A 1,114,292-nucleotide genomic window follows, 5' to 3' on the forward strand; every position below is an offset into this window, starting at 1 on the left:
GCTAGCAATCTGTGCCCCCCCCCCATTAGACACACAGCATTCATAGCTACAAACTCTTATTTGTTCAGGGTCTGACTGCTCCCCACTTAGAGTCCATCATTCTTATTAGGGGGGGGGGGGGGGGGGGGGTGTTTAAAGTACAGCTGGCCAATTAGCACTTTCTGGTAGGGCAGTTCATTTTACATTTCAGTCCAATAGCTGTAAAGGAGAACTGTTAATGTCCGACTGGCCCTTTTGAAATGTGACTGGTATGATTTGATCACTCCTTTGTGGCATATATAACATACAAACACGGATTATCACAGTACTATGTACAAATCAAGTAAGAAAAACAGCAAATTGCTTAACATATCACTAAAAATCAAGTTTATTTGTGTAGCACATTTCAACAATGTGGCAATAATAAAGGAAAATCATCTAAGAGAGGATCCAACCCATAGATCCATTATTGCCACTACATTGATCCAACTAGGAAGTACCAATAGATCTTCTGTACAAGGTTGTGCAATATGGCATTACTGCTCCATTCTGGTGGAACCTGGTATTTCCACACACTGAGACTGACAAGTGCTCACTCTCTTGAGACCATCTCTGTACACCGAGGAAATTAGAAAATGAAAACAGATTAGACACATGCCACAGGACTGCTTCCATCCACGGCAGATAAAATGGCCTCAAAGTGTGTCAGTCCAGTCACATGTTAACCATCCCGACTTCACGCACGTTTCCAAAGCTGGACTGCAGTCTCAAAAACGTTGCTTTCCTGTTGCGCCCCCAGACGTGATGGTTGAACTTGCTCCGTCTAGCCTGAGGCTTAAACTGCTGCGTTATTGGTCTTCCCCTGGAAACGTTCGCATACAAGTTAAGTTATTTGCTGTCAAGAAGGCACGAGGCTTGTCATAAACTGAAGATTTGTGGAGCACCTTCAGTGGCTGCACAGTTCTCGATGCAGAGGAGCCTTTCCCCACTGACAGTTCACTGCAGTCCGACTCAAATTCCGATACTTTCACCAACACGGGGGCTAACCTGTGCGCAGAGATGATCCGTGTACAATTTGACTCTGATTCCCATTGGAGAACATAACATGTTGGATTGGTCACATGTTAAACTTTCTGTGCTGTATTAAACCTTTTTGAAATTCAACCTTCATCTTCTTCGTTGTGTGGGCATCTGCGCATCATAGGGAAGCTGTTTGGGTCCCTTGCACACCAAGGTACTTACATGCTAAGGAAAAAAGGAAATGTTAAGCTTGTGTTGTGTATATAGATTTAATTGGGTCACAGTTTCATTGTGCAACAAGCACTTCCTCAATTGTTTTGTCAAAGTCACAATAAAGCTGTGTCTATTTTGATATCTGCATTTTATAGGGCATCAGTCACAGCGTGGTATTGTAGGTGATTGGATACATATTTGAATACAGCCCGTCCCTAATAAATAGAAAAGTATCCAAAGGTGCCCCTTAGAACAATAATATCTCCAATTGATTTAATGTTTAACTTTTTTTACAGTGACAATGAGTTCCTTTCTCCAAAACTTGCCTTAACTGTTGTTTGTGGGAGCAATTTATGTTCTGACGAAATGTCTTCTTCACGGATACAGTCAACCATCTCCTCTTTTTCTGCCCTAAAAGCCGGCAATATTCTAACATTGTGCTGCTCTAAACCCACTGTTTACCAGCATATTTATTGTGGCAAGCCCTTAATTGCATTCATTATCTAAAGCTCCAGGTCTGGGCCAAGGTTGTGGAAAGAGATGGGGGATTTCTGTTATCTCGTGTTTATTCAAAAATATATATAATAATAACTGGCAGCATTGTAGATAATAGGTAATGAGCACATATTGTGAAAATAAATAATGAAAAACGAAAGGATTTCCTCTGCACTTTTATCAGCTCTCATTTTCCACACACGTATTAAGGATGTGTAGGCCATCATGGCTTAAGAAATACTGGAAGTCTGGACAAAAGTTTCTTTTGTGAGGGGACACATAATGGAGTCCGCCCCATCGCCTGAGGTGAACTTAAAAACGGTGATATAATTAAAAAGCAGGGCAGGAAATGGTCTTCCATTTACCTATAAAATGGAATTCTGACATTCAATAGAGTTGAGGTTGAGAGTTTTGTAAACTGAACTCAGTGTCTGCCTCAAGTTTCCAACTTCACGAAACCTAGGGCACGATTTTAAGCTCTGGGAAACACTGCTGAACCGAATGATCAGAAACAGTAAACAGTCAGAAACAGTAACAGGAGTATTTCACACACAAGGTGCCAACGAGAAGTGTGCTCCAAAATCAAATCTTTGTGTGGAATATTCGTAACTTAACTCTGAACTTCAAACTTCAAAGTGACAGGTACAAGATAACGTGTGAAATGTTACTGAATTTTAGCTTTAAATATACTGCAAGTCCAATATACTACAGTTACATGATTAAGCGATGATGGATGACAACGATGAATACATCTGAAGACAGGCTGAAGACAGCCATGAGCTTTGTGCAGCCATAAACATGTGGGTTGGAATATTGTATTAGCTGCTTTATGCGGAGGCGTAATTCTTAGTCATACTATTCTTTATGTGAGTTTCTACATATTTCACAGTATAGAAGGCACAAAGTTGAGTCTTTGTTGAAAGCATTTCCCAGGCTGCTGATTATTGATCCATTACGGCTGAAAAGTAGAATACATCGCTTAAAGATCCCATGACACTGAAATACAACATAAATATCAAACTACAATTTAAGCTTTGTTATTTATTTTTATGCACACAGAAATGAATGACCGGCAACAGAGTTCCTCATATTTCAGACATCGGCCCAAGGCTTTTGTCTCGGATCCACGACTAAATGCTGACGATAAAGTTTTCTTAACCTATCAAGATATTTCCGTCGTCATTGGCTGATTTGGTCTGTTATAAAATCATTTTACACAGCTCATTGTTTTTATTCGGTTGTATTTTTCCCGTTTATCATTTTGCCCATTCCCCCAAACCCTACTGCCCTCAAGTCAACCACAAGTTATAAGTAACGCATTGACTTTGATATGATAAAATTATAACAATACAATAACAATTCCAATAAGAAGGATAATCACAACGAGATCTGTGTACAGGTTCAGATTTCTGAAAGGTCGAAATGGAACTTCTTGCAAATAATCGCAGGGAAAGGATTAGATACAGGAATAGATTTACTTCAACGGGTTGAATGTTTAACAAAGTCTTTTTTTGAAACTTTGAGTCCTTCATCAGGAACTCAATTCACATAAACATTGAAAAAGCGGGTGGCAGATTTTCTGTACATACATTTACACAACATGAAAAGCAAAAGCAATAATGTTGATGACATTAAGTATCTTCTGAGCACACAAAGTGAATTTTAATTATATTTATCAAGCAGGTCCACGCAGTTCCTCTATTAAACGGCACATTTGGAGCTCTCTAATTACCTGCCATGCTCTTTTAATGAAAGGATTCATACATTAGCCTTTGAGTGAACGTATTACAACCACCTGGCAGACGAGCATGTGCTGATTCGGACTCAGTAAGGTGGAAGCTCCCATCCCGGTGAGTTTACATCAGATGACATATGTACCGGCAGATGGGACGGATAGTTCTTCCAGGTTTATTTATAAGGAACGGCGGCAGCATGTCGTACCAACCAAGCCAGGTGCCAAATCGGATAGCGAGCTGATTGATGAAAACTGAAAACAAAACACACACCTGAATACGGAGCTACGGCAATCACAACGCAGTTGGTTACTCGACCAAAACCATTTAAGCATATTGTTGGAAACTGCATGTGGGGGGGATGAAAATCAAATTTTGTGGTAAGAAACAAAGTGTCACATGCTTGAATCCTGTTAATTAATAATATTTTAGTGTAAGACTAAAGAAGCCACAAAATGATGAGGCGGAGACCAGATTGGATCAGTGTCGGCATACTGCCTCAATACTTGAATAAATAATGAATAAAGTACACACGTTCAGTCCACTGCTGCTGGCTTCATGAGGACTCCGTGACCATAAGCTCTACTGTAGTCGATGCAATATTCATTCACTCTCCTCCCCCCTTCTTTCCTGCCATCTCCCTCAATCAGCTGTTTACTTGGCAGCCATCCCAGAAAAAAAGCAACCGCCTGAAAAAGAATGCTGGAGACTTCTCTTCATAACATGTCCTCCGTTTCACTTTCTCCTTTTCTTCTCACTTTTCAATTTCCATTCCATCTCTCTGACATGTTCACACACTCAGCACGGCCTTCAGAATCCAGATTCTCTCTAAAGAGAGTAACTGGAGAGGTCGGTCCCGAGGCAAAGTTGCTACTTTACTTCTGAGAGGCAAAATGGGAACTTAAATATGACAAAAGAGAAATTGGTTGAACTGAACCATCACCCACCACCAATCTCAGCATGATTTATCCATTTTATTTCTACTCATTTTTGCAAATTCTAAAATGCTTTAAAGGAGTCATCTGCAGGATATATAAAGTGGGGTGGGGGGCAGCGGAGGACAGGTGGCTGTCGTCCTCCCTTACACAACCAATATACAGTAGTAACATTGTGTTGAAAACAGCTTCCGGACATCAAATTCCCTGTTTATGTGTGAGTTTCATCAACGGCCAGTAAAGCAATGCAAGAAGAAAATTGCATTTTAGAAAAAAAAACTTTTAAAAAAAGATTTTTTTCTGACACATTTTCAGTTCAAATTAAGGATAAATTTCCTTTTTTTTGTCTTTACTATTTTCAAGTTAACTGTTGTCGTAATGTGCTAGGTCAGGTTTGATAACCGGGCGCCTGGTTACACACAGACACACACACACTAACCATTCCTATTATAAGCCTGCAGTTAAGAAATCTTGAAAGCCTGCGTTTAACTTATTCATCTATTGTTGAACATAAAGCAGAAATAACCCAAACGTCTCCCCAGCAGAAATAATGCATTTTTCAAAATCCCCAAGAAAAACAGAGAGTCATCTTTAAGAATTGCAAAAGGTTGGAAAATATCAAAGGGAGGTTCCAATTGAAAAAGCAGACTTTTTAAAGGGGAAATACTGTCAACACTCCTGCACTGTCTGAAGGCAATGGACGGCATCATTTCATGTTTTGATTATACGACTGGGGGAAAGATATTTTATACATTTTCTTTATATATTTTTATGTATCACAAGATACTTGCCAAACGCAAAGTAAACAGTTTATAACGTGTAATTTGTTTGGCTGGCTTTCACCTTGAATCTTTTTTAAATCCTTATCATGCGAGATGTCATGCCGACCCCCCCCCCCCCCCCCCCCCCTTAAACAGCCGGAGGGAATCAGGGCAGTTAGTCACCTGTACCTCCACCTCTTTAAAACCAATCAGAACTACAATGATTGCAATGATAGAAAGACTCTCCCCACTCCATAATTACTTTCAGCGAGGCGAGAAGCGAGCATGTTCTTCACAAGAAAAGGTGTCAGCCTCCACAATTACACTAAATTGTGCACATACAAAACTATTGAATTACATGTTCACCGTAGCTTTTTGGAGCTAATTTTACAAACCAAAAAATGAGTGAAGAATCACGAGTGCCAAATAAAATTGCTCCACTATATGTTGAACATACATGCTGTCAATGCTAAGGGCGCATTATGTCCACAACGGAATATAGATGCCAGCACTGGTGACTTTTATGTGGGGATCAGGACAAGATGCTATAAAGCATATAAAACAAACACTAGTTGATTCTGTCTGTTTTAGTCTGCAGGTGCAATTAAGAAGAAACAACCAGTCGAGTTATTTCAGTAATGGTGTTGCCCCCTTGCTAAATATATAACCCTTTCAATATGGCAGAAGGTGGCAGGAAGGAAAGAGGAAAAGAGGGGAAGACGTTTTTTATCTATAAGAGGAAGAATGACAGCTCCATTACCTGAGAGTCGCAGATGCTGCCTGCAATCCACCAAGTAGATTTTTTTTCTCCCCATTGAGTGCTTATCAATACTGAGGGTGTGCCATTCCGAGCCATCAGCAGTGAAGGCTCTCATCGATCACACCCTGAAAAGTCAATCATGGTTTTCACTAATCAAAACCATTTGCGAGTCATCTTTGGACTGCACACATATGGAGCGCTGTGGGCACCATCATACGGTGTCTCTCAGAGGGCTTTGGCAATATGGATAAGTACTTACTGTCCAGTGGTTTGTCAAACAAGCCCACAAACACTGGCGTATCGAACAGAGCAAATGTTTGTACTGTGATTTTCATACCTAGTGCACGATGCATATTGTGTATTTTCCTTTGACTGGCCAGTGTGCTGACCCTTCCATAATGTGTTTACAGATAAACATTATGGAAGGGCAATCTAATCGTCTAATCAACAACGACCAAATAACACTGGCAGGACATCCACTGTAGCTACCGCGCTGTTGTGTCAAAGAGCCTAATGGTTCTCGAATGCTAATTAAACTTCAAATATAGATCAGTTGAGCACATGTAAGTAATCATCTCAGGGTCCATCGGGAGCCCTCATCTAAATTTGCAGCGCAGCATGAATAGTCAATAGACAAATATTCCACAGGGACACACACACAAAGGTAGATGTCACTGGCACAATTATTTTAGATGTCATTTCCTCAGCAGTTACCTTCTTTTATTTAGGTACCAAAAGTTTTTACATTTCAAAAAGAATGTAATAAATACAATGAAAAAATGCATTGATTGCTTATGTGTTATGTGTGTGACACGTAAAGCTCTGTGAGAAACCATTTAGCCAATAGAGATGAAGCAAACTGCAAACATGTTAAACGTTCAAATGTTCGGCCCAGAATCGCCCTCAATTGGAAATTACTACACGGATTGCATTATAAAAGGGAAAAAAAAGCCTTGCAAATCCTGCATCAACGACATGCTATTCCCAATTGTAAGCCACCTGGCCAAACTACTAATATTTATTCAACTCTAGAGCTTGTTAGGGGTTTGTCTGAGCTTATGTAGTACCAACAAGATTACACCGCTCCAGAATGACAATGAGCCTGAAAGGCTATGCCTTTGCTGAGCAAGCTAACTCGGCAACTGCAGAAGCCAAGCGTGTCCGAACGTCTGTGTGTGTGTGTGTGTCCCCAAGTGTGTGCGCACTTCAGTACGACAGGAGTAGAAGAATCATTGAGATAAGTAAAGCCTTGGCAGAGTAAAGCCGCACATTTTAAAAGACTAAATAGAGAGATGAATTAAAATCGCCTCATCATCCAGCGTCGGTGCCAAGTGCCATTACTCACAGCAGGGGGGGAGGAATGGTAGGTCTTAAAGAAAACAAGTACCATCCACACTTTTGGCCTAATGCGAGTCCTCCAAGTCATCATCTTTGCATGCGTTAATGACTTCTGCCATCACTACAGGCAAAAAGTTCATTACACAGGCATGTATCCATAAAGACTCAAACTAGGGCCGCTGGGTAAACAAGGCTGGCTATTTTTCCCAACAAAATCCATAATGAGTTTTTCAAAAAGACATCAACTTTTGCTTGATACATTAGAACATAACACAAAAGAGATACGTAATTTCTGAGATGAGTAGTGTGAACTGAGGATCCAGCAAACTGTGACCTCTAGCAGAAATGACATCGCCGGTCTGATTGGCAGAAAAGCTGTAATGGTATTTGTCATCACAAAGGAAGTACAGCCAGCCTAATTGTGTCATGACGAACACGCTCAAGTTTTTTTCCCCTCAGTCACATCCTGCCATCTCCGCCACGCTCCGCCCTTCAGGCTGACAGAGAGGGCAAACGGGCCGAGCCCGGGTCCTCTGCCGACCCGTGATGGATGGGTTTGGGCATATCGAGTGTTGGGCCGTAAAATGCCACGCTTCAGATAAATGCCTGCACTTAAAGTTTTCAAACATTCTCTTCTCCTAATAAAGATGTCTATCATCTGGGAATAAGTAACCTTGTCGACCCGCCAAGTCGGCATTGAGCAAAGGGGTGGAGGGCGAGATCGGCAACCCCGCAAATCAATCACGCATAAACAACACGACAAGATGAACTCGCCCGCGATATCAATTCAAATAGAATACTGCAGCACAAAAATGGATAATAATGAAAGGCAAGGAGCCCTGCCAGTAATAGCATCAAGCTTATAAAAGAGATAAGCGATCACATGGGAAGCTGACTTGCAGTAAAGGGAACAATATCAGTTCTCATTCTTTCAGATGGCGCAGGGAGGAGGGGGGCTTTTCATGGCTGGAGTAGCCCAGATTAAAATTTCAAAAGATCAAACTTTAGACTAGAAGCTAATTAAAACACAATCACAAGCAGACAAAGACGCCTTGGCGAAGAGGCAGACAGGTTTTGGCATTATTTATTAATATAGGAACGCTTTTTCCAATAGTATGGACAACATGCACTTTGGAAAGTAATGATTGCAATGGGGGAGGAGGGGGGGGGGGTTCTAATGCTTTGAGAAATTGCTACCAAAAGTTCCTATTTGTTCCCGCCAAGGCCAGATGTGAGAAGGTAAATATGGCATCTTTACAATACAGTACCAAGGCACAAGGTCCTGTATTAATGCTCCGTCACATATTGCGCTTTCAACAAAATGTAAAATCAGATTTCTCCTCTTTCCATGCAAAACATGGGACTCGGGCTGAAGAACGTTATTGACGTGTTCCATTGGGTCCATTATATTCTTTTTGCATTCATTTTATTCTTCTCTCAGAATGTTGAATTATGTTGTTTAATTCAAATGCAAAAAGGGCAAACTGGACAGATGTACTGCACAACAGGTTATATTCCCTCAGTACCATTTGGAGCCAACAGGCACAGACTACAACACTGTGTTTACTCCATATAGACGGGGAATCGTCCAAACAAGGAGGGGGTGAGAAAAAGGATCAGAAAAAAAAAAAAGGCGGTGAGCTGACAGAAGAGGGAATTCGCAGAAAGGTACAGGACAGGAGCTATGCGTCTGGAATCTGCATCATCCTCCTCACTCCATCAACTCCAATACGCACGCTCAGATGATGCATGAAAATCCATTTATGCTGCAAGCCGGGAGGGAAGACACCGCAGAGAAAAACGGGGAGAGCGATACAAAGGATGGATGGAAAGATAAATGCATCTCTACTGGTATTGTGCAGCCAAAAACCCAATGGCACCACCGAGCAGGGAAAATATCAGTTAGCGTCAACAATTCATTTTCAGTCTCTCAATGGTAGATTAATCGGAGACAGAGCGACATTTAGCTCTTACACTTGTCTTGATGGTAGGGAAAAACCTAACCCATTAATGGATGCATGGCTTAGTCTTCTGCAACAATAGTTTAGATATTTCGTGCCACGTTATTGTTTTCAGTTTAATGCGAACCTCAAGAAGAACAGAATATATAATAAATGTGTAATTAATCGAGTGTCTGGATTCAGGAACGTTTCTCAGTTGTCGACTCCCACACGTCTGATGGGGCTGATGGGCTTCCATTCTAATCAATCAGCTCTCTGCACAGGCTACATAATAGAGTTCAATTTATTCACACTATGAGGAGGTTCAACATATTCATATGGGAGGACATTTTTATGCTGTGCCTCCTGAGAAGATACGGTAATACAAAGATGTAAAATCACATGGATTAGAGACAAAAATGCCATCCTCAAAGAGCTTTTTATGGACTCAAAACCAAATTGTAAATTGCTTCTGCGATGATTACCACAGCAATTCTAAAGTTACCAGTTCCCTTTTTTATTCAGGCGTACTATGGATTAAAATAGCATGTCAAATCCTCTCATTAATTTAGGATTATGCTATGTGGGTTGCATTCAATTTCTAAACTAAGTAATGAAAATGTCCAAGCACAAATTCAAATGTTAAATGTAAACGTATTGTAGAAAAAGGCACACAGAGTTAAAATAAAGACTTGCCTATGTTGATTTGAAAAGAACTTATTGACTATGACTATTAGACACTCCATCATCATTATATTTCCAAATATTTCCAAATAGGGTAAATGCTGTACAACATATACTCTTATATGCAATAAAAAAAAAACTCTGGATTCAGATCTGGAAACAATGTATATATTTGCAATGTTTCTTAGTAAGCCGAAATCGCTCAATGAACAAGAAAATTAAGGCTCATGACCGTGCGCTTCTTTGGGTAGTTTAAACAATCACATGCACACACATATTGGGTAGGTTTCCCTCTATGGTCACATCAACATATCAAGGGTTAAAGTAACATAAAATTATAAACTAGTTTTGACACCATCCTCCAAGCTTTTGACCCCTTCATGTCTCAGTATGCTTACTCCCCCCCCGCCCCCCCATTTAAAAAATGCTTCATATCAACCCGAATTTTTATATATTATTATAACTGGAGCAGAGGGGTCAATCTCCCTTCTTCTCATGTTAGGTCATCGCCCTTTTATGACTGCAGAATTACATTGTGCTAAAGTTATACTTAAGCTTTCCACTTTTTTAACATTGAAAGAAAATGTCTCCCATTTGCATTTGAAGAGACTCCTCTACTTTTGGATGAAATTAATTCTGAATGTTTCAACATTGAAAATATGATTGTTGGTGGTTTAGTTCTAATAAATACCTGAGTGGAGAGTGTACCAGTGCGCTCAAATTGTTAAACAGCGTGTCATTTGGAATGTTCTCCAGCTCCCATCTCACACGTGGACCCAGGTGTTGGACATCCACACTGATTGCCCCCCATGGTTTGCCCGTCTGTAGCACACCTGGACGTCAACAAAGCACACAGACAGTTGGGACGGTCAGGAAAGCAGGTTTTCACGCCTCGTCACGAGGAAGAGATTTGTTTCTGACAACTCGCAGAATTCTGTCGATAAACTTCATAATTGCTTTCGAAAACATTGTTTTTCGTGCCTTATACCTAGTTGTTAGTGACATGCAATGTATAAAACACAAATAGCAGTTCATCGAAAATGCGTTCCGTGCCCATTCGGTTCCAGTTCATTTATGGTTTCCATAAGATATACCACAACCGACATACGAAAGGCAGATATCTTTAATTGTTCGGGCCACATGATGGTGACCAGCGGATGGGAAAGTGCTTGTTTATCAGAGCGGGGCCAGCGTGTGCTCTGACTGGGTCAAAAGTCCATTTATCTCGCTGAACAAGGTGGTAGAAGCCGGCCAGGATTAAAGGACTGGGTCTCTGGCCGACTCTCACCTTCAGCGCTCTCTCAACACGGAATGAGAGTGCTCCATCATCCAACGTGCTCCGTGACACCGGCTGGGAGCACAGGGGGAAAAGAGCAATGGGGTGTCGCGCTCTCCACAAGCACCTTCCTTGTTGCGCAACCAGAATCGCTCTGGTTTCCCCTCACGCAACCACCGCACATAAACAAGAGAGGAAGCACCTTGGTGATCAAGGCCATTACCAGTGTCCATAATACAACAAGGATCCGGGCGACGTTTACTTACTTTGAAATTGAATATGTGTTGCTTCACTTTTTTGAGTCGAGATATTGACGCTGTATCAACATTAATAAGGGAATTGCCCTCAAGTAAAAAGACGCAACTGCAACTGGTTCCTTGTTTAGTCTCAGAAAAGGAGAACCTGCTCATTTGACTTTCTCTCCTTCAACTTTTGAAGGAGAGAAGGAAAATGCGTTCCATAGTTTGCATCACATTCATTTTAATTAGAGATTGTGGGCATCGTAAGACGCACATGCATTTTAATTTAATCTAATTACCTGAAAAGCAGGACTCTATCCATTACTGTCACTTTTTAATCACGAGGTTATTCACAAGAGCAACAAAATAAGTAAAACTGGAGGACTTTCTCCTGACGGTATCACCACCTCTTGGGCAATATCAACGCAGTTTGGTAAACAATAAACAACATTTGCATTTAACAGGTATGAACCATATAATTTCCAGCCAGGCTGCCCTACTACCCTTAAAATTAATTGCCATGCACGGCAAGCACGCACACTTGTTAAGATACAGAAAAATATGTATCTGGAATACATGGGGAGCTCTTTCACATTTGCCCCCAAACAGTCATGCTGAAAATCTAAGGCAAATTTTCATTTTACGGCCCGTCAGCTCCCTGATACAGAGCAAATGAATGCAGCAGCAAACAAATCTATCAAATCCTACATCAAAACAACCTTGCTCGCTCTCCCTGTGACTTAAGGACACAGACATAGCAGGGGAGAGAGGTGAGGAAAGAAGCAGTAGCAGAGAAAGGAACGGGAGCAGTGGTGCACAGCACTGAATCTACAAGCCAATCTGCTGACTTTAGAAAAGCCCTCAGCGAGGAAGCCCTTTGGCTCCAGTCCGGAAGAACTGCAAACTCTACCGGAGGACGTTTCTCCCGCCTCGCTAATGGCTCACAATTAGGACACCAGTTTGGAAGACACTACACGGGACCAGTCTATTGACTGTAGGATGAGTCTCCCTCCCAGATCTTCCAACACGCTCCGGACAAAACGTTTATTTTGCCCACTGGGAAAACAAATAGACCGTCCGTGGGCCGTGATGCGGGAATACAATAAATGAAAGTAGCGGTTGCCACCGGTGCAAGAGCACTGACGTATAGAGCAGCCTCAGTTCAGTTCAATGCATCTCCTGAGGAATTATGGTGGGTTTAAAATGTCAATTTCATGCCATATAGACAATGATTAAAGAGCCTAATGGATACCTGTCAAGAACATGACAGGTTAATCAGTGTCTTTTCATAAAGCTTTTTGTTCACCTCTGCTTGAGCGTTCTTTGCCTTCAACAGGAACGGCAAGAGACAAAATGGAAAAGACGTGCACAAGCTGAGACATTAGAGCTTTAATTAGAGGCACACATTGGAGCCGCGCAGTCTACCTTGGTGGATCCACTAAATTCATGCTGCATGTTGATGTTCTCGACAATGCACTCGGGCACTTGGATTGTTCTTGGTTCTCGGAGCACAATCGCATAGCTGGCCCTTCAATTTGAGATGCCATCGGTTGATTCAGTAATGAGAGAAGCAGTCTGATGTATACGTCTGGATATGGATTGTCGACAGAAACCAAAGCCCTTCCTTTGAAACGTTCATTTTTATTGCAAGCACTGATAAGAACTACTAAACTTAGGACCTCTCATCTAACTTTATCTGGGGGGGGGGTTTCTGCAAGTCACTGCACTTGAAATGATGACTTTGAAGAAATGAATGTGCTGCTGGTTACTTTCAAAGGGCTCAGAGTACTGTGAGGGGGAAATGCAATCAGTCATCAATTGCGATAAATTTCACTGCAGAGTGAAGAGGGACTGACACATTTGTGCTGACACTGTAAAATACTTTGACAGTTCGTTTTTTGCAATGAGCTTTTTCCATTAGGGAAATATCTACTCCGAGTATACACCTCCATTGAGGTGCTAAATCTGTGTGTATTACGTTTACGTGTGTGCATGTATATAGGCTAATGTGTGTCGTCTGCATACATCACAGCAGCAAAAAGGAAGCGGACACAGTAGGTGAGCTAATTTACACTGAGATAAGTGCCACGGAAACCATTAAGTTTAATAAGCTATACCTCATTGTGTCACCAGGGCAAAATACTTGTTAACATGGAGGGATGAATTGCACTTTGTAAAGAAAGGCAAATATACTGGTTCAGAAATCTTGTTAATGAGAATGTGAATCCTATAACCTGCCGCCTGACAGACACCGATGGCGCATTGATGCTCATGCCAAACCGATTGAACACAGTGACACATTGAAATGGAGTTACTGCAGAAACGCTTCAAAACTGCATCATGGATGACAGACAGATAATGAAAATAAAATATAGAAGAGGAAACTATGTGAACCAACTCTCCCCGGGATCAACCATTTTTTAAGTAGGAATATTTCCTTTATTTCTGCTTTACCCAAATATGGGGTGTATTTGTGCCAAAGTCTTTGTGTTTACATGGCTACAGGTGTATGCTCAATGTGACAGCGATCACGGGCAGTGCCAACTACGGAGTTTTACAAAGAAAAGGCATGAAAGGGTTATGGCTTCTGTCACCCACTGGAATTTATATCAATCAATTTATACCTCAGAAATCTGAATCAATCCAGTGTTTTTAGTAGAGTACCAACCTAAAATGACTACAAAACTTTGACATTGTAAAAGTTTAAGGTTTTTTATATTCATTGTCAACGGAATTTGGTTTGCTCATGAAGAAGTTGACCAGGAGCTGAGAGGTGAGTTTTGCTTTCTTGAGTTTCCTCAAGAAGAGCCTCTGTTGGGCTTTCTTCACCAGGTGTGATGTGCTGATGGCCCATTTGAGATCCTTTGTGATGTGGATTTCCAGAGATTTGATTTTACCGACACTCCACCTCCTCTGTGTTTATGTGGAGAGGGGAGCTGTGGTCTTCTTGGTCCTTTATTTCCTTATTTCCTCCCTTCAGGAACTTGGTGTCACAGGCTCTGCTCTCTCCCTTCTCTCGTCCTACCTCGATGGCCGCACCTACCGGGTAACCTGGCGAGGATCTGTGTCGGAACCGTGTCCTCTTACTACTGGAGTTCCTCAGGGTTCCGTGCTGGGTCCCCTCCTGTTTTCGCTTTACACCAACTCTCTTGGCGCTGTCATTCGCTCGCATGGCTTCTCTTACCACAGCTATGCCGATGACACCCAACTAATTCTCTCCTTCCCTCACTCGGACACCCAGGTGGCGGCTCGGATCTCTGCCTGTCTAACTGACATCTCTCAGTGGATGTCCGCCCACCATCTGAAAATCAACCCCGACAAGACTGAACTACTTCTCTTTCCCGGAAAAGACTCGCTTACCCAGGACCTGACAGTCAACTTTGGAAACTCTGTGCTAACGCCCACTTCGACTGCTAAGAACCTCGGCGTCACACTCGACAACCAACTCTCCCTGACTCCCAACATCACTGCGACAACGCGATCCTGTAGATACACGCTCTACAACATCAGGAGAATACGTCCCCTTCTCACTCAGAAGGCAGCGCAGGTACTGATTCAGGCTCTTGTCATCTCCCGCCTGGACTACTGCAACTCCCTCCTGGCAGGTCTCCCTGCCACCGCCATTCGACCTCTGCAGCTCATTCAGAATGCAGCAGCTCGACTGGTCTTCAACCTTCCGAAATTCTCCCACACTACTCCACTCCTCCGCTCTCTTCACTGGCTACCGGTGGCCGCCCGCATCCAGTTCAAAACACTGGTGCTCACGTACCATGCTGTGAATGGATCGGGTCCAGCTTACATCCAGGACATGGTCAAACCCTACATCCCAACCCGCACTCTCCGCTCTGCATCTGCAAAACTACTCGTCCCTCCCTCACTGAGAGCAAAACACTCGACTAGGTCTCGACTCTTCGCTGTCCTTGCGCCGAAATGGTGGAACGCGCTCTCTGAAGACATCAGGACCGCAGAGAGCCTTCACATCTTCCGCCGCAAACTAAAGACACACCTCTTCAGACTCTACCTCGACTAAAGACTAACAAATTGTAGCACTTAAATTGTACTTGTGACGTCACTCATCTATAGCAAATTGTAAATTCGCTTATTTGAGGAAATTGCACTTTCTTGTTTCTTGTTCTCCTGAGTTTGTACCCTATGGTTGAATGCACTTATTGTACGTCGCTTTGGATAAAAGCGTCAGCTAAATGACATGTAATGTAATGTCCTTCTGAAACCCCCAATGATCTCTTTTGGTTTTTGTAGTGTTAATGACCAGGTTATTGTCAGAACACCACTCAACCAGATGTTGTACCTCCTCCTCGACTATTGTGGCGTCATCAGCAAACCAACAGTGTTAGAGGAGTGGATGGGTTTGCAGTCATTGGCTACATTGTGAAAAGGGCTAGAATGAGCACGCAGCCCTGCGGAGCTCTTGTGTTCACGATGAGGGTGGAAGATGTGTGGTTGACCAGTCTGACGGTTTGTGGTCTGTGAGGAAGTCCATAATCCATGAGCAGTGTAGTGGATAATCCAGTTATTGAGTTTGTTCGCCAGTTCCCGGGGACTAAGTGTTTGGATGCTCCGGATGGGACAGGGATGAGTAGAGCGCTATTTAGACGGCATCTTCCGTTCACCGGTAGGCAAACTGGTGGCGGTCCAGATCATTGGAGATGCTGGCTGGGATAGTACAAGTCTCTCAAACCACTTCTCCACAAGCGGGGTCAGAGCTATCCATTAAATAAAACTGTGTGAAGTTGACAGTTTACTGTCAATGCTGAGCAATGTTTAAAGTTTTGTTGCTCGGTTTGTTTGTCGACAGCATAAGAAAAAAAGAATACTTACTTCAGATGTTCATTAAAACTTTAAAAGTGTGTGACATGAGGAAAGACATATTATCCGTTTGTTTTTGTTTCTCCACACTATTAATGAGACAATTTTGTGAATCCAATTTGATTCTCCACATTTCTAAGCTTTGGAAACTACAAATATGCACAGTATATTGCAAGTATTTAAAACTAAAATTGGATACAGGCTGTACAGGGACAGTAGTGTGACTACACACAAGAGCTTTTGCACACTGTCACAGCACCCTAACGCTCTGGCAAGTCCCCCCCAGACCCCACCACAACCCATGAAAACACACCCTTTAATCATTTACATTCCCATTATCACAGCTTCCTCTTCTCATTACTCAACCCAGCTCTCATCACGACTGAGCCATGGACCAAAATTAATTCATTACCTTGTCTTCAACAAAGGACTGCTATCTTAGCAGGATTTAAGTTATCTTCTCCAACATTTGACGTTCGATATATTTTCTCTCAAAACCTAGATTAATTAGAATAACTCAGCTGAAACAGAAGACACCAGGCATAATATAACTGCTCAAGTGAATATGGCAAAGAAGAATAAGACCAGCAACTCATTGAGAGTGGGGGCTTCCCATCTCCAGCGGGTTGTCAGTCACAGAAACCTGGCGGCTTTGAACACTGTGTGCGACCATGCTGGGCTTGTTCTTTTACTCTGGGCTTCGCTCTGCCCCTCCCGCCACCCATTTCCCTCCTGCTTCAGCGCATTTCACATCTAAGGGAAAACAAACAAGCAATGTCATTCCTCTATTATTTGCCGGGAAGCCCACTACTCAAGTCTTGACACTTGCATAATGAGAAGTAGATGTACACAAAGTCCCTTCTCAGATGAGAGCTTCATTAAATGATCTCCTTCACCAGCCCAGAGTTTGAGGAGTTTTTTGGATAAGAAAAAAAATACAACAATAAAATGTGCTGACGCCTGTATCGGCACAATGGCAAATATGTCCACTGCAGCTGCATTTTATGTACTTAAAAAAAAAAAAGTTTCCTCTGCGTTTGTTTTATTTGATCTGTTATAGATCTCTTTGCAGTTACTTGATCACCTCTTTTTAGCACAATTACTAGTGGTGAGGTTGGACGGGTCGAGGTGATCTTACTCAATAATATCATGGGTTAGGGCAGGCTGGTCAAAAAGTAACAAAGCAGAAGTTCAAGGAAGAGATCAATAGATGACAGAAACATTATGTGCAGTAGAACGCATTCTCTTCCCCTCTATCAGTCTCAGAACACAGACTCACCGTGAGCCGCTGCATTTGAGCCGCTCCTCTCCGGCCTTGTCTCATACCTCAGCCATGACAATCGTGCTACTACGACGCATTAAACTGGTGGTTTGCAGGGTGGCTGTGGGTGGTTGAGCTATGCATATTAAATTACCTGTAACCTGACCGATACAATGACAATGACGACGGCCAATGGGCTGTCCTGAACCTTCCTACTGTCACTACATTGACAAAAGCCAAGGCCATAACTTGAACCAATCGTCTCTGCCTTAACCGGCTACGCTTGGCAGGCCTTGCCAAGAAATGCCTTGGGATTCATATTTCAGCGTGGGAGAGTTGTCCCCCTCACCTGAAGCGCAGAGGAGAGCTGTAAAAAGTGTCAGAGCAAACAGACATTTTAGTTTAACATCTGCCCAGAAATTGCCTTCCATATCCAGTGTGGGAAAATTTTGGATGTGACACGCAAAATGATTTATAGTTGCCGATAGCTGTGAACGCGTTGTGAACAAAAAATCCATGTTGCGATCTGCAGGAGGAGAGGCAACTTAAGCAAAGACAAGTTAACAGTTGTTGTTCTAACAAATGGATTTTCCACTGAGTGACATTGGGGTGCTTTCATAGGCCTATAAGAAATATTGAAATGAATAGGAAAACATCATATCTTGACAGCTCTAGTTCGGCGGTGCTGATCGGCTCTTATCCAAAAGATCATTACTGTGCAGCAATTTTGGCTACTTTCTTTTTTTTGCCCTAAAAATTGTGGGAACAACTTTTCACAAACAAATATAAATTCCCTTTAGAGATGTTGGCATGGGAAAATAAATATAGAAACAGTCTCAGGCGGCCCAGCATTGATGCTCTCTGGAAAGAAAAATTAATTGGGAAACTCTGGGCTAGAGTGCGATTGTGACTTTGATCAATGACTGGGGAAACTCATTACCAGCGTGGGCCAGTGCGTGAGGCGGACCCTAATTGTGTGCCAGTCTGTAATTCTGTGCTGTAATTGACAGCTGGATGAAGCAGGTGTGCCCAGAAACACAGTGGCGCAATGAGAGAGACAAAGGAGAAAGGGACAGAGAGATCACAAGATGGGACGAGGAAACGGGAGCGATAATGGATTAAGAAAAGCAAAGGGAGGTTCTTACCTCTCCTTGGCACATATACCTACGGCTCTGGAGACAGACACAGGAAGGTCCTGAATGGATTTATTTGTCCAAAGAAAAGTGAATAAAGCGGGAAGACAAACGAGATGCCAAAAGGATAAGGAGTAGGAGGAAATTATCAAAGCGGGTTTAGTCTTTTGGTGTTGAATATTTGAAGTGCACTTACTGCAGTTACTAAAATCAGTTTCACTTTAAGCGAATTTGTGTGTCAGTGCAGTGTTTCATCATTTGGTGATTTGTAGCCACAGGCTGAATCGTCATTTTACTAGAGATGCACCAGGACCAAAGCGCCCAATGATGTTTTTTATAGGATGGGGTATCAGCCATGTTGTGTTACCGTTTCTTCCTCGAGATCATTATAAAATGCATGCGTTTCTGATTAATTCAATTAATTCCACGTATTGGGTTGTTGGGAAAGGCGAGACCTAGTATCGGATCAGTACTTTGTACGAGGAGATATCCTGAATTTAAGTATCAGTATTGCGAGCCGTGGGCTGCCATGCATTAAAATGACTGAACAGCTCCCTCTCATGGAGAGTGTGATGTGGGCTATATTTGACCGAGTTAGTTTGAGCTAGTTTAATTATCTAATAAAAAAAGTACAAACAAGGCCTTTCTAGTTGCTCAGAGTGATGCACTGATTTATGGAGGTTTTTTTGGCCAACTCCATGAGCCAGGAGCAAAGAATGTTGAATTCAATCAAGCACGCCATAATTCCTTGCAATGTATGAGTGGGGCTGACTCACAGGCTTCTAATGGCTGCTCATAATCAAGCACCATGATTAACGCACTTGGAAAAGTGGGCACACACAGAAAATCCTTTGGAGAAGTCCCTTCCCTTAGAGCTAAGTACACTCATTACCTTGTGACAGCGGGTACGTGGGTGCTTCATTCGCTTTTATGCCGGTTTGTCTGTATTTGCTCATAGTTTTTCTGATTTCCATAAAGTGAAAAGGCAGCAAAAGAGCCCTTGAGTGTAACATTTTGAAGTCTGTATGCTGGATATGAGGTGCCAGGAAAGTCTAACTATACTAATTGCAAGTTTCATGGTATCACTCCCAGCGAAAAATGGAAGAACGGTATCATTTTAAACTAAAAATAGTTTACCATAATACATGTGGTAACTTTGGTAAAGCAGAAACAACCACGGCTGGATTAAAAACATGTATAGGGTTTTTGTTTCAAAACAACTTTTTGCCATTTATTTTATCCAATATCAATTCATGGGATTTCAAGACGGTACCTTTCATAGGTCTCGGTCAGCACAAAGTAAACCAAACCTCTGAGGATCCTTTGATCGGAGACTAATTATAACGATAACCCTGCTGACGGAGACTTGAGTGGCCAGAGGCCAGACGGGGGATGACATTCTCCACGTGGCCATTTACATTAAATATCCAGACAGATGCTTCTGCCTCACAGACTCATTAGCCAGGGCCATCGAGGTTCTGGACCACTAACTTCCCCTTTGACCACAGCCATCTGTGTTCTAAAGTAATTCTGTATCCATTGCAAAGAGAATTATTCAGTCAAAGTGAGTGTTAACTGACACTTTGACATGTTGTCATTTTCATTTCTTCAACAAGAATTGCAAGCAGTGAAGTGGTTCTACTAGTTACATGTATATGATGGATGAGGTCATTTCCAAAAGCATGACAGTATCTGACAGGCATTGCTCAAGAGCATTACAACATCTACAAACACGCATCGCGTCAATAAACAAGATCTAAAAAGAGTTATAAAAGTTTGGCATGGCAGTTTTCAACGTTAACGATGGTCGTTGCGGCGGGTGTGCAAATTCAGACCTTGCAAATGTGTACACACACATGCTCACACCATTGCCTTGAGGCGCAGTGGAAGATGGATGGCCACTAAGTGTCTTGTGAATCATATTACAGTCCGCAGATTAGAACCATTATAGGTAAACCTCCTGGCAAAAAGATTAGTCTAATTAGTTCTCTTCAACTATGCCCGAGTTTGGTTGAACACATTCATTATGCATTGCCTTTTTCAAATATAGAGAAGCGAGTGGAATGCCACTTTAAATAGTGTTTTATATCTTCCAATTTGTTTACCCTTGTCATCATAATGGAACTTGAAATACTTAAATGGCTCTCGAAACGATTCATTGATGACGATATTTGTTTGAGGAAGCTTGGCCGCAAAAAACAAAAACAATACTGATGAAACAGCTGAACTGCTGGGACTCTTTCACATCAGACATCTTCCATCAACTAACACGTTTTTTTTCCCCCGAGTGAAAATATGGATTTGATGGTTCTCATCTCTCACTCCTAAAATAAGCAGACAGATGCCTGACAAATGCCCTGATATCTATCAAAGCACTATCTCGGTGTCTTGTTTTTTCCCCATCCATGCAGCTGCGACGATACATCACAGAGGTTGATCCCTACCGTCTGAATGTCTGCTGAACGTCACACGCATTTTCTCACAGGCTGCCGGTGGGTCTTGTGCACAGGCATGTGAGGCTTGTGATTTGTTAGTGTTTGACTGGGGAAAATGCCCAGATGTGTGCAGAGAGCTCTGCTGTGATTTGTGTGCATGCAGGTCCATGTGTGTCCACGTCGGAGCACAAGCCTTATCCAGAGAGGGATAAATCCAATCCGTTACCTGGCCGGGCCCAGGGCATCTCAATCGATGGCACTCTCAGTGGCTGCTGATGAACTTCCCTCTCTGACAAGCTGTATCATTCAGACCTGTCGCAGCGCAAGACTCCGTCTGGTATTTTAAACCACCAATGAAACTCAAGGCCAAATTTCTTTAGTTACGGCCGACTCATGTAGGGCGACGTGTATCTATCATGTCACAAACTGTAGCATCTTCCCTGGCGCTACGGAATACACAGATTATCAATTCATGCACGGGTCAAACACAACGCTGTAATTATATTCAATCACACCGAATAAGAAGACACGGAATAACATGCTTCAGGCATGTCGAATCTGTACTCATCTACGAGCATATTTTCTGGCTGCAACTTCCCTTCAATCCAAAAAAAAAAAAAAAAAAGAACAAGGATGGAGAGATGAAGGAGCAGTCAGTGTGAAGGAGGAGGAGAAGATCAAATGGCAGGGCGGTTATGAGATGTGTGTCTGATGCCTTTTCAGACTGTGCTGTTTTGGCCGCCGCACCAGTCAATCACGATTACAATGGCGAGGAGAGATGGGAGCAGTGGTGCAGAAAGAGCAGGAGTGATAATTACAATGCAAGGGACAAGATAATGGGAACACGCTGCACTCTCCCAATCATTTCATGTATCAGCAGCTGACTGACCCCCCCCTTACTGACAACCAGCAATCACAGGTCATATTTGTGAAATCCAAAATGGATTAATTTGATGAGAGCAGTGGGGGTTGTGATCCGTCACCGTGTATGCACGTGTTTTTGAGCACAGTTTTGTCAAATGTCAAAGAATATTTACTCATACTTTTCTCTCTAAAATAAGCACATGAGCTTGACATTATCCGTGCGGCGGCAAGAACAGAAGCACCATGAGCGTTGCGGCGATGAGACAAGGAATCCCCATCCCTGATGTCAAAAAGGATTCAAATTTGGGCATTTACCGCTCTCAAAAGAATTGCTAATAATTCACATTTTGCTTTTCAGTCATCGTCTGTAAACATTTAGCTGAACAGATAAATTCTCACATTAACGAAAGTATATAATTATTGTAATTCAATAGGTTATCACAACTTTTATTTATTTTTTAACTGTAGTTTCTTTAATCTGTGTCATATTATGTGTAGTCCTTCACCATGCGGAGAACAGTACATGCTATCCCACTGCTTCTGTTAAGTACAGTCAGCTGAGATAATTAATCACTGGATCATCTAAATTAAATTAACCATAAAGCATAAAGAGGCTTAATGAAAATTAAGTTGTTTATGTGCAGATGCGCATGATTACAACGGAATCTCCTTTCCCCTGGAAGTACAAGAGATGAGCAATGGGACCATTACCATTTGAAAAGGAACAACTCTGAGTACTCAGTTGATACCCAAAGGCATTCAAGCAAACTACATGAGCACAAATCAATCAATCAATCATGGGAGGGAAATAGTTTGCATTGTGATTTACTGGTGCTACATAAAGTGGGTCAAACTAAAATCATTTTGTGTTTTATTAAGCCTTTGAAATATTCCATATATATTAGAAGTTAACTTACAGGTGCAGTGTTCACAACCGTATCCTCAGAGCGAAGGTAAAAATACGTCCTGCTTCGACCATCTAAAAGAAACTGTATTAAGCTCCATAATTTGCAGCATGTTGGTTTGCAACCATACAACAAAATATTACAAGTCTTTGAGAGTATTAATCGTTTGTGCTTGCACAATGTCAATCAGCAAATCCTTACCACCAAAGCTGTTCACACAAATACATGAAAAGTGGAGGATGGAGATTACATACTAGTCTGTTTAAACAAGAGTCAAAGATAAGGTTGCCTCTCCTCCTTGGCAGCAAACAAATGACAAAGTTGCACCGCTGCTACGAATAGTTAGATGTCTATTACATTCAATGCATGCCATATAAATGATTCATATAATGAGTGTGGCTAGTCTCCCATGTGTACATTCTGTATACACAACACCCTTTGCACTTTGTCCATCCTCCTCTGTTGCCGTGTACAGACAACGGGGCGCTTGACGAGGAAGAGACCACACAGTTAAAGCAGCCTCGGGAAGAAGACAGAGCTAATCCGTGGTTATCAACCCTTTTAAGCCTGCAGACCTCAGAGCCATTTGCAGACGCTGTCTCAACATCCATTTTGCCTTCCCCTTTCACTGGCACGCAAAGATGCCCGTGTATCCCCCTGAATCCGTGACAGAAGACTGCAAGCGGCAGCGCAGTAATGGTTTCCAGGGAGACAGCTAAAGCAATGCTCCTATATGCACAGGGATACAGTGCGTTACGCCCCATTTCTGCTCACAAGCACAAGCTCCCGAGGTCCAGGAAGCTCCTACTTGAACCCGCGACCGTCACATTATCACAGAGAACAACTTCTGTTCCCACCTGCCGATCGGTGTCAGAGTAATACGTGTCATTTTTATGATGGGATTATCACACCGTTTTTCTTACTATAAGAAGGGCAATTGTGTAAAAACTGTCCAGTGCAGAAAATGTAGGTAGACAAAAAAAAAAAAACTATCCAGGTTTTCTTTTAATGCCTCGATCTTCAGAACACAAGGGAAGAGAATAAAAGACAAAATAGTATTCTAAAGGGGCATTTGAATTTAAATAATATATTATTTCTGAAACCTTGTGTCAGCAACCATTTGAAATATTTAACAACCTTTTCCAGCCTCACTGTTATTTAAAAGATAACTATAGCCTACGACTAACCTTAAAATGCCAAGCCAAGTATTTATAGAATACATTTGTGATAAATAACTATCAAATGAGAGTTTTTATGATTCAGGCTAATTCAATACAAAATACGAATGTTAACATTTAGTACACAGACCAACATGTTGAAAGGAGACAAGGAGAAGTCAAAATGGGTAAGAGGTAAAAACAATGAAATTGTATTTAGTTTTCTGAATTTGTTTGCAAAAAACAAGGGTGAAAACACCAACAGGCAATCAGTTCGGCCTCTGAAAGGCAGGAAGAAGGCTCGATGAAAATAAATCGTTTAAGAAAGGTTTGAATTTTCAAATTACAATTAAAAACTGCAAATGGCAGAGAGAGAAAACGTTAACATTCAGTGTTCCGAGTTGTCTCTATTGCTCCGTACATTTTTCTATAATTTTAAACTTCGTAATAGCATTACAGAGTCTCAGCTTGCATGATATGGATATGTTGAAGGTGGGAAAGACGACAGCAGCTTGTTGCTGCAGTGTGAAGATATGAAAGTAAAATGTCTATAAGGAAACAAGAAAAGGGGTGCCTTATCGGTTTTCGTTTTACAAAAAAGGGCTCTTTCCTCTCACACTTATGCTACAGTTGCTCTCTGCACCATACAAGCATCGTCATTTTGTTTCATGCAGGCAAGTGGGAGAGGTTCATAAGTGGAAGTGGTGGAAACCAGCTACTGGGTTTGCCACACCGCCTCAGGCTGGACAGGAACAAAAACACAATACTTTAATGCCCCCTAGTGATGAATTAGGATGATAACACAGAAGACATCCCATGAGTCAGATACCAACAAGCATCGAAACTAATTAAGGTTTTTTTGATACAAGAACTGCATTTAGGAAATGATTTGCACGTGATGCATTCAAAGCATCAGGACCGCAACCAACTTTCATTATATTGGGCTTGAGAGTTGTGATATCACAAACAAGTTATTAAAATAAACTAAAACTTGAGAAAGCGATGCTTTGAAAAAGTAAGTACCTATGCACCCTGCAGCTTCTCCTCTCCGTCCATTAAGCCAGCCTCTCAAGTCGGGAAATATGGCAAATCTGTGGAACAGACTACACCCTGCTGCTACACTTCCTCAGCCTGCTCATGTTTGGAATTCCACCGACCTCACAGGGTACTATTTTTTCAAATCTTCCGAAGCAATTAGATTTCACTCCCCCCCAAGTAAGAGGAAAGCTTGACCCATAATCCTGTTCCTACTGCCTGTCAGGATGACAACAAGAACAGAGGCCTGTGGGCTGTGTGTGTGTGATCATGTGTTTGTTGTGTGCACATGTACACAACTGGACCCGAGTGTTCTGCTGAGGGAGAAATTCTGACAAGACAGAAATACACTGTGAGGAAAGGAAAACACATTTAACGAGTGAAAATAGCCCGACAACTGAATTACAGCAAAACATATTTTCATACAACACTTATAAACAGCTGTGTTAGACTAAAAAGAACACATTAAGTTCAACATAAACTTTTATAAAAGAAAAAGCAACACCAAATCTCAAACTAAATTGGCTGACATAAAAATGAACCCGTCTCAACTCCAGCCGCTTTTTCAATCCCCGCCTTGAAATGAAAACGTTTCCTCAAAGCCAGAGAGCTAGTCAGCGATAGAAATCATGAATTTGCAGCTCAAAGCTGAAAATGATTCACTTTACAAATGTCGTCGCCTCTGCTTTAGCTTTGCATACATTTCACATTTTTTTGGAATGTGTTGCCACAGTGTAGTTCTATCCACCAGTAAACCACCATGACCAAAAGCCTGATCGGATGCACACAGCCGGTTTCTCCAATGGCCACTAGATGCAACCACCAATAAAAACTACAGGCCCATGTACGTACAGCACACGAGTAATGTTGAGGCAGCACAATTTCATACAGACACAATGGAATAATACTACGGCTCTAGTCGAGTAAACTCAGGTGAGCAGATACACCGTAAGTCAAAATGCTTAAAGACTCAGCATTTAACAGTCACACAAAAGATTGATTGAGCGGTTTACAGAAACATTTCAGCCACTTGATCAATCGTGTATCCTGACCCTCAAAAAAAATAAAAATAATAAGAAATGTCAGTATTGGCAAATATACACGCAGACTACATTTACGTCGGAGTCAGTGTTGCCCAGAATTTGTGTGTCTCAAATTGTATCATTGGTTATTTGTTGTAGAAATAATGCCTTTTATGCTTATGTTTTTATAGCCCATGTCATTACATGGTAACACCTTGAGACCATTAAAAGGGGGCGAGGTTTTGATGTTGGCCAGTATACATGATGTAATTACAGTATTACAGTGCAGCAGGTGTGTGGCTGTACTCAGTACTCAGTAGGCCTACTCCCCTTTTCAAAAAGCTGAGGTACACAGTAGGCTATTCTATCTCCATGTGTGTATTTTCATAACTTGAGGCAAGTCTTCAAATGTTAGTTACTTGTGATTAATCGCTGCCCTCTTCACCTTCACCAACATGATGATTCTGCATTGTTCCAAACACAGCTAATTTATTTAGCTCCTTTTTCAGAACTGGGAGCCAAGTCCTGCTTATTGTAGGCCTGTTTACCTTTACCGAATACATCATTTTCTTGACATTGAGTGACTTGAAGCACACGGTGACTCACCGATTGAGGAGCCGTTTTTTTCTCTTCTTTTTTGGGGGGGTGGGGGGGTCCGTCTTCATATCTTCCTTAAGATGACTTCAAACGCCAGTTCTCCGGGGATGTCTGGCTGGTGTCGTTTGGTCCTCGACCTCCTCGCGGTGCCAGGTGTTCCTAATTAGCAGGACGGACCACGGTGCTTTTGCAGGTGCTGCGTTCATGTGCTCCTCGTAAAGTCCCAACTCCCTTTTACTGTTGTTACTACTGTACACTTTTTGGTGTTAATAACCTTTGGTTCAGTGCAACATTGAAGGTACAAACCCAAATGTTCGGTGGGAGTTGAATCACCAGCTCGAAAGAACAACGTAGCAAAAACACAACTTACTCCAAAAAGGGCTTTGAGACTTTATTGAGCTTACGTCACCTCAAATTCGCTAAAATCACACATGATTGTTAAGTGTTGCATTTTTCATCGTGGTAATCGGCCAAATATTGCTTTGTCTCTGTCTCTATAAACTCTAGTCTCGGTCAGTTTAGATTGTCTTAACTGCAAAAACAATGTAGGCCTACAAAACAATCATACACATTGTGGAGAATGTAACTTGAGTCTAGGAGACGCCTCAGCTTTTCATACAAGCTCTTCTGTCCTGTCCCATCTGCTAGTTTTTGTCACTTGTCTCCTCTTTTTGTCAGGGCCTGGGCTGCACGGCGTTTTGCTTCAAACAAAAAGGTATTGCAATATCAGGATTATTACAGCAAATCGTCCATACAGGGAAGTGATGCAACAATTGCCGTCGAACACCGATTTACATCCTTGAATGTCTTTTTACAGGCACGTTTTTGCTTGGGCCTTCGGTATATTACCATCAATGACCACGGGTTCAGGGGGGAGCTGGACCCCTGGTTTACTCCGTCTGCTTACTGAAAGTCTGGATGGAGCCTCTCAGATTACTATCATCAGACAATCCTCATCACAAATATCCTGCAAGAGTCAATTTTAGGAGTGAATGTTTAGAACGTATCACATCTATTTGGCTTTCTTGTGTGTTTGTTTATCTGACTAAAAAGTCTGTTGTCTCTGCATAACATGTGCAACGAACTGAATTGAAGCATAAAAAGTAGTTTTTATTTACATTCTAAGCAGCAATTTATAGTTGGTTTGACCTCTGAGAAAGACTTTAATCAGTTCTGAGTTAGATAACAAGGAAATAAACACATTAATCCACTTGCCATGAGGCCACTTGACCTTTGAGGGGTGTTGAAACCTCCAAGCATCTCGTTGAAAATTCATCAGAAAACAAAAGTTTGTCTCTCGCTCTCTCTCGTATATATACAGTGCATCCGGAAAGTATTCACAGCGCTTCACTTTTTCCACATTTTGTTATGTTACAGCCTTATTCCAAAATGGATTAAATTCATTATTTTCCTCAACATTCTACACACAACAACCCATAATGACAAAGTGAAAACTGTTTTTTGCAATTTTTTGCAAATCTGTTAAAAATAAAGAACGAAAACATAACATGTACATAAGTATTCACAGCCTTTGCCATGACACTCAAAATTTTGCTCAGGTACATACTGTTTCCACTGATCATCCTTGAGATCTTTCTTGTTAAAAATTGCAAACTTATCTGATTACTAATATTCAGTTGGAACAAAATCATTAACACAACATGAAATCTACAAACAATCATCAAAGACAAAAAACAGTTGTCTTAATTGAACATACTTGAACACGATTGCACTCTATATGAACTTCAGTTTCCCCTTGAAATGTCTAAAAACACCACATTATGCTTTTATGAGAAGAAAGGGGGTTTGTTATCTATCACTGTGTAATAAGAATGTGTTAAATTAATAACTGAATGAGTAATCTCATTCTAATGGAAATTGCAACACAATTATAAAATTGCATAAACTGACCGACCAGAGTCAGAAACATCTGGATTAGGGCAGCGTGTGGGATTCCCATGGACAAGCCCCCATGTGGCCCCCACTATCCATCTGACGTGTAAATGAGATTTATGCAAGCAGTACTACTGTGTGAAAGCGGCAAACGGCTGGCTGTAAATGTGATCCACATGTTAGCATATTACATTGCTGTAAAAACAGCGTAGTGCCTGTGGGGAGTAGCTCAGTACCGGATTTGAGAGGGAGCGGGAATGATGGTTTATGAGCTCGGAAAACAATATTAGCATCGCTGTCACAGCGGCTAACAATGTTACTTGTCTCTCAACATAAGAAATCTCCTTCTTATCCCACACAGCTGTCAGCTCTCTTAAAGGTTGTCACGGCGGAAGGTCGGCTCTGACAGTTTGTTTTGCGTTAAGTTTCCTGCGAGTCTTAGCTCAGGGGTTGGTAACCTTTTACTATCTAAAGAGCCATTTTGCCCCATTTTGCACCAAATAAAATTACTAACTATGGAACAATAATAAAGACAGTTCTTGACATATGTTGTTTTGTTATTACAATATAAAAGGAAAAATAAAATACACTGGAATATGATTGAAAGTCAATTAAACAGAGCTCTATGAAGGCTTTCAATCCTCCCTATATTTAAAGAAATACAATAACAGAGTTTTTATTTAAGTAGGGCTCAAGTTTTTTTCACTGCGCTGGTTTCCTTTCCTTTTTCCTCAGCCACTTACAGCCATCAACAGAACACAAAAGTCTGAGAATAGATGCTTAGATATTTTAATGACCAGTTATTGTCCGTCGCTATGTCCGATTAGATAAGATTTTTGCGAATTTCCTTCCCATAGGCAACAATCACAGGATTTTAGTTTATCATTGCCAGCTTTTAAAACGTTCAAAAAGCACAAAAACAAGCATTCCATGAAGCAATACAACTATTCTTGTAATCTGAATGTGTAATTAAAGAGTGGAGTTTTTACTGTACAAGTTAATCCAGTATGTGACATACAAGGGGTACTCTGACTTAATGAGGGTATAATAGAGAAAAAACAACCTGAACATTGAATAAGAAGCCAACTAGAAAGGAGTGCGGTGAGAAGTGACGGTGCAGAGAGAGAGGGGGCTGGGGAACATCTAGCAAGACGGGAAGGACCGGGGTAATTTGACAGAGTGAGACGTCATATGAGGGCGAGGGATGGGAGAGGGAGCTTGAGGGACAGTCCGTGAGAGGGAGGCTGCAAAATAAGGAGAAACGAGAGAAACCAAAGTCTGACTGTGACAGTGGAGCACTGAGCTCAGCTGATGGTCCTTAATGAAGTCAGGCAGCCGCGGAGGAGGAGGAGGAGGAGAAGGAGGAGGTGGAGGAGCCTGGAGTGACAGGCCGAGTCTCACTCTGACGGTGGGGACACTCACACTCAAACACACACACACACACAGCAGAAGACAGCTAAGGTTTTAAGCGTACCGACACTATGATGGACATGCCGGGCCGTGTGTAGCAGAGCACGGAAGGACAGAACCTTGTCAGGATTCTCTGAATACATTACACAGTGAGCATTTTCCCTTCTCACCCTCGGAAGATTCACCACCCGGTCCGGGATTGACATTTTTAAATATCATTGTCCCATCGTAATTGTGAGTTGTCTTCCTACAGGTGGCATCACACAGTTTAGTTGATACATATGAAAGGCGGACATTTTGTTACAGGCATGCAAAAGTATTGGGTGTGCACATGTGTCTTGTCTCTGACGTAGTGTCAAAGTTATTTTTGATGTTTCTAGCATTGTTTCAGTAAAATCTTGAAATAGCAGAGAATTTTCCTGAGGGAAGTCATTTTTAGGGGTAGTGCAATGGATAATTAAAATGTACTCAAGTGAAATAACGATTACACATTTTAAATTCTTATTTTTAATGACAAATGTTAAATTAAGTGAAGAAGTTCCACCTGGATAAAGTTTGCCACTTTTGTGCAAGTTGAAGTCCACCGCTTCCTTCTGTAGGAGGAAAACAGTGTGTTTATTTCATGTTCTGAATGATCAAAAATATCTTGAGATATTTCAAGGAGGGCAAGATCACCAAGAAGACATTAAAAACAACCACATTTTGTTAGAACACCCACACAACACGACAATCCTGAACCTCTTTGTTCTAAGCTCAAAGCATCAGTATATTCAATCCACTGGAAAGTTACTCTCTGGAAGGAATTCCTGATGTGTCAGAATGTTCCAAAAGTAAAACGAGCTCCCATCCCTTGGAATTGATTGTACTTCAGCATCGTGATACATTTGATCCACAGTGTTAAATAATTCAGTTTGTAACAGTTTAAAGGGGGGCTGTCATGACAACCAAAAATCTGATAGTATGGAGGCAAAACACAATATGGATCACTGACGCCCTTTGAGCGTAAAGGAAAGTTGTATTTGGGGGAAAAAAAAACAATAGCGAGGTCCTACAAGGATAACAAACAAAAAAATGAAGTGAAAAGTAAACAACCTGAACAAGAATAAGAGAATAAAATATGTTATAAAACCAGTGAGCGTAACACCAGTCAGTGTTCGTTGAGGCGACACGACATATGTTTTTATGCACCATATTTCTGTGCTTTTTATAGGACATATTCAAAACACTAAACATGGGATTCAGATTAGGACATGCTAAGTGATTGAGGGAAATCTACCAAAGAAAATAGGACAGCAGAGCACATCAACGTCTTGGGTTGAGGTCAGAAGTGGTGTTGTAAATGCAAGATTTACAACCTGTGGATGTTTATTTGATACTATTTAAAGGTGCATGAGGATACATGACAGCAGGTGGCAGCAAACCACTTAGCATCCCAGCAATTGAGGAATACAAAAAAGGAAGATGTTTTGGATTTCAGTATAAACTATTTATTTTTTGTAGTTTATTTACAAAAAATTCAAGATCAGTATGTTTGTATTCAAAACATTATCTTAAATATAAAAGCGTGACACATGGATGCTTAAATAAAAGTTTATTTAACAATTATTAATCAATACAAATGCAAAAACTATTCAAAAATCACAGAATTGTACAAACCATGTTTCCAATCTAATGCGACCATGACATAGAAAAATACAAAAGGCACTGTGCATTAGAGTCTGCTGCATATATTAAACAGTTATTAACAAAATGTAGACACTACTCAGATTCACAACCGTATCAATAATCCCTCTCAAAACAATTACAAATGCTCATCCATCCGTAGATGACAATTTATTCATAAGAAACATGAGAGGGAACTGCATAATTGATTAAAAAAATAAACAAATCAAATTAAGCCTACTGATCAGCGTGTTAAAGAAAAACAAATAGAAACACAGTTCAAAGACAAAAACAAACTGTTCAGGGAGTGTGAGGATGTGCATGTAAGTAAAGTGGGATATCCTTCGAGGTTACCATGCCACATACCTACCAACAATCAATCTATTAGCATATGTACCTTCATAGGCCCTGGTCAGAGATATGAGATCTACTCTGAGTTAAAGTTTTGTCAAGAGCGAGGCAGAAGAAATCCCTGTAGGTCTAATTTGCAAAGGTCAATAAAACTCTTGTACCAACAAGAAGAGGGTTTCTCTGCCGTTTCTTTCCTTTGACAAAGTCTCATCAGGCAAAAGAAAGAAACCTGAGGGCCTCCCAGAACTTCGTATGCACACGGATCCTTGGGATCCAAAAGGCCGATCAACAGGTTGCATTACTTTACAAAATCTACCAAAGAATGTTAAAGGAACCTTTTGTTTTTCCTTCAACACCAACTGAGAGCTTAGTCTACCATGTGACAAAGAGAGGCAGACCCCTTGTAACATTAAACCTGCAGGCTCGAAATCAGCAAATAAAAGCGTTTCACGAAATAAAACGTAGAATCTCTCGATTGGAAAAGCGGCTTCTAGTGACACATTCTTTACGAACCCAACCCCCTTTTGCTTTTCAACGCCAGCAGTCCTAACAGCAACATTCTTTCGCCTCTGTACCTCTGCGGTACTGTGCAAGTTCACTATTCATTCAAAGCGTTTAGTTGTTCATACCAAAACTGAACGATAGCTATTAAGGACACCTGCCATTCTTTTAGCAATCTCTTTGGCATCCAGTTTCATGTCCGACTTTCTGTGTGACAAGTATACATGATAATACACATCCCAGTCAGAAGGAGTCAAACTGTAGCAGTCGTAGTGCATAGCAATTATTTTTGGATTACACAAGGTCGATTGACGAGGCCGGCACCTAAAATCATAGGAAACCATGCTCATCGAGTCCTTTTGAAGTAACCATGTTCCACTTTGCAGTAGTCTTTGTGGTAGGATAGCCTGCGAGACAAAAGCCAGGGCAGAGATTAATCAGAACATTCACAAAAGGCGTTGAAAAGAAGTTACTCAAACAATAATAATATCGTTACCTAATTCCGATCTGCTTTTGATAAGCTGCGGGGGTTGAACGTCTGACAAAGGCAGCCTCCCTTCCACATCGCTCTCCCCCGAGGACGTGTGGTCGTCGGCCTTCACGTGGGCGCCGGGTCTCTTATGGTATTTGGCCCTGTAAGTGTCCGTCATACAGCTATCCACCGAAAAGTAAGTGGTGGGAAAAGCCACATCGGTCTGAGCGGGGGAGCCCGTGCCGTCGCGGGGCCCCGGGTCCGGACCGGGCAACCTCTCGTCGCTCTCGCTGGCCGACAGGTCGTTCCGGTCCTGATCCGACGACCCCGACCTGGAGCTGGCATCCGACGAAAGCCTGTGCTCGGCGGGAGCTTCGATCCACCGACGGAGGGCGGTGTGCGACAGCGGGGACGAGTCGCTTTTGGGCCCGTAGCGGGGGCTCAACCGCGCCGGCACTTCCGGCGGTCGGGAGTGGACGGCCGACGCGTCGGCGTGACCGCCGCCGAAGGTCTTTGGGGGCAGGGGCGGGGGGCGGTTGTGCGTGAAAGGGTCTAGGCGGGCCGCGGTGCCGGCCTCGTCTTGTTCGGAGAAGGGCCCGGCGAGGTCGTCCGAGCTGTTCCACTCGGAGCTGCTGGTCTTTGCGAAGTAGCCAGGGACGGGGCTCACGGGGCTCCCGTCCCCGTCGTCCTCCGGTTCGCTGTCCGGACCGTTGTTCCTTTCCAAAATCCCAGGAGTGTATCGGAAGGCGCGTCTTCTGTAGGAGGGGGAAAAAAAAAAAAAACTGTACTTAACTTGCCGCTGTTCCAAATCAACAGACGACTGGCAGTATTCTTCCACAGCCCTTCTCTTACCTTTGTGTTGGCTGACCAGACAGGATGTCTCCGTCTCGTAGATCTGGAGATCGTCTTTCTTGTTCACCTAAACAATGACCAAGCCTCATGAGCACTTGCTATCACAACACACTCATTTGGAAAGCCATGGACATCACTAGCAGATGGTCCAAAAAAAATAGAACATCTGCCATTGGTATTTATATTTGAACAAAGCTAGAGTACTTTTTTTGTGTCCTGCGTCCATGTTATCTAACAGAGGTCATGGTGAGGCCTTTTGCCTGGTGCTGTGAGAGGAAGTATCAAAGCAGCGAGTCTGGCAGAGCGCCCTCGGGCCCCCTGTGTACCACTCCGACTGTCTGAGCCAGCCAAAGAACGTGGCCCCTCAAAGGGAATTTGGGTTCACATCCAGCTGGCTTTGAGCGAACAGCGCTAATAAAACAAAGAGGACCCTGAATGAACTCGCGCAGATTTAGAAGTTGGATCATAGGCGTGCTAATGAAAACAAGAATAATTCCATTGAATCGCTGATGTCAAGAACAGTGATATCAGCGAATTATGCCGCGATCAGTTTGATTTCAGCCATTAGAGCAGCAGGAGCACATGTTTAGAAACAGCCCCCCCCCCGAGGTGCAGGCCGAGGTGTGGAGCTTAGCCAAGTTAGCGGGGTGGGTGTGATCCACAAGGCCTGTGACAGACAACAGCTGACTAGCAGGACAAGGAAGAGAGCGAGTGGCTGAGGACCATCTGTGATGTGTCAGCGTACCCTCTTCCCCCCCCCCCCCCCCACTCCTTCTCTCCAGTGCTTTCTCAAAGCATTAGTGGCTAAACCCTTTGTGCTGGCATGCAATTACACCAGGGTCAGACTCCAGACTCCAGATCCCCTCCACAACACCATTCCATTTTTTAAGCCGCTAAGTCCATGTGGAAATTCACAATTTGATGACGCTGATCTGCAATGTTGGCAAGCAATTGCAACATCATTCTCAAAAAAAAGAGGAGGAAACGCAGTTTACAATGGGGTTTTCATTCCCCCTCTCCCAAAAATCCTCTCACCCTTATGGTGACATCACCGTGGACAAAAGAAAACTTTTAAATAATCGCTTTAATCACAAATCACTTCTTTAGGTCCTCGGGTCCGGCTCGTCACAAGGATACGTTCATCTCGGTGGAATTTGAGGATCTCTGCCAGAGAGTCGGATGTACTCAAGGTGTTCTGATGTTTACGGGGCCGACTGCACTCGCCCGGGAAGCCGTCCACGTGCTGTGGTTGCATGGATTAGGCTACGGCTCAGTAGCATTCAATGAACTATTGGAACTTTGCCAAAATGGTGTGCGACAACTTCTTCCAATCGCATGTTAAATTGAAAGCAAGTAACTTACTGGGATGAATGAAAGTGGAGAATAGCCTCATATTTTTAAAAGCCTCAATAATGTGTGAGCTTTGACATATTAAGAGCCACACCGTGCGAGCGCTACTATATACTCGGATAAATATTTCAACATGAAGCATAACTGGGAAAAGTTCAAGAGAGGATCCGTTTTGGGGGCTGCGGTTACCCACCAAACGTTTTGGGGACTATTAACTGACGGGAACACATTCTGTGATCTGACATCACTTCAATTACCGCCAGAGTGTGAAACTCCTCGAACAAATAGGAAATGGGCCTCTGCACAGACCATGAAAGCAAATCTAAACTAGTTTTTGAAAAAATTGAACATGCATAAATTCCTGACAGCCCTTTGAAGTTTTGTTGATGAGATGATTTCAGTTCTAAGGCTGTCAGGTTGAGATTTGTAGTTCTGCTGTCTGGGGTACTTAAAAATCAGTCAGACTCACAGGCGTTTTTGCAGTGCAGTTTTTCATCGAGTCCCGAGCCATGTGGGGAAGAGAAATTATGCCCGGGGAAAAAGTTTTCAACTATTTTATCGGTCAGAATCACTCTGTGGTGGTATGGCACAGGCTTTAGATCACTATGCCCAATGCAGTGAAGACATGCGCTCATTCGCTGTCTCATCACGCCAACCCAACCTGCAGAAGATGTATGCAAAAATACACCATGCACGGCGTCTCCATGAAGGGTAATACTCACCATTACTCCTTTTGATCTATTTCTGAACTTGTTTTACAAGCATTGTTTCAGCTAGAATATATATATATATATATATATATATATATATATATGGCTGCCATATCTCTTCATGTAATCATCATTATCTAATAGATTATAATAGAAGTCTTAGTTTAAGATAAACCATCCTGCACTGCGACCAACTGTGCCAACTTGAGACACTTAAGATAATCTTCTCAAATCTTCCTGATCAAAGACGAGGCCTAAAGCAGGGGCAAAGGTGAAATGGTAAAACCATTCAGTGGGTCTCAAACTAAAATTTAAAAACCTCAGTAGAAAATGAATGAATCGATTATGAAAAGCTACAGACGAGCCGTTCGGATTCAAATTTCCGTTAACCAAAACTCAATAAGAAAATGGGTGTTTTCTTAGCATTTATGTTGGTTTCCCCAACTCACCGCACTTGTGTGAACGCTATTTCCAACTCCAAATAAAACTGAGGGAAGATGAATTCTAGCAGTTTTTTCTAAGCCGCATTTCATAACTCTTTGGGACCTTGAAATAACCGCAGCGCTACTAAATGGCATTTTCATTGCCTCATGTTTGAATAGCCTCTTCTGACAGGCCCAGCCATGTCATTTTCTGCCCGGCCGGGCACAGCTGGGAGGCCCCTGCAAGCTCTCTCATCTTCCCATCTTATTCTGGATTATCTCAGCATGTTCGTGTTGAGGGAATTAGTAGGGCATTTCTTTAAGATACTCATTTAAAAGTATATTTTCCTCCCTCTTCTCTCTGCATCACAGGGAAGCATGTGCTGGATAAAGAATGTGAGGGGCGTCCAGGCGACCAAGCCCCTAGTGCGTTCATCATTTCATACTAATTTCTTTCCCCAAAATGGAAGGGAGAGGAAGGACAGACGACCTGACACAAACCACATTTTCCATCAATAATGTCCAAAGGGGTGATGTCTCTTTGAAGCCGATGCACACTTCTGTGTGTGTGCTGCATTACATAAACTTTACTCAGGACAAAAAGGTCAAGGCCAGTCAGCGAGGAACCAGAGCACCTATTTCCATACAGTATCCCAGTATCAATCAGGCTGTGACCTTACACTACTGATGGAACAATAAATCAAGGAAATTGCTGAGTACTATCTTAATGATTCAGATCCTTACAACAGTGACTCTGACTGGGCACAGGGAATGTCTTTAATGTCACGGCCAAGCCATTGTGAGGAACTGATTTCACGTGTGGCTTATCTCGACGTCACGCACCTAAAAACTATTTCTCTTCTGGATTCATGTGTGTAAATTGCCAAAGGATGGCTAAACATTCAACATTTCTTTTTTTTAACCTAAATGTAGACATATCTTCTTTACAGCTGTATGTCTCAAATGTTAGCTCTCTGATGATGTCACAGCAATATACAGAATAACCTGCAGCGTTAAACCAACCAAGTGTGGAATAAGGCGTGGAGTAAGTGTGAGAATCACTTACCAGTGGAGTTTGTGGAGTGCAATAAGTCAGCATACAAATCATCACTTCGTCTCTGAGGGATGTGATCCCTAAAATACAAAATAAATTCAGGTATTTATTTATTTATCAGGTGGTGCGATCTGAGGCTGTATTGTTTTTGTCGACGTAAAAGGAAATGTCTTATTTTCTAAATGGATTCCTTGTGTTTTTATCCCTAGTTGGTACCGCTTACTGTGGGGTATGTACAGATCCATGTATAACCATTTTTGTTCTCATAAATGTCTAAAAACCTAATGAAACTGGTTGGAAGAAGAAAACCAAAAAAGTCACGCCATATTACCAAAATAAAATGCAAATCTCATACATTTCTAGCTTCTTCAGGCCTAAACAGAGTCACGGAACTAAAGGAACAATCTAGTGTGAAGCAATGGGCTTGAATAATTGACTTGCGGTTGAGCGAGTCATTTATCTGCTGGCTCTCCCCTTCTGGGTGCGGGAGATGTCAGCTAGTTTGGATCATTATCTCCAAACACCACCTGGACTACAAAGCCATCAAATGACAGCAAAGTAGAACAGGGCGGGCCCATCTGCCTCGCGTTCATGTTAAACGGCTCCTGCTATTCTTAGAACGGTTTGTTTGTAATGTTTAATCATTTAATGACGGCATCACTTTTCAGCCACAAATCAAGCTAAATGAGTAGTGCATGTGTGGGATGAGAGAGAGCACGGACACTTGTATCACGAATACGGATCCGGCTGACGGAAACTCCAAGTCCAAGTTCTCACCTCGTGAGTTGCAGCTCAGGAATGGTCCGCAGGTCTTTGGAAGAAAGGTTGTCCACCACAGGGGAGTCGAGGCTTGCCGAGCCGTTGCTGAGTCTGTCGCTACTCTCGTATCCGGACTCAGCCCGCTGGATCTTCCAGTTGTCGTTCCTCACTTTCGGAACCGCCGAGCCCTTGGGCCGGTCCTTGTCGCTGTGGCGGCCGTCCGAGTCCAGCGAGCTTCGGCTGCCGCCCGTTTCGTGCCGCTGCTCGTCCTCGTAGATGGTCATGAGGCTCTTCGGCTGGCGCTCTTCTCGGCCTGCCCACGAGGACTCGCGCTCCCGGTCTCGGGAGGGCGACTGGCTGCTGGGTCTCCTCCGCGCGGGGCTCTGCTGCCGTCGCTCCTGACCGGCCGGGTGGACGCCGCTTAAAACGCTGTCCACGTTTAACGCCTCGCGCACGGGCTTCCAGGGGCGGTCGGGCCTGCTGCGGTGGTTCCCTCTGCTCATGGGACGTTCCCTGGAGTCTTGGCTGCTGTCAGTGTCGTATCCATTGGGGACTTGGTCTATTCTCCGGCTGTGATGACCACTACTGACGGGCACGGTGTGCAACGCCTGGACCCTCGAGTGGGCGCGAGGGGGGTCGTGGGAGGACCTCCCGCCAAGGTGGGGTGTTCGCTCTGTCCGCGTGGGACCTTTTCCTTGGCTGCTGTACAGACGGGGTTCCACGTGTTGTTTGAAGCCATTCTCTGGAGGGGAGACGGAGCGGGAGTAGGTCCTGTCCTGACCGGGATCTGGTTATGAACAAAAGGAACATTAAAACGCATTCAAAATAGCTTGTTTGAATTTCAACATTAGAAATATAATAAATGTACTGCATACAAGTAAAAGAAAAGTTCTTATCCATCTATAACCTACAGCCAAAAGAGCGTGTCATGAATAATGATGCCAAGACCAAAAATGGACTTTCACTGACACCTTGACACAAAGCTGTTCTAAAGCACAGTGCAAGTTGGCCCGAAAGAAGGAGACGGGCATGACGACAACTGGGCTGCTGACATTTATGTGCGCGGATGACAAGAAGGTGAGAATTACAGCCGACAGGAGTCCGTTTTCTTCTTGTAAACAGAGGGTAACCAGGTCAGCTACAGACGTGTTTTTGGAATGGACCAATGACATGTCTGTGAGTCACACAATACGTCTGCCATGCCAAGGACCCTTCCAGCCATAATAGCCACTTTCAGAATACGGCATGGAAAATGCAGCCATTTATTGAAGACATTTTCATGGCTTCAAGCTGACAGAGGCTGCAAGCACCATGTAAATGACCTGAAGCGCGTCACGTTTAAAAGGAACAAAGAATGAATTTAATACTTCATATAAATGTCACTCAAGAAATATAGTCGCTATTGCTTTGGATTTTGCTGAGCTCAGCTCGAGTTATATCCCTTCAAATATATAGCTCTCTACGCATTGGCTTGCGTTTATGAAAGGTTCACGTTGAAAGAACATTTCACAAATACCTTGGGGTTACCCCACAGTACAAAGCTTTCATCGAGTTATTAGTCTTTTTTTTCTCTGGAAAATACATTTTAGCAAAGTGCCGGGGCACGAACACGGCTGCTGTAAATTCATACTACTTACATTAAATGTACCTTCACCTCCAGCCTCGCCATCCGTCACGGCAGAGACACTAGCCTCCTTAAGCCGACTGCATTCAATCATAACGGGACGTGAGCTTGCTGCCAACACACGCTACTGTTGTTGACATGGAGGATTTGGAGTGTGTGTTTTAATTGTGCTGCATAATCCCTTCACTGATGCTTAATCGAAAGCGGCGATGTACCAAAAGAGTATTAAAGTAGTAAACCAATCAGCCGACTGATTGGAAGCAACACACAATGTGCTGACCTGCAAACTATGAGCGGTGGAAAAGGTGACAATGGGGGGGGGGGGGGTTGAAAGTTGTTATATTTGTCCATAGTTGGGGAGGGGGGGGCTCTTGTGGGGTTTGTGAAGGCGCCTGATTTGGCGAGAAAGCCGCCTACTTGGCAACACTGATTTGGAGTGAAAGGAGGGGAAATGGGATGAGATCTCACCGCTGATTGGCCAAGGCTCGTAACGTCACATCTGGCCGGCCAGTTGGCCCCTTCACATTGACACAATTTACTTGGGTGACCTATTTTGATTTCAAAAGGTGAATTTTGCCAAAAAGTAACACATTTGCGGTTCTGAATGTGTGAGGTAAATGGGTCACGGCCTTATTGTGGCGGAAATGTACCTGTATTTTTTTTAAATTCACCCTCCAAATAAATCATAGTATGAGATCTACCTTTTAAAGTATTCGCAAATGTAAATCTTCCCTCAGACCACACAGATTAAAACCAATGGCTCTGAATATTAGAGAGTGGGATGAAGGCAGGCTCAAACAGACGTCAGTGGTTAATCCCCTTCCCGACACATTGCTCCCGGACCGACGGTTACATAAGGGCCGGGGGAAGTGGATGGCTGGCCCTTTGTATCTTAAAGCCTGGCGGTTGTCATGTGCGCACAGTCCACATCGATAAATCCGCACACCATCTTTGGGAGACCAACCTCTGTGGCGTAACTCCGGCCTCCGATGGCCGCTCTTATCAGGCTCTCTTCTGGACGGAAGCATCCCACGCGCCGCTCCTGATCTCTGGGCGACCTCTCGAAAAATATCCCTCGGGCGACTCTTGGGATCGCCACTGCCGATTTTCACTTCAAAAGAAAGAGAGAGAAGACAGGCAAAACCATGAAGAATTTGCCACAATTTTCTTAATGGACGGACACAGGATTTTTTTTTTTCTTTCTTCAATGTCACTTGAAACTCTTCTTAATCACGAGGTGATTATCCCCACTGCAGACACCATGAAATGATTTGCATTTGCGACTAATCTATTATCAACATATTGTCTGCCGTGTCACTCGTTTCTACTTTTCCGTCCCCAGCACCCCCGAGGCACCGACCAATTGGAGGGTTGTGGACAAATGCAAAAACTTCACAGCACACCATTGTGTCGATGTATACGGTGCATTTCTTGGCACATGAGGGCAAAGGCAGCGAGGTGGAAACATCCCTGCTCTGTCTCTCTCAGACTTTTAATGGCGAGTCATGGCAGTGGAAAACAGGATCACACTGTGGTTCTGCTAGCTGTCTCAGAGTTTCACAGGAATTTCTGTCAAGAGAACATTTAAAAAAAGAAAGAAAACCACTAAAACCTGACTACATTTTTGAGACTCACCACAGTTAAAACTGAAAATTACATTTGTGTAATAGTTCACATGATGAACCGTAGTTGAATAATAACTACAGATTTGACTTGTTATCCTGGAATCTTAGAGCAACTATGGAAAGAACGCCGTTTCATTGTCTTTCCAGTACGGCCATTTACTCTTCTTTTTTTTTTATCCCTACTTAATTTGTGTGTGTGTCTGTGTGACCGGTCTCCTCAATGAGGGTCCCTAATCCCCTCTGTAGATCCAACATGGCCACATTTAGTTCAACAGCAAAGACATTTAATCATCTCTTCAGGTTGCAACGCCAAATCTGTGTGCACCATCAGTGGCCAAAAATGTTTACAAATCAAGCAGTCTTTCAAGGCTAAAAACTATAATGGCTTTTAAAAAAAATGTTTTTATTGTAAATGCATTTAGTTGAAAGACACTCCATTTCAGCAAGTCCACATTCTGTGTTGAATCCCTAGCTATGATAAGGCTTATACTTGCTGGTAATGTTAAGAATTATCTTAAAGGAAAAAGAAACCTGATTAAATTACATGTTAAAATAGAAACTTGTGCAACGTGTTCCCATGCGGCTTAAGTTACGCATGTCCTTTCTTTCTCTCTTCGCAGTCTTAACACTCACATCTCGGTCACATTTCCCCTCCTACCTGGTCCCCGTTCTCCACCGGTCTGACCGCTGCCCTTGCTGAGGGTCGAAGGGGTCTTCTTTTTCAAAGGGATTTGGCCCAACAGAGTGTTCAGATTCTCCCTTGTGAGGTCCAGCTTCTTGACGGCTACAACTGGAGACTCGAAGCCTGTGGAGGAGGGGGGGGGGGGGGGGGGGGGGCATTAGCATTTCATGTCCAGGTTATGCCATACATGCAAAGATTTCCTCGTTATTGAAGTCTTAGGATATTAGGATGCAAATTTAAAAATCAACAAATACACAAGACAGCACCGGACAGTAAAATAAAAAATCCATGCGAAATTCTCTAGTTTATGCAAGATCATCCAGTTTGGTCCGGCGCCCTGTCTGCTCTGATGGGCAGTGAGCGGCTGCCACAGCTTGAACCTGGGTCAGAGCCAGCATGCAGAGTTGGAGGAGGATCTTTAAAAGGGGATAAAAACCTACCCAACCAAACAAATCCAGGGACATATAATCCCAACAGCAGAGATACTCAGCGGCCATCAACACATTTTCATTACTGTCTGCAAAGTATGATCTGGGATTTTAGACTTCCTACAAAGAGTTGTCTTTTTGTCTGCTGATGCTTCTCTCAATCAGATTTCCATTGAAAGGGATTTGTGTGGGCGGCAGTGGATTCTAAGCTCAAAAGGAACCGCTAAAAGAAGCCATATCATGCTCAAATTCTCGTTTGTATTTGCATTTAGGGTTTCTACTTCGATTAAATAAAAATTAAATCAGTTTTTTCTCATACCGTGAACATACACCACATTCTAGCCAAATAAATAATCTAAATTTACCATTTTAATTGAATTCCTGGCATTTTAACAGACTGTCATTGTATGATGATCGTCTACAGGTAGGAGAACAGCATCGGATCTCCCTCTGCATTTACAGCACCAATATCATCACATTGTCTGGTCTTATTTTGCCGTTTCTGGGTTGTGCACTCAAAAAGTCTGCTTTAATTATATGGCCGCTTTAAAAAACACCAGCTTTTTTTAATTTTTTTATTTTTTTTACATAAGTTAACATAAAAACATGTGCCTTTATAAATATCCAACTGTAAAATGGCATTTGTTCTTTGTCAAACTCTTAACACAAACTGTTTTCAGAGGGATATGAGCTTTTTTCTTCCACGCAGAGTTCTATTCGTACGACTATAAATAAAAAGCAAGGGAGGTAGCTGTCGTGCTAAGCTGAATATTAACGGGGCTTTTACAGTATGGCACTATAATCAAATAGGTCATTTGGGACAGGATTATGGTTAAAGCAAAGAATAACACTAAACAGCAATAACAAGGGTAAATGCATCCCAAAGGATCTTGATGTTGTCATTTTCATTAAAAGGAGAATAAAAAAAGGATAATAAATTAAGACCTCATCCTCCTCTTAAATGTTGTCAACACTAACTGACTTATTTATTAGGGCCCTTATTCCAGTAGTCATAATAGTAACTGCAAACCATTGCCGTTCTATTAACGGATGTAGACAGGTCATACCTTGCATTTCTCCATTGACAGAGGCCTTGTAATGAGGCTGGCCACTGTTTTGGCTTGAGGCATCATCTGCGGCGATAGCACTCCCATCTGGGTTGGCGTAAAAGAGGAGCAGAGGCTGGAAGTGACCTCTGATGCATTTGGTGACCACGTCTTTCCACCTGGAGCCAATCTAAAGCAGGAGACGAAGGAAAGGCGGTCAATGCACCAGCAGATGGGAGCACATTGGACGTTGTAGTTCTGCACCATCATTTTGGATAATACACAATGAAACTAATGTTGAAAAAGAGTGATTTCACTGTGAAAATAATCTATGTAATCGTGTCCATAAAGATTCATTGGCCAACGTTAAAACAAAACCTCACTGTTATTGTGCACCGTCTAATTTGTGAGTAAATGCATCACACTGAGGTCAAATAGCCCAATCAGATTAGCTAAGCTGTGTAAGGTGCGTGTCTCACCTCAATGGCAGGCTGCAGGCTAACAGATGCTTGTGCGCTCCTTAATTAAACTCGTGTGTGTGCGTGTGTGTGTGTGTGGGGAGGGGGGTTGATAAAGAGAAGGAATTCTGCAAAGACAGCTATAATTAAAAAAAATAGAGACCCTTGATGTGAACGCTTTCTGTATCGGAAAAGACATAAAATCCACAGCCATGCTGAGAGCACCACGAGGCTCTAACGATCTTTGCACCTACTTGTCGGAATGTTGTATTGGCTACATAAACTTCATCTGCAGCTACAACACAACCTCTAACCCATGCCATTAGCTTCAAAAGAATACTGATGCAGCAATTTTAAATGGCAAACAAACACCTGTGTTTAAGAACGGAGACTTCTCCTGAAGCTTCCTCCATATTTAACACATAAGGGATGTTTTACGTACTGGAAAAGCAACGATTAGGCCACACCACTGGAGCCATTTAGTGGCTGGGATTTGGGGAGTGACAGAAATGCTGGCAAGTGACGACCCAGGTACCGACTTGGCAGGCGCCGAGCACTGTAGCTTCTCCATCCCCAGTCGGTGGGCGGGGGCTGCACACGCAGCACAAGCTGCTGATGGATTGACACGGAGCCAGCCAGCCAGCCAGCCAGCCGCTGCACCACAGTCCCCGAGAAAATTGTGAGGATGTGAAACAAAAGAATTCACAGCCCACATGCCGGGTGTACGAGCACGCGCGCACGACACGGCAACGCACACCTGTTTTTCCACGGACAGGCAGCGTGCACATCGACGCCGAGCAACTGCACGTTCTCAATGACCCCTCAACTTTAACCAGCGAATGGATCCATAAAATAATCTTTACTCGTTATGCTTCACTTCTTTACTGCAGTACTTTGTGATGACAGAGTTGGGGAACTGCAGCAGAACTGTGGAGGGCGGAAGTGTGGAAGGGTGGGTGGGGGGGTGGAGGGGGTAGCTGGCTCTTCAGTGCCATAAAGGCTCAGCAAACCAGAGGCTCATGAAGGGCAATCGATGTGGCCTTTATTGGGAGATAAAGTGACTTGGTGATGGAGATTGTAGACTGAACATCGCTACTCGATGCTACGGCTTTTAAAATAAGAGCTGCGTTAAACTAAAAAGTGGAACGTGTTCATAAAAAAAAAAAAAAGTTTCCCGACATTTCTGTGCTCCACTTGTACAAGGAGGACCTGAGAAAACTAAACTAGGAAGGATTTTGTACCAAGATACAACGTTTCAACATAATAAGCGTGACGTCGACATCTTAAAATTAATCTAAGCTTTTTTGTAAGAGTTTTATGAAAGCTTTTTGTGAGTTTTAGCTCATATTAATCTGCGTAGTGCCAACTTTTTTGTCCGTAAAAGATTAACCAATTTAGAATTATATAAAAGAAAGATCTTTATGGAAGGTTGAAACAGAAAATGTATTGGCATGATCAATTGATCACCGAAATACGTATAATTCAGGCAGCGGGGCGCACACTCTCACCTCTTTCACAGTGGCATCGTCGAAGAAGACCCATTTGGAGGACTTGGTGTGGAAGGCAAAGGCACAGTAGTGACGGCTCGTGTAGCAGATCATCCCCACCAGCATCAGCTCGCCCTTTTTGGCATGCTCATCTGTCACCCTGTAGAAGAGCTGTGTCCTCACACAGACACAAGTAGTGTATGATTAATTATATTCATGTACATTAATTAATCACCGGCATCAACACTATGGTAAATGGACATGCGAGTGAGGAATGTTGTTAGCTAGTTCAATCAGTTAATCCATCGGTTTATAGATTACGACCTGAAATCGATGAACCGGCATGGATTTGAAAATCAGTACAAATACGGGCCGCCCTCGTAGGCCTTGATATCTAGACTAATTCTACAGTGTTCCACGGTGTTCTTATTAAATGGCATGAATATCAACATACCGTTGTAATTCCATTTTTTCATAAATGGTTTAAAAAATATGAGGTACAAGGTTGAAGCATACTAGAAATACATACAGAGAAAGTGTTGCTTGTCTCTCCCGCCCCATGTTCCCAGCACAACCAGTTCTCAGTCTCACTCTCTCAAACAATACATTTCAAAGTCAACAATAGGGGCGGAGGCCTCCCGTTCACACCCAATGAGGTGATAGGAAACATTGCTCAATGAATTAAAGCCTTTGTGGCACACTAGTGGGTGGTGGGGAGGAGTGAGGGGGCGGCCTGACAGATTCTTCTGTTGGTATGCAGCAAGACGACGCTGTCAAATAAACGGGTTGAATCCTCCAAAAGTTTCGCGATGCGTGAAGCGTATGTTCACACAACACATTTTACCCGTGTGCATAGAATTATTGCCCAATAGTGGTGGGCCAATTTTTTTTGCATACATATTTCATTTGAACACTGCAGACAACCCAGTCGTATTCATGCGTGTCAAGATGGGCCTTTGGGGACAGACCAGGTTACGTCGGCCCACACTTGTGCATAGTGATGATTAAAAATGTGTGGGTATAAACAATGCAACAAAGGCAGCGTTGAACACGCGTTTCGTTCCCGTCTCAATGACGTCTGTTCAGCCCATGTGTTGCCCTCAGACAGGCCTGCACAAACACGCTCAGGCAAACATGAGAGGGAGCGGCTCTCTCCGACAAGCTGACCAAGGCCAGCGTGGGCTTTTTGATCAGTGGCGCCGGCCAACTGGGTGTCGACTGCTTACGCAACGGCCCCGACTCAGAGAAATAAATCCCCACTTCATTTCCCACATATGTCCTACTGCACAAAAATAAACTGAGCCTTAAACTTAAAAGAATACAGAAAAATCAAAAATAGCAGCTGTGTAAGGGAAGACATTCCCAAAATGATTCTGACAAACTTTCCCATATCTGTGATTTTACATCCTGTTGTATAATTCATTACTTGATCTGAAAAGATCAGTGAGATGAAATGGTTGAGCTGTGTGTCAAAAAAAAAACACCAAAGCGAAAAATGTAGATGAAATGTTGGTGAAAGAGCACTCACAGCAGAGAGACTGAGATGAGGCCCCAGCGAGCGGATAACTTCTTCTGTGAGGTCCGACTGGTCCGAGTCCCAGACGAAACCTATGGTAACGATCTCTGGGGAGTTCATGAGGACCCGTCTGATCTTAATCCTCTGGCCGCAGTTGCTCTGGAGAAGAAGGACAAACAAACAAGTATATATGAGAAGCCCCCCACATTCCAAGAACGACGGAACGATGTCGCCGTACACAGATGCAACAACAGCGATGTGTTTGATAAAACTGTTTGTACGAGTTACTTACTGGACAGTTTCGTAGGTCCCCTATCGTGTTCGCCGCTTGTAACAGTTCCCCGAATGACTCGTCTTTGCGCTGAAGTGGCTGTTGACTGAAAAAGGGGAGACGTGTCGTCAGCAGAAGGACAGTGGGAAAAAAAAAAAAAAAAAAGCGCAAGAAGAGGGAGAGAAAAATGAAGATGAAGGCACATGGAGAGGAGCCGCGTGTGGAGCGTCAGCGAAAAATAAATAAAAGTTACGGCCCGGTGGAAATGTGCAGAGAGCTCTATGACAGGTGAAAACAGAGTGCAGCCGGACAGAGCACGACGGGGGAGGCAAAGAAAGTTGTGTGCGGCCTGTGTCTTACCAGAGTGCGGTGGTGGAGACATAATGCACCAGCTCTGTAAACGGAAGCGGGTCGGAGGATGCCCCGCAGCTACGACACACAGACTGCAGAGCGGAGAGGGGGAAAGAAAACACCGATGGGACTTCAGCACACGTTTATGCTGTCTATGCTCATCAATTCAGGAGGATGAATTCAGTTAAAATATGTTTTCCTTCCAATAAGCTCTAAACATTGGGCTTCATGTATCCAACGAAGATGACTGATACCATAAGGCCTTTAATACAAAGCTATCAAGCTCCATCTGATTGATCAAAGACTGTGCCCCTCGGCTACCAAAGGCTTATTATCAGTTTGATTTAGAGATACTGGTACTGGTCCGGGACAGGAAGTCAGTGATGGGCATCGCAGCCACGGGGAAGACTGGAGTTGTGCTGGGATTTCTGGAACGCCATCTATGATTTATCTGGAGCTGCTGCTGCAGCACTGTGGAATCCGACCAGAAACACCCCCATATTCCTCTGGGTTAACCCAGTCTCAAACCATGACGGATTGGACTCCTACCGTCTCAGACAGTGATTCATGTACCTGTCTGTGTGTGTGCGCTTATTAATCCTAATGTCGGCTGGTGGGGAATGCTCCAGGCTGTGCAAACAAACTAAAAAAACTAAAAACTACAAATGATGTTTCCTCTTCAGACGGTAAGTGGCAGGTAAAATAGCATAATAGTTCTTCTGCTTTTTTTTAACCCCCTACTGACCTGCTCATAAAGCGTCATAGCAAACTTCTGGTGCGTGATGCAAGACTTTGAAGTGCACGCATCCGTCTCCTCAGGCACAATGTGCCGGTGGATCCTCTCCAGTATGTTCTCCTGTGACACAATAGGAGATCAATAAAACCGGTTATGGGAGAAACCATTACCAACGCTGTTATCGTTAAACATTTAACAAGCCTTTTTGTAGATTATTTATGCCAAAAGTATTTTTACTAAAACGCAGGTACTTCCGAGAGCAGAACTGCAGTGAGACACATTGTTACATATCAATAGTTCTAATTCAGTCCTGTTGTGAACCTGATAGCAGAAGGGACACCTTTAAAGAGCAAGCCATTCTTCAGTTGAGCTCCCCACCGGTTTCTATGGGGTGCCTGTGACTTTATAAAATATTAAGGCTGGAAGGTACACTTGCAAAGGTTACAAGCACAACTTGACAGCCGGTTAATTTGACACTGGCCAAGTCCTCGCAGAAATTGTGCACTCACACGCTGCTGCATAACATGGTGAAAGCTCAAGGGCAAAGATCTGCGTAGGATTAAGAATTAAGATGCTCTATAAAAGATAGGAACTTTGGAAAGTAAGCTTCGGTCTTCAATGAAAGTTAGTGTTGAGGGAACTAGAATTAATGCTCGGGCTCGTGTGACCCTGCCGGCCAGTCAAGGTCGGGTCCACGTCTCAAAAACGTCATCCCATCATAATTATATCCTGCGAGAAAACCAAATTCTTAAGCTTTGGCCCAAAATGGGCTATGTGAAGCTGCCGTGAGCTTTGACCACCAAATTCTATTCTGCTCCTCCTTGAGTCCACGTGGAGGTTAGTGCCAGATGTACTGAAGTTCCCTGGGGCGTCTCTGAGCTACATTCACTAGGATGGAGCGGATGGATAACCCGAAAACATAATGCCTCTGCCCTCAGCCATCACAAGCACTGAGGCATACGCGTTACATTACATTAGTGAGTAACTTCTCATTTGAGAAGCACAGTGACACCCGGACGCGTTCAAACTTGTACAACCGCGAGTTCCCTTATATATTACAGGCCTCGGCTCCTCTATTCAAGAAGCATTAGCTTCTCTCTCTTTGTTTATCCAGCGCAGTTTGAATGGACTTTCTCGGAGAATAAACAACAAATGCAGCACGACATCAAGAAAGTCTGAGCTGTCTGGGTAAATGAGAGGTGATCAGAAATTAAATAATCATATTTAATAATAATAAATAATTAACTCTGATGAACAAGAAGAACAATGAAGGATAAAAAAGCACTGATATGTAATATGATTGCTAAATCAAAATAAGACAAAGAAATTACACTGCAGCTAAGGAACAAAACCGTCCGCTCAGGCGATGCCTAGTTGTGCCAAGAAAATCAGACAAACTCAAACTGATCTGTAAAAAACTACAGAAACGATGCAGCATAATGTCGTAGCACAAAACAGAGTGGTTCCAACACGACTCGGGCGCTTACATAACCTGTCACGATGATATTTAGCGGCAACGTGGCAGGGGTTGATGGGAGGGGAAGGGAGGGACAGAAGCTCTTTCAGTGACCTCGCCAAACAGTTGTGTTGTGCAGTGCATTACCCGAAACTGCGCGGCATGCTCGCACACACTCGTCTCCTTCCACAGGACACACGTGTTGCCACGGGAACTTACAAAGCACTCTGCGGCATCGTCCATGAAGCCCAGCTGGAAGCGCTGCTCGTCCTTAAAGGTCTCTGCCAAGGCGTGACGCAGGTTGTCAGAGGGCAGGGCGCGCTCCCGACTGTGCTGGAACTGGGAGAAAATGCCCTGAAGAGGAGAACAAGTTTTTCACCCTCAATGCGCAATTACACGGCCCGGATAAGTAAGCCAAAGAGTTTTTAATTTTGGACAGGAAACAAGAAAAAAAAAAAAAAAAGTAAAAACTTTTGATTGTATTCTATTGTACCTTTAAAGCACAAAATATGCAGGATTCTCCCAGACAGAAGTGTCCAGGTAGCTGCCTCAAGCTGCGTCTGAAGATATCCAGCTGCCATAGTACCTAAGAAAAGGGGTGAGGAAGGTTACATTCATTCTCTACACTATAAAACTTTACCCTGAATAGGACATAAAAGCGTCTTTTAGGTGTGAAGCATCTTGTGAATGTAGTTGACATGCATTTGTAAGTCCCTTTTTTTTTTTTTTTTTACATATGGCAATCAGACATCAGAACCTTGTCTCCAAGGTCATGAGGCTGAGGGGTGGGCGAGGAGAGCGACTCCCTGACAGAAACAGAGCCGCAGGTAATGCTCGTCTTCAACCGGCTCGTCGGTCGTACCACCCTCTGAGTCACGGTGACCGAGAGTGACCTCGCTGTGAGTCCTTCTGCAGTAATGCTCCAACTCGCCAGTCAAAAACAACACAGTGACTAAGTTTCAAAATGTCTCAATGAATAATGGAACATGGTGTTCATCTCCTGGTGGAAGGCAGCGATAAACAAACTTATTCGGAATTTTTTTGCACATCACAATTTAAAAAGTAAAAAAAAGGTTCTGATGATTCATCTTCAATATTATGGAATGACCGAACCCGATTAAAGGACTACATCAACAGGACACACCTACCTGCACTGCACTGTTGAGGAAGCAGCTGTTCTGGCCCGGTTCGTTCAGTAGTCCCTTGGTGGGGGCCAGAGACAGCATGCTCCCCGGTTGGTACGATTTGCCCAGATTGCCCCCCGGCTTTCTGAAGAACTTGGCCCATGCCATTGGATAGATGGGTCTGCCTTTAGGCAGGAACGTGACGGAGTGACTACCCGACGGTCCGGGTTCAAGTAATTCCACGAGCTGCTGCAGCTGCCCCGTCACACATGGGCTTCTAATCCATTTCTGCAGCTCGCGTAGGCGATCCTTTGACTTTTGTCTGTTGCGTAAAGTCCCCCTTGCGCCCTCACAATCCGAGTCTTTGTTTTGGCAAGCCTTTGATATTCAGCGGTCTAATACTTGTAATAAGATGTGTTTTGATGACGGAGTTACAAGACACAGTCATCCTGTAGGCTTGATGACTCTGCACAAACAGCGTCGGAGGGAGATTGTGGAATGCCGGTCAGCTATTTTTGCCACATGGTCCTGATGTTATTTAAGACGTGCAGCTGGACTTAATGGTCCCTCTCAGAGGTCCATCCATGGCGAAGATTCGTCCAGGCTGCACAGGAAACACGGCCGGGCTGTTTGAGGGGGGAGAGAAAATCGGATTAAATGAGATTTCGTTATGGAATTTATCATCATTGACCCTTTTTTTACTAGTATGTGAGCACTCTTTTATTCTCACATGTTCAGTGGCTTTCTTCAGCCAAACGTCTTATCACAGTTTAAGTAGTCTTCATATTTCTGCTCAATCTGGGTGTGATGTCAGAGCTTAAATATTAACTTAACTAACAAAAAAAACAACTTTGCACTGGAAGCATGACAATCTAAAGCCCCACAGCTGAAAGGTGCACATTAAGATTCACATATTTATTTCATTGTTGTTAAACAATAGCTGACACAACAGCCGAGACACAATTAAATGAAACAGATGATGAAGTTGACCTAGAGCAGGCACATTCATTCTGTATATGCTTTTAATTACCGTGAATAGTTAAGGAGGAAGCAACCTCCAACATTAGAAGGTAAAAGTCTATGAAAAACTACTGAAAACCCCTTTCCAGCAGCTAGCAGAGCCCAAAGACAATCTGTATAACATGAGATATGTTATACACATTCACTTGTTATATTAACATAGCCATTCATTGATCCTCTGGTGAACTGCTCTATAGATGTATTACACAGCTGTGTCCCAATTGTAAAATCACAACAAACCATTTAAAACGTCCAGTTTGCAGTTCCAGATGTAAACCCAAACTGAACATTTATGAATTTGAGATTTTGAAAAGCCCATCCAGAGAAGAATGCCTCAAGTTTCTTTTGTGTCCCATTTTGTCAGTTTCCCCCTGCATTGCCATTCTTTCTGAACTAAAATACAAAAGAGTACTGGCCTGACCTATTTTCATGGGTGACAACTAAAGATGCACTTCAATGTATGAACTTTGCCCCCTGCGTGTATGAAAGCAGCGCCGTGCACAGTTTGCTTCAAGAGCTTTAACGTATGAATAGGTTTGTTGCTGAGTGAGACAGTGGAAGCAGTGTCGAGGTTCGTACAATCGTGAAAGAAGGCTTTAACATGCTCGGGAGATTTGTATTGGGACATTATTTCATGTCTTATGCAAAGCTTGTTATGAGTCTTTTTGGGGAAACTGATGCTGCGGCAAAGCAAAAAAGGTACTTTCAGCCGCGAGAGAGAAGAGAGAAGCAACAATGAGCAATAGTTCCCCCGAGTGACCCGTGGTGATTCAGCCTCGTTTTAGATCACAACACCTAAAACAAATCTCCTGAAAGAATACATCTCAAACATTGTTATTGTGCAAGGACAACAACAACAAAAAAAAGAGAAAACACTGGCCTACTTTGCTCAAGGAATGAAACTTTTCTCTTTGTGACATGAACGACAGAAAGTTTCAGCCAAAACAAGTTGGACGACATTTCCATCCTGGCATTTTGGAAATAATAGACGATGACGATGTTGCAACAGCATTACCCCAGAGCCTGTTGATGCTGCAACCTCCCGTTTGGTATTTACTCAGTGAACTAAGCAGGCTAAGGTCTCTGCGTCTGGACTCCACAGCGATCAGCATTCCAAAGCAATTACTTAAAGCTCACAGGTGCGCGAGATCTGAAGTCTGTGGATTAGTTTCGGGCCCACCTTTACCAACGGCGTCACATGACCAAACATGTTGGTGGTATCTGTACGTTTCATCACAAGACATCTTAAGGCACATACAATCTTTTTTTTATTTTATTTTTTATTTAACTTTAAGAGCGCAAATCACTCCAGGACATCACAATTCAAGAAGTCCCACAAACAGGTACAAGGAGACGACACAAACAGGTTGCAGCATCCGCTCCATGTCAATGTGTTAGCCAGCAAAGGCAATACCACACATTTGATTTGATTTTATTAAGCCAAAAGCATGTATTGTAACACTGCTGACAACAGCAAGAGTGAATGTGGTCCTGGAGAGGTTATCGCATCATGGCGGTCCATTCCAAAACTGCCAACCTCACTTATGGTAAACTAGCCTTTAGTCAGCACGGAATTGGCAGATGCTGCCTGCAATTCCACGACATCCATTTTTATGCTCCGTTATGAGGGAAAATCTACTTTCACCTTTATTTAATTTCCGTTTCTGTCACGATGAGTCCAGGACATTGTCACAAATCTGACAAAAATCTGTTTTTTTCTGCCACAAGAAATAAACATTACATTCCAGGCTAATGAGATTAAGCATGACGCTTTCCATCCGACAACATCATGTGACTGCCACCACGTCGCTGTTTTTGCACTGCTGGACGTGGGGCACACTTTCAGTCACGGAATGGCTAAATTACAATCCAGAGAGCTTAAAAGGCGGCAAACACTGTGAGCAGGGATCCAGGTGAAAAGTTGGGAATCCGGATGCAAGCAGCTACGCCGACATGAGGGCTGTTGTTCTGCATTTCATACGCTCCTGGTTTGTTTTTCACTTTTCAAAAGACCTTTTCTGAGAAATGTTCAAGCAGATCTTTCATAATCGTCTCGCACCGGACGCAGCCATGCGGTATATTGGCCTGCTTGTTCGTGAACCAAAGCGGTGAAAATGACTGAACTGGCTGCTCACAATACTGTCCTGAAGCCAGGTTTACGTCAGAACCCAATGTAAGCAAAGGCGCCTGGTGACACCCTTCCGTGTCAAGTCTTAGAAGTGAATGAAACCATTTTCTTCTGACTTCCCTACTTTGTGTAATCCTCACAAGTCTGTCCAATTATTTTTCTTTTCATGTGATAAACAGCAAAAAAAAATACAATATGGAAGCACAATACGTAAAACATAATAACACACCATTTAAAATAGGAGAAAATAGTACAGACACCAAGTACTAAAATAACCAGTTAAACCCTGCACAGTGGGGATACTTTTACTCTCTATTACTACCTTGCTTGTGAAACTGTAAATTTACACAGATCTTCTGTTGCAACCGGCTGCACAATTCAGCATGAAACACTAAAGCATTCTTTATTGCAATTATCACATATACTGCTACAAACTGTTGCACCAGTTAGCTGGGGAGCAGTTCTACTAAATGTGCTTCATGAATATAGATTGATACATGTTGATAGGAATGTAACAATAGAAATGGATATAATTCTAACAATGCACGGCTTTAAAAAGTAACAAATAAACAAAAAGAACTTTGCTGGCCCTTATTTATGTCGGACTTGTTAAAAATGTTGTCCAGATCCAAGCCAAAAATAAGAGGTAATAACAAGTTGTTCTCTCAGCAGCACCAGAACAGGAAGTCCAGTGTTCTTTTATAAACAAAAGCTTGCTCAGTCCAGGGAGGACTTTTTTTTTTTTCTTGTCCTAGGGACAATGCTATGCTAGCACCTTGGAGCAATCAGCCACAGCGTGCTGTGCATCAGCACCTTTGACAGGCCATGGGAGTCGTGGGCATGTCTGGCATGAAGGCATTGCGAGTGCGTTGCTATAATCTATCTATTAGTGATCTGTTGACGGATAGCCTCATTAAGAATGATTCAATTGATCGCCTTCATATGTTGATTAAAAGAGTTGCTGATGAATCAATCTGGGGTGAATTGAGTCACAGTAATTCAATGTTGTGAGATGTGACAGCGGAAACACATGGTGGTGTTTGATGTTCGAGGAAAGGCCTTTGTTGGAGCAACTCAGCTCAATGTTTACTTCCTAATACACATAATGCCGAAAACTCTCTACATCATCATCATTCACAACCTTTCCTCTTGTTTTCTTGATAAATTGTTCGGCCTCTCTTCAACTCCTGAGACACTATGAGATGAACTGATGTGAGCCCTTCCCTTTTTTCTCAATGCAGATCAATACACCTCTCCGTCAAGTTGGTGAATTATCCTCCTGCATGACAACCGAGAGCGTTCCCCCGTGTTCCTGCTCCACTCTGACTCACCGCCGCTGATGACTGAGGATTACGTTCAACCGTGGCTCCTACGGCGATACGGTATTGGGCATCTTTTTTAGGGAAATTAAAGAGTTTATTTTAATATCTCATCGTAAAACACAATTGTCACTTCAGACAAATCTTTTCAGAGCTGGATTGAGTCATAGTTTGTGACCTGTGATGATTGTAAAATGGGGAGGGGGGGACAAATTCTGTGACAGAAACAGATCATTTGTGGGGCATTAGCCACATTGGAAAATTACCTGGGAAGTGTAGCAAAAGGTATCAAAATGAATGGAATAATAATTTTAGTAAAATATAAAAATGTATTTTGGATGCGGCCCACTTGTTAGATGTCCAACCCCTGTGGTAAACATGGGAATAAAGTCACATTTTTATAAAGGAACTCTCACAGAAGACAGTCTCCCACATCATCTCCATTTTTCCTCTGAAGTGGTGAACTAAATTTCTGACCAACATTCTCTTTTTTCTTCACTAGAGCTGACAAAATGTTCTGATGCCCGATGATTTAACGCATTGGCTTAACCCAGTCAGTCTGTTGATCTTAATTAAAAGCTGGGACTGGCCAAACAGTCTTAAAATAAACAAAGCACGAGTAGCCAGTGCGCGACGGGACGCAGCAATAAAACAAGACCCCGCATGCTACAACCCTGAAAACAGTAAAACTAGCCTGTAACATTCCCTACGGACTGCACGCGCGGTTTAAGCCTTCGGGCAACAATGCAGCGGCCGTTTCCTGTGTGGGCTTCCTGCTCAAAGGCTCGCCGCTCTCCAGCACGCGGTGACCGCATTCAACCCTGTGAAACCCAACAGGTCTCACACACACACACACACCACGCTGAGTCACCCATTATTCCCCACAGAGGAAGGGTAGGCAGGGAGGGCGTTCTGGTTCCTTCAGGATCCCACACGGCAAGGAATCCGATTGAAAAATAACATCCTCCTCGTCACTTTTAGAATTGCTCCCATAATGCACCCCGACACCCTGACCACTTGCCAATAAGTGTAATGATAATAAAACTATGCATCTACTTGTGTCCATCAATCTGTTTACTAGTAAATTACTGCAACCAACGTTACATTAACAGGTGCAAAACCTGGAGTCAAGTGTGTGTTGCTTCTTGGAAAGCAGATCCACACGTTGAGCAACTCAATAGTCTCAATAAGAAGAAAAAGCTCACTCACTCCAAGAACTCTGGCGCCACACCGCTTGCAAGTACGATTGAAAGATGTGCTGCGTGTGTCTAAACTGGTTCTCCAGCATGCCTCCACGGTTACTTCACCGTCCCGCTCCTAAAGCAAATGTTCCATCAACAAAAAAGAGAGGGGGATGAGTGTGCATGAGGTCTCCGGGGCGGATGATCTCACTGCTTCAGCACCACCGCCGCCGCTTTTTGGGGACTGTGGTGTGCTGCGTAGTGTGTGTGTGGAGGAAGGGGGGGGGGGGGGGGGTCCTTCTCCAGATGTGTGCCGGCCAATGAGCTCTCTTCTTAATCATTTAAGAAGAGAGCTCATAATAGTAATAATAAGGGCGAGCAAAACAATTGCGCAATGTGAAACCTCTCCGTTCACCACCAGCGTAAAAATAAAAAAATAAAAACACAACACACGAGTGCTGATATTTTGGTGTGGAAATGCGTATTTGCGTGGGGACACGAAGTGGGCTCGAGATCGCTTGAGAGCCTGGTTTTCCTTCGGCTAGCAAACCGGTTTTGAATATTTAATAATGATAAACCCGACACATTGCTAACTAAGCTGTCAACAACGACTCGGCCACGGACGGCTTGTTTTTAAAGGAAACCACTGCACATGTTCCAGCTGGGAATAGAAACTATAACAACATGACCCAACAAGTCGTCTGGTGTGTTACGTTTACACGATACGTTGTGCTGCTATGCACCTGTGCTAACTGAAAGCTACCTGGCCGACTGGAAGCGGCTAATGCTAGGGCCTACCTGCTTCCCGACTTACCTGAGCTGCAGGTAAAGCTACATTTCCGCCGCACGTCCTCGCTGCCGCCCCAAAAAAAACAACTAAAAACAAACTTGGTGAAGTTTGGAGGAGCGAACCTTTAAACCCAAAACCAAGAGCGACTCACCTCAGAGAGAAAAAATTAACCAGAAGTGCCGTAATATCCTTCAGTGGGAGCGAGAGTTGAAGTATTTTCGTGGAGTTTCGGGGTGGGAGGAGGAAGGGAGGGACCGAGAAGGCGAAGGAGTCGCTGGTCAAAACGTGTCACGTTAACTGAAAGGCGCAGACGCTGGTAAAGTACATATATAAATATATATCTATATATTTTTAAAACACCCGCAGGAGAAAGTACTGCGTTCACGCCACCGAAACTTCTGGCTTCTCTGGGTGTATCTTTTCTCTTAGCCGAAACAAAACAACAAAAAAGCCCCGCTCGGGACTCCTTACGTCCCGCTCGCGGTCCCGCTGCGGCTCGCTGGAGAGGAGCAATGGTCGACTTCGGCGGCACCTGAAATACTGGATTAGAGACGTTTTTTTTTTGTTTTTCCTCTCCCCGGGAGCTGAGATGTCAAACCCCGCCTCCTCCACAGCGTATTTACTGCGGTGTTCCGTGCTACTGTACACCACAGCCACACGCACGCACGCACGCACGCTCTCTCTCCGGACACTTGCGGGAGCGATCATTTCTATTAGATGGTGCAGCGCTATTTAGAGTTTGAAACTGCGAAAGTGCACCTTCAGTATTTATTTTTTTCAAGCACTCTAAAAGACATTCGTATGTTCATTTTTTCTCATTTTTTCTTGAACTGCATCTAGGGGATGCAATCATGTCCCAAATGCCATCCGAACGTGCGCGTCAGTGTGGTGCTCAGTGGCCGCAGGGGTGATGAAAACATGAACCTGCGTGGCTGCACCGCGTGTTCTGAAAACCATAATAACCCTGGTGATTATGAACAAGTGAGAGCGGAGGAAAGTGATGTAAGGCTCTTGTTACCCAAACACCATCTGCCCGATCCTGTTATATAAAGAAAGCAATGAGAGAGATGTGCAATTAAAGCTTTTCTCCCACCCCCCTTTTTTTAGACGCAAGAGAGTGCAGCGGCGCTGTCATGTTACAGGACCCCCAGCAAAGATGACCACATTTTTTATTTTTATTTTATTAATTAAAATAAGTAAGTTTGGATTGCTTCCAATGAAGGGGGCATTTCATACGGATGCATCACTATGAGATCATAAATGTTTGATGTTTTCATTCAATTATTTCTCCAAACATTTCAACCGTACATAATACAATTTTAACTTGTGCAATGACTTGTGAATGTTATCCTGATTATTAATGAGAATATATAGTCATTAGTTACAATATGCACTATGTATTTGAAGTGTATCATCATTTTAATATAGCCTACATGACTGATTACACATGCAAGCTTGCATGTTTTTTAGATAATCAGTTTGCCATGTTTTTTTTGGCGTCACTCTGGCTTTTTTTTTTTCAGATTCCACACCAGCTTCAAAAACATTTGCTGAAACAGTTTGAAATTCTTTACTGAAATTAGACTAAATATCAGAAAAGTGTCATTTGTCCAACAAACTCTGTGTTTGACAAAGGACTCTCAGATTAAAAAATGGCACAGGCACTCATTAAGGCGGAGGAAACGGTATGCAATGATCAAGTGTGCGGCGAAGGGTCACAATGTATCAGAGTGGTTTAGCCTTTCCCCAGGAAGTACTTGAGAGGGCCCATTGAGGAGACAATGCCATTTCCCTCCACACACATTTCCCCGAGGGATATATAATGCTTCCTCTTAAAATACAAAAAAGTTGAGAGTGTGATTGTAATCAGTTTGAGGGATGTGAGCTGCAATGCTCTTTGGTGTAAACACATATAATAAAACAATCCAGACAACCTTTCGGCATTCTGGATGGTTGATGTTAAATTCCTAATTTTTTTTATTACTGGGTTAACAAAAAAAAAGTATTTTGTCATCAGAGTGGTGCTCTGAGCTCAAAAGATTCACATTATAATGTTGGACATTCCCAACCTGGCTGTAGGCCTCCTTTCTTTGAAGTCCTGCCACTGAATATATTATATCTTATACATTATGGATCAGACAGCTAAAACAGATCAGGTCTTTAACAAGTTCCAAAAATGTAAACTTCTTTCTTTTTGACCTCGGTGGACAGCTTGCAATCCAGCCTGCTAATTTTGACGATTTGCACGCTGTCAGCATTTCTGCCTTACTCTGAGCCAAAAGTCTAAAAAACGACTGTTTTATGCAGTTTGAATGACTTCTGCTGAGTAGCAGCTTAATAAAAAGTAATTCACTTTTCCATTTGATTTCGGATATGATTATTTTTTGCAACTCAGTATGTCTAACTTAAGGGTTCTTACAAAGTAAGTTTCAATCAGATTATCGGTTTAACTTGCTGATAGTAACTTCTTGAGCTCAAATCAGCAAACCGTTGATCCTACACCACTTTAATTGAAGATTAATTAGCGAGACTTTGCCAGCTTTGCAAGGAGGCAGCGCACACAGTAAATGTCCCGCTGAGAGCTGGTGCCATTGCCCGGACTTCTCACCTTGAGAGAACCATTGAACAGCACGCGGTCTGCTGAACACTGTGGATAAACACGGCTCACACGGCAAACCCCTGTGTCCTCTTCATGCCTTTGTTGACCTTTTCTTATCATTTCAGCGCCCACAAACAACACAACCAAGTCAGGTTTACTTTTAATGTGATGTGTTTTGTGTTACTTTGGCTCTCACTCTCACAGCCGCTGGGTTGTCTGTGCCTTTTTTCGTCCGTTAGAGAGTCTAGATTCATAGGGGAAGTTGATTGGGTCACTGGGCAGCTAAATTCCGATTCACCCCAAATGTACTGTGCCAGTTAAAGTGGGATATATTTAGCACCGTTGTCTGGCTTTTAAATCTATACTCACTGTACTCAAATGGAAAGTGGGGCAACAATGCTAAAACCGTACAGCCTTTTTTTTCGGCGCTTTCAGGGTTCTAAATTTTGGACCAGGGAGAAAATGTAAACAAAAAAATCTAAAAATATATCAGGAATAAATCTGATTAATCACAATGAAACACATAAAACACTTTCTGGTGGACATATACGATAATTACTATGTACATTTAAAGGTGTCTTTTGCAAATGTGAAATGTAAATATCTAATTAAAATGTAACTCAATCTGCTGCTGCCCTGGTAATAATACATGCCCTAGTTATTGTGCATGACTGTATATGAGCAAGCAAACCCGGATTTGTTTTGCGTCATGGCAAATGCAAATACTTCCTTTGGATAAACTTTTACTAATGAAACCCAATATGAGCACACAACATGTCTTGATGACAAGCACAAACGTGTGCGTTGCTGTCAATACAAACGGTGTGTAGCTCGGAGGTTACTCAACTTTAATGAAAACTTCACAAAGTGGAATGACTGAACAAAGCAGCGCCTAATGTTTCCTGTAAACCCCATTTGTTGGGCTACTATTAAATCACTGTGACAAACCACGTGGTAGTGGATGCCCCGTTGTTACGTAACGAATTAGACGTGCTCGAACGCCACAATGAGGGCCACTGAGAGGCAATGCTTCTCCTGCTATATTTAACTGCCGAAATCTATTGTTGAGTCAAGGTTTTTTGCAACGGACCTAACCATGATTCAGAGAATCACCAATAAGATACACTTGTAAATCTTCTTGACATAGTATGTCATTCAATGGAATGATATTTGTTTACTTTCATGATGACGTAACATGACAACACACACAGCGAGGTGGGTGCCTTTCACAATAAACATTCTACTCTCTGCCTTTAATTTCCATTTTGTTTATTTGTAGTAATTTCCATTTTCTGTCAAACCTTTTGGACGGTGCTTATTGTTTTACTGCAGAAAAGTAGATGACATAAGCAACATTCTTTTGGCCGTTGACCACGTTACATTAATTCTGGAGAGCAGCCAAAGGGGTGACTGTGATATATTTCACTGCTGTGTTTGCCGTATCCGTGGTAGCTGCAGCACACCGCAAAGCATGCTGTTGCCTCAGTGCTAGATGTTAGGGAAAGTAATACCCTTCATTTAGTAAGATAAGGCACATTAATAATCTGGCAACATCCCTGAAAAATGGGCTATTTCCTTTGTTGTCACATTAAGGATAGTTGAATGCATTTGCTCTACTTTTCTAGCTATGAGAAAAGAGCTTTACTTGTAACCCAAAAGTCCTAGTGTTACAGTTTGTTTACCAACCAGTTGTGTTAGTGGTTCAAAGTTAATAATTATTCACTGACTACCAGCAAAAGAGAAGAGGTTAACAAATATTGACCAGTCAGGATTATAGATTGAGGGCCATAGGGACTGAGGTAATAGTCGGCAGTTGGATTACTGTGAGAGAGCAAAGGCCTAATTGGTCTCAAGGGCTTTTTTTGCAAGTAAACAGGAACCCAGTCTTCAATTTGCATTTGTCCAAACAAGTTCATTACTAACCAAGCTGTGTGCATCCTTCCATAAAGTACTCGAGTTTCTGCGTGATGAGAATCAGTGCACATTGCTTTACTGCTTTAAAATAAATCCTTTTTCTGTACATATAGTCAAAGAGATCTGATTCATTCTGGCCTTCAACTTGTGAGCCCATCTCATTAAATTATAGCTATTATAGAATTAACAAATTCACAGACAAACGAACATGCAGACACAGGCAAACATCTTATCTCATTGTTACCAATGGATAAATGTGCACGAATGGACCCCCCCCCCCCCCCCCTCAAACCCTTGCAATGAGCAAAACATAGTTCAACTCACTGTGTCATTTCACCTCATTTCATGAGTGGAATGTGTGCCCGACTTCACATCCCCTCACAGGCAACCCACCACCGACCCACTGAGCCCTCGTATGCTTTATTTCATTCATATTTTTAGATATTCTATTATGCTTTGCACCACTGTGAGAAGGACCAACGGCTGCACACATCCATCAGGCTGTGGACATATCCGTCGCGCCATCAAAATGAGAAAACTCGGACAAACAATTATCTGTCATTTTGTATTATTATCATCCCAGGAGGTCTCCACAACACAGCCTCACAAGGTTATTCACGGATGTCCAACATGTCTTCTGGATAATTTAATATAATACTGCATTAAAGCGTTTTAAAGTGTGTCTGTTTGCTAAAACCTTTGCAATATGTGCCTCATTCTAGGAACTTCTTTATGCACCTTTTGTTTCACAATACTTTCACCCAAGGCGAGCAAACTCAGAGAAAAGCTTCTGGGATATTGGTTGGTCGTGTAGGTCAACCTTTAAGCAGTGGTCTGTGTCAGCAGCAGCATGCTGCACACTCAGTGTTAGGTGCTGTGTGTGCAGATGGAGACCCGAGGGACCTTAGCTTTAAAACATGACAGTGAATGCAACAGCAGCAGAGGACATTGTTAACTGCTGATAAAGATTAAGAAGACCAGCTGCTCAGTCGTAGACTGAGGGGGGTCAGAAAGTACTGTACAACACATTTGACAAATTATGTAATTTAGTGAACATTTTCTTCACTTCTTGCACACACAAACTCAGGCACAACAAAAATCACGTTCCCCTCTTATCAGGTTTCTGGTTAGATAACCAGCGTTCGCCTATATTCCTATCAGGTGTGTGTGTGCCGTTTCTCCGTCTCCAAAAGCAATTTCTAAAAGAACTGCCCTGCATTTGAGCTCAGTGAGGCCCGGCCATGCTTCCACCCCCCCTTTCCCTGACCTTAACCAAAGCGATTTACAAGGACCATAAGCATGTTTACTTTAGTCTCATGCTCAAGTACGTAACAAGATTTCTAATAGTTTCTGGCTTGGACAGTCAGTCCAACCACTTCGCCTACCTGTGGTGTCTGCTGCCATCTCATCCCAAAGTAAACTGGTGTCAATGAGACACATTAATCTAATAGTCTGGCTCCCCAAAGTCCCAGACAATAATATTTCCATTGCTGCTTTTTTGGTCATGCCTACAATGAAAGTTCAATCAGAGTTCGTGGCTGCCCTCGCTAAACACGGCGCGATATTTACCGCGCTTGGCAGAGCTGCTGCCTTGGTCAGATGCCGGTTAGTGTGCTGTACACGCTGTGCTCCTGAAGAGGGTGGCAAGAAGAATTCAACAGGGCTAGAAAAAAAGGGAGTGGCACCGGGAGCTGCACATTCCAAAGGGTCTCCGACGGAGGCGAGGAATGCTGATGCTGGGCCTGATCACATGACTTAGGGAAATCTGAGAGGCATTTGGCCCGCTCGTTCCTTTTTAGAGAAAGAGATGTCAATAACCTTAACACAAATGAAAAAACATCCTTTCCTCAGACTCGTCATTGCCTAAATGATGGGAATGCTAATCTTGCGAGCATTTTAACTAAATGAATTTGAAGGATTGATCGCCTCCCTGCGGCTCTTTCCACGGTGACAGCTCAGCCTGCGGGCTCGTATGCCAACGGTGGCGTCAGGTCTCAGTGTACAAACTCAGGCAGAAGTGCTAACAGAGGAACAGGGTTAACCACAGGGGGGGAAAGAGGGTGGGTGCTCCTCTTCGTGGAGACACCGCCATCAGCTGGAGCCACAGTACGAAAGCAGTGGAGAGTGGCGGCAAACTTGACGTTGAGCTGTATACTTGTGTTACAATTTTATTTTATTATCAAAGAAATGTTAAAAACCTACTCATAATAAGAGGCAATGGTTTAGAGGACCAACACCGACCCCAATGTGTAATAGGAACACAATGTTGTTGCCTATCATCTGATCTGACGTCAAAGCTAGTCATGTATCACTATCTAACGTACAACACACTCCTACAGTGACAGCAACGCCCAAAGGGACATATGACCCCTCCTAATATAGGTCATCCTAACTGACCTCCAGACTTCATAAATTGAGCATCCCTTACATATTGCAATCCATCATGGTTCCCATGATTCGTTATTTTAGACCAAACATACAGCTACTGGAAGCAACCTAATATTTACAAGGGGCAAAGCATCTTAATGATGTGGTCAAATTGAAACGAATGAATAAATTCTTCTCTGGCTTATACTTGAAAATGGAGATTTTGGAAAATTGGAAATGGAAATGCAATAAAGCTGGAAAAGAGGCTGTAATATATTTTACCTACTCTCCTGCCTCAGGTTTTCTTTAACAATTCAAATAGCACTGTTGATTTGGAGGCCGTGGTCCATGCAAACTTGTTGAAGACGGTCGAAAAACATCCAAATGCGTCCACATCATTGCATTAGAAGGAAATTAGTACATGCAAGTAACATAACAATTACTCAGAAACTTGAAAAATGAGTCTGAATATTGAACCCTACTCTTCTTTTAGCTGAATAAAACGACAATACATACACTGCAGCTCTTGGTGACTTTCAGTTGCCTTTTTGTGCTGAAGCCTGTTACGTCTGTGATGAATTTCTAAATGCTGTATTAATAAACAGACAGCCAGATAAGGAGTAGGCACAGTTCATCAGGCGGCCCTCCCATCAATCCCACCCTCCTTGGCGTGGGCATAGCCAAAAGGTGAGAGACACATCCGTCAAGCCGCTCATCTCAGCGGAGCAGATTTGATTTGTCAGGCAGTGTAACCTTGAGGCATGTTACAGTGGCTCACATGTGTCTTTGGTCTCTCACACGATGCGACAACCGATGGGTTTGCATACAAATTTAACACGGGCACAGCATCATTCACTCAAGTGATCCTTCAGTGTAGCTCAGACCAACTCACTGTGAAATTATCTCAGGGGGCATGTTGTGGAATATGTTACAGATTTGCATCCATGTCCAAATACAAATGCATCTTGAAAACGTGCGTGTGTTCTAGCAACAATGTCAGTGTCAGAAATTAAATTGAAGCATAGAAATTAAAAAGAAATGACGTCAGACTTTTTGCTTTCTACACCATTTTTATTGAGCAAAAACTTGCAAGATAAAAATGATCTCGTGCACATTAATTTACAATAAATTCCATTTATCCCAGTAATGTCTCTGCATTATGTACAGGATGATTAATTCATTTTCAGAAGCAGTGCAATAGTTAACATCCCTGGAAAACAGAGGGATGCTGCATTCATGGTAACCTGAAGCTTTCTTTCTCTCTGACTGTCCTCGCCGTGGCGGTACCCCGCCCACCCTCACCTCTGGTGCAGCAACTACGTAGACAGCAACTCTGTGTGACCTCATTAGTGGTTCAAAGGTCGTCTGACTCAGGGACAAGAATGGGATCAAGGGAAACGACGGTGAGCGGGATCGGACCGCCGTTCGACACCCAACCCAGAGCAGATCTGTTGAAGGAGGGTCGATCGACCGCCGTGTCTCCCTGGAGCTCGGGGTAGTTCGGGAGGGGTTCTTGCAGGAGGGACTTGGTGGGAGCCGGTCTAGGTGCTTTGCCGAACCCGCCGAAGGGGGTCGCCACCCTGAAGGTGACGGAGTGACAGTGTGTTAAGAGTAGTTGTCATGTGCTAATGAGAGGGACGGCGGGGACGTTTGGAGTGATGCAGCTAATTACAGCAAAGCAAGACTTGGACGTGAGGTAAGAAATGGCTGCTTTAATTTAAAAGCATACACTTTCAGTACTTATTTGGCTCACTCAGCATTTGTCTCCGTGATAAATGTCAGTTATAAAAAAATATCCCAATTTCTGAATTAAACACTACATAAGGATTTTTCTTCTACAGCCGTACACGGTCTGGTACGATGACTTGCTGTCCTTCCGTTAGTTTGTTACCTGTTGAAACTTTTGTATCCGGGTAGGTCTGCTCTGGGTTCCGGCTCCGCCATATTGGGGATGAGCGTGTCAGCCAGGGCCGGGTCACTGACGATGGCCTGCTCCCAGGGTGAGTGGTAGGACTTTGGTACAGCTGTACTGTTGAACTTCTCCGGAGGGATGTCTTTCAGAGGACCTCCGTACCCTGGGTGGGTTTACAGAACAGATTATAAGGCTTTCCTAATTCCAGGATAAAGAGGGTATTCATATTTTTTCAATTTACTCAATTCTGGAGTTTTGAACTTTCTCCACACATGGTTGATATTGAGGTGAAAGTTAATAGCCAAATTAAATACTATTTCAAAGAAACAGGAAGTCCAAAAAGTGCTGATCCTTCCCACAGACTGGTCAGTTGGTCGTGAGTAAATTTGAGAAGTGGTTCATTCACTCTACTGATTTCTCATCATATGATTTCATGGTATTGAATACGGTTTGAGTATTTTCCTGTTGTTTAGCTTTGTTAAGTGTTATATAAGAAATAAGGGGAAACATAAGAAACCTTTTTTATATCACCAATTGCACACACACACACACACACACACACACACACACACACACACACACACACACACACACACACTGTTGTATCAAAGTGTTTCATTGCAATACCTTCCAATTGGTTTTGCTCTACCCCTTTGAGTCCTTGTTAAAGCAAAAGAAATCAAGGGTCAGCCTCCCTCCTTCTGTGTGTGTGTGTGTGTGTGTGCATGCCTTCATATGTGTCCCTGCTTAGTCTATGTATCTCGATGGGAGGGGAACATCCAAAGCACTATCCTTCAAACCCACTGCTTCACTCAGGGGGGGCTCGCAAGCCCAGGCATTACATAACACACGGCCTCATGTCACGTCCCAACTTCTCACAATGAACAATCCCCCTTCCTGAGTTCATGGTTTGCCCTGAGGAGGAAGCAAGAGAGACCAAACACACCCGTGGGGAGGTTCACCGATTTGGGGGAAGTCTATTACAAAACATTGTGTCCAGTGCTGTAGTGGAGGCTAAACGCACATAAACGGCGTTTACGCACCTCTAGAATTTTGGAAATAGCGTTTACGCACCTATAAATAGCGTTTACCCACCTCTAAGTGGCATTTACGCACCTCAAAGTTCCCTGCGCCTTGTATTCTTCCGTTGGAATAATCCGAAATAAACTTGTTGGTGTAATTTTAAAACAGCTAAGACTACGTTTCCTATTGTTGAACATATAAACGCCGTAGTCTGAATCATTTTTATCTGCGCTGTATTACGGTCTGTGAGCATCCAATCAGTGCCTTGCGGCTGCAGCAGCGACACCAATCAGGATCCAGGTGGTGTGTAAACACATACACGTTGTGGATTAGCCCAGTGGTCCCCAACCTTTCTTACCTCACGGACCGGTTTCATGTCAGACAATATTCCGACGCGTAGATTAGAAAACAAGTCAGTTCTCAATGTGAAAAAAAATGCTGTATAGGCTATTTATGATGACATAGGTAGTACATGAGTGTTCCTTTAACTTATGTTGTCAGTGTAATTGACAGGCTGCTCAACTGGTTAACTCTTAAATTCAACATATTTTTTCAGGCAGTGAGAGGACAGGCAATGATGCAGAGAGCACAGGGAGAGGAGAAACACCAGGTCCAATAGAAAGAGGAGAAGCACACACGTGTTCTGGGGTTCATGGGTCCTCTGTGCAAGGCAGGACCTGACATGGAGGACAAGGAGGCCCTCTGGGCACTACTGTAAAAAGGAGACTCCGTATGTAGATAGTTCTTAATCTGCAATTGTGTTGTTGTGTTGTGTTGACATACTTTTCTTTACTGTTTTCTTAAATTTAATAAACTACAAACTACTAACACATGTATTCATTGTCATTGATTGTATATGACTTTTACTGATAACATAATGCAATATAGCCAGGACAGCCTTACAGAGTCGCGACGCTTTGTGTTTGCGTTGCTTCGCATCGAGGTCTGTATGATCACAAAATTCAGAGTTTACCCACCTCTAATTTTACCACTACAGCACTGATTGTGTCAAAGGTTTTCGGAGGGCATGGAATATTGTTATTTTTGTTTGACATTTAGTTAATATCTCTTTTTGATGGAGAGGATTGTCATACACGCAGCTCTAAGTAGGGTATGTCGAGATAAAAGTGTTATCCCAAAAAGATTTAAAATCAGGAAAACACCCCGTTTTTCTATGTTTTGTTTTTGTGGCAAAAAAACATTTACATGCACACAGGCAGCCATTTATCAACATCCATTGCACTATGCATCTTATTGTAAACTGTAAATCGTCATAATAAATCAGTTTCTTCTTTCTTGTCCATGTTTTACCAACTATTTGAAGGTTTTATTCAAGTCCAATTAAAATGAAGTGTTCACTGTATAACACTGCTGCCTGGTTAAGAAATTTTGCTTGACATGCACCCCTGACTAAATGAGTGCTATTTTAAGAGTTTTTACCATTTGATACCTAATGCACCCTGGCCTGATTTCAGCAAAAGCTGGACTGACTTCGTTGAGACACTGAAGGGTGGTGTCCGGTCCTGAGCTCCAGAAATAACACCCCCACCCCTATGCAGACGCACTTGTAACTAGATCAGCAGCGGTTGTGCGTCCACTGGGCAGAATTTAAAAAAAAAACAAGGGAGGAAGTGAGTGCACCACTGATGTTGTCTGCGGCACGGAGGCAAACGGGAAGCTCTTCCCGCGGGTAAAACTAAACATTTTGGAGAAAGATTTTCAAAGCTGATTGTGATAAGAAGGGGTGGATTTTTTTTAAAGACGTGCAGAGTGAGAGAATTTGTAGAAACTGTAGAGGGGCAGATATGAAACAGTAGTGGGCAGAAGATATAAAAACAAGAGACAAGCGGAGAGAAAGTAATCATATGTGCCGGCGGCGAGCAGATTCCGAGCAAACAGAAAATATTTTCCGACACGATCAAAGCCTGCGTGAGTGCAGACAATGAAAAACAGATGAATCCTTATCAAAACACCACACTCACACGCTCTATCCAGCAGGAGCGGTACAATCTAATGACTGGTACATCCAGTGTGTTAAAATAAACCATCAACTGTAGAGAATGTTCAGTGTGGCCTAATGTTCCAAACCTGTTTAGTGAAGCAAAAAAACTGGCAGGACATGACACCCCTAATTGAAGCCGAAATGAATGAGAGGGTTGAGCTATGTCAGTGATCATGTAATACATGGAAAGCAGGGCGTAAGTGCGGTAAAGGTCACCGAGACAAACAATCAATTGGCCTGTGGAGCTGCAGCATGTCCCTGCTGAAATGATTTTGGGGTCCTTTGGGTCTTACTGGTACCTACCCGGGGCGATGCTGTCTGGATTCGGCTCCATGCTCGTATCTGGTGTGTCAGATGGCACAGCAGGAGGTTGGTCAACATCCATGTTGTTCTGGCCGCTGTGGTTGTCCGTGGCACTCAAGTTCTCGGGTTGAATAACTATCAGACTCTAAAAGGAAGATCCAAGGGACAAATTTAGCTTGTTGAGATTTCAACCCGGAGGATTATTGGACTTCTGAATGTGTCTTCTGCAGGAGTTTCCAAGTTTGGCAGATGTTTGAATTGCCATCTTTATTTAGCAGTTGTTCACAAATTTATTTTTGCTAGATGTGGCATCACCGAGAGCTCCAGGATTGCAGGATATAGCGACATCTAGCGGTGAGGCTGAAGGTTGCAACCAACTGAAACGTTTCCCATGTGCTCAGCAGAACGACCAAGGTCAAAGCAAAAACGCAAATGGCCCTGGAGCCATTATTTGGTTTGTCTGTTCCGTCTCAGTGAACCGGACCCAATTTGTATGTAGTCATAAATTACATATTCTACAGTAGCTGAAACCTACCGATTCTTATTCTCAGGAGATGCAAAAAAATGAAATGTAGCTACAAACATTATATTCAATTTCTGCCAATATAAACCCTTAAATACGACACACTAAACTGATAAGTGTAAGTTACGATGAACAATCTCACAGCTACATATTACAAAAAAATAATAACATGATTGGCATGCACATAAAATCTGTGGCATGGTAACTTTGTTAATTCTTAATGAAACCAAATCATCCACTATTTACTGCTAGTATCTTTCATGTGACCTCAAAGCAGTAGACAAGCCTTCATTTTACACAGAGGCAGACTGTCTCTGTGTCCACTTTTCCTCAGAAAGAAACTTTGCTTTGTGGGCACGGACAAAATGTACTGCTCCATACAGCTTTCATCCCTCTGAAAGATATTTATGATGATTTACTCCAGGACTTCCTCAGGAAATGTTGACAACTTGAAACAGAACCCCTCGGTTGCCCCGAGCAATAAACAAACCAGAGTTAGAAGAGTTCTTCTCACTTCAAAGATGAGGCGAAACGCTTCCTTAGAGCATAACAATTATTTCATCTATGGACTTCACAAGGGCAATAAGTGTATCACCACACAAGCAAATGAAAGAGGCTGTAACTACCGCTGCTAATTAATTGGATACAACAGTGAAACTAAGTGAAACTTAGTTTATCTTGATTCAATTTTACTGCGAGATTTGCTGCATAAAACGCTTTACGTGTGACCAAGCCGCGCTAAGATAAGCACTGCTTGGAAAAGACAATGCTGAGTTGGCTCACTGCCAATCCATACACAAAAGGGCATTTATAAAGTTTTTTATGACTGACGGAAACTATGCTATCCTGCGCTAAGTCCGCCGAGTCAAATAAACATTCAAGTGCTTTATCTTTCCCACGTACACCCGGGAATTTGAGTGTTTTTTGTTTTTTTTCAAGTGATGGAGAACAAAGCTGTGGGACAAATGTGCTTGAAGAGAATACTGTCCAACAGTGTTACAATTACATGCAACACTTGTGTTTTACGAGTGTTCTAAACATCCGTAAACATCAATGTGGACAGAATTTACTCCAATTTACTCAATTTTCCTATGCATGTGTGTTTTTGTGTATTTTATGCATTCATTCATATATGGTTATTGGATCACAGTTTCCACCTACATTGAGCTGTTTGTTGTTCTCATTATGGATGCTCTCAAAAGTGTATTTTTCTGAGCGTCTCTGGCGCATTTTGAAGAGACGGGAGCCCCGGTTTGAGGCGAGAGACAGCTCCTCCAGCATGATGTCCTTTGGCACGTTAATTTTCTTGCCAAGATCCATCTCTACGTCTGGACAGAAGGAGACATGCAAAACAATGAATGGCTTGAGTATACAATATATACCTGGGAATTGATTGATTTCAGACTAGAAATACTTATTTTTCCAATTTCCCATAATCCCGCCTATCAAACCTCATTGAACATATATTATATTCACGCGGGGAAAAAGAAAAATCGAAGACTGCTGCAACAAAAGCCCTCAACATGGACTGCCGAGTTGGCAATCCTGCCAATATGATGAACGAGCAATTATCTTCTCTCGTATTCCACTCATGTGCATGTTTAGCGGTTACCACCACGTGCTCGCTACTGCATGCTGATCATGGAGATGTCACAGGCCCATTTATAAGTGTGAGGTGCATCATTTGCCAGAATATCTTTCAGCTGTCAGTGGCCTTCAGACCCAGCCACACAGTTGTCCTCCCCTGGAAATAGCGTGTTTAAAAGGACAACGACAAAGGGATTAGTTACTTTGGCTCATAAAAGTTTTTCATTTACTTATTTATAGTTAGGGTCATAGAAGGGCTGGCAACTGGCAAACGGTGCGCTCATACCTTCTATAAAGTGAATGTGGCGGTGTGCAGTACGTCTGGCAACTTGAGCCAGGGTTGACAGTAAAGTTCATATGACCGAGAAATGAAATGTGTAGTGATTAAATCCTTGCCTTTGTGGATATGTGATGAACGTGAGGAGAAGGAGGCGCGACGGAAACAGAAGCAAAGAAAGGACGCAACAAGAAAACGAGAGGGAAATGATACGGCTACCTTCCTGGGCCTGAACCTCCCTGCAGATTGCGGCCGCCTGCATTTGCCTCTCCCTAGTCGTCATGGTGGAGAACTGTGACATGGCTGCCCCTGGGGAGTAAGGGGGTGAGGCAAGAAGTCAAAGGAGACAAAGCACATCAGTGCAAACCCCTTCAAACGTCCAACGAGACACAAAAGCAAGACAACACGGCAGCAAATGTTGACCATCGATTGGCCGACATGGAGAACACACACCAAGCACAAAGGCCCGTCGGAGCAGATAGGATTTATTGGTGCAGTGAAAAGGGCAAAGTTAGCACATCCCTTTAAATAACCTTGGGCTGTTAAACGCCAAGCACATGCTCTTCAGACGTGGCAACCAGCTGTGTCAGGCGTCCGGGAATCAATAGGTTTGAAAACACCCAAATGTGCTGAAAGGACACAGATAGGGAACGTGTTGCCGTCACAGCAAAACTTGATGAAATAGGCTGAAATAGCCTTGGGGAAGTTACACCAAGCTGTCAGTGAACACAAATGGTTCATTCCAATCCACTTGATCCATTTTTTTCAACAAAGTTTCTTGGAGGAAATAAGAAGCCTTTCATGGCCAAAGTCTCTTTACCAAGCAAATTATTTCAGAATACTATCAGTTGTATTCATTTTATTATCAGCAAACATATATACATCTATTTGCCTCTGTTAAATCAGATTACTCGCCACATAAAATGGACAAGCAGTAAGAAAAGAGGATTTTCATAAATCAAAAGCACAGATTTAAAAAAAGCAAGCAGTTTGATCGGCAGGAAAAGGAAGAGGGAATGAACGTAAGTGGTTTGTGAAAATCATGCTCGAGTCAAAGTGAAAGTGTCATGTTAGAACTGAGGAGCACACCTCCAGAGGCCCGAGTGATGGCTTACCTGTCCTGAAGGACCCCTTTGGGCGGAGTCCTAACTCGTGCCTGTCTCCTCAGGGTAGGACGTGAGAAAGGTAAGAGGAGAGAAGGTCAGACTGGGTAGTGCAACCCGTAGGAGCTTGTGCTTCCCGACACTGGGGTTTGTCATTGGGAGGGCGAGCGCAGGGGGCTGCAGGCCAGCCCGACTGACTGGGCGACTGAATGAGTGGGTGGGCGGGAGGGTGTCACTTTGACTGTTGTCATTGGTATTTAGTTCACAAGCAGATGGGTGACTAAATTTAGAGCACCGCCGCTACTGCTCGATGGGCCCTCCATCTAGCCATCTATCTTCCTGCCAGCAGCAGGAGGATCAATATTACTGATTTCAAACCAGGAGTATCCCAGCGGGTATGTCCGCACTTTATTAAGTAATAAAAAATGATATTAGATTAAAATTAGCATGGCGGCGGAAGAGTTGACACAGTCCGTGTAGCTGGAAGTTATGGGTAATGCTAAAAACAGATGATAAAGGATTGACATTAAATCGTGTTTTATAGAATTTATTCAAAGAGACAAAAAAATGATGGGTAGAGTGAATAAAGGGGTGACTAGTTAATCTGCTGTGGGGGCTATTTTACAAAAAAGCCTGTGAATCATTGGTCTATATTATTCCTGCTTGCTTCACTGTGGTTTACCTCTTCTCAAGTCACCTTGACTACCTGAGAATGTGTAGCCTGTTTCTGTGGCATACTGAAGGTCAATACAATACAATCTTTGGTCTAAACTGCAAAGCAAAGAGCAATAAGCTGTTGCAACCTAAAGATTTTACACATATACATTAATTAGAAAGCTCCTACAGGTTTAGAATACTCTTGGAAACCACTGACAAAGCTTTTACATAACAAATTAAGTTGTTTCAGCTGCAGTTGCCTTAGTCAGCGCTCCAGGATTGCGGCTAACAATAATTATATTCAGTGACATATTGCGTGGGAACATTACCCCCCGAGGACCTACAGACCATCAGATGCTATTTGTTTTAAATGCCATCATGTGATAAAGGACGAAGACCTAATAAGGTGCACTCACTTTATAATCCAGTCACGATGCTTTTATTTACTTTGCTCAATTTAATTTACCTCTTACCAATATAATTCCTAACTTAATTACTGAGACAAATAAAGGAAGGTAGGTCGAGTTTGCAGCACGGTGCAGGGAAGGGAAAGCATAAAGTTGGATGGTAGCAGTTGCCATGAAAAAAAACATCAAATTAAATATTTCAAAGTGCTGTGCATTGCGTGCCACCATTTTAATAATGTTTGAAATCCTCACAGTATTTTTGACATTTGAACAGGTAGGGAAATGATTTCTGTTTGTCATCTCCCTCGGTGTCTTTGTCTCTCATTCTCCATAGTTCTGCTACAGTAGGTACGCACTGTTATTATGTAACTGGTGGTCACCATAGGAACAAGCCCCCACCAACCCCTCCCTAGACCCCTCCGCTGGATACGGAGCGAGTGACTCTTCAAGACAACACGTCATACAAATAGCTTCATGGGATGGCACAGCAAGCATCTTGTGGCCCAGGGCCAAGCACGACATAATAGAAATAGAGAGCAAAGAGCACAAAAACACTGTACAATTTGTGAACTAATTCTATTTGCTTGTGTTTATTTTTCAAAAGGCTTTGAGAATCCATATCTGAAATAGTTTGGAGCAGAAATTAATTACTGGTGTTACATTATGACCATAAGTGCTGTCTGAATGGAAGCAATGCAGTATAACCATCTCAGACACTATGTGTCAGGATGCCGAGTCAGATGAGGCAAAACACGACGACGTGTGCTGAATGTTATTCATGTTCATAAGATCGCTTGGTGAGAATCACATTGAGATATTATTTACTCTGTGGGAACACAAACCTTGCTCTAATCTTTGGAGTCTATGCAGAAAGCCCAAACCAAACGCTAATCACAAACTCATTACCTACTACAAGCAATTCTCCCAGTCCCAAGACCTACCAGCGAGATTTATATTTCACTCTATTCAGAATTAGGACTAAACAACATTGGTCAATTCTAGCTATGAGTGTAATGGGCCAATTCAGTTTAGGTGCCCCAAAAAAAAACCCCAATCTTTAGTTAGTGGTGTTCTAATGCACTAATTAAAATGCACCTGGAAAATAAGTGTATTGTTGGGCCCTCCACTCTGCTAAAAGTTATTAGAGATGCTGAGTCATAGCATTCATCTTTTAAGCCTCATGTCTAATGCATAAATAATTGAATGAGGGTGGAATTATTTGCTCAACTGGAAACACTGCAAAAGTCCTCATTTGTTTGATTGAAAAAAAAGTGTGCAATCACTGCATGCTAAATACACACCACATCCGCGGCAGAAACTTTAACCAAGAGAAAAATTCACAAACTTAAAACAATTGGGGTCACTGTTTCTTTCTCCCTTTTAGCATCCTCAGAAACATCTTTTCTTAGGATATTGTAATAAACCTGTGTCCTACATTTTGAAGGCTTAACAGTCAACAGTTACAGTTGTCTCCAGATATCCTGTTATTTTATAATCAATCATTTCTCTATTCTTCCCAAACCTGTCTATTCCCTCATTTGAATCAACATCATTTTACTCTGACTTACATCTTACTCATCGTACAGGCCAACTTCCGAGTACTTACCAAACTACAAAGTTGTCATTTGAATGTTTTAGAGATAATTCGTTAATTACTCATATGTTGTGAGAGTAATCATCCCTTTTCACATTTGATTATGGCATTCATTAGATTTCATCTTAATCTTTTACACTTATTTGTATTCAACAGCAAAAAGAAAAAATAGTAAATCAGAGAACCACAATCATTCTAGCAATCTGTCCAGCTCACTCACCATGTTATTGTTTGTTATAATATCAGTTAAAAAATGAAACGTTCCTCAATTTATTATGGGATCAGCAAAACGAGTTTTCTTATCACACTGGTTGAGTTGTGTTCTACCGCCTCCAACTCCAAGTGTTGCTGGTGTACGCAGACTTGTAAGTCTGTTCTCCCGCGGGCCTCTTGGACTCAGAGCAGGACACTGGGGGCCTCGGGTTTGCCTGCGTGACTGACCTCTGAAGCTGCCACTGTCTGGGCAGGGACCGGTAATCAACGTGACGAGCCGGGGCGGACCCAAAGGACGGCAGCGGAGCTCTGCTCTGACTGCCATTTGGCTCGGCCTCCAAGTCTGGCTGCCTGTCTTCGGCCGGGCGTCGTAGGACACCCTGGCTTTCCACTCTGCCGGCGGCTCAGGCAACATTTTGCGCTGGGCTGCCATGCGGACGTTTGTCGCCAGGCTTTGCTGGAGGTTCTGGAAAGCAAAGGCTTCATCCACCAGGCCCAGGGGATGGCGGGAGGCGGCCTCCCAGGGCATAAGGGGTTTGCGGCCTTTGTGTGGCCATGACGCCTGTCGTCCTGCGAGGGCTGTAGCCGGGGGCTTGGGAGAAGAAGACGGTACTGTGACTGGTGGGGAAAGGGAGTAGCTCCTGCCATGTAACTGGAAAGAAAGATTCAGACATATTTATTTTAGTAAGGATTTTCACACAGCTTGCAAAACCTAGAAAAATAGAAAAAACTTTTTTTAGGTGCTATAATACTCATATGTTGTATTTCATTATTAATTTCATTCTCTTTTTTATTATTGAATGAACTTTCACAAGCTCTAATAAACATTATTTCAAACTAATTGTTGACTTTATTGTCCTATAGTAAGCCTCCTCAACCCAGTGATTTAGCATTTGTCCAAACATAGTGGAATGCCCTCGTTTCATAGAACTGGATTATGGGCTTTCCAGAGTAACCCACAGTCATTTTTTTTCCATTGCATCTGCTCTGCAGTACAGCAAAAGGTAAGTATGAAAATGAGATTTGGAATTTCATATTTGTATTTTGAGATGGTGTAATGTAAACTAATACACACATTAGGATGCATAAACAGACAAAGGTTATGTAGAATGACAAAGCTCCTCTGTACCCTACATCGTGTCTGACAATACATTATTTTGGATATGGCAGATGTGGAGAAAAGGCAGTGCTGCCACCATCTGGCAGAAGATGTAAAAGATGAGCAGACGGCAAGGGGTGGCAAAAGAGAAAAGAACAAAGCAGACGATAGTGCCGTCATAGAGAAATAAGACTAGCTGAATGAGTAAAAGGTAATAAATGACCGTTATCAGTTATCTGGTAGGCCTAAAGGGCCTCTGGCAGTAGTATCCTGGATTAGAGTTTACACAAGAAAGGACGAGCAGATTACTAGATGATGTATTAATATCTTTTTAATTCTGGAAATTGACAAAAAAACAGTATGCCTTGAATTGCGTATGCAGATTTTAACATGTCTAGCAAGGACATATTTTTTTATTTTGGGTCTATTTCATTTGAGAGTGGAAGGTGTTCTGCGTTGCTTTGAATAAAAATGTGATACCAAGTCTCAGATTCCAACGTTTAGTGGTGTCAACATACATTTGACATTTGCATTATGGTGTGGTCTCTGAACCTAACGTGACTTGTTTTGTCTCCATTTTATTAAGACTTTATTGCATGAAGTCTGAAACAAACATTTAAAATCTAAATATGTACTTGTGTGTGTTCACAACAGTTACAGCTGGAATAAAGACCAGAAAAGCTGTGGTAGGAATAAGACTCCTCCAGATGAAGCTGCAGAAGATCTGCCAACTAAAGACAGATATTAAAACTGAATTGAACCCATAACTGCGCTTGCTAAAAATGCATGACTCAACTAAGCAGTGGCCCACTCACTTGTCCAATGAGGCTGCCCGTATTCCTTGAAGTCACCAGTCTAATAATATCTCTCATGAAGTCATCATCCGTGTGTCATTCTGCAGGAATGTGCTTTTCAAGCATTCACCTCAAATGCAACATAAGTACACAATTTTGATAACGAGATTTTTCTGGCTCGTGTTAACAAGCTCTTTATAGTTGATATTGAAAACTGATTTTTAACGACTATCTTTGCAGGAAGATACAAATGGGTGTAATGGTACTTAAAACTTAAAGATACTTCAGTTTCAACTTACTGATTCATGAGTCAATATGGAACTGCGGATGGTAAAATTTGCAAAGTGATAAATTAAAGCAAGGTGAAAAGGAAAGGTCAAAGAAATGCCCCAAACCATGCAAACAGGTCAAAAGAAAGGAAAGTCAACCAAGGATAAAATACATTTTAATGGTAGTGCAGTAAATGATATAGAAAGAGCACTATGAAGAGAAACACACAAAGAAAAGGGGAAAAGAAAAGACACAAGAACAAAAGCAGCCTTGTACTAGCTAATTAAACTTTCTTGGCTTGAAACTTCAAATAGTCCTTGTTATGTATATAATACAACGGGATAAGATGTATGGAAGAGTGAACCCATATGAGGGCGTGTCCTTAACTATATATGTCTCTGTTATCAGAAAAAACAAACAGGTTCCGAGTATCTTTTATTGGCCTTAATTGAAATTCAAGCCTACTATCCCTGGACCTTAGCACTCCCTCTCATAAGGCAGTTTAAATATAGTACCTAACATGACGCAACAGCTGGTAGGAGGCTTGAAATAAAACTAACTCACTGAAATAGGTGCTATGGAGAAGACACTGGGAAGAGAAACACAAATCTTCATTTGACGTTGTTGTTTTTGTGGGTATCCTTATTCCCTACAGACAGATTTTTACTTCTTATTTTATGCAAGTTGATTGTATTTAAATTGTTTTGTGAATTGTTTTGGCCAGTTAATAATTTATTTGAAAAGAAAAACTATTCCTATCATCACTGCCCGATACCATTCACTGATCTATTTTTTCTCACACACCCTTCTTTCAATTCTTACTGAGCATCTTCCCCCCCCTCTACATTCTTACATCGCCAAACCTTCAGTTAAAATGTTACATTCATTTTCATTAAATAACCATTTGCATCCCTTTCTATAACCGTGATGAAATGTGCATGCTTTAAAAACATGTCTAGTCAAATTTGGCTCCTTTGTATCTAGTAAGATATGCTTACATCCCACTCGTTCTTCTTTCTTATTTGTTTACAATGGCATTTCTTAAAATTGTAAACACCATCCAGCTCCGCCCTATGACAATAACTGGAGCAGATGGATGTAAATATAGGCCTCTGCCTTTATAGTTCAAATAGTTCACTGCAGTAGACTTCAAGAGCACAAACCCTTTGACTCTAGCATATCACAACTTTACCAGAATCACTCTTTATCAACTGCAGTGGGCTTCCACACCTGAGCTGAGCTCTTTTTAGCAGTGAACCTGGGTTTAGGAGCAGCTGCAGTGTTGCCACCTGCTGCAGATTCAGGCCTTGCAGCTATAGGAAAGCTAGGAGCAACATAGACACTGGGAGCCTGTGGCTGGTAAGATACTGAAGGAGGTGTCAGGTAGGGAGGGCTATTGGCCGGTTGGTAAAGGGCCTGTGGTGCATGTTGGTAGGGAGGGTTTGGAGAGTGAGGAGCTTGGGGATGATAAGCAGGTGGGGCAGGTTGCTGATACGTTTGTTGATTATATGCTTGCTGGTATGGTCCGCCAGGGGGTTGCTGATAAGGATTGGAGGGAGGATAAACATTGGCTGGGTTTTGCTGGTAGTGGCCGTCATGCATCGTTGGCTGCATTGGCATCCCATAGACTTGCTGGGGGTATGGTGCATTAAATGGTGCAGCTGGCTGAGTGAGGGCTATTTGCTCATATCTAACTGGTTGGTTGTCAACAGGTGGATTAGGAGGTGAACAGTCTGTCTTAGCTTCAGGAGGCTTGGCAGCCTCTGCCGCTGGGCCAAAAGTAAAGAGTGAGGAATTGAGCTGATAGGGTTGATGCTTCATAACCTCTAAAACATTGAGGGGTTTAGGCTTCTGCTTCTCTTTGCCTTTTTTATTGGCTTTGGTTGAAGGGCTACTTGTAGGGGGTTGCTTTGTTGCCGCTGGGGGGTAAGAAGGGGACAAAATAGGATTATATCCCCGTGATGGGGGAGCACGTACGTTAGGTGTATATTTCCACTCATTCGGTAATGAAGCTGCTGGCGATTCCGGCCGGCTAGTCTTGTTTGCTTGCACAGTCTCAGAGTCCACAACAAATTTCTCCATACGAGACTGCCTCTTCGCGAACATATCGGCTCCTTTCCCCCTGACAGCTGGCATCTCAAAAGCTGAACCTTGGGATGATGGGTTTAGGACAGTGGCCATTGGGTTGATGGGTGGGGAAACTCTTTGACCGAAGGTTAAAGAGTGCATTCGCTGAGGCGGAGGCGGAGGGGTCTGGTTCTGTGGGATATTTTGTGGTGATTGCCATGGTTTTGGAGACGGACGAGTGTTCACCATTGACGAGGAAACATTCACAGGCTCTTGCTGTGACTGTGGTGCCCAAGTATTTACAGGAGCCTGAGGTTGTGCCTGATGTGGAGGCCATGCATTCATTGGTGGCAGTGGTGGAGGCTTTGAAGTGGATTGTTGCCAGTTTGACTGTGGTGCTTGCTGGGGTGGAAGTGGTTGTACCCAAGGTGGTTGAGGTTGGGTCTGATTTTGCTGTGGAGCCCAAGAATTTACAGGTTGCTGGGCCCATGACGGTGGTGACTGAGCCTGGGCAGGTACTGGCAGCCATGGGTTTAAAATGGCCTGAGGTTGCGCCGGTGGTTGTGGTTGGGCTGCTTGGATCCAAGGGGGCTGCACTTGGTCTTGAGTTTTTGATGGAGGCCATGCATTGATTGATGGTTGCTGTTGATGTTGAGGCTGAGCTGAGACCCACGGTGGTTGAGGCTGACCTGGCGCTGGGGCCTGTGGCCATGTTTGTTGTGGAGTCTGATGCTGTGGTTGAGGAGCCCAGGGTGGTGGTGGCTGGGATTCTGGCTGAACCGGTTGAGCCCATGGAGGTTGTGCTTGGGCTTTTTGCTGAGGTTGTTGTACCCATGGTGGTTGATGCTGAGAGTCCGTTTGTGATGGCTGTGGCCATGGGGCTTGGGGATGCTGCTGCATTGATTCCTGAGATTGACCCCAAGTTGGTGGCAATTGCTGCAGATTTGGCTGCTCATGCAAGTGTACCCAGGGTGGCTGAACTTGTGCTTGAGACTGTGGTTGCTCTTGAGGCTGGTTCCAGCATGGCTGAGCTTGGGTCTGGGCCTGTGCTTGCCCTTGAGGCGGAGCCCAGGATGGCTGAATTTGAGGGGTCCAAGTATCTGTGAGGGGTTGAGGTTGTGCTTGGGATTGACAATGTTGTCGAGTGATCCAAGGGGGCTGTGGTGGGGACTGGCTATGAGGTGGTTCCATGGGCTGCGCTTGAGCTGCTTGCCAAGAACTGGTAGATGGCTGCTGTTGTACTCGGGTTTGTGCTGGAGCCCAGCTAGGAACAGGAGCAGGCTCAGGCTGCAGGGTAGAAATTGCGTGATTATTTTCCTCCTGAGCTGTCACTTGCAGAGGCTGTTGAGATTCAAGCTCCGGGGGAGTCCATGTGTGCTGTCCCTCTGTGGTGGCTCTAGTTGGAGTTGCCTGGGGGATGGCGGGGGTGGAGAGCTCAGGGGCAGGTGTTAAAGTTGGCTCTGGTTCTGGAGCAGGGGTGGTCTCTGTGGTGGGGGCCACAGCAGGTGTGGATACACTATTTTCAGCTTGTTGAGGCATGTCCTCGTTGGTCCCTTCCATCTGTGGTGACCAAGGAGGAGAGTTTGGGTTGATCACAGGCTTTGGGGCTACTGGTGGAGGTGTCTTGTGTTTAATTTGTTGAGACTGCAAAAAATTACAAGCCTCAGCTCCAAGGCTAAGGTAGTCTTCCTCAGGTCCTGACTCAAATCCCTTCTTATCCTTTCTGTTAAGTAGGTTAAGCAGTGCTGGGTTAGGTGATACTTTTGGTGCTTCTTTAAATGTGAACATAGGCTTTCCTGCATTTCGTCTCCTTGAGTCCGACAAAAGACCAGTCCGGCTTGCAGGGGTAGAAATGCGCTCATCCCGGGAAGCTATCTGCTCTCCTTGACTCACAATATCTTGATTGGCCCTACTCATTGCGGGAGAATAAGGGGTAGCCGGGATGTTTTCTACTGAGAATGGCTTTGCAGTACGGTTGTTGAAAGAACCCTGCATTTCACTGGTTTGAGGTTGGACTACGCCATTAGTGTTTGAAGAATAGTTCTGCATTTGCTGTAGCTCTTGGTGACATTCTCGCTGCTGCTGCTGCTGCTGATACATTTGCTGTTGTTGATAATGCTGTTGTTGATAATGCTGTTGTTCATACTGTTGCTGTTGGTACTGTTGTTGATGTTGTTGTTGGTAGTTCTGTTGTTGCTCATAGTACTGCCGTTCCTGATATTGTTGGTAATTTTGTTGCTGTTGGCCTTGTTGGTGTGTATTTACATCCATGTAAGCATGGCCCTCTGTTGTGGATTGCGTGTAGGAGTGGTCTTCTCTCTTCTCTTTAACCACCGACACTGCTTCCACGGGAATCCCCTGACGCCTCAGCTCGTCATGTTCAGCAGAAATCTCATCCATCCTTTGACGCCGTTGGGCAAACATTGAGGCACCCTTGCCCTTGGTTTCAGGCAAACATTCCATCTGTGCCTGGTTGTTCAGCTTCCTTTCAATCTCAAGGAGGCTGTTGTCCCAATTGATAGTTAGCACCCCTTTGGTAGAGTGGGCATTAGTGAGGAAATGCTTGTCTATTTTAGAACCGTTTGGAGCCACTAGGGTAAATTCAACAGCATGGGTTTCTTGGTTCTCTATCTCGTTTTCCTCGTCCTCTTCGTCGCTGTACTCTGGTTCGTCTTCCCCCGTGCCGTAGCTTACAAGTGTGTATTTCTTGGCCCTCTGTCGATGTTTCTTGAACATCAACACCCCCTTATTGTTGGGGTTGGGCGGAGCAGCCGTAAGAAGGAGAGCAATGCGTTTACATTTGGACTTGACTTCTTTCACATGCTTCTCAGACAGACTCTCGCTGCGCCTGAGCCCTGTGTAGAGAAGAGAGTTCAGGGTTTAGAATAAACGGGTGTACCTGTAATGTGAGTATAGCGGTTCATTATTTATCTGCAGAATAAAAAGAGCTTGCCCAAATTGACAAGTTGGAGGATAAATTAAGTTTAAGTTAACAAGTTAAGCAAGTCCCCAGCACTTAACTTCAGCATATATAACATTAAACCTGTAAATTAATACATACATCTGTAATACGTTTAAAAAACGTTTGTTCACATTAAAAGCAGAAATAACTAATAGAGGATGTACTCTAAACACAACAAATATCCTATAAAATTAGCTATGAACTTATTCCTTGACAACACACAACAATTCTCATTTCAAATGTTTGGTTCAGTTGAAAACAATACAACATTTGAAGGATTAGAGAAAGATTTAAAGAGAGCCTTCATGCAATAAAGGCCTACACCGTATTTACCAGTCCCTATCTGTAAATTCACGGGCTCTCACCCAAAGCCGTCTGTCCTTCTGAAATTCTGTCACACTTGCTGAGTCAGGCCAATGCAAAAAACAGACATCACACAACAACAAAGCCTCTCAAACCATCTAACCGCGCAAGACTGAAATATAATAATTCATTTGTCATAATCCTGCAAGACTAACCTGACGGTGAAGGAGCCAGCGGGAGTGAGCAACAGGCTCACTTTTTTAGCTCAGTTAAAGCACCCGGTTTGAGAGGATCAGATAACAATCTAGGGGAGCACATGCTGGTGTCTGTCAAAAGGCCACTTCTGCAGGCATCATCAGCGTGCTGGTGTGATATTTATGTCTTCTACACAGTTCAGAGGAGTGCCTCAGTATAATCATCAAGCCTCTTCAAATGAATGGCTGAAAGGTTTCATAAATTGTAGTAACTTCTTGCAAGCGATTTTTTGTCATCCTTTTGATTCTTTAAAATAGATTTTGCAAACTGTTGCTATTCCGTGCCTCAGCACTATCCCTTGTATTCTGTAATTCAGGTTAGACCCGGAAGTATGTGTGTCCATTTGAAAGAATGAGTACCATCTGCCAACTGCAGTGAGAGGCTTGCACTATTTTGAGGAGCGCACACAGGGCCCAGCAGGCAAGAATGCACACATGTCGCAGAAAAAAGCCATTTACTGTTCACCTATCAGCATGCAGATCCCCCTTAAAGAGTGGGTCATTATTATGCACACTCAAAGAAAGAATGCACACCAGGAGAATACCCCCTGGTGCAAATGGAAATAGCACATAGGTACTTACTGGCGTGTCTTGCCCGATGCTTGTTGGGTTTGTCTTGATCCCCCTCAGAATCAGAGCCGTGCTCTTCAGCTGCTGTTGCCTCTTCTGAGGGAATTTCAAAAGAGACGGTGAAAGACCCGGGAACTCCCTCGCACTGCCCTCCGCCTTCTTCTCCTTCACTATGGGATCCAACACTTCCACCGACCCCGGGGCCACCCACACTCGGGAGGCCCCTCCCTGCTCCTGATGCTGCTGGCTGCTGCAAAATCAACTCCACCTGTCCCAGCTTCGAAGGCGAGCCCAGCACCACCCCATGCTGGCCGAGCGGCTGCCTGAGAGGACACTGCACAGGGTGTGATGCTGTGTCGGGGCGGATCATCTCAACAGCTTCTTTGTTTGAGAGTTCTCCGTCTATCCCATGAGCACTCCCAAGAGAGGTGAAACCGACATCGTTCAGAGTTTGGTTGGACAGGGACACCTGGAACTCCACCACGGCCCCGGGCGAGAAGCGCTGCAGTCCTTCTCCATCATTTTCCTGAAAGTCGTGCCCCCTTCCTCTCCCGTTACCAGATGATGGAACATGTAGCTCGGTGTAAAGCAGCTTGGGTCCCTTGGGAACCTCTGTGTCAATGCCCAACTCCCCATAGTAAGCCTCATCCCTTGGGCTTTGTGACCCGTGCCTAGCGGTAAAGATGTGTAGGGTGGTGCTCTTTAAAGTCTCATCAGTGGAGTCCCTCCCACCACAGTCCGTCTCTTCTGATTCAGCTTCTCCTGGAGGGGTGGTGGAGTATCTTTAAGAGAAAAGGGGAGAACGAGGAATGAGTGAAGGGGGAAACCTTTCTTTGTTCAGTAACCATTGTTGATCACATGTCACTTCTTATGTTACAAGTTATTATGACAAGGCATCTGGCTTTTGAACAAGTGCATTTAAACATACGTGAATTTGAGCACTTATATTCTTTTTCTTTTTTCCCTTCAATAAAACGTTCTAACCTTTACAAAACCACTTGAATAAGAATGCATCATCACTGAGGATGGTTGACGAAGTAAAGCTCGTCTTTCAATGCTGAAGATATCAAAGTAATCAGGCAGATTTAATCTTCATGCCGCAAGTTAAATGGCAGAGGGTCAGGTCACTCAAGAGGAAAGTAATCACGTTTTGACGTAGCTCAGTCTAATTTCCACTTTCAAGGGCAGCAAGCAATAGCATAACAGAAGGTCATTACCTCTGACTGCACTTATTACATCTAAGTTGAATTAATCTCAGTGAGTACTCGTTTTCTGTGACATGTCATCATACATTTTGATAGCTACATGTTGAGGTCGTTCGGGTTGTACTGTCTTGTAGTCTAAGGAATAATCTTGCACTTTCATTACAGTCCTGCTATAATGACAGTGACACTCCTGTGGTCACATTAATCTATATGCAGCCATATTTGTAATAAACACGTTCGCATTACCCACTGGTGGCTGACTCACTAATGCACATAGTACACGGCTGCCGTTGGTTCACTGAGCAATGCAAAAGTTCACAGGTCATAAAACCACATGCCATCTAGATGGTAACACAGTGCCACAATAATACTTTTCGCATTGTTTTTGCAAATGCTCACGGTAGACAGATACTAGACGTACAGAGTACCACTTCACTGTTATTAATCTCACATGAGGCCCGACCTTTTGACGAGAAGCTGCAGACAGTCGATTGATGTGTCGATGAGTGTGAAGGCCTGTGATAAGAGGAGATCGGCGCACGGCTCTCCGTTGAGAGACACCACCTCATCGCCTTCCCGCACTCCGGCTAGGAAGGCACGACTCCCTTCTTCCACCTGCGAATGGCAAAATATCGGTCAGTGTCAATCATCATAGATCAACATCATCTTCGCGCACACAATTCCCACTACACTGTACAACTAATCTCAGTGTCAGATAAAGCAAACAATCATTAGCTAATTCCCACTGCAATGTACAATCACTGATATCAAAGACATGGTAAGGTGAATCATTTAAAGAGAGGCCAGTTTAGCTTTTATTTAACCATACATGACTGATGAATTAATTTCCGTGTAATTGGTTCCAGAAGCACATACAATGGTTCATTAAAAAGAGGATTTAATAAGGAGAAATACCCCATGAATGGCACACAAAAGGCTATTTATACAGCTAGGTGGATAGATTAATTGTTCAGTACGATGCAATTAAGGACAGGCCTCCAAATATCTCAAGATACTTTTGCGGATACTACAAACAGTTTCAACAGTTTTTTTCCATAAATTGTAGAACTGCTACAGGCTCATTTCAAAACGTATCCATCTCCCAGTTTATTTTAACAACATGACTCCCGGAGAGTCTATGCAGCGTTCTAATGCATTGTTGGAATTGTATGTTATAATGATAAAGGAAAACAAACCTCACTTCTCTCTTCATTGACACACGTCCGCTATGAACTACTTGCAGTAAAACCGTCTCGTCACTAGATGGCAATGCAGGCAAATATCCTTCACACGACTATGTGTCAACACAACATAAGCGCTGGAAAGACTGCGATTTCTGCCTTTTATTTCTATTCTTACAGAACCGTAAGACAGTAAGTCTGAGCCTAGTTTTCTAGACATACAAAGTATTTCATAAGTCAATTTAAAGATCTGGCAAACTTTCAGGTAAAACCCCTCTGACTCCACGCCTGGGAAATTGAGAGTCGTTGACGGTGTGCAAGGAGGCCCTATAAGGCCGCCTGTGTGCCTGTGTATTGGGACGCCTCATTACAAGGAGGACAGATTGTCTGGAACGCCACGCACATTTGTCGGGGTCTCTCCTCGCAACACTAAGTAACAAAGGCAGTCACACAAAGACAGTCGCGCGATGTTCACAGGAGGCAGATACCTCCCATTGTGTCATTCGCTTTTTTTTTACCATATGCTGCTTGTAAAAAGAAATACCGTCTATATGCCCTTGTTATCCTGGGTCGTCCGTTTTCAAATAGTCTATTTACGAGGCCTCAATACAACCAAAAATCACAGGAAATACGGGACTGCATAATGTGTCCACATCGCTCCCGGCGGTTCCTGCCCTTCACAGCTTTGAGCAATTATGTTGTATTTGAGGAAAATATTTTCCAGCTGCCGTACAGGTAGCAACAATAACATGCCGTGTCTTTATTCTTTTGTGTATCCTTCTCTTGCCTTGGAGGAGAAACAAAAGAAAAACTTTATTCACATGAGTGATATGAAGAACAAATAAATTGGGACAGGTGTAGTTATCGCTTATTTACACTTTCCCACACTGAATTATATTGTAGTAGAGTACAAGTAGTAGTTTATATATCCTTTACTTGCACTGGTTATGAGTTTTTGAAGCCTACACGAATATTATCTGAGCATGATTTATTAATGAAACTTTGCTAAACAAACGATCAAACTAAAAGTGAATAAGTCTGGTTAGTTATGTCACTGCCCCTAGAGAACTTTATATTAATCTGTGTTTTTTTGGTTTCACGTCCTTCAAGCCTTCTGAAAATAAATAAATCGCCAAACCGCTCTTGGGTGCACTGAAACCTGCTTTGTCATACAGCTGAAAAACAAGGCTGTTGGTGAGTCACATTGAAGTCCAGCTTTGGCTCCAATGCCACAATAATATCATCAGAACATTTAGCAGCAGACCAATGGTCTTAGTTTGTTTACACAATGAGATACAGAAAAAGGGGAAAACTAGCTCAGTCATCAACCGAGGTCAATACTTCATCCCAGGACTGGGATGTAAACGGTTTGCTGAAAAACTCTTTGCCAAAAACACCAGTAATGGAGGGAGCATTTAAGCACTTTGTTTGCTCTGGGCAAAAAAAAGGCACTGCATGAATGAAGCAATGTCATTTTCCTGATTACTTGGCAGCTTAATATGGTTCCTAAAGTGAACAATAGGACTGAAAAGTTGTCAACTTCAGCCTCTTTGCTCTATAAAGTGCAAGTTAACCCGGGTAGAGGAAGATAATTTGTATAACTAGCTAAATATGTGAAATACGTGAAAATGCAACAGGAAAAACATTGGGATTTGTTCATACTAGTATAGACTATAATGACTACGGTTTTCAGACTTTTATTAAGATTACATTTTCTTTGTCATCCAGTGGTCTGAAACTGATCTGATGCATGATGACATTCCACATACCAAGTTGGCATACCTTAGTAATTAGGAGACCAAAATGTCTCCTATTCAAGGTTGCAAATAATCATTTTGGTACAGCTGTTACACATAAGTAGATGAGAAATAAACCTGATTGATCCTCTTATACTCAGGTGTGATCGTGTATTTGTGGGTTACATCTCCTCACACAGTGTTGTGTTGTGCAGTTTCTGTAGCTTTAAAAAAAAAAAAAAAAGGGGGCCTCATCCACTTTTTACTCAGGCCAGGACTCCAAAGAAGCAGCAAAATACGGCCTCCCTTATATGGACACAACCTTTACGGAGTGGATCCCCCGTGCTTACTCTCTACTGTCTGTCAGTACACTGACAACAATCACTTTCTCCCAGGAAACAAAACACAGTTTCCACTACATCCAACAGAAGCTTTAAAAAACACACGTTTTTTCCAACAGAGAGCTTATGGCCGAAGAGTATTTGTCATGATCATGGTATGTTTGCTTTTTTGCCTTTTAACTGACAGACTTGGCTCTCTATCCTTCATCCCTCAAGAGGAGTTTGGAGGTTTATATGCCTTCCAGATGGCGTGGACTAAAAAAAGCCATGTCATAAGCATCCTATAGGCATCTCACTTTAATAGGTCAACACTTAATTGCGGCGTGTTCAACAAGACTGCAGGCTAGAATACTCTCAACACCTCATTTATGTCTCAAATTAGACAGTAAAGTTCGAAAAGAGAATGAATACTTACACATTAGAAGTAGGGGGCATTCCCCCATATGGGGATAATGATAATATGTGCACATATGAAATGAACAAGTTTGGGACCGGCTGAGAATCAACATGAAATGGTTGTTCCAAAATCATGATTGGATGTTAAAGGTGTCTGCATGCTACATGTAGTACTTTGCCTTTTTCCTTTTGTTTAAAATACAATATTGGAAAACTATTTCAAGAAAGACCAGCATATAAGGGTATAAAATAATATTCTGAAACAAGCCACTGACTAATTAGTGACGATATATCCTCTTATGAGCAGATATTTATGAGCTAGTTTGAAGCTTCAGTCAATGTGTATCCACCAGCTCAATAAAGACACAATTTCTTGTGTACTAATGCAAGAATAATGTATATATTATACAAAAGAAAATCCAAATAACAAGTCAAAAAGTCAAAAAACATTAGTTGGAAACGTGTCTGCAAAGTGTCCGATCTATTGATGATTTCAGAGTGCACTTTCTTTTGGTGGCGCTTTGATGTCGCTGGAATGCAGCTTAACAAAAACATTTACATGTTCACCACATGGAGGACAAGTTGATAGGGATCTGCACTGTGCAAACGTGCACTGCTATACCATATATAGAGTCTCAGGGGCTCATCAAAGCGCCTTCACCTCTCTCACTACACATTAACGTCAACTGGAAAATACCTAAAGGTAATCTAGAAACAGCTGTATGCATAGACATTTCTTCTCGACGTCTTAATTAGACACACTTCAGAATGTCATCTAATCTATTTGAGTTTCATCTTATGATGCATATGCTTAAACAAATGTAATACATTATGTGTAAAATGAATATAGCATGCAAGAAACAGTAGTCCAGAGGATAGGCTGTTTGTGAAATGAACGAATACATCACAAAAGCAAATATATCAACGATATGGGTTGAAGAATGAGCAAAAGTCATGGTGTGTGAATCATGTCAGCAAAGCTAAGGTAAGCCAGCAAAGGTTTATTGGTATACACTGTTTCACATACACAACACTTGTGACAGATGGGCAAATGTGTAAACAATTGATATGCAGTTTGAGCATAAATAGCCTAATGCAATGAACACTGTGTATCTTTCAATATTGGCACAAAATGTCACTCTGCCTGCATCACAGGAAAAGTAGCCCCATCACAGGACAGATGAAATGATCATATTTTACCTGTGAGGTTTATTACCACGCTATCAGGCCAAACAAATATTATGGAGCCAAAGCAGTTAGAGCATAACCTACGATTTGCCTACCCTTCGCTCTATTTGAATGTTATTCTGAAGGGACCTCAGCTCGTTCTGGCTGCCTTTTCTTGTTTGTTTGCGTTGGTATTTGGCCATAATGTCCACATTTCAGTGCTCAGGCGGTGTCACTCATCCGGATAATGCTTTGCTTTATGGCTGAAGTCTTTGAGAGCGATAACAGATCACACTGCCCTGAGCTTCACACTCTCTCTTGGCCTTGACCATATAAGGGGCTCGAGGAATCTCGCACCAAAACACAGCCAAAGCACTCGAAAATGCAGCAACACACAGACTTAAATTCCCTCCCACTGAGGTTTTATCGAATGCATTACTCAACAAAACTTGATTAAAAAATTGATTTTGTAAGCTAACTTTGATACTACTAATACTTCATCAGACTAGACTCTTATTTTTGCAGTGAAAGCCTGGAATTATCAGAGCGCAATAACAGAAAAACATGGCATAACCCGGTTTTTATATCAAATTGGAAACTCAGTGTCAAAATGATGGGTCATCAAACAGATTGTATAGCCTACCTGGGAGACTAAGAAAGGTCTGGAGGTGTCCCCCTCTCCCTCCCTCAGGGAGAACCCCCAGGGTGCGCCACCACGCAGCGTAACGCAGATGTAATCCCCGGTGCCCATGGTGCGAACACCTCCTCGGCGCTATCATCGGGCCGTCAGCCGGACCAGCAGCACTTTGCGAACACCACCTCCACCACAGCGCAGTATGATCCCCATCATCTGAGTCCAGCCCGCTGGAGAAACGTCACGGCGCGAGGACCCGCCTGCAAGCGCGCCACACGCAACTGGTGGTTTGTCAGAGAAAAGCTCTGAGTTTAACACCATTGACGAATGGTATCCTTATGAGCATGGAGGAACAGCTTCGTGCTATATTTTGGAAACCATTAAGGGCATCGTCTGCAGATAATAAGGCATGTTCATCCACAGATAAACCAGAAGAATACCAAAATATTCGATTACCTGTTAGACACACAGGATAATGTTATTCCCTATTAATGCATACCCATTTGTGGATATAGCATAAGAATGGAGTGCACACCTTTCTATTTTATCGTTCTTTGCATAACCTGCGTGCCTTTGTTTTATATTCCAGCAAATGTTAGTGTTTTTTGTAATTAGATGACTGCACTTCCTCTGTAGGGTGGTTCAAAGTATGCAAAGGAAATGTATAGAAATGACGTGTTGCCTATCATTTCCTTTAAGAAAACACTAATGTGTCCGAGGGTACATTTTCACAGCTTTTGTCAACTCCAAGGACAATCTGCTTAACTGTATAATGTTCTTCTGTCATCATCCATAAGTTAAATTTAGTCACGATAAAGAATATGTTTTATCTTATCAGAGTGTGAGCTGCCCAGTGCTCAGATAATTATTAAAGTTAGAGCACACGGACTGCACAGTTCCACATCGCATCCATAAACTGTGCTGACGTGTATGGGTTCCCTCTAATTCACGCATGCGCACAGCACCAGACACGGTAGCTCAAGGCCCTCCCAAGTTAGCTAAAAACACATCGACCTTAGCCGGAAATGTAATTCTTGACCCTTCAGCATAAAAGCCCAATGTAATGTTTCATAGCCGATACATGGGTAACCAGCGGGTACATTTTGTTGCAATATACATTTAAAATCTGGATGTCTAGAGACCAGTACTATGTCTGTATCATTCACCGTGTAAGAACGTGTATTTGTCGTTAATTGTTTTATTTTGATATGTTTAAACGGAAACATTGAGTTTTTCCTCTTTTTCTCCCAATCGCGTAACCAACGTAGCGACCGGTACTTTGGGGGAGTTTGACGTGGCACTCTGCTTTAACTGAACGCGATAGACGGGGAACAGGACTCTGCCCTGTATTCAGGTAAATACCTTAGCGACAATGCTTGCACTTGAAGACAATACGAATGTGTCATTCTGTCTCTCGTTATTTTTTTTCATTTATGTCCGAAAAGAATTCCGCGTAAAGGGAAAACTTTGTGATAATTTCCGCGTAGCTAGCGGTCTGTTGCCCATCGATATGTGAGATTGATCAACGCCGCCGGCTGTGTTGCTATTCTGCCAGGCTACTGAGCTCCTTACGCGTTAAGCTAACGTTATAAATCTTACGCTAGTAATGTTAACACGGGTGACACCAATTTGCGTGTTCCGTTTATCCAGATGTTACGGTGAGAGGAGGCAGGGATGCTCGCGTCCATAGCGATCATAACGGTCTCTCGACGTGGCAGTTCTTCTCGGAAGTGGCAAGGCACGGTGCGGCTATGGACCGAACCACCAGCCGCGGTTATTTACGCCTCGTTCGGGTCAAACCTGTTCATTTGGTTCATTACGTCGTCGTTCAAAAGGCTTTCGCGGAGTTGCCCGTACGCAGCTGATATTTTTGTTGACACCAGCTGTGCGGAAGTTGAACTTATTTATTTATTTTTTTAAGGTTTGTGGTCGGTGGAAAAGTCCAGGGTGGCAGGCGCGTTGCTTTTTAACGTTTTAACAGAAGGTCCGTTTGGCTTTTTTTTAATAGCCTCAATTACAGGCCCGCAGTGACGTTCATGTTTCCGGATTCCGAACATAAACGGTGCCTGTCTTATCTCTCAGTATGCAATGTCAAAGGTCCATGTTACATGATTGCGGATGATTCAATGAGGTCAATTATCAGCTGTTAGTCTGTGGCCTTTTAAATGGGCTAAATTCATCCACGTGAACACATGAATGACTTTATTTTATTCACACAATACCACTTTACAAGATTAATCGGGTAAGGTGAATGGGTCCCCCAAAGAAGCTAAAGAAAAGCTTATGTGCCACATCACAGCGTGGTTACCAATACAAAGGCTTACCTGTAAATGCACCTCTTTCAATTTGACAGGTCGTCAAAACTCATTCATCCTGGCATGAACAAGCAGTAGAATCCCACAAGAATGAGTCAACAGGGTTATGTTGCTGCACCCCCGTACTCCCAGGCCCAGCCCGGGATGGGGGGCTACCAAGGTGGATTTGGAGGCGGTCCTGCGCAGCCCCTCTACGGGCACTATGGGGGACCACCCCAGGCCTTCGCTGCTCCACCCGCGGGTAAGGAAATCATTTTAACACGACCTCCCTGACGCGATCGACTCGATCCGCTTTGCCCTGCTCACAGCCACCAGGCTTTCGGAGATGTAGTGTGCCGTTTTGGGCTTACCGCGGAAAAAAAGTAAAGTAAATATGAGCGCTAAAGTACTTTCTTTACAGACTTTTAGAAATGGCTCTTAACACAATTTTTTAAACATTTGTCTGGTCTTTCATTCTATAATTGACACTCAATAAGGTGTATGTTAAGTGCCAGCAAATTAGTCCGATTAAAAGAATGTATTACACTACACTGAAGCATGCCCTGTTGTATGATTGAGGTACAAACACGATCCTCGACTCTCAGTAGTGCTGACACACATCAAGGTCTTTTGAATGGGAGTCAAGGTCTCTTTCTTGGCAATAACGTTGCCACTTCGAGGTCCAATGGCATCACAGTAGACAGTAATGGAAGCAGGTTTCTATTCGGGACAACCAACTACCCACTTTTATTCCTTTAAATGATCACCCATCATTGATGACCAAAATCTGACCATCTACGCACCCTGTTCTCGCTTACATATTCACAGGTAAAAAGTCTGGAAATAAAAGTAGTCAAGTTCTTCCGATGCAGTGAAGACCGTGCAGATCTACTGTAAACATGTTTTTTTGTTCCTCATCACAGGTATGATGAAATCACCAGTTTCCTCTGCTGCCGGCATGCCTCCACCTCCAGCATCCAATCAGTACAACCCTAATGTCCAGCAGAATGGGGCACATCCACAAAGGTAACGCTTATCAGCAAACAGCATCTGTTTGGAAAGCTAATTTTCTCTCTGCTGTGTATGACGGATTGGTATGTTTTTTTTTTTAGATACCCTGCTCCGCAAGCTGCTTCTGTTTATGGACAACCTCTACAGTCCCCATACAACAGCATGGCTTCTATGGCCCCGCCTCCAGCGCAACAGCTAACAAATCAGATGAGTTCCATGAACTTGGGCAACTATGGTAAGTTGGCTGTTTAATGATTTTTACTTGTTATAGATCAAATAGCATTGAGTGGCATACAGAAAATCCAACAAAAATAGAGTAAAAATTCATAATAATAATAATTAGTATGTCTTAATCAAATGTAGTATTTAATTTATTTCAGTAGAGAGTATAAGAAAAGTATTAGAAAAATGACAGTAGGAGTGCCCTCACCAGATTTCTTGTTTCAATGTATGATGGTTCAGCACCAGGTCCCATGCAGAGCCCACCACCTCCAACAAGCTCTGTCCAGCAGCCTTTCCAAACTTCCCCTCCTCAAGCGATGGGCCAGCCACAGATGTCTCCAGGCCCACAGTCGCCTCACATGTCTCCCCAGATGTCACCACAACAGTCACCTATGTCAGGGCCACCAATGGGAGGGCCACCAATGGGAGGGCCACCAATGGGAGGGCCACCAATGGGAGGGCCACCAATGGGAGGGCCACAGATGGGAGGGCCACAGATGGGAGGGCCACCGATGGGAGGGCCACAGATGACTGGACCTCCGATGGCAGGCATGGGGAGACCGTTCCCCGGGCCTCCTGGCCCTGGAGGTTTCCAGCAGCCTGGTCCTGGTGCTGCGGGACCACCAGGATACCCACAGCAAGCAGGTAACCCTGACACTGTGAAGGAAAGAAAACAGTATTCTTGAAGGCATGTTACATCACCAGGATATTACAACATTTATGAGATTGTGTTACTAATTGGAAGCGACACCGATACATGGTCAGTTATTGACGTTGCACATAAGGTTCCGTGGTCAGAGAAACGACATGCTTGACAGAAAGAATGTAACAAAAGCCAAAGAGGAAATTTCATATTTTGAACCACGAAGAAAAAAATATATCCTTTTACAAAAGGTGTCTTTGATACTCAAATCTCCTTAGGTTGCAGTATGTCATAGAACTGTTTTGTGTGTTAAAAACTTTTGTAATACAGAGGAGTCTGGTAAGAGAGTAATCGATCTTTGTCCCTTTGATAGACAACGTGTTTTCATTGCTTGTGTTGGAGCCGTCTGATCAAAACGTATTCTACAGCTTACATTTAGGCAACAAAACAACTAATGAATATCATTTAATTGGCAATATTTCCTTTTTTACTATATAGGTCAGTTTGGGGGAAACATGGCCGGGCACCAGCCAGGCATGCCGGGAGCCTTCCCTGGTGCACCAGGCGGAATGGCTGGACCCCCTCAGAAGAAACTGGACCCCGACTCTATCCCGAGCATTGTGAGTAGTCGACCACGTACAAATCACATAACCAACATACCACATTTCTGTCTTAGCTTTCTGGCAGTGTATTAATTATTCAAAAGTGGTTTGGCAAAGACATGTCTGTGTTCCCTTCTGATCGTGCTGTAATGCGGAACTTGTCTACTCTAGACCCAAGTCATCGAAGATGACCAAGTGAAACGAGGGGGACAGGTCTACAGCACAAACATCAGGGGACAGATTCCACCTCTGGTCACAACCGACTTCACAGTACAGGACCAAGGTGACTCTGACTGACATTTACACCTCTCTCCAGTCACAAAATACACTGAACATTTGTAGTTGATGCTAATCTGCTGGAAGTGTAGGTGATAATCCAATAATACCCGTTAACTGTTTTTTAAAGACACTTTACCATTACAATTTCTACATATTTGTCTATCAGTTGTTGTATGTACCTTACGAAGCCTTGTAGTTGTAGACATTGAATATTTCTGGTAATCACAGACATGGTGCCTAAAAGGTCCAAACATCTGTCCAACAGTGGTAACAGAAATCTGCACTGTCATAAAATGGATGTCAATGACCCATCTGTTTGCTTATCCCAGGCAATGCCAGTCCCAGGTTCATGCGCTGCACCACCTACTCCCTACCCTGCACCGCCGATCTGGCCAAACAATGCCAAGTGCCACTGGCCTCCATCATAAAACCTTTAGCAAATTTGCCAGAGAATGAGGTAAGTCATTTTTCAGCCATATCTTAATGGCAGTTGCTTTATCCAAAGCCAACTCACCTGAACAATACATAATCGTTTGCCAGGATAGACAAAAAAAGAGTAAATGACTGAATACATTTGTTGTGGCTTTGCTGTGAAATAGCATGTTTTCCTGGTGGGCTCTGAGTTGAAGTCTTGAATAATACATGCTAAACAATATCAGGGATTGAGAATTCCTTTTTTTTTTACGAGTCGGCACTCATCGAGCACTGGGTCCACAGTTCTTTTGATACTTATCCAGCTCTACATTATTACACATGTTTAATGTGTAATCCGTACTTTTCACATTTCCATGTAGACTTGCAAAAGTTAGAACAATCCTACCATAGAACAAATCTTTGTGCCCAAATTCTATAAATGGGAAACCCTGCATGCAACGCAATTCATCCCACACCAAAGAAATTATATTCCAACCGTGCAATAGGTTTTCTAAATCCTGTACACACTGTCAGTCACTCAGGAGTGTCTAATGACAGGGTTTTTCTCTAGGAATACATGATTATTGCTTTTCTAGTGTAGGATTTTGTCATATTCTTCTAGTTGAGTCTCATTCAAATGTTAAAGCAAGCAGTTCCTAAAGCCCTAATTAAGGTATATGGTCTGTTTATGATTTACTTTTGTGCCATTTACTTGTAGGATTGATTATTTGCAACATCTACTTTTATTTTTAGACAAGTATTGAAAAATGAAAGCTAATTTGAGACCGTATTCAACCCCGAAACAGTCCTCTTTTGAAAGGATGCAGAAGTTAAGTTGTCCTGTGAATGACCTCTCTTGCATCACACAGGGTCCAACAATCCTCTCTAAAGATATTTCCCCCCTCCTTCGACCTTGTCCCAGCCTCCCGCTGGCCTTTTTAGGCAATGTTAGCTCTCCCTCAATTAACTAATGTTGGATCTACAGGGACGGGATGTAAAACGATCACAGTGTTTTGCTCTCTACATCTAGTACACCATGGAGCAGATTCAAATCCAGAGTAAAACCTCATCAATGCTCTGAGTTCTTTGAGAGCGCTTTCTGACTCGGAAGCTTTATGCATTGTTTTCTCATCCACAGGTTTTGTCCTCAGCACAAAACAGCTGTGAGATAATGTAATAATAAGTTTGACTCTCGACCCTGAAGTATCCAGTCTAATAATACAACCACTCGCTACCTTGTCTGCAAGTGTTTTCTGGTAGTTGATTTCATTTGAAGCAAACCTTTTAGATTCAGCCGGCCAGGGGTCTCAAATAGTCATGAGACAGTTTCCATCTGGAGGCTACAGATGATAATCAGGAGCAGTGGTGTGATACGTATTTCAAACAGCTTCACGCTGAGCCTTTACATTCCACGTCAGACAAATGTTCCGTGTATCAAAGTGCAATGTGTGATTGTTTGGTTGCCATGGAACCACTGATGCTTGAGACAAAGCAGCAACTTACATTGGCTTTTTGACCATAATACCTTTTCTTTTTTGTGTCCCTGTGTAGACTCCACTATATGTTGTGAACCACGGTGAGACAGGACCGATCCGCTGCAATAGATGCAAGGCCTACATGTGTCCCTACATGCAGTTTATTGATGGGGGCCGTCGCTACCAGTGTGGTTTCTGCAACTGTGTCAATGAAGGTAGAGTACAGTGCAGACAAGGTTTTGAGCAGCCAGAAAAAATCTGTCACGTTCACTTCAAAAAGTTCTTACTGTGAATATACTGTGCACAGGTCTCTATTCAATCAGATTTCTTTGTGTTACCGCAGTGCCAGTCTTTTACTTCCAACATCTGGACCACATGGGCCGGAGGGTGGACTTCTACGAGAGGCCTGAGCTGTCCCTTGGATCCTATGAGTTTGTAGCCACCCTGGACTACTGCAAGGTACGGGGAAACTGCTAAAGAGCCACCAACCACTGTTCATTAAGGACTGCACAATTAATCAAACCTAATCGCGATCACAATTTTGGCTGCCACAGTTAAATGAGTATGATCGTCAGCGATATTCAAAATGTGAGCTCCGCTACATATCAAATCAACCTCAACTAACAGATGCACTGTGATGAGGACCCAGGTCGATGTGTACATTACCCAAAATGTAGCACAACAATGGATGTGGAAGAAGTGTTCTGTGCAATAAAATATGTTGTCCCTAAAATAAAGTAATGCATAGATAGATTTGAAAGGTTTGCAAAGTTGCATTATGGACTTCTGAGGGACTTTTCGTCACTCTACATCATTCAGCTCGAGTTGCTTATCATAACTTCTAATATGACGGTGTGCAACTCCGTTTTGAAAGCACTTGAAAGTCGGCAGTGCCAATTAACTTGATATCCACATGGAGGGTGTGGCTGGTGGTTGAGAACAGAGTGAGCTGGCAAAGCAGAGTCACTTCACTGGCCTACTTTTGCTCTGTTTGTTAAAACGTATAAACAGTATCTGCAAGGCAGCTATTAAACAAAAGCCTTTAAGGGGATTGTCTTGTCATGCGTCGTTACTGGGGAAACATAACAATGTCTCGCAGAGAACCCCGCTCACACGCACTCCATTATTTTTAATTGAACTGTCTCCTCACAGCTACTCAAAGTTGTGAGTGATATGTTATAGTTACGGACAGAGAGGACCAATATGTTTTTGATTAATTCATTAGGTTGAGAACCCTTTTTCTTCATTCACTTCTGTAATCGGGTCATTTACGCGGCATGCCTGTCATGCCATCTTAGCTTGAAATGATTTTCAAAATAGCAACTCATTTAGTTCACCTGCTGCCGTCTTCTCACACAGAACAACAAGCCTCCAAATCCTCCTGCCTACATCTTCATGATTGACGTGTCCTACAACAACATTAAAAGTGGACTGGTCAAACTGATATGTGACGAGCTGAAGAACCTACTGGAGCATCTGCCCAGGTACGTGCAATCCATCGGGAAACCCCACATAAACATGGGCACACACTGCAGGGAGGAATGTAATAACTAGCGTCTGCTCCATTAGGTGCTATGTAAAGTTCACATCCAACATATGGCTTGCAGCAAAAATAAAATCCTCAAAACAACATGCAAACTGTCTGTTTGCTGAATATTCCAGTTTTGCAGACACTGGTTATTTCTAAAATAAATAACTTTTTCTCTGTTTTAATTAGCGACAAAAGCAATACATTCTCAGTTGTCTGCTGTCATGATATCCTCCTTAAAATACCAAGTAGAAGTGTTCCCCAGATAAGTCCCCTCTTCAACGGTATTTGAGACTTGAGCTCATGATAAGCTGGAGCACAGTTTGAGTAAATGCAGATGTAGATGTAGACATACTGTGGACTTTAATTTCACTGTCTGATGGTATGAAAAAGAACCAAATAAACTCACCCAATCTGAATGGGTTTTTCTTCCAAAAGAACCAGTAACTTATGTTCATAGAGACGCTTTTGGCCCATAATCAAATGTGGCGTATTTACTTCAAAGGCTTTTGCAGCGACTGTTTCGAGCCACATAATATGTTCCTCAGTGTGTCTCCACGATTTAAACAGAGAGACCTGCAAACCTCGTCTCGACTGTCATGAAAGAATGCTTTTAAACTACTGTGATGGTGAAAGCTTCTGATGTGTGGTTTCAGTTCAAGAAAGCTGCCACAGCCCGATCCACAATGTTCTGTTAAATGTCAGGGTGTCGTGAAGTTAGTAGTTATTCATTTATATGAGCTTTGGTTTCAATCATGCAGTTATTTCAAATAAAAGTATGTTTCCTATACCGTTTGCCAATATGTAACGTAGTTCTTTCCAAAAAAAAAAAAAAACCCTACGGGAATTTATTTGGAAAACACAGGCATGAAAAACAAAGTATGGGTTTTGTAGTGATGTGAATGTAGAAGCAATTGCAACAGGACAGCCGCTCCTTTTACTCACATGCAGCTATTGCTAATGACATTCCACCTGACTCACTGGAAACATCTGGGAATTCACCGAGGTCTGTTCTCTCTCTCTCTCTCTCTCTCTCTCGCTCGCTCTTCCTTACAGCGAGGAAGGTGTAGAGGCATCTGCCATCAAGGTCGGCTTTGTCACTTACAACAAGGTCCTCCACTTCTACAACGTGAAGAGCGCTTTGGCCCAGCCACAGATGATGGTGGTTTCAGACACAGCTGAGATGTTTGTCCCGCTGCTCGATGGCTTCCTGGTCAACTATCAGGACTCGAGGGCGGTTATCTCCAAGTAAGACACAAAGGGTCATTTGCTTGTGGAAGCCCCATACATTAAATGAAGTTTAATCCAACTAAACAAAATAGTTTATTTTACGTCACTGGATGGTTTCATTTAGTTTCAAGTAGTATTCAGCATGTATTTCAAGAACAATCTCTTGCGAAGACATTTGTGTGCGTTTTACTTGGATAAATCTCAACCAGACATTTTCATGTGGGAACAATGTGACATGTAAATTTTGACCAAACCACAATCCCGTCTCCTCTACAGCCTCCTGGACCAAATCCCTGATATGTTTGCAGACACCAACGAGAGCGAAACCGTCTTTGTTCCGGTCATTCAGGCCGGCGTGGAGGCATTCAAGGTTAGCTGCCCATTTTAAAGCCACATTATATTAGCAGCCGTATGTAGCTCAGCTGAAGCACATAACTGTGTTTTTCTAGTAAAGTCAACCAATTATAAGCTAAACTAACAAACACTGCATCCAACTAAAGTAATCTCTTTTTTCACTTTCCCAAAACTATGTCAGAGGTAGTGCTTGCCCAACTCTATAAACTCAGTTACGTTCTTTTATTTACTCCTGATATGTTTGTGTTTACTTTCAAGTCCAAAAGAAATGTGTTTAGTAATATGAGGTCAGTGTTTGGCACACGGTGAAGGAAAAGCTCACTCACAGCTTTCAATTAGAAGCAGTTGTTGCAATAAACAAGAGCAAAGAGTTTGAGTCAGGCGTACATCTTTATCTTTTCCTTATCAGTTTATTTTGCAATCTGTTCTAAAAATGAAGTTTGTTATTAGGAGAATCCAATCCTCTGCAGAAGTGAATTTTGCACCCTGTGACCTCACGGTGTCATTGTAAAGCTATAAACAACACACACCTTCTTTTAATCTTCTTTTTGAGATCTCACCCATTATTCTCCGTCCTGCAGGCAGCAGAATGTAGCGGAAAGCTCTTCATCTTCCAGTCCTCCATGCCCACTGCCGAGGCTCCTGGCAAACTGAAGAACAGGGACGACAAAAAGCTGGTTAACACAGACAAAGAAAAAGTGAGTCTCTTTTTTTCTAAACATGGATTTCAAACACCAAGTACAGACAAACCGTACGGCTTAATCTCGGCTGCATGAGGAGTTGGTTGGATGCGAACTTTGAGAGACAAAAGCAGTCTCATCCAAATTAAATGTGTATCCTTAGACCCTGTTCCAGCCTCAGAAAGGAGTGTATGAGCAGTTGTCGAAGGAGTGCGTGGCACAGGGCTGCTGCGTGGATCTCTTCCTCTTTCCGAACCAGTACATGGACATCGCAACCATGGCCGATGTGCCGTCGCACACCGGAGGCTCAGTCTACAAATACAACAACTTCCAGGCAAGCGCACCTGTTCACAGTATGCTCGGGTCACTGAAAACACACGCACATGCAAAATATGCTGCAAGCCACATGAAGGAAAAGAACTGGTGTAAGTTTATTTATTGTCATTACACTAGCAAGACAGAAATGCTCATAAAAGCTGGTTTTAAGTCAGTGAGCCAAAAGTTTGTGTGGAAAAAAAACCAGGGTTTATTTTCATTGGTGTCGGACCAAGTGGTGACTGTCGCCATCTGCCGGCTCTCAATCTCAAATGTTCTCGATTTCGTCAGGTGGAGACCGACGGGGAGCATTTCCTGAGAGACCTCAGAAAAGACGTGCAGAAGAGCATCGGATTTGACGCAATCATGCGCGTTCGTACCAGCACAGGTGAGGAAAAGCCTCTGAAGGCTTCGCTTTCAGTACGTGCCAGCGTGTCAGGGAGAGAGCTGCCTCTCAATAACGGACACAACTGTGCGTGGCTTGCCCTCAGGTTTCAGAGCCACCGAGTTCTTTGGTGCCATCCATATGAACAACACCACGGACATAGAGATGGCAGCTGTGGACTGTGATAAGGCTTTAACCGTCGAGTTCAAGCACGACGACACGCTGAGTGAGGAGACGGGAGCACACATGCAGGTCTGTCTCTTCTTTTGAACTCCAAACAAATATTTGCCGTTTACTCAGGAGAAAAATTTCCAAGGTTTGGTCATGAGCTAATATTCGGACTCTGTTTCTCAGTGTGCCTTGCTGTACACCACCATCAACGGACAGAGACGTCTCCGCATCCACAACCTCAGTCTGAACTGCAGCTCGCAGTTGTCGGAGCTGTACAAGAGCTGCGAGACCGACTCACTCATCAATTTCTTTTCCAAATCAGGTGAATGCCTTTGAGCACTTGTCATTGACGCTTACAACTTAATTTTATCTTTATCTATCTTCTTTATCACAATAGCTTGATGCAGAAAAGGTGGCTTTTCCCTCCCGTGATTTACGAGCAGTTATTATTTAATGATGGGAGTCATACAATAGTCAGCTTTTCCCTGAGGGTGTCACGTTGCCTGATGATGTACTGCAGTATTAGCCTGACCTGTTGTTTTTACCCCATGTATCACTCGATAATCTAATAATGCTCACTGACTTATGGGTGGAAAAAAGAATGAGTAATGAAAACAAGCCCACGTTTCAGATAAAGCTCTCTTTCTCTACCCTAGCCCTAGATTTTTTAATCTTTCATCTTTTGTGGTTCCTTTGCCACCCTGTTTATCTTTAACTGCCAGTTAGGCCTGCTGGTTCCCACCCCCCTTCTCCTGGCTTTTAACTAACCTCTTCTTATGCACATGCAGCTTGCCGTGCCATATTGAATCAGCCTCTGAAGACTGTGCGGGAGATCCTGGTCAACCAGACAGCTCACATGCTGGCCTGCTACAGGAAGAACTGTGCCAGCCCCTCCGCTGCCAGCCAGGTCAGTGCGGGGCAGCAACTGGATTAAAAAGGGTTCAATTGAGGCTGCGATTTTCGGAATCAAAGAACTCTTTTGCATCCGTTTCATGTGATGCGTCCATCTCTTTTAGAAAGTAACCATGGTGTTTGTTATGCCTGTATCCACATGTAGCTGATCCTGCCTGATGCCATGAAGGTGTTTCCGGTCTACATTAACAGCCTAATGAAAACAGCTCCCCTGGTCGGCAGCACAGAGCTCTCAACAGACGACAGAGCCCACCAGAGGCTGTTGATCATGGGCATGGGGGTGGAGGAGACACAGCTGCTGCTCTACCCACGCCTCACCCCACTGGTACAGGGAGAAAAATACAACAGTGTCTTTTTATATAGACAATTCTCGTAAATGTAGCGTGTATTTATCTTTCAGACATGGTTTTAATTGTTTTTTGTAGCACAACATGGATGTTAGCATAAAGACTCATCCCGCTCCGGTGCGCTGCTCAGAGGAGCGTCTGACAGACGCTGGCATGTTCCTGCTGGAAAACGGCCACTCCATGTTTCTCTGGCTGGGTCAAGCGATCCCTCCAGATCTCGTCCAGAACATCTTCAACCTGCCCTCCCTTGCCCACCTGCAAGGAAACATGGTCAGAACTAAGTTATTACCATTCCCACCGCAACGTATTTTTGAAACCATATTGAAATGATGTAATTCTAGAGATATAATGCATTACAAACTGTGGAAGAATGTCTGGATGTTGGGTTGACATTACACGTTTACTTTTGAGACACCTCCCAACTCAAAAGGTTGAATTCATAACTTCTTGCATCTGACCTTTAATTTTAATGAACCTCTTTAAATATTGTTTTAAGTGCTCTCATTTTATTTAATCAAGGCTGCTTCAAATCAATACCTCCAAGAAAAGTCTTTTTGGTTTTTTTCCAGTGTGCGTTACCAGAGCTGGACAACCCGTTGTCAAACAAGGTACGAACCATCATCAATGACCTGATTGAAAAGAGGCCAAATTCTATGAAGGTAAGCCACCCAGAGCAGCAACATAGTCCGATGTTCCAAAACAAAAATGTAATTAAAAATTACTTTTAACATGTTTCGCCAACTATCGAAAAAAAGGAAAGAAGTACTTTAACTGCCGTGAAGCATTTATTAATTCTCTGCCTCCCTCTAGTGGAGTTAGTTAGTACATGTTACTGTTACAACCGCTCTGTTTTAATTTAAACCACTTAATCTAAGTATAATTCAAGAAAGGAGAAAACAAAAGGTCAATGCTCTCGTGGAGCACAGCTGGTATGGACAGGAAAAGGATCACACTTTGCTTACGTCCTCCCTCCCCCCCTCAGCTCCATATCGTGAGACAGAAGGACAAACCAGAGATGGTGTTCCGTCAGTTCCTGGTGGAGGACAAAGGCCTGCACGGTGGAGCTTCCTACATGGACTTCCTTTGCTACGTTCACCGAGAAATCAGGCAGCTGCTCACCTAACCAACACCACCCGCACCTCCCTCCCCGCTCCCCGACGCTTGGCCTCGGTGTCTCTTATCCACCGGCCAGGAAGGAACACGCCATGGACAAACACCACAGGGTCAGTCTCCGTTGGCTCAATCTTAAGGATGATCCACAGAAAGAGAACCGTTTTTTGTGTTTCGTGTTTCTTGAAGACAGAGGAAGAAGGGAGGAACCAGAGAGAGCCTTTTTGAGATTTAACCTTGAGACTCCACAGCTGCCTTTCCAACATGCTTCGGTGTCCACACAGTATGATCTTCAAATAGCCACTTGTCACTCGAAGACAACGTAAGACATCGACAACACATTGTGTTGAGGCTGCATAGCATTCAGGGCAGTCAATCGGGTCTTACAGGCTCAGACAAGCGGTTATTTGGGGGCCATACTGTAGTTGTAGTCTTCTTACTCTATAAAAAGGCCAGTCTTTGTTATATTCTAAAAATTGTAATCTTTTTTTTTTTTAACTAGAAAGGCTCAAAGATATTTTACCATATTTAAATGACTTATAGAGGCTTCTACATTCATGTGCATCACACCTTTGCTGTCCTAGTCGAAATTGACTCAAATAAGCATAGATACAAGTAGTGTATCAGCTTATTCAATTGAGCAGAAACATTGCAGCAGCTGACAGGACTGAAATGATTATACTGATGCATACGTGATACAAAAGCATTCCATTTGGTCAAACCTCCGATAAACAACTAATAAACAACTCCATTTATAGTAACGAGAATCTCCAGTGTGCAGTGGAAACAGAAAACATTTGTTTCCTTGTTCTGAGATTAGAATGAAGTGACAACAAAAACTGGAGTGCCCTGAACAGTTGAAAAGTGTCAGAATCGGATTTAAAAAAGGAGGCATAATGGGAAGGGACTAGAAATGATGCTGCGTGTGAAAGGGACCAAAAATTTAGTTGGGAGCGATTCACTTTGGGAAATACTTTCTAGCAAGCTCTAACAATGTCATGTTATTATGAAAAAAGGGCCCAGCTGACAAATCTCCCCATCAGATTTGTGTCTGCTCAATGAAATCGTGTTAAACTAATCTATTATCTGCATTATTGTCCGTAACGATACCTAATATTTCAGTTTTGTGTACAGCAATGGCATCGTGTCGCTTGTTTTTATTGAGAAAACTGCTCTGTGTAATTCATGTATGCATTTGATATGTTGTACGATTCTTTGTATGTGACTTAAAAAAAAAAGAAGTCCTTTTTGTACATCAAATACACAATGTGTTTTTCAAAATATTAACATCTGCCTTAATGATATGATAGTCAAACCATACACAAAAGAACATGTCTGCGATGTCTACGGCTGATTTCAATTATTTTGGTTTGTATGCAAACTTATCTCAGGTAATTTGGGTACCTCATTAAAGTCGAAAAAAGTGATTTCAAAATTAACTGAAAAGGTGGTCGGTTGTTTTTTTAGTACGAGTACCTACGGATCCCTATGGGTTTCATCCGTTATCTATATTTTATTCCAAACCCCAAACGTTCTTTTGGCTTGTACAGGAAATTCGACGGATTAGGAATTTATCTTTAAGAACGTATTTGTCTAAATGTTGAATAGAAAACACACCAACCCGTTTGTTGCTTTAAACGAAAATATATTCAGTGCAAAATTGAATGGACATAATTCAATGCAAGCTAGAATTACGGTCTATATTGAAGGTAGCACTGATCAAAACGCACACATTCAGTCTGCCCATTGGTGGTCACAGTCCAATGAGTGAGACATCCGCTGTGCCGCATACAGATTGAAATGAAAGTATGTTCATATAGTTTCTTATTTCAAGGATCTTATTCTAGTCCAAGTGGAAACAAATATTTTTGTACCAGTGTGTGTCATCCAGTTACCACCACGAGGGGGCATCACATGCATGAACATGCTTTTCTGATTCTGAACGCGTGTTAATAAAACTACATCTTACCCTAATGCTGAACAGATACATATATATATATATATATAAATGTCAGTATTTTAAATAGAACTCAGATATCTAAATAGGCAATACAAAGATTTGTTGCTCGCTGAATTTTGCTAGACTGGTTTGGATAGCCATGATTAAACATGAACTATTCTAAATTCGTTAAAATGTATTAAGTCATTTAATACAAATTTGAAAGTTTGAGGTGTATAGTTTTATTTTTGTTTGTATGTACAGAAGAAATGTAGAAATCAGTCAATGTTTTCAGTAACATATCTACATCCACTGGGATGTGTTGTAGATATGCTAAGATGTGGGTGATGCAAATATTTCTTTCCCTCCATTTTATCAGTAACGTTTTCATATTCAAAATGCTGAGAAAAAATAGTTGTTAATCATACAGAAAAGGTACATCTGTACATACAGTAAGGCACACAAACAAACCAAAGAAGAAACGCAACATTCCTAAAGGAGATAAACGAATCATTGACTAAACTAATGAATGCCCAGCATGCCTTGCTGAGGAGATTTTTTTAAATTTGCGACCTTACTCAATGAACACCGCATGAAAAAACATGATAACCTGTAGATTTTCTGCAAAATATTCACCATAAAACCACCCATTCTCAAGTGTATTTCAGTTTTCCAGCTGGTTTGATGAATACTTCCTGTATCCAAAATCCAAGTCATTGGGAAAAAGAAGTCTGATTAAAACACTCAGGAACTTACTTAAACAATGTCCCGACACGTCAGTGATCCAGTAGATTCCAACGAGCAACAGGAATCCCGTGAGCGAGGCTGGTACCCAGCATGCCTTGTGTTTTGATAACATTCAAAAGCTTTAATTACATACAGCAGGAACCAATCGGGGTGAATAGGCAGGACTTAAACACAGGGGATAAACAACGGGGAGAGTGATAGTAGACAACCCCCAAAAATATGAATATAATACAAAGTTACAGTGTTTGCATCATCTTTTTTTTTTTAAACTGACTTATATGAAGAAATCCAAAGACCTGAAATTCACCCCGGAGCAAACTTTCATTTAATACTGTACAACCAGCAATCTTTTGTACAATGACCGTAATACCATATAAATGACCTCAAACACTGCTCTTAGTGCAACCTCCTGAACAGGGTTTCAAAAACAACAATAAAACATTCATAGATGGTGTACTTTACAGAGAATGTACATACACAGGGTGAAAGGAAATGCACTCAAAGCAGCAATTATTTTACAACAAAAGATATCATCTAATGTTATACTCGTGGTAAATACAGCTACCGGTGTGCTTCTGCAGACCAACCTTGTGTTGTCTCAATGTAGTTGGCAAGTAAACAGGAAAAAAAAGTTGTAGAGTTTCTCACAGAGTTCTTCTGTAATACTTTATGATATATACAATTGAAAATAGTACAACGCATGTGTTTTTTTTTCCCCCCTCTAAATGCTTCCTTGACAGAGCAACAGATCGGACCACAACGGTTGAGTGAGTCGCGGCGAGAACCCTCTGGAATCAAAGAGGCCAGACGGGGATGTAAGATCAGAGAGGGGACCGAGTCATTTCAAATGCTATATAAAGTCACAGTGATTTTACTTGGCCGTAAATAAAACAAGTCAGGGTTGCAACAGAGTGAGAGGCATCCTGTTTAAATGCCTTCATCACAAATCTCCCCAGAGTGTTTATAATATTGGAGGCTAATGCACTTTGCAGCACCCGGTGTTCAGCCAATAGAAAAGACACTCCAGAGACGAATGGTGGTAATCAACCTTTAAGTTAAGCAGTTTTTTCATTTTGAAAATGTTACTGAAGAACGCACTTTCTTTGCCTCTCCTTTCTATTCATTTTCACATGATAAAGTTCAACTATTTCTTTAACGAAATGTTCAAAAAGCAACTCGTTCCAGAGGGTTCGCCGCGTATCGCCGACTCCTAATGAACAATGTTACATCCATGATCAAAAGTCTGCGTCGCACACTGCACACGGTACCAGTCCAGGCTGTGCCAAGCTTAAGATGATCTTCTCTTCCAAAGCCTCCACAGTCAGCAGCAAAAGTTAGAGGACGTTTTCAAAGAGGTGCATTGATCGCATGATGTTTTCATCCTGCGCAGGAGAAACAACGTAGTGAGAAAACGCAAACGAGCCAACAGCAGCGACAGAGAGATGCGGCGGGACGTCCGGCTTACGTTTTGGCAGCAGTCGATAAACTCGTCAATGGTTACCACTCCGTCTTTATTCTTGTCCATCTTCTGTTGGAGACGAGGGGAAGGACATGATGAAAAACAGTGTCACGGTTACTGCGACCTACATTTGAGGCGCCGGCGAGTCACTTGCCTGAAAGAACACCTCTACATGCTGACGTGGCGTGTCTTCTTTGAGGATTGGGTACGTGCATTTTCCCATCATGTCGTAGATGGCCTTCATGATGTCCAGCATCTCCTGCAGTGCACCGGAAAAAGGGGTCAATCCACCGGGATGAAGTGCAAATTAATTCTGCATTTACCCCCAACTGGAAGCAATGCAAATATACTTGTGTTTCATATGCCTCACATTTGGAGCCAACGACGTCTGCAGTTACTCTGCTGCCTTTAATGTCAATGGACATTGTGGTCCTCAAAGATTAATAAAACATCAACGCCGGACGCGGCTCTAGGGATGGTGATGGCTGTAAATCAGTCCTCAACCGCGGTCCAGGCTGATGAAATAAATATCTAGAATACTGTTTGATGGATGGCCATGCAGTTTTACCCATTTATAACCCGAGAGGATGAATCTCTGTGACTTTGATTAATTCTTCATATTTATTCTTGCAAATGTATGTTTCTTGAGTGAAATGTCTCCACGGCTATTGGATAGAGTTCAATTGAACATGGCATAAGCATCTTGGGATGAATGTAATGAAATTGATTGATCCCATCTTTCTTTTCTGGGGATTAGTTAAAAACATATAACCACACCACAGGCCTTTTGCATTTAGAGCTTATGACCTCATGCTAGCACTAACAAGTTACACCTAAATGCTCGGATCAACCAGTAGATACCTCTTTAGTAATGTATCCGTCTTTATTGATGTCATACAGGTTGAAAGCCCAGTTGAGTTTTTCCTGGATCGTGCCTCGCAGGAGGATAGACAGGCCCATGACAAAATCCTGCAGCAAGGACAAGATTCACTGAGAACCATATGAAATACACAGATTCAAAAACAAAAAAGATCTTTTTGTGAACAAAAACTTTAGAACGATTTGATTAAAGAAACATCATTCAGGAAAAATATTCACTGTGCACAGGATATGTATGCAGCATTTTAGCCAATGCAAGGACATTATGTCACATGTCCATTAAAATGAATCAAACACACCTCTCTATCCAAGTTATTAAGAGGGTCATAATCTGCGTTGTACCTCGGGGATTCCCCGTACTTTCTAAATGAATAGACTGCACGTTGGCTCTGGTTTGGCATAACAGCTTTTCTGTCCTAATAAGCAAATTTATACCCGCCATGAATATTAATGATCCTCTCAACACGATATTAATCATGGCGTTGAGAACATCAAAAGTTGACAGGCTTGGGATGTTTTTCCAGTTAGTGGGGTTGCAGATTACATAATGCCACGTTTTAAAGCCTTTGAGATTTGCGGTGTCAAAGCCTGAATAACGTATAGTTTGTAGTTTTAGTTAGATGTCGTTTTGTAGAAAACTTTGGTGACGAACAAGAAAAGGAATATAAATACAACAATACTCGGCTTACCTCGAAACTCAAAGAGCCATTGTGATCTGTGTCGAAGGCATTGAACAGGAAATGTGCGTACGTTGAAGATTCTATGGAGAGAAAAAATTATATTTAAAAAAACGCCTCCCGTGATCACAGTTCAATCCACAACAGCAGACACGCGGTTGGTTCAAAGGAATGTTTTTAAGCTCTTTTGGACAACTTCACAATGTATATTCTGTCATGGTGAGAGTGGAGAGCAATAGGCTGAAGGCTCAGAGTTGTGTCATTACGACCCCTGTTCATTATATTTACTGGTATGCCTTTCCTCTAAACAGATATATCAAAGCCTCACAATGTTTTCTGTCCTGTTCCTCGGGAAGTTATCTGTGCATAATGATGAGAACGGTGAGAAACTCCAACCTGCATAAATACAAATTACTTTCTCCCTCCTGCAAATACTTCCTCTGGATGGAGGTTTCATTTGAAAGCACTCAGGAATTGGTGCAATTTTTCCAAACATTAGCAAGAGGCCATTTGCGTCAGTTTAATGCACATGAGGTGATAAGAAGCAGCAAAAACAAAGCAGGAGGCTCACATGACACAAACCTCCTTGCGGGAAGAACTGTGCGTAGATGTCTTTGAAGGTTTCTTCATTGACAATCCCGCTGGGGCATTCCTGAAAGACAGAGGCAAAGGCCGTTCAGCGCCAATAACGGGAAAGACTCAAATGTGAGTTAGGACGGGCCAATCACGGTCCAATATACAACTTAGACACCTGTGAAAATTGGAAATTGTTTATTCTAAATGTTTCTATCAGGGAGAGAAAGTAATGTTTGTACTTTTTCATGAAGAAAAAATTATGCCGTGAATCATTTTAAGAGACTAAACTCAAGCCAGCCGTGCAATGTGGCAATACCTCATTGATTTTTAAGTGACTTTATGTGACCCATAGTGGTTAGAGCAGCTCCATTCCTTTTCCTTCCCTAATGCAGAAGAGTGTAACAGTGTAATGAATTTAGAGGAGCAATATATTACTCTTTCAAGGAGACGTCATTGGATTTTCCCAGCAAACCGTGATCATTTCTCCCGACAGAACGTGATAGTCCCGGGTTCAATGTGCTGGTATTCATGCCGCAAATCCTCCAGGCCTCAAAAGATACCTTGACCCCGGTCATCCGGTGTCACCGACCTGAGGTATCCTGTGCCTGGGAGAAAAGACTAAACACTCCACCAAAGATGCTTTTGTCTGCGTGAAATGAAAAAAGCAAACCAAAGACTCGGTGGAGGACGTTGCTCGGGTCAGTGTGGTGAAAAAAGGCTGCTGGTTTTGCACTTTCTGCTTGACGTGAGGCTTCACACTGCTGCAGGATATTGAATCTTGGGAACAGAGGAAATGCTCCACCAACATAGACACTCCTCCACCAGGGAAGGCAAACATGTGTCTGGGTTTAATACGCCAGACAATAAACCTAGAATATAAGGGTTTGTTGTTGGAAATCTAAGATCAGGAACAGAGTGTTTATCAGAACAAACAGTTTCAGGTCTGGATTTAATGCGCTATTGGTCTCCATTTCACTGGAAAGAACACTGCTTTTGCTAATGTGAGTTCTCCATGAATCAGAAGTGTGTCTTCATCCTGTAGTTTCTGTGATCTAATGAGCTGTTCCTGTTAAATATATAGCAGTTAAATACTGCTTTGTTGCTCAGAATTGGACGTGAACGTTGATGCTCTGAGATAATTGGCTGCAAATTGGGGGTGAAATAATTCCTCCAGAAACAATATTTGTGGTGCCGTTAATCAACAGTACATTGATTGAAGTGTCAGCACAGTCCTTATTGGCTAGTTAAGCAGGGGTTACATTTGATTACATTATCAAGCATTCAGGCTCTATTCAATAAAAACGACTATTGTCCTTTTAAATTTATCATGATGTGTTCAAATGGCATTTGGACAAACTTCCATAGAGTTGTTTGAATGATAATAGAAATGGATTGTGTAGCGCTTTTCACACTAACACAAAGAACATAAACCCACAATTCTGGTCTCCCATTAAAAGCAGTAGATGCTTTCACACCAATATGACATATATATCAGTGAGGGTATTACCACATCTTTAACTTTGTAACATTAGCTTCGAGCTGATTTTGAGCTCATTAGATATAATTAAAATGATCAACACCAAAATCGTTTTTTGATCAGTGCGAAAATGTAATGCAAACAATTATTTCCTAACCAATTGTACAGTGTATAAGGGTTCACCCTGACTTTAGTACAGCTGAATTTGTTTGTTTTCCTGAAGTTCCAGGGCCGTGTTAAATTATTTTGCATGTAGTATGAAAGCAATTAATTGTTCTAACTGGACTGGTCGTGTATTTGCTTTGCTTTAACCTGACAGATATGAGAGGGGTGTCGAAGCGAATACGAGTGTTTTCGTTTTCGGATGCCTCTTTTTTTAAAAGCAAAGTTGCTCCGCAGCATCTCGGTAACAAGAAGCATTTCTTGTTGTTGTTGTTCTGTAGAGCTTCTGGTAATTAGAATGTTGTTTATGATCCACAGCACTGCAGTGAATAGGTTGTCAACAGTCAACCATTTTTTTCAAGTAATTAAGGAATCATAGTGGAGAGGAGGAGACTTTTCAAACATGTAATTTCTTGTCACTGTGTGTGTGTGTGTGTGTGTGTGTGTGTGTGTGTGTGTGCTTGTGCTTAAACACAGATGGGTAATTGCATCTGTCAACACTAATAACATTGTTCAAGTGGGACACTAATGTACCAACGGCTTCTAACCTGGAAAGTCATCCTCACTGACCCGAAGGAGAATCAATGGTCACTAAAATTGTGATTTTTGGATTTATACTTTCACAACTTATCGCCTCTTTTCAGCCTTGTGATGAGATGGGGGGAGGGAGGCAGATTTCCATTAGAAATAAAGCCAGTGTGTTATCTGGTCATCAACACCACTGAGCTCCTGCAGTTCAATTTGAAGTTCAGTAAGATGGTTCCACTTGATCAATGCCTGAAATACATGAAGGGTGGACTTGGCTAAAAGTAAAGAGCTCATTAATACTGTTCCTCTACATGTCAATAATATTGAACTCTTCACAAAACGGTTTCCTTTTAATTCAGTGAGGCAGATGAATACGTTGCATATTAAGGACATTATACTATGTGGAAACCTGGACCATTGGAGGTCAAGCTAGCTTTTGTATTGAAGCAGTGATTCCTCAACTCAAACTCAAACCTGTAAATGTGTTTACCTCTAAATCAAACTGAAATGATAGGGGGTAAAACCCTATTGGAATAATTCCAGTGGTGTGTTGTGTCCAATTATAACCAATTGGCGTACAATTCTTTCTCCTTGCATGTTGCTGCATTAAACATAGCTTTCATTTACAATTTTACTAGACGGAGTGAGAGGTCAGAATATGTAATTTGTCATTTGATATACTTGTAAAATTTGCCCAGCCGTGATGATTAAATAACAAACACAATCTCTGAAATGCAAAAACCGGCCAAGCATTAAATTCCTTCACGAGTTACGTAACGGCTTGTGGCAATAACAATGCTGGGATTGAAATGAAGCGGTGAACACAGGCGTCATCACAGATGGAATGGAAACGGGGAGATCTTTATCTAATTCCCAAGGCAGTGCCTTAGGGGCCGCACGTGAGGACAATATTGTCTTATTTCCTCCGGTCTGAGGTAAAGGGATTTGAGAAAAGATGGATTCTCTCATATCTTTAAGGTGACCTTTGCTGAAATTCCTCCTGAAGACAGACCCAGTGATGGAGCTTATTTTAGGCCCCACTAGACACATTGTTGGAGCAAAGATAAACTTTGTTTTCAGGACAAATAACCTCATCCTGCCACTCACGGGCATCGGACTAGCTTCAAAACCGTGGACAACAAGACAAAGACATTTTCTAATCACTGGAAACCCGGCCAGCTTCTATTCGTCTGGCTGGCCATAAGGTCGGTGCACGACAGGGAGGAGCCTTTTGACCCTGAGCTACACCGCAGACTGATGGACAAAAGCTGCCAAGACTCTCTCTCACTCTCTCTCTCTGTCATATTTGGACTGCTGCCCAAAAACATCTTTCTAAAATTACACAGCAGCCAGTGTTTCCCCTACGAATGAACAAGGGCGGCGCTAGTCCAAGTCCCCCCCCGCAACCGACCCCAAGCAAGTCTGGAATTTTATTTTCACGTCTACGCCCGGCAGTGCCGCCGCAACACATGCGCACGCTGCCCGCCGTTGACAGAGTGCTGCTGAGGATGATGTAATAAGATTGTCAGTCAGTTAGAGTCTGTTTGACTTGCTGGTGGAGCTGAATAGAAAACTAAGGTTTGATCAAAGTCAATAGGAACAACGATCACTGTACCACTGCCCATAATCGTGTGTCTTTCGACTGAGTCCGTCTTTCTCAGAAATCACTCCCCTCCAACTCTTTTGCAGTAATTGCTCAGAAAGTCCCTGTGTCCCTCTCCCTCTTTCTCAGAAATCACATGGGAAATCACACAGAGTGGAAAACCCCTTTCTGTACATGTCTGTATTTCTATGCATGCCTGTATTGATTTATTGTCTTCATGCATATGAAAACCCTCGGCACCATTCCGGGGGCAGTTTGCTTGTTTTGGTCCTTCTACGCAGAAGTCTATTAAATATACAAAGTCTCCGCTTATTCGGTCAAACGTCCTCGATAGGATTCATCCTCTGGGTACCATGAAAGTCTGTATTGGAGTCTATCTGATGAACTGAAGTGGCCCAACCAACCAACCAGCCGCCAGCATGGCTAAACATGTGCAGTATGTCTTTCCCTGAAGGTTACAGGGCTGAGTCGAGCCGGGCTGAGTGTGCGGCACAAATTAAAAGCCTCATTAGTACACTTCTTACCTCTTAGCTGGGTCTCAAGTGGACTAATGGGTAGGCTTTGCAGGGACTTGGCACGCAGCACAGTGCAGGCTGAACAGAAAACTGAAGCCCCACGGGAACTCCTTTATCACAGGACGCTTGTTTTTTTTTCTCTCTCTCTCTCTCTCTCGCTCTCTTTCATTGCCAGACAATTCACATTGAGTCAATTATGGGTCATCTCATTACGCCTCCCACCAGAGGTGACAATAAAGCGATATGGGATGCTCTGGGCGACTTAGACCTGATTGCTCATCAGTAATCTCGGGGAATATGTGAAGTAATTATCCTTAGCACAGTGGACAATGTACAGACACTTCAACTCAGTCTGTGGTGAGCTCGACTGGACATGATAACATTAAGTGCAGGATGTAGAAGACTCAGCTAAAATATAATTCATCAGAGGCCTGATTATAATTTATTGCCATGCAAGCAGAGGGGACGTTGAATACTGATGAGAGCAAGAAGGAACTGGAGCTGTCGAAAACGCCCAACACCCATTAGACTATGAAAAATAATAATCCAAATAAAACCACTGGTTTTTTATGCCAAAGAAAGAAATGTTCAAGGGGGAGCAAAGCGCACTGAGGGTGCACGGTGGCCCCATCACTCACATTTTTGAAGCCGCGGTAAAGGATCTGAAGCTCCTTGCGGGAGAACCGTGTCCGAGCCTCGAGCTGCTCCAGTCCCTCGGGGCGATGGCGAACCGTAGACAGCTCGAGCTCATCTTCAACGCTGTCTGGAGATCAGGAGAAAAGCCAGGTGTGAGTAAATGCTGGTGCTTTTTTTACCCCCGACATTTTGGCATGAATTGGTGACAAATTCGGCAAAACTATGACAACAAAACGAATCCGTGAAATTGATTCCATTTGGAAGGCCATTTCGTCTTTTAATTTGCAAATGTTACCAAACCGGCCTTTTCTTCTCAACGCCAAATTCAATAGCCGAGACAATTAGTGTTATTTCTTCCCCATGAACAACAAAGTCCTTATGGCATCGAGCCTCTTCATGAACCCTGTGAAACTTTTTAATGGGTGTGTAACGATGGCAGATGCTGTCGGGGCCCTGCACTACCCTCGCTGCGTCTGACGCAGGGCCTCTCATATACCTCAAATGTCTAAATACCTAATTAGCTCAAAGGATGCTATTGTGGTCCACGACGAAAAGGCTGTGCCTTCTAACCAACCACAATTAACCCGCTGCTGTGGAGCTACTGCTCTCTATTCATGGGTGATGTTAACAAATATATTAATGGGGGTAAAAAGAGCTCTGATCTTAGTATCATTGTCAAATTAGTCCAGAATTATTAAGCACAAGGTGGCGGAATTATTAGTATTGTATGTTGAAAATATTTTTAAAAAAGACAAAGATGAACATTACCAGAGAAAAGGTTTGGGCGGAGTACACTTTTTAATCTGTTTATAAATGCCACATCAAATCACACGCTCAATATCCTTCTTTTTTACTTTTTCAACTGTAATGCGAAAATATTTTGAGTGAATCAGAAAGCTGAGCATAGTTTGCGTGACTCGAGCATATATTGAGGGTGTGTGTCCCATGACCTGATAAAACAGAGGGAAAATCACACAGAGGGACAGAGAGCCTTTGAGGAGCCACTTGCTTTGATTATTGGATGATGGCTTTTTGGCTGTGCAGAATGGAAGTAGTCTCATGAGTCGAGCCCTCAACCCGCGCTTGAAAATCTGAGGGTCACCTGGGAAATACAGCATTTGGTCGGACGGGTACGTCAGCAACTTACAGCCTCAGCACATTCGAGGAAACTGGACATGGAAGTAGCGAGGCCCAGTTACTTTGTACCTTTGCATCTTCCAAGAGTGGAAAAAATATGAGCAGCTGGTATTTTTCTGACATTTAAATGTTGATGCAGTCAGATGAACACAAGTTAGAGAGGAGTTGGCGCTCTACATGTAAAGCAGCAGCACACGTTCAAGGAAGGCTGCCTAAATGTGGCATCGCTGCAAGTCACGAGCGACTAGTTCACTGGGTTACATCACTTATTAACAAGTCTCTTTGAACAGTGTCGGTCATTAGCGGGAAAGGGCGGCACCGGAATATAATTTGGGAGCCTGTGACCTAAAGCCTGGCTGTAATATGACTTTGGTGCGAGGATTAATGGCAGTGGTTGGTATCATAGTAGTGGGGCGAACAGTTCGGCCAACGCGGGAGGTAGTTTGGGTCCTATACTGGGACATAGGTTGTTAGTGTGTGTAGTTCAGTCCATGTGAAGTACGAGTTGTGCACCTAGAACATGTCAAAAATACTGTAACTACATCGATAAATCTATAGATTTACAGAAATCCTAGGGGCCTAATAAGGAAAAAGTACCTTGAGCTAAATGGTTGTGTAAGCCTACTAACATGCGCACAATGACCACGTGAACGCGCTGATGTTGAGCAGGTACAACGTTTACCATGGTAACCGTTAACGAGTCTTATAATTACATGACATCCTTTCCAGTCTTTACTTATCCTGTTTATATATTATTTATAAAAAGGTATTATAGTGATGTAGGAGCTTGACCAAACTTGACCTAAAGCAGGATTTCAAACACTTTACATGCACTATTTCAGCGAGCTGGCAAGGAACGGAGAGAAAGGTTGCACGACGGAAAATGGAAATACCACATGGTCCGAATCCTTCTCTGTGCCGAGTTGAACACCGCACAGATACTAAGCAGATGGCTAAAAGCTGTTGGCTCAGATTAGGCTCAATGTACACAATAACTAACAATATGGCGCACAACAGAGCCCTCATAAAAGAGAGATGTTGATTTTGGCAAGTCATGCTGTCTGCTTAAAACCTGTTTATATTGCCCTTTAAATGACACAATAACTTTGACATTTAGATGATGATACAAAGTGAAGCCCCCATCTGCTGTTGTTACCTCGCTGTTACCCACCTTCCTTCCCGAGTGAGGAGGATACGTCCCGAGGGAATTTACTGAGGTCGAACTGGATACAGAGATGGGCAGTATGTCTATTACTTGTATTTGAGATACAAATTTCAATTACTTTTGAGAATTTTGTAATTTGGATTTGATTGGACGGATAATGAATCTAATGTGATTTATAACAAATTACTTTAGAATGCAGTAATTTGGGATTTAAAATACTCAAAATACTTTCTCCACGAATCAATCGTTTACGAGTTCAGTCTCTTAACGGACTGTCTGTCAAGGTAAATTTTAATATGAGTGTGACTGATGTCAACTAGCTTGATGTATAATTTATGTTTGGGTCTGGCTACATAGTCTATTGTATACATGGTTATGATATCAACATAGCAATCAATGCTAGCATGCTGTCTAGGCTAGTGTTAAGCTAGTTATAGGAAGAGGGAAAGTGGGTCCTTGTATGTTCATGGTAACCTTATCAAGAGACGTCTGAACACTTTTGTATCGATTTACTGTTGATCTTTAATTTTTATTAATTTGTTTGTGCAGTGATTTAATTTGAGTTACCTGTGTACAACTGGTTTTAATTCTATACTTTTCGTCTAAAGTGTACATAGGCCTAATGTGTGATGAATACTTTCTTGTTGATACAAAGTCCATTAATAAATCATTCATTTTCTGTCACCAGTATTTTGTATTTTATTTTGTCCATCTAAATTTCGATGGACTTTTTGTCCATCTCTGGCTAGATATGTTGGTCTCGACTGTAAGCTTCCTGTATTAGGAAGCCTTTCTGTACAACAATATTTATTGAACTTTGTGCAAACGTTTGGACCAATAGAGCAAACAATCCATAAACAATCTATAATACAATTGAAAGACTGTGTCTGCTGGTGAAACCTGAATGAATGTGAAGGAAATAGAACAACTCTCTCTAAAGTGGAATAAAGCAGATTGTGAGTGACACAGCGCTTAATCGGGCAGGAAAAGAGCATGCAGTGATGGCTGTCTGATTAATGTTTGCCCTTTCAGTATATTGACAAAATGGCTCAGACGCTGACGCGAGTGTGGGGTAATAGAGAGCGGCACATGCTGTGCTCTGGAAACCTTACCACACAAAAGAAAAAACAATAGCCATTTTGCGATAATAAAATGTTGTCCTGAGGAATAAAGTATATCGAGCAATAAAGAATTTTATCCTGGGGAGACTAAACATTTCACTAATTCAGTTATCAATGCCGTACTTTTGCCTTCCTTAAAAGAAAAAGCCTTCAGCAGCTTGTTGGGTTCCTGCTGCTTTAGAAGCAGGTTGCAGCTGTCAGGAATGAAATTCATAGACACCACTGAGTAAACTAGCAGCCATCGCTATTTAGCCTGCAGCAATTAAAGAGGATGAGTTTGTATGACTTCAAGGGTAATAAACAGGGTAATCAGCAAAAAATTGAGTAATTAGTAGTAATTACCTTTTAGTAATTAGTAGTTAAAAACTGCTTCTAATGACTAAAGCTATATATATATATATATATATATATATATATATATATATATATATATATATATATATATATATATATATATATAATCTAATATTTAGAATAGTTATAGTCTTCATCATTGAGCAAAGTTGCAAAAATACTGAAAAATGAAATTGACTAATGTAGGATATTAGAAATAAACTGACGACCCGGTTCATAAAATTAATAAAATGCATATAGTGTACACCAGAATACAGCCATGATTCTGAAACTGTGTAATCAATAAAGTAATGACAATATTGTAAAACCACTGTAATTCTGCAACTGTAATAGAATAAAACCAATGTAGTTATGATTGTATTTGATGTAGTGTCATCAACCCGAATGTATGCATGTAATACCTGAACAACAACTGATATTGACTAAGGGTCATTACATTGAACTCACCAGAAGACCACTCCCAGAGGTGTGGACACTAAAAAGGCTGACGCATGCTTCTGCGTCTGCGTCGTTGGGTCGACGCACTTGTTTCAATCCATGGTTCTGCGTGTGTTGCAGAGCAATTCTCCGCCAGAACAACAGGCAGAGTGACGTGTTTTTGTTGAAGACGACCTAGAGAGTCACGTCTATTTATGTATTTGTTTATTTATTTATCACAGACTTTATTGCCCCGTGCATCGACACATCTGTCCCGTATTTTCCTCCACAACTTTGTGCACCTCTCGACCGGCAAACCGGCGATCTACCTCCGTGAATCCAACCCGCTTCTACAACCCGCCAATGACGGCTTGCATAAGCGCTCATATTTACGCATTTCTTCCATAATATGATGTTCTTTTTACCACAACACCATCTCTTTTATTAAATAAATTTGATTTTAACCTTTTGATCAGCGATGACCTCTGTCCATTCGGCGTTTCTTCATTTTTGAATACAACTCTATACAGTATATAACCCACCGAAATAAGTCTGTACAGATCAGTTGTAGTTCAACCACCACACTCCTTCAATATTTGTAACTCAATATTTATCCCAAAGGTAAAACCTGTCAGGCCCCTTAAAATCAACTGGATACGTGAACCGAAAATGAGTGGCTGAAAAAGCTTTGGCAAATCTGTATCGTGTGGTAACTGCAACGCGTTCAGCTGACCACAAATTGCTGCTCGATATTAATAAAGCTGAGGTCAATTCGTGTGCTGAAGCGCGCAGTTTGATGAACGGTGCTGCTGAGCTGGCATTTTCTTTGTGTTGGTAGGAGGATGTATCGACAGTGCTACGCAAAGGCAAATGTTAGCCCGGAGGTCCACATGGAATGGATTCATGTAATACAGTATTAAGTGCAAAAGCCCCCTTACGCTCTGTGAGATTAAATAAAACTATTAATTGGATACGTGATGGGGGAACTCTAGGTTTAATCTGTGTGAAATTGGACCAGATAATTCTTAATTTCAGGCATTGATAGCATTCATTAGACCTTGAGTTTTATTTGCTCTCTTGCTTAGTTGTTACAAGCTTTTTACCCCTTAATGTTATCAGACTAAAACACTGCAGCTACATCTGTGTGTGTGTGTGTGTGTGTGTGTGTGTGTGTGTGTGTGTGTGTGTGTGTGTGTGTGTGATATTAGCACTGTCATTTCCACCGAGTTCCCGTGGATGTGTCTTAACTTATACAATTTAGCACCAGCTACGCGGCGGCGCCAAGAAGGTGGTCCCACAAAATTAGGCCATGACATCATGTATGCACAATTTATCACATGACAGTTTAAATTATAGCGATGTGCACAGAGCTTCCCCACCAGCTTCAGTCGGGGTCTGGAGATCTTTGACCACGGACACATTTGATGGCAGAACCAGTCTCATTGAATGAGTCTCAGTGACCGTTTTTGCTTACTGCTGACTATAAAGGCCCGTTTCCACAGCAACTTAAGCTCATATTTTCACGAACCTGGCCTAAAATGTTGCTTGTAAAAGTGGCGGGTTTGATTCTGGCTGGTCACACATATTTTTTCAAACCAAGGCAATAAATGTTAAATTCTCATGTTAAACAATTAGTGTCTTGGTTACACAATTCTTCCGTCATGCATGTTATATAAAATATTTATAAAAAAACACGGTTACTGCAGTAAATGTTGGTCTACATCATTGCTGCATGCGTCTAATTTAGAAGCCTCCCACAAAGGCTTCATCCTCTCTTGTTTGATCAGAACTGTTGAATAAAACTCAAATCAAATCTCTTCACTTAAAATGGTGCGACTTTGATGACACCTCCGATCAATAAGCTACAGCTGTCCTGATAAATGTCACACGTGGACCAAACTCAACTGATGTTATCTCAACCTGAGCTCACTCCTAATATAGCCGGCTCCACGTCCTGGCAATACAACACAGGACCATCAACCAGCAATCTCTGGGTGTCGAGTTCATCACAAGGCTGCGCTGCGATCCATTTAAGGGCAAGATATGTAAACAGTTAAGTAAAGGTATAGAATTTTGCAGACCAAAGCGGGATTAGTTGGACTTGTTAAAAGTTAGGCTTGTAGCTGATATTACTGCGATGAAAATGATCAGGAGAAAATTGGAGTTAAGCTGAGGCTTCAATGTGATTTCATCATAGCTTTAAGGCATAGTAGAATCAGTCGTCGACTACTGGGACATTTCCGTCCCTTCTCTGAGTGATTGCATCTGGCAGTGCACACTGGTGCCGTTATCCCATCTTTCCCCATCTGGATGAGGCGCTTTGGTCCTCGTTCTAACTGGTTTCATGTCCGAATGTAGCAAGGAGCTGTATCTCAAGGGACCAAGAAAATGAATTATTCCACTGTTTAAACGGTTAGAATTCTTGCTGAATTGAATTGTTTAATATTGAATGCCACACTAGAGGAAGTGATTTCACATTCTTACTGTGTTCACCACAATTACTGTCAGTGGTATCTTTGTCTCTTTACGCTTCAACCGATTTCGAAAGTCAGGTCACTGCAACTTCACAATCAAATTCATATTTTCCCAGATTCATCATTTGCAGTGTGTTTTGACCTAAATATATAGTATTTTATCAGTAGAAGAACCAAACATGGTCATACAGAGTTAAATATATATATATCTTCGTAGTAACTATCAACTGCTTGTTCAGTTGCTTTATATTTCGGTCAAAGCTTATGATTTGCAGGCTGATCAATATCTTTTGATTATGAATTCAAACCCTCCCATCTGTGCAAAAGGTCCACTTTAACAGCCTGGCCATGGGGCATTTACACACAAATGCAGAGATAAACACCTTTTGACTACATTAAATCCAAATAGATTACAAAGCGCCCGGGGGATAGATTATTTTTAAGCCAAATATTTATTGGGTCAGTGTGCGTCCACCTCGTTTCACAAGGTTGCACTAATGCTGCTGGCCTCCGAAACAGAACACCAAATTAGCAATATTGAGTAGCTATTTTTCCTTTATTGCTCAAGATATCGCCTCAAATATTACAGATGATTCATCTACACACTACATGTTGAGATTTGGAGTAGAGCAACAGATGAAGGACGCAAGGACTCAATTGAAATGGAGTTTACTGTAGATGGGATCCCTTCAATAGCTCAGAAGAACGTTTTTCACGGAAAATAATTGGATATTGTTAAGCTACATACGAGCATGTTAAAAGAAGCTGGTGAGAACATATGCATCGGAGGGAACACTTTGTTTCCTCTTTAACTCCTTTGCCAATCTTTCCTGCTGTGTAATGACTTCCCCTCTAAACCAACAAATATTATCCAATCCTCTAAAACCAATTACGGGCCGACATTCAGAACATCGGAGCGACCAACAGTCAACATCTGCTGTTCACAATACTGCTTTTGCAAATGTTACATCTGCAGACCCAAGTCAATACGAGTAATTCAGACGCAGTCCCACTGCGGATTGAGCAAAGCATAACGGATGAATCACATGGAAGGTGGATACAGATCTGCCATTCATTTCCATTTGGTTGGCCCGAGTACAAATAAGCCCAAAGATTGGATACGGGTAGAGCGATATGTCTTTGCAGTTATTTAATAAAACAACTTTCAGTTCCCTGCGGCAGGCAGGACAAATGGCGGTGAAATTGATTTCTGGAAAAAGACAAAGACATGGTCTGCCTGAAAACAAAAGCCAATTGGGAACGTTGGTGAGAATACAAATGCCACCGGTCCATGAGCCTGAAGAAAAATAAAAAAATAATATTTTTGATTAGATGATGGGTTTACGTTCCCTGGGACGTGACATCAGCTTTTGTGCTTTACTGCCAATGATGAAAGGCAGATGCAAATAAATCTGAGTCCAAGCATCGGTGTTTACAGACAAATGGACTGAAGCCTTAGTTGCTCCCTTCAGGTTAGCTTCTGCAGGACTGTAGCTGTATGTGGGGGGGAAAAAGAGCGCAGTCATCGCTTTCTAACATTGGTGCAATTTGCAACAGTGTGTAAATGGCTCATGCATTTACAAAGTTTGAATTCAGCAAATCTGAGAATACCGACCGTCAGTCATTTGCTTTTCCGAACTGAGTGGGATTGATTGCACTGACTGGAGCACTGGAGGGTAAGCTTCGTTATGAGGGAGAGCGCGTTCTCATGCTGATCCTAATGAATCCCATCAGAGGGCTGGGGCCTTTATTATGCATCCAATTGCAATCATTTGTCACTTGAGGTGTTTAAAAAAATAACAACAACCTTGCTCCGGCATTGGAGGAAGGTCCTCTGGCCCCACTACAATTATTTTAAGACCATAAGGGGGACACAGGAGAGGAGACACTGGAAGAGGAGAGAGTCTCTGTCACTCATGTGGAAGTGACTCATCCATGTCCCTGCAACTGACACTGATAATATCAGGCACTCAGAAAAGTACAGTCATGGATTAATGGATCATATTCTGACAAGATCTGTATCTGTGATATGGATATATGATACACCCTGATAAACTAACAGCTGACGATAGTCTCAAGTCAGATAATAGATGATTCATTTGAAAAAAAAAGCTGTATGCAGATTTCACAAAAAGCAAACTAAAGTCCGGTGTGTTCAGTCCAGCTGAATAAAAAGACAAAACTTGAGCTTGAACGACGCAACAATGTCCTTTAATAAAAACCCTCGCACTTCACTTCACACAGCCAAACAGCGTTATGGTTGAAATCACGATGGCCTTCAATAAGACGGGAGAATATTGGAAGATGGTGCTTTACGGACAATGCACGTCCCTGCACTGCCGTGGCACACTGTCATCATTTCATTAAATTCATCTTTAAAAATACAATCCACCTCCAGCGCAGCAAACAGACATCACGTTGTTGACCACGAAGCATCCGTCGTCTCCCTCTTATCACAAAATAATTGATCATTTTTTCAAATATTTATTGCAGGGTCGTCGATAATCTTGTCCACCGTGCCCTTCTTTACACGATAGGCGCCGAGACCTATAAATTAGGATGCTCAAAGGTTAAGTCGATTATGTCATGGCTCTCAATAAGAAGCCTCGAAAATAGCCAAAGGGTAATTGGGCCGGTTGATTGTTCTTTTAAATTGATCTTATATAGAAACAATTACATTTCGCAGGGGAGCCGCTTGCTAAATATCTCACCCCCTGCAACTGAGTCATCGCGTCCATAGTTTATTGAATTAAATCTTACCTGCTTTCTAAAGTAGCAATGTCATTTATTTCCTCAATAGTTATTGTTGTCTAAAATTAAATTAAAAATGAAAAATGCCTTAAATTTCCACTCACTCAACTGAAGGCGGATGTGTCACTCATCACAGAAAACTATCGTATGAGAATGCGGCTCCTGCCTCGCCCATGCGAGTGTGTACTGGAAGTGTACACACTCCTGCACTTTACAAAATGAACAACACACTTCAATATTTAAATGCATTTTGAATCGCTGGCAGGCAGCCGAAATTAAACACTATTAACATCTGTAGCGGAAATGAAGACCACTATGACCACATTGGGCTCTTAAACAAAACTGTTTCCCCTGTTGTTCACACACACATGACGCAATCATCAATGACAGAAACGTCAGAATTACTGGATCACATACCACAAAACAGCAGCTGAAAGGTAATTCATAATTTTGCATCATACAGTGTTTTGACACTCGTTTCAACCCCAACGGCAATCTTTCCTTTGTTCCCTTCTATTGGTCACGCTGTAACTAATTAGGACGAACACAAAAGAAAAGAAAAAAGGCTACTGCTATGTCCTATTATTGATAATTGTCAAGATAAATGTTACAACCTTGTGGGACATTTTGGTTATAATTTCAAGCCTTTTTATATACAACGTGTTGTTTAAATGCAGTTGATTTAGCATTTGCTTCAAAACACATTTAGTTGTTCAACCCTTGAGCTCCCGCAGCAGCAACCGGCTCTCCATTGATAGTAAAAAACAAAACAAAACGGCAGCAAAACCAGCAGTGGCACCAACTATCTGAGCTGCCAGGCCATAAATCCCCATCAAGGGCAAAGAGAACACAAGACATTTGTGAGATTGACATCAGCAGTGAGACACTCCCGCCCGTTTATAACGGACGGCACGTCCAAATTGACACAACGCTTCATTACTGTTCAGAAAATGGTGTAAATTTGAATGCGTGTGTTATACTGATAGAGGAGAAATGGGGTTTGGATGGTTTTCTGCATGGAGCTGAACCAGAGAATTATTTATCATTGTGTAACCCACTGATTAGTCTGCACCCTATGACGCTTTGCTCAGCACTTTGCATTAACGGCTCTGCGTGTAAAAATAATCACTGTGTGTGTGTGTGTGTGTGTGTGTGTGTGTGTGTGTGTGTGTGTGTGTGTGTGTGTGTGTGTGTGTGTGTGTGTGTGTGTGTGTGTGTGTGTGTGTGTGTGCATGAGAAAGACAGAGGAAGAAAGAAACAAAAAGTAAATTGTGTTCCTTGTTATGTCGCAATGCAGCCAAATAACACCGGAGGGTCCAAATTTCGACAATTGTCCAAATTTCCAACAAAACTCCTCATTAAAAAAAGTTTGCTATAGACAAAATGAGCCAACGCGTGTAAAACTTGCAGATGATTGCAGCCTTTGGATAGTAAGCCTGAATACATGTAGGCTACACATCAATACTGCGAAATTGGTAATCAAACTTCAAGTGGGTCCCCATGCCTTACTGCCCTGCGCATATATTCACAGCACAATGCTCTGATGATTGTGCATTGGCTGATTGCAATGATCTTGTTATTTCTCTCCAACACGGAAGCAGGCCAGTGGCGGGGAGAGGCTTAATTAAGTATTTCTTTCCAAATTGAATCTCCGGTTGAAGTGTTGTACAGGCCAGACGTGACCGTGACCCCCCCCGCCTCCCTCCCCTTCACAATGTGTCCGTCTGCTACGACTTCATCCGAACAACACTTGCAGTTTTTTTATTTTTTATTATTTGCTGCCAACTGACATGTTTGCAGCCCAGCTGAGAAACTCCCTCAGGATTTACCACACATGGGCTTTTTAAAGCGCTCCCTCTCCCCCGGATGCCTCAGCGGAGCGACCTTGGGGGGAGGAAGATGTGACCGCACTGGGCAGCTCCCAGCTGCGAGCGCGTCTGACTGTGTGAATGTTAAGCATGGCGCGCACGCTCAGCGGACCATTTCCCCGGGAGGTTTTTACGAATAAAAAGAAAACAAACGTTTGTAGTTCTTGCAGAAGGTGAAAGCTGCAAAGGGGATTTGTGCTGGAATAAAGTAAACAAAATCCTGAATTTCAAACCCAGCACTAACCCAGATAACCCACAAACCCAGTTAAATGCTGAAATGATTGGTATATCGGTTGATTGGTAGCTGGACATTGAAGGAAGTCTTTATGTCCTATCCTTCAAAAATGTCAATATCAATTAATAATTGTTAGAAAAATCAACTTAAAATGTCCTCTTTGGCTCTGTGCAATGTGATACCAATGGATGGATTTGAAATTAGATGTTTTTATGCTTTATTTTGTATGCTAACTTTGGGTCTGGGAAATCTTAATAGTAGAAATAAGGTATTTGCAGCCGTATTGGATTCGCTCCCACGCCCCAAAATCTCCAGCTCATGTTTAAAAAGATCTCTGAAACCTCATCTCCCACACCAAAACTTTTGATATCCCTGGCCTCGTTCAACATCAGGAAAACATCAATGCCTCCATCGTCTGGTCGTCACGCACAGCAGGCTCAGATAGCAGATACTCACTGTCAGTATTTACAGTCTGAGACACCTGTGTGGAATACGAATAACACAATCAGGCAAAGGCACGCCGGTCTGACTCCATCATCTCCCTACGGAGAATAATCCATATCATTTGTGCTGCATCTGTTAATGCAGAGCGAGGGAGGGGGGGGCAGCCTCCGCTCGCCGCTGCATAGTGAACTGAACTGTTTTGCTGAGCGGGAGCTTCGCGGTTCCTCCAGAATGAAAACAGCACTGCCATGTGCCCTTAAAAATAACACAACCACAGCCAATGCTCAATCCAAACACTTCTCACAGGTCAGGTCACCGTTTTCCAGCTACCCACTATTACAAGTTAGAACAACGCGCCAAGAAAGATTTGAATCCATTTGACAACCAGTTCCCAACTAAATAACGGAAAATACAAAATACAAATCAGAACTTGTCTGTAGCGCTTCTTCAATTTCTGCACCAACATTTTCTTCCTGCTCAATCACTCATCATCACAATCTCTTTCCGTTTTCACAACTTTAGCTCAGAAGATAACACAGTCCATTTGTTTTGCTGTTTTCTGAGTCACTTATTCCTGCTTTGGTGTGGCGAGTTCCATTAACGTGTCATGTTCCCAAATGGAAACATCGTGTTCAAAGGAGTTCTAGCAGCCAAAGACGAGTTACTCTTTTGCTGCATAGATTTTCTTTGAAACACACGTGAAGTACAAGATGCCCTTTGATGTGTCAAGGAAAGTGACATTTTTTGTTTTTCTTTGTGATTCCTCCATTTCTGAGTCCTATTTCCCCGGGTTTCTGCCCTCCTCTCCATCCGCGTCTTACCCTCTGAGAAGCTGATGAGCCCCAGGAGGTGCAGCAGCTTGATGGAGGCGAACACCAGCACCACGATGCCCACCGTCTGCAGCCCCTCCGTCTCCCAGATTGCGCTCAGCATCGCTCCACCCTCGGCCAACTCCGCGCCACCATACCCGGACCCGGAGCCGGCCTCTTCGCCCTCCGGAACCCCGCCAGGACGAGCGCTGCCGCCCGGCCCTGCGCTCCAGTTCCCCTGCACCCACTCCAGGACGACACCGGCCCGGACGCACGGGCCGGAGAGCCTCCTGGCACCCGCCTGCTGCCCGCCTGCTCCCTAAATCCAGTCTGGGTTGAGCTAAAATGTGACGAGGTTAAGAGCGAGAAATTTGCTCTCAGCTCTGTGAGGAGTCGGAAGTCATGAGAGGATCTCGCGGGGTCACTGAGAAGTAAAAGAAAAGCGAAAAAGTCCACGCAAGCTGATTAAAATTCGTCCTTTTTCTTTCCTCTCTTTCACAAATGAGGAGGCTTCTAGGAGGAGTGTAAAATCAGGCAGAGGAAACTCTGCTCTTCTCTCGCATTTTGTGTCTCTCTCTCGCTCTTTCGGGCTCACTGACTGCTCTCACAGCAAAGTACAGGGAGGGAAGATGAGAGGGAGTGGAAATGAGTGAGGGAGGGAGGGTGGGGACATGAGGCTGAGGCTGAGGCGGAGGGGAGGTGTGGTGCTACAATGGAAGATGCTCAACCTCTCATGAGCTACGGCCTATTTGTTCGCAATAGCCTCAAACACACTTGTCCTCGCCTGCCCCTGTGGCAGGTTGTTTGTTTCTACTGGCCATTTTATCGCTTGTAAGTCAGGGTCAATTGTATCATGTCGGCTAATCTTAATTGCTCAAAATAATTGTTCTATATTTAGCTATATATCTATGTATCTATCTATGTATACCACCGTGGCAGTTGATCTAAAACTGTTGCCACATCCAACATTTACCCAGTATTTGGCGGGTCACGATGCTAAACACAAATCACCTCCAAAAATACAAATTAATGTAAAAAATGTAAATTACAAAATAAAAGTTATTAGTCATGATGTTGATGTGATTAGGTACTTTACCGTATGGTCATGTCATTGAATTAGATTGGCTATGTGACAGATTAAAGATAATGGATGATGACAAATGAACAAAGAGGCTGTTTATTTTGGTCCAGGTCGCCATTGTGAGTAGACCTGCCATTGTAAATCATCCCGCATTAGTCTGAAAAGGTTTCTTTGTCAAAGGGGCAACAGCATAGGAAACTTTAACCAGAATATGTTAATGTAGGCTAAACAGGGTGACAAGACGACAAAGCTATTTTGATGAAACTGATAGTTAATGAAGCATGTAGGAATGATTTACCAATCCTAGCCTTTCTGAAGCACTGAGATTATGCTCCTTCCCAATAAAATATTAAAGCTATGAGTTGAGAGTGTGAGACAAGAGAAAAAGAAATAGTGGGGGAGGGTTTTTGTGCAACTGAGCATCCATCCAACTATTATAGCCATGACTCTATCAACACAGCTGACATGTAAATCTTACATCCCACTTCTTGCTCCATTAACGGCACACACATTGTGGACAATGAGCACTCTCGCATAGTTACAGCATGGCAGGTCTGACAGATCGAGAACCAAACAATTTAGCATTCACGGAAACAAAAAGGCTGTTTTGTTTCGGTAGACTGAAATTGCAAAATTAATTTGTGTTTAAGACTGCAGAGCGTTGACATTGCTATGGTGTCGAGCTAATATTTGAGGAAACAAGGGCAGTTGATGACTTAATGGTGTTTTGAACCTGATGATTGTGGTGGAATATTTGTCAGACATAAGCCTGATATTGAACATCACACTGCAAACTAACTCTCCTGTCCCATGTTCTGAAGTACACATGAAAGCTGCCACAAAACTAATCCGTTCCTGAAAACAAAACTCGTTTTCGGAACTTTTCAGAAATGAAGGATATCTCACTAGATAGTATTGCCATTAAATCAATAATCTACAGAAAAGGACTTAAAACCACAAGGTTTTAATATGGGGATAAAGTAACCATTTCTAAATGATGATGTGGTGATTATAGATAAATATAGCCATTAAAAGGAACTCCACCATCACATGTCTCAACGCGTGAAATTATGTCAATGGCTCAAGCTGCCGCCGACTAGATCAGGAGACATTAATAATCAACACAATCATAACTTATTTTATGTTGGTTCATTTTTTGGGGCTTTCCATGGTCCCACAAAACACATAAAAAGGCTCGATAATAGCTTGCGCTACCCAAACCTCTACATGTTTTTGATTAAGGGTTTCACACAGAACTCATCCCTCTTCCATAACTTTTGACAGGCAGCATCTCCAGGGGATCAAAGTCTGAAATGTCGAGCTGCACGGATGTCTGACATGTCACCATCCTTGAAGTCCTTATCGGTGTAATGAACAGGGCAAGTCTGAGACGCAAACCTGGAGCCTTTTTGTCCATCTGCCTCTGTGGACTGATAGGCATTGATCTTGGGAAAGATTAGAGATTTTTCTCACTCGTCGCTGCCACCTGTCACACGTCACTGTTTCCATTCTCAGTATTCGCATGGGGGGGATCTTATCTCTTTTGTCTGGGCAGAGTGGGCACAGAGGACACGACCTGATGGCGTCAATGAACCAGTCTCAACGGTGCTCATGTGAAATTTCCTTCCAAGACTTTTGGGAAACTATTTTGAAAAAGCAAATCCCGATGGAACAAATGGACCACCACACGCGCAGAGGTCATTTATATGCCTCTTTCTCAGGGAACGCCACAAACTTTGTCACAACCCACAAAAACAACATTTCCATTAGGCATCGGAGAAGTGTTCTTTCTTCTTGTATCAGTACAGGACCAGAAGAAGGGAGCCACATTAGAATGTAACCGTCATCAAAGCAGGGCGCCAATCAGTGGACGGGGACAAAGAGGTGAAGATAAGATCGTCCCGCTGTTTACAGATCAGTTTAGGGCATAAGCGGGTGATGTAATCTAGCGACACGTGCAGAGGTTTACTCAGACACGAAAAGCAGCACCCGTGTCTGGCTTGTGTTTATTTATTTTTTTCAAGGCACGTTTAAAATGAGGCTGTCATATTTACTGGAGCGTCACCTATGATGGGGAAGGCAATTATAAGCTGTGAAGAGGGGGGCGCTCTCAGCCAAGTGGTGTGTGTGATCGAGCATGGAGTGCATTGAGGGGGTAACACTGATATGGAGAACTTCCTTTGTGGAAGAGTTGACGCATTTGCTTAAGTTAAGAATGTTTTCTGAGAGAAACATGCATCATGCCGATTCAAGATGTACACTTTTTTAACCTTTTCTCACAAAATGCAAATGTGTAAGTAGAAACAATAAATAATCTGTTGGTTCGGTTGTTGCACGTTAAAATACTTTGCTCTCAATGCTTTGGTTTGCACTGTGCTGTGTAGTTTACAGTGAAAGCTCAGTACGGCCTCTCTTAAGAAATGCAAGCCCGCATTCGCTTTCTAAAGACATGCCCGTCTTATTTTTACAGCAGGACCGCAAGATTTTTATCCACATCCCAATTCATCAGAGATTAGTTCTAGTGTAAAAGTCGATGGCATTGTCTGCAAATGGACAGTGCCACAAGGCTGAGGGCGGTGTGCTGCAGCTGATAACATTGACCTTCTTCCCTCCGCGTCTCACCCATATTAGCTGCGACGTGGCTACCTGACAGCTCAGCGCGCACAACACGCAGCAGGAAACGGCGGGACAATGAATTGCCTTCGCTCGGCCAGCCCGCCACCTGATTTACCATCCGTCGGCGGGCAAAGTGCCAGTCAAACCAAACAGAAAGTGCAAAGGTCGACGGAGAATATGCATTAGCAGAAGCGGTAAAAAGAAATAGACAAGGGAGACATAAAATGGCAGACAGTTCTCTAGGACTGGAGCCACTGCCCGGAGGATGAGTTATAACGTGCATAGTTCATCGGTAAGAAACGAACGCTAGGGGGAAATCAATAGAGTCTTATAAAAAGCATGAATTTGGGTATAAATTATTGAAGCAACATGTCAGACTGATACGTCGAGGCAATATATCAAGGGATCACTGAGTTTCCAGGTTTATTGAATCATACTAAAACTATAAATAAAGCCTTATAAATAAACCTTGTGATAATTGTAAACTGAAGTTCCAATATTAAAAGGGTTGTGATTTGTGAATTGGCCTTTATAGAAATGGAATATTTCGGCACATAATGACCTGGTGGCAATGAGTGGTAAAATACTGGACCCTTTTTAAAACATTTATCATGTGAATACTGAAAGAATAGATGAATAGTCATTTCAAATTAATAACACTGGAGACACTTGCACAGATGATTAGCGGCACACAGTCAGTTGTGTGAGATGTGTGAGAACTTATGGACAAGGAAGCGGCGTTGACGTCTGCAGAAAACCTTTGTGACTGACAATGACCTCGCTTGCAGTGGTCGACCTATTGGGGTTTTTCAATTGTCGATTGTGATATTTAAAGAGGACGGCAGCTGACATCCACTCCGCACTCAAAGATCTTTTACCTCCGGACCGCACGGAAGTCGCTCAGTACATTTATTTACTGTAAACGTGTGTTGACACACTGAACTGCGGGCAAATGCTGAAATATTTTCCCAGCTAGAACAAACGAGGAGAGAGCAGCTGGAGCCGAGGCTCAACAGTGGCCTCAGAAAAGTCATTTAGTATGATTAATGATTAATAGTTGCCACAATCTGGCCTTCTACAAGGTTTCCTGCAGAGAGAGCAACAAGCTAGTTACAGCTGCATACATGTGGATGCTGAAAATCAGTGACTTGTAGCCTTCGTATCATTGAGGTGATTGATGATGGAGCGGGGCTAATGCCTGTGGAAACACCACTAACAGTGTTTAATTCAGTGGAAAGCTATGAGACACAACATTATGCCTGTAATACCTGTCTGCGACTCCAGGCCCTTATTAAAATGTGTAATAAATTGTACCGTTTTTAATACTCCTTCACTGAATAATATCCAACTAATTTGTTTAAGATGTCAAAAGAAGGCAATAAAAAGCACACTAGCTGTGCAAACATGAATAAGAATTACAGATATATATTTATAAAAAAAGTAATGACTGATTTCTAACCCAGGAGATGAATAAATACTCTTTTATAAAAGACTGGTGCCAAGATTGCTCGAACAAACCCGTCGCTTCTCCAATACTTTGGAGTGTTTATATGTTAGACGTGAAAGATTGCCTTTAACCTGTAACAGGGTTTCATCCGCATGATCCAAAGTAAGACAATACAGATTGAAACCATGTCGAGGTAGCAAGGAAGATCCCAAAGGGGAATCAGTTTCAACTTGAACATATTTGTTAAAAAGCAAGCAATTAGAAAGGGACCAAAATCAATCTTTTCCGCTTACAGCTCCTTTAAGATGCCTGCCTCGTTCAGTCAACCTGAAATATATATATATATGTCACTCACTGTCACTCCACTGGCAGAGATGTGTATATATATATATATATATATATATATATATATATATATATATAAATCACTTATAAAGCACTTAGTAAAAGATGAATGGACTGCATTTTCTAAATTTTCTAAATATTGTCTGTCAATCACGTGAGCTCCCATGCAAGATGCTGGCCTACCCTTCAGGACAATGCGGGGAAATCCAACCTTTGACCTTCTGGTTAAACGGTGACCCGCTCCACCTACATTGTTACATCGTTTTAAATAGGTATATTAAGTCAATAAACTCCTCAATTATAAACAACCCAATAAGAAAAAAAAACCTAAGTCTATTGGATGATCAAATGTGTAAATGCTATTTGTAGAATATGGAATATTTAAGTTATCTTCAGCACATCATTTTGTATTTTGTTATTTAATTAAAAAAAACTGGCTTTTCTTACCTCAGCACTCAACTTCAATACAAGCTGGTGTGACTGGCTGAGACCGAAGGCTTTGGTTCCCTCTGCTGGACAGCTGCTCACATTTTCAAAAGTATTTGAACGAAGGGGAAAGTTTCCCAATGTGAAATGGGGAGCACTACAGTTTTTAGTAGTAGTTATACAATTCATTTTACATATACTCCAACACTGGTCATGCTGGTATCGTTTCTGCAAACAACGGAAGATGCATCTACTTTTAGATATATTTTCATACATTTTGCAAGATGCCAGAAAGGGAAACGGAAAAAGATATAACTCATACAATGTATGTAATGTTTAAACATGCTAAGCCACTGCGTGTTTCCATTCATAATTTCAAACACTTGTTGCATCTCGTCCCGGCTTGTTAAAGACACACCTACAATATCAAATGCTGCCTTGTCACATCTCACACGCTGACGGCACACCGCTGTCACTCACTGTCACTCCACTGGCACAGAGATTGAAAAGAGCCACTCACGTCTATTTATATCCAAAAGTGGGATGGTAACAGACTAATGAGCAGCACTGTGTACTCTTTGCTTTTAGATTCATAATTGTAAACATCCATTTCATTAATATACCAAGAGGATGTCGATTGTATCTCTAAAAGGCCACTCTAATCCAACACACAGATCGGATTGAACTGAAAGATGTTTTTCTGTTATATTCATAACACTTGAAATCTTAAAAAGCTCTTATTGCTCTGAATCTCAGAGTGCAGTGATCACGATGAATACAGGGCACTATAGGCACAGTTAAAAACAGGCAAAACCTATAAAGCTATAAACAGAAAAATACAATTCCCTTCACTAAAGTTGGGTACATTTGAAGAGGCTTCCACAACAACACACAGAAATGGCAAGACGTAGAAGAAGCAACCAGTACGTTTTTGTTTGATCTATTTTTTTCAAAGCTGAAATAAAAAACACTTACAAAAAGAAAATTCAGACCACGGCCAGCACAAAGAAAGCGTACATCTCGGTTTGTCTTCAAACAAACAGTATAGGCGCCACAGGAGGAAAGTTGCCCACGTTATTTTTTGCAATCCTAAGAGTGAATGTAATTGCTGTTTGCATGTTTGAAGATTGCATCGATATAAAAACATTTGGGGATTTTACACCAAGAAAACATAATTACTAATAACGACCAATAAGGATGCGTTAGTTCTCACATTGAGAAAATACCAGAAAGGCAAGTAAATAAAATATACAAATATTTAAATTCTATATTATCTAAATAACTGATTTTCTTTTAGCAGTTTGCAAGACATGTATTTGCATAGAACTTGCCAAGCCACGAGGCAAACAGCCTGGCTGCCTGTCCAGTAAATAGAGCGTATAAACAACAGGTGGTCTTCAGTGCCATGAGACCTGGCTCATACAGCCAAATAAACTGCTGACCAGTAAACAGTAAACTCAAATAAACTGAACTTGGGCAACAAGTGGCTGGAGTGAAATTTAAAAATATTTTCCAGTTGTCTTACCGTAGCCGGCTTCCAACAAACCAAACCACCCCAGCGCTTTAACGAAGAGGACCACAAGCATCAGCACTGCAATCATATCCAGCCCTTCCAAGTTCATGGTCAACATGTCGAACGGGTCACAGCGTGACGACGGCCAAAGACACACGGCTCCCCGTGAGAGCCATTGAACTCCACTCAAAAGCCCCGCATCTGACGAGAGACCGGTACAAGTCGGAGAAGGGAGGGTGAGAGGAAGAAGTGTGTGGACGGGAGAGGGGGGGAGGGGGGATCGGGTAGTAACGATGGGCATGATGGCCTGTGAGAAGAACAGGGGGAGGAAGCTAATCATTGTTACCATGAGAAAGACTAACGTCCCAACTTTTAGGTTTTTTTTCTTCATCGTGGCGAGGATGCAAGACAGGAAATCATTTTTCACCAAAGCTCTGCAGTTCTAGAAACACTCACTTAAATGGTCAATTAGCCCAAATAAAATATATATTCATTATAGGTTTTGTTTGTTTCACATTAGTTATTTGCTAAGATGCACTTTGGGTTTATGAAGTGTTAGAATGATAATAAGCCAAACTATGATTAACACTATAGTTTAAACATCAGCTATTGTAGCATATTGACGACAGCATTCAGCTCTCCGCTTACCAAAGCTTCTAAAACGGCTGTAAACTGCAAACCTGTCCTTCAATCAGCATGTTGTCATGGTAAAAGTATTACATTAAATACATGTGCTCATGTATGAATAATCATATTAGGTTGTTATGTTTTCTTTGCAGCCATGATGTTTTTCATTTTATTTCACACAATATATCTCCACAATTCATTACACGGAAATAAAATGGCTCTACAGTTGGACATCTATAGTAGAATCATATCATTTTCATTGTTTACCATAATAATAAAAAGAAAACGATGATGATATAACAACCCCAATATCATCTGAGTGTGAAGTGAATGTCATGGCTGCACATACAGCTTATCCAAATTGCTGCATTGCTTTCAATGAAAAGAAGAAAGAACACCGTGCAATTCCCTCCTCAGTGACGCAAAAATATTTCCAATATTGCCCACTTTTCAATATTTACTCTGTTGAGGAACTGATGAGTCCCCCCGGGGCATTTGAGCCACGGCTTGATTATATCTGTTATATTACTGTCAGCTTGAGAAAAAGCCCACGTGTGATTGACCTCACAAGCTCCTGGACTTCAAATAAAGCAAAAAACCTTAAGAGAGATACCCAGGGAGGTCAGAGCGAGAGAGAGACAACACGGCAGAGAAGAAAGGATTCTGAGGTTGCCAGTTGAAATGTGGCTGCAATCAACAGCAGGTGGTTGCTGAAATAAAAAAATTATTATCTTGGTGTTTCCTGCATCTCTTTCGGTAGGTAGATGATATTACTTGTGTTTGTATTTTTCCACAATCCACTTTTACACGATAGGGTGAGCAAGCATGAATATAAAACCAGATCAGTGTTCAGTTCACCTTTAAATTCCAAGGACACTATTTCCTCCAGTGATCTAAAAACAAAAAACAGACATGTTGCTCATGTTTTACAGTCTGAGCTCAAAGCAGCTGAAAGGAGCTTGGGGCTTTTATCACATTTTCCAAAACAAACATGTTTTTCATGCAGAGCAATATTCAACAAAGCCTTGTGCAAAAAACACAAGGAGATGGTCCTGCGTTCAGCTCAAAGAGAAGTGTTGGTACCATGGAAACAACCACTATTGGACAGATAGCCCACTATCGGTTACTTTCCTTTGTGGCAGCTGAGCAAGATCCAAATAAAGCTCCCAATCCCCAGGAGTGTGCGCGTGTGTCTGTGTGTGTGTGTCTCGTCGCTAGACATGAAAGGGCGGGTAACTGCATAGGTAGCACCTAGAGAGGACAAGTGTAAGGGTGATAAAAAAAGGTGCGATAGAAGTCCCACAGGCAAAAGATGCTACTGGACGGAGGAAAGTAACTTCCAGCTGTGTTTTAAATTGAACTTCCCCTTTCGCTCTTTCTTCTGAGATGCGTTCCAATTCAGCCCGTATAACGGAGCATGACCTAATCTCAAAGACAAAAGCACCTGCGCTCCACCTCACAACTTTGGATGGGGGGTCTAATCAAGGCCCTCTTCTAACGGTGATGACAGTAATCACTGTCTGCGCATATCATCAACACACACTACGCTCTGTAATCAGGGAGGGATTGATGATGAAGGCAATTGCCAGTGTGGAGGATTCTGGTGTGTTGGTTAAAGCGGAGAGTGAACACTGTGCTGAAGGTGGCCAAAAAACACATTAGGTTTTAATCAACAAGTGAGCACTGTATCAGTCCAACATTTCAATACGTTGGTGCATCATTGATACCCGCTGCTAATGCAATGATTATGATACGATGATAGACTAACAATGTTAAGTGGCAAAGAATGTGTTACCATCTGTTTCAAGAGGATTCTTAATTATTTTCCAAAAGAGCGATGATATCATTTGTATTACTTATTAAACAACAAACCAATAAAAGGAAATGATCTTAGTAACATTACCTATGCATCTGAAGCAAAGCCTCATATCCCATTGAGACTACTAAAACGATCCATGATGTTGCACTCGGTCACATGTTCCTTCAATACCATAAAGATAAAAAGAATACTCATTCAAGAAAACAAAATTGTGTCAATCTGCAGGTGAAAAAAGCCCCAAGTGCACCATTTCTGCTTGCTAATAATACATTGCACCGCCTTCTTTATAATTGGATCATACATCGATAATGCAATTTTTAAAGATCTTCATGTCCAGAAGGAAGGCATTGGGGTGGTGGGCCACCGATTACCAAAAGGCTTTGAGAGATGTGCGCACCATTGTTCAGCTTGCTCGATTTGTTTACAACGATAAAAACACTAGTATTGCCAGCATTACCCTCTAATTTATTCAACGTATCGATGTTCTAAAACTCTCTGCAGCTTAAAACAGTCATCCTCTCTTCAACTTTGCCCTCTAATTTTCAATTAGAAGCTGGCTTGACTTTGAAGAGAGTCCTTATAATCGGAGCGTACTGGGGCTATCAGCGTTAAATTAACTTTAATTTCCTAGTTGAGTACAATTTCTCAAACAGTCTCAATAGATTAGAAATGTCAACAGCCCTCCTGTTCCTGCTATATTGAAGCCTATTAACTTTGATAGATGAGCATGCATGTAAAACCTCCTCTTACCTTAAATGAATAATCACAAGGAGAGGAAAAATCGGTTTCTGGATGTTTACTTATTGTGTTAAAATTGAATTTCCAATCTCCAGACAAAACAAAGTAGTGTAACAAGGCCTTCGGATGACTAATAACCTACTTTGCTTTTAGTGTTTTTACACAAGAAGGCCCCAGTGGCCTTTATCCTTCAAATTATATTAATAGTTAATTAACAAATCAATGTGAGTTGAGTGACAGGATTTGTTGAAATCCCAATAATGGATCGTGGTGCAATGGGTTGTTAGTCAAATCTTCTGTGTAAGACATTTTCTTGTAAAGAGAACATATATTACTAAGTACTCACATGCAATTCTGCAGCTTTTTGTTTCGTTGAATAGAAAACAAAATGTGCGCTTTGAGTGAAATTTGCAAAAGGAATTTCAAATAATCTAAAATGAACATTTTGCAAGGTTTGATAAATGACCCAGGAGGACCCACGTTATACTGCTTCATACAGTAAACACTTAAAATGTAAATACGGTCTTGAAATGCAATGCATTTCGCTCATTCAGCAACTGAGATGCACAACAGATTCTTTCAGCTCTTACAACACAGATTTATTTGTTGGATTTTGCTGCCATCAAGTGGGAACTATGAGAGCCAACAACTAAAGCCCCGGAGGATGCAGGTGGAAGAATTAATGAGCCAAAAACGCAAGCGGAGAACAGACTAAATACTGCAAATACAACTTAATCCTTCTTTCCACTGCTTTACATTTGTCATTAGTTATTATTGTGTTACAAGATGGCCCTAGTCATTTGGGTAGTATTGGACACCTTCATGTTCTCCTGTAAAGAGTCATCTTATTTGTCTTGAATGCATTCATACATGTATAATGTATTTAAGATATATATCCCTAGTTTGGAAACAATGCTTTTGCATGTATTATCTAATAATTTACAGGATAACGACCCTCTAGAAAGTATCCGTCTGCCTGGCGGATGTCACTGGGTTGCCATGACCCACTGTGAGAAACTTTTGTGTCTGCAAATGGATAAACCCACTTTTCTCCAAACGCGGCGCCTCTGTAATCCAGTTCTACGGGAGCCCCCTCAATACTGGTCAGCGTGCCCTGTGGAAACCGAGGGATTCATCTCACCGACTGCCGTCCCACGACGGGAAACCTAAAACACACCTGCAGCCTTAAAGCCAACGGACGCGGATTGTATTTTCCATTTAAATGCTAATTCCGAACAACCCCCCCCCCCCCCCCCAAAAAAAAGAGTGTAGTACAAGGACACCATGACTTTGAAAAGGGCAGAGATTATTTGTTCCTGATAGCATAGGCAATAAGAAACCCAGAGAGAAGTGGGAGCTCTGTAACACCCACCTCCCAATTTTCTTTTCACATTAGCATATCAGAAGCCTTTCACACGCTATTTGGCCTCATGAAATCACTGACATTTCCCACCTGGGAGAACAAATCTATTCCATCGAGATGGTTTTCAAACGAGAGACCTCTGATGCAACCTTTTGTCAGAGCAACGTCGGCCTTGTATCAGAACACCGGTCCTCCGCAAAGCGCTGCACTGCAGTGCATAGCAGCTCAGAGTGATCCATAAAGGACAATTAAGTCACGGACATCCTGCACCCCATATTAATGACCACTGGGCCAGAATCGTCAGAGGACTGCTCGCTAGCTTGCAATTTACTGTGATAGAGATTAGTAGACCGGCAGCAGAGGTGAGAGGAGGGTGCTAAAGAACCACGTCCATACCAAATGTTCCAGATTTCTGTCATATTGTGACATCAATCCGGCGTATCTTAACAACATGAGATCTGTGAGAAAATGCTGCATATGACAGATGGGCCGGATGAGAACCATTTGAATTTGATTGTTTTTACAGTAATTATGTGACTAAAGAAACAATCTTTAATTGAAGAGGAAAACTATTATACTTTGTTAACAGTAATGAAGATCAAATCAAATAGTCTTAATATGTTATAAACCTGTTTATAAAATGGTGCTGGAAAATGTCTTTGCTGCCATTATACTAACTGCTGAAGTGTAGACATTCCTTATCCAAAGAATAAGGGTGTCAGCTCTGAACGGGATTTGCACATTTGGAAAGGAGCGAGCAACCGGCAGCGATGACAGCTGCTCCCCTCGGTCGTCGGTTGAAGTCTCCACTCGGCTCGATAAACGCCAGAAGGCCCGGAGGGAGACGGGGGCCCAGCAACAAGAACCGCCGCGGACATCTCCATCACTTTGTGGGTTAGTGTCACAAGGAACAAGCTCAAGAAAACAAACAAGCTTAGTTAGAAAGGGGGGAGAAGAAAAAAAACTGCTCCTATTGTAGGATTCAACTGGTTCAGACTCTGCAGAACGGATTTTATCTGCATTCTGCAGAGTCCATCGTCCAGTTGGCAGCCTGAGTCACGGTTAATGCTTTGCCGTTTCCACTTGAACAGCCTTCCGAGTGTACCTATCCGACTCCTACACAAACTCAAATCACAACAGCTGACTGACAACACAAACGAGGTGAGACATTTAAAAAAACAGGACCGACGGTAACGAGCAGCGACGGCGGCATCGGTTGGTACCAGCGTTACGCCCGGCGCCGCGTCGTGTCTCTCATCCTCAGGACATTGGAAACACCGCGGGAGTACGCGCCGCCAGGCCCGAGGCGAGCGTGAAAGGGGCAGAGTGTACGGGCGCTCGTGGTGTCATCGTCTCTTGTCATGGTGATGAGTGCGACAATGAGAATTAATGGGACGTATTAGAGTGGGCGTAGTGGTGCAGCGACGGGGTCGAGGGAAGAGTGCAGTGTTTTATTATGTTGTCCAAATCCAAAGAGCACTCAGAAGTGTGAATCAGCATGTTACGTGATTGGACAAAACATTAGGCAGAAATGTCAAGTCAAAAAACGGTTTTGAGCTGAATTTCAAAAATAAAGTTATATTTTGACCGTCTCCCAAGATGTAAGAGTTGTTGTTAACAATTCCCTAGTTTCATTACAGTTTTCCTCAATGAATTTAGTAAATAAAATCTGAGAAGTGCGCATCACAATTTTCTGGAGACTAGGTGAAATTTATTCATCTTACAGTGAAAAAAGAGAAAAGCGTCTATTGTTCTGAGAAAGTAGAAGCAGCCGATGTTTGGGTTGATAATTAACTTAATTGTATTTTGATCCACAGCTAACTAATCTATTTTCTATTCATCTAATTGAGCCGTCACTAAATATCTTCCTTGAGCAGCAGTTGTTCAACCAGCGCTCAGAAAAGGTAACTAGGAAGCTTGTCAAGGTTTAGATTTTTTTTTTTCTCCTTTTAAAAACAGAGCGGATACAACGCAGCAGGGTTTCAGATTATTTCAACAACACTATCAACACCACCATCAACAACAACAATAACTAAGCTGGAAATGACCAACAGGTTTAGATGAAGATCCAGAAAGACGGAAAGACGGATTTGCAGAGCAGAAGAGCTTGACGCGAGCAGCGACAGGATGAGAAACCCATCATTCTTAAACACTCAATCGAGCAACTAACGTGTTGCCACTGTTGTTCCATTTCTATATACTATACAAAACAATGCACGGCATATTACCAACTGGAAGGCTGTGTGTGTGCATCTGAATCTCACGCTCTCGGCCCCCTTTGAAAAGGGCTTTCAGCGCACACAACTGCGCGCTCTTTGATCTGTGGCTGGAGAGGGTCTCTCGTTCATTTTGCTTTCAAGCTCTCCCCCCGACGCCACAGTGAAATACAAGTTACTGTACTTTAGGACTCATCCATTGTGTAGGTCTCCCACTACACCACTAAATATAACCTCGGATTATTGTCCGCTGGCCACCCACTGAATATTTCATTGTTCTTTAATAAAGACTGGACTTCCTTTGTCACAGTGACAAGCTGTGACGTTGATGCCGATCAGCGCATGATTGCGGGGAGACGGAGACGTAACATTAGCTGCTGTCACTGCGGTGGCAATGATGCCTTTGTGCTTCCACTGTGAGAATCAATAGTGGGGAAAACAAATGGAAAAAAGTCAATCAGGTTTGCGGCGTTCAGACCGTGATGTTTAGCAAAAGGCTGCCAATTTCAAAACAATTTCATGGACCGCCGGCAACGTGCGTTCAGGTGGAGATTGGAGAAAATACAACTGGGAACTTTCTGAAAAACGGAAATCCAAAACTCACATGAAGGATATTGTCAAACAAAAACAATCTTTGCGAGTGGTACAATTAAAAAAAAAAAGACCTAAAATGCAGTTAGGTAGGCAATCACCTTTAATCTGCAGGTTTTAGCTGCAGGTTTCTGAAAAATAAATAGAATTAAATAAGAAAAAGGGCCGTAACCTCCTCCTTACCATTAAGCCTACCTGTAGTCTTGCGTCTCTCTTTCGGCTGAATAGAGAAGATGACCATTAAAGCCCCCATGATGCCCTGCAGACTTTCTCGCTTGGTGATCTGGAAGTCCGGCACACACACACACACACACACACACACACACACACGCACGCACGCACGCACGCACACTCACACGCACACTTTTCACTCCCACACTAGGATTAGGACTCGGCTTGAGAGTGAAAATGGAGACAAACAAAACAGAGCTGCTGGGAAGGTTTAGGTGAAAAAACAAAGTCTCCGCTCCAAGCTTCCCTTTATATTCACCCCGTCTAGGTGGGCAGCACGTAGAGGAAAAAGAGTGGGAGTAAAAACACGCGTGCCTCTTGAGTTTTAAATTTCGACGCGCACACTCTGCAGCCCCCTCCTCGCCTCTATTTTTCCCGCTCCGAAGTGAGAGTTTGCCATCTGAGCTCGACTCTGCAAGCGCTTCTTTGTAACCAGTTGATTACGCACGGAAAGAGAGCCAGTGACACGCCGGGGAGAAGGGTACCACCGCCTCTTTTCCATCCAATCCCTCCTCACACAGGGAGGGAGAGATTAGAGGAAGGCAGGAGAGCTTGTGATGCAGATAATCATTAGTCCTTAGCAGGCTGCCTTTTAACTACATTTCCTGCTAAGGACAGGGGGAGGAAAAGCATGCTGTGTCCATAAAAACTAAGTGCTGAGATCATTGGTGCACACAGTCAATGAGTATTCCTACTCATGCAGAGGAGTCACTTTATATACAAATGAATGAAAGCAGGATATTCCTCTGGTAATATCAGTATAGTTTGATCCAATCACCACATTTGAAACATGTAATAGTTGAAAATAAGGAATAGATAGACAGAGGAATGTTTCACCTCTTCAGATTAAAAGAAAGATTTGTATTTAAGTAAGAAAGAATATGTACTTCTTCTTCTATGTAATTCTTGCCTGATGTGACACATCAAAAGCGGGCAAAGAATGGAGTGTGTTCCAGTGCTCCCACCAACTGCACCACCCACACACAACTCCTTTCATGAACTGTGACGGCGGGCCCAATTCAGAATTGGAACAGCTAACCACTGCAATCAAGTATCATTTTTCCCCCCACTCCATTAACCTACTTCCCGTCAGCCATGTGCACTTTGTTGCACGGAGGCCCACTAAGTATGTGAGATAGAGGATAGGGAGGTAATCCGCACACATACACCAATATCAATGACGGCAACTCAGGAGGTCTATAACCTTTGAAAAAACAATGTCCAACCTTTTATTTTTTATTTTTTTAAGTATTCTGACCAACATAACGTGCATGGCGTCTGCATTATAATAATGGGCACCGCCTGAAAAAAAGCCCTTGCTTTGCCTGCACACTACTGCTTTTCACTTAGCTCGGTTTTGCATACAAAGCTCAGAAAAGGACACTGTTTTAGAAATGTAATAAATTTTGCCTGGTGTACTGTAGATTTTGATATATTTTGATATTACATGCTACGTTGCAGTTAAATCAATACTTGTTGTCTTTGTAGTATGCACTTCCGAATTCAACCATAGTGTGTTGAAAACCGAATGCTAAAAATACCCGGATATTGTACCGCATCTCGTTGCATTTCGCAGTGTGCCAGCCAGCTTCCGCCTGTCCGTTCTGACCTACAATCCTTCGGGCAGCGGATTCGTCGGCATGAGGTTCGAAGCTTAAGGTGCAACATTCTGACGATGAAGTTTCCCCCCATTTGAATGCAAACTTTATGCAAAGTTACATACTCTGTGAGGGCAACATGTATGTACACAAGGGAAAAGTAGTTTATCTAGAAGCGTCTACAGCAAAGATGTTACGCAACATGCTAACAACGGCATGCTAACAAGTACAATGACATCATCCTGACATTTAACTGGCTGTGCTAGAGCAAACCACTAGCAGGTACCAAAGGTACCAAAGTGAAAAGGTAATAAAAGCATATCCACTTTCATGAACTGTAGCCTCGGTTTGATGTCCCAAATCAGCTGAGCAAGGCTTTTCGAAGGGTAGCCTAATTACGTTGGAGCGGTAATGACTTTTAATTAAATTAGGCACTCAAGAGGATAGAGTGGAATACTCAAATGTCTCTGGGGTAATTACACTGCAATATTTAGGATTACTCCACAGCACTCCGGGGAAAAACAATCTTATCAAGTCTGTGGGAATTGAGAAAAACATTGAGATGGCAGCAAAAGTGTTTTATAATTAAAATGAAGCTGAATCTAAACATATACCAATGACGCGATCAATACAAGTTGGTCCTGGCGATTTCAAGGACTAATACTCAAACATCTGTTTGTTAGTTTTTACATCTCAAGTAGACTATGCAGAAGCTCAGCTGCCCACACACTTGGTGCATCTGTCCATTATTTTGTGTGTAAGTGGTCGGCTTCAAGCGTTTTTTGCCGTCAACGTGTTGCCACGTACATAACATCATTAAAAGGAATACTTCTAGTCCGTAGGTGTTTGTGACTCAGACGCAGGCTGTCGTTTGAACCAACTGTGTGCAAAGGCAAATGTAGTCAAGCCATCGCCACAGGGAGCCCGTGAACAGCAGTCGATGTGAGAAGAGCGGCGGATCAGGCAAGGACTGCTGCGCAGAGGTGGCGATCTCAACACCCAATCAAATACTTTATATAACAAACTGATTGAAAATAAACTTTTCACAAAGCCTCTCTTACAAGCTCCAGTACAAAAGTAAAACATGGAAAATGCACTGACAGTGTTACTTGTGCTTGATATATAGCTCACGTTTAGCAGCAGGGAATAAAGGTAATTAGTCATTTAAAATATGTAAAAATATTTTCTAGAAGTGAACTAAATCTTTATTTACGCTAAAAACAGGTCTAAGCTGTTTGCTTTAAATGTAAATGTAAACCAGGTGTAGAATTTGACACACGACTAATTTGAACATATTCATAAGCAATCGCAAGTATATAATATCGTCATTAAAAATGTTTTTAGACAGCTGAGTGGAAAAATTCAACATGGAAGGTTGTAGACAGATTTTTTGATAGTGTAAACAAATCATTTGTTATAGCCGTGAACTCAATTACATAATGCATTTGACTTCTTTTTAAAAGACATTTTGTGAACAATGGCTTCATCATGTATTCTACTCAGCCTGTTATGTTTAAGTCAGTATATATGTGCACTTTGTATATTGCTGGTTATAGCCAGACAAATGTGGAGCTAATGTGCATAACACTATCCATATAACCATTGCCTGATTAACATTTCCAGACACACCTGATGAGACTGACATTTTTCTGCATATTCATGGGTGCAGGTTCTTCTTTTCCTCCCTTTATATTACTCCTGGTGTAGGAGGGAAATTGTGTCATCTAGACACACATATTTAGTATTTGATTGTTAAGCGGGATTCAAATTCTGAACACTAGTGGGCGCTGTTTGGAGGGACGAGTGGATCCAGGGTTGCTGTGAGCACTGGACTAAGTGATAAAGTTATGAGGAAAACCCAGAACGCGTTGACTGAATCATTTCCCGATCATACACATATATACGCTTACACTAGCAATGGTCATTTGATGTTTTCACCTATAGTATCTATTGGTTTTTGCAACGAATAGTTTGTCCACAGGTGTGATTCGTTTCACTCCCACTGGAACAGTGTCTCTATTGTCCACTAAGTGGCAGCAAAAGTGTATTTCTGCCAGCTTTTGCATTTGGAAAAAATCTTTTTTATGTTCTGTGGTGCGGTCAACAAATAGATGCATGAATCCACCCATAAGTAATGATAAATAATCCTTAGTTGCATGAGAGCTTCAACCTCATTTCTCTGCGCTACACTTTTTTTTACATTTAGCGTGAAACATGCAGGCGAGAGAGCCGACAACTGATCAAGAAAACTAATGTTGGAGCCTGCTCTTATCAGATAGAAGCCATTCCTCTCATGAAATATGTGCCAGAAATAAGCACAGAAGGTTTGTTACATTTGTGTCAAATTATCCTCCTGCAGAGAGCAGACAGTGATGACCAGCTTGTGCTGTCTGCAAGCAACTTCTGACATGCCCATTGAATAAACATTTAATTCAAAATAGAGATTTATGGAACAGACAAATGATAAAGTAAGAGCAGACTGTTGCGTTTGCGTGTTGATGTTATTGTTGAAGTGCTACACATCAGAACAAAAGTTACAACAGACGATACAAGTCAGAAGCTTCTTATTCTGGGTGTGAATGTTTACACGTCTCGCTCTTCAAATAACATATAGACCCAACTAAGCAGTTATGATCTCCGATCATCTGTACCAGTAGTATTATGGCTCCAGTGTGCAGCATATAAGTGACTGTGTAAAACTCCATGGCTACAACCTACTGCTGGACAACACAGTCATCCAAACAAAGTGCATCAGGGAGGTTTTAGTGTATTACACCAAACACACAAGGAAAAATATTTTACCAAGTACAATTTATGGAATTTACTCTAAATGAAAGGATTGTTTTTAAGCCATGTACGCAAGAAAGAAATATTAGGTGTTTTCTTTTTTGCATTTCTGTTACAGAAATCAGTGAGTATGAGGTAGGAAAATGCATGCACGGTTTTGGACAGTAGAGGGCACAATTGATTTATCTTGCCAAACCAAAGTAGCATCAGAACGAATATCTGGGAGAGGTATCAACAACAATTCTGAGCAGCTGAGTAAACCTCGGGAAAAGCTGGCATGCTACGACTCCATTTCCCACATCCAAACAGTATTTGGATCAAAACCACTCTGCCTTTAAACAACTGGACATAATATGCAACATGGATTCTATAACAAATATTAGGCCCCCTTAAGAAAAAGCACAATGTAAATAACAGTGAGCAGGCGTGCTTTTTTTATTTCCATGACGCAATACACGGCCTGCAAAAAGCACACTGCAGGGTGTCCGAACGCTCTGTCAAACAAACTAGTCTTTAACTTACCAATGTTCATTAGCATTATTTTGTCCCCTTTGTTTAAGGAGCCAAATGCCAAAAAACACGTCAGAAAAGGATGCGATGATCCAGTCTGTTTGACGGCTTTGAAAAGTTGAGGAGAACTCAAGCAGTTGATATTTTAATGCTTAAAACTGCAAGCAGAGCTGCAGTGTTTAAAGAGGAAATGAAATAAAAGAGAAAGTAGTTCACATCATTTTCCATGGCGAAGCCGGCAACATGAGACAAAATGTAACGATTGTTAATGAGTTTTTTCCCTGCGTGGGGAGAAAGATGGTGCAGGAAATGGTATTGTCTGCTGTAGCACATTGGAAGAACAGAAAATTGGCTTAGTGATTATCCATCATTATGCCATAAGCACTTTTTTTTCCAATGCCAATAACGGTTGTGCGGAAAAAAACAGTCGCTAGTTATAATGCAACCTCAAAAGACAAAGGCAGTTTTGACCATCCAAACGATACATTATTTCAGAATCTGGATGCTGGGCCTCTGGGAAGGCCATTTTTGAAGGAATATGCGACCTGCTGTCACGTACAGTTGTGCTGGCAGAATTAATGATTTCCTGGCCATTTTTCAGAGAACATGAACGATAACAGAAAAACCTTTCTTTCACTTATGGTTAGTGGTTGGGTGAAGCCGTTTGTTATCATTCAACCGTGTTTACTCTTTTTAAATCATAATGGTGCCAGAAACTACCCAAATGACCCTGATCAAAAGTTTACATACCCTGGTGATTTGGGCCTGATGACATGCACACAAGTTAACACAAACGGGTTTGAATGGCTACTAAAGGTAATCATCCACACCGGTGATCTGTTTGCTTGTAATCAGTGTGTGTGTGTGTGTGTGTGTGTATAGAAGGTCAGTGAGTTTCTGGGCTCCGGACAGACCCTTACAGCTTTCATCCAGTGCTGCACTGACGTTTCTGGATTCTGAGTCGTGGGGAAAGCAAAAGAATTGTCAATGGATCTGTGGGAAAAGGTATAATTCAACTGTATAAAACAGGCAATGAATATAAAAAGATATCCAGGCAATCGAGAATAGCAATCAGCACTGTTCAAACTAATTAAGAAGTGGAAAATTAGGGATTCTGTTGAAACCAAACCACGGTCAGGTAGACCAACCAAAATGTCAGCCATAACTGCCAGGAAATTTTGTTTGGGGTGCAAAGAAAAACCCACAAATAACTTCAGCTGAAATACAGGACTCTCAAAAAATGTGGTGTGGCAGTTTCAAGATGCACGATAAGGAGGCACTTGAAGAAAAATGGGCTGCATAGCTGAGTCGCCAGAAGAAAGCCATTACTACGCAAATGCCACAAAGTGTCCCGCTTACAATACGGCAAACCGCACAAAGACAAGCCTCAAAACTTCTGGAACAAAGTCATTTGAAGTGATGAGACCAAAATTGAACTTTTTGGTCACAACCATAAACGTTACATTCAGAGAGGAGTTAACGAGGCCTATGATGAAAGGTACACCGTTCCTACTGTGAAACATGGAGGTGGATCGCTGATGTTTTGGGGTGTGTGAGCTACAAAGGCGCAGGAATCTTGGTCAAAATAGATGGCAAGATGAATGCAGCATGTTATCAGAAAATACTGGAGGAAAATTTGCCATCAGCCCGGAAGCTGCGCATGGGACTTACTTGGTTGTTCCAACGTGACAACGATCCAAAACACAAAGGCTAAGTCGCCCTGTCAATGGCTCCAGCAGAATAAAGTAAAGGTTCTGGAGTGGCCATCTCAGTCTCCTGACCTCAATATCATTGAGCCACTCCCAAAACGTGCAGTTCATGCAAGACAGCCCAAGAATTTACAGGAACTGGAGGCTTTTTGCCAAAACGAATGGGAAGCTTTACCATCTGAGAAAATAAAGAGCCTCATCCACAACTGCCACAAAAGACTTCAAGCTGTCATTGATGTTAAAAGGGGGCAATACACGATATTAAGAACTAGGGTATGTCAACTTTTGATCAGGGTCATTTGGGTAGCTTCTGTTGTCATTATGATTTAAAAAGAGTAAACACAGTTGTTCGATAATAAATGGTTTCACCCAACTACTAACCATGAGTGAAAGAAAAGTGTTATGTATATTTTCTGAAAAATGGCCAAGAAATCATACATTCTGCCAAGGTATGTAAACTTAGGGGTCAGTTAAGAATGGTCTTAAGAGGACATGAGGGACAAAGTGGGCGCTGAGTTTGTCATGAGGCGTATTTTAAAAGCCACACTGCAGCAGTAGGGGGACAACGTCTTATATGAAGGATGTCTGGGCAGCATACCATATCAGCATATCACAGCAATAACGACCCAGCAATAAAAAAAACGGCAGGATTTTTCACACTCAGCGTTTTATTTTTTAGTGCGTCCTCACACGAGCATCTGCAGTCACAAATACCTGCAATACCTCCGTCTGCAAAGCAACTGTGCTATCATGCTGGGTCCTGATCAACCAGAACACGTTGCTGCAGTGACATCGGGCTGCACTCCCTGCCCAGATGGTCTTAATCAGTGGGCCTCTGAATCCAACTGCCTAAACACGCAAAGATGGCCCAGTGAACAGGGCCATTTGGGCTTCAAATAATGGCACAAAAAATAGGTCATTTCCACTACAGGGCCATGCAGGATGCTTAGAACCTGCAGTGAATCTTCTATTTGTTTGGCATAAAATAATAAAATATCAGACCAACAAGTTGTCTGAGGAGAAGCCTGGGCAAGCTGCATTTTGCAGGCCACTCTTGTCTCCCTGGTTTATGAACGATTGCCGTTTGTAAACCAAAAAAAGTTTCATCGCTACGTTTTAGTGAGACATTAAAGCCAGAACTTTCTTTGAGGTACAAGAAAAGCTGTAGAGCTACGCAGAGTCAATCTAAATCAATTTGTTGTGACACACCATGAAGCACAACCTGCAGGTTAAATATTAAAGTCAAACTTTACCTTATTGTCACTGCAGTCTGTCAGTTAGAGTCACAGACTTAATAATGTTCCATCCTCCGCTAGTGATTTTAAGGGGCTTATCATCACCCTCAACAGAATTTCCTGGAGTCAATCTGTCGTTAGCGCAGCCCCACCTGCAGCCACTGTGCACGCTAAAGGCTCCACCTGTGTTTTATTAAACCATGACATGTAGCTGCTGTGAAAACCCTACTGTTTCAGATCGATGTTCCCAGAGTCCCGCAGGATATCGAACAAAACTGACAAAGGACAACAGCAGCACTGCATGAGCAGTGCTTGTCTGTTATAACCAGTGTACAGCGTCCAGGATCAAGGAAAAACATATTTGAATTTTTAAAAAAAATCACAAATCTGCACAAACAGTCCGAAAAAATCCATCAAAATGCCAGATTATTTTTGCTTAACCCCCTTCATCACGTAGCTACATAGTGGATTTAACAGCGAGTTTAATGAGCGGTGTTCATTCACTGGATCCTAACTCCTTACACTTGATTCATCTCCAAATTAAAAGCTATGAAACTCATCTCGAGGTGTGAGGATGAACCCAATAAAACTCCCCCTGGTACAATGTGTGCTTCAGATAAGTGGGGGGCCCAAATATTGCTGAATAAGAAAACCAGATGCTAGATGAAAAGATCATTTAATGCTCCTTTGACTGCGAGTGCTCCTAAATCCCAACAGCAATAAACACCACTCCTCATTCCGCTTTATTTCAGCATTACTGTGTACGGACATTAGAATTCAGTGCATTGTGCTCCGCTAGCGATCCACAGCTTAATCATTGTGAAAGGTGCATATTCCATCTTTTGTTTAGGGTGGCTATGCATCACGCCATACAGGATTCAATGCACATAGATCTGTGTTACATTGTATTGATTTGTAATCAGGCTTTTATGAACAAATAGAAAAGCAAGTAGTAAACATTCAATATTATGATGCTCTCTATGATCCGATTGATTGGAAGCACACACTGCTGTTTTAGAAGTGCTAAAAGAACAGTAGTAATAGTACTAATCTGCCTGGAAAAGCACTTATATTGGACCGTTTGCTGGAGCTAAGCTGCCAAGATGACATCATCAGGTCAAATAACCCATCAATTCTGCTTTGTCTTGGAGACTACAGATGTAGTCTACCTATCTTAGCTATTGGAAATGTAGGCTTGAATGGTTTGCAAGCTCAACGGGGAGTGTATAAAGCATTTGAGCTAATGATTCGTACCTGTCACTGACTATGACACTACGCATCATCGGATGGACGACGCCTGTGACCCCTGCTCATCACAAACAGGACCATGAATGACACTTTCATCAACCGTCTCGGGCAACGCTCTCATCTAAAACCTATCGAGACTGGCTCTGACGACAGCTCATCACCGACAGTGACAAATGAAACACTCGCGGTGTCAATGCTGCTAACACTGCGCGTCACCCAATTCCGCACGACATCCATCAGCTCCCCATTGCAATAATGAAGCGGCATGTGAGGAGACCCTTTTTTTTTTTTACCCCCCCCTGGGTAAAGACATGCTGCAAGCTTTTTTTCTCACACAGATTTACAGCTCAACACCAAAAGGTATCCATGCCAGCAGCTATGGTAACACTTAAGTATCACCTCCTCTCTTATGTTCCCCACATCAAGGCCAGATTACGTGTCAGTGGAGGAAAGCTGCAGCGTGTGTTCCAGCGAGTCATGCCAGGATTTGGTTTACGATCAGGGGCTGAGAAAAAGTGACGATGGTGCTCGGTGGAAACAGTTGATTATGAGGCTAATCTGATATACTGGAGGAAGGCAAGCGGGTGATTAAAATTTGAATAGCAGCAGTGGAAAATGAGATGAGCACTCCTGGAATAGACCTGTTTGTGTTTGCCATCCTATTTAAAAGCTGAACTCGAGCCAAACTGCATTTGGTCATTAGTCCTTGCAGATCGAGAGTTTGGACACGAGCCGTTTCATGCCTCTCCAAATCACTCAAATCGACTTTCATCCAAATACATGCTGCTTATGTTTCATCTGTGGTTGCATCTTTATCCATTAGCAAACCCACACAAAGTGTCCACAATATAATGTGCATGTTTCTGAGTTTCTAATGCTCTCACGTTCCCTTGTCATGGCACTAATGTGCCACTGCACGCTATGGTTAATTCAGTTGCACGCGCTGCAAGCCGACAGCAGGGGCCCAACGCTGTGATTAATGCTGTCGGTTTATCTTTCTTCACATGCTCAGACATCGGAATGACAATTGTTTCCCTTGAAAGTAAAGTGTAAGGTGATGCAAACAGCCAAATGGAAGATGTAGCTCAGTCCGAAGTAATGTTTACCTGCGTTGCCTTATCACAGGTTGTTTCCAACCAGAGAGCGATGTTAAACGCTGGGGATCGTTTGCAATTCCTTTAATATTACTGTTGGTAAAATACATGTTTGATATTGATACTATGTGGTATTGTACTTTGGGAAATAAACATTTTCCTGTTCAAGAGAATGTTAGATCTCGTCTCAACAGGTGCAGACATACAAGAATGCTGCCTCTATAAAATTGTGACTATGCAGACACACCTGGGTCATGTGAACCGTGTGAAAATGGGTTAAGAAGCAACACTGCAGTATTTCACAAAATAAAGCAGAAAAAAAGGATAAAGTAAAAATGGTGGACATCCCGAAGTTGCTAAATGCAAAAGGGATTTCCAAAACAAAACGGTTCCTGAATGTTTTACCCAGTCAGCTTCAACTCTTGTTTCAGGGGCTGGAAGTAGATGTTAAAAAACACAATAAATCAGGTTAATTTGAGCAAACCCGAAAACAGTTAATGTAATGCGAGAAATGCAACAATTCGAAGCAACCTGCTGTGTACCTGCTACTCTACACACAGTTTCTCTCTTTTTGTTTACATGTGTCGTAGACTGAATAACTATATAACCTTCAGCTCCACCTGAATCTATAGAGACGTATTTTTCACCTCATCTAAACTCGCTCCAGCTCCTTCCTGAGATGTTCAGCCCAATACAATGTCAACATAAAACAATATATATTTCCCTGAGGGACGGCTGTTAATAGTGCAGAAATTATCAGAGAAAAGATGGTACAGAAAGTTCACGTGAACAACATATTGTAGGCAGCTGTGGTTAATGGAGGCACTTTAGAAGTGGCACGCCATATGTGGATTTAGGCAGCATATGGTAAAATGGATTATACAAGTGAAGGATTGCCAAATTAAACAAGTCAAACAAGGATGGATTACTGAACAGGCCTACTGGGCCAGTGCCCAGAATCAGAACCTCTATTTTACTTGACTGTTCACACCTGTTGTTTGGGTATAACAGATCTTGGTTAGAAGCAGGAATGTCCTGGTCATGTTATTTTGTGTTTTAATATTGAGGATCTGCCAACCAGATATTTATTCATTTATTTCTCTTTCCATTAGAGCTGCCCATACTGGGGCAACATTTCAATAAAACTCAGGCACACAGATAGACAGCTATCTCAATCTCCAAGATCTGAAAAGGAATTTCAGCAGCAGATTTTATAACAAACACCATCGCCTGAGAATTCTGGTTCACCTGGCAAGTGACAAGAATCACATAACTACGAAGCAATTCAACACGAGTCCAATGATGCAAAACACTAATATGGAGATACAAAACAATCACGCAGACATGCATACAGAGTAAAAATGCATACAGAGTAAAAAATGATCAAAATAAATGGAGATTCAAAGTGAAGAACATTAAAAAAGAGCCGGAAAGCAACTATGTAGAGATGCAAAACGACTCCAAAGAGAGAGGTCTTGCTCATATGTGCAGTCAGAGGTGTCGGGGGCTTTTCTCAAGCGAGCGCCCGGGGAACAGCCGCCTAATAATCCATCCACGGAGTCAACAATTTCCTTTAAGACGTGCCAATCTTTCCTGCTGCAGAATTCAGTTTTACTGACACTCGACAGGCTCGAGCAGTTTTTCTGAATTGTGATGGCATTCAATTTATGCAACCAACCCACCCACACAAACACACAAACAAGGGTGTCAACAGTGTACTGCCCTTCAGATTCACCGTGCTCCTTCTCTACTTGCACCCACCTACAACTGTGTCTGTCAGACGCAGAAGGTGAATACATTTCAGCGGTTGCAGTTTTAATTAGAAGCCAACAAACGGCGCTCAAGTGCCAACACCTTTAAGGGGAGAGGAGAATTGAGTTAGGCAGAGTTTCCAAGATGCACAGATGTTGAGAAACACACCTTAAAAGACACAAATACACACCAACCATCACACCACCAAGAGTTTTTCACCCAGAGAAATGTGTGAACACGTCATCATCCATCGGCTGAAGGACGCTGTGAGCTCCTGAGCTCATAGACATCATCTGCTCTGCTCTCTAGGAAGGACCAGAGGGAGAAGGACCTGAGTGGCGGGTACGATCTCTCACATCTTTGGATTGGTATGTCTCACACGTGTGCAGACATTCAATTAACGTTAACATGAATCACTTTTAATCCATTAATCCACCTTCCAACTATTGATTTTTCTTTTTTTTGTGGAGCTTGATTATTTGTTCATCCTTTCCAGCAGGAAAAACTGACACTATGAACGAAAGTGCCTTATTTGCTCAAATCGAAAGGGGTGGTTTGTGGCACAAAGATGAATGTGGTGTTTCCATTTAAATCCCTTCGCTTTTCTCCCCATTTCTCATTTCCAGGACGAATTACATCAAGGTACTTTTTGTGCTCTACAGTACATGAGCCCGCAAGCTTAACAACTAAGACAGAGTGTCTCCTCATATTTCATACGTAAACACAACCTGCACCCCCCCCTTTCCCCCCACAAGTCACAGCGGCCCAAGAGACATTTGCAGTTTGACAGCAGTTCAACAGCTATTTCAACTTTCACGTTCTAAATTGTTCTTTTGGTATGTCGTGGACGTAAGCAGCCAGTCCGTCAAATGGAAAAGTCCTTGTTATGGCAGTTGTCTGCACTGTGTAAATATCCTCAAGGAAAGCCTTAAATCCCCTCAAGCTGCAGTGATGTCGTACAGTAGCGCTGACGACATCCATGAAGTGTCAAACTAAGTCCTTTCCCTAACTGTGATTAGCGTTTAATAATTTGGTTAAAGGCTCCATGTTCAAGGTGTGGTGTCACAGTGCTGCTTTATATCTCTGCTATGGTTCATTTTGCATCCTAGCATTGACCACATTTACCCGAGATCATGTATGAATTGATGGTTTATGTCTGTGTAGCAGCTGTTTGCGCTGAGCAACTTCACACAGAACTCTTTTTTTGAAAGAAGGCTGCATGAAATCAACCAACAAAAGTTAATTTACGTGTTTAGAATGAAAAAATCTAAATATATCTAAAAAATAAAATAAAAAAATGAGGAAGTGAAGCCCATTCTGCATTCTGTATCATAAGTTCATGCAGCAGAACACAATAAGGATGGACTGGCATCCAAATTCCTACTTCTGAAAGGATGGGGCCCTTCACCGCCCGTAGGATCGTAAACCTTTAAGCTCGGCCAGTAAAAAGCACTTTTATTCCTGCCCTCAGACACGGCTTCCACATAAATTATTCACATCGCTCTGTTTGCCAGAAGTGGGGAATTGAATTTAAGCCCAATAAAACGCTGGCGCAACACAAATCGTCTGTGATTCGTAGTTGAGGCTGTGAAGAGCATAGGTGCAAAGAGGCCAAATGGCCTGCGTGTTCTCCGTGGTGTGTGAAAAACAACACGGAGGCACATATATTAAACTGGAACAAGAACACAGCTGACTTGATAGTGAACGAGACGCCTGTGGGGTTTTTTGTGAGTAGTTGATGCTCGGAGATAGATCAGCGAACACATGCCGAGGTTATGAATAAGAGATCAGTCGAGGGACTTATATGGATCTTAAAAAAATCGAGTGAATTGTTTAGTATGCCTTCAGTTGGTATTTTTCAACCAGAACCAGAGTTGGTGTTGGAGGAAAAAACAAAACTAGCTCTTTAAAGTCAAGGCTGAATTTGCACGCAAGTTCTTTTAATTTGATGGACGTAATATCTATTCATTTAGCGGCAGGGAGCGAGAGACGCGGCCAGCTGAGGGCAGCCAGCTGCTGCAAAGCCGTGAGGCTCCACACACTGGTGGTGTTCCCCTTGCCTTGACCACCGCAGAGGGGGAAATGCTGTAAAGGGGCAGGAACTGTCATCTTGTGAGAAACTCAACAACCGTAGCCTTTCAGAAGCAAAAAAAAAAAATGGACGCTACGCAACAGACCCCCTAAAACAAGGGGAAATGGAGTCCAGGTGGTAAAACACTACGGTCACCCTAGATGCAGAGTGAGGAAAGGTAACAGCCAGCGTGCCATTATTAGAAGTTATTTGAGAAAAATACCAACTTTCAACAAGTACGACAAAAGCAAGGCATTCACTCTTTAACCACAGCAACAGATTGTATCTGTACATAGAAGCCCAACCTTTTCTGTGCTTATGATGGCCAGCAGATGAATCATGTCAGCCCACACAAGTCCCCTTGAAATGGACAAGTATTTTTGCACTGTTCTGTCAAAGCAGATGCACCGCCGCCACCACGAGTAGCTCCGTCACAGTTTCACAAGCCCACTCACAATCCCAGTGACGGGCACTCTAAAAATTCAGTGACCACCTGCTATGGGAGTACATATTTTAAGTTCTGGGTGAAGGAAAAAAAACAACTGCATATTAACAAAAAATGCATGAGCTACAGATTTACTTCCAGTGCCCTTCTAACCACTTTTAATAGTCCAATACAACAATATGACTTGCAAAGCGAGGGCAATCGGTATTTGCGTAGGATATACCTATAGGCGACTAGGCAGTGGTGGTAAGAGGAGCACGTGAGGACAGGACGGTGAAGTTCTTAACTCTTGTCTGGGTCAGACATTAACACACTGCAAATACATTTATGATGCGCTGGCAAATTCTAATCCGCCTTTTGCAATGAAGGCCATGTGATTGGTGTTTTCTTTGTCATCAAGCACTGCAAGAAGAGCTGCTACAACCTACATCGAGCGGGATTTGGCAAAAAGGGGAGAAATAACATTTTTCATACACCTAAGCTGAGGTCTCCTACTTTCATATCAAAAAGTTGACCTTTTTTATCCCCTATCTTTTTCTTTATCCCAGAGATTCACTCACATGAGCTTGTAAGGGTCAGATTTGCTGAGCACACTGATCGTTTTTGTTAAAAAAGGGCGAGTAATTGTGGGCGAGTTGTGTGCTCTGATTGCCTCCGGGCTTCTTCAAGACCAATTTGTCTGGTTGTCACTTGAGGGCCGGGGCTCAGAACTCTGTGTGTGTGTGTGTGTGTGTGTGTGGGGGGGGGGTGGGGGGGGGGGGGGAGGAGCCATTTTTTGGGCAATGCTCTCTGCTCGCGGGTTTGCAAGTGTGTTTTACTGTGTGTGTGTGTGTGTGTGTGTGTGTGTGTGTGTGTGTGTGTGTGCGCTGTAGTGGGACCCACAACACTGATGATCAATAACAAGGGCCCCCCCCCCCTTTGTTTGAGTCGCTGCCCGTCACTGCGTGGAATTTCAGACGTGACTCACCCAGCCTCAAAGGGAGGACGTTTCTGTGTCTTATACTGTAGCATCAGGTAGATTCATTTTGCAGCTCAATGCTTTTTACAGTGCACCTGCATACATAAAAAAAATAGATTTCCTTGTTTGAAAAAAAAACAAACAAGATCAATGGGGCCTCTGCTGCAAAAGCTTTATTTACTCTGCATGATCCAGAGAGACTAAAGACCTTGACTAGGCCAAGCAATTATCTTAATCAGCACAGCCCCCTGAAAGCATTATTCAATATGCCGATACTATCCCTCCACATAAAGCGCCGTTACGATAAACAAACAGGCTATGACAAGCTTGGCTGTGTCGGGCTTAATGGAATTTCACACATCCCGTAAGCGTCTTTCTCCATGCGACATGTCGTGAATGTATTCGTCAGTGAGATACCATCATTGGGCATCATTTCCACGAACCAGCTCCAGAACAATACTGTTCACATTTAAACCTCTGGTATCAGCTACAAGAGTGAAGACACCACAAAGGAACCTAATTACTTCGACCAAGGTCCTTCCCAAGGGCAGATGTTAGGACACTTTCTGTGCCTCTAATACTCCTCATCCTTGGGTCTGGTGAGTCATGAGGATTAATTCACTTTGATAATGGAAATTGCTGTACCGTACCATTAGCAGGAAACAAGCTTTCGTCGTCATAGTGACGAACCCACAGAGAATAATAACTGAAACGTACAGTTCCCCCAAGCTCTACGGCACTCTCAGCCTCACCAAGTCATCGACACTTGTTCTCAGCAAACACACTTTGATTAAGTTAATCAGGGGTTGGTAGAGACTGTGTGAGAGAATCTCAGGATGACACCCGGGTAAACGCGATTAACCAGATGATTGTTGATTTGCTTGACATGTAAATCTGTTAGCCAACATATTTGACCACATCAACTCGATATGGTGACGTAGCAATAAACCATGTTGCGTCACACTAAAGAATTGCAAAGAAAAATCAAGAACAGTAACAATTTAAATCAGTGCAGAACCCTGAAATAAGATTCAATAAAAACAGTGTTCCAAACCTGGAGATGACATTTAAGAAAAGGATGAGCGCTGCAATAATTAAACATTCAAACTGAGTCTCTTATTCCAGTAGATTATAGTTAATACTTTGTTGAGCTCCAAATCCATGCATGGTGGGAAAATAGGGTGATGTATAAAACCAGGCAATACCAAAGACACAAGAACAACCGCTTGTTAGTGACTAATGCCGTTCGTAATCCCTAATCAAAATCCACGAGTGTCTGATTACACGCACAATACCAAGGCAGAGAAATCTAGCCTCATACCGTAGCGCACTGAAACCCCACACCGCGGCATGACAACAATATGAGCCTCCCAGAGATGCTCTCCTCTTTGACAGCACTTTCCATCAACATATTGTGGAGTTCACTGCTTCAAATTGCAGCCATTGAGAGAACATTGGCACTCTGTATTTGCCCTCTACGTCTGAAGTGATTGCTCACCAGACAGCCAAAGTAAAAGGACGGACTCTAAATCACATAGCTAACTCCAACTCCAATAGAAATTCCTAAAGGGGCAATCTGAGGGAGGAGAAGTTAAAAGTGTGCATGTGCATCAATTTCATTGAATAGTCATTGTACTCTTTTTCAATCAAAGATTTCACAATAAGGAAGTTGGAGTAGTGATATCATTACAATACTCGCAGAGCAGTCACATACATAAATGCATGCAATACTCTGCAATGTAGACATTTGTTGCAAGAATGCCTCCAGCAGTTTATTCTCTATTCACAAAAGGGAACATTTTACTGCATTGCATAGTAAGTGAAATGTAAATGTCAAATGCAGAGGGGTGCAAGTACCTGCTGTGATGTGATGGTAATGAAGAATACAATAAAGGAGCGCACTTGCTGCTTGGTTGATACCCCACTGCTCAAAACTCATTCAAAGGTCTTTTAAATTCCTCATCAATGGCAGCAAACAAATACAGTACACCACATGTCCTCTCCAAGATCAAACCCAAGGGTTTTATTTATTTGATGTGTGGCTAATCAGGAAACCTCTCATGCAGCTATGTGCACATACTTGCAGTGGTGTTCACAAGGATGATGCAATTAATCATAAAGGCTCCCATGATACTTAAAAAATGTATTCATTTTCTATCATATACCATAGAAACATTAAGCTCTTTTATTCTGTGTACCTGTTCGGTCTGCCTGCATTCACCCCTGTGAAGGGTTTCCTTTCGCCGAGCATTTTCCAATGCTATAATAAATTAAAACAGACAACGGTGAGCTGTTTTGGGGGGAGTAACGGAGGTAATGGAGGCAAGTAGCCAATGCCTAAAACGTAATGGGATATCTAGACAACAGGAGTTCAGAGATAAGTACACATTATCATATATTTAGACACAAAGATACATTCCAAGTGGCAACAGAGTGTACAATAAAGTTCACACGGAAGCCAAAGTGAACGCCATTTTTATGTGCCATTTACTACTGCTGATACTGGCCAGCTCACGTGACAATATGTGAATTAGAGGAGAATATATCACTTTCAGCTTCAAGCACCGGTAAAGTTGAATGGAACGGTCCTGTGGTCAGTTGTTGACTTAGTCTCACCTCTCACATTGTCATGAAACCCACAACAGTGTGTGGCGTCAACAAAAAACAGGAGAGCAGGTTTTAGACACAGTCATATAACAGGATTAAAAAGATGAAGTTTCAAAACGACCCTGAAGGCCTGTTTATGCCAATGCTCTGAATTTCTACTGAGGCAGGAGTGTGAACTCAGACTTATCTCCCGCCTCAGCAGATAAACCGTTTGATCTGAAGGAGAGACATAGGAGCTGTTTTCCACCAAATGGTGCATCGCAGCATCCGCCACACAGATCTGGGAATGTAATGTGACCTGGCTTATTTATTGCTTTCTCCGTGTCTGCAGAAGCTGAGCCTATGAATCCGTCGGCGCTTCACAACGTTATATTTAGGATTGTATCTCCGCAAGTGACTGAGGTGTGCGTGACTCAGCACCGACACATAGCAGAGGACAGCGCTTTAAAAAGATACGAATCAATTAGAAGCACTTTTTGGGCTACTTGTTTGTTAATATTGGCATGAAGGAGCCGTTTGCTTCTCTATCAAAAAACTGCCACCTGGGAGAATTGGTTTTCCGGCTCATTCCCTGGCATCAGGCAATAGATTTCACAAAGGACAAGAATGGAAATACAGGAAGCAAATATTGCTTTGTCTGCATCTCTATTTACTCCCACAGCGTTTCCATCTCCACACCACTGACTCAGAAAGGTTTACCCCAGCAAAACTACAGATTACACGTTACCGGAAGCCGCTTATATCGTTTAATAAGAGATTGCAACTGTACACTACAAGAAAGGAATCCCAGATTGAACGAGAGAGGAGAGCAAAAACAGATCGTTATATTATAAGCTGTTGCTCTAAGTTTTGGCATCGGATTTGCCTTTATAAGATGTAAAGATCCATTACCGAAACCGGCTTTCCTGGATCGTTATTGTCTCACCGTTACTTGACGCCTTTTCTTTCGTGTCCTGTATATTCACTCTGAATGCAGTGAGGCAAAACCTGTGGCTTTGCATTAAATGTTTCCCCAAAAAAGAAAGTTACAGAAATCCATGTGATCATCTGTAATCATGCTAACCCAACAATGAGATTTGCACCGTCAAATCAAACCAACACATTATCCAGACGACAGCTTTAATTATTCTCCAATACACTTATTACCATTGCAAAATACCATGCAAGTGTATAACTGTTCACAGAATACGTACAATCCGTTTGACAGAATAAGAGTTCACAGAATTTTGGGGGCAGTTAAATTAGAACCAATGTAATGTGTCGAGCAGCCGAAACGAGACTCTAGAATGGTCAGCGTGATCTGTGGAGCGAGGGCGACAAGAAGAACGCCTTTCGCCGTTTTGGCGAAGCTCAGTGATTGCCGAGGCGGAGATACTGCACAACTAACTTTTTCCTCTGTTGTTTTGCATTTAAATTGAATATAAATCTGCGACAGTTTCGGTGGCGCGTGGAGAAGGAGACGGAGGAGATATAACAGCTTGCTTCCCCGGAGGACGCGCCGTTGCTCGGTGTCTCATACATCACCTCCTCTACTCTTAGCGACACTCACACGTCGAGCTGCGTGCATTTGATCGGGATTTCACAATGTCATTCTCAAGGAAAAAAGCTCAGCAATCCATCTTAGCTACTCCAAAACGTGATCTGTGCTGCACTCCCTCTGGGCTGCGCATGTTTAGCTTGGATGGGAGAAAAATGCGCCAGTAATCATTTCAAAAGACACCATAGGTTCTCCACCAAGTTGTAAATGATGAAAACAAAATGATTCTATCATAAAGTTTATCCTCCTTTCTCACCCTACACGGATCCAAAAAAAGCACTACAGATCAAATCCTCAATGAATCGTGTGCCAAGGAGACACCAAATTTGAGACAGAAATGTGACGCTTAGAGGCTCTCAAACGGGGGAAATGTTAAAAGAACATTGTAGAAGGTCACTTGAACGGTCTTTGGTGAAGCTTTGATTAGTCTGAGAAAAGAACCGGTCATTGATGACGTCATTGTGATATCACCTTGAGCTCGGCTTTGGACAGAAATGTGCATGAAGTGTTAAAAAAGTACCATTGAGAATTATTAGAAAGACGTACATTTAGAGCCTAAAATAGAGACACTACACCCAGTGTATGAGTCCTACAACCATTAGGCCTGCTCCAGGTGATCGAACGATTCATTTGTGCCTTCAGCCGCCCTAACAGTGCTGTCAGACGAGCAGGATCCTTCTTGTTTACGCCTGCCCTGAAGTGACCGATTTAGCCGGCTAAGTAATGGGACGAAAGGTGGATCTGTCCGCAGGACGATGAGACGGAGCTCCATTTTCTGCATGGCCGTCCGTGACGCGCTGCGGCCCGAGAGTGACTGATTACAACGGTGTGGGGAGTTGATGGGGTAAATGTATCTGGGCTTAATCCTGGCCATGACGCCCGCAGACCAGGCGGGACCCAGAGGCTGAGGTGTAGCGTCCTTGACTCGGATGGGCAGCAGCATTCTGCTCACACAACATCACATCACCCCGAGCGCCCTTCACACTGAGCCGGGTCACACGGCCGCCGACACGCAGACTAAAGTAGTTACATCGCACACTATTCATCAGATTGTGGAAATATATAAAAAAACAAGGAAATGTATATAGAATATATATACCTCTGCAGTAGAACGCGATTAAAATTGACCCTTTTGACAATGAACGTGCACTAGTGATGCCACACTGCAGGTATTTCACTCTGCAGTGCCTTTGAAGCCAACAGTGTGGTACGTGAAACAGGAAGGAACGCAAGGTGCTCCTCCTGCATCAGACTGTATATAAAGTGTATGTGTGTGCGTAGCAGTCAGACTGTGTATATGCATGTTCTCTATCACGAGCAAACGTTTTAGCTCGCACTTAATTAACGACGCACATGTGACAGTGTGACAGAAGCCAACAGTAATAAAGAAGTTACACCATGTTTGTACTACCTGCCTCTTTCTAAGATGCGCACACACAAACACACTTTGTTTTCCAGATGGAGCGCTCTTTGTTTACTTGGGTTTGTGCAAGATCATTAATAGTTGTCCAAAACTGCTGAAAAGCAGCAGGCACAGCAAAAGCACTTTTTAACATTTTTAGAAGCAAACATCAGATCGGTTTATCCAAATGTCTAACACTTCGCACAAACTTCTGCTTTCTTTCAGGGGGAACAATCCGTCGAAACACAAATTTCAAACCAAGCAAAGCAAATTGGGAGCCGCCCTTTTCTTCAGCAGATCCACACCACTGCAAAGTAGAATAAAGAAAAGGTAAAAAAGGCTTCCTCTGAGACTCCAGTTTCTCAATAAAACATGATGTATACAATAAAAGGTTTGCATGATTCTTGCTTGAAATGCTTAATTATCGAAGAGCATCCTCTTATTATCCAGCTCGTGCCTGGGCATCGAAAGTGTTGTGCGTTTCCTTTTGTTGGCGGGTAGCAGGAGCAGGGCTGCAGTCACAGTAATTGGCAGTTAGCGGACCATGCAGAAGACGTTGTCTCCCGTTTTGTACAGCAGAGGCAGAGTGTTTTTTGTGAAAACACAGCCAGGGCAACGGACAAAAGGCAGCGTTTGAAGAAAAAAAAAAAAGGAGCCTCAACTGGTTGTGTGATTATAAAGTATGCAAGAGGAAATAGAGTTGAGTAGGGCACAAGCCTGGAAGGGAGGAATGGGTGGGAACTTTTTAATTTGAGTTAAAATGATCATGAGAGCAAAAGTACTAGGGTAATAGAACAAGTCTGCAAGGCGATAACAAGAAAACAAGCAAACAAATTAAACTTATCTTAATGGCCCCCCGTCTTACAGGACCAAGACAGGTTTTGTTTAGTCTTTTGGGCTTTTAGCTGTGGTCCCCTGCGGTTGCCACTTTCTTACTTAATATCTTGCATAATCGTGAAAACAGTGTACCAATTATTCTGCCGTGTTTGTCTTCTCACTAAATTTCCTGCTGGATTGAACGCAGTCACACCTCGTTCATCACAGCAGCTTTGCAACTCATGGTCATCAAACTAAAAATAACCTCGCCATCTTTTCCCCTCAGACGGACGCTCATTTACAAACATTAGCACAAATGGGAAATCTCATTACGTGGGCCAGCAAGGGCGAATTTAAATGGAGTGGCACACAGGATGACCAGAGGCAAATGTACAATACAAATATAGAAGAAAAAATACGGGGAGAATCCAATTTAGGCAACTTGGGGGAGGGCGGAGGGGGGGGTCTTTCTGATTGCAGTAGAGGCGGTCGATAAAAGCACAAAAGCAACAAACTTTGCTAATGTGAGAGTGTACCCCTTGGCACCCCAATCTCAAGGCCTTGATGTACCTTTAATTGGGTTCAAACACATTCATCTCAGTAAAAGTTATGGTGTACAGTACACTCAATTCTGATAGGATTCCCCTGACACGAAGCATGAATCACTTTTCCTAGTGTGCATGCGGCATTTCGAGGAAAAGCTCCTCTAACAAATGACTCATTTTGGATTTCGTAATCAATGTCGAGGTACAGAATTGCTGGAATCATGACTGACACTGGAGGAAAAGAGATTAAATGACTGCATTGACATTGGTGTTTTCTAGGGAATTGATGGAGGGATCCAGGGCTCTTTGGTGCCACAACGGTATTGATGTCAACTTGACAAGTCAACAGAAGTTCAATAAGACAAAGATTTTCAGGCGCCAGAAGTACGCCATGAATTTGGCACGGCCGCTGGAGTAAATCCATCCCAAGAACGTCTCTCGCATAAACTACTACGAGTCGCACATAATTCACGTGAAACCACTTTCCGTTCACGACCACAACAATAGCTGAAGAAAAGCCTACCAGCTCAAGAATCTGTGCTTTTGTAGTGCTGGACGGCCAAACAGTAGCAGAAACCAGAAACCTGGAAAAGGCCGAGGCGCTGTGCAACAGAGAGACAGTGAACTGAGGCTGCCAGGAAGCTGATATGGACACAGATATCACAGTCAAATAACTTCTTTCTCCCCTTGCCAAAGTCAGCGAACCACGGAAAGGGGTCATTGGGGAAGGTTAAAAGAAAACGTGTTACCAGATGACACTGATACTTTTTCCATTATGCAAGAGGTTGTGCAGATAGCCTTGTTCAGTCTTCAATTCAGTAAAATACATTTAACACAGTTAGTTTTTATTCAAACGGGAAAGAAAAAACACGTCAGTTTCCACTCACATGTTTGAGAAACTAATGAGTAATAAAGAATATACATTGCAGAAAAACAATATACAACAGTGGGAGAATGTCTCCATAGAAAGGAGCTGAATGCATCAAACGTTAGAAATAAACTAATAAACTGCGCAACAACTAAAGTGTTGCGCAGCACAGACATGGGCGTATGCGAGTGTCACGCTCTGAAGTTTGATGTTTGTCAGGTGAATTAAGCACGTTAGCTCAACCTTCTGCAAACACGGCTATCCATCTGTTATTGTTGCCTGACCAAACATTGTGGGAGAAACGTTCCGCTGCAGGAAAGTATACTGCCTTGTGCTTTCGGACATTGTGTTCAATTAGGGAAAGAAGCCATCAACGAGCTGCAGAACAAAATGAAGGGGGACTTTGTTATGATCTCTGCAGAGGGTGTTTCATACATTTATGCAAATTATTCAACAAGTGGCTCAATCACTGTCTGTACAACACTTTCTGTGTACAGCCGGTACAGTAAATCAAGCAGCGTTTAATAGCAACTCTTTACTTGCCATTCAGACTGCTTTACGGACGTGATGCCAACCCAAGGGGCCCGTGGGTATCAAATATTCAGTGTTTGGTCAAGGACTGTGGGCTTTGAACATGTGGTCCTCATGGGACAGGTGGAACATGACCTAATGGCCTTCGGGGAACCAAAGACGGGTCCTCGAGTCACTGGGCACGCGCCCTCCAAGTGCATGCCGAAGAGTCACTGAGTGAATTTGTTCACAGCTTTGTCTCGTGTTCACGGAGTGGTTGAGCACCTCCACATCTCAACTCACAAAGAAGAAACTTTGCCCTTGCGGCAGTTCGTTTCTCGCTTGCTTCGGTTTCTTTGGCAGACCTTCTTTCAACTTTTAATCACTGTAGAACTTGGGAGGCTTTTTCAATAATTCAAAAGCGAAGCGGCCTATTTGCAAAGTCACTTCTCCGACGAGTTTATTCGTAGTTTTCCGTCTCAAAGGACATTGAACTCCAGCTACTGCTCCAAAAAAAAAATACATTTGAAAAAAATCCCAGTGAGTGAACCTTTTTTTTTCAGGTAGACCCACGGCCGAGCCGGGACAAACTGGCACAAAGAACATAATAGGAAATGACCTTTGGGTCCTACAAGTCTCTCTGCTTGCCATGTTGCTCCTGCAGTCATGACCCAGACGAGCTGCCTCAGTCAGTCCAACTCACAAATGAATGTAACTGAACTGACATTCGAAAGACATTAGAACATTAGACATTTGAGGGCATTTTGCACCGATGAAAAATAAACCAAAAAATCCATTAGGTAATTAGGTAATTTAGCAATAAAAATGCTACATCTTGAGGGAAAAGAAAGCAATGCTTGTTTGACATTTACTGCATCCCTGCGAAAGCAATATGTAATCATTTGCAAACTCAGAGACATTAGAGTCATTACGCATTGTTCCATTACAAAGAGCGAGAGGACTTCTAACAGTTGTTCCTCATTTTTTATAAAAACAGACAGCAGGTGGTTCTGAGGGTAATTCTTAGAAATAAGCTCAGACTCTGGTACAAGCGTTGTGCTGATGTGAAAAAAATGATGATGCATTACAGAAGCCGAGATGCCCGACAGCCAAACACTGAGAGAAGAAGCAAGCAGTGACGATGCAGTGAAAGACTCTGGAGCATTGCACCAGAGGGAACGGTGCATTCCAAAGTGATCCAGCTGCATAGGTAAAAAAAAGACCCGTTTGAAGCCGTTTCGACTGACCGCACAACCAAGTCGTGCTGACTACATAAAGAATGGACAACGTGTCACTTAGAAGTTAGCGGCATCAATCACGCCGCTTTGAGACGTCCTTGTGATCCTGATGGATACGCCGGTGACTCTCCGGGCTCGTCCATCCGAGAGGCTGTGTTGGAAATGCTGGAATAGATGGAAGATGTTCACTGGTGTGAGCAACGAATACCTTGCCTTGCAATGTGCGGCATATTTGCTGACACTGCTCCTTAGAAATAACCTGAAAGATTGGTTTCCTTTCATTTCCCCGCTGCAGTTGTACAATTCAAGGCCTACTGGGTGGCACTGGTGGTTTGAATACAAATGCTGGGCTATTCTCTCTGCTGTATCTCCGAACCAGTTGCAGGTGAATTATTGTTTGACCATAAGTCTATCAGTGCTGCACACGTTTCTATGAATACAATCGTAGTGGGGTCAAAATTAGACCGTAAACATACTCCTTGTCAATTGGTGATGTTGCAGATATATCTTGTGCTAAATCAACAAACAGCTTGTGTGGACCAAAAGCATTAATGACATTATCTATATATGATATACAATTTGCTCAGCTCAGTCCCATTGCATCACGCACATAGTCATCTGCATTACGTGTATTTGCCAGCTTTGGCGAGCAATCGATGACTGAGGCTGTTCTCGGACATCTCAATTAGAATGGTCTACTAACGGATCCATCACTCTCATCCCAGCGTCACCCAAGTATTGGAAAGCAGCATCGCTGTGGTCAAACTACATTCCTGTTAATCTGCTGCACAGGCAGCGTAAATTAGTACGGTGTTCGTGGACGAATGGGTCCACTCGAGAACAAATTGTCTCATGAATGACTTCTAATGGGTTTAGGAATTGTAGAAGTGTAATGTCTTCCTCTAATCTTTGGTTTTCCTTATGCGGACTGCTGGCATTGAGATCATCCTCTGGTGGCCTCCAAAGATGGAAAATAAGCGTCAGTTCTGCTGGGTCAAGTTTTGTCCCGAGATTTATAAATTACCAGCTTCAGGGCAAAAAAGAAATAAATTAACCAACCCAAACTAATATTGTTCAGATAATATGGTTAATAAAAAAATATGTTTCTCTTACTTTGCACACGTACAGCAATTGTTTTGGTCCACAGGGAAATATGTTCAGCCTTGTATTTAACATGATCAATAATTAATAAGGGCTGACACTAAAAGACATTTTGCACACAAAACAAACCACACATTTGTATCAACCAAACCTACTAGTACACCAAAGAAAATTATGACACAATACACTATATTCATCATGTCAATGCGATGGGAATTGCAATATGACCTAAACGAGCCAATGGTAGCTATGGAAACTAACTGTAGACTCCCACTTGGGCAGACCAAGTAGATGGATTTCTCCACACTCATCGGTACAATCTACACCTTTCATAGGGCTCCTCCTCCAATAGCTGCCCCCCCCCACGTTCTGTCTCTGAGGTCAAGGAGACTGTAGTTGACCATGGACGTACGGAATTGTTCTCCACTGAGTGTCAATAGTCGCCCCTTTTTTTACAATGTGTGTTTTTCTCTCTACATAGAACAAGTAGAGGGAAAATACATTTAGAGTCTCACATGTACAGCAACATGATGGAATTGATTAGCATGCTCATGTAGCACCTCTCCGGGGCTTCGCACCACCTCGCTCGTGAAGCGTGATAATCAACAACTTAATTGCGAAACAAGAGCCACGGAAGACAAGGGTGTCAATGTTTTCTACTAGTGTGGTGGAATCATCTGGAGAGCTCACAGTAATGGATGAACAAAAAAAAGGCACAAAGTGTCTTGTATGATGCAAGGATAAGTAATGGCAACTCAGCCTCAATGCGGCCAGTTTACTAGTAATATGTGCCAGATATCAGAATGCGGTACTGCTGCTAACCTCACCTGTATCCACTGTAATCCCAGACTTAATATTGTTAGTACGATTGAGTCTACGGGAAGGATTTCAGAAGGTTTCTGCATCGGGGTCCTCAGAAAATATGGAACGTATTACGGTCCAAACAATCAGGCGCTAGAAGCATGATGACTAACAGACAGAGCGTCCAGACTCTGTTTGACAAACGCTTGAATAGGTTTACTTTTGAAAACCCCAAACTGCACAAGAAGCAGACTTTTTTTTAAATGATGTCACTTTGCATCTTGTCATAAACTGCACTTTCATACACACACCCTCACGAATCGTCATGCAGAGAAGACAATAAAATCACAACACTTTAGCAGGATTTGCAGCCATAAATATACACACGTCCTAATACACTGCGATGCATTGATGGTATGGAAGTGTCCTGACGAAAGTTCTTTCTGTCCCATGTTAACTTTGCAATGAGCCAAAATGATCAGAGCAGAATTTAAGTGGAGAAGTTTGAGCAAACTGCCAAAAGGATCTCTGCGGATTCAAGCGGATGGGATGAATGGAAACGCAGCAGGGAGCCTCTCGGAGCCCTTGGGGAGCCTTACCGGTGTTAAGCGTGCCCGTGACAAGTCTGAACAGGTACTGTGCGAACTTGAAGATCTCCCGCTTGCACCTTTTCCTGCAACTCATCTTTTCTCCTGGGAGGGAAGGTGCTTGGAAAGGTCAGCACAAAAGCAGTACTCTTGACTTCAGGGTTTAAAAAAATAAAAAAGGAAAGAATCCAAGGAAGACGTCAACTTGGACAAAGTCCCCGCGACAGGACGATTGTCCTCGTCTCTCCTCCGGTTGTCTCAGCGTGGCCCTTGTGACTGCGTGTGGCGGGAGCAGCGATCATGAGTGAGTGGAAAGCAGTGACTCGGGGCTCGTGTGTGTGTGTGTGTGTGTGTGTGGGCTGCCCCAGGGTAGGGCTGCCTGATGTTGTATGCTCCTTCTTGTCAGGTCATTAGTATTTGCTTACCAGCGGTTTACCTCCTGCTCTCTTGTGAAGGTTCGTGGCATCTCTCAGTCTCTTTTTTTCTTTTTTTTTAATCGTCCTCCATTAACTCACTCCCGCTCTTCAGACTTTTCCTTGCAACTCCTCTAAGCAAACTGGCCCGCTGCTCTTACTCTGTGTTCCAAGAGAGTGCCCTGTTGGCTTCACAATACAGTGGTTATCCAAGGAGTCTCTGTATCGGTCTCTCTCAGACACACAAACAAACACACTCCCACACTTTCGCTCGCGTAGTGTGCTTGCTGCTCGCTCTACACGGCACCATCTGTGGATGTTTTACACTCACTGACGGTTGCCATGGAGGTGTGGTCTGATTGGCCCGAGAGGAGGAGGAGGAGGAGGAGGAGGAGGAGGAGGAGGAGGAGATGAGGAGGGATAGAAAGCACACAAGGAGGAGGAGAAGAGAAATACAAGGAGAATTAGGGAGAAAGTGTCGACCAATGAATGCGCATTGAGTACATTATGGGCCAGCCGCATTATCTGTAATTGAGGGATTTCAATGAGTCACTGTAATGGACCATGTTAATAATTAAAATATGGGCTCTCCAGCGGGAACGTGGTTGAGGGAGTGACAGAAAATGTTTGCTATAGACAAAAGGAAGAGTAAAGACTAGAAAAACTGTAGTGCCATAGTTTGTGAGATTTCATAGGATGTCAAGGGCAGTAGAAATAATGACTGGCAGGCTACTCCCAGCGTCTGCGATGACTTCAGGACCAGCCAAGTGCATCTTCTCCTCTACTCATTAGCCCACACTGTACCTCAATTGTACTCATCTATCAATGCCAAGCTCTCCCATCTGAAACGCCTGTCATTAACTCAAACCTTAAACCGGCTCCACTGCAGCAAATTTGCAGAAAGAAACCACTGACTTGTTCTCATCTTCTCATTATTGCACGTCTATCAGGCTGACGGGTATGAAGTAAAAAGAGTATTGGCTTAAATTTGAAACAGGGTTGATATTCCGCAGGTTACCTGACAGAAAGACGCTCTATTTTGGGGAATCCTGCTCCATAGCATTACTTTATTTCATAGACTTTGGCAGGGAACAAGATGGACACATGTTGTTGTTGCTTGCAGAAAAAATGCTTTCTTTATTTAACCATGGATACAAGTAGGCTCCTCAGCTTAAGCATTTGTGTGGCTGAAACGACAGTGTTCACCAACATGTTTTATTATGACAAGCCAGATAGCATATGGTAATTCCAGCGGTACCCCAAGGCAGACAGTGTTCTTAAAAAAAACAACACACACATTGAAATAAATGAGTGCAGATCCCTTTTTCATCCTTCCCACCCAAAGAGCTCACATGTTAACCTTAAGCTCTGTTGCTGCAACACAAGCGATATCCCCAAGTGTGTGCCGTGTCCGTTTCTTTGCATACAGGCTTGCAGAAACAAATGTGGTCCATATTCCATCCACCAAACCAACACTAGTTCAACATGTGTGCAACGACATCACCCGTCATCTAACTGAGGTTTCCATCTCCATCCAGGTTTCTGATTAAAACAGAAAAAACACATCCCTGTGGTGACATCCATACGGTCACCTGGGAGCAGCTACAGTGTTTTCAGGACACGTACCTGTCCTGAACAAACTAAGCCCTTTGAGGTTTGCACACCTCGCCGGTTCCGAGGTGAACAGATGGCGTACTGCTCACTCGAGTGATTGGCAAACAAACACTGACCCAACTAACATCATTTCTTTCTGCGAAACAAAGCATTTGACTAAAAGTCCCACGGTTCCCACACAAGCCAACACTCTCAAGGCCAAAACAAACAGATGCTGAAATCTTAAGGGATGTGCGGGAAGATTTAAAGACTAAACGGCTGAATAGTTACGAATGAGTGAATTGTTGATATTTATGTTTTGATTAAGCATCGATACGCGATGTATTAGAAATGGGAGGCAGCGCACCAAGGTATAGTGACAGTAATTGTAAACTTGATGCAGAATAATTTGGCGAAACACACACTTAAACCTACCAGGGGACCTGCCCCCTCCTGTTCCAGCATGTGATATTAAAAATGTAAATGTGTCCCTTCAACCCTCGCTGAGGCTTTCTAGAAGACAAAGTCCCAAAGAAAGGTTTCAGTCTTTCCAGACTTTGATGGAACATGAGCTTTTTCTTGTTGCACCCTGCCGTAATGACATGAAATAGGTTCCACTCGAGGAGACGTTGACAGGTATATTGATCCATCCAGAAAATAGTAACTGCAGGTGCTGGGGGTGAAAGCCACCATTACCACCAAGAGCTTTTTCCCCCTCCTGTGGGGAAACAACTTGATCGGCTGTAAAACTGCAGAGAGGGACAAACATGGGAGCAAAATATACTGCCAAAGGAATCCTCTGTGAAATGTGCCCATGCTAAACAGCAGTACAATATCTGCTATTAAATATTCAACCGCTAAATGGAAATCAGAACTGTACACAGAAGCCAGCTCCACTGTGACACAAAGCACATCTGCAGAAAGAAATGGAGAAAAAAAAAAACTGTCTTTGAGTCCTCGAAATCAAAGTGCACGATACATCGCAATCACTGCTGACCAGAAATTGGCAGCTTCGGGCAAATGTGTCCAGTAAATTAAACATCAAGAGCTGAGCCGCAATCTATAACCCAGCAGTCTACAGTGGAGAGATCTTCACTGCTCTGGATAAGTGCCCCACCTACTCATCTCACTGTGCCGGACAATAAGAAAGAAAAGCGTTTGGACAGTTGTTGTAGAGCAGGACACTTGAGAACATTTCTACTATATTTACCCAAGAAAACCCTCATTTGGGGGGTTTCTGGGCTGTAACGGGGGACGCTTATTCTACCAAAACAAAACGTCCCCTTTTTGACATAAAAAAGAAATTATATGGAGACAATTAAACTGTTGTTCCTACGAAAGACACGTCACATTAAAAAAGTGATGAAAAGCACAGCTACCAAAGTCTTGTCAAGCCCTGAAGGCACAGTATATGCAGGCTCATTACACAGGCGGTGTGTGTAATGTCCTGCGGTACCTGAACATACCGCTGAACACCAGCACGCACGCGGAGATGAACATTATCTGCAGTGTTCAGCATCAACGGTCGGCCTCGGAAAATGTCAACACGGCACAGGAGCCTAATGCCGTTCAGTAATTCCAGTTGATAAATGACTTGAATGAGGAAAATGAAATATTTTCTGTGGATTAAGTCATTCAGAAGCCCCACGGTCATGACCATAAAAAGCCAACATGTATATGAACACTGGGGCCAACTCCCAAACAAAACCCAAGAAAAACAGGCAATTAAACGAAAGCCCCCTCAACCTGAGTCACCGACGCCTCGGTACAGGACATTCTGCTGAGTACACAGAGAGCTCGACGTCGGCACGATCACTTTTGTTTATGCGGTTCTGTGTAGGAATAAATCCCCAAAGAATGTGCTGCATTAACATTACTGCTGCCGACGATTTCAAGAGTAACGGGGGGGGGAAATAACTGTAAACGATAGATATACTGAAGACCGAGGGTGATGCTTTAAAATTCTGAATTCGGAACAGTGCAGTCTGGGCTCTCGGCCCAGAATTGCTGACAATCTCACAAGCCTCAAAGACGGTACGACGGTAATTTGATGCTTCATTGCCAAACGCGCACAATGACAGCGAAATGGGAAAATCGCACAGCAGAAAGGAAGACCTTTGGGGAATAACGTAACAAATACATAAATAAATACTTTGGAAAGTGACCAGAATGTGCTTTACCAAAGAGAATCTGAATCTACATCACTTCAGCAGAGGCAGTTGAGACCACGATCGTCTTGCAGCAGAAAACCAACGACACCATTTAGTTTTAGTGCTGGCTTTAAATGAACATAAAGTACAGTTTTCTTTGCTCTTGTAAGGAGAAGGAAAGCTGTGGGGTTTTACATTAATGTCTGGGAGAATGGTGCACTGCAGCGCTCTTCTTCCCACATAAAGTTTATAGTGGCGCTCAAAGGCACATTACGACTGCCAAACTTCAGGTTTCGCAATGCCAGACATGTTCGGGTCTGCAGTGTGGAACCAAAAGGGAACCCGGATAAGAGCCCTGCCTCGGGAGACACTCTCGCACTCTCGCTGCTATGGCAACCTTTATGGAGATAAAGCACACAGATGTGGATATTGGGGGGGGAAAAGGTTTATCGATGTTGCAAAGCTGTCATTAGGAAAAAGGTGTGCCCATTTGTTAAGAGCATAATCCGAGAGAAGAAAAAAAACAACAACGCCTTAGGGGATATTTGGCTTTAATGATGATAAAGTGCCCCATGAAACAATTAATGCTGCATCTTCTTTGCAGATCAAGTTAGTCCTCTGGGAATTAAGGTGAAGGTTGGACACGAACAAATGCAAAATAGGATTCTGGCTCCCATAGACTATCAATGAGAAAATAAGATAATCACCATGCTGACTAGACAGCTTTTTACCTTGTCAATGTGTTTCATATTAGTTTTTATTTCATCACACCACCTTAGATTTCTAAAGTAAATTAAACATAAGTGTAACTAAAGATTATTTCATCTCTAATAAATCAGATCTGGTTTCTTGATTGTAAGTAAGAAATGGTAATTAGGTTTTCCTGGAGCCCAGGCTGATAACGCTTTGTGGAATTCTGATTTGGTGTCGTACCTGTACAGAGTACTGAGCACATATTAAAACGCACACAACACACATCCCATTATGCTGCTGATAAGAACCATATCAAGAGCAAGAAAAAGAATCATAACGTTAGCGGCGGCTGTGACAATCTGCAGATAAGAGCCGGGTCGATATCCGAGGACAGTAATGAATTGCGTATGACATCAGTGCCCTAATGTTAACAGAAGCGCTCCCTTAGGGCAAAAAAGCACGTAGGATGCCTCCTACCATCGAAAGCCACTTTCACTTGTGTGCACTTTACAAACCGCTCAGTATCGTCATACTAAACTTACGGCAGATTTGAAATTGCATTTTCCCTAAATACTTATCAGGATGCCCACAGCAGTTACTCTCCATTGGCATTCATTACCATTCTTTAGAATCAGGTATTTTAAAAAGGTCATTACAGGAAAAAAAAGATTAAATGCCCTTCATTTTAAATCTGCTGATGGGATACTTCTAACAGCACAAACCTGAAATGCAATCTCACTTTTCTCCAGGTGAGAAAATAGTACTGTAAATCGCTTTCATTACTCCTCCAATACAAAGGTTGGCATTCAATCGATACTCCGGCTGAGGCTTTTTGAGGAGATAAAGGTTGACTTCAACAAGACGCTGATAAGGCAACTTGCTTTGTATGTCGATATAAGATATATAAGACTTAATTTCTTAATTTTCTTAATTTCTTAATTTCTTTCTTTCTGAGAAACCGTATTAATGCCTTCGGACAAACTCTGCTTGCATACTGAAAGCCTTAATGCGCATTTCTGAACTTGTTTATTTTCGTCACACACAGTATGACTTTAGGGCAGCTACTCTTTAATCACCAATCTGAAAAGGTGACATGCCCAAAGTAAACCACAAAGTCTTATTTTGTTAAACTTATTGGGCGTCTGAACTATTCTCTATGGCTCTCCAAGTTTGAAATGACACTGCAGGAACATTCACCTGTCATCCGCTTCAGCCATTTCTATTGATATGCATTAGAAACACTGACCGTTGACGGACACTTTCGATTTCATTTGAAGCATTTCTCGTGTAAATTCTCGTGAAGATCCAACACACCCATTATGGCTCCTCTTAACATCGTCCTTCATGCTCCCTGCTGCCAATATTGTGTATGTTAGGGCCCCGCTGGGGGATTATGTACGTCCTGAGGGGGACATAAAAGTTGTATAAAGTCTAATCAGACTATTTTAGATTGCTCCTGTGTTACAGTGAACAACATCAGAGGAAAATGTCAGACATAATGTGCTGTCCTAACAGCCAACGTCATTAAACCATGCTATCTGTGTGATACGGCGGTTTCCACCACTTAGACTGAAACACTGTTTTTAACTGGTGCGTCTAAAGCGCTGCCAGTCCTGAACCTCATGCAGCTCTTAGCTCTCAGCCTACATTTGTTCGTCAGTGCAGTTGAGCCTCTGTGTAAGTGTCAGGCTGAAACACAAGAACATGTGTCTGTTTGCTAAAGTGAGGGCAAAGAAGTTAATGCATTGCACCTGTGGCTCAATAATGCATGCAGGTCAACTGATAGATGCTATGCTTAAAAGGGTCAGCCAATAACGTGGAGCTTTAATGACGGGGTACAATTTTAGAACAAATGCAAAAGCACTTCAATGTTCGTGAAAGAACTGGCTGCTAATGAAGTCATTCTACTCAAATTACATACAGTGATGCACATCCAAAGTCGGCAAAGTCCATTTCACCCACCAGGAAGTGGCCATTTATAGCCAGCGTATTTTAAAACATATAGACGGTTCAAAAAAAAAGACAAAGCTCAGCTGATGCATAGGATCTAAATTAAAATACTGGGTTTGTGAGCGAGTCCATTAGAGCTGAAACAAGTAGTCCATTAGATACTATCAGTGATTTATACATTAATATATGTCAAGCTAAAATGCCAAACATCCTGTTTGTTGATTGTTTTCTTCATCATATTTGAACCGCATATTTTTCAATTTTCCATTTTTCACCATCGACAGACTATAGACATAATTCTGTGTCGTGGACGACTTTTGGACATTAATGCAATAATTTGTCCACTATCTTTAGAATGGCACTTTTTCTGTGGGAATGAATGTGAACGTTGAAAGTTGTTGTTACGGTTTGTGGTGGGAGGTTGAGGACCAGGTGAGTCTGAGGTACTCTATATATTGCCACCTATACATTGCTACTTTTATGTAGTCAATTCCGGTCTAGAAATACTGAGTTAATGGTTGATGCCTCCTCTGTATTCTGTTTTACCAAATATGTTTTAGAGAAGTATGCATAGTCATTTTGTCTATTGTGTTTCTAGAGATGGGTGGACAGGCCTAGTTTTATATTACTTTTCTTCTTCTAGACTCAACCACAGGTCTCAGCCTCACCACATAGTAGTACAACCTTGTATTAAAAAGCCTTTGAAAATGATAATAAAGTGTGGCACATTTTTGTCAATCTGACTGTCCTGTGTTCTTCCCCCACACCTCCTCTAGACCAAAACGAACAGGGGACATAACAGGAGGTCATTTCTAAAGCGGCACAACAGTCTTTCTTCTACAGAACCACTGCTGTTGTAAAGTAGAACGTAGATTTAATGAGCGGAGGTATTTTACCGGTGGCAGTGTTATAAGTTAAAGTCAAGTCTTACTTACACAGGGGAAATATATGCGGGACTCTGCCCTGAAGCCCCACTGCCGAACGGAGCACCGTTCACATGTATATTAATATGCTTCATCAACATTAAACGCATTATGTCCAAAATGCACCAAATTCATAAAAGCACTGCTTTAGATCCCCGGAGATACACACATCACATTATGACCGTATGTGCATGCAGTTGTGCTTAGATAAAATAGTTTGTAGTTGGAGTAATCCACTTCTAATGATCCTATAAAAGTATTATTTGTCCTGGTAAATGACAATGGAAATCTCATTAAAATCTAATCCAACCAGGGAAATAAACAAACAAGTTTGACTATAATTTGTTTTTACGAATTGCTGTTTATTAATTAAGTGCACAATACTGATGAAGTTACTTTTATTATTTACATGTCATTTTCCTTTTTCTCGGCAGGAAAGCAAAGGCTGTCAAAACGGCAGCAGGATGTGTTTCAATAAATTGCACATTAGATTGGAAAGAAAAGGGACCTTAAAAAAGCAGCACAGAGAATGAGGATAATAAATAATAATAAAAAGAAATATAAAAAAATTCACAAAATATTGGAGTAGTAAAAACATCTTGCCCTGTAATGGTAATGAACTCCTCCTCACTCAGTTTGATTGAGTGGAGGGTCAGCGAACACTTTCACAAAGTAATAACAATAACGATCTGGAAAGTGACAGCGCCCCCCCCTCATATTTACTGTTGCTGAGGCCAGCCGGGTCTTCAAATATGACGCCACACTAAAGTAATGGACATCATGAACCTCAACAAATCATCTGGGGAAGGTGGCAGAGAATGGCACCATGGAAAATGTAGGTGGCTTTAATATGATGAATGCTTTTATTAAAACAGCGATATTGTTAGGAAATAAGGGAAACACACAACATGTCATAATACATTCAACGTCTGAAAGATTCAGGGCACGTCTGTCTGACTCTTAAATCCGGCTTGAGAGTTACACTTATATTGACTCACAAATAAACTTGCTGACACTGGTATGAACTCTGGAGGAAACCACATTAGCTCAACACTCGAATTTCCAACACTCGGGCGTTGGATAAAGATCTTGGGTTTAAATAAAATCACACATTTTCTAGGGCATAGATCTCAAACCTCTGGCCAGACCGTCTGCTCATTCTAGATTATAAAAAGCTGTACTAGCTGTATATGCTACTTGCACTAATCTCTTCCACGGTAGGAGCCAATCAAGTATTTCTTCAATCTCCCAGGAGCACTGACTGTGAGGCCAAGAAGGGTTTAGTCCTTGCAAACATCCTGATGAGAGACACTCGGGGCAAATGTACATAAACATGATGCAGACCATCCTAAGTAGAGTCCGAGAAACATTTGATTGATTTGTGGGGACTCTTTTTGAAGACTACACTTGTGTCAAAGGCGTTGTAAGGCTGTAGACCCAGCAGGGATTTGAGCTAAAAGCCAACAAGGATAATACTAGATGTTTAGCTTGGTTACATCTAGGTTCAGGGTATTCTATCACATGCCTATAAGTTAATTAAGTTAACTAAGTTAATTAGCCCAACATGCAACGCACAAAACTGGATGGGAATGTCAATACATTGTAAATGTATCAAAATTTGAATCAATGACAGGGAAAAGTCAGGCGATCACATCAATAATTTGTTCTTTGGGGGACGTCATTCTGTACAATTACATCTCAATCCATACAGCAAGTTAAGATATTTCATTTAAGTAGGGTTCATCCTCTCACGGCTGCAGAGAGGACTTGGGAGTTAGCAGGGAGGAACTATGTTCATTCACTTTTAATTCACTTATTCTGCTGCTACACATCAAGTCTTCCCTCGGACCTTTTCACGACGCCGTCCTCTGTTGCAAAAAGCAATTTACTGACAGACTGTCTCTTGAAGATGGGAGAAATAAAACAACTTAGTTGCTGCCTTGGGAATAGGCAAATTACATCCAGCACCATACAGTAGAGGATCATTACCACTGTAATTATTGGAAGGCCATCATGTTAGAAGTTCATCAGAAGAAGGGGATTGCCAGTAAGCACTTCTCAAAGTATTAGAAAATGCATTATGTGGCGAGCTAATGTTCTCCGTTTTCCAGAAATATCCTATTTTCTCAACTGGTGGTTCCCGTTTTTTTAAACAATAAAAAGCCCCGTTTGCCTGAGTCTGGATCCACTTACTAATAAGTAAATAATTTAAAGACGCTGAATAACTTGCAGCAATTCAGTCTTGTACACAACCGCCTGAGTGTTATGAACAACGTTCATAATGTAAAACAAACACAGCAAGAACTCATACAGACAATTTATTCCAGCGAGTGACTGTTAGTGTTAAGACGGGGTTAACTGTCATAACAACGCCTATATTGTGCCATGCTAAAAAGCTCTTCTCTTTTCCATGACCTCATTAGATTTGGTTTCTTGTCGTAGGCCTGGTGTGGTTTGTTGACCTAATTTCTGCAGCGCGCACGTCTGCCGCTGGACCGTCGTGCACAAACTACAACAGTCACTTAAGAAGAAAAGGACTTGTCCACTGGGAACAATAATACTCCTGGTTTCTCTTTCAAGCCGGAACAAGTAGGACAGGCGCCATTACTGAAGCGGCAAATATAGAGATTGCCCTTAATGTGCATGGGTGAGAAAAGCCTTGTTTTCTGTGAAAGTGGGGGGAAAAAAAGTTCTGTATATTACCTGGGAACTAGGACACCAAAGATTTAAAAAAGTGGGCCTTCTGTCCCAGCATAGAAAAGGTCATTGTCTAAGGTCGATAAGCCCCTGGTCGCTGTTTCAAGTGAAACTGATCAGCATTTCACTTGAACTAGCATCTATGATGTGATTCCAATATAGGGCTTAAAATATTATACTACTACTAATATGTAGTATTATTTCCGTACTTGAATCAGAACAATTTTTCTTTAAGCACCCACCTTTAAACCGATATAAACAAGTTTTCAAACCCTCCTCCGCAGAGTGCTGCAGCCCTTGATGGGTAATATCAGTCAGTCCAACCTTTGGTGACCACAGAATAATCCTACAGCTTCTGTGTGGCTTACAATTTTTTTTCACATTGATGCCTCCACGAGAACTAATCGTGCCGACTTCTACCTATATCTGAGCTGCTGGAACATTGTCTAATTCATTTATACACCCTGCCCGTAACTCCTTTGAATTTGTGCTTAGAGCGGTAAAAATGTTAGTTATTTTTAAAATTGAATTGAAATATGTGATGCTTGACGAAAGAAATGTGTATCCTTTGTACCGAATAACAAACAAATCTAAGGTGAACATCATAAACATGACGCTGTAAGCATGTTCACATGCTGGGCAGTATGAACACAAGAAAGCCTTCAATGTCAGCTTTTGGTGGCACATACCCCCTCCTATGCATTGCGAGTGAATTTGTAATGGTAACCTTGTATATAAGTGACGTATGGACTTCATCTGATCTTTTTTTTTTTACTGTTAGTTTCAGTAAATGCTAACGCTATGGAGGTTCAGTTACCATCAAACCTGTCGAGGTTAACAATGCGGCTGCAGCAGACTGCAGGCTTCAGAAAATAAATAATAAATAAATAAATAAAGAGTTCTGCTTGTGTCTCAGAGGAGCAGGTTTTCATTCTATTGCAGCCTGCCAGATTCTTGCAGTAAAATATCACTTTCCGGACAGAACTTCCACATTCAGCCATCTGTCTGTGCCTCTATCCTGTCCTATCTATTTCTTCCACCGCTTCCCCTGCTAATTGCTATTCCCTTTCTCTGACCACTTCTTTATAGTCCCAAATGTCTCTCTCTCTGTATTCTCTCTGAATAACTTTCGATATTCATCTGCTCGCAGAAGTCTCTCCTTGCTGCAGGGGTCTGGACTGCTTTCACTTCAGCAGCATCCTGCACATCTCACAGGCTCAACGTCAGGGTCACGGAACATAACGCTACACTGCGAGAGCTTTCAAAATGGCAACGGTACTAAGAAAACCGCTCCAAGAACTCTCCACGCCGAGGGCATTAAAAATACATCTTTGTTTGGCTACTTTTTCAATTAAAAAAGGGTCTAAGTACCGGATCCTTGGATGGCTTCAGCCCAGCATTCGGCAGGCTCTTGCTGAAATGAACTGTTAAAGTAACTGAGCTACTGTAAGCTATTTTATTATGTTTTTTGGGGGGGGGGTGAAATGCTCAGAGTGAATTTGAGTTCCCAATGGCAAACATTTACAGTGAAAGGCAAGAACAGTATTTGTTGGCAGTGTCTGTTCTGCACATCATCATCGGTTAATAGCTCAGAAAAGTTTTCCATTTCACGTTATACAAACTCATATTTAGCCGTTTCTGGTCAGTTTGTGAACTTTTTAACAAGCAAAGCAAATGCATTTTTAAATAGAAAGAGTTTAAGCACGGCCCATCAACCAAGGGGCAGTCACGGTAAAACAAACTGATATGTACCACTCTAGCTCAAGCTCCTGTTAAATGCCTCTACCCCGATTTGAATGCTAAATCAATATTTCCGCCAGCACAGTGGTGGCTTCTTAATGGATTCCTTTTATGACAGTTTGATAGGTGATTCTTTTGAATTATGACCTCAATTAGAAAAGCGGTTTATATCAAATACCCTCGTGGCATAGAACTGTTTTAAGCAGCTGTCTTAACAAAAGCAAATGTGATAAACAATTCTGATCGCCAGACAGTAAATTGTTTTAACAATAGTTATTTCAATTGTCTCTATGAGCAGAGGTACAGCTAAAGGTCTAGAATAAACACTGCTTTTAAAAGGAAGGAAACTGCAATGAAACTGCGTGTTTTCATTTTCATAGATCTATTGAAAATGCAAAACTACAATCTGCTTTACATTAACAAAAAGCCTGTAAATGTCAAGATGTCCCGGCGGAGATGCAACACCCTGCGATCCAGCACCATTCTGTAAACACATGCGCTGTGAGATTGCAGTTTCAGTGGGGGGCTCCCAGTTGGGCTCCAATCTCATTTCTGTTTCTTGCGGCAGTGACAGGTTGATTCGGCCATCTGGGACAGCTCCCACACCTTGTTCTCCACCTGTCACCAATATGCCATGTGACATGTTTGTCATGGTGGAAATCTCAATTTGAGTCAATGTAATGTTTGATAAAAGACTGTGACGCAGATATCCTAAACCGGTCTGCAGCGTTGCCTGTTGAACTAAGTTGGTATTGATCGGTAATAACAACCTCGGCAAAATCAAATACATTTTTTATTGGAGACTGTGACTCCAGCTTGAAAATCCTGCATTATGACATGACTTTCCTTAGATTTCCAGATGATTTTGACACATTTTCTGTAGGCTGCCACTGCAGCTCGTGGTACAGATGTTTTGTAAGAACTGACATTGTTGCGTTGCGTATCCTTTGCATTGAACATTAAATACATCACACTGAATTTGCCTTGTCCTTCAGGCCGGCCAATGGACCTTTGCCTGCTGCTTGGATGCCGCCTGACAAACAGGCAGGGGACATAAATTAGACTGGGAGCGGGACAGGTGCGTTAAAGCAGAGTGACGCGCACACAGGAAAGTCATTTCTGCCCCGCGGCAGCCAAAGGCCTACGAGGTTTCAGCGCACCGGTATCAATCACGGGAACCCTATTTATAGAGGGGGCCCGGGCCTCTGCCGCAACACAAACACTTGACCGAAGTAGGTTACCGGCAGAGGGCTGCATCACGGGCGAGACGAGAGGACAAAAGGAGGACGTGTGAGGACAACATGACGGCCGGGTGCAGGATAAGTTATGCAGAGGAGGCAGATGATTAATGGCTTTCTGTGCCTCACACAAACTTTTCCTAAACTAATGTCATAGCGAGATTAGGAACCTTCAGAGCCTCGTGCTGTTTCCTTCTGCTCAATTCAACAGAGAGGATAGCACCTGTTAGAAGATACGCCGCTGCATTTAACCACCTGACTTCTACTTCGCGTCATTGATTCATTGCTTTACTTAATTGATGGTTATAGATTAAACCTGTGAGGTAAGACAAAAGTTACCATCGCTGTGGAAAAATCCCCTTCATGTGGCTACGACTGCATTATTTATAAATGCGTAAAATGAGTAAAATGAGTATAGGTTGGACAAAAGGACCCGGCTTGGTTACAGCGATGACCAGCACACCGTCCCGTGCTGAGACACCCGACACCCTCATTTAGCTGTAACCAAATCGACATGATGGTGTGAGAGGGATTGCCTTTCAACGGGCTACTTAAAGGTGTTTAAAAAACAACACCCTAAAACTAATCCCGGGCTGGTAGCTGCTAATCCCTGTCCATCATCAGAGGGGCCACAGGTCACAGCCAAGTGTGAGAAAGAGAATGTCAGACTCACTGTTGTGTGACATAATGGAAAGTGCTTTCGGAATCGCGTGTCCTTCGGCGTGCTGATATTTGAGCCGTTTGTAGTATTAACTGCAATGCACAATGACCAGCAGCACATTGTTCCAGCTGTTCATGATGAATTTTCCACATGATGGAAAACAGATTTAACAAAACCCTTCACAGCAGTAGTGGATTGAAAAAAAATCATTAGAATCAACCTGCATTTCCAACCGAGGCCACGGATAATAACATGTTTCCAATGCCCATTGGCAACTGTATTTCAACAAAGATGCTCTCATCATCTCTGATCCCATTAGCTGCAGATAATAAACAACCTTTTCTTTCTGGGTGTACAAGCTTACGCAACAAATAACGTATCACTGTTGGATCCATTCCCCTCATCCTCCGGCAACCATTTTCACAACATTCAAATCAACGAATGACGACGGAAGGACATGTCGGTATCCAAGCCACCCGCCAGTCCCGGGGCAATCTCCCCCTTCTCCCCCCTTTTCTCCAATCTGAGACGCTGCATGCTGCCTCACCGCCCCCCTTTAATCCATCATTGCCTTTTTCTATTTCCACTTCAGATCTACAGAGGCCTGCACTCTTGACCAAGTGGGGGGGAATAGATTCAAATGAAAAGTGAGCTGCATTATCAAAAGCAGACACGTTATTTTAGAAGAATGATTTAAAAAAAAGCTTGCTATAGTGCTTGGAGAGAACTGCACCCCTCAAGGACAACACACCGCACGACTCTCTTAATGATCTTGAACGGTATCCCAAAAGAAAAGCATCATGGTGATTAGTAGCATTTCCCAAGGTTTAAGGGTCCTTTCAGCAGTACTTCCCATCATGACAAACTGGGGAAGCGGTGGGGTTCTCATGCGTGCACAAGTCAGAAAGACAGAGGGGTGGGTTTTACCAAAGCAACCGACTGAGGAACACATGCAGCTTTGAATTCAACACTCTCGGTGGTGGGAAGGTCTAATGGCTACGGGAGGGATGAGTCCATTGAGCAGCATGTGCTTTTGGAATTAATGTATGCTGAAGCAAGCTAAAAAATGTTTTTTTTTTGAAAGTTGGTAAATCCCACGATTGATTATAGCTGCTGCTGCAGCGCCGATAAGCTCCACCTTCTGCCTTGAATGTCCAATCATTGAGCAGAATTTGAGTCAACCATCCATCAACAAGAGATGCATCTTCGTCTTAGCGAGTGTGTGCGAGGCCACTGAATCACTACTGCAGTGCAGACACTCGCATCATTGATGAGTAGTTGAATATTGTTGTCACGAGGGTTTTTGTATCGGATTATATTGGACTGTATCGGTGTCGATACTGTATGTGAGCCAGCTTAACAACGACAGTATGTTGCATCAAGAATTTGAACTTTAAATAGCGACACCGGCTTAGTTGTGTTCTTTAAGTATTTTTTATTCATCACGGCAGCAAAGTGTCAATGTTAAGTGATTATATTGTCATTAAAATATTGATTTTAAGTGTAACATCTGTAAAAAGGCATTGGTTATCTAGTATCATCAACTGTAGTCTGCTGCCCTCTCCTGGCAGCAGACAACAGTACAGATGAAGGATGTCCAGGATAATCTATATGCAATTGTTAACAATTCCAAGAGGAAAAGTAGACTGTGTTGCTTCACGCCGTTGAGTAAAATTGTAATGCTTGTAACACCTAAGGGTAGATTTTGGACACACCGTACTGAACGGGCTTGTACGAGTAAGGATTTGAAACATGTTCTCTCAGAGCGGACGTCCGTTTCCTGCAGACAGTACTGGACACGCTCTTTTCACCCGGAGGGACAAACTGCCAACCGGCAGGTCTGTGGTGTGACCATGTGCATGCTGAGAGGATATTCTGGGTAACGCAGTGATTTATATTATTAGATTTTTAATGTGATGATGAGAACACCTACGAAGAAACATATGCTCGAAGAGGAGGCCGCAAATACAACGTTGCGGCTACATTATTATTACAGTTCTGTTTAAATCTGTGCTTTGTTATTCGTGGTTTTCTTGACATCTGTGTCACATTCAGACATCAGACAAACAAAAATAACAAAATACTGCGGTTCCATTTCACTCCAAAATGAAAGAATAAGAAACTTTAATGCTATTTAAATGCTATTTCAAGAAGTTAATCCTAAACTTAAAACCAGTGTTGTTTCAATTACCTCCATCAAAACCTCAGGGCTGTATGAATATGCAGCTTGCTTCAAAGGAAAAAGGAGCAGTGAACCAAATGAAAGTCAAAACAAGTGCTCCGTCGAATTCAAATGTGTCAGACAGATACAACCGAGCCTGTATTTTACGAGCAACGGCTTTATGACAAATGTGCAGGTGGACAGAGATGGCTAATGGCTAGATGGGGAAACTACACTGATTATGTGATCAAGAACCTGCACCATTGACACCATTCTACCTAATAGAAAATGAGCAAAGTTTCTTTTAAGAAAGAATCTGCATAATAATACGTCTCTTGATTATGAAGAACACCTGCTTTAGATTCCTATTGCTGTTTTCCCCTGCAGAAAAAGCTTCATTGCAGATGTCATGTAGTCCCCACAGAAGAATTCATGACTTTTTAATAGCATTCTAAATAATACCCCAAAACAAAACCCTGTTATCGAACAAGCAATGCGGAACACCTGCCAACTATTAGTCTAAAAGCTCCAGGTTTATGGTAACACACAATATGTCACTGAGCTATTAACAATCCCAACAGCAACAAAAGAAGGAAGATGATAAAGAAACTCCAAATGATGGCCTGAATCCCCCCAAAAAAGGTTTGCTCAGAAATGCTTTAGTGCACAAAACACAGACAGATAAGTCATATTAAAAAAGAAGTGCTCGGATTCTAAAGTTTAAATACATGTCCACACATACAGTTCATGTGCATTGACACCAAATAAAATATGTCAACTTCTAAATATGCTCTCAAGAATCTGCTTTAATGAGGCAACTTTAAATAATACTCTTATTGGAGAAAAGGGAGCTTAATTCATGTTTTCATGTGACACAACAGCCAATGACAGCCAATCGTTATCCCTGTATTTTACTGTTAGATGTAGCTACAAATCATACTTTAAAAGGCAAGTTATCCATTCTAAAGATGTAACCAAAGGCATTCTGATTATTAGTTACCGTAGAATAATTTGGGTGCTTCTTTGAAAAGGGTAAAAGGTAATGGTAAACACCCATTAGTGTGTTTCATAAGGTGATGATAGCTCGAGTTATTTTTGGGCCAATGCTTTTCATCCATTTGGTCGAATGAGTATAGTGTTACTGTTAAATCTAATTTCAGATACATGTAATCAGATTACTCTATTTGTTTTTTCTTTAAGTGCACAATGTACTTTGGATATTTCCTGGACTTAGTTCTGCAGTTCTCCATGTTCAGGGAAACCTTTTTTTTTGCTTATGCAGCGTGGAGAACAAATATCTTCCATATGTAATACTTAAACTAATTCATACAGTGAGTATGCGATAAATACACATTGACCCTATTTTCTAATTTGCCCTTTGAAAATGTCAAATTCTCCAGGCCCCAGTGGGTTTCTAAATAATACACAGATTTAATGTACGTGCTTAACCATAATATATTGTTTTCAGTAAAAAAGGCTCATGATTCACTAGTTCGTATTCCCTCTGGTATGCATGAAAAATGATAATTGACTACATACAGACCTACAAACGCAGCGATTACCCTTTTGCAGTAAACAGAACAGACTCGTTCCCACTGCAAAGCCCCAACGGTCGATCCCGCTTCCACGACCACTAAACCACCTCTTTAGTTTCATAGAAAAACTATTCAATAGTACTCCAATCTAAATGAAATACCCTGCTATCAATTATACAAAAGATCCTACAAGCCAAAGCAATACATCTTACATCATATTCTTCTCCTTAATGTTTAGCAACTTCATGTAATCTCCATTTGTGTACAAAGACACGGGAAAAGAAATCTAGAGACACTCAGACTAAAAAAAAAAAGGGAATTAAATCACAATATTCCCCGTTGGTCCATCACATCTGTGGATTGTTGTACCTTCTGGTTTTGGGGAGGCCCAGGTGATGACGCGACGCACCAGGCAGCAGTTGAACAGGACTTTCTTTGAGAACCCTCGGCCTCGGCGGAAATCCCGCAGGTCCTCCATCCACTGGGTCCTCTTGTTTGGTGTACACATGGCTGGAACCTCTGTGTTTAAATATGGCGTGGCATTAAATTCTGTCCAGATACGTACTCAATTATTTGGGTATCTCTGAAAGGGGCTGAGTGTTGCCTCAACATCTAAAAACGCAAACAGCTAAAGCCACATGCAGCATACACGGTCAGGTTCATGCAATACACCTGAGAACATACAGTATGTTAGTTGGGTGTGCATTTTATTTGCCTCCAGTCACGTGGGGCCGTCATTCAAAATGCCTTTTTGGAGCCGGGAAATGCTTATCTCAGAGTCCTTGGTTGTTTCAGTGAGGCAAGTCATTCTTCCATTATTCCTGGACTTAATGGTAAAAGTAATCACACTGCAACCTGGCCGGCAATACTTTGCTGACTCACACAAATCGATTTTTGAAATCAAAAAAACATCCCAAGTGTGTCCAGACCAAAGTAAAATACACTTTAGCAATTAAAACAAGACCCTACCTCATTAGAATGATGTGCCCTGTGAAGGTCCCATTCCAAGAGCAACAGTTTCACACTCAATCAACTCCTCTGACTGCAGGACCTTTGGGCTCCGCGCTCACATCTCGCAAATTGCTATGCTTCAATAAATAGAAATTGAGGTCCAGTGCAAGAGCTCACCGCTATCAATTGTTCCTGTAAGCATCATCTTACCTTGAAGGGTAAAACACGACGTGCCTGCTCTCTCCGCTTCCTCAGTCGGCAAGTGATCGTCAGGTTTCACACAAGCACTTCCCTTTTCCTGAGAGTGTGAACAGGGGTGGGGGCGAGGAGGAGGAGGAGGAGAGCAGGAACCGCTCTGTGAGAAGCAAAGAGAGTGAATGAGAGAGAGGGAACTGCTGGAAGACAATGTGGCTTCTGTTTCAAGGTAGAGGCCATTATGTGTGTTTTTTTAATCAATATCAGAGAAAGAGGAGAGCTGCATTCACAGTGGATCTCCTTTGATGAAGTCATCATCCTCATAACGGTGTAAAACAGGACTGCTATTAAACTCTGTGGCTTCTTGGAACAGTCTATTCCACCATAGAATGAGAAACAACTCAAATTGGATGTCTAATAAAGTCCCTGGTATTGTTTTGAAAACTTTTTCAGATCATTCTTGATTGAAATTGTGCCTATTTTGGATTATTTCGGTTGAGCAACATTTCTTAGCATTTGCTTTGGAACAAAAGCATTTTTTTTGTAAAAGAAACAAAGAAAAAGGGGTCCGTACAGAATTCTTGCGTCGCATCTGCACTCTATGACAAAAGACACAACACAAAACGACAGCTAAGGCTCATAGGAATGTTCTTGGTTCCTTTGAAGAATTTGACAAACCGGAGAAAGAAAATAGCCAGCGTTAATTCACGAGCAACATTTCAGAGCCCAAAACAAACCTGATTCTGCCGCTGATCTTAGAATAATTTAATCATTGGAATTCACAAGACAGCCATGAATTTCAGATACTCATGTTATCACAGAGCAAAACAAGCATAAAACTAAAAAAAAGTGGTTTGGTTGAGGATGATGCATATCACAGCACAGCAATTACAAAATCAACCTAATTATCCTCAGTTTTAATGTCTTCCACAATATTGGTATTTTTGTTAGCACTCCCCAAAGCCCTTTATTTCTCTTACGCTACAACATCCAGTAAGAGTCATTCATTTCATTTATTCATTTATGCTGCTTGCATTTAAATGCACATTAATTGCTGCGCAGTCATAGACGGCTCCGCTTCTGGCGAGGCAGCTAAGCTAAATCTAATTGCTTCCCTTGGGATGAGCAAAGCATATACCGTAACCAAGAAGACGGCTTCTTTCAGCTTTTAATATTTTGATACCAACACCAAATTGAATGACTCCAGGGCCGTGAAGAGGTTTTACAATTTTGGCTCTATACTACTTCTAGCAGTGTCCTTTAGGAGTAGGCAACACGCTGGTGAGCATAGTGGAGCAGTTAGGAGACATTTTTGTCGTGAGGCTCAGACCACAGCCAAAACTTAGAGACATCGTGGCTTCACCCGTGTAAAAGCATTGCTAATCGGAAGGCTGTAGGCATGATTCGTCATCTAAATGCATGAAGAATTAGTGAAATACAACCCACCCACAGTTCCTGCGCGTACCTGTAAGTGCTATGCGTTTTGAGAAATGAAACTGAGCTTGTGAACTCTTTGCACACGTCGATCTTCATTAGTCCCCTTATAGACACCAATCGATTAAGTCAGATGCAATTTTCTGTAATGTATTCTGAAGTCCATTCAGACAGCCAGCTCATGTGGAGTTATATCATATTACCAACATAGAATAAGACTCTGACCTCGTCGCTCCCAGAAGACGTACGGTAAGTTTCCTTGTGTCCTCCAATCAGTCTGATTTCCCTCAAAACTGCATTACACACAGACTCGCCCACTGATTTGCGAAAGGCAGCGCCTTCATTTTGAATGCAGCAGTGATGTGAGCTCAACATGCATGGTCCTTCAAGGCCTCGTGTGACTCTTGCCTAATAACTCTGCCGCCTCAGTACAAAATGAAGACTCAACAGGTTATTCGGAGCATGATGACATGAATTCAGCATTCATTCCTTTGCAACGTTCTCCCCCAAATAAGAAGGTACGGAGGTCACTTATTTCCTTTTCTTCTCAAGTGTAATGCTGGAGTGGAGCAGTCAAGTTGAAATATGTAATAAGGCCAACCATCATTGTAAAAGGTTGTAAAGAAAACTACTGTACATGGGAATCTCTCGGTTTGACTTCAGGAGTGTATCATGCGAATCTAAGGTAAGAGGATGAAGGCCAGCATGAAGAAAGCATCTTTCCTCGCTAGAAATGTGTGTTATTAGCTATTTGTGTTGCAGTATAGTCCTAAAATTGTATACTGGTATTAACATGTATATAAATAAACGACATGCCACACTTTCACTGTAATGGAGAGTTTCTTATTAGAAATAAAAGCTTCATGTTCAAATCTCTCTGCCTTGTGAACATCTTATGAATGTGTAAATAGAGGTGGGAAACATTATAATAAATGGTTGCCTCACTCTAGTGGAAGGTTAAATACATACACACACACAACAGAACCCTTGAGAGAAACGTCACAAGTTGGAAGAATAAATCAAACCCATTGCGCTTTGTTGAAATATCTCTAAATGAGTCGCTTCTGCCATCGTTTCCTGGCGGCTCCGATGTGGTCAGAAGCCTTATGGTCCAGCGTTAGCCGACCAGTTGGCCGTCACAGCAGGGCCAGACACTTGACGCACTGGGTTGTGTGCATCGAGGCCGGCTCCTCCCAAACGCACACAGTGACCTTGTCCTACAAAGTGGTTCAAATTAGAAGAATGCACGAGTGGAAAAAGGCCTGTGGATGAACACACAGCAATGCAGTTTCCAAAACACTGGTGAAGTCATGTTACGTATCAGCGGATCTTGGATCTATTTTCCTTCTGGCTCCTTGTTGGCGTCCTTGCGGAAACAGTGCCTGTTCTCCTATTTACATACGCTGAGCTGAAATGGACACATCTCTTGAACAGTGGCACGAATAATGTGACCGGTGGCGGTCAGCGTGTTGATTAGGGATGCGCCAACACGGTTTTTATATTTATCGGTTGTCGTGCAGAATACAGCGAATCTATTCAGTTTATAATATACTTAAATTTGAATCCCAGTCGTACTCGCTGGTGTAGAATCTAATAATTAAATAATAGTTGCATTATATGTTACATTTTGCTTTATACAATTAGGTAAGCAATGTCTGAGTCAAGCCCGATGTTGCCTTGAGTATGAAAGAGTGATCAGAGTGAGACATACTGCTAGCTCATCATTTAAACAAAGGTATGGGATTAGCCCGTTTAGCGCTGCACTAACAGAAACTCTATTCCTAGTCCGGCTACAAGGGAGGAGCCCTGCAGCCTCCGAATGCCACTTGAAATTAAAAAGAAGGAACAGCTTCTATTAGGCCAGATAATTAAAAACGGGCTGCAATGCCCACCTAACAATCCCGCTGATACAGTTGTGTGTCAATCCCAGCATTTGTTCATTATGATGCTTTAGTTATGCACCAGCGTTAATTATGGCACAAATAACGGTTAGGCCTTTTAAATGGGTAACTGACAAAGCTCTTGGGAGAAGGCAACTCAGCATAATGAAAATGAATAGCGCGGACAGTCGATCAGTTCCCATTTCCCTGTTCGCTTTCACACTTGCTCATTCTTGCACTTGTTAAATTGTCTCTGGCATCATGGCCAATCTAAAAAAAAAGTATGAGGAAATTCAACTCACAGAACATACTGCTAAGAGGATGCTGTATGCATATACGCTAGCACATGTCTATGAATGAGCACACATTATGAAATTAAATAAAAATACCAAACAAACCCTGACACACACACACACACACACCTCCAGAGACAAGCGTCAGACCTTTTACCACTTCCCCGGCCTCTGCAATTCTTTTTATTTTGTTTTCTGAGTCAATGTGTTGGAATGCCTCCGTAAATTATTCAGCCGCAGCATCTGCTATCTGAAGATAACAGCGTCTCTTTATCGCTCCGCGTGTACAGAGGCACGGCGCCGGTGACTATACAAGCACCTGGAGGGATTTGGGGCACCTTCTGTGTCAGAATGCGTGTCATTGTGGCAGTGAAGCACACAACGGCATACAGCCTATCAGCGGGTTTATGGTGTAAGGTCACTTTTATTTTCTCAGGGGATGCGCTTATTTTTTTTAGCTCGTCCCACAAAGGGCAATGTGTTTTCGCTGCTGCAGAACTAATGTGGTCTAAAGATCAGGAAAGTTACCTGCAACTATTGAGGACAGTTACTGAGAAAAGGGAAAATCGCTCATCTCTGACAATGAATCCTAAATACGTGTTGTCCAACACCATTACAGGAACTATAACATTTGAAATGGTCTGCATTGCGACAAATGCAAAAATATTTTTGTTTAATTGAGAAATAGAAGCAGAATTTAATAGATTCCATTTGTTAATCAACGACAAATGAATTATCAATTCATTATTTAAGTCATTTTAGGACTATAAATGCTGAAATTCCTGGTCTATATTTTCTGGGTATATGAATCTATAATGAAACAATAAACATATAACATAATTCAGTAACATTGCTTTCCGACATGTCCGGTCATAAATTATGAAGAAATGGATATGCACAGACCGACATCGGACCGGATTGACAAAAGACCCTCTCTTTTAGTGTCAATACAAAGAAAATGGCGGAGTAATGCAAAGACATCTGTCCGTTAAGTGCAAGCTTACAGCTCAACAACTGGATGTAAAGTGTGTGACAAGAGGATTCTTCACTATGAGACCTTTTCCCCGTACAACCACATGGTGTCAGCCTTGCACGTTGAACGATGCTACGGGTGTCGCACAGTAGGCACATTACTTATATAATTTCCAAGGATCAACATTCATTGACATAACATTGAAATTGTCTAAAAATAATAACGTAAGTCTGTGCAGATAAGCCTTTTGACAACCGTTGCTATTCTACACAGCCGCTGTTCACTTCACAATCCATTTTCAAGTATGCCCTCATTAACGAGATGGACTCAGGCTGGCATGTGGCTCACGTCTGCATGCTTTATATATCCAAATCTCCAGTAAGGATATTACATAGTTAGTAGTGTATCGTCTATTTCAAGCGCTGGCAGCACCCTGTAGGACATGGACTTCTGCAGGGACTAAAGCCCAAAATACCCCCACCCCCCCGCGCCCCGTATTGGGATGAGAAGAAAGGCAGACAGACTATCCAATTAGCCACTCATGCCAGGCCTGCCTCCACATATGGCTTGTGGGCTGCTCAGCTCTGACACCATTTCATCAAGAACTCCTTGGAAAGAATCATTCCTCTTTTGATTTGTTAATGTTGGTTCAATAACGGTTTTATCAGGCACAGTGGTGAAAAATGTTCACCGCTTGGAGCTGATCTCAAAAGCGCATCGCAATGCATTGCTTGTGGAGTGATGGTCCAAGTAGGCGATAGATCAAAAGTATCACTAATTTTCAAGAAAACAAGAAAAAGAAAACAAAAAATAAGAGCGAACGGAACAGGTCCAACGTTCTAATTTGAGAGCAAGCTACCACCCCATGGTGCAAAATGCTTAAGGAATGCAATAAAACCGTGATCATTATGAGACAGTACAATTATAATAGACGGAGCATATCAACTGTCCCATGAAACTGTGATAGTCATTGGCTTAGTAGACGCAAAAAACAGTTCATAGTTGCCTAAAAGATCCATCAGGTTTTGGGGCAGGGAAAGATGAAATAATCTGCCTTCAAGTAACAGTTGAAGCAGTGGCGGCCGTCCAATAGAGGGCGAGCATGAGGGCACCCGGAGCACCCTTCTCTCCTTGAGACTCCGAAAAAGAAAACAAAAATTTTAAATTATAAAAAAATGGAAATATTTTTTTACAATATGGAATGCACCCAGTGATATTAGTAAAATATGATATCTGCGCAAAATCCCGCTTTTCCCAGAGTATCGTATTGTATTAGTGGGATCATATTAGTGGTACTGTTTCGAATCCTGGTATCGTACATATCAGGTATCATGATACTCATGGCAGGTATTGCATCAAAGTCACATTTGTTGCATGTTCAGTGTGTCAGGGGGAGTTTTAACGGTGAAAGTCATGGCGAGCGGAGGAACTTGAGGCCACTGGCGAATTATAAATTGCCAGTTTGGGTACAGGGTATAGCTATATATTATACCGATATTAAACAGAATTTCCCATGAGGGTGACACAAAAAAAGTTTTATTTACAACTATTTTTGTGTTGCAATAGATGTTGAACATTAGACTACAAATAGAAATTGCATTTTTGATACCTTTACGGTTTTGCATTAAATCATTGTGGGATGTTCACTGACATTGATTGGCCCTACCTAGAACATTTTCCCCCAGCCGCCAATGAGTTGAAGGATTTATTTTCCTCTTTCTCCGTATGTCTTGTAGACAAAGGAGCTGATGGTATTTATGTATATATATATATATATATATTTTCAAGATCAAACTTTTGTATGGAGAAGATTGAACTTCTGTATGGAGAAATAAACCCAAAACAACTTAAATACAAGCTTGAAAGCTTGCTATAAAACCAGCCAATCCCGAGACCAATCATTTAGCCCACTGCCTAACAATATCATCAGAATAATGGATCAATATCTCAAACTGTCTAAATGATACATTATAAAACAAGGGGAACAGGGAATGCAAGTGGGGCCTTCAAAGGTTGTTCAGGGCCCGACTGTTTTGTTTTAGAGACCAGTTTGTTGACCAATGGGTCAAACTCTAGCACAAACAAAAAAAGACACGTTTACAAGTTGAGGCAAAGCGTTGCGACCTAGTCGACATCAGCGGTTTGTCACTGCGTCCAAGAAAATGTTAAACGATGCAAATCTGTGGCACAAACAGCCCTGCGGGTGGAAAAATAAATGCAAAAGAAGGGGCCACTTATCTTAGGTCCTTCTACGAGTTTCCCTTCTCCCTCCCAATTATTCACCCAGCACCGTATCCCCTCCTAACAAATCGGTTTTCACTTCTCCTTCCCTCAGTCTTGTCTGGCCTTGGTCTCAAGGCAGATGGTCCACACAGGCAGATGCTCCCCCAGACGGTCTCTCACAGGGGGGAAAAAAACGAAGGCTGGATCCACATAAACAAAACCTGCAGGGGGGAGGGGGGTTCCCTAGGTTATAAGTACGGAAGTTCATTGAGCAATTAATACAGGATTTGACATGGAGCTGGCTTTTGAAATCGACAGGTGGGGGGAAAAAGACATGAAGTCACAAAACCAATCTACTGTTTCGACTTGTTCCTGTGTACCAGTTTGAGTCACAACAGTGTGTATGCTATTAAGTCTATATTCACCGAAGGCATCTATGTTGCATAGAAACCAGATGCAATTCATACAAAGAAAAAAGAAAATAGTCACTTTCCCACTGATTAACAAAAATTACATATGTCTATATATAGATCTATCTATATATTGCATAACATGTATGTCCAAATACTTGGCAATAAATAGTTCCGATTCAGATCTCGGGTTGTCTCTTGCCTAACCGTGATGTATAAGGTTGTGCGTTCGTTAATTCGTTTTCTTAAAAAATAGTATGAATCGAGCAGGCGAGACACAAGTAGTAGAATGCAAATCAGGGTAAATGAAGCATCAGTTCAACAGCTATGAGTAAATGCCTCTTGGTAACATTTAACCACTGAAACTTTTACTTAATGTTGTTTAGAATTGTTCGAGGCTGTGAACATACAATATGATGCATAATTAGCTTTGAGTTAGCATTCTGCTACAAAGGAAATGAGGTCATAGATCAATACACACAGCTGGTTTTCAACAGTTTGACAAATTTGATGGAGCTAGCCTTGGTGCTGAAAGTAGCTCACCCTATAAACACTATAAACTCCCGCGGGGCAACGATTCCTTTAATCGCCTTTCTGAATTTCAGGGATAAAGGTGCTAAACCAAGGAAAGTAAACCAGAACTTGCGATGGTGACCTGAAAGAGCTCCAAGGCAACAAATCACAAAACATCTGGTGCAGTGATTTGTATATATATATTATATAGCATTAGTCAGTGTCATAATCTGTTCTTTGTCATTATAGACACACATGCAGTGCATAGCTCACATCCACTGACCTCCTACACAGATCAAGCAAAGTTCAAGCCTTCTGTCATTGGCAAGCCAGGGAGACTGCAAGTTACTTGCTGCTGAAGGCCAATTACACTACAACTCCTGACTTATTCTGGTGAAAAACAGAACATTATGCTCTCTGCTGTGCACAAGTACATGCACTGGACTACTCAGCCTCTTTAAAAGCGTCTGTCGCAGGCTACATTCACGGGCATGAGTTTCACCACGGGAAAGCTTTTATTTTAGCTGCATTGTTTGCTTTTTTGCTGATTTATGTATTCAGTGAGAGAGGAATACCTGTTACCGGGTAGAATTATTACGGTGTGACTCTAATCCTTAACAACGGATAATTAGAAGTCAATTAGGTGTGCAAACAAGCATTCACCTCAGCCGGGAATGATGAGCAGCTAACTGCTCCTCTGGCTCTGAGGGAGGCAGTAAGGAGCGGGAGGGGAAACCTATGGACCACGACTGAGCAGCCAAGGACTGCAAATGAATCCATCACGTCCCGATTGTTTGTTGCAGCCAGTGATTCCCCCCTTGTGCCCACATACTCAAATTAAATGACCACAAGGGGGGATTGAAGGTTTCCTGCATGCCAAGTATGTGGCACATCAACATAAGTGTTACCTTTATTTTAACATAGATGTATTGTTGTGTTAGTGCCAGTATAGTACACAATCATTCAGCAGAACCGCAACAATATTTCAGCCGATCATGTTTCCCTTTCAAGACAGAGCAAAAGTCCAGATGTACAGTTACATTATACAAAAGAGCCAAACACATGCAAACATGTGAGCTAAACTTTGCCCACACCAACGCACGTGCTGTTCCAATAAGGTTCAGCCTACATATAGTAATACATGCATAATCCTAGTTATCCTTCCAAGCAAGGCAAATGTATATGGCCGATAAGCAGGGGAAAGTTAAACCGGTTATTCGTCCACGAGGAGTTTCGTCGCACGTTATAAATCACCGAATCGAACGCGCGGCCACCGTCCTACCGGGGGAGGAAACGCTCTCTGCTCTCTTTGGCTCCATAGTCGCTGTTTTGTTTTTTGTTTTGTTTTTTTAATTCTCCATGTGAGTCGAAAAAAAAGGCGTCGTGTCACTCACCGGCGCTCGTCAGCGTCGACTCGGGAAACAGCTGCTTCGGATAGTTGACGCTCATCATTCAACTCCCAAGTTTCGCGAGAGCGCGCCGCAAACCCTGCGCGTGCCCACGGTGGATGGCGGGGGCGCGCAAAAGTGGGTTAGTTTAAGCGGCGATGTTGTGACTGGGAATAAAAAAAGAGGCATTTGGTTGTTAATGTTTATCTTGCCCGAGAGAAGAGATTATTTCATTAAATCGATAATTAACACGTTGGGTAACTATAGACCACTAAAGATAAATACTCAACCAAAGAACATCAAAAGGCATATTGATTATTAATGACAGTAACTTTCCCTCTTTATGGTGTCTCAAATTAAAACACCTACTTATCCACACGCAAACGTATGAATACATAAACTTTTAGGAGTGATGAACTAGCTATACAGTGTTTCCATGAGACGTCTCTATAACTGTTCACTGTCCCATGTTCATCGGCTACACAATGCTGTGTCGAGTCAAACTTTGGGAAGCTGCCTGGTAAAGTGGGACACACACACACACACACACACACACACACACTACTTGAAGGAATCACACACATTCAGTGCATAGTGTTCTGTTTGTATTCATCTTGCAATAACAAGCTGGAATATAAACAATATCAGCTGTTAAGCTACATGAGCTATAAACAGGCCAGAAATAATTCTAGTGGGGTTGTTTTCCCCTGCAGTCGTTGCCATGCGATGTAACAAGCAGCTGACAGTAAAGTCCCGACTGAACAGATAAAAGCTGGTAAAAGTCGATCTGCTTTTAACAAGCCGAGACAACTGCTGCTATTTTGTCGGAAAGAAAATGTTTAACAGCACATCTGTTTCAAGGCAGATAATACAATGAGAATCTGTCTCCCAAGAATACCACAAAGGATAGAATGTCCTATAATCCCAAGAGACCGCTTGAGACAAACAGGAAGCCTTTCACTAACCTGCTATTTTTAGACCGTCTTATTTCTGGAATAAACAAAATGTAAATGGTACCAGGTTACATCCATATTTGATGACTCATTAATCCATGACAGGTGAAATGTGTATACAAACTGTAATCTGCCCTATTTTTGATCCTGAGTCTGGGAAAAATGAAATGTTATGATTCCAATTCATATTGACTGATGAAATTTTGGTGAATTTGACTTTTGCCAGAGGTCTTAATTGATTTTGAAAGCTGTTGTAGAAAAACATATCCTAACACAATAATCATAGTCTAGATTGTCTGAAAACAAAGCAGCAACTACCACAGCGTAATTCTGATCTTATGAAATCGATACGCGATACGGTTTGTCATTTGGCGATATAATAGCAGACTTAATTAGGGGGCGGTCTTGGGTGATTTGACAAGATGACATATAGAGTCGCAGTCTCCAACCGTTGACAGGCGGATTATTTAAGATGGCACTTACAACCAGCTCTTCTGCCAAGACACCTACATCAGCTGAAGGAGAATAAAGAAGAAGGGTAAACGTCATAAAGGATCTTAGGGAGCGTTAATGTACTGTTGCCAAAGAGTGTAAATCACACAGGTGACAGGTCTTTGTCTTTCCGATTTAGTCTTTGAGAAGACTTGAACTCGAGGAAGACGAACTGCAGTAGGGGATAAAAAAAAGAAACAAGTTCAGCGGCTAAAAAGACAGATGGCATTTGAAAACATGCATTTAAGACGCTGCCCCGAAAGAGTTAATTGACTTTGACTTTGTGTCAGCTGGACAATAACTGACACGCCTTTGACATCCAGGTGGCCAACAGCGATGTCAAGTTCCCCTTAACGCCAAATCTTCGAGTGTCTCTGAAACACACAAGTTTGAAATGCACTCCAGTCTTTTCAGAACTTTCAATTTGAATCAGCTACAAAACAACAAGGATGGAAAAGTTTCCATTTCCGTTTGGCATTAAAACATAACTGCATAAAGGCATAAAAACCATGTTGGCTTTGCAAAATGCTACTTTGGGGAAAATGTGATTAAACCATTTTATTGGAAATCAAAAAAAAAATCTGCAATTTATAAAAAGTTGGAATTAACATGCTGATTATGAGTATTCCCATCAGTTTCTGCTCAGAAATCATGCAGAAGTTTTGTGCAGTGTTCTGTGACTGAATTTGAATCTGAACGGTTGCAAAAAAAACCTGACCTCAACACAACCAACCTACATAAATTCCCCAATTATCTGAGCAGACAGCTGTTTTAACCTGACAGCGATCATCACAAACCCTGGATTCTAATTAATGCTCTAATCTATGCAGCCTCAGAGGCTTTTGGGTGATTAGTGCACTACAGGTATAAAAAAAAAACCACACTGGTTCCCCTGGACGGCCAGAGCTGCCTCATTACAATCAACACCGTCGGATGGCTTCACTTCCTAAAAAGTATCTCCATTCCAGTGGCGAGCCAGCTGCGTCCTCCAAGCGCCACGAGCAGCGATTGGAAAATGTAAACAAACACATCACTTGTGCGGCTCCGCTCGTCCCTGGGAACCGCCGGCGAGGAATCCAGCTCAGATACGCTCCGCAGAGCGCACTAAGTGGAAACTGACTTCACGGAGGGATCATCGCTCCATCTGAAAATAGACTGCTTATCAGAAGTTGATGCTTCGGGTGTTTGAACTAGATTCTCTGATGTGTTATTCCTGGGATGTTTGATCTGACCTTTAGGAAAAGGTGTGAAGAACTCAATTAGTTTTATCTTAATTTGCTATTGATTTCCGCCCAAGGTGTCCCTGTGATCAGAAAGCAGAGCTACTATCAGTTTATTTGCCTTAATGAGCTTTTTTCTCCTCACAGCACAAACATCGTCCGATTGTCATTTACGCCTCGATGAACTGTACAACAGACGGCAACGCTAAAGAACTCTTTGATGCCTCGAGGGAATCAGCGAGGCAGCGGCTAATCGAGGCGTAACCGCTCTCTACATAATTCAGAAGTCTTATTATAATTTGTCACATCCAAGATGGCTCAGCAATAGATCTTTTCCCGAGTGAAATGTGTATTTTATTAATATGCCATTAATGAAAAGGGGGGAGCTGTTGGAGCTGCGCCGTCTCCTTGCTGCTTCAGACACTGAGAAGTTGGTCGGCGGGCGATGACCAATCTTTACTTCTTATTTTCAGTGGCGTTCTGTGAGGACGCTACAATCCTCTCATTACTGTTACTCGTCGCGGCAGCTGCTCCGTGAGTCAGCCGTCAATCAAGAAAACACCTTCAGAGCCCAAAGCCACCATCCACCCACAATTAAAATGCTGCTCTGCAGAGGAGAAGGGAACTCAAGGCCACCCGGAGGGGAGGGAAAAGCCCAATTACCAGCTCCCAATATATTGTCAACCAGAGTAACTCTTGAAAACACAAGAGCTCTGACTTACTCTTGTACCGGTTGGTGTTGTTAAAAACAATAAATACATTCAATCAGGTACACAGAACTTTTGTTTTATTATCGCTGGGACAAACTAGCAAATGGGAGAAAAACAGTCCCCATGGTGATGGCATCCACTGGGCCACAGCTCGGACCATGTATGCCGCACAGAACTCCTAAAAAGTTATAAAAATAGACAATTTACAAAAAAAACATTGACAAAGACAGTTCAGTGGCAGTAATGATTTGGTTGTTGATAAAATAAACGTACAATTGGAAAAAAGCAGAAGAGATTTCACAGTTTAAAAGAGGTGACGGTCCGTCACGAGGCGGCCTTTGGGAAAGAAACGCTGGCTACACAGTAGTTTCGTGTTTCCACAACCCCGTCTTCACGCTGGCCGCACTCTCGGGGGAGATCAAAGGCCCCGCGTGTCCGTTCTCTTTAACCGCGCCGCCAGTTTGGGTGACCAGGTTGAGCCCGTACGACTTGGGTAGGCTCTGTAGTTCTGTGCTGCCGGTCTGCTGCACGGGACCAGAGTCTTTACTCGAGCACGACCCGGCGGCGGTGACCGTGCCCGCCGCCTCGTCCGGCGCCGGCGGCCCGTCCCCCGCGGTGCTGGCGCCTCCTTTCTCCGTGAGGCGGGAGCGTCGCGGCAGGCTCGCGCCGTCGCTGCTGTCCTGCTGCTGCTGCTGGCTCTGATGCCGCTCTCTGTAGGCCATGTATGCCGCCCGCCGGCTATTGCGCGCCGCGATGTCGTAATGGTGGTGCCGCCTGTGGGGGGCGCTCTGCGCGCTGCCCTGCACGCTGCCCTCCACGCTGGTGGGGACGTCGTAGGCGTACTCTCGCAACACGGTCAGCCGGCTCGCCCTGTGCGCCCGTGCCCTGTTTTTGTGATGCCGGCTCGTGTGCCCGTTGGTGGTGGCCGCCGCCGCCGCATTGATGATGTTGCTCACCGGGCGCAGCTGCACCTCCACCGGTGCCACGTGCATTTTGATTTCGTTGTCTAGCGAATGCTCCGTCAGGCTGTTGTCCAAAACGGCCCCGCCGTTGGCCGTCGCCGGAGCCGGCTTGCACTGAGCTGCCTCGGCGTGCAGATTGGTCAGCTTGCTGCCGTGGGCGGAGTTGCGCACGCTCGGTGCGCTCTTGTTCGTGTAGGAGGAGTCTGCACTGCTGTGGCCACACTTGACTGACTCCCCGTCCGCCTTGCTGGCGGATCCCGCGGTGGATGTCATGGCCACGCCTGGCTGAGGCAGCAGGACGTCCTCCTGGGCCGAGTACGCCCGTCTCCCAGAGCAACAGGCCTGGGACCAATAGCGCCTCATGTCCTGCCTGTTGACACAGTGATGCGCCACCATGAACGCGCCCAGCGCCAGCGCGGCCACCCCAAACAGGCAGGTGAAGGCCAAGTCGTACGGGTGGTCCTGGGATACCGCCATGGCCCCGAACACCCAGAGGGCCGCGTACAGCCCCAACGCCCCCGCCGCCCCCATGAGCTGGGCGGCGAAGGTGTGCTCGTTCTCCAGGGCAGACAGCGGCACAGGGTGGGCAGCGGACGCCGAGCAGGGAGAAGCCCCCTGAGGCTGCAGCTGAAGGGTGAGGGGGACGCATTGCCCGCCGGGACCCTCTGACCCGGCCTCCCCGTTGGCCGGAGCCAGATGCTGCTGCTCCTCGCTCGGCTCCTTGAGCTCGTAGCGGCGTTCGGGGTGGCGGCGCAGCTGCAGCAGAATGCTGAGGAAGTACATGCAATCCACAAAGACGATGAATCCCACTGGACCGTAAAAGGCGCCGATACTGGGCTCCCATGACATCCAGCAACTAGAAGGGGAAGAGACAGACGGGACCAATCAAGCATTTCATTTAGAGTCAGACAATACCTGTGGCTTCTTGAAGAGTCCCCCCCCCTGCGCAATTATCTCAAGACACTCGTTAAAACAATACAACATTTTCTCATCTTTATCCGTCAGTGCCAAGATCTACTTCAAACTCAAAACAGCTCTTCAAAACTTCAGCGTCTCGTTTTTACACTAACTGCCCCATTACATTTAATAACCCAGACTGGGTTTGTTGTGCTTGCAAGAAATTAATTAAACTCCAAAGACTTCAGACAGATACGGTGCACCGTTTAAACAGCTGCTCCTGTTGAAGAAGTGGGGGAGGGGGGGCGCGTAGCAGTTGCTTGGATGCACATAGCATAAGTAGGGCACCGTAAACAGAACTTCAGGGAATAAACGTTTCCTTCCCTCATAAAAACATCCATTATTTACGCAAGCAGCCGGCCTGGCCGATCGATGACTAAAGCAAAACTCCTCCTGAGGACGGAATGTAAAATAGCAGCATCCATGCCCGAGAGACCTTTTAAAGGCTGTTATCCGCATTAATGGACAAAACATTACAACTAGCTCATACTCAGGGATGGCAACGTGAATTGCTTTTAATAGAGGGACTGCTTACTATGGTGCATTCGTCCGGCTGCCGTAGTTTTTGATGTTGGCTGCCGCAGTGATCCCACAGACAATGATGGGTATCCCTCCGCCGATTAAGTAGAACCTTTTGGAGAAAGCACAGAGGCGTGTTCTGCTTTAGTCTTTCAGTTCGTAGCATGGCATGCGACTATGAGCGAAATGAAGTGGGCCAGTGGTATTCCAGCTCTCATGCGGCTGTTTCACCAAGACCGAAGAAAAAGCCTGTGGTTTCCTACCACATAGAGAAACAGGGTTACAGAATACAGAACACTTTCCTTCACTTCTGCCCTTCCGGAGAGTGAATAAAACAAGGTAGGACTGGGAGAAAGCGGAAACTTCGACACTACATCCCCATGGCGATGGTGTCGTACCTGAGCATAGGCCGGGGCGGGGGCGGAGGTTCGTCCAGCTCTTCGTAGCGTTTGGCCTTCCGTGTCACCTGTTTGTAAATGTTGCGTGCAGTCACACCCACCCACAGAGCAGTTGCCAGAGTGGAATAGTGCAGCAAGATGCCCACCTAGAAGATTGAATCATTTTATACTCATTTGCTAAAGGGAAAATCAATGCAATCAAATCTCTTCCCGTGAATACATCGGAAGCACTTTTGTGTTGGAGGCGTCCCAGTGGTGCATACTCACTGCTTGGCACACGCTTGCATGTCGCGTTTGATTGATGCCGCCTACAAAGACCCCGCAGGTGAGAGAGATGTGGAAGCAAAGGTTGACCAACATGTGCCAGAACTTGCGGCTCACACGGACAGACCTGAGGTTACAGAAACAAATCAATCGCCAATTACAAAAGGACAAATGGGTCATTCTCTCACTCACTCAGCCAACGTGTCTGGGTAGGATACATATACAGCAACGGGAACATAAGAGTAGAAAAGGCACTTGTCCCACACTAACAAAGTTAAATAATTAACAATCAAAGAGAGACAATTACCTGTGATGATAGATGTAGCTGATGATTATGGTGAGCAGGCTAATAAGTAGTATGATCGTAGTGGCATAGATGACTGGGTGCAGGGGCTGGATGCTTGGAGAGAGGTACTCCACACTGCTGAGGTCCTGCATGACAGACAAGGGGAGATATCCTCAGTTTCAAGCAATATTGTTACTACAAATTCAAATAAGCCAACCTACCATCAGCAGGCCATAGTTCCCCAGAGAGTTGCAGGAAATGGTGGTGAAGTTGTCGTTGTGGCCTACAATGCTGCAGCCGTCGCTTTGCCATCCTCCGTGGCCGCCCACCAGGCTGAAGTTCCAGCGCGCGGACACAGCATCGGAGCCGCGGGCCAACCGCCTCAGGGTGACGTTGACGGGCGACCTCAGGACACGTGGAGACATGCCCTCTGATGGAAGACACAAACAGGGGTGTCACAACGCACACCGGCGTGGTTCTTGACGTGTTGTCAGGTTCCGGCTGCATTATGCGTCAGCGTCACAGTGTTTTCACGATGACTCACCTATCCTGGCCATGATGACCGGGGCGGCAACGCTCCTCCTCTTCCCGCCATCTGCCAGCTGGGTGGAGTTGCTGGTGGAGGGGAAAAACTTGCCATTGCGGAGGCCCAGTAGATGGAGCTTGTAGACCGTGTCCTCCGCCTGCCCGGGGAGTGCCGCTTGGGTGAAGAGGGACTGGGGGAGCTGCAGGGAAGCCTCCACAATGGGGCTCTACACGGACAAAAGATACGGTCAGGTAAACAAAAACAAATTGAACCGTTGTTGTCAAAAACAACCTGCTGCCGAATTGGAATTATCCACCCCGGGAGGTGCTGACCTTGTGAAGGATGCTGGAGAAGGAGCTGGTTGTGTTGCATTTGAAGGCGAGTTGGCGTTCCTGTGTGCGCTCGGGACTGGACCTCTGGAACAACATGCAGGTCATGCCGTTCCAGTCGTTAGCACGGACAACGTGAGACTCGAGTGCTACGTTGGGTGACGTCTGGAAGGAAAGCAGGAATAGAGGAATGTGACTCGATTCATTTTTAGAAGAGTTATATTTATATTGCGTAATTGGGTCTCGGCCGTGCGTAGTATGTGGGTTTCTTCAAGTGCACCGCCCATTGTGGGTGCAGCAGCAAAGTGAATGAGCTGTCAATCAGGGGGAGGTGGGAGGAATGACGACATTAGCTTAACAAATGGTGGGACGCCCCTTCGGGAAATTAATAATATGGATGGTGCAGAACGGCCGGATGTGAACACTTTGTTTTCATTTTGTCTGTACAATGACGATGCGCAGTAGCACCGGTCGGCTCAAGCCTTGCTCTGTCAAGTCTGCATATTTCTGTCAAGGTCGGGAGAACACTAAACCGCCGAAGCACCGCTTTCTCCGCTCGTTGCACGGCCCATCGAACCCGGGCCCACGGTGTGTTGACAGAACTTACCAGGGAGAAGACTTGTACTGTGGCCAGACGGTAGACTGCTATCTTTTGGAGGCAGGCGATGATGCGCGAGCACGCCATAGCTTCACGCTGAGCCATCCAGAGCACCCGCTCATCGGCCAGCATCAGGTTACTGGCCATGCTCAGCATCACCTCTCCGAGCTGCGTGACAAAAGAGAAAGAAAATGTGACTCGGGCTGGGCACCTTTGAGACATGAAAACATCGCTCACTACAGGCTCAGGAGCGGCACAGCGGCTTGTATTTCGAATAAATTGGATGGAAACATCAGACGCCAACATGTTAAGCCACATCTTGTTTGCAGCCACGGGAGGCGCATGGCAAGTGTCGATTGGAAACACATTTCAAGCACGTTGTTGCCAAGCGGAACTTTTAAATTGCTTTAAAACTACAGTGGTACTTGCCTACAGCGGTAACAACATGCTGGGAGCTCCTTTCCTTTGAGAAGGTTCCTGTCTGTTAGCCTACAGCTGTGCTGAATGTCGTGACAAGCCGTCTCTTCGCATTAAACAACATGACAAAAAAACAGCTGCTGAGCATTAATCGATTTACTCTTGACTGGGGTACAACGCATGCATCGCATTGAAAAGCTGCCTGAAAAGCGGCCTGATCTCCTAAAAGGTTCAGGACAAAAAGTTCTTACGTCTTTAAACTTCTCGACAAACTTGCCGAACTTCTCAATCATCTCGGCCACGAAGATAATGTCCATCTTGTCCGAGAAGTTGGCAGCGTCGATGGTGTACACCAGCAGGCGTCGAGCCCTGGCCACCACGTTGCTCTCATTCAGAGGCATCTAGCGGAACGATAGAGAGAGAACAGTCAGCCTGGATCGGACTTCAAATGGTCCAAGCAGGCAGGGGCCCGGCAGAAGAAGATTTCAGAAATGAAACCTTGTTAGTGAGATACAGACCTGGTTGATGACGTAAAGAAACCTGGTGACATCTTTCTGGTACTGGCAGCGGGAGTAGTCCTCCTCCGTCCACAGACCCTTGCGATCGCACAAGCGCCCCGCCCGCTGCTCTTCACCCGCGCCACCCGAGTAGGTTCCCGCGCTCGACGGCAGTCTGTTGCAAGGCAGGTAGGCCCTGATCCCCGCCAGGGTGCGCGGCCACCTGAAGGAAGACCGATAAAACACAGTCTGGCTGTTTGTATTCTTCATTAATGGGCACATAAAACAACCGTATTTTCTTCTCACTTCGGGTCATTTAAGCAGTTATGTGAATAACCGCGACAACAGTCATTTAATGAGTATGTCATTAAAACTTTGAAGTAATTTATATGTTTGACCACAGGAGGGGGCCAGAGTACTTCTAATGAAAGCATGATGCACAAACATACTGGTTCATAAGTGTATGACTGGATTTAAGTATGAAATTTGGCAGAAAAACAAAGAAGCGTATTATTCATGAACAGAGAGAAGCCTTGTTCATAAATTACATTCTTAAATGCCTAATAAGCCACTTACAGCCAAAACAACCAGATATTTGTAGTGAAACTGGGTGCAAACGGAGCGCTTTCAATTACTTAGAATGTGAAATAAAACTCAGGAGTTGCCGTTGTATGGAGTTACAGTTGGTGCTTAAGGACACTAGCATAAGTGTAAGCATAAGCATAAAAATAAGCTCTAAGGTCTGCTTTTGTGCTATTGCGGGAACTCACTTGAACTCTCCCTTGTTGTTGGAGACGCGTTCCGGAGCACAGTACTCAGCGGAGCTCTCCAACACAACTATGTGGACGGTCCTGGTGGTGTTGCCCCTGCTCGTCCTGACCCGGCACTCCCAGTTCCCGGTGAAACCAGGCTGGATGTTTGAGATGGTCAAGGCGCTGACGTGGGAAAAGCAGAGGAGAAATTCCAGATAACTGAACACAACAGCTAGCTTTATGGGAAGCAAAAAAAGCTAAACAGGGATGCTTGATTTGCTGAGATTGCAGAAACATGCACTACCGTACCTAGCAATGAGGGAGCAGTTCTGCACCATGCGCTTCTCGATGAAGATGCCTTGGGCGGCGTCCGACTTGACCATGCGGCCATTCTGGTACCAAAGCACCTGCATGTCCTCAGCCACAAAGGAGGCCTGACACTGGAACGGCAAGCTGTCCCCCTGAAAGACAACCTGGCGCTGGGACGGAGTCAGCTGGAACGAGGGCAGCTCAAGTGGAGCATCTGGAGGAACAAGACAAGTGTTTAGAAGCGAAGAGTCTGGCTGTCACCTCTCACGGAAAAAAGGACGGTCACCTGATTCACATTTGTCATAAACTACCTTTTACTCTGTTGTCTCTAAACATACCGCCTTTTCTTTTCTTCTTTGCCCTTTCTTGACACAACAACACGTGGGCACTTTGTCATTCGCGTCAGGCCTCGGCTCTTGCTAGTTCTGTGCCACGCATTTCATAATCCCTCACCGTGATGAGCGCCCAACTGATAAGACATGAGCAAGTACAAACAAAGGCAACACTGGCCTGCGAAGCCCTTTTGTTATCTCCCGTGTCATTTGCACGAGCCGCTCTTCTCCAGACACCAGCAGCCTCGCTGATACCGAAAAAGAAACATTAAACTAACTGTGCACCACTTTGACACCACAATCTGTGCCACTATTCAACCTGACTTATTTCAGCCTTTCAAAGTGTCTGGGACCGGACAAATGACGCATCAGGAGTTGCCACTCGGATGACAAATAACTATTATTTTAGGGCGACATTGCTTTGTGGTGTCAGATCTATGGACAAATGTACGGCGAATTTCTCCAGATGTGTGTCCCTACCACAGGTGAAGAGCTCTGGCTTGATGGAGGTAATGAGCTGCCCCTGCAGAGACTGGGGGAAGGAGCACTTGGTGTTCTTGACCGTGATGCTCCTCTCTTTGATCCAACGCAGCAGCCACAGGAGGTTGCAGTCACACAGCAGGTAAGGCGTCTGAAACTCCCTGCGGATGCATGGAAACGCATCTTTCATGACTTCAACAGCGGGCGTCACAATCACATATTTCAATACAAAGCAACACGCTTCTCGTCATACTTACAAAGACTTCAGAGACACCAAGCTGTCTAAGATCCCCTGAGACAATGAAGAGAACATGTTCCCTGAAAGGTTTCTGGAGAGAAAAAATAAAGACGAAAAAAACACTGATTGTTTATCCGAGTCTACTATAAAAACATATCAAGCTCGCTTCAGCACACAGTTCATATGTTTGATTAAAAGACTTACAGTCTGATTAAATTGGTGAGGCCCTTGAAGATGTCCACATTGAGACAGCCGATGCTGTTGTTGGACAAGTCCCTGTTGTACAGAGAAAGAATAGATTCAGACATAACATGACAGCTACAATGGTCTAAAACACCACCGCCAATTAGCAAGCTGCACTAAGGCTGCTATGCTTTCCAACAAGATAAACCACGAAAATCAGATTGTGGCATGTCAAAAAAAGTGGAAAATGCTGACGTCTGAGATACCAGCATTTAAATAAAGAAAGAAAAAAAGTGATGTTTAACAGATGGGTTAAGGAAAAAACACCCAAATTCTGCTGACAGATTTACAACGTTGAAGGTGATTTGAGATAACGTGTCCGCGTGGGCCTCCAGGGGGAACCTACACATCAAAGGCAGAGCAACACTCTGCGAGACGATTCATCGCCTGTGATCAATGTCGAATAGAAGTCAAGAGTGTGTGTTCCTCTTTTGCATGTAACATGACATGATGTATCTGGAAGACCTCTGATGCAGGCGTCTGAGACTCCTGAAGCCTTTCAGAAGGAAAGGAAACACACGGAAGGAAAGGAAAACACGAGCTGATACCGCCTCTGTCAATCACACATGCAAACATTGGGCTGCAAAGACCAAATGTTTTACCGGAGGCTCCGGGATAACTTCAGCACGCCATCTTCGGATACGGTTCAGTGGTTTTCTGGGCCCACCATCCCTAATGGAACCTAATTAGCTTTTATTAGCTGTAACGCTACCAAACACTCATGCCTTTTAACTTCAAGAGAAGAAACATCTTCAGCGGCCATCGGTCTATAGCAACTCAAACATTCACAGTCTCAGAGCACCTTCACAATAGCCGGAACACCCATTGTTCTGTAAACGATGCAATCATTGAAAATGTGCCAAGTGACGAAAACAAGAGCCCGGGAGAAAAGACGGATCATTACCTCGACCCACCCGCTCCACTGTATCCTGGGGTGCTGCAGGAATGCCACACTGACACAAAATTATACCTGCAAAACGTCTGTGAGGCACATGCTGACATCCGAGCACTCACGTAATTATGGGTGTTGGTCCTTCAGGTACCAGCTGGGAAATTTACCACGCGGGGTTATTAGTTCCACTTGTAGGAGAGGGGGGGTCTGTAGCAGGGGTGCTGATTTGTACTAGCTGAAAAGCGTACTTCCATCTCCCTTCGATTCCTAAAGAGTCAGCTACCTCGGGGGGACTGAAAACAAGATGGCAAATGCGGTAACTACTTCAACCTCCTTCCACTGCGCTAGGAATCGTGAGAACTAACATAACTCAAGCGCATCAGAGACCTTTTCTCGTCTGGCTGTACTGGCTCGCGTCTCCATCCTCCATCCGCTTTCACCAGTCGACTAGCATTGTTCCGGCGCGGGCCTGGAGCTGTCACGGTACGCTACGAGGAGCGGCGGCGAAAAATAGCCCTGATGTGATCAGGCTTGGCGCGGGGACTGCTCAGCTGTAGGTGGAATGCGCAGTCGAGGCGCCGGGTGAGTCCGTGGGGTTTGGGATTTAGAGAGACGAGGGCATTTGAATGCATTTGTGCGAGTGAGGAAAATGCATTTGAGCTGTATGGAGAGCGAAGCGAAGCAGGGGATACACTTGTGTCCCCCCGAGGGTGTGTGTATATAACACCCGACATCTGAGCAGCCAGCATGAATAAAGAAGCTCAGACAGCGGCAACCAGCTGACTCAGTTTCGAACTTGGCACGGACAGTGTTTTTGTTATTTTAGGAATAGCTTGTTTTTTCAGCATTAAATGAACAATAAACGTGTGCATAGTACATTACAGCGACCTGAACACTGGTCCAACAGCAGCTCTCGGAAGGAAGCCCTCATAACTCCATTGCACTCATATACTGATCGACGTGTTTTAATCCTTCATCCCCAACCTCGAGATTGATTAGTGTAGAACTGATCTTTTTGAAAATGTTTAGTAGATAGACAGAACGGTGCAGTGGGCACGACGGAAACAACAATGTATGACATTTAAAGGTTTCATCTTTGTATGCAAAATAGTTAAAGATTTGCATTTTTTTCATTATTACTTTATCTTTCATTTTGAATTGGATGGTGAACTTTAAAAATAAATCTCAGAAAGCCAAGACTTAAAACTGACAACTGACATTTTTTTTTAAGTTCATCCTTCAGTTATTATGTGCCGTGTTGAACACCAAGTCACGGAGTTGGATTTATATATTCTAGGCGAACAACGCCAGGCTTCGACTAGACACATGTGGGGCTCGTGGCAAGTAGACACTTGGAGTGGAGCAGTTTGGCGGATGTGTGCGATTGAGACGAGAGGAGAAACGTGAGCCCCCCCCCTCGCGTCCTCACTTTTCAGAAATCTCTACTGGCATCAGCAGCAGTCCAATCACAGGCCTTGTGGTCCCAATGCGGCGCTCCTATTGCTACATTTTTGACGAGGTCATCGGCAGCGTGGCCCGCGGAGTGGCGCAGGAGTAAATGCAGCCCGATGCGCCCCCACGTCCAGATCTTCCGAGGCGGGGGACTACTACGGCTTCAGAGTCTCAAAAAGACTAATCCGTCTGATGTGTGGACCCCGCAATTATCCAAACGTACGCAGCCTTCCTTTAACAAAAAAAAAAGAAAAAACCTGCGGCACTGCGTTGTCACAAAACACCCAGGATGAACGGGCCCTTCGAAAAGGCACGACGTGAAAATGAGAAGCGATCTAACTATGTGGTGGGGGGTGGGGGGGGGTCCACACACACTCTCAGACTGAGAGAATTCCAAGACTGCTTGTTAAAGCAGAGGATAAAGAGCAGCGGACAAGCATGTGCCCGAGGCACGTCAAGTAGATCTAAAAACTGTTAAAAAAAAAAAAACTATGTTCATGTACTTCTTGCTGCCAATTAAATCTACTCCCCTTTACAAAAACTGGGGAAAAAGTCGGGTAGATCTGTAGCAGTGGATGCCAACCTTTGATGTAGGGCTTCTGTGTTTACATTCCCAGGGTCCTGTGCTGCCTCATCCTCCCCTCCGCTCATCTTCCCCTTTCTGTGCCCCCTCCCTTTCACAGTCCAGCGACTGACAACTACCCTTTGAAATGAACCGAGGCGGGCAGCGGGGCCAATTAAACTCCGCTGCCCCTCAGGCGAAAACCCAAACTGTACCAGACACGCACGCCAGGTTTGCAGAGTCCAGACCACTCCGTGGTGACAGGGAAAGCCTTCAGAAAGGCTCCTGTTGAAGACTTTGGGATTCAGAGGACGTATCGGGATGCAGGAATGCATCCGACTGCGGCGTGCGAATATACACTACGCACGGGGAGGGGGGAGGGGGGGGCTTCGGAGCCAAGGAGCTGACTGCCTTCCTGTCTCGCTCTCATTGCGCCCCAGCAGCAGGCAAGCTCAAGTTTGTGTTGGCAGCATCTGGTTAGTGTCGGATTCCAAGTCATGCTGTGTTCCTGCGCTCCCCCATGCATGCACGCACGTGCGCACACACACACACAACTTAACGTTTGCGTACACAGTTTCTGACCCACACTATGTAGGCCAGGTGTATTGTTACATATCAAAAATTATTGTCGACATTTAGACACCGCGCACACACACACACACGTTTGTATATCCCCTCCCCCCTCTAGTGTGGGAAAGTCTATGGAGGCATCATGGTGTCTGCAGTGGCCTCTGGCAGGGGGCCAGAGAACACAAGGCAGTAGAAATAGACCGCTGCTTGACCTCGCCCCCCCCCCCCGGCCTCCCCTATGGACACAGGCCACACTCTAGACCCGCCACAACATGCACAACACAGCGTATAGCTTCAGAACGACAGCTGCTTCAAGCCACTCCTGTCACATGCCAAATAATTCAGGCAAGCGCTTCGAACTGCCTTTAACAAAAAAAAAAAAATAATTAAAATTTTTTGGGGTGTAGTAATAATAGAAGACTTGTACTCGCAGAGGGAAGCTCCACCACTACTTACAGTTTTTTGAGTGCTCGCAATCCGAGGAAAGCGCCTGGTTCAATGTGGCTGATCAGGTTACTCCGCAGGTCCCTGTGGGGGCAAAAAAAAGGGGAATTTTCATGAGCAATTTCAACAAAACAGAGCTACGACCGTCCAATCGATCATCAAACAACAGAAAAGGGATCTGCACGTGCAAAGGGACGTGACTTATGCTAATGATATAATAGACAGGAGTTATGAACTTTCAGTATAAGCATATACGCACAGTGAAGCATCTTTTTTTATATCCAACCTCACCCACTGCGCATTAATGCACAGTCGTCATCATTGACAACCATTGTGACTCACACACACTCACTCACTCATCCTCTCTCCCCAGAGGTTCAAAGGCTTTGCGGTCAGAGAATTCCTGCGGCGCTCACCTGCACTGGAGGTTCAGGAGGCTTTCTAGTCGCCACCTGAACCCACACAAAGGGCCTCTGGGAAGCTGCCTGTTTGATGTGGAAGAGCAGTCATCTGAAGGGGGGTATAGGTGGCCATGGGTAAGCCATAGACCGAAACCTTTTGCGTGATAAAGCTTTTGATGTGAACTAGCAGCGGTGGCGTCGCTGCGCATAGGTGTTGAGAGAAAAATGAGAGAGCGGGACAAAAAAATAGAATCTAAAAACCTTCAAAGCAAGTGAGAGCCAATGTAAGGACCATTGGCACGGAGGGACTGGACTTTTCCATTTTCTTTTTTGTAAACTTTTACTTACTTATAGTTGATGGAAAGCAAGATGTTCAGAATGCACCCGACGGGCAAGTGGATAGGAAAGTTCATTTTATTAGACTCACTGGTCTTATGAAAAAAATAAGACACTGTCAATGCAGTTGGTATTCTGATATATTTATAAATTTAGGTTAATAAAACAAGAATTACTCTTGGTTGAAAGATTAAATGCAAATTAGATTGGTATTATTAAAGCTTTAAAACAACAATCGGGTTTAAACAATGATAAAGGACTGAGTAGATGATGGTCTGCAGGTAGTTCAGATATCAGTTACACTGGAAACTAATGGGGAAAAAAAGAAAGTGTTGTACCTCTGATTTCTATTACTAATGGGCAATGTATTGGGAATTAGAGCATGTTTAATAATTATTATTAAATAATTAGTTATATATACACACACTAGCTTGAATTCGATTTGATGGCTGGTTCTGAGCATGACGCTGACACCCCCTCTGAGGAGAGAGTAACTGATGTGTGTTAAACAGGCCACCAAATGATGACGGATGGCACCCAGTTAATAGATCATTTATAAAAACTAGAGAACCCATTAAAAATATGTCCCTCCATAAGGTGAAAACTCACGGCAGAAATCCACCGTGGAGCATAACGATGAGACAAACATTAGCACATTTAAGCTTATGTTACTAATGTTACGTTTTTCTTTTTATTACGCCTCTCTACTAGTGCTACTGTCACATTTGAGCAATTACCATAATCATCGGTCACTTATGGTAACAGTGGCCACGATTTAGAAAAAGTTACATAGAGTTGCTTTAAAGCACGGCTATACTCACTTTTGCAGAGCGTAACGGTGAGACAGTTATAGCAGCACAAGTGGAAAAGAAACACAAAGTCAGTTGAGTTACACAGAAATATCTGTGTGAAGCTTGCAATCTTTATTTAACCGTGGCGATCACAAGCCCATGATGGTCAAACCAAGATTGGATTTAATTTACCACAGGTATATTTTGTGTGCACTTGGTAAAAGCAACTTTACGTTTATGTCTGTCTTGGCATTGTTCCATTCGTGAACAGGGAACAACCAACTCTCACGGAAAACACTGCACACTAGACATGTTATCCGTGCTGCGTATTCCACAATGCGCATTCCTCCACAGCAGCGAATTTAGCAAAGGAATTAGCATTTCAGGGTCGCCTAGCTTGGCTCCAATTTCTATGAGGAGGGTGATAATGGGGGATTCTGTGTGGCTTATATCCAAGCAGGGGCACCTTTGGCCCCCCGACGAAACACAGTTACTTTGCAATTTCACGCAGAGTGCCGGATCGGCGTAATCAATTCTCTGCCCCTCTCTCTCACAGCCAGCTGCTGTCTCAGCCTCCACGGCCGCATACGGGCAGAGAGTCCAAATGAGGGAGAGTTTCTTTGTTAGCTAAAACAGATGGAAAAAAAAGAAGAAGAAAGGGGCAGGAGGAAGGAGCATTGAAACAGACTGGAGAGTTGGAGGAGAAAGGGGGCGTGTGATCAAGTGGCGGGAGGGAGGGGCGTCGAGTGGGAGGCTCCGGCATTCGTAGTGCGTTTGAAAATCTTGGCTTTTGCTTCATTACAATGACAAAAGCAAGCGAGCCATCCCGCAACCTCGCTTGGCCGGTTGACGATGGACGAGAGTGGGGTTGTGTATCTCAGAGGAACAATGGGGAAGGGGGATCCTTTTGGAGGTAAACTGGCCCGTGAATGGGGGCAAAGAAAGGCAGGACAGAGTTTACAACCAAATTGACAGGCCATTCACAGACGGAGCACATAAGTGCCGTGAGGGCTCACTATGTTGGGAGAGATCAAAGTTCTTTATTTTTTTTTACCACATTCAGCACACAGCCTGCCGCTCATCCTCTGGACATGAGCTCTTAAAACTAATATTTGATGGAATTCAAGGGCCAAGAGGAAATCCTGCCGCTTTATACTGATAATGTACAAAAACATTGCTTTAGATTTTCTGTGAATCATAAAAACAACGGTAGGAATTTACCAATTAAATCAGATTATTAGTGGACACAATACATCTTCTCTCTGCACTGATACCACGGGACTAAATAGGTCTGGCCTCATATACATTCTTTATTTCTAGCCCCTTTTAACCAGACCGAGAAGACTGGCGAGGGGGGAGCGGGCGGGGAAATGCCCTTAGAATTCCATGTCAATGCAGTCATGTGTTATTGTAGCCTTGGGTAAAAGCACGGCCATTAAAGGGTCCGGATATTTTATCTCCATGAAGCCATTCCAGAGTGATAAATCATCCGTGGCCCATGTGTGGCGGGCCCGCGGCCATTTGCTTAAAAAATCTCTGCAGGAAGGAAACACGGTGATGACATTCCAATCTCCAAAGTCAGAGTCACATGGTGCAGACGACATCTCTCTCCGTTGATTGAGGAATCTCCGGGAGTAACCATACGACAATACGAATCAAGGCCCTCACTTTACTGCTTTAGGCAACAACAAAAAATGCCCCCCGTCCCAAGAATAACTAAGCAGCTGTATGTTGAGAGTATGTGACCAGGCAGACAACAACCAACCCTTAGGGCTCAAACCTTTTCTCTACTGTCATCGCCGGTCTTCCAACATAGACTGATAATCTTGACTGAGGCTAAGTGCAGTGCAGCCTTCTCATTTTCTATGACCTCGAAGGTCCGCAGGCACCGTGTCAACATGTGTTCTACAAACCTAGACCACATTCCTGAGCTTCAATTCGGTATTTGACAACAGAAGCCCACCATTGTGATATTTCACGGATACATGCAGCCTTAATACCACTCACTTTTTAAATGAAAGATTATACAATGTATTAGGTTGGGAATCTTAATGCAGATATTCAATTTAAATTGCTATGGTATACTTTTCCAAATTGCACTGGAAGTGTTAAACAAATGCCCATTGAAATCACATGCCAAAAAAAGGGAGGAAATAATACTTACAATTTTTCAAGTGTAAATAATCCAATGAAGGAGCCATTTCTGAGTTCTTGAATTTTATTGTTGTTCAGAATTCTGTGGGGAGAAGAATAAAAATAAATATTAAACAAAAAACAATTATAATTAACAGCTATTGAAATGTAATGCACGTCAAATAAATAAAGTCCCCAAAATGTTACATATACTCTTTTTCTGTCTTAACATACAAGTGTTTATGTACCTTCGGCTTTAACAGGTAAACGCACCATATTCCGATCTGTAGCAGCAACAAAGACTCAATACAGTCATAAAGTAAAGTAAAGCCCGTATTTCCCGCTTTGCTTTGCTACACGGAACCGTTAAAAGTTGGCAAAGAGCTGCACCGGTTGGGATTTAATATACTATAATGACATTATGGAAGCAAAAGAGGCGTCCACAGAGAACTTTGTCCTGATTAAATGTAATGCAATATAAGGCGACGCATGCGAAGAACGCAGATAACCCTTGTCTGCGTTGAGCGCATAGACGGAGGTATGTCCCACATATTCCTTCAATACAAGCAACAAGTGCATAACCTGCTATACAAGAAAATTAATCACCACAGAAATAATAGCTGGCTTGAAAAACATTAAGTGTGAATTCTCGGTTGCTTCCTCCACTCGGTAACCAAACAGGTTTTATTATCCAACAACAGGCAAGTTCCAGACTTTCTTCCCAAACTACTCCCCAAAGGACCAGTGGAATCAATAGCACAGTTAACTCAGCAAAAAAAATGCAGAGAACTGTGGTTAGCATATGTTTCTGGCCAGCCGGGAAGGGATGTGGTGGGTGACATACATGAGAGTTGAACCAACAACCCCGGGGCCAGATTGGAGTCATAATGAGTCCCGTGTTTCAAAGGCTTCTGAACGGCAGAAGGGCAGATGTTAAAAACATGGTGATGTGCAAGCCTGCCAATGACATCACCGCTCGTGTGCACGTGATCTGATGGTACAGGCAGAGAGGCCGGGCCTCCCAAGACTGTGGTGACAAAAGTCAAATTTATCTTGTAGAATAGCTATACGTGCCAATGGGATGTATATACCGTGAGGCCTAAGGGAAAACTTTAAGAGCAGAGCCGGAGCTACTATTGGTTTGGGGATGCACACAATCCAATATCACAAATTCGCCTTTACAATCTGAACTAATCCTTTGACGCTGGAAAAGTGAGATGTGCTTTTGTGGAGCAACGTCCAAACAGATCGGATCTGTAATCCGCAATGGCTCCTTTCACACGGCCTTCCAAGCCAATTTAAAGGCGGTACAAAAGGGCAAAAGAACTGATAAATGATGTAATGGGGCGAGAGCAAAGCATGGCCAGTCATGAGGACATTTACCAAACACAAAATCTCTGCAAGAAAAGATGCAGAGTCGTCACAAGCAGACCCTCGCCCACATTAAGATATTTGTAGTCACATGCAGCAAAAAAAAATAAGAGGCCTTTATCACGGAAGGTGTAATTAGGTTTCCAGATAAGATTAGGAATCTTAAACACACATGCACATCTTGGGGACAACTCTAATCTGGCCGCGTGAATGCGCAATTTTAGCCTTTGTGACTCTACGGTCCGTCAAAATAAACAAAGCAAAAGTCCTCCTAAGAGTCAGAAGTCCCCTTCCCATCCCTTCCTTCCTGCACACCTTACGCTCCCTCACTAGCCTCGTCTCTCTGCCTTCCTCATGACAGGAGACGGTGCAAGCGAAGCTGCGGCTGCAGAATTGAGTCTTCTTGACACTTGCCTTGCTGAGACAGACTGACAGGGATATACATATTGCAAATCCTCAAATTTGTATGGAGAGTAATTTAACCACCCACATCTCCCTCAGGACCTCCGCAGGTAGACCGCCTGCTTCCTTACAGTCTGTCTCCGGACGTCAGCCTGAGGTCCCCAGACTGAAGATACTGCGCACGCAGTGCCTTCAGGCCGGGCCTCAAACGACAGAGGGGAACCGCCCTTATCTTGATGCATAGATAAGACCTGCTTGAACTCGAGCCAGGAACGAGCTGCAGGGGATCCTATCACATCCCACATCCCGTCTCCTGATGCTATAAATCTCAATGACGTCCGTGGAAAAACAAAACAAATTTCCCCTCTCAATGAGAGCAACTAAACGCGTGGCCTCAATTTCATCTTGCTAGTAAATATGACACTATCAAAAGGTAATCTTAATGTCACATATAAAAATACTTCAAAAACGCACCCCTCTGGCTGTAGGCCCATTATCCAGAGGACTAAAAATGGCCAGCCACTACACACTCCCCTCACAGGCACATGGCGCCTTTAAGGACAGAGCCAAAATTGCGCTCTTTCAACACTTCCTTTATGATCAGGAGGCTTTTATACAAAAAAAAACTCCCCACAGCGGGGAGCATTAGCTCCTCAATAGGGTTTCAAATAAGTTTCAAGCTGTAGTTGAGCTCATAAAACTCTTCTGGAGGGACTGAATACAGCGGATGGGAAAGTGGGGCCCAGTTCAGGTGGTAAAAGGAAACTGGTCCAACGGCGGACTATAGCCAGGGTCATTCTTCTGGTTAACTTTTCTTTGAGAGTAGCCACAAAATGGAAAAGAATGCTGTTATCTTCTTTTTTTTTAATTGCACAAAACAAACTCCTACACGGTGCAGAGTAAATAAAAAGCTGCTTACTGGGGGGGGAAGATCCACTGTGCAAACATCAGGATGAAAGCAGATGAGTCGGAGAGTTAACCCGACAGAAGGCATTGCGCACACAACACGCCTCACATACACACACTCAACACAGCCATTTGTCTGGGATTAAAGGAGACTTGGAGCAAGCTGGTCCAACCTCAACACGTCTGTGAAATGAAAGCGCGCAGACTGACTAAATGTGCAGCTGTCGGGTGTCTCACCTTCGGGACTATGCGAACAAACCCTGCAGAGCGATGAAAAACACGGGGACATTCCTTTAGACTAATGGCTGTCCGGTCAAAGAAACAAAAACAAAATCCTCTGAGGACACCGATGACAGCAAGCACCTGCGTTTTAGTTACACAAACACTGCCAGCGGGACATGGCAGCTTTTCAACGTCGGGGGGGACAACAAACCCACGAGATGACGGGCGTAGGGACGGATCACACATTCCAAAACTCATTTCCCTTCATTGATCCATTTTTTTAGGATCCGACAGCCAAAAGGGAAAGTTCTGCACGATCTTTCAGTGTGGTGAAAGCCTCGAGGAAACCCGACGACAATGGACCCCCCCCCCCCCCCCCCCCCCCGACTGCTAGTTTGTTCTGCTGCAAAACAAGCGGTGTGTCATCGAACTGTGGGTTCTTTCTCCTGCAGCGAGGGAGGAAATCCCTGCTTCCTTTGTGACACTAATCCTGCGTTCCTCTGCGGAGGCCCAAAAACCAGGTGCGCTTATTTGCTCTGCCCAGCCCAGGTGCTCCTGTGAGAGAAACACAAGCCTGGAGAGTAGGGAAATCTCTGATACGGACAAAGGGGCGTCTCGGCTGAAAATACAACTTAGATAACACGGACACACGGAAATAAACCAGGCCCGCGAACACACCCATGTAGAGTACTCGCGACCTGATTCATCTCTCCGCGCGAGGCGAAGGTTGATTTTGTGGCCTTGTGTTTTGGCCGAGGTTTGCACTAACATGGGAGGGCAGGCCAGCTGTAAACACATTTGCGTCATTTCCTCTCGGGTTACCTCGGCCTGCCGTATGATTTGGGGAGCACAAAGTCTGGGAATGCGTTGCCCGTTTTCCCCCCTTTTGCAGAGGAGAACCAAGAGCAGAGTGACGACATGCACCCGACCTCAGAGTAAACCGGTACCAGTACTCATTAAAGTCTGGAAAAATAAAAGCTTTTTTTTTTTAAGGACGAGGTAAGTCACGTCACGTGAGAGCATCTGGGTTACATTTTCTGGCGGGGCATAAAAAACAATCCTCCAATTGGTACGATTAGTCCAATACAGCAGACAGTGGGCAAGGGATTTCTCAAAGAAATCTGCTTTGTGTTCAAAATTGACTTTTTATTTCTCTTTAAGCCTGATCAAAATTCTTATTCGGTCTGATCCGGACTCCCTAAAAGCAAAACAGGAAATCTTAAGTACAAAGGAGGTGGGATGGGAGGGGTATGATGAATGGAGCAGCTCTCTAATCACACCTAGCTTATACTGTCGTTTCCTGCGAGGCCTTTAATTAACGCACTGCAGGGCATGGCAATGCAGAAAAACATCCACATAACAAGGGAACTATATTGTCACCATCACATTTGCGGAAAAAATGGGGTCCTAAAACAGACTATTCAACTGTAAAACAATTATCTGAAAGGGGCCGGAGGACTAGTGGTAAGAAGTATTAACTACAAACTAAACGTTTCGAGAAGTCTTCTAAAATCCAGGCTACAGCCACTGACACCATGAAAGAGAGGCCAAAGAAAAAATGAGATGCTTCTTGAAAGCAAACAGCATCTGCAGTCTGTCCTTAGATGACTTGAAACAAAACCAAATGCAATCTTACATTTACTGAAAGAAAGAAAAAATAAAGTAACCCTACACGGAGGAATAACGGGCGGCAATAATCCTCGAGCCTTGGAGGGGTCCCTCCTGGCAGCCGAGGTCTCGTCTTCGGTTCACCGCAGACCAGCTGTGCCCTGACCACGGCCAACCCCGCCACAAGACAGTGGGGGGGGTCGTAAAACTGGACCACCAGACTCACGCCGGTTTTATTACAGGTCATAAATTAAAACGCCCGAAAAAAAACAGTGAAATTAAAGTTAAGAGTTAAGTTTATCCTGCCACTTGTGAAGAAGGCAGAGGTGGGGGGTTTCCTTCAATGGATGACGACAAATGTCTGCAAATATAAAAGCGGAGACTGGGAGGGTGTCCTTGAGGTTCCACCGCCTTTGGTCTGCGCTCTCTAATCACGTCTTTCTCGTACTTTGAAGGCCCCCCCACCCCACACACGGCAACCTGCAACTCGCTTGAACATTGGGTTCATTTTTTTCTCCCAGACGGTCCGCCGATGTGGTGCATTTGTGCGTTGTTGGGACGTTCCCGGCTCAACAGGTGTGGAGGACAATGTGGAGATGCGTTGTGATTAAACCAAACTGATTTTGAAAAAATGATATTCTAGTGTTGCAGAGAGCCATGTAGTCTGCTTTACTGGCTTGTACCCTCACTCGAGAAGTTTCCAGGTGTTCAGCTCCACTCAGCCAACTCCCTTCTTCCCCCAGACACAAAACATTACACTATATGTGCTCATCCTTTTGTAAAGAAAGTATATACTAATGGAGAGAAAATGAAAAACCTAAAAATGGACACCTTTGGAAAGGGCTTCAAATGAATGTGCTGGTGGTAAACAGGTTGAAACGTCACAGAATGAACCAGCTAATCCTTCCTTTTTCTTTCCCTTTGCTGGGGTGTATTATCCGTTTTCCACTGCTGCACCCTTATCACATTTCCCCTCCGCAGCAACCGCACTGGACATTAGGAGTTCTCCTTTGCTATTTGTTTTTCTTTTTCGCATGCCAAATTGTTCCGTTCTTTCCAGCACTCTCCAACCAGCCAACAACGCTTTCTGAATTAAATCCAGCAGGATTCAGCCCAGTAAGACAGTGTGACCTCAAATCGATGAGGTCATGAAAATCTTTGTAAGGGAAAGGCGGTTATGCTCAGTCAGTCATCAGAACTGTTTGTGTGTGTGTGATTGTGACTGAAAACCAGCTTAACATTGGTGGTCAATCACTAATCAAGGCCCAACTTTAAAATGCTACACAGTGAATCAATGTCCCAGGCCTCTCCTTGATACCTTTCAAGAGCCGGATGTGAGGTGTCTCTTCCATAACAAAGCACCACACAAACTGCACCCCGGCTGAGTTTGACCATGGTAGGGGGGGGGGGGGGGGGGGGGGGGCAAAACTACTAAATTGTAATTTTCCTCATTCTAAACTATGTATCAGCTGGATGAAGAGCGATATAAAGTGGACACGAGGAGTATAAGGAACATTGAAATCAGGTTGCGGGCCGTTTACTCACAGCGTGACCGTCCTGTTGGGGAAGGAGTCCGCGGGTAACACCTGATGGAGCTCCATGTTGCTGCAGACCACTTTCCTCTCCGTGGACGGGCTTTTCTTGCCGCCCTTCCCGCCCTTCGGGGGCTCGTCGTAGGACTTGCAGTCGGACGACCCCGCCGAACCGCAGGCGAGCAGCAGGGTCGCCAATAACCGCAGGAGCAGATCCGCCTTCATGTTCCCAACCGCGACTAGAAACCCCGCTGCAGCATGGGCGAAGGAGACCGGGGAGGCAGACAGACCGGGGGGGGTGTAAATGTTTCGATAGCGGCGAGCGGCCTTGTTATGAAATGGACCCCGTCGAAGACACAAACGAGACCGTCGCCAGTGTGCTGCTGGGCTCAAGCGAGCCCTCCTCCTCCATTGCTGCTCTCGCAACGGTCGCCCGCGCGGTCGTCAGTGTTCAGTCCGGCCGAGTTGTCCCTCTTTGTTCGCCAAGAAGCCGCCACCGCCGCCGCCCTCCCCTTCCCCGTTCTCCTGCTGCTCCTCGAGTCGGTAAACGCGTCTAAATGCCGGGTGTGAAGGTGGTTGTTGGTCCCCCCCCACCCCCCTTTGTTGTCCGTACCGTGGGTCTAGCTCCGTGTTGTCTTTTCCACGGCAGGAGGCGGCGGTAAACACACACACACACACACGGGCGCTGAAACGAGTCTCCTTTTTTAGCTCAAAGTGGGCTGCGAATGTTCGGGAAAACGTGAAAAGTGAAAGTCCTGCATCGATGGAAAAGTAATCACCAAAGCGGTAGCTGTCTTTGTTTTGTTTTATAGCTCCGCTGACTCTTTGAAAAGTATTCGGCAGCAACTTTCTGGCCACTGGAAGTCCTCCTCCATGGCTGCGCCTCGGGCTCCACCATGGTCAAGTCCGAGAAGATCCCGACCGTATCCGGTTGGCATTTCAGAATAAAACTCTCCGCGGTGGCAGTGTTTCGTGATCCATCCTTTTTGAGCTTGAATGGTGGAAATTTACTTTCATTTTAAAAGTTACACCTGAGTTTGTTTTATGTTTGTGCTTTAACGTCTTCACTTTCTACTGAATGTATTCCAGAGGTTACATTTGAAAAATAAAATCCAAATCCACAAATATTAAAGTTAAACTTTTACAGCTCATCTTTGTACAACCAGAACAGTAAAGTGCAAGTATGTACAGCTAAGTGAAAACAAATCCAGAAATACTCTGCTCATAGGCCTCCTCCAACACTCACTGTTTGCTTTTAATGAATACTTCTTTCACACAATGTATAGTCTTCTCCTTTGGTGCCTCTCAACCAGTTTAGTCTAGTTTGTTATCCTCAATAGCCATAAAAGACAATAATACAAAAATCTTGCAGCTATATGAGGAGTATGTTTAGCTGGAAAAGTGGTGTTTGCCCTTTGGCAAACAATCCACTTTTTTGTTATATTATCAGGTTGAGTGAGTCCCTTCACTCTATAGAAAACTGGAGCAGAGGATGGCATTGAATGTATCACATACGCCTTCAGGGTACTATCCTTTCACCGACACTTGCTCGGGACATTGGTGTTCACCATGACCCGTTTTGTCCAAGTCCAAGACGTCACATTATTCTAATGCAGCAGTCGGTGCTAAATTAGTGGATTTTAGCTTGCCAAGTGTGTTAACATTTCCACTGTCAAGTAACAGTAATATGTCCTTAGAGCCGCATTCCTAGATCTCTTGAAATAAAGTTACAATCTGGAGGCATTTTTAAGTAGCAGTAGTAATTTGATTGCCTGCAGACATTTGCATCCCCTTTCTCAGGTGAGTGTATGGCATTCTGACTGTCCTTCCAAAAGAGCCCAAATAATATTAGCTGGTATAGATGTTTGATCTTAAAAGGCCTGAGAAGGAGGGGATGGAAAAGTCAATATATATATACAATATATAGTAAATCTAATGTCAAATAATGCATCCTCTTCTTTAGTTCATTTTCAAACCATTTAGGACCTTCTGCTGTTTCGGGGTCAAACATCATTATTATCATTGATGAACAAAACAACACAGATTTGAACGTTTTTAAACCGCGCTTCTCTGACTGGTATTTTACACCGTGCGCGCTCCCGCAAACAGCCGGGCAGACTCAACGACTTTGCTGCTTTCAAGTTCTCCTCGGACGCTTGACACATCCCGAGATGTGATCACAACTCGTAAATCCTACTTTACATGATAGCAAGTCACGCCCCCTGAACGTCACACACGGGAGACAGCGAGAACAAGTTCCTGGTCGTGCGGCCGCGTTGTTATTTGCGAGGGAACCGGACGGTCCGTTTTATTCTGATATCTAATATTGTATTCACGTCAGATAAACGCAGCAATTAGTGAGACATAAGTGCTTTCATGCCTACATCCTGGGAAAAAAACATGTTCCCACGGGACTTTGCGTGGGGAGCAGGAACTGCAGCCTATCAAATTGAAGGTAGGTATCATGGGTGATAGAAATATAGTATGTAAGGCTTGTGCTAATATGCAAAAAGACAATGTTTAAAAAAAGAAAAGAAAAACACCATGGGTTAATTAGGTCTTTACAGTGTAGATAGCACACAACAGGACACAAAGGTCACATATGGCGATTTTTTCGGATCAAAGGTTGTATTTATGAAGGTCATGGTTGTTCAATTATAACCCATGCACACCACGCAGTTCACAGTCTGTATGCTGATAATTGAGAAAATTATCTTGCTCGCAGGTGACCTCAATATAAAAATGGACACTTTGACAAAAATCAGCATGGGGATAGTCAGTGAAATCCACTGTCACAAGTCCCAACAGAAACATTACTCTGATTTGTTTTCATGTCCCCGTCCTTCACATGTCTATAAAATGAAGCAACCTCTATGTGCATATTAAGGTGGCTGGCAGGCAGACGGCAAGGGACCGAGTATCTGGGACACATTTTGTCTCGAGAAAGGCAGAGTGTTTGGGGAGCAGAATGGAGATGAGGCCTGCAACAGCTACGAGCTGTGGGAGAAGGACCTGGAGTGTATCCAGCAGCTTGGACTGACACACTATCGTCTCTCGTTCTCCTGGGCCCGCCTCCTGCCTGATGGGACCACACGACACGTCAATCAAAAAGGTCTTTCCATATCACCCCATATTGGTATCCAAAGCGACACTTAATGGAACGAGCGCTTTTGTTTTTAATAGACGTTTTTTTTTGATGTTGTGTCCAACAGGTGTACAGTACTACAACAAGGTAATTGATGATTTGCTGGCCTGCGATGTATCCCCCATGGTGACGCTTTACCACTTTGACCTGCCTCAAGCGCTTCAAGACCAGGGTGGCTGGAAATCCGCGGGCACGGCGACTCTGTTCAACGACTATGCAAAGTTTTGTTTCCAAACGTTCGGCGATCGCGTCAAACTTTGGATCACAGTCAACGAGCCCTACGTGTGCGCTAAACTGGGCCACGAAGACGGCCTCCACGCGCCCGGGATAAAAGAACCTGGTGTTGCTGCCTACCTGGTGGGCCACAACATGCTGCGTGCCCACGCCATGGCCTGGCACAGCTACAACTCCTTCTACAGGACGAAGCAGAAGGGTGCCGTGTCCCTGGCCATCAACAGCGACTGGCTCGAGGCGTCCGTGGCAGGTAGCGCCGAGGATGTCGCCGCCACCGAGCGCCAGCTCGCGTTCACGCTGGGGTGGTTCGCCTGGCCTGTGTTCGTGACTGGAGACTACCCAAAAATTATGAGGTCCGCCATCGACGCCCAAAGCGAGAAGTTTGGACGCAGCGGCGGCTCGAGGCTGCCCAGTTTCTCGAAGGACGAACCGGCCGTGTTGGGGACAGCGGACTTCTTCGCGTTGAACTACTACACCTCTCGTAAAGTTGAGGCGGGGGGAGGTTGTGGAGAGGTGCTGTCCATGAAGAGCGACCGAGATGCAAGGGATGTTTTGGATCCGTCCTGGCCCATTTGTGGCGTGTCCTGGCTCGCTGTAGTGCCCCATGGCTTACGCAAACTTCTCAAGTACATCAAGGTAAAAACTGAAACTACTGGTCCATCTTTTGGGGTCATTCTCAGATGAATTGCTCTCAGTTAACATCACTACAAAGTTTTCCTAAACAAGGCCCAAACACATCCCTTATTTTGAGTGGGAATTCAATCAGCTGAAATGGTATGTCGTCTTTCTTTTTTCTCTTGGTATCCATCTCAATTGACCCACGAGAAGACAAGTCACCTTCAACTGAAACGAGTAGAACACCCTGACATTTGTTTAGTGTCTTGGTATTGATTTTTTTATGCGGTAAATCTTCTTTTAACACCTCCAGAAACGCATTGATGCTTCATTAGGCCTGGCGCGTTGAACAAAACACTTACTTTACTGAAAGTGTTTGCAGTTGCAATTTCCTGCTGTTGTGCTTTGTCACAGGCCATTAGTTTGAGCCTGGCACCGTTGAAATGCAGTTAAACGGCACACCGTAGACCAATCTTTCTCTCCCTGGAATGTTTGACATCTGAGATGCCTAGTTTGACAATAATATTTGCCCCACAATGTCTCTCCAGGACACTTTCAACAACCCAGCAGTGTACATTACGGAGAATGGCTTCTCTCAGGTGGGGCAGCTGCAGATTGAGGATGTCCAACGCTCAGAGTTTTACAAGGACACCATCTTGGAGGTGGCTAAAGGTAACGGCAGGTTTATCGGCTTGGGACGGGAGTAAATGGCCAATAGCAGAGATCAGTGAACGATCAAATGTGGCCCGTTACACCTGCACCACTTGCAATTGGGTATAAAGGTGTCACCTTGCAAATATTGGTCGATATTCTTCTCGTTTTATTTTGCACATCACAGACAAAACCACCACCTGGGTACTGAGGACAATTTCTTATTTTCAGAGTCCTTGTTTTAAGTTTTATTAATTGGGAATAATTTTGTTTATAACAAAAAATAACCAATTTAAAAAAAAGGTACAAATATAACAGTGCATTGATTAATGTAAACAGGAGACATTTTTCTTGTTTTAAAAATATTCAACTTCCAGACCTCAATGTCTTTGTTGGTTTTGGCACTACCATGTGGCCAATCACTGCATGCGTCGTTGACAGCAATATTTAAAGTTATAGTTAACTTTAACTTAACTATAGTTAACTGTAAGTTAAGTTACAGTTATAGTAGGCAAGATTGCAAAAAACATATAATTGATTTAGCCCCATTATTTAGGTTACAAATGTAAACATGCTATACATATTTGTTTGTATTTTCTGCCCGTTGCAAAAAATTCACGAGTTCAAAGTTAAGACAATGTGCTTATGTTGTTGTATGTCATTGATGGCTCTAGCCGTTTAAATTTAGCAGTTTTAAAATAATTTTCTACAAAACTGTTTCATCTCTCTGTGTTCATTTGTATAGCTATACAAGAAGATGGGGTCAACGTCCGTGGATATTTTGCCTGGTCTCTGCTGGACAACTTTGAATGGGGTGATGGATTCAGTGTTCGTTTCGGGTTGTTCCATGTGGACTTCGCGGACGCAAGGCGGGGCCGCACAATATATCGGTCTGGACGGGAGTACGCAAAGATCATCTCAAAATTCCAATGTGGTCAATCCAAATGAAGAGGCTGAATAAAAAAATAAATGTCACTTCTTATACAGTTCTTTTTATCTGACACACACATTTCTACTAATTGGATGAATAAACTAACTAGGTTTTCACTTTATTGTTTACACTTAAAGCACCACTCATGCCTTTTGAAAAATGGTCAGTTTCAACCATAGAAAATCTTGACTTCCGCAGGGGGCATGATGACATGGGCTAAGAGCGCTAAGCTGACTCAGTGGGATGCAAATTAGTATTCTGTCCTGGTCACTCAGCCTGTACTGGGAGCTTTATGGAGGGAGGAGAGTTCCATAGTCAGACGGTTAAAAGCGTCTGTAAGACCAAGCTGCTGCAGAAGGTTGCGCATGATAGCATTGTATTTTGGAGGAATAGGTAGCAACATAGATGAATACTTTAAGGTGATGTTTGGCTCCAAGGTCTTATCCAAAAATCTAGATCTGGGTGGATCTTTTTCTCTGCAGCTATCTTGTATTGTACAAACAATGCGTTGTAGTTTTATAGTATATAAAGTACAAGGTAAAATACATCCTAGAGACAATTTGGCCTTGTTTTCTATATTGGACCCCAAACTACCACGTCCCCCCTTCCATTTGAATAAAACCCTTCTTTAGGACAGACTCCCCGTACTGCCAGGCTGCATGAAGCACACTCCAGTGGACTCCGAAGGGATGCCAGCTGAGAGCAACAGATGTCCTGCCACAGGAACAGAGTGTAATGCCATTTGGGCTTTCGGACAGCTGTGCAAACTCCCTACTTAAAGAACGAACAGAGTGCACGAGGCAAAAAGCCTCCAAAAACGCCTTCTGCTGATCCTCTGTCTACATTGTGTTTGAGGTAGGACTGTCCAAAAATGCACCATGGATACACACAGCTGCGACGGCCATGTTGAGTATTTTACAAGCAGGGTGGGCAGGTCTCAAAGAAACATTATTTGTAATGATCAAATCAACGTTTCAGGAAATGCCAATTGGAAATCAACTGCAAGTGCTCTCATCAGTACACGGAGATGCAGAGACGTGGACGAGCATTGTGATGGTATCAGTTCGTTAGCCTACAGCGTCACCTTGTGGTGTTAAAGTGAACCACGGCCTTTAATACAGCAGCTCAGTGTGTGCCGGTCTGCACATGCCGATATGGTGTCACATGTGTGCTGTTTTGATTAATAAACTGCATCCTGCTGGTGTAACAATAAACAACTTAAGCCTCTCCCTAACCACAATACATCATAGATTTAACACAATTAATATTTATGCTCTGATGTGAAGGAAAATGTCATTTATATTCTGTGTTGGGAGACTTTGTTTGCATTAATAAGCATGGTGTATCGTGACATCCAGTTGGCTGTGCATACTGTTTTCAACAGATGTGAGTAATACCCTCGTGGCCCTCCTCCATCTATGTCAAGCCGAGTGAGATTCTTCTTTGTCTTATGATGAATAACAAGCTATTGTGGAAACATGAATAATGCTACTGCCGCTCGCATTCGAACTCTTTCACAGGCTGCTTTGAACACAAAAGTTGAACCCCAGTTCACACAGTTTCAACGCTAATAAAGTTCATTTCATGCTTTTTAATCCCAGCGGAAGGATGGCGACAGACCACAGAGCACCAAACATTGATAAACGGATGTAAAATCCGGCTCGTCAGGTGGAACCACTGCTGAAAAAGACATTTGATGAAAAAAAATAAATGAAAATAAATCAAGCAGTGGGTGAAAACAAAAACAAAGCATTCCAAATGCCGTTACCCGCGTCGGAGACAGAATTAAAATTCAAGCGGATCTTAATCACATTTCCTATGTCCAACTGAATTCTCAGCTGAGAGTTGATTAGTAATTCCATCAACTGTCTCCCAGTATTGATGGACTCCGTCTTCCTCCATCGCCGGCGAGAGGTAGCTGCATGGGTGAAAGAAGCACCACTGCAGCTCAATTGATTGAATGAAATATGAGCAAGAAGTTTAGTGCTGGGCAAATATTGGAGTCAGTCGTTTGTGGGAGACCGAGGAATGATATGGGTCTGTTGCAGGTTGAAAGGCTTAATACATTCATTAGTATTTAAATAATTCACTGCTTTGGTCTTTTTTAATAGCCCAACAACCAATATTCAACTTCAATTCATCATTTGGGGCGGAATGTATTCGTACTCGGCCGGGATGTAGAAAGTCACAAGAAACCATTTCTAAATGCGCTTTCCAATTAACTGCCAAATATATCATGTGTTACAGATAAGTTGCTTTTGACAATGAATTAGTACGTTTAATTGTAACATTCAATCACATTCACTGGCGGAGAATTACCCCGAGGAAAATGCTGGCAATTTAACAAGAGCGGCCCATTTGTATTTGACCAAACTTAAATGATTACATTTTTGACAGACACCATGAAATATTCAAGAACTGGGAAATTCATTACTCGTTACAAATTAACTAAATTATTTAGCTGCCGATAAACTATCTCCACTGTGAATTAAAAGCACAATCTCATGTATCAGTCTAGTGCTTACAGGTGCAAAGGGTCTGACTTCTGGCGAATAATTACCTTTTTCTATTTACTGAATACCCTCATTTGCATATTCCCCGGAGAAATTGTATAATTAGATTGTTGCTTCAATATCAAGATGAAGACACATCAGCCACTCTCTTCCTTCAGAGCACAGATAGGATCTCCTTCCCCCCTCTTCTCCTCCCTTAGTCAGCTGGTGAGGGACCCAAACCGACGCTCTGCCCGCCTGCTGCCTTTTCCTGCGTCGCTCTCGCTCATTTTCACTCCCTCTGTACAGCTCATCTTCCTCCCCTCTTCTAAACGCGTTGCTCATTTCCCATTGACGAGAGAGGGTGGGAGAAAACCGAAATAACAGCACAAACTTTTCTAAATCCCATTGACCTACTTCGCCAGACATTTCACTGGGAATTCATATTAGTGCAGAAGAGTTAGGAGAAGAAATGTTTGCTCATCTCAACCCCCCCCTCCCCCATTCTCATTCTCTATGAGCTGGAAGCCATTTTCCCGGCATCCCGGCATTTGATCCACTATGACCACCACAGTACATTGTACAAGTGGATTAATGTCGCACTGTGGTGTCACCACCGTTTCGGAGCGCCGTCGCCACTTTTAACAGCGGCATAAGAAGCATGACGGCGGAGCTATGAAAAGCACTTTGGGAGACCTCGCCTATGATTGATGAATTTGGCGCAGCAGACAAGATTGAGGGGGCTGAATATTGCGAGGCCTTGAAGACAGGAAGTAGAATTATGACGGACCCATACAGAGAACTAAAGTGCCGAGACGAAGGGAGAATAAAAAGAAGAGAAAGGCAATTCAAACCTTTTTCTTTCAAGTCCCTCCCTGAAGGGACTGCAGATGACCCTGCTAACGACTGTTGAAATTCTAACTCCCTTGAGTGTGATGGCGCCGCGTGACGGGAGGGGGGTTCGCGGACCTGCCTGAAAAATTGAAAGCTCCTGGAATATTCAGCTAACCCTGTGCGCTCAGTTGGGGGTGGCCATTGGAGGGCACATGCAGAGATTGGTATTCAGGGTTTGTGCGTGTGTGGTGGGTAAGCACGGTGGTAGTTTGCGAAGAGAGAACCCCCTCTTCTGTGTGTGTGTGTGTGTGTGTGGCGGCCAATGAGCCGAGGGCCTTGTCTCATGGAAACAGTGGTAGGAGTGCGAGTGAACATAGTGGGAAGAGAAAGAGACAATTTATGGAACCTTTTAAAGCAAAGGGAATATAACTGACAGCAGTAGTGAAAAGGCCTTGATCCAAGCAGAGAGAATAATGATGTTGATATAATCTCATGCTACCAATATGCAGACACGATTGTCCTTAACAAGAAAACAATCTGCTCTGAAACTTTGCAGGCAGAAAATGGTTACCTGTCTAAAATTAATGAAATGAATAATGGGGGGCACTCGCGGCTTGAGCTCCATCCCGCATTTACCTTTGCCTTCCACGTCCTGCTTTGATCAATCATTTAACGGAGAGGTCCAGTTTTGTACAACCTACTTCTTATTTTTGTAGTGGTCACTATCCTCCACATTGGTAATGACGATACTATTTGGAAGAAAAGAGGGCCTGAAAACAGAAGCAGCCAGACCATCATGACCCATGGGGAGACGGATTTAAAATTCACTTGCTTTTTTAGCTCATGTTCGTGTGATCTTGTGAGCGTGTCCCACCAGCCGGCTCATAGGCGCCGCTCTGCAATGCACTCATACAGCGGTCACAGCTGATAATGGCGTTGGCTCCCCCGAGTAAACACTTTTAGCTCCGTCAGTGCTGTTGCAGTGGTTTGCACCGTCAGCGCTGTTTGAGTTTAACAAATAGCCTAAATCAGATGATGCACAGGCAATTTAGTGATATCCCCGCAGTTGAGAGCTTGACCGATCTTGAAGTAAAAGTCCTGGCTCCCCTCTGTCTAAGGCCGAGAAGGACCTTCAGTACTACAACAAAGCCCCTGGTTTACTGATATTATGGTTAAATAGATATAGAGTTTTTTTAGAGTTTTTGGGCCTCGCGCATTTATTAGGAATAAAAATGGAAACATGGCCATAACTCTAAAATGAACTATTATGAAAGAAACTTTCACCTACTGTTCAGCGACGGTACCATTACATGCTGCATTACGTTTTAGTACATTAACACTTTTGAGGATTCTTAAAAATGCTTTTCAGGTATTTCCTCGGCTCATCTTTGATTAACTGCACACTTTGAGTTGGGGCCGTTTCAAGAGAGCGCGGGCACGCCGGGTGCGGAGCAACAGTGCGAGCGGACTAATTAACTCTAAGTGTTGTAAGACATGCTCCCTTCTCACCCGTGTTGTCACTCAGGGTTTGAGTGGCGCTAATGAGAGAATTATCTAGCCTCGGACCCAGGTAATGCATTCAAATGAACACCAGCTGACCTGACCTATGAGATGGCTTTTTAATCTCACTACTTAATACCAATCAGAGCCGCTTTCTCATGTGCCTACAGTGTGAGGGCCCCCTGCTCTAAATGCCGCCATCCCCTTTTTGTCCCCCCACTGTTGATCTAAGGGAGAGTGTTAATTGTCTTGGATGGCTCAAGGGCTTCTGCCTATATTATGCGGGGAACCTCAGGTGTGCGGGATAAAACAGGTGGATATGGCCTCCAAAGTGTTTGCTGGGCATCAAAGTGAAAGTGTTTTGAGTGTATGCTTGTGTGTGTGCATGTAAGCCCCTTATCATGAGAACCCAGCTGAGGATTAGGAAGGTTAATAAGGTCACGAGTTTGCAACAAAAATATGTGACATACAATAGAGCTTTGGCATTGTTGGATTACCATAATCATCATCCTTTGGTGCTCAACCCTCTGACTCAATTGTTGTGCTCATAGGGTTTCCAGATGCAAAACAAACGTTCTGCAGGGGGCCGCGTTGGGGGAATTCAATAATTACCTGCTGGTATTACCAATTTAAGCATTTATACTTCAGCAAATAAGCTTGCGTTTCAAATTGGATCAAGGTATTTTCGGTGTGTTGTCTAACTGTAGATATTTTGTTTCAGCCAGACAGTGCAGAACTTGTGGGCAACAAGAGCAATACGTCCTTTCAAGTGTTTGGGCTCAAGCCATTTTTGTTATGCCAAGTGCTCGAGGTAACAAATAGCAGATCAGCCAGGGTTCAAGGCTGCCCGCGGAGGGGCTGGTGCAATTCAATGCCTTTTGTTATAAATCTCGCGTCGTACTTTGAGCGTCTGTGTTTGAGCAAAAGCGTTTCGTATGTGCCAGGGAGTCGAACTCAAGCACCGGTAAAACATCTGCTTGTGTAAACTTGCGAATGGAGGTTTAAGAAGTCAAGTGCACCCTCCTGGCCTGCAACCATCCCACACGTGCAGAAGTGTGTCAGGTGGAAAACACTATTGATGAGTCTAATATCCAAGGTCCTTCCACCCCCCTGAAGTCATTAGAAGCTATGTTCTTATATTGTTCACAAGCGGTCAGGACTTGCTTGAATGGGGCCAAATTAGGGATTTAATAGGATTTGCTTATTGCTGATTTAAGGAGGTGGTTGCGATACCTTTGGTAGCAAATATCACTCGTTAATGTGTGTGTTTCCAAGTTGTAGTAGTGAATGAGGAGTAAGCCCTTCGGAGTGTTGTTATCTTGGAGAAAGTGCGCAAAGACATTATGTTCACACTGCGATGATGACTGCGTGACATACATTATTATGCAGCTGCATTTGGTTCCTTATTATACGGATGTATTGTACAGTATTCTCATTTCAAATGCTCTGGATCAATGCTGAAAGCATTTCTGACTGCTCTGCGAGACAGACCAAACCCTATTGTCAGAACATTGCTCTAATTATGTTGTGAGCAAAGTTCTGTTGCGAGGACTTGCACAGACAAGCACACGCAGTATTCAATTACGCGTTACTGGGCTGGCCGCATTGTACAGCACATCTCTACATGCCGCTGGTTGACAGCTAATTGTACAGCGGACAATAAAGATCGGCTGGCGGCTTGTGTCACGCGGAGTTGCAGCTTTTCCCCCCCCTCCCCGCAGCCCATTGTCATGCAGGCACTCAGGTAGCGGGCCCAGTCGTCACTCATCTGCCTGACGGCCGCTGCTATCTGCCCTGGCGTTGACTGATGACGTGCGCGTGTGTGTGTGTGTGTGTGTTAGTACCAGGCAGTGTGTTGTACCGAAAGGGGGGGATCCGTGGCAGGTAGGAGGGCAGGGAAGGAGGCGAGATAGATACCACCCTGCCGGAGGGCTGGGTTACAGGCCAGTATGCAATGCCGATCATCAATGAGCGTGCCAGTGGGCAAAACAGGGGCCAAGCCAGGACAACAGCGTTGTGAGACGGATCAGCTGTCACATGGGCAGAATACCACTGAAAAGAAAGTTAGAGCAGAGCAGGTTGGTGGCACTGTCTTTCTAAATGGCACAGGTGGCTCAAATCCACTGCTTTATTATTACTTCAAAACCTTTTCTGTCAAACTGTGCTATGGAAATCCACGTGGGAGTGACATTGCAGGAGGAGTATGTAAAGTGGGACTAAAATTGAATGAACAAACAAAACCTGAGTCCTTTCACACACACCAGCCGTGACAGCAAGATTTCTGTCAGCAAGATTTCTCATAAAGGTGAAAGCAAATGTTAAGTAGAATCAGCGGTAGACCTAGAGGGGGGCGGGGTGGGGGTGGGGGGGGCGGCTGAGGCGAACATAAAACCTAATAAAGCGCCCTCCATGGTGTCCTTCCACTGAGGAAAATGTAAAGCAGGGCCCTCTCAGGCGACCTTAAAATTGTGATACAATAGGCTGCTCTACATGTTGGTGCCCCACTTCACATGTTTGGTGGCCTTTTGATATATTTTTTTGTCACTGCCTCTATTTCGAAGACAATCTGCCTTGCTGTTATGGTAGCAGAGCCTTCGGTCTTTAAAGTACAACAAAAAAAAAGCTTGAAGCGCCTCCTGACGATTGAAAAATATGTTTTTTATCAGATAATAATTGACTGAAGTCTCAAACCCAGAATTTGAAATGAATTATTATATGGTCACGAGTGAGTTCCATGTGTGCACAATCCGTGCACAAGTGAAATGTGTGAATGCTCATGGACGTACAAGTGAGCGCTCTCATGTTTCTGCTGTCCGGAAAGATCAATGTGCCCGCATCGATGTCGCCTTGCCCTCCGCACGTGAAGTGAATGGAGGGGGGGGGGCGATGGCAAAAGGGTGGGAGGAGAGTGGGATGCGAGGCGCGCGCTAAATGGATGCGATGCAAATGGCACCAGAGGACATAGGAATCAATTTACCTTATTGAAACAAATGAGAGCAGCTCTGCCATGGCGTGTGTTCCTTTTCTTTTTCTGGCCGTCCGCATTGTTATTGTAATTAACCCACCTAAACCAAATCCCTGACCCTTCCTTTCACAGAACACAGCCAAACCCCCTCAACAACCCTGTCCCTGATGCCTGGGGTCCCTTTTACCTTAATGAAAAAGCCTTAGAGGTGCCCAGGTAAAAATGTAGGGACTGTAATCTTGATTCATGGTCCTTGGTGACATGCTAAAAGGTATGAGAGATCTGCCTAGGAAAGCATTTAGGAAAGGCTTTTCCATACATGAGTGCCAACCCCCCGTCCCCCACTTAACCACAAACACACACACACACCACGTAATGACTTAGTGGACAGTCTCCTACTCTCATCTTTATAAAATCCCCACAACATATCCATGGAATCCCAATAACCAACATGAACTCCACCTAACGTAAGAATGACCTCGGAGATAAGCGGCCACGGCAATGACGGTTTCATTTAGCGATGTCCTATTGAAAATTTGCCACTTTTTTTTTGTTTAAAAGGTAGTTCACATTGACACCTAAAGCTCTAATTCCCCAGTGTGGCATGGGCATTGTATAGGGGTCTTGGGGGAGGGATCAATAGTTGGAGAGAGCGATGGGGGTCACGGTGGAATCAATGCGCCGGACAAACGACCTCCAGCTGCCGCCTGTACCTTCCGAGCCGCCTGACACCTGAGGCGATCTTTACTGAAATGTCCTCTGCTGAAATGCCACGGGGCCACGGGCTGCTGAGCAGTCACTCATGCAGCGCTCCTGAATCAAGTGGGGTATGCAAACCGGGTCCGCTGTCATCCTCGGCGAAAGGCCTTGGCTCAGCGAAACTACGTAAACAAAACCCACGCACCTGAGAATGTCAATTACTTGCCGCCAGCCCCTTCGGACGGCACCGTGCTTGATGGCCAAATTGGGGATAATTTGCGGAGGATGGGGGCCCCATTGCAGAGGTGACACCGTGTCGTTCCACCCCAAAGAACAAAACCGTGGCATGAGAACAGGAGCAGCATGCCGACTTGATTGTTCTTCTATTACCCTGCACGGCGTTTTGCATAAACGGTCAAAAGACGCTGATGAAAACAAGTGGCGGTTTCAGGTCGGAAGCAGACACCCAGAAAATGAGCTCCCCCCCCCCCACACACACTTCCCCTTCTTACCCTTCCGCTGGGCCGCATAATTCAGAAGAGCCATCTTGTGGAAATGTCATCGTGTGGTGGTGGCGGCGGTGGAGCAAGCAGTGTGACAGAATGCCGCAACGCCTCCCGGGCTGGGGCCCTCGCCACGCTTGCCACGCCCGAGCTGGCCTGACCTTGCAGGTGCTGATGTATGCAGCCACGTTGGCGTCGGAAATGGACAATGGGTGCCTCTTCCTTGTGGAGGCTTTTAGCCCCCCCGCCAGAACAACTTTTTCATCTGACTTGGGTTCATTGAAAGGTGGTGCATATGTTTATTTGCTTGAGGATATAGATTTCTTCCCTCCCCCCCCCCTTCCTTTTCTTTTCTGAACAGAGGTCAGTTCCCCTCCGTGCATTCCCTTTTATGCACCCACTCCCTATTCTTCATTCGTCTTACCTGCTGACAGATCTGACAACACGCTGCTGTATTATTATCTCCCAACCCCCAGCTTAATACCTTCCACAACAACACAGGGACAGCTCGACTCCTCCACCCCTTCTCTTTCTCCTTTAGAAAACTGATTATAAATGGTCAATTTGAAAATAGACTGGAAAGTCCCCAAGGCCGCTTGCCTTGTCAAATTGAAAAGGGACAAGGACAAGTCAGTCGACTTGCCCCCCCCCCTGTCCGTCGTCCTGATATTTCCGAGGCAGGCGTACGAGCGGGAACATAACAAATTCCCCCCATGCGGCGGGCAAGGCGGCGGCGAGGGATACCGAGGGAGGGCGGGGCAGCAGCAAACTGAGGATCTTCAACATCTAGCCCTCAGCATTTATATCACAAGTTTCCACAAAGAGTCTATGGATCACTCCAGTGGGCTGGTGTTGGCAGTATCAGGAAAAGCCATAGGCTGTCAGGGAGTGTGTGCCTTTCATATTTCACTGTAGACAGCCTTCCCTTCTCCCGGGCCTCACTCACAGCAGCCTTTGAGGATAATATCTTCAAATCTCTCCTTGCCATGCTGAGAGGCTATTTTTAAATAGATATTTATTTCATTCTCTCAATTTTTCTCCCCCCCCTCCCCTCAGCTCTGTCCTACAGGTATAGAGCTTTAGCGCTTGTGACCAGTAGAGAAAACGGCCTAAACAAAACAGAAAATGTTAGTTATTTAAAAGGGAAATCTCTGTATTTTGTTCCTACCCTCATTATGAACCATTCTCACCTTTCCAACTTTAACACCAAATTATTATAAACCAAGCCTGAGGGAGTCGTGGGGGGGGGGGCATCGAAGATGAACTTCATCAGTCACATCCCCCCATTATGCCGAGGTCTCGTCTCATCAACAGACAGAGTGATGAATACTTGATTTTATGAGTCTTTGTGTGATCCGCCGTGACTTTTTGTGTTAACAATAAAGTCCCTTTCTGATTAATCACACTCGTGAGATGGAGAGCACCCTTTGATAAAGCAGAGATGTCCACTGCAGCATGATTCATCAGGGAGGACCATGCAATCAGATGAGGCCTGTGCCTTTTCTCCAACATGTATCCACTCTCTCCTTAGAATACATTAGCAGAGTGTGAGCGACAGAATCATCAGATACCACGAGGTGAATTGAAGTGGTCATGAACCTAGTGTCAAACTCAAATAGCTGAACGGCGATAGATAAAACAAACAAGGAACGTGAACCGCTTGCAAAAGGGAGGCGAGGAGGTTCACGCTGCTCTTTTGAGAACTTTTACAGATGAGGCTCGCTAGCCCTGCATCACAATTAGGCTATTATCAAGCATAACCCCTGCTGGAACTGTAACATATGACCCCAAGTTTATGTATTGCACGAAATTTCTTCTCACGTAGCACGACATGAGACAGGTTTTATGTTGAATTGGGAGCTCTCCTTGCTCTCCCCCAGGGTGCATGGTCATCCTGACCTACTGCAACAAAAAGAAGGAGTAAATATATGAGCTAAGACTTTCCCTTTGGGTTGAATACTGCTATTAGCAATGTGACTGTTCCTTAAGGTTGAATAGTGTGTGGATCGCAAACACAGTAAAGCTGGCTCACTAAGCCTTTTTACTCTCAGTCCTTCAAGGCAGGCCTCACATATAAGTGGTATAACTCTCATGTTTACCATTTCAGACACAAGAACGGTCAATAAAACCACAATGCTGTATTATACCCTCCTCCCGTATTCTCTGACGATTGTCTCTTGCACAGTAAGCACATTTGATGTTGTTGACCGTTATTATTTATCTTGTTTCGTTCCTCTAACCATGGCTAATAACAGTTCCTCCTATCTCCCTCTATTTCTGGGCTAAGCCAGGTCTGAGAGCTTTACAGAAAGGTAGAAAGTGCTTGGGTAAGCAGAGGGAGGATTCCTCCGTTGCTGCTTCAGGTAGTCCCCCTCCCTCCCTTCAGCTGAGATTTCTATCCCAGGCCCTTATTATCACCAAACAAGCACTTTTTGATGATGATAAGTAATAGCCACATCCCTGCGTGCAGGACTCACTTCTCAGGGGAGTAAGGAAAGCACGCTGGCCATTTTTCTTGCCTGTTTGGCATCCAGCAATAGTCGGGGAAATAGTGGCGGCATGGATGGGGTGGGGATTCTGTGTTTGTGCAGCACTTGTCACAAATGGAAAAATGAGCAAAACATTATGTAATGCTTTTGATGTTTTTCCAGTGTAAAATGCAAGCAAAATGAGGCATTTCAAAGTGTTCCCTTTACATTGCGAATGAAATAAACCGTAAATGGCCAAAGCTCCACGTTAAATATTTCAACATGTTCCAACTCTACAAAGCGGTTGTCAAGCAGAGTGATTAATCCTAGTAATAAATCCCTGGCTTGATTGTTTAGAGCAACACTGGTGGGAAAGGAAATACTCAGAAGAGGGGATGATTAAGGGGGTCAGTGCTTAATGACAGAAGTTCTGCAGCCTTTAAAAGCCTAGTTGGGTGACAGCGGTGGTTGAGGAAGGGGATGATAAGCTGTGGACAAAAAAGTGAAAATATCCTGTGAACGAGCACGCATAAACAGCATCTCAGGGTCTTCTAATCCCACAGACGAGCTCGACAGTGGCCTGTCAAATTGCGGGAACCAATTTGAATGCACGGCAGGGGTACGTCCTTCTTTTCAATTTAGAGGGCGTCTTGTTTATTTCCTGCTATAGCTGCATCTCGCTGCCAAACACACAGGCCCACCTCTTAGAGAATCTGTAATTTAGTTGGACTAGTGTGATATTGTGGTGCTGTAGACCTCTCAAGGAGGAAAATAGAGGAGGGGATAGAGAGACACAAAGGACGGAAGTGAAATTTCTGAAAGGATGTCAAGTCCGTGTAGGCTTGAAATATACCCCAAATTAAATGATCAAAACTAAATGCGCCATACAACATTTTGTTTGGGACATATTTGAAGGTTTAGTCTTGTGGACAGGATGTTCCTTTGTCAGTTTGCCCGCTATAAAACCTGTTGACTTGGGTGTCATCTGCCAAGAATGCCACTCAACAGAAGTGGTATTCCAAGCGGGTGTCCGGACCAGTATGTCAAGCGCTCTGACTGCGAGCCAACGCCGCCTTTCTGGGGAAACGAGTATTGCGAGGTGAGGCAATGCTGTTGCTTTCACGCATCCTATCTGTGGCAAATTGGTCATCTTTTCTGAGTGCGTCTTTCAAATTCATGGCGATTGAAAGCCCTTTGGTCACAAATGGATGTGCTGCGTGACAAAAAAAAGAAATTAAAAGGCATGTGATGACTAACAAACATTTCCAAAATCTAGACCTACACAAAACAGTAGCGGTGTGATAAAAAGGTTGTGGTCTAAACGTATCAGTGTGTGGTCACATGAAGGTGGTGACTCCCCCCGTGCTGCTGGCTGTCACAGTCTATCCCTTGGCTGCCGCTGAGCAGCCTGACCTATGGCTCTGCCTTTTAGGGAATTGATCCACCCACCGCATTGAGCCAAGATGGCTTCCCTCGTTTCCCGTGGTCCCACTCAGTTAACCTTAGTGGACTTGCCGACTGCCTTGCCAAAGATCTGTGCACAACCTTGTCAAAGGTACTATCTCTTTCAAATATCCCAAATCATAAGGGAAAAAAACAAAAGCCAGGATTTTCTTCCAGGCCAGTTGCAGAGGGTCATGGGTTCTAATTTTAGGGAGTGTTAATTGCAGCCCTCTCAAGTGTCCTCACTGCCACCTTTGACAAAGGCCCCATTCATAGGCAGAGTGGCCAGGCGTGCTGGCAGGGCGCCTGCTTTGCCAGTTGTTCCTGACACCTCCTTGGCAGCGCCAGGCCGACTCCGGCGTCTGCCAAGGGCCCCTTCCCAATAAGAATGCCTCATGGTGCACGTTCTATAAGCAGAGATTTTTAGATGCTCCCGTCTGGGTATGCGACACATGTCATGGCGGTCGGCCGTGAGATTTTCAGAGACAGGTTGCAGAGACAAGGAATACAGCAGCAAAAGACCAGAAGAGGCATGCTGTAATTGCAAGATCCGAGTGAGAAGTGCATCATGTCGTGGCGCGTGAAATACAAAATTAAAAAGTCTAGTCTAGTCTGTAAAACACTGGCCCTCTCTTCTAAATCACAAGTGTCAAACTCAAAGGGGGGGGAGTTGGATTGAAAAGTTGAGTGAAAAGTAACTTGCGAGCCGAAAAAGTGAGATCAAAGTAGGGCAGTATGTGGACCGAACCTAAAATGAGTTTGACACCCCTGTTTTAAATGAAGGCATTCTGTCACTTTAAGACCTGTGAGTTCACCTTTGTCCGGCCCCGTAACACGGTCGCTGCAAAGGCAATAGAGGCGCAGAACAAAGCAATTCAGCATTCTAACGCCCTGTCACCAGGCTCACATTTCAACCATTCTTTATTCTCTGCCACAGTTCCAGCAGGGTGTAACTTATGCTGGGCTGTAATTAATCCATGTCAGGTCAGAGAAAAAGAAGCAAAAGCGAAGGGAAACGAGCTGAAGTGAGGTGCCTTTGATTATTGCACCCCTACACCACTGTACACATGCACGCACAAGCTATATAGTTTTGCTTTCATGAAGAAAATCTGTAACCCTCAAGGAGCTCGGGTCCTCCTACAGCACCTTTATTTTTCCAAAGCCTGCTAAACCATCATTTGTCCAATTGTGTCACTATAGGATGATATAGTCAGCCTCATAGTGGAGGCTGAAATAAAAAGTGATATATACATATATATCTTCAAACAACAATTCATGCTGGGCTCATACATGTGACCACAGCATAACCCCAATTTCAACTCACACCATCAAATCAGGAGCATAGAAATAGCTTAAATTAAAATGTGCGATCCATATGAAATATCACATGCCACAAAAAGTTTGAGTAAAGTTAGGATGTCTGCGAGGATGAATATACTGTATAACCAATTTTCAGGTTTAATGGAGGTGAAAGGGTTTAATAATCTCCCACCTTGGACGATATAATGATAGTTTGCCCAACTCAATAGCTTTTTGAATTAGCCCCATCAGAAATGTACTGATGTCAATCATGTTGACGAACACTTGCATTTGAGGACGTAAGAATGCAAATTTCAAATGGGAATGGTAGTGTTCGCGGACATGATTGATATTCATTGAAGTGGGAAAGAGAATGGTATGAAATTGATTTTTGATTTTATGGCTGGGAGTCCACAACCTTTTTCCCCCAAAAGAGAAATATCTCAAAATCAATTTTTTACAGGCATTTGTTATCCATAAAGGTTGAATCCTACCTAATTTGGCGATTTGTTGATTTTTCTGATTGGGTCACCACCAGATCTATAAATCCTGTGAAATCAATTTCAACCAAAGGGTTTGGCACAACATTATAGAGACACATTTACAGTTCTGAAACAATAAATGCTGTCATTCTACGACATTCCATTAGTGACAGATCAAATGGACATCTGTGGTTTTAAGTGAAATATTGCAACAATTATCAAATGGATAGTCATAAAATGAGGTGCAGATTACTATGTCCTGCTAAACATCTTTTCAACTCCTGCCATCACTCAAATGTGTACAATACTTTGGCTTATCACTAAATATCTGCCAAACCAGGTGTTGGACTCCTCTCTATTTGAGTGTTGTGTGTACAGCTTGGTTGTTCCGTACATTGTAAGCAATTGTATCTTCAGGTATGAAAGGAATCTATGTCAGGTCATACTACCCTCATCAAAGAAAATCTGATGTGAACTTTTGCTGCCAAAAGGCTGAAGAGTTGGGTCCCCCTAAAGGGGTCCTCACAGAGCTTCACAAGTTTTGTTTCATTATTACTTCTGCGGAACATGTCTTTCTCAGTCTGGTGATCAGAGGGATGAGCAAATGTGAATTTAAGTCTGTCGGGTGGACAGACGAGCAGAGGAACCACAGCGTGGAAACTCCTTTAGGCTCCATTTGAACTTTAAACAGATACTGTGATGCATTTAACTCCAGACTCTCAAAAGGATGAGGGATTTGGGGTTTCAGTTCCGGGCCTGGTGCTCATTTGGGCCTTGTTAATCTAATTACTTGCCCAATTGTATATATTTAACATCGCCCCGGTCCTCTCCCAACTCGACTAGAAGAAGATGCCCAACAAACTCAGCTGGAGCTACCTTTTATAAAGGAAAATTGCTGAAGCTTGCAGCGAGTGAAAAAAAAAAAAGCAAAATGGCTGCAATTCATCACACGATTACACCAATTATGTCGCTGGAATCTGGATGGGCTCAGATCACAGACCTCTCCGTCTGGGACTCCTGGCAGCCAATCCCATGTGCACACGGGTGTGAGATACTAAAGCCAATTTATCTACCTTTGGGGGAAGTCTGAGGCAATATTAATGCCCTGACCATGATTCCCCATCATCTGCTTCACCCGGTTTGTGACACTAGCGGTTTACACATAGATTATTAATGGTCTATAAATATTCACCTGATGTTTACAGGGACTTTGTGGCAGCCATTAGCAAAAGACGTGGGAGGCAGACAAGAGTTTTTTTTATTTCTTGGAGTGACAGCGCAACAGTGTGGCTAACCTTGGGGCTTTTTGGACCTTGGTTTGTGGTACTACTTTTACTTGCTTGCCCTGACTAGCGAAGCCGTGAATGAGGAGCTGCATGTCCCCTCGTTTGTATATTACCAAAATACAGAGTTAGGATGGGATGCGATGCACCCCTCTTTAAAGCAAAACAAATTAATTGGCACTTAAATAAACATCCCTTTCTGGCCAGAAAGATATAAGAAGAGAAAGGAATGACACGATGAAAAACGAATCAGCCGTCTCTTTTTTGTGTCATTTTCCGTCCCTCTACAAGTGAGCAGCAACCGGATCTGCACCGATCCAAATGCAACCAGACAGCTTCATGGAAGATACGCAGCATTCCATACGCCTCGCTCTCCATTGATTCAATTGCCATCGACTAAGTTTTGTTCCTGCCCCCTCTTTTCTGAATCGGATTTGAATTGGATTCAAGTAGACATTTCTGCCACAGTGAAACGGAGGGAGGTAGAGAGGAAGGATGGAGCAGGCGCTGGGGGAGAGGCAAGGTGAGAACAGAGAGACACGCGAGCAATCAAAGACAGGGGGGAGAGGAGGAAGAGAGATAAAAGGAAACAAATCAGAGGAGGAGGGTTAAGCCGGCGAGAGACAGAAGAGAAAAGGGTAAAAGAGAAAGAGAGCATGTCTGACTGTTTCACAGGTTCATTCTGATGCATGGAGACGGACAGGAGAATAGATTGGTAGCCTTGGGTGGATAAGGACAGAACCATTCCCCAGAGAGATGGATTAGACAAGGGAGTGGAAATAAATGATCGCAGATTTTAATGGCCTTTTGGCTTGCTGCACGCCCCCCACCTCCATGCTACTTTCCCATTTTGAGTGGGGGAATTTTACAGTGATGACATTTTCACATGCCAACTGTCTACCTTTCGCAGTTTAACTCTCAAAAACAATCATCACGGTGTTCTGCAGTAGCGCAGCGATCGGGGGCATGTGGGAGAAGCGTGTCCGTCCTCCAGCTACAGATGCACGGCGAGATAAGTGGAAATGAACACCGGAGCTGGAGTCACATGTACAATAGGTGACCTATACAAATCAGGATGTTTGCACAACAACCTCCATGCTTTCCTTCGATCCAGAGGGCATTACACGGCACGAGAAGAGTCTCTTACCCTCTACCAGAATGTGCATACAGGCAAAAACACTAAATGCATAGGAGGTCAAACAAATAAAGAAAACCGTATGTGAACATCTCGAGTAAGTGTGGTAGTCAAAAGGTACACAATCAAAGTTTGGTCGGTCAACTGAGGAAGTGTAATAATGTTCTCCTCATCTTTGTTTGGCTGAACTGATGATGTTTCACTGCATGTTGGTTGATTTCATAAAGGCAATTAAACACCATAATACTACTGAAAATAATGCCTTTTATTAAGAGAGCACTTTTGTTCAAGCAATGTAGCTCAAACTGGTTTTAAAAAAAATACAATCGAGGCACTGTACGGCTTGCATGTGGTAAACTGATTTGGGTGATGTTTGCATCCTGGTATATGCACGACATCCCAAAGTCAACTTCACTATTATTCAACGCACACATATACAGCCCGAAGTGAATACATAGTCAACAATCTGTGATTCGGAATTATGACCGATTTTGTAATGATTAACTTTGAACCAGCCCCTAGGCGAGCAAACTAGTAATCCCTCATTGATTATTAATTCCCTCATTAATTCTCTACCCATTTGTGCCCCCTAAAGTAAAGAAATATGTCATTCTGAGTATTAACTAACCGGCCCAAATAATCATGATCTATCAGTTATTCAGGAACAACAATAATCTATTCATCATTATACCTGACAACCCAAATTGTTGGATATTGCGAAAGCATTTATTGTATACCTTTTTGTCTTAAAAATAAGTTTAGCTCAATCATTATGATCATAATCACAGGTCTTGTTCGAGTGATCGAGCTCCCACGTTCAGCAATTTTAGCAGAATAAAGATATAATATAGAAGATTGAGAGCATTTAGATTGCCTCTGAATGGCCATAAACATATGAAAAGCTTGGGGAACTTGAGGTAGGTGCTTCTCTCCTGCAACAATGTCTTCTGTCAAGACGGCGGTATCAGCTGCAACCGTGCACACTCACATGCACAAGCATGCACAAAAATGCACAAGTGGCTTCATTCAGCTCAGGTACACATTACTCCACTGTATCTTAACACTAAATAATAAAAATTAAGCATTGTCTGCTCTTTACCCGGCATCAAAAAGACAACAGACAAAGTTAGCAAGTTGGTGATACACATAACATTTCAAAGTTAGAGGAATTCATAATTTACCAAAACGAGTTAAGCAGCAAGAGAATACTTATGTATGGCCTCAAGCGATAAAAGAACAAGAATGCATGTTCAACATAAGAAGATTTCCTTGCAATATAGAACCGTAGGTTACACACATAGTATACATCTGCTGAGTCAGACTATCTTTGTTTAATGTCACAAAGTCTATGTTTAACCGCCGGGCCAAGTGAGGTACACTCCATGAAAACAGCACATGGTCGATAGCATGCCCAATATTCATGGGACCTCTATCACCTGATCATAGAAAACAGCCGTTATTAAATCTATGTCTGTTCAAACACACAAATATGGACTCCCATCTCCCGGCGCTCGCTCCTTTCCTGTGCAAAGGGCATTGCACATTAATGGCACACTGTTCGTATTACCCTGCTGCACCTTATCTCAAAATGCAGCACCACATTAATCTTGGCAATTTTAACATTATACATATGTGTGTGTGTGTATTTAAAATACAGGAGAGCCAGCACATAAGCCAGTTTAGTTGAATAATATACTTGGCCATTAGGTTTTATGGAAATATAGCCTTGGGTTGTGGAATAAAAAATGGGGCTCACTCCTAATTTCTGTTATGATAAGTTCCATACCTGATTGCCTCCGTAAGAGGCAGATCTGTCTTCATAAGGCCTTGTGAGGCTCCTGACAACTATTTAGCTCTGCTAATCCATTTGTTTGATTTATTTCTTACAGTATGTGGCTAATGTCTTTTAAAGATCTAGCGGCTACAGATGGGATGAATGAAAACCAATTGCTGACAGATAGCATCAAATTTTAGAGCATCTAATCATCCTTGCATATCTTCCTCTCCTCAGATTTCTTTTTGGTTAATAAATGAGATGCCTTGATGAGCACGAGAGATACGGATGCTATTTTGTGCCAGTCTCGACAAGATAGAGAATTTGACGGTGAGATAAGCATCCTCTAAATAATGCAATGCACAGCTCAAAATAAATTGATGACATGAAACAAATCGCAACACTCCAGCAGCTTAAACTCTGCTAGAGAGGAGGAACACAGAGGAAACAAAGCCAGTTAAGAGCACTGAAGGAGGATTTAGTCAACTTTACTTTCCCACTCCAACACTTCTCTCCTTCTCTGCTACCTTTCCTACTTTGAAAAACAGTTCCCTTCATCGCTCTCTGCCCTCTAACCTATAGAGGCCTTGCTAAGGGACCAGGCCAGCAGGTTGAGGCCCTTGCTGAGATGACTTTGGGGGCCCTCCAGCCCAGTCCAGCCAGAAACATCAGTCACCGTCAAAGTGACCACAACCTGCGCTCGGTCAAGCAGTATGGGAGGCGTTGGTGGTGGTGGCTATGGCGGGGTGGGGGGGATTAGGGGGGGGGGGCAAAAGGGAGAGATAAAGACTGATGGGTGAGGGGCTCCTTCTCGTCCATCATCATTTCACAGGATTGGGACTGTGAGACAGCAGCCTCTCACAATGGGAATCTCTGCTGGTTGGGGAATGGATGGGACATGGTAAAAAAAGAAGAAGAAGAAAGGATGCTCCTGGAAGGAGGGATGTAATCAGGCTATTGGACAAAACTCTGCCACTTTCGACTCTGCCTAAAGCCAGCGAGTGAGTTGACGGACTATTTGTAATTGTACACAGCAGCATTTTGAGAAGCCCTTGAGTGGAAATGTATTTGGAATGCTATGTGACAGAGTTAGACACTGAGCGGCTTTCCTGAATCCCTGTGCAAATACCGCTCTCTGAGCGCATGTATACCCTCTGCACACTTTGTGAGGACTTACCCTTCAAGAAACATAATGTAGGGCAAAATATACACACATGCACATAGCACAAATCAATGCACCCATACCAATGTAAGTAAACTGGAAGCCACACCTAACTAGGTCTTTACTCTGCTGTAAGTAAATACACATTGTGTGGAGAGCACACGCAACAGGAAAACACACACACATCTACAGTAAGATTAGGCTAGCGCTGGGACTCAGGAAAATGGCTTTAGGGGACCCATGGCAGCGGCTGTGGTTCCCTGTCTCTGGCTTAGACACAGCCACGTCGATAACTAATCCTGACCTTTCCCCAGCCACCAAATTGAAAAATAAGAATAAGAAAAAATAAAATAGATGGCGGATGGTATCGAGACGGCCTCTGCTGCTTCCTGCGGGTGTAAGAAGCGCTCCATCTAATGGATCAAGAGGAGGGGTCGGGGGGGGTATGGAGAGGGAATGGGGATAGGTGGTGGGTTGGCCATGTATACTTTTCACAAGGTCCCTTCAGGTAGAGAGGAATTCTATCCTTGGTCTGCCCTACTGTCCCAATCCAAACTTCCAGAGCCAGTCATGAGGTGCATTTTGGCCTTTCATGTCACGACAGTCTCTGAGATCACAGATAGACCGCGAGATAGGAGAAATGGACACCTGTGCTTTTCGATAATGTGCAACAGATGACCTTTGCAGAGCCAGATGTTGGCCAATGGGTCATTATATAGGGGAAATTCTAACCTTTCCCTTGGTAATACATACATGCACACGCATGCACTCCTTGCTCTGTCATACCTGTTAGAGCTCTAAATTAACTTTGCCACAACCATGGCGAGTGTTGCCAAGCATCTCACTGTGACGAATATATTTTGTTACATTACCAAGTGATGTGATTCCACTTGACTATTTGATTTCATAAAATATTTTGTCCCGTGTGAAAATGGGTCCCGCCACGTATGTCCACAATCAGAATGGCCGACATACATAAACTCCATTGCTATTGAAGTGCATTACTATGAATATTGGATCTTGAGAGTCCAAAATGTCACCTTGTCAGACGATAGATTAAATTCCCATTGCATCTGGATGATCAAGAAGCCAAATATTGCAAATGGAAATATTTAAATCCCTTTTCACATGAAAAATGAAGCAAAAGCTCACCTGGTAATAGAAATGACTCCAGTCACAGCTCAAATGTGACCATTTTCCTATTCTGCCCAAACAAAATGAGAAAATATAATTCATGTTTTGAACTGGAATTATTCAAAATGGTATGAACAAGGAATAACGGTGCAAAGGTTAATGTACAGAGACAAGGGTTGGCACAAATACACGCTGAAATGTCTGTCTAAATGTACAGTCAGACATACATGCAGAGTTAGTGATATAGGCTGATATTCCCGAAGGATCCACTGGGTGGAATAGTAGTTTTCAGTCCCAGCTCAAAATAAATGGCCTGTGCAGTGAAGCCACGATGTGGGTTGTTGTTTTAGTGATTTTGCGGTTTGGGACCCCAATCTGGACAACTCAGACATCTGCAGCTACGTTTGGTGTCAATAGTTGCTACAAAATATAAATTGTACAATTTTAGGATCCAGTGGTCATTATCTTAATCCTAACCCTAATGCACTGACAATGACAACATTTGGCATTCATGCAAACATGTGAACATGTGTTTTTTTTCACACAATTGCAGGAAGCATGAGCAGAAAAATACACATTTTGAGTGTGCGAATCCTTATACGGGTAGGCTCTAAACGGGCTACAAGATCGATATTCTCACTTAGGCATTTAGTGTGGAGACGAGGGCGAAAACGTTATACAAATGATGTTGCTGCCCAGGCCACTATTCTTCTTTTCCCCATTTCATCCCTCTCTCTGTTGGCAGATCAACAGGCTCTACATGTAACTGCCTCTCATTGCGGAGGTATCGGTGCGTTTCGCCATTGAAATCTGTCCCCGTCTTTTGATGCAAATAATACACATTTGTAAGACTCATTAGTCACTCAGCGGGTAATGGTGCCAGACGGCGCCGGAAAAAAACACAAGGGCAGGTAAAAGAAAGGAAGAGATTAGACACTTTTTACACAATAAAAACTGTACTCAACTATGCGTGTTTCCGATGCTACGCTACACACTCCCGCACTTATTCATGCACAAAGCATACAAAAAGCGACAAATACAGCAGGCTGGGAATGGTAACAATAGAGAGAAAGACCACTAAAGTATGTTAGATGTTACCCATATACTGGGGGGGGGGGGGAGGAGTAAAGTAGCTCTATAAGATTTTGAACTATTTTTCAAATAACAAAAAAATGGGGTAATGTCTACATTTATGCGTGTTGTTATCCCATATTCTCTGTGCTTTGTTGACATACCTGGGCCGGCCGTGCATGCACCTCGCTGGTTATCTCATGGCCGTTGCTCTGCACCGCGCTCATAGCCAGCTGATAAGGACGTCCCCTACCAACAGCGTCCTTGCGGAATGTAGCGCCCACCCTTCGGCTCTCCCGCAGATAAACACTGCTGGCCCCGTCAGCACCTTCGGCATAGTACGTCAGAGCAGTTGCACGGGAGCCGCCGGTGCCGTCGGCGTTTTGGGAGCCTCTGATGGTAATGTTTGGTTTGTTGCTTGATTGTGTTTGGGTGCCTTGGGTCTGTCAATTGTTGCTTGATAGTTTATCAGATTTTTTTTAGATCCAGTCTGAAAACAACATTGATAAAAAAAAAAAGACTGAATCAAAACAAGTTATGAGCTGAAATACCAAAACATCGAGGTGAAAGAGGTTAAAACACTTTGAAGAGTTGAGGGCGAATTGAAGATGGTAATGGGATGGTAATTCCGTGGGAGTTATACACTGCAGAAAAAAATGTAAGGAACAATATATCAGGGTATGGCATGAATTTAATTGCACTTCTCTGATAATGATCTGGTCAGGTCATTAGCAGAGGGGGTTGTTAATCTGTTGGTGTTGATTGAATTAACAACAGGTGCACTAGAGGGGCAACAATGAGACGACCCGCAAAACAGGACTGTTTTTTAATGTGAAGGCCAATTCATGTTTCTCCCTCTTGATCTCTTCGACTGGTTTGATTGTCCATCTCCTCCAGGATGACACATCCACACGTGCCGTTGCAAGGAGATTTGATGTGCCTCCGAGCACAATCATCAGAGCATGGAGGAGATTCCAGGAGACAGGCAGTTACTCCAGGAGAGCTGGACAGGGCCGTAGAAGGTCCTCAACCCATCAGCAGGAGGGATATCTGCTGCTTTGTGCAAGGAGGAAGAGGTTGAGCACTTCCCGAGCCTCACAGAATGACCTCCAGCAGGCCACTGGTATGAATGTCTCTGCCCATCAGGACGAAATCCTTGCACCGTGCCTCAGACCCTACGCTGCTGCAGTAGGTCTTGGGTTCCTACTGATGCGACAATGCCCCGCTTCATGTGGCAAGAACATTCAGGCAGTACATGGAGGATGAAGGACTTTAAACAATTGAATTGCCCACACAATCAGCTGACCTAAACCCAATGGAACACCTTTGGAACATTATGTTTTGGTCCATCAGACCATCTGCTAGGTTGCTCCTCAGACTTTACAGGAGCTCAGAAAGATCTGGGAGGACACGCCACAAGACACCATCTCATTAGGAACTTTTATTTCCATCAAAATACGTGGCATACTTTCGTTCCTGTCAATATTTATAAGATTCATATAATATTAGTTAAACTGTCAAGCTTAGTATAGCTATCTAACATAATGAGTAGATTCACAAGCATTCACAGGCATAAAGAAAATGTTCCATTAACAAATTAAATAAGACAAAACGCAAAAATAACCCCCCCCAAAAATATATATATTCTATTTGAGTCCAATTGAATTCAAGTTTTAATGTAATTATTAATTAATTCCTACCATGGTAACATAAAATAGCTTATTCTGTATTATATGTGTACAGGGAGAGATGAGATTTATCTCAGGTCCACTGACTCATTCTAATTCTGCACGGATAAAATTGGCTCTGTATCAGAAGTGGAAGTGGCAACAATTGAAATGAAAGAGGATTCAAAGTGCCTCATGCTCAAATGCCGCTCCTCCGATACATCATGCACCTTTCCAGCTTCTGTCAGAGAAGGTCACTGGAGTAGCACCCTCCAGTGGTGAAGTTGCAGCTATTTTCTGCTGTGCCTTAGCTCTTTTTAATGCAATGTTTGCCTCCAGCTATCCGCAGCATGGCTAATTAATCGGAGTAATTATTTGCTTAGGCAGACAAAGTGAGTGTTTTGTCTGTGTTCGTCAGTTTTTGACAGGAGAACATTGTGTCCGGATGAGGGCGCGGGGACTGGAGCGCCAATAGCCAGGGGAGAAAAGTAAGGATGACAACTCATTGATGCAAAAGCTTTTTCATTCTTATTCTGTGTGTGTGTGTGTGTGTGTGCTGGGCGACTCGGCCCCCTTATCTAGGATTCGGGTGTTGGGAGCCAGGCGTGTCTTTTAGAAACAAGACACTAATTAACCATCTTTGTCTAATAATGAAGTCAGCCGCACTGAGGCTACTATTTGATGTCAGCGGGTGTTTTACAGGGATCATATCCTTAATGCCTCCACGGTCTCACAGCTCAACAATGATAAGAACCAGATGCTTGTGATTTGGAGTTTTCAACGATAATCCAAGCTGTCTCTTTCAAGCAGAATGTAGTATATTGAGGACCAATACATAGAGACAAAATGGATTTCAAGGACATAATCAACGTGAAGCATTCATTCGGTCACACCTGCGCACATACCCAAAAATACAGGTAAATAGACATGCGTGTATTCACAGCGTCACTACATGAACACCTCCTGCCGTGACACTGCTGAACATTGGCATCGGATGTGCATCGTGACGTGTGGAATCACCCAATGTGGAGGAAATGTGGATGTATAGATGAAGCCCTGGAGTTATTGGATAATCTTCCAGGGCTTCTGAATTAGTCACAGCAGTGGTAGCCAACGATGCCAGGCCCGCAGTATATGAAGTAGTAATGACTGGTTGTAAGTGTGGGCGTGATGGTTGCAATGGCAGAAGGTTATCCCGCGTGTACGTGCTCAGTCAGCTTGTAGAAAGCCTTTCGGCTCAGCACATCTTCCTTTGGCTTAATTACGACGAGCAAATGTGACACTCACATTTCCCCGGCCATTACACGACTTCATGTATCATTGAAGTGAAAAAAAGGTGGCATGAACTGTACGTTTAGCGAATAGCAGTCACACATAAAGAAGCAGTCGCGCACACAAACACACTCGCACCCTCACGCCTGCCTATATATTGAACAGGCTGGGTCCTTCCAGCAGTCCAAATCTGTTCATCTGTCAAAGTGTCACAATCCATGCATCATCCCAGAGTCTTAGGCGTGCACACACACACACAAGCACACACGAGGCGGAGAGCATCTCTCACAGGCAAAGCAGAACGCTTTACCATATTTTAAATGAAGCAGGCTTGCAGAGATATCAGATTGCTCTCAATCTTATGGGAGTCGCTGGCTGCTCTTGTGTGCGTGGGAGGAACAAAACATAAACTATTTTCAGGGAGCCTGTGGAGCCTTACAACACCGCCTCTTAACACCAAACACAAAATCAAAAGGAATAAGAGGGATTCATGTTTCCAGAGTAGTCAGTCATACTGACGAGGCTGTGCAGAAGAAATGTATTTACCTTGCTCATACGCTCACAACAAACTGAAGGCTTTGCAAAGATATTATTCAGGTTTATTTTCTTGTTGAGGTGAATCCTCATAAGCAAGGAAATATGTCAAGGGAGCATGCACATAAAGGTACGAAAATACACAGAAAGGGTTTTTGTTAGGGAATGAAAAACACTAGGAACGGTGTTCAAGGAAATGTTCTGTTTATTTTATTGACTCCCAGCTTATTGAGAGTGAGAGTTTCAGCCATCATTTCTGTCGATTATAATAACTTTAATCAACAAGTTAATGTGAAATATGGGGAACACAGAATCTCTACAGAGAAGTCAGAAGCTGCAAAGATGGATCTTTGAGAAGCAAACAGTTTATCCCACTGTCCGAACCCCTTTATTTGGAGCTAAACCAAATGTGAGGAGAGAGGATATTTTGTCTAACTCACCTTTCTACACATCTCAAAATTACATCTTCATAAAGTATATTTTTTTTCAGGGCTCCCTTGCTGCTATATCTCAGCAGTAACTTCGGTGGGTGCCGTGTTATGTAAAAAGAGTGATGAAATGGGCTCCATAAATTAGATCCCACTTGTATAAAACTGGCACGGCCATGTGGTTCAGTCTGAACTCTTCTAAAACACTTTCAGCACACTGAACACCACAATGTCCTTAGGTTTTTGTTCTTAATGTGGCTCCACTTGTAAAGTACTTGAACACTGCGAAGAGAAGCTCAGCAACCACCGCTGCATATTCCTCAGCCTGAATATAAATCGGAACAGTATACGGCGTACGAATATTGATCCGGTCCGGAAAAGGGCAGCGAGCCTCCGTACAGGTAAGGGCCGTCGTACTGTAGATGCAACTGCAAACAGTAAGTGATGCACATTCTAGTCATTTGTAATATTACAATGTCAGTGGATCTCGCACACACCTTCTATTCCGCCCACCGTCTTTGTCTTTCTCCCGAACACACACACACACACACACACACACACACACACACACACACACACACACACACACACACACACACACACACACACACACACACACACACACACACACACACACACACAGAGTTTCTGACGGCCATAACTCAAAGGTCACCTGTGCCCTGCAGCGTGTCGTATCTGACCACACCTCAGCGGTCCTACGCAGCTCCCCGGTGAGACAGGATGCTGTGGGCTCAGCATGCTGACGCATGCACGTCTCCCAAAAGAACAAAGCGGAGCGAAGTAATTTGTTTGTGGGACATTGTTTTTCATCGCTGGCAACTGTGTGTTCTTGTGTGTGTGTGTGTGTGCGCGCGCGCGCGCGCCGGTTTGCGCTGAATGTGTAACGGTGGACAAAAAGACAAAGGGCTGCAATCACTGTAATTGATCCAGCCGCCGCAATCACAATCACAGTTTTGTCAGGTGTCGCCTTTCTTCAAAAAAAAGTCAGATACGAGACAAGGACTGGTGGATTTTAGGCGAATTCTACTGAGCATTTAACAAGGATGCTCAGAGATGATCAAATGGATCAGAGCGTCGTCCCGGAAGCCCAAAATTGTGTTTCCTTCGACCTTGGATTCAATCCGACCAAAAGTTTTTGTTCCCATGTCCCATTGTCCTTTTGTTTTTTTCTCCATTTTCCCAATATCCTTTTTGGGAACAAATTACATGGACAATGAATAAAACAGGCGGGAGAGCGCCATTAGGTAATTGACCACAGGCTACGACCTTCCCCTGAACGACAACCATCCAGTCTCTTTTTTTGTAACCATTCCAATAAAACATAGTTTGACATTATGAGCAATAAAGCATAAAAGTCATTACTGTCCTGCCCATGTATCTACAGTAAACAGCTAAATATGGATTGTGTTAAAATGACAAAGCAGCGCGTCTTAGTTTCAGTCTTTTAGCTCAATATCATGTATGTAGCTATCAAGATTGTTTTGTACAGAGCCCTTCTAAGGGTTTCCATTTAAGCTGGAGATGTCTTTTTAAACCAAGTTCATAGAGTTAACAGTTAACTCACTAAATCAACCCTAACAAGCTGGATATGATAAACTGCATTGGTGCTCTGCGATTACGTAGAAAACTGTTGGCCGGAAAAAAAAGGTCTACAAGTCTTTGGCAGTGGTCAATTGGGTTGTGTTTGGCCATTTGGAGGATAACCAAAAGTTTTTTCACAACTTCTATTTCCTTTTTCCTCCTTCTTCTCACCCAGTCCACCTTTCTCCCATTTGAATTGATATTTTTCCTCGGCATCGCGGCCTGGCTCTCTCGCCCCGTCTTTCTTCTCCTAAATCTCTTTGGATGGCTTTCACACATACTCTCACACACACAAAAAAAAAAAAAAAATCACCATCACACATTGTCATCCGCTCTCCTCTACTCTACTCTCCACCTCCTCTCCCCTCGTGAGCAGTAAGATGAGAATGTGTGTTCGAGGAGGGAGGGAGGGGGGTGTGGGGGTCCAATGTCAGCCTGGACCGTGATCCGCTCTGAGGAGTTGATGTACTGCGGCTCGGCGCCCCAAAGGCCGATTGGCATTCCGCCTCCAACTCCCTCGTAGTGTACGGCGGCACAACCGCAAACGTCCGCCATGCCGTCCGCCCCTTTCTTCATTTTTCACTCCGGCAATTATTCCTGCCACCCCATGCCAATAATGAGCTCTGCAAATATCTGCGGGACATTCACATGCAACTATTCCAGAGCAGCCCCAGTTGATCAAGCAAAGCGCCTTATTGCCCCCCCCTCCCTCCACTTCTCCGCCACTTCTGCATGTGAGGTTCTCTTATTGGACTGCAGTGACTGTTGGCACCCTCAGGACAATATGCTCAGACAGGGGCTGAACCTGTGTCTTAAAACACTTGCCAAGCACATTGGCATCGATGCCCCAGACGCGTTGCTCCTCCGCTCAGTCAATGAGACAGCCGTAATGATAGGTGTGCCAAGGCAGCGCGGTGTCATCGATCATGGAGGAACCAGATTAGTCCCTCATTGGGTCTGGGAGTACGGATAAGATACACAACTGGGTTTTCAAGATGAAGTGGATCGGATATTGAAAGATACACAAAAGCTCAGCGTTTTTAAGAGACAAAAAAAACAACCTCAGAATAAATACAACTTTTGAAACAGTCAGTGTACAAAAGTTAATGTCCACAAACATCTGGGAGGAATATTTTGATGTCTGGGACTTGAATGCATTCATCTTCTAAGACCTAATTGCTTCTGCATGTGGCAATTCACCGTCAGTTATGCGAAACAAATATCTCAAGCACAAATTGATACAGAGTGCTTCTTTATTGAACTTAAGCAGGAACAAACATTAGGTTTATTGAACACACCCCAGGAACTCAATAACCGTCAGACCCCATCAGACGACAGGAGCTCTCTATTGAGCAACAGAGATCACCTTTCTTAAGTTAAGCCTATCCAGCTGAGAACAAAGACCTGAATAGTGTTGTGAAGACAGGTTTAATGAAAAATAAGATAAAGATGAATGAAGAAAGAGGATATATTGGCATCTCATTGGTACCTCACAGCGCCTGGCCATTAATGTGCGCTTTGACATGGTGAATAGGATGCACTGGCTCAGAGAAACAATCCTGGTAAAGAATACAAATGTACGAATGTCTGATTCGAGCTAGAATGCTCAATCATCTGCTTTCCCTCCTTGTTGCCAGTGTTCCCAGCATTTTGGGCAGGCATTAATTCACCTGAGCACTGCTGCTTTATTCTTTCATACATCAAAATAAGAGCAGTGTGTGTCTTTTTTGTCTGCAAGTGTATATTTACAAATGAGTACTTTTAATATAAAAGAATGACCCAATTCTTAGGTGGTGTCAAAGACATGATGACTAATGCTTTGCCTGGAAACTCGCTGCAAGTGATTGGTTTTCTATTGCATCAAAATCAGAGATTCATAGATCATGATAAAGTGGTGCGACCGGGACACTGCTTCATTAATGGCCAGAAAGGGACGCAGGCCTGGGAGTGTTTCTGAAGCAACACCCCTTTCTCATCTGCAGCTCAATAAGGCAGTGAAAAAAGGCCGCCTTCAACTTGGCAGGAGTCTGAAGCAAACACAAGGTGAAGGGCAAATTCAAACGAAACTGGCAAAGTTTTAACTAACTTTCTGCTTGGAAAGATACAACCGAGGCGGAGCACTGCAAGACAGTCCCCTGTCTAGTCTTTTTGTGGACGTTTCATCCGTCCTCGCACAGCAGCAGGACTGGAAATCCTGTAAGGAGAACCCTCTTTGGCTTGATCTGTGCCCCTACTGTCTGTATGTGTCTCTAATAAAGACGCTGTCCCGGCTTCCTGCCGACTCCTGATTCACAGCTCTATTTACAGTTTCTGCATGGCCCTGCCAAATCAGGGGCACTCAAATTGGGTAGTTAAAGGAGCTGCGGGTGCAGAAGCGCCTTTTATCACCCGATATGCCCAGAAATCAATGCTCCCGCTCAAATGGCTGTCTCTTTATGGACCGTCAGGGAAATATGAGTGGAAATAGAGAAGCGGGAGGAGGGTGGGGGGTGATGTGATATAAGTGAAGGCCTTCATACAGAGTCATCACTCTAAGCTCAAGACTTTAACATGAAAAGGTCTGTGTGGTTTAAAACTCCCCTCGTCAGTCCAGTAATCAGGTGTACAGTCATGCACGACTGCACACCTGATTACTGGACATAAAATCACAAAAGAAAAAAAAAAGATTAAAAAAAGTTTACCAAGACATGTATAAATGTTATTTAGCACAATTACACGAAAGCCTATGATGGGCCTATAGCCAGAAATAGTATTTCAGATCACGGCCCTGTGTCAACGCCCTATGAAGAGAATGAATGGTGCTGGGTTATGATATAAGAGACCAATGGGAGGGCAATGAGGGGCCGAGGCCACGGGGGACAGCTACTTATGAACAACTCTGATTTAGACGGGCAATAAGGCAGTATGAGTAAATATTGTATTAGAATGTGTGGTTTGCGGACAGATCTTTTCCCGCTTTTTTCAATTTAAAGACCAAAACATTGTGATCGAGGCAGACTATACAAAAACCGTTAAGAATACCTGACAGTCTGCTGAATTAGTCAAATGACCCAAATTAAATGAAACATTTGTTATCATTGCCCAACATATAAAAGAGGCCAAAACTATGTTAAATCACATGTTATGTTACAGCTTCAGTCAATATTTGGTTATGGTTGGATGGTTTTTCGCTTGGCAGTTGTTTTGTTTGGACTGATGGCAGCGTCCTTACCGAGGCACTTTGGGGAGTTTTTAAAGTCAAAGCAATTAACTCATCAATCATGGAGGCCACACCTCCACATGGACACCTGTAAAGTGTTCACTAAATGCTGTTGCTTGTGGCCTGTGGAACTGGCGCTTCCACTCAATGGCAACCTGCTCTTTTTTTAGCGCCCCCGTCTCACTGGTTCAGACCCAAGGTCGTTGCATCACGCTATGAACACTGGCTGCCAACAAAGTATCCGATCAGTCATCGGCCTTAATGAATAGGGCGCAGTGTAAAAATAGACACAAAGACACCCCGTCGGAACACAAGCTTTCACAGGCAACAGTGTCTTTGGCACCTCTTATTATCAGTCCACATGACCGCGTGTCCTCATGTCCCAAACAGGGATTTTGATATGTTGACAGTTAAAAATACTCTAATACTATAATCGGAAACACACACATTACGCATGAGCTTTCCTAACAGCCACTTATTTTCCATTGCACGGTTGAACATTCATGCGTTATGTGCCATTGTGTGAACTCGTTTGTAATTTCTTTGACGTTGCACAATCAAGACTAAATTCAGGTTCCCCATTAATAGAAATTGTCTCAACTGTTCACTGAGTTGCTCTATAAAAAGTTCCCTGTTGAGTGACTGGAGCAGTGCTCTCGTGAGCAGGTCCTCGAATAGCAAGAACGCACGTGCACGCTTGAGAGTGCGGTCAAGTTTACGCTTTTTGCACTGGTTGTGCAAAGTACTTCACTTCTTAATTCCAACATTTGTCGGCAATTAATGAAGTACTTTGACCCGATAGAAAGTAAAACATATATTGTTACTTTTGAAAAGAAATCAGGCCAACACACTTAGTTACTAAATTGAAACTCAATGAACAGAAGCAATTTGAGTACCCCAGCAAACAAACTACTAAATATTAAACGAAATATTTGTAATAGTATATTCTATATACATTGCAGTGTAACCATTTCATTTGCATGTCTGAATGCTGCTCATTCCACGTGGCCTGAAAGAGCAGTGCAGCCTCGGAGGATCAGCCATGTCGTGAAAGTGTCCTCTTACGGTGTTGTTGCCTCCTTTACTCAACCCAAATTGGTCCTTAGGCTTCAGAGGTACAGGGTGGCAGATGGCCGGCCCCCTCTCAGGATGGCTCCATCAGCTTGGACTAGCACACATGTTCCCTCCGTGCAATTAAGTCTAGCTGACCCCTCAGAGCCCCCCGTATCAGCGGGGCGTTTCCGTCGCGTTCCACGCTGCAGATGCTTGCACCGACGCGTCCTATGTGCAAACCCTCGCTAAGCGTGTCACACTGTGCACATATGGCTGCTCCGTGTTCAGCATGTTTAATAATGCTGATATGCTTTACAAGACACCGTTACGGCAGCAGGAAACCTAGACTAAATTGAGCATCCGTACGACTAATAAAGCTTTTGGTGTTTGGGATTTGCGGTGTGCACCGCAATGGAGGCAATAATAAAGTAATCATATATTGCTACAAACATGACTGAGAAATGCCTTTTCATTCTGTTCTCCCTGTTTGTTTGGTTATGCATGGCAAAAAGGTGCTTTGTTCACTTACTGCTCCTAAATCAAATTCTACTTTTGATTGAAAAAACAAATCACTCATCATTTGCAACCTGACTCCTGGAACAGCATCGCACTTTTTCTCTCGCTCTCCTCGTCCATATGTACAATAAATATATCTCTTTATTTGCATGCACAGACTGCACTGAGGCATGACAATAAAAGAGGCAGCTTAATATATCAAAAAATCGGTCTGATTTATTGGCATCTGAAGTGTTTGCTAGCAACAAAAATCATACCCATGCCAAATAGCCTTTGTAAGGCTTGACTGCTATTTACTGTCATGCGTCTCATTTTAGTGTTATGGGTGATTATGATGGGGAGGCCTGTGCAGTCATATATTAGCATGCGCTGAATGAGCTGTGGGACATGATGCCCCGTGACTTCGAGGTAAATGAATGCTGCTTGCTTATGCAGATGCTTTTACTGCCCGACGTGAACTGGAAATAGCCTCAAACATTATGCAGAGTTGTTGTTCGATGAAGATATCCATACATTTGGTATACTTATGATGTATCCATCAATCCTTCCCTCCATCAATCATGTGTTCAAGGTCCTTACCCATCTGTCCCTTCCTAAAGTCCCTTGATTCAGTCAGTAAATCTTTGTGGCTATGGGCTATGCAAGAGATGAGCCGTTGTCCAGATCCCCGCCGAGGAACCTGAACGCATCGCGTGGAAGTCACTCGGTGGGTATATTATCGAGGTTCCCACTGTCCTGCTGCACGGCCCGGGTCATACTGGGCCGTAACTTCCCCTTCTCATCCAATTAAGATACGCGTTAAAACCATTCCCTTGTGCTAGGAGAAGCTGGCGCTGGCGCCCACACACACACACACACACATACACACTCTCTGGACACAGCATCTGCCCCATCACCCAGGCTATTTCTTAATTTAGATCTCAAGTAGGATAACCGGTCAAAACACACATACAAACACACTGAGGGATAAATAGACCGTCTGTCCACCCCCCTCCTGTCTGCCACATGGTGCAGACACACATCAATTGATTGAGCCTCTCTTCCCCCCCTCTTTCTTTCTCTCCCTTTTATACACACCCACACATACCATACCCCCCCGACTCCAAATACACACACATACCCACGTGCATGCAGTCTCTACCATGGGGATGAAATCACTTACACCCACACACACACACACACACGCGGCCATATACACACACAAATTTCGGGTGGCTCGTTGCTGGAGTGGACAGGTCTTTGTGAGATAACGGGCAAACGCAGCCCGACAGGCTCGGCTGGGCCATTATTGAATTGCAGTGAAGACTATATTACTTTGGAGTGAGATAAAAGACTACATACAAGACGGATGGGCGGGGGACATCAAACAAGACTGTGTCCGGATTGTGCCAGGAGTAATCCGGTTGAGGGCAGCGCTGATTTCCCCCAGGCCAGGTGCCATTTCTCCTTGAATAATTCTTATGAGGAATCAAACGCAGCAACGGCTTTGTGCCGTTATTCTTATTGTCTCTCCGATATTCTCCATCATATCCAGTTTTTCTGGTTTTCGTCCCGGTCTCGCCCATTCTTCGATCTTGTTTTATTTGGATTGCCGTTTCACAAAACTGTTATGATTGGAATTGCTCAAAATCGTTTAACTTCACGTGGCGCGCCCTCGGGCCGGGGGATGTTCCTGGACTATGAATGGAGAGGGAGGGTCCTCTGGGGAAATACTTGTGATGGTGTTTGGGAGGTTTGGCCTAGAATGCAATATGGAGGAGCCGTCTGATGTTGAGGAAACATTTGGCACCTCGTGTCATCTGCTGAACTTGTTTTCAGTCAGACGCGTCTTTGATCGCTAGACAAAAAAAATGTTAACAGATGCTTTCTGTTTGCTCATTCTGAACATCTTAGGCTGCAAAAAGGCTGACAGGTATGATGATGATAATGTTTTGAAGTAAGGTGGTCATTACTCACTTCAAAAGGCAAAATTAACAACTGTAGAACAGTGCGGAACTCGCTAAATGAAGCACAGCAAACAGCTTCCCTCTTTTTCGCTCTTTTATCTGTTGCAAGGTGATAGCACTCGTTTGTAGCAGTGCTGAATGGCATTGGACTTGACAGTGATGCTGGCATGTCATTAATCAAATATATATGCATGGAAATCATCTAGGCGCCCTGCCATAGGTTACGCTCAGGTGGCAAGGAATAAAATAACTGGGGTGAACAGAGGCTTTTTCCCACAGAATTAGGAAAAAAAGAAGGCTCCAACATAAATCCAGAGTCTACATTAATAAAATATCAATGCTCAGTGGTATGGGGGAAATTGATCTATTTGAGTTGGTTCACAGAATTGCAATGCAGAGACAATTCCAGAATCGTAAAGTTATGAATATCTTTGTAGGGTCTCTTAGGGATCACGTGGTTGTGACAGTACACTGTCGGAATGGCTGAAAGTCATCCGTTATTCTGTGTCTGATGCAACTCGTTGATGTATTTGAGACACGGCCCCGGACATGGACACGGACATGACGAGATAAGCAACAACCAGCTCAGCGTCATACGGAAACATTTAAGACGATCGGGTTCCAAGTAAACCAAATGCATAGTTCTGATCCAAACCAGTGAGGATTACAACTTAAAACCACTGACAGTTTTCACCCTGAATCTTCAGATTGATCTTTTGATATACCTTGAATGAATGAATGAATGAATGAATAAATGAATACGGTCCGGGAGATGTTTTGAAATAGGTTTCCCACAGTCCATCGTCTGGATAGGAAAAGAATAGTCAAACTAATGGAGGACTTTCCAGAAGCTATTTTGAAAATTAGCTCTTATATTTTGGTGTTCTCAGCAATCTTACAACAGCTTTTTCAGGTTTAAAGAAATTATTTTCAGTCAACACAACCAATTTGAAGACCTCAAAGCGTGCTAACAGAGAAGCTGTCATACTATCCATCACTCGTCTGACTGGCTACATTGATTTCTGGTTTACAAGTTGAATCTAAAGTAGATGTTTTCCCCATGAGTGCATACTGTAAAATTTGTAGGTATTTGCAAGGCCCAAACCCATTATAAAACAATTATTTTGTGCCAAACGTTTTGACATTCAAAGAGAATATACCTTTTCACAGTAGACATTGAGAGACGCTTTCAAAAATCCATGTGGGCATGTCAGCAACAGATGTGGTGCTTTTCCCCGGCGATCTAGACAGGTTGGCAAACCTGTGGGTTTGTTGCACATTGCGTTTTCAGAATTGAAAATAACCCAACAGACCACTCAGGTTCCACAGACTGGTTTTCATCTATGAGGATATTGATAGTAATGTAAATAGTTGGCCTGTATAATAAACAAACTACTTTTTTTCACATGACGACATTAGACCAACTAGACCACTTTGGTAGATTGTCAATGTTTGGAATTTCTAAAAGGGGTTTATAGGAATAAATCTTTCTACATGGTCTGCTGGATGTCTTCTCTATTGATCCTGGAGTTTGTGCCATTGATTAGAGGCTAAATACATGATGACCCCTCTGGAACAACAGTGAAAATAAACATTGCTTGTACTCTATTATATATTATATTGAAAGCTGGTCTGGATTGTGTTTCCCTCCTCCGGCCAAAAGCTCGTTCTGTTGGAGTTTTCTTTTAGAGCGAGACGGCTCCATTGTCTTATTTATTTGCTGACGTGCTTCACAACAGGATAATAATAATTAACGTAGGTTATTAATTTTTAATGAGAGACCTAAATGGTACGCCTCAAGGGCCTATAACCTCTGGTTTTAATTAATATGCGGTGGGTGCACATTAGGCTTTCAATTAGAGTGGGGGGAATGGCCAGGCAATCACTGTGCGCTTTTAATCCATATGCTCATCAACGGTCCAAGTCATGTCTTTTTAATCAAGCACTCCTGACCTGAAAAGAGCGAAAAAACACAAATCTATCAGTCATTCAGTGAGAACAGTTGATGCGACGTGAGTGATTCCAGACTTCAAGAAAAAGTCCTGCCTTCTTAATGAGCTCGACTTAGGACATAGTGTGGCGTTAAACGGCGAGGGAATTCAGAGAAGAGAAAAAAGAAAGTAGAATTCTTCAAGGAGGCGCTGCGAGGGGAGGTGGGATTAATGCGATGCAAATTAGCTTCCATGTGTTCAAATGCTGACAGCTGAAGCGTCACTTTAACAGGGGACACAAAGTCAGTCCAACAAGCCCAAATAAACACTTCTCGCTTTTGCCGCCTAAACAAATTCCTTTCCCGCGCCAAGAAAGATGTGGCACATTCTGCTGGCTTGCCGCAGGTGACGCGATGCCATTCATGAAAATGAGCATCCTGTGCCACGAGGGGACACTTGGTATGCATGCGTGTTGGACAAGTGTGTTTGTACATCTTGTAAAACAATACCCCCACTGCCGGTTCATCGCAACAACACACACACACACAGACACACACACTCACGCCCTGGCTGGATCATTAAACAACACAGGTGTCTTGGTTAGATGCTGCATGTGAGTGAGTTCAATTTCCTCAAAGGCTTCGTGTGGAATCTTTGCTCTCAAGGGGTCCCTGACAGGGAGAGCCTTTCAACTAATCCATTCCATTTCAACGAAAAATACATGGATGAGTGTAGAGGGATTAAATCACCTAGAGAAATGCACAAAATGCATGTCTTTGAAGCAGAAATACACAAAATGCACACAAGCCTCGTATCAACAAACATCCGAGGGTTGCCCAACTAATCACTGTGTTAGTCTGGATTAGTAAAGAAAAAAAAGAAGAGAAATTGACGCAGAGCCCCGAGAAACAGAGGGAAAGCAAGCACCTTCACAGACAGAGGGGAGGTGGATAGATACATAGACAGGTAGACAGAGAAATCGGGGGGCGTTGTGCAGCAGCTAATGCACACCAGCAATTATGGGCCATCATAATCACAGCATCCAGTGACAACATAATCATAGCACAATCAGGTGGCGAATCAGAGGCAATTTGCAGACTATCACTACAACTTGGAGGGGCTGGCGATGTTCCCCATTTGTGTGCAGCAGGCTGAGAAAGCTTAATTATCCTGATGAGGGGGTGGCAGAAAAGGGACCAGCGACCTCGGCGCGCTTCATGGCCACCTACGAGACAAGCGACGAGCGGCGGCTGCCGCAGAGTCCTCGGGACACCTGGAAACCGGGTCCGTGTGCATCTTTGTGAATTCCTTTGTGGTGACGCAGGGCTGCAGCAAGCAGGTGTCCAATTGATCCTGATTGAGAGGACAAGGAAGACGCACTAGCTGTTGTTGATTTTGCAGTTGCGGATTCCGGCGCCTGGGCGTGTTTGCAGCCTGAGTGCCGAGATGAGAAGATATTGATGATCTCAGAATATTAATTTATAATACATTCGTGTCTAGCGGGCGCAACATTTTTAAATTTACAAGGAGACCAAAATGACAGAAAGCGGAGAAGGCTAACAAAAATGTTGTGTTTACTCAAAACAGAAATACCTTTGGGTTATGTTATTAGAATTTGGAATGAAAAACAGGGGAAATGAATTAATCTCCACCAAGAAGGGAGGCAGATAATTCCAGTTGAGCAAATTGAATTGGAATGTAAATGTTAAAAACGACCCACATGGCGTCCCTGAGTTCCTATGAGCACAGGCTCAGAATTCAGCCTGCGCCTCTCTCTTCGTTGCTCAAATATGTGGATAACAACAAAATTAATTATACATATTAATGCTTGCTTGCCAATTTTTCATGCACATCTCCCTGAAAACGGCTTTCTTCAAAAAGCACCCGTCCAGAATTTGAACTAACTAATCTCCGGTTGCCTGGGGAGAGAAAACAAGCGCTTTGAGGGAATAAGTTACATTCTGTTGCGGCGTTTACACGTGTGGCTGAGCACAGAACTTCAGAGCTGGCATTTCAATCAGGAGCCATCAGAGGCATCCTTGGCAGATAAGAGGAGCTGCACAAGCCCCTCTGCTCTAAACCCTAATAGTGTGTTTACGCAGGAGATATACTCTGCATACGGTGGAACAAATTGGCAGATACACTGAGGCCTTACATAAAAAGGCCGTGCCTACTGGCCTATATTTGCTTTAAAGGCAAATGTGTGTATTGTTTATTTGAATGGTAAAGAATGAGCACTTAGTTAAAAGACATCTCTATATGAAAATATATTTTGAATGCCTCATCGTTTCTAAACTATTTTTTAATTTTGCAAGGGAGATAAAAATCAAGGTATAAAATATAAGTGGTTTCCAACCGACATGTTGGGTAACTAACAAGGAGTCGTGATGAATTTGAAAATTGTTTGTTTTTTAGTTTTTAGTTTTTTTCCTTTGTTGTGGAACACTGCATTTCTACCGTATAAAACATAAATAGAAATTGCTGTCTATTAAAATAATTGTTCAATAGAATAGGCTTTCTTGCAAATATCCTATTTGATTACATGAGGCGAACGTCCGTGAAGTGAATATGAAGCAGCCACTTTGCTTATGGGAGCATTCAAACTGAAAACAGGGTAGTACAAATGTCCATGAGCACCTCTAAATCTCTCTTATGACCTCCTTATTTCTTCATGTTTAGTATGTGCAAAGTCAACAGTCAAACTGCTACAGTTCATCAAATAGCTGGCGACTGTTCTGACTGTAAATGAGTATACAGTAGTAACTATGTTAATGATGCGTTTTTGCACACTCAGGTAGTTGCAATGATCGCAGAGAGGTGGAGCAGCTCCCACATGTTCACATGATGATCCAGATTTACTGGATCCTCATAGAAGAGAAAGCTTTATCAAGTTCATAATAAGACATTTCTTATACTGATATAATAATGTACGATTGACATTTTGTGAAACAACACAGCTACAATGACTTGTACGTGTATAACTAAATAACTAAAACCGAAAAATGCACTAAATTAAGTTATGTCAAGGCCGTCTGCTTTTGATCTTCAAAAGTCCTTTGTTATGTCAGATATATTTGCTGGGTGGCTTCCAATATCCTTAAGGCTTATTGGAGCGCTGCATCCATACAACTTGCAGAGGACACTCAAAGATAAGAGGAAATGTTGGGCCTATTCCTAAAGTCAGGTTTTACGGAGGCCAGCCTTGTTGTGCACTGTGGATTCGTACCCACAGCATTACCGGTGTATACCATCCAGCGTAAAGATTCATTGGCGCGATCACTAGGATTGACTTTTAAGTGACCTGCTCGCTATAAAAATGAGACTAATTACGCTGGAATGGGAGTGTGTCACCTTTGTGAAAATATCTCATCTATTGATGCCTTTATTTTAATGACACGCCTGACCTTTGCGAGTCGCACCCTTGAGCTAGATAAATACAGAAGAAAGATGTCTTGGCTCATTTCTGTGAGCTCGGGGATGTATCAATTGCAAAACCTCCCACAGCAACTTTTTGCTTTTAAATCCACCACAGTCATGTGTTTGAACAAAAAAATGACATCAAGAGTTAGAGCGTCCTGAATTCTTAATAGGTTATTATGGAATATTATGACGTGTTCAGAGATCTTGGGAGCAACTCCACTAGTGATGCTTATCCTATCCAGCATCATAGTTACAAGGCTTGTATCCCTTTACCACATAATGCAATGCATCTTTGCATAAGCATGAGAGGCTTTTAATATGATGTGTTGTTGTCACCATAAAAACAAAGAGAAAGGATTTAGGGGATTGAATGTGACACTGAGGGCAACAAATTATATTTCTGCCAAAAAAACTACAAGCCTGAGCACAGCTAAAACATTGAGTGTGTTGATTTAGTGGCATTTCTTGAAATCCCAATCTTCTTGATAGGGAAGAAATCTGCAATTGGTGTTGAAATAACCGAATATATTGTATCCTACGATAATCACAGGAATATTCATGGGAGCTGTCACTCTACCTTGACCACCACTTTCCCCATTACTTAATGGGTTCAAATCCCATGGATCATGGATCAAATATGTCCATATAATTGGAGGAATAATTGTTAATGACATTAAATAGTATAGTAACCCATAGCATTATATTTTATTTTATTCCTCCCGCACTGTTATCTTGTCGTCCATTGTCGTACTGTCAGCTGTTATGCACCAACCGCCAAGTCAAATTCCTTGTATGTCTGACATATTATGGCAATACATGTTTCCTAATCTTGATACAAAGAATGTGCATGTACCCTACCTTCCTTAATGCAGACTGACCTTTATTGCTTCTAGTGTCAGTCAATATCTCTGTGCCAAATCTCGTGATCCTTCATTATCTACGGAAATAATCATCCTTATGCGGGGGACACAGCGCTATTATCTTCAACATTAAGGAAACTTGAACCAATATCACAGTCAGCGCACGCACTCCCATCCACCTGTTATCACTAAATGCATTCGTGTGAATATTGGCTGTTTTACAAAAATGAACGGCGCATGGAAAATTTGCTCTCATGTTTTGAAGGTAGCGCCTGCAGGGTACAGTAGCCAGCCAGCCGGCCAGTCGCCTCATAGCACCACCGTGAGCCCGGTGGAGCCTTTTCCCGAAACCAATTATGGAAGATTATTTAATTTCCCTATTTCTGGATAGTTTGTTTAAACATCACCACACAATTGAAATGGTTGAATGGAGTAATGATCCAACTTTTTGCAGTTAACAAGCTCCGCCACTGCCTTGGGGGCGTCTCCTGCTTGCCAGCCGGTCAGACTGACTATGGAGCAGCAGGCAGTAGTGAGGATAAAGCTTCGGACAGTACACAGAGATTATTGAAGATTTTAGTTTTTAAAATGATGGTAAATCTCATACACTCTCCAATATATAAGCATGTAATTCCACTGTTTGTTTGTTTTTAACTGAAATGTCAGCTAGAGCAAACGTCGTTCAATGTTACAGGCCTTATTTTTAAGATTTGTATTTTATTTTTTTCAATAATATTGAAAAATTTGAATGAGTTCAGTATTTTATTAAGCCTTTAAGAGTTTGTTTAAAGGCTGGGCAGGCATACTGCAAAACAATTAAATATATGCTATATGCACTGTGCAATCTTTAATATGTAGAAGGGGGTTTTGATTAGAGCCAGTAACTGTTTTTTTTTGCTAGAAATAGAGATCATATGCAATCTAACACTAGGTCACAGCAAACGCAGCTGAAATACGAACAATGCATCTAGAAAGGCGTATACTTTGGCTAATAGATTCACAATAAGGGCGACTAACGGCCAGAACCCACAGCAGTTCCTGCAAATTGCTCGGTAGATTTATTACAGTAATAACAGCAGCAGTCAATGCAAGTTTCAACTGTTAAATCTGTGGCGGATCAGTGTTTGGGTGCATGATCATTATGCAAGTCACATTAGGCGCAGTCTGAAAATATAGAGCTTACCTTAATGTGATCTCATATATAATCGCCACATAGACCATTACAACAACTAAGCCTCTTAATAAATCTACATGCCCCGAGTCAGTGGCCACCATCAGTTCAATGACTTCGGTGTGCAGGCAGAAATCACAGCTACCCTAAACTAAATTGACGTGGACCAGTTTTCCGTATCAGAGGTGCTCTTCACTCGTCAACGGTGTGTGTGTGTTTGAAAATGTGCGAGATCTCATTTCTGTATCGTTTCGGTGTTCTGATGCGTGGTTGGGACTCAAGCCCACAGCGGAGAGTCAATCTGAGACATCTATTATGCACTTCATCAATCTTTTTGGACTCTTGACATTTCACTAGCTGAACAAATTGTCAGTTATCAAAACTCAATTTCAGAAATGACATGTCGAAATTCACTCCCCTACCCTCCCTCCCTTCCTCCAATACCTTCTCCTCTTGCTCGCTCTTCTTCGCCCTTCCTTTCAGCATATTCCTCTTTGCATTTACCTACATGCAATCACAGGGAAACACCTGCGCACACACATACACACCCATGGACATGACCACGCACATGCATACACTTGAAAGGACAAATGAAGTTCAGTCGCTGCCCTCTCTCCTCCGTCTCACATTTCGCTATCGCTTAAATAGCTTAGCGATGGTAGTTTTGTATGCAAACGGTTAACGGCTGCTGGAGTTAATCGCTCCTGGGCTAACCGCGTTCCTGTGAGCAGATAAGGCTGTTTATAAATTGATTTGGTTATGCTTCATTGATAATAAAAGGAGCCAGGCTTTGTTTACCTAACAAAACACACACACACACACACACACACACACACAGACAGAGCATGCCTTATTTGGATCCTGCTTAGTGTGTATGCATGGTGTACGCGCGCTTGCATGCATCTCTCGTTGCGTTTGGGAGTATGGGAATGGATGAGAGTGAGAGAGTGTGCGCGCGTGTGTGTGTGTGTGTGTTGGCTATTGGAGTGACAGGGTCAACCTTGAGGAAAGGATGTTGGGAGAAAACCATTAGAGAAAAGTAAAGGTGAAAGCAGGCAACACTGAAGGGGGCCTAATCCTTGTTCACTCCCGTTAATGAAAGTCATCAGTCACATTCCTATGCATACTAATGACGTGTGCAAGTGCAGTGACACATGCACAAAATCTCGCACATATGCACATTTAGCCTACACATGCATGCCTGTAATGGAAAATAGCAGGAGTAGGCTTGTATCTCATTTAAACAAACTCTGGCCTACTTGCAGCATAAATCCTTTTCCCCGCAAGACCAACTGAGAAACTGTTTGTTTTTCCAGAGATTAACATTTCTGAAACGCCTAATCTGACAGACTGATCTAAAACCTGTGTCACCTGCCTCGTTTGCTGATGTCACCTAGTGTGTGATACCCCGTCCTTTTTTCGCTTTGTGAACACAACAAATACAGTATTATCGGCTAGGAAAAGCCTCAGGGAGGAGGTGAAGACCCATGCTTACCTTCCCGTTTAAAAGTAAGGATCAAATAAGTTTTAGCGCTGAACTGATGGCTGTGTAGAGGCCATTTTCCCATCAGACATTTTGACTGGTAGTAGTAGGAGAAGAACAGGTGTTCCAATAACATTAACAATAGCTCTTTTCGGTTCAGGTGTCGCAGCAAGCCATGACAGGTAAATTAAATAAAGGGAATGATTAAAGCCAATCATTGATTTAGTATTAGCAGCTGCTGCTGCTGTGACTTATCAGAATGTCTTCAGGAAAAATGGGACTATTCTTGAGGGTAATTTATTGACTTGTTGTTTGATGATTCATTTGGTATGGGCTCTATATTTACAAACCACACAAGTGACATCCTCTGTCCCAGGTAGTCTCAGTCTCACATCGGTACATTGAAAAATATCCCCTGCAAAATACACACAAATGACGCAGAATGATGCTTTTGTACCTTCCCAATTTGTTTCTGCCAAAAATTGAAATAAAACTTCTCGGGTCAGGTTTAAAAAAAATATCATGGTTTGACTCAGGCATTGAAGACTGTCCATGATAACGGGAATGTCCGGGGGATAAAATACTGCATCAGCAACGCTCCTCTGTTTATTGTGGAGAGAGGGAAATGCTTCCGGGATAGTGTCACATTATTCTGACTACTGGCGGGCTGTGGGTTAATTCGTATGGCATGAAATCAATCTGTTGTTCATAAACCGATCGTTTCAAGCTCTCGTTTCTCTAGTGTGTTTCTATATCTGTCAGTGTCTGCTAACCTGGTCGCCTAGGACATCTTATAATCTTATACTTCAGCCAAAAAAAGATCTACACTAACAAAATGTCAGACTCGTGTTTACAGCGTTTTTACTACTAGAAAATATATGGATTATTTCATTTGTTAAAACACAAAATCTAAGTTGAATCAATAGGCCTGACTTTCCTTAGATTGCAGCACCAAATGATATAGGCCATCATTACAAATAATTTTTTCCAATCCAATCTGGGTTCATCGGTCTCACGTCCGTGCTGCAAAATGAAATAAAGATGGAACTTTTCGATTTTGAATGAATTTGTACAATATAAGAGAAAGGGTGTAAGTGTCATGTGTCGCATTTCTTGCAGGCGTCCACTCAGTCGATTATACCTGCCTGCATGTGAGGTGAACTCTATTTAGTGCTTTTCAATCTTCCCACAAGCAGCTACCGTGTGAAATTTAATTTACCTTTTGCATCCGTCTGTAACCTTGATAAGTATTTGGAATCATTTGATTGGTCTCCACCACTTCAAATTGTTCTGCTGATTCAACGGCATTAGTTTTCCTTTTTTTAAACTGATAAAGCTACAGCATTGCCAGTGCAGTTGAGCATACCCACGCGGAGATGATTGTTTCAGGAAGAACAGTTTTAAAAGTACGTTTATCAAACGCATCCCCTTCAGACAAGGAATTTCAAACCAATACCTTGTACAACTAGCCAATAACATTTCATCACAACCTGACAGCATTGTAAGGTAGATTGTTATTAAGCTCTCGTCAACAATATTGTGCACCAAAATAGATTTAATTTTCCGTTGCCGTTTTTGTGGGAGATTTGTTTCCACTGAAAATATCCTGACCTTTCTCTGACTCTCCACAGAAGCATTCCCCCTTTTACACTAAAAACTGGTTGCACGGGAGGTACAGCAGATTACAAGCTCAGTGGCCCTGCTCGGGGGACACTACTGTCCCAAGATTTATGATCATCAGGAAGCTCATCAGAGGAAGAGAAGAAGAAAACATTGACAGAGAGGAAACGTTCTAACAATCATAAACATCCGACTTCGTATTCCCAGAACACTAAGTCCTCCGTGAAGCTCATTAACATTCAGCGGGCCCACCAGATTACTTGAGGCATTCTGTAATTTGCAATAAAAAATAAAGATGACGCCAAAACAAAAACAAATCTGAGCCGATACAAATTAGGCCGAGCGCGCTTGGTTAGTCTGTCAGAGAAGTACATTTCTGGTCGGTAGGCCCGAGCACGCAGGCGGGAGGAATGAATGAGCTGTCGCCCTGTGACTTTATTTCCATTGTGTCTCCACCGTTTTTCCTGGACAGTGTATCAATCTGCCTTTATGGTAATGATGCGTCGGTATTGGATATTATTCCATCCAAAAGGGATGGGATTCATTTTGGTTGTGAACACGGAGAGATCCGCTGCATCCTCCGGAGGAGGGTATACAACAAGAAATATTCAATCATTTTGTGAATAAGCTGCACACAGCCTGCCTCCTCTGAAAAGTGTTGCATGGTAAAGACTGAATTCACAGTTTCCCGGATGCCATTCCGCACACTGAATTTTTAAAGAGTCCTCCTAGTTACGTGGGACATTTATCACATCTCCACAGTTGGTCTCAGGTGGTTTATCAGCTGAACCAGTGATGTCACCCAATCCAAGGATGTTTTAATGAAGCCAATCCTTTTCCGTGATGCGAGTGAGGGTCCCATCTCAGCATGGAGGCTCCAGCTGCAGGCTGACACCCCGATAAGCAAGACCTCTCACTCCGGACCCTCACACTCATGCCGACTCATCACTCGGCCTTTCAGATTAAGAGAAAGGTCTGGCGGGTGACGCTGCATGGGGGCTAAACGCCACCTGACCCGACTGAAAACCTACCTAACCTCTGTTTACACTGATTGAAACATGCTGATATTGGATATTCCCAGCAGGGGAAGAGAAATTGTTGAAAAACAGACAAAAATAGGTTAGGGAATGAAACGCTTGCTGATGCTGCACTAACGTGGCAGATGGGAAATGAAATTGTCGCCTCTTTCCGCTGTGTCCCTCTATCTGTTCGCCCATCCATCCATCTAGCGCTCCATCCTCCAGTAGCAGAAAAGGCAAGGGTGCATATGTAAGCCTCCTGAAGCTTTTAGGGAGACCCTCATGAGAAATATCCCTCGGTGCACAAAGCGTATGACTCAGTTGCAGAGTCTGACCACTCTTTGCCAGCCTGCTGTGCACACTATGACCCAATGGAGACTGTCCAGCTGGTCAGCTGTATTTGTCTCTGTCCGTGAATACATAAGCAGATATCGGATTCTTGTACATGGGTGCTGGCCTCCCACTTGGTGATTTTTCGGGCCGTTTTGGAGAATAGCTGCACACAGTAAACTCGTTAAGCAATTCCTCTGGCAGCAGCGTCTCCTGTTCCTGAATATGATTCATGTTCAATGAAAATTGAGCTTAAAAAAAAGCCAACAAATATTGAATTTTTAAGATGATTACATAAATGACTGAGCGCAGCTTTGCTTCATGTTTGGGAAAGAGAAGCCTGACTATACTTCAAGGTTGTAAATGGACTTGACAACGTTTTACGTCAGAGCTCCAAATCTACTTGGAAAGTAAACAACTGTTCGGTCGTTTTAGTTCAATGATTCAGACTCAGATTTTGCATTCAAAATGGGCATAAAAGGCAAAAAAATAGCACAACACCTAATGTTTTAATACTGCATGCCACCCCAACAGAAACAATTTAAACTTTGAAAAGATCATGGTTTGTGTTTTCATTTCATATTTGTGAGATCAGGCTGGTCCATACAGTATTTGATTAGCTTTGGATTTTGTTACAAAATAAGCTTTGAATGAATATTTATATACATTTATTCATATCTTGTTTTGTAACAAGATGCTTTCTTTCCAGAATGCGCGTTTTTCATTTGTTTCCACATATCTGTGACGTGGGATTCCCTGAAACAGTCGGACATTTAGTTCTGCCATTGTCACCTTCACATAAATCCCTGACATGGCTGTCTGGAGATATTTACAGATAGAGAAGGCATCAGGGGATGGCAAAGTGCTGAGATAAACCTCTCCTCACCCTCATCCATTTTTATACCTGAACCCATAAATATAAACGTATACATTCATATTTGCCAAATCAGTATGGTGGCTGAGATGCATGGCTGGCGACAGGAGGAGACACAAGAAATAATCCATCATGCCCTGAAACTGAAATAGCAAATCTAAACCTCTGTGGACGTCCTAGGCGGTGTCTTCTGGCCAGGAAACCGGACTGCACGGATGCTTTCTATAGGACTCTTGAGCTGCTCAAAGATTACTGGACGAAAAGAAAAAAAAAAAAGTCCCTCTTGGTCTGTTCTCCAAGCTTGGCTGAGGTTCTTATTGCCGACTATGTATCCATTACTGCTTTCCTCTGGTGCCTCTGCGTCAATACGGCCCAGAGAAAATCTGGTGTGGCGGCACCTTCCATTGACAAAGCATGTCTGGGTGGGTCGATAGTGTATTAATATGGGACAATGGTGTTAGCCACGAGTGGCTCGCACCACTAGGCCATATCGGAGTCTCTCACACGCCCAGTTCAGTAGCTGTGTGAAAGGCCTTCAGCTCCACTGGGGCAGCGCAGGCTTCTTGCGTGCGCACACACACGTCAGTATGTGTGTGTCTCTGCTAGCACTGTTTTCAACCCCAAAAGTCACAATAACTTACTATCAAACCAAAGAGAGGGGAGAAACCGCCAGAGAAACTAAATCAATCCCTAACAACCCTATATATTGTTTAGCTGGAAAATCTACGGTAAATATATGTAACAGCAGACGTGCCCATTTTATTGTTTTTGGAAGTGGAGATATTTTAAACATGCAATTCCTTAAGTTTCGGGCACATGCACAAAAGCAGCCTGTTTTTATTTTTTTTATCAGGCTAACATGATTTGCTCCCGACTTGCAGAGAGAATAACCAACAATCCAAGCAATCCACAAATGTTGGTGTATGTGTGCTTATTTATGGGCCTGTCGTACTCAGCTGAGAAAGACCATGGAGCCATGTTCAGTCATCAGAGAGAGCTTGCTTTGGCCTAAATAGGCTTTGTCAGTTCAATCCATTTTGTGTATCTACATCACTGCGTTGCTATTGGAAGACGACGTGTTTCTTACCATGCTCAATTTGGTTAAAAGGAAAAGAGTAAATCATTTTTATTCGGAGCGGGGACGTGTGAAAATGTGAGCACACATTGCGCAAATATAAAAAGTCATTGATCAGTTTCTCTCAGTGTTGCGTTTCTTTTGCCTTCAAGATATTGATTCAATGGAAAAGTATGATGACCAATTGACAGCAGACCATAGGCATCTAACCCCCAAACTGGCATCCCAAACCATAAACACACATGTTCAGTCACACAGTTAAATGTCCCGTCTTGGGCATACCGGCAGACACACATCCACGTGAGGATTGGTGATTTACTAGAGCAGATGAGGCCCTGGGAGTACCTCTGCCACCACAGCACTCAAATCACCGCTGTCAACAGTGACCCTGTAGGAAGGGAGGAACCAAAAAATATCTCCTCTCTTTTCCTTCTCGCCATGACCTGTGCGTGGAGGCGCGCCGCTGTGAAGCTCATATAACTATTTACGCGTGTGTGGGTGTGCGACAGACAGAAATGTATGAAAAAAAAAGAAAAGGGCAGTATGCAGGCAGTGCCCGAGTCACCTTCCCTTCCTCTGCCTGGTCATTATTCCTTGGGAAATATACGCCTTTAGATGCATGGTGGCCAGAGGCTTGTTTACTCGCTGAAGAACCTTGGTCGCCGAGTGGCATTTTCAGTGATGCAGCGAGGAAGATTGACTGTCTGCCGGTGCCGGGCGGGTGTCCACAGTCCCCATGCGTTCTCTACTATCCCGGCCAGCTTGCTCGCCTGCCATTACATGCCGGCTAACCTCAGTGGCAAAAACACACCTATGCCATTCATGTACTCATCTGTGAGCTTACACACGCAAATACACCCACACACACACTCTGCAGCCCATTTCCATCCAAATGAATTGGCTGCTCTACGTGTGCATTATATCCATCGCACCCCTCTAGCACCTTCCCACGTTGATCAAACTGAATTTACAGTATAAATGCATCTAAACACACTGGTGTGTGAGGTGTCTATCATAATACTGCTGATGAGTGATTGAGTTATCATTGTAATCAACATAATCATTTGACCCTCTTTTGGCCATTTCAGTTAAACGTGCAACCTTCATACCTGGCAGTGTCTCTGTGTGAAGCAATGCAGGAATGACTCGGGGAACAGCACAAATTGATTTAGGGAGGCAGTGGGGGAAACGCCTGCCAGTTCCCTATCAGAGTTCATGCATTGTATTTACCCGAGCCCGATTGCCTTAGCAAGGCACATATATCATATAATTAATCCAGAAGATTACCATCAAAAATCCATAAACCAGTAACATGCTTCCTTGCGCTCTGCCATTAATTATATTCGTCGTGCTGGAAAGAAGATTGAAAACAGAGACAAAAAACAGAAAGAGGGATAAACACAATATACACAGCCACAGAGCAAAAGGCATTTTTAATAATCTTACTGATTACACCCTAATTTGTCACATTATCGATAGATAGCTTTCTGTTATTGACGTTTTTATGACCACTACGTTATGAACATGTACGCACTGGCACGACAATTTAATTCTAGGACTAACACGAAGGTTGAGATTTACAATATGCAAGTTACCTGATCTATATAATCTATGCTTAGATTTAAAAATCAAGGCAGACCGTCTCTAGCAGATTTGTCAGATTACTTTAATTCATTCCCCGCTGATTGAGGTTTTCCAAAGGCAGGGATCGATTTCTAAAGCCCATTACCTTCTGACTGGCAGATAGACATTGTCAGCGAGACATTTAGGCCTCCAGGCATAGCTCGAGGACGGCGCTGGGTTTCATTTCACTTCAACCAACTTTCTCTCTCTTACCAGACGTTCCTCTATATTCTTTTGCCCATCGACCAACTGTGTTGATTTCTGTCTCACGGTAGGAGTACTTTGAAATAATCATACGTCTTTCAGGAAGTGTCTGCCGGCGTGTGCAAGATCTTTATCACTCACGCTGTTGGGCTGATTTTGCCAGCCTCGCCCTTGGGGTGTTCGATGGAAGAGAGAGAGCTCCGTGTTAAAAGGTCAACCGCTCTGAGCACAAACAAGGAGACCCCTATGTCAAAAATCTTCGACAGTGGGTATTGATTTTTTTTAAGACCTTCTCAAAACAAATGCTTAAGATCTTGGAAACCGATGCAACAGCCAAAAATTATGAATCCATTTTCTATTTTGCCAAAAGAAACTCATGTTTGTCTTTACACCTGGTGTCCAAGTTGCACTCAAGTTTCACATCATCTGCTCTCTTTTTCTGCCATGTTCACTCCATTTGGTTCCCCTCTCACAGTATCTTTCTGTCTGATGCCAACATCTACTTTTCTCCTTTGTGGATGTAGTGCGTCTTTATTCCTTTCTTTCGTCTTTGCTGAAATGTCTACTAGCCTCCCTCTCTCCTTCCTGCATGATGGTGATGGATGGGGCCTATGGATGAGTGGACTGTGGGAGGGACTGTGATGAAGGCTGGCCTTGGAGTGTAGAAAGTGAGAGTGAGAGGTGCGTGAGTGAAGGGTGGGTGGGTGGGGGGGCACGACATGAAAGAAAGGGGAAAGTAGGGTATGCAGAAAGGAGGACAGAGAGAGTGAACAGAGTATTGAGATGTGGAGGAGACAAAGAGAGCGAGACGGGGGAGATATAAAGATGAGGGGAGGGATAATGACTACAATGTTTGTGGGCCTGGGGGCTTTGCTGTTACGGTAAGGAGGTCTTCTGACCCTGTCCTGTGCCTGGGTCAGTGCCTTGACCATTGATCAAGTTCAGGGCCAATCCAACAATATGGAAATATGCAGAATACCCGCTTCCTTTCTGTGGGACTCAGCTTCTTTAAGAGCTAAACAGACCCAAAATAATAGATATCATCCGCTTTGAGCAACACACAACGGAGAAGGCTTTAATATTGAATGAGAAAATTTGTTTTGACTCAACCATATCTATCTTTACATCCTATACATAAGAATCTTGGAGGTTGACAGCCCCGTTGTAAAGGCCCTTGATTTTCTACTGGCATCATAAATACGGTAAATCTTATCCCGTCAATGACGTAGCCCATCCATCCAACTTCCTACTTACATTCTATTACCAGGCAAGGGTATGAAAGATCCCTTGAGAGTCCCCAAAGGGGATCCATTTGGAGGGAGGGGGGCTGGCGCACTGGGAGATGTTTGACCCCTTTCAACCGGCTTGATGCCTGCAGGGACTGCAGGGGCTCGCATAGCTTTGTCAGTGACAGAGCCCTGGGGCCCTGACACCTGCACAGCTCTGCAATGTGACAACGAGAGACAGAGGAGGCCAAGAGTAGGTTCCTGATGACAGACCTCTGCAGTACATCTCTATAAATGCCCTTAGTCCCACAGCGCCAAGAGCGGTGAAACGGGTCAAAAGTAGGGTGAAACAGCAAGGAAATGTTGTTGAGAAATGGCTGGAATTATTCAAGAGTTGGTGGCATGGGACCAGGATACGTTGGAAGTGAGGGAGTGATTTACTACAAACTCTACAAGGAGTATAACTTTAGTAGAAGATTTCAGAAATGAAATGAAATTCAAACTGACCTCACAACTTGGATGCGGGAGAAATCATAGTATCCCTGGCAAGTTCAAGGCTATGTAAACCGATACAAAATGAGATGGAAATTTATCTGCCTTTATAAATTTCTGACACCAGTTGACCTTACTAAGTACTTTAACCTGGAGCCATGCCCAGTAATAATCCGAGTGTGTGTTTTTGTGCCTCTGTGTGTGGTAAATTCCATCAACTTTCAGTTCAAGTCCTTGGAGCTCTGAACAAACATCCATTAGTGGCGACAGGCCTCTTCCCCTGGATTTCCACCCTATAGCACCCAGCTGGAGATGACCTGTCCAATCTTATCTGGACCTAGAGAGCCCTGTTTGCCTTCATCCCACCCTTTCCCCCCCACTCTACTCCAAATGTCCCCTCCCCCAAAATGCACTAACTGCCAAACTTAATCTGTAGATAATCCCATAGCCCAAACCGGTAATGGTTGGGAGGCGGTTTTATTGTTTTTACAGTCCAAGATGATACAGACTTACTTACTATATAATGTCACTTAACCACAAAAAGATAAAGCAAGGACAAATCTAATTCTTGAAACGGTCACAGACACAGAATGAATCAAATAATGCCACCAGTTGTGCTGTCGCTAAGCAACATTGTTTTTTTTTGTTGACGCAAAAAGATTAATGCAATTCACATTTTAATAAAATGTCATTCACACGCTAACAATATTTCATCTATACTTTGGGGAATGGGTTATTTCCCTGTACATCTAATACTGTAAATCTAATGCTACCCAGAATATACATTCTCCTTAAGATCCCGTATTGACAGACAGTAATTAATACTGTATCAATTATAATGTGGGTTAAAAACTGCCAACTCGAAGTTTAGGTTTTAAAAGCAAAAAAGAGAAAAAGAAAAAGTTAATTAGAATTATAAAGTGCATCAAGAGGTTGTTTGTGCATAACCTTGTGAGGCATTAGATGTCTTGTTTGCATGCAACACAAGTGAATCAACTAATTGAATATGCAAAGATCAGCTGTAAATCAGTGACAAACAAACACAAAAGAACAAAGTAGAATGCGTGGTAAGCTATTTAATAAATTCAAACAATAAAAAAAAATTCCGTCAAGGCAAGCGGGAAAAGATGAGCCAATACATACCGCTACGAGGTAGAAGGAAGCGCAGTCCGAAAACTGACTGTGGAGGGCAAAAAGGATCAATTTAATTTACATCAGAGCAAATTAACAATACAGAAGAATATCTATTTGTTTTAAACAAATCTGTTAGTAAAAATGTCTCGTTTTGTAAAACACACTAAAACCTTTCCTGACAAATTGTGATTATTTACAATTAATGGAATCAATGTCTTTCCCGGCCAGCTCGCCAGAAATGGATTATACCAGGTCATTATGGTCTGGCAGCTATCTGGCTTCTCATAATATACTGATAAATGAGATATAAAAGGTGAGGCACTTGGTGACTCGGTGTCAGTACCCGTGTTTGTGGGTCTGCGTGTGCGCTTGTCCGTCTGATCGCTTGGCTGTCAGAATAAAACGCAGACGTCTCCTTTAAAAGTGAGCTTAAATGGCAAAGTCGAGCAGTCCCTTCTCATGCTACAACATGATCTAGCACAGGTAAGCCCATTAGCATGGGGAAAAGGTCACTTTGAGGTGTGGAAATCAAATACAGGGATTTGGGCAGGGCCATTAAAGCCACCAGCGCTATTAGTATTCATGCGGTGCAGATTAATAGAAAATATGAGCCCTACAGAGAGGCCATAGTATTAAACTCGATAAGGGGTGATTTGCCCAACCTTCCGACATCCCTGTTTTCCAAATTCCCCATTTCTCCTCTTTCCGTATTAATATTAATGATCATTTATTTTCTCTTCATTTGATGGTAGAATGCTATCAGATTGCAGGGTTTTGTGACTCACCCATCTGCCACTGCCATGATTGGCAAAGATGTGATTAATGGTCAGCCAGGGGACCCAACGTTGCTAGTCAAGCAAAACATTTTCAGTGAAGCAATTGACAATTACATGTCTTTATATTCTTAAATTATGATGATGCATCATGGTGCAAATTTTCAAAAGGGATTATTCTTTCAAATTAGCCCATTAAAGCTGGATTCATGGGTTACAATTAAATGGTTTACATTTTTTCACCGAGGTTTAAAAGTTCAACAAATGGAAGCTCAAAGATTGAAAAAGCTCTTTGAGGCACTGTAAACCCCAAACTCCAGACACAATTACTCAGTTACCATAATTCATGTGTTTTTCAGTCGGTGGGAACATGTTGCCCATCTGTGACAGACAGAAAAAGGTTTTCAGTGGGTGTGACCGAGGTGTGTTCAACCTCCAACCCAGTCTCCTGTAAAAAACTGAACCAAACAATAAATACTTCTCATATCAGGCTCGCGTTAAGCATTTAGAAGTGCCCAGTGGCACGTGAAAACATTTACTTTAGGTTTGGGCAACAAAACTTGGTTTTGGAAAACGTGTCTATGAAATAACATTATAATGTAACTACCGTTAAAAAATACGAGTGGCAGGCCGTCCATTTCCCACACGGGCCTTCAGTGATGTTCTCCACTCTTATACCGGAATTAATGCACCTCTGTGTTGGAGACAGACATGCAAGTGCCAGCCAAACATCTTTTCTCAATGTCAAGCTTTTCTTAAACGCTTTGAAACTCATGTGGCTCAGTTTGAGAGCTCTGCATAGCTGTGCCAGTCACAAGCGCGACCCAAAACAAGAGACATGTGCCGACGTCCTTGTGTCCCTTCTATCTGGTTGACGCCAGTTTTGCTTCCGTTCACTTTAAGCCACTGGCCGTCGGCACTGTTGATCCTGAAGTCCTTAGTGCAGATTTCCATGACGTTGGCAACACATGATTCCTGGAATAAGATTGGATGAAAGCATAAAACAAAGGCCAGTCCTCCAAATTCCAGGGGGTTGTTTGCCTCTCGCCACTCCATCCATCCACAGTCGTGGACATTTTTGCTTTTTACTGTTACCATTTCACTTTCAACAACTGCCACGTCATCTCCTGCTCTGGGACTGCTTAATGCAAAAACATCCACATTATTTTTTAACTTCCACATTTCATGTTTTGTAAAAGGGATAAGCTCAGATTGTGCCAGTTGCCTCTTCTGCCAGATCCCTACCCAACAGTGGCCACGTCCTCCTTCTCCAACCCCCCACACACTCCCTCTCCTCCAACTCGCATCCCACAGTCGACCCTGCCCCACCAGCACACCCCGCCTTCCTCTCCATCTGTCGGCCAATAACCTGCTGGAGCCTGCCATGCCGTTAGTGCACCTGTGCCTGCCACTTTAAATAGAGCTGTTTGACACACACACACACACACACACACACACGCACAGCCTGTATCCAAAGATGTATTATGTGTATATACACTCTTTGGTCAGCATGCATCCTGAAGGGCAGGTCGAAGTCAGACGAGGAGTTTGCCCAGTTACCTATTCCTTCATTTCTTGGAAACTCAGCAGTGAAAAGGTTGCAGATTGAAGCCCCCCCTTCCCCTTTTATGTTTCGCTTAGAAACATTTGCTTCCTGGGCTGTGACCACAAGAGCACAATGGGACTGCCTCAGGCCACAGTCCTCTGTTGCCATTACCTGACACAACCAATGGCTTTATACACATGGGGTACACATGCCACAGGGAGATGGCCACTTCTTTCCTCATTAGCTTTGAAATAATGGCAGTGGTCCACAGAGTCCTCCACTTTATTCCCTTGTATGCAGTCCAAGTTACGTCTTACCAATACCTACCCCCTCACGTTCTCCCAGCCTAGGCATTTTGAGGCGTCTATGGATCTTCTCCAGCCATCTGCTAACCAAACAACACAGCATACATGCAGCCAACTGGCTACAAAATACAAAAACTGTAGTAAAATAAGTCAGAGTTTTTCATCCAATTTCCCCTTGTGCAATCTGTAATTGTTAATCCATAATAAATGTCACTCGTGTTATGGGATTCGGTTGAAATGTTTCCACGACAGGAGATATTTGAGAAAACCAAAGTCAAAAGTCGAATGTGTGCTTTGATTTCCACTTATTGCGACCAATTGCATTTCTGTTCACATACTTCCAAAAGATTCACCTCGGTAAATGCATCCCAACTGGGTCTTGAATGGCACTCCTCCAAAAACAACTGCTTTAATCCTTCCATTCGGGCAGGAGCATGCCGTTCAAACATCTGTCATGCAGTTCAAATGTGACTCAAGCATTTCAAATGACACACACAGTATAAAATGACTCCACTCAACAGCTGGAAGTGTTTGAATCATGGGAACATTTAGACCTAATAGCCACAGACACAATTAAGTGAATCTATTTATATGAAGACATGATGAAGCCTATAATAGTTGTATTTAGAATCAGCAAACTAATCAATAAACAATTGAAATTGAAATGGATAACATTTACATTTTGCTTTTTACATACTACAGGATTGGGTCTTTAATTTCCACAGTTTACAGCACAGTTGGATCTCTTCAAGAAAGGATTCATTAGCGAGCTTTATGGTTGGCATTTAGCCTCAACAGGAAGCAGATGCCATAGAATTTAATTGTTGAAAGACGGGCCAGTTTACCTTTAAAGCAGAATGTCTTATTCAGATGATAAATACTGTGACCAGACTCCTTTTAAAAAAAAATCACAGAAGTTTTTCCCCTTTTCATCCTACCACATTTAGTTATGAAAGAGAAAAACAATTAGCCTGCATTGGCATTAGATTAATGATTCCCACATGGAGTCCTTGTCTCAACAGAAAGCCTGTCAAGGCAAAGATGTATGTTCAAGTAATACGACAAGACTCCTAAACAACCCCAGCGGAGAGTCACTGTACCTCTTGGCAGGCCGCATTAGTTTACCATAATCTGAGAAAACCCCTTTTTAAAGAACTGAGATCCTCCGTTTTGCTTAGGCGTCCCTCTAACGGAGCTCGACGTAGAGCAGACATTTATCTTTGCACTCGCTCATTCAGTCGGGATAAGCCTCGCTAAACCAATGGGAGCAGCCTCTCTACCAAGGTGTTGCACAAATCTTCCCTTGACAACGAAGACAAAAACCCAAGTGTCAAAATACTGTAAATCTCAGTTGACAGCATTTATGTAATTTATAAAGAAGAAAGAAATAGCATACAAATTATCTCTGGTTTATTAAGCATGGAACTTTTCAGAAGCATGCACACACACACACACACACACACACACACACACACACACACACAGTAACATTGTCACACCTTAACCTTGCAAAATATGTCCATGAAAGTACAAATTACACCTCCAATTCACCAACAATTATGGAAACATAAACCTGTATTATGATAACACAAGTATGGCATGACCGGGTTAAAATGAAAACAAGCCCGCAGTGTGGGGTTGTGTTTTAGATTCTGCAGTCATTTAAGTTCAGAATTTCCATACTGTGTGCAGTAACCACAGTTCATTTATAAAAATATCACAGTAACATTTTCTTCTTCATCTGTTATATTGGAATCTCAAGACTCAATTTAATTTAACATCCAGATTACTTGGGGATTATTGTTCCTTAGAATCTCATATGATCATCGTCCCTTTTCTATTCCTGACTCTTTAACTCAATGGATATGTGTATGTAAATTTCTAACTTTTCTCTTCTGAAAAGTCTGACCATTTCATTTATTACTGAAACTTGTCTGTAATTAATTCCTTTGAAAATGAATACTGCTCACTAATCTGTTCATGAATGTGAGGAAAAAAAGAGAAAAGAAAAAAAAGCTTCTGACTGACCAGCATTGGTACGGCAGACTAATATTTTTACTTTTCAAATTGCTGTGCATCCCCTATAGTTGTTGGCAGCAATTCATCCTGCAAAAAATATCTTCTGTTCAAGGACCAAATGTTCCCCTGCTATAAGATGACCTCTCGACAGACGACCAATCGCAGTCGTCAGTGTTGGTAAACCCAGTGCTCGGCTGAGCTGGCAGACGGAACCAACAAGTTTTCAGTCGGCTTGATAAGACGGTAATACTGAGGAAATAACCTTCGCAGGTTACGGCTGTTCACTATCATTGATCCTCCACAAGAGCAAATAAGGAAAATGGAGACAACGGGATAGAAACGGTCCATTATCAATCTCTTCTGTCCTTTGAATGGCGAGATGGTACTTTCCCGCTTTGCTGTCCTCAGCGCAATGCTTTTCTCCAGCTTTTACAATTTAATAACTACCTCTATTCCTTATCGGAAAGAGGTTTTTTTTCCCTCAGGGGTTGCTTGTCAGATAAAGGCCAGGGTTGTCACCGAACTTCCAAACTTCTTTTGCTGCTGTGAGACAAAGTCTGTTTACATCTCTTTGCTCTGTCAGGAAGAGGAAACACAAACAATCTGTAGAGAAACTTTTCTTTGCTCATCTCTGTACTCTGTATTTACTCTCATCTTCACGTTTATCTGCTTCGGGGGGTTAAGAGCTAATTGATATTCCTCCGGTCAGCATGAGGACCAATAGACCCCCCCCCCCTCGCCCTGCCCCATCCCACCAGGACTCGGCAGTGGCCGGGTTGCGGATTGCAAATTTCACGGGTTGATGATAACTTAAAGCATGGCTCTGCTAAAAATGCTTGTCACCTGGGATGGGATGTTTCACCCTCCTCTCTCACGTGTAACCCTAATTGATTTAGATATCTTAGTAGTCGCTTGTGCAAGTGTCATGCTCGCTATGTCATTTAAAACCGCTGCAGCTAACAATTTGCTTGTAGATTAGCAATGATCATGTAGCTTTAGAATCAACATGCTGAAAATGTTGACAAGAACTTGATGAAGACCATTTAGTGATCAGATGACCTGATGATGTCATCACATAGGGATTAAAGACTACTCATTAGCTGAGGGTGATAGTAAAGTTAAAAATATTGGAATGCTTATAAGCTATATTTATTAGCTATATTTATTATTTATAGTGGTCACCGGCGGGTTGCATTGTGGGAAATGTAGGATCCCGTGTTTTAAGGGCTTGGCACACACACTTGAAAATTCTTTCAAATACCTTTTACTTGTAAGTCTGCCAAGTTTACAGGCGATCAATGCTAAATCACTGGTTTGGCCCGTTAAGTTATCGGCAGCTTATTCTCCGTTTATGTACGTATCTGATTAAATCCCCCACTTATTCTGTTGCATTAACAGGTTTTCCAAACTGCTTCCACGTCTGTAGTCTAAGATGCAAAGAGATCCTCGCGCAAGATGGTTCCTGAACCTCAGCTGCAAATCTCTTGAAATAGCAACAACTGTGTAAGTTAGAGAGTACACTTTGTCCCAGTTTGCAGAATCCCATTGAAGAGCTGCAGTATTTAAAAAAAAGGGGGAAAAAATATAGGTGATGTCTGGGCGATCCTCAACCTCCTCTCCTCCTTTGTCAATCAATAGTCCCTTTCATCGGCAGGGGTTGAGCTATCATTAATAATAGCTGACACGCTCCTATAGTGGTAATAAACTGGGAGAATCTGGTATGTAATGGTACAGTAATGGCACCTGGGCAGGGTGTTACGCACTCGACAGCTTCTGATGGATAAACCCTAGGTAAATGGATTTGGGCTCATCCAGGGGAGAGGAGCTGGTGCTTTTGGATTTACTCAGTTTTTGTGAGCGGCAGTGGGTGAAAAGAGCCCATACAACTCTTGAGAATAGAAGAGGGCAAGTGGAAAGGAGCTTTTCAAATGCGACAGCAGGGCGTGCCGGGAATGGACATGTAGATTTTAATTCGGCGCCATAGCGGCAAGGTGCAAGTGTGTCCGAGTGTGAATGCAGTGGGTGAGTGCTAACTGGGGCATGGAAAAGCAATTGTCACCCCCCCCCCCTCTCTGCTGCCACCGTGAAGAATTATTTGCTGGTCGGTGTGCCATTTTTTCTTCGCAAAACATCCACAACAATTGTGGAATCGTTTGAAAGACTGAAACTTATCCCAGAACTTCATAGAATTAAATTGATAGAATTGTAGAGATGATGAGTTGTCACAAAAAGTTTAGCAGAATATGAGAGGTATTTTTACTCCACTAACTGACAAGCTTGAAATATGGTCTATTCTGGTTAACCAAAAGGAACACATACATTTCTACATTAGAAAGAATTCCCATTATTTCTCTGTGAGCCATGAAAATCAATTCTAAAATGATTGCTTTCAGTGACGATGGGGAGAGAGGAGAAAATAGTTGATGTGCCTTTGGCTGGTCCAATAGATAGAAATAGTGGTTGTTTTTTCCCCAATTCTATTTTCTCACGAGAGATGGTTGAAATGGGGAGTGTAGCCGTTTCAGTTCTCCTTTTTTTCATTTTCTTGTCATCTCTCAATACAGAGCTTTGTTTATTTCTCAACACAAGTACCCCAATCTTAGCGCATTACATGATTCCTCTGCAGTCTCAAATCCAGGGGCTTGTTATGTTTGCTTCAACTTTTATCGCATTATGTTGTTTTTGTAGCAAAAAACCCCCGATCCTCTCATTTCAATGGCAATACTCATCAGCATATTTTGCATAGTCCCTATTTAGCAGAATAGAAAAGGGCACATTAACTGTCAATTTAACAGATTAAGTAATTTCCTAATCATGATACGAAATAACCATTGTTTGAACTATCAATTGCAGTATGGACACCCACTTGTTCACCCACTCACGGGTCTATACACCTAAATAAAATACCCTAAATCTAACGTTCTAAGTGGATTGAACAAGTCAATAAAAACACAATATACATGTGTTAGAGCCAAGAACACCAGCTATTTGCTAGATATTGCCCTTCTGTCCAGCTTAGAAAAAATATCAATGCTGCATTGAAGCGTGCCTGATCCAAGAGAGATGTTGTGTTTAACCTTTCCCTTCTTCAGTGCACCATGCCAAGTACTTTCTCCGGGGGCAGAATCAGTGACCCTTTGAAAAGACCACTTTCAGGCAAAAAAGCAAAGAGATCCACCATTCACTTAGAAGCATTCTTATTTAGAGAGTGTCAGATAGAGTTTCATGGCTTGGTCGTTCATGTAAAGTGACCCCGCTTTGTGCTGTGGAGGTGAGCACAGTCTAAAATAAGCAGAGGTGGTGTTGCCTTCAGAAAAGCCCGACTCCCATTGGTGATCTCTTCACTGAGATACTCGTTCTACCATAGAGAAGCTTTTAAATGGTGAGACTGAGCTCCCAAGGAGAGAATTGAAAAATGACCTTTCGGTGAAGAGGACATCACGTGTCCAATGAATAAATATTTACATAGTCATAGATTCAAAATTAACAAGGCAAACTACTGACATTTAGACGACAAAGAAGATTGTTGACATAAAGCAAAATCTATAATTTTGCAAAATTTCTTGTAAATGTTCTTGTATCGTATTGATACATTGAAATTGTACGGAGGTTTATGTGTTTGCTTGTGTCCCTCTGCGAGGTGTAGGTTATGGTGATAAAGATCTGTCAATGCAGCCCCGGCCCTGTGGCCCATTCAGGATATGCTTATTTGTAAGCGCTGTGGCATCTGACGCCCTCAAGGCGCCATTGCTTCCCCACCAAGGGGGCAGCAAAATAAACGAGGCCCTGCCAAAGGATAGAGCGAGAAGGGCACTAAAAAAAGCAGACTTATAGACCCTTCACCCGTTCATTCCTAAAAAAAAATAATAATAAACACACTGTGGTCATATTCTTTAGCAGATGAGAGGGAGACATTTGGGCAGCATGTAGAGACAGGTAAGGACAAGGAGACGCACAAATATACAACTGAAGACGAACACCCAAAGCTCTTACTCAAACATGCATGCAAACAAACAGCGATTATGCAATGCCATCTCTCTGGTGCTTTGCGTGCTCAATGACCTACCTTAACCGACCACACATCTCTAATGTGGCTCCTCATCCATGTGTGCATTAAACATACATGAGATCGACTCATATCTCACTCATGGCTTCTTTGACACCAACAGAGTGTCTTTCTGAGCCTCCATAGCGCCAATCTGCCCCACTCAAGCTTCCCCCTCCCTTTCTTTTAGAAGATTATTCAAGGTTATTACTTTCTTCGAAAGGCCACTTAGGGTGTGCAGTGGAAATATGTTGACTCCCTTCGATTTTTGAAGGGGTTTAAGTGTATTTCTAATTCACGGGTGGCATGGTTCACTACATATGAGGCTGAAGTGTGGCTTTCAATGGACCTGAGGGGAACATATTTATAAACTGGATCCTGAACCAATGGGCCTCGTAGGGAAGTGTTTGGCTTCGAAAGCATCAAAGTGAAGGGATCACCATTTGGAGTACTATATTATACATTAAAAATTGAGATGGGGGGGGCGGACTCTGCTCTTTGACTGACCTCTATCAATATTTGATCGCAGAAAACAGCAACTAGTAAACAATACGGAGAGAAGGTGATTCAGGGGAAAGGTGAAGGGCACACATGAAGCCTAAGGATCTATAAACTGTACCGCATGCCAGTCTAGCTCAAATCCACTTTTTGACAGTTTGTTGCCATGGAAAAAAAAGACTGTTGGCTGGAGAGAAAACCTTCCCCACTTACTCATCTGTCCATTAGCCAGGCAAAGATATCTGCGTCAGTCTTTCTGCTGCGATGTTCAATATGTCTTCTGCTCAGAGGATCGTCGTTCGCTTGTTTCCTGAGAGCTTCAAAGCGCAAATTGAAGGCATCTCTCTAGAGGAGGGTACAGTGCCTGAAGGCCGGTCTGACCCCGTGACCCAAGTATAATTGATGATCTCACTCTTTTTTTTTTTTTTTTTTCCAAGCGCAAATGCAAAAGTCATCCGCATGTCAAACAGATACATCATCACAGGCATGACCGTTAAGGGCAAGACACACCGACGGCATATTACGCGCGCCAATGCACCCAAACGTTGGCAATGTGGGCCCACGCACCGGCAGCAACAAAGCCCGTGTTGTCAAGAGTCGTGTTTCTTGACGCAGGAAGCCATGCTATTTTGACTGACTGACTTTACTGACGCACTTGCACAGAATAACGGAAAATGAGGGTGCAGGTTGTGTGGCAGTAGGATCTTCTTTGTGCTTTGACGCGGATGCCTTCCAGGGCACGTTAGTGTGCACGACATTATGGTCACCACTCTGCACTGCGCTCATATATTACTATCTCCTTGATTTCATTCATACGAGAATAATAAAACAATAGACAAGCTGTGGTGTTATGGGTTGCTAAGTGCTGAACCTACTTTCTTGACAGGTGCAGTGACTTCTTGGAGTCAATGTGAGGTTACCAGGTAGTAGAGGTGTCAAGTAACAAAGTACAAATACTTCGTTACTGTACTTAAGTAGAAATTTTGGGTATCTATACTTTACTGGAGTATTTATTTTTACTTCTACTCCTTACATTTTCACGCAAATATCTGTACTTTTACATTTTAAAAACAGCCTCGTTACTTCCGGCTTGTCGTAGTTCAAAAACACAAAGACAAAAAACTAGATAAATGGCGCTATCCGGACAGTGAATTTGATTGTGGTTGGATGAGAAGCATAAACATTTAGCATCCAGACACCCGATTGGTTTTCTCCGCGATGCGCCAGCAGATCGGAGCGACACCGGGTGGGAAAAGTGGTCGGTGGAAAGTTGGTATTTAGGGACATGGACCCTTCTCCTCTTCCTCACACAGATTCCATGTGACGTTAAATGATTATCTTCATGACTGTGGGTTTGTCCTAAATGTTTTATTGAGAGTCTGGAACAACACAGCGACTTGGAAGTAGTGCAGCGTATTAAATAAAGTGATGTTTGTCTTAATGCGGCTTTGGAAATGAACACAAGGGATTCTGTATTTGCTCATAAAGCCTGAAAATACTGGTTATTTGGTCAATGTTTTGATAACCGACCGCTGCCAGTTCAGTGTTTCCCATCGTTATAAACTGGGGTGCGCCCCCCATGACGTAGTGAACCTGGGGGAGACACTGCCGTCTACCTAATCAATGCGAACAACGTGTGTGTGACTCGTGTCACTGGAAAATGGGTTGTGGTTTTATCTGTTTAAGTCAGATACATTTGTTGTGTTTCTGAATGTCACCATGTTTCCACCATCCCAACGGCAAGTCGCGTGATCTGTAGGCAGCTTCTGATCACATTGTAACGGACTGACGTGTTGTGTGAGCGAGGTTACGCGTTACGAGTTTGTCCTTAATGGAATTTCTTACTTTTACTTTTATACTTTAAGTAGTTTTGAAACCAGTACTTTTATACTTTTACTTAAGTAAAAAGCGTGAGTCGATACCTCAACGGGAGTCTTTTTAAACCCTAGTATCTGTACTTCTACTTGAGTAACGAATGTGAATACTTTTGACACCTCTGCCAGGTAGCATTTAAAGACATAGAAGCAACTTTCGCCTAATGGTTAATTAAGACCTTGTGTATACCTCCTGTATCAGATTAAACAATGCAACTAAAAAGTTCAATGAGTGCAAATCTTAAGTCATTATTGTGCTCATTACAGTATGGAAACAATCCAGACAAAGATTAACTGGTGTTTATAATGTAGACTGCAGAGATCGTCATCCCAACATAAAAAAGGGACCAGGACTGGTAAGCCAGCTTAATAGACAGAGGCCAGGCCAGTGTACATCAGGCTGTCAGACATGAACTAGATGAACTGAAACGTGCATTTGCTTCTTTATGTATGATAAAATTAAAGATAATCTCTGTGGCATGTTGAGAGAAACAGAATGCAGAAAGGGGGACAAGTTAATCATTTCAGAGTAGCGTCTTCCATCAACTGGCAGCGACTTTAATCAAATTATGACCTTGTAAAGCATGCACTTGTCATCTGGGACCCTAATCTCTTTTCTAATGACTAATTAGCCCCATCACCTGTTCCTCTAAGCTTCCATTACACCCCCCAACAAAGCTTTAAGATAATGGAATAAACAAAGGGGGGAAAAATACTTTCCTTGCCGCACACACAAAAGAGACAAAAATGAGACCAGACAGACATCAATCAAAACCTGGAAGATTGATTATAGACTGACAAAACAGCTATTGGATTTTTTTTTTTAATTTCTGACAAGAGACCACTCTTAAATCCTCTAGAGGACAATAAGGATCTACAAATTCATTAAGAGTAATTAACTGAAAATAGCTATGGAACGAAGACAATGGTGAAATAATTCAGCCCAAAGACGCTAACCCCGGCGTGAGGTTACAGCACACTGAGGGGGTGGAAATGATCTAGTGGCTTCGTTTCATCAATAACTTCCTCTTGTGCAGGGACACAGCCCTTTGGACCGGAGTTACAAATGAGTAAACTTGTTTGTATTTGTGCTAGGTCTTGTTATGGATTAACTCATTTGACTCGATCCGAGGCCACACACATGCAACATGTCCGGAAGACGCTGCCGCTGCGCTACAAACAGACGGCTCCCATTTATTCAGCCTTTTTTTTTCCTTTTTTTTTTACATCAGAGACTCACCTTCTGGGGGCTCAAAGCACCTGCCTCCATATCAGTGCCAGAGGGGAGAGGGGGGGAGAAGATGTAGATATATTACACAAAATAACTGAAGGAGATGAGAGGCACAGTACAGAAACATAGCAAACTGTGACAAGAGCGGCAAACTGCACTCTAGGGTGAGTGGGACAGCAATTTGAAAGGGGGAACTCTGATGCAGCGAGCCTCATTATTTGGTCGTCGCTTCCCTCATCCTCCAATAAGAGGAACATCTGGCTCTAAGAATTATAAAAACAGAGTTCTGGTTGGGCATCCATATACCTCATACACATTTGAGAGTGCACACACACACACACACACACACACACACACACACACACACACACACACACACACCTCAATGAGCTATGCAAAAGGGACCCATGGGAGTCTGTGCACACAGCCATGGACAGCTGTAATGGAACACTATTATTTTAACACAAAGCCACAACTATTTTTATTGATTCTGTATCAGGGATTTTACATGAGCTCGTGACATGTTAAAACCCTCTTATTTTGTTCAGTTGAACCACTTCGCAGATTTGAGTTAATTTTATTTTTTTCTCAGAACTCAAGGGTGAGTGAATGAAACAAAAGCAGCTACAATGGCCTTTGGTTCTCCATGTTACAGTGATGAATGAGACATGCCACGTCCCAAATGAAGATATCCCAAAGGCCACTACACAGCTGTAATGAAGCACTTCAAAATGATATGGCCAACCCCAATGGAGGTTGTGCTAAATTTCATCTCATTGAATTTCATTAAAGTATACGCCAGGAGGTGCAAGGACAGTGGCTGTCTTTTGTTTTTGTTCGGTACGTATAAATCATGACACCCAGAGGGTACCTGCAGGTTGTCTCGCAGGGCAAAAATAAATAAAACATCAGCTATATCCTCATACAAATCAAATTTGATGAGAAGTAACAGGGGGATGTGTGGTAGAAATAGTTGAACCTGTCACCTAAGATATTGCTAGGTCCCTTCAGCATTTTAAATGATTTTATAAATAGGGGCACAGTGGTAGATCTATGGGTAATAGATGAAAAAGAAATAAAGATATTCAAAATGCATGATTGCATTTTAAACAGACACTTTTTGTCCATCTTGGGAGTAACTGTTACAATAAAGAGGGAAAAGTCCACTTTTTGGTCAACGGTATGCACTTTGATTAGAGGAATTCATAAGGTTGCCAAAATATCTGCCAACCACCGTCAACGCCGTTTTGACAGATAGTGGGACATTATGGAACTTCGATGTAAAATCTGCTTCATAGTACCCACAATCTGTTGAAATTAACATCCACAATTAACCTTTATTTATTGCAGACAATGCACCTCTGGCCAGGTCAGACAACCCATTTGCATGACATTTAATAAAAAACATCTTTCAATGCAGAGCAGAGACCTGCAATACGTTTACAACACCACCTCATATCTAAATGGAAATTGTGGAGGCCATAGAGCCAAGCGGAGGAAAATAACCTTGCTTTGTTGAACCAGACCCAAAGAATACAGATACATGAAATAGACGGGAGGCTATGGATACAGCAAGCAAAATGATTACACATTTTAGAGCAATTTCTGGGTCCTGCCGTCATAATCATTTTGTCGATAGCCTTCCAGTGTGCAGGTGTGCTCATACAGATGGTTTTATGAAGACCCATTAAAAATAATTTCGCTCATCAGCAGACCCAGGAGGGGCCCCAACCAGCAACTGGGAGACAAGCCCAGATGCCTGCTTAGGCTACAGCTTTAACCCACGGCGTACCCCCGATGCTACCCCTCCTGTCACCATGGGAACGACGTGCAAGAGTAAAAACCCGTGGAGGTGCGAAGCAAGAACAACTTTGTGACCACGTGCACAAATATATGCGTGGAGGCGCATGATCACACAGGATGTGTAAACACATACATCTTGAGGAGGGAAACGAGACCAACTTGAGCAGGAATAATGGCAGCTATAACATTTTCGTGAGAGATGAAAATGCCTTCAGAAAAAAATTGGCGAGTTTGGAACACAAGATTACTGTCACTTTGGGCTATTCCACAAAGAAAAAACACCTTCTATGCACCGTTGCTCATATTTCATCGACATGCGCTGCGGTAAAACATTGCTGCATAACAAGACAACCATTGAGCAAGGAATTTTTTTGACGGGTTTGTCCTTGGTGGCAAACATTTGATGCATTTTGATTAGACTCCGGTGGGGGGGATTATCAAAGGCTAAGAGAAATCAATGTTCTTTTAATAAAGAAGACTTGGGTGGGAGGGAGACAAACGTTTCGGTTCATGACAGGGCCTGTCTCTGCCTTATCTCCAGCTTCTCAGATCCCCTAGACAGGCAAATATTTTAACTGTAAACACCCGTGGCTCGACAGCCTGCGTGGGACTCCTGTCAAGCTTTTCCACTTGCAACTAACTCAACTACTTGCTTACATGCCCCAAAATGGGCTTGCACTAACACAAAACCACGCACACCAAAGGGATAGCAAAATGTACCTGCACACATCGATAATGCACATAACCTGCTACAATTGCGCCACAAAGCTTCCTGATTCCAGATTCCTCAGTTTGGAATGGTGCAGCATACACTTAAGTGATACCCGTGTCCTCCAGCTGCCATCCAAATCCACGGCCATCCAGATTAGCCTGGACACCACCAGATGCCTCAGAGCCGCCAGCAGAAGAGAGGCGTGGTGCTGTGACTTCCACTAATTAATCCCAGATTACATTGTGTGCCTCCACCAAGGGAGGTGCAGTGTAGAGAAAGGCTCACTGCAGAAATACAAGGCCAACGTGGGGACACCCGAGAGGTCTCGTAGCAAGTGATTTCACTTGCAGATCCCACTTCCTGCAATAAAGAGATTTTTAAACCAGACTAATCAGAAATGCTTAAGTGTGAGCAAATTAGTTGTAGTATGTGTAGAAACATGAACCTCACAAACTAAAGTAGAGGCACGACCTCCTTTAAATAAGCGCTAACTTGCTTTCTTTACTAAGTTGATTGAGTGGAGGCTGCATCTGAAGGAAGTAATTAGCTAAGCTTGGCGTAAAGACTAGTCAGCAAAATGTAAGTATTATCATATGCAGATATTTAAAAATAAAGCTACCTGACATTTTAATTCAGGAGCACAAAAATTGGAAAACTAGTAGAAAAACTACTAACTACTCGGCTACATTTATGATTTTATTTTTTAAACTGCAACTGTGGTATTTGGAATGAACGTGCATTACATATTGTGCACCCCCGTTGGACAGGATGGGACGGCAAGTGTTGCGTATTGCCAGTAAAACAACAATCTACATCTGCTGATAGCCTCCATATGGCAAAATATGAAGAAATGTGTGTGTTGGCTGCAAGAGGAGAGATAAAAGCCTCCATTCAACAGTACGCTGTATCCCCAGCATACTGAATAGCAGCCCCTTTATCCATCAACTGACTTTTTTTCTCTATCATCAATAAAACTTTGAGGCAATTTGAAGGCGCCTAAAAAAAAAAAAATGAAAAAAAAACCACGCCGCATTTTCATCGTCTGCGAAGGTAGATTTGTTTGAAAAACTAATAGAGTTGGTGTGCTGAGGAATGCTTAGATTTTTTCTGACCTTTCCAGCTCAATTCCGTTTCCCCCACTATTGAATGAAAATTAAATAAATGAACTACATTATACATTTAAAGTTATTTCAATTAAAAATGGCGATCCCTTTGATGCTGGGGCTTGGGTGGTTGATGTGCTTGAGAGGCTTCCGCCCACTCCGAGACGCATTGAAAGCCTGTTTACTTCAGATTAGGCCCACAGTCATTTCTCACTGGGGAGGGAGAAGCAAGTTGCTTTCTCTGTCAGCCTTGTAATAAACAGGACTGTTTTTGCAAAACTTTCTATGAAAGACTCCAACTCACATGTGGCCTTTTCCTTTTGCTACTGGAGAAAATCTGTGCATGCATTTGTTGCATTGGTCCCTCACTCTCCGTTTGCAGTCACTGACTTTTGACACGGAAGGCATCAGTATGTAATCTGCAGAGCCCCGTGCCCACCGCCCTCCACAAAGACAAGCCAAGAGCCCTTGAATTAAGTCAATCATCTAGTCGTAACAAATTAATTAAAAGAATAATTAAATCATTAACACATTAAATACGGCAATTAGAAATCTTGTCCTACATGAGTGAATTTGAATGAATTTAATGGGGGAAGCAAATGGAGCAATGGGGTGTGCCAAAACATCATTTTTATCTAATGCTTTTTCCCACAATAACATGCACTTTGGGATAACCCTCAACTAATAAAAAGGTTGACTAATAACTCAAAATGATGTAAAAATACAAAGAGGAGGAACCAACATAATTATACCTTTAGGAGTCTCAGTGGGGCGGCACGGTGGCGTGGTGGTTAGCACTGTCGCCTCACAGCAAGAAGGTCCTGGGTTCGATTCCGCCCAGTGGCCTTTCTGTGTGGAGTCTGCATGTTCTCCCCGTGTCTGCGTGGGTTCTCTCCGGGTTCTCCGGCTTCCTCCCACAGTCCAAAGACATGCTCTGGGGATCAGGTCAATTGGGGACTTTAAATTGCCCGTAGTTGTGTGAATGTGAGTGTGAATGGTCGTGTGTCTCTGTGTTGCCCTGCGATTGGCTGGCGACCAATCCAGGGTGTACCCTGTCTATCGCCCGAAGTTGGCTGGGATGGACTCCAGCCCCCCCGCGACCCTGTGTGCAGGATAAGCGGTCTGACAATGGATGGATGGATGGAGTCTCAGTCTAGGAATAACATGGACATGACTTGAGCATATTTCACATCATGTATAAAGCCTCGAATAAAAATAGCATTGATCACTGGTCCCAACCCAACTAGAGTAAAACAGCTCCAGCCCGTACCGGTCTTGTTGCCTAGTAACTGCAGCATCACCTTGAGGAAAGGTAGAAGGGGATACAAATGGGTTAAGGGGTCATAAGGCAATGAAAAGTCTCCTCCGCCCAAACCGCCTGTTGGCTTATGGAGCTCCACAAGAAGGATGTCTCTGGCCACGGCAATACCCCCTGATAGGAAGCAAAGTCATAAGCAACCTCGTGTGGCTGGTTAATTACATGCTGGAACGCCGGTCATATATCCCCTGTCAGCAGACGTGATCTTAAAATTCCCAACCTGCTGTGGGAGCACATTTGAGTAACATTGCAACGCAGTGCTGGTCAAATCCGAATAGAGGGAGATGGGTGATGGGATGAAGCAGGGATGATGAAGATGAAGGAGATCAATGGAGCCCTGTCCTGGGCTCAGGCAGGCATGGAAGTTTTATGGTCACATGTTCCGTCCACTGCTAAATCATATACGACCATGACCCATCTCCAACAATTTTTGCTTCTAGCCTTTCTGCAAACACTGCTTTGCTGCTACATCCCAGAACATGCAACTTGATCCACGTCTTCAGCCTCCTCCTACATCAGTATTTAGATTTATGTGAATTTAGAATGTTTATTTCCAGTATGTGTACACGCCAAGCCAAATTTAGTGGTGCATATCGGCCGAGGGGCAATCGAGGGATAAAGTAAGGCCTGCGTAAAGTTCTCTCACATTTGATACAAAGCATCACATGAGCACCATTGACAAACCATCCGCTGCATTCTTTCAAGTTCCCTCCTTGTTTATGGAAACACTGTCACCTTTACCACTGGTTTCACCAGACCCGTAGGTAGTAGCCTACTTCTATTGGATTAGTTACCGCCTATATACACAATAGTATGTCTGCTATCCTGCATTTCTGATTGCCTTTTTAATGGTTTAAAATATGCAACGTTTTGTTTGGCGCTAAGCTTTTTCACATTCACATGGTTGTGTTTATGCCAAGAGCAATCCCACATGCTAATGGATTCCATAAGTGTCCTGTTACTGGGAGAACATGACATACAAACATTCTATAAAACGCTACAACTTCAGTTTACCGTTAAACATACCAGTGCTCCTGTCATATTTAGTCATACACAATAGTGGTACAGGTATATAATATATCTATATAATTACATGTTCCCATTTTTGCTGAAGGATGCATTGTTGCCAGTTTAGCACATGCATTAAAAAAATTGGATATGTTGAAAAAAAGAATTTTTTACCTCAAGACATTACCTCAAGTCGGACCACACCATTTTTCATGCAATATGAGATCTCGCATGAACACAAGTGATCAGTAACCGAGAGTAAGTGCAAAAAATAAATACATGTTTTTTCTTTTCTACACGTTCACAGTACCCAGCACCCTCACTGCCAACAAGATATAACGATGAAAGCCATTTTTTCTGATCCCTGATTGAGCAGCTGAGCAGCTGATCCACCCAAACATCAAAGAACAGTGGAAACATCTGCTGTTGAAAGTTGCGGCAGAGTTAAAATCTCCCACTATAATCACACTGCAAAGTAAAGTGTCCCTGACGGGGCACGCGCCGCCTTTCACAGGCATTATTCTAAGCCTGAGGTTTTATATTCTGCCAGACAAGCTCAACCTTGCATTATGAGATGTAAAAAGCTGTGCGTGCACGGGTGAGCGTGCACAGATAGTGATTGTAGCCACACGCGCACACTCTGGCAGCGGAATCACCTCCACAGCAGTGCAGTATAACTACAGAGCCCACAGGGCATTCAATACCATAAACGGTCTATTTGTGTAAACCTATCGGAACAGAATGGGAATGATCTCACACATTGATCCTTCCTAGTCTTAATATTTTTAGAAAGCCATTGATTACATATCGGCTGGCATGTTCTGGGAAGCATTAGCAGAGAAATGTGATGGCTGGTTTATGCGTTGGTGAAAATGTACAATAAATGTTGGTTCATGTATGGATGTGAGCGGTATTGTTTGAGTAAATTAGTTCGATTGTCTGAACAATACTAGAGCATAAAGCAGCATCTTAACCATGTAATAATCTTCCTCGTCTTCCTGAATTCAAGTAAAATCTTAAAATACAACGTGTAATTTACACGGTTAAATCGTCACTAGTGGAAGTGGCCCACTTGTCCCACAGGTGGTGTCACAGCAGCAGGTCGAATCAAAAAGCCAGAACACACTGCGTCCTTGCAGAGAATACACAGACTGTGGGTTTAAACAAATCTCTCTCGCACTGTACACATAAGCAAATACGAGTATGCACATAGAGCATCAACAACACCCTTTTCTTTTTCTTGCTGGAAATGGAAAGAAATTGATCTCTCCTCGCAGTTTTTAATGAAACTATTGCAAATTAGCACCAACATTAAAATGCAGAAGTAATGGATTCACTTCTAGAATTTACCAAAGAGGCAAATGCACAGGTCCTAATTGCAAAGATTTATCTGAAAGCACAGCATGTGCTGTGTAAAATCTTTCTGGAGAATTGCATGGTGCCGATTTAGCAGATATCCGGGGAGATACGCACTGCCGTGGCTGAATCGTACTTCAGGCGAGTTTCATACCAAGCGGTGTTTAAAAAAAAAGAAAAATAATCAATGCATTTACTTTTAAGAAGAAAAAACATTATTTTTAACACAAGCCTTCTGCAACTCATATTTTTAGTTGATGTGCCAAATGTTGGCAAAAGAACCCCCCCCCCCACACACACACACACAATTTCATAATACTTATATTTCCAAATTAGGGTCATAACAGCCATAGATATGTACTTGTACATGATAAAAGCAAGGTGTAGCGTATAAGAACAATGGTTCCAACACACAAATTGTGATGTTTTGTGCTGGCGTTAAACCATTTCAGTTGGCAACTGCAATTCATTGTTAGATAATGCCTTGATGACCGGAGGCCATTTGTGTGACAAAATACTATTAATATGCTTATGAAGGGCCAAAAGGGATCAACAAATTTGAATAACACCCCCTAAAACTAATGTATGCAGCATCTTTGAAGTGTGCTAGCTACAAAGCTGGTTAGATAAGGTCCGCAACGCAGTATTTGTGATGCCCCCTTGTTGCTTCTTGCTACCTATTTTTATTCATTTTCCTGGCGCTTTAAATTTAAAATCCATTTTTTTATTGAGACATTATAAAAATGGTATGTTTGGCAGTGCACGCAAAAAGTGAATGAGAATATGGTGACTGTAGAGGATACACATGTTTCATTTAGGTATTTACAACAAAAGGACATTTGAATGCAAAGGCTGAAAAAGATCAAGATCAATTGAGATCACAAACGTATGTATTGAGGTTATAAATATCACTACAGTCGCTCACTGAAACTGCATGGTCACTGACTGTCTCAATTAAAAAGATACATTAGCTGCGTCATAGCATTTATTATGTAACCTTGCTCTGCTTGATGAAGTCACTACTAACACCTCGGCGTGCACGTTGCCATGACAAAACTGGAAGTGGATTTGTGTTCATTTTATTTCTGCAATTGTAATAGTGTGTTTACTGTAAATCTGACTACTCTTAAGTTAAATTTGTAATTGTTTTGCTTTACTTTACTCATGATGATAGACAAGCTTTTGTTTTTGTGTGACATGACCTGAAACCGGAAGGTCGAACGGAATTCAAACACAAGAAATGGCGACTTTTTCTTTCCCTATTCCATAAAGTCTATTCAGTTTACTCATTAAAATACTGTTATTCGAGTATTTGCTTCTTTGTTGTTTGTCCGTGAAGCGGTTTTGTGTTTTCTGGCCTTCACGGTGTTCCATGAGAACACAAAACAAACGAGAACAGCAGTATGGAGCGTGAACTCTGTGCGGACCGGTGCGGATACTCCCTCTGTTCTTCCATTTTGCTACAAACAAATCCAACCATCAGTAACGGCTCCAGGACCCAAAAAAACACAGCATCCCTGAGCTTATAGCAACTGCTCCTGTCCTCCAAGTACGCATGGATGAGTTTGGCGTTGCCGTTTGAAGGACACCTTTGAAAACAAGATGGATACTCTCAAGGACTTCATCCTTATAAATGTCTAAAGTTTTCAGGCGGCAGCTAGCAAACACATATTCCTGGCCGCACAGATCACCATAACACTATTGATGTATTGAAAACATTGATGTAAAGTGGCCTGACGCTTGATTTCATACAGGTTCGGTCCACATGTAAACCCAACATTCCGAGCTGCAAAACCTCGGTAGAGATGTGAAAAATTAACGGCTATAAAATCTGGAATTGGAGCGCCCTCACCATGCCAGGCACGCACGCGGCTACGCAGACCACACATAAACGCAGAGGGACGCTGTGGAAGTGTCACGGTGAACATGCGCATTCACGCCGAATCCATGACACACATGCACGACTTAAATTGGAAGACAATTTTAGTGAGGGGGGTAATGATTGCATCAAGCCATTGTAGAAGCTCATTGAAATGCCAGTCAGACCCCAAACCATTTGCCGCGATGTCCCCCAAAAGCATCCACACAAATACGCTTTAATGTATTTATCAAGCATAACATTTGAGAGAAGGTCTGGCGGCCTGATTCATGGCCAGATGTACATGGGAAATCATTTTACTAGACTTCCTTTACTATGTATGGGTTAACACACACACACACACACACACACACACACACACACACGCAGAATGTACATCTCTGAGCAGACACTGGTTGTAAAACTGTAGAGTCGTAATGTTCCCCAGCCTTGGGGACTTATTAGGAGGCATAAAAGCTGCATGCTACCTTCATTCATATTCTCCATAAACACTCTGCCACATCACAGCTTTTATTTATTCTTTTTATTCTTTTTAGCCGTTTTCAGACTCTGGGCAGCCTCTGCGCCACTACTTTGTGCTGCATGGTTGATTCGCAAAATAGGCCTGTACTGGAAATGTATCTGCATGAGGCTAGGACTTGCCTCTGTGCGTAACTGCAAATTGCAGTGTCAGATGTCTGCGTGAATGTTGTTTGTCAGGCGTAAACTCAGTGTGGCAGCAATTTGTATTTCTCTCTTTACGTCAATGTGTGTATGGTCTGCAAAACTGGGAGCCGCCGTTGATGATAGTGGAGGGGAGAGAGAAAGGACATTTCCGACCTAGAAATTCCTGTGAATAACAGCCAGTGCGCCGGAGATGGTTCATTTATAATGGAATTATGCGCCCCCTCCCCCCCATACAGCTTACAAAAGTTCAGTATAGGTCAATACCACTACTACCAGGGACTAGTGTGCTATTGTTGCAATCTGATTGTAAGCAAGTATGGGGGTTTGGAAACATGGCCCAGCCACAGAGATCCCCCCCCCCCCCCCACCACTCTCTTATCTCCTGTGTGGCGGTATTGAAAACCAATTTAATTCAAAGTGTTGGCTCAACTTAGAACTAGGTCGCTCGCATAACACGACAGGCAGAGGAAGTTAGTTTGAGAATGTGTTGAGAGTTTATAACGCCAGCGAGATCCTGGGAAAGAAATAGGAGGTGGAAACGGAGCATATGAAAAAGAGTTAAAAATAGGAGGAAGAATTGGAGAGAATGTCTGTGCCCCCCTCCTCCTCCTGTCTCCCGCTCACAGCTCAGGAACATCTGGCTCTAAAGAAGCCCAATAAAAAGGCCACTAGGAGGCGAGACCTGAGGAAGAGAAAAGGTGTGAGGGAACGTGTGAAGGCTGGATGGCAGAGAGAGGCAGCGATACACAGCCGGCGCTAAAGACAGTTCGACTGCAAGAGTCCTCGGGTGGGGGGGGGGGGGGGGGGGGGGGGTGGTCGCTGCCGAACCCCCTTCAAATGGCATCCTTTACCAAATCATTTTTCACACGTGGCGACCAAAGGCCACGGCGCATTTAGGGCACTCCGTCCCCTGCAGGGATGCAATGGCCCTTTGCGTTCTCATTCTTCTCCCCCCCCCCAAAAAAATGGCCACTTGCTCACCCAGGTCTACATTTACAGAGTGGAATAATAATAAGACTGCAACCACACGGACATGAGAAAGCACATGAAGCGTGGCACTAATTAAAAAAAGGGACAACATTTGCATGTACATTGATGGCATTTGCTCATCAAAATGATCATTTTATTAAATTAAATTATTCCTTTACTGAAATTATTTAACTATTTGCAAAACCAAAATGCTTTGTAAAAAAACACATGTCAAAGGACAGGAATCTTTGACAGCTACCGGTCAAGCAGGTGGATTGTGGCAATCAAGTCAGTGTGATCAGCGTCATTCGCAATGCCGAGCAGGTCTATGAACGGTTTTCTAGGTAAATCAAGCAGGCTGCTGTCGAGAAATCAATAATTTAAATCACCACCGCAGAGTAAAGAATATAATGATCAGTACACATACCTTTCAAAACAGCAGATAAAAAGCTGCAGAAAATGCATATCAAGTTGTGTTTTTTTTCTCCCATTGCATCATGGGCTTGGAAATCCAACAGGCGGCAAGCAACAGATTTCATTTGCATTGGTGATCTGCGCCTCAGCAATCCCTGCCTCCAAAGTAGGTCAGCACGAACCGGCGCCTCCGAAAATAATAACAAAAGGTGAGCCCCCTCGCTGTCTCAGGGGTGAGCGCCCCACTTTCCTGCGACTTGGGATGCTTCCACGGCCAAATATGCCATATCAGCTCTTTGCAAACCTGTAAGCATCATACCAGGGCCCGATATTGCATTTACTATGCGAAGGCGCTCAGCAGCTATTGTAAAATATTAACGAGATAATAGTGGATACACACGTAGGTTGTAAAGATGCAGAGTTTTGTTAAAGGCCACTGGAGTTGAAATTGCAATGATGTAAGTGTGTGACGAGTGTGCCGCCACAGCCTCATCCTTTTTCATCAGTGTATTTCCCCAACCTGAAAAGTGAGTTGGAAAACAGTCTATTCCTTTGGGGGGGGTGGAGAGGGGGGGTACAAGAGTGCGTCAGGGCACCTCAATTACACACAAACAACTACACTACAAGATGTACTCTCTTACTCGCAGATTCACACTGAAATACAAAATGCCCTTCCGCTTTTTGCCTGTGATTCTCTCTCGTTCTCTCACACTCAAACACACACACATGCACACACTCACTCATGCCCTCTGTCAGTATTTCAAAAGTACATGCAATGTCCAGAGACCGAGCTTCATGCACAGTTAATGTCTCTGCTGTCCAGATGATTAACGTTAGCAGATTCACATTCCCAAATGTTGCCCGAATTTCCACTCCCACCGCCCCTCCCCCTCCCCCTCCCCCGCCCCCGCCTCACCTTCTGTGTTGAGCTTACTCCGGGGCTTCAGGTAAAAATAGCCGCTCCATCCTCCTCCCCTTTCTGCCTTCACACGAGCTGCCTGGAATATCAGACCGCAACAAAATGGATTTTATTGAGAGAAAGTTTACATGCGTCATGAAATACAATGCATCAGAGAATTTTGGATTTTTAGCAATGGTCACTTTAAAAGTAATGGACTGCGTTCTAAACAGTGTTGAAGCAGAGCAGGAGGCGCTTTACTGCAGTTCCCGCCGCTGTTCTCTTTGCCAACGCGAAATGGAGAAAGAAGTCTTAACATTGTTTGTCCTCCGCCTATTCACAATCCAATCATGTTCCAGACACAAATCAAATATCGGTGTGGTGGATTTCCCCTCTGAATGTGCTCTAAATGCTAAATCTTATTTTGATCCATTTTGAGGAAGTGCCGCCATGAAGTACATTTTGAGCTTCTTCATTATTTAAAATCAGTGTAGTTAAAAATATGTTGATTCATTGGCGCCTTACGCTTCCTGGCAGCCGTGCTTGCCAGAAAAGGGTGCGTGGCTATAATGCTGTCCACTTCAAATGTCATCGGCTTATAGATATCCAATCAATTAAGTTATCCAATCAATTAAGTTCGTAAATTTGGTTGGAGTCGGATGACAGTTTACATATCTCAGCAATCCAAGGCAGTGGTTCAATAGTCCAAAAATTACCTCTCAAGGTCCATCCCTAACCACTTTTTGTTTGTTGACCTCTGAGGAAAACATTATGGGGTCAAGGAAAGATGTGAAGGAGAATACACGAGTAGTTCGGAAAAGAGAATTTTACTGCACTGTGACTCAGCTTCGTTGTTTAAACAGGCAGATGTTATTGACGTGTGTCTGCAGCACTAAAAGCCGTCAAATGTTACTATACTGTCAACATGTAAACATAGCCGAGTAATGCTAACTGCTGCTAGCATCCGTGTTTGTCAATCATAATTATGTGTTGTCGTAACTTTAAATGTTGCAGCAGCAAGGAATTGTGGGGGGGAATTATCTACTTTCTTAAAAGAAGGGACCAGTGTTGCAAAAGGAGCAAATAAAAGGAAGCATTGAAGCACATTTCCTTCACATTTAGATAACAGCTCTTATCATGGAGGCCACATACTCGCGTAAAATACACATAAAAACCTTCCCTTTCAAAAAGGGACGATGTTTCATTACATCCATCTCTTCAAACCTACGCATATGCAAATAAGTATATCGGTAGATCTTTACACCGGCGTGTTACAAACACCAACGTGGCTTTCAACGTTCACCAATTCAAAAGCCTGCAAACTTATTTTGATGTTGTTGGCACCAACAACAAACACACACTAATGAGCTGAAAGCTCGCGACGCTGCAGACGAGCGGGTTAACTGTCAGATTCTCAGTGGGTTCCTGCATAATGGATATCAAAGCTTTCACTTCGAATGGAAACTTTCGAAAGCTCCGACGTGTAAACGGAACATTCAAGCCATCGCCTTGTTCACACGCTAGCCCGAAGCACCTGATTAGTCGACGTAATTAAAGCTTGTTCCTTTTCCCCGTTTGTGAGCGTCTTCCTCCCCCAGTTGTCGCCGACCGCTTAATGCAACTTTTAAGGCACGGAGTCAGAACTTACCTCTGACAAGTGATCCAACGCAGCTTTTGGAGCGCTGCCACGGCATCCTCGGTTGCCATGTCAGTGATTGGACTGGATGTGAAGTCGCTGCCCGAGGCCAGAATGCACACATTGCTGGGGAGTTGAGGAGCTCCAGCATGGCATCTCTCTTTATGTGATGCAATAGCATCTGCTGAAGGCTTTGACATAATCCCAAAACTGAGCCACTCAGCCTGCGTGCCAACGAGTGTGCATGAAAAAGGGAACTAAGCAAAACAACCGAGGTCGACTAGGAAAGAAAGACAGAAACGTGTTGTGTAAAAGGCCTGAGTTGTTTTGATCCAGACTGAAAACTGGATCGTCGTGGATTTATATTTTGTAGAAATTTGAAACTTAACGTAGAGGCTGACTGCACCCGCACTCAGCTGACGCATGATGTAAGTCACGTTATACTTCTTGATGTTTGCAAGTTAAATGACGAACGGGAAACATTAGCCACTAACTCCGGGAGACAAGTTTGAATATTAACTTCTCGTTTGCGGCTCCGGCTCGTCTGTTCCATCAGCTGTGCAGGCTGCATGTGGGCCTGCTGCCACTCTCCAATCTGCATTGATTGAGTCCAGGTGCAAGTTTGTCCTTTCCGAGCGTTCGGCAGCCGAATCGATACCCGTCCACGTACCCGAACGCGTCCACGTCCGCAACCAAACCATTGAATTGCACAGTGTTGCGTTTTAAACCCAAACTGTTTGAAATTCACAGTGCAGACAGATTGTGCTGTTCTCACATATCCGTGCAGACACTGTGTGTCCCGCATTGTCCTTTAGTAGCGTGTATCCTGTTGTCCTTGTACCGCGTGTCAGCGCTCTGTACAGCGTGTGCCTGGCTGCAGCAGGACACTCTCTTCACGTGGTTCCTGTGTTTTTTGGAACAAATGATTTTTGATGGACTGCTGTGAAATTGAAAGTATGCAAACCACGGTTGAAATAAAAAGAAACACTTTTTGAGCGAGCGTGTGAGCAGAATTTAACAGGAAAAGCTTTCTTGGAGTATTCACAGGACCGCTGTAAGAATATTGCCTACGTGTGGCTGCTTTTCCTAAACTGACATACTTTATGTCCATCCACCGCTTTTATAGTTCTATCCAGTGGAATTCAATTGCTTCTAATCTAACAAGCCGAACCGGCTTGTCACATTTAAAAAAAGGAGCATTCACGGAATGTGAAGACTTCCCACAAACTTCCTTTTGTCCCACAACTTATTGCACTGCGTCTCTCGAACGAGAAGCCGGCGTGCTTGAATGGAAGAACGGTTCTGTCCTTCACACTGTCTGATTTGCTTAGGAAAGGCGCTCACGTCTAATACTAATCTGGACGACAGCGCCGGGAATCTTGGCTCAGTTTCAGAGTCTAGATTGGGCCCGGCCCAACGACCTTCTTGGGGGAGAACATGGAAAGTTTGCGGGGCTCAATATGACACGGCCGGCGTGAGCTTAGAGAGAGGACAAGAAAGGAGTGATTAAATGGGTTGGAACCGTGCTCGGCTTTGGTTGATGTGAGTGCAGCTCGAGTTGGATTCTCAGATCATAGGAACTTCTATTAGGTTGAAATTGCCACGTTATGGATGCGCCACAATGTACAGTGCAGAGAATCACAGGTATAAAAGAAGCATTTGGAATTTTTGGGGGTGATTTGAGGGAAATGTTTTACATGTTCAGCTCAGGAGAAGCTCAGTTCATTTGGTATGATTGCAACCAGTCGAACACATCGCCGTCGCACAATAAAAACAGCCCGGCATTATAATGCCTTGCGGGCGTCCCGCTGGAAGATCCCATCCACGGAAAATGTGTGTTTTAACGTCACAAACCAACAGATCATTTTGAAATCGGACATTTCTTAATTACAGCAACTGAAGTAAGTTTAAAGCAAATTAGCCTCACAGGAAGTTGAAACAAAGTGTTAAAACAGGGTTAATTGAATTGTAAGCCTTGTCACAGAAGATTACCAAGTCCAAGAAACACCACTTTAATTGCGTTATTACCATGTGGATTAAGGCACGGGGTATTTTTGCCCGGTAATTATAGCTTGACTGTCCCTGCATTTTAATGCACTTTAATCAGGATGATTTGGGCTGAAATGTTTGACAGTGCAAACAAAGGAAAGTTCCACTACAACATGATCCGAAATGTTTTAGGATAACATTGACATTTCAGTTGTAATGCTGCACACAAAATAATGGATAATTGAGTTGATAGGACTTGATTTGATGCTGTTATTGTATCACGGAAGAGAATCAGAGGAGCCCGAATCAAAGAGACCTTTTGGCGTTCATCTATTTCCCCCCATTGCTGGATTCCGAGCAGCCAACATCTTTACAACTATTAAAAATTTCCAGGAAATTGCGTATTAACATCCATGGTGCAGAGATGATCAATTCCAACAACTTTGATGACCCTCTTTGCTTCTCGAACGGCAAAATGATCCTGTAAAATTCTTTGATGATCACCTAGTTTTTGTTTACCTGCCAAACTAATGGCATGCCCATCCGTCTCATGTCTACCTGCTAAACATCAGCCTGCTCAAAGCCCAACCTTTTCTATGTACGGCCTTGCTCTCAGTCAGACAGAAACACATTTGTGCCCCTGTCCCTGTTTTCTGTTGCAATGCAATTGAGCCACGCGTGGCTGCTGTTGTCAGACGGACTGTTTTCGGAGAAGCTGTGGTCTTTGAAGCAGAGTTAATGTCACTGGAGGCGAGTCTGAGCTTTGAAACACAAAAAGAAGCTCGTACAGCATCAAACCTTCTCTTTGTACGTACTTTATTGATCCGCTGTTTATTCTGAATAATTTGGTCGGATCACAAACCGGGTATTTTTTGGACTGTCGCTCAAGGGAACTACAGGCCAGATGCTGCCAGACGCTGGGATTTGATCATGGCCCTCCAATTAGGCAGTGGTCTCCCTGCTTTCTCCTACTTCTCACATTCATGATTTCAACAGCCGGGGAACCCAGGACGGTTACAGAATATCGTTAGCCTAATGGACGGGAGCGCAGGAAGGCAAGAATGAATGATTGCATTACGGTGCCATTTGCCGCAGTCTGTACATTGACATAAATAGTGCAAACAAACAATAACTGTCCATGTGCCCATTCTACTGTATTGTGATGGCTTGCTGTGTGATGCATGGGTTCAAGCAGGGGTCTGAGAGAGAGGGAGAGATGCTCTCTTGCGCCCTTGTGTCGATTGAGTGGGTGGGGTGGGGGCTAAGTAGCTGGGAACTGGATTTAGACACAACTGCGTGATCCTCCAGGACCACTCTGCGGAAAAAAAAATACAAGGAGCAGATAAGAGAGAGAGAGAGAGGGAATACATAGAGAGGGGAGAGAGAGCACTCAGCTTTTCTTTCTCCAAGCCATCTTGTCAAGAATGCTCGAATGGAGCCATTATGAGGCCTGAACCAACTAGTCTGGGACAGTTTAAATAACACAAATATAGATAGCTGGCCAATACGTTCCAAAGAAGCCCCCCCGAGTGCCCTCATCAGCTGAATTTCAGGATTTGTGACACACGTTGAGAAACCAAAAATGTTTTTGGTTTTTCTTTGGGGGTGTTCCGGTGAAGAGAGTTTTGCCTCTTCAGGCCTCTGAAATGATTCAAATGCAATATAAATGTCTTTTAAGAGGATGCAACTCTTTAATTAAACAGCTCGCAAGCCATTACTTCATTCAAAGTCGAGATGAAATTAAAAAAGCCTTTTAAACATTTTCTCATCTCCATCCATCTTGTGCGTCTGTATATGCAAATACATTAAATTAAATAAAAATTTAAAATGCTGTTTACGCAAACCACTACAAACCAATTTCAGCTTATGTTATTGTAACATCATCCATCAATGAAGCTCGCCCACTCTATAGCAGTCCAATGAAATACGAAAAATTTGATTTGGGAATTGTGACTCGGTACGCTCAAATATTTAGTTTCATTCGGGAATACTGACGGTAAGAAGCTAAAGATGCTGCAACTTTCATTTCTTTGAGAGTTTGATGGGGTCACAATAAAAAAAAGATGACTGACGATCAACGTTTTAGAAATTCCTTTCTCGTGCTCGTTTCACGATGTAACAGACTGTAAATTACCTATTTGTGAGAAGGAAATAAGCATATTTGATTTGCCAGTATTTTGAATGGAGTCATTAAGTACTGAAGTCATGGAAATTATGCTAATTGTTATTGATGCTACTCCGTGATTGCCAAATAATAACCAATAATATGCCGCGCACATCATCACATTTACATGTTGCTCTCCACATCGGCTCGTTAGCGACGGCGGCGGCGTCTCGACGCCGGGCCTAATGGGATCCACTCTCGCCACCTGCACACTCGGGAGGCGAGGGGACGGAGTGCCTGCGCGGCGCCATCACGGCTTAGGGCCCCCGTTGTCAGTCTTTCCTCTCTTCTTTCGGTCAGGTGAAAGAAAGACAAAAAAAAAAAAAAAAGCCCAGCAGACTGCATCCGGAGCCCTAACGCTCTTTGTCAGCTGGCTGTCCCCGTGGTCACAGTGGAGATTCATCTTTCTGCTGATGTCCGTCCTGTGTGGCGGGCAGTCGCCAGCCCCCCCCCCCCCCCCTCCCCCCTCCCCTCCCCCGGGTAACGGCCCCACGTGGCCTCGAGGCAAAGCAAGCAGGTAAACGCCGGGACGTCAAGGCAACACTGATTTGCGAGTAGATGATCAAAAGGGCAAATCACCAAATGATTGCCTTCCTGTGCTAATCCATCAAGAAAATCCATATGAACACACACACTCATCATCACAAAGACTAAAACACTGGAATCTTCTTTTTTTTGTTGTTCTAATTAATATGATACGTCTTGGGCACACTTGAGGTAATTAACATTGTTTTTTTGCCAGCAACACACAGCAGATGGTGATTGAAAATAGAGGGATGAGTCGCTCAATCAACCACCATTTGTCTGTAGCCATTAATTATCTAGCGAAGAATACATTCAGTCCCCAAAGTTGATAGTTTGGGGGGGAAGAAGAATACTGTCCTTCTGTTCCTCATTACTCTTTAGCAGCAGAAAAGTGCTGAAACTAGAATGCCAGATAGGGAGATTGCGATTTTAATAGCACTGTCATTATCTCCTCCCATAAGGTGGCATATGATAAAAGGCTTGTGGGAAAAAAGATGGCGCTAACAAAGAAGCGTTCCAATAAACGGAAGCCAAGCAACATCTACTGGTTCACTCTGTTCAGATTCATCAAGGGCCACTTTGGGAGATGAAAGGGGCAGAATGCACTTTTGTTCAAGATGACGGGTCATCTGCAGTAAATGTTTATTATATATATATATATATATATATATATATATAATCTAACGAGAGCCAACGGGTCCCGTGACCGCCACACACCACGGGCCAGCCGACTTGACCAATCAGCCCTCGTTTGTAGGCACAATCTGATTGGAATGGAAGTATTACAGCATCTCGCCTGCAGCCGGCACGGCCGTGACGCGATCATGTTTCACGTGTTCGCCTCTCCCTCCAGTTCTGGCAAAGGTCCTGTTGGTTTTGCTTCACTTGAGCGTCTAATCTCAGTTTATATGAAATCCTTCCAGAAATAAAAAGGCTACAGGACAGAAAGAGAGAAAGAGGCACACAAAGTGAAAGTGAAGTGCAGAGATAGCTTGATGAGAGACACTCGGGGCAGGAACGCAGCAGCACATCTTGGCATTACTTCCTTGATGTTTTTAGTTGGGGTTTTTTACACAAAAAGCTTCCTGATCTAAAATCTTGTATTCATTGTCTCTACCAGCGTTGCAGTCAGAGATAATCAGTGTCACCTAACTTTAACCAGTGGGATTGTGGAGATAAATGTTGTCGCTTCAATGTCAGTCGTTCCCGATTGTTACAGAAAGGAAATTTGTACTCTTGATGTATCTCGGTCTCGGCTGAGAGCAAAAAAAAAAAGAGAGTTCTTGATTGTAAATTACTGGTAGGACTGCTCATGTTCCACCCCACAGGCTTTAATTAACTACTCTCAGGTAGTCTGATCTTATTATCGAAGACTGCTTTTTCCACATCATAAGACCGCTGGCTAAAAGACAGCAGAAGGGTGATATTCCTTATAAAAGAGCTGCCATAGTGCAGCATTTTGCTCTTTTAAGGAGTCCTCTACTTCTTGACCAGTGAAACGCTAACCCTTTACACATTCAAGTCACACAGCAGCAGACAAAAGCCGAATAGTTGGGTGCCATTTTCAGGATTGCAACAGCATCCGGCACCAGCAGGCCCAGCCAGATGCCAAATAGAATACAGAGAAACACATCTCAGCGGCAGCATCTCCGTGTTTGTCCCACGGAGAGCCCAGCCCCATCAAACCCCATTATCTCCAAGGCCACTACTTACTTCCAACTGGAGTAGAGATAGCTGCTTATCTACTGGTTAATAATAAAAAAGACACATAACAGATACAAAAAAAAAAAAAGCCATCGTATCGTGATGGAAAAGAGAGAGGTGGGAGAGACGGAGCCGACAGGGAGCGGAGAGATTTCCAGGGACTGTTTCATTCCGCGGAAAGGGCAAGCAGAAGGAGACCTCCCGCTGTAATGCGGCAGCAGAGCCGAAATGAAAGCCAGCCGCTCTCTTCTCCGGGGCTAAACAGCGGCCTTAATAAAAAACACAATCAGACCCCCAACCTTAAAGTTTAATGCACATTCTTCCCATATTTCTCTTTGCGCCAGTAAAAAAAAAAAAAAAGACACGGTCGAAGCTCCCGGTGTGATCCCGGCTCCCAGTAGAAGATATGTGTATAGCGTGTGTGTGTGTGTGTGTGTGTGTGTGTATTAATAAAAAAGGGGGGTTGTTATAGTCATTTAGAAGCCCCATTGAATATCAAGCACACCATCAGATTACTATAGCTCTCCATCGTCTTAATGAAATTGTTCCCCCCAACTTTTTAATTAACTTGCAGACTCACGGTGTGCAGTCAAGTTGTGGACACAAAGACTACAGCGCTCCCTACCAGGTGATATGAATATCAAAGAGGGAAGTTACTCTGAATTAGGCTGAGTTCCTTTATTAGGGGAGAAACTTCAGAGAGAAACAGATGTGCTGAGGTCGGGCTCGTGTCATTTCTCTTTCGTCGCTCGGGCTTCCTTCAACACTTTGATATATAAGCACAGGAGGGCGGGATGGAGAATTTAATGTGAAGCCATATTTACAACATGCATTGTTTTCATGGCTTTTAAATCTTCCCGCTGAACTTCAAGGATGTCTCGTTGATGGTAATCGGAGAAAGCACAAATCACAATCATTTCACAGCGCTGAGTGAACGCCGCATGACGAAGAGACATTCATCACAGGGAAAAAGGAGATAACCGGGAAGCCACTAAAAGAAAGAATGGTATTTTTTTTTTTTCAAACACATTTCCCTTTATTGGCATGGTGAGGCTGATGAGAATTGCACATAAAAAAATGAAATTCACAAGAAAGTCGTACAATAGGTAGAACCACAAAGGCATTGGTAAGGACTTGGCAGAAGGCAACGTGGATAGGACACAAACAGGTAACGACCCCCCCCCCACCCCACCCACACACACACACACACACACACACACACACACACACACACACGCACACACACACACACCTGCCTAAAATCACAAACTCACACTCGCATACATGCATTTGCTCGTACACATATTGTCCTTCCAAAAAAAACATGATTACCCAACAAACGTTTAAGCAGTGGCAAAGTCGTCAGTAGGTCACATTATTATTAAAAAGACCGCCACATTTGAAATTTGAACCATAAGGTGTTATAATATATTGCTACTCTAGGCAATTTACAAAGCATTTTTTTTTTACAATGATTAAAGCCACATCTATCAAATGGGACACGACACCATTACCCAAACGCTAAACAGACAGCAAAAAAGTAAAACAATGCCTTGAAACACAGGTAGAGGTTGTTGGTTTTTTTTTTTTAAATCTTTCCCCTGATCAATTCTTGCCTCCTTAGATCACAAATTTTATCCGTTTCTTGTCCCTCTACTGACTCTATGAAAGGAAGCTTTCTTTCAAAAGACTTCTCTGTCCCAAGATGGAACCTGCTTCTCTCATTACTCGGCTCAAGCTAAGAACGGGATATTAATTGAACCAGAAACCGCAAGGTTACCTTTTGTGTCATGTCGACAGCGGGGTGATATCTGGACTGTGAGTGGGGGGTGGTGTTTGGAGGGGGGCCGGGTGGTGATGGAAAAGGGTTCTGGCATGCGATACATTGTTGAGTAGTTTTCTCCAGGCTTATAGAATGTCATTTAAAATCTGCCAGTTAAGACAGCTGAGAGGCAGATATCCAAAGTGGTTTACACTGTACCGACTGTCGTCCTGTAATAGCCATGCACTACACAACAAACAGTTTTAACTCGACACATTTTACACACACAGGGTGGAGTTAAGAGTCAGTCACGTTTGCACAGATGTCACAAGGTAATGCGTGCATTACAATTACATAGACTCAATTACATCTTAAAGGGTAGAGCGGGAGGCGGGAGCGAGGACATTCAAGTTTTACCGCACGGTGATGAAATGCCAAGGTACTGGAATGGAGTCATCCTAGCTACCAGCGACTGGGTAATGGGTCGTCCAAAAATCACACAACAATAGGAGCTAAAATACAACTCTGAAAAATAATTTATTGCTTTTTATATAGTTTTTTTTCTTTCATTTATATTATTATCATTGTTATTATTAATCATCTTGTAATTATTGTGAATAATATTAGTAGTGTTATATACATATACATATATATATATATATATATATATATATATATATATATATATACATATACATATATATATATATATATATATATATATATATATATATATATATACATATATATATATATTGTACATCAAATACCAGATCTTTAAAAAATTCAGGAAAAGGAAACTGTAAACTTTTGTTTGGCATTCACATAATCAAGCATGAGTGGAGCGATGACAACAAGTGTTTACAGTGATATAACAAAATTCCTGCAAAATCATTTTATTGCTTCATGTTCTGCTTCTGTGTGTAAAGAAAAAAACAGCGGGCTGTAGACGTGACCAATGGTGGAGACAGAAATCACTAAAATGATGAGGGTCTGACTGCTGGAGTGATTAGCTGAATGTTCTGATTGTTTTGGAAAGGCATAGAAGGTCATTATTATCCCCACCAAACCATTTATTGTACACCCTGTCTAGTGATTGTAAGTTAAATAACACAAATCATAGGACAACAAAAACACTACATACATTTTGTGAGGTACGCCATGTTAAATGGAGCCCATAAATATTATTGATTCAAAGATTCAAATAAATAGATAAATATGTGTATGCACTGATTTAAAAGATTTGAATGCAGAATTCGCTTTCACCGAAGGTAATCAAAAGGAGAACCATACAAAGCAATGCAATTCAACAGAATATACGCGTGTGTGTGTATATATATACACACAAATATATATATATATTGATTGCTTCAGAAATAATTAATAAAAAATGGGGTACCTTTTTTACAATCATGAAAAACATGTAAAAATGCATTTTACACTTGTTTTATAAGCAAAAACACTGATTGAGAAACTTTATAAACAGAGAAAACTATACATGGTTGACTGTTTTTTTCCCCAACAAAATAAATTAAAAAAAAGGACATTTGTTCACATGCTCCCTCAAAATGAGCAGTCGGACATATCTTTTTTTTTCTTTTTTACAATCATATCATGTCTTCTAAACATCATGTAGGTGTACAATATGTTTTACAGTATTGTAATTACCACAGATCGACATTCTGAATTAAGAAATTGTCTCCTCATTTTAAAAAAAGGCTGCGTTTTACAGTGCATAGCTGTAACAAATAAAGAACTTTATCCGATATGTACATAAAATAAAAATATTCCTTTTTATAATATTTGTAAATACATGGCTACATTTCTTCTTTAAATGTAGACAACAATGTTACCTTGAGAATCTTACCTCGACGATGCAATTCCCTACACTCTTGTTTGTAACACTATATCCAAACACCAGATTTAAAAATAAACAAAAATCAACAGCAAAAGGAAAAACAAATCTGGCTGAACAAGCTGCATGTTTTTACCCTCAAAGGATTGTGGGCCTTGTAGTGCTTGGAGAAAAAAAATCATGAAAGTTTTTTTCTTCTTCCTTCACTGATGGTTGTACAGCAGTAGAGTGCACCAAACGTGTGCATCAGGTTCTGAGGGTTCACTGGCTTTCCCAGAATGCAATGTCTCTTCCCAGCTCTTCAGCAGCTATGTTCATGTAAACTTTATTTGTGATATATTCATTTATATTGATATAGGTCTAAAGACTTAATCTTATATACTCTATGACATAGAGCGTAAAACTTCTGGTAGTCTCGTCCTCAGAGGAGCGAGAAAACAACAGTGAGGTATCAGAAGTCCCTCTTGTGACAGACAAGCAGGTGCCGCTGAACTGGTTACCTTCTCAGGCTGCGCTGGGCCTCCCTCAGCAAGCTGTCAAAATCCATGGAGTCGTACTTGCTTTTGGTGGAGGCGGGATCAAAGTCGTCCGAATGGGAGTCTGAAAGCGGGGAGGAGGATTGTGGTCAGTGCGGTGCTTTTACCAACATGGACTTAAAACATTAAAAAAATGTCACTTCGGATTCCTTAATATGACCATTCGATGGACTTGATAAAAGTCCACCCCAGCCGTAGCTGCATGTTTACACTGCAACCTTTTTACCAGAACCAAATCATGGATACAGTGCTGGAACGGAGGCCCGAGATGAGAGAGCTGTCCTTCTGTCTGTCCATTCCGCACATGCCCTATTTTTCCTGATCAACCTGATAATACATTGAGTACCTTATCTCTGCCAACAGACAGCTTCAAAAAACGGGGCCTCCAAAGGGCCCAGCAGCACACTCGAAGAGTTTTGAGAAATGGGAATGACCATGGCAGCAGGAAGGCGCCAGTCGTGATCTAATGCAATGGCCGAGGGCTGGATTATGTCACATTGCGCACCTTGAGGGATGAAAAACACCTCGACGCTCTACTTAAAACTAATGGACAGTGTCTCAGAACACACAGAAAGGATGCGAGGGCCGACAAGATTGAGAGGACGGGGAAAGGTTTGGATACGGCGCTATAATAAGATCCCCCTCTTCCTCTCAATCTCTTTATCCTGCGCTATCAGTATGGGGACAACCAAAATAGCCTGTTCCTGACAAAGAGGCAGTCGAATGAAGGCCTTTCCATTTCAGCAGACTGATTAGTCAATCTCAGCATAATGTCTTCGCTGAAGGCTCTAGGATTAGCAACTGTTTCTCTACGTGTCAACTCCTCATCATGCCCTCTCTTTAAAAGCTGATAGCTTCGAGCACGTGCTTGGAAAATGTATAGCAAGTGCCTCATTTATGGAGGAAAGTGCTCTGTTTCTCCCATTGACCCTCTTGTAGCACTACCTCATACGTTACTGACCTCCTGTTTTGCTAGTAAGGAAACAGCGGGAGCAAAACTGGCCGCAAATGCACGAGTCAATACCTATCTTGGATGTCATGGTGGGGGGGGGGGTGGGGGGGGGGGGGGTGTGGTGGGATCTTTGTGCGTGTGCAACTCTTGACATAATGGGGCATCTCTTGCAAACTTCACTATGGCTGCTCAATTATCACAACCATTATGATTGTGCAACTGACAGAGGAGAGGAAAGTGCTTTCCTTTAATGTGGGTCAACACAAGAAAAGAACATTGATTTCATCCATTTGAGCACAGCCTTCTGACTGAGATTCATCTACCTGATCAATACAGGAGCTAAGTTCATACTTCGGCCACATACGCGCATGTTTACTCATAAGTAATCACTTGAGGCTCGGTGAATTCTGCAATACTGCAGTCTGCCATGACGCCCTGACTCCCTACCAAAGCAGTAAGTGTGCAGAAATTGGTAAACAAAAATTGGTATGCTCCACAGTGCCCCCCCCCCCCCCCCCCCCACCCCCCCCCCCCCCACTAAGTAAAATGGCCGGCCCCTACCTGCCATATTAAGTCTCTGCCTCCTTTCAGCGCTGTAACAGCTGGCAACAGATGGAACGTCCCTATAGAGAAGGGAGGGGTTGCTGGGAGTTAACCTTGCTCCCACCTTCTTCTTCCTCGCCTCATCTCTTTTCCTGTCTTTCGCCTAACACGCCTTTCTCCCTGTAATTTTCATCTCTACTCCTCCCTCCTGTTTGCCATTCTCTTAAAGTGCCCCCCCCCCCCCCCCCCCACACACATATATGTACAGGCTATATCTATAGACATACAATGGCAGAGGAAAACCCATCTGCACACATGCTTTTAAGTGCTACCGCTCTTGCATTTTAGATCACCAAGCTAGAAAGAAGCATCTCAAGTCAACATGAGTAATGGAGTGTGCCTGGTTTTCTTCATGATACTTCATCTACCAACAGGGAGGAAATATAGCTCTATTCTTGGTATGTTTCCAGAGTGACCTCTGAACCCCCCCCCCCCTTAGAGCCACGAATGCCTGGTGGACACATTCAGCGCTGTAGGAAGTGTTACCAGCGCGGATATAAGTCTCTTCGGATCTGGAAGCGTGGCTCCAGCATATTTTTGAGGTCTTATCCCCTCCCGGACCCGACACTTTCTCTGACAGTCCTCCCAGCAACGGGAATATACTGCACGCCTGCAGGGGACAGATGCAGAGAACAACAGCTGCACTTACCCAAGTCGGTGTAATGTGATTTGCAGAACTGCTTCTGTCCGCCAAAGCAGAGCTCGAACTGAGGCTCGTTTGACCTGCGTAAGGTGTGCCCGTTCTCAAGGGCGGCAAAGGCGTCACAAGTGTAGCGGTACGTGATGAAGCCAAAATTGTCCCTGGTGGAGAATAGAAAACGATACGTCAGAGCGGTGCAACAATAAGCAAACAGGGCGACTTGGTCTTAGATGACGATCACGCTATTTATATGCAAAAGAGAATCAATAAAAGTGTATCTTTGGCGCTCCGTAGGCTAAGAACTAGGTGGATCAGGAGATGGTGAGACTGCAAAAGCCCTGTCTTTGTCTTACACTTGCCTTTGCACGAAGTTAAAAAGTAACAGCAGAACATTTGTACGTATTGCATGACATCCAGAGGGGAGGAACACACGTTCACTACCCCCCTACATGAATACCAGGCTACTGTATAGCTGCGCACACATGCAGAGAAAATCCCGGGGCCTTACCCGTCGTCCCTCAGGTTCACTGCACATTCTTCAATTTCGCCAAAGACTTCAAAGCGGCGCTTCAACTCTGTCCGGGTGCAGTCGGACCTCAGTCGGCCCACGTACACCACCCGTCTGTCCTCCTGCTCGTTAAGAGGAAAGACAGAGCGGAGGAAGGAGATTAAAAAGGGGAGTCTGTTTTCTCTTCCCCCTCCATTCTCTTTCTTCACTGAGCCCTAATGAATTGGTCCTGATCACTCCTGTGGATACTGCAGAGCTGACTTTTCGGCCCCTGTTTTTGTCCCCCTTCTCTGTCTGTCTGCTGTGTTTCTCTGTGATTGGTTCCGCCTGCTTCCCGTTATCTGATGGAGTTGCAGTTCGGAAGCGCCCTCGGTCTGCTTTGCCACCACAATTTCTCTTTCTCTCTGCAACTCATCAACCAGAGGCAGAGTGATTTTTATCAAATGATGCCGTGTCTTAAGTTCGCTCAAGTTCGTTGCTTCTTCTTTTGCAAAAAGGGCTAAAAATAAAGCGCTGAGGTGACTCAGCTACATGACCGAAAAGCCTCTTTCACAACGCGCATTGAACTAGGCATGGTCAGTTAATAGTGTAAAGATATTCATATCCAAGAGCGAGGGAGCATTAAAAGCAGCAGCAGCGAGCCACGGGGTAAAAACATGGATTTCCTTCAACCTCAGAGGACGCAAGGGTCATAGCAGAATAATTTACGAACAAATTGCACAAGGCTGCAATTATGGTGTTTGAGTACTTTAATTGCATATGCTAATCATATAATGCAGCTCAAGCTTGGGGCTATAGTGTCTCACTAGTATTATTTATTTATTCATTCATTTACTTGCCATTACTGAGGCAAGTCCACTGAGGCCCGTTGAAATTTGGAATGCTGTCTCGAGGTTAGTAGTGGCTCCAACAAGTAGTAAATCAGTGGCCTGGTGTTAAACTCAAAGTTGACCTTTGCCCCGTCCGACTAGAGTCGCTGAGAACGATACAAATTAACTACAGATTACTGGTTTTAATGCTTTTCTTTCCGCTCCCTACAAGGCTTACGTACAGTATGAGACAGAAAGAGTATTTGCTGAATTAGGGGTTTAGCTGCTGACAACTGATAAATAGGCGGCCTTCTCGCGATGCCGCCCCCCCCCCCCCCCCGAGGGCTTCCTATGTGTGTGGGTGGGTGAGAGAATGAGGCAAAAGCAGAGCGAGGGAGAGACAGACGGTGCGAGACGCTTTCACATCCCCGGCCTCTCAAACCTCGCTCGACAGCCAGAGCTCCGCCGCTCGTAATCGTCTCTGAACATGTCCGCGTGCCGAGCGCCGTTGCATCACTGCGTCTTTTAATGTATGCTTTATCAACAAGTGGCGGCGGCTCTGCCCCGCTGAAAAGGCGGATTCATTTCCCACCGGGACGTGCAGAGCTCGAGCGATATGGGAGGTACACTTCATCAGGCAGAATTTTGAAGTGGATTCAGAAGGAAAAAAGCTCCACAGAACCACTGGCCGTTTCCTTTTCTGTCCTTTTCCTCCGTCTTGCACTCTCCCCGTTCTGTTTTCGCACTATTTTAACATTTTACCCCTGTGGTGTGATTTATAAGAGTGGACAGTGGCTGCAGACAAGGGAGATGTTAAAAATACACAACCCCCGAGATAAAAAGGAAGGGCCTGTCGCCTGAATCATTCAGGGAGTTTCAGCAGGGTGGCACATGGAACCGGGCTGGAGGATCTCTCATTGCGAGCGATGCGCGTGTGTCTGCGGGAGGTCTCCTTGTGTTTGCATGAATCTCTGCACGTGCCGAGCCGGTGACTGCGTGCCCTCTTTTCTCAGCGGCTGCAGCCAAGACTCAAAAAAAAAAAAGGGGGACGCATGCGGCGAGGGTTTGTGTCAGTTGACTCACTATTGCCTTTTGTTTTTGCCTCTCTCTTTGCTCGGCCCGTTCGAACTCCCGCTTCTCGTAGTCCCGGCGGTACTCCTCCCGCTTCAGCCTCTCGTGCTGGTACTCCTCGTAGCTGTCATACCTGCTGAGAAAAGCATACGCATGACATGACTGTCCTCGCTCGTCCTCTAAATGCACCCTTCCCGCCGGTGACCGCGAGGAACAATTGCCAGTATTCACCGAGGAGCAGTCCCCTTATTTTCAAAGGAGCGGAAACGGACATGTTAATAAGACGTCTCCCTGTCGCTGCTGTGATTACGGAGCCCACGGGACAACACCCGCGGGGGCAGCGCGGGGAGCCGGGCAGCTGCGACTGTCAGCACAACTTCACATGTCATTACTTTCTGCTTAGTCAGGGCTTCATCAAGAAGGAAAGTGCAACTTTCTCCCCGCACCCCGGACCGGCACGAGACGTGTCCGTTAGGTTTCCAACTGATGAGCGATTCTCAGGCTTGTCGGGTGTCATTAGGCCCGTGGGTACCAAATCAGCTCGGAGCGCCGAGATGGTGTCAGTCTCCCTCTTTTCTTCCCGCACTGTGACAGGACTCCTCTGCATATGAAATGGTCCCGTCTGCGGTGGCTCACGGAAAACTACACAGCCACTGAGTTCAATCGCTGTCATTATACAGTTGGGACTCCTCAATCGGTGGGATTTTAGGAATATTTTGTCACTTGTCCAACAAAACATGATCAATTAAACATATTTGCCCCCAATGTTTGTCACGTGCCCCCCCCGTGTGGATGTGACGTGCTGTCGAAAGTTGCAGTCTAAATGCGTAAAGGGAATGAAAGAGTGGTGACTTTCAGCGCAGCGGGTTGTGGTGACTGATCCTTCCTTGGCAACCACACTTTCTCTTAAACTTGGCCAGACTGTTTCTAGGAATAAATGTTTGTGGTAACCTAAAGAGTAGTGAGTTAATGTTGATGCATAACGAAGTTCTAAGCCGGAGGGGAAATTATTCATTTAAATAATCACCTTGGCCTGCGGCTGAGAGGAGATCGAGACTGAGGGTGGGGGCTTTTGTGAGTCCTGGAACGGAGGGTGCTGGAATCTGTGTTATGACGAGACCTGTGGGGGAAAACAGAACATGTGATACATGGAATTATTATTTTTAGCAACACATAGGAATTCTGCTCACCCCGCACACAGCAAACTGGTTTACATGAATCACGGAATTTACTGATGACTCCTGAAAACGTGTGACACCTTGCTTAATTTGTTCTAGGCTTTGGGATCCAAATTAACCTTTTAGACGTTAGAAAATAGGTTAATTCCAGATGAAAGCATTCTGTATTCTCCTAATCTAGCTCATGGCCACATTAAGAGTGCGTGATTTCCCCCAGCACTTCTATACACGCCCGCACTGGCACCTACATACGAGCACCTGCTATCTATGTTGTATGAGGAAATGGTCAATACTCGACACCCCAGTGACTCGGAGCTTGTATCTCTGCAGCCCGTGAGCCTCGGGTGCTTAATTATTGAAGTGTTGCTGAAGAAGCAGGAGCTGAATGATGGAGGGGGAGAAGTTTGTGAGGCTTGGAGAAGCAAAGGAGTGCCACTTTTGAAAGATCGAGGATCCTACGCTGTGAAAGTGGAGAGCTGAAATTCTACATTTATCTTTTCCTCCATAAAAACATACCCAAGCCTCTTGTTCTATTTTTTTTTCTCCAATTCCTATGCAGCATTTTCAGAAGGCTTGTCAGTGTCAGATTCTGATCCATTGCATGAGACAATTACTGTAGAATTTGTGATCGAGTCAGTGTAGAGCACAAGAACAAGGGCCCGGGCAGAGTAACGTGATTCTATTGGCTCTCTGTGGTGAACTGACCTTTAAGTAATCAGGCAAACAAACTGAGTCACTGCAGCGGAGTCCTGCACTGGGAGGCACTCAATGGACTAGTACTGACAAACTTAATTTACTCACATCCTTCTCAGTAAGTATGCCCCCCCCACTCCCCACCACACCCCTCCCTCCATAGACAACGCAGACAGAAGCCCCCGCAGCACTGATCAAAGGGAAGCATGGGAAATGTAGTTCTCACACGGAGCTATGATGATAGGAGTCACTTTTTAAAGAAGGGGTGGGGGGGAGACTACATTGCCACAGTCTGGATTTGGCTTTCATCTGTGGGGATTTAAAAAGAGGACGGTTTGCCACTCAGTAAAAACAACAGCTGCCGCTTAAAACAATAGCCCCGGCATCAAACAAAAAAAAGAGCAGGAGCATGTGAGGGAGAGAGTGGGGCGGGGGTCCGGAAGACTTTCAAATAAACACCTTGTTTTGATATTTAAACGCATACTTTTCAGAAGTCCAGTGCCTCTGGCGCGTTTAATGCTCCGTTTTATGTCTTTGTGGCTCATTGAGTGTTTGGGGGGAAAACACACCATTCAACAAATCGCCCCGTGCCCCCCCGCCCCCCCCAACCCAATTCTTTAATAGACACTGCCGTGCTCCCTGTTTTAAAAGGCAGAGCTTGATTAGTATACTATCTGCAGACACGTTGGTAAGAACCCTTCTAACACGGCCTGTCAAATCGGTTTGTGTCATCTGTTCTGCATTCAGTCCAGACAAGGAAAGAAGCAGCGGGTCAAGAACCCGTGCTGAGAGTCTCCAGGAACTACACCGTGTGACACCAGCTCTGATGACTGATCGGGCCTGTTTCACACTCCTAAGCTGGATCCCCTGCCAGCTCCAAGCTCCTGTATGAACCGCATGGGAGGGGAGCAGCGGAGCTCAGCGAAAGGAAGTGGGAGGTTTTGAGAGACTACTTACGAGGACGGGCGTCTGTCAGGTGAGCTGGAGAGGGAACGTCTCCGATGGTGCGAGGAGGAGCTGCGGGAGCCAGAGTGGGACCGAGAGCGGGACCGGGATCCACTGCTGGTCCAGCAGAAAGGCCTGCTGGGAGAGAGGAGGAGGGAGGAAGGTGGGGAGACGGAGCCTCGTGAAGGGGAGCAGCTGGATGGTGGGGAACAGGAGGGAGAACAGGGAGGGCAGTCAAAGAGAAGGTCCAGAGGGGTGCCCTCCCAGGGATAGAGGAAGCGACCCTCGCGGCCCTCACCCAGCTCTAGCTCATCCTGGAAGGGCAGGAACCCCGGGTGCAGGTAGCTGGAGCCGGGCGGCCTCTGGGAGTGGGAGCCATTCTCTCCCTCCTCAGGGGACATAGCGGCTGCAGCCTTACTTGGCCTGCTGCCGGGTTCTCTCTCCTTGGCACCCTGGCTATAGAGGGCATGTAAAGGGGGGCCAAAGTGCTTGTTGAGCTCTTCTCGGATTTTCTGGTCACACAGGAGCTTCCTGCTGAGGGCAGAAGAGTGGAGTAGGTTCCAGTCACTAGTGGCCTCCTTTGAGGGGATCTGGGGGGTTCGTGTCAGGGTCTGCTTCCCTAACTCCTGGATGCGCGGCGCTTCTCCAACCGCAGAGGCGACATTTTGCTGCTGAGCCAAACGACCGGGTGGAGCGGATAATGTAGAACGAGAAGATGAAGAAGATGAGGAGGATGGCGGCATGGCTGAGTCCTTACATTCGACATGCCCGTCCCCCACTATGCCTGCAGTGGGCACTGGAGCAGCGGTGGCACCCGAGGTGACCGTCATTACCGCTGCTGCTGGAGTCACGGTAACAGTGGCTGTGCCGCCGTCCCTCTTAGTGCTGGCCGACCCCTGGCAATAGTCATGGTCACTGTAGCCGCGGGGCACCGCCCGCTTATTGTTGCTAGTGCTGCGATGCTCCTCAAGGTCGCACCTCACAGTGTGTTGGGTGACCGAGTAAGGTAGGGCGGTGGACGCTTTGCTCAGCTGAGCATAAAGCTCAGTCTGTTCGGGGCCCTTCCTGGTGGGGACCCCGCTTGAGGCACCCGGGGCTGGGGCCAGAGCGCCGGGACCCGATTCGCTCAGCCTGGCTCTCTTGCATGCCAAGGCTGATGAGGAACATGAAGACAACTTGGTTTTGAGCGATGCTTTGAAAGGATTCTCTTGACTGGCTTTGTGTGGTGGCGTGGTTGGTGGTGTCAGACCTGCGGAGGGAGGAAGAGAAAGAGGTTGGTGGAAGGGTGGGGGCAGTAAAAGGGAAATGGAATCATAATGCAACCTCCCCATTGATCCCCCTCTCCCTCCTCCCTCCAGTCATCTATAAACCTCCAGGTCTGTTTATGGACAGTGGACACAGACACATGCCTGATTAAAATATTCACTTTCTGTTGGCCTAATGCTGATCTCTATTTTATGGCAATCTTGACAGATTAATGTAATGCTTGATGTAACTTAATATTGTGGTGCTGTAATACAGATGACCTGCCATCCCCTTCCTCTCCGACCTTGGAAAGATCCCTTTTCATGAATGAAAAAAAAAAACACAACACAAAGCCCTGCAGAGGACAAACGTAATGCACCCGGAGAGAAAACTAAAGTACGGGTATCATATCTCCGCCTTGCTCACATAAATGTCCGCACTGGACAGCAGCCAATTCGTCTGAATAAAACCAAAGATGTTTTTTATCGGCCTGAAACAATAATAACTGTCACGGCGCCATGCATGTTTTGATTATGATTATCCAGCACAATGTCCCTTTTCTTCATAGGAGCACAGGAAGCACTGGCAAATGGGTCGTCGTTCTTCTCAGAAGGCATGATACTTGTGTGTCCCCCCCCCCTCTCCCCTCCAAGTATCCCCAGCCCCTTACAGATTTACAACCAGACAGATGGCAGTTATATAGGAAGTCCTGAGATGAGCCCACTTTATAGCACTGTTAATGCACTCACACAAACAGCCGCCACTATTACTCTTTCTCTCTTTCCTTTAGTCGTGTATGCTCCCTTTCCCTCTCTTCCTGGCAGTCATCTTCCCTGGATCAATCTCTATTTCTCCCTTTCCGTCTCCCTGCATCCGATCCTGTTTCTGTCTCACGCAGAACAAATGTGCCCACACACACACACACACACACACGCACACAAACTCGTCACTAACAGGAGTCAAACTCCACTGAGCGGCTTTGAAACACCTACGCTCTCCCGTTTTCTTTGCCTTCCTTACAATGCACATCATTCTTTGCACCAGATAGACGCTATTAGTCTCAAATCCAGTGAGAAGAGTATGCACTAAAAATGCAAGTTTGTGAAACCACTTGCGATGTTTGGGATGCCTAATGCAATGGCTTTTCATCCTTCTGATTATCTGAAGTGTCCATGAGTAGGACTGCAAGCTCCACTTGCCCGTTGTACCCCCTTTTCCCCAGTTCTGAAGGTGACATAGACATGGATTTGCACTGCCGATGGAATGAGCTGAGAAGAGAAGAAAGGAGAAAAGGAGGGGTACGCTACACTTCTATTTCACCAACGAAGCGCCATCTGTCCAAAACAACGTGCGGGTGGGGTCATAAACCGGGAGCCGTTAGCAAAGGGGGGGGGGTGAAATAAATCACCATAGATAAATATGTTCGTCTCAGTCAAACCCACTAGGATGGATGATCTGATCATGCAGCCAGCGGAAAGGAAGCAGAGGAGAATAAAAAGAGGAATCTTTTTGTAATCTTTTTCTCTCGTGCAGCTGTAAGTTGCAAGGGGACCTCGGAGCGAAAAAACAACTGTGCTTAAAGAGTTGATCCGGGCGGTAAACCATGCAAATAGCAACATACGGACCAGCCCGGTGTCATGAGATACAGTAATTAAAGACAACGCAACAGCACAGAGTAAATCTATTAGCTTTGCCAGGGCAGTCAGATCCCAGGTGGCCTCACTGCTAGTTGTAACCTTTTCTCAGTACAGTTTCTCCTGATAATCAGATTGATCTTTCTCTGAAGCAGTAACCAATAATACTACGAAGCAGTAAACAATAATACTACTACAACTCAAGCAATTCACGGAAAGTTCCATTGAGGAGTTGTAGACCTGCCTTGAAGCAGGAGGGTGGAGCGCACTGTTGGCTCACCTCCACCTCGTTATCAGTACCACCGCCATCATTTTTATTGTGGTGGAATGTTACTGTAAATCTGCAAAGGACATGTAACTCCTGACCTCAAAGCTCTCACCTCCGCTTCCCGGAATCCATATCCACCTGTTTCATGCAGCAAGAGACTTCAAAAGCTAATCTCTAAGTAGGGAAGGGACTCACTGACTTTATTAGTAGTATTCAGTATTCTGGACTAATGATTTTCCTGCAAATACTCAACCATACATCAGCGGCGGACTGTAAAGTCAGGCAAAGGGCTTTATTTGACTGCGCTTGTAGGGCAGATGCAGTGGAACAGAACGGTCGCCGAGACTCGGCCACGGGTCAATAAACTCACCCACGTGCAGTAAAATAGGAAGAAATATTAACCGCGTCTGATTGCCCCAGACCTTAGGCAGCCATGCTCTTTCCCAACCGGCATCCCCTTTGACCCCAGGAACTCAGGTACATAAAAGGGTTAAACATCCCTCGGAGGAGGGTCAGAGGGATAGGGGGGGGGGGTTCTCTCAGGGTCTAATGCGCCCCGATTTCCATCCCCCACACGGGATAAGTAAGTAGAAGGTGCACGGGGCAGACATGAGGTATGTATGAGGACAATTTCCCCGGCTAGTAAATGAATACCCAAAGGGGCCAGAGGAACATCACACAGTGTGAGAGGCCAAAGGGCAGCCATCTGTTTTTATTGACCTCAAATGATTATTCCGGAGGAGAAGGTGGTAATTACTGACATTGTTCATGCACAGAGAGATAAGAGAGATATGACATTTAATAGTGCAGCTTTTGCCGAAATTCACTTCATTTATTGTCTTGTGATTACCTTTTCTCTATAGCTGTCTTGAAAACGTAGTTAATTATAACTCACTAACACACAAAGATGATGGCAATAATGATGCTGACTACAGTTACAATACAGCATCCTTTGCATACAGGTCTTAACATTGCAAATTGACTCCCCAGTCAGCTGATCTAATTGCAGAATCGTCTGGGGGGCCTAAGGACAGGACGGCACGGATCATACAGGCAAAACCAAATTACACCGCAAAACCTATTAAAACAATAACACTGCCATTTCAATTTTCCTATGATGTGTAGGCTAAGTAAGCTGTCAGTCAGAGAGCATTAGGATCTGATAGAGGAAGAGGAAAAGCATATTAACTGTTCAGTAAAAGGGCAGGGGGAGTGGTGGTACGGGAGGGGTTTGCTAATAAACCCTGAAGAGATTGGATAGACTAATCAATAGTAAAGCACATAAAAATGTTCTCCTTTACCTTCACCTTGAACTTTGAACTGTAATGGAACTATCAAGATGTTGGAAATGCTGGTCTTAATACTTAAGAAGCTACAACAGAGAGGTGAGAATTGTCACTGACTAGTCTCTCTCTCTCTCTCCTATATATATATATATATATATATATATATATATATATATATATATATATGTAATACTGCGTTTAAATGGTCAGAAAAATATGCTTACCTGGGGTTCCAGCAATCTCCACACTTAATGTGCGTTCAATGGTTTTGTTCTCATACGGTGATCCCTTGTGGTCACTGGAAGACAAAAAAAAGGTGCAATTTTTTACTCCTCGGGTGACAGTTAGAGCGCAAAAAGCTTTTGTGATCAAAGAAATGGAAATGAGTCACACAAATGCCTCATCTTGGATTCTCATTTATATAGATTTCTTTTGATTTGTTCTTTTTACGGAGTTTTTTGTCGCAATTTTTTGGCCTAGAATAACGGGGGAAAAACTTCTCACACTTACTTTGGAGACTCTGGGGTCAAAGGAAGTGGCAAGGTGGTTGGTTTGGCTGCAGAACACAAAGGAGCATGTGTAATTATTGACCTAGGTATAACACTCAGGGCAGAAGAGAAAAGGTCCACATTCTGCAACAATTAATCTCAATTTGGCTCATTAAATGCAATTATTGTTAAAAAAAAAAGACATCCATACTTGGTTAGAAATTATTTTTATGGACACTATTGTGAAAACCACATAGTTTGAGATTGACCCCGTTTTAATTTACTGCCTTAAGTTAGACTGTCCACTCTAAGAGGCAAGATGAAGTGATGGTAGGTTTTTTCACAGGAGTCGAGACACAGACATACCGAACTCAAGACAACAAACGGATCAAAATGGAGTAAAGACATAAAGAGACGATGCCACAAACAAGACACATGACAGTGGGTGAGCCCCTCTCTGTTCAAAAAAAAAAGGTCATAATTGCATGCACCAACAGCAGAGGAGGGGAATAAAAGAAGGAAGAAAGGAGAGTCAAGGAAGCTTGTGCAGTTGCCCGAGGCTCTGGCCGACTTGTGCTCCAGCTAAGGGAACGTGGCTTTAGTAGCACGGCGCTGGAGAGCAGCTCCTGGTGAGGCTCTAAACGAACGTATTCGCCACACTCGGCTCAATCAGCCCAAGAGGGTTCAGGGGTCGACTTTGTGAGTGCAGGACGTACAGAAGCAAGACAAGGGTAGTCCTTTTTCCCACCACCTACTTGTTTTTAATTGAATTCTATTCAAATAAAGAATACCTGCAACGTTTGTCGTCATTGTGTGTTCCCTCAGATTGACTGTTAGTTTTACATTAGAATAGGAGTTAGTTGTAAAGTCAAACTGGGAAGTGGTTAGAGCAGCAGAGGGAGAAGAGAGAGCAGAAATAAGGCCAGTGGGGGGGATGCAGTCATGATTACCTAACAACGGGAGGCCCTGGTCGTCGGGGTGCTCGCTGAGTGCCTGCCTGTGTGGGTGCCCTTGCCCTTGTATGATGCAGGGAGGGGCGGGTTCTGCAATTCTAGTATCTGGGAAGAGTGGGCTTGTTGGGCCCTGTGAGAGCACTGCAGCGGGGCCGCCCATAGCATTGTCTTCATCATCAACACCGCCACCACCACCACCATCTTCATCATGGTCAACATCCTCCCCATAGAACCCCTGGTTTAGCCACCGCAGCTCAAGTCCAAAGCCCATATCTAGCCCCGAGTCTGGCTGGTTAACCCAGCTCTCTAGGTCAAAGGCTAGAGGTGACAACAGGGACCCTGAATCAGGCTCTTCAAGCTGACTTACTCCCTGGTTCCTACTGTCATTGGCCCCTTCCAACTCTTCAACCTCCACCTTTGTGGGAGCTTGTGCTGGGCTCTTAGACCTCTTACCTGCCGATTTGCTCTGAATGGTGGCTGAAGGGGTGATCTGAGGTGGGAGTAGGTGGGCTCGATACCGAGCAGGCCTCTGCTTGGAGGTGAGCAGCTGGCTAAGTAAGGGGTGCCCCGGCTTCTCGTCCCTTTTCCTAATAGTTACCGTGACGTGTCTGTGTGGTGCGCGGCTGGCACCTCTACTCGTTCTACGGCCTTGCCTGCCAAAGCCCTCACTAGCCTGAGTGGCGCCCTCAGCCTCTCGGCAATGCTCACAGCTGTGACTCACCTCTCGGGGAGGGAGGGAATAAGAATGCATATACCTAATAAACCTAGCCGCGGCCAGGCGGCCCACATCGCCTGGCGGCCTTCCTTCTTCACCGGGCGGCCCGTGCTCCAGTTTGGTGCGGGCATGGCCGCAGGTGGAGGCTCTGTGGCCGACAGGGATAGAGGCGCCCTCCGACTTCTCAACCCCGTCATCGTGAGCGCAACGCTGCCACTTCCCAGCCCCAACACCAGCCACACTACACTGGGCTGCAGCCCGGCTCTCACCTCGCTGGTGATGCTGTGGTGCCGGCTGTTGCTGCTGCTGCTGCTGTTGTAGTTGCTGCTGTTGTTGTTGTTGTTGTTGTTGTAATTGATGTTGTTGTTGTTGCTGCTGTTGTTGTTGAGATGGCACAGCTGACTTCTTCTTGGAGGTGGTGGAGGAAGACGAGTTAGACGAGAGGGAGGAGAACGAGGAGGTGGAGGATGAGGACGGCGACGACGAGGAGGAAGAGGCACCCAGACCCAGGCCGCTCTTGTCCCGGCTACTGGCACCCCCCCAGGTGCTCTTTGCTTCGCTGGCTTTGGTGTGGAGCAGGATGTCATCAGTGGCTGTTAAGTATTTCAGCAGCTCAGTGCAAGGCCGCCTCACCGGGCGGTTCTGTTGGCTGGAACCCCCTCTTGCTTTGCCATTCCAGGGGCTCTCCGTCTGTACGAAAAGAAGGATGTAGAGGGTTTTTCATTAAATGAGTTTGTTTATTTGCCACAGAAATACGGCTATCTGAGTCCCTCTTTTAGGCTCTGATACCGGGCGCTGAGGCGGCCTGAGCACAGCGGTTAGCCAACTGGCTGGGAGGCGATGTTGGGGGTGCGGTCCGCCCATCATCTTAATTGTGTGGCCCAGCGAACACCACCGCGCGCACAACGTCCTCCGGGAGGCCTAATTCGCTGTGCTCCAGAAATGGATGACTCAAAGGCACAGCGCGAAAATAGACTATGGGAGGAAGGTGCCAACATTGTATGCTTAACACGCACAGAACGCTGTGAATATGTTGTGTTTACCACAAACTATGATCGTACACAGTTGCTTTTTACATTCAGAGGAAATTTAACATCAAACGTGTCTTCCCGAAAACGACAACGAATTATGACGTGATGTGTGTCGTGCGATGTGAATGCTGAACATACATCGCGCCGCGTTACGAAATGAAACTTAAACCGATTACTGAAATCCCACACTTTATTTAGTCACACAAACCTATGACACTCACAGTGGCTAAAATCAATCTTAAATCAACCCAGTTCCTTTCAACAACAAAGAAACGACTTTGAGAGCGGTCTAACGAGACCATCAAGACTGATATTTTGATCTTGTCCGCTCAAGGCACCAATCTCGCCCGCCAGAGTGCCTGTCGCTGTTTTTTCTTTTTTCTCCAACAGGCATCATACCAAGGCGGTTAAGTGGTGGAGCTAATGAGACAACGGTGCCGATGCCTCGCTGGAAAGCCCAACAGCAATCAGCCTGTTTTCATTACACGGTGGCCCCCTGGGATGGCAGACTGGAGCAGTAGTCTAACATCTTCTAAAGGCGGCCACCAAAACAAGAAAAGTGTGAGAGGGAGAGAGAAACAGCAAGAAAACAGACGGAGCGAGAACATGGCGAGAGAGATAAACAAACACGGGAGAAAAAAAAAATGTGTGTGCTCAGGAGTGGAAAGCAGCGAGGCAGTGTGTGTATTTGTGTGTGTGTGTGTGTGTGTGTCCCTACCTTGACGACGGCAGGTGGTGGTCTGATCCGGTGGTTGCTGCTGGCTGCATGGTTCTGTGCCTTGCCACCTGTGTATTGATTATAGCTGAGCTGGGAGTTTGCGGGTGCCAGAAGGAGCTTCTTCAGCTGCGAATGGACCCAAACAGAACAAGGGAAAGCAGTGAAGGCGGGGAAGTGAGGGTGGGTTATGCAAATGCAAATTTTCTTTCAATTAGACCGCCTGTGGTTTGTAAATGTACAACCAGAGGAGACCAAAGCTGCAGCCATAAAAGATAATATCACTGACATTTTTAAAAGATTAGACAATTTACAGTATGTGACAGGAGAAGTTTTTTTCTTCCTGTACAGGTGTTTTTGTGTAAACAAAGACAGGCTTTTCTAATGTGATTAAATAAACACGCTTAGGCAAGTGGCTGAAGGTCATTTTACAAGGAACCGGCACGGAATACATAATGAAAATAACATTTGAGGTCAGAGCCGTTACACCAGAGAAATGCCCAGATGGTATGGCCATGTGTAAAAAGCACACAAAGGTAGGCTGACTAAATCGAGAGAGCCCTGTCCTTTTGCCAAAAAACACGACTCGGGCCGAGGGAGATTAGTCGGGACTCAGTGAGACTCGACGAGATGGATTACTTTCTCCCCTTACTTTAATTTGGTGCCGGCTTGATTTCAGGGCCCGTGGCACTGTGTCAACCGTAGTTGGCCCAACCACAGCGTTCATATCATTGAATTGGTGCCACAAAAGCACTGTTATGTAATTAGCACAAAGCAGCGAACACGCTGATCCATTCCATTTACTTCAATCCTCACTGCATCTGCATCTCTGCACGCTTCCACTACTCGTACTGTGCGTACAATGGTGGCGACTGTGGCGCAGGGTGGATTTGGCGACGCCTAACAAGCAAACTGGCCACTTTCGGTGCCCAGTCTGTGCTGAGAGTCTCCCATGGACCGGCACGGAAGCAAGCAGGGTCAGACGTCACGTCTTGGGAATGACTTGTGTTTTAAGCCCTGGAATGGTGGTGACGCGGGGGTCTCGAAGAGGTCGGGCCGTTTGGTCTTACCAGGGAGGGCTCCTCGGGCTCTGGGGTGCGCGGCGAGCCGTCAGGGGAGGAGGGACAGCTCCGGTCACTGGCATTGGTCACGTCCCCATCTGCCAGGGCCTCAAACGAAGGCAATCCGTCCTCATCCACCGGGATGCTGTCCAGGGTCTCTGTAAGCACTGCCAGCAAGTTGGCCTCATTTTCTTCATCTATCTTCTTGGGGGGGGAGGGAAAGTGGGGAAGACGGAGACAGAAAAATAGAGAGACGGGGGAAATAGGACATTTTAGTCTGGAGAAGTTGCAACTCTTAAGCAAAGGTGGTGGGTGGTTTCATGGCGGCTTTTATTTTTCACAGAGTGGGAAGCTTTTTTTTCCTAATTTCTTCTTTTTTATGCCGCAGTAGAGCCGACTCTATTTTGGCAGCCTTTAAAAAAAAAAAAAAAATTCTCTCTCTCTGCAAGTGAGTCAAGGCTGTCACTCATGTTTTAAGCATGCAGCTTACTGGACCAAAATAATATCTCCCCCAAGAAACCCATTACCAGGACTGACAAGTAGCAAGTATCTCGGGAAGACAGGAATGGGTCGGGGTGAGTTACAGTACGGACGGGTTTGTGGGGCTAAACCAAACAATGAGCGGAAGTCTCCTCCCTCACAGAAACGGCAGACGATCTGCTTGCCGACGAGATGTTTGCAAGCAATCCTCCGATAAGTCGAATTACCACCCGCTAATGCTAAATAAATGTGATATATTTAAAATGTTGGCATGACAGCCGATGTTCACGATGGGCGGGAAGTTGCCATCAACTTTTCGTGAAAAGTAAAGCTTGTTCTTGCCACTCAGCTCCTCTTTGATGTGCCCGAGGAGTTGTGTGATTGGTGCAGCTGGCTGTTTAATGGTAGAGATTATAGCCGTGTGTGAGAAATAAACAGACACAGAGACGAATACACTGTAAGGAGATGGATCATGAGAGTGAGGGAGAACAGGAGATCGGCAGCTGCCAACTATCTACCATGCGGGTTCAACGGGGATAAAAACTGTGCATGTATGTAGAGAGATGAACAAGAATAAGGAGGATGGATATTAAGGGTGAGAGGAAAGCGCGTGCGAGAGGCTGTTTCTTTCCGCTGTGACAAGTGACAACAAGAACTGTAAGTTCCAGGGCCATAAAAGCCCCCGGGGGACTTAAAGACAGCGGAAAGATAAACAGCGTCGTCACCTCGAGGTGTTTCGCGGCCAGCCCCAAAAAGAACAAATCCCTTTATGCACATGGAGGGATTTTCATTGCTCGGCGGCGGCGGCGTGTGGCCATCATCATGCCGAGGGGGCCAACCACCACTCAGATGCCAGCACTAGACCTCCAAAGACTCAAATGCACAACATTTACTCCCACCCACTTGTTTCCGTCTACCCCACTGATTTTACATAATTACACACCCACCACGGATGGCACATTTGGAGCAGGTTTGGATTTACCAGTGCGATAGCGGCCATTTTAATGTTTTCCCCCCCTTGCGATTTACCATCCATAAGAGACAGAGATAGAGGTAAACGTTCAGTTGGCTAACTAACAGCGAGGGAAACGTTAATCTGGTGTTCATTGAGTAGATTTTCCTCTATCAACATGAGCACTCAGTCATTATTAAAAAATGATAAAGGGGACATATTTCACAGAGATAACGCGACGTAGGACTGTGGCCATGTCGCATTGGCAAGCAAACGCCTTGCAGGAAATTGCTCTGTATGAGGTGGCATGCTGTTTAATTACTTGCAAGGAGCTTCAAATCCACTGTGCTGGAACCCTACGCCACTGAAATGTTCCACATTTCCAGCATCCCAAGTTATTACCTGAGCACTAAGCGGGTAGGTATTAACCGCTGATAAAGACGGAGCCTTTTCTTAGCCCAAATATACATTCTCGTCTGGGAAATTGAAAATAGGATCATTTCAGATTATCACAAATGAGTCTTTAATGAGCCAGACATCTGTTTCGGTCCAAACTCACCAACTATCAAAGCAATGCTGTGTTTAAGTGAGGCTCAATTCCCCTCGATAGTCAGTTCAACCCCATACCTTGTGGAGATATTAGTGTGTGTGCGACACTGTGACACTAGTAATGCTACGAGTTAAGAGGGCTGTGCAAGCTTCATTATGTCATGGTTTGGAGAGGATTGGGGAATTTTCGAGGCTGTGGCAGGATCAAATGTAGCAATTTCAATCCCGTTTCAAAAAACCTATACGAGTTGGCAAGCTCCCACTGGCACACTATCCCCAAAGATAACCCAAAAGGGTCTCATATTCTGAAAGAGTCACTTGTAAAAACCCTAAATCGTGACGATCATGCCGAACCCGCTGCCGCGGCTCCAGTGGAGGCTCTCTAACGCCAAGTGGGGATTTGGCGAACTGGGGTAAAGATCAACCTCAGTGATTGTTTCTACCCTGGAGAGAGCATGATCTAATACCCCTGTCCAGGACGGCGAGCTTTTCCATGCCGGCTTTTGGATCACACATTGCAAAGCTTCTGCACAAAAGTCAATCTTTTACTAATGACTCACTCTCCCCTTGTATATCTATCTACAAAATATCGGTGTGGGCCGACTTCAGGAGCTGCGGCACCTGAAGGGGGTGCGACGTGGAGAAAACCTGGAAACCTCCTGACAGCCATGTCCACTTATATTGATTACCAGAGCAGCTGCTGAGAGGGAAAAAGGGCATGAATAACAAAGAGAGAAGAGAAAAATTGCCTCGGTGGGAACACTTTCTCGCTCACCCCGCTTAATGGACCCCACCGAATTAAAGAGATCTTAACAATCCTAGGCTAATTGCGGGATCACAATATATTAACCCCACTCCAATCCTAAAGGGTGCCATTTTGGGACTATTTTATTCCAAATGCTTCAATTAGCCATAAAACATGATGGCAAGTGCTGGCAGAGCTCCTCTCCCCCTCCTTCACCCCAGCTTCCCCAAGTCAGCGAAGACAAAGCCAAGTCCCGTTGTTCATTATTAGGCGAGGCCCTTTTGTTATCAGTCAGGCTGTCTTTGAGGTTGTCCTTGCCTTTAACTCTTTTATTGAGTTGAGCACAGCATTGTGTTCCAGGAGATACTATTCACACAGCTGATAACGTGAGGTGAAAGTGCTGTTTTAAACAAACACCCACTTCTGCACACTGGGGCAAATGGACAAATTAAATCTGCTAATTGCTTCTTGAGGATTTCAAGCTCCTGAGCAAATTTGCCGGGGATCAAATTTTAACGAGCTTTTCAGGGCAATGCATCATTTACGTGTTAAAAGGAACGGAATGTGTTGTGAAAGTGCCAGAATGATAGACCCGATCACTGAATAACACCAAGATGGGGTTTCAACGGACTAAACAGCCCCGCCGTTATCAACGAATGAGAGGCAGAACATGTGACAGACCCTGTGGACGTGGGAAGATAAAATATCTCCCATTAAATGGGTCATCTGGTATTTAAAGTGCTGTTTATTCTCACTGTCTCTTTTTTGCACACTCTTCTCTGTAGATATTGGAATAGCATCCATTTAGACAGAAAGCATTCTTAATAAATTGGCCCCCAAATTGCGTGGCAGGGTTAAATCTGTGTCTTGACAATTTAATTGCATTGCTTCATCTCAATCGTTTATTTTTTTTTCTACTCCTCTTTGCTCTGTCAGATTTTTAAAAACATTCTCGATGAGGTTAAGCGACCAGCCAGACCTTGTAATCATGGCACAATCAGAAATCGAGGGGTATGTGCTGGCCGCAAGTGTGCTGGTGGGAGAGGCGGGGAGGGACGGGCACGGGGGGGGGCAGCCTTCTTATAAGATTTTATAAACAAATAATGCCATTTTGTGTTATTACCCCAAGCCCCCCCCCGATTTCAGAGGAAATAAATCAACGTCAACCTTGCCATTAAGGCGTTGGTCAGGCCCGACACGTCGGCCGGTCACACAGGCACAACATATGGCAGCAGGGGAGGAGGGAGAGAAGTGAGGCAGGGAGGGTGAGGTACGGCACGATGCACGGCAGAGAGACAAATCATGGCAGCCGCCAGAGACGTCTGGTCATTTAGCATGAGCTTACTGAGATGGAGAGAGGGTGATTATGGCCTATACGGAGCGTTGAAGCCATACATAACACTGTTAAGTCTCCCTGTGTGTCTGTCTGTGTGTGTGTGTGTGTGTGTGTGTGTGTGTGTGTGTGTGGCGGCGGTGAAACAGTTTGGCAATGTTCCAAATCATAAAACCAAATGTTAAACCTCCATCGGGGTCCCGGCTGTGATTGGCTCCGTAATACATAAAAGCAAACTGACGGCTCGTGTCGTTTTCCATATGACTACAGAATCAATATGGCATCTTGGAATTCGGAAACAACATCCAAAGGGAATGATACTATAGACTAGATATTGAGAGTCTCCATGTAAGTGTATCTCTACGGATCCATCAAGTGATGCATCCCTCCTCTGTCTCTCCTCTGTTGTCGCCCCTATGGATTCACCATATATTATGGCTCACCGTGATGGCTTGTGTGGTAAATTGCTAAATCTAGTAACCTCTAAATTCAGACAAGGTTGCCCAGTCTAAGCATAAGACAGTTGACTTTAGGATTCTCCATCCTGCTTAGCAATAATACCACAACTTGTGTCGTGATAATCCCTCCGCTCTGGCACGCTTTTTCTTTTTTGTGTGCCTCAGCTTGAACAAAAATGGCAGCTCTCTGAATGAAGAAGAAGTGCTTCTGCAGAGAAGCTGACTGTTTACATGGCCAATGTCTGTCTCAGTTTAGAAGCCTATGTGAGTTGCACATCAGTGAGGAAACGGTTCGACCTATCAATGAGAACCAGTGTGTGTGTGTGTGTGTGTGGAGAGATGATGCATCTCCTGGGAACCGTTTGAGACTGTTACAGCACTATCTGATGAGCTAATCGGGAAAAGAAGGGAAATAGAAAGTGAGAAGAGGAGCTTTGTGTGTGTGTGTGTGTGTGTGTGTGAGGTGTTGTTACACATCCTGACACAGGCCAGATCCCAGGGATGAGACCCGAGGGATGTTAGCGGCATTCTTCTTTCTAGCTCTCAGTGGAAAAACCCTCTGACCGGTAACCCTGCTTCTGCTTTTTGCTTTTGCCAAAACTAACCACGTGAACCATGTCAGACATCGGCTGAGATCAACTGAGGCTGTTACGAGGCTGCAGGCACACCACCTCCCTTACTTTAAGATATTGGTTATTCATTTGTGTACCTTCTCACAAACATGCACACTAGAAATACCTCCAATGGACAATTGGGGTGCAATGGGGATCGAGGTAACCCACCACTGCATAGAAATGCATGCACGCTTGTATTCATACAAACTCACAGCTATGCTAAGGAACAATAGGATCTCAGGGGGCTGGGTGTATCCCCATCTACAGTCCTGCCCTGAGCTGCTGTTGTTTTCTTTCGACAGCCGTCCAACAGATGGCCCAGGCAACCGTTTGCTAACACCACAGAATCACACACCATCAATATCAGTGAAGTCTAACTCTTTGTTTTGGCAGGGGCTTCCCAATCGGCTTGGCGCGTGGAAACACTGATTGCTGTGATTGCTCTGACTTGTTTTGATGATCGTAGCAAGTGGGGGAGAAAAACAGAGATTTGGAGCCTCGGATAAAGAATATTCAGCTGGATGCAGAGACGGGATGAATAATGGTGCTTCCCTCTGCTTTTTTTTTTCGCCTAATAGAATGCAAATAGCTATTTGCTTAAGTCGGCAGCTCTGAATGTGCACAACTAAGCAAGGGGCCTTTGAACATACTGTGACACTGTTGATAATGTGTTGGAGGAACACAAGGATGGGGGGGGGCAGAGCGGATGCAGAGAGGGGGAGAGGAAAAACAGGAGCACAGACTGATTCCAATGTCCATCTTGCTAAATGGACACTGTCACATTTCCTGGCTGGAATCTAAGTCTGCCGTCAGCAGTCAAGCACAGCTGTCCATAAAATAATTACACATACACACACACACACACACGCGCACGCGCGCACACACAAAGTAGGCTGGTCACTTTGACATTTACATAGATTTGCGAGGGGAACAGAATGGACCAGAACTGTTTTTTCACGGCGAGGACTCAATGTTATCATCCGCTGCTTTACACCACCTTTGCACAGAACCACGTACAAGTATGCACACAAATACATCTCCTGACCTTTCAGGCCCTGCCAAGCCCATCGAGGGTTCGTGGCGTTTCATTTGTCACAGTAATGTCTTCCTCGGAGAGATGCCAAAGCAAGAGGAGCCGTGGAGCGGCTCGAGTGGTCCGTGGCGTTTCAAACAAACGCTGTGTTTCTGTGTCATTGTCCTATTCTACATCTTTGCGTGCATGTGTTTGCGCATATGACGGCGGCTGCAATGTCACAAATTTATGCTAATCGAAATGGCGGAATCTTTTTTGGGGGGGAAACACAGTCAATTTGAATCGACGGCGGCGGCGGCAAAAAAAAAAAGGTCACCCTATTTAATTTGCTCTCAATGCCGTCGCTGGTGCGACAGGGAAACACCTGAAAGCAAACGATCTTATCGTTGCCTCACAGGCTTCACCACTTACCCACTGCATAAAAGCTATTTGCTGATTACTAAATAAACGCATTATCTTTTACCTTGACTTCTGTGTGCGCCAGCGAGTGCCTTTTCGCTCCGGGATCCAGGTAGGAGGCTCGTATGCCTCTCATGTGAGCGCGTTATCCCGGCAGGATTTTATTTCTTTCTTGCGCTCTTTCAAGTGCCATATATGGAAGGGTTGCACGCGTAGTAGCGGTGGTCAAACGCAAAAGACTTTGCCAGCCTCCGCACGATGTGTTGCTGCTAACGACGTGGTGGTGCGTCAAGCTTTGCGAAGTGAAGAAATGAAAACCTTCAAGAAATTGTGCACTGAAGTCGATACAATCCCAACGCGTTGAGTCGAGCCAACGATGAGAAAGGATGAAGAGGGAGGGCATGAAAGCTCTTCGAGTATTTCTTTGTAGCATCAACATTGAATGTTGAGCCGTATTTCATCTTAATCCGGGATCTATACTCGGTGGAATACTGATCGTGTTGCCTTTAGTTCGGGTAGGCTCGCAGGCCCACTGCACCTGCACACTAGACTGTGAGATGTTTGCCAAAAGCACAATAATCAGTGGTCACTGACCACTTGATGACATCCCAATGAGCCCTTCAAGTGATCATACAACACAGCCCACAGCTGTATGAAACACTGAGGCTCTTGCTGGTGTACCCGCAAAAATGTTCTTCCGCAAAGAGCTGATTGACAAGCAGACAAACTTTAGAGCTGCGATGGCGAATTAATACAGCTAAATTACAATTTACCTGATATGCACTTCCTTGAACTACCCTTTGCCGTATAATCATGTCGACCCATTTCTACATCCCTTAGTGACATTGCCATTCCCCTCCCTTTTTATTCCGGAAATGAACATGCTTGTTTTAGAAAAGTTAGAGGGGGAGGAATGCTTTGGATCCGCGATGACCAAACATTCTGTAAAAGCTTCTGCTTTCAGTTTAGAGTCAGAAACTTCTGATTGGGCAGCAAGTGAGTCATCCAAGCATCCAGTCACTCACGCATCAGCAGAGCCTAAGAGAGCCTCTTGAACTATTTGAGGCCTGTGCAGACTTAAATATTTCAGGGGGGAAATAAGCTGGAGCTATAAGCATGCAGTGCACAACATAAGGCTTAGTTAGAACGGGGAGGAGTTGTTTTTCTGCATGGACGACAAAACTCAAATATTAAACTCTCAACCAGGAAAAACTAGTACAGTACAAGATTGAAGAGCACTGTCGTGTGACACCACAGGTGCACGCTTCTGACTAAGCAGAGGCCTTTGACCCAAGAGGGATGGGAAACACATCCCATAATTGGTTATCACCTTTTTTTTTGTAATTAATTCCTTAAATACATTATTTGTTCCCTAAATGATTGATTATGGTTCAGAATCAACAAGGCTCTCTGGTAGCTAAGGAGCAAATACGCCGCGACGGACAAACTAACAGAGAAGAAGGGCTAGCCGAGGCACGGGACGCCCCCACACACACAAGTAGGGGAAGCAAGCGATCGTGCAAGACTGATAGCTCTTCGCCGGGAATTGCGTCACTCACCGATTGGAGGTCTTTGCCTCCACCCCGTCTCTCTTTCTCTGTCAAGGTTTCCTCCTTCGTCTGTTATTCGTACTGTTTTGCCACAATTCGCTGTTTGCGTTCGTTCTCTTTTAAAACTCTTTCCTCAATTCATTTCAACTATGTAAAGACCATCTTATACTTAACCCCAGTTGCGCAGAGAGAAGAGTGTGAAAGCATTCTAGGAATCGCCGCTTTATACATCCCTCGTACTCGTAAGCGTACACTGATAAATAATACAAGGAAGGTGGGTCTTATCGCATGGCATCGCTGCAACGTGTTGCTGTGTGTGTGACTGTATGAGTGTGAGGGGGGCGGGGGGATTATTGGCTTAGTGTTTTGGCCAGGTTTAAGTGAAACAGCTCTGAAAGGCTCTTAGTGGAGATTACCCCAGGTACTAAAAATAGTCATTTCTGCCCAATACACACACACACAAACACACAAAACAGAAAGCAATGATAGTGTTGTGTCTGGCCAGAAAAGACCTCTATCTGATCTTCGTATAGGGTGTCTCAATTACACAAAAGATACACATGCACACAAACACATCGGTGGCTCCAGTGTGATGAGAGAGATGGGTATCCACAGGGGGCAGGGGATCAGCTGGGGCAGGAACACCAAACCATGCTTCAATCAGCAGCAGCGGCCCACTGGGAATGGGGCTTGGTGTGTGTGTGTGTGTGTGTGGGTGTGTGTGTGAGAGAGAGAGAGCGGGGGAAAGAGGCAGACATGCAGTCAAGAAGCCAGCACCAGACCAAAGGATGTTCCCTTGCTCTTTTTCAAAACATTCCCTGAGGGGACCCCTTTTTTTTTTCCTTTTTTTGGGCTATATCCGCCTGCTCGCTTTATTTTTTTCCCTGCTCGCTCCCTTCCAGCGTTTCTCTCCAGAAGCGATTGTCGGAGGCCAGAATATATTTGTTTTGCGAATGCAGCTTCAACTTCCCATCAGCCAGGAACAAATGCTTTGCCTTGGGAGCGGAAAAAAGACAGAGGGATGGAGGGCGGCAGAGCGAGGGGGTGGATGGCCCACAGTGTTGCAGGGCAGCGGGTTGAGAGCTCTTGTTGTGGAGTGGATCTGACAGACGCTCCGAGATGACACAGGCACGGACAGCCCTAGTCTGAATCTCTCTACTATACGTCTGCGCCTACTCGTCTGCGCTGCCTCCCATTTGTTTATCTTGAGACAGCGTAGCCGCGGGTCTGAAAGCGCGGTTTGCCTTCAGTTTGACAGTGACGGAGGATTTCTTCCATCAGACAGTGCAAATAACGCATCAGCACGGTGAAAACGGGAGGGAACTGGAGATGAGGAAACCGCGGCGTATTCTAATAAGACTCACTTGAGAAAATCGTATTATACAGCGGGGTATGATAATTCATACACCCTTTGCTGGAGCGGTGAACTGGTGCGGGTGGTGTGCTCTCAAATGTCAGCATAAATTTGCAAAATAAACGCAACCGGCATTCAGCAGGGAGTAAGAACAGGGACGTCTCTGCCGTCTGCGCTTGTGTGTGTGTGTGTGTGTGTGTGTGTGTGTGTGTGTGTGTGTGGGCATGACAATGACTTGTTACGCACTCCTGTCTCAGCTCGCAGGCCCGCCAACAAGTTTGTGTGCTCCTTTAAGCTTCCATGTGTTTTGCAGGGAAGGAAGAAAAAATACATTTAATCACAACATGTTTTATCAAAGCCTACTAAAGATGCCCCGATCAAACTAATCTGCCTTTACTTAAACATAAGCGCCTGAGCATCTGTCCAAAAACGCTCAAACAAGCCAGACAAATCAAGGTGACGCCTTGCAAAGTCGGACGCCAAAACACACACAGCGCGTCCCGGTGGGAGTCACATGGCCCACATGTGTGCGCTCACATGCGTTGCAATATCTGGGTAAAGCCTTAAGCCCTGGTATCTTATTTTACTACCCGCAAAGCCCACAACCTTTTACTTCCAATCAGCGGGCTTTCATTTGGGCTGGCACCAGTCCAAGCTGTTACTGGTCTCTACATTTGTCTCTTTCACCGCCCATCTGTCCCTGTGTCTGTTATGTCATCTGTTGGCCTTTTCTGTCCATCACTGCGCCTCCCTTTGTTTGGCTTTTATCTATCTGCCCCTGTTCCTTTGTCCCACCTGTCCATCTATCGTCAGTGTATCACAAAACAGGACAGGTACGGCGGCGATAAAATCTCAGAGGGTGAACCCGGCGGCGATGGTCTTGCATAATCACTTGGACGCGTTCATCCGTATACGAGCGATGTGGCCGTGGCGCATCCCGGTGCGGCCGCTTGCCGAGGTCGTCCACGCCGGAATGAGACTAAGTTAAAACCAACGGGATGCCTTTCCGTCACTCAAGCAAAGTTTGACATGAAGGTGCCGCGGTTAAAAGGACTTCGGGTCACACTTCTATGGCATTATCTTTGGCAGTACATTGGGAACCTATCGGGAGTAACCACCCCTTAACAACTGCAGCCCAAAATAGACTGTGGACTTTCACGGTTGGCCCGTTTTGAAGAGGTGTCAAACACACTGCGCCAGGAGCGACAGCTTTTATGTGGATGTGTCAGTTACAAGGGGCGGAGGGGGTCTATCATTCTCCACATTTCTTGTCGGGGACAGTTGGGCCAGTGGCAGGGAATGGAGCTAAAGGCCAGCGATGGGACGGCCTGTGATCTCAGAACAGAACGTGCACATGCAAACACTTGACGGTGTGACCAATGTACCTCGACCCCGACACCTCCTCCATTAACAAATTAGACTCAAGTCTTTATTACGTTACCGGTCCCTGCGTTTCAACCAAGACACAAGCACAAAGCTCTATGTACTTATTTCCTACACGCCTGTCACACGGAACTGAGACCTGAATCAAAGCCCCAGTTAAAAAAAACAATAGGTGTTTGTCTTTCCTTCTGAGCTGCAAATCATTTCAACAGTTGACTTACTTGAACTAATGAAAGCAGGTTCAAACTTCCAAGGAGCATGTTGTTTGATGGGGACTTTTTATAAGAGGGGCCCCAGCGTGACAGCTGCACCCAGCTGTTACACATGTAACTAAGCGCAGCCTTGATCACGGGCAACTGGATTTTTCTCATGTCATGCAGATTTGTGAAGTTGATGGATACGTTTGAGACGAAGGGAAAACGGCAGAGAACGATGAGGCGGTTATTCGGCCTGGTTATTAACATTACTCAAACTTTTTATCGGTTGCTTCTCTGCCCTGTGTGTAGGCCAATCGGAGGGGGGGGGGGGGGGGGGGGGGGGGGGCAGGCCCAGCTTTGTGAGTTTTGCCGAGCGGCAAACTTTCCCCTGTCAGATTAAGCAGGATTAGCTGGGTCCTGCCTGTGATGAACTGAACACTTCACATGGGGACTTGAAACTTTCCAAAGACGGAGAAAAAAAAAAATCCCCAGTCAGTGAAAATTCATTACTTGCTTTGAAATCCCAGTTTTCACTGCATGATTCCAAGCCTGTCCACATCCTCGGCGTTATACCAGCTGCTGGCTCACTTGGTATGTGAAAAACATCACTCGCTCACTGCAATTTGTATGGATGCAAACATCCACACAAATGCGCATGTGCCTGTGTGCAGGCACACAAATACACGCTCTTTCCCAAACCGGGATTCAGACACGGCTTCTTGCTCAGAGCTAGTTCCCTCACCAGGGTCCTCGGTGGGTGCTAAGTTCCATTGTGTCTTTAAATGACACACACACACACACACACAGAGGCACATGCATACACTCATTGGTATTTTTATCTATCCCCAGAGCCACTCAGTGGCTGGAAGCCATATCAGTCTCAGACGACAGAAAAGCCACGGTCACACCAGCTAGTACTTAAGGCGCCCCATCTCGTGTGTGTGTGGTGGTGGGGGTGCGTGTGGGTGTGTGCCTGTGGGTGTGTGCGTGCGTGCGTGCGGTCCGCAGAGGTACGATGTGTGGTGATATAAAGAGACTCTGACAAAGGTGGCAGTACGGAGGAGGGGAAACGTGGAAAGAATTTGGTCCGTTATCAACCAAGACCACTGAGGGGGGACGCACAAAAATACGCTCACACACAAACCCTGAGAACGTGACCACATGACAGGGCCAAAGGCACACGCATTGCCTCCTCAGACAGGGTTTTTCCTCCCACGACGAGGCTAAAACATCCAATCTCAGTCTTTCTTGTCTATCTCTGGTACTGATAAAGGCTTATAATGAACTGGGGACTAGATCTCAGTCCCAAGACCGATGGCTTTATGGCCCCGGCCAGTTCATCTCCCCCTGTGGACTTCGTTTGTCACCGGGCGAGGACAGACAGAGAGAGAGAGTCAGATGGAAAGAAAGTGATGGGAGGAAACCGAGAGAAATATGGACAGAGAGGTGGAAACAAAGATTAAAGTTTTACACTCCAACCTTTGAAAAGCGTTTTGCAATACAGCCACCGTGTCCAGAGTTTACTACCGGAGCTTTATGTCAGGTGTGTGCCGAAATACGGACTCTTGGCTGATATAAATGTTCAAAGTTTTGATAAGAGGGCCCGGATGCAAACAAGGGGACCAAGGTCCTCATAGGGCTTATCACTCTTCAGGTTATCTCACCTTTTGTACTTGGGAGCAATGTAAAAGCATGTTTGTAAACTGGTAGCAGTTGAACATTATGTTTAGCTTGTGTTTTTTCGAGATATGCGCGTTGTCTTAACTCGGCTACGCGGTCATTCCGGCTCACTCTTGAGACAAGCAGGGAGGAAATCACTTACGGATGCAAAGACGTTCCATAGCACCAGGGTGCTGAGAAACAGCACGTTGCCATGTTATACATATTGATGAAGGTGATGAATATGAAAATACATGGACGCTTTACTGACCTCAAAAAGATTGGATGCATCGTTGCCATACTGGGTAGAAATAATCTCCGATTGGTCGCTGTACCATTTGAGGCCACCAAGGAAGCTGTCGGCATCTAAGTCACTGACATCCAGCTCTGAGAGGTCAAGTTCAGGGAGGTCCGGGCAGAGAGGCTGGTCTTCACCAACTAAGGCAGCACACTGGAATGGAGAAAAAAGAAAACATGGATGGTCAGAGAGAGAAAAAAAATCACATCTACTTCATATGCAAATCAGACGATGTGTTTTGGGTGCCAAGCTTGAAAAACGATGGGGGAATCTAAATCTGGACATCAGAGAAAAGTCTTTTCAACACCTGCTGTTGAGGCCTAAACAAAGGAAAGACGAAACATTGTGTGGATGCCAATCAGACAGTGATTCAAATTCTAAGCTTCTCCTCTTAATGACAATTTAAGTTTCTTAATTCCCTCATTTGAAAATTGGGCATACGGCTGCCACTTTCGTTCTGACAGCTTTTTATTATTCTTTTTATTACGTCCTATTGATTATTATCAGAACGCTTCTGCAAGTGCGTGGTTTTACACAACAACACGGACACATGCAACGTTTTTCCACTGCGCTCTGCAGAACGCCGTGCGGCCCCCCCGTCCCCCCACTGTCGCTCCCTGAGCACTGCCGTAGGCGCAGACCCGCTTAACGCTGCCCGTTGACATTTTGCTATTCACCAGCCACTTTTGTGTAATCGAGCCCATGCGTACTGTATGAGGCAGCTGTCCACGCTTCCTCCCCATGCTAATCATCAGCCGCACGTGAGGGGCTCTGGACTGGAAATCGATATTTGAAAAGGTGTTCTGGTGGAGGGCAAAGAGGTGCCAGCAAGTTATGAGGGTTAATTTAAGGTGAAATCTTTGTCATACTTTCAGCATGGTACGTTTCCCTACTTCTTGCACATACAAGAGGGCAAAAACACAGCAGAGTCGATGTTTGTTTACAATCTGAGACTGTGCACATGCAGACCAAACCCAACTGGCTTCTGTCTCACATAACATACACTGTTAATGGCGTGGGCAGCACTTAGTGTATGTACAAACACTGCCATTTGGCCCTAAGACAGACAGAACATATCCTCGGGCGAAGCCGGGAGGTAGTTGGCCTGCGGACTGACGAGAGGATGAGAGTGGGGTTCAGCTTAGGGCGCAGCAGGGACACGGAGCCTGTGCCAAGTCGGAAAAAAAACACACGACCAGACACCGCTGTCACGGATCATCCCGTCGTCGAATTCGCACCGACACGAAAGCACGACGACTTCGACACCGTGTTGAGGCGAATCCGTTATGGCACAACCGCAAGAGCAAACGGGGACAGATGAGCCAGTCTGAAGGGGCACGGAATGACACCATAAAAAAAAAAAAAAAACAGGTAGCAGCCGCTGGACGTACTATGGCCAATTGTCGCACGGACTTCTTGGTGGACTAATGAAACAGCGCCGCCAGACAGGCAAACAGCGGCGCGACACAGCGCGCCGGTGATTTACGCACGCAGCGCGCACGGCACCTGCTATGGAGGATCATCAGAGGAAGTACTCACGCCCCGGAGGAGTTCTGTCATTGTAGCAACAAGGTTTGCATTGTGGAATTCTAAATGCAGACATTTCATAGATGGTGCCGAGAAGGCAAGGCGACCGTCTCTGCGACTGACACGAGCGGAAAACTAAACGGACAAGGAGCCCGTCTCCTGGAACCCTGCGGGGCTTGGGTGACAGCGTGTGCATGCCGCGGCGATTAAAGTGCCCGCGGAGCGCGTATGAATACTACGCCACCCCCTTAAAACGGTTGTTGAAATAGCACAGTCCCACTTTGATCGAATAAAGGCAGCTTTCTTTCGCACATTATCACATCACGCAGGGTGGATAAGTACGGAGGTGCACAGCCACACCGCGTCGTTACAGAGAAAAGACCCCCCCGGAGCATCACTGATGGTGACTCCTGTGTAGACAAGTAGCCAGGTATTGCCAGGTACACTTTAACGTCCAGCAGCTGGGCGGACTCCCTAGATTGAGAGCAAGGGGACATAGAAGTGTCCCTTTGACGTGCTTTAATCAGAAGGGTGGGACAGACGGCGGGTTCCAACCACGACATACACAAATAATAGTATAAATAATACAAATACCCGGAATGTGATATTCGCGCAAACGTGAACGCGATCAAGCACCGGCCGGGGTGTCCGGTTTACAAACGTGCCCGCTACCGTTACCGTTAGTATTATGACGCTCCTGCGCAATGCCAGATAGTCCTCGGCGTGAACAACCTTTGCTCCAGCCTTTGTAAATAACACCCGTTTCTCCCGACAACAGCACATCAAAGAGATTGTCATCGTATTGAGTGGATTTCATGCGTCAGCCAAATACCTGACTCCGAGACATATCAGTCGCTTGGGCACGAAAAAACCCTTCTCGGGGAACCGGAGCGCGAAGAGTCCCGCGGGCTGGAAGGATATCGGCAAGCGTGCAAACACTCGCTCTCCGACTGCGCGCAGAACATAGGAGCAGAGCGCCGATCCCGAGCCCGTGCACGCACTACGACAACTACATCTTTAACCGCGGCGGAAAGGGAGATTCCCCGTCACTCGTCATATATTCCCTGCGTTGTATATTCCCCCGCATCCTCAAACTGCGTGCAGACGCGCGCAACACCGGCATGCCACCGCCGCCAGCAGCGGAGGAGGAGGAGGAGAAGGAGGAGGAGAGAGCGTGAACTTATAGTGCAAATCACTGTCTCGGATAGTCAGTGTTGTCCAACGTTTCCAGGACGGAAAACAAAAAAATCAAAAAAAGAAAGTCCACAGGGCTAGAAAGATGAAAGAAGTGCGCTCACCTCTAATTCTCTCCACACCGAGTCCTGGTTACACCTGTCCCACGCCATCCAGCCACTGAATGACGGCCCGACCCCCCCCAAAAAAGAAAAAAAGAAGAAAAAAAAAGAAAAAAAGAAAGAAATGAAGTAAAAAAGAAATCCACACACGCTTCCCAGTCGCTCTCACACAGGCAACTGCTGCCCCTCGCCGAGAATGAACCGAGGGCACCTGTCTTACAACTGCTTTCCATCACATGACAAAGCTATTAAAAGTAGGCAGGGGAGTGACTCCGAGTCCACGCTACTCGCCGGTGACGCGCGGCGAGCAGGCGGGGTCTGCCTGCGCACATAGTAAAATCATCTCCGTGCACTGCAAAAAATGTCCACCTCAAAACCATATCTGGGGTTTATTAATCTATGCGCGCGGTATTCTGTGCATACATGCAACAACAACAACAAAAACGCACGTGACCGACGCTGCTTGGATACACTCGAAAAAAACATCTGTAAATAAGTAGCGTGACGTTGAAAATGCTTTTGTGAAATTGTTTTCATTTGATGGGATTTTTTTGCAAAATCTCGATTTGAGTTGTTACTCTAACAGCTTTACTTTGAAATGCTTCAGAATCAAATGATTTGGGGCCTTTTCTTCCATTTTTTGTCCTCAGAGTGGGCTCAAAATAAGGCAAATAAGAGTAAATGGATGTACGTCTGGTTTTGTAGTTTGTAACCATTCAACTACACAAATGTCAGCAATATGCCGCCTTGACATTCAGGACCAATTCTATTTTTGGCGAGGCCCATCATCAGTCATGTATTTGGTTTGGAACAAGTGAACAGATGGGACTTGACTGCACCTCCGAGTTCATCGAATTGACGCCCTCGATCTTGTGTCGCTGCCCAATAAGTGGAGGAAACCTTTCCACAAAGCCGGTCCTGCAAATACGTCACAGAATCGGGATTCTTGGAGGAATGAACCAGGTCCTTCGCACGCGCACAAATAGGTCATGTTATGTGGAAAACAAAGTCATCACATATTTCCAGTATGCTTCAGCAAATGAAAACAAAGGGCTGTATTATGGAGGATCTCCACCACATGTTGTGGTGTTTCTATTCTTATTGTCCAATTTGTGCCATTGTTTGATACATGAAAATGCTCACTTAGAACAAAGTGGGTTGTTGTTCTTCTTCTTTGTCCATTCAGAAGCAATAAAAAGGAAAACTTTGGCGTATCAGCCGTGTATACAGTGTCAACAGGGCGTGTATAGGCAACACTACCGCGGCCAAATAAAAACAAATGCTTTGTGGACATTTCAAACAGACTGGGGCGTCTGTCGGGGAGACTGGCACTCGTCCTGCAGCAACAATTCTCTTTTAATCCCAAATGTTATTTTGTGCTCTATTCGTATACGGTTAACTGAATTGGTATGTTAATTATCACCGTTACTGCCTCAGGGGCCGTCTCAGCACGTTCATGAATAACAGAATTCTAACACCGTTCCATGACATTTTTACCAAGGTACCTTTTTCTGTTTAGTCATAAAAAATAATGTGTATGCACTGTGATTGTAAGACATTTAGTGTGTTTTATGTTTTGTATGAGGGCATTCGTACCGCTCAATCTATACATCTGCCTCTCCACCCGTGCCCAGAGATACTACCCAGAAGCAACAGCGACACCCGATCCGAGCAGGTGGTGTGTGCAGTGACCTCATAGAGCCCATATGGACCAGTACCACGGAGACGTAGTATAGTGGGGGAACATGGGAGTGACATGCGGCTCGGTGGGGGCTGGGACCTGTGACAGCGGAAGTTACAAAAAAAAAACCTTGTTCATCATCGGGGAGTTAATATGTACGTGTCCAACGGATGAAGGTAACTGCCGGTAGAGTAGCAACTGGTCAGGTAGCTTCCTTACAACTTGAGTATTATCACCACAATGAACGCAGTCTTGCCAAGAAAAAAAAAAAGGAGAAGAGAGAAACAAATCCTTGGCAGAAGACGCATGCTGGTAAACTATATTCCTCCCTCTCCTGAAGCGCCATGCGCCAAGTCACAGTCAAAAGGCTTATCTGATTGTACTCTTCATGCCAATTAAGGCACGGGAGCCAAAAATAGATATTATGTTCTGATTCCCTTTCTTGAATGGCCTTTGATTCATTTTCTTTCGCAGACACATTCTTGCTTGAGGCTGGATATTTATGTTTGCAGGGTGTAGATATCTGTATCTACACCCCAGGTAAAGGAATCATATCAAAAGGGGAAAAGGAGGAGCGGCGTGTTCTACAACCCCACTGAAGTACAGGTAATCTTTGAAATGCCACAGCCTTCCCTTTCAGTCGCAGAGAGATGCTAATGAATGTGTGAGTATGGAGAGATGGTCACATGCAGGATGAGAAATGGGTGATGTTTAGCAGCCCCACATCAGAGCGGATATTCGGGGCGGTGCACCGCCAGCGGAGGGCCCCGACATCACCGCGTTTTCTTTCATTCGGCAACAAAAAAGGCCCTTGGGTCTTGCTTTCACACTGCTCACGCATTTATTCTTATAGATATTAAGTCTCAAGGGGACTGAATCTATAGGTCGGAGTGCGAAAAGTAGTTCACACCCCTTTGGGTGTTGTTGCCACAAGACGGACCTGACCTCTTAAATTGAAGATCACAAACCTTGCAGACCAACGCACCTGCAACAGGAGACGTTAAAGACGCAAATCAATTGAAACGCGACTGTTGATTAATCGCTAAATGGCTCACAGCTCAAAAATAATTCCATGTGACAATTTCTCTGTTTGCACAGAGAATATGGCCGGCTCCACACGTGCACAAACCCCTTTCACGCTCGCCGGAGTCGGCCGTGTTCTGCTAGCGCTTCTCAGAAAGAAAAGGGTCTTAATGATTAAACAATTTCTCCCAAGAGTCAGCTGACAAGTGGAGCTCTCAAAGCCAAAATGGGGGCTAATTGTCTTTGTTTGAATATTCTGACTCATTGTACAGTCTCACATTTGCATTTACAATATCCAAAGGAATCTGGTATTAACATCGCTGTTGAAGAGTTGAACGAGTACTGAGCATGCAATGTCCTTTTTTTAATTTATTTTTTAAGTGTCGTTTTTGACAGTCCATCTATACTCAAGTGGCAGTGTCTTGTTTTCCTTCTTCCATAAATTGTGTCAGCGGCCCTTTGAGACTGAGCGGCTGCACAGTTTGTGTTTGCGTGGGGGGGATTGATATCACTTTGAGCATGTCATTGCTCCCAACGGAATCTATCCGAGCATCTGGCCATTTTAATACATGGTGGCTGGATTCATAGGAATTAATTGAGGGCAGAGGTATAACAGAGTGTTACCTCTAATCATTTGTTGTCTGAGACTGTTAAAAGACGGTTTATGCTTTATCCTCCCGCTTTCCCATCTGTGGTGTTTGGGTGATTTCTTTTCCCCTTGACAAGTCATATTGTTTTCTCCTTTAGTAGGAGGAAGCCAGAGGAAGTGGTCAAATTTCAGAGGAGTTAAAGGCTCTACAATAACATAGGACGCAATGCCATACAAAACTGGCAACAGGAAATGTAAGTGGATACGAGGTTTGAATGGAAGATCCTGATAGTGTTGAATGATCACAAAGAATTTGACTGTATATTTGAAAACATGTAAAACTACATTTTTTAATTCTTAGTCATTTCTGTGTGTTTTCTTCCACGTGCCACAGAGAGATCTCTCTCACTAGGTCAATGCATTCACTTGGCCTCCGTCGGCTGCTAGCTCACGCGTTACAGGCGACAAGATAAACAGTGTGACGCCACAAATTAGGCAGACGCTTGCCCCTTGACATACAGGAAGCTGCTGCATTTTCTCCTTGCGATGATTCCACACCTCCCCTCTTTGTAGTGCCCTTCAGAGAACCTGCCGACTCGCCACCCTGCGTGCGAGCGTGTAATCCTTTCCATCAATGAACTCCACTGTGTCATTTAGCCACTTTGGGGATGGAGGCTGCTTTCCCCCCGCAGAGAGTCCGGCCCACATTATCAAGGCAAATGGCATGAAGAGGCGACGGCCGGTTAGCCGTCGCTGAGCCTCGGAGCTGAAAATAGCATCGGCCCCATGCAGGGACAGGTAAACACCAAAAGGAGCCCGGGACGCTACACGAGATGGTTCCGCCCTCCCCACATCCCCTCCTTACTCCAGCTCTGTTTTGGAGGAGCCGGGGAAAAGCGGCGACTTTGCCCTCCCTGCCACGGATGAATAATATCACGGGCTGTTATTGGGCTTGTTTAAAATCACCAGCGAGATGCATTTGGGAAACGGTGGCAAAAAAACACAGGGTGAGCTGTGAGCACCGGCCTCTTTGTGCTAAACCAGCGCTCTGGGCGGGGACCTGTTAGGCCCCTTGTGTTTTGCTTGGATACAGCACTCACCTGGAGTATTATCATTTTTGGACCATGAGGGTTTGGGCTACACACACATAAACAAGGGTCACATTGCTACAAACCCAAACTGAGAAATACATGTGAAATTCCAATAGAACGCCCCATCCACAGCAATGTAACAGAGAGGACATGAGAGGTGGAGGAGGTCCAGTTAAATATGTTTTGTACTCAAAGGGCACATTAAAATAGTGCTTGTGGTCATGCTAAATATCCAGTAACACACTTTCCACGTATAATATCCCATTTAAACCACAGTCAAAATGCATGGCCTACTAAAAGCACTGGTATTTGCAGCAGTATAGCCCATACACAGGCATTTAAATAATAGGTTTTCTTTTCTGGCACGCTTATGCTCACTAGATTATGTGTGGATATTGAACTGCTTGTTTAACTATGTATAACAAAATTCACATTTTGACTAAAGCAGCACCAGGAGTCTAAATGAACTCCAGAATGTGAAAAGTACCTTAATGAGATCTTATCACTGGCTAGAGGCAAATTTTGTTGCATCTTTCTGCCAACTGCAAAAAAAAAAACCCTCCTGTGAGTCACTGAAAGGGCCCAAAGCACAACAGATGTTGCTTGATTTCTGAAATAATAGAGAGACAGGGCTGAATACCTTGACAGTGCAGTTCTTATGTACTCTTAGCACTGGAGGAGCGCCAGGGTAGAATTAGGTCAGATGAAGTGCATTGTGCCCGGTGGAACTCTGCGTTGGAACAGCATCGGGGGAGAGAGGAGGGTGGTGACACACAGGTAGAAAATTCTGTAGCAGCGCAACGGTTTTTCTTTTTTTTTACCTTTTACTCTTGTATCATGGAAACGTGAGCAGAAACATTACACCCCTGAGTCCAGACTGCAATCTAATTATTTTAAGCAATGAAAAGGGAAAGGGGAATGAGAGAGAAAAAAAATGCATGCGAATACAGCCTGCATACGGGGTGTGTAACCACAAGCCTGAGAAAAATCCTTACGGCACAATAAAACTGATTGTATCATCACCTTTTTTTCCCCTTACAGGGTGCATTTCTACTACTCTTCACATCACCTCCTAAAAGGAGCATGTACAGTGCTCGAGTACACAATGATGAGGGGGGAGGGGGAGAGGAGAAAGCGGAGCCGGGATGAGAGGAAAGAAAAGGCACAGTCAATACCCATTTTTGCCAAGGCATCCTCGTGAAAAAGAGCAAAGAGACAAAGGGAGCAGATGGATGGAGATGGAGCAAGTGGTGAAAGGGAGTGTGACAGAGAGTAACAAAAGCAAGAGGGGAGCAAGCCGCTGTGAGTGAGTGAAGATTTGGAGAAAGACGCGGCATGAATTAGAGGCAAATATGGAAGAAGGGGAAGGAAGATGGAGGCCAAGTACAAGGCGGCGTGATTGGGGACAGGAAATGTGGACTTTAATAAAGGGTCAGAAACCACGGCCGGCCGGCATCCGCCTCGCCATGCCCAGAAGCTGTTCCATCACTCATGTGAAGATAAACGCCTCCCCGTCCCCACCGCTGGGGCCGGCCTCCCCGTGCCGGTCCTACCACATCCACTATCTCGGCGCTGATCTGATAGCTGCCGCCTCCCCCCAAACCCTCCCCCGCATGTTCCGGTTCCGGTCTGAGATCTTCGTGCTTCGTGCGACGGGCATCTGGCTCACACGTGCTACGTATTCATTTAAATGAAGGCCACTGCCAACATGACCTCATTGCCCCCCTCAAGACTATCACGTTTTGGAATGCCCCCCCCCTCCCTCATGACTATCACGTCTTGGAATACCCCCCCGCTCACTCCTCACGTTAGTAATATTAAGTGGGAAGAAATAACAAGTTCCAGATGTGACGGTGACAGAAAATGATAATTGGTTCTGATGATTGATATTCAAATGGCTCGGCGGCAATCCCTTAATATGAGAGTGTGTGTAAGCGGATTGCCCAATAACATCTGCTTTTCCTCGTGGGGAAATGTCAGTGTCTTTGGTGATTTAGGCTTTTTTGTTTTTCACCAGTCAAATGTTATTGTGCCTCCAGCCATTTCCACTTTCCGGATTTCCATCGCTTACTTTTTTTTTTCCCATGATATTTGATCATCAGTGCTAGAAATCACGAGAAAGATGAATCGGTCCAACCCTGGCAACTCTGTCCTTGCAGCCTTTTCCAAGGCCCCTTCATAATCCCTCGTTGTGTGTTTTGTGATGCTCTGTGTCCACCGGGACTGTCATCACCGCCACAATAAACAGGATTAATCAGTGCTGGCATTGGGCACTTTAGTCCAGATGACGCGTGTAATTAAGGAGTAATTGGCATGTCATCTGTACATGAGAAAATATGACGTGCGGGAGCCAGATGTACTCGTCCCGCCGCCCGGCAACAAGCAGGGCTTTAACAACTGCGTCCTCAAAGGCTTCTTTTTCCTCCTCCCGGAGAGATAACTTTCCTTGCACTGCTGACACTCTCGCTTCCCCGACGTCTTTATTCACCCTACAGACCCTGTTGCATTGTAATTCACTCCCTCATTCGTTTATTTACATGCTAACACACTTAAACACTAATTTGCTAACTTATTCATTTATTTGCATGCTAACCCACTTACAGCCACTAGCATTCAGCAACTTATTCATTTATCCACATCCAGGATGACACAGTTACTTTCTTGCGTATTCATTTATGCATTCTCACTGGCTTAATTAAGAGGCCCCTCTCTTTTCACTTTGCACACAAGGGTGGGTTTATGCAGCTCAATATATACTTTGGCTGCACACAATGGAAGATGGCCAAGATGCCCTTTCTTGTTTTGGGTCATGGCGGCTGCAACAATAGGTCTGAACTGTCCTTATCTCTCCTTGTAAACGTGAAGCTCCGGGATAAGTCAGAGCGCAATTTCATGGCTCATGTGGGAGATGTTAGGATGAACATGACTGAAGGGAGGGTTTTCTTATTTGCCCTTGCATGTTCTATTTCCTCGGCTGTTAGGGAAGTCAGTGGTACAAAATTCCCCCAGCGGGCTTTATGGCGATGCTCTATCTCAAGCTCGCACGAAACGTGGGCGCATACCTATTTATTATTACTTCATGCTTACTTAGAGTATTCGCGGCCATTTGTCAGTGTAAATGCAGTTTTGAATTACATTACCTTCACAAGCAACATTAGGAATGCCAAACTTGCGCCGCCTTCTCTTTATAAATTGACTTTGGAATGTTAGAGGCGTGCCAAAGGAAATTATTACAATGGATCATACCTCTCATTTCTGGGGGAAATGTTAAGCACACCAAACAAACTAACGGAAGCCAAGGATCACTGTAACGGAGTTTGAGCTGCAGCTGGTTCCAGGAGGGGGAGCCTGACAGGGAGCGAGGTCAGCGGTGCACTTGGCTGGTAACCCCCGATAACTGCTGGCTAATTTGCGGTAGGCCGTCAATCGCAAGAGGAAACCTACAGTCACGCCGAGGGGAGAGAGGGTGGCCATAACGGCAAAGCAAATGGCTCATAGAGATATCCCAGTTGTTTTTCATCACATCAATTTCACGCCTGTGCCGCCAGTTTTTTTGTGACAAGATGGGGACGGGGAGGAAAGAGAGAGAGAGGGGGGGGGGGGGGGGGGGGGGGGGGAGAGAAAAGTGAGCTTGTGAAGAGGAAGAAAACAAGAAGCTTTAGAGATACATAAAGCCGGCAATGTTAATCTCAGGGCTCCGTTCCTGGTGCGAGTGGTTCCCGTCATAGCTGTCTCCCGAAACAAACAAATGGGAATATCTTCGAAGCTAATATCTACACTGACAACATTATTCACCCACTTCTCAAAATATGGTTGCAACACAGAACGTCTTCCGGCAATTCAGTTGACTATTGCTGGAATGTTTGCACTGAGTCGAAGTAAGTCATTTGATTTCCCTGCAATAAAGCCTGTTGACCTTACTGATCCTTTTATTGCACCTTCCTACGAGCATGTGCTGCTTTGAATGGGTCAAGTAATACGACCGCGGCTAATTGTGCCTCTGCTCTTACGTCAAGGTGCTGACTTGCCTCACAGGAAAAGTACCTGATTCCACAACAAAAACTTCCACTGAATTCAGCCTTCAGGTTTATCTGTGTCCTGTCTACACAGGCTGAGATAACAGAGCTCCAACCTGCCATTTGCTCTGTGGTGTTTTGACCAAACACATAAATCCAGTCTTACATCTGTTTGAGGAAGTGGTGTGCAATGCAGCATGATTGCATAAAGCAGCAACTGAAATTGAATACAAATATGTTTTGGCAGTAAAAAAAAATCAGCTCAAAACTGTAACACTTTGGGAAACTTTGGAAAAAAGTTTGGTGTATATGAGTGGACTCGTAGTCTGCAGATAAGCAGCAGGAAGCCCAGGTCTAATAAAACTTCCTAAAATGGAGTGCTGGCACAAGAAGGGAATAGTCAACACGACTCCAACTCAGTGGACAATCTTCCATCCAATATAATTAATGACCGTGCATTTTTAATTACCCCTGTGTGGCGGTAGGCACTACAGCTTTTGTTTATTGAGCCCCACTGATACTCATATTAACCAAGTTAGGTTAATGATAGAGGTATTTAACTTAATCGCATTTTTATTACTCCCGCTAAGAATGAAGCAATTAATTAACAATGGGCAAATTAAGTTCCTCTCCTGTAATGGCCTACCAACACAGGACATCATTACCAATAGTCAAAATAATTCATAAAGAGGAGTCAGGTGCCAGTGGGAACAATGAATATTCCCCAGCATACGTTTGATTTTTCATTTTAGAATGGAATAAATTATGAATACGGTCTGTCAGCGGACTTGTTGGTGGTACTGCATGCAGAGTGAGCAGCAGGATTGAGATTGCAGCACCTTGAGTCCCGGATTTGACACAGGTGTCTGGCCGCAAAAAGAAGAAGAAAAAAAGATATTTGAAAAGATAAAGAGGTGAATTAAAGATGCACAGATAAATGAGAGGGCATCCAAAAGAAAAGGAGAGATGTGGTGCTGAGGATGAGGACAGAATGTTTAATAAATGACATCGAATAATGGACCTCAAAGACATAATCTTTTAAGCTTGCATTTGAAGGTAATCTTCCATTAAAGAATATACTAGCTATTTCTTTGTGGAGAAGAAATGCAAACACAGCAGAACTGTTGGGGACTTCTGTTGTGACTTTGCATAGAGGAGTGACTGAAATGGGGCAATTTCTTTGGCTGCGGACATCGGTTGGTAAATTCTTCCATTCCAAAAAGAACTACTAAAACAGTGACCGCGAAGAAATATAATCCCCCACCCCCAACCTCCGAACACACACACACACACACACACACACACACCCTGAGCCAAAGTACACATGCAACAAAGAAGGAGAGATTAAGGCATTAATTCAGTGAGAGGGAATAGGATCCTGGCATAAATTTAGAGTGAATGTCTGGGGTTATCTCCTGTGCTGACTGCTGTTTCTCTCTGTACTCCATTGCATTCCACATGCAAATGTGAATCAGGGTCACGTCCTGTACATCCTGTCACATATGAGGCTGTAAACTCTTGTTTTTCTTTGATAAGCTCTGTGTGTGTGTCATTGTGGTAACAACAGGTGCACTCCTGTGTGAATGTGGAAAAGTACCAAACTGGCCACGTGCATAGTGCTCTGTCTGTATGTGTGTGTGTGTGTATGTGTTTGTCAATGTGAGTGTTTACATCTCAGACGGCGCGCTTCGAGTGCCCCTTGCTGCTTTAGAAAAAACGAAAATAAAAAGTATGAAGGGAGATTTTTATTTGTTTGCTAGTCATTGCTAGGTGGGACAGACAGTACTTGGGCATCCACACCAGCTATCTCCTGGCTTCACACTGGAATCCAGCTGGCTGGCATTGGGGCACCACAAGGTACCGCATATCGCTCTTTCCCGCACATTCACAACATATCGCTCCAGTGTTGTTAATGTGCGGGAAAGTGTACCTCATCATCTAGAAAAAAGAAAAAAAAAGTCTGGCAGCCTCCAGTTCTCATTAAAAATGCACAAACACTGAATGCTCCCATTAATCTAAGCATGCTTTATTTAGCGAGGGTAGCCTTGTGTACAGTCTATTCAACATAGCAATTAAAGCAGGTACATTTGGCTTCATCAAGGCCCAGCCGAGCGCAATGGGCCAGAAATGTGAAAAATTCCTCCAGCAGCCAAAGCCCTGTCTGAGCCAGGATCTATTCCGCAGCACCAAGATAGATATGGAATTGGAAGATGACATGATTTAATCTTGCTCCTGCCTGATAATGGAAAGAAAATCTGTTAATGTTCTATCTACAGTGTTGCAGATAGTCATCTTTGAGGTATCAATTTTTATTTCAAATCATGAGTCATCCTAATTTAGACCAGAAAATGAGCAATAGGAATATCACGATGCATCTTACTAATATATGGCGGTAATTGTGACAATATATATGGAGAAGTAATTTCACATGCATTTAAAAATAAAATGGTGCTTATTTGTAATGCATTTCGTGAGTTGGTGAAGAACAAAGTGGAGTACATTCGATAAAGACATCTGTCATGACATCATTACGGCTGCAGTAAGAACTTCTAACAGCAAGGGGTTACAGGAGAAGTGCTAAGAGGCAAGCCATCGAAGCATGCTTTCAACTGCAACCCGAGTAGGTTACAACGTGGAGAAATCACATGTGCAGACTCTTTAAGACTTTGACGATCGGCCAAAGGGACAGACAGAATAACTTGCATCGTCCCGTCCCATAGCAACAACGTTTTACTTCTCGGGTTCAGAGCTGGCACAGAGACACAAAGGCTTGTGCATTTGGGCAATAGTCAACATGACGCTTCAAAAGAAGACACACAATATTTGGGAATTCCAATGGCTCTTATGCGTATGTGTTGGGCAGACACGACTAAAGCAACGGGCACCAAATTGCGAGAGCGTTGTTGTAGCGTGCAACACTAGTCATATTAGAATCACTTAGGGGCACCTTTTATTTTGTGCCCGCCCACAAGGGATAGGAGCATTAGCCACATAAATTGATAATGAGATTACGCACATAATGAAAAGATGAATCGTCCACAACGGAGCATTATAATCCCAAAGATCACGAGGGAACAGATGCATCATGGAGACAGATCACCCAAACAAAATGGAATCACTCCAGGGACTCCAGTCCATGCTGGAGTGCCTCTCATGTAAACAGGTGGGAGTTACTGTGTCACTGTGTCGTCTTTGCGAGTCGTTTTGCAAGTCAGGGAGGCCAGGCTATATCAAGCTGTGAACATTTTCAATATCCTAATAATAATTACCCTCAATTCACCCTCTGCCCCACAAGCAGCTGGAGTAAACAGGCCAGGGATATGACCCCCCCTGTGCTAAAATGTGAATTCTCATCGCGAGGTGGCCACATGGTATGGATAAAGATAAATAATTTTCTATATGTACAGTATGTGAAAACTACCGGGGCTGCCAGGCGTAAGATAAGAAGTCCGCACAGTCCACTGTTGTTTAAAAGGATCCTTTTTTATGGATTTTATTTATAGTGGATCATGACCTTGAATGAGATTAGCAAATCAATAACATAAATTCAGTAAGTGCATTCACTGATAAGACCACAATGCAGGATTGTTTCATGCTAAATACATCCTGTGAATAATGAAAGTAGGAAAATGATTATGTCTAAGTACTCTATAACATGACAAAAAACAGTGGGATCTGATGGCTGCCTCTGCTGCTGACCCACACGTTTCTAAATACATTATGTTCCATTCCACCTGGGAGGGGTAAGCATCATAGTACCGTGGGATAAGTGGCCACCTATCCCAAATGGGATATGTCAACTAGTCTGATCTGCTTTTAGCATTTATACTACATACAAACTGACCTCTTTATACAGAGCCTAAACTTTCAACTCAACTTTTGTATGGATTCAGCGATTGCACTACAAGTCATCGAAGAGCTTTAAACCTCAACACCTCAACTGCTTTCAGTAGCCCTTTCCAAAGGGAGATTACACAATACTGCCGCAAAGAGGATCCGCCGCTGCAGCGGCTTTGCCTTTTCACGCCGTACCACAAAATAATGCCGGCAGCAAAACAGGCATGACGCTTAACACAACGTTGTTGGCCTCAAGTGCGCCGAATATCATAAGTGTCGGACGGCGACTTTGCCTCGTCAGCTCGGATCTATAGAGTACCTCCTACGCCAACTCTGCCCCCCCCAACCCCATCACAACCCGGTAGCTTTCATAGGGAGGAGAAAGGTGTAACAGAATAGCGTGCCTGTCGCCTCTTGAACAGGCTGCGTGAAAAGGGGCTTATGCTTGGACTTTAACTCCGATCCCAATTGAACTCTGAAAGGAGTAAAACTCTGACATCTCTGGTGTTCTGGACTGAGCTTTTTGATATTTCCAGCAATTTTTATAAGATAAAGCCGGCGAAGTGCTTATCTTGCAATAACCTTGACAACTACTGACGTTTTACTTTCTAGTGATGAACCAAATCACATGATTTCATAGCTTGAGTCTTGTTGAGTCAAATACATCTACACCAGAGCAAAGATGCAGTAGCGTCCGGGTAAATGGACTAACTCTGTTATAAGCCGTACTTGGTTACACAGAGGACAAACCTTAAATGACATGTCGTCCAGGTGTGACATCACCAAGCTTTGGTCCAAAATGTTGCACAAATGAGGAATGATTGTCAATAGTTGTGCTATGTTACGGGTTTCTGGGCTTGGAAATTGAGGCCTGGAAGCATTTGATAAGCAATGTAAAAGAAAATACATTTGTCTCTGTGTGTTTGTTTTTTTCACTGTCATGTTCTCCAACACTACGTCTCCTTAGGGACTGCCAAGCTCAAACCTCAACTGTTCCCGCAACCATTTTCACATTCTAGGCCTAGACTGGGGCAAGGCAATTTGGCACTCGGACCATCCATACAGTGCCTTGTCTGGGAATGGATTTAGTGATTCTGATCTTTTTTTTGTGCCTACGCTCTTTGTCTCCATTGTTAAGACTCAGGGAAAGAGAGAGAAAGAGGGGGGGGAAAAAACAAGTTTGACCGAAGCCCAGTCAATTATCTCCCAGGTGTTTGACTGAAGTGATTGTAAGCGATCGCGGCAGTTCCCACGAGCCCTGGACTGAGACGGGCTGGAATTAGCCAGGAACAAAAACCCGATTCAGCAGAAGTGAAGAAATGGCAGTTTTGAATAAAAACAGGCGGAGAATGCAAAAGAAAAGACTCCCTGCAGAAGATAAAGTCGAATCTTGGCTCCTTTTTCTGTCCTCCATTCCCCTGTTACACACAGCCTATCATATAGCCCGGTCTTTTAAACAAACTGTCGGGGCTGGAATTGTGTCTGTGGTGCTTCCAATACCTTATTGTGTGGAGGTTAATTACTGGCAAGGCATGAGAAAATTACATTCTCAGAAATAAAGTATTATGATTGGCCCTTCCGTCGGCTATTTTAAGTAATGCGTGTATGGTATTCATACAAGATAGTTGGGAAGCCAGATTTTTAGACTTGTTCAATATCAAGTAACCTCGTTTTAAGTCATCTATTAAAGCGGCTATTTTGAATTGCAAATTACCTTTTTTTTCCCACAGCCCCAAACACCATTTCCTCCCGAAGATTAAGTCATAGTCTGTACTTGAGTGCACAGAGTGTTGTAATAACACAGGACACTTTTGTATTGATAGCAGTGAATTTCCTTGTGTCTTTTCACATATCTCCCTGGGAGGATTCAGTCAGGCTGAAGGGAACCATGTCTGTGTGGGGAGGATATAGTGTAGATTGACATTTGGAAATGGAGAGGGAGGAAAAGGATGGATTTCTCAAGCGCGACCTGCGTTGCTGTAAAGTAAGTAAGTTCTGGTTAGCAGCTAGCTGCTGCACGAGCCCGTTCACTTTCCTCAAGTCATTTCTTAACAACTAAGGAATGGTTAACTGAGTAAAGCAGCCGGACTCCGCCTCGATGAAGAGAATACGCAAGAGCCTGCTTAGGTTTGCGCGAATCTCGTGGTGGCAGCCCTCAGTTCCCGGGCAATGATTGTGCATTTTACCCTCTGCTGAAATCTTATTTACTCTCGCCTTCCACATGAGATGGCCACGTCAAGCATGGTTTGCGTCTGCTGCGCTTTCGCTCGGCTGCCCCGTGCCGCACGCCAGCTCACGCACACACACACACACACACACACACACACACATACACACACACATACATCGGGGCTTATGAATATGAAGCCCGAGGAGACTGGACTCGCCTGGCGGGGGCGAGGCTGGAGGTATCTGCCCAACCGGAGAATGGGCAACCCAGAGTCAAAGAGCACAGCACGTGCAAGTTAGCGCCGCTTTGGACTGGGATGAGCGAGTAATCGCAAACCCGGATACGACTCCGGGGGCTATGAAGCATTGCGCTTGTTTAAGATCGGCCCCACCAGCATATACTGGCACACGCATACACCCAAAGCACATGCGTGCATTACCAGAAAATACGTCTCGATGATTCTATCTCAATAATAAGTGAGCAAGCCCTGTGTGGTTAGCACTATGGGCTGGGCCCTATGTGGGCCTTTTTCTGACTTGAAAAGAACACATTTCCTTTTCAAACATAATAATCCATCTCACTTTTCTGGTCTCGGGCATCCACCTCATTTGTAGTCACCTCCTGCCCTCATGTTGTCAGCTTCACACGAGATATCATGACAAGTACACACTAGCGTTTAGAATAAAAAGCTCAGCTTTAGGGCTGAGTGTATATGTGCATCGGGAGATTACACCACTGAAACAAAGTAAATTGGCATCTTCCAAGAATATACAGGGACGTTTAGAGATACTCGGAGAGAATTCATTCATTGTGTGTTAATGGTAGTAGTAATGGCCAGCTAGTGCCACTGTGTTGTGCACAGCGTGTGCCAGTGATTACTTTATTACAGCGTCGCCAGTTCTTTGATCTTTGATCAATGAACTGACACCAACACCTGCATCCCAAACAAACAAGCACGGGAGACGATATGCTGAGAATGGAGCATCTCCCACAGATATCAGAACAACAGACTTTCATTTGATGCCAGTGGATGACCATGTTGAACTACAGAATTTATCAACATTATATAATAGACCAATAGTTGTGCATTGTGCAATAATTTGTGTTTCTGCAAATTCAATGCAACTGCAGCATATATTTAATTGGTAATGTATGACTGCTTCTTGTTAGTACTTATTATAATGCCGACTCAGCTTCTTTAAACAAAGATCAATAAATGTGTTGTTCTGTAGACACCTGTGACACATGAAAAATCGATCCTCTGTTTGCCAGCTTAGTACTATAAGGGCTGTGTTTGGTTTGGTTTTGTATTGCAGGAATAAAAGTCCTCATTCATTTCGATGAGGGTGTCCACACAAAGGGCTCTCACAGAATGAACCTTTTGCTCTCACACAATCCAATTCCATGGCAAACTATGTACAAGGATATAACTTTGCCACATGAACAGTATCGCTCCATTACTTACGTCACAAAAACTGAGGATAAATGATTCTCACTGTCATAACAACGATGATGTCGTCACTTAAAAAGGTTTAAAGTAAAATAAAACGCTGGGATGTGTTTTGCCATCGAATCACAGGTATTAATGTCTTAATCATCCTACTTGCTTCTGGAAAAATTGTTAGAAAAGTTTCCATCAGTGACGCACAATAACCACTGTCAATCAAAAAAAGTTAGTTTATTATTTGAGCGACGACCTATAGCTGAAAAGTAAATCTTCTTAGAGTGATTTTTCTTTCTCGCCACTGTGTCTGCCCACCTCTATCCTGGCCAACACCTTTGCACAGGTGCTACTAAAAACAGACAGTATTGACGTCTAGTCTACTGCAACAAATGGACAGTCTGATGGAACCCAAATGAATTTGGAATTGCTGCAGTCACACTGGGACCTGTCTCTGAAAATGTGGCCCAGGCAGTTACCGGGCCCCAGTGTTTACCAGAGACAAAAAGAACACAAAAACAGAGCCATTAAAGGGGAAAAAACTGTCTGTACTTTAATACACAGTGGAGGAAACAGAAGCTGGGGCGTGTCGTGGCGTTCAAGACAGATTGACAAAGTCATCACTGGCTGAAGCTCAGGGCTTTCACAGCCATACCCAAAACCTGTTTGTAACATCTTATTTCCAGCGTGTGCCCAGGGGCCACTTGCGCGTGTCTCGGAAAGCTGTGCTCTGCAGCCACACTTGCGTGAAGCCCCTGATGGCTGACAGAGCCCTCTGATCTGGCTGCTCACGCTCTGCTCCACACACTGGGGATCAAGGATAAAGGACCCCCTTTCCCTCCACTCAACTCTGCTTCCCCCCCCCCTCCCTTACTTACCCGCCGAGCATCACTCCGACCACGTCCGTTTTAACAACTGCCTGCCGGCGTCACGCTCACCTTTTTTTTCCCTTTTTTCTTTACTGCACCTCCTCTCACGCTTCCTCCCCCTGTCGCCGCTTCTTCCTTCTTGTTTCCTCTCTGCCACTGGCCATTGAGTGCAGCGAAAGCTCGCCGAGTGGCTCTTTATTGAGTGTCACGCCGGCCGATAATCGCAGCTCAGCGGTTATCGGCCCTCCACACCAGGCCCATTAATTAGGCTTAATAGTTGAAGAAGCAACTTTTAAGGACGCACTCGCACAGCACAAGGCCGCGGCCACGAGACGCCACTTGTTTGCGAGTGGCTTCTGAGTGTGTTTTTATGAATGCCTCCGTGCAGGCGCTGTTATTATTTGCCCGTTGAGCTGATCACGGGGAGGCAATTGGAATGGATGGATGTCCGTGGTTCGTCAAGCCGACGACGGGGCGGCTGAAACAATGAGCATTGGGGACCGGTGTCAACCGAGATTACCGACGTCTCGGGGAGCGGCGAGGGACCCCTCGGGGATGTCGGATCGCCGTATTGCCGGGGCTGATGAGACGGCGACACACTGTAACACAAAAGGTGCCGTAACATCCCTTCTCTGGGACGCGTAGGCTCGCTCCCTGTGACAGGGGGGGGGGGGTCACGGTGAGGTGACACACAAAGCCAACGTCTACCGAGTTGGCCTTACAGCCGGAGAAGGGTTCTCTTTGAAGCAGATGCTACAGATGGATTTCCTGAATGTTCCCCTGATAGGGAAACACAATTGTCAAGTTGGGCAACCAAACACACATGCCTCTATTTCTAGGTCAGTATAATCTCGGCGCATGTCAGTTTCGCACATGCACACAAGTAATGTGTTCTTTTAAAGTGTTCAATCCCATTAAAAGCCACAAGCCCGTTTTCTAAGAGCACCCGCGGTGAAATAAAACCCCAAATATTTGTGTATGGCATCAAAAGGGGCTTACATCGCAGACAGCACGTCCTCAAACAAATATTGGCGAAAATGTTGGGGAGGGATTTTGTTAATTGATGCTGTCCTCTTCCCCTTTTAATCACATAAGCCCTGGATGAATCTTAGTTTAATTCGCTGATAGAATGCCTCTTTTTCAAGCCTTCCTCCGCATCGTGCTGAACACTGAAAGGATCAGGTCTAATCCAAACAACCCCCCCCCCCCCCACCTCCCCCACGCTCACACACACTCCCCCCGTCCCATGGCTGGTCAAGTCTGGGCTGCTCAGGAGAACAAGGAGGAGGGGGGAGAACAGGAAAACTGGCAGGCAGAGGTGGGGGACTGTTTGTCGGACCTGGTTATTCCGCTCTGTGGATCCCATCAGGCGAGTCGTGACATGTCTCGTCCCAGGCCACGTCCCACCTGAGCGCCGTGCAGGGGGTTGGACTCTGCCAAGGGGAAGTGTGTGTTTAACTGTCTCATCTGGTCACACTCAGTTTGCGTCCCGGGAGTTTGTTTTATAAAGCCTAAATGTGCCAAACCCTTTTTTTTCCGAGCGGTCAGGCTACCTCTGCAACATTTTATCAAATATTCTTTTTTTTTTTTTGGTTTGTGACGACTGTTGAATTAAAATGGTTCAAACCAAGATAAGCTTATCACCCAAAGGGCCTAGAGCTGCAGCTCAATTTCCCGCATTCCTCCTTCCAAATTTTCCTCCTCCTTCATTACACTTTTTGGTTGTTTTCAACTCTGTTTAATAAACCCTCCATTTTGAAACATTCAACTTCTTTGTAGCTCTTAATCTGTCAACTCTGCCGTTGCTGAAGATCCTCCAAGCTGCAACAGCGCCGTGTCTGTGACAGAAGCGTGGTGGTCGCATGTGTTAGCCGTAGCCATGATTAGCCCGGAGAGCCGAAGCGAGTGGAAGAAGAGGACATATTTCCCACCGAATAGCTCACCGGTCCAGTATATCTCCACTTGAGTGCCAGTAGATTTGTTGTGTTTGTGCGCGGTATTCCCCAGGAGAGGAGGTGACAAAGGGAGGAGAGCATGAAGGCAAGCAGGAGCCCATTAAAGGCAGTAAAGATAAGTCCGTGACGTGACGAGTCATGCATGGGAGTGTGACAGCAATCACGCGGGTTCGCATTGTTTTACGTCAGCTCAGACAAACACGAGCACATGCTTACCAGCGGGCCTGTTTGACGCCTATCTTTGTCAGACATTTGCGTGCATCCATTGTGCTCGCGTGTTAGCGCGTGTGCACATATTTATATGCTTCTTTATATTTATGCTCCCTCGGCCCGCTGGGAACATCCGGACCACAGCTTGAGCGCCGCTGATTTCAGCCGCTGCTAAACCTCATTTCACTTGGTAACCCGCACAAGGCCAGTTGTCCCTCACGTTTTCACATTGTTTCACACCCTCTAGTTTGACCTCCGTGAACTGAGTGCAGCTGTCAGTCTCATAAAGTTTCTTGCACAGCAGCGTTGTTCTTGCTGTGGATTGAAACTTATTAAAGCTTTTTTTGTTGAATTGTAGAATGAAAACCAATGACTAGTCTGAAAAATAACAGTGGCTAATAAAATAGCCAGTTAAATACAAAAACTCATCCTTTTTGTCTCCATTTCAGCCCCAGAAGACAGGATCCTACTCCTTCTAATCTATTAATATCTCGTGTCAGATATTGATTGGATAGGAAACATTGAGTTATGGACTGCAATATTTTTACTGCTTAGGTAACTGATATGGTGCATATTTAAAACGTAGAAAAAACGCTGTTGGCGTGCTGCACCGACCTCAGTTCAGCTGTCAGTTTGTGCTCATTTCTATGTGCACGTGTTGGTCTTGGGATATAAAGGAAATAGAGGTGGGTGCCTGTGCCGATGCAGGTCACCGCTGCCAATTGGCCTCTCGAGCGTGTCTCCCGGTGAGGACACACGCTGTGTTTGACTATATGTGCACACAGTCTGGCGACATGCGCAAGTGTCAGGAGGCAGGTTAGCATTCTGTGACGTTGATACTGCTATCGCAAAGTCCATATTCGTTTGCCCGCATGACTTCACACACAAACCAGAGCAGGGGTGTGTGTTCCGTATTTAAAGGACATGTCTTAGTGTGTGTGTGTGTGTGTGTGTGTGTGTGTGTGTGTGTGTGTGTGTGTGTGTGCGTAAATGTTTTAGAATAGAAAGGGTTCAAGTTGACAAACTGCAGACGCCGACACTACCAGAGCGAGAGAGCTAGATAGAGAGGAAGGGCAGATGGGGGGGTGGGGCGGGTTGTGCTTGGGCAGAAGGGATGCAGGAGAGAAAGGGGTGGTGGTGGAGGGGAGGGGTCTAAATCAGTGAGAAAATGTCTAATCCCTGGATTGCTGAAGCTTCGGAAATCCTGGAAATAGATTAGGAGCTTCGCCGGCCCAGCCGCCTTTAATAAGAAGGCCCGTTTGGTTCCAAAGTCATGGCACAGCACTTGCATAATGTGCAGAGCCGCCACTTCTTGTAATTATCGTTTCCCCTATTTGGAAAATGATTCAATAAACACTGATCCACGGCGTCCCACGCATACTGACAAGCCGCGGAGGGGGCGCGCAGAAGCTCGGGTACATGTGCGACACCCGCTCCGGCCACTAATCCAAATACAGGAGGAGGATGAGGGGTGTGCTAATCGAATGAGGACTGACCGTATCGACTGGAGGATCTTCGTGCAGTTTCTCTCGAGCCAGACTGCCACTAAGCCGAGAAGGCTGCCGATACATTTAGAAAGGTCCGCCGTCAGATAAGAGAAAGTTGAAACGCTACTCCCGACATTATCTGCTTTCACACATCAGCAAACTTTCGTCCCTTTTTTCATTCCCCATTTGGCATTCCCTGCCACCAACGTTGTCTCTGATATCTTCTTGTAATGAGCCAACTCTGAGGGCTAGCGGGGTGAGAAATAAGTCATCTTCATCTATTTGCTCACAATGGGATAGCAGTTCCCCCTCCACTGGCTCTGCTGTACAAAAACCATACACAATATTACTCCCTCTCAGCAGGGAGGCCGACACATGGCAAATGTGATGAAATCATTTTAACTGGGTTTGAAAAACACTTATCACAGGCTCTGAAATGGTACCAGCTACTGCACACGGGTTTGCCAGTGCGAAACTATGACAGCCAATGAACTTGAAATAGAACATGACCTTTGCACTTGTTGAAGTCATACTAATGCCATTCTCAAGCAGTCTTCAAAGTCATGGGTAAGTCAACCTTTCATTGATCTTTGAGTGGGTATTCCTGACTTCTCTGACGAGGAGGTTCGACAGTAAAAAGGCATTCCTGTGGGCAACTGAAATAACAATCATGAAGTTGTTACTTCCAGACAAACCAGACATGCAACTTCAACATCAGCAGTAATTGTAATTTATTGCAGTAGCATTTAAAAATGACCTGGATACCAGACACTGGGCCCGCAGGTGGTTGTCGGCCAAAAGCTCTCGCTTGCAATTAATTCTCATCTATTGACACATCTGAAGCTCCAGTGGACAAGGCTCCAAAGCCATAATGGACGTGTCAAAATGACCAATATTAGCTCTCCTTTCCCTCAATTAATTAAAAAAAACAAGTCGATGAGGGTCTATCGATGACAGGTCCCATGATCCAGGGTCATTTGAAGTAGGAAATTTCACTCCCGCATAAAGAACCGCCTCCCTTCTGTTTTGCTCTCCTGGCTTTGTGCGGGCTCTCTCCTTTTGCCAAAATGAGGGTAATGTGCTACGAAAGGTATCCCAGATTTCACACTTCCTGGGGCCCTGAGAGATGGAGCGACCAGCTGTCCATATCACAGCACCCGTGTTCCTGGCTACCCCCGGCCAGAGAGAGCCACAGGCAGCCAGAGAGGGGGATATAGAGTGAGAGAGAGGGAGAGAGAGGGAGGGAGAGGCGGAGGGAGCCAAGGAGGAGAGAATGAATAAAAAGAGCAACCCAACTGGGTTTTGCCTGGTAGATCAAAACCGCTTTCAAAGTGTGTTGATATTTCTAGACTATATAGTCATTCCAGTTGTCATGTTGGAATGACAGAAGTTATAATGAGGTAAACCAGAGGCTTTACTTGAAGGAGCAAGTAGCCTAAAATAGTCATTTAGTGAAATAAGGGGCATAGCAGATTGTTCCATTAGCCTTTTCTTGCCTGACAAAGTTTATAACAAAAAGGAATAATTAAAAACTCCGCAGTCATAACTAATAATGCAGTACTTGCTCGGTCGACATGACTGGGTTAGCGGTAAGCTAATGTTATCATGATCAACTTTGAAAAACTAAAAAAATTGTGTTTATTTTTGGATGACAAGCTTTTCTGTCCCTTTCTTTGTGTGTTCGTTTGATTTGATTGGTGGAAAGGGGCTGAGGGATAAATTGCGTTGAAGACGACCCCAGTTTGCAGTTATAACCACGTTGCAATAATAAAAATCTAACATGGGTTTGTACTCTTGTATTATTGCTCAGCTAGTAACTATGGAACCGTTTCCTTAACATCTGATTTACAGATGATTTCAGGTGTTATTTCAAGAGGCAGAGCTGCAGTTCTTCTATTTGTAGTAAGCTGTCCTAAGCAACTGATGGTAAACCAAAGGAAATAGAGCTGAAACATTCCATGGGAAATGATTGAATGAATCTTATATCATATTTCCATCAGCGATAAGTATGTTTGTGCATGTGTGGAGATTTACAGTGAAGTCATCTCAAGCAGTCATGAAAAGTCAGCATCCCTTGTTTGCTATGTCCCTGACATACACACACGCACACACTTGAAAGGTCAAGTTGAGCCAGTACTGAAGCATGCCAGAAAAACAGTGACCTAAGCGTACTGGAGATAGCATTAAATATGGCAATATCATGGATCACAACAACTCAGGCCCAGATTGCAGTCTGTGACATTGAGCTCACTCAAAAAGAAGTGTGGAAAGTAAGCTATACTTTGACTTTTTCTGTGAAACTGAACTGTGAAGCTCTCCCCCCGCAGCCTAACACCAAATGCGGGCGCCATAACACTATTGTGGCGTACTGCTCGAGGGTGCAATTTCCCATAGACTTGCTCTATATTACCATCTCAGGAAGTCGGATTAAAATGGCATAGTTTCAGCTGGGAAGTCTGAATATTATTGTAGAAATAATTATAGCAGTCGTTTGATTTCATTCAGTTATTGTATTCGGTGTTCAGGTTCATTTCGCCCTTTAAATCTCGCACATCTGAAGAAAACTTCCGTGTGTACACTTTTGTATACTTAAAATGCCAATGACAAGATAGGAAAGACAATGAGCTGATTAGCATGTAATTACCAAAAAAGGTCGCAAAGCGTTATTTCAATGGAGACACACATTGCTACACACAGGATTCACATTTTAAAAATGCACATCCTTCAAGATTGCTGCGGAATTATTGTGCAACTCTAATCCGTTTTCAATAATATCCCCACCGATGTAAAAATGCATCAGGCCCGGCGCAAATGCCAGGGGACTCGTAATCAAATATTTAACCGGTGAATTTGGAAAACAGAAGAAAGGTTTACTTCCATCATCTACTGAGCATTTAAGGGCTTTATGGATGTTAGACATTTCAGGTAATGGGTTTAGTCAGTTTCTTGCCGAGAGTTTGGCGAAAACAATCCACTGCTAGGGACTGTTTAATGCATGTTTGATATGAACCTACCAATGGCAGCCCATTAGCTTAGCACAATCGCCGGAAACAGCTAGCGTGGCTCTGTTGAAATAGACATTATCCACCAACCAGCACACGTGTGGATCATTCATCTCATTTAACTTGGCAAAAAACATGAATAAGCCTATTTCACCAAAAATCCTTTATGTTTAACGTGCAGTGTGGCAATTGGTGCAATTTGGACGCAAGTCATGTTCACTATTAATGAACTTACAGACGGACCGACCGACCGACGGGGAGAAAGGGGTCACGCAATTAGGAGAGAATCCGGTCAATTTAAAAAACAAAAAACAAAATTAAATTAAAAAAAACATTTTTAAATGACATAAAACAAAAGTTATATATTCTTTCTGTGGTGCGGCCCGGTAGTTGGGGACCTCTGCCCTAAACCACCATAAATATGTGCCCATATTTGGAACAGGCCTATATAGTCATGTCCTGACATGCTGTTATATAAACACTGACAGCCCGTGTCAAGGGTCGCTTGATGAAATATTTGCGGATTTTGGTCTTGTGAATTCTTAATAAGAGTAAGTGCTAAGTCTCTGTGGCAGTTCTGTCAGGGATGCCTGTGCTGAACACGTGGACCTTCTTTTCAGCATTAATAATCCCACATGACTGTTCAAAGTGCTGCTTTCAGAGACGGTCAGTTGGCCCGGCTCGGAGGTCACCGGAGGTAGTAGCCCTAAAAGTTTTTACCTTGAGGGAGCAGGGCCATTTATTGATTGAGGAGTGTTCATTGGACTATATCAGTGAATGATTGACTGCATGCTAATCCCGCCCATGAATGTGGTTCAGTAGCTTCATTTTACCCCTCACTGCTTTCTGGTGGTGATCATTTATGCTTCATTTCTGACAACACTTTTTCTATTTGAGAAAATGAGAAAAAGAGGGAGAAAAACCTATTTGCTGCACTTTAAATCATGAGGATTAAGTGTGTAAGTGAGCGAGAGGGTAAGAGACAGTGAGTGAGTGTGAGAGAGAGAGAGAGAGAGAGAGAGAGAGAGCGCACAATACTATTCCAATCACAAGTGCCAGAAATACATAGCAAATAAGCCACAGCAATTTATTCCAAAACAACACAAATCTTGTTCTTTTTGTTCAAATGAGCGTCGTGGTTTTCAGGCTTGTGAAAAAGCAAACGATAGAACAAACAGTTAGAAACGAGGAAGCAATGCCAACGTCCCTAATTATATGCTATTCATGTTCTCTCTCATCGCTCCGCAGAAAAGCGAGAGCTGATGTAGCCGTTTTGCGGGCAGCTAATTGTGTGAGCAACAGCGCGCGCCGCCGATGCATGAAAAGCTCTCAGACACGATTGCCGCCGTGTTGAGGAATAAAATGAAACAACATTTCACATTAGTGCTGTTATAGCTCTGGATAACAGTTTTCAGCACCAACAGTAGCTTTAAGCGCAGGCTGCCGGTTTGTTTCGGTCACCTGGGGGGGGGGTCTCTGTTTTAAAGGCCAGGAGGCACAGCGGCCTGGCTCTCGTATTTGCACTGATTGTGGGGGCTATTTTGATTCCCTTGTTGCTTGGGCCAGACAACCTGCTGCTCATTCCACAGCCTGAGAGAGGAGGAAGCCCGTACGGAGGAGCGGTCAGCCTCAGCTGAATGAAAAGTTGACTTTGAACTTTTAACAGGGAAGTCGATTTTCTGGAAAATGTCTCCACTTTTTTTTTTGCCCTGGACCATTTGGGTCCGTCCTTCTTGTCAAAGTCCTTTGAGGTGAAGTTGATGATGCGCACAGAGTACAGAGTGCATCCCTGAAGTCAATGTGATCCTCAGGCTCCGTCGCTACTCCTGCAGTGTGTGACGGGGCACCGGGTCCCAGATCCCGACCCAAGACTGCCAGGGTTTTTAAGTGGCTTTGAGATCGGAGGAGTGATAGCGGCTAAGCCCTTAATAGCCATTTCTCTGTAATCTTTCCTATGAAAGGCTAAACTACGGGGGTATTGATTTGTTTGAAGAAGGGGGAGGTGGGGAGGGGCGGGGTGGGTGGTGGAAGAGCGGGTGAGAAAAGTACTCCATCGGGACGGGGCATCTTGAACTGTGACAAAGTTGTTCAGCGGCCGCAAAGATAAGCTCAGATTGAGCCCGTTCCAACCGATAAATGCTGCGCGCTTTGCCCCGCGACAGCAAAACAAAGGCAAACTCATCAGATTCAAGTTGACGAGACTCACAAACAATAGTGCTCTTTCTGTCTCAACCCAGTCTGCACCATAACATGGTGGTTCTGACATCAATGGCTTTTTTCCCCCCTCAACTGCGTTGGCTTCAACCTTTAATCAGGCGCTCCAGTTAACAGCGCATCCATTGTCATGAAGAGTGCACACGAACCCCCTCTGAGGAGGCCGGGGAGGGAATGTGCTCCCGGTGGTGTGTTCTGGGAGTGCCTAAGGAACTTGGGTCTGTTTGTACTGGTGTTATGTAGATGACTGCTTTTCAAATGACGCTCAGCAAGGCTTCATGCTATATCGCAGTACGCACGCCGGCACACGTCTCCCCATGGTAACAGCCCTGAAGGATATGGTAATGGGGCTAATATTAGATATGGCAGTGATAGCATTGTTCTCTTTGTAGTCCCAAAGAATACATATTCTTCTGTTTGATGTATTAAGAGAATGTAGAATGTACCCGCCTGCTCGAATACGGAGAATGATTTAGGGACCTACAGAGTGCAATCCTATTAAATACGGTGTATATGCTTGAACCTTTAAAGGCAGAACCTCCCATCAGCGCCACACTGATAATTCTGCACCGCTACACCGGCTCTTGGACTGTTTTCTGAGCGCGCGCGTCACCGCTCAACGTCGGTTCATCCGTCGCCCGAGGGGGGCGAAGGTGGTCTCTGCCTTAAGTCTGAGCTCTGTGTGGATGTTCAATTCACTTCACCCGGTACCAACGAAAAGTTTGTTTGTGTGTGTCAAAAAAAAATCTATTTCCGCTGGCCTCCCTTGGCGAAGATCCTGATGGAATCGTCTGATTCATTAATTTGTCAAAGACGCAAAGACAAGCAGACAAGCATTTTCTTTTCTTCACCAGCTGTGAACGGAACTATTTTGAAACTCCCACTGAGGCAAAAAAAAAAAAAAAAGGAGCATACTGGTTTTTTTTGGTTGGAGGTGGGTCGGGGGGAGGGGGGCAAACGCTTCTCTTGCTTTCCAACAGTCATTAACCCTCATGTTGAGTCCACTTCCAGACCCACTCAAGGTTCTTGACCCCCTGACCAACGGAGGTTACACATTATCGCGTGTGTGTCTGTTTGTGTGGTTTTGGGTGGTGGGGGGGTGGGGGCTGAGTCAGGAAGGGATTGTCTCTGCAGTGAGAGAGACTAGTCGAGTCAATAGGCTACGCTAAAAGCCATCGAGTGGACTGTGAGGGGAATTAGCAATTAGTAATTTATCATTTACAACGCATTCACTCGACTCGTGAAAACAGGCTAATACAATTTGTACAAATTGTATTAGCCTGTTTTCACGAGTCGAGCAGCTTCACCCATCAAGTATCAGCTTCACTTAGCAAGGTTTTAAAAATATAATTCATAAGTGAAGCTTATTTGGAGGAGTTTGTAGCAGTTTGAGGCACTGCAGGACATAAATGAGCTTGAATATTCATGAACCCAGAATAGGTGTTACTTTTTATTTTGAATAGTCCCATGAGATTTCTCCACCATCCATTCCAAAGGAAAACAGACACACGCTGGGGGGGGGGAGTAAGTGAGTAAGATATGCAGCGGAGGTTCGGGGGTTGTTAGCCTCATTTATGCACAGTCATGTGTGCGAGCTACGGGGGGGGTCGGGGGTCGAGCGCCCCAGTGGTAAAAGTCCACGGTGGCCTGAGTCCGTCTGATTTATTGGCCAACGGGTCGTCGGGCTTGCGAGGAGCCGCCTCCCACAGACGTCACTAGTCTCGGGCTTCTACAAACACGACGGCGGAGCGATGGACACACGTGTGTGCAGTGCACTCGTACGCGGAGGTGGAGTAATACCAGCCAATTACACAATCACGCTCGACGTGAGAGGGAGGAAAATCATTCACACTGGCTCCTCCCCGCCTACTCTCACCTCATCTCTCTTACAACACACACACACACACACACACACACACACACACACACACACAGAACATCTCACCGAGCACAAACCTTGAAAGACACACACACACGCGTGCACACACATATACTGTGACGAGGACAGAAAAATCAATACCGATCATAGGCCCAGCTGTTTTGGGCCTATCACTCCATTGTGATGCCGACTGTGGGGTGATTCATGACAGGCCACGCTTTCCCACTCCCACGCCTCACAGAGCGACTGATGGATTCCTCCCTTTCTTCTTCCCATCCCTCCATTCCTCATGCAGCCCCTTCGTGCCCCTCCTCCGTCTCTCTACATCTTCTTTCCCTCTCGAAGGGTCCAAGGTGATCAGAATGACACTGCGCAGAAGGGGTCTTTATGCAAATAAGATAAACCCCCCCCCCACACACACTGCCAACATCCGAAACTCATTTTCAAATCCACGCGTTATGGTTAGATGGGACCAACTGAGCAGCCTGACCGGAGCTGGTGAGCTGAGAATAGTGAGCTTCACGCAGACTGCGTGAGGACTTTGCATGAGAGATTTTTCTTTTTCCGCTTTGTAAAGAGTTAACATTAAAATCGAGCAATAAGCCTTGAGAGGCAGTCCTAAAATACCTCTTGTATGGCTTAAGGCTTCGATAAAAACTAAATAAAATAAGCTCACGCTATGTAATATGTACATAAAAAACAACATCATCCTTTATTTTTTATTGAGTGCTATAGTTACATTTGGGGAATAACAGATGATTTCTGGTTAGTACATTAATATTTAAACCAACTCTCATGCGGTCAAAGGTGTGTGTTTATTGGACATTTTACAACAGTCTGAAACGTGACGAGCCAATCAGATGAGCCAGAGAATATCCGCTCAACCGAAAAGGCACGAATCCGTCCCTCTCTCCGGGATGGAGCTTGAGCTCTTTGGCCGGTTGCGTGGCGTTGTTGTGTATTGGAATGTCAATGTGCCTTTGTCTTGTTGCTACCCGTGCAGAGCAGCTGCTCTGTAACATAAATACAACCCCTAAGGTACGCTCATGATGCTCAAATGTCACTATATTGCAAAAATAACAGTTCCGAAAGAATGGAAAAGGCAATACTTTGTCACACACACGCGCACACAAACAAACTAAACCACTAGCAAATGGCCCATCGTTTTTTGTTGCGCCCCAGTGGGACACACATACGCAGACGTGTGTGTGTGTGGAACACATTGACACAAACACACACACTACTTTTGACATTTGGGGATTGTTGTTGTTTTGGTCGACTTCGGGCGGCGGCCCCACCTGTGGCGATGACTCTGTTTCGGGTCCCGACTTGTCACACTGAGAGGCATCAGGAGAAAAAGCCCAAGGCAAAAAACTGGCCCTGTTTAGCCCCGCAGTATGCCCGTTTGTAATTGGCCAAAACACCAGGCGGCCTGTGGCCATTTGTCAGTTTGAATAATTGATAAGAGGGAATGGTCACACGAGTGAAAATGCGCTGCCACTTCAGCTCACATTTATATGCAGCCACTTCCCTCATTTTCAGAGCTGCAAGCACGTAATTTTCATGTGCAATATCATGAGATATGTTATGAATTATGTAGTCGGTTTCGTTCTGATTAACATCTAAAAACACAGACCCATGTACCATTAGTCCATCTAATCAATTATGAGACGTATAGAAATGAGTGAAGATAGAAGCAAATGGAGATTAAACGGGGGAGATAGCTAGTCAAATTAACTGCGGCTTGTTAGGGAGGAGAAGATGAGATTCTTGTCTGCCGTTCGCTTGTTAATAGAGGCTTCATTAATGACACGCTCACTTTTTGTACTGTCACTCTTTGAAAGTCGTAAAAAAAAAAACTTTCCTATTTAGCAAAGGATCAGCCAGTCAAAACCGTCAAAAAGGTGGAAATCACTCGCAGCCCTTCATACGTTGACATGCCCTTTTCATGCTGCACAGTCGAGAGAAGGGATAGTTTTGACGAGTGCCGTTTGTTTTACTACATTCCTTTTTTTCTCACGTCCTAATTAACTCCCCTTTGTCTTGCCATGATTTCCAAATGAGAAACGCTGGGATTTTCTATCTTGCTGTTATGTTTGTTACTAATAAATGAAGGTTGAGCATGAATTGCCTTGTAATTAGTTGGAGGAACAATGCAAAAGTGCAGCATTCTTGGCCTTGGTTTGTTTTGGTGTGATTCAGAGAGTGGGGGAGGCAGAAATGGAGGGAGAGAGAAAGAAAGAGAGAGAGGAAGGGAGAGGAAGCACAGCCAGAACCCTACGACTCCCTGTTGAGAGAACATAAGCTGCGTTGCAGGACTGAAAAATATGCTGCCTGGCTTCTAATGCCAGATTAGCGGAGGCAAAGCATTGTATTGCGTGCTACGGCATCAGCATGAGACCAGTGCGCATGCAACCTAATGAATCCGTCACTAAGTCTGACGCACTCGGGAATGTTTTTTTGAAAGAAATCCCGAGTGGTTGTGTTCATGGGCTTTCTTACATTACCTTATGTGGAGTATTGCGTATTGTTATTGTATGATTCATATGAGATCAATGTATGGGACAATTATCTTTGTTAATTCTGAAGCTATACTGTGCTGATTCAGGATAGAGCTTATGACTAAATGTTCTGAGTGGGTGAAAAGTTTTCATCCTGCTGGTGAGGCTATAAAGCTACAACAAACGATGTTCCCTCTTGTGACTATCGTCTATTGCCTTCGAACAGAAGATTTTAATCCAACCGAAATGGATTCAAGAAAGAATGGGCTCTATAACCAGTTAGGTTAAAGAATTTATTAAAATCTCTAAGCAGACAAAAAGTCATATCGACACGTAAGATATAAAGCCACGGCGAGCTGTTGAATAGCTCAGTGAGGATGAAGACTGAAAGTGAGACCAAGTCCATTTTTTATTTGATTAAACAGATGGGATAATACGTTAATTAACGAGCTTTAAAAGTGCTGTAAGAAAGATTTTGATGGAGCAACATTCTACCTCTCAGCAAGAAAGTAATTGTATTCCCAATACCTCAAATTATGCCTTTAACCAGCTATTAATATATACCATGAAATATGAGTCGAGTGTGCGTCTTTGTTCAGTTTGGGTGACGGAGAGCCTCATTGCAGGTACCCTAACACATTTTGTGTTGCTTCGGCGTAGCTCTTTGCTATCATCGGTTTGTGTGTGTGTGTTTGTGTGTGCATCTTTGTGTGTTTGAGAAATGCACGTGCATATCAGCCTCCAAACCACATTTGCAATTCACAGCAACCTCCCTCGCGCATTGTCCAAATCTCTGCCCACTTACCCTGCTTTCTTTTTCCCGGTTTCCTCTGTGCATTGTTTGGGCCTGCAGCTATTGTGTCTGTTTAGATTGACTGGTGGTTTGGCTTTAGCTCCTGGCTTCAGGATTGGGAATGGAGTAGCAGAGAACGGGGTATATAACGGAAGGCGACGAGGTCTTGATCACCCGCGATATCGCTCACCTAAATATTACTCCACAATGCGTGCCGCCTCCCTCCTCCCCCTCAAAAACAAATCGGCCTATCGGTCCCCCGTCTCTCCTTTGCAGGTATTCCCTGTCAGTCAGCCCTCGCCTGTTTTCCCTCTTTTCATCTAATTCCATATTCCTTGATTCGCTCCCTCTGTCTCTCCTCGTCTCTACCCTCTCAGGTTTATCACAGAGGAGGAGTGCCAGTGATTAGGAGGCGTTAGAGAGAATGGACGTGCTGTTCCCATAAACCGCTCTGTGCTGTCAACACCAGCTTTGGTGGAATGGAATCAGATGGAAAAAAAAAAAGTGTATGTGTGTGTTTCTGTGTGCGCAACAAGAAGGAGGAGGGGGTCAATTAGTAGTGTAGCTTGCCAGCAGCAGTGAAACACAAGACTCTCTTGCCCACCACTCTAAAGTCAGTTTGTCCTTCGGCTGAACTTAGGCTTACTTGAGTTTATCACAGCTGGGTCAGACGGAGATGAGAGAGAGAAAAAGACAGCAAAAGGACTCGCAGGGGTGGAATTGATACGCCGACCCTCCTCCACAAGAACTCGCACACAAATATTTGGCAACACGTGGGGCGAGTGATGGGACACTTTGGCTGGAGGACAGGGAATAAGGGACTACCAGGTCAAAGGGAAGAAGACCTTCCAGGGACATTACCAGCTGCTTGCGGAGAATCTCCTCTCTTCTCGCTCAGGTCATGCACATACCTTTTCTCACACCTTTAGTCGTACCTGATTCTTAATAAAAGATAATCTAATAAGTGAAAATCATTTTCTTTTTGCCTTTCAATTTCAGTCAGAAATAATAAAACATATTAACCATTCAGGAATCCACTTAAACTAGAGATCATGCAGTGTCATAATTTTACATATGCTAAAAACATCTATAGGCTTATATGACAAATAATTTCATCGCGTCCTGCACAAAAACTCAAAATGTGAAAATGGAATAGAATGTGGAGTTAAATTGGTATGCATGTTCATATTTGAATAAGTCTCTATTTCTCCAACTTGTCCTTGATTCACAGATCTGTTGACGGCTTAATGTGCGTGAATGATAGCAGGTTTTTTTTTTACTTAATGCAGATCCCACATGTCGGCCGAGCTGTGTGTTCCCTCACAGTCAAATTAGCAGGAAATACGAGAGAAAACAGAACGTGTTCGCTACATACTCTCATTTGCAGTGGCCATGCATCATCTGCTTAGAGAAATCAGGGTGAACCATCAGAATATCAAAGAGGCTGACATTTACTTGGAAATCTAGTTGTGTGTGTGTGTGTGTGTGTGTGTGTGTGTCTTTAGTGTGCTACATAATCATAGTGTTCTCCACTTTTCACTCCTAGTTTCGTCCCTCTATCCTCTAACACACCAACACACACAGTGCCGACACACACCTACTGGTGGTGCCTTTTCAGCTGCCTGGGTTTGCGAGCGTTAGATGTGCAGTGACAGGGAAAGAGATGAAGGGGGGGGGAACAGAATGAGAGGAAGCAACAAAAAAAAAAAGAACAAGAAAAAGAAAAAGAAGGATGACAGAGCGGGCAGCGATTCTCTCATGCTGAGTGAGTGGAGTGTCAAAACAGGACTAAAGTGTAGCGGCGTCATGAAAGATTGAATGCTCAGCCAGACTCCATGTTCCACATAGCATGTACAGACAGACGGGAACAGGCAGAGAGAGTAGGGAGTCACAGAGATAATGTCTGTTGAAAAACCACAGAGGGACTGTATGAAAACATCATAACGGTGGGTGAGCCTCATACCACAGTGGATAATACAGCTAATATAGAATAGTTATTAGTCTGAGATTGGCCTCTTAAGTTAAAGCTCAGCAATCACTCTCGGCAGTAAGCCATTCGACGACTCTCCCCTATTTGCCATCGCACGATAAAGCTGCAATGCAATAAAATGTCCTCCAATAGGTATGTACTCTCATAAGCTCAGAATTCAGTAAAACGCCGAAAATGTGAATCACAAATCTAATCCAGGCAACTTGAATAACTCCATCTTTACTCCTGTGGCTGATACTTTACCTTTAGCCTCTAATTGGCAATTATGGGGAAACCCTCCCACACTCCCTCCACCACTCCTCGCATGCACACATATATACACACCTAGGAAATAGATTGACCTCATTCACGGGGCTTCAGGGGCTACATTAAAGGGTCTCACACTCTTTCCCTGGCAGATTGTCAAAAAGCGGGTGGTCAATATAAGTGAGAATCATGCCCTAGTTTGGGGTAGCTCTGCTGGGAACCAAGTGGTCTTTTGACAAGGCTTTTAATGGATAGGAGTGTACTATGTGGATCATGACCTTTGCACTTTGCTCTAGCAGCTCTCCAAACCTCTAACTCCACGGACATTGACTGTCGGGTTGAAAAAAATGTATATTATTCTTCTAAGATTGGATTGTTGTGGTTTGTGATTGGGCCTACAATTGAGCCCTGGGGAACTCCATGCATATCTGTCTTTTTCAAACCCCCACCAGTTATGGACCTTTTAGTCAAAACGTCTAATCCTAACTTGTCTCTATTATGTTTCCACATACTTTTCTTTTTCATTTCCATCTGCAATATTTGTTACTCGAGCTGGCCGAGTTTCTGTTGGTCTTATGTATCTCAGATTTGTCGTGATGCAAAACATGCATGCGGCCATGCCAAGAAACACACATGAACACAAAGATGCCCACACTCAAAGAGCACGCAGACATAAATCATTTAAAGCACAAGTCTTCTCTGAGAAGTGCTTTGGATAAAAACAGCTCAGCTGAGTCTCACAGCACAGAGATCAATCATGTATCAAAATAAAGTCAAGGGTAGAGTGGGATAAGAGGAAGAGGAGTAGATGGGGGAAGAGCGGCCTTCTCAGCTTTGAGCACCCTGAGGCGTGTGTCTCTCAACTGGTGCGGATTCTTGCACGTGGGAGCGATATTACATGGAGTGGTCATGATGCACAAAGCGCCTGCAAGTCTGCATGTAAGGCTTCGACATTTAAAGGCCCAAGCTATCAACACACAATGCATAATGCATCACAGGTTCAAGCCACTGTGCAATTAGTAGTACCTACACGCAACCAGCGCACGCACCGAGCCTTAGCTTATACAGGACGGTGTTAAGGCATCACTCCACTCCCTCCCGCACTACAACCCCTCGTTCTTTCTTCTTCTGGCCAGTGTAAGAGAAGGACAGAGGATAAGATAAGGGCAGGTTATCTGCCTGGTTTTCCCTCCATTTAAATGTGGCACTACACAAAGGGGGGAAGGGAAGTCTATAATAAACCAAGCTTGTTTCAGGTTACCAATGAGTGCTCAGTGACAACAACCAGTAATCCTTTCTTCCCAAACATAAAGGGGACAGACCGATAGCACGTAGAAAACTGTAAAAGAATACTGTAAATGAAAGATTGCTGCAGATATATTGGCTGACCAAGTGCGAGGCATATTATCTTTGAAAATAAGGATGGATGGATTTACTGCACAAACACCTCATAATGAGGCAAAATGTCAAATCATCTCATCATCTTGTTGAAATATAACATATTGGCAGGAGGACGATTGAGACATTAACATTAGAAACCTCCTATTCATATGATAGTGAACTGATACAAGTTCCCAAATCCCTTAAAAACAGTATGCCATTGTTCCCTTTTTTGACTTTGACCTAACCCCTTCAGGCCTGAAAATGTCCTGGGCTTTTCAGAGAAAATCTGTCTCTATTCTTGGACTAACAGGGGAAGCAGGAGAAGCATCCCTTCAATAAAGCCAGTACGCTAGCGCCTGCAATCTTTAAAATTGCTGCGGAGAATCAATCTGGGTCCGAAGAAGGAGCTTGAGTCTGTCTTCCCCTGAGTAGCAGGGCTGTGTGTAACCTTATCCCTTGATGGATGTGGAGAGGGCTAGCTTTAATCCTGGCCTAACAGCCAGTTCTCTAGCCCTTGATTGCTGCGGAGCACAGAAAAACAGCCCAAGGAGCCGAATTTAGGCTTCTTTTGATAGAAAGGGACCCATGCTAAGATTAATTTTGGTACGTGGGACTACATATGTGCGAACATGAGGGGAGAAACGGGGAAGGAGAAAGAGGTTGAGAGATAAAAAGGTTGATTTTATTATTTGTGTGTATTGGTTTCTTTGCTCAAACATAATCTTGGCCATCAATAACAATCTCACTCAATGAGAACAAATAAGTACCTCGACCAGGCGGAGTGGGAAGGCTTTGATTTCACATAAAAGTCAAAATTTCACAAAACAGTTAGCTATTATTTTATGACCTACATTAATATACACCCAATAATAGCTTTTACTGTCACAGTGTGGGCTTCCTGTTTTGTTTTGTAGTTTCCTGCCTCTAGTGTCTCTAAGTTAACTTCACTTCCTGCCCGGTTGTCCTGCCGTGTCCCTGATTGTTTCCTCCTGTGTCCAATCGCATGCACCGTCCCAGGGTATTTAAACCACATGAGTCCCTTGTGTCTCTTTGTAGGTTCATTGTCATGTTGGTGAGTGTATGGTTAGTCTCGTTCGAAGAGTTTATTTGGTTTTCGCTGTGTTTTGGTCCCTGTTTATACCCAGGCCTTCTATGGTTTGGTAGTTGAATAAAGTATTTCTCTGTGCCAAATCTGCATTTGGGTCCTCCTGTCTCTGCTCCTGGACTTGACAGGTAAACACATCAGGATTGCTGTGGTGCTAAAGGGTTTTTTGCTACATTTTGAATCTAAAGTATTTATGAGCAGAACGCGCCTATATGAATGGAGGTCATTAAAAAGAACTGAAGTCCGCTACAATGCGGTGAAACAACACAGACTTCACATTGAAATGGATTCGAAAAAAGGACACGGCCGTGCAGCTTCAATGCAAACCGCTACGACCTGCACTCTCAGCTGCTTGACCCCGGTCCCGGGGTCCGTTTATGAAGACGTGGGGTGCACATGTGGTGATTAGCATGCTGGACAGACAGCAACAGGTTAGGGTTCTGGGCTAACTGGAAGCTTTGGCTCATTTTAAACTTTTGGACAAAGGCTTGCCTGCTGCAGGCAATGTTTTTATGTCACACTGTGCAAAGCGGTCTAATTATTTCAAGGTTTAGAACGTACAAGATAGTTGAGAGGTTACATGTCGGAATGTGCGACGCCTTGATGTGGGTTAGTTTAAATAAGGTTAAGGTGAGTTGTGCAGAGTTGTTATGCGCAATGCTTACAAGTTATCAGTTTTCAGTCTAAATATGAATGCCCCTCCCCCGCATCGGTTTTACAGTCATCAAGGGTGGTGGTGCCAACTGGCACTGGTCCCGGCTTCTCTGGAGACCACTTGTGCCATGAACCGTCGCAGGTCAGTTATATATCTGTGCCGATGAGCCCACCCCCCTGCCCTAAAATATGCCCCTTTAAATGCGCTCACCTGCCAAAATGCCCTCACGTACAACGGCCCATGCAACCTTTAGAAAACCTCACTGTCATCTCTCCAACTCACCCAGGAGGGCATAAATTAGGAAAATATACATTTTAATTAAGCTACTTAGAGAGCCTTATGCCCTTGTGCAGGCAAAACAACTAACTTCTATTCGCACACAGTGTACAATGTTCCAGATCATCCATCTCTGCTGCCAATGAAGCTACCTTGCCCGAGGATGCGGCTACGCTCTGCAATGTCTTCCTATGGGGCCACTGACACTTCAAGTCACCTCTCCCAGTCCTATTTCTACTTCTCTGCAATCCCCCTTTCTTCTTCTTCATGCTGCTACAAATAAACAGCAAAAAGGGCTTAAGGGTGACCGAGTGGGTGATTTTTTTTTTTTTTCCCTCTACGCTAGTTCCCATTTCCTCTTAAGTTACGGTCCCCAAAAATGGGCTTTAATGGGAAACTGAGGACAAGGTAAATGGGGGTTTTATCTGGCCATCAGGTTGGCAGTTAGAACTGCTGCCGAATGGGCTTTGAAATCTCCTTAAGGCAACTCTGGGTGGGGAGAGGAAGAGAAACAGCGAGGTGGGGTCAGAAGTAAAAGAAAGAGAGATAAGGGCTATATAAGGGACAGAGGGAGGATGGTGAGAGAGAGAGAGATTGCGACTGATGAGAGACACGGGTGGCTGAAAACGACTGTATGAACGGAGGGTATTGAGGAGAGAGCTGTAGAGGTGGAGATATGATCGGTTAGCGAGGACTAGAGGAGGTCAGAGTTGGATTAAGGTGCATAAGGATTAGACAGCGCTGTAAGGGGAGCCTCGGGCCTAAAGCGGCTGTTGCCCAGGGTGCCAGTCACTTTTCACCGCAAGTTTGTGTGCGCACAAAAAAACATAAAATATATTAAATTCTAAATGTTTAGCTTCAGGCTAGTGTGTTTCTTCTTAGGAGTCTGGGTATTTTCAATCAAAGAAACAGTCAGTAGGTGCGTATTGCCGACATCCGCAGAAGCTGCTGCTGCAGCAGCAGCGGCTGCTAGAAGTGGTTGGACGGACAAAGGAAGTTGCCTTTTAACAACCTGTGCAGCTGAATCAATCTCAGGCACTCCTGTCTCCGGCACTCCTGTCACATTTTTCGCGGCTACACTTTACACATGAGAATAGGTGGCTAGCTCGCTATATAGGATGAAAACAACCCCGTTCTTATCTCTGCATACAAAGGTGTGATTGGTGCCAGCGGTTTTGTGTCGACTCGTTTTCTACAGTTGGAGAAATAACACAAAATCCCTCTATCGGAGTTAAGCGTGGCAGAAGAGCGGACTAGAATGAGGCCATAATAATCCCTCAGGTGCTTGAACAAAAGTAATACATTGAAACCAAAGCATTTGCCTCATGTTCAAACACCTGACACGGTATAGAAGGCAGGCGTTGAGACGCGCAGGGTTTTGTAAAAATAGGAAAAAAATATACAATGAAGCCAGAATCACCTTGACGTAAAGTCAGCCTGAAGTGACTACATGCCCTATTTTGCATTTGACTTTACATTTCAGTCAAAATATATGTACTTAAATATGCATAAACATGGGACCAAGTGTCATCCCTCACACATATAAACACGGCAACAGTTTTACCAGAGCCTGTCGCCATCTGTGGAGCTGCCCATCTTTCCCTCTTATCTTTTGGACTCGGCTGCAGAGGGGCTCTGGGCTATGTCATCTTGTCTCTCTGCGCACACACACACACACACACACACACACACACACACACACAAACAGAAAGAGATCCTTCCCTCCATCACAGTAGGAGACAGTGGGCTTGGCTTTCGCTCTGATCTCTCCATGCAGCCTCCGAGCCTTGGAGATAGGGTCAGCTCAGCGAATGATGGCCTTCCAATCTGTCTCTGATACAAACAGTACGCACACACACACACACACACACACACACGCACACGCACACAAGAACGCCACCTAAACATACATAGTCTCAGAAACTCACATCACACACCGCACGGGTCAATAACCAGGGTATACCAACAGCAATCACAGGACTGCTGGACGCGGGGGCTGTGTATTTGCGTGACATTCGATCGGATGGATTCGCCTTGTTCTTTGCCAGTCTCCCGGGAGGAGGAGCTGAGGGAGGGGAGGGGATCTGTGGCATTCTTTCAGGGAGGATTCTTTCCTCTGTCGTTTTGATGATGGTGGCCTTGGCTCACAATGAGGACACACTGGCTCCTGCATTGAAACAATTGCTCCTCCACAGGCTCACTGTGTTCTCCGGTGACCCGGGGGGGGGTGTCTGTGCACCGTTAAAGGTTTGGGTTACATTGTGCCTGTGTGTAAATAAACACGTGGGAGCCTTCATGGGGTATAATGCGTGCGTGCGTGTGTGTCTTTGATCCAGATGTTTGGGAAACACCAAGAGAGAGAGAGAGAGAGAGAGCGCGAGAGAGAGAGAGAGAGAGAGCTTGCATCTGTATTGTCGGGGGATAATCATCTGCATACCCTTGAATATCCTGTGTGATAAAATCTGATGTGACACTGTGGGATTGCTGGGATGATTGAACTCTTCTCTTAAACAAATCAAGCAAATCCACCGTCACTCCGCTTGAGATGAGGATACAAAAGAACAATGTCAAATGACTGTGTTTGGAACATGAGGCAATCAGGGAAATGGTATAGTGGTTACAAGGCAGGCCAACATGAAACCTTTCTTACACCAGGGATGATTTATCTAACAGAGTTCTCCCGTGAATTAGATCTGAGGGTGTGTGTGCTGTCCTGAATCAAACAAATAGAATGTATAAAGGATAATAAACAAACTAAAAGGAAATGGATTTAAATAAGAAGCAGACTTTATATAAAAAAGTGTTTTATAGATTGCTATTTATGTTTTCTCTCCGAGGGAATTTTCTTCTTCTTTCAGAAATAAAAAAAAACAAATCCCTCCTAGAGTTGTTAGGGATGCGGCGCATTGCTTGAAGACACTTGAAGATGCATTTATACAAGCTTGCACGTACTCGGTGGTTAAACATTAATGGAAGTCCACATACGAAGTAAGACCTCCCTATGTGCAGTTCACACCGAGCCAAACCTCCATCCAGCCATCACCGATTTCAGAGGCAGCTGTACTGTTGGCAGCACAAGACAGGGGGTCAGAAATCTTGAGAGCAAATACCGTTTGCAAGAAGGCTTTAGGGTAAATATAGATTTAGACGGCCTGTTGGATTATATATGAATGGTACGGACGGGCATGGTGGATGGTGAGCGGGCTGGCATTTGTTTAGCAAAGTTCCATTCTTCCGACACCTCAGAGTCCTGTGCAGTACATTCGTCATTCAACCATTCACACCCATTCACACACCCGATGGCAGAGGCCACCATGCAAATTAAGGACCCTAAACTAATTCACATTCATTGACATCCTTATATTGTTAACCAAATGTACCAGTGGAGGTTACACATTACTCTCCGGAATATGCGCCAAAGAATAAAAACACAGCTTTTTAGACCTGAAGTGACACGTATTGCTACATTTGATTAAATGGACACTTATCTGTTCTAGGAGGCGAGTGACAGCCACTTCAAATGAAGCTTTAGGTGTGGTTTGCCCTTTGGTCTCTCTGTTCTCTAAAGCCCTTTGTCCATTTGCTCTATTTTTAAAGCTCCTCAAGCGGTATGGTCCATCTTTGTGACAACACGATATGGAGACGTGCATTGTTCAAATCCGGACCATTTAACCTTCAAGCCCAGCCAAGACCGCTCTCTTTGCAAGATAAAAAACAAAACAATATAAAAGTGTAGGGTCACATGTATAAAATAATCAACAGAATCTAAAAGGTTTACATTCAGATTTCATAGAGCTATAAAAAAAACATTGGATTTTAATATTTCATGATGGATGGAACAATTTGTTTTACATGAGGGAAATTATCTGCTTGAAGCGACGTGAGAAAGGGAATCCAATTAACACGTTAACAAGTTAATAAAGACAACCTCCCCGAATAAGTGCATGAAAAAAATAGTATTGGACACTGTTTGCAATTTTCTAAAAGAGAAAAGCAGAGGTATACGTGTCTGCTATCAGCAGCATCTTGGAGGGAACAAACAGCTTACAAATGGCTGCCAATGTCCATTAGCATGCCAACTGCAATGCCTAGAGATGTGAGAGAAGCCGAGCTCATAAAGCCTCGCCTCTCTGAAAGATTCTCCACGCTTGACCTTACGAATGATACTTCCGCCAGATTTTGGAGTGCTTAATAAGTAATATTCTGCTAAAGGCCAGCAGGTATTTGAAGCAAGGAATCATTATTGAATGAGCCTCAGACCAGGTTTATGGTGCCAATTATGCAGGGCTATAAAAGTCCGATACTGGCCGAGCGAAAACTTGAGCCAAGCTCACAAGTTGCTGAGGAGAAGCTCCAGATTAGAAATTAATTTGAGAAAACCGATCTGCAATTATGATCTGAAGACGGGGGAAGAAGTTGCATCATACTTACAACAGCTTTTATCTCTGGTCATATCACGGCTAATATCTGTTTAAATATGCAGCTTTCAAGACTGGAAGGGATTGGCGAGAGACACACACAATGGCCGCATCCGCACAATTAATTTGCACAGAGCTACAATATAATCCTTCGCTTCTACAAATCTCAATGCGCACACTTTTCTCAAAAATGTTCCATTAGAATAAATCTCTCATATTGTTACATGAATGTGTATGAATAGATTCCATCACAAAACGGAGGAGGCATGATCAGATCAGTTGGAAATATTTCATTTTTAATTCTGGGATGGCGTTTTATTATTGATGAAGAGTTTCTCGTGCGTTGAAAAGAGGATAAAATGGATCACACTCTCACTGAAGGTTTCATAACATCTGCCGTGGTTAAGAGAAGACCCTGAATGATGCCGAGCTATATAATATCACCTCCTCCTCCCTTTTGCTCTCCTGTCATCTCTATTCCTCTCTGTTGGATCTGTTGGACCTGCACCCGCACACCCACACCCGTTCTCTGCTACGGTATCTCATTTGTCTCTTTGCGTCTCTCTGCCAGTCTCTGTCACGCTTTCACCCACCTCTCATCCTTCCATCCCCCTCCTCTACCTCCCAGGAATGGATTCAGGTGAGCCAATTTCATCTCGGTCATGCCTCTTGTTTGCAACAGTCAATTCGGCTTCTCGGGAAAATGGCCTCCTCTTTTCACCGAAGGCCTTTTCATTTGGACAACTTAACTCTTTTGCCCTAACCCTGAAATTACTTCTGGGTGGTTGTGAAAGGGGTGATGCGTTAGTGTGATAGGCTCCCGTCTACTTATGCTCTACTGACACCTCTGACCAGCGGCAATGGGCTTTGTTTGACTCAAGTGTGGAGAGCCACAAGACTACATACGAACAGGCTATTAGCCAAAACTCAAACTTGCCTGATCTCATTACTTTCCGGCTGCCGTACATGTTAAAGTTGACCTGCTGTCAGTGAGTTATCTTCTATACCGCTTATCCTTAGAGTGTCAAGGGGAGGGAGGGGAGGGGGTGGGGGGGGGATTGGATTCAATCCCAGCCAACATCGGGTGAGACACGGAGTACACCGTGGACTGGTCGCCAGTCAATCGCAGGGCTCACATAGAGACAAACAATCATTCACACACGCATCCACATACATTCGGGTAATTCACCAATTGGCCTGACCTGAATGTCTTTGGACAGTGGGAGGAAGCCGGGGTACTCAAAGAGAAGCAGACATGGACAGAACATGCAGACTCTAGTCAGAAAGATGGGCAATACATTAAATGTCAGGGGACAACAGAATACCGTCAGTAGGCCTCACAAACAAGGGACCACGAGCGCCGAAACGATCCATCAAATAGTATGGTGCAGTTATTTCCGACTGGATGGAGATGGTGGACCAAGGAACAGACTGCCTGACATTGCAATCCCTACAGCAAAGCCGCAAACACGTAAAAAGAAAAGGCCTTTTATGCTCTATCAACAAATAATTTAAGTTCTGTCCAAACCATGGTAGTATATTCAAACTTGGTTTACTCTGCAGCAACTGCTAACACATCAGGTGTGGAGCGAAACTGATTTCATGAGGAAATGTTGCTGCGATGCAAATTATTTCTCAGGAAAACACGATGGCATACAAAGTAGGACTGGATGTTCCCTTGACATAGTTCTTTAAAGATAGGATGATGTAGTCAGCAGCTCATTAGTGCTTTGTTAACATTTTGCGTAATGGGAAATAAATTAGGCCCAAGCAATATGGCAACCTCAGTTCTAAGCATATTCTGTCACCTGCTCGCGAGCTTTTGACATTTCAGAGAGGAGAAACCCAACCAATCGGGGGTTTCACATTATGTGACAGACATGCATATAACCCAATGAGGCTGATCCAAGTGTGCAAGTGTTCTTTTGATGATGCTCCTCTCGCCGCCTCTCTATTTCACTCCCCGTCTCTGCCTCTTTTTCTCCTTTTTCCTCTCGCCCTCAGAGAGATCACACTCTGTCCACATGCTCCAGCCATTAGCTAATAATTCCCTCGGATCATGAGTCGTTTACTTCACTCACTCATGCACTGCCACGCTTGTCTAATGGTGATGATGACCCGTGTGTGTGAGCGTGACTGTGTGTGTGGGTGTGTGTGGGCACACGTACTTTGCGGCTGCATCTGTTACCTGGGCTGCCTTCACGTGTCATTGGCAACAGGAAATGAGGAACCTTCGCCTCCCATCTTGCCATCCTCCAATCCCGAGGAATAGGAGCGTGGCACACAGCTCTGACCGCAGGCAATCAGACGCAGCTTTAATGGTGGCAGCTAATGAGAGAGGGCGCTGTGACTGTGTAAAGAGGGTGCGGAGCCACGGCTAATGCAAACATGCTCAGTTGACTTTAAAGTATTGCGCGCGCACACACACGGAAGCTGGAAACTGTTTAGATTGTATTGGCATTTAGATGGCTAAAAATGTATTCAGGGGACATTTGAGTGTTAAATAATAAATAAAAACCATAAAGCAGCCACAGCAGCTACTCAGATTCCTTTAGGCTGAAACGGATTCCAAATGTTCTCAATTGGGTAAATTGGACAAATTCGGCGGACTAGAATGCAACAAAACTTGCAACAATTCCATTTCATTCCCTCACTTTCACATATTTTTCTGCGCATACATTTGCAGACAGTCCATTGCGTCCTCGAGGGAAATCAGGCCATTCTGAGGCAAATGTCACGTGTTGACATTATACCCATGTCATTGCTTGATGCATAGGACTGGAATTAATACAATTTTGCATTAACATTACAAATCACATCTGTAAATGTTGAAATAAACAAACAATGGGAATTTGAATAACAAGTGAGATATGCAGGCAGACGGAGAGAGTGAAGCCGAAGCCCAAACACCCAAACACTCCCTGGCTCTCATTCAAAGATAGGATCACGATCAGATAACACAGACACACACACACACACACACACACACCTGCTTGTTTATCTGTTCCCCTCCTCCAACCTCACTGATTCTTCCAACCAAAGAAATCGGGATAAGGAGAGAGACAGGGAGGAAGCGAGAGGTAAAGGAGGAAAAGAGGGAGGGGTAGAATGGCATTAAGTCTATCGGTGTGGATAATTGAATGTTGGAGCGTTTTTCTCCAAGTCTTTGTTGTCCAATCAATACAGCACTTCCCATGGGAGCTAATCTGTATTAGCAGAATTACCCTGCTGGCTAACTCAGATGTCTCAACCACAAGGCTCCTTTTCCTTGTCAGCCCTGTCAGAGTGATGTGTGGATGCAGAACCACTGAAGGCTGCATGTGGATGAGCTACAGGGTCAGAGGGATACAGACATCTTCAAAGGATGGTGTATCACATGAATGAACCTCAGATTCTGCGTTTTATATCACATCCCTGTTCATCTGTGTCAGTTAAAGGAACTTTGGTTCTCCCCTCGGTGTAGGCGACTACTCTCAGAACTAAATGTCTATGTGGGAAAAATGGCCTGGTTAAGCGAGAAAATGGCAAATCAATAAAATATTAAGAACAGCAATTAAGTGATGCAGACTAGAGTTTTATTGGTAAAGTGATGGCAACATCATAAAGCATGTCATCTAAGCCATCTCTCCCCATTTTGCGGGAACTTTATCTGCCTTGAGAAAGAAAGTGAAACATCAGCCTGCGATAATTAATACCATCAATCATACGAGATGCACTGTGGTTCCAGGTATGATGCTCTGAATTCGATAGGAATTGCTGAATATGAATGATGGAGGGGAACTGGTGTTCATCAGTGACAGATTTCGCTCGAGTCACAGACCCGGGGAAAACCGCAGCGCTGTGTTTACAGAGCTGGGCGTGGAACATATGAGTATTAGCCGTGTGTGTGTGTGTGTGTGTGTGTGTGTGTGTGTGTGCGATACACTTGACTGTGCTCCATTTGAGTTCAAATGTGTGTTGTGTGAGCATTAAGAATGAGCGGCCAGCTAGTGCTAATGAGAGGTGAAGGGAGGCGGTAATTGAAACCCTGGGGAGACGCAAGTGGAGGGGGTGCAGCAAGTGAAAGAAAAAAAAAAAAGGAAAAACAAACACTCCCTGGACTCCTATATTTCACCGATGGATGTAGGCAGCATGTTTCTCCAAGAAGAGGGGAGAGCGCTTTCTTTCGCTCCCTCTTTTCCCACGTTTCATGTAACACTAGAAAGCAGTCAGGACAGATGAATGGATGACTGAGAGGGCCAGGTTGGAGTTTACATCAGGTTTTAAGACCTCCGTCTGTGATTTGTGTTACCAGGGTTCTGCTCAGCCAGCTGCATTATACGCCTCCTAACTATGTTGCATGCATCTCAAGTGGAATGTGGACCATGTTCAGCTGTTGAGCAGCAATATGAAAATATAGTGATGCAAAATGGGGCTATTTAGGGTCAAAAGTCCCATTTTCCACATGGACATGGGAGTCTTTTTTAATTAAAGTTGAAGTGACAAGCTTATGTGACTACGGGTCTCGATTTTCTTAAACAAACTTTCTCTCCCAGTACCTAATATGATTTTTACTATTATTGCAGCTAATGCCAGGCTGAAGCTAAAGATTATGCCTAATATTGAATGAGATCAGCTCCCATTTGGATTCTAGGTCACTTCTGAATGGAATTGCCCACTATGGTGCAACAGAAACAACTTCTGGTCTTCTGATTTATACCTCCACCTGACTTTTGCCCCATTGAAATGTAAATTGTGGCAAAATATTTGGTATTGTTTGTACCTGGAGCCACTTTCCATACCAAACTGTTGAAACAGCCATGATGGTTTAAACTAAAGCTTACAAAAGAATCTAAAGTGATAACCACAACTCATACAAAACCAAGGAGTATAATTACAGACAGCATGTTCCTGACCCTTTACCCATCGTTAGCATCAACTCTCTTGCCCTTTCACCTCGCTTCTTGCTCTGCTATGTACAGCATGTCCCGATGTACTATTTCAGCTTGGCTGCGATGAGCCAGATGCATGAGTTTATTTGACCCCGGCCATATCTGGACACTGGGCTGCCTGCTATGGACTCAAATGTTGTAACACTGTCATCATGTGATAACTCAACCCTGCGCAATGAAATCCAAGACGCTTTCCCAACACGAACACACATACACACACATTTGAGTTGCTGCACAGGGCCATGGAAACTGTATATGATTATTGCTGATATTTAAGTAAAAAATGTTGGCTGCTGCATGCTTGCCATAGACAGAATGTGATCAATCCAGACAAAAAAAAGAAATCTCAAGCAGAGTCATATCAACCAACCACTCGACCGGCACAGTGCAGGTGGGAGGACAACCATCCAGGTGCACACACACACACACACACACACACACAGGTCCGGTTATTGTTGCCACACACACAGAAACACACCAACAGCCGAGGCTGGAGCAAAGTGAAGTGAATGAGCCAATACTGTAGTTGATGACAATGCTAATGCTTGCTTCCCCAAACCTTAGACCGCTTCCACACGGTTTTCTATAGTGGAAATTACATTTCCAAAGACTCGCTATTCATGTAAGCGGCTTTAACCCTGACCCAACCGCTAAGACTTATTGTATTTTCGACTGACATAATTCTGGAAGGACATAGTGAAAACCCTGAACTTGAACCTCACATTCATATAACTGCTTACAGAGGTGCAAGCCACTTCTCTGGAGCAGGAGCAATTAAGGTGGAAAAAACGAATTAGCACCAAACTAAGCCGATCGATTGTTGGAACAATGCCGGCCTAAGAAAAATACTCAAAAACGTGCATCTCTTGTAATATCTATTATCGAGTATAGCTTTTATAGGAGACATCTGCATACATACACAAATGTTTGCACACTTGCAGACCTTTTTCTAAAATGGCGCACGTTCTTGGGCCGTACTGCATACCATTTGTGGTAAGTTCTCAACCTAAAAAACATCACTGCCCCAATAACAGAAATCCACCAAGAAGTTCCTGCACAAATGCACTGCATCATGGCAGATGGTCGTAAATGAGAGGTCAACCTGCTGGATTACAAAAAAAAAACTTGATTACCATGAGGAAATTCAACTTAAATAGTTATGTTCTGAACATCTACAAATCAGTAGAGCAGCTGTGATAAGTCCATTAAAATAAATGACCATCATGAGCTAATCTTGAGTAACTGGGACAAGATCAGCATCTGTACTTTGCATTAGAGAACATCTTTAAATCATTACTTTCGCCATGAGCTATAAGACGTGTTGTTCAACCGTGTCAACCAAGGACATTGCCTGGCTCGTCATCTGGGGTCTTGCTGGCAACTGCACACCAACTGTAACGTTCTATGGAAATAGAAACCCTCATAAAATGGTCGCGCTGCAATCAAGAGGTGTGACAACACATGAAGGGTCTTATTTTCAGAGGACACATCGTGAGGTATAGTTTGCGGGATATTTTAGGGAAAGGGGTGCGAGGCCGCATGTTAAACAGGGTTAGCCAAGACAAGAGGGCAAGAGGGCAAATCCACAGACACTTCCTTACACGTGGACAGCATTTGTTGGCATGCAGGGGCCTTTGAAACGCATGAAGGTGAATTATCCCCCAACCAGAATCGCCACCCACAGCAGCTGGGCCTGCATTCAACAGAGGGATCTTCTGTTGCTTGTGCGTGTGTCGCGTGTCGCGAGGTGCAGTGTGGTGGCCGCCAGCAACTCGGAGAGCTGCGGAGCCAAAATTCCACCCAACTTCCAATGGTAATTGATATTCTTGGTAACGGGAAATGTTGAGGCTGGGGACAGGATGGAGTGACAGATGCTGGATTCTGCACATCCCCATATAAAGTAAGATCTGCCGCAATGAGTTCACATTCCTGGAGATCTGGGTTCTCATTTATGACCGTTGGGTAGGAACAAAATGGTGCTGGGCCACTAACTAAGCATCTAAAAAGGAAACTTCATGGAAGCCCACGTGGGCAAGCACACACTTCCTCCAGTCCCCTGGCTTATCAAAGTGTGCAAATGGAGCCACTGACAGGTCTCACACAATCGTTACACCTCACATCCTAATCATGCACGGCAAAACAATACAGAAATGAATCAAATAAATGTTCAACAACAAACTTTTGTTTTCGAATCAAATCAAAGAGTGGATGATACCACTGGCTGCCGCGATCATTTGAGGAGGATGCGAAGCAATCAATTCAGATTGCTGTGCACATAAACGCTGAGACGCACGCGTAGGGCCGCATGATGGACAGATGCGTCGACACCGCTGGAGGACGGCGTGAATGGAAAAATTGGGAGGGAACGAGTGTTCAGGGACCACCTCAACCACCAGCACCTCAAGTTCTGTGTCAAAAATAAATCCCTTTTGTGGTCCCGCCATTGATCAGCAGGCTTATTTATATGCATCAAAATTCATGAAGTGCTTTTCATTGACCATTTATGGTTGAATGTGGGCTTGTCGATGAGGCTGATCTACCAGCATGCCTTTGCATTAGGACTTTGATTTATAAGGGGAGCATTCACTGAAAGTTTCCAAGGGCATGTTTTTATAAATCTGATTATCTTTCCAGACACGTTATTTTACGCATTTTGCCTAGTTTAATTTTGAGCTCCTGCGCATTTCGTCCGCTCACGTGGATACTCATCGCATACATCCAGACCTCTGAGTAGCTGAGAATACAGCAAAAGAATCACCCCACAGTCATAAAACATGAAAGTGCAGGAGCTGGCACTCTGGCTTAGCCCTGAGTTGGCCATTCCTACTTTGAAAACAAGGCCTTAAAATACCACAGCCCTAAGGGGGTGAGGGGAGTGTGTGTGTGTGTTGGAGGGGTGTGAGGATTTATGTCCGTTTGCAGAAGGTGAATGAATATGGGGCATATATAAAAAGAACCAGAAAGGTCTAGCCCGTAAATTAGGGCCAAGGGGTAGGTGCAGGGCAATCGCATAAAAGAGAGCGGCCCTTTTGTGCAAGGTGTTCGATGACACCTCATTGTTGGGTCTCTCTCGCGTTCCATTGGCTCCACTGATACGAGGGGACAAGAGGGTGCAGATGAATCACACACACACATGATGTGCATACACGGTTAATGGGGGAACGGTGGCGTTTAAAGGTAAAAAAAAAAAAAACACTCACCACTGGTGGGGTTGATTAATTGCAAGCACACTCAAGACGGGAACCTCGCCCTTTCTCATTGGCCACTTGCTACTGCTTTGCAGATTTACGGTGGATGAGAAGCACCAAGGTAATGAGTGGGCGGATGGATGTGGTGAGGACGCCAGAGTAGATGGTGCACCTCGCCCCGGTCTCCTCTTCTCTCCCCCCCTCCCTCCCCAGAACTGATGAAGGACTTAATCTCTGGTGCTACTTCATCAGTCCAATAATCTAATTAGGGGAAAGGAAAGAGTGTCGGGATGGATTCGTACGTTGGACTGCGCCGCGCCCCCCTACCTGCCCCTGCTGCCATTGCCATGCACATTAATCAGAGAGGAACCTCCTCTCCTTCTCCTCTTGAGAGAGAAATAGAGGAGGGGGGCATGAAACAGACTTTTTCCAAAAGGCCCGGCTTACATATTTCATGGCACATTACGAATGTCTTGCCTCAGCTCCGTCGACAACTCATTAAGATCTTTATGAAGGGGGGAGTAAAAAGGGAAGGAGAGGGAAGGAGCAGGAAAGCATTCTTAATATACATCCATATAGATCAGTCTTTTAGACTTTCAGCACAAGTTTAAATGGAATGCCCAATGGGGGGTTTGAGTGCAGATTTTTCCTTCTGTATTTTAAAATGGTGTTCAGTACAACTTGTTCTAGCAGGGAGAAGAAAACTTTACTTAAAGTACTTTAATACAAATGAAGATGACAGAACTCACACAGGAGGTTTTTGCGACGGCATCCCTCTCTGGTTTCCCATCAGCTGATATGAACAGGTGTTTGCTCTATGAGCCCTTTTTCTAAAAGGTGTGCTACCTAAAACAAACAAACTATTGATTTCAATGGGAGGACAAGGCCCCCGTGTCAGATTGGGAAAATATGACACAGATATGATACAGCTCCAATAGTAGTAGTGTTAAAGGTGTTGTACTAAACAGAAACAACGCATGCATGGTCGTTCAGAAGGAGCAAACAAGCCAGTGTTCAAACTTCTAGGTGAGGACGTCGTATTTTTCTTCAGTATTTCCATGAGATGCATTATGATTCCAGGTGTGTAATTCACCTGCCATGTTCCACGGGTACACAACTACATGTCTGATCGGGATGATGGGAAAGGTGGGTGACGCACACAGAAGGGGGAGAGCTCAGCTGATGGCTTGCTGGTGGCCTGATTGCTCCGGCCCAGCGGCCCACTGAGCAGTGATTGCCACAGCTGGGGCCTCCAGTACAGATTCCTCGGGCGCTCCCATAGCTCAAAGCTGACACCTCCCACTAAGCACTGTCTGCCCAGACCGACCTCTCACGATGCCATTTGTCCTGACAGATGGAAAGACAGAGGTTTGAAACCATCCTATATATTCTTCCACTGATTTCTCCTTTCTTTTGTCTCCCTTGACTCCTCCATCAATCATTTTCATCCGCACATTCACTTTCTGTCTCTATCTTCTCCTTTGTCCCGCCCTACTGTCCTCTCCTTTCTTCTCAGTCTCTTCATCTCTTCCACCTTTCTGCTCCCAGAGTACAATCCACATCTACCTTTTTCAATAGTCCTTCTCAGACTCTTTTACCCTTCGTCCTGTTGTTCACATTCATTTATTTGGATCGCTTCCACCTCGGAGGGAATAATCCACTAACTGGTTCATTCATACGGATGACATCATCAAATCCCTCTCTTGCCGTTGGCTGGATTAATCCTGCTCATTCTCTTGTACTGACTGAGTTCATTATGGAGGCACAAATCCAGTCAGTTTAAAAAGAGCGAAGGGGTCCGGACCACTACTGAACGAGCTCCGGGGGAAGAGAGCGAGTGAGACAGATAGTGAGAGGACGGAAGACGAAGCGGAGGAAGGAGACAGAAAGTAGCTTGAGGCCACGCTCAAAGTGCAGTTGTGAACTAAGACTATGGATTGAGAGAAAAATAAAAAAACGTTGTAGTGTTTGTCAGTGTTTCCCGGCACCAAAATAACATTTTATTTTACTGCATTGGGGTGTCCGCTCCGTTCAGTTCTGATTCACCCGTGTCGTTTTCCACCAGCGAGCCCAACAATGGGCCCTGTGCTTCCAGCATTATGGTGTTGGTGTTGGCTCCCACGGGGCGGTGAGGAGGAGGCCTGCTCCTGGCCGCAGGAGCTGCTGCTGCGAAGATCTCCATCCCCGCCGGAGCTCCGGCTGCAGGGCGACAGAGGCAGCGTAGCCGGACGCGGCTCTCTCGGCGGTGGCCTGGTCTTGGCCCGCTGGCTCCGCCGCAGCACTGAGCTGAAGGTGTTTCCGGGGGAACATGTGCTGCGGAAATCTTGTCTTATAATTTTACAGGGAATTTGACGCAGCGAGATGAGTTGAAGGCACAAGATCTGAGATTGGGGGCATTTCCATCTCTTCTCATCACTTGGCCAGCCCGGCAACAACAACAACAAGGCAAGGAGAAGCTCGGATAACAACACACAGAGGGAAGTTGTTTGATATAAATGCCAAGAATGTTGAGTCCACCTCCGTTAAGAATATCATTATTCTCACTGACTCCTGTTTGCTTATGTTGATGATAAGAAGGAATCAGCAGAAGATTGAAACTGAGCCGTTCTACTGGCACTACAGCTCAAAGTAATTCATCTCAGGGTACAAATATACCACAAACACCAACCTTGTAATTTAAGAATAGAAAGAAACCCACCTAATGGTAAGGGAATAAAAGGCATAAAACCAATTGAAAAGAATCAGGCCAAATAAGATTACCTAATAGAGTAGTGTGGTACCCTGGCACCACGTGGCAGCTTTGTCCTAACTCCACATCGCTTTGTGCTTTTCCTGGAAACGTAGACCATTAGAGTTTCCGCTGCTACTGTCGGAGCTCCTCTCGGAACTCCGGTTGTTTTAATCTTCCCAGTAGCTGTAGGCCGGAATCAGAGGAGGAGGGTATAGAGTAGAATGAGACTACTTGCCAGGACACACGTTAAAGCAGCTTGTCCAGGTAAGCTGTTTTGTGGAAGTGTCTAATATGTGCTGAGAAGACTGTATGGGACGGGTGGGCGGGTGAGGAAAGGGAGTTGGGTGAAACTCCGGGCAGGGCAGGGGTGGGGGGGTGTATAAGCCCCTCAACCCTTGCGTGACTTAACTGATAGGATTGCTTCGACTAAAGGGCATTTAAGTGCGAGTGTGACCCAGCGTGAGCTCAGGAGGTCAGAGATGAAGCTCCGGCCAGTGACGGGATGAATAAGTCGCGGCATTCCTTTTCTGCATCACGTTTAATTGCTCGCAGGAAAACATGAACTGCGCAGTGCAGTGTGCCGCCGCGGTGGTACAGGACCCGTGCGAGCATGCATTGATTATGTAAGTGTCCCATCGACACAAACACACACTGGATCAACAAGGAGAAATAGTGCGAGAAAGCAGAGCCCGGAAAACACAGAAGTCTCCTTACACAGCGGTATTTAGTGTGCCGACTGGCTACAGTGATGCTATGCAGGAACTGTATAGAGCTTCTTTGGGGTTATTTTCAAAGGAAGAATTTGGGAAATTCTGTAGATTCAACTGTTTTCCCTGCAATAGTATTGAGGATTGCAAAGAAATGTACAGTGAAAATTCAGCCCCAACACCCCCCGTCTCTGTAACTCTTGATATTTTGTTTAAATATTTTTTTGTGGTTTCAACATAAGGACATATAGTATTTCGTAATGGATGTGGATATACTGTCTTTTGGTCAAATAAATGAAGGGCCTTGGAATGCACTACAATCTATATTTAGACACCTGTAGGCTTTAGTGACGAGTAGGCTCATGGAAATAGCGATGGGAGTTACCAGGGTGACTATTGTAGAAAATGAAAGGCGGTTATAAACCCTACAGACAGTAAATGTGTGGACCCGTTGTCCACAATGTTTTGGTCTTTGTGTTCCAATAGATAGTGAACTTTTAATGTGATTTTAATCTTCCATTAAATATGGCTTTTTGCAGACGCTACACAAAGATGAGAACACCGTAATATCGAAGGTCTGGTCTGAATTAAGAAACGCATGGAGGACTGTAGAAAACCCAACTGCCTCCGACTGGGCAGCAGTAGGCGGGCGTAGGGAGTGGTCGATCATTCACGTCCATCTGCCCCCCCTCCCCCCTTCCCTCCCCCTCCTCCAGCCAGATGACACACGTTGTGGCTGATCTGTCAGCGAGCTGGCATCGTCGAAGCAGGACATGCATGATGTGTCAGAGATAGAATGTCACGCTAGAGGCCCCTGGACTGAGAGGGGGATGAAAACAGGAGTGAGAGAGAGAGAGAGAGAGATGACAGATGAAGCGCGATCGACGAAAGAGCTCGGTACACAAAAGAAGGATGGAGGGAAACAGGTGGATTGAAGGTGTTAGGCGGAAAGAGAGACAAGGATGGAAAGGAGGGATCAAGTGCGAAGGGGTGGCGGATAAGCACACGGAGACAGATAGAAAGAGATTATTTTCGAAGGCCAACGATGCACATTCTGAGCGCAGGCATAAGGACGGCAAGGTGGCTGCTTACACAAAACACACACACACACACACACTCACACAGACACACACAGAGATAGGGCTTGCCAAAAATGGCCTGCTGGGCGCCTGCAGAGACATGAGTCATAGTATCCATATCCCGACACATACAAACAGACCTATTGTGCTGCTTGAGTACGGGCATTTTGACATACCCCCCCCGACGAAAAGCCGGAGATCGGAGGGTCCGGCCGGGCTCCGTTGGAGGAGCGAGAGGACAGCGGCGGCTTTGCGTCGCTCTAGTTGGTTCAGTACAGGAGTGCAGTGACTTATAGCCGGCCTCTTACAACGAACTTAGAGCCTGGGCGCGTGTGTGTCGGTACACAGTTGGGTGATGTGCTCCGTGAGGGCTGGTGTGTGTCAGTAAAGACATAGCTAGTGGGTGTGTTTACTAATATGCTTTAGCGGAGGGTGTAGTGTGTTAAAACGTGTGTGTGTGTGTGTGTAGTAGTAGTAGTAGCGGGGATTTAATGGGATTTCCAGCTCAACAGAATGCGTTTGCTCTTGTCACCCCCCCCCCCGCGCCCCCACCAACATGTTCCGGCGCGTGCACGGACACACAAAGTCTTCGTATCGATCCGACCGCCAGCCGCAGGGTCATTCATCAGATCGTTGGACACACCCAGGTGTATTTTACTGTTGGCTAAAGCTCAGCAGCGCGTTCGAGGAACAGACAACCACCATCGGGGACACGAGAGAGAGAGAGAGAGAGAGGGAGAGAGGAGTAGGTTGATAAAGGAGGGGAAATCTTCAAAAAATGTCAGTATTAGGAGAGAGGATAGTTGAATGATATATAACGTTTTTTGCTGCAAAATTGGCCGGTTATGTCCCACATGTAAGATTTAGGTTGGGAGAGATTGTGAACTGCCTTGAACGTTTGAGAAATATTTTGCTTCAGGTCAGCACAGACTGAGCGAATCATACTTTAGTTAGCAATGAGGGACAAACAAACATTTCACCGATGTTCATTATTGATATTTTCCTGGTATGTTGAGAAAAAACAAGTCTCGGCAGCATAACGTTTTCCTACTAAATTGATTGAACCACAATTTTCTGTGAAGCGCTGACGGCCCCCTTTCGCCATGTGAACCAAATGGGACAGAAAGTGGGCACTGGATGTGCATGTCTAGAGGGGAATTGTCCAACATGGGCATAATGCCTTGGATCCGGAACTGCTGAGGAACCTTCTACTTCTTCTTCACCACAAAAATAAAAACACCTTAATTAACGGCATTCCCTCTTTTGATGGGATTCACCAAAAAACGGATTTGCAATGGCCACAGTTTGTGTTTCCACCATTCACTCTCAAGATAATTCTGTTGTGAGGTTGTGTATTTCCTCCAAGGATTCCCTAAACTACCTCGGACATTATGCAGATTTGCTGCCACCAAAAATCAGTTCTGACAATCGCCTAATTAGTCACCCGATAGTCATAAAGGCCGATCGGCCAGATGAGGACTGTCACGTCTCTGAGATACAACACAACCTGACAGACTCATCCTCCACCCTAATGACAGAACAGTTGCCCCCGACGCCATAGCAACAACTCCTTGGCCTTGTCATGGTTGTACCTCTGATTCAATTACCTTGACCTCGGCGGGTGCCCGGGCCTCCCTCCCAGTCTTGCTCCTGTAGGCAGGGAAGGTTAATTGAAACGGAATGCAACATTAATTTCCTTATTAATGAGAGCGGGTGACTGGCCGCTAACTGTAGGAGAGTGTGACCTCACACAGCCTTTTTTTTTTTTAAACTTTCCCTTGTTACGAGACACAATGCGATCGGTGTGTATTAATCCAAATGTACCAATGTGTGGTACGCGCGTCTCTGCTGCTGTGGCCTTTAGACTGAGCTATAAACACCGACATTCCACAGGACAGGCGCTTGAACTCAATGTACTCTTTCGCCCATACTATATCGGGAAACCCGATCAAATGAACACGCGCACCGTGGAATGAGCCGCGGCCCTGGCATCCGACGCTCTCTGCCTACTTTGAAACTCTGCCGGGCTTCGCTTGGGTTACCTTCAGTTTGGCACCGGCGCCATCGAGGTTCAGAGAGTCGATTGTTTGCGTGTTGAGAGGGAGCCCACCTTCGGTGCTCTGCCTTCCTGCGCTGGGTTTCTCTCTCAATGCACAGATGGGAGCTACTGGCTTCCAGTCTCAGAAAAGAAACTGGGATAATCTACCAGCACGACCACATGCATCTTTGGTGCAAAGTTACATGATGCTGATGGCGGTTATGTCCTGTTTGCATCCGAGACTAACTTTAATTTATCAGCGGAGCCGCCCGGCACTGCAACAACGCTCTCCGCGTGTGCATTCGAGTGGCTCGCGTCGTCATCTGTCAAAACATGATAAGATATAAAACTCTGCGGTGACTGGAACAAGCGGCCTTCTCTTCAATCTCCTTAGACAAATACCAGGCAAATGGATGCATTCTGAAGAGCCACCGCCGCCTCGATCACAAGACGGATCTCTGCTTTATTTCATTCCGCCACCTTCGGACTTTTTTCCGGAGGACGCAAGCCCTTTGTTCTAAAAAGATTCCTTTTTTTTCCCCCAAGCAGCCTTCCCCCGACTTCCTTGTTCAATCACAGAGTCTATTAAAAAGGCAATTAAACATCATGCAGGTAATATGTATAATCCATTGAACAAATCCTGGATCAAATATGCAAATAACAATATTGGAAAGTTGATTAGTGTGCCTTTTTGCCTGCACTATTGATTCCGTAGAGTTAGAGCGAGACCTTGTGCTCTTAAGTGGCTTGTTGCCTTGCTTTAACATGCAGGATAAAGTGCACAGATATTTCTTTTATGTTCAATTAACGCAACACGGGTTTTGAAGGAAATTCCGCGTTTTCGGCTCGGAGGCTTTTTGCGAGTATTGCTTCATATTTGGCTGTGACGGAACTTTATCAACGTGAAAGGAGTCTGCAAGAAGTCTTGTAGTTTTTATCCCTCCTGAGGCGAACACCCCAGAGCTATGTGAAAAAGCACAGGCACGCGCCATTCTAAGGAGATATCACTTTAACTGAGCCAAAAAAAGATGCATTTGTATATTGGAAAATTTGGGGTTGTAGGAAAGGATCTGGGAGAGCAAGACACCAGCTTAGCAAACTCAAACTATTTTCCAGGAGCACAGAAAAAAAGATGAAGCGGCAGAGAAAAACAGTGATTCCTTTGTGTGCGCGTGTCTGTGTGTGTGGGTTCAACAAAATCCCCACATTGTCCAGCCCGTAGCTGGAGTTCCACTGGATGTGCAGTGCAAAGATCAAACAACCTGAATGCAATTAGAGCTGCATCTGGATCAGGGCGAATATGTGCCGTTATCACGGCTCCATTCTGAAGGATGAAAAATGACTTCTTTCTTCACAAAAACGAGAAGCACAAAAGTGAACAATCAAAGTGGGAATCGCACATCACAAGCAAAGCACGCGCCTCAGCAACACGGCGGCGTTCAGAAAGTATTTTCCAGACTGATGCTCAGGCTGCTTGCACATGCCCGTCTGCCTCTGTGCGGCGAAGTCAACAGAGGCCACACAGAGCAAACACAGAGATCAACAGGTTTTCGAGCAAAAGCCCAGGAATGTACAGAAAAGGGCACATTGAAATGAGGAAAATGATTCAGACTTCTGCTGTTATAAATAAGAAAAAAATATCTGCTTTACCACTTTCTCAGCTTGATGCGGTTTCTCTTAGGGGGCCGTTTTGTTTTGAAAGATTAAAAGTGGAGGAGTACACGCTGGAGGGAAAGGAGGAGGAGGAAGGAAGGGAAGGGGTTTGGTGACAGAGGATGGAGGGAGAGAGGAGGATGGTGGAGTTTGTGTTATTGATGTGCAGCGCTGGCTCAGATAAAGGATTGGTGGGAGCCAACCAGCTCCTATCTGGCTCCTCCAGCCAAAGGCCTGTTTGCTTTCTAGGAGTTGCCGCGGACCAAAGTTTCTGTGTGCGTGTGCGTGTGTGTGTGTGTTAGTAAGTGAGCTGGGAGGCTGGAGAATGGAAAGAGAGATAGTTGGGAACGCAAGCGTGGAGAGGCTTTTTTCGGAATTAGATTCTGCTTCCCTAACAGCAAAATTAAGGTACATTCGGAGAGAGAGGGAGGGGGAGAGAGACAATCTCAGGGTTAAGCAAGGATAGGGTATAGTAATGGCCCGAGCGCCGTGTCATAGATGGAATATGATTACCATAGATCCATTTCTGTCATGCTTTCAAAAAAAATAAGAGGAAAAAAATGTGATACGCCCATGTTGCCGAAAATAATCTGAGGACAAATCAATGTGGTTAGTAACGGAGCGTCAACAGAGCTTGATGAAGAGGCAGCTTTATCAAAAAGATATGTTTCATAGATGGGGCTCTTGATTTATATAGACAGGGGCCCAATGATGCAACATGAATTACTGGCTGGTTAGAACACAGCGATTGAGAAATGGAGGACTAAATGAAGTTGCACTGTGGGGGCCGGGCCGGAGAAGAGGGATGACTTCTCTCCTCCAGCATCTCAATGTCAGCACAGACGCAGCACTGCTCGCCAAACCGCCATGTTAGAATGGCACAGGGTGTTAGAGCATTTCCATCTAGTAGTGTCCACTAATGAGGGGATGAAAGATCCCCTCATTATTACTCTCAGGAGCCGCTTGTACTAGAGCACAGGGCGTTAGCAACGCGCCCAATGTCTACACACGCAGGGCAACTGGGAGATAAGCACATCCTCAGGTTGCAACGGTGGCCGACAAAGTACCAATAGCTGTTGATGGTACTTCATGATTTTTGGCAGGTGGCAGGGGACACTTCTGAACCCAGACAAGTTGTTGGTAGAAGCGCACGTACTGCAGAGACAGATCCCAGTCCACTCACATCTTACAACAAGCTGAACTCCGGTTAACCACATTTATGCCATTCTGTGGGGGACGGTGGTCACATGTACGACTGTACGCCCTCGGGGAAATGTATTATGCTGCGTCTCCATCTAGTTACACTTCAACCCTTTGTATGGAGGTTTACCTAACTTCAAGCGGGATAATATTTAACAAAAGTGAAATCTCATTTGAAGAAAATCTTGCTGTCATATGCTATACTATTGCTCGGCTTAAACTGTGCATCCAAAGAGTTTATTTACAGAATGGAAAGTTCACTGGTGCCAATGATTCACTGTTATAATCCAATGCAACAATCATTGATTAGTGAATATCTGAATTTAGTGGCTTTCAGTGACAAATGTAACACTGCAGCGGTGACTAATTCCATGTGTTATGTAAAGGGAGATTTTGAAGATGGCTTTGAACTTGCATATTATCTGTAATCCTTCATATTTCCAGTGGAGCCCAAACAGGTGTTGTGAATGTCAAGATTCTCAGAAACACCTTTGATGTTTCTCAAACAAATATTTTTTGAGGGAAAAAACTCTTGACTCTTCTCCTCGTCCTTTTCACCCGTTCCTCCGCTGCTCCCTTCACCATGAGTGATACGGGCTCCGCGAAACCCTCCATTTGTTTGACCCCGCAGGAGGGGAACTGATGTGCTTATCCATCAGAACCGCACGGCTCCATTTGCGGGATGGACCCCCGCCTCTAAAGCAGCTCCTCCAGCCGGCACCAGCAGCTGCCCGCCTGTCTTAAACACACGTCCACCAAGGGCAAGGGCAGATCCCCAACGCGAACGCTGGAGCCCCTTCCGCTCCAACCCCGTCGACTCGTGCGGCTCCGGTGGAACGCTCAGTCAAAAACACTGAAGTGCGCCGCGTCTCAATGTCGATCCCAGGGACACGCTGATGGAGCATGTGGGCTTTGTTTCCCATTGAGCATCGGTCTGACACTAACTCCTGAGCATTTGTTGCAACCGTTTGCAACTGAGAGACACACACACACAGACGGTCTATTCGGGTTATGCTGAATAATTAAAAGCACTAGAATATTTCTTGGTTGGTAAAATGTAAATGCTCCCACGGCGCCAAAAGGCTCCGCTCAAGAAACCCAATGTTTCCGGTTCAAATGTGAGATAGTCTTTTCTCAACTTAAAGTTTGATCGCTTGGCCTATTAAACTTCCTCCATGCCAAATACATCACGGGGCGCGTACACTTCCGTGGGGCTCCACTTTTCCATCCCATTCATGGTCTCGCTTTGCAGGGGCAGAGTGGGACATATTGTTTGAAGGCAGACAGGGGTGACGGAAACCTCTGTGTGTGTGTGTGTGTGTGTGTGTGTGTGTGTGTGTGTGTGTGTGTGTGTGTGAGGAGGAGGAGCAAGGGGGGCCGGGGTGAGCCAATGTTGTGTGCATGGAAGAGAGACGCAACTGATACCCCCCTCAAAGGCAAATGCGCGAGCGAGGGAAGGGTTGGCAGTTGGGAGACACTCGACCAGTGTTAGCTGGCTTTCCATTTCCACACTGGCAGCTCAGTCATGGGACTGAAACTCCATCCGCTCTGTGGAAAGTGCAATCTGTTTCAAGATGAGGCTCTGGCTGGCGGCTGATATATCAGTGATCTCATTTGCACGTCTCCGTACTTGAGCCAAGTGCAAGCATTTAGCATTCTGCTTAAATAGTTGTGCAGAAAAGTATCCGGTGAATGCTCCGATCTGGCTATGGATGAATTGCGACCAAAAGTCATAGTAGGGAAACAACGACCTTGGACGCTTAGTTGTGTCTGCAGCACAACTCTAGCGGGTTACGTTGGAGGTGGTTGCCTCTTGTCACCCTTGTTACGGTCAAACACGGCAACATGATCCAGAAGTACTGCCCCATGTCACACTGTGCAGATTTTGGTGTTGAACATTAACATCTCCTTCACGCCCACTGACTGCGCCATCCATGGAAACTTCAGACTCAAGTGTTCATCCTGTCCCTCACACGTGAGAGTTTATCCCGAGCAGAGCTCACTTTGCCGAGCTCGCCGCCTTCACCGAATTCCCCACCCCTGGCCTCGATCCATCTGACTGTAACCGCGCCCCCATCGCAGGGTGCGTAATCTCTCTCATGTTTCCGTCTCTCTCGATCGACGTCTAATCTAACTCGTTCCCTCTGCTGCTTCAGGCTTCATGCGGAATGCCACAGGTCACGGCCGGGCCAGCCTACACAGGGGGCAGTTGCTGTCACAAGGTATGTTTCCATGGTGGCAGAAATATGCTGCCGTTTTTTTTTTTTCCTAAACACATGGCTTCCACCGGCCCCTCCTCCCTCTCTCTCTCTCTCTCTCTGCCCATGCATGCCTCTCTGTGCCTACATTTGGCTTCCTCTTGGGCTGTGTCACGAGTTGTGTCAGTTGCGGTTTGCAGTTGGGCCGGGGAGAGCGCTCGTCATGGGCAGAGGGTCGGCCGCGAATCTTCCATTAAGGCTGGCCTGCAGTATGCAGCACATGACTTGAGTCGATGGAAGGGAATGACTCAACAGCACATTCACTGCCAGATAAGGACGAGTCACATACACAACACCTCCTTTGGATGATATTGGTGCACTGCCAAGAGACAGAAGTTCAACTTTAAACTTATTTTGCTTTGTTCCAGATACTTGACATTTTGCTGTTTCCACTTGCGAAATGCTTCAGTTAGAAGATTTGTATACGTTACTCTCATACAATCGTCATCTTTAGATATTCTGCACTGTGACATTGAGCTGAAGTTGGGTTGTCTTTTGACCACATGCACCAGGTGCCTCTGACAGTGACGTCGAGCGAAGTGTGTCCACCATACCGGCCAAGTAGCGCTTCTGCCGTCGGAGGGTCGTCTCAGCGTCAGCTGTCAGTCATGTGAAGCTGGAAGCTCAGCGGAGTAATTTGACCTTTCGCCGACTATGATGTCGTCCTCTTGCTCATTTACACAGCTACCGGAGCGGCTCCCTGGGAAGCTGTGTCACAAGTGCACATTGACTACTTAGTTCACACGTTTTCAGGATCTTTGCCTTTGATATCTGGTCATGTTTATGTGACAGGATTTTAAAAAATCCCACCCACCATCTTCATGTGATCACAGTCACATGAAACAGACTCCATAAAAACAAACATTTCTTTTCATTTTGTCCACTTGCTTCTATTCCTCCTCACTCTTCAAAAGGCGGAGGTTGACTCTCACAGCTCCAGGGTGTGCTTGTTCTTCGGTGCGTCTGTATCCCTTGCCTCGTTACTGAGCTTCACAGACAGTATAATTTCAGCCTGACACTGCCTTGAATGTGCCGCTGTCAAGTCGGAGCACGGCGGAGTGCGAGTTGAGGGATGCAGGCTCAAAAATGTCACTTTCATTCTGGCTGAGATGAGAGCGAGAAGAAGAAGAACGGGGGATGTAGGCGGTTGGGGGGGGGGCGGGTAGGGCTGGTGGATGGGCGCTGGAGCGCCCTGGAACAACTGTTTAAATCATGACAGGAAAATGACCACGGCCTGAAGAGGTTTGTGCGTTTGCATGCACAGAGGAGGATCAACGGTGTGCTCGTCCGTGGACTTCATTGTTCTCTCGGTGTAAGCATGTGTGCATGAGTAGATCAGGGACCTCATGGAGCTCTTGTATGAAAACAACATGCACGTGCTCGCCTGAGAATGGACAACCCCCCCCCCAAAAAAAGTGTACTATCCGCCCTCGGAGGAGCTCTTAAGTCCATCGAATGTGTGTGAAAAATGTGCGTTTGTGTCTCTCGCCTTGTGTGTCTGAGTGCGCGTGTCCGCTTGTTCTCCAGCGTATCTGGCCCGACTACAAAGCCCCTCTGTTCTTAGCATGAGCTCCATCTCTGGGCCTTGTCAAACAAACGGCTCCTGGCGCCGCTCTCCTGGGCATGTTCCACGGCCGCTGCCAGGGCCGCCATGGCTCGTGGAGACCCTGTTCTTGGCATCTTGCGAGGCGCCGCTAAGCGTTAACGGAAGTCCCCTCCGTCCTCGTTTACATTGATTAAAACGCTCGCACTGGGCTCCCCCAGAGCGTTGGGGAGATTCACCAAGCCTGCCGCGGCCGATAAACCGGGGCCACCTCTTGCTGCCCAATCGCTTCGCTTACTTCTGCTCTTCCCTGCGCCACCCTCTGTCTGACATGGCGCCCCACAGCACCCCTGTGTGGGCACTGGGCTCAGAGTCTGTTGGCAAGATTTTGTCTCTGTCTTTACTCCAGCTTTTGAGTTAAAACGGCACAGGTTGTCACTGTTCCAGCACCTAAAGGGCAACCGTGTAAAATGGCAATGGAACCTGTTCTGTGTGTTTGTGGGACTTTGGAAAGGGCCTCAACTGTGCAGGTAAAGTATACAACATAAGTCAGAGGCAGATGGTCTACCATTTCAAAACACAAAGAACTACTGCCTTCAATCGCCAATTGCCGCACCCCCTATTTGTGGTCGTGGCTTTTTCAAAGGTTAGGTTTAGGGTTGGGACCAGAACCTTGTTGGGGAACAGCTGTAATTTTCCTTCTCTCATTCCCCGTCTGGCTGACTGAGATTCTTCATTGTCAACATGCTAACCTTTGGCTTAACCGGCATACAGAATATGGAGATGACAAACATTTGCTTGACACGCCACACGATGACCTCAATGGGCGAGGAAGAGGAGCTGCTTTCAGGACTCTGACGTGAGCATTGAAACATGTATAACAGGTAACATTCCAGCTCTAATCAGCCCATTAGACTCCTCAATACCAGAGAAAATTGAAATTAAGCTCACTGATCAGTAACATCACTGGCTCGTATCTCCCCTGAGGCTCTGCTGTATCTTTGGGGTCCTTCTAGTCTACTGAAAGGATGTTTGTGTGATGGATGAAGGTAGTTGGAGGGGGGGAGAGGCTGGGCAGAGGAAAACGTAACCCCTGGCGGCATGAGATGATGCCGCCGGAGGTCACGGATTTCACTGCTGGAGGTAAGACAGGCCCTTGGCTGAAGGGGGAGCCGGCAGAGCTGACAGATTGGCTAAATAGAGAGATGACGGAGGCAGGTCTTAATTACAAACAGCGAGTAGGGATAAGGAGGTGGATAAGGTCACCCGTTGCGCACGGAATTAGAGGAAGACGAGGGTAAAAAAAAGAAAAAAGCCAACTTTAATTAGCATTGTTGGTGAGGCCGTCACGTGTTAGTGTTAACCCCAAAGAGCTACGGCTAGCTGTCATTAGCATTCATATAACGAGGGCTGAGTGCAACCAGGCCATTTCGGTAGCAATTACTTTAGCCTGGCTAGTGGCGACATGCTGGGACGCTACACAGAAAGATAGTCACTCGTGCTGCAGGGGCGACAGAGGCCGAGGGAGTGAGTGATTGAGAAAAGGCGACTGGATAGTCACTCCAACCAGCCTTAGCATGTCATTAACTTCCTTCCCATCCCCGCACTACCCCTGACTGGACATTATGAGCTTATCACATAGAGCAAAAGGGAATAATTACCCAAATACTATCCAGCACAGCCATCTTTAATCAGAGGAGTGTGTAATTACTGCCACACAAACGACTTCACTTCATTACGAGGCTGCCGTAACATGTCCTGCGATGGATTGTTCATCATTCTAGAGTGTATTATTTACCAAGGCCGCAGCAAACCAGGGACAGATAAATACACAATTGTCATTAAGGAGGAAAGGAAAAATGGATGTGCCGGTCAGGCAAGCATTTTTCAAAGACGCACATTAAAAGCCTAAAGTGGGGAGAGACATTAGAGGGCAAGTGAGATGATAGAAAAAACCCGGGCAACTGATGGCGTGTTTTAAAAGCAACTTCCACTTGATTAACTTGCTGTTCTCTAAAAAAAAATCTAATTACCGCACATTTACATTAACATTTGCATTTGTTTTCTGACATTCACAAATCTGTTTATGGATGGGCTCCATTTCTTCCACCGGTACACCACTCTGGAAAGCATTCGCCGGGCCCTGTTGTTTTTGTGTTCCTTGAAGTGCACGTGATGTGTATTTTCCTGGGGTCCAGTAGCACACTAATCTTCTGGAGCCAGATGTGCTGGTAAAAGGCAAGCCACAAAGCCGCCACCACTAGACGTCTCTGCATCGCTCCTGGCCAGATATGATGCTACATCCCTGGGGGCATTAGCTGAGAGCTTTGCCTGGCTCCAAATAGAACTGTGCTCCAGCTCTGGAGACAGCGGCATAAATGGAACCGCGTGAGGGAAGACGACCAGTCAAACTTGAGGTCTATCATGGGGAAACCAGTCATACGGAACTTTCAAAAGTAACACACGTGTGTTTTCCGAGTACTAACGGCAAACAAATTGTCTATTTAGCAGTGACGTGGAGGCTGACCTGTTGGTACCAACTGTAATGTGCGGCTGCTTTGCGATCAAAAGGGGACTAAGGAACCACGCAGCAAACATATTAGCAAGCGGACATTGGGTCTAAGTTTCAGTCTATAAAGATCCATTTCTAAGCAGTTTTTTTTAACAATGATTATTATGCATGGATGAACCAATCCACTACAGCAGCGGGTTGCAGTTTTTATGAAAAAGGTATTAGATTGCATATGGATTTGCATCTACTATGAAGCATTTAAAATGTGCGATTTGGGAGGCTGGAAAAGCTATGCAGCAACAACAAGCAGCAGCAGCGGCGGCCCTTCTATCCCCGATTGAGTGGCGGTAATTGTCAAGTTGTCGAGCAGCCTTTTGTAGGCACAGACGGAGCTGGCAGAGCCCATCAGTAGAAAATTACAGAGCACAAGAACAATCAGCTTCTCCTCTGTTACTTCAAAAGAAAGAGTTGCTCAACAACAGGGAGATCCAAACGGAGATGAAACCAACCCAAAAGGAGACTGTTTACCTCACTCTGTCTTTGTCTTGAGAGGGAAATGTCAACCGGAAACCAAAAGGAAAAAAGAATGGAAAGGGGAAAATCAACTCAGGCTGCCATTGCTCATTCCTCATACATCTGACAACAAATCATTACGTCGTCGCTGCAATTGATTAACAGTCACCTGGTAATTGATATCAACAAAGGAGGGTTTTTTTTTATTCCCGGCCCTCACAGACAGGCCTTCTTTCCCCATGAAAACATTAGCAATGCTCTTTTTTTCCACTGCCACTTGTCTCTCAGGCAACCCGCTCAATTCATCAACTGGTGTTCAGAGCAATGAAATTAAAGCCATACAACTGCTCAAACACGATCCCATTCTGTGGCCTGAGGTGGTTGGAACCAATCACATGCTGCTTCACCACTCGGCTGATCACTGTTTGACACCAATTTGACGACAACTTCCGCCAACTGCTCGGATCTCCTAACGACCCTCTGCCTTAATTATGACCCGTGTATTCTGATTTAGTAGCAGTTTGTTTAGTCTTAGATTGAAAATACCCCTTCATTGAACATTCCATGTGTGTATTAGGATGAAACATGTGTATTGGGTTGTTATGACAGGTAGCTCAAAATGTAGCTTGGGCGATTACTGGCCCGAGGATACTCAGGGTGTGGCACAGCTGCTGGCCGTGGTCGTTGTGCATGTTTAGGGGGGCCCGGGCATGAAGGAAAAACCAGTGTTTCAGAAGACACTTCTGGACACATGAGAAGGGCTTGCTTTGTCCCCACCTGCTTCACGGGTCATGCACTTGGAATCCTGAACACACACGCTGCCCCCTCCAAACCAAACTTACTAGATCAACGCCCTCAAACAAATTCTCAAATCTGTAATCACTCGCTAACACGCAGACAGGAAATGATAATCTGAAACACAAACATCCGTATTTAAGGTGCCCTGCCTCTCTCGACATCTGGCTCTCACCGACCTGCATTGCGCCCCCACACGGAGCAGGAAGCGGGGGAACCGAGGCTCCGAATTGGGCAGGTTGGCAAACAGCGGTGAAAGCTTCACCTGTACCCTGTGCATGCTCCTGGCGCTGAAATATGACAGTCAATCCATTGCAAGAAGTCTTCTTAAATGGAGTCCACTATGGGGGCTGAGCAAATTATATTTACTATGATTCTCATGAATATGGCATTCTGAATTATTTCTTTTTCTAGCAGAGAGACAGAAAAACGTTGTAGGATATATGTCCTTTTACGTTTGAGTAAAAACTGCTCCAGAGAAAAGCCACACGTGTGGAACAAAAGTCTGTGGCGCTGGCAACCTGTCACTCTCTACCTAACCGGCCCCCTAAGTGAAAGCCAGAAGGCCATCGACTATTACCCATAACCTCAAGCACCTCACTCCGTCGCCCTATGCCATCATCTCCCTGATGGACACTCAGACCCAGCGCTGACCCCACCTCCCCCACTCCAGCACCCTGTCAGCCTTGGAAGCAATCTTCACATGGGCGACATTACTTGGGGCGGGGTTGTTAGTGAAGCTGTGGATACTTGCGCGAACACGGAGACGAGGGAAAAAGCTTTCTGTTGCCAGGTAACAAAGTAGCTTGATATCCTTGTGTATTTGTCATCACCGTCGTTAGGATATGAAGGGATACAGGTCGCCACTCGAGTGAGAAACATAAAAGGGCAAAGAAATTTAGCCGGGATGTGAAGCAAGAGGAAAGTTTCCTCCAATTGGTAATGGCTTCATCTAAAAAAATGAAATAAAACGGAGAGGGAGAGCGAGCGAGTGAGCGAGCGAGAAGGCACTCCACGCTTTGGGCCATGTTTTAGCGTGAACAGCCAGCCCATTTGGCATGCCTGGCTTATCGGGTGCGGGAGTATGCCTGCGCACTATGTGCAGGTTGTGATAAACAACAACATTTAGATGTGTATGCGTGTTTGTTTCAGCCAGTCTTTGCCCAGAGAGAAACTCCAGAGTGGTTGCTGCTCAATGTGCACACACGGGGTGAATTCACGTTCCTGTGTGCACATCAAGTGCACAATGTGGTTTCCACCAGTTCACATGTCAAAAGGGTTTAACGCCAATATCGGCTCCCTTTTTATAGCTAGTTCTGAAAATCAATAAACCTGCATATTCCTTTGAGAGGGTTTGGAGCAAAACAACGGAAACCCACAGGCTCACACACACACACACAAACACACTGCTCTGCTTGCATGCAGTCGCCCCAGGGCTAAGCTACACCTGTCTACCTGCACTTAGGTGGCTACTAATATGTTTGATCCAGAGTGACAGGGTCCTCACCTCACAACACTTACAATTTTGTCTTGTTGGGAGAAAACTTTCAATTCTTGGTTTTACCGTGTGCCTGTGTGTGTTCCTGTGTGCATGTGCCTGTGTGTGTGTGTATGTGTATGTGTGTGTCACACTCAAAAGGGACCAGACAGGCAAGAGGTTAGAATTTAAAAGCCTCAACAAGAGTCATGCGGATTTTTAGAATTCACTTCATCAGACAACACATTTGTGTCTTTTCTGTGGTCAGACTTGTGGAATACACATATTTTCCAGAGGATATGAAGCTCAACCCAGTCAACGTCCAGATGGTAGAAAGAAACGGATCCCCCAAGTGTCCCACGTGGACTCTTTTTCAACCAAAATGATCTAAAAAATACAACCGCATACTTTTCCCGAGGCTTTGGGCCGTCTCGCGCCATCGACCAAATGATTCATCATGTCCTGCACAAAACACACAAGTGGTGTGTGGTCATCCTACTGTAAGTGCTTCTAATTGCATCTTTAAAATCCCACCAACAAGCTATTAAACAGCCACATTCTCATTTTTTTTGTTCATTCCCCTCCACGGAGTTTTGTATCTTGAAACACTGCGAGCAATTAGTCCGAGTGACTTTATTCATTAGGGGCTCAGTCCTAATGATTATTAAACTGCACACAAGTCAGAAAGTAACCGCGGGGCTGCATGGTGGGAGAGAGGGAGAACGAAAGAGGGAAAAAAGGGACAAGGGGAGGGAGGCGAGGAAGGACGAGAAAGCTGGAGGGAGAGAAAAGAAACAAAGACAAAGGGAAGGCGGATGAGAGTGTGGGAGAGATGACGGGGGATTAAAAGAGAAAAAGGGGCAGGAAAACTGTGGACAAAGTCGAATGAGGTTGAATTCATAATCGGGGACAAACGGACTCTCGAGTGCGGATGAGGCCGAGCTTTCCGCACAGAAATCAGGGCAGATCGTTTGCGTTGTGGCAGGTGCATAATCCCCGGTTAAAATCAATCGTATAAATCACACACACCCGGCACGCCAACGCGTCTATAACGCAGAAAATGAATGACAGACTGCAGATGCGCCTATAAAACCTTCCAACGAAATGCACGCACGCGGTAAACGGTTTCATGTGCTCGGCAAAGGCGTACGCACCCAGAAAGGACTCATGCCTGCAGTGCAAACATGCAACGACTTTACCACGTCCCCGCCGCGCCGCAGCTCCCTTCAATACGCACCTGATGTTATCTCTAAAGGAGATTTATGCACTTGCTGGAGTGAATTTATGAGAGACGGCCTCCTCAGTCAGCGGTGCGTCTGCTAAGAAATTGCTTTGTTGGGGGAAAAAAAAAGGGAAAAAAAACAACAAAAAAAAACAGATTTGAACAATTTATTTCCATCTACAACAAGGATGCATGATATATTCAATCTGTTTATTTGAGTGAAACAATCATTTTAGGGAGGGAGGCCTACGACGCGCGATAAGGCTGAATTGGGTTTTGCGAATCCGCCTTCCCGCCCCAGTTGGCAGTAGGACCTCTGTGTGCTTGCTCAAATCTATTTGGTTGTCGTTGTTTGCAGCAACCGAAGCGGGAGGAGAGGGGATGGGGGGGGGGGGGGGGGGGGGTGATGCATCATATTGTGCCTTTTGTTTGTTTCGCTTCTTATTGATTGATTGATTGTTACCTTGGACATGAGCGTTGTGATGGAGGATCTCGGGACGAAAACACAAGTGGCAGCTCCTCGCCGTCCCCTCACCTGTCAGACTAGCGAGTTCATAAAACATGATCAATATTGCCCTCTCCCCCTCTATCCATTCATCTATTCAGTTCTTTCTTTTCTACGGCTCCATATACTTGTAGGTGGGAAAAAAAAGCCAATCCTGTCCCACAGACTACCGCTATAATTCAAAGCTATTTCTCTACCTGTACAGACACAATGGTTCCATACTCAAAATGAGGGTGAGACGTGATGGGACACACAGCACAAACACTGTGGTCAGTAGATATAAAAACAGTGCCTTTTCCTGTCCTGACGTTAGACGTCCGAGGAACGAGAAGGTCAGGGTTTGATTGGACAGCCAGGCGCTTCTCAAACAAAGCCCCGTCTCAGAGGGCGCAGAAGAAAGTTAGCATCAGCTCCCCCCAGGTGCTCACACATGCCTCCACTTCCATCTCAGATAGGGAAGGAAGACAGAAGACTAAAGAACAATCACTCTGGACTGTCTGGGACAGGTCACTCAAATGCAGGGAGGAGAATGTACGTCACCTTTTTTCATAAGGCAGATAAGAGTCATTCTATGGCCGACTGACTTAATGTCAAATAGCTTTAAGAAAGCACGAGGACTGAAGCATGAAAAGGTCTCTGAGGAGCAGTGGAAACTTTAACACATCACGCATATGGTGCCAGTAGGACCACGGTATTAGGCTTGTTTGTCCAAAGATTTGTGAAAGATTCAAATTGGGTCCCTTTTGGGTTTTTTGCCAACACAACAGGAAGCTAGCCAGGGTTTAGCAAAGGTTGGACAAGCAAGTGGGAAAGCCCACAGGGGACTGTGGAGGGACCAGATGGAATATGGGTACAATTTGGGGCGTGGGAATTTGGGTTTTTGGTTCAGGTGGCAATTACATGCAGTTCCCACGACCTGATAAACAACGAGGAGGAACTTTGTTACATTCTAAGAGATTTTAATAGGGGCATTGGGGGATTTTCTTTTCTCTTGACCTTTTTTTATCCATGGCATAACATCTGGACTGTTGTATTTATATATCATATACATCATATATCATTTATAGATCCGATTTTCCATCTTATAGTGCTGTTTTAATAATGTATAGCACCAACATTGAGAAACTGTATCCACTGTCAATGTATTTATTCAATCACGTCTACGAGTCAACTCCCCAGCAAAAGATAAATAACACCAAGAAAGAACTCATTTTTGAGACAAACCGGACAGGATCTGCGGTAACTGCATGTCGATTTGGACTCTCCCAAATCAGACTAGTCAACCTAACCGAATGAGATATCTTTAAAGCAATTCAAAACTCAGAGTTCAGAACTCTCCCCTGTCACAATAATGATCTATAAAGCAGCACAGAAATGGATGGATGGAGGGACACTTCAAAACCATCACGTCCTGTTTTTTTATAACCCTCGTCCTCGGGAATGGAAAGTGCTCCACAGAGGAGGAGCGTATTATTAAAGAGACACAGCACGAGTTGTAGTCATTAGAGAGACGCCAGTGGATGGCGCATGTACGTGTCCTCTGCAGGGGCTCACTTATGGCGCGCTGCACTAACTCACGGTGCCCAGTAAGTAGTCACTTTGTCACAAGGCTTTTAACAACGCAGAAATAAATACATTTAGCTGAATCCTTTTTCCTTTTACCTAAATTTAACAATGCTTCTCCAACTTGTTCCCGACAACTAAATGAAAAAATAGCAAACCTAACTTGGGATTAATGCTCAGGTTAACCTCCTTCTACCTGGGGTGAAAGGGGTTTAGGAGCACGAGCTAATGACATTTCATGGTGGGGGACCCCTCATCACACTGACATTGTGTTTCCGGTGGCAATATGACGGCCAGGAGCCTAATCTGTGTGTGTCTGATGCTTCTGGTGTCAGGTGACCCTCGGGGCTAGGGAGCGGCCATGTGTCACATAGTAACAGATAATACTGGGCTATGCCATCTAGCCCTGGGACGGGGGGGGGGGGGGGGGGGGGGGGGGAGGGGTCGTTCTCCCCATGCAGTGGGAGGACTCAGTGGCAGAGCAATAGGCAAATAAGTGACAGAAAAAAAGGAATAAAATGTGTCAAGCCTCACATTCCTCAGCCAATTAAAGTGTCTGCACCTAAAGCAGAATTATAGCATAGTTAACCATAATGAGTTGCAAAGTTTAGGATCACTGCCTGCCAGACATAAAAGAAAAGAAATAGAAGGTGCTAATTCACAGAGAAAGTTTGGAGAGCCACAAATCACATCAATTGCTCTGTATATGATGCACCTCTGAGAATATTTACAGGTATTGAGTGTTCAAACAGCTGGCTGCTCACCTGTTATTTGCTCTGGACGCCTCCGTCATCAGCTACACGCTGTGCTTTGTCGGAATCCAGCAATACGAGAGAATGCATTTGATATTATTTCAAGTGACAGCTCTTGGATCATCTCATGCCCAGTCGGGTTTAAATTTTTAAGCCGTCTCCTCCCAGTTAGAGCACTTTTATGTCTTCCATTTATTTAGTGCCCTGACGTTCTTTCTTGAGGCCGAATCCACTTTGCATCTTGTTCATTCGAGGCTCTCGAGCTGCATTTGATTTATGTCAGCAGATAACCATTCAAAGTAAATCATGGGCAACAAAAGCCCGCTGTGCAGTGTTTTCATTTTTACATTTCGGCTTTATTTTCCTATTCAGTTTTCACATGTCGCCAGTGGAATCTGGGCTCAGGTTGTGTGTGTGTGTGTGTGTGTGACTGCGAAGATGGCTCCTTTCATCTGGACAGGCATCAGCGCCAGTGCTCCCCTGCGAGCGGTGGATTTAGACTCGCTGAGGTTAGAAAAGTGGGCTCCCGGGCCGCCGGTATTCCCTACGTGCCGCGTGTTTTTTGCCGCTAATCTCCTCGTCGGGTCGGCGCAGGAACAATTAAATGAGGAGAGCCGAGCGATTCCTCCTGGACCCTCGGGCCTTGTCGCATGGGTGGGAGGTTAGCTCGACACCACTGGTGGGAGAAGATGCATCATTAATGAATCAGGAAGTGGAGACCGAGCATGTCGGCACCCCAGCAAACTCTATTAGACCACACCCCATTGCCTTTTACTAATGAATAATGGATGACGCCCCGCTGGTTCCAGGTGTGACTTGACACAGCAGTTTAAAAAAAAAGAAGGTATATGAATATTCAGTGGCGGGTGGTAATGAAATCAAAATGTTCGGTATGGGAGTCCGTTTTAGATTGAGTCCATCTCTGCTGTGCGGAACTGGTAGACTGTGCTGATGGAGAGAAATGAGGGACTTTATATGCACTGACAGGGCTGAAATGTTGCCCTGCACTTTTAATGGTTTGTCTGACAGCAGATGGAGATGTCACTGTGTGTGCACTGATGAAGGCCATTTTGTTTTGGCAAAGCAGCAGTTATTCGTTTGTCTCGGAGGACCACTGATGAGCGAGAGGACAGAGAAACAACCCGTCGGTCAACACGAAGCAGACTTCACTTAGCGGCTCTAACAGAGGGCTTCAAAAAGACACCGCCGAGGAAGGCATCGGCCTTTTTGAACACATGATCTGTATGCACACGGTTTCATTGAATCTACTCAAACTTTAGCAGGTGAGAGTCAACGCTGTTGGGATCATTGAAACAGGTGAATATTTTGGCAGCTTTTCGACAGCAGCTCTTGCAAAAAGAGAAATAATATTCTTTGTGTCCTTTTCCCGTTCCCCGCTACACTCTGGCATTTACAGGGTCCATCCAGACGCAGAAATACAGACAGAAAGCTGGTGAACAAGGGAGCCGCAGCCCGTCATAGACAAATGACCAAGCCTCCGAAGGTTAATGCCCACCATGTGTGGAACGGGGGGCCGCAGGAGGCCAGCGCGGCTGCATAAAAGCACGTCCCAGACACCCCGGCAGGCGCGAGGGGCTCTAGCTGCTGATGAATGCCATACTTTGGCTAATTACCTCCTCAGCGGACGTTAGCTTTAATGACACAAGTCATCAGAATACGTCAGCGTGGATGGATAGCCGGTCGGGGGGTGGGGTTGGAAGAGGAGGAAATCAGGAGCGATATCAGCGCAGCCGAGCGTCATAGAAAGCCATCGACTGCGCCTTCCCACCCCATTAAGTCGATTCCAGCACACCCGCCACCGCGGCGTCTGTATCTGAATAATAACCGCTGCTCACTTGCCACCCCGCCACCCTGCTGCCCTTCCCCTCAGTCCACCAGACCAGCATCGACTGGGTCCATTTGGTACCTTGTGACGCTTCCAGCCAAACTCTAATTTACAGAGAAATAAATGGTCTCCGTAATAACAAGGGCCTGAATGCCCTAATCTCAACGAAGCCTCATCCTCCCACAACAATTACAATGCAGCTCACTAACGGAGAGCCGAGGACTGGACGATGTGCTCAGCCGCGCTACGCGGCCCCCGGCCGATGGCTTTAAAGCGCCTGATTGGCTCTGTGTGCTGTCCTGCAGTGTGGTCACTCAAGCCCCCCCTGTGGAAGAAGAGAACTTCGATGGCAAAGCTAATTTGGATATGCTCTCAGCCGTGAAATATGGAAAAGAGTTGCTAAATGAGCAATTAATCCTACAGAGATACTATGTACCTGCAAAAAAAAAAAACCTAGATGAAAAAAGAGGAATGAATAGTGTAGAAACAGAAGCAAATTACCATTTTAACTTAATGTAAACAAATAGTTTTTAAACAAACAAAAATTCCCTTGATATGAATAACAGAAATCTAGCAAACTGCAAAAATGTCTGCATTGCATTACAGACCTTTTCATTTTTCTGGGCCATTTTCCCTTTTAAGCTGCCAGCTAATTGCTTGCGGATGACTTTAGCCTTTTCATTCTCTGAAGACCTAATTGTGTTGTATTGTTATGAAGGGCCGCAGGGCTCTCCTGAAAGTGTTATTTACTTTTGCCATTTATCAGTCTGTTTAATTTAGTCAATACTGAACGGAAATGAAATGGACCACTGCAAACGCTGACTTTCCGTGGATGAAGCGGGCAAAAAAAAGGACCTTGAGCCGGTGCTGCGAAATGCAACGCCGATTTGGATTCAGAGCTGAAACGCGGCGATCAAAAAGAGGGACGAGATGGAAAAGGTTCGTCCCATGTATTCCTTTATTTTTTTTGCAACGTGAGAGGAAAGGCTTCATTCTACAACAAGTCCACGCGGCTTAAGTGTCTCGCGCTGTGACATGTAGCTGAAGTAATGCTTCTTCATTGCTGGTCTAGTGTCTCTCTAAGCGACAGGGAAAGAGCAGAAAGGCGCTCCGTGCAGCTGCATTTCAGTCCCATCTAGCTCTCGCAAAATATTGATTCACTGAATGTCAAGGTAAATGTTTGCCACCTTTCACTCTGTAATTATGTCTTGAGACAGTACAGACACCGTGCATACATACACAGTTTTGTCCTTGAAGTTAAGTTGGGTTAGCGTTAAACTATTTCAATTTGCACACAAGACTGTCTCAGTCTACTTTATTCAAACAGAAAGGCTTGGAATTATGTGTGTGCGTGTGCCTCACACACACACACACACACAGTAATAACTAGCAATCATGATAATCTATAACTGCACTCCAGCAGAGTCCCTGGACAGGCATTACAGTCATGTTGCGGGCCAATAAATAACGGCACAAATAAAGCGTCTGTCCATTCTCGCACCCTGTGTGTATGCAAAATAGGTCAATAACACTATCCTGGAGGTCATTGCAAGACCGTTTGCTCCTTTATCGACTGTACTGCAATTCCAAAGGAATTAGGCTATGTCACAATTCATCGTGGCCGCAGCCTCTGGGTCTTTGACAAAAAGCGAGCCTTCTGTGGGGATGACAAAACCTATTTGTCTTACAAGGTTGTGTGTGTCGGTTTTGTTTCTGCTTTGCCTTCAGTGACCTGAATCAAAATAGAAAAGGGCTTTCATGTCGTGTCTTTTATTTTAAGTTTTTGCCTTTTTACCCCCGGTGGAAGTGAATATATTTCTCGAACGTGGGATTTTTAATGATTAAGGTCTCCTTTTTGCACCAGCGAGAATTAAAACACTACACTTCACTGGTTGCCTGGTCTTATGTGAACCTGTTTTCAGTCTCATTAAGTACATTTCCGCCAGTCTGCTATTTATTATCACACCTCAAATGCCTCAAAATTGCATCCCATCTGTCTATGGAGACAAAGCTGTTTGTGTGACTCATTCTGCCCTCGCATGCATATACAAAACCCATTCAGCAAACGCTTTTACATTGTGGCTGCACTAAATACGGCACGGTTATACGAGAGTAATGCGCGTGTCAGTTTGCGACGTCGCCAACTGCTCCAAAGGCTCAAACGTGTGGCTTGATGCCCAGCTTAAGAGCACGTCTTTCCTGTCGTCCTCGTCCGCTCATAATTGAGATTGATGAAGGCGGTTGAGTGATCCTCAAAGGCACCCGTGAGTCTTTGTCTCAAATACTATGAGGCCGCATTCCTGCCGTGCTCTGTTGACCTGAACACTTGACGGCACGTGTGCTCTGGAACGTTTTATTTCGGTTGCTAACGTCGCAGTCAAGTAGCCTACAAACGACGGGCAGTGGAATTAACATGATAGCTAGCTAACAAGTAATCAACTAAAGTACTACAATTATAAAGTAAGGGAAGGAACAAGACAGACGTGGAGGCAACTGCTGATTTGAATGAGACACCAAAAAGACTAATGTTGGAACAGTGTTTCAACCACGGGACTCGCGATTACAATTTCTGGACCATTTGACTGACTCATTCGGGCTCTAATAAATTTCTAGTCCTTTTTCACAAATGTACCGGTGCCCTATGGATGTTTTAGTACTTTGGTTACGGTCATGTCCCCATGTCACCATGGGAACCTTTTTCTGTCCTGAAAAACCACAGTAAACTTGTTACAGTGGTACAAATAGTGAGCCTCTGGTTACTACAGCTGTTTGAGGTCACGTGATATTGTTGTACTGTCAGAAAAATACAAAGAATTCAGATGGATGGGGAGACATTCAAAGCATAGGTCTTTGAAAACAGAGGCCGAGAGCATCATTTTCCCAGCTGCCAGGAAACCAGCTTTTGGAGAAAAGTATCACTTAGTGTGCAACAATGCACACGAGTCCTGTGTCATTCCAACCTTCACGATTTTCATTGTATATATTTGATTATCCATTTTTGTTTAAGTATTTTCTGTTCCATAAATTAGAAAAAAAATAGGACTTGAGGATTAACCAACCAGTTTCATCCGCTGCCATTATGCATTCATTAACGCCCTTGGCTAAGTGAGAGCGGTTTCTACCCGTGGCAACCCCTTTAAAAGGAAAGCTGACGGACAGACTGGCGACGAGTGTCTACGACGTCTGCTGCGTTTTGATGCGGGTTACAAGGCGTCCCGTCTCCGCCATTCTTCTCTGTCCAGCGCTCGACTCGCTCCTCTCCCAGCGATGGCCCGAGCATGAAGGAGCCATCTGTCAGTCCGCGCTCGTTCTTGCTCGGGTCCTGAGAGCCCGCCACTCGCCTCTCACCCGCCTCGGCTGTCATGTCCGCTGGCTGACGGGAAAAGTGACGAGCAGCGACAAACGTCCCCAGCTTGAGTCTGTCAGTACACCCCCCCCCCCCTCCCTCCCTCCCTCCCTCCCCACCTCTCCGGTCCCTCTCCACCCCCTCACATGCAAACCCATCCACATTCACACACCCGTCTGTGCTTGAAAAATCTGCTCTCTGTATCTATACAGACAGCCTTCAGAGGGCTAACGTTGAATTGATTTTTCTCCATTTTGCAACAGCGTGACATTCTGACAGGGGAGAGAGGGTGAGCGGAAGAATAGAGGAGGGGGGGAATGGAGAGAGACATTCAGAGAGTGGTATTCCCCCATCTGACCATTATGAGCAGCATGTCAGGCGCGGGCGAGAGACACAGGCCCTGACACGGGCCGGCCCACACAGGGAGAGGCTGTGAGGGGTGGGCGAGGGGGGGGAAGCAAAGACAAGGGAATCAGGAGGAGAGAGAGAGAGAGGAAAGGCATCCTCAGTCAACAGACGAGGGGAATGATTGAGATGGATGGAGAAAGCCACGGTTAAGAAAATCAGAGGGAACATTTTTAATAACGAGGTGGGGCCGGTGGAGAAGGGGGGAGAGGCGGAGACAGAGCGCCGCTCCTAACCCTCCCATCGATCGGGTGCCGTCAGATTGGCTCACCGCGCCGGGCCTCGCCTCCTCTCGGCCCCCTTTTTTGCACCGCCATCACGCCCCTCCCACCGCCGCCCTCCCAGGGGCAGAAGTAATGGACAGTGAGAATCTAGTGATAGCGTGTGATTGTCAGCTGAAGTGGCAGTTATAAATTTACCCCGGGACTACCATTTACTGTGACGGCCCGGGATTGAGACGTGCAGAGATAGAGCGAGGAAGACGAAGGTAGAGGGGTATCTGCGGGAGGGTCCACTGCTCTCATGTTGGTCTGCCATCATGCTTTGTGATTTTATGGGGGCCACCAACGGATACACGCCCGCCCTTACACACATAAAACCTTCAGCCCCTACAATATCGCTGCCGCCTCAATTTGGGCAATTCGGCGCTTCTAGCTGGCTAAGAAAAAAAAAGAAAGAAAACGGGGACACACAGGGAAAAAAATGACCTCTCTGTTTCGGGGTAGTTTACTGGAGCATCCGTCTTTGTTTCCAATAGCTTCCTGATATTTGGAAGCGGGGGGGGGCTTCTGCGGGGCGGCCATTTGACCGCACCCGTCATCCCCCATTCCTGGTGGATTATTCCTTCAATTTGTTAAAAGCCAAAGCCCCGGTGGGATGGTCCAATCGCAGGAGAGGGACGCACGTGGTGGGGGATGCAGGAAAGCAGTTGGCATTTACAAATGCTTTGGCTGCAGTGAAATATGGCAGCCATATTTCAACATGTGTGAGGCTGCACACACACACACACACACACCCAGGCACGCTAACCTCCTGCCTCCCACATAGATAGAGCACACAATTCAGAGGGAACACATTGTCAACATACTGCAGGTGTATTTGTGTGTGTGTCGTGGGGGGGGCTTGCATGGGTGGGTTTGTATGCACCTTTGACACTAACTTGACAGGCTCTTAATTGCATCCAGGGTCCAACATGTCGCTTTTCATTGCAGACGCTGACACACACACACACACACACACACACACACACACACACACACACACAATCCCAATGTTGTTGAGGACATACAGTTATTGACACGCAATTCTCAAAACGGTTAATTAATTGTAACTCAAACTTTCACACTAGCTGGCGCCGTGTATCAAAAGATGACACTATCTCTGACAGATCTATACATCTTGTTGGGGTATTCGAAATCCACAAAACATCACAAATTTGATCACACACACACACACACACACACACACACCCCTATATTGACATGAGGAGGAAAACGAGAAGGAAGAGAAATACGACAGGCACGTCTACCTGGGGGGGCGCAGGCTCTAACTAGCAGCTAAACTAAATAAAAGAACCTTTGTCTGTCTTTGTGTGTCTGCTTCTGAGTTTGTGTGTGTGTGTGTGTGTGTGTGTGTCAGACTGATAAGTAAATGGCCTGTTCATCTTGGGGGTTCCCTTATTTTAACTCGATCCCTTTCTGTGTCTCCTTGTCATCCCTCTTTTGGCTCTGTAAGAAAGTCTTCTTATTTTCTCCACAAGACTTCATAAATGTCTCCACCAGACAATCACGTTCTTTTTTTTGCGTGTGCAAGGATTTCTGGGGCGATCCAAAAACGGTCGTTCTTAGAGACCATCTAGATGTGATCTCCAAGTGAAAATGTAAATTATTCCGTCACGTGTTCACGTTTGTGGTCATTCTGTGTGAGCATCAGCAAAGACATTTGCATTCTATATAACAAGCCCGTCCACACAAACAGAGTCCATAGTTGTGTTGAAATGTATGTCTGTATGTCAGAAGTCGGGGTTGAAGACGGGAAATTCCATCGCGGCATTCCTGGCACACGCTGGAAGCCGAGGCACAACAAAGACAGGTACAGGCACCGTCTGAGATAAACAGACAATGTGATTACTGTACGCTGCTGCAGACCAACGCACACATTCTACCGCACACATACTCAGGGCATCTTTGAGCTCAACCTGAGCTAGAAAAAAAATAAGGATTTTTTTATTTTGTGTCTGGAATTCAGCTAACCCCGAAAATGACCAGAACTGTTCGGACCCGTCAAAAGATACTGCTGCTCCCCAGCGGGCCAACCAGTTAATGACTTGCAACCACAGGTGGTTATTGCCTCAAGATAAAGACACCGAGCCGGAAAATAGCAAACTGACCGTAATTGCAATTACATTTGCCCGCAATTTTAGGCCAAATCTAAACTGTCCCCATCAAATTAGTCTTTTGACAAAATATTTAATGTTCCTTGAGATGTGCCGTCCTCACACATAAATATGCAGCCCCTTTCATTCTGCTTTGTTTATTGCCACTTGTTCTGATTTGCACTCTGGCGGAGCAGAAACCCCACAGGTCACGGAGCGCTGAGCAAATGTTGTTCTCCACTTTGGTCACACGGCCAGGACTCGAACGATTTGACGGCTTCACACGAACGTAACACCGCCAGGTTTGAGTCGTGACTGAGAGCATTAATATCAGTAGGATAGACGTTCTGACTTTGATGAATGACTTTTTGTGGGTGTTCACGTTACAGTTCATGTGTGGATCCAGGAGGCTCCAGAGGAAAGAGGAGGGATGTGAACAGGGCAGAAACTCCCCCTTGCACTTCAACTACTAGTTTGTCTCGTTTTTCGGAAACAAGATCCACAGCTGAGGATGTTAGAGCGCGTCTTTGGAGTAATGGAAATGATTGTCGGCTACATTAATGGGAAATTAAGTTCTCATGTGCTGCCAGTTTTGAATTTCAAAAGAGACATTGTATAAATAACACAAAGGCTTTAAGGAAAACCTAGACGGTCTCTGCATCTATAATGCTGGACTTCATAATGATTTAATCAAGAGACTGGCTGGGGTTTATGGTGGTTGGATGCATGGGGGATCATTTGTGTTTGATGATGAATTATGTGTGCTGCGTTACAGTCATCCTGTATCCTACATCCTGCATCTAAGCCCCACAAGACTATACGCATTTTGTATAGCTCTGTTATTCTTTTGTCTTTCATTGACTAATCTGAGCACTGAGCAAATATTTGATTTGAATCGAGTTTATTATATTTATAGCCTCATTGTGTTCAGAAATGTGTATTTCTAATTGTAGGCTGTAATTACGGCTTCTATAATGTAACTTGTATGTCTTTTAACAATATTTAACAAAATGGCACAACATCATGGTTTCAAATTTGTGGATTTGTGGACAAAGAGGTGGCGATGTATCAGCAATGGATTACAAAACAGCATCATACAGACAGACCAGGTGCTAAAGCTTCTGAGGAACAGCTTGCTTGAAGGATTGGTCCCCAAAAATCAATCTCCTTGTAAAAAGCGCCATTGAACGAGGCACAGAACAGGACACATTTTGACTTCCCGGAGGAGCCACTTGGGTCCCATGCTGTGGACTGCAGGAGGACTCTGCACAAAGGAAGCAGCCGACCTTGTATGTACCTCGTGTGTGAAGTCAGTTAGCATCGCTATTAAAGCCACATTAGATCCCTCTGCGGCGGGCCACAGTTCCGGAGCAACAACCTGCTACGGACCGGCCCGGCGACAGGAAGGGCTGTGCATGCCGGGACGTGAAACGGTTTGTTTAATATGGATTCAGGCGCCGGCGCCTGGCGGTTCCTGCCCACCGCGGGCCTCCCAGACCTCATTGTAATTTCATTAGCTGCCACCGCGTCAATGGGCGCCGCGTGGCATCGACACTTCAAACCCCCCCCCCACGGGCCGCCAATACCCACGAGCCGGCACAAAAGAAGAAGAAAACAAAGGGAAATAAACACGGAAACCGACTCGCTAATTTCTAGCACTCTCGCTCACACGTTCCCGCACTCTTCCCAACCTCCACCGCCCCTCACTTTTTCTCCCCTCCCTCCCCACCGGTCGGTCTCTGGTGGGCAGACGGAGCAGGATTTCTTCAGGGGTTTTCCCTCCCTTCCCGTTTTAGAACGGCGCAGCTAAGGCGAGGACATGTTGGAGGTAGAGGAGTGGAGACGATCGGATCGGCTTTGATATATGGAAGCAGCTTTGATGGTCTCTCCCTTCTTCTCACTATAAATAGCTAGCTACAGCTTTAGGGGAAAGGGAAGAGAGGGCCAAGAGGAGGAAGAAAAGAGGAGACAGATCCCTGGAGATAACATTTTGTGCTCATAGATACACTCATTCACACACACACACACACACACACATGCATATGAAAGGGGGGGGGGGCAGGCAAATTCTCGCTGGCAAATACATACAAATGTTTACATTCTGACAAAGTGAGATGAATTTCACACGCCAACATGTAGTGTTAGATGCTGCAAAACACACACACACACACACACACACACACACACACACACACACCCCAGGGTGTTGATGGAGAGAGGTGTATGTGCCTGGGGCATATTGCACAAAAGAGAGGTCAGGTTCCTTATAGCTGCATAGGAGCGACAATAGTGTGAATGGGAGACAAAGTGAGAAACCGCACTGGTACACGCTGTTATCGTCAACATGTTCCATCCACATGTATCGCCGTGATGGCATGTGACAATTTCCCACTTCTTTAAGAAGGGCCATGCAGATTTCTTCGGGGTGCTTAGCCCATTAACCTCACACTGTGTATCCTCCCCTTTACTACACAGCCATTTCAAAAGCAGAATATCACGTTTTCATACCGGTTTCCTACGTTCCAGGGAGATTAGTTTACGTTTAGCTGCAGTTGGCTTGAGATAATTCATCAAACACAAGTTATTGGGTTTATTGTGTTCGATCGACTTCAAGCAATGAAGTTTACAAGCAGGGATCCATTTGAATTAATCATGTTTTGCAGAGAGGGATACTCTGACTCACAAACAGTAATAATATCAGTACCTTGCAAAAGTACTCAGCTCAATTATTAACAAGTGATGTTCAGACCGGGCTTGTTAGTCCCGTAAAATTGGCCAGCCTGAATCGCACTCAAATTTCAGAAAATATCAGAGATGTAACATCTACAATTGTGTTTATAGTGTTATACGTTTAATGCAACTTCTTTGCGGAACATTTTATTTTAATTCTTTCATGGTGACTGTTCAATCTAAATGAATTTGCTCTGGACTGAATGAAAACCTTTTACTGGCACCCAAAAAAAACATAATTGAAACAAAGTTTTATCCTACGCTGCCTCCGGCCTTTACATCAAATAATGGCACTAGATTACCCAGCATGCAATACAGAACAGGCCTGGAGGGCCAGCATCCATCCCACCTCCCTATAGTTTTACAACAGGCTGTCAACGACGGAGCCTAAACAACGCCAACCGCGGCCACAGGATTCAATTTAAGACCCGCTTTGCTCTCCTCGCCTTTGCCCCCCCCCCCCTCTCCCGCCGCCTCCCGCTCACTAGCGCACGTGCAGAAGAATCAAATGTAAACGGGCAGACGGCGTGTCTCTGTCGGCCCCCAGGGAACAGGCGGCGGCTGCAACTGTGTGTGCCTCGCCTTACTTTTAGCAGCCAGAAACAAATGGCCACTGCGTTCCTTCCTCCCCCCTCCCTCGCCACGGCGGCGTCCCCCCTGATCACTCTACGTCCGTAAACACGACAGAGCTATGCCTCCATTTATGACTCCTGGATGATGACACACTTAGAGGCCGGCGAGGGGAAGTTAGCGCTGCGATAAATTGATACATTTGTCGCCTCTCTGAGGACTCTCACCCCCCCCCGATAAATGACAAATGAGTTTAACTGCAACCGTTAAGGCATTTATAATATCGATCAGGTGAGAGTCAATAGTCGGTGCTCCGCTCAGGCACTCACAATATTACTTTGAGCAGTGTGCACACTTGCATGAGCATAAATACCTACAGAGGCAGACGCACTCGTAAGCCATCACCCCCCCCCCACCCAAAAAAAGGGAGAGAAATCAATGCAGCGGTGCTAAGAGAAAGACTAATGTCTCTAACTAATGAATATAAACACATTAGAAATGTACGGCGTTAAACGACCTCTGCGTTGACCTCACTCCATCTTGTCACAATTAATCCCTCGTTAAGGGGGTAATTGTTTGCCACTGCTCATATTTATTGTTGCTCGCGGTGGCGAAGGTGCCCGCTGTGTCTGAGACCAGGGCGAAGTGTGTAAACACACACACACACACACACACACACACACACACACGTTTGATACACGCGTGGCGAACATGCACGGCTCTGTCGGAGATAGCAGCGGTGGTCTCGAAGCACTCGTGCCCCGAGTCGCCGATCGATAAGGAGCACGCCGGCAAAGGCTCTAATTGAAATGAATTTGGCTGCGGATAGATAAACGAGTGGACATGTAAAGAGAGGGGGAGGATGAAAAGGGAGGTGTTAGCCGGAGAGGGGAAGAGATTGAGATTTTTTTCACCTTTTCTCTCAAAGGGCGATCGTCTGGGGAGTCTTCAAATGAGAAATACGGTCACTTTATCAATGCCAGCGACCAATGGGAATTTTACACGGGGCAGAATCAATCATGCTGGGGGTTTCATATGGAAAGGGATGAACAGAGGTGTATTTGCACAATGTAATAACACCGTCTCGACATCCTGTCCATTTGCTCCCTCCAGTTTGATTCGGAGCTCAAATACTACTATACAAGTGTATCGCATCAGCACCTTTTTTTGACATTTCGACATGCTGTCTCTTCAATAACTTTGTTCCGGTTCACCGCCTGCATCACCACATCGGTGCTTGCGGAAACAGCTGGAAAAGTCAACTAAGACAGAAGAAAAACTAAACAAATTGACAGGTTTTTAACTCCATATTAGTTAAGGCGAGTCAGAGACCTCTACTGCTACATGTATTCATCACCAAACACGACGTCTCGTGTGCAGTCGGTAAGATTGACAGCTCCGCTCTCCGTTGGGCTAACAGGCACGCCATAAGAGGTCAGCCCCCCCGTCGCCGCGCACCCGTTTCCCTGTGCAGACGTGAGCGTGTGTCGGCACCAACGAACATGTGGTCCTGACCTCCTCACGACAGGAGAAGTGTGCTGGCGTGCCGGGCGTCACGTTCTGTGCACAGAGGGATCAATGCGCTCGCTGCCAGGTGCACCGGGCTATTTTTGTTACGGGGGGGGGGGGGGGGGGGGCGCGAGGTGGGCCGTCAAACTTGAGGGGACACTTGCAGGAGAACCAAAACCGTGACCTACGCACGGACTGTAAACATAGACTTACTTGTGAGCGCAAACACACCCACGCTGTACTTACCGGGTCCAACGGTCCCTCCTCTGGCTTTTACTCACCTTGTGCACTGCCTTGGAATGATTGCTTGGTATTGGGGTTAAGGGTTAAGAGTGGGTAACAATCTGGCTGTTACATGTGCAGCCACGACACAAAGGGAATTGCGGTCCACCTCCATCTCCCCCAACCCCCCGCCGAAAACATTTAGCCCACAATGAAGTTTAGAATATGTGGCGCATCGACCTCAGAAAACATTTGCATGGGTGTTTTCATAAAACGCTGTGACAATGTAAGAAGACAGAGACATTGGAAATCAAAATACCTGGGGAGGGAAGCGGAGTGTCCGGGTCCACCGGTGCCGAATAGGAACATGGAAAAGAGAAGAGAGGGAAAAAAAAAGTCAATAAATGGAAATTTAACAGGCTATTTTTGAGGAAGAAATGAGAAAAAACACTAAATGCTGCTACCAAAGAACAACGGTCCGCATTTTTTAATAAATGACTCGATTGTAATAATTCCATTTCATCATCGTTGTCACTGAGACATGTATTTGTTTTGGTAATGATGTCTGTTTTATCCCTAATTATTCGACCCATTGTTCAGTTAAAAAAGCAGAAACAATCGGTCAATCACCTGTCCGCCGGCTAAACTGCCTCGACAAGCCAATTTGGATGGTCATCACAGGGCCTGACCACGCCACCGCCGCCGCTCCACAGGAGCCACGGAGGTGAGGATGACCACTTTGTGCTGGGGCAACAATAATTAGAACACGCCGTGTTCACTGCAAAACGAAGCAAATTAAGCGGCGGAAAATGAATTACCATGAAACTCCAATGAGAGGATGATGGATGACAGCTGTCTGCCACTCCTGACAGTTTTTACATTTGACTTTCTAATTAATGTGGGGATTTAATGTGTTTGTTAATTCTGTCAATAGCAATCACGTCTCCTTTGGCCGGCTCCGCCGCTCGCATGTGCCCGATTTTATGGTAATGTGATGTTCTGTATGTGTCGGAGCCATGACTGCCAAGCGGGCCCGGCCAGCAAATGGGCTCTGGCTCCCCGTGGAGAAAGCGCTACGCTGAATAGACGCGGCGCGGCATACGAATTCAAGACGGCTCCTCGCTGCTGTGTGCTTAAGGAAATTGGCAAGCGACTTGGGGAAGTGAATTCAAATGATTTGTTGTGGATGATTGTTGGGAAAGGATCGTGTTTACAGAACAATGCAGATTAACTGATGGCGGTATTAAATAAAGACAACAGACACATAAATCACCCAGTGCCACCACTGAGGACACGGCTGTATATTACGGAGATCACTTTCACCTCGTTTGTCTTTCGCCATGTCAATTTTCCATCAAAACGGTTTGTCCCCCACTTCCTTAATCTGCGTCTCCACTTTGCGCTTACTTAACATTGAATGGAAATAAATGATCAAAAGTTTCCTGTGAACACAGAGTCCTTGGGTAAACTTTTGTAATAAAAAGGTTGCAGTCTTTTTGGAGGGGGGACAGAGACAAACCCTGCCGAGTCAGCACTCCAGCACGCCCAAGGACAGAGGGGCCGTGGTCGGAGAAGAAGAAGATAGATTCAAGTTGCTGCGGGACAAGTCCCTTGTTGCCGCCCACTCCTCCTCTCCGCTTTCACCTGGCCCACCGCTCTCTGGTGCACTATCAATCCCTCGCCCCCCCCCCCACTCCTTCGACAACAACAACAACAACACACACATAAACACGCAGAGGACATGAATCACAGGACTGCTGTTACTTTAAGTGACTCACTTGTGACACTCTACAGGATGGCTACTGATTTTCCTCACTGGGGCTCTCAGAAGAAGTGTGTGTGTGTGTGTGTGTGTGTGTAAGTAAAACTATAAGTGTCAGACAAACAGGGCTGTGCGCTTTTTCAAAATGGCCAGAAGGGGCTCCCTATGAGTTGACCCCACACGAATAAGAACTGTGGGTTATGTCTTATTTTTCATCCCTTTTTGTTTACCAATGCTGTAAAGAAAACAGTGAAACGTTTGGGTTTGCAGGTTTGAAAAATCTGAAATTATTACCTGTGAATCAATCTATCTATTTGTAATTGCAGACATGGTGGATTGTAGGAGGACCCCTTTATTATTAACCTTCTAACATTTAAAATGTAGACCTGATGGTTTGTACAAATGAGTGAAAAATATATATATATGTGTATGTATGTATAGGACTTTTTCTCCTTCGCTTTGTATTTTTGCAGCTCGGACCATTCTCACAGACATAATAGCTGAAATTGCTAAAGATAAAAAAGTCATAAGGCATAGGAAATAAAGTTGAAATAAACGGTTGGTACTACAGGCATTGTCGCACACAGAGAGGAATACATGTTCATCAGAGGTTTGTCGATTATTTGGCTGCAGTTGAGAAAACATTACACCTACTGAGGAAATGTCTTTTTTATATCCATAGAATTAATCATGTAGCTTATAATCAGATCCTGAGCACGCCGCTCCCTCATAAATAGAGCGAGAAGAGACAAAGACAAACTGACAGGAAAGCAGTTTGTGGAGCTGTTTTTAGCCAAAGAAGTCCCACGTTGGCATGGGAGACGAGGTTTAGGAGTCGAAGAAGCGAGGGGGAAAACCAAGCAGTACCTTGCAGACACAGTACATTACTTTTTCATCAGCACATGCACTCCCCTAAGCCTTGGTCCATGGGGGTGTGCGTATTGAATCACAAGCGTGGGCCGGCCTCTTTCTGCTGCACTCTCACATATTGCATGCCATAGGAATGGAGGGCATGGTGAACTCATATAAAGCCACTACCCCCCATGATGCAGATCAAAAACTGCAGACAAACACAAACAAACGTGGCAGAGACGTGCACGCGTCGCATAAATCACACGCATCGACGCGAGCGGCGCTCGGACCGACGGCGCACTTTGATACAGAAAAGAGACAAAAAGAGCATCAAAGTAGCATTTTCCAACTGCAACGATCCGCACCGCATCACAGGAAACTATAATAAGGCTAATAAGACTTAATGAGGAGGCAAGTAAACGTGTGACCAAACAAAGCAGGGGTTTACGAGGCGGGCGAGAGAGGGCGAGAGAGGGCGAGAGAGAGAGCACGCTGCCTCGGGTGCGTCAGGACATGACCGCCATGTCACATTTACAACTTCACATCAAAACCTCTTTGTGTCCTTGCCAAAGTTATCAGTGTGTAATTACCACTCACTTGCTCTTTATTACATATCTGGCTTATCCGATAAGGCCCAGAAGGCCGTCCCTCCCCGCGTGTGATATCAAAGTGTAGCTGTTTAAATCTACAATAATAACCTCGGAGAGCAGGTATGAGGTAATTTGTCGTACTTATTTTTCGCCGCTTTCCTGCAGCCTGGAGAAATGCTTCCAGGGTAGATATGAGAATGTCCATTATTGCTACTTAAGAGAGTGGAGAAAAGGAGCTGTTGGAAGAGCTGAGGGAAGCGGAGGAGGCGAAGTCAATCAAGACGGGAAAGGATGTTCATTCCCTCTCTCTCTTCTTCTTTAGTGGGCCATAAAAGCAAACGGGCCCGGAACAGTGCTCACCTCGGAATCGCCCGATTGCTTTTTTTTTTTTTTCCCCTCCTTCCCTCCGCTCCTCCGACAAATCAGCAGCCTGGACCGGGGTGAGGGTCATAAATAAGGAAAACAGTAGTCCCTGTCACGTGCACACATGCACCATCTCTCATGCGTGCACAGCTCGAGGCGCTTCTCCTCCTTTGTCGCTGCACACGCAACACACACACACACACACACACACACACACACACACACACACACACACACACAGGCGGAAAAGGAACCGAGGACCTCCCCATCAGAATCAGACTTTTCCCCCGTTGTTTTACCTCAGGTTCAGAGAGGGGAAGCGGGAGCCAAAACTTCTAAAAATACAGTCGGTGCCACTGCAGAGGTTGAACAATACGGGAGCTGCGGGCAATCATTCAATTTAAAAAAACGCACCGGGAGCCCTTGGGGGGCCGGCGGACGCATGAAGGAATTTAACAACTCGATGTTTTACGGCCCACGAAAATGAGTTCCGAGTACAGGAGCGGGTCGGAGTTTTGGCCCCACGCAAAAGGTGACACAAAAGAAAAAAAAAAATATATATATAGAAAAAAACGTCAGCCGCTGTTTCGTTGAGCTCATGACCGCTTCATCTGGACTAAAGCAATGTGCTGCCACGGCGAGGTGGCAGCGTTGGGGGAGGGGGGAGGCATTTATGTCCCTCATATAGGAATGTTTGGTGATTTCCCCTGAGTTTGGAAAAATAGGACATTTTAGTCTTGCAAGTAGTAAACCCTCTTGGTTTGAAGATTATTCAAAAGCTGCAAAAGCGCAGACAGTTGATGTATGTGCTGCTAGTAAGGCGCCGATTTTAGACACTTTTCACCACAAATGACAGAAGCAGCACCGATGGGAATTGGTCGTTGATCCAAACGGGGGGGAGAAAAGAACAATCAGAAAAGTGAAAAGGGATGAGACGAGACGGCTAGTGACAGACAATGGAAGCAGACATTCCCAGACGAGGCCGATAGAGGCGGAGCCGAAGAAACGGAGACAATGATACATACAGAAAAAGACAGGTGGGACGGGTGGAGACCCAGAAAGACAGACGGGCAGGCAGCCGGTTTAGATAAGCCCAGGGAGGACAGAGCGCAGCTAGCCAGCGAGAGCTAGGAACAGGACTGTGTCACATGCAATGAAGTGAAGCAGCGAAGACGGATTGTATTTTTAAAGACTTGAGAGGACAGTGTGTGTGGAAGGAACAGAACGCAGGAGAGAGGGAGGCTTTGCAAAGTACAAAATATTAAAAATGTACCATCGCTTCAGCCAGGTTGAATTCTGAGGCACTCTCCTTTTATGTGACCATTATGTTACGTGTTACGAGTTGATAAGTTTTATTTATTTAGTCGTACATTATACGATTTAATACGGTATTAAAGGTTCAAACCCCCAACAAAATGTCAAATAGTTCAAAGTTACTTCCTTCAACATTAAAAGTTTACCAACATGTCATCGCCTCCTAATATTTACAAAGAGCCATTTTACCTACATTAAAATAAAAATCGTCCTGTGTATTTTGCATTGGTGAAAGATGCACAGTTGATAAAGGCGGTAACAGGTGCTTTGTTACATCCCACTACAAGTATTTCAATGCAGGACCTTCACCAATACTTCGTAGATCCATTATGATAAACTCCCCTGAGAGTCCCCCACCCTCTTAGGTACATCCCTTTGTACATTTCTACCTTATGCATCATTTACTTCCGCTCCTTTTTGCCCTCAGCATCCTCGCCGTCTTCCAAACCCCCACCATTGTTTCCCAGAACTGTGTGGCTGCTTCCTACCGTGCACCCAAATTATTGTCCAATCCCAGTTTACATTCCCAAATTCCTAAATATTTAACTGCGTCCCCTTGCTTTGTTTCAGTTCGCCTTCATCAATCCCCTCGCTGCTCTTCACCCCCCACAGACCGAAGGGCTCCCTGTTTGAAGATAATGCCATGCATTCAACACACTTTCATCCCCTTTAATACCATTTCCCTACACTACACTGCGCAGCTCTCTCCCTTAAACGTTCCTCTCCACGCATGCATCCTTTCTCCACGCCTCCCTTTCCCCATCCTCTACCCTCGCAATGCCCCCCCCCCCCCCCCCCCCCCTCTCCCTGGCAGAGGGCCTGAGTGTGGGCCTGTTTCCTCAGCGGGCGGCCAACCGCTGCATGCCCGCATTGTGCGCTGGGGAAATATGCTCCATTGTGTCTGTGCAGCGCTCGCCCCTCGATGTGGAAGTGGTCTGAATGCAGCCTCGTTAACCAATCAATAGAGCCAACGTGTCTAAAACCTCGTCCTTGAAGCACGTCTCCGCTTTTGTTCCATGCATGACAAACAAGCTAAGCGGGGGGGGGGGGGGGGGGGAATTTGGTGGGGTTTTTTGTTTTGTTTTGTTTTAGGCAAATTTCACGTAGTTTTACAGATTTTTCTATGGTCACTCCGTCACAGTAAAAAGCAATTTGACAAACCTGATTAGAACCATTGGAAGAATCCCGCAGCCGTGGTTTTCTGGATGAATAGTAGAATGTGATGTATGGTCGAATGAAAGTCGAACATATGCTTGATCGGCAAGAAGGGAGAGTTATAGTTGCACGAGAAGGGAAATGAGTCATCCCCAAACAGATGAATGGCTTCCCAGGTAGCCTAATGGAGTCCTCCGACGTGTTCATCAGGTAAATTATCCCTTTTAACCTATAAAAGGATGTCAGCTACATTCTGTTTCATTTAGGAACACGGTGCCACAAGTGGGACGGGATCATTTTAATGTGATTTGCGATAATTAAACGACCTGTTTTGAGGTGCTTCAACTTAAAAGTATGGAACACTTCATGACACCAAACGTCTCGGAGCTGCTGGCTGTGAGCCACTTGGCAGCATCACTTCCTCCCTTCCAGACACAATCTTATAGAAGCATTAATACGGACATGCCAAGGGCACTTTGTCGAGTCTGCATTGGCTATAAGGACAAGCAGCAAACAACAACACTGTTGTAATCATATGAGAGTACTGTAATGCCAAACAATAAATATAAAGGTTTGTAATTCTTACAAATTGAGTAACATACTTTTCACATATTCTGCAAAAATAATAAGTTTGCAAAGCTTCCCACGTGTCACATATTGTGTTTCTATGCCCTTTTCCAGTTCTAGAAGAACTATCGGGAGAGAAATATTCCAGCACTCCATGAAACAAAAAAAAATCCACAGAACAAAGAGTCAAAAGGCAACCGGTGCCAGTGTCCGATCTCCTCTCTGGCATTGACTCAATCCAATCACTCCCCGAGACGTCTAGACATACTCTAATCACTTACAATTCTGAGCAATCACTCTCGTCCCGAGATGCATTTCGTTGGCGATAGGACAGGTCTCTTCCAGGGTGACAGTGCTGCAATCCTTCAGGCAGCAATTATGTAACACGACAGCTTTGAAGAGAGTGACAGTGATTTGATAATCAAGTGGCGGCGAGTAGACATACACTGTCGATAATTATGCGAGTTAGTTATACTGCACGCTTTATGCAGTACCGATATTATTCATTGGACACATATTTACGCTGCCTAAAAAGCACACAATAGAAGAATAGATATTGGAGTTGTTTTTTCAGGAAGAAACAGTTGAAGGGAGTGATCTTCTTTGTCTGTCAAAGTGCTCTGGAAAGCTTCCGTCACTTATCCACATATAGAAATAAAAAAGAAGGAGACAGAGGAAACGTTAGGAGCAAAGTGGGGAAGGAAGAAGGGAGGGCCGAGCGGAAGACACGCCGCTGTCTCGAGTGTTACCTGTGCGTCACCTTTAATCTTATTTCGCAGGAAGAGCGCGGCTGGCGCCGCTCTACCGGGAGCACTCCTTTCCGACTGAGAGACGATGGCTCCCAGGGTTCGCTATTTGTCAAAAGAAACTCCTGCGCAGGCCTCGGCCCGGAAAAAAAAAAAAAAAACTTTGTCAAACAGCCAGCATTTTTCATTCTGCTGTTGTTGTGTCTCGGTCTCACCTAAGGCCATTAAACTCACAAAAGAATAAATTACATTAATTGCCAGTCTCGATGAGAACAGCTGGGCTGAGGTGCAGAACAACAACGATAAAACGAGTTACAAGGAAATAAACCTCGGGTAAGAGAAGAAGCTCTCCTGACTTCTTGGGGTGTTTTTGGAAATGGCGGGTGGGAACAAAATGGCTGCAATTTGACGCACTTCCCGACACGAGATCACTTTTGGTTTAGGTTCTGCATGAGGATCAGCAGAGAAGGTCCTTTTGCTTTGTCCCCCGGGGGAAGGCGTCCTCCCTGCACCCACGCTGCCCCAGTTCATCCCGACACCTTTCACCATTAGGGCCCAGGTGCGCAGCTAACGAGGGGCTGGTGATCCACACACCTGTGTGTTGCGGCGAGGCAGGCGGGAGGCCCAGCACCTTGACTAATGCCCTCACCCCTGTTGCCCCGTTTTCCATCTGTCTCCATGCCTCCTTCCTTTTGTTCTGCTTGAGAAACCGTCTCCGTCTCCATATCCATCAGACTTTGGCTCGCCCTCTCACTCCTCCGGTCCGCTCTCTTTCCCTCTCCCTCCCTCCCTCCCTCCCGCTCCCCCGGCTGGGCGCCGTGCTTCCCCCGGCGTTCGCGCCTTTTGGCCGAGGCCGCCCCGAGCGCGCGGCTGCGGCGTTCCTCCGAGAGGAGCTCATTAGAAGGTGTGAGCTCAACCCCTGATTGATTCCTGAGCACGACACCGTCAGCGCGCCTTCTGAAGATGCCGTGCATGCGTGTGTGTGTGTGTGTGTGGCAGAGAAAAGAGGCGAGTGTTAGAGGGGGGGGGGAATCAAGAACAAGAGAGTGCGGAAAAACAAAGGGGGGGGGGGGCGGAGGCAGAAACTGAGTACGCTCTCTCCCTGTCTCCCTTTTATGTGCCTTTATATTTTGTTGTTGTTTCGTTCAGGGCTGTGCAATGAACTGAGGAGTGGCTAACTCGCTCCAATTTGTCAGGAGCTCTCTGACTGTTGTTTGGGCTGTGGGTGTGGGGGGGGGAGGGGGGTTGAGGAGGGCGCAGCCGCTGATGCCAGCCCTCCAATAGCGGGCTGATTACTGGGCACTGGGCCGTGCGGACACGCCGCTGCACTTCAACGCGCGCCGCTGTATGAAGACGTGTGCAGAGACCGATATGCTGCCACGACGTTTTGCTAAATTTAAGAGAGGGAACGCGCCACATTAAGGGGCTACTCGGCGATTTGCCGGAGTCGTGTTGCATTTTTATGGCAATTTTCATTTTGTCGATCAACGTTCGCATTAGGTTATTACATTTGTTTCAGGCCGACTGATGAATCCGATGTGAATTTTAAAAGAGAATGTAATCTTAATTTAGTGCTGATGAGGCAGATAACAAGGTTGTCATAATGGCTTCCCAACTTGTTAAGAGAAAACTAGATGGCTTTCAAGGAATTGGAGCAAACTGGTCAAGATCAACACAACAACGTTTCTTGATGCAGGCAGACCACCACGCGCCCTGCGGCCACGCCGGCGGCGAAATGAACAGCAACGTGAACCTTCTTTGTGAGTTGCGGGGCGACGAGCCCCGGCGCTGGCGTCCCGGCCGCGCCGCGTGGAGCGAAGTCAAATCAAGCTGTAGATGTGAAGGATAATCCCTCTGCACCGTGTAAGGCGGGACGCAGCAGTGTCGAGCCTCCGGATACATGACACTTTGCAGCCCGCGTATCTGGCTTCATGTACTCCGGCTAATGGGAAGTTGGACAGCATCATTTGCACCCCGAGAGCGAGCCAGCTGTATCTTGTTAATGGTTGAATTAATGCAAGAGACAATCTATATTTTCTGCTAACCCTTTCCCTAAATTGTATTCAGCCCATCTTTGGGCGCCGCTGTGCGGGAGGAGTCTTGTTCTCCAGGTCTCTGCGTGTGCGCCCCCTTCATGGCAACATGTAAACAACCCTTTGTACATCCGTTCCCTATGTCCCAATGTCTGCATATGATTATTGATTCTATAAAGAGGGGCCCTTCAATAGCGTCAAGGCATTTGGATTTGCATTTATATTCTCGCTGCGATGTTGTTCGTCTAAAGCAATGAAACCTCTCACTTGCGGGAGGGGGGGAGCGGGGGGGGGGAGAGAGTTTTGATAAGGCTGCTGTCATTCATTTCAATTTCCTTATCGGGCCTAAGTGCCTTCTACGAATTGGCCCTTTAAAAGAAACACAAATTAGAGCCATCAGTTATGCTAGAAGTTGAAACAAGGACGGGGGAGGCAGTGAGCGAACGTTACGCGGGCAGAGAACAGCGTCGCGGCCACGGGGAGAGAATTTAAGAGGGAGAAAAGAGGGGAGCGAGAAGGACGGTGTTAATGAGCGTGTGAGACAGTGAGACGGCCGTGTGGGCAGCCCTAAAGAACAAATGTCTCTAATGCTCAGTTCCACAGGGAGCAGTCAGGGTGCGCGTCTCATCATTTTATAACGATGATTACTCAGGGCCTGTGGAATAGGCACCCACCCAGGGGCCGTACCCAAAAGGAACGGGACGCCAAAGTCAAGCAAACGCGGCGGGAAGTAAAATATATGCTGAAGAAAAAATTACAGGACATTCAATTGCAGAGATTATGTGTTTGCTCCTAATAAGTGTGATAAAAGAGGAAAAAAAACTCATGCATTTAAATATGCTTCTTAGCCAAGTATAATCCTTAGTCTCTGCGTCATTGTGGCTCTCGCAAGTGATGCACCCAAACAATACTTCTATACCAAGTACTGTTTGTTTGCTTTACATATGAATAGCCCACTTTATTTCTGGAAGTACACCAATCACTTTTGGTCCATTAAATTCTAATTAGTACAGATAGAGCCTAAAGCCTCAGTGAGAGATAATATTATAGAGGCTGGGAGAGAGCGGGACGAGGGGAGACGGAGGAGACTTGTTCCAGACGGACAGAGACTAAACAATGGCACATAATGGAGAAGGCCCCAGAGGTGGTTTGAGGAGGAAATCAAACCCTTAGGGCTCATTAACTTGCACCTCTTATTACCCCGAACAATCCTTAGGAGTTTATGTCAGTTTGGATCTCATTTCCATCCTTTGGAGCCAGTACATCTGTTAAGAATGCATGTGGGTTTCTTGTGCAAAGGGGTTTTGACCAACATTTCGGATGCACGTCATGTTCTAACTCCAAATGAATTAGTTTTGATCAGTGATTCCCAGCGTTTTGGACTTTTATCACTGGCTGCGTGGGACTACTGATAACTTAATTTACACAAACTTAATCTACGCAAGAAAATCTAAAAAGCCTGAAAAAGATTTCAGAATGTGAACAATTTTTTTTTTTTTTCTTATCAACATCTTTTAACCCCTCAACTTTTTTCATGACCTCTTGTGGGTTCCAGGTCCCCAGAACTATGTCTTTGTTCTGTCTCTGCATACTAGACAATTACTGTACTTTTTTTTTGTAGTACATTCTGGGTTGTGTAAATTTCCAGATTTCCTGATTCCTGAGATACAGTATTTATAATAATCATATGCTGGAACCCGGTTTTCTAGTGTTATTTATTTGTCCACGTTTTAGACTACTTTATTCATTTAAATTACACACAACTTTAACGTTTAAAATGGACGCATCTTTTCCCCTCACCACAATCCTCCCTAAGAATTATTTTGGTAGGTAAAATATTTACACTACAGCAGAATTATCCATGAACTGAGCTCGGTGTGTTCCTGTTTAATATGAGCGAGTGGATCCGAGAGGAATCTCAATGTTGCTGTTGTGTGAGTGAATCAGCCATCGATCTGATGCGGCCCATAAAGCAGCCCCAGACTTTGGTAACTCTGGCTTCGGGGGGTTGGTACAGTGTCTGCCAAATAGCGGGCCTGATTAATGCACTGATAATCCGGTCCATAAATAGAACCACCAGTCAGTCTCTGTTTTGTATTTTATGTATCTGCCTTTACTGCAGCAATAACCGTTGGAGGGGCTGTATTTCACGGTTGTTCAGCCGCCAAACTTCTCTCACTTACACCCAGTCTCTCGTTCCCATTCACTCGCTCTCTCGCCCGCTCTCCTCCTCTCTGGCCCAACTCCCCTTTGATGAAGAGTGAAAGAGCATGTTGTCTAAAAACTTTTTGGCAAGTGGTGCGAATACGAAAAAGAACTGAAAGGAAGAAGCAGCTTTCACAATAGATCAAGCTTCAACAACACCTACAGTTTGCCGATACCTGTGGGTCTCTTTCACGGTGAGTCACGGATACACAGAGAGAAGAGGCTGCCGGGTTAGAGGCGCCCCCCCCTTTTTTGAGAGAAGAAGCCTTGCCAACCAATAACATGGGTCACCGGCTCCCAGGCCAAACTGTATCGTGATGGAGCACTGGGATGCCAAGGCTCAACCAAGAGCGAAGGTGACAAAAGGAGGAAAAGCTTTTACCACATCAGCAGCAGCAGGGAGAAATAAAACACATTTGTTACTCAGTACAAAGGGAACATGGCAGAATTCCCTCGTCCCAATCCCCATCTGACTGGAGATATAGCTGCGGGGCAGTCATGCTCTATCAGACCTTGCCTGAACCAGATCTGTCTCCCGCATTAGCATTCTCATGTGAATAAATAACGGTGATAACGGTGACACGGTTCGGCGTGCTCAATGGTGGTGGGGCTGCCACTCACTTCACCAAAAAAAAGAAAGAAAAAAAAACACCCCGCCCTTAAAAGTAGGTGCAGTGAAAACGTACTTAACTACAGAAAAACACTAAAGAGCTTTTGAGTCATCGAGGTCTCCAAACAACAACAACAATCTAAAGAGTTGTCACACTGCGTTCAGCGCTTTGTTAAAGCTTCATGGCCAAAAGCAGCAGGACGCGCTGCCCCTCGTCCTCTTATTAGAGAGCACACTACTTTTCAATCCCACCCATTTGCACAGTTTATGAATATTCTAATTGACTGCATGAAAACATTGTTTCAGTGGCCGTCGGCGGTTCAACTGTGATTGGGTGACGGCAGAACTACAGCTAAACAACAGCAGCAACCTCGTGCGTGATCTTCCAACTTGGCCGCTGTTTTAATTGCCAAAAATGATAATTGCGATGAGTTGGGTAAATGTGTCTACTGGGCCTAAACACACACCCAAAAAACAATGTGCTTTCATACTCACAATTTTGTTCAGAGAGGACAGAGGAGCAAGTTTGAAATGGCACCCCGAAGCAATCGTTCATTTACTGCAGCCGGAGATGTTTTCTTAATTTATTGACACCAGTTTCTTTTCAATTTGAGGTGAAGTACTCCGGAGAGTGTTTCTAAAAGAGGGTGAGGGTGGGTGGGGAGGGGGGGGTTCCATTATGTTTAAGGAAAAAAGGCAGCGACAGGAGCCTTTCAGCGCACACAGCCGCCCTTTGACTTGATGAATGGCCGGCCTTTAATGTTATGGGGGATTAAAGATAACTTGCGAGCGATCAGCGGGCCAACGTACGGGCAGCTCCTCTTTCACCAGCATAATAAGTTCTCGGCTGCCACTGGTTTAATTACCTCCTTTTAAAAACTCAATCCACGTGGACCCCACTTAAAAAAAATAATAAATAAGATGGCAGGAGGATTAAGTTAAGGGGGGCCAGTGGGGGTCAGGTATACCATTGATTACAAGGTACCATTAAAGATCACGAGAGGAGCCTGTTGGAGACATCCATCAGGCCAAGACTGAAGTGGCCGTAATGATCTCCCCGCCCGCCATAAATAACACAGATCACGCCGCTTCTCCCTCGTCCACGCCGCTGTGGGTTTGTTATGGAGCAGCTCGGCCCCTTTGGACCATCGCCTATCATTCCACCCACCTTTCATCGGGACGGCGGTGGGATGAATGGATCATGTTGGCAAGCCCCCCTTTCCCCCGGCACCCCCCAGGGAGGAGGGTCACAGGAGCTATGGGGCCCACAATTGTCATATGAAAAACACAGAGGAGGCGCGTTGCGACTGCCAGAGGAGCATCTGGGATGCACGTTTGTGCTGCTGCCAGGAGCTGAATGCAGGATCGGCACGTCACCAGCTCAAGATGCAAAGAGGCCTTCAGTTCTGACCGACGGATGGACGACGTCCGGGACAACTCCAAGCACTGGTTGTGAAAGCAAGGTTTATCCCTTAAAGCAGTAAATTATTGATAAAACAAGATGTTAGAATATGTTACAATGCCAAATGGGAATCAACGTGCTGTAACTGTAAAACGCATTGCAGTAAATCTCCATCCTCCTTTTTATGAATTAAAAGCAGCATGAGAAACATATGCTTTGGCTCCCAGCGGACCGACGGACCACAGGGACCCTCTGATTTGGAAGTTTACCCTCAGTGGGCGGCTGGTCGCTTGATTCTAAAAAAAAACATGTAAAAACGTGTAGAGATCTTTTTTGGCTGGCGACGACGGATGGCGCCATTCAAACCGGGCGCCTGTTGACACCGACTGGGGGGGCTGGGGGGGCTGGAGAATGGGACAGCTGGATCTGTAGGTGCGGGGTTAATAGAGAGCACAGCTTGAGACGATGCCTCCATTACACATTCCGGGATTCCAGGAAACCAAATTAAGACGCCGGAATATCATCTGCTTTCTGCAGGTTTATGCACCACCACTTCTGCTCAGAGAAATTCACTTTTATAATATGATGGTGCACTGTTTGCTGCATGTGACTTTCACGTGGTATCCACTCCATAAGCGTCTGCAATCCCCACAAAAAAAAACAAAAGGATGAAGCATTGTCCACAATTCCCTAAACAGCGGGCTTTGGAGTTTATTCCTCTGCTGAACAGTCCTTTGTGCCTCATTGATCAACAAAGCTGTGCATCGCCCAAGGTGATTGCGCTGCTTTCTGTTGCAAAACAACTCAAACGGGGTGGCACGCGGGCGGAACAACAAGAAGGTGAAACCATGGCCAAGTCCTCGCCGCGCAGAGAGGGAGAAGGCGAGGAAGAGGATCCCGCAGGATTCATGGTACAGCGGATGACCCTCTGCCGGGTTAGCTGGAGGGAGTCCTCACTCTATGCCTCCTACTGGTGAGAGGCAAGAGTGGGTCACAAAGCCCCCCGCAGCTCATCTCACTTTCAGCAGCCGAGAGCACATCGTTTTGAGGAGAAGAACCTTCCGTATCCACAGGTATGCTGGAAAAAAATGAATGCATTCAGCTCGAAATAAGTGACCCGTGTGCATGTTTTCGTCCTTGTTGTCCCAGCTAAAAATACCACGTGACGTCGTTGTGGCACAGCACATCTAATCTGGTCTGGCACACGATCATAGAACACCAGGGTGATTGTTAGGTTTCACCGAGGTCCCCTCAGGGAGGGTGTCATTGTGGCCTACTTAATGGGTGACAATTACAAACCTGGAATGACTTTATTAAAAAGACCACAAACAAATGCTTTGTATCCAAAAAGACAACAAAAACAAAACGTCCATTGTGCACCGGCTGTCATTGGTTGGAGCGCAGCCCAAAAGGTTCCAAGCTGAGGAGAAGCCGCACCTTCATTTATTTCTAGCTGCGTCTGCTGTGAGCCTCCGACAGGTTACACTGCGCATGTGTCAAACCCCACGGCTCCCGTGGGGTCAGAGGCCGTGCCCCACCCTTGAGATGCTACCCCAGGTACCCTCGGTCTCATCACATTCGGTGCTTTGAGTGCTGCATAGACGCAGCTAATTTGGGCCGATGCGTGTCAGCAACAACAAAAAAGTGCCGGGGACGGGAAAATGCTCCTTTTTTTTTCTCTCTCTCTTTTTTTCAAATAAAAGATTAGAGAATATATAACAAAGGAAAAGAAGAAAGATGCTAAAGGGAGGAGCGGGGGGCCGGGGGGGGTAAGGAACAATTAGAGCCTGACAGCGGGAGTACTTTAAAGACACAATGATAAATATTTCATGTACTTTGGGCTTCCTGATGAGAACATAATTTGCCTTTCTTAATTATAACACAATACAGAGAACAACAAGTAGGGTTGCATAACTTACATCTTCTTGCAAAAGCAACCATTTACTAATGTTTGCACAGAGCCCTTGCTTTTACTGCTCAAGTACCGAAATCTGAACTGGTTAACTGTGGTTAACAGTGCCAACGCAGGGTTACTCCCCCGGACAACGTTAGGCTGGCTGCAGGATGCAGGCTAGGACGACTGCTCCTCTTGGCGGGGGCTAACCCAGAAAAGGCAGGCTGGCTGCTGGAGACTGGCGACTGGAGACCGGGTCTGGCGGAAAAGCAGGTCACACGTGCATCAGAGACCAACGCAGCGCGCGGCCCTTTTACAGCTTAATATCCACAGAAGCCAGAGCCAGTACACACAAACCACCACAGAAAAACGAAGGGAGCGAGAGAGGGGGGGGGGGAGACAATGTACATGGAGAGAAAGAGTTAGAAAGAGAAAGAAAATAGCTGGCAGGGAATGGAGGGGAGGAGAGGAGGAGGAAACTGAAATGATGGGTTCATCAGAGGTGGGCGAGGGAGTGAAAGCGAGTTGAAGGCCGGAGAGGAGCAGATATACAGCGAGAGGAAGGAAAAAGGGCCGCTGCGAAGGCTGAATAGGGTGTGAGCTGAAGGTTGGTCGGAATTGAAGGTAGGTGGTGAAAAAAAGCTGAGGTGAAAGGGGGATTACATCTCCAAACATATATTCTCGGCTCGGCTGGCGATGCTTATTAAATCATACAGATGAGGGCACACAGCTCGCATGCTGACGCAATGAAGTTAAAACATCTTTGGTTTGTTGTCATCATTAAAGCCCCGGCTATCGTTGTTAAATGAGACAAGAGCGATAACACAAACAGAACCCGCTCCTCGCGCTGTAATCCTGCCAACACTCAAAAGACATAAATTAGCTGCGGCGAACTGTTGGAAGGTTCCTCGACATTTCAGCTGTGCTGTAGGAAAAGAAAAGAAACAGCGCAGTAAGTGAGAGAAAACCAAGGGACAACCAAAGGAAGAGTGCAGAAAGCGCTGACAGGCTCTATTGCTGGAGTGGAGGTTGTGAAGGGAACGCAAAGAGAGGGAGCGGACGAGCATCCTAGAGAAGGTGAAGGGAGAGATGGTGTGTGATAAAGAAAAGACAAAAAAAACAAAGCTAGCTCCCATAGGAGGAATGCACAATAGTGCAATAAGCTGGTGATATAATGGTCTTTTTTGCTGTATCAAGCCCATTCTCTTCATCTCTGGCAACCCTCATCAAATCAGCACGCCGTCACCTCAGGTGGTGCTTTAATTACTGACGAATCTCGAGACCAAATAGCAGGAAAAGACCTGCATCCGCTAATTCCAACACACTCACACAGAGAGCCTAGTGCAAAGCTAATAAACACATCTGCGAACGTCAGAAATACCGGGGACGTGATAAATCAATGTATCCTTTGGATTACAAAACGAGACTAAACAAAACAGGCAACGCAATCTGTAAAATTGTTAATTGTGTGCCGCAAGTTCAAAGCTAAAGATATAAAAAGAAGCGCAATGGGCTCACTTCTGTTTTTTCGAGGGCTGCCAAGTGACGGCACATTGGTATGCCTTTATGTTTTATGTTACAAATGGGATAATCCTCATGACAAAACCCTTTTTACAGCACGTTTTCGCACCGCACATCCAACCTTGCGGATTAGAAATATAGTGTTTCATGTTTATTGTATTTGTTTATTTCATATCTCTCTAGAATAGTCGTCTTTTTACCTACGATTGCCAACACAAGTTGTAATTATAGTCATAACCGAACCCGCCTAGACGCATTCTGAACACACAAAACAAGAGCAATAAACCACAGGACACCTCCTATGTGCGTGTGCGTGTGTGTGTGTGTGTGTGTGTGTGTGTGTGTGTGTGTTGGTACATAGGCAGAAGGGTGTGTGTGTCTTTCTGTATGCAGTTGCGTTGTTGTTGTTGCCGTTACACAGTTGTGTGCCTGAGAGCGGCACCACGCGGATGCCCCGTCTGTAAGGCGAACCACCGGTGACACCCTGCGCACGGCCAACGTGGTTACGGCTGCGGCGACGCGGGAGCGAGCCATCGCAGACGGAGCTAAATTGAGGACCAATCTAATCAGTGGGACCGGGGGGGGGGGGCACAGCACGAGCCGGACAGAATGGACAGGAGAGGACCTTTGTGGGGGTGGGTGGTGGGGGTGGTGCGGGAGGTCGGGCTGGTTGGTTCAGAAGAGGTAAACAGAGAAAGCAGGCGCAGAAAGGAAACCAGGGGGAGTGAGAAAGAGGGATATTTAATGTGTGACAGAAATATACCGGGTGCTAAACCGCAGCGGAGGGTGAGAGACGGAGCGGCGAGAGAGGAGAGAGCGAGGCGGCGCGAGGTCCGCGTGCACGCCTGTGTGTGTGTGGGACCGCGGGCCTGAATTGTTTGTGTACCCCCCTTCCCGCTGGTAAATGGGAAACACAGCCTGTGCCGTGCAGCCGCCCCCCCCCCCCCCCCCCTCCTCCTTTTCCTCGACCGCTCGCACAGCCTCTCCTCAGCCGGCGCCGCACAATAGCAAGCTGATGAACCCGGGGCTAACGTGGCCTTTGAGCTCAGTGCAGGGAGACCGCGTGGAGAGTGCTTAATGACATCAGCCCGGCGCAGCGAGAACGCCGCCACACACTCGCCGACTCCTTCGCTCGCTCGCTCCCTCCCTCCCTCCCTCCCTCCCTCGTCCCCTTCTTGCACCTCCGCGCTGTGTAACCCTTTTTCCCAGCCGCCCGTAGCAGAAGGAAGAAGTCTCACATCCCAGTTGAGTCAAGAAGAAAATACATCTGACACATATGGTGAGCATATTGGCACAGCTTCAAGTTCATTTTATTTTAGAAAGTGGCGCCTCAACTGGTGTGTAGATTGGATGGAGACAGGATGTCCTTCACCCCTCTTCGCGTTCAGACGAGTGGGGTGAGAAGATGAGGCTGATGTCGAGACACACTTTGCAACCTTCGCTGGCGTCCGTGTTGCCATTAAAAAGACGGAAAACGGAAGAAAACAATATGCAAATCCCAAGGTTCCCTCACATATTAAAGATACAAAAAGAGATACGAGCATGTTGTTGGGTTGGCAATTCTGTGTCAAGCAACTGGATGTGTGTGTATGAAGAAAACTACAGAACAAGATTGACTAAATAATTGAATATGTGCGATAAGGAAAGGTTAAAGGGTCATAACAGATGCATGGGTGGACTTTAGAACACCTGGCCTTGTCTCCTTTTGCATTCTGACCTCTGAACATTGATGATTAGACCTTACAGCCAATTAAAATCAGGCTTTTGTCAACAGGTGAAGAAAAAAAAATGTAAAAAGGCCCTTGTTTCCGGGTCAGACCTTGACCCTGTTCTTTTCAACGTGGCCCAGCAGCCCATCAAACAGGAATCCTAAAACCAGTAACAAATGAAGTTGCCTATCGGCGTCTCTCGAAAAACAACCGACACAACCTTTCCAAACGGCTGCAGCCCTTTTTCAAACTAGCATTTTCCCCAGCCGACGCTGGTCATGTCCCATCGCTTGAGACTATTCTGCCGTCCTACTGACTCGAGGCCTGTAAGGAACAAAGAGCAATAGCTCAGCCAGCAGGGATCAGAGCTACAGAGCCTACAGAGGATCTGATCAGACCAAGATTGCGTCTACCTCTCACCACATAAGTGGACCGTGGAGTTCTCAGGGACACGTAACATACTCCAGGCAAACTGGACACAGTTCTTAATGTCTTTACAGTAATTACAGCAAATTTCAATTCACTCTGGATTGGATCCTCTGATTAGAATGTCCACCAAGCCAGCTGTAGGAAGACAACAGTGTGATACCTTTTAAGTGTGCATCAATCAGCATCAGCACAAAGGCAAATTACATGCAAGCCTTTGCTCAGCTAGCAGGATGCATTTGGCCAAAATATTGTCGATTTCCATTATCCGAGATCGCGTTTTCTCCAAGTCAATCAAGCCATCAAATCAGCCAGTAAGATGTAGTCTGACAAACGCAATTTACCAAAGATGATCAGCATGTGGGCTACATAAGCATCCTCTCCAAAAGCTTTGGAGTGTTTGAGTGATTACATTTTCATTCCACTCAAGTTTTCTTGTTCCATTTTTGGCACAATCTGCATTTTGATCCGTTTTCAACGGTGCTTAATATGTGCAGATGCTGATAACGCCGGGATTTGTGTTGTTTTTTGGTTTAATTCTTTATCAGAATACTGCTATCGGCTAAGCTTAAGGGTCAGTTCCATCACCGCCGGACACCGCGGCTGAGCACGTCCTGTTAATTCATCAAGGTTTGATTACTTTTGTGAAGATATTTTCCTCAGCCTGATAACCTGATGCACCCCAATTAACGCCTTTTCCACAATCCTGCAGACGCCGACATGATCAGAGCGCAGACGCCTCTTCCCCATCCTCTGTTAGAACACTGTTAGAATACTCTTAGAAAGTTACACCTTGGAGATCTTTTTTTTAAACCATTTTTACTCTCAATCTTATCAATAATTGCAGTTCATCAAACCGGATGAATTAATCTTTTGGGCACTGAGAACCAGATAACTCAAAGAGAGAGGAAAATATCCCATCCCAAAGCAGTGGGCACCTAAAAGTACTTGCTGTCACCGTGATCGTTGACATGGGTAGTTCAATTAGGGTCTTTGGGATAATTTACATTCGACCGACAACATAAAGGGAGGCTCCATTGTCCGACCCACTGTATATTGTGCACACCACGTCACCTTTTCTGCTCCAAACTTCACAATAAAAGTCCTAGAGTCTAAGCACAGCGTCACTGCTTACCTGAGATAACGTAAATCCATTCAGAGCATTTGACATTGTGGCAACTTAATAAAATACCTCACCTTACTGCTGCTACGTATCTCTCCTAGGGATTTACCCGTTGTTAGCATAAGCAGAACATGTGAAGGTGGAATGATGAATGAATGTGTAGATTATCTCACTTGATCTAAATTAAGGGTTTCTCGAGTCCCGATTGGATAATAAAATGTATGAACACACTATAATTCCTTCCCATTGTTTCATGGCTTTCCTTCACATCCTCCACTGCATGCATCAACCGTGTTATTTGGAGAACAACCCGAACACTTGGGACAACTGCAGACTGTGGGCCTGCATGGAGGCTGCTGAATTGCAAGCGACTAGTTGCCTGTGATTCTGCCCGGTGGGCGCTGCAGCACGTATGATACTCCACATCTCGCTGAAGCTCGGGCCTACTGGGTCACTCGCTCAGCTTCTGAACACAAAGACGCTTCCTCTTAGAAGTCGGTAATCAAACACGCGCGGCACAAAAAAAGCATTTATCTTCTGTGGCTTGCATTAAAACGGCACGGTATTCATTTGGAAATTAAATTTGCCCACCAAATTAAAGACGGGAGGGAACATAATGGATTGATCTGGATTGCCGGGGGAGAGCAGTGAGGGGGGGGCTTTTGTAAATAAAAGGGAACAGTAAGAGTTGAAAGGGAAGGTAAGCAGAGGGGCTTTTGCTGGATCAAGTTGCAGTATTGTCTTATTTCATTGGGGAAGAGTTGAAGTGAACGTTTGTTTGTGTGTATTGACCGCAGGGGGAGTACACGGCACTTCATTTTTGAGCTGCGCGCTGCGGGCTTCCACCGGGCTTCCACTCTCCTCCTCTTCTACTACTGCAAATACATCAGCCGCACAATCAGATTACGATCAGGAGAGATTCATGGGCATGATATAAAAATAAAAAAAAAACAATACGCAGCTGAGGGTGCAGCTGAAGTTTGAAGCAAAACACCAAAAGAAATGGGACAGGAGCAGGGACAGTGGTGGCTACGTTAAGTCAGTCAGTAATACTCAAAAGCACATTTAAAGGCTACAATGCCATGAATAAAATAAAAAGGCTTTTGTGCACATGAGGAGAAAAAAAAAGACTCCAACCTGGGCTCAAAATACGTTATACACCCACTGTTGGAAAGTCCCAAAGACCAGCATTATTGAGGCCAAATGCATGAAAGCTGATAATAAAAAGCTTAAATTAACAAATGGATAAAATGAGCAAAACTTATACGGCATGCCTGTCCTTCTCAAAGAATACAGCTTTCCAATCGTTAATTCAGTGAAACTACCTGAGATACTTAAAAATATATATCGCTGAAATTGTCCTCTACTAAGGGACATCATAAATATGACCACATAATGAACATCCGCTCAGAGACCGACCGTGATAGGGGCCATAAACTCACTAAACTCGTTCATTTTGTCTCAAGGAACATCATTCGTCCTACGAAGGACATAAAAATATATATTTTTTGCCCAGGTAGCCATTTTTCCTTTAGCCTCGTTCTCCAATCTACATGTCTCAAAGGGCTTTTGAGTAATGCATTTCTATTATTGTACCTTGTGGTGGTGTCACATCGGCGACTTTATCAGGACGTTGTTGTAGGGTGAAGCTGGAGTGGGATGGAAGGGTTATTTCGTGGACTTGGCCGGCATTAATCTCTGTCACATGTCCTCTCTGATTTATACTCCTTCCCAATAAGCCAGTCTAGTCTATGGCCTCCACTTCCATTGCTACTTTGTGATAGTGCTGCGTGTTCAGCCTCCGTCCGCTTAACATGAAAGGCTTGCTCTCCAAACCAACAGAAAGTAAAAAAAAAAAAAAAAGCATTGTAAAGAATTAAATTTCCTGCACCGGGAACAAGACAGACAAGATAATGAGAGGCTGGAGCTCCCTCCACCGCCACGTGAAGAAAGCCATTCTCTTCTGAGTCCATTAAGGCCGGTGTGGCCTCCGCTTGACGACTTTGATCAAGAGCAATTAATCTTTCACCGGGAGTGAGTAGCGCGGTAGAGGCCTGGGCGCAGATCTAGTCAAATCTTAAACATATGGAAAACGCGTTTTTATAGGGCAAACAGGAGAGATCCATCAAAAGGAGCCTCTGATGAATGGACATGAAGGACGATTTGATCAGAAAGATTCAACGGGAAAACTCCTCCGACCGTCTTTTTCGCATTTATCAACAGACCACCAGGACGGGCAGCCGTGGATCCACCGACAGTCTATCAGCGCCCCGTCCCCCCGTCCCCGTCCCCGACCACGCCCTCTGCCGCGGTCCGTAAATTTCCAAAGTGTTTAATTACAGATGATTTATCACCAAACTGTCGTGTGCTAACTGGGCCCTTCCGTTCTCGCTCCCCACGCCAATCTCCCGCTGTGTTGCGGGAATCTTCACGTCATTACGAGAGAGCTCATTTATATTAAGATGAGTATTAACAGTTAATTCGCGTTCACATTTTGGACACAGCGTGTGTCATGCATGAGCTTCGGATCCCACCTGCTTGGTGGGGCCTTTCGGGCATACGTCAAGTGCTTCATTGCAAAAAAAAATTAATGCACGTCTCATCTCGCCGTGATTCGCCATAAAGATTAAAGAAAAACATGGAGCGTAACCCGTATATTGTAAATCCATATTGCCCTTGCAAACATGATAATCTAAGCGGAGATTAAATACAGTATGCGCTGAATTAAACATGGATCACTAAAGGGCCATTTAGGTTGAATCTCATTTCCTCAGTTAACCTCTGTCCATAGATTTCATTCATCATCACTAGTCAAGGACAATCACGATGTTTTGCTTAAATGGGGAAACCAATAATGCATATCAAAAACGTAGTTCATGGAAATAAGTGAACTGTACGTGCCCTCTTTAGAGCGGGCTGCATCGCGCTACGATCCTCCAACTCTTCGGGACGGATCCACGGAGGACGTAAATGCATTAACTTGGATCCATATACTATCGCTATCAACGTACCAGAAATCCTTACGGACTCCGAAACATCTGAATGCAATATGCACAGGGAACACACCGCTACGCGTACCTCCATAACAATGTAAATGAGGGCCCATCCCAGCCAGACCACAAAAAAAACAAAAAGATCCAAGTTGGGACGGGAATAGCTTCCTCTCAGTTCAGTGAGGGGAAATAATAATGAGGGTTTTAAATACCAGCAGCAGATGAAAAATAATAACATATCGATTGTGCGCGTAGTGCTTTCAAAAGGAGCGTAGTGGCCTGATTCCTGGTATTGATCGAGTAGGGGGCTCGGGGAGGAGTAGCTAGTCGCTCCTTTAAGACCCCCAGCGAGAATGAGATTGGTGAAGCCATCGGATGTTCTGTTTCTCGTTTCGCTCCACACGGGCTTCATTTGAAAAGGATGTTTGGTGTTTTTTTTCTTTTTCTGAACGGATGTGAAATGAGTGCGGCTGAAATGGTCCGACACGTACACTGTTTTCCATCTTGTGATCCTATTTATCTGCAACAATGGGGCTGTGGTATACGGAACTGTGCATTTTGTAGCATTAGTTCAAACAAATAAATATATTTTGTGTGCGGCGATTCAGTGTCCTTTAAGACCGGTATTTAACATTTGGTGTATTTGCTTTATGCGCAAGGTGATGAGTATGATTTGTAGGAAGGAGACATCATGCAGCATTCTAGACCCTTCATATCATTTGTGCTTTATTGATGCTTTGTATTCATGGAGTAGCATGTGCATGTTTGACTGTGCTAAAGCTGGACAAAATTCAATCTTCAACTTAACACATATGATCCCTAACCCGCCTCTCACAAACTCTTCAAGTGATCTTATTTCTGGCTCAAAGAGACAGAAAAATCTATATCTCAATTTGGTACACTTCAACTCCACTCCAAAAGTGCCCTGAGAGAAAACTGAATTAAACTGAGACAAGCTGATTCAACACCCTGAAAGATGAATTTAAGTAGTTGTTTCTGAAATATGTATTTGCCATGTGCAATATCGGGCTCTTCAACAAGAGAAAAACGTGAGACGACTTCACAGCAGCGTGTGCGTTTTCCCAGAATAAAAAAAAAAGTGCATGGCGGGGAATACATTAATCATAACAAGGTGCCAGCCATCCTGACAGAATAGTAGAGGACGGCGAACAGATTTGACGGTGCTTTAAATTTCCTCAACATGTTAAAATAAAAAGAATAAAAAAAACTTACAGGGCAATTAAAGGTGCGTCAATAGCCGTGTCAGCTGGATTAGGGGCCGGGCGTGAAATTGTCACATCGTGTGTCGGGGGTGCTCTGTTAACGACTCGGCTTTTGCCATGGGGCAGTGGAAAGGGGCGCGGGGGGGGGGGGGAAGGGAGGGGTCCCGGTGGAACGTGACACTGGAAGAAATACCGTCAAGTCTGCGCGAGGCCAGATTAGATTAGCACACTGGAACAGGTGGTCTTTTATTGGCTGCGTGATACTGTCAAGGATCCTCTGAAACTGGATGCAGCATGTGCTCATGTGTGTACAAATGTGCACACACACACACACACACACACACACACACAGGGAACATTCATGGCAAAGGTGGCACAAAAGCTTTTGTGCTCGACACCAACAAAAAAAAAAAAAGAAGCTCAGCTCGCTCACGCCGGAGTCAATTGTAATGTGAGAGTGTGGTTTAATGCTGCAGTCGCCGTTCCCCCCCCAAAAAACATAGAGGGAGTCGTGCTAGGGTTAATGCGCTGTGGGCGAGGAAACACAGAGGCGTTTGTTGAGTGACGGAGAGGGAAAAAAAAAACAAGGATTGTCCAGCTGTCTACAAGGCAACAGCCACTGAACAGCATCTAACGTGTGAGCGGAGAGGGGTGATGGCGGTGAGGATGAGGCGGTCTGCCAAAGCGCTCTCCTCACACACACACACACACACACACACACCAGTATATTTACTGTCATTTACGGGGAGCGTATTACCCATGAATAATACATGTGGTGATGTATGGCACCAGCTCGCTTTGGATAAATTATACAGCCCAACCAAATACGCCGTCATATCCCCATATGGACGCCGAGGCATAAAAATGCAGGGAGACACCTCGGAAAAACTGATAGTGAGTAATTTACAAGCCACTGTGAAATCTGGCTGAAGGGAATTTACTGAGCAGGGCCAAGGACGGGTGAGGGGGGGGGGGGGTTCCCGAAGACCACCTTGGCGAGGAAGACAATGCATACAACGTGCCGCGATTCTGGATTCAGGTGTCCCAGACCGTGGACGGCGGGTGGTCTTTCAGTGGAAACATTGTGACGATGTTTTGATGGGAGAGAAGTGTACAGAGTAGACGAGGGGGTCTATTGAAACTAGGTCACAGGGGCTGCCAGTTTGTCGGAAGCCTGAGTGAAAAGCATTGCAACAAACATGAAGCGCATTATCCGTGTAGGAACAGAAACTCTTTCCCATTTTCTAGGCACAAAGGAGACTCGGTCTCTCTAACTTTATGGCTGTGCAGTAATGAAACGGTTCAGAACGTTTTGGAAAAGCTAAGAGTCCTCTGGCAATGTGTAAAGAACACTTTGGCATAAGAAGTTGACTAACTTCGGTGTACTTTCAAATGTGAAACTTCATTACTGCTGGAGCCAAGTTGGTCCACTTGTTTCAAGTATGCTTGTTGACTTGGTACACATATACTACACATTTACTTTTTAAGTGCTACTCAATGGAACTTAAAGAGTCTGTAAGCTCATTTTATGATCTAACTTTTTTCAGTAATTAGGGTCACAAGTCAGGCTTGGGGAATTTAAAAGTTGTGGATTTGTGGCCTTTGAATTTGTTCACATAAGTTAGAAGTGAATGATGATTGTAATAATAATAAGTTATTCATGCGTACATTCTCATTTTACATCGGAATGAAAGGACTTTATGAAAGGTAATATAGTTTGAACAACCTCAGGTTTTACCAAACTCTCCCAATAGAACTTTAATGCAAAGCTCTCAAAAAGGTACCGATAATGATGCGTTTAATTCAACCATTAACTTCCCACACAGAATGAGATAAGATAGAACGATCTTCATTCTCGAGCTGTGTCTAGGGTGCTACTGGTTACACTGTGATATAGGGAACAAAGAAGAAGAAAACAACGAGGCAGGCGTACAGAGAGTCTATTTAGGGCAAAGACTGCAGATGAAAATTCACGTTGGTGCCTTTGGAGGAAGCAGAGGTAGTGCCAGAACACGAGGGGAAGACGATATTCAAATCCCGCGGCGCTCCATCAGACGGTTTAAAATGTGATCTGGCACTATATGTAACACAGAATGAGTTATGAGTTGGACAGGGTTTTGTTTCTTTTCTCCTCATAACATCGAGAGAGAACATGTGGTTTCTCCTACTGGGTCGGCTTGCAAATGGAACACTCGAGGTAAAGGATTCATCTTTGGTTATTGAAACTTGTCAGACTTGATAAGTTGTAGTCACAGTTCTTTGAGTCCAAGTGGGTAATACGAGTGTTTCAGCATGAGGGGGCCGAAACACAACCACGACTCCTCTATTGTGATGTGCATGAGACCAAAAGTTGGAATCATGCATAAGATAAGAGGCTTAACAAGCTGGAGAAACGTCTGGCCTCTGGCAACATACAGAAATCAAAATGTGCAATTAATTGTATATTGCCGCCTTGTAAAGAAGCATGGGCAAACATTCATACACATATTTCCTTCTAAGTACCAGCTTTTTTTAATCAGTGAGGGGCTTCCTAACAATACCCAGTGAACTTTCCATATATTCTTATCCCCAAAAACAATGCAGGTGCCTGTTCGAGTTGACGATTAATAGCTGCAATTTACAGCAAATGGGCTTCTGCACAATATGTTTAGTGAGGCTAGATAAAATGGGTCCCTGGCCACTGATCTGGAGAAAGATTAGGTTTTTAGTCGACTATGATTAAGGCATGAATAGGGAATGGGAGATCAGACTTTGGACCTGAATTGTTTAATGCAGCCCACCTGTTATAAATAAGCAGTTAAACGAGTCAACCGTTGGTGGTTCCCGGCCAATTCAAGGGCATGTAAGCCACACACACACACACACACACACATACACACACGTCATCTGTTCCTTAACTCGCTCTTTATAAGCCACCCCACCCATTTTGGAGTGACTGGGACGATGGACTTCCCGCTGTGGGAAGACGACCCAAAAGGGAATCCAAAAAGAACATGAAGAACATGTGCTCTAGTGCAAGAACAACCCGACCGCTCTGAATGTGAAAGTGGGAACAAATGACTCTTTAAAAAGATCCTTTTTGCCGTGGGCTCATCCTCGTCCAGAGTGATGAATCACAAATCCGCGTTCATCATAAGGCCAAAGGCGCCTTAACTCCGTACATTTGAGAGCATCTCTTGCATCTGCTTGGTGAAAGTGTGTGGGCTCCGAATTGGGTCAACAGACTGTCGCTGGCTTCGTTCTCCTCGTACCTGCGGGCTCAGGGTACTTAACACTTTTTTTTTCTCAAGTTTGACTTCCGTGCACACCGGAAGACATCTGAAAACGCTCGCTTTTCGGCGCTCGCGCTCGCCGTCAAGTGTCGTCCTCGTTCATTTTTCAAATGGGCTCATTGCATAACCGCGACGAGGGGGCCTGTAATCCAGTACGACGTGCGAGAGGCGTAGTACAAGGAACAGGGGCTAGCTATGGAGAGGGGCTGCTGTGGCAAACGCGGGCTAGAAGGTTAAAGCAGCAGGGGGAATTAATACGTCTTAATGACATTATAATGAATGGGAAAATATGGGACATCATTTATTAAACGGAGTCAAGTGTGTCAGGGAAGTGCGAGGACTCGCTAGCGCATTAATTATCCGCCGGTCCCTCTTCATGGACGGCGGAAGAAAGCAATGGTAGAGAGGTAATGACAGGCCCCCAAACGGACGTTATAAATTACCCCGGGTGGGAGGGGGGCCCCGGCGATGTCAAGGTTTCGCCTCACTCCTGCACTCACGCAGCAAGACGTCTTTCTTTCATGTGTCCAAGCCGTCGCTGGGAATCCACAGAAAATATCAGAAGTAGCATCAAAATCAGAAATATCAGGGGTGCCCTCTTTTTTCCCCCTCGAAAGACCCGATATCATGCTGGCAGGACGTATCTTGTTATTTATTATACCTGTCACAGTGAAAAAGAAGAGATCTAAGAGCGGGTGGTTCAAGCTCTACTCGAGAACTGTCCTCCATAACCGGCAGCCGGCTTTCCAAGACTTCTGAGGTTTGGTCCGGATCCACCAAGCGCTTTGGGCGGATGGCGACCCGAGAACCTGTTAACGAATACACACAAACACGTCCGCCCAGCCAGATGTATTAAACACGGCGTTCATCTAAAAAGGTGAAGCCCCGTCAGCACCACCAGCATTCCTTTCCCAGCCTGATTTCCAAAACCTGTTTGTAAAAATGTATACGAAAATCTTGGAGATACAAATTTGTAGTGATACATACTAAATAAATATGGACTGGCAACTGATGATGTCACCCTATTCAAAGTGAATGGGGACCTGCACCCCGTAAACACACTTTGTGAAGTCTAACGATGTAAAATAAACGTGCTATGATAGCATTTTTAACGAGAAATCAATGTTAAATTGTAAGAATACAATACTAACCCTACGTTGAGACGTTCACTCAAGAATCCAACGTGGCGGAACCACCGCCAGTTAGTATGTATTGTTACGAATTTCTATGTCAAATATTTCGTATACATTTTTACGAACAGGTTTTGGAGATCACGTTGCCTTTCCTGACAACACGGTCTGATTCACCGCTTTGTAGGAGCATCATAACACGTATATACGTCTCCTCTAAATTATACATTTGAAAGAAGTTGTGCGCGTACCAGAGCGACGCATCCCGGCACCTGTTCAAACCTCCCGAACTGCTTCTGTGCAGATACATTACAGCAAACAACTGCGCAACAGCCTGATTTTCAGCTCTACAAATCGGTTAATTCCTCACACAATAAACCTGGCAATGTCATCCAAGGGAATATTGACCAACCAAATGCACATCAGAGCTCAGTGAATCTACAGCTTGGTGGCCATATGTTGTTATGGCAATACCCGCTCCCCACAAACACAGCCTCCAGCAGAGATCTTTTTTTTTTTTCCCCCCTCTTTTTCTTTCTAATCTCCCGGTGCCACTCGTCTGTCAGCATTTCAGTATTTGACTCCAGGGCGTGTTGGGGGGGGGGTCCGCTGAGTCAGAGGTCAAATGCGCGCAAGTTTGGCACGAGAACAACCAAAGGCTTGGCTTCCTCCGACGAGTCAGTAGAGGCCAAGGTTGAAGGAGGGTGTTTAGGTCAGATTTGATGCTTTGATGTAAAGGTTATGCGACATGGTCGGAAAGAAAATGATGTGTAGTCAACAACATCATTTTTTTTCCCACCATGTTGTTGACGTTTTATCACGTCTCTTTTATTCAAACAAAAGGCAAAAGCACCCAAAGAATCCAACAACTTTGTCATCAAGACGATGAATTGCTATGGATCACCTCACCTCGTGGAATCTGTGTCGCGGTTCGAAAACCCTCTTCCCCTGCTAGGAATTTTGTATTTTGGTGTTTTTGCATCTTCACGATTTTACAGAAAATATCAGAAACAACGGCCTCAGATCAAGACCTAAACATGGGCAACAGTGTCAGACGGACATGCTGAGAGACAAGCACCGAGATGCTTGTGTCACTCTGGAAGTAAGCAAATGACACTAAAAATTGCAGCAATTATTGCCGACTTAAGGCCCCCCCCCCTGCCTGTGGGCCCTGGGAGAATTAGAGGAGAAAATACACACTCTGTCTTCAAAGGCAATTAGTCTTCATATTGTAGTGTGTCCATTCAGCGAGTGTTCTACCCACTCATGGGACTGCACATGTGGACATGGCTAATAGTCTCTGTTAATGAGCCAATCGTTCATTATCAATCATCCGGGAGGCCCAGTGGGAGAGCGGCATCCTGTTGACACGTTTAGAGGAGATGGCGGCCGGCGCCGCCGCACGCGGTTCCTTACGTAGGCGCGGCACCGCGGCGCTATCCTCGCTGACGGCTGCGAAAAGAGCAGCTTGACTCCTTGTGTCCTTGCGGAGACGGCTAGATGAGAAATATTTGCATACTCGCAAACTTGGATTCGGACGCCGTTTGAAGGCGTGCCTGTTCTGGAGAAGGGGGAGGGGGGCAATGCCCTTTTTGTCCGCGGCCACCTGGTCAAAACTCCTAACAGCTGACTTGTTGCTGAGCCCTGCAATTGTAATAAATCACGGCGATCCCCCTCCCGAACACAAACACGCGGTCGCACACCGGCCGGCACCGTCAGGTTATTCTTGTACGCCACGCCGGATAGCATCTCTACATGTTTTATGGCGAGACAGTTCAGCCATTTTTTCATAGTCCACAGGCTCGGGGACTGGTGCTATCAGCTCAGAGCTCACGGCGGATGTTGGGCCTCTGTTTTTTTTCCCCGATACGGTCAGAGAAGTCCTGCTTTCCCTTTGGACAAACAACCCCTTTTGACTCACATTCTCCCATCAACATTCAGCCTTTTTCGCCCTGACTCTGCCTCTGATGTGCGGTGGATGCGCCCCCCCCCCCCCCCCCGCCCGAGCGACCCGCAGCGATCTGAGCCCTTGATACCCTGCACATTCCTCCCCCATTCATTCTCACTTTGTCCCCCATCTAGACAAGACTCCGTTTTAGCATTTTCCGTTGACCTTACAGTGCTTGATTAAGGGCACTGGGCCTCCGGCGCCGGTGCGTTTCCTCCATGTTTAATTAAATGGTGAAGAAAGTCCTCCGTCTTGTGATGATGGCTTGGGTACATGATTCTTTCCCTGCCGGCCAAAAATCCCTCTCTCGCGGCCCGGTGCCCCCCGGACCGATGCTTACACGAGTCCCTTTGCATTCGGCTGTTTTCACAAAGACTGAAAACTTTTTCGTGACCTTTATGGTATCGCCAAGGAAACTGCCCATCTTTCAGTTTCCCTGTAATGTGCTCGGCTCCATAGCATCAGATAAGATGAGGGTAATTTTCCCTCCTTCCACTCTGTTGGAACTCTTGCTGACAAAATGTCTGTCTGGTTGAGGAGGGAAGGAAACGATCATCGTAGTCTATAACATAACTCGCCCTGTCAAAGCCGGTTTAGAATACATCCTCACAGGAGCCGTGCAGAGAGGAACACGGGGGGGGCACTTAGTGTCATTGCCGAAGAGGGGGGGGGGGGACTGTTGAGCGCCAGAGAAGCGAGGAGGGGGCTGCGGTTTTGTTTGTCTATGGCAATTAACGCTGATGTGACACCTTCAAAAAGGTCCCCTGGGATTGACAAAGCCAACAAATTGACTTACCATTTGAGCACAAACTCGTAGGAGGGGAGGAAAAAGAAAGGCATGCGGCTTCATCTCGTCAGAATGAATCTGGAACCTATTCCTGTCGGGTGCGTTGCTGCCGTTGATGATTGCACTTCATTCCCTGTATATGCCATAAAGCACCACTGTGCTTACAGGAACATTGTGTAGCTTTTGACAAGATGAGTATGCGTGGAGGAGGTAGGGAATAGGGGTGGAGGAGGGGGGGGGGGTCGCCCTAAAGTAATGACTTCATTGCGTGGGGTCTGGTAACTTACATGACAAACAAAAGCATTGCTTTGCTGCCTGCTATAAATGTCTCCTTAGGCCCTGGAGCAATGCAGTGAGGAAGACAGATGTTTCATTCTGTGCCATGTTTTTCAGACTCACACACAAACACACGCTCTGCCAATCTGACAAGCCGCTACTCAATCCCCACTGATGAATGTGTCTCAATTCATTCCCCAGTGCTGTACTGGAATCGCCCGCCAAGCTCAGGGAGCAGCGACCCGGTGTCCATAAAAGTTTAGCCGCGTATTCAGACATGTAAACAAGTGTTCTCAATGACAGGAGTCATTGGGTGGCCAATTTGTTTCCTCGCGGGGGGGGCATCCTGTGTTTGTGGCTTTCGCCTTTCCTTCGGGGGAAACAAGGGCAATCCGCTGGAGCTTGTTGAGGACCACGAGAGCCCTTGACCTCTGACCTCTGCTTTGGAAGCGACTGGAGGTTTCGAGAAGAGTGCCACCGTCGCCATGGGCGAAAACATACACGATGCCACCTGCTGTTAAAACACACACACACACACACACACACACACACACACAACACACCAACCTGCACACCTCAGGTACAGCACACACTAATGGTATATCTTTTTCTGTGATAAAATTAAATAAAACTGTGAAGTAAAGAAAGGGGTTGGGGAGTTAACAACCCCACTAATGCCACCATGTAATTACACTTAATCACTGCAAAAAATAGGTTGTGTAATTCAAGTGTGTAACTTGAGTGCCACAGAGAGATTCTGTGGGGAGCCCTTACACATGTAATGTGTGGTGTCTCTGAAGGGGGATGTGTGGGGGGGGTTGGTGGCATTGAGGTGGCTGATGGGGCAGATGTCTTCTTTGGGCGGCCATGCATGCAGGCCTGGCCCGGGGGAGGGCAGGGGGGGGGTCTCTACCCGCTGTGCATCCGGAGCAATTAAAACGCGGCTCATGCTGGAGTTCAGTGACGCAAACAGGCCGTAAAAAGCATACGCACACGCAAGCAACCTTAAAGGACAGGACAAATGGGGGAGGGGGGGACTAAGGCGCCATAGGCACAAGTTGTACTAAATCAGGAGCGTCAAGTTCTTTTTCGGGAGTAAAAAAAAGAATCCAACACTAGTGTGTAGAAAAGTGAAGCGTGTCTAGAGTTACAGTAATTCGCATCGGACCGCAACACGTGCCTCACTCCAAAAGGCTCTAGCCTAATCTGCAGCATTCAGCGGCACTTTTAACGATCCGGCAGCTGCATACTTGCCTGCCCTAGAAATGTATACGAGAAAAAATTAACACGCCAACAGCAGGTGCATATTCAGTAAAAAAAAAAAAAAGACAGTAGCGTAGGAACAAGTATTGCAAAGCCTGCTGTGAAAAGAATAAAAGCAAGTACTAAAGAAGGCATTGACATTAAAGCTTGTATTACAGTAGGTTAATAGGGATGATTTCCACTGCACATGTAGAGAGTTCAAGTAAATAAAAGGGCGGGAGGCGTGAACGGCTGCAACGAGTCAAAACTATCGACCCGACATCTCAGGGTCAGGGGGCGGGAAAAGTCTGGACGCTCTGCTCGGATACCTTTATCTATAGGAAACTATTATATTTCCTGGGATTGCGGATCTCTTGAGAGGCCTGACAAATTAATTCGACAGACTTCTAACTAGATCCGGTGGCGTGCAGGAGTAGCTGGATCTCTGCAGCTAAATCAACATCAGACACTCGGCTGGTCCTCTGGGGGGCACGCTGCAGTGCCTCACTGTTTCTCAGTCAAAGCGGCGCGCTTCGCCTCCAGCCCCCCCTGGAATATCTCTTAATGTAACTGGCATCTTCATTCGGGCTTTGCTCTGATTTTGCACGAAAAATCAAATCCTCTATTTTAACTGCGAGGAGTAAAAAGGTTGGTGGAGAAAAGTGGGCAGAAGAACAAAGAGTGAGAGACCAACAGAGGAAAACGATGTAAGCTGTTAATGCCACGTTAATCCCCCACTATAAACAGCTGAAGGTAATGCAGAGCTAGATTGCTAGCAGAAGAGGTGAGCGAGAAAGAGGAAAGAGGGGGGGGGGGGGGGGTACAGCGCATGCATAAAATAAAACAAACTTCACCTTTCAAACAGTCTGAGGAATATTTGCTGGGATGATTTTAAGACTTTATGCCCATTTAACTTTGTTCCCGCACATACATCTAACAGCCTTTGGCAAGAAGGAAAGTCTATTTAAACAATGTTCTTTTGTTAATCCCTTTGTATTGCTTAGGTACGAAAGGATTGTACAAGAAAATGAAAGGCAAAAGATCCAGGCGGTGGGGGCGTGTGAACAGGTGTGTACCTAGAAAATCAGCTTCATACGTCCCCTTAATGGAAAGTAATCCTGCGAAAGTTCCACGCTTTGACTTTCAACACAACTTAAGACTGCAGATAATGAATATGGATAAGTCTATAATATGGAGCGTATTGATGGAATTGCATGGGGTTTCCTTTGGAGTTTCTGTACTACAACCACAAACAGCACCAGTGGCATAGTGGGCAGGACATAGCAGATAACGGGCCGTACACAAATGTCATTTGTTCATTACTCATTCATGGAGTGGATAAACGGTCAAAGCCAGTCGAGGCTTCAGGGCGCGTTGATTGCCCCGACCGTTGTCACTTCAAACACAAATCCCACAAAGAAAGACAGATAGTCAGTCACGGGAGCTACAAACACACAGCAAGGGGCTGAAAAATCAATCAGCACCATCAAGCAAACTCAGCAGCTTCCACAATAACAAAAACAAGGGATCGGCAAGGTTTGCATCGGAGACCCAGTCTGAATAGTCGCTCGTTGATCATTGATTGATTCGGACTTGTGATGAGCAATGACTACCTGCTGGCTACGTCAGCGGGAAACTACACCTTTCACATCGACGACCCCGATGTAAAACATCATCTTTTGTTTTTATTAAATGGATCAGGCTTCATTTATTTTGATATCGCTGCCTATTCATAATATGCCAATGTCATTTTAATTGTATGAACAGCCTTTACCATAAAAGAACAGTCCCCATTTATTTTTTTTCTTCTCACAACATTGTCTTAGAGGTATTCACGCAACATATATTGTATAAATTAAATCCTACCTCTTTCAACCGTATCAAATGTCTTACCACCTGCCTCACCGCTGTTCAGCAGTGGAAGGAAACAGGTCGGAAGGAGAAATAAAACCAAAAGAGAGAGTAACAATTGTGGGGGGGTTTTATGGGGACAGACTGAGCCAAGCAATAGTAAATGAATATTCATCTGCACCACAACAAACTGTGAAAACGGCTTTGTAAGTGAAACCAAATCCTACGCTCGCCCGCGCGAGAGAAACAAGTACACCCTCTGGAGGGAGGAGGGGGGGGGTAGGGGGGCACGCATCCCAGCCTGCCGAGACGGTTGCCATCGGTGGTGGTGAATGTCGCTAAAAAAGGCTGGCATGAAGAATAAACGAACAACAACAACAACAACAACAGGAGGAAAACAGTACGGCTGAAATGCGGCTCCCCTCTTTGGCAAACATAAGCCAGGTCCTGCAGCCGAGCTTCAACCGACGGCCGGTGAAAAGCCTCCGTGTTTGGTAGCTGGTAATTGAGGCACTGAAGTGATAAATGTAATGTTCAGAAGTGTGAATCTAATGTCTTTAAGTGCGAAGAAGACAGAAAAAAGGTCTTCTGTAAATACATTTATTTCAGGGGAACATTTTGCACAGATGTGCGTACATTTCTGAGTTGTAACCGAGGCATAAATATATAATGCCTAATTAATGAAAAGCTAAAAAGTAGTTTCAGAGTGAATCTTAAAGATAACAGTTCTTGTTGTAATTCACTTATGGAATAAAAAGGAATGATAAATGCAACATCCAGATTGTCACAGCTGATACAAACAATTTAGTAGGAACTGGGTTCAGTAACAGATTACCTTTACAGTTTAGTAATTGATGAAGCAATGTATATATATATATATATATATATATATATAGTAATCATAACATAGTTAACAATTCTAGCATAGTATAGAATTATAGAAACTCTATACATGAAATACCATTCACAGGTGACAGATGAGTTGTTATTACTATTATCGCTCCTGGAGCTCTGAGGAAGAAATTAAGAGACAGCTCAAGTAACCACTGCATCCTGATGTGTTCACATCATTGTGGGAGGATATTCACCGTATGGTCCTTGAAGTCCAAGAAGCTATTAAGGAACTACTCGTTCGCTGTTGATGAGTTAGCCGTGCGTCCCTGCTTTACTATTATTCACTGGTGACTCCTCAGAATGTTCTGCATCCCAATGTGAAGTGTTACCGACGGCAAGAGATAGAATGACAAGAAGAATCCCGGAGCAGATTAATCCGGCAGGAATCGATTTGTTAAGCTTCTCTCTTTTCACGGGCGCGGCAGTCGAACAGGATTTAAGCACGAGCCCCTGAGATGCACATCTGCTCTGAGGACCGAGGGGACCCTCCGACTAGGGCTCCGCCGGGGGTCTCGCGGTGCCAACTGCCCAGCTTGTGGTAACCGGTGTGTGTGTGTGTGTGTGTGTGTGTGTGTGTGTGTGTGTGTGTTAGTCTCTGTATGTTTGTATGAATATGGTTTTCTCAGATAATCATGTGTGAGGTGGCATACACTGCCTGGATGAATGGATGTCTAGTTTATGACTGTGTGTGTGTGTGTGTGTGTCAACTCACACTCGTACAATGTGTGTGCCAGCTGTCCAGTGCCGCCTTCAGGAAGAATGTGTAATGGGGATAATCTTTTTTTTCTGGGGGCTTCCAGCGGCTTTACTGCAGATCTGTTCCAGGTGTGTGTGTGTGGCCTGTGTTGAACTTAAGAAAAACCAAAGCAGCTGAGCCGAGCCAAGCCCCCCCCCCCCCCCCCCCCCTCCGCCCCAGTTAGCTGCCCAGCAGCGAACAACATCTCCATGTAAGAAAGCTACCGCGATAAACCTGACGCGATTATGTCACACTGAGGCATTTTGAGTTGAAACACAATTGTCGAAGCTCTCAAACCGATTAAATAACAGCCTTGACTAGATAAGGGAACTTGGCTGTGCTTCATCTTTTAAACGAAAAAAAAGATTATTAAAAACAGTTCTGATAAAGTTGTTGGCTTCATAAAAACATTGTTCTTCTCTTAGAAGAATATCTCAGGAAGGAGAACACAAACTTTTATTCTAATGGGGCGGGACTCTAAAGAGATAAATGCATCATTTTAGCTTTGTTACGAAGCCTCAAAGCCGAGCTGTGCTGTCTGGTAAAGGCGGGGAAGCGGATTATGGTTAACGATACTATAGCGCTGATGCAGCGCGCTGGAGATGGGGTTTGCCGTGGAGGAGGGTCCGGTGGGATGAAGACGCTGCTAATACCGGGCTTTCTGACCTTGGGTCACCCGCTGTAAGCCCTCCATGCATGGGCACCTGTGAGCACAAACACACACCCCTCCTCACACTCTGCCCCGAAGCTCTCCCCCGTGATGAGCCAATGAGGAAGAGGGACAAAGCGAGTCAGAGGAGGAGGATGTGGCACTGGCACTTGCAGCAGGCCGTTTACTTGCATTGTTAATTTCATTAGCCCTTCGGCAACCGCTTCAATATTTAACATTCTCGATTTAGCGCTTTTTCCTTTTTTTTCTCCATCCCTTCACTTTTTTCTCTTAACAGGTTTGCCAACAGTTTAACAATTAAACAGAGTGGCCACGCGTAATCTATCAGCACTCTGGTCTTACCACTTAACACAGTGGCACTCGATTTGCACTCAAATGGAGGCCAAACCTTGTAAAAGCCACAATACTTTTAAATGGGCAATTAATTTGGCAATGTGACTTTGCGGCCTGGTGCTGCTCGGCCCTACTTGTGGAAACCAATGCCTCAGAGTGATGGCGAGCGCGTGGAGGCCCGGTTGAAAGGCAGACATGTTATGCTATGTAGGACAGCTGATCCAAGGAGCAACAACTAATTCTAATTTTTTTTAAAAGAATAAAAGAAATTAGTTCATGCTACTTGCAATCCCCCTCAAAGTAGCCAAGTGTCCGGGGTCAATGCCACGGTGTTGGGTATAATCTAGCATGTGAGTGGGAGCTGCAGTCAGTATATTAGCATTAGCGGTCACATGCATGGAGCGCGCTGAAGAGTGTGACAGCCTGCTAATGGCTCTGTCACAAAGGGACCGGAGTTTAGACACAGCTATAATCATGATCTCAATGAGCGTGCCACCCTACCAGCACAGCTCCGTCGTGTCCCCTGATAGCCATATTCTGACGCCGTATGCACGCGGCCCCGGGTAAGCTAACTGCGGCTCGACAAAAAAGAAAAGTTGGCTTTGCACACTGCCAACGTTTCCAGTTGGGTAAGCAATGGCGGGACTACGTCTCCCGCTCCTGCGGTACTGCGTGTGAGTAATATCCTTTCCTCTCCAACAATCCCCCTTCCCCTCGGCGCGGGATCGCATTGTCGGGGTCTTTCATACGGACGAGGCTGCAATTTATAAACCGGTCTTTTCCCATTGTGGCGCGCTAACCGCGCGGCCGAACCGCCCCCCTCTCAGCTGATTTATTAAACAATTCGCACATAAAGTTCATTAGTAGGTGAGCCGGCGCTAAAATATTGCCACAATAGCGCAGGAGACCTTTTCATTCACCATTCAAAACAAATCGGACTGCAGCGGGCAGAGAATGAATTCAGACTTGTAAGTAAATACAAGCGATTGAAGCAGTGGACTGTTGAGAATGCATCAGTAGCGGGCTTTTTCTATTATGGGGATATTTATCTTCCTAGCTGAACAAAAAAAAAAAAGGCCAAGGGGGGAAGGCAGGCATGCGGGTGCTGAATGGGTTTTGTTTTCGTGCACAACAACACCTTGTGATTGTGTGTGTGTGTGTGTGTGTGTGTGTGTGTGTGTGTGTGTAGGCATGTGAGTGTAATTTCTGCCTGTTATCGTTAAGCAAGCTGGAGGGATCGGAGGATGCACAACAACCTATGAAGGGCAAACGTGGGGATATTGCGCGTGACATTGGGCGTCTGTGTGTGAGTAACAATCAGAGCGCCGTGCGGCAGCACGGCCTCAGCAGCGACAATGGCACATTGTTCGCTGCGCTACGCCGCCCGCGTGCCACTCCTGCCCGCCTCTTCATTAGCGAGGGAGCCTCCAGACCCACACACGTACACAGTCCTACAGAAGCAGGAATGCTACCAGTACTAAAGGAGCCATTATACTTAAGAGTAATTCATACAACGCCTGCATGGGTGTTTTCACACTTTGGTTTTTAATGCTGAGGAGGCCAAACAGGGATTTGCTCCTCTCTGTCTCTCTGGGGTCATTCACTTATCCTCTGGCGCTCGAGTAGGTTCAAACCAGGGCCACATCACCTCGAGTAAAAAGCGAATGAACCTTTAATTGGAGAATAATCTCCAGGAATAGGATCGGGAAGTGTTAGATAATGAGCAATTGTCTGTTCACAACATGAGACAACTTACTTGGAGCTGTGACATCAAGATGGCAGGCGCGGATGTGGGAGCAGAAACCGATTAATGACACTGAATACTATGGATACTAATCCATAGGACCAAACATTATACTAATCCATACATGGGCCGTTGGCACCTGCTCCCTCAGCGGCTGTACAGTATACACAGTAGGTGTCGTTGAAGGGGTCTTAATTGTATTCTCAACAAATCTTTATATTAGACCAAAACAAATGCGTTATACTGTCTCTCCGGTCCTCAATGCCCATTAATTCCAACTACATGTCAAATATAGACTTTAGCTTCAAAAATGCACATTGTCGGCTTGGCAATGTAGCTTTTCACAAAAACGTAGGTGATGGCGGCGTATTACATATTGTCCTGGACAGCAAGTTTTATCATAGCAGCAGTGTATTAGTTATTCAGTACTGTAATAATTACTTAGCTCTTCTAAATGATACACTATTTTTATCCAAGTCGGCTGTGGTCCTTTTTCTAGACTATACACAAAGTCATATGAAAGGATTTAAAAAATGTGTAATTCGCTACATTAATTTATATACTACAGGTGATGTAGTCTAAACTCCAGAGTACAACGTGTTTGATTGTACACGCCGTACAATATAAAAAGCAATCTGAAAATACTGTAAAACACAATTAGAGACGTCGCCAGTAATGAGATCGACCCAAATTAAACCCCAGTGCCTATTTTCATCCAAACAAATGAACATGGGCTACGACAAGGAGGAATAAAGCGCGAGCTACACAGATAAAACACATTCGTAGTTGGTTTTGGTCTTTTTGAAGCCAGTAAGAAAAACAAACACCGTCAGCCTAATCTACATTTGAAGTCACCACCAGAGCTACTCGGGGGGCATGATTTTTTTTTTTTTACCTTAGTCACGTTGTAAACATGTCAGCACTGCAGGTAGCACACCCACAAATGTCACTCGGGAGGCGGGGTAATTTCATTTTGTTTGGAATAAATAAGCCTCGGCCCCTCAAACTGATTACGCTCCCCTCGGAATCTTTTTGATGAGACGGTGACCCGCTTAATGATGCCGTTGATTCGCGTCCGCTGGGTATCGCGTAACCCAAAAGGACGCCGCGGCTCAGTCGCTGCGCCGCTAAAGGGGAAAAACGGACAGACGACAGCGATTCTTTGTTTTTCGCCGTCATGGATAAGTTACATCGACCTCCGACGTGGGAGTGGGTATGAAAAACTAATTACCATATTTCCCATTAATAGGAAGAGAAAAGTTGGGGGCGAAGTTCTCAAACTGCAGTGAATTCTGTAATTACGGGTCTTTTCTTGTTATTCTTGTTCGGTAAGGCGGGAAAACTCACAATGAACAATATTCTGTGGATTTATGAGCACCCGGAGAACTCTGGTGGTAAGCTGATAAAGGAACGCGCTGAGCTGGTTTGGCGTTGTTGGGAAAAAGACAGATTTTTAACGGTAATGGAAAATATTTATATGAACTCAAAGTCTGGCTTTGTGCCCGCTATTAGGAAAGTTAAAAGTTATAAAAATGCCCGTTAGAACTCTTTTGGTCTATAATTGCAGGCAGAAGCCCTTTTACAGTGGATCAAACACCCAACAGCTGGAAGCAAAATAAACGGCTGCGTTCATGTCGGAACACGATTCATTCACCGGGCCAACGTCCCCCCATCACCAGTCGGTGGATGCAAACGATAGACAGAAGGACGCGGTGAGGAAATGCGTGCGACCACGTGCTGGCATGAACTTGTGACTTCCCTTTCTGAAATGGCTAAAGTGGGTTTGCGGAGCCAGAGAAAGCTGGGGATTTTGTACACTAACCCCTGCGATCGATCCACATCGAGCACCGGCAGAAAGCAGTGGGCGTCGGGAGCAGGGCCCCTTTGATCAAACAGTGGTCATGACTTCTCAGAGAAGCGCCAATCTCCCACTGAATTCTGGGAACAGTGTGAAAGTCCCGCAAGGGATTAAGTCGATTACGGTGCGTGTACGCGGAGCTACTCGGGGGGTGGGATCTGCCGATCTCTGCAGCGTTCTGATAACACCTCGGCTCAAAGTAGAAGGTTCTGTTGTGTCTGTGCCAACTCCCGCCCCCCCCCCCCCCCAAAAAATACCTACTGCGAAACAATAAAAGCATTCACAACGTACATTAGGGGAATCATAGTGCTTTATGTAAACAGATCAGGCTTCCAGGTGTTAATGTCATCAGGAATACACAATTTAAAATGACATTAAAAAGAGCTTTGGTGTGCTTTTGGATATTAAATATATTCATATATAAAACAATTTACCCCCCACTATGGAAGGTGGATGGATGTGAAACTGTACAGGAGGAATATAAATCAGTTTGAGGCGATATGTCAACAAAGCACAGAAAGAAAGACGGGACAGGGACTTCATTTTCAAAAGTACATTACTCAATGTATCTTTACATAGCAAGCAGCCATTTGCTGCACTCAGAATCAAAGTCAATTTTCACATACATTTATACTTGTTTATTTCAAGGAGAAGTCCTGAAGAATAAGAAGGGATGGCTTTTTGTACTCATCAAGTACAGAGACCTCTCCAGAAAAAAAGTGGGAAAAGGATATAATATATTATTAAATCTAATAAAGTAAAGGAAAAAAAGAAGTAGTAATAGCCACCGAAAAAGGACTCTCAAAGAAAAAAGGCCAAATTGGAAAATGTTCCAACAGCTAGCAGGTCCCCGATTTCCACTCAATAAAATCAGTGTCTCAGTTCCTGAAATATGTCAAGTCACTGTACAATTGGAGCCGATCCAACACCGGATTAAGAAATGAAATGAAGATCTTTTTTTTTTTCTTGTCCTGCTCTTGCAGAGTAAACACACTAATCCGCACGCTTTTCTGCCTCGTAACTTGGGCTCTTAATTAAAATGCAAGCGCCTCTCCTTCAGGCACTTACCAATACTTGATGCGCTGGATTACCGGCGGTGAAGTCGGACATAATTTGTTTTTAATAAAACAACGGTGGGATTAAATCGATGGAGTTTACTCAAATTTGGCTCCGAGGAAACGCATGTCTTGTAAAAGCAAACAAATGCTTTGGTATCTTTAATAGGCATTTAATTGCTCTTAATATAGAACAAATGATTGTAATAACAAGGATTCCTTACATAAACAGACACAAGGGACATACTAATGGGAGACTTACCTGTATATTTGCATTTGTTTATATTAATCCAGGGTGAAATGGCTTTGTATTGCGTTGGGAGGAGGCAGTATTAATTTGTAGCCTTAATTAGGATTTTTATGTGTTTCCACATCACATAAAACAACTGTGTCGACACTGAGTCAACATGGTAAGCCTGCAGAACCCCATCTGCTGCCCGGGAAACTGTTAATAAAGTTACAATTATCATTTTGCGAGCATTTTATTGAGAATAAAAATTGGCTGATTAATTAGGTACAAGGCAAGTCCACTGCTAAGGGCGGAGAGGGAGGAGGGGGGGGGCAAATCCCCAAAGGCAGAGGCAGAGTATTTCATCCAGCAACGTTTTGCAACTAAACACACCCGTGGCGCTAATGATAATTTTGGGTTTCATTGCTGATGATTTGAAACAAAGGCTTTGTTTCACTTTTTAATTGCGCTTCACATCCACTCACATGCATTTTGTAATGAGGCTACACATTTAACCGTAACCTCCCTCCTCTTATCACAACAAACAACCTCGCCCCCCCTGCCCCCCACCCCCATCCCCAGGAAGAAAAAAAAAAAAGAGCAGTCTTCGCCGCCAGTAATTGCACAGCGTGTTAACAGCTGGCTATCAAAACCCAGCGGGAAAATACAATTCACCGGGTAAAGTTGAGCATCAAGCCTATTCGTGATCAATACTGCCGGGCCAAGAAAGCACTCATCCGCTGTGTTTACATTGTTGTTAGTTTCTCATCAAGAGCGCCTCCCTCATTACCGCCCTCCCCCCTCCTGGCTCACCCGCGTCAGCTCTCGCTGCCTTTCCAGGCTTTTGTCAACACCGGCAATAAATGGCCAGAACGGAGGCCGGATAATTTTGTTAATCCCTTTTGCCCAAGACCTTGACGAGTTTAATTCATGGTGATTGTTTGGAATCCCATCGTTTGCCGATCAATGCGGTCCGTTTCAGCACTTTTCCTCTCTCTTTTCTCTTTCCCCTCCGCCAGGCTCGGAGGCAGAAAGCCCTTGCTGCTTCGCTCTTCCTCACGGAGGCTGCGCACATACAAACACTGGCATCCTTCATTAAGTCATTAAGGGTCCGAAACCAAACCATTGTAAGAACTACACTTCAAAGTCTGCGGCTGCCGGTGGCGGTTGGAGCCAAGAGGCAGGTTCTGCGGTGTGTGTCCGAGTCTCTCAGCCTGGAACGTACACGTCAGACATTTTCTTTGCTTTTTTTTCCACAATAATTGGCTGGAGAGGGAGGGGGGGGGGTATCAGAGGTGATGCTCAGGGTGGTGTTGGCAGAGGGATCGGTTATTCCTTCCATCTATGTCTCTTAAAGCGCTTATCAGTGACCCCCGGCAGTTAAACGCCCTCTGACCCCGTCATCAACACGCACACATGACCTCTTCATTTTGAGCAACTATCTCTGCAAGGATAGAAAGAGAAATACACACACTCAAGTCCTATGTCGTGTTCCACTTCCCTTCTTATCTCATAGAGACCAAGACGTTTAACCATTGGGGAGCAGCAGTGTAAAATGGCAAAGGGGTGACACCGAGGTGGCCAAATAAGCCCCTGTGGCACAGCTTATTCCCCATTTGCGGCGGTGGAGAGGACACGCTGGAGACCAACGAATGTTTTTAACAGGAGGCAAGGAAGCGGATGTGCAAGAGAATTGTTCTCGTTAGCGTGATTTATGATTCACAAAACCAGCACAACCCCGGCAGTCCCTTCGAACGCAGCACAAGGATAAAGAATATCCCTTTCACAAAGGTTTATAAAGCTTAATTACCTGGGCCTGCCCGGCGGTTTATGTATTGATGTGAGAACACAAGGGCAATCACCCCAAGTCTCCTGTGTTTATTTTTTTTAATGGAACGTGCAAGGCTGCTTATGCATTACCAGATTTGCAGTGAGAATTTTCACAAAATAAGCAGGCCCGTTGCTCAGACGGCTGTACCTCCTAAGTGGCATTTGGAAAATTACCTCATATATTTGCAGGCGGGCTTTGTTCACAGAGAGGCAATTGACAGCGGTGGAATGAAACTGCAAGTGGAATCGTTCAAAGTGTTTTTAAAGTCAATAACACACAATGTAATGCCCTGCTGGGCAAGAGTTTGGAAATACAATAATGATCCATTTGAATGCTGAGGGCGGCCATTTTGAATCAGCCTCATATAGAGACAATGGGCGCCTCTCACTCTGTGAGCTCATAAAGGAACGTCATCTGTATTTGTGCTTATGGGGAGATTGAGCACAGACAAAGGAGACGGATGCTGAGCAACAGGTGAAGCTCTCGGCCGTTTGAAAGCCATTCAGGTCCCTTGAACAAAACTACTTTAACTGCTGATTCAAAGTTACATTTCAGAGTGTGATATCCAGATGAAACTGGATCTATAGGGTGATCCTGCACATCTGCGGGCCAATAAGAGTAAGCGCAGTAGTGTTTCCCATAACCACGGCCCCCGGGCCTCGGGGCAAATACACGTTAACGGAGGTAGGGGAAAACAAGCACTGGATTCAGCTTTAAATGCATTTTTTGTGCATTTGCAGTGTTTGTAATTTGAAGGTTTGGCCACAAAATGAAGTTAGTTTTAAAGCCCTGCGCTGCTCCCAGTGGCTAGAGATTAAACAGAATGCAGGTATACTGTAGTGTTGAGGCTGGCGCGTGCTTCTGCGTCTGCGTCGTTGCGTCGACGCACTCGTTTCAATTCATGGTTCTAAAAGTCTTGCGTGTGTTGCAGAGCAATTCACCTCCAGAACAACAGGCGGAGTGACGTGTTTTTGTTGACGACGACCTAGAGAGTCACTCTATTTATTTATTTGTTTATTTATTTATCATAGACTTTATTGCCCCGTGCATCGCCACTGCTGCTGTCTCGTATTTTCCTCCACAACTTTGTGCACCTCTCGACCGGCAAACCGGCGTTTGCTGCGATCTCCCTCCGTGAATCCAACCCGCTTCTACAACCCGCCAATGACGGCTTGTATAAGCGGTCATATTTACGCATTTCTTCCGACAAAGGTTCTTAAATCTGCTCCGTTCTCTCGTAAACATTCTTCGTTTTAATAATGGCGGTATCGGGCTATGAAAGCGGAAATGTGAGACGTAAAGGACGTAGTTAGCGGACCGATCGCAGCCTTGTGCGCTGCGGGAGGCTTGCGTCGCTTGCGTTGAAAGCGACGCAAGCCTAGAAAAATGGCTCGACACACGTAAGGACGCAAGGAGGTGTGAAAAGGCACGCAAGGAACACGCAAGGGGGTCTTGCGTCTGCGTTGCTCCGAAAACGCAGAAGCATAAACTAGGCTTTAACTAGACTTTGGCCCAATCCCCCATTTTAAATTATGTAAATGTAAAGTAAATAAATTGGTGGCATATCATTAGAAGTGAGTTGACAGGCTGTTTCTTGAACCCCCTCTTATGTATTGAGTATATTAAGTATCTTTTACACCACTCTATTCTATTAGAATTATAAGATTGTGACTATTCCGATGCGAACTAACGACGCACGCGCATAAATGGAGGTGTCACAAATCTACACATCTTTCTAACCTCATACAAGCACAGACATCTTATGTTTTGGATATCACATAATGGAATAAAATCATATTTTATATCTAATAGCCAATTATAAAACAACTTCCCCCAAAAGTCTTCTACATCTCGTGTTACATTATTCCTACATGTGCATTTACCTTGAGCAGCGACACACGTGAGGGACCGGAGCTCTGAAACCATTGTCTGTGAATTAGGAGCCGCTATCTGATAACAGACTTCTGGGTCTTCCGTAAGGGGACCGTCGGTATCAGACTGGTCAGGCGACATGATCAGATTGCACGCCCGTCAGGACGGCTTCGGAGCGGAGTGAACGGAGACAGCGCCGCCGTGTTTCCTCATTAGACGCTATCAGGTGGCATCAGCTGACAGAGCAGTCGATTGCCGCGTAACCTCCAGACTCGCGGTGGCTGGCTTCTCGTAGGCGCCTGGCGGTGAACCCTTTGACATCATTACTATGGTCACCACTGCTTTGTTTATCAGATGACAGAGTTGGCTGTCATTATCAGCCGGTGGCACGGTATCATCTTTTCCTAATCAGGTTAGGAAATCTCGTCCGTGTGTAGTGGACAACAACAACAACTTGAAATGCCGAGCAGCTGTAACAGCATGCGGGGCGTTCGGAGGAAGTGTTCTGCATCTGAATCCCAGAGGTAGTGGTCTACAAACTAGGAAACTACACCTTTGATCTGAGCTAGTTGTCCAGCACATGTTTAATAGAGGCTTGACGCAAAGTTAGAACTGTCTAATTCGCAGAAATAAATAATTGATATTTATATATATGTACAGCGGTTAAAATAAGTATTGAACACGTCACCATTTTTCTCAGTAAATATATTTCCAAAGGAGCTATTGACCTAAAATGTTCAACAGATGTTGGTAAAAACCCAAGTAATACATTCATACAAAGAAACCACAACAAAGAAGTTCAGAAATAAAGTTATGTGTAATAATGGGAAATGACACAGGGAAAAAGTATTGAACACACAAGAAAGGGAGGTGCAAAAAGGTATGGAAAGCCAACAGCTAAAAACTATCAGTAATTAAAAAGCAATCCAGACCCTTAGCTGATTCAGTCCCAACTGATGGCCTACAAAAATGTCTCATTGCCAAGGTGTCGCACAAGACACATCCCATGATGGGTAAAAGCAAAGAGCTGTCTCAGGACCTTCGCAACCTAATCGTTGCAAAACACAATGATGGCATTGGTTACAGGCGCATTTCTAAGCTTCTGAATGTTCCAGTGAGCACTGTTGGGGCCATAATACGGAAGTGGAAAGACAATCATTTCACCATGAATTTGTTTCGACCAGGTGCTCCTCGCCAGGAGTGAAAAGAATAATCAGAAGAGTTGTCCAAGAGCCAAGGACCACTTGTGGAGAGCTTCAAAAAGACCTGCTATTAGCAGGTACTGTTGTCTCAAAGAAAACAGTAAGTAATGCGCTCCACCGCCATGGCCGGTATGCACGCTCACCACGCAAGACTCCACTGCTGGAAAAAAAAGCATATTGAAGCTTGTTTAAAGTTTGCTGCACAACATTTGGAAAAGCCAGTGAAATACTGGCAGAATGTAGTGTGGTCAGATGAGAGCAAAATTGAACCCTAAAAACACCATACCAAGTTTGGAGGTGGGAACATCATGGTGTGGGGCTGCTTTTCAGCAAATGGTACTGGGAAACTTCACATAATTGAAGGAAGGATGAATGGGCAAATTTACAGAGACATTCTGGACAGAAATCTGCTGCCATCTACAAGGATGATGGAGATGAAACGAGGGTGGACATTTCAGAAAGACAACGATCCCAAACACACAGCCAAGGAAACTCTCAACTGGTTTCTAAGAAATAAAATAAAGCTGCTAGAATGGCCCAGCCAATCACCTGACTTAAATCCCATTGAGAATCTATGGAAAGAACTGAAGATCAAGATTCCCAAGAGGCCCACGGAACCTTCAAGATTTGAAGACTGTTTGTGTGGAAGAATGGGCCAAAATCACACCAGAGCAATGCATGCGACTAGTTTCTCCATACAGGAGGCGTCTTGAAGCTGTCATTCCCAACAAAGGCTTTTGTACAAAGTATTGAATAAATATTAGTAAGCGTGTTCAATACTTTTTTCATGTGTCTAATACTTATTTCACCCGCTGTATATTTAAAGTCATTGGGTTCGTAAACAACTGTTATTCGATTTCAGGGCAATAGTTTAAAGATTTCAGTTTGTCCGACAAACAGGAAGATCGACGTTCTCTTTCTTCATGCAATGCCACGTGCAGGACAAAAGACCAAGACCAAATGAACTAATTGGATCAATTGCATAGATCTTCATATAGAGAGTTGCAATGGAATGAAAAATATTGATATATATCTACCGTGCAAAATATTATTCCAAGCGTGTAGTTTCCTTCAAACAAATGGGAGTGAAAGGACCTCACAGTAAAGCTTTCGGTGCAGCCGCGTTCCATGTTTGCCGCTGGTGAGATCGCCATCAGCAGATATTGCTGTCGTTGCCGTGTCAATAACCCTTTAGCCTGTGAGAGCTAGAACCTTTCCGTTCCCTCGTCTAATTAGCTGCCAACCAGGCAAACTCAACCCGGGCAATCCCCCTAGGCCGCTTGAGCCACCGGCAGCAGCCAGCCGGGCGGAGGCCAGGAGGTGGGCTGCCATCTCGACTATGTGCATTGATTACAGTTGATCCTTCTAGATGTCCTGATTGATTGTGCGTCTCGTCCACAGCGCCTTGAGACCCACATTCATAAACATACAAACCCGGTGGAAAACATAAAGGCCTGGAGACCGGCCTGACATGTAAGAGGGCAATGCGAGCGGTTCAAAGGGCTCAGTGCAACAGCAGTGGAGGCCAAATGGATCCATACTGATGAGGGAAGGATTTGGTTTTCATGGCATAAGACGCATCTGATTGCCAACACAGAGCAGGGCGGGCAGCATTTGGATGAAGACGTTACAGATTTGAGTCTGCACCTTCCACAAAGAAGGAAGCTGTTAAAGCTTTGAAGTCGACTCAATATGCTGTTAAAAGTGTGAGTGTGGGCTGCCAGCAAGAGCTAGCAGGATTCCAGCCACTATTTATCCCAGTTTTAATCATTTTTCCACCCAAGCACCATCAAACGCCTCTCCGTCTTTGTAAAGCTTTACAGACACTGCATTTCTCAGTCCTTAGTGTCAGCAGTTAATTAGTGGTTAACACACACAGGCTGCCCAGGGACTGATGAGAGCACATCAAAAAGGGGGCGGTGCAACAAGACGGCTACTTCATTTCTGCAACACCCTCTCAAAGCTGTTACTGCGTCCAGGGCAGCGCTGTGACCCCCTCGCTGCTCCTTCAGCTGTCCTCTCCGTTGGGACTGCTAAAGGCCTGCTGGCCCCCCTAAGGATGGAGCAAGTCCCCCCCTCTCGTCAGCATTCACAAACATCCTCCTCTGTAGAATGGGGCGAATAACTTTTAACACCTTCAGGGGAAAAAATGGAGAAAAAAAAACAAAAGAACAATGACGCCGTCGTGCTGGACAGCTTGCTGGTCAGTCACTGTACGACTGAAACCAGAAGAACTCCTGAACATTGACGTCCAAGTGCAGGTTAAGTGCGATAAGCGAAATGAGCATATGCCAGGGGAAAGATAATGACTAAAAATGACTTTGCACGTTCCCTACACAAAGAGAGACAGGTACAGGGGCACAGCTGCTGTGGGAGATTAATGGTGCTGCCAGGTGTAGGAAGTCTCCTTGGTGAGAACGGTCCATGGTGCTCTTCAGCGTGCTGCAAGAGGACAAAGCGGCCATCGGAGACGTGCATGGGAGGGACGCAACCGGGAATGTTGATTCATCACTGCGCGGGGTATAAGCTTACATGACAGCAATGAGCAAAGACTGCCACGGATGACACGCTGAAGGTGTGCAGGGGTTCCAATAATGATGCCGTTGTTGCCGATGACACCTTACAAAGCTTTGCCTTAATCTCTATAACACACGCAATAATCCTTAAATAATGAATCGCGTTGCGTTGACGACGACGTGTCAGTAATGCGAAACATAATTTAAAAGATTGACTTCCATTCCACACCTCGCCTCGCTTAAGCTTTGTGACAGTATGAATGTGAGGGAACTATGAAAAGGCCTGAAGTCGTTTGGTCGGCTTTAGAAACAAGTGGAATTGTTAGAGGCTGAACAAGTTTAGTAAGAAAATAGATACGACAAAGCACACCGCTGCGTCTCTTCCCCTTTACGGTCACCTCTGCCTCCAGGTCACCTGAGCAAACGACATGCCGTCACAGCACAGTGTCAATACTGCAATTTGTTTTTCTATTTCCTGCCTTATCAAGGTTAAACGGGACGAATCAATCATCTTAGCGGCTGCGAAAGGGGGGGAAGAAGTACCCTACTTGTCAGAAAATAAGGGTTATAAATAAAATTGCAGCAGCAACATAATACATGCGATACAAATTTCAAAAAAAAAAAAAAAAAGGCAATTAACTCCGGGTAGAGGGAGAGAGAAGAGGAGGAGAAACCTGAAACAAATGCCTTCTGAAAGACCTTCTGCCCAGTCTCAGATGTTGGGACACGGGTTACTTATTCTCAGTACAGAGAGAGTTTCAATTACATGCAGTTTGCCCTTGGTTGGGCTATTTCAATATTTTATGTTGATTCATTACCACTGCAACATGCCTACATTTATTTCCATTCACATTCACAGGAGCTTTAAGCAAAAAATAGACCCTTTATCAGGCTGTGCTCGCTGTTACATTATTGTGTCTGTTTTGATAGAAAGTAGATCATAGAGAAGACGGACTGCCTGAACCTAAATGAGAAATCCGCAATTACTTCTCACATGGATTCCTGCGGAGCCGAAAGTGGCACGGAGATTGCTCTCGCGTAGCTCACGCAATGCCACAGACACATCTTGTGAATGTTTGCATGTAATTGGTTCATGCCGTGACACAAAAGGTGTGTTTTTTTTTTGCCGGCATTTGCATAATACAAGGTTGCTGACACAATGCACGCTGTTCATAAACCAGATAAGAGACAGAGGCATTTACGGCGCATTTGGGACCACTTCAAACGAGTATGACGCCGTGTGTGTGTGTAGCCAGGTGGTCACCATGTACCGTGGCAACAGACACAACTTGACTGACGCAATGGGACCCTTGACGAGCACACAACCCCAGGAAGTCAACCTTTTTAATGGGCAAATGCAAAAAGCCAACATCATTCTGTAAACAAACTACAGTTGGCACGACGGCGTTTCTTAGCCTCATTTAGCCTCTTTTTAGCAATTTATTAACACGAAAAAAAACGACAAGAATCACAAGAGGGTTGTTTACTGAGAGTTTATATTGCATAACAAAAAACCTTTAAATCCCTTGAACTGGTGTTTACCACAGGCCGCGTTTCATGCATCTAATAAAAAACCCTGGGGTGAGAAAACGCTAACTCATTTCCGGTATCCAGCACCTGCATCGACTGGCTTCGAGAATTTCAACTGCCGCCTTGGCCTTGAAGCGCCGCCGAGTAAAAGGCCAGAATGAGGGTTAATACGGCCCATATCACTGCATGCAGGCGGTATTGTCCATTTGTTCCGTTTCCCACCCAAGGTTTATTTAAGCCCCTTAAATGGGAAGGCAGCGAGACGGATAGGCTGCTGGTAATTATTGGGCACTGATGGCGCAGGTGCGGTGGAACACGAGTGTCAAGCTTTGTTTTTATACCCGGTTTATAGCACAGCTGTTGCTGCTGTGCATATAATCATTGCGAAGTAACTCAAAATCACCCTCAAAAGCTTCTGGAATGCAAAGACGGGAAGGATTTGGAGGAAAAAAAGAGTGGACATGTCCCCTTGGCAGTAAAGTAATGGGGTCAAAGGTCCATAAGCTGCATTCAGAGTATTGGGGTGCAGTTCAAACTCTCGAAAGTTTGCATTAAATAACAGAAACTGGCTCGTTAAAAATCTAACATTGCGCCCCCGCATGCCGACACCTTGGAGCTGCGTGTCCTCTACAAACATCATGGGAGCGTGTGGCAGGTCCACTGGAGTGCCACTGTAATCATTGTAATGCATCTCTGTTCTTTTAATTAAGGGATAATGTCCAATTTCATGACGTTTATGAGGTTATAACATCCATTAGCCCGCAACAGATGCTGTGGCTGAGGAGGTAACTAGCCTTGAGCTGGGCCCTCCTCCGGTCCAGCAAACCACGCTGTCCAGAAACCCAACGGAAAAACAGACACTTTTCTGTTTTCTGGGCACTAATTGTACATACGTTTGTCTCCATTCCCTCTTGCTGCCTCCGAGCAAAAATCGGAAGGAGATTTAAAGAGTATAGCTATTGAACTTTAGACAGCTTATAGCCGTGGAACATAAAACTGGCATTTCAAATTTGTGATTGCAATTAAACGCAAGTTATTCGCAATGAGAATGTCAAAAGCAGGTCTAATCATTTTTATTGTGCCGATTAATTATTGCATTGCACTTTTTGCTCACCTGAGCCAAATGCTTACTGGGTGCATAATTTCAACCTTTAGCTCCTCTCCTCTCGCTTATGCCAACAGCAAGATGAGCAGTCTGCTCCGAAGCCCCTCAATTCCAACAAAACGAGGCCGCCTGAGCCTCTCCAGCGCTGGATTCTTTGGGCCTACAGCCAGCCCTCTCAGTGGTGACCTCAATTTTCTTATAAATACCTTTCTTACCGATCTCAGTGAAGGGTGAAGGACACGGTCTACTCGAAGCATCAATTGAGATATTATTAGTCTGCTCTGGAACCAAACTCTGAAATATGGATATCCATATTGTGAATTAACGGTGGTCAAATGCTAAACTGGTAGCTGATGGGGTGGGGGGGCTACACACACTGGTCCATGACTGGTCCATACCAAAGTTTTTGCTGTTCATTTAGTCAAAGTAAAGGTTTGGGGGTAACATTTAATCGGCAGACTCAGACAGCTCCTACAAAGACTTCGACGTCGACCTTTTGCAAAGTGATTATGGTTCATTTTTCCTGGAATATTTGTGCGACTCCGATGGTTCCCCCATCAAGCTCCCGTGATTGAGATGGACTTGAATTGGCAACGATGGTGCCAGGTCTCGGGTCCCGGGTTGGAGGACGGGCGAGCGAGAGGGACGGCCCTTTCCCCCAGGGCAGGGTGAGGGTCTGCTGGGCAGCTGTCCGGTAATTAGTCCCCTCCCATACGCTTGCCCCCTGGCATCTGTCGGGGCAGCAGCAAACAGAGCACGTGGCCCTCGTCCAGCTCTCGGGACGCAGTTCAGTTAGAACCATTAGACTTTACTTAATCACACACACATCTGCAGTTAAACACACACACCTGGTCAAGTTGCGATGAGATGAATGTGTTGTTGCGCGCCGCCACAAACACAACTTTATGAGACCTGCTCAGATGCACGTGAACAATGTCATCTTTGGTCTTTGGGTCCAATAGTTTCTAAGTATAAGGCGTATAGTCTTTAACTCTCACACCTCTCATTATGAAGAGCTTCTGTGGGAGTTCAACGGAAAAGGGGAGTGCTTTTTTCCCCCTTGAGTCCGGCTCCCCACGAGGGCTTTCAAAACGTCCCCGAAATGAAAAGGATGCTATGCCCCATCAACACCTCCGTATGGATATGCTGTAAAACATGCTATAAGACAACAAAAGCACTTTGCTTTTAGTGCACTTTGGGTGGCCTTGCCTCCGGCTTTCATGAAGCAGTTAGTGTTTCCCACACTTGGCTGAGTAATAACCCTGTCGTAGGACAAACACAACTGTACCCCGTAGATATAAATCCTGTGCTGGCAAAGTCTCTTCCCTTACTCCCAATTTCACTCCCCCGCAATTAATAATACAATACACCAGATTTCAGAGATAGTTTGGGGCAGGCCTTCCTCGTCTTTCTGCTTTCTTCTTCCGTGGGGGCCAGTATATTCTGTCACACTGAAATGCTCACACTCTTTTTCTCAAACCCTTCCATTCCTGAAGGCACATCTAGAACTTCTGGGGCATTCAGTGAAGGCCATGTTTGGAAACATGATTGTCTTACAAACAATTTGCTCTGACGGATTAATCAACCGGTCCATATTCCCTAAATCTAGTTTTTGGGCAGTCCCTCTTGCACGCTCTGCCAATCGTTTCTTCTTTTGGTATCAGTCCCAACACCCTCCATCTCCCACTGTGTCATCTCCTACGACACATCAGCCGGCCTCAGTTGCACTTGGACAGAGAGCCTAAGTGTCCTTGGGTGAAGGGGGTTCCTGAGGAGCTAATGGTTAGCGCAGTATGACTAATGGGGAGAAAGCATGACAAAATAAGACAAATGGTTTGGACCAACTTCATTACCTTAGTGACAGCTTGACGGCCCTGCTGTATAATACGGTATTTTTCATCTGTGACTCATTTGGCAAAGGAAAGTGACGGCGGATGGAAGGGACCAACTTTTTTTTATGACTTCAAAGCGATGTTCCACCTGCCTGAGCAGCAGAGGTAGTTGGGGGAAGTTTGGAATTTTGAAGAGGTGTTGTGGGCTTTGAAAAAAATAAAATAAAATAAAGCATACAGCATGCAGAGCAAATACTGGATTTAGAGTAGAGATCCAGTATTCTGATGCATTGGAGTGTCTGATGTGTTTTCCAACATCAGACTAGCATGCAGATTGGCACCTACAGGCTAGCACTGGCAGTCTGTTTACTCACCAACCAACCCCACCTTTTTTCTATTATACGTCTATGGGAAAGTGTCCCAGTGGAGGCAGAAAGCCCAATGGCACATAGAAACATTTGTATTGCATCGGTATTCAACAGAATATCACTAAGAGATAGGGCACTATTTAAGAAATGTACCGTTATTCCTGTAGGCGTTCAAAACTTATTTCTAAAGATTGGAAAGTTGCTGCAAAAAAACGTGTGCTGTGATAAATTAACAATAATAACGACAGTTTCAAAAGTCTTCAGTTTGTGACAATAAAACGAGCCAAGTTGTCAAGAACTGTTCTCGGTTTGCCCTAAATAAAGCCTCATCTGCTCAATATCAGATTGGTTAATTTTTCATGAAAGGAAAGGTCATACGGTGCACTGTAATCTCCAGTCTCAGTCCCTATGTATCAGCAGCTGCCTCTCCTGCGCTGTAACATACATTATTCAACAAATACTTGAGCGAGGAAAACCACAGTATTCCACTAGAAGAACCGCCTGCCTTTGAATAACACAAATCCCACTTCGAAATGGCAAAGGTAGCCTAAATAATTAACAACTTGCTTTCTTCTTTGAGTGGAAATGAAAAGTAAAATGATGAAAATCGGTTGTTTTCTTACTAAAGATGCCAAGCAGATGACAGACGAGAGGCAGACCGTCGTCACAAAGCAGGAGGTTAAAGCTTCAATAAATTCTCATTTTGACTTCTTGATGAAGATTCTGTGCTTTAGCTTTACTGTTACTTTGGACCAGCTGACATGGGGACATTTACCAGTCCAGAATCCACCCAGGTTCATACCAAGGGTTTCCTCACTATGCAACAATCCAGCTTGGTTATCCGTTTCATTTCATTTAAATTTGTTCCCTATTTCAGAGAAAAACATTGTACACCATCCATGTTGAATTACGTGAAACTGGGCCGAGTGGCATAGAAGACTTTTATTTCTTTCCCTAGGTGTGCTGGATGTCTTCTGCCTTCAACGGTATTTGTCCCAAACTCATTCCTGTGTAAACGCTGCTGGGCCTCGGCTTTCTGCACGCTGCGTTAAAGCCACGGAGTCATTGCTTCTTCTGAGGAGAGGAATCCATCAAAACCACCAGGGAATAGCGAGGTCGAGCAGCTGTCTACCAGTAACGGAGGCAAAAAAAGGGGCCGGGTTGCATATTATCTGTTATTGTTGAGCTATCAGTCCTCACTTTCTCTCTCCCCTACCCCCAGTTCCCAAACTCCAACTTTACCTTGTTATTCGTCTCTACAGGTCTTTCATCACTATGGAAAAACGCGCTTTCAACTATATTCCACTGCAAATGGCGGCTTAAGTCGTCACTTGCCAAACATGCCAGAAACATGAAGGACATGCTGAAGTAAATCTGGCTTCAATTGAAATGTGTAACATACAGGTGGAGCTTCGGGAGAGACGGGATGGACGCTGCCCACCAGCAGGTCATTACAAGATAAGTGTGCAGACAGTTTGAGGTGTTTCAGTTCTCTCTCTAGTGGGGCCCCCTGCCTTCCGGGCGCAGTTAACAAGCTGTTTCCCTTTAAAAGGAGAACAGGATCAGAGTAGAGGAGCAGGCCACAATGGCTGAGGTTCAAAAGGAATTATTCCGAGGTTGTTCTCCCGTCCCCTGGACGACTCAGGGCTGGCCGATCCAGCAGGTGTCCTGGGCGAGTCTGTCCATGCCAAAGAAAGTGATTTTCACTCAGCCTCACAGGCTTCTTCCTCACATCCCCCCCTTTTTTTTTTGGCCCTTTCAGAGCGGCATGCGGCAAGACATCCACCGAGACTTCTGGATTAAAGCTTGAACTTAGCATTGTGCTTTGAGACCATCCCTCTGCCGCCATCCCCGCGGCTTCCGCTGAGTGAAGTCTGGACTTTTCAGAAAAGCAGACGGGTCACTGGCCACACAGCTATCAGCCTGCCCTCGCCGGTCAAACCCAAGGAACAGGGATCCTTTTGAAAAGAGACTGTGTACACGCTCCTCAGTGTGTAAACATCCTTTCTGAGGCCTTCCCTGGGCCTCTGAAGGCGCCCAGCCGGGACCGGAGAAGACGAGGCCGGATGTTCGACAAGATAGCCTTGAATTTCTATTATCACGTATAGGAGATGGGTCAGCGCAAAATAAAAGTCAACTGCAACAGTTAGAATGTGCTCTGCACACACGTGATGGGATTTATTTGAAGCTCCCAAAACGTTCCCAAACCAAAATGAAAGGACGGCACAGAAGCAGAGAGGCAGTGGTGATAAAGCAGTCGTTTCATCTCTGCATCCCTGTGGGGAAATCAGGGAGAAATTGGTTTTAAAAGCGAATCTGCACATTAATGTATTTCTGAGTAACTCAACGTGGTACAACTAGGACTGCTAGTTCGGTGGAAGCAGTATGTTTTCATTTCAGAAAGCACAACTAAGAATAATAAAATATCATAGATAGAAATGAAACAAGGGCATGTACAAAGGTTGGCACGTTCACACTGCGTTATAATATCAGACCAAGACGCAATGCTTCATACATTTTTGACTCTGTTCTGCATGACAACATTTAGCCATTATCATTTTCCTGACCCATCCCATATTGGATAATTGCCATAGATAGAAAATATTCTCCCCTTTTGACTATTTAAGCCGAGCCTCTTCCTCCGCATGGTTGCCCAGACCTACATAACTGTGGATCACAGTATTTTATGAATAAATGATGGCTTGCTGTGCCACAACATGAGTCATAAAGACATGTAAACAAAGGTTTTCTGTGTAGACAGCGTTATTATAGTTTAATACGATGCATGTAATTCGCCACCTTCCCGTTTCTAGGGAACTTATTTTACTTCTTTCACTTAACTAAAACAAGTAATATCACAACTGAAAATACTACAATTCAGCCTTTGCTGAGACCCTTCGCTGCAACTCCATCAAGCTGTCAGAGCAACCTCAGAGCCCACGCAGTCACCAGCTAAACTCCCTGCTTTATAATCACATTTTTTGATAGAACACAAAATGGATTTCAGAGAGAAGCCGATAGAAGGGTCTACAAACAAAGCCAGGGTGTCAAACTGATTCAGCAACAAATGTAGGTTTGTGTTTTTGTAACCTATGGATATAGAAAAAGAAACTAAGGAACAAAAGTAAAATTTCTGTAATGTCGGTTAGGACGTTATTCACTTTCACTCGCGTTATAACGGACCATTGTCAATCCTTTAATCAATGCGGATCGCTCCTCAAGGTTGGGCCGATAATTAGTGACATGGTTTAACGTTAACTATCACAGTGTGAAATAAAAATTTACCGGCGATCGTTAAAAATATGCGATCAGGATATCCACATTTATGCTTTTTCATTTGCCAATCTGCGATAATGTTGTAATGTAAAATAAATGCAAAAAAAGGGGGATTATATATAGGAGGGATTTAAAAAAAGCTTTAACGGATCTAGAATAATTCAAATCTCATTGAAATCGAGATGAATGGTTTGAAACATATTCCCGGAAAATGCTGAAAGTTGTAAATAAAAGTGTCTTGAATCTCATCTGGACCAGAAGGTGCAAATAATTAGATATAGATTTATATGGATCGTGTTCTCCATGTTAAAATACTCCAAGTTACTAACTGTAATACATTTAGTGGAAAAAATAATATAGCATCTACCTTGCATGAATTGAACTCTAATTCACTACTTGACCCGATGTGTTTTTATTTCCAAGGCCGCACATCAGGAGAGCATCACTAATGCTTGGAGATAATTGATTTCCTTTATCTTTCTTTTTCTTTTTTTCCACCCGCGCATTTTAAAGTCTGTAATGGAGAATTTAGCGGGGAGCTAAACGCATCAACATCAATAATTAAGAAGCAAAAGACTAAAGCATAACAGTGAGAAGGAATGATCAAGAATCAAGTTGAAATGTGCAGGCAGTTGTTTTTTTCCTTGTTATTCTTTGCGGGTTAAAGAGGTCTCCGGCGCAGGGAAGCCTCGTCTGGATCGTGCGGGTGTCTGCACTGAAGTGCTTTCTAATCACTATTCCCCGGCGAAGCGGCTGAACGTGCTGCCCTCTGACTCCGCCCACCCTTCTGTGTGCTCCGATGACCTGGCCTCATGCTGGACTGAAGGGCCTGAACAAGAGGTTTCACGAGAGGAGCACCGTGCACATCACGGACGACACTCCGTTATCTGTGCCACCGTCTCCGCACGGACTTCCTCCGACTCAGAAACAAAACCGAGTGAGCACACTGTGTGCGTCTAGTCACTTAGATGCAGCTCAGCAGACAAAAACAAACACCACACGGAGACACATTTCATACCAGGGGAATAAAAATTAACCTGAGATGCCATCTGCAATTAAGCCTAATTTCAATAACGTTCAACATTTTATATTCGTGTGTGCTTTCCCATTAGCGTAATCAAGCGACAACAAATGTTTCCCTGCATGATAATGTCGTGCTGCCTCCTCTGTGTGTGGATGAATTAAGGAAAACATACAAGTGCTGATTAAATTTGGCCCATCAGGAGAAAGGAGTGGGATGATGGTTACACCTTCAAAACTGTGAACCCCCCCCCGAACCCCCGTGGCCCACCCTGATCTAATAGAAGACCAAAGTGGCGTCCCGACACGCAAATATTCAGCTAACCTTGCACACCGACAAACCCCAGGATCAATCACTATTCAGAAGAACACCACCGTTGATGATGTTATTTCTCTGATGAAGTAACGTCGCTGTTTAGAGTTGTTTAACATTAATATTCAGAGGTTCTCCAAGTACGATCGAGCAAGAAAGGCGTAATTAGACCTGATGGGCTCCATAAGCATTAGTATTGCAATGTGGGCGCAGGGTTCACTTGAAAAGGCCCGGTGGGGGGGGGGGGGGTGAAGGTGGCTCGCGGCTCTGGCCGTGAACCTTCGGGAGCCCTCGACACCTCCCAGGTCGGTGGACTAAAGGTGTCACTGTGCACTCCGCCCTTAGTGGGAGGAGCCGAGCAGCGGTGCCGCTAACAGTCCACAGCCCGACCAGTGCTGAACCGCGGGCCCCGTCTTGCTTACCATCCTTTGTGCGTGTGACTTTTCCTAACATGGCATCAACAATAACATCCAAGCAATCAACATGCTTATAATTTAATTGAGAGGTCAAATGTCTCTGTCAGGGCCACTTCGATTGTCTCTCAAAGAGCACCAGCTTGATGTTTTTAACATTACCAATGTAGCAAAGACATATGTATATTGTAGGAGACAAAAAAAGGCAATATTTTCATATGTTCAATAACTTGCAGCCAACAAAAGCAATGCTTTATTGCAAATTCTTGGAGACACATCATGCATTTATACTTGTTTAAAACTCCATGATTGCTGGAGAAAATGTTGAGTTGGCCGAGGCCGAAACACTCTGTGATAGAAGCACATGTAAACACCATGTGATCATGAGATATGAAGACAAAAATAGCCCCTCCGATAGGTGGTGACTATGTTTCATCCACAGCGCCGGATCGCTCCCACGTATTGATGTCAATTACCGAGACGTCCATTAGCCAGGGAGTATTCTGAGAGGAGTCAATTTTGGTCATGTCATGCAGTTCACTTTCACATTGAGGAATGACCCGCATAACCGGCTGGGTTCAGCTAGCACTGGGCTAATGGCCCTAATGCATGATACAATAAACATGTGCCTTTATAAACCAGCCGGAACCTCTTACTGTGACAGCAGGCTCTCAAATGACACACACTTAACATTAAGTTTGGCCCATAAGAGTGTGTAGCTTAGCGTGATTACATTAGCAATGTGTAGTATGGCTCAATGAGGTGGAGCTGGGATAGTAATTACTAACATTCCACTCTGTGCTTGTATTGTGCAATCGGGGGGGAACAGCTGGTTGTGAGGTCACCTCCCCAGTCTTTGTGAATTTGTTTGTCATAAGCGCTCATTACATCTTAGAATGGCTGCCTTGTAAAACCGGCCGGGTGATACCTTTGCGTGACAGCACATGCTTAATTCGTACACAGAAATAAATGCTGCGCCGCCATCTACTTTTAGCACCTCGTGGGACACGACCCGGTAATGACCCGAGCATATCTCCAGCTATGTGTACACACAGGGAAAGGAAGATAGTGTCTTCAAGTATTTCAACCATACGGCCGCCACACTTTTCTGCCAAATCTATGACATCCTGAGATGAATTAGAATCAAAGAATCTTTGAGGTTTTCATGATGGATGGATCCGTGCGGATATTATCAACCAAAAAGGTTGCGTGGAGTATATATATATATATATATATATATATATATATATACATATATATACATATATATACATACATACACACACATACACATGTGTGTGTGTCAGTGGGTGTGTAAATGAAGAGGTAATCACAAGAGTGAATGCCTGGCAAAGAGCTCAGAGATGACCTCTCCAAGGAGGAAAACGAGGAGAAGAGGGGCGAAAGGACTATAAAAACGAGTGTGCGCTGGGTTGAAGGAGGACGAAAAGATAATGTAAAAGCTATCAGAAAGAGGAAAGGTCAAGAGGACGGCAGAGCAGAGGCCAAGAAGCGAGTAGGACGGGATTGGTCTGTGTAGAGGACCAGTCCAACTCCCAGCTCTGATTAGAGAGAAGACAGGCTTCAAGCGGCCCGCGGTTCGCCTTTTCTTGAAGGACCTCTGTCTCGTGAATCCCCGCGGAGAGCAATTCTAATAACTGTGTCAGGACGAAGCGTCTCTGACTTTGCCACCATTCCGTTGCAGCACCAGTCTCGGGCTTTTTAGCGGCGTTAGCAGCGGTGCTGAATGGAGGGCGGGAAGGGTCGTACGGTTCACCAAATTGGACCGGTTGGATGATCGCTACGACATCCGACAGCTGGCGGCAAAAGGGACAAAGAGTTTTCCCGTCAGTGATCTGTTATTTACAGAAACAGTTTTTTTTCATGGATTACACGGCTTTACAAGTATGATTAAATTAAATTTGTTTACGTTACTGACGGGCAGAAGTTGAATATTCAGCTGAGTGAGTAACAACGGGGTGGACAGAGGCCACTTTCTCACGGTAAGGGGAATATTTAGTGAAACCATAATAGTGGGGGGGGGGGCAAATGCATTTCTGTTGTGACGAGGCACCATCTCAGAAAAATTGCACATCAGCAGCTTTCATTTTTTAGTAAACACCAGATTTTAAATTAGCTTCAGTGAAAATTCCTAGATTGGACCAAAAACAAATAACGCAACTGTAAGGCGCAAATGTGCAGTATGAACACTACTAATCGCCAGTGGAATGGAAAACATGCAAAGGCCCACAATATGTTTATAAATCCAATAGTTTGCATCAGGTGCAGTGTGATGAACGGCATCATGCATAACCGGTATGTCCACACCGACCCAGTTAGTGCATTCAATTGCACATAAACACAAATTCTGCCATGACAAACTCCACAATATTTGTTTTGGCCAAGAGGAGCCATTTAAAGTCTCCCAGCACAGAGTCAAGCGTCCACATGCAGCTGTCACTATCGGAATTTCAATGTTGCCACGAGGCCAGAAAAAAAAGAAGAGAAAAGCCCACTGTACAACAGCCTCATGAATGAAACATGTTCCTAATCGGGCCAGGTGAACTGTGGTGAACCGACAACCACTATAAAAAGATGACTCCAAACATTGCTTCCGTCCAAATATGCAGACCGGGACGCGGCGCTCCAAAGCCGGACGCAGGGAAAAAGAGAAAGAGAGAGAGAGAGAGAGAGAGAGAGAGAGAGAGAGAGAGAGAGAGAGAGAGAGAGAGAGAGAGAGAGAGAGAGAGGGGATCTACACTGAAGAGCGATCTTTGGTTCTGCCAAGCCATTAATAATAAACCCCAGCCAAACAGGAGAAACAAAGACAACGGAGAAGAGAGGAGCATTTGTGCAAGTGCTTAGAGAATGGTCTGTAATCACACACTGCCCCCCCCCCCCCCCCCCTCATCCTATGCATGCACGGGAATGTATTATGCGAGAGGAGTCACAGAGAAGATTATGAATAAGAAAGTACCGCTGTTGATTATGCATTTTCCGCGCGCGAATACAATTTACAGCTATCAGGTCCTGTGATGATTGAATGCCGTCTGTTGCCCCCTGGTAGTTGAATGGGGGAGGAAATGAAGAGTGGCGTGCGTGCAGGGAAGACGGCACTTTCGAAGGAGGGGAAACCGTAACCAGACTATCACATCTTGTCCTGTTTACCTTCCAGCGTGATCCATCAGTCAAGCAGCAGACAAATCCCCCGTGAGTAGATTACCCATCGGCCCAGCTTTGTTGAACGCGTCATATTTATAGCACCATTAGAGTGTGCGCATTAGGTTTTGCGCTGTAGCTGCATATTCACAGAGGAACGGTGTTGTGTATAACTTGATGATCATGAAATGAGAACGAGGCCTCGGGATTGAACAAAAGTCGACTTCAAGGAAGTCTGAGAGCAAGGAGAGAATAGGAAAGTTTCCATTGAAAAAGCCCCGGCCGACAATGCGCCATACCTGTTGTTGGGAAGGGAGGGTGGGGGAAGGAAAAAGATTCAAAGGAGAACATTAAACGGCGGGGCATAATGCATGTACACGCCACGCTTTAGCTCTTATCTGTTCAAAACAACAGCACACGAGAACGGGCCGTTTGAAGAATGCAATCAGAGATGTTTAGGTTCCCGTGACAGCGAGGCGCGGCTTCGCCTCTCCTCTCGCAGAACAGGAATCCGTCTTCCGCGTGGCGGGAGGCGGCAGCTGTTATATATCCGCGAGGCCCCGCCACGACGGCACGCCTACGCTTTGCAGAGTTCACAATTATTGGCATCCATGTGTGACAATATGATGTTTGCCGAGACCCGAAACAAGTGTCTCCGGTAATAAGTTGGCATGTGGCAGAGACACGGCGACGGCACTCGGGTAAACAGACAATGTTATCTCTGATGAAATGCTGAAAAAAGCCACGGCGCGGAGCAGCTCGCGAGAAAAACTTTAACCATCTGAGATCCACTCAGAAATTAGTTTAAACTATTGGGATTTTGTACATGCGTGGTTTTTTCATTTATTCATAGGGTAGGAATCCTAAATTAATTAATTAATGGCTGTTAATACAAACTATGTAGATCTGCATTTTGACCAATAAAAAATGTCAAAGCAGCTTCCAATCGCTTGTGTTGAATTTAGTTGGATATGAATTATATCTTTAAAAAAATGGATTTATCCCAAACAGATATAGTCAAAGAAAAATCTTCAAAAAATACAGGCTGAGAAGCATTTCAGCTCAATTTTCAAATTTAATACTGATGTTATTGGAGCAATAGCATTTTCCCATCGTATATTATATTGTAAAGTCTACATTGGTCTTGCATACGTTTGTCAGATAAAAAACAGCTTTCCTCTTTGGCCATTTGGGTATTTTAAAAATAGAATTATATTTTGATCAATGCTTTTAGCCTCGTATCAAACCTCGGATTTGGTGTGGGACAAACTGCCCATATCTAGTAACTGTGATATTTGGGTGGCGGTGTGCGGCCACCTCATAAAATAATGATCATAACCAATTACAAATCCTCCAATCACTCTGCAGATAATGCGCCAAAGTTGGTGCTCGCCCCACGGCCAGGGTAGCTGAAGACAAATTTCACGCAAGGTTAACGCTGGCCAATTGTATGCCACTTTTAATTAAGTTCATTTTCCCCTCATAAAAGCTCGCAATTGAGATATTTTTTGACGGATTTCGAAGCTAACCACGCAGTGACGTTGGTATCTAGACTCAAACTGGGCTCTGACAGGGGAGGTTAGTTCAACCGAAAAACCGTCCGCGCCGCGATGATTGAAATCAAATTAGCTATTTGCTTACACTCACAAATTGCGTGTTTAGCATCCAATCAATATTTGGTGTTGTGGCAGAATAACTTTTTGAAATGCAATTAGCTTCGTGGCACGGGCAGATGTATGTGTGTATGTAAAGCGCTTCGGCGTGAATGGACTTGATTCACGTTGTCCAGTGCAATTATCTGCAAAGGGGAAGTGCCAAACACAGTGGCAATTTTGCCCCAGCTCACACTGTACTCTTATGATTACCTTTAGAGTCCCATTGATTTTCGGATGACATTATGACTTCTCATTTTCACAAGCAATCTCCACGAGAAGAAGCTTGCTGTTCATTTAAAAGTCATGATTTCCGTTCCCTCATTCACATAGTATCCTCCCTCCCCCCCTGGTTCTCTCCTCCTTTACCGTCCTCCCCCTCTTTTCTCCTTCCCCCATGAACACATACACAAACAGATGGGAATTTCTTAGAAATTAAAATCCCATTTTTTGGCTCCAATTCAATCCCCCCCCTCGTCCCCCAAAGGCTGCCGGCGCTGAAATGAGCATTTCATGACAGCAAAGCTAAGTGAGCACACTAGTGCACACATTTACCCGTGGCAATTTCTTCAAACGAGATGTGATGTTCTTGGTCTCATGTTTGATGTGATACAGGTATGGATGTTACCTTTCTGAGCACTTTAATATCCCTCTAGACTAAACACTCTGGCATAACCAGTCTCTGGAATAGAGTGGGAGACGACGATGGGAGGGAGAGAGGGAGTGAGGGAGAAAAAAGGGCGGTCGCTTCACAGTCAAGGTAATGCACGCGAGTATTTACTATGCCACTTTTCTAAAGCCTTCCACTCATCTTGCGTTAAGACAGACAGCCTTGTTCGTAGCGGGCTGGATAGGAGAAAGGGGTTGGGCGATAACCTCCGTCTCTCACCCCTTCCCTTATAATAATCAAAATCACTTGCCGCTGCCGGTATTGCACTTGCAGCGCGATTTCGTTTCTCGATAGCCCGCCATCCCTCTAGCAATTACAGTTGTGACAGCTCCACTAAGACACGCTTCCCCGCTATAATTACCCACGGCGTATTTATCCGGGGCGGCTACGTGAGAGTGTGTGTCGGTGCGAGTGTGCCGGGCCGAGGGGGCGGGCGGGGAGGGTGTTTGGAATTGTAATAATGATCATTTGGGAACCTGATCATCTAACAGGGTGGCATGTTTGTGCTGTATAGAAAAGGAGATTCCCATTATGTTGCTTTTGCTTCTGGAAACAGTCTGCCTGCCTTGTTAATACAGAGCGCTGTTTAGCAGCATGTCCTAATAAAGAGAGCGCGGCGACAGGTCCTCTCCATTTCTCCCCAAAGTCTGATAAATTTCCCTTGTTTTTCAGGCGATGCCGGAGCAGATCCTCAGCACAAAAACAGACGGTGGATGTAGCAGCTCTTTGATGAAGACAAGAAGCCCCGAGTGCTCTGATTAGGGTCAGGGGCCAGGAAATATAACTCTTAAAAAGCCGCCATTTGAGATCGACATGTATAAAAAGAAAAAAAGGCAGCATCTGGGCAAAGAGGTGAGGTCCCCCTGCCTTTCCCCCGCTAGCGACCTCGTCTGATGAGATTGCAGTTTGGGCCGACGATACCGTCTGATTGGCGCAAATTCACTCAAGACATTGGCGGCAGCCGCGAGCGTCAAAGTCTGCAGGTCTTGGTGGTGCTTAACTGATTTAAGCGTGTGTCGTGATTAACAGTTGTCTGCTCTCAGCATTAGCATGTCCCGGAGCCATACAGAAACACAATTATACGCCTTTAACTATGACAGCTGTGCTGGCATGTGCAAGTCGGCTACGCAATGCAAATGTGTTCGGACATAACGCGGTGGAAGCGCATCAAAAAGCCTGTCAAATTTTCCCTCCAGTAGGACATTATGCCTTTCCTGGGGAATATAAGAATCAAAGTAGGCTGTCCATTTGCATCCAACGTGTATTACCCTTGAGAACCATAATGTGATTTATCTTTACACCACCTCATTTCGTCACCGTGATCATTTGGCAGATTGCCTTGAATTCTTCCGTTTCGTTTCCCTCTGCTGTGCTAATTTTGCCACATTAAAAAAACAGGGAAAGTAGTGTTCCGACATTATTCTTTTATTATCCTCAAGGCTCACCGGCAAACTGGAGATTCAGTCGCCAGGCTTGTAAGTAAAAGTCTTGGGCCCGGAATTGACGGAAAGCTGACAACTTTAGAAAAGGGGAAACTGAAGGCACTTTCACTATGTTTGCAGTTTTTATGCTGCTATTTAAGTTGGAGCATTGTCTGCGTTATGACAGTAAATGATGGTAGTGCAGCTTTTCGGCGTTTGTGGAAGGGGAGGTGAGAGGGGGGGGGAGGCGCGTTTTCCCCTACGACTGGCTGTCACTGTGCGGTTCCGGATCAGGCGCATAACCTCCCCCCATTAAAAACCATCCATTAGACACACGGCCCTCAAAAGACATCCAAACAGAGCTTGTTTTGACCGTTGCACAGCCCCTCCGTCTTCAAGTGCCAGTGAGAGGATCTGAAAAATAGTCTGCAGATGGTACATGACGGACATGGACGTTTTAAAATGCTCCACCGAGGGACTCCGGCATTCTTTTCGGCCGATAGGAAAAATACGAGCAAATACGTATTTGAGATTTTTCTAATCCCTGCAATTTTCGTCTCCGAGCTCAATCCGACAAACCGGCTCTAATGCAGCGTTTCAGTCTCAATTACAGTTAATGGACGGATTAGACGCCCGGCCCATTCAGACTGCGTGTTAGGCAGTTGAGCATGTGAATTGGGTTGGAACAGCAGGGGAACGCTGCTTGTTTTCTCTGCACCGGCCTCTGAGGTGTACACGGCACAGCTGCCAAAACAGGCCATGTTTGCCTCCGTCACAATTCCCCGAAGTTAACCTCGGAGCAAGTAAGGTGGAAAAAAAAACGACATGTCTATGCGTCCCCGCACAACAGCTCGAGACATTTCCTATGCTTTTTTTTCCCCCTCCGCTTCGACGTTCTTGGCTTCATGGAAAGAATCAGACAAGAAGGCCTTGCTGCCAAGGGGCCGAAGTTGTGAGTGTGTTTGGGCCTGAAGATGAAACACCGTCTCACCTCCTCACAATCCTGTCATAAGATGTACACTAGTGATAAGTGTTAAATTGCGACTTCTTGCTTCTGAGCGGCTGTGTTTATCAAATGGTTTGGCTGGGACTTTCCAAGGGGAAGAAAATCCACCCATGAGCACCTTTTGAGCTCGCTTATGGACACATCATGTCTTCCTTCCTGAGACATAAACTTCTTTTATTGGGGCTTATTTCATTTCTTGGCTGGCAGCAGAAGCGTTGCCCAGACGCAGCCAAGGAAAAGTCAGGTACTGAACCGTTCATAAAACATCCCACAGTTCCTGCCAGCTACTGCAGAAATAATCTTTTCACTATGTTAATGTAAATTAAGGGTGTCACTATAATAAAGAAAATTAACTAATTAATCCCACATTTTGAAATTCATTAATGTAGATGAAAAGTTTGTTTTTCTACTAATGACTAAATCTTATAAATTAACAAGATATCACTTTAGAAAACGTATCAAACACGTTTGATCATCTCTAAAGGAAGACGTCCACCGGGTGGAACATGTCGAACTAGCGACTCATCCTGCTGCCCTCGTGCACTTTGCTCTCAACTCTCCATCATTGGACGGCTGTGTTTGAAGTGACAACAATCTCCCCACATTGAGCCAGGACGTTTTCCAAACCGCTGGTGGTCGTCTGCAGACTGCGTGCCACGCAGGGTAAAGGTTGAGATGGAAGTAGCCTAGCAGCTACCAACGTGTTCAAGGCACGATCAGTCCTAAAGTGGAACGTTTGTAACTCACCCCCCCTTCTGTTTGACACGTGGAGGAGTCCCTCTGCACCGTTGAAATGAAATACTTGGTTTGATGCTGTGAATCTCTGAATGTGATAGAGACAAAGCATAAACACTGAGTTCATCATCAGTAATGGGGACCCCACATCCCCCACGTGCCGGACAACTAGCTTCACGTGACATCTTCAGACAAGCAACGAATAGACTTTGGAACGTCGGGATCAGCCGTCATGTGAAACCACTTTGTTTAATTCCTCTGATAACTAATGTCTACAACTTGCAGAAAATTGAAAACGCAACTGACATCACTTTTTATGCAGCCTCTGATCAAAGCAGCAATATTCTGAACATCAAATGGAATATGTGAAAAGGCAGGGTAATGAAGGGGGGGAGGGGTTTGGGGGGGGGCATTTTGGCGTGGACTCATTATGTAGCATGGCGAGGGACGTGCAGCAGGACACGCTAAAAGGTCCTACATCTGTGAACAAATCAGCCTTTTTAGCACAGTTACGGCTCTGAGGACCAGGCGCCAGCCTGCCCCCATGTCATTTATGTTATGAATGAATCAAGAAAAAAATATGCATTTCATTTGAAGGGAATTATGCACAAGCACAGAGGCGGATATCCAACATGGTATGACAACAAAAAGAAAAAATGAGGTGAATTTCAGTGAAACCCTTTTAATTTGTTTCACTCTGGGATGGTAGGGGAGGTTGTTATCATTCCAATTCAAGTAATTAAAACATCACTCTGCATGTGCCAAAGAACTGGTGTTTTTCCTTTTTTTTGCCGCTGCACAGGGTCTCCAAAGCATCAGCACATTACAAACCAATTTCCCTATATCAGCTTATATTCACATTTGATTCTGTCGCAGTGCTGATGGGAGTTGGAACACAGGTCTCTGTACACAGGAATCTAAATAACGTTATGAAGCCTGGCACAGACCTCATTTATAATCCAATGCCTTGGCTGAATTCCATTATGAGTTTTTTTCCCCTCCTTTATTTGTGGGAAATAAGGGGAAAGTGAGATTATAAAAATGGCATCAGCATACAGTCGCTGCTTGGAAGCTGTGGCTCCAGTGTAAAAGCGACTGTCCACAACAGGTAGCCGAGAAAACGGTTTTATAAATGACCCTCCTTTTGGGGGCAGCAACAATATATCAGCTTTGCTCGCTGAACTTTTATCATGGGCTATTGATACTCGATACCCACGGGTCCTATTTTGTAAACTCAGGTCCAACTGCCTCGTGTAAGACAGAGGGCCGGTGCGAGGGGAAAAAAGCTGAAATTACATATTTCTCTACGGTGTTAGCAACCAAACGGAGGAGGCCAACACCACCAATTAATCTCAAACCAAAACATGTCATCATGGGCAGCTGCCTTGATCACAAATACCCCCCCCAACACCTGCAAGCCAAATCAGCATCTGGAACTAAACTGATAAAACATTCCTGAGTGCAGATGCTTGGAGCGAAAAAGAAACTGCTATAATACACTCAGAACTTTGGAGGAAAGTTGTTAGCCTGACACCGGTGTCACACAACGCAATGTCAAGACTGGGATTTTACAACAGCGGCCGCCGCGTACGGAAACCTTGGAACATCTGGAACGTCCCTCGGCGAGCGGCTGGCAGCCGGGCTGGGAGAAGGTGTCAGACCTGAGTGACACACAGATGTGTGGCCTCATGCCTGTCCGAGGCTACGGGGCTGGGATGACTCATTAATCACAGGACCCTGCCAGGCAGAGGGTGCTGCCGCCGCCCCGATTGCTCCCCCCCCCCGCTCACAGACATAAACACATCAGGGCTTGTGGCGCGTACTGTATATTAATTGACGTCCTGCAGGTATATTTGCTGTGCGTTTCTGTCACATTCCCCGCCCGAAACTCCTCGATAATTGGCACAAACGACCACAACTGACAAATATTAATGCAATCCTCCTGCTGCAACCGCAAAATATGATCCATTTCCTTTATGGTATCAGGCACAAAACAACGCGCTGTGCACTGTATATCATCATTACGGCGCTGCTCTACCCAGGGGGGGAATGACAAAGAGTTACCTGTCACCTTGTCTTGGGTAAAGGCTATTTAATTACTTATCAAATAGCCTTCAATGTCAACAGACTAAATCTGTTTCATGAATGTGCGAGTAACAATTTTTGACTTTTTCCGCTTCCCAAGGGGAGGAAAATCAATTTTAATCTAAAGTCCTCAAACCATTCCATATGTATGTCCCACTGCAGCACATTGTACATCATCTGAGGCAATAAATGGCTCTGTGACAGAAGAGCAGGGAGGGAGAAATAAAAAAAATAAAAAAACATAATTGAAGTTGTTGTTTGCATTGCCGAGTGAGGCACTTTTTGCTGAGCGGTGCCAGACTCACGTTATTGTATTGTCAACATTCCTAATGACTTGCTCTTATAATTCAGGAGCCGGGAATCTGATGAAAGACTGAAGAAATAGGTGCAGATAAAAGACAGGAAAAAATGTCTGTTTGTCAAGTTGCTGGATGATTACAGAGACTGCGCAGCCTTTGCTCTGAAACAAGCCACTCGTTCCCATGCGTTTCTGTACATGTTAGTCACTCCAAAAGCTCTCCCCAACACTTGAATTATATATAGGAGCATTATGCAAATGGTGGAAGGCTAATGTTCTTTTTTTTGGAGTGCGCTCTCTGTGCTTTATGACACCGAGGTTGCTTTCCTTAATTCGGCTCAGATTGCATTTTCTGACCCTTAATCCTCACAATGGCATTCGAAGGGAGGATTTCACATCCACTTAAAATACATATATATTAATAGAGAGTGGGAATTTGTTTATTTCTGTCTAAATGCTAAAGGGGCTGACTCCTTTCATCACCAGTTGGACTTTTGGCAGGCGGAATCCCAACAAATTAGCTGGAATGACAACTCCGCCTTAAGCGTTGGACAGAACTCGTTTGAGGCCACCATCTAGAGACTAATCTATTTATCACACTTACGGCATTAACTCGACCGACCGATGCAGCAAAACATTTGATGGTTGTTACGTATTGAATCACTGCGTTACACAAAGCCTTTTTGCATTTTCATTTTTTCCTCCCTCCCCACCCCCCGGTGGTAGAAAGTCGGGCATGTTTATACATGAAATGCCCAGAGAATATTTGCTCTGAAGGGTTTCCTCCGTGAATCACAATAGCCTTCTTAGGGAGAAGGGGGAGAAGAAAGAGAGAGACACAGAGAGAGAGAGAGAGAGGGTGGACAAATCTGCTTACTTTGGAGCTTATTGAGCAGAATGAGTCATGCACGGAGATGAAACGTGACTGCAAAGCATAAGGTAAGAAAAACCTGACGAGAACAGAGGAGCGAGGAGATGCGAGAGAGAGCAAGAGAGGAGGGTACGGAGAGGTGAGACGGGAGGGAGGAAACAGAGACACCCGGAGACAAGGGAGGGTGGGAGGTACAGATGAGGAGGCATAAATATATGTACACATGTGCGAGTGTGTATGGGACTGGGGTGCGCGGGTGAGAGAAGGAACGGACGGGCACGTTAAAGGCCAAATGAAATTAGTTCCATCAGGCCGCTCTGATTGTTCTTTTTATAGTGTGACCTGCCACCGGTGGAGGGGGGGGGAGCGGGGGCGCTGCCTTCCTGCAAAGGGCTGCTGACACGCAGCACTTTCAATATCACCGACTGAATTGTTCAAGGTGTCACTATTGATAGTGACGCAGCCCACTGGAAAAAGGAGCCAGCCTTCACGTTTTGTTTTTCGCTCCCTCCGTCTCTCTGCCTCTACCGCTTTCGCTCCGGCTCCTTCCTACCGACGCTGCGGTTGTTTTGTCTCCGATTTTAAAAATAACTGTAGAGCGGCGGCGCGCCGGCTGAGACGGCGGCATCCTTTCTTTGGCTTTTTAGGAGTGAACCACGTCCGTGTGGCAGCAAATCATTCACCCCCCCCCCCTCAAAGTCGTGACCTGACCGTGGCAAACCTCAGGCCCGCATTGGATTTCCTCTCATTCACATGGAACAATGCTAAGGGATTCCAGGCTACTTGGACATTAATGACTCAGGGGCCTTTAATTGTCAACGGGGACCAAGTCCCGGGCTCTTTTTAAGGGTATCGATTATTTATCCCGACCTTCAGGCTTGAAAAGAGGAGAAGGCAACAAAGAAAGGGGATGTTTCCTGAGCAACTGAACACCTCTGCCTCTGTTTCTCCATCTCATATCCACGGCTACAGCTCCCCCCCCCCAGTTTTTATCCTGTCCTTAAGCCCAGCTGCCTCTCCGATTCCCACTGTAGTCTTTAAAGCCCATCCAAAAGAGTAATCCCCATAACTAAAGTCCAACAGGATGAGGTAGCCAAAGAAAACAAAAAAAACCTCTTTCTTCAAGACCATTTTGTGGGATTATAATGCACATGGAAATAAACATCACTTAATATTTCCTGAATAACCACCAACGGAGCTACTGTACTGCAGTGGTCCATTGTAGTAAACGAAGGGAACCATCGTTGAATTTGTCAGGTTGAGACATCCATCACAAGGTGTTATTTTCATTAAATCGAACGTAGGCATTGAAGTTACACTTTGGTAAAAGGCCAGAGCGATAATGTAAAAGGGCTGCGTGTATGATTGTACGAACCATATGCTTAAGAAAATAGAAATTCCCCAACCATCGGGGGAATTACAAAAGGGCGAGAGGCAAGTTTCAAAGCCAGCAGTTAAGCTTGTTGACACATTTTAATCTAGGAAAGCCAGACGTGCGCCTCCCCACCCCTGACTTTGTGGGGAGATGTAAAGGCTGGAGTGTGCTTGAAACAGATGTCAGGCTCTCCCCCCCCCCCCTCCCTCGTCCCTCTGAGTGTGATATGGATGCCATCAACATCACGGGCTGCATTCATAACGGCGTGATTGTACCTGGGATCGGCTCAATTGGGATTCACAGCCACGCCACGCTGTTAAGGCTCTATCTTAAAACATGCACCTGGCTACACATGGAAAATAAGCTTGTTATCCGCTGGAGGGAGATGAGGAACCCCGCTGGCTCGCAGCAAACTCACCTTGATGGCCAAAAGGCTTTTTCGGAAACAAAGTCTCGCTTTTTTTTTTTTCACCCCAGAACAGAGGGAAATGCAATTGATCTTCAATTTGCATAATCCATTTGTGATTACACAGCTAATTTTCACCTCAAACTTTATCACAACTCTGACAAACTTTGATATGACCGAACACGGGCACATACACATTTATCAAATGGAGAAAAAAAGTCAAATTTAAGATCTCGACTTCTTGCTGCAGCATGCTGGATTAATTATGAGGCAACTCAAGAACAACAAGAAACCATCTGTTATGTGTTTTGTTATTATCCAGTCAAATAATTCCATCCCGAGTAGAGACACAGGGAGGTTCTGAAGAGAGATGGGAACAAAGAGCCCCAGCAATTGCTAATATAAAAAAATATCTGTGCATCTCGGTGGAACATTGTGTGATTTTAAAAGCTGACACCACATGAATCTATATCAAACCCTGGCGAGATGTTTGCCCTGAATTATTTGTAGTCGCAAATAATTCCCTCCCTCCCCCACCTCCCTCCGTATTGTGAACAAACCTCAAATCAAAAGCTAAACTAGCACCCTGTTTATTAACCGAAAGGGTTCAAAGTTGATTTTCAGTTGAACAACCTTTATGGGAAGGACAATTCCTGCCTAATTGTCTTGTCTGCTGCTGGGATTGAGTGTCCCCCTTATGTAGCAGCGACAATGACGAACAGTGATATCCCTGTTAGTGGGGAAAAACAAACCCAGAAAACCAATAGAGGTCTGTGGAGAATTTCCAGCCTGCAGATTATACAAGCACTTCACGTAATATGTCAGTTATATACAAGCTGAAGTGAAATAAATGTTTGGCTCCAAAGCTGTCAGTGAAGGATGCATTATGGCCAGGGTTTGCTGGTGGATTAAATAAAATGCTGCTCAGGGCCAAGATTGTGCTGCAGTACCAGCAACCGAAGCGCACACCTTCCATAATCAGTGGCCATCCAAAAATCATTTATAACCGCTAATGTACAATGGACAGTAATATTGGACCAGATTAAAATTGTCTAGTCCATCAAAAGATGGACGCTTCTTAATAACACCAGCAGCGATTTCAGTGATTGATCAAACTGTACTAGTCCAACTGTTTCAAATCAGAAAGTCCTTTGCAAGGACGTTTTTTCTGACCGTAGAAAGTCATTGACAATTACCTGACGCCCGTTGAGTCAACAACCAAAGAAAGACGTGTTTAGGGTCAGTGAGGTCTCCTCAGAAAGCTTCTTCCAGGTTGCTCCGTAATCAAAAACAAATTTCAGAAACTGAACTGTCACACACACACACAGGAGCTTATGCGGCGCACATCTCGGCACCGCTTAAGTTATACATAAACAACGCTGCCACGGAGCAAGATAAGCAATAGGCATGCCTGGGGGAGATAGCGGAGGTCAGTCCCCTTGTCCATTCATGTTCTCCGCTCCCTCTCTCCCGCGCTGGCCTTTCATGCCAATTATAAGATTTAGCTGTAATCCAGCACAAAGACACAATCTGCATTACAGGATACACGTACACGCCCGCGTACGCGGGGAGCTGCTCTCGGCCCGTACTGTACATTGCTTTCATTTAATGGTTTCACCTGTGCTTGGCAGGGGTGGCGTGCGCAGTTAACACGGACTTATGCAAATGTGGTCAGCTCGCCTGCGGTGTTTGTGTGGGGAGGAGGAGGGCGTAGGGTGGAATCACTGGCACAGCGGGCGTAAGGGCAAAGAATCACAGCGGAGATTTAACTCCCAGCGGGACAGGTTACCAGAGTAACAAAGCGTGAAGGTCAATTATTCCAACTCATTTGTTTGTCGAGGGCTGGCCAGCGCCGCTCCGTCAACGGCCGGCCTCAACACGCTTGGCGATTTGCCCTCTCGACGCTACGCACAAGGTGGTTCCCCCCTCAGCGATTGATTGAACACACACCTGTGCTTAAGGAGTAGATGCCGATCTACTCGGAAACACGGTCGGCCGCTCTTGCCGGGACGGCTGTGGCGATGCAGAAGATAATTCATCAGATTGTCTTTTTCACAACGGTCCGGTCCCTGCCAGCCAAGGTCCGGGTCCGCCTGCTAATAGCACGCCGCTCCAATTAGAGGTGACAGAGAGGAAGGTCCTGACCCCCATAAACCTTGTCAGCGGAGAGCTGTCAATCAGGGCACAGCAAAGGGGAGGACCCCCTAGCCTGGCAGTTATTGGCGCAATGGGCGAGTCCGGGTCCGTTGTGATGAGGTCGACATTGACCTGCATGCTTATCTCCGATCAAACATCTGCAGCTGATGCATATGTGTGTGAGGGGGAGGGAGGGGGGGGGGGGGGGTGGCTTCATCAGTTATGGCTTAAGAACGGGAATGGGGGCAATAAATGGATGGCATTTCAATTAGAGGTCACCTGCACACTATTGTCATGCAGATGTGAGACTTAATTTTCCTTTTTAAGTGGCAGGAACACGTTCCCCGACAGGCGAAAGCTAAAATACTGTACCATTTGGGTAGTTCTGCAAATTTGTTTTGTGTGTTTTGAAACCGTCTCTGGTATAAATAAATCAGAAGGTTTTACATCAGTCCGTCATGTTGTCATTTATCGAAAGCACATTTTAAAATATACGAGATGCTGAAACAAGCAACAAATCTAAATGGAGATGATTTCAGCGCTCCGAGACGTTTTGATGGCACCGAGGCAATTCTGCGTATAACAAGACCGATCGGGGGAACACACAGCACACATCTTGTGCCGTGGGATTAATGTTTTTAACATCAATTTAATAAAGCAGGACAGTAAAAAAGGCTAAAGCTTGATTGAGAGCGACTGGACCCGTCGGTGGTAGAACCCAACCGTCAGGATCCTTCCGGTTCGGTTTTGGTGATATTTCCATTTTTGCGACACACACTCTGAAGTCACGCAAACGCACTAGTTTTTCGGAAAATGAATATGTGTAGAACATGAAGTCCAAGTGCATCCATGTAAAACGCATACGTATACAAAGTATAGAGTCGCTCATGTTGTGCCAGCTTACGGGTGTGTAGGAAAAACTGCTCTGCGGTAAACAGAAGCAGAAACCGGGCCAATAAAACGAAATCTACTTCAAGCTCTTCCTGCCCACCAACCTGCATGTACTGCTCTCCCTGTGCACCTTCTGGCACAATCGCTTTTTTGGAGAGTTGAATTTGAGAGTGTGGCCTTTTGAAAATCATATTAATTTAGAAAAGGTTTTTTGAATTAAATCTTATTTCTAAGGTGGTAAAGGGGAGGGAGAGGGGGTTTAATAAAAAAATAAAATTCAATTCTACAATTCTACCTTGCAAGTAAATGCCAAAATTACCATCCTGCAAACCTTTTAAGGAAATCATTTTTGCAGGTCGGTTTTACTGGAATTACTACAGAGTTTTCCTTATGTTAAAATGCTGTAGCAGGATGGTATACCATGCAACAATCTAAAATGTGTATTATATTGCTCTACAAAAGCTTTTTTGTGGGCCGCGTTCAAGCTGGAACGACAGCAAAAAGGAACGAGACAAAACAAACCGGTGTGCACTCTCCTTATTATCGGATAGGTGCAGAGCCTCCCAAAGTTACCAGGAGGCATCTCGCACTCATTGCAGGCATTAGCTCACTGATCATCAACATGCCACCAGACACACACACACACACACACACACACACACACACACGTGCCTCTCTGCTCCTGCCGTATTGTTCGGTCTCACTTCCTGGGATAACTCAAGACGAGGTGTTGTCACTGACAACACAAACCATCCTCTCCAGACATTCCCCGCCCCAGACATGTGGAGATTCCTTGACACTGACAACCATGCGCCAGTGCTATGACAACCTGTTAGTAAGGTAACGTGTGTGTGTGTGTGCCTGAACGCTAGTAAGTGGGTGTTTGATGGAAAGATGATTGAGGGGATGGAACATGGCAGTAGACATGCAGTCCTAGTCGCTGTCATTTTGCGAGGTGCGTGATGAAGTCGGTGTCTGTGTGAGCGACTTGTTTTTCTTTCCGTCTTTTAACTCCTAACCGAGCAACGCCCTCCCGTCCTCTCCCTGCTTCGTTTCTCTTCCCTCTTCCTCACCTCGGCTCGTCCCAAAACCCAGAACAATACATCAACGGGTGTCCAGGCCGCCGCTCTGTAATAAGTCTGAATTCTCTGGAGGAAATGCTCCGTCACAATGCATGCGACAACATCTTTTTTTAATCAATTGAGCGAAACAAACAATGCACACTGACAAATGCTGCCAACCACCGACCACCAAAATAAGCTGAATGAAGAGTGATACACAAATGGAAAGCTAAATTACCTTCCCCATCTATCAGAGTGCATTTCCTGTATTGGACACTATAAAACAAAAAAGACAGTGGAGGTGTGGAGAGGAAGGGGAACATACGGCAAGGAACACTCAATCATTAAATTATGCCCATTCTAATCTTGTTCCCATCCATCATTTTCAATTATTAAACAGCGCTTTTAGGAACGGGTTACTTTAGAACAACAGAGAGAGCAATAGTCCCTACAGCTGCATGTTACATTAAAGACTACCTGGAGAGCAAACGCCTTTCATTTAGCTTTACAGCTGACTAGCTTTTATTTCCCACTGAAAACTATCCGGGAGCCAAACGGTCACGTGGAAGCGAATGAGACCGGGGAAACTTAGGGGGTAAAGATAGATGCGAGGTGGGAGTATATCCGTCTACAGGCACAGTGGCTATAATTCATCATTAGTTGTGTTATTTCTTATTTAGGTGAGGAGATGTAAGATGGGAAGGAAAACGCGTTGAGGGGTGTTCACCATGGCGGACGGGTTCTGGAGTTGGTACCCGGATTCCGGCAGTGTCGCCCAACCGTCAAATCAACAAACAATATTTTGAATGTGGATGAACAGAGTCAGCCAGTAGGGATACAGTTCATTTGAATAAGGAGATAACAGGCAGGAAAACCCAGTGGCGTTATTAATAATGCTTATAGTTCTAACTTAATACAATCCTCGGGACAGAACCTTCCTCAGCAGCGGGTCATGCGGCCCTGCTTCAAATGCTTATTTTAGAGTCCGATCTAAATGTCGGGGCACGTGACCACGCTACCGAAAGCCTTGACCCATCTGATCCACGAGCTCTCCATCTTCGTCACTGTGAATCCAAACAGACTGGTTAGCACGAGAAGCCCGGTGTTTGCAACTGTTCACAAGTTCATAACATGCAGTCAACGATTTATGCCATTCAGCCTTTGAGGATTTAATGCTTCAGTAGAGCCAAGTGTAAAAAATATATAATATAGACTGGGAAAATAAAAACATATTGAAATGTTGTGTTTAGCATTCAGTCATCTGGGCGGCTCTGGGGGGAAGCTTTTCTTTTTTTGAAGTTATCCAGCTCTTTCTTGGCATCTACAACCAGAAGCTACTTAATTTTAGGTACATACTACCTGCAGGGAAAGGTAGCATCTTACTCTATGGTAAACAGCTTTACAACAAAGTTGTATGTCTGTTATAAACAATAAGCCTTCCTGGGAAAAATATATATATAGATATTTTTTTTTATATAATAAAGTAATTTTTTGCTGACAAAATTGAATTCAAAGACATTTGTTAACTGATATTCGTCATGATAATGATCATTTGCAAATTACTAATACATATTAATTCTTAAAGAATAAAACAATTTAGAAAGATCTTGATGAATTTGATTAAATGGGGGCCACGTTTAATGACAGCAAAACTATCAAAACATTCATTCAGAAAACTGTCAGTCAACTACAACTTAAGTCTTAAATTTATCCGATCGTATTCTCACTTCTTCCCAAACACATCTGAACAAATTGTGTGCAACTTTATAAGCCTAGAACTCATCAAGACGTCACTTTGTTTTATGACTCTTCATTCGCTGTGGAGGCCAGTTCTCTCCAAGAATTCGAGGCAATAAGGGTTGACCATTATACAAATGGTAATTCTGTGAGTGGAGTATTCCTTTTATAAAGGCTTTTGTATTCACAGAAGAAAATCCCATAGAAGAAATGTTTCTTGCCGCAGAAAATCAATGCAAAATCATACCTACTCAAACTCCGGGGGCTGCTGATGAGCGCCTGTCACCTTTAACTGACCTTTGAGGAGCTTTAATTTGGTGCTTCTATCAAGAGTGGGATTTGCAACAGGATGACATGTATCAAAGAGCTAAGAGGACGTAATGATTGCAGTGGTAAAATCCTGCATTTAAAATCCACATAAACATAAGAATTCTCTCAAGTGAAGGTAAGGAGAAATCGGGTATTGAGCATCTCCCAAATATCGGGCACACAGTAGCTACAGGAGGAAACCTCTGAATCTTTTGGCTAGGTGGCGCTTGAGTGTTTCATCATCAATATGGGTTCAAGTACCCTCCCTAATGACTAATATCGATGCCCCGCACTTACAGAGGCACCAAGCCTCCAAAATGTCAACAGTGGCATTTTATGTGCTGATGCCATATGGGTGCAGTGGGCCGGTAAAAAGCTTTTCCTTCCCTGCACGCTACGCTCAAATGCTAATACCCCGGCAGTCTCTGCGCGGCTTCATTTTCCGTTCCCGTTATGCTAGATTAGCGGCTGACGTCTCACAGCAAGCGGCCAGCTTGCGTTGATACGGAGGAAGTTGTTCGTGGGTGGCCGTTCTGACTCAACCTCAACAGATTGGTGTGCTGTACATTCAGTGCTCTGCCCGGGCCATTTTTTTCTTCTCTTCTACACGGCAGCAAGGTTAAGGGCCCCGGGAGCAACCTGTGCAACTTGCTCCATCAAAGAGAAAAAAAAAAAAAAAAAAAGAAAGAACAATTATGTAACCTGCATATTTTCAGAAATAGCAACATGGGCCTGGCGCGGGCTTTGGGGAGCCGTGCATGACGGCACCCAAGAAGTGACAAAACAAAAGCCGCGGGAGACATCGATCAACACTTTGTTGAAGGGTTGAGACGTTTGCCAATATTTCCCTGTCTAATTTAGAAAAATAAATTAGATTACTTAACGATTGCGCTCCATTTGTCCCCGCAAAATGTAACATCCAGTGGATCAACGTATCAATAAAAGGAATTTGAACTCCAAGCCATAACAAATGGGATGAAAAAGAAACAAAACTGGTCCGTTTCTCTGCGACTTGGAGAGCATCTGTTTTCTCACTTCAACAAGAAGAAAAAGAGCGTGTACTTCCTTATAATAACTAGGACTATATTTTCTTCACGGGTAAAGAGAGATTTGGTCCAACAGTCCCTTTCTTCCTCATCACACTCCATAACCCGACCGATGGCCACGACTCATTTTGTCACTCATGTCCCACACAAAGGCTGTCCTTTGTCCTTTTTTGCCCCATCAACTGACTCGCTTTAGTGTAAAGATGGGAATAGCGCTGAGGCTTTTCCCCCACCCGCCAGAATGGATTTGAAATTACGTAGATAACCCCTGAAGGGCTTACTCTTTCTGCAATGCCGTGCACACTTGTGAGGACCTGCAGGTGCGCCCACGTCTTTGCGTCCGCCTCACTCGTTCCCCCCGCTCGGCCTGTGACGTGACGAGAACAGAGCAAACTGGTTCCCTGCAAATTGCAGAATGTGAAAAACGCTGAGGGCTGGAGAACGGCGGCGTTTATCTGCTCCGAGATCTGCAGATGAGCTGACTGATCTAAAGCAAGCAGGGCTCGGGGCAAAATGAGATTTCTAATCCTAAACACATTCTGAGGCAAAGCGGAACAGAAGACCAGCGCTTCCTTATTTACATACGGCTGGTATCACAAACACAAAGCGACAGGGAGGCAATCCAGGCAGGCAAAATGTCAGCCTTGTTTGAGTGACCTCATTATGTAGATTAATACTGACATAACTTGCCATTTAGACAGGATCAAGTAATCCTGCAGGTTAAGATTATTTGAGAATCAATAGTTTGTAGGCCAATTCAAGGATCCATTAGGCTGACCAAGCCTTTAGAGGGGAGAGAATGTGTTTTGTGATGCCTGAAAGCACTGCTGAAATGTCAGCGCGGCACTCGCTGAGATCTGATCAGTTTCAGGGTAGCAGCGTGTTGACATTCAGTACTTAAACCGAATAAACATCCCCTTCAATTGTGGAATCAAAAGCCCTTTCTGCGTTCTGTGGGCAGTTCATACATTTTAGTGAGCAGTTTATTCAACCGTTGCTCTACAAGAGCCTCCCCTCCCCGCGACTCACTGCTGTGCATCTGCCATTGAATGGGAAAGATAACACGCTCAAACCTGCACTTTACCGCCAGTTTCCAAGCGCATCCATCCACTGAGAACAATTTGGGGAGCAGCGTCCGATTCAGATACATTCAGGGCTACATTAATTACGAGAAAGAAAAAGCAGAAGAATCTGATCTATAACAAATTAATTAGGCCAGGGAGAGTGAATGCTACGTGGTGAATGCTGGGGGAACAAGCGGATAATCAACGATGGTCTTCAACCATCAGTTGTTCTAAAATGCCCCACAGCAAGACCAATCAAAGACCTGCAAATTAAACAGTGACCATCATTTACCGGTCACAGCTTAAGGTTACTTCCCAGAGCAGAAACACGAAAGCTGTTCCCGGATCTGTTTCGGCCCCACGTGCTCGTACTGCCCCCGCAGCCGCCGCAAGATTAACGGCTCTGCCTGCACTTATGAAAACAGAATTACTCTTTTAAAAGCAACATAAGAAAAACGAGTGGATCACAACTATAAATAGCATGAAAGGAAGGCACTTCATTTTGAACAACAGCATTTGGGTATTTAAGTAGCGCTTTCCTACGAACCGTTGCACTAGTTTAATATACGTTTGATCAATCACGTGTGAAGTAGTCGCTACTCAACACGGTTTCACACTGAAGTTGCACTTTTGTTCATTTAGACCACCTGCACACGAGTGATCCGAGTAAAGGAAATTGAACATTAAGGACACAGGAGGACAATAAGGATACAATACACATAGACAAAAGAGAACGAAGAAGAGTGAAGTAGCCTCCTGGGAATAAATTTCCTGCATAACATTCATTAATTTAGTGCTACGGTTTGATTGTTTTTTACTGATTTTGAATTTAGTGTTGCATTCATTTTATAGAACAATACATAAATGTTAAGGTAGGTAGTATTTCAAAAGAAATTATCTCCTTGTTGGAATTGTTTTTAGGTATATTCCTACATCACAATATGATGACACAATGGTTTTAACACCAGAACTTAAAGCAGACCTTCTTGAACAGACCAGCTGATGTTTAGGGAAACAGCTTTCATAGCTGAGATCAACACCAGTTCAGCAGACACAACCTCATGTCCCGCACAAACGCAGCCCCGTTTCATTTACATTTGGTGTGGGGGGGTGGGGGGTCAGCTGGCACCGTTTCCCCGCCATGAGAACTTGGCACGGCCTTCAGGAGCTTCACGCACCGTCTGAAGCTATGCAAAACGTCCATCCGTGACGCGAGGGAGGAGTATTTCTGGGATGAAGTGCGCGGGTTCCCAGGGGGCGACTGGAGGTAATTTGAACTGGATGAGCACGATTTCTTCCTATTCCAGCATTCCGGTGGTGAAGTTATTTTGGGACAACGCTTTACAAGGGACCAGGCACAGCGGAAAGAAATGGCACACAGTTGGAAGAAACAGGAAATGAAACATCTGACATGGTATGACGTCTTGCAGCTAGGGCGAGGTGCTGAAAAGCAAAGATCCCGCGTAGCGGTACACTCAGGCTTTTGGCCGGAGAACAGGTCTAATTTTGTAGGAGGAATATGGTTTCACAGCATCCGATATGTCAATGTTTTCCAAAGCAATCTGCCATAGAATGATTACTTTACACCTCCATGATATTGTAACGAAGGGACTCCAGTGTATATCCGGTTTATTTATACAGAGGATTTAGAACATACCTGCGTTTCTGCGTGCTGAGATAATTAACAGGGTGAAGCAAATTGAAAGAATAGAAGATTGTATTGGCTCAGGAACACGCTGCAGGTTGCAGATATAGATGGACACCTTTTTCTACTCATATCTTCGTCTGCACAGAGATACTCATTACACCTTCCTGGGCGTATTGCCACAGCACACCTTGCACACCGTACTCATGTACTCAAGAGCACTGGAGAAAATATATATATAGAATATTGCGATCCCTCTTACGAAAAGGAGAAAACAGATTTCTGTCAGCGGGTCGGGGTTAGGCTACTAGTTTCCCGTTGCAGTGCTTTGTGCGGACGTGGCATTTTCTCCGTTCCCGGGATTCGAGTAAAGTGATCCTGGCACACCCCTTTTCCGGGCGGCCTTGAGTGATCCATTACTCAGCCATGTCAACTGCGTCCTTCTAAGTCATCCAGCTTCGCGGTTTGTAGCCACAGCCACATTCCGAATTTTCGCAGCTTCTTGCAGCGAATGCTTCTATTACAAAAAGGTGATTTTCTTATTTTCACATGTATTACATTGTTTTGGGTAAACTATTCCAGGGTGAAACATTGGCGAGTACATCACTCGTTATAAACTGCAAGCCAAACAGATCATTTCACCGTGCAAATTCATTCTCGTATATTTGGCCTCAGGCTTTGTAGAACTATGCCAATGGAGGCTGATTGTATTCAGACAATGAAAAATAGACACAGTGCATTCACTGAAGTCCATGTAGTAATTAGCTTCCGTCAGGACCAAGGAGGCTTGACGGTTGAGTAGTTGTTGCATTAAAGTTGCAACGAGGATGGGAAGGAAAAAAAAAGCCACGGATCAAATATGAAACATCTGCATAAGTGCAGTAGTTTCCAGCCTCAGCCATGTTCGCATGTTTCCATAACATGATTACGTGAAAGGGTGATGTGGGGAGGTGAGTGTTTGGTTGTTGAAAAGTAGGGCCTTACTTGTTCCTAAGTGGGCCTGTTTGTGCGATTGTGTGTGTGTGTGTGTAAGGCGCACTGGAAGGCCCGGCGCTCCATGGCTCGTTCTCCTAATCGCGCGTAAACTCAGAGTACTTACAGGCGCAATGAGGGAGCTAATGAGAAAGTCATTTTTACTAATTTCAGCAAGCTTTGCTTCCATTCTCTAGGACTGCGTGTGCCGTCTGCGTCATTACAGGCAACATCTGCAAGCGACTCGCCCCGCGTAAGCCACCGAGGCAGGGAGAGCGCGAAGAAATGGTGGGGGGCGGGGGGGTACATGAAGGCTGGTGACTGAGAAGAAAACAGCACCTGCCAGTCCTCCACGCTCATACTGCCGCCAGTTGTCGGGTTTGAAGGTGGTTGTGGTCTGAGACAATGAAACCTGTTTCACTATCTTTTTTATTTTTTTTATTCTTCCAACAAGTCTGTCGCCAAGCAGCTGCGGCTAATCTGTTCGCAGAGCGCTAGTAAACAGCTGACTACAGCCTTTAATCCGGTCGCACCACAATCATTACCTCTGGAGCCAGGAGGAGGGGGGGTGGGGGGGGTGTCTAACACAATTGCAGAAGAGTAAACAAATGAAACCAGATTTGTGTCCCTTGGTCTGTCATTCTTCTGGCTTTCATTTAATCTCATTGGAATATTTGTTAAGGAGCCAAAGTCGACGTCATTTAAATCAAGCTCGGGCTTGAGTTTGCCCACTCGGTCCGACTCTTACAGCCATCTTGTTCTGACCTTTGAATCAACTTCATGCACTATTTCAGTTGTGGTGCACCGTTGACCTCCGGCACGTCCGAGATTGAACGCGCTCTCTCTCGCTCTACAACGCGGTTTGACCTCACCGAGCCGCCTGTAGATCCTTAGGCGGCCATTGGGAAGGGAACAGGTGCCCGTGGAATCAAAGTCAGGGGAGGTTTTATTTCCAGAAGTGTGGGATGAAATGCAGAGAGGCCCCTTCGCCGCACACTGCAGATTATCTCTGAACGGCACGAGGGCTGCTGGAGAGCTGAGGCAGCCCCCCCGGTGTGGCGCCCACAGGGAATACGTTACCAGCAACTTGACAATGACATCTGGACATTTTGTTCTTTGCTCCTCTGCGGGGGGAAAAAAAAGAAAAAAAAGAAAGCAAGCTGGACTTGTTTGGTGATCACATGGGTTTTGATGCTTGCTGTGTTATCAGAAGATGCGGTGCTTTGCCATTATTGTGCCCCTGTGCTTATTATAGATTCCATTAAGATGGCAGTTAAATTGGATGTCCCCATCAGCTCTGGAGCATGTTGTTTGTTTTAGAGAACAGGATGCTGAGTCACAGAAGCATTATTAAGTCTTTCAGAAGATAACGAATGAATTAAAGTGGCAAAGCCAGCAAGAGGCGGCTGTCTCCGACCAGCTTTATTAAGAAAATGAGAAATCAAAACACTGTTAAGCTAGAATCCATATTTAAGATGAATTAGTGTTACAAAATGGTTTTGGTTCAGTGCTTGAATCATCAATGACGTGAATATGTGATGTCAAGTTACACAGGAGGGCAATGCTATTGATAACAGGCCGACTGGCCATGTGGACACTGACAGTACTTGAGTGGTCGGGCCAATGAGCACATATGTCGAAGCTGAAATCAGTCCTTTGTGTTTTCCACTCTGTGCAGCAGGTAAAAATGACTTGATAGAGTAGACTTGTTACAGTTAGATGCACGGTATTTTTAAAGGCTCAATCGATTGTATCAACAAGGGAAAGCAGTTGCTTACACTGCAGTTTTCTTCTCCTCAGATATTTTGGTGTCTTTAGCTCATCGTTTGAGTTTTATGGCTTGCAACTCCATTGTTTTTGCAGCCAGCAGCAGAAAGCTCTTCTAAATAGCCAACATAATGCACTGCCTATTCAGTAGTAGACACAGCTCGTGACCACAGACGAGCATCTGTCAGCTAAAGGAACAAGCTCATATCCTGAGGGGAGGGCGGATAGGAACTAAATTTTCAAATGATTTTGTCAAATGAGACCAAAATATGTATATTGATACAAAATAAAATTAGTTATTAATCCCCTAAATAAATTAGAAGATTTTCAAAGACACTTAAAGAAAATGTGATTGTCCTCTGATGGCTGAAAGGCGCACACACAAGTCGCTGACTTCAACGATAACCTATGATGAAAGGGAAGAAATTGTTATCGTCTTCCAAGGTGATCCTGAAAGTCTCTTATTTTCGTCAACCCTCCAAGCCCAGCGACTACTCTCAAGCACACAATAATCTAGTGGAAATCCCATGCAGCCCATCTGGTTTTTACACCGCCGCTACTTTAAGACATTTTCCTTGCATGGCTGAGGAAGGCGCACGTTGTAAGTGAAAGATTAGTGCGATTGTGTTACATTATTGTGAGGTCCCCCTCTCAGCAGAGGCTGATTTGTGAGCCCGTTCAGCGGTGTTTCCAGCACACTCGCTTTGTAATAGATTCACTGGGCCTTGAATTGTTGTGCAGTAGAGGCAGTTCAATTAATACAGCACCACCATAAAATAACTATTGAAATGACAAATGGGTAAATGAATAAGCATTTGCCTCTGCAGGCGCGGGGAAGGATTTGCGTCTGCTGAAATTTATGCCGGCAAATCAAGCGCTTTTGGGGGCGATAATGCAGTCGACTAAATATATCCTGCTGTCGCACACAAGAAGGGGCAGGGAAAGGATGGACTCGTTATCTCTCACACCATCGACGGATGATGGCTCATTTGAATATTTACAGCTGCATCTTAGGTAGGTAGAATGATCTCCCGTCATTAGGCCACGGCTCTTCAGCGCAGCATAAAGATGCATCAAAAGACGGCAGTAAATGCGAGAAGGGGTAAAAAAAAAGTTTTCATCCGTTGGGATCAGCGAACTCACAAACAGTGGGGAAGAGCAAGGCCTCGAGGTGCCAGATTCACAAAGTCGGCCATGTGGTGGGATGGAGAAGGCCCTCTCACTGTTGTCAATATCAATTTCCATCGGCATTGAGGACAGCTGCCAGGATAAATATGCATGAGGGCTGAAGAAGGGAAGAAGAGTGAGAACTCCTGGTTTTAGTCAACAAACCCACACTGTTCACTGCATGCTGATTGAACACTCGAGTGCAGGATGACCAAGTCATGGCTGACAACTGCAGGGTGAGTTTTTTTTAATTTACACTTTGCCATATCCAGTCCAGTATTAGTCACTTAAGGCTGCCGTTTATACACACTGTAATTTGACTAAGCTGTTTTTGACCATCCAAAGCCGGTTATTCTTGGTGTTAAATGTCGCTATCCTAAATATATTTGGTTGTGGCTGTCGTCAGACACTTCCCAGCCAGACTTCGTTTTGACTTAATGGCCATCATGTGCAGGGCTGGGAATTACTCACTAAAAGAGATTCAAATTCCGAAAGGGGAAATTATCCGGTTCAAGGTGAGGCGATCCTGGCATCAGCTTCAAAAATCTGATAGAATCAGGCTCCCACATTTCCCTTCAAGTGGTGGCTTGCAGGAAAATGGATGCTGTAGTTCACGTGGGTTTCAATTAGCGGTTTCTAAATGAATTAAGAGGTTTAAAGTCATTGCTGTTCTAGTGGTGGTATTAACCTGGTGATGGTCATTAGCCACCCCTGGCTGATAAAGAGAGTAAGGGGAGCGGCGGTGCAGACAGACACCTCTTGCTGACAACGGATGACAGAGTGGATCACACTGCCTCATGAATAGTAATGGCCGCCAACATGTCCCGCTTTTCCCCCGCGTGAGGAGTGACGGATTCCTGTGTCAACAGGGCCCATGGCTAGGGGAGAAGGACTGACAACTGACGGAGACATTCTGCAGGGAGGAAAAATGGAGAGGAGGGAGAGAGAGAGAGAGAGAGAGAGAAAAAAAAAAAAATCCCGGCCTGAAGTGAAGATTGTTTGTCTGTCAGAGCCACCTTCATTGCCTGCCTGAGAGTGAGTAAATAAACAGTGTTTGCAGGGTTAGGAAGTGAGACTGGATTGGTACACGGTGCCCTCTGGGTGCACAAAGAGGCGCTGGTGTGTCTCAATAAATCAGGCTGAGCAGCCACTCTTAATGCACTCCCCAAACTATCGATAAGTGAAAGGAGAGGCCAACGCAGCTTCTTTGCTTTTGTTTTTTTGCCGTGATGTCACTGATAACCCGGCGGGCGCGCACACACACTTCCTGACTGACCGGGTCTTAGCCAATCAATAGCAGCACAATGCCTTGCTCGGCTAATGCACAGGTGAGCAGAATGTCAAATAAGCGGCATTTCCACTGGAGCCACAAGTGACAGCGCAGGCTGTGATGTCGAGCTAGAAGGTCCTCAGAGCTCTTTGGCCAGGTCTACGGTCTTGAGAAAACGATGGGCTGGAATTGCCCGGACGTTCCCAATTGAATGGGTGGGGCTTTCTTTTGATAGAAAATAATAATCCTGAGCACAGACAGCTCTAGATTGTCTATTGGTTCCCCGTAAGCTCTCGAATGGAATGGGTTTAGAACTCGTCGGTGCGATAGAAGGTCATAGGTCGCACTGGCCAAGTTCATTGAATCTGTCCATAGAAGCCAATAACGCAACCTGTCTCGGCCTTTTAGCACGGCAGAGCATGACACATTTTTAAACAACAAATTGTAAACGGCTTGTGGTTTCCTTGTCAACAGACTTTGCTTAAAAAAGGTATTTGCCACAGTGACAAGGCCAATGTGTTGTCGCCTTGGGACTCCTCGTATTTACATTTTCATATCTAACTGGTTCCCGGAATGGAGTTGTGTGACAACTCTTGACTTAACAAAAAAACAACCAAATACAGACAAAAATGAAGTTGGTCCAATGCCTAATTAAGTTACATTCCTGCTGTTATTAGTCATGAATCTACCAGAATTTTCCCTTTTTATTTAATGTTTTGTAAAAGGACAAGTTGACAGGGGACACATTGGTCCAGGGCTCAAGACAGAACTTGTTGACTCATATCTCATATCTTGCCACGACTACCAGGGATGTTGCAGCCGAAATGATCCTTCTGTAAAAAAATAGCCCAAAAACATGGTTGATATTGGATCGCTCTCCCTTGAGGTTTCTTATCACACACCAAATGACATGGTGCTGTTTGTCAGACAGCCCCCACATCAACCCCAGTCTGAAATGAACCATATTTTCAGCCTGTTTGTTGTCACAAACTCATTCGTTCTTAATATGCAGGTGGCATCTTCCCTCTGCCAGTTGTCAAAAGAATTACTGGAGGCAAAACGTTTTAATGTCCTAACTGAATGAATAACTTAACTACAACAGCTCAGATTGTGTCCCACAGTGTTCAATAAAATGGTTTTAATAGATGGAAGAACTGTGGCCATTGAGCAATGCTCTTACATAAAGCTTGTGACAAACGGCACTGACGCGCGCTCCATTAGATAATCTTTGACTCAATTTGTTCCTATATTTATGTTTCTAGTCATTTCAGTCAGCAGAATGGAAGGGAAATGTTCCTTTGAATTGGATTTTCACAGCAGAGAAATGAGCGGATGCTAATCTAAAAACTTAAGGATCATTTTAAAAGCAATGCAAAGACATTTACTCTGCAATGCACTTCATCATACGCCATTAATGATGGACCTTTTTATTATTTCCGCATTAATGTGATCACCGCACCCAGGCAAGTGATTCACAGCAGTTGATTGGAAGTGTTTGTATACAAATTGAATGCTGCGTGTGTGTGTGTGTGTGTGTGTGTGTTCGGGTAAAGGATAAGGGGGGAGAGGGAGAGGGGAGGGGGGGCATCATTGTAAATTCTGAAAAGATGAGCACGATTTCCGGCATTAATTATTCAAGTGTACAGCCTGCTTCTGTAATCGCTCTCCTATTGTCCGCTAAACGTCCCAAATCACCACAGAGTTGACATGGAAGAAGACCAAGTGCGAGCTCAGCAGGAAAGTTTGGGATAGGGTTTCGTTCAGCATCTTTTGTTTCCTTCCCCTTGGTATGATTCCCAGTATACCCATCATGTGATGCTAATCTAAAGTAATGTGAATCTGAAATAAGTCGTCAATATATTCTGTTTTTAAGATAAATGCTAATTACATTCCAGCTCCAATTCCAATTACCAATAAATTTGAGCATGTGTAATGTTCACTCTCTCAGTTTGGCATGAGAATGGACGAGGATATTGGAAATTTAATTAATTCTGCAGTATTTAATCATAAACCGTGATTTTATTGCTAAATAAAATATTTACCTGATGATTGCTTCAGATAAAAAGTCACCTGAGACATAGAGTGGAAAACATGAAGGACTGATTTCAGCTTTTTTGTCCGTCATATGTGCTCATGGGCCCGAAGAATTAGAATTATTCCCGAGGGGAACATCAGATCTACCGGATTTCATGGCAAACCGGCTAATTACGGCCAAATTTCCATGTGGGTGCAGGTGGTGAACAAACCGAGTGACCGGGAGTGCTGTCCAATGGGTCCAGAAGGACGCCGTGGCTTAAGAAGATGAAAAGTGATGTCGAATTGGTCACAATTTCACAAAATGATGAATGCAACAAGCACAAAGAAAAATTGATCTCTTACGTCAATGTAAATATAAATAAATATCCTTGCTTGGTTGTAAATATACAAACTTTTGCTCTGGAGATTCAATGAAGGACTGAGTGTAAAACAATGATAATGGCTGCATCAAATCAATCGACAGTTGTTTCATTTAATCGCATTAAATCAATCACTGCTGCAATCGCTTTTATCTAGTTGTTTTTTTTGTCACTTTGCAGTTGGATTTTGGTCAATATTCAATAGTCAGCGCTGCCATCATTTATTGTCTGTTTTACAGCAAACATGGAGGTTGATGTTCTTTCCAGGGAGGTTTTACTCTTGCCTGGGAGCTGGACGGCTCCTGGTTAAGGAATCAATTTGACTGGACAGCCTTACAAATTGCATAAAGAGACAAAGTTGTCCTTGGAGTGCGCCACAATTGATTGATGGCTCAACACACTTGCGCCGTAAATCCTCCCGACAGAACGGAGACAAATCAGTCGTTTCTGCTCTGCTATTTACCTACGTTCCCTATCTTACTCTCGCACAAAATACCACACGATTCAAATTTCTTCCAACCTTTATGTTTTGCAAGAAAAAGTGCTTCTACAACGCACAAACATGCTTATCGTACACTTTATATGTAAATTTGCAGTGAGAATTGAATGACAGAGAGATTATTTTGTGCGGCTGTTAGAAAATTAAAAAAAGCCATCCTGTGAAGACTAGATGACACTCAATCCAACCGTGTTTTGGTTGTTTTTTTATTCAATCAGCTCTGTCGCCGTCCTGCACGTATCATCGGGTTCTTGTTATGTGAAAAACAAGGCATCAGCAAGCACGCAGTTTAAAGTTAACAGCACTTGGGAGATTAAACAACTTCTCTGAGGGTTGCGCTGTGCGAGGGATGTGTCAGTCTTCCCTCGGGAAGCAACACCACTGTTTGTTTCTGGAGAAGAAAAAAAAACACTACAGGCATCTTTTTAAAGAAGCCCCACTAATCAGAAGTGATCCGTTCGCATGTGTTATTCACTTCCATGAGGAAGGACTGGAGAAAAATAAATTTCTTTAAGTTATTTTGAAGGGAACACTGTGAGAAAAACATTTGTTCTAGAAAACATTAACTAGAACGAAGCCTAACAGTAAAATTAATACATTAGTGGATACGTGTACAACATTGCAGACATCCCGGAGTGGAGTGTCACTCAGGTGGAATGTAAAAAAAAAAAAAAGAAGGCCCAAACAAGAAATACTAAAAAAACAATCTGGCAGGGCTTCTCAAAAAAAGATAAAAAATTAAACAGTTTCTATGCACACAAGAGGGCAGAGTGGGCAAACACTCTCGCCGCCTAATGAACACGTTGCGACTGGATGACAGTGCAGCGTCTGGCTTTGAGTGAGCAAGAAAGAGAGTGTAAGCTTTGTGTGTGTTCTTTTTATGACAGCATGTTTATGATAGTGAACAAGTGCCAGCAGGTAGAACACTGAACAAACAATCTGTTCGGGATTCAATTGACTACTGTTCCCCCTACTGCTACTGAGGAGGGATTCTAGACTAGACACTCAATGGGGGACTAGTAGATTCCCCCCTGTTGGGTGCATGTTAGTGTCCTCCCGATTTTTAGAACGTGACAGATCGGTATAAAATGATTAAGCAGCCTGTTGCCCTGATTAGCCAGAGAGCAAAAGAGAAAGGGTAGGACGGAGGGAAATTAAGAGCAATCAGCTCCGCTTGCAGCATTTTAAAAAGCTCCACAACATTGTCATAATTAGGTCCTCTCTCTAGGAATCACCAGGAATTTCCTCGGCTAGGACTAAAGCATTGTACAATCACCCTCCCTTTCTCATAATTAAAATGCAGCCTTTGCTGGTGCTCAAACGAAGATGCAGTACGCACCATATTTCCCCTTTAATGAGGGCGATGAATGTTACGCTAGCTTTTCCTATTTATGAATTTTATGGCACGAATTGCAGCATAAAGGGCACAAATCAGATGAATGACAGACGAAGGACAGCTGCGGCGTCGTCCCTCCATTAAACGCCGCAAATGGCCAACTGTGGCGCGGGCAGTTAATTAGCCAGAGAGGGCCTAATCAGAGTTTTGGAGCTGTGGTCCTCCCCAGGTAACACACTAATAGGAGAATCTTGTGGAGACACAGATGGAGCGTGGAACCAGGGTAACTATCGGCCTTGGGCCTCTCAAAAAGAAAGAAAGGGTAACCTGTGTGAAAAGAACATGATTGGCTGATCATTACAATTCATTACTAATAAAGCATTTGCAAGGAGGAAATATTTGCCGTTTGAGTTATTACTGTGCTTCTTTGCATGTAACTGTTAATTAAAAACCGGAAACTCCCTGTGAGGAAATTGCTCCAAATTGCTAATAGTGGTGGAATGCTCTAGAGCTGGGCCCACATATTTGACTTTTCAAATATTTGTGGGAGAAGAGGTTTTTGTTTCGTGATTTCTAGCTTTTAAAGGACGAAATAAAAAAACTAGCAAAATGACACATCGACAAAACGAGCGCTAGGCCCACGGGGACGGATTTAGAGGGACGGAAATCCATTCATCCCTTTGTGGTTTGTTATTGAGGCTGACTGTTAAATAACTGCAACGTAATCATTGTCATCAGTGCAGTGTGCAGGTTTTTTCAGTTGCTTAGTAACTTATAGCAGCAACACGTGACAACACAATAAAAGACAATACTGTAAAGTAACCGAATGAATGAAATGCACTTGCTGCAGCGCCATGCTGTCCATCACAGCAGGAATCAGAGAAACGTCTGTCCGACTCCTTCGTAAGTCATGTCACGGAGACGAGCCAAGTCAGAGCTCAGGCCGCCTGCGTCTGAGGGATCTGTGAATGCAACCTATGGAGAGCGGGGGGCCAAAAGGCCTGAGTGGAAGCCTCTGGGGGGCTGTATCACACACAGGCTCGTGACTGGGCACTGCCGGAGGGGCGGTGCATTATTTGAGTGCATCATCGGCCTCGCAACACCGCCGTCTAGGGGCAAAGGAGCAGCCAGCGTGACTGACTGACTGACTCACACACACACACACACACACACATACACACGGGGGAAGAGACGCTGAGCACAGATTAAGTGGCGGCGGCGATCGCACAGCAGTCCGACCAGAGAGGTCAACCCCCCCTCACGGCTGAAGCATCGACATATTATCTGTCGATTGTTAGAGCCAGTTCTGTATTTTGACACATGTACACATAATAGCTTTAACTACAAAATACAGACGCTGATCCCATTGTAATATTCTAATTCTAATCTCTATTTTTTAAATGTACCATGGAGTCAAGTTGCTTTGGAAACATTTTAAAAAGGCCCTTGTGTTCATGTTAACTCTTGAGAATTGTTTGACTCGTCTTCACTTATCAATGTATCAGCACCATCATGTAGAACGGTGTGCAACTGAAACACAACCAATTGAGCGACAAATATGGAGCAGAAATTTTCTGCTAAATCACTTCCAAACCGCTCACAAATTATCGGCATGATGTGTGACGAAGGAAGTGACAATACATAAGACATAATCCCCCCTCCCACCCCCCAAAAAGGCAGGGAATCTGCAGCATAAGACACTGCTGTGAGATCGAGAGATAGAAAGTATGATGGAAAACAAACCAGCGGCCTCCATCCTCTGCACAGAGCCGAGCGGTTAGTCCTCACAGGACAGCAGCGAGCTTTGGTACGAGACGGCAGCGGAGGAACTGATGATTAGGCAAACATTCACCGAGATAAGACACACAAATGCCTTGGGCACCCTGAAGTGAACCAGGGAAGCTGTCTGTATACTTATCCAGAAAAGTCCCGCGAAAATAAGATCCAGCCGGCTCCTGTAGGGTTATCTACTAAACAATCAGTCAGCTCGCACGTCCCGTAGAGGAGACCTTGTTAGGGGAGGAGGAAGTGAGGAAAAGGCAAAAATAAATGAAAGTCAGCTTGTCCTGACTGATGATGTGGTGCTGTAAACAGGGAGGCTTTTTTTTCTAACAATTAAAAAGCGGCGCTTATTGATTTCCAATGTCGCTCTCGAGTGACTTGCTGGCTGTCACAATGGAGCCCGCGGTAAGGTGACCATGTCTCTGCTCGACGTGATAAACCTTGCATGTCATCAGGTAGAGAGGACGCCACGTCCCCCCTTCCTCACCCCCCCTCTCCTCCTTCCACACATACTGCCGCCGCAGCATTTATCACGCTGCGATGTGGAATTATGAGGCGCTTCATTTAGTAATGAAGTCACCGAGGAGCTGGTGAGCGCAGCCGGCGTGGACCAAAGAGGGGGGGGGGTGAGTCAAAGTGCCCCCGAGAGTCGGAGCACAAACGTCCAAAGTTCAGATGCTAAATGCACGTCGACTCCATTGCAGAGCCAATCGGGCGACTCGATGCGCGGCTTTGCCGGGGTCACGGGAAGAGGTGGCAACCCAAAGGAAAATAAGAGAATAAGAGAAAAGGCCCATGCAGATTGATTGGCTCTTTTAAATGAGTGGCAGTGGGGTTATGTTAATCGATTGCATGGATAATTGACTGATTCTGGTGTTGTTAAAGAGGAGTAACGACTACGTGTCACACAGCCCGCAGGCATCTCCAGTTAGACACGGCTGAGAAAGGATGTTGATGACGTGCAAAGAAATAGTCCTTAGTTGTTTGCTCTCCTCTCACATATTTGGATCGTGGGAAAAGGGTTTTGCGGGCCAATTTTGGTCAAAACACTTGATGCTATAAAGGAGTCACGGAAAAGATAAATGGTAGAAAATCCACAAAATGGAGGCGCCCTGATTCCCAGACTCATTTGCGCTGCGTTTTAGTATTGGATCCTGGCTGAAATGCATGCAGCATATTAATATCCTTTTTTATTGTCACTCGGAATAAAAGTTGATGGAATTTATATGCTTTAGAATTCATTCATACGTAGAAGATTCTCATTTAATATTCCTCCGCCGGCAAGTCACCATTCTCTCAAGTCTAGACTCGTCCATGAATTAACTCGTTACTCGGACAGTGAAAGGCTCCACCAAAGGAGGAGTAGCCGTCTATATTTAGAAACCGTCACGCTTTGTGACACGGCGATTCACAGATGGTCAGAATTGTCAGTCGGCAGCAGGAAAACAGATGAAAAGGGAAAAGGCAGAAGTACAAATACGAGAGTCTTCTATAGCTATGTGACAAGATAAAAGACACAAGTCCAGAACCCCTTCTGGGTCAAGGACCCCTCCCCATCCGTAAGATTCAGCCTGGATTTATTATGCGAAGAGACGGCCACCGAGTGAAGGGAAGGACACCGATGCGTAGAATGCAAAGCGGCTTTTAATTATTCTTGGGAAAAGAGCGCGAGCCCTTGGCTTGTTTACCACTTTACTGGAAACAACTTATGATTGCTTTGCAATTATCTCCTTGATAATGTAAAATTTACCCCCCACCTCCTTTCCGTCCACTCATTTCCGTAGGACACCACGCACAAGTGATCAGGCATTTATCATTTAGCCCAAATGGTTTAACTTATATTCGGGGGAGGCGGAGGGAGGGCTAATAGATTATGGGTAATGAAGCAGCTCCGGCAGCAACACAAATAGGACTTGTGAAAGACACACGCTACGGCACGCCTGTGCTGTGATAATCAGTCCCTCTTTTGTCTCATGATAAGCTAAGAGCCCAACCTTCACCCGTAGAGCACATCATTTCCCCGATGTGAGACTTAATGAGACATTAGCCGTACTAACAAATGGTGGACGAGAAAGGGGAAAGTGACTTTCCAGGTAAAGGCTGTTTGCCGGACCATAATCAGTCCCAAAGTGCAGCTAAAAGGAAGGGAAACAACTCGGAGTCTCCCTCTCAACAGCTTGCTGGGGCTTTTATGACGGGCCTCCCGGGGCCAATCGAATGCCATGCCACATCGTAATGTCCCTCAAAGAGAACAGGTAATCAGCTTTTGTTGTCGGCTAGTTTGCTGCGATGCAGGCAATGCAGTTTGTTCATTTCTGGCTCGTGGTTCTGTGACGGTTTAACAAAGAACTAGAGAACAATTGCCCCTCGGCTTGGCAATTTAAGTGAGAGCTTACAGTTGAATGACTGTACCGAGGGTTACCCAACAGAGAAATAATTCCAACTAGTGCTACTGTGTAGCAACACAGAGCACTGCTGTCATTCACCATAAAGTGTGGAATTCGCAATGCATTCAAATCAGATCAAATCAAATGTGCATCTGGCATTACTGAAACACTGACTCGTGCATCGCAGCACTTTCTGTCTATCGCAGTGCCGCACAGAGTGGTTTGGAGATGTGGGACGAAAGACGCAGTGGTAGATGGATAAAAAAAAAAAAGGAAGTGACGGGCCGCTGTGTGAAAGGGGCCCTGTTCCCCCGCCGGGCCTCCCAGCTCAATTAGCTCAGCTCATCCCGGCTTTCTGCTGATGGGGAAAATCAGCTGTGCCACACAGTCCAGGGGGTCTAGCCTGTTAGTGAGTGAATGAGTGAGTGAGTCAGTGTGCACATTATGCGTCTGTTCATGTCTCACATGCAGATTTTGCATTTGTGTATCCAAGTGTGTGCGCGCGCCGGTGTGTATGCGTGGGCTTTCTCATCTCCGCTAGACTGGAGCCCCATAGTGCTCACTGTATCAAACACCTGAACCAATTAGGCTGTACGGAAAGGGAAGGAGAAAAAAAAGAAGACGATTCCCTAAAGCCACTTACAGTAATGTTATAAATAGTTATGCAAAAGAAGTTTGTCTGGATTCACTCATGAAAGATGAACTGGAGAGAGACCAAGACCAAAAAGTCTGAGTTATGGGTTATGAAACTCCCGCCAGAGACTAAAAAGGTTCTATTTCCAACACTTTTCTGCCAACAACTCTAGGCTAAGAAAGATTTCTCATTTCTACATTTTTAACTCAGCCTCATCCACAGGAAAATTAAAAAAAGAGATCTAAACTTTTTCTTTCCTCCTGTAGCAATTAAATTCAGTCATAGTCCAGTCCAGAGCGTGAAGGTACTGTAGGTGGTCTGCATGTGTGCAGTACATTAATCATTGAGATTGCCCCTGGATGTGCTTTCAGGATGTCCAGGAGAAGAAAGAGAGGGGAACGGGGGGGGGCAAAGGCCAAGGTCTGAAGGAAGCGGGCCATTGCAATATGACAGTCTAGGGGTGTGGGGGGCGGGGGGGGGGGGGGGGACTGGAACCTCTTTAGTGATGTGACAGAGGCTGAAGAGCACTCAGTGTTGAGAAGAAAAGGCGTGACTGAAATTGCTTGGCCAGCACAACTCAAGGCCAAATTATATTTAATCATGAAATAAGGACAGTTCTAAAAAAGGCAAGTGTGATGCGCACAACTGCATCTGCAACAATTCTGCCTCACACGCGCCCGCACAACCACGTGACAACGCACACTCATCTCATCCACCGTAGTTACAAAGTAATTAAAACAAATCTACCGGCTCCAATTTCCTTTTAAATCTATCCAAGAGTTCTGCAGCGCGCCAAGTAAGTAGCTAAACAAACAAAGTAAATACCCCGATAATGCCGGTGATAACATCCAAGGCGAAATGAAAGGATGAAGGTCAGTAATTGAGAGAAGGTGGGGAGATGGAAGCGTGGTGGGGTTTGTTTTTCTCCTGGCGGGGGTCCATCTGGGCACGTGCGGCGGGCTCCGGGGCGCGGCAGGAGCACGTCTGTGCAGAGGTTAAGAAAAGCAATTAATCCACAGCGGAGATAATCAAAAAGGACCCCCCCCCTCCCTCCAGACACCTTGGTGGGGGAGCAAGACGGAGAGAGAGCGGAGGGAAAGGGGAGGCAGACAGAGAGGGGAGGTGGGAAAATACTTGTCTATAGGCACTGCTGGCGCGATCAAAAGCACGGGGGGGGGGTGTGGGGTGGGGGGTTCAGCTGTGCCACCGGGCCCGTCCCGTTTCAGGTGGAATTGATAACACTTCAGATGGACAATTCAATGTTTGTGAAAGTACTTTTACCTCCCGGTGAGGAGGCGAGGATTTTTCACAGCCTAGGCTGCATTTCCTTTCATCTCAGATTTCGCAAGGGATCAACAGATTGTCAATGGTGAGGAAGACATTTTCCCACACATAATCAAAGAACATAGTCTGGCGAAACTACCCCCGACCCCCCCCCCCGACGTGAATTCAGATGGCACTGAAGATGCTGCGATTGATCCGTTACTGATAGCGAGCGGCAGATGAGTTCAGATCATTTCTCTAATCTGGATTACATAAAATACAATGCTGTGAAGAAGTTTGATAAGAGGAATACATCTGCATTCAAATCAAAACCCACCTCTTCAGAACTGCTTTTAATGTATGACTGTGTGTTCTGTTTTGTTCTCGATTTTATCTTGGATTCATTTATTTTTTGCTTAGCTTTTGGGATATTTTAAAATGTTCTGTAAAGTGACTTTCAGCATTAGGTGATATTATTATCCTTTGTTTGAAGAAGTTACTGCCGCTATCAATGAGTTGCTGGGGAAACAAGCACCTAACCTAATGAGACTCAAGATGAAGCTGAAAGATATTCCTTGGCACCAAACAACATTATTTTTTCTTCCCTCTTAACTAATATACAGAACGATTGGGCCAGTGGTTTCGCCCAAAAGGTTCTCCTGCTGAAAACCTTTCAAATAAGTCAGTTTGACTGGGAATCAAAGCGTGTTGCTCCCTCTGCTGGTTTACAGCTCCATCTGGATGAAGTAAGCTTTGGGTTTATGACGTGGTAACCAACAACCGTATTTTAAAATCTTGGCATGTACATTAACGGTTAGTGCCATGTTGATATTGTCATTTTTATCCTCATTTATTCTCTTTTTTAACAAGATTCTTTAACAGAATCCATGTTAACCTTCAAACAATGTCCTACACTGCAACAATTGGCCAAATTCAGCTACACGATCAACTTAACGTACATGAGCATCTTGCAGCAAAAACTGGCAGACGGTTAGCAGGTCAGCGGTGAGTAAGTGGCGGCACTTCCATAAAGTCTTGATTAGATAATTACCCATCCATAGCTTGGCAATATGTTGCAAGGGAACAACACACTTCTCATTAAACTGCCGACAGGCGCTGCTCCTGTGGGCGGCTATCAAAAGCAAGGTGTTCAGCAGGCACACACACACTTGTTGATCAAAAAGAATAAATAATAATGATGTGCCAACATGGAAAATTAGATATACTCCTTTAGGGGCACTCGGAGGAGTTCTAAGTACACGAAGCACATAATGGACTCCAATCCTGATTAAAAGTAAGTGACTTTCTGGAACAGGTAATGAGGCTTTTTGAGTTTTCTTCCAGTCAAATGCTCATCAGGAATTGACAGGTTGGAGGACCAACACCGTTCCTTGTCTCTGCTACCACGTGTGCTAGAAACAAAAATGAGCCACTTAATAGCATTTCATCTTGGCACCTTATACACAGCAGCAGAATCCACCTTCCTGCCGAATCTGTGACCTGAAAGCCTCAAGCTCCAAAAGAGCTACCGTATTTAAATGCACGATATCCTTTTCCTGCCGCCGTGTGTACGGGCCTCCACTAAACCCATTCAGGCTACTGACTCATTACAGTGGAAAAGAAGCGACTTGCACGGATCAAATACTGTACATGAGAGCGCGTACAAAAGGAGCTTTCATTCAACCGAGCCACCGAGTGAGTAGCAACGTAACGCAAGCCTTGCTGTGATGAAACATGCCGTAGGCACAAGCAGACACATGAAGAAAAAAAAAATGCATTAGTCCTCACTGCTGCTGAGAGCACGCAGTGTTACCTGCAGCTTTTTGAAACATTTTGAATGATAGGCTTCACCCTTTTGAGCTGCGCTGCCAAGTGCCGGCACGCTTTGTCGAGACAAACTGAATACATTGCTTTTGAAGAGCAGGGATCGGAGCTGGGAGTCCTGGAAAAGACACACACACAAAATGTGTGGTGAAACTTTCAGCACCATGGACAGCGGCCCCCAAGAAGTCTGGCGAGGTGGAGAGCGAGTGTGCGAGATGCTGGGCGGGGTGGAACGAGGTGGTCGGCGATGGTTTCATTTGATAATTAACAAAGGCGTCGTGCGTTTCACCTATCCCCATGTCTGCACTTTCAAAGGTGGAGGCGCTTACCACACACAAACCACACACACACACTCCTGCGGCAAAGCCAAGCTTTTCCACAGTTTTTCCCCCCCATCTCTGTGTCTTCGGCTGAATAATGCAGGGACTTTACCCAGTGCTCAAGCATGAGTGGATAATCTGGCCACAAGGACAGGCTGTGTCAACGTTTCCCTTTACTTATTTATTTATTTACCCGCCCGCTGTAGGACTCTGGGAGGGAAAGTGAGGATATGCGCATGGCTAACACACGCTGGCCAGGCCGATGACCTGCTTCATTTTTATTTATTTTTAAAAGGGACGGATTATTAACGTGTGAGCAGAATGTACCAAACAGTTTTGGGGAGATCAAATGCAACGCTTTCACGGAGAGCAGGTTTAGTTATTGAATAATCATTATCAATTACTCATTTTGTCTATGAAATGTTTGAGAAAAACTTAAATATGGTCGTCACAGTTTCCTGGAACAACTGTGAGCGGTTTTTATTTTAATTGTTTTGGCAAATTGGACGAATATTTTTCATTCTTCTGTCCGACCAACGGTGCAACCCGATGGGATATTTAATTTACAGTGGTTTATAAACAGAGAAGCGTATGATCTTCAACTTAAACAAAAGAAAAAGGCAGCTAAAATATGTGCTGTCATTGTAGATTTAAGTGCCGTAATGCCCCCCAATTGATTTGACAAAATCAGCGGAAAGTGCTGTGGCGTAGTTGTTGCGCGTTTTAAATAGCTGCTCATAATGACTTCTGATTGAGGGGTTTTTGCTTTCTATGCCTAAATAATGGTTACAATATGACTGTTAGCACAGCCAATCACGAGCAAGCTCAGAATTCAAGAGCTTAATCCTCTTTATTTTGTGATTACTTGTATTCAAATGGCGGCCTGCAAAACCACGTGAGATGTATTGTTTGAAAGTCTTCTTCATATATATATATATATATATATATATATATATATATATATAAATATACACACACACACACACACACACACACACACACACACACACACACGGGTAAATTACCATACAAATTCCTGTACAAATAGTATGGCACCAATCATTGAGCATACATTGCTAAATAGCTGGGATTTCATTGGCATTATTGTGGCAGATGACTTTTACAAATACAAATTACAACGTGAGAATGAAGAGGGATTTCATACAGCGCGATAAGTGTAATTTTAAAAAGGCAGGACTGATTAAGCTTGAGGGAAGCGGAAAGAATTAGGTAATTATCTCCAAACAGACACCATGAACCAGAACAGGCCCTTCTCAGGTTATTCTCTTCTGATTTCAGCACCTACCTGGGTACCTAGGCAGATGGAGAGAGCTGGTCAGTCGATACCGACTGGTCACTTCAAAAAAGCCAATGCTAAGTTTGCGTTTACCCTCTTAATTTATTTATAGAATTCCTGGCATGACATTTATTTTGTCTACTCGGTTAATGCACTATGGATTTCAAGGTGCAGGATGTTTTGGAAGGGCTGCGGAAGTTGGGCAGGGCAAACCTTCCGGAAAAAAAGTAGCTGAGACGTTTCATAGGAATTAAAACACATGGAATGGGAGGAGCGGGTTCGAGACCCTCTCGCGGCTCCTCAATTAAGCGAGAGAAGAAATTAAGTTTTAGTGAAGTTGCTACCTGCTCTCCCCGCCTCGTGAGCTGACTCACTCGCTGGGGGAGTAGAGGGGGGGGGAGTCGTGTCCTACCTGCTCGTAGCAATTCTCCCAGGTGAGGTTCAGGAGGCACGAAGAGAACAGCTCATCTTCGGTCCGGCCATAACCGTCCATGATGTGCGCCAGCCGGCTCTCGGTGGTGGTGGGTGAGGGGGGGGGGGCAGTCTGCGCGGAGTTGTCGGGCGGCGAACGAAGGACGTTGTCTTCGCTTCGTCTTCCTCTCGACGAGTGTCTTCTCTCTCTCTCTCTCTCTCTCGCCGCCTCGCTCTGCGCGCGCACAAAGCCGCGCGCACACACACACACACACACACACACACACTCGCTCTCACTCACTCACACATGCACGCGCGCGCACACACACACCTCCCACCCTGCCTCGCTCCTCCGTCCGGCGCCGTGGAAGCTGTCAAACCAACAGCGGCGGTGGCGCAGGCGGCTGCTTCCTATGTCACGTGTCCACCCCCCCACCAAAAAAAGTGGGACGCTTTGGAAGCCACTGTTTCCCCAAAGGAGCCCGCGGACCGCCGGCAGGTGTCACCTCGTGCTTCGAGAGAGAGAATCGCAGTCATATCAATTGTAGCTGTTATATTGTGCTGCAGTTGTCGCTAGCCAGGTTACTTTTGTTAATTAAATTCACCTGGTGCTCCAGCAGAATTCAGTTAGCTCCAATGGCTGCCATTAAAAAAAACAGCTGTCTAAAGTCCTTATTGGACTCGCTCACTATTCCCTGCTTCACTCGAGAGCTTGACATTTAAAAAAAAGTTTTAGCTGATTAGGTTGGCTGCTGTTCTGCATGCTCGCTGACCTGCTGCTGAACCGAATGTGGCAAAATGGTGAAATGTACAGTGGTGCATTGTGGGATGTCTAGCAACAAGTCCTGCACATGCTACATTTGTCCCTTTGTCAGAACTTTTCAGAGTGTGACTTTGAGTCCTTTGTGTCAGTCTTCAGCCTTTTAATTTGGGATGACTGCTCCCTAAACATACAATTATATAATAACAGTGTAATAGAGTGTAGCCAACTTCACTTCCGACTGCGTGGTCAACCAATACGGAAGGACAGACATAGCAGAACTTTCAGCCCATACATTCCGACCCGCACTCATCGCTCTGCATCTTCCAAAAAACTGCTTGTTCCTCCCTCGCTCAGAGCGAAACCCTCGAAGAGATGACGACTATCTGCTGTCCTGGTTCCTAAACAAGCTCTCTGGTGACACCAGGACCGCAGAGGGCCTTCACGTCTTCACAGACGCACCTCTTCAGACTTTAACTGAAACCACTAACAAATTGTAGCACTTAAATTGTACTTGTTGTTTCTTGTTCTTTTGAGTTTGTATCCCTATGGTTGAAATGCACTTATTGTAGGTCGCTTTGGACAGTGTCTTTCCTCGTCTATGGAACCCATAAATTTATTTTTTTTCTGCAACATTCTACTGCCCCTTTAGTGTTAGCTTCAATGTATCGGCTTGCGTTCCAAAATGTTTTATCAGTGCAATAGACTGTGACGGACCACGAGGCCGGAGTTTTATTCAAGCTCATTACCATGAATTAAAACGAGAAACCCTGCCTTATTAAAATTGAATAATATTGGCGAGGCTTTAGAGAAGAAAAAAAACCCTGCCAATTAAGTACAGTGCGTCAACCATTAGAGCAAATGTTAAGCGTTGTGGAAAACACAACCCGAAAGCAGCTGGATATTGGACAACAGAATTTGTTATCCACGTGCAGCCGTGCCCGAGCGGAGAAAACCCTTTCAGCTCCCTGCACGCTGTACACGGCGGGCTGCTGGTGGAGCTCGTTTGGAGAGCTGTCTCTCAGCACACACATTTATTGTGACGCCAGACCCGCGTAGCGAGACGGGGCCTTTTGTTCATCAGCCTTTTTCCTCGTTTGATCAGACGTGTTTGCCACGCGTGATCTGCACCCGTTTGAAGTGCGGTCAATTGACACAGCGCTGTGCGTTTTTTTAACTCTTTTTTTTTTTCCTGGGGAGAAATTGTCAAGAATTCATTGCAGATGTGAGAGACAGAATGACAGTGGACGTCCCCCCGTGGCGATTGACCATAACGCGGCCTACGCGTTCCGTCTTCTTAAATCTCACCAGCCTTGTTAGCAGTGTAAACTACTTCATAAATTGTGGCATTAACACATTATGTTGCTCGGCCTTTGAGAAGGAATAAAGAATGCATTTTTTCCTGTGAAAATATCTGAATGAAAATACATATTTGGGGGAGGAGGGGGGTCAAAAACTAAGTCAGCGCTTTGAAATCTGGAGGAGGAGGAGATGATAAAGAATGATGCAAGCAATATGAATAGCATAGTCTTTTCTTTCGCTTTATCGTCCGTAATCTGTCCCGTGGATTAATTTAAAGATTATGGAGCGTCGTGCATTTGCACGACGCGGACGAGTGCCAAGGCATAAGGGAGATCGTATAGCTGGCTTCCATCTGAACGTGTGGCACAGCCCAGCCGGGCCCCCCCCCATGTGTCTGTGCCATCTCCTGTGAGCCTTCTCCGGTCGGGTCCCCCGTCTGCCCAGTGACACGTGAAAGCTTCTCACAGGAATCAAATCAGCAGCCTGAGATAATTCAGTGTGACAATGTAACAATTGTGCCAGTGTGATTTTCATGTGGGGATATTTCTACGGTTCACACGTAGCTCGTGAAAGCTGCGGCGATGGGGACGGGGGGGGGGATTTGGGCGAAAGTTCCGGACGGGCGTCTGAGGGGTAAATAAATGAGGTCAAATCAAATGTTGTTTCCCCTCCGCTGGCAGGTCGGGGCTGCACATTCTGCACAGGTGCCTTCAGTGGCAGCGCGATTCATTCCAAACTGGCAGCCCATCTTAAACATGCAGTCTACATGCCACATCTCCCCTACATAACCAATTTATCAAGCCTAACCCGGCGGTACGTGCATATACTCCCGTATCACAGGGAAGGCTGGAAAGCAACTGTCATAGATGGCGTGATTGAATTGTTCCCCTGCACTGTCACCAGAGGGGCTATTACTTCAAATTAGCATACAAATTCAAACCGGGACAGATGGATTTGTCACATTCCAGTCGCCATCTTCCCGGAAGATTGGCTGTGCTTGTGCTGTGTGATGGAGATAAGACACCTGTCTGGGCCCCCCGATTGGTGGTTGCGTCGGCGGGTGAAAGGATCAGCGTGGGATGGGAGGAGGAGGACCGGGCCGGGGGCGATGGATTTCCTGAAACGCTGAGGTGTTCTGCAATAAACTCCCCTACCCACGGTCTCAAATGATGATGAGGCCCCGTACTGGACTCTGTGGGTGGCAGGAGATTGAGGTGCAGCACGCCGGTGATTCATACTCCTTTCGGAAACAAGCTGAACAATACCTGTCTGGTGTTTGTTTGTGTTGGCTACTTTTTGTTGAGTTACCGTCACAGAGACACATAAAGCGGCCTCGAACATCGGGGATGGGGGCAGCTGTGCACAGCTGTGCCAGGGAAATGTACAGTAGGTCTCTGACCTCGAGTAACTTTTCAGCCTGAACAGCGAAACTGAAGTCAGGGCAACTGTGTTGGGATTCAGCCTTTAATATCCAAGTATTCCCTTGTCAGAGGTCAGAGGTTACTTCAGACGGACCGTACGAGTGGGCAGGAGAGGAAGGGCTGCGCGCGTAGGTCGCGTTGTATCAGGCGCTAACTAAATACAACTTGGGAGACATTATGCCTTTCATTTGTAATCATGGCGGTGTGAATCAATGGGAAGTATTGAGCAAGAAAAACTGTTCTTACCTCAGGATCAATTCCATATAATTTCCACATCAGCTCAGACTAATGGGTTTTCTATCGGCTTCACTTTGGAGGGAGACTAATCGCTCCGGCACCATTTCATGGTTCTGTGTGCATTCCCGAGCAAAAAGGCCTTCCACTTAAAAAAAGACTTGTCTCCAAACAGTCCAAAAAATGGTAAAGCGCACATGCAAATGTGTCCTGAGTTAGCATATTACACAATCTGCAGGCTTGTTGTAAGACTCCCTTAGCAGGTCTGGCATCTCGGCCTGCCTGCATGCATGCAGACACTACAGAGATTGTGGAAAACACTTATGAGCACACTTCTGTCTGTGTCCTCGGGTCTGTGTTATGTACGTTCCCTTAAAATTGGTGTCAAGTTGAGAGCCAGAACAGAGGAAGGCAAGGTTACGCCATCATAAAGGCTACCTGAACGGAACAAAAATCTGATGGATGAAATGTGGGAGAGCAAAATGTGGATCCTGATTTACATTTAAAGTAGAGCTCAGACTAAGTTGATTAATGATTATTGCACTTTTGTGTCCATTCATGTCACGATTACATCACTGAAATGATAAGCCGTTTATGGAATCCACTGAAAATGGACTTTTTTTTAAATCAAAACCTTTTGTTTTTTTTAAATGTTCTTACTCACTATTAGTCGAGCAGAACAGGTATTGTGTTTATTATTCCGGTGCTCTTTAATTGTCAAGTTTTGGTACATTACCCACAATGTAATCCGGCCACCAATGGTTTGATTTAAATCCACACGCTTTCAAAACGATTTTTTAAGTTTAAGTCGTCGACCTTAACTTAATATATTCAAATCAATCAGTATCTTGGGGCAGTTAGTCAGAATTTTAGCAGCTCTGGTGCCACAAAAAGACTTTATAGGAGTTGGTTAATCAAAAGGCCACTGGCATATTCATGAATTGCAAAGAAATTGTTAGACGCAGCCCTCGTACCAGGTCTAGAATTCTGCACTATACTTATAGCTATACTTATATACTTATACTTATACACTATAGCAAAAAATTTAGTTGTTTTTTTTAAAAGCACCGCACCTCCAAATTGTAATGCAACATTTATTTAATATTATATTATTATTATACCAAGTCTCCAATGCGGAGCTAAAATTCCTGGCCGGTGTCACAAGTTATTTTCTCGGACTATACAAAGGCCGCCTGCAGCCACATGGAGTGGCAAATTGCTTCAGACTGAAAAGAGCTATTACCTGTGGACATGCTCCTTTAAAGCAGGTTCCAGCTGCTAAGTGGAGCTGTCGGTAAAAAAAACAAACTATTAACTGGCAGCTGCCAAGTAGCAATAAACAGTCTTCAGGAGTAGTTCTGTAAGACCAGAATGTTTCTAAAGTGCTACCTCTCCTCAGCTCAGGGACTGCCCACCTCCTCCCCCTAAAAAAAGAAAAAACACCCTTCACAGGCCTCTCACGAGTCCGGTTAGTCGGACTCTTTGTGGAATTTACGCTCCGGCGCTCACAGGCAGCTCGCCTTGTTTATGTTGTTGACCCACGGAATGAGAGGTGAAAGCCTCCCAAGAAAGTCTGTCAGAGCTCATCCGACTTTCCTCTTTGCTAAGGACTTTGTGAAAGTTTGGAGTTGGACGCTACATTTAAAGTTCAACCCTGAGGCGCACTGAAGGAAAACTAGACACATATTCAAGTTGTCCATGGCCGTTATATTCCGGTGGTGTCCTCGGTTGCTTCTCCCAGACCGCAAGCGTTACCCAAAGACACAAAGCAGCGCGGCCGGGAACGGGCTTCGGCGCAGCGGGGAGTTCACCAGGACCTTCTTCCCAAACATTTGTAATGAACATCCCCCTCACTCCAACGGTTTCTGAAGCGATCAATATCCCAGTAGGAAGATTTACCGGAAACAAGCCGGATTTGGTCGGGGTTTGTGTGTGTCGGTGTGTGAGGGTTAAGTGAAAGGTTACAGAGGCACAGGGCACAGATTATGTGGTTATTTAAACACTGACATGGGGAATTTTTTTATTATTACAAAGTCATTTTTATTAAGCTGAATAGCGACAGGAAGTACGACCAAAGAGCCCCTCTTCGTAAATCCACGACAAGACCACAATCCATTATCCCCACATCATAACAGTATAAATTATATTCGATCAAAACGTGGGGTCGTTTCAGCAGTAGAAGCAGGAAAACAGCAAAGAATCCTGAGCTGGGACTTGAGAGTATGGATGTCCTTAAGCGGAACACTAAAAATGTACATGACACATCATGCTTTGAACAGAAATAATAATCACGTTCCCGACGACCGGCCATTCGCAGTCCACTTCTGGTGGTGCTTCACCCTCGGGGCTCCAGAGAAACGGCACGTGGCAGCCATCAAGGGGACACATTTCATCGGTCACGGTGGAATACGTCACAACAACGGCACAACGAAAATAGAATTCCAAATTGGGTTGTCGGTGGAATTAAAAAATAAGTTCTGGTTTTACTTTGTACGCACACGGAGGACGTCCCCCCGTTAGTACTGAGTGAATTCCTTCGATGAGAGTTTTGCGATGATGCGCTCCAACTGTCTCTTTGCTTCGCACTGGGGGAAGTTGCCCATCTCGTAGTACTGCGGGGCCACTTTCACCAGCCTGAGAGAAAGAGCGAGTAAACATTAGTCACAGAAAGAATTGTCTTCAGCGATGACTCGCGGGAGAACGCGATCCGTTGCAGATTCACACGCCGCCCGCCAAGCAAATGCTCATATTTGATACTTAATTGTCAAACGGTCACACAGGGGACACGTGTGTGCAAACAGGCGTACACCGGTGAGCCCTTTGTTTTTATTATTATTAGACCAAAGGTAAAACTCATAAAAAGTGTGTTGGCTCTGTACTGCGGGCACTCTACAAGCGAAACGTACCAGAGGACCGAACTTTCAGCTTTAATTAACTAATTAATAAACATTTGTTGACATATCGTCATCCCTCCCATTTATTGAAGATGGAACATTAATTCCAGAATGCTTTCGCTAATGCGTGTGAAAGAGGACGGAGGCCAGTCGGTGTGGATGCTGACGAGTCTCACGCTGTGCTGCCCATTAGGATATTTGTTGACCACACTGTGGAATTTTATCCAATTTTAGAAGATTAAAAGGGTTTTTTTTCTACAAAATGTCCTCCCCCAACATGCTTACTAGAGGTACGGATGCATTTCAAAAGAAAAATGATCTTTTAGAAGCTATTAAAATAATAACACATTCAATAAATACACATGGAGTGATAGTGTGCAGAAATCCAGGGCACAAATTACAAACAATTAAAACGACATTTGTTTTTAGTATTCCTTATTCATTTATCCGGGTCAAGCCAACAAAATCAAATAATGACAGTGAGTGCAAAATTAAAAGCGCTTCAACCACATTAAGCAATTGCATGTTCTATTTATTTTTGGTCACCTTTGCAGCAGAAACTTACCACTCTGGTTTGATGTCGGTGCACGTGCGGATGTAATTCTTGGTTGTGAGCACAAACTCGTTGTAGAGGACCCACTCGGGCTTGTGGTCCAGCACGGTGGAGGGGTGCAGCTGAACCACCTGGTTGTCTTTGGCGGTCAGGTAATGGCCGGTGCGTTCCAGGTGAGCGATCTGTCCGCACCACGGGGAGAGGAGAGCGTCAACAGATCCAAATCACAGAGAAATACTGCAGGTTAACTATGCACACACATCAAAATCGGGATTAGTCTGTTCAGATTTTTGATACAACAGCAAACTTGTTAGTAAGCGGGCGGTGAGTGATTTCCCTTCGTTGGAGCCGCGGTGGCTGTTGTGATTAGTCGAGGCAATCGCTCTTAATGAAGGCTGTTCCCAACAAAGACATGGTCTCACGCATGCCGCAAAAAGCTACAACATGAACCGCAAATTTGTCTCCAAGATAAAGGTTAATGTTGACAAACATTAAAATATTAACGCCATAATTCAACTTGACAGGTTGCTTGTTTTCAGGTGGCCCAGAAAATGGCATTTTGCAAAATGACATTTGTTTCCTTACACGAGGCGCAAATCGACTTGATTTCTGTTTGTGTGTTTAAAGCAGAGCAGCGGTGTGTGCGCCGAGTGTGTGTGTGTAGGGGTTTGTGTACACAACGGCTGCTATCCATTACAATTAACATCTTCTTAAAGACTTTTGTTAGTCGTAACTTTGACTTATTTTACAAATGATCAAGCTAAACGAGGGACAACTTTGCGTTAGAGTGCCGCTGCAGCCGGATGTAACGACTGCCTCTGCACAAACAGCAACAAATTGTATAGATCGAAGCCTGATGATGCATCGACAGAGACGGTAGAAGAAGACCGGTACGCTTAGCGAGTGGAAAACAGACACAGACTACTACGAGTACAACAACGCTTCGTGGGGGCCTCACGGCGGTGACCGACCTGCATGAAGAAGCCCGTGACCAGCGCCCGCCGGATGTTGGTGTAGTAGTCTCTGCTGTTGAACTCGGTGCTGCGCCGCGGCAGGCTGAAGCGGTCCATGATCCTGGACAGCTGCTGCCGAACGTTGTCTGCAGACATCAGCGAGCGGTAGTTGACAAAGTTCTCGTAGCACCACTGAGTGGAGTCGTGGTCTGCAGGGACGAGACGAGAGCGAGTTGGGGTGATGTGCCGAACCCTGGCCGCTGTGCGTTGTGCGTCTCCCCCCCCCGGCGCGCCACTCACTTTGCTTGAAGGCGTGGTAGACGTTGAGCAGCGTCATGTGGTCCCCGTCGATGTGGGCGAAGCGCATCTTGGACTCGTCGGCCACCTTCTTAGCCTCCGTGGGTCGGACGAAGCACTGTGGGACTAAACAAGGTTGGTATAGGCCCCAACACAGCCGCCCATAGGGATAAGTTAAGCCAATCCCACAGACAGGAACAAGGCCTCTGCTCAAGAGAGGCACAGAGCACGTGACAGTGTATTGCGATGGAACAGAAGATGCGGGTTCAGGGGGAGGCGTGGGGGTGGTCTGCCCTGGCGCACTACAGTGGGGCGGTAAACGAGCCGTGGCGACCCGGGTGACGGCCATTCTACGGAAGCTGTAGTGAAGCTGGAGAAACCGCTGGCCGAGGGGTCATGCAGAGGACTCGGGCTGTGCCGTCGACCCTCTGTGAGCTTCCTCTGGATTGCCTCCTGTAGAAACTGCTTAATTGTGGCTTTAATGGGCTATGCCTGTGTTTATTGAGCCTCGCGGTCACGTCCAAAGAGCTAGTTAAATCCATTTCCCCACTCTGAGAGACCCTCGCACTCCCTTCAAAGGCGTCAAGATTCATCTCAATGAGCAGCATTCTGCTTTGGCAAGCCTAAAGTGCAATTACTGCTGCAGCATGCTGGTGCTGCTCCAGCTACACCTATACATTTTGATAAGACATGTACCCTGCCCTCCGCGCAAGTTATAGCTGACGCCACTGACTTTGTCCCCCCCCCCACTTGCTTTATAGTGGGGTTCAATAGGTGGATTTATTTGGGGTAGTTTCATCTGTTGTTCATACAGTTAAAGTTGTTTCCAAGTGGAATTTGATGACGAGGGCAAATCGAAAAAACAAAACGACGGGGTCACAGAATGCAAATACATCAAAAAGGGACTTGGCAGAAGCCGCTCCGCGCACTTCCTCGAAGCTCACCGGCCATTTCTGCAGCGCGGCCCGCGAGCACAGCAAAGGGGAAAGAGTGGCAGCTCAGACCCCACACACTTAGCCAGCCCTGAGCATTACCTGACAACATGGCAGTGATCGAGAGGATCTCGTTTGAACAGTTGAATTCACAGCTGGCGATGACCATCTTGGCCAGCTGGGGGTCCAGAGGGAACTCCGCCATCATGGAGCCCAGCTCCGTCAGGTCGCCGTCGTCGTTGAGCGCCGCCAGGTAGTTCAGCAGCTCCAGGGCTCTCATCAGGGTCTCTGGGGCTGGTGCACAACACAATGAGAGAGGCGGGGCCATGAACGGAGATCTCTGGCCGCGGAAATATTAACTGATTTTATCGTCACGCCAAAATTTCGGAAGAAACCTTTTTCAAAATCATGCATGCCATGAGACTGTTGGTCAGATGGAATCAAGTCCCCTCGGGCTTGGATTATTATAATGGCCGGTTGATTGAGATGATGGCCAAATACATTTGGGTTTAGACTTCAGTTACACCGTGAGATTAATTTGACTATTATGGCATTTGACATATAGCAGTATAAGAGTTTTCATTTCGCTTTAATACCCGTTTTACATTTGGCTGGTCCAGTATTTAAACACACGTCTCATTTCCCGTTTGTGTCCTTAACATATTAAATATACAATTTTCAAACCTAAATTAAGCAGTTAAACATAAAAACACAATAATTGCAATTGATTTCTTTTGATCTGTCATGTACTGTTGGCTGTAATTGGAATCAGATATAATCTTGCTTGTTGGCTCCGTAAAGGGGAAGTGATTTGCAACCCGAGCAACCACATTTGACTTAACAGGAGAAAAGAAAAAGGTGACCAAACACCTGCTTTACTCAGGCCTTAAACAGATGTCAGATGTGAGTTGAGAAAAGACAGAGCGAGTAGAACGGTAGCTAATTGGTGGCAGGGGGGTCCATCACAATGAGAAGTTTCCACATGTTCGATGACCACAGCGTAGCGGCAGAGCTCATTTTTCTTCCTCCGCTCAGGCAATCCTAAAACAACTTATGCAATTACAGGGGAACTTTCTACTTAATGCTTCAACACAAAGGCTTCCGCTGTGTGGTAGAAAGATTTCTTCCTCCAGATGCAATTATTGACCTTTGGCTCCCGTGAGCTAAAGCCTAATGACCAGTTGCATGTTAACTGAAAATTAGCTTTGAGCGCCGGCTGCGCTGCTCGTTCACGTTCATTTCTCTCAAGTGCTTCCAAAAAATTCAATTTAAAACAGCAGGCAGGCATTTTCTTATGATTAAGAAATATTGATTTGGGGCATCAAAGGTACTTTTTTTTTTTTTTTTAAACACAAAGTGAGCGTAGGCCACATTTCGTACCACACCGATGGCTTGTGTTGTTGCCCCCCCCGTCCCCCGTCCCCCTCCAACCCCAACCACGGCAGTTTCGCCCTGAGCGGACGATCGCTCGCAACATCGAACTGAAAAGCACTAGCAGACTACACTCTCCCCCCCTCCCTCCCGTCGCCCTTTCGCCGCCCAACTACCCCCCCCTAAAGTTGGAGACCTAGGAAACACACACACACACACACGCTCATCAGAAAGTAAGTATTGACTCTCTACACACAAGCATCTGATATATTAACCAAGGGCCAAATCAATGTGATGAAAGGCTAAAGGTACATTAAACCACACTGGCTTTGAAAGGTGGTACTTTGGAAATGTCACGAGGCAAATGAATCCCAGCCAGACAAGTCTCTGTAAGTCCACTGATTCCTTTTGGATTTTCTATTTGGTTGGCTGGCTCGCGCCGTCGCTCCTGTGTTTAGGGAGCGGGCAGCCAGGTGGGCGAAGACAGAAAATAAACATTTTACAGACGTCATTTGTTGCACACAAACTGGCTCCGGCTTCCTGCGCGCTCGGGAGCTAGTTAGCAGAAACCTTCAGCCACGAGTGGATCAAATAAATTAAAGTTAATACTCCCCTTTCCCTTCACCCCCACAATTCCCAGTTTAGACTCAGAGCAGAGAAGACAGTCCCTGCGTATTGGCGCTTACTTCTGCTTTTTGTGAAAAGTGTGTGTGTGTGTGGGGGGGGGGGCAGTCCCGTTCTGCTGGAGGAATATAAAGGGAAGGCAATCGCCACGGTGATGGTGCGGCTATTGATGTAACCAATTTCACTCTCAAAATGCAGTTTGCCACGGTGGACGGGGAGAGATGGGTTTAATCTCAGAGGTGAGATGAAAACTATATTATGGTGAGAAAAGGGGAGGGAGGGGTGAGGACAGGGATGGGGAAAGGCGTGGTGGCCTCCGCGGGAGCACCCACTCCTGTTGGAGAACGCCATAACTGTCTGTTGTTTTTTTGGCTTATATGCACCACATTCATGCAACATTCACACAGTATTTGATATCTGCCAGAGCGCTTTTATCAGTGCTTTGTCTCCCCCCGAGCTCCCATGTGACACGGCCAACCCAGATTTCATACTGTACATGAAACAACCACAGTTCAACTAAATGAAGATTTTTACAGCCGTTTGTAGTCTCACTTTTGGATTCAGATGTCTGATCAAAATGAAGAGCGTGATGTTATTGGATGAGGAGCAACTGGTGTAAATTATTACATTACGTTAATGTTCTTCACATTCCTCATGTGGTCTTTCTATGGCCTTAAAGGTGTTATTTTCCAATTCAATGATGTCTACAGGTGTTTTACGTCCGCGAGAACCCTGTAAAAAATAAGTCACACTAACCTGGTGGGTCCATGAAGTCAAAGTGCACCAGGTCGTCGATACCCAGTTTCTTCAGCTGCAGCACCACAGAGCCCAGATTGGACCTCAGAATCTCTGGATATGTGTTGTCCTATGCCGGTTAAGAGGGGAGTAAGACAAAGCCGACGAATAACTTGTTATGAATTAATCTGTGTGCTTATTATCTCCTCATGCGTTGCTCATATGTCAACTTGAACAGAGCCCGGGAGTCTGGGGCATGTGAAGGGCTATTTAACTTGTTTGAAAAATTCCCTTTGCCACTCAGCGTGACGTGAAAGAATTAGCCCGTTAAAGTGGAGAGATAGGCCTCCGCAGGTTCATTTGTCACAAGGTGGCGGTTTCGTTCGCATATTTTATGAAGAAGGGTGGAGGCAGTGTGGTTCAGCCCTGAGCGCTTGGCTTCATAATTTCAGCCGAATTGGGAATCATGGATTCATGGAGTGCAAATATTGCAAAATGAGAGATATTTCCCAGCAAGGGGGGCCGCGGCGTTAGAGGAATACAAAGCGCCGAGAATCAAACGCCTCATAGAATTTCATTCGGTTTCAAGGCTGCGTTATTTCTTACCTGCATTTCGGTCTTGTAAGCTTTCTCGGTGTAAAGGCGGAAACACTTTCCCGGGCGTGTGCGTCCAGCGCGGCCGGCCCGCTGCTGGGCCGAGGCCTTGCTGATGGCCGTCACCAAAAGGGATTCCACTCGGATACGAGGATTATACACCTGAATGGAAAGAGGAGTAAAAACAAATAACAGATTTTACATGAGGTAAAAAAAAAAAAGAGAAAGCAAATAAGGGGCACACCAACACCCTTCATCTATTGCATAAATATAAAGCAGACACACTATCCACCACAATGCAACAGTACATGTAGAATCTCTGGCTACGACTCCGCTCCAGGCTGGTGAAATGTCAGAGGAATAAATAATTGGCTTCTCCATCCTCGCCGCTGTCAGGTGTGCACTGCCGTGTTATCTGGGGATTCTCCGGCAACAGGCGGAGATGATCGCAGGAGATAGGGGAGGGGGGAGGGGGTGGGTGGCTGGTGGGGAGGAGGGGAAAGCTAACCTTTTGCTTGGCAAATCCAGGATCAATTACAAACACCACGCCGTCAATGGTCAGCGACGTCTCCGCGATGTTGGTTGACACGACAACCTGTTGGAGATGAGAACGGACGGGTTAAGAAATGATTGCACCTCACGGGTGATTTGTTTAAAAAAAGAAAAATGTCATAGTGTCACAATGAAACATTTCATTTGGATCTGTTGAGTCACCTAAGCGCAAACCATCCATAAACCTTGGGGTGCAGGTGGAGAAGCCCCACCAAACGAGTAGCTGGATTCATGCTGACGCAAAAGGGTCAACAGAGACCCGTCGTAGATATGAAAACACTGACGGAGCAGCTTCTGATTTAGAGTTCAGCACTGATTTCCCCCGTCGACACCACAAACTTGTCCCTTGTTGGACTCACCGCGATCAGGCGGCATTGTGCTTTAATTATACGTATTCCCCACTTAAATATAGAGACTGCCCATCTAGTTATAGAGCTGGAGTCACAGACGTGTCGTTTTGGGTTTTTTAAACAGTACTTTGTCCAAATACATGCAATCCATGCGTTTCTTCTGCCGTTTCTCTTTCAGTGCGACACAGCAGCAGTTGTCGTGAGGGGAAAATTTACCACGGTGATTGCTTTGCTGAATGTGAGTCACCGGAAAAGGACAACAGAGTACTACAAAGTCATGGCGTGACTGGGTGGTAAGTCCTCCACGGGTTGTGTATGTTGACAGCTGTGGGCATATGCAAATGTTTCAAATTAAATAAAGATTTCACGCATTTCAAAGCCGGCCAACACATGCTTCTACCATCATGTTCAACTGAGAATTGTGTTAAGACCACAGGTGGTTTACTCTCATACCACAGTGGTAAAAGAGTAGAGGTGGACACATTAGAGCGGACGCACGTTGTTAAGTGTCCTTGTGCAGAAATGTAGGAAGAACCGGTGAAAAGGAGAACAAGACAAAGTGAGAAGACTGATCCGGCGCCATCACGCAGTCTCAGATCCTTCGCTATTACGATTATCCCCTTTATGCCTGTGGCTGTCAATGTGAGATGAGAAAACTCAGCGAAAAAAGGAGTCACATGACCTGTGGGTCTCTTGCTGTCATCATGTACACAGCGGGAGGCTGAAAGGAGGGAGACAGATCCGCAGTGGCTCTCACGCGAACCATAACCGCCGCCAGGGTGCGCTCCCCCTTACGTAACCTTTTTAAAGCAGATTGGACGGAGGAAACCTTTGCAAAATCGTGTCGTCGCTGGAGACCGTGGCGGTCGGATCACAGCCCACTCTACCGGCAACTGCCACTCCACTCTCAGCGCTCGATACGCCAGTGAGTGTTTGGGAGAAATGCCACACCGCACGTTAATATCCGTCCCTCCGCTGACCTGCTCCACATCTTCTCCAGAAAGGGTACCGGCTGTGAGCGGGCTTTGTTGGCACGATCCCGCCTACTTTCTCGTCCCGGCGATGAAGCGGCGAGCAGAAAAAAACCCAAACACTCCTCTGTTGTCGGTGCCAATGCTGGTCCACAGAACCAATTTTGCACACACTTGACACACTTCCTTTGTAGCCGTGCCTCTTCAGCCGTCGTCATGCTGCGAGCCTTACAGACCTTTTAAATCCCACCTTTTAAGTGAGGATTTCCCTTGAGCCCGAGTATGCCTGAGTGTTTCGGCATTAATGCCAGGAAGGGCCTTTTCCCACTCATTCAGACGCTGACCTTGGGTAATTCACCTGACAAAAGGCACATTCCCCTTAGTATTCAAGCGGAGGAATGGAGAGACGGAAATACACAACTTTTGCTCGGCAGCGCCACACAAGTGGAACGGTCTCCCCGACCACCTGAGGGCAGTACGGTCACTGGATTCCTTTAAAACTGGCCTGAAAACCTTTTCATTCAAGTTTCTTTTTTCTTCCCCTATGTTTTTACTTTATTTTTAACTATGTTTTGCCATCTCTGTCGCACTCTGAGATCTGCTGATAAAGAGTGCGTTATAAATCAAATGTATTATTATTAACTGCATGAAGCTCATCAGAGCTTGTTTGTGTATTTTTTGGATGAATGGCCGTTCAGATTGGATCGACATGCAGACAAACACGAGTTGCTTAATTTTGAGACAACAGAAAATAATATGGGCTGTAAATAAACACAGCAGTAGCTGCAGCTGAGCAGTAACGCATCGAAACCAACTACTTGTTCAAAGACGCACATGTAGCCCATCTTCACAGCACAAACGTACCCTTTATCCTGCCCCCCCGCCCCCCCACACTGTGCTTAAGGGACGTGTTCCTGAAACATCATTTTAAATAACTAAATCAAAGTATTTTAGAAGTTGCCGGCAGTGCTGACAATCAGTATTACTTAGGCTGACGTGGCGTCACATCGCAGCAAAGAAGACTACAAAAGCAAAGATGATAACTATCCAGATCAAGCAGGACAGCCAACAATACAACCAACATGATAGGAAATGCATGCATGACTGTGCGCGCAGTGAATTAAACAGGAACAACTATGACGTAGTTTGACAAGCTGAAAAACAGCGTCGTCGGTGCCACAACGGCTTAATTCAACCTCCAACCGAACAGCACGAGCAAAAAGGGACTTGGTCGGTCCTGCTTCTGCCTTTCAAATAGCATATATCTAAAACATCCCAGGTTTTATAAAATACAATGAAAACTCGAGTACCAAAGACTCAAACGGTTGCTAAAAAGATTAGTTTATATGAAGCTTCAGGGAACGGGTTCAGTCCCTGCAGTGGAGGGGAAAAAAGGCCCACAGTGCCCAATAGATACAGAGGAATTACATCTTCACAAAACCTATTAGCCACACTGTGGCAGACTGAAATTAAAGTGGCTGTCCAAAAAAAAAAAAAGTGTCTCATGACAGACACTATATGCCAGCGACTAAACGTCCCAGCAAGGAAGGAGAGGCCCGGAGCGCCTCGAGGTCCGCTTTACAAATGGACGAGGTGAGGCTGCCGCTGTCTCGCGCTGAGACACAGCCAGTCCTCCGGCAGATGCCGCACATGACAACCTCTCACATTTCATGATCACACGAGTGGCCTCATTGACTGCATTGATTCTGAAGGATTATCCGGGCCGGGGCCATTACAGGGAACGCGGGCCGGCTCCTTCCAGTCTGTTGCTGCGCTGGATAATCCCGGCTTCTTCATCAGTAATATCATTAGAGCATCATCTCTGCATGTTATTTCTGGGTTATTACCTTGCAGGAGAGCAAGTGCTACAGCTAACACGGCCCATCTTTCACAGCCCCGGCTGGGGGATACGCAGCCCTATTGACAAATAAAGCCTCCCCCCCCTCGACTGGGGAAAAGGAGCGCGTGCCTCAAGCAGCATCCACGCGCCGCACAGCCGGAGCTCATCGAAGCCGAGACGTGGTTGGATCACGGGTGACATTTAAAGGGGAATATCCCCAAACGTGACGATGTTAAAAAACAAAACCAAACACTCAGCGCGGTGCATTTGTTGTAGGGCAATCTTTCAGGCGCTCAAAAGCAAAGTGAGATTATAGTCTTTGTAATTAGTCTATTGCTGCCGTGGCTCCAAATGATTAAACTGTTCGAAAAAGAAGATCAGTGGCTTTCCTGGAGAAATGGAGCAATGACGAACAAGTGCTTTATGTTAATTGAAGGGTGCCTAATGCAGCCGTTAGCATGCGTAGAGGCAGCTGGCGCAACCCTTAATTCTTTTTCACTACTTCCTCTTGGGGTGGCTCGGGACGACATCTCTGCATTTTTGAATTGATGATCTCGCGCGGAGGGGGGGGTGAGGGCCATCGAGTGTGCTGTTCAGAGGCTGAAGTGAAGCTTAAGTGGCGGCTGGTTCAGAGGTGACACTGAATTCACTTTATTTCCTGAATTAACTTCACCCGGAGGAACCTGGGGGGGGGGGGGGGGGGTTGCTGCAAGATGTTCACCGAGAGGAAGAACCACAGTTTTTACAGCAAATCTGTTAACGGTAAAGAAAAAAGATAACTTTTCGATCAGATTGATAGTAAACTCACAGCGCCTGCAGGTACAAACGCAACCATGGCCCAATCTCCGTATCATGCTTTGAATTCTTGGTATCACCGGGTGATACCAAGAATTCAAAGCATCTAAAGCCCCACAATACATCATTCATGCAGAAAGCTGGAGGAGAGGAATCCGGGATGACTGAAATGTTCGAGGGGAAACTCAAAAACACACTATTTTATAATGTTTAAAAAAATATGTATAAAAAATGTGATCCCTAAATCATTATTTATCCATTTCATCCACGTTGAACCGAGCGTTTCAACAGCATTGTGACATGTTTAACTTTGAAAGCCCATGAATACACTTCTAATTAAGAAGGGTTAGAGCAATGAGTCATTCGTCAACACCTTCCACATCACATGCCAGTGTTTGTTTGTTTGTTTGAATGTTGTGCTCTCATTCACTGGCAGCGGCAATGTTCTGCCATTCCGTCAGATCCCGAGCCAACAGCGTGGCAGCACAGGTACTGCTGCTGCCGGTGACGAGCCCATCTGAATCGAAACCGTCACGCAAAAAACGGAATTGCCTGGTGTCTGTATCAATGAGGGGCCGTCCACTCCCCTGGGACTGAGTGATGAGGAAAGAGCGGCTCAAGAGGAGTGCACTTCACGCCGTCTCGGACGTCAGAGGTGGACGGCCTCCTCTCTCTGAGCCTCCGCAAACGTAGCGGAAAGATAAAAGTGACTGAATGCAGTGGTTTCCACAGGCTCAGAGGGCGTGAGTAATACCCCGGTTATAATTTAGAGCAGAGAATTGCATGCTGACAAAAGCAGCATATGTTGTGTGAGTCAGTTCTGCGCTAAAGCTGAGGTAGGAAGGGGGCGGGGTTTCTACCTTCCAGCTCTCTTCCACTACCCTCCTTATCCCCCATCTGGCCTTTTTTTTCCTACACCAAACCCACTCATCTCCTCTCAAAACTCCCCTCTTCAACTCCTCTCCCTCCAGGCATTTTTACAGCAACAAGGCAGTTATACCTTCCTTCCGATGGCCCCACTTGGTTTGTTGGGTGGGGGCGGCTCGAAGATCCTCTGCTGCTGCTGCGGCGGCAGCGTGGAGTACAGCGGGATGATCTTTATATCGCCGACTTCAGGGCCCAGATCGTCGACCTCCCTCTTGATCCGCTTGCAGGCTTCATCAATTTCCTGAAAGACGCAAGAGCGACAATTAATCCAGGAAAGTCAAACAGCTTCTGAACGACACCTGGCTGAACAATGGCGGTGAATCCGGGGTGATAGAGGAGCGCTTGTGGGGGGGGGGGCTGGGGGAACCGTGGTTCCTTGCTACAGCGCATTTGTTCTAACAATCACTCCATCTGACGGAGGAAATTAAACCTGGACTGCAGCGTGCTTTCCCCGAGCTCCCCGTGGCTCTGTTGTCAAATGCAGCAATCATGGAAAACATGGAGGGCGCACGTGCACACACACGCGCACGTGCACACACACACACACACACACACACACGTGCACACACACACACACACAGCCAAGCAGACTCAAACGGGGTTCATTATTCCACAGTGCAGCATCGTTGAGGGGGATGCGAGATGAGACTGCAGCACTGATGCATAACCAGCGGCAAATCATTGCCGATCAGTTTAGCGAAGCCGAACGTTCTAGAGCCGGTGGGATGGCAAGACAGCAGACCTGAGAATAAGAAGGCACGAGAGTGAGCACGGGGCTTAGAGCCCTTTCTCTGCAGGCCCGTTGGAATACACCATTAAATGCTCTGAAATATGGCTACACATTCCACAGGCACCCCTTGCTTGGGACTCAGTGACTCATAGGCACTTGCATTTGTCACCTGCGATCACACGTACACAATTCTTTTTATCGATACACTTGAAGTGGTTTCTGGTGCGGCCTAACACAAACACACCGCAGCTTTTCATGTCCCTGCTGTTAAGAACCATTTCTTTTGTTTTGCTAACAACAATCATTTAAGCGCCATGCAGGAGCGGTTGCCGTGTGTGTCACGCTACACCCTATACGGTTGCACCACCTGCAGGCCCCTGGGAGCAATGCAGCAGTTCCTCCGTCGGAGGAGACGCTGAACAAGAAGCGGATGTATTATCCCAACGCTTAAAGATGGACAAGGGGGCCTATTATCTAGCTGGCTCACAAATCAACCCACAAAACACTTTGTGAAAGACGTTTCTTTGGGTTTTCCCTCTCTGACAGCACGCTGTGCTGAAATCTGCTGAAGCATGACTGAAGCGGACATCATTTGTACTGCTGTGGGAAGCCAGTAACCCTTGCCTTGACATGAGAGAGCGCCTTCCTGTTTTCCTTCTGGACCGCAAGTGTGTTATTAGCCCCTGCTGTCCCCTTGTTCGTCGCATTAAGTCGAACCCTGCTGATGGCCATGTACCCTTTTAATCAACACACTGACAAGTGGAAAGCAGTAAATCCGAATGGATTGGTAAAATTAGCCTGGGTATTAATAGCCCATCAAGCCTCCGGATGCAGCAGCTGCTATAGAGAGAGAGAGAGAGAAAAAGGGGGGGGGACCTCTTTGCCAAAGCGCTGGAAGCAAGCTGGCTGTCTGTCCCTTAGGGACATCAAGAGAGCGTGTGTGTGTGTGTGTGTGTGGACACACACACACACACGGGGCATTTGGCCAGTGTCGGGAACCTGGCCACAAGCTCTCCCTGCGACCCCGGAAGCCACAATCTACAGCCAAGCTAATAACCAACACGTTTAGGCACTCCTCTCGACTATCAAACACCCCTCTCCCCTTCTCCTCCCCCCCCCTCTCCCAATCCCCATGTTTTGATGTTCGCCGCTGAGGGGGAAGCTTAACCATTACGACTTATCTTTGCTCAACAGCTGTGATAAGTTTCAACTTTCTTGTTTGGGGTTTCGGTGCTTCGGTTGCATTTGTTTGCGGGTGTGAAACATCCCGCATAAAAACAGTGGAGGGGAGAGGGGGGAGCGGTGTCCCGCGCAAGTTTTTTTTTGCTTTCGTCCGTTATAAATTAAACACCCCGATAAAAAGAGGCCCCGGCTTTGCCTCCCAATCATTAGTCAACATCAAAGTTGCTGGGAGACGGAAGAGGTTAAGAAGTGCTGGAGGGAGCGAGCTGCAGCACCCTTTGAACACCCCTCTCTGCCAGACCTACCACACATTAACTTCTTTAACCCAATTAGGAGGGGGGGTGGGGTGATGATAATGAACTCAACGTGGGAGTGCTGTGTAATGCCGTAGCTGAGCACAGTGTGCGGAGTGGGAATATAAATCAACAAATTACATTTAACTGCACGAGGAATGTTCAACACATCGCTGGCAAATATCCCCAGACCTTTTCTACGCATTCGGAGGAGTGACCATCAGCATCCGTAGCCCCGCGAGCAGCTGGGATACCACTAAATCTGAAATCAATTACCAGCCCTTGAAGGAGACCACTTCAAACAGCGTGGCCCCCGGTGACTTCTCAACCTTCGTAACAAGCCGCGCATTGATTCTGCGTTGGCAAATGGAAACGGACGCAGGTGTCCTGCAACGGTGGAGCTGACGTCGAGTGAGATTTAATTACTGCTAATAAACAACGTGTCACGAGATGTGTGTGAAAATCAACTAAAGGAGAGTTTTGCACAGATTTAAAAATAACAAAAAGCATCAACGCTTAAATCCAAAATGTCATATTAAACTCCACAGCAATTTGTGCTGTATTCACACTACGTTCTCTCTACAACCACGAGTAACCACATGGTCTGCAACACCGAGTGCTGAGAGAATAATCACAGCAGCACAGGCTCTGACAGGCTTCTCTTGTCCAGTGATCAGGACATTGAGACATTTGTTGGTCCTTTCCTCTGCGTGTGTGAGCTCACCCTGCTGTGACCCAATTCATCATTTTAGGCATAAACCCCGCCCTCTATCACACATCAGTGGATAACATTTGCAGGGAGGTAAAAAAATAATAATAAATGTCTTAATTTCAGAAATTTGTGGGAAGGGCAGAATGTGGGTCATTCCTAGTTTTCTTTCTTTCTTTTTTCCCCCTCCACTGTGCAAACCCTGGGTTCCCAAGCAGGCGCACCCTTGTGCATTAACATCTATCAAACGGAGGATTAATAATATCCTGTGCTGAGGCTGCACAAGTGGGCTCATGACACCGTTTATGTGAGTAACTCAGGTTTGTAATTAGATGAATATACAAACACTTAGCTTTGTAAATGAATAACATCTTTGCACAAGTTTATAGCCATGTTGTTCGGACAAACAGACACAAAAAAAACAACAACTAAGGTTTGGAATCTGAATCCGCCACTCTGACGAATCATCTTTTGCATCAACACGCGCAAACCCACCAAAGAAACTAAATCTAATTTAAGACCTCTGGAGTCGTACCTCTTGTCCGGTGAGGAAGAGGAGAACATCCCCTTCATCCACCTCACACATGTGGATCTGGATCACCGTGCGGATGGCTGCCTCCAGGTAGTCCCGCTCGGGCTCGGGCGTGTAGAAGATCTCGACGGGATGCGTGCGTCCGGGGATGGTCAGCAGTGGGCAGCTGTCAAAGTACACCTGGAACTTGCCGGCGTCGAGCGTGGCACTCATCACAATCACCTGGAAGGACAAGGACACGGGGAAGAGAGAGAGGGAGGTCTGTGAGGGGACAAATCTATTCACCAAAGTGATGAGGGCAAAGATAAAACTAAAAAGTAACGACAGCCGGGTGTAAATGTGGCGATTATGGGCGGGAGCACTCAGGTGTAGAATGAGTTCAAGTTTATATGGGTAGATGATAATTAAGGATAAGGACACACTCTAAGCGAATAAGGGCGCAACCACTTGCAAAAGAGATGAGCGAAAGCAAAAAGCTACACGGGGGTGAATAATGCCTGGAATCGGGATTCAGGGTGAGGGCGCTGGCACGGACCCAAGACGGTGTCTGCGGAACTTGGCATTACAGCGAGTCACTGACCTACACAGAGCTATGAGCATTGATAGTCCATGTTCCTGATGTTGGGTACACAATGTTCCCTCCAGAGCCACAAGATAGAGCGCATTAGGATTCTGATGGGAAGCGGCTCTCCCGTTTTCAATCTCAAACATTTTCCAGGGCCAGTGTCTCGGCATTCCGCTTTACGCTCCGCGAGACATCATAATTGCACTTAATCAAGGCAAATTAAACTTTCAAATTTGGAAGGGGATAGGGATGAGGGAGATGGAGGGGTGTGGGTGGATGATCATTCCCAATAACCTAGACCTCATTTAACAGTCGGCGAACAACAATCTAACCTTCGATTACACACTGACAAACAACCCATCATTATCCATCTGCTTTATGAGAGGGATGTCTGGCAAAGTCTGCCTATAAAACTTCCGCCTGGCTGTTTGCTCCCATCCACACCAACACACTACAGTCAGGGAATTTACATAAATAGCTGCAATAATATTTGGAGAAGCGTTTCACCTTTAAAAAACGAATCCAACCTGCTATCCATGGATTAAAATACCGACATATCGTGGAAATAGAAACGCATGTTTGGGTTTACCTTGAGATCAGCCCTCTGGCGGACCACCTCCTTGAGGACTCCCATGAGGATATCTGTGGCTAACGTGCGTTCATGAGCCTCGTCCAGGATGATGACACCGTAGCGCTCCAGCAGAGGATCATTCATGGCCTCCCGCAGCAACATTCCATCCGTCATGTACCTGGTCAATGTAAAGACGTGCAGGCTTCATCAGGGCAAACAACAGCTGGAGAAATGTACAACATTTCAGACTGTTGTAGTCATAATGTAAACAAAAAAGGATGGTGAAAGTATAAAAATCAAAAGGGATCCCAGAAAATTCAAACCTGTCCTTTAAAGCAAGTGTACTGTGATTAAGGTAATGGCGGTTCAGAAAGTATGCCATTGCAGTATTCAGCCCCCCCCCCCCCCCCCCCCGTCATGAGCGTATGGAATAATTGTACATTTTTGCATGTACGAAGCTTCTGTTATGCAAATAGGCTACAACGATGTACTCCAGCTAGTACAGCTAACAGCTAGCATCACCCTCTGCCCCTCAGAAGGCCCTGGAGTGGGTTGGTACTCTCAGAAAGTACATCAACATTCAGGTGGAGTTTGCTGCCATGGCAATCACCGTTTGCTCAGATGGCATTACCTCCGTACGGCTTCATTCATAAAACAAGAAATTAATCAAGTATCAATTCGGGACCAGAGTATGCCGTAGTGGTATGCATGTAGAAAGCATTTTTTGTGTTGGATGACATAAAAAAAGTTGGGCTTTGTTGTCGGCTTCCAGAAAAGAGACTGAAAAGAGGTTGTAAAAGAGAGAAAGTGCCGTGAATAAGAGAAAAAAATGACTTTAAAATATTTGAGCCTTTCAGACACTTACATTCTAAAGTACAAATCAATAACCATCAAACACTCAACTGAGGATACACTGTGGAGACATTCTTAATTTCATTTCCATTGGGTTTCTTTGCATTTCATTTATTACATACCAAATACATCAGTAAATAGTGTGCATACTAGTATTGAGGCAAAACCAAGCTATTTCAAGTATTTAGTCTGTTGTAGGAACCTTTGGGATCATTGAAAAGTAGTCCCGGGACTAAAATAACCACCGACTTCCTTTGTCATTGGTTGCTAAAAACATAAGACACGAGGGGAATATTTCTCACCGGCCTACTTACTTGAGTACGGTCTTTGCCGAGCTGCAGTCCTCAAACCTGATGGAGTAGCCCACCTCTTGGCCCAGCATGACATCCATCTCATCAGCGACCCTCTGGGCGACGCTCATGGCCGCCACCCTCCTGGGCTGGGTGCAGGCCACCGCTCTTTTTGTTCCCGGCATCGACCGCACCATGTCGCCGCACCACTGAGGGATCTGGAAAACAGCACACAGGCCAAGAGACGTTGTGTGTATATATATATATATATATATATATATATATATATATATATATTTTTTTTTTTAAAAAGACATTGCAATTCTCTGACTGAAAACGCAGACAGGGAGATGAACGCAGGGCAAATGATGTGAGGGGATGAAAATCATCAATGGGTGTACGAGTCTTCAACAGCACTACTAGCAGGTTTACTATGTCCTGAGAACTCTCCTGGCAATATTTACATACTCATTTTTGCTTTAAGTTTAAAAACAGAATCAGATAACTTAGGAGAGTTTCTCAATTCCACTTAATTAAGCTTAGGATTCAGATGACTGATTTAAATCATAGCCGTCTTTGAATTGCCATCTGATCAGAAAAATATGCAGACGAGAGGATTTTGGAAGGGATACACATTTCAAGAAAAGTGCAAGATGTTAACCATTAGGAGTTAATGCAGTATTATATATTTGTTTCAACACGGTTTCCCTGACAACTTCATGAAACACTAGACCGTCTTTCTAAAAAGAACTCCCATTATCAAACTTCAACGCATCATTATCAAATGCATCGATGATTTTTGTTATTTTTGTTTTATGACCACATAATCCTAAAAGATCCATAAATGTAGCTCCTACCTTAGTGAGCATGTTCTGCATGTATTTAGCGGTGACGGCAAACTAAGCATTCTGTGAAGGTCTGTTCAAAAAGTCGCGATGAACTTGTGGAATATAAATTACTTCTTGCATCAGAGGCAAAAGGCACCAACAAGATTACACCAAATTATTTAGGAAGTGGTTGGAAGATGGTTTGTTTGCCCCTCGGGAGACTGCTCAGGCTCAACCAGTGATTTGCTCTAATCTTCTCACTTTCAAATTAAAATAAATGAAAAAACAGTAACAACTTGAAATGAACTTAACAAGACACTGCGAATCAGCTCCACAGAGGAATTGTTTAAAATTCATCATCTGTTCTTGCACCCTCTCTGTCTTAATGCTACTATTAAACCAATTATACAACTGGATTTCAATTTCATCTGCCGCATTCAAGTTAATGTATCATTATAGACTTTTTTTAATGGGGCAAAATGACAACACAAAGGCCCCTTTATATGCTGGATTTGCACAAAACGCAAAACATTCTGCATTGTACCTGTGTGGTTTTTCCAGAGCCCGTCTCCCCCACCAGCACAAAGGACTGGTTACGCATCAGGATTTCTGTGAAGCGCTCCCTGTACTCCCAGACAGGCAGCTGCAGACGCTTCTTCAGGATTTCATAGTAGCGCGGCGTGTGGGGCAGGTTGGTGAAGGGGTTGATCTTCTGCTGAAAGGGGGTTGGTTTCACGAAGACTCCGCTGCCTGCAGCCGGGTTGGTGGGAACCCCGGCCGACTTCGCATCTCTGTCCCTGTCCCAGTCCCGGTCCCGAGCTCGGTCGCGGTCCCTGTCCCTCGACCGTTCATCGCAGTCTCTGTCCCTGTCGCGCCTGTGAGACAAAGATGCCCAAAGTTAAGATTTTGTTCGTCTCAATGCATGTACACATCCCTGCATACATTTTAAACAATGTTGCCCTAGAAATGGAAAAATGATGAAACCACACATGCAATTCACAGCATATAATAGACAGTTCACATGTATTAGTCAAAAAGTCAAGCTTGTTTTGTGAACCTGAATGGCAAGGTGACTGCACATTATTCTTCATCGTTGCAGAAAGCATGCAGGGGTCATGAATAAACTGCACGATCCACAACTTTGTTCTGCTCATGCAAGAAGAGGCGTTTAATGGAGTCATAAAATATGTACGCCTCTCTGCCCTTCGCGTCCTTGACGATGGGGAAAAAGCATGCACATCGAATGATGCGAGGCTATATTGGTTGGAGATGAATATGACTGAATGCATCTTTCAACCGATGCGTGCAATCCTCTTTGGGGACATCTGTAATTTGCTTGTCGTTCAGCGTCAACGCGATGTCAGTTCCAGAGGCAGTGACCGTGAGAGTACTCTCGATGACTTTGACAACTGACAAGCAGGGACGCATCAACGTGGGTCCTCCAAGTCATACAGGCCCAGCAGACCTTTACTATCCAAACAGAGCTAGGCATCGCAGCTAGTGTCGATCGACTTGGGGCTGTAATTTGAGACGTCGTAGTGCACTTTCCCCGGGCAACCCACTTCCGCCATGCGGCTAACGCTAGCCTGGCTGGAGGGGGATTTCCCACAACATATTGTAAACACAACTTGCCATAACATCAACTAATGCACTGTGACATAATGACTTATGCTCGTGAAACGCGTGTCCCTTTTATTGAAGACGCGGCGCCTAAAACTAGCAGCGGTTAGCATGTAGCCACGTGTAATTTAGATCAGAGCAGGCGGGCAGTTAGCTAGCTAGCTTAGCTAACGTTACTTTGCTTAGACCATTGAGCGACGGCACCGTCCAGCCTCACAACCTAACGCAAATGGCTGGTGATCAATAAAACAACAATAATAATATCTACCGCGGCTGGTGCTAACTAGCAAGCTAAGCTCGCCACGGGGTTAGCATTAGCGCGGCTAGCTAGAAACAAGACAACAAAAGCGAGGGCAGAAATGGCCGGACGTCTCTTTCGGTAACGCTAACGTACCCCTCGGAAGCTCTCTTTTTGCCGGTCGAATTATCGTCACCCAAATCTAAACGGTGTCTCTTGAACATCCTGCCACCGGTACCAATCCGGGCACCGCGCTAATATTTCCTTGCAGATTTCCCCTCCTAAACACCAGCAAAATGGCGACCGGAAGCTCTTACCTCATCCTTATCCTTATCCTTGGCGAAACGACACGAAAGCGGTGCTCTGCTGCCGCAGGACCCGCGACAGCGTTGCAAAGTAGAACGGGGTGCTGGCGTTAGTGAGCCCGGCACATGAGCCTGCAGAGGCGATGCGGTGTTTCGGGGATGCGGGACGGGAGGAGGAGGGAAGGAGGGGAGTGTGCGGGGGGGGGGCTACGGGGGGTGGGAGGTCTGCTGCCTCTCGGTCGGGAGGATGATGTGCCCGCCAAACAAAAGTGGAGAGTGCACCCGCAAAATAAACAAAAAGAGGGTTCATTTGCTATATTCATATAGCAAACACTGACTCCTAAGAACATGCAAAGCAGATAAATACACACAGTTCTATTTGGAATAAATGTGCCTCCTTCCCCATCCTAATGTCCTTTCATTGTCGGGCAGTACTGGTACCCACATGAATGGGAACAGGTGCTTTTCTTGTTTTATCAGGACTGCTACGAGTTTTGTTACTTCTCAGATCTGACAAAGAGCTAGAAATCCGTCTTTCAACCTCGACAATTATAGAGTGATGAATAATCTGTCACCGGAAGACAATCGTTGTCGTTGACACAGGTAATTACACAGCCTAGACATTGCTAACAAGCTGCATAATGGCAAATGGCTCATTGCTTATGGTTGGGGGATTGATGGGGATGGTTGAGGAGAAGTCAACTTTTCAACTAAGTCATAATTCTATAATATGCAAGGATAATTCAAAACACAATTTTGCCGGTACTTCTCTGTCTGTCTCGCTTTCACAGGCTATTAAATTGCAGTCCAAACGTTGTATGAATAGCTCTGGCAAACACAGCTGCAGAGCTGGCCGTATTAGATTATGGACATTACTAACGCTGGGGACTAATCATTTGGAACATTGCTGCATTAACTTAGACTGCAACCCACAGCTTTGAAGAACTGAACATAAAATAGATTTAAAGACGATAATAAGTTAGAAAAGCTCAGTTTTAAAGCAGGAATGTATTGATTTCTTTTCTTTGTTTATCCTGGTCAGGATCCCAGTCAGTTTTAATCATACTCAGTAATTGACAACCTTATCCTTACTAATATTTGTTTTTCTTCATTTATTCTGTTTATATTACGGCTGTAACATTTCATTCAAATACACCTAGGACGCCAGAATGTCAAAGAAAGAGAGACAAAATGACCACAACCAACGCTCAAAACAACAAACATACATAAAGGAAACAGACACAGGTCATTAAGGACTTGCAGAGCTAATAAGACTGGCCTGTCTGATTCTTTTTCTGGGAAGGAGAAGATATGTCCTGTATCTGCAGCTGTTGTCCCCATCGCTGATATCGCATCAAGTCCTGTCAGCTCTTATCACGCTGGACCACCATTTTCTATCTTAATAGAGATCTGACTGTACGCCGTGGCTACGCGCTGACCACGGGCGGGGCCTCTCTGCTTATCGGCCGTCCACAAGCCCACGCTTCCCCAACGTCCTGCGACTTCGCCGGCTTTGCTCGCCAGCAGGACCTTTCCAGGTCATGCTGTTTTTATTGCAATTAGTTTTGGGTTTTTTTGGAAATCTGTAAACAACTGAGGTCAGTCATAAGGGACAAAGAACCACAGGAAGTGGGGTTATTGGGGGGGGGGGGGTTGGCAGAAAGTACTCTGGGATTAAATACCGTTTTATATAAATGTGAGGGCAGTTGTCATTTAAATAATCTTTTGCCTACCACCCTCATATCTGTGACGTAGAGACTTGAAACAAGTAGCATGGCTCTGTACAGAGTTCATGCAAAAGCTAAAAAACTAAATATGTTTATTTCTTTAAATGTGGGACTATTTCTTTAATTTAAACTTAAGTATGAATAGGACGTGAAAATCCATTTAACCCAAATCTTTCACGGGATACCAAGCTTGTATGGGAGGACAACGTCACTGTTTAAATTATAGCCTTGTAGCCTCACGAAGTGGAGTAGAGACACATTTTTCCCTTTCAAGTGACTAAACCCTTTTCCAATTTGACAGCCAAAGTGATGAGAAAAAACACGCAGTAATTGCAGTGATACTGAGTCCACATGAAAATGCAAACTGAGCAAATGATGCAGTTATGCATATCGTGTCCCTGCTACATTAGAATTATTATCTCTGCAAGAAACAAGCGGGAAAAAAATGATTGACATATTTTGCCTTTTTTCCCCCTGCTCCTCTTTCCTCTATTATCTCAGATAATAACAGCATTGTCAGCAACAGAGCAGAAAGTTACACTCCTCAAATCGCAGCACCCGGGGAGCCAGTCCTGCGGCGCCCTTGCGTCTCAGAGGCACCACACGATTTAACTCAGGTAAGCGTAAAAAAAAAGGTGGTGGCGAGCGAATGAAGCACGGACCACGAGGGCACTGGCCATCACTGGAAGAAGGCATCTGGCTGGTATAGTAATTAACCCTGCATAGTGGTTGGCCTGGAAACTGCTGGCTCCACATGCCCCTTTGCACCCCTATCCCTCAAACCTTTAGAGGACCCAGAGATGATGGGATGTCAAAACCTCCCTGGTCACACCTATTAGAGACAGTGAGCATTGCTGTGACCCCGGCTGGTCTCTCCGACAATCCAGGCTGCAGGGTGAGATAACTGAGAGGGGGGCGGGGGGGGGGGGGGGCGGGGGGGGGGGCTGCTTGGGACCAGAACAAAAGTCGGTTGATACCGCGGTATGATGAGTGGTTTCTGTGACGGACCAGCCCGTATCGACATCTAAAACATGAAAGGGAAGGCGCGGAGCTACAAAAGTCAAAAGGACATGCACACACATACAAATGATTCCTCCCTTGATCTCTCTTTGAAGCACAAATGGGGGCAAACTCACACCTGTGATCGAAGCGGCATGGGGCTAATCAAAGCACTTGACAATGCACTTCTTTTTCACTTGCCCTCTAGTGGGGGATGTCGCCGTCACAGATAAGGGGCTAAGATTAGTTTTTGGCACGGGCCAGCTGGTAGTGTAGCTTCATTTTATCTGTAGTGCTGTTGATTGGCTTCAACAGCTCTCGACAATTCTCTTTTGCTGCGGGGGGTCTGGGGAGGCAGTCTGAATCTTACAGTCGTGTGATAAGTCTCCGATACATCTTTAAAGAGGGAAAGCTCATATACAGGTGGGATGGTTTGTGTGGTTACATCAAGGTTATTTTGAGTAATTATTTAAAAAAAGAAATGCACCTCCTGATATTTTGTCTTTACTATCTGAACTTGAGTGCGGCATTTTCATCCTTTTTTCCCTTTACTTTTGTGCCAAAGTTAAGTCACAATGCATTCATGTGAGTTCAGAATCACTACATGCTTTCCGGTAATTGTAAACTCACTGAAAAATCTTGGGATTTCCTGGTACAACCTGGGTTTTTTTCATAAAAAGGCCGATCTCAATGGGAAAGAAAGAACATTGATTTAACACTAAGCATAGAAATATACAGATCTGCATTCCGAGAACTGTGGCCATGACTTTGCCTTTGCTCTCTGGTGCACAAACGACCTCGAAAAATGTCTGTGGTATTTCTGCACTGTAATCTATCTTCAGACATTTGCTGACAAATACACAGCACTATCATTCATTTGTGATTTTTAAATCCTACTGATTTTCAGTTCACCGTGACATTGTGAGAGATGGCATCGTGAGAATGCCTCAAATGGGAATGTCAGGTTAGTGTTTAAGGAAATCCAAGACATATCAAATAAATACCATCAACTCGAACCAATGTGCCACATTTAACTGGCCCGCAGCATCTAGCCTGAATCAGAAAAGGCACCTCAGGGTGGCGCTCTTTCTTTTTTAACAGATATGCACAGCTTATACTATTTCTTAAAGGCTTTCACATGCATGCATGCAAAAAAAAAGAAGGTCGAGAAATTAATGCAAGCTGGTATCATCTTATAATTCCATTAGTTCAGACTCCATCTGGTTTATATACTTAAACTCACTGGGAGAAAAAAAGCTTGGCAGGCACTGGGCCGACACTGGGTACGCACCATATTGGAGCTCCCGAGCTTGATTCCTTTCTCTCTCTCCGCCTCTATTTTGTGTCAGAGATTAAAAATAGCAAGTGGCTTTCTGCGGAATAAGCAGTTCATGGATTCTGGCTTTTTACACTGTGTTTGCCTGGAGAGGCCAGCTGTCACCTGTCAAGAGAAGGCCTCACCACTGATTATCGATAAACCGTTGGTGGACTTTGGCTGTCAGTCAAAATGGGTGTGTCTGTTTCACAGTGCTCCCGTCTATAACTTTGTTTTTAAAGTTTTACAATTATACTGAGAAGTGTGTTTGGATATTTATGTGCATCGAACATGAACAAAACCCCCAAACGGGGGCAGATACAATAAATATCTTTCCAGAAAATGTCTACATTAATTCATTTAAAGTAGTATTTGAATATTCTTTACGATTTTAGACTCATTTGTGATGCCGGAACAATTCTCTCCCAAGACTGGGAAGAAGAGAATCAAGTTAAACCGCTGTAATCTGTATAGCAATCAAAAGACTGAGACGGTGCATTTAGAATAAATGAGACCAACCTTGTGAACACTAAAAGAAATTAATCAGAGAGATTTTCTGCAGATATGGGCTCATTTTCTGGTTCAGAACATTACTATCAAACAAACCTCATCTGTGTGTGAAAGCTCAAACAAATATTACACCAAGTTCACAAAGTCAGCCTCTGTGTCAGAGTGGAGGTTTAAAATTAGATTGAATTCCTCCTTGTGTGTTCTCTAGCTTAAGGAGAGAGCTGACAAAAATAAAAAAGTTCAGGTTCAAGTTATTATATATAAAAAGGGATGTTGTTACAATCCTACATCTGACCTGTTAATTTTGCTCTGGTCAAGTTTGAATTTCAAAATAAAATATGTTTTTTATTAATTAAATAATTGTTAACAATGTATTTGCTAGGCTAATGTATTTCAACCATATACATCAATAGCACACTATTTCATCTTTCAATTTTAAAGTAATTACCAAAATACATCATCTATACATAATCAAACTCTTTTCCGTTATCAAATTTCAAGTACATCTTGTGGTACAAACACCTAGTTGGGAATCACTGCAATAGAAAAATAGATATACCTGTATTTGTGTACATGGGTCAGAAAAGACCAATTTTTGGAAAGGCCATATTGCAAAGTTAGGCATTTATTTTAATAAATAGCAGTACAGTATTTTCGCGTATAAGGCACATATAGTCTCATCCAAAGATCATAATTAATAAAAATAAATAAAAAATAAAAATTGACTGATCAGTAGTATTTACCCATGCAGAGGAATATAAATAAATACAATCTTGAATATCAATATTATTCATTTACACATATTTACAACACGATTATTATAATTCTTTGGACCACCTATGACAAAATGCAGCACTCTATTCATTGCATTCCCGTAGGAAGAAGCAGAAAGCAAACAATTGGGATTATCTTATCGCAGGGGAAAGGAAGAAGGGAATATGGGGCACAGCAGTTGAAGCTGCCATATCTGTTATTTTCCTAGCTAAACTCTTCCTGCAGGGCATTGCGTTTGCAACTCCATTGATTTCAAGATTGCCTGTTCCTGCGCAGCAACAAGCCTGTCTGGATACAAAGTGACCCTACGGCTCCTTCAATGGCGGCTGAAGAAGTGTTTTCCCCCACCATTTTATTGACTGAAACAGAGCTGCGAGGTGGAACGGGGGAGCTTGTGAGCGGTGGCCACGCTGTGGGAATGTAACTAGGGACGATTGATGCAATTATCAGCAAGAATGACGAGGGCGACGATTCAAAGGCTTTCTGTGACGTCAGACCATGCCAAGGTTGTCCCCACGACACGTGTCACTCTCTACGATGTCCCACCCTCCTGTACTCCTCACGTCAGTGGGCCTGCTCTGTGGAACGGATAGCGAGGCATCGGCGCGTTCAGGCGTGGGATTCGACCCACCGTCCTGGGATTTGCGGGGCTGACGGCCCACCTCTGAATCGCCCGAAGAGGCTTGCTCTCTTGGAAGCCTGGGAAGTTCTGCTTCGGCGGACGTGACACCCAGTGCCAGAGCTGCCTCTTCTCCCTCCTCCACCGCGGAGCCCAGTTCTTCATCCTCAAACCCCTCCAGCTCATGCCCCGCCTCCTCCACTGGACTCCGCCCCTCCTCCGGCTCGAAGGTGGCTCCGACTTCCGCCAGGGTCACGATGCCTCCCCCTCTCTTGTCAATCCCATTCGTCTCCGCCCCCAGCAGAGGCCCCAGGCTACCGAGCAGTGCAGGTGCGTCTTCCCCGCTGACGCCATCTGTGCCAAGGTCGCTGCCAGCGGAGTGGTTTCCCCGCGGTGATTCATGTGAACTTCTGTCGCCTGAAACAACTGGGAGCGGGGGAAGATGAGACAACCGGTCATTTTAATTACGAACTTGATCACAGGCCACAGTGATCAAGCATCCGACAACTAGTACTTTTGGCCCTGTTCTGCCCCTCTGAGGGAGATGTGAAGTTTATGGCTTCTGATATGTGTTACCTGGCAACATCAGCATAATCAGCTACCAAAAATAGAGCTGCCAATAACCAAAAATGTATACCTTCTGCTACATCTACCTCAACTCTTTCACTGAGACAAACATTCTATGAAATGTCAGAAAATAGTAAAATCATTGCCCGTCACAATTACCCAGTGCCAAACTAATTTATTAGGTATTTTGTTTGACCAACCTGTGAAAGTACAACTTAATTGGATTTGAATTACATGTTAAGAAGGTGGTAAAAGGAAATATTTGGCACTTCAAATGTGATTGTGAAAATGTAATAATTATGCATGTAACTATAACATTAGTAAGTCTGGCTGGAATTTCAGACCGAAGTTACAGTAACAAAAGACACATTAATAAGTTTAAACAACTGAACTGTAATTAAATTAAGTAATTTCAGCCAATATGAACTAAGAATTCTGGGGGCCGATCCTCATAAAGTCATGTTGATCCTTTAAATCTTTCTAGAATAGCTTTTATTTTGTGAGACAATTGTAAAATGGTGGTTTATGCTTCCTCAAGAAAACACAATGAAAGCTTTCCTCTTTCGGACCACTGTGTGAATGTAGAAAGTTATTTCAATTACTTGTGCGACTCAAGTGCTTCCATGGCAACAGGCTAAATATAGCAGCAGTGCCCCCAGACAAGGGGACGCAAGACAAGTGTGACGCCCCGCATCCCGGCAATAGCAACAGCTTAGTTCTGCTTCTTCACCCAAATATGTTCTCACTTTGGGGATTACTGACCCATATTTGTGGATGCGCAGGCAAAAAGGTTAAAGACTGCACATAGAGTCTCAGCCACCTTTTCACATACTCACACGCATACACACACACACAGATACACACTAAACACCCAGGAAGAAAGCAACATTACTTGAACTGGCATCCATATTTATGGCCCCCCGTCCCCCATCCCCTTTCAAAAGGGAACACGGCAGAAGTTTCTGAATGTCAGCGGGCGAGAATTTGCTTCACATTTCCAAAATGCCATGGCATTTGGGCAGCTTGCACCAATGAGATGCGGAGAGGAGTGGCGGCGAGACGGGAAAGGACTTGGGTTAAACGTAGGAGATGGCAAGGAGTTTTCAGCACGAGGTGGCTAATTGCAGTGTTTATGCAGTTAGCCGCGGGTTCTCTCAACAATGGCTGGAGAAACGGGTTACGCACAATTGCACTCACCCTTGTGTGGCTGCACGTATGGCTGAGACGTGGAGCGTGTTGGATGAAGCTCCAGCTGAAGATCTTCACTCGGTGTGACATTGTCTCGATTCCCTGCAAGACAAACCCGCCGCGTTACTGCCACGTCCAAATCACCACAAGAATAAACAAGCATGGCATGGAAGGATCGGCTGGAGCTGCTCCGAGCACATGTATGTGGTGCCGTGCCGCGTGTACAAAACACACACGCACGTATGCATCGCGGTGCTCACAGGAAGTGGTTTCCGTTCCCTGTCATCTGTCTTCATTAGTGATGGCTGCACGCCTCTTAGGCTGACACCATATGCTACTTATAGGAGACTGTGCACCATAAACCAGACATCACAAATACACAAAATGGTCTTCACGTAGACATGTGAATACACACAAGTCTGTCATTGTGCACATCGGCCTGTGCCTTCACAGAAGCACCCTGAATAGGCCTGTTTCTCTGACCATTCAAGTGTGAGGCACAAAAACAAACAGAAGAATGAGAAAATGGATGACTGGGTGACACGATGCGTGAGAACCATGAATGGCGAACGGAGACCATATTGTTATGAATGCCGGCCATATTGTTGTTGCTGCTCAGCGCCGACACTGATGTAAGAACAGTGAGTGATCGCATTGGGTGGCGGCTGTTGGGATTCTGAGGCCTCTACATTACAAGTGGGGGGCGTAAAGAGAAGCTGCAAAGTCGCCGATTGTCTAAAAACTTCCTTCATCATTATGTCAGATGGTTTTCATTAGAACGGCTCAACAACTGTTCGATGCTCTCCCATGCAGCTTGGTATAGACATTAATGCGTCTTGAGGGTGAATTGTAATAACCTTGATGACCACATTACCTGCAAAGCTAATGACATTCCCACCAGCCTCAGCAGCAATCACTGGAGCAAAGGTTTGAACACACTTCCTCATTTAATTGTATGATAAATTCTGTCCCAATATCCCAACTGCCACTGACCTGGTACTCGAATATACCAGATCATATTCGCTATACCACAAAAAAGGAGGAAAAAAAGAAAAAGAGATAAGTGGTCTGTCCAACAGTCCCATGGTGAAACCCTCCACTGAGATGCAGTGCTGTCTAGCTCTCGAGTGGCAAGGAAATGCCTTCTTATTAACTGAAGACCTTGGACCCAGACAGCGCTATATGGATGCATTTTGTAGCCACCTCTGTTTTTTTATTTTTTCACTAGCTGATGCACACTGACAGGCTTTCACTCGCCGTGTTATATTTCAACTTGCGCTCAATCACCTTGGTTGGGAAGGTGGGGAGGGGGCATGGAGGACTGATGGGGATCCATCAATCACAACTCTATCTGACTCACTGCATCGATGTCATTGTTATTGTTTTTGTCTCTCCCTCTCTCATCCGGAGACGACGTAGTCACCTCCAGTGTTCTCCGGGCGCCGGGTAGGCAGCCAAGGCCCTCCATCCTATCTCGTTTGCCTTTAATATCCATCAGCCCAACTTCATACCACATCAAGGCCACAGACGCTCACATCTCTCTATATTTCTCTTTCCCTAACAGTGGTGGACAGCGCGGTCGTCAGGCACTCTGGGCCCTCGCCTACAAATTCCCTAATAACGGCACATTCCCCTAAATGTGTTTGTAATGTGGGCAATCATTTTCAGTAATGGATGCTTGTCAGTTTTATGGCGGTGAGAATGACGGTCTCATGACAGGGCACCTCCATTCAGCCGCAGTCTCTCCACCTCTCAATTTGGTTGCTACACGGCACAACATCTCCCTCCAGTGGGAAAAGCAGGGACCGTCTAACCTCCTGGTTGCTTTTGGAAAAATATAGTCCGGGATAGAATATTTGCTTTTGGATAGACTTATTTTTGGAATAACACTTGGTAGATGACATTTTGGTTTGTTTTTTTATGTGAGCGGTGTTGAACCACTGACAGACGTCATAGCAAAATGCAGAAAACGGCTGATATGAATAAAGTGCATTTCCCAAATATTAAATAAATAAGCCTGGATTAACTTCATAATGCAGTGATTGAGGTGTGTGAGCCTTTGAATTGAAATTACTTTTTTCTCCTTAATTTAAATGGCAGTATTAATAGCATATTTCACTATTCATTTTCCCTCCACTTTCCTAAAAACAGTGTATTTGACCCCAATTCCTTGGGGAAAAAAAAAATGTTCTCTCCAAGTTCTCTTATTATCATACAATGACAGGCTTCAGTCGTGGTCTCAAATGATTGATGACTGAAGAATCTCGGCACAGAGAATGGCAGCATGAATCCAGGAGGAAGCAGTGTGCTGCATTAAACAAGGTCTCTCATACCCGTAAAACATTCACAACCCCAAACATTGAAAAATCACCCCCCCCCCCCCCCCGAATGTAAAATTTCAGACGGATCCACTAGACCAAAAGGATGAGTGTTTGATGCTGGTACAGCCTGCTCCAGTCAATGTTATCATGAACAGACACATGAGCGGGTGGTCAATGGAGTAAACACATTGTAAACGGTGGGCATGAGGTGACACACTTTCTGGGTGTTTGCCCAGATTTGTTCTGGCGTGACATAGAGGAGGGCATGGATGGGCTAAGTGGGGCAGAAGGAATACATACTCCCAATTCCCACAGATACGCGGTAGGTCAAGCCTGCGACGCGGCCAGAGGAGAGAGAGAGAGAGAGAGAGACAGACAAACGGTTATCGACATAAAACCGTATTAACATATTTAAATAAAGAAAACCGCTGAGGAATGAGTTCCAGCCAGTTATCCCGTTAAAACAATTCCACAAAATGTTTGTACTGTTAAAAATGTAAATTTCTGCAGCTAAATCCAATTCACAAAAACAGACAAGTTTATCACAAGTTGACTTTGTCAATACACCCCATAGTCACACGGTGATGCTTGCTAAAGGTCTGGTACAGTTTAGATTTGCAGCCAGGTCAAACCATGTGCAAATATGCTTCTAAGGAGTGGATTCATACAGGGGCAGAGGCCGATGCCCTTTCCTCGCAGTTAAGGTATAGAGAAGTTCAGATCAAATACTTCTATCCATGACCAATGACTGTGCCATGACAGAATTCATTTTAAAGTAGACATAATGTGTTGCCAGATATACGTTAACAAAATGACTATCTACTCCGTATTTGTTTTATTAGTGGATCTTGTTTGATGTCAGATTAAAATGATTTCAGAACTTGCGCAAACAAGCGCTCAATGTGGTGCCGCTTAAGTGCTTACTGTTCCCTCCCGAGACCCACCTGGAAGACTCCACAGTCCAGAAACCTCCAACGTCTTCAGCTTCCTTTCCAAATCTGCTACTCTGTTTCCAAGGATCCTGCAGAACGGACACAATGGCTGATGAACGGTGTTTGCGCGTGTGTATTTGTATGTGACACAGTTCAGTGTTTGCCTTGTGGGTGGAGGAGGATTTACAGAACAGGCATGCAAACATTCTGCCTGTATGCCATTTAAAAAGAAAAGAAAAGTGGGCCATACGAAGAAGTCTTGGCAGGCAGTGGAAAAACAGGCAAAGGTTACTCCGACATCACGGTAATGTCGCATTTCACGATACCTGTTGGTGTGCCTCTGGTGCTGGATGACCAGGTTCTTCTCATGGATGGTCTCCAGCAGAGCCGTGGCCAGCGACTTGAGGTCCGATATGGACTGAGGCGTGGCCGGCAGACTGCAGCCCCGCTCCTCCAGGAGCAACTCCTGGACTAAAAGGGAGAGGGAGACCAGAAATACAAATGTATGAAAGGATGAGGAGAGAAAAAAAGGGAGCGACAAAACTTTTTTTAATTTTTTATATGAAGCCAAATGTGCTAACGAGGCCATTAATGATAATATGTGGTACTTTTCTACCACCCGCCAATAATGCCACCAATAAAACTTTCCCAAAACTTAAAAAGAGGTATAAGAGAGGGTGATTTAAGATAAGACACGGGGGGAAACAGCTTGACAAGAGCATGGCAGAGATGGAGAGCTGGAAACAGTCGTCTGCTAGTGACTCTCTAGGATCTTTCACTCCGGAGCCCACTGTGCTGCTTCTGTCAGGAAGTGTCAGTCACCTTGGCAGGCTCATTTCCCTGCCAGTGGTGCTCTCTAACACGCAGAATACAATTAGTAGCCCAGCTGGAGTTCGGGGCGGTGGCTTGAAGCATTGGCTCAGAAAAAAAAAAAAACGGGTTATTAATTAATGCACTGAAACGCGGCAAAAAAACAGATGCCTTTTTTAAGAAAGCGATTTGTTATACGGAAGGATTAGCCGAAGAGTTTGTAAGAAAAGCGGCTTTACACGCTACAACACGGAGGCGACGGACAACGTTTTACTGGCCTACAGCACTCGGACCGCGGCTGCTATCGATCTATTTACGTCAGAGGCTCAAAGTGAGCTGAACGGTTTTCACCTTGCTTGGCGGAGAGGACGCCAGTGAGGGAATTGCTGTTTGACTTCCCATATGCGGTGGAGTTTTTCCTCCTCTCAAGAGCAGTCTGTGGGGAGGGGAAAATAAACGGCAGAATAAAGCTCACCATGCCATCCTTTTCTTTTCTTTTTATTTAGCAAAGTCAAATGAATTGTTAAGGATTTAAAAGACCACAACATTCGAGACATTCCATCTGTACCTTGTACTTCATGATGTTGGATTTCAGCAAGTTCACCTCCTCTTGTAGTTGGCTGAAACGCTCGTGCAAATACCTAAGAGTTAAAAACAATTAAAATCACAAATCACGGGAGCCGAAACACATGCAATGAGATTCACACGCGAGACACACCAGACGCTTTTAAAGTTTATAGTTAAACATGTGTATGAAGGTTGGTATTAGAGCTGTAGTCTGTGTGGCCCAAAACACAAAGCCCATCTATTATACTATTAGTGTGACCGTCCCCATGATCGTTTTAAATAATAGTCAATCCACCTGTTTGGGGTAATTGGTTTAATCTTAACAAAGATAAATTAATGTATGAATAAATTAATATAAGGATTAATTGAAAAACAAAAAGCAATCAATCGAAGAAGAATCACAATAAAGTGAAAATGTCTTTTCTTTAAGAGCTTTTATACTTATATTAAACTTGTGTAATATATATATATATTCCCCCGAAAACGTACGATTTTTCAACAAAGATGTGTTTACAACCAGTGAAGCATCAGAAAGACGAATAAGAAGAAGTGGAGCGGACATTGGCGGCCGCTCTGTGTACCGCGGATCTGCTTCTCCGTCCCACTTGCCTGTTCTCCATGCAGAGGGCGTCCACGTCGATGATGCGCGCCTCGCGGTTACCCAACACGTGGTTGAGCTCCACGTTGAGTCGGTGGGCTTTCTCCCTGAACACACTGCGCTCCGACTTCACGTCCTGGAGCTCGTCCGTCACGGCCTTCAGGTTGTGCTCCATCTCCTCCATCTACAAGAAAGCAGCCGTCTTCAAATACACCGTATGTTTCTGACTACTTGTGTTTTTGATTGGAAAGCAGTGAACGTCTCGACCTGTAGCCCCGCTCGCTCAAGCTGGCGAACCAGTTCCTCCCGTTCATGGGCGGGGAAATGGCGTGCCCCCACCTCCTCGTCCCCCAGCCTCTGTCGCGTAATGGTCATCCTCAGGAGCTGCGGGGAAAAAAAGAGTTAAAATGAAAATTTGCCGTTTCTCTCGAACACGTCTACTCGTTAACTGGACTGAGCGAGGAGGCTCGTGGTGACCTCACCTTGTTGTCTCCCTGGGCCTCCGTAAGCCTCTGGGTCAGCTCCTTCACCTCCTCCGCCAGCTGCTTGGCTCGCTCCCTCGCGTCTCTCAACAGCTGAGCCAGGTTCACCTGAGGAGGATGAGGAGAAAGAAGAATGAAGCAGCAGCAAAGAATCACATTATTTACTCTGCGTGAAATGTGAGCTAGCGTGCATGTCGGCGTTATCCTTTTCACAATACTGTTTACTCATTCTTTTAATGCAGTTCAGCGGGCAACTCTTAAATTTTGGTTGTTACACTTGAAAAGCAGCAGACTCACTTGATTTCGCTTTTCTGGTGGCAAAGACGGGTCACCATCCTAAAATATGAAAAGAGTTAAATAATCAAAATGTTCTTGGTCCGTCACACTGTCGATCATTACCCGGACCGCTTGGTCACAGAGTCCTAATACACTAACGACTTGCGCACTCGACCGTGCACACCCAAATCAACACCTGGAAAGCCAGAGCCACTCACAATGAGTTCCCGGTACTTTTTCTTGAGTCCCTGGTGGCGCTCCCTCAGCTGGTTGGCCATCAGCTCGTACTGGTCTCGTTCCTGCTGACAGGAATCCAGCTCCTTGGACAGAATGAGCAGGGCCTCCTTCTTACTCTCCAGCTTGCGCTTACACACCAGGAACTAAGATACAGGACACAGTTCTTGTGTAAGTGTTAATCCCAGGGGGGGGGGACCCCGATTATAACAACGAGCGCATCATTCAGTTGGTTCTTGGCTTTGTCATTTTAAAACAGGCCCGGATGGAATTGGTCAAGCGGGAGGTGGAAAAACACACACTAGTGTTCAACGTGTAGATAAGACACAGCGGAGAGAACAGAGTAAACCTTGATAGGGGTCAAAGCCGCCGTTAACCAAATGAAATAGCAGCCCGCAGAGCTGAATGTGCGTAAGGCAGTGAGTGTGTCGCGTGGCTCGACCTTGCTCATTCAGGATGTAAAACTGCAACCAATGATTCATGAAGAGGGCAGTTATTCCCTCACTGGATAGCGTTCACTGGATAGATATTTATGAAAGGAAAATAAGCAAATCCTTTGGGGTTTGTGGTTGGAGTGATTAAATTACTGTTTGGTATTACCTTGAAGTTTCCAAAGTTGATTGTTGTTGTTGCTGCTTTGGTCATTTCTGTACATTCTGTGCCAATAACAGCCAGCTATGGGTTAACAATATATTTTATGCATTTCACTAATCATTGATTTTTAAATATTGGGTGAGGAAAAGTTCTGTGCAGCCCCAAAGGCATATGTCACAATGCAGTAGGTGTGAAAGAGGCGTCAGGAGCGTCGCTGCATCCTGCATCCTGCATGCTGCACGCTGCACGCTGCATCCTGCATCCTGCATGCATGGGGGGGTTGGGATGCAGGCAGCCTGACACAACGGCACACTAGTTTACCACCTTCAAATGATTACTCTCGCATATCAGGCAAAACAGGGACAAGCGGGGTTTCTAAGCCGAGACACGGAAGATCGCTCCGTATGTTTGGGCGCAGGGGGGCGTCTGTAAACACCAGTCCGTCTCTACAACAGCTGTTCACGGTGACCGCCGTTCACTCACCTCGCTGACGAGCCCCTGCCAGTCGCCCTCGCTCCTCTTGGAAGGCTGCATCGTCTCAAATACTCTCACAAAATGTCAGAAAAGGGGTGTCTTCTCCGTCTGTACCCAGGCTCCGTTTGTTTATCTTGCAACGTCACTTTTTTTTTTTTTTTAGTGCCGTTGTCACGTCAAGCGGGCGGGAACCAGATACGCGTTTTATATCCAAAATAAAATCCCCGTCGAAGAAATTTAGTTTGGGGCGATTCTTATTGGTGTGACAGTAAACATCACAGTAAGATACACAGCTGTATCATTTGCAATCCCGGAAAGGATTTAAAGATAGTAAAACGTAAATCGATACATTTAACAAGATTTCCTTCACAATAAAAGCACGCACTCTAACGCAGGGGGCGTCAAAAACCAGTTACGTCATATTAGATCCGATATGTAGGCCATTTGTAGTTCAAAGACCTGTTTGATTTACTCATCTATTAGTGAATATAGATTTATATGCGTGTGTTCTGTTCTTTTAACGTCTTCTAATTAAACACGTTGCTGCTCGTTTTGTGTTTATTAAATCATATTTATAATTGTTTCCCCTTTAATTCCCGCACACTTCTCGCGAGATCTCCTAGCGGGAATCCTGAGAAGTCACAGCACCGCGAGTAAAAGAGGAAAGCAGGTACGGGAGGAGCGTTGCTTAGAAAACGAGCTCCTGAAGACAGGTCCGTGGACGTCTCTGTCCCTCCGCCGCTGGGTCTCAATGAAGACATTTTTCAAAAACTTCATAGGCTCAGAGCAAACTCGGTTTTATTTACTTCAGAACAAAAATTCAGATTATAACAAGTAACAGAGAAAAAGGCATAATAAAATGTCTACCTACAATAGACTACAGCTTCTCCATCACCGTCCAGCAAAAAGCATGAACCACCCCACCAACCAACAACCCAAAGCCCCCCCCCCCCCCAAAAATGAGGCCCCTTTGATAATACCAGGGGCCTCACATCTCCTGCATATCTGCTGTCACTTCTGTGCATTACATAACACAAACATATCTCAACACCGACATATATATTTTGTGTTTTACAGTTTTAGATGACATACACATGAAAGATCAATAACAAAATAAACAAGGGAATTTACGGCACTAATTCTTAATTTCACACTACCACGTGTCAGTGAATTTAACCGCCCTTTATTCAAATCAACTCACTGATGTCAGGCCTCACTTATCTCCAAGTAAAGATGCAACTAAACTGAAGGACCGCACGGCAAGCCTGGTGTTATTTATCAGTTGGCTCAGTGGAAAGGTCTCCAGATTCTTGAACTGGCAGGGCAAGAGGCTCTCCAGAATTATTAGGAGTCGTTACAACTCCAGTGGTGAGGTCGTCTCCTGGAATCACCTCTGTATTAAACATGTCCTTCAGGGGCGCCTCGGAATTCCAGTTTTGGCTTTTGGCAAATGTATAAACTACTCCAAAGAGACCAGGAAACATCGACATCACATTAATTTTGTCCATGTCCTTCTCACTGCAAACAGAAATACAGACAACATTTGCCAACTTGCCAACATTTCAACTTGCAACCCCTTGAATAGATTTTTTAAAGGCCTAAAAATGTAGGCCAGTAATAGCTCTTAGAAAAGCAGATATTTGGAAACAAAAACGAAGTAATTTCTAAAGTAATGAAGCAGATATTGTAAAAAAAACTGATGTGGCCGTGAAGGTGGATGTTATTAGTGTTAAAGTTAATGGATATGGCGTTAAAACTAATACCAAGAAGCCAGTAAAACCGGGAAATAATTCAATAAATATGTTAAACACATACGTATACTTTCGTAATCCTTAATGTTCCAAAGAATTGGACTAGTCAAGATGAGCATTGTTTTTCTGTCTTGGCAGCTTTTAGCTTCAGTAAAGATGAATTGTGTTTGTTTACCTCGATGGAATGGAAAAACTTAATATCAAATTTAACTTACTAGTGCGTAAAGCCGTTACGTATGAAGCGCAATAATGCCAACATAGTGTCAGGGTAGGGTGACTTTTTGCCTTCCATCCTCTTGACCAAGTCTTGTGGAAACTATAAAGAAAAACATCATAGTTATACTTAAAAAAAGAAGAAAAAGAAGGCTAGTTGGTCTAAAGTTGTTTTGTTAAAATCACCTTTTCTTTCCACTGTTTCATGCTGCCAGCATGTTTCTCAAGCGAACATTTCAATCCCGCTTCAGGATTTCCATAGTTTTTCACCTCAGGCACGTCTCCAGCTTTTTGAATGTAGGCTAATTTACTGCAAAATAAAATACAGCCTATGTTAAGGGTGGGTGTTTGACAAGGTGTAAACAACTTTTTGTTATATCACATTGCATTGTTTTTTATACAGACAGGCTTTTACTTTTGAAATGTATTGAGGAAAATAAGAGCAATTAAAGGAAAAAAAAAAGAAGAAATAAGCGCGACTAAAATAATCAGTCGGCCCGTCCACCACATCATTTCTTCTAACCTATTGGATGGATCGCTAGGACAGTTCGTACGAGCATTCATCCCCCCCAAAGGATGAGTCGTAATGACGCCCACTTTTTCTCTCCCGCGCCTTCAGCAAGTATTTTCAGTTTGGCCTAACAACATCATCCTTAAATGTAAATACATTTGTTTTATTTTTATTTGGAAATACTTACAAAGTATTAGCTAGTAAGGTACCAAACTAAGATAGTGGCAATGGTAATTAGAATTTCCTAGCGTTCGCATATTAGCATGCTGATGTTAGCCTTTAGATGAAAGCACCGCTGAGCTTTTAATGGCAGCCTGTTATGGAATATTTCAATAAAAGCTCGGTAGAAGAGAATGATTTGTCCGATAAAACAGAGTCTTGATGAATGATCAAAGTTGCAAAAAGTCTATTTATTGCTTGCAAGCAGGAGGTCAAATACACAGGCACGTATCACGGTGCTCGTGATATCACAGACATTCTCCGTGCCAGTTACGAGAAGCTGCAAAGCAGGTTGAGATAAGAACCCAGGGGAAGCTGAGGGTAGCACACACACACACACACACACACACACACACACAAGATCCTCCTCAGTGGCCGGTGCAAATCAAAATTAATTGACATAAAGTAAAACGTGGATCCGGAACTTTGGTACCGAATAAGAATATGAACCAAGGCCATGAACAGAAGTCCTTTGTTTTGAAGCTTCTATGAGATCGAGTCGACCGCCCTCCCTTCTCAGGGCACAGCTGCAAACTAACTTTTTGTATCATGCTGCTCTTTGCACATCAGGGTCGAATACAGGACACTTGAGACACTGCTTTAGCACAAAACAATGTTATAACATATTTGACCATTACAAGCCTCACAGTCCTTTGGGTGGCTGTAGGTTTTGTTAATGCAGCTAAAAACATAGAAAGTTGAATGGATCTGAATGAATTGGGAAAATTAAAAATAACCACCTGGCTTGGGTCCAGAAGAAAGGGTGACTCAAGCATTCTTCCACTCGAGGTCTTTTCTCTGGTTCTTTATTGATCATCATCTCAATGAGATCCTTTGCCAGCACATCTTGAACAAGGTTTAGAGAGTAGTTCCCTTCGAAAATGTTGTCCTCACATTTAAAGGGAAGCTGACTGTAGGATATTAGAAACAAATATACGACCCGGTTCATAAAATTAATAAAAATGCATATAGTGTACACCAGAATACAGCCATGATTCTGAAACTGTAATCAATAAAGTAACGACAATATTGTAAAACCACTGTAATTCTGCAACTGTAATAGAATAACATCAATGTACAGTTATGATTGTATTTAATGGAATCAACTGGAATGCATGCATGTAATACTTGAACAACAACTGATATTGACTATGGGTCATTCGAAATCTGAGTTACATTGAACTCACCAGAAGACCACTCCCAGAGGTGTGGACACTAACTTTCACACCTTTACGCATTGTTATAAATACCTGTAGGAACCATTGTTCTCGAGTTCGCTGATGGAGGCAACAGACGGGCAACAGACGGGCACGGACCTTTTGATCAGCGATGACCTCTGTCCGTCCGGCGTTTCTTCATTTTTTACATGACCAAAAGGATGGTGTCCTTCAGAGAGGATATAATATATCAGCATGCCTGCCACCTTGGAAGTAAACATAATGGTTATGTTACTGAAATATTTTTCACATTTAACATTTTAAGAAATATTCAGCACTAACCTGGATGTCGGTGCTCTGCTTGTAGGGCGTGTCATTTCCTCCATTTAAAGTCTCTGTGGCCATCCAGCATTGTGTTCCTGCTCTGCCGGAGCGATGCGTGCTGGCGCCTTTGGGTAACCGTCTACTGATGCCAAAATCCGCTAATTTGACCCTGTCCAAAACATCTGCAGGACAAATGGTGTAAATGTATTCATTGAACCAAATCATTTCTGAGAATAATGCAAATATTTTTTGTACTTACTTACTTTGTCGCAAATTACATTTTATGAATATTTTTTATTTGTCTCACCGATCAAAACATTCTGTGGTTTGAGATCCCGGTGGAGGATTGGAGGACTCGAATCACAAGGACAATGAAGCACCTTTAAACTCTCGAGGAGTTGTTGGACAAGTTTCTCCATCAGCAGACGGTCACCTTTTTTAATCTTAATGTATTCTTCCAGGGTGTATTCACAAAGTTGAAGAGCAATATATCCAAAGTCATCATCGTTCGCCGTGTCAACATATCGCACAATGAGTTGATGATCAAGCTCTGGAAGCCTTAGAATCTTTTCCTCATTCTTCAGCTCTTCATAGTTGCGTTTCAACATTTTCTTGATAGCAACTTCAGTGCCATCATCTCTGTATCCCAGAAAGACCTCGGTGCCATCACTACCCGTAGATATGTGGAATTCGTCATCATTCACATACGTCAGGCTTCCGATCGTTTTTATCTTGATTTTCTCTGTTTCAATGAAGTGAGGAATCTTGTCTAACTTCTCTCTCCATCTCTTGCTGATTGGACATTCCTGCATTGTTTTTGATGTACCAGGTTGGACAGGTAAACCATTGGAAGTTTGAGGAGCTAGTGCTGGATCCTTTTGTTTGCGATCTACAGCACAGGAACACAGAAATTTTTTTTTTAAGAATCTAAGACATTGTCCAGATTTGGATTTATCTGTCATCTGAGATAATTCTTTATTGTGAACATTGTGTTCAGGAAAAGATGCAGGGAACTTGGTTACTTTTGCACCGGCAGATATTAGCTCCTTAAAAATATCTCGCCTTTTTTCAATGACTGCTATTTGCAGAGGTGTCAAAGACTTTTCCTCTTTGAGATCACATGCGTTTGGATTCGCATTATGTCTCAGCAGTTTTGTCACAAAAGCAAGGGGTGCTTTGGACTTAGATGCATAATGTAAAGGTGTTAAGCCCTTTTGCGACACCTTGTTTGGGTCTGCACCCTCTTGCAGTAAGAAAGACAAAATATCCTCCCTATGATTGACAATAGCAACTATCAGTGGGGTTACGCAGTCATTCCACTCGCTGTATGAGTAAAGGTCATTAATGTTTCCCCTATTTAGTACATTTTTGAGCTCCTGTAGGTTGTTATCAATTATATATTGCACGATATTACAATTTGTCTTGTTTTGGTTCCCTTCCATTGTGGTTTGTATTTCTTTTAGATTTTCTGTGAAAAGACAAAAGCATGAGGTTAAAGTTCAAAGCACCAAACATTATTGTGAAACAGTTCTGTCATTATGGCCAGTGTTGTTGAGTTTGGTTGTAATATATTAACTCTTATCACTGAGATTTGCTTTATTCTATTCTCATTAGCAAACATAGCTAATGCTACTTGCATTCTGTGATTCCCCCCCAGCCTCATACTAAGATCAGACAGATTTAACTTTTAGAAATGGAACTGAATCTGAACATCACACGGGATAGCACACAAATGGACCATTTAATCAACACTTTTACACTGCCGCACTACCCTTGAACTTTGTTCAAACTCTACCCAGAGTGATGGTAGAGTCAGCGTCATTCCCTTAGTTGCGAGAAAGGAAATACCGCGCAAACAATGACCGCCAAACCACGTTTTGTTGCTTAGTAACGATGTTGGGTCAGATCGAGGGCACGGAAGCCCCAAAGATCCAAATGTCAGTGCTTCACAACACAGACGGGGTGAATTTATGAATTAAAGCTAGAACTTCCTGTCATAACAATGTTGTTACGTATCATCGCGCATTTGTTAGTGGGTATATGGAATCCTTGACTTTTCCTCATGGGTATAACATGTCATTTAGCTGACGCTTTTATCCAAAGCGACTTACATTGCATTTTTAACCCATGGCTTTTACAGGTGTCTTGCTCAGGGACACTTTGACATGAGACATGGAGAAGCCGGGGCTTGAACCACCAACCTTGCAGTTCTCGGCGCACCCTCTCTACTCCATGTGCCACCATACGGCGTATCCCTGCAAATCACGTAGACTACACCATTGAGTGCATTGGATAAGCAGGACGTCTGCAGATTTGTCTGTTCGCCAAATATTTTGATTTCAGTTCTCAGCCTTTATTCAAGTCAAATGTAGACAAACTTTTGATTTTTTTTCTCTCCTTGTCTTGATGTACGTTTCACAGTGTACTGAGTTGTGTGTCTATAGTGAAGCACAACTCCGCCTCGAAGACAGAGACAGGGAGAGGAAATTAATGCCCACTGCTTTTTTTAACTCACTCCGTAACTTCCTCAATACCAATATAACAACCGCTAACTTCGAACCTTATAAATAAGCATGTATTTTATAAATTTTGTTCTAGTTTTGGTTCTTTAGAGATTTACCTATTACTCACCAAATGGCATAACAGTACAGTTCAAACAGAAAACACATTGCGCTGATATACTATTGGCATCATAAATCAATACAGTTTAAAATCAACTATTAAATCTAACATCGCGGTCTTCCGACTCCCATCGAAAGACACCCGCGCCATTTTGTCAACCAGTTGTGGCCACGTACTCACACACAAAATGAGGTTTTCAAACCTCATTGAATCTAATTTCTAGCTCAACTTTCTCCTGATTTTGTTCTACATGACGTAAATTCATAAGTTCATAACACTTACAATTTTGAAGAGCAATGTCGTCTTCGAGTATGATCTATCCAAATCCTCCACAAAAGATTTGTGTTCGCGTCCACATTGACTTCCTGTTCTTCCGGTTATTTCCTCGATGTGATGTCTTGTCATTTTTCCTCTTTTGTTGTGCCCTTGCTCCGCCTGTGGCATGTTTAGGTTGCTGTCCAATGCCTGCCATCCATAAGCAAAGTTCAAAATAACGCCATAGTGTAATGTAGGATAAAGCATGAAGTTATATTCAATCAGCCTAAAACTAAACCATAAAAGAAAATATTTTAAACTAATGTTTCAGCGTCACTTTCAGTTTCTAGTGTGCATGCAGGTTACGTATGAAGCAATGCGCCCTGGCGCTTCTTTTCCCCAAAAAACAAAGCACATATTAGTCAGCCTTTTGGCAGTTCGCCAGAGCTTCCCTGTTGCGAAAAGTTTTGAAAATATTTCTCCTTGAAAAAACGCAGACTAAAATCCACTGTGTGGACACAGTTCTTCGGACACAGAACAATGAGATCTTTCATCATCTGTGAGTCAAGGATATTAGTACAGGGCCACCAAATGTTCAGAGAGAATAACAGTTGCATTTCTGAATTTCAATCTCCATTTCCAACATCCCTATTTGGATTTTACACACATTCGTGAGGTTAACCGCCAAAAGGATCGTAGCCTCCAGAGATGATACAATAAATTAGCTTTCCTGCCACCTTTAGAATTAACAGAACATTTGGCCATTAATGAAACGTTTTTTATGATGTCATAAATTACATTTGCATCGCAGAAAAGTTAACCTGACTTGAAGGTATGTTCGTGTGACATGTAGGAAGAGGAGTTGTGGCTTTATGACTTTAAGACATCGGTGACAAATAGTCGCGGAGAATTTTATTTAAACTCTTTTTAGTCAATGATGTCCATATTAACACTGACTGTTTTTGTGGTTATGATGACCTTTTTTAAAGCAAGGAATAATACAACACTTCGTACAATCATACTTTTACACATTTATTTTGATACTCAAATAATTAGATTTACAGGATATCGAGAGTAACATTCAATACGGTTGAAACTAGATTATACAAAAGAATCTTCATGTCGTAAAGCTTGCATATTCCGCTATGTTCATTATTTGCAATACAATGAGGAGTACTACTTTAAGACTTCATAATTTTTAGACTTCAGAGAAATCTAAAAGAATTTGGCAAACACCGTTTTTTGAATGTCATGCTCCTGCAAACTGTTATTCTTTTCTTTATACAGTAACTCCAAAAATCTGTTCAGGTTGTAGTGTGAGGAACAGGTAGTAGCATTGCAGTCCATGTTTTATGTACATTTTGTCAAGTCAACATTCAATATTAGTAAGAACAGAATGACGTAGAGAAAAAAAGCCTCTCAACTTGAGTGAATATATTTACATAAACGTTTTCTTTCCTTCATTATTGGACAAACAAATGATGTCCTTTTATCAATGTTATTTATATAGGTCCACTGGCTTCTGCGTTGTGTAGCCTATTTCTAGTTCTATCCTAAAACTAAGCTATGTCTGTCTGTTGGTTTCACTAATCATCAACACTGAGCGGATAAAAGGGCTTCCATCTGCTCTATCACCTATAGGTCCTGTGGACTAAAAGGTTGTTCCATTCTCCCGTTTGTCCAAAAAGGCTAAAGCTATATCATTTCCCAAATCAATTTAACCTCCCAAAACAACAAAATACGTCTCATTTGTTTTACTGTAAGCAATATAATCCATAGCATCTACAGTAACATTTTTCATGTAACAACTACACTCTAAGGGCTGGGGTATCGGCTATAGTTATTAAAAGTTTGTGCTTTCGAGATTCATTCCCTGTATGGAAAACGCAAAGGGGTGTGATGCTTGATCACGGCCGGAAGGAGGCACTGTGGGCCCATCAGACCCAGAACCCCAGTGCTGATAAGGCAACAAACTGCACATTACCACACGGTATGAGGACGTGAGGTAAGTTGCACATAGATGAGCAAACACACCCGTTACATGCCCCAAGGAACAATCAAACTAAATTTCTGTAACATTTTTTTTTGTCGGGTACTGGTGTATATATATTTTTGGGGATGGGGGGGTATAAAACATATAGCACAGGGGATACTAAACTGAAATGTACATCCAAATCGATCAAAATATATTTCAAACACACCCCCAGGAATGTCAGCTGGATTTTTAGGAGAGTACCAGCCTCCTCTCAGTCTCTGTGAAACGGGAGGGTCTCCTATGGTCGGAGAGACCATGAGAACAGATATCAGAACAAGGCCATCAAGAACTAGTCAGGAAATGTCAAAAACAAGAAGGATTCCACGCGCCACTCGACCCTGCTCTTATTTGCAACAGCCACAAGTGGAAGAATTGATATTTGACAGTACATTAAGTCTGTACTGGTCCTTTTTACTTCCTTTCACAAATATTTTTTTTAGTGGAAGACGTTCGAGGGCTGGAGGAGCAATAAAGCACAGCCCCTCACAGGCTCAAGTCAATGATGACATGCTCAAAGATCTGTGTGTTTCCCTTGAAGCTAGATGTGAAAATGAAGTCCCTGCGGTCAGTGGCGACCACGGTAAAGGAGCGCGGCGCCTGGATGTACACCTCCTTAAAGCGGTCAAAGAGCTTGATCTCATCATCCCACAGGTAGATCTGCGAGAAGGTGTAATCACTTCCCAGGGCCAGGTAGTAGCGATCCTTGAATGAGAACGGCTGGAGAACCATGGAGCCCCGTGAGGGCAAGGCCTGGATCTCCACAAACTGTTTGGCGCCCCAACGCAGGATTTTGGAGTCACCGATGTAGCGCGTCATAGCCAGGTAGAGTTCCTCCTTGACACGGAAGTGCTTCACAGCCACAACATCTTCCATGTTGGGGATCTCGCCCTGCAGGACGAACTTCTGGTTGCTGCGGCTCCACTGGTAGATCACAGGCACCTGTGAGCGGCTCGCCAAAATAAGGTGGGCCTTCCCATCCAAGTCCAAAAACTCTGCGTCTGTGTCTCGGTACCACTCATGCAGGGACTGGTATGAATAAAAGCCCTTATCGTTCCACTTGTAGAGGGTCGACAGGCCGGCTTTCGAGCTGTCCGCGATCAAAAAGAACCAGTCGGATCCAATCTGGAATGCCTCGATGTCATTGGGCTTGGAGATCTTGGACACCTCAATGTCCTGGAACTTGCTGAACCTACTTTGGTCCTCGTCAAACTTGTAGATGTGGGAACCACCAAAGAGCTGAGCCACGATGACAAACACCTGGTCCTGAATGACGACTGACTTGCAACCCACAATGGACTGACCTGGAAGTTAGGGGGAAAGACAATAGACAGGCCAATTTTACACAAAAGGGTAAACACTCTCAACACCCCGGTGTTATGAGACAGTCCGTTGCCGTACCTGTGATGTTATCGTAAGTCCTGAAGTTCATTTCTATGTGGTCCCATTGCAAAACCATACAGCTCTCAGCGCTGGGAGCAGCAATGGTGACGTAGACGTCATTCTTATAGCTGAACGTGTCGACAGACAGAGACTCAGATGCCACCGACTGATGGAGGAGAAAATCTGGGGAAAGGCACATTCTGAATTTAAAAATTCTCCAAAAACTGAGTAACATCTTTTTTTTTTAAAGCCACATTATACAAGGGACACTGTAAGAGAACTAAAATTTTCACTTCTTTGGGTGACCGGGTCGAGTGCCGGGTCACGATGCCAGCCGGCTCAGGGGTTTCCTCACCCGTTGAGACGCATTCATCGTGCAGGCTGGTCATATCATTGAGGCGCTTGTCCTTCATGTCCTCCGGCCCGGCGCACACAACATCCGACACTGTGGCGTTGGTGTTCTTCAGCCAAGTCATCAGCCACTTGGCCCGGCAGTCACACTCAAAGGCATTGCCTCGCAGGTCCCTGCGAAATGAGGAGTACTGTTTGTCATTGCAGAGAAGTGGGCAAGCTGGAAGGCGCCTTTGAAGATTAAAAAGTGAGAGGAGGAAGATATACAGATACATGTATATATTTTACGCAGAGCGTGAAGTAGTAGAACAGAGGACATTTCACTATTCTCCAAAGACTAACTCACAGCTCTATCAGCGAGTCCAAGTCAATGAAGACGTCCCTGGGCAAGGCTTCGATGTTGTTGTTCGCCAAAGACCTAGAAATAACAACAATGGATCAATGGCAGAAACCGTAATCCTAATAAAGCAGTGAACTATTAAGCATCACTTAAAATAGTTTAGTTGCCTGACTTCAGAAATCAGCAAACAAATACTACAAATTAGACGTTTTAAATGTGTTTGGTAATCATTTTAAATGTTGAACCACACAAGTGAGTCAAGTCCCTGAGTCCTCTGAAGGCGTATTTGGCTGCAGTCTCCATCTTGTTACTTTCAATAAACCTGTGGAAGATACCAGTAAATCATCAATTCATTGTTAAGAAAATGTGAATTTATTGAAAAAGTTGTTTCAATTAATTTCTCATAAATACATACATTTTCAAAAATGCCTTTGGTGCCAACATCTATAATGATTGTAATAATCTTTTCGAAAATGGTTTAGCTTTTCTAAAATAAATGTAACCAGTAGAGGGCGTACACCACATTCTTTGGTAACTACACTAATTCACTAAACGTCTTTGCGTTACTTTGAACAGAAGTAAAATCAATTAAATGAGGAACTTACAGATACTCCAGATGAGCAAGGCCTGAGAATGCATCATCCCTTACAGTTGTAAGAGAATTGGAATTCAAAAGCCTGTGAAAAAAAAAAAGAAAAAAAAAAGACTTATTAACCAATGCTGGCTGTGATTCGGTCTCTAAAACAGACCTAATTTCTCAGTTTGGCAATTCACGTTTAGGCAAACAGAGGCAAAGGGTAATAGTATTTTTTTTTAAGAAGTTGCTCTCACCACATTAAATCATGGCGTGTCGTGACTGGTTTAATGCTCTATGTCTGAGCCACGCCTTTGTTTCTGCTGGCATCACAGCTACTTCTACAGAGGAACAACTAAGTACATTGATGGCTTCTGGTAAGTACAATATTGCACGGGACTGCACTAAAAGCTCCTGACTAGATTTCCATTACTCATTTATTCACAGGTGTCCTTTGACACCCTCCACTGCTGACTACTTTAACGTGCACCCAACAGACGTTGCTTCACTGTATCTGATTATAACTTAATTCAGGCTTTTATGCTGTGCAGCAAGTCAACGCTATCGCATGCAAAGATATTAGTTTATCATGTGTGATGAGCGCTTGTTTAGTTCCGTGCCATTAATATGCTGGTGCGTTTGTAATGTCCATCCCCCGCATTAAAGACATTTCACGGTGCTGTGAAATTCACCAATTTCCACTGAAATCAAAACTGCTTATAGCATTTCCTAAATTCCCCCGGATGCGAAGACAACTCGCACGAACACCTCACGACGCAGTGGAGACACATGCTGCTGAAGAACTCTTACAGCAGCTGCAGGGACGGCATGTGAGCAAACATCGCCTCCTTCACCTCGGAGAAAGTCCCATTGACGAGACTCCTGAAAGGAAGAAGCAGCACCCGATGAACAACAAGCCACCCCCCAAAAAAGCGTGTCGATCAACGGAATGCATTCTCTTTGCACGGTGGCTGTGTTTTAACGAAGTGCAGTAATACGCCCACGTTGCGTTATTATGCATTAAACACGCGCGCACGGTGAGGAGATCCTCCGCGGAGCTACTCACAAAGAACTGACGTCGTTGGGGCTGATCCTCGGAACGTAGGAGGACCCGACGCAAATGATGGACTCCCTGGAGCAGCTGCATGTCGAAGGACATCGGAAAGCCTTCTTCAAATGGCAGGGTTGGGACAGGAAGCAGAGCGACAGAGAGAACAGTGTCCAGATCTTGAGAGTCGGCGGCATCTTTCCTCTCCGGGCTTTTGCATGCGCGGAATTGGGGTTTTGCTGAGAACACCGATGGAGGCAGATGGCACCGCGCGCTTCCACCCTGCACCATGAAATGCTGCACTGGCTCCCTGACATCAGCAAATCAGCTGCAGCTCCCCTCCGTCCACTTTCATTATTTATTAAGTAGGAGCCCCAGTCGGATAACTGTTGGTTAAACATCCGTGCGCCAAGAACAAATGACACAAAATAAACGTTATTACTATGAATGCCACTGAAGAGCTGGGAACCAATGTTGCATCGACAGACGCGTTTTAAACATGTTTTTTTTGCTTAAATATATAGTGTACATTTATAGACACCGCTCCATTATATCATGATACACCGCGACAGACTTTATAGACTTCCAGAATCAATTCCGAATGACGTCAGTTAGTCACACATGTACATTTTTGGGGGCCAATTGTAATTTCTGGATGCGTTTTGCCGCACGGACTTGACGCCAGGGAGCGGGAGTGTTTATGGGGGACACTTTACAGTAAGGTGTACTGTATTCTACCCCCCCTTCATGCAGGAGCGCGGAACTGCGGCACCATGGACAGCGCCAATGACGGGCCGCACGCACACGCACAATACACCTTGAAAAACAAAAAACTCAGTAATTGCCACATACACATCGAATTTCTACAATGCAACCAAAATTATATCAGTGAAATGTATTTTACAGAAGGGGAGAAAATACATTATTGCAAAAATACTTTGCTTTGCCAGTTTTACACAAAAAAAAAAAATCAAGGGGGTTCAATTTAAAAACACAAGTTGAATTACTACTTTACACTGTCGAGTAAACAAATTGGATTTACAATTTGGTACAACAAGCACATATTGTACCTCAGAGCTTCTTGGGTTGGAAATTGGTGGTAAGGCTGATGAAAACGAGCCGGTTATACTCCCATTAGTGGTAGGACCTCTCCAGAAAATGACCCAGAATGGCTTGTGTTGATGGATTTAAAAGACATTGTGCATTTTGTTGTTGCTTCTGCATACAGATGAAACCATCTCATACTTCGAAAGCAACATTGTCGAGCACAACAGAGGTATCAAGAGCTGTTCCCTGGTGACAGAGTTCTAACACCACCATCTTGAACACTTCCCGCAGATAAGGTGTTTTGGCCCTCACCGGTTGGACAATCAGATTCGAAGCCAAACAGTTTAAGAACATTGTTAAACACACACGCTGCTTTAAGAATGTACCACTGACTCTGACTTCAAAACATCAAATGATGATCGCATTCCACATCAACTCGCCGTCTTGGTACAGTTAGCCGTGAGGTATCTCCACAGTTCCAGTTGGTGTACTGAAGGCGGAAGAAGCTAAGGCTATGAAGCTACAATGCCCTAGCACACCTGATTGTGAGGGTGGTACACTGAACACTGCAGAGCCTTTGAGCTAAGCCGGTCACCATCCGGACAAGTCAAACTTGTGGCCCTCTGAACTCACGGACTCCCATCCACTGGCCTGTTACACAGTTGGATCAAATCGTACGGTGACCTTCAAAAGGCACATCATCATAAAAGGTTGGTTAGCCACCAAATAGGGCGATTAATAGTAGGGCTGAACAATTAATCACAAGCTGTATTTTCAGCCCTATGTAATTGCTGTTTTGTACACACGGGTTTGGTAACGTGAAGGGTATCGTCACATCTATTTTCTCTCCATACTTTGGCTGAACAATAACCAGTCACCTTTCTTCTCTTCACAGACTGAGACGTAGAAAAATGAACGCCTCAGCATTTCTCAAAGTCATCCTAGGTGACAACAGCAGCCAAAGGATGACTTTCGCTCCCCTGGACCTCCCACGAGGAAGGCGGCACAACGTCAAGCAGCGAAACCGTGGCTACGGCCGGCATGGAGGCATATCGCTCTACAGCTGCGATGACTGTCTCCCCAAGTCGGTGACACGCAGTTCAGGATGTCCCTCGGAAAGGTGTTGGTCCAGTTGATTCTTCCTGTAGTCGCAGACCGCCACGGTTCGGTGCAAATGCTGGTTCTTAAAAGCAGCGCGCGTTCTTCTAGGTTTTGCACCCGGTGCTGATTTATGCCTCTTAAGCTATTTTATTTAAACAATATATGCGGATTCATAATTAAATCAATGACAAACGTCTCAATCACAGACAGGTGATCAATGACCCTATTGGTAGTTTGGTAAACTGTGGCCCGTTGTTCTGCAGCCCCGTTGGAACCATTCTGGCCCTCCATCATCACTGAACGGTACCCGGCAGCTGTTGGAGGGCCGTTAGTCACCCTGCAGCATCCCTGTGCTACTTCGGAGTTATGATTGATTGTGTGGAGCACATATTTACGACATCTATTTTTTTTTCCTGCAATTTTAGGATTAAGAGACTTAAATGTTAATGATAAACCAGCTGGCCTAACTCCTGCGGTTTGATTTTCCTGAGCGGTTTCCGCATTGAAATGCTGGACACCGACAACACTGAAATTAAAAAAAAAAGACTGATGCCGTGAGCACGTTTCTCAGCAGCAGCTCTTTCCAAATGTACACGTTGCAACAGACGGGATCGATAGAGGGGAGCTCCATTCAAATTAGCCAGCACAAAAAAAAGATTGGGTCCGACTCTCTCAATCCCCACGGGCATCAGGGCCTGGAGAGTAAGAAAACACTTGCACAGCAGCTCTGTCAAATATTCAACAGCTGAGTATTCCTTCGCCCTGATGCAACATCCCCCCCGACACAGAAGACAGAGACAGCAACATTGAGCATTTATACGTTTTGTGAATGCCACGGCTGCGTTCTTTTTCAGAGTGCTGCACTGTAGCAGAGCAGTCACAGTGTTTTTCCACTGTACTCTGTATATGGTTCAGTACAGCCTGGGAGCTGTCAGAAGGTGCTGATGCAGCACTCTTATCTACCAGTCCACCTTAAAGACTTCAGAGGGAGGGAGGGAGGGAGGGAGAGGGGGGGGGGGATTGGTTCTGCTGCTTCTTTCGCTGCTACACACATGCAGGAAGACCTGCACAGACCTCGCGGCAACAACAGCAGCTGGAAGTATGAACTACCAGAGCATGTCAAAGGTCATCGTCTTTGCATGTCCTGAGCTTTCAAACAACAATCAACCTTGATAATGGACGGCAGGTGAAGGAGCCGGCGCAGAATAGAAATACAGATTGTTCTTCAGTCAGTGAGACTCCAGTAGGAGTGGATTTCTTGTGCCTCGGGGCACTACCTGCGCCGTTTACAAATGAGTAGGATTGGAGTGCAGTACTATGACAAAAAAACAAACAGCATGATTAAAGATTGATTCCGCTGGGGAAGTTCTGACTGAAATCGAAATCCATCCTACTCAGTTTACATTAAAATACTACCGTATTACATTTAATAGCATATCTCTTAAATGGTTCATACTGTGTCTACAGTACTGGTTCGGTAGACATTTATATTATCAAACACAGGGTTGATTTGGTGTACTTCATTGATTATGTGATCCTTTGCCATCGCTTCCGCAGCCTGAAAGTAAATGAGCTGATCCAATGCACTGGCTTCAAATGGAGATAATGGCTCAACGGCTTGGGTATCTCATTACACCACACTGCCGAGGACATGGCACAACATACATCATAAGGCGATATTGTTTCACATATTAGTGGGTGGAAGAGCAGCCTGATGTGTTCTCAAAACAGAACATCACGTGAACTCTCTGCCCAACACGGGCGAGGGAATCATACTTACATTCCAGCATTGTTTTTTTAAACTGGCTACTTTCTAGTATATTTGAGCGTATTACTGCACTGTGCAGACAAAAAAAAGGTTTAACTAAGAAACAAACACACACCCGAAGTAGAGGCCATTTTTACATAGTTTATCCATATTCTATTTTGAGTCCAAAATACACAATTTAGTTGAGCAGCAAGTCTTTGCAGACACTTTGGATCAGCGGTGAACTACATGTTCCCACCAAGCGCTCGTAATACAGCGCTTGTCCTTCCATTATCTACTGACGCACCTTTACTGAGCAGAGAATTAATCAGTGACATCAGCGTTTGTCATTTGGGTTTGTAATAAACACCGGCGCCAGCTGTTGCACGCTGAGCTGGAGGCTTTGACCTTATTACAATGTCCGGATTGATGATCCATCAGCGAGAGCCATTAGCAGACGCACGCGGCTCAAACCAGGGCACCAATGGAAGAAGAGGCAGCAGAGGGCCCAGAAGAAGAAATCACATAAGGGTTCTCATTTCAGATCTGTCAGTCACTCCCCGGTTGCGTCCCCCTGGCTCGAGGGGTCTCCCGGGGAACTGCCTTTCGTGGCATTTCCCTCTTTCTTCAGGGCCTTGAGGCACTTGTCGAGCCTCTTGATGCACAGCGTCACGTCCTCCCGGGTGATGCCGACAGCGGAGGCAGCGTTAAGGTAGGGACAGGGGTAAGCCTCAGAGTGGGACATAAAGCCCAGGAACCGGTGTCCATTTATGGTCTGCTCTTTACCCAGCGGTATTACCCTTGAAAAAACAAAAAAACAATGGAGAAAAACAGGGACAACAGGGTAAAATACTGATTATTCCAGAATAGCAATGAAGATATCTAATAAGAGATTTACAAAACATTAGCAAACAAACTTGTCTAATTAGCCAAGATCTATGAAACTATTTTTTTTAACAAAACCATAAACGATTATTAAATTCTCAACCAACTGCAACCGTAAAGTGTTTCATAAGCAGATATTTCAAGCAAGACGTACGACGCTTTGGTTTGTAGGCCCGGCGCCACAGTCGGCAGTTTAAAATCACTTAAATGAGAAAAGAATTTCTGTCGGGCTGTTAGAGACCGCTGATATCAGCGACCTTCATGGTAGAGAGAAGCATTGCAATTAAATGTCGAAAGGTTATGTTGAATAACTGCCTCTCACTCACAGCAAAAGATACCAGAAAATGAATGTGCATTAAAACAGAAACTGAACACAAAACAACTACGGCATATTGACCCAAATAAATGATTCATTTGGGATATTTAAAATATTTAGATGGGCTCCCTTGCTTGTTCATAAACCCGTTGAAGGGGAAAATGGAAAAAGAAAGAAAGGCACATTGGTTCGTTTCATCAGCCACGAAGCAGAAAAAAAAAAAAGAGAAGGACAAAAAGAAAAGACCCCTGTCCCTCCTGCTTGGGAGAAGCACTACCAGAGGGAGTGAGAACACGGCTGGGACCGTCTGTGCCGCCGTCCCCGTGGAGACAACACCGCTCTGTGGCTCGAGGCGGAAATAAGCTGTTAAATTGCGAGGCGGTCCTGATAGGATGGGGCAGTGTAATCGTCTAAAGTAGCTTCCCCCCCACCACCACCACCCTGCCAGATACAGCAGATCCATCTGGCTGATTGCTCACGCCCACTGGCCATCTTGCTTGGCAACGCATAGCTCATATACGCATTTTCCGACGACGCAGACAAACCCCATCGCTGGGTGTGGCGAAGCCCTTTTAAAAGTTTTCATACCTGGCTCCTGACACTTGGCGGGTGAACAACATGGAGCCCAGCTGAGTCACCGCCTTGTCGCTCTCGGCCTGCAGACCGTCCAGAGACATGGCTGGAAGAGAGAGGAGCCACACCCAATGAATGAATCACTCACACACACACACACACACACACACACACACACACACACACACACACACACACACACACACACACACACACACACACACACACACACACACACACACACACACACACACACACACACACACACACACACACACACACACACACACACACACAAGCCAGTGAACTGAGCTTACCCAGAGAAATGGGGTTATGTGGGGTGTGAAGCAATCTCTCCCCGTGTGCCAAGGCTAGACTCTTCAGCTCCTGGGACAGGAACAAATAAATCTCCTGCAGGACATGCAGACACAGAGAAGCTAACTTAAGACCAGAACCAGGGGAAGCCGGAGGCCACGAGAAACAACTATAAATAGTAGCACAGTGCTCCTTTCACACGCTTATTTTAGCAGCAGAAGCAACCTTTCTTTTCTGCTAATCAAAGCATTTCTACCCACAAGCAGACCGGTCCACATCCAACCCCCCCCCCCCGTTCCCATCTCTGCATATGCCCGACTGTGTGCGTTTCCCTCCAAGCTCCAATGTAAGCAATGTTTCCACTTCCTCTTCATCACCCGGTGTGGCCAGGACCTTCAACCACATCACACATCCACCTCTGGGAAGAGCAACGCATGATTTAATCCTGAGACTTAAACGTCGATTAAAATAGGATGACGCAGAATGAAAACGGGAAATGGACACAGATGCCATCAGCACAGGCCAGAAATGTGCTCCACAAATAAAACAGCTGGGTTTTTGTTGCTGGCCCGGGTTCCGTATAGCGAGGCGCTGACCACTCTAAGATCGGCTCTCTGGAACAGTGTGCGTGTTTGTGTGTGTCTGCGTCTCCTGTCTTCTCTGCTGACTCATACCGTCTATATTTGAAAACACCAAGGAGGAAAATATTTTCACAAGACTCGAACACAAGCCGCCTTTCAGTGTTGTAAAGTGTCTCCAAGTGTCTCTTGTTCTCTTGTAACAAAGGGGGACTTGACAATCTTTGGAGAGGAGGGGTGCAAGTGGCGGAGATAGTGCACCGCCACGACTCTGCACACAATAAGTGTGTGTGTTTTTGACTAAGAAGACACACATCGTCTGCCAGCTCTTAAAAGATTTTTTTTTTTTAATAAATGGTTACATGAGGCTGTAAATGAATCCCAACAGATGCGATGTCTGAATTATTTAAAGCTTTTGACCCTGTGTCGGCGATGTGAGGAAATCACTCAGTTCTGCAGACACCATGGAAAACTGGTCCTGTACATCAATAATGCATCATGTGGACCCAGAGAAATCAATAGAGCCCTGATAGGTCCGGATCCTGCGAGAGGCCGGAGGTATGTCCTAGATGTATACTTTTGCAACAGATGTGGTTTCATGCAGATCATATTTGGGTATTGAATGCCGCCCCTTTAAGTATGCCAAGTGTAGCAGAAGTTTGTAATTACCTAATGTACTCTTGAGGGGTTGCACTAGGGTGCGTGTCAAAAAACATGATAGAATCCATCTGGGATTCTATCTGAAAAATCTCCCCTTCCACTTTTTGAACATTAAAGACAAATAATGTGTTTCTGTATCTTCCAGAAATCAGAGCGTTGGCAGAAACAAACTCAGTCCGGTTCACAGTCCATACTGTGGATTTATGACACAGCCGCTGTCGAGGCGTGACAGTGCTGCAGTGCTTTCCATTTGAAGAGGGAGCTGCTGCATGTGAGCGAGTCTGCTTTGAACCAAGGAGGTGGATGTTTTCTGAAGCTTCTGGATCCCTTTCATCATCCTATAGCATGATCCTCCCTACCCAGCGCTCATTGCTCGCTGAGCAGTTGGAAGTCTCAGTCCTCGGTCAGAATGGAGGGAGAGGGCTCCACACAGACTCACACACGGGCCACCCACACCTGCATGCGGCCAGTCAGAGCATGTGATCCACTGCAATTTAATACAACTTATGTAAGCTGTCCTATTCGGTCTTCAGGGGAAAGCTGTTGACACAGCATGCATATAAAAATACCAGGACTGACATTGCCGCAGTGCTTTTATACCCATCCATGGTGTTTCTATCACCTGGAAGCATCCTGCAGCCTTCACACCCCACCTGAGGCACAAACTATATATTGCACGATAAGGTGACCTGTTCATCTGCTCACCTTTCGCTCCGAGAGGAGTTTCTTGTAGCCGTTGGCTCCCAGAGTGAGAAGGGTAATGAGGACGTCCAGAGAAGGTGAAGCGGACGCTCGACCTGGACACAAGAGCCCGACGAGTGGCTTGGTTACGCCGCAATGTGTGCACAAACAAACATAACTAGAAGCACACACATTCGGTCCTGACATTCACCAAGAAAAGAAGCACCAGGCGCCGTCAAGGTGAAGCGTCACATGCATGTCTCTGTGGCAACACCAGGTGACAGCTTTGTCTCACTGAGTCCTTCTCTGAACATCTAAAATGAAACTGAATACGCACGCCGAGGGGTGGTTATCGATCCCATTTGTTTCACTGAATGTCAAAAGCCGCCAAAGAGGAGGTGCTGAGCTTTTCAGTTGAGTTGACACGTTCTTTGAAATATAGTTCTGGTGTCACTCTATATTTATCCTGTGGTCAGCTTAACCTGAGCCTAATATGACATATTGCTTTGTGTCTTAGAGCTCCATTGACCTGTGAAAACGCTGCTGCACTGGGTTCCGTCACTAACATTCTTCTAAAAGTATTAAATACAGAGCCACTTATCTAGTATTCGAATCAATAACCTCCACAATGTCACTTGTATAGCTCGGCCATAGTACTGCTGCTACTCACCTGGGTACATCTTGCTTATCTCCTGTACGAAGGACTCATCAAAACCCGCGATAATGGCGCCACCTACTGGAACCATGAAGTTCTTGTCCAAGCTTTGCACAAAGGCGTCGATTCTTCCCACACGAGACCCCTGTTCAAAGACCACCAGGGAAAATACTAAGCAACCACCGTATGTGCCAGAAATGACTAAAGTACATGATGAAATACACAAATGAGAGATGTATTGAGGATACTAACCTGCTGTATAAGGTGCATGCATTTGGACGACTGGACTCCGTATGCATTGTTAACTATGTGGGGAATATTATGTTTGGCACACAGAGCAGCCAGTTCCTCAAGCCTAGAAGACAAGATAATGAATGACTTGTATTTATAAATCGACTACTGTGACGTCTACAACGTAATAAAAGGGTCAGTTAAAGCGAGCATTACCTGTCGGGGACACGCGGGGCAAAGCAGGATGTTGTCGAATGAATACACAAGACGTTCTCGGCTCCGAGTTCTTCGATCTTGCGTTCAACCGCTTCCACGTCCGTCCGCAACTCATCGCCCTCAAGAACGTTCTCCACCACCACCGGTTCAAAGCCTGTTGAAACAGTCAGAAATGAGCCAGAGACCCCCCCCTAAGGTGTTACTGCGTGTGTGTATGTCTAAGAGCAAGAAGCCCAATTTTGCCTGGCATACGGGGGGGATAATTAGCACATATCACTTTACGTGGCATTCAGAAATAACTCTGCACAATGGCCATCCGCTGCCATGTTTCCAACACTAATGCAGTCTGAAGCGGGTGGAGGAGTGAAGGGACATCGGATATTGACGTCAGCGTCACCTGCTGTGATCATGGCTTTGAAGCAGGACTTCTGGTCGATGCGAGGCCAAATGATGTAACGGGCTTTGGGCCTTCGATGGCGCAGAGTCAGGAAGCACAGAGTCAAGCTCATTCCTGTTGCCATGGGAACTACAAAGCAGCTCGCCGCACTCCGGACACCTGCGGGCGGAAGAAACAAAGCATGTTTTTATAGTTTTCTATTTACCCTCTATTCTTTTTAATGGAAGCGCCTGATTAAAAAACACATTTAAATGTTTTGGTGGCTGAAAAACAAAAACAAATATGAAATCTCCTTCAGTTAGAATGTCAAAATGTACACACCGGTGAGCTTTAAGATGTCCAACACCACGGAATTGGTCAGCTTGTTTAGCAGACTGGATCCTGCAGCTTTGGGCTGAATAGCAGCGATGTCACCTGACCGACCTATGCCATGGATCAACCTGCATAAAACAGCCAGCTGTAACAACCGAAGACTCGAAACAACGTTCTTAAATTGAGGCATCCAAATACGGCACTTCACTGGTCACCAGTTGGCTTGTTTACTTTTTTAGGTAAATCAGTACCAGTGTTTACATTGGCTGGTAAGCTAGTGAGATGCCTTGATTTGGCCTCGATTTAAGATTTCTTATTTTCATTCATTATTCACAATTCCTCATTGGCCGCATCCATGGGTTCCTTCTATAAAATGTAAACTCCTACACAAAGAGTCAGACGTTGAGGGACTGATTGTCAAACTTGAACCTGTAATGTCGTCTCGCCACGAGGCTGGACGCCACCCGGCCCTCCCGCTCTCCCACGCCGCAGTTGCCGAGGAAGTTATTGCTGTCCATCACGGCCAGCTCATTCAGGAAGAGCTCGATGGTGCTCTCAGTCCAGCCGTCCTCTGGACACTTCCCCTGCAAACACACGCAACACGCAAATTGGGTGAATCCGCAGTGACTCGAGGAAACACGAGCGCAGCTGTAGACCGCACCTGCTCCAGTAGATGTCTGATGAGCTGCTCATGGCCGCGGCGCGCCTGGCTGCCCTGTCGAATGTACGAGGTGGACACGATCTTCTCACCCAGGCTGAAGTTTTCGCTGTTCATCTCTGTGAAAGAAACGGCTTCACGTCAACATTAACGGTCTACTGCCAGGCACAATATTAGTTGTACTTAAATGTGGAACTGTAATATGCAGGAGAAACACAGGATAATATAATAAAATCTCTAATATATCCATTTGGTAAAGTTTTACATTATGCTTTTGGCATATAAGAAGAAAATTGTCAAGCCAAAATGCCTGACAGCAGGTTTACTTGTAAGCATTACATTTCCAAATGAGGGTTTACTGTGTTGATAATTCTTCAACAAATTTAAAATACCCTCATGAGAATGCTTACGTTGTTTGTATAAGTATAAAGTATATAGTCTCCAATACAGTTTTTGTCTCCAACACTTTTTGATCAACCTCGAGGATCTAGTTTTCTGATCCAAAGAGCAAAACTGAAAAAAATGAGTCGTATTGTGCACAATGTGATTTTATTAGTCACAGAAAGACCAACTCACTAGATTTATGATAAAGGGGAAACTAGATCTGGTCACAGGAATTAGCCAATGAAAAACAGTTGTACAATGTCTCCTACGGCGCTTAGGGAACATGTGTAACCAATCAATTGCAGGTCATATAAAAGAGACTTTTACACAGTCATGGAGACGTGAAGTTACGTCATCACGCCGCATGTTTCCTTAAAGTCACCCTCGCTTACTAACTCAAGGTTTCTCTGTAGACCTTCAACAGAAATCAAATACCCACCAGTATATTTGTGTAGCGTATTAAGTAACACGAGTTGTAAAAAAACCTAAAACAACATTGGCTGTTAGCATGGTGACACTTTGCCCCCGGGTCCATCAGGCTACCTCTTAGGCCACCTCTTAGCAATGCACGCCAAGCTGCTAGCAAATGCTAAGCTAGCAGTTAGGCGCGAGGAGCGCATTCATTGGCGCATCTCTGGTAGCGGACCGTGCACGTTAACGCGTCTTACCTCACAGCTTTCCTGTGAGACTCTCCCAGTAACACAACGTCAACAAGGCGTGTGTAGCGACGGGAGGAAGAAGTTGCTTCTTCTTCTTCTTCTTCTTCTTTAGGGTTTTACGACCGTTTGGGCGTCAGCGCCATCTTCTGGAGCTAGCTAGCTAGCAAGCAGCTTGGTGACGCGTCCCGTGACGTGTCCACTTCCGCCTTAACACCTGCCGGGGTGCGATTCACCTTTGAAGGATGTAAATCAGTGCAACTTTAGTCACCACTGCATGCATGTCTGTTTTACATGAGACTGGGTGATGGTCCTTCCAAGGGGGGTTTAATAATTTACAAGCACTGATTCATTCTGTTCACCATGATTCATGAAAACAATTTTGGGAAACAAAAAAAAAAGCTGTTCACGTGACCTTATATGTTTTCATAATAATCATGCTATACAGGACGAGACAGTCAGTTCGTTTTATTTACCGTTTTGATTACAATTAATTTGAAATATTTTAAAGTAAATCATCAATTTTTTTTAGTAAAGAGATAGATCATAAAAATCATGCATAAAACGTATTTTACATTATTCCGTATTGTCTTCTGAAAGACAAAAACAGAAATTCACACATGAATCAGCTCACATTTTGACAGTTATGTTTTATTAATCAATTCACATAGTATTTCATTGCTACCACGTAAATATACAACGCTTTATATTGCCATGCGTTCAGAAAGGCATGCCTTTTCCATATAATGAAATGTTTTAGATGAAAAACATTGCATCATTAACATGGTTGATAGTATGGCAATCAATAATTATGCACCATTATATGGCTTTACAGAGTGCAGGGTACAGGTCGCAGTGTGCAAGGTACGGCGGTGGAATATACATTTTTTAGGTAAAAGTATATGTAACAATACAAGTTCATATGTTTCTTGACCAAATGTATTTAAAAGTAATGACACGAAAAATGAAATCCATTTAGGGTGCTACGTTATTTTAATCCAATTGTAACTGGATTAACATAAATGATATGTGTGCAGCATGTTAAAGCCATAATAATACATCATATGTTTAAAATGTACAAAAGTAAAATGTTTTTGGAAATACATTTTTCTCAGTAGAGAAATATAGCAAGACATAAAAATAGTAAGTAAAGTACCAGTACTAAATGCAGTCACTATCCACCACTGATTTTCTTCTGGTATTTTAAACGTTCTCATCCTTGCAAAAAGATTGTATTACAGTTCCATTTACTGTTTTGCATTTCATCTGAAAACATAATCCTTTTGTCAGTTAGTTTCTTTGGAACAATTTATAATGAAAATAAATCCCATGCACTGAAATTCACTTGACATTTTCTAATATTAAATTAGTGCCAAACCACATGAAAGAGGATCTACTTACTTTCTGTTAACATTTTGTAATGAGCCCAACTGTATTGTAATCCTGCCCATCAGCCCATAGCCAAAGCGACACAAAACCATGCTTACATCCTCACATAGAGGGAGATTACTTAAAAGACATTGTTGTAACCAACAGAATTGCTGACCTTTACATGCATCCAACGTGAACAGGATTCAAAGTGGCCCCTATTCAAGTGTAGATGAAGATGAATAGACATTTTCTCAATGTGACCAGGTAGAGATATTTCCATCAATTAGCTGCAAAGGGGGAGAGAAAAATGGCAATATGTTGATATAGCAGGGATTTCAATTTAACAGCTATGCCAACATCTTGCCTTCCTTCCTGGACCCATGGTTTGGAAGCAGACGGGAGCAGTGAACCAAAGAGAGCCGCGTGGATCCAACAGATTTGTGCATGTCACATACCATCTCCGAATAACTCCCAAGTAAACGGCGATCGGTGCACAATCAATCAAACTCCCTCATGATTCAGGGGGGGCATGAAGGCAAGTTGCCCTGCAGCCTGCAGAGTTCATGCTCACTCCTTCCTACCTGATGCGGCGCGTCACACACGGTCGCTTCCTCGGACCCGTTCGCCCCGCCATCGCGCGTCAGCGGAGTGAAAGTGGGTCGAGGGTGCAAGAGATCCTCTTGTGTTCGTAGTGTGTGGAAGTCCGTCCTCTGTGGGAGTTTCACAGTGCGGTAGGTGTGTTTGGAGAGTTCGGCGATGCACCTATTTGGCGTCATTTGGAAAGACGAGGGGGGGGGGCATTGATGGATCTTGCGAAAGTCCCCAAGTAATTCCACGGTAAAACGTGTGCAACTTTAAATAGAAATAGTCGACAGGCTGCTGTATACGTCACTATCGGCCACGTAATGCTACCACAGTTCATTTAAATGATTGCATGGAGGAACTACGGTTTAAATCTCTATATACATTAGAAAGTAGTATTTTATTTTTCAAAATACCTTTAACACTGCACATATTTATGCACAGAATAAATGGATGAAGTCCATAGGTCTTCCTGTCCTGTAATAGTATATTTGTTCTGTGGTAAGTTATTTTTCTGGATGGCAACATTTTTTGTGTTTTGGGGTTTTATGACACCAACCAGGGAATTACTTGAAAATGACAGCTCTAAGCTCTTTGTTCGGCAGAGTGATTTCATTTCCTGTGACTATGTTAAAGTCCATCAATCCTTTAAAACTAATACTAATGGAATTCATTCCCTGGCCCCGGTGGAAGTGTCCCAATACTGAACCACATGGCTGTGAGTGTGCATGTGAACGTTTATTGCTGCTGAGGAACAGACCCTTGTTTTTTTTTTTTGTTTTTTTTATACCAGAAACCTGGTTATCCACACAGAAAATAAATCATGACTGCAGAATCCCTTTCATTAGTGAATCACACTGAATCATTCAAAGTCTGTCTAGACCAGAAAGGGACGGCTATCTACGACAGGAATCATCATTTTGTGAGAGACTTCTTTAGCAACATTAGTTTTGATGTTGCAGAATTGACGTTTCCAACAGTTTACAGCATGTTTACAGGCAGCTTAAAGGCAGATTTTACAGTCATGAAAAGTTTAGTTAATCAAACTTGGATCTAGACCTTTTTGGCTTGTGACCCTCTTGCCAAAAGTTTTTGTTCCCTTTGGATGTTGCCAACCTTAGTTTGGGAACAACTGGGATTAGAATTTAAATAAAACTAACTCCACATTAAGTGCATTTTACTGCCACACTTCTGTCCTTAAATTCTATTTTGAGAGCAGGACTTCTACCTGTGTCCTCATATTGTAAATATCTTTTACTGAAGTAAAGGATCTGTAAACTTATTTTTCCTCGGGTGCTCAAAATTGCAAACCAAGGAAACTCTGAGGGAAAAGTCATTCCTGGTCACCGATTAGACGGTTTGATCTAATCTTTAAATCCACATATTAAATTGCCGTGGGGACTTTGAGTGCACGAATATGAGCAATAATTCCCTATTCAAACAATTAGACAATCCTTAAGTTGACGTTGCAAGTGACTCACTTCCGAAGGTGTTGACAACGGCCACACCTGTCAACACCCACAGAGCAAATACCTTTAATTACACAACCAGGCATGGCGTACAGTCAGCATTTGTTTCTCATGGTTACTGAGCTGTAAAAAGAAATTCTAGACGATAAGAATTTTAACTGGCACTCTGGTGAAACAGATAGTGGCATTAATGTGATGTATCTCATTTGAAATGGTACCAAAAGAGCAATTTACACGACACCCAAAGTCGAATAACAGTAGCGATCCAACTTGACATACAACTGATCAACTTTTAATGATAAACGCACACACTTGGTGAGACTATGTAACAGCAGTTTTTCAGTCACCTGGGAAAGTTTTTGAGAGACTGCTTTACTTTCTCTTTATTTGTCCTTATTTCACTGTTTCTGATTCAGTTTAAAATGTATGGAAATAAATGTCAGTTACAATTTTCTCTATGTTTCAAAAATCCAAAATCCTCTCTTAGAACAATTGTCAAGCCGAATCACGAGCGGCATTTACAATTCAGATCGTCCCAGAAACCGCCCTGCTTTTTCTAATTCAGAACAAATAATTTCCCGCATGAATCCCCTAAAAACAGCCAAACAGGGCACTTTTGGTGATGACTCGCCGGTGTCTGGAAATATTTGGAAACAATTCTCTCCGTCTGCCTCTGACAAGATTGTGATAGGATTTAGTGACTGTGAGGATGTGGACTGCAGCCTCACTCCTCTGAGACATGTTTTCTTTTTAGAGGAGTCCAATGCAAGAGGGACCAGATGAAGTCACGGAGCAAAGTCTGGCCGATAGTAAAGCTGAGTCGACGAACAAGCCGCCCCTGGTGCTACTTACTTTGCCAACGTGGAGCATGTGGAGTTTATTAACTGCTGGCGAATTACTAACAAAGCAAGTTGGCCTGTGTTTTAAGATGTGCGCTGGAGGAGGGGAAATCCTCACAAACTCTGCCAGCACTGCCGTTGACTTACGAATGTAAAAGGAATCTTTTGCTCTCAACCTAATGCATCATATACGTAAATTAGAAGGAATTTAATTTAACATCTATTGCATTACACTATATTCTTATTCTTCAGTACCCAAATGTTGGAGCTGCATGATGTCATAAAACAACACGGACATCGTGGTGAAATCAAGTCCCTCCTTGAGTTCATGTGTTTCTCTGAAATGGAATCCCTTCCTCCTAATTTCACCTGAACTGTTCCCAACTCATCCCACCAAAGATATGTATTTTGTATTTACAGTAATACAGCCACTATGTGGGTACTGCACAGTTTAGTGGCATTCTGGGGGCCATGTAAACAGATTGTGAGAAGTATAAAATGACTGGGTCATTGGTAACTAAAAGTTAAACCAAAAATAGCCAAAACAATATTGTCTGGGATTTTATGTGTTTTGCAACACCTTCTGAAACCAAAAGTAGAGGAATGAGAAAGAAAAGTAAACTGTTACCGTGACACCGGAGACGGCATTCAAACAATACAAGTAAACAAAGATCCATATTTAAGTCTTAAGGGGAAATAGTACTCTGGAACCCACAAATGTTTATACGATCGATTTATGAAAATATGAGTTTAAATAAGACAAGAAGCGGATAAGATTTGAAGAATAAATTGATAATCAGCATTAGAACAAATAGTAAATTACAACACATTAAGGGAGACACACAATTATTGTTGTAGTTATATAACAATAATAATAACAACTACATTGTTAATATAATAATCTGACCGGTCATTACATTTTTCATAAGGGAATATGGTTTAATTTACAACGGTTATTGATCACAAACGTAATTCATACGTTTTCTACGGTCCATTGGACATTAACATGAACTAACACTTAACAAAATCGTGACTTCTTTAGACTTGCATGAGAAGTTCTTCGTGCCTCTCAGCAAGAGTTGATAATATAGGGATAATTTGCGGTTTAATTGTATAGTGTGTGAATTACCTCAGGGCTGACTTGATTTGGCTCGTCCCTTAACAGGTTTCTGAGGAAAAGCAAACATCCAGGAATGCCTGTATGAATGAAACACACCTCTCGGGAAAGATTAGAGATGGTTGGAGAGTTTGCATAAAGAAAGACAGCCAGTAGGATGAAGACACCGATGAGTGTTAAAGGAGCATCTCGGGATCAAGCAATCAAATGAACGTGTTAAAAAAGCATCTTTATTTGTTAGCAATCTAGGCTAACTAGCATTGTCTCTCAGAGTGAAACACAATCTTGGCAGTGTTAAGTTGGGAATGACAGTGTAAATGGTTATATCCACATATGAAAATCAAAACAGGTCACGCTACGAAGCCGTGTCCTTGTTGAGTCAACAGCAACAGCAATTTTCAGGTTTCCCTTGAGTTGTTACCGCAAACAGCACACTCTTGCTATGACACGCCACCACCTTCAACCTCTCATTAACCGTGCCTCCAGGAATCCCGTGCGTGTCTCTTCAAACTCCACGTAGTCTCAACCACGTGACACTTTCCCTTGTAGCTTTGGACGTACCCTTTTCATTTTGCCCCTTGGGGGGCTTTAATTAGGGCTTCCCTTGAGTGACCTTGTGCCTAAAGTTGGCCTCCCAGAAAGGGCATATAGAGCGTATTTTTGTTTGTTTGTAGAACGACATTGTGAAAGTGGCCCTTTGTCACTGAATATAACAGATGAACCCTGGTTTGATTGCCGGACGTCTACGGACCCGGGGTTGAGGTCTTTGTGTATTATACCACTGTACGTTGGAGTTTTACAACTGGAATACATCAAGGCTGCTTCTGTTAAAAATAAATAAGGTGTTGGCAGTTAAAGTTAAAAGGGTTCTTCTGAATCGGTCTGTTTTAAAAAGAGTTACAAAAGCATGACTCATGTTTCCAAGCAACTTTTGGGCGAAAACAGCGAATATCAAACTTGAACAAGCAAGTGACACAATTCTAAGGAAAGAAGGAAGATAGGCAATTCAGTAGAACAAACGTTCAGGTATGTGGGCAACCGGGAAGGAATCTGGAAGTGGCGATTACATCATTTGTGTTAAAACATTGAAGAGTCTGGATTTTGATCACAGGAGGGCGCCCCTTTCCACAACTAGTCTTCACACAAGCAGGAAGGCGCCACATGAGAAGAAATGCAGATCATTGTCCTTGTAAAAAGGTCATTTTTTTCAGACCTGCTGATTGCTATTTGACATCGTCATTGAGGCCACTGCCTTTGCATGACCGCGTGGTCCATGTGTGCATCTCAAGACTTTTTTTGCGTGACTTTTGAAGGACAATACAAATTCTCTTCATGTGTATGCATGTCTATGTTCAATATGAATAAATCGTTTCGGTTAATGTGCATGTATTCTTGGTCATTATTGGCAAGCAGAACAATGCCCTCAACTGTTAAACACTGCGTGAAAAGGAGTTCTTCAAATATTTAACACCAAAGGGATTCAGTCAATAAAGATTTTAAAAAGAATGCACGAATGCAGCAAAGGCAGAGATATGATTTTCAGAATTTATATTCTGTCATCTGTTTCTAGCTCCCCAAAACACCAATCCCGTCCCTGTAATGTGGCTCTGTACCAACTATCATTGGTCCCCACTGCCTCCTTAATACCCACCTATTTCAAAACCTGGGTTTTAAGTTTGTAACACATGTATTCTTAAAATAAAAAAAGACACAGAATATAAATAAAATAAACGTGCCGCATGGCAAGATGAAGGCAAAAAAGCTGTTCATAAGCTATGGTTTGGGAATTTGCAGACAAGTTCCCACCTGCTTAAGCCTATTTATCATCATCGGTGCAAACTATCTGTACTTTGCAGCAGTGGAACACTTGGTGTATGTTGTCTCTACAGCAACTTCACCACTTTTCTGCGCCGGGGATGCACTAACCAGCCACTGCCACGGTTCTGTTAAATTGACTACTAAATCCAAAATAATATAAGCACTTAACTAAAAATAATAATGTACTGTGATGGGTCACAGCGCAACCAGACTGCCCCCGTCTGTACCTTTAACTCACATATGCCAATTCTTTCCCATATAACCAGATGTACATGTTATGTTGAGACAGTTCAGAAAGGGGAGACACTGCCTATAGTTGCTTTCTTTATCTGTACCACGTGAGTTCCTCTCTGACCTGCACCTTCAGAAGACTAATGAGGGTCTTGTATTTTAATATCTCCAATGGGAAAAGTGAATCTATAACCAGAAAAGCTAAATATGTCCGTCCGCTGTATAAATATCAATTGCTAGCAAAAGAAATGTTAATACATATGCAATTATAACCCAATATTCCAACCCAGCCCAATATATATATATATATATATATATATATATATATATATATATATATTGCTGACTCACTATTGTGTGATTGTGTGTTGTAAACCATGTTTTCTTGACATGTTCAGTTCACCACTTATTATTATAAAGTCGAGGGGTTAAAATAAAGCACTACTGACTGGACATCCAGTGAAGACATAGTTGCATATTTGAATAATCTTTATTTGTTTTATTATATACTTTGTGTTTTTACATAAAGAGACATGTTTCTTTTACACATATAGATTATATGGTTAATTTGTATCTGTATATATGTACACCTTAAATAAATCTTACATTAACACCAAGAAAATGAAAACATTTACAGTGCAAGAATGTTCATTGGGAGGTCAACTTTCACTGTCGCTTACCCTGGTAAATTAAAATCAAAGCCAAGCGAACACGCTAAACTGATTTGCCTTTTGTTTTTTCCTTTAGTTTTTTCCTTCCTCCTTTCATGGTCTGAAATACCGGAGAAAGAAAAAAAAAACGTTGTGTCTTCACAGCGGTGGTTTTCGCATTGGAAGAGAAACTTATAGTATGTGACCGTGGTGGTAAGAAAAATGACCTCAGATCTGTTGAAGCAAAAACAAATGTGGAGTTAAGAGCTTTCTTACTGCGAGTCGGACGAGATGGCACCACCCTTAAGTCTCTCCAGTTGAAATGAAGCAGCGACAGACAAACGTTTGGCTTTAAGGTACCACTTAAGTTGCCGTCCGTCTTACCATCTAACTCTCGGCACGAGCGGCGGCGAGTAGGAGCCACTGATGAGGTGCGACCATGTGTGAGCGTGGGGGATCTGAGGCAAGACGTTTAACGGCAGATGTGCGCAGGAGAAGGCCTGAAATATTTAGCGGTTTCACGTGAGTTTGGATCTAGTTTTCTGTTGCATTGTCCTTTGACAGTAAATAACTGTGGTTGAACTCGAGGAAGCAATAGGGCATTTAATTTAATGTTTAGTGTAAAATGTGCTCGTGCTAATGAGATGTTAAGTAGTCAAAAAATAAATAAATGCTTTCCAGTTGTATTTTTGCTCAATAATACTAAGGTACTTTAGGGCCTCCAGCAGCATATCCTTGACCTTTTCCATCCATTGTTACAAAAAAGAAAGAGAAAATAAATATAATACACGTGTGAACCATTTTGTTCTTGCAAAAACAGAAATGCATATTTACAAAGTATAACCAATACGTACTTGGTGTTTCTTTCTGAGTGGATGCATACAAGTGGACATATATAGTTGGTCTAAGCTCAGCTGTACAGTCAGTGGGTAACCAGCCCAAATTCCTCGCATGCATTTTTCCTCACACGTCCAGAGAGTCTATATACCTTATTTTACAGTTACTACGCTGCTGTACAGAGGCTGTGTTGAGGTAAAGCGGGTGTTTCTGGCCAGCTCTAACAGGATGGGGGGAGTTTTGGGAGAAGCGGTCGCCCGCCTTCTCCTCGTGCGGAGTTGGAGAACGTCGGACAGGGAGGGCAGCGGGGGACAGACGCATGGGTGGGGAGGGGAGGTGTTGCGGTTCTCAACGACACACCGTATATTGCTGTTAAATTTGTGATTTCCACATTCTATGTAGCTTAAGGAGAGATTGTGATTATGATTTATATTTTCAGTACAAAACACACATTGTGTTCTTTTTCTTCTTCTTTTTTGCAAATACTGGTGGTATAATCTATATTCATAGATACATATAGGGAATGGTCATTGTGTGATGACTTCAAATGCAGATTGCATACATGCACACAAAAGCACCTTTGATTAGAAAATAAATTGCACAAGTTCGAGAGATATCATTGACCATACATGTCGACACTTTCTACATAGATACTGAGCACTGGTTTGCTTTAAGGAGTTATGAAACAGGTTTGAAAAAAGTATACATTTTGGTATACAACTTCTTAAATGTTGGTTGGTATTATTCACCTCAGAGTGTCTATTTTTACATGCAGTTGACTCCTTGAAACTACTACCTCAGGAGTTTGACTAGCCGGTGAGTTGAGCCCAGTTCTACTGTGAACAAAGCACTACACATTGACTAATCTAAATCAACCATTACACTTAAACACTGTTAAGTTCTTTTTTTTTCAAATGTATTATTTTGACATTGACTTTGTTACGGAACGTTAAGGAGCCGAAAGTACTCATGCCTTTTTTTTTTTTTTTCAACCAGTGAAAGATATTGAAGGCTAGCATATATTATGAGGCTAAACTTCAAATTAGGCCTTTTTTTTTCTTGCCTTTGTCAGGTGGTGCGTGTGAAGCATGAGAAGTTCTGCACAACCAGAACGTGTGTTCAGCGACAGAAGAACGAAGGAGGAAAGAACCGTGGAGATGCCTCTACATTACCTAATACTGCTACAGTACTAATGCTACTTCTTACATTTCATGAAAATGAAAAAAAAAAAGAATCCTCTGGAAAAACATTCAGCGCAAAGGATGACATCCGGCGGAGGGGGGCGGGGAAGAGGGGAGGGGGGCTTAAACTCGTCATTCAGGCTGAGAACATGATGAATTTGCAAATAAGAAATGACAACGGAGAAGTTTGTCTGCCCAGCGGGAGTGTTTCATCCCTCGCTGCTCGGGCGCAAAGCCCACTCGGGAGTCTTTTCGCTCAACTCCGTCACACAGGAAACACCTTTCACCCACACAGTCGGCAATTTACTCATCCACAATCTCCTGTTCACGCTTGGCGATAGCTTCTTAGTCCGTTGCAAAATGTGAGTTCAAATATGCCCACAATTCCAGCTCGGCCACTGCATTCACAACAAGAGGAGTTCCACACTGCGCATCCCTTGTTCTTCACCCCTAAGTTCACAGGAGGTCATTCTCCTCAACCTCGCAGGGGCGGCCTTGATTCCAGCGGATCCTGTGACACTAAATGGCATGCATAATGCTTCAATATTTGGTTAGGACACCCATACCCCCCCCCACCCCCCCCTTCGCCGTTCCAATTCAATAATAATAATAATAAATATAAATTCACTCGAGTTAGGCCTACGCTAAACCAGCCAAGCCAAAGTCTTGTGCCCTCGTTGGTTCATCCCCTCCCCATCATCCTCGCTAGCTGAAAATATCAGTAGATTTCATACATCTTTTACATTATTCCCTTCTCCGGACCTCCTTTTTCTTCTTTTGTTCCTGGGGTAAAGGATCACAAGGGTCAGGTAAAAGCGATGGCGGATATTACGGATGGTCGTGTTGTTGGTGGTGGTCGTGGTTGTTGTGGTGGTGACGAGGGGGCGGGGGGAGGAAGCAGGTCCTCCGAGGTCCTCAAATGGACACGGGACAGGTGATGACCTTGTCTTCCAGCATGACGCTGACCACCAGGAAGACGAAATACAGCATGAACATGATGAAGCCGAGCAGTTTGCTCATGCGCCACTTGCAGGCGGCAATGGAGATGATGACGAAGAGGAGCATGATGAAGAGGAGCACGATTGCACAGAAGAGGCCGTTGGAGCTGACTTCCACTGGTTGCAGGCCGTTGATAAAGGACCACATGAGCCAGGGGAACGGCAGTCTGCAAATACACACAAACACATGCTACAGTCATTTAGAAAATGTGCTTCATGGAATTAAACCCGGCAATGACTTGTCTTCCATACATAATTTGCACAAGTTTCCAATGATATACTGGTTAAAATGGAGGCCTTCAATATTAGAAGACAAGAATAAGAAGAAGCAGGTTTGGGAGGATGTTTTTCTTCTTGCTGTCAAGACTTGTTTTTTTTCCTCTCAATGTGGAAGCTGCTCACACTCGGCAGAGCATGACATATGTGCACACAGATAATACAGCGCGGCAAAATATGACAACAATAAGGCTTTGACTCAGACTTAACAAAATCAAGTGGAACTTGGCAGGAGCAGCAGGGAAACGTTGTTTTGCTGACACGGTTTTCCACTTTAACCTTGCTGCAGCGATGTAAGCAGCAGCATGCGTAGGTGTGGCTATACCTTTGTTTATTTACCTTAAAAATAATACATATGCATATAGTACGTGCCTCAACACCTTGCGTTATTTTACTAAAAAAAGGAAATATCTTTTAAATGTGTAAAGTCGACATGAAAAGAAAAATGTGAAGATCAACAAAACGCCTGGAGAGAAAAATACTGATTCATCCAACAAACACAAACTGTGTCACGTAAATTGTGAGAGGCTTCGGAGTTCTCGCTCAATTTTGTGGAATCCTAAATAATAGGGACGCAGTGCGACCGTGCACATGCTCGGATGGCATACCCAACGGTAATGTCGAAGATGTTGGAGCCCACGGAGCTGGAGACAGCCATGTCGCCCAGTCCCTTGCGTGCCACAATAACACTGGTGATGAGGTCAGGGATGGAGGTTCCAGCTGCTAATATAGTCAGGCCCATAATCTCCTCTGTAATCCCAATGGTCTGTCCAACCTGGAAAAAAAAGGAAGAAAAAAAGAGGAAACTAAGCTTTGGGATAAATAAAACCTAATCTTTTGTTCTAGCTATTTTTAATGTCCTTGTGATGCTGGGGAGCTGATGGAGGTGACACAACTCCAGCTCTGACAATCTCTTTGTTTCGAATGAAACAGATGAGATTATCAAGGAGTGGGTTGATTATAAAATATGGTTTCATATTTAAATGTCATGGATGGAATCTGGAGAGAAAAGACAACCGCATCTTGCCTTTGTGTATTTTGACAACGACTGTACTTGTGTTATTACAATGTTCTGCGACTGCTGTCGTGATCACTTAAAACACGCTTCATTTTTGCAACGTCATTTCTACGGCTTTATTTGGGGAACTGCGTACCTGGTGAGCCCACCACACCATCAGGTAGGAGAAGATTGCAATCCAGGTGATCGCACCCAAGAAGGTGATTGGGAAGAATTTCTTTGATGCCTGGTGTGCAAGAGGAGTAAAGAGTGAGATTAGTGAAGAAAGCAATATTAACCCCAATATGAAATCCACACTTATCGATCCATATCTGATGCTATTCTTGTGTGATATGTTACGGACAAGGACAACTCTCATACACACCGTCTTCCTGACGTCAGGCAGCGTTATCCACAGGGGGAGGACGATGGGGATGATTAAGAGGTAGGTGAGGCGCTTGCGGTTGGAATCGGGCCAGGACAGGCTCAGAGGCTGGTCATCCTCCTCCTCCTCTTCAGCCTGAAAGGAAACGCCGTAGAACAGAAAGAGGGGGAAGGAGACATTTGGATTACAGAACATTCACCAGAATGTGTAACACCATTTGAAACATGCATGTGTTCAAACGCCATCATCCCTTTGTGTTTAACTTAGTTCAGATCGGGTAAAGATGTGGCATATGGCACATCGAGTCGAGTCACGGCTTGGGAAAAAAAAAAAAAAAAAATCAACATAATCCAAGTGTCTCCTTTAGCTTGATGATTTGTCTCATTGGAATACACCTCTCCATAGCAACTACCCAGAGAGAAAGGCAGCGCTCCTTGCAGCATCAGCACTTCAAGAGGGAAAAAACAACACAGAAGTCTGCAGAAAACGAATGGCCGGACCTGGAAGTGCGTGCATTTTGGCTCCGCGGTGACCTTAAGACGGAGGAGTTTGATGACTGTGATTTGGGAGATTGCGCCGAGCCTGAAGGGCTCAGCCTCTCCAGTCATCAGGGGCTCATCACTGCTGACTGCTGATGCCGGCTGCAGCGCAGACCCCCGGGGTCTGATTGGACCTGCCACTGGAATGCCAAGTAAGCCAAAGACTGTTACCTCTCTGCAGATCAGCATCAAATAAGCTGTCACCGTCTAATGATGGAACACTGAGGCCGTGGCAAGAAAGCTTTTGTGTGTCTAAAATGATCTTTTTACTTTACACAACTTTTGTGGTACAACAACAAAGCCTTCTGTGGAAACGTGCTTCGGGTCCCTTTGAATCCAATTATCCAGGCTGCTATGGAGCCGTGGGGAGCTGCAGGTCCACACATGCAGATATCAGCAGAACACCCCACTGACTTAAAAAGTGCCTTCTGCCCTTTGAAGAGGGATGGTGTAAACATGAAACACAAAAGGCAAAAGAAAGACCGGGCAGAAAAAGAAATACTACAAGAAACACGTTGATAGCAGATGTTGTTTGGTAAATAATTGCATCAAGTCAATCCTTTCAGTCTTAATCACATGAGCTAAGATTGCCCAAAGAGCGAGGCAGAAATGTTTTAAGATGGCTAGCGCACAAATCATAAATCATATGGAGCTTATCCTGCTGTGACAGCTACTGCTGTTCGGTATTGCCTGGTAACCTTGGTAATCAGAGCTGCCAAACAAAAGGCAGCGCTTGCATCACTTATGCACAGCATTCTGATTTCTCCTCTCCATATCCAGATGGCTGCATTGTTGTCTGTTAGAAGGCCTAAAACCTGAGGCTTCAGAAAGATCAATTCTGATAAAAATCCACTGCTTTTCAGAGACGTAATGAGAAGAGAGATTTCCATCCCGGTTACTACGAGTTCATAACAGCTTCTCCTTGCGTCCCAGCAGGGTGCCTCGCATCATATCGCAGTTTGGCCGGCAGCTCTTTCATGTGTATGTTGACCTCATGCGGGGGACTGTTTCTGGCTGATCCTGCACTCTGTGAGTCCGTCACCTGTATATTTATACTTTATTTGCTTTTTATCTGCTAAAGCACCCCGTTGAGACGGTGCTCCCTTCCCTGAGCTGGCTCCCAAATGCCAGCCCCTCGGGGGCCTTTCCTGCTCCGTGGAGTCTCAGTTGGCTACACTGCCAAATCTGAGCTTAAAGGCACTGACTTTTACCAGACACCACAGAGCGGCAAGGGGAGGCGTGACATTTGCTTTTTTTTTTTTTTTCCTTTCTCTTCCCCGGGAAAAAGCGCGTGCGTCTGCACCTGGTGTGTGAATATGAAGCTACAAGAGTTAAAATGGTCACGAAAAGAGCAAGCGCATAGGGCACAGCTGCAAAAAGGCTGCGTGGGGATGTATTTGCATTACTTGCTCGCTCAAACTTTAGGTGCCATGGAACGGACGGAGGGGCAGCTATCTACCTGAAATAATCTTTGTCTTCTCTTACACCTTTCCAATACTCCATCTGAACATGTTCATGGAAATCACACAGCACAGGGTTAATCTGACTAACAGGAAAAACTCATTCAGTTTAATAGTTTGTCCATGAAAAAAATGTTGTATTTTCCCCCAGCTGATTCATCTTTTTTTGATGTACTACTGTAACAGCTGCCGTGGTGTGAGTGTCGGCTGTCTGCTGTGTAAATACATTTATCACAGACGCTCCATCTGGATATTAAAACCTCACACTATTGAACAAAAGGAATGTGAACCGATACTTACACCTGATGTGACTCATTTCCTGAAACCCTTGACACACACATGATGTGCAATGTCTACTTTATTTCCCCAAATCGTTATAGTTGTGATAGAGGTGGCATGAGGAACAAAGTGTTGTTGGTTGGGCGTTTTCTTTAGTTGCTCAGTATGTTAGCTAAAGAAGTGATAACAGGAGCTTTACTCTCTCATACATATATATTCAAAATGTGTGCTGAAGGTAGGAACTATTTGCTGTGAGCCATGCCCTGAATATGCTCCTCATTATACAATTAGAACCAGATGAATGTATACTGCTTATATGCACTTTACAATGTTGCCTTATGAAAATATAAACTTGAATTTCCGCGGTTGAGGGAAACATTGCAGTGTGGGGTCATTTCTATCGGCACAGCTCTCAAAGAGCCATGGAATTGTTCTAGAAATCTGCTGCAGATTTGAATTTGACCTTAGCTATGCCCTCATTCCCTAATCTTGGTGGCCAAGCATCCAGGAGGAATTGAGCAATTAGCATGGCGGGGCCTCTGTCAGCGTGTGAAGGCATGAGCCGTTTCCAGCTTCTTCCTGGTTGACGCAGACGGGTCCCCTCTGTGGGACAGAGCTCCACTAATAGCAGCGTGTGGGAGTCACATACCAAAAAGGAACCCAGATCTCACCAATTTGGTCGACTGCCAGCTGAAATATTCTTTCAACATATGTCAGGTTTTTCTGCATTCACCTCTGAATAGTTATAGAGTAGAATAGAATAGAGTTATGTCTAAAATTACCCCGGTTACATTTACAGACCCAAACATTGCTGGCTTCAGGGGAGTGATGAGCGTCTGCTCTGTGAAGGCTATTATTAATCCCAGAGTGAGGTATCAATCTGAGAAGAACTTGGTGCAGTGGAATAGCACCAAGTGGGATGGATCAATACTCACATGGTCATGTTTCAAATCAGGGCTCATCTTAAGCAGCCTATTCTGAGAGCGCCCTGTATGCCTTCACATCAGTCGGTGTCTTGCCTTGGAGGATTGCTATATGTCAAAGTGCCTTCGCATCCGTTTTTCCGGTGCAAAATGGTTTTAATTGTTGTTATCATGCAGTTTCTGCAACTGGAGCTGAAGCTAAAAATATTTTTCAAAGATTGAACTTGGATTTAAAGAGGAACTGTGCCAGTTTAAGATCCCCATGGTTTACCAACACCTTATAATGGAAAGCCACTGGTAACATTACAGTTTTTACAGGTCCTTGCATTACAAGGCTCGTTGAAAAAGCAAAAATCTAAATTGTGGTGGAGGAGCTTAAAAGGAGGTAGACTGGAACATAATAATCTAAAAAGCAGCCTCAAGGCTCATCAAAATTCGTTTTGAGCCTTGAGGATCTGTAGGAAAATTATCATAATCGGCATACACATTTTTCAGTTATGGAGAAAACAGTTTTTAGTCACAAAAGTGACCTTACATCACACAATTCTAATCGGTATATGTAAACAGAATTCCCTGCAGGCATTTCTCAGATTGGACCGGATGGAGAACCCCAAACATAATTCTTCTGGCCACAGATTTAGCTGAGACATAAAGGTATGTAGGAAATATGAGTACACATAGCTACTCCTCAAAAACATCTGTAAACAGTTATTTATCCAAAACTAAATATTTCAAGCCCCCAAAACCAAGTTGAAACCTTCCCTTTCTGCTCATTTAACAGAAGCAGGATTCAGTCTTGGAGCTGCTCCAGCCGGATGACCGACGCGCCCGTCCTGTCCTCTGCGTGGCTCCCTCTCAGTGGACGCCTTTGAATAGCTGCCCTTTTACCCGAGGACCTTCTGCTGGCCTGGCGTGTCCCACCGTCATCGCTCATGCCAGCGCAGCTGCTGCAGGTGCAATTCGGAGGCTCTTTGTGCCACAGAGACTATGTGTGTCTGTGTTTCTGTGTGTGTGTCGGTGTGTGTGTGTGTGTGTCCATTCCGAGCACCCGTCGGCGGGGAGCAGCAGGTGAGTGAGGAGTGTGATCACAGAACTCAGTGGGACGAGGCGGGTCTTTGGCAGGCGTGGCTGAAGATGGAGGGACTCGCCCGAGTGCATGCTGGGAAATTACCAGCAGTAATGACCTGTACCATTGTGCATGCAACCTTTGCATCAATCAGACTCAAGGTGGAACACAGACACGTGTAAAATATCCCCAAATGTCCCTGTAACTTGGAAATTTGTTTCCGTGTTTCTACCCTTTGTAGGATAACAGCATTCGTTGGATTAGGCTTATATTTCTGGGGGTGGGGGAGCGACTTCCTTACCGTCTCCCCCTCTTGGCCTGCTGTTCCGTTCATGGGTGGCGTCACTTCCACTTCCACGCTGGAGCTGTTTGGAAGGTTCTTATCTGTGGGAAGATTAAAGAATAATTGTAGTGGAACTAAAGCTGGCATTGCCTCAAATGGGCATGAGAGTATTAGCTGTTGTAGAGAGAGGCGAGAGGCAGCACCTGGTCAACCCACCATTTTGTTTTATACTTCTCCCCCCTATTTTAGCATGTTTCTGTGCATGATCAAGTATGTTCATGTCTGTTGATGATATGACTCCATTTCATTTGACGGCAGACTTATTTAACAGCCCTTATTAAAATACAAATAACAGAAAGCCGTGTAATCAGATGATGACATTATAATTGCTGTGGAAAATGCTTTAATCCGAGTGTGGTTGTGACACATTCGGAGATAGATGTGTCTCAGATAGATATGGCGACTTAATGCGACTGAAATTCAACACGGCACAGATCTAACCATGAGGTACGGATCCAATCAGGAGCACCGTAAGCAACTCGGAGCAACTCGACTACACTGACTTTTTTTTACTCCTGTCACCAATTTAAGATGTGTGTGGCTCAAATAGTAAAGTATGCTGATATGACGACCAGTAATGCATTATGATTGAGATGGTAATATGTTAATGTGCCGCTGTTAGCATAATTTGCCTTTTTGATAAACATCTATGCCTCGCTTTGATTCTGCTGCTCTGACTACACTGTGGCCATGAAAGAGCCTCCTCTTGCCTCCTGTTTATCTTTTGGTCCGATGCTCTTTGAAGTGAGATGCACAAATGACGCTTGGCAGTGACTGTGATTGATTTGAATACTGCTTGAAGACAACACTTGTAATCAATTTGGCAGTTTTTGATAATGTCATGCTTGTTTAACATTGGATTTGAGGCTCATTAACTATTTCAGTGGGCATTTCTGATGACGAATAAGGAATATTGACCCGAATAATGTGCATATTCATAAATCTGTACAAATACAACATGTTGTTTATACACTTTAGTTTATGTTACGACTACATTTGCTATACCATGAGATTGATTATGATGAGATTAAAAGGTACTGGTGGGCACATTTTGTTTCCCATTGTGCTAAGCTAAGCTAACCAGCTGCTGGTGGTAGTTTCATATTTAGCATAAATCAATAAATCACAGAGCTTTTTACCTGAACGGCTTGCTACTCCATTGGCCTTCTCACTGTCCTCCACTTGGCATTTCTTTTTAGCGATCTTATGAAGGATGGACGCCTTCTCTCGAAATTTACCTGAAACAGATTCGCCACAGTGGTTAAATAGTGAGCGGAGGGCTGCACACCGCAGCACCTTCATGGCCTCTCGTCCTCCTCCCTGTGAGAGCTCCTTCGTTGTCACCTTTGACCCCAGATAGGTCGCATTTCAAAAGTACAGTGCATACAGAGTGGCGTCTTCCACAAAACCGCCATTTAAACAACGCAGTCAATATGACATAGCATATCGTTTACTGATGATCCTGCAATGTCCTGGTCCTTGGTGGAAGCAAAGCCAGCAGAGAGAGAGTCTCTGGTGAAGATATCTGCCTTCTGGAGCTTAGATTCACCCCCCTGTACACCAGTTGACATACCAGTAGCTATCTGGGAACTGAAAGCCACCAAAGTGAAAGACAGTAAAAAGGCAGCAGAAGTAACACATTTGTATTATAATGACATAACAAGAAGTACCTAATATAACCGTTATTATAGCGCTTCTATTCCAGTGTTGCAGAGATGACCCCGGAAGTTAGCATCACAACGGTTCCCTTTGACAGAAAGTAAATGTGGGTTTTCTATTAGATTTTTCTTTTCTGCACAAAATAAACTGTGGCAAACACAAGCTTTTGTTACCTCAACGTTTTCTCCTGCAAGATAATCTTTACAACTGATTCTTAATGCATGTTTACAATTGGCAGAAGGGAAAATAAATGACACGCATCAAGGTCACATGAGCACAACAAGGCTTTGAAGGCTGACTAACAGCTGTGTTGCCTTCTTTTAGTAAGACGTAAATGCTTCAAAATGTACAACAACAGTTATTTACTGATGTATTTTGTAGTGTATAACAAAACGTTTAAATCCCTTAAGCTTGTGTTAACCAGACTTTATTTCAGGCATTTAACCAAAAAAAAAAACGTTCAAAAAACCCAGTGAAAAGAGAACTGTAAGTGAGAAAATGAAAGCTATTTTCCAGGTTTTAGGACTCATTCCTGCTGGAACCTATTGAAGTTCCTCCCACATTCAGGTAAAGTAGCTGCGTGCGGAGCCTCAGACAAAGGGAAATACTGTAGCATGCAAGTGACATCTGCTTGTTGAAGAATTTGATCAATATAAAAAAAATAAAAGAATCACTGTTGGGGATGAATATGTTTTTGCGGATAACATCTATTGACTCGGTAACACTGGAGAGATGACGCGGTGACGCAGGACACTGCATTAAAACTAGTCATCAATTGACCAACATGACCTTGAGGCTTGCGTAAGCTGCAGCCTCACACGAGGCAACTCTGCCCGAGTTATCAACACGAGAGATGGATGGAATTCTCCCATCCACACACACGCACGCACGCACACACACACACACATACAAACAACCACAAAGTACTCAGACGAGAAGAAATTTGACACCATATGCACACAGCTTGTGTAGCGTTGATATTTATGCTCCCATGTAATACGCAGGGGATGTAAATATTTAATGGCTTCGGAAGGCATTCCATGAGTGAAACCTCTTTTTTTTTAATTCCACAGACTTCCTGTGCGTGTTAGTTGTTGCAATGTACTCGACTGTAATCAATGTGAAAGATTTCATTTATTTTTTTATTTGGAGAGGGCATGGCTGATTTGTCAGCGCCTGACAGTGACGCGTCGATACATACTCTATCCGACCATGTCAACGCTGTCTGTGACCTTCTAGCAAAATCATTAACCACCCTAAGTCACCCCCCGGCCTTCCTCCCGTCTCCTCGATCTAATTCTTCAGCTCTCCATCGCTCCGTTTTTTTTCCCGCTCCTCTGTGTTCTTCAAAACACAATTCTCTCACCTCGATCTGGTGTCTACGCACAACCCCTCCTTGGCTCGCTTTCTTTCAGACACGCACATGCTCCCAGAAGACATACGCACACATAAGATGTACATTTTGACTAAACGGCACCATCAAAAATTCCCCTGCCTTGACATCACTCACCTTACGCGGCCATTGTCAGTGGGTTTTGTGCCCGTTTGTCCATTTATACAGATGCGGGAGTGAGATCATGGTCTCTGCTTGGGAATACAAGCAGTTGGGTGGGGCGTTTTTTGACAAGATTCAAACTAAATTCTCGAATATTGAAGAAAACCCCTCTGCCATGTTTTCTGATTCAGTTAAATTAGATATACAAAGATCTATAAAAGGTAGAGAGCACTTGAGGCATAGTTATTTAGAGCAGCTAACCATTATTCAAGATGCTATCAAGATGGCTTTGATTCAAAATAGGTAATGTGTTCTGAAGAATATCAAGATGTAATAATAAGATGTATAATAATAATAACATAAGATATCCGCCTTATACCTCTATAAGCCCTATTATATTAAGTTATATATAAAAAGCAAATATTTTTACCACCACATAACTGCCTTGCAGTGGCACTTTGGCCAAATCCCTCTTATAAAAGAGACTTCCTGCTTATATAAAGCTTAAATAAATAAATTATATTTTTGCAACTTGGGTAAACTGCCACATTTACTCTCTCCTCAAGACTACCCCTCTAGCTCCACATCCCTTGATAAAGCTTTTTGTAGTTTCAAACGGGAGTCTGTGAGAGTGACCGGGTTCTGCTCAGCGCGAGCCGCTGTCACACAGCCGCCCATTTTTCACTGTCGGCTCTGTTTGTTACGCAACTACTGGGTGGATGAGTCACTCCAGTTTGACAAATTCAGCAACGTTCGTCTTACATGGGTGCAGCCGCCGCCGCTGGTACAAGTGAAACCTCCAAGTGAGCGCCGAGGCATGGTGGGTGATGCATTTCTCCAAAGTGCGGATGGGTAACGGGGCCAAAGAAGAAGAAGAAGAAGAAAGAGAAGAGAAAACCTCGTGCCTCGTGTTTCAGGGGATGGTGTGTGGTCCATTTGTGTCGGTAGTTTTATTTGCATAATAATAATAAAACTAATAATTCAATGAAGCAGTGGCTTTCTCACACAATCCAACATAAACAACATAGTACGACAATATCTCACTAATGAATAGGTTAAAACCCACAGAAGCACTACACACAGTATTACATCATTTGTTTGTACATATTCTCTGAAAAAAGAAAAATTATGAAATAAATAATAAAATGACTTTGTGATTTGCACTTTTTTCAGAGAAACCTCAGAGGTTGTCAAACTTAAAACACAAAACAAACTACGTTATGTCGCAAGCAAAAAAAAAAAAAAAAAGAATTGGAGGAGCGTTTTTCGTGATTAAGATGGAGGAAAAAGCAAGAGGGATAACAGAAGCGGACTCAAAGAATCAAGTGAAAACTTTCAGGCTTACCTTCCTCAGTCATTGAGTGATAATATTTTAGTTTCCCATAAGTCCCAAGCTCTACAACATCACAGCAAAAGACAAGGGTAAGGCAACGAACAAACAGAGAAAAGGAAAAGAGTGAACATGACAACAAGACAGGTCCGCTGGTTCTACATCACATTTTGTACAAGCACTCACACGGGCACAAGGAGTGACATACAGAGAGACAAAGTCTCTCAGAGTCAATCACTGCAGAGGTGCAAAACAAAGTGGCAAAGGTGGAATCACAACTAAAACACATCGTAGTTTAACACAGTCTGATGCACAGCCTGCAAACGGCACAGGTTGGAGAGCTACGACAGAAAATTTTTGAGAGAAAGGGAGGGGGAAGGGGCTGTCAAAACACTAGAGCGCACAATTACAAGTTCATACAATGATATATGTAACAAAAAATAATAATAATTTAAAAAAAAAAGGAAAGTCAAGAGAATTTACTGGGTCAACATGCAACAAAAAGATGAGTCCTCCTCTCCTCTTCACGCAAGCTCATTCAAAGGCGTGTTGATTCTGCGTTTTTTATTTCCACAATGAAACCCAAACAATTCATTTGATTCCCTTAGTGAAGCAGTTCTTTGTGCTACTGTAAATAGACGGTCAGCACATCTGCCTGATGAATTAGCCGGGAATTCAAACCTGCAGCAACAGCTGAACGTGAAGCTTCAGGACAGAAGACCCGGGGCCACAAGGCTCCACCTGCCGCGCTGTGCTTTGCATTGGAGCTGCTGTGCCCGTTTCTACGTGATAACTAACTGCTCGATGAGTTGTTGTTTTTTTTACTGCAGATGTTATTACATATCCTCACTTAACTCTGGTGGTTTCTAAATGCTTTATTTTGAATGTCGACTCCGGCTCATCGCTATAATAGACGTTTGCCAATTGGATCGACCTCGATGAAACCAGGAAGGAGGAAGATTCAAACTTTGAAAGCCATTCTTGCTCAACTTCCAACATATTTCTCCTATTTAAAGCCTTGTCGACCAAATCATAATCATAGATAATAATGATGGAAAAAATAGCTTTTTCTAAACTATGGTAAAACTGCATTTTTCTACAACACAAGCTGGGGCTGGAATGACAAACCTCATTTGTGACACTGCCCTAAAAATGCCACATTCATACATGCAGTCTGAATAAATGAACCGCTTTTAAAAAAGCCCTACGTTGTTGACCTATATAGGAATAAAAAATGATTTTACCACCATGTTTGGTGCATTGCAGTGGCACTTTGGCCAGACCTCTCTTGTAAAAGAGACAATTCATGGAGAGACTTTCTGCTTGCATGAAGGTTAAAGAATAAAATATACGTTTGTAACTTGGGTACTCTCTTCACAAGCACAGCTTTTCTCCACGTAGTAGGCGTACAGTACAGTAAGAAGAGTAAATAACAGTCTCCACAAACACACATGCATTCACACTAATATCCATCAGTGGGCGACCACTCACACGAGACAGGATTATGACGAGGACGTCATGCCAAATGCAAGACTTGGCAGTCCTGGAAACACAATCTAATGAGATGAAAACGCATCCTATTTGCGTTTGGAGTGCAGCATCACCAGGCTGCTAACGGAGAGGTTGCTTGGGGGGCAATTAACCCTCAACGACAATCACTGCCCGCACAATCGTCTGGGGGAGGCTTGTTGTTGTTTACCAGGGGCCCTCTTGTCCTTGTGGCTTGACCTCTAAACCTCCAGTGAGCAGTGTGCTAGAGAGCACGGTGTGTGTGTGTGTGTGCGCATTCCCACTCTGACGGCTGGGGGTTGAGGTGTCACGGAAATTCACAGTCTGCGCCGAAGCAAAAAGGCTTTTAACATTGATTCTTCACACGCACGGGGCAGCGCGAGCTTAGAGGCTGCCGGTTGCGGCATGACGTGTGTGCGAGTTAGAGGGATGATGCGTTGATCGGTTCTGGTTGACTGGTCTCGGTTACATAACATGCTGGAAGTGCGATTATGGCTGTACGTGGCCACTTTTTCTGCATTCAAATATTAATGCTAAACATATGAAACATTAATAGGTTTGCTTTAACAATTACCGACAATAAGAGGTCAGATTAATGCCTCGTTACTTTGCAAATACAGTATTTCATTTCTCCAATACACATTATGATCATACTATTAAAAAAATGTCTCTGTGATGTTGAAGTTGGTGTTAAATGTAATGCAGTTGCTTAGACTGCAGTATTCAGGATGTCAATATTTTATATCAGCATGAATAGTTAATATATTTCCATTGCACAAGGGGAGCAAGGTCAGTAACAGGGACTTATTTATTGAACCGTGTGATCGATGGGGCCCTGGGTCATCACAACACTGGTGGCAGGGGGGGGACAGGCAGAATGGGGCAAACTGGAAATGTTGGCTAGACGAATGGATCTACATGTTCATAATTAACGGCTGTTAAAATAATTGGAAAGTCACAGCATAGAAAAAGCATCCAAAAAATCCTTAATTTCTTAGTAAACAGATTCATCTTTCCGGGTTCGGGTGTAAGTCACGCCCTGACAAAAAGACACACAAATCGCAGCCGCCGCTGCCGCGACTGATTTCCTTGGTGGAAGCGTCCGCTCAATAAAAAATACTGTACCTCAACAACGATGACCAAGGCCACATGTGAGCGATCTCATGGCTACGCTCACCACCAGAGTTTACGTCTCAGGGTGATAAATCTCATGGAGGGGTCGGCATGCACACAGTCTGAATTCTGAGTGCTGTTTTTGGGGAGGCTTGTTTCGCCCATCCACTGAGAGCTCAGGCAGCCACTTTGAACTCTCCGACTCTCTCTGTAGTTCAATATTTGATGCCACTCCTAAGTGATATTGTTTGTAGCTCTACACTGATGGAGACAGAGATGTGGGCACTTGTGCCGGGAACTAACTGTACCAGACTATTACCGTGTTCTGTCCAATGAAAAACATGCAGGATTAGAGGTATTTTATTGAACCGAGGGAGATGGAACATAACAAAAGAGCTGTTGATCTGAATGCGGATACTAAATAATATACTGTGTCTAAAGAGCATGGGAATACTTAAATCAATTACAGTTTGGAAGAAACTGCTAATTATAAAAGAGGGAAACACATTTAAGTCCACAGCAATTAATTGCTGCGTCCAGCTCTTATTGATTCTCAATCCTGACAAAGTGCATGAGGGTAGGATTGAGAAAACAGCTGGCAACTTTTCTCATCCGACCCAATAAACAAATTCACAAGCCAAGCACAACGTTGTCAGGTGGAGAGACATACCACATAGAATCTACATCTTCTCACTCCACCACTGCCATGTTTAGCTTAATGCCGACAAGGTAAAACACCTTCACAAAACCAGAAGCTTGAGGACAACATGACAGGAGACACCAAAATCGTTTCCAGTCCCACTGTAAAGAGCAACGTTACAAAACCAGGACTGAAATAAGTTCATAAGAGGAGAGAGAGGATTGGGGACAATGGAGAAAACAATGCAGAAATGGTCACAAAGGGTTTCCAAGGAGAATACATCCACAAAAGAGAATGAGATACTTGAAGGAGACAGTCTGCGGGGATGGACAGTACAGAATTGGCAAGCGGCACAGCGGCGCTGGGGGGGATGTATACAGAGGGGACACGTCGGGCAAGAGAGCTGCCTCCAGGCTGTTGGAATGAGAACAGACATATTTTTGGGGGAAAGGGGGGGGGGGTACAGAAATTAGAGTAGTAACTCACCAGAGTCAGCAAATTCTGAGGGGACAGTGAAAAGAGAGATAGGAAGACAAAGAGAAAAGATAAATCCAGGTGATATTTAGTGTGGTACCTTACATTCTTCCAAGAGTCAAACGTCCACGAGGCTGTATTTCGCTTCAAAACAAATTATTGTACAAACATGGATGCAAGATACAGTCCAAAAAGTTTGTAAAATGCAACAAATCTGAAATCAGAGTGTTTTTCATTCCCCTGTTCGCACGAATGAGCCTGAGAACAAGGTGCACATGCTCTCTGGGCTCCCATGGATGCCGATTGTTGTCCCGAGCAACTTTCAAGAATGAGCCAATTAGCTGACTGGAACCCCCTTGTTGAGACGTTGTCTGGTCTCCTTTGTGCAAAGTAGCAATGAGTGAAAGATGTGAGAACTCTCAGCCAGAAGCAGATGTTTATGGAGAGATTTGAGAGGTGGTAAGAGTGAGTAACAGGTATAAGAACGGTATAAATCAACTCCTCCATTTCTCATGGTGAAAGCACACAAGCTTTTATAATTGTTCCTTTCTAAGGGAGACACACATGCATCTCCGCACACATACTGACACACACACACACACAAGTGTAGATAAATGAAAAACCTCCTTACATGTATCACTGATAGCTGTGATATCACTGGGTACAATTATTTTATTTCAACAATGGGAGCAATAAAACAGAGTCAGCGTTTAAGCCAGGAAAAACTGTACTCCGTACAGCAACACAAACGTTACCAGTTCCCAACACCAGCAAAACAACCTCAGACCTCCCCCTCAGACGAGAAGACAACTTTATTTTGAGAAATGTCCATAAAAAATGTATGGACGGAGTCCTGGCAGCTCCCCTCCCGGCTTCCGCTGAGCTACACTCAAAGCCTAAGAGCACGCAAGGACAATCTTTGATGGACGCAACTGCTCGTCTCTCTCCAGGCCGCTAGCTCACCAACAAGATCCTTCTTTGCATTACTGATCGCATTAAATGTGCATTTCAGAATGGATCAAAGGATTCATCAAACGAAGGAGGCACGTGATGAGTGCTCGCTAAGGTGCACTCAAGACCAATACCATCGTTAAATGTGGCTGCAAGTGTGAAAATGTCCTACGTTTGAGATGGAAATGAAAAAAATAATAAGCAAAGTGTCGCTTTTGTTCTCTCGGGCAATGAATTAAATCCGTGAGTCGTGTCTCACTGTAGCCGTTGCTTCAGTGAATACATTTCCAGTCAGGAACGTGCCAAAAGACTTGTCAGTCAAATCTGGACAAACGTCTTCACAATTTGTGCTGCATTCGTACTGAAATGCACCGCTTGACTATTCCAATCCACCACTAGGGAAGATCTATTCATAAACAAATTGTATCAACATAGTTATTCTGTTTGCTAGACTGGTAGTGATTAAGACCCACACATAAACAGTGGCTTTAGACGTTTGCACAGTCCCGATAATCGTGCGGTTGAACAAACCGTTGCATATGTTAGACATAAATACACGTTAGTTGCTCCCCAAGGGACCGAATGATATATGCCTCCATATGCCTCCACAAAGAGTGGCAGGGTGGAGTGTGTAAAACACTTGTGTTGAACATATGCAACACGCCACGCAGACTTGGCAATGATTCATATTTCAATCACTGAGACGTTTACGGTAAGATGGACACATTGGGAAACGGTACACTTTGGATTTAGTGCACGGCGACTTGATGTACGTTAATGGGGACGTACATCAAGTGCGCTGACTCATTTGGCTTTCAAGGAATGTGAGGTCATTTTCAGAGAAAGCTGAAACATCTGCTAATGCAATCGCATCCATCTATAGGGCATTTATTTAGTCTGAGCATTGTTTCAGGCTTATAAATCTCTACTTGGCCTTATCCTGTGGTAATTTATCTGTCGTAACACTGGTACTGATGGTTTTAATCAAATGGGGGGGTTAAAACACAGGGGAATTAGCATTCAACATTCACATCCTTTTTAAGGGTTAGGATTCATCACATCACAAGATACACCTTCACGATTTCAAGACTTTCGAATCGTGAAAGCCCCCAAAAACTGCAACGACAAATTCCATCAGACCGGTGTCGCTTCCCGTTAATGTGAACTTTTTTTTCCGCAGTGGATTATTAATGGGATGACACTGCACCTCCCTCCGGTGTGCTAACATATTCATCCCCTGCGTCGTCGAGCACTGACACTGCGGTTTTACGTTTTGCTTTAGCTTAGCCAATCAAATGATCTCAACATCTCAGCTGTGCTTTGACACAGAACCTTGTCCCGTACGGACTATTCAAAAAGAGGGATCAAGTAAATTCCGGATGGAAGTACATTCCAAATGTTAATGATGGATTCACTGGAATTGAAGGGATACTTAATACGGGGCACTTGCATGAAAGCCAACACTTTTTCAGTTGGACCAAAAACTCAAAAACACAGTGGATGGATGCTCAGAGATGTTTTTCATTGAGAGAATTGAAGTTAGAGTCCAGCATATGAGCATATTTTTTTATAGGGCCATAGGTTTTCTGCCTGTAAAGGTCTATTTTGGATCCACCTGAAAGCACGATTTAGGTTATTTTCAATGAAAAAGACAAGAAGGATGACACATCCAAGGCAACATCAACCTGAAAATAGAGGAATTCACAGACAAAGACGGGAACATCGATGCCGTTAATCCTGCGAGTTAGAAACCTAAAGCTGTGAAATTCATTTCTGAAGAGTTTTCTGCGTGCCGAGTGTCTTACCTTCACTCAAAGGGTCCAGCGTGTGAATCATCAGCTGGAAAATGCTGTTCCTCATCAAGCTGTTGTGCAGGGAGGCGGAACTGCCTCCCCTCTGAAGCCGAGGCCTGGCCTGTGAGAGTCGAAACAAGACGTCAATCACACATTTTTTTTAAGTCCAACTGCTCCCTCTTATTCCTGTCATAAAGCACAGACGCTGCTTTTAACTGCTGTGTCAAGCATCAATTGTAAGCACTTTACCAGAGCCATTTCTAATCCAAGCTGTTTGGAATATGATTCCCTAATCCTCTTTTGCATAAAAAACGTCCGTGGGACCTGCAAACCAGTTAAACTATTATAAAGTGTCTTAGCTTCTGAAAAATATAAACCCCACGGGTTGAGATGGGCGTTAGGAGCCATACGAGCCCTCTCCACCGAAACGACCCTCGCCAAGGTCACTCCCGCAGTTGAAACTGAACTTGAGAACTGTGGGTATTTCAGCGCCGTTGCAGAGCGGAAGCTGTTTGGAACGTGTCCGCCTTTGGCTGCCCGCCGCAGGTGACGCGTAGGCGCAGGAGGTGTCGGATGCTAATTCACAGGCCCATATGGGTGCGAGCGGGAGGCTCTGGGGAGGGCGCGCGCAGACTGGCAGGGCTTGCGTGAGATGCGGCATCTCGGCGTGACCCTGCAGATTCTCCTTCTGCTGCTGCCTTTTATCTTCTTCCCTTGCAATCCGGATAAAAAGAACTTTACAAAGAGCACAAGGGGAGTCTGTCATATCCAAGCGCATGCTCCTCCCACGGGTTGTCTTTTGCATGCTGCGTACGAAATGTTACTGCGGAGGAAAACCGACAGAGCTACTTCTCTGCACACAGGGAGGCGGAGAGTTGGAGATAACTGCGTACACGTCTTCACAGTATGGTCGGGAGAAAACAGAAAGTTACGCTGCGACATCTACACAAAAAACAGGGACAAACACATACGCAGACTGGAAGAGTGTCAATCAGACAGGACCTACCGACAACTTGCTGTCATCTTCTGGGGTCGTAGGAATTGCCTTCTCATCCAACACAGAGAGAAGTAGAAGTAAAAGGGGGAGAGAAAGAGAAAACAGGACAAAGATGTGAAGCATGCCGCGCACAACCACGCAGACGAGATGAAAAGACGATAGTGGGAGACATTACAGCACAGTTAAACTGATGGTGATGACTGACTGTGATGTAAGTAGACACGACTTGAGGAACAGATTCCTGCCCACTTCTGTGCAGCCACAAGCCGGGCTGGATTACATTGTCTCTTTTTCCTTCAAATTTCCTCAAAAATTTCAATTAAATTTCACTCCTGGGAGTGAGGGACATCCACAGGCGTATATTGGTGCTCACAGTGAAAAGTAGAGAGAATGGAAATTGCAAAGAGGATAAAATAGCACTTTGGCACATACACTTCACATTCTTGCCACGAGCTAGCTGAGGAGATGCTAGATGCTAATTGTATGATTTCCATGGAGCTCGTGCCGGTTCGGTTAGCTTAGCACAAAGCATGGGAACTAGAGGAAGCAGCTGGTTCTTTTCACAGGCCTCACAAGCACATTTCTTTTGAATAAAAACTATTTCCTTTAGTAAAGAAAGCCTAGTTTTGACCGGAATGCTCCACACGAAGGCTTAGTGATGCAGGTCCAGTGGTTCCAGTCTGAACGTGCTGCGAGTGGGCGAGTGGGCGAGTGTCAGATCCTACAAAAGTCTTTTCACAATCACTCAATTCTCTGCCATCGTTCTCAGCGGGCCCGTTTGGCATTTTCAGTATACTGTAACATCTATTTTTGAAACAAAAAGCTTTTCACCAAGTGCCTGACTGAACTGCGTTCACTTCAAACGTGTTTGCGTGAGTGCATCAAATATCAGTCGCTTACGGTCTTCGTTTCTAGGAATCAACACAAAGCCCTGGTTGAGATTTTAGAATATCGAGGTTTTTGTTTCACAGCCTACACAGTTTTTGGACAAAAATGTTGAAATGAAATGTGAAATGTGGAGGCACTTGTGTGTGGAAGCAAAATGCTGCTGCACTGCATTGATCTTGATGATGATTCAGGATGAAGGAGTCTGATGACAACTCTGGTTCATGAGGTGAAAGCTTCCACACATTTCTTGATTTAAAAAATATATATTGCATAGCTTTTCTTTGCTGATGTTGATTCTGAATTGACTAAACCAAACCATTTCCTCTTTACTTGATCATCCATGGCTAGTTATTTTGCAGTCATTGTGACTGTCAGTAACCACCGTGTCCCACTGTTTCTGTTTAACAGCTCATGATTTATCATACATTAGATTTTTCTCTGTATAGCTACAGAAGAATTACAGAAATGAGAGACCCGAAATGAAACATTTGCCAATTTATTTTTGCAGGAGCAGAGTTATTCCTGAGATACAGCCATAACCTCATTTTTCCACATTTCATATCTTTTCACATGAGGTGTAATTATTCTATTTAACTCCCTATCACCCTCCTCGAAGGCAAAGTCAGGACGGTTAGCAGAGAATAGGTGAATGTGCCAGATAGAGATTACGCCGTGGGTCGCTCATTAAGCCAGCGTTAAATATTATGACTAATAATCACATAGGGAGATTAGTATGTTCTCTGGAGTTTGTGTGTTCTCTAATACCAGCGGCTCTGCCTTCCAGGCCTTACGTAATGTCACATTAGGATCATTCTTGGAAGCGGATCAGCTGAAGGAGATAAATGTCCCTCTACAGACGCGAACATGTAACGGCCGTGTCACGGAGGGTTATCGATCGAGAGTGTGACATCACGCAAAAGTACTTCCGCTTTCGACACTCAAATTGCCCACATCTTAAAGAGGAGGGGGGCTTTCGCAGGAATCTGCACTCATTGGTGAAATGTTGAAGTCCTGGCTTTCAAACATCAGAGATGGATTAAAAGTCTGCTCATATGTAATCTGCGTGCACGAAAGGAGTCTATTTCTGGATGATTTGAATTTGCAGCATTGTCTCAAAACTTAAATTGATACAATATAAACCCTGAACTTAACTTTAGCTAGGAAGACAGATACAGCTGCCAAACCACCACAAGTGGAAGTGAACATAAACTTCTTGGGGGGGAAAAAAATGCAAAAACAATTTTTGGGATGTAACTCCAAGAAAAAGAGGCCAATTACACACTCGTATGCTAAATATAAAGCTATTTTAACTCAAGTCTTGAACATATTGATGAAATAGTTATATTGTACCATGATTGACATAGCAAAAAATAGGTTCTACTAGTTTCACTAGGCAGATAAATATCGAACAGCTGGTGAACCACTTGACTGTAATGCAGCCTTAAAAAACAGGGAAATCTGAAATTATAAATTAGATTATATCAATGTAATATTGATATATGCCCCACCCCTACTTTAACTATTAGTTAAAAAAATAATACCGGCCCTAAACGTGGTGTTTAAATGGTTTCACAAGGTAATGCAAAGAACACGTTTAAGCCAGGCAGACATTGCCTAATACATTCGTACGTGTTGAAACTGCAGAAGCTGCGGATATTCTTTAAATATAGCATCTGTAAACCTGTGCATGTACAGATTTGTGACAACCTCACTGCCTGGCTTTTTACGCAATCTTGCAAAATGCAATCTTGCAGAGCTGCAGGCGTCTGCCTACATGTGCTTACAGTGGGCAGCCCGTCTGTAAGAGCATGACAGATTTGTCCATCTAGATTCATTGTGCGTGAGCTAAACTGTTGAGCAGCACGATAGAGCTGCATCTCTCCCTCCCACTCTGCCTCTCTCTCTCCGTCTCTCTCTCTCCAGTTTGCCTGGAGACGATAATGATGATCTTCAAGGAAAGGAGGGAAAAGATGCACAACAAGTCAAGAAGCCATCCACTTGCTAATTAGTAACCCCTTCATTTTTCTAACAAGCAGAACTAATTACAGGAGCTGCCACGACGCTGATTTCCCACAAGGCAATGCTCACCAGGACTAAGCCAAAATTGCTTCCTCTTACTCCCCCCTTAAATGAGCCAATCAGACTCCGGCTTTGGGGAGACAAAAAGGGGAACAAAAACTGCAGTGTCATTTTTGCAAGTGAATGTAATCACCCAAAGCTACGTTTGATCAGGAACATTGTCGCGTAGCAGAACTCCGTGGATTGTAAAGTTGTTTTCTTTTCTTCAGTCAATGATAACATTTATTCACTTATTCACCAGATTCAATTTAGATTGTGCATGTGGAACGTAATGCGGTAGCTGAGTAAATACAAGAGGTGGAATAATAATCTCCTTCCAACCTGATCAAATAGGAATTTTTCTGTTCCAGGCGGATTAAAGCTGGTTTTGTTCTACACCAAACAACGAAAGTCTGAGCAAGGTTGTTTGTTTTTGAGATTGCAACAAACCATGAAACAAAGTTTCTTGCTTCCTTCTTGCGTGGATGTGAGGCACCGGGTCCTCTGTGTTCCACCCTGTCTGAGCCCAGATTTCTGCTTTTTTTCAACTGGCCCCTCCTGTATATCTGCAGAGGTTTTATTAGTTATTTCAGCACCTGACGCTGACAGGCATTTTACTGAGAGATCCCCAACAAGGGAACAGACTAACTCAATCGCCGACAGTGGTCCAAATCTAGTTTCACCTGAGCCCACTTGACAGGTATTGTTTGTAACATGTATACACTGTAACGTCCTGAGAACTTTCCAGAAGAGGGGCCACTAGAAGTGATAACTAACGGCACCTGTGATCCACTTGCCCACTAATAGAAACTGATACAGTGTTATGCTGTATTTAGTTGGCCTGGATTCTGACATTGATGTGTCAGAACTCGACCCTAAAATCATAAGGAGATCAAAGTAACTAGAGCATTAACCCAATGGCGTGACTCAATAATTTTAATTGTTTTAGACAGCAATGGATCAATATAACATATTAGGCCTAAGACACTTCCGTAGAATTACAGTTTTGGTCTTTTGGTGGGAATAAGCAAATCAGCAGTCAGCTCATAATCTCCCATCTGAGGCAAAGTGCACACACCAAAGACCCTTTTTGCGGGAGGAAGATGTTAACGTATGCAGAGGAAACTTCCTGCTTGCCAGTCCAGTCAGCCAGTCTCATTTGCAGATGGGGTAATATGCTGACAGAGCCCTTTCAGGTCACCTTGGTGGGCTGGAGAGGGGGTGGGGTTGGGTTGAGCGGCATGCATCATTTGTCCATCAGTGATGGACATAACAAGCGATAGCCCTCTGAGCCAACAGTAGGGGAGGCCTTCAGCCCTCAGCAGAGTCGCTGAGCACCAGAGCATTTGGTCATTAGCTCATTAGAGGCTGTACAATGTGCAACAACTTCCATTTCAAGACTTTTCTCTCTTAAATTTGGTGTAAAATTGTAAAGTGTTATGTCAAGTCTGTCTGCAACTGTCACCTTTTTACACTAGATCTCTCGCTTCATTCCATAAATGATGGGTATTACATGAGCCGATGTAATGTTCTGCTGCCGCAGCTTAGCGAGGCTGATGCTTAGGGGTCAAAAATCAAAATCCCCCAGAGGGAGGCGTTCATAAGGCGCGGCAGTCCTCCGGCCCTCCCCTACTCTATGTTTCCATCTCGATGGGTTGTGTGTGTCATACGCCCAACGAGATAGGCATCTTGGTGTCCTTCACATGATACTTTTACAGTGCTGTTACGGTAGCTAATTTGACCCTGCTTTCAAAAATAGCCCTTGATCGATAAGGCTTTTAGTTTCTTGCAACGTTTCACCTTCAGGCACTGCCTTGACTGAAAAATGAAAAAAAAAAAAATCTCTCATTTCAAGTTTCTTTGTATCAGGGGACAAAAATATTACATCTGGAAATACGTATTCATATGCCTTAACTTCGACGACGTTGAGATACTGAATTACAAGAAAATATCGCATTCATTTAAAATTACAGCTAAACAAAAGGAATACCGTGAGCACTAGAACACATCAACTCCTACCACGGATGGTTACGTCAATTCCTGCTTGGCATTCCTTTCAATCCAAACAACGGACAAATCAAGGAAACAATGGCTTTAAATGAAAATAGCGTTAAAGCCGTGAACGTCAAATCAAAATACAGCGTAATGATCTGGGCCTAAAGAGATCCACCTCTCTGAACGGCACAGAAACACTGGTGACTTTGAAAGATCTGGCAGTTCACGCCAACGTCATCTCTCGCTGCTCGATAAAGGAAGCCTCCTTCTTCAACCGTCTGCGTATCCGGGAACCACCTATTACTTGCATGGAGACTTAAGTTGGGTCCCTTTAACCTTTTTTTCTCCATCTTTCAGAGTGTGGGAAGCTCTCTGTAATTACGTAATGCCATGACTCATACATGCCACCAAGGGCTGGATAGAGAAACACAAATGAAGACTGGCAATAAGGGTGTGATAGGGTTGGCTTTTAATGGCAGATCCCATTGCCTTAATAGAGATTGCGACTTGTTCTCTTGAGCCCTACTCATTAATTGATATGGCGAGCCCTTGAAGACAGGCGCAATGGTTTAAATTGATACCGCTACATACGTGCACAATCAGAAAAGGACATTTTCAGGGGGTTTTAACTTACAGCCTGCTTTTTGTGAAACAATTTGTACCATAAGGGTTAAAAGGAGAGCTAAAGCATACATTCATTTTTGTACAATCTGTGTGACGACCCCTGCTGTGGAGGCAGCAGCCTTCCAATGAGATTTGGTGATTGAAGGCACCTGGGCCAGGTGCCCTGAGATTAGAAAGCCCTGTGTTCATTCATTGATTCTGTCGCTCTCTTCTCTCTCCAGCAGACGTCCGGTGTGGTAGGGCAGCCGCCTGTTGAATCCGGTTTTCCTTTGGGTTAAATGCCCTGGACAACACCCACCATTTACACTTTACCCTCATGCACATCCTACACTACTGATAATACTGACATTCGCATCCCATCTGGAATGGTTATGGTTTTTCGTTGTTTGGTGTGTTAAATAAAGAATGTTACACCTCGGAAACCAGTGTAACTCCAATCTTGTCATGGCCCAAAGAGCCAGGTCGTGACAAATGGGGGCTCGTCCAATTCTGGTCAGTGATTTGTTTGATGATCAAGTGTGTAGATTTCGTGTGACGCGTGTTTTTGTGTGGATCAGCTGTGAGCGGTTGGTGCGCGTTTGGTTTGGTGGTGATCGCCAGGTTGTCTCTGTTGCGGAAAGTTTGGGAGTCATGCTGGATTTTGAAGGTTTTGCTCTGGTTCGTTGGTATTGTAGTTCTTTGGTCCGTTGTAGTTGTAGCTCTGGTTCGTTGTAGCTCTGGTTCGTTGTAGCTCTGGTTCGTTGGTCCGTTGTAGCTCTGGTTCGTTGTGGTTCGTTGGTCCGTTGTAGCTCTGGTTCGTTGTGGTTCGTTGGTCCGTTGTAGCTCTGGTTCGTTGTGGTTCGTTGGTCCGTTGTAGCTCTGGTTCGTTGTAGTTCGTTGGTCCGTTGTAGCTCTGGTTCGTTGTAGTTCGTTGGTCCGTTGTAGCTCTGGTTCGTTGTAGTTCGTTGGTCCGTTGTAGCTCTGGTTCGTTGTAGTTCGTTGGTCCGTTGTAGCTCTGGTTCGTTGTAGTTCGTTGGTCCGTTGTAGTTCTGGTTGTGGAAGCGTTTAGAGGTTTTTTTTTTCTCTTTCGCGAAGTCGATTGCGCGTGGTCCAAAGAGAAAGTACGTGTTGCCGCCCTGATGCGCTGTGTTTGGAGTTTCCCTGTCAGGTTATAGTGGCGTCTCCCCTTTGGGTTGAGTCAGTTTTTTTTTGTAGTGTTGTGGCAACGTGGTTAGTGTCAGCTGTCTATGGACGGTTGTCTCGGGAGCACGTCCGTGGGATCCTGCGTTGTGGCCTACTTGTGGGTGACTTCTCAGACCTGCTGGTTTCCAGTGCGTAATTACCCACCGCAAGCTGCATGAAGACTAGGTGAGTTTAGTAAGAGTTTGGACTAGGCAGTTAGGGGGAATACTCCGCGGGGCAAGTTGCCTTCGTTTGTGTGCGTTTGGGGGGGTAATACGGTGCGTTCTGTTTGGTCTATGTCTTCCTTGTCGGGTTTTTTTGATGCGCCCTCTGAGGTGTTCATTAATGGCTGTACTAAAGAACAGTTGCTCCAGATAGCCGAGCATTATACTATTGATGTGACTAATGTCAAACTTAAGGCTGAGGTGAAAGCTGTTGTTCTGTCCGCTTTAGTGGAAAGTGGTGTTTTGAGGACGGAGGAGTATTTGTCGGACGTGGCAGCTGTGGCAACACCTGTGTCTGCACCCATGTCGGGGCTGACTTTTGAGCAGCAGAAGGAGCTGCTGATGTTCCGGTTATACTTGGAAACTGAGCAGAAAATTCAAATCGAAAAGGTTCGGCAGCAAACAGAAAAAATGAAACCGGAATTGCAGCAGTATAAATTGAGTTTGATTTGTGACTGTAAGCTTTCGCAGACTATGGCAGAGGAAGGTTTCCCGGAGTCTGTCCGTCTCGGGTTCGATGTTGAGGCTAATTTGCGTTTAATGCCCAGATTTAATGAGAAGGATCCTGATACGTTTTTCACTTTGTTTGAGCATTTGATCATAGATTGTGTGGGGCCTTTACCAACCTCAAGGTCTGGTTGTTCTTCTCTGCTGTCTGTGATGTGCCAGACAACAAGATATTCTGCAGTATATCCTTTGCGTTCAATTTCTGCAAGATCAATAGTGAAGGCCTTGACACAATTCTTTTCAATTTTTGGCGTTACGCGTGTGATTCAGAGCGACCAAGGTTCGAACTTTACATCGCACTTGTTTGGACAGATGTTGAAACGGTTGAAGGTGACTCATAACCGTGCGTCTGCTTATCATGCGCAAAGTCAGGGAGCATTTGAACGTTTTCACCAGACATTGAGTCCTTGTTGCATGCGTACTGCACAGAGAAAGGGAGAGATTGTGAGGAAGGACTACCTTGGCTGATGTTGTCAGCCCGAGAAGGTGTTCAGGAGAGCACTGGGTTTAGTCCCAATGACCTTGTTTTTGGCCATACAGTGCGTGGTCCCTTGGCAGTTCTGCGGGATGGCTTGGGTGACACTGTCAATGGTCTGAATTGTAGTGGTCAGGGTTAATATTGTGATCATGAAATGTAACTCCTGTCATTCTTCACTTTGTTCTCGTCTCTCTCTTAAAATGCTTCTTTTAGGTACCTGGTTGCAGAGCAGAGCTAGTTTCAATGTGGAGGGTGCTAAGGTAGTATGTTTTTGTTGTTGTTTTTGGAGTTTGCGGTGATCCCTGTCGGGACCCCGTCTTAAGGGGGGAGGTGTGACGACCCCTGCTGTGGAGGCAGCAGCCTTCCAATGAGATTTGGTGATTGAAGGCACCTGGGCCAGGTGCCCTGAGATTAGAAAGCCCTGTGTTCATTCATTGATTCTGTCGCTCTCTTCTCTCTCCAGCAGACGTCCGGTGTGGTAGGGCAGCCGCCTGTTGAATCCGGTTTTCCTTTGGGTTAAATGCCCTGGACAACACCCACCATTTACACTTTACCCTCATGCACATCCTACACTACTGATAATACTGACATTCGCATCCCATCTGGAATGGTTATGGTTTTTCGTTGTTTGGTGTGTTAAATAAAGAATGTTACACCTCGGAAACCAGTGTAACTCCAATCTTGTCATGGCCCAAAGAGCCAGGTCGTGACATCTGCTTTTTTGATCGTATCAATTATCCCAATTGTGTAAGTTACTAACTATTTCAGCTCTAGGCTCATTTGCAAATACACACATGTCACATTAAAAGTACTGTATTAGAAGCATATTCGAAAAGATCTGCTTTATTATGTGATAGCTGGATTGATATAGAACAGGGTAAAGATATAACACATGAACTTGGAAGCCAATGATGTCAAGGGCCACGTTCTGTTTGTTGTGTGAACATCGCTGAAATGGACACACTCACATTGGCTCTACTTTGCACACGTAATGATATTTCTTTGGGCAAAAATATCAACCTTGATTTCATTTATTTTTTTAACAAACTACTTGGTGCGTCTGATAATAAAATAGTCAGTGTAATCAGTGACATGGTGACCTTCTAACCATTCACAACACTGAAGAGACAGTGAAAGAGCCACTTTCCACTCTCACAAGAATGGAGGGGAAAGCCAAGAAGTACAATAATCAAGGATAAAATATGTAAAACAATTATCAGCACCTGTGATGCAAATTATTACCATTGAAAGTAATTATATTGCACTTGGACAAAAGCTTGTGCGCTGGCGAGGGACCACAACAATGCCAAGAGAGCTCCCAGAATAATTGTAGGCAGAAGAAGAAACTCTGGCTCAATAGTCCTCTGACGAGGTCTCCTAAAACCTGGCACTGTGTGTTTTGATTTGATTTGATTTGTCCATTACTTCATTTCAAAGGATACCTTTATTTCCATAGACACGGTCAAACTAATTACTCTCCTTCAACACAGAGCCACAGCTGGAACGGATGATGAAACTTGGACTCTTCGTCCTCGTGGGATCGAAGTCACAGGTTTTCTATTTTTAAACCGTTGGACGGTGGCTCTGTGGTCGCTGGCTGAGCTCGAGCACCAAAACGAATCCATTTCCCCCTCGGGAGGAGGTGTATACAGTGTAGGTGCTGGCAGAGGTGTCTGCACACCCATGTGAATATATCACCCTAAAACTACACCGATAAGCACACAAAGACAACCGAGCTCAGCTCTTCTACAGTTCAACTTTCCATCAAACGATCGATATTTTCCTCTACTTTCCGACATGCTAAAGTATACGTATGTTTTTACTGCAGTGCTTCCATTTTGTTGTTTCCATCTGCCCATCAGTTACGCGGGCTTGGATGAAAGCATTACCAACATCTACCTGTTTTTTTACTCAGTTTTCAATCAAGGTCACTTTCACAACTTTCCTTTTCAAATGATACAAGCATGGATGCTCTCACTGCTTTCACAGAAACACACAGTGCAAATAAAGGACAATGACACGTACCATACAAATGATACTGTGAAAAGACATTCATTTCAGGTTCAGCCACGATAGCCCCAAATCTGTGTGTGTCTACAATTAAAAGAGAGGGCAGCGTGTGTGGTAGTGTAAATATGGATGTTTATACAGCGTTTTCAAAAGATTTGCTTGACAACGCTTTTAAAATAGCAAAATCCATTCAAGAGGCAATCTGAAAAATTTGAGTTCAGCAGTGCACATCTGGATGTTAGTGAAAATTAGGTAGACATCCGTCATAATGGGAGATAATCCCAGGAACACGTCACCCAGGACTAAAATAAACAGCTAGGGACGGAGTTCATGCAGTGCAGCCTGGTATTATAGGGTGCGATGAGGTTAGTTTACTCAGTTTGGACTGGATAAAAATGTAAAAATATAGCACACATCATACGGCATCAAACACCAGGTTTCATGTGTGACTATATAGAAGGTTTACAGCATCAGACCTAGTGCCTGGATACCCAAATTCACGAGGAGGAAGCACAAACAGTCTGCTCCCTGCACAGAACCCACTTTGTAAGTGATCTTTGAAGCAAATCCTGATGGAAGATCTCGCCTCTGTGGCGCTATTTATAGCTCGGTAATACATCAGAGGTCGCACCTTCCATCTCAGCAGAACCAACATCTGTCTCGGAACACATTGATGATATTAGGCATCTAATGTTGTGGTTGGATGTAGAGTCATACAGAGACTACACATTTCAAGCTTTACTAATTGAAACACGTACATGAGACGTTTTGTTCCAGTTTTGTTACTGTGCATTTCATTTGTTAATTATTTCTCCAGAACACACACATTCATAGATGCTATTCGCTGCTTGACAACCAGTTGTTTTTGATGAGTTGCAAGATGTGGCCAAGCAAAAATGACAGAATGACATAATTATCACCCCTTACACCCCTGACTCTTGGTGTGTCACGATGATAGTAACAAGTGAAAGTGGCCGTCACTCCTCTGCGTTTCATAAAACAGGACTGGCCAACGTGTCTGATCTGCCGGAGCCAGTTTTTCCAAAAGCAGCCTGTCAGTCCATCAGGCAAATTATGACAGAGTGTACTGCACATACTAATGATCCGTAATCAGTTCTTTATGCACGGGTCCAATTCTATTTTCGTCCTGTTAACTCACTGAGAACACCACCTGACCATGACGTCTCACGGAAGAGAGCATGCAGCAAATAAAAGCAGTGATAGTGAAATGAATCACTGCTTTCGTTGCCTTTAGAACACGCTAGGTCACAGGACCAAGCAGTGAAATGACTGAAATGACGGATCTGACATATGCAATCAAACTGAACTAATGGTGACAAACTACAGCCTCATAAATGATCATCAACTGACAATATTAAGCCTCACAAAAGGTAGTATTTAATACAGGGATTTGAATTGGATTGCGTTATTCTGCAATGCTTTTGCAGACAATCAACTGTCTACTGTTGCACCATCCGCTGCGGTGAAAACATCTGGATCTGTTAAAAGTAGATGAGGACAGGGAAAACAAATCACCAGCCTGCAGGGTTGTGTCTTAGGGGGGGGGGGGGGGTGCCTAAAGGTGGTAACCTTACTCATTAGGCTGAGACAGAGTGGCCTTGTTGTGAGATTTACATGCAACAAAGCACTTATAAGGTAAACAATGGCATCAGGCCCCAAATAGAGCCAGAACTAACCGGTAAATACATCCGTCCAACATCTGTTGGGATCGAAGAAGAAAGTAATTCAATCACATGTCATGCACTCCGATCAACCGTCATATCTGAGGCTGAATTACATCAGTCTATCAAAACAACAGATGATTTCTACAAATTTTGAGTTCACGGTTCTACTATCAATATGTCTTCATTATCCTTGGAGCACGAGGCTACGTGTATAGAAGGAAAGCTCACGTTTGGTCTGTGATTCTTTAAGCGTTTTCTTAAAGAGCGTAAAAGAATATAGAAATGCTGTCACTCATGAAACTATGCAACATGTTGACCTTCCTCTCATCTGTCTAAAAGTGGCCAAAGCAAAAGCCTTCATCATCCTATTTTCCCGTAATTTCAAGTCAGCCTAAGTGCACGGCATTATGGAGCATTCATGGTTGTGTTAACTGGATTGAGAGATTATTGCAGATTACGTTTGATATGGCTGACCACTGAATTAATGTCAAACAATGGCTTTAAATAGACCTGGTATCCGCCGCTGTTCTTTTTATGTTTTATCAATAATGTTACACCTGATCCCAGGGCTCAAAAAGAATGACTACTCTGTTCTGTCAAATGATGGAAAAGCTCCTCGTGCTATTTGACGCTCTGCCCGGGAGCGAAGACATTTTTTTTTCCGAGTAAATAAGCAAACTATTTTTATGCTACCAGGAGAAGAACAAACGCGTTTTGCGAAAGAAACTTTTCACGTCGATAGATTAAAAAAAAAGAGAACTCGGTGCAAGCAGTCCTGCAGTGAGATGAAAGGCAGCGGTTGCACACAGTACAAAATGGACAGATGAATGCTAAATGCAAAACATTACACTGCTGTCCATGCTACTCTCAGAATTGAATTTTAGATGGTATTTATAGCATTATTGATGGTTAACTGCCAATTACCAACCAGGCAACCTACACCCTTTCTCCTATGGTGACAGGACACCACTTCTCTTTTGCTGCAGACTGCCCGTCTTTCTGTCTGTCTATTACTGCAATATAACGCAGATCAGGGACGTCCTAATATCATCCTATTGCACGAAATAATCTCAGGGAAGCTCATTTTAATCAGGTGTCTAGTTCAGGGGCATGGCGTGAAATAGCATCCGATTGTCCTTACAGAGCAATATTTTTCACCTGAGCGGCACTGCACGGAGTTTAAGGAGCTCATTCATAACTGTTAAATGATTGACTTATAAAAAAGCAGCTCAGTCCATAGTAGTGAATGTCACTTAAAAATAGAAAGTTAAAAAAAAAGCGGAAAACCAATCATATTTTGCACGACACTTGCCCTTGCTCTCCTGTTTGACTCTCCATTACTCATGTATGAATTTACGCACATACAAGTCTGCTAAATTGCCAATTAATTCCCAAAATAACATGCATCTTAAAATACACATGTCCCCAAAGTGTCAAAGCTTAATTAAAAAAAAAGTGTTTAGATGATTATATTCTAATAATATTTGTGCCTTTGTAGTTCTATTAACCCACCTTTTAACAAAAAGAGGTTCACTGACAATCTAGGTTTAGTAAATTTAAGCTTTAGACTGTTATTTTGTACATTATGTAATTCTTTTTTTATGTATTCTGTTTTATGTTCAAAGCTTTGTGCTGAAAGCTTCAGCCATGTGCTTGTTACCCACAATGCAAGAGAGAGGACAGGCTAAATCTGACGAGACACGATGGTGGGATTTGATCAACTCATCAGTCTCCCACTTTTTCTTCCCTCCATCAAAATTAGTTTTTTTTAATACACACACCAGCGGTCCTGTTGGCCAAACTATTCAGAATACATTTCAGCTCAAGGTCACCCGAGTGTTGTCTGGCACTCAGCTTGTGCACCTTACTTCTCATTCTGTTCTTGCACAGAAGCCCTCAATCAAATTAGTTTGGCAAGAATAGGAGCTAAATAACTATTGCCATGTTTGCTTTTTAAACGACTGCAAAACAAAAGGCTATGTTGGATTCTTTGACAGTTTCTCCGCCCAACATTGTGAAACCTGCCCTTTAAATATCCTTTATGTACTTAGAATGAATCCAGATTTAATTAAAGCTTTACAATGAAACTTTCACAAAATGTAATTTCAATCTCATGTCACAAAGAAATCTAAATCCGTCTGGATAATCTCTACACTGGTATCAAATTGCACTGCGGTGTCTTTTGCCCTCAAATGTCATTGATGTGGACGAACGCTATGTCCAGTCAAACAATCGTTGCTACGTTTTTTGTCTATGGAGTATTCAATATGTTATAAACAAAAGTATAACATTGCATTGAGACCGTACGTGAACAGGATCCTGGGGAAAGCAAATGTGGAGAAACTGACGAGTCAAAGAAGAGGTTTTGCTGCATGGGGTTCACATGTTCACACAGTTATTTAAATGCAGTGTTATTGCGGGAAATCTTTAATCGAGGAAAAATAAAAACTGCTCTCGGGAATTTCTAAGAATTTGGATGTCGGACCGGGACACAATTTGTAGAGCTTAACCCAGAATTACACATATAACTGGGTTTTCTTAATCCTACAGAGGAATACTGTATGCCGGCCCTGTGTAGCATCGGTTAAACCACATGAATGGACTGTGGTCAGTTTATGCTGGTTGCATATTGCATGATCTTAGAGCGCGGGATGTCTGTGGGACACTGGTGTTATTTGAAGACGCTCATTAGGCTAATGAGAACATGAAAAGGATGCATGGAATTAAAAGCACGTCTCCACAAACAAACCGGTTTCATCACAATCAGCCTGACTTCATCAAAATAACGAATCAGATGTATCATTGATGTGTAGAAGGAGGGTTTGATCCCATGTGAGAGGTGACATGGAAGGTCATTGCTTTTGCGGCAAAATATTGTATTTTTAAAGGAAATGGTGGTGACGGGAAAAAGGAAAAAAAAGCAATACTGCTCAAGAGACCAACTCACCTTGGGCTGCGCTTCTACTTCAACCACTTGGTTCTTGTTCATGCAGTTCTTGACGAATCTCTCAACACTGCTGTTGCACTTCATGAAGATAACATAGGCGGCGTAGGCTGAGAGCAGCGTGATACTTTCCCACATGGAGATGATGTTATCCAGGAAGAAGATGATGAGCATGATCAGATCCAGTATGTAGAAGGAGACGTCACGGAAGAGTGGCCACCACGTGAGGTTGAGGATCTCCTTGGAGAAGATGGCACACATCCCAATCACAAAGAGGATGTTGAAGACGGCCGAGCCCACGATGGTGCCGATGCCCACGTTGCTGTGCGAGATGAAGACGCCAATGATGGAGGTGAAGAGCTCCGGGGCGGAGCCGCCTGCCGCCATGAAGGTGGCGCCCGCGACGTCATCCGAAATGGTCAACTTCTCCGTGATCACCGTCAGTGCTGGGACAAAGAACTCGTCGCACACTATGGCTAAGGCAATGAACATGTAGATCATGCCGAACATGTGGAGGACCACTGCTCCTTTGCGTCTCTCCGCAAGGGTGAAGAGGTCGGGCGGGTAATCCCCGTGGCCCTCGGTGTTATTTGACGTAGATTTCATGGCTATCGGCATGTCGGCTGACACATTGGCGTCCCTCCGATGTTGGCTGAAAAGTAGAGTCCTGTGGGGGACCGAGTGGCGGAGACTCTCCTGGGAGAGAACTGGCTCACTGAAACCCCCTGAGCTCCAGGTCAAGGCACTGACGGAGAAAGCACTTAAGGCCACCAGGCTGAGGGCAAACCCTACGATTCGCAATGGCCTTAGCTTTTTCCGCAGACATCGGTAGGCCTGCCGCTTGCAGGCGGCGCTCAACGTGGGCCTCCTCTCAAGGGACTCCGAGCAGGGTTGATCCGAACCCATGTCTGCGCAGCTTGTGGTGTCCTCACTCTCAACGGCTGGGTAGGACGAGGGGAGAGCGGCGGGCGGGTTTTACCGGAAACAATGCATGGTGTTGTCACAAGTTTCAAATGAATTGAAAAGATTGTAGAAGCTTTCCAGGGTCTGGTTTGCCAAATGTCGTCTTCATAGTAGCCTCTGCCGAGAAGACCGCAACAGAATGAAGAAAAGGAATAAGTGAACTAGGAACCAAAGTCAGGAGGGTAAAGCTTACATCAACATATGATTAAATCAAGAAGGTCTACTTTAAAGATTCCGCTCCGTCCCTTTAAACAGTCTGATGCTACAAGAGGAAACAAGCCGTAAAGAACTCAAATGTGCTGCTTTTCTCTTTTTATGCAAAAAAAAAATAAATGCAAAAAGGGAAAATGTGCAATGGACAAATAGTTGATGAATCCCTTTCTTTATATGAATTGCAAACAAATCTAAGAATACGATGAACAACAGCTACCTTATTCAATAACCATCGCTGTGGAAAATTCAGTTATCAGGGCTGATGCTCCTGACGACTGCCCCAAAAAAGCAGCATGCAGATATTGAGAAATGAAATCTAAGAGGTAATCCCCAGTTACAAGGTTATGCAGTAATGTCAAATACTCATCTTAAAATGCGTATCTCGAGCGCTATCACTGCACTCTGAAATAAACATTGAAAAATGTGATACGGAAAAACAAATGAAGAATTTATGATAAGTTTAAACATTTACTGGTAATTGAAATGATGTGGCCAGTGTAGACTTCATTAGCTGCATCATTGAGTATATTCAGTCATTTACATGCAGTAATTGACAATGTCAACACATTTCAACAGCTATATGTTGCTACGTACAGATATCAACTCCGGCGACGTGATTCTGCCGGCTTAACTATTTTATTGTTAACAACGTGTATTCGGAAATCGGCCACCTGCTCTTTTTACCTGACAAAATGTTACGAAACGTGAAGGCCGACGGTTTACGGACATCAGTCAGTGGGAAACGATAAAGCCTATGATGCTGCCGCCAAGGGGAAAGGACATTAAAATGAAATTAAAAGCACACGCGCACCTGTCCTGTTTGACTTCCCAACGACGCACACGCAGCCTGCCGCCGCTTAAACTGAACAGCGTGTCACAAGGCGGCAGTTCCACGGCCAACTCTTTCCCCCCGTCTGCCCTTCAATGATGAATTCGCCCTTTCGGCTGGGAGCATCATCTTCCACCCAACGGAGCCCCGGCACTATACTTCCCCGGCGGCGTGGCGCACGACGCGCGCGCGCGCAGCGGCTGCGGCTGCAGACGGCGGGCATGCCTTACCTTTGTCAAAGGCGAGAAAACATCTGCACGGCGCAGCAGCAGGTTGGAATTAAATCCTCCGCGGTGCCCTCTTGCTCTCATCGAGCAGTGTGTGACCGCTCTCTGCTCTCCGACGACAGAGGAGGAGCTGTGGGTGGGGAGGGAGGGAGGGAGGGAGGGAGGGCGAGGGGGACCGGGAGGGGAGGCGGAGATGCTTTTCCCACCTCTCTCTCTCTCTCTCTCTCTCTCACACACACAAAAGCAGCAGCCACAGCAGCAGCAGCAGCACCCACCCCGTCTCGGATGAGAGGGGAAGAAAAAGAAAAGAGAGAAAAAGAAGAAGAAAAAAAACGTCGCTTATGTAGCAGAATATAGTGCTGGGCTGGGCAGCCCACGTGACCCGCCGGGTGTATTGATAAAGCCAGGTAAGCGACAGACAGCGCATCCCACCCTGCTCGCTGCGCGCGGTGGGGGCTTTGGTGATGTTGCATTCTGAGGGAGGAGTTGCCGTGGTTACACAGCAAAAGGCAGTATTTCCACTGGTTCCCTTTTTTTGTTGTTGAATTATTATAATTATTCCACTGATGACGGCGCAGGTGGGTATGCTTTAGCTTCGTTACAGATTGGCGTGTAGGAAACGCTTGAGGTCATTTCAAGGTTATATGCAGAGACAACACGTGCAACCGAACGAGCGGCAGCATCCCATGTGACCGAGCCAAGCGAGGCCTTTCCAGAAGTTTCATTCCATAACCAACAACAGGGGTCAGATGGATCTCTTCATCTCTACAGCCAGTTCCAAAATGATTGAACATTTCCTTCAATATATTGATGTATTTATTTTAAAAAAATGTTTGTTCCATTACCACCCTTAAAGCCCCCTGATGTTTCCCCCTCCGAACGAAAGCCCCCGAACCACTTACAGCACTAGTCGACAGTCCAAATCCCATTTGATAGACACAGACGTGCCATCTCCACACAATGTGACAAAGTATGTGTGACACTAATGGCGTGGTGCTGTATAATAAATTTAATAAACCTTTTTTTTAATAGTCTTTGGAAGAAATATTCCCCCCCCCAGAATGTCCCATCTATTTAACCTTTAGATTAGATTAGATTAGATTCAACTTTATTGTCATTGCACAGGGTACAAGTACTGAGGCAACGAAATGCAGTAGGGCTCAACCTTCATTGTGTAATGTCAATCATAGGACTTGCAAGTGAAATGATGTCACACTCAGAAACCTACAACTCACAGGGATTGAGTCTGATTGCCTCACATGTTTCACCAGTCCCGGGTTTTTCCACAAGAGCAAACCGGTGGCTGTCCCGAGGCTTTGATTGGTAATTGATCACGTAAGTAGGCCACATCATGGATTGGATGGTAAAGATGATAAGACCAGGCTCTCAGAAAGGGTTTTTGTCAGTGGACAAACTGTCCGTCTGTTATATTATGGGCCAATCGACCGATTTCACAATACTCATGATGGTATTTCACTCTGTGACTTTGACCGTGACACTTGAAATGTTAACGTAATGATAAACCTACATAATAAAGTTGAGATTTGGATTTGAAAAGAATTAGTTTAGTGAGCAAACTAAACAAACTAAAAGGGCAGGGTGTGTCTGCTCATATTCAATGATGTCCCCTCCTGTTCCAGGTTAATGGGTATTTTACTACGCTTTACTTTAATTATTGGAAAAATAATGCTTTGATTATTTATAAAAAAACATTTATAAAAGAAATTAAAATAATACTTGTTGTTTTGCAGTATTTCAGAAAATGTTTATGTTTATGAAAATACTCCTGAAGGTAAAATGGCAACATCAATATAATTTTTTCATCTGATTGAGAAACAGAAAGAATTAATTTCAGGGTTTGGTGATTTGGGGGATCATTGGTGTGGAAAAGGAGTCTATAAATCAGGGCTAATGCTCCTGACGACTGCCAAAAGAGCTCCATGTTGATGTTCAGAAATGATATGCAACAGGAAATCCCACAAGGTTAGACAGACATATGAAATACTCACATAATGGTGGTAAAACCACTCACGGTTCTCTCACTGCTTTCTGATAAAACGAAGACACAACATGTGACAGAAAAGGACATTTTGCATCCGCCTGTCATCGGGGAAACGGGATGAATCAAAGAAGTTATTCTGATGACTGTACAGCAGGCAAGAGCCGTCACAATAGCTGATCTGTTTGTTTAGCTGCATGTGCACATGCATTAGGCCTAATCATAAAAGGCCAAACTGCACTCGTGACCCCCAGATCTTTAAATTGAATCTCTCGATATTTTTCCAATCAAATGAGATCCCATCCAGGCCCTTGTCAGCTCTTTTTCAACAATGGCCCACAGTGCACACGCAGGCTCGCCTCCATCCCGCAGCACATGATCCGGCTGCATTTCCAGCCTAAAAGTGATGACTGGCCGCAGTGTGTATGCGGTTGCGGTGGGAAGGAAGGGGTTTTGGACGGGTGACGGTGCCAGTTGTTTTGATTTGGTCTGAAATTTGTACTGTGACAAAAACAACAGAAATTTCCATGGTGCGCCCCCGCCTGCCCGCCCGGTCGACCCTCGCTTTGGCCCGGCAGCTAAATCCAAGCCTTTGTGTCCCACATAGTTGTATGGATTTGTCAGCAATGGGACGGGGCAGCAGGGGGGGCGGGGGGTGGGGGGGTAGATAGGGTGATAATAACTAAGCAGAGGGAAGAACAATTGATGGAAACAATGTATTGAATTAGCTTGAGTCATATTTGTTCACAACTAACACCAAAAAGCAGTTTGGTCCTGCAGATGAGGAAAGCAGTGAAATTGGAGAGTCCCAAGATAAGCTTTTTCTAAGAGACTTCGGATTAGATGTTGAAAGCCCCATATTAGCAACCCCCCCACCACCACCAGCACAAGTCTGTACAAAGAGGCTTGCACAGACCACCTGCCCCTTAGGAAAATGCAGTCAGCAAAACAAAATGGGCACAGGCACCAATGGGATGCTCAGATAGTAAATAGTGAATCAATGAGGCTCTTAAAACAGATGCGTAAATGTATTCCAAAAGACAAATGGTCTGCCTCTGAGAACACAAAAGCAAGATTGTTTAAAGGGTGGACGATACCATTTTAGCTGAAAATCAGGGGTGGCTGTGAATATTCGATTCAGCGAAAGCTCTAAAAAGAGATTATGGAATTGATAATCCACAGGCACTGACCACTAAGTGCTGGAGCTGATTAGATACGAGCTCCCGGTGTGAAAGTGAGACCCTACTTTTACAGGTGGTCCATTGAAATCCATTGCAGCCCGGGTCATTTTGGAGAGTTGCCAAATTCGACTTGAAGATGTTTCCTTGGAAGTTATTTATCTATTCCACCATATTGAGCTCTCAGCTCAATGCTAACGTCAGTTCGCTAGCATCCTCACAATGTCGATACAAACATGCTGCGGTTTGGCACGTGCAGGATGGTTTGCGGTCAGCGTTAACGCAAGAGAAATATCACGATTACATTTGCTAATTATCACTCAACACAAACCTCATCTGAGGCATGTGAGTGTCTTTAGATTTGCTGACATTTGGTCATAAAATCATTGGGCGAACTAAAGTGTTGACATTGGAGTGAAATATTTAACTGATGATGGGGCTTTATGAAGAGAAAGAAAAGCAGGGGATCCCCAAATATGTTGCCTTAAATCCTGAATGGAACATAAATGCTTCCATCGCATTTCATTTATGACACATTTATGCAAACAACCTAAACGCTTGGTAGGTCGGTCTATTATAGGATACGTTTGCTTCTACTGCTACGATGCTAAACTTGGAGTTATTACAAACTAGATTGCTTGTGTCTTTTGTGTCAGCAGTAGGATACAATCTAAATATTTTACAGAAACTACAAGACAAAATGTTACATGTGACTGCTGCATTGTATATTAAAGCAAATTACTTGGTCTTTAGTGGATTGCTTTGTCAGGTCATGAGGTTATAAAAATCCAATCGATCTTTTCCCTTACAGAATTTAAACATTGCAAGATAAAATCACAGAAGATCAGACAAGTTTACATCCTTCATTCCACATTATCAAAAGCAGATTGGATCACATGTGCACGGTCGCCCCATGACCGGAAGTAGTTGTAGCACACCTGGACATTCGTGACGTTCGTGTGTTAGTTCCAAGAAGATCTTTATTCCTCAGTGAACACAGGTAAGAAGTGCGCATCAGCGCCAAGTTACAGGTACACTCTTTTTCCGCTCTATCTTCTTTTCTCTTTTTCTTACTTTTTCCAAGCGCGCGAAAACATCTCCCGCTTGTCTCTAAACAAGGACCCCTTAGGTGACCTCAGTGCCTGTTCACTTACCAACACATATACATACTATTGCTTTGCAAAACAACCTATGCAACTTTAATAAACAAATAATTAGAAAATCAAATACATAAATAATGGAATATAGGGTGTCCCTTTACTATAGTATATCCATCCTGGGGACCCCACATAGTGCTATAGGCACGTTTTATATTTCATGGCTCTACATCCATGATTGTGGCCACAAAGATCAGATTTGTTTTTCTTTGGTTATCTGTCATTGAGAGGTCTGATGTGAAGGAGGGCAGCATTGATACAGGATGTGTGTTGCATTATAAGGTTAATCCTTAGGTCAACCACCACACAGATGGGCTGACCTGCTGGGTTGCAGGGATGAGGTTGGTGGGAGAGGGGAGGGAAGGAGGGGGGGTGGGGAGTTAAAAAAATCGCCGCTGCCCGTCTGGTCACAAAAAGTAGTGAGCTCGGGCAAAAATCCCACAACTGAAGTAAAGTTGAAAAATGTTTCATGCTCTGATGTCATTAGTAAGGCGAAGGCAGAGCTGTAATCCTATTTTAATCGCAGTGGATTTATTAAACAGGAGCAGCAGGTTTAAATCTCAGCAGATTACACAGAAGGCCCAAGGAGACGTGGAGAGGGGGGGCCGGAGAGGCTTGCGTAATCAAGTGCACTTAAGGTGATATGGTTCATCTTTGACTGGTCAGGACCACTTTACAAGTACAGTTACTCCTCCAAATATGAGAACATCCAAATGCTGTGGCCGTAAATAAAAGGTTAATCATCAAACCATCATGAATGTGATTGGTGTTATCAAATATATTTATTTTGCTTGGGAAAAAAAACATCTAAATTAAATATTCCATTGAGATGTCTTAGAATAATTACTTCTGACAGGATTAAGACAGAGTGCCTGCAGATGTTACTAATTATTTGGACGTGTGTGTGTCAGTGTCCCTCGGAGTCAGCGCCAAATCTCCTTGGCACCCTTTATAACAGACCTTGATTCTGGTAAAAAACGGGTTAATCCCAGGTCGCCTCACATTAGGACTTAATCAAATCAACCCCTGAACAGGACATGCAGAACAAGCTTTAACCTCGAGAGGTCATCAGTAATCAAATGTTTCCAAACAAAAACAATGTGTGCAGAGTTTTGTCTTATTAACTTAAAACTGTTGTTTGTTACAACTTGGGCAAGAGGAACAACATACATACATATAATTATTATAATTGTGGGAGAGAATCTATTCCATGTAACATAATTTTATTAGGAATTCACAAGTTTTCTAAATGGAAATGTACCTCTGTTGCATTAAACACGTGACTAGTAAGAGTGTATCTCCATTTGTCACCTTAAAATGAACCATCCAAAGCACATCCATCCTCTTTTTAACATTTTTAACAGATCCCAAGGTTAAGCACCAGCTCATTTTTTTTGCATTCGGCACGTTGAAAAACTCTTAAAGCGACAGCGCTGCCTTCCAAAGGGTCGGTACAACACTTTTTTCCCCTCTTCACAGTTTAGTGTTTTTAATCATTGAAATAATTGAAATATGAATTAACACAACACATAGATTTAAAGCACATTATTTTAAATGGACACAATATATTAAATCAACAACAGAATATGAAATAACATGTTTAAGTGTGCTATATATATATATATATATATATATATATATATATATATATATATAAATCAAGCTATATATTTCAAGGATAATGTATTTGTTTATTAAACAAAAATGTGCACTGATTGAACTCCACACATCCTTGAAAACTGATAAACCTTCAGCCAATATGGAGTTCTGACTGGTTGAAGCATAAAATTAGACGGTTTGTTTTAATGGCCTTAAAACGGATGCGTAAGGGGCCAACCATCAACACAGAGCCTTGCGTTGCCACTGAACTTTGCATTTGCCAAATATCTCGTCTTAAAGGATGCCAAGCTCACCATCTGTTGGCTGCGCTTGGCAAATGTCTGTTTTCTGACACAACACCTCTTTGATAGGGAGCCATTTTGAGCCTGCTCTCAATTTAAGAGCGTCACAGTGTGCACGAGAGTGTGGTACCTGGACATTGGGTGGCAGTGTGCATGGCATGTACATTAAAACAACTTCATAAAAGGGTCATCGGTATGACACGTTTTAAAAAAACAACAACAGTACTACGTATGATTGTAGCAATTTCTGCACTTTCTGAATTACAAAGTCTCTTACAAATGACTTTACTTTTTATAAACGGTATAAATACATTTTTTAAAATACAGCATTGATTCTTTTGGAATAACCCATGAGATAATCAACATTTACATTTTTATTAAATTATTTTCATGTATTTTTTTTATATCTGTGCAGTTTTAAAAACCCAAAGGTTTTACTGTATTAGGTCATGTCATGCTAAATGGAAAGCAAAATATTTGACCTTTGTAAAATTGGGATCACTACAGAGAGGGTGCATTTTAAATGGAAAAAAATAAGCTCCTTCATTCGTAAGGAAATTCAGAATTCTTATTAAGCTCATATTTTGATAATATATTAGATTTGAGTTAAACGGGACTTTGTTGAAACTAAATAGGTTCGTATGAATATGTACACATTTCTTCACAGTGCCAACCAAAACTATCAGGTATCTTCAACTAGCAAACCACTGCTGCCATCTGCTGGACAATTTACACATTTAATTCAAATGATACACATTTAGTTCAAATTACAAACTGAATTGACTCCTGTTGGCTTACGGTCAATTACTTACTTTACACTCATCACTGTAGTGTAGTTAGAGTCCAGGTGTGTGGGTAAGCAATGTCAGCATGCAAACGAGAACACTACAGCACAACAGGACGCTGGAGCGTTCAAATTATTGGTTGATGTCAAAATCAACAGTGTAAGGGCCCGAAGGTTCAAGTCCCTCAGCCAAGAGTGCCATTGTGTCATTTGGTAATCCACAATCAATTAAGTTTAAAAATACTATATACATAGTCGGGTATTGATACATACACACTTGTTTTTTTTTCTTCTTCGGAACAAAAGGAAGCAATTTGTAGTCATCATTTGTATAATAAATTACGTTAACTTTATCATTCTTCAATCAAATAAACATCCCATACTTTTGTATAAACTCACCCACGTGTGTCGTAAAAACGGAGCACCAGCAGGGAGCAGAATAAACGGGAACACACGCGAAGCAGCAGAGGAACTTTAAGCTCGTCACATCCGCCTTGTTCCTTCCTCTTCCGGTTTCGGCGTTAGCAGGTATGGCGGACTACTGCTTTACTCTGCAACATAACGATTTCAAAATCCAACGTAATCCTATGTTTTAGAAGAAAAAGTGGTTAATGCCACCCACCGACTATACTACAAATACGTTTTAGTTTCCAACGATGTGACCATTCTGTGAATATTGGGATTTCTGTTTGATATTTTAAAGATGGCAGGGTCCCTACGGCCGCTATCATTAGGTTAAGTTGCATTCGATAATGCTCGTGGCCGCGGTTAACTGCTACGCTGAAATGTGTTTTCACACCGAATACATTGAAATAAAACCCATGAAATCAACCCAGCAGTCTGTCCGCTTAATCCAGCGTGTTTCTCGTAAACCCGGGTGGTGGTGGCTAGCGGGGTTAGCATGCTAGCATCACGTTCTAACATGGTCTAATCTTTCCTCTTCAGATTCAAGATGGTGCATCGCCTGACTTACCGCCGTAGGTTGTCCTACAACACCACCTCCAACAAAACCAGACTGTAAGTCGGTTCGTGTTCTTAACGTTACAATGTGTCCGCTTCTGGCCGCCTGGTTGGGAAGCTGACATAAACACCACAAGGCGCCACTGACCTCCTGTGTAAACACTACAGCTGATCGCCGTTGTGTTGTGTTGCAGGTCCCGGACTCCCGGTAACCGCATCGTGTACCTGTACACCAAGAAAGTTGGCAAAGCTCCCAAGTCGGCATGTGGCATCTGCCCAGGAAGACTGCGTGGAGTAAGTATGACCGTTGTACTTTAATGCAGACGCATGTAAGATAGAGGCGCGTATTTGCCCCACGTGGGACTGGTCTCTATTATGTGCCTACTAAAGGAAAGGGATCCGGATCGAGAACAAAGTGATAACTCACACTAAAACTGCTTGGAAACTATGAAATACCTGTCAGGTTCCATGTGAAGTGAATGAGTACATTCTCTGAAGGCTTTGCTTCTTCTGCTGCAGCAATATCAACACCGCTCAACTTGCTTGCTTTTTTTTTTTTAATTTAATGCGGGACTCTATCTGTAATTTTAAAAAACAAACGTGTACTGATGTTTAGATATTCTTGGTGTCAATGAAATCAATGTTAAGGAATTCTTTCTTGACCTAAACTGGATACTGATGGCAAGAAGCTCTTTGTATTGTGAAAGTTTAAAATACTGGCCAACGCTGTTGATGGTATTTTTAAATTGTCCTTAAAGTTCTGCAAATGTTGGATCAAATTGATGGCTGGGACTACATTTAAAGGCTTGGGGGTATCCAGATGTGTCATTTAGTGATCCAGCAGAAAATGTTTTTGTAATTAATGGTTTATCATAAAAACACACTTGCTAAAACAAGTCATTTTAAATCCAAGCTTTCTTAATAAGATCTCAAACTGTTGGCACCACATTCTCTACTGATATTCTCAAGTGCTTTTGCACACGTTTTTCAAGTAATGTCTGTATTCAGAAAGGATGAAATACTGACCTGTTACCAAATCTATATGTAGAAAATATTTTGCAGCTAAAGTGTTGCAAACTGAAATTGAAGATGTCATTCTAAGAATACACGGGTATTGCATTTGATGACGGGTGTCTAACGAGCTCCATGTATTTTATTTAAATCACATTGGTTACATTCATTGCAGCATTTGAATGTGGGGTGTGTATATATATGTATGTGTGTATATAATATATATATTTTGCCGGTGTCATGGATCTGTTCTGTCTTTTAGGTCCGGGCTGTTAGACCACGGGTTCTGATGAGGCTCTCCAAGACCAAGAAGCACGTCAGCAGGGCCTACGGAGGCTCCATGTGCGCAAAGTGTGTGCGTGACAGGTAAAATGAGCGTTTCCCTTCTCACGTCTTATCTGAGTGATGCCTTTGTCTTCACGAGGAGTGAGTTTCTCAGCGCTGTCAACATTCAAGCGAGCTGAGACTCTGATTACATTGCATGAGCCATTAACAACTTAAATCATTCTTTTTCCCATCGTTCTCAGGATCAAGCGTGCTTTCCTGATTGAAGAGCAGAAGATCGTCGTCAAGGTGCTCAAGGCACAGGCACAGAGCCAGAAATCTAAGTAAAACGTGTATTTGTATTGCCACAATAAAAAAATGACAAACAAATACATTTTCTGTTGTGATTCACTTTGTTTTTGTAAATGAGAAAATGAAATTGGTCTGATATTTATATACAAATATAGCTTTGTCAGTTTTGCAGGAGCACTGAAATGCATCTTGCTCACTAGCGCCCTCCAAATATAGCTTTTATTAGAAATCAAAAGATTATTATACTTTATGCAGTTTCACATTGAGTCTTTTTCAGTGGCCCGTTGCTGAAATCAATGGCCTTACAGATTCATAAACACCCTTTAAAATAAGTCCTTATTGACCAGTTTAAGCCAGCTTTACAGTGCAGGTTGATCCCACTGATCCCCATAACAAAGTTTTTGTATGACGTGAGATTGTGAAGACAAACCATTTGCTTATGGGCCAAATATTTTACCTGTACTCTCAGTGAAAGATCAACTCCATGTTTAAGCAGAAGGAAGTTACAAGTAGGCTACTTTTAAATCATTTACATGTACGACAGTCAATTAAATGTACAGCAACTGCACTGAAAATATTAAAATGTACTTTTTGGAAGCGTTTCGTGTGGACTGGATGCACCACAACGCTAACCTGAGAATACGCGTGGTAGGAAGGCTTTATATTTATATATACAGATATAAAGGCTTTATAAATGTCTATGGGAAGGATGCTCTGCGTATGAGGGAGAAAAAAAACATGTACTTCCGGGACACGTCAACACAGTCGCTCCTCAGACGGATATCAGCCACAGAGCCGCTGTTTTCTTTGGAGGTAGCGTTTCTTCCTCAGCCATGGAGACATTATACAGTATGCCGTTCGCCTTGCTGGAGTGCCCCAATGTGAAGCTGAAGAAACCCTCGTGGCTGCACATGCCGTCGGCCATGACCGTGTACGCGGTCGTCATCGTGTCCTACTTTCTCATCACCGGAGGTAAGGTTGAGTGGACGTGCTAAGCTAACGCCACCGCTAGCTGCTTGAGAGGAGAGTCTGCTGTGTGTGTCGGCATTTCACCAAAAGTTGATTTGCAGTTTGTGTAAAGCCAGATTGGAGCATTTGATCTGCATTCATAAAACCTCCTGCTAGCTTAATTAACGCAGTAAACGCGAGACTAAGCTGAGCTAAGCTAACAGTTTAGCTAAATTGGCACCAGAATGCACCTCGCTCTATTTACAATGTAACCGTTAACGTTAATTGTGGTCACTCGGACCCCCGTAGCCCTGTTGTGCTAAACATACCGATAAATAATCCGCTTTAACGCTGCTCTCACCTCGCTAACGTTGTTTTTACGCTCCTAATCGCGTTGTCTTTCATTCTCCTCGCGCACTGCAGGAATCATCTATGACGTCATCGTGGAGCCCCCGAGCGTGGGTTCAATGACGGACGAGCACGGACACCAGCGACCAGTGGCCTTTTTGGCTTACAGGTAAACTGCGGCCAGTCGGTGATGATCAAGTCTTATTGAAGTCCGCAGTAAATAATGCAGCGTGTTTTTGTTTTTTTCCCCTCAGAGTAAATGGCCAGTACATCATGGAAGGACTGGCTTCCAGTTTCCTCTTCACAATGGGAGGCCTGGGCTTTATAATCCTGGACCGCTCCAACGCACCCAACATTCCCAAACTCAACCGCTTCCTGCTGCTCTTCATCGGTTTTGTCAGCGTTCTCCTCAGCTTCTTCATGGCCCGAGTATTCATGCGCATGAAGCTGCCGTAAGTCCCACGCGTGTTTTCCCTCCCACGCCGGTTCCATTTGTTATCCTAACACCAATCTGTGTCCTGGGAAAGTCATTGATCCTGTCATTCCTCTGCTCTGTTTTTATTTAGTCACACTGTCTTAACAAATGAATCATTTTGTCTTTTCAGAGGATATCTCATGGGCTAAAGACGCGCCGAGCAAACTTAAACTTGATTTGGATGAACGGCCACCAACGGCCAACTGACCTTCCTGTAATCGACTGTAGAGGACTGAAAGCACTGAACGTGTTCAAGAAACTAGACCCCGCTGCACTGGCTCCGTCTCGATGGTGTTCTTTGACTTTCTCAGTCTCAATTTGCCAAAAAGAAATTGTATAACAGAGGCAGAGTGCAAAATGTAATTAAGCAAGGGAGTTTCTTAGTCACAAAAGGGGGGGAAAGGAGGGCAAGTTACTCACCACCGTTGTTTGGAATCTGGATTAGGACTATATAAATCATTTAAAGGGGCAGTCTGATGTTTTAAGTTGTGCATTTTTGTAAAGAAATTGCCTACAACTTGTCACTGTTGCATTTTTGTACAAGGATGTGAAATAAATCTCCTTTTCAGAGCTCCTTGCAGTTGTCATGTGTGTGTACTGTTGAGTATATAAACACGTTTGGTCATTTTCTACAGCAACGTGTCGGCTGCACTGGGAAACAATTAATTCCTTAAAATGTTTGCACTTCCTGTTTGTATAAAATAAATCCACATGAGAATTGTAATCTGGCCTCCAGTAGATGGCAATGTGTAGTAATGTGACTACAGTTCCGAGCCTTTGGATCCAAGTTCATGTTGTTTCTAGAGGACAAGCCATTAGTGAGCCAGTGGTTTAAGGGTTCCATATTATCAATTAATCGCAAGAGACTATATTTCTTTGTCTTTTATATAAACCTCAGATCTACTTCACCGTTCTGCATAGACGTTGCTCTTTAGTTCAGCAGTGCGTGATGCACACAGGCCATTACGCACTGCAAGTTGCAGAGTCTGCTAAAACGCCTCCTGTTGACAATAGGTAATTGGTTGTAGCTCCTCTTCACCCTGTTTTCACAGGGTAGGGAATAACATTGTAAATGGGGATAAATATTGGTTTTTCCAGCTATGTGGGGACGCACATTAAACAAAACGTGTCAGTACTGCTCATTTGCTCCTTAATACGACACGACTGCTCACAATTACAATGACGTTTCTTCAGTTTCAGCTTCTTACAATCCACATATTGGAAGTAATAAAAAAAGGAGAGCAGTCATAAAGTGCGGCTGTACTTTCAACGATCAGACACGTCTGTGACGTTAATTGATAAGAAGGTGCTTTTATCAAAACATAAAGTACTACCGCTCACCAGTGGCTTATGGATTTGTCTACATTCATTTTCCCTCAATGATAAAAAGACAATTTCAAAGACATCCCCCACATAAACTAAAATGGTGTTTTGGTCTATTCCCCTTTGTTCTGCGCTAAATGACTATAGCCTTGCACTAATCGGCTCTTCTCAATATTAAGGAGAATTGCCCCGGACTTTAGTGAACTGTCGGCCTCCAGAGGCCGAGAGAACATCTTGTTCTTGTTCATGAACACCGTAGATGTACCATCGCATGTATCTTTCTCTGGCCACTAGAACATGCAAACAAGGATGTTTTGGCATCCATGTGTGTACTCTGTACGTTAAGATGGATCACAGGGTCACGCCCATGTTTGTTTGACGGAGTCAGCGTTAAATGGGACGCTGTGTGCCGGCAGCCTTTCCTCAGTACAGCTGCCGTGTACATGTAGCATGCATTTGATTCAATCTGACCACAGGGAAGACTTTTCTCCATTTATTAACAAAGTATAACACTTTTGTTTTTATTTTAAACAGATGAACACAAAATGTGGAATGGCGTAAACGGGTGTTCCACACTTTAAACCCAATTGAGTAATGTTTATGAATCAGCATGAGCTAAATATCAATACTTAAGACTATTGGAATATTTTCTTTTTTTAAAAACATAGTATCTGTTGATTTATTACGAGTACACATGTTGTGTAGTCTGGTAGCTTGCATAATTAAAGGATTCAGAGGTACATAGTAAATTAACATTTTTAAAAACAGGCTACATAAAGAGGCACTTATTTTTTATCCTCATGCAAGTTTTTAACCCAGCTGTTTAACTTGGTAGAAGATAAGTGTGGGTAATTTAAAGCTGTGCCTCTGTTTGTAGGGAGTTTTATGTCCTTAGGCGTTTGGCTTGTTGAGGAAGTCCTCGACTGCTCCCTCAGTCGTGTGATAAGGCCCCGAGATACACGTGTCCATTTTCCTCTGCTGGAAGCTTGACATCAAACCATAAGAGAGAAGTTTAACTGTAAATCAGTGATGTGGAAACTCCTGTTGTGGTTATTCATTGTGCATGTATCCCCTTTATGAAACATTTATGAGCCTAGAGACATTTTGTCCAAATATAAAAGGTTTAAAGAATAAATTTAGTGATGTGAGCAGAGACACACTTACCTTTCTTTTACTGCTCCCATTCTCTAAACTCAATGCATTTTGCAACTTCAGGCCCAATGCCTCTTCCAGCTCTGCCAACACAATGACAGGTACAGCGAGAGATCAGTGAGCGACTGTCTGCAACCTTCTCACCTCGGTTCTTTTAAACAATGCACGAGCCGGTAAGAAGACAGGTTGTTCCAGCGGCAAACAATGGAATGTAAGTGAGCTGTGACGTACCTGTGAGAATTTGGTCTATTTTCCCCACCACCAGGTCTGCGTCCTCTTCGGTGAAGCACATGGGGGGCTTGAATTTCAGCACATTGCGATGAGGTCCGTCAGCACTAAGAAGAATGTACTGTTCCTTTAACCTGTGGGGGAGGATGTAAATTATTTCTTTCACATTGCATCCATTTACAATTCAACCATGGATCTGATAATGACGTCTTAGTTATAACTATAACTAAAGGTGGCGTAACATGCAAAAGCTAAACATAAACACACACATACATGCATGGAAATATAATGATGATAAGAGGAGCTCCTACTTTCAAATATTAACAAGAAAAGTACATTTGTTTTTACAATTCAACTTTATTATCCTTCTATGAATGGATAAGATTTTTGTGTGATAGTTGTTCTTCCCAGTGCGCTGGAGCCACCATAACTTTTTATGGGTGCAGTCATGTCAGCAAATAATGATTTCATTATTCTTATGACATCCGTCACTAATCTGATTTCCCACAGATACCTGTATATGACCTCTTGGGCCTCCGCTGTAGCAGGAGTAAGCGTCAACCTGTCCTTCACGAGCTCCACCCCGGCAAACAGGCCTCGACCCCTGCAGGATGTGACGCCGCATGGGTTAAGTAATCCCAGAACTCGGCTTAACGCTCAGAAATGTTGCACATTGGCTGTTAGGACATTTTTAAACCAAAATTCTTTTTTTCCGGTTTTCTCCCCCCTGAGATTCCATGTTTTGGATCAAAGTGATATAATTAAAGTTCCATCCATCCATTGTCAGACCGCTTATCCTGCACACAGGGTCGCGGGGGGGCTGGAGTCCATCCCAGCCAACTTCGGGCGATAGACAGGGTACACCCTGGATTGGTCGCCAGCCAATCGCAGGGCAACACAGAGACACACAACCATTCACACTCACATTCACACAACTACGGGCAATTTAAAGTCCCCAATTAACCTGATCCCCAGAGCATGTCTTTGGACTGTGGGAGGAAGCCGGAGAACCCGGAGAGAACCCACGCAGACACGGGGAGAACATGCAGACTCCACACAGAAAGGCCACTGGGCGGAATCGAACCCAGGGCCTTCTTGCTGTGAGGCGACAGTGCTAACCACCACGCCACCGTGCCGCCCTATAATTAAAGTTAAACCGTTTAAATTATGATCCAACGCCTTTTTTTTACCAGTATACAATAGGAGCTTGTTAGAACGGAATGTCAAGGGAAAGTGCGAAGTGTGTCATTGAGTTGAAGTTGGATCAGGGATTAAGTAAACATGTTATACATGTTCTGGTATTACAAGTCCTGGGTGTCCATTTTGTTACAGTGTTCTGGATCAAATGAAACTATTTGTGTGTCAGTGTGAGTGCGTTTACCTGATATCGCCAACTAGCGGGTGGTTCTCCTTCTGCTGTTCCAGGAGCCTGGCCAGGTACCCCCCCACACGCAGTGCATTGCCCTGGAGATCCTCTTTCGCGATCACGTCTAGGACGGCCGTGCCGATGGCACAGGACACCGGATTACCGCCAAACTGAGAAATTCAAACCACAGACACACACACACACACACACACACACACACACACACACAGAGGAAAGAAGACACTCCGGTTACACACACACACCACCTTGGAAAATCTAAAAACTAGCAACACGTCCGACTCAATTATTTACAGAACCCAACTGGAAAAGATCCAAGCTGCAGCGAACTGACTGAAAATGAATTATATTCTCTTACAGTTGGAATATTATCCAAACTGTTCTTCATTCACAGAAAGTAACTGTAATCTGACTCAGTGATAAAACGACTGGCTCGGACGGAATGTGTTTTCTCCCATATGTGTAAGACAGATGTGTTGATACGCTCGGCAAATACAGACAAGAACATTAAGTCAAGGAAGAGGTCGGGTCAACTGGGGAGAGGGGGCAAGGATCACGTGATGTGTTCTCTGCAAGCCGCCTTTGTATTTTTTGTTGATGTCATTATCATTACTTAAAACATTATATTAAATTTTCTATGGACAAAAAAATACAATATCACATGCGCAATTCTCTTACAGTGTTGAAATACTCCATTCCGGATGACATGAAGGCCTCTGCCACCTCTTTGGTCGTGACCACGCATGACATCGGGTGACCGTTGCCGATAGGCTTCCCCATTGTGACGATGTCAGGTACAAAGTCTTCTCCCTGAAGCTGGAAGGCCCAGAAGTGGGTGCCGATACGCCCAAAGCCCACCTGCACCTCATCGGCGATGAAAATGCCCCCTGCCTTGCGGACGTGCCTGTAGAGTATTAGAAACTCGTATTAGTAACTCATTCTCTTCATAAGGCACTGTTTTTAATACTGCAATGCTGTCTGGGTTATATTCTCAATAAACTCTCAACTCTCTCATTCTGGTGTAGCTGCTATATGCGTTTCTCATTTGCACATGTTTAAAAAGCAAAAGACAAAAAGGGAGAAGGGAGCACACACATTGACTAATCTCTGCAGTAACTTGGGTACATACTGTGCCACTTGCTGGAAATAGCCCGTTGGGGGAATGACCTGCCCGCCACAACTCTGCAATGACTCCGCAATAAAAGCGGCAATCTGTACAAGAGAAAACCATCAGGCCTATACATCTGAAGCCAAATGGACACACTGGGAAACAGGAGGAGCTCCGGGATCTTTGACCCGCCAATCGCCCTCTTTCGTGAGTGAGCTGTCACTACAAAGTTGAAAAACAAGAGAGAGGTCATCATGGGTAGAAATGAATGTTAATGTACTGTAGGTCATTGTGGGAAAACAAAGAAAAAGTGCTGGCTTTGTATTCACTGGGAAACAGAACCCAGTTGTGTATTTTATGAGATCAGCACTTAATCACATCAAAGGAAAAGGTGGCAAGTTAAGTATGTATTTCTTGAATAAAAAAGCGGGTTGTGTGCCATGTTGTTTTCATACTCAAGGGAATTAGACATTGCATAAGACATTTTTTTTGTTATTCAGAGCCGTGTCCTTGAGGGGAGAAAAAGAGGGGGTGGGGGAGGGGGGTTTAAAAATGCAGCATCTAGCAAATAACATGTGTAGCCCAATTTCTGAAGTGGCTGCTGCTCACACAATATCAAAACAACTGTACCTTGCCTCCTTTTTCATGGACTCCGTGTATCATATCTTTGACTTCATCTGCATATGCTGAGGCAGGGTCAGGGTGGTCTGCTCTGTATTTGCCTCTGTACACATCTGGGCTGGGAGCCTGTGTAAGGGACGAGACACTGAGATGATTACTGAAGCCGACTCACAGGCAACGGCTGCGTCCTAATGAGTGTTTGTGGCACATCAACAAACAAAAAAGAGGCAAATAGTAAAGTATTCATGCTGACTTTGCTTTATATTCGAGCGCAGTGGTGATGGACGTCTTTGTCCAAAAATACACACATGCTAGGAAAAAGAAGTTGAATTAATAAACGGACAAGGAGAGGACCACACAAGAGTAAACCTATTTACTTTTTTGACATGTGCCGAGTGTTTGGCTGCACTAAACTCTGAAATCCATCATAGTGTGAAGGTTTGTGTGAGTTCATGTGGCAGCGCTGCTGGAATTCTGCCAAGCACATTTCTAGCTTGGAACATGTCCCATTTTGCTTTCTCGTTTTACAAGTTGGTCCACAGTAACAGCTTCTGTGGTCGATGCACTAGGCGTCTCCAGAACCACCTACCGCCCCCGATGACACACGCACGGACTCGCAAAGGGAAAACAAACCGCAAGGTTTTCGGTTGAATATTTTGTCGAGACTAACTCAAGATTACCCTGCTGACGAGAGCAACTATTTTGATGATTATCTAAAGGTGAAATAAAGTGTCACTTTAATTGTTGAATGGAAACTTTCCTTTAAAAAAAGACATTGTGTTTCATGAAAGAGCAACTTCCAGATTGAACAGATGTATTCTTAAATTTAAATTGGCTTGTATGAGTGCTTTCAGAAAACAGTTTTTCTGCTGCCGTTGTTAAAAAGTAATGGTTTTCTTTAACGGATCTCCAAAAGCAGCACTACAATCTCAGAACATGCGTTGTTAACTTTTTTGTCTTTTTAGTTTATCGGCGGTCCGGGGATGGGTGGTGGGGGTTATATAACCAACATGCTTTCTTGAAGCCTCTTGAAAACCTGTTAGTGTGAGTTGGGTCATGCGGTTTTCATAGTATGCAGGCAAAGCAAAGAATTTAAACAAAAAAAACCCGCTCACCACATGGACCGATTGGTTCCGCTCATCGTCCGACAAGTGCTGGAACTTATACGGGCTGATGTCGATGAGCGATGAGACGTGGCCGTGATACGCACTGCAAGCGAAGCAAACGCACGCCCGCCACAGAGAAAGACAGTCAGTTCTCTCAACTGCAAAGGGCCCTACTGATTGTGTCGAAAGGCCTTTCCAGTGAGCCGCCACGCACACCACCGGGGCCTTGGTGCAGTTAATGCTAATACTGCACCTCGATGCGTTCATTTTTGCTATCCTGGAACTTTGAACTAAAAGAAGGCACAAAACACTTACTTTTCCAACGTGATGATGTCTTTGTGGCCAGTGTACTGCCATGCCAGTCGGAGGGCCAGGTCGTTGGCTTCAGATCTGAAGTTCAGAGGGGCAAGGGTTACTTTGAGTTACTCAGTCACCACAGAATACACAAGGGAAGCCGTGGTCGTCTCAAGCAAGCAACTGCAGGGCATGTGAAGTGACACCTGTTCATCAAATGTCCATAAATGTGTTCACTGGAGTGGTAGAACAAATGTCGTTAGGGCGCCTTCGCGCGATCCCTTTTGGTTTTTATGACGTGTAGTTAAAAAAGCTGGTCAGCCTCTGGCGCAAAAAGTTGTCTACTTTTCTACTGCACCGGTTCGTTTACAGCAGAAATGAATTGACGTTGGAAAGCAACCTCAACGGCTGGCAACCTGAGGGCAAATAACTCTGCATTGATTAGTTTTCTTCCACGTTAGGTAAAAGATATGTGCATTAATATTATGTTATAATAGCCTCAACCCTTCTGGAAAATGTTTCAACGTGATTCTGGAAGCTGACTGCAAAGATTTGCCCCTATTCATTCCTATGAGTGAGGTGTTCACACCTTCTCATTCAAGTGAATGAGAAACGGTCTTCACATTTGACATGTTGCATAAGGACTTAAAAAAACAGTGCAAGGGTTACTTAACGACTTTGTTTTGTCTATTTCATAATTCTCTTGAGGCACCGATCCTTAAACAGGTCATTCCTGTTCACACTGGTGAACTCCAGAAACTGGTGTAAATAAGTAACCAGACCAGACTGGTCAAGTTTGATAATGAGGGTTCTCTAGGGCGGGGAAAGCTAGACCAGCATTTTATTTTATAGTTCCATCGTCTGGTTATTGCCTACATGTAGGAGTGCTGACGTGAAATTTGAACTTTCGTTTATTACGTCACCTTTTTTATTTGTGGTTCATATTTATCGTACTTGAAAACCCGCACAGGCTGATGTAACGAGGACAATCTCCCCAACCATATTATTCTTTCCCTCTTGACATTACAATTTATTGCTAGCCATAAATGTCTGGATTGCGCCCTTTTGTCTTCCAGAAACCCGATAGACTCTCGGGTTTCCGATTGCGTATTTAGGCCGACCCGAGACAAGACATCATTGCCAATCAAGTTTACCCACATACCCTGAGTTGACAAAGTAGCACACAGAGAGCTTGTCGGGCAGTGTGGCCTGCAGCCTCTGGGCATACAGGACAAGGTTGTCGTGCAAGAAGCGCGAGTTGGTGTTGAGCAGTTCCATCTGCTGAGCTCCCGCCTTCACCACATCCGGGTGACAGTGGCCCACTTGGGAATGGGAGAAAGGACGCACGCAGGATTAGAAGCGGTCCTCGCGGGACAAAAACATGCTTTTAAATCATTTGTAACCATGACAACTGATATTAAAAGGCACATCATGGGAGGCCACATGCTTGAATTAAAGAGCGGTGATTGTAGCACAGCTTAAGTAACTAAATGAGGCGGACATCACGTCCTAACTTAGAGTAGTAGTAGAGCAGATCTTTTGGTCGCGTCAGTCTGCTCACGCACTCCAGTGGAAATCACAAATATAACACCTCACGCTTTGGAGGGACATTTGAATTTGAATTTATATAAGATTAGGTCATTTTTATGTAAGAGAACAGCCCTCTCATGCTGTGTGGTTTCTGTTGGACAGAAAGTGGTGTAAAGTAGAGCTGATTATATTTGTGTAGCACTGATTATACTTGAGTGTGCGCTTACCGTGAGCCACATTGTTGATGCAATCCAGGTAGCGCTGTCCTTTTTCATCATACATGTACTGGCCTTTGGCTCGTACGATCTTGACGGGGTCATGGCTGAAGAAAATCTTACAAGAAGGCCTGCAGGGGAGCCAATATCATTATTCCCCTATGTGCAAAATGTGCCCCATCATTGTGATTTGGCAGGTTTTATGTTATTATTAAGATATTGACATGAATACGTGGAAAAGGCCGAAAACAGAAATAAATATAAATACATTGGAACGCAGAAAAATTAACTGCTGATTAGCTACAACTACACATTCTAACTAAGAAATATAATTAATATATAATTGATTTGGTGGGGGATACATTCTCTAAATTCCAGTTTATAAAACCTCTCGAAATGTTTCCCAGTAACAAGCCTGAAAAAAGTTGTGAAGCTGCAAATACTTAATTGCAGAACGTCAGTGGTCTCACCCGATGTGCTTCTTCCGCAGGTCTATGGTCTGTTTTTTCACGAATATTTCCGCAGCCATCCTGCTGTTGTCGAGCTCTTTCCACAAAGATAAGCAACATCTGCCTCAGCGCAAATAACCCAGCTGTACCTGCTGTCAAGGGGCTGTACCACACGCACAAGAAGCCGCCGCCCCCCTCACCTCCCCCCCTTACACAAGCACACACACACGCTCTCTGGTGCTGCTGCTGCCACCTAGCGGCAGTCACGGCGGACCGGTGACGTCATCAGCAGCGAGCGCTCCGGCTGTTTAAACAAACACTTGTCCCACAGCTGGTTGAAAGGCCCTCGTGTGTACTTTTATAGGTTTCCATTTAATTAGATTTTATACCTAGCTGCATTTCAGAAGCAGATTTGTCAAATTAATAACAAGGAATGCCAAATTAGCAATAAAAACCGAGGCAGTACAGTGCGATACAAATGATCAACTAGCTTCATTATTAAAAACAGCTTCCACCTTTCAGGCATCAGTATCAATAATCTAATTGCATAAGAGGACAATAGAACACTATTACTAGTGCTACTAGTTGTATTCGCATACAGGTGCATATAATACAATTATTCATGTAGAGAACGTCATAATAATTGAACTAAGAACCTTAAAGGAATACGGATTAACATAAAAGCAAGTCTAATGTTTGATGTAATTGAAAGACTGTTTATTTGGCTCCAACAGTACAGTAATATGAAAGGTCATCTTGAAATATAATAGCTTGTGAACACCAGGGTCTTTAAAGAAATGTCAATCAAGTGGGTAAAAAAATGAGGAATACAAACAGAACAAAGTGAACAAATACCACAACCGAAAAAATGCCATTTTAACAGAGAGCCATGAGGTTAACTGCGTTTGATCTCGGAGGGCATGCGGCAAAACCCCTATTTCAGTAAGGCTGCGGTGTATTACAGGTCACTAATAATGCAGATGGGTTGGATTTTTTCAATTATCCTTCAGCAGTCTAAGAGGTGTTGATGATTCAAGCGTGGACTTTGGGTGTAGGCTTGTTTTTCTTGAGAGCAAGACTTTGACTCAAAGCCTTTCTGCAACAATGACACACAACCCACTCACACAACCACAAACGTTTTTTTTTTTTGCATGCAGTCATTTTGGAGCCTAACCTGAACTCTGCTTAATACTAATATTTTGGCACATCTGCGATAAGCAGAAGTAATTTGTTTTTTACTTAACAAAAAAACAATCAACAATCAAACAAATAAAAACAGAATTAAAAAAAATACAAAACACAAAAACTTAGCTGCACATGCTAAAGGTACAGCAACTTGTACAGAAATACTGTGACAAAGTCTGGAAATTAAAACACAAATAAAAAATAAGACAAAAATGTAGTAGATATTAAGTAATGGAAATAACCTTTTGAAACAGAGGCGAGGAGACAGAATTTGAGGAAATATTTCAACCAATCCAAAATTGAGATTTAATGAAAGGTCCTTGTTTACATTTGTTTCTTTGTCTGCTGGTAAATAAACCAGGCAGTGGGATACAGGGTAGCACGACTGAACAAATGGAGCTATCAGAAACCACAATGACGTGACGGTTCAGCTGCGTTTGATGCTGCACACATTAACCAAAGCATAAATTGCACTTCTTGTCAAATGAGAACACAGACTAACAGTACATTAATAATCCACTATACATATATCAAACTACATTCAATGCAAAGAGAGAAAGAGAGAAGAGGAAACGGGAGAAAAAGCTGTGATGGTGATCACAGGGCCTGTCAACACTCGGGCCTACTCTGTTGTCTTAGATGGCGTTTTGACAAACACAATTAAATAAAAGTGGACAAACCACTGTAAGGCATATAATCTGGATTAAATGCTCAGTGAATACACACTGGTCTGGTTCTTTTTATAAATGTCCACCATCCTCCAGAGCGGTGCATTTGCAGCACCAATGCAAATGAAAATGTGACGTCTTCGGATAATCCAAAATGCTTCAGAATATCGAGAGAGACGTTGTGGAAACTGAGAGCAAAAGCCAAAACAACTGAAAGGAATGCTGTTTAAAACCAAAATGCCTTCATTTAGGAAATTATAAAAAAATAAATAATGACTTGCAAGTAAAATATTGAGAGAAATACACAAATGTATGCACAGAAACACTTTAAATTGTTACATTTGTAAAACCAACAACAAACAAACCTGTGGTGAAGTTCATGCCATTGGTAGAGCAGTTGTTGACCTTCTGTTAGACAGCAACATTATAATCTATACAGACGTACATCCACTCTTTAGAACGATGAGAAGAACCGTACAATCAAACAGAAACTGTATGCGCTGTGGTTGCTGCTACATCACAACAAAATGTTGGTGTTTCTTACCGGTAAATCATTTCAGCTGGTTTAAAATGTTGAAAAGAATATCAAATATCCCCTTGCATAGCACCCACTATGTCAAATGGCAATTTGAAAGTAAGAAATATGAAATGGATAATCTACGTTGAAATATAAACCTATTGCTGCATTTCATGCTCCATTTGATATGGAATGTGACATAAATGACCAGTTAGACTACGGTGAAATAATGGAAGTTAACTGATTAACTGTCAAACTTTGCTTTTCTTGCACTGTAATGCATGTTTTATATATATTTCTACGGGAAAAACGAGGTGTAAAAGAGCAGCGTAATGCCACAGAGATTGTTCTGTTCAACATGACCTGACACTTTGGTGCTTAGTTTGAGCTGAATGAGCCCCAGCGCTGAAACAATGCTCAGGGCGGCCAACGCTTTCCCAAATCAATACTGTTTTTTAATATTTAAGAAATCCAGAAGTAATTGATTGCGTACATGCAGTGAATCGACAAGACTGTACAACTATAATCCCATACAACAAGTCCAGAATGAACAAGTGGCATGTTTCTTTTGTTGGATATGTTTTACGCAAACAACACGAGCTTCTTCAAAAGCATAAAATCTGAGGCAGGTGAGATGGAAGCTGTCACCTCCCTGCTATTTCAACACATATCGTCTAAAAATGATTCCTTTTAAAAAACAGCGAGTGTCTTTTCAATACTCTCACGACACCTCACTTGTTCGTACATAGCTTACTCTCCTGAAATAAACCCCATTCCAATAATTGAAAATACAATATAAAGTTAAACATTTCGGATAAAGGAATGAATAAAAGCTTGAGGCACCAAAGGCTATCATACACAAAATACAAAACAATGTCAAAAGAATGAGAGCAGAAGGAAAAAAGAAATGAACATGTTTGCATTCTGCCGTTGCCCTCGGCCGCTCCTTTGCTCAGCCAGATGCTCCGGCTGATCTCCATGGAGATCGAGGAGGCTCCTGAGCGACCCTCCCGCAGAATCCATTTCGGCCCCACTCCTCCTGAGTGCGTCCTCAGCGCGCCTCTCGTGAGCCCGATGTGTTTTCCTAAAACGGGGAGGCCTGCTGAGTTCTTCCCCTCTTTGTCCCGAGACACGTGGCCGTGGGAGGCGCCACGCTGAAGACGAGGATGGCAACAGTGAAGACCTGCTGTCGCACCCTCTGCAGGTCTCAACCACAATAAAGCAACAATAACCAACAGCTTTACTTTCGGGGGGTTGGGGGGGGGGGGTTCAGGCTACCAGCCATGGCGTGATTCCCTTGGGGAGATTAAAGGAAAGCAGAATTGACTTGATTTAGAGCTCTGGGGTTGTTGTTGTTGTTTTTTTAATGTTAGTGTTGTTTTTTCTTCTCTGCAAAAGCCGCGATGCAACCACAAAACATTGACATGTATGTACAGTAGATATAAATGTAGTTTCAGTACTACTCATGCTTTTGCAGGGTCAGAGTTGCAATGTTCTGTTTGGCACAGTTCTTTTTTTTGTTGTTGTTGTGTCTTTTCAAAAGTGGTGCTGCATGAAGGAGCGGTGAGCTTGAGACCAAACAACACAGAACACCTAGCGTTTGGTGTTAGAGAAGCCAGTCCAGATCCCACTCCTCTTCCTCCTCCTCCTCCTCCTCCTTCCACTCTTTCACGCAGGTCTGGCCGGGCCGTGGAGCTCCAGTCCGAGCCATGCAAAGACTACAGAGACAAGTCCTGCTGCCAGCCGGGGATCTGAACTCCACCGCGATGTGGATGTGAGAAAGCGGACACACAAGTCTTTTTCGGTTTTTCCACACGGCGATGTGAGTAGAAGCAGCTAAGAGAGCGTGAGGCGCGGGACGGTTATCTCTTTTTGTTTCGTTGTACACATAGACTTCTTTTTCTTTTACATATATTTTTTCCCCATTAAAAAAACTATAAATACCATAAAAGAAGCATTATTTACAAACTCCATGCGTTTCAGGTTAGAGTGATCACTGCAAGAAAAACACAAGAGAGAGAATGACATAAAGATGGGACAGTTTTTCACATTGTTTCATGACAAGTTGTACAATCTGGTTTTTCACACAACAATCAAACGTTGTTGTTATTTCACAGAAAACCCATGCGGACATAGAGCTGAAACCTACATGAAAAAAACTAATTCACAGTGAACAAAATATGAGGAGCACTTTCCATATCAATATAAACAGGAAACTAAGTTGTCGAATAACAGTCCGAAACCTCTGATTTCCCTTTCAAAACCTTTTCAATAAACAAAAGCATACTGCAGATTTGGCCTTATTATTTGATGACTTTGTAAATGTCTATAAGTGGCCTGCTGAAATGTGAATTATTACTCAAAGGCTTACCTTCTGCCAGCATCCAGGCATTGGTAATCCATCCGGGCCCTGTGCAGACAAAGTAGCAGGGAAGAAAAACAACATGAGGACTAAAAGATGAAGGGGAGGTTTAGTGTTAACAGAAGCATCCAAACAATAACCCAAAGCACACGTGGGAGATACCGCAAGCCAATTGAGAGTAACTTCTTCACAGGATCTTTACGTAAAAAGAACTTAACCTACAGTGAATACTGTACAAGCCTGGAGTAACAAAACTTTCAATATGGCGCTGCTTGTTTCTATGTCATTAATGCAGATACCACATTTGTCTCGCTGGGATAAAATCATATGAAATATTGCATAAAGAAATGACAACTGCAACAGTGTGTTCTTATTCATGCACGTAACACACGGCAAAATATATCTCATGCACATCTATACATTAATGATTCTGCCCTCTGATTTCATTACAGTTGTCGCACAGTTGCAAAAGCACAACGAGTTTGATTTAGGGACAATATGATAAAATCAGAGGATTTACATCAAAGTAAAATCATTGCAGCTGGTGTATATACTGTATAATACAATGAGATGACATTTGTGATATGAGATGGTTTCTTACCTACTATACCTCATTTTCTTTCCCTACATTTTTGCTCTCTACCCTTAAATAAGTCATAATACTTTAAGCACTAATCATAATAATGCAAGAATTTCCATGCATTGCACATCTGAAGCAGAAAGCACCATAAAAAGCATGACATTTGAAAGAATCTGGTCATCTTGACTACGTCTGGAGCGATAATCCATCTCATTTATTGTTGTACCCTTGTCGTCACGGTCTGGCCCAATTGGTACAACTACAGGAAGGGGAAAGTGGGAGTAGGAATGGTCCAAAGGCACCAGTAAAGGAATCTTTGTTAGCATCAGGTTAAAAGGTAACTAGTCCATGGAGGAATCAGCAGGAGGGAAACAGGATTTACGCTTTTTTTTCCAGTTACAATCAAGGGAATGGAAGGATTCAGTTAGAAGGATAGACTTAATCAATAATAATTATAGGTTTATTTTGTGCATTTTGCTTACAATGATATGTATTTTCTAAAAAAAAGGCTGCTTGCTGTGAGGAGGTTAGTACATGAAGATAAATGTGGGTGCATGTGTTTTCTTTTGCTTTTTAACAATAAATGGAAAATGTAGTTGTGATTAAAATGATGTGTGTTCATGCCCGTCGAGCTCTCAAGTCATGCACGTTTTTGTTTCAGCAATGACTGAAGGTGAGCGGCATGCATGGGTAAGAGGTGGAGGAAAAAGAGAAATACTGTACCAATTGGCACGGGGCATCCAGCCCGTCCAGACCTGGCTGACCTGGTTCCCCCTTTTCACCCTTAAATCCCCGGAAACCCTGTTTGCAAAGATGACCTAGGAGTGTTACTGGGAGAGAGGTGCCTGACCCTTGACCCCTGCCTCTGTCCACTACAATGGAGACAAGGAGGGGGGGACGGACGCGGGAGGAGCTGCCCTGTGAGCTTGCTGATACCACAATCCAGCCCAATGTTGCGTTTTTTTAACATTTAATGGTACGTTTTTGTACGTCTGAATTGCAAAGTTGCAGGAGATTAATAGACTCCGTGTTTCAGGTTGCTGTGGTCTGATGGACGCCGGGTATCTGTTTAGCCACAGGGCGCTCATCCTTGTTTGGGGACGACCGCGCTACACGGCTGGAGAGGCGATTTCCAGCTCGGGACATACCAATGGGCAGGGTGCATCTAATCCAGGGGCACCCTGTTCTCCTTTCTCGCCCTTAGGCCCTTTTTTGCCCTTCTTTCCCTTCTCCCCCTGTGGATACAACGTTTTGGTCAAGTTAGAATCACCTTTTTTTTTCTTTTACATTTGGGACAGCACTAATATTAGGAAGGGTGCAATTATAAAGGGAGTCTATGGCTCACAAAGGAGAAAGACACATGTCCAGCGTTAGAAAGGAGGGGACTCCAGACAGTAATGGGTATTCCGAAAACATTCCTTAGGGGAGGAAAAGGACGAAAATAGGGGAATATTACAATAGGAAGGAGTAAGAAACAGAGCTGATCGGTGTCAGGGGCAGGAAGGATGAGAAAGAGAAGCAGGGAGAAAAACCCTCCAGGAGGACAGAATTAAATCCAACTACACACTGGAAAAGCAACCCTCCAACTTCTGGTTAGATTCAGTTATTTGTGTCATACAGAACATGCATGTGAGGACAACAAAATCCAATTAAAAAAGGACATCAATTGTTGGGAAGTTGGTGTAAAACAGTGGAAATAATTTCTTTGCAATAAGCATTCCAAGATGTAATAATACAGCTACATTTTGTCCCTCGTGAGATGAGATGTGCAATTGTTTTATACAAGATTGTGCTTTTAAAGGTATGAATTTTCAGAGAAATGTTATCGTTATGTTTTGAAAAGGAAGTACTTTCTTCTTGATTGTCATTGAAAACCTTTCCAATTCAAAGTTGACTGTATTTGTCAACCAACGTCCAACTTGTTAATATATCTCAGCACTGCTTCTGTTCAGGTTGTTTAGCCACAAATGGAACACAATTACAGAGACGCCAGAACGCAAAATGCTAATCATTAATATCAGAGATGGGATACAAAGTGTTATTGGATTAAAACCAATAAAATACAGTAAACTACTGTATATACCAACAACAAAGAGATTATCAACAAGCGTTCGTGTAAGTGACATGTTTTAAGTGTTCATGCATGACAACAACAGAAGTAAAACCAAATGTGAATCTTAAGAGCCTGCTGTCAATGGACTTATGTGCTCTGCTGTGTTTTAATCACTTTCTTTGATGCCCCAGAATAAGATTTGACTCGCGATTTTGAGAAATGAGATGACAATTCATTCGGAAGTGGAGGACAAAACCTTGAGAGGACAGGATGATATGTTCTGCAAAGAAAATATATTATGTTGCATGTAATTGTTATCCAATGGTTTAGTTAAAAATCTTGAGATGAGTTACCCTTTTAAGAAAGTCAAAACTCTATTTATCTCATTTTACATCATAAGTAGTTTCCCATTGTCTCCAAATCACTGTATAGACCTATTTTATACACATTTTGATTCATAATTCAACCCCTCTATTCCTTCCAACAACCATATATACTCTGATTTGTGAATTATATTACAAAAAACTAAGCGTATCCTAAAAAGTAAAACACCTCCATAGTTCATGTCCCCGTCCATTGACATCAGTCATTTGTTATACGTTAAAGGGTTGTCAAGCCATCACATCCTGTCTACATCTACCTTTTCTCCTCTTTCCCCAACGTCGCCTTTCTCTCCCCTTAAGCCTGACGACCCCTGCAAAAGTCCACTACTTAATCACTCTGGCTTTACAATGCAGAGACAAGACGGAGTATTTCATCCAAATCCCCCTACAAGTGTCCACGTAGAAAAAAACAAGCACCATGCATACAGACACTGGAGCTGTGCCTTATAACCACTATTTTTGGTAGTTATTTTATCTAACCAGTCCATTATTTAAAGCATCTCCCTTGTAGTTCCCGCTTGGACAACCTGAAGAGCTACAATTTTGGGGCAGTTGAGTTAATGAAGCTCCCTGGACATTCCTTATAATCGAGTATGCATTTCTCACGTACACAAAATCAACATACTGTGCAGTCAGAACAAATTACCGACTTAAGGTCCAACTACTTTGTTTACTAACTAGTTCCATGTTCCAAGTTTGAGTTGGGACAATCGACTGATTAGATAATAAGCCACGGTGTGGAGCACCATGCTGCAAGTCAACCATAATGTGTACAAGATGTTGATAATGAAGTGAAGAAGTAAGATGCAGGGATGTCCTTATTTAGGATTTGTGCGTTTCTTCTCACTTACTAAATGAGTTGGATTGGGGAAATATGCGAAGCAACTACAGATTATATTCTTACATTCTTACAAGCTTTAACTTTATGTGTATGTTTGCGGTTTTAAAGAGCTATTTTAGATAATGTGAGATGAGATCATGGGTATAAAATGTGATGCTTCTGAGATATGAAGCATTTACATATGCTATTTTTAAACATTAACTGATGATCGAGGTAAAATCACATTAAGTTCGGCTTTTGATAATATTAAAAAGCCTTCTTAATTTTTTTATATATTTAAATGCTTCTCTACCAAGCACCTTAGCACTGGAAGATGCATTCACTGTCACGTACGCCTTCAAGGAAAACTGAAAAAACAATATTGAAAGATACGTACATCCAAGCCCGGTGTTCCAGCGGCTCCCTGCAAATAAAGAACATTAGCTGTATTATCATTACGCAGTCAACACTCCAAAGGCTAACGTGTATCTCACTATCTCAATCAATGCCTGCACCAATATAAAAAGGTCAAACATGTTTTAACATCGATGCGTCCGTTAAATAAAGGGGCATTTATTGTACTGCTCAAAGTTGGCATTTATTGCAGAATGTCTTTGATATAATAATGAACTGATTATAACTGTAACATAATCACTCTCGGCGTTCAACTCTCAGTGCTCCCGACTTATCTGAGCTTTTCTTCCACATGATAATATCTTTATTGTACTTACAGGGAGTCCATAAGGTCCCCTCGGTCCTGGTTCACCTGGTACTCCTCTCTCGCCCTAAAACAAAACAAGCACTGTTGAAATCATATGCAACTTTTCAATGATAAGAAAAAAAGACGTAAAATCAAGATTTGATTACTGATTCATAAATCGGACATATAGTTGATCTTACTATGTCCCCCTTTGGCCCGGCTGGACCAGCTGCACCGGTGGGCCCATCCATGCCCTGCAAAGAGCAGCATTATCGTGGTGAGTTCAAACCTATTTCAGGTATATGCAAATAAAGTGGATTTTCCAAATGAAAACCAGATGGAAAGCAAAAATGACGTCAAGCATCCACATTTGTACGATATTCCCGCCAGGTTTGACCTACAAGCAGCGTACAGAACTGCTGCTGGAACACGTGCGTTGGCAACAAAGGACATCTTCGACACTGCTGACACTGGTTAATGAATGAGCGTGTGTTAATGTGGAGTTACTGCAACACGGGACAAAAAGGGAGCCCTGAAATGTTTCCTGTGTGACCGTGGCTACGATGTAAACATTAGACAGATGTTTATTGAACTTTCTCATCCCAGGGAAATACAATAAAATGGAGTGATAGTGGTAATAGATTGTGAGGGGGGTAGGGGCCAAGGAGGGGGGGGGGGGCTGTATGGAGGGTGAGAGGAGAAAAAGTAGGCAGGCGCTGGTTGGTGAAGCCTCTTGGTCACTTGACACTCACCCTGATTCCGGGCTTGCCGTCCAAGCCGGAGGCTCCCTGCGTGGTTATGGAGGTATGAGTGACATGAACAAGGCGGGATTAGTACCAGATGAACACTGTTATTCAGGACAGGTTGATGGCAGGGTTTACAACAGCTAAATTACACTGTGTGTTACGGGGAGTCAGCCCAGGGGACGTGAAAATGAAGACATCACATGACAGCGGGCCACATAGCGCACGCACACACAGAAAAACAAAGACTGACATACGAATACTACCTCACTTAAATGGGTACAGTAATGCATTAAAACAAAACATCTAAAATACAAGCGACTCATTTATATGAACGTCTAATTGGATCAACGGGGCTTCGAGGCTGGAGATGCCCCACGGGTGCACGTCTGTACTTACCGGGAGACCCAACGGTCCACGATCCCCTTTGTGTCCCACCTCTCCCCGAATCCCCTTCACGCCATGCATACCAGGTTCCCCCTATAAAAAAAAAAAAAGATAGCCATACATACAGTCACAATGCCCCGAATGAGGGTTGTTGTCATGAGTGCGATATCATACTTCTTTGCTGAGATTTACCTTTGATCCAGGGAAACCATGGGGGCCCTGAAAACATTGCAAAATACCAGTTAGTGGTTGGCCTCACAATCAGTATTTATGACTCTATACAAGCTCTTTTTTGTCCCGGCCCCCCCCACCTTTAATATATCCTCAATTCCCATTGTCTCCAAATCACTGTCAAAAAACTGCTGGTAAAGATGTGCATGTGTCGGGATGGAACAAGTAAGTATTTGAGTAAACACTCACCATGGGTCCTGGGGGTCCGTGGGGCCCTGGTGCCCCTGGAGAGCCGACGATCTGTGAAGTTTCCAACAAACATCTTTAATAGAACTTCTTGAGTATGTTTACGGTGAGTGAAAATAAACATCTTCAGTGTGACTTACTGAAGAACCTTGAGGGCCGGTCGGACCGGAATCTCCCCTGTCCCCCTTTACCCCATTTACACCCTACGGAGCAAAAGCGTAATGAGACACGTTTGGTTTCCATCAAACGCGGCGGTTTTTGACAACCATACGTAAATATTTCAAATAGTTGGCACACATATCTGGATTCTTACAGGCAGGCCGGTTAAACCGATTGTTCCTTTCTCTCCTGAAGCTCCCGGCATTCCCATGTCTCCTTTAGAGCCTTTGTAGCCCTAAAAAGGAAAGAGAAACATGTAAGTCACGTATTCCCATCGTGGAACAACACAATAATACAAATTAAAATTTATGAAACGTCTTAAGCCTCGGTTTATTTACTCCTCTGAGGTAATCATCAGTTATTAACCGCATCAATGATATCATTTAAACATAACAAACTCACTCTTTCACCATCGAGTCCAGGCAGACCGGGCATCCCGCGATCACCCTGCGAGAGCACAGATACACATTTTAAACAGTTGGTGGAAAAAAGGTGTCACAAACTTTGCACTGGTGAGAAAAACATTCTAAATTGTATTTGAAGCACAATGTACGCTTACCTTTATACCTGCAGGTCCTATCGGCCCAGGAGGTCCAGGAGGACCCTGATCACAGAGAGGGGGAAGCAGGAGGGGATTCAATTTGATCAATCAACTCAAGATATACACCTTTCATTGGGGTCGATTGTTTCAATACCAACCTATTTCATGAAGACAACAAGCTATATTTTATCAGTGGATCTTACCATCCGAATGAAATGACTTGCAAACAGCGCAGGAAATGTTAACAATCGGCAATGAACAATGATGCTCAACTGATAGGCACATGCCATAAGTCAGAAAACATGTTAGCTACAACAAACAGGTACATTATAATCAGAGGATTGGGATGAACACACTTAGAACAGGTATGATTGTCCTAAACCTGATAATTCCGATCAAAGATGTCCTTAAACCACCACCAACGATGTTGAGTTGTGGGAAGGATGACTTGTAAACATTTCTTTGTGTGCGATGCTAAACATGCAACGTTTTTATCCTTCTAACCAACATAATATGCAATGCTGAGAAAATGATGCTTTATTGGTTTGTGTTTGTGCAAAAACTCCCAACTTCAATAAGTTATAATACGTATATTCAGTTGTCTTAGTTCGTATGTTACTTAAATGTAACACAAAGCAGAAATCAGTGACATAAAATGCCTCTTCCTCCCACTTCTCTATAATAATATCTGGCTACAACAAGACACAAACCTTAAGAAAGTAGGCTCTTAAAACTAGATTTTGAGCAGCAACATTGTTCAAGACAAGTTAACTGATAAAGCAGCACAAACTGTGTGCTGTTATCATATCAATCAATATAACCTTTGGTGCATACTGCATCAACACAAACTGGTGCCTTTGCCCTCTTAGAAACCTAGCTTCATCTATAACTGGGCCCGCTGTGTGCTTTGAGTGATTTTGACCAAAAAGTGGACCGTTTTGAGTTTTGGGGAAAAGCCCTTCTCATACATTTACTGATTAGGTTGTTTTAAATGACATCCTAACAACGTTCACTGTGACGAGCAGCGACGCGGGCAGCCTGCAGGGTCAATCACAAAGAAGCACAAACGCAGCGGCGAATACTCTTTTCATTCGTTGTTAAGCAAACACTACCTGGGCGAGGCGGCACAAGAACGACAATACAATGGTTGGGATTCGGTGAGGCCCATGCGAGGACGGAGATGAATCAATCGTGAAGATGACAGAATACAAAAGAACACACAGAGCCTCATTACCGTGATTGTAATTGTGGTAATCTTCTGCGGTAGGCCGAAGGAGTGGTTATGGGAAGGAGGCAGGAGATAAGATTGCACAGGTCACACAATAGAAAACCTTTGTGTCAGCACATTACGGCAGAGAACAGCCCTCAGAATGAATTAGTCATTGAAGAAGAGATGACAGCCTGTTTATCTGTAGAGGATGTGCCGTGAATAGTGTCACTTTGAAGGAGTCAACCGTTGCATTTTCCTCTGAACCATATAACAAACAACGAACCATACATTTCTATTGATTAAGTCCAACATTTATCAAGAAACGGGCCGTGACGCTGCAGCGTTCCGCAGGTGAACTCGGCTACTAGACGCACTTCTGCTTTCAGCAACTCTGAAGGAATTAAAGCCATGAAGCACTCGCCTTATGATTGTGTTTCCCAAACCTTTGTAACTGGCTGCCACATTTTGTAAACCTCTGCTTTTGTAGAACTAATTATTTAATCTTATATTATTTTTGAGGTGAGATTATTTATCTTTTTTTTTACATCTGATCAATGAATGAATAACATTATTCAGCAGACATCGTGCTTTGTGAAGCAAACAGAAACAACATGAATGTGTTTAGGCAGGTAGTTGTCTGACCTGTAAAGCCTCCTGAATGTTTCCATTGTAGTCAACGATTTCAGTGGCCCCTTGGTCTCCTTTCTGTCCAGGGGGGCCCTGCACATTATTGACATAAAACAAAAAAACACATTAAGCCAACGTTTTCTACTCCTACTTTAAACATGACTCTATGCATTTAATAGCAGCATCAGTAATAACTGCAAGGGTTAGACTTCTGCCTCCTGGTGGTAATCAAAGGGAGGTGCAGGAGCTCGTGGGAGATCAAAGCGTTTCACGCTACTCAAATACGTCATGAAGTCCTCCAAGAAAGCAAAGAATAGAAGCAATGTAACCATTTACCTTTGGACCGGAAGAGCCAAGTTCTCCTTTGTCTCCAGTCTCTCCCTAACGTGAGAAAGCAAACCAAAATTAGAAAGAATTGACAATGCTCTAATAATTACGCTCTCATTGCAGAGAGACAATAACATGGAATATGTTTTGTAACCATACAATCACAACATTTTGTGACACACAATATAATAAATGTTGTATTATTTTAAGGATCTCAAGGAATGCAATTGAGTTTTGATTTGATTTAATTCAGATTTGTTCAATGTGGAGGACCTGGTACGAGGGCATGTGTCCAGTTAGTGTTTGTCTGAAGGTTTAGATGCCATTTTCATACTACATGCATTCAACACAACAGCAGTGGCTAAAAGAATAGTAAAAACTGTGGACAACGAATGGTGGTAATCCAAGATCCCAATCAAGTGTGAAGCCTAACAGAAGAATGAGCTCGTGCAGGGGCCGCGTTCACCAAATGAAAAGAAAACACATCTGGCGTGCTCACCTTTGAGCCTTTATGGCCGGGTGTACCGGACTCTCCCTGTGAACCCTGCCGGGGTGAAGAAGAAATAGACGGGACGCTTAAAACTAGACAAGCTCATTTCGCGACATACAGACGTGACATTGATAAACGCTGTGCGCTCAATACAAACTCATCAGGAAATATCATCAACGTCCCGTACTCCTCCCGAGAGAGCGGCACCGTCAGCTTCACTGACGTGACCACCTTTTAATATGCCACAGCAAAGGAGGAAGTTTGTTTATTTGAACTCCGGCATTGGTGAAGAAGTGGTTTCACTTTTGGCAGCTGTAATAGGACGTGAAACAGATCTGTGGGTCGTCTCAGTTTAGACTGGAGCCTAAGCTACCTGCTGGCCCGGTGCCAGACGTAAACAATGGTAAACTCATTTATATTTGGTTTACTTAACGCAGACTCCAGGGAAAGCGCTGAACCTATTACGGCCTGTAATGGGTTTGCCAGCTCTCTTTGCTCGGATAGCCGACTATTTGACGGATTAAATGAGCTCTTGCTTTGGGACGTGTTCGACTTTTTCTGATTTAAGACTCTGGGAACTTCAGGGCTTGTGTGCTTAAATCAGCGTGGCCCTAGATGGCAGCAAATACCTACGACTGACATGGCTGAAAGAAACGGTCGAGAAAGAGCTGAAATCGTACGGACGGCGGAATGATCCAATTTCTTTTTCCTTCACAGAGGTCACGCCATTTGTATTTTCATTGCACACGTGTTCACTTGAGTAGCTGACCTTTGGTCCAAGGGGTCCAAGTTCTCCTCTTTCACCTTTCCCTTGTGGCCCGTGGTCGCCTCTCTCTCCCTATACAGGCAAAAAGAACAAACAGAGACGTTAGCAACCTGCAACCTGCATTTGTCACGGAGACGTGGTGATCAAGGCCAAATTCATTTCTCTTGTCCGCCCGGAACAGCTGCGATGTCTCTTCTGAAAGAACATCAGGCATGAACTTCAATTTCCTTAATGTTAGGAAGTATTGACGTGGCTGGGGAATCTATTAAAAAAAAAAGCTCCATGCCTTTCCCATGAGTTCGCTTACTCGGCAGACCTCAGGATGTTGAACGGAGATATTTATGCTGAGTCAGAATAAGCTGCGACTGGCTGGTGAAGGTGAGGCGTTATCCCAACAAATGAATTAAAAAAAAACTCTTCATGAAGCCGTCGTTGTCCTGATGGGGAAATGAGACATTAAAAGAAAAATGAAAACTCTTTGTCGTATCGTGTTTTTTTTTTCTCTCATTGTAAAGTGACTTGAACAGCCAGTAGAGGGGGGTGCGGCATAAGTCAAAGCAAATACTCTCCTTTCATTACTTATTTACTTGCCTAAAACCTGTGGGAAATCGTGGACATAAGGAAAAAACATTAGATAAAATATGTGCTACAGTGCTCCTCCTTTTGAGCTTCCTCCTGACATTTGAGGATGACAACGCAAAAGCCAATACGCCTGGATTATTGATGCACTGCAAACAGCCTGATGCTAAAGGACAAGGCGAACATTTATCGTAGTGCGACTGGATTATCACCGCTGGCTCCACAGTGTGATAATGTCACGACTCAAAGGGAGCGGCGGGGATGAGCTCGCTCTGTACATTTCCAAGTGACATTCTGAAGAAACATGGGCTCTAATCGCCCCTGAAAAAAAGTGATAATACTGGATAATGAGGCCGTACACCCAGAGGAGCTGCTGATTTCAATAACGATCACACGGGATGTGATAAGAAGCTGTCAAAGCTGAAATATGAACTATTCACTATCACATAGGGATGAACAACGTTCTTGTAATGTCACCCACCTTAGTTCCCGGGAGCCCTGGAAGTCCTGGCTCCCCCTGGGGACCGAGGAACCCAGGCTCACCCTTCAAAAAAGAAAAAGCAGGCATCACTTATCGAGCCAGAAGGCATTGATTGCTTCCTGCACCCGCTGTCATTAACGCGCACTGAACACAATACACAAGAAGAATGGCCAAACATATTCAGAACGACAGCCATGCACCTACTGCTCAAAACCAACACAAGAGCACATTCAGGGACACATGAATCAACCACTCACACACACACACACGCATCGGCTTATTAATTTATCCCCTGGTTTCACATCCATTAATGACTCCCTTTTATGAGCCTTAATAGACATTACGACTGACCTTGTTAGAAAGTCATCAGGGCACGAGATGTTTTCGGCTAAAACCGCCTTTCTGCCACCTATTAAGAAGCTTTCATACGTTTGCTTTTGCACTAATGAGCTTCCAATACGAGGTGTGATGCTTGATTTGATTTTAACTACATTTGATTGGGAAATAACCTAATTGCTGTACCATGTGCAACCAGAGGTGCCACCTACAATGGTTGAAGTTGGGCAATGGACACTTGCCTCTCAAACATTTAAACACCGATTGGATGAGCAGCCGAGAATGCAGCGCAGAACAAAGTGCACGCGGAGCTCAGAACCCGAGAGTGCCACGTTAGCAAGAATATTGTTAGAATCCATTAGACATTCAGGCCTCTTAAGTAAAAACAGGAGTATATACAAAGCAAAATGAAAGGACATGTTTTATAAGGGCAGCACATTACAAGCACACGAGAGGAGAAAAACAAAACTAAAACAGCTACAAGCACAATCTCACCATGCCTGTGCGAGCGTTCCTTGCATTCACGTTATATTTCAAGCTAATGATCACGAGAAGGACTTCGGTGGTTCTTTTGGCAGAAGACGGGAGCCTCTCGTTTCCCCATCTGCTGTTACTTTCAATGGAACCGTAAACAAGCACGCACTTCAACTAAAGGAAGTAAAAGGCCTTATTTGAAAAATTCTAAATAATCACATAGGACGAGCACTTTGTCGTCCCCCTAGCGCGTGGAAGTTTTGACCCATTTTGCTACGAGCTACTTGCGGGAGGCAGAATGTTGAGTTGTTGCCCGAATTGCAGTGTTCAAATAATTCATTCGTCGACGTCTACACTGCACCCAAATGGGACCTTTTTCTTCTGGCGTGTTCGGAGCAAAAGAATAGACCGTTTGGCCTTGTAGGTTTGCCTGAGCTGTTTACTTTCCACTGCACTGAGTTTACAGCTTTTACTGTGCGTCTCCCGCTAAAGGCGGATGGAACCTGGCAAAGGTACAAATCCCACACAGCAGGAAAAGCAAGATTACGAGACCCTAAAGTGTCGTGCATGAGGCGCGGCGACGGGTCAGCGGAGTTCTGCTCTGAACTCTGTCGTGGGTTGGATGAAGAGGATGGTAAGGGACAACACCAGTGGAATGACCTGGGGGGGGGGGGGGGGGGGGTAAAAACAGCAAAGCATTTACCTTTATCCCTGGGAGTCCAGGCAGCCCTGGAAGTCCTGGCTCTCCCTACACAGGAAGAGTGTGACACGTTACGGCAAAGCCAAGCTAAGCTGAGTCAAGCCTCGTTTGTGGGTTCTCTTTGGGGTTCTATTGGCTCGTCACGGTAAATTTTTTTTATTGTTTTTTTTCTCTCTCTGGTTATCGAGCTTCTGTGATTCTGGAAAAGTGTGTGTTGCCTTTCGTTCGCTTGCGGTAAGCACGAGCAGAAGGTACCGGACATGATGCACTTTCAAACCAAAGTCATGCAGCCGTGGCTTGACAGCAGGATTAGTACGTGTTATAACACTCAAGCTTTCACAAAGCGCAATTGAGTTTTACTTTCACTATTTTATCGGTTTTGGCAGGAGGGAAAAGTTATGCTTTCTGGAAGGCGAAACTGTCGAGATTCTTTGGATTAAATTAGCAGAAGCAGTTTGAGAGAAGCTGCCGTGGCTTCGAAGGTTGTGAGAGTTTGGCGGCGCTGGAAAAGCAACAGTTGGCCTCATTCTTTGCGACCAAGGTTGGGTCATTGTCAAGTCGACAACTCCAAACTCCCATTTCGTGCTCGTTTGAAAAATGCACGTTTGTTTCAACTGTGGTCAAATAAGAAGTCAAGTCCCCCCCATGAGGCGAGACTTTCAGGACGGAATGTCCGACTCAGCGCTAATTCAACGCTCCATTAAGACCATTGTGTTTCCGTCCATATGAAAAGAAATGATTAGTGCAGCTCGACAAGGATCAACTGTAACTGAAAGGGGGGACGGGGACGGGGGGCGGGGGGGGGGGGGGGGGGGGGTACATTTCCATCGTGTTGAATGAAAGCACTGTTAAACGAATGATCAAATAGTCTGTTATGTGGAATGCTACTTCACCAACACTTGAATGGCATCCAACGGCAACACTAAACGTGGAACAGCTCAATCCTCTGATGGCCATTTTGAAGAGAAATATAATTCTAGTGTGTCAGTGCAAGCAGAACGGCTGTAAAATGATAGATAAGATGAAGCAGTTTAAAAATTAGTACCACAGTGCCACAAATGTTGCAGATGCACCACAGCAGAAGAAGAAATAAACACATTTGCTGAAAGCCCCTCAGTCTGGCTGGAACCAGTTTGTCCAAACAGAGAAAAGAGAAGGGGGAATTAATGGGGCGCAGCGTTTGGGATTAAAAAGTGTAATTAGACGGAGCACTGGCGCAATTCCGAATCAGTCTGGTCAGGGAACAAGTAATGGCTTTTATGTCGGAGGAAAACAGTTCCTCTTCAGCTGCATGCGTGTTTTACTAGTTTATCATCAGCAACGTTTTCTCTGAGCAATATCTTTGGAATGTGTAAAACACCAGAATAAAAACTGACGAGTCAAAGCAAAGTGGATCACCTGCTGGTTTTAGACATCCATTTTAACAGTGAGAAATGGAGCAAAAACATCAGCAAAGACCTCGTATAACCTGAGCTTATAGTATGATGCCTGGGACCTTATGCTGGCTCAAAATCAGAGCCAAAGTAAATGTAAGAGGAGTTGAAGCACTGTCATGTAATAGAATTCCAGTTGTCCTCGTGCACAACCATCCTTATTTCACTTTGAGCAGTGAGTTTGGAAAGCTCTCATACAAACTGAAGCTGCAGATTCACCTTTCACATTAAAGCTTGTGTTTCCACGATAAAGAATAAATAGGAAAAATCTCGGTCCAGATTTGTTACTGCATAGAAAATCTGTTTCCCATAGTTTATTCATTAATAAACACTATGTGATCAACAACATTTGATGGTTTGTCTTTACACTGATATGACCAAAATGTGAGCAAAGTAATTATTACCTTTAGTCCACTTCGTCCGGGCTCTCCAGGTTCCCCCTGAAATACATGCAGACTTTTCTTTTAAACTGTTTCATTTCTCGATTGGATTGGACCAACTATTTGTAAATCCATTACTAGATTTGTGGCTAACATTAACACGTTTTTAATATGCAATTTCAGTTTCATCAGCATTTTAAATCGGATACATATCCCTCTTCCTAATGGAGAATGTGAAATAGCTTTTGGCTTAGCTCAGGCCTCACCTTGATGCCTGCTGCAGAGGAGCCTGCATCACCCTAATAGAAAAATAGCAAACAATTAGAAAGGTACAACATGTGAGGTTATCGCAGGACTGAGTCGTTCTCCATGGGAACAAACAGGAACAAACATTGTGCTGACGAAAAAAATTAGGAACATATTTTGGTGAAATCCAATTAGAGACTGGAATTGTGCACCATTCTAAGCAGTGTTCAGATGTAATGTACCATTCACAAATGTTTGCCACAGCGCCGTGAATCCTTTCATTGTTTATACACACATAACAACAAGAGTGTAGCTGCATAGCGTCGATGATGTGAAGCCCCCAACTGTATAGGCGGTATGGGCCTTAAAAGCTGCAATAACAACAATCATTTGAACCCTTTTCATTGCATTTCTTCGGGTAGGTACTGAACTACAAGGGTCAAAAGAGCTACTTAAGCTACATTTTCCTTTCAGAAAAATCATCCAAACATGCAGCGGCTCCTCCATGCAACGCATTACTACTGCAGTGTACAGTAAAAACATGCATAAAACAAGGGGCCAATAAGTGTAATCACAGGCGGTTGGTGGGAAAAGGGAGCGGGAGACTGGGCCTTCAGCTCTGCCGTGGACTTTGTGGTTTCACTAAACATACGCCGTGCGCTCAGAAGTTGCTATAGGAATGCCTTTCGCCCTCAGCTTTTTATGTGAGTCATTACGATGCACAGCACACAAGGCGTGTTTAATTGTAGCATTTCTTTTTGCAGGCAATAAACGGTTAGTGTTTACAGCTGGGCTTTGTTGCATACTGAAGTGTGCATCTATTCATATCTTAAAAGTTATTATTTCAGCTTTTAAAGGGACATTTTCATATAGATCTTTTATTGAGGAGGATCTGAGATAATGTTCTTTTCCAGTTTGCTGTGGAAACCAGGTCCTCATATTATAGCATTGAAGATAAGTGAAAGGCTTTCACATGATAAAGTTAAATGTTTTTGGTCAAATACTACATGGATGTCGTGTCGCGGTTGACCCAAACATCACAATAAAACTCAAAACTCTTTACAGACCATTATTTTTTGTCCTGGTTGAGCAATTGTCAAAGCTGATGGAAACATATCTAACAATCCTTCACATTTGTAATTAATTGTTACATCTCATACAAAAAACAACCTACTTTAGCTCATCAAGCTTGGGATTACTGTAAGCATGATTCACTTTTTTTCCATTGCTAATCTCAGCAGGATGACACCGTAGAGAGACGATATTGGGTGGAATATGAATTTTTAACTCATTTGACACCATGCGATCTGTTAAGACGAGTATCGGCGGGCGCAGCACAAGCACGTAAACTGAAAAGATTATGCTAATTTCTGACAAAACAGACACAATTGACACATGGCCCAAGCGAGTGAGAGTTTTCCCAAGTTCAATCTATTCCAAATGATGTACCAAGTGATGGAAAAAGTGGCTGAATTGGGAGGTGAGCTGAGGTGTGGCGCAGAGTGCTTAAATGTCCCACTCGGGCCAATTATCATGGCGAGGCTGCAGCCTGTGATTCACCCACATGGCACAGCGGGACGGAGAGCTGTGACCACAACTCCACTTCATTACACCGACCCAGAGCTGTCGCTGCATATTGACATTTAAAGATAATGGCGTGGAGATCTCATAATGTGTACTTGGTTAATCGGGCCATTTTCCAGCTGCGTGCCGGTGTGTGTGGGAGCCAATTAGATGGAGAGAGTTAATCGATGAGAGCGACGAAGCCGAAGCCGTTGGGACAAATGCAACCATTACGCGTCGCCACAGCCCTATAAACATGACTCCTACTCAAATTATGGTCATTGGTAAAGATGGCCAAATTTAGCGGCCTCAGCTGAATATCGACCTCGTTCCCTCAGTTAGGCTACATGCGAGTCAACGCACATTGTGAGCGGTCCCGCCGGCAGTTGACATACGGCCAGTTCATAAGCGCTCGGACCGGATCTTAGGCCTCAGAAGTGAAACCAACCCCTGCGCCACAACCAGCCCGGAGCCAAGAGCTCAGCCGGGACGTTCCCCTTAAAGAACTCAAGTTCACTTGGGTTTATTTTCTTCTGAGCCCCTCTTACACCTGACCTTTATGTCTTCTGTGTGGCAGTGTGATTCTAAGCATCCTTCAACAATGTGAGGTCATCGAGCTTCATTTCAACTTGCATTAGAGCACTTCTACACTGTGCTATGACTTAAGCAAAGGATCTGAGGCATAGAAGACCAGTTTTGTCATTCAGAGAGACTCGGCGGGTAGGGAGAGATATTTCAACTTGTCATAAGGATACACATCCAGGTAACAGAACGCACATGTCCTGTCAGCTTGTCTCCTTCACAGTCTGCAGATCCCCGCCTGCCAAAACAATCTCCCTTTGTATCTTGCAAAGCCCGGTCTGATTGCTTGAACTTCCATCTCTCTCCCCCGCTCTGCACTCCCTGAGGTCCCTCTGCTCAACGTATCCAAACTGGCCCCGCCTCACCTCTCACCCGGTGTTACCGTGTGCGCGCTGTGTGTCGTTAACCTTGGCGTCATCAGCGGGGAAGACTGAAGATGCTCTCGCCCCCCCTCCTCCGGCAACCCCCTACTCTCCAGTTTTCTCTTCCGCATTTAGGCACGCAGGAGACCCTTTCTCTTTACCTGCTCATAGACATCAAACAGTCCCCGATGTACGTGACATGTGCTAAACTCGTTCAAATAGTTGATAACTTATTTGAAAACTATTTCCGACTTTTACATCCTGACCAAACACACAAAAACACTGAGAAGATGGGGTAATCTTATCCCTCGTAATGATAAAATGTTCACGTCTTTATACTACCTTGTTTCTTTTTATGGCTGAATACCGTGTGTCTGCTCCTGAAGGAATGGCAGGTGACAAGCTACAGAGGTCTGAATTCCCTTGGTACTCAATTCCACTTCTTTATTTCCCCTCCCCTGCAGCAAAAATCCATCCCTTTTTTCTTCTTACTGCATGAGGTAGACCAGATCAAAGCAACAGAGTTTTATCGCCCTGCATTTTCCTTTTTGTTCACTCATTTTCCACCGACGGTATCCTGCATCTGTTGCAGTCTTTTTTTGGCAGCCGTGTTCAGCAGTCTTTTAAAAAACGAGAGTACTCATAAAGTGAGAAGTTATCAAAGTTGTTCTGCGCTGAACAGCAATAAATTGGCAGTGACAGTTTGAGTACACTGCTTCTAGTCCTATGCTGCTCCATCAGTTGTATTTTCTTTTTATACCTTACTCAGCATCTACAGCAAAAAAGTGAATAAAATCTTCTCAATTGTGTTATCGTTTGTGACAAACTTTGGGAGGACCCGTTTTCCTCTCCCAGCAGTGTGAGCAATTTTTGCGTGAGCTGAGTCCACATTTTCAAAGAATTGTCAATTCCAATCAAAGGTTGGGGGGTAAAAAGGCCCAAATCCTCTGAGGTTGCTCAACAGAAAGGAAACCGTGACCTATTTTGTTAAACGCCGCTTTAACAAAACAATAACTGTAATCTGCTTCAGGACGATGTCAATGCACTGAAACATGGACTGAAACCTGAATCTATTACTTTAGCGCTGAACAGTCAGCCCAACAGAGCTCCACTATGCCTTTTGTTGGAAATGGACCCTAACTAGACAAGCTGTCTTGATGATAAACGGTCCCACATTAAGGCCGGAGCCATCCGGCCAGGAAATGCAGCGACAGCATAGCAATTAAGTCATCATTAATCCAAAAGGTTGCATGAAGTGCCAGGACGGTTGCATGTAGGCAGCCTTCACTACAGGTGATGGGACTCGACCTCAGCTTGTTCTGATGCAGCTGCTATTCTGTCTCCTCTCCAATAACTTCTTTATGTTGCAAAGCCACAGACAGAGTCTGGTATTTCTCTGTGGAGTTTCCAAGACACAGAGAGGGTAAGTGGAATGTACGTACCTTTTCCCCGATATCACCTTTCGGTCCATCTTCACCCATGTCGCCCTGTGATGAAATTTGAAAAAGGTATTCATACTCAGTACATCGATTACAAGAAGGTGTCAATGTTGCAATAAACGACACAGCTGAGGATGGAAAATCGAATGAAAAAGATGATAAACACGATCACCAGATTCTTTAAACATACATAACACACGGGAGGACTTTTATGATTGACTGCCATGGAAATCAGTATGTATGTTGAATTCTAGTTGGTTACCAGCCAAGTCATCGTATGTGGTTTGGATGTGATTCCAGGTGACGTGATACACTTCATTGGGAGATCCTAAACTCCTGCTACTGTGCTCACACACTGAACTAAGAAGGTGAACGGTATTGTACTTGCTTCTTAGCATGCAGATGTTAGCTCGGAGTGCTTGCTGATGCAAAACTCTAAACCCAGTAGATTTCACCTCGAAAACATTGTAGTTTTTAATTTGAAGTCTATGGAAAGGTCAAGGATTTCAAAACAAAAAGTTGTGTCCTTGTGGATGATAAGATACTCATGTCAGAAGTTCAAGAAAATTTGCCTCCGGACACAAGCTCTGTGCTCCTCAAACAATCAGTTTCTATTTGTTAGATGTTGGCATTGCTTTCTTGAATTGGCCTTCTGGCTCTTTAGTTGGCAACCAAAACCCCAAAAGATTATTATTCACGATTTATGTTCACATATTTGGCTCTGCTCGAAATAAAAGCTCTGATCGCAAACACGAAAGTTGGAAATAAGATATTAACATATTCTGACACTGTAATAGTTTTTGTTTTAATAACAGTAAGAGTTTTTTGTCTTTTCTACCACAAAAATTATGATTCCCCCCCCCCCCCCCCTTTTCGTGGCTGTAAAAACTCTACAAATGAATCTTTGAAAGTCTTGGAAGGGACCATTAATCTTTGGCTGGACTGCTTCCCATTGCAGACATGTGACAAGTCCAAGGGATGACACGTGACTTTACATTTTTCGCTGTACAAAAACATTGAATAATGGTACCACTGGAATTAGGGTATGGACAGAATAGGGCTATTGTGTGGTTTCTGTTTTTTTAACCCTTGTGCGAGGCCTGGAGTTCGGAGCATTCGGGTTCTGCTTTGTGACTCATTGAATCGATGACTCGCTGGTGGACGGATCTCGAGCGGGTGTCACCGTTGAAAAGAACGAGGTGGAGTTGTGTGAAGCAGAGGCCGATCTGCCGTCATGACGGCTGTTCTTACATCTCGAGACTGATGCTGACAACAATGTTTGGTGATGAATTAGCGCTTTACCTTTTCACCTCGCTCTCCCATTTCACCCTGTTGGGGAAGCAAGCACAGTATTAAATGCAGAAAAGCTCAGGGGAAAGATATTTTCAGTTGGGGAACTACTGCCGCCCCTCAGGGTCAGATATTATCAAGGGTTAAATTCATGAAAGATTGAGGAAATTCTTTAGTTATTTTCTTAACTTGCAAACTAAACATTTTAACAATTTAAATTGCTCTTAATATTTTTTTTGGGTTCCATCATCACAGGTATTACACACATGAATACCTGCAATTCAGGGAAGATGTTTTTTCATATATTGCAAATTAAAGATAATGGAGAAATTAGCTAACAAAGCCATATATGTATAATGTAGGTTTTCTAAATAACAACAGAAAATACATTTGGAAAAATCTGATTGTAATAAAAAAGGCATAAAACAGACAAAAAATAAAGGTAAAAAGGACGAAAAAAAGGTGAAAAGACAAAAAGAGGTTTAGAAAAAAATGACCGTCGTGAATTTAAAGAATAAGAACACACAGAATGTGTTCACACCAGACCTTGGCTCCGGGGACACCGTCCAATCCTGGGATGCCAACATCCCCCTATGGAACGCATAACATTCAATTCAATTCAATGTGCTGTCTCAGCAGTGTGAACTCTGATTTAAGGTCAGGAGATACAAAAAGCACATTTTGATCATTAAATAGAGATTATCTCACCCCATAAACTTGTGTTGCCATGGGCAGGTGTTATGCATTTGCAGGATAGTTGATGACAGAGCAGTAGATCGGATAGATACTGTATTTTACTTCAGTGTATTGGAAGGGATAAACTCCACATACTGGACAGCTACAGCCCAATAAATTACTTTAAACTCTCCAAAAGAGTACCAAAGTATAACCTACAAAAGCCGCAAACTAAATCTGAAAGTGGAGAGGATAAACTGGCTGACTGAGAGCCTAATTATCTTTGGTCTGGTTCCGAACATGAGCAGAAGACAAAAGCCAAGTCCATCTGATTAATGGCGGTTTGCTGCGGATGTCAGAGGGATCCCTGGTCCATCTGTTGCCAAAAACAATTAACCTCGGGACCTTTGCAAACCTACCACATCATCAGCCTTTAGACAGCAGCTATTTCTCAAACCAGGGACACAACTTTGACTGGATGACGCTGATTATTGTAGCCAGAACGGGAAATCCGTCATTTAAATCAAAATACATGTCAATAGACTTCAATACTGGCCATATTGTCAGGAATATTGGGTTATTGAATGCAGTTTTATTTAATTTTGGTAACAGACCGTGCTCGTTTAACCTTTGCAGTGTCTTACTGTTTTAATTCCCCCCCACAATAGGTTGTTTTCATGAAGCATTGTGTATTATCCGCGTATAGGCAGCATCCTCTCAGCTACACACTAACGGTGAAATTATGAATTCTGGAATCAGGTGTCATCTATCATGACAAAATCTGATGAAAAACTCCTAAACTGCATCTGATAAGGTTTGCATTAGTAAACATCCCCTTTTGGTGGATATCTTGTCAGAACGACATGATGTCCGCCAGTCAACCTGCCACTGCTGTCAGAGCAGCAGTTTCTGCTTTAGACTTCAACTTTCTGCATCAGTGATGGTTACATACCACAACAGATCCTCCTTTATAACTGCATTGCACAGCACTGGGGTTCTATTTCATGCTGGCAAACCAGACTCCTTACACAAGTATGGAATTATGCCTTCAGCTTTTGCTGTCTCCATAGTGAGTATGGCTTCCACTCTGGTTTCTATTAGAGCCATGCGTGCCTCTCTGCTCATATCTTTAGAAATGCGTGCTCGAGATTTTGGAAGATGACGCCTCTCTAATCATCTCCCCATTCACTCTTGTTTGTTCTGGGATAAACAGGCTTTCCCATTTTCCCCCCATCGTAAAACACCTGCAAAGTGTCTTCTATATTTAATTATAGAATGAAATGCACAAATGAGCTGAAAGTGTGAGCAGATTCACAGGCAGCCGCACTCTGTGGTTAAGACTCGAGGAGGCAGCCCACAGGGATTTCTCCCAAATAGGATAGCGGTTTGAAATTGCCAGAATGCGTGGCAGAACTTCTTTTATATAAAAAGTGCAACACAAGCTGGTAAGGGACTGATGACAAAAGTATTTTTTTAAAGTATGTTAAAAGAAGTGGAGTGGAGGTGTGGATGAAAGTCAGCTTTCTTTTAAATGTGTATTATTTCCTGAGTGTTCAGGGTTCATTTGGTAGCGCTGTTACCTGTGAGTGGACCTCTTCAATAATGAAAAGGGAATGGACGTCATGTTTTATATGCAAATCCTCCTAAATCTAGTTTAACTGAGATAAAACAATTTTTTAAAACTAACAGTGTGTATGTATGTATGTATATGGAACACAATCATCAAGTGTATTGTTTGCATAATAAGAATGACCTCACCTTCAGTCCATCAACGCCGGGGTTGCCGGGAGGCCCGAGTACACCCTAAAAATAACATACAAAGGCCTTCAGGGGTTTCATTGTAATCAACAATCACACTGTATTTTGCCGGCAAAGATAGCGGACATTTCAAAGTTTTGGTTATCAAACATTACACTATACGAATGGTAACGTCCCGTAGCCATTAAAAAGAGCAATCACTAACAAAAACATACCACTATACCATCAAACGCTGACACACGTTTAAAGCAGACCTGTCTTTCGTTCCCACACCGCCTTTAGCGTGTGCTGATCTTACAAAAACCTGGCCCGAATCAATATTGCATGTCATATTTTAAAATGTTATGCATGTCACAGACAGAGGGCGAGGCTGACTGTGTCTGCTTATGTTGGCTCTGCGTTTCTTCGTAAGAAATACGAGTTTCTGTTGCCATGGTCACATTTATACATGTTATCAGAGATCTGTGAAACTGAAATGTGGACTTTTTTGTATCACTTTTTAAACTGTACATCCCGAATATAACACGGATCACATTATGGTGTGAAAGCAGATCAAATATATTACTACTAATTCATTAATAATATCAAATACACTATTCACACCACGTCATATCACGCTGTGCCACCAGATCAATCAGCAAGGTGATGAAACTTAAGGAGCCGTTGACCCGGCACCTCTGCTAAACACCACACAAAGCAGCAGATCCGACCGAGTGGCCTGCGGGCCTGGCTTGCGAGTCGTTAACACGGCGGTGTGTCATCGTTGACCCCTCCGCACGCCCCCTCCTACGCCGACGGGAGACCTTGCCGACAGATGACAGCGCAGACAGGAAGTGTCTGATTGGGTTACACTGAACAAACACTGGCAGCTACCTGACGGCTGGATATGGCTTACATCTGTTCCCCACATCAGTGCCGCCGGGGACCCAGGACCTGTATCACAGCGCCGGGCTGCGGGGTTCTCTGTTCTCTGTCTCCCTCCTGGTGTTGTTCAAGCCTTAACTCTCCTCTGGTCCATTTATTTGCCCCAACTGTGGCCCTGCATCACTAATCTCCAAGTAAACGTTTCAACACCCAGCGTGTGTTTTTACAGGCATTCGTGCAACTTTTCCAAAGTTACAATCACTTACTGAACATTCAAACCGTCAAAGAAATCCTGCTTTGGTTCACATTAGAACGTCAACCTTTTCACTGTGGAACCTATTTTCATGTCATGCAGAGGATCACAAATTTGATCCAAATAAAAAGAAAACTTGTGAATGTCTAGACGTACCTTCTCCCCTTGTGGCCCTTCAAGTCCCTGTAAGTGCAAAGTGAGACAGAGACAGAGAGGAGAAACAGAACCAAAAAAGTCAATTTCTGGTTAAAAATAATGATTTACACAGCCAACACGGTCACAGAGAGAGACTAGCAAGGCATCTGGTAGGATTCCATACAGTGAGCACACACCCTTCGCTCGTAACCGAATCACAATTGATCCCTTGTTTTACTCTCCGACGAAGACTGAAACTCACCCTGTGCCTTTTTTTTTTTCCATTGAGTTTCACCGTTAACATGAATCTCTAATAAGACCGTGAATAACCAGATCGTTTACGGTTTTATCTTGCATGTAGATGTCTTTCTTTATTCATTTTAGCGACTGTAAAAACCTGTTTGGCTGTCGCGCACATTTCGAGCATACGGTCCAACACAGAGAGGAGACATTACCTCAATGGGCCAATAGCTGGAAAGCCTCACAAAGCTCAGAAGTTAAACAGGGCAAAGCAGGGCTCCCACATCCCTAACTGAGATTTACCCCGGTGATAGATGTGTCTGGGAGGACGGTTTCGATTTCCAACCTGCTGCTCACCCCTGTGAAACCGGAGGTCATGTTGGACCCTCAACCTCCTGTCCGCGAGGCTGCTTTATGACCTAAATGAGAAAGCAGGCTGAAAGCTGCTCTCTTCCATTTTGCCTTCAAAAGCCTATGAGAACTATTGCAATACCAACGGCAGTTCATCAACACCGTCACGCCCGCCTGTTATGACACTTCATGTTGGCCAGGATTTTCCTCCCTGTCGGCTTTGGATCTACAGCGAACGGTGTTATTTTGGCTCGTCGCTCTCGGTTGAGTCGAGGCCAAGCAGCCCTTCTACCCCGCAGCCTCTCTACAACAGAGTTGTCGCATGATTTATGTTGATGCAGTCTAATGGGCAAATTCAGAGATGTGTTTCCCTAATGAAAGTAGCAGAGGAGGACGCATTCAGTTTGACTGTTGGTGCATGATTTTTTGGAGAAAACGCTTAGGTTGGCAATGGCCAAAGCATGCCTTTCAAATAGCACCAACAGATGTTTCGCTATAGCAAAAAGGAACATAAAAACGGCTAATTTTCTGACAATAAACGGTTTGTTCGACCTCTTGTTTTGTTTTTGGTAACGAAACAAGGTGATCACCAAGCAACTGAAGCCCTAAACGTTCCCATTCTCAATTTCCATTTCAAGTTCTCACATTTAGAGCAACGGCCCACAAAGTTGCAGCTCAATAATAGTGCATTCCATCTGCACGAAAACCTCAATGAACAACTTTCATTATCCCAGTCAACAGAGAAAGAGTTTTTCCCCCCGCTTGCCTTTAAAAGCCTTTGTTGGCTGTCCACAGTAGGGTTTTGTAAACATCTTTATGACCCACCAGGTATGTGAGAGCATGTGCCACTCGCCTGAGCGCTAATTAGCTTTGCTACATCTGAGAGCACTCAGGAGCTACTGGCTGAAAAGGGGATTTCTCACAAAGTCAAGGGCCCTTGAGGAGTCTTGGTCCAGGCCCTTTTGTTCTCAACTTTTGGGCCCTAGAAAATTTAAATGAAGCATAATCCAAATATTTTCATTCATAAAACACACTTTTCTCAACTAAAAGGTATCCCTCATGATAGTATGCTCCGCATACAGCACCTCAGATATCCAATTTGCATGCATTAAGGAAAAGAACGTGCAATATCAACAGGACGCCTATTTAAGTCGAGCATCCGAGCACAAAAACAAAGCGCAGAATGTTCGGTGCTTCCATTCATGACTCGGAAATGACAAACAATGAGGCACTTGGCGGGTCGCTTCCCACACTGGGACTGCAGTTGAACCCTCAGCTGCTTGAAGATCTGTCAGAGTACGCATTTCTCAGCTCAGCGTCCACGGTGAAACCATCGAGGCGAATCAAAGCACAGAGAGCCTTAATGATTTATCTTTCTGTCAAAGCCTCTTTTTCAGTGAGAGTATTGGGAACGCTTTGCAGCATAGCAGTTATTTATGATAACGTAAGGAACTCTCAGTTTCAAAAGGAAAAATATTTTTTGACTACCTTATTGCCGTGTTACGGTTGGTCAAAGTAGCCAAACATTGTGCTCACCACCATCAGTGTAGAGATAGTGGACATGGGTGCTTTGTTTATACTCTGTACATGACTTTACATTTTCTCTTTACCGTTACTAAGGACCAAAACAACCGCTATGCAGCGAGAATGTGGCGTATCGACCAACCAATCAACCAAGATGTACCTAAGAAGTGGCTCTGAAATGCATTTTATCACCTTTATCTCTCATTAGATTCCAGTTTACAAGGGAGAGTGTGTCTATTTTATCCAAAATGATAGGGTTGACTACTGTATTATGCTTTTCTTTATGGGTTGCAGCTGCCGTTAAGGTCTCTGTGGTCTTTTCCTGGATAATACATCTGGGAATTTGATTAATTACATTTTATTTTTATTTTTCAAAGCTGATTCTGATATATTTGAGACTAAATACTGACTAGACTATGTATTCAATTTAATTAAGATAGAGTATTTCCCAGTAGTCATATACTTGGCACTCTAGTAATTTGCTCTATCAAAATAAATGTCTGGCCAATAGACCAAAGACCAAAAATACAATAGAGAAAAGCAAAATAAATAACTGACGAGAATGAAAGCAGATTTAGAATAAGATAGAAAATCCATTAAGAACAAAGAGATTTCTTCTCAAGCACGAAGGTTTTTGCCAATTGCTCGTCCTAAGCCATTTGCTCACATTTTTGCTCCTCATGTTTGGCTTAACATTAAAAAGAAACGCAGTCAAGGACACCAAAATATCACAGGTACGCCTTCATTATGCATTATTTCGTCACTGGTATATGTTGGGTATAGTTATCAAAGGAAAAAGATGTCAAAGAGGAGCAGCAGAATTAAATGTTTTTTTTAAATTTATTTATATTTTATTTCCTTGTGACCACATTGAAACACACAATGCGTTGTGTGAAAACAGCGTGCAGCGTTTAGAGAGATGAAGACCCCATAATTTAGTCCAGAGAGACCTTATGGAACTGATGGTTTTGAATCGAGTCCTGAAAATATTTCCCTTTTCCTGCTCCTACCTCCCCCCCCCTCCTCATTGTTGCTCCACAAGGGCTTAATCCTTCTAACCAGCACCATATGTCCTGGAAGGCTGCAGGAAAACTCTGGAATCTACTTTTGCCTCCTTAACAATAGCATATACATCAAAAACTCTGAGCTGTGTCAAGTGGGAAAAGCTCCTAGAGGACTATATAAAAGCTAAAGCTGGTGAAGGACCAACCTCCTACCTCCAGTTGACTTGTGCAGAGCTGAAAGGGCCGATCAAAGACTTGTGTTTAAGCTTGCCGGACAAACTGGAGCCTATTGGTTTAGTTCACATTATATTTTAAGGCCGATCAAGGGTGTGGACCTGGGTTTTGCTTCTGGATGGACAATTTCCTTTTATTCCATCTCAAGAGGTTTAACAAACCGTATTTTCATTTACAGAAACACATCTCTCGAATCCGTTATCTTATCACAGCAAAACAAAATGCTGCCGAGCGGAAGCAGAAGCTAGGAAACTCCACCTTGTTTAGTACTAATAATGTGCCTTATTTCAAGATGCACAGTGAGCGGCAAATACATTTTTATTCAAAGCTCTGTGCGACGACTCTGAGCTCATTCTGAATGGGATTCGGCATTCATCTTTTGGAGAAATCCTTCATCTGCTGTCGTGAGAGCTTGTATAAGCACTGCAGACGTACGGGAGCCCACCTGGGAAATCTGCTGCACGTTCGACATTTATGACACTAAAAAAACATGCTGTTTACACAGCGATGAGCACATGGGGGGGATAATGGGTAAAATGTACAATTAAAGCCAACAAAAGCAAAAAAAGCGGGTAAGGAGTGAAGAACGATTAGCATTTTCACTCCTCTACTGTTAATGAGTCTGTCAAGCCACTTAAGCTTCAGCCTTCATTTTCTCTGCCGATTTATTCCAAATACATCAACTTTTTCCACACCAGTGAAAGGGTCAGAGATGGAATCAGAGATGAAAGCGCTTGATAACACCCCCTCTGTCAGCTTTACTTACTCTCCCCTGGAGTTGAGAAAACTGACATCACCAAGACTTTTCAAAATCACGTTTTCCGTCGTTGCTTTCTCTGGAATTTGGCTTGACCTATTCAACATAGCTTTTAAACTAAACAAAAGCTTTATTTGCTGAACACCGCAAGTGGTATCCAGTTGCTGGAACAGCCTGGCCCTACTGTATAAGGAGCTTTTATTCAAGAAAAGAAAGACTTTTGCAGAGTATCATATGATGTGTCACTTTTATTCACCATATTACCCCAAAATCTTCTAGATTAAATGCACTTATCAAAAACAAGGGCACAAACCTTTTAAATGCAAAATCCAAATATATTTTTCATAACGTCACAGTGGATTTGTTTGCCAATTACACAGGTCCAGCAAAAATATTTTATTTTTAGGAATTTAGGAAGCGTAACAAAGGCACTACAAATACCCCAGCAGAAAAATAGGTTAATTATTGGTCAACTTAATAACCTTAACATGATACGAGACATTTTGGAAAGCTTTGGTATCACTGGATCCTTCTTGAACTCAATTTCATACAAAGCTCAGGTTATTCATCATGAAAAGAGTACAACACATTTAGTCAATAGGGTTCAAATGAAGCTACCTCCAAAAGAGTGGGAAACCGTAAAGTTGGTTCTGATCAAAAGTAACTTGAATCTGCCTACTGGCTTCTCTAAAGCTCTCTACTTAACACACGTTATTTGTTTCATCCAGACAAAAGCTGAATTATAAAAAAAACACTAAGAAGTAAACAGTTTTGGCTTACCATGAGTCCTGTTTCTCCAGGCTGCCCTGGATCTCCCTATATCAATACAAAACAGACAATTAATGCAAGAGCAGTGGGCCAAGTCTCCTTTGAGAAGTTGGGAACACGCATAAAACCATAAACAGTCAAGTTTTACGGTGAGGTTTACGGTATTTCCATAATACACTCGAGTTCCACCGTTTCTTTTATTGTTTTAACAGTTGCTGGGGTGAAAGGGGTCCGGGTTGCCAAGTGGATCTCAGCATTGTTCTGCTCATTTCCCGAGTTGGCTGTGAGGCATCTCCTGAAGCTGTGGCACCTGTGGCCTTCACCGTCTCGGTCCAAATGCCTGGTTCTAGTCTCTGCTTTTGGTTCAGGCCTGGTTCGTGGATGTTACTGATGTTTTTAGTCAACAAAAGAGACTATTATGCCGTGGCCCCATTTCTAAGCAAAAGCCCCACTGTTTTGCTCTTTGTGACTTTTAAAATGACAATATTTGTTATCCTCATTTCATGGCACTCTTGGTAGGAGAAATAAATCATGCGAGAAGTGAAGCAGCCCGACAAGTACATTTTAGAAGAGCTCTTGGAAAAACCCAACGACTATTGCAACTGGAAGAACTGATCCGCAAAGACTTGGAAAGAATCAGATAAACAACACTTAATATTTTTGCACTCCCACTGTGAACTCGGCCAAGACAATAAAGATCAGCTGGAGCCTTTGGAAGGGTTTATGGCTGAAAATAATTGACAGGCCTTTTCTGTTTCTTCTTCCTCTCACAGACGCAGATCACGTAAACTAATGTGATGCCACGCACGGGCTTAAAGACATGGAAAACATTACGTTATAATGAAAAACAACCAAGTAAATGTAAATCCATACAGTGAAACACTCTTTGGGGAGCATGCTCATGTTTATCTCGACACATCAGGGCAATGAACTGCGTCGCAGTTTGTCAAGTCTTTATTAGAAAGCTTTTCATGGTGCTTGTCACAGTCAAATTGAGTTAAGAGTACATAAAGACACAGACTAGTTTTACCAAAAGAAACGATGCGGAGAAAATCCATAGATTTTTACCAACCCAATGCCATTTTATTCACAGGCTGGCTGCATTTTTCAGGTTATTCAAACTTATTTACATGTCGGGTAGAAATCCATACTCACTGCCAGACCGGGTACACCTCTGGGTCCATCCTTCCCCGTGTCCCCTGGAGGCCCCCTCGGCCCAGGAGGCCCCGGTGGCCCAGGTGGCCCAGGTGGTCCAGCTTGCCCTTGATCTCCCTGTGCGGTAAAAAAAGAAAAATTAAACATTGGTGTTCCGTGATATGGTTGGATCCACCGAGACTGGAGCCACTGCAGTTAAATGATAATGAAGAGAGTAGTGGTAATAATCTCGTGGGAGGCTACGGGCTGCCTCCATAACATAACATAGAGAGTTTGCATTTCTGCTCTTATGGCTTAAAACCAGCAGACAAGACGGAGCTGAATCTGATTTACAGCTGGAACAGTAATCCCCTAAAAGCTATGCATTCCCAAATGGACTTAATGAGTTGAATAGGAGTTGTGCATTTAGGCACCAAAAAGAAATTGTGGCCTTACAATAATATGAGGGGGGGGGGGGACACTGAAAATATGTTGTCCTTTATTCTACTGGATGATACAAAAGAAAAGAAGAAAACCATCAACAATTCCACTTGTAAGGAGTAGTGCCCAGACAATAATTCATTTTTTTTTTAAGATTTCAATATGTTGATTTAACAAAAACAGAAGGAGTAGAAAAGAATACTTATGACAGGTCTTCCTGAAGGTTCGCATGCAAACTGCAGAATGCCCAGAGAGAAGTGACTCGGCACGAGAGAGAGAGAGAGGAGAGAGGACACAGCCACTACCTTAATGAGCCGTCGCTTTATGAGCTGCTGGTCAGCGGAAAGAAAGCCATGATTGATCTTAGGGAAGACCATCTGAGCAGGTGTGTGAGGTCAAGAGGTCGCAGGTCAGAGATGAGATAAGGTCGAAGAAGGATGAGGTCCCAGAAGGAGGAGGAGGAGGAGGAGGAAGGCAAATGCAAAAAGAAACAGATTTTGTTAGAAAGGCCTACGTTCATGAACGCCGGTCGAGCGCCTTTACAGATGGTTGGGAGAAATCCACACTTTCCCAGCACAGAGGTGGTTTGCTTCCAAAGTCTGGCCTTTTTTTAAACCTGGAGCCAGGACACATAATTACCACCTGTGGGGTGCGAGGGCGCCACAGTGGGCTCGCAGACCCTGGAAAAATGGGAATTTCTCCTCCTCTGGCAAAGCGCTGTCATCATCTCCGTTGCGCCTGCTGCTAAGTCAGACCCCGGGAGCTGCACACACTGAAAAGCAGCCCGGCTTCCGAGTTAAGGGCACATACATTATACTCCTTGTGTCCATTGGCATTAAGTGGCTTCATCCATCGCTGAAAGAACCCCAAATCCCAAATGCCAAATTGGTGGCTTTGAAGGATTTGCGGCAAAACCAAGGGCATGAGCTTTAAAAAAACATTTTGCCACTCAGATTCATCATTGAGTATTCCTCTCGGACTTCCTTCCATTTATTTTAACATCAATGGACACGCGCCAGACCACATCTTCTTGTTCCAGTCCGCTACATTTTTATTGGTTGTAAAAGGCCACCTTTGCTTTAAATAGGGAACCTTGCATTAGGAATGGAACAGAGATCTTCAGTGGCTGACGGGCAGTGGTGGAAGAGGATAAAGATTGACTGGATGGGATTTATTAGATGGGGCTTTTGCTGGGCCTAATCTATGGTCAGGCTATGAGACAAAGTAGCCGTCAGTGATTTATTTACTCCTAGTGAGGGCTGCAGAGGGGTCGGACCGAGCAGCTAGGCGGCATCACCACCGACAAACCTTGACAGTCAGGATCTGATTGCTGTGCAAAGCAGCCAGCGAAGGGAGACCAGGCAATCCCTAAAAGGGACAAACAGCAAAACAGGGCACAACACACGCATGACACTCAAACATTGGGTGGACAAAAACAGTAGAAGCAGCAAGAAGATGCATCCTACTTCAAAATATTCTCCCAAACTTGTGAAACAATCTGTGTGATATGTGAAATACTTGTTTTTACAAACACGTCTTCCACGTTTTTTTCTTAAAATTCAACTGTCAAACATTTGGTTTGTGGACCAGACCTTTCAATTTAACCCAAACAAGACCATCATTTCATTTTAAACATCCAACATTTAAAGAAGTCCAAGTTTAGGGAATGTAGAATGCGTGATAAGTTGTCATTGTGAACGCATCCATTTCCTTTTTATCTTCTTCCAAATATACAAACAAAACATTTGGCCAGGATCATCTTAGAACAGGATAAAATTGACGAGCTGTATTGTTCGCGGGGTTTTGGGAAACATCCAGGGTCTGAGATGTTCACAGGCAAATCCATCAAATGGTTTCCAATTCCTTGGTCAACAACAGTCATGACAGATGAGAACCAATCACCCTGATGCAGATTTTTCTTGTTAAGAAGTGACAATGTATAGCTTGGTGCTAACTTTAATCTGAATCCAGAAACAAATACTTGGTTTCATTTTAATGATTCATTATTTACGGGTATTTTGGCCACACGTGACATATAGATTCTAATTTAAATCACTGCCGTGCAAGAGTACCACGGCCTTTTTATAGTAACACATGTTTTAAAAATATGTTGCTGTATTGATGTCCACTGCAACACAAATTGACCACTGCAACTCCTCTCCCACGAAAAGCGCTTCTCAAGTCAAAGCCTATAATGCATAACTACGCATTGCAGTGCGGTTTTCCAAAAAAGCTGAGGTGGTGTTGACGGTTCTGATTTGAGTCGTTTTATTTACAGAGTTTAAATGTTTGACTATTTTTTTTGTCTTTACAAAACTAACAACACAAGAGAGACATTTTTTCTTGACAAATTACTGTGCAGAAATTACTTGACAACTAACGCTTGCATGTATATGTTTTTACCTTTAATACCTAGTCAGAACACGTCAAGATTTCACCCCAATGGTTGTACATTGATTGCATACTCTTGCTGATGTTTATGCAGGGGTTTGGGTATAGGTTTCATTTCACTATAAATGACCAACCAGGATGAATAGTATTTCTCAAAGACTGGCAGACTAGCATAAACACGCTCTGTAAAAGATCAATCTCCTGCCATATTCAAGTGTAAGATAAAATCTGGCCTATCCAAACATGGCTTTTGGACCATCCCTCTGGTTTTCCAAAGACAATTTATTTTAGCCCTCTAGCAGATTAAAGCGATATTCTTACACTGGACACAATGCGTGTAACGGAAATTGAAGCGCAAATATTTCACACGTTATTTACAGCTTCAAATATTTTGAGGAAAAAGAAAGAAAACAAGAATAGGGATTTTGGTCAGGGGGTTGGCCCTTCAATACCAATGGCCTGGGAGGCCACTAAAGAGAAGCAATCAAACTGACTAATGTGTGTTTGAAATGCGTAATGAAATAAACACATATTCATCGTACCAAAACACGTAGTTTGACCCTTTTTGAGCAGAAGATGAAAGTAAAGCGGAGAAAAGTGTGTGTTAGCGCTCACTCCGCATTGCCTCTGCGCTGATGTCCGTGTGTGAGAACGATAATGACATGGCGGTTGACAGAGAATCTTAACCATTAGCAGATTGCTTTGTTTTGCTTCTCTCCTCGAAAGCGGATGTTGGTTATTTGGTGAGGAGCTCGATTGCAATGTATGTGCCTGAAGCGAGAAGACTGCAACTGCAGTAAACAAAAAGACAGATATGAGGACAATCGGCAACATGTGTCAGAGGACACTGGCCAGATCCCCACGACCACACCAAATAGGCTAAAAATCCCAACCAAATGCTGGCTGAGGCATCTTCAGAATATCTATATGTGGTGCAGATTGGCAGTTCTGTACACAGATGGCTTTAATTCATTTAGGAGGGGAGGGAGACATTCGTACGAAGCCTCAGATTTGGCATTGCTTTTAAGGACTCCTATTTATGTGTAAACAGTCACACTGTAAAACATCTTGTTCATGCCTGAAAAGTCTATTTTGGAAGAACAATGAACGCTTCCTCTGGCTGACCCAGGAACACCTGTAGCTTGCGCCATCCCTCACACAAAGACCACACACCTTTCTCGGTTGACACACAGAGCCAGTTAATTATATCCCACTGGGGAAGCTCCAATGGTGGCCACGCATTGTTTGTCAGAACTGGCCCATTTATTGTTTGTTGTTTGTTTAACCTTTGGTGTTTGGACGCAGCCTTTGACTTTTAGGGCCGACAAATGGCCAAACCCGACATGTGGAGAACAGGCAGATGAGGTATGTGTCTATGAGGACCAGTGGCAATTCTCACACTATACTCGGCCACGGAGGCAAACGTAGACATAGATATATATAAGCTTTCAAAAAAACAAGAGGTCGGTCCCTTGCATTATATCATCTTTAAATTTGTTAGATATAATGTTAACAAGACAGCTGAGGTGCAGGGGACATATTCTTGACATGCCCTAGTGTTTACATCTGCCTCCATATGGGAATAATCGCCTCTCTACACACAGTCAGTAGCGGGCAGGAAGTTTATTTTCCAGCCGGATGGAGTCAAGATCAGTCACCAGTTGTACCGCTATGTCTCCATTTATTAAGGAAATCTTTCGAATACTGTTCTACTACATTTACCTACTTATCTAATAGACAAAGTCAATATCCCCTTCTGGGGAGGTAATGTCATTTGTCGGTGACCTAGACTATTTTTGTGACCTTTTTGTTTTTGATATGTGACTGTGTGTATTAATTTGTACCTACTATGGGACAGTTTTTGCTGTATTTGGAAGTTAATGAAATGCTGTCTTGAAGTGGACAGTTTATGTATTTACTCTACAAGACAAATAGGGCCTGGCTGGTCCCTGTTACAACTCTATCAGCCACAACGCTGTTGCAAAATTATAAATCACTTCCCTGATAGAGACAGATGACTCCATTTCCTAGGTCACAAGGCTACAAATTATGACCGAAACCCAAGAAATTCTATCCAAGCAGCTATTGTTCATTGTTTATTCAATTCAGCAGATATTTTCTTTCTGCCCATTCCCAGCGATTATATCTTCGTAACTACTGACTTTTCATATCATTAAATATTAAATAAAGTTGTCACCAGGCTGAAAATGTACTTGTAGCTTGCATTAAAGTGCCAAACCACTCAAATATCCAAAACCTCTGTGAACTTGGCTGTTGTTTGAGTGTCCCAGACGTATTGCTTTGGGACCATTGATCGAATTTCACGGAGAAGGTCATTGGTATTGACTTCCAAATCAGAAGAATTGCCCTGCTTTGGCATGCAGAACTGGCCTGGAGGTGAACTGACAAAGATAATTGGCAAACTGCTAACGTCTGTTTGGGCGCCAACACAGAATTGGGATTAGATCCACTTGGGAGACGCCTGGTGTTCTGGTGACAAGACAATCCACTGTTTTGTTGTGCTCTCTTGTCCTTGTGTTCCAACATGTGTGCAATCTTTTTCCTCTTAGGGAAATCAATTACAGGCATTTAAAGTAACTGACTCCATACCATCTACTCTTGATGACAGCATAGTTAAAAAGGTATGCGTATGCACATGTGAACCCCGGTAAATGCAATCTACTTTAAACAAACCTGTGCAGTCGCATTCTGCTTTTCAAAAAGGAGGCCTCGTCTTTTAACCATTATTTGAGATAAATACGGGCACGCTTAGTGCTAGTTGGAGATGGAGTAATTCATTTCAGAGTCATTCACGCACGGAAAAGCACTCACATCATCATCATTTAGAAGCTGCCCTTTTATAGAAATGTCAAACTAAAGAGCTGGAGATGATCAAAGCTCTGAATACGTCGTCTCACGTCAAGGGATTGAAGTGAATCACGAGTAATTATCGAGACGGAGCTAGTTGGCTTTTGATTATAGCCGATAGTGAGCAGATCTCTTCTGCTGATGGAAAAAGCCTTGTACTCAAGTTCAGTTTGAGAACGGGAGGTAAAGAGAAGGTCTTTACGTCTCAACAGGAAAAGCCACCAAAGGTATCGGGCACATGTTTAAGGCCATGCTTGATGAATAAATGAGCTGTGCAGAAATGCTTGTTGTGTTTGGCCAGATGGGAAGAACACTATCCCAGGAATTTCATGCATCTCAAAACTTTTTGCCCACAATTCTGCTGGGGGAGACACACACACACACAGTCACATTCATCAGCTTATCACAAGAAAGAGTAAACCACATACCCGTGGTCCCTGGTCGCCTTGATCCCCCTGCAAAAGGAAAGAAAAATAATTTCAATATAGCCCTTAAAAATGCGAGGGTCAAACACAGTGAACAAACACACAGTACAATGCTAATAATAAACTGAGACTCACACTGAAATCACCCAGGCATAATTTAGACCACATTGATAAAGAAAATAATGAATAGTTGGGGGTTCCCCAACTATTCATTGTGGTTGAGAATAAAATCACTTATGATAACATGGATTGACATGGATTGGGTACGAGAGAGAGAGAGAGAGAGAGAGAGCAAGACGGCAGTGGTGTGAGGTTTGGTGGGTTTGGTGAGGAGGGCCTTAGTGTGGGCGGATTGCATTGCCAGGCCATATTTTATGCCCCAGAGAATTCTGGATTTGTGCCTCCACCAGCGGGGGGGTAGATCTGGATGGAGCACGTTACTGAAGAAGAAAATGTTTGGCTTTTGAATCAACCTGCAGGGTAAAGCCTGTGGGTTTATCACATTAGAGTTTAATCGAAACCAAAAGTACACTTTTGTTACAAACAAGCGAAGCCAAAAGACCAAAATGTTGGACGCTAAATTATAGCCATCATCCATCTACAATAGTTGAATTTAACACCATCCCATTTACTATCCACTCGGACAGAAATTTTCCTCAAACAAGCTTCAAAGCAGTGGCCTCAGCATTTTCTAGGATACCTCTATATAAAGTAGTACTCACCTTTTCACCCTTGGCACCTTCAGGGCCCTACAAAAATAAAAGCAACCATGATCAAACTTTTTACAAGCCATAAAGAGGAAGAAAATGAGAATTTATGATCCATGTCAGTTATTTGTAATCACTCTGGTGCCGTGGCACATTGTGGTAAGACCCAATAGACTACATTGTCGGTGAAACAGTCGGGTTTTCCAGCAAACGAGGGAGAACGCGACACCAAAAGATTAACAAATGTAGTTTTGATGAAACTACCACGGTTTACCTTTTTACATCTCCTTTAGCATTAGATTCAAATGCCCTGTCTCAAGACTGGGAACCGTTACCTTATGCATTGTAGACGGCGGGGCTTATACAAGTATACAATTAAAACCAAAAACAGGCCAAAATCAAGTCCATGTTTACTTAGAGGATCAAATCCAACAATCTCCAACCAAGTATTGGCAAGCACACATGAAAAATGTGCCCTGAACACAGCAGTTTCTGCAAGGGAGGTTTTGCATCCAACTTTTGCAATCAGGGCTCCTGGGTGGGCTCAGTAAACGATTATCACTGAAGTAGAGGATTTGACGATGAGGTGTGGATCCATGGGCTGGAGAATAACGAGCTAGTGCTCAAAACGCTATTTTTAATATTCCAGTTGACGGATGAAGCACAGTATGTAGGGCTCCCTTTCTTCCTCTGAGGTCAACATTTTGGAATAAGCTAGAATTGGAAAAATCAGTTTTGGATCAGTGTCAGCACAGCAGAGTGACTAACTGCTCACCGTGCCATTCGTTTCCCACCAAAAGCAATTCGTCAAATACATTTGACATTCACATGAAAGTCAGTTACTTTAAAGTAGAAAAAGGCAGATAAAGTTAATATTTGGGAGCAGAACTGAACCTTCCTCAACTATTTCCGAGGTTTGGGCAAATGTGAATCTCTAAAGAATATCCTGCATGTCCTCAGCTAAAAAGAACAAGTTGTTCAGTTGTCACCAATACAACTACGGTAATAGCTCTGCGGTGGCTATACTTTTCCAAGCTAATACCAGTCAAACGTGGTTTGCTTCCAAAGACATCAGACTCACAGAGAAAAGGTCTTCTGACACTAATCCATAGATTGATGCCATTAGTGGAAGACCTCAGTTCGGTCCAAAGACTCACAGGAACAGCCTGCAGTGACCCGGAGCAGCAGACTTGCGTACACACACACAGACAGGCTTCCACAGCACTGGCATAAAATTGCACGGTTGAAAACTGAAATGCTCCAGTGGTAGTCCAGCAGTTTTCTTCAGCCAATTTCCCACACTGCTCTGTGGGAAGTGAGATATAGCATGCTCGGTGCATTTGGGACAGGGTTTTTTTTAATGCACAGTTTACTGTCCACCAGGCCCTATTTACCTCTGGTCATGCAATGTGAACCCGTACAGCAAGCTTGTGTAGCGCGTCGTCCCTTTTACTCAAATGTGAGGTATTCAATTCAACAATGGCAGTATACTGGTCTGGCTACACAAAAGAGCCACATTTGCTCATACAAAACGAGTCAATATGAAAACAATGTTCCCGATTTGGGTTCCCATGGGGGGGGGGAATAACGGGCAACAAATTGGAATCAAATGTGAATTTTACTTTTACAATGATGTAGATGCCGTCCAGAGAGGCCAAGTGCGTTTCCAGCATGTTCCTGAAAATGGAAGGCAGTGAAAGAAAAAGAGTGCAAGCTTTTTGTTGAAGAGGAAAATTGCCTTTGGACAATAGACCATTCACAAACTGTTGCTGCAAACATATGAACATGTGTAACAAAGATATACATAAATATAACCACATTTTGCACAACTCTGCTTAATGTTAAATATCTGACACTGAAAATACACAGAGCCACAAAAGCACAGGGATAAAAGACTGTGTTAGTTTGTGGAAAGGGATTAATACTCGGCTTTACATGATTTAGCATTGCAATAGATAGATTGTTATTACAGCAACGTAGTGAAACTTCAAATCCATGTTGAACTCTCATAAAGGGGGAAAACACGCACTGGTTTTGTTAGTAGGGAACAGATGATATCACTGGCATTTTTACAGTAGATGTAAAAAATTTAGAGGTCTAACCAAGACTGTTTGATGTTCAACTACTTCAACTGTCACTCAGTCACATTCTGCCTGACTTCTGTTACTCCACTATTGTTTTTTTATAACTTTGCTATCTCATGATTTGGACTTGAAAAATCACATCTCACCCATCCTGGCTTGCTTACACTGGCGAGATTTTGCTTTTACAGTTAATTTTCAGGAATTATCGGTAAAAATAAAAAGGTCCCGATATGCCTCGCCCCAAGAAAGTTATCAGATGTCCTCGAAGCCCGTCCCGTCCAAGACACTGAAGCTCAGCTGCGTCTTTCCTTGTTTCTCCAAGGTCCAGATTCATACATAAATGGGATAGAACCATTGCACTCAGGTCCTACATGAGGTGATCATGGCTGCAACCTGTCTCATCTTCTATAATACTTGTTTTATAGAAAGCTGTGTTATATATTAGTAATTTATGTAATCTTAATTCATTTTCCTTCTTCTTGCGGCTGGACTTTCAGATGATTTATATTTAGATTATCTATAATGGTTGCTAAATTGTATTGATTGAATAGATTTGAACTAATTTACTGGTAGATTTAACCCTTTGACACAAGGGGAATGCTGTTTTTAAACACACCTTTTACTTACTCAGCTCTTCCATCTGGTCATAAAGCACGTGGAAATGATTTCGCTACACAGTCTGCTCATTATACAGCCCATCATTTGCACATCACATGGACAGACAGCACCCACTGGAGCCTTTCCAAAATGTTTTATACAGCACAATGAGAGTGTTTTATGGAAACTATTAAACGGATCCCCTGCGAGGACCATTTCCAAAGGAGCGAACTGTACTACAGTACATCTGCAGAGGGTGTCTACTCGTCAAGCAGTCTCAGCTGCTCCGTGGTCTCAGTCTGCCTGAAGGAGAAAGATTCTAATCAGCACCTGTGTATGCTTTCCACATCTTTTTTACTGCTTCTGTTCTGGCTCTTTTGGAAAAGCAAGCCGTCCAGCAGGTGCTTCGTGGATCGTCGGGCCGCTTTCGTTTGATAAAACTTAAGTGTGCGATACTTTGTTGAAGATGATCAACCCTGTGGTGCAGACGACATTTTTACATTTAGATCACACTTGATTTGTAAACGGCAAACTCATTTGTAATGCTTGTTAAAACCAATAGTTAGCCACTTTGGCCATGTACAGCAGGTGGTTGTCAAGCATCGTGTTATCTTAGCTACGCATAAGGAGTAGAAAAGGGTAAAATGGTTAGCATAGCTCAGTCCAAAAGGAACAAAATCCCTTTTCTAGCCGGAGCACACTAACTCCCTGCAGTGTGACGTCGCTAGGCATCCAGCGGTGAACCCTGTAGAGTTACTGGTCCCGCTCAAGAAATAGTCTGGTCTTAACCACCTATAAAACCACAATTTACTCTGTTTAAACTTTGGTCTTGTTCACATTAAATATATGAAATACAGTGTGTTGATTTGTGAGCTTAAGACCATCTGGGTGGATTTTTGGATGGAGCCGTGCTCTCGCCCCGTTTCATTGCCTCATTGTTCTATGCTGAGGCCACTGGCCTGTTGCTCTAAATCGTTGTGTTTGAATTAATTAATATCAATCCTCTCATGTAAGCCCAAGGTGACTTGGATTGATTTGGTATATTTCTAAATAGAAGATGAGAACAAACCCGCAAGAGACATGAACATTGCCATTCAAATCTGAGTAAAGCATCAAGCACTGACGTTTAGTTTGTTTCATACATTTACACAAAGAGGCTGATGAATGCAAGGCCTCGGGCGATGCCATCAGATCTACCCACAGCTGTTTCACGCTATTCTGCTGAAGCACAACTTTCTCATCTACAGCAATAAATATCCAGGAAAAGTCTATTAACTGAACTAAAATGTTTTATATACATGGGAAGCCACCTTATATTCTTTCTACATAGTCCTGGTCAGCCATAGCTTACTAAAACGTGATTAATAAAAGCTTCAAAGTGCTCTGCTGAAACGCAAGCGCGCAGCGATAGCTTCAGCTGTTTTGATTGAAGTAATCCCCCCGTGGGTTCGGCTGCAAGATCCCCATACAAACTTGTGCCGCAAACTATCCGATCCAACTAAATGCAAAATATCTGCATGCAACCTCCGTCTGGACTCCGCTCTATTCGTTTTCATCACAGTGACCTGCTAAATGTATCAAGGTCCAGAAAACCAATCCAACAAAACGAAGCTCATATCCTCGCTGCAGAACCCGGGCCAACGGGGCTGGCAGCAGTTGCTGTAGTCCAAACGGTCGGCCACATGGATCCAATCATCTCACCCCTGCAGCACTGGCATCTCGGAGAGCACAGGCCAACAGTCTACGGCTTCTACGGCATGCCGTTTTCTCACACAGCAACACAGTATTAATAAACATGTGTGTACACAGGAAGTTAAGCAAAGTAAATAGCCAGACACCAAGTGCTGACAGGGAATGAGTGAGTCAAGAGGGGGGCAGGTGAGGAGCGCTGCTAACCACAGGAGCGGGAGCAGGGCCATGGCGTGCTTTGAAAAGACTAAGCCGTAATTTACGCAGTTCACAAAGTTTAGCGATGCATGGTGTTTGCCGCACGTTCAAACTGAGAGTTCTAGATCTGTATTGAGTGGCAAATTTAAATGTCTTTCCAAAAATGCTGAACTCTTCTCTAACAGAGTACCACCAATGATGGTAAAGAAAGTAATGTAGCTTTCATTGTCTGAACATTTCTCACAACCTTTCCACCAAGAACAGTTGAAATATTTCATTTTGGATACATTTATTGATTGCGGCAATGCAAAAGCGGAAAAGGCTCTAAGAAAACTTCAGAATGCAGGTGCTAACCGCTTGCAGCTTTAAGCTGACATCATTTGAAGTGAAATCTACTCAATTTTGAACATGAACAAATCTGGAAAAGAGTAAAACACGTCTAGTAAAAACAAATATCTGTACGTACACTTCCATTTGTTAGCTCTGCAAAGGACCTGGGGGCACTTTTTTTTTTTCAAGGCGGGAAACTAATAGAGGACAGGGATGTGAGTAATCAGAGCAGAATGGGCAGAAGCGGACAACCACAAGTGGCTGGTGCTCGTCGGGGGAATCTGGACGCAGAGGTTAGGGAGGGATAAGAAAACCACACTGGAAAACTGACTTGGGAATGGCATCTGGTTCCCATATTCACAGTGTATCACAATTAGCCGGCATAGAATGGCTTTAATGTGTGTGTATGTGTTTGCCATTGTGTGCGTGTGCTGGATTGTGTATGATGTTTCTGTGGGATGATGGACGCTGTGAACTGAAGCAGCTGAAACCGATAGTGCGCCTGGTTATAGGTGGGTGTTGTGTGTGAGAACACTACATCTGGATGCAAATTAAACATGGAGGAGGTTCCAATTCACATATTTCAGTCAGGGAAGGTCTCCTCATGTCTGAGGATGGGAAACATTTAAACAGCTTTAACAAAATTATATGCATTAAAAAGCCTTAAATCAAAGCCAATTTATTTTCTGTGTCTGCACAATACGCAAGCAATTTTTTAGATGGTTGGAAATGTATTCATTTCACTTCTTCTGTGGATTCAATTAGAACCACAGAGCGCCAGTTCCACATTTTTCATCATTTGATGGAAAATTCCTCTCAATCAAAAACATATAAATGGACACTAGTTACATTGCAGCTGTTTACCAAATGAGTGCACATAATACTGATTAAGCGTATCAGTACCAGGGAACTGTATTTTGCAGTATGCCGAAGTTGCCGTGTCTGGTCTCTGTGGCGGCGTTCCTGCACCCGAGGCGCATTTTACGCCGACCTGAGGGTTTTGTGTTCCAAACCAGAAGACTCGGGGAAAGATGTGAGGGAGAAGTCACCTGCGGTCATACGTCATGATGAGCACACGAGCAGTCATACTGCGCTAATCCTCCTACCAGGCCACCGAGATGACAATTTCCCCTGCGAGTAATTCAGCCTGCTCAGCCCCACCGACGTGCACTATTAACCGCTTCTCAAAGCACTGCGAGTCAAGCTCTCGGGTTGGCGTGAGTGCTGCTTCTCGTCGCTCGCTGACAGACAAGTGCTGCTGATGGGCTCAGCATGAGCGGAGGACTGACATCTATTGAAAGGTCAATCTCTTAATGTTGTCACATCCAGTGCCAGTCGGCCTCCTCGGGCACCGCGGCCCTGATGAGCCCAGATGAACAGCCACTACGGATAGATCCACTTGCAGCTCTTGGCACACGCCAGAGCCTCATTCTGTCGCTTTCTTCGTCCCTTCGTTCCGTTGTGAAACTGTTAATGGGCAATAATTGGAAATGAACACAACATCAGAGCACGCGGTGCCTCACTTAACTCTTAACTAGTCTCATTTCCCCCAAAAAACCTGACGCCTTCTCCTCTTCCGCGAGGCGGCAAAAGGTGATCAAAGTCCAGCTGGAATATGTTTTATTAACAGGTGTGGATCTGCGGCGCATAGCAGACGAAGGATGAAAGGTGGCGGGTGTCTGGGCTCCTGCTTCACCCCCACACTGCCTCTGATCCCCGAAGCACAGCTGCATAATTCATTCGCCGTGACAGTTCATCCTCAACCTGCGCCTCCGGAATCTCCGCTCGCGAGGCGGGGAGGTGGAAACTACTTTTCAAATGCTGAAACAGACGCAACAAACCTTTATTTACCCCACTGACTTGTAGCCGGCCTGCAGCCGCTGAGGTGGTTTTTGCTATTTCAACATTCGATCATTTTTCACATGGTTCCTCTTCTGTCTAAGCGGATTTTAAAGCATGCAAGCTACTTGCTCTTTCCGTGTAATTGTAATTTAGTATGGCATACAGTCTGTGCTATAACCAGTCGGCGGGTGGTGTTAGAGGGTCTTGTGCAGCCCCGGGGACGGTGTTTTATGCCTGATTGGTGCTAAATGGTGTGCGAGCACACACAGCGGTTGGTTGCTCGGCGTTGATGTTTTGACACGGGTCGCTTCTGAGGAGCTGCAGAGCTCCGAGGACAGAAGAAAAATGAGAAGCAAAGACTTCATGGCTCTTGCCCCTTCTGTCACGTTATAAACTTCCACTTTCATGTGCAGAGAAGAAAACCTTCCTCTGGTTTTAGTAGCAAGAAGAGACCAAATCCCTTCAACCTATATCTGTAAAATGTCTCCATAAATAGTTTTCCTATGTGTCTGAGAGACAAGAACAGATATCCAACAAAACTAAAACTCATCCCTGATCCCACGCGAAATTGACTCACTGGCCAGAGCCGCGGGGGGGAAAGGACATTACACTGAGACATATCACTCGTCCATGTCTTAGCGCTGCTTGTGAGAGCATGCAAAGATCTTTCCCGACGAGCTTTGATTGAGATCTATTTTCTGCACCTGTCACTGCAGCCGCAGGCCCCATGTCCACCCGGGGCGGCGGCGGCGGGCGGGGAACGATTATGTCCCGGGGATCTACAATGTCTTCAGCTGGGGTCCGTTAGGTTGTGTCGCAGGGCTGTGTGCAATTTACACACTGTTGAATATTCATCGAGACGTGTCCCCCCTGCCATCCCCCGTACGGAATGACAAATCACATGAGGTCACTACCACAACAGATTGGAGACCGTTGGGTGATTGGTTGTCATATTACTGCAGTCTTTCGAAGTGTGTTTTCAGAAATGCTGTTTTGTTGAAACCTATAGTTGCTTTCCCTCCGTCAAAAAAAGGGACCAAATACCACAATGTGTGGGCTCCTTCTGCTTCCTATAACGACTTCATCAGAGTTTGATTGGCTGGCCAACAATGGAACATTGTCAGGTACCTACTGTTTTGTGGACTACATTTACTACGTCCCGCCCAAAGGAACAATCCTTCAGGTACCAGACAACACATTCAGCCCATGCGTCTGCAGGCAAATCCAACTTCTCAAAGCAATACTTTAGTCGACTCTCGAGACATCTCACAGCAAGATTTTACAGCACATGTCAAAATGTAGGGCCTGGCGAGGGAGTCGGAGAAGTGAGACCACCTGCACTCACTTAGGTCCCAGAACCCCAGGAGCGAGTGGCTGAGAAGGCTCTGAGGATTAACTTACAACTTTTACAGCTCAGTCGGCACACGCTATTATACCTATTCAAACACACATGCCTCTGCACTATAAATAATTGTGAGAGCGCGCGCACACATACAGTAACCGTTTGACCCGGTCGTACAGTGAACGGGTCACAATCCTCGCTGCTTATGTAAGTAAGGGTTTTTCTTCATCTTTGGGAAAAAAAAAAAAAAAACTCTAAAGTTTTCCATCTGTTAAGGGGTGGGGGATCTGTGATCACCCGGCAGTGTAATGAGGTGAGATAATCTGTTCGGGTGCAGGGAGCTGGCAGGGATGGAGATCAAGGATATTACAAACCAGACTGCCCAAATGACAGAGAAGACGGTCCCCATTAGGTGAAGGGGGGGGGGGGGGTAAAGAGATTCATTTAATAGTAGAGTCTTACTGTGTGGTACAAAGGGAGATTTCTGCCAGCACATTTGTCTTAATTGGATGACGTTTACATCAAATGTGGAAATCCTGTTTCATACTTTAACATCTACAGTTCAAACTCTGAATCACAGTAGTGACTATATTAAATATTGTTAAGCTGTACAAAATTCACATTTTGCATTTTTATGGTGGTAGTTTGCAGTGCCTACCTGGTGTCTCTGCTAGTTACCTGGCAACCTAATGGTTATGGCAAAAGGAGGCCAAAATGTACCACATAATGGATTTATGCCAATATATTTTTCTTCCTGACCTCAAAACAGTGAAGAAGCAAAAGCTGGACTGCATCTTGCAGTTATGTTTGAATGTTTTTACCTTCACATGGGTACCACAGTTGGGGGAGATGAGAGTCAGGCATACTTACAGGAGGTCCTGAAGGAGAGAAGAAGAAAAACAGGGCTTAGTATGTTTTCAATCAGCGATCGGAGCATCAATGTTCTACTAAAACCACAGATTTTGTTCTTTGGAAAGGAACATTCGATTAAGATGAGTCTCCTCAATGATGCGTTCACAGCAGAAAACACATTCCAATGCACTATAACTCCAAAATGGCCCCTTTATTTCTACATGGTACAACAACAACCGCACTGTAACACAAAGGTCTGATCGGTTTTCCATGCGGTCGGCTCAACAATGGCCAACACGCCTGGAGATCACATTTTACATTATTAAGTCACTCTAATTTCACTACTACATGGGGTTGCACGCTTGTTAAAAAATCCCCCCACGTGCTTGTGAGGTGACACTCGTCTTTTCGCCAATTACTGCTGCTCATAAGGACTGTGTGCCAACGCACTTCAGGGCCCTGCAAATCATTTAAGGTCTTTAGGTTCTTATTAAAAAAGGTACCCAGCTGCTTCAGCCCCGAAGAAAAAAGGATAATTTGTTTCTTTACAAGGCCTATGTCCTTGAACTGTTCTTCTTCATGACCAGGGGAAAGTGCAAATCCTTCCAGCAGTTGGAGCATTTAAGAAAGCCGTGTAATTGAGGCTCGCTGGGCTGCACTTCTGTAGCCACCTTTAACGGATCATACAGTAGACCACTTAGCTTTTAATAAACCTGTCCCATTGCGTCAAGTGAAGCTTTCAAAGAGGAATTATGGAAAAAAAATCAAAGAAATTATGTGATACAAATGTGTAATATGCTGCAAAGTACTCAAAAGGTATGCAATATTTCAATTCGATGGCTCTAGCTTGACCAAAAACAGTCTTTGATGAAATATAATCCATGTTAAATGAAGTATTCTGTGACATAATGTTATACACACTCAAAGCCCACTTTGAGTTTGACTTTCTCTTCCCACACTGTCGACCCTAATAACCAGTCACAAGCCAATGGAAAGCTTACTGGATGAGCATTTTGTTGAATGTGATTGATAAGACCACGGTGAAAGTTGTTGTTGTGCTCTAACATAATATAATGGTTAGAGATAGGATGCAATGGGGCTTGCTAACTAACGTCTTCATTTGTTGCTCTTCTACAAGCTTTACAATGCACCGCTGTAGGTTTGAACTGCTCGACCGCGTCACGTTTTGCCTTTTTTTTTTTTTTAAGGCCGGTTCATCAATAAAAAGGGCCTGTCATTCACATATTGGATTATTTTACACTTTCCAGCGTTGGCCACCTGCGGGAACAGTCTGACAGCATTGCTTTCACGGCTACAAAAAAATCAGTTCATCCTAAACTCACACTTTTCCTTTCCTTATGGTACCGGTAAACACACCAGAGATTCTAATAAAGTATCCCATTCATTTTTTATGAATAGGTAAACATCGCCGTCTCTTTTTCCTATTTGTTCTCTCCGTCAGTTGAGGCCAAGTCTGGGCAAGAAATTCCCTCTGCATTTGTAGACGAGTCAACTGCAAAACACCTCACCCCGAATTTGTGGTGAACGTTCGCTTACTTTTGGTGAAATCAAACCATGAATTAAATATGCTTTCCTTCAAAGCGTGGCACTCCCGTCAAATACCGCATTTTTCAGTCGTATAAAGAATGTCTCAAATATAACCTCTAGTTTTTTTTCCACACATAGTTTGACACTGAGCTTAAATAATGCAGCCGGGTGCCATTGTATTTGTTTTTTTAATGCCTGCCAACATATCTAAACAGTAAATGCGGAGAGAACTGAGCTGTAATTGCTTGCCAATATGCAGAATCACCATTCACCATTAAATGGCAGAATTCTTTGTGGATGCTGAGCATAACCAGTAAACATGGGTTTAAAAAGGACTGTGACAGTCTCTCTGGCAGGCGAGGCCTCGTTCAGGTAACCAGGTCACAATTCGGCATTGTGGAGTGCCGTGATTTGTGCCGTTGTACAGAGGAGTGAGCACCCATCATCCCAATTGTTCCGTGTTGTATTCTCTAGGGCCACTGTGCCTCTCAAGTCCAGACATTGTGAGTGGTTTATGATTGCTTTCTTATTTCCAAATAATTTGTTTGGAGGAAGCGGTTCATGTAACTCGACGTTTGCTCTGACTGACGAGAGAGGAAAACAACCGTCTCTGCACAATGGTGCCGTTTGAAATATGCTGGCACCATGGGTGTTTATTTTAAAAGAAACAAAGACTGGATTTATTACAGATCTGTATCCAACCAGAACATTGAACTGTTGTCTGTCAAATGTGTTTTGTTTTTTCATCTCCCTCTTCCAGGTAAAGCACAGGCCTGCTTTAGCATTATGAAACCCATCCACTGATCCATATCTCAACATGGCCACGATGGGATTCAAAACCAATTTCGACCGATCGAAAAATTTAGAGAGAAATTAAATCTTTGATGCTCCGATAACAGCTCCTTAGATTTGATTTGTGTGACTTTAAAGTAGCAACTAAATATGGCGGTAAAAGGAATGAGCTTCTCGTGAAACGAAACCGCTCCGTCATTACTCCACCTTAAAAAACGTGACCTTACTTTGCTCGGCCCTCTCTTATTTCTTTTTACAAGGGCGGTACTTTAGCTCCAGAGCGTTGGCTGCACTGCGCTCTGAGCACGGGGACACCAGCGTGCTCCAGAGCCCATTATCACTCTGCCTATCAGGTGAACGCAGTGCGACCTCAAAACTTCAAAGCTTCAACTTGTTCGGGCGTCACTGTTACTATCTCCAACTGCGCTGTTTCACGCGTAGTGTTTCCATAGCGACTGAAGCTGAAACACACGTGTGACGACTGAATCCACCGGACCACAAATTACACGTCTCTGACCTATTTTGGCCTCCAAAAGATATACAGTGTACTTTAACATGATTAAAACTGCAGTATGATTTGCTGATGTCCTCCTGAATTATTCCTTAAATGTCCATGCATTGAGAAGTCAGTGGTCTTTGGCCACACACACACACACACACGCACACAGAAACAAAGACACACAAATGCACATACCTGGCTCTCCATTCCGGCCTCTTCTTCCTCGCTTTCCCGGAGGTCCTGCAATGAAAAGAACATAATAATACAACTCAGTAATTTTTATTGTCTTTTTGTTTCGTATCCGTTTTATATTTTTCAAGCATTGGTAGTCTAACCACCAGGATGAGGAAGAGCCACCGCCTTTAGGCAACAAACACCTCAAAATCTCAAGGTTCGTTAAGTATTAAGGCTGTATTTAATACATAGCCGGGGGAGGGGGACACACACTGTTTCATGCTGTCAACCTTGTTGCTTTCTCCTTTTTTTTTATTTTTTATTTCAGCATGGATGCCCTGGCTTTTGATTTGTTTACCTAGACAGCGTTTTCCTGTTCTCCATTTTTCTGTCAGCGCCATCAATCTGCTAAAGCACAGCTGGAGGAGTAAAACAATTACACGCCTCGCCAGGTTTAACATGTACAAGACTTGACTGGGTCGTACTCTATCGTGGTTTAGTTTTCAGTTTGGAAAGTGGGAGCATCTCTCCTAAAATGATGCATTCCAACCAACAACCCATGGAGACCTTTTCTTGGCGTTGGCAGCTGGAAACAATTGCTCAGGCATTGGCCTTTTGTTTTCTCTCTGCCCCCCAAAAAGCGTCTATATTGATGATATAGTTAAAGGGTAAAGCTATGACTTATAAACCAGCTGGAAGTTAAAAGCTGGGCTCCAATAATTACACAGACGTACACGTTTGAGGAGGCTTCTCCACTTGCAATGGAACGGAATGCAGTAAGGAAAATAACTCAACATGAAAAGATGCAAAGAGTATAAGATGAAAAAAAGTATAAATTAAACAAATCGTTCGTGTCACGTTTTGCGTCAGAGAAGATCATTTGTATGGAATTTGAGGAGATTCTGCACAACCTTAAGAATAACATTGTGTTGTCATGTTAAGGCTCAAGACCATCACAGTAGTGTAATGTGTTCGGTGAACGTTTTGAACTGACAATCATTGCCTTTCTGATTCAAGGCTCCTAGGATTAGCTAAAAACAAAAGGTTAAATAAAGATGACCTTCTGGGACACTCCAGATATGTTTACCGAGGTGCAAAATGTCGGGTTATTTTGTGAAGTCCTCAATTTGATCCCACTGTTTTGCTCTACTTCAGCCCTGTACTCTGCTCCGATTGGACGGTTTCCAGGATAATGTCAGGCGCTGGCAGCGAACGCTCCAAGCGCAGTTAAAGAATGTAACCACAGGTGGAGTCTGACTCTCACTTTACTTTGATTCGCATCAACCATAGTTTCTCCATAGGTTTATTTTTCAAGGTTTTAAATGAAACAGAAGGGGGGGGGGGTTTACTGCACATGGCAGTCACTTCATTATTTCTCACTTTGAAAAGAAACTTGACACTTCTCAAAGGAATATTTTGTGTGTCAATAGAGGCAGATACCAAGCAGCTTTACCAGTAACATTTAAAACCAAGAAGTATGCCAAGAGATGCTGGCAAGTTTCAGTTGATGAAACACAAAAGAATCACTGACTCCATCAGGAGTTTTCAGGGTTTTTCAATCAATTAAGACAAAAAAGATCATCTTCGAGAATCGTGAATAAAGAAATGCTGAGAAATCTTAAGCTGCTTAAGAAAAACATACTCTCTCTCATAACATTGTATTTGGCCTTGCATATTTCCACAGGATCCCGGGTACTGTCATGGAACAGTGGTTTCTGAAGAAATGTGGTAGAAAATTTCATGATAAGGGTCAACAACTATGAACACAAGCAACTGGCGAAACCTTTTGAACCTTTTCAACAACTTTCGAGTCTGGAAGTGCAATAAATTGAAGGGAACTTGACGTTCATTCAAATGTTTGGTCGGACGGGGTTTGCGGTCAGACCGATCCAAATGGGCCCCTGTGGTGTTGTGTATTGTGTTTTTTTACATTATGTTATATGGCGGATCAATCACATTCAGCGTTTCAGAGAGTAAGCAAGAGTGAGCCACATTTTAAGTGCTGTTTGGCTTCACTAAGCCACGCCGACGGTGTGGACGTGAGTTAGTCGGCCCACAACTGTGCTGCAGACATGCTGGGCTCCACAGCTATTTGCTGGGTTTCTCTAAAACTGCGTTGAAGACATCCGGGATCTCGGAGGATGAATCCAGCAGGCTTTTCCTTTACCGCCTCCACAATGTTTATATTTGTGGTTATGACTGAATTAGAATGGATTGCCACGAAATCTAATTTATCACCCCCGGCAATGGCTGCGCAAAGTTAATTACATATGGATAAGATAGTCAAATGTTACAACTCACCAGTCTTCAAATTGGAATTTTAATCAGTGAATATTCAAGATTGTGCTCTGAACAGCTGACAGAAGTGCTGCTCGGTGCTATTCCTCTCATTCGTCCGAATCGATCACTTTTAAGTGAACCAGCTGTGAACGGACTTATTAACAATACTAGCATTGTTTTGAGTGTGACGTAATCAGACCACTCAATGGTTGACAGCCGTTCCTCAAGACTAAAAGTGATGCCAGAAATAGCAAGCTGGGTACCAGCTACAACCTCCAAAGTAAATCAGGTTTGATGGGAATTGGCTTTAGACTTCTCTGCAAGTTTGAGATAAAGTTGCACTGTCCTATGTTCAAATGTCATCGGTAGTTTTTCCATTGTTTTTATTGAGTATTGATTGAAATAGGTTTGTGGTATGTTAAGGGCTGCAGTCGGTGCATCACTGAAAACGAACAAAACACACATTCAAGGCGCTTTTCACCAAACATGCAACACCTGCCTATTGAGAAAAGAAAGGTTACATTTTGGATCGACTACACATTTTCCGTGGTTCATTTTAAAAATGTTTTCCCTTGTTGTCGTGTAATATTCTAAACCACCACTATTTCATGGATACCAAACATGCTGCATGCAGACCTCACTGTTTAAATACAAGTCACAAAAGTAGAATGCCAAGAACGATCTTTTGGAGGAAATATCACGGCAATACATTCATTCCCGTGGCAGTGTTTTAATAAACTGACATGACATTGTTTTGCTGGCGTAAATTTGACGCCAGGCGTCTTTGAATGATTTGGTTCCCCAAACTGCTCCAGCGTCTCTGTATGCTGTTCTATAAACACCGGACTTAAATTTCCAGTTAAAATGTATTACAATGGTCTTGTTGTGATTGTCAAGTTCCATCAACGTGTAAATATTATATCTGCATGGTTATTGTGTTGGCAAAAATTTCACTTCCTAAATCATTGTCTAAATCAGAATTCAAGATAGAATACAGTACATTTGGCCATCTCAACATGCCTCCCAACTTGGCTTACAAATCCCAGCTTTTCTTGATTGAAATGTTTGAAATATGTCTCAAAAAATATAATGATCAATGTCCATCAAAGACATTGCAAGGATTAAAGATTTACTCCAAAATGTTTATTAAACCTGGCAACTATTGGGTATCCAGGTCAGCGGAACTAAAGCTGCACAAAACCTGGCTTCCTACTATGCAATCATTTGTTACTTTAGTACATTTTTGTGGAAAATCTGGCAAAAGGGACGTTCATTTTCAGCCAACATCGTTATTGCTCTGCAAGGCAATGAATAAATCAATACATGAAAGGATAATTCATGGAACACAGGGTCCACCGTCCAACGGAAAAAACAAATGTTTCTATCAGGCTCATCTTTAAATGTCAGTCCCCCCGTCATCTGAAAGTGGATCTGTATTGTTGTCAAAAGAGGATTCATGAAATACTACTATTTCAAGGAAACGTTCTCTTCACAAGACATGAAGTCTGCAATTTACCCCCTTAGAGCTCAGAGCTCTCTGTGAAACCTCACAGACAATGGAGAAGATTACCTTCAAATATTAAGAATCTGTGGGTCCAACAACAATGCAAAAGAGTTAAAGCTAAAACAAAGTCTAATGACAGACCGCACAATTCCGTGGTAGCAACCAGTCAACCATGAGGCAGCAAAGAATACCCTGTTTTATTATCTATCTTACTCCAAATCTAAGCATCATTTACAAACATGAACAGAACGCTCTACTGAAAATTAACTAATCATCATCAAAACTACTTGACTGAACTCTGAAGCTCTTTGAAGATACAAAAGTTAAACTGTGCTGTTAAACAGACAAGTTTCTTCACAAATATGTTCTCAGTCCTGTGCATTGCTCGGGGAACAATTAACCCGCATCGGCTTCTCTATGCAACTGGATCAGTTTTGAATGTTTTCTTACAATTGAGCTGTTCAATGCATTTAACTTGGATATTTGCCCCCCGGTAGGATTCGTTACAATTGCAAACAGCAGATTAATTGATGTTTGCAATTCAGACAATTTACATCTGCACGTTGCGTCGATAGAAGTTCAACTACATGGAGCAGACTGCAGAATGGTTCGATGCCAAAGAGCAACCCAACGATCGACCTCACTTAACGCCGGCGGTTCTTTGAGCGTCTTTAAATACGAGCCATGCCGCTTGGATTATTTTTCTAGCAAGCAGAAAATAAACTGTGGATTTTAATACAGAATTGTATAATTGTGTGTTTCACTCGGTTCAGCAGGCGCAGCTACAGGCCCATTGTGTTAAATCGAGACATCTGACATTTCGGTCTTTCTGGCAACGAGATATAAACACCGAATTTCGGCAGGAGAATACAAGGGCTGTTTCAATTCTCCAAAGACGTACATTTGAATCCCAACCTCACCTAGACAAACAATGTCCTTCAGGATATTTCACATAATTCCCTGATTCAGTGGCATATATCTTCATTATCCTTATTTCCAACTGCGCTTAAATCCAATGCAACCATTTCCTGAATACATATGATGATTACAGCCATTTCCCTAATAATTCATCCAAATAGTATTTAATCTGTTGCCCAGTAAAGAGACCATTGTGTCGGATTTTTACATTTACACTCTTTTGGTGCACTTATTTTGTCATCACATTTCTTGTACACTATTATGAATAGATCATGCCCGCACGCACACACAAACACATCCCCCAGTTTAAATGCTGATTTTCCATTTTGAGAATAAAACGTAAAAGATTTTACAACTTTCTTGTCTTAAATATGTGTAAATTGACATCACTACTCAAGACAATTTATTTGTTTCCTGGAAATTAACCGTTTGATTTATGCGACAGACAAGCAAGATGTCTCAGTGATTATGGACTGAATAAAATCAAACATACAGCAATCACGGGTAATGAACAGTGACTCCTGCTAGGCAAGCTCTAATGAAACTCTGTTCTGGAGTTTCCAATTACAAGACATCAGGAAAACAGAGTTCTGACATAATGACAACAACCCTGGCATGAACTCTCGATTATGTTAAAATTGAAACTAATTCACCGACAGCAAACTTGTTAACGTCAGATAGTTCCAGGACATCGGCCCAACATGAATACAAAACTAATTACATCACGCAGCATTCATTACGGCGCACAGAGCGGCAACTGATTAAAAAACAAATTAATGGTGCGAGCGTGTCTGAATGTGCACACTCGGTAGTGGTCAGAGGATTTTATCGGTTTAAAAATGAATTCATTTCATCCCTGGTGCATACGGCGAGTGTGTGCGTTAGTTTGTGAGTGTGCCGGTCGGGCGCCGCGCGCGCCGTGTTTGTCCAGATGCCAGCTATCAGTTCATTAAACCCCCAAGTCCCTCCATTATGACGCGAGGAATTTCTCATGTCGCTGCAGGCCCCATTAACACTGCGTCGGGGCGGATTGAACTCGTATTATAAATGCATCTCTCTCCCCGCACAACCACAGTAAGATAGACTGGCCCCCGCGCTGCACTGATTGCAGACAATCCAACTACTTTTTCTACTTTAGAGCCTCTGCGTTGATTGAGTAAATAAAGTCCTGCGGTGGACATTCACACCTAACGCCAAAAGTCAGAGTCACACCCCGTGCACTTTTAACAGACTATTCAAAAATGACTTGAAATCCTTACAGGACAAGCAGCTCTTCTCTAGTTCTTTGTCAAACACACACACACACACACTCTCTTGTAGAAGACAAATGAAACGAGTGGGACTGTAGCTGGCAGACACGCATGGATTATTTGCAACTTTCCTTCGGCTCAGTGTCAATTCTGGATGACTCTTGAGGAGGAAGCGGGGCTTTCAAGAGAGCCTTTTCATCACCTTCAGAGATCAATGTGTTTTCATCTGGCAAGCGGCTGACAGCTGGGATACTCGAGACCCACCCTGTGAACTACAGACTGCGATCATCCCTACCGCAGGACTGGCTGCAGTTGTGATGGAGGCAACTACACGGCCCCTGATGGAGGCCGGTCAGTAATATGCCGATCGATTGGCAAAGTCCCCCCGCTTCACGCCGCGAGTTCGGTCGGCGGACGCTGACGGCTCTATCAGAGCGAGGACCCTCCTGGTAACAGAAGTTTCTATGCGGGGGCGTCACCTGCCATCAGTCCAACTTGAAATATGAGCGAAAATTCATCAGTTTTATGTCTGAGAAGTGAAAAGGGGGGAAACACAAAGATGAGCCCCGCGCGGTTTGGACAGGCTGAAGTGAAAGCCACAGAGAGTGAACGTTTTCTTTTGAGAGTTATATCTTGGCATGAACTAGTGTACTCACAGCAGCTTAAAAAATCCACCAGATAAATAATACCCATTTTGATTGTCAGGACAAATTGGCATTCAGTCAGCTTGCGTATCGCTTTCCTTCTTTGGAAGCATGTTAACAAAGACATCAGCAGCCAAATAGCTTGTGGACACAAGGTCTCACCTTGTGTGATTTGTGGAATCTGAATTGCACAAGCATGTGTATTAAAACACCGAGCAAGGCCCGAGACTAGAAGTTAATTGAAGGCTTAAGTGTCCCCACAATAAACCTGGACCGGGAAAAGCACCTGAGCCAAACGTAGCATTGATTAGCTTCGGCCGTTCACTGATTTAAGCTTCCAACCGGAGTACTCTGGTAGTCAATCAATGTCCCTGCTTAGACCTTGACACACTAAGTGACTCCTTCTTTGCTCACAGTTGCTTTTTCAAGCTTACCGAGGGCGTGTTCGACCAATCGTGTACCTACCAATGGCGGCGTGCGTGGTATCACATTGACCCGTGTGTGCGACGCTGAAATAACTGCACAGGAGCATTCCTGGTCACTGGGAAGAAACTGTCAACCGAGGTGCCGAAAGTCAAATGGGACACACGGCGCACGGTTAGCGTTAAATGATCCTCCTCTTGTTCAGGTTCAAAGGAAATACTTTATCGGCGTTGAAGACTTTTGCGGCTGTTGGATGTCACATTGAAAGCCCGTGTAACCCTACGCCTGCTGCTAACGGATGACGTGACTGCTGGCTGACCTTTCCATTGTGAGGCAGCGTGCGCGCCGCGTGCGTATGTGTCTGTGGTCCGTGTGTGTGGGGGGATTTAGAGAAGCAGGGCTATATAACACGGACCACGGGGCCCCAAACTGCTCGGGGACGGTCATCGCAGCTCTTCAACCAAGATGAAGTCACTGGAGGAAAGCAAACTGCGTGCTACTCAAAAATGTTATTACACTTACAGTAGGCCCACTCCGGGCCCAAATAACTTCCCACGAATGCACCGTTTCAGCACCAAAAGTAAAGTATTTACCTTATATTTATCGTTTCTTGGGGATTATGCAGGACAATTACCATGTACTTTTATAAAGTTTCAAATACCATTTCCTTTAATTTCATAGTTTTTTCAGTCACACAGTATATGAGAGTGCAAGTATTGCGAATAGTTCATGTTTTCATCTGGCACAGATCCTTTCCCCTCATTGAAACATTTTTGGGATAAGAATTCCCTCACGCTCTCGTGGTAATTTGGTCTGCCGATAGTGTTGGCTGTATTTTGAATGTCTATGAAAAGAAGTTGAATGAAGGCGTAAGTGTCAATCAAATCTGATCAATCAAACCAAGCTTTCAGGGGCTTCATTTTTTAGCTAAAAAACCTCAAGCATAATCATGGTTAAGCGGCTATTTAAAAAGGACCTTTGATTTAAACTAATACTGGCACTAACCTGCATTTTCACTGGGGTTTCCATCCCCTATGATCTGCCCATTGTGGTTGTGGGGGTCAATATTTTTCTCTACACTTTCACCCCCACAGCTTTAAAGAGCTTCACTTTAGCCGTCTTTTAATTTATGCCTTGGTGGTCTTACTCTGCTGTTTACTTGAGCATTGCATGACCTACGTTGGATTATTCCTGCAACAGTTTGAGCATGCAAGCGTGACAGGAGCAGGCTCTTATGTCATAGATACCCTATCTTGTCAACAGCAAAGGAAAAATGTGTGGCAGAGGGGCTGCGATGAGGAGGGGGGGGGTGGAAGTAAAACAGTGGGATGAAAGATTTAAAAGCGAAATGGAATGCAGAGAGTCTGGAGCAGAGTGTTTTAAGTCTGTTGCGTGAAGTTGTTGAATCCACTGTTCATATAAAACCCCTAAGTCAGGGCAGATGTCTCGTTTTTTTAAGGTCTAGCAATGTAGATTGGACATGAAATGACAGCAGAGGGATATTTCTATCATCTCAAATGAAAGAATGGCGTAATTTAAGTCCGATAGCACAAATTTCATACAGAAAATGCTCCACTGAACTCTAAAAACGGCCTTCACTAAAAGACGAGTGCCAATTTAGCCCTCTGCTTGGCACAGGGCGCAAAAAAAAATCCAATCATTCCATTTAGCACTCCAGTGAATAGAGCAATACTGCAGTATGTCACTAGAAGTCTAAAGTCCAGCCTGAGAACGCCGGGAGGCCTCATCTCACCAGACCAGTGGGTGCAGACGGACGGAGATGAGAGGATTGATGTTCACAAACATGGAATCCTCTGCTTCGCACAAACCTGTGTAAGATGTGCAGCTGGCAGGATAAATGGCGTTACTCCTTTGTATGTCTGCACGTACATGACTAAAACATCCGAATGTCAATCATCTTTTAACGCCTTTTCAAACTAGAGGCCTGATTAATAAATAAAGACATTTTGAGAAAGATGCCTGCAGAAATTTTGATCTAAAGGCCTGAGACCAAGTCCCCAAAAACTAACAACATAATTTATTAAAGTCATTTCTCCAAAACAACCAAAAAAGGATGAGGATGAGCTCTGTGAAGGCTGAAGGTGTCTCGAAGCACAGGAAAAGAAATAGTGTCATCATCGGACTGTCAGCCCACTCAAAGAGTCAGCCAGGTGCCCAATTTATTTGCCAACCCAGGAATCTTTCCTCTAGTTTCCCAGCGAACTTCCACAAACTAATAAATTTAACTTAACACTATACTTTTTTTTTTTACAAACCTCAATGTATGGCAATCTTGCCACAACAGACTTGCAATGATGTGAGGGTACACTGAGAACACAAAACACTCAGCTGGAGTGCAATTCCGAGTGGCAATAAATTAGGAAAAGCCCTGCTAACAAACATGGCTTCCGTTCTGCAAACCTCTGTGAAGGTTCTCTTTTAAAAAACACAAACCACTGCAACTTCACTTACTTTTGTGAGCCATTCATTTCCCCTTAATGAGGGCACTTTTTTCCCAAGCAGGACCTTCCTCTGGAGCCGAGTCATAACAACAGGCTTTATGCACACCGTGTTCATTTTACTGCAACACACGATGTAAAAGCGGTTATTCCGCATTGAGTGCATTCAGGGCCTTATAAAAAGGAATAAAACTTAATTCCACCCTCTTACCTTGTTGATGAAACATTTATGCATCAAGTTGTTCCACGGAAATTGCCCAATTCTACACACTTTACTGCTTAAGCTGAAAGTCAAGCACGAACGGATTTGAACAGAAAATATCGGACCTCCAGTTGTTAGTTTAAGCAGTGTTGTTTCTCATTTCCCCTCTCGGGCCAAATCACCATTAATAAAGGCATTGCTTTACATTTAGTGAAATGTTCTTGCTTGCTTTCTTTTCTTGGACTTTGATGTAAATGAATGTGAACAGCTCGCAGCAGGTTAGCTTAGTTTTGCACAAAGACTTGAAATAGAGGGAAAATAGCTTGCCTGACTTTCTAGTTAAGTATATAAAAAAAATCCATCTCCCAGCAACTCTTAACTTTTAATAATTATTCTTGGCCAGGTACAATGACGAAGCGACCTCGAGTCACCACTGGTTGCCTGGCAACAGGTGACAACGGGGTTGGCAACACTTAAATTAGACCAAAATGTCTTGTCCCACTGGGAGCTACTCTACTCAGATCAGCCAATGACACGTTCAGATCACCTGCTCATCACATCACAGATGAACTCATCGGTGATCTGTCCACAGGCCCCGTTACATGCATCAGTAGTGACTCCGCTGCAAAAGCATCGGCTGTCTCCTGAGGCTTATGCTTTTTTTTAGGTGATAACAATGAATATTTTCAGACTCTGATATTCTCAATGATGTTGACCCACGGCTCAAAATACGTGAACGGAAAATGTTTTCTTTGTGCCTGCACGTTAATTGACTTTCATGAATGAATCAAGCTCCGGTGAGCTGGCCGGAAAAGGACAACCTGGACAGGAGACTCCTCACAGCATACAACGCTAATGTAAACTGCAAACACCACTGTGTTTTCCGCTCTTTGAGCAGTGCCAGAAATGACATTAAGAAATCTAATCGCCCTGCATGAACAGCGCATAAAACCTGCAAGCACGTCACATGTCATGTAGGGGCTCTCTGGCTGTGTATGAGGACAGCTTGAATCAGTCAATAGCAGCAAAAACAACCACGGCAATAGTAGACCTGATGAGTCATGATGCACCTCTTTTACAGTTTTGCATTAAGTATTGATTTTACTTTCTGCTTTAAAAGGTTGAAATAGTGATTTATTTGGGTCATTCATTCTATGGTGTATTCACACAGGCCAAATAATAACAGTATGAACATCAAACATCTTCATCCTGGAGAAAAAAGGCTCATAGACTGCTGAAATGTTCACGCTGTGAGAATCCTAAAATGATTCTTCACTCTGCATGTTGTGGTTTTTGTTTGTGGCAAACTGGCACTAAACCTGCGTTTTGTTCCACCACTGCAATAACTAAACTCTCTTTTCTCTCACCCTGCTAGGAAGGTAAAAGGAAAATTATTGTTGAATCACAGTGTCGCACGGCAAACACGAACATGCAAAAATAATGCAAACATTTGAAAGCCAATTATAAGAGAAAAGGCATTTGTTGCAATTTTATTAACCAAAATATTTGGGACTAAGAATGTAAGATACGCAAGTGAAAAGCTTTGTCTAATTCCTACGTTCATGAGACAATTATTTTGTGTTTTACAAAGAAGTGCCAGACACGGTAACACAATGCCTCACGAGGAATAAGTGGACTCTTTCACGTTCCCTTGAAGTTCAGAGAAAAAAAAGACAACAAGGAGTTCTTTGAAAGCATCACGTTTCCTCCGTGTCAGTCAAAGTGACCATGTCAAAGGTTAGAGGAGGAGGGGGGAGGTGTGGGGAGGGGGGGGCGTTCAACCTCCTGGGACAATATGTAATCCTGACCTGTAGTTTCAGGTGGTTGGAGGCCCGGTTCTTCACTGGCACATATTGTTCTTATTAGGAGTTTGATCCTTACGGGTCTCAGCTAAGACGCCGCAAATACCACACCATTTTTACATAGTACATACCAAGTGTGTGTGTGTGTGTGTGTGTGTATTATACAAAATATTGAAGCAAGCTGGCGTGTGATTGCCAGGAGTTTAGTAAAAGGTGATAAGGCTGTCAATTTAAATCCCCAGACTGTGAAAACACAGCACGTGTGAAGAAAGTAAATGAATAACACTCTCCTTTCTCCCAGCACTAATTTTCAAAGTTCCCCTGAGTGGAGCACTTAACCCCCGACTGCTCCTCGGGAGCCCGATAAAGGGCCGTTGTGTGACTGGGCGGCTTGAAGGTGAGATCGCAAAGATGCTGAAAAAAGGGTGAACATGCTGGGCTGCGCTTTCTCTCTAAATGTGTTTGTGTAACGGAAATGGTGTCACCTGCTGCACCTCCACATCAAACGGGACAAATCATGAGAAAGGCGCTTAAACGGAACAATTCAAACAGATGGGTAACACTCAATGACAAAATGAAAGCATCTGAACATGATATTTGGGAAAATTGGGAAAAAAAGTGTTACATGAAAGGATCGGTAGCACTTTAACTTCTGTATGTTTAAAATAAATAACAGATCTGTGTCAACATGTTTAATCAGCAAGAACGCAAAAAAGGGTATTTCCATAAATTGTTATTAGGGTAAATTATTGTGTGATTTAACAACATTGAAACTGCCACAGTACCAATGCATCATACAATGTTGTAAAAACAGTTAGAGATGACAGGATGTACCATTTCCACATGTGCTACACTAAAGAAATTCCAATAAAATGGAATGTTGGACAGGACATAACATGACAAGGAAGGGGAAGGTAAAACGTGGTGAACATGGAAAGTGACTCAGAAGTCCAGGAAAAGAGGCTGGTGGGTAATTTAGAGGACAACTAGTGTCCTCATGTTCAGAATACAGCTTTTTCAGTAGCAAATGGAGGAAAAAAAAACAGTGCAGAGTGAGAGGACTCACTTTGTATTGAGGGCAAGGTGTGCATCATGGAAAATGAGATACAACTAGAAAATACATTTTCCCTTTATCTACACTCACGCGGCCGTCCCTCATGCTCGCGTTCTCTGCAGCATTTTAAAGTGGTTGCGAATTAGAGAGCCGTTAAGAGTTCGGGGTCCGGCACAGGGGCCAGCTGGCCACCGGACAGAGCAACCGGCCGTACACAAATGAGAGCCGGTTCCGAATCAAAGAGGCCGTTATAAATTGCGCTGGACAATCATCTCCTCCTACATGTCCCGTGATGAGAGAGATTATGGGAGATCGGGCCGCTGAATCCATTCCGTTCCACCATAAATCATAAGACAAGCAAGATTCAATTTGTCCTACTCGCTTAACCTTGGCAGCACGGAAATTGCAAACCCACCAAACAACACTAAGCTCAGTATGAGGAGTATTTACGAGAGGAGATTTAAGGAGGTTCGGCTGTACTAGTGGATGGCAAACAAACTAATAACCATGGCCAAAATGAAAGGAGTCAAATTGTTATTAGATAAACAGTGAACAGAACCGGCGGCGCAGCATTGGATCTTTTGGTGAAATGGCTTATGAGCAGAACCTGGATGCCATTTCCCGGCCACACATTTGTTCCAGTCCAAGCCAAAGCAGAAATCCTCCAGCAAACAAAGCGGCTATTGAGTTCCTGAATGGGGTGGTGATAAAAATCTATTCTTATTTAGAACTTGCGTGTGTCCACAAGCACACGAGAAGGCATTCTGCTACGGATTACCTCCAGGTCATTACGAGCCGCTACACAAACAGAAAATAAAGAAACACGTAAGCTGGTGGTTTTTCCTTCTGAATGCTGCATTTTAAAATGTCTTGGTTTGTTATTTTTCTTTCAAATAAGCCTTTCATGTCTGGGGAGCATTTAACATGTATGTCGCTGTCCCCTTTTTCAAAGACTGTTTAATCAAACTACAAAGCTTTTGATTACTTCATTAAAAGAAGGAGCTGCGCCGCAGATGATGACATTGACAAAACCTTCGGGGGCTGAAAAACAAACTTTTTGGGTGGAGATCAGATTTGGCTGTCGGACCGACTAAAGTACGACTGTATCTGGCATCTCTTTATGAGTCTCCTGCTGTTCCAATTTCCAAACACCAGTGTAAATGGCATTAGACAGTAGTATATTCACGTTTCCTTATTTACACAAGGGGACTTCTGGAACATCAACCGGACCACACACACACACACACACACACACACACACACACGCGCGAGACATGCACGCAGTTTCCAGTAAAAAGAACGTTTGCTTTGAGCCGAGTCACGTCCTCAGAGATGCTACGATAACAGAGGACTCTTTTTGATTGCTAATCTTTGTATCAGAGGAAATAAATGTACAGTATGGTTTGAGTTGACCCTCTAACGGGAAAATGGGTTCCTGCAAACAGAGCGCTGATTGTGGCGGCATACTGTTCGCATTACAATGGCCATGATATGCCGTTTGTTGCTGCGTATGTTCCATGAGAAGTCTGCGATGCCTTGCACTGGTGGGAAGCAGATGAAAGGTCGAGGCAATGTGTTACTGTACTCTTGAAAAGAGAGGTTAAATCATGCATGGCTCGCATGTGAAGATGTTCTGGTCCAAATTCAGCAGCAAGTCATCCCTGACAATCGTGAAACCAAGAACCAACCATGCGACGCTGCATCCACGGGCCTCCGTTCGCACAGCGCTGAACAGCGACGGGCAGGAGCAGCGCCGTCATGTGCCGTCTGGTTAATGCCTGTGATGTTCTACATATCACACCTACCCTGGCAGGCGGCACTTTCCACAGGCTCCAATGTATCAATCATTGCTGGAACGCTCCCACGTAGAGGCTCTCAGATGTCATTTTGGTGGATGGTTTTGTGTGTGCGCAGGCAGTTGTGAGTTACACAACGCTGAACACTTCCAGATGGGTATTATCGTAAACAGGTGATGAAGATTTTAATCTAGTTGAACTTGTAGATTTATGGTTTTCAGAAGGGTATAGTGCAATTTAGAGATACAACGCGCTGTGGCATTTTTATTTATAAGTGAGTCTTTTTGCTAAGCCAAGTCAACCGGATGCTAATAGCAGTACACAGCAGTAAGAAAGGGAAGATAATTTTTTCTAACTATTCCTTCAAAAATAAACAACACATAATAACCTTAATAACTTCAGCTACTTGCAGCTGCTTTTTTCAGCGGAAAAAATGACAAAGCTGGGAGGGAATCAGGGCGGAAGGAATGCAGACGTTTCTGCATTTTAAATTCATAACATGGCAGCCATTCTTTGACAATATCTTAGAACTCAATCATGCCATTTACTGAAATTTGTCAACAGGCGTCTTTCAAGTCAGGAAAATCTGTCTCTAACAGTGTTTTCAGTCCTTTAAACGTTCTTTTGAGGTCCAGTGCAATACCTTGTGCTGTTGAAGTGACAAATTACAGGAAATTGTGTTGTCTCCTCTGTTGAGAGGAGTTTGAAAAAAGAACCTGGAGGTTGAGACCAACGTTACGCATGACAAAAGAGGCAACACCCCGATGACACAAATGGACAAATTCTATTGGAGACTGAATATTTTGCTGGCGCTGACCTGAAATAGAGTGACGTGTTTTTGCAGGCCAAGAAGTTAGCATTGCATTGGCTTCACCCCCACAAAAGCAAATGGGCTTTTTTTCTACAGGATATTTGATTACTGCCGTAAATAAGATGAGCGGCAGACGTTTGTGATATTCAGACATTTTGATCAGTTATCGTTGGTTTAATTAAAAATACCCAAATATATTTCTTCTTCTCTATCATTTTAATCAATGATGAATAAAATTATGTGACGGATTAATACATCAAAATAGCAGCCCTATTAAACAAGAAACTATCAAGAGCTACTGTATTAATTCTGGTCTGGTTATGAGGAACTAATTTAGAAAAATTTGCTTTTGTTTTGTTACCATCTAAAAATGAGAGACAACATTTGTTAGTTTCATTCTGAGATGAATATTGTTAAGGAACGTTACGTTTCAAATATATACACCAGATTTAAGTGACACTTCAGGGAAAATAGACAAACATTACTGCAGATGCGCCGTATTCCTCGTTCAGCTGCTTTACTTGCATCACTTCTCCCTACATCTTGATCTACAGTATTAAACGATTTTTCCAGATAAGTTTGGGGAACTTTGTTGAGCTTTGGCCTTGTTGTTGTTAGATTAGATGTTATCTAATGCATCCACACCGTGGAAGGTCACTACCCTAAGCCCCACGTACCCCCGCCTACAGATGGGCCCCGGCCTTGTTGGGCTCCCATGTGCCAAAGCTCTGCCCCGGAGGCCCCTTAATGAGCCTCACACACAATTTACAGCCACGCCACAATGATCCCGCAACAACGCTTTGCACGTCAGTTGGCAAATGGCTCTTGGCAGGTGTTACCCAGTATGATGGGTAAAAAGATCAATTCCACTGTCCCTTTAGACAGATATAATACTTTGTTTTTGGCTCTTGTTTTATGAAAAGCAAACCTCCTGTTGGATGAAGAATTGTATTCAACAAAAGTGGAAGGTTGAGCAATCGCTTTAAAATGCCTTCAATAGGCGGCCCCTGTTCCCCAAAGGTTCTGATGGTTTCTGTTCACAGGAGTAAATTTACCCAAAACTATTTGCAGCCATCAACTGTAAAAGCTTTTTAAAAGCCCTACAATGGGGCAATTGTAACCGTGTTGTTGTACAGTCAGTAAACAGCTCAGTTGTTATCCTGTCATATTACAAGATGTAACACAGTGTAGAGTGTGATGTTGCCAGAAGACATTACGCATGCAAGACTTGGCCACAGACGGGTAAGAGGACACCCGCGGCATGAAAAGCCCCTTACGCCCGCTGTTGTTGTGCGATTTGTGAAGCGGGTAGCTGGGGTTAGATCATGCGCCCTGCTCCGGGTCGGGCCTGTGCCAGACACATGATGCAAGGGAAAAAGACGTGGGCGAGAAGAAGGGTGTGGGAATCCAGAACTCTAAAAGGAGTCTCCAGCCTCGGCAACCTGTCTTTACTCAAGGTTCACCGAAATGACAAAGAGTCGGGCAGTGGAGTCAATGTGGACGGACGAGAGAGGATGTAGGTGGATCTGCTTTTTATCACGGCAGCCCGGTGACCTCTTGGGAGGGCTCTTCTTGTTCTTTGAAGGCAACTTTAACTTTAAGAATTTTTTACTTTTAAAATCCTCCCCCCCCCAAAAAAAATGGGAGATTGATGGTAGAATTATGTTTGCAAGACATTTGACTCATCGTTTTTCTGAATGTCCCTTTTCAGTCATCAAGCATTCTGCTCACACATTCACGGAAGCAGATGTCAGACAGCTGATATTTCCCACACCAGAGACATTTCCCTTCACCCTATTAATCCCCCCCCCACCCCCCCCCATATTGCTTTGTTTCCGTCTCGTCCTCTAATGGTTCAGCATATGCCAAATGGATAGACAGAAACCTCTCAGTGCGCCCTGCTTCTGGACTACTTTTAAAAGGCAGCTTTAAGGGTAATTTAACAGCGGTGGGTGATGTCCTGAGTGGATTTAGGGGAAGTTGCGGAGACAGGTGCTTCCCATGGTGCAAAATGCAGAACACCAGAGACCTGGAGAGAGGTTAGATGCTCCAGACAAGGTCACAGGCTGTTTTGACTTTACCACTCTGCTTTCCTGAAGTCTTTGGCAGGTGGTGACAGCTGCATGTAAGCAAAAGCGGTTTGGACTTGGTTTCAAATCTCTGAGAGGGAGAGGGTGGGCGAACACAAACTTTTAGACCAGCCGCGCTTTAGATGATCTTAACCTTTGCTCATTTAGTTGGCTTAATAAAATTATTCATGCGTATTCAACTCCCATTCATTTCTCATACCTTATGTTCCCACCATGACCTCCAAACCCCCACCCAGATAAAATGATATTTTCAAAGAGATAATTGCTGAACCAGGGACAACTTTAATGGAATTAGTTGCTACAGCTTTTAAAGTAATTATAGCTGACCCAGTAAAATAGAAAGAAAAAGTGTTCTATTACAACCAAAGATCTGAGAAATTAATGCATCCCGGTCTCTTGGTCACTTTCAGCCACCAAAACCAAAAGGTTTGATTGCTAATTAAAGCGAAGTTGATAGAATATCACACAATAACTCCAAAGCTTTGGGCATGTAGGTTTCATCAGGTCTTTCAGATGCAGTCCTATGAATGTCAATTCGTTATATGACATCAACCTGCAGTAAGTTACCCAAAATGTTGGGTTCATCATTGTTGATGAAACCCCTTTTTACAAAAACATAAGAGGTTTCTTAAATGCAGAAATACAGTTGCATGCTGAATGTTCACTAGAGAATATAGACATCAATGTCTTGCTTTCTTAAAGTTTGGAAGTAGACTATGTTGAAAATCCAATTTCAATTGCTGGAAATGCTAAACCCGCCTTGACATTTCCATTCTCCGGGGTAATTGCTGTTTTTTTGTCTTAGCCTATTGCAGAGATAAGGCATGATCTTTTGTAGCCAGGGCAATAACATGCCAAATCATCCGTCCTTTTTAATGCAACAAAAGATATCTAAACTTAAGATGACATTAGACTGAGGTTGTACCTTTGAGAGCAATAAATTCCAAGATGAAGCAGATATGAATGCACTCTCTGGAGCACAATAAAAATGAGGCATTTCATTTTCTCTTTTCCCCCCAGCAGAAGGACTAAGTGGTCTTCAGCCCAACAGCACACATGGGACAAAGGCTTATCCAGATTCATTATGTGAAATGTGCAATATGTTGATCAGGCACTCGCCATGAGGTCTGTCAACCGACAGAACAACTACATTAGCTGGGGGTGATATTTTATCTTGTGAACCATAATACATAAATTTAAGACCAGCGACCCAGCAGACGGCAATGCAATCTGATCAATGAGACCCAAATATTTACTATTCATGCTTGAATCAAAACATCAATGGCATGGAGCTAAACATGCCATAATTTAATTGTATTTCACTAAATATGAAGTGTTATTGTAACTGAATCCTGTGCTTGGACTGTGTTTCCCAAGAAGCCAGTATGAAAATAACAACGCACGATGACTGTGCAGAGGAGACTGGCTAGGTTTACATGTTTAAAGCCAATGTACAACATTACTATCAACAGGAAACCTGAATACACTGCACCCATAAGGAATATCCCCTCCTAAACAACAGCCACATCACCACAATAGGAGAAAACTATTAGGCTTTCAGCAAAGTATAAAAACAAATGGGTATTCACCCCCCATCGAAAACGGACGTCATTAATGGCAAAACAACTTATGGAAGCTGGCCGACGACAACAAAAGAAGTAAAGCCAACCGACAACTAATTGCATGATAGACATTTAAATAGGGATCAATACGGCGAGAAAAACACAGAAAACCCAATTGCTCCTCTGCATCAGTGTATGAGTGTGTTTGAATGTGTGAATGTGATGAATGAATGACACATTGTACAGCGTGGAGACGCAGCATTACTATTTTATGCAACAGATATTGGAACAAACTCCCAGAAAATGGTGGGACGGCATCAACTTCACTTCTTCTAAGTCAAGGACTAATATGTTTCTGGGTGCTGCTGCCTTTAGATTTCCTGTTCTCTTACATTTCAGATCACTTGTAATCGTTTTAAAAATGTTCTATTGTGTTTCATTTGCACTTTGATTGCTTTTGTTTTACCGTGCTTTACTCAGTGAAGACAGTTATTCAGTATTTTCACGCAAATCAGAGCAAAGTTATGTCTGGTGAAGGAATGGGATTCCTTACGGTCTAGTCACCACGGTCCAGAACCAACTGGGACCGGAGACAATAGAACACCTTCATGTTCTGAAATATATGTTTAAAGTAACGGACCAACATCGTTGTTAGAGGATTTTACTTGTCACTGTATATTAGCTTCGACATCCCTTATATGTCCGGCAAACGTTGATTGCCGGTAAGGATTTAAGTAAAGATTTATTCTGTCAACTGTAGAGAACACTAATTAGTGTTGTTGTGTTAACACTGTTATTGCAGGCTTGATTGAATCCAGACATATTAACATGTATCAATTACAGTGGGGGGAAAACCACCAAAGACGTTCTACTGCCTTTGGACCAGCAAACCCTGTCTTTCATCAAATGACAAACTCAGAAAAATAAGAGTAAAAGAGGCAGCGTCTTTAATAGTGATGATTGGGACGTCGGTCAAATAGAAGAGAACATTGTTGTCTTTGTTCAAAGCTGCGTATTCTTGAAATCACAGCTTTGCCTCCATAAACAAAAAAAAAAAGAAACGGTTTGGCAACGTAGAAGAGCTGTTTTTTTTATCGAGACTTTTTAAAAAACAGATGGTTCAAAGAGAGCCGGAGACAAAGTATTAAAAGTGCAGTAATCCTCCAAACTGTTCTAAACTTTCTGAAAATGGTAATTGGAGCAGTAATTGTTTATTTATTGTATGTGATAGAAAAGCTGGAGTGCGTCCTGAACCCACCGCCCACAACAAACAGGATTCGAGATTTAAGAGGAGCAGCTTCCGAGGGGAAAAATCATTACCAAACCCACGTCAGCCCCCCCGAAAGAAGAGGACGGGTAAACAAGGGGGTCAGAGGGGATGCTGATTAGCGAGTGATGATAAGTGGGGCCTTCTGCTGAGAGGAAGACCCCACTAATGACATGCTGGACAGATTTAGAGGACGGGCAAAAGGGAGAGAAACGGCATATACAGAAAAACAGAAAGTTCCCCGGTTCATAACAATCCATTTATCAAAAGAAGGACTTGCGATTCATGTGTCTAGATCTCCCTCCTATGCATAGGATATGCTAATATTTACACTCCGTTTGACCTGGACATCCTAGCTCACAATTATTAGGAATATATTATAGTCACAGAGCATTAGTTTGTAATGTAAATAGAAATACCGAACAGCCTGACCGTGGTGATCTCCAACGACATCATTTCGTGGCTGACATTGTGGTTTTGTGTATCCGAGTAAAGGGGAAGAGGCAGTGGGAGAAAGAGAGAAAAAACCCATTAGGACTATAAATCTGGACGGAGCTCTATTGACAGCAGCCAGAGGAAACAGGTCTGATAAAGCACCATATTAATGACCCTTTCCTCAGGAAAAGAAAACTAATTTTCTAATTACAACCTCCTGTTGCCCCTTACTTTTTCTTTTCCTGAAGAGCTGTGATTTCACTTCACCTGCCCCTTAGAACTGTAGCAAGGAACTGGCGATTGACTTAGAAAACCACTGGTAAGAGGCACCATTGTTACGATGCTATTCCAGGATTAACTGTGAAAAAAGGAGCTTCTACAGCTGCTTTTTGTCCAACTCAACACAAACCCTCTGAGACCGTTACACACAATCTAACTTGTTATTGAGCAGGTAATGGCGAGAGTTTTATAATAATACAATTTAACCACAAAGTTGTTGTGTTCACATTATCCAACGGAAGATATGTTGAGCAAAGCAGAGATTTTTGGAACCTAGACCGTAATTCCTTTTTTCGAAGAGTATATTAAAAGTTCTACAAACACATTTGGACTCAGACGGGTGAACCCAAACGAGGTCAATCGTGCCAAAGATCCTAATTTGCTTACTGCTTCCATCTCATAATTGCTACCGCACTGTGAGAGTACGCTGGGCATACCGGAGTGCACCGAATAATTGCAGCCATCATTTACTCACACACCAATAACACTCAGGGAACTGTAGTAGTTAATTGGAGAGCTGATGTGTGTTTTCTTTGCAAAGTGAGAAGGGGGGTTGGGAAATTATCAACAGTGAGGTCTGCTGGGGCCCAGGGACTGCAAAGGGTGTCTAGTTTAAATTCAGGGTAGTTTGCCAATCATTATGGCAATAGTCTTGAGTAACTATGTATGGACAAGTGAGAGGAAACGAGAACGTGGTAGGTTTAACAATCTTAAACATGGCATTTTTCTTGGCCAGCTGTATTGCCAGATCATGTTACACTTCATTTGACACAATAATTACTGGATTTTAAAAAAACGTGTAATTACATTACAGATTAATTATAAATACTTTTATTGCAAATCTAACAAACAGAAATAAAAGGCCTACAACAAACTGACACCAACATTGTCCTTCAAATGATAAAACAGCCACCTGTGCATTCCTACTCTTTGGAACTTGACCTTGCATTGTTCGTAGCTCCCACTTTCTACAATTACCAATAAGTGGGCTATTGTTAACCTGATTGACATTAGCAGCAAGGAGCCAGCTTTCCTAAGTATCCCTTAAATCCCCCTGTGGTGAACTCTGTGACCCCTGGACAGCCTGCAATAATTATTTTCGCATTCAGCTAATGCTTGATCCATGTTAATGGAATAATTCTGTCGGTCTATTCATAAATCTATACGCTAAGGATGTTGTTGTATGTGGAATATAACTCCTTCGTGCATGTGAAGCTGGAGTGAAACACTCATGAAAACATCCATGGGCATTTTGTATAAAGTTTTCTTAAAAAAGAAACGCTGAGCTGAACAAAATCCATCTGTGATCAGACAGGCGAGCGGAGTGGGGAAATGTGCTTGACATAAGAGGCATTGAGAGAGAGCTTTGACCCTTTTTAAATCAGACCGCTGATGCATAAAAAGATATGCATTGGGAGCAGGCAGCGAGCCGCTAGAAAATCCCAACTCAGATCTCTAATATGGTTTGCAAAGCAGGTTCTGCAGGTCTTGGGTGACAACTTCCACCTTGAACAGTCAGAGACCGAGGAGGGGCCATGTTTGCAAAGTTGGTGGAAAACACAAAAACAGAAACAAAAAAAAGACTTTGCTCAAGCAGATAGCGAGAGAAAAGAACTGACCATTTAGTTGAAAATGTTTTTAACCGTAATCTTTTAACTTTAGTTATGATCCCAGCACTGATCAGCCAAAGTCCAATGAATTGTCAGATGTCTTTTTGTCCTACACAACCAGAGACCAGGCCTGTCTCGTTTAGAAATAAAATGGTAAAAACCATCACAGTTGGAGATAGACGTTCTTAAGTTTCTTAAAATCTATTGTTAAAAATGTGCATGGATTCTATATACTATCAATAATTCCCACAGAGCACAATGCTTGGTACCACATCACCAACCTGGCAAACATTTTTACTACCAGAAAGTGAAACAACTAACAACTAAACTAAACTAAACTAAAAATTAGTATTTGTTATTACCAAACCATCCCTCATTGTCGCCACGTTGGCTTCGATGATGCACGTCAAAGATATTAGACATTCATTGTGAGAAGGAGGTTGAGTCAAGATGGATCCATGTTTCCATCTCCAATACGTGACAGTATCACTGGCACTTGTTGAGGCTTGCGGTGACTTCACGGCAATGGTTTTCATGAAAAAGATATTTGCTGAATTTGAATTGGCGCCTTTCGACTCGGCTTGGAGAAACGTTGTTGTTACAGGGGCGGGTCAGTTATTGAAGAAACTGCTGGTGCAGATCTTCAGAAGCCACATTTAAAACTCGGCACCATTACCAATTTTATTTTCCCTGTCGAGATTTGTAATGAATTTTGTAATATGTCATCGCTGGACGGTACAGAGTGCGGCTGTTGATTCTGGCCACAGAGGCAAAATTCATTTAGAGGGGTGGCGAGTGCGCTGCGTGCCAAGGCCTACCTCCGGCAATCCGGCCCCCGACATCTGTGCTTGATTCATCAAGGTATTTGCATCAATGTGCAACAAGTTGCAACAAAAAGGCGGCCAAGTCAATGCTTTGCATGATGCACAGTGTATATGAAATGAATAAACAAAACCAAATGAGCTACATCAAGGCAATGTAGAATCCTATTTTTGAATCCAGATGATTGGGGGGGCCCCCCCAAAACAAAAGCCTTTAATGAGACTTAACGACGAGAGATGGAACAGGGTTAATTTGGGCGTTTGATTCCCCAAAGCTTTGGCTCTTTCTGTAGCTCAACACAGGCCGGGGGAATGTTTCTGTGTCCAAGTCAACACACTTGCCGAGGCTATTTTTGCAGGCTAATTAAAACGAACTACACACTCTTAAGATTCCAGAGAAAATCGTACCCTCTTTTCTGCGGCATCCAAGCGAACCAAGAAGGTCAAAGACAAAAAAGGTCTCCTGAGAAAGACTAGACTGATACACAGGGTTTTGGCCTTTGGCCAGCACATTTTTGGGATCCTTTTTTATTGGCATTTACGCTTTACTATAAACACCAGCTGCGTGACGAGGAACTGAAGGTGTATTCTGGGTGTCACCTATTACCCAGCCATCCAATGAAAGTGGAGACACGGTAGCCCGGCAACAAGACGTGGTCAAGTGGGTTTTATTACGAGTATGTGGTTGTCTCATTGTGTATTCTATCTTATGCTTTCGTTTTTTATCGAGTTCGTAGTCGTCTTTTCTGGAGCGCTGGCCCGAGACGAATTTCCGCTCGTGGGATAATAAAGCTGCTCCCTTCCTGAACCAAACGATGGCAGTCGGCAAGATGGTTTCTCAGCCACAACATGTCATGCATCCACATAAGCAGGCGGGTCCATCCCCTCTCTCTATATGCTTTAGCCGTCCCGTCATTAAAGGCCAGAGCACGCCAACATTTTTACTTTTGCGGATATTCCATCTCCTACCAACCCGACACTACCAATGCATCTCAGCTGAAAAAAAACCCTGTTATGCCTCAATGCACTCTGAAGCGCTCCCAGCTGGACATTTTGAGGAGCGCATGACGTTTTATCTGGGAAAAACTGCTTTGAGGGACAGAGGCCCAAATAATCCCATGTTCACTTCAAGTTGAAGCCAAACACAAGGGGTTTACTTTTACTTTTCTGTCATTTTTACGAGGATGTGTTTTGAAAAAGTTATTGAGACCTACAGAGCTAACTGCACTATAGAGGGATTCAATAAAGAAACCATATTATGTTGCAGATAGAGAATGTTAAATCATATCGTCAAGTTAGTGAAGACTGGATATGGATCATTCCATTAAGCTATACATCCTGACATTTCATAGCTCCATGGCCGATTCTTGGATTGGAAAAAAAACATTTTGTCCCAATAGATTTCCCCCTGACCTAATAAGGGGATGTTATAATTTTGTATTACAATATTTTTTTTATAAATTGGCTTTGACCAAGGAGTGATTAGAAGTCAGTTTCCTGGACTTTTAAAGATGCATTTCAAGTATCATAATTCTACTTTTAAAACGGAACATCTGTAAAAAATCACTTTGAGTGTCTCTTGGATGGCTCGATTTGCCGTTTTTTTCCCCACGTCATTATTTCATTATAGGACAGATGAGGTCCCCCTTCTTCTTGAATACTGTACAATCATTGCTGATGAAATTTAATTATTTCCTGTCAGAAGCCTTTTGCTTCTTCAAAATGTTTTGGCATTCGGAAGAGGGGTGGAGTTTCTGGGATCTTACGAGAGGGACCACACAAGAAAACGTGTGAACGAGGAGGTTATTAGGCGGAGAGAAGATTGATTTTCCGGCAAGCCAGTAAAACTCATCAGAAATACATCCAAAATATCTGGGCTCAGAACCGCAATTGAGCAAATGAAGGATTATCATTTGACCCGGCAGCCTTCAAAAGAGTGATCGGGTTTGAATTAATTTTTACGAACCCCACCGTTCAACTAAAATAGGATTCTTCACTACCAGACTGGGACCCTTTTCAGTCACCGTGGAGCCGAGCATATGGTGTCTGCAGACTTTAAAGGCCTGGGCCACCAGTCTAATTGTATAGCCTGAGCAGAATGCACAGGGCTATAGCGTCTGCCTCAGAGACTTAAGCACATGTGAGGGCAACCCACGAGTGCCAACTGAAAGCCTTGCACTGCTGCAGGCGATGCAGTTCAACACAAAAATGGCCCTGCAGCATCAAGCTGTTCATTGACAGACCAATGCTATTTGGCTGTTAACAGGTCCCCAGCTGCTGTCTGCTGTGTGTGTTTTTTTTTAGGTCTGCGGATGCTCAGGAGCATGTGTGCAGCACGGATGTTGGCATGAAAGCGCCAGAGGCCGCCCGAACACAAGCTGCCACCAGAATAAAGAGGCAACGGCGAGCGTTTATTTAGACAGCTTGTGTCTACGACAGGCGGCATGCAGACCACAAGCTGCAGGGCTGAAGTGACTGAGCGGGCTCGTTTGCACATAAAAAAGCCCTGTGCAGGGATTGGGTTACGACTGGATTAGGGTCTGGGACTGGTAGCAGCTTTGCCACTTTGCTGGTGGGGCTTTCCACGGTCTGATGCAAACTGTACTTCATAAGGTACATGAAAAGCACAAACCCCAGAGAAAGATGAAAAATGTGTTTACCAAATTCTCACTGTCTTAATACAGTTATTAGACACACATTTGATTTCTTTTGATATATCTGTGGGAAGCTGTAACTATTGCAATGGATGCTAGGACGATGTCAGCCCACAGGGGAATTAAGTTGGGAAAGCCACTGAAGCGTGTCTCCAGCAGGCGTACTGGCTTTTTCATCTCCACGCGGGAGTCAATGGTGGGAATGGGTGGTGGGAATGCTTGAGGTTTTGGTTTCCTTCCCGAAACCTCCTTGGGTCACCAATATCATTTCAGTAATTACTTGGGGTGGTAACAATTAAGTGCAGGTGGGTTCTTGATGGCACCCTGCTGAACTGGCTCCCCACCAGTGATCACACACACACACACACACACACACACACACACACCATACCGCATGAACGCCACTTCCAGTAACCAATATCCGTAGCTGTCGTTATCAGCGTGAGTACTGCAGTGACTCATGTTCACACTTCTTTACTTCTGCGCTCGGCTGAACAAAGAAACAAAAACTGCTCAGAATTTGTGACAAAAGAAACAAAAACACAAAGAGCAAAACATGCAAGTGAAGCAACTTCACAATGACGAACACTTTTGAGCTTCCTTTCATTGTGGGAATGATTTAGAAGTGAATTAGAAGGGTACGTTCCACAAAAACAGCATTTTAGGAGATGATTAATGTGCGTTTTGCTGCTACTAGAACTATGGCAGATGTTCCTAACAAGCAGTTTATTCAATATGTAATTAACTGAGCAGTAGAGATGAAGATGGCTTTCCTTTAATGAAATGAATGAAACTTAAAAAATAGGGGATTGTTTTTAAAAAAACAAACCAAACATGTTCACAGGCCTGTGCTGGAAGTAAATAATGATCATCTAACACACTGCACCTCATTTTTGCGAGCATGCCGCGTAGACGTGTCTTTAATAATGTAGGACCTTTGTTCTGGAAGTGACCGATTTGCTGACAGTGAACAATGGATGCAAGAACTCTTTGCACTGTTTGCAGGTTTTGGAGGTGGTTCAAACTTTCGGTTGGCAATTTTTGGGAAGTTTGAAATAAAAGACACGTAGAGTGGTGAATGAGAATACTGCCCGTACAAGTGCACAGGTTTGTCCCTGTGACGTACACTAAGCTTGAAATGGAGGCAATTATTAAAATTGTTAGTTTTCAAAACATAGCAAAATGATTCCATTCTGCATTTTATTCATAAGGCAGCCATTTTTTTCTACATGATTTAGTTGAGTTCCACTACACCATATGACTTACATAACAGTACGAATACATCCAAACTATTCTCTGAACTGTTGGCAGTGACGATCAAACGTGCTATCATTACTATGTGACTGGGAATTTACTGTAAGGTCCCATTCACTAGTCCTGTCTAGTACTGGACCACAGCTATTTCCCTGCCTCTAGTGTTCTTGCCAGAGGTATTTCATTTATTCTATAAAAAGGTACTGGGTAGAGGCTTCAATCACAGTAAAAACTGAAAGCAGCAAGACAGTGGCTTTTGTCATGAAGATGAGCATTCCAATTATTGGGAATTTAGGGCGGCGTATTCTTTCTAATCATCTTCAACTGGATTAATGTGAGGTGACAAAGCCCGTTAGTTTGAACCTTTGCCTGTTTGCATGACTGCCCGTCACTGGCTAATTGTGTCGCTGCTAATGAGTCAGTGTAGAACTTAAGCCAAGAAAACAAGGAAAAGAATGAAGGAACAAAAGCTCCTACTTTTCAAATGAAAGGTTTTCTAAGGTTTAGTTTTTTGACCTAATCTGGGAGTTGAGAGGAGGAAGAGATGAAGTCTTGCTATTTGCACAAACACAAATCCCATTTGATATTTTTTTGTATAGCCTAATAGCACACAATCGGTTATTTCCTCCATTTAAAGTTGGCCCAGGAGTTTGTATTAATACAAACAAGTAATTTCCTTCAAAGTAATACATATAAAAATAACCCTACTCTTAGAATACTTTTTCATTCATGTGGTTACAAATAAATATTTCACAAGTAGAACCTAACTACGACGGTTGCTCCTCACTGATTTTCTAGAACTGGCACTGTTTCCCCATTGGCTGGATGATCTTGTTATGTGGGTGCTGACAATGCCAGAATGAATGGCTCCAACTTCACCCATATTACCCTGTCATATGTCAACTCTAAGTGGTTCCAGGCGATGCAGAGAAGCCCTATAGGAAATAAGGACATGGCTGCGCCTCAGCTGGGAGAGCCGGGTCGTCATTAGATGAGCTGAGGCACAGTCAGCTGCCTGATATATATCCCGACAAGTCTTTGCTAGACACAAAGAAGAAGACGACGATGCTTGTGCCTGCCGGGACAGCTTTTCTAATGGAGCGGGACAGGGCCACAACAGGCAGGCCGATGGCCTCTGTGAGAGGGGGGAAATTCGACCAGCAGGAGTTCCCACCTAGCCGTCACCCATCTCAGGATCTAATTAAGAGATCAGGAGGGAAAAGGCGCACTGGCAACAGGAGGCGACAGCTTTGTTAATGTGCTCCAGCCTAATGTTTGAGTGAAGAATCTTGATGCAAGCTGTGCTCATGGTCATCTACCCAGACCGAAAGTTCTGGTGCATTTGGATCAGTGTGCGTTACTCAACATTTACCGTTGTTTGATTGGTTACGCAACCAATCAAACAACGGTAAATGTAAAAGAATATATCCACATACATTGGGAGTATACGGAGAGGGCATCTATTGACTGGAAGGTTTTCTGCGGTTTCAATGGGCAATGTTGTTGCTAGTATAAAACATAATCAAACATCTGTTTGGACAAAACAAGAAGTTTCAGGGTATGTGAGAAATATTTTTAAAAGCCTTTTTGGTGGTGTGTTACTTGAGGTAATCACATGGCATGTAAACAATCACCAGCATGATCCCTTTTCTCAGGACTGGTTACAACACAACACATCAAATACCAATCATCCCATTTATGTTTTAATTTACATTGACCCACACAAGCCCTGCTTTTATTTTAGCAAGGTAGAAAATAACACCACGATAAGAGGGGGGGGGGGGGGGGGGGGGGGGGTGGAGTAATGAAACATTGATGCGATAAAGGTTAACCATTCTTCTCCGAGGGACTTTTGATGACTAATTCATAGAGAGAACAGGTTGACATGGTGCGTCCCCATCAAGGAGAAAAGGAAAGCGGTTTTGTTCCTTGCAGACATATCAAGACAGCAGTTAGCTGCAGGAACACAAGTAACCACAAGACAGATGACATCAGGAAACTGTGATTTTCTGTCATACAGCATTCTTTTTCTTGATGGGGGGGGGCTAATTAACCAGAAACTTATCTTCCTCCTACCTAGTCACTTAAATGATTTACAAACCACCAAAGTCGGAGCTGTCACATTTACATCTCTGATAATTTGTGGAAATTAGCCCCATCGAGTGTAGAGTACACGTGTGTTGTGTAAGCGTGTGGTTGTAGTACTGCGGCAATGGAATAAGCACAACCTCAAATAAATACCCATACCCTTTACTCAACTGTTGATTTGCTGATTGTGCATCAAATAGAGCATGCGATCGTCAAATGCGCGCGTAAATCCCTGCATCATCTTAAAAATAACCTCTCCCAGGAAGACACCGGACACGACAACTGTGTTTGACGGCGGGCCGTGGAATCCAGAGAGCTGGTCCAACATGGGAGAGCTGCCAGAGCCGCCTCCCATTTCAAAGCCAAAGGAGCCGATGGCCCGTTGTACTCACGAGGCTATTTGAGAGAGTTGGCCCTTGACCCCATCGCCCACACCCCGATCGCGTCCCACTGTGCGTGCTTTCAAGTGCTCGACCCTCTCACCCTTGTGCCGTGCCCTCGGCTTTTCGGTGCAAAACGTGTATCGATTACCCAATGCCTTAGCCGAGCATCAATGCGACTTTGGAGTTCTTTGAGAAGCAGTATTGGATGTAACGCTATCCTACATTACAACATACTGTACATACCTGCATTTGTCCGCATGTGCCCCTGAGATCATGTTGGTGTTCGTGTCCAAAATATTGAGGCAATATTCATCCTCGTGAACCATCTGGGGTTTCTATCTTAAATCCCCTCTCTGCAGAGAATCAGGGTTTGTTTTAACCTTGGCCTCATTGCTCCAGTTATTCTCCCTCTGGCCTCAATAGCAAACGCATTAGTCAGAAGGTGCCAGGCATAGCTCTCAGTGCCAGTGGTTGGACTTCTAGGCTGCATAGGGCACCCTCATTGCCCCCCTTGCCTCACTGTTTTACTGTTACATGAGCTCAATGAAGGCCCCAGCCCAACAGGTGGCATTATTTATAGTGGGCGAGATAAGAAAGGAGGGCAGGAGTGAACCAGAGACCGGTCTGGATAGAAACTGGGAGGGGTAAGGTAAACAAGTGATCAGGGTTCAGAAAGGGCAATGGCAAAGGAGACAAAGAGGACATTGTAGAAAAGATGATCGACGAGAAGGAAAGGATGTGGCAGCATGAGGGAGGGCATGTTTTGAGGCAACACGAGTCAAAGAAAAGTGAAACCAGGGAAGAGGCATGATGGCGAGCGTGTGGAGGGATGGATAACAGCTACGTGCTGAGCGCCATCTGCTAATTTCTCTAACCGGACACAAATTACTTGTTGTTTGACATGTGCGCCGCAAACCTGTGGAACCAATAACTTTTTCTTGAGCAGTCATTCAGCACAATAACCTCGATATTCCAAAGTAAATGGGCGCATACCACAGTGATGGCAAAAGAGTGTGGATCATATGCTTTACTTTAATCTACACAGTAATGACCGTATCAAGCAGATTGATGAGATTATATTTTAATTGCTCTGATTGATGTCTCGGACGCCGAGTAATAAAGTTCACGGGATTAGAAGTCCACAATTGTCCCCAGAGCCCCTCTAGTCAGCATTAAACAAAAGCCCCTCCAAAATATGGTCATTATTCATTTTGGTGTTTTCTCAACATGACTCTGCAGCCAAATTTAGTTTTTCTTTCCCTTTGGCGTTAAACAAGAAATATAGGGTTTTATTACATTGCAGAGTGAAACACTGCAAAGGAAATATGCGCAAAGAGACGGATCCCATATGACAGCGACTCTCTCCGCTTGCCATCTCTGTCTCATTGCACAAATTGGGTCTTTTATTGACCAAAACATTCCTTGACTGTGGGGGGAAGCAAACAGAGTTTGATGGCACACAATGCCTCGCCTACTTTGCGCTCTGGTTAAAAACTGGGGAGAAACATTGCTGAGATACAAGAGCTCAAGGGGGACTTTGACTTGTCATTGTGAGGATGAGAGGAAAAGGACTGAGAGAATGTTTATTTAACACGGGGGAAAAACGTTAAGATCATATCTATGGTTACCACTAGTCTCTTTGGTGTGAGATAAAGTGTCTATTTCCATTGCATATTAATTAAAACCCTCAACTTGACAATATGTAAGCTTAAAGTTTTTACCATTTCCCAGTCAAAAGTTTGGACACACCTTTATAAGCTGTGACCAAACCTTTAAATGGTCCTGCATAAAGTCCATTTGGAAGGCAGGATACTGTGGTAGAGTTAAGTGATTTTTACATACCTGAAGTTTTTCAAGTCAATCCAAGACAAGCGGTTGGGTTTCCAGCCAAAGGGGACAAAAAGAAAAAGAACATTTAGTATTTTGACACGGTTCAGTAAACTCATTTAGTGGCGGAGCAATTTTAATGTGACTTTAAAGTTCAGTCCTTCAAGTCAGACCAGTGACTCCAACAAGATAAAGTTAGTCAGTTAAAACATATATGCAGCATTCTTCAGCTGTCAAGTTCAAATAGGCACATTGGCCTCCAACAAGATGCTATTTGGAGCAACTGGTCTAACTCCCCCCCCCCCCCCCCCCCCCCCACCTCTCCCCCCCTTCTAGTAATATCTGGTCACATCCATCCCAAAAAGAGAAAGACAGGATCCACCAAAGCTAATGGACAACCCATGACCTTTTTTCTCTTGCTCATCATTTGTTTTTTCTTCTCCTTTAAATTGATCTCATCTGGACATTTTCTGACTGTGGTCACAGCAGATAAGGACACCGAGCCGTCCATGTTAAATATCGGGTTCGCTCCAGTATGAATATGCATACCTTTGGGAGGGAGGGGCAGGGGCAAGTTGTGCCGTGTCGACTTGAAGATGTATTACCTGACGGAGAAACCTGTCCGTGTGGGATTTGTTGACACCATCTTTTTAGGCCTTGTAGGTGTGCTGTTGACAGCGTGCATTAATACACGGGATATTGACTAATCACATGCAATCCCATAATCCCACCTGATGAGTGCAAGGCATACATGGAGGGCACAGACAGCGCCTTCCAGAATAATATGATCTGGGCTCAGGGGCAACAGGTTCTTCTTTGAGCCCTGCTGGTGGCCAGGGTGTGTGTGTTTGTGTGTGCGCACACAAGTCCTCAATACAACATCTTACACAACATTTGCTCATTTTGTGCACTTACGCTTAATTTACAAGTGATTCCGCACTATTTAGCCCTAATTGCATGCTTGCAATACATGATTAGCTGGAGCATTTCCTGAGATTTCTGCAGTTCTACACTGCACAGAACAAGCTGATCGATCCGCACACTGCTGCACTATCATGAATCTACGGCTGTCTGCAAAAGCCAGGAGGCATAAAAACTGATCTAAAATCCAAACATGCTGCCGCAGGATTGTTTTTCTGTGCATGGGTCCTGGATAAAGACTGTGGTATCTCCCCGTCTGTTGGATGTTAGGAGATTGGCAACATTTCAAAGAAACCAGTGAAGGTGACATCTGCATGTGGTGGCAAAATTGAAACGGTTTCGTTGGAACATTCAAGACATCTGGCAGATGTATTCACTATATCGATGTTCCTTGTCACACGCCTGTGTATTGATGAATTCTTTATTCTACATTTACTGACACAGACACGGTTCCTCTGTACGAATTTGTGAATACAAAAGATGTCCCCCATTGCTTCACATCACCCCTTCCCTTAGCTTAGCTTAACTTAAAAGTTGCTTTCAGTCCTTTTGGGATTCCAGCCGTAAGTTCCCTTAACTTGCGACCCTCCTCTACTAATAAGTTGTAGTTTTTAATGGTAGATTTTTGTGACTCGTGTTTTACATTGAACAGCGGTTTGCAAAAGCATCTGAGACCTGATTTGTGAAACTGGAGGTTTTATACAGTCAAGAAAGAAATAAAGGTGTACCCTTTCCATTAATTTCATTTTAAAAAATGGATCGAATTTCACCCTTTTCCAACCTTGTGTTTGGATTTATGGGTTGGGATCAGATGGTTTATGCTTTTGGTAGGCAGAAAAAAAAAACCACACACTTTTCAATTTAGCAAAAAACAACTAACTGCAGAGGTACTTCAGCATTGCGTAAGTGTTTACACGTTTCGTATAAAGTTCAACTGTGCCAGATGCCGTTAAGAAGTACCATAAATCCAATGTTTGGATTGCTAATATTTTCTCGCGTTTACGACTGCCCCGACTCTGAATTTGGGAAGGAGGCCGGTGCTTTTTCCAAGCTCCAGGGTGCAAGTAGCTTTCCACTCATCTCCGTTTACTTTTGAGCTGTTTTTTGGGGAGCTGCCAGGTCCGAGCTCGACTTTGACCTGATTTTTCCCGGTTCGCTGTCTTAAGGCATGAAATCCAGGAATTCAACTAATGCAGAAAACACTGATTACATATGAAACATAATACAGAGCTGGAGTTTAAAAGCATCATTAATACTGTATGAGCTTTTGGTGGGAGCTAGAACTTGCCACGGTTGTAATATTTCATCTTTCGCAGGAGTCCTGCATCTCGATGCACAGTGTTAAGATGAAGATTAAAATAGGCCTCAATAGGCTGAGGAGACTTTCATCATGTCAGCCATCGGCCCTGATTAGTTGCTGACATTGTGACAGGAGTGCTGAGGCAGAAAGCAACACTGCTCCAGCATCCCAGTTATCTGAATTTAGGAGGGCGGGTGGGTGGGGGGGCTTAGGCCAGAGTAAACAGAGGGGAGTAGCTTGGTTACACATTTCTCTTTTCTGTACCACTTTGGTGGGCCCTTCCATTTGCTTTTGATACTTTCACAAATCAGCAATAAGCGGGGCGGATGATATAGTAGAGGGGGGAAGAATCAAGTCGGAGCGTTTGTGCACCCGGGAGGGGAACAGCTGTCTTTCAGATTGCTCCAACGTGTGAGCGTAAGAGAAAGAATCCTTTTGTTTCCACGCGGGATTGCCGCTTCACCGCGGCCCCTTTCATGTGTGCGATGCAGACAAAGGCCCCATGCATCTCGGGTGATGCAGAAAACCTTGGGAAGCGCATGCAGGACGAGTAATGAGTAGCAAGGGAGGAAGTATAAATATGTTTCTGGAGGTGAAACTGCGTGTGAGCCAACCGAGTGCATGGTCACACTGAGCGGTTGCTAAAGTAATTACTGGTCTATCAGCGCGTTCGATGTAAATCATTTGAATGTTTTGTAGGTAAAGGATTCACAAAAATATTCCCTTTTTTTAAGATTGAGAGGTTGTAAGTTTGCGTTTCTCTGAGGATCCTCATCTCCTCTTCAAATAAAAGCACTATTTATGTGAATGTGTTGTAGTTCTCTTGTAAAATAGCCCGAGCACTGCTGATAGAGATACTCACTTCACCAATGTGAAAGGAAATGCTTTATCCATTGTCTTAGTTTGACCACAAATGCCAGAGGGTTACTCTGAAACTTGTTTTTCTTCTACTTACACGTTGTTGTTTTGCTCGTTGTTTAATTTATGGCAACCACATAGTAGTATCATGCACAATGCACAAAGGCTCTAAGGGCTTCTGAACACAAATTATGTCTCAATGTTGTTGGCATGTTAATGGAGTTTGCTTTCACTGTTGTCTTGGTTGTTGAGGACTATTCTTTAGGTGTAGACCATCTATGTTGATGAACTTCTTTTCTTTTTTTTTTACACAATACAAAAGAAAATCCAAACGGGAAGGTGAAAGATACCTTAATAATTTAACAGTTTCGCTAGATTCGAGTAGGAATGCGGTCCTTCAGTTATAGTTTTCTTAGCTGAACTTCAGTGTTAATTGGGTATTTAAATCTTAAACTATTTAAAATGTTATAAATTTAAAAGTTTTGCCGCAAAGTTTGGATATTATTATAATTTTTGGATTTCATGCGTGGGATCCACTTGTGTTAGTGACTTCTGGGTTCGTCAAAATAAAAAATGTCTAGGAAACCTTGGCAAGTGGCTTCTTTCATCTTCTAAATAAGTAGCACTGCAGCATGTTGACACTTTCTTTTTTTTTTACAAGAAACCAAAGTTTATGGCAAGCATTTCAAGTCTGTCTCTTTCATTCCACTAATGAGCTTCCAGTAGAGCACTGAATCTGTTTTTTGTGATGCACTGATGTAGTGCATGTGATATCTTTGACCGGACTTTTAGCACTTTATTAAAGGCTTATTCAAGATTCAATACTAAGAAATGCCCTCTTGCATCCTTGCAGTTAAAGACCAAAAAGCTCAGCATTGTGCATTGACTGAGAGTGGATCAAATCACTACTGCATGTGTAATGTGAAAAACTCATAGTGATGAACTCATAGAAAATGTTTAGTCCCCCCCATAAATAAATCATTGATCTCAGTTCAAACTGGCAACCACTTTCTGCAAAAAAACAATGAACCCACCATCCACTAACTGCCCGGCACATAGGAGACAGACGTCGACATGGGAGAGCACTTAGCGGCTAGAGAGCCAGATATTTGGTAAAGAGTTGGAGAGAGAGAGAGATGGTGGTGACCAAAACTGAAATGCCGGAAAACAGACTCGAAAAAAGTTAATTTCACTTCATGTCAGCCAGATGTTAAGATAGACAATCGTACCACATTCACAATTACAGCTGTCCAAAGTAATGGATAAATTGTGTGCCTGCAGCCTTGTTCAGCTGGTCCAAGACATCTCTAACAGAGACAGGCTGTCCCACTGCTTCTCGTCGTCGTGCTGAACACATTTTTGAACCATCACTCTTACGAAGCTAAAATGGGCAACACGCAGATAGCCCAAAATGTGTACATTGAAGTAAGTAAATTAAATTAGCATCATAATATGCATTTCAATGCTAAAGATCACAGTAAGAAAACTGCCGGTAAAAATGGAAGGAGACGTATACCGAGCTGGTGGAGAGAAGATGCTGAAACTTCTTCGAGCAAGTGAAATAAATCAAGCTTGATTGAGCCGTTTATGCATTAGCTTCTCAAGACCCAGTACTTGCTAATAAGGAGCGGGGATTAAAGTACCAATCAATAACTGAAATTAAAAAGGAAGTCACATCCTTGATACAAAATATTTCCTCTCAAGGACTGTAAAGAAGATCTTGCCACCCAGCACAAGCCATTTCTTGGTAAGTAGTTACTCAGTTGCAGACATTTAATTTCTGAAAAAAATGAAACGCTGTCATTCTGTGCTTTTCAATACATACTGAGAGATAAACGGAGGAAATACTGCGCTCTCTATGAATACACCGCCTGAGAAAATTGGTGGAAGGATTGCAAATTATTTCCGTTCTTGATTTATTTGGAGGTTTTCTGGTGCACAGAAAACACAGCAGCATTAGTGACTTCAAACTCCCTTAGCGCAATCAATTGACTTAAGTCATGTAGAGCAGGTTGCCTTTCTCCCTTTTGACAATTCACTATTCCACAAAACCTAAAGTTTGCTCAATTATCAATTTCTGTCCAATATTTGCTACATTGTCATTTCTGTTATATTGTACACGATCACACTTGAGAAGCTTACTAGTAAATATTTGGTATTTTTGCCATGTGTTGGTCGCCCTCTGAAGTGACCCATCAAGGGGTAAAAAGATAGCCATGGATACTAGCCATGGATAAATGAGCAGACAGACATCTACCACAGGTGAAACGCGTGAAGGACTGCTCTGTTTTGGTGATAACAACCTTCCTGTCATTCAGAGATATATGGTTAGAGCTGTCTGCGCTCTAGACGTGTGTTCACAACACACACTAAACTGAAGGGGCGGGGGCAGCTGTTGGTTCTGACTTGACACCTCACTATAAAATATAGCACATCCCCTTGTCTGTCAATGGCCTAATAACGCCTGGGTTGGCGCATGGGAACCTCGACGGTCATCTCGACTCGCTCTCACCATCTGTCCACTGCATGTCAGAAGAGAAAAGCAAACAGACAGGCCAGTAAAAACAATACTTTAAAGATGCATGCTTTTTGCGACCACATTTTGATCATTTTTTTAAAAATAGCTTGTTGAAAGCAAATTTAAGAAGATCTTTGGGAATCATAATTAATTAATTAACACAAATCTCTCTATCTGTATTGGTATTTGTCCTTTGGCGACAGGATCAACGAACTGTGCACGGATTTATTTTGGTATGTTGTATAACGATGGTACCGAGGATTAAGAATTTAATATGGTACTAAATAACAGGTGCGAATACTTGCTGACTCAGCCTCTGAAGCATCTTCTATTCCAAAACTCTACCCTCTGATGTAGATCCAGCAACAGCACTTGAAGAGTAAATACATGCTGCAAACATAGTCACGGTAACAGAATCACTTGGCCATAAATCACACGGGGCGGTTCTCCTGAGGACGGAGAGCCGTTAGTGTCGGCAGTGGCAGTGATGAAAAAGATCAGGCGCGCTGGTATCCTGATGCCGGCCGGAGTGTCGCGCTCAGTTGACACGTGTGTGTGACCTGGGCTCAGGTTTGACATTCGTGAGTAATGGCCCTGTCCTGCGAGTTGGGGTTATCCAGCGCAAGGTGGTTAGGACAAGCCGAGGCACTGCACGGATTTTATGTGTTTTCTTTGTAAAAGGTGGGGCAGATTTGAGAAGAGAAAGCAACGTCTAAAACAACTGCTCCGGTGTCAGATTTCAAAACATGCTGGTTTTGGGCAACAAAGGAGCCTCAAAACAATAAGGTAATGGTTGTGGTCTGAAGAAGTAATGTGTCTGTGCTTATGAACAGGCCATACGGTCATCAATTCGCAGTAAAGGCTTAATGCTGACATCTCTGAAGAGTCTGAAATAAAAAACCTTGCCAGTCGATCCCACACTTGGCCTGATGTTTGATAGTTTTAAAAAGGACCCTTTTCCTCAACGTGTTCATTGAACCAAGAAAAGGGATTTGGGGGCCACGGCACTTTTAGAACCTTGCAAAATCCAGTAAGATCTTGAGCCTCACACTTGCATAAGCCCAGATGACACATTACATACAAAATGATCCGACATTAGGATATTGGACATTCTGAAATGTCCTAGAAAAAAGGAAACAAAGTTTGAATCAGGAAGATTTTAGCTGGACAAGCAATGTAGCTCTTCCATTGATTGCCTCACTTACCGTGTGACACAAGACAAACTAGTTAAAGGCCTTCTGCGCTTGCCCGTGTCGATAGGGGCCATTTTATCGCACTCAGTCAAACAGGCTAATTTCCTCACTATTAATCACAGCAGCCTTTTAATGAACAGATGGGAGGACTTTCAGTGATCATGGGGATAAATGTGACTTCCCGTCCATTTCAAGTTCCGCCCTGCTCTCCAATGTATGCAGGCAGGTCAAACTACGGTCCATAGTATTCTCCTGCTATGCCGACATATCCTGCATCAAGTAACAATTCTGCAATCAACTTAAGTTATAAAACAGAGAAGGAAAAATCTAAATTTCAATATGGCCACTGGCCTCAACGGATGTTGAATTGCAAAAATATGAATATTTTCCTCTCCTAGGGATTTTCCATTCCCTACTCTCCAAAATGCTTCTCGATATGCCTGAGGAAATCAAAACACACCTCAGATATTGCTAAATTAAATTTAACTGGGGCAAATAAAGAAAACTATATTACTTCATAGCACATTGTTGGAGTGCCAACAAAAACGTAGTAACCAGCTGCTCTCGACCGACCAACCTCCCCTGCAAAGACATGCACCAAATCTCAACTTCCCTATCCAATCCTCCCCTGACACCCACGTATACACACACATTTACAACACTTGACACCACGAGCTGCTAATAAAGTGGATCAGGGAAGACGCAAATAACTCCACCAAAGTTTCAAGTGATTCCAGCAGACCCCCAAGTCCACTGTGGATACTTGTTCCCTCTCAGCAGCATCTCCACATGACAGGATTTGAGACAGACTGTTGGCTGTGACGCCTCTTTAAGGGCCGGCTCCTCTTTCTATCTGATAGTATGCCTCGATAGCAATTTAATACCCATTTTAAATTTAGTTTTCTCAGGATTTCAGTACAACCACCTTTTCTTAAGCTTTAAAGAAGGCGGGAGAAATTGCGCTAAAGCTTTGGAAAAACTAAAACGCTGACACAAAGATGGAGCTAGAGAAAAGTTCAGGGGATCATCAAAGCCATTTGGATTCATCTTCTGATGACCATGAATGTGTGTACAACATGTGATAAATCATTTTCAAAAGATTTTTTTTTTCCTTTAGTTTGTTTTCTCACGCCTTAAACAGACCAAAGGACGGACCAACTTTGCTATCCATGGATCGATGCCAGTAGCACAGATGAAACCAATATACTGAGATACTGTAAAAGAGTGTGTTGGCACTGGAGCAAACTTCCATTTGAAGGGACCGGACCTCAAAGACCACCCATCGTGAGTGAACAAACATGCTGTCTCATGAAGACGACAAGGTCCTCGTCAAACACATCCACACACAAAAGGGATCTTTGGGATGCTGACAATGCTGGCCTTTGATTGAACGGGGCACGGGTGCTTCCAAAGTCCACCCAACACACGCCCCCCTCTGGACACTGAGCCCCGACTCGTTGCTATGATGCTAAAAATACTAAACGAGCGATGCCTTACATGTGGGCCATCATTAGGCCATTGACTAGCTCAAAATTAGTTCAGTGAACTCGATTCAAAGTATTGTGGTATTGGACAGAGAAGATGCAGGGGTTTTCATGTAGCCCCCACATGATGATGGGAAGGCAATGAAAGTGAAGAAAGAGGAAAAGAGTTCACTTGTAGTTTTGATGTTTAATTTCAAGCCGTATTAACTAAACTAATGGAAAGCTTATGCTCGACGTCTAAAATCAGAAATGGTTTACTTCTTGATACACCAAGTTTATTTCCCCAAAAAGTTTAGTTTTCACATATTCAGGGTCCGTGTTCAATAAAGCGCTTCACACATCTTTGTTGAACTCAGTAGCAACCAGAGTGTTGGGTAAAGATCTAATGCAGCAAGTACCTCTGAGGTGACCAACAACAGAGAACACATTGTACACGCTTTTAAACAATGTAGAAAGAAATGCTTCCCTTTTTTAAGTTCCCACATCCCTTAGGCGTCTTCACAGAATGATTATATCCAAATCACTCTGCATCATGGTTTATGATTATGCATACAAGCATTTTCCGGGGCGGAGTACCTTTGATTAGTGGATTTCCTAAACTAGGCATAGTATGAATGCTCAGCTCGCCTCCATTAAGGCTTTTGCTGCAGCTGAACATCAGGTTGTGCCTGAGACACAATGCTCTGCTCAGGGCTTGGGCTCACTGTTGGCAGGAATTTGATTTTGGACACTTTAACCTGCCAGAAAATCTGGGTGGGCAGCTGAAAGTAACCTGAGCCCTATCTGATAGACGCCAAGTTCTTACCCGGTGCCGTCCCTGGGGCGCTATATCTAACCTTTCAGCCTGGTGCCCGACCTTACCACCATTAAGTCTCACAAAGGCCGCATGGAGTACTTTGTGAAAATGTTATGAATTCTCTTTATAGTAACATATATAGTGATATAGAAACATATGGCGTTGCAAAGGTGTTTCCAGATAATGTGTTCATTAGGTTCTTGGTATGATCAGGTACTAATGGTACTAAAACGTTTATGGTCATCACTTGGCTTGTGTAAAAAAGTGTAAACTGTACATTTCTCCAAAGAATTTGTTTTGTCTCTTGGCTAGGAAAGCACTCAGACATTTCATTAAGATGGACAGATATGGTGAAGGTTGATCTTGGATGATGAACATTGAGCTTTGAGGCTGAGTTAAATGCGGACTCAACTAGAGAGGCGCACTCACAGGAGTGCAGATCTTGACCAGCGCCGTCTACAACAAGCACTGCTTTATTGTGCGATTTCCAACAAGTGGACCTACTATTGCAGGTATCTGAAATCAAATGTTAAACGTAATAATTTGTGTCTGGGCTGATGCATTTGGGCAAATCTTTTGGTCAAAAGAAGCCAACCGGCTGCATGTAGTGGCTGGCAGCAGGGTACAGTATGAGGTAGTGTTTTGAGAAAGGGTGGAGGTATTCCAGGGTGCAAAGTGGTCATAGACAGCAGGCACTTTCTCTCGAGTAGCTTTCGGAATACAACTTTAAATCCAAGCACAACACCGAGCTGGTTCATGAGTCAGAGAGTAGCTTTGTCCATTGCCTGAGCACAAGTGTTTGCAGACAGGGCCGACTAATCCCGTTGGCGTCGATCTAATGTCATGATGACGAAAGGCTGCGACTATGTTTATTAACTAACTGGCCAGATTGATCTGACCTTGTTTACATTCTACTTAGAGCTCCCAAAAGAAAAATGCAAAACCCTTTACTTGAATATCAATATTTGCATTACACGGCATGCTCAGCGCTTTCATGGGGATTTCACGGTAGGACATATGCTGGATGTACCAGAATAGAAATGTGTGTTTCTCTGGTTCACAGTTGACAGCGTCCTCTTGTTGATGTACTGAACATTTATTTGAAGCAAAGTTGGAGACAAGCATGTTACTTTTTTATTTTAGTGGATTAAACAAGTGATTTATCCTTTTCAAACCACAGGTTATATACCTTCCAACCAACTGCCGGTAGCTGCAAGCAACTGCAGCCTGCCAGGGGAACCTAGTTTCAATTATTAGAGCACAGTGTTGTGTAACCGACTGCTGCCGTGATTTTTAAGTGCATCTATCAGGCACACACCTGTGGGAAAATCATACTGTGGGGAGACTATATTGGGGGAATAGTAGTATTGTCAAATGAAGATTACTGTGAAATTGACAAATTGTCAAAGCAGAGATTAAATATTATCTGAACAATAATAAATACATGTTACATAGATAGGCATTAAAATTATTCAAAAGGTAAATGACACAAATCAACATTTGTGCTGTATATCATCTTACTGCAATTTACCTTTGAAATACTTTCACAGATCGGACTTGGATTACGCACTGAAAATATTGGGCTGTAATTCATACTCGATAAGACATTACTGCAGGCTGGCTAAAAAAGGAAAGTTATGCAGCTACTGTTATGGCTCTCACGCTCACAGCTGTCCACAAGTACTTATACATCAACATGTCCTCCCACACACACACACACACACACACACACACACACACACACACACACACACACACACACACACACAAACCCCATGTAGTGTTTGACAACCAAAAGTTTAGTTATAGACAGAAGTGTTTTTTGACCTTGTCACAATAATATTATTCTGAGTCAATAAACGAATGAATAAAATCATGTTCTGAGTAATTGCACTGCTCTAACTAGGCAGGTAACCTTCCCGCCAGAGTAACTTGTGAAGGTGTTTGAATACCCTTATTAAACATAACCCATCTGCCTGCTTTTAAAGTCAGCATGTGTATCTGTATCTTTCAGGACTTCAGGATGTTTTTTTCCTAATCCTCGCAAGCAACAGGGCCGCCTTGCACTTTAGTCTGTGAAATTAAAAGTGAGGAATCCAACTATGTATGACCCAGGTTAGGTCCTCAATGGTGTTTTTTCCCACGGGTGGATAAAAATACACTTTCGGCGGACACATGGTAGAGGAAACTGTGGGGACTCCCTTGGCAAAATTATTTTATTTCAGTCCCAATAATTTCGGCATTGAGCCCAGTTGTTGTGGACTTTGGAGGGAGCCGAAGTGGGAACAGGTGGATGCTACTCTTCGCCGGGGATGCCTGCCGGACTGTGTGCAATTGAGAGTGAGCTTTCGGCTAAATGCTACAAAGGTACACGAGAGACTCATTTCAAAGGAGGTGTGAGACGATGCTTGAGATAAACAATTACTCTGCATGTGTTCAACTCATCAATCATTCGGATACATTGGGGATTTGAGCAAAAGGGGTAATCAGCTGCTGGCCTGTGTGTTGATCCCAACAATCCAATAGCAGGTGTTGCTGAGTGGCTCAGTATCCTGGATGTTGTGGGTCTTTACCACACGGAAATGAGCATGTTGTAGACATGTACAGCTGTTGCAGATGGATACAGAAATAACCCTGCTTGGCTTGGTGTACCAATGCACACGGTTTTTCATTGATATCCCCATTATCACCAATATTCCCGGCTGGCATACACTGCAGGGGATAGATTTGCACAAAGTTGACCTCCGGGGAAAGCAACGGAATTATAGGCCGTGTGGCTTTGATGAGTTACAACTTATTCCGGTTGGCCTAGTGCTAGTAACAAGAACCTGATTAGTACATTCTTGTTCTTAGCACTAAGTTAGACCCCATGAGTAAGCCCATTTACATGTTCTTAAAAAGTATAGCATTACAATTGACTGCATCAGATACACTAACAGCTGCCTGGCTGCAAAATCTAACATGGGCCATGTAATAGGGAGGCGGAAAACATTTTCTGCAAACAAAAGAAGTATTGATTACATGCACGCTGGGTTGTTTCTCCCTGACGGTTTCTAATAGTTCCCACATTGTAAACATCTCAAACCAAGCCTTTTTTCAAGGGGATGTTTCCCAGAAGAAGCGGCAACCGTTGGCACCCACCAATCCCACGGTAAAAGAGTTTGTTTTGGCAGACAGAGCTCGTAACTTAAGAAAAGGGAAAAGAGGACGGAGGGGGAGCGGCTGAAGGAAGACAATCCGTGCCCCTGCAGCAACGCGGCACGGCACATGAACTGGTTCCATAAAACGTATTGGAAGCCAAGGTTTGCACCACATGCGTAAAAGAAATATGCTCAAAGAAGGCAAACGCTGTATTTTGGTTTGGGACAAAAAACTAAATAACATTTAATCTTCTACATAACCTATGACACTTATGTCTCTTGGCAATTCTTGATGGAGACAGAAACACTGGCATTCTGTAGTAGCTTGCTTATTTAAGGCAGTTTAACTGCAACTATATATTACATGCACAAGCCAGAACAAGTAGAAATGTACGTAGAGACGTTGAGCTTATTCAACAAAGTTGTAAAGGTACAAATTTGACATTGGTGTTTATTGATATTACCTGGTGTGGCTTTGGTGTGTGTAGATGACCGAGATGTTCATTCCAATGTGAAGTTCAGATTGTAGCTAAATGAGTCTCTTCCCCAAACCATAACGTGTGTGCTCCTTCCAGCAACTTTGACCCATTCGCGTGTCAGAGTTAAAGGAAATGTCTAACTTTCTGTTTTACGCTGCACAGTGCGACGGCAGATGATACAAAGTATATTAGAAATGAAGATACTACAAATAGTATTGGAAGATTTCTTTCAGCACCATGTCTTTGGGACTTAAGCATCACAACAGCTGGGCATGAATCTCATGTTTCTCCCCACGGTAACTATTTTAGTCTCAAGTGTTTTTTCTGCTGCCTGCCTCACAGTTCTGACAAGAGCTCTCTAAGGTCAAAGGCCTTGTCCACGCTGAGGGCACCAGACCATAAACAAGTGAGTTGCCACTTCCAAACTTCCCCTGCTGTTTGTTTGCTGTGACGTCAGCGCGCAGCATGTGTGGCATCTCCAAAGAGCCTTGACGGTTTTGGAAATGCGACAATTGATAGATGAGCTTTGGGAGTCAAACGTGGCTCGGCTGTGTCTATCTTTGAGCCTTGGCGGTACTGTGCTGCTTGTCTGCCCGCCCACTCAACCACGTAGACGTCCAGACTTCTGAAAACATTGTCAGAGCCGAGTGGCGTGATGGCGCGGCGCTGTATACAAGTGTCTGGTGACCTACGGTCCGTGCAACCTGGAGCTCAGCCATTGGCCTGGATTCATTGTTGCACTGGTCCAAAATTTCAGACAGCGGCAGCAATTAAAAATCCGGGACACTGCTAATTATTCATGGTAAATTTGCAGTGATGGCTTTTCAAATGTATACCAATAAACACAGTTTAACCATCCACAGGACCGTCTATGGTACTCTTTGTTTGTCAGGCCTACTTGAGCATGAAAAATATTTTTCATTATCATGGAGCAGTACTTACTCTCTTTTGTGTCCAAATCCTCAATACCTGCCAAAACTCATAAAGGCACTTGGACCAACCAATCCTCTAATCACTCCATGCTGTTTAAGGATGGTGAAGGAAAACACCTGGAAAGTATCCTGTAGCAAGTGGAATAGAACCTCCAAGGATATGGAGATCAGGCACATGGCTTCAGGGCAGTAACAAAAAAATCACCATGATATGGAATCATTTGAGAAAATCCTCAGCAAAAATATAACACGATCCAGCAAGATTAGAGCAGGAACCAGTTTAGCCAGTGCAAAAGTTGAAGTGGCACAGAGGTCCTAATTGAGGTTGTCCGGATTGGCCAAAGCCACTTTGATACGGGCCACTACATAATGTCATGAGCGAGAACTGGTATGATTGTCTGAGTAGAAGACGAACTAGAATATTTACTCAGCATAGACAGAGGATTTGATTCTCGGAGGTGTTGAATGAACTTCAATCTCTGGCTTCCCAATAAAAAGTGCAAACACACGAGTGGGCGATTCGAGTCACTATTGGATTTTACCGCATGTATAGGGAATGACTGATGACAGAGCAGAACAAATGGCCACAACGCAGGCCACATTATGCAGAATATGGTAGAGATATCCTTTTAACACCCCCAGAGGGTGAAAAACAGACAAAGAACAGAAGGACCACACGAGCCAGCCTTCTGTGCTCCCCCCTCTGTGTGTCATCTGTTTTCGGTTTCGTTGGCGCTGTCTTGGCTGAACAGCAGCAGCCGGTTCAAGGCTCGCGGCAGAGTTCCAACATGCTCACCTTCTCTAATCCCCCCAACCGCAGTCACCCTGGAAGTGCCGCAGACATGCACCTGTCTGTGGGGATTCATTCAGCCTCATCCACCAGTTACACCTAAAGAAGGAACGTGGCGAGGTAGAAGAGGTTTTGTTTGTCCTTACAACTAAGAAAATATTTATACATCTATTAAAAGAATTGTGTTAGCTTTACTTTCTGTAATTAATAAAAAACAATGTCAGCCCCGCTCCAGTACTCAACATGAACAACTTGAGTCCATGCACACTAGAGCTCTGATCCTTATAGCGTCCACATGCATTTAGTTTTAAAGACAACGTTTTACCGCCAGACTACATTCAGTAAGAGCCGTGGGCTTGTGTCAGCTTAGTGGACGTCTATCTCCTCCACCACCTAACTTTAAGGAATAGGTGTTAATCCTCCATCTTAGAAACCTTATCGGCCTGAGCTAATGCTCTATTTGATGACTGCTCACGTCCGTCCTATTCTATTCTTCCTATTAAGACCCAACAGGCCAAAATTTGAATTGAATGAATACTTGAATTAACTTTATGCATATAAAAATAAAAAAGACTTGCTCATCCATTTAAGTGCCCAATAAACCTTATCTGGACTATACCAGAAAGTTACACACAATGAATGGATCAAAAGTTCGGATACAGACCACATAAAGTCGTCTAACATAAAAACCTACACATGCTGTAGAATTCAACGCTTTCATATTAAAGACATAGTGAAGGGGCACCATGAAAAGGAATTGGCTAACATAAAATGAAAATATGTGAACCACAGCTGGAGGCCTCGTAACCATCAGCCGGTCCTTAAAGGAAGCCTCTGGCTCCCTATTATTTCTTAAGTGTCATTTCTGTCCTGAACAGAGCGTCTGTTGTGTTCATTGACATGCGTGGTGCGCGGCATTCTCCTAATGAAGCATGCTGACTTCCTCACTCCCCAGTGCGCCGGCAAGGCCTCTCGGAAGACTGGAGTGTGAGGAGGAAGGAAGGAGGCTATAAAAGGACACTAAAAAAAAAAAAAAAGGACCGCAGCGGAGGAGAGTCGGGCGAGTGGTGCCCTGCTCGGCTTGTTTACCACAAGCGAAGTGTGGCTGATTTGCTGTGCATGCATGAAGGTGTGTGAAAAGCCATGTGGCGCGAATATTAATCTTGACCACGCTGTGTCTCCCCAAGTGGTAACCTAAGCCTGCTACACATCGTCTGCTCACAGATGTTTACTTCTATAATGGCCTTTGAGGGCCCGTTTACTTTAAGAGTCTGTGTGTTGGTACTTTTTCCACCATACTCTAATCTCTTATCCCTGAAGTGTAATCATTTGTTACCGTTGTATATTTGGGGGGGGGGGGGGGGGTCTGCAGGCGTCTTACCAGCCTGTCTGTGCCTCCTTTAGTACACTTACAGAACCTCCTTCACTCCTCCTGAGTTTCTGCAAACTCATTGCGACGGTCTGTGATGGAGTCAAGACGCAGTCTCGTCTCGGAGCCCCGTGAGAGGATGATTTCAATGAGCAGACGGGCACGAGTAGCCGACCACATGAGAGAGGCTCTGATGGAACCCCTTCGCACACATTGCAAATCAAAGCAAAAGTGTGTAAGTGTTTTTCCACACACACTTTTAAGAGACAGGGAGGGACGAATCCAGACACCAGCGCAGTCTGGTCTCCTGTGAATGCCTTGAATTTAAAATGTGCGCTCCTTTTACAAAAAAAGGGAGAAGTGGGGGGGTTTCAAGAGAAGAGGCGCTACGAACAAAGCATTGACTTTGAAATATAAGGATGGACAGAAAAATTGGTATTGGTTGAAAATTCCTGAACAGAAGAAGAATACACTGAAAGTAAAGCTTTATTTCTGGCGTTCCAATGCGGCCAAAGGACCCCACGCAAATTGTTAAGCGCCATTCAACCGAAGATGTTATGATGGGTCAAGACTGCGCACTAAAATTAGGAGGCTTCCGAGACTAAAATCTTCCCAATAAGTAAGTCCCATTACCTCCAAAACCGCATGTGGATGCAAAATTCCTTTTACTGAAATTACAGGAGACGTGGCTTCAACAGACGTTGAAGAGTAACAACTAAATAAAGCCTAAAAGGATCATTTCACTTGGAGGTTTTGGTATTCATTTATTGTAAATAATGGACTCGTAACTCCTTACAAGTGAGCGTGTCCAACATCCACATAACGCCAGACATTACCCACTACTCTATGACATCTTTCTTATTACACATCCTTTGACCCTTTATGTCAAACATATTAAGTGCAGCTCTAAGCGACTGTTCACTGATGATTTCATGAAACAAAAAAGAAGGTGAAAACATGTTACACAGCCAATAGAAAGTCTCTGCTAATTCCATATAACATTACACGGGATCTGACCGCGTGGCCCGGGGTTGAAGGGATGCAGACCTCCCTTGCTCCCGGGACCGCCCCCCCCCCCCCCCCCCCCCCCCCCCCGCCCTCCCCCCACACCTGCTGTGGTTAGCGGCCTTACTTTCACCGGCACCGGGTGGAAATGTCACTATGAGGCATCACGGGTGCACACATACTGTACACAGTGCATTGCATATGGACACAAACACACACACACACACACTCTGTTTCATGTCCGGTGCCGGCTTTTGGAGAGTCCGACAGCGGCTGCTTTCTTGGCGAAAACTAGGAGCCGTGCCAGCAGCCGGTCTGAAACGAGCTTGGATTTCAATGCGCACACAACGACGCGCTCAGCGGCCAAACAAGCTACCAGACCTAACTGACGTATTCAATATTTTACGACATCAATATTGAGCCAAACCTGACCTGCTTCATCTCTGCGGAAGTGTAGAGTTCCAGAAGCTTCTAATGGCTGGAGCGAGTGCAGGTAAAAATCACAGCGAGGTAGACAATACCGAACATTATAAGTCACACCGCTCACTGGCGAGAAAACGCACTGACAAATCTTCCATTTTCAGGACCTCGACATTTTGTCACAGCTGATTAAACTGTGTACCAGTTACCATAATCGCAGCGTGCTATACAGAGACGGCAAAACTCTCAAAGGAAGCGCTGTTTTCATCGACCATTTAATGTGGCCTCCAAAGGCATTTATATCATTTATCACTCTGGAGCTTCATAGCAAACTATTTTGCTGACACGGCACGCTGAAAAAAAACTTCCCTTTTTTTCTTAAAAAACTGTTTCCGAGGCCTGTTTGATGAGGGATCCATAATAGCAGGGCACGCAGAGGCTGCGCCACTTAAAAAACACCGCCAATCTGTTTTTGTTTGTCATTGCTGCTTAATTTCGGTCACTTTTTTATCTCACCCAGTCGATAAATCAAGTAAATGGCTTTAGAGCCTAAACAGCTTGCTTCCCCATGCTCCTCTCATTGACTGCGGAGAAGCCTTTTGAGCAGGATGAAGAGGCGGCTGGACAGAGCAGAGGAGGGGGCCCCGTCGGTAGAGGAAGGGATAAATCCCTACGAGTCAGAGATTGCTTGTAAAAGGCCGCTTTGCTCCCGCTGCTAATCAAACAGCTAGACAGGCCTTCTATGCAGTGGCCGTTTGGGGCAGAGAACCCCCATCAATTAGAGAATATTTTTGCAATGTCCACTTCTGAGCCATCATAGCAAGCATTGGGGGGGGGGGGGGGCGCATTTTAAGAGTGCAGCAGGGGGAAGGAAATAAGAAATCCTGGCGGTCTGGGTGTGGACAGCAACACAAAAAGGCGATTTGAGGGAACAATTATTAGGCCGCACCGGACTCGACGGGTTTGCGGGCACGTGGGAAATTCTTCAGCACATGGCAATTAAACACGGGTGGGTTGGAAAGGGCCTTGAACGTGACCCAATTTTGACATCAAGCGGTGGCAAAGCGGCGCCTGCATGAGGTTTTCGGTGACTTTTGCGTAACCTGTCTTTGCCTCATTTAAAACGTATTACCCTTCTGTTTCGGCCTCTGTAATGTGGACGTAAAACTCAAAATGCCATTACAAGTTTCCTGCAGATGGATGTGATTTTATTTTTCCCCGATTTTCTCCCATTTATAGTTTTATTAATATTTGTATGACAACCAGAGGGTTAATTGTACAGGAACAAAATCACATGGATTACATCTTATGAGCACATAAAAACACTGTATATTGTCCAGTTGACCTCAGTTGGAAGGTTTGCTTAAAGCATACATTTGTATGATGGCTCACCAAAGAAATAATCTGAGTAAAATTTAAGACAAATTTGTCTTGGACTTTTCCTTTTCATTATCTCTTAAGCCACCTCTTTCCGCATTGGTTTAGTCCCAGAGAGCATTTTTCTTTAAACTTAACTTTGTTCAACACCAAAAGAAATATTGGATTACATAAAAGAACTAAATTCTTTCCTCAGTTTGACATTTTTTCTACGTTAAGGGAAAAATACGTCTCAAATTGACACCAGATCTAGCGAGGTATTAGAAGTCTTGGTGCAAATGAGGGAAGCCGTTTCTCCACTTCCTCCCGTGTTGACTTTGGCCCCGGCACGCTAATCCGAGAACAGGCCTGAGGGGAGCACTCTACCTAGACTGGAGTGTCAGCAAACTATAAAGAAATGTAGTGCGAATACATTTGTATTCTCTCGTAAGCCATCGAGCGTTGCCACTTTGCACTTTGCAACACACCTTAGCCTGTCAGTGTGCAAGTCTTACAAGCCGCTACGTGACCACAAATAAAAACAAACCCAAAAACCTGTCAAATATTGAACCGCCGATCTCCATCCAGCTCAACAAATATAATGAATGAACGTGCACAGCCTACACAGGCTACTTCAAAATGAATGCATTCAGCAAAGCCTGCTAAAAATTATGTCCAAAGTTTGCACCCTAAAATTCTGCAGCCCTGACCTCGGTCAGCCCTGCGCCTCGGGCACCACCTCTCAGCGACCAGCCCAAACACAAGGGGGACCCAAAAACTGTAAAGGGATGGGATGAGTTTCAGGCATCTTGACTCCATGATCCTCCATGTTCCTTAATATTGCTATAACAACTATATAATTTTCATTCAACTCAGCAGCACAGTCCCATCCTACAGCTGGCTTCGGGGCTGGTAAGATGTAGATTTATGGGTGTGACATTCACAAGCTAGAGTGCCTTAACTCTTTTGGGACCGTGTATTTCCTTGGTTCAAATCTTGAGTTACGTCGTGTTATTCCCCGTTCTCACTCAAACGAACCCTACACCCGTGTGTTATTGGGACCCGACGTTTGCAGTAATGCACATGCTTCTGCCAACTGACCTCCACCTCAATAAGTGACTCCCAAGTTCATAGGTGGGTTAGCGAGTAGGGCATAAATAACTTCCTTAAGAATAACAAGTACGCCGTTGAGTCCATTACGTTGGGGAACCGGCTGCAAAACCTGAACGTGTGCAAGACTTTCCCTCTCATTCATTATATCACATGAAAGCGAAAAGGCATGTTGAAGCTGACGGCAACTGCACGCCGAGGCTGAAATCCAAGAGTCAATTTGGGTGCAGCGTGTTTGCAAAGTGTTCTATACTCCTTAAATTGATATTACACATGCTTTGGCAGTGAGGGAAAATTGAACTAATCTGGTCACCATCTCTCGCTAGGCATAAGATACTGTGGCGAGTTCAAACTACCAACCATGCCAAGCTGCATTTAACCAGCTAAAATGCACGTCATGTAAAGTCGCGTTTCTTCCCTGTAATTACTTTCCTATGGCTACTAAAAAGGGCAGTGGCAGCAGAGGCAGCGAGGATTCTGGGACGGTAATTTGTTTTGAAGGTCAAGGGCATGGTGATGGATTCCTGCGCATCTTTCGCTGTTCGGCACCAAGAACGAGATAATCTCTGCCTGAACGGTTCAAATGACTCATGCAGAGTCTTATCCGGTCACCTGCAACCTTTTCCTTTTATCAAAAATGGACAATTAGCATTGACCTTGACAACAAACACCTGTAGATCAAGTCGTAAACACCCAGTGGTGTCGGTCAGTATTCCCACCAACTCTGGTTATTTTACTCCTCTGCTGCTACTGCTGCTTCCGACTATCCACTAGTCCGTACACAACCAGTTGTTATAAGACAATAAACGTTTACGGTGCATTCAGAGTTAAGGAACCGGGGTGGCTGAAATTAAGCAACTGACTATACTAGAGCGTACTACTTAGCATAGAACAACCAAATATACTTGGATACTACTATAGATTTCAACACCTCCAGTCAGTCATACGCTTAGGATTCCCGGCATGTGTTGAATTTATCCGGCGCATGCTCCACCTGGAGCGCCCTGCAGCTGACACAGCAGGTGGTAAGTGTAATGCTCTGCAGGAAATAAATGGCCTTTCCTCCTCAAGCCAGCATACAGACACTGACAATCACGTTGACAAGTTAACCTTGTAACTCAGTGGCAACTACACCACGAGTTGGGAAGCACTTGAGATAGTAGCACAGCTCATTCCAGGTGGCTCCTTAACCTGGATGAAGACTTGCAGGATGTCGTGTTGACTGGTACGGAGTGAAACCAGATAGCCAACCGAGGACAACCAATTTCAACGTCTATATAGCAGCGCATTATCACCATTACATTACGTTCGTCGGCAGATGGTTCCACCTAAAAAGATCACATTTCTCTCCATGATTAATGGATCCACTACTCTGAACCGAAAGTACACTGTCAGCAACTATATGCTCGATGCTAAATGTAAGCTACGGCAGCGCTACTGGATAGATCCAACGAAACCGACATGACCCAAATGTCTAGAGAAGAAATAACATGTATGTTTTCACAGGAGAAGATACGGGTCACCGCCTGAGAAATTAATATAAATGAATCCTTTCATGTCAGTAGTAGAATGTGGAACCCTTTAATGGCAACTTTGCTGACTCTTTTTGTTTCTGCGTCATTTGGATGTCACATTCCGCATTTATTATCATTATACTGTTATGTTTGCAAAGAAAATGTAGAACATATGTATGAGGAGTTCTGATTTACAATCCCGTAACATTTCCTCTCAGTATGCCCGAGTCATTAAAATCTCATACACAGCAGTGCATGAATTCCCAAAAACAAGTCATCGACCTCAGAGTGAGCAGCATGAATCCAGATGAATGGCATCATTAACTGAAATAATCCGTCTTTAGTAGTGGGCTCTAGAACAAGGGAAAACGCGCTTAACTTTAAATCGGTAGAAGTATTTCAATTCTTCTGACCACCAGTATCTACGGACTACACACACACACACACACACACAAACACACACACATTTGAATTGGCTACACCTGTCGAGCTTTCGGTTTAAGCGACAATGACAACGGTGGCAGTTTCACTATATGGTAATATTTAACGTTCTTTGATTTACCACATGTAAAAGCTGTTCTCTCATCTACCATTACTTTCAAATCCAAAGAGCCATATTCTTAGTTGACGTCATCATTTCTGGGGTTATTAGATTAGAAAGAAATACATCCAAAAAAACGTTTTAGGTCAAAGCGAAACATACTGTAAAAAAGCACTAACAGATCTAAGCTGTGTATGATTTTTAAGTGTGTGTATGACTTGTATGTAGCAATTACATGTATATTTAAGGCCCTTTTTCAAAGGATTGAAATAATAAAAAGATATAAAAAGATTTAGGTCATAAAAAAAAGGCAGCATTTTGAAATTGAGACCGTTTTATCACCAGCTATACTGCAAGTTTTTGTAGAAATATAACGTCACAGCCGAAAAACTGTTTTAATCTATTTCTCTCAATTTCAGTTGAAGAAAATCAGGCCAACCTCCCCACCTCCCGCCCAAGTCTTGAAATATTCAACATCACAAAGAAGAGTCGTGCTCAGTCCAGCTACTGCTGCTAATCTAGGATTTCACAATCATTGTTTGGGTAAATGATTTCATATATTATCCCCTCCACAACTATACACACAGTGGCCACTTATATGTTCAATATATTCATAAATAGTTCTCACGATTCAAACCGGTCCACAATAGAACAAGCGAATGACATTCGTAGTCGAGCGCAGTTGACGGAAGGTATTATGCCAAAGGGTCCCCGACGAAAGATAGAAATAAGACAACCTGTTTCCAGACAGCCATACGGGGCATCGGCTCCATTCATCAAGCTGTCGAAAATTACAATTTAACAAGCCGTCTAGCCTGCCTCGGCCGTATCAAATGACGGCTCAATTAAATTAAAGTGCATATAGGGTTGTCTGTCTCAGCGCTTGGTTTCTCGGGCCTTAGCTGTGGCTTACACAGCTGTTTCTACCCTCCTCTTCATCAGATACAAGGGGAGGGGCCCCTGGAAGCGAGAGCGTCTGTGCTGCGACCAGACCATGAGGCAACTCTCTGCATATCAATTCATCTTCACTCACATGCATGTACGTTCCCAGGTATGTTAGATTGGCAACCTTCCACTTCCCCGGGCACTGCATGGTTTGTTTAAACTAAAAGGCCTAATTGCTTGTCCTCGATTAATTGCCCGCCAAAGGGGGGGAATCAAAATATGTATTCATTAATTCTGGAGGAAAATACCTAAGAAAAAAGTAAAAGGCTTGATTAGTAAACCACATCACACTGTTAACATCACGGCTTGTTGAGCAAATTGAACATGACGCTCTTCAATCCATTTATTTCGTGCGTTGGCTCCCTTAATTCAGAAAATTCAATTTATCAAACCACAATATAAAAAGGAAAACTTTTCCACTTGTAATAGAACACGTTTCCAACGCAGCAATGAAGGACAGTCACGCAGGATTGCATGTTGCCGTGGTGCCGCCTCCACACGTGCGTGCGCGAGTGAGTGAGTGAGTGGCCTCCCACGCGGGTGTGCACGTGTGTGATCCAGTTGCGGGTGTGCGCCGGCGCGTTTGCGGGTGCACACAGGCTCAAGTGGTTGCTTTATTGCCGTCTTAGACCCAAAGCATGACTCGTATTTCATATCACGTTTGGCACAGCTTCGAGAACCAGGACAAAAACGGTTTGTGTCCTTTCTATCTGGCAGGATATTAATTGTACATGATTCCCCTTTGTTCAATGTATGCATCAACCACCATGACAACTTCCTATACCAGGTGAATAAATGTTGCACGGTGAGAAGTGGGGCACTGAACAAGCCCGCAACGTCTCAAGCAAGACTTCTTGAACCGGAAAACTGGAAAGGACAGGGAGGGGAGAGCAAGAGGGTCCCATTCACTGACAAACACCATGGACACCAACAGTCTGACCCAACCATTTGGAACGTTTGGCTCTCTTTGATTCCAACATGTTGGTGGCGCCCCAAGGGAGCCTGGGAACATACATCATCTGGCCAGCCGCTGAGCGAGCCGCGCTTGACTCCATCACTTTTTCCACTTTGAGAAATGTCCCGCTGTCTTTGGATCGCTTGAGGGATTGCCGGCTTGTTTTTGCTGAGATTAAACGGTTTGAAAATTGAAAAGAGGGCACAGCAGAAATGTTAGCGGCAATACATGTTTGGCAACCGCCGCGAATAAATACTCCGCGAGGATGACTGCCAGTGCTGCGTCAGGATTCAGACTGATATATATTGCTTCAAACCCTGAACGTTAAACAGAAGTCGATACTAGATTGGGGACAAAATGTGTGCCAAACGGTCCCCCAGCACTCGAGGATTTGACAGTGGGACGGCCCTAAACCATGTGTGACATCGGGATTAGGCCTGTGAGCCCTCTAAGAACCCTTTCCGGAAGTCTACAGTTCTGCAGACTTCGCTCAAGGGAATTGCCCACAATTCATAGCAAAGTGACGTTGGCACATTACATTTGCTTAGAAACACGAAAAGGAATGGAACAGATGTATAATATAGATATAGCGCAAAAAAACATAACTAGATTAGGTTTAAAAGTGTAAAATATATATGCATGGATATTTTAAGTGTTTTGTGATTGAACTTTATAAAGAAAACTAATTTCTTTATGGCCCAATCAATACGAGAGCTGGTGCCTGGTTTAGTTATCACATATTGGGATGTGATCATCTGTAGAAGGAAGCCATTTCTCATTTTCACTTCAGAGTATTGATTGTGTGCATTGTGAAAACATATGTTTCAGTAACATAATACACGTTTGAATTCGATGCATCATGAAGGTTTGCCTTAAAGTTAATACTATTCTGTTGGGGTTGTTAAATTCTAATCCTTTGGAGGGTCTGGACTCTTTAAAGACATGAAATACAAGTTTCCATCCCGCTCTTCAATAAAAGGAAAAACTATTTCCCTGCAATCCCTCGTGGGTTTCGACCTAAATGTAAAATTCCTTGGCGTCAAGGTGAGCTGCTCTTGAACTTAAGAATTGATCATAAAATGAAGCCGCTGTACGCTAACGCTTCACTCGGACCGATTTGAATCAAAGTCAATGATGCATACACACATTTCGAATATACTGACACTGCAAACCCCATCCATGCATTGTTTTTCACGGCAAGACCAAATTAACCATAGTTTGCATGTCAGGCGCACGTTGGCATAATTACACCTTCCTGCCATGCCATGTCCCAACGCTTTCTTTTTACACACACACACACACACACACACACACACACACACACACACACACACACACACACACACACACACACACACACACACACACACACACACACACCAGTCCGTTTTGTTTTGTAGTGCCTGTTTCTATTAGGCTGATGGAGTACAGAGCAGCAGCATCTGTGCCCCTAACCCCCATCCTCCATGTCTGCTCGGGCTGAGTGGCCTGGGGCACAAAGCCACAGGCAGTAGGGTGGGGAGGGGGGTTTGGGAGAGCATGTGGGCCGCGCCTCAGGGGTTCCTAGTTCTCTTTGCCTGTGTTGAACCCAAAATTTCCATTGCAGGGGTGAATGCTGGCATCGTGGTACTTCACTGCTGATTTGAAACGGATGACAGACCCTGGAAAATCCCTCTCATATTGAAAAAGAATGAAATAAGTGTAAGAAAAATTGAAAAAAAAACAGGGGGCGTAATTGTGTTGTAAATGAAACAGGGCAGAATGTAGATTGACAGCACGCCAAAAGTGCTTTACACATGTATATTTATTTCTGAATTATTATACACCAAATGTTTCAGTGGTGAACCTTTAATAAAATAAGCTGGTTAAAGAAACATAATACGTTAAGAAGTACTCTGGGGTTTTCTCTGTTTGAATGGCTATTTTTTCCTTCTGCAGTTTAATTCCTACATATTTTACATTGATGTTCACTAGCTGGCCCCTGCAGGTCAGTGGCATACTGTGAAACCACGGGCAGATGTGCATCCCTCCACCCACACAAGAGCAAGAAAAGGACAGGAGCACAGGAAAGCAGCTCCGTAGTGCTACTAGAGGTCCACGACGTCACAAGGAACCCTTCAGATGAGACATTCACTGGCCTTGGAAGTCAACCAGTATCAAAAGTATCACCATCTTGAACACAAGACCAGCTGTTTCACAAGGGTGTCTCATCGGAAGAAGTCCCCCCTTGTCTGTTTGTCTCTTTGAATATTGGGAAGGGGGGGGGGGTTAGCGTGTGGGCTCAGGGAGGGTGAACTTAAGCCATCACAAAAGGAGACTTCAGTACAACTTTGAGTCCAGTGTCAGAGGACACCCAGCAGATGAGGCGGAGAGTTTGTGAGCCCTCTTTTGTGTTGGATTTTGCCACCCAGCTCTGACAGAGAAGCACCGGATACTGAGAGAAAGGGCAACTGACAGCAGTGGGTTCCCCCTTTGCACTGCAGGTTACAGGGTGCTGGAAGGGAGGGTGATATTGTATTACCCTCAGCATAAAATGAACCTTAACAAGAAAAGGTGCGGACACTCAAACATCCATTGACAAAAAACTAAACCGCACTAGAGTCATTTTTGCTCCAACTCCGTTTGGATCTCGTCGGCCAACTGCTTTGAGGATGCAAAATCTGCAATCAAACCGAAGGGGGGAAAAAAATATTCATTCCCTGACGAACGCAGCCTATTTTTGGAGCAAACGCATGTCAAATAAAAACAGGAGACAACTATTTTATTCATTTGTGGGGTGTGCCGTTATGTCGTGGTGATGGAAACCCATTCATTTAATAAGTCCTAACCGTAGACGAAGCCAAGACAGGATCTCCAAGCCTCCTAAGTTACATTATTCCACACAAATGCCGATGGGAGGATCACCGCCAGGAAATATTCAATGACACATGAGAGGAACCACTCGGTACGAGCATTTGATTCTGTTCCACTCCCGGCCCGAGGTTGTCAAACTCCCAGCGGAGTGCTGTTGTCCATCCATCCATCCCAGCTCATAGAAAAGCGCCGTCCACTCACAGCATCGCCGCAGGTTAATGCACAGTGAAAGGGGGGGAAAAAAGAAAGTGTGCCACCCTTTCAAAACCCACAATCAAACTCATTACCAGTGCTTTCAACTGGCATGCCTCATCATCTTCCATTAAAAACACGCTGTGTCAAAAAACGTATAAAGAGACCATCTGTGCTACTTCCAGCAGCGTGCACTCTATAATAAACCTTTGAGAATTGAACATTCGAGAAAATGCATCTGATGATTCAATAGTGATAAATCCCATCATGCTAATATATTGGGACTGCTTCAAAAACCAGAGCTGAATGACTCATTATTCACCGGCTGGAGAGCATTAAGCTCATGATTTACATGTAGATACCATTTTAAGCAATATAACCGCAATCAAAATCCTAATTGCCCATTCGCCGTTGCCTCCGGGCAACGCTTCCCAGGCCGCAGCGTTCGTCTCTCCAGGCCTCACGAAAGGCAGCTTAACCAGAGTCACATAAGCAAAAGCAGCTGGCCGCAGTAGCTACCTGGATGTCTGCTTAGCTTTACCTAGCACTCAGTAATTACACGGCCATTAGGGCACCTCCCAGCACCAAACCACACAGAGGGCGAAATTTAAAAAGCTGTCACTGATTAATTACCAGTTGCCCACTGAGTTGAGGCTATTTTGGGGGGGGGGGGATTGGCACAACTGTAACTGTATCAGGCCACTGGGATTGCACACTTTGTCCGCCGGAAAGGGGGGGGAAGTGGAGGCCAGCGTTGACACAACGGGTTGAAAAGAAGTGATTAGGTGGGAGAATTCTGAGGGCTGTGTGTAAATGTGCCACCCGAAGTGAATCTAATCTCAACCTGACAAACCAAACCAGACAAATATTGCTTGGAGGGGGGGGGGGGGGGGGGGGGGGGGCTATAGAGGAGGGGAGTTTGAGATGTATAGCCAGGATACTTGGTCCCTTTCGCTTGAACCAATCACAGCTATAGCACAGTGTGAGTGAGTGACCACTCACAAGCTAACACCCGAATGGCCAATGGCAGCAGTACCTGGCACTGTTAGCATGAAAAAGGACCACAAAAATTAAGCTCCACCTTCACTAATCAGGAACAAATACAGCATGCTTTAAATTCACAAAGGGCTTTGTCTCATTAAGATGGTGCAAACATCCTGAGATTCAGAAGCAACCGATAAAACATCCTGAAGCTATACGGACCATTGCTCTGTCTTTGCAAACCACTCCATCTTCTTTGACAGCAATAAAGTAAAGGCTGTGAAAAGCACATTACAGTCCTCCTCAGAAAAAAAAGAAGCCCCATCTGAGCCACGGGCTGTCTCGTAGATAGAAGGGAGGATAACTTTTGAGTGAATCCATTCAGCATTCAAATAAAAGAGTTTGGGCTAAAAGGGGCTTACTCCGCATTAACGAAGTAAACTGCATGTGTAATACAACATTGCAATATTAAAAGACACAGACTGTTTAAAAGTATGCGCTTGATGTACTGTTATGTGACCAGAGTTATAAATAATTAAAAAAACTGGACATGAAAAAAATAAATGTAATCACATCCGAGAGTGCCAGCTTCATTCGACGGAACTCGGTGCCGCCTCGGCTTCTGGGGACGCCACGCTTCATTCGACGTGTAATGTGTTCATGGTTATATTTCCGCCCTGTTCAGTTGTGTGGTGGGAGAGAATAAATAGCAGACATACAATATGGATTGAGAACAGAGAGCAGCATGATTGTGAGAGCCTCATTATGGTCAATACTTCCAGTACGTGTCGCAATTGATAAACCACTTGAAAAAAGTTTTAAAAAATGTGGATTTCAGATTTGCGGATTAATACTTTCACCAGCCCTGTTTCTTCTTTCAACGAGGTCCGATTTTGATAGATGTTAAGATCCTTTTAAGGCATTACTGCAATGAATCTGTTGGATAATCTTTTTGTCCCATCCCCCCGACAGAGAGGTCAGAGGTGAAGGTCAACGACAGAGCGATCTCCGGCTTCAGTACAGATTCAGCATCCTGCCCCAAGGACACTCCAATCCTCAAGGACGAATTCTTTCCAACACCTGGATTGTCCATCCAAAAGTCCACGAGAGCTCCTCTGAACAATGTCACAACCATGACCTCTCTAGAGGGGTCACATACAGCATGTTCACACTCTGCATTACATTCCCAGCTGGAGTTTACTGAAGTTGTGATACGGCCAGATCCCTCCGCATTGGACTTTGACAAGTTGTAAAAAAAACAGCAGCCTTCCCAACACAAGCACAATGCTCTGCTACTGAATTTTCATTCACAAAAAAGGTAATATGATACTTTATATTCTGATTAGAGAGACTCATTTCGTCCAGATTAAGAGGGTCTGGGGATTCTGAAAACTTTTGGTATTCTTACATCTGATGCTTGTCAGTGACTATGGAGATATTTTTGAGGAGTTGGAATATTTCATATAAAAATTAAAATACTAATGAGCAAACGCTTCAAGTATACATCTGGCGGAATTCTAATGAAATTCTCATATACTTATATTTCTAAAAGTAAACCGTTTCTCCAAGATGTCAGCTTGTAATCAGGTAAAAATTCCCATTTTGAGCCCTGCATATTTCATCCAATGGGTTTATTTAGGATGTTAATAAATCCATAAAGAAACACTAAATTATTCAGGTTATCCGACAAATGCCGGATTTCCATGGTTCCATATTGTAGTTAATTGACCAGCAACAAATTGAAAAAACATTTAATTAACAATTAATTGATATTCAAGACTTAATATAACTGATGGAACTGAACTTTATTTATGGATTTGTTGACATTTCTGACTGCCCTTTACTTTACACAATGCATTCTAGCCTATGGAGATGGCAGAAAACACCTGCAGGGTAATTTCATTCACAACGTTTATTTTTCCTCATTCTCACGGTCAACGTGTATTGAGGAGCAGCGGTGTGACGTCACTCGATGACGCACAGCATACACGCAATGGAAAGGTTTAAATATCAGGAGAGAAAGCGGGACGCCACAGCCCGAATTGCGCAGCCTCCCCGATCCAACATCCTTGAGAGACCCTGAAGAATAAGAAGCTCGACTCCATCCTAAAAAATGATCAGAACGCGAGCCCCGACTGAAGAAAGTAACGTTTCCATCTACTGGCGGCAAACGTGAACTTCAACACCCCCGAAAGGACCCGTGAGCAGACAACACCAGTCAAACAACCTCTCAGCACTTCTATGTATAGACTGCCTGTTAAATGCATTTCTTTCTGCTAAGTGTGAGGGACCGTCAGCTGTCTGCTGTCTTCACGCCCCCCCAATATCCCCCCAAACCATCAACACTCTGCAGGCCGTCATGAAGTAAACTAAAGACCTGTTCGGAAAGCTCCCATTCAAAACCCCTCAAAACTCTGGAGTGAGTCCGAAAAACATGCTTCATATGCAGCACAGCAGCAGGAAAGCAACGAGCAGGACGCGGACGGGTTTTGGGGAGGTGGGAGTTGTTTACCTGGAGGGCAGCTGCATTCAGGGGACGTTTGTCGCGCAGTCCGGATCTTGACAAAATTCTCATAGGAGCGCTGAAAATGTCAAAAGAACATTCATTTTCATTCATTCGACCACGATGCTTTAGATTAAATTATACCAGCTGAGGTTTTCTGGAACGTTGTCACTTTATGGGCATGCAAAAAAAAAATGCACAAACAATCAACAAGCGCAAGTGCGAGACCCCAACGTTTACCTGGGAGAACAGCTCGTCCACTCTTCGGTCGATCAATGAATTTAAATCATCCACGGAGTAGCCAGGAGCGCGGACGAGGCTTTGCCCGTCATTCCCGCTCTGCAAGTCCACGACCCGGTTCTTAACGTCAGCTGCGTTAATGCTCAGAAGAATGCAAAAGGCGATGGACGCCACGGAGCACAACGACGAGATTATGTTCAGCGCGGCAGTCGCGCGGCACCGTTGTCGCTTCTGGGGCGCCACTTCTTTCTCCATCTTCTCCACGCACTTGGATGCTCCTCTTGCCTCCGCGATCTCCATTTGAAGTACGAACTCACGCGCGCTCGTCGGGCGCAAGCTGCATTTGGCGCGGAGTCACGAATGTTTTGGTACAGCGGGGTTTTTTTTGCGCGTGTGAAAGTGTGCCCGCCTGCCTGGCTGGCTTTGCTGGCTGTCTGCTTGCGACGTTCACGCGGAGTGACTCCGTTGGGGGGGGCGGGGGTCGCAGCGGCGGATGGATGAGCAGCACTCAAGCCGAGACAAGTCCACCTGCACCGACGGTTCCTGCAAACTTGTTGCGCCGAGCCGGCTCGCTGCACAGTAGTCCGCTGCACGGGAAATTGCTACAATGCACAATCAAGTAGACGGCTGAGGGAGACGGGGGGGGGGCGAGGGCAGTGCGCATGTAGTGGAGACGGCGTTACCACTCTACCAAGAGCTTTTCCACCGCCGTGCAGCCATGCTCCCCCTCATTACGGCAACAACACGCCTCCAATGTGCGCTGGCTGATTAGCATAATTTATTGACACGCTCCTTTTGCGCTCTCCGTTTACTGCATTTCGGTCTCCAGTTATCGAACAGAACGCTGTGTAAAAATGACGCGATTACTTTTTGTATTTTTTTTTTGGTAGGGCAGCAAATACTTACACACAATAAGTCAGTCATGGAATGATGATGCTGTCTAACATTGAAGGGTTAAAATCTCTGCGGTCAATGTACGGGGACGTTGTTTTTATCGCTTTTGGCCGTGGCGCTGCGTAAAAACGCACGGCAAGCTCTCTTCCTGGGTCTCTGGTTGGAGAGGCGCTCACTGAAGGGTGCAAATATCACATCTTATTGATTGCGTGTGTTCAGTAGACACCACGCAGAAGGAAGAGAGCCACAGAGCCCGCAGTGGGCAACCAGGGATGCGGGCGTTAAGCGAACCCGCAGTCTGTAAACCTTCTGTCCTGGTTGATGCCGTGAATTCTGATCAGATGGCAGTAAATATCCATCCAGACTGAAGTATTACTCGCAAAGACTGTGGAATGGGGCTAAACGTGCACCTCAGATGGTCTGCGAGGAATTGGTTTAAATGTTTCTGCACTTTATTCACCATGCTCCACATTCATAACTCAACTCTTTATATGAATGGCACAATGATAACAATCTAATATATATTTACTCAGTTTACAGAAGCCTCAATAGAAATAGTCCCCTCTGTGCCAGAAGGCTGACAATTCAATTCAACGTGCCCTGCTAGTTTGAGCTATATTTAATGAACAGCCATATATGCATCTATCCACACACAGCATGCTGTCTTGAGTCATAATCAATAAGTCGTTCTTCATATGCAGTCCCGAATTTAAAATAAGGACTTCATTATCCAGAAACCTCCCCATGCTCCTAACTTGTTATTTTGAAGTTTCTCTTCACAGCCCTTTTGCCTTTTCATTTCTGTGAAAATAGTTCTTTACTTCAAAGAACTGTTTTCAATGTGGGTTTTACTTATCAGTGCAGTTTTCGTCTTTTTTGTAGTTTATGGCTGGATTAATACTTTAGCTCTCAGATGTTCTACATTCCAATATTTCAAGTCCTATCTAATCCATCAGGTTTTAAGATGATATAATAAAATCAGCATCTCTCTGGCACGCAATTCAGAACTAAGTAAAATAAAAATTGCATTTATTTTTTTTGCACCTTGTCAGAGGCAAATTAACATAAACCATCCTAAAGCAATTTCATTTCATTTGTTTGCAGGGACAGCGAGGCAGTATTGTGTTGTTGCACAACCCTCAGAAAATCAGACCCTATTTGTCACGATTCTTCATACAGGGAGAATTCCACGAGACAGCAAATGGCCACAGGTGACTCTGATTATTCTACCTGATTATTCTCAGGTGAAAGACTGCTTGGTTGATGTGACCCTCGCTGGCTCTGCTCCACCTGAGCACAGGGCGAATCAGTCACAATCACTGGCAGCACCTGTGTGTATGTATTACTATTTGATGTTTGCTGTCACATCGGTTTTATCTATGTTTTGGTTTGTGCTGTTCTAGGCCAAATAAAAAAGCATTGTTGTAACTCATACATGGTTTAACTCATGTCATGTCATGTCATTATGTCATGTCATGTCATTATGTCATGTTCAGTAAAAGATCTGTGTATTGTGCCTTTTTTTGCCAGGAAAAAAATATATATATAGGAGTTATAACAAAATGTGGACCAGGAGCTGAGATTCGGACGCCACCTACTGGACAAATACAGAAACGCCCTTGATGTTGTAGGTTCCATAATCCATAATTTAACATTTGTACGAGGAGAAATCCCCATGCGTGCAAGTTCAGCAGTTCACGAGGTCAACATCCCCCCTTCTCTCATTTGCGAGCCTTCTTTACAACCGTTCCTCTTTTCCTTTTTTTTTGGGACCAACACAAAGTGACAGATGGCTTCCTGCGACAAGGTCACGTTGCAGAACGCACGACCGCACTTTGCATGTTCAGCAAAAAAAAAAAAAAGAGCTCGGAATAAAAATCCAGTCAAACGCAACATCATCTCATGAGGGTGCCAAACTCCTCGGTATATTAAAAAAATGTATATCTCTTCCACTTTGTGCAACAACTTCAGGGCTATTTGGAACCTTCCCTCGCAGTCCTCCCCTTGACAACCGGCCTGCATCACAATAATCCACTGGTGTTTATTTTTAGAAGCGCTCGGCCGCTGCACACGCACACGCACACGCGTGATCCTCCGGTCAATAATTCATACGTCGCGGCCGCGGCAGCGGCGCGAAACACACTGCGGCTCCAGCCAGGACGGCAAACAGCGCAGCGCGTGACGAGAGACGCGCCAAAACTACTGCGAGGCGGGAAAAGGACGCAGCGACACGCCACGCGGGCCCCCTGTGAGGTGAGCGGATCGGTCGGAATTGAGGTTAAGCTGTGGTGAGGAAGACGCAAAATATAGTTGGACACCAGCTTGTTTTTTTTTCAAAATGTCGTTTTCTTTTAAATGGAAGGTGTCTGATCTGTGAGTGAGGAGTTTTGTTGAGAAGGTGGATTCATACTGTGTGGTCAGGTGTTACCCCTGCAGGGCTGGGAGCTGATTTAAACATTAAATTAACTAAAGTTTGATTATCTTTGTGGGCAGGTAAGTGCTAAATCAGGGAAGACAAACAATCGCAGTGTTTTTTGACAATATCCGTAACAATTAAGACATATCTCATCATTTTGTCTCACAGAGTGACTAATCCTCAACTGAAAAGGACAAGTGACAACATGACCACTATGAGGTATTATCTTACGTTTTTGTCTGGACACGTCAGATTGAAACTACATTTTCTCAATTAAAACTAAACATGTATAAAAAAATTAAAAAAAATTAAAAACAGCCAAATTACCATGTGTTTCAGGTCAATCTACCAGACCCACAAATGGATCAAACCACCTCCACCACCATCGGCGACTCCCAAAGGCCACCGGAGAGGCAGCGGCAGCATCGCACAGATGTACTTTGAAGCAAACCAGAAGACATCCAGGGAGGACTACACAACAGTGTACCAAAGTAAGCAGTGTTCAGCATCGGTACCTGTTCTATTGAACCACAGACATACATGCACCCCCCCCCCCCCCAGGTTCACTCTCGCTGTCGCTTATTTTCAGGGGATTTCCCAGTGTGGAAAGTGCAAAAGTGCCTCCCGTTCAAGCAAGCCAACAGCTTCCAAGTGGAACTGGGATTAGTTCTCACCGACGATCCCTCCAAAAGTCGCTCTCAGAAAAATTCGGTTCAAGGTGGAGCCAACTCGAAGCCGGTCCCACCTTTTGAAAGGGTCACCTGCTACAGATCTGACTACGTCAGCCACCCAGTGCAGAGCACCGTGAGGGTGAAGCCTGTGCACAACACCAAAGGTCTGCTCTCTCATCCCGCCCCGTCTTCCAAACCAGAGGCGGCAGGGGAAGTGGACAAAGACATTTTTGATGGAAACGGGGCATTATGTCCAGAGGTCAACAACTGGTTCCCTGAAAACTACCTCCAGGGGACAGGCCGAGCCCAAAACACGAGTCCACCCGCAGACCGTCCGGAACACACGTACACAGGCGCCAACCTGGTTCGGGCATCGAGGAAAGCCAGAGAGGGAGACAGGCATCGCTTGTGGGGGACAACCATGAAGGAGGATTACAAACATTGGAAGATGTCACCGCTCTCCTCCGTCCGTAAAGACCCCAACTGGCCCGAGAGACCCACCTTTCCACCGGGCCCACCCGAGCCCGCCGAGCGCCGCGCCACAACTCTGACGCCGTCCGCCACCAAGGCGACTCAGTGTCCTGCCGAGAACAGAGCGCGCGCCTCCTCGGACCCCAACCCCCCAGGCACACGCGGGTCCAGGACGTGCTGGACCAGCTCTTTCGACGGAGGAGGGACTTTGGCCGACGGCGGAATCGGTGGGGGGCCCAATGAGTGCCACCAAATGATCAGCTACATGACTTCTAGCCAAAGCTGAGCGGTTGTGGAGAGCCGGCCCGATGAGATGTGGGCCGGCGACCCACCACATCAGGTAGCCTCTGAATAAAAAGCCATTAACGCAACTGAGATTATGTAACGGCAGCTATTTTTATACCATTAAGCGGCTCACTGATACTCTTAAGCACAACTCATTTTGAGTGTTATGTAATCTACTTATTTGACAGCATTTTATATATCGCGGTTGGGAAACAAGTTACACAGCGCCATGCGGTCTTTCACAGCAATTACTGAATAGCGTATAAATAAATGAATCTGGTGGGATCAGTTGAACTTTTCATCTATGATGAACAACAACAATCGTTTGGAGTGAGCACACGGTCAATGCTTATTATTCATTTTAAACTCAAACTATATAGCAAGTGCACCCATGTCATCAATACCAAACAATGACTGCTGTAATGATAAAAAAAAAATGATATTTTTATTAAAAAAACAAATAGGCAAATATCCTGAAAAGGAAATGCCATGACCTGGACACCTCTTAACGGTAAAACCATTCACATACATAGCAAAAGACATAATCTTTCTATTTAAAAAAAGTAATCAATACAAAAAAAAAAAAGTTGCCCAACTGTCTCTATGCGTAGCAGCTCCAGTGCGAACGAAGGAAGAAAAAGGGACATTTTTAACTAGTTCCTCAGGTACACATTAACATCAACTGTCCTCTTCACAAATCACATTACGTAAAATCCGTATAGTTAAATGTGTGCCAGCAGCGGTCAGTCTTCTTGGAAACGGATGTGCTTATAGGCCTCCTTGGCCCGGGCGAGGATGATTTTTTCTGCTTTGGCTATGAGCTGAGGTGATAAAAGAAAAGAAAAATGAGATGGCAAACGTTAAACAGGTCGGCAGCAGCGCTTTGACTGTGGTAGGTGACGGAGAGCGTTATTCCAGGTATTAATACGTATCCAAAAGAGGATTCAGGACGAGCTGTCAATACCGTGCATAATAAAAGTCAATCACATAAATGCCACATTAATTGAACTAGTCAAACTTCTGCAGACTTACTGTAAACATTTAGGAAATCAAAAAGGAATGATCCGTAGTATAATGCTGTGCACAGTAACATACATGTATATTTCGGTTTAAACATCTAAAGCATGATCTCACCTTCTCGGTACCCCTCTTCTTTTCCCTCGGACGATTGAGCTTGACTTGGCGGTCCACTAGGATCTTCTGCCAGTACCTCTGTTCGTGGTCACCTTTAAAAGTAATTTAAAGTAGACTTATCAACACAATGTTACCGGCGATTTAAATCAAAATACAAATCAACAATTAATAAGAAACCTGGTGGCTCAAATTATGACATTATGATCTCAATATTACTGTGTGTGTGTCTCCCTTTATTTCTACATACTTTTCATGGGAACATTTGTTTTGCTTTATACATGAAGGCATCTCTAAATATTCTTAACTCATCATGCCTCTTTGTTAATTGAAAACATGGGATTGATATGAGCAATGAAAACCGTTATAACAAAGCGGCGGACAGATGATGACTCACATTTTAACCGACATCACTCGGACCCAAAGGCCAGGACGTCTCATTTTGTTAAATGCCTGGGCGTCCCGTGGGCGAGAGCACTCATAGTAGCGCAGAATAATGAGAAAGCGCCCTGAGAGACGTGCACAATAAGTTCTACCGTGAACAAAGGACAGGGGGGGTATGCATACCTGCCAGGATCTCCACCTTCCAGTTGTGCGCTTTCTGAAGCTCTCCTCTGGCGTCGCTGGCGGCTTTAGCGTCCTCCGGGCTGTTAAAGCGGATGTGACCCTCAGTGTCTCCTTCCAAGGTGTCTACGTAAGCTACTGGGGCCAATTTGGACAGAGCTTCCTACATTGAAATCCCAAATCAAGAACGTTTGTTAGTAACCTGACAGATCTATGCTGACACTGAATCGCTTTGTGCATAAACAAATAAACCCGTGTTGCTAACTTTACATCACATGGAGGACCTGACACGCTTTTCTATTTCCAAACTATTAATTTACAAAAACCTGATTACATTTTTTGCTTTAAATCCAGAAGAGAGGCAAAGCGCCTTCCTCAATTTCACATCATACTTTTGTAACATCACGTAAAACCTGCACATCAGAAACTTGTTGTTGTGGGAAATTGTTGTTTGGGAATGTGAAACTGTTATTAAAGCAAAAAAAGGCAATGACTTGAGATTTAGAAAGTGCAGTTTGTCATTTCTTATGATGTGATCATCTGGACATCGACGGCGTGGGTGACTGCCAGCGGGCCTGACGAGAGGGCGGCAGGTCACATCGTACCTTGATGAACGTCCTCCCTGGCAGAGGCTTGTCGCCTGTGATCTTCACGATGACGCCGCTGGTGAACTGAGGGCCGTCGTTAGGCCCCGCCTCACTTTTCTTACTCTTCTCAGCTAGAAGACAAAATGTTGATGTCAAATGTGGTGTCGATACCAAATAACGTATCTGAATAACTGGAACTACTGCGACAATTGGGGACAAAAGTCGTTCTTACCATGTTGAGGATCCTTTCCCGTCTCCCTTAGCCTCTTGCGCTCCTTGTGATCAATCTTAGAGATGCACTTCTTCAAGGACGTCATGCTGCTCTTCTGCAAGGCCAGGTACTCATCCTTCAACTTGAGCCACTCTTTCCTAACGCAGCCAAAAGAGGAACAGAGTCAATCGTCAGCGTCCCCTGGGTTTTTCACATATTGATCATATTGTTGACGCGTGACGAATGTAGGTGGGACCGTACTTGGATAGAACTCGAAGGGGGATGACTTCTTCCCCTATTTTCAACTTTTCCTTGTGTTTCTTCTTTCTCTTCCTCTTCGCTTTAACAGCTGAATCTTCTCCGTTTTCTTTCCCTTCCTCAACGCCTCCCTCCGTGTCATTTTTATTGCGTGTACCTAAAAAAAAGGGGGGAATAACATGGTTGGGATTTCAACTAACTCATGGTTACATTGCAGTTTCACTCATCACGCGTCATCTATTTGGGAGGAAGTAAACAGAGCGAAGGGGGAAAAGGGAAAGATTTATATCATTACTTGCGTTTCATCTCAATTTGTCCAGATACTATAATGACTCACTAGGCTTAGTTAAATCGTTGTCCTTCTCTCCAGCTTTACTTTCACTCGTCCTCCTCATTTTGGACGGCACGTCACTTCCGGATCCCTCCGCTGTCTGGGACCGTCGTCTTTTTTTCTCCGACGGTTTGTTGGGCGTCTTATGAGCGGCAGCGACATCCGATTCAGAATCTCCCGCCGCCGACCGCCTCCTCTTTGGCGCCGACGGTTCGGCTTCCTTATCCCGCTCTTTGGGTTCTTCAGCAAGAGTCTGTGACGCGGCACCTTCTTTCTTTTTCTTTCGCTTTCGTTTTTTCTTCTCCTCTTCTTCACCTGTCGCACAGGAACGTGAAGTCACGGGAATCTCTACAACAAAGTGTATCAAAACTTTTTTTCCCCCCCCTGGTATTTTGCATGAATCACATTTCTAATGGGATTTCCAGTTTCTGGAAGCTAGAGAGAATTACTGAAGTTACTTTTACTATATTATCGTACCTGGTGGTGGATTGTCGGCGGGTTGGGGAAGGGGCTTCCCACGTTGCATCTTGGGGAAAATCCCTGGCTTCCTGGGAGCATCTTCAGGGGGGTTGTTCAGCATCTGTTTTCAAACGTCAATATTGTCCATGAGGGTTTTGCTCCGGCCAAAAAAGGCAAACTAAGTAATAACATTTCATTGAAGTCATCACCTCTATGGCTTTCTGTGCATGTTCCCCCTTCTCAAACTCTATGAAGGCAAAACCTTTGGGGTCCCCCGAGGTCTTGTATCTGGGGATGCTAACATAAACCACATTCCCGCATTTTGTGAAGACTTTCTCTATCCAGCTGTGCGTCACATCCTTGGGCAACAGTTCCTTTAGGAACAAAAAGGACAGAAAGGTATTGTTTTATCATCCAAGAGTATTGTTAATGACAGCAGGGAAATATCATTTAAAAAAACATGTTTTACCACATAGACGGTGCGGCCGTCAACATCATTTGGCACGTCTCCGATCGGCAGCTGACGCCTAACTTTATCGCCTTCCAGGTTAACCTGAAACAAAACGGTTAGGCTCATGGGACGTTAGCTGGAAGCACAACCACTCAAAATATCAAAACATTAATGGGAAAAGATTGTCTGCGTCGTACCTCGACTACAGATGAATTTTTCAGCGCTCTTGCAATCAGCTTGGTGTCACACGTCAACTTCTTCATTCGGTTGAAGCTCGCCAATACGGACAAATCAACATCTGAAAATAAATGACACATTTGCTTCAATGTTTAAGTCAAAATCCAGCGTGGCGTGGCTGATGTTGATGCAGCGCGGTATTGACGTGCCCTTACATCCATCATCGGACTCCTCGATGAGTCTCTTCATGAAACGGTCCTTGTGGAGGTTGACGTCTCCGAACCAGAAGTCCACTTGCCTCCTCACGTCACCCAGCAGCTGCTTAACACGGGACCTCTTCTTCTTCTCGATCTCCTTGTTCTTGCTGCGGAGCGCCGCCTCGCCGGCCTCCCGCTCCGTGTCGATCATCCTGCGGGGGGTGAGAGACTGTAACAACACGATGGCACCCGGTGAGCGACGTTCACGGTGCGTTTACGTGCGAGGTTACTTCCACGGGGAAGTCTGTTAGTGGAAGGATTATAGCTATTTTGGGGAAGATGGACCTTGAATAGCATAATCATTATACGATGCGTTGCTAGTTGGGGATGCGTCGTGAAATTCGCATTTGGCTAATCCTAACTAACGTTTGGGTCTGCGCAGCTAGCCAATTGTTCGTTAGCTATTGACCCTTAACCTTAGCAAGCAGTTGTTGCGGTTGTGTGCGAGTTCGCGGGCACTGACCATTTAAAAAAACGCTCACGACCAGTGTATATTAATTATAAGCAAACCCCTAACGTAGAATTGAATTCGGCCGACAATCAACTCACCTTCTTTGAGACGAGGAAACCGTCCCGTTCGACGCGATGCAGACACACACAAACAAAAACAAGGAGTTAAGTTAGCTCGCTGGCAACGTCATAGGAGCGAAATGAACTCACTGCGTCCATCGGGGTGTCGCATGATATATTCGTCAGAGCAGAATCAGGTTAGGCAGTTTGAACAACTTCCGGTAAATGACTCCAAAATAAGGTGAAACATAAGCCTTGAATGCAATTGTTTGAATGCAAGTTTCCACATTTTATTGCAAATTGTGCACAAGTCACAGGCTCACTTAAACTCACTCACTTAAATAAAGTCAAGACATTACATGCATTAGGACGGAAGCGAAAGGAATTTACTCGAATATAAATAAAAATTAATACTTATTTAAAGTAAACACAAAATAATATATGGTAGTATATATAGCACAGAAATAGTGTCTAATGAATACAGTTATTTTTAGTTATTATCTAACGAGAGTATAAATATATATATAGTCGACGGCTTGCCTCACGTGGCCGGTTAGCTCAGTTGGTTAGAGCGTGGTGCTAATAACGCCAAGGTCGCGGGTTCGATCCCCGTACTGGCCATAATCCTTTTTCTTTCTCGTCCTTCTTATTGAGCCATCAATTTTTTTTAGAATATGATTATTTATGTACTAGCTTATAACCCAAAGGATCAGAAGTCATTTGACTGTTAGTGATTCAACATCTGTTCAAACTTTTTGAGCTTCCTGCTCATGTCGTCCTCAGTACAGCACTCAATCCTTTGCCTGATGAGCTGTGATAGTTGCTGGTAGAAAGTCTTTGCCCACTGGACCTCTAAGCAGCGGACTGATATGTTGCACACTTTGCGGAGTACCATCAGTAACTTCTCATTGCTGCTGACCTCGCACCGTTTGTAGACCCATTCTCCCCACGCCGTCCACATACCATCTTCTGTAAAACTAACAGTTATGCTTTCTTGGGGGCAAAAAAAGTATGGATCTGTGTCAGTCAAGTCATTCCATATGGCTCTGTATGAAGAGGGAATACAAAAAGCATAAAAATATGGATATTGTGGAAGTATGTTTGAGAATCACATATGAATAAGACAATGTGACTTACACAATTGTTTTCAGAGGGTTTGGGGTCAAGTCACTGAGTGACAGCAGTCCTTTGTAACTAACTCGGTTTCCCTCCATCCTGTGAAGGGATGTAGCTTTGAGTAAAATGTCCTAAATCATGCATTAAATGTTTGAGACATGAATAAATACTCAAGCAAATATGACTCCAAATCAGAAATCATATTTAGCATTATTATCCCCTGTAAGAAAATAATTGATTATATCGATTACAGTTGATGGTGCCGACAATCGGGCATTTCCTCAATGCAACAGCTTGTCCTTTGTCAGAATAAGGCGTCTGCACTATTTCGGTGGATGTAATGCTTGGTGTCTAGTCAGCATCGTTTAAAGGCTACACAATGGAGCCAATTAATTATATATATATATATATATATATATATATATATATATGTGTCTTCTTGTTTTAATGTACAGCTATTATACAGAACTGGAGAGACGTTTTTCTTTATGATTTCACCCTTGTCAGCTTTTAAGTTAAAAAAAAAACACACAATTCCGGAAAGACACTTCCCCAGAATAAGTTCCTTACCACAGCTCTTGTAGTTTTCTTTTTACCCCTATGGCACTAGAAATAGCCAGTAGTTCATCATCGCCGATGTCTGACCATCCAAGACTAAAAGGAGAAGTGTGAAACATGTCTGGATATTATTATATTATAGTTATTGTCAAGTAATAATTATATGATAATACATATTGATTTTCTTTGCAAAATCAATTGAAATCTTACCCAAGGTGGGTTATACTTTCTGACACGTGCAGCACATCCGCAATGACATGAGCTGTGTTCATATCAAGGTTGTTTTCTCCAAGCCTTTAAAATGAAAATGAGGAATTAGGGTGCAGCCCGCATTATATTTTCCTCAATGCTGTGTTGGTGATTTGCCTACTTCCCGATGCGTGCAGAGCGATATGCTACACAAAATTGCAGAAGCACCGGGACCGAAAAGTGGCAGGAGGCAGGTTTCTTTTTCAGAAATGCTAACTTTATTGAGAAATTAGCAAAACACAGCGACTTGAAAGTACAGCGTCTTAAATAAAGTAATGCATCTCTTTTATCTCGGCAATTTCCTTCTTTGGCTAAATACGAGGCGTATATGATCGGAACATGCCTTCCACAGACTGGCAGGCCGTTCATATGATCGGAACATGGCGATATTCAAAGTGGCATGGCAACGCTTAAACAATAGAGAGCGACATATGTGACATGAGTCGAAGGGAAGTACAAACACGTTGTTCCCGTTGATTACTCAGACTGCCTGCGGACGGTTATCCAAACATTGGCCAAAGGACCTGTTTCAGGCTTTATAAGCAAATACAGAATCCCTTGGTCTTCATTTCTAAAGCCTCTTAGCCATTTAGCCAAAGAAGGAAATTGCCAAGATGAAAGAGATACACCACTTTAGTTAAGACGCTGGGCTACTTTCAAGTTGCTGTGTTGTGCTAATTTCTCAATAAAGTTAGAAAAAAACAATTATGGTCGTGGTAGATACTCATTTACATGGGATTTGCATGAGGGGGAGGAGTCTGGTCCATGTCACTACATAACCAACTGAGATCGGTTTGTGCCGTTCTGAAAAAGGTACCCGGCCTCTTGCCACTTTTCGGTCTCGGCGTCACTCCAAAACTGCAAATATTGAAAACTGAGCCAGAGAATATGAAAACTGAGCCAGAGAATGAGACAGTGTAAACTACATTCATGAAGAACTCACCACAGTTTGTTACATCTGAGCAGCAGGGGCTGAATGTCTCGAAGCGCCTCACAGCTTACTCCTGTGCCCGTCAGATCCAACTCAGATATTTCACCTTTTGTAAGGTTCAGGAAGTACTTGATGGCATTGTAATCCATTTGGGAGAGTGTTTCGTCGCTGACATTCACTTGCAACGTCTTTGGCTGCACGCTGAGGGCCAGAGAGGGGTCCTGCTGTTCAAACAGACAGTGTAAATGGTTTAGGATATGGGCCCCACTCTCACAGACCGTTGTTAGCTCTCTGATGATCCTCTGTCGATAGTTGTCCACTTTGTCCTTCTGGCAACACAGCCCCACCTGCCTTGAGAGAAGGTTAGCGTTACGTTCAGAGAGGATTCCAGAAAGGAAGCGGTTGAACAGGTCCAAATGTCCGTTGTTGGATCCCTCCGCAAGATCTGCGCCGTGTTGAAGAACGTCGGGCAAAGGGTCATCCGTCACTGCATAATAAACCGCAGCGAAGAACTCTTGAACAGTGAGGTGCGCGAAGGAGTAAACCTCCTCCGTGCAGCCGGGCTCTTGTGAGACTGTCTTGTCCAGAAAGGTGCTAACGAGGCTGCATCCCCCCAACGCTGCGACATCTCCGTCGCTGCCGTAGAACAGAGTTTGATGCTCCAGCAACTTTTGGAAGGCCAACCGTCCCAGCTTCAGCACGACATCGGACAGCGGCTGAGCGGCCATTGCTCCTTGCTCCCGGCCGAAGGGTTCGGCTCTCGCTTGAGTATGAGAGCGAAGCAAGGCCACCAGGTACTGCACATAAATGTCGGTCATGGTCTTGGGTTTCTCTTCACAAAGGTCTTTGCTCTCTCTAAGGATGCAGCAGACAATGTAGCAGAATGCAGGTATGTAGCACAGCGTCAGCATTAGCTCATTGGCCGACACCACTGCAAAGGTGCTCTCAGCTATGGCGCGGTCCTGGAAATAACGGAAGAAGAAGTCTTGAACTTCAGTCAAGGAGAAGCCAGCGATGAGCACGAAGCGGTCGATACAGCCCACGGGGATGTGGCTGATGGCTGCTGGTCGGCTTGTGAGCAAGACAGAGGCGTTGGGAAGCAGCTCACCGTGCATCAGACTCCCGAAGACCTCCACCACCTCTCCCACTTCCTCTGGCTCCGTCACAAACGTCTCGACGTCGCAGCTCCTGTAGTGTCTGAACTCATCGAAGCCGTCTAAGATGATCAGCAGTTTGTGGTCATTCGCTAAAATGTTATCCAATTCCTTAGCGAGGTGCCTGTTTTTACGCAAGACCAGCTCACGGAAGTTTACAGTCTTGTCAATCAGATTCAGATCTCTGAAGGTCATGTGAATGATGAAGTCAAATCCAAGATGGCTCTTGTTCCTCCCAAAATCAAACAGCATTTTCTGCACAAGGATGGTTTTCCCAATGCCGGCCACCCCGGACACCAGAACCTTCTTGACAGGCCTATTTCCATGCGCACTTGAAAAGAGTTCGGCTGGGGAGATTTTCTGCTTCACCGCTGACTTCTGCTGCAAAGATAGTCGCTTTTGTCCGAACGTCAGCACCTCATGTCTTTTTTTCTCCAAGCCCTGGTGTCCGTCGGCCAGCAACAGATTGACATAATGATCAGAAAAAAGGATTTTCTCTCCGTGACGAGTGTTGTAGAAGAGCATGCTCTCACTCCGACGGCTGAGGACATCTTTATGCTTTTGTTTGACTTTGTTATACTCTGGAAATGACAAGATCCATGCGATTGGTGCTTTGTGCCAACTGTATATCATATTAAACTGTGCTCAACGAACACCACCACCACCACCATGTACGGTTAACGAACAAAGCAATGCTAAAACAAGTGTTTGACTCATATTATTGTCATCTTAAATGAATGTAACAATGAATTGCATACCTACGGACTGATCTGTGCTTCCTTCCTGGGGGTGCGTCTGTGTCTCTTGCTGATGACGGCTGATTGAGAGGAAAACCTTAGCTGCTTCCTCGCCTTTACAGGTCAGGATATCCAACACCGTCCTCACTCTGGCCCGGGCCCCCAGCTTACACAATACCTCCTCGCGGTCATCACGGGTGAACAGTTCACGACCTACTAAGATTTCCAGCAGAGAGTCAATCCGTCCTTCCAGTTGGTCAACGAGGGAAACTCGCAGAGCCCCGAGAGCTGTCAAACAAGAATTGCAACCATCCTCTTCCACCATCACTAATCTGAAATGATCCTCAGAAAGTCATCAGGCTATGGCGCTAGGTTGGGTTTTAGTCTAGAATCATGCGTAGGAATTTCCTCTCATAAGTTAAAGGGTATCCCGTGAACGAAGAAATGTGACAACATTGGGTTTCGGTGACAGAGCTGTTGTGTAATAACACAACCGACTTGAGCGCCTTGTTCTTCCTGTTTAGAGTAGAACCTCCCATTTCAGTGTCACATGCTCTGCAAGTTTCGCATGTGAGGTGAAATGAATGGATTGGCGAAAATAAAATACACTGCAGTCAGAACCACAAAAGATTATGAAAGGAATGTATTCAGTTTTATTTAATAATACATCAGGCACAATAAAAAGCAACACATCAGTTTACCAGCAGATGGTCCCCCATGCATGCACATAAAACAACCTGCAGGGAAATGAATACTTAAAATCCACCCCTGTATTTACAAAACTATGCACAAGAACACACATTAAATAAATAGTTGAAAGGACAAAACAGATATCTACATAATTTAAGAGCAAAAGTAATGTTAATTCTGTTTTCCAAAGTCAAATAATCACACCTAGTTATCAATTAAAGTCTGTGTTGCACTTGATGATGAAGTATTGTGGAACTCATTTTAAACATAAAGTCAGAAGTGCAAACCTTGCCTGTCCTGAATAAGTATAGTACTTTAATGATGATCTTTAAAAAGTTCCCTCCTGTTTTAACTAATATCCAAATGTAACACAGAGTTCATATTTATACGTTTTAAATTTCCCTGACACTGAAATCTGTGCAAGAAAGAAGAGTTGCACAAGAACTGTTGTCCTAAGATGTCACACGAACGCTAAAATATAATTTGGCGGAGGGTGGAGGATAAACACGTCCACTCACCTCATGATCAAACGTCACAAAGTGGTTCAAGGGACATTTAAAAAAATAACTTTCCAAGAAACAACAACTCACAAAGCAAAATAGATTTTAACATTGTAACTTTAACAATTAGAAGGAACTCTACAAGCCATGTTCTCAACAATGACTTGGATGAGTTGAGTGCAAAATAAACTCTTTTTCAAAAATTGACTTGCTACTGTCACACACCTCCATAGTGCAACCCATGCAAGATACATCTTGATCATGTCCTACTTTTTATTCTACCAAAAATGCAGATACATGCTAAATTAACCAAAAGTAACATACAGATCATCGTCAACTTCCCCACGTGGCTCAAAACCAAGTATATTGCATAGAATGTATTCAAATATTCATCAAATTCTGGGCTTTTTGCAATGTTTGCCATTTCCCATTAATATGCAGCAATATGCTGCGTTTAAAAAACACTTCCAGCCATACCTCCATATGCTTATTTAGCATCCAAACTATTTATCAACACCTTTTTGGAGACCATCACAATGAAGAACAAACACACAACTATCCAGTGGTTAGAAAGAGTTTAGGTGTCTACCCAGAACCCCGTGGTATGAAGTCAATCATTGAAAAAAAAAAAAGAAGAGTGTTTTAGTTTCATATTTGTGAATTGTAAGCTGACAATATCCATTCTATTTTAGGAGCCAAGAAATGTTGATGCAATAGAACGTGGTGGTGCACCACCGCCGTCCCATTCTTTAAAAGAAAAAAAGAAGAACTAAAACTATACCAGATATAAATGTGTAGAGGTTCTTCTTTATGACCACTGAATAATCACATCTCTATCACTTATAATGGAAATATGACTCATATTAAGTTTGCAAAATTTAGGAAAGCTGTAGAACTTTTATTTCCTTAATGACGTAAAACTGAAGCTTAAATTAACAGGCCCGTCACTCCGTCCAAAAGGAATTTGATCACAACCACTGTCATTATGACCATGCAAACATTCCTCCACACTCAGGAATCCCCATCCAAGACTGATCATTGAAGACCGAAACGGGGGTCAAGGTATGAGGCTTAGGGGTTTCAAGTCTCTGTTGACCCTTGCAGGTCGTCCACGGCCCTCGTCTCATTTCCCCTCCTCAGGTGTTTCGGCAGGAATGACAGCAGCGGCTCTTAAACTGGGGCAGCGGACAAAGCTCCAGCTGTCGAACCTTCTCGCAGTACCTCGTGCTGTCTCGACACTCTCCTGCTGGAGTACAGTCATAATAGTTTAGTACACACACTCACTTTGAGCCTCTGCCCCGAGGCAGAAACCCTGTCAAATATCTGGCCATGCAGTTTTACATGAAGCGGATTTGATATAGCAACTTCTTAGTCTTCCATTATCCAAATACAGTAGAGGTTAGTGGAATTTCACAAGTTCTTTTCAAAGCACTAACAGATGTCAAAAGACATCAAATGTCCTCACAGGGATCACGTAAGCTGATTTGATAGGGCATGTCAGTGTGGATAGTTTTTTATTCTTTGTGAAACCACAAGACAAATTACTTGTCACTAAATGTTTGGTATTAAGGTGCAAGCAGAAATTTAAAAAAACGATGCTTTCAAACCTCAGCACATGAAACCATGCGCATGATGGGCTGGGCCCATTAAGGGCGATGGATCATTCTAGAATCCAGCTAATACTGTGCAAAGTTTTTTTGCATTTATACCATATTGAATATGCATCACTAGATGAATGAATGCAGGATAATTTTATAGCTTTGATTTTATCCAAGTTAAAAAAACAATCGTCTCCATTTTGACAAATCAACTTCTTTCCTTCTCACCTCTGCCACAGGACAAAATATTGCATCGTTGCCAGCTGGGAGGCCGAGGCCTCCACATGCAGTGATGTTCTCTTGCTGCCTTTCCAGTTCGGCGGTGCGCACAAGTCACCTGGCGTGAGCGGAAACCGTGGCGTCCACAGGTGGCGGTGCATTGCGTCCACGGTCCTACATGCCAGTGAAGGGTACAGGCCTCTGTGGAGCAATTCCTGAGGGAACTGGGCCTACGTATGCAAACATTTTTTAGACACTTTTCTCTTCTTGAGTGTCTTTTTCACCAACTCATGAGGCCTCAGTGTGCTTTGTATTATACATCTACATCACAGAGTAACTGTGTAAATGCAGCATGACATTAAATGTTCACCTCTGGAGTCCACTGCACATCCTGCAGGGGACTTTTGTGGCATTTGTGTCCTGGCAGTAAACGTGTCGTTGCTGTTTGGCCAAACCTGGTCCCACGCATTGGCCATGGCACTAAAAGAGGATTTACAAGCAAAAAAAAGACGTTTAATCTGGGAAATTATCATTATGCACTTGGGAAAGAGTTTATCCAGAAAAGGGGGACTTTCCTTACAACAACTATATGGTTTCAAGCAGATGAGGAGGGATTATTACAGGACCTCCCCTTTAAATAGTTTACAAATAGTACACAAAAAGTTATTTTGCAGGGAGGTGGATTGTGTTTTGACCAGATAAACGGCCTTGACAGAGTTGGTGGTCATTGAAACTAGACTCACTGCTCCCCAGTGGGTAGTGGCCCATCTGGCACAGGGCAGTAGGTTGCATTGCCTGTTGTCAGACGGTCTTCTCCCTGTGCTGAGGCAGTGCTTGCTCTCCACCTCTAGTGATCTTCCCTCAGGACCCTTCATGCAGCGGACCCTCCTGGTCTGGGACCCAGTCCCACAATTGGCTGAGCACGGAGACCAAGGATCCATTTGCCACCTAATCAACACCAAAGACAAAAATGGGACAGTAGTTAATAATGAAGTATTACTAATTTGGGTCTAGAAGTACTCTTCACTCATTTTCTTCTGTCTTGAGAAATTTTTGGATCATCTAAATACTTTACATTGAAATGTTGCAGCATTGGCTGCATGCAGAAATAACACTGCACTTCATTATAACGGAACATTTCAGTGAATCCCTTACAGAACGTTTCTAGTTTAACAGCATGCAGTAGTACCAAGATACCTGAGGGGGCAGGCTTGTCCACGGCACGACTCGACTGACTGGCTGCTGTTATTCCTATCAGAACAAATAGGACCGTTTGGTCCCGTACCATTACCGGGGACACAGTTTCTTCCACCTTGGAATAAAAAAACAACAACATTTTTGTGGTCTTTGATATTGCAGAATATTAACATATTGAACATATTTCTGCATTAATCTTATCAGTTCCGTTTGGAGGTTTACAAACATCTACATATCACAATATTCCTAGCTGAAGAGGCTTGCCTTTTGGGCGCTGACAGACCGGATTGTGTAATCAGTTAAATAGGTATAATTCATATTTTCACACTTTCTTTCACACAGAAAAAACACAGAGCCCGTTATCAAAAGGTTCAATATTATTTGAAGTTGTGAGCTGCTCTTTTCTGAGTCAGGCAAACAACGGATCAACATGGACCATGCAGGCATGATGGGCTTACTGCGATTGGGGGTAATTTCCGTTCACTGGTTGCAGAAATCCAAGATGTCGACGACCAAATAGTCAAACTCAAGGCTTCATAACGCCAGTCAACAAATCAAGCGTCACAATAACTGTCTACTTCTTTTAAACATATAAAGTGTAAGGGTTTTTAAACTGTTATTGACTGCCGACTGCTCAATGCTCTTAAGTGACTGACAGGAGCCACAACTTTTTCAGAAGCAAAGGATCTTTACTCAAAAAAAGTGGTACATTTCTTTATATTATATATAATATTTAGCTGCTACATCATATTTAATTTTGATATGCTACAGTGTTTTGACAATCATTATTCACACAACTTAATGATTATCCCAACATGTTTGCAGCAAGATGCTGTCTTTTTAGATTTTACCTTTAATCTGCAACCAGGACGAAAGAGATGTAGATCCGAGGCGGTTCCTGGCGGTGCACGTATACAGACCCTCATCCACCTTGATTGGAGACTGGATCCTGAGTGAGCCGGTGGACAACAAGCTCACTCTGCCAACACAAAGACAACGCAGCCCCTGAATCAGCTAGTTTTTATGCACCAAAACAGGCAGTCTGTCACAGAAGATCTCATTAAAGTGTTGTTCCTGTACCTGCTGTTGTAATGCAACTCTCTTCCATTCTTTGTCCATTTCAGGGATGGTTCGGGGTTCCCCAGGGCCTCGCACCTCAGCTCCAAAGTAACGGGTTTCTGCAGCAAAACTGGCACTCCCACATGAACTATCATGTCAGACGACGGTACCCCTCCAACCTTTTTGGGGCGTTGGATCATCAGCGGGACTCTTGGCCTGGACGTGTGGGCTTTGGCGTTTGGCTTGTAAAGCAGGGGCCCCTGCGTGGAGGATTCCGCACTTTCCGGGGGATGAAGAGTAGACTCGTTGGTTTCACCTCGCGTCACGGTCCACTCACTGAGCAACTGTGCGATGAGCTGTTCTCCCGATAACCCCGCGAGGCCCGCAGAGAGGCTCGGCATGATCTCATCTAGCCTTTCGGTATCGGCAATAAGCAGCAGCTGCTCTGCGCTCGCTCCATCCTCATCCTCCAGGGTCGACTTGTTCTTTTCGCTGGAGTGTATTTTATCAGCAGTGTCCTTTTCACTTTGGAGAGAGCCTTTGAGTTTTAGCAAATGCTCAACAATGCTGTCATATCGGTTGAGAGAGATGGGTAGCTCCTGAAATCTTATGCCGGCTGACTGACTGTCTGACTGCCCATCCTTTTGACGAACACCTGCGAGGGGCCACGACTCAGGAACAGAGAGCTTGTGCTTGCTGCCAATGATGTGTAGGACGAAATGTTCCTGTGCCTGACCCGCGACACATGTGTACACCCCGGCATCGGAGGAACGAAGCTGCTGAATCTTTACGTAACCGGGCGATGTTACGGAGAAGCGTGGGAGGCCGAACAAAGGCTTTCCTTCCTTCAGCCATTGAATGTGGCCCTTTCGGAAGTGGCGGGTTGGACAGCGAAGGACCACAGTTGTCCAAGGGAGTAGGTAGGCATAGCCTCCCACTACCAACTGTAACTTTTTGCCCTTCCTCCACTGGATGTACAACTTTCTCTGGGCCAGTATGGTAGGATGGGGCTTGACAGAGTCTGGGATGAAATCAACAGTTGAAAAGTGATACGTACTTTATGTGCATTGGTAATGTTGAAGTCATTTATTAGCTGCTAACAAATCAAATACAAATGAATAAAATAAAGGGAAACAGAGGGTATCTTACGCTCACAGAGCCTGAGGGAGCATAGCCGGATTTTAGTGGGCCGGGCCATCAGGGAACAATCTTCAGAGTCTACGGTCCAATGTCCCCCGTCCGCCCCTTGTTTTCTGCAGGCTGCCTGTAGCCTCTGAATCCCATTTCCACAAGTCACTGAACACTGGGTCGAATGAATGATAATATAAGATATGGAAAGGGGGCGAGCTTTGTAATGTAATTATGGCATAACATTTTTAATCTTCAAAAGCAGGTTGGTGCCTTGGCGAAAGCCTACCTGGGACCAGCCAGTTGTCACCCATTGAGGAGGGCACTCTGGCTTGGCACAGGGCTGCTGGTTTGCGGGGCTCTTGGAAGGGCAAAAGGTGTCCGGCAGCTCCAGGATGCTGCCGTCTGCCAAGCGCTGTTTGCACAGGACCCGCCTCCTTTGAAATCCACCACCGCAGCTCTGGGAGCACTGCAAAAACACAAGAGGGCTCCGGTGGTTACATTAGTAATACGTGCTGGGCCAAGCAGTTATGCGGATGAACTTCCCGAGGCAGATCCTTTACCTGTCCCCAGTCCCGCGTGTCCCACATGGGAGGGCAGTCAAAGCGGTTGCAGGCTTGGACGGGGCTGGGCTTTGGGTTCGGACAGTCTTGGTCCCTCAACGCCTCGGTATTGTTGCTGTCCCGAGAAGGCCGGTGAGTGCACGCCACGGAGCGGGTCAGCAGGCCGACGCCACAGGTAGCAGAGCATAAACTCCACTCCCCCGTGTCCCACCTGGGAAAACAATGTCCATCATCAAACGATGGCGTGTCATCGCCAACATTGACTTCAACCAGCTGGGTATCACGTTACTCTGTCTATTGCTATTTTCACCTGTGAATGCGAGGCAACTGTACACATGTTATGAATTCTAAAAGGAACGCTTCATAACTTTGAACCCATTTTTTTTCCCCCCAAACTCTCAACGTTTGCGGCTCCTGATTTATCGCCACTTATTATCTTTTGCCTACATATGTAGCCCCATTATCCAATCATTAAAGGAGTGCAGTCAGGAGGAGTTCAGTCTGAGTGCTTAATGTTTTTACATGATCCCATATGAGCACACTTGTGCAGACTCGATGAATGTGTAAATTAATCAAAGTGAAATTCATGAGAGCGATTATGAGTGAAAAGGACTTAGGAGTAAGATCTTGGCAAAGGAACATTAAGTTTCCCCACTGAATGTAGTGATATGCAAGATATCCCTACGGCATAACTTCTTCAAAAGCATCTTTCTACGACCTTCCTTCTACCAATATTAATTTTGTTGTCCAACTCAATTCCCCACCGAGTAAGGAATCCGGCTTCAAAGTTTTCACTTAACACTTTTGTCCTGTTCGTGAATATGATGTATGTCCAATGGTGTCCAATTCGTCGCTCTGCCTTTGAAGGCGTCTAAAAGCTTTGGCTCGGAGCAGCAGTGTTGCTCCACGCTTGACAAATTACGTGATATTTTAAAGCTATTCATATTTACTCAAGGGTCCGAGGACTGAAACGAATTGGAAATGAAGCTCGTTTCTGGACCGGTGCTACACTCGGAGCCGAACGCTATGGCCCTTCTACCTTCGGAGGGAACAGTATCCAAAGAGTGTAGCTTAATATGGGAAGGTTATGTGGCCTCGGGGAGGGAGAAGCGGGCCAAAGGAAACAGGTCCAATACAGCGTTTGTTGTGCCTGAAAACAAGACTCGATGCCTGGAAAAACAGACAAGGACCGGCTGCAAGCCTCTGGGTTTTCTGACAAGAGTGTGAGTGGTGGAACGCCGACACCGTGCGCGGCGTTAACTTTAAACGTGCGGCCTACCGCAAAATCCACTCACCGTTTAGCCATGTGCTCCGTTACATCAAACATCAAGCCTTTATGCCGTTTGACCTTTTTGCGCATTTCATTCTGGGGAATTTTGTGCGCTCATTGTTTATCCACTAATAGATAAACCTTTCAAGAGGATGCACAGTGTCTATTTCAATCATTATCAGGCTTTCTAAAAGGATTCCCTCCAGACAAATGTGACATTGCAAACCCCTTTGATAAGGGGCAAATATGTTACTTTACTGTGTGATCACAAAAGGTTCTTTATGGAAAGAGTTTTTTTGTTGGAGTAGCTTTTCAAAATAGTATACTATGTGAGCCGTATTTTGTGCCTCATTCTGACCAGATTTCGCAAGTTGCCCCTTTGGCTTCATTTGCTGCTATGACAAAAGCATCCATCTGTCATTCAGTTTCAGTATCGATAGGGCCCAAGAGGCCTAAATGTGAATGCAATTGGCCCCGATGAAATAAACTGACATGGCTAATGTGGTGAATTGGAAGGATTTTGTTTTGAACACAACAAGTGATTAGTAGAGATTAATTGATTCAACTAGTGCAGGGTGTGTTTTTTCTTTTAGATCGACTGAAAGTAAAGCAGTTCCAGGTGTAGAAGAGCTCTGCAAAATAGTACATTTATGTCCCAACTCCCTTTATTGCATATTTTGCTTGCTTACAGTCTTGGCAAACCAAATCATACATAATCAAAAGCAGAGCCAGTTTTCAGTCCTGTTTTTAATTAATATTTTCTTTTCTTGAATGCAGCCCAAACCATTTGTTTTCCAAAACACAATTCCAATGTGAAACCACGTCTAGATAATGGTAATGATGTACGGCGTGTCCGCGTTTGGCCCTCACCTGGGTGGGCAGGGCTGGGTTTTGCAGTCCTGCAGCAGTTGCGGGGGCCGACGGGAGCTCACACATAGGCTCTGCTCCGCTGCCTCCCTGGTCTGCTTGTTCAGACAGATGACCACAGCCTCCTGCACACCTGGAATTAAGCAGCACCAGGCGAACACCAGGGATGTTCAATCATGAGTGCTGTTGATGTAAAAGCTGTACCGCACCTTACAAACACATACGGTTCTCGTTTAGCGTTTGCTACATATTATCACCCTCATGTACTACGGATCACTAGATATCAAGAAACCACAGCAAAAGCAACACAGCCTCCTCAATGAACGCAAGCAGGGATTGTACTTGGGCCTAGTCGAGCATCTAAACAGTGCAGCGGGCTCGATGTTCGATCACATAGCGTGATGGTCCACAGGAGCGCAGCCCTCGGGGGGGCGGGGGGGGTGTGTGTGTACGCGACATCTGATCCCACTCTGTAATCATCCCCGATGAACCTCCGCCCATGTGCAGATATTAAGTTACACTGATGCAGAGCCTAACACACAGACTCGGGTGTGAAGGTGGGTGGATTAAAGTGCATCTCAATGAATGTTGGCGGGATGTACGACCTTTAGTGTTAAACCTATGATATTTGGTCACATGACTTACCTCCACTTCAAACAACATCGTGCGATGGATTTAGTCATCCACTGACACAAAGGTCATCCGTTTACTGCTGTGACATGTATGTTTAATACAGCGCCCGGGACTGTGGGAGTGTGGTTTGCCTTCAAGATTTACTGTGACAAGCAGTATCATGTTTTTGCTCTATTAATGAATCATTCTCTGCTGCGTTTAATGTCAGATGGACCTTCATGTTCCGCAGTGGTTGTATCTTACTGACTTCGGCGTGACATTTCCCTTTTCTGGTTTTGATAAACCAAAATGTCATCACTTCAGTTTTCAAATTTTCTCAATAAATTCAACGAAAACATGTGTCCAAACGTTTGACTGGTGCTGTAAATCAAATATGTGCACAACCAGACGTTCACATCAGCCTCGGCCGTACTTTGTGTTAACTTTTCCACGTGGCCATTCTGTCCTTTCTTATTCCATTTCCGTATTTTGTCACATTAAAAAGCGTCGCAATGATCCATACCTCCCCCACAGCTCTCGGAGCACTCGGTGAACCCTTCGTACTCCCAGTCGTGGAGTTCCTCTCTTTCGGGTGTCTCCCCTTTGCCCTCCTCTTCCCCCTCTTCCTCCTCTTTGCTTTCTTTCCCTTGGCCCAAAACACCAGAGCAGGGAGTGCGGTAGCAAGACTGACTGGCGGCCGGTTTCGCACCCTCGCACTCATCGTCCGGCAGGTCAGCAACACTTTGCGTGAAGGAGAGCAAGACCTGGCACCTGACGGCGCGGCGCTGGGTCCCGGCGCCGCAGGTCCGGCTGCAGGGCTGCCAGGGACCAGGGATGAAGCTGGAGAAGAGAGGCAGCAGGTTTGAGAGAACGGAGAGGCGGCTACATTTTTGGATGTGATTAGAATGGTTTCCAAAACCAGCAGTGCTGACTTGAAAGTATTAAGACAGAAAGTCACAGGTTTATTGTGCATTCCTCCTCTTTACAGATCTTTATCATTTACTGCTAAATTCATAAAACCCACAGAGTATTTATGAAATCCTGTCGTGCTGGAGGGAATCGTACAGCTGTGAAGCATTAGGATCAGTCATTCTTGGATAAACGGCTTTCATGCTCATCCTTCCTCAACTTAAAAAAAAAATGGATCAGAGAAGGAAGTACATGTAGATCATTGGCTTTCATGGAGGCCTGAAGGCCATCCGAGGTGGGGTGCAAGTTAGAGCCTAGAAACTGGACTGCCCATGGCTTTGGGAGAGCGTAAAATAAAGAATAGAAATGGAAAGTGTGAGACTGAGAGATGTTTGAATCCCTCTTGAGCTTCGGGTTGGTCAAGATAAAAAAAGTGTAGTTCTGAAGAGTCAATGATTCACATCCTTTGCACATGGACCTGAGCATGAATACATTACTGGAAGCAGCAAAAATATATTCATGGCTAGAACAGCTGTAGCGGAATTTGCATTGGAGCACAGGAAAATCATACATTACATAGTCATTAACTACAACTCTTTTGAATTGAATGAAACAATTTGATTCTGCAATGGGATTTCTAATAGTAACCATGTTGAGAAAAAGATTAGAGCTGCTAAATTTGACATTTGAAGCATTTTTATTGCCCCCACATGCCTCATGCCACATATAGACAGCTAAAGTAATGCTGCTTGTTTGCTGCTATATTAATCGTGTGAATGCCGCATAGAGAACCTTTAAGTCCCTTAAGGAGCGTAAGGTATTTAGGTATGTCGTTAAAGGTAAAAAAATATTTTGGTGTCTTACAAAATGGTAAAACAATGGTAGAATTATTTAGCTCAGTCTGCAAAGCGAGCATTGACCACCATCCTGCAGTCCAATCATCGTACAGTCTCTGGGTTACCAAAGAAGCTTCCGACGGCATCGTTTTCAGCGAAGACGCATCTCCTGGAGGCATCTGTTAGCCTTGCAGCCTGCCCCAATGTGCAGGCGTTCCTCCTCGGTTAAGCAGCCTGACCACAACACAAGAGCGCCCAGCTGTCGTGAGAGCGATAAGACGCCTCAATAAAGAGCTCGTGATTACGGACCTTGGTGACTACTCAAGGACCCGCCACGTGTTTTTAGACACACAAATGAATCACCGGCAGTGAGGCCTTGGAGCACGAGCAACAAAGTCAACACGCAAGCCCACAGAAATGCGTATCTTCACGAGTTGTTGAAGTACATCTGTCGGTTTAAAAAACAGGTTCGGGATTTCATTCGTGAGCAGAAACGACACATTTTTGTGATACCCGTCCAAAATAATAGCAATTAAATCTGCATCAATGGCAATGTCTTCTCTTTTTATCACAGCGGTGGTCAGGTGAAAAAAATTGGTCACGCTGTGGAACATAAAGGTTTAATCTTTCAAGACGTCCCACAGCGGTGGTTCCGGGCAGGCACAGGGTTTGGCAATGGAGGTGCAATAAGTCTAACAGGAATTTCCCTCTCTTTCCGTTCACATCCGTAACCTGGCCCCATGTGGTAGGCAGATATTGTTGTTGGCTGGTGACTGACTGCATATTATACACAGATATTTATGTGCTTTTGACATGTTTTTTTGTTTTTTTTCTCAACAGAGCAAAGTCATATGCTTTGGCATTAGTTTCCTTCTCCCTCCCTCGCTTCAAAGATAAGTCACAGTAACAGATGTTTTGAACTGGCTAACATGGTCGCTAACACAAGTCATGCAAGACGCCGGGGTAGAGTCCAAACATGGTTCACCTTCAGAGGACAGCATAAATTAGTCAATTGATAAGTGGGACAAGAACATCTGGAACATCAAAGGCTGGCTGAGGTAATGCTGGTAGTCGGGGACTTAACAGTCCAATGGCTTCCAACTATTTTTTTTTTTCCCCTCTTTCCCCATCAGCTTCCACTTTTGCCGTACGTGACCTTGCGAGGTAAATTCATCACTTAGATACGACAATAAACACCTTCATAGGAGCAAAACAGCAAACACCTGCGTTGTGCCCATCTTGATAAAGCTGTCCTGACGTTGTGTCAAAGAAACATCTGGCATTCCCAGGTAAACAGAGACACGCACAGACATAACATACGTTTCTGGGTTGTGAAAACTCTAACTTAAATAGACCTAACCTAACTTTCTTGTGGTATTAGGCCCCAACAGAACATTCGCCACTGGCCACTATAAGTAACGTATAATTAAATATTCTACATTCAAAAATTGCAGGTGCTACTGGTTTCGACAGAGGTGAAAGCAGCAAACAGAGAGATGGGTTGTGGGTGTAAAGTACTCACGTTGGTTCCTCAGTAACACTGATCTCCTCCTCCAGCTCTATGGCCTGCTTATGCCACACCGGTTTCGCCTCAACTGGGAGCGTGTCTAGTGGAAATATCGTCCGTCAGGAGGTTGAACGTCAAAAGAGAACGTTTTACCTTAGAAATAAGTAAGTTTGACAAAAAAACAACAACATCAATCTACACCCACCTATAGACTTGTAACAGGGCACGGTCACCAGGCACTCCTCCTTGATGTGGGGTTTGGTGGTGGGGTTACAACCCCCGGCGTGTAGTCCTCTGTGATCGATGCATAACACCACCCTGTAGCGCAGACCCTGACCACAGGTCACCGTGCACTGGTGGCGACAGCAGACTTCAGGAGATACAGTCTACAAATCACTGAGTAACTGATAATCATTTTCACACGTAGGAGGATGAAGTGTTAAGTCCCACTCCTACGGTTACATCTCATTTGCTTGTGTTTGACAGAAAGCCCTTGAGTCAAGGGGAAGTAAAGAAAGAGACCTTCCAAAATCCCTGCAGCTTTCTGCTCAGGAGTGAACTTGTGCATCGCCGGCCAAGACAAGCTTTTAAAAGCAAGTTCGCAAGGAAGAATGTACTAGGTAAACAGCATCCCGGGTTTTCAGAGGGCCACAAATTTGACTCCTTGGGCCTCTGTTTGTGCCTGAATAACTGGCTAAGCGGTAAAAAATACCTGTGACGAAGTTCTATGGGGTATTACCAGGAGTGTTCCAGAAGCAGCAGCACCCCGATAAGCTGGATGTTTTGGGCAAATAGTTTCAGAATACGGGGGTTTTAAAGCCTTGTTTATTCAGGACAAGGACCTTGGACCCCCAAATTGAGGTCAGCGGTGCTACTCATTCTCGCACAGTAAGGTAGTGTGCTAACTGGAGCGGTCGCAACTGTCATGTTGTAAAAGCTGATGGATACCCCAAGACACAGAAAAAACCCCACACCTCCGCAGTGTATTTTTGTTTCTCCACAAGACAATTAATCATACATTTTTTACGTCTTCTAACTCTACAGACCAAATTAAGGACCTCTGTGGTGGTTCACATACACAGAAGACAAATTTTCTACTATTTGACTTCCCAGGTGGCAACAGCTGCAGAACCGAAAGAGACGTCTATTTACCGTCTAAACCTTCTAAAACAGCCTTCCGGCCCAGCTTGACCTTTGAACCTCCTTGAATACTCTGAAGGTGATGGTCGGAAAGACAGAGTTTAAAAGGGCACCTACGGGCGACCACTCCTGCGCCAGCCAGGTGGGGCAGTCGAAGGTGTTACACGGCTGCAGGATAGCCGTCTTGGGGGAGTAGAGGCACTTCCATTCCTCGGTGGCAGTGACGGTACCCTGCATGTCTTCCTCCACGCATGACACAGAGCGACTCTGGATGCCCCCGCCGCAGGAGGTGGAGCAGGCTGTCCACGGACTGCTCTCCCATCTGACATCACACAAGCTCAGTCATGAAGTCACTCATGGACATCGGCGAAAGTTGGGAGATTGTGTGCCGGTGTTTTTCGACGCACGGCTGTAAGTACGTACCGAGGCAGAGGGTGGTAAAGGTCATATGGCATGATTTGCTTGTAGCCGTCGCTAAAAAGGCAGAATCAATTAGATACACGCGCTGCTGTCGACTTGAGGTGAAACATGGAGGGAGTAAAATTAGTGGTTTAGAGTCGGGCTCTCACCTGGCCAGGCAGGGTTCCATGTTGCACTCCTGGAGTTTTGGTTTCGGTTTGATGTTCTCTGGGTAATAATGGCAATACTGATCCACAACCACCCGGCTACTCCGAAGGTCAAAGCACTCTGCGGAGGTCAGCTGGTACCCTACGGAGGAAAAAAAGAAAAGTCAGTCGTCCCAAAAGGAGTAACAGAAGTGATCTATCAAAAATGATTCAATGACGTGTTTTAATCAAAGATGTTTTCATTTATGTGGATATTACTTTTCAGTACCACAGTTTTCTTAATCCTCGACGTGAGCAGTGCAACCCCATGCTTACCTCCACCACACGTGACGGAGCAAGGGAAGAAGTCGGTCTCTCTCCAGCGGTGGATTATGGGCTGGTAGTAGATGTACTGGACCACACTGTCCGCTCCACTGGCAAACTGCACCTGGAGAAGCAAAATCCGTCCACTCGTTTGTTATTCAGCCAGACTTTCATTTAACCATAAGGGGCCAAAAGGATGATGAATATCAAAAGTTTGGCATTTTGGGAAATCAGTGTTAGTCCCACGTCATTATGCATTTCTACCGGGTGAGGAAATAAAACATTGTTTACACCTCAGCAAGTTCTGGTGTAACAGAGCAATTTATGAACTGCTGCCAAGGTGACGCAGCAAATTCCCCATATTATCTCATGGAATTGTCTCATACAGCTACACGTAGATAGAATCATACTGCACTTGGTGTGGGTTTGTTTCAGAGTATTTCCGCCCACTAGTGGCCATCGCAGTTACAATATGCAGCAGGAAAACAGAATGACGTTACATAAAGTAAAAAGACAAATGCCGAGGATTTTGGTTGTCGGATCAGCAAACTGTCCCGCTGCAGATTTCAGATCCTCGAGCAGTCATCAAAAGAAAAGCGTGCACGTATTGCTCAAATACTTGACCACAAACTGGTGTTTTAATATAATATCAAAGCTGCTTGGATACAAATGACATTACATGATATTTGAAGGAAAGGCCAATGGAGGTCAAATTATAGTAGATACGGCTCAGGCATACTGCAGAAATGTAGATTATAGTGTACCTTTAGTCGAACCGCTGCCACTCACTCACATGTTTACAGTGGAGAGACCGTCTAAGTCTGGCAACTTTTTAATGGGATTTTTCTTTCGTCAGAACTTTCCAGCGCTGCGACATGAATTGGCTGTTTGCCTCGTAACAGATTAAGAAAATAATGCTTTTATTGCTTCTAAGATTTCTGCCTCCTGAACTCCCATTTATTGTCAGATCCTGACTCGTGTGTTTATGAGTGGGGGAGTTTTCACAGGCGTTTCCCTGTCCGCAGCCTGTATACATTTTTATGTCCTTTCACTGGCCCTTGTCTGGGAAAGTAAGCGTGTGTGCGAGTTTAGCGCGTACACACTAAACACATGGCCCACTACTGAATATATGAACGGAACTAATGTTGTGTTATGTTTAAAAATCGACTGCAGGTTAACCATATGTGTTATGATTTTTCTTAAAGGACCGACAATTCCACCATTAATCAAATACAAGTTTCAGACATTTAAGCCGAGGGAAACAGAATAGTTGGGTGATAAATCATATTAAGCTTAAGTAAACTTAATAAAAACTGGCTTTGACTCACTTGAATCAGTATATTTATGCTCTTACTTTGACTGTGAAGTCGGCTCCAAGGGGGCCGGTGATTCTCAGGACCTCCTTATCTGAAAGTTTCTGGTAGTCCAAGGTGGTATTCTCCAGGTGGTACTGCCCTGATTTATCCAAGATCAGCTCACCTAGTACTCCTTGTAGAGTCTTACTCTCCACGTCTAAAAAAGGAATAAAGTAGGTAGCTTGAGCACAGTGGACACATCACTCACAATGTACATGTACAGGTGGAGAAATTACTACATTTCTAATTTGTCCTAAAAGATAGCTAGAAGTTCTTAGTCTAGATTTTTCATCATTCAAGCATCAAGCGGAATGAACAGCAAATAAAAGATGATGCAATTAAAATGTCCGTCAGGTCCAGTTGCATAAGAACTTACGGGGAGTAAGGTCGGTCTGCTTGGAGGGGAGCGCTCCAACAAGCCTTTCCACTTCCCTTTAACTCTGGCCCATCAGGGTCAATGCGGACTTTTAAACGAAAACAACGGGGAAACTCAAGAATGGGCAGTAACCAGCAGCACTCGCCACGTGCGGACAGATGGTTACAATTTGAGCGCCTTTGGCCAAAGAAGAAAGATGGAAGTATTTCATGAAAAATGTGTCCATTCTGAAAAAGAAGCACTTTCAGCCTGTCTCTGTAGAAATTCTGTACACCGAAGCAAGGCTATTTCAAAGGGAGATGGACCATTTGTTATCCGGTGGAGAGTTTGATTTCAGTACTTTTTGAATTCTGTGATATTTGCTGGAAGCCATAAACCTTCTCCAGAGCCAGTGCAGAGGGGAGTCATAACCACCACCTCTCTTTATTTTCCCCTAAACTAGTTTCATAGCCAGCATTTATGAGAGAGCTCAAAATGTAATATATTCTAGAATAAAGTGTTAATTTTAGGTGGTTATTTGGGTGACGTACTGCTTATTATATAACGGAAAAGCAATATTCTTGTTGAATAACAAGTCTTTAAAACATAATGTAACCTGCAGTAAAACTCCCAGAGTGCATGCAGAATGCTTGGGTTTATTGTGCAGGTATTAGGAAATCAAAAAAACACTGCCAAATATAAATATAAATACAACTTTTCGGGATGGAAAGGCACCCTAGACCTACCCGGACTTACACAAGTGATCCGGGCCTTTCAGGACCAGACGCACATGCCGACTCCTATAAGGGACGGCAACCACTGTGTCCTCAGCTTCAGAGACAAAAGACAAAGACAGACAAATGGCAAACAGTATCAATCAATACTTACAGGACTACGATTAAGTCAACCTGATTAAAACTGGCAATAGAAATACGCTTGGAACAGACACTGATTTTACGTTTAGTAAAGTACAAGCACAGCAGGGTAAAATGACGGTCACATGATGTTGATTTCCTTTTCATTTGGGTGACTACTTTTAAGAAAGGTGAGATATTAACTAACATGCTGCCAATTTTTGTTTTGTTTTAATGCCGGACATTACATTGTTTTTGCCTTAGTCAATAAAAATACATTCATTATTATTTATATTGATTAAAAAAATATATTGCAATTCACTTTACTCGAGTGATTTTGCTTCACACTTGACACGTGAGTGCCTCTGATGGTGTAAGAAAAAAACAAAAACGTACATTCTTAGGCGTAAAACAAGATCTAAATTAAAGAACATACTTTTTCCTGAAGCATGCTGGGATTTGTAGTGCCCCCGCACCAATCTGCAAGATGAGCCATCTCCATTGCAGACACCGCAGTTGTCCTCCTTTGCTGTACTCCCCAAGTCATGATCACATCCTACAATCTATGATACAGAGACACATACAGAAACATAAAAAAAAATATTCCCCAAGCATTTTAAGGCAAACTGATTTCAAATTCACAGGTTTAAAACAAAATACAACTTATAATAAGAAAGAAAAATATGAGTTTACATAAGAAAATGTCTTACTATGCAAATATAATCAAATAATCCAAGAAACCCTCTTGGTTCTTCCATACCAGATCCATGCTGTGTGTTTCTAAGATAGCATGAAGGATCTCCTGGGAGCTGATCATGAGTTTCCCCAAAAATGTTCCCTCTCATTTTCCCCAGACATTATCTGCAACCATCCGTAGTTGATTGATGGAGTTTTGGGCCTTTTCAGTCCGAAACCAGTGTGGTTCTTAGTGTGCTGGGGTTGTTGTGTGTCTTTGCAAACACACAACGCCTTGAGGACGTAATTTCATTCAAGCGGAAAGGAGTGCATTGTAATGTATTTCCTGGACTGTCAATCAAAGTCCCCAATCTCAATGGGACTTGATTTGGGAAGCAGATGGCATGACGGTAGCAATGTAACTCAATCTTTGGTGTCTAGGGTTTCTTGAATCATATATTTAGATCTTAAATCCAAATACACTGTAATGCATGCTAAATGTGAGCCAGTAATTATATTGTTGTTTTGACAATAAATTGAAGTAATGAATAAAATATATTCTAATCTAGCAAGAAATTCCCTTTGTGAGTGTTTATGCATTAAGGTTTCTATGATTATCTCAGATAAAAAATCGTGAATCACCACTTCTTTCTCTGGTTATTACAATTTGGGGCAAAATATGTTTATTTATTTTTGCCATATTTAGTCTATATTCACCTGGATTAATCCAAAGGCTAGTTTCTGCAAAAATCAGTGTTTAGTCAATCCAGTTGAGGAGAGATTTCACGTCTCCAAAACTGCATTCAATCAAATCCAAGCTTGTGGCTGTACTCAACTCACTCACTCACTTTAAAACAACTGATCAAAACCCCATTCTTTTGGTTTCTGAGAAGTCTGGTTTGGGACCCCAAGATTGTGTAGCTGTCCAAACATAAGTGAATACTGAGTAAGTCACTTTGAAGAATTGAAAAAAAGAATTAACAATAGAGTCTCAAGCACTTCCTCCTACCTGACAGACTCCGCTGATGCACATGTCCAAGGACTCGGTGTAACAGCGTGTCCCGTCCAGCACTTTGGGCGCCAGCTCCACCAAGAGGCCCGAGCCCTTGGCTTTGCACTTGAGAGCGCACGGGTTGTCCGGGTCGTTGTACACAGGCAGCCACTCGTGGTACTGACCCAGGTATCGCACATCTGCATGAGCGGAACACTGCTGCGCACGGAAATCACCTGCATCTGGAGGGCAATCCTGAGGGTCACAAAAAATACTTTTCCATATTTCCATTGTTAACGTGAGGCATATCACTGTAGTGAATATGTGCAATGGAAGGATTGTTGATACATGGGTATCAGTGGGTGCTGAAACTGAACATGGTGATCTGATTAAACTACAGCTGAGGTAGATTGATGCAACATTGGGTGAGACATTACTCACAGTTGCACAGAATTCTCATTCACATTTTGTTTAGCTCGATTCAACAAAAGAAACATTCAAAAGCTCTGCTGATGTCCGTTCCATAAAAGATGCGGTTGTCGAACGTACCACGTTACTGCATGTGCGATATTTGATGTTCTGCCCTTCACAGGTCCTGCGGAAGAATGAAACATGAACACGTGGGTGAGCTGGTGAGTGACACAACAAGCCACAATGAGCAGTTCTTTGCCAAATTCCTTTTTTAAACCGCTGCACTACTGGCCTATTGTTTAACACTTTGAGAGTTGAGGGTGGGCAAGTTAACAAATACATCAAACAAAGTTGACAAAGAATTAGGTTTGGTTTCTGTAATAAAGCGACTGGCATTCACTTCACATTAATTACTACAAATATAAGATGACTAAAAATGCCAACTAAAAGCCCCATTGTCAAACCCTGAGGAACAAAGATAAAACAGCATCAAATGGGGGGGGAGTTATACGTTGCTGTGCAAACCAGCAGAACTGCACATCCAGTCGTATAGCAGAGGCGGTACGGCCTCCGAGCAACGTCTGCTCAACAGATTGGAGCAGTTTGAATCAAGCCGCTCTGCATGACAGTCTGCAGTGTCCGTGCCCAGATCACAAAGCTAACCGCTTATTGAGAGTGAGGATTCCTTTGTGCTTTGATGCTCGGCGATGATAAACTATGGATAGTGACTGTGATAGGCCAATTATTCGAGACCCGGCGGGAGCTAATCAGAGGGGTATTCTTTGGAGTTTGGGAACTTGAGAGGGATTCCAGTGTCATCGGCCCTTAACTAATCTGGAATCATGATTGGAGGGAACATCGCAGATTTTGGACTCGCGGATGAACGAGGGCTAGGGGTTTTTACAATATTATTCCGGAGAGCCGAGGGAAGGGGGGGGGGGGGGGGGGGTGTGAAATGCGTGGCATGGAGAGACCATTAGACCATGTGACGAATCCAGACAGTCACTTGTGCCAAACCAAACGGGTCACAGGGCTTAGAACCTACCAAGAGAGAGACGTATCAAAGACAAAGAGCTCACAGGCAGGTACCAAAGACCTAAATCTGTGGAAAAAACAATATATAAACTTAACGTTCCTCTCCACTTGTATGCGACAAGGTGGAGGCTAAGCAGAAGAAAAGCGGGGGCCAACGCATTCGTCATGGCGTCATCACACGTCGAGGAGCACACAACACATAACTCACAGACAATGACGCAGCGGCTCACTGACAACTATACACAAACGGCAGGTCACTGATATCCTCGGACAATAAAGAACCTCGAGATCTGTTGCAACCAGGAAAAATAAAATGTCAGACATGGAGTGAGATTTGCAACTGTTCCCGTTGGAAAATAATTGAAAGTAATCACAACCAGTGCTACGTATGCTTTGCCATAACAGTGATAAACTCCACATGAGTGGCTGAAGTGTGCTATTACTGTGAGCTGTGCTCTTCATCAATTTTGGAAATTGAGAGCAGGCGGGCCATCAAAAGAAATCCGACATGGAGAAAACACCAGAAAAAGCACATCTTTTTCCTTTGTCAGTCAGTCCAACTTTTCAGTTCGCAGCGAGATGTCTCGGCTAATATTGGCTCAGATTGTTGTGAAATTAGGATCATATGGCCGTGGTGTCCAGAGGATGAATCCGAGGGGCTTTAACAATCCTCTGACTTCATCTTGCGCCACCAGCACATCAAAGTTTCCTTTATCAGGTAAAATATTTCCACATTCACAGAATGAATTGGAACAAAATTTCAAATGGAAATAAGGATCCCAGATGACAATAAACGGACTCACTGAGCCTGCGAAGCTCAAGAAGTCATTACATGGAATAACAATTGGAACCAATATGTCCCCTTATGAATGAAATCATTTTGGGGTTCTATGCACACAGATGGTTGTTGCTGATTCTAACATGAGCTCGGTCTCGCAGTACAGCTTGCTGTTTTTAGCATTGGACAGGCCGTGCCGAGGGTGGTCCCCCATTCTGGGGGAGTCAGAGGTGTAATCAAGGTGCCAGGCCCGAGTTAATTAGAGCAACCTAATTAGTCATTGCCTTGGAGAAAATGCACTTTTAACTACCGCGCCATTTAAAGATAGATTTTAAACCCAGCTGTGGCACGGCTTTGGTGAAATTCCAAAATACCACAGTCATTTAATGCCACAGCCAGTAATTTCAGAAAATCAGAGACCACATTAAGAGTAAAAACATGCTTATCAGTGTTGAGAAGTTATTTGCAACTCCACTTAACTTGTCCCGTTTCCCCCGTCCTGTGTGACTGCTTCTCTTTATTCACTTATAAATGGGTTTCATGGCTCCTTCATTTATTTCAACAAAGTCAAAATAATGTCACGGCTGGCCTCTTTTTATGAAAATAAATAAAAAAAACTCTCGTAAAAAAAAAAAGGTCGAGCAGAGCTTTTTCTCGCCGCGACACCCAATCCATATGTCCACACATGCTTCAAATGCTGTTATTAATAAAGGAGATTGTGATCAAGTGACTAACGAGGGCTGGGCGATTTATGTTTAGTCTCTCTATATTGCCTTTTGGGGAGGTTGTGTAACTCTTATGCGTTCCTGCATTAGCAGCAGGTCCCCCGATTGTGTGTCTGTGAGCACGGAGTTCGGAGCGGTTTGAAGGGTGTTGCGAGCCGGTTTCCAGCTTCTCTTTCCAAAGAGTCTCACACACACACACACACACACACACACACACAAGGGCCTTGTGTTGTGCTTTTTAATGACACCGTTTGATCTGCCATCCGGTTCCAGGCTCCTGCTCCCTCGTTCCCACGCAGCGGCGGGCTGAGCTGGGATGAGGCGGCGTGGCGAGTCCTGCCATTTCCCCAAGAACCCGCCGATACGCGAACGCCATCGGCAAACAGCGGCCCGGACTTACATGAGCGCCCACACACACACACACACACACACACACAAGAACACTGCCTACAACCCATATGGAGCTCAAACCCCAAACACCTCTTAACACGTCAATTGCTTTTACAGTCAGTAGCGTTCTGAGCCGCGGCTGACCACAGAGCTCTGGGCAAAGCGGGAGAAATGCCTGCTGCTGATGTCATTAAACAAACTCTTCAAAAAGCTATTGACCTCAATGTTTACAGTGCAGCACATGGGGGGTCTGGCACTTTGAGCTGGAGGTTTTTTGACAGCCTTTTGTTGCTCTTCAGCCTCGCTAACACAGCGCCAGTGCCGACAGATTCACGGTTTTCAACCAGAGAACATCTCGCTTGTGGCCTCAGGTGCGAGCTGCCCCGTTTTGTCAGCGCGTCTTTGGACAGTTTAGAATGTTTTATGTTCCCACTGACTGCTCCCGTCACTCATGGCGCCCCCCCCCCCCCCCCCGAAGCCCCATTTAGTGACTTTGTCAGCGAACCCTACTGGCTACCTTTAGTGAGAGTGCAATGCATTTGGGGAACTGTAAAATAGAAGAATGCAGTGAAGTCACCCTGCAGTTATTTCCCTGTCCATAAATGTGACAACATTGCTATGGAAAACATTCTCAGTCCCTTTTTTTTCGGTCTCTTGTTCCTCAAATCCACTTGTAATTGACCACTTTGGCCCGTGCACTTGGCTCTGAGCTTTAATCTTGAAGCCCACATAGTCAGCTCGAAGCCCAACCAACCGGGTGACTTTGGCTGCAGGATGAAAGCGCCGAGAGGTCCCAAGGGCAATTTCCCGTTTGTCCCGAGCCCAGATGATGAGCGGTGGGAATCCTATCAATGTGGGTGCATTGCTTGCAGTGCCCAAAAGACCATTACATAAAGAACATTTATGGTCAGGGAGATTGATTGTTATGCTTACATTTCTAAGACATTACTAAAAAGCTGAACATTGTTGATTGACCTTTATAATTCAGGCTGTGAACATCTTTAGGAGGCGGGTGGGCAAGAGACCCCTCAGGGCTATATTCACGAGTATTTTGAGCGCTTCCCTTCCAGCCCATGGGAACGGAGCGATTGGTGAGATTTACTCACACTAGTAAAGAAGCTGTCTGGATATATTTGGCAGAACGTCCGTGAGCAATAGAAAAACACCCCCCAACCCCTCGTCCTCCTCCTCCTCCTAATCCCCACTCCTGAATATTAAAGCCATGATATGGCACTTTAATGAAAACCAGTTCGACCCCCGGTCAGGACCTTTCCCAGTGTTTCCCCTACCATTACACCAGGGGCACGCCCCCTGCCGAAAAAGTCTGGAATTATCCGTGTAAAATATCCGTATGCACGTGCACGTGGCGCTCGCACCAGACTACTGCACCCCCCAGTTGGCTGAACCCGTTCGCCCAACAACCACCCCCCCCCCCCCTGAAACACTGTAGTGTATGAACATACGCTTACGAATTGTCCATATGATGATTTATCTGATTTATTTGAAGCGAGGTTCTATCTTGAGATTGGACATCATTTTACTGTATATTCTCCTGTCCTGTGATGAGGGCATGTCGAAAGTCTATTACATAGCATCATTCGTTCCAGTACGGCACTTGTAAATGTCAATGTGTTTTTTGTCTCTGTTTCAAATAATACTTTTTGAAAGATGTAGAAGTTGTTAATGGTTCCATTAAAGGGTAATCACTGAAAACACGTCATGGTATGCTGTGTGGGATAAGGGTCAAGGGGGGGGGGGGGGAGGAAAAATGTGGCGGCTAATATTGATGTAAAAAAAGTCACTTGTAGTTTATTCCTGAAGCTTTTTACATTACATGTAGTTTAAGAACAACTCAATCAATGCATCAGAAATTGTCCATGCAATAATAATGTTGTAGGCATTAGCAGGAAATACGTTATCCCTTTAATTGCACTACCAAATAACAACAACAACCCATGGTGTTGCCCACTACATTGCGGTGCAGAAGCAGTGGCTGATCGGCGGCCTTACTTGGAACTGAGGCACCGTCTGAGGGAGTATGAGGCGCCTCCTCCACAGGTCCGAGAGCATTCACTCCAGGAGCCCCAGGCGTCCCACAGAGTGTCTTTGTCCTCTTCTGACCGGGCCGTCCGCGAGCTCTGCACACCAGGACGGGAGACATGACTTGAGTAGTTTGTACACACCAGCGATCAGTCGCGGACGTCATTGAGCGATTGCCAGTCCGTTGATTAAAAAATTTGTGACGTTGTCTTAAGTTAAATTGTTTTTGTCAGTTTCTGCAAAGACACAACACCATAAAGCTGACTTATGCTCTCCATGTCTAGTTTTTTGCGAACAGGAAAAAACCTGTACGCACAATCCTCAGCGATATGACACCGGGCCTCCTCTATTCAAACAGATTGTCTTGCAGAGCACACAAATGAGAGCCCAAACTGCGAGTTGGGAACTTGAACTAAATATCAGCGTTAGCTCTCGACGTTTGCCCATTTGCTTATCTCAAGTGTGAACTGCTAGTCCTCCCATAAACTCCCACAATGCCTTATGTGCACGGGCGCGCACGCGTGTGCCTCCTCCTCTGTTAATTGCATGAGGCTGCATTTGGCAGCGCAGGTAGCGATATTACTGCGCCATCCAAAGTCAATATTGTGTGGAGGATGAATTTTGCGAGGGCAAGGACGACGTGCATCTCAGACGTAGAGTGACAGCCAAAAAAAAGTCAAGTCCTCCCTACCCCTCTATGTTACACTCTTTTAACTCTTTCTTGCCCTACAGGGACTTTTGTATTTTCCGATTGGATTTGACTGGCCTGACTCACCTCGGCGTGGTGTTTGTTTGTAAGGCTGGCACAGGCCTCTGATGTGGATCATCTACCATTGCACATGAGTTATGTTTCTTTGTGTTGGCTTTGGTCAGCAGCCTAGCTCTCAATACCCTTTGCAGGTCGGACCGAATGAAGTTAGAGGTCTGTGTTATAGGAGAGTATTGTATGAAAAGGAAAATTGATTGTTTTTGCGATGTAGAACAGGGACAGCTTAGCTCTTTGGAAGTAATCCACTTGAAAGCTTCCAAAAACAACTGGTTCTATATACCTGTTTAATGGAGGGAAAACCTGGAAAATGGCAGCAGAAATGTGGTTTAAAAGAGTAGAGTGGCAAACACAGGAGCAGAAGAATATGCCATCCAAAAGATCCTTTAGTGGTAATGAACAGATGGATGTGAGAAAAAGTCATAATTTTCACATTTTGGCAGTTTTTCTGGTCCTGGTGAAGCGTGAAAGAACATTTTATTATTGCAGAAATGCCGCTTTTGTGCACTTTAGACAGCATCCCGGCACGGGATCATTACGGCTCCACGACCGCCCTTTGAGCTGCCACACAAAGATCCCAAATCCTGCAGATTTCAGCCCACTTACCCTGAACACACTGCAAAAGGCACCGACATCGCAAACTGTGTGTGCAACACCTGCTCTTCACGCCCACTGAGCCCACAAACGGTTTACAGTGAATGTCCCGGCTCGCACTTCAGCTTCTAGGAGGAAAATCTCGGGATACGCCAAGTTATTTTGACCTTTTTTGGCCCCCTTCTCCCCGACAGCACGGCATAGTGCCTCGTCCACAAAACATGGAGGCACAGAGAAGAGTAGACGCAAGGTAATAATAGTGCTTTGATTATTTCCTTTGGGTCACGGTAGCAAAAGCAACCACGATGTACGCTGCGCAGCACGGCGGCGGGTTTACATTATTAAAAGTGCGCGGGGACTCGTGTTAAATGTCTGTCAGTGCCGGTGACGCCTGAGGAACAGCAGAGGGGAACGGCAGTGGCACTACTTTCTGCACCAGCCAACTATTCCTGTGTTTGGATCCACAGTAAATAAACAGCCTGCGCTCTCGGCACACCACCTCAGTTCCCCTTTGAAAGGCAATCAGTGAATTTTACACTCAATTACGGCTGGGAGACGTGCTGTTGGGAAGCCAAGGGAGCCGCGGGCTGGCGAATGAAAGAGGAGGGGAGGTGGATGAAGGGACGGAGGAACGGAGAAGAGGGCTTCGTTTGGCTCACTGTGCCGCTATTGTTCTGGATGAAGGCGGGGGGTGGAGAGGGGGGTGGAGGTGGTCGGACGGGCCGTCCCGCTGGGATTTGGACCCGGTAATCAAAAGGCTCGTATATCCACTCGGAGCCTCCCCCGAGCCCTCCATCACTGCACGTCCCGCCTCTCGCGCTCTGACCCCTCTCGGGTTGTGTTTTCCAACAGCGCGGATTTACACAAGCAAGCACATAAGGCAGATTTCATCTCTCAAAACGGAGCAAAACACGCGACCGCAACGCCCCAGTGGCTGTCACCCACTTAAGTGTTTTCACGACTAGTGGAAGAGAGGAAATGAGCATATGATAAAAGACTTGAGATCCCCACATTGTGCTGTTCTGATGGACAGATTCTATTTAAGTCACCTGTCAGCAGCTGAGACTCGGGGCATTTTTTTCCCTTGAAGATGGAAAAACTTCACGGGGGAAAGAAACCAGACTCTGGTTCCTTTTTTCGCAGACTGTGTCAATAAGCATTCGATGGCCTTTTTTAGTCGGCAAGACATACAATATTTGCACATCTGCTGAATCCCTTGTCGTCTGACCCACGCTGCACGGCACCGTACTCGCCGCGGTGCCGCGAGGAGAGGAGTCCCTGTAATGTAGCAGCGAGCACGAACCGACTACGTCAACGCTTGTGCCTCGGATCAAAAACACACAGGCGGTTTTTGGGGCGCGAGAGTAAACAAGACACGTCAGGTCACACTAACTGCCTTGTTAAAGATACTACCAAGAGAAGCAAAGGACATGGAGAGAGCATTTCTACCGCAGGTATCATACATGCATACACACACATGCTTTCTGAATGCTTGACCTAATGTGACATGTTTCACGGGTTTAAAGGACAAAAAAAAAACATTTAGGGGGGTAAAAAGCAAAGAATACAGTACCAGGATGAGAAGAGCTGTCACCAGTAGCTTGCAAGATAAAACACCTTGCTCCATGTTTTTTCAAAGTGTGTGAGTCACTCACTCCGCTCCTGAGTGTGTGTGTTTGTTTGTATGTAAAAGCGTGCGATGCCCTCGTCTCCGGGTCACTGCGTGTGTCCCGTCTGTCCGCCTGCTTGCCGTCTCCTCTCTGACTCGCTCCTGTTCTTCCTCAGGCATAAGGGGAGGGAGAGAGGACTGGGAGTGTGCGTCTGGGTGGGTGATTTTGAGTGCATGAATGTGGGGGGAGTAATCAGGAGGAGAGTGGGGTGTGGGGTGGGAGGGGGACCCTACGGGTCCTCCAGGTCTGGCACACTAGGCAATCAATAAACGGTCCTCAGTCAAGCATGTTAGTTCAAACAGGGAGCTGGACCAGCTGCAACTTCACTACTTCACACGTTTGTGTGTGTGCGTCTACTTGTGCGTCTGTCTTCTGCCACCACTGTGTTTTGGAAGTGTCAAAAAAAGAATCTGAATCATACAGAGAATGATAATCTGCTATCACATTTTGGATACGTTTTCTTCTAATCTAATGATTAGATTTAGAAAATGTCCACTTCTCACACATCACAAGATATGTTACGCAGCACGTCCGCCTGCAAACTATGTTTTGCAAAGAGTTGCATGTGGGATCCCCGTGTAAATCAGATGAAATATTCTGGTCCCTGAAGCTATCGGCATGGACTTCTCAGCCACGGGGACTTTTTTTCTATTTCTTTATGAGCCAAAGGTCTACTTCAATAGAGCCTTTCATAACATCTGGCAGTTAAAGCCAGTGCGAATTTACACTGTGGAGGTGGGGAACAAGCCAGGTGTCCCCTGGAGGGACAATACCTCTGGTTATAGAGAAAAACAACCGGCGAGATGGACAGCTCTTGGCGCAGGGGGAACATACTATGCGCTGAGTAACTTTCCAGTTTGAACTTTCCAAATGGCAAGGCACAAAATCGAAGAAAAAAAAAAAAGGCTGAAAGAGAAAGTGGGTGCCAATCCCATGCTGCCCCTTGATGTGACTCACTGGGACTCGGGAATTCAAATCGTGACGTTCCAACGACAATAAAAACTCTGTGCCCTCCAAATCACGACTTCGAGTGGACAGACACCCCGATCAAAAACCACATAATTGGTATCAATTAAGACTGCGAGGAATGTGCAGCACTCCAGAGCAAACAGTCGGCGGCTCCAATCACAACATCGGAGCGGATGTCTCGACACTTTACCAGTACACACCCACACACATTTTATACTTGAGTTATACACAGCAGACCGGTCTTGAAGGCCTAGCTTTCTACGAACAGTATGGGACTTGGCTTGTTTGACTTGGTAGTGTTTATGGAGTTACACACACTCACACACACACACACACACACACCTTTCCACTTAACGCGTGTGTAATTTGTGATGCCAGCAGGGAGGGAAGCAGACATGCGCGTTTTCATAGGGTCCACACAGAAATCATATCTCCTTGCACCCGTAATCCATAACCTTCTAATGTTTGCTTTCAGAAGGAATCCTTCTCAAATTTGCAAACGTACGACTACAGAAAATAAACCGTGGCATCGGTGATGTGCCCAGAGTTTAAACCCAAACACGCGGGGAGGAAATTAACGCGTTTGACTGACAGTCACTTGGAGCCAGTTCTCTTCCACAACATTGCCGAAGGTGTCTCCTCGCAGTTTAATGGTCAGTGAAGACAATGAGGTGAGAAGAAAACAATATAGGGCGTTATTATTTTTAAACAAAGGACAGGCTTGGGTATCACGTTGGATACGGAGAGCATGCAAGTGGTTCAGAAGAGCTTATTGCTCACAAACAGATGCTGTCACGTGCCATTTCTGCAGATGTGTAAAGGCAGCGCTGCCGCTCCTCAGCTTATTTGACCACTTTTGGCTGTTGTCTTAATGTTAAAGGATAAAAAAAAAGTAATTATGGGTATGTGTACCTTTCAATAGAAGCTAATGGTTATTGTGTTTTCAATACAGTGGCATTATGATACTTTATTATGATACAGCGAAATTTGATAATAATACAGCAGTGATTTTAATGTATGTATTAAATATAGTAAAGGTTACCTTCGCTTTGATTTCATTTGCACAATCATTTTAATGTCATTGCCATTGATCATGTGTGTCCTACATTTGTTTATGTACATATGTGTACACATATATTTATTCTTATAATGTATATATACCCACGAACACACATGTGTACACACATATTAGTATTTGTGTCTGTTGTTTATTCATTATTTGTATTTTTCTGCGTATGTACGTTAAAAGCAAGGGATCAACCAAAGTGAAATGTATAGGCACACATGACTAATGAAGTACGTTGTTATTTACACCCTTTCCCTTTTTTTGTAAATCCTTAACATTTGATTTGCTGCTCATGTATCTTGCGACCTCCGACTTATTGTTAAGTGATGTCACCATCTTTCCAACATTACTCTCTCTTAGTGGGGAAGAAATCACTAGAAAAAACCCGTGCAAAGTAATATATAATGTAAACAGGCAATGTTTTTTAGGTTGTGTAAAAGGTAACCGATCAGGCTTTCTGAGCAGCAGCAAGTTTAACGGATCCTTTCCTCTCCTCTTATGCGGAGGAAAAAAGGTAAAATTAAAAGATTGGCATTTAACAGGGTGATGACCTGAGGTAACAGGCCCAGAGTTTGCAGAAATAGAGACACATGAAGCTAAAGTTACCAGAGCCAGAACCCTCAAATCCCCATGAGGAGACTTAAACGCTTCAGTCGGGATAAATGGTAGAGCCGTCCCACCCCCGCTCCCGGCGGCGTTTGTGCTGCAGGCGTGATTTACACCAAAGCAATTGTTCAAAAAGCTTTCTGGGCCAGAGTATAAAATGGTTTTACGAGGACAGTGATTTTACAACCTGCAGCTGAAAATCAACCACACTTCCCAGTCCCCGAAAACCAGAGGATTAAAATAAAGATGTAATTCTTCGACAATCAGCTAAATCCAATTTAAGCCAGATGGGAGGTTGACTGCAAAAAGCCAAAGTAAGTCGTAGTGCAGATGCAACAGGTGCTTTCAAAGGACTCAGAAGTGTTTTTCATTGTGCTTTGTCTTTAATGATTAGGAAGAAATGCTGGCTCTACAAGTGACGTGAGTCGTATGTGATCTCAGTATTTGGTGGTAATCTGACGACAGAGACATAAACACATCTTCTGTAATAATGGGCTCGTGAGAATGACAAACGCAACCTTTAACGGACCAATCCCTGCTGGAATACAGTCTAGCAGATCTTCTGACTCTAACTCCCTGCAGCTCCGCAGAGGAAGACATTCGTTCTGCCTGGATATTGGTCCCAGAACCTTTTACGACAAAATGAATGAAAACTAAATGATCCCACAACTAGCAGCTGCATAGTAAGGATCTTTTTTCAGCTCGCATAGGGCCCAGGAAATCAGGTGACGTTATGTTGGATGGCTCCCAGGTGGTTGTTTCAACATTCAGAAAAGGGAATTCATCATACATCTGCTATTTAAACAGGACAACGAATATACAGCAAGGTTAACAAAGGCATCAGTGTACTGTAAATCAATGAAATTCATCTAAAATGATGTTTTGATTTCCAGTTTTGTTTAAGCTAAGACCTATCTGGTTCCTTTATATGGTTTTAAGAATATAACGCAGCATATCAGCTCTGTAAGAATTCACAGTATGAGCATGTTGGTACTTTTTGGCTAAATGCTCAAAACACTTCGCAAACATGCCCACAGCAACAATACCTATTATTCTAACTCTATTATTCTTAGTGTGTTGGAATGCAAACAGTCCGTAATGAGCACAGAAGATAAAGTACAGCTTTTCACTTGATGATGGTGCAACATAAAAAGTAATTTGGATCACCAGAGTCAGTGGTATTTCTCCCCTGAGGGGAATGAATGTCCGTACAAAATTAATTTAAATCACCCGATACTGGATTTGTCCACGGGGACCAAAGCGATGGAGTAATCGATTGACAGTATACTGTTAATCGATCAGTATTCAGTATTAAGTCAATTGACTAATACAAATTTGATGTCTTTGCAAATAAGACACTCATCTGCATATTACAAAATATATATATCTTCATAAATATATATTTTATCATCAATTGCTGTGCTCTTTATAGTGACATTTGGAATAAACCCGTAACCACAATCTGATCCAACCTGAGCAAGCCTCTAAAACTCCCACAACCCAGAGGAGGAAAAGGGGGCACATAACTAAGAATCAGCAGTGACATTTACTGCTTCCTGAAGCAGCGTTCATAGCTTCTCTGCACCAAACATTTCCCGTTAGCACATCCAGGAGAGCTCATGTGTTTCAGCAGCTGTATAGCAATCCAAAAGGGGAACCTCATCAGGGTGCCACTACACAGACTCCCCCCTCTGAATGCCTTTCTTTTTCACCGAACCACGGACTGCGTGGAAGTGGGTATGACAGGAGGAGATGGCTAGAAACTGATGCTCCGGGGGGGCTGGAGGGAAACGGCGAGCGTGGGACCCGCATCCATATCTGGGCAGACACAAAGAGCCTCGGCTTATCTATGGTGTCCTAACAATACTGTTGTGTTGTCTACCCTAAAAAAAAGAAAACACAGTATATTATACAATGTCTAACTATAAATGATAGATGGATTTCAAATTCCAGTGGCTTAATCAACCTCACATAAATGTGCCAGCCCCTTATATCGAATCATCTTTGAAAATAGTGGAATATATTACTTCATTTCCAGAGTTAACACTGCTGAATGAGCAAGCATGTCTGTACATCCTCTCCCTCCTGGTCATGGGAAACGGAGCAGGAGACATCAGACCTCCATCTGGGCCCGTTCATATTTGTCACGCACCCTGGTCATCGTCCCCCCCCCCCCCCCCCCCCCCCCCCCCTTCCTGTCTGAGTGACTAGTGCCTTAGTCCCTGATGCATTTCAAAATAAATGACTGAAGTTACTGGTATTCTCTTGTTCTGCGCTTCTATCTGGTGACATAATGGAACAAGTCGGTGGCAGGTAGCACTTCTCCCATGCGGGACAGTTTGATAACTTAATCTCCTCTTTGAAAAGGAGGACCACGTGTGCCTTCCCAGGTAGAACTGGTTTTTGGGGACGGCTTCCAGAGGCCGTCTGGGAAATTGTGCGACATGAGGGATGAAATGCTGCAGGCATTTGCGTCAATCAACGCTGCAAAACCAAAGATTTTGGGCTGCAATGAGCTCCATCCGGATTGCAGGACTGTAAATAGGAGAACCACGGTCATGTCAAGTTCTGTAGATAGTCAGAGAAAAAAGAAAATGGAAAATATGAAATGGTTGAAATTCAAAACATATAATTGCAATCATCAACTTGAAACAGCTCATTTAAGTCAATACCATGATGACGAGAGACTTGTAACCAACATCCTGACTAATTACTGCATACATGACAGAAGAGTTAAGAGAACTAAAGTTCAAAGCTGCAAAACAGCTCTTCTCGGACTGCAGACACGAAGCAGCCCCTCTTGTTAACCTCCTCCATAATTAAAAAAGGAGACACAACAGTTCAACAGCAATTTTTCAAGCAGAGACACCAAGCAGCAACTCCAAATTAAAAAAGCGGGGCACATGGTTTGTTTCAACGGCTTATTATTCATGATGTGCAAGTGTGGAGTGTTTACACTTGAAGAGAGTCAAAGCTTTTCTAACCACGAAAGACGTGTCTGATCTCCTGTATGTGCAGCTACGGTTTCAGTTTTTAACCCCGAAATTGAGTCACACCGGTAACATGTGTTTTCCATTGTGGGTAATGTATTGGGTGTTGTCTTTGGCTCTACAACCATCAGAGAAAGGGATAGGAGTATGATGAAAGGCGGTCAAAGGAGAATTTAACCCTTGGAGCATCCTCCGATATCTGAAAAACGACGCTACATCGAGCTTCAGTTACTTGTTATGACTTGTGACTGACCTAAAGATATGGAAACGATCACAGGGAAATGGATGACACCTCCAGCACATTGTTCCAAATCCCTTTGAGGAAGACAGAAATTCACTGAATTTCTTTCATACTAATGCTATTAGGATTTCAGCAAAAACACTTCTGAAGGTAATTATTCATTTCCTGGTGAAGGCTCATCCAGGCTGAAACATGTGGCCTCCTATTTTTACTGTTAAAAGATGTTTAAAATGAGAGAAAACTGTCTTCAAATCTCAGTCTCTTCAACTCCTCATTGCTGATCGTTCTGATCACTGAAATAATGCTAATGCTCACACGTGTTTATACGTATACATGATGCTTTGTAGATAAAAGGAAGTTTGTGAAGAGAAGATTTTGCAAAAGATTTAAACAGAAAAACGAGAGTTACTGAAACACATTTTTTGGAGAAAAAATATGACAATGATAATAATACAATATAAGCACAATTAGAAAAAAAAGTGAAATAATTCAATGATGACCTAATGTGAAAATAAATACAAATTGTAATTCTCAATTTGTTGTCTTAAAGTTTGTAATGTCAGTGATAACATTAAGTAATACATTTAAGATGTTATTATGAACAACATGTACAACTAATAATAAGACATGGCATTTTTAACAAGTGGATAGATTGTGATATTATTGAGGAGTGAGGGATGAGTTATGAAAGGATAACAGAGAAGAAATCTCCATGTTTGAAATGAAATGAAAAATATCGAAATAAAACATCAGCACAATCGAGTCCAGTGCGGTGAGCTGTAAAGCAAGCTTCCCCCAAACAACACGCGACCAGCAGCTTCTGGATCGGCGAAACACACATTTGAATTCCCTTCATTCAAGAGCTTGTAACACCGTATTGCCCTACAAGGCAACTGCGCTCCATAGATGCTGGGTTACTTGTTGTTCCTAGGGTTTTAAAAAGTAGGCTGGGGGCCAGAGCCTTCAGTTATCAAGCTCCTCTTTTGTGGAACCAGGTTCCACTTTCAGTCCGGGGGGCAGATTCGGTTAGCTCTTTTAAAGTAAAACTTAAAACGTTCCTCTTTGATTCTGCCTATAGTTAGGGCTGGCTCAGGTTAGTCCGGACCAGCCCTTAGTTAAGCTGCTATAGGCTTAGAATGCCGGGGGAATTCTTAGGACACACCGAGCTCCTCTCTCACGCTCTCTTTCTACCATAATTCAAGTTTTATTAATGCACATGACTAATTCAGCTTCTTTCCGGGAGTTTTTTTTTTGTGCTTTCGCCCCTATCAGGTCTCCATAGATCGTGGTTCCTTCGGGACCCTGGTCCTGACACCTACTGTGGCCATGCTGACGCCTGCTGCTGCCATCATCATCATCATCATCATCATTATTTTAGATATTAATCATATTACTTTACTCATAAACCGACATTACCCTCTCCTAAAATCTCTGTGCTCTCCCTCCCCACAGGATTCTGTGGATGGTGGTTCTATCTGATGGTGGTTGCCTCTGCAGTGGTCCTGCTGTGCGCCTGGCTTACTACTCACAATTACTTGAATCATTTCTGTCATAGGAATTGCATGTATTATACATTGTTCATTCTGTACACATGGCATCCATTGTAGTCTGTCCATCCCGGGAGTGGGATCCCTCCTCTGACGTTCTCCCTAAGGTTTCTTCCCTTTTTTCCCTCTTGTAAGGGTTTTTTCATTTTTTGGGGAGTTTTTCCTGTGCCGATGGTGGGTTTCGGGGCAGAGGATGTCGTATGTGTACAGACTGTAAAGCCCTCTGAGGCAAATTTGTAATTTGCGATTCTGGGCTATACAAAATAAAATGACTTGACTTGACTTGACCTTCACAATGGAATTAACGCAGCTTCTAAATTGAAACGTACGATTGAGACACAAACGCTCTTTGTCCGTAACCTGCAGCTTCTTCAAGCAGCCACACTCCGGCACATCGACTGGGCTTTGTCCTCGTTCACGAGAGAGGAAACCATCCATCAGCCCGACACAGAGCAGCTCTGCAATCAAGCATTCCTCGCCCATGTGCTTCTGTAATCAGCTGAGGAAATGCACAGAAGATGCAAGCAGATTGCAGAGAGGCACGGGGAGGATGAGGTCATCCACACATTAGAACGTGTGAAGTTCCCGTGGATATATCGTGCTGACTTCAGTGCTCCTTTGTTGAGGCGGTGTGAACAGTAAAAAAGTGAATGAGAGACGTGATCCTGAACGACGATAACACAAGTCACACGTAGTGACTCTCTCTCCCGTTGATCGGGTCTTCTGTTCTCTTTCCACTCGTCTTTGTATAACACCGGATAGCATTTCATTTCTCGGCCTGTCGGAACCTATTGAGCAGGTTGCGGATCTATATGGAAAAGAGCCCTCACACGCGCCCGCCCGCCGCGCCCTTCTCTTCCCAAAACCACCGGCATATCAAATACAGGGCGCTCACTGGTAGGCAAACGAGCAGATGTGGCCCACGGGACACGCATTATGGTCACCAGATAAACCCGAACTCAAACACTGGTGGAGAAGAGCTTTAAGGCTGCTCTTTGCTGGGGACGGGGGAAAAAACACAGAGGCTGACGTGGCAACACAGTGCAATTCTTTGAAAAGTTTCAACAAACTTCAAAGAATCCAAGAAGTACAAGCACAAGATAATGGCAAAGAAAAACAGCTGACATCACTGCGCTGTACGTAACTAGAAGCAAAACAGGAGCGGGCCCAGGGCAACCGAAAAGGTCCGTCTTCACTCAGCAGTGACGTGACGCTATTATCTGATTCATAAGACAGCTGGTGAACATGGAGGAACATTTATCGGCTAAAGAGTCACATTTCCGTCAGTGGTTTGGCCGAAAAACCAGATCAGAAGTAAAAAGGGGAGTGAAAAGTGACTGGAAACCCGATTCCAAAAAGGATTGAGAACATTGCTCCGTACCTACTGGATGAGCGAATAGATTCATGTTTGTAGCTTCCCATTTGAAAGATAATAGCAGGTCAACTTGGAATTTTCTTCAGTTAAATCAGTTGACACATGCTGACAGCTCAGGGAGTCATTTTACAGCCCAGCCTGCGTAATGGTCGTGTACAGCACATATAAAAGAAAGAAAAGGTCCACGTCTTGAAAGCTGTTGGTAGTGATAACAGTGTGAAATTATGAATGATAACGGTGTTACGGGACCATAGGCCATGCATCTGTGTGCATCCTGGGTAATACACGTTGTGCATGTGTGTAAGTAATAAATCATTCCCTTAAACACCCTGCGAGAAAAGTTTATATTTCAAAACAAGCCTCGGGCTATGCTCCTTCATACTTCTGTTGAAACATGGAAATCACGTCTAGTTTCTAACTCTTTTAAAAAATTTTTTTTTACAATTTTACAAAACAACAAAAGTGCCAAACGCAAAGAAAACGTCACATGTCCCCTGTAGAGGTTAGTGTCGAGTCAAAGCTCGCCCAGGTGATGGAGGGGGAAAGGAAACATTTGGATGCATGACTGAAGAGTAACCACACAGGAAGAAAGCTGCGATGGATCAGTGCACCCCCATCCCTCCTGCTCCCACAAAAAAAAAAACACTCTCCCCTGTTTTCACAGGAACGTTTGGGCTTACAGCTGTCTAAATACGCTACTGTACTGAACCCCTCCCCCCCCACTCCTCCCTCCAGGGGCGGTGTTCAGCTGCTGGGACGGATGGAGAGGAGAAGTTCTTCTCATAATACCCCCCCAGTACTTCGTTCTATGTTGACCCCTACTATTATTATTAATAGTATTATTTCAAGATATAAGAAAAGGACAGATACAGGGAAAACCATTTGTAACATGTGTGTAAATCTATTTTCTGAAAGACCTACCAATCAATTATAGGAGATACAAAAAGCGAGCGCAAGCACCAACGTCCGAGCATCTAAAACGTTTTTTTTTTTCTTCTATTGCAGCCTTCAAAGCTCAGGAGCAGCATCTTGTGTCTGAGAGGCAAAACTACAAGTACCTTCAAGCGTTCAAGGCAGGCCAACGGATTCACGTCCACTCAGCTTTTCAAAATCGCCTCTGATCAATTAAAAAGGATTAAACTGCAGATATCATCTGTTTTCCAACAGCTGCTAAAGGTTAGCCTAACGCTCACACAGGGTCTGCTATGTATCTAAATGAACCAGAAGCCACTCGGATATGTTGCTGACTTTGACCTCTGACCTTTGTAGCGAGGTCGGAGTCCGAGGACGGCAAGATGAAAGAAGTATTTGTTAGTAAGACGGACCGATAAAATATGACTTTGTAATATATTCCTGTAGAAAAGAGCACAAATCCCGGCGCTCCAAATATTATTTTCAATCCCCAGTGTGTTTGGACACACACACACACACACACACACACACACACACACACACGCAGACACTCGCAGTCCACGGGAGGTGTGCAGAAGAAGGACGAGACTTGTCTGCAGTGTTTGGGGGGGTCTAAGCCCTCTCAAGTGGGGCAAAGCTTTACATAAACTCTTCTGGCATCAGACACAAAATAAGAGGGTGTTAAAAAATAAATCCCCCCCGCCTGCCCACACCCATACATCACCCACACGTCTCGAAGTTTCCAATCATTAGCAGGTACCGCCGAGACAAACGCTTTTCCGTTTGCTGTAGTCATCAAATTCTTGAAAAGATAGATGTGTGGGACAAACAAAACAAGAAAAGCAAGGGCCCGTTTGAGTGCCTATATGTGTGTGTGTGTGTGTGTGTGTGTGCCAGACAGGAGCCACAGGCTAAGCTCATCTAGGAGGGCTTCACTCTCCGCCTCCCTCTAATCGGTGTCTATTGCAGCATGCCGCCATGCAATTGAGGGCAAAACAGCGCCAGGCCTTAAACCCCCCCCCCCCCCACCACCTCCAACGCTAACCCATCCATCAGTCCATCAGCTTGGAAAAAGCCAGTGAAAGGTGGAGCGCAGGAGCAGCTCCTCTGCCGTTCTTTATCCCCCATCATTACCCCCCCCAGCGGTGTCATTCCAAAGAGCCGATTTGCTTTGTGGTTCAACCTGTGAAAGCAGAGACGCCACAAATCATAACATACCAGTGTGCAGCGCATGCGTATTGGAGGGGGTCGGATTGAATGAAATGGAGAGGATGCATCTCCTTTAAAAAATAAAATAAAAATCAGTTTAATTTAGTAACTGAATAGAGAGGAGCCGTTGATCCTTTCCACACAACATTACAGCTATTGCTTCAGAGACCAAATGATTGATGGCTTTATATTGTTAGTGCAGACATCTGCTTTACGCTCCGCAGCGAGGCGGAGATTAATACCATAAATCAAGGACTGGCGATCTTCACGGACACGTGGTGTAACAACACGGTGCAGATGTTGCACTAGGGGACAACACAACATGAATAGTTTTTTTTTTTTAGGTCAACTAACACCCTGACTCTTGGCCCAAGTCCTCCAGGCAATGTTTTCCTCGTGGGACCTTCCCCGTGCACTAGAGGCACATAAATCTGGAAGCTCTAATGCTCCGCTAGGTCACCTTTCATTGTGATTTGGGTCTGGATTAAAAACAGTCTTTTTTTAAAAGCTGAGGAGGATTCCAAGTTTGCACTCATGTTGTGGGAGGGTGCAGATGTTTAAAAAGCACCAGATGCTAGTCGATACGATACGATACGAACTCATCTCTATTTGTTTTCTTTTTTGGGGGGGAAAAAAAAAGGTCCTCATGCATTTCTATTTCTGACTAACAAAGTCCTACTGTCTGAAAAATATTTTAAAAAAGAAAAATGGAAAACATGGAAAAACTCCAAAGCACAGAGATTTACTGGTTCATGAAGTTGGTCAGGAAAAACAAACACACACACACACACACACACACACACACACACACACTTTGTGATCCTTTAAATCGCTTTGGCATCTCACATGGGCTTTGACTACTCTCGCTGTGCTTAAAATATCAACTTCTCCAAATCCAGTGTCCGGTGTGTGCATCTGGTAAGCATCTTTGGAATTATTACCACGCTGACGGATGAACAGAAAAGGCCCTGTTTCCTGAAGCCTCGGTGGTTTCTACGCCCGTGTTCCAAATCAGAGAAAAAGGGGGCCGTACTCACAATCAGCCCGAGAGCAACAGTCAACCCCCCCCCCCCCCCCCCCCCCTGCAATTAAAGCACAAGCACAGTGGAGTTGTTGTATAATGGGGACGGTAACGTGCATCTGTGGAAGACCACAAGGCTGTGTCTTATAAAACAGCCTGCTTCTGTTTATACAAGACCTTTAACTGGCGCGGTTGTCGCCTCTAGCAACGGGTCAAGTCGCAGTTTGAGTCCTTGTCGGGTCCAAAACTTAATCACCGAATCATTTAATCAGACTTCTAGCACATGGATTCTTAAAATGATGGCCAAAAGCATGTTCAGTGAGGTCACAGTGACCTTTGTTCACTATTAAGAAAAAAAAAAAGCGATCCCTTCAGCCTCCGATGGAAATTCCGCGCGACCCGCCGTCAGCATTTGCTCGTAAACTGGTCCAACTAGGACAGACGTTTGACATCGTCACAGAGACATTGAGAAATGAAAGTAGACACGTTGTGTTTAGGCTCAAATATAATCTCGTCTGGACAATAGATGTGTTCATTTAAGCGGTTACAAAAAAAAAATGCTTCTCACAGAGTGGGAGGATCAGAGAGTATTCCCTCCAGGCATTCCTAAAATATCTCTTGCACAAGAATGGCACGAATGTTAAGGTCAACCGTAGAACATGATGCTTAAGCCGCCACGGCTGTCGTCGGCATAAAAACAATTTGCAATAAGAGGCATTCTGCTGATGGGGAGACACTGAATATCCTTCAGAAACGTGTGCATGTGCATCACTCCGCTGCACTGCCACCGTACACGTCGCCGTTATACAGTTTGCCCAAAAACCTTCCATTGGGTGCTTTGACTTGGCAGAAGACTTTATGAACTGTTTGGATTCAAACAGCTGCAGTTGTGTGATCAAACAACACAAACTCGGGTTAATTAGCAGTGAATCACATCGCTTAGGGGTCATTAAATAGGCCTTCCTCTGTTCTTGTTTGGCAAAGCCAACAGATATTTTGCCAACTCACCAGGCTCACAAAATAACAGCTTTGACAAACAATCGTAAAACAAAAGAGGAGATTCCTTTAAATAAAACAACCCAACTTTGCCCTGAACCACAAGAGAACATTGAAATTTTGTTGGTATTTTTAAAAATTCTTTTCTGTGTCCTTTTAATGAGGGCCGAGGACTTTACAATTTTACAAGACCATTTGCAGACTGGATATCTCCACTGCCTTGCTTTGCAGAAGATTAAAGTAAGTGTGTCTGTGTGTGTGTGTGTGTGTGTGTGTGTGTGTGTGTCAGCGTGAACACGAGGCCGGGTGAGAGACTCTAATGAATCTTTGCATGCAACCCAAATAAATCAAGCTAATTTGAAGTGTGTAAAGTCTTGGTGTGAGGAGGCCGTCTCGCGCTGCAAGCGGGCGCTCGCTTTGCAACTTGGACGAGTGTCAGGGTCATTTTTCAATCTCGCGGTTCGCGAGCAGATTGCTTTCCCTCCCAGGGCTTCCAGAGAGCGAAAACCGTCTGTGATTGTGCGCAGGCGGGTGTGAGCTTGCATGCGTTTGCGGGCCAGCTCACATACACTTGGCGGTCTTGATTTTCTCATGTTTACGCTGTGAGTACTCACACCGGCTTGCAGTAATGGGTTCTCAGCATGCGAGAGAGTGAGAGAGAGAGAGACAGAGAGAGAGAGAGAGAGAGAGAGAGAGAGAGAGAGAGACCACCACGTTCTCCATGTGCAGATCAAAACCTTCTTTGAATATGCTGCGAGCAACCAGAGATGTCGAGTAACGGGACTTAAACTCCTTCAAGAACTCACAGGCAGACGAGTTCCAGCGTTTTATGCCCTGCAGAAGGACATGGTTTAAATTACATTTTGGCAAACAAAAAACGACTACTGAGCAAGGTGAAGGGCACTGTTGATGATTATAATGCTGCGAAAGCTGGAAAAAATGCTTTGTTGGAAAAATGCTGAAATTGAAGAACCTTTTTAGAATTCCGTTACAGCCTCTCCCTAATGTTGTTATAATAATATTCTTTTGATTTGTTTCATGATGGGATAATGTTTAATAGAGCGTGTGAAAGCCAACAAGAGCTACAAGTGGAAGCTCCACTTTGATCTATCTTTACATACAAGTTGTTTCACGTTACACACTATCCTCGCACGATTGGGTTTTAACGAATACTTCATTTTCTCTTTGTTTCGCAGGATTTAGGGGGCAAACCAGCAGATGTTGAAGCCAATTTTTGTATCATTTTTTTAAAAACAGCTGCTGGTCAATTTTACTCCAATCCATTTAAAAGCTCTGTAATATGTGGCATATTTTTTACAACACATTAGAATTTCTTCAGATATTATGTACACTTGCGGTGTCACGCACAGCTTTCACATATTAGGTTGCATTACTTATTACATATAATTTTTTGGAGCTATGGTGGAAGGAAGAAAAAAGAAGACGAGAGCAAAACACCTCCAGAAGTTTATAAGTGTCCTGAAGCTGTCGAGGGTTGTCTTCCAGGGGTCCATACTGTTCCCTTTAAGCCGTAAGCCCTCCTTCCTGGAAACCCCTCTGAGAATAGAATAAAGGAGCACGAACTTCACGGCTTTCCAAATAGGAAAAACTAGGAGACGTGCGTGTTGGTCCTGCGACCGTGCCGTACCCGCCCAACCACAGCCGCGCAGCTAACGCTGCTGCTAACGCTGCTGCTAACGCTGGACATTGGGTACTTGGCGCAAGCTGCCTGAGCCAAGAGGCCTCGGCGCACACCTCACACGGAAGCCGACGATGGACTTCCACTCAAGTCGGTAACTGCCGCCCTGCAGTCAGGTCCCGTCGAGTGGAGAACCGCACGGTGATGAACGCTTTGTCCGGGCCTTTTTTAATCGCCAGCTCTATAAGTCAAAGCGTTCGGCTGCAATATTCTGGAATCAAAATGTGATTCCTCTCATGAGCCGCTTATTCAACCAAAGTGAAACCACATTCCCGGCAGAGGGCCTTGACTGATCTCACCCACGTGCTGCGAACACAAGCGGAACCCCCACCCGAAAAAAAGAACAAAGAGGCTTATTATTTACAATCGTAACTTGGAGACGGTTCGTACATGCAGTGCCAAAATCCACAGGTAAGACCTCCGAAAATTCCGGTGTAGAAGAGCGTCCCTGTTTGTGTGTGTGGCCTGTAGAACCCGGGAGTACAACACAAACATCTGCAACAGGGAGTGAAACGTAAACAATTAGGAATCAATCACCCGCCCAGCAGACGTGTGCGTGCCTTCACACGCCGAGGAGGAGCGGAGCGTGCGGGAGGCGAGGGCAGAAGGGAGTGTGTGGGAGGAGAGGGAGGGAGGAGAGGGAGGAGGCCTCACCCGTTAATCAAAGACATAGTTTTGGATGCAGCGCGTGTGCAGAGGTGACATGCGATAGTGTTGGGGGAAAAGAAAAAAGGTCACACGCACGTGGATTCCCGTATCACGCGCACACGTCGGGCAAATAGGAAACAACTGTGGAATTGCATGTTGGTACACACATTTGTTATGTGGGTGGTGTGGTGGGGGTCTTATTCCAGCTGGTGTTACCTCAGCAGCACCCACAGCACACTGGTGAGACACCACATCAAACCGGGGGGGGTGGGAGCGGGCCAAGGCTTTACTGAAGGCATATGTACATGGAACAAACACCAGGGGGGCAAAAGTCAGGAAGTCACACCTCCCCCTCTCCCTCCTCCCGCCCCATTTAAGTGCGTAACGGACATATTCGTGGTCCAAAATATCTATGTGGAAACAAACGGGCGTCCGCGGATCACTGGCATCGCCAACGCGGTTATTAACCCTCCGTCTGGACCCAAAGGTTTTCCAATCCAGCCTGAGCGGATTTGCGTGAAAGCGAAGGTGTTTCTAATAAACAACGGGGCCAAACAGATCTGGAGGATTACATTCCTCAGAAGAAAAACAACTCCGAAAATGAATAAATACGAGCACATGAGAATATGCTTTCTATTAACGCTGGTGAGAGACGCATGGGAGCAACATGACAGCATGCTCAGTGAATGCTAGTCTCCATCACTAACGTCTGCTGTTAGTGTCCCTGCGTTTAATAATGTGTTTGAATGATAGATTTATTTATTTATTTATTTTGCAGAAGGAAAGGTTTGCATATGGTTGTATGCAATAGCTTTGTTACCCCAATGCGAGGATTTCTCGGTCAAAGAAGCAGTTCCACACGTAAAATATACTCTTGGGAAACTCTTAAGATTTATCACCATCATCTGTACGGTTAATTTGTAGCTTCAACCAGCAGCCTGTAAGCGCAGCTTCGTGACATTTCCCCAAATCACAAATTTAAAAACAATAGGAAATTTGGAATTCTTTATTGCGAAATGATTTTTAATATTCGAAAGAGAGGACGATGTTCTTTGGCAACATGTGTGATGTGTAGGCCAAGAAATCTCTGTGGATCTGTGGAATGGAGTCAAACCATGTGTAGATGCAGAACTGGGGCCGAGGCTGCGGTCTAAAAGACCAACAATAACCTCCTAAAGTCAATTCCGAAACCTTTTTCCTTTTGACCTTCACAGAAGATTATGGAGCGCGCATTAAAACACAAAACAAAAATCAAAATATACCGATTGCTGGCAATGCGGGCTGTTTAAATCTATCGTGACGGGCTTCTTTCGCTTGTACTGTGTAAAGGAGGGAGACCGGAGTTATTTAATTCCTTCCTGCTGGTGTCACACTTAATCAACACCGCTTCAGTTGAAACAATTCACTACTATGCTAACGCAGCTAATACGGGAAGAACTGGAGCACCTCTCCATCGCATTTAGAGAACGGCTCTTATTATGGCGTCCCGCTCCGTCGGGACACAGCCCCAGTCTCTCTTACCCATGGTACCTTTGAGGCCACAAGGGATGCATGAACGGTCCAAAAGTATGCGTCTTTTCTCACGTTTGAAGCTTTAACTTGAAGTGCTATTAACAGCAGGGGGCAGAGTGGGGGAAAAAAAAGGACGAAAGCCTAAACATCCCCTCCGCCGGCCCATAACGAAAATGCCCATCCGTTTAATGAAGACAGATGACGCTGTGCAAAGACCGTTGCCCTTTCCACCCGGCGCTCCACGAAAAAAACTCAGCTGCCAAGGCAGCGTGCGGCTGAGCAGAGGGCCGGCCTCCCTCCCTGCTGCCGGTTCGGGCCACCGAGTGCCCCCTCCACGCCCCTTGCTCGCCACCTTGACTGACCCAAACTACTCAGGACCCCGACATCCTGAGAGAGAGGGGGAAAAAGGGACGTGACCGTCGCTGAGTCTCCTCAGACTGGACCTCAAGTCACTGCTGCAAAGTGGGGCTCTAATGAGAGTCGTTACCAAACACAACCCATAAGGTCCTGGCTTTTGTCGGTGTGTCCAGCTCTTTTGTTTTGGGTATATAGCTTTTTATAGAGTAATTAGAGGCTAAGTAAGGTGAAAACAAATGCTAACGCTACTGAAGCGGCATCCGTAAACATATTTGAATTAACTGGTCAAATTGGTGACATGATTATGGAGGTCAGTGCTGTTTTTGGGAAACTTGAATATAACACGGATACAACTTTCGAAACCCAAACAGACACACATACACGGCGGATAAAGAATCACCTTTCACTGACACACTTTAAAGCTGTGTGTTGACAGGATGATCACTTTTGCCGTCTAGACAGTAGCCAGCTGAGGAGAAAACCGCGTGGTGAGTCTCTCTTTCTACCGACCGTTTGTTCCGAGGGCCGTTTCTCTCTTTTTCATATCCAGACTATCAATTTAACTTTCCAACAAAGATTAGAGGTTTACAGTACTCTGTCCAGCCTTTTGTTTTTCTCTTTCAGTCACCCCGAGGTTGAGCAGTAGCTGCCAGCTGACCGGCGCCTTGCCTCTGGGACAGAGAGTTACATCTTTTATTGGACTTTCAAACACACTGCATTAACCTAAGAGTCCTAGATTAGTTGCTTGCAGTTACATGGATCCGACAATCGCAAATAAAACATTTTAACATCAATTTTGCAGGTTTTAAAGTTAGTTGCTGCTATCACAAGTGCTGGAAAAATGCATTTATGGCCAAAACAATGAGTGGGAATAGACGTAGAGACGGTCCAGAGACTTAAAGTCGAACATTTTAGCCATCATACCCCCCCCCCACGCACTTTGATCCCCTCGACCTAATAAACGTCCTCGATATGTGTTTATGAATGCTGGCATTGTTGAAGCTCTACAGCACATGCTTTGCATGGTAAATATGGGTTCATTTACAAAGGTATGTTGGGCCGCAGCTGTTAAAAACAGCTCCATTCCTCCGAAGTGGCTGGTGGTGAGGCTGCCAGGGAAAACACTTTCCTTCGGAGGGAACAATTCATCTGTGGCCCTCTTGAGGGATGGGCTACAGGGTGCTGGGGAGGTCAGTCTTATTGCCCACCGACCGACCCTGGCACATGCTCATGAAAGTAAAAACTAGAGAAGGCGAATACACTTTGGAGGCCGAGATCCGCCTCCCGGGTTGCTCGCTAATTAAGCTGCGTTTTTCTTGGCTTGGAATCAGGCTTAATATTGAACCAAGATTGAAGACAGAGCAGCGCTGCAGAGGAGACCCGGATTGACTTCGGTGCTGAGAGGAATCCCGAGTGTGGCTCCTCGGAGTCTGCAGGCTGCACACTTGAAGACATGTTTGCATCATGCATGGTTTCTTAAATGGAACGGCCATATTTCGCTCCACCTTTTAACCGGTCTTGTCTTACAAATGATTGTGCTCCAAGACTTGGAGGCTGTAACATCCTGTTTAAAGCTTCTGACCCTGAACGTCCTGCAAGAGTCATCCGACACAGTCAATCTCCTTTGTCCTTTCATTAAAATGGAATCAAGAGTTCAAAGTTCAAAGGGCAGCATTCTGTTCAGCAGAGATAGAATATTACAGACAACCCAAACTAAGTGAGAAATAATTACACTCATTTTCACTGCAATTCAAAACATTTCACCCAAAAACTAGGTGTCCTATATTCTGAGAAAGATGCTTATTCATGTTTTTGTTGAGAGAAAGATGTCATGGTCGATATCATAATGCCTTAAGTGTGCATCTAGAACCAGGGTCTGAGAGTTGGATAGAGGAGCAAGAGCACTCTCTTATATGTCACTTAGATCATCTTTATGCTGAGCCAACTGTCTTTTTCTCTTCTCATCTCAAGCCTTGGAAAGAAAGCAGATTAGTGAATCTCACAAGTCTTTAATTAACAGAAAAAGGTGAGTGAGATGCTCACTCACTACCAATGCACTTTTTTTTTGCACCGGTGTGTTCGTTCACTATAAATAAACCCATATAGAGCAACTAAGGCCTGGATGGCATGAATACAATATGTGGGAGTGATGTATGAATGCTGTTTGTGGGTCCTTTGGTTTGGAAACCACTCGCTGATGCAAATTCAAAAATATGCCCGAAGGCAGCGCATCGTAAATCACGCTGCTGCTTGGTTAAAAGAGGATAAGATGAGGTTTTAACAACTACAGTGCTGTAGTACTAAGAGGATATCAAAAAATGTCTGCCTTTGGGATATGAAAGAGCATGTATGAAGCAACCATGGAACAAAATACTGTCAAAAATATGCCACTTGGTATGACAGTTAACATGAAATTACAATTACTAAAAGAGAATGAAACCAACGATCGACCCTCAAAACGGGAAAAGACCCCTGCTGATCGTGGATTTTTAAAGAAATGTCACCATATTTGTTCAGTGTTCATACGACGGCTGAATATTCAATGTGATGAGTCAAAGGGTCATCTACTAAAGCGCGGAGGCTTACGAGAGCAGGACCAGGTCATACATGCGCGTGTGAACAAGAATATCGGACTCAACAACCTCAGTGCTCAAAGCGAATTGACAAATTGGGAGATTTCATTCCTATCGATAACTTAACACTGGTAAACTGGGCGAGAGATTGGCTTACGAACACTGCTTCGACCAGGACTCATGTCTCATCTGATGACAGACGAGGAGTAATGCGATGCAAGAAAAAGCAGAAGAAGAAAAAAGCCTCCCCGCCCATGACCTTGTTAAGTGCGAATGTTTGCCTGTTTCACATCAAGCTGGGTCAGCGCGCCCTTCACTCCCAATGTCCCACGATCATCATTCACTTGTGTGTTCATTACTGAGGTGTAACACGGCAGACGTTCCCCTCCTCTGGTGCGGCGCATTACGTAAACACACTGCAATAGATCGTCAGTTATAAATGGGTTTGGGTTTGAAGACATTGAATTTAAAAGCAGATTAAGTTCATCAATAAGTAAAGGCCTTTTTTATTTGATATAACAGGGACTTACAGGGTCTTCTGGTTTTTGGCTGCCATCACGGAGAGGCTCCTCTGCAAGGTGGTCCCGTCGCATCAGAGTAAATTCCCTGATGAACACCGCGTCCCCGTCGTTGGCCCAAACCACAACCTGAAAAACAACGAACCAGTCACGGGCGTCACCAGGCAGCGTGGAGCAGCCAGGTTACAAACCAGACCTTTCAACATACAGACCCTGTTGTACGACTTTTCATTTTATTCATGTGAGGGAAGGAAAAAAAAAAAAGAGGCACAGAATGCACGAAACCCGAGGCCAAGGATGCAACGAGCCCTTTGTTATTCATGTCATTGTGTTTCCACCGGACCGCGCTGGAGCAACGCCGCTGGTGGTAAAGTAAGTATATTTTAGTCAAACTTAAGTTTCTCTTTGCAATTATTCTGTGAGCATTAGCTTTTTTTTCTTCCTTTTGGTTCCTTTTGGTCAGTGCTCTCAACCGCACGTCCTTCTTGATGAGGGGGGCCGTTACAGGCCCTGGGGGGGGGGGATTCACAGCAGAAGAGATCGGATACCAGAGGACGTGGTAACGTACCTCTTCGGGGAGACTGTTGGGGGAGCGGAAGGGGGGGGGAATCGTGGATAGGGCCCATTAGCAGCACAACAGGGCCGTATTCTCCGGGATGCACAATTTCACAGCGCAGAGGCCCTTAACTGCTCTCCGCGGGTCATAAACACTCTGTAATGACCCGGGTCAACTGCCTGCCTCCCCAGGCCTGTGGAGCAGGCGACGTGGGTTTGGGGTACTTAGCGTTTTTTTGCATGATCTGGGATTACAGATTTAGGTGCTGCTAGGCAACTGCAGCAAAAACTCTGAGCTTGTGGGAAAGGAACCACCAAGCGGACTCTTTAAGACAAATCAAATCTGCTCCAAAGCCCTCCACTCAGCGCCGCTTAGCTTGAGTCACTGTGGAGGCATCTGTAAAAACACATAAGTCACTGCAGTAGAATGTGGCCAAAAGCCTCCTTGGATGACCACCATCATGATGCACAAGCACACTTTTGTTAGGTACGGATGTGCGCACGGGGCAGCTGTCGGGCCATGATGCAACATTTGTCCGTTTCTGTATCTTCCCGTCAATACTAATAAGTCATCTTTTCAGAATGCGACTTAGTTCATAAAATAGAAAATACAAATATACGTCTTACCGTCTCTGGATGTAAGTCAGTAGTTGCATGTGTTGTTATAATCCGGGGGGGTAGATATAAACTATATACCCCACAGATTTGAATGTATTGAGCATGGGAAACCAATGAAATGATGTAAAACACTGCTCTCATAATGCAGCATACTTTAGGGTGCGTGAATATAACATGAGATCTCCGCTGAAGCATATGCGTCCTGCCATAGATTCCGAAAATGAAAATGTTGCACAACTACAAGCCAGCGGGTAAAACAAACATAAGTCAAGCTTACAGTCTCGAAGAAGCGTGTGAGTGTGAGTCGGCAAAGATGTGCTGAAAACCACTCAAGTGACCAGATGTCTTCGCTCAAGGCTAAACGGAGGCCCGGTCGAGATGAACACGCCGATTGCGTCTTTCGCAAGAGACTTTTCGCACATCGTCGGCCAAAATGATATTCTCACCCTTTTAGTGTCTTAACACCAGACAAATCTGACAACCAATTTCCCTGTCATTTTGAAGTCTGCATGCATCTTACTGTAAGAGGCAGAGTGACGCGCTGGAGACCCGGACTGAGCCACAGGCTAATGGTGCGTGACAGCTTCACTCTCACTCGCTGCCGTCTCAGAAAGAGGACGGGGAGGGATGGGGGGGTGGGGGGGAATCTATCAAACCCTTTTCCTTAAGCAAACAAACCAAACTGGCTGTCCGGTGCCAATGTCAAGCATCCTGCACACCCCCCACTGGATTAAACCATTAGGATCTGGCAGAGGGCTGGATATTTCAAAACAGGGTTCAAGTCAAGGGTTACACCATAAGTGTAACGAAAGGGCGTCGGTGACGTCGACAAAATCCTTCTACGTACGTAGATTTCTTCAGGTATTTGCTTCCTAGTTTATGCTCACTTACATTTGTATTAATGCTAAAAGTGGTGATACCCTGAATATTAATCTAAACTGCTTAACACATTAACCAAAACAACTTTATTGATTTGGGTTGATTATATGGTAACATTGCCTTAACATAATAGTAACAGCGTTAGTTACAAAAAATACAAAGTTTAATGATATAATACTTTTTTTTTTTTAAAGGATGCACTTGTCACCCGAAGCCCTGTGAACCATATTTTGATTGAGGGGGGCCTTCTTTAACACCAACAGTCTTTTTTCCCCCTGGGATCAAATGTGAATGTGTTAAATTCAGCACAAGCATGCTCTAACTCCGGCAGTGTTTGAGATTATTGGAAGTGAACATGACGGGGGTTAAGAAAACACACACTGCCGTCTTGCGGGGGCGGCGGTGATTGAAGCAACCAACTCCGACGGGCATCCCGATCTCCGAAAGTACAGGCTCTAATCCAACGTGTGTGTGTGTGTGTGTGTCTGTCTGCGCCAATGTGACAAAGGCCGAGGGTTGAGAGTTATACCGGGAACCAGGCCGCTGATTCATTAGCCTCCGAGGCGGGTTGGATTTCAAAGAGCACGTCTCAACCATGGAAGGGGAGAGGAAGTGAACTCGAGGGCAAGCCAGGTCTTCAAAAGCACATAATCAACAGCAATAACACCAACTTGATATTTTAATTGAGCTTTCCTGTAAACGCGGTGCCAGCTTCCACTGTTTGGGTGGAAACTGTGAAAAAGCCAGTGACTTTGACCAATGCTGCACCAGGCTAAAAGCTAGACTTGTGTTTCGTCAACTGCTGCCTTTGATTAATGAGATTGCGTCCAATGTTTAGATAAGGACACCCATTTTTCGAGACTGGCTCCTGTTTGAATGGAACCGGAGAGGGAAAGATATTTTTGCTAATCCACTTTCAAGGGGGATTTATGGGAGCTTTCACTTAACACATTTGGAGGAGGCAACATCGCGGCCTTCGTTTCCCCTCCCTGTCCCTTCATGAGCTAAGAAAAACGCTGCCCTTTCTTCTCTTCCCAGGACTTTTGTCATTTCAAATCAATCCGTTTGAGGATTTAAGGGACCATGGGATTATTGGGCATTTATATGCTGATTACAAACTAAAGTCCAAGGCCGCTTCAGGATTTGAGGACTGATAAAATGACAGAGTCTTGGCTCGCCTCAGAAAACACTGATGGTTCTAGTTTTTCACTTTGGGCCTTCGCGCAGGATGCCGGCGAAGCAACGGTTCACGGCGCAGCGACGGTTCAAGTTCTCCGGGAGACTAAATAAAAGTGAAAACGCCGCTTTCATCACATTCTCTGATTCCTGATGGATCATTTTGTCATCTTTGCGTCCTTCCTCCGACCGCCTTTGAAGAATTCCTCTGCCAGGTTTCCCCTCGACCTGATTTACTGACGTCCCGTCTCCCGAGCGCAGTGCGTCCCCGGGAGCACGAGGACCTCGAACGCTCTAAAACGACCTCCTCATCTTGAACAGCGCAAGCACTGAAGCCTCGAGGGAAGGGGGGGGTGAGAGGGGCGGGGTTAGTCTACCTCGGATCGATTGAAAGATTTTTCCAGGCCCCGTCGTCACATCCCGTCACGTTTGGTTGCTCTCGTGTTTTAATGTCTCATAACGATGCGTGGCACCGTCCTAATGATGCGTGCACTCTCAAAGTGCTCGTGAAAACTGCACGAGCGTCTGACTCCTTTGATTTGGTGCCTTTGATGGTTTTTCTACTGATCGATAAACTGTATGTCCCGCTGATCATTAAGTGGCTTAATGTTCAAAATCGGCAGCAATCATGATTTTCAAGGGGATTGTACAAGTTAGATGGCAGATTTTATAATTGTTTTGACTTCATGGAATCATTTTATCGCGCCCAGATGTGGTTGAAGTCGTGATTGAGAACAATTCCATTGGCCCAGAGCGGGGGGCGGGGTGTGTGTGGGGGGGGGGGGGGGGTCGAACGGAAAACTCTGTAGTGCTAATTAGCGATCCTTGCTTACTAATGAACACATTTAATTACATTCAAAATGAGTGGGGTTGCTGAACCAGGTATTTTTAAGGTAGTTAAATCTTCGTGGCTTGGTCGCTTGAGAAGTAGCTTGTGAGCTGAAAAAGTGTGGGCACGCCTGGCGCAGAGTGCTGATGGCTTCAATATCCACAATAAAGTAACAGCACTTAAAGAACAATGCTTTTCTTTTTTAGGTGCACATCATCTGACAGGACAAAATCAGAGAGACATCGATCCTTTCCACCATTGAATGGATGTAGTTGCATCAATTTAAAGCTTTACATTTAAAAGTGGACTATTAAAGGGCTTTATAAATATGTGTAATAGTTTCCTGTCATATTTAATAAATATATTATCTGTATATAATAAAGTATTAAAACCACATGGAACAAATCCTTAAACATTAAAAGGAATAGTTTGTATTTATTAGAATTTACTTTCACATAAAGAGTTTTATGAGAAGATGCCATCTCATATCTGCGATGTGAAGGAAATGCATTTTCAGTTAATAAGAAAGTAAAAATGAAATTAAAAAAAGAAATCAGTGGTTACAGATACAGACCCTGCGGTCAAAAGTATTTCTACGGTCTGAGTCTACTAACTGTGTCCTGCGGCTTTTTTCTTTTATAAGGCAACAGGATAAGTCATCTGAAGAGGTAATCATCGATCATTTAATACCACAGTTGTCACGAGCTGTTTTTCTTTGACCATCTGTTGGCTTCTGAGAGAATCCCTTTCTCACCGCAAAATATCAGCCTGCAATACAAACAGAGACCAGATACTGTAATGCTGACGCCGGCTGTGCTCGAACCATGAATCACAATTCCTCACTCCCGACCCGGCGATGTGGCACATTTGGACTTGACCGGTCCAAATATGCCACATCAGCAGGTATTAACAGGTCGGCCCACCTGCCGACCGCGTGTGGGGGGGCCACGAGGGCCCATCGTGGCGTTTCTACTGTAGTCAGGGGCTCATTACACGGCGTGGAACCCCTGTGCCGACTTCTCCTGGCTTACAATACACACAGCGCTATGGAATCCACTGCTGAAGCCTTCTGTAACATTTTAACCAGCGAGGTGACATCTCAATGCTGAAACAGCTCCACCGCCAACAGTAATCTTTGCACCAGACGCCGCGCGGTTTCTCCACTCAGGTAACGATTGCCATTACATTTAATGTGGAGGTTTTTTTTTTTTTAATGAGGCCATCAAAAGAGCCGTGACAGCCTAAAGAACAGCATGGTGTGCCGTTACAATGCAAGCACCTGATGTAGTGATTCTGATGTAGTAGGTTACCGGAGGCCTCCTTACAAATGTGGATAGCAGCCCTTCTCTCCATGTGGAAAATGTTCAAGCAGCCTGAAGTTACGGCGGCAGAGTGAAGGATAACTTTAGACTCACTAGTCTACGGCGTTTTCTATTTTCCTCACAATGTATAAAGAGCTATTTACTGCACTGCAACTGGATGCTAATGTTGCAACAGAAGGAATGTCTGCGCAAAAGGTTAAAGGTTGAACTAAAACGTTGCTGAGAAGAAACATGATGTTCATTGCTTCAAAGAAAAACATTTTTTTTTGCAAGTCATCACATTGATGTGGAAGGAGAGCTTAAAGTAAAAGCAGCTTGCCAACATTACATGAAAGAGCGAAATGGAACTGACATGACTTTGGGTCTGAATCATCAAATTATTTCTTAATTTCCTGTGGTCCAGCATCATTTGAGCCAAGCCAGCGGTCCAACGACTGAAAGAAAACGAAGCAGCTGAGAGGCCTCAGTTGGAGCCCGCACTGACATAATTGCTCTGCCTTTTTTGACATTCGCCCAGTTTGCATCTTCCATCACACCCATTGGAAGACAAAAAAGCACTTGTTTCGCTGACTACTGGCCCTGCTCATGATGGATGGCCTTGGCCCTTTGTTTAAGCCGAATCCAGAGCTCTTGTAACGCAAGCCGGAAGGTTATGTAAGAGTCAGAAACTCAGGAAAGCGAGGGAGGACAATCACGACCACGTTTTCACAAGGGTGAGTCAGTTTCCCCCGAGATGTCATCCTCCCCCCCCCCCTCCCTCGGTCTCTGCTGGCCTTACGCTCAAAAAGCAAGATCAGCCGAATCCGTCATCGAGTTTCCCCGCAGAGAGGACTTTACAAATGTTAACCATGACAATGAGAGGTGCTCTCAAGAAATAATCTAGGAGGGAATACAAGCTTTAGAGGCGAAGAGAAATAGAACAACCTTATCTGAGGAACCTTGAGCTAAAAAAAATACAAGATAATATTAAATAAAGATTAGAATGGACAGATTGGGACTTTTCCGCCACGGCCGAGAGCTCATTGAAGTCATAACATTCACTCATCCAATTAAATCTCTCAACATCTGCTGGATGGAACGGGAGAATCTGATATGCATGGTTTCCATAGGATGAATCCTACTGACATGTTGGGTTTTAAGTGAACTACTTTGCCAAGACATTTGGTCCACACATTTGCAAGCAATTGACTTGACTTTTAAATGTACCGCCATCATCGTTACCACAATATTTAGTTTTTTTTACTAATAACCTGCAGAACAAATGATTTTTTCATGAGCTTGCGTTGATCGATGATTAACAAATGTCAGGAAGCGAACACACAAAGCTAAGATCGTCAACTCGGTAAACATTCTTGTTGAGATCTGTAAGCACTCGGTATGTTGTGCTTACACGGCACGCTGTGTGTATGAGTGTATAATCGATAAAAGAATTATTCTGCTATCCAGCATATAAACACAGCGTAACATCAGCATCACTGAGAACCGTCCCTGCTGCATAGTGAGAGTGAACGCCGCATACTATCACATTAACACAACACTGGCCGCGGCCCAACCATCAGACACGGACAGTGAGGAGTCTGCAGCAGCTGTCAAATCCCAGAATTCCATTTGTTTCATCGCTTCGTTGGCCGATCTGTATGAGTGACGTTAAGTAACGGGGACCGCTGACCTCCAATGCATAATGAAGCTTTGTGCAACGGCTAGCGTTTAATTAAGCACAAAGACGGTTGCAGACATCTCGCAGCGGTGGATTTCCGAGTTTTGGTCATAACCGCGTACTGCACGAAAACACACACAAACATCTGTCCTCCTTCTTCACATCAATTCGCAGAAGGATTATAATTGACAGCTGGGTGGCACAATTACTACAACACAATGTTCCTCATGTGGCAGGCCAGCGAGTTCATGTGTGCTGCAGCACACATTTAACGGATTAAAAAAACAGGGTTTTCACACATAAAAAGGTGATGATTGACGATAAGGGTTTGAATGTGTTGGATTGTAGAGGGGCCCCAAGAATACTGCTTAACAGGTTTTAATTCCCTTGTAGAAGTGAATTAAAAAATAAAAATCCCAAAATTAATTTTAATGTGTCACAATTTATGGTTTTACTGCCATTACTTTAAACCTACGATAGGATATTCACTATTTGATAAGCATGTGTGTATTTTCTCTAAGAACGAGATCTCGTCATGAATGCGTGGGGCCAGAGAACATTAAAAAACAATCATTTTAAGTTCACGCCGGGGAGTAAAGTGCACTGTTCACTTTTTTCCTTTTATTAAAGATTCTTCTCAAACAAGAAATTTGGGCAACATTGCCAGATGTCAGACATTTCCGTTCAGTCTTATACCTGTGTGTGTGTTACAAGTGGTGTACTAGTGGTGAATACCTGTGGTGTGGTACATTCTAGATTTTGGAAACTCTTTGGACACAATCAAGGAGCTAAGATTTGGTGATTTCTTGACATTGACCCACGTATTCAATATACCATCCCAAAGGAAGCCTCTGCAGCAATGACTGAGGCAATACGCCAAACGTGGTTCCCGTCATGCCAGACCTCCAAGAAGAACAATCCAGTAAACACTGTTTTCTTCGAAATAGACAAAAAAAAAAAACTTGGCACGCCTTGGCCCGAATCTCAATCACACATCTCTGAGGGCCAAAAAGACAAAATTTTGGTGGTGTTCAGCGAGGTACTGCAAAGGACTCTTCTACTCGTACATGGCAGGGAAAGTGCAATCTGTGACGAACCCATTCTCATGCTGCAGACAATATGTTCTCCGTGCCGCTTTCGCAGACATCGCCATGCGCCGTGAAAGCACTGGTCTCCTACAGAGTGCCATCTGCGGTTGCCGCCGAATTGCTGTTACATTCCTTCGCCCCCCAAATTAAGCCCTTCATTTGCAGGAGTAGCCTGACCGGCGAACAATCTCAATTTCCATATTCCGTGGCATTCTCAGGCCCTGATCTCATGCGACTGGCAGCGAGGCAAATAATGAAAAGGCTGCCCTGCCTGTAGTGTGGCATCTCCAACTATCCAGGCCCCTGCTCCAAAATCCAGCCTACATTCTTCAGTTGCGTTTTGCATTACTAAAAGCCAGCTGCAGACTGGGCAGAAAGGGGAGAGGATTTTGGATTTTCACCAGGTTCTCTGCCGGTTACTGAGACCTCAACTGTCTGTCAATTCCTTTCTCTTTGGTGTGTGCTCGACAGCGACCGCGCCCTTCAACACTCTGCAGCCATCAGTTTTAGAAATTATAGAGCCTAAATCATTCATTTGTGACACTGGGGGATTTTCTATGAGAATTTGTTTGGGAATTTTTCAAAGCAAACATACACTGAATTTCTACACTTTTAATGAGTTTATAATGGATCCAGGCAACTTTGGTCAGAAAACTGAAATGTGTCCGACCTACTAGCAGAACAATACTGACAATAACATGATTCTCCGTCAGCCCAAGCCTCCGTCTGGTAGACGTTCCCGGACATCGTCACTTGACTCCTCAGTCTCCTGCAGCCGGACGGACCACAGCATCATCATCGCTCCTCGAGAGGAGCTGGGGAAACCCAATCATTTGTCTAGGGTCCTCTAAATATAAGGATCAACCAAAGTAACTGAGACACACAGAGAACAGATTAGAGACGATAACATTCATCACTAGCCAGATTAATGTCCTCCGCCCATTGTCTTGTCATTATGCAGAGATTCCATGGGTTGCGATTATCCTAGAAGAGTGACGGACACCGAACACTGAACGACGCTTTACAGACTAAAAAGGAGCAGGAAAAACATCTTAGAGCATGTCTGCTATCAAGAACGCTTTAATTAGATGACCCTAAAAAGCATGTTAACATGATAGACACGCAGACAACGAGCGTCTCGGGCCTCGGTAGTTGACGGCAATAATGGAGGATGATTGCCAAGATCTACAACAATGATAGCACGTCAAGAAACGCTTTTCAAAACATCCCTGTCATACTTGCGTAATTGCCGGTGAGAGGGAGCAGTTTGACGAGTGATGTCCCCGACATCTGGGATGCAGCCAAAGTGGCACGCTAAGGGAGGGGCTGCTGGGCGGGAGAGCGGGCGAGTTGGCACATTTCGTCCTCCACATTCCCCCGGTATTAACGAGACAGATCGGAGGCGCCATTTGAACTCTCGAACACGCCGTGGAGATTTATCTGACACCAAGCGCGAGTCCACCACTGTTCTGTCTAATTTTATGTCCCGCATGTGTGAGATACTGTCATGTAAATAAGGTTGCATTTACTTTCCGTTTCCATGGTAATGTACCTCAAGACGTTTCAGGGTTTGCTGTGATCTTTGTGGCGCATTCTTGGGATTCTGTTACTTTTTCCTCAGACTTTCTTTTTGTATGTACACACTAGCAAATTCCAGGCACTTTGTTTGTATTCAATGTATGTCATTCCCATACGGGCCCAGCGACAGTTTGCATTAGGGCTCCCTGTGGGCTGTTATCCTCAGGAAAATCATTTTGCTCCAAAGCAACAACACAGCTAAAAGTAGCTTCTCCTACGGTCAGTTCATACATGCACTGTGAGGGCAACACCAGGCGTTTACTGTACTGAACCTACCCCAAAATACTGAATACGTTCTTTTCTAAACACGCTATCTTCAGTTAAGATAATCCCCCGGCTTGTTCCAGTGGCCCAAAGCTTCCCACTATGTCGGAAGAATGCACGCATTTGAATTGTATTCTCTACAGTAGAGGATACGTGCGTTATGCAAAATGTGTGGGCTTCTAGTGTGTGCCTTTGTTACTGGAATCGGATACTTGTGGTAATAGTCAATCGAGGTTGCAGCCATTAAAATGTCAGCTCATGTATGCAGCCTCACTGCTAGTCAAGCGAACGGCAACGCGATAGTCCGCACTCTTCTTTGTGTTCTCTGGGAGCCGCCTGCAGATACGTGGCAAGCAGATCCAATGAGCTGCCTGCAGTGACACCGAGCTGGACACGAGTGAGATTTGATCAAATGACTTCATCAGTTGAGCGGGTCCTCGGCTTCCCAGCTCGTCAGTTCTTGTGAATCATTTAGAGTGCAAATCTGTGCAGTGGCAGATGTTTTTAGAAGCTGGAAGTTGCACAGCGTTGCTAGCTGAGAGGTTATATTTACACAGTGATTCAAATTCATACTTTTATAGTCTTGGCTATTGTTAAACACTATGTTTTGGGCTTGACCCCTACAACCTCTGCTCTTCTGGTTTAATCTCACAGCTCTCATAACTGCAATTTATGGCTGCAGTCGTGCACCAAACGGTTCACCGATGAGCCGCTGAAGGTAATGATATTTCTCCCAGAAAATGGTCGGGTCCAGTAATAATATAAATGCTTGCGTTTTGTTACATGGCTGCATCAACGTGCGAGTAACTTCAATGTCTCTTTAATTTTGTCCACTTGTATTCTTACTCCTCGTATTTCTTGCCTTTTAGGATGACCTGAAGCCCAGCAAGTCATTGAAGGTAACATAACAGGAAGGATGCTTCTGTTCACACCAGCTGAGCCCTCCTGACAAAAGCCCGTTTTTTGCCCGCCGCTTGTGACCATGCAGACGGAGCGGCCCGCATCGCCTCCGTGTTGACTTTGGTGGTTCTCCCTTCGGACAAAATGGATACCCACCGTCGTGGCAAAGTTTTGGGGAAAACGAATGAGAGAAAGGCAGAAGAAATTCAGCTGACACGCACCGGAGAAATATCAAAGAGCAGAACGCCACAGAGGAGCGCTTGTCAGCCTGCTTCGGCCGGGCAGCGCAGCTCATACGCTGAATATGCGCTACTGAAATAAAACGAAAAGGAAGAAAAAAGAAAAACTCAAGGCAAGGCAAATAATTGGATTTGGCTCGGCCTGAACGTGAGTGTGTGCTCAGCAATGCGGCTGTGTTTGCACAGCTGGAGCATGTGCCCAGGGTCATCTCAGCAGGGAGCGGGGTTTGGCACGGCCGGGCACGGCCGGGGTACACGCCTGCCGAAGGATCACTGGGCGCCTCCCGCTCCGTGTCCTTCCCTTTTCAGAAACAAGCAAGTCATAAAATGCACCAAGCTCCCAGAAAGGTACTGACAAAACATTGTTTCAGCTTTGGGAAGACATTTTTCAGTGCTTACAGATCATAACTCCGGGGCACGCTGACCTGGCATCATCGGCCTGGTGATACGTGAGGTTTCTATCGTACCTTTCCTTGTTACTAAGCTCTCCTATCCTCCTTCAAAGGGCATAAATTATAAGACAGCATGATGTATTCTAAAGAGAATACTAGATAATAAAAAATAAAAAAAAAGACAGAAACAGCCCTGATGGTCTCACAATATTGATGCCTTGCCTAAAAAGGCGATTACAGTTCTATTCTCAATGGGACAAATGTGCCAGGCTAGACGGTTAACGCAGCTTCCCCCTGTGATCTGATGGAGCCATCTTTTAAACCTGCTGGCTGTAGCTTCGGTTTGTGCAAGAAAACCTTCCAGATGGAAGAGCAAAACCCCCGGTGAAATGAAACCGAAGACCATCCAAGTGGTTGAAAGCGTCTCTCAGCAGCGCTGAAATTGACGTAAGCAGAGTCTCTGAATTAAAAGGTGCATTGTCAACAGGTATGACACGAGGTGTGGCACGCCTGCAGACCAAGCACTCTCTCTGCATCCTGTAGGATTATGCAGCCCGTGGAGATGGATCATTCTTGATTTGCAATGCTAAAAACACACACAGAAAGATATCAAATAAATCATTTAGATCGGAAGCTCCCGGGTTAATATACTGCAGACAGTGTCAATGTGCACCAGGGAGACGGAGTTAACCAAAACCAGAGGATCCATTGAGTTTTGGACTGTCCTCATTGACACAACAGATAACATTACCTCTAAAATGAATGGAATGGAAAACTCATCTACTTATGGAAATATAATACAATCTTTTTTATCAAAGACATTCACCTAAATACCGGAGTATCTTTGTTACTGACAACCTCAGGATTAGACACAAAGTACTTTAACCACTGGCGACATTTGAGATGCTAAAACCCAATCGCGGAATCCTCAACTCCATTGTGACAGATTCTTACATTAAGAAAAAAAAAAAAGGTGCACACCCCTCTGAGAAATTCCTGACAGAATTGACTTGCTCTGGCATTGAGTTTCAATCTGATAGCCCCAAAATTGCCCTTGCAACCGAAACCTTCAAAATGTGGTCCAGGCAGCCCTTCCTTTGTGGTTGGCGTGTGTAACAGAGATGCCTTCTCGTTCTGAGGATTTCACATTGGCTAAAGATATCCAGGTAACACTGAGATCCTGAGGGTATATCTCAAGTCAGAAGCGGGGAGATGGAACCAATGAAAGCTTTATAGCTATCTGGTGCCGCTACCAAACACCGTTCCGTGCTTTGGATCAAGGGCACGACCTCTTTAAAACCTTCAGTTGTGTCTCTTTTCTCCTCGAAGGCCGGGCCATAACCAAGGTAAAGTCAACACGACGCAACTGCTCAGAAATGCCAAGAAAACGCAATACCCAATAAGTTGCATTTGGCATAGGAATTTCTGATATCGATACAGGTGGCCTCCCAAGATGAACAATGGCCGCTCCAATAAAAGATCCCCTTGGAAAATGAACAGCCTGCCCTTGGAGGGTCTCTCCATTTCTTGTTTCCAGGGATTAGAAAACCAACTGGACCCCTGAGATTACCCTGGTGCCCGTAAATGTAATGCCTCTAGCAGGTGGACAGGTAGTGAGCACTCTGTTAATCTTTAAGATTTAGGCAGGCAGGAAGAAGGGAATTATGGGTCACGGAAAGGACAGAGAAGACATGTGTGGGGTTTGAGTGACGGTGGCGTTACAAGGCAGGAGGGGAAATGGGTCTCATTGCATGGCTTATTTAAACTTTTATGCTCCTTTAAAACGGATCTGACATGAGAATGAACATTGGATGACAATCGTTTTGTCACAATGACAACCAGACTAAAACTAATTTAAAGCGTTTTTTTATTGGCTAACATGTGCTTCTATTGTCTCCTGATTGACTTTTTGCAGACAGACTTACAAGATTCATTTCAGTCCGAAGAACCAAAGGACCAAAGAAAAAGCCACATAAGTCAGCAATGCTGAGACAGTTCATTCCAGCTGGGTATGTCTAAAATGTAACACCAACTTAAAAAGAATCCACACATAACTTGATTATGTGATACGGCCACATTGAGCCGAGTGATCAAGGTCCGCATGCCGCACTTTTTACCCCATGAAAGTTCTTGATCCACTGCAGCAGATGCAAATATGACTTATTGTTGACTTAATATCATCTTCAAAATCCACTTCACTAAACAAGATGATAACTAGACCATTTTTTTTAACAAAACAATGATTAAACAACAGTCTTTTTGTCCACTCAAAAAGCATTAAGCAGTGTGTTTTGATGTCCCTCTTTTTTGTCCACTCCTACCAACCGCTGAAAGGTTAATAGACCATTTATGCCATGAAAACTCATCTAAAAGTCAGATTCAGTGTTCAATAAGTGCTCAATAAATTTAAGGGTAATAAAATGCTTTCCATGTGATAAAACAAAAGAATTAATGACTTTAATAAACTGTGGAGTGAGTTTGGCACTTCAAGCTGCAACATTTTCTAATTCCAGAATAATATTACTCTGGAAAACCTCTCATTTCAGAGCGGCACTAAACTCTGCAATATAAAAAAAAAGCACGTTCAGATTTGCACATTTAAACACATTTTTACTGCCCAAACCGTAAAAGGCACACGGAGAATAGTAGTAAACAACCTTATCTCTATTATTACAGAAAGAGGATCGCTGCCACCGAGCAGCGGGCCGAGTGCGAACATGTGGGAGAGGACGGAAGCACGGAGGTCCGTGCGCGCAGCGGGATTATGACAGCAGCTGGGCGTTCCTGATATTAACGAGACACGAGATGGTGGATCTGCCCCGATTCGCTTGCATCATCCCGCGAGTTAAGCAAGCGTCAAGGAGCAAAGCCGGCTTTCATGCCTACAGTAACTATCCCTGACTTGCGCAGCTTGATACGACAGTCCAACGGATGCAACCTCTGACCTGCCGGACACAGAATGTCAGTCACAAAGCTCTTCCTACACGGGAGTTCTGCGGTTTTATTCTCTGCATGCGGATATATAATTAGTGGGTTCATTTGAACTGTTAAATCCGGGAAGTAACAGGCCAGAGCCTCTGGATTTGTGCAGCGGAAAAGAAAAGCGCGCCTTCTTCTGTCCTGGATCATCCAATAGAAGCATCCACGTTGGATCTCAACGGTCGGAAACTTTGTCTATGACCCGAAGCCTTCGAATCAGATACCCTTATTAAATCAGGTGTAAAGCCTCACACTCCCGACACAAGAATATGCCTACCAAACTATTACCATACTTCTATTTCTCTGCGGTCGAGAGGAAATCGTTCTTCCCTCAGTGTCCCTGATGCACAGCTTTCATTCCGCAGAGGAAGAGGGCGTCCTAGAGGCGTGGGGGTCCCCGGAGGGCGGCGCGCGTACACCAGTGCACGCACGCATCGGTCATCGGTCTCGCTCTTTCACGCCTACACTCTGCGTTTGACCTGTGAGGAGCAGGAAGCCTGGGAGCTGAAGGTGGCTACGAGCCAGAAAAAGGGAGAGGCTGCGGATGAACCCCCTCCCTCACCCCCCTCTGGCCCCCACAGAGGAGGAGCAGGGCTCAGCAGGAGCTAAGTGAGTCAGCCAGTGGTCTTGCAAGAACACACTGTGGAGCTAAGCCTAAACCATGAGTGTGCAAAGACGAGCAGGAGGAAATGAAACCTGGGGGGGGTTTAAGGTATTACAATAGCTTTACGCTCCTCGCTGGGCTTTTGTAATAAGCACAAGCAGAGCGGCACACACTCAATCAAGTAGATCAATAAACAGACAATCAAAATAAAAAAGGCCGACATGTAAGCTCACACTTGCATGTTTACTTTTGGAGCGACCCAAAAGGGCCGTTGCATGTCGGAGCAGGAAGCACCTCAGGTTGCTTTACAGGCCGCGCATGGATGCACAGATAACAGCTTAAAAGAAGTTCAAGAGAAGCGAGACAGGTTTGGCACACATTGTTGAACATGAACCTACATCCTCCGCTGAAGCCCAGAGCGGTGGCAGCCTGACACACCTGCACGCGGCAGCTGGAGCCCCATGTAAAGAATGACTTTATACCTCCGCCGTATGAAGAATAGCTCCACCCTGCTTCATTGCATTGGGTACCTGTCTTTAAAGCTACTTTCACACTGGTCTGTAAAGCTAAATGTTTTGTTAGCGTTGCCCAATTCCACATCTGTTGTATGAATTTGAGGTCTGCAAGCTGAGTCTGGTCTGAAGGAAAATATTTCCCTGGAAAAGTATTTGTTGTCAGCATGGATTAAGCCACGGCAATTACAACCACACATTGTAATATTAACGCTGGGTGAGTGAGCATCTTTCAATATGAGGTGAGAGACTGGCATTTTGTAAGCTTTGGGGCAAGTGCAATAAATTCCTAACCTGCTATGCAACAGGGCCTCTTGCCAGTTACATTTAGGTGGAACTATTATGTGCCTGGACACAATTTTTGAAGTAATTGATCGACCAACTGTTGGGAATTTTTGCTTCTCATTAATATGTTGTGTGCTGTCGGAAAACTCACCGGCCAATATTTTACAGATTTATTCCATTTACGTACCCAGTGATGTGTCTTCTAAAGACATGGGCCCATTTGTCCTCCCTCTACAGTGTGTGTAAAGAAATCAGGCCACATCAATCATCACATTCTCTGGGTAAATGTTTAATCACTGGATACTACTAACTTTGGTCCCTCTTGTATTGAATTTCTTGTGCAATTCTGCGGCAATACATTTGAATTGAGACTCCAACCTTACATTGCCCTTTTCTATTTGTCAGGACAATGTTTGGTGCTCGAACGAGTTCCGTCTTCCCCAAACTACAACCGCAACCAACGGCCAAAAAAAGAATTTTGCCCGGACTTGGTTGCCTGTGATCATGTAATGATTTGCTCGTAATGATTACCCTGTCGTGCGATGAGAGATAGTTTGAGAGCTGCAGCCGGCCACATTCCTGCTGCGCCCTCCTGTCAGTCAACGTCAGCCGACACGGCTTAGAAACATACAAATGGCTCCTGCTCGCGCACACGAAAAACACCCACCGAGCCTCGCCCCCCCAATCCATCTTCCCCCCGCATCTATGAAAGAAGATGACATCAAACGGTGGGTGGTGCAGTTCAGGCATTATGTCACTTTGTTTTGCATTATATTGATTTGACGTCTTGACGGTGGGTAGAGTGAAGCTAAAATGGTGTGACGTGCACCTGGAGTCAATGTTGTATGAAATATACAGATGAACAGACAGATGTTTCCCTGCGGTAACTAAAAATGTCAGCAGGTTTTTTCGAATATGGAGTTATTTATAAGGTGCTCCGGAGCAAGGGTTCTCTGGTCCTCCTCAAAGACTGTATACGAGAAGCCGACGGAGTCACCGTGACGTCTTCCAGAGGTTTCCGGACTGTCGCTTGGAAGCCTCGAGTGCAACTTTCTTCTAATTAGGTGGTTGACTTTTTGGTTTTGGCATCAGAGGATGGCGCTAAGTACAACTGAACAATGACAAACTCCCATGTTCGGTCTGGTTTAGACTGATCATCTGACAGGTCATCTATCACGAGGTAGCCCCGCCCTCATGCATGTCCTGCTGTATTTTCTACTTCTCCCTAAATTAGACCATAATTTACTTTTTCTCATTGACTTCTTTGCTATTGAATTTAATAGTTTTGCATCCAAAAGAATCGCCCCTGACGGCCAGTAGAGATTTAGTCACGATCTAAGGCAGTTGTGCATTGGCTTCTCAGCAATGAACCGAAAAATCTAAATATTTTGACCAAAATACGGGAATATTATGATGTTTCCTAACAAAAGGCCCTCAAATTCGAGGAGAGAAACTGAGGGACAATGCAAGTGAAAAATGATGGTTTGAGTGAAAATAAACACGTAAAAAAAGAGGGATAATTGCTTAACTCTGGATTTCTGCTGAGGGACGCTAAATACTGAACAGTTCTGCGCAGCCAAAGATATTAAAACAAAGCCGTTTGAAAACCATTCGGCAGTGATAGAAAGGCCAGACTTTATCCAAAATGAATAAGCAATCTTCAATTGCTGCTTTCTCCTTTTTAAAATGTCGTATATCTTAAAAAAAAGTGGCTCATCTACTTAAGAATGAAAGTAAGTATCAGCAGTATCCCCTGTTTCCCAACCTGGGGATCGAAACCAATGCAAGTGATTGCAGGAGAAATTGGAGAGGGTCACCACACGATCAACAATTCAGAGGAGAAGATAAAGCATGTTTCCGGTAGTCGTAACTCAAGATTTGGTTGGGAAATACTTTTTTACTTTACGGTTTACCTCTTCAGGCCTCTAACAGTTATCCAGATAGAACAATCTAAGAGGTTTCCACCTTCCTCTCAGCTACTTCAGCGTCAGTCTCTCCGTCTGGGAGTCCATCCGTCTCTCAACATTGTGCTTAAATGATCTGAACACACGCTTTTAGTATACGGAGCCGAGTAGGCCGTATCCGTCTCATCATGGAGGTGGCTTCACAGGCCACCCGGTCGCCACAATCCCAACTATTCCAAGTATGGAGCAAAAATAAGGCAGAGATGAGACAATAAACGGCACAGATAACACTAAAAGGGGCATTGCTGTCGGTGTGGTTGATGAGGAAGAGGAGCCCGGGGGAAGGGTGACCCGCATGCTCAACGACAAATGTGCACTTTTCCAGGTGATGGCTGCCAAATACTTTTCAAGCCGCATACCTGTCATCGGGAAGACTAAAGGAGGAGGGTGGGGAGGGGAGGGGGGGGCGCCGAGAGGATTGGAACTACACAGATTCAAAGAAGCGGGGAGCGTCTGCGAGCGCACTGCTGAGCGTCGTGCTCCCCGGGGAGAGCGGAGCGGGACACCGGTGTCGATGACGCCGTCCCGCGGTGAAAGGAATTCCACAGCGGCACTTCAAATGCATCGCCGCAGTGACACATTGGCCCGTCAGAACCACAGAAATCCGCAGCTGCCTTTTTCCTCGAAGAATATTTGTACCGTGGTCAAACATTCCGTCGTCAATTCACAACATACAAATAACAAGGCTTGTCAGGCATACCCATTAAAATAAAGGTTATTGCGAGTTCACAATCAAGTTCCTTCCTAGTTCCCCTTAGTGACTCCTAAACAAGAAATGTCATCTTCACGGTTGAAAATGCTCTAATCAAATAGTCAAAAACGCAAACGCGTTATAGCCAATCTCGCATCTCCTGAGATCACCATATATTTCCAGGCAACGTAAAGCAGCCTGCATTTGCCCACGACCTCCCACTCTCCACCTCCCACTCTTACAAATAGCACGTAAACACACTTAAGATACACTTTATACTTTACACAAACATGGTCCAAGACCGCACAGTCACACTCGTCAGGCAGTGGGCTTCCTCTAAAGAGGAGACCCAGGCCTCTTCACGGGGCCCAGAAAGTCTGTGCTGCTGTGCATCTGTGGCGTGTAATAGCTCCCCACAGCGTGTGCGTGCTAATGCGGTTTATGGAGGGCACCACGGGCTGGGTAATTCCTTTGAGCAGCCCGGGAATGGGCCCTTGGCCACACAAACACACACACATGTAGTAGGTATGTTTACTCAAGTGCAAGTTTCAGCTATTTGTCCGCTTGCACTGGTCTATCCGTATAAGTTTCCAGTCTTCACGTTAAGCTAATCATCCCACGAAAATTTGTTGGACTACTGCTTAAGCTTTCCTTCCTGGCAGAGCTTGGCGATACTGGTCTCCAACAGTGTCATCCAGCACAGTAATCCCGACTTTAAAATAACATGAACACACTGGCCTTTGTCGTGCACAGTCACTTTGTGCATTCAGTGCTCCTAAGAATCATATTACATATACAATTAAAGTTGTCCAAGAGAGAATCAAGTACAGAATGGGAACACGTGTATTGCACTTAATGCATGTCAGTCAAATGAAAAATGGTCCCCATGGAAAGTGACGTACGCAGATTCACCGAGGGATCCACACACCTACTTTGAGGGCACGCATGCTCATCAATCTGCCCCCGGTGGGTGTATGCATAGTAATCCTAATGACACATCATTTGTAATGGCCTCCCGAGTGTTTAGTCGCGGCGGCTCAGCGTTTACTGGAAGCACATGTGGCCGCGGTGGGGGTCGGGAAGCATCGTTAGCCTCGCCGGCAATGCATCCTGCAGTGCCGACCCGCAGTCAATCATGTTCCCACTGGATTTAGCCGGTGCTTCTCACAGTCTACGCTTTTAAAAAAAATATTTGATTCTGTTTTTTTCCAACCCTGGACATTGGCAAAGATGCTATCAATCAGCTTTGCTTTGAACGGTCACATTTTCATATTATTTCATATTAGCCACTATCTTGTTCCTGTTCTTCTCTTCCATTCTTGTCCTTGTTGCCTCCAATATCCCTTTTTTCCTATTTCCTCCCCCCTGCACTGTCCGGCCTTCCTTCTTCCTCTCTCAAGTGATCCTCCCCTGTACGGTTTCAACACACACACGCCTCCTACCTGCCCTCCCTTCTAATTAGGCATCACGAGAGTGCTCCCTCTCCCCTCTCGTTAGCGGCACTCCCCGGCACTGCGATTGCACCCTGGGACGAGTCCGAGGTCAAGGCCGGGACAGAACAGAAGAAAATAGGCAGAAGTGGAGCTGAGGCGGAGCCGCCTCGAGTGCAAGGTTGCTGCTTCTTCTGGAGGCCGTCTGTGCGAGAGAGAAAATGTGCGAGGCAGATGGGGGGGGGGGGGGGGGGGGCGGCTGCTGCAAACGAAGCCTCAGCTGGTGTAGAGGAACACAAGCACAACAGCGCTCACTCACACCAAGGGAGGGGACGCGGGATCACCCGAGATGTCTCATCGGAGGAGCAGGACGCCAGCGGCCGTGCTCTCAATGACGAATGAAAGGAGATGGGAAAAGTACATTTGCAAGGGGCTCCCTGGAGGAAACAGAAAGAGGGGACGGGGGACGGGGGGGGGAAGTCACCTGCACAATGACAATGCAGCCGACTACCTGCGATGACCATGGCAGCCACAGAGGCCGTTGCTGCTGAACTGGACACAAATTGTCCCTCTGCTGTAATGTTGCCATCTGCTGGCAGCTCTTTATCAATGCGTAACACCAAGCTGATTAAAAAATCAGAGGCTTTTGAAGAGTGTGTGTGTGTGTGTGTGTGGCACATCAAGACACATTGTATTTCCTGAGAGCAACATGGAACCACAAAGACTCATCAGGCGCTTTGATACTGCCACGTGAACAACGTGTCCTGCATACTCTGGAATAACACTTCAACGTGACTGCTGAGAGTTGTGACTTTTACTGGCGCAGGCAGTCACAGCGTGTCATTAAAACTAATTATATTATATAGAACTATTTAACTATTTAACTACTATATAACTATCAAGTGATTGAAGTGCAAACAACAACTCTCAAGTGCCACGACATTGCCACAAAAGAAGAAATACATTTCTCAGGGTGTCATGGGGTTCATTTGACTAAAAATGAGGGTGTGGTTTGCTTCTGTCACTTGTTTTGTCAGGAGGGACTTTTATTGCAAAACAAAATACAAAGAGACTTTTTAGCCATTCTTCAGTCATGCCCCATTTGTGAAATAAGTGATAAGTGATTAGAGAGTTTGAACTGTTACAAAGGATTCTTTGAACGGAGGAATCTTCAGGACTATGAATAAAGTAAAAGGAAAAAGTCAAATTGGACACGGGCGCTACACCAGAGCCAAGGTATTAGTTGGTTGTTTATATCGTTCAGGCAGAACATTTTTGGGACTCAACATTACGTATGACCTGCCATGTCGTGTTCTGTACTTTTTCTTCCCTGGCCCACCGAGAGCGAAGCTACTTCCTTTTTTTCACCGGCTCTACAGAGATGAACGCCTGCTTCCGGGATTTTCTAGCATTGGAAGAGCAGCATCTCGGCTTACCTGAGTAGCGCGCACACACACACACACACACACACACACACACACACACACACAGGAAACTGCCACCGGGCCAGAGAACCATAGTAGCACTCCATCAAAAGTGAGAACATTTCGCGCCATGTACACCAGCAATTTATGCAGACGAGTACCAGTCAATTTTAGCTTTGGACCGAGAGTTACATCGCACACATACACTTCCTCACTAAGCAGCCCTCAGTCTCACGCCACAGATGAAGCCCAGATGGGAACGGTGCGATGAGCATGAAGGCCTTTGCAGCGTAACCAAAAACACTCGCTTTTGAAACTCGCTCCATCCATCACTGGCCAGATGTTCTCTGGAGACCTTTTCCTTTTCTCTCTCAAGTGGGACCCTGAAAAGTCCTTTCACTTCCCGTCCTACTCGCGTCCACAACAAAAAAGGCCTTCACGAAATCTAATTGGACCGGGTCGCCCGTTTCTGAGAACAAGAGATGTTGTTGATGACGGACGATCACTTGGGACACGTTGGCACGCCGTGACCCCACTTAATCCCGCCATTAGACCCCAACGCTTCCCCATCCGGGAGACTTCAAAACACTGCGCTTGCTGCATTAAGACTCTGAAAGGAACCATTTCCTTGAATAAACATCAAAATCTGTTGCTTCTGTGGCTGGTTTCCTTTTAAAATTCCAGCGGAGTGTGGCGGCGATGCAGTGTGATGACGTCCGGCAGCTGACTTGCATCCGTCACGCGTCGAAAGCGATGAACCGTTTGACTTTGCAATGACTCCTAAAATAGGTGAGCGATTTCATCCACCTTAATTGAAATATCACTGTCACAGCCTCCCATGTGGTGTGTTTTAATCGCAACTTATTTTAGACGGCGAAAACAATTTAATACCCTGAATTTGTGCTGTGAAAAAAACTACCGGCGGTTTGTTTTTCAGGTCGGTGTTATCGCTGTCCTTCAAAGTCCCTTCATGTAGTACTCACCGTACTAAGCTGACGGGCCTGAGGTCACTACGCTTCACAAAGCCACCTCGGATATTACACTGTTGCAAGGAGAAAAATTTGATTTTACCCAAGCTTATCTTATAAGTAACAAATTTAAAGTAATTCATTATTTTCAAAAATGTTTCACAAATCGGAGGAGACAGATTTTTAATTTAAGGGGAAAACGTTGTGGCACTTTTAAGCTGATATGAGAGATTGTAAACGGTAAAAACAGAAAGAAAAAGGAAGAAAAAAGAAGAAAAAATGTCAAATTAAATAAAAAGTAGTTTTGACTCTTTTAAAAAAAATATATATATATATTATAAATAATCAAAAGGGAAACACAAGGAGAGACAAAGACTGCTAAATCACACAAAAAGGCTTTGCTCCGCCGCCCTGGCAGGTGCCAAAATCATGATTTACAGGCACTAACATTGGTGCTCGGAGAGATGCATGAGTGTCTTTTAAGGGCACAGCCTCCCACGCACACAAGTGCCTTTAAATCCCCATCAATCCCCAGCAAAAAGAAAAAAAAGGTGTCTCTGGAAGGTTCCACTTTGCCGCACAAATCAAGGGAACAGGGTGAGAGCAACAAGACCCTCCAAGAATCACTGGAGGTATGTCATTATGTCACCCACAAAGGATGGTCTATTCCATTTAGGGTTGGAGCCACAGGCCACTTGGCCCACACACACACAAACACAAGCCACACAACCTCCAAAACAGCCATAGAAACAAATATAGAGTTCCATTCTTTCGTTATGTAGCAATGCCGAGACCCCGACCTGAGAGCGAGGATCAAAAAGAAAAGTCCACCGGGTAGCAGAGGCCTCGGTAGGCAGCAACTGTTGAAGCTCTGGGGTCACCCCACAAAAAACAGCCAGCGCTGACTCATGGCGCACAGTCAATCATGGGAAAGCTGTTCACAACACACTTGGGTACTTATTCAGGGTGGATATGTGACAGAGACACAAAAGGATCAAACTGAAGTCACCTGTTGTAACAACGTGGTCAGTATCTCTGTTGAGCTCTGGGCTTCTGAGTAAAATGATATACCCTGCAGTTTTGTCACAGAAGAAATTCAGTTAAGATAGGAGAAGCAAGGCCTTATCCAAGATCAGTCATTTATACTCTTTTATAATCATGAAAAAGTAATCAGAGGATTTCCCCTGAGCAGCTTGACGCCGACGCTCATACGCATTGCGAGTCCATTAGTGTGCCAGTACGTGATTTTCTTCCCGAAAGGCCCAATTAAAAGTGGAACATGTATCAAGCCAGCACTGGACAGTGGCCTGGAAAGAGTTTGCAAAAGCCTCGAGCGCTTCTCCGTCGCTGACATTTCCCTGATTACAAGCGGGGACGTGCTCAGCGGAGGCGACATGGCAGTCAGGGTGTCTAAAGCCCAAATCACCTTGAGGGGCCATTAGCACCTGTTGGTGGTCATTGACACATGGCGACAGTGGCGTCCCGGGCGCTCTGTGAGATGATCCCGGAACCTGTCTGCAGGCCAAACAACTGCTTCATGGTTTCCACTTAAAAATTCTTGCCTGGCTCTCGCGCGTGGACATGCAGCACGTGTCTTATTCACAACTTTGTGTGCATGAACTATAGGTCTTTAGTAGATAACCTGTTTCTGCAGGCCTTGACGTAGCGTTTATGAGATGACCCGAAGGCCCATCTGTTGAGGTTTTAGGGCTGACATTGTGAGGTAAAAGGACAGTTGTGGTATATTAATTGAGTAATTACTTTAAATAAGCAGAAAATTAACCCACATTTTAGAGCACTATTCAATAGTAAAACCATTTTTTTTAATTTCCTGGTGATAGGTGCTTGTTCAAGATATTTTCCCATTTGCAGATTTGCAGACTTGCACACCTTCAAAATCACAAAAAGGAGGATGAAGAACCCTGACATTTCAATTCAGCCCCCCCAAAAAAAAATCATTATGGGCAATTTGATCTAATATACTAAATCAATACTAAAGGATTACATCCCTTTGCATAATAATAAATATATAGTTAAAATAAAAAGCACCTTAGTTCCCACTGAGTTACGGCAAGGCTTCCTTTAGAGAAAAAAGACATGTCAAAATGAATAAAGTAGTTAAGTCAAAATAAAAACACACAGAAATATAGAGTAAAAAAAGAGGATAACGCTCCCCACGCGCATCTAACAGTGGAGGTGAGCGCGCGTGTTCAATGACGGAAGGAGACGTCGCGCGCACGTGAGGCTCACCTTCAGACACGCCGCGAGCAGCAGCAGCAGCCCGGTGGTCCACGTGCAGCCCCCCGGCATCACCGGCAAAGAGTTGGTTTCACACTGCAGAAGACGACTTCTCTCTCCGCTCCCTCTCCCCGTCGCTGTCTCCCGACCTGTCCCTTCGCTCTGTCCCAGTCTGCCCCGGGTCCCTCGAGGGGGGAGGAAGAGGTCCGCTCTCTACTTGCTCGCTGCGCCTCGGAGAGAGAGAGAGAGAGAGAGAGAGAGAGAGAGAGAGAGAGAGAGAGAGAGAGAGAGAGAGAATGAGGATGAAGGAACAAGTCAGCCTGCAGGAGACGTCCTGACCCTTCACGGTCCCTTTCAGATATTTTGTTTCTCTCCCCCCCCCCCCCCCCCCCCAGCAAACACGTTGCTGCTAAATTTATGTTTGCGCACCAGGCGCGCGTCAGTAAAAAAGGGGCTCACCCACCTTACATCTCTTAAAGAAACACGCTCCCGCTCCCCGTTACGCGCAGCTGACGTCCCAGTGATGCTTGGTGGTTGTTAGTTGCAAGTCCACATGCTAAAAAAAGTTTTAGTCCCTTAACTGTACGTAGAAAATGGTTTTATAGTTTAGAAAAAAAAAACAATTTGTGCAAGCCAAAGACGAGGTGTTCTCACGTCTTTACATTTAACATTAAATATGGAGGTGAAGTCAGCGGCGGGTTAGCTTAGCTTAGCACAAGGACTGGAGACGGGGAGGAGCAGTTTACCAGCATATATGAGGCTAACTGAGTAGCATGTACACATCACATCACCTAACACAGCTAAATACAAAACAAAAAAACAGTTTCTTTGATTTCGGCGGCCTGTTTTAAACAGTTGGCTAAAAATATTGTTATATCTTTTTTAAATTATTTTATGACCCCACTTAAGGTCCAGTGATGTGCCAATGTAGATCTCATTCCTTCATTTCAAGTAGTTTCTCCCTCATCTCACAATTTCAACCAAACAAAAATATGCGGTAAACTTTGGAATAAAGAGAATGAAATGTATTATAAATGTATTATAGTGATTTAAGTTAGCCGCCCAGCCCTGCCAACCTTGCGCCATTTAAAGTCAAGAGGGGCGTTTCATCTGAATCAAGCTCTGAGTGCTTATGAACTGAGTTTGACAGGATGGAATGAAACATTCCCACTCTTGGCCTTTGCTGGCCCGCGATTGATAATGGCTGTTGTTTCTGATTTACCTCGCTGAGACCCATGTCATGACGTTCCGGCTCCGGTGAGAAAAACTCCCTCTGCTTTTGAGAGGATCGTATTTTTCATGCAGCTTAATGAAGGTCTTCATTGTATCTGTGGACATGAATGCCTCCCACACCATAGATGCGTTTTGAAAGCCTGCCTGACCTGATGTGTTTCACACCTCTGAGCACAGTAAATGACTTGTATCAACAGACTGTGACATGAAACCTCCTCTTTCGCGAATCTACCCCACTTTATATACACTATATTTCTCAATGGTTCAATAAGTAGACCAACATTTTCCACTTCAGCTAGAAAGGAATTTTGTATTCCAGTATAATTGATGGCTGGTGCCGGCTACTCCTCTTCCTTTTGATCCCATACCTTTGTTAAAGTAAGAGACATTAAGTCCTTTGAAGCTTGGCCCGGAGTGGTAGTGCATTAGGACTTGCTTGTCGCTTTTGAAGCTGTCCAGAGCCACCGTAATAACAATGTTCCTAGAGTTCGTCATCTGCCCTCAGCAGAGCTCAAAGGCCTGAGGAAGATGCCCGTTGAGAGCCACGCAAATAGTACAGGTATGTATGGTATGAGCCGCCTGAATGGCTGTCTGACACGCAGGCATGGATTCAGCGTAATCTCTATTAACACGCTGCGCACAGGAATGTAAATGTTTATTTTTCCCCGGGCGAAGGAAAATAAATCTTTACCTGAAGCCTGACGAGGTTGGCTTAAAGCCTTTCCTTTCCACGTCGGGGATAAATTATTGTCTTTAATTGCTCCTTGAAATTGAACAGCCGACCTGCTCATGGCACTCACCATGAAAAGTCCACTGTGTGAGAAGGAGCCTCCGGGAGCCCCCTGGTTGAACTTTGACCACCGCCGGCACCCTGAGAGCACAACAGACGCCCCACAAAGCAGGAGCGGGCCACAGATAATGCTTCGAGACATGAATAGCTGGCATTCACTGCGACTGGCCGCGCGTAGCTACGCCCACGTCCTCGTGTTTCAAAATGCTGCAGCTCGTATTGACGGACACGTTCAGCGGGATCACTCGCTCGGAGCCACCGTCAGCGGAGTGGCAAAATCACGGCCCCGAGCACAAAGGTCTTTTTAGGGACTCCACGAGCTTAAGCAGCAGATCTCTTTAGTTGTTTTCAGTGTGGGAAGACAAATGAGGGGTTTGACGGAGCAGCTAATGACAGTCTTTTAGCTGACATCTTTTGTTTAAATGCAATGCAGGCTGGATGCTCAATGACACCGTTTGGCGCTTCTGGGCTTTATTAGAGGCAGCTGCCACCTTTTTGACTCTGCAATTTATATGCATGAACACACACGCATGTAGGTATGACTTTACACGTGCAAAATAGGTCCACAGTATGTACAGTACATGTGTCGGTTTCCTAGCTAAACATACATGCAGCAGGCCAGTGGCCCCCATATGAGTAACCTAGTTGTCCCCCTTTCGGCTGACACCAAACGTAGCTGTTTGATCAGTGTTATTTAGCCCGAGAGTCAAAGCGCTGCTTGTCACATGTGTTCAAAGAGAGGCCAGGAATTTTCCGGATACCAGCGAGAGAAAATGCCCCTCACGGGACACCAGCTAGCTTGTTTTTGCCTCAAAGAGGGAGCTAACAGATTTTGAGACTTAAACCTGAATTAAGAAATTATTTTTCTTTGGCCAAGAGTTAGATGAAAATATGGAAACCAAGCATTTTTTGTATGATTATGGTAAACATGCTTCATCATGCTAACTTGTTTCGGCTTAAGAGGTGTTATGAGTGGCTTGCTCTTTTCCTCTGCTTTCAGTCTCAATGCTAAGCTAAACCAACAACTTGTTTAGCATAAACAACAACCTCAACTTGTGTATACACCTTGTTATTGCTCCCAGTTTACCGCTACTTGGTTACCTTTCCCATCTGCCCCTAATTGCCTTTACGGCTCTGTGGAATTTGGCACGCTATCTGTAGGAGTGTGTGTGTGTGTGTGTGTGTGTGTGTAGGTGTTTCTACGTGTGTCTGCTCAAGCTTGAGATTCTGGAGGTAACGAAAGCTCTGGCCACAGTGTCCCGGGCACGCCAGGCTTGCTTGGTGCACAGTAACCGGTGTGTCTCTCAGTATCAGGCGTCACGTTGCATCAGGCATGTCTCATCCACTGCGTGCCGCCCGAGGGCGTCATGCCGCAAACCACCAGTCAGAGATTTACACGGTGGGCACAACACTCTTCACGCCGTTGCCAACAATCAGTCAGCATGTCTGAGAAGCCGGGGGTATAATCTTTTCTTTATGGCGTTCTTTAGGGAGGTATCTCATTTCAATCAAATCCTAGCTTACAGCTAGAATCCAAGATGCTGCTGTATGAATATTTATGAATGTGGCTTAATTAACAAATAATAACCGGCAATGAGCTCTGCATAGCAGCACGGGGGTGGTTTGCACGTTGTCTCAAAGCAAGAAGGCCCCGAGTTTGGAACCACCCAGCGGCCTTTCTATCAGGACTTTGCATGTTCACACACAGTCCAAAGGGCCAATATTTTACTCTAAATTGAATCATTAGTGACTGCCAAAAAACACGTGTGCTTGAAATTGTGCAAGTATAATTCATGACTCATCTCCTTTACTTTCTGGAATATGAAAAAAATACAGTATGTAAGTGGAGATAAGGGTCATGCCACACAAGCCAGGGACCTCGCAATAAATTCTGCTGCTTCCAGAGTGGTCGCTGTCAACTTTTAGCATCTTGTTCCTGGCTGCAGACCGTCGTTGGCTTCCCGTACAGACCACCTGGGCACCGACCCGGCCGCGTGCACGTCTTCTGCTCACAAGGCAAGTGTGCGAAAGAAAAAAAAAGCAGAGAAGCAGAGAAGGAGAGAGGGAAATGACAGACAGCTTGGCCCCAACTGTCAGCTGCCGCTCGGTTCCCATTACAGCTTCTCTCGGTGTCCGAGCTGCGCTCCCTCCGTTTCTACGCACTCCCGCGCGCATCAGGTAGAGTTTTGGAGGCCGTGGCAGAATGCGCGTCTGACGGGGAGAGAATTGCGAATGAGGAGCCCCGAGAGAGAAAGCAGAAATGAAGCGGGGGCTCATTTCCCACGTTGTTCTTGGCTCCTGTCTGCCCCCGAAGACTTAAGCGAACACTTCCAAAACAAAGAGATTGTCTGTGTAGGGGCCCAAATAGCCAACCCACGCATATATGCACACTTGCACACAGACAGAGACGCACTCACGCTGGGACATAAAAATGTTATCCTAAATCCTTCTAAGTGCCTATTTAAGCAGCTGTTTTCTGTAAACACTGGCACGGACACCAGAGCTCGGACATTTGCTTTTAGATTTCTCTCAATTATTTCATAATTACCAGGACTCGGTCTGGTTGTCAGCAACAGCACCCAGAAAATATAGCTGTGAACCGCTGCCGCTTTGCCAGCACAAACAGCGCACAACAGGTGCACATAGGACGGGGCCCTGCTATTAAAAAAGGAGGAAGATTGAGGAAGAGTTCTGGGGAGGGGGGGGGGGGGGGGTGTTCCTCTTGTTGTTATGCACGCACTGACACGGCTACAGGTGCTGGTTTGTGGTGAGAGGTTGAGGACAGTAGGTGTGTTTGGGGTACCCTGAACTTTTGTGCATCACGTAGGTACTGTGTGTCTAGAAACATTAGGTTATTGGTTGGTTATTGGTTGGTGGTAGTTAGCCAGGCCTAGTTTTGTAATCCAAATTTCTATTTGTTTGGCACATCCACAACTGCCCCAATCTCTCCCACTTAATAGCCTAGAACATTTGTATTTATTTTGTTAACCAAATGTAAATAAATCTAATTTAAAACTGTTACTCCTACTTTTGTGTTCAGGTATGAAATATGATCGGGCCCCGACTCGGGCAAGAACTTTTTGGCAAATCTTTGTCTAACCTGAAGAATGACCAGCAGTTACATTATATCGCCGCTAGAGGGCAGCCACGCTGTATAGACATTTATAGACAATTAATGTTTTAATACGTTTGTAAAGACATAAGACCATAAAGGCAAGACCTTTCAGTACAGATGCCTTACTTTCAGAAATATAACCATTTACCGTGGTGCCATTGTAACACCGGCCGTTCAGAAGATGGATAAACTGATCTGTCATGTAAACTCCTTTCGCGGGCATATAAAGCCGTTGTGAATGACGCCACTATATTTAAATGATTAAATAATCCAGCACATTCACATGGGATTACATTTTTAAAATGTAGCCGCTGATTTTATCCAAAGCGGCCGACAATAAGTGAATTCAGTGAATTCAACCATGTGGGTACAACCCCAAAGAGGGCAGTAATCATGCTGATCTACCCTAAGGAAATAGGGTAGAATAGGAGAAAGTTATTTTTATACTATTTTATGAGTTACAGTGCAGAGTTCACAGGGTAGTTTAGCGGGCAGAATTGAGATGCTTTTGTTCCTCTCATCTAACCCGCAAAAGTAAATGTGTCTTTCCAAAATACTAATACAAAAAGAAATCCCACGTTGACGTTAATGACAAAACAGAACTTAAATTTGAATGTCGAATCCTTGAAACACGAAGTATGGCCAAGTATGACGAAGTATGGCCACCTCTTGAGTTCAAGACTTTTTTTCACAGATTAAAGGCAAGCTGTAAGCAACTTGTTTATTCCCCTTGTTGCCGACTCGGTCAAGATCCTAAATGCTAGAGCGTAGTTGAAGAGCAGTGACATGGTTTTTGTCACCTGGGGGTAGAAGACGTTTACGAAAAGAAACCACCGCTCCAGGAAGCAACACTGGCATCCCCTCACGTCCAACAGCATTATGAGTACAACAGCAGTGTCACGCACTGAAAGAAGCCGGGAAAGGGACTGAACAGTAATGTAATTCCTCCAGATAAACTTTAGGAATGAGGTGGGCCGGTACGACCTGGAGGTCACCACCTTCCCGCTGGCTGTGCTTTTTGCGTGGAACCAGAGGCCCAGAGAGAGGATCAGATTTGACAACCTCAAGCTGGTCAGTGAGCTGCCGGACGCCGAGCTGCAGCGCACTCTCTGGGTAAAACGCATAAAGAGCCAGATGAGCACTTCATCGTTTGCATGGATGAACCAGACAGCCACCTCAAAAGGCCTCTGTCCTTGGGTAAAAATAAAATAAGCAAATAGCATTTGCTTTAATCCATGATCCATTTACCTCTACCGAACGTACCCCGGGGCAAAGGTGGCGATGGGAGTCGGCTTGGAGCTCAGCTCATGTTTGTGATTGTGACAAAGCTGAGGTGAGTATTACACATAGTAAATACTACTCAGCTTTAGCAGAGTGTACCATTAGATGTGAATAATGACATGATTAAATAAACGGCACCTTATTATAATTAAAAAAAACACACTTGTCATTGATCCTTTGGATCTAGTAGACATACATTATTTTGCATAAAAATGATTAATGTTTTACTAATACGTCACCTCTATCAATTTTATACTTTACACACTGAACTGGAGCTGATGTATCCAGTGATAATCTGTAACGTTTAATTTATCTCAGAAATTGATCTTTTCTGTTTCTTCACAAAAACCTATAGACTATTAGTATTAAATATAATTACGAATACCACGTAAACATACTTTCATAAATAGCTGCTATCACTTTTGGTTCATTTTTTAATGGACTGTTTGCCTCAGATTTGGACCAATAATATGAGTGCTTTGGATATCTGACAAAAATATGTTCATGCCCCATTGCCGCAACTAAATTGTATGTGTTGAATTTTTTTATTGAAATAACATTTTGTGACTCCTCCATCTATGCTTTTTCAAATAATGGAACAAAAGAATTGCAATCACTTTCAAGTAACCAGACTGCTCCATCAGCCAGAAACAAATAAAATGTACAATATTGTTAGAACAATCCAAATGAAGTTACAGCATATCTGTGCAAAAAATGACATATGGGGCAGAAAATAGTTTATTGGGGCTGTAATTAACCTGAATTGCACAAAATGTGCAACCTCTGCGAAACCAAACAAATTTAGTGCAGGTATGTACGGGCCGTCTCTCAACACCGATAAAATCTCACACGTTATCAGCATCGGTGGCTGCAATGAGCCTGCTTTCCACGACCAATCACACATTCACTCTGAATGGTCCTTTGCAAATTCCAAAATGCCTCGATCTTGGGGAAAGAACGTTCCACCAACTTCCATCTTCAAATTCAGTCAGTTAGTTGCAAGACTTGGTAACCCACACACACGTTTTTGTCAAGCCCAAATTGTGATTGTGAAAACGATGGGTGTTTTCAGGAAAAAACCTCGAGGTAAGTGAGGAATCCAGACAGATGTCTGCGTTAACTGGTGTTGATTTATTGTCAGGTGGAGAAGGCTCTAAATCAGAGTGGTTACCTTGAGATAGACCTCTGATTTCTACTGTTGGGACATTTTTATTAATGTTTCTTTTGAGTCTGAGCCATGAAAGGATAAAATAAGACCGCTTTGATGCAGTTGGTGACTTTAGTTTACTACAAAATGAATGTTCCTTTCTGTTTTTCTCATCTGTAGATGAAAGCTACGAAAGGTTGGATGAAGTCTTATCATCTTAGCACCCCTCTTCACCTCAGCAGTCGCTGGTAAGCTGATCATGTGAAGACACCGTTTTGTTGGTTTGAGGGGTTTTTTGTCCACGTTGGTGTCGTGACTGTCAACAAACTGACCATGCTGTGTTTTTTTGCTCATCTGTAGGAAGCTGCAACATCTCTGTGGAGGTCGTTGGCAAGAGAGGCTACAAGAGGAAGGTTGCCGCTGCTGAGGGAGGACCGAGCAGTAAGAGGAGGCTGGTCACCGAGGACCTCGAGGAGGAGCCCACCATCAAGACTCGAGAAACGACGGAACTCTGAGGGGATTCAGCGTCCACCTCAGCAGTCACTGGTTAGCTGGTCGTGTGAAACAGCTGCTGGAGATGCTTCCCATCAGCAGCTCACTGAACACGGGGTTCAGACTGTGGGGGGAGATGGGCTCTGGTCTTTATAAGCTGGGGTCTTGGTGTATTTATCTAAATGAACTTCAACTCTGTCTCCCTTATAGTGATATGTATGCAGATGCTTTGGTTTTCCATCAAGATTTTAACTATCTGTCTTTCATATTTCTTTCAATAAGTCAATTTCTTTGACTTATTTGTTAAAACCTGAGACCACAGTATCCGTCTATAACTATTATTCCGCAGAGTTGGTGGGAAATTTTTCCATTATTGAGCCAGTGTTCTTTTTTGGAGGGTTAGGGAGACACATTTACATACCCACTAACATATAGATATACACACACACACGTGAATACATACACATTTGTCATCCAGATTTCTACATTGCTCTCTCTCTCTGACAGGAAGGAGGACTTAAGGAACTACATCGCATGGTTATGAATAATAAAAATAAATAAATAAATAATCTAAACCAAATGAATTTCTCTTTTCTTTGGATCGCAAGGAATCATTACTCTGTATTTCTTTTTTGTTGGAGTGAGATTTTGTCGGGGGTGACCAACGTGTGTGGCTGCCACCAATGGTGGCTCAAATATCAGGGGATTGGAACTATTTTGGCGTTGTGCCCATGTTGTGCCCGGCAATCTGGTGGTTTGTGGGGCCCCAAGTCGTTGAGAGGGCGACAACATTCTGAGATGCAAAGACATAGCTGAAGGTCCACCCCCAGGACATTTTGGTTTAAGTAGATATTATTTCCTGCATTCTAGTGGATTTTTGGGTGGTATGCTAAAGATGACTTATTCTGATTTATCGTCATCTGATCATGACTTGTAGACATCAGCTGAACATTCAATCGGAAAACTAATGTTGTGCCTCAATGTGCCCCAATAAAGCCTCATTAATAGACCTTCATTTGAGATTTGACCCATAGGTTGATTGACATTTTGATTACAATGGTATTCAACTGAAGCCTCACCTATATTGTTAATAATTCTTGAGAGCACTTAATGATTTATGTTCAGCAAAAAATGATACAATATTAGTTTGGGAGAAATATTTTTCATTAATCAAAGCCTCCCACCACACGTTCCATCAAACAAAACAGTGCAACAAATATGTGTGCTCACACACATATTTTTTTTAAGGCTTTTTAAGGCTAATCCCTTATCCTGGTTTCGTGCAATAGCCCTCTGCTACTCAGTGTGTGTCTCCTTTTCTCATCAAAGCTGGTCCATAAATGGGATCTAAAGAGCGTGTGAACCACTGACTGACTGGAGGAATGAGCATTGGTGTCGGAATACGTCACCAGCGACCGTAAACCGTTACGCGCTATGATTGGTCGGCCGGCTTGACCGCGGCCTTCCAATCAGATCACATGATCCGACTGCGGACCACTTTGACAAGACAAATGCAGCACAGCAGGCCCATGCGCAGCACTACAGTACCAATGATCCTGCTAATCCCAACAGGGCTCTGTGGAAATCGCCTTTGGCGGGACATTGGGGTAACATAACAGGGTCATGTGGGACGGTGTGAGAACCACGCGACACATTGCCTTCCATGGACAAACTTTTTGTTCTTCCTGTGAAAATCATTACTGAAAAATGAGTGGGTCAGGGTGTCCCACAGCAAATCTCATCTTTGACCACACGCCGACCCCTTTGACCTTGTGTAGTTGTCGACCCTTTATATATCTTGATCCTCGCAGTGGGAAATGTAGACAATTAACTTGGATGTCTTGGCTAATGAGCCGGAGTCATTATCTGAGGATTACATCCGACAGGTGCACAGATCCCTGCTTAACAAGACTTGGTTCTCTGGTTTGGTATCTTTGTCTATATTGCAGCCATAAGTCTGCCATTACTCAACATAACTCAAAACATGTGGAGATAAAAAGATAATTTCAGCAAACAGTTGCTATCAGGACTGTCTATATACAAAAATATCAGTGACTACGATTTAAAATTTACTTTTTTGCAAAACACAGGACTCATTTGAAAAAATTTGACTACTTATAATATGTTATATTTGTGTAACTGTTTTGGGATAAAGGAAACAAACAAATACATTAAATATTTTGATTATAGTCATTTTGAAGTAGTATGTTTAGTTTATTTGGATAACCCCAAAATGTTTCTACTGTTTGCCCCTACACGCATTGTTAGCTGAGGCCCTTAATCGCTATAATGGAAAATAAGTATTTTAAATTTCCTAAATCTGCCCACAAGTTGGTGTTCTAGAGAGCTCTCAGCTACAGTATGTGTGGTATATCTGTACTTATATCTGTACTTATATTCCCATTGCATCCAATGAATCCACAGGGACGTGTTACAGGTTTGATGGACGGTCCAGCAGACTAGCAATTGTTTCTCAGGTACGCTGTCTGTTTGAAGGTAGAGGTAAGACCTGTCCCTTGGTTTCCCCTCTCTTCCACCTGAAGACCATGAAAGGACAGCCACTCTCCCACTGTCTTTCTCTTTCGATCTGTCCTCTTCATGCACATGGCGCCTCTGACTGGGTTTGATCCGGAGGTGTGTAACTTTCCCAGGAGCCCACAGGTATCCGTTACCCAGCTAGGGGGGGATCGGCACGCCGCTAACAGTCGTACCTGTCTTGAGGGGCACAATAGAGGGATGCTGTGTGAGGATCTCCTGTCTAATTCTGCCAGACCCGGAAACCCCCTGCTGCCACCAGCCCCCTTCACGGACCCCAGCGGACCTCAGATGTGAAATCTGGACTCTATGTAGAATGAGAAAAGCAGTCATGACCTGGCTCACATCATCACCGCCTGTAATTGAGTTTATCTATAAAGAGTGGAGTAGCTGTTTTACCTGATTTTTTATATCTGTAATCTCATTGTAGATGGTGTGTGCACCTTGTGTCTCATGATGTAATTTAATATAGGCAAAATAGGGGTATGTCGTTATTTAATTAAAGTTAAAAAGTAAAGTAATCGTATTACTTCAATTAAACCAGTGCATTCCTAATTGTTATTGATTATATCATGTTTTACCAAGCATTTCTTTGTTTATAATTGCATCTGTTCTTTATTTCGTTTCTTAATATTTGCATGCCGGTCAATGTTAATAGTAGGCAAATAAATAAGTTAGAACACGGTGTGGCTTGAACATCCTTTGGAAGATAGGACATAGAATCTGTCTTCTTTGCTGCCATCTAGTGGCCTACATCTGCAAATACTAAGAAGGATGCTAATCACATCAGCTATAGGCAAAGAAAGTTGTTAAACAGGTGGCCTTATATTTGAATATGTTTCGGTTTTTGTTCAAATTTAAAAGGTGTATCAGCATGTTTGTATTTTCATTATGTCATTATGGTCCCACAAATACAAACTGAATTAAAACACAAAAAAATAATGAATTCCAATATTTAGTTTTACTATTTCACTTTAACTGACAGACTACAAGACTCTTGGGTGATTTCCAAGTTAGAACACTGGACCAAAATGACCCTGACTATGTCACTTAGCACATGCTACTTAAATAAACTGTATTGGTGTCATTTAACTGTGCTGTTAAAAAAAATATGTCACTTTGAACGTTAAAAATGTCACAATCTGTTGATTTCAAACACTTAAACTTGACAGTTAAACACAATAATTCAGACTATTTCAAATGACGACCCTACTATAATTCTTTAAGCCCATTCATTTATTTAAAAGGTTTCCTATTAAAGAAAAGCTGTGTCATGGGCCAATTATATACTGTGGAAAATCCAGGAGAATTATGAGTTCAATATGTAATCCAAATGAGTCATTATTCACAGAATATAGGCCTTTCTTCACACACACACAAACACACACGCACACACACACACACACACACACACAGACACACACAACACCACGTAGTAATGGACATTGATCTGCTCATACCTTATTGTCAACGTCATAATCTTTGATCAGGCTTTATGTGATGTGTTGGCAAGCAAAGGTCAGCCAGGTGATCCGGTATTATACCATAAATGCCAACTAGCTCTCCTACAGACAGAATTTTATTAACATATACAGCGTTTTGTTTTACTGCGGCCAACATTGTCATATGGGGTCTATTTGAGAAATGTGCCCCAACGGGTTCATCTAAAAAATCCCATGTGTCAGCCAACTGGAGGGTGTGATCCAAGACTCACTTCTTCTTAACTTTTTTTACTTTAACTTTCTAAAAATTATATCAATCCGATCTACGAGTGTCCATCATCATCTATTCTCCAATGTTTTGTTTTTTTTTAAATCCATGATGACCCTGGTTACTGTGGCAGTTTGTCAAATACTGTCCCAAGGCCAGCTTGACCAGACAGGCAAATATAGCAACAATAATCCCCCATTGCCCCCCTCCTCTCCCCCCCAAAACCTGCCTTGTGAAACGGTATGAAATCAGACCGTCATCGTGTGTCATAGCTCGTGCACGTGACTGGTGGGCCGACGGGAATTCCCCGTCTGAACTTTTATCCGTTTTACCTTTGGCCCAGAAGCGGTAGTCTCGCGAGAATGACGCGAGATAAATAGAGCCGCGGTGGCGACGCAACGTCACTCCGCTCGCTTACAGTCTGGAAGCGCTTCGTCCTCTTCGGTGAGTTTTTACTCCTCTTTCTAAAGTTACTTTGTAAACGTTGTCGTAGCGGTTTCTGTCGCTACTTAACTTAACAAGACCCGTTATTATTCACTGATAACTACTGTACTACGTAATAGACCGTGTGTGGGTGTATTGAGTGGAGACGTTAATGTTGTGTCTTATTCTCAACAGGTTTTTCGTTTTTCAGCAGAAATGGCAGCAGCAGTTATAACAAATCAGGTGAGCTTGGATAAAGACTCCATCCAATAAAGGAAAGTCAACTGGTAATATTTGTTGGATTTTGTTGAGAGGAATGAGACGCTGTGAATGAGAAATGTCAGGAATAAGAGAATAGATTTTCACTTATAGTCATATACCATTTATTACACTTTTAAAGTTTCTCTATTATTGCTCTCACGGATACAGAAAGCGAGAGCAGCGCGTATATATCCCTGCTCATCTGCGTTATTCCCTCACAGAATGTGGTGGAGCGGGTGACCAGCCTCCCCCTGGTGAGCTCCACCTACGGCCTGGTGTCCAGCGCCTACTCCACCACCAAGGACACCCACCCGTACATCAGGAGTGTGTGCGAGGCGGCCGAGCAGGGAGTCCGGACCATCACCTCCGTGGCCGTCATCACCGCTTCACCCATCATCGGCAAGCTGGAGCTTCAGAGTGAGGACCCTTCAGTTGGGTGGGGAGGGGTAGATGACGAATGGCCCTTGTGGACGTCCTTTCAAAGTGTATCGGATGTCAAAAGAGAAACTGTGACACTGAGCACCAAAACAGGAAGTTCGGGTCAGACTGCTGGAGTTTACTCATCGTGAACTTTCACCCAATTTGTAATCCAATCCAATCCACATTTGTAATCCAAATCATAGAAAAATGTTATCATCCACACATCCTTCGCCCTAAGGAGCATTTATTTATTTATTCAGAGCTCTCCATATTACAGCTACATTTTCCCTGATTTCTTCTTTTTTTTGTTTGATTTCAGTTGCCATTGCCAACAACCTGGCCTGCAAAGGTTTGGACAGGATTGAGAAAACCTTGCCGATCCTTAACCAGCCGTCTGAGCAGGTATGTGGCCGGATTCATCATCAATAACATGCGCAGTTACATGGAGTCAAAGGTCGGCGCCGTTTCAATCAAGCTAAATTGCACAACCTGCTACGACCGGATCATATCTCCGCAAGCTCCGTTGTGCCCTCATGCCGTTTTTTTTTTTTTTTGCCGTTTCGCCCCTCCACTCCCCTCCCTCCCCAGATTGTCTCCAGTGCCAAGGGCGCTGTGACGGGCACGGTGTCTGGCGCCAGGGACACGGTGTCAGACACTCTGACCAACGTCGTGGACAAGACCAGGGCCGCGGTCAGCACGGTGCTGGAGAGCAGGGTGGCGCGGCTGGTGAGCAGCTCCGTGGACACGGCCCTCAGCACCTCGGAGAGCCTGGTGGAGCAGTACCTGCCCCTGACGGAGGGCGAGCCGGGTGAGACATCCGTCTTGTGCAACGCACAGATACCATTCGTCGCATGACTATTTTACTGGTGTGGTGAAACACAATCAATGATTTTTTCTTACATCATTGGAAGTTTGTGTAACACGCTGAATCAAAGGTCAGTTGTTGAGAGGAGCTGGAGCACATTGTTAAGGAGGGATTGAGTTCATTTTCAAGGAAAACGGGACATGCATGAAAACAGTTTTTATTCTTCTGTCTAAAAGGAGCTTTTGTTTTCGTATCAAAAGGATTGACTGGTGAATCGTTCCATTTGTCATGGATTTAAAAGACTGCAGACACGTTTAACAAAACCCAGCAGCCATGTGCTACAGGCTCGAATTAATCATTAAACGGAAAAACACTAAAAAGTTATGCTTTTGCCTTTTCCTACAAATGTTCACCTTTTTTCATAAGAAAAGCCGATGGCTGCATAAAACATTTAAAATAATTTCTCATGTTTCCCTCCCTTGCGACAGAGCTGGAGGCAGAAGCTGTGAAAAGCTCTGAGGAAAAGGAGCCGAGCTACTACGTCCGCCTGGGTTCCCTCTCCACTAAGCTGCGGAAGCGTGCGTACACCAGGGCCTTGGCGAAGGTCAGGGACGGCAAGCAGCGCAGCGTGGATTTCATTTCTGAGCTGAACTCCGCTGTTGACCTGGTGGGTCTCCTTACTATATATCGATGAAATATAATCTTGGAGACAAACTTTTTACGATAAGAAATCTGCTTGATGTGTGTTCTTACCATGATATGGGGAGGAACTAAAAGCATACAGCACTACAAACACAAGGAAGCAGAATAATTTGAATTATCTTTCTTTAAATGCTTATGTACAGAAAATAAAAACATTTGTTTTTCTAGATTGAATATGGCAGAAAGAATATTGACGGGGCTAACCAGATGGTGAATAACAAGCTGACCGCCCTCGCGGCGTGGAGGCCCAACGGTCCGGACCAGCAGAATGGTCACGGGGCAGAGGTAAGAAAGTGAACGAAAACTAAGATCAAGAACACGTCAAATGAAAGCACCGATCGATACGCTATTCATGTCGTTCCTTCCCCCACCTCTCAGGTTATTGAGCACCGCACCTTGACCCTGGCACAATCCCTCACCCAACAGCTCCAGACCACCTGTCTGGTCCTGGTCTCCAGGCTGCAGGGCCTCCCCAACCACGTCCAGCAGGAGGCGCTCCTGCTCGGCCGCTCCGCCACACAGGTCTACGTCAGCTTCAGCAAGGCCAGCTCACTGGGCGATCTGCCGGACAGCGTGCTGAGCGCCAGCAGAGTCCAGCTGGGCCGAATGAAAGACTCCCTGGACAACGTCATGGACTACTTGGTCAACAACACGCCGCTTAACTGGCTGGTTGGTCCCTTCTACCCCCGGATGGACGCGGAGCGGACTCGGGCGCCGGCCCTGTCCTCCGGCCAGTCGCATCGAGAGGAGCCCGGCGAGGTGGAGATGGAGACGCTTCATTCCCACCAGCACCAGTGACCCACGTTGGGAGTTTTAAATGTATTCCTCCTTGTGGGCTAATATTTGACGTTGCAGTGGTGCCATGTCAAACACGGCACTATTTTAGTTTTAATTCTAAAAAAAAAAAAAAAAATGCAGTTTTGTATGTAAGCCAATTTATTGAGACCTTTAGTCAGAAACTTTCTACATAAACTAATTGAATAAAATACTTTTAAACTTGTGAAAAGCGCTTTATTTTACAGACTTTATACACGTCAAATAAGCTTTATTATAGGATTAAAAAATATAAAAACAAATGCTTTAAATTCATTGAAATTGGAGCAAAGCATGTCCACAGTGGATCCTTAGTCATCTTCGCCTAGACAGATAGTCCATCAAACTCTGAAAAAAGAAAGCAGCGGTACATTTTGAATGTTCACCTATGTATTACACATATATACACACTTGGATCCCTTTTTTCTTTTAAAGGAATGTGCATTACTGTGAGCTTCTGAATCTGGCACCATGCCACGTCATCCAGCACGTCCAAGTCGATTTCGTCCTTTGTTTCTTCAGAGAAGCACACAGTCTGGGAAGAACCAGCAGAACACAAACACACCCGTTTGGGGGAAATCCGATAATAATCCCGACATATTTCAACATTTAGGAATACAAGCAGTAGAGGCAGACGTGAATATTCCCCAAATATAAAACACAAGTACCTGTCCTTGTGCTGTGGTAACAGAGATGTGTGCAGCAGAGCCTGCCAAGGGACAGTGCAGATCACCAGCAGAGACGACAGACCTGTGAACGTCAAATCTATCGAGTTAGAAGTATTTCTACAATTCTTTTAAAAATCATCTTCACGCATACTGCATGCATTTCCGCAGCGTGTTCTGCTCCAGCCAAGGCAGCAAGAGACCTCAGTTTGGACTTGGCCTTCGTGGTCTGGTCATTGGTCTTGGTCAGGCAGCTTTGAGTTCTTTTGGTCGTTGCCGAGGCGTTTCTGTAGGAAACAAAGCGCCATCTTAAAACTCCACACTCATTTACCACACAAGACCCTTTTGTCTCCAATGTTTACCTAAGACTTCCAGTGCTGTTACTGTTGACCAATGTCCTAGTCCTTTTTGTCCCCTTTCCTCCCTATAAACATGGAAAAAAAGAAACTATGTCACAAGTGATTATTATGCAAGATATGGATTAGTCCACAAGTTGCGTCAGTCTAAGCGCAAGTTGAAACCAGTCCGTCTCCCCGATGAGTGCACACACGAGCAGCTTTAGGACGTACCTTAGAGGCCTTGGATGAGGACCTCTGGACTGGGCTGGACTGACCCGGGGATGAATCGGTCGATTTTACTAAATATATATCATATAAATAAAAAGTAGGTGAGGATAATAAACTCTGCTTTTCACAGTCAAGATAATGTGTTACTACAACTGGGGTTTGAAGGAAGGCGCTTTACTTCTACTGTGCGTCCTCCTGAGGGGCTGCTGCATCTCGAGGGACTCGTTCTGCATCAGGTCAATAATCGCATACATGATTTTATTAACACGTGTGCATCGCAGCGGGCACAACTTCAAGGACTCCGCTCACCTTCAAGGCAATCGACACCTCACTTGCGGAGATTTCCTCCTCTAGCAGGAGATAAAAGGGTGATTAAATAAACACGTGAGCAATGACCTTGGAAAAATAGCTTTATTGGAGACGGCTCACCGCTTATCAGATCCGCTATGTGCGTTTTTTGAAGGGAAGGAGGCATCTTCATCAATTCCACCTTGAAGACCTTGTCCACGGTGGCCAACATGTTCTCCATTCGGCCGTCCAGCTCGTTCATTCGCTCCTGTGCTGTGAGGGGGGGGGGCAGGGAAAGGTCGTCACGTTTAGGACCACGTCTGGGGCCGACTAGACCACGTGACACCCGCCATTTGACCCGCAGCGTCTGCCAAACCTTCTTTTTCGAACTGCTGAATGAAGAGCGCCAGCCGGCTGTGTCGCATCTCCCGGCCCAGCAGCTCCTTGAGATTGGCTTTTCCCGCGTTCCTCGTCCGCTTGGTCGGCATCTTGCTGTCCGGGTCTTTGTCGAAGGTTCAAGGTTCACCGCAGCGTCGCGAGCTGCTCTCTGCGGGGCCGCTTCGTTAATCGCACACCTGGCCGCGCGCCGGCCAATTAAGGTACTTACGCGCGCGTCGGCATCAGTGATGAGGTTCCGGCTGCCGCGCGGCGGAAGGATACACTTCGGTGATTCGTTCTAAATGAGAAGGGTCCCTTCGTGTGGAGCCTTAAATATTATTGTCCAAGTATTATGACACCAGAATAATTATTTGTGTTATGTTAAGCGATCTATAGGAAAGATTGTTCCGGGCTTGCCGCTCGCTAGGGTGTCTTGTTTTATTAGCATTTATTATTTATGGTGAATAAATTTCCTTGTTTAGCAAAATAGAATAAGCCCATCCCAGACAGCTAATCATTGTTTATGAGGATGGGGCTCTGCTTTGAGGACTGTATATGCATTTTCACGATGTCGCAGCTTTGCAATGCAACCTCACAATTAGACCACAACAGCAGCCACTGAAATGCATCGTATTGTCGTCACAGACCACAGCCATCACATAAAAGTTCCGCATTGTAGTTCTACTTGCACTCAAAGTGACAAGAGCAAAAGAAAGGCCAATTTGCTGGCCATCTTTCCCCGGCTTCCTTAAAGGGACAATCAGCGCCTCCTTCCACCTTGCTGCAGGCCTACCAACTCTCACGGTTTCGCCGTGTGACACACGCTTTTGCATGTTTTCACACGCACTCACGCCACACAACCAATTTCTCACGGCAAAAAAAAAAATCTGATTTTGGGCCGAAGCGCGTTCGTTCCTTTTCAAACTCCCCGACAATAGATGGCGCTAAGGAGCGCATCTGTAAACCCATTCGCTGCATAGACATCCTATTTACCCCAAAGAGTCCCGAAGTTAGCAACAGAAGAAGATTTTCAAACAGACACAACCGCGGGAGAAACTCAGGAGGAGCAAAGACTAAGGTATGTTAATGACATGTGGTTCAATTAAGTACTCACTCTCTTAAACTTTAAATCTTGAAAGAAATTATTTGTTGTGTTTGTGCGTGTGATTTTGAGTGGTGAATGTAAACTCAGCTGTCATAACAAGCAGCAGGAGAGCACCTTGTTAACCTCTTGGTATACTGCATGCTCAAAACACAAATTACTAACCAGCTTCTGATCTCCTTCTTAATACCTCATTTTTTGTTATTTTATTTATGTGTATTTATATTATGTGTATCCATTGTTTTGCTTTGAAAGGCTACTGTTTAAGCACTTTAAGCACTTTATTTGTTGCACTTTTTTGTTTGATAATGAAAAATATTTTTCCCTAACTAAACTTGTGTCATTTTTTGCTGAACATAAATCATTAAGTGCTCTTAAGAATACAATTATTAACAATATAGGTTAGGTTTCAGTTAAGAATTAGTTGAATACCATTGTAATCAAAATGTCAATCAACCTAAATTGGTCTAATCTTAAACACAGGTCTATTAATTAGGCTATATTGTGGTACATAGACAGTCATTGAGGCACAGCAATAGTTTTCTGGTTGAATGTTCAGCTCAAGTCTAGAAGGCCCAACAAGTCATGAGCAGATGAACATAAATCAGAATAAGTTCAGGCATACCACCCAAAAATCCACGAGAATGCATGAAATATCATCTACTTAAACCAAAATGTCCTGGGGGTGGACCATCAGCTATGTCTTTGCTTCACAGAATGTAACCAATGTTGTCCATCTCCAGTAGGCCGCCCCTATCAACGACTTTGGGCCCCACAAACCACCAGAATGCAGGGTACAACATGGGTACTACGCCAAATGAATTCCAATTTCCTGATATTTGAGCCACCAACGTGTGTGGCTGCGTGCGCGGCAAAATTTTGGTCACCCCCGACAAAATCTCACTCCAAGGTTTTTTGAAAAGTTGGCAGCTCTGCTTGCTGGTATGCTACCTTCCTCCCCAAGGGCGTGACCATGGTTTAGACATTGGGGGGGGTTCAAATGAATACCGTTCCCCATATTATTATTTTTTTGTTAAGCGCATGTGTTGCCCTCCTCTAGCTAGCGCGTCAAAGAACTGCGGGGGGGTGGGGGGGCGACCGGTAAATAGTCATAACGAGTCGATATGAAGAAAACAACGAGCGCACATTCTTGGTCATTACCTTACGGGAGTCAGCCTGGGTTGCTTTGGAAGGAAATTAAATCCGTCCGTTAGTAAGCAAGAATTGCTAAACCCCATTACCATTAGTTTCGGTCATCTCCCGCGGTAGACCGTGCATATGTGACGTGACGTCATTTTTTTTTATCGATGGCACGCTATCGACTGGTACTGCCTTTGAGATCGACTGGTCAATCGCGATCGACTATTGAGCACCCCTGGTTTAGAGTGTTGTCACCAGAGGAGAAATCTCCCCCGTTGCTTTGGAAACCGTGGGACAAGCTGGAGGAGACAACCCACTTACAAGACCAAGGTAACTGTCACGGAAAAACATATATTTACAAACTGACATTTTTTAAACGGACCAGCTTTGGGGAATTAATTACACCGAATCTCTGTTCTTCAACACTAAGATAGTTGCTGAGAAGATGAATCTCATATTGTGTACCTTTCATTGAGTGTATCATACAGAAGTTTATACTCGGACCAAGATGGAAGACAAACCCCTGAACATAAAAAACACAAAACTGAAAAAAAATTGTCTGTTATGCTAGGTGATGAAAATGCTGATGTTGTGTGCGCGCGTCCGCAGTGGAGTTGCTGCTGTCCATGTGTAGTTCCATCTGCGTACCAGGAGGGGGCAGCAACTCAGAGCTGACTATGCACTGTCTGCACCACTGTCAGGGAAACACAATGGTAAAGTGTGTAGAAGGGAATCATAGCCCTGTCTTCCTGTCATTTCTTTCCACGTGCATTTCTTTCTCACTCATCCATATCCAGTTCGTTCTCTTCGAAGCCATTGCATGCCTCACCTGTCTGTTCTGTCCCTCCCCCGTCCCTCTCTCCTGCTCAGGCCACACTTGACATGCTGCTGTTCTCACAGCCCTCGCCACTACTACACCTACCACTACTCTGGTAACCTTTCACCTTTGGCCTTACACTTAACTTTGGGGTTTTCTAAGTAATAGTAAGGAAAAGTAGTAGAGCTTAAATTTATTTACATTGAAGGCAGAGTAGCGTCTCTGCAACAGCCAACAGTTGTTTTAATCTCAAAGTAATGGAAGTCCGCACAGGAGTAAAGCTCGCATTACCAAAGCTCTTTGTGTGCAATAGTCGCCTTTGTAGAAGCTCAAGCCTCGTGCCACTTTAGTCACATGCAAAATCCACTCTCTCTCTCTCTTTTTGTTTCTTTGCTGCATTCAAGAACCACGTAGAGTACAGCGCGGACATTGTTCTGCACACAGTGTTCACTCTGTAGGTGGGTGTACTCCGGTAGACAGGGGTACCGTCGAAGGCCTTTGGCCCTCAGACGACGGTGTAACAACGCTCTGGATGTCTTGGGTCCCAGCTATTTACTCCCCGAATGACGTTTGTCTGCATTGATCAACCCTTCCCTTAACCCCTGAAAAGAGAAAAGAGTCTCTTCACTGCAACTCTAGGAACTTATGGAAAAGACTTTTTACGCATACAGAAAATGGTACACTAATAATACACTAATGATAGTTCTGACAACTGTCAAATACCAACACATGGGACAGAAAATGTCAGATTAACGTGTATTAGTTAATACAACGGTACATTGTAGATTGATTATGTTTTCAGAAATATTCTGTCATGTATTTGCACTGTCAGGTGTTTTTTTGAGAGCCATGTATTCACCGTGTCTGTGTGCATGTTGCAGGTGAGGACTAAGACCGTGTGCCAGTGTGTGGAATTTTACTACCTGAGCAAAAAGCTGCAGGACAAGTTGATGAAACAGAAGGAGGACGAGAACAGAGAAAAACTGTTGTTTGCATCTTGACAACATCCAGAAAGTCTGGTTCCCCACCGATGTCCCTGATGTTTGTCTATGATTCTTTTTTTTCCTGTTGTATATAATAATGAATTGCCTGTTAGGATGACAAAAATACAATTGTCAAAGTGTTATTTGCTGCTTTTATTGATTTGCATTAATTTAACCTGGGTTGTTTGCTGAAATGAATTTAATTGCCCTGAAACATTTTCCACCAGCTGCCACTACATTGAAGTCATCATTTTTAAACTAAACGTTTGAGCAAGCACATATTTTATGCATCTGCGTTTTCTGCCCTCTTTTCTCAGTTTGACACCTTTTTTCAGTTTTTTTAAATATAGAACTTGAGGTGTGTGGAGATAACATATGTCCTCAAAGAGTGTCAGTTGTGTTGCTCTTTCTTCCTTTGGGGTCCACATCATCCCGTTTTACTAGTTTTAACTTTCTAAAGCTATGGTAAGCCATGTCGATCTTGTTTTTATGGTTTTACCGGAAAATCCTGATTTGCAATGACCAGGAAGAAATCAGAGGCTTGGGCGTCGGAGGAGGCAGCCTGCAACAGTCCTGAATGTCTTTTCTTTATTTTCCACAAGCAGAAGCCTGTGGATAAAGGGGGAGAGGGAAACTAGACCAATGGGGTGAGGGATGGGGGGGATGGGCGGAGGAGAAAACAGAGAAGTTACTGAGCACTGGCCATTCACCTATCCATGGTGAGCAGCTTATTGCCAGTTCACTGGGCTCATGCCCTACAACCCATCCCTCCTTTGTCTCATTTGCTGCTTTTCCTTTTTTCCCCTTTAGGCAAGAATGGAACCAGTAAATAAAACCAGCTTTTTCAGCCATTGAAAACAAGGGTATGACGGGAAAGTATTGTTGACAAAGTGTGCCATTACTTTGAAAGCTACTGTACATTCTTATCCAATACGTTGTCTTGTTCCTTCCAGATAACTTTTGGCCCATTTCTGCAGACACGAGAGGCCGGCAACACTGTTGTCGTTATCTCACTGAAAAGTAGCCGACTGTGTGGTGAGTGCTAAGAGTACAAACATTTTGGGGACATTAAGTCAAATTGCCGAACTCGAGGAACTGTGAAACGTACACATTGCACTCTGCTTGAGCGTGAATACGTAACAGCACTCGTATAAGAAACTGAAATACTGAGGACAGATCAATCCTAAGTGTCGGCCTGTGATTGGAATCGTCGAACCGTTGCTTTGCCAGCAGCTCACATCTGCAGCAAGTGCATCAGTGAAAGCTGACCCGTAAACTGCTGACTGTCACGCTTAAAGTGAAGACACGCACATCTCAGATTTGGCTCCTTATGAATCATTGTGCATGTTTAGAAAACTGCACAGAAAGTTAGACGTTAACCATTTTAAATCATCTCGTATTTGACTTTTAACCAAAGCTGCAATTAATAAAAATGCACACTTTTTAATACAGGTAGAAAAATCCGGTCTGATACTGATCAACTGACGTCTAATGTAGAGGTACCATCAGTAAAAGTATATGGGATGCAAAATATGAGCATTTGAATGTAAATGTGCAAAAAGACGGCAAAACAATGTTAAAAGAAACTTTTACTGCAACACCTTTAACTTTGTTGACTTGTTACAGGTAATATTTTAAACCTGTGAAGTCTGCAAAGCAATAGACAAAATGTATTAGGTCAGTTTTTTGAAAATTGTGCCGTGCAACCCAGTGGACTAGTAAATATATTTATAGATATATACAAATAGATTTATAAAAAGAGACATTATCTGCCCCTGTGGATGGAATAGAATGCTGGATGGAACTGTAGTACACGTGTGTTCCGTGACTCTAATACATTAGAATGTTGAGGTGTTCCAGTGTATAAAGCCAGGCTCCGGTAGGAATTAACCTCAGTATCTTCAACATCTCCGCAGAGGACACCTGGACAGCTCTGAAGCTCTGAGGCCGGCCGCGGCAAAGCCACTAGTCACTGTTTTTTTTTTTCCTTTGACTGTGGTCAGGCTTCCTGGGGGGCTCCCCACCCATCGTAGTGGCCTTAGGATGGTGTATTTCTGGTGACGTGAGGGTCTACCATCCGGCGAATTAGCTGATGAAGTTCCAAGCTTTTCAGGTGTCAACATGTTACATATTTTAACTTTGTTTCTACAGCATTTCATTGAAATGACGGAAATATTCTTATACTGTATGTAACCAAACTGGAGACATCTGAAACAACTTGAACTCATCAAGCGATTTCAGTCGGGTGTAACCCTTTCATGTCAGCAGATTGCTGCTCACTGTGTTGAGCAGTTTGGGGAGTGTCCTGCAGCAATTGTATAGATCTGCATTCTGGGAAGACGCTGGTCACCCACGTAGTAGCCCTGGCTTGTCTAAGTCGATGCTTACAGTGGGCGTTTGGACTGTGGGAAAGACTCAGTCCCGCTCTATAAACCCTACATTGGGGACCTCCGTTGCTATGTAGTGGGAAGCCATCGCGGCCCAGAGGAAACTTTCCTCTGGAGGACTGTTTCCTCTGGAGCTTGAGTGGCTGCTGTAAGCATCGTTCAAAGATGATCGGTCGGTCTTCAATGCTACAAGGAGACAGGAAGTCTGCGTGCCAGTCTGCCTCAGAGCTCACTTCAGGCTTCTTGTGTGTCCGATGTAGGATGCTGTTGTAAGATACTCACACCAAACTCTTGTTGTTTAAAACGGCAGCATATCTGACCTGTAACTTTGGACCCAGAATAGACTTTTACTGCCTCCGCTTCTCCTAATTTGGCTCAAGATGTTTGGTGTCACCAAAATGATTTTCGGATTAACTAGTCTCTCCTTGAATATTGTAAACATTGATTATTACTAAAGAGTTATACGTATAAAATAGATTTCATTACACGAGAAAAAGGGAAAAGTAGATACATTGTAGGTACATCTCTCGGCTCCTGACCCCGGATTCCAGCCCTTTGACGTCTGACGCCGTAACTGCCGATTCCTCCTGGCCGTCCTCCAGACCCTCCTCCAGATCGTCCTCCTGGCCGTCCTCCAGACCGTCCTCCAGATCGTCCTCCAGACCGTCCTCCAGATCATCCTCCAGGCCGTCCTCCCGATCGTCCTCCAGATCATCCTCCAGGCCGTCCTCCAGATAGTCCTCCAGACCGCCCTCCAGATCGTCCTCCAGATCGTCCTCCAGGCCGTCCTCCAGACCATCCTCCAGATCGTCCGCCAGGCCGTCCCCCAGACCCTCCTCCAGATCGTCCTCCAGATCATCCTCAAGGCCGTCCTCCAGATCGTCCTCCAGACCGTCCTCCAGAGAACTCCCGGTCACTCGACTGTGGTCCCCTGGACCGTCCTCTCCCTCCCACCCCATATTGTGTTTAGGTTATCCCTCTGTATGGCCCAACCACCCACCTTTGCGTTGAATCATTGACTCTTCTGTGTCGTGTTCCTAAATAAAGTATTTTTTGTTCGTAAAGTCTGCGATTGGGTCCTACTTCTGCCATCAACTGTGATAGAGAATGATGCAGCTTGTGTACTAACAAGAACTAAGAAAAGGGATCATATTACTCCTGTTTTAGCATCTCTGCACTGGCTCCCTGTTAAATCAATTATAGAATTTAAGGTACTTCTCCCCAACTAAAAGGCACTTGCTGGTCAAGTGCCCTCTTATCTTTAGGAGCTTATAGTAACATGCTGCGCTAAATGCTGGGTTACTTGTGGTTCTAATAGTTTTAAATAGTAGGATGGGAGCCAGAGCCTTCAGTTATCAAGCTCCTTGTTTGTGGGACAGTTTACACTCTCAGTCCAGGGGACAGACGCAGTCACGTCTTAAATAATTGAGAATTTTGCTTCGTTACTGTAGCGGCCGTCTGCCACTTCCCGTGTGTGAGTGTTGGTACTTTTATTTTGAAATGTAATTAGCATCAGAATCACGTGGGCAGGTGTGCAGCGGTTTATGATTGAGTGTAGGCATCTAGGCAGAGTGATGGTTGTACGGACATGGGGGTGAGTCGGGAGACGATACTTTTTGTTGACCGTATTCTACAGCGCACTTTATTGCATTGTCGCACAGCATGTATCGCTTCGCCTGCTTGGATGTTTTTTAACTTGACTTTCGGACAATAAAATCAATGAACTTCACAGGAGGAATCTGCGTCTGTTTGGAACGAGTCCACACACCAATCTCCCGTACTTAGCCTCACGTGACTCTACCGGATTGTAGTCACCACAGTAACCGAGCAGAGATTACCGCCTGCTCACGACTTTAATGTGGTCTCATTTCATCCTCACCCTGGGTCAAAGGTCATCTTTTAATTGATACAGTGTATATTGAATATTTCATGATGTCATTTCTGTACCAAGTCAAACCCACGTCCCAACAGTTCATCACAGCACTCCACTTTCCCCCTGTCCATTTCTGCATTTATTGGAATGTCATATCGTAAAACTGCTGCTTTATTAATCACAGTGTTGGCAGTACTTAAGAAGCCTCTTGCAGCATGAAGCTCTAATTACCACTAACATCTGAAGCCACTGTGTGTGAACATAAAAACATTGTCTTTCACTAGTATACCCAATAAAAAAAAAGACAACCTGGTTCGTCCTATGCTAGATTAGCCGACTAGCCTCAATTACGTGTGGGTTACAGTTCTTATTCAACGTTACAATGAGTCATTTTAGCTGAACGAGTATAGTATATCGCTGTTAAAAAAGATGCAGTTATTAAAACCAGAAGTTGGATTGACTTCTCAAACACCGGGTCCCCCGAGCCGTCAGCCCTCGAAAGACAACACGCGCGTCTTTGTTTAAACTGTGGGGATTGGGCTTTTAAAAAAATATAATCTCTTCCTTCAAATTGGATGATGTTAACCTGTTGTGCTTCTTTAAGACATGTTTTGAATGCAAGGCATCTGGAATGTTGTAGAATCTATTTTAGTGATTGATAATTAGTGATTGTCCTCAGTCCTCGCCCATTTACCTGTGTGCTCCCGATGCATATTTACACAGACAAAGAGCCGTGTTCTAAACCTCTGCATTTACAATGAAACAAACTTGAACATTCATTAAGACTCGGATCCCAAAAACAGTAGAGGCATCTAGGCAATCCCTGTTTCCACCCCCCCCCCTCACAACTAAACAATATGTACAAAAAGACAGTTGAGGACTTGATTTCTTTCAGAAAGTGCACGAAAAAAACAGTCAGGCTGAATTAGGTTAAGTGGACAAGAGGCTAAAACACACACACGCACACACACACACACACTCTGTACAGTGTTTTATAATTCTATACACCATATGTGGAGAAGCACAAATCAGCTAGTCCTAAAGAATTACACTGAATCGAGTAACGTTTAACGTATCTAAAGTGCTAAAAAACAAACAAACAAACACACATCCATACCGTTTTTGTACTTAAATCCGATGCGTAGTTTCCAAGTATCGATACAATCGATTATGTACCATTTCAATCGATTTGTAATCGATATATGTCGTCCGGAATGCCGATTTTGCGGAGCACAGATCAATTCAGTTGGATCGCAGGAATATAAATCGATTAATCGATTCAGAGAATGAATCGTTACACCCCTATTTTTTCCCCTTTAGGCAAGAATGGAACCAGTAAATAAAACCAGCTTTTTCAGCCATTGAAAACAAGGGTATGACGCTTAGGAATGCCACACTAATAGAACAGCCCTTTTTGTACCATCATGAGGGAAAGTATTGTTGACAATGTGTGCTATTACTTGGAAATCTACTGTACATTCTTATCCAATACGTTGTCTCGTTCCTTCCAGATAACTTTTGGCCCATTTATGCAGACAGGAGAGGCTGGCAACACTGTTGTCGTTATCTCACTGAAAAGTAGCTCGTATTTGACTTTTAACCAAAGCTGCAATGAATGCACACTTTTTAATATAGGTAAAAACATCCCGTCTGATACTGATCAACTGACGTCTGGTATAGAGGTACGATTAGTAAAAGTTTATGGGATGCAATATATGAGCATTTAAAGCATGTAAATGTGCAAAAAGACGGCAAAACAATGTTAAAAGAACACCTTTAACTTTGTTGACTTGTTGCAGGTATGATTTTAAACCTGTGAAATCTGCAAAGCAATAGACTAAATGTATTAGGTCATAACGTGTGGAGTTTTGTGAAAATTGTGCCGTGCAACCCAGTCAACTATGGACTAGTAAATATATTTATAGATATGTAGTCCCCTGGTGAACTTAGGACTATAGTCGTACTTTCAAAACTAGGTGCCTGCCTATTAAAAAAAGTAAATGTTTATTTTACATTAAATACAAAATATGGGGACACCTGATTTCTAAGTGGGGAGATGTTTATTTGTTGTGCATGGAGTAATGTTTGTCATAGTGATGAATACTAATGCTAAGTTCATATTTGGTTAAATAATATCTCCAGAAGCTTTAGGCCGTTAGCCTTTTAGTACTTACTGTTTGACGTTACAGTATTATTGGTCAGTTGTGTATTCGCGCTGTATAGCCAATGGTGATTGGTTTAGGAAAACAACGGGGAAGACACGTGACTGGAAAGTGCTGGAAGTTTTTGGGGGTTCGGGGGAAAAAACGAGGGGTCGTGAAGAGACGGGACGCCGGCGTTTTTGGGGAAGAGAAAAAGACGCTAGCGGGAGACAAGAAGGCAGAATGAACCGGCGCGGGAGGCTGGAAGGAGTGGACCGCGGACTCGGTGTGTTTGTGAGCCTGGAAACGGAGGAAAAACCAAAGCTGAAACCCCGTCGGACGGAGCGGGGAAGAAGCAGCGGAGGTCGCCATCGAGGGAGCCGAGCTTGCTAGCCACGGTGGGCGTGGCCGGGCGGAAGTGTCGGTGACTCGCAGCGCGGACCCGAGTTTCCACGCTCTCAATGTTTTGAAAGTGATTTCAGCGCACTCAATGTTTTGCCAGACCAAACAGGTCTGCAACGTGTTTTCTTTCCGTACATATCGTTGCCGTAAGTAACTGGAACATGTGTGGCTGTGTGTGGTGATTGGGCCCAACACCGCATCGGCTAATACTTGTTTCAAGACACTTGGAGGGGAAAGTTTTTGTTGTTATTGTTGAGAACTCTGGTATTCTCCGAGTTGAGGAACGGGAACATTTCGAACATTTATTTTGATTTAACGTCATTGATACTATTGGGGTGTATCACTGAATTTGGAGTTTATTATTTACGTTTTGGGGAAGTTTTGGTTATTTATTTTTCTCTATTTGGTAATATTGTGTTTCGGGGGAAAGTAATTATTGTATTTAAATAAACAAGGGCGTTACCCTATTTATTTTACTTTTGTTAAAAGAACAACCATCTCTGGGTCTCATTTATTTTTTAAATAGCTTCTTGCTAAAAAGGTTTTACAATACATCGAACCCAAGCACCCCCCATTCTCACGTGAGTGACTCACAGAGTGGTGATACGGGTGCTACAGATATATACATATAGATTTATAAAAAGAGACATTATCTGCCCCTGTGGATGGAATAGAATGCTGGATGGAACTGTAGTACACGTGTGTTCCGTGACTCTAATACATTAGAATGTTGAGGTGTTCCAGTGTATAAAGCCAGGCTCCGGTAGGAATTAACCTCAGTATCTTCAACATCTCCGCAGAGGACACCTGGACAGCTCTGAAGCTCTGAGGCCGGCCGCGGCAAAGCCACTAGTCACTGTTTTTTTTTCTTTTTCCTTTGACTGTGGTCAGGCTTCCTGGGGGGCTCCCCACCCATCGTAGTGGCCTTAGGATGGTGTATTTCTGGTGACGTGAGGGTCTACCATCCGGCGAATTAGCTGATGAAGTTCCAAGCTTTTCAGGTGTCAACATGTTACATATTTTAACTTTGTTTCTACAGCATTTCACTGAAATGACGGAAATATTCTTATACTGTATGTAACCAAACTGGAGACATCTGAAACAACTTGAACTCATCAAGCTATTTCAGTCGGGTGTAACCCTTTCATGTCAGCAGATTGCTGCTCACTATGTTGAGCAGTTTGGGGAGTGTCCTGCAGCAATTGTATAGATCTGCATTCTGGGAAGACGCTGGTCACCCACGTAGTAGCCCTGGCTTGTCTAAGTCGATGCTTACAGTGGGCGTTTGGACTGTGGGAAAGACTCAGTCCCGCTCTATAAACCCTACATTGGGGACCTCCGTTGCTATGTAGTGGGAAGCCATCGCGGCCCAGAGGAAACTTTCCTCTGGAGGACTGTTTCCTCTGGAGCTTGAGTGGCTGCTGTAAGCATCGTTCAAAGATGATCGGTCGGTCTTCAATGCTACAAGGAGACAGGAAGTCTGCGTGCCAGTCTGCCTCAGAGCTCACTTCAGGCTTCTTGTGTGTCCGATGTAGGATGCTGTTGTAAGATACTCACACCAAACTCTTGTTGTTTAAAACGGCAGCATATCTGACCTGTAACTTTGGATCCAGAATAGACTTTTACTGCTACCGCTTCTCCTAATTTGGCTCAAGATGTTTGGTGTCACCAAAATGATTTTCGGATTAACTAGTCTCTCCTTGAATATTGTAAACATTGATTATTACTAAAGAGTTATAAGTATAAAATAGATTTTATTACACGAGAAAAAGGGAAAAGTAGATACATTGTAGGTACATCTCTCGGCTCCTGACCCCGGATTCCAGCCCTTTGACGTCTGACGCCGTAACTGCCGATTCCTCCAGGCCGTCCTCCAGACCCTCCTCCAGGCCGTCCTCCAGACCCTCCTCCAGATCGTCCTCCAGACCCTCCTCCAGGCCGTCCTCCAGACCCTCCTCCAGACCGCCCTCCAGATCGTCCTCCAGGCCGTCCTCCAGACCCTCCTCCAGGCCGCCCTCCAGATCGTCCTCCAGGCCGTCTTCCAGATCGTCCTCTAGACCGTCCTCCAGATCGTCCTCCAGAGAACTCCCGGTCACTCGACTGTGGTCCCCCGGACTGTCCTCTCCCTCCCACCCCATATTGTGTTTAGGTTATTTCTCTGTATGGCCCAACCACCCACCTTTGTGTTGAATCATTGACTCTTCTGTGTCGTGTTCCTAAATAAAGTTTATTTTGTTCGTAAAGTCTGCGATTGGGTCCTACTTCTGCCATCAACTGTGATAGAGAATGATGCAGCTTGTGTACTAACAAGAACTAAGAAAAGGGATCATATTACTCCTGTTTTAGCATCTCTGCACTGGCTCCCTGTTAAATCAATAATAGAATTTAAGGTACTTCTCCCCAACTAAAAGGCACTTGCTGGTCAAGTGCCCTCTTATCTTTAGGAGCTTATAGTAACATGCTGCGCTAAATGCTGGGTTACTTGTGGTTCTAATAGTTTTAAATAGTAGGATGGGAGCCAGAGCCTTCAGTTATCAAGCTCCTTGTTTGTGGGACAGTTTACACTCTCAGTCCAGGGGACAGACGCAGTCACGTCTTAAATAATTGAGAATTTTGCTTCGTTACTGTAGCGGCCGTCTGCCACTTCCCGTGTGTGAGTGTTGGTACTTTTATTTTGAAATGTAATTAGCATCAGAATCACGTGGGCAGGTGTGCAGCGGTTTATGAATGAGTAGGCATCTAGGCAGAGTGATGGTTGTACGGACATGGGGGTGAGTCGGGAGACGATACTTTTTGTTGACCGTATTCTACAGCGCACTTTATTGCATCGTCGCACAGCATGTATCGCTTCGCCTGCTTGGATGTTTTTTAACTTGACTTTCGGACAATAAAATCAATGAACTTCACAGGAGGAATCTGCGTCTGTTTGGAACGAGTCCACACACCAATCTCCCGTACTTAGCCTCACGTGACTCTACCGGATTGTAGTCACCACAGTAACCGAGCAGAGATTACCGCCTGCTCACGACTTTAATGTGGTCTCATTTCATCCTCACCCTGGGTCAAAGGTCATCTTTTAATTGATACAGTGTATATTGAATATTTCATGATGTCATTTCTGTACCAAGTCAAACCCACGTCCCAACAGTTCATCACAGCACTCCACTTTCCCCCTGTCCATTTCTGCATTTATTGGAATGTCATATCGTAAAACTGCTGCTTTATTAATCACAGTGTTGGCAGTACTTAAGAAGCCTCTTGCAGCATGAAGCTCTAATTACCACTAACATCTGAAGCCACTGTGTGTGAACATAAAAACATTGTCTTTCACTAGTATACCCAATAAAAAAAAAGACAACCTGGTTCGTCCTATGCTAGATTAGCCGACTAGCCTCAATTACGTGTGGGTTACAGTTCTTATTCAACGTTACAATGAGTCATTTTAGCTGAACGAGTATAGTATATCGCTGTTAAAAAAGATGCAGTTATTAAAACCAGAAGTTGGATTGACTTCTCAAACACCGGGTCCCCCGAGCCGTCAGTCCTCGAAAGACAACACGCGCGTCTTTGTTTAAACTGTGGGGATCGGGCTTTTTAAAAAATATAATCTCTTCCTTCAAATTGGATGATGTTAACCTGTTGTGCTTCTTTAAGACATGTTTTGAATGCAAGGCATCTGGAATGTTGTAGAATCTATTTTAGTGATTGATAATTAGTGATTGTCCTCAGTCCTCGCCCATTTACCTGTGTGCTCCCCATGCATATTTACACAGACAAAGAGCCGTGTTCTAAACCTCTGCATTTACAATGAAACAAACTTGAACATTCATTAAGACTCGGATCCCAAAAACAGTAGAGGCATCTAGGCAATCCCTGTTCCCCCCCCCCCCTCACAACTAAACAATATGTACAAAAAGACAGTTGAGGACTTGATTTCTTTCAGAAAGTGCACGAAAAAAACAGTCAGGCTGAATTAGGTTAAGTGGACAAGAGGCTAAAACACACACACGCACACACACACACACTCTGTACAGTGTTTTATAATTCTATACACCATATGTGGAGAAGCACAAATCAGCTAGTCCTAAAGAATTACACTGAATCGAGTAACGTTTAACGTATCTAAAGTGCTAAAAAACAAACAAACAAACACACATCCATACCGTTTTTGTACTTAAATCCGATGCGTAGTTTCCAAGTATCGATACAATCGATTATGTACCATTTCAATCGATTTGTAATCGATATATGTCGTCCGGAATGCCGATTTTGCGGAGCACAGATCAATTCAGTTGGATCGCAGGAATATAAATCGATTAATCGATTCAGAGAATGAATCGTTACACCCCTATTTTTTCCCCTTTAGGCAAGAATGGAACCAGTAAATAAAACCAGCTTTTTCAGCCATTGAAAACAAGGGTATGACGCTTAGGAATGCCACACTAATAGAACAGCCCTTTTTGTACCATCATGAGGGAAAGTATTGTTGACAATGTGTGCTATTACTTGGAAATCTACTGTGCATTCTTATCCAATACGTTGTCTCGTTCCTTCCAGATAACTTTTGGCCCATTTATGCAGACACGAGAGGCCGGCAACACTGTTGTCGTTATCTCACTGAAAAGTAGCTCGTATTTGACTTTTAACCAAAGCTGCAATGAATGCACACTTTTTAATATAGGTAAAAACATCCCGTCTGATACTGATCAACTGACGTCTGGTATAGAGGTACGATTAGTAAAAGTTTATGGGATGCAATATATGAGCATTTAAAGCATGTAAATGTGCAAAAAGACGGCAAAACAATGTTAAAAGAACACCTTTAACTTTGTTGACTTGTTGCAGGTATGATTTTAAACCTGTGAAATCTGCAAAGCAATAGACTAAATGTATTAGGTCATAACGTGTGGAGTTTTGTGAAAATTGTGCCGTGCAACCCAGTCAACTATGGACTAGTAAATATATTTATAGATATGTAGTCCCCTGGTGAACTTAGGACTATAGTCGTACTTTCAAAACTAGGTGCCTGCCTATTAAAAAAAGTAAATGTTTATTTTACATTAAATACAAAATAGGGGACACCTGATTTCTAAGTGGGGAGATGTTTATTTGTTGTGCATGGAGTAATGTTTGTCATAGTGATGAATACTAATGCTAAGTTCATATTTGGTTAAATAATATCTCCAGAGGCTTTAGGCCGTTAGCCTTTTAGTACTTACTGTTTGACGTTACAGTATTATTGGTCAGTTGTGTATTCGCGCTGTATAGCCAATGGTGATTGGTTTAGGAAAACAACGGGGAAGACACGTGACTGGAAAGTGCTGGAAGTTTTTGGGGGTTCGGGGGAAAAAACGAGGGGTCGTGAAGAGACGGGACGCCGGCGTTTTTGGGGAAGAGAAAAAGACGCTAGCGGGAGACAAGAAGGCAGAATGAACCGGCGCGGGAGGCTGGAAGGAGTGGACCGCGGACTCGGTGTGTTTGTGAGCCTGGAAACGGAGGAAAAACCAAAGCTGAAACCCCGTCGGACGGAGCGGGGAAGAAGCAGCGGAGGTCGCCATCGAGGGAGCCGAGCTTGCTAGCCACGGTGGGCGTGGCCGGGCGGAAGTGTCGGTGACTCGCAGCGCGGACCCGAGTTTCCACGCTCTCAATGTTTTGAAAGTGATTTCAGCGCACTCAATGTTTTGCCAGACCAAACAGGTCTGCAACGTGTTTTCTTTCCGTACATATCGTTGCCGTAAGTAACTGGAACATGCGTGGCTGTGTGTGGTGATTGGGCCCATCACCGCATCGGCTAATACTTGTTTCAAGACACTTGGAGGGGAAAGTTTTTGTTGTTATTGTTGAGAACTCTGGTATTCTCCGAGTTGAGGAACGGGAACATTTCGAACATTTATTTTGATTTAACGTCATTGATACTATTGGGGTGTATCACTGAATTTGGAGTTTATTATTTACGTTTTGGGGAAGTTTTGGTTATTTATTTTTCTCTATTTGGTAATATTGTGTTTCGGGGGAAAGTAATTATTGTATTTAAATAAACAAGGGCGTTACCCTATTTATTTTACTTTTGTTAAAAGAACAACCATCTCTGGGTCTCATTTATTTTTTAAATAGCTTCTTGCTAAAAAGGTTTTACAATACATCGAACCCAAGCACCCCCCATTCTCACGTGAGTGACTCACAGAGTGGTGATACGGGTGCTACAGATATATACATATAGATTTATAAAAAGAGACATTATCTGCCCCTGTGGATGGAATAGAATGCTGGATGGAACTGTAGTACACGTGTGTTCCGTGACTCTAATACATTAGAATGTTGAGGTGTTCCAGTGTATAAAGCCAGGCTCCGGTAGGAATTAACCTCAGTATCTTCAACATCTCCGCAGAGGACACCTGGACAGCTCTGAAGCTCTGAGGCCGGCCGCGGCAAAGCCACTAGTCACTGTTTTTTTTTCTTTTTCCTTTGACTGTGGTCAGGCTTCCTGGGGGGCTCCCCACCCATCGTAGTGGCCTTAGGATGGTGTATTTCTGGTGACGTGAGGGTCTACCATCCGGCGAATTAGCTGATGAAGTTCCAAGCTTTTCAGGTGTCAACATGTTACATATTTTAACTTTGTTTCTACAGCATTTCACTGAAATGACGGAAATATTCTTATACTGTATGTAACCAAACTGGAGACATCTGAAACAACTTGAACTCATCAAGCGATTTCAGTCGGGTGTAACCCTTTCATGTCAGCAGATTGCTGCTCACTATGTTGAGCAGTTTGGGGAGTGTCCTGCAGCAATTGTATAGATCTGCATTCTGGGAAGACGCTGGTCACCCACGTAGTAGCCCTGGCTTGTCTAAGTCGATGCTTACAGTGGGCGTTTGGACTGTGGGAAAGACTCAGTCCCGCTCTATAAACCCTACATTGGGGACCTCCGTTGCTATGTAGTGGGAAGCCATCGCGGCCCAGAGGAAACTTTCCTCTGGAGGACTGTTTCCTCTGGAGCTTGAGTGGCTGCTGTAAGCATCGTTCAAAGATGATCGGTCGGTCTTCAATGCTACAAGGAGACAGGAAGTCTGCGTGCCAGTCTGCCTCAGAGCTCACTTCAGGCTTCTTGTGTGTCCGATGTAGGATGCTGTTGTAAGATACTCACACCAAACTCTTGTTGTTTAAAACGGCAGCATATCTGACCTGTAACTTTGGATCCAGAATAGACTTTTACTGCTACCGCTTCTCCTAATTTGGCTCAAGATGTTTGGTGTCACCAAAATGATTTTCGGATTAACTAGTCTCTCCTTGAATATTGTAAACATTGATTATTTCTAAAGAGTTATAAGTATAAAATAGATTTTATTACACGAGAAAAAGGGAAAAGTAGATACATTGTAGGTACATCTCTCGGCTCCTGACCCCGGATTCCAGCCCTTCGACGTCTGACGCCGTAACTGCCGATTCCTCCAGGCCGTCCTCCAGACCCTCCTCCAGGCCGTCCTCCAGACCCTCCTCCAGATCGTCCTCCAGACCCTCCTCCAGGCCGTCCTCCAGACCCTCCTCCAGACCGCCCTCCAGATCGTCCTCCAGGCCGTCCTCCAGACCCTCCTCCAGGCCGCCCTCCAGATCGTCCTCCAGGCCGTCTTCCAGATCGTCCTCTAGACCGTCCTCCAGATCGTCCTCCAGAGAACTCCCGGTCACTCGACTGTGGTCCCCCGGACTGTCCTCTCCCTCCCACCCCATATTGTGTTTAGGTTATTTCTCTGTATGGCCCAACCACCCACCTTTGTGTTGAATCATTGACTCTTCTGTGTCGTGTTCCTAAATAAAGTTTATTTTGTTCGTAAAGTCTGTGATTGGGTCCTACTTCTGCCATTAACGGTGATAGAGAATGATGCAGCTTGTGTACTAACAAGAACTAAGAAAAGGGATCATATTACTCCTGTTTTAGCATCTCTGCACTGGCTCCCTGTTAAATCAATAATAGAATTTAAGGTACTTCTCCCCAACTGAAAGGCACTTGCTGGTCAAGTGCCCTCTTATCTTTAGGAGCTTATAGTAACATGCTGCGCTAAATGCTGGGTTACTTGTGGTTCTAATAGTTTTAAATAGTAGGATGGGAGCCAGAGCCTTCAGTTATCAAGCTCCTCGTTTGTGGGACAGTTTACACTCTCAGTCCAGGGGACAGACGCAGTCACGTCTTAAATAATTGAGAATTTTGCTTCGTTACTGTAGCGGCCGTCTGCCACTTCCCGTGTGTGAGTGTTGGTACTTTTATTTTGAAATGTAATTAGCATCAGAATCACGTGGGCAGGTGTGCAGCGGTTTATGAATGAGTGTAGGCATCTAGGCAGAGTGATGGTTGTACGGACATGGGGGTGAGTCGGGAGACGATACTTTTTGTTGACCGTATTCTACAGCGCACTTTATTGCATCGTCGCACAGCATGTATCGCTTCGCCTGCTTGGATGTTTTTTAACTTGACTTTCGGACAATAAAATCAATGAACTTCACAGGAGGAATCTGCGTCTGTTTGGAACGAGTCCACACACCAATCTCCCGTACTTAGCCTCACGTGACTCTACCGGATTGTAGTCACCACAGTAACCAAGCAGAGATTACCGCCTGCTCACGACTTTAATGTGGTCTCATTTCATCCTCACCCTGGGTCAAAGGTCATCTTTTAATTGATACAGTGTATATTGAATATTTCATGATGTCATTTCTGTACCAAGTCAAACCCACGTCCCAACAGTTCATCACAGCACTCCACTTTCCCCCTGTCCATTTCTGCATTTATTGGAATGTCATATCGTAAAACTGCTGCTTTATTAATCACAGTGTTGGCAGTACTTAAGAAGCCTCTTGCAGCATGAAGCTCTAATTACCACTAACATCTGAAGCCACTGTGTGTGAACATAAAAACATTGTCTTTCACTAGTATACCCAATAAAAAAAAAGACAACCTGGTTCGTCCTATGCTAGATTAGCCGACTAGCCTCAATTACGTGTGGGTTACAGTTCTTATTCAACGTTACAATGAGTCATTTTAGCTGAACGAGTATAGTATATCGCTGTTAAAAAAGATGCAGTTATTAAAACCAGAAGTTGGATTGACTTCTCAAACACCGGGTCCCCCGAGCCGTCAGTCCTCGAAAGACAACACGCGCGTCTTTGTTTAAACTGTGGGGATCGGGCTTTTTAAAAAATATAATCTCTTCCTTCAAATTGGATGATGTTAACCTGTTGTGCTTCTTTAAGACATGTTTTGAATGCAAGGCATCTGGAATGTTGTAGAATCTATTTTAGTGATTGATAATTAGTGATTGTCCTCAGTCCTCGCCCATTTACCTGTGTGCTCCCCATGCATATTTACACAGACAAAGAGCCGTGTTCTAAACCTCTGCATTTACAATGAAACAAACTTGAACATTCATTAAGACTCGGATCCCAAAAACAGTAGAGGCATCTAGGCAATCCCTGTTTCCACCCCCCCCCCCCCCTCACAACTAAACAATATGTACAAAAAGACAGTTGAGGACTTGATTTCTTTCAGAAAGTGCACGAAAAAAACAGTCAGGCTGAATTGGGTTAAGTGGACAAGAGGCTAAAACACACACACGCACACACACACACACTCTGTACAGTGTTTTATAATTCTATACACCATATGTGGAGAAGCACAAATCAGCTAGTCCTAAAGAATTACACTGAATCGAGTAACGTTTAACGTATCTAAAGTGCTAAAAAACAAACAAACAAACACACATCCATACCGTTTTTGTACTTAAATCCGATGCGTAGTTTCCAAGTATCGATACAATCGATTATGTACCATTTCAATCGATTTGTAATCGATATATGTCGTCCGGAATGCCGATTTTGCGGAGCACAGATCAATTCAGTTGGATCGCAGGAATATAAATCGATTAATCGATTCAGAGAATGAATCGTTACACCCCTATTTTTTCCCCTTTAGGCAAGAATGGAACCAGTAAATAAAACCAGCTTTTTCAGCCATTGAAAACAAGTGTATGACGCTTAGGAATGCCACACTAATAGAACAGCCCTTTTTGTACCATCATGAGGGAAAGTATTGTTGACAATGTGTGCTATTACTTGGAAATCTACTGTACATTCTTATCCAATACGTTGTCTCGTTCCTTCCAGATAACTTTTGGCCCATTTATGCAGACACGAGAGGCCGGCAACACTGTTGTCGTTATCTCACTGAAAAGTAGCTCGTATTTGACTTTTAACCAAAGCTGCAATGAATGCACACTTTTTAATATAGGTAAAAACATCCCGTCTGATACTGATCAACTGACGTCTGGTATAGAGGTACGATTAGTAAAAGTTTATGGGATGCAATATATGAGCATTTAAAGCATGTAAATGTGCAAAAAGACGGCAAAACAATGTTAAAAGAACACCTTTAACTTTGTTGACTTGTTGCAGGTATGATTTTAAACCTGTGAAATCTGCAAAGCAATAGACTAAATGTATTAGGTCATAACGTGTGGAGTTTTGTGAAAATTGTGCCGTGCAACCCAGTCAACTATGGACTAGTAAATATATTTATAGATATGTAGTCCCCTGGTGAACTTAGGACTATAGTCGTACTTTCAAAACTAGGTGCCTGCCTATTAAAAAAAGTAAATGTTTATTTTACATTAAATACAAAATAGGGGACACCTGATTTCTAAGTGGGGAGATGTTTATTTGTTGTGCATGGAGTAATGTTTGTCATAGTGATGAATACTAATGCTAAGTTCATATTTGGTTAAATAATATCTCCAGAGGCTTTAGGCCGTTAGCCTTTTAGTACTTACTGTTTGATGTTACAGTATTATTGGTCAGTTGTGTATTCGCGCTGTATAGCCAATGGTGATTGGTTTAGGAAAACAACGGGGAAGACACGTGACTGGAAAGTGCTGGAAGTTTTTGGGGGTTCGGGGGAAAAAACGAGGGGTCGTGAAGAGACGGGACGCCGGCGTTTTTGGGGAAGAGAAAAAGACGCTAGCGGGAGACAAGAAGGCAGAATGAACCGGCGCGGGAGGCTGGAAGGAGTGGACCGCGGACTCGGTGAGTTTGTGAGCCTGGAAACGGAGGAAAAACCAAAGCTGAAACCCCGTCGGACGGAGCGGGGAAGAAGCAGCGGAGGTCGCCATCGAGGGAGCCGAGCTTGCTAGCCACGGTGGGCGTGGCCGGGCGGAAGTGTCGGTGACTCGCAGCGCGGACCCGAGTTTCCACGCTCTCAATGTTTTGAAAGTGATTTCAGCGCACTCAATGTTTTGCCAGACCAAACAGGTCTGCAACGTGTTTTCTTTCCGTACATATCGTTGCCGTAAGTAACTGGAACATGCGTGGCTGTGTGTGGTGATTGGGCCCAACACCGCATCGGCTAATACTTGTTTCAAGACACTTGGAGGGGAAAGTTTTTGTTGTTATTGTTGAGAACTCTGGTATTCTCCGAGTTGAGGAACGGGAACATTTCGAACATTTATTTTGATTTAACGTCATTGATACTATTGGGGTGTATCACTGAATTTGGAGTTTATTATTTACGTTTTGGGGAAGTTTTGGTTATTTATTTTTCTCTATTTGGTAATATTGTGTTTCGGGGGAAAGTAATTATTGTATTTAAATAAACAAGGGCGTTACCCTATTTATTTTACTTTTGTTAAAAGAACAACCATCTCTGGGTCTCATTTATTTTTTAAATAGCTTCTTGCTAAAAAGGTTTTACAATACATCGAACCCAAGCACCCCCCATTCTCACGTGAGTGACTCACAGAGTGGTGATACGGGTGCTACAGATATATACATATAGATTTATAAAAAGAGACATTATCTGCCCCTGTGGATGGAATAGAATGCTGGATGGAACTGTAGTACACGTGTGTTCCGTGACTCTAATACATTAGAATGTTGAGGTGTTCCAGTGTATAAAGCCAGGCTCCGGTAGGAATTAACCTCAGTATCTTCAACATCTCCGCAGAGGACACCTGGACAGCTCTGAAGCTCTGAGGCCGGCCGCGGCAAAGCCACTAGTCACTGTTTTTTTTTCTTTTTCCTTTGACTGTGGTCAGGCTTCCTGGGGGGCTCCCCACCCATCGTAGTGGCCTTAGGATGGTGTATTTCTGGTGACGTGAGGGTCTACCATCCGGCGAATTAGCTGATGAAGTTCCAAGCTTTTCAGGTGTCAACATGTTACATATTTTAACTTTGTTTCTACAGCATTTCACTGAAATGACGGAAATATTCTTATACTGTATGTAACCAAACTGGAGACATCTGAAACAACTTGAACTCATCAAGCTATTTCAGTCGGGTGTAACCCTTTCATGTCAGCAGATTGCTGCTCACTATGTTGAGCAGTTTGGGGAGTGTCCTGCAGCAATTGTATAGATCTGCATTCTGGGAAGACGCTGGTCACCCACGTAGTAGCCCTGGCTTGTCTAAGTCAATGCTTACAGTGGGCGTTTGGACTGTGGGAAAGACTCAGTCCCGCTCTATAAACCCTACATTGGGGACCTCCGTTGCTATGTAGTGGGAAGCCATCGCGGCCCAGAGGAAACTTTCCTCTGGAGGACTGTTTCCTCTGGAGCTTGAGTGGCTGCTGTAAGCATCGTTCAAAGATGATCGGTCGGTCTTCAATGCTACAAGGAGACAGGAAGTCTGCGTGCCAGTCTGCCTCAGAGCTCACTTCAGGCTTCTTGTGTGTCCGATGTAGGATGCTGTTGTAAGATACTCACACCAAACTCTTGTTGTTTAAAACGGCAGCATATCTGACCTGTAACTTTGGATCCAGAATAGACTTTTACTGCTACCGCTTCTCCTAATTTGGCTCAAGATGTTTGGTGTCACCAAAATGATTTTCGGATTAACTAGTCTCTCCTTGAATATTGTAAACATTGATTATTACTAAAGAGTTATAAGTATAAAATAGATTTTATTACACGAGAAAAAGGGAAAAGTAGATATATTGTAGGTACATCTCTCGGCTCCTGACCCCGGATTCCAGCCCTTTGACGTCTGACGCCGTAACTGCCGATTCCTCCAGACCCTCCTCCAGACCCTCCTCCAGGCCGTCCTCCAGGCCGTCCTCCAGACCCTCCTCCAGATCGTCCTCCAGACCCTCCTCCAGGCCGTCCTCCAGACCCTCCTCCAGACCGCCCTCCAGATCGTCCTCCAGGCCGTCCTCCAGACCCTCCTCCAGGCCGCCCTCCAGATCGTCCTCCAGGCCGTCTTCCAGATCGTCCTCTAGACCGTCCTCCAGATCGTCCTCCAGAGAACTCCCGGTCACTCGACTGTGGTCCCCCGGACTGTCCTCTCCCTCCCACCCCATATTGTGTTTAGGTTATTTCTCTGTATGGCCCAACCACCCACCTTTGTGTTGAATCATTGACTCTTCTGTGTCGTGTTCCTAAATAAAGTTTATTTTGTTCGTAAAGTCTGCGATTGGGTCCTACTTCTGCCATCAACTGTGATAGAGAATGATGCAGCTTGTGTACTAACAAGAACTAAGAAAAGGGATCATATTACTCCTGTTTTAGCATCTCTGCACTGGCTCCCTGTTAAATCAATAATAGAATTTAAGGTACTTCTCCCCAACTAAAAGGCACTTGCTGGTCAAGTGCCCTCTTATCTTTAGGAGCTTATAGTAACATGCTGCGCTAAATGCTGGGTTACTTGTGGTTCTAATAGTTTTAAATAGTAGGATGGGAGCCAGAGCCTTCAGTTATCAAGCTCCTTGTTTGTGGGACAGTTTACACTCTCAGTCCAGGGGACAGACGGAGTCACGTCTTAAATAATTGAGAATTTTGCTTCGTTACTGTAGCGGCCGTCTGCCACTTCCCGTGTGTGAGTGTTGGTACTTTTATTTTGAAATGTAATTAGCATCAGAATCACGTGGGCAGGTGTGCAGCGGTTTATGAATGAGTAGGCATCTAGGCAGAGTGATGGTTGTACGGACATGGGGGTGAGTCGGGAGACGATACTTTTTGTTGACCGTATTCTACAGCGCACTTTATTGCATTGTCGCACAGCATGTATCGCTTCGCCTGCTTGGATGTTTTTTAACTTGACTTTCGGACAATAAAATCAATGAACTTCACAGGAGGAATCTGCGTCTGTTTGGAACGAGTCCACACACCAATCTCCCGTACTTAGCCTCACGTGACTCTACCGGATTGTAGTCACCACAGTAACCAAGCAGAGATTACCGCCTGCTCACGACTTTAATGTGGTCTCATTTCATCCTCACCCTGGGTCAAAGGTCATCTTTTAATTGATACAGTGTATATTGAATATTTCATGATGTCATTTCTGTACCAAGTCAAACCCACGTCCCAACAGTTCATCACAGCACTCCACTTTCCCCCTGTCCATTTCTGCATTTATTGGAATGTCATATCGTAAAACTGCTGCTTTATTAATCACAGTGTTGGCAGTACTTAAGAAGCCTCTTGCAGCATGAAGCTCTAATTACCACTAACATCTGAAGCCACTGTGTGTGAACATAAAAACATTGTCTTTCACTAGTATACCCAATAAAAAAAAAGACAACCTGGTTCGTCCTATGCTAGATTAGCCGACTAGCCTCAATTACGTGTGGGTTACAGTTCTTATTCAACGTTACAATGAGTCATTTTAGCTGAACGAGTATAGTATATCGCTGTTAAAAAAGATGCAGTTATTAAAACCAGAAGTTGGATTGACTTCTCAAACACCGGGTCCCCCGAGCCGTCAGTCCTCGAAAGACAACACGCGCGTCTTTGTTCAAACTGTGGGGATTGGGCTTTTTAAAAAATATAATCTCTTCCTTCAAATTGGATGATGTTAACCTGTTGTGCTTCTTTAAGACATGTTTTGAATGCAAGGCATCTGGAATGTTGTAGAATCTATTTTAGTGATTGATAATTAGTGATTGTCCTCAGTCCTCGCCCATTTACCTGTGTGCTCCCCATGCATATTTACACAGACAAAGAGCCGTGTTCTAAACCTCTGCATTTACAATGAAACAAACTTGAACATTCATTAAGACTCGGATCCCAAAAACAGTAGAGGCATCTAGGCAATCCCTGTTTCCACCCCCCCCCCCCCCTCACAACTAAACAATATGTACAAAAAGACAGTTGAGGACTTGATTTCTTTCAGAAAGTGCACGAAAAAAACAGTCAGGCTGAATTGGGTTAAGTGGACAAGAGGCTAAAACACACACACGCACACACACACACACTCTGTACAGTGTTTTATAATTCTATACACCATATGTGGAGAAGCACAAATCAGCTAGTCCTAAAGAATTACACTGAATCGAGTAACGTTTAACGTATCTAAAGTGCTAAAAAACAAACAAACAAACACACATCCATACCGTTTTTGTACTTAAATCCGATGCGTAGTTTCCAAGTATCGATACAATCGATTATGTACCATTTCAATCGATTTGTAATCGATATATGTCGTCCGGAATGCCGATTTTGCGGAGCACAGATCAATTCAGTTGGATCGCAGGAATATAAATCGATTAATCGATTCAGAGAATGAATCGTTACACCCCTATTTTTTCCCCTTTAGGCAAGAATGGAACCAGTAAATAAAACCAGCTTTTTCAGCCATTGAAAACAAGTGTATGACGCTTAGGAATGCCACACTAATAGAACAGCCCTTTTTGTACCATCATGAGGGAAAGTATTGTTGACAATGTGTGCTATTACTTGGAAATCTACTGTACATTCTTATCCAATACGTTGTCTCGTTCCTTCCAGATAACTTTTGGCCCATTTATGCAGACACGAGAGGCCGGCAACACTGTTGTCGTTATCTCACTGAAAAGTAGCTCGTATTTGACTTTTAACCAAAGCTGCAATGAATGCACACTTTTTAATATAGGTAAAAACATCCCGTCTGATACTGATCAACTGACGTCTGGTATAGAGGTACGATTAGTAAAAGTTTATGGGATGCAATATATGAGCATTTAAAGCATGTAAATGTGCAAAAAGACGGCAAAACAATGTTAAAAGAACACCTTTAACTTTGTTGACTTGTTGCAGGTATGATTTTAAACCTGTGAAATCTGCAAAGCAATAGACTAAATGTATTAGGTCATAACGTGTGGAGTTTTGTGAAAATTGTGCCGTGCAACCCAGTCAACTATGGACTAGTAAATATATTTATAGATATGTAGTCCCCTGGTGAACTTAGGACTATAGTCGTACTTTCAAAACTAGGTGCCTGCCTATTAAAAAAAGTAAATGTTTATTTTACATTAAATACAAAATAGGGGACACCTGATTTCTAAGTGGGGAGATGTTTATTTGTTGTGCATGGAGTAATGTTTGTCATAGTGATGAATACTAATGCTAAGTTCATATTTGGTTAAATAATATCTCCAGAGGCTTTAGGCCGTTAGCCTTTTAGTACTTACTGTTTGATGTTACAGTATTATTGGTCAGTTGTGTATTCGCGCTGTATAGCCAATGGTGATTGGTTTAGGAAAACAACGGGGAAGACACGTGACTGGAAAGTGCTGGAAGTTTTTGGGGGTTCGGGGGAAAAAACGAGGGGTCGTGAAGAGACGGGACGCCGGCGTTTTTGGGGAAGAGAAAAAGACGCTAGCGGGAGACAAGAAGGCAGAATGAACCGGCGCGGGAGGCTGGAAGGAGTGGACCGCGGACTCGGTGAGTTTGTGAGCCTGGAAACGGAGGAAAAACCAAAGCTGAAACCCCGTCGGACGGAGCGGGGAAGAAGCAGCGGAGGTCGCCATCGAGGGAGCCGAGCTTGCTAGCCACGGTGGGCGTGGCCGGGCGGAAGTGTCGGTGACTCGCAGCGCGGACCCGAGTTTCCACGCTCTCAATGTTTTGAAAGTGATTTCAGCGCACTCAATGTTTTGCCAGACCAAACAGGTCTGCAACGTGTTTTCTTTCCGTACATATCGTTGCCGTAAGTAACTGGAACATGCGTGGCTGTGTGTGGTGATTGGGCCCAACACCGCATCGGCTAATACTTGTTTCAAGACACTTGGAGGGGAAAGTTTTTGTTGTTATTGTTGAGAACTCTGGTATTCTCCGAGTTGAGGAACGGGAACATTTCGAACATTTATTTTGATTTAACGTCATTGATACTATTGGGGTGTATCACTGAATTTGGAGTTTATTATTTACGTTTTGGGGAAGTTTTGGTTATTTATTTTTCTCTATTTGGTAATATTGTGTTTCGGGGGAAAGTAATTATTGTATTTAAATAAACAAGGGCGTTACCCTATTTATTTTACTTTTGTTAAAAGAACAACCATCTCTGGGTCTCATTTATTTTTTAAATAGCTTCTTGCTAAAAAGGTTTTACAATACATCGAACCCAAGCACCCCCCATTCTCACGTGAGTGACTCACAGAGTGGTGATACGGGTGCTACAGATATATACATATAGATTTATAAAAAGAGACATTATCTGCCCCTGTGGATGGAATAGAATGCTGGATGGAACTGTAGTACACGTGTGTTCCGTGACTCTAATACATTAGAATGTTGAGGTGTTCCAGTGTATAAAGCCAGGCTCCGGTAGGAATTAACCTCAGTATCTTCAACATCTCCGCAGAGGACACCTGGACAGCTCTGAAGCTCTGAGGCCGGCCGCGGCAAAGCCACTAGTCACTGTTTTTTTTTCTTTTTCCTTTGACTGTGGTCAGGCTTCCTGGGGGGCTCCCCACCCATCGTAGTGGCCTTAGGATGGTGTATTTCTGGTGACGTGAGGGTCTACCATCCGGCGAATTAGCTGATGAAGTTCCAAGCTTTTCAGGTGTCAACATGTTACATATTTTAACTTTGTTTCTACAGCATTTCACTGAAATGACGGAAATATTCTTATACTGTATGTAACCAAACTGGAGACATCTGAAACAACTTGAACTCATCAAGCTATTTCAGTCGGGTGTAACCCTTTCATGTCAGCAGATTGCTGCTCACTATGTTGAGCAGTTTGGGGAGTGTCCTGCAGCAATTGTATAGATCTGCATTCTGGGAAGACGCTGGTCACCCACGTAGTAGCCCTGGCTTGTCTAAGTCAATGCTTACAGTGGGCGTTTGGACTGTGGGAAAGACTCAGTCCCGCTCTATAAACCCTACATTGGGGACCTCCGTTGCTATGTAGTGGGAAGCCATCGCGGCCCAGAGGAAACTTTCCTCTGGAGGACTGTTTCCTCTGGAGCTTGAGTGGCTGCTGTAAGCATCGTTCAAAGATGATCGGTCGGTCTTCAATGCTACAAGGAGACAGGAAGTCTGCGTGCCAGTCTGCCTCAGAGCTCACTTCAGGCTTCTTGTGTGTCCGATGTAGGATGCTGTTGTAAGATACTCACACCAAACTCTTGTTGTTTAAAACGGCAGCATATCTGACCTGTAACTTTGGATCCAGAATAGACTTTTACTGCTACCGCTTCTCCTAATTTGGCTCAAGATGTTTGGTGTCACCAAAATGATTTTCGGATTAACTAGTCTCTCCTTGAATATTGTAAACATTGATTATTACTAAAGAGTTATAAGTATAAAATAGATTTTATTACACGAGAAAAAGGGAAAAGTAGATACATTGTAGGTACATCTCTCGGCTCCTGACCCCGGATTCCAGCCCTTTGACGTCTGACGCCGTAACTGCCGATTCCTCCAGACCCTCCTCCAGACCCTCCTCCAGGCCGTCCTCCAGGCCGTCCTCCAGACCCTCCTCCAGATCGTCCTCCAGACCCTCCTCCAGGCCGTCCTCCAGACCCTCCTCCAGACCGCCCTCCAGATCGTCCTCCAGGCCGTCCTCCAGACCCTCCTCCAGGCCGCCCTCCAGATCGTCCTCCAGGCCGTCTTCCAGATCGTCCTCTAGACCGTCCTCCAGATCGTCCTCCAGAGAACTCCCGGTCACTCGACTGTGGTCCCCCGGACTGTCCTCTCCCTCCCACCCCATATTGTGTTTAGGTTATTTCTCTGTATGGCCCAACCACCCACCTTTGTGTTGAATCATTGACTCTTCTGTGTCGTGTTCCTAAATAAAGTTTATTTTGTTCGTAAAGTCTGCGATTGGGTCCTACTTCTGCCATCAACTGTGATAGAGAATGATGCAGCTTGTGTACTAACAAGAACTAAGAAAAGGGATCATATTACTCCTGTTTTAGCATCTCTGCACTGGCTCCCTGTTAAATCAATAATAGAATTTAAGGTACTTCTCCCCAACTAAAAGGCACTTGCTGGTCAAGTGCCCTCTTATCTTTAGGAGCTTATAGTAACATGCTGCGCTAAATGCTGGGTTACTTGTGGTTCTAATAGTTTTAAATAGTAGGATGGGAGCCAGAGCCTTCAGTTATCAAGCTCCTTGTTTGTGGGACAGTTTACACTCTCAGTCCAGGGGACAGACGCAGTCACGTCTTAAATAATTGAGAATTTTGCTTCGTTACTGTAGCGGCCGTCTGCCACTTCCCGTGTGTGAGTGTTGGTACTTTTATTTTGAAATGTAATTAGCATCAGAATCACGTGGGCAGGTGTGCAGCGGTTTATGAATGAGTAGGCATCTAGGCAGAGTGATGGTTGTACGGACATGGGGGTGAGTCGGGAGACGATACTTTTTGTTGACCGTATTCTACAGCGCACTTTATTGCATTGTCGCACAGCATGTATCGCTTCGCCTGCTTGGATGTTTTTTAACTTGACTTTCGGACAATAAAATCAATGAACTTCACAGGAGGAATCTGCGTCTGTTTGGAACGAGTCCACACACCAATCTCCCGTACTTAGCCTCACGTGACTCTACCGGATTGTAGTCACCACAGTAACCGAGCAGAGATTACCGCCTGCTCACGACTTTAATGTGGTCTCATTTCATCCTCACCCTGGGTCAAAGGTCATCTTTTAATTGATACAGTGTATATTGAATATTTCATGATGTCATTTCTGTACCAAGTCAAACCCACGTCCCAACAGTTCATCACAGCACTCCACTTTCCCCCTGTCCATTTCTGCATTTATTGGAATGTCATATCGTAAAACTGCTGCTTTATTAATCACAGTGTTGGCAGTACTTAAGAAGCCTCTTGCAGCATGAAGCTCTAATTACCACTAACATCTGAAGCCACTGTGTGTGAACATAAAAACATTGTCTTTCACTAGTATACCCAATAAAAAAACAGACAACCTGGTTCGTCCTATGCTAGATTAGCCGACTAGCCTCAATTACGTGTGGGTTACAGTTCTTATTCAACGTTACAATGAGTCATTTTAGCTGAACGAGTATAGTATATCGCTGTTAAAAAAGATGCAGTTATTAAAACCAGAAGTTGGATTGACTTCTCAAACACCGGGTCCCCCGAGCCGTCAGTCCTCGAAAGACAACACGCGCGTCTTTGTTTAAACTGTGGGGATCGGGCTTTTTAAAAAATATAATCTCTTCCTTCAAATTGGATGATGTTAACCTGTTGTGCTTCTTTAAGACATGTTTTGAATGCAAGGCATCTGGAATGTTGTAGAATCTATTTTAGTGATTGATAATTAGTGATTGTCCTCAGTCCTCGCCCATTTACCTGTGTGCTCCCGATGCATATTTACACAGACAAAGAGCCGTGTTCTAAACCTCTGCATTTACAATGAAACAAACTTGAACATTCATTAAGACTCGGATCCCAAAAACAGTAGAGGCATCTAGGCAATCCCTGTTTCCACCCCCCCCCCCCCCCCCCTCACAACTAAACAATATGTACAAAAAGACAGTTGAGGACTTGATTTCTTTCAGAAAGTGCACGAAAAAAACAGTCAGGCTGAATTAGGTTAAGTGGACAAGAGGCTAAAACACACACACGCACACACACACACACTCTGTACAGTGTTTTATAATTCTATACACCATATGTGGAGAAGCACAAATCAGCTAGTCCTAAAGAATTACACTGAATCGAGTAACGTTTAACGTATCTAAAGTGCTAAAAAACAAACAAACAAACACACATCCATACCGTTTTTGTACTTAAATCCGATGCGTAGTTTCCAAGTATCGATACAATCGATTATGTACCATTTCAATCGATTTGTAATCGATATATGTCGTCCGGAATGCCGATTTTGCGGAGCACAGATCAATTCAGTTGGATCGCAGGAATATAAATCGATTAATCGATTCAGAGAATGAATCGTTACACCCCTATTTTTTCCCCTTTAGGCAAGAATGGAACCAGTAAATAAAACCAGCTTTTTCAGCCATTGAAAACAAGGGTATGACGCTTAGGAATGCCACACTAATAGAACAGCCCTTTTTGTACCATCATGAGGGAAAGTATTGTTGACAATGTGTGCTATTACTTGGAAATCTACTGTACATTCTTATCCAATACGTTGTCTCGTTCCTTCCAGATAACTTTTGGCCCATTTATGCAGACACGAGAGGCCGGCAACACTGTTGTCGTTATCTCACTGAAAAGTAGCTCGTATTTGACTTTTAACCAAAGCTGCAATGAATGCACACTTTTTAATATAGGTAAAAACATCCCGTCTGATACTGATCAACTGACGTCTGGTATAGAGGTACGATTAGTAAAAGTTTATGGGATGCAATATATGAGCATTTAAAGCATGTAAATGTGCAAAAAGACGGCAAAACAATGTTAAAAGAACACCTTTAACTTTGTTGACTTGTTGCAGGTATGATTTTAAACCTGTGAAATCTGCAAAGCAATAGACTAAATGTATTAGGTCATAACGTGTGGAGTTTTGTGAAAATTGTGCCGTGCAACCCAGTCAACTATGGACTAGTAAATATATTTATAGATATGTAGTCCCCTGGTGAATTTAGGACTATAGTCGTACTTTCAAAACTAGGTGCCTGCCTATTAAAAAAAGTAAATGTTTATTTTACATTAAATACAAAATAGGGGACACCTGATTTCTAAGTGGGGAGATGTTTATTTGTTGTGCATGGAGTAATGTTTGTCATAGTGATGAATACTAATGCTAAGTTCATATTTGGTTAAATAATATCTCCAGAAGCTTTAGGCCGTTAGCCTTTTAGTACTTACTGTTTGATGTTACAGTATTATTGGTCAGTTGTGTATTCGCGCTGTATAGCCAATGGTGATTGGTTTAGGAAAACAACGGGGAAGACACGTGACTGGAAAGTGCTGGAAGTTTTTGGGGGTTCGGGGGAAAAAACGAGGGGTCGTGAAGAGACGGGACGCCGGCGTTTTTGGGGAAGAGAAAAAGACGCTAGCGGGAGACAAGAAGGCAGAATGAACCGGCGCGGGAGGCTGGAAGGAGTGGACCGCGGACTCGGTGTGTTTGTGAGCCTGGAAACGGAGGAAAAACCAAAGCTGAAACCCCGTCGGACGGAGCGGGGAAGAAGCAGCGGAGGTCGCCATCGAGGGAGCCGAGCTTGCTAGCCACGGTGGGCGTGGCCGGGCGGAAGTGTCGGTGACTCGCATCGCGGACCCGAGTTTCCACGCTCTCAATGTTTTGAAAGTGATTTCAGCGCACTCAATGTTTTGCCAGACCAAACAGGTCTGCAACGTGTTTTCTTTCCGTACATATCGTTGCCGTAAGTAACTGGAACATGCGTGGCTGTGTGTGGTGATTGGGCCCAACACCGCATCGGCTAATACTTGTTTCAAGACACTTGGAGGGGAAAGTTTTTGTTGTTATTGTTGAGAACTCTGGTATTCTCCGAGTTGAGGAACGGGAACATTTCGAACATTTATTTTGATTTAACGTCATTGATACTATTGGGGTGTATCACTGAATTTGGAGTTTATTATTTACGTTTTGGGGAAGTTTTGGTTATTTATTTTTCTCTATTTGGTAATATTGTGTTTCGGGGGAAATTAATTATTGTATTTAAATAAACAAGGGCGTTACCCTATTTATTTTACTTTTGTTAAAAGAACAACCATCTCTGGGTCTCATTTATTTTTTAAATAGCTTCTTGCTAAAAAGGTTTTACAATACATCGAACCCAAGCACCCCCCATTCTCACGTGAGTGACTCACAGAGTGGTGATACGGGTGCTACAGATATATACATATAGATTTATAAAAAGAGACATTATCTGCCCCTGTGGATGGAATAGAATGCTGGATGGAACTGTAGTACACGTGTGTTCCGTGACTCTAATACATTAGAATGTTGAGGTGTTCCAGTGTATAAAGCCAGGCTCCGGTAGGAATTAACCTCAGTATCTTCAACATCTCCGCAGAGGACACCTGGACAGCTCTGAAGCTCTGAGGCCGGCCGCGGCAAAGCCACTAGTCACTGTTTTTTTTTTTTTTCCTTTGACTGTGGTCAGGCTTCCTGGGGGGCTCCCCACCCATCGTAGTGGCCTTAGGATGGTGTATTTCTGGTGACGTGAGGGTCTACCATCCGGCGAATTAGCTGATGAAGTTCCAAGCTTTTCAGGTGTCAACATGTTACATATTTTAACTTTGTTTCTACAGCATTTCACTGAAATGACGGAAATATTCTTATACTGTATGTAACCAAACTGGAGACATCTGAAACAACTTGAACTCATCAAGCGATTTCAGTCGGGTGTAACCCTTTCATGTCAGCAGATTGCTGCTCACTATGTTGAGCAGTTTGGGGAGTGTCCTGCAGCAATTGTATAGATCTGCATTCTGGGAAGACGCTGGTCACCCACGTAGTAGCCCTGGCTTGTCTAAGTCGATGCTTACAGTGGGCGTTTGGACTGTGGGAAAGACTCAGTCCCGCTCTATAAACCCTACATTGGGGACCTCCGTTGCTATGTAGTGGGAAGCCATCGCGGCCCAGAGGAAACTTTCCTCTGGAGGACTGTTTCCTCTGGAGCTTGAGTGGCTGCTGTAAGCATCGTTCAAAGATGATCGGTCGGTCTTCAATGCTACAAGGAGACAGGAAGTCTGCGTGCCAGTCTGCCTCAGAGCTCACTTCAGGCTTCTTGTGTGTCCGATGTAGGATGCTGTTGTAAGATACTCACACCAAACTCTTGTTGTTTAAAACGGCAGCATATCTGACCTGTAACTTTGGATCCAGAATAGACTTTTACTGCTACCGCTTCTCCTAATTTGGCTCAAGATGTTTGGTGTCACCAAAATGATTTTCGGATTAACTAGTCTCTCCTTGAATATTGTAAACATTGATTATTACTAAAGAGTTATAAGTATAAAATAGATTTTATTACACGAGAAAAAGGGAAAAGTAGATACATTGTAGGTACATCTCTCGGCTCCTGACCCCGGATTCCAGCCCTTTGACGTCTGACGCCGTAACTGCCGATTCCTCCAGGCCGTCCTCCAGACCCTCCTCCAGGCCGTCCTCCAGACCCTCCTCCAGATCGTCCTCCAGACCCTCCTCCAGGCCGTCCTCCAGACCCTCCTCCAGACCGCCCTCCAGATCGTCCTCCAGGCCGTCCTCCAGACCCTCCTCCAGGCCGCCCTCCAGATCGTCCTCCAGGCCGTCTTCCAGATCGTCCTCTAGACCGTCCTCCAGATCGTCCTCCAGAGAACTCCCGGTCACTCGACTGTGGTCCCCCGGACTGTCCTCTCCCTCCCACCCCATATTGTGTTTAGGTTATTTCTCTGTATGGCCCAACCACCCACCTTTGTGTTGAATCATTGACTCTTCTGTGTCGTGTTCCTAAATAAAGTTTATTTTGTTCGTAAAGTCTGCGATTGGGTCCTACTTCTGCCATCAACTGTGATAGAGAATGATGCAGCTTGTGTACTAACAAGAACTAAGAAAAGGGATCATATTACTCCTGTTTTAGCATCTCTGCACTGGCTCCCTGTTAAATCAATTATAGAATTTAAGGTACTTCTCCCCAACTAAAAGGCACTTGCTGGTCAAGTGCCCTCTTATCTTTAGGAGCTTATAGTAACATGCTGCGCTAAATGCTGGGTTACTTGTGGTTCTAATAGTTTTAAATAGTAGGATGGGAGCCAGAGCCTTCAGTTATCAAGCTCCTTGTTTGTGGGACAGTTTACACTCTCAGTCCAGGGGACAGACGCAGTCACGTCTTAAATAATTGAGAATTTTGCTTCGTTACTGTAGCGGCCGTCTGCCACTTCCCGTGTGTGAGTGTTGGTACTTTTATTTTGAAATGTAATTAGCATCAGAATCACGTGGGCAGGTGTGCAGCGGTTTATGAATGAGTGTAGGCATCTAGGCAGAGTGATGGTTGTACGGACATGGGGGTGAGTCGGGAGACGATACTTTTTGTTGACCGTATTCTACAGCGCACTTTATTGCATTGTCGCACAGCATGTATCGCTTCGCCTGCTTGGATGTTTTTTAACTTGACTTTCGGACAATAAAATCAATGAACTTCACAGGAGGAATCTGCGTCTGTTTGGAACGAGTCCACACACCAATCTCCCGTACTTAGCCTCACGTGACTCTACCGGATTGTAGTCACCACAGTAACCGAGCAGAGATTACCGCCTGCTCACGACTTTAATGTGGTCTCATTTCATCCTCACCCTGGGTCAAAGGTCATCTTTTAATTGATACAGTGTATATTGAATATTTCATGATGTCATTTCTGTACCAAGTCAAACCCACGTCCCAACAGTTCATCACAGCACTCCACTTTCCCCCTGTCCATTTCTGCATTTATTGGAATGTCATATCGTAAAACTGCTGCTTTATTAATCACAGTGTTGGCAGTACTTAAGAAGCCTCTTGCAGCATGAAGCTCTAATTACCACTAACATCTGAAGCCACTGTGTGTGAACATAAAAACATTGTCTTTCACTAGTATACCCAATAAAAAAAAAGACAACCTGGTTCGTCCTATGCTAGATTAGCCGACTAGCCTCAATTACGTGTGGGTTACAGTTCTTATTCAACGTTACAATGAGTCATTTTAGCTGAACGAGTATAGTATATCGCTGTTAAAAAAGATGCAGTTATTAAAACCAGAAGTTGGATTGACTTCTCAAACACCGGGTCCCCCGAGCCGTCAGTCCTCGAAAGACAACACGCGCGTCTTTGTTTAAACTGTGGGGATCGGGCTTTTTAAAAAATATAATCTCTTCCTTCAAATTGGATGATGTTAACCTGTTGTGCTTCTTTAAGACATGTTTTGAATGCAAGGCATCTGGAATGTTGTAGAATCTATTTTAGTGATTGATAATTAGTGATTGTCCTCAGTCCTCGCCCATTTACCTGTGTGCTCCCGATGCATATTTACACAGACAAAGAGCCGTGTTCTAAACCTCTGCATTTACAATGAAACAAACTTGAACATTCATTAAGACTCGGATCCCAAAAACAGTAGAGGCATCTAGGCAATCCCTGTTTCCACCCCCCCCCCCTCACAACTAAACAATATGTACAAAAAGACAGTTGAGGACTTGATTTCTTTCAGAAAGTGCACGAAAAAAACAGTCAGGCTGAATTAGGTTAAGTGGACAAGAGGCTAAAACACACACACGCACACACACACACACTCTGTACAGTGTTTTATAATTCTATACACCATATGTGGAGAAGCACAAATCAGCTAGTCCTAAAGAATTACACTGAATCGAGTAACGTTTAACGTATCTAAAGTGCTAAAAAACAAACAAACAAACACACATCCATACCGTTTTTGTACTTAAATCCGATGCGTAGTTTCCAAGTATCGATACAATCGATTATGTACCATTTCAATCGATTTGTAATCGATATATGTCGTCCGGAATGCCGATTTTGCGGAGCACAGATCAATTCAGTTGGATCGCAGGAATATAAATCGATTAATCGATTCAGAGAATGAATCGTTACACCCCTATTTTTTCCCCTTTAGGCAAGAATGGAACCAGTAAATAAAACCAGCTTTTTCAGCCATTGAAAACAAGGGTATGACGCTTAGGAATGCCACACTAATAGAACAGCCCTTTTTGTACCATCATGAGGGAAAGTATTGTTGACAATGTGTGCTATTACTTGGAAATCTACTGTACATTCTTATCCAATACGTTGTCTCGTTCCTTCCAGATAACTTTTGGCCCATTTATGCAGACACGAGAGGCCGGCAACACTGTTGTCGTTATCTCACTGAAAAGTAGCTCGTATTTGACTTTTAACCAAAGCTGCAATGAATGCACACTTTTTAATATAGGTAAAAACATCCCGTCTGATACTGATCAACTGACGTCTGGTATAGAGGTACGATTAGTAAAAGTTTATGGGATGCAATATATGAGCATTTAAAGCATGTAAATGTGCAAAAAGACGGCAAAACAATGTTAAAAGAACACCTTTAACTTTGTTGACTTGTTGCAGGTATGATTTTAAACCTGTGAAATCTGCAAAGCAATAGACTAAATGTATTAGGTCATAACGTGTGGAGTTTTGTGAAAATTGTGCCGTGCAACCCAGTCAACTATGGACTAGTAAATATATTTATAGATATGTAGTCCCCTGGTGAATTTAGGACTATAGTTGTACTTTCAAAACTAGGTGCCTGCCTATTAAAAAAAGTAAATGTTTATTTTACATTAAATACAAAATAGGGGACACCTGATTTCTAAGTGGGGAGATGTTTATTTGTTGTGCATGGAGTAATGTTTGTCATAGTGATGAATACTAATGCTAAGTTCATATTTGGTTAAATAATATCTCCAGAAGCTTTAGGCCGTTAGCCTTTTAGTACTTACTGTTTGATGTTACAGTATTATTGGTCAGTTGTGTATTCGCGCTGTATAGCCAATGGTGATTGGTTTAGGAAAACAACGGGGAAGACACGTGACTGGAAAGTGCTGGAAGTTTTTGGGGGTTCGGGGGAAAAAACGAGGGGTCGTGAAGAGACGGGACGCCGGCGTTTTTGGGGAAGAGAAAAAGACGCTAGCGGGAGACAAGAAGGCAGAATGAACCGGCGCGGGAGGCTGGAAGGAGTGGACCGCGGACTCGGTGTGTTTGTGAGCCTGGAAACGGAGGAAAAACCAAAGCTGAAACCCCGTCGGACGGAGCGGGGAAGAAGCAGCGGAGGTCGCCATCGAGGGAGCCGAGCTTGCTAGCCACGGTGGGCGTGGCCGGGCGGAAGTGTCGGTGACTCGCAGCGCGGACCCGAGTTTCCACGCTCTCAATGTTTTGAAAGTGATTTCAGCGCACTCAATGTTTTGCCAGACCAAACAGGTCTGCAACGTGTTTTCTTTCCGTACATATCGTTGCCGTAAGTAACTGGAACATGCGTGGCTGTGTGTGGTGATTGGGCCCATCACCGCATCGGCTAATACTTGTTTCAAGACACTTGGAGGGGAAAGTTTTTGTTGTTATTGTTGAGAACTCTGGTATTCTCCGAGTTGAGGAACGGGAACATTTCGAACATTTATTTTGATTTAACGTCATTGATACTATTAGGGTGTATCACTGAATTTGGAGTTTATTATTTACGTTTTGGGGAAGTTTTGGTTATTTATTTTTCTCTATTTGGTAATATTGTGTTTCGGGGGAAAGTAATTATTGTATTTAAATAAACAAGGGCGTTACCCTATTTATTTTACTTTTGTTAAAAGAACAACCATCTCTGGGTCTCATTTATTTTTTAAATAGCTTCTTGCTAAAAAGGTTTTACAATACATCGAACCCAAGCACCCCCCATTCTCACGTGAGTGACTCACAGAGTGGTGATACGGGTGCTACAGATATATACATATAGATTTATAAAAAGAGACATTATCTGCCCCTGTGGATGGAATAGAATGCTGGATGGAACTGTAGTACACGTGTGTTCCGTGACTCTAATACATTAGAATGTTGAGGTGTTCCAGTGTATAAAGCCAGGCTCCGGTAGGAATTAACCTCAGTATCTTCAACATCTCCGCAGAGGACACCTGGACAGCTCTGAAGCTCTGAGGCCGGCCGCGGCAAAGCCACTAGTCACTGTTTTTTTTTTTTTTCCTTTGACTGTGGTCAGGCTTCCTGGGGGGCTCCCCACCCATCGTAGTGGCCTTAGGATGGTGTATTTCTGGTGACGTGAGGGTCTACCATCCGGCGAATTAGCTGATGAAGTTCCAAGCTTTTCAGGTGTCAACATGTTACATATTTTAACTTTGTTTCTACAGCATTTCACTGAAATGACGGAAATATTCTTATACTGTATGTAACCAAACTGGAGACATCTGAAACAACTTGAACTCATCAAGCTATTTCAGTCGGGTGTAACCCTTTCATGTCAGCAGATTGCTGCTCACTATGTTGAGCAGTTTGGGGAGTGTCCTGCAGCAATTGTATAGATCTGCATTCTGGGAAGACGCTGGTCACCCACGTAGTAGCCCTGGCTTGTCTAAGTCGATGCTTACAGTGGGCGTTTGGACTGTGGGAAAGACTCAGTCCCGCTCTATAAACCCTACATTGGGGACCTCCGTTGCTATGTAGTGGGAAGCCATCGCGGCCCAGAGGAAACTTTCCTCTGGAGGACTGTTTCCTCTGGAGCTTGAGTGGCTGCTGTAAGCATCGTTCAAAGATGATCGGTCGGTCTTCAATGCTACAAGGAGACAGGAAGTCTGCGTGCCAGTCTGCCTCAGAGCTCACTTCAGGCTTCTTGTGTGTCCGATGTAGGATGCTGTTGTAAGATACTCACACCAAACTCTTGTTGTTTAAAACGGCAGCATATCTGACCTGTAACTTTGGATCCAGAATAGACTTTTACTGCTACCGCTTCTCCTAATTTGGCTCAAGATGTTTGGTGTCACCAAAATGATTTTCGGATTAACTAGTCTCTCCTTGAATATTGTAAACATTGATTATTACTAAAGAGTTATAAGTATGAAATAGATTTTATTACACGAGAAAAAGGGAAAAGTAGATACATTGTAGGTACATCTCTCGGCTCCTGACCCCGGATTCCAGCCCTTTGACGTCTGACGCCGTAACTGCCGATTCCTCCAGGCCGTCCTCCAGACCCTCCTCCAGGCCGTCCTCCAGACCCTCCTCCAGATCGTCCTCCAGACCCTCCTCCAGGCCGTCCTCCAGACCCTCCTCCAGACCGCCCTCCAGATCGTCCTCCAGGCCGTCCTCCAGACCCTCCTCCAGGCCGTCCTCCAGATTGTCCTCCAGGCCGCCCTCCAGATCGTCCTCCAGGCCGTCTTCCAGATCGTCCTCTAGACCGTCCTCCAGATCGTCCTCCAGAGAACTCCCGGTCACTCGACTGTGGTCCCCCGGACTGTCCTCTCCCTCCCACCCCATATTGTGTTTAGGTTATTTCGCTGTATGGCCCAACCACCCACCTTTGTGTTGAATCATTGACTCTTCTGTGTCGTGTTCCTAAATAAAGTTTATTTTGTTCGTAAAGTCTGCGATTGGGTCCTACTTCTGCCATCAACTGTGATAGAGAATGATGCAGCTTGTGTACTAACAAGAACTAAGAAAAGGGATCATATTACTCCTGTTTTAGCATCTCTGCACTGGCTCCCTGTTAAATCAATAATAGAATTTAAGGTACTTCTCCCCAACTAAAAGGCACTTGCTGGTCAAGTGCCCTCTTATCTTTAGGAGCTTATAGTAACATGCTGCGCTAAATGCTGGGTTACTTGTGGTTCTAATAGTTTTAAATAGTAGGATGGGAGCCAGAGCCTTCAGTTATCAAGCTCCTTGTTTGTGGGACAGTTTACACTCTCAGTCCAGGGGACAGACGCAGTCACGTCTTAAATAATTGAGAATTTTGCTTCGTTACTGTAGCGGCCGTCTGCCACTTCCCGTGTGTGAGTGTTGGTACTTTTATTTTGAAATGTAATTAGCATCAGAATCACGTGGGCAGGTGTGCAGCGGTTTATGAATGAGTGTAGGCATCTAGGCAGAGTGATGGTTGTACGGACATGGGGGTGAGTCGGGAGACGATACTTTTTGTTGACCGTATTCTACAGCGCACTTTATTGCATCGTCGCACAGCATGTATCGCTTCGCCTGCTTGGATGTTTTTTAACTTGACTTTCGGACAATAAAATCAATGAACTTCACAGGAGGAATCTGCGTCTGTTTGGAACGAGTCCACACACCAATCTCCCGTACCTTTTTTTCCCTCTTGTAAGGGTTTTTTCATTTTTTGGGGAGTTTTTCCTGTGCCGATGGTGGGTTTCGGGGCAGAGGATGTTGTATGTGTACAGACTGTAAAGCCCTCTGAGGCAAATTTGTAATTTGCGATTCTGGGCTATACAAAATAAAATGACTTGACTTGACTTGACTTAGCCTCACGTGACTCTACCGGATTGTAGTCACCACAGTAACCGAGCAGAGATTACCGCCTGCTCACGACTTTAATGTGGTCTCATTTCATCCTCACCCTGGGTCAAAGGTCATCTTTTAATTGATACAGTGTATATTGAATATTTCATGATGTCATTTCTGTACCAAGTCAAACCCACGTCCCAACAGTTCATCACAGCACTCCACTTTCCCACTGTCCATTTCTGCATTTATTGGAATGTCATATCGTAAAACTGCTGCTTTATTAATCACAGTGTTGGCAGTACTTAAGAAGCCTCTTGCAGCATGAAGCTCTAATTACCACTAACATCTGAAGCCACTGTGTGTGAACATAAAAACATTGTCTTTCACTAGTATACCCAATAAAAAAAAAGACAACCTGGTTCGTCCTATGCTAGATTAGCCGACTAGCCTCAATTACGTGTGGGTTACAGTTCTTATTCAACGTTACAATGAGTCATTTTAGCTGAACGAGTATAGTATATCGCTGTTAAAAAAGATGCAGTTATTAAAACCAGAAGTTGGATTGACTTCTCAAACACCGGGTCCCCCGAGCCGTCAGTCCTCGAAAGACAACACGCGCGTCTTTGTTTAAACTGTGGGGATCGGGCTTTTAAAAAAATATAATCTCTTCCTTCAAATTGGATGATGTTAACCTGTTGTGCTTCTTTAAGACATGTTTTGAATGCAAGGCATCTGGAATGTTGTAGAATCTATTTTAGTGATTGATAATTAGTGATTGTCCTCAGTCCTCGCCCATTTACCTGTGTGCTCCCGATGCATATTTACACAGACAAAGAGCCGTGTTCTAAACCTCTGCATTTACAATGAAACAAACTTGAACATTCATTAAGACTCGGATCCCAAAAACAGTAGAGGCATCTAGGCAATCCCTGTTTCCACCCCCCCCCCTCACAACTAAACAATATGTACAAAAAGACAGTTGAGGACTTGATTTCTTTCAGAAAGTGCACGAAAAAAACAGTCAGGCTGAATTAGGTTAAGTGGACAAGAGGCTAAAACACACACACGCACACACACACACACTCTGTACAGTGTTTTATAATTCTATACACCATATGTGGAGAAGCACAAATCAGCTAGTCCTAAAGAATTACACTGAATCGAGTAACGTTTAACGTATCTAAAGTGCTAAAAAACAAACAAACAAACACACATCCATACCGTTTTTGTACTTAAATCCGATGCGTAGTTTCCAAGTATCGATACAATCGATTATGTACCATTTCAATCGATTTGTAATCGATATATGTCGTCCGGAATGCCGATTTTGCGGAGCACAGATCAATTCAGTTGGATCGCAGGAATATAAATCGATTAATCGATTCAGAGAATGAATCGTTACACCCCTATTTTTTCCCCTTTAGGCAAGAATGGAACCAGTAAATAAAACCAGCTTTTTCAGCCATTGAAAACAAGGGTATGACGCTTAGGAATGCCACACTAATAGAACAGCCCTTTTTGTACCATCATGAGGGAAAGTATTGTTGACAATGTGTGCTATTACTTGGAAATCTACTGTACATTCTTATCCAATACGTTGTCTCGTTCCTTCCAGATAACTTTTGGCCCATTTATGCAGACACGAGAGGCCGGCAACACTGTTGTCGTTATCTCACTGAAAAGTAGCTCGTATTTGACTTTTAACCAAAGCTGCAATGAATGCACACTTTTTAATATAGGTAAAAACATCCCGTCTGATACTGATCAACTGACGTCTGGTATAGAGGTACGATTAGTAAAAGTTTATGGGATGCAATATATGAGCATTTAAAGCATGTAAATGTGCAAAAAGACGGCAAAACAATGTTAAAAGAACACCTTTAACTTTGTTGACTTGTTGCAGGTATGATTTTAAACCTGTGAAATCTGCAAAGCAATAGACTAAATGTATTAGGTCATAACGTGTGGAGTTTTGTGAAAATTGTGCCGTGCAACCCAGTCAACTATGGACTAGTAAATATATTTATAGATATGTAGTCCCCTGGTGAACTTAGGACTATAGTCGTACTTTCAAAACTAGGTGCCTGCCTATTAAAAAAAGTAAATGTTTATTTTACATTAAATACAAAATAGGGGACACCTGATTTCTAAGTGGGGAGATGTTTATTTGTTGTGCATGGAGTAATGTTTGTCATAGTGATGAATACTAATGCTAACTTCATATTTGGTTAAATAATATCTCCAGAAGCTTTAGGCCGTTAGCCTTTTAGTACTTACTGTTTGATGTTACAGTATTATTGGTCAGTTGTGTATTCGCGCTGTATAGCCTAGGGTGATTGGTTTAGGAAAACAACGGGGAAGACACGTGACTGGAAAGTGCTGGAAGTTTTTGGGGGTTCGGGGGAAAAAACGAGGGGTCGTGAAGAGACGGGACGCCGGCGTTTTTGGGGAAGAGAAAAAGACGCTAGCGGGAGACAAGAAGGCAGAATGAACCGGCGCGGGAGGCTGGAAGGAGTGGACCGCGGACTCGGTGTGTTTGTGAGCCTGGAAACGGAGGAAAAACCAAAGCTGAAACCCCGTCGGACGGAGCGGGGAAGAAGCAGCGGAGGTCGCCATCGAGGGAGCCGAGCTTGCTAGCCACGGTGGGCGTGGCCGGGCGGAAGTGTCGGTGACTCGCATCGCGGACCCGAGTTTCCACGCTCTCAATGTTTTGAAAGTGATTTCAGCGCACTCAATGTTTTGCCAGACCAAACAGGTCTGCAACGTGTTTTCTTTCCGTACATATCGTTGCCGTAAGTAACTGGAACATGCGTGGCTGTGTGTGGTGATTGGGCCCAACACCGCATCGGCTGATACTTGTTTCAAGACACTTGGAGGGGAAAGTTTTTGTTGTTATTGTTGAGAACTCTGGTATTCTCCGAGTTGAGGAACGGGAACATTTCGAACATTTATTTTGATTTAACGTCATTGATACTATTGGGGTGTATCACTGAATTTGGAGTTTATTATTTACGTTTTGGGGAAGTTTTGGTTATTTATTTTTCTCTATTTGGTAATATTGTGTTTCGGGGGAAAGTAATTATTGTATTTAAATAAACAAGGGCGTTACCCTATTTATTTTACTTTTGTTAAAAGAACAACCATCTCTGGGTCTCATTTATTTTTTAAATAGCTTCTTGCTAAAAAGGTTTTACAATACATCGAACCCAAGCACCCCCCCATTCTCACGTGAGTGACTCACAGAGTGGTGATACGGGTGCTACAGATATATACATATAGATTTATAAAAAGAGACATTATCTGCCCCTGTGGATGGAATAGAATGCTGGATGGAACTGTAGTACACGTGTGTTCCGTGACTCTAATACATTAGAATGTTGAGGTGTTCCAGTGTATAAAGCCAGGCTCCGCTAGGAATTAACCTCAGTATCTTCAACATCTCCGCAGAGGACACCTGGACAGCTCTGAAGCTCTGAGGCCGGCCGCGGCAAAGCCACTAGTCACTGTTTTTTTTTCTTTTTCCTTTGACTGTGGTCAGGCTTCCTGGGGGGCTCCCCACCCATCGTAGTGGCCTTAGGATGGTGTATTTCTGGTGACGTGAGGGTCTACCATCCGGCGAATTAGCTGATGAAGTTCCAAGCTTTTCAGGTGTCAACATGTTACATATTTTAACTTTGTTTCTACAGCATTTCACTGAAATGACGGAAATATTCTTATACTGTATGTAACCAAACTGGAGACATCTGAAACAACTTGAACTCATCAAGCGATTTCAGTCGGGTGTAACCCTTTCATGTCAGCAGATTGCTGCTCACTATGTTGAGCAGTTTGGGGAGTGTCCTGCAGCAATTGTATAGATCTGCATTCTGGGAAGACGCTGGTCACCCACGTAGTAGCCCTGGCTTGTCTAAGTCGATGCTTACAGTGGGCGTTTGGACTGTGGGAAAGACTCAGTCCCGCTCTATAAACCCTACATTGGGGACCTCCGTTGCTATGTAGTGGGAAGCCATCGCGGCCCAGAGGAAACTTTCCTCTGGAGGACTGTTTCCTCTGGAGCTTGAGTGGCTGCTGTAAGCATCGTTCAAGGATGATCGGTCGGTCTTCAATGCTACAAGGAGACAGGAAGTCTGCGTGCCAGTCTGCCTCAGAGCTCACTTCAGGCTTCTTGTGTGTCCGATGTAGGATGCTGTTGTAAGATACTCACACCAAACTCTTGTTGTTTAAAACGGCAGCATATCTGACCTGTAACTTTGGATCCAGAATAGACTTTTACTGCTACCGCTTCTCCTAATTTGGCTCAAGATGTTTGGTGTCACCAAAATGATTTTCGGATTAACTAGTCTCTCCTTGAATATTGTAAACATTGATTATTACTAAAGAGTTATAAGTATAAAATAGATTTTATTACACGAGAAAAAGGGAAAAGTAGATACATTGTAGGTACATCTCTCGGCTCCTGACCCCGGATTCCAGCCCTTTGACGTCTGACGCCGTAACTGCCGATTCCTCCAGGCCGTCCTCCAGACCCTCCTCCAGGCCGTCCTCCAGACCCTCCTCCAGATCGTCCTCCAGACCCTCCTCCAGGCCGTCCTCCAGACCCTCCTCCAGACCGCCCTCCAGATCGTCCTCCAGGCCGTCCTCCAGACCCTCCTCCAGGCCGCCCTCCAGATCGTCCTCCAGGCCGTCTTCCAGATCGTCCTCTAGACCGTCCTCCAGATCGTCCTCCAGAGAACTCCCGGTCACTCGACTGTGGTCCCCCGGACTGTCCTCTCCCTCCCACCCCATATTGTGTTTAGGTTATTTCTCTGTATGGCCCAACCACCCACCTTTGTGTTGAATCATTGACTCTTCTGTGTCGTGTTCCTAAATAAAGTTTATTTTGTTCGTAAAGTCTGCGATTGGGTCCTACTTCTGCCATCAACTGTGATAGAGAATGATGCAGCTTGTGTACTAACAAGAACTAAGAAAAGGGATCATATTACTCCTGTTTTAGCATCTCTGCACTGGCTCCCTGTTAAATCAATAATAGAATTTAAGGTACTTCTCCCCAACTAAAAGGCACTTGCTGGTCAAGTGCCCTCTTATCTTTAGGAGCTTATAGTAACATGCTGCGCTAAATGCTGGGTTACTTGTGGTTCTAATAGTTTTAAATAGTAGGATGGGAGCCAGAGCCTTCAGTTATCAAGCTCCTTGTTTGTGGGACAGTTTACACTCTCAGTCCAGGGGACAGACGCAGTCACGTCTTAAATAATTGAGAATTTTGCTTCGTTACTGTAGCGGCCGTCTGCCACTTCCCGTGTGTGAGTGTTGGTACTTTTATTTTGAAATGTAATTAGCATCAGAATCACGTGGGCAGGTGTGCAGCGGTTTATGAATGAGTGTAGGCATCTAGGCAGAGTGATGGTTGTACGGACATGGGGGTGAGTCGGGAGACGATACTTTTTGTTGACCGTATTCTACAGCGCACTTTATTGCATTGTCGCACAGCATGTATCGCTTCGCCTGCTTGGATGTTTTTTAACTTGACTTTCGGACAATAAAATCAATGAACTTCACAGGAGGAATCTGCGTCTGTTTGGAACGAGTCCACACACCAATCTCCCGTACTTAGCCTCACGTGACTCTACCGGATTGTAGTCACCACAGTAACCGAGCAGAGATTACCGCCTGCTCACGACTTTAATGTGGTCTCATTTCATCCTCACCCTGGGTCAAAGGTCATCTTTTAATTGATACAGTGTATATTGAATATTTCATGATGTCATTTCTGTACCAAGTCAAACCCACGTCCCAACAGTTCATCACAGCACTCCACTTTCCCCCTGTCCATTTCTGCATTTATTGGAATGTCATATCGTAAAACTGCTGCTTTATTAATCACAGTGTTGGCAGTACTTAAGAAGCCTCTTGCAGCATGAAGCTCTAATTACCACTAACATCTGAAGCCACTGTGTGTGAACATAAAAACATTGTCTTTCACTAGTATACCCAATAAAAAAAAAGACAACCTGGTTCGTCCTATGCTAGATTAGCCGACTAGCCTCAATTACGTGTGGGTTACAGTTCTTATTCAACGTTACAATGAGTCATTTTAGCTGAACGAGTATAGTATATCGCTGTTAAAAAAGATGCAGTTTTTAAAACCAGAAGTTGGATTGACTTCTCAAACACCGGGTCCCCCGAGCCGTCAGTCCTCGAAAGACAACACGCGCGTCTTTGTTTAAACTGTGGGGATCGGGCTTTTTAAAAAATATAATCTCTTCCTTCAAATTGGATGATGTTAACCTGTTGTGCTTCTTTAAGACATGTTTTGAATGCAAGGCATCTGGAATGTTGTAGAATCTATTTTAGTGATTGATAATTAGTGATTGTCCTCAGTCCTCGCCCATTTACCTGTGTGCTCCCCATGCATATTTACACAGACAAAGAGCCGTGTTCTAAACCTCTGCATTTACAATGAAACAAACTTGAACATTCATTAAGACTCGGATCCCAAAAACAGTAGAGGCATCTAGGCAATCCCTGTTTCCACCCCCCCCCCCCCCACAACTAAACAATATGTACAAAAAGACAGTTGAGGACTTGATTTCTTTCAGAAAGTGCACGAAAAAAACAGTCAGGCTGAATTAGGTTAAGTGGACAAGAGGCTAAAACACACACACGCACACACACACACACTCTGTACAGTGTTTTATAATTCTATACACCATATGTGGAGAAGCACAAATCAGCTAGTCCTAAAGAATTACACTGAATCGAGTAACGTTTAACGTATCTAAAGTGCTAAAAAACAAACAAACAAACACACATCCATACCGTTTTTGTACTTAAATCCGATGCGTAGTTTCCAAGTATCGATACAATCGATTATGTACCATTTCAATCGATTTGTAATCGATATATGTCGTCCGGAATGCCGATTTTGCGGAGCACAGATCAATTCAGTTGGATCGCAGGAATATAAATCGATTAATCGATTCAGAGAATGAATCGTTACACCCCTATTTTTTCCCCTTTAGGCAAGAATGGAACCAGTAAATAAAACCAGCTTTTTCAGCCATTGAAAACAAGGGTATGACGCTTAGGAATGCCACACTAATAGAACAGCCCTTTTTGTACCATCATGAGGGAAAGTATTGTTGACAATGTGTGCTATTACTTGGAAATCTACTGTACATTCTTATCCAATACGTTGTCTCGTTCCTTCCAGATAACTTTTGGCCCATTTATGCAGACACGAGAGGCCGGCAACACTGTTGTCGTTATCTCACTGAAAAGTAGCTCGTATTTGACTTTTAACCAAAGCTGCAATGAATGCACACTTTTTAATATAGGTAAAAACATCCCGTCTGATACTGATCAACTGACGTCTGGTATAGAGGTACGATTAGTAAAAGTTTATGGGATGCAATATATGAGCATTTAAAGCATGTAAATGTGCAAAAAGACGGCAAAACAAATGTTAAAAGAACACCTTTAACTTTGTTGACTTGTTGCAGGTATGATTTTAAACCTGTGAAATCTGCAAAGCAATAGACTAAATGTATTAGGTCATAACGTGTGGAGTTTTGTGAAAATTGTGCCGTGCAACCCAGTCAACTATGGACTAGTAAATATATTTATAGATATGTAGTCCCCTGGTGAACTTAGGACTATAGTCGTACTTTCAAAACTAGGTGCCTGCCTATTAAAAAAAGTAAATGTTTATTTTACATTAAATACAAAATAGGGGACACCTGATTTCTAAGTGGGGAGATGTTTATTTGTTGTGCATGGAGTAATGTTTGTCATAGTGATGAATACTAATGCTAAGTTCATATTTGGTTAAATAATATCTCCAGAGGCTTTAGGCCGTTAGCCTTTTAGTACTTACTGTTTGATGTTACAGTATTATTGGTCAGTTGTGTATTCGCGCTGTATAGCCAATGGTGATTGGTTTAGGAAAACAACGGGGAAGACACGTGACTGGAAAGTGCTGGAAGTTTTTGGGGGTTCGGGGGAAAAAACGAGGGGTCGTGAAGAGACGGGACGCCGGCGTTTTTGGGGAAGAGAAAAAGACGCTAGCGGGAGACAAGAAGGCAGAATGAACCGGCGCGGGAGGCTGGAAGGAGTGGACCGCGGACTCGGTGTGTTTGTGAGCCTGGAAACGGAGGAAAAACCAAAGCTGAAACCCCGTCGGACGGAGCGGGGAAGAAGCAGCGGAGGTCGCCATCGAGGGAGCCGAGCTTGCTAGCCACGGTGGGCGTGGCCGGGCGGAAGTGTCGGTGACTCGCAGCGCGGACCCGAGTTTCCACGCTCTCAATGTTTTGAAAGTGATTTCAGCGCACTCAATGTTTTGCCAGACCAAACAGGTCTGCAACGTGTTTTCTTTCCGTACATATCGTTGCCGTAAGTAACTGGAACATGCGTGGCTGTGTGTGGTGATTGGGCCCATCACCGCATCGGCTAATACTTGTTTCAAGACACTTGGAGGGGAAAGTTTTTGTTGTTATTGTTGAGAACTCTGGTATTCTCCGAGTTGAGGAACGGGAACATTTCGAACATTTATTTTGATTTAACGTCATTGATACTATTGGGGTGTGTCACTGAATTTGGAGTTTATTATTTACGTTTTGGGGAAGTTTTGGTTATTTATTTTTCTCTATTTGGTAATATTGTGTTTTGGGGGAAAGTAATTATTGTATTTAAATAAACAAGGGCGTTACCCTATTTATTTTACTTTTGTTAAAAGAACAACCATCTCTGGGTCTCATTTATTTTTTAAATAGCTTCTTGCTAAAAAGGTTTTACAATACATCGAACCCAAGCACCCCCCATTCTCACGTGAGTGACTCACAGAGTGGTGATACGGGTGCTACAGATATATACATATAGATTTATAAAAAGAGACATTATCTGCCCCTGTGGATGGAATAGAATGCTGGATGGAACTGTAGTACACGTGTGTTCCGTGACTCTAATACATTAGAATGTTGAGGTGTTCCAGTGTATAAAGCCAGGCTCCGCTAGGAATTAACCTCAGTATCTTCAACATCTCCGCAGAGGACACCTGGACAGCTCTGAAGCTCTGAGGCCGGCCGCGGCAAAGCCACTAGTCACTGTTTTGTTTTTTTTTCCTTTGACTGTGGTCAGGCTTCCTGGGGGGCTCCCCACCCATCGTAGTGGCCTTAGGATGGTGTATTTCTGGTGACGTGAGGGTCTACCATCCGGCGAATTAGCTGATGAAGTTCCAAGCTTTTCAGGTGTCAACATGTTACATATTTTAACTTTGTTTCTACAGCATTTCACTGAAATGACGGAAATATTCTTATACTGTATGTAACCAAACTGGAGACATCTGAAACAACTTGAACTCATCAAGCTATTTCAGTCGGGTGTAACCCTTTCATGTCAGCAGATTGCTGCTCACTGTGTTGAGCAGTTTGGGGAGTGTCCTGCAGCAATTGTATAGATCTGCATTCTGGGAAGACGCTGGTCACCCACGTAGTAGCCCTGGCTTGTCTAAGTCGATGCTTACAGTGGGCGTTTGGACTGTGGGAAAGACTCAGTCCCGCTCTATAAACCCTACATTGGGGACCTCCGTTGCTATGTAGTGGGAAGCCATCGCGGCCCAGAGGAAACTTTCCTCTGGAGGACTGTTTCCTCTGGAGCTTGAGTGGCTGCTGTAAGCATCGTTCAAAGATGATCGGTCGGTCTTCAATGCTACAAGGAGACAGGAAGTCTGCGTGCCAGTCTGCCTCAGAGCTCACTTCAGGCTTCTTGTGTGTCCGATGTAGGATGCTGTTGTAAGATACTCACACCAAACTCTTGTTGCTTAAAACGGCAGCATATCTGACCTGTAACTTTGGATCCAGAATAGACTTTTACTGCTACCGCTTCTCCTAATTTGGCTCAAGATGTTTGGTGTCACCAAAATGATTTTCGGATTAACTAGTCTCTCCTTGAATATTGTAAACATTGATTATTACTAAAGAGTTATAAGTATAAAATAGATTTTATTACACGAGAAAAAGGGAAAAGTAGATACATTGTAGGTACATCTCTCGGCTCCTGACCCCGGATTCCAGCCCTTTGACGTCTGACGCCGTAACTGCCGATTCCTCCAGGCCGTCCTCCAGACCCTCCTCCAGGCCGTCCTCCAGGCCGTCCTCCAGACCCTCCTCCAGATCGTCCTCCAGACCCTCCTCCAGGCCGTCCTCCAGACCCTCCTCCAGACCGCCCTCCAGATCGTCCTCCAGGCCGTCCTCCAGACCCTCCTCCAGGCCGCCCTCCAGATCGTCCTCCAGGCCGTCTTCCAGATCGTCCTCTAGACCGTCCTCCAGATCGTCCTCCAGAGAACTCCCGGTCACTCGACTGTGGTCCCCCGGACTGTCCTCTCCCTCCCACCCCATATTGTGTTTAGGTTATTTCTCTGTATGGCCCAACCACCCACCTTTGTGTTGAATCATTGACTCTTCTGTGTCGTGTTCCTAAATAAAGTTTATTTTGTTCGTAAAGTCTGCGATTGGGTCCTACTTCTGCCATCAACTGTGATAGAGAATGATGCAGCTTGTGTACTAACAAGAACTAAGAAAAGGGATCATATTACTCCTGTTTTAGCATCTCTGCACTGGCTCCCTGTTAAATCAATAATAGAATTTAAGGTACTTCTCCCCAACTAAAAGGCACTTGCTGGTCAAGTGCCCTCTTATCTTTAGGAGCTTATAGTAACATGCTGCGCTAAATGCTGGGTTACTTGTGGTTCTAATAGTTTTAAATAGTAGGATGGGAGCCAGAGCCTTCAGTTATCAAGCTCCTTGTTTGTGGGACAGTTTACACTCTCAGTCCAGGGGACAGACGCAGTCACGTCTTAAATAATTGAGAATTTTGCTTCGTTACTGTAGCGGCCGTCTGCCACTTCCCGTGTGTGAGTGTTGGTACTTTTATTTTGAAATGTAATTAGCATCAGAATCACGTGGGCAGGTGTGCAGCGGTTTATGAATGAGTGTAGGCATCTAGGCAGATTGATGGTTGTACGGACATGGGGGTGAGTCGGGAGACGATACTTTTTGTTGACCGTATTCTACAGCGCACTTTATTGCATTGTCGCACAGCATGTATCGCTTCGCCTGCTTGGATGTTTTTTAACTTGACTTTCGGACAATAAAATCAATGAACTTCACAGGAGGAATCTGCGTCTGTTTGGAACAAGTCCACACACCAATCTCCCGTACTTAGCCTCACGTGACTCTACCGGATTGTAGTCACCACAGTAACCGAGCAGAGATTACCGCCTGCTCACGACTTTAATGTGGTCTCATTTCATCCTCACCCTGGGTCAAAGGTCATCTTTTAATTGATACAGTGTATATTGAATATTTCATGATGTCATTTCTGTACCAAGTCAAACCCACGTCCCAACAGTTCATCACAGCACTCCACTTTCCCCCTGTCCATTTCTGCATTTATTGGAATGTCATATCGTAAAACTGCTGCTTTATTAATCACAGTGTTGGCAGTACTTAAGAAGCCTCTTGCAGCATGAAGCTCTAATTACCACTAACATCTGAAGCCACTGTGTGTGAACATAAAAACATTGTCTTTCACTAGTATACCCAATAAAAAAAAAGACAACCTGGTTCGTCCTATGCTAGATTAGCCGACTAGCCTCAATTACGTGTGGGTTACAGTTCTTATTCAACGTTACAATGAGTCATTTTAGCTGAACGAGTATAGTATATCGCTGTTAAAAAAGATGCAGTTATTAAAACCAGAAGTTGGATTGACTTCTCAAACACCGGGTCCCCCGAGCCGTCAGTCCTCGAAAGACAACACGCGCGTCTTTGTTTAAACTGTGGGGATCGGGCTTTTTAAAAAATATAATCTCTTCCTTCAAATTGGATGATGTTAACCTGTTGTGCTTCTTTAAGACATGTTTTGAATGCAAGGCATCTGGAATGTTGTAGAATCTATTTTAGTGATTGATAATTAGTGATTGTCCTCAGTCCTCGCCCATTTACCTGTGTGCTCCCCATGCATATTTACACAGACAAAGAGCCGTGTTCTTAACCTCTGCATTTACAATGAAACAAACTTGAACATTCATTAAGACTCGGATCCCAAAAACAGTAGAGGCATCTAGGCAATCCCTGTTTCCCCCCCCCTCACAACTAAACAATATGTACAAAAAGACAGTTGAGGACTTGATTTCTTTCAGAAAGTGCACGAAAAAAACAGTCAGGCTGAATTAGGTTAAGTGGACAAGAGGCTAAAACACACACACGCACACACACACACACTCTGTACAGTGTTTTATAATTCTATACACCATATGTGGAGAAGCACAAATCAGCTAGTCCTAAAGAATTACACTGAATCGAGTAACGTTTAACGTATCTAAAGTGCTAAAAAATAAACAAACAAACACACATCCATACCGTTTTTGTACTTAAATCCGATGCGTAGTTTCCAAGTATCGATACAATCGATTATGTACCATTTCAATCGATTTGTAATCGATATATGTCGTCCGGAATGCCGATTTTGCGGAGCACAGATCAATTCAGTTGGATCGCAGGAATATAAATCGATTAATCGATTCAGAGAATGAATCGTTACACCCCTATTTTTTCCCCTTTAGGCAAGAATGGAACCAGTAAATAAAACCAGCTTTTTCAGCCATTGAAAACAAGGGTATGACGCTTAGGAATGCCACACTAATAGAACAGCCCTTTTTGTACCATCATGAGGGAAAGTATTGTTGACAATGTGTGCTATTACTTGGAAATCTACTGTACATTCTTATCCAATACGTTGTCTCGTTCCTTCCAGATAACTTTTGGCCCATTTATGCAGACACGAGAGGCCGGCAACACTGTTGTCGTTATCTCACTGAAAAGTAGCTCGTATTTGACTTTTAACCAAAGCTGCAATGAATGCACACTTTTTAATATAGGTAAAAACATCCCGTCTGATACTGATCAACTGACGTCTGGTATAGAGGTACGATTAGTAAAAGTTTATGGGATGCAATATATGAGCATTTAAAGCATGTAAATGTGCAAAAAGACGGCAAAACAATGTTAAAAGAACACCTTTAACTTTGTTGACTTGTTGCAGGTATGATTTTAAACCTGTGAAATCTGCAAAGCAATAGACTAAATGTATTAGGTCATAACGTGTGGAGTTTTGTGAAAATTGTGCCGTGCAACCCAGTCAACTATGGACTAGTAAATATATTTATAGATATGTAGTCCCCTGGTGAATTTAGGACTATAGTCGTACTTTCAAAACTAGGTGCCTGCCTATTAAAAAAAGTAAATGTTTATTTTACATTAAATACAAAATAGGGGACACCTGATTTCTAAGTGGGGAGATGTTTATTTGTTGTGCATGGAGTAATGTTTGTCATAGTGATGAATACTAATGCTAAGTTCATATTTGGTTAAATAATATCTCCAGAGGCTTTAGGCCGTTAGCCTTTTAGTACTTACTGTTTGATGTTACAGTATTATTGGTCAGTTGTGTATTCGCGCTGTATAGCCAATGGTGATTGGTTTAGGAAAACAACGGGGAAGACACGTGACTGGAAAGTGCTGGAAGTTTTTGGGGGTTCGGGGGAAAAAACGAGGGGTCGTGAAGAGACGGGACGCCGGCGTTTTTGGGGAAGAGAAAAAGACGCTAGCGGGAGACAAGAAGGCAGAATGAACCGGCGCGGGAGGCTGGAAGGAGTGGACCGCGGACTCGGTGTGTTTGTGAGCCTGGAAACGGAGGAAAAACCAAAGCTGAAACCCCGTCGGACGGAGCGGGGAAGAAGCAGCGGAGGTCGCCATCGAGGGAGCCGAGCTTGCTAGCCACGGTGGGCGTGGCCGGGCGGAAGTGTCGGTGACTCGCAGCGCGGACCCGAGTTTCCACGCTCTCAATGTTTTGAAAGTGATTTCAGCGCACTCAATGTTTTGCCAGACCAAACAGGTCTGCAACGTGTTTTCTTTCCGTACATATCGTTGCCGTAAGTAACTGGAACATGCGTGGCTGTGTGTGGTGATTGGGCCCAACACCGCATCGGCTGATACTTGTTTCAAGACACTTGGAGGGGAAAGTTTTTGTTGTTATTGTTGAGAACTCTGGTATTCTCCGAGTTGAGGAACGGGAACATTTCGAACATTTATTTTGATTTAACGTCATTGATACTATTGGGGTGTATCACTGAATTTGGAGTTTATTATTTACGTTTTGGGGAAGTTTTGGTTATTTATTTTTCTCTATTTGGTAATATTGTGTTTCGGGGGAAAGTAATTATTGTATTTAAATAAACAAGGGCGTTACCCTATTTATTTTACTTTTGTTAAAAGAACAACCATCTCTGGGTCTCATTTATTTTTTAAATAGCTTCTTGCTAAAAAGGTTTTACAATACATCGAACCCAAGCACCCCCCATTCTCACGTGAGTGACTCACAGAGTGGTGATACGGGTGCTACAGATATATACATATAGATTTATAAAAAGAGACATTATCTGCCCCTGTGGATGGAATAGAATGCTGGATGGAACTGTAGTACACGTGTGTTCCGTGACTCTAATACATTAGAATGTTGAGGTGTTCCAGTGTATAAAGCCAGGCTCCGCTAGGAATTAACCTCAGTATCTTCAACATCTCCGCAGAGGACACCTGGACAGCTCTGAAGCTCTGAGGCCGGCCGCGGCAAAGCCACTAGTCACTGTTTTTTTTTCTTTTTCCTTTGACTGTGGTCAGGCTTCCTGGGGGGCTCCCCACCCATCGTAGTGGCCTTAGGATGGTGTATTTCTGGTGACGTGAGGGTCTACCATCCGGCGAATTAGCTGATGAAGTTCCAAGCTTTTCAGGTGTCAACATGTTACATATTTTAACTTTGTTTCTACAGCATTTCACTGAAATGACGGAAATATTCTTATACTGTATGTAACCAAACTGGAGACATCTGAAACAACTTGAACTCATCAAGCGATTTCAGTCGGGTGTAACCCTTTCATGTCAGCAGATTGCTGCTCACTATGTTGAGCAGTTTGGGGAGTGTCCTGCAGCAATTGTATAGATCTGCATTCTGGGAAGACGCTGGTCACCCACGTAGTAGCCCTGGCTTGTCTAAGTCGATGCTTACAGTGGGCGTTTGGACTGTGGGAAAGACTCAGTCCCGCTCTATAAACCCTACATTGGGGACCTCCGTTGCTATGTAGTGGGAAGCCATCGCGGCCCAGAGGAAACTTTCCTCTGGAGGACTGTTTCCTCTGGAGCTTGAGTGGCTGCTGTAAGCATCGTTCAAAGATGATCGGTCGGTCTTCAATGCTACAAGGAGACAGGAAGTCTGCGTGCCAGTCTGCCTCAGAGCTCACTTCAGGCTTCTTGTGTGTCCGATGTAGGATGCTGTTGTAAGATACTCACACCAAACTCTTGTTGTTTAAAACGGCAGCATATCTGACCTGTAACTTTGGATCCAGAATAGACTTTTACTGCTACCGCTTCTCCTAATTTGGCTCAAGATGTTTGGTGTCACCAAAATGATTTTCGGATTAACTAGTCTCTCCTTGAATATTGTAAACATTGATTATTACTAAAGAGTTATAAGTATAAAATAGATTTTATTACACGAGAAAAAGGGAAAAGTAGATACATTGTAGGTACATCTCTCGGCTCCTGACCCCGGATTCCAGCCCTTTGACGTCTGACGCCGTAACTGCCGATTCCTCCAGGCCGTCCTCCAGACCCTCCTCCAGGCCGTCCTCCAGGCCGTCCTCCAGACCCTCCTCCAGATCGTCCTCCAGACCCTCCTCCAGGCCGTCCTCCAGACCCTCCTCCAGACCGCCCTCCAGATCGTCCTCCAGATCGTCCTCCAGGCCGTCCTCCAGACCCTCCTCCAGGCCGCCCTCCAGATCGTCCTCCAGGCCGTCTTCCAGATCGTCCTCTAGACCGTCCTCCAGATCGTCCTCCAGAGAACTCCCGGTCACTCGACTGTGGTCCCCCGGACTGTCCTCTCCCTCCCACCCCATATTGTGTTTAGGTTATTTCTCTGTATGGCCCAACCACCCACCTTTGTGTTGAATCATTGACTCTTCTGTGTCGTGTTCCTAAATAAAGTTTATTTTGTTCGTAAAGTCTGCGATTGGGTCCTACTTCTGCCATCAACTGTGATAGAGAATGATGCAGCTTGTGTACTAACAAGAACTAAGAAAAGGGATCATATTACTCCTGTTTTAGCATCTCTGCACTGGCTCCCTGTTAAATCAATAATAGAATTTAAGGTACTTCTCCCCAACTAAAAGGCACTTGCTGGTCAAGTGCCCTCTTATCTTTAGGAGCTTATAGTAACATGCTGCGCTAAATGCTGGGTTACTTGTGGTTCTAATAGTTTTAAATAGTAGGATGGGAGCCAGAGCCTTCAGTTATCAAGCTCCTTGTTTGTGGGACAGTTTACACTCTCAGTCCAGGGGACAGACGCAGTCACGTCTTAAATAATTGAGAATTTTGCTTCGTTACTGTAGCGGCCGTCTGCCACTTCCCGTGTGTGAGTGTTGGTACTTTTATTTTGAAATGTAATTAGCATCAGAATCACGTGGGCAGGTGTGCAGCGGTTTATGAATGAGTGTAGGCATCTAGGCAGAGTGATGGTTGTACGGACATGGGGGTGAGTCGGGAGACGATACTTTTTGTTGACCGTATTCTACAGCGCACTTTATTGCATCGTCGCACAGCATGTATCGCTTCGCCTGCTTGGATGTTTTTTAACTTGACTTTCGGACAATAAAATCAATGAACTTCACAGGAGGAATCTGCGTCTGTTTGGAACGAGTCCACACACCAATCTCCCGTACTTAGCCTCACGTGACTCTACCGGATTGTAGTCACCACAGTAACCGAGCAGAGATTACCGCCTGCTCACGACTTTAATGTGGTCTCATTTCATCCTCACCCTGGGTCAAAGGTCATCTTTTAATTGATACAGTGTATATTGAATATTTCATGATGTCATTTCTGTACCAAGTCAAACCCACGTCCCAACAGTTCATCACAGCACTCCACTTTCCCCCTGTCCATTTCTGCATTTATTGGAATGTCATATCGTAAAACTGCTGCTTTATTAATCACAGTGTTGGCAGTACTTAAGAAGCCTCTTGCAGCATGAAGCTCTAATTACCACTAACATCTGAAGCCACTGTGTGTGAACATAAAAACATTGTCTTTCACTAGTATACCCAATAAAAAAAAAGACAACCTGGTTCGTCCTATGCTAGATTAGCCGACTAGCCTCAATTACGTGTGGGTTACAGTTCTTATTCAACGTTACAATGAGTCATTTTAGCTGAACGAGTATAGTATATCGCTGTTAAAAAAGATGCAGTTATTAAAACCAGAAGTTGGATTGACTTCTCAAACACCGGGTCCCCCGAGCCGTCAGTCCTCGAAAGACAACACGCGCGTCTTTGTTTAAACTGTGGGGATCGGGCTTTTTAAAAAATATAATCTCTTCCTTCAAATTGGATGATGTTAACCTGTTGTGCTTCTTTAAGACATGTTTTGAATGCAAGGCATCTGGAATGTTGTAGAATCTATTTTAGTGATTGATAATTAGTGATTGTCCTCAGTCCTCGCCCATTTACCTGTGTGCTCCCCATGCATATTTACACAGACAAAGAGCCGTGTTCTAAACCTCTGCATTTACAATGAAACAAACTTGAACATTCATTAAGACTCGGATCCCAAAAACAGTAGAGGCATCTAGGCAATCCCTGTTTCCACCCCCCCCCCCCCCCCCCTCACAACTAAACAATATGTACAAAAAGACAGTTGAGGACTTGATTTCTTTCAGAAAGTGCACGAAAAAAACAGTCAGGCTGAATTAGGTTAAGTGGACAAGAGGCTAAAACACACACACGCACACACACACACACTCTGTACAGTGTTTTATAATTCTATACACCATATGTGGAGAAGCACAAATCAGCTAGTCCTAAAGAATTACACTGAATCGAGTAACGTTTAACGTATCTAAAGTGCTAAAAAACAAACAAACAAACACACATCCATACCGTTTTTGTACTTAAATCCGATGCGTAGTTTCCAAGTATCGATACAATCGATTATGTACCATTTCAATCGATTTGTAATCGATATATGTCGTCCGGAATGCCAATTTTGCGGAGCACAGATCAATTCAGTTGGATCGCAGGAATATAAATCGATTAATCGATTCAGAGAATGAATCGTTACACCCCTATTTTTTCCCCTTTAGGCAAGAATGGAACCAGTAAATAAAACCAGCTTTTTCAGCCATTGAAAACAAGGGTATGACGCTTAGGAATGCCACACTAATAGAACAGCCCTTTTTGTACCATCATGAGGGAAAGTATTGTTGACAATGTGTGCTATTACTTGGAAATCTACTGTACATTCTTATCCAATACGTTGTCTCGTTCCTTCCAGATAACTTTTGGCCCATTTATGCAGACACGAGAGGCCGGCAACACTGTTGTCGTTATCTCACTGAAAAGTAGCTCGTATTTGACTTTTAACCAAAGCTGCAATGAATGCACACTTTTTAATATAGGTAAAAACATCCCGTCTGATACTGATCAACTGACGTCTGGTATAGAGGTACGATTAGTAAAAGTTTATGGGATGCAATATATGAGCATTTAAAGCATGTAAATGTGCAAAAAGACGGCAAAACAATGTTAAAAGAACACCTTTAACTTTGTTGACTTGTTGCAGGTATGATTTTAAACCTGTGAAATCTGCAAAGCAATAGACTAAATGTATTAGGTCATAACGTGTGGAGTTTTGTGAAAATTGTGCCGTGCAACCCAGTCAACTATGGACTAGTAAATATATTTATAGATATGTAGTCCCCTGGTGAATTTAGGACTATAGTCGTACTTTCAAAACTAGGTGCCTGCCTATTAAAAAAAGTAAATGTTTATTTTACATTAAATACAAAATAGGGGACACCTGATTTCTAAGTGGGGAGATGTTTATTTGTTGTGCATGGAGTAATGTTTGTCATAGTGATGAATACTAATGCTAAGTTCATATTTGGTTAAATAATATCTCCAGAGGCTTTAGGCCGTTAGCCTTTTAGTACTTACTGTTTGACGTTACAGTATTATTGGTCAGTTGTGTATTCGCGCTGTATAGCCAATGGTGATTGGTTTAGGAAAACAACGGGGAAGACACGTGACTGGAAAGTGCTGGAAGTTTTTGGGGGTTCGGGGGAAAAAACGAGGGGTCGTGAAGAGACGGGACGCCGGCGTTTTTGGGGAAGAGAAAAAGACGCTAGCGGGAGACAAGAAGGCAGAATGAACCGGCGCGGGAGGCTGGAAGGAGTGGACCGCGGACTCGGTGTGTTTGTGAGCCTGGAAACGGAGTAAAAAACCAAAGCTGAAACCCCGTCGGACGGAGCGGGGAAGAAGCAGCGGAGGTCGCCATCGAGGGAGCCGAGCTTGCTAGCCACGGTGGGCGTGGCCGGGCGGAAGTGTCGGTGACTCGCAGCGCGGACCCGAGTTTCCACGCTCTCAATGTTTTGAAAGTGATTTCAGCGCACTCAATGTTTTGCCAGACCAAACAGGTCTGCAACGTGTTTTCTTTCCGTACATATCGTTGCCGTAAGTAACTGGAACATGCGTGGCTGTGTGTGGTGATTGGGCCCATCACCGCATCGGCTGATACTTGTTTCAAGACACTTGGAGGGGAAAGTTTTTGTTGTTATTGTTGAGAACTCTGGTATTCTCCGAGTTGAGGAACGGGAACATTTCGAACATTTATTTTGATTTAACGTCATTGATACTATTGGGGTGTATCACTGAATTTGGAGTTTATTATTTACGTTTTGGGGAAGTTTTGGTTATTTATTTTTCTCTATTTGGTAATATTGTGTTTCGGGGGAAAGTAATTATTGTATTTAAATAAACAAGGGCGTTACCCTATTTATTTTACTTTTGTTAAAAGAACAACCATCTCTGGGTCTCATTTATTTTTTAAATAGCTTCTTGCTAAAAAGGTTTTACAATACATCGAACCCAAGCACCCCCCATTCTCACGTGAGTGACTCACAGAGTGGTGATACGGGTGCTACAGATATATACATATAGATTTATAAAAAGAGACATTATCTGCCCCTGTGGATGGAATAGAATGCTGGATGGAACTGTAGTACACGTGTGTTCCGTGACTCTAATACATTAGAATGTTGAGGTGTTCCAGTGTATAAAGCCAGGCTCCGGTAGGAATTAACCTCAGTATCTTCAACATCTCCGCAGAGGACACCTGGACAGCTCTGAAGCTCTGAGGCCGGCCGCGGCAAAGCCACTAGTCACTGTTTTTTTTTCTTTTTCCTTTGACTGTGGTCAGGCTTCCTGGGGGGCTCCCCACCCATCGTAGTGGCCTTAGGATGGTGTATTTCTGGTGACGTGAGGGTCTACCATCCGGCGAATTAGCTGATGAAGTTCCAAGCTTTTCAGGTGTCAACATGTTACATATTTTAACTTTGTTTCTACAGCATTTCACTGAAATGACGGAAATATTCTTATACTGTATGTAACCAAACTGGAGACATCTGAAACAACTTGAACTCATCAAGCGATTTCAGTCGGGTGTAACCCTTTCATGTCAGCAGATTGCTGCTCACTATGTTGAGCAGTTTGGGGAGTGTCCTGCAGCAATTGTATAGATCTGCATTCTGGGAAGACGCTGGTCACCCACGTAGTAGCCCTGGCTTGTCTAAGTCGATGCTTACAGTGGGCGTTTGGACTGTGGGAAAGACTCAGTCCCGCTCTATAAACCCTACATTGGGGACCTCCGTTGCTATGTAGTGGGAAGCCATCGCGGCCCAGAGGAAACTTTCCTCTGGAGGACTGTTTCCTCTGGAGCTTGAGTGGCTGCTGTAAGCATCGTTCAAAGATGATCGGTCGGTCTTCAATGCTACAAGGAGACAGGAAGTCTGCGTGCCAGTCTGCCTCAGAGCTCACTTCAGGCTTCTTGTGTGTCCGATGTAGGATGCTGTTGTAAGATACTCACACCAAACTCTTGTTGTTTAAAACGGCAGCATATCTGACCTGTAACTTTGGATCCAGAATAGACTTTTACTGCTACCGCTTCTCCTAATTTGGCTCAAGATGTTTGGTGTCACCAAAATGATTTTCGGATTAACTAGTCTCTCCTTGAATATTGTAAACATTGATTATTACTAAAGAGTTATAAGTATAAAATAGATTTTATTACACGAGAAAAAGGGAAAAGTAGATACATTGTAGGTACATCTCTCGGCTCCTGACCCCGGATTCCAGCCCTTTGACGTCTGACGCCGTAACTGCCGATTCCTCCAGGCCGTCCTCCAGACCCTCCTCCAGGCCGTCCTCCAGACCCTCCTCCAGATCGTCCTCCAGACCCTCCTCCAGGCCGTCCTCCAGACCCTCCTCCAGACCGCCCTCCAGATCGTCCTCCAGGCCGTCCTCCAGACCCTCCTCCAGGCCGCCCTCCAGATCGTCCTCCAGGCCGTCTTCCAGATCGTCCTCTAGACCGTCCTCCAGATCGTCCTCCAGAGAACTCCCGGTCACTCGACTGTGGTCCCCCGGACTGTCCTCTCCCTCCCACCCCATATTGTGTTTAGGTTATTTCTCTGTATGGCCCAACCACCCACCTTTGTGTTGAATCATTGACTCTTCTGTGTCGTGTTCCTAAATAAAGTTTATTTTGTTCGTAAAGTCTGCGATTGGGTCCTACTTCTGCCATTAACGGTGATAGAGAATGATGCAGCTTGTGTACTAACAAGAACTAAGAAAAGGGATCATATTACTCCTGTTTTAGCATCTCTGCACTGGCTCCCTGTTAAATCAATAATAGAATTTAAGGTACTTCTCCCCAACTAAAAGGCACTTGCTGGTCAAGTGCCCTCTTATCTTTAGGAGCTTATAGTAACATGCTGCGCTAAATGCTGGGTTACTTTTGGTTATAATAGTTTTAAATAGTAGGATGGGAGCCAGAGCCTTCAGTTATCAAGCTCCTCGTTTGTGGAACAGTTTACACTCTCAGTCCAGGGGACAGACGCAGTCACCTCATTTAAGACTAATCTGAAGACTTTGCTCCTAATCTAGTTAGGCCTGGCTCAGGTAAGCCTGAGCCCACTCAGATGTGGGAGGAACTATGAGAGCATATTATTAATCACATTTAAGAGAGAAAGTAGAGAAGTGAGAGCGGTGTGAGTGTGAAGTAGACGGGAAGAAGTAGGTCAAAGTAAGAACAAATTATAGGACATTGAACTGATCAGCAATCCCGGATTAGGTATTTGTATCAAGCTATCTATTTCAGATACATGACCGATCCTTGTCATTACTCTGGTTGATTTCAAATGTGTCCTCTTTGGATTGTCATTGACACAAAGGTGGATAAAAGAAAATGCATCTCCTATTTTGCAGCCTCAAGATGTGCAAATTCATTCTGGCTAAACTGTCGTATTCACTGAATTATTATTACAATAGTAATGTTGTTTTACAGGGTGCATTTACGTTTTAAATGAGGGAAGGGTTGAGTACTTATTTGCAGGTTAGGATCAGTGAATTTGGAGGTAATGAAGGATTTGCTCAGGGCAACGTTCTCACAGCTTAGTCTGCATAGCTGCATGCTTCCTGGGATGAAAGTATAGTCTATGTTTATTGTCCGCTTCACAAAGCAGGACCACAAAGAACCGTTTTAAGAGCTCGTGATCAAATCCTGTTCTTTTCAGCTGCTCCCTGCACCAGAATTATTGTTTCCTTTACCACAATATTCACTTTAACTACACACTTGTCCTCTTGTGGTTTGCCTTTCTCTTCATGGCGTATCACTTCATGGGTCTTGTTGAGGAGCTCGTACAATCCAGGATTAATGTTTAGGATCAAGGTCATATCAGATATTCCGGTGTAGGTTGTGCACAAAAGTAAGAACTAAATAACTGACAAAATAAGTGCCAAAAATCCCAAATATCACATGTTTAAATGAGCTGATATGGACTCAATTACAGACTGACTCATTAGTCATAACGCTAAAAGGCAAAAGTTCTGGTTCTGTTGATGTGGCTGTTTACACACATCATATTTACCCAAACATTACTGAACAACATCAGCATTAACTTAAGCCTAGTTTATGCTTCTGTGTTTTCAGAGCGACGCAGACGCAAGACCCCCCTGCGTGTCCCCTGCGTGTCCCTTGCGTGTCCTCTGCGTGTCCCCTTCGTGCCTTTTCACACCTCCTTGCGTGCGTCGACCCATTTTTCCCGCAGCGCACAAACTGCGATCGGTCCGCTAACTACGTCCTTTACGGAGTCTCACATTTCCGCTTTCATAGCCCGATACCGCCATTATTAAAACGAAGAATGTTTACGAGAGAACGGATCAGATTGAAGAATTTTTGTCGGAAGAAATGCGTAAATATGACCGCTTATACAAGCCGTCATAGGCGGATTATAAGGACGCGCGGATGGCCTCTGATTCATGGAGGAAGATCTCCGCAAACGCCGGTTTGCCGGTCGAGGGGAACAAAGTTGTGGAGGAAAATACGGGACAGATGTGTCCGCGATGAAAAGCAGCAGTGGCGATGCACGGGGCAATAAAGTCTATGATAAATAAATAAACAAACCAACAACTTCCACACACAAAGATGTGACTCTCTAGGTCGTCTTCAACAAAAACACGTTTCTCCACCTGATGTTCTGGAGGTGAATTGCTCTGCAACACACGCCAGACTTTTTAGAACCATGAATTGAAACGAGTGCGTCGACGCAGACGCAGAAGCATGCGCCAGCCTTGACACCGACTGCGCACCAGCACGTGAGTACTGATGCTCAGTAGCGTGTGTGTGTGCGTGTGTGTGTGTGTGTGTGTGTGTGTACTGTGAACTAGTGGCTGTCATTGAGCATATTTAACTTTTTTTTTGTTGCATTACCGCCATCTTCTGGCTCCCACCGCTTATACTTTCCCCATCAGCCCTGTTGCCTGCAAAAAATGTATAAAGCACCTTCTTCCAAGCTTACTAGACCCCCACTCTAGTACATGGTTTGTCTCGCTTCCTTTCATCCCTTGCGTTTCCATTTCCTTCAGCACGTCTTTCCTCTCTGCGCTGTATCTATTACAAGCAGAGATAACGTGTTGCAGTTTCTGGTGACTGGCAGCGCTCACAGAGGCCAGTTGGATGCTTCCCGATCAGGTGCCGTGTGTTTTGTAGGTTGCTGTGACCTATTCTTAGTCTCGCCATTGTGACTTCTTCTCTCCGGTTTCTTCCCCTGAATTTTACACTGCTCACTTTATTCTGGATTGAGTGAAAGTGTCTGCCGCCATATTTTCTTTATTAGCCTGTGCCTTTACCTCATCTTCTAGGCATAGGATTGAATCAAAGGGTCTCCTGCCTTACCTGAAACCACTCTGGCACCACACTAACATCCGTTTTTTCTCCACATAGTACATGAATCTCATTTACCATCCGTTCCATAAGTTTACATGAATGTGATGCTGGGGCAATTGGTCTGTAATTCGCTGGGTCACTGGCCTTCAGGGATATCAAAGTAAAGGTGCCTTGCGTCTGTGAAGCGCTTCAGCGTGCCGGGATATTCAGGAAAATAGAGTTGAATGTCATACATGCAGTCTCTTTAATGGAAATCCTGGGTCAGGGGCCACGTGGGACCATTGACGCAGGACGAGATGGGAGGAGACGTAATAAGGAGAGCGTGACCACGGTTTACTTGAGAGGAATCTGATGCAGTCCAAAAAGGGGTAAAAGACATCAAAAGCCATCAGAAAGATTTAAAGACAGGAAAAACAACATGAATCCCTGGAGCTTCTCCCACAGGACACTAAACATTACACATCCTTATCAGAATAGAGGCAAGGAGACATTTGGTTTTTAATCAGATCACAAATTCGTTTATTGCAGCGCACATAAGTGAAGACATTCAATTCCTTTCCACAGGACGGTAAGAGGTCACTTAATCTATTGTTGAACAGTCTCTTCTGTACCTCCTCAGCCATGTGAAGGTAAGATTTACAAATTCACAACAAAATGGGAAAACCTTTAAGACGGATTAAAAAGGGGAAGGGAGAGTTGTTAGTCATAAAAATGCTGCGTCGGACTATCTGCAGTCCAAACGCCAATGATACATAAATAAATAATTGAGAATTTTGCTTCGTTACTGAGCAGAGATTACCGCCTGCTCACGACTTTAATGTGGTCTCATTTCATCCTCACCCTGGGTCAAAGGTCAGCTTTTAATTGATACATTGTATATGTCATTTCTGTACCAAGTCAAACCCACGTCCCAACAGTTCATCACAGCACTCCACTTTCCCCCTGTCCATTTCTGCATTTATTGGAATGTTATATTGTAAAACTGCTGCTTTATTAATCACAGTGTTGGCAGTACTTAAGAAGCCTCTTGCAGCATGAAGCTCTAATTACCACTAACATCTGAAGCCACTGTGTGTGAACATAAAAACATTGTCTTTCACTAGTATACCCAATAAAAAAAAAGACAACCTGGTTCGTCCTATGCTAGATTAGCCGACTAGCCTCAATTACGTGTGGGTTACAGTTCTTATTCAACGTTACAATGAGTCATGTAACGTAAAAAGATGCAGTTATTAAAACCAGAAGTTGGATTGACTTCTCAAACACCGGGTCCCCCGAGCCGTCAGTCCTCGAAAGACAACACGCGCGTCTTTGTTTAAACTGTGGGGATTGGGCTTTTTTTTAAATATAATCTCTTCCTTCAAATTGGATGATGTTAACCTGTTGTGCTTCTTTAAGACATGTTTTGAATGCAAGGCATCTTGAATGTTGTAGAATCGATTTTAGTGATTGATAATTAGTGATTGTCCTCAGTCCTCGCCCATTTACCTGTGTGCTCCCGATGCATATTTACACAGACAAAGAGCCGTGTTCTCAACCTCTGCATTTACAATGAAACAAACGAACATTCATTAAGACTCGGATTCCAAAAACAGTAGAGGCATCTAGGCAATCCCTGTTTCCACCCCCCCCCCCCTCACAACTAAACAATATGTACAAAAAGACAGTTGAGGACTTGATTTCTTTCAGAAAGTGCACAAAAAAAACAGTCAGGCTGCGTACACAGTCTCAAAGAACTTTGACTGATGTAATGTGGAAACAGCTCAGACAGAATTAGGTTAAGTGGACAAGAGGCTAAAACACACACACGCACACACACACACACACACACACACTCTGTACAGTGTTTTATAATTCTATACACCATATGTGGAGAAGCACAAATCAGCTAGTCCTAAAGAATTACACTGAATCGAGTAACGTTTAACGTATCTAAAGTGCTAAAAAACAAACAAACAAACACACATTCATACCGTTTTTGTACTTAAATCCGATGCGTAGTTTCCAAGTATCGATACAATCGATTATGTACCATTTCAATCGATTTGTAATCAATATATGTCGTCCGGAATGCCGATTTTGCGGAGCACAGATCGGTTCAGTTGGATCGCAGGAATATAAACCGATTAATCGATTCAGTGAATGAATCGTTACACCCCTATTTTTTCCCCTTTAGGCAAGAATGGAACCAGTAAATAAAACCAGCTTTTTCAGCCATTGAAAACAAGGGTATGACGCTTAGGAATGCCACACTAATAGAACAGCCCTTTTTGTACCATCATGAGGGAAAGTATTGTTGACAATGTGTGCCATTACATTACATGTCATTTAGCTGACGCTTTTATCCAAAGCGACGTACAATAAGTGCATTCAACCATAGGGTACAAACTCAGGAGAACAAGAAACAAGAAAGTGCAATTTCCTCAAATAAGCCAATTTACAATTTGCTATAGATGAGTGACGTTACAAGTACAATTTAAGTGCTACAATTTGTTAGTCTTTAGTCGAGGTAGAGTCTGAAGAGGTGTGTCTTTAGTTTGCGGCGGAAGATGTCCATTACTTTGAAAGCTACTGTACATTCTTATCCAATACGTTGTCTCGTTCCTTCCAGATAACTTTTGGCCCATTTATGCAGACGCGAGAGGCCGGCAACACTGTTGTCGTTATCTCACTGAAAAGTAGCCGACTGTGTGGTGAGTGCTAAGAGTACAAACATTTTGGGGACATTAAGTCAAATTGCCGAACTCGAGGAACTGTGAAACGGACACATTGCACTCTGTTTGAGCGTGAATACGTAACAGCACTCGTATAAGAAACTGAAATACTGAGGACAGATCAATCCTAAGTGTCGGCCTGTGATTGGAATCGTCGAACCGTTGCTTTGACAGCAGCTCACATCTGCAGCAAGTGCATCAGTGAAAGCTGACCCGTAAACTGCTGACTGTCACGCTTAAAGTGAAGACACGCACATCTCAGATTTGGCTCCTTATGAATCATTGTGCATGTTTAGAAAACTTCATAGAAAGTTAGACGATAACCATTTTAAATCGTCTCGTATTTGACTTTTAACCAAAGCTGCAATGAATGCACACTTTTTAATATAGGTAAAAACATCCCGTCTGATACTGATCAACTGACGTCTGGTATAGAGGTACGATTAGTAAAAGTTTATGGGATGCAATATATGAGCATTTAAAGCATGTAAATGTGCAAAAAGACGGCAAAACAATGTTAAAAGAACACCTTTAACTTTGTTGACTTGTTGCAGGTATGATTTTAAACCTGTGAAATCTGCAAAGCAATAGACTAAATGTATTAGGTCATAACGTGTGGAGTTTTGTGAAAATTGTGCCGTGCAACCCAGTCAACTATGGACTAGTAAATATATTTATAGATATGTAGTCCCCTGGTGAACTTAGGACTATAGTCGTACTTTCAAAACTAGGTGCCTGCCTATTAAAAAAAGTAAATGTTTATTTTACATTAAATACAAAATAGGGGACACCTGATTTCTAAGTGGGGAGATGTTTATTTGTTGTGCATGGAGTAATGTTTGTCATAGTGATGAATACTAATGCTAAGTTCATATTTGGTTAAATAATATCTCCAGAGGCTTTAGGCCGTTAGCCTTTTAGTACTTACTGTTTGACGTTACAGTATTATTGGTCAGTTGTGTATTCGCGCTGTATAGCCAATGGTGATTGGTTTAGGAAAACAACGGGGAAGACACGTGACTGGAAAGTGCTGGAAGTTTTTGGGGGTTCGGGGGAAAAAACGAGGGGTCGTGAAGAGACGGGACGCCGGCGTTTTTGGGGAAGAGAAAAAGACGCTAGCGGGAGACAAGAAGGCAGAATGAACCGGCGCGGGAGGCTGGAAGGAGTGGACCGCGGACTCGGTGTGTTTGTGAGCCTGGAAACGGAGGAAAAACCAAAGCTGAAACCCCGTCGGACGGAGCGGGGAAGAAGCAGCGGAGGTCGCCATCGAGGGAGCCGAGCTTGCTAGCCACGGTGGGCGTGGCCGGGCGGAAGTGTCGGTGACTCGCATCGCGGACCCGAGTTTCCACGCTCTCAATGTTTTGAAAGTGATTTCAGCGCACTCAATGTTTTGCCAGACCAAACAGGTCTGCAACGTGTTTTCTTTCCGTACATATCGTTGCCGTAAGTAACTGGAACATGCGTGGCTGTGTGTGGTGATTGGGCCCATCACCGCATCGGCTAATACTTGTTTCAAGACACTTGGAGGGGAAAGTTTTTGTTGTTATTGTTGAGAACTCTGGTATTCTCCGAGTTGAGGAACGGGAACATTTCGAACATTTATTTTGATTTAACGTCATTGATACTATTGGGGTGTATCACTGAATTTGGAGTTTATTATTTACGTTTTGGGGAAGTTTTGGTTATTTATTTTTCTCTATTTGGTAATATTGTGTTTCGGGGGAAAGTAATTATTGTATTTAAATAAACAAGGGCGTTACCCTATTTATTTTACTTTTGTTAAAAGAACAACCATCTCTGGGTCTCATTTATTTTTTAAATAGCTTCTTGCTAAAAAGGTTTTACAATACATCGAACCCAAGCACCCCCCATTCTCACGTGAGTGACTCACAGAGTGGTGATACGGGTGCTACAGATATATACAAATAGATTTATAAAAAGAGACATTATCTGCCCCTGTGGATGGAATAGAATGCTGGATGGAACTGTAGTACACGTGTGTTCCGTGACTCTAATACATTAGAATGTTGAGGTGTTCCAGTGTATAAAGCCAGGCTCCGGTAGGAATTAACCTCAGTATCTTCAACATCTCCGCAGAGGACACCTGGACAGCTCTGAAGCTCTGAGGCCGGCCGCGGCAAAGCCACTAGTCACTGTTTTTTTTTTTTTTCCTTTGACTGTGGTCAGGCTTCCTGGGGGGCTCCCCACCCATCGTAGTGGCCTTAGGATGGTGTATTTCTGGTGACGTGAGGGTCTACCATCCGGCGAATTAGCTGATGAAGTTCCAAGCTTTTCAGGTGTCAACATGTTACATATTTTAACTTTGTTTCTACAGCATTTCACTGAAATGACGGAAATATTCTTATACTGTATGTAACCAAACTGGAGACATCTGAAACAACTTGAACTCATCAAGCTATTTCAGTCGGGTGTAACCCTTTCATGTCAGCAGATTGCTGCTCACTATGTTGAGCAGTTTGGGGAGTGTCCTGCAGCAATTGTATAGATCTGCATTCTGGGAAGACGCTGGTCACCCACGTAGTAGCCCTGGCTTGTCTAAGTCGATGCTTACAGTGGGCGTTTGGACTGTGGGAAAGACTCAGTCCCGCTCTATAAACCCTACATTGGGGACCTCCGTTGCTATGTAGTGGGAAGCCATCGCGGCCCAGAGGAAACTTTCCTCTGGAGGACTGTTTCCTCTGGAGCTTGAGTGGCTGCTGTAAGCATCGTTCAAAGATGATCGGTCGGTCTTCAATGCTACAAGGAGACAGGAAGTCTGCGTGCCAGTCTGCCTCAGAGCTCACTTCAGGCTTCTTGTGTGTCCGATGTAGGATGCTGTTGTAAGATACTCACACCAAACTCTTGTTGTTTAAAACGGCAGCATATCTGACCTGTAACTTTGGATCCAGAATAGACTTTTACTGCTACCGCTTCTCCTAATTTGGCTCAAGATGTTTGGTGTCACCAAAATGATTTTCGGATTAACTAGTCTCTCCTTGAATATTGTAAACATTGATTATTACTAAAGAGTTATAAGTATAAAATAGATTTTATTACACGAGAAAAAGGGAAAAGTAGATACATTGTAGGTACATCTCTCGGCTCCTGACCCCGGATTCCAGCCCTTTGACGTCTGACGCCGTAACTGCCGATTCCTCCAGGCCGTCCTCCAGACCCTCCTCCAGGCCGTCCTCCAGGCCGTCCTCCAGACCCTCCTCCAGATCGTCCTCCAGACCCTCCTCCAGGCCGTCCTCCAGACCCTCCTCCAGACCGCCCTCCAGATCGTCCTCCAGATCGTCCTCCAGGCCGTCCTCCAGACCCTCCTCCAGGCCGCCCTCCAGATCGTCCTCCAGGCCGTCTTCCAGATCGTCCTCTAGACCGTCCTCCAGATTGTCCTCCAGAGAACTCCCGGTCACTCGACTGTGGTCCCCCGGACTGTCCTCTCCCTCCCACCCCATATTGTGTTTAGGTTATTTCTCTGTATGGCCCAACCACCCACCTTTGTGTTGAATCATTGACTCTTCTGTGTCGTGTTCCTAAATAAAGTTTATTTTGTTCGTAAAGTCTGCGATTGGGTCCTACTTCTGCCATCAACTGTGATAGAGAATGATGCAGCTTGTGTACTAACAAGAACTAAGAAAAGGGATCATATTACTCCTGTTTTAGCATCTCTGCACTGGCTCCCTGTTAAATCAATAATAGAATTTAAGGTACTTCTCCCCAACTAAAAGGCACTTGCTGGTCAAGTGCCCTCTTATCTTTAGGAGCTTATAGTAACATGCTGCGCTAAATGCTGGGTTACTTGTGGTTCTAATAGTTTTAAATAGTAGGATGGGAGCCAGAGCCTTCAGTTATCAAGCTCCTCGTTTGTGGGACAGTTTACACTCTCAGTCCAGGGGACAGACGCAGTCACGTCTTAAATAATTGAGAATTTTGCATTCGTTACTGTAGCGGCCGTCTGCCACTTCCCGTGTGTGAGTGTTGGTACTTTTATTTTGAAATGTAATTAGCATCAGAATCACGTGGGCAGGTGTGCAGCGGTTTATGAATGAGTGTAGGCATCTAGGCAGAGTGATGGTTGTACGGACATGGGGGTGAGTCGGGAGACGATACTTTTTGTTGACCGTATTCTACAGCGCACTTTATTGCATCGTCGCACAGCATGTATCGCTTCGCCTGCTTGGATGTTTTTTAACTTGACTTTCGGACAATAAAATCAATGAACTTCACAGGAGGAATCTGCGTCTGTTTGGAACGAGTCCACACACCAATCTCCCGTACTTAGCCTCACGTGACTCTACCGGATTGTAGTCACCACAGTAACCGAGCAGAGATTACCGCCTGCTCACGACTTTAATGTGGTCTCATTTCATCCTCACCCTGGGTCAAAGGTCATCTTTTAATTGATACAGTGTATATTGAATATTTCATGATGTCATTTCTGTACCAAGTCAAACCCACGTCCCAACAGTTCATCACAGCACTCCACTTTCCCCCTGTCCATTTCTGCATTTATTGGAATGTCATATCGTAAAACTGCTGCTTTATTAATCACAGTGTTGGCAGTACTTAAGAAGCCTCTTGCAGCATGAAGCTCTAATTACCACTAACATCTGAAGCCACTGTGTGTGAACATAAAAACATTGTCTTTCACTAGTATACCCAATAAAAAAAAAGACAACCTGGTTCGTCCTATGCTAGATTAGCCGACTAGCCTCAATTACGTGTGGGTTACAGTTCTTATTCAACGTTACAATGAGTCATTTTAGCTGAACGAGTATAGTATATCGCTGTTAAAAAAGATGCAGTTATTAAAACCAGAAGTTGGATTGACTTCTCAAACACCGGGTCCCCCGAGCCGTCAGTCCTCGAAAGACAACACGCGCGTCTTTGTTTAAACTGTGGGGATTGGGCTTTTTAAAAAATATAATCTCTTCCTTCAAATTGGATGATGTTAACCTGTTGTGCTTCTTTAAGACATGTTTTGAATGCAAGGCATCTGGAATGTTGTAGAATCTATTTTAGTGATTGATAATTAGTGATTGTCCTCAGTCCTCGCCCATTTACCTGTGTGCTCCCGATGCATATTTACACAGACAAAGAGCCGTGTTCTAAACCTCTGCATTTACAATGAAACAAACTTGAACATTCATTAAGACTCGGATCCCAAAAACAGTAGAGGCATCTAGGCAATCCCTGTTTCCACCCCCCCCCCCCCCCCCCCTCACAACTAAACAATATGTACAAAAAGACAGTTGAGGACTTGATTTCTTTCAGAAAGTGCACGAAAAAAACAGTCAGGCTGAATTAGGTTAAGTGGACAAGAGGCTAAAACACACACACGCACACACACACACACTCTGTACAGTGTTTTATAATTCTATACACCATATGTGGAGAAGCACAAATCAGCTAGTCCTAAAGAATTACACTGAATCAAGTAACGTTTAACGTATCTAAAGTGCTAAAAAACAAACAAACAAACACACATCCATACCGTTTTTGTACTTAAATCCGATGCGTAGTTTCCAAGTATCGATACAATCGATTATGTACCATTTCAATCGATTTGTAATCGATATATGTCGTCCGGAATGCCGATTTTGCGGAGCACAGATCAATTCAGTTGGATCGCAGGAATATAAATCGATTAATCGATTCAGAGAATGAATCGTTACACCCCTATTTTTTCCCCTTTAGGCAAGAATGGAACCAGTAAATAAAACCAGCTTTTTCAGCCATTGAAAACAAGGGTATGACGCTTAGGAATGCCACACTAATAGAACAGCCCTTTTTGTACCATCATGAGGGAAAGTATTGTTGACAATGTGTGCCATTACTTGGAAATCTACTGTACATTCTTATCCAATACGTTGTCTCGTTCCTTCCAGATAACTTTTGGCCCATTTATGCAGACACGAGAGGCCGGCAACACTGTTGTCGTTATCTCACTGAAAAGTAGCTCGTATTTGACTTTTAACCAAAGCTGCAATGAATGCACACTTTTTAATATAGGTAAAAACATCCCGTCTGATACTGATCAACTGACGTCTGGTATAGAGGTACGATTAGTAAAAGTTTATGGGATGCAATATATGAGCATTTAAAGCATGTAAATGTGCAAAAAGACGGCAAAACAATGTTAAAAGAACACCTTTAACTTTGTTGACTTGTTGCAGGTATGATTTTAAACCTGTGAAATCTGCAAAGCAATAGACTAAATGTATTAGGTCATAACGTGTGGAGTTTTGTGAAAATTGTGCCGTGCAACCCAGTCAACTATGGACTAGTAAATATATTTATAGATATGTAGTCCCCTGGTGAACTTAGGACTATAGTTGTACTTTCAAAACTAGGTGCCTGCCTATTAAAAAAAGTAAATGTTTATTTTACATTAAATACAAAATAGGGGACACCTGATTTCTAAGTGGGGAGATGTTTATTTGTTGTGCATGGAGTAATGTTTGTCATAGTGATGAATACTAATGCTAAGTTCATATTTGGTTAAATAATATCTCCAGAGGCTTTAGGCCGTTAGCCTTTTAGTACTTACTGTTTGACGTTACAGTATTATTGGTCAGTTGTGTATTCGCGCTGTATAGCCAATGGTGATTGGTTTAGGAAAACAACGGGGAAGACACGTGACTGGAAAGTGCTGGAAGTTTTTGGGGGTTCGGGGGAAAAAACGAGGGGTCGTGAAGAGACGGGACGCCGGCGTTTTTGGGGGAAGAGAAAAAGACGCTAGCGGGAGACAAGAAGGCAGAATGAACCGGCGCGGGAGGCTGGAAGGAGTGGACCGCGGACTCGGTGTGTTTGTGAGCCTGGAAACGGAGGAAAAACCAAAGCTGAAACCCCGTCGGACGGAGCGGGGAAGAAGCAGCGGAGGTCGCCATCGAGGGAGCCGAGCTTGCTAGCCACGGTGGGCGTGGCCGGGCGGAAGTGTCGGTGACTCGCAGCGCGGACCCGAGTTTCCACGCTCTCAATGTTTTGCCAGACCAAACAGGTCTGCAACGTGTTTTCTTTCCGTACATATCGTTGCCGTAAGTAACTGGAACATGCGTGGCTGTGTGTGGTGATTGGGCCCATCACCGCATCGGCTAATACTTGTTTCAAGACACTTGGAGGGGAAAGTTTTTGTTGTTATTGTTGAGAACTCTGGTATTCTCCGAGTTGAGGAACGGAAACATTTCGAACATTTATTTTGATTTAACGTCATTGATACTATTGGGGTGTATCACTGAATTTGGAGTTTATTATTTACGTTTTGGGGAAGTTTTGGTTATTTATTTTTCTCTATTTGGTAATATTGTGTTTCGGGGGAAAGTAATTATTGTATTTAAATAAACAAGGGCGTTACCCTATTTATTTTACTTTTGTTAAAAGAACAACCATCTCTGGGTCTCATTTATTTTTTAAATAGCTTCTTGCTAAAAAGGTTTTACAATACATCGAACCCAAGCACCCCCCATTCTCACGTGAGTGACTCACAGAGTGGTGATACGGGTGCTACAGATATATACATATAGATTTATAAAAAGAGACATTATCTGCCCCTGTGGATGGAATAGAATGCTGGATGGAACTGTAGTACACGTGTGTTCCGTGACTCTAATACATTAGAATGTTGAGGTGTTCCAGTGTATAAAGCCAGGCTCCGGTAGGAATTAACCTCAGTATCTTCAACATCTCCGCAGAGGACACCTGGACAGCTCTGAAGCTCTGAGGCCGGCCGCGGCAAAGCCACTAGTCACTGTTTTTTTTTCTTTTTCCTTTGACTGTGGTCAGGCTTCCTGGGGGGCTCCCCACCCATCGTAGTGGCCCTGGGATGGTGTATTTCTGGTGACGTGAGGGTCTACCATCCGGCGAATTAGCTGATGAAGTTCCAAGCTTTTCAGGTGTCAACATGTTACATATTTTAACTTTGTTTCTACAGCATTTCACTGAAATGACGGAAATATTCTTATACTGTATGTAACCAAACTGGAGACATCTGAAACAACTTGAACTCATCAAGCTATTTCAGTCGGGTGTAACCCTTTCATGTCAGCAGATTGCTGCTCACTATGTTGAGCAGTTTGGGGAGTGTCCTGCAGCAATTGTATAGATCTGCATTCTGGGAAGACGCTGGTCACCCACGTAGTAGCCCTGGCTTGTCTAAGACGATGCTTACAGTGGGCGTTTGGACTGTGGGAAAGACTCAGTCCCGCTCTATAAACCCTACATTGGGGACCTCCGTTGCTATGTAGTGGGAAGCCATCGCGGCCCAGAGGAAACTTTCCTCTGGAGGACTGTTTCCTCTGGAGCTTGAGTGGCTGCTGTAAGCATCGTTCAAAGATGATCGGTCGGTCTTCAATGCTACAAGGAGACAGGAAGTCTGCGTGCCAGTCTGCCTCAGAGCTCACTTCAGGCTTCTTGTGTGTCCGATGTAGGATGCTGTTGTAAGATACTCACACCAAACTCTTGTTGTTTAAAACGGCAGCATATCTGACCTGTAACTTTGGATCCAGAATAGACTTTTACTGCTTCCGCTTCTCCTAATTTGGCTCAAGATGTTTGGTGTCACCAAAATGATTTTCGGATTAACTAGTCTCTCCTTGAATATTGTAAACATTGATTATTACTAAAGAGTTATAAGTATGAAATAGATTTTATTACACGAGAAAAAGGGAAAAGTAGATACATTGTAGGTACATCTCTCGGCTCCTGACCCCGGATTCCAGCCCTTCGACGTCTGACGCCGTAACTGCCGATTCCTCCAGGCCGTCCTCCAGGCCGTCCTCCAGGCCGTCCTCCAGATCGTCCTCCAGATCGTCCTCCAGATCGTCCGCCAGGCCGTCTTTCAGACCCTCCTCCAGGCCGTCCTCCAGACCGTCCTCCAGATCATCCTCCAGGCCGCCCTCCAGATCGTCCTCCAGGCCGTCTTGCAGATCGTCCTCTAGACCGTCCTCCAGATCGTCCTCCAGAGAACTCCCGGTCACTCGACTGTGGTCCCCCGGACTGTCCTCTCCCTCCCACCCCATATTGTGTTTAGGTTATTTCTCTGTATGGCCCAACCACCCACCTTTGTGTTGAATCATTGACTCTTCTGTGTCGTGTTCCTAAATAAAGTTTATTTTGTTCGTAAAGTCTACGATTGGGTCCTACTTCTGCCATTAACGGTGATAGAGAATGATGCAGCTTGTGTACTAACAAGAACTAAGAAAAGGGATCATATTACTCCTGTTTTAGCATCTCTGCACTAGCTCCCTGTTAAATCAATAATAGAATTTAAGGTACTTCTCCCCAACTAAAAGGCACTTGCTGGTCAAGTGCCCTCTTATCTTTAGGAGCTTATAGTAACATGCTGCGCTAAATGCTGGGTTACTTGTGGTTCTAATAGTTTTAAATAGTAGGATGGGAGCCAGAGCCTTCAGTTATCAAGCTCCTCGTTTGTGGAACAGTTTACACTCTCAGTCCAGGGGACAGACGCAGTCACCTCATTTAAGACTAATCTGAAGACTTTGCTCCTAATCTAGTTAGGCCTGGCTCAGGTAAGCCTGAGCCCACTCAGATGTGGGAGGAACTATGAGAGCATATTATTAATCACATTTAAGAGAGAAAGTAGAGAAGTGAGAGCGGTGTGAGTGTGAAGTAGACGGGAAGAAGTAGGTCAAAGTAAGAACAAATTATAGGACATTGAACTGATCAGCAATCCCGGATTAGGTATTTGTATCAAGCTATCTATTTCAGATACATGACCGATCCTTGTCATTACTCTGGTTGATTTCAAATGTGTCCTCTTTGGATTGTCATTGACACAAAGGTGGATAAAAGAAAATGCATCTCCTATTTTGCAGCCTCAAGATGTGCAAATTCATTCTGGCTAAACTGTCGTATTCACTGAATTATTATTACAATAGTAATGTTGTTTTACAGGGTGCATTTACGTTTTAAATGAGGGAAGGGTTGAGTACTTATTTGCAGGTTAGGATCAGTGAATTTGGAGGTAATGAAGGATTTGCTCAGGGCAACGTTCTCACAGCTTAGTCTGCATAGCTGCATGCTTCCTGGGATGAAAGTATAGTCTATGTTTATTGTCCGCTTCACAAAGCAGGACCACAAAGAACCGTTTTAAGAGCTCGTGATCAAATCCTGTTCTTTTCAGCTGCTCCCTGCACCAGAATTATTGTTTCCTTTACCACAATATTAAATTTAACTACACACTTGTCCTCTTGTGGTTTGCCTTTCTCTTCATGGCGTATCACTTCATGGGTCTTGTTGAGGAGCTCGTACAATCCAGGATTAATGTTTAGGATCAAGGTCATATCAGATATTCCGGTGTAGGTTGTGCACAAAAGTAAGAACTAAATAACTGACAAAATAAGTGCCGAAAATCCCAAATATCACATGTTTAAATGAGCTGATATGGACTCAATTACAGACTGACTCATTAGCACAGGCTTGACATTAACTGTAAATGTGCCAGTGAACATCAGTCAGTTATCACTTGACAGTAGACATTGTATATGACTCGTCATAACGCTAAAAGGCAAAAGTTCTGGTTCTGTTGATGTGGCTGTTTACACACATCATATGTACCCAAACATTACTGAACAACATCAGCATTAACTTAAGCCTAGTTTATGCTTCTGTGTTTTCAGAGCGACGCAGACGCAAGACCCCCCTGCGTGTCCCCTGCGTGTCCCCTGCGTGTCCCTTGCGTGTCCTCTGCGTGTCCCCTGCGTGTCCCCTTCGTGCCTTTTCACACCTCCTTGCGTGCGTCGACCCATTTTTCCCGCAGCGCACAAACTGCGATCGGTCCGCTAACTACGTCCTTTACGGAGTCTCACATTTCCGCTTTCATAGCCCGATACCGGCATTATTAAAACGAAGAATGTTTACGAGAGAACGGATCAGATTGAAGAATTTTTGTCGGAAGAAATGCGTAAATATGACCGCTTATACAAGCCGTCATAGGCGGATTATAAGGACGCGCGGATGGCCTCTGATTAATGGAGGAAGATCTCCGCAAACGCCGGTTTGCCGGTCGAGGGGAACAAAGTTGTGGAGGAAAATACGGGACAGATGTGTCCGCGATGAAAAGCAGCAGTGGCAATGCACGGGGCAATAAAGTCTATGATAAATAAATAAACAAACCAACAACTTCCACACACAAAGACGTGACTCTCTAGGTCGTCTTCAACAGAAACACGTTTCTCCACCTGATGTTCTGGAGGTGAATTGCTCTGCAACACACGCAAGACTTTTTAGAACCATGAATTGAAACGAGTGCGTCGACGCAGACGCAGAAGCATGCGCCAGCCTTGACACCGACTGCGCACCAGCACGTGAGTACTGATGCTCAGTAGCGTGTGTGTGTGTGTGTGTGTGTGTGTGTGTGTGTGTGTGTGTGTGTGTGTGTGTGTACTGTGAACTAGTGGCTGTCATTGAGCATATTTAACTTTTTTTTTGTTGCATTACCGCCATCTTCTGGCTCCCACCGCTTATACTTTCCCCATCAGCCCTGTTGCCTGCAAAAAATGTATAAAGCACCTTCTTCCAAGCTTACTAGACCCCCACTCTAGTACATGGTTTGTCTCGCTTCCTTTCATCCCTTGCGTTTCCATTTCCTTCAGCACGTCTTTCCTCTCTGCGCTGTATCTATTACAAGCAGAGATAACGTGTTGCAGTTTCTGGTGACTGGCAGCGCTCACAGAGGCCAGTTGGATGCTTCCCGATCAGGTGCCGTGTGTTTTGTAGGTTGCTGTGACCTATTCTTAGTCTCGCCATTGTGACTTCTTCTCTCCGGTTTCTTCCCCTGAATTTTACACTGCTCACTTTATTCTGGATTGAGTGAAAGTGTCTGCCGCCATATTTTCTTTATTAGCCTGTGCCTTTACCTCATCTTCTAGGCATAGGATTGAATCAAAGGGTCTCCTGCCTTACCTGAAACCACTCTGGCACCACACTAACATCCGTTTTTTCTCCACATAGTACATGAATCTCATTTACCATCCGTTCCATAAGTTTACATGAATGTGATGCTGGGGCAATTGGTCTGTAATTCGCTGGGTCACTGGCCTTCAGGGATATCAAAGTAAAGGTGCCTTGCGTCTGTGAAGCGCTTCAGCGTGCCGGGATATTCAGGAAAATAGAGTTGAATGTCATACATGCAGTCTCTTTAATGGAAATCCTGGGTCAGGGGCCACGTGGGACCATTGATGCAGGACGAGATGGGAGGAGATGTAATAAGGAGAGCGTGACCACGGTTTACTTGGGAGGAATCTGATGCAGTCCAAAAAGGGGTAAAAGACACTTTAAAAGCCATCAGAAAGATTTAAAGACAGGAAAAACAACATGAATCCCTGGAGCTTCTCCCACAGGACACTAAACATTACACATCCTTATCAGAATAGAGGCAAGGAGACATTTGGTTTTTAATCAGATCACAAATTCGTTTATTGCAGCGCACATAAGTGAAGACATTCAATTCCTTTCCACAGGACGGTAAGAGGTCACTTAATCTATTGTTGAACAGTCTCTTCTGTACCTCCTCAGCCATGTGAAGGTAAGATTTACAAATTCACAACAAAATGGGAAAACCTTTAAGACGGATTAAAAAGGGGAAGGGAGAGTTGTTAGTCATAAAAATGCTGCGTCGGACTATCTGCAGTCCAAACGCCAATGATACATAAATAAATAATTGAGAATTTTGCTTCGTTACTGAGCAGAGATTACCGCCTGCTCACGACTTTAATGTGGTCTCATTTCATCCTCACCCTGGGTCAAAGGTCAGCTTTTAATTGATACATTGTATATTGAATATTTCATGATCTCATTTCTGTATCAAGTCAAACCCACGTCCCAACAGTTCATCACAGCACTCCACTTTCCCCCTGTCCATTTCTGCATTTATTGGAATGTCATATTGTAAAACTGCTCCTTTATTAATCACAGTGTTGGCAGTACTTAAGAAGCCTCTTGCAGCATGAAGCTCTAATTACCACTAACATCTGAAGCCACTGTGTGTGAACATAAAAACATTGTCTTTCACTAGTATACCCAATAAAAAAAAAGACAACCTGGTTCGTCCTATGCTAGATTAGCCGACTAGCCTCAATTACGTGTGGGTTACAGTTCTTATTCAACGTTACAATGAGTCATTTTAGCTGAACGAGTATAGTATATCGCTGTTAAAAAAGATGCAGTTATTAAAACCAGAAGTTGGATTGACTTCTCAAACACCGGGTCCCCCGAGCAGTCAGTCCTCGAAAGACAACACGCGCGTCTTTGTTTAAACTGTGGGGATTGGGCTTTTTTTTAAATATACTCTCTTCCTTCAAATTGGATGATGTTAACCTGTTGTGCTTCTTTAAGACATGTTTTGAATGCAAGGCATCTGGAATGTTGTAGAATCGATTTTAGTGATTGATAATTAGTGATTGTCCTCAGTCCTCGCCCATTTACCTGTGTGCTCCCCATGCATATTTACACAGACAAAGAGCCGTTTTCTCAACCTCTGCATTTACAATGAAACAAATGAACATTCATTAAGACTCGGATCCCAAAAACAGTAGAGGCATCTAGGCAATCCCTGTTTCCACCCCCCCCCACTCACAACTAAACAATATGTACAAAAAGACAGTTGAGGACTTGATTTCTTTCAGAAAGTGCACGAAAAAAACAGTCAGGCTGCGTACACAGTCTCAAAGAACTTTGACTGATGTAATGTGGAAACAGCTCAGACAGAATTAGGTTAAGTGGACAAGAGGCTAAAACACACACGCGCGCACACACACACACACACACACACACACACACACACACACACACACACACACACACACACACACACACACACACACACACACACACACACACACACACACACACACACACACACACACACTCTGTACAGTGTTTTATAATTCTATACACCATATGTGGAGAAGCACACATCAGCTAGTCCTAAAGAGTTCACTGCAGCTCTCCAAACCATTTAAATAAACAGTCCCTCCTGTAAATAGCTGCTTGGAAAGCCTCTGTGGGGGAAAAAAAAAATCAGAAGGTTGTTTAAAAGAAATGAAGGAAAAAAAAGAAGAAAAAAAAGCCGATGATGGGTTGTACCATATATCATGATTCGGCAATTAGACGCAAGTGAACATGAAATCATTCTGCGCTCACGCCGCATGTCCTTCCCTCCTTCTGTCGCACTTTTACCAGTCAAGATTCCGTCTGTGCCGCAGGTATGTGTACGTGTGTGGTCAGATGACCGGGGTCCCGAAGCATTTGAGGCACCACTGGACGCTGGGGCTGGGCGGGCGGTCGATGAGGTGCAGAGACTTGAGCTGCTCGGCGCTCAGTTCGTCGTAGGCTGAGCGGTACTCCCTGTCGAAGGCCTCTGCGGGTGTTCAATAGAGGGGATTAGTAAGAGTCAGAATAGATCAAACATCAGACCGCCTCTGGTTTTGATGCAACTTGTGGTCCCTTAAGGCGCGTTTCCACCGAGCGGTGCGGTACGGGTCGGGTCGGTACCCTTTTATTTGTGTCTCCACTGCCAAAAGTAGAGAATGATACCAAAAATCTGAACCGTACCACTTTTTGGGTACCCTTCCGTTGGGGTACCTGGCACAGTTGTTTGGTACTAAAGGGTGGAGCTAGACTCACTGCACCACACTTTCAGCATGTAGCCTCAAACAAAGATTGTCGTCTCCTTGTGACAAACAGCCACATATCGAGAAGCAAGAACAGGATCGGCTGTATGTCCTCCATTGTTGTTTGCGGTTAGCTTTCACTTTTCGCGCGATCGAATGACGTCAATCTACTTTCCGTCATATACCACGCCTATCAAGTGACGTTATCACTACTTTCTGGAATACACCACGCCTATCAAGTAAGGGTACTGTTGGCGGTGGAAACGCTCGCCAAATCAGGGTTAACAGACCCGACCCGTACCGTATCGCTCGGTGGAAACGCGCCATTACAGGCATCAAAGTGACACCATACAGTTTAGAACCACCACCAGATGGTGTTGTGATGGATTTAACTTACCGACATCGATGTTCTCCTTCCCCAACGCCACCAGTGAGAGGAACAATATTTCTCTATAGATACTCCTGGGAGAAATACAGAACACAGAAATGTGACTCACTGACATGACAAGGATATAAATGTCACCAATGTTGGGCGGCAAAATCTCGAACCAACAAAAAAGAAGTCCCTAGTGCTTTAATTGCTTTATGCATCAGTAGAAGTGGACATATTTGTCAGGAGGAGGACAAAGACAGACCTCTGCCTTTTGACACCCTCTGGGCGCCGTTTGATCTCTCGGATCAGCAGGTTGATCGGCCCGTAGATGTCGTTGGTCTGGATGTTGCGAACAATCGTGTTGAGGAGGGTACGGATCTCGTGGTGGTCCGTCGGTGCCAGCATCCCCTTCTTCTCCACTGGAAAAGAGCATGGACACCATCATTAAAACCACAGCAGCTTAACCGATGTGACACATTCATTGTTAGATCGGTTTGCAGCCAATACGTCAGCACACTTGTACCCCTCCCCCCTCATTCAGGGTGTCCAGACTCACATAAGGTCCTCCAGCGCTGGTAGAGCGGCTCTCCGTGTTCCTGGTGTAGATTGATGTTGTCCCACAGGAGCTGGACGTACACCTGCTTGCTGTCCTGGGACAGCGACGTCAGGGGCAGCTGCAAAGAGAAAACCTTCGGGTTAGAATACGGCCAAAAAGAACATGAAGGAAACATCTCAAAAGTCTGTGGAGTCAATTGTTTGGGACAGGATGAGTTTGATGACCGAGCGCAGACGTCCACTAACGGTGGCGTCTTAAGTCTCTCACCTGTACGCCCTTGTTACAGTGTTCAGAGGTAAGAATGAGGCCAGGTAGGTGAGTGGGAAGGTCCAGACGACGGAAATACCAAACCAGATTCCAGAAGATGATTGGGTGCTGGCTGAGGAACTTGTGGGTGTAGATCACCTGGTTGGACACGGAGGAGGAGGTCAGCAGCCGCGCGCCAAGCGTCTTACTATCAAAGAGTGCCGCAGCGTGTGAACTTTTACCCGATCGCCCTCGTTCTCCAACAGGGTCTCCAGCTCCTTGCGCAGCACCAAGGGGCTGAGGTACGGAACGGACACAGGCTTAGGGTTCGCCATTTTAGGCCCCAGGCCGTCCTGACAAATACAAACACGCTGATCATTTTAACTGCAGCGGCGTTGATTTTGGGTTACTTCGCGACGGTAAGGAGCACTGACCGACGCCGCCTGCAGGCTGCAGGGCAGGCTGGTGGTGGAGACGCCGTGTCCGGGTCTCTGGGAGTAGTCCAGGCTCTGCAGCGGACCCCCGACACTGTTGCTGCGCGTCAGTGACGTCACACTGCTGCTGCGCTGCTTCCCCGCCGCCTGGTGCTCCAGGAGACCCAAGGGGTCCGGCTGCACCGGCTCTGGGACCACACTGGAAACACAGCGGGCAAAAGGAAATACTTGAGCTTGAGGCGAATACGTTCGCTACGTCGGCGTCGTCATCTGGGCTTCTCACACGTTTCGCGTCAAACTGATTTCACATGTTGGCGTTTACCTCTTCTGTGCAACAGGCAGGTTGTCTGGAGTCTCCCTGGGTTCCTCTTCGGGGAAAGTAATAAGGTCCGATGTCTTAATGTCAGCGGAGCTGCTGCCTGTGGGATGGTTGCTGGTGCTGTGGATACTGTCTCCTGAGGCACCGGGGTTCATGTAGAACCTGAGTGTGGTACATTTTTTCAGTTTGTATGTTACCCTCTTAGCTTTATAATTCATCTGGATATTAGTTTAAAATAGGAACACAAGAGACACGGTTTGACCCTGAAACAACAGCCTCTTACCCGGTCATAGCTCGCAAGTCGTGAAACTCGACGTGCAGTAACGGAAGGAAGGCCGTGCGACAGAAGGGACAGTTGGTGTTCAGGTTGGAGTCGTCGGCCGTCCAGCCCGCCATTATCTCCTCGTCGTACACCAGGGCTTCACAAGAGCGGCACTGGGAGCAGCTGGACATCAGCACCTGTCGGCAAAATGCGTCCTAACCGGTTAGTTGCCGTTGTCTGCATCGACGTAGACAACACAGCAGTGTCTAACATTGCCATGCACGAACCTCCAGGGCACAGTTCTGGTAAATGCTCGAGGAGGAGGCGTGATGCGAGGAGCTCTGCTCAGAGTCCGGACCCCTGCCTGCTCGTCCGGGAAGTGGATCTGCGCATAGAGACCCAAACAAACTTTAATATATGTACACACTTCAGAGCAGCGAACCTCATTGGGCGCCTTTCACTACAGATTGATTGCTTACGTGTGGTAACGCCCCGGCCCGTGTCGCTGCTGCCACTGCTGCTGCCCAGGCTGGTGCGGCTCTGGTTGAGGCCGTTGGACACCAAGCCCGGGATGGCTCCTCTCTCGGGGCTCTCATCCGCGTCACTCGCAGCCAGCATGTGTTCATCCAGATGGGACGGGAAACCGCCGCCACCCTGAGCCGCTTCTTCCTGCACAGCAAAGTTAGATAGAAGTTAGAGGATTGCTCCAAAATAAAAAAAAAGTTAAGAGCTCAAACAGCTAATATTAATTAAAGAACATCTCTTCTAAACGCTCACCTCGTCATCCGAGTAGGAGTAAGCCGAAGCGACCGCTCCCCACACTTTGCTGGCCACATTTGCTGCCTGTTTCATGCCGGACTTGAGCACATCAATCTTAGGTCCCGACAAGAGGTGGTCCATCTTGATGCCTGAAAAGGAGTTGATGACCGAGCCCAACGACCCTCCCTGGGAGGACTTGACCAGCGCCGTCAGCGAGGACGATCGAGGGCCTGGGCTACGCGCTGCGCCGCCGGTGGCGGCGACGGTCTTTGTCTTTGCCGCGAAGGTCTTGGAGCGCGTCACGGGCGCCGGGCTGCGCTTGGGCGTATCGCCCGGGGAGCCGGTTGGAGTTTTGACAGGCGGCACGGGGAGGCTGCACCGGCGCTCCAAAGGCTGTTTGGATCCCGGCGGGTCGGCGGAGTCTCCCTGGGACTCCTGGAGCTCCATGCTGGAGGACTTTACGCCCGTGGGGCCCCTCAGGCTCATGTACATTTCGATCTCTTCGGCCAGGTTGCGGGACACCACGGCGGGCACGGAGCGCGGGGGCTCCTGGCTGCTGACGGAGGCCGACTCGTCGCTCTCCGTCACCAGCAGGGAAAGCGGGTCGGCGCCTGCCTCCACGTCAGCTCTTTCCAAGGTTGGCCCCCGCAGCCCAGGGTCCTCCCCGTTTGTTTCAGTGTTCTTCCTCTCTCGATGGACCTTTTTTAACTCAGTCACGTCCACATCCTTCTCCTGCCCCTCCGCTGCTGCTTCTCCCTCCTCCTCTGGCAGCTTCACTGATATCAAGCCCTGGTCGTCCTCAGGCTCTTCCTCCAGGTCTTTAAAAAGGGCTTTGGACACACTATTGGGGGGCGGACTTTGACCTGCGCAGAGCGCTGCAGCCAGGATTCGGGCATCGGCACCCATCTGACTGGCCATGTGGTCCACGCCTTTCTCGAGGAGCATCCCGGCGCGCGTCTCAGCGCTGAAGCTACAGCTGCGCTCGGCGAAGGACTTTTGCCGCTGCTGTTGGGGTTGGTTAGCTACATCCCCCGAGGGCAGTGAGGCGTCGTCTTCAGGGAGAGACACGCGATCGGCCTTGCTGTTTCTTCTGAACAGCTTCCCCGGACCTGAGAAAACATAACATAAACAAAACATCATAGAAGAGAAATCCAAAGCATTGACGTGGCAATGACTTTCTTAATTGAACTTAAAGACTCCTTCTCCTCACCCGTTTCCCTGCCACTATCAAAGCTCCCCGTGGACAGCTTCACAATACTGGGGACAGGTGACGGGACATCAACAGAACAGAGGACGTCTGCTACTGCTACAGCACTGTCCACTGAGCCAGCAATGTCACCTCCTGGTTATTAAAAGGTACATTGTCAATAGAATACTATCAATGTCCAAGGAGGAAATGTGGCTCTGTTGCACACACATTTAAATGCGGAAGCCCGCGAACGAAAGGAGCCTTTTACTCACCGTTGTGCTGCGCTCTGGAATAGTTCCTCTCCTCGGCGGAGAGGACAGCTGAATGCAAAAGCTCCTGGTGCAACTCATCCTTGGAGCCGTAGCCTTGGTCGGACTGGCGTCCTGTGGACCACACAAACCACGCAGTAAATGTAGCGGTCGAGCTAATGCCGTTTCTGACCTTCAGGTTTTACAGCCTTACAACATGCAGGGGATCAGTACCTGTGCTAGAGTGGTTGTCTGGTGTGCTTTCCATGCCGTGGCTGCCGGTAAACAGGTCGTGTTCCTCCCCGTTGACCTCACTCGAGCTGCCGGCACTTCCGTGACTCAAACGGTCAGCGTCGGTGACGGCGCAACCCCCTATTGATGCGGCTACAGACCGATGGACACAGAGGTCAAAAACAACGGAAAACAGAAAGTATCATCCAGCCCCGTTCTAAAGAATATTGCATTCCCACCTGTGGGGGGGTCCTTACTGGAAGGGGTCCGGTCCAGCGAGTGCTTGAACTGCGCCACTCCACGAAGCACGTTACGAACTTTGGTCCACATAAAGAGGCCGCTGCGGTTCCTGCTAGGCCACGGGCTCTCCAAGACGGCCTGCCGGGGGAGCAGACGGAAGGATGAGGACGTGTGGAGGTAGTCTTCAAATTTTTGTTGATGTGGCTGAATAGTAGTGCTTGAATTTGCGTTGAGCTACGACCGAAGTGTGTTTTAGCTTCTTTTTTTTTTTAAAGGGCTGTACCTTGTTGTAGTATCCATATGTGATGGCGTTCGGATGCACTCCAGCTTTCTTCATCTCAACCAGGACTCGCACGGCCATGACGGGGAGACCCCATACACCACAGAGCTGCATCACCACTCGGTAACACACCTGATGACCCCAGAGATAAAAAGGAAAAAGCCACAGATAATTAAGACCTTCACCGTGAGACTCTTAAGTCACATTAGTTAAATCCGACTGTACCTCATCCAGCACCTCCACCTCGGTGGTCCTCATCTTCAGGAGGACGTAGTACGCCTGCTGCATGGCGCGGCTTTTGGACTTGGAGAGCCGCACAGCGGCCGGCAGGCAGATGAACCACAGGCTGTAGCAGTGACTGAACATGCAGCGGGCCCACAGCGGGGGGTTGGAGTAGAAACGCTTGGCCATCTTGTACGCGAGCTTGATCTCCTGTTGAGACAAGGCCGACGTTTCAATGTGGATAGCTGGTATGCGGGCGTGTTCAGCAAGAGGTCCTTGCCGCGGCTTTGCGAGCCCGTGCTCACCTGCTTCGTCCTCTTGGCCAGGAGGGCGGGGCTGCTGCACAGACTGGCCCCCGCCGCTCTGCTGCTGAGCGCCGGGCGGAACTCCCTCGGGCGGTCGAACAGCTCCATGTGCAGCCTGGGGAAACTTTTGTAGCTGGAGGACGAGATGAGGGATTGTTGCAAGGTTACCTCTGCTTTGGTTTACTGTTTTTTTTGCTATAGTGGCGTTATAAGACCTACGTGTATCTGGGGGAATGTTCAGTTCCATCGCCCACTGGAGGCTCAGGAGGCATGACGAAAACTGTGTGTTCACTCTTCTGGGACTCGTCCAGCTCCAGCAGTCTCGTGTCCTCAAATGACTCCCCTTCAACCTATATAGAGCATTGAGCGATACAGACAACTATGACTTTTACAGTCAGCAGGTCATTTCCTGTCTGATGGCAGGAGGTAAACAACTACAGTTGTGATTCAATCGAGCTTTTCTATTGAGGCAGTGGAACAAGTTTATTTTTATTGTAGGTTAGGGTTTGTTGGGAGAAGAAAAGGAGGAAGTTTCCATGCCCCGTACTTAACCTTTTATCATAGGAAGAAGAAGGTTATTTGAAATACCTTTTAACGTAGTCACAAAACAACAAGTCATGCGGAAATGTGATTACAGTGTAATCATGGTATTACCTTGGTGCCCTTGTCGCTGATTTTATCAGAGGGAAAAAGCTGCAAGAAGAGGAAAGGGAGCAAAGGGAGCAGAATGAATCGGAGGAAATTTCAGCTTCCTTAAACTCTAGTGTCATTTCGCCAATAAAACTAAAAACAAAGGCTTGCAAACATCCAGTGACGGAGAAAAAACAATAATCAGGCCAACGTACGGCGCATACGTATCAGAGATCGCCCCAACGCAGGTTTGGTAATCACCTTCTCGACGCAGTCGTCAAAAAAGGCCAGACCAGTGTCTTTGTCACTGACGAAGGTGCACTCCTCAATGAAGCGGATGAATATCTGGGTCTTGGTGAGCTGGGAGTAGAACTTCTGGTGGGCTCGGTCTCTGCTTTTGAGAAACCCTGCAGGAAGCCAAGGTCAGGGTGTGTGGACACAGCTGATTGGCTCGTAAAAAGATAAACTTGGATCGAGTGATCATTTAAGTGCTCCTTGAAATAGAACAGGCAAATAACACTCAATATTAGACGAAGCTATCAAAATGAAGGCCGCTAGATTGTGTTTAGGTTACAAAGCCGGGAAGCAATCATCGAAACCATGAGCTACATATCGATTTCTATAGTTTTACGCATCATCCATCGTTACTTTTTCATTCACACCATCATTTTCCCCTGGTTCCACATATTTAGATGGAGCGGTCGATCCCGTGCTTACCTTGCAGGTCGTAGAGGGAGTCTGCGGCCGTGGCCTTTTCGGAGGGCGCCTGTGTGATGGGCTTGAGGTAGATGCGGTAGCCCCTGAGGATGGAAGCCATGAAGCGGAGGAAGTTCTCCTGGATTTCCATCTCCAGCGCGGTCTTCTTCTTGTGCCAGGTGAAGTCCGCCTCGATGGGGGTCATGTCCACTGCAGAGTCGTCCTGTGGGGTTTGACGTACTGAAACTAAAAAAAACAGACACAACAAGAAGGTCATCTTAAACATTTAAAATAAATTCTGATAATGGAAAGTTATGCACATTATTAAACAAGTACTTGTATCAACGGAGGAAGTATGGAGCTCAAATAAACGTGTGTACCAAAAGGAAACCAGACATTTATAGAATATAATGAAATGCAAACTAAATGATTAAAGTAGGGGTGTGTAAAGAAAAATAAGGCATTCTTTTACTTTTTTTTTACCAATCAGTTGATAAAAAAAACATTTTCATATTTTTGGGTATTGACAGTTTTTCTCTTCATTCACCCAGACTGAAAGTATGAAGCTTTCCATCAAATCTCTAAACTATTTCTATTATCCATCCATCCATTGTGAAACCGCTTCTCCTGCACACGGGACTGGTCGCCAGCCAATCGCAGGGCTACACAGAGACATACAACCATTCACACTCTCATTCATACACCTACGGGCAATTTAGAGTCCCCAATCAACCTGATCCCCAGTGCATGTTTTTGGACTGTGGGAGGAAGCCGGAGAACCCGGAGAGAACCCAGCAGACCTTCTTGCTGTGAGGCGTCAGTGCTGACCACCACACCACCGTTATTCTCTTTTTATTCCTCACAATGCACTTGATAAGCTATATAAAAAGGTCTTTACCCATTCAATTTGAATTATTTGAATAAAAATAACTGCTTTAGTTATATTTTTGACTTTTCATAATCGTCATTTACATACTCATACTCTGATGGAGATTTGGCTCTATAGAGATTTTAGACACTATTATTTGTGACTGTGCTTGTATTTAACTTGTTTTCATATTAAGTTCTTCTTAATACGTTGCCCTGTAAAAACTCTTTTGGGAGGCAGGTAGTTCTCTGAACGGGGCTTTTGCTCCAAGAAGTGGCAAGATGTAGTTTGTACCAGTGGCCAGCTGGTGGTGCAGGTTGCTCAGTGCGTTAATGAGACTCTTGCAGGGCTTCTTTGGCAGATTCTTCCAGTTGCTGTGTCTCTTTTCGTCTGAACTGTAACACACAATACCACAAAAGGGCAGTCAGCTGGAAGGAACGGGATGAACGCACAACAACGATTTGCACTGTGCTCCTAGTTGAACAAATGTTTGAGATCTACAGTAAAAAGCAGGCAGCGACATGGGTTCAGGATCAAAGCACAGCATTACAGGTAGATAGTGTTGGTGTCCAGGTCCACACAGACGACATCCGGCGGGGGGTCGTAAAGGTCAAAGTAGCGGGAGTCCACGCCCACTATGAAGGGACAGGGGGCATTGAGGACGCCCGCCAGGGAGAGCGGGCAGAGGGGGATGTAGGGACACTGCCACTGGAAGGGGAAGATCATCTGAGGAGAGACAAGCGAGAGAAGCACAATTAGCACAAGCTTAGGACCCCCTCCGGACTGCGACACACTTCTAAACTTTCTAAAGAGACGGGTCAATAGGTCAAATGTTATTTTAAAAAAAAGGAGTGATCATCTCTTATTGACTGGGATGACGGTAAAAAAGTTTCAGAATAATAGTTAGAATGATTTTTTTAATACGCACCCCTGTACCTGTGATTGTGCCTTCATGTCCCGAGTGTCACAGATGAAATACAGGCATGAATAATGATGTGTTATTGTCTGAATAGCAAACAATCACTCCCCCCCACACTTAAGTTGACTTCATTTAGGGAATCTGCATTTTTATCTTCTGATAAAAATGTCAGAGAAAACGTAAAATCTATAGGACACGAAACATGTGGAATGTGTTACTGTTGAAAATCTACAGAAACGTGTTACCATCAAATATAAGTAAAGAAAGTTGTGCTAATTATAGTCATACGCAGTTCCAGCATTTTGTTCTGCTTTCTGAAATGTACAATGAATTTGCATTCCTATCACACTACGCCACTCATCACAGGTTATGAATCAACAGGTTTGTTATAACGCTTTCCTGCAGACGATTAAGTTAGATTTTCCTTTCAGTGGAGCCTTTTAATAACAACAAGAATGATTTAATGTCAATCTCACAGATGAAGACGAATGCATGCATGATATATATACATATATATATATATATATATACACACACACACACTGTATTTTGACAATGTCACACTTACAGCCACCACGGCTTCTGCCACTCCGGTGAGCACGGCGGGCCGGAGCGAGTGCAGCAGGATCTTGCTCTCCAGCAGGACAAAGTGCAGCAGGGTGGCGCAGTTCTCCGAGCCCAGGTTCATCAGCAGAGTGCCGTAGTCCGCCCCGCTGACGGGGAGGGAGAGCACACGGGTGAGTTTGTGCAGAGAGTGGAAAAGACGAGGGATAGGAGACATACGGGACGATGTTCTACCAAACAGTGGTAGGCAATGAAGATCGGAGGTGAGGAAATGTGTTGAGTGCTTAAACTTAAAGTTTTAGCTATTAGTATTTTCATAGCCTTACAGACGAGAAATATACTGCAATTGAAGAACCTGCAAGTGATTCTTGCTTTGTGGCGCTCAGGGTGGAAATCCACTGTTGTGACTCAGAGCAGCTGGTTTAATTTAAGTCATTGATAAGGATGTCCAGCAGTTTCTAATACTGTTAGTGTTTCAGCTTGAACTGGAAACAATGTTTTCAAAGTCTAAAAGAAAACATTGAAAGTGTGAGCCAATGTTTGAAAAAAAGGACTTAAACAAAGTGCCAAGCTAATATCTGCGTTGTATGAATGTGTTAATAGGAATAAAGTTATTATCATTGTACCTGAGTGGCAAGGGCGTACACACAGGCTGGGAGAGGATCAAGGTGTCATGTGCCGAGAGCTGGGAGGGAAAAAACAAGTTCATAGAACAGATATTAAAACCAAAATGTAAGCATCGTAAAGTATGCATTAGAGGATTAGAGAAAACATGTCACCTGGACCAATATTCTTGGCCTTTGAGGGGAAGGAAATGACACATTGTGCATGAAGTGCGCGATGTGCCTGTTGAGAGAAATACACAAAATATGGCAAATTATCTTCAAACATAAGCAGCAACCAACTTCAGCCTTTCAAAACGACAGCTTCGTATGTTGCTTGGCATCAACATTCCCAACAAATGATACAGTAGCAAAGCAGACTTTTACTTTTCGATAGGCAGATGGTGAGGGCCGGAGACGGACAGCTTGTAGAGGAACATCAAGAACTTGCGGAAGGACTCAAAGAAGGGCCAGCGGGAGAGCAGGCAGATGCACTTATTGCTGTTTACTGGCCGGTTGGGGATCACCTTCTTCTCCACCGTGGTGAGCAGGCCCAGCTGGATCTTCTGCTTCTCGCTTAACTGATCCACCGGATGCGACTCGTAGAACTGGATGGCTGCTCCATACACCTGGATCCAGAGGTACAAAGTGACTTTGTGGCTGTATGGCCAGTTGAACCGATCTTGACTTTTTATTTTTTTGTTGATTTCATGTATTACAGTTTGCTTTCAGGCTCCTGCATCTCACCTTTTCACCAGACGAAATGGTCAAGACAAACGTGGAGAAGACGGGCAAAGGGTCACGCGTGTTCGGTGCCCAACACTCGATCTTGGCGCCCATGGGCAAACAAAACAGTGGGACAGACTCGGACAGAGGAAAAGACTCGTAGTCCTCTTCTGGGTAACGAAAGATGAGGCCTGGAGAACGGAGGGAGAAGCCGATTATTATGGCGTCATTTCCTCGCCAAGGTGAAACAAAAGGGGCTCTAACTAAAACAGGGGCTCAGTGTCTCTCAGGTCTGTTGTTAAGTACAATCCTCTAGTTTCGTTTTCAAGAAATAACTGCTGCGTCTCACAGTCTAAATTGTTGTTTAGGGAGACGTCGTTCGGACAAGAAACACATTCTTATGTGAACGTGCGCATACAGAAACAAGCCCTGGGCGTGGCAGGAAGAGCTGTTTGTCTGAGATGAATACACAGCCGCCTCACAGGAAAAAGGCCGCACCAAAAGATAAAGCCAGCGTGTGTGTCTGCAAAGTGTGTGTGTCGCCGCATTCATTGGAACATTGATTGTACGCGAGTTGTTCCAAAGGCCAAGCTGTTAAGGAAGCATTCGGTCAGTAAAAATGTCACAACAATTTAGATTCCAGATGCAATAAGGGCCTAAACATCTTTACCGCCACCTGTTATCAAAGAGGGCGTCTAGTTCCACTAATATTTGAGAACATTTGGGCGGCTTTATTCACTTCTCCATACTCTGTTATCTAAAGGACAAAAACAGCGCAACCAACATAATAGACATTGACGCCTGGGACTTCTACTCACCGGCTTTGTAACTGATGGAGTTGGACGCAGATACGGATTTCTTGTAACACAGGAACACGTTGGAGCCCCACTGAAAAAAAGGTTCAAAACACGGATGTGAATGAATCTGTCCTTTGTAAGTGCCACAGCGTAAGAACAAAGAAAGTCAAACTCACCATGCCACAGTTGAGGTTCTTGTCCACCTTGCAAAAGGTATGCGGCGGTATCTCCCCTTTACTCGTGACTATGACGCAGATGTCCGTCACGGCGAGGGAGTTCTGCGGCTGGACGGGCGGCGCCCGGCGCAAGGTGATGAAGATGCGCTGCGAGGTGGCCGAGCTGTTGTTGACGTTGGCGCAGCGGCCGTACGGCGTCGCCTGGATGACCTCGCAGCCCTGGATTAGACGCTCCTTTCCCTCGTACAGCACACTGACAAAACAGGAGGTTTAAGAATAAATAAAATGGAGGATGAAGGAAAACATACACACGGCAGCACAAAAGACACATGTCGGTGTATGAAAGACGGCAAGAAAGAAGGAAGACTTTAAGAGGTATATAATTGCCAGTCATTTCAGTGTGTTGCACCGGAAAAACAGAATAAATAACCGATGGTTTCTGCGTGTGGTCGGCACTGCCGACTCTATTCTTGAAGCCCGTCTTCAACGCGGTGTTGTGATTCAGACATATTTCACCAACTGACTCATTCAAATTCCAGACAGCGAGGGAAACTTTCATATCGAGCGCCTCTTATAATACGGCCTCAAGCGAGACTAGAGCTTTCGGTTGCAAAAATACGGATCCCTGCCAAAAACGTCGTGTAAAATCAGTCCTCTGCTTGCTTATGGCAAAGCTTAACGTTGCAATCAGTTACCTGCCCTGTTGGATATTTGTTTTTTGCATGGCTGCAGGGCGTCTGTGTCGGTACGCCCCATGCGCTCCCATCTGGACAACGCCAATTGGGAGGCCAAAAGGATTGACCCTCCCCCCTTCCCCCTCTTTTAAACCAAGACCATCCACAAATGCATCGCCGATATAGCAGTCCTAAAAAACTCCACTTGCTCTGAAAACAGTGGAGGACAAACCCCGAAGAGGCCCGTCTTCAACGCTGGTTCCCAGCTAATGGCATCCTAATGGGCACAGTGAGTCATGGCGCTGCTCGGGGCCCGGGGCCCCGCTCTGCTGACTTCACTGACAGCGGAAGCAGCAGAAGGGGAGAATTAATAATTTACAGGTCCTCGCTTCAGTTATTCTTTCCGTGGACCAGCAGGTTGGGGTGGGGGGGGCAGGACAGGCGCGTCGGGAAGGCCTACGTGGCCAAAAATATTTACGGACCTTCAGTTTTGTGGTTCCAGCGCCAGGAAGTGAACCGCACCACAGTGCATTAGATTGTGGTCTCGTTATAACGTCTTTGTTTGAGAGGACACACAAAAGTGAGACCTTGTGCGTCTGCGAGCAGCATTGCGCGACATCCACAAAGAAACATGACTTGACATACGATCTACTTTGCTGGTAAATTCTTTCATTCGTCTCCTTTGACTGGAAACTCCAGTTTAGTAGCGAGAGACGCACAAAAGAAAAGGCTTTGGAAAAAGACTAAGGTGTGTGTGTGTGTGTGTGTGTGTGGTAGAACTGCGCAGGCCTGTTGCATCATCGCTCTCACTGCAGACACGGAGCACTCGTGATGAAACGTCAACACACCTACTTCCTCCATCCTGACCCAGCGCTTTGTTACACCATCAAAGGTGAAACAAACTCGACAAACACTGCGAGGGGTGCGTAATACATCACGATAAGCCTTACAAAAGGTGGGAAGAGAAAACCAGGCCTAGAATAAACGTTCTGTGCAGCTGGGGGGGGGGGGGGGGGGGGGGGTTACGAGGAACTGGCGTAACAACAAAACTGGTCTTCACGTCCCTTGATGTCAACAAGTGGAGCGCGACGGAGGCGCAGCTCATTCCGATCTTTGCTCCTCAGGAGGAGGGGGGGGCAAGCGCGAACGTTCCAGATGACAAACACGACGGCTCGAAGCGAAGAGGCCGACTCACCCGACGTCGATGAGAGGGGACTTCCCCCGACCCCTCTTGTAGCACAGGAACAGCTCGGGGCTCTTCAGGCTGCCGTGGTTGAGGTTGGCCGGCTGACCGCTGTAGGTGGCGTCGATGCACGTGAAGCCCTCGGGCACCGCTTCCCCCGCTGACCTGTTGATGACGGCCAAGTCGGTGATGGGCGCCTTGGGCCCGCTGGACTTGGTCTCCGACAGGTCCTGCTCCAGCGGGGTGGATTTGTCCGTCAGCCCGGCCACCACAAAGTAGTCGGTCACGCGGTGGCCCTTGTCTTCGATCATGGCTGGGAGGAAATAGAGAAGTGAGATTCATTCAGAATTACAGTCTCACACACACAAGGCCTGGATAAAAGTATTCTTTTCTCAGCCCCGTACAGCCACATTCTACTCCTTATCACACTTGCCGTATGCCGGCTGGAGCCAAGGAGCACGTGCGCGTCAACGTGCGCGGCAGTGACTGCTCCCACATCTCACCGTGGGATTACACATGCGAGCACACGCAGATAGTTAAGTAATGCAGCGGGGAAAAAGGGGCGGGGCCAACGAAGAGAATCCGTCGGGGGAACACAAGGGGTTATTGGCGGCATTCACTCCTGACGGCGTACATCGCCGCTGCTGAGCGCGATAAAGCTGCGGTGGCTGCAGAGAGCCGTGGCAGAGCAGCCGGGCCTGGTGGAATGCTAAGAAACGCCACAGTGGGAATGAATCAGGCAGGCGCCAAAGTCTGTGAAACGCGTGGTTTTCTAAAGAAAACGGGATTTACCAAACACACGGTTGGCTTTCTAGTTAATGCATGTGTCATGACCCCAAAGAGTTGACTCAGTTTTGCAATATGCAGAGTTTTCATTTTGCCATCCACGTGACAATGAAAAAGCCCTTTGCTTATCAAGCCGGGTCAAAGGCAGCAGAGAACAACTGCTTCTCTGAGGTGGAAAAAAAAAAAAGCTCAAAGCTGAACCGTTTTCTTCAAAAAGGGCCAACGCAGGAAGTTCAACTTTTCCAGTGGTGAGTCAGCTGTGGCGGGAGGGAGACGCCTCTTGGTACGGCAGCATCGCGCGCAGACAAGACGGTCACGACAAAAGATTAATTGTAGTTATTTCTCCATTTATTTCTCGCATTTTGAGCCGTCGTCAGGACCCCGAGCAGCAACGGGACAAGTCAGAATGAACGCAAGTGAAGCCGTTTGTCGGTGCACGGCAGGGTTTGGGGGGGGGCACCTGCTGGCCCGGTCGACGAACGTTCCACACAAACGGAAATCTTTCTGTAGACCCGGAGGCGCTTTTGGTGGCACCGTGTGTGAGAAAACAATTGTTCAATTCTCCGCCTGTATTTAAACTCTTATCTGACTGAGTGACGAATTAGCTTTTTGGTTAGAAACCTGGCATAGTTCCCATGTGAACGTGCCAAAATGGATTTGTTTCAAGCGTGCTGCCGGCCTTAAGATTCAAGGTAGCTTTGAAGAATTACAGCTGGATATTTGCCCGGAACGCGGCTCATTTTTTCCCCCTTTCCTTTTTCAAAACAATATCTGGAAATCAAAGAGCAACTTTAGGAACGCAAGCCTCGAGTGGGGCAAAACAACATCGGTTCATGACACAACCGAGGGGAGATGGATTAACACACTTCTGAGAGGCTCGGCCACCGAAGAGATGAAGCGGAAACATAAAATGGGATCAGTTGTGCAGTTTTCAGTTATTTAAGTAGTCATCCAAAGTAGCATATTTACTCTGAGGAATGTCACGGAAAAGTATTTGTTCTCGTAAGTAAGATTAGTCAAAAGTCCAAAATGACTCCAGATGTTTTGTTATTTCGGGCTTAATGAATGATGTTGGTCCCACTCCTTTTAAAAGCAGGCTGGATCAAGCTCTTATTTCATGAGGATGCACAACAGCAATCTGAGGACGTGGAACGGTTCTGAGACTTCGGGTTCAGGACAGAGATGTGCTGCTATGTCTCCATGGTTACGGCTCACCAGTCAAAACCCGGAATTCCGGACGTTTGGCTTCACGATGAGCTACACTGTTAAATGGGTTCTCACCAAAGGTTGGCCAGTAAATTAACTGTCATGATCGCTTGCGTTCACGGCTAAAACTAAACCAAACACTGTTCCACCGGAGCCTGAATGAGGTAGTTCCTCAATGGCATTGCAGCTTCGCTTCGAGTTTTTAAGATTCCTCAAATGTGGTTTTTGGTGCAGATGTTAGGCGTGGAATATGGTCCCACGTGTAATACAGTACCACAAAAGAGTCCACAAAGCGGCAGAAGAGCTGAAATGTGTGTAAGTAGAAGGCCTCTCAGGCAGTGCTTTGCACCTGTCGTTCACTCGCAACATTTTCTCAAAATAATACCGTAGGGTGCAGTACCTGCAGAGTCCCACGACACGGGCGGGCCGATCAGCATATAAACTAACAAGTGACACCCCAAAGTTGATAATGAAAAATGAGTCAGCAAATAATCTGTTGTACAGACACCCAGCAGACGTGTTGCAACACCAGCTCCTTCCTGGAGTCAGGCGTCTCCCCACTTGACAAACACAAGACCAATATTCACTCTGTTTGCTCTGTTTTTGGTCTCCACCGATGCTATTTCCCCATCAGCTAGTCACTAAGTTTGCTACAGTACCATCTGTGCTGCGATAAAGCGTAATATATTACATCGTATGACCCCAGTAGTCATTTACCTGTTTTTTTTTTTTTAATGAAAGACTTACATTTTAATCTTTGTCACAAACATTAGCCTCTACAATTAATCTGCTCTGAAATGGTCACGCTGGTATAACAGCATTGAGGCACATAGCTTTCCAAAAGCATTGACACAGATCACCACAAAGTGTCAGAAGGGAACAAAGTCGGCTGCAGAGGGAAAAAAACTATTTGGTCTCGATTAAGCTTTTAATGCCGGCCTATAAACGTCCAGCACGCCGGTGAATGGAAATGCACAAAATACCACCAGCAATACTAAAATGACTAATTATGTTGGCCAGTGTTTGGTGTGGACACAATCTAAAGCCTGGAACACTACAACACACCTGACCACACACATTCACACAAATATCTCTTTGTGACAGCCCACTGCCATGGCAACTGAACCACTACAATGGCCCGCTGAGAGACCCCGAGCTGCGACCGGTGTTCCTCCAGCTGAGGAAACTGAGTCTATCAAGGGTACGTCGAGTACAGCTGACGGGTTCTCTGCAGCCCGCTAAAAACGGCGGAGGCGGCTGTTTTTTATTGTGCGAAAATGTCAGACGAGCAAATAAAAACAGGACAGTGGCCATAAACGGGGGTTGGCGCCGACAGCGGATTAGACTAAAAGCTTTAGAAGCCATCATGAAAGTGAACATAACATTACGGATTTTCCACCCTTCTTGTTCCTCACTTGTGACGGCATGCAAGGGTGTAAGACATTTGGCAACCTTGACGCACACATGGGGAGGCTACCCGGGACCAATTGTATTAAAAAAAAAAAAAGGACCAAGTCAAGCAGGCAGGCAAACTGGTGCGTAACGCTTTAGTACACAGTATTAAGTCTTGTGTTGAAACTCGAGCCTCTGCTCCTCCCTCCCCCCCCCCCCATGAGAAAACCTGTTGCTCTGCTCCTCCTGAGCCTCGGCGATCGGGTGTCACGCGCTTTGTCCGGGCCGCGCTCGGGCAGAGGTAGTCGCTACAGCCAAAATACAACGCAGCCGAAGAGGGCGCCTCACAAACCGGCCTCTGACTGCCGCGTAGCTAAGAATGCCTAAAAATACATTTACTCAGAGTTTATCGCTAGAATAAGCACACACTAGGCCTGACATACTGTGATCATTGTACGTGATTTTTACATCAACGTAATAACACCCATTAATATTTATTGCATAATAGAAGGGAAGACTTCATCCAAAGTGCCCACCTGTGGCTCAAACCTCGGCCTTAACGATTGGCGCACTTTGAAATCTGGGCGCTTCTTAGAAATATGACTGAGATTTTTTAAAAACTATGCATTGTTGGGTAAAACCCTTCATTCAGAGTGTGTTGGCACCATGTTCACCAAAAACTGACACGGCGGAATAAATAGTACTTTGGTACGTGATCTCAAAAGGAAATGATATGAAGAGGGCACAAGATTCGGAGAAGCAGACACGGCCTCCGGGCAGCTAACAAGACTCCTCTTGTAAACAAAAAGTATTCAGTTCATGTAGGGATTCTTTTTCAGTCTTCTGAGACTAAAAATCAACATCAACTGCAAAGCTCTCCTTTGCCATTTTTACCAGATGTGCCAAACAGAAGAAAGTGTTTTTTTTTATTTATTTAGGGATCTGTTCTGGGATCACAGTGCAGGGAGGCCTATCCCCCTTTTTCTAAGACAAGGAAACCCAACTGAGGAGGGTGTGCTGGAGCACAAGGAGATGCAATGAATAGCAACAGCCCACTCTTAAAGAACTGAGGAACTAGAAGTACAGGAGGAATATATTACCATTTCAAATTAGCAAGACCAGACGAGAAAGTAACCCGGGAAGCACCGATCGCCTGAGGAGAATCTGCAGAGATTACAGGTGGTTTAGCTTTTTGGTCAAATGAAAAAAAGAGAGGATCCGAGTATCCAAATAAAAACCGGTGGTCAACCCAGTTGGAAAGTACTGAGCGGGATTGTTCCTCCGGTCCCCCCAAAATTTGACAGCCCTGGAAAAACTTGTTCTTTTCTACGGCGGCACGAGTCTCAACTTGCCCCCCGACCGGCTATGCAGCCCATCCCGGGGCTCCCGGGGGCAGAGAGGAAAACTCCCTCTGCCTCCATATATAAAGCTGGGGAGGCCCTGCTCTACGTGTGCGCGTGTGTGTGTGTGTGTGTGCGCGCTTACTTTCAGCACTTGTATGGTGTTAACGGCGTTCACCTGGCCAGCCCCTTAATTTCCGAGGGTACCAAGTTCAAAGAGTGACAGAGGACATAGAAAGAGATATTCCTCTATTTAGGGACGCAGAGTGGCACCCCGGCCTCCACCCCCCCACGGTCTGCCCCACAAATGATCTCATCCCTCTCGCACAAAAGAGCCGAGAGGCTTGTTCCCCAGGGGGGGAAAGAGCCTGCGTATGTATGTGTGTGTGTGTGTGTGTGTGCAACGCTGGACGACACACAGTGCCGTGTCTGTCCCGGATATTTCAGCAGATCCACTCACGGCTCGACTGAAACGGCAGCTGAGCACGACACGCGCGCACGACTGTCATGCGCTGAACCTTGGACGCTGCAAAATGAGAAGAAAACGCAGTGTTTACAGAGCGTGTAGAGAATGCAGTAATTATGCTAGGGAGTAGGGGGGGGGGGGGGGGGGACTCTTGGTTATAAATAGGACCGGCTGCGCCAACCTCTCCATTGTGACGAGTCTGCGAGAAAAAGTAGTCGTGGCAACCCGACGCACAAAATAGTCAGAGGCTGGTGGCTTCTGCAGAAAGCTCCTTTGGCGCCGCGCGTGAGCCTCAAGTGCCTCAAGCAAAGTGTTCCTCCCCGCCATCTGTCAGCGCGGCGAGCCGCTGGCGGTGAAAGGCCGGGGGCAACGTGCAAGGTGCCAACGAGCTGACGAAACCTCCTTTTGCTTGGGCCCTTTGTCTGGGTTTGAGAGGGAGAGGAGCTCAAACTGAAGCCTGCTGATGTTGAGTTGTGTTCACGTCAATGTACGGCATGTGTGTGTGTGTGTGTGCGCACATAGTTGGCGGCTAAATTCGCCTATAAATACATCTACGTGCTTGATGACAACGGCGTGCTGCGACGGGCAGAATGAGCCACAATCGGCATCAACATGCTCAAGCGCACTTGATACAAAATGAGGTAGACGTATTTAACTGATCAATATTTGCTGTTCAGAGAGTGTGTGTGTGTGTGTGTTTTTTTGGGGGGTGGGGCGGGGTTTAGATACGTCTGTGATCGTCTGGCACAATAATATACAGATGCTAACAATCTCCCTCTCTCTCTCAGAAAGGTTGAACTTAGTTCCACGGGGTCAACACATTAAAAAAAAAAATCCGGTTTTATTTCGGGAATCGCGATCGACGTCAACGCACTTCTCAGAATCGGCATCCAACCACCAAAACACACAGATAATGTTAACTGATGTTTTTGGACTTTGCTTTCAGGCTAAACACTTAATTGCCGTTTTTTCAAGTGTATCTTGGTATAAAACATTTATAGTTGTGTATTGGTTAGTCTGACATTTTTAGTAAAGATACAGTCAAAAAAGGTCCAATTTAAGTGATTTTCTTTTCCATTCTCGAAGCTGTAACCAGCAGGTCAGATAAAAATAATCCTCAAACCTTTCCTTCATTAACTAACCAAACACCAAAACAGTCATCCCCTAAAGCCCCCCCTGCAGAAGGCCCTTGTTGTTCCCCTTTTAGTCATTTATCCCGGTAAATCCGTCACTGCAGCGGCTCTGGATTTATTTTTACGTTTGGTCGAGAGAAGCACAGTTACTGGTGACTGACTGGAGCAAACCATTCCACTTGATTTACGCCCTTGGGCACTGGGGGGGGGGGGGGGGGGGGGGGGTCTGTTGTTACGGTCCACAAAGACCTGAAACCACAATTTACGAGACAGGTGTGGGGGACTCGGTGTGGTAGAAAAACGTCACAAGACTGCCTGCACCACCGCCCCCCCCCTCCTCCTCCTCCTCCTCCTCCTCCTGGAGTGCGATGGCCCGGCAGACACAGAGCATTCTTTCCGCTCTGAGGAGACGGGAGAAAGAAGAAAAAAAAGAAGGGGGGGGCCGGGGGGGTGCAAACCCGTTGCTCTCGGCCTGTTGAAGGAAGACGAGTCAGACACGAACTGGCACATCGCGCCGCCGCGGTGCAAAGGGCCGGAGGAGGGCCGACGCCACCATTCAACTGTGGAAGAAGTTGTAGGTTGTTTGAACGTGACGCTGGGAAAGGAGCAGAAGTGTCACTTCAAAGTGCAGCTGAGGAATTGACCCACGGGGGGGGTCATCTGTGAAGGGGGGGGCTGCTCGCACAAATTCAGTCCCAAGTGAGGAAAGGGAACGACTGCGTGAGCTCTAAAAGCCGATGTCGGAGTAGTCAAATGTTGTGGGACGAGCTGGAAGCAGGTTTATTTTTACCTTGTTGTTGTTAACAAGGTAAAAAAAAAAGGACTGTATCCATAAAAATAATCAATGTAATATATTTAAGTGCGGCCTGAATTTCAACTATCCGTTCAAGGTTAAAGTGAAAGTGGTAAAAAAACTTAAAAAATAAGTTACAAATTTATTTTAAGTTGCAACGCCAGCGGAAGGAAAGCCATGGTGATAAATTGACATTCAAGTGTCACCTGTAGTGAAAGTCCAGCTTGAGGTGTTAGTTCACCCACGTTACTGGAAAGACCTTTTCAGAAACATCCACACTAGTGGCTCTTTAGTAAACACTCCTCTCACTGAATCAAATTTGAACTTTTATTTAGTGCAAGCGCCACGTCCTTCAATGGCCCGCCGCTAATTCTCTTCAGCCCCCCCCCCCAGTCAGCTGACCGAGTGTTTTGGGGACGCCCCCCATGCAGGTTTCAACGCACACAAGGCAAAAGCCGTGACCTACTTTCGTAGCTGCTGCCGCCGCCTGGAGCGGTTATCAGGAGGCCGCACTCGCTCCACTCCCTTGATCCGGCCGCCGGTAGGCCGAGCCGAGGCCAAGGTCGAGGAAGGCGTTCTTCCCCCCTCTGCTGAGCTTCCACGCCTGTCAGCCACTCGCCGCCGAGGCCTTTAAAGCAACGGCAAATTCCCGGCGTTCACTTCCTCCGGCCATCCGAGGTGGTAAAGGGCAAATGTCCGCATGAATGGTACGAGAGGAAGTGGCTTTCTAGGGCAGTTGCTGAGAGGGGAGGAAGGGGGGCCCGGGACCGGCTCTCGCTTAAAAAACAAACAAACAAGGGACATCACATGCACGCCGCGAATCACTGAAAAACGGGATGGAAGCTGCAAGGCTGCCACGCTGGTCAAATGCTGAGGGGGAGACACGCGAGCACCCGAGCAATGTGTTTCAATGGCATTCTGTGCTCATCCAACAGGGACCACAACACCAACAGGGGCCCTCTAACAACTGTGTGTCCTGGGTGAAGGGTCACACTGGTGCAGACATGGCATAGAGAGAGAGAGACACATCGCCCTTTCTCTCAGGGTGTAGTTGTGATCCGTTTCCACCTGCAAAAAAACAATTGTGTGTCTCATGCAGGAAGTGCACGTTTGTAAAAGCGGGCAGACACCTGCAGAGCCGGGGTCCGGTTATCTGGAGCCGAGGAGGGCCCCAGGAGGAGAGGGGTTGGCCGGTCGGTAGGTAGGTGTTACACCCCTCCCCCACTACCGACAACTGTTGCATCCGAACCAATAATCGGGTCGACTTTCACGCAAGTGATATAACAGAATAAATGTCCCGGTGCGCGGTGAGACGTGGCCGCCTCGCTTTGCGCGGCACACGGCGAAAGGTGTCGAGGCGGACCGACAACAGGGGGGGAAACGAAGACTATTTTCACCGGGCGGGACGTCGCTTAAGCACGGCTTAAATAGTTACCCGTTCACGTCTTGTTCTCACGGCAAACTCCGCCAGGTGTGCGCTCTCTGCGGGTGTAGTAAATACGGGCACTTACCAGCTGTTTACACTGCAGCGAGGGACAATGTTGACATGTAGACGACTTTGCAGTTTGTGCCCGCTGGATGTAATTCCGTGTTTATACTTCTGCAAACCAGTCGAAGCTGGACGGCGGGCCGAGAAAAGGAAAGAAAAAAGTAAAACAGGCACTTCGAAGTAGTCCTTAAAAACTTTGCTGCTCCACTTCTTCGCCACACGTTCATGTGAAGTTGTCGGCGGAGGCGGGCGCCATGTTTGAGACTGCGCTGATAGTTCGGTCCGTGTGCTTTCTTCCTACACGTCTCTCGGGCAGGACCCGCCCACAGAGGAGAGGCCGCTTCCAGCTCAGTGCCTGCTGCGGCTGACAGGGGCTGACGTCAAGCCCGCACACGCAGCAAGCAGCAGTTTCCGGTTGGCGTTTTCAGAATAAAGTAGGTATTTTTATTTTGTCAATAATCAACGGTTAGTTATAATATGGTCATTATGATTGGTAGAGGCCCTTTACTTAATAGAATTGCAACATTTATATATTATATATTTTATTATTATATTTATAGTTCATTAATAAAATATTTTTTTATCTACTAAAACATTTGTAATTTAAAATTATATAATCAAATTAGAAGCGATGCATATGCTGAAAGCCTAATAAAATCTCGGTACGACCTATAATAAGCAGCAATTCTACATACATTTGCACAAATCATGGATTAAGTCATAGTGTTGCAATGCATATGTGTGTCTAGCAATTTATTTTCCTTTGTGTTATATCAATTCACAAGTTCTTTCTGCCATCACATGAATTTCCCCTTCTGGCAATAAAGTGATCTACACTGCAGAGATTCCATCCTGTCACAGGCAACACACCGGTTGGAACGAGACTGGTTTTCAAGGATCATGATTTAGTGACCAATTTGTCATTTGTTTTTCAAAATAAATACTTTTCACCAATTCAAATAAGGTTAGATGTGTATTGCATATTTCATACCCTAAATCTATTCTCTTCCAACAAAGCAACATTTTGTATTGAAGTTTAGATGGTTTCACATACTAGTTTTGATAGCTTTTGAGACACCATCTGCACGTTTAAGTAATGACATTTTTTGCAACCATCCTAAAAGTGCAATCAAAAGACTACTTTGTAAAGATTCAAACCCTTACAGTGACTTAATATTTTCAATGTACAAGCAGATCCCTGAAATAAAAACTAGTTCTGGTTCCTCTCCTCAAACATAACAATGAAAATTTCCTTTTATTAAATCAGTTAATGTTTATTTTAAATAAACTAGCATGAAAAAGGTTATTTTACAGCTATGAACAAATATTACATTATTAAATTCAGTGGTGACACCAAAAAGTGGTTTTAACATGAATGCAGTCAACACTTTAAGTCATCTATCGGGGAGAATGTGATCAGTTTTGGGAGGCTGTACTCCTGCTTCCTGGGGGGAGACGGCGTCTGCAGCGCGTCCAGGTCCAGTGAGAACACAGAGTCCGTGGCGTCCACTGACTTGGCGGGCGCCGTCGGCCAGTCTCTCCCTTCTGTCGGGTCGCGCTTTTCTCCGTTAACATCCGGTGTCCTCGTCCTGCTTTCCACTGAGGAGCCATTTCCGCACCCCCGCTGGCTCGGAGCCAGGTGATGACGCATGGTCAGCGGCGGCTCCTCACTCTTCAGGAAGGACAACAGGAGCTCCTCGTCGTCGTCCTCACTCTTCATGTCCACCGCTTCGTCGTCGAGGCTCAGCAGACTGTCATAGCTCGGCATTTCAGGGAGAGTTTCCTGGTCGAGGCTGAACTGGACGGCGCTGCTGCCCGTCCCACTTGGGCTGTCGAGCGCCTCCGCGTTGAAGGTGTCCCAAAACAGACTGGACTTGGAGGAGACGCCCTGCTCGTTGACTGGAGAGAGCAACCCCTTCACGCTACAGTTCAACTTTCCCAATCGCCCGCTTTTCTCTGCTTCATCTTCCTCAACGGCCTTTCGCCAGGAGGTCTTCACATCCAGAACTGAAGAAAAGAAAAGAAAAGAAAAGGCTTTATGACACTACATTCTTAATGAATGACGTTCTAAATAACTGATGATTGGTCAGTCCCGCTTGCCCAGAATTTCACTCTTCTTAAAAATAATAAAAAGGAAAAAAATGCTTCAGCTCAGAACTCACTCAAGCTCTCCGGTGTACGTGTCAGCTGCTTTCTAGTAGAGAAGGGATCTCCATGAAGAGTGCCTAGAAGGCCGTCCAAGTCCAAACCCGTCGCTCGGCCTTCTTGAGGACTGGTTGTGGTTACAGCATCTGCAAACTATTATGCACACTTTGTTCAGGACTGCCGCTATAAAGTTCTAGCCCCATAGACGAATCTTACAAAAATATGAAAGGGCATTAAAAAAAAATTTTTTTAAAAAATGAATACTCTCCACCTCTATTAAATGATACAACCATAAAAAAAGACAGTACTTATAACATATATTTCAGCCTTTAAAAATTGCCATTGGATTAAAAGACAATACCTGATCAGCGAGGTTATCACATTCCATGTCTAATATATTAGCCCTCCTATCTGGAGTCTTTGTCCTCTTTGTTGCCACCTTCTGGTGAAAATGGCCGGTCTTCCTCACACTGGCCTAAAATAAAAAAGAACCCCAGCTTTGTTAAATATTGTTTAACACTCATTATTGAAGCTTAACGCTACACCGATCAGGTAAATACAAACACTGGCCTGAGGGGGTTGTACGGACGGAGCCCTCAGTGGAGGGGAGGGAGGTGTGTCAAAGAGCCAGTCGAGAGAGCTATTCGCTTGTGATGAAACACGAGCAGCGACTGCAGGACTTTCACTCCTCACAGCTGTTGCCGGGCCGGAGCTGTTTTAAAAGACAAAAACATGGATTTCTTATTTAAAAACCAACACAGTGCACACTGACTCACATCAATATGTACTTTACCAATTACATTCCCCTCACAATGAGGCCACCGCCCTGCATGCGTCTTCAAGTTGACCGATGAATGGATGGTGAGGCGTGTGTTTTTTTTTTTTTATACTTTTAGTGTATACAATGACCCTGACAAGTGTACTGGTTGAAAGCACTTATTGTAAGTCGCTTTGGATGAAAGCGTCAGCTAAATGACATGTAATGTACGTGCTTATACAATCAACATTTCATTATCAGATTGAGGTCGATACTTCCAGTACCTTGCTCCCTCTGTATTTAAGCTCAGTTATTCATGTGTTTTTTGTTCTCATTCATACAATTAAAGTCATGGAGAAATAAAGTGTCTGCTCCGTATCTGTCCGTGGCGATTTCTCTCAGTTCGCCTCGGTCATCAGAGAGCAGGGATGCTGTAGGGAGGACTAGTGGCGGACAGAACTACTCAGGAGTGCCCAGGTATCTGCCTCCCAGCATAAGCAAACAATGCCTTCAAATACTAAACAGTGAAACAGAAAACGCTGACATAAGCTTACTTCCCCCTTAAGGGGTGCATTACATTACCTCTTAAGGTTAGTAGAGCTCGGGGTGGGGGCCTCTGGTGATTTACTTTCTGCAGGCTTATCTGAAAAATGATAAGCATGATTATATATACAAAAATAAAAAACATTGTGATAGGCGAAAATGAATACATGCCCAATACGTGTATAATCAGAATGAGCGTACCAAGAAGCGTTGCAGGGTACTGGGAGAAGACCCCACATCTGTAGCTAGTGTCAGCTGCCGGTTCAAAAGACAGTGGCGCCATTGGGGAGAGGAAGCAGAGAGTCTAAACCCGGCCAATGAAAAACAGACATGGAACTCTAGTGAAATGCCTTCTGGGTATAGGATTGCCACTTTAAAGTACATGGATTATACAGTTACACTAGAAAATCTAAAAGGCCACTTACAGGATCGTCATTCAGGAAAGAGACTAGGGGTGTGTCTCTCAGAGTATCCATCCACTTCCTGTCCCACGCAGCTTCCAACTCTTTGATGGTAGTCCTGACCTCAGGAATTTCTTCCTTGGAAATCCTCTGTCTTGGAAAAACAAATGCTGTTAATACGCTGGATCTAAACTCATCTCTATTACAGTTAACAAAAATACTATTTAGATGCTTCTTCCCCATGATTACCATCAACAGTCACGGTTTCCATAACAGTCAGATTTATAAATACACATATTGACCTCAGTAACCTTCAAATAAAAGATGCACTTTTGAGAATCCAGCATTTCTATTTGATATCAAGTTCTATACAACCAAGCAAAGTTGAGCATCCTGTCCATGTAGTGAGGGTCAATGAATACCTGATGAGGTGAAGGTTCTGCAGCGCACGGGCCATCTGCTGACATCTCTCCTGCAGTTGCTGAGGCCGGACTTCAGGCTTTGGGGCACGAGAGACCCGAACATGCTCATCCCTCAGCAGCTGCAGCGCATGGTTCGTCAGCTCCAGCACACACAGGAGGTTCAGCTGGCCGCCCTCGTACAAATGCCCTGAACTCAACTGGAAAACAGCCACAAGCAAACCAAAACGACAGTGAGACTAGTCAAAGGGATGCTTTATGGATTGACATGGCTGGACTGAAGATGGTTGGTTTGACATCTTCTTTAGGGATGTTTCAGTTTGTCTAAATTTAACTTAAATTGTCAAGCGCTCTCATTGCTGAGAAATAGCATTCTGCATCCAAACAAAACATTGAGGACTAAACCAGCAGTATAATGACAAGTAAAAGTTGAGCGGACCCATATCATCATTCCTACCTGATGCGGGAGCTGTTCAATTCTCTCCAGCAGACTGCGAGGAATTTGCAGGACTCGATCCGTCCCGTCCAGCTTGTATTGGTCTACATCACCCTTCAAAACGCTCTCCACAATATGCTGCTCCTCTTTGTTAGTCGACAGCATTCCATCGATGTCTGACCACAAGGAGCGCACCTGAAGACAACCAAGTTCTTCTGTAAGCTCCAGGGAAAATAAAAACATGTTTAGGGAGTTTTTTTACAAACACTACATACCCTGTTGGTCTTCTCAGCTAAAGAAACCCCATCCTGCTTCGAATCACTGTGGTGGCGCCTGAAAGTACAAAGACAGATTGAGCTACTGGATTCAGTCATAAGCACTATGAGGGGAGGGGGAAAGAAAATGAATACGTACTTGAGTAGCTCATCATACTTGGCACCCTCTGCTCTTATTTCCCTCATGGACTTTACCAGCACCCTTCAAAAAAAAAAAAAGAAGGGGAAAACCGCTTTGATTTGAGACAACTGATTGGAAACAGCTTCAAGTGGCCTCATAAGAGGAGGGAGATGTGTCAAAAGAACCAGCTGAGAGACCACAAATCTACTGTACATGCTTATACAACAACATTTCATAATCAGACTGAGGTTGTTACTTTCATTAAGTTGTCCCCTCAGCTCAAAAAGCTGCATTAAAGCGGAGCTATGAATCATGTAGAATTAAAGATTGTCTGCTCCGTATCTGTCCGTGGCGATTTCTCTCAGTTCGCCTCGGTCATCAGAGAGCAGGGATGCTGTAGGGAGACTAGTGGCGGACAGAACTACTCAGGAGTGCCCAGGTATCTGCCTCCCAGCATAAGCAAATACAATAATCCTTTCAAATACTAAACAGTGAAACATAAAACAGACGTACGCTTACGTTCCTCTACACGTCTAGAATCTTCAACACAGTGCACATTTTAAGAGACCTTTTCCCAGCAGAAGAAGAGCACAGGTCTAACTCATGACATGGCTGAACTGGATGGCTGAACTTCATGTTGCTAACAAAATTGGTTTCAGCTTTGATTTTCCAGGCGACTGATTGCAAACACCTTCAGGCGGCCTCGTTAGCTAGTAATTAGATCACACAGAAAACAGGTGTCGCTTGAAACAAGTAGCCAATAAAAGATGGAACATCAACTGAAGAAAAAGAACCAGCACAATAAACTGCAAGAAGAAGTAATATATTGAAAACAATGACAAAAAAGCCATTAAATGTGTCTCACGTATTCACAAACTATTTAATGGAGCGTTTATATCTTTAAGTTATTCAGTTAGTTTTATATAAAAACTGAAATGAATTTTCTCTTTAAAAGCTTTTTTTTATTGAGCAAGACAGAGACATTTAACGTCATAACCTCTGCTGATTTACTGTGGTGGTAAGATATAAGGCTTCCATCTACATAAATGATCTATTTTGATCCAGTTGCCAATACAGACCACCAAGGACTCACTGTGCTCGTCTCTGGTAGTCTCGTAGAAAACGATCCTGAGCAACTGCGGCTTTCAGAAACCTGGTATGGATCAGGTTGTGCCTCTTCGTTGCCATGTCTAAGGAGGAAGCAGGCATCGCCGCAGCCTCAGGAACCCAGCTTTTATCTGAAAGTGACAATATACAAGATGATGTGACAGATAAAAAGATTGACATACTTAAAGCTGCTGGTAGTATTCAAACTACACCTACCTGCGGTGAATGTCTTCATTTCTTGCAGCATGACATGATTGGCCAAGCGAAGCATCACATTGATGAACTTGGGGCCGCCGGGTGAGAGGAACACGGATGCTACCACTTTGGATCCTGCATTTTCAGTTTCATCCTACACAGTTAAAAATGGGTCCTTGTTACAAACTAAAGTATAGTCACGCAAAAAGAAAATATCTACAAACAAAGGTTTACTTCTACTGCAGAGAACCATGCATGTCCCTCGCATGTTGTACAAAAAAAACGTGATCAAGATTTATGTGTGTAAGGAGAAGGAGAGACATCGGTGAAAGGAAAACCGGGGAACAAAGGAAACAAAGATGTACAGGATTTCTCATTTGCGAGGATATAAATGGGGTGTTTAAATGGTCCATAAAAAGTGGGCAAATTGTAAAATGGACAGCGGTGTAACACTGAAATGCTCACCATTATTTCTCGCAGCCAAGCGCAGGTAACTTTGCGGAAGTCAGCATCCACTTTATGGCTCAAAACAGGCCAGCAGTGCCTAAACCCCACCCAAAAAACACGTTTCATTTTAGACAATACAATAACAGGAAATTCTATATGGATTGTGGATTATTTACCTGTATTCCTCATGAAAACGTGTCGGGTTGAGTCTCTCCAACAGGAAATGGGTCACTATGTAGAAGGCATCCTTGTTTGGTTTGTCGAACATATTCCTGCAGGCCATGCAACGAGATACATTAGCAAACATTTACCTTTTATATGACGCTGTGTTGTTGTGCTAACTTTATCCACAAAAACAAGTTGACTCACGGTCCCAGGTTAATGTGTTTAACGTTGCTGGTTTTGCCACCCATTAACTGCACTTCAGCGTCTGGTTGAAATCCAAGCCCAAGAAGAGAAAACCACAGGTATCGTCCATTCTTTTTCTGCAACAACACCGGGTTTGCCATTTTTAGGCAATGTGGGAAGATGCACTGGCGACTGGTAAAAAAAATACAGCCTTTCACATATGAAAAAGCCAGTCAGCTAGCTAGCTTAAGTTGCTACCTAAAAAGTTCACTGTTGGCTAACTTGCGCTAGCTTTCGAACTGGTTTCGAGTTCGTCCACATAACAAACATTTACAAATGTGTTCGCGAATCCACAAACACCACCGAGGAAAGTCACTAGTGGTATATGAGAAGGTCCGGATACTTTACGCTCGATTTCATACGTGTTAAGTTATATTTCCCAGTTTGGTCGGAAGACGAAAGCGTAACAACGAACACAAACCGCCAATTTTTTTTCCAATAATGACCCGGATGTTGTTAACTATTACTTCCGGGTTAACATTCTGTTACACATTTGGTCAATTAGGTTTTATCGTAGCATTATGGCCTCAGACTAATTAATGTTAAACATTATGTTTTTAAATACGAAATGTAACCAACTGCTGCTGTTGGAACATCTTCTAGGTAAGGCAATCGAATCAATGTCAGCAAACATCACAGTTTTAGTTATTGCAAAACAATTAAGGTATCAAAGTACACATTTTGCAGTAAAATATTGATTATGTATTCCAACTTGAATTTTTTTTATTTTTTTTACCCTCACATGCACTTTAGTATAATATTTCAAACAAACAATATGATATGTATATGTCAGTCGTTTCGTCTGCTTGAGTGGCAATAAAAATCCAAGCTCTTTACCAAGCTCTCCAGACCGCCATCCACCTTTTCATACTAGCCTTGATGAGAACGAACAAAGTTAATGCAAAACTAATGTTGCCGAGGCTGAGTCTATTTAAAGATGCTGATTGGCTAAATTGTATGTCCCACGTTTTTTTTAAATTTCATCAGCAATTGTCTGAAGTGCTTCTTAGACCAGCCTTCTGTGGGCAATCATGATATTGCCCCAAGCGCCGCCAGAATGTGCGAATGAAAGGACGTACAGAAAAAGCATATATTTTGCGCAGATATAATATTTTACAAATATAACTGTGTACATTGCATATTTCAATAACACAAATATTGACTTTTTTATCATTTAATATTATCCTTTGTTTTCTTTTTTACTTGGTTCAAGAAGGGGTGCTCCAGGTCAGCTGTATATATATATATATATATATATATATATATACATATATATATATATATATATATATCTCGATACGGGCTTGATTCAAATTGTCCAATTGTAAAAAAAATGACTGCTCATCTTGGCAAAATATACATTATGTAGTTTAGATTTGTTTGTTCATTATCACATATTTTTATAGTCTATTGGTATTTGGTTGACATGCTAACAAACTGTTGAAGTCACTCACAATGCACTTTTGCAGCCGGGCATATTTTTATTCTGTGTCATTTAGAGGGAAAATGCGTCCATTTTAGCATTTGAGTCACTCTTTGACTACAAAAGTTGTAAAAAATATATTTTTAAAAAGCTAAATTTGTTGCTGAGTGCTGTTTGAAAAAAAGTTGCCACAGTAGTCGGAAAAGTTGCTGTATCTAGCAAAAAGGTGGTAAATCGAAACAGTGTTTGTCGCTACACAGTGACGTCACTAACATGCGTCTCCCGTCGCATGATAAATACGTTGCTCAGTGAAAATGGTCGGATTCCATAAACACCGCGGTTGTCTCTTCTCAACTCATAAATTCTCCTAACCATCTTTCCTTAACCCCCGTGACGTTTTCCACAGATGTCACGAACTGGTGTTTAGGAATAGACGTTAGGAGGGAATTTTTTGACAATTCAAACGCTACCATGCATTTCCGTTCTCTCCCGGTGTGCATGTCTCTGCAGCGCTGGCTCTAAGGGCAGGGATTACCTACAGGAGGCGGGTCTGTTAGGACGTTTGGCCTATTGGTAATTAAAGATAAAATCATGTGACATAAAATAAAGCCAATCAGAGTCCTCAAATAGAACCAGCAAAGGGCCAAAGTTGTCGTGCCCTAGACGTCTCCACAAACTCCATTTGAACAACATGACTATGGCGAGTGCTAGCGTCACTCCCCCGACAGCGAACCGCAACTCGGTAAAATCTCTCCTCCAGGAGCCGTTTGCGCGGAGAACTATGGCGGACAAATTACTGGTAAAAGAGCTGGGCCCCGATCGACCTCAACTCACAATAAGACAGATTACTGGCGTCAAGGGGAAGTTGCTCAAGCGGAGCTTCTCCAGTGACTGGTACAGCAGGAAGACCTGGCTCGCTGGATGCGCCCACGCGAACGCCCTATTCTGCTTCCCCTGCCTGCTTTTTAAAGGACCGGGGACGGATCTCTCGTGGACGGGCGCGGGAGTGCAGGACATGAAGCACCTCTCCGAAAAAATAAGGAAACACGAGTGCACCGTGCTACACATGAGCAACGCCGTGAAGCTCGCCGTCCTGGGCGGAGCGACCATCGCCACCCAGCTGGACGACGGGCACCGGGCCGCGGTGAGGAAACACAACGAGGAGGTGGACAAAAACCGGCGCACTTTATCCAAGATAATCGATTGCGTAAAGTACTGCGGGCCTTTTGAGTTGGCCCTGCGCGCGCGCGAAGAGACCGACCCGGACAACCCGACGGGCATCTTTAGGGGACTGGACTTCGTTGCGTCCCTGGACGGCGTGCTGGAGGAGCACCTCAAGACGGCCAGCGCCTTCAAAGGCATGTCGAAGACGGAACAGAACGAGCTGCTGGAGTGCATGCTGTCCGTCTTGAGGGATCACGTCGTGGAGGAGGTGAGGAGCGCGGAGTGCGTCGCCATCCAAGCGGACGAGACCACCGACGCGTCCGCCCACTGCCAGCTGGTGCTCGTGCTGCGCTACATCGACGCCGGCGGCGGCGTCCGCGAGCGCTTCTTCGAGCACGTCACCGTCCGGGACGCGACCGCCGACGCCGTCGCCGGCGCGCTGCTGGAGAGGCTGAGCGCCATACTGCCGGACGGGCAGAAGGACAAGCTGGTGGCGCAGGCGTACGACGGGGCCGTCGCGACGCGGGGCGGCGGCGGCGGCGTGCAGCGCAAGGTGTCGGAGGTCTACCAAAACGCGCGCTACGTGCACTGTTACGCGCACCCGCTGAACCTCGTCGTGCGGCAGGCGACGTCGCACATCCCCGGCATCGGCGCCTTCTTCGCGGACCTCGGCGGGTTCTCCGCCTTCTTCTCCGGGGCGCCCGAGCGCGCCGCGGCGCTCGGTGGGATGCACGCGACGCGGTGGGACTTCCACGGCCGCGCGGTGGACACCGTGTACGAGCACAGGGCTGAGCTCCTCGAGTGTTGCCGGGCCATCAGAGACTGCGGCAACTTTGACCCCTCGACCGTCAGAGGGGCGGGCGGCTTGGAGAAGATGCTTGAAGACGAGGATTTCGTTTTTTTCCTGGGTTTGTTCCACAGGATCATGCCGCATGTGGACATGCTGTCCAACCAGCTGCAGAAGAAGGACATCGACCCGGTGTTCATTGAAGCACTAGTCGAGAAGTTCACGGAGAGCATTGAAAAAATTAGGTAAATAAATATTTGCTACCGGGTGAAAATGATCACATTTGTGTAATAATGCAGGTACACACAATCCGTAATAACGGGCGTATGCAGGTCCACACCAAGTCAATTTGTAGAAGAGGCCTAGTTGTTGCATGTTAAGCAACTTAAACTTTTGTTGGGGGGGGAACAGAGCCTCCATGTCCTCTGTGTGTGGGGACAGCGAGTCTGACCAGGAGCCCAAGCCCAAAAAGCAATGTAGGATGCGGGGACCAAGAGAACAGAGGGTGGCCACAGAGGTAAGTTGAGGTGTAGATGTACTTGACTCAAATCAGAATGCCTTTCATCAAAACGGCTCTATTTCAAGTTCTAAACCGATGCTTTATCATTTACAGGTGTGTGACGCCGTACTGATGCAGGTCACGGAGCGCTTCGCCTTCACCCAGCACCTCACCGGCGCCAGGCTGTTGCTCGCAGAGCTTTTCCCGCAACACAGGGCGAACTTCCCCAAGGCGGCCCTCGACACCACGGTGGCGGCCTACCCCGCGTTGAACAAGGCCAAGCTTAAAAAAGAGCTGTCCTTCATCTACGACAACAGCGAGTTCAAGGCGTGCAGTGGCGCCGTGGCTATGTACCAGTTTTTCATAGCAAACGACCTTCAGAGCATCTTCTCGGAGACTGTCCGCCTCCTCAAGATCCTCATCACCACACCCATGACGACGGGGGAATCCGAGAGGTGTTTCTCTACTCTGAAGAGGATCAAGACCTTCCTGAGAAACACGGTGACACACGATCGCCTTAATGCGCTGGCCATGCTCTCCATGGAGAAGCAACTTCTCAGGGACATTCCGGACTTCAACAAGAAGGTCATCGAGAGGTTTCTTTGCCACTTGGAAGGAAGGAAGAGCGAAATTCCTCTAAAAATAATTTGCATGTTTCCCCACAACACTGACTGGCTGTTAATAGGGAACTCTCAATAAATGTACGTTTTTAAATAGATTTTATTATCTATTGAATTGTCGTGTTATTTACAATACAGTAATTGTTTTTGCACTGAATCATATTGGGTTTTTTCTAATTGATTGGATGGCCCTATACCTCGAACATTTCTGGATCCACCCAACAATACTTGAAGGTATTTGTAAAATGGCAGAAGTAATCATACGTGTTACAAATGAATAACTTTACACTGTTAATTACACACAAGTCAATACATGCCTTTTGACCGACATTCATCCAACACGAGTCAAAGAGCTTTTGAAAGGTGGCGTAGTAATAAAAACAGGCTAATCGTGTGCAGAGATTTAATTTGCCTTTTTTTATTGCAGAACATACAATTATTTCCACCACGACTGATCAAGCACAACAGAGTGATAGTAAGAAAGAAGTGCTGCCCCCCCGACCCCCTCAAATCATTAACATCATTGTAGTTCTTTTAAAACCAGCTTGCAGCACTCCGCCACCTTCGATGGATCAGACACCGCCGAGTACTTGGAAATCTGAGAGTTGACGCCCAAGGAGCGAGCCAGGTCCTGCGCTGTCTGGTCTGAGGCCACGGTGGTTCCCAAGGCAACCAGCAGCCTAAACACCGCCTCCTTGTCTTGCACCGTCTCCAGAGCTCGGCTGGCCACAGACAGGCACTGGGCCTTGGCCTCGAGGTCGGGTTGGCTGTGCAAGCAGCCGGCGTAGTTGAGCACAAGAGTGGCCAGGGCAATGTGGATGTTCTTGTTGCAGACGCCGGTCAGGTCGGCAGCACGCGATAGCACCGTTTCGCGCTGGGCCATGAGGAGGGCTCGGCCGTGCCTGCCTCCGAAGCAGTTGCACAGAGTCCGCAGCGCCAGCATCTGGTTGGCGGGACGCCCCTCGGGCCTCATCAGGCTCAGCAGGTGGTTGCACAGCTGGACCCCCTCTGACTCGCCGCAAAGGCTCTCGTTAACCTGCGGGTGGCGCACTGCCAGCCTCATAATGTCCAGCACAGGAAACACGATTTCTGAAGTCCAAGGGAAACGAAAAGGGGCGATTCAGTTAGTAAGCGGTAATGAAGCAAAGAATTGTAAGAAAAAAAAAAGGGGGGCCAGTGTGAAGGATTTGATGGCATCTAGAGTTATAAATCTTGTGCTCCATTTCTGCCAACAGATCCCACCAAAATACTATTAACTGGCCCTTTAAAAATAGTCTTTATGAAAATCTCTATCAGCGCTCGTGCCCATACCAGTGGGTGTCTGTAGTGTCTACCAAGCCAGAAATGGTAAAATAAGACAAACCAGTCAGTTTTTTTTATGGTCTGCCTGGATCAGAAAAATGTGATTCAACGAGATTGGGCTCACCTTCATATTTCCACCTTGGGCCGTGACTTAATTTGCTACGGCGCGTTGCATTTTTATCACAAGCCGCAGCCATTCAATCTATCCATAAATATACAAAACAACCATAAATTGGGTTGGAATTAGATGTTTGTACCCTCGGGCCAGTGAGCAGCCTTCCACAGCAGGTTGATCTCTTGGATGGTTGGGGGAGACTTGGAGGAGTTGGGCTCGGAGACAGACACAAGCAGTCGCTCTAGGCTTTCCAGAAGTTCCTCGGTAAGCCTGTGCTCCTGAGGTGCATCTCCATTCAGCTCCTTTATCTTGGCTGGCGAGGAGAGAAGAAATCATTAACCCCGTCACAGTAAAGGAGACTAAAAAGGAACTAGGGAAAACAGTATCCTCATTTTAGGAGTTAGCAGAAAAAGCCACAGAGAGATATAAATTTACAAAGAGTTTATCACACTGTTTATTTTGCTTCATCAGGACTGTGGTGGTGGTGGTGGTGGTGGTGGCGGTGGTGCGGTTTAATCAGGTGTTTTTGACAGTGAGCAAGAACGACAGTTAAAACAGTGTAAAGAAAAAAAAAGTTATAAAAAAGACGTTTCTCATGAGTGAAGAGAAATTGAAACTGTCAAGATTGTGAACAAAATATATTTTAAACACGTTTTCTAAACTGGGCATCACCCCTTTGAATCAGTGAGAGCAGTGAAATAAAAAGATAAATACAGAAGTCTGTAATGAGATATGATCTGAACTGCTGTAATGTGACATTTTATTTTTACCTTTTGGTCTAAAAGGATCACATGCTCGGACGATGTTAAAAATAAAGTGTTCTGCACAAGTTTAACTGCAAATATCTATTTGACCAGTTTGAGCCAGCAGCTTATTTAAGACCGGTGAAGCCACCGACACACAATCACACCGAACCATGACATGCTCACCCATGATCTGCGAGGAATTGGCTTGCTCAAAAGTCACACCATCGGTCTTGGGGAAGTAGATGTTGGTTGCCGTCTGTCTGAAGGCGGCGGAGGAGTAGGCACCTCCACCTGTGGCGCAGGGAGCAGAGTGATCCAATGAGAGAAACGCTGAACATTAAAAATGGACCGTTTTCTATAAAGGAGAAATGTGTCAGCCATTGAATATCTGTCACAAATCAATCTCTGGTCAGCGATAAGATCTTATGGCCTCGTGACATTGTTCCTTCGGGGGGGGGGGTAACTAACCCGTGAAGGGATCGGCCACACCCGCAGGAGCACTTGGTGTTGGACCCGACCCTGGGATGTAGCGCCCGGAACCTGAGTAGGAGGAGAACCTGCTGTGAAACAACACCTCTGCTGGCAATCAGATTGTGAAAAATCCTTCGGTAAAGATACCGCACCTGTAAACGGATCGCCTCCGAAACCCGGCCTGTCATCAGAAGCCCCGGGGATGTACCGAGCCCCTCCTATTAGATGAAGACACAAAACACCTTAGGGAGGACGTCAATTCAGTCTAATTCCCTTTAAACGCAGTAATCTAAATACAAAATATGTATTAGCATAATACATAATTAGCATAGCATAAAAGCACACCGTTTCTGAAAGGCAAAAAACAAGCTGGACTATCTATACTTTGGCCTCACCAGTGAATGGGTCGCCACCAGCGGGCGGGGCGGGTCCCACCACGTGTCCTTTGGTGTTCTCGATGATAAAATTGGCAACCTGATCGAGGAACATGGGGCTGAGGTCGTTCTTCTGCAAAAAGTTGTGCGCCGTCAGCCAGGGGTCTTCTGACAGGTTGTAAGGCAGCTTCATGGACGGCCCTCCTTCATTCACGTCAATAGTGAAGACGTAGTCGTATTCCTGAGGGGAGACGGAGAGTTATTCGTGGCCGTTTGCGTGGTTTGCCTCCTCGGTGAGCTCGAGGGCCTTACCTTTCCTTCATACACCACGCTCTTGGAGGTCTGCTGGTTTGAGCCTCCGACCACATCGCCGATTTTCATCCAGCGGTCGTCGCTGACGCTCCACTGATACGCCTCCACCTTCTGTCCATCTTTGATCAGACGCGTCTGTCCGTCACGATTCCCTTTGGGGAGGTAAGCAAAGGCATCTTGACGGGAGAACAGCGTTGGCATTTTTGGGCAATCGGAGAGATTTGGATGTGAAAGTTGTGAACCGGAACCACCAAATACAATGGTTGCATACAATTTGCTCAAATAAATGTCAGGTCTATATTCTTACCAGGCTCATTAAGGTGTTCCCTTCCGGGGAGGTCCTCGATTTTGATGTCACCAAGGTCCCCTGTCTTTGGGTCAATGGTGGTCTTGGAGAGTTCATCCTCAAAGGCCTGCAAGTCTTCCGGACTCGCCATGCGGTCCTCAACCGGTGTGAACACGCGAATAATGCCGTCGCTGTGGGCGGACAAGCAGCATCGGGGTTAGCCAGAAAACTACTTTGGGTGTCTGTAAATCTGAGAAATGTCCACCGCGAGTTTTGAATACAGGAGTGAGGACACACATGAAAGCAGTACACCGTAGAAGGAAAAGGCATTTTAATGTGTTTGGTGAAGCATGCTGAATGCATGGCTTACCTGGCACCAATGGCTATATCCCCATTAGGTAGAACACAGCAGCACCAGACTGACTGAGCTGGCAGGCGGATGGTCTGAGTGCACTCTCCCTGTCTCCATATCCTCAAAGTCCTGTCTTCTCCCGTGCTTATGAAATCTAAGCCAAAAAGCATTCCATAAATAACTAATGACCGTCAGTTTGTTACATTCCTGTTACAAGTCTCACACTCGGCTCTTTCAAAAAAGCACTTAAATGTCAATAAAAATGAACAAACCTTGACTATTGGGGAAGACAGCCAAGCTGTAAATGTAGTTTGTGTGGCTGTAGTAGACCTGTACACATTCGCCTGTCACCAGCCACCTTCTGATGCTTGTGTCATTGCTGCAAGAGAAGAACTCTGTGTTGCTGATCACTGCTAGCCCCCTTACACAGTCCTCATGACCTGGAAAGAAAGAAAAACAGGTTGTACTTCAGCTTGGGCAAATTGATACAAATTCCCTTTTATCGACCCCCTGCAAACGCTCACCTTCATACGTCTTCTCACAGCGACCGGCTTTCCAAAGCTTTATTGTCTTATCTGCTGATCCGGACAACATAAGGCCTTGTTCGGGTAAGATAACCACTGCCCACACTGCTGCTGTGTGGCCCTGCGAGGGGAATCAACAAGCATAGATTTGGCTACGGCACAACGCTCAATTATATTTTTGCTTATTAACGTTGCACAGATAAAATAGATCAGGGAAAAATAGATTAACAGAGATACAATGCAGAGGCTTCAGCTCACCTGCAGGGTCATCATGCACTTCTCATTGAGCCAAACTTTGGCTGTGGTGTCCCATGAGCCGCTCAAAAGTGTCCCAAACTTCCCAGAAGAGAGAGTGCAAACTGTGGAAAACATCAGAAAGAGTTAAAGCGGAGGAGCAAATAGGATGCTCGTGAGGTGGTAATTGTCCTGAGGCACAACAAACTCACCTGTACTTTTGTGACCCGTGAGAGTGAACAGAGGCTGTGATTGGTCCAGTGTGAAAACACATATGTTATTGTCATTGCCGCCCGTGGCGATGAGTCCGCGAGGATACGTTTCACTTGGTGTAATGATACATACACAGGACACGAAATTGGAGTGGCCAGACAAACTGTGCATCTCCGTGAAGCCGTTGTCTGGGCTGTCGAGCGAGGGAGAGAGAGCAAAGACATCTTGAATGAACGGTGTTGCTCGAGTGGGAAGAAGTGGTTGACAATAGCGTGGTAAATATTTTAAAGAAAGGCCTGTAAGTTATTTTGTAGACAAAATAAATGATCCCAATCTAAATCTGGTGAACTTTGGGAAGCACTCCATGATTCGGGCGGCGAATATTCAACTTCGCTGTCACCGGGGAGAGTGGCAGTTGAATGAATGACAAAGCTAATTTGAGTAGTTAGCAAACCGCTTGCTAGCTAACTTAACGTTAGCTAACTTACCCACATTAACCCACACGTATTGCCGTTAACTTCATTGGGGTCGATAAATGACTAACAATTCATCCTTTTTTGGGGCACCTTTTCAGACAACAAGGTTAACTTTACGCAAAAACTGAAACGAACGCTAGCCAACAATCACATTTAGTTAGTCAGCAGCAGGCTAATGCTAGCTACCTTGAGTTTGGAACCCAGACCCTTCCGGTTCGGTCTCTGGACACGGACACGAAGGCTCCATCTGGAAAAACGGCAGATGCGAGTCCCCTGACGTCCATTTCGTGGCCCGGGATGGAGCACCTGAGTTTGTATGCGTTCGCTGATGCCATTTTGCCCCGACGACACGATGAAACTACCACGGTAGAGTTATGTTAAGCGGCGTTGCTGTCAACAAACACCGGCCGCTAATGCTAGCGGAAGTTGAATTACGTCACTGACATGTCATGCCAGATAATAACGCAACATTTACATTGATATATTTTTATTCGATAACATAATTTATATTATTGTAACACAGCAAAAGTTTAAAACATTAACTTTTCAAAAACACGTTTAAGTTGTGGAAGGGAACGAAGCAGAGTGTAACGTTACTACTAGTGTTTCACCAGCGGGTGGAAGCAGAGTTTCCCCCTGTTGTTGATGCTGCACTGCGCTCTAACCTGTTTCACCGGTCCACGATAAATTGAGTAAAGCTGTCGTAGACAACCAGGATACAACATTACTACTAATGCTGTTCAAGTAAAAGCACGATGGGATGCACAGCCAAATCCGGGTGCCTGCGTTAAACACCAGGCCATCTCCCACCTATAGAGTACAAATCTTCTACACAGATGTTGGACAGCAATCCCCTGGTAGAGAGCTACTTTAATATTTGTTGTATGCATCGCTAAAATTCGGTCCGAAAAAATGCTTTATTTTGAAAAATAGGTAAACCGGAAACACATGTTTTTATACCACAGGTATCAAACCACTGCCCCCGTGCAGCCCGCTGAGGCTCCGTTGAGGAAGTAGCCACACTGGTACGTGAGCTGAGAAGGACAGCGAACCAGAAAGAAGTATGTGTCGTTTTATCGTACCGTGGGATGTCGCTTAAAACGCTGAATCATATAATGTGCATATGAACGGGGGGGTTGATTTAATAAGCTCACCCGGTGAGGCCACCGAGCCGAGCGCACCGCGGCTGTCAGTATGATCGGCGAGGATGAATGATGGAGCAGGCGAGCTTCTCCGAAAACAGCACCTTTTGTATGCTAATTTTGGAGTTAAATGAGCAGATAATTGTAACGTTAAACGAAAACACTTGAAGGTGTTGTACGGTAGTTATGGTCGGGATTTTCTTTCTATGGGCCTATATTTAATTTCATCACTCGGTATTCTAAAATAATAACGATATCTCGATAATGTCATCTCGCTGTGGGTCAGTCATCTACACCTTCTGACTCTAAATACTCACGTGTTACACAGCTTGGTGAAAGGACTCTTAAGCACCAATTCAACAATCACAGTATAACACGTATGTCAAGTTGATCAACTTATGTGCGCATGAGAGCACGGTGACGTTCAGTCGGGCCACTCCTGTCGGGTTATCTGGAGATCACTCACCATAAAGCATTGTGTGGGTGTGTTGTAGCCGCCCCCCCCCCCTTGTCCCCCCCCCCCCTGCTGGCTGAGGTCCAGCAGCCATGAAGCTTCGACTGCACTTCGTGGTGGACCCCATGGGCTGGCTGTGCACCAGCATGGTGTTTGCAATCTGGCTCTACAACAGCGTCTTCATTCCTAAACTGGTTCTGCTTCCACACTACAACGAGGGCCACATTCCGTGGGCGATAGTCATTTGTGAGTGTCCTCCTCTTGGAACTTCCTAATGGTGACAACATCTTGAATGTTGCCACTGGCATTACTCAATTTAACGCTGTATACTCCCTCCAGGTTATTACATCGCATCCGCACTCTGCATAGCGGCCCTAGTCAGAGCTTCCACAGCGGATCCCGGCCGTCTTCCTGTGGACCCCCACATACCTCACGCTGGTATGGATCCACGGTCTAAAGTGTCCATCTTTATGCTAGTATAAGCAAAGCAACTGATGGCCTTTTGTTCTCTTATCAGTTTTACCCTCATGTTATATAATCGAAGCACATTTACTGCAATGTTAATGTCACCTGGACCATGAGAAATGATTATCAGCCAATAACTCTTAAGTAAATGGGGTTTCACTATGTTATTAATGTGTCACTATGTCTGTGACAGAGGGCAACACTACGCGTGATAACCACCAATTTTATGTCACAGAGCGGGAGCACTGGGAGTTGTGCAATAAGTGCAACTTAATGAGGCCTAAAAGGTCCCACCACTGCAGTCGTTGTGGCCACTGTGTTCGCAGGATGGACCATCACTGTCCTTGGTAAAGATACGCACACACGGCCCTCCTTTACACATCAGAAAACCATGTGGACAAGTAGACGAGAGAAAACAGCATCATGCGAAGGCTTTTACTGCAAATATAGTTCTGAGAAAAAACACATTTTTCATGAAAATAGCCCAGAAGGATTTAAGGTATTATATTAAATCCTGTTTGCCTTCTTCCAGGATCAATAACTGTGTGGGAGAAGACAACCACTGGCTATTCCTGCAGCTCTGTTTCTACACTCAGGTCCTCAGCTTGTTCACCCTGGCACTGGACTTCTGCCAGTACTACTACTTTCAACCACTTACCGGACAAGACCAGGTACATTATGAAGGAATATAAGAAAATCAGTCTATTTACTGCAACGCGAGGAGGCTAAATGCTCTGTTCCAAATATAAAGATGACAAAAGGGTTTCCATTCTTCCTTCTTCTGCCAGGAGAAGTTTACAACGCGCCATGAACTGGCTCTGCTGCGACTCTCAACCATCACGGGTTTGGTCATGTTTGGTGGCATGACCAGTTTGTTTTACACCCAGTTGACCGGCATCTTCTCCGTGAGTACCGCGTAACGGCCGGAGGAAATGACATCTACTGCTCTTATCACGCCCACGTCAATATGCCTTCTCTTCTCCGAATACAGCAAATGTTTCCCAAGCTTTGTTGCATCCGTCAAACAATCGCGGTGTTCCACATTTGCTGTATTGTTCAGCTTGTTTGCCTCATTGAAAGCAAATTCTTTCTTCTTTTCAAGAGCAATCTCGAAATGAGGCAGACGCACACACAGCTGCAGACGGAACCGAATGACACGGAGCACAAAAATAAAACAATCGATGGTAGTAATGGAGCGATCAATAGAAACGAAACGAGAGACGAGGTCTGGGGTCGGGCATGCAAGTGTTTGTACATGCAGGCAGTGACCGCTTTTAATGCAGTCTTAATACCTTGCGGCGACATGATTTTGTTACCATGCAAGGTCATTTTAAGCTAACGTGAAAAACGATGACAGACCCGTAGTCGTGTTTTGTTATTTACCCCGAAAAAGAACGTTTGACAAAGATTGAATAGTATTATAATTATCATTACGGGAAATGATCATCTTGTTTTCCATGTCCCCCCTTTACAGGATACTACAACCATCGAGAAAATGGCGCTGTTCTCAAATGAAACGTGAGTGTGCTTCACTCTTGTTTGCCCCACTGGTTCGCTTTCCTGCCGAGAGTTCAGTAGATTGCCACCACTGCCATGTCTGTCCACGAAGCTAGTCTTAGCTTAGCATAAGGACTGGAAAATGCGGTGAGCATGGCTCCTTCCTAAGGGGACAAAATGCAAAGAATACATCCACCACCACCTGTAAAGCCCGGCTTAAAGGGGGTTTCTTGTTTACTTTGTTCGTAAAGAAGGCAGAGTTATCAAAATCACAGCGTGTGGTTTTGTTGCAATTCATTTCTGGTAGATTTGTCATCACCTTGCGGCGTTCAGGCCCTCCATCAGAGAACCCTAGCGAGCATATATCAGTTAGTGCCCCTTGGAGCTGCATGTAAGTGGATTTTGTTCCCCCGGCGGCTAGCTGTTTGGCCCTGTTCGCAGTCTTTGTGCTAAGCTACGCTAACCCTCTACCAGTCCCAGCAGTCCCAAATGTATTTTTTATGATTCTACTTTTCAGATATAGCTCAAAGAGATCTTGGCAGTGGGCGTTAGCTGAAGTCTGCGGCACTCGCTGGAAACTCCTGTGGCTCATCCCGCTCCGGAGCAGACAGCCCATCCAAGGGGGCCCCCACTTCCGCAGCCACGTGTAGCCCCGGCGGCACCACGGTACCTCGCGTCCGCTCGGTGCGCACTTCGGAGGCCGTTCCGTCAGCCTCTTTTTTCGTGCCACGAGAGCCGGGCGGCGGTCTCTGTCTCTCTGGAAACTCTTTGAGAATCTTTTTTTTAAATTTTGTTTGCATTTCTCCACAAAGCCCAGACTGGCAGTGAACAGGGCCGAGAAGTACCCAGGGACTGCTCCTTTAAGCCTTTTTGGAAACCACTTTTAATGGTTAATTGCATCAGAATGATGGAAGTTTTAAGCTGAAAGACGCTGATCAAAGGGACCCCTCTCAGGTTACTTTAACAAAGAGCCTTTACTACTGACCTTTAATCAGCTATAGCCAGAACAAGTGTGTCTGTCAGGAAGGCGGTTTTTAGTATAAGGTCCGTGCCTTGTTTCTTTTACTGTAACTATGTCATTTTTATTTGTCATGCATGCGCAGTGCATGTGTTTTTCTGTTTTGTCTGGTTGCCGATCCTCCAGCTTGGAAAATGCATTCCTGTTCATTTGATGATTCCTGAATGTTTTCATGCATTGTTCCTTTAAATGTTTTGTTTACCACGTGAGTTTTTTATCAAGCATGGCTCCAGAACAAAGTTCACAACTTGAATACTTCTATGTGAACGTTTTATGACACATGCAAACAGTAACACTTCACCAAAAGTAGAAATCAAGTTTGTATTATAAGGTTAGGTGGTCTCGGTCGTAGTCAAACCTGCTTTGTGATCAAGCTGTTTCTCTAAGTATAACAGAAATTCCACAGCATATTAATATATAATAGTAAGACCTAATCAGAACCTGGAGTGAATTCCTACGAAAGGGTTTGAGTCACACACAATTCACATCAATCACATACAATTAAACATGCGCAGGTTAAAGGAACAATGATGCATTTGTGGATTTATACCCTTATTTGCTTTCTCGCCATAAGTAAGAAGATAAGGTCAAGACTCTCCTGCCATAAATTATAGGATAATCATTTCCCTCTTTGCAAGTAACCCTGCACCCGTAGATCCAAAAATACGTAACTTTTCCCTTAAATTAGTCTGTTAAGCTTGTCTGCTCAGTCAAACATAGCCCTTACAATGCTGTAGCACACGTTCTTTTTTAACACATTAAGTCATTTGTGACGTTAGTGCTGTAGCTGTCACATTTAGGTCTTAAATGTGTCCGAACCAGTGGCTTTATACGTGCGTATCTTAACACAAACGTAATACAAACACTAGCAAATTTGTCGCCATGTGATCACATACACAGTCAACACATTTATTTGTATAAGTTTGCTGTTATGATGTAGTAGAGGTTTTATTACATTTAAAAACGATACTTAAGTAGAAGATGACTCAGTGCATAATAATACTGGCATAGCATGGTTGTCATTGTCTTTAATACTTGTCAATCGCCTAAATAAACCTGTATGTAAACAAAGCTTGCCATATCTGCGAAATATAACAATATCCACGTAGTTTTAAGTGCCTTTCTAGGTCTTCTTTTTACTCTCACAGTACATCACCTTCGCGTTTGTCTCCGTAAAAGCCAAAGACCTGGGGAAATGTTGCAATAGTCAGCAAGCGTTCAGTAAATGCATGTTTTCACTAAATCTGTGACCGTAGCAGTTTAAATGTAATGCGCTGATTTTCACTCCAGCACACAGTCTGTTTTAGGGGATCAATTATACTCTCGAAGAAAAGGTCTGCACTTGAACTTGTATGTATTTTATGTGTCAATTCTGTTGTATTTTATTATATCTACGATTCTGTTGTGTTTTTATCGTCCCCGGAATGGGATTGTTTGCATTTGCATGAGTGTGTGGTGATCACTTTGCTCAGTGGTTTTTATATCGGGTTGAGGTTGGGGATGTTTGTGTGCTTTTTGTGGTTGCTTTGTCGTGGTTTGGTGGTGGGATAATGGGTCGGCCAAAAGTGCGTGTTCAGTTTCAGTTTCTTTTACGAATCCTTTTTGAAAGCAATAATTATTGTGTATATGTAACGCCATCTGTATTGTTACAACAGTAGTGGAAACACCTGTTTATTGTGAAGTATGTACACTGGTTTGAAGAGTGTCATTTATTACTCACCAACCAGGGATTATGAGATTTACCTACGTGTTTATACTTAAGTAACCGAAGCCAAGATGAACACTACTGTCACTGCTGTGTTTAGTTCCACGTGATATCCTCCTCTTGCACCTCGTGTTGATAGAAATAGAACAATGCACAGGCTTGAGTTTATTTGATTAGAATCCAGCCCTGACGGAGCCTTTGAGAGTACACATGTGCCCTGCTCACACTCTTGGTTTTGTTCACATTCTTTATTTGCTGTTTTCTGAAAGTTTTTTTTTTTTTTTCATTGTTCAGACCGCAAACACTGAAACAGGGATAACATGAATTCACCATAAATATTGCTATATCATTTGTTATGTCTAGAAAAGCCTTTGAAATGAAATGCGGCAAAGCTATTTATTGTGATTATATAAAATACCATATTCATGCTCATACAATAAATTTGATTCTGGTTAAGTTGAAGCAGACCCTTTTCTCCTCTTTATAAAACTAATAAACATGACTTATGCATTTTCACAAGCAGCATTTATGAAATGCAGATGTGTACAGAAGGCTTTGGAGGAGCAGCATAAATGTGTCTCGCGTATGTTACATCTTCCTACATGATGTCTAGAAAGAAGTAGATATAAATCGACTGCAGACAATTGGTTTCCTTTGTCTGTGAAGGGAATTAATTAGCCTGTGAAATGTGATGTCACAGAAGGCCACAGTCGGATAAGATACGATTGATCTTTGTAACCTGTTAGACACGCCCATTACCTTTAATGACGTTCGATTAATATCCACTACTATAAACTAGTAGCATTTGAGTGAAAAATAAAATCATGAAAATGTAAAGATATTCAGTTTTACCAAAATCTGTGGTCTGATCTGAATTTTCATTCAATCGAAATTGCGCTAATTGCACTCTGCAGTTTCAAAGTCAGACTGCCCGATTGATCCGACCGGTGTTTAATTCTCGGTAAAATGTGTCACAATAAGAGCCGGAGGAGCAGCTCAGTTGTCTCTCAGTTGAACTGTTCAAGACAATGCTCATTGTCTTGAACAGTTCTTGCCAGTGAGGCGTGTGTAATGTGTGCATGAGCCGTGAACACAATCTATGTGTGTTGTCTAAGATGTTTTAAACATACTCTGAACCACCTCCCCCCCTCACACACACACTCTTTTCCTCCCTTGAGCAAACTCAACCGGCTTGGTCTTTAAAACCTTGAATATCTAAGTCCATACAGTGTTTTATTTTTGCAATGACAAATAAAACATCGGCCTCACACCTCATAATCCCAGGACTACGATTTCAACGTCCCTAATGCTTTAAAGTGATCTCTCTCTTATTATGGTTTATGCTACATGTCAAAAGACGTGTTGAATATCTCTGAAAACATGTTTGTAGGTACAGAAAGAAATGCATGGTCCCATAGGAAATCCTTAGAACTAATATCCCCAAACTGTTTTTGTCATGAAATACGACGGCAGCATGTTTTAATGAGCCTGGGCTGACATTGTATTTGTGAGTTTGGGGCTTTGGGTCGGTGCCGTGCAGGAGTCTGCAGCGCTCTGGGTTAAATGTGGTCTTAATCTCTGCTAATAGTTGGTCAACTGGCCTAATTAAATGAGTGACCACCTGCTCCTTGTGCAGTCTCTGGCATCTGGCTGAACAAAAGAAATAATTAGCCGCATGCTTGATAAACATAAACTATGCTTGGAAGAGTTATCTCTCAGATAGGAGGCTGTGTACCTGTCTAGGATTGGAGTTAGTGGCTTGGCGTGTTCTGCTCCGTTTCGCCAAGCCTAGACGAGGATTAAGTCTCCGAGATGGAAGATAAATTTATGATCGGATCACAAACTATGGGTAGCTTTGTAATTTTTTAGATTTCTACCCATATGGGGCATACATCCTCTGTGACATTAGGGTCATCCCCTACATCAGTTACGCTTTTCTTAGAAGCCTTTTTTCTGTACTGCTTCAGTAACAATCCCTCAAATGTGACAATAACCTATTTTTTTGTTCGGTTTCTCATCTTTTAGGCAATTAAAAGCTGCAAAAAAAAAGAATCCAATACTCCCCTTCCACTGTATATTTTAACAAACTATTATTATGTTCTTTGTCACTGTTCATGAAGGCATAATTACATTCTTTAGACCTCAGCGAGTCTCGTGGAAGGGTTGCCAGTGGCAGGTGTTTGCTACGTTCCTCCGTCTTCAGCGCCGCAGCTGAACTTCCTGAACGTGGGGGTATTGATTTGCCCATTGATTTTCGAATAAGCTCACATTGTAGAAAGTAGAAATCCAATTAAAAGTTGAACTTGAATCAGTTAATCCAATCAAGACGATGAAATGTATCGATTTGACCCTCAAAATCAATAAGGTCCACGCGTCTCTGTTGTGAGAACGAGTTTCCTTTCTCCCAAAGAATGAAGAGCTCACATGAGCTGCACAATGTCAGAAATATAGAGTCAATTATCCCACACGTGTTGCTTACGTTTGGGCTCGGTTAAACGCTGGAGGAGAGACTCATTTCAGATACGCGTTGTGTGATCCGTTACACACAACCACACTTAAGACAGAAGTCACGTGAGCAGTGGACCCCAAAGCATTGGTTCAAGAATATTTTGTGTGAGCAATTCACATAAAGTAAGAAAAAGTAATTATCATGTGTTTAATCAACACTTAAAAGGAACATTTTGCTTAAAAAAACGCTTTTTCAATAACTTCTCCTTGTAAAGCGGAATAATATGTACACGTATAAAACCATACGGAACAAGCTGTTCACCAGCCTCTGAATTCAATGATACAGACTTCCTCCAAATCTCCCACTCATGAACCAATTAAATCGTCCGGCTCCTAATTAGTGCTTTATTAAAGCCAGCAGCGTGGAAAAGGCGTGCTGCAGGCGTGCTTGTTAAACGAAGCCGCACGGTGCAACCAGCCGTGATGGCAGACGTACGCACGTCACGTCGTCCTTCTGTCACGTATTGTGAGGTCAAACCTTTACGTGCTCAACTCCCTCGACTCCGCGACACAGTCTAGTGAAATTCCTCATTTCCGAGCATTGCGGCCCTGCTTTGTTTTCGCCGCATCTACTGTTTGTAACCAACGCTAAGTTACTGTTGCTAAGTCCGCCCACCGTCCCTGTGGGGAAATCCAGCCGCCGGCGAAGCGGCCCCCAGCGAGGCGGATTGGAATGTGGGCCCGAGTGAAAAGGTCTTTTCTGCTGCCTTTCAGATAACATTTACACATTTACATTTAAACGTCTTAATTCACGGATCAAAGTGCAGTTTGCCCGAGGAAACGCCGGCTGAATGAGCGGAGCGGGTCTCTCGGCTGTTACTTGGGCCTGCTTCTTTTAGGTAATAGACTGGACCGCCTTTGAATGGGAACAAACGTTGTTTTTCTTTCAGAGGCGTTCGGAAAACGCTTGAACAAAATCCCCACGAGGTTTTTTTTTTTTTTTTGCCTGCAGAAGTTCAAGCAACCTTTGGCTCGGTGCCACGCGGTGATATCAAGCTGCTTCCCAGCCGTGGTTGGAGGGGGGAGGTCGGTGTAGGAGGGGGGATGGTGAGGGTCGCAGGGGGTCGAGGCTCTTTTAATTACCACAGTCAGGTTCAAGTCACTGGTCAAGAGTGTCGCTGAATTTTTTTTTTTTTCTTCCTTTTTTCCCATGATGCAACGTCCACAAGGCCTGGCCTACATGAGGCACAGCATGCCGCCACTGATGCCCCTCTGATTAGGTGTCCTGTCCGCCCCGGGGATGCGTGCGATGACAGCCGGGAGCACGGCGATGGCTGGGAAGCCGACAGAGACGTCCGTTAAATGGCAGCTTTGTTATGACGCGTCAGCGAGGACGTGGTGGATGGTAAGCAGGAACTCTTTTCTCTTGACTTATTCCTCTTTGATTACATGGGGTGAAAAACGTCGCTCCGAAGCAAAATGGACTTCATTTCATGTGACCTTTCCAAAATGTCACGCTGACCTCTGACATCTGTCTGGGTAAAATAAACGGTCTGTAAATGTCCACGTTTAGTAAATATCAAATTCTGCTGATTGCCCTGTGGGAATTTAATGGACATCATCTTGTTTTTCTTTTAGGAGTTCTTTGTGTGACTGTGCTCAGGTCTAAAGTTCTATTTGTGAGGGATATTGTGAAGAAGGCTATTTTAATATGAACTATTTCGCTTTACTTCACATGTCGCATTTAAAAGAGATGTTACATAAGCTGGTAAGTTAAGCAGTTCGGTCACATTAATATCGGAATAATTGTAGTCCCGAACGCAAGAAGCATTTTAGTCCTCTGGACCCAGTGGTACTGCAACAGATTTGAAGGCCATGAGGAACAAAATGGAAAGGAAAAAAACATTTTTTATTTGCCAAAATAAATAAGAACTTTTCTGCCTCTCTTTCAGTGTTAGAGCGATTCTCAAAGCGCAGCCGTCTGTCCAACCTCTGCAGTGTTAATTTGACAGTGTCAGACAAAGAGCCCTTTCTCCAGCCCGCGCCTTTCCCATGCAGCAGAGGCAACGCAGGCTGACATTTCTTTCTGAATATTTATTTACTTGCACAGATACAGGCGAGCTTTTATTGGCCTCAGCTACTCAAGATACCAACATATTGAATCGGTTCAGAAATAGCATTTAATTCAAAGTTCATATTAAGATCAACGTTTTGAAGGATTTAGCGGAGACTAGCAGACCTGCTGTCTTAGCAGCTGTTGTGAAGTGCCCAAAGGAAATGATGTAATTGAAAGGAAATGTCATCACTGTGTGATCATGCAATTTGAACCCAAACGAACAAAATGATCGTTATTCACATAAACCTGTTGTTAGAACATCACTAATGGAATAGAAGCCATAATAGTAGCCTGGTATAGTGCACGTATGGTTATCACATCACAGCCTATTTTGGATAAAACAAGTTTGAGAACCCAGATCATATTTGTTATTCTCTGACGAGACTTCAGTAAATTAAAAGTCCAAAGAGAAAGAAGCCTTTGTTAATCAAATTTTTAATGTTATTGATCATTTCCTGCCGTTATCAATATTTTGTTTTGTTTTATATTTTCCAGTTTATTTTTCAACATATTGTATAATATGGACTGACTGACAATTTAGTGTATTTTTCATCCGAAAGTTCTGCAATGAAGAGAAACACAAACAAACATTTCATGACTCTTTAGCGTTGTGTCCATTTCATGTTTTCAAAAAGCTTTTCAGATTAGAGCTACAAAACAATAAAGAGCACCTCAGGTTTGATTCTCCCCGTGCACCCCCACAAGAAACCCGCGTGCACGCTTGTGACCACATGGGGGCAGTACATCCTCATTCAGAGGGGTGGGTTCTGGAGGAGGGAAGGCTCGTGCACCAGCAGACTGGCATGATAATGTTTGGTAAATGGAGGCAAAGAGAGGACAAAATTAGTGTGTGTGTGTGTGTGTGTGTGTGTGTGTGTGTGTGTGTGTGTGTGTGTGTGTGTGTGTGTGTGTGTGCGTGTGCGTGTGTGTGTGTGACAATAATAATATTTTATCTTTAAATTCAAAAAAATTAAACATTCTTGCATGAGTACTGGGGAATGGCTAAGTACTGAAATGTATTAGTTCTGCTAGACGTGTCCGTTTTGTGGGAGGTTAAAAGAGGGTTTTCAAAGACACCCCAGCAACATCAGTCTGGATTTAGCCTGGAAATGATTATTGATTGACCGTTTACAGCCATTTGTTCCGCGACTGATTGCTCTCAGCCTAATTGTTTTTGGAAGTGAATCAAAACGGATGACGAGGTGTGTGGTGTAGATACTGGACCCACTTGACGGCGCGGGCCTTTTTAGATGGAGCGAGTACTCTGTTAATGTCATGATAAGAGTGACGAGAGAGCAGGGAAATCTATTGTCCTTGTACTCCTTTTTTAAATCAGTCAACTGCACTGGCACCATTGCACCGATACAATGCTTTATACCACAGGCTTTTACTTATTGTCACAACACCGACTATAACCGTCATCGCTGCTGACATTTTATCTAATGTATGAGATTATAACATGTAATATACCCTAATGTAGAACAATAGCCTTCTAGAATCAGTGCTTTCAACAGTATTTTCGTTGTTCATTTTTGATGGAATTACATTTTAATGATAGTGGAAAGTGTACAATTAACATAATCCTGTGATAGCAATCATGGTATATCAAAATAATTACCATGAAAACGTGTTATCCCAGTACCATTTGGTCTTAACATGTTTTGCAGCTTGTCTTATAAAACGTTTATTGGAAACGTCTACATGTGTGTGGACATTATCTAGTTTTTAACACTGTCACTATGCAAAATAGTCCCGACAACAAATGACAACCATGATAATCCAATTTAGGTGTTGCAGTAATAACTGCAGTGATTTCCACCCGTAGTCTTTGACCACCCAGCTATTCCGGGCCGTGGGGTCCAACAGCGGCTCTGTCAGGCCCCGATCGGCCCGTCACAGGAGCGGAAGTGAGGGGCCCAGGGCAGAGAGTCCGGGGTCCACTGGTACTGGCCAATGAGGGGCAAGAATGCAAAAGACTTACGAAACAGAGCTGTGTCAAGCTTTGCAGAAACCGCTGGTTGGTACCGGGGAAAGGTTGAGTGTTTGCTTTCAAATTAAGAGGTAGATTTTCTCATGTTGGGATTAAAAAAAGATAGTCTGGCCGATTATTACGCAAATTGTTTATAATTGGTGAATGGATATTATTAATTTCCATCTAGCTACATAACTCCATGTAATGGGGTTGTATTTAGATGAAGACATAGGCCTACACAAAAACATAGTTTTTATTTATAACGGTCTAAATCCATGAAATTGAAGTTCCTCTTACTTTGTGAAAACATTCATCCACACGGGCTGCATCGGAAATAAGTGATAAATGTTCCTTTCATCCATTACAAACCACATTCACATTAATCGGCATTCTATTCGTGATTCACGTCGATGGGTTTGCAAGGGAAGAGACGTTATTTTATTTGGAAAACGTCCGACCGGAAGTCCTCTGGTTAAACCGACGTCCAGCTTGACGGTCCGGCGTGACCGAGCCGGAGGGGCGGCAGCCAGCCAGACGGAGAAAGTGAAGGCGGAGACCAGCCCCGAGAACGAGAACTCAGCCTCTCCTGGATCACGTTCAACTTCACTGAACAACCCCCCCCAAAAAAACCGATCCAAAAAAGTAGGACTCGAAGAGGAAGAAAAACAAGACTTAAAAAAACAAACAAAAAAAAGAGACAAAAACCGCGAGGTTCTCCCAACTTCTGTAAACCGCTGCAAAGGCTCGTCTTCCGGTATTGACTTTTTTTTTTTTTTTTTGCGAGCACTGCAAGAGAAAAAAACTCCTCCAAAGCACAAAGTTGAACGTGAGAAATGTGAAGCTACCGGGCGCGTGTGTGTGTTTCAGCCCGGGCTCCAGGATTCCCCATTAACCCATGCAGTACAGTGCAATGGTACGTGATCACGCGCTCTTATTGCTTTCAAATGTTGCGAAACCGGTGATGATGATATTTGTGATACAATCATTGTTATGTCTATTTTCTGTAAAACTGTCCTGTCCATGAAACGATTGGGGGGGTCGACTCCACGCGCACCACCACACTCTTGCACGGTCGGGCCAAATCGTAAGGGGACTAAAGTTGGCACGGATTCTCCTGCACGCTGCAGTTTACCGTCCCGTTCCCCCTTAATCTGGCAAGATGAAGCTCTACGTGGATCGCTGACAGCTCCGTGGGACGCGCGTGCACGTGCGCGCGCCCGCGCACACGGTGCAGCAGTAAAGTGACAATGTTTAACTTCCAGTCTCTCCCGCGTTCTCTTTGCGGCGTTACGATACGCGCAACTCGCTCGCCGCTGTGCGTGTTTTAAGAGCCGTCAGGTGTTCGGGTGTTGCGTTCACTGCGGGGCGACGAGACGCGCACGGCCATTTTAAAAGTCAATCTTTAAACAACGTCCCCCTGCATGCACTAATTGTAACGTGACAAAGTTGGAAGCCAGGTCTTTTCTATTTCTCTTATTTAAAAAAAAAATATATATATATTTATATATATATTCTGCCGTCCGTGTGGGATTGCGGGCTTCTACATTAGCAGGACCCATAAAATGTATAATGTCTTTAAAAGACAATGCATTAAAACGATCGCATATTTAACTTATCGCGATTTATTTCTGCGACTTCTCAGGACATTTTAAAGCGAGTGCATTGGTGTCTTTTCTACAGCGATACAAAGTATAAAAAAGACAGTAGCTTAGTATCTTTTTTTTTTTTTTTTTTTTTTACTGTAAACCACACACACAGAATTATCATGTGGAGAAGGAGTGATCCAACGTGGTGGACACGGAGCTCAGGGGTTTAGGGCAGAAATGTCCCTGTTTTGTTTTATGTAACCCAGAAGCGCACATCTAAGAAATACAATCTACTGCACTGAGGAGGGGAATTATAATGTATGGTGTCTATCCAAATAGAGGAAAAAAGCTGCTGGATTGTGGATATAGGGGCTGTGTGTTGGGAGGCGGAGGAGAAGAAGAGGAGGAGGAGGAGGGTGAGGAGGAGGAGTGTGTGTAATTACGTGGGTGAAAAAAAGTTGAGTCTGATTTGCTGGAATTGCGCAGGAGCGAAGGCGCACCGGTCGATTTCACATCAAGTGTGGTTAAAGCAAAAGGGGTGAACGTCACACACTCGTGTGAGTGCCCTCTGAAGCTTCCCACAGTGCTTTTATGAACGACACATCGCGGCACCGAGACGCGCAGACAGACACCGCGTCGTAGCTCGAGGAGTACGCAGCGGACCCGCGCGCACCGGTTACACGAGTTCAACTTGCCAGCGCTTCTTATCCATTTTTTTTAAATTTTTTTTTTAAACCTGCATGTCAACTTTAAAAACATCTCCTGCATAGAATTTTTCTCCCCCCCCCCCCTCGAGAAGACAATCTTTGGATCGCACAAATTAACGGATGTTCTTGGATAACCGCTGCTCGTTTTACGCGGAGAGCTGCTCCACGGTCTTGCACGGTGCACGTCGGTCCAGGAATGGCGCGATAAAGTGATCAGAGGAATCAGTCCAAGTACACTCACGTCTGGTGTTGCCGTCTCGTCATGTATTCTCCAATTTGTCTCACTCAGGTATTTGTGTGTCTTTTAAAAAAAAAATATGCATTCGATTGCTGTGGTTTGCAAATGTATCTGACGGTGACCAGGGATTTGGAAGTTTCCCTGTTTTTTTTGTTTTTTTTGCTCGCGTCGGGTATTTACTTTCATTATAAATAAGAGTTCTGTAAAGGGGAAGTGTCGCGTTCGAACTGATCGCAGATTTGGGATTTTATCCTAAACGCACGTGTTTGTGCCACGATTGACTTGACTTTTACTTTCGGGATTTCAAATTCCAATGAATGTTTTTTTTATTTTTTAATGCCATTAATTAGTCCGCTCGGTTGTTTAAAAGCCGCCGATACATTTCCGATCTTTGCGTCCTTTAAAGTTATGCGTAAAGAATAATTTTCTGAAAGCATTCCACGACTGTCATTTTAATGTCCCTGGCGCAGGTAAGCATATTTTCTCTCGGGTTTAATTAGTTCATTCGGGTCCCCCAATAACCTCTCACACAAGCCGCGCTTTATGATTTGTATTTCCACGTGTATATTTTTATTTATCGTAAAATCCCCTATACTTTGGGGAAGTGGAAGTTGGAAGAAGATAAAGGCCACTGAAGGAAGATCAAACGCATGATAAGGTTGATTCAGCGGAGGGACAGAGGAGCTGACTGTTTTGGCTGACTCAGTTTTACTGTTTATATTTTACTTGGCATAAGTAAGTGATTGACTGAGATGCGGTTTAGTTTGTGCTTAAGAGGATTGTGCTTTTATGGCCCCAGCAGAAGTGCACTGCGGAGGCCCGGCCAAGTCATTTGTCTTTACAGCATTTGGCTTTTGGACTGGCTGAAGAAAATTAACACAATATTTAAAGTGTTTTCGAACAGGAAACCAGGAGTGAAAAGAACTTAAGATACACTTGCTCGCTGCCGAGCAGATTTACTTAATTTTGTCAATTTAATTGGCAGCATTAATAGTGAGATGACATTTAAAGCGCTTCTCAATTCATTTGTTTATATCTCTAAATGACTACGGATAAGTATGTAGCATCCATAGTAAATATAATACATTTCAAAGCCATCTGTGGAGAATTAAATATTTATTCATGCTGTTTAATAAATGATTCTAATTTGACATTGCTGTTATGGAGCAGAGTTTTATTGGCTCAAAAGTGCAGACCAGAAATGTGGCTTCTCAGAGCAGCACCAGCGGCGGGCGCAGATAGGGAGTGGATTTCTGTGGTTTCCTATAACCCGCCTGCCTGGCCGCCTACGAAAAGAACAATATGTGGTTTAACTCCTTAAACGCCCGCTCACAAGGAGCTGCTCATACTTATTACATTGACATTTTAATGAACTGTAACGTGGATGGGCCCCAATTTCCCACGTGTCACTCGGAGCTGTTGTAATTTTTGAAAGTTCAAAATCTTCCCCACTTAAAGAAGTGATTTCCCCTAAATGAAAAATAAATATTGGATTGGCCAGTTCTGTTTTAGACTTAGCAGAAGTATTATTAATATGAGGGCCACAAGCTGGAAAATTGCTTTAGGAATGTTGGAATTTAGCCTTTTTTCATTGGTGATGATCACAAGAAGTCATTTTTCAGTTAAAGATAATGTGGTTTAGGGTATTATACACATTAATGCGTAGAACACTTGAAAAGTAAAATCTGTTGAAAATAATTTCATTAATATTTATATTCAGTCCAAGAACATTTCTTTAGATAAAGGAGCTAATTCTGAAAGTAGGCCATGATTTTAAATGTCACCCAGGTATTTTGTAATGAAGACGAGTGTGAGAAGAAGTGTGTTAACCTCAAAAACCCTGGCGTGACCTTAAAATAGTGTCCCAGATCAACCTCCTGCAAATACCTTTCACGGGTGGCTTTGATGCGCCGCCGTTCTACTCATTGTGCTTTCAATGCATTTTCAACATGCAGCCGCTATACGCGTGTGCCGGGACAATGGTAATCTCCCTCACTTCCCTCTTCGGCCCGGCGCGCTCGCCCTTACGTGCCTCGTGACCGTTTGAGCCCTTTCGCGTCGGAGCGCGGGTGGTTCGGTCAGAGAAATGCTCCGGCGATGGGAGGCTATACAGCGTTGGGCGAATGAGAGCGGTATCGGGTGCTATTGTAGTCCCGGCAGTTGACGTAAACAGTGGAACGTCCTCGTCGAACCTGATGAATCTAAAATGGTAAAACCGGTGTTGAAGAGGAAGTTCTCGCCTTAAAGTGGTTGAACCTGCCCATGTGACGCCCTGTGATTATATTGTTTATCTGTGGTCTGACCTACCTCGGATCAACGGCCTTTCCTTCGCATGTTTAATGACACGAGTTTCACCATTTCTCCCCCCCCCCCCTCTCCGCATCCAGGATGAATTTCATCCCTTCATCGAGGCACTCCTCCCTCACGTCCGCGCCATCGCTTACACGTGGTTCAACCTCCAGGCCAGAAAACGCAAGTACTTCAAGAAGCACGAGAAGAGGATGTCCAAGGACGAGGAGCGTGCGGTGAAGGACGAGCTCCTGAGCGAGAAGCCCGAGGTTAAGCAGAAATGGGCGTCCAGGCTGCTGGCCAAGCTGCGCAAGGACATTCGGCAGGAGTACCGGGAGGACTTTGTCCTCAGCGTGACGGGCAAGAAGCACCCGTGCTGCGTGCTGTCCAACCCGGACCAGAAGGGCAAAATCCGCCGGATCGACTGTCTGAGGCAGGCCGACAAGGTTTGGCGCCTGGACCTGGTGATGGTCATCCTCTTCAAAGGCATCCCTCTGGAAAGTACAGACGGCGAGCGCCTCGTCAAGTCTCAACATTGCACCAACCCAGCACTTTGTGTCCAGCCACACCACATAACGGTATCGGTCAAGGAGCTGGACTTGTTTCTAGCGTACTATGTCCAGGACCAAGGTACGTCCACGCTCCGTGTGTGTTTGTTTTACTGTGTGTGTTTGTGTGTGTGTGTGTGCCAGCCAGCCAGCCAGCCAGCCAACGCGCATGTGTGAATGATGGCTTGGCAAGGTCAGGGGTCACATGTGTTCCTTTTTGGCAGTCTTTCTGAGGCCGGCTGAAATCACCGCCACAGTTGCCAGACAAATAAACACGGGGCAGTTGATAGTCAGTACTCTATACGCAGCGTACATTTCGACGTGGCTCAAGCATGACTCACTGACTCACTACTAAAAAAAACAATCGGGGAAGGTTTGAAACGCGTCTTTGCTCTGCCGTGCTCCAGCGGCATGTTCAGTAATTATTCGGTATCTCGTACACACACAGTAAATATTTTCTGTTTGTCTAGACATTAAGTGATGACAAATACGAAAAGTTGCCGTGTAGTTTAATTCAAATGAACCCACAAGTAATGTATTTAAGTGTGTGTACCAGTAACACCGGATCCTTATGCAGCCCTTTGTTATTACAGTTGTAGTATTTATTAATAGCTGTAATAATAAAGAAAAAAAAAATCTGGTTCTCATTTTACCCCATCATCCCCCTTTTATATATTCTAACATGTCATTTTGAAACTATTTCCATCTAAAATCACAATGCAACAATGCTGTTTTAGTGTAGATTTACCCCCATAAAAAAATGTAATTGCGACATTATGTTATTAATATAAGAGTGGCTGTAAGTCAAAATAAAGCTTAGCACTGACGTTGCGAGTAGACCTGAGTGGGGCTTTTATAATATCGGCCAAACATTTCAGGATATTAACGATATTGTGTCTGTTATAAATCATGCGTGTGATCGCGTTGGCGCCGAAATCCGGCTTTTCTTAATTCCTGAAAAGCTGGTTTCTTTTACATGAAAGCCTTTTGCGGACACAGCGATGTGCTCGATGCAAAGACTTGAAACCTGCTTTTTATTCAGCTCAGTGTTTAATAAGAGGTTGAAAAAATGTGGTGCCAGGTACTGGAATAGGTTTCGACATGCACATTTCTAAATTAGATGTGTTAAAGCCTTCTGCGTGCCAGCCTGCCTTTTTTTTCAGAATTAAATTCTCGTGATTTATATTTCCCATTCATACACTACCAAAAGACTGCCACGCACTAATGGAATATTGGCATTTGCCAAAACATGACAGGTAATTTCAAACACAAAATTCAAGCCAATATGTATTCTCAGAAATAATTTAGAAAAGGAAAAAAAAGAAACTAATTATTCATTTTACACACTGCTCACATCCACACATCCACAAGTTTAAAAAGTAGTAGTAGTAGGAGCAGTAATTAACAACAGATAGTACACAAGTTTGGAAAAAAAATATTGTTTAGTTCAATGCTGTAAATCAAATTTTTATTTAGACCCAATCTAGCTTTTTTACACAATAAAATTCAACGTTTCATCGCTCTCCGTAAACTTGACCCATAGGAATCCCCCTCTGTTGTATTTCTCGCTTAAATTCCCCTGTATTAAATCCATTGACCGAATAGCCGGCGACGCTCTGCTATTGAGGGAGAACTGGTGGTGTAGCTAGCTCATTATCATCAAACCCTGAGCGCCATTTTGTGTTTGATAAGTGCCAGCGAAAGCAGAAGGCACAGCACACAGACAATAATGGTTGCCACTGGCACCGGGGTTGGCACCAGACCCTCTTTTGTGTCTTTTGTAGGATGCCACCGCTTCCCTGGTTTGCATCTGCTTCATTTTTTAACTGTTCAGCACCAAGTGAAGAACGGCCCTTCAATGACAAACAGACACCATTTATATGATGAGTTGTGGACGGCATTTTACTAGCTTTTATAAAAAATAAACAAACGGGGGGATACATTTGCGATTCGGATGACAACCATTTCTTACCGTTTTTTTCTGCGGGTTGAGACTTTGGCATCGCGCAGGCGGCGGTGCTTTTTCTTCCCATGCGCAAGCTAAAGCGTCTTTTCTTTCTCTTCAAGTCACCGAGCGGTGCCCACCTCCAGTCAATGCAGCCATATTGTGGTAGCGTGTGGTGCGGCGCCATTTTGTTTTGCACCGTGCCAGGGAGGCAGGCAAATCACCAGTAATGGTTGTTAGATGTTGGCATCAAACCCTCTTTGTCTGCTTGCAGCGTGCCTTTGATTCGTTGGTTGGCATCCGCAATGCAGTGGGCACGTCGGAAAGTTTTTTTTGACAGTGGCAGAATGGCCGCCGCCGCCGCCTTTGTTCTGCTGCAACTGCACGAAACAAACGCAACAACCGAACAAGTGAGCCCGAAGAAACAAGCAAACGGCTTATTCTCAAACAGAATCGCTTTTCCTTTGTCGTGCGAATCACAACAACAACAAAAAATTACAACAATATCATTGTTTTCCTCGTCCTGCAAGCTGTCAGCGGCTCACTTCTGCAGGGTTGTGTAATTGGATTAAAAAAAAATAAAATAAATCTGCCGCCGTAATTTAACGGATTTTCTTGTTGTTATTTTCCTTCCTGGCAAAAATCAGTAAGTTCAGCGGGTATTTGTTTTCCATTGTGGTGCCTGAGAAAGGTCGGCGGGTTGGCAGTGAGTGCGCTGTGTGAATTTAGAGAGGGCACTCAGCCCCCTTGTTCCGGGGCACAGACGCGTTTAGGCAGGCGGGCCTGCAGCACCCATGTGCATGCCCAGATGAATGCCCGCTGGGAAGCGGGCAGGGGGCTGAGGGTGGGGGTTGTGGCATCCATTGTGCCAACTGGCAGGCCGTGTTCAATGCAGGGCCCTGGCTTCTCTCACACACACACACACACACACATACGGCCTTTATAATCGAATGCACAGTTTTATCGCCATCTTATCAAACCAAAATGAGATTCTTTTTTTTTTTGCACCTTATTTGAATCCTCGCCTCTCTCGACATGGATCCATATATCGCATATCCAGTTTGGCAGCTGGGTGGAATAGTTGTAAGAAGACGCGGAGACAATGGTCGTGTTGGAACACGTAACACTGTGTGTGTGTGTGTGTGTGTGTGTGTGTGTGTGTGTGTGTGTGTGTGTGTTTGGCTTTGTTAAGCTGAACGTCACTGCTTCCTCAACAAATAGGAATGTAGGAATGTAGTCAGTATGTAAAATCTCAACCGTGTCTTTTATTCTTTCTTAATACATATCTGCAATTAATACAATATGAGAAATATAATATCTTTAATTGAGTTACACAAGCCGATTTGAAGAATTTAGAGGTAAACTTGTCATGGAAATCCCAACTATTATCGTTATTATGAGCATTTTGAAGCTGTCGCTGCCTTCTAACCAGTAACCGAGAAGAATCCCTGAGGTAGTCCAACGGGAGACCAAAAAAGTCAAGGTCTAGCAGCCCTCCCATTACTCCGGAGCTGAAAGTTAACACGCCCATAAAACATCATTACCTTGACACCCCTCCCCACCCCAAGGTAGTGTAACTTCTCTTTCACACTGTCACGATAGTTTGTGGAACTGGATGGATTACCTCCGAAAACACGCTGCCGTGTTAATGGAGACCTTGTTTTTAAGAGCGGACGACTTAACCTCCGCCCCGGGGGGGGGGTCGTGACCTTTTTCACAAAGATGTGACTGGGTGTCCTCTGAAGTTTAATTGAGCAAAACGGATCAGTGAAAACGCGCCGTTGCGGGCCCAGGGCACGTGGAGGAGGAAGACTTTTTGCCTGGAGGCGGCGGCGGCGGTGGTGGCGGCGGTCAGGGGAGGAGGTGGGGGAGCCCCCCTGCCCCCACCCTCCCCTTCATGACCTCCTCTATCGGGGTCAAACCGCAGCGGTCACAGGATCACCGGTGGTCCTTTTGGCAAACCAGTTTGTCATCCACTCCCCCGCCGCTACTCCTGTTGTGGCTGGTGGTCCCTTGGTTCACTGGCCTAAGTGAGGGGGAGTTTGGTACCACTGACTCCCTACATCTCACCCCCCCCCCACACACCCCACCCCACCCCACCCGTCTCCGGTCCCTTGAGCCGGGTCGTGTGGCTGGCCCCCCTATCTCCGAGATTGGCCATCGCCTGCTCACCAGACTGCGCGCGGAAGCCGCCTGCATCTCGTTTTCCGCACGGCTGCCTTTTCGAGGCGACCAGTGCGGAGGCCTGACCCCCCCCCCCCCCCCCCCGTCCCGTCCCCCTCCCACCCGGGTCACAGTGGAGGCCTGTGACTAAGCACAACATCTATCCCTCCCTCCCGTCACCCGCCTTATCCTCCTATGCCATCAGGAATCACCCCCGCGGCACACTGCGCGGCCAAACCACGCTCTCTCTCTCGCTCCTTCTCCCAGTCGCTTTTTCTTTTCACACTCCCTGGCTTTCCCTCTAGCCAGAAACCACGACCATGACAGCTGTCCCAGGCCCAGGCGCTCGGCCAGAGAGAGCGCTGCTGGGTCCCTGCCAGAAGTGTGAAACAAAAGTTGTTGTAGGCAGACAGCGCCGAGGACGCCACTGTTTGTCTTCATGTTTTTGGTCAAATTATTAAGCGGCGTTTAATTTCAAATGTTCCTGGCGCGACGAGAGACGGCCCTTTTTTTCTAGAAGCCCAGTTGGGTTTGATTCCTGGACGTGAATTAAACCGTGAGCGCCCTGAACGAAACGAGCAGGCTCCTAGAAGCACAAATCCTGGGAAAAACCTTAACCGACGACTCCAGAGCCATATAGAAAGACTCCTCAGGCTGAACTGCTCAACCCAACGCTGGCCTTCCATTCCGGCTTCCTTATTAGTATGCAATAGAGCCTGCGGCGTCTGGCTACCTCTCTGTCAGAGCCATAACCTATCGAACACATTCTCTCAATCTAATCCACTTAGAACTCCCTCCCAGCTTCACCGCTTGCCTTATTGATTTCCGCTTCCCACTAAATGTCCTCCCGATCCTTTTTCTCTTAACCCCGGAGCTATTTATGTTTTTGCTGTAGTCTTTCTTTCTCGTCTCTCGCTTCTCTTTCTTATCTCGAGCCTTCCTTCTTTCTTTCTTTCTTTCGTTCTTGCTCACTTGCCGACTTTCATTCCCTCTTAATGGCTCCGCACCCTCTCCGGGATCCCTGGTTAGTTTGTGATCTCCATCTGACTTTCCTCTGCCGTTCCGTCTCTCCCCTCCTGTTCTTTCTCAAACACCGACCCGGGTGCAGTGCAGCCAGGTTGCCTGGCTCAGTATGAGGCTTGTGTTATTAGCGGCGGGGTTTTGCTCGAGCAAATACCTCAAGGCTTAAACAGGCCGTGTTACCTCCTTGGCCCTCTTTTGTGTGCCATGTGTACATAAATCTCCATGGAAACAAGGCAACTCGGAGCAGAGGCCACTGAGAAATGTGAATTCCTTCTTTTCTCAACAAAATTTATAACTCTCTCCTTTGCTCTACTACAGTGTGTTTAATTTGCTTGTGTCACAGTTTGCGCTGTTGCGCCCCCCCCCCCCAAACAAAAAAAATTGGGACGTGTCTTTTCTTTGGCGTTGTAAGGCACAGGCATTGTGTTGAAAGGGCTTTTCTTGTGTATTTCAGCGGGAGGCTCAATTTTGCGGTCGTGGCTGCACTCGGTCAAGGGCTGCAGTTTGTGTCATTAGTCTATGGTTAAGATCTCAGCTTCACCACACTTTCCCAGGCTTTTTGGGGAGGACCCCCAAATGCATTTCAAATCCCCCCGAGGCCACTTGACTGGAGGGCCGGCACCTCCCACTCCTCCCCGGATAGATCCCCCCCCCCCACCCCCCCTCCCCCACACCCACCCCCACCCTGTCTGCCGTCCCTCCCGAATGAAGACAAATGGGTACATTCACCCCCTGTCCCAGGCACTACACTGTACCTCACTGTCCTGCCGTACAAAGCGGGCCCTCCCTGCTGCCTGAGTTTCTCCATCCAATGACTGCTCTCTCTCTTCTTTTCCACAACTGCTGGAAAAACTAACTGTCGGCCCGTTTGCGCGCTAGACCGCTCATGTTAGACGACGGGGTCGGTAGAGGCGAATTCACGTGAAGATGTTTTTTGTTTTTTGACCTCGGGAGAAAAGCCCCCTCGAGTACCAGACTCCCATGCAAAAGCAAGTCCCCTTCACCCAGGAAGAAGCCTTTTGAGTAACCAATGAAGGGAAGAAAGAAAAAAAACAAAAAACGGGAAGGGGTAGTAGGTGGGGTGTGATGGGGAACGTTGGGCAGGGACAGACAATCAGAGTGGTTGCCCAGGAGACACTAACTTCTCTGTGCAGCAAAACCCCCACCCCTGTTTTGCCCCATCAAAGTCTTTTCAGCCCAGACAGGGTCGATCAGTGGCCCAGAGTGATGGTTGTCTCTTCTTTTGTCTGGCGGTACAGTACGGCCCATCACTGTGACGGCTCGACAAGACCTGAGCGGGACAGAAAAAAGAAAGGCCCGCCAGTGTAGCGCTGTGCGAAATGTACTTTTGGGTGGGCGTGTTGCTGTTTGGCGTGGTGGGGGCGAATCCCCCAGAGGATTTTATTCTAATGTCAGTGCAGCGGGTCAAAGAGGGGATATGCTGTCTGGGGCTTGGGAATGGCCTGCTTGGGACGGATTCATCAGAGCCCCATTGAGTTGTCAAAGCTAGCCGAAGGGCTTCCACTCCTCCCTCACTTATGTTCACTTCTCAAAAAGCAAAAAGCAAATTTAGAAACCAACTCCCAATCAAGTCAGGATGCCATATATTCAGCTTAATTTTGTTTTTATTGACCCATACAGAAAAGTTGCAGAAGGAAATGAAAGTTAGAAAATAAGTAACTGATATTTTTAGCACTCCATAAATGTTAATAAAGTGAATGAGTGAAAGAGGAAATATAGACAACATGAAATTCTTTTACCTCAGGATCACCAACCCAGCAGGTGTTAGATGTTCTACTGAGGTACTTCCTCCATTATGACAGACATGATTTCACACTGCCACTTTCCATCAAGTCATTAAAACAACAAACTGGTACGGTGAATGAATGGGGGAAAAAAACACGGTTTCCTCATATTTCTTTACGTTTAATTCTCACATATCTACAGTATGTCAAATCAGAGCTACCTTATATTACTATCAACAGTTTTGCAAAATTTTATTCAATATTAATTTAGATATATGGATGATTTTTTTTAACCAGCAGGAAACTCTGATGCTGAAATGGTTGGCTGCTGTGTAACATCTTGTTCTAGCAAACAAGCGAGTCCAGTTCTGTCTGGACCTTTTGATTAAAGCCGGCTGCCGCACTAACAAGATGGTTAATAAAACCAGTTATTTTTTACTGGGGAAGAACAGGGCTTGTTGCCATGGTGCCAGCTGAAATGCTATATGATCTGGCTCCAGAAATTCTCCAGAACTGGCCCGTTCGTTTCAAAGGCACGAGGCTCCAGCTGGTAACTTTGCTGCACCTTCAGAAAAAAAAAACATTCTTAAATGTTACACGCAAACACACACACACACACACACACACACACACACACACGGGGGGGGGGGGGGGGGGGGGGGCATGTGTTCACAATCCACACGAAAATTGAAAGTGAGAGCGCTTTAAAAGCTTGTTCCGGAATTACCGAGTCAAGATTGTAATTAGGCCTCCAACATGTGCGCAGACCTACAACCCCTCAATTACACTGTGGCTTCTTAACAAAAAATAACTTGCATCTCCTGCATCCCTCTCTTAAGCCAACATCACCAAGGAAATTTGGCCAACAAGATGAAGTCTAATTTGAGCTGATCTTCTCGTTGTGCTTCACGTACTTCTCTTCAAGCTTAACATAGCTTTTTGAGCAGTTACGATAATGACCCCATTTGACCTCAAGACGGCTAAATGAGTAATGCGCAAGCTTAACGTCTCTGATGGGATCCCGGCTGAGTCTGCGTGGTGTTTTCCAGGAACATCTTCATCTGCTTATGCGCGTCTGTTTCACAAACTCTCCCAACGTTCGCCAGACATTTTTCTCCCCTTTTTTCTGTAAAACCTCTGGCTGTAACTTGGGTTGCCATGTGTGTCTTGTTAAGGGCAGTTATGACAAATGGCAGCAGCTGTACAAACTAATCTCTCTGTAGCTTTCACACATGGCGCCCAATTAACAATGGACCACTGTGGGGCCCTAATCCACGGTGCAGCCATCCTCTGGTCTCGCTTGCTGGGCCAACGGCCCCAGGAGACTCTTCTCCTCTGCACTCCTGTTAGCCAGCCTGTAACTCCATTCAGATGGGAGCCCGGGAGCGCCGGCGAGGCATGCTCGGGTTAGAAACCCCCGGTAGCCATCTTGTTTGTTTCCGTGTTGGGCGGCCCCCGTGTTCTCTCGGCGCTAAAGACCCTGGCTTTAATTCGACACACCGGCCGTTCCGTGGGATCGGGTTTCAGCCCAGAGAGCGCGGCAGGAACCTCACGGGTCTTCATCTCGTGTGCCGGCATTAAAACGCACGGACGCAGCTGCGGTTGTTGGATTTAGCAAAGTGGTTACTGACCGGGTGGGTGGGAGCAACCTGCATGTGCGTGCGTGGGATATAGCTTTCCTGTCAGTGGGCATATTTCCAGTAGTTGTATAATGATAAACTGCTGTTTCTTGGGGTTCCAGATAGCTGAATCCACTGTGTAATGCACTTAAAGTGTGAGGCGGAGGGTGCTTTAGAAAGTGCATTCACTGCCTCCCCAGTGTTCGAGGGTAGTTTACTCTACAAAGACAAAGGAATGATAACCCAAACGCTAAAAGGTTTTTTTTAAACGTTGGATATATTCCAACAAAGCTACTCAAGTACACAAATAATACCCAAGCACTTTCCAAGGAAACGCTTCGTTGTGAGAACTATTTCTCCTCATCCGAGTGTTTCAGCAGGGGTTTTGAATTCAATAAATAATTCCCAAACTGGAGTTCTGAAAGTCCCAAATCACTTGGATGCAAAGCAGTGCGAATTGTTACCTTCACTCGGAGGCAAAACAAAGCCACAAACGGGAGTTTTGACACTCAAAAGGAGGGTGTTGACGGGTCGGCGACCATCAGGAAAACGGGGCAGGCTCCTGCCAAAACTATGACATGAATGAAACAAATGGAAGGAAAATGAAAATGGTTGGGGTGTGATCTCTGGCAGCCGGGGCAAAGCCAGTGCCAACTGTTGAATGAATGGGAAACCGCTGCTGAACTAATGAAAAAGAAAAAAGGAAAAAGAAAGAACTCACTTTTTTTTTTTTTTCATCCGCCATCCAAGAATAATTGAGGGCGCGCAGGCCTTCTGGAGAAGGGTGGAGAAAGCCACCAGACACTTGACTAGCATCTCAACGCACTGGAGGACAGTGCAACACGCAGCAGAAATGGAAGCAATTTCAAGGAGATTTGTTGGGGCTAAAGAAGAGTTCTAAGCCATGAAAGGAGTGCAGGTGAAACCAAAAGTAGAATTAAAACTGTCAAGGGGCACTTCTGAAAACACATTTTTATTAAAGAAAGAAAGCAAAAACACGAAACTCATAAAAAAAACACTTATGGGTGTTACATCCTCATGAATACAGATCACATGGAAGATAAAACCTTTTCATTTCCTCAATTATACAGAAAAGCACATAATAATTGCTGTTCTTGTAAAGTGACATTCTGCCACACACACACACACACATGCGCGCACACGCACAAACACACACACACCTTCAACTCTCAACTTAATCCCGGCTCAAGGTGTTTGGTGACGGGGCTTAACGATTCTGCAGGGATCATGTACTGCACTGTACCGTTGCACTGATGTGATTAGTGGATGACTCAGCTGATTGACAGAAAGTCCAATAATCATCTACAACATTAGAGCTTGTCAAATGTCAGCATTTGCTTCCAATGTACTTTTCTTCTTTTTTTTGGTAAAGCAAACAATCGAACAAAAATGAACAATCATTCAAAAATAACCAATCCTTAATGACAATTAAAAAATAAATCTGTATATGTTCTACACTGTGTGTAATCCCTCAGCCTTCTCTGTTGATGACATGATGGAAAGAGGGGAACAGGGTCCGGATGTATGTTTATATATAGGACCTGATAAGAATACAGAGCAGGACACCAGGCAGAGGCGTTGCATATTGCATGCGCCATATCACATACACATACGAAAAAAGTAAAAAGAAAGAACACTGATAATGATGCAGGCTGGACTGCGTGATGAAACCAGACAGTTTAATGCTGAGGGGTGATAATGCAAATTGCAGGAGTTAGAGGGTTAAATGCAATAGAACCTTTGGTCTCGTAAGTCTTTAAGCGAATCTCTGTGTCGGTTGCATTTCTTTTCGTAGGCGCAGACTTTATTTGAATCCATTATCAACTTGCCCTGGGTGCCAAGAGCAAACGACAACGTTTTTGTTTTACCGCTAAACCTTCTTTTTAATCGGCATCTTGTATGCCGCAAACATCACCCCCGCGGCTGACAAAGCGCGCCCTGTTCGGAGGCAAACGCTCAAAACAAAAAGTGGTTTCCCCATTATGGCAATCAAAGCAACGTTATCAGCGATCAACATATTCTCACCCAGAGACACAGACGAGAAGAATGCCCCATTGACTGATACTGCCTGCTAGGCCGCTCGCGCTGATCTCCTGAAGAAAAGACCAGTGTCGCTGGTGCCCCCCCTCCCCCCCCCCCCCCTCCTTCGCTCCCCCCAACTGCCTCCCCAGTCTTTGCCTTCTTCCCTCTATATATGTCTCAATACTTGGGGGATCTTAAAGAAGGGGTGGGGGCTGAAGAGGCCTGTGTCTGTGTGTGCATTGTCAGGGTGCTGTAGTGGTGTGATGAGGGGGGTGGGGGAGTCACCTGCCAGACTGCTGGAATGTTAATGCCGGGGCTCTGATAATTGGATTTTGTACACACCGTCTGTGAGGGACGTCCAGCAACTTTCCCCCTCTTATTGTTGGACTCGGCCCTGGACCCTCAAAAGGGCTCGGCTATGTTTATACAGGCACTCACGTCTCAATAAAGACTGTTTACAATGCGTGTGGGACTCTGTGTGTGTGTGTGTGTGTGTGTGTGTGTGTGTGTGTGTGTGTGTGTCGGGGTTTGTGAATCGCGGCGCAGTCGTGTGTGACGAGATGACTGCAGCAAAAGCAAGAGAGTGTCAGATTATCAGGATTTGGCAAATATTTAAGATATTAAGAGATTTGTCAGGTCTTAGGGTAGGATTTCCCTAGATTTCAGGAGTGTTGCAGCAAGATTTAGTACATACTTGGATTAAAGCCTTTTCACGATGGGACATTCAAACCTTAAAAAGGATTATTTATAATTTTTTTGCCAATCATTCATCCCACCACACTGTCACCGAGCCTAAATGTCCCAAAGTGCACGCAGGGTCAAAGGTAAGCCGGCCCCACGGCCGGGTCAAAGGTGACGAGCAGGCGCTGCGTATTGGTGGGATATGTCAGCGGCGTCCATGATCCGGGATCATTAGGGAAGTTACGGCTCTTTTTTGCTTCGGGGCGGAGGGGGGGGGGGCTGGAATCGGGCCGGGAGCCGTGACGCACTGGTTTCCCTCTTTCTGGCCTCCCGTGCTATTTCCACCCAGGCTGCAGCGGCTTGAGCTGGTTAAATGTCTCGGCTGCACTGACCTAAATTCCTCATATTCACCTCAGAAGACCTTTGCCTTCGCCAACCAACCGTCTTTTTTTCCACCCCTATAGTCTCCCTATGCACCGGGCCTACGCTTTGTTTGTGTATAAAAGTTCCTTCCTGTATATAAGGAAGCAACGTTTGAAAAAAAAAAAAAAAAGTTCGCCCCATTCCCAGCTGTATTGCCTCAGAGCACAACCGCTAGAAACAATGACAGGTTTTTTTTCTTTTGGCAGAGAGACTTGTTGTGGTTAGATAAACAGCCTGTAATTGCATTTAATCTGTGTTAAAGTAAGGTATTTGGAACAATTACTTTGGTATGTTTACCAAACAGCTGGTGTGTGAATCTCTCTGAGATGTAATGGATTTGGTTCACCTCGCCGGTTGGTGGGAAAACAAGACGCAGGCGCCACATTAACTCAGGCGTGGGTTTGTATTCCACCTTCAAACATCAGTGCAGAAAATTTGTTTAGTTTGTAATAAAATTAGTAGTAGTAGCAAGTAGCAGGAACCCTGCATGTTTATCAGCTGTCTTGCTCTCTTCCCTCTAACCTGGCAGCAGTGTGCTGTTGCATAAACAATGGTCTGGCTAGCCACCTTTGGGCTATTGTAGCCTTCCACGTGGGCTGAACTCTGGCCAAGTGGATGTTGTTGCATGAGGCGGCCCCGCGGCCAAAGGCGCGAGCCAACCGGTGGCCTCCGTTCCAGGAGGCGAGCCCACACTGGACGACACCCGAGGATAGTGGCGCTTGGGCGGCTCTCGGATTGCGTAAAGGAACTTGACTTTGACTTTGGCCGAGGTGGAGGAATTTCCAGCGGCCCGACGAAAAATGTCACCATTCCAGATCAAAACTCGAGCCGCACTTCGGACAAGAGAGAGATCGCTCATGTATGTGCGTGTCTCTGTGCGATTTGACACGCTGCATGTGTTTAGCATTCATAATGGGGTGTTGCAAAATGCACGCTGCCTGCATATCTCGCTCAACTCACCCACCACCTGTATAAACAACAGTGCTGTTGCGAAACGGTTCCAGGGAAAGGCTCTTCCCGGGGCTTGTTGTCGGAATGAGGTCAGCGAACACTACTCTTTTTCTCTCTCACTGGCGCGCTCACTTTGTAACGTCGCCCTCTCGGAGCAAAGGAGGAACGAGGCCGCTAGATCATCTTCAAGGAATCTGCATTCACGCACTCGCCGAGCATGTTTGTTGCTTGTTGGCTGCAGGGAGTCTCATATCCATCAGTGCCGTTGACAAGCAACAACTTGGTGATATTTTTCTTAGTATCCCAAACGGTGTAATTGTACTACAAAGTAGTAGTCTTGTGATTCTGGATTATACTGTAACTTGTTCCCAATCCGTTTGAATTACCCTGTATTTCTTGAGTAGGAACAGGCAGAAGGTGCTTGAGCAATAATGCAATTATTGTAGTAATCAGCGCACGGGCTTAAGGGAATCCTGCTGGATCCGCTTGTATATTTTCTTTGGTAGGTAATGGGGATGGGAGGTTGTTGTATCCGAATTCTTGCAGCATGACATCATCCGACCCCCTCGCTGATCATTTTACCCGCTCGCAGCACAAAAGCCAGCTCGGAGACGTAAGGGGAGCGCGCATGTATCAAATGCTTGGAGCTGAGGAAGCCTCTCCGAAAATGCTGCGGCTCCCAGAGGCACCGCCGGTGGACCGCGTCGTGTCTGGAACACTGTAACAGGATCTCCAGAGAGGAGCGCAAAATGGGCGCTTTGTGTCCAAGATTTGTCCAGACAAACCCAGATAAGGAGACCAAACAAGGGCGAGCCAAAGGAGCCGCCTCGTTGACGTGAGCAAACAACCTTTGATCTAGGTCATGCAGCCAGATAGGGGCAGCACCAGAGGTGGCCCGAGTGCCAGCCGTGGCACAAGTGGTGACGTAAGTGATAAAGAGTTATTCATAGGGGCATTCACACGTAGAGTTTGGTTCCTGTCACGCTTGCTGTCGCAAAGCAACCCGAGCCTGTGCGAGCGATCAGGGATGATAAAGTTGCGGTAATTTGCCAGTTAAGTAACACTGACTAAACCGAGTGAAACAAAGATGGATTCCCAGCGCTGTAAAGCCCCCATTTTGGCCGACTTTTTCACTTAATGTTCTGAAGACCTTGGGCGGTCAGGTCGAAGCAAGTAAAATAGTCGCTTTGACAGGTCGTAATCCTCAGGGCCGCTCTGCACCGAAAGGATTACCTCCTCCATATACGTAGCGTGGACCATTATTTACAGAAGACAGTGATTGGTTGCTCCCTGTCACTGGCTTGTGGTGCGCACTGCACGGTCCAAAAGTATGCCTTCCGCCTGTCCACATAGACAACAATGGATTCCACTGCGTGGAACGAAACACAAAACAACCCTGTGGGCCCCCACATGCATTCATTTCCCAAGACTCGTTGGAGGAGATTTTGTTTGAACAAGCACTACTTCGTTTACGACGCACTCCGTGGCAAAGCACTGGCTGAAGCGGCGGCCCGACTGAGGCAAAGAGTCTCATGGCAGTCATAACAAGACCCATGCACGCCAAGCCATTACTGCGGCTGGCCCCCCCTCGGGCTTGTGTATGTCTCCCTCCCTGCTGGTCCCGAAACGATGGATGGCTGGCCGGGGAGGGGAGGGGAGGGGAGCGGGGGGGGAAACCGGGTCGCTACACGGACCATATGTGCCGGCGGACCACAAAACGCTGAAGCCATTACTTGGCCCACTCCGGTGAAATTGAAAGCAGGAGCCACTAACAGCGGTGGCAATAGCTGGTTTTGGCTGAGTGTATGGGGGAGTGGGGGGGAGTGGGGTGGGGGGGGGGGAGAGCAAGGAAAGCCCAGTCAGATGGTAGTGCTCATGCTGACTTGTTGACGGCGGCAGGCTGCAGGCGGCCGATGTGTTGTTGTCATAGCGCCAGCTCCTCCCCCTCATGACCTCCCAGGGATGATGTTCATAGGCTTCTTTCTGTTTCAACTTTGCAAACGTGTCTGCCCGTGGTTGTTGAAGCGCTCACATGGGCTGACAGCCACCGGAGGAAGTGTTAGGGTTGTCTTTGGAATTCTGTAATAAAATAAACTGACGGTACGCAGCCAGTAATCTTCATTCCAACTGAAAGTCTTACAGACGTAAGTTGCATTACATGTCCGGAAAAGAATTCTGTTATTAATGAGACATTCGTCCAACCACCGTGTCATTGTAGGCTGCAACAGTACTCTTTGCACTTTAAGAAGACAAAGTAAGAACCGTATCCCCTGGCGCTAGTTAGAAACCGCCGTATCCAGCTTTCCTCCAACTTTTATGCTGCTTTGCAGGAACCGAATGCAGCTAATCTCTTGGTTCAGGGTATTATGTTTCGTGCAGCATACATCATGTTTTGCGATATTGGGTCATTTCATGTGCAAGACATGATTTGCTGGAAATTCTGCCCAGTATGGCGGAGATTGTACTTTCACATGTGAAAGATGCTGTTTGATGCTTTTACTGTTGTGATCATGCTTTTGTGTAAGTTAACAGATGATTGTATGCTGTCTTTGTGCGCTCACATACTATAGGTTTGAGTCTGCATCCGTCTTCTATTCACCTAGTGGCTCAATCACACCAATGGGTCCTTCTGGTGCCTCCGGTTTTCGGTACCACGTTAAGGCACTTTGCCATAAAAGGCAACATTCACATGCAAAATACACCCACTTTGCTTCAAGGTGGGACCCCGTTCTGTTGCATTTTGTAACCCGTTGACGCATTTCTTTATTTGGGTGGATGGGCGGGGGGGTTGGTGTTTGTGGGATGAGGGCTCATGGCTAAGACTTATCTCCAAGCTCACGTCTGTCATCTGCTGCTGCACACAGAGTGCTCTTTCATTCGCTCCAGTGAAAGAGGGTTCACAGAGATTTAAGGGCCAGCTTTGTTTGTGCTCTGCGATGCTTAATCACTTTTGATTGGACACCATATTAAAACTCGGGCCCGAGACCGCGTCCAAAAAAAACAAGTTGCAGTCCTCCCGACAAAAAAGGCACGGCGCTGCCTCGCAGGGCGGGTGGCGGGGACAAAGACACGCTCACTGAGTTAAGCCAAGAGACGGAGGAGATGAGGACAGTGAAGGTCTTCAGGGGAGTGAAAGTTAACACCCTAGCATTAAACTTGCAGATCCCCCCCCGACCCCCTTCCGTTAACTGAAAGAAATGCCCTGTATATTGTGAAAATAACAACAACAAAGAGGTTCTGCAGCTCTGCATCCAATGTCTCAGGAGCTCAAGGAGTTGGATGGCGACTTATTCCTAAAGCACTTCACTTTCCCACATACCCCCCCCCCCCGCACTCCATTTCACTGCAGCACTGATTACACATAGTGTTTACATATCTATAGAGCACTGTGACAGAGATAAACCGCTCCTGATGCTTATCCCCTGGCCACAATGTGGAAACCACTAAGATATAATGTAAACCAAACGTTGCAGCTGCCCTTTCATGTCTCAAGTGCAAGTTCTGCGTGCTGAGTGAGAATTTCAAGAGCTCGCCTATAAGTAGCCTTGGTTAAATTAAAGTTGGAACCGTCACGTCTTTTCTTCTCTTAACGACATTGCATAGGTGCATTTTTTTGCCTTTTCACGTGGTGGCCTGGTAATACTGGTGTGTAAGTACTAAAACCCCAGATCTGAATGATTTCTCCAAAAATACTCGTTTCATACACTTTAAGCAGCTCCCGTCTCTCCATAATTGACCGTAGAAAGTTAGAGGAGCTTTCTCTGGTGTACAGGAGAGTTTGACACGCACGGCTTTTGACTTGTCGGAACGCATATCTGTGGCGAGGGATACGCGTCTGATACAAAATGTGATTAATGATCCAAACATGAGCGAGAGAAGGGAGCGCTCCCCGTAAAGTGGGTTGTGGGATTATACACGAGGCTGCACTCGGAGGACTTCTCTGCATTAATTGGCCCCCCCCTCCGTCTCTCCTGCGGCTCCGGGTGTCTCCTCGGCACGCTCCGCTTTGTGCATGTTATCACTCTTGAGGTCCTCCGCAGTAAATCTGTCACAGCGAAATTACACTGGTTTAAAAATATACCCCTCGCGTCTGCATTTTCCCCTCGTCTCGTACTTTTGGGGTTGCCGAGGGTCTCTCCGGCGGCTCGGGGCTCGATGCTCGCGGAGGAAATTGCTGCGCAGCCTTTACAGTTGTAGAGTCGTGTATAGATTCCTGCACACAGCACCTGCACCACACCCTTGTTTTATGACGTGCTGATGAGAGCGGGTGCTTGCCGCAGTATGCTTAACCTGCTACCAGGACACACGACACACACACACACACACACACACACACACACACTGTTTGCAGGAAATACCGTACTGCAGTTGCCAAGGTCAACTTAAGGAAATTAGGTCCTTATTAATGGGAGGCGCTCCGTCAAGTCGAGCCGGTTCGTAATGTTTCTCGAATCCAAAAACCCGACAACATGTGTCGTCAGTAAATCTTTATTAGGTTCTGTAACTATGTGCATGTCTTTACGATTTCTCCCTGCTCTACATTGGCTGCAGCGTCGCCTCCATCAATCTTAAACTAATCCACCAAGTGTGAGCTCATCCCTCTTAATTTGTTTGCTTGCTTTGCATCCAGGAAGATGTTCTCTAGTGACATCTAAGCCATCACGTTGACAACCCCAAGTGACTCCTAATACTGCGGCTGATTCTTCTTTTATGGCTGCTTTGATGCTCCCTTTATTATGTCGGACGGGGCCATTTTGTCCCCTCCTCTTCATGTTTATCAAGTGGCCCGATAAGGCCTCCACTGCAAAAAGCTTGATCTTGCAGTCTGCCGCTTGGCCACTTGGGCAAAGCTGAGGCCTACTTTAATCGAGACATGAGAATGACCCACTTCATCTTATGCTAATTTGTTTTTTGGGGGAAAATTAGCTGGGATTGAAGAAAAATTTTTATTGCTCTCCTTTCATAAGCTAATACCAAAGTGATATTGACATAATTCCTCTGTGGCTTTTTTCTTTTACATACGCGGGAGCCCTGTTTTCCATACTCCATGTGATAACATTGAATCACTTTGCTTGGTTTGTATGAAAGCAGGCCTAATGTGTTGTAAAGCAGGGAAGTGGCCCTTTTAACAAGGTGCTAATGGCCTGCTAATTCCTGGGGAAAGGCAAAGTGACCGGTTGCTACACCCAAGGGTTTAACTACCTACTGCACTTTGACCCCTTCCTGTCAGGGTGAAGGAGTCAAGCGCAAGTTGTCGCTCCGGCACAAACGCCATGTTTACATTCCGTCCTGACGTGTTGACTTTACAGTCTCAAACGCCGTACACGCCGTCACATACGTGTTACTTTGCACGGATGATAAACAGTTGTAAAATGACCTTATCTATATCATGAAGAGTGTTTTATGAAGACCTGTCAGCCTATACAATTCACTCATGAATTAGCCAGTGTCGGAGAGGTTTTACGATTTGAGGCTATCGTATGTTATGTTAGTGTTGGGTTACTCTGATCCTACACATCATTATAAAACATGACCTCATAAGTGTTATATTACCAGATTACATTTGACTGTACCGGGCAGGTGTTGTAAATGTATTACTGTCTTGAGCTTTGTGTGTAGACCTATTGTCCGAGAAGCTTTTCATTTCCTAACTCTCCATATCTTTGGATTAGCTAATAGCCTGTCCTCCCTCCTTTCCAGCAAGCCTCCTCAGAAGTATTTACTAGGCCTTGTTGTCTCCACTGGCGAATCGTGCGCAAACAGCGGTGGATGAAACAAGAGGTGATTTAGTGGCCTCGTCACAATGCGCCCCGCTCCGGCGGGCCGCTTCCTACCTTTGTGTAGTCGAGGGCTCAGGGGTGCGGCAACGGATACGCGGCCCGGGTCCGGCAGGCTCCTAGGAGGGAAGGAAACCGCGTGTCAAAGGCGATCGCTTTCTGCTTCTGTTATCCGAGCAGCAGACACTCGCAGCGGGGTCTCAGTGACGGTCGGAGTGAACTTGTGGCTGAGGAGGCTACTGGCTAACTGTGTTAAATGTCACGGCGCACAACTTTTGAACCGTAACACACGCGTGTGAGCGTGGACCAGGCGACTGAAAACGGACCATTTTCCCAAAGTGAAAGCGGCGAAATAACACGAGGGCAGAGCGGAACCGTGATTGCATGCGGACTCGCTGCTGCATGGTTTCTTTCTCCTGCTCCTCTCCGCACCAGGCCTCTCCTGTAACCTTGAGACAAGGCCCCAAGTTCAACGAGTGCATGAGGCATATTTTCGCTGAGCGCGCTTTGGACCGCCCCACTAAACCCCTCGACCCCCGCCCCACCACCTTCCTCCTCCCTCCTCACCATACATACAGCTTCTTTTTTTTTTCTTCTTCCCTCTCCTCCTCCTAAAGAGGACTCCCTGTAGGCCTCGCCTTTCACAGCGCCTGCAAAGGAAATGCGTTGTGTGTAGAAAGAATTCCATATGGTGTCATACGATCCGCGTAGTTCTCAATTAATAAAAACAATGATAATCCCCTTTGTATGCACAGTTCTGTCCTGAACACGCACTGTAGCCTCTGTTCACTATGTACTACCTTGAAACATTTGTCAACTTTTTTTCCGCGCAGTTACAATAGGTTTATACAAACGTATTTTTGGAAACTGGTTCCACATGGGCGTTGATGTCTTCCTTGATTAACTAAAAACAAACCGTTGTCAGGGTAAAGTTGTACTATCACTTCCTCTTCCTTGTTAAATACCTGAGCGTCACTTGCGGGCAGTTATCTGGGGGGGGTGCGTGACATGAGCTGTTGTAGCTTACAGTGAGGCCTCGAGGCGGGCGGCCGGGGGGGGGGGGGGGGGGGGGGGGGGTTGTCTACGGCACTCCACCGGGTAGGCTGTTCCAGGTGCGTCCTTGCCAAGTTCAAGTGGCTTGGACCAAACCCCCCCCCCCCCCCCCCCCCCCCCCCCCCCCCCCACAGCCGCAAATGGGAAGTGTTCCTGCAGGGCTGACAACCTTGTAAGAGCTTGTTGTGTCAGGCAAAGAGATAGTGTTTTTAACGTACGCATTCAAAAAGGCCCCTCGGGGTAAAAACAAAGAAAAGGGTAAGTAGGGATGTATGTGTAAAGATGCTTGCCAGGAGGGGGATTACGGAGTCTGCTCCAGCGGTGGCCCTGTGGTACGCCTTCTAGCTCCCATGATGCAACACTGTGGCTACCAGGAGATTATTCCATTTTTTTTACAATTGCTTTTTGGCTCGATTCCACACCAAATTCAATGCCGCCATTAATGTCAAATTTGATTAATTGCAATTGTGTTAGTACTCGTACTTGGTTGGAAAAAATAGATTCATAAGAAGTGTACGGGTAAATTAACAGACAGTGTTTTAAATGGCTAGGTGTAAGAAGGAAACACACCTGGAGACAAACATATGCATTTCATTTGACCAAAGGTACCATACCGCCAAGAGTTTTAGAGAGGTGACTCGGAGAGTCATTGTGTGACTATATTTGCTGTAGATCGTTGCGCTGCTTGAGTCCGCGTTGGTGGGGATGAGCCACCGCCATGAATGAGGGAATCAAGTCGCAGTGAAGCGCAAGCAGGGCCCACCTTCTTGATGGTTTGAGGCCTGCAGCTTTAAGACGAACATGGAACATGAACCCTCAGGCTGCCCCTCCGGACGCAGAACAGGAACCACCTCTCCGCTCATCCTGCAGCGGCAGTTTTAACCCCAACTCACTTTGCGCTCACGACCACCACCTGGGCGAGTGGACAGCAATGACTGAGAGACAAAGGCCTCAGTGGCCTGGCGTGGACAAATCCTAGCAAGTCGAGGGAGGAGGAGGAGGAAGGGAGGGTTGTACGGTGGGTGGGAGGCGTGCCGGTTTCAGGGACAGGCGGCAAAAGGGGAATTCCCTTTCTTCAACCGAAAAGGCGATGGAAAAAGTGACTCCTCGATCTCCCTCATGTCAAAACGGCCGAGCGCCGCAGTCATCTTTGCAAATATTTCATGAGATTATGGCCGCGGATCCTCGTGGGAAAGGCTGAAGCATCGCAGCGTTGGCAACGCGAAACTAGGAACAGAAAGCTTCACCTTTTCTATTAGAGCATGAAGGCAAACATGCAGACATATTCAGGGTACCTGCAAACAAATAAACCTGCATGGTGAGGCCCGATGACGAATGTCTTTGTTTGTACTATTATCATATCATTTTGGCAGTAACCCAGAAATTATTCTGAAACAAAGGCCCTTTACATTCTTGCCCTGAATAGCGAGGGAGGACCATGCTTGCCATGCATACCTGCTACACACCTTGTTTCATTTACTGTGCCAGGGTTTGCACCTGGAAATCTGATTTGAAACATCTTAATACTCGCTGTGCGTGGTTACACATTCCCACAAAAGCCAAAGAAGCTGCTGATGCGCTTGGTTCCCACCATGTGACCAAACACTGTGGATGCCACGCTTTGCTCTGAGATTGTTTATGACTCTCGAACAACAGAAGCGAATTTAGTGCCTCTTCTCTTCCCACTGTAAACTGGCGCTGTGCAGCCAAACCACATGTTGTTATTGCTGCAGTGGCAGTGGGGGCTGCCCCAGCAGGCCTTAGTAGCACAGAACAGATTTGCTCTGTGTTTTTTTGCCAGGAATGTGGAATAGAGTTGTCTCTCTCACTCTCTGTGGCTACGTATACTTGCTTATCATGCACTTAAGTCTGATTTATAAATCATACACTTTTGCACACAGATTTGCATTTTCTATACCCGAGATGTTTCGTCGCGATTATATGGTGCTTTCTCGCGGTAAGGGACAGGCTGTTGACTGTACTGAGTCTCTCGGCGTTTGAGTTTGAATCGTGCATCGGGGACCCACAATCACAAAGTGCTGAAGTGAACGATTTGCACCTTAACTGCTGTTACCTGGATACCTCCAGGCGATTGGAGGGTCCACGAGGAGCGGAGGAGCTCCACCGTCTCTGGATGGCTGCCAGCACTCTGACCTTGCGGCGGGCACCGCCTCTTGAGTTATACGAGAACCTGTTTTTACAATGCCACTGCTCTGGCTCACCATATGAGCACGTACCTGGACTTGAAACTCCACGTGAACCAACGACACCTTTCTTTGGAAGGGTAGTGGTTTCTGTGAAATGACTCCCATCGTTTTCCCCTCTGCCCTAAAAGCCTCGCTCCCTGGTCTTGTGCCAGTGGAGAAGACTTAACTCCACTGCCTCCACACAACGCTCCTACCCCCCCCCCCCCCCCACCCCCCACCTCAGCCTCGATCCCCTCAGGTGCTTTGGTTTGGGTCTGCTCCGAACAGGGGGCCTCCGCCTCGGAGCTCATTAACGGGAAAAGAGGATTTTTTTTTACTGGCCACACGGCAGGCAGCCGGCATTTAACCCACCAGCAAGCTCCGTCGGCCTGCTGCATCCGAACAGCACACACCAAAGAGTTAAAACATCTTTCCGTCATTACTGAACTATTGGGAGTAGAAAGTCTAGCAAGGTGTGGGCACTATTAGAGCTACGGCGTTTGAAGATTGGTCTACACCTCGCCAGAAGCCACCACCCTTACCCAAGTGGTACACAAGTCAAATAACCTTTTCGGTGCCCGCTTAGCTTTTGCTACTCTTTACCAGCCATATCTGTGTGATGCAAATCGCAATAAGCGGTCATGAAGAAGGATGGAGAAGGAGAGTCGCCTGGATAGAAAAGAGAAAAAAGCTTCAAGACGGTGCAGGCGCTGCAGCTTCACTCCCTTGCTGGAGTTGCAAAAAATAAACTGGCTCGACATCTGCTGGCAATGTCCATATAGACTGTTGTTATGCTTGAAATGACACATTAAACTTGGTGGTTGATCCTACACCCCCCCCCCCCCCCCTTCTTCACCCTATGTCCCGTTCCAGCGGAGCAGTGCCAGCAAAATCGTCTAAATGAGCGCACGCTTTGTTTTCTTTGTCTGTTTCTGGCCAAGATCTGGCCTTAGATGTGGTGGTATTCTATGATCGGATAATTCCCTTTCATGCCACAGTTTAAGGTGTGTATGCACTTGTGTGTGTGTGTGTGTGCGTTGCTGACTTGGCACAGGCCGGGGAGTGCAAACAGTGGCAATGGGTGGCAGGGATCCTCGATGGCCTCTCGCCCAGCTGGAGGAGAGCCATTTGCCCCGAGAGGGAGCACCCAGTCGCCCCGGCGTGGCCCGCTGCTCTTGCCAGCGGGAACTCCTCTTGGCTGAGGCCCGACGCTGTCGTCCGCCCCCGACAATCACTGACGCGTCACTGGCTGAGGCCTCGCAGACACACAACGTTACTTGGGGCTGAGTCAAAAGTGAGTCCGCAATTGTGACGCAAAGAAATTGGGTTTGCGTTAATATCACAGTTGAAATAAGAGCTTCTTGTTGCTTTACTTATTTTACTCGCTTTCATATTTCGTCTTGAATCACTTTCACATATTCAAAGTATTCAACAAGTTGGCAAACCAACTTTCATTGCAGTTTGTTGTCCAATACAATTAACTTTTGCATGCGTGTTTTCCCCCGGCGAAAGGCTGCCGGTGTGTAAGATAAAGACGAAGGTACCATTGCCGTTCCTAACTGTGCTGCCTTATCAGTGGCGGCCAGAGCGCCGTCAAATGCGTTAATCAAGCAACCCGCTCAGGGGCGTAGTCTGTCAGCTGCAAGTCCGAAAATCAGGGAGCATATTTCAGATGTTTGTAAAGCAAACAATGCAATATTTATTATTGCATTGTTTGCTCTTCTGAAGTCGCTTTTTGAAAAACTGTGCTAGTGTACGTTACTTGAAAAGAAATTGGCGACCCCATTCATTCCAAACCAGCCAAGCCCCACTGGTGTCACAACCAGGCTGCCCCTGAACTGTGATCTGTGGGCCAACTTGTCTCTCTGGGGAGAGCGGGGAATTTCCCAGACCCCTTAAACAGCCCCGCCATCTCTCTCCCCCCCCCACCTCCCTCCAGACCAGTCGAGACGTGCAGGTTTGAACCCTCTGTCTGTGTTTCTGGCCTCCCATGCCCGTTGCCACTCAAGCAGCAGGGGTCCAGTGCATTTGTCTCATAATTATCCGACTGGATGGGGGGGTTCTGAAGATGAAAGAGGCGAATCACAGAGCCCCTCTGTCAAAGGTCTGTCTGCCTGACTGGGGGGTTTTTGGATCCATCTCCCTTGTCCTCCCTCTCTGCCGCTCCCTCTCGCGCGACATCCAGCCCAAACCACCCCACCCCACCCCACCACACACACACACACACACACACACACACACACACACACACACACACACACACACACACACACACAGAGCCTTACTTTTCCTCAAGAGCCGCCTCCACAGAGGATAATCGGCGACAGTGAACGCTCGTGCACAGCCCCCCCTCCCCTCCTCTACCAGCACCCCGCTGATTCATTCACAACTACAAAACTGCAAAAATACCCCCCACCCTCACATCCTGAAAGACTTCAGACTCCCTTCTTCTTTTTTTCTCTCTTTTTTTACCCCCCCCCCCTCCCCTCACATGCTCCACCCACCAACCCGTCGGCTAGCCGCACACCCTCCATCACCCGCCTCCTCTTTTCTCCTCTCCACCCCCCCAGCCCCCCCCACCACCACCTTTCTCCTTCTTCTCCTCTTAACTACTGGCTAGGAGTTAATGGACTGTTTTGGCTAGTCTCCAGACGGTGAGTGTCACCTCATTAGCCTATAGCGGCTCGCTCCCAGACTGCTCCTTGTGTGTGTGTGTGTGTGTGTGTGTGTGCAGGAGGAGGACCACAACGACGGAATGTCATTGGTCTGACCCCCCCCCCCCCCCCCCCCCCCCCCCCTCCACCTCCCGCCTCCCACACACACCCTCACCCTCTCCGTCTCCCCTTCCCACCACTACAATGAATGAGAAAACACGCATGCATAATTAAATCTATAGTCTGGTCCTCACTCCACCCTCCCTTCCCTCCGTCCTCCACAGACGTGCATTAAAACAACAACAAAAAAAGCTCCCGCTTGGAAGTTTGCCATAGTGGGAAAAGAAGAAGAAGAAAAAAAGAGCGGTGTCTTCCAACCAGAGAAATGTGGCCAACCTTCCACCCTTGTATGGGCCTATTCCTTTTCATCCCAGCCGGCCGAATGGCAGGGTGGCAACAGCGGGCGAATGTAAATGCCACCCGGTCCTGCCAGTCAATTACGCCGCAACAAAGCTAATTGTTTGTTTGGTGCATACCGAAAAGATGCCGAGTTGGGCCACTGATGGGGCCATTGTTTCAGCGCAGATGCGAAGTTCTTTTTTCTCACAGGCTAGACTTGACGCTGATTAAACGTGTGAATGATGAGACCACACTTTTTTTTTAAAAATCTGCTAATCTATGCAACTGCTTAAAGAGACTATTTGAGATAGAAATATTTAATGTTAATCATTTATTTTTGTCCGAAAATAGTCAAAAAGCCCATCACAACTTCCCCAAGCAGAACAGAATTTTTGGATTTGGACTTCTGACAAATTTTCCCTGAATACACTTATTGATTAAATAAGTTTTCTATTTGTATATGAGCACACTTGCGGCGCAGTGGATGGTATCAGGCTCTGCAAAGGAGAAAAAAATTAAAAAGCGATACAGAAAGAAAAAAGGAAAAAAACTAATGTAGTAAAAAAAATATTTAAGGCTACGTTGTGAGAAAAGGACAAACGGAGAGAGAGAGTGTGTGTGTACGACAAGCGCTGTGCAGAGTGCCGACCCGAGGCCTGCCCGCTCACTTTTCATGGGACAGATGAGCCACTGTATCGCGTCGCCTGCTGACTGCATCGCACATGTCCGGCCCGGGATGCCGTGTGTGTGTGTGTGTGCACGCGCACACCGCCCTGTGCGTGCATGCCCAGTACAACGTCATAGAGCTGGCATTCGGGCGCCTTGGCTTTGGATTTCGCCTCTGTATGCACGGTATATGTGTAGAGGTGGGCAAACTTTATTTCTCAAATTAAAAGGTGGGGAAGTTGAATTTAGACGGGTTAACCCTCATCTGCATCCTTGGTTCTGTCGCTGTGTATCCCCTTTGTGCCCGCCGGGTTCTTCCTTCTCCTCTCGCGGGGCCGGTGTGGCTAATGATCCGTCAGCCCATTCAGTCCCTTGTTCCAGGCCCACTCGCCGCTGAATGCGCTCCCTCCCCGTCCACACTGTTTGGTGACCTCAATGAGGAGCCTGTTGTCCCGCCGGCTCGGTTAAAATGCTCTCCTCTTTTCACTGCCGTGAGAGTTTACTGAGGAGAAGGCGCACAGACTCGGCGGAGGGAGAGAGGCGCCCCCCCCCCACCGGCATTAGTATGCACCGATTAGAAACAAAACACACACCGATGATCGACGCACACGCGCACATTCACACGGAGGTGGCAATGCTCACATCCAGAGATGCAACTCGCCCACAGAGAGGTACAAAGTGAGCCGGGTCGCACAGAGTCAACCGCGCACACATGAACTGTATGGCTCCTCATTGTTCTTGTCTGGGCTGGGATCCCACTTGATTCCATAAGTCTCAAACCCTGACAGTCCTACTGTGTGTGTGTGTGTGTGTGTGTGTGTGTGTGTGTGTGTGTGTGTCTCCCCTTCTGCTCTATTGAGCAAGTCTGTGGTGTCTGGCTTGGAGAAAAGAAGGCAAAATGTCATTGTTCTCACAGACGTTTCAACTTTGCCCCTCTCACTTTCTGCCTTTCTCTTGCTTTTGTGTGGCTGGGTCTCCTCGTGTGTGTGTGTGTGTGTAACTCATCCTACTGTACCTGCATTCCTCTTCAGTGGCAGTGTCATTGGATAGGATAGCCATCCGGATTACTATGTGCTCCTTTAAGCCAGTAAGAAATACTTGCCTTGTTCCAATTATGAGATAATAATTACGGTGTCAAACAGTGAATCGGCAGCATTGGGGAAAGACCGGCAGTCACAGCTTGGCAAAGGGAATGCAATACCATGCATATCTGCCTGTGATAACAAATCCAGCAACAGCGTGTGGAAGAGGATAAAGAGGGGTACTCAAAACACGTTAAAGCGCAACACTAAATACAGGAAAAATAGCGAGAGCGAGATTTTGCGCTACATTTGATTATTTTTAATTTGCTCTGCTGCTGAGTTGCAGCTCATCGCAGACAATGCCGCTCCAAGATGGCGTCCCATTTGGCTGCAACGCCTCGTCTTCCCTTCACCCTCTGCGACAAAATCACTTTCCTTTTGGCCAGGTCAGGTGCAGAACGCCATGCGTGCGTCCGGGTGAGGGAAACGGGGGCGGTGGGGAGATGCCAGATTTCGGTGTTTGTGTGTGTGTGTGTGTGTGTGTGTGTGTACAGGGAGGGTTTGGTGGCTGCGGGGGGCATCGCCAGTTGGCAGGCTGGCACACAATGCCTGGCACGATAAGATCCTCCCTCTTCTGCGGGCAGATTTCCTCTCCCATATCTTTTGTTTGGCTTGTTTGGGTTGCGGCTCATCCCGATAAAGGCCACTTTGTTTAGACAACAAAGCGGGAGGGAGGGAGAGAAGAGAGAGATGGAAAGACAAAGAAATAGAGAGAGAGAGGGCATTAAAAAAAGGCGGCAACGGTGGGGGGTGGTCGGCAGGGGAGGGGGTGGAAGGTGGGGGGGGGGTTGCCACCACAGATGGAGGCGAGAAAAAAAGAGAAAGCGAGATATGAGGGGCAAATAATAATCAAGAAATGTGAAAGCGCCGTGCGCGCTTCTGGCCAGGATAAGATGATATCGTCACAGATGCACACCGAGCAGTAGGTCCGCACCAAGAGATACAATAGGGGAAGGATACTGTTGCGGGCACGGTGACAGCGATGGACGGATAGCGAGGAGAAGAAAGCCGCCGATCTGGGGAGGAGAGCCGGTTCCGCCGGCTGTTGGAAGCCGGCCCGAGCCGCGTGAGGTCATCGCCGAAGCTGTGAACGACAGAAACCAGGAGCAGAGGAGGACGCGGGACAAAGTGCACGCACATTCCTTAGCGGCACATGTACAGTCATTCGCACACACTGTCGAGACTTGCATGACCCTGTGTGCAACGCAGGCACGCACGCACGGACGCGGGCGCCTATTTGATTCGCCCGTGCAGTTCCCCCGGTCTCCGGCAGCAGGAAGGGAAAGAAAAGCAGGACGACACTGAGCAGAAAGTCTGCTCGGCCACATCAAATATTTACTCGGGAGCAGCTGTATTGTCGAAACATTACGCATCGGAGCTGCTCCGTAATTAGGTCGATATTTTCTGCCCCTCTCTCTCCCTCTTCCCTACTTCTCCCGGAGTTCCACCCCTCTCCGCCTCTCCTGCGCACTCTCCCCTCCCCTCGGCCTCCCCGGGCTGCTGAAATGCGTCTTGGCTCGGGACCCATGCCTCTGGCAGCCAGAGTGCTATACATGTGCACAGAACCCCGCTCGGCATAAAATGGCTGCCAGACAGGCTTCTCCTCCTGAAATGTCGACGGCGGTATGCATCTGCAGGGCGGTGCGTGTGCTCTTTTCCTGGAGGATGTATTTACGTGTCCGCGAGGCGTTTTGCGGGCAACGAACGTGCACTGCAAATGTAAAAAAAAAAGAAAAGAAGAAAAAAGAAAGTTTTCCAAACTATGTGGCTAATTTAAATCACACTATGTGTGTGTGTTTCTGCAGATGTGTGTTCCACAATTTAGTGGGAGCAGAATGGGTATAATGCCAAAACAAGAGTAGGGTGGGTTTGGAGAGTGTTTTAGTGATTACACACATGGCCGTGGAGGAACCCTCCAAGAAACTTTCTTGCAGAGCCAGATTTCTGTTGCCATTACCCCTAATTGCCCTAATCATTACAGCGGTATGATAAGTATCCCACTGGACAAGAAGGTGTAAGAGCTCGTGGACACGTCCCAAATACCCACAAGCCCACTCTGCAATTTTTTTTCCTTTGCATATTTTTTTTTTGCGGAGGAACTGCAGATGATCTGATTCATATACGTGCTGCTGTTTCGCTTTTTTTTTTCTCTCTCTTCCTTCATGAACCGGTTTGTTTATTTAAACAAGTGGCAGGGAAGGAGGGTGCCAAGAAATGTTGTTTTTGGAAAAGGGCCGCGTGTGTACGTGCATGTGTGTGGGTGCGTGCGTGCGTGTGTGTGGGTGCGTGCGTGCGTGTGTGTGTTTGTGTGGTGTCTAGCTCCGTGATCGAGGCCTGCCAAGCTCCCAGGGCAAATCCCTGCCTCCTCGACCGCAACACTGTTTATTTACAGGTTACACTACTGCTTATTTGAAGACTATCGGATTGGCCGGGCCTCTGCGCTGGACACCTTTTGGACACGGACGTATGGCCCCAAGCTGCAAATATCCCACTCCTTCACTTTATTTCAGCCACTTTATATGCATATATATTTTTTTAAATCCGAGGCAAATTATATGCTCTTAAATCCAACCCCTTGTAATTGAGAAATTTTATTTGAGGCTTTATATAAATACCAGTTGTGTAAAAAAAAAAAGTGAAAGATGTAAGGTAAATATAAACAGCCAGCTTGCGGCCTGGAAAATCTGTAAGCACCGCTCCAAACAAAGTCCTAATGAGTCTGAGAGAAGATGAAGGAGCCTGAAGCTGCCCTTCTCGGGTCAAAGGTAGAATGTAATGCAATAGGGGAGGTGTTTCCAGCGCCGGCGCAGGCCTGGCAGATGCGCCATATGCTCGCATCCCACCTTGAGTCATCCAGGTGGTCTCTCCTGGTGCTGCAGTAGGGCCTCATGCTGGAAGATGCTGCCTGGGATCTCTAATTGCAGCCACCATCTGCTCTTTGTGTCATGGTTGCCTGTTCCGCCCTCAAAGAAGGAGAGAAAAAGGGAAAAGAAAAAAAAATCAACGCAAAACACAAAACTCTGATCCGATCTAACCTCGCCCGCCTTCACCTCCCGGTCGGCCCTCGCCACCTTCGCAGCGCCCGATCAGCCATTTCCACCCTCTCTTTCTCTCCCATGGCCCGTTTCTATCCCACTCAGCATTTCTCGGGGCGCGAGCGCAGACTTGGCAGTGGTAACGAGACTGACGGATGACTGAAAGTGGCACGTTGGGCGGAGGGCTGAAAGGGGGGGGGGGGGGGGGGGGGGGGGGCAGGGAGTCAAGGCCACCGAGCTCCCTGCAATCACTTCGTGGACGTGCTGTGCCAAATCCACACAAACCGGCGCTCGCTCACAAAAGCTGCTTCACACACTGTGTGTGTGTGTGTGTGTGTGTGTGTACGGAGAAACTTAAGGGACTCGCTGCTTATTGGCAAGGAAAGAACTTGTTGAACAATTAACTGGAAAACTTAACCTCAAACTATTTTGATCATCGATAATTTGATAGAGATTTATTGAAGACAAATGCAAATTCTTTTTTTCGCTTCAGCCTCTCAAACCTGAAGATGTTCTGCTTTTCTGTGATTTTATTATTATTATTATTATTACTTTCTTTAGTGTTAGAATAAATATATAAATCCTCAGCTGCAGCCTTATATACATTACATTATTTATGCTTTATACTTTGTGCACAGGACAGATTAGAACCTTTATGATCCCTTAAAAAAAGTTGCCCACGTGTTTTTAGGAAGCAGAGATGTATTGTGAGCCTGTAACGTTTTTAAGGGCTAACTGTACTGGAAAGAGGTTTCTTTCTTCTTCTTCCTCCTCTTAATGTATGGCCCTGTTCACTCCCTACTTTGTCATTGTTGAGCTTTGGCCAAGAACATTCTGTTTTTGCAGCGCTGTTTAATAGTCAAATTTAGGAGAGGGGGAACAAGTGAAAGAGGGAGAGAGACACAGAGAGAGAACAAGTAAGGGATAAATCTTTCAACTACTCCCCCCCCCTCCCCTCTCCTTCCTTTCCTCCGTTGCCTCCGTAACACGGCTCATGAGAGCTGCGGCAGGAAAAAGGGGTGTTGTTGCAAGGCGAGGGTATCCGAGTTCACTGTCTCCAGCTCCTCGTCTGGGCCCTCTCGCGTTAGCGACCTGCCTCTCCGTCTCAGGGCAGTCGTGGGCCCCCGGGCCCGTTCCGACCACCGTGGGGGCCGACTCACTTGTGCCTCTTCGGCTGCTCGGGTCAGTTTTCTTGCGCTGTACAGACGCACTGGTGTCCGGCTATCTTGAACACCGGTTTGTTTTTGCTGTTTCACAACCTCTGCCGTTGAGTGGCGTAAAAGTGAAAAGGGGCGAAGGGCCTCGCAGCAGATCCGCCGGAGGAGCGAGCTCCGAGGTAAAAGACGTCAGTCCGGGGGCCGATGGAAAGAATTCCACTCATGTTTCCGTGTAGTTCCCCGCCCCTCCTGTCCACGTTTTGTTCTGTGCTCGTACCTTGCACAGCAGGACCCGACACATTCTGAAACCCCCCCCTCCCCCTCCGCCCCCCCCCCCCCCTTCTCGCTCCACTCCTTCAGCCCCTTTTGAAAAAGGTCCTGCCGGTTAAAAACTTTGAGGCTATCCAGTGTCAGACAGTGGGCCCTTTTCTTTTGTCTGCCTCCCCATTAATGATAATGCTGTTCAAACAAAACGGTCGTGTTTAATGTACAGTAGGTATGGCCTTGACTTGTAGATAAGGAAAGACATTATTGCACCAGGAAGTTCCCTGAAATGCACTTTTGCCTTGTTGAGGGTCTGAAGCTGTTTCTTAATTTGAACTTGACCTCCTTCAGTTTTGGGCTGCTGGGAGAGAGCGAGAGAGAGAGAGACCATATATCAGCTTAACGTTCACTTATTTTTAAATCACAAGTTACAGGATACAGTGTCCTCGCCCGGCCACCAGGGGATACTTGCTGGAAATCAATGCTGACAAGAAACCAGTGTTCCAGGAAGATGTCCTCCTGCTATACTAAGCCCCCCTCCTCCTCCTCCCCTCTCCCTCCCGTCTCTCTGTGTGTTTGCAGACTCGCAGCAGTCAGGAAGTCCCAGTAACAATGAGCCAGGCAAGAGCCCTCTTCCAGGTATGTACGGTACCAGTCGTCCTCCCTCCTGTCATCGCTCTATTGTTCCTCTGCAGCTTGCCCTGTGTACAGCCGCCCCGTGTGCACCCGGAGCTTACCTGCTCTCAATAAAGTTGATCCTCCGTGACGCGCAGTCAGAATAGCGAATCCCTTACTGTCGGCAACATCCCCCCCCCCCCTCACCCCCTCCCTGAACAAAACCGTACTGTACTGCCTTTTGGAGCAACAACAAGCCCTGCCCTCCAGCCCTGTATGATTTTTGTCAACTGCATGAAAGGAACCATCGGTTGACACACACTTGCAAATGAGCCCGTAGTTTTTTGGCTTTGCATGTGGAGTAACGAGATTGAATTTGATCATTCAATTTGAGTCGTCATCATCCTGGTTAACACTAGGTTAACACCCCCCCCCCCCCCCCTCCCCTCCTAAGAAACACACACAGAGAGACTGAAGATCTGTGAACGCATTACTGATTGCACCTTTGGACTGACCCGCGCTACTCCGTCACGTCGCTGGAATGAAAATAGCCCGAGATGTTCTGCTGGTTCTGCCGATTCTTCTGCCAAAGCAAACGTGGCTGGCGAGCCAATGACTCCGCCCTCTGAGGCCCTCGGCCTCGGCACGGTCCCCTGCAAAATCCGTCGGCTCGCTGGAGGCACGAGGCTTTGTAGGCGCCAATCGCTCCGTCCACCCATCTCCCTGGCACACGGACACGGGGCCCTTGGCGTTGCATCAAAGCCGAGGCCCGGGCCAGTTGGGTGTCAGTAACTTGTCTGGGTATTTCATTTGTTTCACCCGTAGCCGTTGATTGGTGCGGTCATACAGAACACTACGGTTATTTGGTCTCAAATCATTTTCTTTTCAGAAAAAGGGGAGGAAAACATTTTGACGTTGAATGAAATCTATTTTTATAAACGATGCAGTTACTTTGTGGTGGATGTTTCCTGGCGGATTCCGGTGTGGTTAATCGAACCAGCGTGGGCCCATTCGTCGTACTCTCAGCAGCACGAGTTTAAGCCTACGTGTCACTCCCTCCTCCTCCTGCTCCTCGCACACCTGTCCTGTCACTCTTTACTGCGCCGCACACAATGACTTCCTGTTGTTTGTTCAAACACTTCAACTCAACCGGCACAATAAACAGTAACTGTATTTGTCTTGCAGTCGTTCTCCAGTCAGCGATCCACATCAAATCTCACGGAAAGAGCGAAACATAAACACAACTTAGAATCCCCCTTTTTAACATTTCTTTGGAGTACTGTGGGATATTGTGTCCTCGTATTTGTCTACACTTGTCTCAACCTACCGGATTATTATCAGTCTTCATCCAACATGAAGCAGAATGCTTGAAGTGTTGGACGACCTGCTGAACTCAATGTTGCCGTTCATTTCACATTTAAGGAACTTTAACGCTCGTATTTTACAATTGCTATTAAAGTCTTTAATGAATACTAAGCATGACGGTAACATTGATTTTCTGTATGTCCCCTTGTCTGCAGTTTACTTGGAAGACAGCTTCATCAAATCAGGAGTCTTCAGTGTTACAGAACTGGTGCGAGTGTCCAGAAGTAAGTACATGCCGTAGCCCCATTAACTAACCTGCACACACACACACACACACACACACAGGTGCTTTTAGGTATTCCTTCACTCCGCCACTCATTACACCGCCGCTCATGTTGACGATGGGCGGCGCTTCACCCGGAATCACATCGGCACAAAGTCCATGTGACCGCAGGAATGCGGAAGGTGTAAGTTCCCCCTGTCCTAACAGGTGCGACCAAGTCAATATGAGTCACGGAGAAGTCAATCAATCTGTCTCCACGCGCCCTGGCGGCCCCGAGAAGAGCTCCAACCAGGTTGCATCCATGGAGCTGTCTTCGTTGCGCTCCGACACACAGCGGTGCTGGGCCTTATTTGCATGTTAACCCTTCTCAACCTCTGCGTATTTACCGAACGCCACCGCACAACTGCAGTTTGGCAAATCCAGTTTGTCCGGTCTGTTTTGCAACAAGAGAACACATGACTGCGCGGCCGTCTGTGTGAACTTGTGTGCATCTGTATGGACACGTCTGCCCTCCGCAAAGCCGTTAAACGGTTGTCCCTCCAGCAGTCCTCTTATAAGTGAGGACGCCGCGAGGCGTCCCTCTGCTGCACTTTAGCGCTGGAACATGCCTCGCATTGCACAAAGGCTCCCAACCCCTGCGCTCATGTGAAACAAACCCGTGTTGTGGTGTCTGTGAATGTACCTCTGTCTGCGCGTAACTTTGGTTGGAGCCAGTTTGAAATTCCGAGAGTTATTCGACAACTATTTTAAGGGATCGCGGTTTTGATTGTGATGAAGTCATCTGAAAAGGTCTTTAGGTTCTGGGCCTTTTTACAATTTTCAAAACAAAAGAGTAAAAAAATAGGAGAAAAAGTGATTTATAACTCTTGATCACTCAGAAATGTCGAGCTACTTACTTGTATTCCCTGCACAAAGGGTTTCTCATGTGAAATCCTCAAAATGTTGCTTTTGTTATTCACATGTCAACATATTTACAGCTTGCCGTGGTTTCCTTTCACCTGTTGAATCGAAGTGTTTCTCATGTAGGAAACCTGGACCAGGTTGTCTCTGCTGTCTCGCATATAAATAAATATATATATATATATCCCGCTCTGGACGGCAGAACCTTCTGATGTCACTGCACTGAGACTGAATACCCTTTCAAAGGCGGTGTTTTTGTTCTAGCGTTTAATTTGCACCCTGACCAGATGGCCGCTGCTCTGGCGCGTTTGCTCTCATGTGACCGAGCCAAAGCCAACTGAAGTCGAGTTGGAATTTTAAAAAGGTCGACGAACACGCAGGAATTGTCACTCACTCAGCCGGTCGCTCCCCGGGAAGATATCTAAGCAGCCGCTCGTCCGTCATCGCGCCTCTCTCCCCGCTCTCCGGACTGTCGAGACATTCTTTGAAGTCCATCAAAGGGGGCTGCGGAGTTCAAGGCCGACTCGCGGTCCGGCGTTTCGACAGGGACACTCATTAATACAACAGGAGCCTCCACTTGCAAGTGTAAGGACATTTTGACAACAGAAAATGTGCACGGTGAAACATCACATGTTCCCCCCCCCTCGTACAGTACGACGAGGTGATCTGCTGAAAGAAGCGCAGTGTGGCGAATGCGGCGCATTAAAAGAAGTGACAGGCAGGGCAGCCTAGTGCCAAAAAAAGAAACCGGCACAGACAGAAATGGTCGGGGGTATCCTCATCCATGAATGAATAGGGGAAAAAAAAAAAAACTCATAAACAATGGGCTTGTATTCGCCGTCCCCGGGCCGGATGCATTCCTCCGCAGACAGCTCGGTGTGGGTAGCAGCGGGTTAGGGGCCTTTGCCAGGGCTGCAGTGGGCTGCCAGGGCGGAGGCTGAGCGGAGGGACCGTGCCAGTGGTGAACCTCAGACCACAACAGACGGCGGCAAACACTCCGTCCTCTCATCGACTCCAAACCAACCAACCGCTCGAGCCGCAGGGAGACGGAGGAGAGAGAGAGAGAGAGAGCGAGAGACGATGGGTGGCTCTTTTTGTTCAGTAAACACTGGCACGGCCTCTCTTGAAAACAATACCCCTTTACCTTGACCGCAGTGGGGAAAAACAACACCTTTCCAACTGAAAATTGCCACGCGAGATAACCGCTGAGTGTTATAACCGACTGTGGAGAAGAAAAAGAATGATCGAACAGAAATAGCCTGCTTTTTGTTCTGTCGGATGCTTAAAAAACCCAGTCGCCTCGCCGTTGTATATCTAAACAGTTAGTGTGCGTCTGCTTAGGGGCACATATAAAATGTAAGCTACTGTAAATATTCTCCCCTGCAGCCACCACCGCGTTTGGAAAAGCAGTGACTCGTTAATCCGCGATTGGTCAGACAGTCAACCTGTGAGCAGGGAGCACTTCATTCGATACCGAGGGCCCCTAAACACCAAGCGTCGATAACGGTCGGCCGAGCTGCGGCGCAATTAACGGCGCTGCTCTAGATACAGAGTGTGGTGAATGCCGCCGGCACTCGGTCTGACGACACCGCTGACATCGGACTCCTTTGTAAGTGATTGCAGAGTAACCGTCTCTCTTTGTTTTCCCTGTGTGCGCTCGGCAGTGCCCATCACCCACGGTGCCGCGGTAAACTTCTCAATGGCCGACATGCCCAGCCAGCCCTACTATCATGATCTGAACTCCAGCGTGGGGCTGCACCGCTCCCTGTCCTCCCCTCCCGGCAGGTCAGTGGAAGTCACGGCAACAAAGCAAAAATTGGAAAATTTGGGTTTTTAGTATTTATACAATGAATTTAATGTACAGATATGAGAGTGTTGTATCAATACTCTCACTCTATGTTTGACTAAACCTGCACACAATGCAACCGCCCCAAATCCGATAATGACTGGCCCTCCTAAACCATAAACTTTGCCAATGCCCCGCAGCAAAAGGCCCAAAACCGTCAACATGGAGGAGAACATGGACACCAGCCCGACAGGACCCGACTTCTACTCGTCACCCAGCTCGCCAGCCAGCAGTCGGGCCAACTGGCACGACAGAGAAGGAGGTGATTTTTCTGTTTTCAGCTTACCTTTTATTTATTATTGTGGTATTCTTTCCGTGACACCCACCTGAAACGTATTCACACAGTCACACAAACGGGTTCCACAGAGTCGGTAGGGATGGGGGGGGCAGCCCGTGCGCCGACCGCGCGGCATGTTGACGGGATTCAACGGAGGGAAGCGGAGCGTCACCCGTTTCACCCTCGTCGCATGCAAATAGTTTCCGATCAAAGCAAACACCTCGCGTTGCTTCCCAACAGCCCAAAGTCTCCTTGACGCTCGGGCCTTGTCACGAGCCGCCGCGCACCGCCGCTGGCCGCTTTTGCTGTGGATGATCTGCATCTGGTTTCTCTGCGCGTGAACCCGGGTCAACTGTGGGGAAAACACATGCCATGGCGGAGATAGCCTCGGGCGTCGCCGCTGATATAAATGTTTGAACCCGTTTGAACCGCAGGCTGAATGTGGATCTGTATTTGCTTGCACCTGTCGCTCGCACAAAAGAAACGTTGGATCGCGCATTGCAGAGTCTCCGTTCTGAGAACAAACTGTTCCAGCGGAAATTCGCGACTCGCTGTAACGGCACGCTGGTTATTTAGATGACTGATGAGGGCTGAATTCATACAAGAGAAAGTATTGAGTGTTCAAATGTCGGGTGTATCGTTTTTCTTTATATGCAGATAGCTGAAACCCCTTGTGGGTGTTTTATATAGAGAAAGGCCTTTTTATAAACCCCATGTAGAGCCGGCAGACCTGCAGGGCAAAAGTATCAGATGATCGGGGAGATCAGGAAATCATGCAATGCATCTTGGCTCAACTTGAGAGGACTCTCCCGTCGGTATAGCGTCTTGATGATCATGTGCCAACTTTTTACAAGACCGCTTTGAAGGGAATTAGGAAATAAAGCTCACCTAATGAGCTCATACGTTGGGCCTACTTAATCTGGAGAAAGAAAAAAAAAAAGCAGAAGAAAAAAGGTGGAGCTGGGAGAGAAGGCGAGATCCTGGCGGGACAGCTTGCATGTCTCATTACGTCGTCTCCTGGTGCAGAGCAGGGCCCCGTCACCCTTTTTAATTGAGGCCTCTTGGTCCCGTGTATCCGGATCGTTCTCACTCCCCCCCTCTGACTTCTCTCCACACTCCGCTGCCCGCACTGGTAGGAAAAACGTTTTTATCGGACCAAGTGGAAGGAAATGTCCTCCCTTTCTGTGGTTGTACTTTTGGTTTTAACTTTAAAAAATTGTTGTCAAAAATATAATAAGACTGAGAGGGGAACATCGGCTGATGCAACAGTGGTGGCATTCGGGCACTACAGGCCTGAGAGTGTTGCTCCGCGTAAACTTAAGAATCTTTGGGGCGAGGACAAAGGAAAAGGAGTCGTAAAGAAACTCTCCAAAGAAATCCATTATTCTGTCAAGGAGAGAATAAATGAGAAGTGGGTTGATATAGAACCCATATGCGGTCATTTCTCGCACATGGTTGTCGTTCCACAAAACCTCTGCCTGTAGTAGAATAAATTGTTTCTCTCCTGCATGAATTAAGACTTTTTTTCAGAGGTCTAAATGCAAAAGAAAAAACTAAATCCCTAAGGACTTTTTATTCAAGCTATGTAAAGTGTTTCATTTCTAGTGATCAGTTAATTTCTTCCAGGCGCTCCAATCGATTCCCTCAAGGATTTAATTAGCACAACAGAATAAAAGTTGAATTTCTTCACCACAGAAAATATTTCCTGTTTAAACATGGACACATTTAGCAGTGCTATCAGTCTTCTCTAAGGTATTTCTCCCTCTGATGCAAAAATGCACTTGAGCCTGTTTCCTCTCGCAACGTCAGACTGGGAAATCCCCCTGAATTCCCGGCCACGTTTGTCGCTCTCTGTCCTCAGAGAAGAATGCTGCTTCCCGTCACGTGGGTGGATCCTGCACTATTAACACCAGGGGGAATTAAAAAAGCTTATTTGGGGAGGAGAGAGATGGACGATGTTAAAGTTGTTGACGTGTGTTCAGAGAAGCGACGGACGTCGACTATTTGTTATCGCGTTCCCTTTCCCGACACCTTGCTTTCCCGGTGGCAAATTGAAACCCGCGCCGCCGTGACAGCAGAGCATTGCTCATGAGACGGGCGCAACATTGTGCAACTTGAAGAGATTGTGCGCATGCTTTCAGTTTATGCGACTACCCTGGTTCCTCTTCTGCCGAGCCTCCAGGATTATTCACGGGGAGTTACAGGGGCGGCTTGTCGGACACGGTGTAAGGCAGACAAGGCCGAGGCGCGCAGATGTTTCGGCGTTACGTCCTATTCGAGATTACGTGAGGGTTCCGAAATTCTCAAATCCCATTTGAGCGGCCAGCTGCTTTTACAACTGTGCATCTGATTGCTGGATTTAATTGTCTGCTCAGACTTGACAAAAGCTGAATGTTCACAGGACTTAAATGTCTTAGTCCACTGATTTGTTATGATTCCACACATGTTGGGTGATTTTGACCCTTTGCAGTGTCTCTAATTAGCTAAACACATGTTCTTTTCGTCTACGGCATTCGCTGAGGACAGGCTGCCCTTGATAACACTAATCCCACCCAGATCAAATTCTGCTTCATTTGAACCGTAATTCATTTTTGGCACTTATTATCTTTCATTCGTAGAAAAATGGAAGTTTTAATGGAAAAGGTAATTGATTTTCTGCAACACACTTATTTATGGCGCATACTTTAGAACACCAGCGAGATCATCTGTCCCGTGCGGATAAAAACTGCTAAAAGATATTTTTTTTCCCAGTCTAAATAATCTAAAATAAAAAGAGGCCTGTAGAAATGTCCTGACCTTGAGCATGCAGTTCATTAGTTTGTGTTTGCTTGTATTGGTTTTTCCCACCAGCAGATATGTCCTCTCCTACCATGAAGAAGCCCGATAAGCCGCTGTTCAGCCCCACCTCCCCGCAGGACTCCTCATCACGACTCAGCACTTTCTCTCAGCCTCATCACCCAAGCCTAACAGGTGTGGGACACAGTGGTGAGTGACTCCTGACTCTCTTTTGCTACATGTGGAGGTCCAACGGACTTTTCCCCTCGTAAACACAACGCTTCATCTCAACCCTCACTAACATGCATTTTTATGCCCCTCTCACCCCTTCTGTCCGTCTCTCTCGCAGTTATATCGACGAGGAGCCCCCCTCCGCACTCGCCCCTGCAGTTCTCGGCCTCGGCGATCTTGCCCCCGGCGCCGTCGCCCTACTTCTCGCACACCACCATCCGCTACCCGCCCCACCTCAACCCAGCTGACACCCTCAAGAGCTACGTGCCGTCATACGACCCGTCCAGCCCACAGAGCAGCCAGGTCGGTGGTTTCTCTCTGGTCTCTGAAGAAGCCAGTTTGTCGGCCAGAAGTCGGGAGGCTGCGCTTGGCAAGCGTTCCATTGCCTCGAGTAGTCTTTTGTTATCTTGTTCGGCTCGGTTCCCATCTGACCTAAGTTAAATTATAGCATGCATTTGTCATTATTTCATTACTGCCTTATTGGACTATTAGCAAGTAAAGAAACATCCTCCTGTTTTGCTTGTTCTTTTTTTCTTTTATCTGAAACCTGCTCTTGGTCATTAATTATCTCATTAGAATGACCTGCTTTTTCTCAGGGTTTTTCCGCCAAACCCTCTTTAATAAAGAATTTAAATTATTAATGCCATTAGGCCATTAAACTGGCCACAGTTTATATTAATAATTGTCAGAAAACCTATAATTACAGAAGCCAATGGTCATTTAAATAGGCAAATTAAATCATAATCAAATAATCGTTTTGCAGACAAACCCACGACAAACTTTGCGGAACACGTCATGTGAAAGAATGTTTCTATTTGACATAATGTTCTCGGCCTTGTAGTCACGGTAAATCAACAAAACAAAAAAAACGGTACATCTCTGTAAAAAACCAAACTATATCAGTGGCATTCGCACGTACTGTAACATTCAAAGCCGCATCGAGGCGTCGTAGTAAAATGAAAAATCTCCGGGCTCTAATGTTTTCGGGGATCACACTGAGAGAGAGAGCAGGCGTCTCCGTAGATGAGACAGCCGTGTGATATTTACGTGAGTTTATAAAACCCCGCTGTTCTCACTGTAAACAAAGGCCTTGCAGACGGCTCCATCTCCAGAGCAGGGAGCCGGCCAGAGGGGTGGATGGCGGTTTGTGGAGGGTGTGTGTATGTGGTGGGGGGCAAGAGGGGGGTTGTTACTCTAGAGAAAAACCGCGGGGAATGATAAAGGTTGTAAATATTTGCCGTTGCCGTGGCCCGGCCCTTGTGCAGAATTAACTGGCCCTCTGCTGGGGTGCTGGAGGAAGGAGAGGGGGGGTTGGTGGTGGTCTGGTGAGGCGGTATAGGGAAGAGAGAGCGCTGGAAGACCAGTTGGGGTGGGGGGGGGTGTCGCGGGGGCTCAGCAAATAACACTGCGTTTATAATCCCATGGCTGGGTGCCAGAATGTTTTTATGCTTGCTTTAACGCAGATTATATTACACTCTAATTAAACATTCTATTCACATCGAAGGGAACCCCATGGACACAATTCAATTCCAAAAAGGCCTGTTTTGAGTTTTGAACTGCAATGAACGCCCCAGACAGTCTCCAGCCGTCTGCAAAGAGCAGCTCCCACTAGCTTCCTTTATTTCTGTCTCTATACATACAGTCCCGCAGCCCCACGCCTCGCTCAGCCTTTTCATGCCCGAGGTCCTTCCTAACTTCCATTCATGAGCTCTTTTTAAAAATGATTGTTTAAAAGCGTGTAGGAAGTCCATCGTCAGTGACTGAGGAACTATTGATGCTCGTGCCCACCCCCCCCCCGCCCCCTCCTCCCACCCCCCCCAGAGTTTCAGTAATAACTTTGACAACACAGCGAAGGTACTTAAATCTTTTTCCTCCGATGGAGCATTAAGTGCAAGAGTGAGCGGTCTAGTCACCTTTTGTTTTTGTGCAAATCAACAAAGTACCCCAGAAACAAAGCTAGGACATTTAGTTCCTTTAGTGGTGTTGTTTTTTACGGGCTGGTATTGTTTTGTTGAGATCTACCACATTTACAAGCAAGCAACAGCTTGTAAACGTAGGTCGATGGACACGGTCTGCATGTCCTCACGTAGGCGGTTTCATTCTGGTGACGCAGCTCTCCCTTGTTGAACAGTTTTTTTCTTTGTTGTTGTCCGTCCCCCTGCAGCCTAACAGCAGTGGTCAGGTGGTCGGAAAGGTCCCGGGCCACTTCGCCCCGGTCCTGGCTCCCTCCCCGCACCACGGCGCCGTGCGACCCGTCTCGCTCTCCATGTCGGACACCAAGCCCATCACCACATCCACAGAAGGTGAGGCCCTACCATCCGTGACTGATACCTCGTGTGAACATCTACGCAATGTACGCCGCATTTTTTCAGCTGGTGTTCTAAAATCATCTCCAAAATGAAAAAAGATATATCTAAATGATGGGAAAAAAAATAGTATTTATAAAAAAATGCTCCCACGCTTGTCAAACAAATGTCCAAGTGCCTGAAGAATGACAGTGTGCGCAAAGTTGAATCTTGTGGGTCTCCACGTACAGTTTAATGCACTTTACTGCTGGTGGTTTGCGACTGATGGTTGTAGAAAAAAAGCAACCGCTCTGTGTGAGTTCCTGAGAATCCCATTTTAATGCAGGCATGTATTTGTGTTTTTGTTATGGCACGTTACCCAGGCTACTCAGCCCCCGGCACCCCGACGGCTAACCGTTTTGTAGGCCTGAGCCCAAGAGACCCAGCCTTCCTTCACCAGCAACAGGTGAGATCCCTCCCGCCCGCACCCTCCAGAACTCACCTCACATGCTCCTCTCATCCTTTTATTTTCCCTCCCCCATCTCCCCACATGTCGGACGTGAAATCCCTGCACTCTGAATTTGATCCTCTAGGCACTGCTCGATCAGATCAGAGCGCTCGTAGGCTGAGGTTGAGCATAGCGTTCACTATCGGCGTGAAAGAATAACACGGTTTTCAGACCTCAAAAGGATTGAGCCTTCATGCAACTAAAGATATTGATTTTAGTAATAATCAATAATCTCTTTTTTTGCGTTCCATACGAGGGGGCTCTGCTTTTTATTAGTAGTTTTAGTTTTAGTAGCAATATTATTTTTATGACCCTTTTGAAATGATAAACCCATAATTTATCATCCCCAGTTAGTTCATGGATTGAACGTGAGGAGATTTTATACATTTTATTTAGCAGATTACCGTAAGCGGTGCAGAATTCACCTGCTGTAAATACCCCATGCAGATGCATCTAAAAAAAACTATATATATATATAAAACTATATTTTCTCTTGACTCGTCATATTTATGAACATACAACACGGAGTGCGTGTGTTAGCTTTTAAAAAGGTGGGGCGGGGGGGGGAGAACGGCCCCTCGCTCCCACGCGTTTACGGGGTCCGGAAATTTGTTGTCATCCTGTGGCCGCCGCTCAGAAAATGGATGGGACACGCGGGCGCCTCTGACAGTGTAATGTGCTCGGCACTATTTCCTTCACACATGACTTCAGAGACACTCGCACGCACACATACCACATATAATCAGCACGCTCGTTTACGGCACACCGGCTGAATATTTAGCGGTGGCGTCACGCCGTTGCCCCGGCACTGGTCCTGGAGCAGATGTGGTCTCCCTGTGTGCGTATGGTGTGTTTGTGCGTGTTTGTGAGTGTCTGCGAGGTTTGGGGTGTTGCGGTGTTGTCGGACCCCCCCCCCACCCCCCGTCTTGAAAGCGCTGGTCTCAGGCCAAGGCTTTTCCAACCGCACCTAATTGAATGCATCTGCACGCAGCCTCATAATGATCGCCGGGTTTCTCTTGCTTGTTTTTTTTTTTCATTTTATTTTTTAAGTTTAGCGAAAACGAAAAGCTGTATTTATTTGGCTGCTGTCGTTGCTGCTTCTTTAACCCGAGGCCCAATTGGCTACGAACACAAGGCTGCAGCAGTCTGATCAGACGGTTGCTTAAAGTATAATGAAGGATGCCAAATCTGTATCTAGATGAATATGTGTCAGTTTAATGAACTGTAAACAGTCTTCCAATTGATTCATCGAGCTCCTGCTTGTCACAGTTGTTTTTCTTTGGTATGATTTAACGGCCTGGGCTCCGGGCCGGGCGAAACCGGGCGACACCGAGCCAAGTAACACTTTCACCAAATACGCTGTCCTCATCTGGCCGCGGGGATGTTTACTGCGTGCGATCTGTGCGGCTCGCCGACACTTTTACGTGTTTAGCTGCGGCCCGTTTGACGCCGGGTCTCGTAGGGGAGGGAAACAAGTCACACACATTTCAGATTTCAGATTGTTAAGCGTGGTCTGCTTGTGTAATACACACAACCTTCACTGCATCTCTTTAAATTAAGTTTGAAGACTTTTATTCCAAAAACCATGAATGATATTTCTATTATTTAATTCATGCAAAAATAACTCAAAATCTATTTAATAACTAGACTTTTCACAGCACTTTTAAAATATGGCACCACTAGAATTCCCAGGGCACACACACACACACACATTAGGCTTCAAAAATAAATAAAAAATAAAGACAACCAAACCAAACAACACCACCACACGGTCCCACACCTGCTCTACGATTCCCAGGCAGCGAATGTGTGAAAAAGCCTCCATTCATCTCTTGCCTTGGTTAACCCCTCCAGGGAATGCCACCATCTAGCATTCCGCAGGGAGAGATCCGTGATCAGATGTCATTTGGTATTATCTAAGGAAGGATCCTAATCCACAATCTGCCCGCATCTGTTTGCTAACGTTCCCCTCCCTGCCCCCCCCGTGCCACTCTGATTCGCCGGTGCCAGCGGACAGATGGCGAGCCCCTCGAGGAGCGGTGGCACCGAGCGTCTGGCCCGTACCGCACATTCTCTCCCAGCTTTTGTCAGGCTGAAGAGTGCGAGAGCGGCGTGGTGGTGGGGTTGGTGGGGGTCCTCCCAGCCTTCCCTTGAACACAGAGATACAACACACACTGCAGGGAACGAGATGCACTGCATCCGACTACGGTGTTGTTCTAGCAGCTACCGATCCAATAGAAATAATAATCACGCTGCATCCGAGTCCATCGTTTAATTAGCGTCGGCTAACATTCCCGGTTTCTTCCCGCTGCTTTGCGTTTGTCCCCGGGAGAAACAACAGCGAAACATAAAGCCGCATAACCGCAGCACTGCGTTTAAGTCGTGCTCGGGCAGGAAGCCATCGCCGTCTCCGGATGTGTTCGGCCCAGGTGCCCGGGAAGAGAAAGAAACACATTTCTTGACCGCTGCAAATGGCTTTGAATATTCAGTGAACGCGCATATCTGATTAAATCCCTCTTAAGAGCCTCCGCGGAGCGCCGGCCGCTGCGCGCAGAGTGCTAACGCTGCAGTTTCATCCCGGTGCATTACCGAATGAATGTGTTGACCACAGGGCAAAGGTCAGCTTGGTTTTGGCACAGAGAGCTCTCAGCTGGATTGCCGACACGTGCGCTTGCATAATGCATGCAAAGGAGACGCCGGTGGTGTGTGGCTGTTTTTTTGTTGCAGTCATTTGTAATCCGTATGTACGGTTGGCATGTCTTAAAGACGGATGTTTGTGTGTGTTTGTGTGTGTGTGTGTGCGTGAGTGGCGCTGTTTAGCATTGGCGTACTTTTGGCCCCTAATCAATACGAATAGTTTAGCTAATGAAAAAAGTCTGCATGCTTGGGGGCACGCGTACTCCTCCCTCGCTGTCTAAAAGTGCACCGATTATCGACAGGGTGCATGCATCCCGTGGATTGCATGGCTTCGTTAGCTAACCATCTTAAAAATGCAGTGACCCCCCCCCTTCACGGACAAACTACCAATATGATGCCACTCACTTGTGACTAACGCACTCAGCGGTTGTTGTTGTTGTTGTTTTTTTTGCTTCCAGGTTAGCTGTCACCCACTAACTGTGATTGCATGCTTTTTCTGTCTGTTTTATCCATAGTTTTGATTTTACTGTTCTTTTCCCCCAGTGCATATTCAATTCCATACACTATTTGTAAATGTCAGTACCAGCTAGGACTCATTTTGGAGTCTTTTCATTGTCCTGAACTCTTGCTCCTCCTGCTCTAGGCTCTTCTGCATGCATTTGTGTATACCGTGTTGAGTTGTAGTGTGATCTGAAGTGGAAGTTGTCTTGGCCCAGTGATCTGACTGCTAGGTTTCAATTGACAGCTGAGGAAGTGTGACTGGAGCGTGACTCAAAACGGCAGGCATTATGGCCCCAGTGCCACTGACGACACTTTGGGGATTACTTGGCAAAGGTAACCTTTTCATTCTTTCATGCCGTCTCTCGGTTGTTTCTCTCGCACCACACAAACACGCACACACACACACACACACACGCACACGTATATTAATAACAGCATAAAACAAAAGCTTTGTTTGGTTTTCATACATTTCAGAAATTAACATAGAAATTCTAATAAAAACACAATTTGTCTGATTTGTGGCAGTGTTACAATTGAAGAGGTGTTACGTTATATTTTGTTTTGGCAAGAGAGCATTAGGATTGCTTTTTTTTCTATTCTGCACCAAAATTTTCCAGTTTCTCCCAGAATAATATACATATATATATTTTTATATAGTATATTATATTATTTAACTAAATTAGAATTTCATTCCAGGTAATGACACAAAGCTTTCCTTGTGGATTCAAACCCAACCAAAACAAAATGTTCTGGTTCTTGATGAAGGTAATTAGAACGGATGTAGTACCACCATGTAGAATAAGTCGTTTCAGGTCAGCTTTTTGGCCACGTTGGGATGTTTTACTTTCCCCATTTTAACAAGCTTAGCTTTGTTTGACTCTCTGCTGGAGTCATGCTTTACTCTCGTTAACTTAAAGTTAGAGAAAGTCCATCATGCCCCCCCCCTCTCGACCCCTCCACCCCTCTGCCTCCACACTGTATCTCTCCCTCTCCGGTTGAATAACAAAAACAGTTCACCATGGCAGAGCTTTTTGCTGTTACGTCTCCCTCTTCTCCTTCTCCACGGAGGTGTAGATCATCTGTGTGTGTGTGTGTGTGTGTGTGTGTGTGTGTGTGTGTGCCAGCTGAAATTACAAAGTCTTTTACAAACACACATGCACACGGCAGAAGCCCCTTCTATAGGCCTCCTAATAGACCAGCCGAGGTAGCAGAGAAAATGTCCCCTGCAGCAGTGCGAGGACTCTTATTTTACTCTCTCACACACACACACACACACACACACACACACACACACACACACACACACACACACACACAACTCACTCCTCATTGCTGCATCCACGTGTACAGTAATGAGCACAAATACAATAGATCCCAACTGAATTTAGTTAATTTAGTTACAAAGACGGACTGGTAATTCCATTCTATTTTTTCTTTCCCTCTATGATGGATTATTCACGTAAAACCATTCAACACATAGATGGAATCAGTCAGGTTCCTCTTTTATCTCACTTGCCCTTTAAACGGAGCGCCGCGCTGTGCCTCTTCAGTAGTAGCCCACAAATTAAAACGCTGCCAGACTCGCATGTTGCCATTGTGCAGGAAATGGGTCAGCAATCCATTAAGATGCCATTAGATAATCTAATTTAGGGAGCTAATCCTTAAACGAAGCACGCTGTATGCCCCGGCTGTGCTCGCGGGGAGTAGAATTAGTGAGGTTTGGGAGCTTGGACAGGGCAAGGGGAGGCCATCTTGAAGGTTACCTCAGGAAATGCAGCAATCGAGGTCGCACCTTTTATTATCCGTAGCTGCCTGGAGTGCAGGAAGATGGGGAAAGGAATTCAAGACAAAGACAAAATATATGGAATTTCTGCATTTCATGCTGAAGAAGTCCCAACTGTAGGATTTCAATTGATTTCAACCAGCCACTTCATAGTGGGGGTTCCTTCCATAAAACCCCTGCCCGGTTTAGTTGTGGGATGCAGATACGCGCTGGCGGCCATCAATCTTAACAAGATTAATACCGATCTGCCGGGTGTAGCGGACACAGAGGCCCGAAAGTCGGCTTTTGCAGCTGTGTGGTCCTCCTAATGTTGCCATTACCTGAGAGGAGCCTCGTAAGGACAGGGATGGAAGAGAGGAGCCGGATAGAAAGGAAGAAAGAAAGAAAGAAAGCGAACGAACGGGGGGAGAAGAGAAAGCTGCAGCCTCAAGCCACTCTGTGCGCTCTTTGTTCAGCAAGGTAGGGAAAACTTAATCCCCCCTTTCCTGTCGGATGATTTTTGGCAGGGCCAAAGAGGAAGGAGGAGGGAAGAAAGCAGGAGAGAGAGGGGAGAGCATGAGGACGGGCTGGACAGGGGGGGAGACTGCCCGAGGGGATTAGCCTTGAGATTGTTTTTAACTCTTTGCACGGCCGATCTAAAACTTGAGCGGCGGTTGTTTATGTTTTCCGCGCGTATGGTCTCTTCCCCGTCATTCTTTCTTTTCATCTCCATTGGAGAGACTCTTTTAAGCCATGAGGGGAATTGAATTTGCACTTCTATTGTTTCAAGCTAAAGAGCGGCCTAGTGACTAGTGATTTGTATAATGTGCAGACTGGTGGCTTTCATGAACGCAGACTGTGTTGTCTTCTGATGAAGCTTCACAAAGAATCACGTCTGTGTTCCACCTCTGCGAGGCGGCATCTTCAGACTCGAGCCTCGTCCTCTTGGTTTTTGTTCCTTTTTTTTTTTTTTTAGAGAACGACCCTCCTCCTCATCATTCTTCTTCTCCACTTTTTCCACGTCATCCTTCTCTGCCCTCTCTAACACATCGGGGGATAGAAAGTCGAAGGTTATGGTCAGACACCGGTACTCTCAAGCCGAGAGGACACTCGGGGGGGGGGGCTAATTATCTGACATCTCCGTAGAGCAGCACCCCACGGGAACAACATGCTGTTTGTTCCCTGCTCGCGTTTTCAGTTAGCGCCGTTGCTCCTCGGGAACAATCGCTGTGTTGTTTTGCCATTAGCGTGAGATGAATAGGGATGGGACAGCTTTGTGTGGGGGACCCCCGCCCCTCAATGTCCCTCCTCCCCCACCACCGATCACCCCCCCCCTCCCCCCGTGCTCTTCTGTACCGCCGTCAATGCAGAGAGGAGGGCCCTGTGCGCGGCCCTCTCGCATTATGTCCTTCACCGGGAATCAAGTGGAATCACCTCAGCTTACATTAAATTAATGAGCCGGTGCTGCCATTTTTTTCTTTCTGCCGTCACCCCTTTTCTGTCTGAGCACAACAGAAGTGAGACCTTGAGCCTTGATGACTGTCAGCAGAGCACTGACGCTGTTTGTTAGCGGAGCAGTGTTCAGTATAATTGAAAGAAAGATTCCTGATTTTGACTGCATGCAGCACAAACGGAGTTAATGGCACGTGACTAATCTCTCCGTCTTTATCCGTTTCTGTCCCTCTCCCCCTCCCTCCCCCCCTCTTTCTTTCCCCCCCTGTCTCCCTCTCCGCAGTCCTGGTACCTGGGCGAGCTTAGTTCCATTCCAAGTGTCGAACGGGACGCCGATTCTGCCAACAAATGTCCACCAGAACTACAGCATAAACATCATTGGTGAGCCGCTGGTCCCCGCCGAGACGGGGAACTGAGTACACGGAGGCCGGATACCCCCCCCCCCCCCCACCCCCCCACCCCCCCACCCCCATACCCTCATCCCACCCTCCCAGGACGAACGCGTTGGCGGGGGTGCTGGCGGTGCACGGTCAGCACTAAAGGTGTCCGCAGCCATGGATGAAACCAGCAAGCAGCACGAGCTGCACAAATCCCCCCCCCCCTCCCAGTCCCGTCCCTTCCGTGACCCCTTCTCTGCCGCCCCCCCATCCCACCCGCCCCGCCCCTCCACATTAAGGACACTGGCCGCGAAGTGAAGAAGAGGGTTGGTTCGGAGGAAAAAGGATAGAAAGCTGAAGCTTCAGGTCTGCTGCCCGGCCCACTCACCCACCCACCAGTCAGTTGTTGTGTTTGCAGAACTTTTCAATCCATTCAAATACTGTGATGTATAGATGCCTTAATGTTTTATTGCATGACACTCTAGTCTCTTAGCGGCAATTCCGACTATTTTTCCATGTTGAGGGGAAGTTGTACAATCTTGATTCTCACACACGCACACACACACACACACACACACACACACACACACACACACACACACACACACACACACAGGTGAAGAGGTTTGCGTATCGACACCTTCTGCCTGGTGGATGGCTCCGAAACTCTCAAGTTCTCCGAACAGACCTCTTGAAAAGAGGCTTTCCCTGATGAAACGATTCACTGTGTGCACCATAGGAACAAAACAAACAAAAAAAAGTGAATTCAGAGTGTTTCTTTTGATTTCAGTTTACTGTGATACGACTCTTTGTTCAGAAAATGTGTTGACTTGTGTTTATTCTTAACTACTACTTACTTCAAGAATTAACGTAAATACTTACGGAGAAAGAGTTGAGAACTCTTGATGCGGTTTTCAAAAAACACTAAACGTCTGGCTTGAGATTGGACCCCTCATTAAAGAATTTGCAACTCCTTTACAAAAGGACTTAAAAAGACGGAGAACACGAAAATGTCGATAGAGGCGAGTGCAATTTGTTTTTTGAAGGGAAGCTATCAGTCTGTCAGCCCTAGGACTCTAAAGGATGGGGGATTAATATTAAATGGTTGTATGGGTAAAATGTTAAAGAAAACATTTGAATTTGATTTCAGTCACATATCCTTCTCACATGAGAAAGACTTCAAGAGTGGAAGTCATTTGAAGGCAAGCACTAAGCTACCTGTACAGCGTCGGGCAAAACCAGCACTTCTTTTGAGCCCTCCCCATCATTACGGGGAGTTTTATTTTAATTTATTTTGGGGGAAAAAATAACCGAACATAGGTAAAGAAATGTGACACACATGGTGTATAAATATGGCATTTCACGTTTATTTTTAAAAAAAAATGTTCAAGATAAGATCAAGAGCATATGCATTTGGCCGTCAGCTTTTAAAGCTTGTGTTTACAAAAAAAAGTAATGCAAAATGTTTATTAATGGAAATGTACAATTCATCAAATGTACAGTAGGCTTTACGTGTAAAGCTGCAGTGGAAGAGGTTGAAAACTGAAATGATGAATCCAGGTGGTGGCAAATCCCTGAAATTTAGAATTGTGCACGGCATGTTCACAGCCATTGCCTCTCCAGTCCAGACATATTTATACCAGGAAAATCTCTCCAATACTCTTAATTTGCACGATGACATATAGTCCACATTACGTGCCTTGCCTTTGAATATAGAGACATCACTACACTTGTTTTTGCTGCATTTATCATTATAGAAAAAAAAATTAACATTTTTATGATAAGAATCGTTTTGTACTCTGAATGATATTGTTGATTTTTAACTTTATGTACTACTCTATCTCACAGTTACGTTGCATATCAAGGCTGTGTATAGTTGCCGTTCTAAAGTTTGTAATCAACCAGCGTTTTGTTTTTTTCTTTCAGTATTTTGGTGGTTTCTTCTAATAACCTTTCATCTTTTGTTTTCCTTATTTTTCAATGCTCATTTTGTTCATCTTCCAATTACTATTGTGGAGGGTGGAATTCAGAATTATGAAAATTATGCAATACCAAGTTTTGCCTATGTAGGTAGTGCTTATAGATGCGTCAATTATTAGAGGCTAGTTTGGAGATAGATAATATTGTAATGCTTTTTGTTTGTTGATATCGTTGTTTGTCGTTGTCGTTGTTGTTGATGATGTTGTTGTTGTTGTTGTTGTTGTGGGTGTTTTTATTTTTTTATCGACCAATGTGGTGACTGCTTTCTATGCAGTTCATCACGTGGTCTTTTTTTTTTTTTTTTCTTCTCCTTCTTTATTTAGCTAATAGTCCTACCGAATAACGGTTAGACGTGTTCCAGTGTATTTTCAATTTGGGAACTTTAGTAAGAGGGGCGGTATTTTTTCTAAAAGTACTTAAAAAGAAACGCACCCTTGGTCTTTCTACGGCTGCAAAGTCACTGATTGGTCTACTGTGACTGTCAACTTTCAACTTTCCACCCGGGGTGCTAGCATGTGACCTCGAAGGAGCTCATATATTTCACGTGGGGGGGAGACGGCTTGACTTGAGTATGACAATCATTTTAAGAAATCATTTTGCGTAGAATCCAATTCTCTCATAGATCCCTTAAAGCCGGCGACAGTTCCTGTTGCACGCTTGTATCGACTACTACCCCGTTGCTCTACTAGACGTCACCGAATGCAATTCCCAAGTAGATGCCTTAAACACATCAGTGAAGTGGCCTGTGACCCGCGCAACAATCACACACCGACTAATGCTAGTGAGACCTGTCTAAATCAGTGCCAGACAGGCTCAAGCAAGCCTTTAGAAAGTATTTTATAAGTAGTAGATTTGTATAAATGTATATACGATGTGCACATATGTCAATTCCTGAGATACTTCCCCAGCAGAGAGCCCCAGTAGAGCACGTTGGAGTAAATATGGGAGCCACAGAAGCGTGGCGTTTCCTGACTTCCTGTCCAGTGGCCCGGTAGAAGCTTAACTAGGATCCACTATAAATGAGAAAAATATAGCACTTAACTAGCACATAGGCAATCGTCTTCTTCCCCCCGTGCAGTGTGTTGAATCTAGTCTTAAACTCCATCTCTCAGGCGTTTTACAGGGCATTATTTATATGATCATTATCTTACCGGAAAAAAATCAAACACGACTTTTCTCACAGTGAGAGCAGCGCCTCGTATGCTGCTGTGACACCTTTTGCACTCTTTCCCTACAATCGTGGAAGAAATGCTCCCCCTCGGAGAGACGGTAGTACCGGGGACTCTCCGGCTTTTGTCAGCAGGGGACTAAGAAGCAGAAAACATTTTTTAAAATAATCCTCAAGTCAAGCTCGATTTCTCCGTCGTCACCCAGATATCTTATGCAGAATTTTTCAAACGGAAAAAAAAGTCACCCCGTTTTATGTGCACTGTCTTGTTTTGTTGTTTTAATCTTTTATTTAGTTATTTTAAAAGAAAATCTACAAGTGCTTTGCAGCCTTTGGCCATTGCGTGTGTGTGTGTGTGTGTGTGTGATAAAAATGTGTCAGGGTCACTGTGCTGTTGGTGTTTATTTGAATAGGAGACTGTACATAAAGGTAAATGTCCTGATCGCGTCGATAGCAGTAGTCTGTGGGCTTCAACTGCATTGGCAGCTTGAGCGTATGCGTGCATGCGCGCACCCGTGTGTGTGTGTGTGTGTGTGTGTGTATGTGACTTTTTTTGAGCTGGATGTGTGATCGAGTGCCTCTGACACAACACAATGAGAGAAGAAGGGGGTCTTTCTATTGAAAAAAAAAAGCCTGCCGTGGGACAGGAGTTTGTACACTGTAAACTTTTTTTGAGACTTCTCCTCTTAAGCCCTTATTTGTAAATCTTCAATTCTGGGGGAAAATAAGTCAATTCCATTTTAGGAAAGAAAAAGAAGCTAATTTTAAGTTGGGTTTTTGTTTTGGAGGCTGGATTTGAGTTAGAACTCTCCAGGCTTTCCCAATTAGTAGAGTCTAAAGTGTTTTCATCGCTTGTATTATTGTATGTAAAGTAAAACGGGGGACATATTCTATACAGACATTAATATTAAAAAAACAACAATGAAGGCTTTTTTTAATTATAAGTATTATTATTTCTTATCTTGCTTAGTGCTTAGATTTTTCCATTTGGGAAACACGTCATGAATATTTGAATTGTTGTTCTTTCCTTAGCGTGGCCATAGCAAGTGTGATGTGGTTTATCTCATTTTTTGGGGGGGTGTGAATTCTTGTCCAACGAGATCTCGGTGTGAGTGTGCTTCTTGTAGCAGCTGGGGGCGACCTCACTTAAGCCGTAGAAAAGGCCCCAGATTGCACCTGGCCGAAAGCGCGAAGCAGGGTAAAAATCTGTGGTGACAAACTTCCTCCATGAATCTATGAGCTGGTTTCTCTTTTTTCTTTCTTTCACGGAGGAGACGTTGCAAGGCGACATAGAGCAGATTCGGACGGACAATTTCTAGCCGTCTTACGCAGACGACTCTCTCTTAAATATATATCTCTTTAAAAATCAGTAGAAACATCTAGGCATCGCTCATTTTGCACATTCCACATGCTGTCGATGCCTGATGTCATTTGGTAAAACACTTTATTCTCACTACAAATATTACTTAAACTGCAGGTGCTTCAGAATAGGGTACTGTACCTTCCAGCTGATATTAGCTGGTGTAGTTGCGCATGGTTCCGTTTCGCCACAGTACGCAGGGAGTGATTGTCGTCGGTCAGACAGCTCTTGTAACTATACAAAAGTTTGTGTTCCACCCGCCAGAAGGAGCTGTACTTACGGCAGATTTGAAACTCGCAGTAACCTTATTTTAGAAAGTATTATGTCATTGATCACTACGATCACCGAGAATCAGGACAACTGCGAGGACGACCTTTTGGCACTCACGCAATATGTGCGATTTTACTTTTGTCGGAATGTCTCACGCACTCTGTGCGAATACATGCACACTTAGAAGCAAAAGATTAGAACTTAATTTTCATCCCACGTGAGCAATACACACCTTCCATACGTTGGCTGGCTGCTAGTCACTTGGCATCAGGTTGTTATCAAACATAAAAACCAGCATTTTTACAGGATGTAATATTCACCAAAAGAAGACAAACAGATAGCAATGCAGTGCCTGGTCAAGTGTCTATTGTATATAATTGTAAAATGTGATAGACTTACTTTCATATGTGACAAGGAAAAACACCATCACGCAGAACAGAATGTGGCAAACTCGTCTAGAAAAATGCTTAATATTACTTCTTTGATGGTCTTTATTTTTTTTTTGCAATTTATTAATTATATCCGCACACAATGCCCACATCAAGCTTGTTCAAACATTGAGAGGAAATGTTAATTCTTCTATTTCTTTTCTTTCTCTTTTTTTGTTTTAGGGAGGGGGTGGGGAAGAGTGTGGGGGGGCAGTGCTACATTTAGAGGAGCGAAAGGATGAACTAACATCTTTTCTTAAGATTACTCGCCAGTTTTCTGTGCAAGACTGGCTTACTTTTGGGTCTTGTGGCACTTTTACGTCCCTCTGCGCACACATTTTGACTTCATGATTCAATGTGGAATTATATATAGCTGACAACAACAACAACACCAACAAAACGATATGTAAACAGTCTCCAGTAGTGATCGTAGTTACACTGCAAGTGTTTGCAAAGGTCTATGTATGTATCTGAATGTACGTTTTAGAGGACTTTTTTGGAAACCTTTTTTGTTTTTTATCTTTTCATTGACAGTTTAGGAGCCACAGGTGTCCATTGTGAACTGTATAGCGAAGGCCTTGATATCCCTTTTTTTAATTAATTTTAGAAATGCCGAGCATTAGGCGATGCCTTCAAGCTGGTTACATTTGGTGCAGGGGCTAAAATTGCCACAAGATTAAAATCAGTGTAAATATAGGCTCAACTTTTTTGTGATTGTTACTGTTATATCCAGCCTATACTGCTAGCAGCTGTTTTTACTGCAGTCAATTACTGGAAGTGGATATATTTCCTATGCAAAACTGTTTAAACAATAAAATGAGCTATGCTACAAAAAAGACTTTTCTGACGTGGCTCCTTCTTGTGTTTGTTTTATGCATGATTTTTGAATGATTGCAGTTTGAAACCTAAACAAAAAAGTTCCTGTTTGAGGTCTTGCATCAGATTCAATCCACGTGTGATGTTCAGTTGAACTGCGACATTTCTGTGTTCACGCCCGAAAATTGTGGGAAAATCTTGAAAGGGAAATTCGAGTCTGGTTATAAAATACTCAGTGTTGTTATGCGTTCCATAAATGTATTATTTTGAGATGTTATATTTCAAAGTTAAGTGAAGTTCAAAGAACCACAATCAAACTTGCAACTCAGTCGTTTGCGTGCACGGCCTAAAACAGATGAGAGGAACTGACTGATCTCTTATAAGTTCAAGATCACCTCACTCAGGAAAATCTCTGATTCTGAGAGCAAAACAAGGTAAGTAATGGCTGCAGAGGTGGAATGAGGACAGCGCTTCAAAACAGGAAAGACGACTATTTGACTTTAGGTATTAAACTAATTGGATTTTGTTGATTCTCAGAAGAGGAATTAATCACTGGATTTCATGTCCTGGAGTGATCCCATGACCCCACATACTCATGCTCCACACTGGTATTACTCCAGCTAATCTACTTTAATACCCCAATCCCTAAAGAAGGGGAGACCGACCTCGGTGTTTGGACCGCGGCAGTCTGCAGGGGCCTCGGACGGTCGTGCTAGGTAACAGCCATCTGGGTCACTGTGTCAAGTACATGACGCTCTGATCTAGTAAGCCCTTCTAATGGGATTGAGGACATTGCAAGAGGCAAAAGTCAGCCCAAAGCACCAATTAAGTCTTGTTATGGGAGTGCGATTTGCTCAAGGCTCAGCTGGACACTTGATGATAACAACGGGCACCATCAGTGGCCCACGATTCCGAGCACCCGCAAGGCTCAGCGCCGCGTCCGCACACAGAGGCGCGTTCCCTGGTGGCTGGGTGAGGTAGTGCATATTTAGCACATTAAAGCCCACCTGGCCTGGGGCAAAAACCGGAGTTCATTTGCCGATCATTAAAGAGGACCAACAATGTAGCACGCTGATATAAAATTACCAGATCTATAATGGTAATCATCATGCCATTTATCAAAATTGGCCAGTCGAGTCAACATCTGGCTTCAATAGGGGGCTCTAGCCGGTGAGGGTCTTGGCAGCGTCTTGTACCCTACATATTTTCCACTCTCTTATATCAAGGCCGGCTCTCGGTGATTTGACGAAGCTAAATAGATGATGATTTGGCCCTATTATGTTTCGGAGGGCTCAAGCGAAGGGGATTTGTTGATTGCCTTTGTGTTTGTCCAGTTCTTTGTATTTTTTTCCCCCTTCCTCTATACCCTCGTGGATCCACGAGAGGTAACGGCGCCTCGTGGTTCTCCAACTCGCGTCTTGACTGCGTACCAAAGAGAGAATGGAGAGTGGGGGCGGGGAGGGGAGCACAGCGAGGACTCTCACACAACCCTGCCAGTGCAGAGGCTGGACTGGGAGTGTTGGACACGAGCCAATGCCAGCACAAAGACTTCTGTCACATCACCAAGTTTTATGGGAGAATATAATAATATACTTTGATGCCGTCTGTTAGCATCAAAGTATGAGTCTAATACACTTTATCTAGCAGGAAGTCATCAAAGCAAAATATGCGCAGATTTTTTTTTGTTGGTCTATGACGGAGAGAAAGATTAATGTTTCATAGTGTAAACAATGTTTGTTGCAATACAAAAAGTTAATAAGACATTGAAATCCATTCAAATAAAAACACACATTTCCACAAATACACAAAGAAAGAAGTTCCAGTAACCAAGACTGCACTTAAACGATTAATTCAAAATCTTAAGAAATTGTTGTGGGTAGCAATATAGCGAGTTTGAGCTAGCTGTTTCCCTATTGTTCCAGTATTTATCCTAAGCTAATCAAATCATCCTAGTTGTAGTTTCATATTTAACAGACAAATGTAAAAAAAAAGCATTTTCATTAACCAACTAATATTTGGAGGTATCGAACAAATGTGGGCCCATTTCTGTCGAAGTAGAACTTCAGCCTTTCTGAAGGAACACGCGAGACATCAGAGAACAGCCTGCGTCTTGAAGACGTCTCTGGGAATAAAAGAGGGCTGCTTGAAGATGCACTACTCCTAAATAGTCATCTCAGCTTCGTGTATTCCCACACAAATTTGCATAAATTTCATAGTCTAAGTCATGGACTGTGGCTGGAGCGTGTTATTAGTCTATCTTTTCGTGGTAGTACAGCCCGATCACACTGGGGGTTGTTGTTATCTCATTGAAAGCACCCTGCTATTACACCCGGCGGATTGAGAGCGGGTCTTAAGATCGTGGGATTTGTTCACATATTAAAGCATGTCTGTTTGGATGCGCGGAAAAAGAAACAGGTGTTCGGTGCCTGTGTGTGTGTGAGAGAGTGAGAGAGGAAGCAAACTCATGTGTGCCTCTTTGTGTCGCCCCTCCGACCCCCCCTGTGATGTTTGTTCGTAAGCATACAGGCACATTGGATGAGAACGTGCCGTTTATGTGTGTGTGTGTGTGTGTGTGTGTGTGTGTGTGTGTGTGTGTTTGTGTGTATGACTTGACAGAGGGGTGGGGGTGCTTTATTGAAAAGTGCTCGTCTCCTCCCCTGTTCAACATGCTGGATTAGCACCAGCAGTTTCCCATGGAGCCCCAACCCCTCTCCCCCCCCCCAGCCCCATGGCCATTTGCATAAGGCGCAGACAGGCGGAGATGTGACAAACAAACCTGGCACACACAGCGCCGGCTGCCTCCTTTACATGCACTCCTTCCACCCCCGTTCTCTCACCACGACGAGAAAGGAGATGCAAGATAGAGCAGAAGCAACCCTGCCTGCGCACACTTTGCACCACCGAGGACCTGGTTTCTGAGTCCAAACTGGACGGCGTAAATAACATTAGACCAGGGGGGGTTGTGAGGCCTGTATTCCTGCCGGTGATCACAGTGAATCACCGAAGGAAAGCAAAGGGTCGAAGGAGGTGAGCAGGGCTTTCGTTGTTCTGTCATTTGGACAAAACTCCCCTGAATCAAAGCATCCTCCCCCTCGTTTTTTCTCATCCTCCAAGATGGTAATGTTCACCTTAAAACATCTTTACAGTACTGTGGCTACAGAACACGGCTCTCTGCACTGCTCTCCCGTCGCCAAGTTCCTATCAAGTGCCTGATTTATGGCGCTTGATGCATTCCTTGGCCCTGGCGAGGAGGCAGTTTGGCTGAAATATGAGAAGAAATGCAGAGAACACCCTCAGAGTGTGTTCCAGTTCAGCCTGCTTGTGCACTACGACGCTGGTGCAGCCGTAGAATTTTGTCTGTGCAAAAGACGACTTGGGACATTTCTTTATATATGCATCTATAGAAGGCAAAAATAGTTCAGCAATGTGGAACAATCTGTTCTGCTTGTCGTGTTGGGTGAAGAAAAACTGTGACCTGGCTCTCATGAACAACATAAAAACCCTTTTGTCGGTTCTGACGGGCAGCATATAACCTCCTACATTACATTGAGATACATTCTTGTTTGTGTCACTTACATGGCGAAAATTGCATGCAGGTGTTGGAAGGAAAACAGATCAACTTTGACTCTGCAATTAATCATAAAGGTGTCAAGTAGATATTTGTCCAGATTAGGGTCAAAGTGGTGAATTGCTGATGAATCCGATCAACAGAAACATTTCTGATACACTCGGTGAACACATGAAGTGTTGCTTTGTCCACTCCCAAGTCACAACGGTGTGATTACATGCTTTATTATAAGTGCTGAAGTGCTCTCCCTGAGTAAGAGCAGATGTCACCACAAGGCCTGTCCCTGAGTCTGGATCGGGCTGCCTGAGGTCAGTGTCTTGCGGTTTCCCATCAATTGAGCACACAAAATCATCACCCAGCAGAGTAAAAAGCACCAACGCCAAGCTTTTTAATCAGTGCATGTTTCTATTACCTTGAACATACAACATCAGCATAGTGTGATGGAAATAAATCGGACAGATGTTCGTATGCCGAGGACTATACTTCATTCAGCTCAAAGTTTATTTTTATTGTTGTTTTTTTTAAGCTGACTGCCATTTGGGAACTATCACACTACATCCTTACCGGGTCGTTCGTGGACATGTCAGTCATGTGACTGATTTCTGAACCGTCTGCCTCTGTAAGTCATGCATTTGGGACTTTTGCAGTGTTTACCTGCAATCCACCATCTTGTGAGGATAGCTGGAGTTTTTCCCCTCAGATTTTTTATGGTATCACTTCACGCTGTGCAACATCAGATCTGCAGTGCGTCGTTAGTGTGCACCAAGTGAGTCAAGAAGCGAGCCTTTTATCAAGCTTTATGCTACGCCTTCTTTGGACAGATGGCTGCAGCACGTCGGTAAAACGGCTTGATTTGCTCGTTGAAAAAGCCAGAAGGAATTAATCTGGACAGGAAAATAACAAAGTAACTCTACCTTTTTATATACCACACAACAGCATCATGTTTAAGAAAGACATCTAGTGAATTTGGTGTCAGAATAATTTAGAGCTGATGTATCAACATGTAAATTCTCAAACAAAGTGGTGCGCTCCTTGAGAACAATGGTTAGTATGCACCTACCAACCGCAGTATTAATTAATCAGTGCACATCTGCAAATCTGTATGCCCATTTTGGTGCCTTGGTACATTGGTAAATGTTTGTTGACTCGTGTGTGTGTATGTGTGTGTGTTACAATGGTGCTGTGGCACTTTAGCACCTGTGCTACATTATAAACCTAAAGGCTTGGATAATAAGCTGCAGGTGCACTGCTGGCAAACAGAGCGGAGATGCAGGGGGTGGCAGTGCTGGAGTGTGCGTGTTTGGTGGGGTGTGTGTGTGTGTGTGGGGGGGGGGGGTTCACCTGCTGTTGCTGGTGGCACTCTACATTAGCAAGTGTATGACATCACTCTGGCTCATACACCTCGCTCTGAACAGCGCGCTGAAAGACCTTTTAGCGGCGGAAGCGACACTTCTTCCAGGAAACTGGCTTCGTGGCGTTCGCAAACTCCTTTTGTCCACTGTTCCCCCACTGTCGATAATTATTGATGATAATTACCGTGACAATTAGGCTAATTTCTCCATGGCTGCGTTAGCAGGTATGAACAGTTAATATGGGCTTATGCAACAGACCACAGGAGGAGCTTCTCCCATTGACAGCATAGAGTTGAAGTGACATCCAATAAGGAGGCAATCTACTTCATGAAGATCTAATCATGTGATGAATGGTGAGATGTATAGACTGTGGCAGATGAATATTGCACTCCCACCTGTGAAAACACGGTGTGGAATAATTGTTTATGTTGGGGGGAAGCTACTTTATGCATATTGCGTAGGTAGGATTACCGCAGCACCTTAAGCATGGCATCCGTAAACATCTATAGCTCATGTGACTCTGCCACATGTAGGTCGCAGCACATTTACGCTTCGGGTTTAAAAAGTGTCATTAAGAGGATTTCCAGTGTGACAGAATTTTTTGTATATGTAACAGCGCTGAGCTTGAAAATAACGGCCTTGGAAATATACATTCTTATTTGTGTGTGGTATTTCAATGTGGAAGTAAGTTTGCGTCATTAAAGCGCTCAAACCCGTCACCTGCTTAACATTTACTGTACTTTCTGCCCAAGCAAAGCTGCTCTCTCGGGTAATAGCTTCCAGACTTCGCCTTGGCTCAGCCGCGGAGATTTGATTGAGCTACATTTTCTCCTCTGAAGCTGGAAACAGTGACGGACTTTGACTAAGATGTTTGCGTGGTGAGACAATAAAAACTTTAAAACTTTCTGGCTTTCACCTCCATGGTTAAGATTAAGATTAAAATCATAAATCCAAGTATTTTCTGCTTTGCATTTTGTTTTGTTCTACTTTCTGTCAACCGTGCAGTTTAGCATTAACAAACACCATCAGTTCAGCTGAAACGGGCTGTCTGGATGTGAAGCGTATCAAAATGACACCATTTAAAATCCTTGGTTTAGAAGTAAGGTAGCAAGACTGCACACAACATATGGCGTTGCACGTTTGAGCCTGGCAACGGGCAACGGAGGAACAATGAAGATTTCCTCCAAACAAAACCCATGAAAAAGGGGGACCGTCATTAAAAGGGCTGTGAGTGTAACCTTCACTTTCATGCGCCCACGGGAGTGAGCGTGACAAGAGGGGGAGACTTTTTGATCCTTTCCCCTGCATTTGGTGAGGTACCGAACATGCACTGAGCTCTTGGATCTTCTCCTCCACACTTTCCCATATGGCATATGGATCTGGGTGTAGAAGGAAGGATAAGACGGGGCGGAGAAAAAGAGTCCCATATGTGTGTCTGTTTCTCTTCATTAGCTCCAAGCCAAACAGAAGTAGCTCCTCAGCAGCTTGATTGAAATGAATGTTGTTAAGAAATGTCAAAACGGACGTGGTTCATTAACACAAGGACTTGACTTCATAAACACAAATGTTCCCGGAGATTTTGACTTTGTCTCTCAGAAAAGGCTCAAATTGAGAGAGAGAGAGAGAGAGAGAGAGAGAGAGAGAGAGAGAGAGAGAGAGAGAGAGAGAGAGCGACGGCTTCCAGTTGGAGGTTCAAGTCCTACTGGAGGTGAGCAACCTGAAGTGACCCTGACATGATGTGTACTGCAAGTTCTAATTTGGCACAGCTAGTTCTTGGAATCTATGTAAATGGTTTTATGCAATCCTAAACTTGCAATGATTTCTCTCTCTTTTTTTTTTTTAAACTCTAACTAACCCTAATCAACAATAATGAGCTGAACGAGACTAGAATGCTCAGTCAAGCTGTGTGAGTGGCTCTTTTTTAAAAGGGAAACCAAATACAATTCACATGAGACCAAAATATTAGTCAAATCCCACCAGACTAATTAGATCACAGAAATATTATCAGAAGTAATCATTCTTTAAAAATAATATTCTCTGGCCTCTCAAATCGTTTTTGTTACTCTGTTACACATACTTATTTATGCAGCCTTTGCTTAAGAGTAAGGCACAATTCTTTCATAGAACAGCCATTATCTATGTGTAAGTGATATGTGGCCGGCTGTGGTTTGTATGGCAGAAGCCCCGAACTTGAGCATTCCAGCAAACTACTTCAGTTCAACCCGTTGATGCTGCAGCTACATTTCCACCGCGGCGACCCCTCCCTCCTTCAGCTGGCTCCTAAGTCAAGACAAAGTAGCCATTGTGGCAGTGTCCTCATCCTGCCTGCAAAACCTCCAGCACCCTTTTATGGATTTCACTATCCATATGCAAACCTGAAGCTATATTTAGTAGTTTGAAACCCTGCTTATCGGAGTCATAAATTGGGCTTCAGCTGTATCGTAGATGCACTCTTGCACTCCTTCTGACGTTGAGGCATCTGGAAATTATGCATTTTTTGGCCTTTTAACAAAAAATTCGAAACAAACTTTTGACTTGAGCTTTGAGGGAGAGCCAGTGTTGGATTGGGTTTCTGGGCATCTATCTTCACAGGTGATCCGCTCAATTCAACCTGCGGCATCTGCAGGGGCTTAACTGTAAATTCCAGCCTCCCGAATCCATCCAGCTCCGACAACCGTTCTTTGTTGAAAAGCACAGCGTTTCTTGCCACCCAAGCAATATATTTGCACTCTGCCCTTGACACTGTTTGCCCGCGTCCGCGGTGGGACGGCGGTGAATCCGCTGTTCCTTTTGAAGAAGGTGTCGACAGTGGGACCGGCACCAGTGAATTGCACAGTTGCCTCAATTAGCTGCTCGGGATCTTGTGTCGGTGCCATGAGGACAAGGGGGTGATGTGATACCCTGCGCTGGAGGCTCTGTCGCTTACCTGGTGACCCCGTAGTGGGTCTTAGCATATCATGTGCCTGCGCGCGCTAACGCATACGAGCTCCCGTCTCTTTTTACACGGATTCGGCAGAAAGGCAGCCACGGGGGCCTCTGCGGCTCCGTGACTCCTCCTTGGGCCTGGAATGCACCTCTCTAACCAGGGCCAGGCCTGACGGGGAATAAGTTACAGCTGATCTGATGTAAGATATTCTCTGGAAACTTGTAGTTGCCAGCAGGATCAAGGTTAAGGAGCATTCCGGTGCTAGATCAGCGCTTGGAGGCGTCTTGTAGCTCGCAGGAAGTTGCGCTGGTAGAAGGGGGCAATAGTACCTCCCTGTTACCCCCTAGCGCCCCTCCTCCAACTGCCATCTGATGTGAGGTAACATGTGAGGGCGAGCTTCCATCTGTCCACGGTGTACGCAAGCAGAAGGTGCAGCTAATGAGGCCTGATTCGCTGCTGCACCTGCCTCCAATCTGGGGGGTGATGGTAGTGGTGATGGTGGTTGTGTGTGTGTGTGTGTGTGTGTGTACTGATGGTCTCTCACCAGTCTCTCTCTCTCCCTCATCCACCCGCCCCCTCGCCCCCTCAAGGTGTAATCATTGGTTAGGTTGTATGGGAGCGCCTGCAGGTTGATGGAACCTGGGAATTCATTAGGAAGTAGGTGAGGACTTGGTTTGAAAGGGGCCTTTTGACCTGCATCCAAACAGCCTCACATTACAAAGCAGAGGGCAATTCAAAGGGAAAGAGAGCAGTCAGCCAACTTGTCAATGCGTCTCCACTACGGTAGTCTGCCGTGTTGTTAAAAAAGGGAAACAATTTAATCCTCGTATTCGAGCTTCGGCCGCTCTTGTTTCTGCAGCAAACCCTGCAGAAATTGAGGTTATTCACAGTCCGTTGACGCATTAGAATCTGTGTCCAGTTCAAGTTTATAAAATGCAACCAAAACAAAATATTCTTTCAGTGGTTAAAATGAAGTGGTTTTCCTCCAGATGGTGCGAGGGGGAGGTGTTATGTCCACATGTTAAATGTCGCATGTTTATCCCCCTTTTCTGTTTCCCGTCACAGATACCATTTTACACAAGAGCTCTTCAGGGGCCAGTTATTCCAGGCCATTGAATCCAGATCAAAACCAGCACTGTGTTTTTGTGACTCAATGTTCAGGGCCGCTTTTATTCAGAATCAGTAGCGTGCTTCTTCTGGAACCGAGATCCTCACCACGGCTCTGTATTATACGCTACAAACGCCGCTCTCTTGAGGGAAACAGCTCACGGTGCGTTCAGGTACTTCTGCCGCACACAGTCTTGTAAAATGTGTTGGTTTTGAGCGCTTTAAGAAAACCCTGCAGCCTGTGTTTCGCCGTGAGAATATTGGTGGAAGAAATACAGAAAAAGACAAGAAAAGGCTCTTATAACAATAATAGTGGATAATAATACACAGGGTGATGTCATTGCCCACGAAAAGCTGTATGTCAATCTTAATTGGGGGGGGGTCAAATTATCTTTAGGCCCAAATTAGAGCTTGAATATTAGGGTTAGTGTTCCGGGCAGAGTGGTCATTCTAATTGAATTTGAAGATTAAACTTCAGACTGAGTCTTTCTATCAAAAGTTACCAAACTCTATGAATGTTATTTCGGTGAAAAATGAGTTTTATCATGTCTCAGATCAGCATGCCGCAGAGTCACTGAACATACTGTACGCCTGACCATGTTATTCATCAGCATCTGGAAGGAAAGCCGTGTCCTTGATTTGCATTCCAGCCACCTCGCTCTACGCTACAGCTCGTGATTTCATGAATACAATATGGCTCGAGTTTGTCCAAATGGCTCACATATGAAATGAGTTGATACTACTACAGTATCTGACCTGAAATTAAAAATACATCGCTCAGTGTCTATGAAGTGAACCATTGTGGTTCCTCGGCCCTGCAGAAACACTCTAAATTGCATTTTGATTCCCACACGGTCTCCCATTAGATTTTCTTTTTCTTTTTTAAAAGATGTCAAGTTATGAGCCCGCTCCATGGGAAAAAGAGTTAATGCTGCAAATCTGAGAATACTGATCATCCCATCGGGCTCATTTGTTTGCTTTCAAATTCCCCTTTTTGTGTGGTTTGGAATTAGAGCAATGTTTGTGCTTGCTTTGGCAAAGTGGGGGGAAATGACTTGAGATGTGATTAAGAAAATGGATACTGCCCTCTTCTGGTGGAAATGATGATCACTTCTCTATGAATCTACAGCACTTACGAAATGACTACATCAATCACTGCAATGCAAAAACACAGTTGTACAAATTGGAGCACTTTTCTAATTTTCCATAAGACAAACACAGTTTACAGAGACGTTTACTATTCTATCTCTCACATTTCCCCTAAATTTTTCTATCAAATTGCAAATATTATTGTGAGCATTTTTGACCGCTGATACGATTACTGAATGACACTTTCGGACCTCCAGCATGTGAGAGAGGCTGAAACAAAATATAGTTGAACAATTGTTTGACAATTTACCGGGCAGGTAATTGTCTAACGATTTTAATGACCAGTGCAAATCTTTCATGAAAGCAATGCATAAATCCCATATGTTTCCTGCGCCTCTCTCTTGTGCATAATGGTGCTCCATCCTCGCGGCTGACGTGGGTCAGATCTCCAGGCAGGTGGCTGGGAAATGGAGGCAGATGGGACGAAGCACGCCGCCGCTGAATCTGTGAAGTTCTCTCTTCAGTTTCAAGCTGCACCGATGGGCCCTTAAATTATTACCGGGCCCCCCATTCATAATTAGCCCGGGCCTGGTGGGGACCAAAGCCCCACTAATGATGCCTTTGTTGACGCTGATCCACGCTGCACAATCAACAAGAGGGGACGTATGACTGGGAGAAGCAGTCCCACATTGAGCGATAACGTGCCTTGAGGGCAGCCTCTCTAAAACAATCACGCACGGTTGCAGCTCTCCCCTCGTTAAAGACGAGTGTTCACATGGGGCGTGAGACTCGGTGTGTGTGTGTGTGCGCGCGTGAGAAAGAGAAGCTTGTAGGTCTTCAGATATGCCAGTTCCCATAGGCAGTATTTGATTTCATAAGCTCTCCATCCATCAGCCCATTAATATTCAGTCTAATGTCATTTCATGTTTTATTTACTTTACGTACTTCGTTTGAAACCTGCCCTGTCCTTGTTCTTCTAGATGTCAATCAATTTTATTAACCCATTTCTTAACAAAAGTAATTTAAGAAGAGTTATGTGTCAGTGTAAAATTATGGACTTGAGACAATTTTGATGATGTTCAGAATACTGAAGTTAGTGCTGTCTCCAGAAGTATCAGAAGAAATATTGAGACATGTTCCAATTTATCAATAAATATCAAAATGTAAAAGTGCTCAATTAAAATGAGTCCTGCAAAAACATTTGATTTAAATTCAGATTTAGAAGTATGAGGAGATAAATGCAACACAAACGCAAACGTTCTCATTAGTCAGTTTACATTATAATATTAGATCAATAAATAATTAGACACATCAACATGTAAGGAGCTTATATGTAAAATAAATTTGGTTAGGTCAAAAGTTAAATAATTCCCTTAAACTCAGAGGCGGCTTTGTAAAATGTAGCATAAAATGGAAATGCGTGTAGTGATGAGGTTATTTCACTCCCACATAATGTTCGCATGGATGTATGAGAGAAATAAGGGCATTTTCAGACTATATGGTCATGATACCTATCGGAAATCCCATTTTAACATTTCAATAGAACGAAAGAAAAATCAGCCCACTACCTCCCGCTGCCAGCTCTCCTTCATCTGACCACTTCACCTCTCCAGTTCAAAATGCCAAACAAATACCCTCCTACATACAAGTAGGCCTACAGATGTACTTTCTCTCTATTGGTCTCGAAAACTCACTTTATACTTTGAATTAAGTTGAAAAAGAGAGCGAGAAAGGAAGAGGACGAGGAATGAATCACATGCACGTTGTGTATGTCATGCAATACTCCAGTTATTTCACATATTAAACAAATGTTTACTTGAAAAGATGCGCTTGAGCGTCACTTGAGCCTCCATCTCTGAAGGAGACGTCTTTTTTTGGCAGCTCCTGTCATCTTCTCAGCCATTGGGAGAGCTGGCAACATGGTGGCAGAAGCATCTGTTAGGAGCTAGAGGAGGGAAAGGATTTATTTTACACTTTTGGAACGAACCAACAAAATATTGGTCAAATATGCGACTTCTGTTGGCTCCCAATGCACTTTGGAGATGACGGGCCGGATACCAGTTTAGCACCACAATGCAGGTCAAGGGTGAGACTTTTGTGGCAGATGATGCATTGGACTCTCTAAGAGGAGGAGCCCGAAGGTCGGGAGAACTTGGCCCTTTTTCAAATGAAATGATTTGTTCATTTATTAGTGTGTAATAGCCTGTTCTAGTCAAACTGGAGTGAAGTTGGCTTTTACAAGGACTTGGTTTTGTCCAAATCAAGTTCAAATGAGTTGAACTTCTTAAATTCAGATGAACGTCTGACAGCGTCTTCTGTTCCCCACATTGAATATTGCATACTCAAATTCCCTGGTGCGAGTCGGACATGACGATCAATATCCCTTTTTAAGTTTATAAACTATGTATGAAGTTACTCGCAGCAGCAGCATAACGTAGCTTAGCATAAACACCGTAGAGGCAAGACGGCTACTCTTGCAGTACACAGGTAACAAAGTTGCCTCCAAGCAGTGAACACTTCTGTGTTTAATTAATGTAAGGGACACGTTGTCCTTTTACGACTCCTGTTACTGAGCTGTAAAGCCCTTTTCCCGGTAATAAGCTGGGCTAACTGGCTGCTGGCTGTTTTCTGTGTACAGACTGAGTGGTATCGATAATGTAGTTTTCTTCAAGAGAAGAAATGTCAAAGCATTGAATTAAGTGTTAGAAAAGGTGTCTGACAAGCAGGGACAATTGTCTAGGGACAAATAGTATTTACTGGATGCCTCCTATATTGCTGAAGGTCGTTTTCAGCCTTAATACACCCCTGGGACCCACTGTACTGCAAGTTAATGTATTATATTCAAATTATTTTCCTCAACTAACGCCTTCTTGCTGTCAATATCAGCCTTGCATGTCTTTCCAAGATCTCACACTCCAGCCTTCGGCACACTACTCTGTGGAAATATGATTGTTAAGATGTTGTTCCAGTTGTCCGAACCATGTGATTAACAATGTCTGAACAGCACGACTCGCTGATTCCATTGAAACTAAGATGTAGGAAGTCAACAATGAGGAAACCTATTATGGTTTTTGTTGTGTTGGGGAGACTGTTTGCAGCCTATTGTTTAAAACTCTAGTTTCAAAGAGCATTCAGTCAAGCGCTGAAGTGATGAAACGAGGACTAGATGATAACTGGTGAAGTTTTAAAGTATGTTCAGCAGTAGCAACATTATGATTGCGTAGAACAAACCTGCTGCTTTAGATTTGTCATCACGAGTTTCCTCAAAGTTCCTCAAAGGAACCATTTTAAAACAGACACAGATGAAGCAGTTTCAATTTCCTCCAGCACAATACCGTCCGTTTCCTCTGTGAGATTCCCCTCAGTAAAACCCAACATTAACTTGATCAACAGTGCAAAGCTTTTTAAAAACAAATATGAAAATCTTTAACGTGAAATGCAATTTCCTTCTTTTTTCACGGACATTTCGCCAGACGGCCACAACTGTACATCGCAGATTAGACTTCTCCACTTCTTCCTGTTTCATTCCATCCAGGTGCATACTGGGAACGCTGCCATGTACATCCCTCGGTGCACAACAGCACAGCGCAGCTGTGGATGCCACCTAAATTTGATTCTTCTTGTCGTAGCCTAGCAACGGCGGGTATTAGCGCACACAAGCTGGATGGATGCAGTTCTGGTGCCAGAGGCAGGATGGGCGCCTGGTTGCAGCTCATTGGCAGATGACATTGAGTGAAAGCTGGCATTCTGAGATTAGGGGATCAGTTGCTCACAGCTCTCTATGCAGGAAGTAGTATGAAATGTAAAATCAATACCGGGGGGGGGGCTGACAGGTTCTTTGCACTCGACGTACAGATGTACCCAGATAGGCCGTGCATAACGTCGTCTTACACACATAAACCCACATTACATCAATTCCAGACTCTTGGAGTTTGTTGGGATTTTTGAAAAACATTTGCAGAGGAAAATTTAAGAATCTGTTATCAGATCTTTGCTCTCGCTGCAGAGGAGAGAAGTGGCAGAGGATTCAAGCAGACGTGCTGGCGTCTTTCCAGCAAGCAAAAATTCCTAATGTCACCTTTGCTATTGATTTATTTTGGAATACATAAGCTATTGTTTGGTATAGCACAAGCAATGTGCATGCAAACATGAATTCTAGGTTTGAATCCATCCCAGGACTTTAGTCACATGCCTGTCTTATGTCTTTACTACAAGGCCTCTAACCCCCCCCCCCACCCGAAATAATAGACCTTCAGACAACGCAGCCAAACAATATACCTCTTGTGGATTTAAAACAAGCCAGTAGCATTTCCACTGGCTTGAGGCCGCTGAGAGGGGGGAGGCTGCTCTCCCCCCAGAAAAGCGTTGGCAGCCACGCTAGTTTCTGTTTGCTGGAATACCAGATGCCTCACGCCACATGCTTCAACCACTTTGATTTCATCTCTGTGCAGTTGTTGATCAGATCTGTCTCTGTTTGACGCAACCTGCCTCCCGTCTCCCTCGTAACTTTCATCTTTTTTTTGAGCCGGGGAGGGAAGGAAGGCAGGCAGGCGGCTGCGGCTGTCTTGAGATGTCACCCGGTGACGTGCGGTGTCCATCTGGTATATGTTGTAATGGGGCTGGATGAATGAATGGCCAGCCACTCCACTGCTTCCTTTATGAATCTCAGCAGTGGCGCTGTCCAACTTTGATTCCCCAGTTATTAGGGAAGCAAATTCCCCACTGAGGCGACGCCCAGGAGGAGAGGAAGAGAAAGAGACACACAAAAAGAGTGTGAAATCCGTGGCAGTGCTTCAGAACATAGTGTGGGGCCGCCACCACTCTCCTCCTGGAGCCTCTTCTTTCTTGGTTTCTCTTTATGAACGCGTTGATGCCACAATCGGCACTCTGAAACGGAAAGATCGCAGCAAACCAATGTTGAGCATGAGATGCTTAAACCCGAGCTGTTGTCTTGGCTTTGAAAGAGCTCCTTTAAAAAGGTCGCGTCACGAACCAACCGCCCGTCGTCAGAGACCGACTATGTTGGCTGTAGAACCCTCTGGGGATTTTCCTTCATCTTAAAAGAAAAACGACCGCTTCCCTCTGGATTTAAAGGGCTCCTACTGGATCCCATCACGAGGGGGATTAAAGAGGAAAAGGGCAACTGGGATCGCTTGGAGAGCCGACCCCTTCCACTTGAGCCAACACTCAAGCAGGGATGAAGTGGAGGCCCAGGGACGACCCAGGGGGACAGAGCGCAGAGGGTAGGGAGAGACGGGGAGGTGGCATAGTTTGGATTCCCAATATGTGTCCGGGGAATCCGAAGCGAGGCCAGATGGCACAGGCCTGCCGGTCTTTGGGAATCGCAGCATACGGCGGCGGGACGCATGGCAGAAGGTAGCGGGAAACAGTGCCGGGGTCAGCTCTTGATGTTGGACGCTCCCCGCAGCGGTTCCTTCCATCCCTTTGAACAAGAGAGCATCTCCGCGCGACTGTGCCGCTGCTCTGCCTAATGCGGCGGTTGACTTCAAACGGTGCGCTATTCCCTCCTGCCCCAAAGCCTCCTGAGTTCTGAACATATGTTGTCAGACCTGATGAAAACCCCGTGCCAACAACGTGCCGCTGAGCGCCACGCATGGACATATGTGTTCTGTTTTCACCGCAACTTTCATCTCGCAGAATTCGTCTGACTCACTCCGACTGACATGCCGGAGTCCTACGTCACCCTGTGACGGCGACGAGCGCCCGTCACGCCAGCGTGCTTTGCCACGGAATGAAGGCAATGCACGCCGGCGGCCAATTATATAAGTTGGGCTCTCCGAGACAGATGTCCAATATAACCCGGTTAGTGCTAACAGGCCGATTTTTTAACAGGAGTAATTATTCGTCTCCTGCAAACCAGTAAAGAGAGACGGATGCTAATATCTGATGCTGAATGTGTGTGACAGGTGTTACCGCCAATTTCCCTCAGTCTCCTGTGGCATCGGCCACTCTGAAAACATCCTAAAACATGTTCCACATCTCACACATTTTTAACACATACTAACGCAGACGATGGGAAAGAAGCTATTATGCATATGCATACTGATTATCTCCTTCTATTTCTGTCTAAATAACAGTTTTTTGGAAGCCAAGTGTGGTGTTAGGATTGTTGTTGCATCTCCATATCCGTGTGCAGACTCAGATCCTCTCGTTATTCTCATTAATGGTCCATCTGTCATCTTGGCAGAAACCCACTGCTATATAGTTAGCTATGATTAACATTTAATCTATATGATTTTCTGATGAGAGCGGGGCGCCACACAGTAATGATTGATTTGTTCGCATTTTTAATAATACCTTGTTCGGGGAGATGTTTGACTGTGTGCTGATTATGATGCCATTGTTCTTTTCTATTTCAGACAGTGTTACTTCATAATTTGAATTTGTGTGGTTGAACGTCGTTATTGTAGTCATGAGAGATTGAATCAACTGTCACTCAACCGTACGCGGTGCAAGGTACGTGGTTTAGCTTTTGATCCGATCCTGAAGTAGTCTTGTTCTGTGCGTGTAGGTTGCACTCGGCCAGTCGCAGCTTGTTTGGAGGAATATATAGTGCACGCATTAAGGATTGGTGAACAAAGACCTACATATTTCCTTTACCAACATAAAACTTCTGCAAATTTAGCAGATTTTAGATTTTTTTAGTTTATTTTTGTACTATGGTTATGCTCTTTTTGACAAAACAGTCTAGTTAAATCAAGTCATTTTTCTTTGTACGAATCAAAATCAATCCTCTAACCTCTATTCTTACACTTCATTTGTTAACTGGGTGCAAAAGAGGAGGAATCCTTCCTCCAGGATGCAGTAGATGTTGTATATGCAGTTTTAAGTGGACAGAAATGACAATGATCATACCATGGAAGCACAGAAGGACAATGTTTGGGTACAAAACAAACCGATGGGCCACACTATGTGCTGCCAAAAAAGGCAGGACTTGGGTCAAACAACCTCCTCTCTACCATCCACCCAAAAGGATCCTTTATTTAGTCCGACCAACAGTTCCAGCACCAAAGCAGAATAAAAATATTTGAGAAGCTGGCGCAAGCAAATACTTGGTCTTGCAATCTATCTTTGACCACAGAGTGACCGCTAAAGTCCAAAGGAAATCAATGGGATGTTAAACTAAATAAAATGATAAATAATGATGAGCATAGCCTCGGTTTGAAGGTGTTTACCGTCTTCAACTCACTCTTCTTACTCCAACTCAAAAATCCTAAATGCTGATGAAATGGACAGAAATATCTGCCACATCAATACAACAACAAAAAATACCTCCACTTCACCTCACATATACCGCAGATCCCCAAAGACACCAACTTGCGTTGCCATTTGTCTGTCCGTATGAACAACATAGATGTGAGACCTTCCATAGACTCACCGAGACATCTGCCATACATGGCAGCATGAATAGAGCTGTTGGCTTGAGTTCAAGCTTTTCGGGAGTGCCTTTTGTCTGCGAACGGCCCATTGTGGAAGGTAGGAGGATGGTGTTTACGGTCGCCGTCGCCTCCGTGGCCCCCACAAGGCGGATAATGAGACACAGTCGTTATCAGTGACAGCCGAGGGCCACGAGGCATTGTGCCGGAGATGTGACAAAAGATTTTGAAAGATTGTGATTCATCGGTCGGTCGAGGGAAGAAGCGGCGAGGTGCGACGACCTCGAATCCCACCGTGTACCGCGTGTCGAAGTATGGATGTTTAGTTTTTCAATGTCCATCAAAAGCTAATGTTAGCTTGGCCCTGGTTAACCAGAGCAGATGACCGCCTGAAAAGGTCTGCATGAGACGCACAGTGCGTTCAAATACCTAATAAAACACCCAGAGCAATGGAGCTAAAGTTGCATAACATATATACTTATTTTAACCCAAACCATGTTTTTTTTAACAACTTGAGTCATCACCAGTTGTGTTTACCTCCCCATTTGGCTTCCAAAGAAGTAAAGAAGCATTATCAAGATAAGTGACAGTTACGATAAACCAAAATTTAATCCTTTTCACATCAATGTTACTTCCCAACACTGAGAAGTTTAACTGTGAAATATATCCATGTGCGTTTGTTTGACATCTCTGTTACCAAAGCAACCTTCCCCTACACACAGATGCCGTTCATTCTTATCTCGGAGCTCAGGCCGAACATAAAAGTGAGTCGGTAGTGGCACACTTTATCCTATATCCATGCTGGATGTGGCACAGCATTTTAATTGATTTGTTCCAAAACCAGATGAAGTGAGTCACAAAAAATCTGCTCTATATGCCCCGAGATAAGTGCAAAGAACCACGATTTCTGCTTTGAACAGTATCCAGCAATTATTTGTGGTGTTTGCGGACAAACACCATTGTTCATGGAATTTAGGGTCGAAGCTTTGGCCCTTACAGATGATTTATGTATTCAGCTGGGGTTGGGGGTGGATAAAATGGGAAAATTTCATCCGGCTGTAGAAAGCTCCAGCCCAGCGGGCCCGGAGAAGGCTTAAACATAAGCAGGACGGGTGCCAGGTCCTCTCCTCGGCCATTGTGCTTTAATTAACCTACATAGGAGCTGACTGCTTAAATGTGCAATGATAGATAAGGCCCCTTGGATGATTGATTTATTTACTTCACATGCAAGTGATTTCCATAACACTACTTCCCCCAATTACTCGCCACATGAGCCTCAAACATTCGTTCACAGCCGGCCTCAATGTATACGTTGGCATGAGCGAACCAGAAATGCAGTAAAACCTCCACTGAAGTGATTATCAGCTCCCCCAAAACACGACAATGTTTCACGACGCCTGCATGGAGGTCAACCAAGGTCGGGGAACGTCTCAGTGAGGGACGCGAGGAGCGGTTACACAAAAACGACTGAGAGATGGTGGATCCACGACTCTTGGAGACATTGTTTTACAAAAGCGCACTGACTCTGGCTTTGTCAGGGGAAGTCTGGCATGGGCCCAGCAGCAGTCCGAGGCTGTGATTGCAGCAGAACGTCTCCATCAGAGAGCACTAGAAGGTAACAGTGGGATTAAAATGGGCACTGCTGGCACATAGAGGCAGGCAGAGTGTTTCTTTTTTTTTTTTTTTTTTTGCCAGGCCATTGTTCCATATGTGCTCCACCTGCGCCTCTCAGAGCCTCGCGCCAAACACACGGCCGGCAGACTCCACCATCCTTGCTGATTGGAAGTTGCCATGGTGACGCTGGAAGCCGGCGCTGAAAATGGGGGGTTGCGCTGTAAATCACAACATGGTATTTTTTTAATTTAGGAAATTGGCAAAGGAAGTGTGGTAAATGAATCGTCGTTAATAATAATTCACATATGGGACAAAACACAATTAGGCTTTTTTTGGCTACGGGCAAAGAGAAGGCAGCTCCCTCTAAAATGTGATCTCATCTCATCAAAGGCACTTCAGCTCTCCCAGTAGTCCTGGGTGAGGACATGGTACATCTCGATCTGATAATGATGTTTATGGAAATAATATCAGTGAAGATTATTATTGGACACAGAGAGCAGCGAGATGGAGACATCAATCATGTAATCATGACCCGTAAATTGATTCTTATTACTGCATGCAAATGGGTGCTAAGAGTGATTAAGTGCACTGGCTTATTGGACAGAAAACTCATATTTGTTTTTTTTCGTCCCCCCTCTGGGATGCATACCCGCTACTCAACGCAGTTTTGTTTCATAAGTTATTTTTTTCATAAAGTGTTTTTGAGAGGAGAGGCGAGCAGAAAAGCTCACCCGTAGTTTTTTAATAACACGATGGCCACCATCCAGCTTCAGAGGAGTGCTGGGATTGGCTGATCCCTTCACACCCTGGCACCTGGAGAAGCCAGAAGAGTCTGTGTGTGCGTGTGTGTGCGCACGTGTGGTTGTGTGTGCGTGTGTAGGATGAAGGCAGGGGAGACTGTTATTGGTGGCTGCACTATTGGAGGCGTGACAAGGCCCTCACCTGCAACCAAGAGAGAAGAAAAATCATTAAAATGGTTTCAGGCCAAAAACCTTTGCATAAAATCCAGAAACCTTTTTTGCAAAGAAGAAGAAAAAAAAGACTCCTTGAATTCAAAGTTCAAAGTACATCGAAGGAAATTCTTGGCTTTGCTTTTGGCATTTGCAGCAGGTGTGAGAGGTAATATGCGAGAAGGAAAACCTCTCTGTTTAAAATTAGCAGGGTTTGAATTTGTATTAGACCGACGGAGCTGCAGTGATGCTCATCACTCGCCATGGTGACCCACGTATTTGCCTCTGATTAGCAGCCTCTGCTGAAAACGGCTGTGCAAATATGATATGTACATTTGCATGTTTGTTGTCATTCATTCGACCATTAATCCAAAACCCAAATTAAACCGGCGGCAAGCGGCATTGTGCGGAACGTGCGTTTGATTGCTCAGCTGTGGTCTGCGAGATCATCCAGTGGGTTGAAATGAGCAAAAAAGGAGGATCGATGAAGCAGCATTAATGGGGGACACATCCAAGACGTTCTGCCAGAAAGTAAAACTACTAAATTAAAACTACTCTACGTAGTCTGCTCAAGTTGGTGCTGTGGGTCGTGGCTCGCGCGCGCCGGCTTATCCGGTGCGGATGTGACCTTTCCGAGTCATTGAAAACCCGGAGTCGTAACGGACAAACTGACCTGCGGAGGAATTAGCCGCTGCTCCTTTCGTCTCCTGCAAACCCAACAGCTTGAACACGCCTGGGCGCTGCCTCACAAAGGCGCTCCACAGAGGAGGCCTATTAATCTTTCCAAAGCCCTCAAAAAAGCACAGGAGCCAGCGTGGGCCCCCGAGTCTGGTGCCCGGGGCCCACAGACAGGGGCCCTCTTTGGCAGGCTGCGCGGGGTCACTCTTTGGCCCTCGATCAAAAAAGCAGGGGCGGGACAAGGTCACGGGGCGGCGTACCTGTGCCCTTTGGCAGATGCCAGGCTGAGGCATGCTCCGGGGAGGGGATCAGTCGTGGTGCTGCCGGCCCCCAGCTACATCAATCAGGACCTGGCTGCTGTTTCTCCACCATTAAAGGGAAGATGGATGGAATGTAATCTGAACGCGGCGCAGCTTTCCCCTCTTGTGTTCAAGGCCCGACGTGGAATAGGCACTCAGGGGGAATAAGCAGCACCTGTGGCACCACTTTAGCCCCGACCCCTTGTCTTTGTTGTTCAAATGATCATGTGGAGACGTTATTTTGACGACCAGCTTGATCTCTTGATACGCGAAGCGACGGCTCCGGACAGCAATGGGCAAATGGGCACTGCTGGCACATAGAGGCAGGCAGAGTGTTTCTTTTTTTTTTTTTTTTTTTGCCAGGCCATTGTTCCATATGTGCTCCACCTGCGCCTCTCAGAGCCTCGCGCCAAACACACGGCCGGCAGACTCCACCATCCTTGCTGATTGGAAGTTGCCATGGTGACGCTGGAAGCCGGCGCTGAAAATGGGGGGTTGCGCTGTAAATCACAACATGGTATTTTTTTAATTTAGGAAATTGGCAAAGGAAGTGTGGTAAATGAATCGTCGTTAATAATAATTCACATATGGGACAAAACACAATTAGGCTTTTTTTGGCTACGGGCAAAGAGAAGGCAGCTCCCTCTAAAATGTGATCTCATCTCATCAAAGGCACTTCAGCTCTCCCAGTAGTCCTGGGTGAGGACATGGTACATCTCGATCTGATAATGATGTTTATGGAAATAATATCAGTGAAGATTATTATTGGACACAGAGAGCAGCGAGATGGAGACATCAATCATGTAATCATGACCCGTAAATTGATTCTTATTACTGCATGCAAATGGGTGCTAAGAGTGATTAAGTGCACTGGCTTATTGGACAGAAAACTCATATTTGTTTTTTTTCGTCCCCCCTCTGGGATGCATACCCGCTACTCAACGCAGTTTTGTTTCATAAGTTATTTTTTTCATAAAGTGTTTTTGAGAGGAGAGGCGAGCAGAAAAGCTCACCCGTAGTTTTTTAATAACACGATGGCCACCATCCAGCTTCAGAGGAGTGCTGGGATTGGCTGATCCCTTCACACCCTGGCACCTGGAGAAGCCAGAAGAGTCTGTGTGTGCGTGTGTGTGCGCACGTGTGGTTGTGTGTGCGTGTGTAGGATGAAGGCAGGGGAGACTGTTATTGGTGGCTGCACTATTGGAGGCGTGACAAGGCCCTCACCTGCAACCAAGAGAGAAGAAAAATCATTAAAATGGTTTCAGGCCAAAAACCTTTGCATAAAATCCAGAAACCTTTTTTGCAAAGAAGAAGAAAAAAAAGACTCCTTGAATTCAAAGTTCAAAGTACATCGAAGGAAATTCTTGGCTTTGCTTTTGGCATTTGCAGCAGGTGTGAGAGGTAATATGCGAGAAGGAAAACCTCTCTGTTTAAAATTAGCAGGGTTTGAATTTGTATTAGACCGACGGAGCTGCAGTGATGCTCATCACTCGCCATGGTGACCCACGTATTTGCCTCTGATTAGCAGCCTCTGCTGAAAACGGCTGTGCAAATATGATATGTACATTTGCATGTTTGTTGTCATTCATTCGACCATTAATCCAAAACCCAAATTAAACCGGCGGCAAGCGGCATTGTGCGGAACGTGCGTTTGATTGCTCAGCTGTGGTCTGCGAGATCATCCAGTGGGTTGAAATGAGCAAAAAAGGAGGATCGATGAAGCAGCATTAATGGGGGACACATCCAAGACGTTCTGCCAGAAAGTAAAACTACTAAATTAAAACTACTCTACGTAGTCTGCTCAAGTTGGTGCTGTGGGTCGTGGCTCGCGCGCGCCGGCTTATCCGGTGCGGATGTGACCTTTCCGAGTCATTGAAAACCCGGAGTCGTAACGGACAAACTGACCTGCGGAGGAATTAGCCGCTGCTCCTTTCGTCTCCTGCAAACCCAACAGCTTGAACACGCCTGGGCGCTGCCTCACAAAGGCGCTCCACAGAGGAGGCCTATTAATCTTTCCAAAGCCCTCAAAAAAGCACAGGAGCCAGCGTGGGCCCCCGAGTCTGGTGCCCGGGGCCCACAGACAGGGGCCCTCTTTGGCAGGCTGCGCGGGGTCACTCTTTGGCCCTCGATCAAAAAAGCAGGGGCGGGACAAGGTCACGGGGCGGCGTACCTGTGCCCTTTGGCAGATGCCAGGCTGAGGCATGCTCCGGGGAGGGGATCAGTCGTGGTGCTGCCGGCCCCCAGCTACATCAATCAGGACCTGGCTGCTGTTTCTCCACCATTAAAGGGAAGATGGATGGAATGTAATCTGAACGCGGCGCAGCTTTCCCCTCTTGTGTTCAAGGCCCGACGTGGAATAGGCACTCAGGGGGAATAAGCAGCACCTGTGGCACCACTTTAGCCCCGACCCCTTGTCTTTGTTGTTCAAATGATCATGTGGAGACGTTATTTTGACGACCAGCTTGATCTCTTGATACGCGAAGCGACGGCTCCGGACAGCACAACAAACGCATTGTGGCCGCTGATGATGGCAAAATGTTGGAGCACAATAGGTTGGTTTATTGTTTTTCGGTCTTTTGTTGGATCTCGATATGACAAAATAATGTCTTCACAACAGGGAAGAGTGTTTATTGCGTACTTTAATAAACATGCCTGATGACTTTTGGGTAGCAGTTGTGCTGTTTGGTGTGTATCACCCTTTTAAGGATAATTTGGATTGATATAATGGGTTTGCCTAACAGCTCGTCTGCAACACATTGGCACTCAGTTTTTTTATCGAAGGCCTAATTTCTTAATCCTCGATGGCGCAGCACTCTATTCACAAGGGTAGATGTGGGTGGTGGGGACATGTCCCCTCGCAGCAGAGCGGTTGGTCAGCCAGAAGATTTTTCTACCACTGTGTGTTCCAAAAACACGTTATTGAGCCACAATGGTGCTCTGAGAGACATTTTCTTTTGCTATAATCATGTGGTTTATTTGTCCAACCAACATAAACCGGCCTGCCTCTGTAAACACCCACAAGCATACCGACGATGTTTTCACACGCGGCGGAAAATAGTCCCCATACAAAAGTTCTTTACTTTTGTCTAAGTCAGGTTTTCCATAAAAGGGCCGAGCTGTTTTAGGAAAGTATGGATCTATTTTCAAATAAATGGAGCTATAATTGTGGGTGTAATGTAAATGTAGATATACAAATGAATGAATACAAAATAAAAGTTACTTAATTCAGTCGGAAGATTTCTATGGAGATATGTACAAATATACTGTCAGCCTTATTCTTTACACATTTATGTGGTCTGAATAATATCTTAAACCTTCACGAAACTAAAAAAAAACAGGATTAAGTAGAGTGAGACTGTTGTGTTGACACTATAGAGTTTGCGTTACCACAAGTCTGCAATGAATGACACCGTCAACATACAGCAAAAGGTCTTCTGGAAACAACTTACACAAAACTTACACAAAATGTACTCCCATCTCAAAATCCATGGAGACTAGAGAAAGAAAAAACACAAGCAAGGTTTAATTATAATACATCTTAACAATACATTATACATAATGTATGCAATATAACACATATGCATACATGCATGGTTCAAAAGGTTTATCCTGACGTCCACCATGGGAAACATAATAGTAATGTGAACTGATTATTTCAAAGCCCCGGTACTGACAGGCATTTCGTGGATAAATACCAGTTTCCTAACACTCCCAAGGGTGCAGTTTTAAATCAACACAAACCTTTGACCTTTTGCGGAGGAGGCTACAGGAAACCACAGTTTTGTAAAAAAAAAAAGAGAACCACATTGTTAGTATTATCTACATGCATCAACTATTCCTAAGCATGTGTGTATAAAGGAGTCAATGTCAGCAATGCAGGCAAGGTGCTGCCCTCTTTCAGAGAGATCTCCGAACATAAATCAGAATTAAAGATGCGAGAAGTCCGCAGCTCTGTCAAGTCATTTATCAGCACGAAATGTTGTGTTTTAACGTCTTACTGCCAGGATTCGAACACCCCCCCATTTCACTCAAATCCTCATCATCACCCAACGGCCTTAAAAAAAAAAAGTTTGTCTTTTGCATGTTTTCCGACACGAGCCGATGTTTTTTCAAATCAAAAACAATAATTAAGTTTCCTGAAGTGTTAACGCTGAAGCAGCAGCAGCAGCAAACGCGGTTACCTTCCCATTGGCCAAAAGCGAAACCATAAAATGATCCTGTTATCAGGTTAAAGCCTCAGCATCCTTCCGCTGGCTCCATTGCCTCCCAAACAAACAGACCTTGCTCTGGCTTTTCACTGTGTGTGAGGACTTGTCAGAATGGATATACCCTGCTGGGGCGGCTGCTCTTCTCACCCCAAAAGGCTGCGAGGAGCGAACAGAGCTCTACTGTGCCTCGGCAGACATTGAATTCCCCCCCGAAACGTTTGTACAGTGAATTCCATTTCCTAGCCTTTTGATTCATACTTTCTTCCGCTTCTCTCTTTTTGCTGTGAAGTACCGAGTTTGAACTTTCGCTACTCTGCAAATGGAGGTTTGGGGTCAGGCAACTTTGGGGGCGAGCGGGAGGGGGGGGGGGGTGAATGTCTTAAAAAGAAGGGAAAACTATGAAGAATAATGACATGCAATTATTAAGGAATCGAGAGTCTCTATAACTGAGGGCCACTCCCGTCGAGCCCGTTACATGGAGTGGCTGTTTAAGTGCAAATAGAAATCTACACCGCTTAAAGAGATTTACAACTGCAGCAATTGATGTCAAGAATTTTTTTGGGAAGTGAGCCTCAAAAACCCCTTACTGCTCATTTCACTTGTGCTTTTTGCTTTCGCTGATGAATCATCAGTGGCTAAAAAGGAAGCGAAGGTCAACGCGCCGCATTGGACCGGACGTTTCCTACTCGCTCCAGCACCCCGCCAGTCCTTTGACTGCAGCCAATCGAAGGTGTCCACATTGACCGAAGTGGGGGGGGGGGGGGGGGTCAGCTCAGAACAGCTTGTTCGCGTCGCAGTGAGGCTCATCCATACTGTATGCGGGGTTGTGGATTAGTGGATGAAAGAATGCCACTGACTGTGAAATTGCCTGATTTTTATCGGGGATGTTGGGGAGCAGCTGTGCACAATCCTCTGCCCTAATCCTGGGGTCGGAGAAAGGACCGTGCAGGAAGGGGAGGTTCGGATGTGTGTTCTGTGAGTGTGTGTGTGTGTGTGTGTTGCATGCATGCCATGGTGCATAATGGAGAAGTTGTGAATTTGTTAATGCATTCAGTAGACTAGTTATTCCTGATAGGTTATCCTAGCGTTTGTAGTCTCATGAGTGTTTCCGCAGCGGCGTGGAAAAGTAGCGATGCAGGAAGGATTCAGCAGATGACGGAAGACTAAAGTTTGGCTTTTTATGTTCCAACTGGTAGAGGCCATCGCCAGCTAAGAACTGTGTCATGACAGTATTATTGATGCGTTGACCGTATAATCCTCGCCCGCCGCTATCTGACCCGAGCCTGCAGCTGGAATAGAGAGGACAGAAAAAACTCCAACAGGGGAAGTGTGAAAAGGTTTTAAAAGAATCCTCCCAAACACAAGTGCAACTAAAAAGGCCTCAAAAACAAAATTCAAACTGACCAACCATCAGACAACCATCACCCATGTCTCGAGTTACACTCGGGTTTTAGCATATTAGCGTAGCGATTGGGTTTTTAGCAGGTGGCTACTTCACTGTGACATTGGTGAGCATCTAACTGCTAAATAGACAGATATTTGTCTCAGGATTTTGTCGAGGCCAAGAAACTAAAAGCTAAATGGAGAGTGAAGATTGGATTTACATTCAAGTAAGTAGACACTACTTTAAATAATAGCTAACGTGACAGGGATATTCCCTGAGTAGGTAAATACCAAACGGGCAACTATTTTTATCTAATTGTTATTTAAATCAAAAGTTGATTTAATAGCACACTAGATCCATCCACA

General features: G+C 44.5%; 36 protein-coding genes, 7 long non-coding RNA genes and 3 other non-coding genes across 116 annotated transcripts; 15 read left to right on the forward strand and 31 right to left on the reverse strand.

The window, feature by feature from the left end:
- Positions 1-31,488: 31,488 nt before the first annotated feature.
- usp53a (ubiquitin specific peptidase 53a) lies at positions 31,489-57,938 on the reverse strand. 4 transcript variants are annotated; one of them, XM_040181971.2, is made up of 18 exons: positions 57,439-57,576; positions 56,526-56,633; positions 50,874-51,475; positions 50,219-50,311; positions 49,945-50,079; positions 48,279-48,389; positions 47,543-47,625; positions 47,204-47,288; positions 46,924-47,070; positions 45,417-45,566; positions 43,472-43,640; positions 41,953-42,099; positions 40,634-40,780; positions 38,064-38,832; positions 37,299-37,366; positions 33,751-33,817; positions 32,923-33,653; positions 31,489-32,833 (listed from the first exon to the last, which is right to left on the reverse strand). In XM_040181971.2, the coding sequence occupies exons 3-18, from the start codon at positions 51,015-51,017 to the stop codon at positions 32,757-32,759; spliced, it is 3,123 nt and encodes a 1,040-aa protein (XP_040037905.2). In that variant the 5' UTR covers positions 51,018-51,475; positions 56,526-56,633; positions 57,439-57,576; the 3' UTR covers positions 31,489-32,756. The 4 variants fall into 4 exon arrangements, with proteins under 4 accessions (XP_040037905.2, XP_077962462.1, XP_040037904.2 ...); XM_078106336.1 differs by lacking the exon at positions 57,439-57,576 and adding an exon at positions 57,312-57,351; XM_040181970.2 differs by lacking the exon at positions 56,526-56,633 and having other exon boundaries at positions 57,439-57,938.
- Positions 40,549-43,308, forward strand: LOC144410314 (uncharacterized). Its single transcript, XR_013468282.1, has 2 exons — positions 40,549-40,906; positions 41,012-43,308. It is a non-coding gene; the product is annotated as an uncharacterized LOC144410314 (long non-coding RNA).
- A 7,279-nt stretch (positions 57,939-65,217) lies between the features above and the next one.
- myoz2a (myozenin 2a) lies at positions 65,218-73,163 on the reverse strand. Its single transcript, XM_040181484.2, is given in 8 exon segments — positions 65,218-65,747; positions 66,059-66,242; positions 69,408-69,552; positions 71,092-71,258; positions 72,014-72,103; positions 72,910-73,068; positions 73,071-73,119; positions 73,122-73,163. Coding segments are annotated over 8 exon segments (1,047 nt in total). The 5' UTR covers positions 73,149-73,163; the 3' UTR covers positions 65,218-65,521.
- A 998-nt stretch (positions 73,164-74,161) lies between these two features.
- synpo2a (synaptopodin 2a) lies at positions 74,162-90,964 on the reverse strand. Of its 2 annotated transcripts, XM_040181483.2 has the most exons (5): positions 90,757-90,964; positions 85,756-85,907; positions 84,100-84,869; positions 79,909-82,853; positions 74,162-76,420 (listed from the first exon to the last, which is right to left on the reverse strand). In XM_040181483.2, exons 1-5 carry the CDS (start codon positions 90,862-90,864, stop codon positions 75,821-75,823), a joined length of 4,575 nt encoding a protein of 1,524 aa, XP_040037417.2. In that variant the 5' UTR covers positions 90,865-90,964; the 3' UTR covers positions 74,162-75,820. The 2 variants fall into 2 exon arrangements, with proteins under 2 accessions (XP_040037417.2, XP_077962463.1); XM_078106337.1 differs by lacking the exon at positions 74,162-76,420 and having other exon boundaries at positions 78,090-82,853.
- Positions 90,965-91,976: 1,012 nt separating this feature from the next.
- Positions 91,977-106,158, forward strand: sec24d (SEC24 homolog D, COPII coat complex component). Its single transcript, XM_040181128.2, has 23 exons — positions 91,977-92,101; positions 93,101-93,303; positions 93,965-94,067; positions 94,154-94,287; positions 94,515-94,919; positions 95,416-95,537; positions 95,691-95,802; positions 96,128-96,255; positions 97,764-97,902; positions 98,031-98,146; positions 99,047-99,171; positions 100,272-100,463; positions 100,722-100,815; positions 101,381-101,497; positions 101,643-101,813; positions 102,086-102,182; positions 102,286-102,431; positions 102,534-102,672; positions 103,139-103,257; positions 103,408-103,587; positions 103,688-103,879; positions 104,179-104,268; positions 104,592-106,158. The coding sequence occupies exons 2-23, from the start codon at positions 93,153-93,155 to the stop codon at positions 104,730-104,732; spliced, it is 3,213 nt and encodes a 1,070-aa protein (XP_040037062.2). The 5' UTR covers positions 91,977-92,101; positions 93,101-93,152; the 3' UTR covers positions 104,733-106,158.
- Positions 106,159-106,876: 718 nt separating this feature from the next.
- Positions 106,877-199,246, reverse strand: kcnip4a (potassium voltage-gated channel interacting protein 4a). Of its 8 annotated transcripts, none has more exons than XM_040181132.2 (10): positions 199,145-199,246; positions 190,040-190,184; positions 189,248-189,397; positions 115,920-116,044; positions 111,003-111,072; positions 110,433-110,503; positions 109,726-109,833; positions 109,019-109,123; positions 108,871-108,933; positions 106,877-108,787 (listed from the first exon to the last, which is right to left on the reverse strand). In XM_040181132.2, exons 3-10 carry the CDS (start codon positions 189,384-189,386, stop codon positions 108,740-108,742), a joined length of 729 nt encoding a protein of 242 aa, XP_040037066.1. In that variant the 5' UTR covers positions 189,387-189,397; positions 190,040-190,184; positions 199,145-199,246; the 3' UTR covers positions 106,877-108,739. The 8 variants fall into 8 exon arrangements, with proteins under 8 accessions (XP_040037066.1, XP_077962465.1, XP_040037064.2 ...); XM_078106339.1 differs by lacking the exon at positions 199,145-199,246 and adding an exon at positions 192,484-192,676; XM_040181130.2 differs by lacking the exon at positions 199,145-199,246 and having other exon boundaries at positions 190,040-190,525.
- A 3,322-nt stretch (positions 199,247-202,568) lies between these two features.
- Positions 202,569-225,370, reverse strand: adgra3 (adhesion G protein-coupled receptor A3). Its single transcript, XM_040182105.2, has 19 exons — positions 224,256-225,370; positions 218,233-218,304; positions 214,553-214,624; positions 210,582-210,653; positions 210,397-210,468; positions 210,140-210,300; positions 209,328-209,541; positions 209,037-209,201; positions 208,288-208,489; positions 208,021-208,170; positions 207,362-207,520; positions 206,758-206,919; positions 206,444-206,651; positions 206,121-206,329; positions 205,921-206,045; positions 205,617-205,740; positions 205,350-205,495; positions 204,968-205,063; positions 202,569-204,331 (listed from the first exon to the last, which is right to left on the reverse strand). Exons 1-19 carry the CDS (start codon positions 224,465-224,467, stop codon positions 202,870-202,872), a joined length of 4,083 nt encoding a protein of 1,360 aa, XP_040038039.2. The 5' UTR covers positions 224,468-225,370; the 3' UTR covers positions 202,569-202,869.
- A 1,103-nt stretch (positions 225,371-226,473) lies between these two features.
- Positions 226,474-229,863, forward strand: gba3 (glucosidase, beta, acid 3). Its single transcript, XM_040182107.2, has 5 exons — positions 226,474-226,697; positions 227,130-227,354; positions 227,455-228,257; positions 228,785-228,908; positions 229,633-229,863. Exons 1-5 carry the CDS (start codon positions 226,619-226,621, stop codon positions 229,833-229,835), a joined length of 1,434 nt encoding a protein of 477 aa, XP_040038041.2. The 5' UTR covers positions 226,474-226,618; the 3' UTR covers positions 229,836-229,863.
- A 22,373-nt stretch (positions 229,864-252,236) lies between these two features.
- LOC144410315 (uncharacterized) lies at positions 252,237-309,169 on the reverse strand. Its single transcript, XR_013468283.1, has 3 exons — positions 308,807-309,169; positions 307,177-307,258; positions 252,237-252,552 (listed from the first exon to the last, which is right to left on the reverse strand). It is a non-coding gene; the product is annotated as an uncharacterized LOC144410315 (long non-coding RNA).
- Positions 309,170-317,990: 8,821 nt separating this feature from the next.
- Positions 317,991-539,325, reverse strand: ppargc1a (peroxisome proliferator-activated receptor gamma, coactivator 1 alpha). 17 transcript variants are annotated; one of them, XM_078106340.1, is made up of 13 exons: positions 539,135-539,325; positions 349,102-349,281; positions 336,134-336,325; positions 335,067-335,192; positions 332,600-334,007; positions 331,672-331,717; positions 331,386-331,459; positions 326,741-327,977; positions 324,940-325,032; positions 323,925-324,048; positions 322,033-322,154; positions 321,534-321,685; positions 317,991-319,393 (listed from the first exon to the last, which is right to left on the reverse strand). In XM_078106340.1, the coding sequence occupies exons 1-13, from the start codon at positions 539,213-539,215 to the stop codon at positions 319,290-319,292; spliced, it is 3,939 nt and encodes a 1,312-aa protein (XP_077962466.1). In that variant the 5' UTR covers positions 539,216-539,325; the 3' UTR covers positions 317,991-319,289. The 17 variants fall into 17 exon arrangements, with proteins under 17 accessions (XP_077962466.1, XP_077962473.1, XP_040037711.2 ...); XM_078106347.1 differs by having other exon boundaries at positions 323,925-324,045; positions 333,587-334,007; positions 539,135-539,320; XM_040181777.2 differs by having other exon boundaries at positions 333,587-334,007; positions 539,135-539,320.
- rpl34 (ribosomal protein L34) lies at positions 383,124-660,903 on the forward strand. 4 transcript variants are annotated; one of them, XM_078106359.1, is made up of 5 exons: positions 383,124-383,127; positions 659,221-659,295; positions 659,433-659,532; positions 660,512-660,615; positions 660,777-660,903. In XM_078106359.1, exons 2-5 carry the CDS (start codon positions 659,231-659,233, stop codon positions 660,859-660,861), a joined length of 354 nt encoding a protein of 117 aa, XP_077962485.1. In that variant the 5' UTR covers positions 383,124-383,127; positions 659,221-659,230; the 3' UTR covers positions 660,862-660,903. The 4 variants fall into 4 exon arrangements, with proteins under 4 accessions (XP_077962485.1, XP_077962486.1, XP_077962487.1 ...); XM_078106360.1 differs by lacking the exon at positions 383,124-383,127 and adding an exon at positions 551,739-551,743; XM_078106361.1 differs by lacking the exon at positions 383,124-383,127 and adding an exon at positions 633,854-633,857.
- dhx15 (DEAH (Asp-Glu-Ala-His) box helicase 15) lies at positions 544,866-566,179 on the reverse strand. 2 transcript variants are annotated; one of them, XM_040181528.2, is made up of 14 exons: positions 565,965-566,179; positions 564,334-564,664; positions 562,987-563,180; positions 561,839-561,998; positions 560,688-560,906; positions 557,312-557,479; positions 552,312-552,398; positions 551,816-551,965; positions 551,231-551,339; positions 548,582-548,773; positions 547,551-547,673; positions 547,269-547,459; positions 546,310-546,479; positions 544,866-545,484 (listed from the first exon to the last, which is right to left on the reverse strand). In XM_040181528.2, exons 1-14 carry the CDS (start codon positions 565,967-565,969, stop codon positions 545,367-545,369), a joined length of 2,217 nt encoding a protein of 738 aa, XP_040037462.1. In that variant the 5' UTR covers positions 565,970-566,179; the 3' UTR covers positions 544,866-545,366. The 2 variants fall into 2 exon arrangements, with proteins under 2 accessions (XP_040037462.1, XP_040037461.2); XM_040181527.2 differs by having other exon boundaries at positions 565,804-566,153.
- On the reverse strand, positions 571,111-581,109 carry ccdc149a (coiled-coil domain containing 149a). 2 transcript variants are annotated; one of them, XM_040182686.2, is made up of 13 exons: positions 580,949-581,109; positions 579,856-580,017; positions 579,659-579,697; positions 579,362-579,469; positions 579,147-579,263; positions 578,891-579,063; positions 578,283-578,355; positions 578,066-578,150; positions 577,231-577,375; positions 576,917-576,993; positions 576,273-576,305; positions 573,661-573,753; positions 571,111-572,322 (listed from the first exon to the last, which is right to left on the reverse strand). In XM_040182686.2, exons 1-13 carry the CDS (start codon positions 580,997-580,999, stop codon positions 571,769-571,771), a joined length of 1,710 nt encoding a protein of 569 aa, XP_040038620.2. In that variant the 5' UTR covers positions 581,000-581,109; the 3' UTR covers positions 571,111-571,768. The 2 variants fall into 2 exon arrangements, with proteins under 2 accessions (XP_040038620.2, XP_040038621.2); XM_040182687.2 differs by lacking the exon at positions 576,273-576,305.
- On the reverse strand, positions 581,714-588,635 carry LOC144410316 (serine/threonine-protein kinase/endoribonuclease IRE1-like). 3 transcript variants are annotated; one of them, XR_013468284.1, is made up of 8 exons: positions 588,019-588,392; positions 585,378-586,582; positions 585,133-585,296; positions 584,884-585,056; positions 584,374-584,544; positions 583,090-583,213; positions 582,906-583,006; positions 581,714-582,457 (listed from the first exon to the last, which is right to left on the reverse strand). XR_013468284.1 is itself a non-coding variant. In XM_078106351.1 (8 exons), the coding sequence occupies exons 2-8, from the start codon at positions 586,554-586,556 to the stop codon at positions 582,211-582,213; spliced, it is 2,115 nt and encodes a 704-aa protein (XP_077962477.1). In that variant the 5' UTR covers positions 586,557-586,582; positions 588,019-588,635; the 3' UTR covers positions 581,714-582,210. The 3 variants fall into 3 exon arrangements, 2 of the variants coding, with proteins under 2 accessions (XP_077962477.1, XP_077962476.1); XM_078106351.1 differs by having other exon boundaries at positions 585,422-586,582; positions 588,019-588,635; XM_078106350.1 differs by having other exon boundaries at positions 584,950-585,056; positions 585,422-586,582.
- Positions 589,005-594,025, reverse strand: lgi2a (leucine-rich repeat LGI family, member 2a). The gene is given in 9 exon segments (XM_078106357.1): positions 589,005-591,327; positions 591,425-591,589; positions 591,762-591,931; positions 592,104-592,175; positions 592,348-592,419; positions 592,703-592,774; positions 593,482-593,553; positions 593,738-593,943; positions 593,945-594,025. Coding segments are annotated over 9 exon segments (1,713 nt in total). The 5' UTR covers positions 594,011-594,025; the 3' UTR covers positions 589,005-590,509.
- On the reverse strand, positions 597,757-605,488 carry sepsecs (Sep (O-phosphoserine) tRNA:Sec (selenocysteine) tRNA synthase). 2 transcript variants are annotated; one of them, XM_040181317.2, is made up of 12 exons: positions 605,144-605,488; positions 604,095-604,210; positions 603,863-604,017; positions 603,443-603,561; positions 603,122-603,280; positions 602,725-602,878; positions 602,530-602,632; positions 602,293-602,422; positions 601,647-601,738; positions 599,706-599,799; positions 599,404-599,494; positions 597,757-598,414 (listed from the first exon to the last, which is right to left on the reverse strand). In XM_040181317.2, exons 2-12 carry the CDS (start codon positions 604,206-604,208, stop codon positions 598,168-598,170), a joined length of 1,458 nt encoding a protein of 485 aa, XP_040037251.2. In that variant the 5' UTR covers positions 604,209-604,210; positions 605,144-605,488; the 3' UTR covers positions 597,757-598,167. The 2 variants fall into 2 exon arrangements, with proteins under 2 accessions (XP_040037251.2, XP_040037252.2); XM_040181318.2 differs by having other exon boundaries at positions 604,915-605,198.
- LOC120821494 (sodium/potassium/calcium exchanger 2) lies at positions 613,030-651,735 on the reverse strand. 8 transcript variants are annotated; one of them, XM_078106353.1, is made up of 12 exons: positions 651,263-651,394; positions 649,031-650,107; positions 634,463-634,501; positions 633,469-633,577; positions 630,725-630,739; positions 626,992-627,042; positions 623,632-623,730; positions 622,451-622,533; positions 617,883-618,017; positions 617,655-617,744; positions 617,109-617,275; positions 613,030-616,391 (listed from the first exon to the last, which is right to left on the reverse strand). In XM_078106353.1, the coding sequence occupies exons 2-12, from the start codon at positions 649,931-649,933 to the stop codon at positions 616,142-616,144; spliced, it is 1,941 nt and encodes a 646-aa protein (XP_077962479.1). In that variant the 5' UTR covers positions 649,934-650,107; positions 651,263-651,394; the 3' UTR covers positions 613,030-616,141. The 8 variants fall into 8 exon arrangements, with proteins under 8 accessions (XP_077962479.1, XP_077962478.1, XP_077962480.1 ...); XM_078106352.1 differs by having other exon boundaries at positions 634,463-634,509; positions 649,030-650,107; XM_078106354.1 differs by lacking the exon at positions 634,463-634,501.
- A 618-nt stretch (positions 660,904-661,521) lies between the features above and the next one.
- Positions 661,522-663,170, forward strand: ostc (oligosaccharyltransferase complex subunit). The gene is made up of 4 exons (XM_040180079.2): positions 661,522-661,797; positions 662,197-662,290; positions 662,376-662,573; positions 662,727-663,170. Exons 1-4 carry the CDS (start codon positions 661,659-661,661, stop codon positions 662,743-662,745), a joined length of 450 nt encoding a protein of 149 aa, XP_040036013.1. The 5' UTR covers positions 661,522-661,658; the 3' UTR covers positions 662,746-663,170.
- A 1,229-nt stretch (positions 663,171-664,399) lies between these two features.
- Positions 664,400-672,242, reverse strand: etnppl (ethanolamine-phosphate phospho-lyase). Its single transcript, XM_040180076.2, has 13 exons — positions 672,028-672,242; positions 671,570-671,688; positions 670,975-671,134; positions 669,834-669,908; positions 669,528-669,621; positions 668,422-668,538; positions 667,813-667,895; positions 667,362-667,587; positions 666,681-666,835; positions 665,814-665,903; positions 665,303-665,433; positions 665,084-665,154; positions 664,400-664,904 (listed from the first exon to the last, which is right to left on the reverse strand). The coding sequence occupies exons 1-13, from the start codon at positions 672,084-672,086 to the stop codon at positions 664,851-664,853; spliced, it is 1,434 nt and encodes a 477-aa protein (XP_040036010.2). The 5' UTR covers positions 672,087-672,242; the 3' UTR covers positions 664,400-664,850.
- A 459-nt stretch (positions 672,243-672,701) lies between these two features.
- Positions 672,702-722,292, reverse strand: col25a1 (collagen type XXV alpha 1 chain). Its single transcript, XM_078106362.1, has 34 exons — positions 722,288-722,292; positions 713,351-713,377; positions 712,632-712,658; positions 708,253-708,312; positions 706,525-706,641; positions 705,382-705,417; positions 700,513-700,539; positions 699,240-699,284; positions 697,353-697,397; positions 696,819-696,845; positions 695,520-695,564; positions 691,591-691,623; positions 691,349-691,384; positions 689,515-689,559; positions 688,002-688,064; positions 686,945-687,013; positions 686,185-686,229; positions 685,695-685,739; positions 685,374-685,451; positions 684,756-684,779; positions 683,540-683,584; positions 683,383-683,427; positions 683,135-683,215; positions 682,962-683,024; positions 682,825-682,875; positions 682,597-682,623; positions 682,417-682,497; positions 682,027-682,062; positions 681,475-681,528; positions 681,306-681,359; positions 680,972-680,998; positions 678,467-678,553; positions 676,748-676,786; positions 672,702-676,372 (listed from the first exon to the last, which is right to left on the reverse strand). The coding sequence occupies exons 6-34, from the start codon at positions 705,382-705,384 to the stop codon at positions 676,370-676,372; spliced, it is 1,323 nt and encodes a 440-aa protein (XP_077962488.1). The 5' UTR covers positions 705,385-705,417; positions 706,525-706,641; positions 708,253-708,312; positions 712,632-712,658; positions 713,351-713,377; positions 722,288-722,292; the 3' UTR covers positions 672,702-676,369.
- A 2,965-nt stretch (positions 722,293-725,257) lies between these two features.
- Positions 725,258-787,818, reverse strand: LOC144410317 (uncharacterized). Its single transcript, XR_013468285.1, has 3 exons — positions 787,091-787,818; positions 786,860-786,929; positions 725,258-725,348 (listed from the first exon to the last, which is right to left on the reverse strand). It is a non-coding gene; the product is annotated as an uncharacterized LOC144410317 (long non-coding RNA).
- Positions 787,819-789,846: 2,028 nt separating this feature from the next.
- LOC120822234 (uncharacterized) lies at positions 789,847-791,914 on the forward strand. The gene is made up of 4 exons (XM_040181737.2): positions 789,847-790,237; positions 790,569-790,619; positions 790,740-790,891; positions 790,990-791,914. Exons 2-4 carry the CDS (start codon positions 790,606-790,608, stop codon positions 791,826-791,828), a joined length of 1,005 nt encoding a protein of 334 aa, XP_040037671.2. The 5' UTR covers positions 789,847-790,237; positions 790,569-790,605; the 3' UTR covers positions 791,829-791,914.
- Positions 791,915-792,256: 342 nt separating this feature from the next.
- larp7 (La ribonucleoprotein 7, transcriptional regulator) lies at positions 792,257-797,030 on the reverse strand. Of its 4 annotated transcripts, none has more exons than XM_078106363.1 (13): positions 796,803-797,030; positions 796,212-796,405; positions 796,017-796,117; positions 795,838-795,921; positions 795,578-795,742; positions 795,387-795,489; positions 794,916-795,224; positions 794,582-794,735; positions 794,342-794,478; positions 794,128-794,240; positions 793,526-793,685; positions 792,962-793,053; positions 792,257-792,648 (listed from the first exon to the last, which is right to left on the reverse strand). In XM_078106363.1, the coding sequence occupies exons 2-13, from the start codon at positions 796,402-796,404 to the stop codon at positions 792,571-792,573; spliced, it is 1,689 nt and encodes a 562-aa protein (XP_077962489.1). In that variant the 5' UTR covers position 796,405; positions 796,803-797,030; the 3' UTR covers positions 792,257-792,570. The 4 variants fall into 4 exon arrangements, with proteins under 4 accessions (XP_077962489.1, XP_040037668.2, XP_040037670.2 ...); XM_040181734.2 differs by having other exon boundaries at positions 794,916-795,257; positions 796,803-796,997; XM_040181736.2 differs by having other exon boundaries at positions 796,212-796,422; positions 796,803-796,950.
- Positions 797,027-802,030, reverse strand: LOC120822231 (NACHT, LRR and PYD domains-containing protein 3). 2 transcript variants are annotated; one of them, XM_040181733.2, is made up of 6 exons: positions 801,534-802,030; positions 799,630-801,352; positions 798,648-798,731; positions 798,450-798,533; positions 797,901-797,978; positions 797,027-797,809 (listed from the first exon to the last, which is right to left on the reverse strand). In XM_040181733.2, the coding sequence occupies exons 2-6, from the start codon at positions 801,294-801,296 to the stop codon at positions 797,491-797,493; spliced, it is 2,232 nt and encodes a 743-aa protein (XP_040037667.2). In that variant the 5' UTR covers positions 801,297-801,352; positions 801,534-802,030; the 3' UTR covers positions 797,027-797,490. The 2 variants fall into 2 exon arrangements, with proteins under 2 accessions (XP_040037667.2, XP_040037665.2); XM_040181731.2 differs by having other exon boundaries at positions 801,530-801,994.
- Positions 797,311-797,384, forward strand: trnai-aau (transfer RNA isoleucine (anticodon AAU)). The gene has a single exon. It is a non-coding gene; the product is annotated as a tRNA-Ile (tRNA).
- A 108-nt stretch (positions 802,031-802,138) lies between the features above and the next one.
- Positions 802,139-874,336, reverse strand: LOC120822230 (ADAMTS-like protein 1). Of its 3 annotated transcripts, none has more exons than XM_040181728.2 (26): positions 873,955-874,336; positions 849,363-849,479; positions 826,052-826,179; positions 821,252-821,297; positions 820,721-820,957; positions 819,473-819,599; positions 818,939-819,013; positions 817,827-817,984; positions 816,485-816,596; positions 816,173-816,311; positions 816,027-816,077; positions 815,721-815,925; positions 814,669-814,816; positions 814,479-814,563; positions 811,735-812,051; positions 810,603-810,732; positions 808,463-808,673; positions 808,189-808,368; positions 807,921-808,074; positions 806,793-807,792; positions 806,564-806,691; positions 805,713-805,827; positions 805,259-805,463; positions 804,886-804,995; positions 804,525-804,745; positions 802,139-803,941 (listed from the first exon to the last, which is right to left on the reverse strand). In XM_040181728.2, the coding sequence occupies exons 1-26, from the start codon at positions 874,012-874,014 to the stop codon at positions 803,835-803,837; spliced, it is 4,566 nt and encodes a 1,521-aa protein (XP_040037662.2). In that variant the 5' UTR covers positions 874,015-874,336; the 3' UTR covers positions 802,139-803,834. The 3 variants fall into 3 exon arrangements, with proteins under 3 accessions (XP_040037662.2, XP_040037661.2, XP_040037663.2); XM_040181727.2 differs by having other exon boundaries at positions 802,139-803,944; XM_040181729.2 differs by lacking the exons at positions 849,363-849,479; positions 873,955-874,336 and adding an exon at positions 829,015-829,217 and having other exon boundaries at positions 802,139-803,944.
- A 12,071-nt stretch (positions 874,337-886,407) lies between these two features.
- Positions 886,408-889,862, forward strand: plin2 (perilipin 2). Its single transcript, XM_040182561.2, has 8 exons — positions 886,408-886,689; positions 886,864-886,911; positions 887,151-887,346; positions 887,669-887,751; positions 887,938-888,157; positions 888,643-888,821; positions 889,025-889,141; positions 889,235-889,862. Exons 2-8 carry the CDS (start codon positions 886,885-886,887, stop codon positions 889,652-889,654), a joined length of 1,242 nt encoding a protein of 413 aa, XP_040038495.2. The 5' UTR covers positions 886,408-886,689; positions 886,864-886,884; the 3' UTR covers positions 889,655-889,862.
- Positions 889,846-894,125, reverse strand: cdca9 (cell division cycle associated 9). 2 transcript variants are annotated; one of them, XM_040182563.2, is made up of 11 exons: positions 893,830-894,125; positions 891,565-891,826; positions 891,330-891,461; positions 891,210-891,250; positions 891,079-891,127; positions 890,904-890,971; positions 890,697-890,758; positions 890,538-890,621; positions 890,338-890,419; positions 890,118-890,204; positions 889,846-890,017 (listed from the first exon to the last, which is right to left on the reverse strand). In XM_040182563.2, the coding sequence occupies exons 2-11, from the start codon at positions 891,674-891,676 to the stop codon at positions 889,985-889,987; spliced, it is 750 nt and encodes a 249-aa protein (XP_040038497.1). In that variant the 5' UTR covers positions 891,677-891,826; positions 893,830-894,125; the 3' UTR covers positions 889,846-889,984. The 2 variants fall into 2 exon arrangements, with proteins under 2 accessions (XP_040038497.1, XP_040038496.1); XM_040182562.2 differs by lacking the exon at positions 893,830-894,125 and having other exon boundaries at positions 891,565-892,355.
- LOC144383006 (uncharacterized) lies at positions 894,020-894,811 on the forward strand. Its single transcript, XR_013468286.1, has 3 exons — positions 894,020-894,138; positions 894,380-894,521; positions 894,679-894,811. It is a non-coding gene; the product is annotated as an uncharacterized LOC144383006 (long non-coding RNA).
- A 1,551-nt stretch (positions 894,812-896,362) lies between these two features.
- On the forward strand, positions 896,363-899,056 carry LOC120822717 (uncharacterized). The gene is made up of 3 exons (XR_005712728.2): positions 896,363-896,471; positions 896,562-896,643; positions 898,598-899,056. It is a non-coding gene; the product is annotated as an uncharacterized LOC120822717 (long non-coding RNA).
- Positions 899,057-913,359: 14,303 nt separating this feature from the next.
- Positions 913,360-916,138, reverse strand: LOC144410318 (uncharacterized). Its single transcript, XM_078106364.1, has one exon. The coding sequence runs from the start codon at positions 915,743-915,745 to the stop codon at positions 915,353-915,355; it is 393 nt and encodes a 130-aa protein (XP_077962490.1). The 5' UTR covers positions 915,746-916,138; the 3' UTR covers positions 913,360-915,352.
- Positions 916,139-918,965: 2,827 nt separating this feature from the next.
- Positions 918,966-921,733, reverse strand: LOC144410319 (uncharacterized). The gene has a single exon (XM_078106365.1). The coding sequence runs from the start codon at positions 921,349-921,351 to the stop codon at positions 920,959-920,961; it is 393 nt and encodes a 130-aa protein (XP_077962491.1). The 5' UTR covers positions 921,352-921,733; the 3' UTR covers positions 918,966-920,958.
- Positions 921,734-930,146: 8,413 nt separating this feature from the next.
- Positions 930,147-933,378, reverse strand: LOC144410320 (uncharacterized). The gene has a single exon (XM_078106366.1). The coding sequence runs from the start codon at positions 932,562-932,564 to the stop codon at positions 932,160-932,162; it is 405 nt and encodes a 134-aa protein (XP_077962492.1). The 5' UTR covers positions 932,565-933,378; the 3' UTR covers positions 930,147-932,159.
- An 8,167-nt stretch (positions 933,379-941,545) lies between these two features.
- On the reverse strand, positions 941,546-944,503 carry LOC144410321 (uncharacterized). Its single transcript, XM_078106367.1, has one exon. It carries the CDS (start codon positions 943,934-943,936, stop codon positions 943,544-943,546), a length of 393 nt encoding a protein of 130 aa, XP_077962493.1. The 5' UTR covers positions 943,937-944,503; the 3' UTR covers positions 941,546-943,543.
- Positions 944,504-948,165: 3,662 nt separating this feature from the next.
- Positions 948,166-950,387, reverse strand: LOC144410322 (uncharacterized). The gene has a single exon (XM_078106368.1). The coding sequence runs from the start codon at positions 949,546-949,548 to the stop codon at positions 949,144-949,146; it is 405 nt and encodes a 134-aa protein (XP_077962494.1). The 5' UTR covers positions 949,549-950,387; the 3' UTR covers positions 948,166-949,143.
- An 11,306-nt stretch (positions 950,388-961,693) lies between these two features.
- Positions 961,694-964,937, reverse strand: LOC144410323 (uncharacterized). Its single transcript, XM_078106369.1, has one exon. It carries the CDS (start codon positions 964,095-964,097, stop codon positions 963,693-963,695), a length of 405 nt encoding a protein of 134 aa, XP_077962495.1. The 5' UTR covers positions 964,098-964,937; the 3' UTR covers positions 961,694-963,692.
- An 8,115-nt stretch (positions 964,938-973,052) lies between these two features.
- Positions 973,053-997,743, reverse strand: dennd4c (DENN/MADD domain containing 4C). 2 transcript variants are annotated; one of them, XM_040181872.2, is made up of 34 exons: positions 997,399-997,743; positions 988,784-989,084; positions 986,915-987,167; positions 986,760-986,829; positions 985,963-986,132; positions 985,603-985,844; positions 985,393-985,459; positions 985,240-985,298; positions 984,618-984,762; positions 983,681-983,856; positions 983,425-983,525; positions 982,284-982,508; positions 981,828-981,973; positions 981,591-981,629; positions 981,156-981,286; positions 980,937-981,069; positions 980,635-980,841; positions 980,413-980,541; positions 980,129-980,267; positions 979,893-980,042; positions 979,683-979,793; positions 979,432-979,563; positions 978,240-979,330; positions 977,942-978,131; positions 977,750-977,847; positions 977,484-977,659; positions 977,204-977,362; positions 976,882-977,080; positions 976,690-976,800; positions 976,469-976,606; positions 976,202-976,319; positions 975,908-976,064; positions 975,670-975,734; positions 973,053-975,019 (listed from the first exon to the last, which is right to left on the reverse strand). In XM_040181872.2, exons 2-34 carry the CDS (start codon positions 989,080-989,082, stop codon positions 974,883-974,885), a joined length of 5,763 nt encoding a protein of 1,920 aa, XP_040037806.2. In that variant the 5' UTR covers positions 989,083-989,084; positions 997,399-997,743; the 3' UTR covers positions 973,053-974,882. The 2 variants fall into 2 exon arrangements, with proteins under 2 accessions (XP_040037806.2, XP_077962496.1); XM_078106370.1 differs by lacking the exon at positions 997,399-997,743 and adding an exon at positions 996,354-996,484.
- Positions 996,351-998,391, forward strand: LOC144410324 (uncharacterized). Its single transcript, XR_013468287.1, has 3 exons — positions 996,351-997,088; positions 997,693-997,810; positions 998,204-998,391. It is a non-coding gene; the product is annotated as an uncharacterized LOC144410324 (long non-coding RNA).
- A 238-nt stretch (positions 998,392-998,629) lies between these two features.
- haus6 (HAUS augmin-like complex, subunit 6) lies at positions 998,630-1,005,468 on the reverse strand. Its single transcript, XM_040181865.2, has 16 exons — positions 1,004,592-1,005,468; positions 1,004,399-1,004,494; positions 1,004,241-1,004,319; positions 1,003,797-1,003,929; positions 1,003,567-1,003,711; positions 1,002,492-1,002,554; positions 1,002,353-1,002,410; positions 1,002,099-1,002,272; positions 1,001,645-1,001,841; positions 1,001,247-1,001,376; positions 1,001,023-1,001,125; positions 1,000,861-1,000,921; positions 1,000,092-1,000,233; positions 999,883-999,996; positions 999,539-999,674; positions 998,630-999,383 (listed from the first exon to the last, which is right to left on the reverse strand). Exons 1-16 carry the CDS (start codon positions 1,004,729-1,004,731, stop codon positions 998,758-998,760), a joined length of 2,397 nt encoding a protein of 798 aa, XP_040037799.2. The 5' UTR covers positions 1,004,732-1,005,468; the 3' UTR covers positions 998,630-998,757.
- On the reverse strand, positions 1,000,641-1,000,769 carry LOC120823182 (small Cajal body-specific RNA 8). The gene has a single exon (XR_005712820.2).
- Positions 1,002,799-1,002,926, reverse strand: LOC120823183 (small Cajal body-specific RNA 8). The gene has a single exon (XR_005712821.2).
- On the forward strand, positions 1,005,353-1,009,217 carry LOC120822302 (zinc finger MYM-type protein 1). The gene is made up of 3 exons (XM_078106372.1): positions 1,005,353-1,008,249; positions 1,008,416-1,008,521; positions 1,008,618-1,009,217. Exons 1-3 carry the CDS (start codon positions 1,006,745-1,006,747, stop codon positions 1,009,200-1,009,202), a joined length of 2,196 nt encoding a protein of 731 aa, XP_077962498.1. The 5' UTR covers positions 1,005,353-1,006,744; the 3' UTR covers positions 1,009,203-1,009,217.
- A 308-nt stretch (positions 1,009,218-1,009,525) lies between these two features.
- On the reverse strand, positions 1,009,526-1,015,526 carry plaa (phospholipase A2-activating protein). 2 transcript variants are annotated; one of them, XM_040181868.2, is made up of 14 exons: positions 1,014,715-1,015,526; positions 1,014,052-1,014,245; positions 1,013,864-1,013,964; positions 1,013,606-1,013,726; positions 1,013,354-1,013,521; positions 1,013,100-1,013,235; positions 1,012,751-1,012,920; positions 1,012,444-1,012,595; positions 1,012,153-1,012,372; positions 1,011,910-1,011,975; positions 1,011,755-1,011,826; positions 1,011,470-1,011,577; positions 1,010,683-1,010,853; positions 1,009,526-1,010,212 (listed from the first exon to the last, which is right to left on the reverse strand). In XM_040181868.2, the coding sequence occupies exons 1-14, from the start codon at positions 1,014,861-1,014,863 to the stop codon at positions 1,009,644-1,009,646; spliced, it is 2,397 nt and encodes a 798-aa protein (XP_040037802.1). In that variant the 5' UTR covers positions 1,014,864-1,015,526; the 3' UTR covers positions 1,009,526-1,009,643. The 2 variants fall into 2 exon arrangements, with proteins under 2 accessions (XP_040037802.1, XP_077962497.1); XM_078106371.1 differs by having other exon boundaries at positions 1,014,541-1,014,740.
- On the forward strand, positions 1,015,515-1,021,271 carry zdhhc21 (zDHHC palmitoyltransferase 21). 2 transcript variants are annotated; one of them, XM_040181869.2, is made up of 7 exons: positions 1,015,515-1,016,370; positions 1,016,464-1,016,562; positions 1,016,825-1,016,936; positions 1,017,122-1,017,260; positions 1,017,378-1,017,494; positions 1,018,064-1,018,107; positions 1,018,604-1,021,271. In XM_040181869.2, exons 1-7 carry the CDS (start codon positions 1,016,217-1,016,219, stop codon positions 1,018,734-1,018,736), a joined length of 798 nt encoding a protein of 265 aa, XP_040037803.2. In that variant the 5' UTR covers positions 1,015,515-1,016,216; the 3' UTR covers positions 1,018,737-1,021,271. The 2 variants fall into 2 exon arrangements, with proteins under 2 accessions (XP_040037803.2, XP_040037804.2); XM_040181870.2 differs by having other exon boundaries at positions 1,016,217-1,016,370; positions 1,017,381-1,017,494.
- A 2,835-nt stretch (positions 1,021,272-1,024,106) lies between these two features.
- On the forward strand, positions 1,024,107-1,024,513 carry LOC120821888 (uncharacterized). The gene is made up of 3 exons (XR_005712600.2): positions 1,024,107-1,024,156; positions 1,024,270-1,024,343; positions 1,024,487-1,024,513. It is a non-coding gene; the product is annotated as an uncharacterized LOC120821888 (long non-coding RNA).
- A 3,306-nt stretch (positions 1,024,514-1,027,819) lies between these two features.
- LOC120821887 (nuclear factor 1 B-type) lies at positions 1,027,820-1,083,997 on the forward strand. Of its 19 annotated transcripts, none has more exons than XM_078106375.1 (12): positions 1,027,820-1,028,258; positions 1,032,264-1,032,795; positions 1,064,162-1,064,218; positions 1,065,715-1,065,783; positions 1,068,347-1,068,467; positions 1,068,669-1,068,790; positions 1,071,656-1,071,790; positions 1,071,930-1,072,114; positions 1,073,976-1,074,113; positions 1,074,461-1,074,562; positions 1,077,987-1,078,075; positions 1,081,240-1,083,997. In XM_078106375.1, exons 1-12 carry the CDS (start codon positions 1,028,241-1,028,243, stop codon positions 1,081,370-1,081,372), a joined length of 1,701 nt encoding a protein of 566 aa, XP_077962501.1. In that variant the 5' UTR covers positions 1,027,820-1,028,240; the 3' UTR covers positions 1,081,373-1,083,997. The 19 variants fall into 19 exon arrangements, with proteins under 19 accessions (XP_077962501.1, XP_077962504.1, XP_077962502.1 ...); XM_078106378.1 differs by having other exon boundaries at positions 1,071,659-1,071,790; positions 1,073,976-1,074,114; positions 1,074,480-1,074,562; XM_078106376.1 differs by having other exon boundaries at positions 1,071,659-1,071,790.
- The last annotated feature ends 30,295 nt before the right edge of the window (positions 1,083,998-1,114,292 follow it).

This window comes from Gasterosteus aculeatus, chromosome 7, assembly GCF_964276395.1.
Source record: "Gasterosteus aculeatus chromosome 7, fGasAcu3.hap1.1, whole genome shotgun sequence".
NCBI classification, from domain to species: domain Eukaryota; kingdom Metazoa; phylum Chordata; class Actinopteri; order Perciformes; family Gasterosteidae; genus Gasterosteus; species Gasterosteus aculeatus.

Excerpts from the sequence above, each read along its gene's own strand:
- usp53a (XM_040181970.2), bottom strand. The coding sequence starts at position 51,017 with ATGGCATGGGCCAAGTTCTTCAGAAAGCCGGGGGGCAATCTGGGCAAA. Across the intron at positions 47,071-47,203 it reads GGGACCTACGAAACTGTCCA|AGCAACTGCGGCCAGAGGAT; the intron begins GTAAGTAACTCG and ends CTTCTTCTCCAG. Across the intron at positions 33,654-33,750 it reads TCTGGTCAGCCAACACAAAG|AAGACGCGCCTTCCGATACA; the intron begins GTAAGAGAAGGG and ends CCCCTCCTACAG.
- ostc (XM_040180079.2), top strand. The coding sequence starts at position 661,659 with ATGGAGACATTATACAGTATGCCGTTCGCCTTGCTGGAGTGCCCCAAT. Across the intron at positions 661,798-662,196 it reads CTACTTTCTCATCACCGGAG|GAATCATCTATGACGTCATC; the intron begins GTAAGGTTGAGT and ends CGCGCACTGCAG. Across the intron at positions 662,291-662,375 it reads GTGGCCTTTTTGGCTTACAG|AGTAAATGGCCAGTACATCA; the intron begins GTAAACTGCGGC and ends TTTTCCCCTCAG.
- LOC144410318 (XM_078106364.1), bottom strand. The coding sequence starts at position 915,745 with ATGGGGTGGGAGGGAGAGGACAGTCCGGGGGACCACAGTCGAGTGACC.
- LOC144410316 (XM_078106351.1), bottom strand. The coding sequence starts at position 586,556 with ATGGAAGGGAACCAAAACAAGACAAATTGTAATATCGTGCAATATATA. Across the intron at positions 585,297-585,421 it reads ACCACAGAATGTTTTGATCG|ATGTTTTGGACAGGGTCAAA; the intron begins GTGAGACAAATA and ends TTTGTCCTGCAG. Across the intron at positions 584,545-584,883 it reads GAGAACAATGGTTCCTACAG|TCAGCTTCCCTTTAAATGTG; the intron begins GTATTTATAACA and ends AATATCCTACAG.
- rpl34 (XM_078106359.1), top strand. The coding sequence starts at position 659,231 with ATGGTGCATCGCCTGACTTACCGCCGTAGGTTGTCCTACAACACCACC. Across the intron at positions 659,533-660,511 it reads GCCCAGGAAGACTGCGTGGA|GTCCGGGCTGTTAGACCACG; the intron begins GTAAGTATGACC and ends TCTGTCTTTTAG. Across the intron at positions 660,616-660,776 it reads GCAAAGTGTGTGCGTGACAG|GATCAAGCGTGCTTTCCTGA; the intron begins GTAAAATGAGCG and ends CATCGTTCTCAG.
- cdca9 (XM_040182563.2), bottom strand. The coding sequence starts at position 891,676 with ATGCCGACCAAGCGGACGAGGAACGCGGGAAAAGCCAATCTCAAGGAG. Across the intron at positions 891,462-891,564 it reads TCAGCAGTTCGAAAAAGAAG|CACAGGAGCGAATGAACGAG; the intron begins GTTTGGCAGACG and ends CCCCCCTCACAG. Across the intron at positions 891,128-891,209 it reads AGGTGTCGATTGCCTTGAAG|AACGAGTCCCTCGAGATGCA; the intron begins GTGAGCGGAGTC and ends GACCTGATGCAG.
- ppargc1a (XM_040181769.2), bottom strand. The coding sequence starts at position 539,215 with ATGGACGGTTATGGCCGGACCGAAGATGAGCTGTTCTCTTCGTGCCTC. Across the intron at positions 334,008-335,066 it reads CACCACCTGCCGTCGTCAAG|ACGGAGAGCCCCTGGAATGG; the intron begins GTAGGGACACAC and ends CTTTTCGTACAG. Across the intron at positions 331,718-332,599 it reads CCAGGGCCTCCCGTTGTTAG|CCAAACCAACCACCTTGCCA; the intron begins GTAATCATGACT and ends TGTGTTCTGCAG.
- col25a1 (XM_078106362.1), bottom strand. Across the intron at positions 687,014-688,001 it reads CAGGGCTCCCGGGAACTAAG|GGAGAGAGAGGCGACCACGG; the intron begins GTGGGTGACATT and ends TTGCCTGTATAG. Across the intron at positions 681,360-681,474 it reads CCGGGCCAAAGGGGGACATA|GGCGAGAGAGGAGTACCAGG; the intron begins GTAAGATCAACT and ends GTTTTGTTTTAG.
- LOC120822230 (XM_040181727.2), bottom strand. The coding sequence starts at position 874,014 with ATGCCGGGGGGCTGCACGTGGACCACCGGGCTGCTGCTGCTGCTCGCG. Across the intron at positions 820,958-821,251 it reads ATCGCACATGCAGTAACGTG|GATTGCCCTCCAGATGCAGG; the intron begins GTACGTTCGACA and ends TGTGACCCTCAG. Across the intron at positions 806,692-806,792 it reads GAGTTGCATTACAACAGCAG|AGTGAGCTTGTTGTCCACCG; the intron begins GTACAGGAACAA and ends TTGTGTTGGCAG.
- plin2 (XM_040182561.2), top strand. The coding sequence starts at position 886,885 with ATGGCAGCAGCAGTTATAACAAATCAG. Across the intron at positions 886,912-887,150 it reads CAGCAGTTATAACAAATCAG|AATGTGGTGGAGCGGGTGAC; the intron begins GTGAGCTTGGAT and ends ATTCCCTCACAG. Across the intron at positions 888,158-888,642 it reads CCTGACGGAGGGCGAGCCGG|AGCTGGAGGCAGAAGCTGTG; the intron begins GTGAGACATCCG and ends CCCTTGCGACAG.
- adgra3 (XM_040182105.2), bottom strand. The coding sequence starts at position 224,467 with ATGAAGGCGGATCTGCTCCTGCGGTTATTGGCGACCCTGCTGCTCGCC. Across the intron at positions 206,330-206,443 it reads GGTCATCATGGCCAGGATAG|AGGGCATGTCTCCACGTGTC; the intron begins GTGAGTCATCGT and ends GTCTTCCATCAG. Across the intron at positions 206,046-206,120 it reads GGAACTATGGCCTGCTGATG|GACCTCAGCAGTGTGGAGTA; the intron begins GTAGGTTGGCTT and ends TCTGTCATGCAG.
- synpo2a (XM_078106337.1), bottom strand. The coding sequence starts at position 90,864 with ATGGGCACCGGGGATTACATCTGCGTTACGCTGCGTGGTGGCGCACCC. Across the intron at positions 85,908-90,756 it reads GACCTTTCTTAGTCTCCCAG|GTGGAAGAAGGGAGTCGTGC; the intron begins GTAGGCTATACA and ends TGCCATTCGCAG. Across the intron at positions 82,854-84,099 it reads GCATCGGGCAAGACACGCCA|GGCTCAGGCGCAGCGAGAGT; the intron begins GTAAGTACCTAT and ends TTCTCTACACAG.
- larp7 (XM_040181734.2), bottom strand. The coding sequence starts at position 796,404 with ATGATCGACACGGAGCGGGAGGCCGGCGAGGCGGCGCTCCGCAGCAAG. Across the intron at positions 795,743-795,837 it reads ACGGCCGCACCGTCTATGTG|GAACTGTTGCCCAAGGATGT; the intron begins GTAAAACATGTT and ends TTGTTCCTAAAG. Across the intron at positions 794,479-794,581 it reads CCCCTTCGAGTTCTATCCAA|GAAAGAGTGGCTCAAGTTGA; the intron begins GTACGGTCCCAC and ends TGGCTGCGTTAG.
- LOC120822234 (XM_040181737.2), top strand. Across the intron at positions 790,892-790,989 it reads CTACACAACAGTGTACCAAA|GGGATTTCCCAGTGTGGAAA; the intron begins GTAAGCAGTGTT and ends GCTTATTTTCAG.
- ccdc149a (XM_040182686.2), bottom strand. The coding sequence starts at position 580,999 with ATGCAGCCTTCCAAGAGGAGCGAGGGCGACTGGCAGGGGCTCGTCAGC. Across the intron at positions 580,018-580,948 it reads GGCAGGGGCTCGTCAGCGAG|TTCCTGGTGTGTAAGCGCAA; the intron begins GTGAGTGAACGG and ends CCTGTATCTTAG. Across the intron at positions 577,376-578,065 it reads CGTCCTCTCCGCCAAGCAAG|TCCAGGAGTTGCTCCTGGAG; the intron begins GTGAAAACCGTT and ends TCTCCCTTTTAG.
- sepsecs (XM_040181317.2), bottom strand. The coding sequence starts at position 604,208 with ATGAACAGCGAAAACTTCAGCCTGGGTGAGAAGATCGTGTCCACCTCG. Across the intron at positions 603,562-603,862 it reads GTGGCGAGACGACATTACAG|GTTGATCCATGGCATAGGTC; the intron begins GTTCAAGTTTGA and ends TGTTTTATGCAG. Across the intron at positions 602,423-602,529 it reads GCATGCACCTTATACAGCAG|GGGTCTCGTGTGGGAAGAAT; the intron begins GTTAGTATCCTC and ends GTCTTTGAACAG.
- sec24d (XM_040181128.2), top strand. The coding sequence starts at position 93,153 with ATGAGTCAACAGGGTTATGTTGCTGCACCCCCGTACTCCCAGGCCCAG. Across the intron at positions 94,288-94,514 it reads CATGAACTTGGGCAACTATG|CACCAGGTCCCATGCAGAGC; the intron begins GTAAGTTGGCTG and ends ATGATGGTTCAG. Across the intron at positions 102,432-102,533 it reads AGACGGGAGCACACATGCAG|TGTGCCTTGCTGTACACCAC; the intron begins GTCTGTCTCTTC and ends TCTGTTTCTCAG.
- zdhhc21 (XM_040181869.2), top strand. The coding sequence starts at position 1,016,217 with ATGAAGCTTCGACTGCACTTCGTGGTGGACCCCATGGGCTGGCTGTGC. Across the intron at positions 1,016,563-1,016,824 it reads CCCCCACATACCTCACGCTG|AGCGGGAGCACTGGGAGTTG; the intron begins GTATGGATCCAC and ends TTTATGTCACAG. Across the intron at positions 1,017,495-1,018,063 it reads AGTTGACCGGCATCTTCTCC|GATACTACAACCATCGAGAA; the intron begins GTGAGTACCGCG and ends CCCCCTTTACAG.
- LOC144410320 (XM_078106366.1), bottom strand. The coding sequence starts at position 932,564 with ATGGGGTGGGAGGGAGAGGACAGTCCGGGGGACCACAGTCGAGTGACC.
- plaa (XM_040181868.2), bottom strand. The coding sequence starts at position 1,014,863 with ATGGCATCAGCGAACGCATACAAACTCAGGTGCTCCATCCCGGGCCAC. Across the intron at positions 1,014,246-1,014,714 it reads GTCTGGGTTCCAAACTCAAG|CCCAGACAACGGCTTCACGG; the intron begins GTAGCTAGCATT and ends CTCGCTCGACAG. Across the intron at positions 1,013,236-1,013,353 it reads TGTCTTCCCCAATAGTCAAG|ATTTCATAAGCACGGGAGAA; the intron begins GTTTGTTCATTT and ends TTTTTGGCTTAG.
- LOC144410323 (XM_078106369.1), bottom strand. The coding sequence starts at position 964,097 with ATGGGGTGGGAGGGAGAGGACAGTCCGGGGGACCACAGTCGAGTGACC.
- kcnip4a (XM_040181131.2), bottom strand. The coding sequence starts at position 136,511 with ATGAAGAAAAAAAACCTAAAAGTTGGGACGTTAGTCTTTCTCATGGTA. Across the intron at positions 111,073-115,919 it reads TTTACCGCGGCTTCAAAAAT|GAATGCCCCAGCGGGATTGT; the intron begins GTGAGTGATGGG and ends TCTGTCTTTCAG. Across the intron at positions 108,934-109,018 it reads ATGTAGAGGTGTTCTTTCAG|AAGATGGACAAGAATAAAGA; the intron begins GCAAGTGACTCG and ends CGTCTCCAACAG.
- dennd4c (XM_040181872.2), bottom strand. The coding sequence starts at position 989,082 with ATGATCGAAGACAAGGGCCACCGCGTGACCGACTACTTTGTGGTGGCC. Across the intron at positions 977,081-977,203 it reads CTGCCTGTTGCACAGAAGAG|TGTGGTCCCAGAGCCGGTGC; the intron begins GTAAACGCCAAC and ends CTGTGTTTCCAG. Across the intron at positions 976,065-976,201 it reads CCAGCGCTGGAGGACCTTAT|TGGAGAAGAAGGGGATGCTG; the intron begins GTGAGTCTGGAC and ends GCTCTTTTCCAG.
- LOC144410319 (XM_078106365.1), bottom strand. The coding sequence starts at position 921,351 with ATGGGGTGGGAGGGAGAGGACAGTCCGGGGGACCACAGTCGAGTGACC.
- LOC120821494 (XM_078106352.1), bottom strand. The coding sequence starts at position 649,933 with ATGGGTTCGGATCAACCCTGCTCGGAGTCCCTTGAGAGGAGGCCCACG. Across the intron at positions 617,276-617,654 it reads TGGTGTGGTGGGCTCACCAG|GTTGGACAGACCATTGGGAT; the intron begins GTACGCAGTTCC and ends TTTTTTTTCCAG. Across the intron at positions 616,392-617,108 it reads ATCTTCGACATTACCGTTGG|ACTGCCGTTCCCCTGGCTCA; the intron begins GTATGCCATCCG and ends GTGTATTTGCAG.
- LOC144410321 (XM_078106367.1), bottom strand. The coding sequence starts at position 943,936 with ATGGGGTGGGAGGGAGAGGACAGTCCGGGGGACCACAGTCGAGTGACC.
- etnppl (XM_040180076.2), bottom strand. The coding sequence starts at position 672,086 with ATGGCTGCGGAAATATTCGTGAAAAAACAGACCATAGACCTGCGGAAG. Across the intron at positions 667,896-668,421 it reads TCCATGAAAAAGGAGGCAAG|ATTGCCGCTTTTATTGCGGA; the intron begins GTACAGTTGTTT and ends TCTCTTGTACAG. Across the intron at positions 667,588-667,812 it reads TATTTCCAGCAAGTGGCACA|GCACGTCCGCAAGGCAGGGG; the intron begins GTATGTACCCAA and ends AATACTCTACAG.
- haus6 (XM_040181865.2), bottom strand. The coding sequence starts at position 1,004,731 with ATGGCAAACCCGGTGTTGTTGCAGAAAAAGAATGGACGATACCTGTGG. Across the intron at positions 1,001,126-1,001,246 it reads CTTTCCTGAATGACGATCCT|ACTCTCTGCTTCCTCTCCCC; the intron begins GTAAGTGGCCTT and ends GGCCGGGTTTAG. Across the intron at positions 999,384-999,538 it reads ACGTACACCGGAGAGCTTGA|TTCTGGATGTGAAGACCTCC; the intron begins GTGAGTTCTGAG and ends TCTTTTCTTCAG.
- LOC120822231 (XM_040181731.2), bottom strand. The coding sequence starts at position 801,833 with ATGGTGGAAGAGGATGGTTGCAATTCTTGTTTGACAGCTCTCGGGGCT. Across the intron at positions 798,732-799,629 it reads CTCAGATGTAACAAACTGTG|GCTTGGAGAAAACAACCTTG; the intron begins GTGAGTTCTTCA and ends TTCATTTTAAAG. Across the intron at positions 797,979-798,449 it reads AGAAAACTACAAGAGCTGTG|GATGGAGGGAAACCGAGTTA; the intron begins GTAAGGAACTTA and ends ATCCCTTCACAG.
- dhx15 (XM_040181527.2), bottom strand. The coding sequence starts at position 565,871 with ATGTTCAAGAGACACCGTTTAGATTTGGGTGACGATAATTCGACCGGC. Across the intron at positions 563,181-564,333 it reads GCTCTGGAAAAACCACACAG|ATCCCTCAGTGGTGCGGCGA; the intron begins GTACAATGCAGA and ends GCTGTTTTCCAG. Across the intron at positions 551,966-552,311 it reads CTGGATTTGCCAAGCAAAAG|GTGTATAATCCTCGTATCCG; the intron begins GTTAGCTTTCCC and ends CTTTCCATTCAG.
- LOC144410322 (XM_078106368.1), bottom strand. The coding sequence starts at position 949,548 with ATGGGGTGGGAGGGAGAGGACAGTCCGGGGGACCACAGTCGAGTGACC.
- LOC120822302 (XM_078106372.1), top strand. The coding sequence starts at position 1,006,745 with ATGACTATGGCGAGTGCTAGCGTCACTCCCCCGACAGCGAACCGCAAC. Across the intron at positions 1,008,250-1,008,415 it reads GAGAGCATTGAAAAAATTAG|AGCCTCCATGTCCTCTGTGT; the intron begins GTAAATAAATAT and ends GGGGGGGAACAG. Across the intron at positions 1,008,522-1,008,617 it reads AACAGAGGGTGGCCACAGAG|GTGTGTGACGCCGTACTGAT; the intron begins GTAAGTTGAGGT and ends TATCATTTACAG.
- gba3 (XM_040182107.2), top strand. The coding sequence starts at position 226,619 with ATGCCTACATCCTGGGAAAAAAACATGTTCCCACGGGACTTTGCGTGG. Across the intron at positions 227,355-227,454 it reads ACGACACGTCAATCAAAAAG|GTGTACAGTACTACAACAAG; the intron begins GTCTTTCCATAT and ends TGTGTCCAACAG. Across the intron at positions 228,258-228,784 it reads AACTTCTCAAGTACATCAAG|GACACTTTCAACAACCCAGC; the intron begins GTAAAAACTGAA and ends ATGTCTCTCCAG.
- LOC120821887 (XM_078106373.1), top strand. The coding sequence starts at position 1,029,901 with ATGTATTCTCCAATTTGTCTCACTCAG. Across the intron at positions 1,064,219-1,065,714 it reads AGGCAAGAGCCCTCTTCCAG|TTTACTTGGAAGACAGCTTC; the intron begins GTATGTACGGTA and ends CCTTGTCTGCAG. Across the intron at positions 1,074,563-1,077,986 it reads CCTTCCTTCACCAGCAACAG|CTGAGGAAGTGTGACTGGAG; the intron begins GTGAGATCCCTC and ends TTCAATTGACAG.